Here is a 1,065,074-nt window from a genome sequence, read left to right as displayed (position 1 = left end):
GGTAGTTTCCGATTTGAATTTTTAAATGTTGTTTGAAAATATTTATCTTATTTACTTTTTTGACGACTCCTTAAATTTTGCGACTCAGGAGATTGGTCCTAGCACCGTAGTCTTTTTTTTTTTTTTTTTTTTTTTTGAGACGGAGTTTCGCTCTTGTCGCCCAGGCTGGAGTTCAGTGGCGTGATCTCAGCTCACTGTAACCCCCATTTCCCACCTCCCAGGTTCAAGCGATTCTCCTGCCTTAGCCTCCCGAGTAGCTGGGACCACAGGTGTGCACCACCATGCCCGGCTAATTTTTGTACTTTTAATAGATATGGGGTTTCACTATGTTGGCCAGGCTGGTCTTGAACTCCTGACCTCAGGTGATCCGCCACCTCTGCCTCCCCAAATGTTGGGATTACAGGCATGAGCCACTGCACCCACCCGCACCATAGCCTTGAGTTTGCTAAATTGTCCCAGGAACCTGCCAGCCTTGGCTGCTTGTGATTTTATGAGGCCCAATGCCTTAGGTGGCTGTGCACTTGGATGCCATGAACTCACTCAACAGGTGGTCACTGAATGCCCACTGTGTAGAAAGTACAGGAAATACAACAGTGGATTAGATCCATAATGTCCTCTTTTTCATTAATTAATTAATTTATTTATTTGACAGAGTTTTGCTCTTGTTGCCTAGGCTGGAATGCAATGGCGCGATCTCCGTTCACCACAACCTCCGCCTCCCGGGTTCAAGCGCTTCTCCTACCTCAGCCCCCAACAAGTAGCTGGGATTATAGGCATGCGCCACAGTGCCTGGCTAAGTTTTTTTTGTATTTTTAGTAGAGACGGGGTCTCTCAATGTTGATCAGGCTGGTCATGAACTCCCGACCTCAGGTAATCCACCTGCTTCGGCCTCCCAAAGTGCTTGGATTACAGGCGTGAGCCACCACGCTTGTCATGAGGCTAGAGCTGACTGCCTTGTCACTTCCAGTTAGGAGAAAAATGAGGCAAGTCCGGACAATCTAGGTTGGGTCATCAATGGAATAACATACTCCAACCAGCCAGTTCCCCAAATATGCTCCAGGGATCTAGGGGTAATCTTTAATGTCAATCCTATTTTTATAATTATACTATTTTTATAATAATATAAAGATGATTTTGCTTTTTTCATTCTCTGAGTCAGGAGAGTCAATGGAATTTTCTAGAAGCCTCTGGAAAATTGACGTGTGATATTGCTACAGATTGAATACAGAAGCAGACATGAGAATCTAACTACCAGCCTGGGCAACAAAGTGAGACACCCACTTTTCTAGAAAAGTAAAAATAAAAAGTTAGCTGCATCCTTCCAGCTACACGGGAGGCTGAGAGGACGGGAGGATCGCTTAAGCTTAGGAGTTAGGGACTGCAGTGAGCTGTGATAGTGTCACTGCACTCCACCCTGGGTGATAGAGCAAGAGACTGTCTTAGAAAAGAGAGAGAGAGAGGCCAAGCGCAGTGGCTCACATCTGTAATCCCAGCACTTTGGGATGCTGAGGCAGCCGGATCATGAGGTCAATAGTTCAAGAGCAGCCTGGCCAACATAGTGAAACCCCATCTCTACTAAAAATACACAAATTAGCCGGGCATGGTGGCACGTGCCTGTAATCCCAGCTACTCGGGAGGCTGAAGCAGGAGAATCGACTGAACCTGAGAGGTGGAGTTTGTGGTAAGCCAAGATCGCACTACTGCACCCCAGCATGGGCAACAGAGTGAGACTCCGTCTCAAAAAAAAAAAACAAAAAAGAGAGAGAGAGAGTCTTACTGTATTAAGTCAGACATTAAAGATATTAGCAAAAATGTAAAACAATCCTAATCTTTGCACATTTTTTGTTGTTCTAGAATATGATTTTGAAAATAATTATAGGGTTGCTAAGAGAGATAGTGTGGGAGGGAGTGGGAGGTAGTAAGTTGCAGTCAGATAAGGAATTTGGACTTAATTCAGTTAACAGTGAGTAACTAGCCTTTAGAAATGTTATGTCTATTTAAGGTACTAGGATATCTTGTATGTCATTTTAACAATAGTAATATAATAGGCCAGGTGCATGCCTGTAATCCTAGCATTTTGTTATGTCTATTTAAGGTACTAGGATATCTTGTATGTCATTTTAACAACAGTAATATAATAGGCCAGGTGGACACCTGTAATCCTAGCATTTTAGGATGCCAAGACCGACAGATAGCTTGAGCCCAGGAGTTTGACACCAGCCTGGGCAATATAGCGAGACCCCCATCTCTATAAAAAAAAATTATAATAATTGATATTTACTGGACATTATGTTAATAAAGTTTATTGTTGGCCGGGTGCGGTGGCTCATGCCTGTAATCCCAGCACTTTGGGAGGCCAAGGTGGGCAGATCACTTGAGATCAAGAGATCAAGACCATCCCGGCCAACATGGTGAAACCCTGTCTCTACTAAAAATACAAAAATTAGCTGGGCATGATGGTGCGCACCTGTAGTCCCAGCTACTTGGGAGGCTGAGGCAGGAGAACTGCTTGAACCTGAAAGAAGGAGGTTGTAATGAGTCAAGATCACGCCACTGCACTCCAGCCTGGTGACAGAGCCAGACTCCATCTCAATAAATAAATAAATAAATTCATTCACATAATGTGCTATGTGAAGTACTATGAAGTCTCTCAATTTGCTGTTTGACTTTTTAAAATAAATAATGCTTAACATAATAACAGATACAGTTGCTTGTACATTTCCTGACTTATAGTAGACACTTGATGTATAGTAACTATTATTATTAAAATTAATAAAGCTGAGAATATCAATTATCTTGAGTAAATTCTTTAGATTTTTGTGTTGGAATGCTTTCTTGTTTGTTAGTTTTCTTCCATTGAGGATTGTGGCGGGCAGAATTTGTACTCCCGTGATCTTTGTCTCCTCGTGTGCGTCTTATGGTTATAAGTCACCTTACATGGCAAAAGGGACTTTGCAAATATGATTAAGGTTATAATCAGCTGACCTTAAGATGGAGAACTTAACCTGGATTTTCCTGGTGAGTACAGTGTAATCACGTGAATCCCTAAAGGCAAAAGACAAGTCACACAGATGCAGCAGAAAGGAAAGTCATAGATTTTCAAAGCACAGGCAGAACTCAGCCCATGGTTCCTGGCTTGAAGATGAGAGGGACCACATGTAAACCTTGAGAATGAAAGTAGTACTGCCAACGACCTGAATGAACCCAGAAGCAGATTCTTCTGCAGAGCCTTAGCTGGCTGACAGCCTATTGAGACCCTAAGCAGAGTTCCCAGCTGAGTCCACTGTGCTTCTGACTTCTATATAGAACAGTGAGATAAGTGGGTAGTGTTTTAAGCCATTATGTTTGTGGTAACTTTTTATGGCAACAATAGAAAACAAATGCAAGCATTCATTCCACACACTTCTCAGCATTCCCTAAGGCAAGGCGGAAACCCTATGAACTACATTTCCCAGGAGCCCTTGCCTCCTGTATTCTGGATTCACTTGTGTTTTACCCAGTGTAATGCACTTCCTGAAATTTGAAAAGTGGCAGAGATACATGTTATTGTGGGTTTTTTCCTTAGGCTTTGGCTCTCTTTCGCACCAGTCCCTGTCTCAGTTATTTAAAGGCAGCTGTGACAACAGTGGTTTTCTGAACTTTTCTTCCCTTTGGGCAGCAGAAGCAGCACCCTTCTTATTCTCTGGACCACAGAGGCAGCAGCACAAATGAAAACCAATGTGAGGCTGGGCGTGGTGGCTCACGCTGGTAATTCCAGCATTTTGGGAGGCTGAGGCAGGTGGATCACCTGAGGTCAGGAGTTCAAGGCCAGCCTGACCAACATGATGAAACCCTGTCTCTACTAAAAATACAAAAATTAGCTAAGCGTGGTGGTGGGCACCTGTAATCCCAGCTACTAAGGGGGCTGAGGTAGGATAATTGCTTGAACCCAGAGGCAGAGGTTGCGGTGAGCCGAGATCGCACCATTGCACTCCAGCCTAGGTGACAAGAGTGAAACTCCGTCTAAAAAAAAAAAAAAAAAGAAAACCAATGTGACAGTAGCTCCTCCAGCCCTTACAAACTTATGAGCATCTAATTCTCTGTACTAAATACCATTATGTTTGAAATATCTGGAGTGGTTTCGTTTTTCCATGACTGAACCCTAATTAATAGACTTCTCCATGCCTGAGTTTCCTGACATATAGAATGAAATTACTAACAATACATAACACATAGTAAAAATGTAACCATTTAGAATTATTACATGAATTAAATTACATTGACCCAATTCATGTAAAGTGCTCAATAAAGTGCTTAACCAATAGTAAGTGTTCAATAAATGTGTGTTAGTATTTTATTTCCTAAGGGGTTATTAGTGTAATACCATATTGGCACTACAAAATGCCAGTTTATTCTACCTTTTCTCTAACCTATCATGAACGTTCCTAGCTTGAAAACAAACATACACCAGCCTTAGCAACATAGACAGACCCTGTCTCTACAGTTTTTGTTTTTTTGTTTTGTTTTGTTTTGTTTTTTGGTTAGCCAGGTGTCGTGGTGTGTGTCTATATTTCTAGCTACTCAGGAGGCTGAAGTGGGAGGATTACTTCAGCCCAGGAGTTCCAGGCTGCACTCCAGCCTGGGTGACAGAGCAAGCCCCCCCCCCAAAAAAAAAAAAAAGAAGAAGAAGAAAGTAAAAGAAATGGGGCCAAGTGCGGTGGCTCACGCCTGTAATCCCAGTGCTTTAGGAGGCCAAGGCAGGCGGATCACGAGGTCAGGAGTTCGAGACCACCCTGGCCAACATGGTGAAACCTTGTCTCCATTAAAAATACAAAAAATTATCTGGTCGAGGTGGCAGGCACCTGTAATCCCAGATGCTCGGGAGGCTGAGGCCCGAGAATTACTTGAACCTGGGAGGCAGAGGATGAAGTAAGCTGAGACCATGCCACTCCACTCCATCCTGGGCAACAAAGCTAGCCTCTGTCTCAAAAAAAGAGAAAAACAAAAAGAAAAGAAAAGAAAACACACATGCATTGTGAGGACTAAACTCTGATTTTTAAAAATGTTGGCCAAATTCCTATTTAAGGGACCTGGGGAGTCATGCCCTACAAACCATAAATTCTCATCAGTTGGGTATAAAACCCATGTATCATGACTTACTTTCCGACCTGACAAGAAAGTCAAAATATTTTACCCCAAAATATGTTTCTTTGATGTATTTTGAAATGATCCTGCAAAGCTTTCCTTTGTGGAGCAAAATGTGCATGTGTAAAGAATCTCTATTAACACAGCTAGATATTTTTTCTTCCAGGCCCTCCCAATCCTGAAGAGATTAAGTAAAAGTCTAGCACCCTTTAAAGGTATGAATAGGAAACGTGTGTCATCTGTTGTCTCTAAGGGCAGCCACTATAAGACTTCACAAGAACCTTGGTCTCCACATTCTTTTATCTTAATCTGAACATTTCTTGATCCCAGGTCTTTTTTTTTTTTAGATGGAGTTTCACTCTTGTTGCACAGCCCGGGCTGGAGTGCAGTGGCATGATCTCGGCTCACTGCAACCTCCACCTCCTGGGTTCAAGTGATTCTCCTGCCTCAGCCTCGAGAGTAGCTGGGATTACAGGTGTGCACCACCATGCCCGGCTAATTTTTTTGTATTTTTAATAGAGACGGGGGTTTCACCACGTTGGCCAGGCTGGTCTCGAACTCCTGACCTCAGATGAACCACCTGCCTCAGCCTCCCAAAGTGCTGGAATTACAGGTGTGAGCCACTGCACCCAGCCTGATCCCAGGTCTTTAGACAAACTCAACCAATCGTCAATCAGAATGTTTAAATTTTCCTATAGCCTGGAAGCCCCCATCACCCCTGCCTTTCTGGACCAAACCAGTGTATTTCTTCAATGTGTTTGATTGATGTCTTATACCTCCCTAAAATGTATAAAACCAAGTTGCACCCCGACCACTTTGGGCACATGTTCTCAGGACCTCCTGAGGGCTGTGTCATGGGCCATGGTCACTCATATTTGGATCAGAATAAATCTCTTCACATATTTTACAGATGGTGACTCTTTTCATAGACGATTGCCACCTCTTTATCTATTGGAGGGCTTTAGCAGCCACAAAATAACATAAGAAGTCAGAATTATATGTAGTTTTCAGACTGTCAAGTATAAAAAAAAAACTCTGAGGTTAGACTATTATGTATTGGTCTTTACTGGATTTTTTATTTTATTTTATTTTATTTTTGAGAAGGAGTTTTGCTCTTGTTGCCCAGGCTGGAATGCAATGGCGCGATCTCGGTCACCGCAACCTCTGCCTCCCAGGTTCAAGTGAGTCTCCTGCCTCAGCCTCCTGAGTAGCTGGGACTAAAGGCAAGTGCCACTATGCCTGGCTAATCTTTTATATTTTTAGTAGAGACGGGGTTTCACCGTGTTAGCCAGTATGATCTCCATCTTCTCACCTCGTGATCCACCTGCCTTGGCCTCCCAAAGTGGTGGATTATAGGCGTGAGCCACCATGCCTGGCCCAGATTGATTCTCTTTCAAAAGCCATATGAGGTCAGGCACGGTGGCTCATGCCTGTAATCCCAGTACTTTGGAAGGCCAAGGCAGGCAGATCACCTGAGGTCACGAGCTCCAGATCAGCCTGGCCAATATGGTGAAACCCTGTCTATACTAAAAATACACAAATTAGCTGGGTATGGTGGTGGGCGCCTGTAATCCCAGCTACTTGGGAGGCTGAGGCATGAGAATCGCTTGAACCCAGAAGACAGAGGTTGCAGTGAGCCGAGATCGCGCCAGTGCACTCCAGCCTGTGCAACAGAGCGAGACTCCATCTCAAAAAAAAAAAAAAAAAAAAAAAAGTCTGGAAATACAGCCATCACAGTAGGCAAAAACACTTTTATGGTGACTATGGAATAGTAACCCTTGTCTACCTTACAATTCTCATTTCTAGGCTCTTGATCTACAGCCTCTCTAGAAGACACTGTATTATTTCAAGACTTCAGGAATTTGCATTTGTTGCTTCAGCTATTTGGAAAATCCTTTTCCCCCTTCCTCAAATGGCTAATGTCTACTCATTCTTCACCTTTGGTGACAAGGTTGAGTAACTGCAACAGAGACTGTAAGTTCCACAAAGCCTTTTTTTTTTTTTTTTTTTGAGATAGAGACTCGCTGTGTCCCCAGGTTGGCATGCAGTGATGCCATCTTGGGTCACCGCAATCTCTGCCTCCCAGGTTCAAGCGATTCCCTGCCTCAGCCTCCTGAGTAGCTGGGATTGCAGGCACCCACCACCACCACACCTGGCTAATTTTTGTATTTTCAGTAGAGACGGGGTTTCACCATCTTGGCCAGGCTGGTCTTGAACTCCTGACCTCTTGATCCACCTGCCTTGGCCTCTCAAAGTGCTGGGATTACAGGCGTCAGCCACTGTGCCCAGCCCACAAAGTCTTTTAAAGAAAAGTGGGACAACCCCTTCGAGAGATCATAGTAGGCCAATCCTTCCATTGACAACTACGTCTACTCATTCTTCAAATCACTTAAACTTTACCTGCAGCATAATGCTTATTATATTGTTTTTTCTCTTTCCTCATTTGTCTCTTCTTACTATTTATGAGCATTTTGAGGGTAGTGGCTCATCTTTCAGGTAATATGTAAAATAATATGAGTAAAGCACTTTAAAAAGTACCTGCCCCATAGTAAGTGCTTAGTAAAAGTTTACAACAACTATTACAAATATAATCATCACCATCCTCTCATTATCATTGTATCTCCTTGTTTCCATTATATGACTATATAATAGATGCTCAATAAAAGAAGCTCATAAAATGAAAGAGAATAAATTCATTCAGAATTAGTTTTTCAACATATCTTTATAATATTTTGACAAGCATACATCGAAATAGAACAATTGAAATTTATTTAAGGCAAAATTATAGACAGCAACATAATTGCTGATTATGAATGCAATATTATATTATAGGATAGAAATACTGTTATCGTGAATATATTTCTTAAAGTATGATTACTGTGATGGTTAAATTTTATGTGGTAACTTAGCAAGACTATGATACCCAGTTGTTTGAAACATAAGTCTAGATATCATTGTGAAAATATTCTGTCGATGTTATTAACATCTATAATCAACTGACTTTAAGTAAATTACCTTAAATAATGTGTGTGAGCCTAAGCCAATTAGTCCAAGATGTTAAGAGAAAAAACTGGCTTCCCAGAGAAGGAATTATGCCACAAAACTAACATAGAAATCCTGCCTCAGACCAGGTACAATGGCTCATGCCTATAATCTCAATATTTTGGGAGGAGGAGATAGGAGGATGGCTTGAGTCCAGGCATTTGAGACCAGCCTGGGCTGAACTGAGACCCCATCTCTACAAAAATAAAAATAAAAAAATTGTCTGGACCTGGTGGCTTACACCTGTAGTCCCAGCTACTTGGAAAGCTGAGGTGGGAGGATCTCTTGAGCCCAGGAAGTTGAAGCTGTAGTGAGCCATTGTAGCACCGCTGTACTCCAGCCTGGGCAATAAAGCAAGACAAAGAAATCCTGCCTGAGTTTCTAGCTTGCAATCCTGCCCAACAAATTTCCGACTCAAGACTACAGCATCAGGCCAGGCACGGTGGCCCACACCTATAATTCCAGCGTTTTGGGAGGCTGAGGTAGGCGGATCATTTGAGATCAGGAGTTAGAGACCAGTTGGCCAACATGGTGAAACCCCGTCTCTACTAAAAACATGAAAATGAGCCAGGCATGGTGGCGCACGCTTGTAATCCCAGCTACTCAGGAAGCTGGGGCAGGAGGATCGCTTGAACCAAGGGAGCAGGGGTTGCAGTGAGCCAAGAACATGCCACTGCACTCTAGCCTGGGAGACAGAACAAGACTCCATCTTAAAAAAAGAAAAACAAAAAACAAACAACTCTCAGGGCAGAAACATGGCTATTTGGAAGACATTCCTTATAAACACTGAAAGACAAATGAACAACCTGCTGCCACATGAGGCAAAATATTATAGTTAAGCAAAAAAAAAAAAAAAAAGATACACTAAATGCCTTGGAAGAAAAGCTCATGATTGGGATTCACCGAATAATTAGGGCAGTAAACACCAACAATGAATCCTGGGGAATATTGAAAGCCATGGCCTTGCCCGCAGCATGATTAATATTCATAAAAGACCTGAGAAGATCCTACCCTATGATTTTAACACTGGCTGATTGTTAGAGAAAAAAGGAACTGAATGCTAAAGCAGAGACAAAGAGCTCCAAGAAAGGTAAATGCAAAGGGCTCCACACTAACATGTTATATCATCAAACTGTCAAATACCAAAGATACAGAGAGAATCTTGAAAGCAGCAAGAGAGAGGCACTCTGTCAGGTAAAGGGGATCCTCCAAAAGATCAACAGCCAATTTCTCAGAAGAAACCAAGGAGGTCAGAAGACAGTGGGATGACAAATTTAAAGTGCTGAAAGAAAAAACAAAACAAAAACAAAGGAAAAAAAATAAACAACCACACTGTCAACCAGGAATTCGATACCTGGCAAAACTAGCCTTCAAAAATGAAGAAGAAAATAGGACATTGCCAGATAAACAAAAGCTGAAGAAATACGTAACTAGCAAACCTGCCCTACAAAAAATGCTAAAAAGACTCCTTCGGGCTGGGTGCGTTGGCTCACACCTATAATCCCAGCACTTTGGGAGGCCGAGGTGGGTGGATCACGAGGTCAGGAGTTCAAGACCAGCCTGGCCAATATGGTGAAACCCTGCCTCTACTAAAAATACAAAAATTATCCAGGCATGGTAGCAGACGCCTGTAGTCCTAGCTACTCGGAAGGCTGAGGCAGGAGAATCGCTTGAGCCTGGGAGGCGGAGGTTGCAGTGAGCCAAGATTGTGCCACCGTACTCCAGTCTGGGTGACAGAGCAAGACTCCATCTCAAAAAAAAAAAAAAAAAAAAAAGACTCCTTCAAGAAATCCTGAAAGAAAATAAAAGGACACTGAACAGTAACACAAAGCTATATGAAGAAATAAAAAACACTGGTAAAAATAACTAACAAGAAAGATACAAACACCAGCATTATTTTATTTTTGGTTGATTGCCCCTTATTTTATTTCTGTGTGATTTTAAACATACAAAAATAAGTCTATGTTAATAGACACACAATGTATAAAGATAAAATTTGTGATAAGGCTGAGTGCGGTGGCTCATGCCTATAATCCGAGCACTTTGGGAGGCCAAGACAGGCAGATCACCGGAGGTCAGGACTTTGAGACCAGCCTGGCCAACATGGCAAAACCTGTCTCTACTAAAACTACAAAAATTAGCTGGGTGTGGTGGCAGGCTCCTGTAATCTCAGCTACTTGGGAGGCTGAGGCAGGAGAATCACTTGAACCTAGGAGGCAGAAATTGCAGTGCGCCAAGATGATGCCACTGCACTCCAGCCTGGGTAAAAGAGCAAGACCATGTCTCAAAAAACAAACAAACAAAAAATTGTGACAGCAATAACATATGGGGAGGTAAGGAACTGTATAAGAGCAGGAATTCTGTATGCTATTGAATTTAGGTGATAATAATACAGTACCTTAAGAGTCTAGTTGTAATCTTCAGGTAACCACTAAGAAAATAAATTTTTAAAAATTAACATGCTGGGCATGATGGCTCACACCTGTAATCCCAGCACTTTGGGAGGCCGAGGCAGGTGGATCACATGAGGTCAGGAGTTCGAGACCAGCCTGGCCAAGATGGTGAAACCCCATCTCTACTAAAAATACAAAAATTAGCTAGGTGTGGTGGTAGGTGCCTGTAATCCCAGCTACTTGGGAGGCTGAAGCAGGAGAATCGCTTGAACCCAGGAGGCGGAGGTTGCAGTGAGCCAAGATCATGCCATTGCACTCCAGCCTGTGTGACCGAGCGAGACTCCATCACAAAAAAAAAAAAAAGAAAAAAAAAGAAATTCACACAAAAGGAAATGAGAAATAAATAGAAATGCTATGCTACAAAAAATCACTTAAACACAAAAGAAAAAGGTAATGGAAGAATTGAGGAACAACGTCAAAAAAAGACATGGAGAGGCCAGGTGTGGTGGCTCATACCTGTAATCCCAGCAGTTTGGGAGTCCAAGGCAGGCAGATTAGTTGAAGTCAGGAGTTCGAGGCCACCATGGCCAACATAGTGAAACACTGTTTCTACTAAAAATACAAAAATTAGCTGGGCATGTTGGTGGATGCCTGTAATCCCAGCTACTCAGGAGGCTGAGACCAGAGAATCACTTGAACCTGGGAGGTGGAGGTTGAAGTGAGCCCAGATTGCGCCACTGCACTCCAGTCTGGGCACCAGAGTGAGACTTCATCTCCAATTAAAACAAAAAAAGACAGAAAAACCAAATAGAAAAGTGACAAGTAAGTCCTTCCATATCAGCAATTACTTTAAATGTGAATAGAATAAAGTCTCCAATTAAAAGCAGAGTTGGATTGACAGAATGGATTTAAAAAATAAACACAATCCTACTATGTATCTTCTATAAGAGATTTACTTTAAATGCAAAGATATAAGTAGGTTGAAAGTGAAAAGATAAAAATAGATATTCTATGTAAATAGTAACAAAAAGACAGAGTGGCTATCTTAATATCAGACAAAGTAGATTTTGCATGAGTCAAAGATAGGCATTATATATTGATAAAAGGGTCAACCCATAAAGAAAATATAGCAATTATAAACATATATGCACCTAACAACTGAGTTCAAAAATGTATGATGCAAAACCTGACAGAAATGAAGGAAAAACTAGACAATTCTAAAATTATCATGGAGACTTCAATACCCCACTTTCAATAATGCATAGAACCACTAGGCATAAGACCAAATAGAAGGTAGAAAACTTGAACAATAGTATACACTAACCAGACCTAACAGATAAATGGAGAACATTCTACCTGAAAACAGGAAAACATACAATTCTCCCATATACATGGAATATTGTCTGTAATATACCATATGGTAGGCATGGTAGCCCACACCTGTAATCCTAGCACTTTGGGAGGCTAAGGCAGGAGGATCACTTGAGGAACAGGAGTTTGAGACCAGCCTGGGCAGTATAGTGAGACCCTACCTCCCCAAAACTAGCAAAAAAAAAAAAAAAAAAAGCTGGGCATGCTGATATGTGCCTGTAGTCCCAGATACTGGAAAGGCTGAAGTGGTAGGATCACTTAAGCCCAGGAGGTCAAGGCTGCAGTGAGCCATCATTTCACTACTGCACTCCAGCCTGGGCAACAGAGCAAGACCCTGTCTCAAAACAAAGAAACAAAGCCTGATTTTTTGCAAATGGCAAAATTGTGTATATTAAAATCCCCCCAAAAATCCACTGACACGTTATTAATAAATGAATTTAATAAGATTGCCAGATACAAAACCAATATACAAAAATCAATTGTGTTTGTATATATCACAATTAATAAATGAAAACTTTAAAGTAGTACTATTTCCAATAGCACGAAAATATATCATACATAGGTGTAACTCTAAGGAAAAAATGTGCAATACATCCATATGGAAAATGACAAAGCATTATTAAGAGATATTAAAGAAGATAGTAGATAACATGCTATATCCCTAAATAAGTGATATTGCAATCCTATAGGGAAACTTTTTTTTTTTTAATACTAAGTGGTGCTGGGTCAAGTGGCCATTCATTTGGAAAAAAAAACATATTTTGCCCTCTGTCTCATGTTACACACACACACACACACACACACACACACACACACACACACACTCAATTCCTGATAATTCCAGTTTGCTTCAACTGTTAAAGGTAAGATAATACATTTTTTATAGGAAAATGTTAAGAGCATTTTTATAACCAAATTAGGCAAACATTTCTTAAACAGGACACAAAAAGCACTCACTGGGAAAATGGATAATTTGGACAACCTTAAAAATAAGCACAGGCAGGCCAGGCATGGTGGCTCATGCCTATAATCCCAGCACTTTAGGAGGCAGAGGGCAGCGGATCACGAGGTTAGGAGTTCAAGACCAACCTGGCCAACAGGGTGAAACCCCATCTTTACTAAAAATACAAAAATTAGCTGGGCATGGGGGCATGTGCCTGTAATCCCAGCTACTCCAGAGGCTGAAGCAGGAGAATCACTTGAACCTGGGAGGCAGAGGTTGCAGTGAGCCGAAATCATGCCACTGTACTCCAGCCTGGGCAACAGAGTGAGGCTCCTGAAAGAAAGAAAGAAAGAAAGAAAGAAAGAAAGAAAGAAAGAAAGAAAGAAAGAAAGAAAGAAAGATGAAGGGAAGGGGAGGGGAGGGGAGGGGAGGGGAGGGGAGAGGAAGGGAAGGGAAGGGAAGGGAAGGGAGCCCCTTTTCTTTTCTTTTCTTTTTTTTGAGATGGAGCCTTGCTCTGTCACCCAGGCTGGAGTGCAGTGGTGCAATCTCGGCTCACTGCAACCTCCACCTCCCAGGTTCAAGTGATTCTCCTGCCTCAGCCTCCCAAGTAGCTGGGATTACGGGCATGCACCACCACGCCTGGCTAATTTTTGTATGTTTAGTAGAGACAGTGTTTCACCATGTTTGGCCGGGCTGGTCTCAAACTCCTGACCTTGTGATCTGCCTACTTTTGACTCCCAAAGTGCTGGGATTACAGGCATGAGCCACTGTGCCTGGTGAAAATAAGCACTTCTGCTTATCAAAATACTCCACTGGGAGAATAAAAAAGTAGTCCACAGAAGGGGAGTAAATATTCACAATTTATATATCCCAAAGTAGATTTATATCCACAATATATAAAGAACACCTACAAATCACTAAAAGTGACAGGCAACCCAACCCCCCCCCCAAAAAATAAGCACACATATTTTGAACAGACACTTTACAAATGAGGTTATCTAAATGGCCGATAAACAATACAAAAATGTTCAACCATATGAATTAGGAAAATGCAAATTACAACCATAGTGTGATCCACTGCATACCTACTAGATAGGCTAAAATGACAAGGTCAAAAATATCAAGTGTTGGAGAGAATATGCAACACCAAGGACTCTCATGTGCTGCTGATGTGAGTGCAATTGGCACAATTTGACTTTGTACCAATTGTACAAAGTCCAGGTGTATTGTACAGTTTGTATTGTCAAAACTTTGACAATATCTACTAAATTTGAATACAGCAATGCCTCATGCCCCACCAATTCTACTCCTAGTTTTTGTTTTGTTTTGTTTTGTTGTTGTTGTTGTTGTTTTTGAGATGGAGTCTCGTTCTGTCACCCAGGCTGGAGAGCAGTGGCACGATCTCAGCTCACTGCAACCTCCTGGGTTCAAGCGATTCTCCTGCTTCAGCGTCCTGAGTAGCTGGAACTACAGGCGCCTGCCACCATGCCTGGCTAATTTTTTTTTGGAGTTTTAGTAGAGATGGGGTTTCACCATATTGGCCAGGCTGGTCTCAAACTCCTGACCTTGTGATCCGCCTGCCTTGGCCTCCCAAAGTGTTGGGATTACGGGCGTGAGCCACTGTGCCCAGCCATTCTACTCCTAAGTGTGTAACAACAGAAATGCCTATGTGTGTATAACCAAATGACGTATACCAGAATGTACATAGCAGCACTATCTGTAATAACCCAAAACTGAATGTGTCCCAAATGCCCATCAATAATAGGGTATAACCAGAATATAGGCCAGACATTGTGGCTCACACCTGTAATTTCAGCACTTTGGAAGGCTGAGGCAAGAGGATAGTTTGAGGCCAAGAATTGAAGACCAGCCTGGGCAACATAATGAGACTCTCTCTCTACAAAAATATATTAAAAGTTTGGTCAGGCACAGTGGCTCACGCTTGTAATGCCGGCACTTCGGGAGGCTGAGGAGGGAGGGTCATTTGAGCCCAGGATTTTGAGACCAGCCTAGGCAACAATGAGACCCCATTTCCACAAAAAAAGGGAAAAAATATTAGTGGTACATGGCTGTAGTCCCAGCTACTCAGGAGGCTGAGGCGGGAGAATCACTGAAGCCTTGGAGGTTGTGGCTGCAGTGAGCTATGATCTCATCACTGCACTCCAGTCTGGACTTGAGCAAGACCCTGTCTCAAATAAATAAAAAAGATATTTTCCCTTCTCTCTGATCTTTTCCTCCTCCATTCATGATTGCCTGCACATAGTCATTTCAATAAGTGGTAGTCACTAATAATTGATTATCTTCCTGTCCTAGCCCCAAGCAGGCTGACCAAAAGGTTAATGAACTTTCTTTTTTATTAAACAACAATTCTTAAATCACACAGACCTCCTAGATGGCTTCCAGATGTTAGACTTGTCAAGGGAGCTGCCAGGTGGCTTTGACCACCAGAAATCTCACCTCCCACAAACTTTTCTACTAAGCTACTGGCATAGTTAAATGATAACCTGCCATTGTTTCTCAGCTTGCTTTCCATAGTAACTGGCAGTCACAAACACTATTGTAAAACTTAAGACTGGTCTTTGGGATATTTTTCAGGCTTTACCTGCAAGAGGACCAGCTGACACCATGTGGGTCAGTGGCCCATGTCCCCAGCCAAGGAACTGACTTGACTGATCGTGTGACTCCCCTATTTTGCAAGGACTGACTCAGCTCATGAAGACAGCTTAGACACTGCTATGATTTCATCCTTAATCAATCAGCAGAACCCATTCTCTGGACCCCTGCTGATACGGTTTGGCTCTGTGTTCCCATGCAAATCTCACCTCGAATTGTAATTCCCACGTGTCAAAGGAGGGAAGTGATTAGATTATGGGGTCGGTTCCTCCATGCTGTTCTCGTATTAGTGAGTGAATTCTCATGAGATCTGATGGTTTTATAAACGGTTGTTTTTCCTGTGCTCTTACATACTCTCTTGCCTGCTGCCATGTAAGACATGCCTGCTTTTCCTTCTGCTATAATTGTATGTTCTAAGGCCTCCCCAGCCATGTGGAACTGCAAGTCAATTAAACCTCTTTTCTTTATAAATTACCCAGTCTTGAGCAGTTCTTTATAGCAGTGTGTAAATGGACTAACACACCTACCCACCAAACTATCCTTTAAAAAATCCTAGCCACTGGCTGGGTTCAGTGGCTCATGCCTGTAATCCTAGTACTTTGGGAGGCCAAGGTGGGTGGATCACTTGAGGTTACAAGTTTGAGACCAGTCTGGCCCACATGGTGAAATCCTGTCTCTACTAAAAATACAAAATTAGCTGAGCATGGTGATGGGCACCTGTAATCCAGCTACTTGGGAGGCTGAGGTGGGAGAATCACTTGAATCCAGGAGTCAGAGATTGCAATGAACCAAGATTGTACCACTGCACTCCAGCATGGGCAAAGGAGCAAGACTCCATCTCAAAAAACAAAAACAAAAACAAACAAAAAAAAGAACAACAAAAAACCAAAAAAATCCTAACCTCTGAATTCTCAGGGAGGTGGCTTTGAGAAATATCTCTTGTTCTCCCACTCAGTTGTCTCACAATAATTAAACTCTTTCTTTACAGCAACAACTGCTGTCTCAGTGTTGGCTCTATGGGCAGTGGGCAAGAACCCACTCAGGTGGTAACAATGTAGCCGGTCCCTGAAAGATGCTTCTGCAGCGGGACTTGTTCTCTCTTGCCACTCTTGGGAGTTCTGCCACCATGGGGACAAGTCCAGGCTAGCTTGCTGGAGAAAGAGAGATCATGTGGACAGAAGCTTCAATCATCCCAGCCATTTCACCCTGCCCAGTCAAGTGTCCTGGTATTTGAACATGTGCAACGAAGAATAAATAATTAAGCCCATGCTCAACATAGCTGAGTCCTTCCCAGATTGCTAGCCTGACTAACTTTGAGTTAATACATGTTTGTAGTTTCAAACCAGTAAGTTTTGGGCTGGCTTGTTACATGGGGCAAAAGCTAACCAATAAAATATCATATTTCAATGAAAACTGCTTTTTAGGGGTAAAAAGTAAGTAATTGAAGGGGGGAAACCTTCCTGAATTGAAAGTAAGTCTGCATCTTCTTCAACCCTATCTCGTGCAATTAAACATTCTCCATATGGTAAAATCACCTAGAAGCTGTACCTGAGAAGTTGTGATGTCTCATGAGATAACTATTAACCTGTAACCTTAAGCTACGTAAACTGGTGTCAGACACGTCTTAAGAGTCTTTTTGTCAACACTGAAGTAAGGACCAAGTGATAATTGAGCCAGTGATTGGATAGATAGTGTTAGTCAGTGTGAGGTCTGCAGACTTGCACCAATCTGCAAAGTGTTAACTGGTTTGCTTTGAGACAAGTACAGAAAGGGACAATAAGAGTTTGGCATCTAAGTAGCAATTTAACATTGCTAAGAAAACGTTATTGTATTTTACAAAAGTAGTGTGTTTGCAAAGGGTTGGGGGAGAAAAACCAACTGATCTTTCACTGAAGATAGTTTGAGAAGCACTGTTTAACTCCCTCTATTATATTATGATTACACCTCAAATAGATTTTGTTCTTTTCCTTGTTGTTTCCATTTCCCTTTATCTTCTTTCCACCTTTTATCACTTCTCCAGGATTCTGTTATCATATGGATGGAATGAAAGACAAATCATAATAATAATAGGATAACTTGTCTTTTTCTGCTTCAAGATCAGAGGCTTTCTATTCAGACTGCAGATTAAAATTACATAATTCAAGAAAAGCAAAAACAAAAATAAAAGATCACCAAATCCAGTTTAATGTATGTCAGTTATACCTCAACAAAGCTGTTCAGTTCTTTGTAATCACCTAATCTGTTCTATATACTAGATATTCAGATTTTATTGGTCCGGGTGGGGATCTGGGTATTGGGAATTTTTAGAGATGAGGTCACACTGCACTGTCCAGGCTGGTCTTAAACTCCTGGCCTCAAGCAATCCTCCTTCCTTGGCCTCCTAAAGTGCTGGGATTATGAGCATGAGCCACTGCACCCAGCTGGGATTTTTATTTATTTTTTAATTTAATTAATTTATTTTTTTGTTTGAGACAGGGCCTTGCTCTGTGACCCAGGCTGGAATGCAGTTGTGCAATCATAGCTCACTGTAGCCTCAACCTCCTGGGCTGGAGTGATCTTCTGATCTTCTGGCCTCAGCTTCATGAGTAGCTGGGACTATAGGCACATGCCACCACCCTCAGCTAATTTTTATTTTTTGTAGAGATGGAGTCTTGCTATGTTGCTTAGGCTGATCTCAAACTCCTGGCCTCAAGTAATCCTCTCTTCTTGGCCTCCCAAACTGTTGGGATTACAGGCGTGAGCTACAGTGACCAGCCAGCATTTTTTTAAGAAGCTCTTCAGCTAGATCTAACATGCAGCCAGCATTTAGAACTATTGCTCAGTTTCTTTCTTTCTCTTTCTTTCTTTCTTTCTTTCTTTCTTTCTTTCTTTCTTTCTTTCTTTCTTTCTTTCTTTCTTTCTTTTCTTTCTTTCTTTTTTTTTGAGATGGAGTCTCGCTTTGTCCCCCAAGCTGGAGTGCAGTGGCACGATCTCGGCTCACTGCAAGCTCTGCCTCCCTGGTTTACGCCATTCTCCTGCTTCAGCCTCCTGAGTAGCTGGGACTACAGGTGCCCGCCACCATGACCAGCTAATTTTTTGTATTTTTAGTAGAGACGGGGTTTCACCATGTTAGCCAGGAGGGTCTCAATCTCCTTACCTCGTGATCCGCCCGCCTCGGCCTCCCAAAGTGCTGGGATTACAGGCGTGAGCCACCGCGCCCAGGCTATTGCTCAGTTTCTTAGTCTCTGCCAGAATAAAGACTGGATGTCGAGATGGCTTTTTTACTCATGTGGCATAAACTGGGCTTCTCAAACTGGAATATGTAGGAATATGCAGTAATATGCAGAGCTAGGTCAAGGGAAATTCCTAGCCAAACCACAAACACATTTCATTTTTATGAAAGGTTAACTTTACTTGAAGACTTTGGGGGTAATGTCCATAGCTTCTAAGATGACTCCCAGTGATCCCCACTTGGGAATCATACCTTTTTAATTCCCCTCTTACTGAGTATGGGTTGACCTTGAACTGCCATTTTTTTTTTTTGAGATGGAGTTTCGCTCTTGTTGCCCAGGCTGGAGTGCAATGTTGCAATCTCGGCTCACCGCAACCTCCGCCTCCAAGGTTCAATTGATTCTCCTGCCTTAGCCTCCTGAGTAGCTGAGATTACAGGCGTTAGCCGGCCATTTTGTTTTTAGTAGAGAGACAGTTTCTCCATGTTGGTCAGGCTGGTCTCAAACTCCTGACCTCAGGTCATCTGCCTGCCTTGGCCTCCCAAAGGGCTGGGATTACAGGTGTGAGCCACCACACCCAGCCTTGAACTGCTTTTAACAAATAGAATATGGCAGGAATAATCAGATGTCATTTCTGAGATTAGGTTACAGCAAGTCTGTGACTTCTGTCTTGGGAATCTTCCCTGGTTCTCTCGGAAACCTGTAAGCCTTCCTATAAAAAGGCTCACCATGAGAAATTGCTGCCCAACAACCATGTGAGTGAGCTTGGAAGTGGATCCTCAGGCCCAGTAGAGTCTTATTTATTTATTTATTTATTTTCAGGCAGAGTCTTGCTCTGTCACCCAGGCTGGAATGCAGTGGCACAATCATGGCTCAATGCAGCCTCCACCTCCCGGGTTCAAGCGATGCTTCTGCCTTAGCCTCCCCAGTAGCTGCGATTACAGGCATGTGCCACCATGCCCAGCTAATTTTTGTATTTTTAGTAGAGACAGGGTTTCGCCATGTTGGCCAGCTGGTTTCGAACTCCTGACCTCAGGTGATATCGCCACCTTGGCCTCCAAAAGTGCTGGGATTACAGGAGCAAGCCATTGTGCCTGGCCCAGTAGTCTTGAGCTGACTACAGTTGACAGCTCGACTGGAACCCCCTGCACAATCTTGAGAAGCACCCACCTAAGCCGTACCTGCATTCCTGATATACAGAAACTGTGAGATGCTAAGTGGTTTTTGTTTGAAGTTTTGGGGTTGTTGCATAGCAATGGATAACTAATTCAGAAAAGAAAATACATAATTTGACTCTTACATAATAAAATATTTTTTACATAAAACAAGCGTATGTAGGGCCGGGTATGGTGGCTCATGCCTGTAATCCCAGCACTTTGGGAGGTTGAGGGCAAGAATTCCTTGAAGCATGGAGTTCAAGATCAGCCTGGCAACACAGCAAGACCTTGTCCTTGTCCTACAAAATGTTTTTTTTTTAATTCGACACTTATAGTGGCACATGCCTGTGGTCCTAGCTACTTGGGAGGCTGAGGTGGGAGGATCGCTTGACCCTAGAAGTTTGAGGCTGCAGTGAGCTATGATCAAGCCACTGTACTCTAGTCTGGGTGACAGAGCAAGACTCATCCCTTTTTTTTTTTTTTTTTTTTTTCCTGAGACAGTCTTGCTCTGTCGCCCGGGCTGGAGTGCAGTGGCATGATCTCAGCTTACCACAACCTCCACCAACCAGGTTCAAACAATTCTCCTGCCTCAGCCTCCCGAGAAGCTGGTATCACAGGCACGTGCCACAACAGCCGGCTAATTTTTGTATTTTTAGCAGAGATGGGTTTCACCATGTCGGCCAAGCTGGTCTCAAACTCTTGACCTTGTGATTCGCCCACGTTGGCCTCCCAAAGTGCTGAGATCACACTGTGCCCGGCCTGCAAGACCTATCTCTAAACAAAAAATAAGAATTTAAATAAATAAATAAACAAACAAGCTGTCGGGTGCAGTGGCTCATGCCTGTAATCCCAGCACTTTGGGAGGCCGTGGCAGGCAGATCACCTGAGGTCAGGAGTTTGAGACCAGCCTGGCCAACATGGTGAAACCCCATCTCTACTAAAAATACAAAAATTAGCTGGATGTGGTGGTCGGCACCTGTAATCCCAGCTACTTGGGAGGCTGAGGCAGGAGCATTGCTTAAACCCGGAAGGCAGAGCTTGCAGTGAGCCGAGATCATGCCATCACACTCCAGACTAGGTGACAATAGAGAAACTCCATCTCAATAAATAAATAAATTGGAAAGGAAATGAACACCAGCTGTAAGAAAACAAACCCTACGGTCAAAATTACAAACTGTAGTGGCCAGGGGCGGTGGCTCACGCCTGTAATCCCAACACTTTGGGAAGCTGAGGCGGGCAGATCACCTGAGGTCAGGAGTTGGGAGACCAGCCTGACCAACATGGAGAAACTCCGTCTTTACCAAAAATACAAAAATTAGCCGGGTGTTGTGGCACACGCCTGTGATCTCAGCTTCTCAGGAGGCTGAGGCAGGAGAATTGCTTGAACCCAGGAGGTGGAGGTTGCGGTGAGCTGAGATCACGCCACTCCACTCTAGCCTGGGCAACAAGGGTGAAACTCCATCTTAAAAAAAAAAAAAAAAAAGGAATACAATCTCTAACAGATTAAATTGTTAAATTAGTCTTGTATACAAAACTTTATAATCCTCAGACCAGGCTTGGTGGCTCACTCCTGTAATCCCAGCACTTTGGGAGGCTGAGACGGGCAGATCATGAGGTCAGGAGTTCGAGACCAGCCTGGCCAACATGGTGAAATCCCGTTTCTACTAAAAATACAAAAATTAGTCAGGCGTGGTCGTGGGCACCTGTAATCCCAGCTACTCCTTGAATCTGGGAGGTGAAGGTTGCAGTGAGCTGAGATCATGCCTTTGCACTCCAGCCTGGGCAACAAGAGCAAAAAACTCCATCTCAAAAAAAATAAAAAGAAAAGAAAACATAATCCTGTTAATTTCCTTTGTTTTCTGTGTATGTGAGCAAGAACTTAGCTTTTAACTTGAGTACACTGATTCCATTTTCTCCAGTGCTCATGCCTCCAGACAAGAAAATGACTGCCCTCTTGGGTTTCAGACTTTCATGGGGGCTGCAGCCCTTTTATTTTGGCCAATTTCTCCCATTTGGAATGGGAACAATTAACGAATGCCTGTACCCCCATTGCATCTTGGAAATAACTAACTTGCTTTTTATTTTACAGGCTCCTAGGCAGAAGGGACTTGCCTTGTCTCTGATGAGACTTTGGAGTCACACTTTTGGGCTGATGCTAGAATGAGGTAAGACTTTGGGGGACTGTTTCCTTTCCATGTTTTTTTTTTTCCCTCAAGATGTTGCCCAGGGTAGAGTGCAGTGGCGGGATCTCGGCTCACTGCAACCTCCGCCTTCCGAGTTCAAGCAATTCTCCTGCCTCAGCCTCCTAAGTAGTTGGGATTACAGGGGCATGCTACCACATTTGGCTAATTTTTATATTTTTAGTAGAGACGGGGTTTCACCATATTGGTCAAGCTTGTCTTGAACTCCTGACCTCAGGTGATCCACCCGCCTTGGCCTCCCAAAGTGCTGGGATTACAGGCATGAGCCACCATACCTGGCCTCCTTTCCAATTTAAAAGAGTATATTTAACATTCCATCTTAGACATTGTGATAGCTGTGCAGTCTTTGTGTGAGAAAGGTTTATTCAAGTGAAAAGCCATTCCCAGCTTTTCACTTGAATAAACTCTTTAAAACTGGATTTTGAGCCTTTCAATTATTTCAGGTTGACATAACTAAAATAGAACAAGCTTATAAACTCTTAGAATGCATTCAGACTGTGAACTATAAAATTACTCCATTCTTGTTAAAGCTTTACTTTTGGGGAATTCACATCAATGGGTATCAGAGCTAGGCACAGTGATGTGGTTAAAAGAAAGGTGCCTCGGCTGGGCACAGTGGCTCATGCCTGTAATCCCAGCACTTTGAGAGGCTGAGGTGGGCAGATCACCTGGGGTCAGAAGTGTGAGACCAGCCTGGCCAATGTGGTGAAACCCTGTCTCTACTAAAAATACAAAAATTAGTCAGGCACGGTGGTGGGAGCCTATAATACCAGCTACTTGAGAGGCTGAGGCAGGAGAATCGCTTAAACCTGGGGTGTGGGGCAGAGGTTGCAGTGAGCTGAGATCGAGCCATTGCACTCCAGTCTGGGTGACAGAGGGAGACTCTGTCCCAAAAAAAAAAAAAAACCAGAAAAAAGAAAATAAAAAAAAAGAAAGGTGCCTCACCACAGATGGTGTTGCAGACTATGTCTTTGATAACATAGTTTATGGAAATATTTACAGAGTGAAAACTACGCAAATGGGTAAAGGTACAATGTTCCTAGCTCCCTGGACTCCCCACATGACTGTGAGAGAGGAGACAGGGGCTGGTTAGGCAGACAGAGGCGGAGGACCTCAGAAGAAAGATAATGCCTACAGGAATGCACCCGCAACCACCCCTGTTATACAGCTAGCAGATGGAAATGTGGTTAAGAACTTCCTCTTTTACTAGAATTTTTGCTCAAAAGGATGTTTGTCCCGACTTAGACACAGGCACAATAAATCAACTAAATGTCCTTAACCTGACCCAAACTCATTATAATATCATTAATATGACATCTGCAGTGCAGTTTTACTCCCCCTCAGTGGGCTTTTCTGTGGTGCTTATGGCTAATAACTAAGATGGAGTAACTATAGACAAGAATGCACCTGCGCACTAACAACTGGGACCAGGAAGCAGCCAGGAAGTAGAGGTTTGTGTACGATGCAAATGAGAAAAACACCCCTAGAAAGGAAGGATACAAGCCCCTGGGAAGGCTGGGCATGGTGGCTCACACCTGTAATTCCAGCACTTTGTGAGGCTGAGGCAGGCAGATTGCTTGAGGTCGGGAGTTTGAGACCAGCCTGGCCAACATGGTGAAATCCCGTCTCTACCAAAAATACAAAAATTAGCCAGGCGTGGTGGTGCATGTCTGTAATCACAGCTACTTGGGAGGCTGAGGCAGGAGAATCGCTTGAACCTGGGAGACGGAGGTTTCAATGAGCCGAGATCGTGACATTGCACTCCAGCCTGGGCAACAGAGCAAGACTCCATCTCAAAAAACAAAACAAAACAAAACGAAGCAAAACAAAACACCCTGGGGCTGACCTTGTTGGTGGCAACCCACTTTCAGGACCCCTGTCTTTACTGAGAACTTTCTGTTGCTTAATAAAACTCTACTCTGGGCCAGGCATAGTGGCTCATGCCTGTAATCCCAGCAATTTGGGAGGCCAAGGCAGGTGGATCACCTAAAGTCAGGAGTTCGAGACCAGCCTGGCCAACATGGTGAAACCCTCTCTGTACTAAAAACACAAAAATTAGCTGGGCATGGTGGCAGGTGCCTGTAATCCCAGCTACTCAGAAGGCTGAAGCAGGAGAATCGTTTGAACTCGGGAAGCAGAGGTTGCAGTGAGCCGAGATCGTGTCATTGCACTCCAGCCTGGGTGACAAGAGTGAAACTGTCTCAAAAAAAAAAAAAAAACAAACAAAAAAAAACTCTACTCTGCCTTACCTACCCTCCTGTGTCCAATAAGGAAACTGTGACAATTGTATCAGTACCAAACATAAGGCCCAAGCGGAGTGATGAGTCCAGCAGGAGAACACTGCTTTTCCCCCTTGTATTAGTCCATTCTCACACCGCTATGAATATACTACCTGAGACTGGGTAATTTATAAAGAAAGGAGGTTTAATTGACTTATAGTTCTGCATGTCTGGAAGGGCTCAGGAAATGTACAATCATGGCAGAAGGTGAAGGGGAAGCAAGGCACCTCTTACATGGTGTCAGGAAAGAGAGCGAGTGCAGGGGAAACTGCCACATTTTTTGTTTGTTTGTTTTGTTTGAGATGGAGTCTCGCTCTGTCACCCAGGCTGGAGTGCAGTGGTGCTATCTTGGTTCACTGCAATCTCCGCCTCCTAGGTTCAAAGGATTCTCCTGCCTCAGCTTCCCGAGTAGCTGGGACTACAGGCATGTGCCACCATGCCCAGCTAATTTTTTGTATTTTTAGTAGAGACGGTGTTTCACCTTGTTAGCCAGGATGGTCTCGATCTCCTGACCTTGTGATCTGCCCACCTTAGCCTCCCAAAGTGCTGGGATTACAGGTGTGAGCCACTGCGCCTGGCCGAAACTGCCACTTTTAAAGCATCAGATCTCATGAGAATTCTCTATCATAAGAACGGCATGGGGGAAACCGTCCCCACAATCCAATCACCTCCCACCAGATCCCTCTCTTGACACGTGGGGATTACAATTTCAGAAGAGATTTGAGTGGGGACACAGAGGCAAACCATATCACCCCTCCAGATTTCGGAGAGATTTTGTATATTTATGGTCCCTCCCTGGAGGGAATAGACTTAGGTTATCTATCTGCCTGTTTGCTATATGCTTGTTATCAGTCTCCCATCTGCAGTGTGTTGATGGGAAACGTTGACATGACTTGATGCTCATCAGTCTAGTAGCCAGCACAAACAAACTCAGCATATTCCTGGCCATTTACTTAAAGGGATCAAAGGCTAGTCTCCAAGATGCTTACATCAGAAGTAGGCTCTGTATCTGAGGTCCATTTCTGCATAGATTATTTCAAATATTTTACTAAAGTGAGACTTTGCTTCGATATTTGTTTCCATCATATGAGTTCAAGTTTGAGTCATTCCAAAATTTTTTTCTTTTTTAATGAAGTCAACTTTATGGATGTAAAAATTACATAAAGCAAAAGGCACATATTTTAAGTGTACAATGAGTTTGGAGAAGTATAGACATTGTCATAACAAAGATGAACTTCCATCACCACCCCAAATTCCCTTATGCCCTTTGCAATCATCCCCCAACCACTGATCACCAACCCCATAAAACTCATCTTCTTTCAATTAAAATGTATTAGTTGCACTTGTTTTAGAATTTATTCTAAGTGGGATTATGCAGTACTGTATTTTAAAATCATTGTTCTTTTCTTCAGCATAACTTCTTTTTTTTTTTTTTTTTTAAGAGTTGGGATCTCTGTCATCCAGAGCACAGTGGTGCAATCATAGCTCACTGCAGTCTCCAACTCTGGGGCTCAAGCAATTCTCCCTCAGCCTCCCATGTAGCTGGGATTACAGGCACTCCCCACTGTGCCTGGCTTCTTTTTTACTTTTCGGTATCAAAAATATTTAGCTAAACCCAAAAAAGATACCAATTTTGGTCATGCAACAGCTCGATTTAGTTTGAATAATTCAGAGATAAGCAACTATATTAGAAAAAGAGAGGATAATTATTTTTCCCTTTTCAACTAACACAGAAAAGTCATTACCAAAAGAAAACATTGGATGGTGTGTTGACAACTAAACTTTCTAAAGGAAATTGAGAAAAGGAGAATAGGGAACCTCACATTCATCTACATCAGGAAAGCGCCTTTATCCAAATAACTCTTTCATACACTGAACTCATGATCTATTTACTCTTTTGAAAGCAAAAGCAATATGTATTTCCTAGCTTTCCATGCTGAAAAACCCAGGAACAATGACCAACCTAATGGCTGTGAACTCCCCCAGTGTTCAGTTAAAATGTTATTTCCCGCTCCATGAAACCATGGCTTCCTGAAGAAATAGTTGATTGCAGGTCTCAGACAGAAAAGTACAATTTAACCTGGAACATCCCACATTCAAAGGGCTGGGGAATTGAGTTTTATCACTTAAATGGAGGAGTATCTTAGAATTTGTGAGCATATTTTGAAACCACCACAAATTCATTAAATGATTTTGATTTTTTAAAAGATATTCCATCCGTAGACATCCTTATAAAACTCAAACAATATAAAGGCATATTCCATACAGCAGAAATTGAAATGACCTCTTCACTACAAAACCCACTCATACCCCCACTCCAACCTTCCTTGTACAACTTCACAGACTTCCCTAAATAGATACACACACGAGAGAGAGAGAGAGAGATTTGGGGTTTTGATTATTATATGAATGGGCTTGTCCTACTATGCCATTTATCAATCAAAACATCATGTCTTGACCGGGCGCGGTGGCTCACGCTTGTAATCCCAGCACTTTGAGAGGCTGAAGCGGGCAGATCACCTGAGGTTAGGAGTTCAAGACCAGCCTGGCCAACATGGTGAAAATTCATTTCTACTAAAACTACAAAAAAATTAGCTGGTGGTGATGGTGGGTACCTGTAATCCCAGCTACTCGAGAGGCTGAGGCAGAAGAATCACTTGAACCCGGGAGGCAGAGTTTGCAGTGAGCTGATTTCACAGCACTGTACTCCAGCCTGGGCAACAGAGCAAGATTCTATCTCAAAAACAAACAAACAAACAATCACCAAAAAAAAAAAGAAACATCATGTCTTGAAGATCTTTCCATGTGAGCATAGAGCTAAGTCATTCTTCTTAAAAACTGCACCACATTTCATTGTGCTGATGCACAGTAATTTACTTAATCAATTCCCAGTAGGCAGGCATAGATGATGTACCATTTCGCCTTTTTTTCTATTGTACACATTGTTGCAGTGAAATCTTTTCAGTCTTGCCCTTCTAGTCATAGAAATTATAAGACCTTGGAATGAAAAAACTGCTGCATTAAAGGGTATGTGTATATTAAAGTTTAACAGTAATTGCCAAATGGTGAGTTGGGGGAAATTCTCTGAAAGAGAAATTGTTCCAGGAAAAAGGACAGAATCTTTACCAGTTAGCCTGTCGGCAAGTAACAAAAAACAACCCAAAGTGGCTCACAGGAAAGGAAAAGATATTTATTAAAAGATAGAGGAATGCAGCCAGGCTTTGGTACCATAAGGGAATGTAGAATTGATAAGCCATCCAGACTCTTGTCTCTCATCTGTGCTTCTTTCCCTAGTCCAATTTTCTTGCCTTCTCCATCCATAAAATAGATAGAATATTGCAATCTCAAGGCTTCCATATTTACATCCCTGTCCAAGAGACCCATCTAGACTAACTGGAACCCCAGATTCCAGAAGGAGAGGGCCTCCTTGATCAGACTGGGCCTGTTAAGTTGAAGATGGTCGAGCGTCCTGCACTACAAACATGGGACATCCCACTACCAGGACACATCCTTCCACTCTTAATAAAACACCAGGGTTGAGGGTAAACTGCTTCCAGAGTAGAGACAACATTGTGATCTCATAGGAAAAGAGACAGCATACATATGTTAAATATACTGCTCTAGGCTGACTCTGGGTGCACTGCCTATGAGTTCTTGAACTCTTGGGCTAAAGCAATCCTCCTGCCTCAGCCTCTCAAAGTGCTGGGAGTACAGGTGTGAGCCACCTTGCCTAGCCAGTACCATTTATAAAAATACTTAAAAAACAAAAAACATTTACTGCTCTAAGAACTAGTGAGAGAAAAAGTTAAGCAGTTAGGGTGGGTCCTTGGTAAAACTCCTTTAAACAGAGAAACGGCCTGAAAAATCAGGCCAAAGGCACAGATAAGGAAACTTGCACAAATCTATGGCCCATTCAGATAAAGGAACAAGGCCCAACATAGAAACGCCTTTGTCCTTTGTGTCTAAGACATGCCCACAGATACACTGATATGGGAACAAGACCCAACATAGAAATGCCTTTGTCCTTTGTATAATCAGCAGGCTTCCAGGAAACAGCGTCTTCTCCTTTTGGGGGCATGTACGCGGCGGGCTACAGTGGGTTCTGGTGGGCACTTTCCTTTCATTTTTTGGACATGCTTTGGACTGTGAGCCAAGCCTCTATGGATCATCACTTCAGCCCCTGATTGGTCCCAGGCAAGCTGAGTAGGGCTTTCTCCAAGACCATCAGCACATTTCTTCCCTTCCCAATCCATAAAAACCCCTGGACCCAGCTTTATACTTGGCAACCCATTCACCCGTCTCTGCTGTGGAGAGCTTTCTTCTTTCGCATATTAAACTTTTGCTCCAACCTCACCCTTTGTGTCCATGGTCCTTAATTCTCTTGGTCATGAGACAAAGGACTCCAGGTGATACTTTGCAAGGAGACACTGTGGTGCATTGGCGAGGACTCTAACACTAAGACAGAACCCGACTTAATGATTTAAAAAAAATTATACTACTTCTGTAGTTAGTGATTGCGAAGTATCATTTCCTGTCACCTCCTCAGTGCAATGACTAAGATCCTGTGGATTCAGAGTAATTAAAAATGTGGGGCTGGCACGGTGGCTCATGTCTTTAATCCCAGCACTTTGGGAAGCCTAGGTGAGAGGATGACTTGAGCCCAGGAGGTTGAGACTAGCCTGGGTAACATGGCGAAACCCATCTCTGTACAAAAAATACAAAAATTAGCTGGGCATGATGACACGCACTCGCACCTGTGGTCCCAGGTACTCGAGAGGCTGAAGTGGGAGGATCACTTGAGCTCAGAGTCAGAGGCAGCAGTGAGCTGAGATTGTGCCACTGCACTCCAGCCTGGGCTCCAAAATGTGGAGTAGAAACACAGGGTTATGCCAGGCACAGTGGCTCATGCCTGCAATCCCAGCACTTTGGGAGACCAAGGCAGGCAGATCATGAGGTCAAGAGATCGAGACCATCCTGGCCAACATGGTGAAACCCTGTCTCTAAAATACAAAAATTAGCTGGGCATGGTGGCTCGTGCTTGTAGTTTGTAGTCCCAGCTACTTGGGAGGCTGAGGCAGGAGAATCGCTTGAATTCCTGAGGCAGAGGTTGCAGTGAGCCGAGATTTCACCACTGCACTCCAGCCTGGCAAAAGAGCGAGACTCCGTCTCAAAAAAAAAAAAAAAAAAAAAAAAGAAAAGAAAAAAAAGAAATGCAGGGTTATATAATGCTAGTAACTTCACCCTGATTGTGTTATTTTTGCTGTCGTTTATTAAAAACAAGAAAAAATGACAAAATTGCTGCAGAGAGCTCCAGAGTGGGCAAGGCCTGTGCCCCCAGGAACCTGTATCAGCTGAGGCCCAGGGATGGCTGCACCCACTGGCCCGGTCTAGGCCTAGAAGCAACAGACCCCGCAGGCTTCACGACCTGATGGCCCCAGTAGCCTCCCCGAGTCTGAACTCTTCGACTCATATCGGTTGGACGGCAGCAAACACCCGCCAGGCCACCTAGGATGTGGAATCTTTGGGTGGCGGGCAAGGCAGGGCGACAAAAATGGCGGTGCTGGAAGGCCCTATTGAGACCTCCGGCCCAGAAGGCAAAGCTGTGTGGAGCAGTGACTGGCCAACGAGCCGCACGGATCCGGGACTTGGGGTTGCCGCTCAGGGCCCCTGAGATGGAACAATAACGACAAAGGCCTTCCAGGCCGGGAAATGAGCGGCCCAGCGACAGTTAGAACCGTTAAAACCGTTAGCAACCTTCCGCGCATGGTCCTGGCAGTAGAAGCCAGAAACGGTAGAAAAACTTAACAGCACCAGGCCAAGAGAAAGAAGTGCCCAGCATCCTTCGGAGAGATTTAGGAGGCAGTGTAGAAGTCCTGTGCATATAAGAAGAACAAGTTGATCTCCACTTTCCACATCCCACATTTTTTTTTTCTTTTTTTGAGACAGGGTCTCCCTCTGTCACCCAGGCTGCAGTGCAGTGGTACCATCACTGCTGAGGTTCACAGCAGCCTCAAATTCCTAGATTCAAGTGATCCTCGCATCTCAGCCTCCCGATTAGGTGGGAGAATAAGTGCGCCCCACCACCCCAGGCTTTTTTTTTTTTTTTTTTTTTTTTTTTTGAGACGGAGTCTCGCTTTGTCGCCCAGGCTGGAGTGCAGTGGCGTGATCTCGGCTCACTGCAAGCTCGGCCTCCCACGTTCACGCCATTCTCCTGCCCCAGCCTCCTGAGTAGCTGGGACTACAGGTGCCCGCCACCCCGCCCAGTTAATTCTTTTGTATTTTTAGTAGAGATGGGGTTTCACTGTGTTAACCAGGATGGTCTCAGTCTCCCGACCTCGTGATTCACCTGCCTCAGCCTCCCAAAGTGCTGGGATTACAGCCGTGAGCCCCCGCGCCCGGCATTTCTTTTTTTTTTAGATAGAGACAGCATCCCCCTGTGTTTCCCAGGCTCGTCTCCCAACTCCTGGGCTCAAGCAGTCCTCCCACTTTGGCCTCCCAAAGTGCTGGGATTACATGCTCGATCCACCACGCCCTCGCCTACATTTATCTTTTTCTAGAGACATGGTCTCACTCTGTCACCTAGGCTAGTGTGCAGTGGTGTGATTAATATTTTATTTTTTGCAGAGATGAGGGTCTTGCTGTATTGCTCAGGGTGGTCTCAAACTCCTGTCCAGAAGCAATCCTCCTGCTTCAGCCCCCAGAATAGCTTGGAATTCAGGAGTAATCCACCACGGCCACCTCTCACACCTTTTACAAGAAAACATTTTTTTTCTTTTTTTCCCCCTGACAGGGGCTCACTTTGTTACTCAGGCTGGAGTGCTGTGGTGTGAACATGGCTCACTGCAGCCTTGATCTCCCAGGCTTAGGTGATCCTCCCACCTCAGCCTCCTGAGCAGCTGAAACTGCAGGTGCGTGCCACCATGCCCAGCTAATTTTTGTACTTTTTTTTGTAGAGATAGGATTTCACAATGTTGCCCAGGCTGGTCTTGAACTCCTGAGCTCAGTTGATCCCCCCGCCTGGGCCTCCCAAAGTGCTGGATTACAGGTGTGAGGCACTGTGCCCGGCCTAAAACTTTTTTATTTGAAAAATCTTTGTACAATAGAAAAAAAAAATTTGCTGAAGTGGGAGGATTGCTTGAGGCCAGAAGTTTGAGACCAGCCTGGGCAATAAGTGACATCCCTGTCTCTATAAAAATATAAATAAATAAAACGTTTGCTACATCTAGGCCTTCTAGATAGAAAGATTGCTGACATGATAAAGTAGACCTGGAAAATCACATAACTTGTAAATGGCCATTTCTTTTTAAATTGTAGAAAAGAAATGTCTTTTGGAAAGAACTTTTTGAAATGGAATTGTTAGACCACCAGCAGAAGCAACACACGCCCGTTTTTGTTCAATGATTTAGAAGACATGGGACAGGGTGGCTCATGCCTGTAATCCCACCTGTTTGGGAGGCCAAGGCGGGTGGATCATCTGAGTTTGCGAGTTTGAAACCAGCCTGGCCAACATGGTGAAAGCCCGTCTGTACTAAAAATACAAAAATTAGCTGGGAGTGGTGGCATGTGCCTATAGTCCCAGCTACCGGGGAGGCTGAGGCAGGAGAATCGCTTGAACCTGGGAGGCAGAGGTTGCAAAATGCTGAGATCACGCCACTGCACTCTAGCCTGGGCGACAGCACAAGACTGTCTCAAAAAAAAAAAAAAAAAAAAGGCTTGAGGAGGAAGAGAAGAAGCTTCTATGCCAGTCTGGTCATATTTAGAAGTCATCTTCATATTATAACTATGCTCTCTGTGTGAATTTTATTTCTCCCTGTATATACAATTGACAAGTATTTTTTGAAATATCTATGCCAAAATGTTCATGTTTAGAAGACACCTTATTATAACTATTGCTATGTGTGTGCAGTTTTATTTAGCAGTATTATATATCTAGTGGACAGGTAAGTAAGCTCTTACTTGAAACATCTAGTCTTTCTGGATATTTTCAAGTATTTGATGTATCTAAAATTAGAGATATCCGTTAGGCTGATAGGTCCCTAAATTTTTTTAAAAAAGAAATTAGAGGGCCAGGTGTGGTGGCTCACGCCTGTAATCCCAGCACTTTGGGAGGCCAAGGCGGGTGGATCACGAGGTCAGGAGATCGAGACCATCCTGGTTAACACAGTGAAACCCCATCTCTACTAAAAACATAAAACATTAGCTGGGCATGGTGGCGGGCACCTGTAGTACCAGCTACTCAGGAGGCTGAGGCAGGAGAATAGCGTGAACCTGGGAGGCGGAGCTTGCAGTGAGCCAAGATCGCACCACTGCATTCAAGCCTGGGCAACAGAGCAAAACTCCGACTCAAAAACAAAGCAAAACAAAACAAAAAAAGAAATTAGAGGTAGTAGTAAAACACTTTGTAGATAGTTTTTAAAAATTGATGGGCCTGGCTGGGCATGGTGGCTCACGCCTGTAATCCCAGCACTTTGGGAGGCCAAGGTGGGTGGATCACCTGAGGTCAGGAGTTCAAGACCAACCTGGCCAAAATGGCAAAATCTCATCTCTACTAAACATACAAAAATTAGCCAGTGTCCTTGTGGACACGTAATCCCAGGTACTGGGGAGGCTGAAGCAGGAGAATCGCTTGAACCCGGGAAAGGGAGATTGCAGTAAACCAAGATCGTACCACCACACTCCAGCTTGGATGACAGAGCGAGACTCTGTCTCAAAAAAAAAAAAAAAAAAATTCATGTGACAATTGTATGATTCCACTTATACGAGGTACTTAGAATAGTTAGATTCACAGAGACAGAAAGTAGAACAGTGGTTATCAGAGGCCAAGGGGATGGAGGAGCTGCTCACGGCGAGTTATTGCTTAAAGGGTACAGAGTTTCAGTTTGGGATGATAAAAAATTCTGGAGCTGGTTGGGAGTGATGATTGCACAACAGTGTGAATATACTTAATGCCACTGAACTGTACACCTAAAATGGTTAAACAGTAAATTTTATGTCAAATATATTTTACCATAATAACATTTTTAAAAATTGATGGGAAATATTATCTTTTCAATGGAATAGTTGCAAGTAGTTTATTAATTGTTCAAACCACCTTGGTACTTGCTCATTTGGTTGAGGGAGATTAGAGGGAAGAAATTGCAAAAGATGTTTTGCTAGTGTGTACTACAAGATTTCAGATTACTTGTTGCCTTGTATAGTAGCTGCACTTCTTTAAACTTTGCTATACTGTATATAAAGCCAGGAATGTTTTTCTCAAGGACATGGCAGCTACCTCTTTGAAATAAAATCTTCAAGGGAGATAGTTTTCCTAACTCTTACTTTTGTGGGAGGGTAGGAGTCTAACTTCAGTGGGTGACTTGCTCCAAGCTGCAAAACTGCCTCCTGTCTTAGAGATATGAAACATCTGTTTCTTCTTTGGATAAAGCCAACTAGCAAACAAAGACCACTCCCAATTAACAGATACATTTAAGATGGACTATATGTGATGAATGATGCTGTCAACTCCTCTTACTTGGGGACAAGTTATCATTTATCATAAGAATATGTATGTCAGAGGTTGTATCTGCTTGACATCACAAAATATACCTGGAGAAAAGGGTGAAATGTATCCCTTTCTTGGTTGGGTGCGGTGGCTCATGCCTGTAATCCCAGCACTTTGGGAGGTAAAGGTGGGTGGATCACCTGAGCCCAGGAGTTCCAGACCAGCCTGGGCAACATGGTGAGACCCCCCACCGTCTCTACAAAAAATACAAAAATTAGCTGGGTGTGATGGCATGTCCCCTGCACTCCCAGCTCCTTGGGAGGCTGAGGTAGGAGGATGGATTGAGCCTGAGAGGTCAAGACTGCGATGAGCTATGATTGTACCACTGCATTCCAGTGTGGGTGACAGAGTGAGACCCTTTCTCAAAAAAAGAAAAAAAAAAGCAATAACAAAAAACCCCCCCCAAAAAGAAAACAAAAACAAAAACAAAAACAAAAAAAGGTCAGGTGCGGTAGCTCATGCTTGTAATCCCAGCATGTTGGGAAGCCAAGGCGGGTGGATCACCTGAGGTCAGGAGTTCAAGACAAGCCTCGCCAACATGGTGAAACCCCATCTCTACTAAAAATACATAAATTAGCCTGGCGTGGTGGCACGTGCCAGTAGTCCCAGCTACTCGGAGGCTGAGGCACGAGAATCACTTCAACCCGGGAGGCAGAGGTTGCAGTGAGCCGAGATCACGCCACCACACTCCAGCCCGGGCCAGAGTGTGACTCCATTTCGAAAACAAAAAGATTTCTTTCTATCTTTGCAATCTCTTTGTGGATTGCCAGTGACACATATCATGTTCTTTCTTAATGCATATTCAATAATAATACTAATAAAACTATTTTTCTTTCTCTACTACTTTTGTGAAGAGGATTTCTGGGAGATTACTTTTGTGGGAGAAGATTTTGTTTTTAATTCTGTTTCCCCAATAATGACAAAAATAGTGGCAGTAGACTAACACATTTTGTTCATTTTGCGTTAAAGTACTTAGGCTGTCTTTTGATACTGACTATTGGAAATGAAATTGTAAAAACACATCTCATTCATTGGATTGGTTTCAGAAAGAATGAATTGGGAGAAATGAATTATAGACCAGACTGTTCCTGATTAGAAGCCACTTTCAGATATAACCATTGTTATATGTGAAGTTGATTTAATACTACTGTATATACAGTAGGCAAAATTAAGTCATTGTTTGAAACATCAAGACTTTCTAGATTTTTTTTTTTTCTGAGACAGGGTGTCATTCTGTTGCCCAGTGGCTTGATCAGAGATCACTGCAGCCTCAAACCACTGGTCTCAAGGGATCCTCCTGTCTTAGCCTCCCAAGTAGCTGGGACCACAGGCGTATATCACTACACCTGGTTAATTTTAAAATTTCTCTGGAGATGGGGTCTCACTGTGTTGCCCAGGCTGGTTTCCAATTCCTGGGCTCAAGCAATCCTCCTTCCTCGACCTCCCAAAATGCTGGGATTACAGGTGTGAGCCACCGCACCCAGCCTCTAGATCTTTAAAAGCACACGAAGTGTGTTAAAAGTAGAGGTAGTAAAATAATACTGTATTAGTGCATTTTCACACTGCTGTAAAGAACTACCTGAGACTGGGTAAGTTATAAACAAAAGAAGTCTAATTGACTTACAGTTCCACATGTCTGGGAGGCCTCAGGAAACTTAACAGTTATGGTGGAAGGAGAAGGGGACGCAGGCATAGTCTTCAAATGTCAGGACTAGAGGAGCACGCCACTATGCCCAGCTAATTTTGGTATTTTTGGTAGAGACAGGGTTTCGCGATGTTGGCCAGGCTCGCCTCAAACTCCTAAAATCAAGCAATCTGCCTGCCTCAACCTCCCAAAGTGCTGGGATTACAGGCATGACACCCAGCCCTGCCTATTTTAAGTCCCACCAACTGGGAGGCTTAAAACAACAGAATTGTATTGTCTCACAGTTTTGGAGGTTAGGAGTTGAAATTGAGTTTTCAGCAGGGCAGGTTCTTTCGGGATGCTTTAAGGAAGGATCTGTTCCTTGCCTCTCTGCTAGCTTCTGCTGGTTGCCGCAGTCTTTGGAGTTCTTACCTACATCACTCTAGTCTTTGCCTCCCAATGGAGGCTCTTGGCCTTCTTGACTATGTGTCTCCATGTGTTCTCTCTTCTCGTAAGGTCACCAGTCATATGAGATTTAAAACCTACCTTAATCCAGTATGACTTCATATTTTAATTATAACTGCAAATACCTTATCTTCAAACAAGGTCACATTCACAGGTAGTGGGGACTAGGAATTGAACGTACCTTTTTTAGGGGACACAGTGCAACCCACAACAGTTGCAGGTCAGTGATGGCTCTTCTGCCAGATGCTTCTTTCCATTGCTGGATGTAGCTGGACATAGACTGACGAAGTGGCCCCTACTTATCATGTGCTATTCCTGTGATAGAACAAACTATAAATCTTAAAACATCCATTCAGATCAGTCATGTATCAAGTTCTACTGCATAACAGTTTTCATCACATGTCATAACTCACTCTGTGTTAGGGATTTCTGCTTCAGGGTCATATTTGTACAAAACCTGCATTGCCTCACGATGACAGAATTCCTGTTAAGAATCAATCTGGGGCTGGGCGTGGTGGCTCATGCCTGTAATCCCAGCACTTTGGGAGGCCGAGGCGCGTGGATCACCTGAGATCAGGAGTTCGAGACCAGCCTGACCAACATGGAGAAACCCCATCTCTACTAAAAATACAAAATTAGCCAGGAATGGTGGCGCATTCCTGTAATCCCCGCTACTTGGAAGGCTGAGGCAGGAGAATCGCTTGTACCCGGGAGGCAGAGATTGTGGTGAGCCGAGATCGTACCATTGCACTCCAGCCTGGGCAACAAGAGCAAAATTCTGTCTCAAAAAAGAAAAAAAAAAATTAATCTGGGCTGGGCACAGTGGCTCATGCCTATAATCCCAGCACTTTGGGAGGCCGAGGCGGGTGGATTACTTGAGGTCAGCAGTGTGAGACCAGGCCAGCCTTTTTAGCAGAGATGAAACCCCGTCTCTATGGTGGAGGTTGCAGTGAGCCAAGATTCAGCCACTGCACTCCAGCCTGGGCAACAGAGCGAGACTCTATCTCAAAAAAAAAAAAAAAAAAAGAATCAATCTCGCTGGGTGTGGTGGCTCATGCCTGTAATGCCAGCACTTTGGAAGGCTTGGACGGGTGGATCACCTGAAGTTGGGAGTTTCAGACCAGCCTGGCCAGAATGGTGAAACCCTGTCACCACTAAAAATAAAAAAATTAGCCAGGTGTGGTGGCACATGCCTGTAATCCCAGCTACTCAGGAATCTGAGACAGGAGAATCATTTGAACCTGGCACGCAGTGGCTGCAGTGAATTGCGATTGTGCCACTGCACTCCAAACTGGACAGTGGAATAAGACTCTGTCTCAAATAAAAAAGTAAATTAAAAAAGTAATCAATCTGTTTCTAAGAGAAAATACGTGCATGTCATATATTGGACAAGGGACTCACATATAAAATATACAAGGAACTCAAACTACTCAATAACAAGAAAACAAGAAATCCAGTCTAAAAATAGGCGAAGGACTTGAATAGACATTTCTCAAAAGAAGAAATACAGAGGCTGGGCATGGTGGCTTGTGCCTGTAATCCCAGCACTTTGGAAGGTCGAGGCGGGCAGATCAGGTCAGGTGTTCAAGAATAGCCTGGGCAACATGGCAAAACCCTGTCTCAACCAAAAATACAAAAAATTAGCCAGGCATGGTGGCGTGAACTTGTGGCTTCAGCTACTCAGGAGACTGAGGTGGAGGATCACTTGAGCCCAGGAGTTAGAGGTTGCAGTGAGCCGAGATCTCACCATGGCACTCCAGCCTGGACAACATAGCAAGACTCTGTTTCAAAATATATATATATATATATATATATATATATACACACACACACACCCCCACACATATATACACATACATATATAATATAAATAGATACACATTCACACACATATATATGCACACACATACATATACACACACATATATACACACATATATATATAATGGCCAATAGATACATGAAAAAAATGCTCAACATCTCTAATCACCAGAGAAATGCAAATTAAGAACACAATGAGATATCACCTCACACCTGTTAGATTGGCTATTGTTAAAAAGATAAAAGACAAGTTTTGTCAAGAATGTGGAGAAAAGGAAACCAATATACACTATTGGTGGTACTGTAAATCAGTAAAGCCATTTTGGAAAACAGGATGGAGGTGCCTCCAAAAACTAAAGCCAGAATTACCATATGATCCAGCAATCTTACTGCTGGATATATACCCAAAAGAAATGATAACAGTATGCCAAATAGATGTCTGTACTCTCATGTTTCTTGGGAGCATCATTCACAATAGCTGATATACAGAGAAAACCTGAATGTCTAAAAGTACATGGATGGATTTTTTCTTTTTCTTTTTTGAGGTGGAGTCTCTCCCTGTCTCCCAGGCTGGAGTGCAATGGCACAATCTTGGCTCGCTGCAACCTCTGCCTCCCGGGTTCAAGCAATTCTCCTGCCTCAGCCTCCTGAGTAGCTGGGACAACAGGGGCCTGCCACCACGCCCAGCTAATTTTTGTATTTTTAGTAGAGACGGGGTTTCACTATGTTGGCCAGGCTGGTCTCGAACTCCTGACCTTTTGATCCGCCTGCCTTGGCCTCCCAAAGTGCTGGGATTACAGGCATGAGCCACCGTGCCCAGCCTGCATAGTCTTTTCTACAAACTGAGGATGCTACGAGAGGCTTCACCACACCTCTGGACATCAGGAAGTAGACAAAACTATCCAGTAGAGGCATGCATCCTTTAATCCACTGCCTAGAGATTCTGGGGCACAAGTTGGAAGCTTGTGAGCTTTTCAAAATTTGGTTACTGACATGGTTTGGATTTGTGTCCCTGCCCAAATATCATGCCAAATTGTGATTCCCAATGTTGGAGGAGGGGTATGGTGGGAGGTGATTGGATCATGGGGGCAAACTTCCCCTTTGGTGTTCTCATGATAGTGAGTGAGTTCTCACAAGATCCGGTTGTTTAAAAGTGGGTGGTACCTCTTCCTTCTCTCTCTTCCTTGTTCTCTAGCCATGTAAGATGTACCTGCTTCCCCTTTGCCTTCTGCCATGACTGTAAGTTTCCTGAGGCCTCCCCAGCCATGTTTCTTGTACAGCCTGCAGAACCATGAGCCAATTAAATCTCTTTTCTTTATGAGTTATCCAGTCTCAGGTAGTGCTTTATAGCAATGCAAGAACACACTAATAAAGTTGTTTTTTGCCTTTGTATTTAAGTTAACTTATTCCACTTTACCTAGGAATGACTTATAATGACATGAAAAGGTGCTCAACACAGTCCTCACAGTCATCAGAGAAATCCCATATAAAACCATGATATGATGACATTATACATCCTCTAGAAAGGCAACAATTAAAACGACTGGCAGTACCAAGTGTTGGGGAAGATGTACAGCAGCCGGATTCGCACGCACTGCTGGTGGAAACATAAAATGGTGCAACCACTTTGGAAAACAGTTTGGCAGCTTTTCTGTTTTGTTTTTAAATAAAATTAAACATAAATTTACCATACCACTCAGCCATTTCTTTTTTTCTTTCTTTTTAAAATACTTTCAACTTTTGTTTTAGATTCAGGGGTACACGACCAACTTTGTTACCTGGGCATATTGTGTGATGTTGAGGTTTGGGGTCCGATTGATTCCCTCACCCAGGTACTGAGCATAATACACAATAGAGAGTTTTTCAGCCCTTGCCTCCTCTCCTCCCTCCCCTTTCTAGGAGTCTCCAGTGTCTACTGTTGGCATCTTTATGTCCATGAGTAACCAGTGTTCGGCTCCCACTCAAAAGTGAGAACACGCGGTATTTGGTTTTCTGTTCCTGCATTAATTCCCTTGGGATAATGGCCTCCAACTGCATCCATGTTGCTGCAAAGAACATGATTTTGTTCTTCTTTATGGCTGCATACTCAGCATTTTCATATCTAGGTATCTATTCCAGAGAGCTACAGTCACAAAAAATGTTTGAGATGAATATCATTTGCAGATTTATTCTGGAAACAATTTTAATATCCACAACACAAAATTGGACAAATTTACACACATTCTTGAATGGAATCCTACTGAGCAATGGAAAGGAGCAATATAAAAACACGGGTGAATCTCAAAGACATTACATAGGCCAGGTGTGGTGGTTTGCACCTGTAACCCCAGCACTTTGGGAGGCTGAGGCCAGCAGATCACCAGGTCAGGAGATTGAGACCATCCTGGCTAAAATGATGAAATCCTGTCTCTACTAAAAATATAAAAAATTAGCCGGGTGTGGTGGCACATGCCTGTAGTCCCAGCTACACGGGAGGCTGAAGCAGGTGAATCCTTTGAACCTGGGAGGCGGAGGTTGCAGTAAGCCGAGATTGCGCCACTGCACTCCAGCCTGGGTGACAGAGCGAGACTCTATCTCAAAAAAAAAAAAAAAAGTTTACTAAACACATCCAGGACTTAACAAACCCAAGAAATGTCCCAATGCCCTGATATCTTAAAGACAAAAGCATTCTGTTCGAGAATAAGTTTCATTTTAAAGATAAGATTTCAGTCTGGGCACAGTGGCTCATGCCTGTTATCCCAGCACTTTGGGAAGCCACGGCAGGCAGATCACTTGAGCTCAGGGATTTGAGACCAGCCTGGCCAACACAGTGAAACCGTGACTCTACCAAAAACACAAAAATTAGCCAGGTGTGGTGGTGCTCGCCAGTAGTCCCAGCTACTGGGGAGGCTGAGACATGAGAATCACTTGAACTTGGGAGGTGGAAGTTGCAGTGAACTAAGATTGCACCACTGCACTCCAGCCTGGGCGACAAAGCAAGAATGTGTCTTAAATAAATAAATAAATAAATTGATTATTGCAAAAGTCTGTAGTTACACAAAAGTTAACAATTCTTTGTCACAAGAGCTTGCATTAGAGAAAATCTCCCCCTTGATTTTTTGGCTTGTTATCTTATATATAAACAGGCATTGTACCTAAGGTGGGCACCTTCCTTCTCTTGCTTTTGGGAACACCCTGTTCTGTCTAGGCAGTAGTTATCCTTATATTCCTTTACTTTTTTTTTTTTTTTTTTTGAGACAAGGTCTCACTTGATCACCCACGCTGGAGTGCGGTGGCACAATTTCAGTTCACTGTGACCTCTGCCTCCCGAGTTCAAGTGATTCTCCTGCCTCAGCCACCAGAGTGGCTGGGATTACAGGCTCCTGCTACCATGCCTGGCTAATTTTTGTGTTTTAGTAGAGATAGGGTTTCACCATGTTGGCCAGGCTGGTCTCAAACTCCTGAGCTCAAGCAATCCACCTGCCTTGGCCTCCCAAAATGCTGGGATTACAGCATGAACCACCACACTGGGCCTATTCCTTTACTTTCACTTTACTCTGTGGACTCACCCCAAATTCTTTCTTGCTTAAGATCCATGAAGCCTCTCTTGGGGTCTGGATCGGGACCTCTTTCTGGTAACATATTCATTTCCTGGGGCAACCATAACAAATTACTACAAATGGAGTGACCTGAAAAAACAAAAATGTATTCTCTTACAGTTTAGAAGGACTGGAGTCTGCATTCAAGGTGTCGGTCGGGCCATGCTTGCTCTGAAGGCCTCAGGGGAGGATCCTTCCTCACCTCTTCTAGAAAGGTGGCTCCAGGTGTTCCTTGGCATTCCTTGATCTGCAGCTGTATCACTCCAAGGCCAAGGCACTTTGTCCCTTAAAGGCTTGCTGAAAAATCTCTGACATGAGGTAGTTTGATAAGTGGGAGAAAAGGCATACACATTTATTTAACACATATACAAAGGAGCCTTCTTGTTTTCTTTTAATGAAATTTCACTCTTGTTACTCAGGTTGGAGTGCAATGGTACAATCTCAGCACATTGCAACCTGTATCTCCTGGGTTCAAGTGATTGTCCTGCCTCAGCCTCCTGAGTAGTTGGAATTACAGGTGCGCACCACCATACCGGTCTAAGTTTTGTATTTTTAGTAGAGACAGGGTTTCACCATGTTGTCCAGGCTGGTCTCGAACTCCTGGCCTCAGCTGATCCACCTGCCTTGGCCTCCCAAAGTGCTGGGATTACAGGCAAGAGCCAGCGTGCCTAGCCTTGTTGCAGGAATCAGGAGACCAGAGAGACCAATGGGTGGGACAGAAGGATTTTATTAAGGTGCGCACCAGTTCAGTGGATTTGCATCCAAAAGACTGAGCTGCGAACAAAGACGGCTTGACTTTTGTACATGCATCTGAAGGGTGGTTGGCTAGTTTGAAACAAGCTTACAGTGGCGCAAAATGCAGTGGTGTGAAAGCAAGTTTACAGAAACAGAATAAGGACAGTTTATCAACAGTAACAGGCTTGCAACTCAGGCTCACTTAGGCATGTCATCTGACCCTTGCTGTATGGCCCACATGGCTGTAATTTAGGTTTGCTCAAGCTTATCTTGGGACCTTCACTGTGGTGCCCAGATGGCTGCAATCTAGGCTTGCTCAAGCTTATCTTGTGACCTTCGCTGTGCTGCCTTGATGCAGAACAGGTACTTACAGAAACCAGCTGCAGAGCACAGGAATTTACAAGCCTACAGAACTTACAGAACAGGGTGCAATAGCAGGGAGTGGGTGGGGAGCTGCCTAAAGGAAAAATTCATGTTTTCTTTTTATATCTCCTGCTTCAGCCTTACATGAGAGCTTTCAAAATGAAGATCTGACATCCCAGTGAAGTAAAAAGGCTTCTATTTCATCTTGAGGTTACAGAGAAAATATGAGCTTGGATCCTGGTAAAACAGGTGATGGGAGGGAGGATAGGAGGAATTTGGTGGAGTGGTTACTAGGAAGAATGAGTGGAGCAGAGATTAACTTGTAAACAATTCTCTTTATGATTTAAATGATCCTTGCAGACAGTCATTATACTGTTCAGGTGTGGTTAAATTATTAGCCTTAAAGGGAGAGAAAGAAAAAACAATTGTTCTCTGTGATGGGTCTAGATCTTAGGCAGATGGAGGAACTTCAGTTTCTGTGGAAGAGACTGTGTGGCAGTGGGGCATTACAGCACAGGGGTCCCGATTCAGACCCCAAGAGAGGGTTCTTGGATCTCACGCAAGAAGGAATTCAGGGAGAGTCTGCAGTGCAAAGTAAAAGCAAATTTATTAAGAAAGTAAAGGAATAAAAGAATGGCTACTCTGTAGACAGAGCAGCTGTGAAAGCTGCTGGTTGTCCATTTTTATGGTTATTGCTTGATAATATGCTACACAAGGGGTGGATTATTCATGCCTCCCCTTTTTAGACCATATAGGGCAACTTCCTGACATTACCATGACATTTGTAAACTGTCATGGCGCTAGTGGGAGTGTAGCAGTGAGGACGACCAGAGGTCACTCTCATCACCATTTTGGTTTTGCTGGGTTTTGGCCAGCTCCTTTACTGCAAACTGTTTCATCAGCAAAGTTTTTATGACCTGTATTTTGTGTTGAGCTCCCATCTCATCCTGTGACTTAGAATGCCTTAACCATCTGGGAATGCAGCCCAGAGATTATGAGTCAAATCAGCCTTCCTGAGAACTCAGAGGTTGGGTTTTAATGGATAATTTGGTGGGCAGCATGGCTAGGGAATGGGTGTTGTTGATTGGTGGGTGATGAAATCACAGCGGTATGAAAAACGGTCCTCTTGCACTCAGTCTGCCTCTGGCTGAGGGCCACAGGACTGGTTGAGCCATGAGTCACAGGTCCAGGTAGGGTCAATTGATTGTCAGAATGCAAAAGTATGAAAAACATTTACAATCTTAGGCACTATAATAGTGATGTCATCTCTGGGTGTGGTGGCTCATGCCTATAATCCCAGCACTTTGGGAGGCCAAGGTAGGCGGATCACCTGAGGTCAGGAGTTTGAGACCAGCCTGGCCAACATGGAGAAACCCCATGGCTACTAAAAATACAAATATTAGCTGGGCGTGGTGGCGGGTGACTGGAATCCCAGCTACTCAGGAGGCTGAGACAGGAGAATCGCTTGAACCCAGGAGGCGGAGGTTGCAGTGAGCCGAGATTGCTTCATTGCACTCCAGCCTGGGTAACAGAGCTAAAAATAATTAGCTGGGTGTGGTGGCACATGTCTGTAATCCCAGCTACTTGGGAGGCTGAGGCAGGAGACCACTTGAACCCGGGAGGCAGAGGTTTAGGTGAGTCAACTTTGAGCCATTGTACTCCAGCCTGGGCAACAAGAGTGAAAAAAACAATTAAAAAAAAGAATTTTTAAAAAAAGACATAAGACATTTCCTATAGGGCCTGAGATAACTTTCTGGGGTAATGGAAATAGTCTGTATCTTGATTGTGGTGGCTATTACACAGGTGTACACATTTGTCAAACCCACAAAATGGTACACTTCTGTTTTTTTTGAGACAGAGTGTCATTCTGTTGCTCAGGCTGGAATGCAGTGGTATGATCTCAGCTCACTGAAACCTCTACCTCCCAGGTTCAAGCAATTCTCCTGTCTCAGCCTCCCAAGTAGCTGGGACTACAAGCATGCACCACCACGCCTGGCTAATATTTTTTTCATAATTTTTAGTAGAGATGGGGTTTCACCATGTGGGCCAGTCTGGTCTTGAACTCCTGACCTCAAGTGATCCACCTGCCTTGGCATCCCAAAGTGCTGGGATTCCAGGTGTAAGCCACCACACCTGACCTGTATACTTCTTAAAATAGGGATTTTTTTTTTTTTTTTTGTGACAGAGTGTTGCTCTGTTGCCCAGTCTGGAGTGTAGTGGCATGATCTTGGCTCACTGTAACCTCCGCCTCCCAGGTTCAAACCATTCTTGTGCCTCAGCCTCCCAAGTAGCTGGGATTACAGGTGCCTGCCACCACACTTGGCTAATTTTTATATGTTAGCAGAGATGGGGTTTCACCATGTTGGCCAGGCTGGTTTCAAACTCCTGACCCCAGGTGACCTACTCACCTCAGCCTCCCAAAGTGCTGGGATTACAGGCATGAGCCACTGTGCCCAGCCAAAATAGGGGAATTTTATTATAAGTTACACTGTTGCAGGAATCAAGGGACAGGAGAGACCAATGGGTGGGACATGAGGATTTTATTAGGTGAGCACCAGCCCAGTGGATTAACATCCAAAGGCTGAGCCCTGAGCAAAGACAGGGCTTGACTTTTATACATGCATCTGAAATGGGGTTGGCTGGTTTGATGGCGTGAAACCTGTAGAGCAGGCAAGCGAGCTTACAGAAGCAGAACAAAGGCAGTTTGTCAAACAGTGATAGGTTTTAGAACTCAAACTTATCTTGTGACCTTGCCGTGCTGCACAGAAGGGAAAAACAGGAACTTACAAAACTTGCAAAAATAATTATGAGAACAGAACAACGAACAACGGTAAGGGGGAAGAATCTGAAGGGGGAAGCTGAAAGAGAAAAACTTGTTTTCTTCATCCCTGCTCTGGGATGGGAGGGAGAGGCTCTGGATCCCACCCCTTCTGGGCCCTGGCTCTGTAGATAGTGCTATCAAACTCCCAACAGAGCCCTGCCCATTGCTGGGCCTTTGAGTGAGTCAGCCTAGTACAGGAAAACTTGGTTTTCTTTTTATGTCTTCTGCTTCAATACCACCTTAAAGTTAATTCTTAAAAAAGTAAGGTTCTCTACATGTAAGGTCCTCTGAATGGGCTACACCATGGTCGAGCCATTGTGACCCCTGTGACCCACACATACAGGCCTCCTGGAGTCACAAAGCCTGGAGCAACAAGAGAACCACTAAAGAAGAAGAAACAGCTAGTTCCTGCCTTAACTGATTAACCAAATTTGCAACATTCCACCATTGTGATATGTTCCTGCCCTACCCTAACTAATCAGTCGACCTTGTGATATCGTGCCTTGTGACCTCCCCCTACCTGGTGACTATGCATCTTATGACATTGTTCCCCTGCCCAAAAAAACTGCCCCTAACTGTAACTTTCCTCTACCTACCCCAAACCTATAAAACCAGTTCCACTCCCACCACCCTTCACTGACTCCTTTCTTAGACTCAGCCGACTTGCACCCAAGTAAACAGCCTTGTTGCTCACACTAATCCTACTCAGGTGGTCCCTTATAAAGATGTGTGTAACACTATGCACTGCAGGTAAACACAAAGGAGGAGCACTTTGCACTTTTTTAGAAGTTTTTTTTTTTTTTTTTAAGAGACAAGGTCTCACTCTACCACCCAGGCTGGAGTATGATCATAGCACACTGCAGCCTCAAACTCCTGGGCTCAAGCAATCCTCTCACTTCAGCCTCCTGAGTGGCTAGGACTACAGGTGTACAAAATTAGCCTAATTTTTACCTTTCATTTTTTGTAGAGACAGGGTCTCGCCATGTTCCCTAGGCTGGTGTCAAACTCCCAGCCTCAAGCAATCCTCCTACCTCAGCCTCCCTAAGTGCTGCAATTACAATTATGAGCCACTGTGCTCAGTCCCATGCACTCTTTCAAGAGTGCAGGAAACTTCTTGGAAGGGATGGTATTGGAACTTCTACTTGAAGAATGAATAGGGCCGTATGGCAATTTAAAACCAGGTCCTGAAATTCTATGGCCCTGCCCCCATCAAGATCTGTGACTGCTGATCTTTTTTTTTTTTTTTTTTGAGATGGAGTCTGGGTCTGTCACCCAGGCTGGAGTACAGTGGCGCAATCTCAGCTCACCGCAACCTCCACCTCCCAGGTTCATGCCATTCTCCTGCCTCAGCCTCCCGAGTAGCTGGGACTACAGGTGCATGCCACCATGCCCAGCTAATTTTTGTATTTTTGGTAGAGATGGGGTTTCACTATGTTGGCCAGATGGTCTCGATTTCTTGACCTTGTGATCTGCCCGCCTCGGCCTCCCAAAGTGTTGGGATTATAGTCGTGAGCCACCGCGCCAGGCCTGTGGATACTCATATTTAATGACTCAACCACTAGAATGAAGTAGAAATGATGCTGTGCTAGCTTCTGGGCCCACCTTTAGACAGGGGAAGCTTTTGCTTCTTGTCCCTTGGACACTCTCTAGGAACTCAGCCACCATGCTGTGAGGAAGCCCGTATAGCCTGCAGAGAGCTGGTGTGGAAAGGAACTGAACCCCCTCCCTCCCAGACCTGGCTGGGTTCCCAGCTGACAGCCAGCCCTAGCTTGCTTATTATTTTAAGCTGAAGACATTTGAGATTCAACAGATGTGGAAAGAAGCCTTCTGGGAGCTGCCTTCATTTGACTAAAAGCAGCATCTTCTGGGAAACAAGGCTACCATAAACCCTCCCTCTTTGAGAGCATCATAGCCAAGAACAAGAAAGACACTTGCACCTGCATAAACAAACATTACTGCAGACTTTACTTCTCATTTTTTCTCCTAAAATCCTATTTATCTTTCCTAAAGAAACCTATTTGTTCTTCTCATAAGAGCCTTTTCTCTCCCCTCCCTTTTCCCTTAGGTGTATAAGCCTTTAACTCTAATCATTTAATGAACAAGCTACTTTTTTTTTTTTTTTTTTGAGACATTCTCACTCTGTCGTCCAGACTGGAGTGCAGTGGCGTGATCATGGCTCCCTGCAGCCTCGACCTCCCAGGCTCAAGCAATCCTTTCACCCCTCAGCCTCCCCAGTAGTTGATGCAGGTGTATGCCACCACACCCAGCTAATTTTTTTTTTTTTGTAAAGATGGGGTCTCACCATATTGCCTGGGGTGGTCTCAAACTTCTGAGCTCAAGCAATTCCCCGCTTCAGCCTCCCAAATTTCTAGATTGTAGGCTTGAGCCATTGCACCCGGTCAGCAAGCTACTTCTTTTTTTTTTTTTTTTTTTTTGACAGAATCTCACTCTGTCGCCTAGGCTGGAGTGCAGTGGCATGATCCTGGCTCACTGCAACCTCTGCCTGCTGGGTTGCAGCAGTCTTCCTGCCACGGCCTCCCAAGTAGCTGGGATTACAGGTGTGTGCCACTACACCTAGCTAATTTTTGTATTTTTAGTGGAGATGGGGTTTCGCCATGTTGGCCAGGCTGGCCTTGAACTCCTGACCTCAGGTGATTCACCCACCTCAGCCTCCCAAAGTGCTGGGATTACAGGCGTGAGCCACCGTGCCTGGCCTGCAAGCTACTTCTTTTGTTGGCTCCTGTATTGCATACATATAAGCCATTTTTCTCGTGTTAATCTAGCTTTCTTCACCTTAATTCGCAGCCCGCCACACCCCCCACCACCAAAAAGAACCTAAAAGGGTAGAAGAAAAGTTTTTCCTCCTCCATACCATAAATAGTCACAAGTCAGGCTTTGCTACCAAATGAGTTCACTGGAAAAAAAAAATCAATTTAGTTTTAAAACTATTTTGGATGTGAGTTTTGGAAGTGCACTTAAGAGGAAGTGCACTTAAAGAACTTGGGTCAGGTGCAGTGGCTCACACCTGTAATCCCAGCCCTTTGGGAGGCTGAGGTGGGCGGATCACTTGAGGTCAGGAGTTTGAGACCAGCGTGGCCAATGTGGTGAAACCCCATCTCTACCAAAAATATAAAAAGTTAGCTGGGTGTGGTGGTGCATGCCTGTAATCCCAGCTACTGGGGAGGCCGAGGCAGGAGAATCACTTGGACCCAGGAGGCAGAGGTTGCAGTGAGCCTAGATCATGCCACTGCACTCTAGCCCAGATGACAGAACAAGACTCTGCCTCAAAAAAAAAAAAAAAAAAAAAAAAAAAAAAAGTGCTGGGCGCGGTGGCTCATGCTTGTAATCCCAGTACTTTGTGAGGCTGAGGCGGGCAGATCACGAGGTCAGGAGATCGAGACCACGGTGAAACCCTGTCTCTACTAAAAATACACAAAAAAAATAAGATTAGCCAGGCGTGGTGGAGGGCGCCTGTAGTCCCAGCTACTTGGAGAAGCTGAGGCAGGAGGATGGCGTGAACCCAGGAGGCGGAGGTTGCAGTGAGCCAAGATCACGCCACTGCACTACACCCTGGGTGACAGAGAGAGATGCCATCTCAAAAAAAAAAAAAAAAAAAGAAGAAGAATAGCAGGGGTGGAGGGTTGGCTGTGGGTGGGGAAGTTTTGAAAAATGTTACCGGAATATACTTACCCATTGCTACTGTGAATATATAAAGACGTATGGCATACAAGATCTTCTGGTGCCGGGCATGGTGGCTCACACTTCTAATCTCAGCACTTTGTGAGGTTAGCTTGAGCCCAGGAGTTTGAGACCAGCTTGAACAACATGGCAAAATCCTGTGTCTATGAAAAATCCAAAAATTCGCAGGACCTGGTGGCACTCACCTGTAGTCCCAGCTACTCAGGAGGCTAAGGTGGAAGGATCACTTGAGCCTGGGAGGTCAAGGCTGCAGGGAACCCGGATCATGCCACTGCACTGCAGCCTGGGAGACAAAGTGAGACCCTGTCTCAAAAAAAAAAAAAAAAAAAAAAAGATGTTCTTGCAGTTTTATGATTTGCTCTACGGTGTGATTAATAACAGTTGCTGTTGCGATAATTCCTGCTATATTTTGACACACAGTGCTGTGAAAAGAAATCCAACATGAAGGCCAGGCGTGGTGGCTCACGCCTGCAATCCGAGCACTTTGGGAGGCCGAGGTGGGCGGATCACCTGAGGTCGGGAGCTCGAGACCAGCCTGGCCAACATGGAGAAACCCTGTCTCTACTAAAAAATACAAAATTAGCTGGGCATTGTGGCACATGCCTGTAATCCCAGCTACTCAGGAGGCTGAGGCAGGAGAATCGCTTGAACCTGGGAGGCGGAGGTTGCGGTGAGCCGAGATTGCGCCATTGCACTCCAGTCTGGGAAACGAGCAAAACTCCGTCTCAAAAAAAAAAAAAGAAAGCCAACGTGGAGATGATTTGTCGGAGGTCTCTGTCAAGGAGCCAGGAGGGCAAAAGTTGGCCCTCAGTCATATATGGATCCAGAGGGATCTGACCTGTTTGAACTGGGCCAGATCGCAAACGTTCTGGAGAAGCAGCTTCATTGGGTTTGAACTGCTCACACCGGGGCAGATCACGAACTTCCTGAAGACACAGCTGTGCTGAATTTTAAGCTGATCATGGCCTAGAGCCTTTCTAAGCTGTCAGCTGGCCTGTAGGGGGAGGAAAAAACAAACAGATGAAAAAAACAAGAAGAAAAGAAATGTTTTATTCAAGGAATACAGGCCCCTTTAAGCCATCAGGCCAAAGAGGCATTGAAATGAAACAGCAGTTAGGTTACTTCCCTTTGAATTAATAATCACCTTATTTTTTATTTTTTATTTTCAGAGACAGGGTCCGCCTCTGTGGCCCAGGCTGGACTGCAGTGGCACTGTCACAGCTCACTGCAGCCTCCCCGTCCTGGGCTCAAGTGATCCTCCCATCTCAGCCTCCTGAGTAGCTGGGACTGCAAGCACACACCAGCATGCATGGCTAATTTTTAAATTTTTTATAGAGACAGGGTCTCACTGTGTTGTCTAGGCTGGTCTCAAACTCTTAGGCCCAAGCAATCCTCTGGCTTTCACCCCTGAGTAGCTGGGGCTACAGGTGTGCACCACCATGCCCGGCTAAATTTTTAAAAAGTTTTCAGTGGAGATATAGTCCCCCTATGTTGCCCAGGCTGGTCTCACTCCTGGGCTCAAGTCATCCTCCCACTTCAACCTCCCAAAGTGCTGGGATTACAGGCTTGAGTCACTGCACCCAGCCAAATAATAATCACCTCTTGCAGCCACTTGCTATGTGGCTTCTACACTTAACTAAGGCCACGTACCCCTAAAATACCAAATGCCCTACAGTTCACCAATATATAGCCAATCACTAGCCAATGTTATTTCTGTAAACCCATGAGAATTCCTAACAATGTTTGTAATCACCCTCTCTCCTGATTGATTATTTTTTCTTTAAAAACTTCAGCCTCTCTAATGTCCTCTGGAGCACGCCCCACAGCAGGTTGGAAGTGTGTTCTGGACTGCTGCCCTCAACTTTGACCCAAATAAACTTTATATTAATATAGTCTCAGCTTCTCCCTTTGAGGTTGACAGGTCATGTGTCGATCACAGACTGTGCTACTGTCTTCCGCTTAGGTAAACTTGCAGTAAACCTTTAGAAACCCCTGCCTAGTCTTGCCTGGCTGAAACACGTTTTAGCTACTTGCTAGATTTGTTTCTCCCAAATTGCAATGCATAAAAACCCTGATTAAAATGCCTTCCTGGGCCAGGTGCAGTGACTCACGCCTGTAATTCCAGCACTTTGGGAGGCCAAGGATGGTGGATCACCTGAGGTCAGGAATGCCAGACCAGCCTGGCGAACATAGGGAAACCCCATCTCTACAAAAATACAAAAATTAGCCGGGCATGATGGCAGATGCCTGTAGTCCCAGCTACTCAGGAGGCTGAGGTGGGAGAATCATTTGAACCTGGCAGGTGGAGATTGCATGGAGCTGAGATCACGCCACTGCACTCCAGCCTGGGTGACAGATCGAGACTCTGTCTCAAAAATAAAATAAAATGGGCGGGGCACGGTGGCTCACGCTTGTCATCCCAGCACTTTGGGAAGCCGACATGGGCAGATCACAGGGTCAGGAGTTCGAGACCAGCCTGGCCAACATGATGAAACCCCGTCTCCACTAAAAATACAAAATGAGCCGGGTGTGGTGGCGCATGCCTGTAATCCCAGCTACTCGGGAGGCTGAGGCAGGAGAATCACTTGAACCCCTGGAGGCAGAGCTTTCAGTAAGCTGAGATCGTGCCACTGCACTCTACCCTGGGTGACAAAGCGAGACTCTGTGTCAAAAAAATAAAAATAAAATAAAATAAAAGTCCCTCCCTTTGTTTGTGGCTCCCCAGTGTTGGTTGACAGTGCGTGGATGAAATGTACAATACCTCCTGAGTTCTCCTGCCCTTCAGGAAGGTTTTTTACACATATAGTGGCCTCAGATGCATTTCTTGATTTGGAGTTGAGGGTGGAATCTTGGCAGAATTGACAGAAGAGACACCAGTGGGACAGAGGAGGGACAAGGGGAGCAACCTTTTTTTTGTTTAATAATGAGGGGGGAGGCGGTGGCCTTCTCCTCCTTCCTCCCAGGGTGTCTCCTTAAAAACATAACAGGCCCCACAAAAAGTTGAAGGAGCAAAGAACGTGCCATCCCAAAATATGCTAGATTGGCATATTGATTATTTCGAGTTGAAAACATTGATGAAATTGTGGTTGGTATGTTTGCTTGTTTTATTTATTTTGAGACAGAGTCTCATTTTGTTGCCCAGGCTGGAGTGCAATGGCACAATCACAGCTCACTGCAGCCTTCACCTCCCGGGCCCAAGCATTTGTCCTACTTCAGCTTCCTGAGTAGCTGGGTCTGTAGGTGTGCATCATCACACCCACACAAGAGGAAATATACACCTTTTTTTTTTTTTTTTTTTGAGATGGAGTCTCGCTCTGTGTCACCCAGGCTGGGGGGCAGTGGTGCGATCTCGGCTCACTGCAACCTCCGCCTCCTGGGTTCAAGCGATTCTCCTACCTTAGCCTCCCAAGCAGCTGGGACTACAGGTATGCGCCATCACGCCCAGCTAATTTTTGTATTTTTAGTAGAGACGGGGTTTCACCATGTTGGCCAGGATGATCTCGATCTCTTGACCTTGTAATCTGCCCACCTCAGCCTCCCAAAGTGCTGGAATTACAGGCATGAGCCACCCCATCCAGCCCACATTTTATTAGTTTTACATGTACATGGGGATCTTCACAAGAAACAAAAAAATGATTCTTTTTTTTAGATGGAGTCTTGCTCTATTGCCCAGGCTGGAGTGTAGTGGCGTGATCTCAGCTCACTGCAACTTCCGCCTCCTAGATTCAAGCAGTTCTCCTGTCTCAGCCTCCTGAGTAGCTGGGATTACAGGCACACACCACTACGTCCAGCTAATTTTTGTGTTTTTAGTACAGAAGGGGTTTCATCATGTTGGCCAGGCTGGTCTTGAAGTCCTGAGCCCAAGTGATGTGCCTGCCTTGGCCTCCCATAGTGCTGGGATTACAGGTGTCAGTCACCGTGCTCGGGCCCAAGAATGTGATTCTTCACGAGCAGGAAGATTGGTTGAGCCCAAGAGTTTGAGACCAGCTACGCAACATAGCAAGACCCTATCTCTATAAAAAGAAAAATGAAATAATTAGCTGGGCTTGGTGGAACATGCCTGTAATCACAGCTACTTGAGTGGCTGAGGCAAGAGGATGGTTTGAACCCAGGAGTTTGAGGCTGTAGTGAGCTATGATCATGCCACTGCACTCCAGCCTGGTGACAGAGCAAGAGCAAGACCTTGCTCTAAAAAAAAAAAATTAAAAAGGGCTAACTGACCTCTCTCTTTGTGCATGCAGCAGGCCATAAAAATTCCTCTGGGAGGAGGGCTGTCACATACCAGGGTGAGAAAATAGCCCTTATCACCAGAGACTGGGAACTGGGGACTGTGATGGACCTGAATAAACATACTTAATGAAACAACCTTTATCTTCCACTGTTTGATGCCCCCATATATCTCCTAGCAACTCCCCTAGAAAATTTATTGCCCTAGCCAGGTTTTCCTGTCATTTCTTCTCAAATGTAATCTAAATAGTGTACAAATAGTATACAAGCATCTATCTTTAGCCACTTGTTTGAACTTCACGCTATTGTGAAGACCCACATGTACAGGTAAAACTAATAAAATGTATATACTTTTGTTAATCTGCATGGTGTCAATTTGGTGTCTAGATCCAGCCAAAGAGCCCACATAGGAGCTAAAGGGGAGCTGGAGGTGACCACTGGCTCCTTTACAAGGTCCAGCCTTTTGATTTCATAGCACAAAATCATGGGCTTTCTGAGGCCAGGCACAGTGGCTCATGCCTGTAATCCCAGCACTTTGGGAGGCTGAGGAGACCGGTGACCATAAGGTCAGGAGTTTGAGACCAGCCTGACCAACATGGTGAAACCCTGTCTCTACTAAAAATACAAAAATTAGCTGGGCGTGGTGGCATGCACCTGTAATCTCAGCTACTCAGGAGGCTGAGGCAGGAGAATCGCTTGAACCCGGGAGGTGGAGGTTGCAGTGAGCCGAGATCATACCACTGCCCTCCAGCCTGGGCGACACAGAGCGAGACTCCGTCTCAAAAAAAAAAAAAAAAATTATGGGCTTTCTGATCCTTGGAACTGTAAACACATATCTCCAAGGCTGATATAGAAGGAGGAGTACAGGAGGCAATCCAGAGATAAGATTTTCTTTTAAATTTTTATTTTTTTGGAGACAAGTCTCACTCTGTTGCCCAGGCTGGAGTGCAGTCATTCCATCATAGCTTACTGCAGCCTCAGGCTCCTGGGCTCAAGTGCTCCTTCTGCCTCAGCTTCCTGAGTAGCTGGGTTATAGATGCGCACAACAAGCCTAGCTAATTTATTGTTTACTTTTTGTAGAGACGGAGTCTTGCTCTGTTGTCCAGGCTGGTCTTGAACTCCTGGGTTCAAGTGATACTCTCGCCTCAGTCTCCTAAAGTTCTGGGAGTACAGGAGTGAGCCACTGCACCTGACCCAATAAGAGATGCTTCAATTATTCTCTCTTCTACTTTTCTATAAATTCTGTTCAGATTTTGTCCAGACTATCACAAAAAAAAGAAAGAAAGAAAAGAAAGAAAGAAAGAAAGAAAAGAAAGAAAGAAAGAAAAAGGAATCAACAGGTCAGAGGCAAATAAGCATTTATTCAGGAATGGGGGTTGCAAGCAGGCCCCAGAGACCACTACCCAAGAGGGGCAAGAAAGGCTTATAGGAAATTTTTCAGATGACATAAATTACCAGATTATTTTATTGATGGATTAAACAAAGAAGTCGTTAGTCATTAGTGGAAGAGTACATTTGGGTCAGTTAGGAAAAAACTACACAGAGTGTCCCTAAAGATTAGGACCAGATTCCTTGTACTGTATATTGTCGAGAGCATGGTTGTTTGTGAGAGAACTGTTTTTCACGGTTCTTTGTGGGTCTCAAAGTTCACCACCCAATCCAGGCACAGTGGCTCACACCTAAAATCCTAGTACTTTGGGAGGCTGAGGCAGGCAGATTAGCCCAGGAGTTCAAGACCAGCCTGGGCAACATGGTGAAACTCTGTCTCTACAAAAAATACAAAAATATTAGCTGGGTGTGGTGGTGCACACCTGTCGTTCCAGCTACTCAGGAGTTTGAGACAGGAGGATTGCATAAGCCTGGGAGGTCGAGGCTGCAGTGAGCCACTGAGCCGTAGTCGTGCCACTGCACTCCAGTGTGGGAGACAGAGACTCTGTCTCAAAAAAAAAAAAAAAAAGTTCATCATTAGTTCAATATGGGGTCAGTAGCCCAAGATAGAGTCCCTGATGTCAAGCGTAGAACAATGCTCTATTCAAACACTCAATGACCTGTGACAGAGATTCTCTTCTTCACCAAACTCTACTCAGGTTCTCCTAAACTCTTTGTCCAGTAGGTTTCAACTTTTGGTGTTCCGTGTTGATAAAAAAAAAAATTTCAGGCCGGGCGTGGTGGCTCACATCTGTAATCCCAGTACTTTGGGAAGTTGAGGCAGGTGGATCACCTGAAGTCAGGAGTTCGAGACCAGACTGGCCAACATGGTGAAATCCCATCTGTACAGAAAATTAAAAAAATTAGCTGGGCATGGTTGTGGGTGCCTGTAATCCCAGCTACTTGGGAGGCTGATGCAGGAGAATTGCTTGAACCCGCGAGATGGAGGTTGCAGTGAGGCGAGATTGCACCAGTGCACTCCAGCCTCGGCGACAGAGCAAAACTCTGTCTCAAAAAAAAAAAAAAAAAAAAAAGAAAAGAAAAGAAATGGAGAAGGAGAGCACATGCTCAAAGCACCTTCTCCCTGAGGGTATGGTGAAGGGGGGTTTTTAAGGTCTCTTAGAACATGTAGGTGGAGACTGGGGGGTGGTGATTTGTGGAAAAAGGTGGGACCTTCCAGGGAGAACTGGAGCATGCATGGTCTCCTTCTTTCTTTTCCACTGGCACTATATATGCCTAGCAAAGCACATTTCTCCCCATCCCAGGTGAAGATTTTCATACAGCGAAAAAGCGAGGGCTCAGGTCTGGGTAGCAGGATGGTAGTGTTTACTAAACAGACTCAGACTTGTGAGCCACAGTTCTTATCCGGTGGCTCGTTTGTGGTTACTGACATCCGGCCTTCATTTCTGTAAGCAAGCACAGCTGCAAGCACAGGTTAACGTCACAAGTTCTGGGGCTTTTTTTGTTTGTTTTTTTTATTCTTTGAACGGAGTTCCACTCTGTCGCCCAGGCTGGAGTGCATGGTGCAATCTCGGTTCACTGCAACCTCCACCTCCCAGGTTCAAGCGATTCTGCTGCCTCAGCCTCCCAAGTAGCTGGGATTACAGGCATGCACCACCACGCCTGGCTAATTTTGTATTTTTAGTAGAGATTGGGTTTCTCCATGTTGGTCAGGCTGGTCTCAAACTCCAGGCCTCAGGTTATCTGCCCAGCTTGGCCTCCCAAAGTGCTGGGATTACAGGCGTGAGCCACCATGCCCGGCCTATTTTTATTATTTTCTTTTTGAGATAAGAGTCTTGCAGCCAGGCGCAGTGGCTCATGCCTGTAATCCCAGCACTTTGGGAGGCTGAGGCAGGAGGATCACAAGGTCAGGAGATCGAGATCATCCTGGCTAACATGGTGAAACCCCGTTTCTACTAAAAAAATTAGCTGGGCGTGGTGGTGGGCACCTGTAGTCCCAGCTACTCGGGAGGCTGAGGCAGGAGAATGGCATGAACCCAGGAGGTGGAGCCGAGATGGGGCCACTGCACTCCAGCGTGGGCAACAGAGTGAGACTCTGTCTCAAAAAAAAAAAAAAAAAAAAAAGAAGAAGAATCTTGCTCTGTCACCCAAGCTGGATTGCAGTGGTGCTATCTCAGCTCACTACAATCTATGCCTCCCAGATTCAAGCGATTCTCCTGCCTCAGCCTCCCGAGTAACCAGGAGTACAGGTATGTACCACCATGCCCAGCTAATTTTTGTATTTTCAGTAGAGACGGGGTTTCGCCATGTTGGCCAGGCTGGTCTGGAACTCCTGACCTCAGGTGATCTGCCCACCTCAGCCTCCCAAAGTGCTGGGATTACAGGTGTTTACCACCATGCCCGGCTAATTTTTGTATTTTCAATAGAGATGGGGTTTCACCATGTTGGCCAGGCTGGTCTGGAACTCCTGACCTCAGGTGATCTGCCCACCTCAGCCTCCCAAAGTGCTGGGATTACAGATGTGAGCCACCATGCCAGGCCTATTATCTTTAAACCAAAATTAGGGATGCCTTTGTTCTCCAGATATCGGGATATCTGGACACTCCCAAGTCTGAGTCTGTTCGGTAAACACTATCAATCTGTTCCCTTAACTGCAAACATCTAGAGGCTAGGAATACCTTTCTGGGAATGCAGCCCCGTAAGTCCCAGCCTCATTTTCCTAGCCCTCACTCAAGATGGAGGCATGCTGGTTTGAAGGCCTCTGACAAAACGAGTGGTTAGAATCAGGGCTCTAGGCCAGGTTTAAGCTGCAGTGAGTCATGATTGCACCACTGCACTCTACCCTGGGTGACAGAATGAGACCCTGTCTCAAAAAAATACTAATAGGCCGGGCATGGTGGCTCATGCCTGTAATCCTAGCACTTTGGGAGGCCGAGGCGGGTGGATCACCTGAGGTCAGGAGTTTGAGACTGGCCTGGCCAACATGGTGAAACCCCGTCTCTACTAAAAATACAAAAATTAGCAGGGCCTAGTGGCGGGCGCCTGTAATCCCAGCTACTCGAAAGGCTGAGGCAAGAGAATCGCTTGAACTCAGGAGGCAGAGGTTGCAAAAAGCTGAGATCACACCATTGCACTCCAGCCTGGGAAACAAGAGGGAAACTCCGTCTCAAAAATATAATAATAATAATAATAATAATAATAACTAATACATAAAAATTGGGGGCTCTATAATACCTAACTTAGCAGAGGACAGGTGGGAGGGGGCAGTGAAAGGGCATTTATGGAAAAGCAAATGACTTTTTGGAAAGATGAATGGGCCCTTATGAGAACAGATAGGAGATATGACGGTCTTGTGACAATGTGTGCTTGGGTGTGCTGGCGACTCCTCTCTGAGAAGAGTAGAATTGTTCCTGGGGAGGGGATTTATGACAATTGAGTTTCTTTGACTTATTTTAGGGGTTTTAGAAAATGAAATGCCTTCAGCTCAAAATAATTCTTATGTCAAAGTGGCATATTTTAGGGTAGCATGTCCTGATGCTCTTCACTTGGAATACAGGCAAAGAAGAATATGTGGGTTCTGGCTGGGCATGGTGGTTCACACCTACAATCCTAGCACTTTGGGAGGGCAAGGCAGGAGGATCCTTAAGCCCAGGAATTTGAGACTACCCTGGGCAACACAGCAAGGCCTTGTCTACAAAAAAATTAAAAATTAGCTGGGTGGCCGGGTGTGGTGGCTCATGCCTGTAATCCCAGCACGTTGGGAGGCTGAAGCAGGTGGATCACTCGAGGTCAGGAGTTTGAGATCAGCCTGGACTACATGGTGAAACCCTGTCTCTAAGACTAAAAATAAAAAAATCAGCTGGGTGAGGTGGTGCACGCCTGTAGTCCCAGCTACTTGGAAGGCTGAGGCAGGAGAACCGCTTGAACCCGGGAGGCAGAGGCTGCAGTGAGCCAATATTGCATCACTGCGCTCTAGCCTGAGTGACAGAGTGAGATTCTATCTCAAAAAATAAAAATAAAGATAAAAAAATTAGCTGGGTGTGGTGGCACATGCCTGTAGTTTCAGCTACTTGGGAGGCTGAGACGGGAGGATCGATTGAGCCCAGGAGTTGGAGGCTGCAGTGAGCTATAATCATGCAACTGCACTCCAGCCTGGGTGACAGAGCGAGACCCTGTTTCAAAACAAAACAAAGAATATGTGAGTTTCACCTTGAGAGGCCTTGAAGGTTACTCCTGTTGGGTCTCAGAACATGATACTCCGATATGTGGCATCTTGGCAACTGAAATAGCCTCAGAAGCAAGAAAGCCGCTCTGACCCTTCCCTACCTTTCAGTGTGAGAGCCGGCCATAAAGGAATTCTCTGGCCGACTGCAAGTGCCTTTGCAAAAATTATAACTGAGAAAATTATAACAGTGAAAGAGATCTGACCCAACCGACTCCATCTTGGTTCTCTCCTCCAAGCTGTCCTTGTTCATTCCTGGGCATAGGCTAAACTATGGGAGAAACTTAATTTATAGTTTAACTTAGAAACAAAGATGATAACAGCCTTTGCCCAAAACAAACCCTCTTCCGGCCTGGGGACTAGACTGCCTTTGCAGGACCAACAAACTAGCCACAAGATTAGAAATTATGGTTTAGGGGTCATGTAACTAGAGGGTGCAAGATTCTGAACCTCTCCAAATTGCTCCTGGGGGTAACATCACTATCATAAAACGTAAGATCAGTGTTTGATATATTTTGCAGACCCTGTACCTGATGGATCAGCTGGTACCGCCCAGATCGATAGACTGGCTTATCTGGTCTAGTGGCCCCTACCCAGTAACTGACTCAGCGCAAAAGGACAGCTTCTACTCCCTATGACTTCATCTCTGACCTAACCAGTCAGCACTCTCCACCTTCCAAATGTCCATCCATCCAATTATCCTTAAAAACCCCAATCCCTGAGTTTCTGGGCAGACTAATTTGAGTAATAATAAAACTCTGGTCTCTCGTACAGCTGGCTCAGTGTGAATTAAACTCTTTCTTTATTGCAATTCCCCTGTCTTAATGCATCAGTTTAAAGTGGCTCTGTCGAGGCAGTGGGCAAGGAGAATCTGTTACACAGTTACATTACCTTGCCTGAAAGTAGAACCTAAGATCCTCATTCTGTCAGAGGCACTTGAACCAGAGCAACTCCATCTTAAATAGGAACTGGGTAAAATGAGGCTGAGACTTACTGGGCGGCTTTTGCAGGAGGCTAAGGCATTCTTAGTCACAGGATGAGATAGGAGGTTGGCACCAGATACAGGTCATAAAGACCTTGCTGATAAAATAGTTTCCAGTAAAGAAGCTGGCTAAAACCCAAAACCAAGATGGCGATGAGAGTGACCTCTGGGTGTCCTCATCGCTATGCTCCCACCGGCACCATGACAGTTTATAAATGCCATGGCAACGTCAGGAAGTTACCCTATATGGTCTAAAAAGGGGAAGCATGAATAATCCACACCTTGTTTAGCATATCATCAAGAAATAACCACAAAAATGGGCAACCAGCAGCCCTTGGGGCTGCTCTGCTTATGGAATAATAGCTATTCTTTTATTTATTTTTTTTATTTTTTGAGATGGAGTCTCACTCTGTCGCCTAGGCTGGAATACAATGGCGTGATCTCGGCTCACCACAACCTCCGCCTCCTGGGTTCAAGTGATTCTCCTGCCCCAGCCTCCTGAGTAGCTGGGATTACAGGCACCCAGAGCCACACCTGGCTCATTTTTGTATTTTTAGTAGAGACCGGGTTTCTCCATGTGGGTCAGGCTGGTCTCCAACTCCAAGCCTCAGGTGATCCACCTGCCTTAGCCTCCCAAAATGCTGGGACTACAGGCATGAACCACCGCGCCTGGACCATTTGTTTATTTTTTTTAATTTCCCAGTAAACTTGCTTTCACTTTACTCTATGGACTCGCCCTAAATTCTTTCTTGAGTGAAATCCAAGAACCCTCTCTTGGGGTCTGGAAAGGAACCCCTTTCTGGTGACAATTCCAGAGAGATCCTGCTCTATGCCCAGAGGCCCTGCACCACCCCCAGTTTACTAACAGTGGATCATACTCTTCTTGTCAAATCATCTTTGTACACAACTGTTCATTTTCCAGTGAATCTCAGCATAAAAATACAGTTTCCTCTGGGTCTTTGTTTCTGAAGGCTCTCGTGTCATGCAAAATTTTGTTAAATTCATTTGTTATGTTTTTCTCTTATTAATCTGTCTTTTGTTGTAGGAGTGTTGGCAATGACCCTTGTGATGGGTGAGGATAATTTATTACCTTTTCACTCCTACGGTAGTTCATTATCCTCTAAATGAAGTTGAGGTACAAGGAGAGGATTAGGTGACCACTGATTGAGAAGAAGCGGCTGCATGTATGGCAGATTGACCTACACCCACCATTCCCTCCATAAAATCTCCTGGCTAAGCATGGTATACTGAATGCCACAGCTAGTAGCCCTCTGTACCCCTCAATGTTCTCATTTATAAAAGAGAATAACACTTTTATATCCAGCTAACTTTTGTATTTTTAGTAGAGATGGGGTTTCACCATGTTGGCCAGGCTGGTCTCAAACCACTGACCTCAAATGATCCACCCGCCTCGACCTCCTAAAGTGCTGAGATTACAGGCATGAGCCACTGTGGTTGGCTAGAGTAGTTGTCTTAAGGATTGACAAAGAGCCTCCCCTTGACCAAGCTTTAGGGAGATTCATCGAAATCCTCTTCCCAGTTAGGTCTCAACTCTTGGACTTCCATGGTGTTTTTTTTTTTTTTTTTTGTATCGCCCAATTTTAGCAAGAATCCTGCTAAGTCAGTTTAGCCAGAATCCTCAACCCTGGATATCTGATCACATTCCAGATCACCCTGGCTTACCTGCAGCAAGAATCCTGTTAGGTCCATTTAGCCAGAATCCTCTTCTCTGACCACTGATGTTTCCTTTCGGTAATTTTCCACTCATGGATCCCTACCCTGTTTGTGGGCTATAAATTTCCACTTGTCTTTGTTGTATTTGGAATTCAGCCTATTTCTTTTTTTTTTTCTTTTCTTTCTTTTTTTTGAGATGGAGTTTCATTCTTGTTGCCAGGCTGGAGTGCAAATGGCACGATCTTGGCTCATTGCAAGCTCTGCCTCCTGGGTTCAAGCAATTCTTCTGCCTCAGCCTCCCAAGTAGCTGGGATTACAGGCACACACCACCATGCCTGGTTAATTTTTGTATTTTTAGTAGAGACGGGATTTCACCATGTTGGCGACGCTGGTCTTGAACTCCTGACCTCAGGTGATCCTCCTGCCTCGGCCTCCCAAAGTGCTGGGATTACAGGCATGAGCCACCTCGCCTGGCTGAGCTGGTATTTTTTTTTTTTTTTGCTAGTGTATTTATTTTCATTTTAACATCTTTCTATAGACTTTGCTTTTGAAATGGCCACTACTGAATTCCTATGCACAGGCCAATATTTTTATCTGATCATAGGGAGTTTCCACAGAAACCTTCCGAAACTGGGTATTGATAATGGTCATAACTGTAGATTTTTGTTAGTTCTGGTTTCTCTGTGCAAATATACCTGCAGGTAAAAAAAGATGGGTGGACCAGGGGAAGAGTTTTGGGGAGGAGAGAAAAAAATCTGTGACCCTGCCAACCAAAAAGTGAAATTACAAGCTCTAGCACTTAGAGAAATCACGGTTAGATTTACTCTGAGTCAAGTTGGAGGACTGAAGCCTGGGAACACATACTCAATATAGACCAAGAATCTGTCCCAAAGTAGGTTGTGCAAGGCACAGTATATACACATTTTCAAACAGGAGGATGTGTGTGGCACAGAAGGTAGGATAAGAGGGGAGAGAAGCAAGGGTTACATTTTTGTGATTCTCATTGGTGCCCAGCGACTGTATACATAAGATAAGGTAAAAGAGCAGTTGAGCGGGTCAGGAGAAAGGTTAGACATCTTAGGGCCTGGTGGAGGGTGGCTGATTCCAGCCTGTCTTTGTTCTACCTCAGATAAACAAGTTTATATCCAGTACCTGTCAGTGAAATGTTTAACAAGTTCCAGTTACACAGGCACACAGGCAAGAGGTCAGCTTTAGTTTATAGGCATAGGTTTTTTTTGTTGTTTTTTTTTTGTGACGGAGTCTCGCTTGGTTGCCCAGGCTGCAATGCAGTGGCATGATCTCGGCTTACTGCAACCTCCTCCTCCCAGGTTCAGGCAATTCTCCTGCTTCAGCTGCTGCAGTAGCTGGGATTACAGGCACCCATTACCTCGCCCAGCTAATTTTTCTATTTTTTAGTAGAGACGGGGTTTCACCATGTTGGGCACGTTGGTCTCGAACTCCTGACCTCAAGTGATGCACCCACCTTGGCCTCCCAAAGTGCTGGGATGACAGGCATGAGCCACTGCACCCGGCCATATAGTCATAGGTTTATAAACCATGTGCCTAACTGTAGCTATTGTGGGTCACTGTTAACAGTTTCTTTTGAATTTTCCTTTTTCTGACAACCCCATGAGCCATAAAAACACGAAAAGGAATATGGATTTTTTTTTTTTTTTAAAGACAGAGTCGGCTGGTAGTGGTGGCTTATGCCTATAATCCCAGCACTTTGGGAGGCCGAGGCGGGTGGACCACTTGAGGTCAGGAGTTTGAGACCAGCCTGGCCAACATGGCGAAAACCCATGTCTGCTAAAAATACAAAAATTAGCTGGGCGTGGCAGTGCGTGCCTATAGTCCCAGCTACTTGGGAGGCTGAGGCATGAGAATTGCTTGAACCTGGGAGGCAGAGGTTGCAGTCAGCTGAGATCAGGCCATTGAGTTCTGGTGACAGAGTGAGACTCCATCTCAGAAAAAAAAAGAAAGTCCTTGCCTTTCCATGTGACCCCTGCTTTCGAAGCCTTATTAGAAGGGGTGCCCAACTTTATACCTTCTTGGTTCCCCCTTCTTTCACGTTTCTTTCCTTAAAGCTGCTGAGAATGTAGCTCATTTATGTAGGGGCCAGCTGCTGTGCACAGGGTAAAATGGATAACAAGCATGCCTCTGAGGATAACAAATGTGGTTGGCCTTGGTGAGACGGGAGTGGAGCAGATAAAGGCCATTGAAAAAAGAATAAGGAGCTGAAAAATGTCACATGTCTCTGGGAAAGAGAGAAATCATTATAGAACAAGATAAGTAAACACTTGGAGCCTGGCTTAAAAGAGAAAACAGCCAAGACGCCAGCCCTTGGGCAGAGAGAAGAGGACGTGGGGGTGGGGGGCAGGTATGGTCCAAGGAAGAGCAACTGAGAGAGGAAAGAAGGGGGGCTGGGGGTATGTAAGCCATGTCTGCAGCTGCTTCTTAGACCTACATAGCTAGGGCATGTCTTTACTCCCATCAGTTGGGAAACAGATGTAAAAGCCTTCCAAATTAATAACGAAGCTAAGGCTGAGCGTAGTGGCTCAGTCTTGTAATCCCAGAACTTTGGGAGGCCAAGGTGGGAGGATCACTTGGGGCTAGGAATTTGAGACCAGCCTAGGCAACATAGTGAGACGCTGTCTCTACAAAAAATGAACAAAATTAGCCAGGCATGATGGTGCGTTGCCTATAGTCCTAGCTACTCAGGAGGCTAAGATGAGAGGATCACTTGAGCCCAGGAGGTTGAGGCTGCACTTAGTCAAGCTCATGCCACTCTGCACTCCAGCATGGGCAATAGAGCGAGACCCTGTCTCAAATATATATATATATAAAGTGATTTTTCTTTTCTTGTTTTTTTGAGATGGCGTCTTGATTTGTTGCCCAGGCTGGAGTATAGTGGTGTGACCTTGGCTCACTGTAACCTCGGCCTCCTGGGTTCAAGCGATTCTCCTGCCTCAGCCTCCTGAGTAGCTGGAATTACAGGCATATGCCACCATGCCCGGCCTTTTTTTTTTTTTTTTTTTTTTTTTTTTTTTTTAAGTAGACAGGGAGTTTCACCATGTTGGCCAGGCTGGTTTAGAACTCCTGACCTTGGCCAGGCGCGGTGGCTCATGCCTGTAATCCCAGCACTTTGGGAGGCTGAGGCAGGCGGATCACGAGGTCAGGAGATGGAGACCATCCTGGGTAACACGGTGAAACCTCGTCTCTACTAAAAATACAAAAAATTAGCTGGGCGTGGTGGCACACACCTGTACTCCCAGCTACTTGGGAGGCTGAGGCAGGAGAATCACTTGAATCTGGGAGGCAGAGGTTGCAGTGGGCCCAGATTGCACCACTGCACTCCAGTCTGGGTGACAGAGTAAGACTCTGTCTCAAAAAAAAAAAAAAAAAAAAAAAAAAACACAACTGTTATCATTCATTTATCAGAAAATATGTCTTTTAGCTGTGGCAGGCCCTGGGGAGATTGCAGTGAACAAGACTGACTGGGTCTCCACTTGCATGGGAGTCCAGTTCTACTAGGAAGGAAGGACAAAACGGGTAAGTGGTCAGATACATAAGATCCATTGTAACTGGGCGCAGTGGCTCACGCCTGTAATTGCCTAGCCAACATGATGAAACCCCAACTCTACTAAAAATACAAAAATTATCTGAGCATGGTGGCACACACTTGTAATCCCAGCTACTCAGGTGGCCGAGTCACGAGAATTGCTTGAACCCAGGAAGTGGGAGGTTGCAGTGAGCCAAGATAACGCCACAGCATTCCAGCCTGGGCAACAGAACAAGACTCTGTTTCAAAAAAAAAAAAAAAAAAATTATCATTTGGGGTAATCGTTATGATGAAAACAAGTGAGGAGCTGAGAGTTGAAAGGGGCATGGCCTGGGAGAAGACCTTTGCTGTGTAGGTTGGCATGGAAGGTCTTTCTGCAAAGGTGAGATTTCCTGCCACATGAGGGAGGAGTAGAAGTCAGCCAGGCAAGGCTCTGGGGAAAGAGCAACACAGGCAGAGGTCAGAGCTGTGCAGAGAGACAAAACCTTCCAATGGGAGAAACTGGTTCGGGGGAACTGGCACATGGTAAAACTGGCCCAAGAACTAGGAGCCGGGTTATGCGATTAAGACAAATGCAGCGGAGACAGTAGTGATGGTTTTTTGTAAACAGGGGTGTGATATAGATATGCTTTATCTCATTGAAGATGACACTGGTTTCGGTATGAAGAATGGAATGGAGAAGAGTGGGATTAGACGGGTTTCCTGATTCTATCCGCACAGGAGACTGATTTCTTCCCACTTCCGCTCATCACGTTGGCTGAACCCAGCAGATCACCGCCCGGTTGTCTGTCCTGCAGAGGGAAACGATCGTCATAGCCACAAAGAAAACACAGCGCATTATCTTACCTGTGTCAATAGACAACAAAGAAACAGGTCACATTACACAATTTTCTGCTCATGGAGTGGGCCTTTTCACATTGATTGACCTGGTACAATGTGGCCATTTTCTTAAAATGTCAGGGGCCATTGTCTTATCTGTGCAAGGCCCTGGGAAAGCTTCTTATTCTTGTGAGCAGTGCATGAAGCCTCTTTCTAATTATAGCCCTTCTGAATTCCTTGTCCTTTCCTTTAAATAAAGTGTCTAGCCATATGTTCAATGAGTAGTAATCTAAGTTTTATATCTTGCTTCATTTTCTTTGGAATCTGTCGGTGTCAGTGTTTTTTACAGTGTTACTGTAAAAATGTACTGAACTTTGGTTGAGAAAACTGGCTTTTCTGGAGATAAAGCAATTTTTAAAAAGAGGTTGTGTGGGAGTCTGTGTCCTGGTTGCAGAAATAGTGAAATCAGGCCTTTCAACTAATTCTCAACTTAGAATTTAGCTAGCTTTTTCAATGTTAACTGTTTTGCCTCGATTAAAATCCATTTGTTTGCAGTTCAAAATCATCTCGTGCTTATAAGTAAGGTCATGGAGTATCTCACCCAGAGATAGCCAGAGTTAGAGAAAAGCAGTGACGAAATAAAACACATTGACTATATATGAGAACAGAAACAGACGTAATTTTTTTTTTTGAGACAAAGCCTGGCTTTATCGCCCAGACTGAGTGCAGTGGCACAATCTCAGTTCACTGTAACCTCTGCCTCCCAGGCTCAAGCGATCCTCCCAACTCAACCTCCTGAGTAGCTGGAACTACAGGCATGCACCACCATGCCTGGTCAATTTTTGTATTTTTTGTAGAGACGGGGTTTTACCGTGTTGCTCAGGCTGGTCTCAAACTCGTGAGCTCAAGCAATCTGCCCACCTTGGCCTCCCAAAGTGCTGGGATTACAGGTGTGAGCCACCATGCCTGGCCCAACAGACATAATTTTTTATTCCTGAATTAAGCCATACTGAGATCAGGAATACTTTTCAATATCCTTATATTAAATAATATAGGGACCAAGCATAAAACACTTAGCTGCTCATTCCAGGAAATCCTTGCCTTAGCAGGTGAGACTGTGAAATAGCTAAAATAGGTTGCTCATCAAGATTTGCTTCAAGGCTAAATGTGGTGGCTCATAGCTGTAATCGGACACTTTGGGAGGCCAAGGCAGAAGGATCACTTGAGGCCACCAGTTCAAGACCAGCTTGCGCAACTAAGCTCTAGAAAAATTAAAAAATTAGCAGGGTGTGGTGGCACCCACGTGTCATCCCAGCTACTTGGGAAGTTGAGGCAGGAGGATCACTTCAGCCCAATCATAGCTCACTATGGTCAAGTTTTGGAGTCATTGGTTATGCAGCAATAGCTAACTGATACATACAGCGGACACTGTTTATTATCTAAAAACATCCATTTCCCTCTCTTCTCAGCTAACAGAATTCAATCTTTTTTTTTTTTTTGAGATAGGGTCCTCCTCTATTGCTAAGGCTAGAGTGCAGTGGTGTGATCACATCTTACTGCAGCCTCGACCTCCAAGGCTCAAGGGATCCTCCCACCTCAGCCTCCCAAGTAGCTGGGACTACAAGTGTGTGCCACCATGCCTAGCTAATTTTTAAAAATGTTTATTTATTTATTTATTTTTTTGAGATGGAATCTTGCATTGTCACCTGGGCTGGAGTGCAGTGGTGCAATCTTGGCTCACTGCAACCTCCACCTCCCAGCTTCAAGCAATTCTCCTGCCTCAGCCTCCCAAGTAGCTGGGATTACAGGCACCCGCCACCACGCCCAGCTAATTTTTTTGTATTTTTAGTAGAGATGGGGTTTCACTGTGTTGGCCAGGCTGGTCTTGAACTCCTGACCTCGTGATCCGCCCGCCTGGGCCTCCCGAAGTGCTGGGATTACAGGTGTGAGGCACCACGCCCGGCTTAAAAATTTTCTGTAGAGACGAGGGTCTCCCTGTATTGGCCAGGCTGGTCTTGAATTCCTGGCCTCAAGTAATCCTCCTTCCTTGGCTTCAAAAAGTGCTGGGAGTACAGGTGTGAGCCACCATGCTCAGCAGAATTCAATTCTGTTGAGCGTATTTGACCTTAGGGCAGGTAGGTAGTGGCTAATTATATTGCCCCACATTGCGGGCTACACATAGGTATGGGCACATGGTCCAGCTTGGCTTCTCATGGGACCACCATCATGGTGACTATGATAAGCTCAAAGATGAGCATGTGAATTGAGGTATGCCACTGTGAACCCCACATATCTGAGGCAGGTCTCAGTCATCTCAGAAAGTTTATTTTGCCAAAGTTAAGGATGTGCGCCTGTGACACAGCCTCAGGAGGTCCTGATGACATGTGCCAAGGTGGTCAGGGCAAAGCTTGGTTTAATAAATTTTAGGGAGACGTGAGACATCAATCAATGAATGTAAGATATATGTTGGTTCCATCTAGAAAGGTGGAACAACTCGAAGCAGGGAAGGGGCTTCCAGGTCACACATAGGTAGATAAGAGACAAATGGTTGCATTCTTTTGAGTTTCTGGTTAGCCTCTCCAAAGGTGGCAATCGGACATACATTTATCTCAGTGAGCAGGGGGATGACTTTGAATTCTGTCTTTTGTCCACAAGGAAATTCCTTTTGAGGGAGGTATGTAGCCTTTTTTTTTTTTTTTTTTTTTTTTTTTAGGAGTCTCGCTCTGTCACCCAGGCTGGAATGCAGTGGTGAGATCTTGGCTCACTGCAACCTCTGCCTCCCGGGTTCAAGCGATTCTCCTGCGTCCGCCTCCCGAGTAGCTGGGACTACAGACTCGTGACACCATGCCCAGCTAATTTTTTGTATTTCTAGTAGAGATGGGGTTTCAACGTGTTAGCCAGGATGGTCTTGATCTCATGACCTCGTGATCCACTCGCCTCGGCCTCCCAAAGTTCTGGGCCTCAAAAAGTGCTGGGATTACAGGCGTGAGCCACCGTGCTTGGCCGGTATGTAGCTTTTATCTTTTTGAGGAAAACAGTGGGAAGCAGGTTTGACCTATGCAGTTCTCAGCTTGACTTTCCCTTTGGCTTAGTGATTTTGGGGTCCCAAGATTTATTTTCCTTTCACGCTAATCAGTTCCTCTCTAGAGTTTTACATATGGAGGCGAGATGCGAGAAAAATTATGGCCGACATGGAGGCTAAGTCAGATTGATTTGTTTTGGACAAAAAGAAATGAATTTTATATCTGAATAGTTTGGAGAAAATTCATGCAACTCCTATCTGCATAATAAATTCACTGCCACAGTGAACTTAAATGTCACCTCAGCCGGGTGCGGTGTCTCACGCCTGTAATCTCAGCACTTTGGGAGGCCGAGGTGGGTGGGTCATCTGAGGTTGGGAGTTCAAGACCAGCCTGACCAACATGGTGAAACCCCATCTATACTAAAAATACAAAATTAGCCAGGCATGGTGTTGCATGCCTGTAATCCCAGCTACTCAGGAGGCTGAGGCAGGAGAATCACTTGAATCCGGGAGGCGGAGGTTGCGGTGAGCTGAGATCACACCATTGCACTCCAGCCTGGGCAACAAGAGCGAAACTCCATCTCAAAATAAATTAATAAACAAATAAATAATGTCACTTCCATCAACATATGAACTGCACTACAAGATAATAGTGAGCCTTTAGAGTTTGGGGAAGAGAAATACCAAATAAAAATAAGACGATACATAATCATTTTTATGACTCCCACTGAAATTTTCTTTTTTGCCTGGATGAAAACAGTTGAAGCAATGGATACTCATAATGAGTAGGAGAATCGGGTCAAATGAACCCGTCTCCAAGGAGATTTAAAATGCTTTTGAAACCCTCTTGATAGTAACCACGATTTATGCATTTTCTTTGAATTCTATTATTCTGGGCGCAGCTTGCTGGCTTGTCTTACATCGTTATTTTAGACTAAAGCTCCATCTTCTGGAGAAGGAATGACATATAACAACTACTCAACACATTGACTAACAGTCAAACTCAATTTGGAAGTTCCTGAGATGGTGTCTTTCTTAGTCATCTCAACAATTTCTCATTGGCAGCTCATTTTTCCCCCTCTGGAAAGAATGTCATCTCAGCGGGGTATGGATGCTAGATGGAAGCTATTGATCACCTTCCCATTCTTGAGGGGAGATTCATAGCATACTTCTATTTTTATGTTTATGGTTTCTGCAGCAGGAGACTGATTGGAATAATTCCCCTCCCCTCTGCATGTTCCTCGTATCATTGAATAGGTACCGGGTATTATTTTCATATTCTCTAGAGAAATATATTTATCTGCAGCTCTTGCTATATTTTATTCATATGGTCTATTCTGAAGCTCCTTTTGAACGCAAATATTTTATTTTATTTTATTTTATTTTATTTTATTTTGAGACAGGATCTTGCTCTGTTGCCCAGGCTGGAGTGCAGTGGCATAATCAGCTTACTGCAGCCTCAACCTCGTGGGCTCAAGTGATCCTCCCATCTCAGCCTCCTGAGTAACTGGGACTACAGACATGCCATTACCCCTGGCTCATTTTCATATTTTTTGTAGAGGTGGGGTTTTGCCATGTTGCCTAGGCTCCTGGGCTTAAATTATCCTCCCTCTTTAGCCTCCCAAAGTGCGGGGATTACAGGTGTGAGGCACTGCGTCCAGCCTCAATGTAAATATTTTAAGGGTTTAGGTTAATGGTATATTTTTGAGAGATTAAAAAATGGTCACTTTTCCCTTTTTTTTTCTTTTAAATAAAGTAAATTTTTTAAGAATAGTTTTAGCTGGGCACAGTGGTTCACACCTGTAATCTCAACACTTTGGGAGGCCAAGGCAGGTGGATCACCTGAGGGCAGGAGTTCGAGACCAGCCTGGCTAACATGGTGAAACCCTGTCTCTACTAAAAATACAAAAATTAGCCAGGCATGGTGGTAGGTGCCTGTAATCCTAGCTACTTGGGAGGCTGAGGCAGGAGAATCATTTGAACCCGGGAGGTGGAGGTTGCAGTGAGCCGAGATTGCGCCACTGCACTTTAGCCTAGGCAACAAGAGTAAAACTCCATCTCAAAAAAAAAAAAAAAAAAAAGGAATAGTTTTACATTTTACAAAAATTGTGAAGGTAGTACAGCGTCCTCATACATCCTGACTCAGTTTCCCCTGTTAGCTTACATTAGTGTGGTGCATTTGTTACAATCAACGATCTAATACTGATGCATTAACTAAAGCCCGTACTTTATTCGGATTGCCTTAGTTTTTACCTTTTGACAGATTTCCTGTTCCAGGATCCCATCAAGGATACCAATTACATTTAGTTGTCATGTCTCTTTAGGGTCCTCTTCGCTGTGACAGTTTCTCAGAATTTCTTTGTTTTTGATGACAGTTCTGAGAAGTACTGGTCAGGCAATTTGCAGCACGGCCCTCTACTGAGATTTGTCTGATGTTTTTCTCATGATTAGCTGAGGTGATGGATTTTTGGAAGAAAGATGATAGCGGTAAAATGCCATTTTTATCACGTGATACCAGCGCATACTGTTGACATGACTTATCATGGTTGATGTTGACCTTGATCACCTGGTTGAGGTCGTGTTTATCAAGTTTCTCACTGTACAGTTGCTCTTTCCCTCCCTTTGTGCTCTTTGTAAAGAAGTCACTCTGTGCAGTCCACACTTAAAGCATGGGGAGTTATGCTCCACCTCCCTTTTTGTGTTTATTTTTAGAATCAAGGTTTCACTCTGTTGCCCAGGCTGGAGTGCAGTGGTGCAATCATAGCTCACTGCAGCCTTGGCCTCCTGGCCTCAAGGGATCTTCTTTCCTCAGCCTCCTGAGTAGCTGGGACTACAGGTTCACACCCTGCAGGCTAATATTTAAATTTTTTGAAGAGATGGAATCTCACTATATTGCCCAGGCTGGCCTTGAACTTCTGGGCTTGGGTGATCTTTCCACCTTGGCCTCCCAAAGCACTGGGATTACAGGGATGAGCCATTGTGCCTGGCTGATTCTAGCACTTTGGGAGCATCAAATATAAAATATATATAAAGAGAAACCCTAGTTGTTGTTTCATTCTCATGCCAACCAACGGCCAGTGGTGTGCTAGTAAATGTTTAACAACCTCAGTCTAGTCATGAGAAAACACCAAGTTAAGGGATAGTCTACAAAATAAAAGATCAATGTTTCTCAAAAGTGTCAAAGTGGTGAGGAATAAAGGAATACGGAGAAACTGTCACACATTGGAGGAGACCAAGAAGACATAACTAAATGTAAGGTGGGGTCCCAATTGGATTTTTTTTTTTTTTTTTTAGAAAGGGTCTCACTCTGTTGCCTGGGCTGAAGTGCAGTGGCGCGATCTTGGCTCACTGCAACCTCTGCTTCCTGGGATCAAGCGATTCTCCTGCCCCAGCCTCCTCAGTAGCTGGGATTACAGGTGCCCACCACCATGCCCAGCTACTTTTGTTTTTGGATTTTTAGTGGAGACAGGGTTTCACCATGTTGGCCAGACTGGTCTCAAACTCCCGGCCTCAAGTGATTCACCTGCCTTGGCCTCCCAGAGTGTTGGGATTACAGGCATGAGCCACCATGCCCGGCCCCAATTGGATTCTGAAATGGGGAAGGGCCCCAGAATAAGCCAGTGTGGCATAAAAATTGTTTTGAGCCGAGGGCATCTGACTTTCTGAAATCTCCTATCTGCCTAAGAGCAGAGCCTCCCAAAAGAATAAAAAAGAACTCTATTGTCATAAATCTTATCCCTGGGAACAACTCCAATCTTCTCTGAGACAGAAGTCAGCCACATACCAAAGCAGACAGTCACAAAATCTGTCATATCCCCCATCTAGTCTCCTAAGAGCTCATTTATCTTTCCAAAACCTCGTTTGTTTTTCCAAAAGTGCTCTTTCTTCCCTTCTCCTTCATCTATTTTGTCTTTTTCGTTTCCTGTCTTTTTTTTTTGAGACAGGGTCTCCCTCTGTTGCCCGGGCTAGAGTGCAGTGGTACGATCACAACTCACTGAAACCTCGACCTACCAGGCTCAAGCAATCCTCCAACCTCAGTCTCCCAAGTAGCTGGGACTACAGGTATGCATCATCATGCCCAGCTTTTTTTTTTTTTTTTTTTTGTAGAGGCAAGTTCTCACTTTGTTGCCCAAGCTGGTCTTGAACCCCTGGGCTCAAGTGATCCTCCTGCCTCAGCCTCCTAAAGTACTGTGATCCTTCACCTATTAAGATGGATTATAAGCCCCAAATTCTTTTTTTTTTTTTTTTTTTTTTTTTGAGACAGAGTCTCGCTTTGCCCGGGCTAGAGTGCAGTGGTGCATTCTCGGCTCACTGCAACCTCTGCCTCGTGGATTCAGGCAATTCTCCTGCCTCAGACTCCTGAGTAGCTGGGGTTACAGACACCTGCCACCATGCTCGGCTAATGTTTTGTATTTTTAGTAAAGATGGGGTTTCACCATGTAGGCCAGGCTGGTCTCGAACTCCTGGTCTCAAGTGATCCACCGGCCTTAGCCTCCCAAAGTGCTGGGATTACAGGCATGAGCCACCACGTCCGGCTATAAGCCCCAAATTCTAACCACTCCTTTGAGTCACATTTTCTTTTCTGTGAACTCCCATGTGCATACATACATACGGAAATAAAACGTCTTTTCTCTTGCTAGTCTGTCTTGTGTCAGTTTAATGTACGGACCCTGTCAGTGAAAATAAGGGAGCAGAGGAAATATTCTTCCTCCCAGAAGGCGGCAAAGGACATTAGTGCAAAAACTGGTGAAAAATGAATAAGGTCTGCAGTGAATTGTCCCAGTGCTAATTTCTTGGTTTTGATGATTTTCAGACCTTAACATCAGGGAAACCTAGGTGAGAGTACACAGGAATGGTCGGTTCTATCTTTGCAACTTTCTGATAAATCTAAAATAATTTCAAAGTTTAAAAAGTTAAAAACAAAGGAAAATCATAGCAACAACACTATCAAAGACCATAGGCCTTGAAGCCAGCCTACACTGGATTTATTTTTAATTATTTTTTTTTTTGAGAGGGAGTCTCACTCTGTTACCCAGGCTGGAGTGCAGTGGCATGATCTTGGCTCACTGTAACCTCCACCTCCTGGGTTCGAGTGGTTCTTCTGCCCTAGCTTCCCGAGTAGCTGGGATTACAGGCCTGTACCACCACACCTGGCTAATTTTCGTATATTTAGTAGAGACAGGGTTTTGCCATGTTGGCCAGGCTGGACTTAAACTCCTGACTTCAGGTGATCCACCTGCTTCGGCCTCCCAAAGTGTTGGGATTACAGGTGTGAGCCACCATGCCCGGCCTGGATTTATTTTTATTTTTTATTTTTTTCTCTGGATACCATTGATTGGAATCTCATTCTGGATTTAAATCTTGATTATTCCACAAATCTATTCGGCAATAATGAGCTGAGTGAACCTAGGGCAAGTTAATCTCACTCTTGCAACCATCAGTTTCCTCTACCAACAAATAGATGGGACAGCGACGATATGATCCACCTCACAAGGGTGTGGTGCTGCATTTGTGTATAAAGCTTGCAGTAAGTATCTTCCAGTGTTCAGCAGAACCATAACCACCACATCTGCTTTTTTGGCCTCTTCTATTTGTGCTGGGCTGGGGAGAGGTGCAGGGCCCTGTGGCCAGTCTCTGTCAGGGTTTCCTGCACCTAGAGGTCAACTTGCTCTAAGAAGAGAGGTTTGATGGAAATCCCAATTCTTGTCTCTTAAAACAGAGGCAGGGCTGGGCGAGGTGCCTGTAATCCCCCCACTTTGGGAGGCCGAGGCAGGCAGATTACTTGAGTTTAAGAGTTTGAGACCAGCCTAAGTAGCATGGCGAAACCCCGTTGTTACAAAAAATTAAAAAATTAGCTGGGCATGGTGGCACGTGCCTATAGCCCCAGCTACTTGGGAGGCTGGGGTAGGAGGATCGCTTGAGCCCAGGAGGTCGAGGCTGCAGTAAGAGCTGTGATTGTACCACTGCACTCCAGCCTGAGTGACAGAGTGAGACCCTGTTTCAAAAAAAAAAGAAAAGAGAAAAAGAAAAAAAGAAACCAGAGGAGGCGGTTCAGGCCAAGAAAATGGTGCCTTTTCTCCTGTTATTCTTCTTTCCGTACCCAGACAAAAATCACTCACCCTCAAGCACATTTATCTGTGTTTATCGTATTCGTCAGTCTCTCTGTGAACTTGAACGGCTGTGTTTTTGGAAGGAGGAGCCCAGCGCTCTGACTGCTGTCTGTCTTCAGCTGACTCTGCAGTCAGGCTGCTCCTGGCTCCAGCGGAGAGAAGCAGCCAGCATGATGGGCTCCATTTGATTCAATCTATTTTATGCAGCCATGGGGAAAGGATGACCTGAGAAGACAGTATAGAAAAGAGAATCAGGAAGCAAGAGTTGGGATTTGTCTCCAGGTTTGGAAATTCTTTTGTCTCAATCACCAGTATGCTAAAAGGTCCTTTGGGTATCTTTGAGGATGAAATGGAAAGATAACTTCAGAGTCAGGAAGTTTAGAACTCTGTTCTAAAGAGTTAAGAGGTTAGCAGGGCGCGGTGGCTCATGTCTGTAATCCCAACACTTTGGGAGGCTGACGCGGGTGGATCACCTGCGGTCAGGAGTTGGAGACCAGCTTGACCAATATGGTGAAACCCTGTCTCTACTACAGACACAAAAATGAGCCAGGTGTGATGGTGGGTGCCTGCAGTCCCAGCTGCTCAGGAGGCCGAGAGAGAAGAATTGCGTGAACCCAGGAGGGAGGCAGAGGTTGCAGTGAGCTGAGATCGTGCCACTGCCCTGCAGCCTGGCGACAGAGACTCTGTCTCAAAAAAAAAACAACAAAAAAAAAAACAAAAAAAAAAAAGAAGAAATAGAATTAAGAGGTCTTGGGAAAGTTAGCAACCTTTTCTGGACCTAGGGGGAGGTGATAATGAAAAATATTCATTAAATCATCTGCTAAATGACTCATGTCACTGAATGAGCTAGATTACTCTATGAGGTAGACATTACACCAATAATCAAGCAACAACACCAATGGCAAGATTAATGACACCGGCAGTTATGTATGTTTTAAGTGTTATTATTGTTAGAGCGGGAAAAGAAGAAGGAATGGACGGAGGTGGCTCTACAGCAACACAGATCAAAGCCCTGCAGAGGGGGACACCAGCTAGCGCCGGAACCCACTCCCTCTTACAGACTTGGGTAATTATAGGTCAGGACAGGACAGGTCTGGGCTTGTTGCAAAAAGGGACAGGCAGTGTGGTTAGCTACTAAGGAGGGAATTTCCTGGGTTCAGGCGGTTAGGCCTGAACTTGTCTGGTAGGGTGTTTCTCACAGCCGAGACCTAGTGGAATTTTCCACTCTGACTAGGGTTGTGAAATGGTAGGGGTTTACAACATGGTGCAGCTTGGAATAACAACTATGTGCTGGGCAGTAGAAATGAAAAGTGCCTAGACACATCCCTTGGCCACTCGAAATCTAGAGGGGAAGAGACACAGACAAGTTGTGGTCTAATAAAAAAAAATTGGTTTTTGGCCAGGCATGGTGGCTTATGCCTGTAATACCAGCACTTTGGGAGGCCGAGGTGGCAGGATCACCTGAAGTCAGGAGTTCGAGACCAGCCTGGCCAACATGTCAAAACCCCATCTCTACTAAAAACACAAAAATTAGCTGGGTGTGGTGGTGCACGCCTGTAATTCCAGCTACTTTGGGAGGCTGGGGCAGGAGAAACACTTGAACCCGGGTGGTAGAGGTTGCAGTGAGCTGAGATTGTGCCATTGCACTCCAGCATGGGTGACAAGAAACTCCATCTTGAAAAAAAAAGAAATATTTGGTTTTTGTCCCCAGTTCCTGGTACTGAGCTCCTAAAACGCTTAGAATTTTCTGAGTAATGGGAGTGTCTTTTTTTTTTTTTTTTTTTTTTGAGACAGGGTCTCACTCTGTTGCCCAGGTTGCAGTGCACTGTTGTGATTTCGGTTCACAGTAACCTCTGCCTACCAAGCCCAAGATGGTCTTGAACTCCTGGACTCAAGCAATCTTCCTGCCTTGGCCTCCCAAAGTGTTGGGATTATAGGTATGAGCCACTGTGCTTGGCCTGGAGTGTCTTTTGTTATCCATAAGGAGCCCTTTTCCATCACACCTGAGTTCATGCCAATAAGGTGACTTAGAGTAGTTCCCCTATATAGCTTCAGGATGGGGTTGGTCATCAGAAGACCAAGGAAGGCCAACTGCAGGGGCTTACACCTGTGATCCCAGTACTTTGGGTAGCTCAGGTGGGAGGATTACTTGGGTCCAGAAGTTCCAAACCAGCGTGGGCAACATAGGGAGACCCTATCTCTACAGAAACTAAAAAATTAGCTAGGCATGGTGATGCACATCCGTAGTCCCGGATACTCAACAGGCTGAGGAGGGAGGATCATTTAAGCCCAATAGTTCAAGGCTGCAGTGAGCTGTAATCGTGCCATTGCATTCCAGCCTAGGCAACTGAACAAGACCTTGACTCAAAAAGAAGAAGAAGAAAAAAAAGACCAAGTGGTGGGAGTGTTGAAATTTTTTTTTTTTTTTTTTTTTTAGATAAGAGTCTTGCTCTGTCGCCCAGGCTGGAGTGCAGTGGCACGATCTCGACTCACCGCAAGCTCCGCCTCCCGGGTTCACGCCATTCTCCTGCCTCAGCTTCCCAAGTAGCTGGGACTACAGGCGCCCACCACCACGCCCGGCTAATTTTTTTTGTATTTTTAGTAGAGACGGGGTTTCACCGTGTTAGCTAGGATGGTCTCGATCTCCTGACCTCATGATCCTCCCGCCTTTTAACAACAGAGATTGAGCTTGAGAAAAACTCTTGAACAATGAGGTCTGGGAAGCTTCTAGATGGGTAAACACACTGAAGTTCTGGGAGGCTGATGAGCCCAGGGAGTGCAAGAAAGCTTCATGCACGCGCCCCCATCACCCAATACCTGTCCCATGCATCTCTTCTAGCTGGCCGTTCCTGAGTTATGTTCTTTTTTTTTTTTTTTTTGAAACAGAGTCTTGCTCTGTCACCCAGGCTGGAGTACAGTGGCGCGACCTCGGCTCATTGCAACCTCCGCCTCCTGGGTTCAAGCGATTCTCCTACCTCAGCATCCGAAGTAGCTGAGATTACAGGTGCTCACCACCATGCCTGGCTAATATTTTTTTGTATTTTAGTAGGGACAGTATTTCACTGTCTGGCTGGTCTCAAAGTCCTGACCTCAAATGACCCGCCTATGTTTTTTTGTTTGTTTGTTTGAGACTGGGTCTCATTTTGTCCCACAGGCTGGAGTGCAGTGGCCTGATTACAGCTCACAGTAGCCTTGACCTCCTGGGCTCAAGTGATCCTCCTACCTCAGCCTACCAAGTAGCTGAAACTATAGGCAGGCACCAACATGCCGGGCTAATTTTTGTGTTTTTTGTAGTGATGGGGTTTCCCTAGATTGCCCAGGCTGGTCTCAGACTCCTGAGCTGAAGCCACCTGCCCACCTCAGCCTCCCAAAGTGCTAGGATGACAGGCCTGCTTATATATTTTCAATACATACAACAACAGTACAGGCAACTTTTATACTACAAGGGCAGAGTTGAATAGCTGTCATGTAGACTGTGTGGTTCATAAAGGCGAAATATTTACTGTCTGGCCCTTTATAGAAAAAGTTTGCCAACCCTTGACCTTATTACATTGTTGATGATGATGAAGTCATAAACAAATATGAAATAAAACATTTTTTAATAAAAAAATCAAAGCACCGTGTCTCCACAAAAAAATACAAAAATTAGCTGGGTGCAGTGGCACATGACTGCATTCTCAGCTACTTGAGAGGGTGAGGTGGGAGGACTGACTGAGCCCAGGAGGGCAAGGCTGTAGTGAGCCATGACTGCGCCACTGCACTTCAGCCTGGGTGACAGAGTAAGACCCTGTCTCAAAAAAGACCAAAATAAAATAAAATAAATAAAACTGGCCAAGAATGGGGGCTCACACACGTAATCTCAGCACTTTGGGAGGCTGCAGTGGGAGGGTTGCCTGAATCCAGGAGGTTGAGACCAGCCTGGGCAACAAAGCTAGATCCCGTTTCTACAAAAAACGTAAAAAAAATTGCTGGGCATCAAAGTGCACGCCTGTGGTCCCAGCCACTCGAGAGGCTAAGGCTGGAGGATTGCTTGAGTTCAAGAGTTCCAGACAAGCTAGGGCAACACAGCAAGACCCCGTCTCTATAAAAAATAATAATTTAGGTCGGGTGTGGTAGCTCACGCCTGTAATCCGAGCACTTTGGGAGGCCGAGGTGGGCAAACCACCTCAGGTCAGGAGTTCAAGACGAGCCAGGCCAACATGGTGAAACCCCATCTCTACTAAAAATATAAAAATTAGCCAGGCATAGTGGCAGGTGCCTGTAATCCCAGCTACTCGGGAGGCTGAGGAAGGAGAATTGCTTGAACGCAGTAGACGGAGGCTGCAGTGAGCCAAGATCGCGCCATTGCACTCCAGCCTGGGGAACAAGGGCGAAACTCTGTCTCAAATAATAATAATAATTTTAAAAAAGTAGATAAGGTCTTGTTCTGTTGCCTAGGCTGGAGTGCAGTGGCATGATTATAACTCACTGCAACCTCTACCTCCCAGGCTCAAGCGATTCTCCCTCCTCAGCCTCTTGAGTAGCTGAGACTATAGGCATGTGCTACCACACCTGGCTAATTTTTAATTTTACACACACAGGGTCTCACTATGTTTCCCAGGCTGATCTGAAACCTCTGGGCTCAAGCAGCATCCCACCTCAGCCTCCTAAAAATGTTGCAATTACAGGTGTGAGCCACCGCACCTGGCCAGGATATTTTGAATACAAATGTTTAGATCAGAATTATATCAACATGGCTGGCCGGGCCTGGTGGCTCATGCCTGTAATCCCAGCACTTTGGGAGGCTGAGGCGGGCAGATCACCTGAGGTTGGGAGTTCGAGACCAGCCTGACCAGCATGGAGAAACCCCGTCTCTACTAAAAATACAAAATTAGCTGGGTGTGTTGGCACATACCTGTAATCCCAGCTACTCGGGAGGCTGAGACAGGAGAATCACTTGAACCCAGGAGGCGGAGGTTGTGGTGAGCCAAGATCGTGCCATTGCACTCCAGCCTCGGCAACAAGATCGAAACTCCAGCCGGGCGTGGTGGTTCACACCTGTGATCCTAGCACTTTGGGAGGCCGAGGTGGGCAGATCCCGAGGTCAGGAGATTGAGACCATCCTGGCTGACACAGTGAAACTCCTTCTCTACCAAAAAAAAATACAAAAAATTAGCCGGGCGCGGTGATGGGCGCCTTACTTCCAGCTTCTCGGGAGGCTGAGGCAGGAGAATGGCGTGAACCTGGGAGGTGGAGCTTGTAGTGAGCCGAGATTGCGCCACTGCACTCCAGCCTGGGCAATAGAGGGAGACTCCGTATCAAAAAAAAAAAAAAAAAAAAGCGCGAAACTGCTTCTCAATAAATAAATAAATAAATACATACATACATAAATAAAACATGGCTGAATTATCAATGAGAAAGCATTATCCAAAGTAAACTCTACTAAGCCAGTTTAATTTTGTGATCAATTATCTATGTGGGTCCATTAAACTATTCTAATTTTCCCCAAACTTTTTAAAATTTTAATTTACTGAAATTGGTGGCATGGAATCAATTGCTTTTCTTTATGTAATCTACTTTTTTCCCATATTGCATATACTAATTATAATTTACAACTGGTTTCATTGTGAGACCATTATTTCAGCTAAGTCCTATTTTCCTGGGATAAATTATCAAAGATACACATTTAGTGCAGAAAATTAGAATGTTTTGTCGATTTTTAACTAGAAGCAAATTTGACCTTCTGGGATGTTTAGTTGTTTTTGGTGTTAATTTGTATTGATAATTTATAGCTGTAGTATTCATTATTATTTGAATCAAAGAATGCTAGTTTGCATTTATTTCTTAGTTACTTGATGAGAAAATTGTAAGGTGTTTTGTTAGGTGGAGAGACTAGGAGAGATAGAAATGGGGAAAAATGGGGAAGGAGTGGGGAGAGGAGAGTGGAGAGAAGGAAAGAAAGAAAGAGGGAAGAGAGAGAGATGTGGAGGTCAAGTGGAAGCCAGAGAGGATGGAAATGGAACTATGTTGGCCAGGGCGCAGTGGCTCACGCCTGTAATCCTAGCACTTTGGAAGGCCACGGTGTGCAGATCACCTGAGGTCAGGAGTTCAAGACCAGCCTGGCCAACATCGTGAAACCCCGTCTCGACTAAAAATACAAAAATTAGCTGGGTGTGGTGGCACATGCCCATAGTTCCAGCTACTTGGGAGGCTGAGATAGGAAAATAGCTTGAACCCAGGAGACGGAGTTTGCAGTGGGCCGAGATCGCGTCATTGCACTCCAGCCTGGGCGACAGAGGAGACTCCATCTCAAAAAAAAAAAAAAAAAAAAAAAAAAGAAATGGGACTATGTTGAAATGAGGGACTGAAGAGAGATAGAAAGAGAGGGATACACTAGGGGCCAAAATATCCTCCAGGTCACAATGTTGGATTCAAACCTGTTCCCAGGTAGGATGTCTGGGATTTTAATGCTAACAGTCAGGATTCTCATTTCCTATCTCAGATATCTTCTTCTCCCTATATATATCAATTTTACTCTATTTGCATACAGATTAGCCATCTCTGGGAAGCTGGGATGTGCCCTCCACCCAACCACCAGTAACTTCCAGGTGCTACGTTTCATAGACTACCATGTATAGCAATGCAAGTTACTCAGTGCACAACTCAACTTGCATACATTTACACAGTGATTCTTACTGTTCTTTCCCCCCTGGTTCCAAATCATAAAGTTTTTTTTTTTTTTTTTTTTTTTTTTGAGATGGAGTTTCGCTCTTGTTGTCCAGGCTGCAGTGCAATGGTAAGATCTTGGCTCAGTGCAACCTCTGCCTCCCGGATTCAAGTGATTCTCCTGCCTCAGCCTCCCAAGTAGCTGGGATTACAGGCATGTGCTACCACACACAGCTAATTTTGTATTTTTAGTACAGGAGGGGTTTCTCCATGTTGGTCAGGCTGGTCTCGAACTCCTGACCTCAGGTATCCGCCTGCCTTGGCCTCCCAAAGTGCTGGGATTACAGGTATGAGCCACTGTGCCCAACCCCAAATCATAAAGTTCTAAGGAAGGACTCTGATTGGTTTAGCAAGGGCCACATGTCCATCTTTTGACCAATCTCTGTGGCCAAACAGTATGATATTATGGTTGGCTCATCTTGTATGAAGATGATAAATTCATATGGAAGGAAGTGGTGGTTCTCATTCTCTCAAGAAGAGAAAGAACAAGGAATAATAATACTTTGTTTTTGGGCTAAGCATGGTAGCTCATGCCTGTTATCTCAGTGCTTTGGGAGGCCGCGGTGGGCGGATTGCTTGAGCCTAGGTGGTTAAGGCTGCAGTGAGCTATAATTGCACCACTGTACTCCAGCCTCCAGGGTGACAGAGCGAGACCCTGACTCTTAAAATAAATAAATAAATAAATAAAATGAATGAATGAATTAATCAATTAAAAGAGAAGAATAATTTCTTCCTGTTAAATAGGCCTCCATAATAATCATTTATAAGGGAGAGCTGCAATGGCCCGATCTTGTCTCACTACAACCTCCACCTCCCAGGTCCAGGTGATTCTCCTGCCTCAGCCTCCAGAGTAGTTGGGATTACAGGCATGCACCACCACGCCTGGCTAATTTCGGTATTTTTAGTAGAGCCGGGGTTTCACCATGTTAGTCAGGCTAGTCTCGAACCCCACTGGGCCCCAAATTGTTTCTTGGGCAAAGTCAAAGACCTCTCTCGGGGTCTGGATTGGGACCTCTTTCTGGCAACAATCTTGCGAAGAAATGTTGGTTGTTCCGGTTACACTCTGAGATTGGTTTTATTTTTATTCCCATTTCATGGATGAGACAAGTAAGTCTCCAAGCGGTTAAGAGACAGGATCCTTGGCCTTCCTGGTTCTCCCAGTAGTTGGGAAAAGCTACAGTGAGAGGGAAAAAGAAAAAAAAAAAAAAACTAAATTAAACTAAATTAAATTAAAAATTTTTTTTAAAGTGACATGCTCCTGATCACAGAGCTAAGAAGTGTTTAGACCCAGTGCTCAAAACCAGGCTTACCGCTGGGCAAGTGACTCACACCTGTAGTCCCAGCTATTCGGGAGGCTGAGGCAGGAGAATTGCACGAACCCGGTGGAGGTTGCAGTGAGCTGAGATTGCGCCACTGCACTCCAGCCTGGGTGACAGAGCAAGACTCCATCTCAAAAAAAAAAAAAAAAAAAAAAAGGCTGGGCGTGGTGGCTCACACTGTGATCCCAGCACTTTGGGAGGCCAAGGCAGGTGGATCACTTGAATTCAGGAGTTCGAGACCAGCCTGGCTAACATGGTGAAACCTCATCTCTACTAAATACAAAAATTAGCTGGGTGTGGTGGTATGTGCCTGTAATCCCAGTTACTTGAGAGGCTGAGGCAGGAACATATCTCGAATCTGGTAGGCAGAGGTTGCAGTGAGCTGAGATCGTACCACTGTACTCCAGCCTAGGTGACAGAGTGAGACTCTGTCTCAAATTTAAAAAAATAAAAAAATAAAATAAAGGGGCTTACATTCCTCATAAAGGCAGGCATTCACCTGTGCATAGCACAGACCCCAAATAGCAGTGGCTTACAAGAGCAAAGATGCAAGTATATTTCTCTCTCCTAAAGAAGTCCAACTACTTTTCAAAGTCCTACTTTGCAAAGCTGTCAGGAGCCTAAGATCCTTTCATCTCATTGTGTCTTCATCTCTAAGGTGCTGGGCTGGTTCTCATGGTCCAAGGTCCACATTCCAACCTTTACACAGGGGCAAAAGACACAAGGAAGGAACACACCATACTGTAAGGCATCAGTGAACTGGCAAGTTGTCCATGGCTCTTCTCATAGCCCATTGGACAAAATGTGGTCACCCGGACACACCTTATTACAAAGGAGGGTGGGTAATGTAGTTTTCATTCTGGGAAGTCGTCTATAATAAGAAACCAGTTGGTTTCTGATTTTTGAAAAGAACAGCTGGTGCATGGCTCACACCTGTAATCTGAGCACTTTGGGAGGCTGAGGTGGGCAGATCTCTTGAGGTCAGGACTTTGAGACCAGCCTAGCCTACCTGGCGAAACCCCATCTCTACTAAAAATACAAAAATTAGCCAGGTGTGGTGGTGTGTGCCTGTAATCCCAGCTACTCGAGAGGCTGAGGCAGGAGAACTGCATGAACCTGGGAGGCGGAGGTTGCGGGGATCTGAGATTGCACCACTGCACTCTAGCCTGGGTAACATAGTCAGACTGTCTCAAAAAAAAAAAAAAAAAAAAAAAAAAAGACTAGCTTTTAGAGAATGGCAAGCAGTTTGCGCTATGGTTAAGTAACCAAGTATTTGACAATTTCCAGACCCGATGATTTTATTGATTATGCAGAAGCTTCTGTAAAATAATTTTTGTTTTTTTGTTTATTTTTTTGAGACAGAGTCTCGCTCCACAGCCCAGGCTAGTGTGCAGTGGCGCCATTTCGACTCGCTGCAACATCTGCCTCCTGGATGCAAGTGATTCTCATGCCTCAGTCTCCAGAGTAGCTGGGACTAAAGGCGTGCACCATGATGCCTGGCTAATTTTTGTATTTTTTTAGTAGAGATGAGGTTTTGCCATGTTTGCCAGGCTGGTCTCGAGCTTCCGGCCTCTAGTAATCAGCCCACTTGGGCCTCCCAAAGAGCTGGGATTACAGGAGTCAGCAGGCGTGCCCAGCCTTGTATTTCTTTTATAATAATGAGAACTAGTTAATAAAAATAAGTGAGCTTCTGGCCTTGATACAAAAGCATACAATTTACAGTTGGAGAGATATTTAGAAGAAATTCAGCACAATCCAAGCCAAGATATGTCATCAAATAGAAAAAAGAAAAAAAAGCAGTTGAAGATTCATTTGACTACTATGATCCTATTTGGGTTTTAAAATTATGTATAGGATATAAATATACCTATGTAGGTGTGTATATAGAAAGATAGAGCTACGTAAAAAGAGAAACAAATTAGAGAAGCACACATCAAATTGTAAATTGCAGTTATCTCTTGAATTTAGAAATGTGGAGGAGTTGCACTTTCTATTTTATTTATTTCTGTAATGATTTTATTATGATATTGACTCATATTTTAATAAGCAGAAAAAACAATGTAGATAAAAATGGAAAGATTCCAAGTAGTGTTTTAATTCCTTCTATAACAGCTCTAGCACCCAGACTCTGAATAAATAATTTTTCTTTCTTCCTTTCTTTTTTTTTTGAGATGGAGTTTTGCTCTTGTTGCCCAGGCTGGAGTGCAATGGTATGATCTCGGCTCACTGCAACCTCTGCCTCCCAGGTATAAGCGATTCTTCTGCCTCAGCCTCCAGAATAGCTGGGATTACAGGTGCCTGCCACCATGCCCAGCTAATTTTTTTTGTATTTTTAGTAGAGATGTGGTTTCATCATGTTGGCCAGGCTGTTCTTGAACTCCTGACCTCAGGTGATCTGCCTACCTCGGCCTCCCAAAGTGCTGGGATTACAGGCGTGAGCCACTGCGCCCAGCCAATAATTTCAATAGAGAATTCATTCATTTCATACGTGCTGGAGAAGCATGTACGAAAATACAGCCATTGTGCTGGGCCCTGGAGATACGAAGATGCAATACATCCAAAAAGGTCTTCATATTGGAGCCCCAGGTAGTGAAACTAGGGAAAGGAGGAAGAAGGAGATAGGCCAGGAGGAAGAGAATGAAGAAGAGAGTACTGTTACCAGCGCTCTCTCCTATCACATTCATAGTTATAGCCCCAGCATTTTGTTTTGTTTTGTTTTTCAGATAGGGTCTTTCTCTGTCACCCAGGCTGGAGTGCAGTGGTGCGATCTCAGCTCACTGCAGCCTCGACCTCCCGGTCTCAGGTGATCCTCCCACCCCAGCCTCCCAAGTAGCTGGGACCACAGGTGTGTGCCACCACTCCTGGCTAAATTTTGTTTGCCGGTTTGTTTTTTTGTAGAGAGAGAGTTTCGCCATGTTGCCCAGACTGGTTGTGAACTCCTGGTCTCAAGCAATTGGCCATGCCTCAGCTTTCCAGAATGCTGGGATTATAGGCGTGAACCACTGTGCCAGGACTTGCCCCAGCATTTTGGCTAGTGGCTGGCACATAGACGCTCAGTAAACTTGCTCAACAAGTGAGTAACAGAGAAGGAAGAAATAGTGAATAATCTGATATGTCAGATGGAATGGTCATTCCACCAGCAATGTAAGGAAGAATCAGAGACAGGTTAGAGGAAGGCAGTGGCAATGTCAAGTGGAATTGTGGGGATGGAGGGCATGCAGAACTCAACCTCTGGGAGGAGGAATAGAAAAGAGAAGCTATAACTTCTCGTTCTTAGGCTGCCCTTTCTTTTGTGACAGCCTCTATCTTGCACCTTCCACTCATTGGTACTTTGCTACATAAAGAAAGGTTTTATGCTGTTCTAGTGATTAGAAAGTTCATGATAATTATAATAATTTCCTTTGGTTCTCTTCAAATTAGTCTAGATATGAGATTTCATTTAGTGTGCCTTTTATTCAACTATACCGAGCTGGCTTTGATGATGCAAAACACAAAATAGTTAATTATCAATTATAACAGGACATTTACATAATTACCAAGCAGACCCAAATTGAGTTCATCCTTTTAGAATGAACTTCAAAAGCTGGCTTTGAGTTTCCTTATGATTTTCTTTACTTCCCCAGTTTCCTCACAATAAAATTGTGTTACCCTTATAATGGCATTTTGAAAAAAATAGACCGAAAAAATAAATCAATGATATATTCAACTTTTTCTGTTCTAATCACTCTAAAAGTTTTGGGACAATTGAGTATCACCAATTGAAGAAAAAAAAAAAGAAAAAAGAAAAAACAAAAAAAAGAATTTCCCCTGTTACCACAAAAGAAAACAGACCATATCCCCCTCCTCTGAGAGCATTCCTGAGAGAAACCTAGTGGTCGTAAATTCTTACTTTAATCTTTTGGTGTGTCTATAAATCTCTTCAGAGGCAAGTAAGCCTCTTGCCAGATTTACAACCCAGAAACATTTTTTTCAAAGGTCTTGGATTTATCCCCTTTGAAATGTAAATGTCTGAGGCAACAATATCTTGGTCACCCAGTCACTGTGGGCACCTTTCTCTGAACTAGCGGAGGTGGTCATGAGAAAGGAGACCACTCCTCATGTTGTCTTACACTTAATTTCTTGTTTGCTGAAAAGGTAGAAGTTAAAAGAATAAGCAGAAGTGAAATTCATAGTCAGACAGCCCAGCGTCACATTTCGGGCCTGGTAGTTAAAATTCAACCCCTGACCACACTGCTTGAGTTATCTATAGATTCTAGACATTGTATGAGGAAGCGTTGTGAAACTCCCTGTTCTGTTCTGTTTCGTTGTGATTACTGGTGCATGCAGCCCTCAGTCACCTACCCCTCGCTTGCCCAATCGATCATGACCCCCTCTTCATGCAGTCCCTTTAGAGTTGTGAGCCCTTAAAAGGGACAGGAATTACTTATTCAGGGAGCTCAGTTTCTAGGACTTGAGTCTGCCGATGCTCCCAGAAGAATAAAGCTCTTTCCTTCCACAATCCGATGTCTGAGAGGTTGTGTCTACGACTCCTCCTGCTACAGTTAAAGAAATTTTACTAACTTTCCAGTCTACTTCAAGCCCAATTTTTTCACCATGGTTGGGAGTCAGAAACCGATACCCCAAAATAGGGCACTTTGATGGGCTGAACTGAGGAAGACCTAAGGTCTCTCTGACCTCACCCACCTACTTCTCATCGCTCAGTCCTCCATGTCTCCCAAAACACACGATGAAGTTGTTCTCTGAAGTTCCCTTATCTACCTAAAGCCCGGACCTGAAAAAGAAGAAAACAATGACCCCGGTCCCTGAGTTTTCATTAGCTGAACTCACATCACAGGAAGACTGACTGAAGTCTGCCAACACACCTGAACAGACTTGTCACAAATAATTTTCTGCTCTGCAGACCCAACAGACTTTGTTCCAAGCCATTGTGTGTTCTCTAAGCCCATTGAATTCCCCTAAAAATCCTTTGTGGCTGGGAGCTGTGGCTCACGCCTGTAATCCCAGCACTTTGGGTGGCCTAGGTGGGTGGATCACCTGAGGTCAGGAGTTGGAGACCAGCCTGCCCAACACGGCATAACCCCGTCTCTACTAAAAATACAAAAATTAGCTGGGCATGGTGGTGGGCACCTGTACTCTCAGCTATTCGGGAGGCTGAGGCAGGAGAATTGCTTGAACCCAGGAGGCGGAGGTTGTAGTAGGTGGAGATTGCGCCAGTGCACTCCAGCCTGGGCGACAAGAGCAAAACTCTGTCTCAAAATAATAATGATAATAAAAATAAAAATCCTTTGCTACTCTCCTAAAATCATTCACACTTCTCCATGATCCTCTCCCCTAAGAAGTCGGATATAGAAGAATCTGTATCCCTTTGGGATATTAGGCCTTCACTCTGCGATCCTCCCCAGCACATGCTAATAAACGTGTATGCCTTTTCTTCTATCATTTACCTTTTGTCAGTTGATTTTCAGGGAACTTTCAGACGGCGAAGGTTTTATTCGAATGGATAATATCCCTTAACTCGTACACGATCTATTGGAATAAAAAAACTTTAGCCCCTAAACATAATGTCAAACTCCCACATAGTCAGTGCCATCTGGATAGGAATGAGATTCTGTACTTTGCTTCTAGAGGTTGAATTATTATTTTTTTTTTTTAATTTTATTTTTTGGAGACAGAGTCTCACTCTGTTGCCTGGGCTGGAGTGCAGTGGCATGATCTTGGCTCACTGCAACCTCCATCTCCCAGGACCAAGCGATCCTCCCACCTCAGCCTCCTGAGTTGCTGGGGCCAGAGGTGCATGCCACCATGCCCAGCTAATTTTTGTATTTTTTGTAGAGATGGGGTTTTGTCATGTTGCCCAGCCTGGTCTCCAACTCCTGGCTTCAAGTGATCCACCCACTTTGTCCTCCCAAAGTGCTGGAATGATAGGTGTGAGCCACCACGCCCAGTCTCAAAGTTTGAATCTTTCAGGCAAAGATAGAGAAACCCTGCACTTGAGAATCCTAATGTTTAACTGAGAACCAGGGGCAGTAGTTTCAGCCCAGCCACTGAGGAAGTGTGGGAACAGACCCTCAGGCACACTGCCTCTCAAAGGTGATCAGTTTCATCCTTCAGGAAGAATTGGTTAATCCTTTCCCTGTAAATTACCATCACATTCACTCACCCTTAGCTGGGCAGTGTTCCTGGGATCTTTTCTTCCCACTTCAAGAAAACAATGGATCAAATCTCCAACCAACATTAATATCCTACAAATCTCTGCCAAAAATTTGATTAATTTCTACCCCAAAGCTCCACAGACAAATAGTGCAAGAAGAATGCCTTGGAGGGTTGCAGCCACTTTAATGAAACCTCCCATTCCGAATCATGTCTTTTTGAATACACAAATAAGGCCATTGCACCGAATAGATGGCAGATTTCCTATCTTGTGCAAAACCTTACACAGTAATTCTTGGCCAAAAGACTCAAAAAGAAAGAGTGAAAGTTGGCATCATTCAGATCACGTCTGCAAACCAGCACTTGGTGATAAGTGAGCTCATTAATGCCATTATAAATATTCATTGTGTTTCTGGAAAATCCAATTTAGGAGAAATACGAAAAAAAACAGTTGCTAAATTTCTTGACTCGGTGGTTTCACTTGCGTCCGTGTGAAGAGACCACCAAACAGGCTTTGTGTGAGCAACAAGGCTGTTTATTTCACCTGGGTGCAGGTGGGCTGAGTCCGAAAAGAGTCAATGAAGGGAGATAGGGGTGGGGCCATTTTATAGGATTTGGGTAGGTAAAGAAAATTACAGTCAAAGGGGGTTGTTCTCCGGCCGGTAGGGGCGGGGGTCACAAGGTGCTCAGCGGGGAGCTTTTGAGCCAGGATGAGCCAGGAGAAGGAATTTCACAAGGTAATGTCATCAGTTAAGGCAGGAACAAGCCATTTTCACTTCTTTTGTGGTGGAATGTCATCAGTTAAGGCAGGAACCGGCCATCTGGAGGTGTATGTGCAGGTCATAGGGGATATGATGGCTTAGCTTGGGCTCAGAGGCCTGACATTCCTGTCTTCTTATATTAATAAGAAAAATAAAATGAAATAGTGGTAAAGTGTTGGGTGGCGAAAATTTTGGGGGTGGTATGGAGAGAGAATGGGCGATGTTTCTCAGGCTGCTTCGAGCAGGATTAGGGGTGGTGTGGGAACTTAGAGTGGGAGAGATTAAGCTGAAGGAAGATTCTGTGGTAAGGGGTGATATTGTGGGGTTGTTAAAAGGAGCATTTGTCATATAGAATGATTGGTGATGGCCTGGATGTGGTTTTGTATGAATTGAGAAACTAAATGGAAGACACAAGGTCCGAATTAAGAGAAGAAGAAAAACAGGTATTAAATGACTTAGAATTGGGAGGACCCAGGACATCCAATTAGACAGTGCTCAAGGGGGTTCAGCATAGCCTTGCCAGCAAAGATTATTTATTTACTTTAAGAGGGAGTTAAGAGTGGAGGTTTGGGGATAGCACCAGCAGATATCAGCTATGATGGCTTGGAGAAACAGTGTAAACCGGCAGTGTAAACAAGAGCAGGGCATTTATGAGTAGTTGAGAATGGTGAATAGGAGAATGACTAGACAGAAGATAGTAGGGATGACAAGTTTTCTGGGGCACAGTCCAAGTTGGTCTGGTGTCTGGAATGAGACTGGGGCCTAATAAAAAGGAGCGTCCATACAGGAGCTCAAATGGGCTGTACCCTGTAGCATTCCAAGGACAGGCCCAAGTTCGGAGAAGGGGAAGTGGTAAAAGTATTGTCCAGTCCTTTTTAAGTTGGTGGCTGAGCTTGGTGAGGTGTATTTTTAAAAGACCATTAGTTCACTGAATACCAAGAGCCTGAGAAACTGCTTGGGTGATTTAACTAATAAAGGCCAGTCTGTTATCAGACTATATAGAGGTGGAAAGGCCAAACTGAGGAATTATTTATGACAGAAGGGAAGAAATGACCGTGGTGGCCTTCTCAGACCCTGTGGGAAAGGCCTCTACCCATCCATTGAAAGTGTCTACCTAGACCAAGAGGTATTTTAGTTTCCTGACTCGAGGCATGTGAGTAAAGTCAATTTGCCAGTCCTAGGTGGGGGCAAATCCCCGAGCTTGATGTGTAGGGAAGGGAGGGGGCCTGAGAAATCCCTGAGGGGTAGAGAATAGCAGATGGAACACTGAGAAGTGATTTCCTTGAGGATAGATTTCCATGATTGAAAGGAAATGAGAGGTCCTAAGAGGCGGGCTAGCGGCTTGTAACCTACATGAAAGAGGTTATGAAATGACAACAGAATAGAATGGGCCTGTGAGGCTGGAAGGAGATATTTTCCTTTGGCCAAGAACCATTTGCCTTGTGTGGGAAGAGATTGATAGGTGGAAGTTTCAGCGGTGGAGTAGGTGAGAGTGGCTAGATGAGAAGAAGAAAAACTGCCATGAGGGATAGAAGTTGGAATGCTAGCTGCTTTTTTAGCTAACTTATCAGCATAAGCATTGTCCTGAGTGATGGGCTCTGATGCCTTTTGATGGCCTTTGCAGTAAGTGACTCCAGCTTCCTTTAGAAGTAAAGCGGCTTTGAGAAGCATTTTTATTAAAGAGGCATTAATGATGGAGGACCCTTGAGTAGTGAGGAAACCTCTTTTTGCCTATATAACAGCATGCTGGTGCAGGATAAGGAAGGCATATTTAGCGTCAGTATAAATATTGATGTGTAGTCCTTTTGCAAGAGTGAGGGCTCAAGTTAAGGCAATGAGTTTGGCTTTCTGAGAGGTAGTGAAGGGGGCCAAGAAAGTACATGCATCAGGTGTGAGGAAGAAAATATATTTTGGAAGTTATGAGAACTGTAGAGCGTGAGTTGAGCATAGTTTGTGATTTTGAGGGCCTCTAAAAAGTATTAAGGCAGTACGAGCCACTGCACACAGACAGGAAGGCTACGCTAAAACAGTAAGGTCAAGTTGTTTCGACAGAAAGGCTACATGGCGCAGTCCCAGCTCTTGTGTAAGAATTCTGACCACATGGTGGAGCCAAGATGGCCGAATAGGAACAGCTCCAGTCTATAGCTCCCAGCGTGAGCGACGCAGAAGATGGGTGATTTCTGCATTTCCAACTGAGGTACCAGGTTCATCTCACTTGGGAGTGCCAGACAGTGGGTGCAGGACAGTGGGTGCAGTGCACCGTGCATAAGCCAAAGCAGGGTGAGTCATCACCTCAAGCAGGAAGCGCAAGGGGTCAGGTAATTCCCTTTCCTAGTCAAAGAAAGGGGTGAAAGACAGCACCTGGAAAATCGGGCCACTCCCACCCGAATACTGCGCACTTCCAACAGGCTTAACAAATGGCACACCAGGAGATTATATCCCACACTGGGCTCAGAGGGTCCTACGCCCACAGAGCCTCGCTCATTGCTAGCACAGCAGTCTGAGATCAAACTGCAAGGCAGCAGCGAGGCTTGTGCGGGGGAGGGGAACCCGCCATTGCCTAGGCTTGAGCAGGTAAACAAAGCAGCCGGGAAGCTGGAACTGGGTGGAGCCCACCACAGCTCAAGGAGGACTGCCTGCCTCTGTAGGCTCCACCTCTAGGGGTAGGGCACAGACAAACAAAAGACAGCAATAACCTCTGCAGACTTAAATGTCCCTGTCTGACAGTTTTGAAGACAGTAGCGGTTCTCCCAGCATGCAGCTTGAGATCTGAGAACGGGCAGACTGCCTCCTCAAGTGGGTCCCTAACCCTCGAGTAGCCTAACTGGGAGGCACCCCCCAGTAGGGGCAGACTGACACCTCACACAGCCGGGTACTCCTCTGAGACAAAACTTCCAGAGGAACGATCAGGCAGCAGCATTTGCGGTTCACCAATATCCGCTGTTCTGCAGCCACTGCTGCTGATACCCAGGCAAACAGGGTCTGAAGTGGACCTCCAGTAAACTCCAACAGACCTGCAGCTGAGGGTCCCGACTGTTAGAAGGGAAACTAACAAACAGAAAGGACATCCATACCAAAAACCCATCTGTAGGTCACCATCATCAAAGACAAAAGGTAGATAAAACCACAAAGATGAGGGAAAAAACAGAGCAGAAAAACCGGAAGCTCTAAAAATCAGAGCGCCTCTCCTCCTCCAAAGGAACGCAGCTCCTCACCAGCAACGGAACAAAGCTGGACGGAGAATGACTTTGACAAGTTGAGAGAAGAAGGCTTCAGAAGATCAACTACTCTGAGCTAAAGGAGGAAGTTTGAACCAATGGCAAAGAAGTTAAAAACTTTGAAAAAAAATTAGACAAATGGATAACTAGAATAACTAAGGCAGAGAAGTCATTAAAAAACCTGATGGAGCTGAAAAGCATGGCACGAGAACTATGTGACGCATGCACAAGCCTCAGTAACTGATGCGATCAACTGGAAGAAAGGGTATCAGTGATGGAAGATGAAATGAATGAAATGAAGCATGAAGAGAAGTTTAGAGAAAAAAGAAAAGAAACGAACAAAGCCTCCAAGAAATATGGGACTATGTGAAAAGACCAAATCTACATCTAATTGGTGTACCTGAAAGTGACAGGGAGAATGGAACCAAGTTGGAAAACACTCTGCAGGATATTATCCAGGAGAACTTCCCCAATATAGCAAGGCAGGCCAACATTCAAATTCAGGAAATATAGAGAATGCCACAAAGATACTCCTCGAGAAGAGCAACTCCAAGACACATAATTGTCAGATTCACCAAAGTTGAAATGAAGGAAAAAATGTTAAGGGCAGCCAGAGAGAAAGGTCGGGTTACCCACAAAGGGAAGCCCATCAGACTAACAGCTGATCTTTCGGCAGAAACTCTACAAGCCAGAAGAGAGTGGGGGCCAATATTCAACATTCTTAAAGAAAAGAATTGTCAACCCAGAATTTCATATCCAGCCAAACTAAGCTTCATAAGTGAAGGAGAAATAAAATACTTTACAGACAAGCAAATGCTGAGAGATTTTGTCACCACTAGGCCTTCCCAAAAAGAGCTCCTGAAGGAAGCACTAAACATGGAAAGGAACAACCAGTACCAGCCACTGCAAAAACATGCCAAATTGTAAAGACCATCAAGGCTAGGAGGAAACTGCATCAACTAATGAGCAAAATAACCAGCTAACATCATAATGACAGGACCAAATTCACACATAACAATACTAACCTTAAATGTAAATGGGTTAATGCTTCAATTAAAAGGCACAGACTGGCAAATTGGATAAAGAGTCAAGACCCATCAGTGTGCTGTATTCTCACATGCAGAGACACACATAGGCTCAAAATAAAGGGATGGAGGAAGATCCACCAAACAAATGGAAAACAAAAAAAGGCAGGGGTTGCAATCTTAGTCTCGGATAAAACAGACTTTAAACCAACAAACATCAAAAGAGACAAAGAAGGCCATTACATAATGGTAAAGGGATCAATTCAACAAAGAAGAACTAACTATCCTAAATATATATGCACCCAATACAGAAGCACCCAGATTCATAAAGCAAGTCCTTAGTGCCCTACAAAGAGACTTAGACTCCCACACAATAATAATAGGAGACTTTAATACCCCACTATCAACATTAGACAGATCAACGAGACAGAAAGTTAACAAGGATATCCAGGAATTGAACTCAGCTCTGCACCAAGTGGACCTAATAGACATCTACAGAACTCTCCACCCCAATCAACAGAATATAAATTCTTTTCAGCACCATACCACACCTATTCCAAAATTGACCACATAGTTGGAAGTAAAGCACTCCTCAGCAAATGTAAAAGAACAGAAATTATAACAAACTGTCTCTCAGACCACAGTGCAACCAAACTAGAACTCAGGATTAAGAAACTCACTCAAAACCGCTCCACTACATGGAAACTGAACAACCTGCTCCTGAATGACTACTGGGTACATAACGAAATGAAGGCAGAAATAAAGATGTTCTTTGAAACCAACGAGAACAAAGACACAACATACCAGAATCTCTGGGACGCATTCAAAGCAGTGCGTAGAGGGAAATTTATAGCACTAAATGCCCACAAAAGAAAGCAGGAAAGATCTAAAATTGACACCCTAACATCACAATTAAAAGAACTAGAGAAGCAAGAGCAAACACATTCAAAAGCTAGCAGAAGGCAATAAATAACTAAGATCAGAACAGAACTGAAGGAAATAGACACACAAAAAACCCTTCAAAAAATCCATGAATCCAGGAGCTGGTTTTTTGAAAAGATCAACAAAATTGATAGACCGCTAGCAAGACTAATAAAGAAGAAAAGAGAGAAGAATCAAATAGACGTAATAAAAAATGACAAAGGGGATATCACCACCGATCCCACAGAAATACAAACTACCATCAGAGAATACTATAAACACCTCTACACAAATAAACTAGAAAATCTAGAAGAAATGGATAAATTCCTCGACACATACATTCTCCCAAGACTAAACCAGAAGAAGTTGAATCTCCGAATAGACCAATAACAGGATCTGAAATTGAGGCAATAATTAATAGCTTGCCAACCAAAAAAAGTCCAGGACCAGATGGATTCACAGCCGAATTCTACCAGAGGTACAAGGAGGAGCTGGTACCATTCCTTCTGAAACTATTCCAAACAATAGAAAAAGAGGGAATCCTCCCTAACTCATTTTATGAGGCCAGCATCATCCTGATACCAAAGCCTGACAGAGACACAACCAAAAAAGAGAATTTTAGACCAATATCCTTGATGAACATTGATGCAAAAATCCTCAATAAAATACTGGCAAACCGAATCCAGTAACACATAAAAAAGCTTATCCACCATGATCAAGTGGGCTTCATCCCTGGGATGCAAGGCTGGTTCAACATACGAAAATCAATAAACGTAATCCAGCATATAAACAGAACCAAAGACAAAAACCACATGATTATCTCAATAGATGCAGAAAAGGCCTTTGACAAAATTCAGCAACGCTTCATGCTAAAAACTCTCAATAAATTAGGTATTGATGTATCTCTAAATAATAAGAGCTATCTATGACAAACCCACAGCCAATATCATACTGAATGGACAAAAACTGGAAGCATTCTGTTTGAAAACTGGCACAAGACAGGGATGTCCTCTCTCACCACTCCTATTCATCATAGTGCTGGAAGTTCTGGTCAGGGCAATTAGGCAGGAGAAGGAAACAAAGGGCATTCAATTAGGAAAAGAGGAAGTCAAATTGTCCTTGTTTGCAGATGATATGATGGTATATCTAGAAAACCCCATCGTCTCAGCCCAAAATCTCCTTATGCTGATGAGAAAATTCAGCAAATTCTCAGGATACAAAATCAGTGTGCAAAAATCACAAGCATTCTTATACACCAATAACAGACAAACAAAGAGCCAAATCATGAGTGAACTCCCATTCACAATTGCTTCAAAGAGAATAAAATACCTAGGAATCTAACTTACAAGGGACGTGAAGGACCTCTTCAAGGAGAACTACAAACCACTGCTCAATGAAATAAAAGAGGATACAAACAAATGGAAGAACATTCCATGCTCATGTGTAGGAAGAATCAATATCGTGAAAATGGCCATACTGCCCAAGATAATTTATAGATTCAATGCCATCCCCATCAAGCTACCAATGACTTTCTTCACAGAATTGGAAAAAACTACTTTAAAGTTCATATGGAACCAAAAAAGAGCCCACATCACCAAGTCAATCCTAAGCCAAAAGAACAAAGCTGGAGGCATCACACTACCTGACTTCAAACTATACTACAAGGCTACAGTAACCAAAACAGCATGGTACTGGTACAAAACAGAGATATAGACCAATGGAACAGAACAGAGCACTCAGAAATAATGCCGCATATCTACAACTATCTGATCTTTGACAAACCTGAGAAAAACAAGCAATGGGGAAAGGATTCCCTATTTAATAAATGGTGCTGGGAAAACTGGCTAGCCATATGTAGAAAGCTAAAACTGGATCCCTTCTTTACCCCTTATACAAAAATTAATTTAAGATGGATTAAAGACTTACATGTTAGACCTAAAACCATAAAAACCCTAGAGGAAAACCTAGGCAATGCCATTCAGGACATAGGCATGGGCAAGGACTTCATATCTAAAACACCAAAAGCAATGGCAATGAAAGCCAAAATTGACAAATGGGATCTAATTAAACTAAAGAGCTTCTGCACAACAAAAGAAACTACCATCAGAGTGAACAGGCAACCTACAGAATGGGAGAAAATTTTTGCAACCTACTCATCTGACAAAGGGCTAGTATCCAGAATCTACAATGAACTCAAACAAGTTTAAAAGAAAAAAACAAAAAACCCCATCAAAAAGTGGGCAAAGGATATGAACAGACACTTCTCAAAAGAAGACATTTATTCAGCCAAAAAACACATGAAAAAATGCTCATCATCACTGGCCATCAGAGAAATGCAAATCAAAACCACAATGAGATACCATCTCACACCAGTTAGAATGGCGATCATTAAAAAGTCAGGAAACAACAGGTGCTGGAGAGGATGTGGAGAATTAGGAACACTTTTACACTGTTGGTGGGACTGTAAACTAGTTCAACCATTGTGGAAGTCAGTGTGGCGATTCCTCAGGGATCTAGAACTAGAAATACCATTTGACGCAGCCATCCCGTTACTGGGTATATACACAAAGGATTATATATCATGCTGCTATAAAGACACATACACACGTATGTTTATTGAGGCACTATTCACAATAGCAAAGACTTGGAACCAACCCAAATGTCCAACAACGATAGACGGATTAAGAAAATGTGGCACATATACACCGTGGAATACTATGCAGCCATAAAAAATGATGAGTTCATGTCCTTTGTAGGGACATGGATGAAGCTGAAAACTATCATTCTCAGCAAACTATCGCAAGGACAAAAAATCAAACACCGAATATTCTCACTCATAGGTAGGAAGTGAACAATGAGAACACACGGACACAGGAAGGGGAACATCACACACTGGTGACTGTTGTAGGGTGGGGGTAGGGGGAAGGGATAGCATTAGGAGATATACCTAATGCTAAATGGCAAGTTAATGGGTGCAGCACACCAACATGGCACATGTATACATATGTAACAAACCTGGATGTTGTGCACATGTACCCTAAAACTTAAAGTATAATAATAGTAATAAAAAAAAAAGAATTCCTACCACATTAACCATGCCTAGGAAGGAAAGGAGTTGTTGTTTTGTAGAAGGGATTGGGATTTGGGAGATTAGCAGACACGATCAGCAGGGAGAGCACGTGTGTTTTCATGAGAATTATGCTGAGATAGGTAACAGAGGAAGAAGAAATTTGGGCTTGACTGAAGTAATGGGGGCTGTCTCTGAAGCCTTGCGGCAGTACAGCCCAGGTAATTTTCTGAGCCTGATGGGTGTCAGGTTCAGTCCAAGTGAAAGCAAAGAGAGGCTGGGAGGAAGGGTGTAAAGGAATAGTAAAGAAAGCATGTTTGAGATTCAGAACAGAATAATGGGTTGTGGAGAGAGTTATTGAGGATAGGAGAGTATATGGGTTTGGCACCATGGGGTGGATAGGCAAAAACAATTTGGTTGATAAGGCACAGATCCTGAACTAACTTGTAAGGCTTGTCTGGTTTTAGGACAGGTAAAATGGGGGAATTGTAAGGGGAGTTTATAGGCTTTAAAAGGCCATGCTGTAACAGGTGAGTGATAACTGGCTTTATTCCTTTTAAAGCATGCTGTGGGATGGGATATTGGTGTTGAGTCGGGTAAAGGTGATTAGGTTTTAATGGGATGGTAAGGGATGCATCATTTGTTGCCAAGGAGGGAGTAGAGGTATCCTATACTTGTGGATTAAGGTGGGGAGATACAAGGAAAGGATGTGAGGGAGGCTTTGAACTGGGGGAAAAGGCGGCAATGAGGTGTGGCTGTTGCCCAGGAATAGTCAGAGAAGCAGATAATTTAGTTAAAATATCTCAACCAAAAAAGGGAGCTGGGCAGGTGGGGCTAGCTAAAAAGGAGTGCTTAAAAGTATGTTGTCCAAGCTGGCACCAGCATTGGGGAGTTTTAAGAGGTTTAGAAGCCTGGCTGTCAATACCCACAACAGTTATGGAGGCAAGGGAAACAGGCCCTTGAAAAGAAGGTAATGTGGAGTGGGTAGTCCCCATATTGATTAAGAAGGGTATGGACTTACCCTCCACTGTGAGAGTTACCTGAAGCTTGGTGTCTGTGATGGTCCAGGGGGCTTCTGAGGCAATCAGGCAGCGTCAGTCTTCAGCTGCTAAGCTGAGAAGATCTGGGAAGGAGTCAGTCAGAGAGCCTTGGGCCAGAGTTCCAGGGACTCTGGAAGTGGCTGCCAGGTGAGGTGGACAGTCCGATTTTAAGTGGGGTCCTGCACAGATGGGACATAGCTTAGGAGGAATCCCAGGCTGTGGGCATTCCTTGGCCCTGTGGCCAGATTTCCAGCACTTGAAGCAAGCTCCTCGGGGAGGAGGTCCTGGAGGAAACCCTGGCAGCTGCGGTTCAGGTGTTTAAGTTCTTGTGTGCTGGAGATGTGGCTGGGGTTTCTCTCACAGCAGAGGCAAGTAATTGTAATTCAGAAATGCATTGCCATCTGGCTGCCTCCTCTCTATTATTGTACACCTTGAAGGTGAGGTTGATTAATTCGTGTTGTGGGGTTTGAGGGCCAGATTCTAATTTTTGAAGTTGTTTTCTAATGTCAGGAGCTGATTGGGTGATAAAATGCATATTGAGAACAAGACGGCCTTCTGGCCCTTCTGGGTCTAGGGCGGTAAAGCATCTAAGGGTTGTTGCCAAACAGGCCGTGGACTGGCCTGGGTTTTTATATTTGATGAAAAAGAGCCTAAATGCTATCTGATTTGGGATAAAGAAAAAGGAGCATTAACCTTGACTATGCCTTTAGCTCCAGCCACCTTTTTAAGAGTAAATTGCTGGGCAGGTGGGGGAGAGCTAGTCACAGAACTAAACTGTAAGTCGGACTGGGCGTGAGGAGGGGAGGTGATAAAAAGATTATAGGGTGGAGGAGCAGAGGCTGAGGAAGAATTGGGACCTAGCTTGGCCTGGCGAGGAGCAGCCTAGGGAGGAGGGGAGAGGTCAGATGGGTCCACAGAAAAGGAAGATTCAAAAGACTCAGTGACGCTTGGGGTTGGGACTGAGGGGACAGGCGGGAGGGAATGAAGGAAGATTTGGGACGAGTTGCATTGGGAACAGAGACTAGGGAGGGACCGATGTGTAAAAGAATGCCTGGACGTCAGGCACCTCAGACCGTTTGCCCATTTTATGACAAGAATTATTTAGGTCTTGTAGGAGGGAGAAACCCGAAGTGCCATTTTCTGGCCATTTAGAGCCATTGTCGAGTTTGTATTGGGGTTAGGCGGCATTGCAGAAGAAAATAAGGCGTTTAGGTTTTAGGTCAGGCGAGAGTTGAAGAGGTTTTAAGTTCTTGAGAACACAGTCTAAGGGAGAAGGAGGAATGGAGGGTGGAAGTTTGCCTATAGTGAAGGAGGCAAGTCCGGAGAAAAGAGAGGGTAGAGACACAGACGGAAGGGGTGGGGGGTGCTTCCCCCTCAGGAAAGTGAGAAGGGATGGGGGGTGCTTCCCCCCAATGAAAGTGGAAAAGGGGCAGAGACATGGAAAGAAGGGGTGGGGGATGCTTGCCCCCCAGGAAAATGGAGAAGGGGTGGAGACATGGGGAGAAGGGGTGGGGGATGCTTGCCCCCCAGGAAAGTGGAGAAGGGGTGGAGAAATGGCAAGGAGGGGTGGGGGGTGCTTGCCCCTCAGGAAAGTGGAGAAGGGTTGGGTAGAGACATGGAGAGAAGGGGTGGGTGAGCAGGTGAGCAGCCCTGGGCTGCAACGTGGGTGAGCAGCCAAAGCAGGCGTCCCCGCAATTGACTTGCCACCAATGAAATGTGGGTGAATAATCAGGCAAGCGTCCCCGCATGATTAAACACCAAGGGAAGACTGTCTTCCCGAGTCCGTGACTGGCGCCGGAGTTTTGGGTCCACGGATAAAACGTGTCTGCTTTGTCTCTACCAGAAAAGGAAAGGAACTGAAATTAAGAGAAGGGCGAGATTGAAGTGTGGCGCCAAGATTGTAAGGAGAAAGAGGTTGAGGGATAGTGAGGGAGGTTGGAGAATAGAGTAAAAAGAGGCCGCTTACCTGATTTAAAATTGGTGAGATGTTCCTTGGGCTGGTTGGTCTGAGGACCCGAGGTCGTAGGTGGAGCAAAGAGCAAGAGGACAGGGGATTGATCTCGGATTGTGACTCCCTGGATCTGAGTCACGGTACCAAAATTTCACTCACGTCAGTGTGAAGAGACCATCAAACAGGCTTTGTGTGAGCAACAAGGCTGTTTATTTCACCTGGGTGCAGGCAGGCTGAGTCCGAAGATAGGGGTGGGGCTGTTTTATAGGGTTTGGGTAAAGAAAAATTACAGTCAAAGGGGGTTGTTCTCTGGCAGGCAGGGCAAGGTGCTCAGCAGGGGAGCTCTTGGGCCAGGATGAGCCAGGAGAAGGAATTTCACAAGGTAATGTCATCAGTTAAGGCAGGAACAGGCCATTTTCACTTCTTTTGTGGTGGAATGTCATCAGTTAAGGCAGGAACCGGCCATCTGGATGTGTATGTGCAGGCCACAGGGGATATGATAGCTTAGCTTGGGCTCAGAGGCCTGACAGGTAGGGGTGAGGAAAAACTTCCATTTGACCCTCTGAAGATTCACTGAAAATCAACTGACAAAATGCAGATTAATAGGAGAAAAGGCGGCCGGGTGTGGTGGCTCACACCTGTAATCCCAGCACTTTGGGAGGCTGAGGCAGGTGGATCATTTGAGGTCAGGAGTTCGAGACAAGACTGACCAACATGGTGAAACCCCGGCTCTAATAAAAATACAAAAATTAGCTGGGCATGATGGCACACGCCTATAATCCCAGCTACTCGGGAGGCTGAGGCAGGAGAATCACTTAAATCCAGGAGATAGAGGTTGCAGCGAGCCAAGATCACACCACTGCACTCTAGCCTGGACAACAAAGCGAGACTGTCTCAATCAATCAATCAATCAATTTTAAAAAAGATTTAAAAAAATCAAAGAGGAATGTTATGTATGGTCCTGAAAGAAAGTTCATTGGCATTAGTAAAGCTATAGGGAGCTGACAAGCACCAATTGGCAGGTGACTCCTGTGGGCAAAATTAGTCCTCGAGTTGCAGTAGGTTATCTCAGCAGCTATAGATAAAACTGGTTTCAAGTTACAACAGGCAGTTTCAGCCACTGGACTTGCAGAGAATAACATTTCTAGAGAAATGTTAGGTACCCTGAGTGCTTTTTATCCCTGGCCCATTGACTCTGATTTAGTTGAGTATGACAAGAATGACCCAGTTTGTACAGCCAACTTTCAGATGACCTACAATCAAGCAAGGTAGGTCAGACAATTTCTTTATGGCCAGTTCTTACATGGAAGTGGAGTCGGGAGATGTAGAGTAATACCTATAGGTTTTATGGCTGGCTCTAGAAAGAAGGGGTTCTGGTTTCTGTGACCTGCCTTGGGGAAAAGGGAATCCAGTTTCTTTTTTGTTTTTTTTCTTTTTTAAATTGTAGTAGAGGCGTGTTTTTCACCATGTTGGCCAGGATGGTCTTGATCTCCTGACCTCATGATCCATCCACCTCAGCCTCCCAAAGTGCTGGGATTACAGACATAAGCCACCACGCCTGACTGGGAATCCAGTTTCTATGGGGGAAAATGAGGGGAGAGAGACGGGAGGGCAGAAGAAGGGCAGAGACTTTTTTTCTGCGGCTGTTTGCAGGGCCTTCATTTTAGGGTATCATTTTCTAAGCCCCAACATCTCTTTCCTCAGGTTAGTGGTCTTTGTAATAAAAACCACAAATTGGCAAAAGAAATAAATAACAATAGGCTGGGTGCAGTGGCTCACGCCTGTAATCCCAGCACTTTGGGAGGCCAAGGCAGGCAGATCCCCTGAGGTCAGGAGTTTGAAACCAGCTTGCCCAACGTGGCGAAACCCCATCTCTACTAAAAATACAAAAATTAGCCGGGCGTGATGGCGGGCACCTGTAATCCCAGCTACTGAAGAGGCTGAGGCAGGAGAATCACTCGAACCCGGGAGGCAGAGTTTGCAGTGAGCCGAGGTCGCACCACTACACTCCAGCCTGGGCGACAGGAGCGAAACTCTGTCTCAAAATATTAAAAGCCAGTGCCCTTATGCAAAGGCTGGAATGTAACAAAAGCCCAAAGAGTTTTGCCTGGGCCTTCCTGGGCCTTAAAGCATGACAAAATAACGAAGGACAGCCTGGCCAACATGGTGAAACCCTATCTCTACTAAAAATACAAAAATTAGCCCAGCCTGGTGGCATGTGCCTGTAGTCCCAGCTACTCAGAAGCCTAGGCAGTAGAATTGCTTGAACCTGGGAGGCGGAGGTTGCAGTGAGCTGAGATCATGCCACTGTACTCCAGCCTGGGCAACAGAGTGAGACTGTCTAAAATAATAAATAGATAAATAAATAAAAATAAAAAAATATAACAAAGGAATTCTTAACAGGACCCATTTAGGATTAAACAAGTTTTACTGTGGATCTGAAGAAGCCTCCACAAATAAGTTTATTGGGGGTCTGAAGGAAGTCCCCAAACCTCTGTGATTTAGCAGGAGACAAGAAAAGGGTAATCACCCCAGGACCTGGACCCATTTAGATTAAGTAAATTTGCTAAGGATCCAGAGGAAGGTCTTCAGGACTCAGACTTTAGTTACAGATTAAAGGAAGTTAGGCAGGGCATGGTGGCTCACGCTTGTCATCCCAGCACTTTGGGAGGCTGAGGCAGAAAGATCACCTGAGGTCAGGAGTTTGAGACCAGCCTGGCCGACGTGGTAACACCCTGTCTCAACTAAAAATAAAAAATTAGCCGGGCCTGGTGGTGGGCATCTGTAATCCCAGCTACTTCGGAGGCTGAGACAGGAGAATCGCTTGAACCCAGGAGGTGGAAGTTGCAGAGAGCCAAGTGGAAGTTGCCACTGCACTCTAGCCTGGCAACAAGAGTGAAACTGTGTCTCAAAAAAAAAAAAAAAAAAAATGCACTGTCAACTAATGAGAAATAGAACCAATACTGTGGAGCCACAGATAAAACAGACAATGTTTTAATCAGGGTTTTTATGAATTGCAATTCAGGAGACACAAATCTAGCAAGTAGCTAAATTGTGTTTGGTCCAGGTGAGGTAGGCAGGGGTTTGTAAAGGTTTACTGCAAGTTTACACAAGTGGAAGATTTTAGCACAGCCCAGGATTGATAATAGCTGGTTGACAGCTTAGAAAGTCTCTAGGCCATGATCAGCTTAATTCGGTACAGCTGTCTCCTTGGGAGCTTCGTGATCCGCCCCGGTGTGAGCAGCTCAAATCCAATGCAGCTGCTTCTCCAGGACGTTTGCGATTTGGCCCAGTTCAAACAGGTCAAATCCCATTTGGTCGTGTGCGTGATGCATGACTAGGGGCCAGCTTCTCCTGCCCTCCTGGCTCCTTTGTAGAGATCTCTGACATAATCATCTCCATTTCTGATTTGTTTTCATAGCAGCCACGCTCATATGTGCCAGGAATTGTGCGAGACACAATAAAGTGTAGAGCTCTCCCCACCCCCATTCCCACCTCCAACCGTCTCCAGGTTTCTCCGGTCTCCACCTGCAGAGCCAGTCATAGGAAATCTTTTCTAAGGCAACTCGAGGAGTAGAAAAGGAGGCGACACATTCAGCATAATGAAGCCCGGGTGTTGGGAGGTGGCCACATCTGGCCTCCTGAAAGGTCTCACTGTTGTTCAGATGCTTTCCCAGGAAATGGGATGGAGGCTTCTTTTCTTCACGGTCCGAGGGGTCCCAACTCCCCTCCACGTCTATCCGGCTAGCCAGATGCCATGAAAGCAGTGAAAACTGGCCCAAGGCAGAGAAGACACGGTCACAGGTAGGTCTGGGGAGCAGAGTGGGCAGAGGAAAGACTGCTGGATACACTGAGGTGGGTCATCCAGGACCAAGAAGCCAGGCCAGAGAGAGGGAGCCTCTGGGTCTAGATCTCAAGGTGAGTGAATGACAGAGGCTGGATTTGAATCCATTCACTGAGAGCGCAGAAAAAGGCAGAGAAGGGACTCTCGTCACCTTCCCTTGTCTGATTTGCACAGCGCAACTGGGTCCTCTAGAAAAAAGTAGCTACTTTGCATTCTTTGAGACTTGAAAACACATTTTTTATTTTTTATTTTTTTTTGTGATGGAGTCTCGCTCCGAAAGCAAGTACAAGTGTTCCTCCCGATCTAACTTTATTTGCATAGCAGGTGTTTGGATAGAATGGGATACCAATTATCTGAAGTAAGACCAGCCTGAGTTCAAACTCTGGCCCTCCTACTTCTAGCTGGGTGATATCAGACAATGTATTCAACTTACCTGAGCCTTAGTTTCTTTATCTATAAAATGGGAATAAAACCTACCTCAATAAGATATTACAGTGAGAAAATGCATTTGAAGGGCCTGGGAAGTTTTCAGTAAATGTTAACTATGCTTACTGGGCTATAAACTACTTAATATGACTACATGGGGCCAGCCTTAGAGTTCAAGCTGCAGTATAAGCTGCTGTCTGTTAGGAGACAGTTCTCCATGGGCCTCTTTTATGAAAAAGTACTAGCTTCCTTTTCAGAAGAGTTGTGAACTTTTTCTTTTATGAGAGAGGGTCTCACTCTGGCACCCAGGCCGAGTGCAGTGGTATGATCACAGCTCACTGCAGTGTCAACCTCCTGGGCTCAAGCAATCCTCCCAATTCAGCCTTCTGAATAGCTAGGACTACGGGCGTGTGCCACCACACCTGGGTAACTGATAAATTTTTTGTAGAGATGGGGGTCTTGCTATGTTGCCCAGGCTGGTCTTGAACTCCTAGACTCAGTAATTCTCCCACTTTGGCCTCCCAGATTGCTGGGATTATAGGGATGAGTCCCTGCATCTGGCCAAGCTCTGAACTTTTCAAGGATGTTTGTGTAATGAATAGCTTTGAAAAACAGAGACAGGGCCAGGCACGGTGGCTCACACCTGTAATCCCAGCACTTTGGGAGGCCGAGGCAGGCGGATCACGAGGTCAGGAGATCGAGACCATCCTGACTAACACGGTGAAACCCCGTCTCTACTAAAAATACAAAAAAGTAGCTGGGTGTGGTGGCGGGCGACTGTAGTCCCAGCTACTCGAGAGGCTGAGGCACTAGAATGGCATGAACCTGGGAGGTGGAGCTTGCAGTGAGCCGAGATCATGCCACTGCACTCCAACCTGGGTGACAGAGTGAGACTCCATCTCAAAAAAAAAAAAAAAAGAAAGAAAAGAAAGAAAAAGAAAAACAGAGACAGTATCTTCCTCCAGAGCAAAGTGTAGGCTTGCTTACTGCCTATTATAAAAGACTCAGGATCCCTAAGCTCAGGGTTCCTCTCCTATATTGCAACCTAGCATGTGTACAGCAATCACTGGACCCTTTTGGTGTTAGTCTTTGGAAACTGGGGCTTCGGGAACTGGCACAAAAAGTGCTGGCTACTTTTGTGAGTAACAAACTGTCTTTTGTCTCTGACCCAGGAGGCTCATGTCTTTTTACCAACATCCATAGTCTACCCAGTAGGGCAGGCTAATTTGTTAACATGCAAGTAGGGCAAAATCTGAGATCCCTCACAGTCCTTGATGCTGTGTGAAAGGCAATGGAAGGGCACCGTGGATCAATAAGGCCGAGAGGCAAGACAAAGAGGGCAAAAATCTTCTTTATTGAGCTCTCGGGTGAGGTTCACTTGTCCTCAGGGGGAGGGCCAGGGAAGTCGTGCTGTGCCAAAGGTGCAGCGTGCTTATATGGATGCTGGGTGAGGAGTGGGCGGGGTAGGGGCGGGGTCGGTTGAGTTTCGCGCTTCTGAGTGTGACACGCCCTAGTAGGCATGCGAGTTGGTCCGGGTGGCGTGAACAGGAAAGGTGAACCCGGAAATGCTGAGTCAGGGTATCCGAGGTGGCTGTCGGGATGGCAGGAATAAATGGCGGGAATAAGCGAAAATGCCAAGTCAGGGTAGCCAAGATGGCCGCTGGGATGGTGGGAACCGGCGAATCCGGGAATGCTGAGTCAGGGTAGCCAAGATGGTTACCCATGGCCATCTTGGAGCCTTCACCGGAGTCCAATCACTGTGATCATACTAGACAGAAGAAGAGGGGGAAGTAGGAGGGCAAATCTTCCTCTTCCTGTAATCTTTAGTCAATGCTATATTTCTCTTTCTAGAAGGCCCTGCTTTCTCTCCAGGGCCTGCAATTGTTCTGGAACAATTGGTGAGAGGGAGAATGAGAGATGTAGGACAATACATCAGGTTTTACCTTTGCATAGAAAAATGTTTCCTGGCTGGGCAAGGTGGCTCACGCCTGTAATCCCAGCACTTTGGGAGGCCAAGGCGGGCGGATCACCTGAGGTCAGGAGTTCAAGACCAGCCTGGGTAACATGGCAAAACACTGTCTCTATTAAAAATACAGCAATTAGCTGGGTATTGTGGCACATGCCTGTAATCCCAGCTATTTAGGAGGCTGAGGCAGGAGAACTGCTTGAACCCAGGAGGCAGATGTTGCAGTGAGCCAAGATTGCACCATTGCACTCCAGCCTGGGCAACAGAGTGAGCCTCCATCTCAAAAAAAAAAAAAAAAAAGTTTCCCAAATGCCAGCCATTTGAGTACCACCTTGATTTTTATTTTTACCATATCTACCTATAAGCTACATAATTACTTTCATAATGTTATTTTTAATGGACTTGCCCTTTTATTTATGTAGATAATTCTGAAATCTTTTTTGAGATAGGATCTCACTATCTCAGGCTGGTCTCAAATTCTTGGGCTCAAGCGATCTTCCCACCTTAACCTCTTGAGTAGCTGAGACTACAGGCAAACGCCACTGCCTCTGGCCTAGATAATTCTTCTAGAAAGAAATCTCATATCACTGATAAATGGAAAACTTGTGATTACTCTGTAATTGGAAGACAACTTTGCAAACAAATGCCATGGAAATAAAAATAGTGCTATCAAATAATTGCCAGATATGGTTATCTGAAGACCTTGGTCCTATTCCTATTTTTAAAAAGGGTCATTACCCAGGATTTGAGAAGTTTTATAGATGGAATACCACCAACTTTCTCTTTGATGTAATGAGCAGCATTGGAAGATAAATGAAAATCTAGGACCTTCTTAATTATAAGGGGTCAGGGAAAACTTCCTCTTCACCCTCTAAAGGTTCATTGAAAATCGACTGATGAAAGGCAGATGAGGCCGGGCACCGTGGCTCACACCTGTAATCCCAGCACTTTGGGAGGCTGAGGCGGGGGGATCATGAGGTCAGGAGATCGAGACCATCCTGGCAAACATGGTAAAACCCCGTCTCTACTAAAAATACAAAAAATTAGCTGGGTATGGTGGCGGGCGCCTGTAGTCCCAGCTACTCGGGAGGCTGAGGCAGGAGAATGGCATGAACCCAGGAGGCGAAGCTTGCAGTGAGCTGAGATCGTGCCACTGCACTCGAGCCTGGGCAACAGTGTAAGCCTCCATCTCAAAAAAATAAAAAGGCAGATGAATAGGAGAAAAGGCATATACATTTATTAATGTGCACCGGAGAGAATCACAGAGCACTGACCCTGCCATGCAGTGAGGTACAGGTGGTTATATACACTTCTTAGGGCAAAGGGAGATGGAGACGAGTGGATGATTTTAGGGGATAGTGGTAGTAAATGCATTCAAGGGGCTTGCAGAACATACAATGGCCTGGGACAAAGTCTACTGGGCCTGCAGATCAGACGATGGGCTTGTGACAAAATTCTGTCCAGGAATGTTGATACACTTTATAGACTTCAGTCTCTCTTCCTGTGATAGGAGTTCAGTTCATTAAAGCTCAGGGAGGGGACCAGAGGTCATTGTATCTTCTTTGGCAGGTCTGGACTTTAGGTAGCTAAAGGAACTTCACTGAACCGCTTCATCCTGTGCTTTGGGAGGCACAGAGAAATGAGAGACAGGAAGTGGGAGGGAGGAAGTCAGAGGGCCCTCACAGCTGCTGCTTCTGTTCACCATGTCAGAGTGCCACATTTTGGGGTATCAGTTTTGTTTTGTTTTGTTTTGTTTTTTTTGAGATAGAGTTTCACTCTTGTTGCCCAGGCTGGAGTGCAATGGCTCAGTGCAACCTCTGCCTCCCAGGTTCAAGCGATTCTCCTGCCACAGCCTCCCAAGTACCTGGGATTACAGGCATGTGCCACCCACCCGGCTAATTTTGTATTTTTAGTAGAGATGGAGTTTTTCCATGTCGGTCAGGCTGGTCTCCAACTCCCGATCTCAGGTGATCTGGCCGTCTTGGCCTCCCAAACTGCTGGGATTACAGGCATGAGCAACCACGCCTGGCCTGGTTTCTTTTTTTTGAGATGGAGTCTCGCTCTGTCTCCCAGGCTGGAGTGCAGTGATGCGATCTCAGCTCACTAGGTTCAAGCGATTCTCCCACCTCAGCCTCCCGAGTAGCTGGGATTACAGGCGCCTGCCACAACACCCGGCTAATTTTTGTATTTTTAGTAGAGCCAGGGTTTCACCATGTTGGCCAGGCTGGTCTCAAACTCTTGACCTCAAGTCATCTGCCTGCCTCAGCCTCCCAAAATGCTAGGATTACAGGTGTGAGCCACCGCACCTGGCCTCACCCAGCTAATTTTAATTTTTTTTTAGAGATGGGATCTCTTTATGTTGCCCCGGCTGGTCTTGAACCCCAGCCTTAAGTGATCCTCCCACCTCAGCCTCGCCTTTCTTCGGAATTGTTCTAAGGGTAGCTGCAACCAGGCCCAGAGTACAAACTAACTCATCCAACCTTTACCCTTCAAGTCTTCAAAACTGCATGCTGCAATATCCAGCAACTGAATTTGGCCAGAAGGCAATCCCCTGTTTGTTTATCCTGTGCAAAACGCTCTAATTGCTGGGAACTGAAAGACTACTAGCCTGAAAATAGAATGTTAATGACTGGAGGAGACACCACAGCAGAATAAACAACCCAGCAGACTGGAGGCCCCTTTCAGGCTGGGGAAAACAGTGATTTCCTCAGTGTTTGATTGAGTGCCCTTTGAGTCCTTTGGAGAGAGCAGCAGGGGCAGGTCCATAGTCTTTTAAGGATCAGGCAACCTACAGACTTCTGTTTTTTTGTTTGTTTGTTTGTTTGTTTTTGAGACAGAGTCTTGCTCTGTTGCCCAAACTGGAGTGCAGTGGGGCGATTTCGTAGATTTGGGGGTTTCACCATGTTGGCCAGCGTGGTCTCGAACTCTTGACCTCAGGTGATCCACCTGCCTTGGCCTCCCAAAGTGCTGGCATTATGGGCATGAGCCACTGCGCCCGGTCACCTACTACTGGCTTCTTACATTGCGTGGTAAATATTTACAGAGCAACCACAGTGTGTGAGATGCTGTTGCTGGGGTAGAAATAATGGCTGGGCTGAAAGGAACCCTCCCTAGGTGACTTTCTCCTTCACCCGGAGGTTAAAAGTCCAGGATGTTTTCACAGCTGTGTAACTAGTTCCTTATCAATTCCCTGAAGTTATCTGCACATTAAAACATTTCTTTTTAATTTTTTAATTTTTAATTTTTTTGTAGAGATGAAGTCTCTACAAGCAATCATCCTGTCTCAGTCTTCCAAGGTACTGGGATTAAAGACGTGAGCCACCGTGCCGGGCATATCTGCACATTTTTTTTTTTTTTTTTTTTGAGGACAGCATTCGTACACCTTTGTATCGTAACACCTTGTCAGATACACGGCAGATGCTCCGTAAATCTTTCTTAGAGGCCAGGTGCAGTGGCTCATGCCTGTAATCCCAGTACTTTAGGAAGCTGAGATGGGTGGATCACTTGACGCTAGGAGTTCAAGACCAGCCTGGCCAACATGGTGAAACCCTATCTCTACTAAAAATACAAAAAGGCCAAGCGTGGTGGCTCACGCCTGCCATCCCAGCACTTTGGGAGGCTGAAGTGGGTGGATCATGAGGTCAGGAGTTCGAGACCAGCCTGGCCAACATCGTGAAACCCCATCTCTACTAAAAATACAAAACTTGGCCGGGCATGGTGGCATGTGCCTGTAGTCCCGGCTACTCTGGAGGCTGAGGCAGGAGAATCGCTTGAACCCAGGAGGCGGAGGTTGTGGTGAGCTGAGATTGCGCCTCTGCACTCCAGCCCGGGCAACAGTGAGACTCCATCCCCCCAAAAATAAAAAATAAATAAATAAAATTAGCCAGCTGCAGTGGCACGTACCTGTCATCCCAACCACTTAGGAGGCTGAGGTAGGAGAATCGCTTGACTCCACAGGGTGGAGGTTGCAGTGAGCCAAGATTGCACTACTGCACTCCAGCCTGGGTGACAGAGTGAGACTCTGTCTCAAAAAAAAAAAAAGTCTTTACTAGAGGAATGCCCGGAATTCTACCACTATTCATTTATTCCATTTGGTTAAACATTGCATTCTTTCAAGAGGCCTCTTAAAATACAAACCACCTCAGTGACAGAACTATATTCAGGTCCTGGGTACTTAGATATTTAATTTTGTTAGTTTATTTAAAATAGGTGATTTATTCTCATGGTGCAAAGCTGTAAATGGATTTAGATAACCCAGCATCCTGATAATATTAGGTATGTATAAAAAAGGAGCCTGAAAGTAGAGAGAGACAAAACAGGGAAAGAGTTGGCTGGAGTACAAATGTATGTGCCTTTATTATTTTGGTGTCTTTTGTTTTTTCTCCTACTCTCTGTCTCTGTCTATGTTATAGCATGTGGTTAAGTAAGTAAAAAACCAACAACACGTTTACTATCTTACCAAAAGTCATTGGTCTCACTACATGATTAGACATGGTAGGACACCTTTGTATTAGTCATATGTTTCCAAGTTGCAAGTAGCACAAATCCAATATTAAAAAGACACATAGGCCAGGCACGGCGGCTCATGCCTGTAGTCCCAGCTGTTTGGGAGGCCAAAAGAGGAGGATAACTTGAGCCCAAAACAGGAGGATAACTTGAACCCAGAAGTTTGAGACCAGCCTGGGCAACATAGTGAGACCCGGTCTCTACCAAAAGAAAAAAAAATTTGCCAGGCACAGTGGCTCATGCCTGTAAGCCCAGCACTTTGGGAGGCAGAGGCAGATGGATCACTTGAGGTCGGGAGTTCAAGACCTGTTGGGAGCAAGCCCCCCAAAATCTGGCCATAAACTGGCCCCAAAACTGGCCATAAACAAAATCTGTGCAGCACTGTAACATGTTCATAATGGCCCTAACGCCCAAGCTGGAAGGTTGTGGGTTTATGGGAATGAGGGCAAGGAACACCTGGCCTGCCCAGGGCAGAAAACTGCTTAAAGGCATTCTTAAGCCACAAGCAATAGCATCAGCGAGCTGTGTCTTAAGGGCGTGTTCCTGCTGCAGTTAACTAGCCCAACCTATTCCTTTAATTCAGCCCATCCCTTCGTTTCCGATAAGGGATACTTTTAGTTAATTTAGTATCTATAGAAACAATGCTAATGACTGGTTTGCTGTTAATAAATATGTGGGTAAATCTCTGCTCGGGGCTCTCAGCTCTGAAGGCTGTGAGACCCCTGATTTCCCACTTCACACCTCTATATTTCTGTGTATGTGTCTTTAATTCCTCTGGCACTGCTGGGTTAGGGTCTCCCCGACCAAGCTGGTCTCAGCAAAGACCAGCCTGGCCAACATGGTGAAACTGCATCTCTACTAAAAATACAAAAAATTAGCCAGGCAAGGTGGTGCATGCCTGTATTCCCAGCTACTTGGGAGGCTGAGACAGGAGAATCACTTGAACCTGGGAGGTGGAGGTTGCAGTGAGCTGAGACAGAGCCATTGCACTCCAGCCTGGGTGACAGAGGGAGACTCTAGCTCAAAAACAAAAAGAAAAAAAAATTATTTGGGCATGGTGGTGCATGCCTGTGGTCCCAGCCACTTGGGAGGCTGAGGTGGGAGAATTGCTTGAGCCTGGGAGGTAGGGGCTGCAGTGAGCTGTGATTGAGCCACTACACTCCAGCCTGGGTACAGGACCAATACACCACCTCAATAAATAAATTAAAAAAAAATGCCTACATAAAAATAGCACTGACTGGCCGGGCGCAGTGGCTCATGCCTGTAATCCCGACACTTTGGGAGGCCGGGGCAGGTGGATCACGAGGTCAGGAGTTCAAGACCAGCCTGGCCAACATGGTGAAACCCCATCTCTACTAAAAATACAAAAATTAGCAGGGCATGGTGGCATGCATCTGTAATCCCAGCTACTCAGGAGGCTGAGGCAGGAGAATCGCTTGAACCTGGGAGGTGGAGGCTGCAGTGAGCCAAGATCATGCCACTGTACTCCAGCCTGGGAGACAAAGCAAGACTCCATCTCAAAAAAATAAATAAGGCCGGGCGCGGTGGCTCACGCCTGTAATCCCAGCACTTTGGGAGGCCGAGGCAGGCGGATCACGAGGTCAGGAGATCGAGACCATCCTGGCTAACATGGTGAAACCCCGTCTCTACTAAAAAATACAAAAAATTAGCCGGGCGTGGTGGCGGGCGCCTGTAGTCCCAGCTACTCGGGAGGCTGAGGCAGGAGAATGGCGTGAACCTGGGAGGCAGAGCTTGCAGTGAGCTGAGATTGCGCCACTGCACTCCAGCCTGGGCGACAGAGCCAGACTCCGTCTCAAAAAAAAAATAAATAAATAAAATAAATAAATAAATAAATAAAAAAGACTAGCAGTGACTAACCTAACCAAAAATATTTTTTTTTGAGATGGAGTCTCGCTCTGTCACCCAGGCTGGAGCACGGTAGCATGATTTCGGCTCACTGCAACCTCCGCCTCCTGGGTTCAAGTGATTATCATGCCTCAGCCTCCCAAGTATCTGGGATTACAGGCATGTGCCACCATGCTTGGCTAATTTTTGTATTTTTAGTAGAGACAGGGTTTCATCACATTGGCCAGACTGGTCTTGAGCTCCTGACCTCAGGTGATCTGTTCACCTCGGCCTCCCAAAGTGCTGGGATTACAGGCATGAGCCACTGCACCTGGCTCCTAACCAAAATGTTTATGAAGCTTCAGGCAAAGCTGGATCTCGGTGCTTAGGAAATGTAAAAAAGTACTATCAGCCTTAGTCTTCGTGTTCCAGGCTGGGAAACCTAGAAAAACATATGTATTTCCCAATAATTTCATGAATAATTTCAAACCTGGGACTAACGTGAATTATTTCTGGTTGGCCAAGCCTGGATCTTATATTCATTCTTAGAGACAGAGCAAGGGGAAATCAGGATGCTGTTAGCAGAAGAAGGATGTGTTCTGGAAAGGCAAAACTACCTCCTTCCATGACATCTTATCACTCATAAAACTCATCCAAGGCCCGGGTCAAAGCCTAACCATCCATTTGACTTTCAGTGTACTTTCTGAGCGCTCATAGATCAGACATGACTCAAAATTGCTGACACATCATTAGGAAAACTAAATTACAAATTCATAGTAGAGACAAGTATTGATTAAATAAGTTGATTAATTACCAATGAGCCCAACTTCTCTTCAAATCAGAGTGTGGAAAGGAGGGTAGGGATATCCTGGTTGGATTCACTCCCAAACCATCATTCTACGGATGCCATTTTTACTGTAGATGTGTTGGTGTTTCTCACCTCCCTACTTTGTTTTCAGTCATTGCATCCCACTTTCCCTCTAGGGATCATACCCATAGTACACAGCCTTTTTGGCAGTTTCCTTGGCCATGTGTGGACATATGACTCACCCCAAGAGAAAATATTTTTTTCTTTTTTTTTTTTTTTTTGAGACGGAGTTTCACTCTGATGCCCAGGCTGGAGTGCAGTGGCCCAATCTTGGCTCACTTGAACCTCCGCCACCCAGGTTAAAGCAGTTCCCCAGGAGAAGATATTCTGACACTTGTTAAAGAACAGTGCAAAAGTCTTTGTCCAAGAAACCACTGCAATGGGGTTTTGCAGTAGGAGAACGAGATTGGGATCACTTTCAAATACAACAAGGAAAAATGAGGGTTTATAGCCAAAGGGCAGGGTTGTGGTGGGAAGGATTAGCAGATGGAAAATTACTATTAATTAGAGGATAGAGGAATTCTTGCTAAAAATGACGTAACAGGATTCTTGCTAAAGCCAAGCTAGGGTGGTCAGACATTACCTGGGGGTTGTGGGGAAGAAGACTTTGATTAAGTATTTGAGGATTGTCAGCTATGGCATGTGGGGATTCTGGCTAAATCAACATGACAGAAAATTTGCTAAAACTGGGAGATGCAAAGACAAACAAGGAAGTCCAAAGGTCAAGGCCAAGTTAGGAAGAGGGTTCAGAGGAGCCTGACTAACGTTTGGTCAAGGAGAGAATCTTTGTCAACAGCTCAGGGCAATACATTCTGAGGACAGTAATATAAAGTTTGAAATAAAAATAGGGCTGTAGAGCTGCTCTGATTTCTACTGTTTCGAGCCCAACTTTACAGCCTTTTTTTTTTTTGAGACAGGATCTTGCGCTGTTACCTAGGCTGGAGTGCAGTGGTGTGATCACAGCTCACTGCAGCCTCAACCTCCAAGGCTCAAGCGATCCTCCTACCTCAGCCCCTACCTCCCGCCCCTGTGCTGGGTAGCTGAGACTACAGGTATGTGCCACCATGCCCGGCTAATTTTTTTAATTTTTAGTAGAGACAATGTCTCACTATGTTGCCAAGACTGGGCTTGAACTCTGGGCTCAAGTGATCCTCCCGCCTTGACCTCCCAGGGTGCTGGAATTACAGGCATGAGCCACTGTGCCTAGCCACAGCCATTTTTTTTTTTTTGATTCTTCAAGTTACCTGATATCCTTGCCATTCATCCCTTTTCTTCACATGTTTGCTAGAACAAATTTCTGTTACTTGCACTCAGAGAACCTAACTAATGTGATGCTGGCTTGCAATGTGATCTGAGCATGTTTTGTTAACTCTGTGTGTTGGTGTGTTGCTTTCTTCCTCTGTAAAATGAAACTATTAATTTCTACTTGAAGGGTTGGTGTAAGGATTCAAAACAAAATGGCTTAGTGCAATGACAGTATGTTTTCTATTAATGAAAAATGTTTAAATTGGGGATCTGAGGGTGGGCTTCAGGTGTCAGTGAATCCACCAGAATTTATAGGCTGAATTATATTTATATGTGGGCATGTGCACGTATATGCATATGCAATTATTTAATTTTTTTTTTTGAGAAGAAGCCCTATTAGAGTGTCCAAATGGTCCTTCATCCCACATTAGGTTAATCCTCCTAGCTCTGGGTGATTTGTCACCCAGACTCTTTTTTTTTGGTGGGGGGGTGGAGTTTTGCTGTTGTTGCCCAAACTGGAGTGCAGTGGCGCGATCTTGGCTCACTGCAACCTCTGCCTCCCTAGTTCAGGCAATTCTCCTGCCTCAGCCTCCCAAGTAGCTGGGATTACAGGGGTGCACCACCATGCCTAGCTTATTTTTTGTATTTGTAGTAGAAATGGGGTTTTAGCACGTTTGCCAGGTTGATGTCGAACTCCTGACCTCACGTGATCCACCCACCTCGGCCTCCCAAAGTGCTGGGATTACAGGCATGAGCCACCGTGCCCGGCCGAGATGCTGTCTTAAAATAAATTAATTAATTAATTAATTAATTAAATAGGAGAGCTGGCTGTTATCTCTGAAAGGCTTTCAAACTCCTGACCTCAAGTGATCCACCCATGTTGGCCTCCCAAAGTGCTGGGATTACAAGCATGAGCCACCATACCTGGCCTTCTTTGTTTCTTTTTTAAAAATATTGCTACGAGTTCTTGCTATGTGGCCCAGGCTGGTCTCAAACTCCCGGCCTCAAGCGATCCTCCCCCTCAGTCTCCCAAAGTGCTGGGATTATAGGCATGAGCTACTGTGCCTAGACAGAAATGCCTTCATTTCTGACCTATAGTCCTGGGTATTGTATATCCCAGAAAAGGCGATTGGCATGCATGAGAGAGCAAATGCCAGGGCTCCTGACCCCTACTCTGGTGTTCTTGCATCTATAGCACACAGAACTCTTCTACTTGGCCCTAAAGGCTTTCTTCCTTTTTTTTTTGAGACAGGGTCTCACTCTGTCACCCAGGTTGGAGTGCAGTGGTGAGATCTCTGCCCACTGTAACCTCTGCCTCCTGGATTCAAGGGATTCTCATGCCTCAGCCTTCCAAGTAGCTGGGACTACAGGGCGTGCACCACCACACCCGGCTTTTTTTTTTTTTTTTTTTTAAGACGGAGTCTTGCTCTGTTGCCCAGGCTGCAGTGCAGTGGCATGATCTCCGCTCAGTGCAACCTCTGCCTCCCGGGTTCAAGCAATTCTCATGCCTCAGACTCTTGAGCAGCTGGAATTACAGGCATGTGCCATGACACCCAGCTAATTTTTGTATTTTTAGTAGAGACGAGGTTTCACCATGTTGTCCAGGCTGGTCTCGAACTCCTGGCCTCAAGCGATCCACTCGCCTTGGCCTCCCAAAGTGCTGGGATTACAGGCCTGAGCCACTGCGCCCAGCCTATGTTTTGTATTTGTCGTAGAGACAGAGTTTACCATATTGGCCAGGCTGGTCTGGGACTCCTGACCTCAAATGATCCATCCTCCTCAGCTTCCCAAAGTGCTAGGATTACAGACATCAGCCACTGTGCCCAGCCTTCTTTTTTTTTTTCTGAGACAGGGTCTTGTTGTCCAGGCTGGAGTGCAGTGGCACAATCACAGCCCACTGCAGCCTTGAACTCCTGGGCCCAAGCCATCTTCCCACCTCAGCCTCCCAAGTAGCTGGGACCACAGACATGCGCCACTGAGACTGGATAATTTTTTTAATTTTTGTAGACATGGGGTCTTCGGCCTGTTGCCCAGGCTGAAGCTTCCACTCTTGTTGACAGTCTGGTTTCTCCAAAGTTGTTGCCAGGCATGATGAGATGGGTGATCAGCGGGTGCCTACAGATAAATCACTGGGAAGGCAGATGTAGAGAAATGGCTGATAGACAGTTGGTGCATTCTTCCAACCCCCTCCCAGCAAACGGCATCCTAGTTTGGGGGGACTTGACTGATTTCTCTACCCCAGACTATGTAATTACCATTGCTACAGAAACGAGTGCTTTTGTTTTCCACTGATCGTGGTGGTAAGGATGATACAGAGCCTAGTTTGGTGTCTGGTAGGTGTGAAGGCGGCACACTCATGCTCTGTGTGTATGATTGAAAGTGAAAATGTCTCTGAAGGGAGGACAGTTTGACAATATGAATCAGAATTTTAAGGATGAATACCTATTTTATTTTACTTTCAAATATTCAATTAATTTCAGAAAGATTTCTTTTACTTTCAAAATTTCAAGTAATTCTCATTTGGGGGAAAATTTTTTAAAGAAAACTGTGTTGACACAAAGAATTGACATGTCAAATTAGATTTGTGAATCATGCATTAATCTAACACTAAACCTAACCAATGATTAAAAATTATAAGCAAGGCTGGGCATTGTGGTTTATTCCTCTAACCCCAGCAGTTTGAGAGGCCGAGGTAGGAGAATCACTTGAGATCAGGAGTTCAAGACCACCCTGGGCAGCAGAGTGAGACCCCATCTCTACAAATAATTAAAAAATTAGCTACGTGTGGCAGCATGCACCTGTAGTCTCAGCTACTTGGGAGGCTAAGGCAGGAAGATCGCTTGTGCCCAGGAATTCAAGGGTGCAGTGAACCATGATCACACCACAAAAATTAGCTGGGTGTGGTGGTGCACACCTGTAATCCCAGCTAGTTAGTAGGCTAAGGCACAAGAATTGCTTGAACCCGGGAGAGGGAGGTTGCAGTGAGCTGAGATTGCGCCACTGCACTTCAGCCTGGGTGATGAAATGAGACACTGTCTCAAACACACAAAAAAGAGTTTTTTTATCCACTCACACATGCTCTGAGCTCTTCAAACCGTAGAGGTCAGGCTGTGTTAGGTTTTTGTCAACCTAAAATGATCAAAGGCTCAGAATCTAGTTGAAAGAGTTTATTCAAGTGCAAAGTGTGAGGGCACCATCGGGGACACAGACACCAAAGAACAGGGCTCCGTGTTCCAGGTGAAAAGTGAAAGATCTCTTACCCAGGCAAACACGAAAGTGCTGAACAGTTTAATGCAGAAAGATAAGGTAGGGTCTCTATCAGCTACACAGGGCCCATGCTCAAAAAGGCCCCTCATTTGGTTTAGTGCTCTGAGTTCACGATCTTGAGATTCTTTTTCTTTCTTTATTAAATAGAAACGAGATGTTGCTGTGGCTGTGTTGCCCAGGCTGGTCTTGGATTCCTGGGCTCAAGCGATCCTCCCGTCTCCACCTTCCAAAGTGCTGGGATTACAGGCATGGGCCACTGCACCCGGACCATCTTGAAATTCTTTTTTGTTTGTTTGTTTTGAGACAGGGTCTTGCTGTCACACAGGCTGGAGTGCAGTGGCGCAACCTTGGCTCACTGCAACCTCCGCCTCCTGGGTTCAAGCAATTCCTGTGCCTCAGCATCGTGAGTAGATGGAATTGCAGGTACGCGTCACCACGCCTGGCTAAATTTTGTATTTTTGGTAGAGATGGGGTTTCACCATGTTGGCCAGGCTGGTCTTGAACTCCTGAGCCCAAGTGATCCGCTCGCTTCAGCCTCCCAAAGTGCTGGGATTATAGGTGTGAGCCACTGCACCTGGCCCATGTTGAAATTCTTAATAATTTTTGAACAAGAGGCCTCTTATTGTCCAGGCTGGAGTGCAATGGTGCAATCTTGGCTCACTGCAACCTCCGCCTCCTGGGTTCAAGTGATTCTCCTGCCTCAGTCTCCCAAGTAGCTGGAATTAGAGGCAGCTGCCACCATGCCCGGCTAATTTTTGTATTTTTAGTAGAGATGGGGTTTGCCATGTTGGCCCAGCTGGTCTCCACCTCCTGACCTCAAGTGATCTGCCCACCTCAGCTTCCCAAGGTGCTGGGATTATAGGCATGAGCCACCGCGCCCGGACCCCTGCTTCATTTTCTTCATGCCATTTATCACTGTCTGAGAATCCTGTTAGCTGCTATGTTTATTTCCTGAAGCTACCGTAACACAGTACCAGGCACTGGGAAGTTTAAACAACAGAAATTTATTCCATCACAGTTCTGGAGGCCAGAAGTCTGAGATCAAAGTTAGGAATGACTGCGCTCTCCCGTGGGGCTCTAGGGGAGAATGTCTGCTTGCCTCTCCCAGCTTCTGGTGGCCCCAGCACTCCTCGGGGTTCCTCCATTTGTAGATGGGTCAGTCCCATCTGGGCCTCCGCCTGCACATGGGCTTCTCCTCCCGTGTCTGTCTGTGTCCAAATTACCCTCACATATATATATGTTTTTTTTCATATTTATTTGTTTATTTTTTGAGACAGGGTCTTGTTCTTTTGCCCAGGCTGGAGTGCAGGGGTGCTATCATGGCTCACTGCAGCCTCAACCTCACAGGCTCAAGCTATGCTCCCACCTCAGCCTCCCAAGTAGCTGAGACCACAGGTACATGCCACCACACCCAGCTAATTTTTTAATTTTTTGTAGAGACAGAGTTTTACCATGTTGCCCAGGCTGGTCTCGAACTCTTGGGCTCAAGTGGTCCTCCCACCTCAGCCTCCCAAAGTGCTGAGATTACAGGCATGAGCCACCGCACCCGGCCTCCTCCTTTTATAAAGGGATCCATCAGTCACTGAATTTAAGGCCCACCGAATCCCGTATAACCTCATCTTACCTTGATTGTATCTATAAAGACTTTATTTTCCAATAAGGTCACTGGGGGTTAGGACTTGAGCATATCTTTTTGGGGGACACAATTCTACCCATTCCAAATGTTAATTCGTTTATTTAATTTATCTTTTAAAAATCTTTTTTCCTGCCCCACTAGGATATAAGCTCCATGGAGGCCAACTTGGTCCTTTTTCCCTGGTCTAGCTCCAGTGTCAAGGGCAGGGTTTGAGACAAAAAAGTTGTTCAAAACCTGTTCATTGTGCCAGGCACAGTGGTTCACGCCTGTAATCCCAACACTTTGGGAGGCTGAGGTGGGTGGATCACGAGGTCAGGAGCTTGAGACCAGCCTGACCAATATGGTGAAACCCCGTCTCTACTAAAAATACAAAAATTAGCCCGGCGTGGTGGTGCACGCCTGTAGTCCCAGCTACTCAGGAGGCTGAGGCAGGAGAATTGCTTGAACCCAGAAGGTGGAGGTTGCAGTAAGCTGAGATTGTGCCCCTGCACTCTAGCCTGGGTGACGGAGCGAGACTCCGTGTCAGAAAAGAAAAAAACAAAAAAAGAATTTTAAACTCTGACTCAAATATCGAGATGAACGTTCTGGCATCGACACATGTCCAGCACTACTCTCACCTCCACAGTTTGGGACGAGTGCCCTAGAAAACAGCAGTGACCTTGTAAAAACCCTGGAAGAAAAGCTTCACCTAGGGAGTGTCACAAATTTTCAGCCAGAACAAAAAATAGCTTGTAGCAGTCAATGCATTATTATTAGCCTTTCATGAGCAAGCATTGGTGACAGAGATTGTGTGTTTGAAAATGGCAAAATGTGCCTGTATCCAAAAGAAATGAAACCTGCAGAGAGGTTTTATTAATACTGCACTTGATCAGTATTAATATGGAAAAAATAATAAACTTCTTTTTACATGTCACATTCTGGTTGACTGGAAGGATCCCAGAAACGTTGCTATTAACACAATTCTTACAAGTGTCGGCCTCACCACTGAGCCCCACCCATAGTGAAGTGCCATTATCTGCTCTTTTCTTCTCCTGAGATTCTTCACATTACGGCTCAAAGCGCTGATCTGCCAATCTCATCAAGAGGCCAGATGCAGTTCAGAACAGAGGAAGTAGCTATTTAATTGGTCACAGTTCTCAACTAGCAGCGCTCAAGTTTAATAACATTTATACTATCTCCAGTTCTTTTTTTAAAATTAAAATGAATTTTTTTTTGAGACAGAGTCTTGCTGTGTTGTTCAGGCTGGAATGCAGTGGCACGATCTCAGCTCACTACAGCATCTGTCTCCTGGGCTCAAGCCGTCCTCCCACCTCAGCCTCCCAAATAGCTGGGACTACAAGCATGCACCACCATACCAAGGTAATTTTTGTATTTTTGGTAGAGACGGGGTTTCGGCATGTTGCCCATGCTGGTCTTGAACTCCTGAGATCAAGCAGTCCTCCTGCTTTGGCCTCCCGAAGTGCTGGGATTACAAGCATGAGCCATGGCCTCCGGCCTCCAGTTCTTGTGAGGACATTGGAATATAACTGTTTTTTTGTTTGTTTTTCGTTCTGGGGCTTGGGGGATTTCTCTGGTGAAACCACCTTGAAATACAGAAGGCAGCAGAACCTGGAGATTTTGAAAACAGATGTGGTTCAGAACCCTCTTCATGTCCTTTACTAGGTGTGTGACCTTGGTCAAGACACTGAACCACTATGAACCTCAGTCTCCTCATTTGTAAAATGAGAACTAATATTTGCTTGTCAGTTTAAGCTAGGGATTAAATGAGATATTATAAGTGAAGTTCCTAGTCCAGTGTTTGTAAAGGGATCAAGCCATTTTTTATTTTTGATTTAGGGGTGGGCCTGGAGGAAGTGAGGGTGAGGATATTACTGCTTTGAATGTTGTTTGGAATTGATTCACTAGAATTATGCAAGTTGAGCTGGCATTGCAGTTTACTCTTTGTTTTAAACCTCTTCAGCAAATACAAGGAGCATGAAAAAAGGCAGTAAGAGGTATATTTGGAATAATACGGAATTGCAACATGGTAGCTATTTCTTGCCTTTCATGTCGTTTAGTGTCACAGGGTCTTGGACTTAAGTGCCTCAGGAAAGACTCTAATGTGTCTTGGGTGTAGACACTTTCTCCCTCCATACCTCCTATACTTCTACCAGATAATTCACTTCATTTTTTTACTTTTTATTTATTTATTTTTGTGACTGAGTCTCACTCTGTCGCCCAGGCTGGAGTGCACTGGTGTGATCTCGGCTCACTGCAACTTCCACCTTTTTGGTTCAGGCAATTTTCCTACCTCAGCCTCTCAAGTAGCCGGGACTACAGGTGCATGCCACCATGCCTGGCTAATTTTTGTATTAACTACAGGCATGAGCCACCATGACTGGCCTCGTGATAATTAACTTTAGTATTAAAGTTATAAATGGATAACCAAAGTGCATATTAAAACTTCTTAAAAGTAGCATTGGTGATTACTGCAAATTATTGACGCTGTGGAGTGTAGTGTTAATGTGATACCCTACCTTGTTTTAGCCTGATTGACTCTCACTTAGCTGAGAGAGCCAGACAGACTCCGTTTTGGTTTCTTCACTTGCAGCCCCTTATCCTCCTCCCTTAAGGACATAACTGGTGCAAGCTGACTCCAAGCACATCCAGGAATGCACTTACTGATAAGATACTGAGGCAAGCTGTACCAGCAGCTCCTGGGAACTCGCTCGGTTGATGGTACCCAAAGCCCCTCCATTTATCTCTTTGTGATAGTTTAAGCCCCTGCACCTGGAACTGTTTATTTTTCTGTAACTGTTTCTGTAACCATTTATCTTTTAACTTTTTGCCTGTTCTGCTTCTGTGAAATTGCAGCTAGGCTCCCCCTCCCCTTTTTAAACCAAGATATAAAAGGAAACCTAGCCCCTTCTTCGAGGCCGACAGAGTTTTTGAGCTCTAGCAGTCTCTCGGTCGCCAGCAGTAAAGGACTCCTGAATTAGTCTCAGAGTGTGGCATTTCTCTATAACTCACTCGGTTACAACATTAAGACTATGATCCAATGCCAGCTCCCACCCTTACTGGCTGTGTGTCAAGGGTCCAGTCACTCTACCTCTCTGAGCTGCAATGTGCTCATCTGTAAGACAGGAATCATAGTAAGATCCACCCCCTAATTAGATGAGTTTGCATGTGAGAAGTACCTAGAAGAGTATCTGACACGGAATGGGCATGTTGGAAATGTAAGCCCTCATTTTGGCTAAGGCTTTTCCCATTGCTATCGAAAAGTCTTTTGTGCCTCTTGAGTATGTTTTTCCACGATCACTTATTTTGCTTACTGTTCATCTTGATGGAAATTTTAGACGCAAACAAGGGAGGCAGTAGTCTAAACACATCCCTCAAAAATCAGAAACTGGAACTGAGTTTGCAATAGGCAATTTTCTTGACTTTTGCTATAAGCACCATTGGATAGAATCGTTATGGAATAGAATCATGACTTGAGAGAAATTTAATCTTTTAGGGTGTGGGAACTACAACCTTTGCAGTGACAGACATTTCTTTGGATGTGAGGAGTGAGATTGATACCACTGTCAGGCCCCTGAGCCCAAGCTAAGCCATCGTATCCCCTGTGACCTGCACGTATATATCCAGATGGCCTGAAGCAACTGAAGATCCACAAAAGAAGTGAAAATAGCCTTAACTGATGCATTCCACCATTGTGATTTGTTCCTGCCCCACCCTAACTGGTACACATATTCTCCTCCTGCCCTTAAGAAGGTACTTTGTAATATTCTCCCCGCCCTGAAGAATGTACTTTGTACGCCTATCCTAAACCTAAAGAACTAGTTATAATCCCACCAGCCTTTGCTGACTCCTTTTTGGACTCAGCCCACCTGCACCCAGGTGAAATAAACAGCCTTGTTGCTCACACAAAGCCTGTTTGATGGACTCTCTTCACACGGACGCGTGTCACAATCACCTCTATGGGGGATGTTTGCTTCACCGCTTTACTGCACACAAAATGGCACCAGAGATTGCTATATTTCTTTTTAAAAAATAGAGTCTACTGGGTCAAGAATGCTTTTGCTTTTTCATCTCTTAGGGCTCATTTTGGAGCTGAATTAAATGTTTTAAATTAGGTCAGACATGGTGGCTCACGCCTGCAATCCTAGCACTTTGGGAGGCTGAGGAGGGCAGATCACTTGAGGTCAGGAGTTTGAGACCAGCCTGGCCAACATGGTGAAACCCTGTCTCTACTAAAAATACAAAAATTAGCCGGGCGTGTTGGCATACGCTTGTAATCCCAGCTACCGGGAAGGCTGAGGCAAGAGAATTGCTTGAACCTGGGAGGCAGGGGTTGCAGTGGGCCAAGATCGAGCCACTGCACTCCACCCTGGGCAACAGAGCAAGACTCTGATTTTAAAAAAAAAATGTTTTAAATTAAGGAAGCCCCTGTGAAACTCAGATCCCAGAAATGTGTCCTGTCATCGTCCTTGCCTTCTCAGTCACTCACTTTTGCCTTACCATTCTGGGAAAGGGCTACATTTCCAAAGTATATTTGTATATTTTTAAAATTTTTTTATTTTTTATTTTTGTCTCTTTACTTTTTTTCTAAAGCACATCTGTAGGGCTCTAGTCCTAGGGATCTGTGTAGTGCAGTGGTCCATAGAGCTTGGAAAACACTGGGTGAAACTCAGCGAAGCTGACTTCTGTAATTAACAAGTTCACTCATGTAAATATTCAGTTAATTTATTCATTTATTGTAGGGTCCAGTCCTACGAGGCTTATTGGGTGTTCTCCTCGTGTGTGGAGACGAGAGATGATAAGAAATAAAGACACCAGACAAAGAGGTAAAGAGAAAAACAGCTGGGCCCAGGGGACCACTACCACCAAGACGCGGAGACCGGTAGTGGCCCCAAATGGCTGGGCGGGCTGATATTTATTCTGTACAAGACAAGGGGCAGGGTAAGGAGGGTGAGTTGTCCAAGTGATTGATAAGGTCAAGCAAGTCACATGATCATGGGACAGGGGGCCCTTCCCTTTTAGGTAGCTGAAGCAGAGAGAGAAGGCAGCATACATCTGCGTTTTCTTCTATGCACTTATCAGAAAGATCAAAGACTTTAAGACTTTCACTGTTTCTTCTACCGCTATCTTCTAAGAACTTCCAAGAGGAACCAGGAGTACAGGAGGAACATGAAAGTGGACAGGGAGCATGACCACTGAAGCACAGCACCACAGGGAGGGGTTTAGGCCTCCGGATGACTGCGGGCCGGCCTGGGTAATATCCAACCTCCCACAAGAAGGTGGTGGAGCAGAGTGTTCCCTGACTCCTCCAAGTAAAGCGAGACTCCCTTTCACGGTCTGCTAAGTCACGGGTGCCTTCCCAGGCACTGGCATTACCGCTTGACCAAGGAGCCCTCAAGCGGCCGTTATGCAGGCGTGACAGAGGGCTCACCTCTTGCCTTCTTGGTCACTTCTCACAATGTCTCTTCAGCACCTGACCCTATACCCGCTGGTTATTCCTTTGTTATATCAGTAATTAAACAAACAGTAATATTAAAGGCTAATGATTAATAATGGTTATACTAATGATTGATAATGTCCATGATCATCTCTATATATAATTTCTATTATAACTATTCTTATTGTAGCTATTTTCTTCATTATACTGAAACAGTTTGTGCCTTCATTCTCTTGCCTCGGCACCTGGGTAATCATCTGCCCACAGTTTATCACGTTTTTATTGAGTGTTCCTCAGCATTCTGCTAGGAAGGGGGATACTGTAGTGAGCTAGACTTCACTCTTCATTTCCCAGAGCTTCAAATCTAGTAATGATGACTGCAGGCCTTCTTGGAGTCTTAATTAACTGAATATATCTAGTTTGCTCAAAAAGGAATTGGGTGTCCTGCATTTTCTGGCCTGAAAACCTTTTTAAATAAAACTACTTTTTGAGTTCAGTATTCCTTAGAACACATCTTTGGGGAATTCTTGAGTTAGGCTGTAGTTGCTAACACTGAGGTTACCATAACCATTACTATCCCTTGTGTCCTCAGAGGCCTGGTGTTCAGTGAGTGTTTACCTTGTGGCCTTCGCATTTGTCATTGTATTTATTATTTATTTTTATATTTTGAGATGGAATCTTGCTCTGTCACCCAGGCTGGACTGTAGTAGCACGATTTCGGCTCACTGCAACATCTATCTCCTGGGTTCAAGCAATTCTTGTGCCTCAGCCTCCTGAGTAGCTAGGATTACAGGGACCCGCCACCATGCCCAGCTAATTCTTAAATTTTTAGTAGAGACAGGGTTTCAACATGTTGGCCAGGCTGGTCTCAAACTCCTGACCTCAGGTGATCCTCCCACCTCGGCCTCTCAAAGTGCTGGGATTACAGGCGTGAGCCACCGGGCCCAGCCTTGTATTTATTTTTATTATTTATTAATTTATTATTTCTATTTTTAGAGACAAGGGCTTCCTCTGTTGCCCAGGCTAGAGTGCAGTGAATGATCATAGCTCACTGTAACCTTGAGCTCCTGGCTCAGGCGATCCTCCCGCCTCAGTCTCCTGTGTAGCTGGGATTACAGGTGCACTACCACACTTGGCTAATTTTTTTGTTGTTGTTTTCTGTAGAGATAGGGTCTTGCTATGTAGCTCAGGCTGGTCTAAAACTCCTGGGCTTACACAGTCCTCCTGCCTCAGCCTCCCAAAGGGCTGGGATTACAGGCGTGCATCACTGTGCCTGGCTGGATCACTGTGTTTCATTCTTACACTGACGCTGATGTCAATACTTTTTCAAAATCCCTTCTTGATACATGAGAAAATGGAGGCATAGAGGAGTGATGTAGTCTGCCCAAGATCACCTACTTGGAAGTGGCAGAGCCCAGGTTTGGACCCTGCTAGAGCCTGCAGAACCCCTTTAACCCAATGGTTTGCCACTGAGGGTGATTTTGCTCCCACAGGACAGTTGGCAATGTCAGGAGACATTTTTGCTTGTCCCTAGTTGAGATGGAGGTGCATTGGCATCTTGTGAGTAGAAACCAGGGACGCTGCTAAACACCCTAACATGCACAGAACAACCTCCCACAGCACAGAATTATCAGTCCCAAATGTCAACAGTTCCAAGGTTGAGAAACCCTGCTTCACCTAATCATTACACGGGTTTTAGTTCTATGAGTACCCCACAATTCATTAGGGAGACAGGAAAAAGGCATACATGAATTCTAGTACAAGCAAGAGGCATGCTACAGAAAGGGTATAAATCATCCTTATGGCCCTCATTAGGCCTTTTAATTTCCTTATAAGCCCTTTATTGCCACGGCCACATCCTTGCTAACCGTGCTCAGGGCTGTTTTCAGCAGAGGAAAGTTACTGAGCCCGTCCCCGCCCCCCGCCCCGCTTGGCCTCTGGCGCCTCCTGGTGGCCTCAGGAGAAACTCTATCTTCCTCAGATACCCCCACAAAGTCTTTCCCCCTCACCTGCCCCAACTCCAACCTCAGCCGCATCTCCCTGGGGCCCCTCGGCATCCTGATATAGTCACTGCCTCCCGTTGGTGGCACCTACTGGCCGCAGCCCGGGACCTCTCACAGGAGCTGCCCTCTCTGCCTGTGACTTTCTCCATTCTTTTTTTTTTTTTCCCCAGCTTTTGCACTGGGTACACTTTTTTTTTGTTAAACTCTCCACAATATTAATGAGGACCATTCTTCTTTTGCTTTGCAAACCCTGCTCACCCCTTCAGACGATGCTTAAAGACCCTCTCCTCCTGGACATCTTACTGATTCTCCCAGAAAAAGTGAATGGCAGGGTCTTTTGTGCTTTCAGGCCTGGGCTTTATTGTTAGGTTATAACTTACTAATTTACGTCTCTTTGTTCGTCCATCTGTGTGTCTGTCCCTCCACCTGTAGTTTCTAAGCCTGACTACAAAATGTCCTGGAGGGATTGCTAAAAACAAACAAGCAAGCAAACGATCTCCACCACTATATTTCAACACAATAGATCTAAGATGAAGCTCAGGCATTTGCATATATTTTTACATTCCCAGGGGTTTCTGAAGTACCCTAACATCTGAAAACAACTCTGTATTGTTGCTCTTCCTTGTTCAGATCTGGCTGAAATGTCACCTCCTAAAAGAAGCGTTCCCTGACCTTTCGTAGTATTAATGACAAGGTTGGAAGAGGTGGCTCGAGGATTTATCATTGGAGGCTTTGAATGCCAGGTTAGGCAAGACAATGGGACATGTCTCTGTGGGCTTCTTAGGGTTTTTACCAGAGGGAGGGAGGTGATTCCTGGTGAGTGTTGGCAGTATTAGTCCAGCAGGTTGGTGCAAGATGGGTGCAGGAGAGGTGACGGCTAGATGTGGGGAGTTCCTACTAAGAGTTCTTGTAGCAACTTGGGAATGAGGAAACCGGGGCTTGGGCTGGCTTGAAGGCTGTGAGCATGGAGCTTCGGGGAGAGGAGAGAAGGGGACAATGTCAACACGTCTTGGACAGGTCCAGGCACTGATTAGCTATGGGGATGGCTGTGATGAATGAGTCAGACATGGCACTCAGAGTTCTAGCCTTGGCACCAGAAGGCCAGTGCTACTGCCAGAGGTAGAGAAGGCAGGGGACAGCTCCTCTCCTGAGGGTAGATGATGGATCAACACTGGGACCCACTGAGTTTGAGATCCTAAGAGGATCATCTAAGAGTGGACTGACAGGAAGGTCAAAAGAGGGGAAACTAGAGAGGAATCCCTGGAAACACACGATGCCTCATTTCCTGAGTTCAAGAAATAGTTCTTCCGGCATCTCCTGCGTGCAGGCCCCCATGCCAAGTGTGCGTGTGAAGTGATGGATTAAACAGGTGTGATTCTTGCCCTCATGGAACTTCCCCTGTAGTGAGGGAGAGAGAGGAAAGAAATGTGCCAAATATTTTCCAAAATTAATAATGGCTGGGCGCAGTGGCTCACACCTGTAATCTCAGCACTTTGGAAGGCCGAGGTGGGAGGATTACTTGAGGCCAGGAGTTTGAGACCAGCCTGGGCAACATAGACCTCGCTAACAATAAAAAATATTGGCCGGGCGTGGTGGCTCACGCCTGTAATGCTAGCACTTTGGGAGGCTGAGGCAGGCAGATTGCCTGAGCTCAGGAGTTCAAGACCAAGCTGGGCAACACGGTGAAACCCCACCTCTACTAAAATACAAAAAATTAGCCGGGCTTGGCGGCGTGTGCCTGTAGTCCCAGCTACTTGGGACTGAGGCAGGAGGCTGAGGCAGGAGAATTGCTTGAACCCGGGAGGCAGAGGTTGCAGTGAGCTGAGATCGCATTGCTGTACTCTAGCTTGGGTGACAGAGCGAGACTCCGTCTCAAAAAAAAAAAAAAAAAAAAAAAAAAAAAAGCCAGGCATGGTGGTCTGTGTCTGCAGGCTAAGGTGGGAGGATTGCTTGAATCCAGGAGGCAGAGGTTGCAGTGAGCCGAGATTGTGCCACTGCACTCCAGCCTGGGTAAGCGAGACTCTGTGTCAAAAATAAATAAATAAAATAAAATGTTAGCCAGGTGTGGTGTCATGCACCTGTAGTCATGAGTCTCCTGAGGTGGGAAAATCCCTTGAGCCCAGGGGTTCGAGGCTGCAGTGAGCCATGATTGTGCCACTGCACTCGAGCCTGGGTGACAAAGCGAGATCCTATTTCTTTTTTGAGACAGAGTCTCAGTCTGTCACCTAGGCTGCAGTGCAGTGGCACGATCTTGGCTCACTGCAACCTCTGCATCCTGGGTTTGAGAGATTCTCCTGCCCTAGCCTTCCGAGTAGCTGGGATCACAGGCACCTGCCATCATGCCTGGCTAATTTTTGTATTTTTAGTAGAGATGGGGTTTCACCATGTTGGCCAGTCTGGTCTCAAACTCCTGACTTCAAGTGATCCTCCCACTTTGACCTCCCAAAGTGCTGGGATTACAGGAGTGAGCTGGGATTACAGGAGTGAGCCACCACACCTGGCAAGACCCTGTCTTAAAATAATAATAATAATAATAATAATAATAGTAATAATAATAATAATTGCTCTGAAAGAAACCAAGATAAAGAAAAAAAATATATCTTAAGTTCTGTTCCCTAGAGGCAGTCTGAGATGGCAACTGTTGTGCCAGTGATTTATTGAGGGGCTGCTCTCAGTGAAAGGAAAGTCAGAGAAGCCAGGTAGATAATCCTTTAGAGAAGGTTTCAGGTATGAGCCCTAAGCAGCTGATACCTACAGCAGTTGGGGGTGGGTCCACTGGCCTGGTGACAAGGATCTGAGTGGGACATTGACAGTATCTCCTCCCTTGTGGTAAGGGAAGGCCTGAGGAGGTGGCATTGAAGCTGAGACCTGAAGGATGGGAAGGAGAGAAAACCTGAGGCACGTGGTTGATGGACAGAAGGCAGCACTCTGCATTCCAAGTGGAGGGGGTGGCACCGCACTAGTCCTGATGTGGAAACAAGCTTGATGTATTCGATATTAAATTTTAAATGAAATTATTTAATTTAGGTATTAGACATTAAATTTTAAAGGAAATTATTTAATTTAGGTATTAGACATTAAATTTTAAAGGAAATTATTTAATTTAGGTATTAGACATTAAATTTTAAATGAAATTATTTAATTTAGTACATTAAATAATTTACTCTTTATATTTTAATTATTTAAAATGAAATTTAATATTAAAGAAAGCCAGGGTGACTGGGATTTCTGAACCAAGGGAAGTGTAACCCAACATGAGATCAGAGCATTGCCAGGGATTTGTAAACATCGTGCAGAGCCTGGATTTTATGCTAAGGGCAACGAGAAACCTTTGAAGAGGTTTTAGGTGAGCAGCTGCCGAGATCTAATTTATGTTTCAAGATCATTCTGGCTGCTGTGCAGAAAATAGAGTAGGGTGAGGCAGTCATGCAAACCACAGTGCTAAACACTTCACAGGCATTCACGCAAATCCCACGGTGATCCTCGTTTTCCAAGGGGTAACTGAGACCCAGCGAGGGTAAGCTATCTGCCCAAAGACACACAGCTAACAAGGCAGCAGAACCAGGATTAAAAAAAAAAAAAAAAAATTCATTTTTAGAGACAGGATCTCACTCTGTCACCCAGGCTGAAGTGCAGTGGTGGGACCATAGCTCACTGCAGCCTTGAGTTCCTGGGCTCAAACCATCCTTCCACCTCAGCCTCCTGAGAAGCCAGGACTACAGGTGAGGCCACCATGCTGTGCTAATTTCATTTACATTTTTTCATAGAGACAGAGGTCTCGCTATGTTCCCAGGCTCATATCAAACTCCTGGGCTCAAGTGATCCTCCTGCCTCAGTCTCCCAAGTAGTTAGGACCACAGCTGTCACCATGCCCGGCTAATTTCATTTAAATTTTTTGTAGAGATGGGGTCTCGCAGTGAGAGTTAGGGTTAGGGTTAGGTTAGGGTTAGGGTTAGGGTCTCGCAGCAAGACCCATCTCTACGAAAAATTTAAATGAAATTAGCAGGGCCAATTGGCCTCCTGGATTGCTTAAGCCCAGGATTTTTTGTATTTAAATGAAATTTAATTTAATGAAATTTAAAGGCAAAAAATTTAAAGGTTGGTGTCTAACTCCTGGGCTCAAGCAATCCTGCCTCAACTTCCTAAAGTGCTGAGATTATAGGCTGAGCCACTGCACCTGGCCAGGAGCTGGGAACGGATTGCAGGCCACCGAAGCTGCAGTCTGAGCCCCCACTGTAGGAGCTCACCGCCTCCTTCAGGGTCCGCCTGCTCCCCTTCAAGGCCAGCAACGTTCTGTACAGGGCAAGAGCTCCATAAATGCTCATTGGGCGGAAAGGTGTGGGAGTGAGAGAATCCGAACAGGAAGGGCACACAATGGAGTGGGGAAGGCACCGAGGGGAGCAGGCAGGGTCCGAGGAGGAGGGAGTTAGCGGAGGGAGTGCTGGTGGGGTGGTGGCCATCAAAATCAGACGTTCCCAAGCGACACACCCGGACCAGACCGTAGAGAAGATGCTGGACTTGGTGCGTGGGAATCATCAGCGACCCCGGCTAGGGCAGCTTCGGGCAGCGTAGGGAGGAAGCCAGATTGCAACGGATTAAGGAGTGAGGGGGTGGCGAGATTTGCTGTCCTGATTCAGCCGCCGCGGCGGCAGCCCGGGCTGGCTCTCCTCCCACAGGTGCGGGCTCCACATGCGACGGGAACACGTGTGCCCACTCGTGCCACAGGCATGCAGGTGGGTGGAGGGGGCGGCTGGGGAGGACTGAGGCCCCGGGAGTGCGGACAGCCGGGGTGCACAGCCTGAAACGGAGAGCAGAGGGCTGTGGGCTGCTGCGGGACCACGCGCACAAGACCCCACGCGTGGGCTCCGCCTGGGGGGAGTGAAACAGAGCGGAAGGGGTTTGCTTGGGTGCTGGGATGCTTATCTTTGGAGGTGGCAGAGAGAAGGAGGGAGTGAAATGAGAGAGAAAATGGTGAGCTGGGCAAAGAGGCCGGCCCCGTGTGGTTTTTGGAAAGGACATAGTAGGCCTGGCATGGTGGTGCACGCCTGTGATCCCAGTGCTTTGGGAGGCGCAAGCGGGAGGATCGCTCGAGCTCTGGAGTTCGAGGCCAGCCTGGGCAACATTGTGAGACCTTGTCTCTACTAAAAATTAAAAAAAAAAAAAAAAGAAAGAAAAGCTTGCAGTAGAAGTAGTAATGAACAACAGCTGCCATTTATTGAGGGCCTGCTCTGTGCCCAGCTCTGTGCAAAGTAGGCTTAATCGTCCTGAGACTCTCACTCTGATGAAGAACATGTTAGTGGTATCATTGTCATGTCGTGGATGAGGACACCGAGCCTAAGGTTAAGTGACTTGCCCAAGGAGTGCTAGAATGGAACTTGGGCTGGACAGACCCAAAGCTCCTGCCCCTAACCCCTTTTTGGTGCTTCTGTCTACACCTTCCTGGAAGGGGGTGACACGTGGGGTTTTCAATTAGTCAGACCTGTGTACCAGCCACTGCCCTGTGACTTTGGGTCATTTCCACCCCAGAGGGTTCAGTTTCCTTTTTTTGCAAAGCAGGGATACGGAGAAACTTTGGGAAGGCTGAGGTGAGAAGCATCTAGATAAGGGCAATTCATTCATTCATCCATTCATTTGTTCGTTCAGCCACAGGTGTATTGAGCACCTGCTGTGTGCCTGATGCTATGCAATGGGAATCGATAGTCATGAGCGAGATGGAGTCTGTGATCTCATGGAGCTTAAATCCAGGTGAGAGATATGGATAATAAATGAGCAAATAAATTTACTAGGTAGTTCTGGATCATAATAGATGTTACAAAGGAGAAAATGCAGTGTAATGAGAGAGAGCGAGCATGATGGCTGGGGGCCTTTGCAAACTTATCCGTGCAGCAAGTGGCAGTAGCCAGTATGATGCTCCAATTTCTGCTCCAAACAGAAGGTTCCAGAAACCTTAGCCAAAAGATGCCTGGAATCACTGGGGAACCCAATCAAAAGGTGGATACCTGTGGATTTGGAATAAGACTCCCTGCCTTTCTGTTGGTTATGTTATCCTTGGCGTGAAGAAACAGAGGCTCAGAGAGGTTAAGCAACCTGCCTGAAGTCACAGAGCTAATAAATGACGGGACCGGGATTTGAACCTGAACAATTGGATTCAGGAACCTGTACACTTCATCAGTAGGCTGCTGGAGAGTGCAGACACTTTTTGTTAAAATGCAAACACCAACCCTGGGAAGAGTAACACACAGGCTCTTTGTTGCTATTACGTGGAATTTCCGTGTATGAGGGCCCTTAGAGATCATTTAGAGGAGCGAAGATCAGAGAGTTGATGTCCCTGCCCAAGGGCACACAGCCAGGCAGCCACAGAGCTGGGTTAGGAGCCTGAGGACAGATGTCTCTAGAGGGTATGGCACTGTCTGTCTCCAGCCCGAAGCTCGTTTCAGGTGGTGCTTGTCAGCTGATCACCCTGGCTCCATCAGCCATGCTGGCACTGCACAGCAGCCGGTCTTTATGGGCACGGACATTTTAATGTCCTTTATTCAGGCAAAACTCATTCCAGAATTTGAGTAACTTTGCATCTGGGGACATGTTTCACCGAGCCCCGAGTGGCTGAGTTGGCTCATGCTGGGTGACAATGACTCACTTTTATTGCCCGTTGCTTTTGAGCCTGTGCCCGCCACAGATAACCTTGCAGGAGGCTGCAGCTGCCCTGGAGGTAGCAGCTCTCCAATGCTCCCCCTCGCCTAGTTTGCAGTGAAGGTGCTGTGCAGGCTTCCCCTCCTGCCCTTCTCAGCTTCCCCCCACCCACCTCTCTCTTCTGGTTTCTGCAATCTATCCCCTTGGGGAAGGAAACCTGCCACCATTTGGGCCCAGGATGAGTAATTGGTACTTAGAAGGAAAATAAAGATGCCAAACAGGTCTACACATTTGTCTGAGTGGCTCTGGTGTTCTTTCAGACCCTGATTCCACATGGCCCGGAGCGCCCTGACCTGCTTTCTCAAGCACCATTTTCCACATTCCTTCCTGGGTTGGAGATGGATGGGACTGAGACAGACAAAGTGGACCCCTTAGCATTGAGGCACGAGATGGTGAAGCTAAGCCGACAGAAGAAAAGCCGACCCCACAGAAGGTGATGATGTAGCCCAGATATTTAAAGGCAGCTTTGATTTCAGCTGTCCTCTGGGCATCTCATGTGTCACAGCCTCATTTGTTGGGATCCTGGTTCAGACAGTGCAGTTATTACCTACAGTCATTTATTCATTCAACAAACAAGTAATGAGCACCCCAGCTCATTGTTGGAGATGCCGCAGTGGGCAGGACATGCAGGGGGCAGCTGGCATGGAATCTATGGTCCGTGGAGGGAGATAATCCTTGGATGATGATACCAATTGTTACTGAATTATAGTTGGGACAAGTGCTATGCAGAAGGATGGGGTGTATATAATCCCCGTCTCCCCCTCCTCTCCGTTGGGAGTCTTCAGGGAGTGCGCCTCCATCCCCACTCTTTTCTGGGCATCTCGTTGACCCTACTTCCTTTTTCTGAGTTGGAGTCTCCCTCTGTCACCCAGGCTGGAGTGCAATGGCGTGATCTCGGCTCACTACAGCCTCCACCTGCTGGGCTCGATCGATTCTCCCATCTCAGCCTCTCGAGTAGCTGGGATTACAGGCGTGTGCTACCACACCCAGCTAATTTTTTTATTTTTAGTAAAGATGGAGTTTCACTCTGTTGGCCAGCTGGTCTCGAACCCCTGACCTCAGGTGATCCACCTGCCTTGGCCTCCCAAAGTGCTGGGATTACAGGCATGAGCCACCACGGCTGGTCGACCTTACTTTCTTTAGACATGTAACAGAGACAAATGGAAATAAGACCACAGAGTGACTTAACCACAGAGCCACTCCCCAGCAGCTCTTATGCCTGGTAAGTAATCACATTTTTCTCCTGCAAGACTGTGTAACTCAGCCGGGTGCGGTGGCTCAGGCCTGTAATCCCAGCACTTTGGGAGTCTGAGGTGGGAGGGTCACCTGAGGTCAGGAGCTCGAGACCAGCCTGGCCTACATGGTGAAACCCCATCTCTACTAAAAATACAAAAATTAGCTGGGTGTGGTGGCGTGCGCCTGTAATCCCAGGTACTTGGGAGGCTGAGGCAGGAGAGTTGCTTGAACCCAGGAGGCAGAGGTTGTAGAGAGCCAAGATTGAGCCACTGCACTCCATCCTGGGCGACAGAGTGAAACTCTATCTCAAAAAAAAAAAAAAAAAAAAAAATTGTGTAACTCTACTGGGGATGTGCTTGGTCCTCAAAGTAAAGTGTGAGATGGCTTGAGCTGGAAGTTTCTCTGTCCTTGTTGTAAACTGGTGACTGATGGCATTGGAGTTACCTGTGTTTCTATCTATCGATCAATCAAATATCTATCTGTCATCTACCTATGTATCTATCCATCCTTCCATCCACCCATTCATCCCTGTTTTATCTTCTGCCTCTCCCCTGCCACACACTTAAAAAAAAACAAACATATTGGGCACATTGGCTCATGCCTGAAATCCCAACACTTTAGGAGGTTGAGGCAGGAGAATCACTTGAGGCCAGGAGTTTGAGCCAGCCTGGGCAACATAGCGAGGCCCCCATCTTTACGAAAAATTTAAAAAATAGCCAGGCATGGTGGCATGCATCTATAATCCCACCTACTTGGGAGGCTGGAGTGGGAGGATTGCTTGGGGCCAGGAGTTTGAGACCAACCTGGCCAACATGGCCCTGTGTCTACTAGAAAATACGAAAATTAGCTGGGCATGGTTGTGCATGCCTGTGATCCCAGCTACTTGTGTGGCTGAGGCAGAAGAATTGCTTGAACCCTGGAGGCGGAGGTTGCAGTAAGCTGAGATCACGCCAACGCACTCCAGCCTGGGTGACAGAGGGAGACTCTGTCTCAAAAAAAAAAAATGCTCTTGATGATAAGATGCACCAATAATTTAAACATGGCCTTTGGTGGTTATGAAAAAGGAAGGGGCTTATCATGGTGGCTCATGCCGGTAATCCCAGCACTTTGGGAGGCTGAGGCGGGAGGATTGCTTGAGCCCAGGAATTTGAAACCAGACTGGGCGATATAGTGAGAACCTGTCTCTACAAAAAATTTAAAAATTAGCTGGATATGGTGGTATGCACCTGTGGTCCCAGCTACTCGGTAGCCTGACATGGGAATAATCACACCACTGCACTGCAGCCTGGGTGACAGGGTAAGACCATGTTTCTTAAAATAAAAAAAAAAGAAAGGAAGTCAGATTATATGAAATGTATATACCTGAGGTAGGAAATTTCAGAAACAGGAAAATATGGTAAACTTTGATTTGGAGGTAAGGGGCTGAAATATATGCCTAGACCTGCAAAAATGCAACATGATGAGCAGCAGTATCCCCAAAAGTGCAGTAGCTGGGACCTTGTGAAAGCAGGTGTATTGGTTTCCTAGGGCTACGGTAACAAGGTGTGATGAGCTTGGAGGCTTAAAACAACAGAAATGTATGGTCTCACAGTTCTGGAGGCCAGAAGATCAAGGTTTTTGCAGGGCCACGCCTCCTCTGAATCCTCCCTTGCCTCTTTCTAGCTTCCAATGGTTTCTGCAGCAATCTTTGGTGTTCTTTGGCTTGCAGCTGCAGAACTCCAGTCTCAGCCTCAGGACGTTCTCCTTGTGTGTCTCCTCCTTCAAGTGGCTGCCCCTTATAATAACACTAGTCATATCAGATTAGGGATGCAACTTACGCCACTAAGACCTCATATTAACTAATTATATTTGCAATGACCGTAGTTTCCAAATAAGGTCACGTTCAGAGGTATTGGGGGTTAGGACTTCCATATATCTTTTTTAGAAAAATTAGATTAAATTAAAAATAATTAGCCAGGCATGGTGATGCGTGTCTATAGTTCTAGCTACTCAGGAGGCTGAGGTGGGAGGGTCTTGCTCTGTTGCCCAGGCTGTTCTTGAACTCCTGGACTCCAGTGATCCTCCTTCCTTGGCCTCCCTAAGTTCTGGGATTATAGTCATGAGCCACCACATCCCACATACCTTTTGAATAGACGTGGGGCAGCGTACACAATTCAGTGCTCATAACAGGAGCTATCTGTTTTCTTCTGTTGTTCCTGTTTATATTTGTTTCTCTGTCTCTCCTTTCGCATTGCTTCTTTTTTCACATCTCCTCTTTTTGTTTTTTGAGACAGAGTCTCGCTCTGTCACCCAGGCTGGAGTGCAGTGGCACACTCTTGCCTCACTGCAACCTCCACCTCCCGGGTTCAAGTGATTCTCCTACCTCAGCCTCCCGAGTAGCTGGGACTACAGGCACCCACCACCACGCCCAGCTAATTTTTCATATTTTTAGTAGAGACAGGGTTTTACCATATTGGCCAGGCTGGTCTCAAACTCCTGATCTCAGGTGATCCACCCCCCTCGGCCCCCCAAAGTGCTGAGATTACAGGCGTGAGCCACTGTGGCTGGCCTACATCTCCTCTTGCAGGAATGTAACACAGACCCAAAATATCTTTTTATTTGCTATTTTATGAAGTATAGTTTTATCTTAGGCTAAGAAGCCCATTGCATTATTTTCCTTTTGTTGCTGTGACAAATTAGCACAAACTGAGTGGCTTAAAACAGCACAAGTTCATTGGCCACAGTTCTGGAGGTTGGAACTCCAAAGTGAGTCTGAAAAGGGTTAAAATTAAGGTGTTAGGCAGCTGTGGTGTCCTGTCTCAAAAAAAAAAAAAAAAAAAAAAAAAAGAGAGAGACTGATAATTCTGATTCCAAATAACTGAGTGACTTAGAGCAATTTTTATTTAATATCTGGGAACTTCAGCTGCCTCATCTACAAAAGTGAATGGTAGAGATATGTTTTATATTCTTCACAGATATTTTCACCTCATCCTCTCTCTCTCTCTCTCTCTCCATTTCCATCTCCATCCATCCATCTGTCTATTATCATTTTTTTTTGGGGGGGGGGATGGTGTTTTGCTCTTGTCGCTCAGGCTGTAGTGCAATGGTGTGATCTCGGCTCACTGCAACCTTCACCTTCCGGGTTCAAGCAATTCTCTTGCCTCAGCTTCCTGAGTAGCTGGGACTACAGGCATGTGCCACCACACCTAGCTAATTTTTGCATTTTTAGTAGAGATGGGGTTTCACCATGTTGGCCAGGTTGGTCTTGAACTCCTGACCTCAGGTGATCCGCCCACTTCGGCCTCCCAAATTGCTGGGATTACAGGTGTGAGCCAATGCACCTGGCCCAATCCATCTATTATTGAGAGGTACAGGTGAACAAATTGTTTGGCAGGGAGCTGAGTATAGTGGAAGAATTCAGATGTCAGAGGGGCCTGGTTTTGAATCATGATTCTGCTGTTTTATCTTGTGTGACCTTGGGGGGAAGTTACTGAACTTATCTGAGCCTCACTTTACTCTTCCATAAAAATGGAGACACTAATAGTACCAGAAGAATTGAATGGAATTTTATGTATATGAAGCACAGAGCCAAGACAGAGTAGCTGCTTTAAAAATGATAGCAATTAGCATTGCTATTATTAAAAGCACTGGACAAGATAAAGTCCATTGCAGATACTTTTTTCCCTTTCAGAGACCTGTTCTCAGGCAGAGCAATGTGGTTTCCTTCCTACTATCCTAAACTCCTTCTCTCCATCAGTTCCCTATTCCTCAGCACTTGTTCTGTTCCGGAAACTTGGCAGATAGCGTGTGCAGTTATTTTCAGAGGAATGAGTGGGTAAAATCGGCAGCATTTCCCCCGGAGTGTCTGTGCCCAGGGAGTATGAGTTTATGGTGCATCTGCTTTGTGTATAAAAGCCTTGTCCTCCCCCAGCACCACCCCCTTGCCTCAGAGGCAGAGCAAGCAGGGACCTGGCTACCGCCTGCACTCCTCGTTTCCTGCCGGTCAGTGGAGCCTTTGCCGACCAGCCGCATGGTTGGCGGGGTGGTAAACAGCAACAATGGCTTTCCTTCGAGGTGTCTGGCTGGGCAGGGGAAAGTGGTCACTGCTGGAGGGCCAGCAGCTTTGGAGGGACTTGAGAGCAGAGTTCAGAGGATCCCTCACCAGTCTGCAGCCCAGCCTGAGATGATGATGAAAATCATAATGATGGCTGGGCATGTTGGCTCATGCCTGTAATCCCAGCACTTCGGGAGGCCGAGGCAGGAGGCTCGCTTGAGCCCAAGAGTTCGAGACCAGCCTGGGCAACATAGTGAGACCCTGTCTCTACAAAAAAGAAACAAAATTAGCCAGGTGTGGTGGCGGACACCTGTGGTCCCAGCTACATGGGAGGCTGAGGTGGGAGGATCACTTGAGCCTGGGAGGTCAAAGCTGCAGTGACCCATGATAGTGCCACTGCATTTCAGCCTGGGTGACAGAGTGAGACCTTATCTCAAAAAATAAAATAAATAAAATAAGAAAGAGATAATGACAACAATGATAGCTAATAGAATAGTAGCATCTCCTTCTCTCACTGTCCTAGCTCAGGATGCCTGCGTAGGACCCCCTTTACCCCCCTATATAGGGGTGGGCATCTTCCTCACTGCCCTACTTGGTGTCCAGAGGTTGTCTTGGGTCTTATGGTTGTCTGGGGTGGGGAGCATGTTGTTGTTGAGGGAGGTTATGTGCTCTTGAAGCATCTGTACAATGGTGGGAATGAATGCAGACCTTGACCATGGGGTAGAGCCTCTTCCCTCAATTGAGAAGGAGTGGTTTTCACCAGGAGAGCCTTTGGTGTAGCAGAGACTCGGGGCATGCCAGGAGTTCCTGTCTGCGTTCTCCTGACCTCTCACCTGGCATTTGCTGGGCATTGGTCTCATTTGAGATATACACTCGGCTCAAGGCGTCTGGTGTTGAATTTCCTCCGTCTCCTCTCCAGCCTCTCCTTTCCACCCTAGTTTTTTCTCCCTCTACACCCCAGTCTTGCTAATGTCTTGTCTCTCGTAGTAGCCTTTATGGCAGATCAAGAGGATCCTCACTGACCATTAACAACAGAGCTAACTAACATATTATTAGCAATAGAAAGCTCTTTCCTCTTTTCTTTTTCTCTCTTTTTTTTTTTCTTGAAATGGAGTTTCACTCTTGTTGCCCAGGCTGGAGTGCAATGGTGCAACCTCAGCTCACCGCAACCTCTGCCTCCCGGGTTCAAGCGATCCTCCTACCTCAGCCTCCCGAATAGCTGGGATTACAGGCATGCGCCATCATGCCCGGCTAATTTTTGGTGTTTTTAGTGGAGATGGGGTTTCTCCATGTTGGTCAGGCTGGTCTCAAACTCCCGACTTCAGGTGACCCACCCACCTCAGCCTCCCAAAGTGCTGGGATTCCAGGCATGAGCCACTGCGCCCGGCCAGTTCTTTCCTCTTTTCTTAAGGGCAGGGAGGATTCTATCTTCAGAAAACACAGAACACCTAACCTCTACTTCCTGAACTTTAGAGCTGAGTTTTTAACTAAAAAACAAAAACAATCAGGTTGAATCATTACTTTAACCTGTTTTTTAAAATTTTATTATTATTATTATTCTTAGTCAAGGTCTCATTCTGTCACAGGGGTGTGAACATGGCTCAATGCAGCCTCGACCTCTCAGGCTCAGGTGATCCTCCCACCTCAACCTTCCAGGTGGCTGGGACTACAGGCAGGCACCACCACGCTTGGCTAATTTTTGTATTTTTTGTAGAGACGAGACCTTGCTGTATTGCCCAGGCTGGTCTCGAACTTTTGGGCTCAAGGGATCCTCCTGCCTCAGCCTCCCAAAGTGCTGGGATTACAGGTGTCAGCCACTGAGCCTGACCTAACCTGTATTTGAATCTACTTCTTCATTTTGCAGGAGAAAAAACTGAAAGCTCAGAAGGGGAAGGAACTTCCCCAAGTTGGCATGTGGTTACTAAACAGTCACATCAAAATTTGAACAGTGGCCACTGACGCTGAAGCCTGTTGGTTTAGCCACTGGACTATCCCACCTCTTTTGCGATTTTGGGAAAATCCCCCTCTTGGAGCCTGTGTTTGCCCTACTGTTCTACGAAGATAAACACTTCTCTTGCAGGATGGCAGTCATAGTGATAGTTGTAGTAATAACGGATGATGGTGGTGGCCAGTGCTTACATATTCCTATTTATCCCCTATGAAATGTCTTTTATGTCTTGACGCGCAGGCCTCTGAATGGGCACACTGATGACAGGGATTGGAGAGGACGCATGGAATGCAATTATAACAGTGTGTGACACACAGTGGGCTATAAGTGCTGGGTCTTATTATTATTACTGTTATTAGTAGGGACACAAAGTGATTGATGCTGGTCTTGGGGGTCTGAGAGGCCTCATGAAAGCCCTGCCCTCATCAGCAGCAGCTCCCATGTTTTGGAAACTTTTCTAGCATGTTCTCTCCACTTTGGCATTGCATTCTCTTAGCACCTTCCAAAAGATAGGCAGTCCTAGAGAGTTAGGAGAGAGAAATTATTTTTCTCTTTAAAGAATTCTGTTCTTCCTTTGGCTTTCCTCCCGTGTTGGGTAACAGAGTCTCTGAGGTCAGCATGAATCCGGGGTGGGTCCAGTGGATGACTGGTTTCTGCAGTGAAGGACCCTGGTGCTTCTCAATGGAGGAACCAGGGGGAATGGCTTCCCAGGGAGAGAGGAAACAGCCTGTGTGGCCCAGCCGCCTGCTCCAGGTCATGTTCTTGCCTCTGGCTTCTAGCAGTGAGGCCCTGAGCAACACATGTCTTCCCCTGGGAACTGCTGCAGCTTCCCAAAGCATCGGCTCCCTTCTGTAAGGGAGAAATCTGGCATTGGGAAGGCAGCATCTCACTGGTTTCTGAGTGCCAGCTGGCTCCCTGGGACCAGCTACAAAACTGAGTTCTTGTTTCCTTAGGATCAGGTGGGAGGGAATCTGGGCCTCCAGCACCAAGGCAATGGGAATAATAATAGTGATGTGGATGATGACAACAATAACAGCAGCAGCTACCATTTAGTGAGTGTCAGACAATCTGTCGGGGGCTTTGTGTTCATTGTCAGATTTTACCTGTAACAGCCCTACAAGGTGGATGTCATCCCCCCATTTTACAGATAGGGAGACAGAAGCTTAGAGAGCTTCAGGACACTGTGCCCAAGATCACATGGTGCTATGGTTTGGCTGGGTCCCTACCCAAATCTCACCTTGAATTGTAATAACCCCCACGTGTCAAGGGCGAGGCCAGGTGGAGATAATTGAATTATGAGGGCAATTTCCCCCATACTGTTCTCATGGTAGTGAATAAGTCTCATGAGAGGTTTATGAAACTGACGGTTTTATAAATGGGAGTTCCCCACACACTCTCTCTTGCCCACTGCCGTGGAAGAGGTCCCTTTGTTCTTCCTTCCTCTTCTGCCATGATTGTGAGGCCTCCCCAGCCATGTGGAAGTGTGAGTTCATCAAAACCTCTTTCCTTTATAAATTACCCAGTCTCAGTATGTCTTTATTAGCAGTATAAAAACAGACTAATATCCATGGCCACTGAGAAACCAAGCGAGGGTTCCAACCCCAGGTCTATTGATGACGGAACCAGGGTTCTCACTGCTACACCACGTGGCTTTAAAGGGTGTGTTGGTCCCAATAGATGGTAGCCATTGAGAGCATGCCACCTGTGTGTGAATCAAGTGTCTCTGCCACTCTTCTTTTTTTTTTTTTTTTTTTTGGAGACAGGGTCTCGCTCTGTTGTCCTGAGTCATCATGGCTCACTGCAGCCTCCACCTCCCTGGCTCAAGTGATCCTCCCACCTCAGCCTACTGGGTAGCGGAACTACTGGTATATACCACCACACTCAGCTAATTTTTGTATCTTTTGTAAAAATAGGGTTTCATTATGTTGCTCAGGCTGGTCTCAAACTCCTGACCTCAAGCGTTCTTCCCTCTTCAGCTTCCCAAGATGCTGTGATTACGTCATGAGCCACTGCACCTGGCCTGTCTCATACTTTCCTGCTGTATGACCTTGGGCAGTTTGCATACCTGAGCTCTAGCATCCTCTTTTGGAAAATAGAGCAATGGTGGTAATAATAGTGCCTCACTCATAACATCAGTGTGGAGATTAAATGAGATAACACAATGCTCAATGCCTTGGAATGAAACAGAGTTTCTCAGCCTTGACATTGACATTTTGGGTGCCATAATGCCTTATTGTGGGGGCTGTCCTGGCCGGTGTGGGATGTTTAGGAGCAATCTTGGCCTCTGGCTGCTAGATGACAGTAGCAGCCCGCCCCCTTCCCCCCATTGTGATACACAAAAATGTGATAAACGTCCACAGGGCGTATGTGTAGGGGGATTGCCTCCCTTTGAGAATCAATGACACATAGTAAGTACCCAATCCAGGTTAGGCATTTTATGATTATTATTCTGACAGGACCTTAAGCTGCCTCAAAACTGGTCTGATGATGGAAGTACTTTGCGGAAGTCTTTAACCATGCTCAAAGCTAGAAGGGCAGCCTCTTAAGGGAATCTGGAGTCGTTCCCTGGCTACGATTGTCTGAAGTGAAAACCATCCCAGACACAGACCTATACTTCCTCCTCGGTGATAATAAGCAGTTTTGTTCCCAGTTCCTTTAGCAGGGACCACTTAAAAGTGCCTGGGGCTTCTGCAGCACCATGACAAGTCATGAGGTCTTTTTAAAAACTAGTTCGAGTTTCCTATCATTTTACTAATCCAGGCAGCAATAACTGAGCACCTCTTGTATGCCACATCTCGCAATATAAAGATCAACAGAGGCTGGGCGCGGTGGCTCACGCCTGTAATCCCAGCACATTGGGAGGCCGAGGCAGGCGGATTACCTGAGGTCAGGAGTTTGAGACCAGCCTGGCCAACATGGCAAAACCCCGTCTCTACTGAAAATACAAAAATTATCCAGGCAAGGTGGTATGTGCCTGTAGTCCCAGCTTGGGAGGCTGAGGCAGGAGGATTGCTTGAACCTGGGAGGTAGAGGTTGTAGTGAGCCAAGACCATGCCATTGCACTCCAGCCTGGGTGACAGAGCAAGACTCTGTCTCAAAAAAAAAAAAAAAAAAAAAAAAAAAGATGAATGTGATCAACAGCTAACACTTAGCAGGCCTTTAAAGGGTGCCGGGCTCTGTTCTAAGTTTCTAGCTGTGTCATCTTGGTTCAGCCTCTGTGATAGTTTTACATGTTGACTTGACTGGATCAGGAGTGTCCAGATATGTGGTAGAACATTATTTCTGACTGCGAGTGTTTCCGGAAGAGATTAGCATTTGAATCAGTAGCCTGAGTGAAGAAGATCCGCCTTCCCCAGTGTGAGTGGGCAGCATCCGATCTGTTGAGAGCTCAAATAGAACCAAAGGTGGAGGGAGGAGGAATTTGCCCCTTCTCATTCCCATCTTCTCCTGCCTCTGACTGGCATTCACTCTGCTCCTCTGGTTCTCAGGTCGTCCAGTTTGGACTGAATTACAGCACAGGCTTTCCTGAGCCTCCAGCCTGCGGATGGCCGGGAGTGGGACTTATCAGCCTCTGAATTACACGAGCCAATTTCTTCTAGTGCATCTCCTTTTTTACTTTTTTTTTTTTTTTTTTTGAGATGGAGTCTCGCTCTGCCGCCCAGGCTGGAGTGCAGTGGCGCGATCTCGGCTCACTGCAACGTCCATCTCCCGGATTCAAGCGATTGTCCTGCCTCTGCCTCTGGAATAGCTGGTGCCCACCACCATACCCGGTGAATTTTTGTATTTTTAGTAGAGATGGGGTTTCACCATGTTGGCCAGGCTGGTCTCAAACTCCTGGCCTTAAGCGATCCTCTCTCTTCGGCCTCCCAAAGTGCTGGGATTACAGGCGTCGGCCACTGCACCTGGCCAAAACGCCTACATAATATTATCCCCGTTTTACAAATGAGAAAAATGAGGTACAGAAAAGTTAAAGCACTTTGTCTGTGAGTACACAGACAGCAAGTGGAGGAACAGAAGTTCACACCCGGGTGGGTCTGGCTCCGGGGCCACTTTAATGATCTGAATTGGACAAGATGTTCTGCTCTTAGGGAGCCCATAGCCTGGAAGAGAAGCCAGAGGATGGTAGCAGAGGGGTGAGGATAAACGTAAGCCAGGGGAACTGTGGGGCCCGAGAGTGGAGGAGAAGCATCTGCGTCAGTGTTGTCAGGGAAAGCATCTTTCAGAGGGCAGGCTGGGAACTCAGCTTTAAAAGTGCAGGTGACAGGTGGGACAGTAACATTCTGGCTGCAGGGACCAGATATCCAAAGGTCCCAAAGTTGGCTGGCTATGGTGGTGCACGCCCATAATCCCAGCTACTAGGAAGGCTGAGGTGGGAGGATCACTTGAGCCCAAGGGTTCGAGGCGCAGTGAGCTGTGTTCATGCCACTGCACTGTAGCCTGGGCGACAGAGCAATACCTCATCAATTAAAAAAACAAACCTCCCAAAGTCCAGAGCCATAGAACACCACAATAAACGTGTGGTGAACCACAAATGACTGCAGCCAAGAGTGTGAGGCAAGAATTGGGAGATGAAAACCAAGAGGTACTTCAAGACTGGATCACAAAGGCTACAAAGCATAGGAACTAGAACATCAAAGAAACCCATTGCTTTGCGAAAAATATCCAGGATGGATTGCGTTGGCAGGACCTGGTTAAAGTAGACGAATAGCAGGTATGCGTTTATTAAGTTGAAAGAGTGAAAAAAGCAAATGCCCTTAGAATTGTTGACCAAAAAACTCAGCACAGATAGAGTTGTTGTGAGCTCCAGGAGACCTGGGCATGAGTGATCTGGCTCACTGTGTCAGGATTGCTGGATTGCACAGCTCCAGGGAGCACCATCCAGTTTGGGTCAGTGGCACTCTGTGGACCCATGCTGTCCACTAGCCCTTTTTGCAAAGACAGACCTGTTCTGTTTGTGCCATTCATTACAATAGCCACTGGCCACACGTGGGAATTAAGTACTTGAAATGTAGCTAGTGTGACTGAGGAACAGAATTTTAAAATTTCATTTATTTTTGACTAAAGTTTAAATATAAATAGCTGCCTGTGCCTAGTGGCTACCATTTGGACAGCACAGCCCTGGAGTCTTGCAGTGCCCTGTCAGTGTGGCTGCGCACTGTGGCATTGACCTATATGCTCCTTGGGCAAATCGCTTGCCTTCCAGAACACTGTTACTTTTCTTTGTGTCTTTGAGACTCTGCTACAGTGAAACATGAAACAGAACAAATTAGCAGGCATCTCAGAGATAATTAATGGTTTGAATGATGTGAAAAAGACAAAACCAACCAACCAACAAGCCAAACAATAAACAACTCAAATGACCAGTCAGTGAGAAAGTTGGCTTGATATCCATGGAACAAAAAGTCTTGGCTGGACTGGGTGCAATGGCTCACACCTGTAATCCCGGTACTTTTGTAGGCTGAGGTGAATGGATCACCTAAGGTCCGGAGTACAAGACCAGCCTGTCCAACATAGTGAAACCCCGTCTCTCCTAAAAATTAAAAAAAATTAGCCAGGCATGGTGGTGGGCGCCTGTAATCCCAGCTACTTGGGAGGCTGAGCAGGGAGAATCTGGGAGGCAGAGGTTGTAGTAAGCCAAGGTCGTGCCATTGCACTCCAGCCTGGGCAACAGAGTGAGACTCCATCTCAAAAAAAAAAAAGTCTTGGGTGGGTGGTTTTGAAGATGGAGTTGGAGGAATCTGTCTCTAACTGAATAAGAGGCCTATGAAGTCATGATTTCCAACTCACTACATGCAAGCATCTTTCCCCTAGGATAGTGACCACTGGCAAATTGAGTGCATGGTTCAGTTTTTCATTCTTCTCTGTATCCATGATCTTTGAGTTGTCCCCTTGCAGCTTCTGCCATTGGAGAGGCAGGATTGCCCCTTAATTTTGGGTTTGATCATGAGATTCACTTTAGCCTATCAGATGGCAGCAGGTTTGATGCCACCAAAAGCTTGAAAAGCACTTGCATGATGGGGCTTGCTGTCTTGTGCCTCTCTCATCACCATGAGAAGAACTTGGATGGGCACCTGCCCACTGGTCCCAGAAGAGGATGGGAAGCAAGTGGAACAAGACAATACACCACCCAGCCCAACTCACCCTAGTCCCAGCCTAGCCAGAGATATACCAGTGAGAGCTCAGCCTAGATCAGCTAGCTCCAGTCAATTACAGACACATGAGCTTTTTCTTTCATCAACTGAGATTTTGTAGTTGTTATGTAGCAGAGGTTAACTGGTACATGGCTGTTAATTTGATTTGAAATGTCATCATTCTCCTGGAGAATTGAAATTGCGGTATGTAATGGTTTATATTACCATGTGTCTGCCCTTCCACACTCTGGTTTCTCTTGATGACATTTACAGGTTAAATATTTCTTTTTGGGCTTTTAAGGCCATTACATACTCATTTTAGAAAGTGATATGGAAAAACAAGAAAATTTAAAAATTATGTATAATATCGACCCCCAGACATAATCACTGTTAACATTTTGCTGCATATTTTTTCTGATATAAACCAAGATAGATACATACCTGTACATGCATATACAAACATTCACACATGTATAAATGGGATCATATTTTATAGAGAGCTGCGTTCTGCATTATTTTACTTAGCTCAACATTACATACATCAGCATTTCCCTGCATCCTTAAATTTCTCCAGGAACATGATTCTTAGCAGCTTCATATTAATATTCTATGGTATGGCTGTATCATATTTTATTTAAGCATTTCCTACTTTTGGACATTTAAATTCTTTGCAATTTTTCACCATTACAAATGATACTACAATGTTCATCTTTGTACATAAATCTCAGTGTGCTTCTGTGATTGTTCCCTTAAGCTGTGTTCCTAGAAGTGAAATTCCTTGGTGAAAGGGTTCAAACAATTTTAATAAGGTATTGCCAAAAAAAAACCAAGGCAATTTATCACCCTGCCAGCAGAGTAAGAAAGAGTGTGGTATTTATAATTTTAAAAGGCACATTGGGGACACTTTAAAGTGGATAGATTGGGACTGGGGTCTCTAAGTTCATGGTTTACACAGGACCATCAACTTGAAATCATGTGAACTCCATTAAATGTGACATTGAGGGGTGACCCTGAAATGAATCGTAGGACCCCAGCGTACTTTTTTTTTTTTCCTCGAGACAAAGTCTTGCTCTTTTGCCCAGGCTGGAGTGCAGTGGCACGATTTTGGCTCACTGCAACCTCCTCCTCCTGGGTTCAAGAGATTATCCTGCCTCAGCTTCCTGAGTAGCTGGGATTACAGGTGTGAACCAACATGCCTGGCAAATTTTTGTATTTTTAGTAGAAATGGGGTTTCACCATGTTGGCCAGCCTGGTCTTGAACTCCTGACCTCGTGATTTGCCCGCCTCAGCCTCCCAAAGTGCTGGGATTATAGACATCAGCCACCATGCCCAGCCAACCCCAATGTTCTTGACCTGCCCAGTCACTTCTAGCTGTGTGATTTCTGGCTAAAGCTTGAGTAGTGCTGTTTAGAGAAGGTGGACACAATCTGATTTTTAAAGTTAAGGAGTATGGCCCAGGAGATCTCTTCTTTATGGACAGTTCCTGCCTATGTTAAACATCAAAGTCACCTCAGAGCAAACTCTAGATTCATTCCTTTGTAACCTTGAGACTTTGCCAATCCACATATTTTCTCTGAGCACAGGGTTCGTTATCAGTAAAATGGGAGCAAAGCTATAATTTAAACTGGCAAATTATCTAGCAAACCCAGTCATTTCCGAACGGGTTTTTTGACTCTTGCATATCCCAGATGGAATTTTCACGGGGCTGTGAAAAACAGTGATGTAGGCTACTATGAATGGAGAGACGTTTGTCTGTAAAGTCTTGTTCTGTACTATGACATAGGTTTGACTTTTCCTAAGAGCTAAACACCCTTTTAAAGAGAAGTGTGGAATTTTGCTTCTGATAATGGCCAAGTAGGTGCCTATTGGGGTGACCTTCCCTCAGATAACAAATATAATCCCTGAACAAAAAAATAAAAAACGCTCAACTACCTAAAGGATAGGTGGTGGTGGCTAAAACTCCAACAGAAAACCTGCACTCCATCTGGCTGAACAGCCAGAGGACATAGTTGCAGACATCTGTTCTCACGGGAAAGGGAACTGGAGATGGCAAGGTTTAACTCTGTGTATAAATTCTGCCCCAATCTCTGGGTGACCTCTGAAGTATCTGTGCACCAGGCAAACCATAAGCAGCCCAGATAAAGCTAAAAGAGATGGTCTGAGAACTAAGCTGCTGCCCCACTGGTAGAGTTTGCAGTTTGAGTCCAACCAAGTTAATTGCCTCCAAAAACAAATTAAAAAATCAACACTCTTGGGAGAAATAGCACAGAATCCAGAGTCTCTACAATGTAATATTCACAATGTCTAGGATACATTCTACTCTAAATGCAAACAAATGGGAAATTGTGGCCCATTCTTGAGCAAAAAGACAATGAATGGAAGCTGACTCCAAGGTGACCCAGACGTTGGAATTAGCAGACAAGTTTTTTTTTTTTTTTTTTGTTATAGTTTTGCTCTTTTGCCCAGGCTGGAGTGCAGTGGTGTGATCTTGGCTCACTGCAACCTCCACCTCCTGGGTTCAAGCAATTCTCCTCCCTCAGCCTCCTGAGTAGCTGGAATTATAGGCACCTGCCACCATGCCTAGCTAATTTTTAAATTTTTAGTAGAGATGGGGTTTTGCCACATTGGCTAGGCTTGTCTCCAACTCCTGACCTCAGGTGATCCACCTGCCTCAGCCTCCCAAAATGCTGGAATTAGAGGTGTGAGCCACTACACCTTGCCTAGACAAGGATTTTTAAAGCAGCTATTCTAGCAATGTTCAGTGATGTAAGGGAAACTCTGCTCACAATAAATGAAAAGATAAGAAATTTCAGCCTCAAATAGAATAATAAGAAAGAAACAATGGGAACTTCTAGGTCTAGAACATACGATGTCTAAAATGAAACATTCACAGGAGGGGGTTGATTGCAGAATAAAGATGACAAAGGAATGAATTATGAATTTGAAGATGTCAATAGTATTTTTTGAAACATTCACTGATGTACTTTCTCCTTATTTTCCTTTTTTTTCTCCATGCTCCCTTCAGTCCCAATCTAAGCGTTTGGCTGGGCTCATTGCATGAGGGAGGAGATGGGACTATACAAAAAAAAAAAAAAAAAAAAAAAAAAAACAGAATAAAGTCTGCAAGTGCATGTCTTTAGTGTTCCAAAGTCTAAGTCCTTAGGAGAATTAAAAAGATTCAGAATTCCATAATGTTTAGAATTAGAATTACCGTTTGAGAAGAGTGAGGCTTTCCCCTAGATTGAGGGAAAGGAGAGAAAGGAGAGAAAAGGGAGTTGAGCAGAAACATCAGTGCCTCTTGGAGAAAGGCCATGCTATGCAGAGCTCTGGAGGGTCTTGCACTGCCACATAGATGCTGCAGGCAGGAGTGACATGGATCACTCTGCTCACAGCTCACTGAGCAGAACTAGTCACATGGCCCCACTTGACTGCACAGGGCCCAGGGAATGGTATCCCATCATGAGCCTAGAAAACTGAAAATATTGGTGAGCAGTGCTGGTGATTACCGTGGTATGTATCTTTGGGACTCAAATCTTCTCCCACTGGAATGATCACAAATGCCTCCTGTATGGACTGAATGTGTACCCTGCTAATTCATATCTTGATGCTCTAACTCACAGTGTGATGGGAGATAGGGCCATTGGGAGTTAATTAGGGTTGGATGAGGTCATGAGGGTGGGGCCCGTGTGATGAGATTAGTGCCCTTGTAAGAACAGACATATGAAAGCTTGCTCCCTCTCTGCCATGTGAGGTCCCAGTGAGAAGGTGGTTATCTATAAACCAGGAATCAGGCCCTCACCGGAAACCAACCATGCTGCACCTTGATCTTGGACTTCCAGCCTCCAGAACTGCAAGAAAACAGGTTTATTTTGTTTAAGCTGCCCAGGCCATGGTATTTTGTCAGGGCAGCCCGAGCTGACTAATAAACCTCTCCCAGGGTCTTCCTGCCCAGAGTCTGTTGAACTTTAAGCATTCTTCATCCAATCATCCTTCTCCAGAAAGCCATTATCATGGGAACAAACTAGGTAGTCTCAAGCAAGACAGCTTCACCTAACTCATTTGGTTTTCTTTTTGGATCTCTTTTGGGGTGAGCATGCTTCCTGGTCTGCTGGTCCAGACCCACAGTGGTCCCGAACTCTTTTTTTTTTTTTTTTTTTTTTTTGAGACAGAGTCTTGCTCTGTCACCCAGGCTGGAGTGCAGTGGCGCGATCTCGGCTCACTACAAGCTCCGCCTCCCGGGTTCACGCCATTCTCCTGCCTCAGCCTCCCCAGTAGCTGGGACTGCAGGTGCCCGCCACCACGCCTAGCGAATTTTTGTTGTATTTTTAGTAGAGACAGGGTTTCACCATGTTAGCCAGGATGGTCTCGATCTCCTGACCTCGTGATCCACCCGCCTCGGCCTCCCAAACTGCTGGGATTACAGGCGTGAGCCACCGAGCCCAGCCAGTCCTCAACTCATCATAGGAAACAATTGTTCACTCTTTCTTTATCTTTTGCCTTCTTGGCATGTGGGAGGTTTCTTCCCTTTGGCAGCTACAGAGATTATTCTTCTCTTATCTCAGGAAACCCTGGAAAAACCAAACCTACTCCTTCCTTCATCACTCAAGGAATGCAGGTGCAGAGGAGAGTTGTGGGGACCTGTCAAGTTGGCAGGGAAAACAGGGATAATGGAAAGCTGCATCCAAGTGTCCCATCTCCTTGCCTCTCCTACTCATCTCATGCATTTTCTGTCCATGCACATTGTTCTCTTAGCATACCAAGCAATTTGTGACTTTCCAAGGGCACCAGCATTTTCTGCCTTGAACTCTGCTGGGAGACAGGGCCTTTGGGAGTCAATTTGAATTAGGTCATGAGGGTGGGGCCCCCATGATGAGATTAGTGCCCTTATAAGGAGAGACATGTGGCCAGGTGAGGTGGCTCATGCCTGTAATCCCAGCACTTTGGGAGACCATGGCAGGCAGATCACTTGAGGTCAGGAGTTTGAGACCAGTCTGATCAACATGTTGAAACTCTGTCTCTACTAAAGATATAAAATTAGCCAGGCATGGTGGCACATGCCTGTAATCCCAGCTACTTAGGAGGCTGACTCAGGAGAATCACTTGAACCTGGGAGGTGGAGGTTGTGGTGAACCAAGATCAGGCCGTTGCACTCCAGCCTGGGCAACAAGAGCGAAACTGTGTCAAAAAAAAAAAAAAAAATGTCATCTGAGAGCTTGCTCCCTCTCTGCCATGTGAGGTCCCCCTAGTGAGAAAGTGGTTATCTATAAACCAAGAAGGGGGCCCTTGTCAGAACCCAGCCATACTGCACCTTGATCTTGGACTGCCAGTCTCCAGAACTGTGTGAAAATGCATTGTTTGGAAGGCTGAGGCAGGTGGATCACTTGAGGTCAGGAGTTTGAGACCAGCCTGGCCAACATGGCGAAACCCCATCTCTACTAAAAATACAAAAATTAGCTGGTTGTGGTGGCGTATGCCTGTAATCCTAGCTACTGAGGAGGCTGAGGCATGCCCTTCTCCTCTGTCTTCTGTTTCTTCCATGAATAAATCTGTCCACAGATTTATTCACCAACAAATATTTACTGAGCCCCTACTGAGTGTTAGGCACCCACACTAGGCACAGAGGATACAGTGGTGAAGAGGACAGACATAGTCCCTGCCCTCATGGAGCTTACAGTCTAGTGGGGGAAACCCAAAGAGTGGGTGCTAAGAATGACTAACAGGATGCTTACAGAGAGATCAGCAAGGAGAACATTATTTGAATGACAGTGGGTCTGGGAATGCTTGGCTTGAGTAAGTGGCATTTAAGCTGAAACCTGAAGTGTGGGCAGAAATGAGCCAGGTGAAGAATGAAGTGTTTTAGAGAGAGAGAGAGAGAGAGAGAGAGAGAGAGAGAGAGAACATCATCTACAAAATCAGAGCATCCAGAGTCATAAGGAGCCTAGAGCTGTTGAGAAACAGTAAAGGCACCCTAAACAAGAGGAAGGCCAGCCTGTCAAGGCTCAGCTCAAATATCCTCTCTTCTGTGGAACCTTCTCTGCCACCTCTGGGCTCTCACAGCATTTGGTACACCCTTCCCTGATGCATACTTATGTCAACATCACTTGTTTGTGTCATCCAAATACCTGTTGGAGATCCCCTGTCTCTGAGGGGCTCATTGGGTCACTCCAGAAATGTTTGTTGAGTACCTACTATATGCCAGATTCTGTAGACACTTTGGTAAATGGAATAAGGCTCCCACCTTCATGGGGCTTATGTTCTTGGAGCAGAGAGACAAAAATCACCTGAATACATGAATCAACAGTTCAAGTTTAGGGGATGATAAGTGTTATGAAGAAACTGATGCAGGATCGTGTGATATAAATTGAGGCAGGGACTCGGTGTAGTGGCTCATGCCTATAATCCCAGCATTTTGGGAGGCTGAGGCAGGCAGATCACTTGAGGCCAGGAGTTTGAGACCAGCCTGGCCAACATGGCGAAACCCTATCTCTACTGAAAATACAAAAGTTAGCCAAGCATGGTGGCACATGCCTGTAACCCCAGCTGCTCGGGAGGCTGAGGCATGAGTATTGCTTGAACATGGGAGGTGGAGGTTACAGTGAGCTGAGATCATGCCACTGCCCTCCTGCCTAGGTGACAGAGCAATAATAAATAAATAAATAAATAAATAAATAAATCGAGGCAGGTGCTAAAATTCACAGTGGTAAGGAAAGACTCGAGTGAGGAGATGATATTTGAGCTGCATAATGAGAAGGACCCCACCCTGCGAATATTGGGGTGGGGGTGAGAGAGTGGTCTAAGCAGAGCTAACAGCCAGTGCAAAGGCCCTGGGGTCAGAAAAAGATGGGTGTGTTCAGAAGATCAGAAAGACAGATCTTACAGAGTCCATGAAGGTGGGGTAAGAGCTCTGGATTTTGTTCTAAATGCAATGGGAAGCTATTGGAGGATTTTATTTTATTTTATTTTATTTATTTATTTTGAGACAGAGTTTTGCTCTTGTCACCCAGGCTGGAGTGCAATGGCGCGATCTCGGCTCACTGCCTCCACCTCCCTGGTTGAAGCAATTCTCTTGCCTTAGCCTTCCAATTAGCTGAGATTACAGGTGTGCACCACCATGCCTGGCTAATTTTGTATTTTTTATAGGGACGGGGTTTCACCATGTTGGCCAGGCTGGTCTCAAACTCCTGACCTCAGGTCATCCACCCTCCTTGGCCTCCCACAGTGCTGGGATTACGGGCGTGAGCCACCACGCCTGGCCTTGAAGCTATTGGAGGATTTTAGAGGCACAAAATGACCTGGCCTCAAGAACTGAATACATTTAGGTGTCAAGACCTAGTTGCATTTTAAAGGCTCACTCTGGCTGCTGGTGGGGAGTCCATAGTGTGGGAGGGGGCAGGCATAGAAGCAGGACACCATGTAGGAGGCTGCTGTCGTCTTCCTGGTGGGCGTGGGTGGCAGCTTGCAAACTGGCCTCAAATGCCCCTGATTCTATGGCTTGACATGGTCCAAATCCCTCCTTAAGATTTCTCAAGAGGACAGTTCCTAACCGTGTCTTCCATCTCCAGCCCCTGTGCCTGCATGCTGTTCACCACCTCACTGAAGATGAGAGGTTTCACATCACACCACACATGTCGTGGCCTCCCCTCCAGGTCCTGGCACTCCCCTTCCTGTTCTGCTCTGGGGAACAAACAAAGCCCTCTCATTTTCACACACAGAGCAGTTTCCTCCTCTTTCCTTGAAGTCTTGGCACCAGCAGCATTCATGCCCTTAGGGAATCAATTTTGCCCTCACTGAACTTGTTAAAACATCCTTCCAAGCAAATACAGCACTTTCCCCACAAGGACTGTATTTGTTTATCTGGCAAATGAAGCATTATCTGATTTGTGGCACATCAGCCTCTCCAGATAGCTGGAGAGCTCCCCGAGGGCAGGGCTGTGTATGGATAATAACAATGTCTGTGCCCTAGGTCAAGTTTTTCCAGAATCAGGCCCTGAGATGAGGGTTCATCGGCACGTGATTTATTAGGAAAGTGCTTCCAAGAGAAACTGACAAAAAGATCAGAATGGGCAGTAGCCAAGCAAGGGTGAGATTTCAGATCAAGTTCAGCCTCAGCCTGATTCTGCAGGGTGCTCTAGGAGGGGGGTGGGTACCTGACACCTTAGAATTTGTGCCATCTTGAGTCCAGGAGAAGCTGGGCTTTCCATCCTGCCCCTATGAGTCAGTGGTTAAAGACTACCCTGGCAGTGATGTAAATTCCCAGATATGAGTGGCGGAGCTTCCATAGCCCAAAGTCAGTCTTCAGAGAAAGGCAGCAGGTGTACAGAGTTGGGCACAAAGAACTCGCCAAAACAGTGCAGAGCCCACCCTATCCTCTCCAGTAAATATCCCCAGTTCCCAGAACGACTGATGCAAGGTGTGTGCTCAATGGTGTTTGTTGAATCAATCGGTGAATTTAGTGTCCAAGGCTACATACGGCCTATTATGGATTACAGTGAGTGTGAAGAGACTAGAAAGTCAGAAAACTCTTCCTGTAGAAAGCTCTTCTAAGCTTCAGGATCAGGATGCAGACAGGCAGGGCTTGGATTCCCAGGGAGGATAGCTTACTGTCTCTGGGACAATACCCCTGGGACAAGACCCTGGTGGGGTCCCAGATGTCATCGTGATGGTTAGCCATGTCCTATTCTCTGAGCATGTCCCAGTAGCAATCATGATGTTTGTGCAGTGTTTTGACATTGACAAGTTGCTTTTACATTTAATTTTCCCATTGAGCCCTTAAAACATGTTCATGAAAGAGATTATTTCCATTTTGGAGATGAGAAAACTGGGGCTCAGAGGAATGAACTCATTAAGTTTCATATAGTGGAGGAGTAAGAATTGGGACTTGAATTTGTCCCTAAAAGTGGTTGATATTGACTAGGTTCCTAAGGATGCTTAAGATGATTATTTAATGCAGTTGCTCTTTGCTTCTTTGAGAGAGAGATTGCAAACCGTGGGCCCACATGCCAGTTCCAGTTATCAGATGTGTCCTTGGTAGCACAGTAATATTTTTTTCATTTCACAGATGTTTCACCATTAAATGATTTCATACGACTATCTGGATTTCTGGCTTCTCTTGAAAACTGAACATCTGGTTTCACCTTCCCTCCTGGCTGGGACTGTGGCTGCCGTCCCATTTTAGATGGGTCACCCTTTCTCCGGTGTTCAACATTCCCCATCACTGCGTATAGCTGTACTGTTCAATAAGGTAACCACTAGCCATATGGGGCTATTGAGTCTTGAAATGTGGCTAGTCCAAATTGAGGTGGCTATTAGGGATAAGGGAATCTGGGAGGTATTTTTCTCCTTCTGTTAGAAAATTCTTATGAGGTTCACATTGGATTTCTGTTGGACCCTAGTGGCCCATAGTCTGCACATCAAGCCAGCTTCTTGCATTTCTGCTCCCTGCCTGACCCTGTAGGCACAGGAGTTTGGAACCTCTGATGAATGGGAAGGAAGTGTGACCTGGAGTCAGGACGCCAAAGTTCAACTGCTGGCTCTGACACTTACTGTGTGACTTTGGGAGAGTTACCTCCCTCTCTATGCTTGGTCTCTTCAATTGTACAATGAAGACTTTGGACTGAATTTCTAACTTTCTGCAATGGAAATACAATGGAATACAAATTTTGGACTTAATTTCCAACTTTCTACAATGGAAAGAAACTTCGCCTCCCACACACCTCTGAATTTACCCTCTTGTGGTGGGGCTCTGCTGCTGTCAGCTTTGATCTGAGCTTCCCCAGCTGGGCACCCCCTCCTCTTGCCCTGATTCTTTACACTCCAGCTGCTTCTATATCTTTGGGGAGCCCTGTCTCCATCAGGGGCCTCCCTCCTCATTCCACAGGGGGCTGCATGCTGGATCGTTCTGCTTGGCTTGCTGCTTACAAAACGAGAGGTTGACCATGTTTCCCTTTGCTTTTTCATTAATATCTGCAATTTGCCCTCATTTAATTCACATATTTTAGCTATTAGTTTCCTCACCTTCCGCAATTATTTTCATGCACCCTTGGGCTTGTAAACCATTGTTCCAAGTGGCGTGTTGCCTATTTTAAGAACTTAATTTGTTTATAATGTGCACATCAGCTGCATGATTTGTTTCTTGCTGGTAATTAACTTTTAAGCTGATGCCATTCCCCCGCCAAAAGTGAAACTCAAGGTAAAGTTGGTAAGATTAATCATGCTGGCTGCATCCAAATCTTCCGACATCTTCATCAGACTCAGCAAGTTTGGGGAAAATGATATTTTTTTCTTCTACTTCCATCTGTTACCCTGCCGATCTTGGAGCCAATCCATCCATTAGTGGGCTTGAGTGTTGGAGTTGGAATCTGAGACTTTTCAGTTTCTGTACCAAGACGAGCAAACTTTTCCTCCAAACCCTCACCCTGCAACTTGAACCCATCTCTTCCTTCCTGGGAGGGTCCCTGGATACTGATGAATCATGAAATTGTTGTATAATACCTCCCAGATTCCCTTAGCGCTATTGTGGAGTTAGTTACTGGTTTCCACAGTCTTTTGCAATCAGACAAATCAGCAATGTTTTGGATTGATAATCTCCATTGGTGAGGTGGGGATGTTTGGGTTGTAAATAGCTAACTTTATTAATCTTTCTATTTAATGATTCTGTCTGTAGGTCATGGGTGAAATTGAAATTCCAGACCGCCCTCCTTCGTGGTAAACCTTTAGAAATTAGATTGTACTAGGTCAGTGCTTCTGAAACCTGAATGTGAACCCCTGGGTGAGATTATGATTCAGTTGGTCTAAGGTGGGACCCACAAATCTGCATTTTGACACGTGCCAAGAAGAGGCCAGTGCTGCTAGTCCGGGACCATACTCTGAAAGGTAGGCATTAGCCAGCCAGCTTCGTGAAGACTGGAATGATATCAGTCTTGTTTCTTTTTTTTTTTTTCTTTTTGAGACAGAGTCTCATTCTGTCACCCAGGCTGGAGTGCAGTGGTGAGATCTCGGCTCAGTTCACTGCAACCTCCGCCTCCTGGGTCCAAGTGATTATCCTGCCTCAGCCTCCTGAGTAGCTGGGATTACAGGCATGCACCACCATGCGTGGCTAATTTTTTTTTTTTATTTTTTTTAAAATTTTTAGTAGAAATGGGATTTCTGCATGTTGGTCGGGCTGGTCTTGAACTCCTGACCCCGTGATCCTCCCACCTCGCTCTCCCAAAGTGCTGGGACCACAGGCATGAGCCACCGCACTAGGCCTTAGTCTTGTTTCTTATTGGCATGTGGACACCGGCAACTGTTTGGAGACTGAAGGAGTGAATGACTGAATGAGCTGCACTCAGGAATGTAGATAACGCTCTCCCAGATCGATCTTATTAGAGTGAGATGCCTTCCTTCTTATTCTCACACTAGCAAAAAAAAAAAAAAAAAAAAAAAGTAGTAATTTTATATTTTTCCAAATTTAGGAAGGGCTAAATGTCATACGCTGATTTATCTCCTCCATAGATATGATATTTATGTGTGTGTGCACACACATATGTTTGGCTTTTGGAAGTGAATTTATAGTAACTGAATGCTCTTCACCATGGATCTCTTTCTAACTATAGCCTGCCGCTTTCATCCGAAAGGGCCCGCTTCCAGAGAGCCCTGCAAATGGAGAAATCCTTGTTCCTGTTTTTAAAATTCTTCAGAGAGCTGCCTGGTTTTCCCTCTAAGGCCCTGTTTTTTTCCAGTGTTGTTTCCAGATTTCTGATCACATCAATGGAGGAGCTTCAAATAAGTGCTGACTTCCTGTAACACTTCTCTTGAACACCTTGAAGCTTCTATCATTCTTCAGCTACCATGAATGGGTTGTCAATTTTTCATGAGGCCAAGATGGTAAATGCACACACAAACACACACATGTGCGTGCACACACCCACACGCACACACACACACACACACAGAGTATTTTTGAGACTAGAAGGTCAGTACATATGACCAGGGTACTCATTTAAAGAGACAGAGGGGCAGAATATTTTAAATTGGATCCTTTCCCTAATATAGCTGTTTTCACATTTACACGGAATTTCGTGTTCTGTTACTGCAGGAGGTCCTCCAGACTGTTTCAGCTTCAGGGTCCTCCCAAACCTCTTCCCCCAAGACAGGCTGTGAATTTTCCTGGGTGTCCCCACCAAGTCCCCTGGACTATTGTGGATTTCTGGAGTTTCCTGCCCAGCCCCACCTGTGGGTTGTGGGAGGAAGCTGAAAGGAGAAAATGAGAGCTCCGAGGGTGTCATTTGCCCAAGGCTTTGTGGATAAGAAGTGGTGGAGGCCCGGCGCGGTGGCTCACGCCTGTAATCCCAGCACTTCGGAAGGCCGAGGCGGGCGGATCTTGAGGTCAGGAGATCGAGACCATCCTGGCTCATACGGTGAAACCCCGTTTCTACTAAAAATACAAAGAATTAGCCAGTTGCGGTGGTGGGCGTCTGTAGTCCCAGCTACTCCGGAGGCTGAGGCAGGAGGATGGCATGAACCCGGGAGGCGGAGCTTGCAGTGAGATGAGATCGCGCCACCGCACTCCAGCCTGGGTGAAAGAGCAAGACTCTGTCTCAAAAAAAAAAAAAAAAAAAAAAGAAGTGGTGGAGACACCCCGCGAACTCTGACCCAGGGCTGACAGTCTTAACTATTATGCTCCACTGTTGTGCACCTCAAACTGAAAGTGCCCAGGAGTCTCCTGGGACCTTGTACAAATGCAGATTCTGATTCGTTAGGTCTGAGGTGGAGCCTGAGATTCTGCAGTTCCAACAAGCTCCCAGGCGATGCCGATGCTGTCCACCTGTCACCCACACTCTGAGAACTACTCATCTAGAGGGTCACGCCCCTGACTGCATTGGAATCACCGAGGATCTTTTAAAAACTGCCACCTTGGCTGCACCTCCAGAAATCTGATTGAATTGCAGCAGCCTGGGCATCATGAAGTTTGTTTTAAAAAAATTCTTTTCTTTTTCTTTTTTCTTTCTTTCTTTTTCTTTTTCTTTTCTTTTTCTTTTTTTTTTTTTTTTGAGACAGAGTCTCGCTCTGTTGCTCAGGCTGGAGTGCAGTGGCATGATCTTGGTTCACCGCAACTTCTACTTCCCGGGTTCAAGCAATTCTCCTGCCTCAGCCTCCCGAGTAGCTGGGATTACAGGTGCACGCCACCACGCCCAGCTAATTTTTGTATGTTTAATAGAGACGGGGTTTTGCCATGTTGGTCAGGTTGGTCTTGAACTCCTGACCTCAGGTGATCTACCCGCCTTGGCATCCCAAAGTATGGGATTACAGACGTGAGCCACCATGTCCAGGCAAAAAAATTTTCATTTTAAAAATAGAGATGGGGTCTTGCTATGTTGCCCAGGCTGGTCTTGAACTCCTGGGCTTAAGTGATCCTCCCATCTTGACCTCCCAAAGGGCTCGAATCACAGGCATGAGTCACTGCGCTTGGCCTGATCATGAGTTTGAAAAATTCCCTGGGTGGGTCCAGGTGCTAGCAGGGCTGAGAACCACTGTTCTAGGGCTCTTGTTGAGACCTCATCTGTTTCAGGACCCCCTGAGATTCCTGCCCATCTGTTCTCCTGCAGAATAGTCCATCATCCACCTCTGGCATAGGGGAGACCAGACTGGGATGGACTTGGGGTCTCCCTTGACCCTCTGTCCTGTCCTGAGCTAGTTGGTTGGACCAGAGATGCTCTGGGTACCACGCCAGTTGGAGTAGGCAGGTGCAAGGCTACATCTGGCAGGGTACAGCACAAGGAGAGGAACAAGGTCTCCTCTGGGGGTCCAGGAGACACTTCCAAGCTGCTCTTTGCTGAAATGTTCAGCTGCTAAGCTGAAAATAACTTCGGCATTGCTGAGGAGGCTACCTGGGATTCCCCTCCTGCCAGGAGGAGGGGAAGTAGGGGCCCTGGAATCCCAGGGAAGCTGATACCACCAGTCTGGGCTGTGTCACCAAGTCCTGGAGTGCTGAGTGTCTGCCACCAGCTGTGCAAGAAAAGGGGTAGAGGACAGACCTAGTGACTCTGAGCCCCTTCACGATCCACAGTGATGAAGCTTGTCTAGCCCAGCTGTGCTTCAGTGATCTAGGGCTTTACTGGAGATGCTTCAGAGGGTGCATTACTTTCCTCCGGCTGTTGTAACAAAGGACCACAAACTGAGTGGGTAAAAACAACACAGATTTATTATCTTCCAGTTCTGGGGATCAGGAATCCGGCACAGGTCTTAGTGGGCTGAAACCAAGGAATTCTTTTCTGGAGACTTTGAAGGAGAATCCATTTTCTTGTCCTCTTCAGCTTTTACAGGCTGCCTGTATCCTTGGCTCGGGGCCCCTTCCTCCATCTGCAATTCTAGCAACAGTGGTGTGAGGTTTTCTCACATTACATCACTCTTCTGCCTCCCGCTTCCACTTTTTTTTTCTGTTAACTTCTCATTCCATAAATATTTGTTAGACATCTACGTGGCGTCAGGCACTGTTGTAGGCACTTTGGATCCAGCATGAGTGAAACAGACAAAATCCCAATTTTTATGGAGTATTTTCCAGGGAAGAGGACAATAGAAACAATCCATACGTCGATATGTTGCCGGGCACCATGGCATGTGCCTGTGGTCCCAGCTACTGGGGATACTGAGGCCGGAGGACTGCTAGAGCCCAGGAGTTCTGAGCTGCAATGCACTGTGTCTATCGGGTGTCCGCACTAAGTTCAGCATCAGTGTGGCGACCTCCTGGGAGCAGGGGACCACCAGGTTGCCTAAGGAGAGGTGAACTGGTCCAGGTTGGAAACGGAGCAGGTCAAAACTCCCATGCTGATCAGCAGTGGGATCACGCCTGTGAATAGCCACTGCACTCCAGCCTGGGCAACACAGTGAGACACTGCCTCTAAAAAACTAAAAAACAAAACATAAGTGTACATATTATAAAATATATTAGAAGATGAGTTCTATGGAGGAGAAAATGTAGGGAAAGTGGATAGGGAATACTAAGCGACTCTCTTCCACTTTTAAAAAGTGGAATCTAACCTCTTCTGATTAGATTAAGCCCACCCAGATAATCTCCTTATTTTAAGGTTAGCTGATTAACAACCTTTATTTCCTCTGAAGACATAATTCCCCTTTGCCAGGTAATGGAACATGTTCACAAGTTTTTGGGATTAGGACACGATGTCTCTGATGGGGTTGTAATTCTGCCCAATTCAGGGATTTTGGGGTGAATCTGAGTCTGAGACTCCGGTTGTCCCATCCTTTCTGAACCCTGACTTTAATCAGAGCAGTTTTGTTAAGTATCTGTTTCCATGCAACATTTCCTTTGTAGAACGTATCGCAAAGCTAACAAAAGCTTTTCAACCAATGGTCTAATCCCTTTTCCTGGACCAGCAGCAAGAGAACCTGGCAGCTTGCTAGAAATGTCCAATCTCTGCCTGAGCCAGGGTCTACCTCTTAGCACAGACCAGGATAATCTGTGCCTACAGTAAAGTTTGAGAAGGACCTGGGAGGAGAGGGGGGTAGTTTCTTGCCACCATGGCTGTTCATTGAAACCACAGAGAGCTTTGAAAATATATTGAAGCCTGGGTCCTACCGAAGATTCATTGGCCTGCGGGTGCCACCTGGGTGCTGGAGTTTTTTAGATCTCCTGGATGATTTTAATGTGCAGTAGAGTTTGAGAACAGCTCGTCTGGTCTATCCTCCCAGAAAAGGAAACTTCGCAGGGAGTGAAAATGACTTGGCCAGGGTCACACAGAGGGTTGCTGGCCATCCTGGGAGAGGATTCAGGTCTCTTGACTTTCTGGATTGAGGACTTCTGCTCCTACCAAGAAAACAAAAACAATAGCAACAACAACAATTTGGGTGGAGAGACGGGAGAGAGGAAGAGGCTTTTCCCCTGTCTTTATTCTTCCTTAAAGTTTGAATTGTTTTTAATGTCAAGCATGTTGTAATTTTAATACATAAAAAATATTAAGGACTGGTTGATATGGTTTGGCTCTGTGTCCCTGCTCAAATCTCATGTCAAATTGTAATCCCCAGCGTTGGAGGAGGGGCTTGGTGGGAGGTGACTGGATCATGGGGGTAGATTTCCTCCTTGCTGTTCTCAGGATAGTGAGTGAGTTCTCATAAGATCTGCTTATTTAAAAGTGTGTGGCACCTACCCCCTTCTCTCTTCCTTCTTCTCTGGCCATGTAAGACATGCCTCCTTCCTCTTCACCTTCTGCTATGATTGTAAGTTTCCTGAGGCCTCCCCAGCCATACTTCTTGTATAGCCTGCAGAACTGTGAGCCAATCAAACCTCTTTTCCTCATAAATTACCCAGTCTAAGGTAGTTCTTTATAGCAGTGTGAGAATGGACTCATACACTGGTTAAAAAATAAATAATAAAGAAAACCCAGGATTCTAATAATAGTGACCATTTTGTTGAGGCCCTTTCATGTGCTAGGAACTCTGTACACACTTGTTCATGCTATCCTCACTGTGTCTCTCCAAGGTGAGAAATTATTGTTCCATTTTGCCCTTTTTTGGGGAGGATCTCCAGGGTTCTATGGTTTAGGCACTGGAATCTTGCTGAAAGCAGAAAACTTGGATGACCTGTGGTTAGCACTTGGCTTGGCCCCTGTTATGAGGTGGGCAGTTTGTGTGTGTGCAGCAGCCCCTAAAGATCTTATCATAATTTCCTGTTTCCACTTATGGCTTGCTCTGTGGATCACTGAACTTTGACCAGGAGCAGAGAACCAGAAACAAGGTGATATGTGCCCCTGCTTACCTTCCCCTGATCTCGCATCTCCTTCCTTCCCTTTTCTTCCCCTTTCTTTCCCTTTCCTTTCCTTCCCCTTCCCTCCCGTTCCCTTTCTCCCCTTTTCCCTCTGATCTGGGTGGAGACAACCCACCTGCCTTTCCCTTTTTCATTTTGTTTCCTGAATCATTATGCAAAAAGATACCTGCACCCATATGTTTAACCACAGCACTATTCAGAACAGCAAAGATATGGAATCAACCTGAGAGGCCATCAATGGAGGACAGGATAAATAAAATGTAGTATATATACCTATATAAATACACACACAATGGAATACTATTCAGCCGTAAACATGAATGAAAATTTTTTTGTAGCAACACGGATGGAACTGGAGGCCATGATCATAAATGAAACATCTCAGACACAGAAAGACAAATGCTTGTATGTTCTCACTTGTAAGCAGGGGCTAAATAATATGTACACATGGAAGCAGAGTGTGGGGTGATGGACGGTGGAGACATGGAGGTGTGGAGGATGTCAGGCGCGCAGGCAATAGGTGGTTGCCTGGTGGGTATAATGCGCGTGGCTCCAGTGATGGACGTACTGAAGGCCCTGACTTTAGCACAGTGCAACACATCAGTGTAGCAAAAAATAAATTTGGTTCTGAAATAGTCTTGCAGCCTAACTATGCACTATAGAGGAAATGATTGAAAATGTAATTATTATTTTCATTTTTCAACAAGCCCAATGGATAATGTTTGCCTACTTTATTAGATTAGTTGTAAAGGTGATAAAAAAATAATAAATAGTTAATAGCATTTTTTGAAGCTTACTCCTTCCAGGCTCTCTCCTTTACCTGTTTAAACTCATTTAAATCTCACAAGTCTATGAGGCATAGCCTCACAGCCCCATTTTGCAGATTGGAAAATCGAGGCACAGAGATGAAATGAGCTGGTGCTTGGAAATGGCCCAGTCCGTGGCTGCCAGACATCTGGGAAGTGTGCGTTCATGGGTTTCCTCTCACTCTCTCTGACAGCTGTCTAGTCACATCCCAGTGCTTGCTGTGAGGACGCCCTGCAAGCCTTCCTTGGCTGAGGGTCCTTAACAAGGGAGATGTCGCCCCGTCGCTTCACCTCAGTTTCCCCTGCTCGGCTCTGCCTTTCTCTCCGAGGTGCTGGGAGGATTCTGTAAATAGTTCCCTCGAGGTGCTGGAAGCACTGGGTGGAGAAACTCACTATAAATACCCGGCACTTATAATTAGCCTTCATGGCGGCACAGTTCTGCGTGTGGGGGAGGCGAACACCTGCAGGGGCAGAAAGTCAAAATGCAGGGGCCCAGGTCTCTCCAGAACTGCTTCTTGGCACCACCTGAGCCAGAGAAGACCCATGCTGAGTGAAGAATCCCAGATAAGAACACAGCGGCCCCCCTCCGCCCCGATCTTGCTGCAGCTGCAGACAAGAGCATTAGGGGCTGGTAGGAGCTCCTGGCTCCATTACTCCCTGTGAGACCTGCAAATTAGTGCAGTCCTCTGAGCCTCAGTTTCCACATCTGTAAGCTGGTGTAGTATACGATAAAGGACATCTGGTGGCTATAAGATTAATGGTAGCCATAAAACCCATCCGAGCATCTTGCGGGGCTGACACTACCTGTCACTTAGTATGATGCAGCCTGGCCCGGGGATTTCCAGGAGACAAAGTTAAATCGGCACAGATATAACTTTCATAAATCTTAAAATAAAGCTTATCCTCACAAGAATAGCTTAAACTCCTTTTATGTAAGAAACACCTGGTAAGGGACCTGGACTGAATATGGATAGAAGGAAGGGGGAAGGATCCCCCAAACTTTGATAATGGTCTCTGGATGGACATCCTCCCGGTCAGTCAGTCATCTGACCCCTGGCTGTGTCTGGCCATGCCACCAGCCTCCTGCTCCCACTGTCTGTCTCTTAAGAAGATGCCAGAATAAGCTCCTTAAGCATCAGACTTATGTGCTAAGACTCATCTTTGGCATGGATCAAATGGAAGGAGAGAAGTTACCCCTGGGGAAACTTGTCAATTAGGACCACCTGAAACCCCTGATCATGACGGTTGGAGATAATCACTCCTACTGTGAATAATTAAAGATACTGTGTATAAAGCTCCCAGTATTGGTGCATGGAGTAGGTACTTGACACATTCAAGGTTCTTGTTCCCTTTGTGTGCACAACAGGGCAGACAGCATCTAAGGTGCAATCAGATGGCCTTCTCCCACTTAAAGACCGTCTTAGGCTCCCCATTGGTGGCAGAGGCACCCCATGCCTATGTCTTACCCCCATGCTCCTCCTCTGTGTTGATGTTAACTTCTTCTTCCTCTTTTTTTTTTTTTTTTGAGATGGAGATGGAGTTTCACTCTTGCCGCCCAGGCTGGAGTGCAATGGCATGATTTCGGCTCATTGCAACCTCTGCCTTCCAGGTTCAAGCGATTCTCCTGCCTCAGCCTCCTGAGTAGCTGGGATTACAGGCATGTGCCACCATACCAGGCTAATTTTTGTATTTTTAGTAGAGACAGGATTTCACCATGTTGGCCAGGCTTGTCTCGAACTCCTAACCTCAGGTGATCCACCCATTTTAGTCTCCCGAAGTGCTGGGATTACAGGCATGAGCCACTGCGCCCAGCTGCTGATAGTAACTTCTCACTCCACCTCAAGAGTGTGCCTTGAGTCTTTCTGCTTTCTGCCCTCAGGTCTTCTTGGATGCTGTTGAAACCTGCTTAGTCTGTGCAAAAGTCTAGCCCAGAAGTACTGAGTTAACAGCCCGGGAGGCGATCATCAAGATAAATGTGCCACTATCCCTCCTTCAGGTAGAAAATTCCAGGAGGCTTCCTGCATGCTTTTCGCGAGGTCCTTGCAGCACAGAGCTTCTGTTGTTCTCAGTGGTGACCTTGATGATGGACATGTATACTGGTTTGTCTCCTAAATCTTTTCCTTTCCTTGTTCCTGCTTCCAGAAATCAACTTCCAAATCAACCACCTGCACCCAAATCCTGTCTTCAGGCTCTGCTTTTGGAGAAGTCAACCCATGAGATCATCACATCTGGAATAAGTTCCAGATTCCTTGCTGTGGCTGCAGGGCCCTGCACAACGCTCTTCTGCCATTCCAACCTCACATCTGCTACCACTCTTGCCCACACCTGCCACATCCAGCCACACCGGCCTCCAGTCACTTTTCTTTGACTTGCCAAGCAATCCCTCCTCAGGGCCTTCGCACATGCTGTTCCCTTCCCCTTCCCCTTCTTCTATGTTAATCAGTCCTTCCTACAGCTCTCAACTTAAATACCAGTCCCTTAGAGAGTGTCGCTTCCTCCTGGCCTCTGATCTCTTGCGGGTTCCAACACCCTTTATTCTCTCACAACAAATTGTTTCCTTTTCCTTGTACTATTTGAAGTTGTGTATTCATCTGAATGTTTATTTGTTAATTACCTGACTCCTTTTAGACTATAAACACCATGTGAATAGAGTTGACTTCTGTCTACTTCCATGAGCTCTAGAGCATCCACAAGCTCCTTACAAATGAGACGTGAGTATTCATTGAATGAAGGTGGGATTCAGGTTGGTCAATTTCTCCTGCGTCCCAAGCTTACTCTACTCTGTTAGGCTATGGGATATTGGCAGAGGACTTTAAGGGAGGTGGGGTATGGGGGAGGGTTAAGAAGTAAGGGAGGCAAGAAAAGCCAGTCTCCATCCTCACCTTCCTTGCTCCCACTTCTCCAGGATCAGAGCATCAGTGGCAACGGAATGAGACATGCCAGTTTGGGCTCAGGCTCCAAGAGGACATATCCAAGTACATCTCCACGACCAGGAGGTTCATGCGCTTGGTCCTCTGTGTGTTGAGGGAGCTTGGGCATTTATCCATGACTTTGCACACCTGGTACCCAAGCTGTGATTTCAGGATTCTAGGTCTTCATCTGGAGCAAAGCTGGAGTGTGACTCCAGGGGCCCAGGAAGGCCAATCTTCATCCTAAGCCTCTGCAAGAATAGGGCCAACTTGAAGCTAGTATGTGTAACTCCGTGCATTTTCTCCAGAGACGCTGGAACCATAGGCTTGGCCAAAAAAAGATGGGATGTACTAATCAGTGATTTATTACATGCTGTCAGAAGTCCAAAGCTGCCTGGAGGTGCCCTGTACCAACTTGCTACATAGTTTATTGGAAAAACATAGATGGATGGTTGGCACCTGGTTTCAGTTATTATGCCTGGTTACTTAGAATGGTTTGGGCTATGTGACCAGAGGGAAATAAGATGAACATATGCTTTGGCTTCCCTGAGGCCCAGCTCTTCCCCATGCACTAGGGGGTTCACGATGCAGAGGCCGAACCAGTCCCGTGCGACTGAGGGGGGCCTTAGCAACTGCTCGTGGGTGCTGTGGATCTTCCTGAAGTTGCTCCGAGTTTTCTTACTCTTATTGTTCTGTATCCTTTGCCTGTAATAAAACCATTCAGGGCCAGGTGCAGTGGTTCACGCCTGTAATCCCAGCACTTTGGGAGCCCAAAGCAGAAGGATTGCTTCAGCCCAGGAGTTCAGAACCAGCCTGGGCAACATGGTGAGACTCTGTCTCTCTTTGAAATATAAAAAAAAAAAAAATTGAAAAGAAAAACCTTTCAGACCTTTTACTTTGTTGGAGTCTTGTGAGTCCTTTTGATGATCTGACCCAGCGTAATTGCTGCAACCTCTCCTGATGCTTGGTTCTGGCTCCTGGCAGTTTCCTCTTGACATCCAGACTGTAGAATCCTCAGGGCTCATGGGCTCTGGCCCCTGCTTCTTAAGGAGGAGAAGGTGGAGCCATGGGGAACTAACCCACATCTCATGGAGGTGACGGCAGGGCAGTGGAGCCTCAGCCTGAAGATGAATTGCCCATAATCACTGAGCAAGTTAGACGGGGAGAAAATAAATATGACTTATAAACCCATTACCCAGAGACAACAGTGGCCCACATTGTAATACACCATCTTTTAGCCTGTTTCCTCTACATACATATTTACATATAATTGAGATGTATTGAACACACCATTTGATATCCTACTCTTTACCTCAACATTGCATTATAAGCATTAGCTGACGATTTTTATAAAGACTCCATTTCTTCATTTGTAAAATGAGAATAATAGTAATAGTGATGATGATGATAATACCAGTACCTATATTATGGGTTATTGTGGGGATTAGATGAGAAAATGTGTGGAAAAGGTTTAGCCCGCTGTGTGGAATATACTAAGAGCTTAGCAAAAATTATTATAATAGAATACTTTAAAGTCATAAATGGTTGCAGAGTAGTCTATTGAGTGAATATGTCATTATTCATATAACTATTCCTTTATTGAACTTACAGGTAATGTTTGAGAATCTTGATATCTTAACTATTTTTTCTTTTTTTGAGATGGAGTTTCACTCTTGTTGCCCAGGGCTGGAGTGCAATGGTGTGATCTTGGCTCCCTGCAACCTCCGCCTCCCAGGTTCAAGTGATTCTCCTGTCTCAGCCTCCTGAGTAGCTGGGATTACAGGCGCCTGCCACCACACCTGGCTAATTTTTATATTTTCAGTAGAAACAGGGTTTCACCATGTTGGCCAGCCTGCTCTCGAACTCCTGACCTCAAGTGATCTGCCCACCTTGGCCTCCCAAAGTGCCCAGATTACAGGCATGAGCCACCGCACCCGGCCTTGATATCTTAACTTTTAACTCAGGGTTTTTTTCTATAGCGCGCCGTATTACCTTCTAGAAATGCAAAATGTCAACACAGAAGTCACCAGACTCCATGTGGTTGTTGATAATGATCACAACTGCAATAAAAATAAGGGGTGTCCTGAGCTACTTGACCCTCAGGTGACCAGGAGACTGTCTTGGCCTGTGAACGTCTCAGAGCTGAGTGGGGCATGAGCTCACAGATGCACTGTGACAATAGGATATGATGTTTCTATCATGCAGATGTCAGCACCAGAGAGTGGACAGAGCAGGAGAGGCAGGATCAAGTCGGCCTGGGGGAGAGGCCAGCAGGGGCATCCTGGACCAGGTAGAGAGGTGGTGCTGCCAGGTTTATGTCCTAGTTTGAATTCTTCTGATATTGGAGCCTGGGACAAGGACATGGGTGCAGGTGTTTTATTTGGGAGGGGACCCCAGTAGGCAGGAGTGAGGGAGCAAGTAGTGTAAATCTCTGAAGGTGAAGAAGCCAATAAAAGGCATGTTATTGAGCTGTGGGAAACTGGGTCTCAGTGCCTCTGGGGACCTGGAGAAGCCACCAGAATAAACTTCAGAATTGTTCCTCTGTGTGTCGAGGGAGCTTGGGCATTTATCCATCGATGGTTGAAGGTTGTCCAGGGCATAACTCTGCAATTCTAGGCTGCCTTGTGCGTGGAGACCCAAGGGAGTGAGATTCTGTAGTTCTGGAAAAAGCCCCAAAAGAGAAATGTAGAGGGACTTGGAAGGCTGTGGAGGAACTGTGTCAGGTGCACGGGGACCAGACACACAGCTGCAGCTGAAGCTGTTGGGTCAAGGGAAGCAAGAGTGGACGAGAGATTTGCTTCAGAAATGAGGATGACACAGTGCTATGGTGCCCTTGTCCTGTGATTTCACATCTTCCACTGTGGTCAGAAGTTTTCCCTTATTCTACAGTGAATTTTGCTTGCTGCATTTTCTTTCTGCTTCTCTTCTTGCTAGCCCTAAAAGGAGGTGCAGAGCAGCTGGCCACGGTCAGAGGGAAATGCTACAAGAGCCACACTTCTTGGCAGCCCGACCCTGCCAGGCTCCTTGCAGGCTAAACCAATGCTTTTTCTTTCCTCATCCTCATCATGTCTTTTTTCATTTCTTTTCTTTCTTTTTTTTTTTTTTGACAGAGTCTTGCTCTGTTGCCCAGGCTGGAGTGCAGTGGTGCAGTCTCAGCTCACTGCAACCTCTGCCACCAGGGTTCAAGTGATTCTCATGCCTCAACCATCTGAGTAGCTGGGATTACAGGCATGCACCACCACATCCAGCTAATTTTTGTATATATTTTTAGTAGAGTTGGGGTTTCACCATTGTTGTCCAGGCTGGTCTCGAACTCCTGACCTCAAGAGATCTACCCACCTCGGCCTCCCAAAGTGCTGAGATTACAGGTGAGAGCCACAGCCTCATCACGTCTTAATCCACTTACACTTGTTGTGAGCCCAGGCCATCTCTAGATTATTGCTCTATCAATCAGGTGACCCAAATGCTAATGTCTCCCCTTGAATGATAGCTATGACTGGCATTAACTGTTTCCTGTAAGCCAGGTCCTGTGCCAAGTGCTTATCTTGTTTCACTTAATTCTAACAATTGCCCTTCATGCTAGGTTCTACAAACACTCCCACTGTGTGGGTGAGGAGACTGAGGCTCAGGGTATGCCACCTTCTAGCATGACACGGAACTGGGCTCCAGTATTTACCACATCACTTGTTCCCCTCTTTGAGCAAGTGTACATTCATCTCTTTGTAATATGACTTGTACATAGAAACTCAAGGGGCCACCTCAGGTGTCTTCTTCTGTTTCTTTTTTTTTTTGAGACAGTGTCTGGCTGTCACCCAGGCTGGAGTGCAGTGGTACAATCATGGCTCACTATAGCCTCGAGCTCCCAGGCTCAGGTGGTTCTCTCATCTCAGCCTCCTGAGTAGCTGGGACTACAGGTGTGTGCCACCATGCTGGGTGAATTTTTTGTATTTTTTTTTTTTTTTTTGTAGAGATGAGGTCCTGTTATGTTGCCCAGGCTGGAGGTTTCTTCTAATAACTTCACTAGAGGTTGTTTCTTGAGGGCCCTTTACTTACCTGCTTGGTCTTGAGTAGGAGACAACTCTTAGCCCTTGGGAAAATGATAAAGTAATAGTAGGAGTTACTGAACCTTGGATAACTACTATATGCTTGTCATTTCTGTATCTGTTCGATGCCCATTGGACAGATGAGGAAACCAGGCTCAGTGAAAAGAAGTGGAGATTTACCCAAGCCACATAGGTGGTAAGTGTGAGAACCAGGTATGGAATTCAGCCTACTTGATTGCGAAGCCCATGAGCTTCCCCTCTAGCCTTTACAGGGTGCAGTTTATAGAGTGGCCGTAAAGTCCAGTGATGGTGGTGACCGTGCATAACAAATGGTTTATTGATATTAACATACATGACCAAATGTATGGTGCCAGCTGTTATGGCCCCCCCTGTACGTGCCTGGTGTGGGGAGGGATTGAGAAAAGACTCATGATCACAGGTGACTCTGACATAGCCCTGGGTGGTGAAAATGATGTTAGGGGCAGAGGGAAGTCTGCACCAAAATGCCAGCCTGGAACTGGGGGAGAAAGAGGGTGGGGCAGACTGAGGGTGATGCAAATTTGTTTTCTTTACGCAAGACGTGTGCCTGCCAGTTAGAGAAAATTTGGCTCAAAGGACCTGAGCTCCTCTGTCACTTTAGAGATGGGGAAATGGAGACCTGGAGAGAAGCAATGAACAGTCCAAGGCCCTGCCTCTTTTCAAGGCTGGGCCCACTGAATATCTGCTCTCAGTGGCACATGCTCACCACTCTGCCTGTGCCCCACCTCTTGGGCAACACGGAGGATACCAGGGGGATGCGCGGTGACCTGTGCAGCTTCCCTCCTCCACTCCAGTGCCTCAGCCTCCCCCAACCCTGGTTTCTCCAGCTCTCTGACTAAAAGAACCCCTGAGGCACCCCACCCATCTGTCAACCCTCACCCGCCCCCTCTCATTTGGAGCCCTCAGGCCTGTGAGCTGTGGCTCCGAGGAGAAGCAGGGCCGTGGGTGGGGCAAGCAGGATAATTATAATCTTGGAAGGTTTGACTCTCAGGCTGAGAAGCAGGGAGGCAGTTCTTCCTGGCTGGTTTGGGAGCTAAGTCTGAGTCAGAAACCATCTCCCACAGCCCAGCCTCCCGTGGGTCTGCAGCAGCTGGTCCCCTCTTACCCTGGCACCAGATCTTAAGCCAATTCATTCATTCATGCAAGAATTTGTGCATTTATTCATTTACAAAATGCTGATTATGTACTTACTGCATGCCAAACTCTGTGTGGAGCCTGGGGACACAGACAGGGGTGTGGCAGGGGTGATATGGTGTGCTGTGTCAGTCAAGCTGCATCAGTTGCAATCTTGCCTCCACCATTTACCAGCAATACAATTTTTTGTGCATCATTTAAGCATTATATGCCTTGCTTTCCTTATCTGAGAAATGGGTATTATCTCCCTTATAACATAAAGGGGAGAATACATATAAACAGCTCAGCACAGCCTTTGACATGCTTCAGGCATGTTAACAGTTAACAAAATGTTGCTGTTAGTATTGAAAAATTTTCATTAAAGAGATGAATCCTGTACAGTTTCTGCTCTGGAAAAACTCCTAGTCTTGAGTAGAGATGGCAAAGGGGTTTCATCTCACATGTCAGCTCTGGATAGAGGCTGCTTGGAATACTGTATCAAGAAAGACTCTGAGAATCAGTTTAGACCCACTAGGAAAAAGAGAATGATTGATGAGAATTAGGTTCTAGAGAAGGTAGAGGTGGCACATATGCCTAGCATCGAGTATCGTTGTTACTGATTTAGTCCTGGAAAGGAGAAGGGATGGGAGTGGCAAGGGTAGTAAGGAATTTAGAGGAGTACAGAGTCAGACCTTATCAGGTATTTGGGGCAAATGTTGGAGGGGTCAGGGCTGCCTAAGAGCTGTTCCTATGGGAATTTTTTTTTTTTTTTTGAGACGGAATCTCACTCTGTTGCCAGGCTGGAGTGCAGTGGCACAATCTTGGCTCACTGCAACCTCTGCCTCCCCTGTTAAAGTGATTCTCCTGCCTCAGCCCCCCCAGTAGCTGGGACTACAGGCATGCGCCACCATGCCCAGTCAATTTTTGTATTTTTTTTTTAAGTAGAGACAGGGTTTCACCATGTTGGCTAGGATGGTCTTGATCTCTTGACCTCGTGATTCACCCGCCTCGGCCTCCCAAAGTGCTGGGATTACAGGTGTGAGCCACCACGCCCGGCCCTATGTGAATATTTCTAAGCATATACAAGGGAGATGGATGGTCCCTGCTCTAGACTGGCAAGAGAGTTTTATTAGAAAATACAGATTTGAATCTTGGCTCTGGCACTACAGGCTGTGTGGCCTTGGGCAGCAATGGACCTATCCTAGGTCTCAGCTCCCCCTTCCGAATCCCCCCACCATCTCCCTGGATTTTGATGAGGATTAAATGAGATAGCACGAGTTAAGAAATTAGACACGGCAAAGGAAACCACCAATACAGTGAAAAGGCAACCTATCGGATGGGAGAAAACATTTGCAAACCATATGTCTAATAAGGTGTTAATATCCGGAATATGTAAAGAACTCCCACAAGTTAGCAATAGCAACAACAGCAAAAAACAAATAACTAGATTAAAAAACAGTCAAAGGATTTAAATAGACATTTCTCCAAAGAAAATATATGAATGGCCAACAAACATAGGAAAAGATGCTCAACATTATAATCATTAGGAAAATGCAAGTCAAAACCACGATGAACTATCACCTCATGCCTGTTGGGGCCATTATCACAAAACAAAATAACAGATGTTGGTGAGGATATGGAAAAATTGGAAACCTGGTGCACTGTTGGTGGGATTGTAAAATGGTGCAGCCACTATGAAAAATGTACAGAGGCTTTTCAAAAGATTAAAAGTAGAATTAATAGGCCAGGTGGGGTGGGTCACGCCTGTAATCCCAGGACTTTGGGAGGCCGAGGCAGGTGGATCATGAGGTCAGGAGTTCAAGACCAGCCTGGCCAACATGGTGAAACCCCGTCTCTACTAAAAATACAAAAATTAGCTGGGCATGGTGGTGTGAACCTGTAGTCCCAGGTACTCGAGAGGCTGAGGCAGGAGAATCACTTGAACCCCGGAGGTGGAGGTTGCAGTGAGCCGAGATCATGCCACTGTACTCCAGCCTGGGCTACAGAGTAAGACTCTGTCTCAAAAAAAAAAGTAGAATTAATATATGATCCAGCAATACCACTTCTGGGATTACAGATGCTCCTTGAGTCATAATGGGATTATGTCCTGATGAACCCATCACAAATTGAAAATATCATTAAGTTGAAAATGCATTTAATACACCTTACCTACTGAATGTCATAGCTTAGCCTCGTATGCCTTAAACATGCTCAGAACACTTATATTTGCCTGCAGTTGGGCAAAATCATCTAACGCAATGCCGATGTTATAATAAAGTGTTGATTATCTCATGTAATTTATTAAATATGTTATTGAAAGTGAAAAACAGAATGATTGTATGGATACTTTTAGTACGGTTTCTATTGAATCTATACTGCTTTTGCACCATGATAAAGTTGAAAAATTTTAAGTTGAACTATCGTTAAGTCAAGGATTGCATACCCAAAAGAACTGGAAACAGATCTCAAAGACAGATGTTCACACTCGTAATAACTGCAGCATTATTCACAATAGACAAGAGGTAGAAGCAACCTAAATGTCCATTGATGGATGAATGGATAAAGAAAATGTGGTATATACATACAATTGAATATTACTCAGCCTTAAAAAAGAAGAAAATCATAGGTCACAACATGGATGAACCTTGAGGATGTTATGCTAGTTGAAATAAGTTAGTCACAAAAAAACAAATATGCCACCACACCTGTAGTCTCAGCTACTCGGGAAGCTGAGGCACGAGAATTGCTTGAACCCGGGAGGTGGCTTGCAGTGAGCCGAGATCATGCCACTGCCCTCTAGCCTGGGCGACAGAGTGAGACTCCATCTCAAAAAAAAAAAAAAAAAAGACAAATATGAGTAATTCTGTTTATATGAGTGTCTTAGCCTGTTTGTGTTGCTATAAAGTAATACCTGAGGCTGAGTAATTTATAAAGAAAAAAGGTTTATTTGTCTCATGATTCTGCAGGCTGTACAAGAAGCATGGCACAAGCATCTGCTCAGCTTCTGGTGAGGCCTCAGGCTGCTTCCAGTCATGGTGGAAGGTGAAGGGAAGCTGGCATGTGCAAGATTACAATGTGGGGGAGGAAGCAAGAGAGAGTGGGGGGAGATGCCAGCCTCTTTTTAACAATCAGCTCTTTCAGGAACTAATAGAGTGGAAACTCATCACCATGAGGATAGCACCAAGATGTTCATGAAGGATCTGCCCCTGTGACCCAAACACCTCCCATTAGGCTCCACCCCCAGTCTTGAGGACCAAATTTCAACATGAGATTTGGAAGACAAACATCCAAACTGTAGCGTACGAGGTATCTAAAGTAGTCAAGCTCATATAAATAGAAAATAGAATGGTAGTTCCTGGGGACTGTGGAGAGGGGCAAAAGGGTTGCTGTTGTTCAATAGATAGAGTCTCCATTTTGCAAGATAAAAAAGTTCTAGAGATTGTGCATGTGAAATGTATGACAATATGCATATAGATAATACTACTGTACTGTACACTTAAAATGATGAAGATGGCTGGACATGGTGGCTCATGCCTGCAATCCCAGCACTTTGGGAGGCTGAGGCGGGCGTATCACGAGATCAGGAGTTTGAGAACAGCCTGGCCAACATGGTGAAACGCCGTCTCCACTAAAGACACAAAAAGTTACCCAGGCATGGTTGCAAGTAACTGTAATCCCAGCTACTCAGGAGGCAGAGGCAGGAGGATCGCTTGAACCTGGGAGGCAGAGGTTGCAGTGAGCTGAGATCACGCCATTGCACTCCAGCCTGGGCAATGGGGAGACTCCACCTCAAAAAAAAAAATGATTAAGATGGTAAATTTTATATTATGTGTTTTTTGTTTTTACCACGATAATTTAAAAAACTTAGCACAGTGCCACATGAAGCACTCAAAAAATGGTGGTTAGTCATCAATATTTTGTTTGCCTGAAAGAAATGGAAGGTGAGACAGAGCTTTCTTTGTAATCAATTATTAGTCAAATAGTTCCACTATTTGTGAAATCTGGAAAAAATCAACAATTAGTTGGAACAAATTGTTAAAAAATAGAGGATTAGTTGGAAAAAGCTTAACACTTCAAACAATTGGTGAATTGCTCAAATAAGTTGTGGTAGGTTATACAACATTATGTAAAATATGATCCCATTTTTATGAAAAAGTATTAATTCACATAAGACCAGAAAAAGATTTGGAAATTTGAACACCTTGGAGTTAACAATGATCCTTTCTGAGTAGGTGGGGTGTGGGTGTACCCACTGGGATTCTTAACAGAAGCCAACTTAGGCTAATTAAGCAGAAAAGGAGTTCGTTAAAAGGATTTGGGGGAGTCCCAGTCCTCAAGAGGATGTCTCTGGGTTTGGGAACATTACCTGAGCTTGTCTTGTGAGGGAACCACTGTCACCCCAGGGCTTCAGCTTGCCCAGAGCCCTGTGTGTACTGGAAACTCAACCCTGAAACCACCATAATTTCTGAATATAATTAGCTCAACTCTGTACCTGACATAGGTCCAAGACTAACCATCCTTATGACTAAGTGATCAGTAGTCCTGAAAAATGTACAAACAAGTCCTTCTTTCAATTCTGAGTCATATCTTCCAACTCATGGAGTCCACAGGTGCGTAGATCCTCCATCTGGCTCACCTTGGCCCTTGCTTCCTGGTGGGCAGGTTCTGCTGGCTGAGTGCCTGGGGCTTCCCACTATGGTCAAGCCTCTTCATAGTCATTAGGAAATAATGTCCCCCAGCCCTTACTGACCCCTTTGGGCCCTTTTACTCTTCTTGCTGGCCTCTGATATAGGCTGTCTTTCTTTGATATCCAACCAGTATCAAGACCATCAGACTCTTCCACTATGCAGCGCATTTTAGCATAAAATGGTTTTGAAGGAAGGGTTTTATGGGGCAGTGGTCCCAACAGGGACCACTTCAGGGTGAGCCTAGAAGTCTTCGTGGAGGAGGAGGTTCTGAGATGAACCACAAAGGACAATTAGGATTTTCACAGGCATGGATAGGGAGAGGGAGAGAGAAGAACAATGTCACTCGGTGACTGTGATGAGTCAGACAAGACAAAACCACTCCACAGTCATGTCAGAACAGAGATAAAACATGAGCATTGTCCAAACCTCAAAAATAACCAAACAATCTTCATCCTGGCTTCTCTGAGTGATGTCCACTTCTCCACCAATTACAGCTTTAGCCTTACTTCCTTCTTTTCTTGCTAGCATTTATTAAGATAACCCGGTTAGAGGCTGGGCGCGGTGGCTCACACCTGTAATCCCAGCACTTTGGGAGGCTGAGGTGGGCGGTTCACGAGGTCAGGAGATCGAGACCATCCTGGCTAACACAGTGAAACCCCGTCTCTACTAAAAATACAAAAATAAATTAGCCGGGAGTGGTGGTGGGTGCCTATAGTCCCAGCTACTTGGGAGGCTGAGGCAAGAGAATGGCGTGAATCCGGGAGGCGGAGCTTGCAATGAGCCGAGATCACGCCACTGCACTCCAGCCTGGGCGACAGAGTGAGACTCTGTCTCAAAAAAAAAAAAAAAAAGATAACCCAGTTAGAGACTTATCTCCTGCTTCCTGATAGCATTCAAACCAGAACAAAGCCCCAATTTTGTTTGTTTTTTTGAGACAGGGCCTCACTCTGTCACCCAGACTGGAGTGCAGCAGCACAATTATAGCTCACTGCGATCTCCGCCTCCTGGGCTCAAGTGATCCTCCCACCGTAGCCTCCTGAGTAGCTGGGGCTATAGGCACCGGCCACCGAACCCAGCTAATTTTTAAATTTTTTGTAGAAATGGGGCCTTGGCTATGTTGCCCAATCTGGTTTTGAACTCCTGGCCTCAAGGCATCCTCCCGCCTCAGCCTCCCAAACTGTTGGGGTTACAGGCGTGACCCACCACACCCAGCCAAAGCTCCACTTTCTTTTTTTCTTTTTTTTCTTTTTGAGATGGAGTCTTGCTCTGTTGCCCAGGCTGGAGTGCAGTCACGCGATCTCCACTTACTGCAGCCTCCGCCTCCCGGGTTCTAGCAATTCTCATGCCAGGAGTTCAAGCCCCACTTTCTTAAACCCTCCTCCAAAGTGACTAACAAGAGTCCAAGTTCTATAAGTTCTTTCTAACATGCCCCTAAGAGATGCCCCACGTGGTGTATGTTACCCTCTTTACAACAAGCCAACAAACCCAATTTTGTTGAACTCTAGGTGTCTTCTGGTGGTCTTTGGCTGGAGGGCATCCCTACTTCCCTTACATCATTCACAACCCCACATCTTTCATGCCTCCAGGGATGTTGCCTTTTTGGGGGAATGCCTGTTCCCTCCTCCTTCACTTGACTACCTCCTCCTCCTCCTCCTCCTTCAAGATGCATAGTAGTTGGCTGGGCACGGTGGCTCAGGCCTGTAATCTCAGCACTTTGGAAGGCTGAGGCAGGTGGATCACTTGAGGCCAGGAGTTTGAGACCAGTCTGGCGAACATGGTGAAACCCCATCTCTACTAAAAATACACACACACACACACACACATGCACACACACACACATAAAACAGGGCATGGTGGCTCACTCCTATAATCCCAGCTACTTGGGAGGCTGAGGCATAAGTATTACTTGAACCCTGGAGGTGGAGGTTGCAGTGAGCCGAGATTGTGCCACTGCACTCCAGCCTGGGTGACAGAGCAAGACTGTCTCAAAAAAAAAAAAAAAAAATTCATAGTGGTAGCTACTGTCTTTTGAAGTTTCTCGTGCACCAGGTACTGCACTTTGTGTTATTACTTGTATTAAGATCTGTATGTTTATCCCCATTTTGCAGGTTAAGAAATTGAGGCCAGAGAATTTAGGTAACTTACTCAAGGCTACACAGATTTAAGATGGCGTGTTTATAACCAGTACACTGACATTTCTCGAATGTTAGTGCATGTAAGAATCACCCAGGCATCTTATTCAAAATGTTACATGCTGGGTCCTATCTTTAGAGATTTGGATTGAGCTGGTGTTTCTTTCTTTCTTCCTTTCTTCCTTCCTTCCCTCCTTCCTTTCTCTCTCTCTCTCCCTCCCTCCCTCCCTTCCTTCCTTCCTTTCTTTCTCTCTCTCTCCCTCCCTCCCTCCCTCCCTCCTTCCCTCTCTCTCTCTTTCTTTCTTTCTTTCCAGAATCTTGCTCTGTCACCCAGGCTGGAGTGCACTGGTGTGATCTTGGCTTACTGCAACCTCCACCTTCTGAGTTGAAGCAATTCTCCAGCCTCCTCCTTCCGAGCAGCTGGGATTATAGGCATGTGGCACCACACCTAGCTTGCTTTTGTATTTTTAGTAGACATTGGGTTTCACCATGTTGGCCAGACTGGTCTCGAGCTCCTGACCTCAGGTGATCCACCTGCCTCGGCCTCCCAAAGTGCTGTGGTTACAGGCATGAACCACTGTGCCCGGTGTTGGTGTATTCATTTCTATTGCTTCAGAACAAGTCACCACAAAATTAGCAGTTTAACACAACACCTGTTCATTGTATCATGGTTTCTGTGGGTCAGGATTCTAGGTGCAGCTTAGCTGGGTCCTCTGCTCAGGGTCTCATCAGGCTGCAGTCAGGGCATTGGGTGGGCTGTGTTCTCATCTGGAGGTCTGACTGGGGAAGAACCAACTTCCAGACTCATTTAAGTTGTTGGCAGAATTTATTTGCTTGCTGCTGTGTGTATGATGGAGAATCCTAGAATTTTACTGGCCATATAAGGTAGTGGCCACTCTCAGGTCCTGGAAACATCCTGTAGTTCCACGCCATGTGGCCTTCTCCATAGACAGTTCACACCGTAGCTGTTTGCTTCTTTGGGGCTGGGAAAAAAGTATCTCTACTATGTTAAGACCAAGACTTATAAAATGAAAAGTAATCATAGGTGGAATGCCCCATCACCTCTGTCATCTCCTATTGATTAGAAGCAAGTCTCAGGTTCTAATTGCATTTATGGGGAGGGGGTTATACCAAGGTGGAACACCAGAGGGCAGAGCTCCTGGGGGACAGCTGAAGATTCTGCCCACCATGGCAGGTCTGGGGCAGGCTGTTAATCTTTATGTTAATGCACTCCTCTCCCCACCCAAGTGATTCACATGTAGGTGTAAGGTAAAGACCTATACAGGGGACAGTGTTATGTGGTAAAAGAATGTGAACTCTGCCTGGTCCAAAGCCTCTCACTTGGGACTTGGAGCAAGTTACTTAAATCTTGTTTTTAATTAAATTAATTAATTAATTAATTTATTTATTTATTTTGAGATGGAGTCTCACTTTTGTCACCCAGGGTGGAGTGCAGTGGTGTAACCTTGGCTCACTGCAACCTCCGCCTCCTGGGTTCAAGCGATCCTCCTGCCTCAGCCTCCTGAGTAACTGGGATTACAGGCACCCGCCATTATGCCCGGCTAATTTTTGTATTTTTGGTAGAGACGGGGTCTTACCATGTTGGCCAGGCTGGTCTTGAATCCCTGACCTCAAGTGATTCACCCGCCTTGGGCTCCCAAAATGCTGGGATTACAGGCGTGAGCTACTGTGCCTGGCCAAGTTACTTAAATTTTATGTACTTATTATTATTTTTTAAAATTGTATTGATTGATTGATTGATTGAGACAGGGTCTCACTCTGTTGCCCAGACTGGAGTGCAGTGGCGTGATCATAGCTCACCACAGTCTCAAACTCCTGGGCTCAAAGGGATCCTCTTGCCTTAGCCTCCTGAGGAGCTGGGGCTACAGGCATGTACCACTATGCCTGGCTAATTAAAATTTTTTTTTTTTTTGTAGCGACAAGTGTCTCACTGTGTTGCTCAGGCTGCTCTCGAACTCCTGGCTTCCCACCTTAGCCTTTTCCCACCTTAGCCTCCCAAAGTGCTGTGATTATAGGCATGAACCATGACACCCAGCAAACTTCAACTTTAAAAGTTCAGTGCCCCATACTAGATGTAGGAGTGATCACCTTCATTGTCATAACTACGATATAGGGCTGTTTTGAGGATTAAAGGAGATAATAACTGTAGACCACCTGGAACAGAGAAGGCAATCAACAAATGTAAAGTACCATCGTGTTGTGTAAAACCTTCTCCGAGCTCAAATGGAAAGGCACCTTTCCCCCAGTCCTCCCTGGCTAGATCTGGTGCTGGTCTTTGGGACTTCGGAAGCCCCTATCACAGTCCTTCTCTGCTGATTACATTTTCCCATTGGGCCTAGAGTGGGTTAAGGCAAGATGCTGTGCCAGTTACAACAGGCTAGGTTTAGCTACCGTAACAAACAACCCCCAAGGTTCCATGGCCTCTGACAGCAAATGTCTATTTCTTCCTCATGTTGCACATCCGTGGTGGGTTGGCAGTGCCTCTGCTCCATGCCTTCTTCACTCTGGGACCTGGCAGATGGGAGAACCTCTAAGTGGAACATTGCCAATCTCATGGCAGACGAGAGGAGAAAAGACATAGTGAAAAATGTGTTGGCGCTTAAATCTGCTGGCAAGTGACACGTGTTAGTTCCACCTGCCGAGTAGTGACCCAAAACAAATCACATGGCCCTTGTTGAGTTCAACAAGGTGGAGATCTAAAATCTTCTTGCAAGGAGGTATTCCAGAATATTTGGCAAACGGCTTTAAAATCAACCGTGGAGACCTCATAAAATTCATTTTAGGAGAAACAATGACAGTAACAACGGTGCTAAGAGTAGCAAAACATCAGGTACTGTTCTAAGTTTTTTACATAAATGAATCCATGTCATGTTATCTTCATAACAAGCCTGTGAGGAAGGGGCTATTATGATGCCCATTTTACAGATGGGCAAACTGAGGCACTGAGCAGTCAAGTCCCAGGTCCAAGACTGCACAGCTTAGGTGGAACCTGCAGGGCAGTGCAGCTATGATGAAAATGAAGTGGTGGACCTGGAAACAGCCACAGCACAAAATTCCCAGATCCAGTTGTTTCCATCAGGCTTCTCCCTCCTCTGGCTGCTCCTCAGTGACCTTCTCCTTTCCCAGGGGCTCTGTAGAGCTCCTCCCCACTCCTATCACTTTTATCCAGCTTCCCAGCTGAAAATCTTGCATTCGGACCCACTGAACACCATAAAAACGTCAATTAAGTTGATTTAAAAATGCTCCTAGTCTCATTAACAACAAACTGTTTGTGCCAGTGCAGCCAGACAGGGCTAAGAATAAATAATATGAATATTAAAAGGTTTTTGGTGTCATTAATTATCAATAATAAATTATCACTACCCCCCACCCCTTCTCTGGCTGCCAGGGATGCTTTTTTCCTGGGCAGGATGAGTTATTACTAGAAGGCTGAGATGTGGCTTTCTCATCTGCTGTGGAGAAGAAATGCAGGCACTGTAGACCAGGGCCCCAGGAATCACGGCTCTTGCGGTCTCTAGTCTGACAATCTTTTTTTTTTTGAGATGGAGTCTCACTCTGTCGCCCAGGCTGGAGTGCAGTGGCGCAATCTTGGCTCACTGCAACCTCAGCCTCCTGAGTAGCTGGGATTACAGGCACCCACCAGTACGCCCGGCTAATTATTGTATTTTTAGTAGAGACAGGGTTTTGCTATGCTGGCCAGGCTGCTCTCAAACTCCTGACCTCAAGTGATTCGCCTGCCTCGGCCTCCCAAAGTGCTGGGATTATAGGCATGAGCCACTGTGCCTGGCCTAGTCTGACAATTTAAAATCATTAGTGTCCTGCAGCAGTGTGAACTTCTGGGGTGAGTCACAACCCAGTCCAGCATCTGACTTAGGGCAGGCGCCCTGTCAGTGTTTGGTGAATGAACAAATTAATGAAAGTAAAGGCATGGGCTTACATTTGTACCTCATAGCCTGAGTGTGGCCTGGGCTCTGCTACTCCCTAGCTGTGTGACCCTAGATATGTCACTTAACTTCTCTGAGTGTCATTTTCTTCTTCTGATAATAATAGTAGGTATTAGCCAGGTATGGTGGTGTGTGCCTGTGGTCCCAGTTACGTGGGAGGGTGAGGCAGGAGGATCATGTGGGCTCGAGGTTGAGGCTGCAGTGAGCCATGATTGCACGACTGCACTCCAGCCTGGGCAACACAGTGAGATCCTGCCTCAAAAAAAAAAAATCATAGCTACCTCACATGTTGTGAAGATGAAAATAGATAATGCATGTTAGAGCTCAGGCATGTAATAAGTGCTCAGTGAATATTAGCTATCATCATCTTCATCATCATCATTTTAATTATAATTGCAATTCTGTGGTAGAGGAACTTATGACTGCTCCATTTTATCTCCTCAAAGGAATATTCTGCAGCCATTAAAAATGATTGCTTTTTTTAATAACGAGGAAAAATGTGTATAAGTTAAGAAAAAGTAAATTGCAGAATTTTTTTTTGAGACAGAGTTTCACTGTCACCCAGGCTGGAGTGCAGTGGCGCCATCCGCAACCTCCACCTCCCAGGTTCAAGCAATTCTCCTGCCTCAGCCTCTCGCGTAGCTGGGACTACAGGTGCCTGCCACCACGCCCAGCTAATTTTTGTATTTTTAGTAGAGACAGGGTTTCACCATGTTGGTGAGACTGGTCTCGAACCCCTGACCTCAAGTGATCTGCCCCCATCAGCCTCGCAAAAGTGCTGGGATTACAGGCGTGAGCCATAGCACCCGGCATAAATTGCAGAATTTTATGTGCCTTCTGATTGCAGTAATGTTAAGACAATTAAAACTTGGAAGGAGATACATCAAAACATTATTGATAATTTTCTCCTAGGTGGTAGAGTTACTGTGTTTTCTTTGGAATGTTTTCTGCAGCTTTAAATTTTTACAATAAACATGTTTGTTTACTATAAACATTTTTCCACGTACACAAAAGTGAAGAGACTAGTATTATGAACACCCACAAACCTATTACTTAGATTTAATGATTGTTAACATTTTGCAATATTTGTGTCATCTGTTTTTCTTTTCTTTTGTGTGAAATATTTTAAAGTTACTAACATCAGGATATTTTATCCTTAAATTTCAGTATTTGTCTCTAAAAAAATATTTTCCTACCTAACCACAGTATTATGATTACATCTGACAAAATTAAGAATAATGTCTTAAATGTTATCTAATACATTGTTCATATTCAGATTTCCCCAATCGTCCTTCAAAATGGTTGTGTTTGTCTGTGTGTTTTGAGACAGGGTCTGGCTCTGTTGCCCAGGCTAGAGTGCAGTGGTGTGATCTCAGCTCACTGCAACCTCTGCCTCCCTGGTTCAAGTGATCTCCCAGCTCAGCCTCCTGAGTGGCTGGGACTACAGGCACGTGCCGCCATGCCTGGCTATTTTTTGTGGTTTCTGTAGATATGGGGTTTTGCTATGTTGTCCAGGCTGGTCTCAAACTCCTGAGCTTAAGCAATCTTCCCACCTTGGCTTCCTAAAGTGCTGGGATGCCAGGCGTGAGCCCCTGCACCTGGCCCTGTTTTTACAAAGGGCTTGTTTGAACCGGGATCCAACCAAGGACCACGCACTGCATTTAGCTATTGTGTCTTCTAACTCTCTTTAAATCTAGAACAATATACCTCTGCCCTTCTGTCCATCACATGGACTTGTTGAACTGACCATGCCAATTATTCCATAGATGTCCCCGCTTCTGCCTTTTGCCTTTTCTTTGTGGTTGCATTGCTTCTATAGTATGAAAACAAGCAATACAAATTTGCCCCTATCATTCCTAGCCACTCTCCTGGCCATATAGACGATAATTGTAACTACACCTTCCACAAGCCAGGTGCTGTTCTAAGTGCTTTATTTTCACGATCTTATTTAACCATTTCAATAAATCCATGACATAGGGACTCTTTTTATCAATGATGAAAATGAAATACACGGGTGAAAACTTGCCAAGGCCATATAGCCAGGCAGACCAGCTCTCAAGCCAGCACACCTAACCACTGTGCCATATTGAAAGAGTAGAAAGAGAAGCTGCAAAGGAAGGAAGACAGGGAGGTCAACCCTGCCTTCCTTTGGGGATACTCAGTGAAGACCAAAGACCAGATTCTCTGTGGGGTCCAGGGAGTGTCCTGGAGGAGGTGATGAAGTGGTGGCACCAGTGATGGCATCTGTTCTGCCGGACCATGGAGCTGCTCTGGGCCCTCTCCAGGGTTTCCTCCTGTTTCCTTTTCTTCCACTCTCAGCATGTTGGAAAGATCCCCAAGAAGCCTGTGCTTTTCCCTCTCTGGGCTTGAGAGTCCCCGAGTCTGCTATTTATAGGCAAAGAGACATCAGAGCCAGAAAGCCACCTCAAGGGAGGTGCCTGCATAGCTACCAGGGTGGGAGACACATGGGCCCTACCAGTGATTATATTCTTGGGTCTTCATTGATGAGCATTCTGGAAAAAACAAATATGCAGTGTGTTTTGGGAAAGACCACTGGAAGAGGTTAAGTGTGGTGGCTCATGCCTGTAATTCCAGCACTTTGGGAGGTTGAGGCGGGAGGATGGCTTGAGCCCAGGAGTTTGAGACCAGCCTGGGCAACATTGCAAGACCTCATCTTTACCTAAATAAACAAACAAACAAATAAATAAATCAGCTGGGCATGGTGGTGTGTGCCTATAGTTGCAGCTACTTGGGAGGCTGAGTGGGAGGATCACTTAAAGCCAGGAGTTTGAGGCTGCAGTGACTTATGATTGATTGCGTCACTGCCCTCTAGCCTGTGCGACAGAGCAAGATGATCTTGTCTCTTTAAAAAAAAAAAAAGATAGAGAAAACACTGGAAGAGAAGTTAAAACACCCAGGTTCTTAGCTGGATTTGCCTCTGCTATGGACAGGCTGTGACTTTGGCCAGGGCACCCAGCTTCCCTGAGCCAAAGGACCCTCTAAATCATGTTGGATTTAAGGCTGACAGCTGTTTCCATTGTAAGGTTGTTATAAGGATTACATGAAGATAACAATGGAAGTGCTTTGCAAAATAATGAGAGAAATATAAAAGCTTCCCTTTAGGGTATACTGCAGAAGTTGCAAATTCAGATGTGCAGACTGGCTAGGTAGGTAATACATGGTTCCCATGAGAGCTGCTGTGGTCTAACATGGCCCCATCGCAAAGCCATGACTGATTGGTCATGGAGTTGGCAACTGATCTACACTAGGCCAATGAATCCCCACCTTGGGAGTTTTGGACTTGGGAAGGGAGGGCAGTCAGTCATTCTTTCCCGTGGGTTTAGGTCTAAACTGTGAAATAGGAAGTATTACTATGAATGTTCCCTGAGTGTGGAGGAAGACAGTTTGTGAGGGAGGATGAATGCAGCAAGCAAGTGAAAGCAAAAGAGGGGGAGAGAGAAGTGAGACCCAGACTCCAGCTGTTCTTGGAGTCTAGCTGCATCCGTGGGATTTGACCATTCAACCACAGGTTTGGCTTCTCTGAGCCAACTTAATCTTATTTTTGGCTTAAACCTCTTTGGGATTTTTTTTCTACCATTTATGTCTAGAAGAGTGTCTTGTATATTAGGCAATAGGACACTCTTAGCAATCCAAAGAAGGGAAGAGCTGGAGTGAAATTAGCTGGGTACGGTGGCATGCGGCTGTAGTCCTAGCTTGAGCCCAGGAGTTTGAGGCTGCAGTGAGCTATGATTGTGCCACTGCACTCCAGCCTGGGTGACAGAGTGATACCTTGTCTTAAAATAAAACAAATAAAAATAAAGAGACCCAGCAAGTTAGTGACTTAGGCAGCTTAAAGAGCACCTCCTAATCCTTCCACCTCAGTTTACAACTAAAGTTCAACATCATCAACTACCTTATCTCAGGTATCCAAATGATATGGTTTGGCTCTGTCCCCACCCAAATCTCATCTTGAATTGTAGCTCCCACAGTTGTGGGAGGGACCCAGTGGTAGGTAATTGAATCATGGGGCAGGTCTTTCCTGTGCTATTCTTGTGACAGTAATAAGTCTCATGAGCTCTGATGGTTTTATAAAGGGGAGTTGCCCTGCACAAGTTCTCTTCTCTTGTCTGCTGCCATGTGAGACGTGCCTTTCACCTTCCACTACGATTGTGAGGCCTCCCCAGCCACGTGGAACTGTGAGTCCATTAAACCTCTTTCTTTTGTAAATTGCCCAGTCTTGGGTATGTCTTTATCAGCAGTTTGAAAACAGACTAATACACCAAGTAAGTGAATTGGTGGCAAAACCAAAACAAGAAATCAGATCTCCTGACTTCCATCCCAGGGTCTTTTTCACCTCTATGATCTGCCTCTTTTTATATCTGGGCAGCATATAATCACACCACATTAAAAAAACAATAACTTTTACTATTTATTGAGTACACATTAAGTTTCTTCCTGTATACCACAGTTGCATTACCTTAATAGTAACCCAGTAAAGAAGCTCTTACTGTTCTCATTTTGCACAGTGGAAAACTGAAGTTCAGAAACGTTAAGCAACTTGCCTAAAGTCACACAGCTAGTAAGTCATAGACTCAGGATTCAAATTCAAGTGGCCTGACTCTTGAGTCCTCATGTTTAATTATGATACTCTGCCCCATCTTTGGCTTTCTGCTCTACCACGAGTGACAGTGCCCATGCACTCTTTCAAGCTGGGACCTTGCTGAGTCTTTGAGTGAGACGGAGAAGTCCTAAGAGATCTGTCATTTCCTGCACTTCTTGGCTACCGGCATGGGAATATTGTTCTCAGACTTGTGTTATTTACCCAAGAATTTGCAAGGCTGCACCTTGCTTAAGTAGCAAACACCTCTGCAAATATGGATGGGAAATTGGATTTGCTTATGCGGGAGTGGAGAAGCCTTCAAGTATTCTTGGAAAAGGGGTTGGTGCAAACATGCATGGGTGCCAAAGATGCTCAAAGTTGATTGGGTTTCACTTATCAACACAATGGGGGAGGAAGGAAGTCTTTTTCAAAAACTTAGCTTTACTGAAGTATAATTGCATACAAAAATAACTACACATGTCTAATGTATACAATTTGATGAGTTCAGATTTATGTACATACCTATGATGCCATCACCACAATCAAGGTAATAAGAGTCCCATTCCTCTGATGAATGGGACTCTTTTTTGTTTTGTTTTGTTTTTTAGAGATAAGGTTTCACTCATCACCCAGGCTGGAGTGCAGTGGTGCAATCACGGCTCATTGCAGCCCCTAACTCCTGAGCTCAAGTGATCCCCCTATTCCCCCGCTTAGCCTCCTGAGTAGCTGGGACCATAGGCATGCACCACCACATCTGGCTAATTTTTTAATCTTATTTTTTGTAGAGTTGGTGAGAGCGAGGGGTCTCACTGTTTACCAGGCTGATTTTGAACTCCTGAGCTTAAGCAATCCTCCTGCTTTGGCCTCCCAAGCTGTTGGGACTATAGGCATGAGCCACTGCTCTTGGCCAGAGAAGGGGACTTTTGAAGTCTCTCTGCAAACATGGCTTTGGTGCTTGTAAACAGAAACTCTGCAATGTGAGGGGCAGAAATAGTTAACTAATGTTCATTCCACACCCACAAAGATCTGGCAAAGGGCAGTCTGTTCCAAACTGTAGACTTCTGATCACCTGTGATAGAACCACCTGGCGAGGCTTGTTAAAAATGCAGGGTGTTGGTTATTTATTGCTGTGTAACACATTGCTCCAAATTGTAGTGGCTTAAAACAACAGCAACTAGTCTCCCAGTGAATCTTCAACTTGGGCAGAGTTCACCAGGACTGCCTTTGCTGGGTCAGCTCAACTGGGGACTGGAGGATTCTCTTCTGAAATGACTCACTCACAGGGCTGGCAGGTTGGTGTACTTGTTGGTTGGGAATACTGCCGGGGCTGAGGGCTGCAGGCCTTGGTTCTTCTCTATGTAAGGCTCTCCATAGAATGCTTGGGCTTCCTCACAGCATGGTGGCTGGGTTCCAAGAGAACAAGGTACAATTATATCGCACTTTTCTAATATACATCTCTGCTGTACTATATTGGTTGAGGGAGTAAAAAAGGCCCACCAAGTTTCAAGGGTTCGTAAATTCATCCTCTTGATGGAGAAGTGTCAAGATTCAGGAAGAGCATGTGGGATGGGAAGTATTATTGTGGCCAGCTTTGGAAAATACAATCTGCCACATAGCAAATTCCCATGACCCCACTGCAGAGCTGCAGGATCAGAATTTATGGAGGCAGGGCCAAGGAATCTGCATTTCAATCTCTTCCATATAATTTCTGTTGATCACTAAATTTTGAGATTCCCTAAGTGAGCATTGACATGCAACCTCCATAAGACAGTGCTAACATAGCATTTAGGTGTAGCTGACTGGAAGCCAGAAAACAGGCTTTTGTCCTGGCTAGGCAGCTGGATTCCTGTGTGACTTTGGGAAAGTAACTTACTATTTCAGGGTTCATTCTTCTTAGCTGTAATAATTATACACAGCTCAGAGGGTCATTCTCAGGACTAAATACTACAAAACCCAGAATATGCTTAGCCTAGTACCTGTTGCAGAGTGAGTATTCAATGAATAGTATCATACTCAAATGACATTATTATGACTGCTAAAGTCTTTGTAAATTTAAAGTGCTCCTTTATTATGATTATCATAGCTACTGTTTGTTTACAGCTCTCTCAGTGCGAAGCCCATTATTACTTAGAATTTGCAGGTGTTACTAACCCCATTTCACAGAGAAGGAAACTGAGGTTCAAAAAGATTGAATGACTTGCCCAAGGAATGGGAAGAACTAGGATTTGAACTGATTGTAATTTGGTTCCAAAACCCCTGCCTCTACCATATCACTCTGTCCCTTGCTATGTGATAACAGAAGCCATTTTAAAAAATTAAATCTGTCTTATTGCCTCATCTTGAAAATGAGGTCTATAACACCTTCTGTGCCAGAAGGTTGTTGTTGGGGTTTATTGTCCTTCTAATATCTTGTCTTCTGAGACAGTGCTGAGATCCACCCCGGTTGTTAAACCCCTGGCTGCTGGCCTCCATTGGTCATGGTGGGAATGCAGTTCTGGGAGCCAGAGAAGAGAGACGCTTCCTATCCCCTCCCCATTCAATGGGGCCCCATCCACCTGCCAAAAACCAATGTGACCATCTTGCAAGGAGGCAGTAGCTTCCTCACAGCCTGATAGCTGTGACATTATGAGGCTCAGTGGGTTGAACTCCAGAAGCTTAAGCTCAAATCCCAACTCTACCACTTAGTGCCAGTTCAACCTTGGGTAAATACTTAGGGAGCACTTTACCACTCTGGGCTTCTGTGTCCTCCACCATAACAAGGGGATACCAACTCCAACCTTGTGGGTTTGCTCTGAGGATTAGATGAGCTCAAGTAGAACAGGCATCTAAGAAATGATTTGGTACACAGAAAGTTGGGTGTGTTTTGCTGTCATGGGGGGCCCTCAGCCCCTTGCAGACAGCTGGATCTCTTTCAACTTGTAGAGGTGGATCAAGTCAGGCAGAGTGTAACTCTGGGGGCTTAGCCCAAGGCCCTGCCATGGCTGTGGGGGCTCATTCTTCTTTGCTTCCCATTGCAGTTGTTGCTTGAACTGTGCCCTGACACCTGGGGGCACACCCAGACACACACAAGCACACCCACTCACTACTCTCTACCATCTCAGCTTTTTACTCATTCTTTAAGCAGGAAGGTAATATATGTGCATGCCAAAAACAAATCATGCCTCACAGTGAGAAGGAATTCACCCTCTTTTACCTGTCTCTCTCCACTTTCTCCCAGTCACCTGTGTTCCCTCGCTGGCGGCAGCCATGATTGCTAGTTCCTTGGGTATCCTTCCAGAGATATTCTATGCATAGATAAGCACATAGGTCACTTTCTTAAGCATATATTGCTTTTTGTTTTTTCAAATAAAGTTTTTATTTTGGAATGTTTTTAGATTTATAGAAAAGTTGCAGGGATAGTACAGTGACTTCTATAAACACTTTGCCTGGTTTTCCCTAACGTTAACATCTTACACAATGCAGGTACATTTGTCAAAACTAAGAAACTAACACTGGTACACTGCTGTTGACAAAACTTCAGGCTTTATTGGGATTTACAGGGTTTTCCACTAATGTTCTTTTTCTGTTCCAAGACTCAATTCAGAATCCCACATTGCATTTAGCATATATGCTTTGTCATTCATGGAAATCACACAATTCCTTCACCCTTTTGCAAAGAATAAAACAGAAACAAAACCCCAAAAGACCACCACAACAAGCCCCACGAATACCTCACTCAACCAAAAGGGCTGTGACCGTAATAATTCCTACCATTTATTAAAAACTCAATTTACACAAGATATTTTATCTAATTTCATTCTCACAACAACCCTGATTTTGCAGGCAAGGAAATTGAGGCCTAGGAGGGTAGAATGACATGCCCACAGTCACCCAGCAAGAGAGATGGTGCAGAACTGAGGTCTCAGCCAGGTCTGTTGGCTCCCACGTCTGGTCATTGAACTAGTCTTTCTTCTTCTCCCTACACCCTGAATCCTTGGACAACTTTGCCTAATTAAGAGAAATGCTTTTATGCAATTTGGATCTGACCGCCGGACCTGGTGACAATTTATTTTGTGGCTTCTTACTACAAATGGAGTTCTTTTTTAGGAACAGTGACTCTCAGAGGGCAGAGCCAGGAATTTTAATTGGGTGAGAGGCAGCAGTGAGTAGCAGAGTGAGTACCAAGTGGCAAGTCAGAAAACACCTATTTCAATCCTAACCTGCTCTGTGACCTTGGGCATTCATATCAATGCTAATTAATCATAATAATCACCTTTACTTATTGATTTCTTATTATGTATCAGGTGCTGTGCTAAGCAACTCGTGTGCATCACCTGATTTAATGTTCTCAGCAATTTTGTGGGAGAGGCACAAAGAATCCCTCATTTCTTTTCTTATTTATTTATTTGTTTATTTATTTTTATTATTTTTTATTATACTTTAAGTTCTGGGATACATGTGCAGAATGTGAAGGTTTGTTACATAGATATACGCGTTCCATGGTGGTTTGCTGCACCCATCAACCCATCATCTACATTAGGTATTTCTCCTAATGTTATCCCTCTTCTAGCCCCTTACCCCCCGACAGGCCCCAGCATTTGATGTTTCCCTCTGTGTGTCCGTGAGTCCCCCCATTTTATAGATGAGGAAACTGAGGCTTCAGGCATTGAGCACCATGCCCAAGGCCACACAGATAGGAAGAGGTGCATCACAGATTTTAACCTGGGCAGAGGGGCTGCAGAGCCTGTGTTTTTGCTACTGCTATAATACCGATACAAATATGAATGTCCTACTGACATAGGGAATAGCTAATATTTATTTTCTATGTGGTGCACATGATTCCAATCACTGTATGCAATATATCATCGAGTCCCCACAGTGACTCTATTAAGTCAATACTATCATTTCTATTTTTTTTCAGATGAAGAAACTGATTTCTTATTTGTTCAGTGAAGCAGTCATTTCCTTTCTGCTCCATGGTTGTTTTCTAAGAGCTGTCACTTTCAGAAAAAGGGTTAAGACAGGCAAGGACTCAGGTAATGTGGAGAGGGGGCTGACTTTTGACTAAGTCCCTCCGTCTCCCTCTCAGAGAGAAGCCATGGGAGCCATAGGAGCTTGGGGAGGCAGCCGGACTAGCGCCTCACCTATGCCTTCTCTGGAGGCTGGAGGCACAGTCCGAGTTCCCTGGGGCTGGCCATTGCCTGCTGTCCATCAGTCCAGGCTGGGCAGGCTGCCTCCTTGGCAGAGCAGGCTACAGCTCAAGGCTCCTGAGCACTGTGTGGCTCGGTGAACTGTGCAGGGAAGGGAGGCTGCCAATATGTCACCGGCCAGCACCCCCATGGGCACCATCTGGTATGCACTGAGCTGCAGAACTAGGCCTGACCAATGGCTGCCCCCTCTGCCCTGCAGACCACACCTTCCTGAACATGCACCAGGAGCACTCGGCCCAGGACAGGTATCTGAGCATCAGGGGACAGCAGCATCTCGGTGGAACCCTCAAGGGCCCTGTAAGACAATAATAGGCATACTAATAACTGATACTTATTAAACCCATGCTATGACTGGGCACTACGCTAAATGTTTTGTATGTATTGCCTCTTTCAATTTAGCCCTTAGAAACCCCTAAATGGCAAGTACTGTTACTATCCCCACATTATAGGTGACGAAACTGGAGCACAGACAGGCTGAGAGATCTACCTAGCATCAAGCAGCCAGTAAGTTTCAGAGCCAAGGTTCAGATGCTATTTTTAAAAGCCTGGTTGTCCGTGATGAGTCCTGGATTCTAATCTTTGCTCCATCTCTAACTGATGAGTAATTCTATTCAGTCTCTTGCTCTTTCTGGTCCTGTTTCTTCTTCTGTGCCACACAGAGATTGGACCACATTTTCAAAATGTGTTCATCAGAGTCCCAGAGTTCTGTGATGAGCTTTGGTGTGAGTGGGAGGGAGGCTAGGGGTGAGAAGTTAAGGAGCATCGGACTCCAATCTCTTACCCACCTTTTCACCCGAGATCAAAGCTTCACTTTTAGCTGCTTCCTATACTGGGGCAATGTAGGGGAGTTCGCTTATGAAAGGGGCTCTGCTGATTGAGGCAAGCTTAAACACAGGAATTGCTAATCTGACATTCTTGCATCCTAAGAGTGAAGAAAAACAAGCCTGAAAGATGTTAATTGACCTATCTAAAGAGGCCCGGCAGGCTGGGCACAGTGGCTCATGCCTATAATTTCAATACTTTGGGAGGCTGAGGTGGGAGGATTGGCTAGAACCTAGGAGTCCAAGACAAGTCTGGGCAACAAAGCGAGACCTCATCTCTACTAAAAATATTTTTAAAAAGCAGTGGTTCGTGCCTGTAATCCCAGCATTTTGGGAGGCTGAGGCGGGTGGATTGCTTGAGCCCATGAGTTTGAGACCAGCCTGGGCAACATGGTGAAACCCATCTCTACAAAAAGTACAAAAAATACAAAAAATTAGCCTGGTGTGGTGACATGTGCCTGTAGTCGTAGCTATTTGGGAGGCTGAGGTGGGAGAATTGTTTGAGTCCAGCAGGTGGAGGTTGAGGTGAGCCAAGATCATGCCACTGTACTCCAGGCTGGGTGACAGAGTGAGACTGTCTCAAAAAAAAAAAAAAAAGCTGGGCATGGTAGCATGCACCACCTGTAGTCTCAGCTACTTGGGAGGCTGAGGCAGGTGGATCACTTGATCCCAGGAGTTCGAGACTGTAGTGAGCTGTGATGATGCCACTGTACTCCAGCCTGGGAGACAGCGCAAGACCCTGTCTCAAAAATAAATAAATAAACAAACAAGTAAAATAAAATAAGAAAAATAAAGAGACCCAGCAGGTTAGTGACTTCGGCAGATAACATCAAATTGGTTCAAACTGCAGGTTCTGGAGCCAGACACAAATGGGTTCAAATCCTACCTCTGCTAATTACTAGTCGTTGGGCAGAGTCAGCTCTTGACTAGTAGACCAGGCCTGTTTTACTACCACTAAATGCTCTCAGTAAGATTGCTAATGTCCTGAGTCATTTTTCTGATGGAGAACTCAGTAACTGAGTCATCTTTCCTTCCCCTCTTCACCCCAATCCCAATTCCCCTCCCAAAGAGCACAGGGCACCCAAATATCTTTTGACCTGCCCAGCTATGCTGCATATACCAGGGGCACCCAAGGACAATCACCTCTTGAGGAATAATTTGCTGTGACTTTCTACCTGGCAACCTCTACTGGAAGTCACATCCAGGGGAGGAGTCTGTGTTCATGAATAGGAAAAGGTCTGTGCTTGTGACAGGAGTGTATGAAAAAGAGACCATGTGTGACCCTTAGTAGCTATGTGACCTTCGGTGCCTTGTGCTTTGGAGTCTTTTTTTTTTTTTTTTTTGAGAAGGAGTTTCACTCTGTCGCCCAGGCTGGAGTGCAGTGGCGCGATCTCAATTCACTGCAATCTCCATCTCCCTGGTTCAAGCGATTCTCCTGCCTCAACCTCCTGAGTAGCTGGGACTACAGGCACATGCCACCATGCCTGGCTAATTTTTGTATTTTTAGTAGAGACGGGGTTTCACCATGTTGGCCAGGCTGGTCTTGAACTCTTGGCTTCAAGTGATTCGCCTGCCTCGGACTCCCAAAGTGCTGGGATTACAGGCGTGATCCACCGTGCCTGGCCATAGTCCTCATTAGGAAAAAAAAAAAAAAAGCAGCATTGGGGGTTGGTTTGATCATCGCCAAGGGCCTCCACAGTTTCAAGATGGCATGCCTCAATGATCCCAGGTACCAGGAAACATGACCTCTCTCCTTAGCATCCAGACATTTCCCTGAGAAGTTTTTCCCATAGGCACAGACTCTGACAGAGTATCTGTGGAGTGAATGATGAGACTTTTGGGCACTCCTGGCCTTGGGAAGTTGGCCTGACATGGTCTGACTTCAGGGCCATCAAAGCACTGTCTTGAGGGACTGCTCTGACCAGTCACAGCTGAGTGACAGAGCTTAAGATGGAACCAGCTTCCCTGTACAACGGTGAGTGAGCCTACAAGAAAGACATTTCCTACAGGAGAGGCCTGGCCTCCTCTGGACATGGAAGCTGCCCTCTTATGGTGAGTGTGAGAAGGGGCACCCAATGTGCTTCCTCTTGGGGTGCAGCGGTGTGGCCTGCCCAGGTATGTGGAAGAGCTGCTCCTTGTTCTTTCTCTTAGAGAAGTCTTTGTCGGTTCTGTTAGCCAGGGTTCTCTAGAGGGACAGAACTAATAGGACAGATGTATATATAAAGGGGAGTTTATTTTATTTTATTTTTTATTTTATTTTTTTGAGATGGAGTTTTGCTCTTGTTGCCTAGGCTGGAGTGCAGTGGCACAATCTCAGCTCACCACAACCTCCGCCTCCCAGGTTCAAGTGATTTTCCTGCCACAGCCTCCCAAGTAGCTGGGATTACAGACGTACACCACCATGCCTGGCTAATTTTTTGTATTTAATAGAGCTGGGGTTTCACCATGTTGGTCAGGCTGGTCTTGAACTCCTGACCTCAGGTGATCCACCCGTCTCGGCCTCCCAAAGTGCTGGGATTACAAGCATGAGCCACCGTGCCCAGCCTAAAGGGGAGTTTATTAAGGAGTATTGACTCACATGATCACAAGGTGAGGTTTCACAATAGACTTCAAGCTGAGAAGCAAGGAAGCCAGTCCGAGTCCCAAAGCTGAAGAACTTGGAGTCCGATGTTCCAGGGCAGGAAGCATTCAGCCCCAGGGGAAAGATGGAGGCCAGAAAACTAAACCAGTCTAGTCTTTCCATATTCTTCTGCCTGCTTTTATTCTGGCTGTGCTGGCAGCTGATTAGACGGTGCCTACCCAGATTGAGGGTGGGTCTGCCAGTCGAATGTTAATCTCCTTTGGCAATGCCCTCACAGACACACCCAGGAACAATACTTTGCATCCTTCAATCCAATCAAGTTGATACTCAGTATTAACCATCACAGTTGATATAGCTGCTATGAAGAAGTTTTTCTTATCATCTGAAACTCTTTGAGCAGCAAAATTCTGCTCAGCATCCTAAGCTGCATTGAGAATTAAGCTTTGCAGCATAGGTGGAGTAAGGCTGTCATGATCTTATACACGCTGTCACAGTCTCTGCATGTATGGTGAAGTTCCAGGCGCCTGACACACGATGTGCTCCACCCTGGTGACATGTCCACCCCAGTGCAACTCCAGCCTCCTGTGCCTATGTTTAGAGGCACACTGTCCCTTCCAATGAAGGGCTGCCTTCTTTCTCTATTCAAAAGAGGCCATATCAGTTTGATTTATCTTTCTATAAGTCTGATCATGAATAACTTAAAACCCTGAGTACCAGTATTTTTCAAGAAAGACAAATCCAATTTCAGGGTCAGCATCAATTTATGAGAATAGCAAGTGCAGAGGCATCATCAGAATCCCCTATGGATCTAAAATAACTGTCCGTGCTTGGCCCCACACCTGGAGATCCTGATGGAGTAGATCTAGAGTGGGCATAGACATCTGTGTTTTATTTTCTTTCTTTATTTTTTTGGGGACAAAGTCTCACTCTGTCACTCAGGCTGGAGTGCAGCAGTGTGAACACTTGGGCTCTCATCATGTTGCCCAGGCTGGTTTCAAATTCCTCGGCTCTCATCATGTTGCCCAGGCTGGTTTCAAACTCCTGGGCTCAAGTGATCCTCCTGCCTTAGCCTCCCAAAGTTCTGGGAGTACAGGCGTGAGCCACTGCACCCAGCCACATCTGTATTTTAAAAAGTCCCATAGATAAAACCCACATATCCATTGCAGGAGACTGGATACACAAAGTGTGGCTTATGCATGCAATAGAGAGCTAGCTGCTCAACAATAAAAAATAAAAAATCTGTTGATACATGCAACAACACAGAGGAATCTTCTAGACATCAGGGTAAGTGAAAAAAGCCAGTCACCAAAGAATACATAGTGTAAAATTCCACTTATATGAAGTTCAAAAAAGGGCAAAACTAATACATGGTATTAGAAATCAAAATTGTAGTTTACACTGAATGGGGGGAGTGGGATTGACAACAAAGGGACACAAGAAAACTTCCTGGTGGTGATGAAAATACTCTGTACCTCATTTTACGTGACGGTCTATGTGGATACACACAATTTCAAAAGTAACAAACTGGCTGGGTGCAATGGCTCACACCTGTAATTTCAGCCTTTCGGAGGCCAAGGCCAGAGGATTTCGTAAAGACAAGAGTTTGAGACCAGCATGGACAACATAGCAACACCCAATGGCTACAAAAAATAAAAAATTTGCCAGATGTGGTGGCATGTGCTAACCACCACAAGTCCTAACTACTTACGAAGCTGAGGCAGAAGGATCACTTGAGCCTAGGAGTTCAAGTTAATAGTGAGCTACGACCACACCACTGCACTCCAGCCTGGGCAAGAGTGAGACCCTGTCAAAAAAACAAAACAAAACAAAACAAACGAACAAAAAAATAAAAAAGAAAACACCAAAAAACCTTCACAAATGAAACCCTTGAGAGATATGCATTTTATTGTCTAAAATTTATAACTCATTTAAATAAAATGGCCTAACTTCCCCGTTAGACCCCAAGCCAGAGTCTTGCATGGGTGCCAAGGAGTGGCCTAATCAGTTCAGCCCAGCCATAGACTCAAGAAAGGAAACATTTTCCTGTTCCCTGCCTTATATTATACAATCCCCCATTTTAATTTACTTTCCAGGATTTCCCTCACGCTTTCTCTGTCTTTTGGATTTAAAAAAAACAAAAACAAAAACCCAGGAAACCCAGCATAGAACAACCAGCTCAATAATGAATCCATTTGTCTCCACACACTGTGCCCTTCTCCTGTGTCCATTTCAGCAGCCACATCCACATTCCTGGAAGAAGTTCCCCTGCTTCCAGGCTACTTCAAGGTGCATGATGTTGATTGAGCATCTACTATGTGCCAGACCTTGTTGACCCCTTTATTAAGGCTACTTCCTTTTCTTTTCAAAATAATCCTGAGAAGTAGATGTTTTTACTGCCCCCCATTTCCAGATTAGTGATCAATAAAGGGAAGTAATATAATGTCCAAAAGTGATGTTTTAGTTTGATCCAGGTGCCATAGCAAAACATCATAAACAGCAGAAGTTTATTTCTCTCACTTCTTGAGGCTGGGAGGTCCAAGATGAAGCAGCAGCAGACTCAGTGTTTGGGGAGGGCCTAGTTCCTGTTCATAGGCCGATGCCTTCTTGATTAAGTCTCACTTGGTGGAAGGACCTAGCTGACTCTCTGGCATCTCTTTTATAAGAGCACAAACCCCATTTTACTCTCATGAAGCCATGAAGTCACCTCCTAAAGGCCCCACCTCCTAATACCATCACCTTGGGAGTTAGGATTTTATCCTATGAAATTGGGGGTGGGAACACACATATTTAGACCGCAGCAGGTGACATTAGGTTAAGTGGAGGAGGCAGGGTTAGAACAGTGATTGCAAAACCTCTTAGAATTTAAGACCCCTTTCCTTCCAAGGCCTGAAAGGCAGACAGGCGTTGGAAATACAGGTGAATATAAAAGGGGCAGAGCTCCTCCCTTGACCATTTATTTCATGCCCAGTCGCTAGAATTCAAGTCAACCAAGCCCTCACACACCCAGGCCGTCCCATGTTCTCTGGCTCACCTCTTCTGGTAGCTTAGAAGTGGCAGCCTCAGGGAGGCTTCTGTTTGGTAGAACTTAGAAGGAAGCAAGTGGGAAATGCAGATGTCTTTGCTTTTAGGATTCTGGCTCCCTGAGATCAGAGGAGTGGGTTCCCGTACGGGGGTGGCGAGGCACAGGGAGAAGCATTGGAGCAGACTCTGTGCGTGTGTGTGTGTGTGTGTGTGTGTGTGTGTGTCGGCGCGCCTGTGCGTGGAGGGGGATAACTGTACCCAGCGCGAGGCACTGGGGGAGGAGGAAGCGGTAGCAGAGATCTGAATAATTGATTCTTCAGCCGCACCAGACGCCCGGGAGCGGGCGGAGAGCGTGGTTCCAACACCACGGACAGCAGCGCGCGCCGCCGCAGGCGCCCCCGTCGCCAGCCAGCCACCTATCCTGGCCTTATTTGCCGCCGTGCGCTCTCGGAACGGGTGGCCGCGCTCCGCGTCGCCGCCGAGGGACTGCGGGGTCTGTCTCGACCCACCTAGGAGAGAGGCTGCGGGCAGGAGACGCTTTCGCCCGCCGGAGCTCGAAGCCTCTTGGGCTTGAGCGGGGGCTACTGCGTCTCGCCGGCTGAGAACAAGTCGTCCCTAAGTTGGTGTGGAGGGCGCCGCTACCTTCCTTCTCCTCTTCCTCGGAGGCGATCGCAGCAGAAAGACGCCCCGGGAACCCGGCTTTGCCAGTGCTGTGAACCAGGGTGTCCAGGCGCTCACCGGACTCCCGCTGGGAAGTGGGGAGCCGAACGCCCGGCGCGGAGCTGGCCCAGCAGCGAAGGGCCCGGAGGGAGCTGCCTTTCCCCGCCCGCGCCTCTCTCGGCCGGGGACCGCGGGGATCCCCGGCCACACGCGCGCGCGCTCCCACACTCACTCACACACACACTCGCCCTCAAACACACCAGCCCGGAGCTGGGTTGCGGATAGGGTGCTCCGGCGCGCTCAGAGGACCGGGCAGTTGCCGTCCGGAGTAGGGCAGGAAGCGGAGCTAGGGATCTTGGAGGGGGAGCTCCTAGGGCTTGGCCGGATCATGGGACCGGGTGAGCGCTGAGAATCGCGGCCGCAGCCATCAGCCCTGGAGATGACCAGGAGCGGCCACTGCTGAGAACTATGTGGAGAGAGGCTGCGGTGAGTGCTAGCGCGGGACGCCGGGCCTGGGAGGCCCCCTTGGGAAGGGGGAGGTGGGAGGCCTGAAGAGGGAGAAAGCGGCAGGATCACAAGAGGGTCGCTGCGTGGGAAAGATCCACCTCCCTCGGGGAACCGGGACCGCGGGAGCCCGCGTCCTTCCCTCCCCCTCTCCTACTGGTAGCTCGTCACAAACTCAGCCAGCGCCCCCCCACCCTCGTTACCTCCTCTTTCTCTCCCTACCTCCCTCGCTCAGCAGCTCCCGGTCGCACAACTCCCAGCAGCCGGCGCTGGGGAGGTGGTAGGGGGTGCGGGTGGAGGTGCCCAGTTAGCTTCTCGTGGGTGGCCAACCTGGGGCTCCCATTCTCCTGTGCACCCTGGAGTGGAGCTCCCGCTATCAGCCACAGGGGCTGAGGATCCGCACTGGGGGCGTCGTGGGCATCGGGCTTCAGCTTCCCCCCTCTTGTCTAGCGCCCCTGGGCGCACAGGGGGGCTTGTGAGCACTGCAGACTGCAGCCTTCCCCTCAACCCTCCCTCCCCTCGTTGGTGGGCTGACCCTGCCTCTCCTTCTCTCCTCCGCCCCGTTAGAGCCCTGCTGCAGAGCCTCCGGCTGGGATAGCCGCCCCCCGTGGGGGCGATGCGGACAGCGCGGGACAGCCAGGGGAGCGCGCGGGGGCCGCAGCATGCGGGAACCCGCTAAACCCGGTGGCTGCTGAGGCGGCCGAGATGCTCGTGCGCGCAGCGCGCCCCACTGCATCCTCGACCTTCTCGGGCTACAGGTACGTCCCAGCGGGAGATCAGGGCTCCTTGGGCCGGGGAGGAGGGAGACTCGACCGGAGGGAGAGCGGGAGAGGGATCAGGCTAGAGAGGGAGAGGGAAAGCGGGAGGGAGCCCAGCGGCGAAGTGCAGGAGGGGCACCAGGGGGCGCTGCGGCTCCGCGCTCCGCGGCGCTTACCCAGGAATGTCGAGGCCTCTTGGAGTTCGCCTCAACTTCCCCCGGCTCCAGCAGCGTCCGTCCCGAGAGGCGCGCGTCAGGGCACGCGTGCACGACCGTGCTGGTATTTGCAGGTACGCAGGGCTGTGCACCTGCCGCCGGTCATGCGTGTGCACCACCTGAGGACATGTGAGGACTCCGGCTGGCCGTGGGCACCGCTACAGCAGTCTGAGGAAGTGCGCAGAAAAGCGCGCGTGCCTATGAGCGTGTGCGGCCCACTGCCCACGTGCACCTAGGACTTGGCAACAGCGCCCGCAGTAGAAAGGCTAGGGAGGGGCTGTACAGTCCACGTCCGTCTGGGAGCTTCTTGGGAGCCTACCTTTCCCCCTACGCACGTTCTTTGCCAGCTCCTACGTGCTGGCCCGCGGGGGGACGCGCCTACTCTCCAGAATTCAGCATTGCACACGGCGCGCGTGAGAGAGGGTGTGTGTGTGTGAACATGTGTGTGTGCGTGTGTGTGTGCACGTGTGTGTGCACGCGCGCGTGTAGGGGTGGGTCCTGGGCCCACTTGCAGTTGAGTGAAGGACTCTCCACGGCCCCTTGGCTCGAGGTGGGGCGAGCCCCAAGTTCCCCCAGGCACAGCGGAGCCTGGGCCTACCAGGCAGCGTCCTCACTCCCAAGCACTTGGGGTGTACTCTGCCTGAGAGGAGCCGGGTCTGTAGGTGGGTCTGGGCGTAGAGCAAAGTGTGTGGTGCACACGACGGGCTCGTAGGGGGCGGGGTCAGCCAACTAGCTCAGCTCTCAAGCGGGGACGCGGGGTCTGGGTGCCGCCTCCGCACGCCCTGCGGGGTCTGTAGTTCGCTCCGCGCCAGCAGGGGGCGGGGTTGATAACTTGGTCCTCTCTATCCCAGGTGGGAGAGGTTGGATGGAGGGTTTATTCTGTGCACCTAGGAGCTTGGTGGGGTACAGAACACGCGCGGCGCTTAGGGTCTGTGGCCCGCGGCGAACTTGGGGAATGCGGTGGGGGATATGGACAGAGTTGGGGTTGGGGAAGTGCCTGGAGACAGGGGATAAGGAAGCTGGATGCGAGAACGGGCTGGGGGATGGAGAATTAGCTCGAATTGGAGTTGTGGATAGAGTTAGAGATGGATCGAGGGATGTGGATGGCGTCGGGGACTGGGAATGGAGTCCGTGATCCCAGCAGCCTATCCTGCTGCTGAGTTCCATGCCTGGCTCCTAGAGCAGGAGGCCAAGTTGGTAATCCCTTTCTTCTGGTCGCCTTGCTCACCGCGGCCCTGCCTCTCACTCTTCACCTTGCAGGGACCGTCAGTGGCGACTATGGGCAGAGTGGGCTATTGGACCCTGCTGGTGCTGCCGGCCCTTCTGGTCTGGCGCGGTCCGGCGCCGAGCGCGGCGGCGGAGAAGGGTCCCCCCGCGCTGAATATTGCGGTGATGCTGGGTCACAGCCACGACGTGACAGAGCGCGAACTTCGAACACTGTGGGGCCCCGAGCAGGCGGCGGGGCTGCCCCTGGACGTGAACGTGGTAGCTCTGCTGATGAACCGCACCGACCCCAAGAGCCTCATCACGCACGTGTGCGACCTCATGTCCGGGGCACGCATCCACGGCCTCGTGTTTGGGGACGACACGGACCAGGAGGCCGTAGCCCAGATGCTGGATTTTATCTCCTCCCACACCTTCGTCCCCATCTTGGGCATTCATGGGGGCGCATCTATGATCATGGCTGACAAGGTAAGGCTGGAAACTGATGCCCTGCCAGGACCTGGGAAGCCACCAGCTGCATGGCAGCTGCTGCAGGTCTTCGGACGCCCCTAGAATCTGTCTTGATGTGAAGTGGGGGTGGGGGTGGGAGGGTCGTGGCCACTGGCCCTGGTGAGAAACAGGTCTTGCCTCTCCAACCCAGAAATGAATGGAAATGCCTTTTGCCTTGTTTCTGAAAATGGTGTACACAGGAGCACTTTGGTGTGTGTGTGCCAGGAAGCGCTCAGAAAACTGAGAAGTAGGCTGTGGGGTGGTGGTGGTGGCATGTTTGGAGATTTACGAGTACCATGGGGCACAGAGGTGGGCCCAGGAGCACTGGAGACATATGCTTCCTATTTTCACTATGCCAGTTTTACCTGATTGTTTTGTGGGAAAATGTCCATTTTTTCCTCTTATGGTAAGTGACTAAAACTATTTCTAAAAATTATTAAATGTAGGTAGGTTCTGGAAGAAAATGCAAAGTTTTTAGGTAAAGCACAAAAGGGCAGAAAAAATGTCATGCTTCCTCTGACTCTGCAGTTAGAGGAACAGAGGTGGGGAGTTTGAGAAGCCCTGGGCCAGAGGAGCGGAGGAGAGACCCGTTCCTCAAGAGGAGTGGGTGGGAGTGGAGAGAATTAACTCCAAACCCAGAGCATGGAGGGCCTGGCATTTTCCTTACATGTTCTTTGTCTGGGGCTCCAAGGCCCTCAGATGAAGGAGTTGGCTCCTGAACAAAGATGGGTCTTGGTACTAAAGTTGGAGAGTCTCAAAATGCAAGAAAGAGTGTACAAAAATCCGTTGGCTCCGAATGAGAGGGAGGGTCTTTTTTGTGGACAGCCTGGGAGCTTTGGTTTGGAGAAGAAGGGAGAGAGATTTGAAGATTTGAAGGAGATGTTATGACAGCCTGGTTTGGGAATTGCACACAAGTGGAGGGAAGGAAGAAGGCTGGAATGAAGAAGTAAAGTGAGGAACGAGAAAAAAGGGAAAGATTGGAGTTGTGTGTGTACTGTCCTCTAAGTCCTGAGAAAAGATTGGGAGTTCAGAAGGCGAGGAAAGAGTAAGTGTACTTGTGTGCCATAGTCTCTAGCCCTGAGACTTTCTTGGAGAGTGTTCCTTAGATGGCAGGAGATATTCTAGTGGAGTGAGCAGACATTCACTGTAGCGCTTTCGTTTTGATGCTCTCAAAGCACTTTTATATTCATCACGTCAGCTTTTGCTTCTGTTTCAGCGATTCCTACCAGCTCCTTTGGGAACCGTATTAATTCTTTCAGGTCTCCTGGGCTGCAGCACATTCAGCTGAAGCACACAATTGATGCAGTGTCTTATTAAACATTCATTTTAAATGATTTGCAGCCTAGCAGAATTCCTGTGTGTAGCTGAGCATTTTCCCAGTCACTTCTCAGTTTTGGGGGGCTCCTGTCTGGGAAGAAGAGAGTAGGGACTAGCCATGCTCTGCCACCACTGACAATTTCAGAACTGGAGAGCATCTTAGGGTTTCTTGGAGCATGCTGTAACTTTCAGATGAAGTGACTGAGCCATAGGGGAGTTAAGGAACTTTGCCAAGACCACATAGTGGCTGATGTAGCTAGGTAGCTGAATTTCTGATCCCAAGCTGTGATCTTCCATTCCACTAAATCAAGCCCATACTTTAATGATGTCATCCATCTTCAGGAGGGACAAGGGATCAGTTTCATTTTGTGGGAAGGGCTGAGCATGGAGAGCTATGATGAATCACAGCCTAGAGGGCTTTTGTATGGGAGGGGCCAATCTTCTAAAGAAGGCATTGAGGGAGAAGAACAGCCAGTTTCCAGCCACGCCTTGGAGTATGATTTTGGGATTTAAATATTACCATGGATCCCTTCTTCCTTCTTGAGTTTTTCTAAAGGAGTGATAGACGGGAAACAGTAACCATACTGAAAGTGAAATTTCTGGATCCATGAGGGTTTGGCACAACCCAATGGAGAAATCTGGGAAAGCTGAATTGGAAAAGGTGGTGTGAGACTGGGAGGTTCCGGGTAGGCTTTGGCTCTTACTTCTAAGTCTCAGTTGATAGGTGTGTGGCTCAGGCTGTCATGTGACTCATTCATCCAACCATAGGCAGAGAGAAGCCGGAAGAGTGTAGGGTCATGGAAGGGAACCCCCTTGATAGGCAATGACCCTGACTGCTAGTGAATCTTGACCCAGTGAATGGCAGGCTGTGACCAACTAGACCAGCAACTGTTCTTCCCTTGAAGGGGGCGTTAGAAAGAAAGTTTTGAGAAGTCCAGGGAGTATGGGTGGAAACATTCTTCTCTCCTTTGGGATGAAACTGCCTTTTGGGGATGTGGACCAAAATGTGACCTCACTTAAGAGTAAGAAGAGAAAAGGAATCAGGAAAGGGCAAGAGGAAGATGAGAAAAGACATTTCCAGAGAAATCAAGAATAGAGATTTAAGAGGGGTTGGAGAGAAGAAGAATGAAAGGGTCCATTGGTTCAAAAATAGGGGAGGGGATTCGATACTCCTGATTGTTGTTGGGACTTTCAGAGTTGGTCTTGGAGACATTGGCCACTCTCTGTGATTCTGGTGGAACTGTAGGGAGATCAGGCAAGGTGGCAGGGAAGCAAAGAGCTCAGTGGAGGTAACGTCGGGGTGTATGTCTGGTCCCCATGTGGAACGGTGATATTGAGAGGAGTTGGGTGATACCGAGAGAAGTTGTTTTAAAAGGTCGTATTTTGAGAAACTGGGGATGTATTTAGAAAGGAGATTTTCTGAGAGGTGAACAGCCCTTCCTTCCATTAGTAACATATATAGATGGCTTGTGCTTCTGCCACATGTTTCATTTAGAGCTGAACATTGAGTTTATTTGTCTCCAAAGAAACAGTCACGGTGCATTGCTTAAAACTCTGCCTTGCCTCGCTTGCAAATGGTATTATGACTACAGCCTCAACCTCCCTAGATTGACAAGGCCTCTGCCTCCTGTTAAAATGATGTTGATTTGGTAACGTCACCCAGAACACACGTGTCTTATATTTACTTCTACACTGGCAACATGATAGTGCCCCTGCCAGTAAGAATAGTAGTCAATTTGGTTATCAGTTAAAATGAACACACACACACACATTTTTTTTAACTTTTTTTATTTTTATTTTTAATTTTACTTTAAGTTCTAGGGTATATGTGCACAATATGCAGGTTTGTTACATATGTATACATGTGCCATGTTGGTGTGCTGCACCCATTAACTCGTCATTTACATTAGGTATATCTCCTAGTGCTATCCCTCCCCCCTCCCCCCACCCCATGACAGGCCCCAGTGTGTGATGTTCCCCTTCCTGTGTCCAAGTGTTCTCATTGTTCAATTCCCACCTATGAGTGAGAACATGCAGTGTTTGGTTTTTTGTCCTTGCGTTAGTTTGTTGAGAATGATGGTTTCCAGCTTCATCCGTGTCCCTACAAAGGACATGAACTCATCCTTTTTTATGGCTGCATAGTATTCCATGGTGTATATGTGCCACATTTTCCTTCTGTCTGTCTACTTGACCATTGAAGAAAATAACAAAGGCTTATAACAATTGAAATGTCATGCAAATGTGGTGGATTTTTGTGGTGTTAATTTAATTTACAATGGAGGTGCTAATGTTTTGCTCGCATCATTGGGTAGTCTTGCAATATAACTAAATTAGAGGTGAAGATAAGGCTGGGTGAGGTGGTTCACACCTGTAATCCTAGCACTTTGGGAGGCCGAGGCGGGTGGATCACCTGAGGTCAGGAGTTCAAGACCAGCCTGGCCAACATGCTGAAACCCCATCTCTACAAAAGTACAAAAATCAGCTGGATGTGGTGGCAGGCCCCTGTAATCCCAGCTACTCAGGAGGCTGAGGCAGGGAGAATTGCATGAACCTGGGAGGTGGAGGTTGCAGCAAGCCAAGATCATGCCACTGCACTCTAGCCTGGGTGACAGAGTGAGACTTTGTCTCAAAAAAAAAAAAAAAAGAAAGAAAGAAAATTAAAATCAATAAATAAGAGGTGAAAATAATGCTCGATGTAGATGAAGTTCTAATCTTATCTTGGCTTGGCCATTTTGACCCTAAGTGAAATACACTCCAGCTGCAGTAATAGTCCCTGGTAAGCCCAGCATATGGGCTAGATCTTTACACTTCTGCTCAGTGTCCTTAACCCTCTCACCCCCCATCACTTCTCCCCGTATTCCTAATTGCTCCATGCAGGAAAAGAGGAGGCTTAGATTTTAGCTATATCCATCCATGCCAGTTATCACTTGGGTTTTGTTTTCTATGTTATTCCTATGCAAGCCTCATGTCTTCTGCCAGAGTGTAAGTCGTTTGAGGGCAGATTTTTAAAAAAACTGTGTTTATCTGTATATGTGTATTTGACATAACAAATGCTTCTCTCCTCCGCAGACGTATAAAAATAATGCCTTTTCATTGTAGAGCACTTAGGAAATACATTGAAATTTAAAGAAGATAAAAATCTCTCTCCAAATCCTATCACCATGGGTAAACATTACTGACACTTTGGTGTATTTCCTTTTATCTATTTAGTCGCATGCTCAGGATTTTATAGTATATATGGTTTTTCTTATTGTGCTTTGCCCTCTGTGGACTTTCTTAGAGGATTCAAGATTTTCTTTAATTCTGGAAGAATCTCAGCCGCTATCTGTTGGATTCTTTCTTTCCATCATTCTTTCTATTCTCTCCTTCTGAATATACATGCATATGTATAGTCATGCGTTGCTTCATGGTGGGACACGTTCTGAGAAATGGATCGTTAGGTGATTTAATCGTGTGAACATCGCAGAGTGCACTTACACAAACCTAGGTGGTATAGTCTGTTACACACCTAGGCTATGTGCTATAGGCTGTTGCTCCTAGGCTACAAGCCTCTACAGCATACTCTACTGTATGAATGCTATACTAAATATTGTAAGCAACTGTAATACATTGGTAAGTATTTGTGTATCTAAACATATCTAAGCACAGAAAAGGTACAGCAAAAACTTAGAATATAATCTTATGGGACCAGCATTGTGTACTTGTGGTCCATTGTTGACCTAAACCTCCTTATGCAGCACATGACTGTACTATATATATATATGTAATTTCTCAATCAATTCTCCATGTATCTTGTTTTGTTTTTTTCCAGTTCTCTGTTTGTGCTGTGTTTGGGAAGGTTTCTTCAATTCTATACTCCAGTTAACTACATCATTTCATTTGTGTCTGGTCTATTATTTTATTTTAGAAAGAAACAGCATGGATGGTCTATTATTTTGACTATCTGTTGAGTTATGGATTTCAACAAGGATATACTTTATTTCCAAGATAATAATTGGTCCCTCTTTACACCTCCCTGTTTTTTTGTGTTATAAATAATGAAAAACTCTTCTCACTTTGTGCATGTAACTCCCTCCCCTGTCCCTTCAAAGATTAAAAAATATGTATTATAAAGTTCTTCTCTGATTGCTCTAGCATCTTTCCTTCTTCAGTTGTGAAGTCCTTCATTTGTAGAGTCAGTTAGTTGGATGTTCACATATGTTCTTTAATTTTTGTTTGTGAACTTATTTTCAAGGCAACTTTATGATTTCTTATGCCCTGTATCTGTGAGGGTGTGTATTTTAAGCCAGAGCCCATGTCAGCAGCTCAGGTTTGTACTCGCTTCCCATTCTACATGGCCTGTGGTACAGGCTTAGGAGTCCATCTCATGTAGGTGACTTCATTTTGGCTCCTTGACACAGATAGGGTCCTGCTTTTTGGCTGTGACTAATGGTGGATGGTGCGGATGTTCCAGCACCATCCACAGCTAGCAGCCTGATTCTAGGTCCAGTTCTTCCCCTTTTTCCCTGGATGGACATTGACACCTCTGTTCTCATGGCTCATATTGGACCTATCCTCCATGGACTATGTGGCTTTGATTCCTGCTTGAAACCCCAGAGTCCCGTCTTTCAGTTCATTTATTTTTAGGGATTACTCTCTATTTTTGATCTGTGATTCTCTTTTCTCATTTCCAAGCAATACTATGTAAATTTAAAAATAACTAAAGGTTTCTTTATAAATTCTATGTCTTAGGAGCAGAAAAGGAAGGTTACTGAGTGTGTTCACTGGGATTTTGACCCAGTTTTGTTTCACAACCTGCTTTTATATATTTTTTTAAACTTGATTATATATTCTTGGAATTTTCCTTTATCACTACATAGACTTCTTAAACTTGATTTTCAATGGCTGCGGAGTGTTCAGTTCATACCACAATTATTTTAACAATTTCTCTCTTTTTCCACCATTAATAAGATTCATTTGTGCTCCATAGGGGCATCCTTTTCAGTACCTCGCACTTGTCCTGCCCTTTGCATTTGTTACACGGTAAATGTTTGTTGATTGAATGAATCTAGTCATTGGCTCCAATGCCAGCTTGTTGGAGCTTCTGGATGAACATATCACAGTATGGTTCAGGGCATTCGTGCAGTGTTTGTTCCCTCAATGCTGACTGATTTCATAGGTGTTTGCCAATTTTTCTCTTCTCTCTAGTGGGCAGATAATTACCAGCCATCCTGAGGATTAGCATAAATTGGGGGGTTACATACGAAAGATCTGTAGAGAACTGCTGAGTAACAGCTCATCAGCAGGAGGTGGAAGTTAGTGCTCTTGTAACCTGGCAGCTCCAGAGTTTGGATGCGAGTGATGGGCCTTCCCATTAAACACTGAAAGCTCTCGAAAAGGGCAGACGCACAGATCGGAATGTTGGTGGAGCCCACTCAGCTCCTGCTAAAGAGGCATCAGGTAGTTCCTGGGAGAGTGGGGAGACCTATCTTTAGTCTTTTCCATGAGGCATGTCAGATGCGATCATCAACACCTCCTCACTTAAGTCATCAGAGACCAACAGGCACCCTCCCGGTAGCGTGACTCACACTCCAAGTAGCCCTCAGGGGTTGCTGATAATCGTTTGGGCCCTGAAGAGCTGTGGTCTGGTGGGTTTGGAGCGGTGTTTATCTTCTTTCTCATAGCCTCAGATGGAAAATGCTACTGTAGGCAGAGTGAGTGGGGAAAGAGAGAGAAAGAGGGCTGTGCAGAAGAGAAACAGGAACTGTTTGTAATAGAGAGTTGGTAGCCTCTGATAAGTCATCACATAAATGAGACATTATAAGGTTATTAATTGGTGTCTTTTGTTTGTCTTGCATCCCCCACCCTTGATCTTTCACCTTCTAATTCTTTGCCAACGTTTTAAAGTTGGAAGACATCCCATTGAAAAGAAAATCCAAACTTCATGCTGCTTTGAAACAGTCAGAAGGCCTGGCCACACTGGCCCCAATTCCCCCTATGGCAACAGTTGGCTGGAGATGAATCTCATCCCCCAACCCCACCTGCCACGATCCCTGCCCTCCCACTGCCATCCTGGGACAGGACAGGTGCCCCTCCTTTCTTAAATTCCCAACAATCACTTCACTTCACTTCACTCATTTATGTTACATACACAGTGTCCTGAAGGCACTTGGCTGTGAGGCCTATGATGTAGGTGAGGGAAGTAGCTCTTCCAGGGGCTGCTCCTGGATAAGACGGCAGATCTATGGCATGTATGCAACCATGGATGCCATGATCACTGCTGCCATCATTAATCTCCTATAACACCTGGCCCTGTTGAGCCCACTGGCCTTAAGGCCTTCTCAACACAGTACTCCGGGCAGCCATGATGAATCAACTTGAGTTGGAAGATCCAAGAAAACCTTGGGCAAAGAGTCTGAAGAATGAAATTCAATTTCCAAAAATACCTGTGTGACCTTAGAAAAGGCCCTTCACCTGTCTGAACCTCTGGTTCTCCTGCAAAATGAGGATTTGGGACAAAATTATCACTAAGATCTCTTCCAGCTCTGAAAATTTTGTGCCTCATCAAGGAAAGACTGGCAACAAACATACCAAAATATGAATAGCAGTTATCTTTGGGGTGGTAGACTCATGGCTGCTTTAATCTTTTAAAGAATGTCATTATCAAGTGGTGAACATATTGTACTTTGAGTTAGATTGCCTGAATTTAAATTCAGGGATTCCACCTCTTACTGGCTGGGTGATCATGGGGAAGTTCTTAATATCTTGAGCCTCAACGTCTTCATCTCTAAAATGGGAACAATAATAGCATCCACTTTATAGAGTTGTGAGATTTAAATGATATCATGGATATTAGTCCATGTCTCAGTGCCTACGTTATAATAAATGCTTATTACAGGAATGCTATTGTTATTGTGTCTGCATTTTTTAGTTTTTATTTTTCTCCAGTGTACATGTACTTTTTAATAACCAGAAAGAGTGATTAAGGATGATGTGGTTACATGAGGGTATGCTCTGCAAGAAACTGGGAGTGAATCCCACAGAACTGTCAGAAGTGGAGGGTCTAACATGAAATGATTTGTATTTTCTTAACTGGGACAACCAGAAGCTTCCTTTGCCTTTGTAGGACTTGCTGAGAGCTTTATCCTGGCAAACTGAAGCTAAATGTGGCCAGCGTGAAAGTGATCATAGGAGAAGACTATCTCATTGACCTTTGCACTAAATGACTCCACCAACTGGACCATATGTTTGCACGAGGCTTAGGGATTTAGAGTGTGGACATATATAGTTTCTCATTTTATCTCTGCCAAGGATTAATAACTCAGTGATAGCCTGGGGAACCTGGCAGCTCCAAAGGTATTTGTTTAAAGAATCTCTATTTTCAGATGAGGAAATAAAGGATCTGGGAGTTGCAGTAATTTGTGCATTGTTCAAAGCTGTAACTAGAACCTAGGGCTTTGGGTTCTTATTCTTTTGCTCTTATTTTATTACCCTTTCAAGTTAATGACTACGAATACATTTGGTTTAGGGAAGGGGCTCAGATTCAAGACAAATAACAGATTTTGATGTTCATATTTTGGTTGTCTTGACTAAAAGGATTAAGATGTTGGATGATGGAATTAAAATTCAAAACTTCAGATTGAAGTGATGGAGCCACTCTAAAGACTGCACTGGAGGTTCCCCCCATACCGCACTCAGGTTTAATGAGGTTAACTGACAAAGAAAAATTGTATATATTAAAGGTGTACAACACAATTTTTTTTTTTTTTAAAGAAAACAGTGTTTCACTCTGTTGCCCAGGCTGGAGTGCAGTGGCATGATCATAGTTCACTGCAGCCTCAACCTCCTGGGCTTAGGCAGTCCTCTCATGTCAGCCTCCCAAGTAGCTAGGAACACAGGCATGTGCCATGATATCCGGCTAATTTTTAAATTTTTGGTAGAGACGGGGGTCTCACCATGTTGCCCAGGCTGGTCTTGAACTCCTGGACTCAAGCAGTCCTCTTCCCTTGGCCTCCCAAAATGCTGGTATTACAGGCATAAGCCACCATCCCCAGCCCCAAATGCTATTTTGATATACATGTAAATGTGAGATGATTGTCACCATCAAACTAACATATCCATTACCTCACATGGTTACATTTATTGTGTGATGAGATTACTTAAGATGTGGTATCTTAGCAAATTGCCTGTATACAATACATTTTTGTATTGTCACCATGCTATCACCAGTCACCATGCTATACATTAGGTCTCTAGAACCTATTTACCTTACAACTGGAAGTTGGTGCCTTTTGACCAACCTCTCTCAATAGTTTGAAGAAGAATTTTCACTATTGCAGAAAGGGGGATGTGAGACTTTCCAACTCACTTAGTCATAATGTGGCTGCCTCTGTTCCAACTATCACATCCAACTCACTTGGGAATGGTTTTTGCAAGGGTCATGAACCGGTGTACTGCACGCTGAATGTGGCTCATAGATGCATTTTGTTTCACCAGTACAACATTTTTAAATGCTTGAATTTTAATGTCTTTAGACAGCATGCATTTTCAAATTCACTACAGCTGTCCCCACTCTGTTATCCCATATGTAGGGTGATTCATACATTTATGTTAATGATATGGTTTCTGTGAGTATTTGAGATCATGGTACTCAAATACAGACTTTTTTGTTTGTTTGTTTATTTTGTATTGACCAGAAGCTCAGCAGATCCTAAGTGGGGATATGTGGAGGTCAAGTATCTAGAAATATATGTGGAGGCCATATATGTTGTGGCCTTATAAAAAGTGGAGGCCACATTTATAGAAATATAATGTTTAAATCAAGGGAGGTGATAGCTCCATTATACCTCTTCTGTTGTTTGGAGTGCTTTCAGGTGCAAGTAACAGAGTATTTGACCAACAGTGTCTTAAACCATTAAAGACCTTCAGTTTTTTGCTTAGTAAGGAGCCTCAGATCTAGCTTAGTGACTTAATGTCACATTGAGGACTCAGATCCTTCCCATTCTTCTACTTTGCCTTCCTCAGCTGCTGGTTTATCTGAGTCACAATATGGCTGCTTCTGTTCCAGCCATCACACCTTCACCTCTTAGCATTCAAAACTGGAAAAAAAAGGAGAGAAAAATAAGCCTTCTTCTAGGGCCTCTATCCTTTCATTGGAGTAGACTTCCTCTTACATGTCAGTGGCCAGAACTGGGTCACATTCCCACTGCTTAAACAACAATGACAGAGATCCAGGATTCCTCTCTGAGAATGGGTAATTGCCACTGAGCAAAATTGCTTCTGTTAGCAAGGGTGTGGGGTGATGCTTCAGTGGTACAACTGGTGATGTCTCCAGCAACACTAACACCATTATATGTAGCATTGCACTTAGTTCTGAGGAGTAATATCTGAAGATGGATGTTGAAAAATTGCAATGCATGCAGAAAAAGGGCCTTTAGGATTGCGTAGACTCTAAATGAAATATATTAAGAGTTTCAGAGGAAGTATTTAGGGATGTTTAGCCTGGAGAAGGGAAATCTCAGAGGGGATATGGGAGAAGTGTTCAGATACTCCATGGGCTGTTACAAGGTAGAAGGTTAAGTCTTAATTTTGTTGTTGTTCTGGGGACAGACATAAGAGTGAAATTATTATTATTATTATTATTGTTATTATTTGAGACAGAGTTTTGCTCTTGTCGCCCAGGCTGGAGTTCAATGGCACGATCTCGGTTTACTGCAACCTCTGCCGCCTGGGTTCAAGTGATGCTCCTGCCTCAGCCTCCTGAGTAGCTGGGATTACAGGCACCTGCCACCACCATCAGCTAACTTTGTATTTTTAGTAGAGATGGGGTTTCACCATGTTGGCCAGGCTGGTCTTGAACTCCTGACCTCAGGTGATCCACCCGCTTCGGCCGCCCAAAGTGCTGGACTACAGGCGTTAGCCACGGCACCTAGCCAAGAGTGAAACTATAAGGAGTAAAGTTTCATCTTGATATGAGGAATAAGCTTCAGCAATTAGGTCTCTAACAGAAGACTGCGAGGATTCATGGAATAGGAAGGATATGTCAGGATATGACTGAGCTAACAGTGACTGTCTGTCCCTCAGGAATGAGGTGGAAAACTGGGCTTGCAAGGTTGGGTTGGGTCACCTCTGAGGCTCTTTCTTATTCAGACACTCTGTACCTCTCAAATCCTTGATTTTTAAAAAAAGATCTCCAAGCCTTGGTGCTTTAGGCCAAGAATTTGGCTGAAAACCAACATCCTCACTTTTTCCAAGTGTGTGAGTAATTCAGTATAAATTTGCCTGGCATGGAGGAGGAATTTATAATCCCTGCATCATCACCTCAAGTTCCCAAAAGACTTTACATTATCCTGAAGGTAGAAGATATTTGAAAAGCAGACAACCTATGTATATATCAACTCACACACATATATATAAATAAAAACGTAAGTAGGTCAGCTGGCGTCATATTTACTAGTGAAAATGTTTTTGGCTAAGAAGCTCATCTACAGAAGACAATGTTTAGAATAATTGCCAATGATCTCGAAATGGGGTGTTTTTGCACTTGTATCAGGTTAATCATTATTACTTAATAAAGTATATTCAGCTTGTTTTGCACATCTTACTGTAGTAATATGTTTGTATTCTAAAGAGCCAGCCAGACTCCTCTCTGGTTTTTCAGTTGGCAAATTATTCTTTTTTGTCAGTTGTATTCTCCTGCATTTGGAACATCTGCTTATGGCAGAAAATACGCTAGATACTATTCTGTTGTTTATTCACTTCTTCTATTCCCCCACATCCCCCCAAAGAAAAACGAACCTGAAATTGCTTTCCAAATGCTTTCACTTTCTGTTCAAATTTTGGAACTTTCCATGGGATGGCAATTGATATTTTGTCTCCATTTTTTAAACTTTGAAATAGATGTTGATGTACAGAGTAAAAAAAATCTAAATAGTACAATAGAGCATTCAGAGAAAGAACATTTGCTCCATTAATGCATCGTAGATCTTCGAACTCAGGTTCCTTTCCATGGAGGTGGCTATGTTACCCATTTCAGGAGGGAAAATATTAATTGGAATGGAAGTTTCTGTTTGTGATTTTTTTGCTGAAGTCGGCATATGGGAAGGATCTTCTCTTAAACTACAATCCCTGACTTGAAAACTACAATCCCTGACTTGAAAAAGGTTAATTGTTTCCATTGGTCCCCAACAGTGACTCTTTTGCCAAAACAAAAATAAACTCACTCTAAAATGTAAGTTGTGATTTCCAAAAATCACTGACACCTTGAAGCTTGGCTCACAAACTCACTCAAAGAATTTAAGATAATTTGGGGTGATTTTGGGGGGAGTTGGGGACCACTTTAAAATCTGATGAAGGCTATGGACCCTTCCAGAGGAGTGCGTGTTCATAAACATGCAGTCAAAATTATGTGCAATTTCAGGGGATCACAGACCCTCTGAAACCCTTTCATAGACTTCCTTGGATTTGATTTATTTATTGGTTTATTAACACAGTTGATCCTTGAATAATGCAGGCGTTAGTTGCATTAACCGCCATGCAGTTTAAAATCCATGTATAACTTTTGATTCCCATAAACTATAGCCCACTGTTGACCAGAAGCCTTACCAATAACATAGACAGTCAATTAATACAAATTTTGCATGCTATATGTGTTATATAGTAGATTCTTAAGTAAGCCATAGAAAAGAAGATCATAAGGAAAATCATAAGGAAGAAAATATGTTTGCTATTCACGTGGATGTGGGTTATCATAAAGGTCTTCATCCTTGTCTTTACATTGAGGAGGCTGAGGAGGAGGAGGAGGAGGAAGGGTTGGTCTTGCTGCCTCAGGGGTCGGCAGAGGGAGAAGAAATTCGCGTATAGGTAGACCCATGCAGTGTGTTGTTCACAGGTCAAATGCATGTTCATGCTTCATACATTTCTTGGCTTTGTCCTTGGACCAGAATGCTTTGTGGATGCATCTGTGATCAATTTGTTTCAGAATCTAGCTGGGGAGACTCATAATGCAAGTCCAGTATGATTGTATTCATGGGACCATGGGAATGCAGACGAGGGACAGCTTCATCCACAGGTCTGAGGGTCGGGATCTGGGGTCAAATTGGAGAGCTGGTCTGGAAGAGGCTTGTGTCCTGGGTGCCTGCCCCTACAGGTTGTCATCCCCCACGGCTGAAGATGAGCTGTAGAGGGAAGGCTGGCTCATGGAGGAGCAGAATTGAGTTCACAATCTAAGCCTTCCTCTCCTCTTAACCTGTTCCTCAAGGCTGCCGGTCTTGAGTGGTCTTGATAGCTTCCAAATTCTCCTCTGGATGGCATTTCTTACCATCAAACATTGAGCTTTTTGCAGATTTCTGTTTTGTTGTCACAAATGGCTGAATGTCTCCTGCTCTATCTTGTCTCTTCAAATTAGGAATACCTGCCCAGGAAGAGTGAGTGGCATTTGAAATCCATATTGTCTTGCTAGTCTGCTGTCCTAGGGGTGAAAGAAAAAGACATATTTTCCAGGCGAATTGTTTTAATGCTGAGATATCTGTAGGACTGAGGAAATGTAGTATTAACTGACTTGGGTGAGTAGACTCAGAACGATGTGAAGAAGCTGTGGAGCTGTGGAAAAAGGCAGGCTTGCTGTAGTTCTGGTGTTAGGGTGTGTGCATGGCTTCCACGAATGGGATTTTGAAAATGGCAGGCCTTGGGTGAAGACCTTCATGGTCAAATTTGCACTTTAGTTAAAAACAAATTTGCTATTGGTTTTGCCTTGGTTAATTGATACTAGTTTTTCCTCTTCTCTTCTCCTCTCTTCTTTTTCTCTTTCCTCCCCTCCCTTCTCCTCTCTTCTCTTCTCCTCTCCCCTCCCCTCCCCTCCCCTCCCCTCCTTTCTCCCCTCCCCTCCCCTCCCCTCCCCTCTCCTCTTCTCTCTCTCTCTGTCTCTGTCTCTCTCCTGTTTAGCAGCATTGAAAGAAATATTTTTATCATGGACCCACTGCTGGATCATTTTAAAGCAAATCCAAGACATCATTGTATTCATCAGTAAATATGTCAGTATATATATATATATATATATATAAAATATAAGAACTTTAAGAACTGTTGAAAAATAATCACAGCTAATATACAAGTAATCTATACATATGTATTTTAGAGGATTTTGTGAGAATCAGGGCAGTATAAAGAAAATAAAAATCACCTTTACTCTCACCATCCACAGACAACTGCTATTAACATTTTGGTTTATTTCCCTCTAGTCTGTTTTCCTATACCTTATTTACAAATACACACTATATAATTTTATAGATAGCTTTTAATTTGCTTAACATTTTATCATGAGGCTTTCAGATTACTTGTAAACATTTTTATCTTCTATGTTTTCCATTCTGTGGATATGTCATGATTTACTTGATAATTTAGATTTTCCCCAATTTTTTGCCATGAAAACCAATACCTTGTTTAACATCTTTGTAATGAAATGTCTACATCACAGATTATTGGCTTTTAACAGAATCCATTACTGAAATTAAAGAATTTTAAAACTATCAATACAGAACCAATTAAGGTTCCGTTAATTTGTTCCCAGAAAGATTGAATCACTGGACACTTCTAATAACTATGTCTTAAAGTATCTCTGTCACTTAACTCTGGCTGGCTCTTGAAACAGAAATTTTTCTGATTGGCTAGACAAAAATATTATCTCATTGTTATAATTTGCATCTCTTTTAAGACACCTGCCATGGAATATATTTTAATTTAATCATCGCTTTTATATTCCCTAAGTATTGCATATTTTAACTGCTTTGATATTTCCCATTGTGTAAATGGAAAACCTCAGACAATGATGGCTTCCAATATAACATACAGTGGAGTAATTTGAATTTCTAAAAAATAATAAATATTTTGAAGCCTGGCAGGGAGTTCTATGATTATTCATTCTTCATCACCAGGCATTGCTCACCCATTGTCTCTGTATCAGTGTTGTTTCAATCATTGCTTTAATATGTAAAATTTCTCAGCAGAAAATCATTTTCTGGGACCCCACTGTTATGATTTGCCAGGAGTCTAGGTAGAGACTCACGTCCAGTTGGGCTGGAGTCAGGTTCGTGTCCCAGGCTTTGTGGGGAATGGTAGGGATGGGAAGCCCTTGTTTGTTCCTTTCTCTAAAAAAGCAGAGGCAGGGTGAGGTTGTGCGGGGTCCGTCCCACAGACCCTGACCCAATGACAGATGAATAAAGTTCCCTGACGCACAAATATTCTGCTTTGCCAGTCCAGCTGAGTGTCCGTGCCACTTACAGACACCAAGGAAGGTTCTGTAGAGAGTCAGTGGCCACGGCCTCGACTTGCCAGTGAGACTCACATTTATTCAGTAAAGATTAATTGACAAAGGTTGTGAGTAAACACATCGGTGGGGAATTAACCTGGTCCCCCCTACCCCGGAGAGAGCCATCATGCACTCAAGAATGATCAAATGTTGGTCTTAAGACCACGTGAGTAAACAAGCTAGTTAGATAAACTGCTCTGCCTTCCTTTGTACCCACTTCAAGCTATTTACTTAAGGTAAGGATTAGGTTGCCTTCAGCCATAAACTTATTCTCAGACTTTTGCAAAAACCTTCAGGCCTTCCAAGAAGGTTTGTGGCTATTCTCTATAACCAAAATTTTTCCCACCAGTCTGACTGAATCCCCACAAGGTTGTAACAAGAACTGCCTTGTGATAGGAAAGGGATATTGCCCAGGTGGCAGGGGGCAGTAAAATGAGTTTTAAACAAAAGTGGGAGAGATTTATGTTTGATATTAACAGCTGTGAGGAATACTCAAAATATTTAACCACTACAGCACTATCACAGCTGAATCAGAATAGACACTCACTTTGTAGAATTCTGGAGCACCTGTTATGTGAGGTGTTAATCCTTTAGTGGCTGGTTATGGGGAGGTGGGGGGTTCCCAAGGGAGGGGCTGAGTGGCAGGGGGCACTTGGGGTTCCTGGAAGATGTGGCTATTCACAAGCAAAACGGAAGCATTTCAGCCTTTAAATAACCAGTTCTGCTGCACCAGTGCACACCAGCCAGGATATCAGCGAGATCTCACATGTCATTTCTGCCAATGTGTATGCAGAAGTTTTCTCAGGGAACTGTTTAGAAAAGGACACAGGATGGCTGTCTCCTCTGCCATATATCAGCCATGCCCTGAAAAACGGAGGTAGGGCTGAGAGCATTTTGAAGATCTCTTTCCTAAAATATGAAAACAGAAATGTGCTTCCTTCTAACCTTCCGCCTTCTGAGCCTGGTGCTTTGGCTTGTCTCTTGTGGGTTAATTTTCTAGCTGTCTATCATAAGCCTGCCTTTCTCCCATGAAAAGCACAGGAGCTGAAGCCAGCTGTCCATGCCACCGCCCACTCCCCACTCCCATGTTCCCTGTCTTCTAGGGCAAGAGATTCCCAAACAATTCCTGTTTTCATTGGGGTTGAATGAAGAGGGCTGTTTTAGTCTCTGGTTTTGGGGTGTGATGTGCTCATTTGCAGAAGCATAAAAATAATCTTGTAACTCACCAAAAAATACTCCACAGCCTAAATTAACTTTGTTAAAGATCAACTTTCAAAAGAGAGCCTTGGATGTGCCTTCGTGGGATCATGTGCTTAGTTTACTTGTAGAGTCTGTGGCCTCCTTCCCTCCTCCGAAATAGGAAATCCTCCATCCCTGTCCTGGTTCATGGAGGTTTTCAAATGGGCTTCAGGAGAAAGAAGCACGTCTCTGGTTTCATCCGAGGGTAGGAGAACCCTGTGATATGTTGTTTATTGTTGAGAATGCACTGAATTGTGTCTCCCTAAAAGTCATATATTGGGTCCTAACCCCCAGTATCTCTGAATGTGACACTTTGGAGCTGGAGTCTTTAAGAGTAATTATGGTAAAATGAGGGCATATGGGTAAGTCTTAACCCAACATGACTGGTGTCCTTATAAGAACAGGAGATTAAGACACAACATAAACACACAGAGGGAGGACCATGTGAAGACACAGGGAGAGGATGGCCATCTGTATGCCAAGGAGACAGTTTTCAGAGGAGCAATCCTGCAGCTCCCTTGTCTTAGACTTCTAGCTTTGAGAACTGTAAACAAATTACATTTCTGTTGTTTAAACCATCTTTGCTGTAATAAAGACTGTGATCCTTTGTTACAGCAGCCTGGGAAAATGAATACAGAGAGGTTGGGAGGTAGTTAGAGCTTAATTCCAAGCCTTCTCCTCACTCCTCTTCTGTAACTGAGCCTCAGGGGAGTCAAGACACCTCAGCTCAGAACCCAGACCTCCACCTGCTCTAACACTGACTTTGTTCTTCTCATGTGGGCTCCCTTTCTGGACACTAGGCTCGTGCTTTGAGGAACTGAGTCCCTGACTTAGAATCCTTCCTAAAACCCTTCTAGGACTTCTAGGTTCAATGCTTCTCAGGAATTTTTACTCAAATAGTCCTAGGGCGTGTGGTAGACAGAATCATGCCCCCACCACCCCCTCTTCCCCACCGAAAGACATCCACATTCTAATTCCTGGAACCTGTGAATACTAACCTTATATGGCTAAAGGGACTTTGCAAATACAATTAAATTAAAGATCTTGAAATGGAGAGACTGATCTGGATTAGCCTAGGTGAGTCCAATTTATAATCATTCCTTATGAAACGGAGGCAGGGAGGTGAGAGTCAGAGAAGGAGATGTGGCAACAGAAGCAGAGATTGGAGTGATGCACTTTGAAGATGGAGGAAGGGGCTGTAATCCAAGGAATGCCAGCATCCTCCAGAAGCTGGAGAAGGCAAGGAGATAGGTCCTCCTCTAGGGCCTCTGGAAAGAATGCCACCCTGCCAGCTGCTTGACCCACTTCAGACTTTGGACCTCTGGAGCCATAAGAGAAAGAATCTGTGCTGCTTAGGCCACTAAATTGGTGGTAATTTGTTAGAACAGCAATAGGAAGCCAATACAGGGACAGCGTCTGATAAACACATGCTCTGCACATCAGGCTGTGCCCTTTGTGGCCTTTTCTCTGAATTTTATCTGAAAAATTCATGCAGATTTTGGTTCCTACCTCATAATGTAACTATGTTGGTACTAAGGCCAAATAATTTAAAATGACTTAAAAGATAAGTGTGTCCATTTTTCCGTTCACCAAATAGTTAAGTTGTATTAGTTCGTTCTCACACTGCTAATAAAGACATACCAAAGACTGTGTAATTTATAAAGGAAAAAGGTTTAATTGACTCACAGTTCAGTGTGGCTGGGAGGCCTCTGGAAATTTACAATCATGGCAGAAGGGGAAGCCAACATGTACTTCTTCATATGGCAGCAGCAAGGAGAAGTGTGAGCAAAAGGGGGAAAAGCCCCTAATAAGACCATCAGATCTTGTGAGAACTCACTCACTATCATGAGAACAGCATGGGGGTAACCATTCTCATGATTAAATTACCTCCCACCAGGTCCCTCCCACAACACGTGAGGATTATGGGAACTACAATTCAAGATGAGATTTGTGTGGGGACACAGCCAAACCATATCACAAGTAAAAGCAATGCTCTAGGAAGTTGTACTGTATTTGTGCTCTGCACATGTGTTCTGCTGGGCTGTGTGTGCCTCTGTTTGAGAACCCTGGGGTGGTATGTACTTTGAAACCCGAAACCCCAAAACCCGGCTCCACGAATGTGCCTCTGCCAAATTCTTCCCAAGCAAAGTTTCCTTATCATTTTTGTGCCTGGAGGGGAGAAGAGACAAGAAATTCAGGATAGCTGGAGAATACAGAAGGAGGAAGAGCAAATTAACAGTGAGCTTTCTGTTAGATTGAGCATTTGTCCACAATATATTGAGATCAAGTTTTGTTTCTTAAACAAATCTTTTAACTTTTACGGTCAATTTGGGGTGGTGCAACGGGTTAGAAGAATTCATTAAAACAGCCAAAATCTCTGGCTCCTCTGAATGTGGGAAAGTCTCTGATGCCCTCCAAGCAGTTGTATGAAAAAGATGAATCTTCAACAATGCAGAGATGACATGAGAGATGTAGATGGGGCTTTGATCCTTCTTGTTACCAAAATCCTACTTAGAATGTGTTGTCATGAGGTCCCCACTTCATGCTGCCATATCATGATTCCTAAAGCCAGGTCTGGGGTACTTGCTGGGGTGGAATTTAGAAGCTAGAAACGAACTTGCTCAAGTCTACATCCCATCCACAGTTCACATGCCCTTGGTCCATGCCCACTTGTGCTGTGTGCTCCTGTTCTCTTGGTTTGGGGAGACCATATCCCATTTGTATTGATGACTTCATCATTCTATACTTCCAGCACTCAGAACATTGTTTTGAGGGAGAGTAGGTACTTAGTAGATGTTCAAACAAAATAGTGAGTTAGGAGAAGGGGCTAGGTCCAGGAATGTATTAGTTTACTACAGCTGCTATAATAAATTATCATCACAAACATGCTGGCTGAAGGAAACGCACTTTTACCCTCTTACATCCCTGGAGGGCAGAAGTCTGAAATCAGGTTCCCTGCACCAAAATGAAGGTGTCAGCAAAGCTGTGCTCCCTCTGGAGACTCTGGGGAAGAATCTGTTTCCTTTCCTTTACTAGCTTCCAGAACTGCATTCCTTGACTTGTGGCAAACTCTGAAATTCAGTTTCTCCTGCAAGTAAGAAAGTTGGGCTAAATGCTCTTACAGCTTTAATATCTGGCCTTCTTTGGGTGAGTTCCACATAATGAGAACGATAGTTTGTATTGCAAAAATATGGAGCTTTGAGTTAGGCAGATCTGGGGTGGAATTTGAGCTTTGATATTCTCTCTCACAAAGAATAATATATTTGTCTATCGTTTAGCTATCTATAAAATAATGTATATTATCTATCTAAAACAATACCTTTATGGTGTATCTTCTTCCTTCCTCTCTCCCTTCTGGACCTTACCTTTCCTCATCTGTAAAATGGGATTGGGCTAAGGTCCACTCCTTGACAGACTCCACTGCTTCTTGGAAGTCAGGAGTCACTCCAGCCTCATTGATGATGATCTGCCTTTTGCATGCTTGGGGGACCTACACCTCTGTACAGGCGAGAGCCCTCCAAGCATCCCATCAGCTCCTCTTCTCTAGATATAGTCCTTAGTAGTTGGAGCTTTGCAGATGCCTCCACAATCTACAGTTGTAGCCTCAACCTCTTGCCCTGGGTTCCTGACCTGTTCCCCTAGGTGCTTGCTGGGCTTCTCTCCTTGACATGGCCATGGGTGCCTCATACTGAACCTGCGCAGGCCTATCCTCTTTGATTCATGCTTATTCTGGATTTCTTCTCTCTGTCAATGGTATTCCTGTTGTCCAAGCCTTCCTTGCTTGGAAGGAACATGAAGGACGGATGTATATTGAGCTCCCTGATGTGCAGGCAGAGTGTTGCAGGCAGGGATCTGAGGAGCACCACCCTCATTGTACAGAGGAGGAAAGTAAAGCCCAGGGAATCACAGAAGCTTATTTTTGGTGACACTGCTGGTAGGCAGGTAACAGAGCTGGGCCCTGAACTCAGGTCTCCTGACTCCACAGCCTCTGTTTTTTTGATCAGAAGAATTTCTTAAGTTTTGTTTCCTTCCATGGCACCTTCACAATATTTTGGCCCCTTTGACTAATTTTTTATTGTGATATAATACACATAACATAGAATCTGCCATTCTAAACATTTTAAAGTGAACAATTCAGTGGCATTTAGTACATTCACAATGTTGTGTGACCAGCACCTCCATCTAGGTCCAGAACATCATCACTCCAAAAGGAGACCAGTAACCATCAAGCAGTTACGATCTATTTCCCCACCCCTCCAGCTCCTGGAAACCATTAATCTGCTTTCTGTATCTGTGGATTTACTCCTTCTAGATGGGATGGGATCGTCTGTTATGTGATCTTTTGCATCTGGCATCTTTCACTTAGCATAATGTTTTCAAGGTCCATCCATGTCGTAGCATGAATCAGTACTTTATTCCTTTTCATGGCTGAATAATATTCCATTGTATGGATATACTATATTTAATTTATCTATTCAACCATTGATGGGCATTTGTGCTGTTTCCATCTGTTAGCTATTGTGAATGGTGCTGCTATAAACATTTATGTACAAGTTTTTGTTTGAACACCTGTTTTCAATTCTTTTGGATTTATACCCAAGAGTGAAACTGCTGGGTCACACAGTAATACTATGCTTGACTTATTGAGGATAGATATCCCCCTACTCCCACCACCAGAATACTTTTCTTTACATCTTAAAATAAAATGATGCCAGGTACAGTGGCTCACGCCTGTAATCCTAGCACTTTGGGAGGCTGAGACGGGTGGATCTCTTGAGGCCAGGAGTCTGGGACTAGCCTTGGCAATATGGTGGAATCCTGTCTCTACAAAAAATATGAAAATTAGCCAGGTGTGTTGGCACATGCCTGTGGTCCCAGCTGCTCGAGAAGCTGAAGTAGTAGGATCACCTGAGCCCAGGAGTTTGAGGCTGCAGTGAGCTGTGATTGGGCCACTGTACTCCAGCCTTGGTGACAGAGTGAGACCCTATCTCAAAAAAATAAATAAATAAATAAAAATAAATATAGTTTAAAAGAGAATGGTATATCACTGCCAATAATGAAAACCAGTTTCACTTACGATAAGCAGAAGATAACAGCAAACTAACAATCAAATAAACAAACAAAATCCTGCCACTAGTAAAAAAACCAAAAATAAAGATTACAGTAGTAATATTAAAATATAACAAACTACTGTTCCTGCCAAGTCTCACTTAGCATATGATATGATTTGGCTCCGTGTCCTCATCCAAATCTCATTGCGAATTGCAATCCCCAAGTGTTGAAGAAGGGAAGTGATTGATCGTGGGGGCTGTTTCCCCCATGCTGTTCTCATGATAGTGAGTGAATTCTCATGAGATCTGATAGTTTTATAGATGGTAGTCTTTCCTGCATGCTCACACTCTTTGCTGTCTCCCTGTGAAGAAGGTATTTGCTTCCCCTTCATCTTCTGCCATGATTGTAAGTTTTCTGAGGCCTCCCCAGCCATACAAAACTGTGAGTCAATTAAACCTCTTCCTCTATAAATTACCTGTCTCTGGTAGTATTTTTATAGCAGTGTGAGAATGGACTAATACAGTATATTATTGTCTCCTTTAAATAATTAGCAAGTGTTAGAAAGGTGTTGAAGACCTATTAGCACCAAAATGAGACTTCCTCACTGACTAATTAGAAGGATTGAAAGATAATCAGAGTTTTATCCTGCATACTTTAATATTATTTTGTGTCTCATCTAAGTAAGACATAAAACAATCTCTGACACTATACCTGGCCCTCTGGTTTTGTCCATTCTTCCACTGCCCAACTCTTGGTTCGTCTCCATCCCTGGAACCTGGTCCTTATCACCTTCCACCTGAACTTTGATTCCAGTCTTCTAAGTTTCCTGCTTATATGGGAAGCTTTCCTACTCAAGGGGAGCATTGGACATGTTACTCTCCACTCTTAAAGCTTTGGTGATATCAACATTATATTCAGGGTAAATTTTAAACCCTTAGCCAGGCATCCAAGAATCACCTCAATCTGCCCCCCATCACCACCAGGCTCGATCTCCCACAGTGCACCCATCAGGTGAATTAGATAACTTGTTCTTTCTTTCACGTGCCCATAGTTCTAGCTCCATCTGAGTTCTTCCTCCCACCTCCATCTTTACTTTTGGAAAGCACAGTTGAAATCTGCCTCTCAGGGTTCTTATTAGGATCGAATGAAATAAGGTGTATGAAAACCCTGAAAACTGTAAGAAGAAATACAAGTGCGAAACATGTCATTGTTAGTCCTGCTTTGCCTTTAAGTCCTTTAAGTTTTAAGTGTCAAGTTCTTCAAGGTGCCTTTTCCATTTCTTAGGCTTGAAGCAATCGCCTTCTGCCTCCTATGCACTCAGTCTTTTTTTATGCCAGAAGACAGACAGAATGGCCTCCCCACATGACTGTGAATTTATTCCTCTTCTATACCCTTGCTGTAGCCGTTTTCATCTTCCTCCCCTCAGTGCCCAGTATACGTGGGTTGAAAGAGCAAATCTGTGCCTACTTGCAGGAGAAACCATCTTGTCATCAATCAGAAGTGGAGAAAGCTATAGCCACACTGCCTCTGTCAAACATACTTTCTTTCCTTATTTCTCTTTCCTCATTAGTTGCATCTTGGAATGTGCTTTGTCTAATAGGAAGTGACAGTTTAATCGTTTGGGTTTTTAAAATTTATATTCTGCTACACAGCTGACCACATGCGATGATCAGGCAGCCCAGCATTATGGCATGAGTCCATTCCACTTTTGCATCAGAAGATTTGGGTGGAGCCATGAAATGGCTGACCTCATGCATAGCAAGAGAGTTGAAAATCACTGTGGGGGACAGGAGCTCTTCTAGGGAGAAAGAAGTCAGGTATGCATGCAGGTGCAGAGTGGGCAGAAGGGCAGGAAGGCTGACAGTTTTCCTGGACCCTGGGCTAGATCACCCTTTTCATTGTCCAGGGTCCCTCCTACCACTTAAAACGGATTTCTGCGCGATTATTTATTCTTGCCCCTTCTTTTGAAGTCCTTTGAGCCTTTGAACTTGATAAGGCTTGGCTGTGTCCCCACCTAAATCTCATCTTGAATTGTAGCTTCCATAATCCTCATGTGTCCTGGGAGGGATTCAGTGGGAGGTAATTGAATCATAGAGGCAGGTCTTTCCCATGCTGTTTTTGTGATAGTGAATAAGTCTCACAAGATCTGATGGTTTTATAAATGGGAGTTCCCCTGCACATGCTCTCTTGCCTGCTGCCATTGTAAGATGTGACTTTGCTTCTCATTTGCCTTCTGCCATGATTGTGAGGCCTCCCCAGCCACGTGGAACTGTGAGTCCATTAAACCTCTTTCCCTTATAAATTACCAGTCTCCGATATGTCTTTATTATCAGTGTGAGAACAGATTAATACAGAGCTCTTTCAGTGGAAAAGATAGTACATTAAATCGTTATACCAAACATTATAATCATGGATGGTATTGCAGTCACATTATCTGCCAGGAGAATTGGCAGGGACTGTAGAAGGGATGTCCACTATTTAACTTGAACCATCACACAGATGTGAAATATGAGGCTCAGAGAGGCTCAGGGACTTGCTGAGGGACACACTGCTTCCAGAGTACCAGTCCCATGGGTCTCCTGGCCCATCAGATGTTGATTACTGGTGCTGATGAAAAGACCAACAAGGATATTCATTTTCTGTGATGGGAGATGGTAATAAAACTTCTTCCTGCAAACTCACCACGTGCACTGTGTTGCCTTCAGATAAAATGTAAACTCCTGGCTGCACAAATCCCTGATTTCTGACCCCTGCTGACCTTTTCAGCTTCAACTTAGTTCTCTCCTCATTTTGCAATTTGCTCTAGACTTTCCCAAAGAGGGCTCTGAGGAATACGACCCTACAGAAAAAAGTTTAAGCCAAAATAAATTTAAGAGATGCTGTACATCATGGGATCCTCAGATATTTACAATGCACATTAGCCTCTTCAAAGCTCTGAGAAGTCCTGCACTACAGACACGGTTTAAACTTATTTCCTGCTGTTTGAACGAATGTTTCCCAAATCTATTTGATCAGAAGACTCCCCTTTTGTTTTTTATACAACACTTGTTCTTGTTGGCTTGATAAAATATGACAAAAACCATTGCCCTGATTGCTAAAATATAACAAAAACCCACATTGCTCTAAATGTGCCTCTCTCACATTTTCTGGCACTTGTCTGTGCTGCTATTTCTATCTGTCTCATATCCTTCAAAACTCATCTCAGAAGCCATGCCCTCTGAGAAACCTTGGACTGCTGCCCCCCACAGGATTAGGTGCCGTTCCTATACTTTTGTAGCTCCTGCATTCTGATAATTTATTTGTTGATTTAGCTTCCCAGCTGTCCTCAGTGAGGATAGGAACAGTGTCTTATGTGTTAATGTGTTCAGTGAGTCATTCCGTAAACATGTACTGAGCCTCCTCTACCCAGGCACACAGTTCAGGGCACTGAGGATGCTGGGGGAACAATGTCCCTGCCCTTATCAAACTTATATTCCAGGGGATGGGGACAAAATATAAACACGGTAAATATATAATGTTAGATTGCATTAAGTGCCACAGGCAAAGCAGGGTAAAGAGACTGAAAGTGACAGGAGATGCCCTTCAAGATAGGGTTTCAGGAAAGCTGGATCAGCTAGGATGGGTGAGGCCCTGCTGCACAAACAGCCCCTGTATCTTAATGGCTTATAACAATAAAGACTTATTTCTCGTTCATGCAATGTGCCCACCGAGGGTTGGCTACGACTTCTGCGCCATATCGCCTCACTTGTGGGCCCAGATGGAGCATGGCTGGTTGTTGTGGTGTGGGTGGGGAGGGGGATGTGGTGAGTCATACGCTGGCTCTTAAGGGCTTCAGCTCACATTTGATTGCCACAACTGATTCAAGGGGCCAGGAAAGGGCTCTCCTGCCATGTGCCTGGAACGAGAGGCAAACTGGACTGTGGGGTGGACAGCATTAATGAATGCACAGGAACCCTCTCTGACATGAGGACTTTTGCACAGAGACCTTAATGCAGAAAGGAGGGGAGCCTTGTGAATATGTGGGAGGAGGGTGGAGGAAACAGCACTTGCGAAGACCCCGATGCCCCTCCAGCATTCAGCACGGGGCTTGACATGAAGTAGGTGACCAGGCAGTGTTTGTTGAATGAATATCTTGAATTCCAGGACATTCTGCATTAATGAGATCTTTCCATCTCAGTTGTCCAAGTGGCAGGTCTAGATGAGGTGAGTGTTAATTTGTAAGAGTGGAAAATTCTAACCAGCCCAAACAAAGATTGTTTGGTATTGGAGTCTCAATTATAGGACTTAGAGTCAGTATACTGAACTTAGCTCTGGCTACAAAATTTATTTTGACTTGTCCTCTGACTAAAGTCCAGGATCTTATGTTCTAGCACAAGAAACAAGGCAGAAATATGTAAAATCACCCTAACTATAGTAGAGTGTTTAGAAAAATGTTTATAAAATACCTATAAAAATGAAAACTAGCTTTTCTCCTTGTGTATACCTGATGGGTTTATCATATTTGAAATGACTTCATCGCTGTCCAGATACCCTGCTAAACTCCTCCTGGGCAGGAGCATATCCCCTTCATAGAGTCCCCCCAGCACCTAGATACTGCCTGGCAAGTGATGGATGGCCAATATATCCAGTACTTGTGGACTGGTTGGCAGAGGGAGGGAAAGCTATGCAGCATTTTTCAGACTTTATTTGTAAGAGCAGTCTTAGGTTCACAGAAAAATTGAACAGAATGTACAGAGATATCCCAAATACCCCCTGCCCCACACATGAATAGCCATCCCTGTGATCCACATCCCCCACCAGAATAGTACCAACTTGTAACAACATTAATTGTTACAACTGATAGGCCTACATGGACACAAAATTATCGCCTAAAGTCCATAGTATACATTATAATTCACCCTTGGTGTTGTACATTCTATGGGTTTGAACAAATGTATAATGACATGTATCCACCACTATAGTGCCATACAGAGTAATTTCATGAAAAAAAATCATCTATGTTCTACCTATTTATTCTTCCCTAAGCCCCTACCTCCTGGCAACCACTGATCTTTTCACTGTCTCCATAGTTTTGCCTTTTCCAGAATGTCATATAGTTGGAATCATACAGTATGTAACCTTTTCAGATTGGCTTCTTTCACTTAGAAATATGCATTTAAGGTCCCTCAATGTCTTTTCATGGCTTGATGTCACACTTCCTTTTTGCGTTGAATAATATTCTATTGTCTGGATGTACCATCTTTTAGGGTATGGCTATGGGGAGAGTTCTGACCTCAGCACTATTGCTTGTCAAGAAGGTGACATGGATTTAACTAGCGGAAGAGTGGGTTTATCAATAAAGGCAATGGTGAACTGAAGATGAAACCAAGAAGGGTGATCAAGCTAGAGAAAAATCACCTGAGGCTCCTGGAGAATGAACCAGGTCAGAGTGAGTGATGGTTGGGGGCAAAAAGGACTGGACTCAGTGGATGTGTAGAATTTCAATAGTGGAGCTGGGGGAAGATTGGCACATGGGATCCATGGAGTTGAACCATCATTATGTCCATGTTAAATGCTAACTTTGGCAAAAATAAACAATTTCCATGAGCTTCTCCAGCCGGAGAAAACAGCGTGAATAAAGACACGTAGGTGGCCAAGTACATGGTGCGTATGGAGAGCCATATGCAGATCGCTTTGGTTGGAGCATGGGGTGTTTGCATTTTAACCCTGACTCTTCTTAACTTTGATGCTAATTTTGAGCAAATGGAAATGGCACTAGCCACATTCTTGGATCTGCCTGGTATCTGGATTTTTGGGTTACACTGCTTGATTTTTTTGCTCAGTCCTAGGTCCTCCCATACTGAGACCACTATTGTACTGGCTTCCCTGGTGGCTGCTGCCAGGGGCAGGGTGTCTGAGATGGGCTCCTTCAGGCACACTCTGTCTCCTTCTCAGGACGAAGGACAAGAGCAGCATCTCTGTAGGCATGGTGCTAAGTCAGCAGAAGGTTCTGATTGTGCAGATTCAGCATTTCTCTTCCTGCTGGTTTGAATGAATGTCTCACCTGAAGCTGCCTTGGGATAAAGCTGTAGTGTCAGATGAGGAGGGTCGGAGGTCAGACAGAGGCTGGGCTGTTTTGGTGACCAGAGATTGTTTCGTTTATAACACGTTGGTAATTCCACTTGGGGAGCCTTTAATGCCTCGAACTCGGAGGCCTTGGTAGAGACTAAGTTGATGGATTTGAAATTTCTTTGAAAAGCTGAAATTACTGGACAAACACAACATGGTAGTGGTCGTTATAGTAATTATGACAAAAATGAGAGGAAACTTTTAATTTTCCAGCCTGATGTGATTTGAAGGATGCAAAAATTGAATCTGATGTTGGTCAAGCATTGATCTTGCAGAAAATGTCCTGTTTTCCTATAGCAAAGAGATGTCCTAAAAATGGCCCTGTAACTTTTGAATTGAGTCCCTAGGGAACCATGGAGTTTTAGGGTAATATGTTTGTACCTTGAAGGAACATTTGATTTTCATGCCCCATTGTTTCCCATCGCTTCATGCTTCAATGCCTTGGTGCAAGTTGTTACCTCTGTCTAGAATGCACCTCTCCACCTAACTGGCAATGTCAGAAACGGTTCTTCACTTGTAAGCACCAGACACATTCTCTGGCTAGCTGAAGTTGAAAAGGAAAAGAGGGGGAACTCACAAACTTGAGAGGTTGAGGGGACTAGGCAGGACTCTTAGGGCATGCTACTTAAAATTAAAAAGCCTATTGGACACAGCTTGCGTCTTGCATCTCAGCTCTCAATCAAGCAAGTGCATTTAATAGACTTATCAAGATGGCGGACAGGAAGAGTGAGCATTCCCGGAGGGCATTGATGGCAGTAGTGGTTGCTATGCAGCCAAAGAAATTAACACATGCCTGTTTCATCATTGTTTAGTCCCCAGCTCAACAGTCATCTCCTCGGGAAACTTTCTTTGACTTCTTCTGGGTAGGGTCATTCAACATGCATGATATTCAACAGATATATTAGTATCTACCATGTGTCAGGCATGTTCAGGGCACAGGTTGCAGCCATAAACAAGATAGACATGACCTCTACCATCAGGAAGTTTACCTTTCAGAGAAGCAAGATGATAAACAGAATGAAGAAGCATATAAGTTAATTTTAGGTAGTGTTAAGTACTAGACAGGGAAATAAAGCAGGGAGAGGTAAGAGACAGAGTGCTGTGGATGGATAAAGGTGGAGTATTTAAGAGAGGCTGAGCAGGAAAGGTCTCTCTGAGGAGGTGAGGAAGTGAGCCGTGTGGAGTATAGGCAGCAGGTGACTGCAAGTGTCTAGACCCTGGGTGGATAGGGGAGCGTGGGCTTGCCATGTCTGGGGAATAGTAAGAAGACTAGGATGGCTGCAGGAGAGTGATCAGATAGGAAGTGGGAGAAAACAGGTTCTGAGAGGTAGAGAGAGGGCAGCTCTCATGGGACTTGGCCATGAAAAGACTTTAAAAACAAATAGATCTTAAAATAGACCTGGTTTTGCTTTTCTCCTGAAAACAGGAGATACCTGGTCAAGAAGGTTCCTTCTACTCTAACCCTTATAAGAAATAACCTGAAGCCTTTGTTCCCACCTTATAAAACCCACTGCTATTTCCTAGTGGGATTTGAAACCAAATAGTGACAGAGTGATGCCAGTGCCTAAAGTTTTGGTCAGTCTCTCAACTGAGAGGTTGATCAAAAGAGGGAATTATTAAGTTTAGCGAAAAGCTGCCTCTTTACATACTTTAAAGGTTTCTCCATAAGTAGTGAACTGCAACCTAACTGGATGTGTAAACAGACTGTAAGCCACTATTGTCCAAACAACCGAGTTTCAGCCAATCAAGGGGGACCAACTGTTCAAACTGGGCTCAAGTAGGGCAAATGCCAAGCTGTAATGGATCCAGCTGTTTCTGCACCTCGCTTCCATTTTCTGTCTGCCACTTTCCTTCTTCTGTCCATAAATTTTCTTTGTGGTAGAAATGGAGCCTCTTCACACCTGTTCTGGTTCGAGATCTGCACAATTCTTGAATCATTTTTTGTTCAATTAAACACAATTAAACTTTTTAAAAGAGCAGTTTGGGTTTTATTTCAACCGTGATGGAAAACCATTGGAGGCGTCTGAACAAAGGATTGACCTAACTTTATTCATGTCTTTAAAAAATACAACTCTGGATGCTGCATGGATAGTAGGAGTTCTGGAGTGAGGAGGGGATAGGGGGCACCAGGGAGACCAGTTAGGAGGATATTACAATAATCCAGGTGGAGACAGGACAGGATGGTTACTTGGGTGAGGAGGTACTGGTGGAGGTGGTGAAACTGACCAGTTTGGGGATGTGCTTGGAAAGTGGACTGCTCTGTACTTGCTGATGGATTTGATGTGAGGAGTAACAGAAAGAAAAGAATGAGAGAGAAAGAATGATTCTTAGGGCTTTTACTTAATCAACTTTAAAATCTGAGGATAATTTTAGAGTTGTAGAAAAGTTGCAAAATTAATACAGAGAATTTCAGCATATGCTTCACCCAGGTTGCCCCACTGGGCAAAGTCCTAGAGTTCTTTCTTAAATTTTTTAAATTGTTAATTATTGTGCATACATAGTAGGTGTATGTATTTGTTAGGTATATGGGATATTTTGACACAGGCATGCAAATGTGCTATAATCATATCAGGGTAAATGTGATATCCATCACCTCAAGCATTTGTCCTTTGTGTGACAAACAATCCAATTATACTCTTTTACTTACTTAAAAATATACAATTAATTTGTTATTAACTACAGTCACTCTCTTGTGCATTCAAATACCATATCTTATTCGTTCTTTCTATTTTTTGAACCCATTAACCATCCCTATTCCCTGCCCTCACACCCCCAATACCCTTTCCAGCCTCTGGTAACCATTGCACTACTCTCTCTGTCTGTGAGTTCAACTGTTTTCATTTTTGGCTCCCACAGATGGGTGAGAACATGTGAAGTTTGTCTATCTGTGTCTGGCTTTTTCCACTTAATGTCATGACTTCCAGTTCCATCCATGTTGTTCCAAATGACAGGATCTTATTCTTTTTGTGGCTGATTAGTACTCCGTTGTGTATATATACCACATTTTCTTTATTCATCTGTTGGTAGACACTTAGGTTGTTTCCAAATTTTGGCTGTTGTGAGTAGTGCTGCAATAAACATAGGAGTGCAGATATCTCTTTGATATACTGATTTCCTTTCTTTTGGATATGTGCCTAGCAGTAGGATTGCTGGGTCATGTGTTAGCTTTATTTTTAGTTAGAGTTTTAATATGGTATAGTTAACGTGCTGGATGGAGTTGACATTTGTTGAGATGGGGAAGATGCAGAGAAGAGGGAGATATCTCTAGTTCTGCTCTGGCCATGTCAGCAAATCATTTCACATTCAAGTGGAAGCAGATATCAAACAGGTTGGCTAGATCTGTGAATCTGGAGCTCAGGAGAGAGCCTGGGTTGTGGGTGCAGCTGTCGGCATTTAGATAGTATTTAAGGTCACAGAATGCTCCACTCTTTTATATTTGGTAATTTTCATAATAAAAAATTCATTTAAAAATTGAGTCAGTTTAAGGAAATATGATTAACTAATAACTTAGGTCATACTTTTCTACAAATGGCCAGTAGAAAATGTTTTAGGCTTTGCAGGCCATAGGATCTGTTGCAACTACTCAACTCTGCCATTTTAGCACAGAAGGAGCTCTAGATAATGCATCAATGAGTGGGCATGGCTGGGTTATAATGAAACTCTATGTACAAAAACTGGGTGGTGGACTGGATTTGGCTCACAGGCTGTAGTTTGCCAATTCCTGGGCCCTACAATGTTGAGAGGTTGGGAAGGTGACGACAAACCATCAAGGAGGCTGAGAGGGAGCAACCAGTAGGGTAGCAGGAAAACCAGGGCAGTGGGAAGCTCAGGAAGGCAAGTCCAGGAAAGGAATTCTCCATTATGTCTGATGCTGGTAGGACAAGGAATGAGAATTGTCCTGTGGATTTGACAACACAGAGGTTGCAGGATACCTTTCAGTAGCACCGTCGTGGCCACACCTGACCAGAGTTCGTAGAGGAAAGAATAGCACAGAAGTAGGCAGGGTGGTTATAGCCAACTCTCTAGATCATTTTTGCTATAAAAGGGAACAGAGAGTAATGGAGAATTATCTACAGAGGCACACGGGGTCACATAAGGGTTTTCATTTTTGTTTTTAAGGTAGAAGCTATGCTTGTATTTTGGGGTGATCCTCCTCATGATTTTGCTATGGTTGGACCCTGTATACACTTCTTCTTCTTCTTCTTTTTTTTTTTTTTTTTTTTGAGACAGGGCCTCACTGTGTTACCCAGGCTGGAGAGCAGCGGTGCAATCTCAGCTCACTGCAAGCTCTGCCCTACCAGGCTCAAGAGATCCTCCTACCTCAGGCTCCTGAGTAGCTGGGGCCACAGGTGTGCACCACCATGCCTGCATGCCTGGCTATTTTTTTTTTTTTTTTTTTGTATTTTTAGTAGAGACGGTGTTTCACCATGTTGCCCTGGGCTGGTCTCGAACTCCTGAGCTCAAATGATCTGCTTACCTTGGCCTCCCAAAGTGCTGGGATTACAGTACACTTCTACAATTAATTCTTTCACATTATCGTTTGTTTAAAATCTGTGTCTTCTGTTAGCAGGGTTTCTCAGTCTTTGAACGTGACGTTATGGGCCAGACAATTATTTGCTGGGGGGAGGGCAAAATTGCTGCTCGTTAAGCTCCTAGAGTGTGGGACTAGATTTACTCTGGTTGGTCTCCCTGGTCTTTAATACTATGCCTGGCATACACAGGGGGTGCCATAAGTATTTTGCTGAGTGAGTTGGTGAATAGATGTGTTCCTTTACAAAGTACTGTTTTGATCATCTGATAAGAAAGTCACATGGTACCTGGGTGGCCTGAGGGAAAAGCAAGGCAGGTCTCCAGGGTTGAGTTTAGCATGCCTGATCTTTGCTGAGATTCAGGATTTCCAATTGCACTGGAGAGGATTGTGTAGTTAGTAGCAAGAGGGTGGCTACATTTAGCTGACGTTTCTCGTGCGGCTTCTGGACTATCAAGGTCTCTTGCTTCATGCCTCCTCATCTGCTTGGGAATGTTGCTTATGTAGTTTCTCCAAAAGCAAGTGGACATGAGGGATGGGGAAGCTCTTTATCTCAAGCATGATTATTACACGTGGATTCCATTATTTAGGCAAATGCTGTCTACAGATGCTCCAGGAGCCACCTCCCAACACCTGTCTTTCACCTCTTGCCAGAGACTCAAAGATGAGTGGGCTTTCAGAGTCATAACAATAATAATACTAATAGCTGTCACTCTGAAATAGACATGGCAATTTATACTCTGTGGGGGAGTCTTTAGTCCCTCACTGGCTAAGCACAGTGGAAGGGCACCTGTATGTGAGGTGATCTCAGTGGGAGATGAAGATGGTGAGGAATAGGCTAAGTACCTCCCTCCCCTTGTACCACCCTCTGATGCAGACAAATATGACCTCCACCTTTAGGGGATTCTATAAAATGTTGTTGAACGGGCTGGGCGTGGTGGCTTGTGCACTGTGGGAGGCCGAGGTAGGTGGATCACCTGAGGTCAGGAGTTCGAGACCAGCCTGGCCAACATGGTAAAACCCTGTGTCTGCTAAAAATATAAAAATTAGTCGGGTGTGGTAGCACACGCCTGTAATCCCAGCTACTCAGGAGGCTGAGGCAGGAGAATTGCTTGAACCCGGGAGGTGGAGGTTGCAGTGAGCCGAGATCGCACCACTGCACTCCAGTCTGGGCGACAGAGCGAGACTCCATCTCAAAAAAAAAATGTTGAATAAATGGATGAGTGGATATGCATCCGTGCTCCCATCTTGTCTCTGTCTTCCTTTTATTTGTGTTTCTACCTGGCACCAAGGGTGTCCTATAGCTGTCTCTGAGTAAGACTGAATTCATAAGAATTTATTAATTTCTCAAAGAGAGGAGACTCAGGGTCCCAACAATTGAATGCTGTTCTTCTTTCAGTCTTTCCTGTATCACCTTCCTGGATTTTGCCATATCAAGGTATCACCTACCTTAGGGATCTATAAACTATGGCCTGCCACCTGTCTTTGTAAATAAAGTTTTATTAGAACAGAATTGCACCCATCTGTAGATGTGCTTTCTATGGGTGCTTTCGTATTACAACAGCAGAGTTAAGCAGTTGCTATGGCGACCATATGGCCCACAAATCCTAAAACGTTTACTATCTGGCCCTTTACAGAAAAGCATGCTGGCCCTTGAAGTACATTATTATTTAATCAACTTTTCTTTAAATTGACTCAGTTTCAGAATAAACTTATTACTATGGAGATTAGCAAACATACAAGAATAGACAGAACGTGTAATGAACACTCATGTACCCTCAATTCAGCTTCAACTCATGGTCAATTTTTTTTTTTTAAAAAACAGCTCCATTGATATCTAAATAATATTAAAAACTGCATGTGTTTAATATACATGATTTGATGAGTCTGGACGTATGCATGTGCCTGTGAAACCACGGCCACAATCAAGGTAATAGATATATCTTTCACTTCAACAGTTTCCTTGTGTCTCTTTGTTTTGTTTTTGTTGTTGTTGTAGTGAGAACACCTGAGATGAGATCTCTCTTAAGAACATTTTAAGGGCAGAATACAGTTGGTTAACTATAGACACTATGTTGTCCAGCAGATCTCCAGAACTTATTCATCCTGCATAACAAAAACTTTATTGAACAGCAGCTCCCCATTTCCCTACGCCCCCAACCCTTGGCAACCACCATTCTATTCTCTGCCTCAATGAGTTTATTTTAGATATCCTGTATGGTGGAATCATGCAGCTTTTGTCCTCTGTAATGGTCTTATTTCACATAGCAGAATGGTCCAGGTTTTTCCATGTTACTGCAAATAGCGGACTTTTTTTTCTTTTTTTTTTTTAGGTTGAACAATTTTCCATTGTATAAATATGTCACATTTTCTTTATTCATTCATCTCTCTTTTTTTTTTTTTTTTTGAGACAGGGTCTTGCTCTGTCGCCCAGGCTGGAGTGCAGTGGCACGATCTCAGCTCACTGCAGTCTCCGCCTCCTGGGTACAAGCAATTCTCCCACCTCAACCTCCTGAGTAGTTGGGATTACAGGGGTGTGCCACCACACCTGGCTCATTTTTGCACTTTTAGTAGAGACCAGTTTTCACCATGTTGGCCAGGCTCCATTCATCTCTTGATGGACATTTAGGTTATTTCCGTATCTTGGCTGTTCTGAATAATGCTGCAATGAAACTTCTGCGAAGCAAAGGAAACAATCAACAGAATGAAAAGGTATCCTATAGAATGGGAGAAAATATTTGCAAATTATATATCTGATAAGGGGCTAATATCCAAAATATATAAGAAATTCCTATGACTCAGTAGTGAAAATTATTAAATGGACAATTAAAAAATGGACAAAGGACTTGAAATATATGATTCTTCAAAGAAGACATGCAAATGGCCAACAGGCATTAAAAAGGTTCTCAACATCATTAATCATCAGGGAGATGCAACACAAAACCACAACGAGTGACTGTGAAATCATCTCACACCTGTTAGGATGGCTATCATAAAAATGACCAAAGATAACAAGTGTTGGCAAGGATGTGGGGACATTGGAACCCTTGTACACTGTTGGTGCTAACGTAAAATAATGCAGCTGATATGAAAAACAGTATGGCGGCTCCTCGAAAAATTTTTAAATTTTTATTATAGGTTGGTGCAAAAGTAATTGTGGTTTTTGCAATTAAAAGTAATAGCACCAACCTAATGGAACTATCTTATGATCCAGCAATCCCACTTCTGGGTACATATCCCAAAGAATTGAAATCAGGATCTCAAAGAAATATCTGTACCCTCGTGTTCACTCATGTTCATTATGGCATTATCCAAGATAGCCATGTTGGGGACAACCTTATTTAAAAAAAAATTTTTTTTTTGAGACAGAGTCTCACTCTGTTGCCCAGGCTGGAATACAGTGGCGTGATACTGGCTCACTGTAACCTCCATCTCCTGAGCTCAAGCAATCCTCCTGCCTCAGCCTCCCTAGTAGTTGGTACTACAGGTGTGTGCCACCATGCCTGGCTCATTTTTGTGTTTTTTTGTAGAGATGGGGTTTCACCATTTTGCCCAGGCTGGTCTCAAACTCCTGGGCTCAAGAGATCCACTTGCCTTGGTCTCCCAAAATGCTGAGATTAAAGGCATGAGCCATCGCACCCTGCCCAATCTTGTTTTCTTAATACTCCCTCCTCCCTAATACCTTACCAACCCCCTGATTATTTTAATGCAAATCTCAGAACTTACATCATTTTAAAGTTTCAGTAAGTATATTAAAAGATAAGAACTCTTGTATTGACTATAAATACAATTTTATTATTCCTCTTAATTAATAATTCCTTAATATCATCAACTATCCTTAAATAACTCAAGGTTTTTAAACATAAATACCTACTTAAGCTTCGTTTCAAGCAATAATTTGCTTGAAATTATGGTTCAGATATGCTATTTATATTTTTTAATATAGTAGAATGGCTCCTGAATTTTTGAAAATTTAAGAGGAAAATGTATCCCTGCACCATCTAAAATGATCTTGTACACCATCAGTATACCACACACTGGAATACACCATGTTAAGGAGGCCCTTAGCAGAAGGCGTTGTCCACTTTCTTCTTTGAATGGTGTGAAAGGTCTTACAGTGTCCTTGTTTTCACAACCCAGACAGAGTTAGTCAGTGCCTGGAGCAAACACCAGGGACATGCATACCAACCATGAAATCTGAAGGAACAACAACTTCATAGTCACCTTCACCAGCTCAACACAATTTATAGTACAATTAAGACCGGCAAATCTAATTGGATAAACAGAAAATAGAATTAAGGTAATCTATCCTAAGTATACCAAATTCCTATAATGAGTTGCTTTCAGCAGTTGTGGAAACATATAATTACCAAACAAATTACATGTTATTTTTATCTAAGAAGCTAATTAAGTGTTCTGTGTAAATTATTATGTGGTGGCACCAGGATCAGAGTTGTATTAAATACCTAATTGGAAAAGGGATGAGACCCGAGAATTTTACATGGGAATGTGACTGAGAGAGATCATAGCAAGAGGGTCTGATTCAGAGACAGGGACTTGAGAGAAGCTAGGTGGAAATGGGAGAGGGTTAGGGTGTCTTTGGTTGGTTTAAATTTGTTTGTGTTTTTAGAGACAGAGTCTTGCTCTGTTGCCCATACTGGAGTACAGTGGCATGATCTCAGCTCACTGCAGCCTTGAACTCCTGGGCTCAAGCAATCTTCCCTCCTCAGCCTCCTGAGTAGCAGAGACTATACTCACCACCACACACCACCATGCCCGGGTAATTTTTAAATGTTTTGTAGAGACAGGGTCTTGCTGTGTTGCCCAGGCTGGTCTTGAACTTGTGGCCTTGATCCTCCTGCCTTGACCTCCCAAAGTGTTGGGATTACAGGCATGAGCCACTATGCCTGGTCACTTTCGTTGGTTTAACTTGAGCCTGGATGGTTGAGGTTAAGTCAGGGCTCTGACGTGTATGGAGCCTTAGTCTTTTTAATTTATCTGTTCTTTAAACTTATTCGTCTTCCTAAATGTAAGCTGCAAGGCTCTGTGTGCTGCAGCTAACCTTAACCCTGGGTTTTTTGAGTGTGTGTGTGTGTGTGACCCTTATATAACTTCCTTACTTTGCTCTCATTTCCTCATTTCCCTGTGGCTCAGTAAATCTTCCAGTATCTTCTTGTGGGTTCGTGCTCTTTTGCACCCTGGAATGGTAGGAAATGGGCACTTTGGGATATTTCCTATAACTCAGAACAGGTAGCCTGGAAGAATTTTGCAATGAAGCTTTGAGCTGGCGTCAGCCTCAAGAAACATATCCCTGTTGAGTGTGATAGGAGAGGCAGAGGCTTCTCCTAAGTTGAGGCAGGTGAGGATTGAAGTTGCTGCATTTCCACCAGGTTAGACATAGTGCTGTGGCGGAAAGCACTCTCAGCTGGAGTCATAAGACCAGATTTATTGTCCCTGTCCTGCTGTTGGTGAGCAGTGTGACCTTTGGCAATGCATCATTCCCTTCTGAGCTCTGGTATCTCATTTGTAAAATGTGGAAAATAGCCCTTGGCCTATTTACCTCACAGAGGTGCTCTGAGGATGGCATGCCATAGTGTAAATGAACATCATCTGTAAAATCTCAATTTTTACAACAGAAATATATGAAAAGGTCTGGCATTACGGTTGTTATTAACCAATGGCAGCTGTAGGAAGTCAGACAAGGTGGGTGATGTAACTGAAAAGAGCAGGAATCTTCCAGCCTGGCTAGATCCAGGTGTCATTAGGATTTGGTCTCTCCTGCTTTTCCCCTTGATTCTTCTCTGTATTCATTGTGTTTTTATTTTATTTTATTTCATTTTTTTAGATGGAGTCTCGCTCTGTTGCCCAGGCTGGAGTGCAGCGGCATGATCTCGGCTCACTGCAACCTCTGCTTCCCGGGCTCAAGCAATACTTTTGCCTCAGCCTCCTGAGTAGCTGGGACTACAGGCACATACCACCATGCCTGGCTATTTTTGTATTTTTATTAGAGACGGAGTTTCACCATATTTGTCATGTTGGTCTCGAACTCCTGACCTCATGATCCGCCCACCTTATCCTCCCAAAGTGCTGGGATTACAGGAGTGAGCCACTGTGCCCGGCCTATTTTTTATTTTTTTGAGACAGTGTCTTGCTCTGTCTCCTAGGATGGAGTGCAGTGGCACGATCTGGCTCACTCCAGCCTCACCCTCCGGGGTTCAAGCGATCCTCCCACCTCAGCCTCCTGAGTAGCTTGGACTGCAGGCGCATACCACCATGCCTGGTTACTTATTTTTATTTTTGAAGAGATGGGGTCTCACTATGTTTCCCAGGCTGGTCTCAAACTCCTGGGCTCAAGCAGTCCTCCCACCTTGACCTCCAAAATTTCTGGGATTACAGGCAGGAGCCACCACACCCAACCTGTATTGACTTTATTCAGGGAACGTCTCCCCACCCCAACTCCCAGTGTGGCAAGACAGTCACTAGAAGAAGTGTTGCATCTTTATTCTGTCAGTTAAGTGACTTAGGGGAAACAGAGTGCAGAGTCCACTTCCTGGTCGCTTCATCAGAAGTCCCAGGGCTGACTCTGACTGGACTCCTCTTACTCACTTGCCCATAAATAAACCAATCACATTGTTCAGGATAGGAATACACTGATTGACCAGGCTGGTCATGTGCATATCCTGAGAGGTGGAGATGCTGAGGTTGCCCCACTTGAGCTACATGGAATGAAAAGTGGGGACAGTTGGTTCCCCAAAAGTGCCAGAAGAAAGAGTGTTTTCTGGACTAGAGAAAACCAAAGATCTCATTCTCCCATAGGCTACCTGTTTGAATTATAATAGAAAAATTTAGTAGATTGAGAGTCAGGGAAGACTTGGATTCTAGTCTTGACTGTGTCACTATCACTCCGACCCTGGATGTGTCAATTCTCTTTTTGGGAACACAGTTTCCAAATCTTTGAAAGAGATTTGGGCCTGAATTCTTCTGAAGTTCCTCACCTTTTCTTCACCAGGGACTCTTCTTATCCTGTGGCTTTTTATCGTCATGGTACACTGTGTGTTTTGCCGGCAAAACAAAATACATTAATTAAGTACTAATCGATTTTATTTAAAAAAATGAATTAACAGCATGCAATCAATTGCCACTTAGAAATGCAGATCAACAGAACATAAGGTAACCAGTGGAACTACACTGAGTTATATATATTCCAGCCCAAAGCAAATAAACTTAAATATTTCTTTAATCTTGCGTGTGTTGCCTGGGACAGCCTGATTACAGGGCAGAATTTGAATTATGCCAGGCCTTATGAAATATTCAGCAGGGCTATAGATTCCTATTTCTCATTTACTGGATCTCAGGTGCCTGTAATCCCAGCTACTCTGGAGACTGAGGCATGAGGATCACTTTAACCTGGGAGGCGGAGGTTGCAGGGAGCCAAGATCGCGCCACTGTGCTCCAGCCTGGGGGATAGAGCGAGACTCCCTTCAAAAAAAAAATTATTTATCTCATCTGTCTGGGTTCTGCACATATTTGAATTTGCTGCACTTGATACAGACCAAATCAGTGTTTCCTACACCTCTCTGATATTAAAAATAACCTGTGAGCTCTTTAAACTTACAGCCTCTTTGGTATTCCCCCCACCCCACTTTGATTCAGTATGTTTGGGTAAGGTTGGATACTTACTTGCCTTTTTAACAAGGTATCCCCAGGTGATTCTTATCGTAAAGAAAGTTTGGAAACACTGGACTAAGTAACATCCAAGGCCTTACTACTCTAAGTGTGAGCAGCCACGTCCGTATCCCCTGGGATGTCTTGTTTAAATTGCACAGGCCAAACCCTACAGACAGACAACTGGAATCTGGATTTTAACAATGGAAGCAGGTTGGCTTTTGTTTTTAATTGGCTTTTAATTTGATCTATTTTCTGTTTTCATTGTAATGAGGCTTTCAGCTGTCCCTCTTGCCCTAGGCCTCTTCAGAAGAGACATTTCCCTCTCCTCTCCCTGCCTCCCCACAGGGTATAATAAACACCTGTTGGGGTTTGGTGGGGAAGCTCACCCTGACCTCCCATCACTGAGACACGAGGTGCAAAAGTGTTCTGCACACAGCCTGAGATCTTGCCTCTCAAAGCAGACTTGACCCCCAAGCTTCCACCCCTAGGTCTCAGGAAGAAATGGCCTCAGCAGATTCCAGGCCTCCAGGGCTGTCTGTTTCATGCTCTCAATTTTTACTTGGCTTGATCCGTGCTGTCTCCATCCGGTGTTCTGAGGCATTTTACACACGACTGGTCTTCGGCAACTGGGCCAAGCCTGTTCTGTTCTTTTTCAGTTTTCTTAATTGCAAGGCTTTTTGTTTCCCCACTGGAGAACTTCCATACTAACAATTCTGAAATCTAGGTACTCAGACCTTAGTGGATGATGTTCTCTCAGCACTTAATTCATTCATCATTCAATAAACTATCCTCAAGCAATTCTATATTCAAAACATTCTGATAATGATGGCATAGTAATAATGATCATGATAATAGTTGGCATGTACTGAAATTTTATTATGTGCAAGAAACTGTGCCCAGGTACTTTAAATATCTCATTTAATCCTCACAGTAAGTCTGGGATGCTGGCACTATTCTTACCCCTGCTTGACAGATGGGAAAACTGAGGCTCATAGAAGGAAACAGAGTGCAGAGTGTCTCTGATATGGTTTGGCTCTGTGTCTCCACCCAAATCTCGTCTCAAATTGTAATCCCCAAGTGTCAGGGAGGGGCCTGGTGGGAGGTGATTGGATAACGGGGGCGGATTTTCCCCTTGCTGTTCTCGTGATAGTAAACGAGTTCTCACAAGATCTGATGGTTTAAAAGTGTGTGTCAATTGCTTCTTCTCTCCCCATCCCCATCCTTCCGCTGTGTAAGATGTTCCTTGCTTCCTCTTCGTCTTCCACCATGATTGTAAGTTTCCTGAGGTCTCCTTCCCCAGCCATGCGGAGCGGTGAGTCAATTAAACCTCTGTTCCTTATAAATTACCCAGTCTCAGATAGTTCTTTACATTGTGAAAATGAACCAATACAGTCTCACAGTTGAATAGTGATCGAATGTGCTTTCAAACTCAGCCCTCTCTGACTTCTGAGTCTTCAGTGTTAACCATCTCACACACTAATATGATTTAGGCTTGATGGAAACAGCCCACTTTTCATGAAACATTATCTACAGAGCCTTTAATTTCTACTAATGCCATGAGGAAAGTGCCATGCCCACCTTGGTGATGACAGAACTAGGGTGTAGGAGTGGATTCATATGGTCATAGTATCATGGCCAGGGATTGGTAAAATCCAAATTTGGAATCTGGCTTCTGGCTATAAGCCCAAGGTTCTTTCTGTCATCCCAGACTGTACAGCCCATTATCTCAAGGAGCTGGCCCCTCAGAGGCAGAGAGATCATGTTCAGTATCTAGGAGTTTGTGACAAGTACTATGTGGCGCATCCGAGGCTCTGAGGATAAAGTCATGACTCTTGGGTGAGCTCATAATGCAGGCTTCCACTGCTTCAGCACTTACTTTGTGCTAAGCATGTCACACTCTCTCATTTAATGCTCTTAACCCTACAATTACCCCCATTTTACAGAGGAGGAAACTATAGTTTGTCACACAGAATAGGTGCACAGTGAGTTTTTATTGAAAAGAAGAAAAATGGCACGTGAGTTGAATTAAGGAAATGTAGGCCAGGGCTGGGGCAGGAAGGCAAACGGTGGCCATAGAGCCAGCTGACGGGAATAATCGAGTGCCTGAATATGGAGTTTGAACTTCGTCCTCCGTTTTGTAAGTAGCTAAGGAAGGGAAATGAAATTGTCCATAGTGTGCAGGAAGGACTGGAGGCAGGTGAAAGCATTAGGTCATTGCAGACCTCCAGGTGTGGGTGATATGGCTCAAACTAAGATGGAGAAAATAGGAACACCTGTCAGCATGTGTAGGGGGCAAGAATGTGACTTTAGAGTCAGACCTGCTTTCAATCCAGCCTCCTCATTTAAGCAAGTTACTTTATCTTCTCAGCCTCATTTTTGTTCTCCTTTTAAATGAGGGTGTTACCACCTACTTATTAGGGTTATGTAGCATGTGCTGTTGGGGCTTTCCCATATGCCCCCAGTCCTTGCCTCCATATACTGAAGCCTGCTCACTGTGAACCCCTCCGACTCTGTCTTTTCTGGCTTTGGAAGCAGGTTTAGCCCACCTACAGGGGGAGTGAAGGTGCTGGAAGCAGCCAATGGTAGGGATTTGTGGATAAGCTCTCCAGTCCTTTGTCTTGTAGGCAGGATAACTGTGATGTAGAGTAGATATTTCATGCTATATCCCAGATGTCTCTAGTGATCTTAAGGCCCAGTTGCCCTAAGCAGTCACTTAATTTAAAATTTGCCATTTATTGTTTCCTTTTACTTCCCTGTCTCACTTCTCTTTCCTCTTACCAGTGTTTCCTGGGATCATTTCTCAGACCACTGGGAGCTCAAATTCTTTTTCAGGGCCTCAGGTCATAATAATGATAAAACGAAACATTGTATGTAAAGTGCTTAGCACAGTCGTGTGGCCCAAGGTCAGTTCCCCGATAAATGGTAGCTGCTATAAACATCATTATCATTATCATCGTTTTGAAGGTGGAGTGAACTTATTCTTTCAAGACATTTCCACTGACAGAGAAATTCATCCAAAATATGAAGAAAAATGGGGAGGAAAAGGTCACCTAGAATATGCAGAGCAAAATATTGCAATGATTTCTTTTTTTAATGAGATAGTTTATTAATTATTAATCAGTATCTTTAACCTTTAGTCCTTGTTTAACACCATGGATAACAGGTCTACAATTGAGTATAATTAGCCAAATGCCTCTTGCATCCTAAATTGGCTATTCTGAGTTACACAGTTTGATTTTCTTGGAAGGAGGACCTGGTTTCATTAGAACCTAGTTGCAAATGAGTCTCCTCTTTGAAGTTCCTGTTGCTATTTGAGCTTGTTTTTAGCTGGAGATTTACTCTTGGATTTTAGTTGTTTTCGCCTTCATCTGTTGAAGAGGTGGGATGATATTGCGTGTGTGTGTGTGTGTGTGTGTGTGTGTGTGTGTGTATGTGTGCTGGAAGTTATGCTTCCAATATTTACAATATTGGCTTTCCAAAGCAGAAGATGATGGGCTTTCTGGGAGGGTGGTTCAATAGGAAACCTTCAGAACCAGTGGGGTTGGATGGTGGAGCAGAGGGTAAAAGGGAGAGTAATGAAAAGTACAGTGATTGAAAGGATAAGCCCATCTGCTTTTAGACTTGCTCACTTAACTTATACGTGCTTATCTGGACCTTGGCCCAAGGGGAGGAGATAGAGGAATGCATGAGAAGCTGTCTTGAGTGTTAGGGACAGAGTATGATGAATGCAACAACTGTCAGTTCTGTGTCAACTTGGATGGGCTACAGTCTGTACTCAGTCAAACTCTAATGTAGGTGGGTTGTGAAGGTGTTTTGTAGATGTGATTAAAGCTTATAATCAGTTGACTTTAAGGGAGGTTATCTTAGATAATCTGGGTGGGCCTGATTCAATCAGTCAGATGCCTTAAGAGTAGAGCTGAGGCTTCTCTGAAGAATAAATTCCACCTGAGGAGAGAAGGTTTAGCTCATGCCCAGAAGTTCCAGCCTGCCCTGTGGATATTGGACTTACCTACCCATTCCCCACAATCATGTAAGCCAATTCCTTGTCATGTATTTCTTAATATATGTCTCCCGCTCATCTGTTCCTTTAATTGAACCCTCAATAATACAGATTTTGGTGCCAAGAATAGGGCTGTGTTCTAACAAATACCTTGAAAAGTGGCAGTGGCCTTGGAATTGTGTGTTGGGCAGAGGCTAGAAGAATTTGGAGACACATCAGAGAAAAAGACTACACATCCTTCAACAGACTGTGAGTGGAAATACAAATGCTAACAGTTCTGTTTCTGGGGACTCAGAAGTAAGAAACATGTTAGAGAAAGCATACATCATTTTAGAGACTACCTAAATCATCATGAACAGACTTTCGGTGGAAATATGGACATTAAAGGCATTACCAGCGAGGGCTACCTACGAAGGAAATGTTACTGAAAACTGGAGGAAAGGACATCCTTGTTATATAGTGGCAGAGCATTTATCTGAATTATATGCTACAGTTGTGTGGAAATCTGAACTTGCAAGCAATGAACTTGGTAAAGTGTTGAAAGGGCAGCCTGGTTTCTTCTTGCTCCTTTTAGTAAAATGTGAGAGGAAAGACATTGAAGGAAGAACTGTTAAGCAAAAAGAAAGCAAGATTTGATGACTTGGGAAATTCTCAGCCTATCTGGATTGCAAAAGATGCTAAAATTAGGAGATTTACTATCAGGAAAGCATGTTAGGAAAGGGTATGGCTGAACAGTTTTTTTTGCTAGTTCCTTGGAAAGATAAAAAGTCCCAGTATTCAGCCACACAGAGTGCTCTTTGAAGAGATTAGGTATGAGACTCATGTACCCCTTGGCCATCAAATCAGAAGCGAAGAATAGATATTAGGATTATCTAGGAAAGAACTGTGAAGAACCATTTTTTTGTCTGATGGAGTGAATCCTCATGACATACTCAGGAGACCCATAAGGTTTTTGAAATTTCCTACCAGCATAAACATTGGCAATTTGGACAGAAGGGAACAGAGAAGATAAAATGAAGGAAGGCCATTACACTCCCTAAATTCTTTTTTTATTATTATTATACTCGAAGTTCTAGGGTACATGTGCACAATGTGCAGGTTTGTTACATAGGTATACATGTCCCCTGTTGGTTTGCTGCACCCATCAACTCATCATTTACATTAAGTATTTCTCCTAATGCTATCCCTCCCCCAGCCCCCTACCCCCAACAGGCCCTGGTGTGTGATGTTCCCTGCCTTCTGTCCAAGTGTTCTCATTGTTCAATTATCACCTATGATATACTCCCCAAATTCTACAGGCAGGAAATGACGGTTAAAACTCTTAGGCTGGAAACACATATTACTCTTCATGAGAAAGGACTGGTTACTCAGAGGGTAGAGCCTCAAGCTCAAAGGACAGAGATGGGAGAGGATTATTTCTAGGCTTTGAAGCCTAATGTTTGCCTAACTGAATCTCTCCTCTCCTTTTTTTTTTTTTTTTTTTTCTGGAAACAGTGTCTCACTCTGAAGGCCAGACTGGGGTGTGGTGGTGTGATCACTCACTGCACCTTCAACTTCCTGGTCTCAAGTGATTCTCCCACCTCAGCCTCCTGAGTAGATTGGACTACAGGCATGCACCACCATACCCAGCTAATCTGTTTTTGTATTTTTTTTTTCTTTTTTAGAGGTGGGGTTTCACCACATTGCCCAGGCTGGTCTCCAATGTCTGGGCTCAAGCATTCCAACCACCTTGGCCTCCCATAGTGTTAGGATTACAGGGATTAGCCACTGCATCCAGACTGCCTAACTGAATTCCAAAATTGTTTGGATGTAGTAACTTGTTTTTTCTTTTCATTGATTCCTTTTTTGATCAAAAACGCCTGTAACTGGTATCCCACGCCTGTTCCACAATTGCATCTGGGGAGCAGGTAATCCGTTTTCTAGTTTTACAGGTCCACAGTTGGAGAGAAACTTTGACCCAGGAGGGATCATGCTCAGATTCTTATAAGTACTTGATTTAGGTGATTGAGATAAGATTTTAGACATTTGAGCTCATGAGATTTATTTATTTATTTATAATTATTATTTTTTTTGAGACTGAATCTCACTCTGTCAACCCAGGCTGGAGTGCAGTGGCATGATATTGGCTCACTGCAACCTCCACCTCCTGGGTTCAAGCGCTTCTCGTGCCTCAGCCTTCAGAGTAGCTGGGATTACGGGTGCACACCACCGTGCCTGGCTAATTTTTTTATTTTTACTAGAGACGGGTTTCATCATGTTGGCCAGGTTGGTCTCGATCTCCTGACCTCAGGTGATCCACCCGCCTTGGCCTCCCAAAATGCTGGGATTACAGGCATGAGTCACTGTGCCTGGTCTGATGAGATTTTGATGAAAATTTTGGACTTTGACACTATCGTGAGTTAGTTTTGGGGAGATGGAGTGAATCTTTGGGAGCAAGAGGGTGGCCTGGCAGGCAGAACTGCGACCTCTCAAAGATGTTCACCTTCTAAACTCTGACTCCTGTGTAAATGTTATGATTTATGGCAAAAGGATTTTGAAGATGTGATTAAGTTATGGATCCATCTTGAGATGAGAGCCTCATCCAAAATTATCTGGTGGGCCCAATATAATTGTGAGTGTACTTATAAGAGGTGGGCATGGAAGAGTCAGAGAAGGAGATGTGACCATGGAAACAGAGTTAGAGTGATGTGGCCATGAGCTAAGGAATGTGGGCAGACTCTACAAACTGGAAAAGGTAAGAAATGGATTCTCCTCTAAAGCCTTAGAAGGAAGCACTAGGAAGCCCTGCTGGTCCATTTTAGATTTCTGACCTCCAGGACTTTAATACATTTTACATCACTCTAAGCCACTAACTTTATGGCAATTTGTTACAGCAGCAATGGGAAACTTATAATCTGTTAAGTGCCAGGTCTTTTGCTACACTGCTTAGACATATTATCTTGCTTCTTTCTGCAGTCCTTTAGGACATAGGTACTAACTTCCTATTTTGTGGTTGTGGAAACCGAGGCACTGAAAGTTCAGATAGCTTGCTTAAAATGACAGATCTAGTTAGTGGTGGCTCTGGGATTTAACCCCATGCCTGAATGATTCCAATGCCTATGGACTAGCTCTTGCATGATAAATGTCAAGGGACATGAGGAGTAGGTCAGAAAGCCATCACGACATAGCTCAATGTGTGGCTTTACATTTGACGTAGGATGACCTAGTGGTAAGTGGTATAGCACCTGTTTAGGTGCGTTGGAGACATGTTGCATGGCCCCAGATCAAGGTTTGCCACCCATTACTGGCTGAGTTTACTTTGGACAAGTTATTTCACCTCTTTTTTTTTTTTTTTTTGGGACGGTGTCTTGTTCTGCTCATTCTGTTGCCCAGGCTGGAGTGCAGTGGCATGATCTCAGCTCGCTGCAACCTCTGCCTCCCGGGTTCAAGCGATTCTCCTGCCTCAGCTTCATGAGTAGCTAGGATTATAGGCATGCACCACCATGCCCGGCTAATTTTTGTATTTTTAAAAGAGATGGGATTTCACTATGTTGGCCAGGCTGGCCTTGAATTCCTGACTTCAAGTGATCTGGCTGCCTGAGTCTCCCAAAGTGCTGGGATTACAGGCGTGAGCCACCAAGCCCAGACTATTTCACATCTCTGAACCTCAGTTTCCTTACTTATAAATGGGGATTATAATACTTTTTTCTAGGAGCTTAGAGAAGAATAATGGTGGTAAAATACTTAGTGCAGTGCCTGACACATCATAAGCGCTCATAAGTAAAATAATAACAGTAGTAGTAATAATAACAATAATAACATGCTAATAATAATGGCGAATTAATCTTCCTGTTGTGCCACTCTAGGCAGAGGGATATTAGTGAAGAGAATACAAGATCCATGGTGGGTCAGGGGCACAAGTGTGTTACAAGCAAAGAGAACAGCAGGTACTCAGGCCATTGCCTATGACATGTTCTCCATACGGACTGTTCTTCCCCACCTCTTAAACTGGCTAATCCCATTCAAAAGCCATGTCTCCCAGGAAGTCTTCCCTGACCTTCTTGGCTGAAACAGACGCCCTTTCTCTGAGGGCCTATCACAGAAGGTACTATCCTACTCTAGTCTTGTCAATGCATTTGAAGCCTCTCTCAGTAGCCTGGAAACTCCGAGAGCAGAGGTGCTCTCTGTCCCTCTCTTATTTATTGTTACACCCTGAGCATTAAAAAAAAAAAAAAAATGGGATAAGTGGTGAGAAGAGACTGGAGCGGCAGGCCTTGGCTGTGCTAGGAGGGACCCTTTAGCTTCCAACTTCCCGATGAATTTCCCCCCAAGTTGGTTTGCTTTGTCTTTGTAACTGAGAACAGCCTAGGGAGAAGCATGGACATGGGGGACCTGCAGGCATGAGACTGGTTGCTTAGCATCTCCGTGGCCCCTCACTACTACAGCCCACTCTACATGCTGTTCTGGGCCTCATTAAAACCTGTTCTCCACTAGCCTTGGTGTTTAATATTTATCGATCACCCACAGCATGCAAGCTGGTCAATAAGTGTTTTCAGAAGCCTCACTCCATGCCATCTTGATCAGCCCCTGCCGCTATTTTCCATCATGCCAGCTCTTGAAATCTTGTGGATGTGCCTTGAATTTTTTAAGTGCTTTTCTAACAAAAGTCCCGACTGCAGAGATGCAGAAGCTGAAGTTCCATTTCATTTGCCTCCTGAACCTTGTGGGCACTGGTTTTTATATTGCTGCCTCTGTCCCTCTTAGTCCTCAGTCCCCACACTTCTCAGGATAGCTGAAGAGATGAGTCTGTGTTTGGCTCTGAGTTCCAGCTCCCTGGCAGCTATGGATTATATGTTAGCACAATCCATTTGACTCCCCCAGCTGTTTACTTTCCTGGGGACCTGCTTGAGTCAGGCTGCTCCCGAACTCCCTTAATGAAGACATGACAGTGGGTGGCTGGAGACAAGAAGTTGCAGGAGAAGCGAGAAGGAGAGAGAGAGTCCCCTGGGTTATATCCCTGTTACCCAACATTGTTGAATTAGATCCTCAACATTCCATCATGTGATGTTTGGATGCTGGGAGGGGAGTTAAATATAGAATTCCTCCTTTTGGCATTTCAGAAGGTTTATATAATGTCCTGTTCCTTTTGACAGTGGGGAGAAAGTGAATAGGATGGCTTGGAAGATGGGTCTGTGTCCGGAGCTCCATTTAAAGTAAAGTCTACTCAGCAGCCTGACCCATCTGCCTACTCAGGGGATGTTCGGTGAATCATGTTTGCAAAGGCACAGATGCCCTTTTGAGCCCAAAGATCTGCTCAGCTCGAAAATTCTATTAATTCTAAGATTCTACAAGTAGCCTTCACAAGAGTGGATGCTGAAAATAGATCAGCCACGTGGTATGCCCTGAATTTGCCTGGGTTACTGATTTGATTTTCCCCTCAATGTTTCCCTGAACCTGGCCTGGAAATTCAGCTTGCTTTACCATTTGAACCCTGCCGTGGAGTCCCAGGGACCAGCGTTCCAAGTCTGCCTCTATCATTTCCCAGCCATGTAACCTTGAATGAGTCTCTTGCTTTTCTGAGTCTCGTTGTCTTTAGCATGTCCCCATACCTATCTCTCCTTCTTACTTTCTTGTCTTAGTAAATGACCTCATTTTCCATCTAGCTGTTCAAACTACAAACCTGCAAGTCACCTTTGATTTCTCTCTCCCTCTTACCTGCTATGTAGAAACCATCAGCAAGGGCTTCTAGCTCTGCCTTTAACACAAATCCATGAAACATGCCTCTACCTTCACTGCAACTCCTTATGAAGTCTGCATTTAGTGACAGCAGCATCTTCTAAACTGGCATCTTCTTCCAGCCTTGACATCCTACGATCAATGCATGACCTCACTGGTTGAGTGAGTAAGAACAATGACAAAAACCCATATCTTGAATCACATGCATCTTTATTAAAATCCTCCAGCTTTCCGTTTTACCTAGAATTAAAATCAATTTCTTGCTGTGGCCTAGAAGGAGCGCCATGATCTCCTGCTTATATCTCAGACCAAATCCTGCTCTCTTTTCCCTTGGTCCTTTCTCCTTATCTTTCTGGAACATTCCTCACACTCACCTTTGCACTTGTTCCATTTGCTTGGGAATTTCTTCCCCTGGACCTTTCTGTGGTTGTCTTGTTCTCGCCATTCAAGTTTCGTCTCAAACATTGCTGCCTGTGACAGGCTGTTCATGATCATCCAAGTTCAAGTAGCCTCCACTCTAGCCATTAGCCCATTACTCAGCTTCATTTTCTCCTATAGCTTAGCTCTATCTAAATATTATATGGTTAGTGTTTTGTTTTTTTTAATCAAACTCCTCCCATTAAAGCATGTGTCCTTTGAAAGCAGGGACATTAGTCATTTCTATATCTTAAGAGAGTTATCACCAGCCTGGGCAACAGAGAGAGACTTTGTCTCTACTAAAAACTAAAATGACTTCACCAGGTGTCATGGCTTACACCTGCAGTCCCAGCTACGTAGGAAGCTGAGGTAGGACTATCACTTGAGCCCAGAAATTTGAGGCTGCAGTGAGCTCTGATCGTGCCACTGCATTCCAGCCTGGGCAACATAGCGAGACCCTGTTTAAAAAAAGTAAGTCATGCACATAGTAGGTGCTTAAAAAAAAAGTGATGCACATAGTAGGTGCTTAATAAATATCTGTTAAACAAATGAATAAAGATTGGTTACGGGGATGAAATAAGAGCGTGCTGTACACGCTCATGTATGCACAGACACACTCATGCACATATGTGCATTGAAACTGCCATCGTAAGAAATACTATTGTTAATAGCTGGGAGCCAGAATTTCTATGACTCTCCAGTTGCATCAGGCCTCCCTTGACTGTATTATGCTCCTAAGAAACTTTTCTTGCCTTTTGTTGAATTAAAATTCTGTAACTTCTCAGCTATCTCATGGATCTTTGCATCTGTTTTGCATCTCCTTCTTAGCAGCCTAGCTTGGCGCATGGTGCTTTATAGAGACATTTAGCATGTAAAGATATTTATAAAGGAGGGATTCTCTTCTATTTTTGCCCAGTCATCTGTTGGAGAGAGGGGGAGCAGCAAGCAGGCACACATGATTCATGCTCTTGCCTGGAGGGTGCTGCCCACCTCTAACCTAGAAGAGTGGGGTGGCAGGAGCCCTCTGCATTCCAAGGCTGGTTCCAGTGAATGGAGCATCTACAGTGATGGTTTGGCCAATCTCAACATTCTGTAATGGCCTCATCTTTACAGTTCACACTTCCCAGATAGGTTAATATTATAGCTCCTTCCATCAGAATGTCCTTAAGTGTGTAGCTGCAAAGTTCAGGGGTACAGTTCATAAAACCATCATTTCTGACATCACTTGGAAGATTGAGGGCTGACAAGACCACCCTTATCTTTGATAATTCACTAGAAACTCACAAAACTCACTGAAAGCTGTTACACCCACGGCTATGGCTTGTTATAGCTGAAGGATACAGACTAAAATCAGCCAAAAGAGGGACACATAGGCAGAATCATGAAAGGTCCAACCGTGAGCTGCCAGTGGTCTTCTTCCTATGGAATCATGGACAGTGCCACCTTCTCAGCAACAATGGATGAAAATAAGCATGGAACTTTGCCAACAAGGGAAGCTCACTGAGCCTTGGCGTGCAGAGTCTTTTTTGGGGTCTGCTGTTGAGTTCTTATATGGGTGACCTTGGCTTCCAGGTCCTCTGGAGGTTGAGCTCATGCTATGTGATTCTAAGCCCCCACTCTAAATCACACTGTTAGACTATCTGGTGTGACCCAAGGCCCCCACAAGCAAAAAAACACTCCTATCCAGGCATGACATTCCCAGGGCTTAGTAAGACACCAAGGGTAAAGACCAGACTTCTTTTTGGGCAAGGTTTAATTCTTTACTATGTAAGAGCTCAACTTGATACTCTTGGTGTGGATGACTTATGTAGATAGCAGTGGTGCTGGCCCTTTTCTTGCTTCCAGTGCCTGAATTCATCCATCGATTCCACAAATATTTATTGATTGTGAGCTAGGTGCCAGGCTCTGTGCTAGTTGCTAGGGATACAGTGGTGAAGGACATAGTTGATGCTATAAAAAGGCTGGGGAGACAGATAAACAGGCAATTATTCTTACATATGAATATACCATGATGCTAGAAATGATACTAAAGGCTCTTGGTGCACAAGGGTGCCTGGCACAGTTGCTGGTGAAGACCTCCCAGGGCGGTGGTAGTTAGGCTAAGATTGGAAAAATGATTAGAAGTTGGCCAACCAGGGTGGAGTATGGGGGTAGGGAGGTAGTGTTTAGGTGGAGGAATATCATATGCAGAGGTTGAGTGGTGAGAAAGTTCTTGAGGATGGTAAGGAGCTCCACGTTTTCATGAATGCCACAGCTCACAGGTGATTCATCTTGAACATACAGCCAATAAACACCCAAAGACTTTCCCATCTTGTACCAAGGCAGGTGGATTTTTTTTTTTTCAAGACTGAATCTCTGTTGCCAGGCTGGAGTGCAGTGGCACGATCTCTGCTCATTGCAATCTCTACCTCCCAGGTTCAAGTGATTCTCCCAAGGCAAGTGGATTTTGAAATCAAGAAAATGGGGTTCATGAGAGAAATTCTTGGCCCCTGTTGCTGTCAGGAAGGCTTTTAGACTAAAAAGAATGGAGCTAATGAAAGCAGTTGGATGGGGCAAGAGTATGAGCATTGGCTTTCACTGGCTTAGGGCAGCTCCAACTCCCCCAGAAAAGGCTCTTTGTTTATGGTGAGGTCAGGACTTCAGAGTGTGACTCAGAAGGTCCTTAGAGCTGGTAAAAAGTGTAGACTGGTGCTGTAGGCCAAAAGACAAGGTTTATAAAAGCAGAAGGATTTCTGAGACATCTTGGACATGTGAGCAGGTGACTCATAGACGTTCTAGAAACCATATTTCAAAGACAGTATTTTTGGCAGAATCAGATGGTTGCTTTGTGGTCCTTTCAGGGAGTTCCAGAAACAACATAAAGAAAATTAACAGAAACCAACAAATGGTAGGGAAAAACGTTGGTGATACGTGCCAAAGGGTTACTATCTTTAATGCACAAAGATGACTTACAAATTAAGAAAAAGACAAAACACCCTAAAAGAAAAATGGAAGAGAAATGAGTAACATGTGATTAGAGAATAAAAACTCAGTGGCTAATAGATGTCCAAGAAAATAGTAAACCCTGCCAATACTGCAAAATATTTGAAATACGATAATGAAACTGGCTGGGCACTGGCTCTTGCCTCTATTTCTAGTGCTTTGGGAGGCAGTGGCAGGAGCGTTGCTTGAGGCCAGCAGTTTGAGACCAGTCTGGGTAACATAGCAAGACCCCCCTCTCTACAAAAAATAATTTTTAAAAATGAGCCAGGCGTGGTGGTGCACGCCTGTAGTCTGTTTCTTGGAAGCCTGAGGCGGGAGGATCACTTGAGCCTAGGAATTTTAGGCTGCAGTGAGCTCTGATTGTGCCACTGCATTCCAGCCTGGGCGACAGAGCGAGATCCTATCTCAAAAAAAAAAAAAAAAAAAAGATAACGAAATCCATCAACTCACACAAAGATGTTGTTGATGGGACTTTGCATTATTCTTATAATTAAGAAAAGCAAAATGAAAATTCAGTAAGCAAAACAGTGCAGTTGGAAGGAGCTCTAAGCCTCCCTACTTCATTCTGGTGAAGGCAGGGAGTCAGGAAGGAGTCTGGGGCTCCTCCTGTCTGTGTCCTCATTTTGTCTCCCACCTCCTGGCCCCCAGTTTTCCTGCAGGTGTGAGTGTGTCAAACCTCCTTCTGTTCTGAGTGGGAGAGAACCCGCTGTACTCTAGGGAGCTGAGTTTGGGGAAAGACTGACCCTTAAGCATCCTCCCACCCAGCCTTTACCCCCAGCTCTCTCTCCCTGTAGGACGCCTGATTTTCTTGGCAGAGGAAGAAGCTACCCTCCATCCACTTTCCCAGGGTAGGCAAGGCAGCCTCTTCCCCTGGGCCATCCAGCCTCCTGTAGGCCTGGGGCTTAGCAAAACAGCCAGGGAGGGGGAGACTCGGGACAGTCTTTTTTTTTTTTTTTCCTCCCACCATGAGCAGTATGAGGATGATGCCTTAGCTCCATTGCTTTGCTCTCAGCCTTCAGACTTGCTGGAGGAGAATCTCTGCTGTACCCTGTCATGTCTTAGATTTGTGTAATTGAGGGAGGCCTCCCAGGCAATTTAAGTAGGGATTTACTTATTCCTTGGGAGTGCTGAGCTTGTAGTGGAGGAATGGTCTACTCAGTAGTGTATTTACTCGACTTCTCCTAACAAGGGTCTTTCCACTTGGGGTTGCTCTGTCCAGCATCCCTTGGGACTTCCAGGGAGAGCCAAATATTCTTTGCTGCCCCTGCTTCTTCGAGAATAAATGCAAAAAGTTTGAAAAAATCCCATACTGGTGTTGTGTCACCAGGGTCAAAGACCTTGAATCTCTAGTAAGAAGTAGAAGGCGTCAAGAGGTCAAGTTCTGACTCCATAGTTTCAGGACATTGTGGGACTTGATTGCTGCAGTGTGAAATTTATGGTTTTGTAAGACAGATAGATTTAAAACCCTTTCATGGCATCTTGTAGCCTCTGGAATAAAATCCAACATCCTCACCATGGACTATGAAGAGACCCTGCATGATTTGGGCACTACGTGCTTTTTTGGGGCTTTGTTTGCTGTCATTTTCCTCCTTGTTCTTTCTAACCCTAGGGGCTTTGTCCTGATGGTTCCCTATGCCTGGAATGCTCTTCCCACTATTCTGCACTGGTTGACGACGACTTCTTCAAAACTTGGCTTTTGGGGCATTTCCTTTGAGAGGGCTTCCTGACAGTCCTGCTAACCTTTTCCATAGGAGCCCTCATGTCATTAGCTGTACCACAACTTTAACTTGTATGTGTTCATTTACATGTTTCTGTCTCTTCTGTGAAATGGTTGCTCTTTGAGAGTGGGGCCTCTGCTCTGTCTTGTACAACACCTGACACACGGGCCAGCTTATAAATATCATGAATGAATGAATGAATGGATAGCTCTCTAGGAATCAATTGTGACTGTATCTTTCCTTGCCATCTCCCAGCTCCGTCTCACCTGGACCACCTGGAAAAACCTCTTGTACCCCATAATTTCACTGCCCTTGTCTGTATCTGAGGCTATGGAAAAGCTCTCTACCCAAGCACCAAGGAATCCTGCCCTTTTCCGCTTGCCCGGATAAACAAAGAGTTACCGAGGCTAAGTTGCCAGTTATGTTGGCTTCTTCTCCTGTTTGCTCTTGGGAGGATAGGATTTTGATTACAAGCATAACAGCCTCCAATTATTGAGCATCTACTGCATACAGGTCAGGCACTTTGCATACATGATCCCTGATCTTCATAGTATCCCTACATGGTAGGTTTTATTATCCCAGTGTTGTAAGTAAGCAAACGAAGGATCTCACAGGTCAGTTTGCTCCCTGGGCCACCTGACCTGTGCTCTTTTTTCCCTATACATCGTGGCCTAGGTTTTGGAACACACACGGGCACACACACAGCCCTTCTCAAACTATGACAATATAGTGCACTGCAAGACCTCGCTTTTTTAACAACCTAAGCTGAGGGGTTGAGTTGTGAGAGTCAGAAGCTTGCAATTTCACTTCATCTGTCTCTGGAGACTATTCTGGGTTTCTACTGTCTGGAAAGAAGGTGGGCACAAGGGCTCTGTGAGGGATGATTACACCAGGGCAGAAACAGCTCACCTCTTGAGTGCTCATGTGCCATACACTGTGCCGAGTGATTTATACGTATAGCTTTATGTAACCCACGGAGCAGCTCTATTTGTACTGTTATTTTGAGCACTATTCTGCAAATGTGGAAGCTGAGGCACACAGTAAGAAAGGGTAAACAGTGGAGGCTGGATGCAAACCCAGGTAGTCTGATTACAGAGTTTGAAAGCTCAGCCACCAGGTACCTACCAACCAGCTAAACAGATCTCATCATTCGAAGTGTGGTCCATGCACCAGCAGCTTTGACATCCTCTGGGAGCCTGAATGCAGAATCTCAGGTCCCATCCAGACTGACCGAGCTAGAATCTGCCTCTTAACAAGATCCCTCAGCGATTCATGTGCATGTTAAAGTTTGAGAAGAACTGCCCCAGAAATTCTATGAATATAAAGTAAGTGCCATTTTCCTGAAGTCAAAAGCTGGAGATTTAGGGCATCAGTGTTCTTAGAAACGTGCGACTTCAGTATCTTGCAAACTATGGCATCAACGAGGAGCTGTTCCTTTGCTTGAGGGAATTAGTGATGACAAATTAATTTAGTATTTTCAACAAAAATAAAAGCAAATTGAGCTTGCATAGTTGATCCAAGGCTTTAAAAAAAAGAGGCTGCTTCAGCCTGCAGGATGTTGTTGACACAGTATTACATCTAAGTAAGCAGGGAGCCCCGAGCCAGGGTTGCTGGAGTGTCCCTATTGCACGTGAAGTTTTGGCAAACAGAATCTAGGGATTGAAAAGGTAACTCCTTCATTAGATCTGCCTGGAATTTACACATCTGCAAATGTGAGAGGGAAAAAACGACTTTTGATCCAAGAGATATTGGCCCCATCTCCCTGTGCTGGGAAAAAACTTTGATTTTCTTCTTTGATGTGAAACATTGCCATTGCTAGCTATATATTTGATCATAGTCACTGGACAACTTATTCAGCTCTAGTTCTTTATTAGGTCCTCATGGCTGCTTTCTTAGACATTGGAATCCTTAAAAAAGAGAATTTTATTTTATTTTTTAACCTTTCCCAGCCTACAAATGCCCCAGGGACCTGGAAATGTCCACGTGGGCTTTACCAATGATGTATGTCGTTCTGTTTGAGTCAAAATAATGAGTGGTTGCATAGACGATGATTGATATTGTGTATTTCCGAGTCGCCTCATTTTGGGGAAGGAATATGCTGATCGTGCGTCAATTTCCCTCAGGTTGGCTCTCCAGCAGGGGGCCCAAGAAGGTCTGCACCCTTTTCATGTTTCTTTTTTTTTTTTTTTTTTTGAGGGGAAAACACCCAAAATCTTTTATTGTTTCTGCTTACCAATTTTTTTTTATTACTTTCTTTCTTTTTTTTTTTTTATTACACTTTAAGTTTTAGGGTACATGTGCACATTGTGCAGGATAGTTACATATGTATACATGTGCCATGCTGGTACGCTGCACCCACTAACTCGTCATCTAGCATTAGGTATATCTCCCAATGCTATCCCTCCCCCCTCCCCCCACCCCACAACAGTCCCCAGAGTGTGATATTCCCCTTCCTGTGTCCATGTGATCTCATTGTTCAATTCCCACCTATGAGTGAGAATATGCGGTGTTTGGTTTTTTGTTCTTGCGATAGTTTACTGAGAATGATGGTTTCCAATTTCATCCATGTCCCTACAAAGGACATGAACTCATCATTTTTTATGGCTGCATAGTATTCCATGGTGTATATGTGCCACATTTTCTTAATCCAGTCTATCATTGTTGGACATTTGGGTTGGTTCCAAGTCTTTGCTATTGTGAATAATGCCGCAATAAACATACGTGTGCATGTGTCTTTATAGCAGCATGATTTATAGTCCTTTGGGTATATACCCAGTAATGGGATGGCTGGGTCAAATGGTATTTCTAGTTCTAGATCCCTGAGGAATCGCCACACTGACTTCCACAATGGTTGAACTAGTTTACCGTCCCACCAACAGTGTAAAAGTGTTCCTATTTCTCCACATCCTCTCCAGCACCTGTTGTTTCCTGACTTTTTAATGATTGCCATTCTAACTGGTGTGAGATGATATCTCAACTATCTGATCTTTGACAAACCTGAGAAAAACAAGCAATGGGGAAAGGATTCCCTATTTAATAAATGGTGCTGGGAAAACTGGCTAGCCATATGTAGAAAGCTGAAACTGGATCCCTTCCTTACACCTTATACAAAAATCAATTCCAGATGGATTAAAGATTTAAACGTTAGACCTAAAACCATAAAAACCCTAGAAGAAAACCTAGGCATTACCGTTCAGGACATAGGCGTGGGCAAGGACTTCATGTCCAAAACACCAAAAGCAATGGCAACAAAAGACAAAATTGACAAATGGGATCTAATTAAACTAAAGAGCTTCTGCACAGCAAAAGAAACTACCATCAGAGTGAACAGGCAACCTACAACATGGGAGAAAATTTTCGCAACCTACTCATCTGACAAAGGGCTAATATCCAGAATCTACAATGAACTCAAACAAATTTACAAGAAAAAAACAAACAACCCCATCAAAAAGTGGGCGAAGGATATGAACAGACACTTCTCAAAAGAAGACATTTATGCAGCCAAAAAACACATGAAAAAATGCTCATCATCACTGGCCATCAGAGAAATGCAAATCATGTTTCTTTGCTACTTCCTTTCATCTTGCCAAGTTACATTTAGCAGGATATTCATCTAATTCCTTTTTTAAAATTTTAATACTCCCCACTTTTTTGGGGGTGGGGGACAAAAAGAGCCTTTTAGGAAATAAGCATCAGGAACTAACTAATCAAAGCGAAACTTTCTGGGAGGAATCTGACAGCCGCATGCCTCTAATGACCTTCAAAAAGATCACATGCTCCAGGCAATTACAGGATTTGGGAGAAAATAGCTTATTCTGAATAGCCGAACCTGCTGCAATGTTCATCACTTTGCAGCCGTGCCCCTACCTCCCCCCTTTTATAGCTTCCTTACCCGGAAGCCTCCTGAAAGAGAGTTCACTTGGATTAAAACTCCTCCAGCTTTAACAAACTGCAAAGGGGACAGCTGATGCTAAAAAAGGGGATCTTGTGCACAGTGCCGGGTTTCTCCTGTAGCCAGAGTTTTTTTGGCTCTGGCTACAGAAGGTGCCTAATACATTCTGACTCATGGCCAAATATTATCAGGGGACTTTGCTGGTCAAGCTCTTGAATATGAGTGCAGCTGGAAAAATAACCTATTTGTCAATAGGTTACCAGTTTCACAGCTGGTAGTGCCCAGAAGGGCACTGAATAAACTTCAGTAGGATCCCTGCTGCTTGGTGCTTGAAGTTCATCTGACGTGAAGCCTTTGTGAAAAGAGTATTCAGGAACCTAGTAGCAATCTGTTCCTTTATTTTAATTAGACCATGCTTCTCTCTTGTTTGCAGGGTTTTTTGAGATTTTATGCAAATTTTTAATGTTTTTGCCTGTCAGTGTTTCCATTATTTGAAATCTTTCATATTAAGTAAAATTAGCCAAGGCCAATGCTCTATTAAAGTATCAAAACTTTTAGCATTTGCTCACCCTCCTTTCCTGGGGAGAACAGGTTTCTCTACATGATTGCCTGTATGCTTTGCTATGAGTCATAGTTTAGAGAAAACCCCCACGTTCCTGTGCAATGAAAGAAGCAGCATAATGATCTCAACTCAGGCAGAATGGCCTGGAAACTCACGATATGTGGCTGCACCCAGTCGGTGCCTTTGCTTTGCTTGCATTGGAGGTCTCTTGCATTGGTGTTGTGAAAATAGATGATGAGCTTGTGCCTTTGTGACTTTGTTTCTTGAGACCTGCCTGATTTCCATGGTCACAAGAACACAGAGAAAGATGTGTGGGCTCCCGGGGCTCTGCCTGACACTGTCGAGAGCGATTCCAGAGGAGAAGCTATCTGTGGGGTAATCTTTGGATGTTATTCTGAAAAGCCCCAACTTCTTCCTCATAACAGCTTCTAAGCTTGAGGACCAAGAGTTATCCTTTAAAAAGGTGTCCCCAAACAAGGTAGGTGACTTTCCCCCAGTGTTTCCAGGGGTGTGAGCCAAGACATGGGGCAAAATGATTAGGGGACCTCCTGGGTCTTGGAAGTGGTTTAATCCCTCCTGTAGCTCAATGTAACTGTCTGTGGTTGATGTCACTCGGAGTCAGGGGTAGGAGTGTGTGTGATACAGCGTAACAGAGATGCCAATCTTTGTGGTTGCCCCACCCTTCTTGCTGTGGATTGCTGCTTTGACCAAGAGTTTTGGACCGATTAAAGTATATCCAGTCCTCAGTCTGAAATTTGATGTCTGTGGCTGCGTTTGAAAGGATGAGCTTGAATGTGAGCTTTTGAATTAGAAATAGAATAGGATTTTTCAGTTAGCATTGTGGATACAGGGGCTGAAAAGATGCCACAATGAGCTGAAATTAGGAAGGATCAGGGGACAGCTGTGGGAGGACAGTGTGGGGATGACTGGAGGGGAGTGGAAATAGGGGACCATGGGGCAGGGGAGAGGGGAGAGAATATGAAGGCTTCTGGTAGCAATCTGCATGTGTCCTTACAATAAACAGTTTCTCTTGAACTAACTGGAGTGGGTCTCTTTCCTTGACCATGCAGAAGACCTAATAGAAGAAAGGAAACAAAGAGATTGCAGGTGTCTTCCAGAGAGAAGATCTGTTTTCCTGTGTGTTTTAATGTGGAGTCTCTTTCTGGTCTGCTTAGCCACTCCTTGCCCCCCCGCATCCACCCCCCTTGTATATTTTTCCCTTAATGAAAAGAAAATAGAGATCATTTTAATACAGAGGTAAAATTCTAGGGCCTCCCCAGAAAACTGTTACATGAATGAGGAAGCTAAGAAAAAGGGCCACTGGCTTTAAAGCCCAGTAGGTTAAATAGGAGGAGAACAGAGAAAGTTATAAAATGATTAATTGGTCAAGTTGGGATGGGAACCTTAGGTTATAATATCAAGCTTTTTTAACCTTGGCACTATGGACATTTTGAGCAGGAGAATTCTTTGCTGTGGGAGGGGCTGTTCTGTGCATTGTAAGATATATAGCAACATCCCTGGACTCTACCCACTAAATGCCAGTAGCAGTCCATAGTTGTGACAACAAATGTCTCCAGCCATAGACAAACATTTCCTGGTGGTAAAAATCTCCCCCAGTTGAATGTAAATTTGTTCAGCCATTGTGGAAAGCAGTGTGATGATTCCTAAAAGAACTTAAAACAGAATTACCAATCAACCCAGCAATCTCATTATGGAGTATATCCCCAAAGGAATATAAATAATTATATAAAGATATATGCATACATATGTATTCTGCAGCCCTATTCACAATAGCAAATACATGGAATCCACCTAAACGCCCATCAATGGTAGACTGGATAAAGAAAATCTGGTACATATACAGCATGGAGTACTACATAGCCATAAAAAGAATGAACTCATGTACTTTGCAGCAACATGGATGGAGCCAGAGGCCATTATCCTTAGCAAACTAATGCAGGAACAGAAAACCAAATACTACATGTTCTTACATATCAGTGGGAGCTAAACAGTGCGAACACAGGGACACAGGGAGGGGAACAACAGGCAAATAGTTCTAATCAAGGGCGGAGGGTGGGAGGAGGGAGAGGATAAAAAACTACCTATCAGGTACTATATGCATATTACCTGTGTGACAAAATAATCTGTACCAAATGTGTGTACCAAATCCCTGAGACACACAGTTTACCTATATAACCTGCACATGTACCCCTGAACCTAAAATGAAAGTTAAAAAATAATCTTTCCCTGTTGAGAACCACGGGGCTAGACAAAAAGCCGCCTTCCTTCCTTTCTTGAATGAAGCTTTTGTTTGCTTGAATCTGCTGTTTATGAAGGGCTGTGGAGGCTACAGAGATGACTAAGGCACAGTCTCTTACCTGTATGAATTAACAGATTTCTGGAAAATATTAAGCATGAAAACAACTCATCAAATAAAGCTGGAAAATACCTTCCTCTTGGCTTTGAGTAACAGCAAAGATATCCACCTGTGTCAAACGGGTAACGCTCATTCTAAGTGTAATGAGGATCTAACCTGAGGTTCCCACCCAACTTGATTACTTTATAACTTTCTCCATCTTCCTCATCCTACTGAACTCTGCTGGGTTTTAAAGCCAATGGGCTTTTTTTTCTCTTAGCTTCATAATTCAAAGGATAATGGTAGATGCTATAACAAATAAGCCCTCAAATATCAGTGGTATAACATAGTAGAAGTTTGCTTCCTGCTGATGTAATGGTGTTCCTGGTTGGTGAACAGCTTTCCTATGGCCATGCAGTGATTCAGGGACCCAGATTTCTGCCATATTGTGGCTCTTCCAGTCCCCTAAATCTCACTGTCTTTTCTTTCCAGTCAGCAGAAAAATAAGTGAGGAGAAAACATGCCCCTTTCTTTTTTTTTTTTTGAAACGGAGTCTCGCTCTGTCGCCCAGGCTGGAGTGCAGTGGCACGATCTCGGCTCACTGCAAGCTCCGCCTCCTGGGTTCACGCCATTCTCCTGCCTCAGCCTCCCGAGTAGCTGGGACTACAGGCGCCCGCCACCACGCCCGGCTAATTTTTAGTATTTTTAATAGAGACGGGGTTTCACCATGTTAGCCAGGATGGTCTCGATCTCCTGACCTCGTGATCCACCCGCCTCGGCCTCCCAAAGTGCTGGGATTACAGGCGTGAGCCACCGCGCCCGGCCAACATGCCCCTTTCTTAAGAGTCCTGGCCTGAATGTGACTTTGTTTATGCTGATCTTCCATTAGAAAGGACAATTGGACTACTGATGATTTCCAATCAAGTAGAATAAATCAATATTGAATGGCTCATCTTGGCTAAAATTCTGTGACAGTCTCTGGTTATGAAAATTTACCATCAGGATCCTGTTCACATAGGATGCTTTATTCAGCAGTGGGGAGAGTTTTGCAGAATTCTCTTTCTGCACAGTTTAAGATGGAGCTGGGAAAAGAACCCAAGTTTTTAGATACAGCAGTTTGTCTGCTACTTGAATCTTTTCTTCTCCTCCACACCAGGACTGGAAGACATAGGTTGTGCCCAATTTCTATATCCTAATTACCTACCAGAGGTTTGGGCATGTAAAATATTTTCAGAGGGGATGAATGGATGAGAAATATTGTTCACAGGCTTAGAAGTATACACTCAAGGAAGATTTTACTTGTTAACCTGAAAATTGCAAAACAGGTGCTTGTAGAGCTGTACCCACAGCAGTACATTGATGTCGCAAGTATCGGGGCAGGAAAAACTACAATTGCTGCGTGGGGTGGGGTGGGGATGACCATAGTTCCCTTTATTAGCCAGAGATATAAGTGACAGGAGTCTAAATGAGAACCTGAAGCCGAACAGGAACATTTATTTGATCAGATAACTAAAAAGTTCAGGGTATCTGGCTTCCAGCAGGGCTGAATACAGATATATAACAATGTCTTCGAGAACATCTTCCTGTACCTGGGCTCCGCTTTCCTCTGTCAGACTTAGTCTTTGGCAGATTCTCCTTAAGTGATGGCAAAGATAACACCAGCCACAACGGATGTTCATCCTTCAACTTGGCCACCTCAGAAGGAAGAGGGGCTCCAGAGAATGCCCCAAGATTATCATTGGCTGGTCCAGTGCCATGTGCTCATCTCTGCACCCATCACCAGGGTCTCCCTCTCATTGTTCAGACCAAGTCACTTGTGCACCATTAGCACAAGGGGTGCCCAGTCCACAGGGATAAAGGGGCAAGCAGGGACCATTCTTCAGTAAAAAACTAGAATGGATGCTGGATGAGGAAAGATATTCTATGTCCACTATATTTCTATTCTCATTATGGAATGAACCTGTGTATTTTTTATCTTAACACTCATTTACATGCTTCTGGTAATTGTATGTAATCAATCTCTGTTAAGCCCTCTCCCCAGCTGTAGCCCCTGAGCTTTTTGTAGAGATTCCTCCTGGTGCAGAGATGGAGCATATGGTTCAGTGCTGGAACAATGCGGTCATTATATGCTCCTGGTCCCTGTGAACAGTTCGGGGATGGTTATCTGGTCCAGGAAGACCCAGTGAGGTGAAATGAGACTTTAGCTCAAACTTGAGTAAAAGAGATTCTTTTTTCAAAATTAACTTTTTATTACGATGATTTTCCAAAATGCATGAAAATAGAGGTAACTCTAATCATAAGCAGAGATAACTCTCCTATACTCACCATCCAGCTTCAGCATTTATCAACTCATGGACAATCTTAATTCATTTTATCGCCACCCACAGTAGATTATTTTGGAGCAAATTCCCCATCCTATCATTTCATCTCTATACTTTTCAATATGCGTCTCTAAAGATAAGAGCTCTTGGGGGAAAAGACTTGGTATTTTCTATTAAAAGTGAACCTGAAAAGATGTAGGGAATAAAATCACTGCTACCATCTTGCTTCCACTTGGAGCCAACAATTGGAGCCAACAACTAGAGCCAACTGTGTGGCAGCAGAACAGCAAGAAGGAGGAACACAAAATCCAGATGACAGATTTTGGGTCCTAAATTCACCTGTGCATGGAGTAAGCTTAGCTACTTTTTTTTTTTTTTTCAGTCATTTGAGCTAGAATATTCCCTATAGCTATGTTGTTGATGCCCCACTCATATCCTCTTGGCCCACCCTGAGGGTCATCTGAAGCTTAGATGGACAGTTCCCAACACAGTGATGGCTTCTCACCTCAAGCACAGGCATCTCTCTGCCTAAGAATGTTCTCTGGCCATAAGATTGTGTTTGGCTCCTGCATATGGCAGACCTGAAGTGGCAGGGGATAAATAAATGCCCCCCAGAACTGTCTTTAACGATGAGGGATAGAAGTTGGCATACCCTGGCTTCTTTGCTGCTCAGGGAGACAGTACTGAGGTGTGTCCTACACTGTTATTGGAGGGCCCTTGGTGGGGTTAAATCCCTGTTATCCCCAGAAGTAACCTTCCCATGAATTTCCCTGCTGCTGGCTTCTTTTCCTTTCCTGTCTTATTTTTCTACTTCCTCACCATACTTCCTGTGATCACCTCCCAACTAAACCATGTCCCCCCAGTTTCTTGCTTTAGCGTCTGCTCTAAAGTAAAACTAAACTGAAGTCATTCCCCTTTGCTTCATTTTGCTTAAGGTTCCATGGTTCTATGTCCTTTTTAAAAATTTCTATTTAATTTTAAGTTCCGGGATACATGTACAGAACATAGGTTTGTTACCTAGGTAGACATTTGCCATGGTGGTTTGCTGCACCTCTCAACCTATCACCTAGGTATTAAGCCCCATATGCATTAGCTATTTATCCTGATGCTCTCCCTTCCCCACCACCAACAGACTCTGGTGTGTGTTCCCCTCCCTGTGTCCATGTGTTATTATTGTTCAGCTCTCACTTATGAGTGAGAACATGTGGTTTTTGGTTTTCTGTTCCTGTGTTGGTTTGCTGAGGATGATGGCTTCCAGCTTCATCCATATCCCTGCAAAGGACATGATCTCATTCCTTTTTATGGCTGGATAGTATTCCATAATATGTATGTACCACATTTTCTTTATCCAGTCTATCATCGATGGGCATTTGGGTTAATTCCATGTCTTTGCTATTGTGGATAGTGCTAAAATAAACATACGTGTGCATGTATCTTTATGACAGAATGGTTTATATTCCTTTAAGTATATACCCTGTAATGGGATTGCTGGGTCAAATGGTATTTCTGGTTCTAGATCTTAGAAGAATCACTACACTGTCTTCCACAATGGTTGAACTAATTTACATTCCCACCAAAAGTGTTCATGGTTCTATTTCTGGTCATTCTTAAAAAAAAAAAAAAGTCCTGAGTAATTATGCTCCATATTTCCATCCCCAGTATTTGCTTGAGAAATGAAATAATGAAGGCTTCTGAGAAAGTGTCCCCACGCCCCCATACCCCATTCACACAAAATGTTTTCAGCTTGAGAATACAGTTGCAGAAGCCAAGTTGGGTCTCAGGAATATCTGGTTTGCACTAAATTTCACCTGCAGGATTATAAAATTCAGGTGCTGTTGCCTTGGGCACAACTGCTGGGCTCTGATAAGTAGAGTGGGTGTCCCAGCAGCCTGTCCTGTTGGTTCAGATAATGATTTATGGGGGGGGGGGGTGCGCAGGCCCCAGGGTGTGCACATGGAAGGATGCTCTGCTTATCCTCCTCCAGATAGGTTTCTGGCATCTAAGACAACGGAGGAGTGGGGTCAACAAGGAGAGCTTCTGTCTCTTCCTGTTTAAGCATCTCTCCTACTACCTACAAATGAAAACATACAAATACTATGTCGATGGTATAGCAAGTAACTTTAAAGAAGGCCCCCAGAAATACTTCACTAATTGGAGACCAGTTCTCCAGCATTTTGAAACCATAAGGAAATTACAAAGTAAGCTGAAAAAAAAAACTTAGATCATGCAAAAGAGTGGTCAACAAAGTCCATGTACTCTACTCAAAGGAGAGACCTCTTAAGACTGTCTCTCCAGGCTAGTTTACTTTTACTTTATACACAATTGCAACAGAACGTTGAAAGCAGCACATTTTAAGCAGGGAAGGAACATGCACAGCAAGGGCTGCAAACTCAAAAAATTAAATGAACCAGAGAATAATTTTAAACAAGTGAAAGAGGCCAGCTGATGGATTAATGCCATGCGGGGACGTGGGTCCAGTGTTGACAGTTCTTCCATGTTTTCAGGAAGAAACTGAAAATTGGAATTTTAAGTGAAATAACCTTAGTTTTACATAGAAAATATCTAAACAAAAAATTTTTAAAACAGCATGCAGACCTGGCACATCGGGGGCGTGACTTTGCCCCATTAAATGAAGCATAAATTCTCTATTTTGCCAATATTCCTATTTGGCTCATATAGGACACTTTAATTTGTGATTCTTTGGTTATTAGATCACTAGCTTTTTAAGCACAGGCTTTGGGCTCTGTTTGCCTTCTTGGGAAATACTGTCAGAAATCAATGGGTTCATAACCTTTTGAAGAAGTCACTCTTATTTTGGTTGAGTGGGCAGTGTTCTTAGCTACCCAAAACAAACTAGCTATTCACATCCTGGGATCGATGGGACCGGTGCCTGGGGGTTTCTGGGGACACAGAAGATACATCTTCCTCCTCCCTCTCCTGTGTTTACACAATCTGCTTTGAAAGGTTATGATTCTTCTGTGGGCGACTGGCCTACAGCATCTGCCTGCTTTGCTTGATTTGGTTCATTTCATCCAGGCTGGCACCTTCGAGTCTGGGGTCCTTTTGGCTTTACCCACACATAATCTCTTGGGTGGATCAAAACCTCTTCAACTCTCTGTTGAGTTTCCAAGCAGGCTCCCCTGTGGGGCTTTTCTAAGAGTGTTTAGCATTGGCATTGCTGCAGAGCACGGTCTCATTATGTGGTTTTATGAAGGATTTGTTTTTTAAAATTTATTTTCTATTTTTGTGTCTTTAGAGGCAGGGTCTTGCTCTGTTGCCCAGGCTGGAGTGCAGTGGCGTGATCATAGCTCACTGCAGCGTTGAACTCAGGCTCAGGCAATTTTTCCTGCCTCAGCCTCCAGAGTAGCTGGCACTACAGGCACACACCACCATGCATGGCTAATTAAATCTTTTTTTAAATTTTTTTTTCTTTTTTTTTTTTAAGAATGAGGGTCTTTGTTATCCAGGTTGGTCTTGAACTCTGCCCTAGCCTTCTGAGTAGCTGGGATTACATGTGTGAGCCACCATGCCCAACTAAGGTTAAAAATCTTAAGATGCCCTTCAAGACTCTACTCCTCAAGGTCATGAAATAGTCTTTTAAATTTGTTAAAAATAATGCTGAGTGTATTTTATTTTCATCTCAGTAACGCTGTCACACATATTAAACAATAATGGCATTTTCCCCTTTATTTCCTTCTGCATATATATGTGTGCATTGATGTGCATGTGTATGTATGTATGTGTATTTATACAAGTACATAAGATATAAATATATCCATACCTATTTGTAATTGCACACAATTTATACATGCAGTAGTGTATAAGCTGCATGTTTCACTTACTATCAAAATCTCTGTAAGCATAATTTTTATTTATTCTGATTATTTAATACACAGTGATGTAACTGTGATCCCAAAATGTGCAAAGTTAAAGCCTTCAACTGCAGCTGAGGAGAGGGCAGGAATGGTATATGGGGACGGTGGTGAGTCAGGAATGATGGGCAGGCGGCCATGAGCAGGGCAGCCTCCTCCCCGGGGCCAGGGACAGGGGAATGGCCTGAGGAGCCAGGACCCAAGGGTAGCCCAGGACTGGGGAAGGGGGCAGAGACCTCCCCTTGGCCTAGGTCAGAAGCTCAGAAGTGCCACATGGCTGAGGGGGCAGCGACCCATGAAGAGCCAGAGGCAGAGCCAGGAAAGCACCATTTCCTGGGGGGCTGGGGGCAGGGAGGTACTCTACAGGAGAAGCCAGATGGGGCCTCCTGTCCCTGGGGTAGGGGCCATGCTGCAGCATGCTGCAGCAAGAAAGACCTGAGGCAGGCGCAGGGCCTGAGAGCCTGGCTGGCTGGGCTGGGGGGCGCCCCCCAGGCAGCCTGGCCCAGGGAGCAGGCCTGACTCTGCAGGGGATGCTCAGCGAGGGGCTGCAGAGGCCTCAGGACCTCTCTTCCTCTCTCCCTGGAAAGGAGCTGAGGAACCCGTAGTGCAAATCTGTGGACCACTCAGTTATGGAGAGAGGTTGTGCCCGAAGGTGGACACTGGGGTGTGCCCCCTCCACCACCTCAGCCTCCACTGCTGTCCTCAGTACAGCTGCTTCTGGTGAGAGTGCAGGCCATGGACGCCACCCTCGATCTGGGCTGACATGGTCAACTTCTCAAATTTGAGCTCTCCTGAGTACATCATGGAGCCACGCTGGATACTCGCTATGAGGTAGGGCACAAACTTCTGAATGGACCCTTTGTCCTGGATGGAGGCCGAGACACCCTGCACAATCTTCACCTTTTCTCCCTCGCTGAAGTATGGTTTCTGGCTGCTGCTGCTCTTCTCCATGGCATCTAGCGAGCCCATGCCCCGGTACTTCTTGACCCGCACCCTGTCTGAGAAGAAGTACTCGCCAGTGGGCCTCTGTGGTGGTGGCCAGCAGGGAGCCCGTCATCACTGTGGAGGCTCCAAGGGCCAGGGCCTTGACCACGTGCCCCACAGTCTGGATGCCACATCTGCTATGATGGACACACCAAAGTGCTGGGCGTACTTGGCCACCTTGTACACAGCAGTGCCCTGGGGCCGACCCCAGGCCATCACTTCCTGGGTGACGCAGATAGAGCTGCAGCCCATACCTACGTGCAGTCCATCCACACCAGTGTCAATCAGGTTCTTGGCCTGGGCTGCTATCACCACATTCCTCCCAATCACCTGGAGGTGGGGGTACTTCTGTTTGATGTAATGCACCATGGTGATTTGATACACCGAGTTCCCTTGGGAGGAGTCCAAGACTATGACGTTGACGCCTACCCAGGTGAGCAGGTCCAGGCAGTATTTGTCATCCTCACGGGTGCCCACAGCTGCCCTGCACAGCAGCTGCTTGTGGGAATCCTTGGAGGCCAGAGTGTAGTCTCAATTCTTCTTCAGGTTGGTGTGGGCGACGATGGCCACTAGCTCATGGTGATAATTGACCATAGGCAGCTTCCCTTTCTTGCTAGGCTGAAGGATCTCATTTGCCTCTTTCAATGTCATGCCTGCTGGAGCCACCATCAGCTCGATCCTTGGCGTCATCACCTCACTGAGGAGGGTGGTGTGGTCCTTCTCAGCAAGAAAGTCGATGTCTCGGGAGGAGATGATGCCCACCAACTTGCTGCCCATGGTGCCCATCTCAGTGATGAGGATGCAAGAGAAGCCATGCCGGATCTTGGCCTCCAGCGCATCACCCACAGTGTGTGAGGGGCTCAGCACCACGGGGTCTGTGATGAAGCCCTGTTCAAACTTCTTGACCTTATGCACCTCATTGGCCTGGAACTCTGGGGTGCAGTTGTGGTGAATGAAACCAATACCTCCCATCAGAGCCATCGCGATGGCCATGTCGGCCTCTGTCTCAGTATCCATAGGGGAGGAGATCAGCGGTGTCTTCAGCATGATCTTCCGGGTCAGGGCTGAAGTTAGGTCTACCTCATCAGCTATGAAATCTATGAACCCTGGGAGAATCAGGAAGTTGTTGTGGGTGAGGCAGTTGGCGCTGAGGAAGAGCTGCTGCACGGTGAGCCAGTCCTGGGGCACGTAGCCGGTGCCGCCGCTGATCAGATGGTCCGCCATGCTGCCGCAAGGCCCCGCGACGCGACAAACACCCGCGCGGCCGCCTGCCGCTGCCGCCGCTGCTGCTGACGCTGCGGGCCTGGGAACTGTAAGCATAATTTTTAATGCACATAGTGGTGCTTATTTAACCACTTAGTGTTGGGTGCCTTGGTCATTTTCATGGAAACTTTTGCTAATATAAATACCACTGATAAACATCTCTGTGTATAAACCTTTATATTTACTGTTATTTTCTCAGCATAGATTCCTTTTAGAAATGGAATTGAACTAATCCCTTGAAAGCCTCCAAACTGTCTCATTTCAATCAGTTCTTTTAAGAGCTGAAGTAAGAGTATTCTTAGATCCACTTAATTGGTCGAGCTGATATACTAGTTTTTTCTTGATTTTTCTCTGAAGTAATTAGGTTAAGAAAAGTTAGTTTAACACATACATCCCTGAATAGCAGAAACTGAATCCACCACAGATGTACTTCTTACTCATCTGAAGTCGAATGCGGATGTTTGTATTCAGAGGGCGGCCCTCTGACAAGTGACGATTCAGGGGCTCAGCTCCTTTCATCTTTTGGTTCTGCCACCTTCAACATATGGCTTCTAAGGCCACTGAGATCATCTGCGTTGAGCTGTGGAAGGAGTGGAGCCTGGGAAGTTTTTTATGGACTAAATATTCCCAGGAGGAAAACGGAGTAGGATTTATGATCACTTATCCAGACCCTGCTACAAGATTTCTCCTTATCTCATACTTGTAGTCTGTCAGCAAATCCTGTTGGTTTTATCTTTGAAATATCCCTTGACTTACCCACCTTTCTCCCTTGCCCATGCACCCCCCAGTCCTGGCTGGCACCATCACTCCCCTGGATCACTCCAATAGCTTCCTCATTGATATCTCTCTTCCACTTTGCCCCCTTGCGACTTGCTTCTCCATATTCTGTTAAGAAATCTTTATTAAAACAAACAGTCCCAGGACATTCCCCAGGTAAAAACCATGTAATAGCGTCCATTAGAATTTATTAAAAGATCCAAACTATTTACCTTGATGAGGTCCTGTGTGATCTAGCCTTGTCTATTCTCCAGTCTCATCCGTTACCACGTTCCTCTAACTCGCTAAATGCTATTCCAAATGGTTTCCATTCAACTTTTCAAATTTGCCAAGCTCTTTCTTACCCTGTAGCCTCTGCGTGTGCCACTCCCTTTGCCCAGAACTTTCTTGTTCTTCACTTGACAGGTTATTTCTGTTTTTATTTAAAATTCTTTTTATTTAATAACGATGAGAACACATGGACACAGGAAGGGGAACATCACACTCTGGGGACTGTTGTGGGGTTGGGGGAAGGGGGAGGGATAGCATTAGGAGATACACCTAATGCTAAATGACGAGTTAATGGATGCAGCACACCAGCATGGCACATGTATACATATGTAACTAACCTGCACATTGTGCACATGTACCCTAAAACTTAAAGTATAATAATAATAAAATTAAAAAAAAAATTTATTTTTTTGTGAGTACATAGTAGGTGTATATATTTATGGGGTACATGAGATGTTTTAATACAGGCATGCAGTGTGAAATAACCACATCTTGGAAAATGAGGTCTCCATCCCCTTGAACATTTATCCTTTGTGTTACAAATGATCCAATTATATATTTTTTGTTATTTAAAAATGTTCAATTATTGACTATAGTCACCCTGTTGTGCTATTAAATGGTAGGTCTTATTCATTCTTCCTATTTTTTTTTTTTTTTGTAATCTGGTTATTTCTTGTTCTTTGGATTTCAGCCTACCTTCATGGTGTGAACGTACTTGGTTATAATGCATTGCCTTTTGTTACATTTTTCTATTTGATCTGCTCATATTTTGTGGGGCACTTTTGCATGTATATTTGCGAGGAAGGTTGGTCTAGAGTTTCCTTATAATGGCTTCCTCTGGTTTTGGAATCAGAGTAATACTATCCTCATAACATGAATTGGGAAGTATTGCCTTCTGAACACTAGTTTCTGAAATAATTTGTGTAGGACTCTTTTTTTTTTTTTTCCTTAAATGTTTTATAGAGTGCAGCAGAGAAGACATCTGGGCCTGAAGTTTACTTTGTGGGAGGGTTTTAAACTATGGGTTCAATTTCTTTAATTGATACAGGGTTGGTGAAGGTTTCTATTTCTTTTTGAAAAAGCTTTGGTAATTTGTATCTTTCCAGGAATTTGTCCATTTCATCTAGGTTGTCAAATTTATAGGCATAAGGGTTTTTTAATCCTTTTAATATCTGAAAGTCTGTATTAATGCACCAGACTTTATTTCTGATAGTCTCTTTTCTTCTTGATCAGTCTACCTAGATTTATCAATTTTGTTTTTTTTTTAAAAGAGAATCAGCTTTGGGTTTCATTAGTTTTCTCTGTTATTTCTTAATTAGCTTCTCAGCCTAAATGTCTTCTCAGAAGGGATGTTTCCTGACCATTCTACCTAAGGTGGCTTCCCCTTTCTCTTGCCTTCTCCTCTGATTATTTGTTTTCTACCTCAGGTCTATGTGTAATTATTTTATGTGTTATGTGCTTTTTTTGCTTCTATGTTACTTGCAGATATTGCAGAATAGTAATAAGTCTGCCTAACATGGTAATGTGCCTGGTGAATTTCCAAGAACATATATGGTGGTTTCCAAGTATGCTAGCGCAGCAGTATCTACAGTGATTAAGAGACTAGGGTCTAGAGTTGGCTCATCTCAGCTTGAATCCCGGCTACACCGTACACTAAATGTGTGACCCTGAACACGTGTAACCGTGAACACAAATTCTGATTCCTTCAGAGATGAGGGCTGTGCAACATGGCAGCTGTGATCAGGAGACCTGGGGTTTGAGTTCGGGCTCTGTTACCTGTCAGCTGTGTGATTCTTGAGGCAATTACTTCTCTGAGACCCAATGATATGGTTTGGCTGTGTCCCCACTCAAATCTCATCTTGAATTTTAACTCCCACAATTCCCACATGTTGTGGGAGGGACCCAGTGGGAGGTAATTGAATCATGGGGGTGGATCTTTCTTATGCTGTTCTCACAATAGTGAATAAGGTCTCATGAGATCCAATGTTTTCAAAAAGAGGAATTCTCCTGCACAAGCTCTCCGTCTTTGCCTGCTGCCATCCATGTAAGACTTGACTTGCACCTCCTTGCTTTCCACCATGATTGTGAGGCCTTCCCAGCCATGTGGAACTGTAAGTCCATTAAACCTCTTTTTCTTCCCAGTTTCAGTTATGTCTTTATCAGCAGCATGAAAATGGACTAATACACTCAATTTTCTCTTCTTTAAAATGATTTGATGCAAGGAGTACCTAATCTTGGGATTATTGGGAGGAACTGGATGAGACATACATGAGTAGGATCTAGCCCAGGGTTGGCCTTTTGCATATGAGGCATTCCCTCAAACTCTACTTTCCCAGAACTTCAGCTCTCCCCACCAGAGGGTAAGCATCACTGTAGCAGGCACTTTGCACATTTTGTGCACCTCTGTACCCCCACTGCCTTGATCAGTGTGGTCAGACAGGCACTGAAAAATGCCTGTGAAATGGATTCTTCTTTTTGTTGCTTATGAAATCTGCAACTGTGAGTTGAGTGTCCTGAAGCTCAGCAGGGCAACAATGGCTTCAACAATCTGGCCCTTGCTTGTCTCAGGTGAGCTGCTCCTTTTCCTTTCAGGAATCTTCTAAACTGCTGGGATTCCCAGGGGGAGGACGGGACCTTTAGGGATCTTGCAAACCCCAGCAGAATATCAGTTTTCTTCACAGAAGCGTGTCTAACTTCCTTCAACCCTGGTTTGCAAATTCCAGACATGAAACTGTGCTATTTGCTAGCTTGGCCTGGCAGGTATTTATTCAAAGGCTGCAGGACTCCATGATAGAGAGTAGCAACAGAGCCAGCAGGATCCTGTAAGTACTCCTCATGCAACTACCTGCAGTGGATTTAAAGTCCGCTCAGGGCAGTTTCAACACCAGAGTTGGAGGAAAGAGGTTGTGTGTACATTGTCCTCTGGGGACTGCTGCTGTTTATGCCTTGTGGTTTCCTTTGGGGGAGACAGATCCACCCTGCTTTTCTCCTCCATCTTCCTACATGGATATATCTTGTTATCTAGTGCTGAAATGGCATGGAAACAGGGGCTGGGACTAGTGCTGAGATCTTCCGCTTAGCTCTTCCAAATACGGAAATAACTTCCCTGTGTATGGTTAGGATTGAAGTACATGTGCTTGGTTCAACATTCCTTCAATCAGCAGGAAATCCAGTCATCATCCTAGCCCTCCATTTCATTCTTTGTCTTGCTTCATGATGTCCCTTAGGGGTAAAGATTTCTGAATTCAAAGCCAGCTGAGCTGGGTTCAAATCTCCACATGTCCATTTATGAGATGACCATTATGTCTTCTGTCTGATTCATTTGTCTTAGTTTCTTTCTCTGAAAATGGAGGTAATGGCAATGTCTATTCTGGCATGTTCTCAGGAGGCTGAAATAACACCCAGGCTTGCTGCTTATTGCACAGCCCAGCTTCCCTACCTTCCTTCTCTCCCTTCATGAATCCCTCCATGTCCTGCTCTACCTGTTGCCTTTCTGTTCATAAGAGTATTTTGAATTCCTGCCTTATTCTCCTTTTTTCTCTAGAAGTGAAGGAGCCAACTTCCCCAAAGTCTGTGGAATGCCATTTTACTTTGTTAGGAAAAAAATCACTTTTCCTTATGTGCATTCTCATCTATCCATTCAACAGACGTCATCGGAGTGCCTTCTGGGGGTCAGGCCACTTCCAGGTACCAGGGATTCAGAGACAAACTAGTCACGCTCCCTATCTTCAAGGGACTTAGAATCATTCCCAGAGAAGGATGCTGTGAACAACCTCACGTGTGATGGTGTGGCCACTTTGGTTGTACTAGGGTGGTGGGATTTGGGAGGTTTTTCTTATTTTTATTCATTTATTGTAAATTTTTTTAAATTAAAACAATTTTAAGTAGAGACAGGGTCTCAATATATTGCCCAGGTTGGTCTCAAATTCCTGGTCTCAAGCAGTCCTCCCTCTTCAGTCTCCCAAAGTGCTAGGATTACAGATGTGAGCCACTGTGCCAGGCCACTTTTTCTTATGTGTAAATTAAAAAAGAATTCAAACAGGAATGAAAGATAAAAAAGAAAAAAAAAAAACACCTCCCCAAACAAACAAAAAAAAACTCTTTCACTTGTAAGAATGGTCATCATCTTGGCTATTTCAGATGGGGAAGTACGCATGCCTCATTTTATCCAAGTTTCTCACAGTGCATAAGTCTGTTTTCACACACAGTTCCATACACAAAAGGTGGCTTTGCAAAAAACTTCTTTTAACATAGCTGGCAGGCTATACTGTACATATATCTATACACATGTATGCATGTATGTGCATATACATATATACCTTTGCGTATATATGTTTATACATACATTTTATTTTGCTTTATTTAGAATTATTATTTTTGGAGATAGAGTCTTGCCTTGTCACCCAGGCTGGAGTGCAGTGGCACGATCTTAGCTGTCTGCAACCCCCACCTCCTGGGTTCAAGCCATTCTCCTGCCTCAGCCTCCCAAGTAGCTGGGATTACGTGTGCACGCCACCATGCCCAGCTAATTTTTGTATTTTTAGCAGAGATGGGGTTTCACCGTGTTGGCCAGGCTGATCTCAAGCTCCTAACCTCAGGAGGTGTGCCCACCTCAACTCAGCCTCCTAAAGCGCTGGAATTACAAGCATGAGCCACCATGCCCAGCCTTATTTAGAATTTCGTAGGGAATTCTTATGTTATTAAAACTAAGGGTTATAAGGGCTGCCAAGTGGCTTGTCATATGGCTGGTCTCAAATGCATTTAAACACCCCCTCCCCCATTGATTTTTTTTTTTTACGTGGTTTTCTTATGTTTGAAAATTTGTAGTTTCTCTATTAAACATTGGGTCAGCTGATTCTACTGCCCAGGAGACCCAGGCAACACCTCATAAATCCACAACTCTCTCAGCCAGATGTGACTGTTCTATTTCCCAGCTCATTTTTCTGTGTCTGCAGAAAGACACAGTGCAAACTGTTAACTTTGGAGGTTTTTGGCAGCTTCATTAAAGGGCAAGGATTTTCCTCTTTGGGGGATGGGCTTCATGTTTTAATGGTCGTGGTCAGCATTGCTGGGTGAGGATCCTTAGGCTTTTTGTCAGGGGTTCAGGGCCTTCTGGCTTCTCCAGGCTTCCATCTCTAGAGAAGACTCGGGATGAACTCTGAATTCTTCTAGACCCCAGCTACCAACTCGGCTCCAGACCCAGAGTGGCACTACTTTAATCTCGGCAAAGAAGACTAAAGACTTTTTTGTGTAACGAATTAAAAGTTTGCTTCAGGCTTCTTTTATTTTATGCCTCTGCTGCACTCTCGTAACATTTAGCACCTCTCCCTGTTGTCATATCATTTATCATATTGTGGACTTTCAGGTGTCTTATTTTGGTTTTCCTGTCAATCTTCCTCCTACACTCTGTGCTCACAAGGGACATGGAAACCTGACCTGTTTCTCCTCATACCCCTGCCGTCGACTGCAGCCCCTGCACACAGTGGGTTCTACAATGTTGATGGGAGCCAAGGGATTGTTTTACTGATTTTTTAAGGCTGGATATTTATTTTTAGGCATGCTTTGCACTTTTTGCCTAGGGAATCAGGACTCAGTACAGAAACTTGACATTGTCATGTGGGCACCCTGGAGAATCCAATAATTGGAAAAAATAAAAATACACATAGAGAACACCATTCCTTCCCATAACCAGGTAAAATTGTGCTCATGCAAGTTTTCCATATGCAAGAGTGCTTTTGATCTAATCAGATGGAAAGCCAGAAGCAGAGGGGAATGAATGTAACTTACATATTGATTATTAAGTCATTCATTCTAGTAGTATTTATTGGACTCCTATGATATTCCTTCCTCAAACTGGCCCTCCTCCAGGGCATGGCACCACCATCCTCCCAGATGCCTAGGCTAAACTTCTTGCTACCACCATTTCCCTCACACGCCTCACCCTGTGACTACACCTTCTACATAGTATTCATATCCATCCACTTTTCTCTTTTCTCTGCTGGCCAGAATCCTCTAATCTTTTACCTTGAAAGGTTCAATAACAGATGAATGAACAGATGACAGAATGAATACATCGAATAGTTTCTTCAAACTGGTTTGTGTTAAGAGAAATAGCATTTATATTTTTATTTAGTCCTAGAGAAAAAATAATAACCCTTTGCCTCTGCCTACTCTCGTTTTCACAGTCCCTTCACAAATATTGTATCTTTGGTTATGCTCATGTGTGAGTTCTGTATTTTAAGAAGGACATTGATAAACTGAGCTTGTTAAAAGGAACATGACTAAGGGAGGTACAGGCTGCTGGAAGTGGTTCCTGAATAACATCAACAAAAGGATAAATGTTTGCATTTCTGAGAGTGGAGAGAAATGAGGAAGTGAGAGGGGTGAGTAGATTGCTATACCTAATTATTTGAAGGACTTCCATCTTGAACATAGAGCAGATACATTCCATGGTGCTCTAGAATCTAAGGGAAGAAGTAGAGCCCATAGAGACAAAATCTGCTCCAAAAAGTATGTGGAAGAGCTATGAGCTGGCTAATTAAGCCTAGAGTTCAGTCATTGGAGGTAGTCAGCAGAGTAAACATGTCAGGGGCAGGGATTCCGGCATACATATGGACTCTCTTGTTTTGTAGATTTTCTGAGGTTATTAGGACTTCTGGCAATATTCTTATCTACAGATAGGTATTGCTTCAGCTGCCTAAACCCATATCTCCCTGTAACCCCGAAACACTCAAGAGCCATAGCCATAAAACTTCAAGAAGATGAAATATTTTGGGGGTTAGTAATACCCTTGGTGGTTAGAGTTATATGTGGCTGAGATTCTTCTTGTATCTATTCTGGTCTCATTTAAGATGGCTGAAATGATTGATCACTGCCCTTCAGAGACTCATATATTTTCTGCTCTGCAAAATGTCTGCAAATTGCATCCCAGCTTGTGCAAGGAGAGCCATTCCCCCACCCCCAAGTGTGTTGTCTCTTTCAGTGATGGTGATTCAGAGACTGTGATACATCGGCTTAGCTGTTTTGGGTTTCAGCTTTCTCATGACTAGATGTATGTCTTTGGACAAGTTTACATTTTCCCATCTTTACTTTCTTTGTCGTTAAAAAAAAGTTGCTGTTGCTGCTGATAGTATCTATTCCTCATGGTTGCGAGTGGGTCTCCTATTAGAGAAAATAAAAGGAATTGCTATATTAGTATCTTCCCAGCTAGTCTTTGAGCTTCTTGATGTCAAGGATCATTCATTCTTTTCTTCCCAGTGCCTACCACAGGGGATGGCACAGAGCAGGCAATAGATGCTTGTTAAATGATGCAGCAACCGAGGCATCCACTCCATGTCTGTGAGTGGGGTACGTCTCTCAGAGCAAGAGTGCCCCAGTGCAAGAGTGATCTAGAACAGTGGAGGAAGGGAGGATAAATGTGGTCTTTGATTTTGGAGAGACCTAAGTTTGAATCCTAGCTCTACCTCTTGCTAGCTCTGTGGTCTTAGACAAGTTACCTAACCTCTCTGAGCCCATGTTAGTCCATTCTTGTGTTGCTATAAAGAAACACCCAAGGCAGCCTGGCATGGTGGTGCGTGCCTGTAATCCCAGCTACTTGGGAGGCTGAGGCACAAGAATTGCTTGAACCTAGGAGGTGAAGGTTGCAGTGAGCAGAGATCACAACACAGCATTACAGCCTGGGCAATAGAGTGAGACTCTGTTCCCCCCAATAAAAAAGAAAAGAAAAAAAGAAAAAAAGAAGAAAGAAATACCCAAAGTTAGGTAATTTGTAAAGAAGAGAGGTTTAATTGGCTCACGGTTCTGCAGGCTATACAGGAAGCATGGTGCTGGCTTCAGCTTGGCTTCTGGTGAGGCCTCAGGAGGCTTCCAATCATGGTGGAAGGTGAAAAGGGGGCAGCATATTGCATGGTGAAAGACAGAGCAAGAGAGAAGGGGATCAGTGCCACACTCTTTTAAACAACCAAATCTCATGTGAACTAAGAGCGACAGCTCACTCATTACCAGGGGGATGGTGCTAGGCCGTTCGTGAGGGATCTGCCCCCATGATCTAATGGCCTCCCGCCAGGCCCTACCTCCAACACTGGAGGTCACATTTCAACATGAGTTTGGAGGGAACAAACATCCAAACCATATCAGAACCTCTGTGTCCTTATTGAAATAGTTGGTGAAAATAGCACCAATGTCTAGGAGTTCCTGTGATGATTAGATGAGCTGATTCTGTAAAAAAATACCCCTCTCAATCTACAAACATACTCATTGCTCCATAAATACTGCTATTACTATTATCTTTAGGATTACCACCATGTTTTCAGCTTTTCCTGTCACCTTTGCCTACAAAAAAGTGGCTTGATGTTCTAGAAATTGAGACTAAACTAAACTTTGAATAGATTTTCCCAAACCTGCCAAAATATCCCCCAAATTATAGCAGTAACCATTCCCTCCTAGAGTGGGGCTATCTCTCCAGTGGAAGATCTGAAAGTTGTGTGAGGGATGCTTTTTCTCTTGTCTCCCTCTACTTTCTTGTAGCCTGAGATATATAACAATTTCCAAGGCAGGGATTGGTAAAGTAGACTGACAGCCCAGGTTTTCCTTGCTGGGAGATTAGGCTCTTGTCCCAAGTTATAATTGGTACCCCAAATATGGATTGAGAGGTGTTGGCCAGAGGGGAGAAGAACTGGCAACATCACCGCCCTAAATGACCCCTGGGATTCTGGCCAAAAGCAGGGAGCAATTTTTCTTGAAGCCCCAACATCTGCTGTTGCTCAGAAAGCTTCCTGGCAGTTTGAGCCAACTTAATTAATTAGACTGTTCTCTTCCACGGCGCTCGGAGGTTTTCATCCTTTGGGACAAGAGATAGCTCTGAGTTACTTAACTTACCTGGTTCGTGTATACGCTTCTTCATGTTGTGGCTTTTAGTTTCTTTTCTCTCCAAGGTGAGCCAGTTGTATCTTCCAGGAAACAGATGCTGAGATGGAGTTAGGGGCACAAGAAGTTTATTGAGGGGGCATAAGTACCAGGGAAAAATAAAATAGGGAAGGCAGGAAGCAGAATTGTGCAAGGGAGAGCTTCAGACCACCATGCAGACCGGACAGTCTCTGCCAACCTAACAGAAAGCTTTGGAGAAGAGGTTGCCCATGAAAGGAGCCCCATGTTGGGCAGAAGTTGCCGGGCCCCATGTCCCCCTCATGCCCTGTCACTAGCTGAGGACTGCTCTGGCAGAATGTGACCTCAGCTCAAAAGCAGAAGTGAATCCTGAGGGCTCTGAAGCCAGAGGATGTCAGTAACCTGCACCCCCAGTGGCTGAATGACACATTCTTTTTTGAAGGCAGATCGGATCCAAGTGTCTACTCCATGGAAGTCACACCTGGAGAATCACATCTTGCAAAGCATTGGCCAGCACGTCTGTGATGGATTAACTCCAGTGGTTAGGGAGCCTGGCTGAGTGCCACCATCTGGGCCATTCAAATCAGTTTTCTCCACAAATATTTACTTACACTTTCTGGGCGCTAATCATCCTGGTAGGAGAACTAATTTGTTATAAAGTGAATCCAGCAGGGGGGCACTATGCCTTCAAATAACATAAAGCTGCACAGATGGAGTGAACAGTGTGGACAAACAACCATTTAAAAAGATGTGAACTGAAAAGCATCTTACAAGAGTTACAAAGATCATCACTATAACAATGGCTATCATTTATTGAATCATCAGGATGTGCCAGGTGCTTTCTACATGCCATCTCATTTCACTGGGAGGTGAGTGGGCTTATTACTCCCATTTTACAGATGAGGAAATGGAGGTGCAGAAAGAAGTAACTTGACCAACATCCGTCGAAGTACATCTCCCCATTTCCATCACCAGCTCTGTGATCCAACACTCAACATCTCTTGCCAGGACAACCAAAGGTCTTCGAATTACTCTCCTTCGCACAAGCATCTTTGCTTCTTGCTCAAAATCCATCCTCTCTACTGAAGCCAGTGGTATCTTTCAAAATGCAAACCCGATCATGTTGTTTCTCTGCTGAAAACGGTTTCATGGCTTCCCATTGCTATGGTGATAGGAATAAAATTTTTCTCTGTGGCCTTCCAAGCACTTCATGGCTGACCTCTGCTACCTCTGGAGCCCCACCTCTCACCTGCTCTTTGCAAAACTGATATTGGCCTTCTTGCAGTTGCCCTCATGTCCCGCTTCACCTGTCTGACATGAGCCCTTTGCACCTGCTGTTCATTCTGCTGATACTTCTTGACTAGTAAATTGTTTTCATGTACTTAAATAGCACTCGCTACAATTTGTGATGTTGCTTTACTTTTGTGATTATTTGACTAACTCCTGCCCCCCTGAGCTCCCTCAATGAAGCTCCGTAAGAATGGAGAATTATCCATCTTCACTGTTGTATCCCCAGCACTCGGCACCTCAGGAACCTCACGGAATGAGCAGACGTTTCAGTACTGGTGTTTGGAATAACAAACATTCTGACTTCAATACCATGTTGAAAAAGCAGAGTTCCTTCTATTTGGGAGTGAAGGAGGGTCCTGAAGGTATCTTCTAGGAAGTAGCATTTGAATCTAGCCTTTGAAGTGAGTTACCTTTATTCTGTTTCTGACTCCAGTAAACAAGCCAGCAAATCAAACCCTTAGAGATGGCAAGACTACGTTAACAGAGCAGGTGCAGATCTCTTCTGACCCATCCTACTCTCAGAGGACAGCAGCTCCAGATAGTACCATCCTTGTGAAAAACCACCAACTTCCACATTTTCTTTGAGCCAGGGGAACACTGGTTAGCTGAGGAAGGGGGTGCAAGGGAGGGAGACAGGATGGCATTCTCTTTCCTTTTCTCAGTTATTTGCTTCTCCCATTGCTGAATCTAGGCACTCCAGAGACAGGGCCCTGAATTCTGAGCTCTGGTGATTTGCATTTAATTACTAAGAATTTTTTTTTTCCTCTTGTAAAATTGTAATGCTGCTCGCAGCATTAAAAGGAGTTTCTTCTGGAATGAAAACACCAAGCTTTTGAGTAAGTATCTTTTATGCTGAACATGGGGAGTCATCCAAAATAGAGAGTTGATTTTCATAATGGTTTTGCAGTTACTCATAATGATGCCCTTTGTAAGTCTTTAAGGTCAAGGAAAAAAATCATAGGTCAGATGCACAAGGTATGGGGAATGTTAGAAATTTCTTTGCTGCGATCTAAATTCCTCAAGATGCGTGGTTTTTTTGAGCATTTTCTAAATTATTTTTAACAACTATTTGGAGAACACAAACTGAAATAACCCAAATCAATACTAGTTTTATTTATTTATTTTTCCTTTTCTAAAATTTCCATAGGTTTTTTTGGGGGGAGGGGGGACAGTAGGTATTTGGTTACATGAGTAGTTTAGTGATGATTTCTGAGATTTTGGTGCACCCATCACCTGAGCAGTATACATTTAATCCAATTTGTAGTCTTTTATTCCTCACCACCCTTTCCCCTGAGTTTCCAGCATCCATTGTTTCATTCTTATGCCTTTGCATTCTCATAGCTTAGCTCTCACTTACAAGTGAGAACATACAGTGTTTGGTTTTCCATTCCTGAGTTACTTTACTTAGAATAATAGTCTTCAGTTCCATTCAGGTTGCTGCAGATGCCATTAATTCATTCCTTTTTAAGGCTGAGTTTTATTCCATCGTGTATATATACATACCACAATTTGTTTAGCCACTTGTCGATTAATGGGCATTTGGGCTGGTTCCATATTTTTGCAATTGTGAATTGTGCTGCTGTAAACATGTGTGTGCAAATGTCTTTTTGGTATAATGACTTCTTTTCCTCTGGGTAGATACCCAGTAGTGGGATTGCTGCGCCAAATGGTAGTTCTCCTTTTAGTTATTTAAGCAATCTCCACACTGTTTTCCATAGTGGTTGTACTAGTTTACATTCCCACCAGCAGTGCAGAAGTGTTTCCTTTTCACCACATCCATGCCAACGTCTATTTTTTTTTTTTTTTGATTATGGCCATTCTTGCAGGAATAAAGTGGTATTGCATTGTGGTTTTGATTTGCATTTCCCTGATCATTACTGATGTTGAGCATTTGTTCATATGTTTGTTGGCCATTTGTACGTCTTCTTTTGAGAACTGTCTGTTCATGCCCTTAGCCCACTTTTGTTTGAGCTTGCTAATTTGTTTGCTAATTGTTTTTTTTTTTCCTGCTAATCTGTTTGAGTTCCTTGTAGATTCTAGATACTAGTCCTTTGGATGTATGGTTGTGAAGATTTTCTCACACTCTGTGGGTTGTGTATTTAGTCTGCCGACTGTTCTTTTGGCTGTGCAGAAGCTCTTTAGTTTAATTAAGTACCGCCTATTTATCTTTGTTTTTGTTGCATTTGCTTTGGGTTCTTGGTCATGAAATCTTTGCCTAAGCCAATGTCTAGAAGGGATTTTCCCGTGTTACCTTCTAGAATTTTTATAGTTTTAGGTCTTAGATTTAAGTCCTTGATCCACCTTGAGTTGATTTTTGCTTAAGGTGAGAGATGAGGATCCACTTTAGTTCTCCTACATGTTAGATGAAGGGTCTTAAGAAAGAAAGTGCAGGAGGGTCGGATGCAGTTTAGGGATCTGCCCACATTTATCAGCCAACCCTGTCCCCACCACTGCCCACCTCTGGCTCACTAGGATCTAGGATATGCCAATAGCTGCAGATTTGGTTAGGATCCCTTTCCAGTCCCTGGGTTTCAGGAAGGCTTAGGGACCGGGAGGAAGAGCAAAAGTGGGCTCTGCCAGCCCCTCTAATGAAACTGCTGATCCAATCTCACTGGAGACTCCATTCCTTTCCTGTTGCTTCATAGATTAGATCATGGTAGGATGCAGTCTCCAAGACACCAAAATGATATATGTAGGGTGAAGATTTCACAGGGAAGAAGCCCAGGTCCTCATTCTCTGTTTTCCAACTTCAAACATCTCTACGATTATTTGTTTAGTGTGTGCTTTAAACCACTTGCATTTTAATTTAAGCACATTTATTTTTAAAAAGCAACTTGGCATCACAGCCAGAAATGGAAAACCAGTATCACTTCCCACAAATAGAAAGTAAGTTGCAAAAATATATACCACGAAGACCAAACAGCTCAGAGACTGCTGCCTAAGGCTCGGAGCCTGAGGCCTGATCTCGTTGTTAAAAAGGGAGATGAGCGAGTGTTATAGGGTGTTTGGGACTTTTCCCCTGATGTTTTCTGAAGAGTTGAAACAGACTTGAAAGGGAGCAACTTTCGCACCATGTGACTTGATGTTATTTAATTCAGTCTCCTTGTACCACCTAAAAATTATCACAGCTAACACCCGTGCTGTAGCCTCACACCTGGGAAAGGGATCTGGTCTTTTTCAGTAAATTGTTAATTCCGCATTGGTTCTTAGTCTCCTGGGCAGGCTCAGAGAATGTGGCTTGAGAGTGATGGAGAGGACAGGTTAGTCTCAAGGAGTTAGTTGTGGTTGTAGCAGGTCTATGTGTGGGGGACTGACCAGTAGGGGAAGTACAAGGAGAATGGGGTATGTGGCACAGGTAAGGAGGAGGGCAGGGAAATGAGACCACCAGCAAGAAAGAACTGATAATTATTAGAACAGTGGAGTAAAATCCACAGTTTCACTGTTGTGTCTGGACTTTGCCCCTTGGAAGACATTTGGGAAAGGTGATGTGGGGCTGGAAGTCTATGCTGACCGGCCAAGATAGTAAAGTGTGTGTGTGTGTGTGTGTGTGTGTGTGTGTGTTTTGCCACAATTTAAAAAAATTGAAAAAGAAGAACACTATGAGTTACCTGAGAAGCAATATAGACCATGGTTCTCACACTTCAGTGAACATCGGAAACCCCGAGATGCCTGATTAAAGCGCAGGTTGCCGGTACACCACCGAAGTGTCAGATTCAGTAGGTCTGGGTGAGGCCCAAGAATCTGCATTTGTTACAAGTCTCCGGGTGCTTAGGTGCTGCTGCTGGTTGGGAACTGCTCTAAACCATTTACTTTGGTACCCACAGGTCCGGAGAATGTCAGAATGTCACTATCCTCTGAGCCCCGTAGGGGCTGTCAACCTAGGAGGCACATTAGAATCACCCAAGGAGCCTAAGAAACAAACATAGAAACAAAAACATGGATGCCTGGGCCCTAAACCCCCAGTGAATCTGATTTGATTAGTCTGGGGTGGGGCTTGGGCTCATATGTTTTTTAAACTGTATATGCATTTAGATATATTTTCTTTTTTTAACTTTTTATTTCAGGGGTACATGTGCAGGTTTGTTACACAGGTAAACTTGTGTCATGAGTAGATATATTTTCAAGCTTACAGAAAAGTTGAAAGAATAGTAGAAAGAACTCCTATATTCTCTTTATTCAGATTCACCAGTTGCTTACATTTTGCCCTATTTCTTTCACACTTTTTTTGTGTAGGAATATCACTGAAGTGATATTGTGTCCTTCTTGGTGCATTGTATCAAGAGATGATGTCCATTGGTCTTGATATTGGTGATATTAATTTTGACTCCGTGGTTAAGGTAGTATCTGTGGTCTCTACTGTAAAGTTGCTATTTCCTCTTTGTAATTAACATGTAACTTGTAGGGAGTTCTGATGCTGGGTTCTGATGCTTCCTGCTTAGAAACCTGGACTAGGAAGACGGGATACGCTTTCACTGTAGCTCCTATATTATTAGGCAGATACATTGAGACTATATAAATATCCTATTCCTTATCATGTTTTTACTCACCAGCTTTAGCATCCATTGATGTTTTCTAACTCCATCATTCCTTCTCTTTACTAGTGTTCTGCTATAAGGAAGAACATTTATTTTTACTTTTATACTTTATATTAGCATGGGCTCAAGATTCTTAATTTTTCAGTGGGTTATAATCCATTACTGTCATTATTTATATTTATGCTTAAATTGTCTCAGATTTTATCGGTCAGCACTTCAACCTGGCTCTTGTATTCTTTTGACACGATCTTGTCTTAGTGAGCTCAGGCTTCCATGACAAAATATCATAGACTGGGTGTCTTAAACAGCAAAAGTTTATTTTTTTCATGGTTCTAAAGGCTGGAAGTCCAAGATCGGGAGCTGGCGTGGTTGGGTTTGAGTAAGGGCTCTCTTACTGGTTTGCAGACAGCTGTCTTCTCTCTGTGTGCTCATATGGCCTTTTCTCAGTGCATGCTGGTGGAGAGAGAGAGAGAGAAATCTCTCTTCTTCCTCTACTTACAGGTTCACCAGTCCTATCAAATTGCGATCCTACTCTTATGACCTCATTTAACCTTAGTTACCTCCTAAAAGCCCTATCTCCAAATATAGTCAATGGCAGGTTAAGGCTTCAATATATGAATTTGTAGGGGACAAAATTCCATCCCTAGAAGTCCTCATTTTTTTTTTTTTTTTTTTTTTTGGTGCACATTCCCTTACTTTCTGGAACAACAAGATGCTCTAGGTTCATTTTATACTTTTCCTGCTTCAACCCTGGAATCAGCAATCAGTCATTTCTCCAAGGGTCTGGGTTCCTCTTTTAAAAAATGCTTTCTGGGCTGGGCACAGCGGCTTATGCCTATAATCCCAGCACTTTGGGAGGTTGAGGCGGGCAGATCACTGGAGGTAAGGAATTTGAGACCAGCCTGGCCAAAGTAGTGAAACCCTGTCTCTACTAAAAATACAAAAATCAGCCAGGCATTGTGGTGGGTGCCTGTACTCCCAGCTACTCAGGAGGCTGAGGCAGGAGAATCGCTTGAACCCAGGAGGTGGAGGTTGCAGTGAGCTGAGATTGTGCCATTGCACCCCAGCCTGGGCAATAAGAGCGAGATTCCATCTCAAAAAAAAAAAAAAATGTTTTCTTGGTGAGAATAATATGCAGTCAGAACTGAGAACTAGAGTTCTAAAAAAATCCCCTCATGTATACCCACATTCTATAGATGAAGAAGCTGATATTAAGAGATAGGGAATGACCAGCTCAAAGTCACACAGCAGGCGAGTGGCAGAACTTAGCCTGTAACTCTCACCTTTCCTCAGTCCAGCACTTTTTAAAAATTACACCCTCCTGAGCCCTCACCATTTTGTTTGCAAGTGTCTTGTTGATTCACTCCATTACAGATTTAGGACATTATAACCAGGGACCCAGTCATTTTCCTTATTGGTATCTCCTCTGTACACGTGGCTTAGTGCTGAGCAGAGAGTAACTGCTCCATGAAACCTTGGGGCTTCAGATTATTTTTCTGACAGCCAGGTTCTGATGCTTCCTGTTTAGAAATCTGGACTAGGAGGACAGGAGACATGGGTTTCACTGTAGCTCCTATATTCACTCACTGGGTGATGCATCAGTTCTCTTTGGGTTTCATTGTCATTGATACAAGGAGAGGAACCACACTACATGGGATCTCTGGTGATGTCTTGGACAGAGTTTCCCAGACAATCTCTTCCCTACAGTCTTAGACACCCTGGGCAAAAGCCAAAACCGGCACACTGGCACGTCTCCCTCACGTAATTGGCCAAACTAAGTCACGTGATCAAACTCAAAGTCAAGGGGTGAGGAACTGTATCCTGGTTCTTAAGTGGCGGGGACCCCAGAATCATCTGACAGTGACATGTTTCCAGTAAGGGATGAAGAATTGGGCCAGTTGTGCAATCATGCAATCTACTGCAAAAGGTTTTTTTTTTTTTTTTTTTTTTTTTTTTTCACTTTGTTGCCGGGGTATTCCCTAAAACACCCAGAGACTGTAGCTCTTAAATATAAGGCTGATGAAAGCTGATCGATGACACCTGACTATAATACTGTCACTTGAGTGAAGGTGCCAATGCTACACGGCAAATGTAGGAGAGATGCTGTAGATTAACTGTATGTTTTTAGAAGCTATGGAGGCCCAGCCCCTCCCACAAGTCAGGGCTGAACCCAGTGGTCTAGTAAGATGGGGAGGCCTGATGAGAAGCAGGACACACACCTGGGATGTGCCTATGATGATTGAGATCTTCTGACAGAGGCTGCTCCTTTTGGAGCTAGGCAAGATAAAATGACACAATTTCCTTTGGGACCTGCAGGCTGCAAGAGCAATGGTACCTACCCCATCTGTTATTATGACATACGGACCCTGCCTGCAGTGCTGAGCAACTGTGACTCTGAGCTCCACTTCCTCTTCTTTCTTCTGGGTTTCAGAAAGGTTGGCTGGGCGTGGGGCTCATGCCTGTAATCACAGCACTTTGGGAGGCTGAGGCGGGTGGATCACTTGAGCCAGGAGTTTGAGACCAGCCTGGCCAACATGGCGAAACCCCATCTCTACTAAAAATACAAAAAATTAGCCAGGCATGGTGGTGGGTGCCTGTAATTCCAGCTACTTGGGAGGCTGAGGCAGGAGAATTGCTTGAACCCAGGAGGCAGAGGCTGCAGTGAGCCAAGATTGTGGCATTGCACTCCACCCTGTTAAAAAAAAAAAAAAAAAAAGCAACTTTTCATGCCGCCTTTTACCTTATCTTTTATGTATACCTTGAGATGTAATGCCTCTGAGTACATGAGATGGAGGGCTTAAGAGTAGGGACTTGAGTTACCTGTTTAGTTTGAATCCTGTCTCTAGTAGCTTGCTGTGTGATCTTGGACAAGTCACTTAACCCATCTGTGCTCTAGTTTACTTATTTGTTAAAAGGGATAAAATAGAACTGACCTCATAGAGTTGTTATGAGCATTAAATTAGTTAATATATTTTATATGTTTGGAACAGGGCATGTCACATAGTAAGCAGTCTATAAGAGTTACTTATTATAAAAGGCAAAATCATTGAGAGAAAAAAATAGTGCTTAATTTTCCTTCTGTTCTTGAGAAGAGAGAAATTCAAACTCTTGAAGACACCCTGATCTCTTTCCACTGCACCCTCAGACCCCTGGAGGCAAAGGAGGTGATGCTGTCCCTTGTATTCTGACTGCTAACGTGGGAAGACCTCACACAACATTGCATGTCTGCTGAAATGTTAATTTATAATTCAGTGTAAAGACTGATTTTCCTTGGACTGTAAGAAGACTCCCTTTCTAGAACAGAAAAGATGAAAAATATGTGCATGTAATTATTATGGTGTTTATGCCACTGTAAAAAAATTATTCCTAAATATTGTTTGGGTAGAATTATTTAGAGAATGAGGCTAGAACCATTCCAATCCCAAAGACTCCTCATTTGACTAAGCTCTTCTATTCTTTGTTGAAAGGACTAGACTGGAGGTATATATCAAGGCATGCAGATGACTAAACTATTGTGTGGGCTGTTAGAGGATTAATTATTTTAATACCTTTATTGATATATAATTTACTTATCATAAAATGCACTCATTGTAAATACATAATCCAATGATTTTTAAAGTAAAGTTACAGATTTTGCAACCATCACCCCAAATAAATTTTAGAACATTTTCACCAGCCCTAAAAATATTATCTCAGGCCTGTCAATCATTGCTCCTAACCCCAGCCCCAAGCAAGCACTGATCCACTTTCTGTCTCTATAGATTTTCCTTTTCTGGAAATTTAATGTAAATGGAATAGTACAATATATAGTCTCTTGAGTCTGGCTTCTTTCACTTAGCATAATGTCTTTGAGGTTAATTCATGTTGTCACATGTATCAGTGTTTTCTACATTTCTATTTTCAAATAACATTCCATTATCTGGATATATAATATTTTGTTTATTTTTTATTTTTTTGAGATGGGACCTATTCCCCAGGCTGTGGCTCACTACAGCCTCTGCCTCTGAGGCTCAAGCAATCCTCCCACCTCAGCCTCCCAAGTAGCTGGGACTACAGGTACACACTACCACACCCAGCTAATTTTGTGTGTGTGTGTGTGTATATATATATACATATTTATATATATATATGTATATATATATACACATTTATATATATATGTATATATATATATATACACACACACATACATACATATTTGGTAGAGATGGGGTTTCCATGTTGCCCAGGTTGATCTCAAACTCCTGGCTCAAGTGATCACCTACCTCAGCCTCCAAAGTTATAGATGTGATCCACTGTGCCCAGCCAACATTTTGTTTATTTACCAGCTCATGGGTATTTGGGTTATTTCTACTTCTTGTCTGTTAGGGATAATACTCCTGTGAATATCTATATGCCAGTCTGTGTGGATGTATGTCTTAATTTCTCTTGGTTTGATACCTATAAGTGGAATTGCTGGGCCATATAGTAAGTTTACGTTTTAAGTTTTTAAAAAATTGCCAAACTGTTTTCACAGGTAGTTGCACCATATCACATTGCCATCAGCAATGTACAAGGGTTTCAGTTTCTGTGAATCCTTGCCAACACTTGGTGTTGTCCATATTTTCCCTTATAATCATTCTAGTGTGTATATGGAAGTGGAATCTCATTGTGGTTTTAATGTTCATTTCCATATGACTAATGATGTTTAACTCCTTTTCATTTCTTATAGGCCATGTGTATTTCATCTTTGATGAAATAACTATTGAGTATTGAGTTTTTTAGCTCATCTTATTTTTGAGCTGTTTGTTTTCTTATTATTGAGTTGTAGGAGTTCTTTATATATTTTTGATACAGTTCTTTATCATATATATGATTTGCAAATGTTTTCTCCTAGTCTGGCTTATCTTTTTATTCTTAATGGTGTCTTTGGAGTGCAAAAGTTTTAAATTTTAATGGAGATGAATTTGCCTATTTTTTCATTTATGTCTAGTAAAAGAATAATGAATGGTTTTGTGTCTAAGAGCTTTCTGCTTAACCCAAGGACATGATGGTTTTCTCTAATTTTTTTTCAAGGAGCTTTATAGTTTTAGTTGTTATATTTAGGTCTAATATCTATTTTGAGTTAATTTTTGTGTGGTTTGGAGATAACGATTTAAGTTCACTTTTTCACATATTGATATCAAATTTTCCCAGCATCATGTGTTGAAAAGACTATCTTTTTCCTATCAAATTATCCTGTCATGTTTGTCAAAAATCAATTGACAGTGTCAGAGCTTATTTCTAAACGTTCAGTTTTGTTCCAGTGATTTGTCTCTTTCCCTTAATACCACACTCTCTTGATTACTGTAGCTTTGTAATATGTTTGAAATGAGGGTAATGTAAGTCCTTCACCATTGTTTTTCTATTTCAAAATTATTTTGCCTGGGTCTAATTTTTTTTTTTTTTTTGGCTACTGGAAACCTCTCCCTCTTGGGTCTGACGGGGTTGGAGACAGATATGGTAAAATAGAGTATAGGGGACAGAGAACAGTGGACTGTGTCTTGGTCACCATTGTGTCTTTAGCACCTCATAAAATGCCTGGTAGGTCCTAAATACTAAAAAAGCTGTTAAATAAATGGATAAATGTATCTTAAGATTTTTTTTATCACATGGTATCATCTATGTCTTGGGATTAGGGAAAATTTCCCGGTCAAACTAAAGAGTAAAAATTCACCAAGGTTTTGATATGCTCTGGTATGATCACTACTACTTGAGCCTCCCCCTCATCAGTTTCATTTCCCACCCATCACAGCTCCTGGAGGAGGATGGAATTAATTTCAAGGGGATTTGGGAAGTAATTGTCTTGTTGTTAGTTATAAATTTTTGAGAGATGATGGAACCTTATCAAGATAGCTTGCTGTTGAAATCTTATAGTTTCCCGTTTAGACCTCTGTTATTATTATCTGATTATTTGATTATTATTATCAAGGGTTTTATATGTCTAACAGTGTTAGATATTGAGAGGACCCTACATGTTGCCTCTTCTGTCTGAAACAGAGCCCCTCAACCCTCCCGGAAAGAAGCACACATACCCCAAACTCTCTCATAATTCTTAGACATTCTCCAGACCTCAACCTCATCATTACTCCTTAGAAAAATCGTTCCTAAACCATAACCTGTATCAACTGCCCTCCTGGAACCCACCATATGCTTCTCCTTGGTAACACTTATGGTGGTTATATATTTAACATTCATTGGTGTGCTTATTTTATAAAGCTTTGAGGTATAGTTGACATACCAAAAATTACACATATTTAATGTAAACATTTCGATGAATGTAGACATATGCATACATCTGTGATACCATCACCAAAATCAAGGAGTATTGAATATATCTGTAACCTCCAGGGTATGTGATTAATGTATATTTCTCCTAGGGGATCATCGGCTTCATAGGGGCAGGAACTGTATTAGTTTTCACTCACCGTTTTGTCCCTATTGATTACTACAGTAGTTGGCAAAGTACAACTAACATTTTACTGAGCACTTACTTTGTGCCAGGCGTTATTTAAATGCTATGGATATATTAATATACTTAATAACTACAGTGGCCTCTTGGGTTGGTCTTATTGTCACCCCATTTTTTAGATAAGAAAACTGAGGCATGAGGAGAGACATTATGTAACTTGCTCAACGTCGTACAGACAATACGTAATGGGGCATACAGAAGGGTGTCAATAATTATTTGTTAAACAAATGAATGGATGAATAAGAGAAAGAAAGGGTGAATGAAGGTCTTCCCTTGATCCTACTTGGAAGCATGTCCTCTACAAGAGCGCTGACTTTTCTTTTCTTGAGAGGTGTATGGGAATACAAGGCTATTGGGAGGCCCAGGAGACTGGTTTGGACTGCAGTGCTGCTGACTCTGGAGTGAGGAAAAGGTGGGGGTTGGGATAGTCTAGGAAATGCTGGCTTTGCACAACACAGCCGAGTGGGTGGGAGCCAAAAATAGCCAGTCCTTTGAGTAGAAACTCCTCCAGGGAGGAAACATTTCTTTGAAATTGGACACACAAATTAGCTAATGATATCCAGACACTAAAGAACTGCATGTTCCCCAGACAGCCCGCGGCCCCAGGATCAGACGCTGATCTTGTGGAGTACAGATTAAGAGATGCCGCAGGTCTGGGGTGGGGATAGATTGTTGTGTCTGCCATCCTCACTCACAGCCCTGAGCGCAGAGGTGAGGACGCAGCCAGGGGCCAGCACTCTCCTTCCATGTGTGCCAATCCCTGCCTCCCTGTATGTCCTGGGCTGTTTGTCCAGGATGGAAAGTGGCGCTGTGGCATTTTTACCTGTTTGTACTCAGTGACAGTTGACATGACACAGAGTCTATGTTGGCGGTATTTCCAGGCCGAAGCTTAGGAAATCGACTTTAGGATGAATTTTTCAATCTGGGAGCCTCTAACAGAGGCTCTGAGCCTGGGATGTGCAAACTACCTGCACTTATCTTCAAAATTGTGTCCAAATGTGCATTTCTCAAGGGAGAGGGTCCAAAGCTTTCATGAGTAAACAACAACAACAGAAGCTTTCAACAAGGTATGGGATGTCTCCAAAAGGGTGAGAACCCATGATGATGATACTGATAATAGCAATAATAAAGTAACTTTTCTGAGTGCTTAGAAATTGCTAAGGCCAGGCGTGGTGGCTCACACCAGTAATCCTAGCATTTTGGGAGGCCGAGGTGGGCAGATTGCTTGAACCCAGGAGTTTGAGACCAGCCTGGGCAATGTGGTGAAACCCTGTCTCAAAAAAAAAAAAAAATTAGCTGGGCATGGTGGTGCATGCCTATAGTCCCAGCTACTTGGAAAGCTGAGGTGGGAGGATCACTTGAGCCCAGATGGAGGCTGCAATGAGCTGAGATCATGCTACTGCACTCCAGCCTGGGTCGCAGAGTAAGACCCTGTTCCCCAACCCTGCCCAAAAATAAATAAAAAAGAAAATACCAGATATGCATTAAGACTCTTATATAGATGATATAATTTAACTGTTGTATCAGTCAGTTTAAGCAGGTTCATGCTACAGTAATAACTCCAAAATCTCAGTAGCTTATGAAAGTTGATTTCTTGTTCCAGTTATATGAGGTTAGATGCAGCTCTGCTTCATGTCTTAGATGCAAGACTCAGACTGAGGGAGGGCTCCTTTCTAGGTCATTGCTAATCTCGTGGAAGAGGGAAAAGAGAAGGATGTAGATGAAGAGATGGATCTTAAAGATTCTCCTGGAAGTGGCACCGTCACTCCCATTTACATTCCGCTGGCTCCCAGCCCAACATTGGCGAGGATTTCAATCGTCCAGTAGGGAGGAGTCCTGCAGAGAGGAGGGACAGCAGATATTTGAACAATAACATAATCCATTACATTCCTTATAAAAGCCAATGCGGTAGATATAGTAGTGATTATTATCATTGTCCCTTTCTTACAGATGTGGAAACTGAGGCTCAGAGAGGTTAACTTTCTCCCCAGTGCTGTGTATTTATTAAGTGAGAGGTTCAAGATTTGCATGGACTTGGTCAGACTCTCGAGCCTACAGCTTTAGCCACTGCATTCATCGACTTCCATTGTTATAGCAGGAGCTTCTCCTCCACTCCTCGTTCCTCCTCCCCAATTCATGGTAATCAACACACACCAGTTTTCTTAAAACTTCATTCATGCTCAAGAGAAAACCATGTCCGTATCTGGATCTTGTGTTTGCATAGTCCCCAGCCTCTGGGCTCATTCTGGATCGTCCAGCTAGGTAGGCATTTGTTTGGCAGGATTCCTGCCCACTAAGAGCTTACCATGCGTGTCATGGTGGGAATGAGCTGGGTATTTTTAGAGCTTGGCAGCCTAGCACTACCGCTTGCTCTTCCCCGAGGTCCGTGGATTAGCCTAGGGGTAGCATATGCCTACGCTTTGCTTGCCTGGTCCTGGTACATGGTCCTGTGTACTGTTAAGAAAACAGATTGTCCCAGGTAGATATGTAGCCAGATATTTTTTTCTCTGTTTCCTTTTTTTTTTTTTGGATCTGCTCCACCCCCTGGTATGGTGCAGCTTCTCCTGGGGCTCCTCTGTAATTTTACAGCAGCTTCTGAGCTAGTGAAGAAGGCGGGATTTGCTCACTTGCAGTTAAGTCTGGCCAGACAGCTGTTAGTTATTGCCACAAACATCTGATGTGTTTGCAGTCTTGCCTGTCCTCCTGGGTAGGCAGAATGCACAATCCCTCCTGAGGGGAAGTGAGAAGATCTAGAAGGCCCAAGGAACAATTATTTTTGGCATGATTGCTCCTCCAAACTCATTATCCACATCTCTTGAGCATTCCTGTGGCCCAGAAGCTGATGGCAGTGTCACTGTGGCACCCCAGCTTTGATGTACTTATTGTCAGAAGCTCTGGATAGGGACTACCAACAATGCACTTTGCTGCATAGGTGCTGTGAGTCTCCATGGGAAGGAAAGCTGGAGATTTGCATAAAAAAGTATTTAGAATGTCCAGAAGCACAAACTCAGGTGTCATCCAATTCAACAAACACTTTCTGAGTGCCTACTGTGTGCAGGACATAGGATTTTGCTTCATGTAGAGGTTATAACATTCAAGAGGATACCCATGGAGCATACAGGCACATCCTCCAATATGGCCCCAGGCATTACAGAATGTGACAGACGTGACATTTTTTGTTTGTTAATTAACTAATTCATTCTAGTGTTGTGGTTAAGCGCATAAACTTTGGGGCCAGACTGGTTGGTTTGAGTCCTAGAAATAAAAATAAAATCCTAAACCACCCCAACTAATTAAATGGAACCCCTTCTTGGCTAGGGGGATCCCAGAGAAACCTTGAAAACTGAGTTCCTAGCCATAACCAGACAGGAGCTCAGACTTACCACATATCCTCTCCCTTGCTAACCATCATTTGGCTTTCTTTCCTAAGGGTTAAACAGAAACAGGCCATCTCAAAAGACTTGTTCCATCACTGTTTCCAACCAACCACCTGACTCTGCCCCTCGCTTTATACAGGTTTGACACAGCCAACCAAGCAACATTCCTTCCTGATAAGATTTGCACACCCAGAACTAGCTTCTGTTTGCATGAAGTGGTTCTGGTCAGTTTACGGGGGCTGCACACTGAGTGCCTTCATGTCCTCTAATTCACCTTTTGACATATGGGGCCAAATTATAGTATACTTAAATGTTATGTTTTCACCCCAAAATGAACATGGATGTATATGACATTCATATTAATTTACTATGCATTTGCGTGCCCTTCTTTTGTGAATATTCATAGCTCCTCCTATAACTTGAGTATGTATACTTAGCCATTCTGTTAGCATAAATTCCTGTCTCACCTTGCCTCCTTTGAGGTGCCTGCCTCTGGTTTCTGCTGGATGCTACACTCCCCAGCCTGCGAGATGGTCAGCTTACAGGCTGCAACCCCTTATAAGAAATAAAGCTCTCCTTTCTAGATGCATGAACCTCGTGTTTCTTCAGTTGACAAATCCTTACTCTGTAACTCACTGGCTATATAACTGAACAAGTGACCAAAACTCTCCCTGCCAAGCTTCTTTCTTCCCAATATGGGAATGACAACAGTACCTAGCTCAGGGAGTTGTTGCAGGGATTATATGAGTTAATATACATAAGGCCCTTGGAATGGTTCCTGGTGCATAGGAAGTTGCATCAAAGTGTTGGCTGCTACTAACACTATTATCATTTATGCAATAGATATTTATTGATCTATGTGTCAGTAGACCGTTGTCTACTATGTATCAGGCACTGACCTAGGTCCCAGTTGTGGAACATTAAGTTCACTCCATATCCTTTTACCCTTATGGAGCTTGCATTTCAGAGGTTGGAGGCAGAAAATAAATAAATAAATAAATAAATAAAGTGTCAGGTGGTGATTAAGACTTGAATGAAAAGTCATACTAGAAAAGTCAGATGAGGGAGATTAATTCCTAATTGAGCAAAGATGATGAAAAACTTCCCCAGAGGAGGTGACCCAGCTGAGAAGAGGCATGGTAGTAAGAGGCAGGCACCCAACATGCAATTCCAAAATGAGATTTTGCTAGAGAATGGGAATATCCTTCTTGGGGGTCATATTGTTGCATCTTTCTTTTTCTTGCCGCCTATGAACAGGAATTCTAAATAAGGTCAGGGACTGGGGTTGTCTTTTGGTCTTAGTGACCTTGGTGTTGGACCCAAGGTTCCAGGAAGTCTTTTATCCCAGCAGCAGTTTTTCGGAGAGAAGACTCACTTACATGCAAGATTGACATGAAAAGGGGTTTGCTCTGTATGAGGCTGTGAGCTCAGCCCCATGCTTAAAGTGCTGAGTGGGAAAAAGGGCAGAGACTATGCCTGTTTTGTATTCAAGGGGCTGGCACAACATTTGGTTCTTAGTAGGTGCTCAGTAAAGAATATAAATAGTCACTGAGTGTTTACTGTGTGCTGAAGACATGTCACCAGGTTCTAAGCCTTTGATATTTGTCAACTTATTTAATTTTTACAACTGAATGCCTTTTGTTGTTGTTGTTAGACAGGGTCTCACTCTGTTGTCCAGGCTGGAGTGCAATGGCATGATCTCGGCTCACTGCTGCCTTGACCTCCTGGGTCCAAGCAACCCTCCTTCTTCAACCCCCAAGTAGCTGGGATTATAGGCATGTGCCCCATGCCTGGCTCATATTTGTATTTTTTTGTAGAGACAGGGTTTCACCATGTTGGCCAGGCTGATCTTAAACTCCTGAGCTTTAATGATCCACCTGCATTGGCCTCCCAAAGTTCTGGGACTACAGGCATGAGCCACCACACTCAGCCCTGAATGCCTATTTTTGTCCCTGTTGAAAAGATGAGGAAACTGAGCACAGGCCATACTGGGGCTATCTAAGGACTCTTCGTGGAAAGAATTCAAGAAGACTTCTTAGAGAAGGTGACTTTATAAAGCATGTCTTGAAAGATAAATTCGTCAGGTAGGAGAGTAGGGATGGGGGGTGAGGTGCAGAAAAGAACATTGTGAAGAGAAGCAGCTCTATGAGAGTGTTTGGTAAGTTCAGTCCAGGATGCAGACAGGAGTAGCAGGGGAAGAGGGTACAGAGAGGTCAGAGTGAAAGCACGTGGGCCTCATAGGCCTTACTCAGTGATTTAGATCTTTATCTTGACTGCATCAGGTAGCTATACAAGTAATTCCTGAAAAGGAAATGTCCTGAGATCGAACTGGCTTTACTCAAAGGTCACCATTTAAACCCAGCCATGCACAGTTTAGCACTTCATTAAATATTGTGTCCTAATGGTTGCTCCCTTCTCCCAGGGGCCACACATGTCTTCTCATGTACGTAAGCACTTGTGGAGTCTGCGGTTGGAAGAAATCACGCAAGGACTGGTTGTGCCTTGCACACCTGTCAGAGATTTGCACACCCAGAACTAGCTCCTGTTTGCATTGTCTCTCCTGTAGCTTCTGCAAATGACAAATGCGGGGGTTTCTTCTTGGATGAAGTGGTTTGAGGTTTGAGGTTTGAGACTTGGATGTTTTCTTTGAAAATTTTTTATTTTTTTATTTTTTTGCAAAGAGAAACTTGTTCCTCTTCCTATGCTCACTGAGTCCTCTTTTCCCTAACTTCTAGAGGAAGTGCATTTAATCATGCTGTGATCAAGTCAGCCCTGGGTACCCATGTTGGCTTTTAATTTTAAAAAAGAGAATGACAGGAAAAGAAAATGGGCCAGTTAGGTTTTGAAGATTTTTCTATTTTATTATTATTAAAGGAAACCCATGTGGGACAATGTCTGGTGCTAGTTTCTCATCTCGGCACTGATATCATCACTATCTTGACTGCTGTAGGAATTATTTGTTCTTGGCTTGTGTATCAGCTATCTATTGCTGTGTAACAACCGACCACCAACTTAGCAGGTGACACCCATTTATTATCTCATGGGAAATGAGGAGGCCACTTAAAGAGGCCTCCTTCTTCAAAACCAGTGATGGATAGTGGAGGAGGGCTCTGCTGCTTCCAGTGTCTGAGCACAGGGAAGGTTTAAGCCTTCTTTTAAAGGGCTCATCTGATGAGGCCAGGCCCACCTTGGGTAATCTCCCTTTTGATTAACTCAAAGTCAGCTGATTAGGGAACTTAATGATATCTACAAAATCTTGTCACTTTTACCATATGATGTAACATAATCACAGAAGCGATGTCCTATCATATTCACAGGTTCACCTGTACTCAAGGGGAGGAGATCACACAAGGACATGGGTCATTGGTGGTCATCTTAGAGTTTCGCCTACTGTGGCTGGTAATCCAAACCAAATATTCTTCCTATGGATTAAGACTATCACTTTGGGAACATCTTAGAATTCTGCCTACTGTGGCTGGTAGTCTAAATCAAATATTCTTCCTGATCTTTGTGTTAAGACTATCACTTTTGGAACAGCCATTTTCCAAAGCTCTCTCATAATTCCATCATAAGCAGAAATGGAGTGTGGCCATACAATGTTTTGGAGGCTCCAAATCTAGGTAAAGTGGAACCACTGGAGACAGAGTGCCATCTTGTTTGTGGAGTCAGGCAAAGACACTGTGTCTAGGTGGGATTTGCTTGGAGCTGATTTCTCTGTTGGACAAAATAGACCAGTGACTTCATAACCCTATGAAAAAATAAGGGTTCTGTAAGTTGACACATTTTGGAAGTGGAGCTAAACCCAAGGCTGACTCCAGGACTACAACTATTTCTACTTGGTGCCCTTGAGCTTATTTTTCCAGTACATAGGTCTCAGCTTACCAATCTGAAAATGGAGAGTAGGGACATAGGGCCTTGGAGGTTCCTACTTATTTTGATCAGTTCCATAGCCTGACCCTGGTCCAGTGAGCATCAGGTTTGGAGACTGTGCCATTTATGAAACACGCAGGTATTGGAGAGACTCCAAAAAGCTTGTCTCATGTGTGCTTCCGTGCAAAAGCAGCCAGTTCCAGCTAGAAACTTTATCTTCATGAAAGGAAACCTCTAGGCAGAGAGAAGTTCTATTTGTTTTTACAACTGTCCCCACTTGTATTTGAAGATGGCAAAATGTTGGGCTTAAGGCCCGCCCTGGGTTCATGGAGCTAGCTTTCTTAATGCCTCAGTCATACTTTTAATCAGAAAAAATTTAGAGCATTAATCTTCAGTGCTTGTTCTTGCCATTTCCAGCCACTCGACACTTTTTCATAAACAAAGTGACAGTTTGATTGAATGTGGTTTTTAATTAAGCTGCCTTCACTTGGAACAACTTTCCGGGGGCATATGTAAGGAGCAGAACTTAGAAGCACAAGCTGAGACTGACTTCTCAATAGCTTCATCTCCGGGCAGAGTTTGAGAACAAAGGAAACCAGGCAAGTGGAATTAACCAGGCATCTTAATCCAGGGCATCAGCTCCCACTCCATCCTAGCTGGCTGTCCCTTAGAATAAGTGTGGGAAGGCTTAGCAGTGAGTGCAGTTGCCTCATGCTAACCTCAGGACGAAGCATGTAAGAGCCTCGGAAATTGCCCCATGGTAGATCTTTATATTAACGACATTTGACCTGTTTATGGCATGTCACTCTCTTCTGCAGTTGGGACTCTGCAAACACAAAAGGCAAAAAGACCACTCTGATTCTGCCCTCAGGTACAACTCAGAATTGTATGAGCAACACTGGATTCTGCAGTACAAGATCTCAGAGTCTAACAGGGAGGCGAAGATATTCACTGGGGCAGAACATTCGAGACGGGAATGAAGGAATGGGCTACCTGAGCTTGGAGGGTGGAGATGTGGCTGGGAAACACTTTGCAAGCCATTCAAAGGCTGTTCAAGTATAATAGGGACAGTCATATGACAGGGCTGGGCCTCCTTGAGGTGGGTGTTTGGATGGTAAGAGGGTCCCAGGCATTGTCATCTGGCTGCAATACAAGGATCTGGGTGAGGGTGATATTGCTTTAAGTAGCGCTGAATCTGTACTCCATCGCTCCCTTTGTGTTCTGTGGTGTATAGATCTACCCTGATAAATAGCTGCTGCCGTGGAGAAATCCGTCAAGCCTTCAGCCTCTGCATGACTCATTTCCCTGTGGCAGGCGTGTTGCTCGGCTTCCAAGAATAGCCTAGCCTGAGGGATCCAAGCTCGGAATCCCTTCCAACTTTCTGGGCTCTGAAGTTTGGCACCCACAGAGGTCTATGCTTAGGTAACGGGGTGCAGATGGCTTGTCGTTTGCAGAGACAGTGGCTAATAACCATCTCCCTTCCACCTTTGCTTTCTGCAAAAGCCCAGGGCCTGGCAGAGTCACATTGCTTGCAAAGGAAGCCTAATCATAAAAGGGTGCCTTTTGGTGGCTTAAAAATAAGGTAGTCAGGAAGCCCACTCATTGATTTATTTGCTCATTCAACAAATATTTGATGACTGCCTTGGGAGTGAGAACCACAACAAGAAACTTAACAGGGGACCTTACAGGGGCAAATCAGATCTCGGTGCTAAGCCCTGAATATACTCTGCTGTTGTGGCAACCAGGCAGGGAGATGATAAGAACAGTAATTGGCATTTATTAAGCACTTACTATATGTGGTATATTAAGTATTTTACATGAACCAATTTGATTAATATGCACAAAAATGCCATCAATTCAGTTCCATGATCATTCTTATTTGCTCGTTGAGAGCAACATTGCACAGAGGGTAACTTGCTCATTCTCATACAAAGTGCTCATGCAATTCTTCATATAGGAATTGCACCCAGGGTTCTCTGATACAAACACATAAAAATCACAATGATTACACCATTGCGTTATCATAGCAACCTTCTTTCTGTGGCTTCTTCCCAGCCTGTGCCAAGCTCTTTCCTGCTTTCTTAGTCTGTTTGGGCTGCTATAGCAAAATGTCATAAACTGGGTAGCTTGTAAGCAACAAACATTTATTTCTTATAGTTCTATAGGCTGCTTAAGTCCAGGATCAAGGCACTAGCAGATTCATGTCTGGTGAGGGCCTGCTTCCTTGTTCATAGATGACTGTCATCATTTTGTTTTGTTCTTCACTGGTAATGGAAGGGGCCGTTGATCTCTCTGGAGCCTCTTTTATAAGGACATGAATATCATTTATGAGGGCTTGACCCTCATGACCTAATCACCTCCCAAGGGCCCTACCTCCTAATAACCATCACATTGGGGATTAGGTTTTAACATCTGAATTTTGGAGGGATACAGACATTCAGACCATAGTGCCTACCCCATGGGCTTAGCGTTTTCCTCTGCCTGAAACATGGCTGCATTGTCTCCATCTCATTCTTCAGGTCTCCCCTTAAAGGCCAACTCCTTAAGAGGCCTTCCCTGACTACCCAGTCAGTTCTCTCCTATTATTCTCTAGCCTGCACTTTATTTCTTTCACAGCCTTTATCATACTGTGACATTACCATTTTTTTTGGTTGTTATTATCCATATGCCCCTCTCCTCCAGTCCCTGCTAGAAATTAAGCTCCCAAAGGCACAGGCCTTGTGTATCTTATTTGCGCTAAGATGGTGCCTGACACCTGGTGAGTCCTCAGTGAGTGTGGTCTGGGTGGTCGGAGGAAGGAGCTCGGACCTTCAGTCCTCACAGATGCAGAACAAATCTCAGGTGTTGTTGCATGGCTGTTTGAATGAATGGAGCTATGAGCATAAGGCTGTACTGTTATTGTTGTCACTGTCATGATCATGGCTGGTGAAAAACAGAAAGACACTGGGGATTCAGAATGCACAACAGTGTTTGCAATTGCAATGCAGAGACGGTGATGTGGCAGGCAGGCAGGCAGTCAGTCAGCATGCTCCCTTTCCGGGATCTGCCAGTGGAGTGCACTGTGCCCCATGGATGGGCTTCGGAGGGGGTAGTGGTGACATCAGCTCCCCAGCAGCTTCTCACCTCTCTTGGCCTGAAGGGGGCTGTGCCCTTTGTTTCACTGCAGCTGCTGCAGACAGAGAAAGGAGGAGATTCCCAGCCTTGAGGTTGCCTCGCAGGGCAGTAGCAACCGAGGGCAGAGCACAGAGGAGCAGCTGCATTCTCCTTGGGGACATGACTACGTGGCCTGGCTTCTCCTGCCCCCAGGGGCTGGGGGCCTGCCAGGTGCTCTGAGGATTCCCTGTTGCTCTTATCTGCTTCCCTCCTGCATCTCAATTTGCCTCCCCCTGGACTCTGCTTTTTCCCCCTTGTCTTGCCTAATCTGCCACAAGGACATGCTGGAAAGAGGACTTTCTGTGTTCTAGAACATTCTACATATGTGGCTCCTGAGTCTCACTTTGTCCACCTGTGAAGTGGGCATTATACCCACCGAGAGTGTGGTCACGAGGAACAGACGAGGCTGTCATTTCCCCAGCACGGTTCCAGGCACTTGGCTGGTAAAGCTCTGTGGTGTTTGTTCATCCCACTGGACCACAGAGCAACAGTGTCTTACATGTTATGAAGATGTTTCAATCCCTGGACTAAGCGCTTCATTATTGTTGTTGTCATTATTATTACTAACATTTTCTAATTTTAACAGCTTTATTGAGGCATTGACATGCAATAAACCGCACAGCTGGATGAGTGCTGATGTAGGCATATACCTGTGGAACCATCACCGCAATGGTATTCAGCCCTTACCACAACCGCATTTTGCAGATGAGGAAACAGAGGCTTAGAGAGAGAAATACCTTATCCTGGTTCACGTGGATGGCTAAAAGCAGAGCTGTCTGATCCAGGCCTGAGTTTACCTTGGAGACAAGAAACATCAGAGATAAGGCTGCAGTCTTAAATATGATGCCACGGAAGGTATCACCAAAAAAAATGGTATTTGGATAAAGACCCTAAAGAGGCTTCAAAGGGAGTGGGCTACGCAGAAGAGCATTCCAAGGAGAGAAAATAGCATATGCAAAGGCCCTGAGGTGGGGGTGTTTTCCAGTGTGTTTCAGAAGCATTTAAGAGGCCAAGCTGGCTTGGGGATGGAAGGAGATGAGGGCAGAAAGGTAACCGGAGGCCAGACTCTAAAGGGCCTTGTAGGACTGTGCAAGGTCTTGCCTGAAACACCATTGCAGGGTTTGGGGCAGATAATAAACATGGACTAATGGGGCCATTCTGGCTTCGCTGTTGATACTGGATTGTAAGAGGGCACAGGTGGAAACAGAAGTCATCCAGGTGAGAGGTGGCATGGACCAAACTTCTAGTGGCAGTGGTGAGAGTGTGGGATGTACTGGGTTTACTGATGGATTTGTGCAGAATGAGAGAAAGAGGAGAGCTGGAGATGCCACCAAAATGTTTGGCCTCAGCAATGAGGTCAGGGGCTAATGTGGCTGAGATGGATGATAGACTTGAGATGCCTATTACACATCCTATTAGTATTTTTTCCCTTTGCTGCTATAACAAATTACACACAGTGGCTTAAAACACATCAATTTATAATCCTACTGTTCACCCACATCTCACTGGGCTAAAATCAAGGTGAAATGCTGTGTTCCTTCTGGAGGCTGTAGGGGAGAATCCATTTACTGGGCTTTCCAGCTTTTAGAGGCTGCCTGCACCCTTTGGCTTGTGGTCGCTTCCTCCATCTCCAGTGCCAGCAACATTGCATTCCTCTGTGCCTTTCTTCTGAAGTCACATCTCTTTCTACCCAAAGCCAGGAAAGGTTCTGCACTTGTGACCCTGGTGATGATATTGGCCCCACGCAGGTCATCCAGGATAAATTCCCCTCTGAAGATCTTTAACTGAATCACATTTGCCAAGTCCCCTTTGCTGTGTAAGGTAACATGCTCACAGGTTCCAGGAATTAGGGTGTGGACCTTGTTGGGGATCACTGCTCTGCCTACTACACACATATCCTGGTGGAGATGCAAGGAGATACTTGGATGTTTGAGTCTGGCTTTCAGAAGTGTAGGTAGCTGCAGATGTAATGTTCACAGTGCTCTCGACTCTTCCATATTTACTTTCTGCATTTGTTCAGTCGTCATAGCTCTTTCTCCTCCAGACTATGAGCTGCTTGAGGTAGAACTTGGGTCTTTTCCTCCTTGTGTGTCTCAGAGCCACACCCCAAAGAGTGCTCTGGATTGTCTATGACAAGAATACAGTTTGAGTTCAAATTTAAACCAAACTCATCTCTTAGACGAGGAGCATCGTACAGATCCTAGTGCTTGCGGGGCCACGGACATGTGTCTCCACCCTGCCTTGCCTGGTAAGAGTTTATGGCAGACCCTAACCCTGCTGAACTCTTGTTTTAGCTTTTAGGTCCCCACCGTCGCCACTCGGGATACAAACTTGGCATCGTGGCTAGGGGTTTTGTGGGATGGATGCAGCAGATGTTGCCTCGTGAACATTCTCCTGTGGATGGTTTTTGGGTCAAGGCCCACTGGATCCTGTTGTGAGTTAATTTGCAAAGCTTAGCAGTACCTAATGCAGGAAAGAGGGTAAACAAACACAAGCACCAGGACAGACTTTGCACCAGTGACTCAGAGGAAGACCTATGGGGATGGGATCCTCAACCCACTTTGTTTCCTGATGTCCCAGGTGCTGGGCTGGGAGAATGGTCTGGTTAGCTCTATGTCCGATCCTAAGGAACATTCACATTTTGCCATGCTTTCTACAGGTAGCACAATGGGCACATTTTTCACTCTTGCAGATGGGTCTCGGAATGAACTTCCTTGCATTGAAAAAGGGAGTGGTTTGGATTTTCTCACTGTCTAGAAGCATAGTGGCTAAGGGAATTTCTGGAGTCCCTCTGTCTGGGTTCAGAGCCCAGAGTTATACACACTAGTTATAGGATTTTATTTTTTAATTTTTAATTTTTTAGCATATTAATTATATTTAATTGTCTATTTTGGATATTTAGAGCAGCTAGAGGCATTATTTTAGATATTGCTGAGATGAATGTCCTTCTAACACTTGTCTGATTATTTTCTTATGAGAAATTCCTAGTACAGAATGTGTTAGTCAAAGGGCTTATTTTTAAGACTTTGATATGTGTCATCAAGGTGCCCTGTAGGGTGACTGTCTTGGATGACACTCATTTTGATGGACTGGTTCCTTTTTATTGTGGTAGAATATATATAACCTAAAATTTACTATTCGAACCATTTTTAAGTTCAGTGGTGTTAAGTACATTCACATTATTGTGCAATCATCATCAGTATCCATCTCCAGAACTTTTCCATCATTCCAAATCGAGTCTCTGTACTTACTTGCAATCACTCTCCATTCCGCCCCCCTGCTTAGTCCCTGGTAACCACTATTCTACTTTCTGTCTCTATAAATTTGCCTATTCTAGATATCCCATATAAGTAGAGGCATACAAATTTATCTTTTTGTGATACGGGACTTTAGACAAGTCACGTCATTTCTCTAGGGCTCAGTTTCCTAATCTGATTTAGTATGACTGTGAAAATCTCAAACTCAGGATGAAAGGGAAGGAGGGAGGAGGACCTTTAAGTGATCAACCAAAATTTACTAGGTGCTGACTATGCGCGAGGTACTGGATACCATTATATTCCATTATATTCCTATGAGGAAACTGCATAGGTGAGGACCCATGCAAAGTCCCAGCAAGTTCAGGGCTGAGATTTTAACCCATGTGGCCTGGCGTCAGAACCACATTCTCATTGCCTACACTGGGCTGTCCTTTGATAATAATGGAAACTCCTTCATTGGAGGATTCTTTGAAGGATTGAGCCAGAAATTTTATCTATGTATAATAGCACTTAGGCCAGCAAGGAGAAATTGGTCAATAAGTGATACCTAGTCTTACATTTAAATGTTTTTGAGATATAATTCACATAAAATTTATCATATTAAAGTTCACAGTTCAATGCTTTTTAGTATATTGACTATATTGTGCAACCATCACCACTCCCTAATTCTAGAACAGTTCCAAAACCACAAAAAGAAACCTCATATTTTTAGCAGTTACTCTGTCTCCCTTTTTCCCCAGCCCTAGAAACCATGGATCTACTTTTTGTCTCTATGGATTTGCCTATTCTGGAAATTTCATGTAAATGGAATTGTATAATACGTGGCCTTTTGCGTCTGGTTTCCTTCACTTAGCATAATGTCTTCAATGCCCATCCATGTTGTAGAAGGTATCAGTACTTCATTCCTTTTTATGGGTGTATAACATTCCATTGAATGGGCATATCATATCTTGTTTATCCCTTCATTGATTGTAGGATGTTTAGATTGTTTCCAGTTTTTGGCTGCTATCAGTAATGCTGCTATGAACACTTATATACAAGTTATTGTTTGAACATCTGTTTTCAGTTCTCTTGGGTATATACATACCTAGAAATGGAATTGCTGGATCATATAGGAGTTCTATGTGTAGCTTTTTGAAGAACTGTCGTACTGTTTTCCATAGCAGCTGTACCATTTTACATTCTCACAATCAGTGTACAGGGGTTCTTATTTCTCCACGTCCTGGTCAACATTTATTATTTCCATTCTTCTGAATTTAGCCATCCTGGTGAGTGTGAAGTGGTATCTGATTGTGATTTTGATTTGCATTTCTCTAATCACTGTTTGTATTGAGCATATTTTCATGTGCTTAGTGGCTATTTGTATGCCATCTTGTAAGAAATGTCTCTTGAGACCCTTTGCCTTTTTTAAAAACAGAGTCGCCTTTCTGTTGTTGAGTTGTGAGTGTTCTCTATGTACCCTGGATACTAGACTTTTATGAGATATATAATTTGCAAATATTTTCTGTGTGTCGTGTTTTCACTTCGTTTTGTTTTTTTGTGACGGGGGTCTCACTCTGTCACACAGATTGGAGCGCAGTAGCATGATCTCAGCTCACTCACTGCAACCTCCACCTCCCAGGCTCAAGTGATTTTCCTGCCTCAGCCTCCTGAGTAGCTGGGATTACAGGCACGTGCTACTGTTGCCCGGCTAATTTTTTTTTTTTTTTTTTTTGTATTTTTAGTAGAGATGCGGTTTCACCATGTTGGCCAGGCTGGTCGTATTTTCACTTCTTAATAGTGCCCTTTGATGAATAAAAGTTTTTAATTTTTACAAAGGGTGAAGGATGTCTAATATTTTGTCTATGATCCATTTTTCACCTCTAGGCCCACTTTTTTGACCCTCACACATCACGGTAGATTAGGAATTTCTTAATGCTGTACTGGTTTTGGAGGTAAGGAAGATGGGACTAGCCCACTTTGCTTTGTCAGGCTGAGAGGGAAGAAGTGATTCCATTGAGCCAGGACTTCAGTGGCCAACACCACCTCCCCTGGCTTCAGAATCCCTTCCCCAGACCAACCCTGCATGATATCAGCATGTGGTAAAACACTCCTGTGTCTTTAGAGACTGCAGTCTATAAATGCTTTTTCTGTCTTCCGTGGGCCTTGCCTGCAAGCACTTTCCATCTTTCCCTAGGTTTCAGGAATGCTCAAGAATTATGGGATCTTGACTGGGCACGGTGGCTCACACCTGTAATCCCAGCATTTTGGTAGGCCAAGGCAAGTGAATCATTTGAGGTCAGGAGTTTGAGACCAGCTTGGCCAACATGGTGAAACCCCATCTCTACTAACAATACAAAAACAAGCCAGACGTGGCAGTGGGTGCCTGTAATCCCAGCTACTTGGGAGGCTGAGGGAGGGGAATCTCTTGAACTAGGGAGGAGGAGGTTGCAGTAAGCCGAGCTTGGGCCACTGTACTCCAGCCTGGGCCTGGGCAACGAAAAGAGACTCTGTCTCAAAAAAAAAAAAAAAAAAAAAAAGGGGTCTTGTCACTGAGTTTCCTCAGCCTGCCTCTGCCTCTGAGCACATTTTTCCTTCTGCTTCTCCACCATAATGAAAACCAGCCATAGGCTTTGACTACTCTCTATTCTCTAGGGTCCCAAACTTCAGTGAGCATAGAATCACCCAGATAACTTGTTAAATATGTGGATTCCTGGGATATTCCCCAGAAATACTGAATCTAAATTTAGGGATAGAGCCTAGGATGCGCATGTTTAAGCAGATTCCCAGGTGATTCTGATGTCAGGGGGTCCACAGACCACGTCTTTAGGGGCACTGCCTTATTCTAGAGGCCTACCCACCCAAACTTATTCTGAGATGCCAAGAGAGGCTAAGTCCACTGGTTCTCAAACTTGACTGCATGCTATAATCACCTAGGGGAACTTTACAACTTCCCTCCATCCTAGGGCACAGTGCAGACAAATCAAAACAGAAACTCAGGGCATGGGACCCCAGCTTCAGTAGTTTTTAAAGCTCCTTGGGTACTTCCAAATTGCAGCCAAAGCTGAGAGGCATTGGAGCCATAAAATTGTAGGTGCTTGTTGCTCTTTGCTAAGTCCTTTAACCCACACAGGTCAGCTGGATTTGGAAGTTGATGCTTCACTCTTACAAACACATTTCAACTTGTTCTTTATTCTCATGCTGCAAATAGAAGGTACAGAATTGCAAGGGATGGAATGTGCACGTACCTCCAATTTCCCTACCAGCAGGGAATGCAATAGCCTCATGATGCTTAACCACAAAGGGCACCACTTGAGACATCTTTGCTCACTCTCATGATGGTGAAAGATTGTCCTGGGCTCATTGAAGGAGCTATGGATGTTTCCAAGTCCCCAGATAGAGGTATCATCACTTTCTGATCATGAACCTGTGGTACCAAGGTCATTCTGGTGAAGAATCTTTTATGTAGTGGCCAAGAGTGTGGGCTTTGGAATCAGGCTGCCTGGTTTGAATTTTAGCTCTATCACTTAGGTGGGCAACCTACCCACCTTTCTGTGCCTCCATTTCCTTCTCTGTGAAATGGAGATAAACAAAAGTGCTGTAGCTATAGGGTTGTCTTAAAAATTAAACAAGATGATGCATATAAACAATTTAACCCCTGGCTGGTGGCAGCTCCCGTCCACTTCTCCTCTTGGGTTGCCTTTCAAGAAGTGATAGTGGCAGGTAGGGCTGGTGCTTGGGACCATACTGGTGATAGAAGCAGCAGCCAGGTACTGTGCCCAAAATGCTCTCAAGAGTACAGGCTCAGTATGTCCCTTTCATTTACCACCTGAGCCCTGTCTGGTGAGACTCATCATTTGTCCTCTATACAATGCCTTCCCAAACTCCACTCCAATCCCTTTCTATAGGCACAGCTTTTGTTAACAAGGTATAGCTTCATCCTGGGGGCATAATGCACTTGAAGTTTTTCTCAATACAGTGTTATTAGGGTGAGGAAGGGACTTACGTAATCAGGACAACCAGAAGAGATACACGCCCAAATTCTTAACAAGACTCATGGCTCGTCCCGTAAGACTCCTTGACTCTATTATTGCAGTTTTAAGAGTACAGACTCTTTGTGGTTTTCCCCTTCCTTCAACTGGATCTGTCAGTAATTCCAATTACTGACAATGACACATTCTTCTAGAACCAATACGCTTCCTACATTGCATTTCTGCTAATAGAATGTTCTGAATATTTCCAGGTATATGTATCTGCATGATTCTACCTTTATAAAGCCTCTAACTAGAAATCCCAAATTTCCATGCAACAGTATTCAACATTCAGCCATGTGCTAGGCATGGTTCTTTTATGTAGGTATTACTTAAGCTGGTTTATCAATTTTAACACACTAGATTTCCCCTTCTGATCAATACTGCCTATCAGATGGCATGAGGAGAGTTTTGGAGAAATGGTAGTCATTACTCTGGTGAGGGCATGGACTTTCCATGCTCTCAGGTGACCAAGGCACTTCAAGAGTTGTTGTGTTAATCTGACTGCTCTCTCAACAAAGAGAAATAGGGAGAGGAGGAGAGGAAAAGAGGAAAGTAGGCTTCTTAGAGGGCAAAGTACCCATGAGAAAAGCAGAAAAATGAAAGAGGGTACTTGGAACATGTCTTCTCTATAAGCGGTCCAGATGGTCTGCGTGTGAGGCAGTCTGCAGAACTGGCTAATCCAACCGCTGAACAATTCATAGCCAGTTCGCAAAACCTGAAAGAGGCAGCCCAGAGGTCCACACAGGAGTAGAGGGGGAGGAAGGGCCTGCTAAAAATTTATCATCTGGAAAATCTGATGATGAGAGGAGTTGTCAGAGAACATGAAGGGAAAATTTATAAATATCTCAGTGTCACTAGGATCTTGGGCTTCAAGCAGCCCTTGAAGTTTAAGAACAAATCATCCCAGGCCACGCTGGTAGCATTTTTTTTAACTGTAATTACAAATAACTGACATATGGCAATGTTGTAGATGGCTGGCTTCTGAGCTGTGGACCAGTGATTCTCAAACTTTAACACGCATGCACAAATCACTGGGATTTGGTTAAAATGCAGATTCCAGTTCAGCAAGTCTGGGCTGGAGCCTGAGACTCTGCACTTCTAAGAAGCTCCTGGGAGATGCTGATGCTGCTGGCCCATGGACCCCACTGTGAGTAGCGAGGCTAGAGGCGTGCTTCGTAAACAAAGTCAGGAGGCCTAAATGGAGGTGCTTCGAGGTGGTGCAGGAGCAGCTGGGGCACCTAGAAAGCATTGCTGGCATCTCGGGGACCCATGTCCAGGGAAGGGCTCCAGGACTTCCCCGAGTTGAGGATGAAGACTCAGACTTCCTGGCTACCACTCAGGTAGAGAAGAGCAGACGTTGCCACTGAAGTCCCAGGTATGAATGAATTCTAGAGCTGCTGGAGGGGGGAACATTGTCATTGAGCTTAGAGAAACAGAAGTAGGAGGGAGGGGTGGATAGGCAAGAGGGAACCCACAGGTACTGAGCATTTCTTGATTGTCTTCCTCTTGCTCCCCACCCTTAACTGTCCTTTCCCAGGTCTTTCTCTCTTTAGTAATTGCACTCACCATCCTCCTAACTGCCTAAGCCCAAGACGTGGGATCTATCCTTCACTGCATTGGGAAAGGTGGTCATGCACAGCTTGCTTGACCCTGTATGGCTGTATGAGTGGCCTTGGGCCTGAAACATTTACTTGACAAGAGATGAAGAGCCCTCCCAGCCTGGGCTGGGCATATCTCTTTGCCTGGAAATATCTTTCCCTGTTCTGGGCTTGATGTACTTTGTTCTGCTCAAGTGTGTGTATCTAATGGCCCCTGGCCAGACCTGCTGCTATATCTGTCCCTGGTGGAAAGGGATCTGGGTCCTTCTACTGCAGCACGAGGTGGGTGCGTGCAGCTGCACTGCCTGGGTTGACTGCAGAGCAGATCCACTGGCTGTGGGGGACTGATGCATTGCAAGAGACTGCATCTTGTGCAGTCTGTCTCCTCTTGCTCTACCACTTGAGCCTGGTGCGTGTGTTGTCTGTTCTCAGCAACCTCAAATTGTGTGATGGTCTCTTCCCTGGATGACACTTAGCCTTTTAACCTTGGATGCCCAGCCTGACCACCCAGTGAATGGTGGAACATTCTCTTTCTCTCATCCCCACCAGAGTCTAGTGCAATGTATAATTATTCTCCTTCAAATGTATACCTCAGATCCTACCTCATCTCCAGTGCTACCACCATCATCACCATCTGGAGCTGTAGATGAAGCAGCCTCCACTGGTCTCCCTGCTTCTACCTCTACTCCTCCCCTACTTCATCCTTTCCTTTGCAGCCAGGGTAAATTGGATCAGGTCACTTCTCTTCTGAATAGCCTTTAAGGGCTTCTCATGACATCTTGGCTAGAACCTAGGTGCCTTCTCATGAACTGCGGGGTCCTTACCCACCTGTCTTATCCCTCTCCTCTTGCCACCTGCTCCCCACCACGCACCTGTGCTCTGTCAGTTGTCACCTGTGCTCTCTGTCAGTTTTGAACGTACCCTGTTTTCTTTCCTTCTTAGAGTCTTTGTGTATTTGGTTCTCTCTGTCTGGAACCAGCACCAATCCCCAAAACTCTGCCATCCTTCAGGTCTCTGCTTCAATGTCACTTCCCCAGAGACAGATTCCCTGATCACCCTAGATTAGGTGTTAGTCTCTGGCCTCTGTCCTTTACTCTCATGGCACTAACCTTAGTTTGGTTTGTACATTATCTATTATCTGCCTCTCCCAATACATTAGATGATCTATGGGGGAATTGATAAGGTTTGGATGTCTTGCCCAAATCTTACGTTGAATTGTAATCTCCAGTGTTGGAGGTGGGGCCTGGTGGGAAGTGTTTGGATCGTGGAGGTGGATCCCTTGTGAATGGCTTGGGCCACACTCTTGGTACTGAGTGAACTCTTGCTCCGAGTTATTTTGAGATCTGGTCATTTAAAAGTGTGTAGCACTTCCCCCCAAGACTAACTCTCTCCTGCTCTGGCCATGTGATGTACCTGCTCCCCCTTCACCTTCCACCATGACTGTAAGCTTCCTGAGGCCTCCCCAGAAGCCAGGCAGATGCCAGTACCATGTTTCCTGTAAAGCCTGCAGAACTGTGAGCCAATTAAACGTCTTTTCTTTATAAATTACCCAGTCTCAGGTATTTCTTTATAGCAATGCAAGAACAGACTAGTACAGGGTCTCTGCCTTTCTTATCTGTTGTTGAATATCCAGCACCCAGCTCCAGGCTCAGAGTAGACACTCAATACATGTTGGTTGAAGAACTGAGTGAATTAGTGAGTAAATAAGCTTTGGGAAAGCAGAGGACCACAGGGAAAGCATAAAAGGGGTTAGCATTCATGGAAACACCTGCTATGTGCGTTGCACATCTGCCATCTCATCTATCCCACAGATGGCTTTCAGCCATCTTGCAGCCTAGAGAGTTTAATTAACCTGCCCAAGTTCCACAGCCACTGAGTAGCAGAGCTGATCTGTACTCTGCTTCATCTTAGCCTGGAGTTTTTTTAGCTTTGGCATCATGACATTTGGGACCACATCATTCTTTGCTGTGGGGTGGAGGGGGTGAATATAATATGCATTGCGGGACATGTAGCCTCTACCCATGCCATGCTAGTAGCACCCCCTGCCCAATTTATGACAACCCTCATGTATCCAGACATTGCCAGTGTCCCTTGGGGTGGGGGTGGGAATGTGTCCCCAGTATAGAACCACTGGCTTAGCCTGTGGGTAATCTCAGTCTCCCATCTGCTTCTACTCCAATCCCTGCCCACCCCACTCCTCTCAGCTGCTGTTTTTCTCCTGGACTCTTTCTCACCCTGTCTTCACGCAGTCCTCCCTGGGTGTCCCTCCGGGCATGCAACACACAGGTGGCAATGTTCCAAGTGTTGCAATACACATTTGTGTTTCTGGTTACTTTAATATCAGCCCCATGTCCTGATGTTCGTGTCATTGGCATGGATGCTAACAGGCTGTCTAGAAAATGTGCAATGTATTTTTTATTTTGCCTAAATAGCACATCTAATTGTTTAGCATGAGATAAACCAGTATGTTTACGGGGAGATAACTTGTCAAAACAGACTTGTGGCTCCACCGTTGGAAAAACCTAGCCTCCTCATTCAGAGATGGAGTGTGAATTTTTCGTGGGTATTTTATGTGGATTTAAAGCAAATTATTTCCTGCTGTTTTGTGGACAGAAAAAAATGAGGGAAAAAACGGCTTCAGAAAAAGCCCCAGATGCAAGTGTCTTTTAAAGCATAGGGGATGAAGAAAGAGAATAGAACAGAAAAGAGGAGAAAGAAACAGCAAAAAAGAGGGAATTTGCTAGAGAAAAAATGTGAGAGAGTTCACAGCTAGGGGATCCAGTTAGAGGTAGGGTGCTCTTTTTTTGCTCATTCATTTATTTATCCACTTAAAATATCGTGAGCTAGGGAGTGTGCTGGTGTAGCATGTATCAGAATGTCCTTTCTTTTTGAACTCTGGCTAATATTTCATTGTATGTATTTACATTTTGTTTACCTGTTCTTCTGTCAATGGACATTTGGGTTGTTCCCACCTTTGGCTATTGTGAATAATGCTGCTATGATGGGCTGGTCTTACATATCAGTGTTAAAGGTGACATTTCCCAAGTGCCTACTGCTGAGCTGGTCACCATGCTGGCCTCTGCACACGTGGTATCTCATTTAACCTTCTCAATCTCCTGGGAGGTTAACCCTCTGCCATGACATTTAGCAAACACTGGGAGGGGCGGCTTAAGATGCTTCAGTCACTCTTCCTAAGGTCTCAGAGTGATAGATCCTGGGTGGAAACATGGGTCTCTTTGTAGGTCATCATTTTTATAATCAGAATAAGTGATTGTGAGTGAGGTCTTACTCAATGAGGAACATGAAATAGCCCATAGTTTTGTCCCTGTTGACTTTGATGCCCTCTTGCATTTGTATGGAACTGCTATTTTGCAGCATACATCTGTCTTCAGATACCATTTTTACTCTGCAAACATTGGCTAACCTTGAAACTCTCTGCCGCTCCTTCCTCCTCTCCTTTTATGACAGAGATAAATAAGTTGGTGATGTTTCCAGAAGGACACGATGAGACAGACAGGATTAGACTCCAGGAAGGGGCCCAGCGGCCACTTCGTGAGCTAGTGTTCAGGCAACCCTCCCCAGATGTGCAGTGTAGCAGAAGTAAAGGCCCCTGAGAGGCACAGAGAGGAAGACGCATCCCAAACTTCAACAGCTGGCAGCCTCCCACTCCAACACCAGGGGATATGAAATTCTGCCGTGATGAAGAGCATCGTCTGCTTTCTAAAGTCTGAAGAATATTTCTAGTCAGTTCCTAAGATGTGTTGGGGGTGAGATGGACTATGGAAGTGTCAGGAGGACAGATAAATGATCTCTTAGTTGTTGGATTCATGGTGTCTAAATCCATTTCCGAAAGCCCTCTCTCAAGGAACACTCTTTAAGGTATGGGTAGGTGACTTTCAGCTCTCTATTCGTAAGAGACCCATGTTTCCACCCAGTATCTATCACCCTGAGACCGTGGGAGGAATGACCAAACCATGTGAAGCGCCCCCCTCCCAATGTTTGTGCAATGTCATGACAGAGGTTCAACCTCCCATGAAATTGAGAGGGTTATAGTCTTGGCTTGAGATGGGGTTGGAGTAAATAATGTATCCAATCCTCTTCCAGCTTAGCATTCACTTGGTGGCCAATGAGCTCTTCCATAATTATTAACACTACTGAGCACACGCTACAAGTCAAGAACTATGCTAGATGCCCTTCATCCATGCTGTCACTGAATTCTTTTAAAAACCTTATGAGGTAGGAGCTATGATTAGCCCTATTTTACAGATAAGAAAATTGAGGTTCAATAACTTGCCTGAAGTCACACAGTGAGCAAATGACAGAGATTTAAACATGCATTAAATGAACTTTATGAAAGGATGAATTCTGAAGATCTGACCTTAGAGAGATGGGTGTAAGTAACCTGAAGTTGAGAGACTCCTGTGGCATATGTATTGTGCTAGATAGAGAAAGAAAATCATGGTTGTAACAAGGAGGCTGAAATAGAATGTCATAAGAGTAGATGCTCTGGGTTGCAGGTGCATTCTTTTGCTAACAAGTTTTTTCTCACGTGAGTAACTCCACACAGCATGCTCTTGGCTGGGTAGCAGCAGGCTACCATTTTAGTGACAGTTAATTATTTAATGATGGTTAATAATTCTCCCAACTGATGCCAGGCAGGCGCGGTACCTTAAAGTACAGAACTTACTGGCATGTATGAATGCCCAGTTGCATCAGAGATTAATTTTCTGTTTGTGTTGAATGCTGTGTGGAGAGTCTATGTTATCACCAGACTTTGCTAAATTTCCCTGTAATTTTTTGCATGGTCTTGACTCTCCTCTTTCATTTATATGCATATGGATTCTCCACCTTACGGTGTATTCTGATTTTCTTAGGTAGGTGACATGGAAAAAGTTTAACAATTGATGAGGCATGGGGATTCGTCAGTTTGGATGAATGCACTGACCGTGTGAATGCTTGCCAGCCATAAACAACCAGCTGAATATCAATCTTGCCCTGAAACAATGGAGATTTCCCCATAGTCTAGTCCATGGGATCAAACAGTAATTTGCATTTCACTGAAGCACATGGAGAAGTCAAAACAGACTATGCAAGTAGGAGTCAGAGAATAGCATGTGAAGCAAAGATTTGCACCTGGGGTTGTTAGTAGCAGGGTCTATTGAACTATGACATCTCTTGATATGTTTTAGTCACCATATTAATTTCTCTTGCAATTTCAAATAGCATTAGAGGAAAATGTGAGGTTAAAAATGTTTATCAAGGAGACCTGGGTCATAAAAGCTTGAGAAACATCAATGTAGAGGCATGAACAGTAGAAACAAGCATAGGTTTGATGGAGTCGCTGGGTTAACATGGAGTGAAGCTGTCCATCTTTTTCCCATTGATAAAGTCCTAGTTGAAAATGTTCGAGGATCTCTGGTGCAGGGCTTTGGGAATCAGGCCAGACCTCAGTCCCCAGGGAGTGAAGATGAGGTTAGGCCAGTGACAACGTTGTTCTGATGCACCAAAATGGGCGAACGAGGCGAGGTGCCTGGGACACATTCACCAGCATTCAAGTACCTGTTGATGCAGGGCCCCTGCATGTTGCCGTGGCTAGTTTTGGGGGTTGTTTGAAAAATAGAAGAGTCAGCCCCTGCTTCTGAAGGAATATCTGTTCTCGCGGAAGAAACAAAACACTCACCAACAAAGTCAGTTCAATTCTATAGACATTGATTGAGAACCTACCATGGGTAAGAAAAGCTCTCTGTTTGAGAGTAACTTAAGGATCATTGAAAAATGACACATCAGTATGATTCGAATAAAGCAGAACAGAACAATCCTATTGTTCTCACCATACTGCTGAGACATAAAATCCCAGAATTCTAGAAGGGCTCTAATTAGGAAAGGCTTCCAGGAGAAGGTGACTGTGGGGTCATGGATAAAGTAGCAGCCTCCTCAGGGGAGCCTGGGAAGAGGGTATTTGCTCCATTATCAGCCCGGCTTTTGGCGGTGCAAGAAATGAAGGCTACTGTACGTCTAGAAGTTTCCAATGTTTTCACCACCTAGTGTTCTTTTTTATTATTTTGACTCCTACGGACACTGTTTTTAGGAGGATTTTATCTACTGATAAAAGTATATTGAAGCAGCGGTTCTGTACTAATCAAATCTACCTGTAACATGTAATTTAGATCCTCTGATTTGCTTGAGAATTATTTATTCATTCAACAAATATTCACTGGATACTAAATCAGTTGGATTCAGTTTGGTGGTTTATGACAGAAAATCCAGATTATCAATGGCTTAAGTAAGAATTTTATTTCCTTCTCATGTAAAAGAAGGAGAGAATAGATTTTTGGGTGGGAGGCTTATGGTTGCTGTCATAAGCATCTACTAGAAGCCAAATACCAGGTTATGTACTAGAAATGGCTAGGCGGGTCTCACGCACAGTGATTTGCTGTGATTCTCACCCATTTTTAAATTATAATTTCAACTTTTATTTTAGATCCAGTGGATACATGTGCTGGGTTGTTTCATGGGTATATTCTGTGATGCTGAGGATATGAATGGTCCCATCATCCAAGTAGTGAGCATAGTACCCAACAGCTAGTTTTTCAGCCTTGCTCCCTCACACTTATCATCATCCCCAGTGTCTATTCCCATTTTTATATCCATGTATACCCAGTGTTTAGCTCCCACTTATAAGTGAGAACATGAAGTATTTGTTTTTCTGTTCCTGTGTTAATTTGCTTAGGATAATGTCCTCCAGCTCCATCCATGTTGCTGCAAATAACATGATTTTGTTCTTTTCTATGGCTGTGTAGTATTCCATGGTATATATGTGCCAAATTTTCTTTATCCAATCCACCACTGATGGGCACCTAGGTTGATTCCATGTCTTCGTTACTGTGAATAGTGCTGCAACGAACATATGATTGCATGAGTCTTTTTGCTAACCCAATGTTTTTCTTTTCTTCTTCTTCATTTTTTTTGAAACAGAGTCTTGCTCTGTCACCCAGGCTGGAGTGCAGTGGCATGATCTCTGCTCACTGCAACCTCTGCCTCCCAGGTTCAAGCAATTCTTCTGCCACTGCCTCCCAAGTAGCCGGGATTATAGACACATGCCACCACACCCAGCTAATTTTTGTGTTTTTAGTAGAGATGGAGTTTTGCCATGTTGGCTAGGCTGATCTCAAACTCCTGACCTCAGGTGATACACCCACCTCGGCCTCCCAAAATGTTGGGTTTACAGGGGATTACAGGTGTGAGCCACTGTGCCCGGCGTGTTAACCCAATGTTTTTCAAACTTTAGTGTGTGTCAGTCACCTGGAAAGCTTGTGAAAATAGATTTCCGAATGTTATTTCTGGAGTTTGTTTCATTAGGTCTGGAGGCAAAGAGACTGATAATTTGCATTTCTAGAAAAGTCTGGATGCTGTTGGTCTGGTGACCAGTTGAACCCAGTGACATAGGTCAGGGCATGGCCATCTACAGCCTACAGGTCAAATCCAGCTGGCTATTTTTGTACATAAATTTTTATTGGAATGCAGCCATACTTTTTTTGTTTTCTACTGTCTAGGGCTGCTTTTTGCTACAACAGCATAGGTGAGTAGCTGTAATCTGAAGTGTTTCCTATTTGACCTTTTACAGAGAAAGCTTATCAACTCCTGCCTTAGGTAGAAGTGGATACTCACAATCCATAAAGAAGGTATGTACATCAATGGAGAAGTCAGCAAGTACCGGACCTTGGTTTCCATCTCATCCCAGTTCAGCCATTCATTTTTTATGTGACTTTGGTCCGGCCATTACCCTATCTGATCCTCAGTTGCCTCCCCTATGTAATGGAGGCACTGAGCAAATGGTTTCAAAAATCCCTTTTAGTAGTTTTCTGATTTCAGCAGAGAAGCTGACGGAATGGTTTGTTGCCATCGTACAAAGTGACAGGCTCTGGCTGAATACGTCCCATTTTGCTGCTGAGTTAGATTGGCCTTTATGTTCTGTTTATGAAGGTGTCCCCTCTGCCACTTTTGGAGGGAACTTCCTTTCTTCACTTTTGATTGATATGTGACATTTACTGTAGCTGGCATTCTTTAATTCCTACTTTCTGAGCCACTTTCCAACATGTTCTATTCATCACTGTGACTTTTTTGTTGCCTTTGCCACTACTAACCTTCTAAGAGTTCGGAAAAGAGGCACTTAGAGTTTATAATGACATATATAATATCACACCACCTCTCTCTGCCCCAGACTGACTTCACTGTGGGTTTGGGAGTCTTTTTCAGAAGCAACAAGGGAGAAAATTTTGCTTTTGATGGCACCCCATCAATCAAAGTGAGACACACAGTTGACTGTATTTAAATCAGAGTGAATGAGTGGAAATGAGTATGTAAAGGAATCTCTATTCATTGGATTTTAGTATTCGGGCAGGTGCATATATTGGTTAGGAATTGTGTTTGCCAATAAATAAGCCTGGAAATGCTAAAACAAAAGAGAAGTTTATTTCCTTCTCAGATTAAAGCAGCCTGGAGGTAGGTGGTTGAGGGTTGCCAAGGTGGCTTCATGGTGTCCTCATAGATTTAGCCTCTTTCTGTATTTCTGTTGTACTCTTAAGCACATGGTTTGCATCATTAAATTTGCTTCATGATCCAAGATGGTGCTGGAGCTCCAGCCATCACATTCACACTCAAAGCAGGAAACAAGAATAAGGAGGAGAAGAGCAAAAAGGGCACACTCTAGCCCCTTCTTCAAGAGCTCAGAAATCCTACCCCAGCATTTCAGTCTATTGTTGGTCATCTCTGATAGGGAGGAAGGCTGGGGAATAGAATATTTTACCTAGAAACATTGTTTCTGAATTAAACTGGAGTTCTAAAAAGGAAAAGGAGAACCGACATTGGGTGGGAAACCAGCAGTTTCTGCTATGATGTCTTTCAGAATGAATACTTTGATCAATATAGTAGGAAGTTAGATTTGGGGATGGTTTTTGGCTTGCACTGTTGTGGGTGTATTATGAATGGAAGGCCATATAGCTTGCACTCGTAAAGAGGAAACACAGCTTTCATTAGATATCCCTGGCTTTGAATCTGCCATTTACTAGCTGTGTGACTTGGGGCAAGATATTTAACTTTTCTGAGTCTCAATTTCCTCATCTGTAAGTTGAAAATAATAATAGTAGCAAAGATGATGATAATGAAGATGGTGCTAAAAATAATCGTGACTTTCTTGCAGGAACAAATGATATGTTGAAGATCAAGCACTAAGAACAGTTTTTAGTATGCAGTTAGCATTTAATGAACAGCAGATAATCCTCTTTGAAGAACAATGGATATCAGAGGAAATTTTGGGTTCCTCCAGACATAGGTTTAGGTGCCAGCTTAGCCACTGGCTAGCGGAGGAACCCTAAGTAGGTTTCTGAATCTTGCTGAGCCTTAATTTTCTTATCTATAAGATAGGTCACAGTAGGGGCTAAACAGGTAATGTGTGGGACAGAACTGAGGCAACATCAGAAAACGTGAAGCACAGACCCTGGCATGTGGTTCGTGCCTAGTACCTATTGATTTTCCTTCTCTTTCTAGTCTAGAGGATTGGGCTGTGAGGACTTTGTTCCTGGGTCTGCTCTGGTAGCCTGATTGTTCTCAATCCTTTCTCTGCCCTTTCCCTTCTCTGTTCTATATGCAAGGACATATTTTATCCAGGCTACAGGGGATTTCTCCCTCACTTCCTCTTCCTTGGGAATGTCCCCATCTAGCTCTTGATGGGCAGCCTCCAGGGTCCCAGTTCCTATCAGGTGGTCCCTGCTGTGGGATTTGCTACTGCCAGGCGACCCAGCTTCTGAACTCTGGTAATGTCTCCTGCATCCCCCTTTTCATCCATCCCTAGGATATTAATGGCTTCCTCTTTTCCTTTTCTCTCTGTGTCCCAGTGGCTCCTATGTAACCAATTTCCTGTATTATCTCTGTTGGAAACACCTGGAGTGGTTTCCGTTTCCCTGACTGGGTCTTAACTCATTCACGAATCTAAAATTGTATAAACACATAATGCCCAAACATTCTCTTCACTTACCTCTTACCTCTCACCACCCTCTAAAAATCTTGTTTTTTTTTTTTTTTTTCGGTCACGATGGTGTGATTTTATTTCTTTAGTTCCACGGCCCTTCATTAGCTACAGGAGAAAGTCAAAAGTCCTTCCTCTGTTGTTTAAGACCCTCTGTTGTCTGTGGCATGGGCTCCTTTCTAAAGTTATTATTTGCTTCTGAACTTCAGAAATTTTTAGAACAAATTTGATTTTACCTCCAAAATATATCATCAACCTACCCATTTCTACCACCAGTCCAAGCCAGGGGTAGCTGAATCCTGCACTTGCATGGCCCTGAGAATGAGTTCTTCCTTGAATTCTGTACCTGTAGATGCCTCAGTAGCCCCAGCCCTGGATCAAGTCACCACTCTCTTACTTGGATGAATGCAATGGCCTCTAAACTGGTCTCTTCTATCAATTATCTTTTTCTTTACAATCCATTCTCTATTCAGTGTCCAAAGGAATCTTTTAAAACAATGTAATGTAGATCTGTTATTCCCCTGCATACACTGCTTCCATGGCTACCCACTGCACTTAAGGTGCAACTAAAGCCTATTCCCATAGTCTGTGGGGCCCAGCACATCTGCAGCTGCTCCATCTTTGTCGCCATTTCCTCTGTTTCCTATTGCTATGTTCACTCCAGCAACATAGACTGTCTTCCTGTTCTTCTGATGCCCAAGTTCTTCTCCTGTTACAGGGCCTCTGTCTGAATCCCTCTTCCGTGTATTATGATTCCCCATCCTGCTGCATAATGTGTTCCTCACGGGTACCAACACCAGGTGAACCTCCCCTTTCCCCATATCACTCTGTTGATTCTTTTTCACAATCTATTGTTATCGCAACCTATAACTATCTTGTTTATCTGCTTATTGACTGTCTCTGCCCACTAGAATATAAGCTCGTTAGGGAAGACACCACATCTGTCTTTTTGGCCTTGTATGTTGCCAGCACTAACCATATTGTCAGGAATGTCAGAAACATTCAGAATTTGGGGGATGAATGAGCGAGTAAATGAATGGAGAAATACATAAATACCTAAACATATAAATCACATAAACGGGCCCTTAAGGGGTCTGTGGATGGAATTCAGTGGTCTGTAAACTTGGATGGGGAAAAATTGCTTATTTTCACTTACCTCTAACGGAAGTTTTCATTCTTTTCATTTTGAATTGTAGCAAGAAATCACAGTAATAGCAGCTGTCTGATTTTTTTTCACCAAGAGAAATTACATATTTCTTATCACATTATCATTGTTGCAGATATTTCAGAATTATTTACTTTTACCAAATTATTTTGAAATCATTGTAGTTAGTAGACACAGCACAGATCTTGTGATTTAGCATGTTAATACCAACATAAACATATCACAAGTTTGTTTTAAAACATCATTATGACTGTATTTTGATATAATTTGTTTTCTTTGTAATCTAGCGTTTTTGTTTGTTTTTTTGTTTTTTTGTTTTTGAGACGGTGTCTAGCTATTTTCACCAGGCTGGAGTGCAAGGCTTGATCGTGGCTCACTGCAACCTCTGCCTCCTGGGTTCAAGCAATTCTCCCGCCTCAGCCTCCCAAATAACTAGAATTACAGGTCTGCACCACCACGCCCAGCTGATTTTTGTATTTTTAGTAGAGACAGGGTTTCAACACGTTGGTCAGGTTTGTCTCAAACTCCTGACCTCGAGTGATCCACCCTCCTTGGCTTCCCAAAGTGTTGGGATTACAGGCGTGAGCCACCACACCCGGCCACGTATTTTATTTTACTTATTTGACAGCTCTGTTCTGAGAAGGAATTTGAAGGCTTCACCAGCCTGCCAAAGTGGTCGTTGGCACATAAAAGTCAAGATCCCTTAAAATGAACGAGTGATGTCTGCACTTTTGTTTATTGAGGACCACACTAAAAATAGGTATCCCTCCCATTACTTAACTGTCATTTATCCTTCAGTATCCAGGCAGACTTTTCTTCAAGAAAGCTTTGCAGTCTTCAGTGGACTCCCTGTCCTCTGAGAGTGTGTAGCACTTACCCAAAGCCCAATACTTCCCTGATTGTGTAAGCCTCTTTGGGAAGTGATTTTTTTTTTTAACTACTTATGAGTTTGTTTTGTTTTTCCAACTTACAGAGGCTTTCTGTTACTCCCTAATCATAATTAGTGCCCTGACCCCTGCATCATTGTTATTTTCTTTGTAGAGCTGTATTTTTTCCTTCATAGAATTCAACAAAATTGATAAATATATATTTACTTGTATGATTTATTTATTGTCTATATATCCATTTGGGAAAAGGCCTTGGATATTTTGCTCCTCATCTAGTGGAGGCCCCAGAACATCTATATTGGAAGGGCCTAAGTGCCACCAATATAGTTACAAGTGGCAGGAATAGCTAGGGAACTTACCTTGAAGTTCAGTTTGCATAGCAAGCCCATTGTATTTACTTAGATTGTATTTATTCTTGAGGTCTGGTGATATTAGTGGGGTTATTAGCATGTGTTGGAGGAAGAACCCATAATATCTTGCTACTACTGTTGTCACCATTGTACACTTAGCACACAGAACAACACTTGGCACATAGACCCTAAATAAAGTATGTGTGAATGGATGAAGGATGGATGGATGGATGGGTGGATAGATGGATGCATGGTTAGATGGAATGAATGGTGAATTGGGTGGATGGCTGGATGGATGGGTGGAGGGATGGATGGGTAGAAGGCTGGAGGGGTGGAGGGTTGTATAGTTGAGAAGATTACTGGCTGGGGGTTGGAGAGATGGAGTAGTTGGTAGGGGAGGTGGTGTATTAGTTTCCTAGGGCTGCTCAACAAAGTCCTGCAAACTTCGTGGCTCAAAACAACAGGAATTTATTATATCACAGTTCTAGAGGTTAAATGTTCAAAATCAAGGTTCTGGCATTACTGTTCTCTTTCCAAGGATGCTAAGGGAAGACCCTCCCCTGCATCTTCTAACTTCTGGTGGTTGCCATCAACCCTTGGCGTTCTTTGGCTTGTAGGTACATCATTCTAGTCTCTGTTTCCATATTTATATGGCCTTCTCCTTGTGTGTGTTCCTGTGTTTTCTCCTCTTCAGGACACCAGTCATTGGACTGGGGTCCAAATTCAGTATGACCTCATATTAATTTAGTTGATAACATCTACAAAGGCCTTCTTTTCAAATATGGTCATATTATTAGGTTCTGAGTGAGCATGAATTTTTGAAGGATGCTGCTCAACCCAATACAGGTGGTTAGAGGTTGAAGAGATGGATGTATGAAGCAATGGAAGGTGGCTTAATGGGTAGGTGGAGAATGGGAAGGGAGGACCAGCCTGGCTGGAAGGGGAAGAGGATGGATTGGTAAAGGAGTTGTTGTATAAAGAGAAAGGTGAATGATTATTTGAATGGATGAGTGGAAAGATGTAGGGTTGAATGGATCAAGGGTGGACAGATGGATGAGTGAAAAGGTAAATGGGTGGAGGGATGAATGGTTGGTTGCTTGGATGTATGTATGGGTGAATCAATTATATTATTAATTTCTTCAGAGTGGAAATTCTGGTACGTATATTTATCTTCTCTGTTATTAGTATGACACTGCATTTAGGAAATGCTCATTAAGTATTTGTTGCCTGGTTTTCTCTGCATTCAGAAATGCTGTTAAGTGGAATGACTGCTACCAGCTGTCCTGGGATGTGAACTTCTAGGTGGTGAGGGAGTGTATGTGTGAATTCATTTGGTGCAATGTCCAGCCTGGATCTGTCTCTAGCCTGGAATATGCCTAGTGAAACCCTGAGAAAGAACTTACATGTTGGGTATAATTCCTGCTGTTTAGGGAGTGACAAAAATGTACATAAATAGATACCACTATTTCATATTTCAATTATTATTTAACATTTTAAACCTGATGGCAGAAAAATATGCCTCAGACAGGCACAATTGCTTTTATTGTTTCAGATTGGATGGGTAAATGTAGCGTGGGTGATCCTAAATTTGGGCTACATTGGTTTCTGTTGAAGGTTTTATCTTATTTGCCTAAGGAAGGGCTTAGTTGAATTTAAAAGCACCTATTCTGATGTTGTCTATTGAAGTGACTGAGTTTGCCAGTGCACTGTTAATAGGGAGTTTGCAGCTTGGTGCCAGATGGATTCACTTCATCAGATGTGACAAAGGTCTTCCCAGATGTTTTGTCTGCTCAGAGTATCCTTTTTACATTGATCTGGATATCTGCAGTGAACTAAGGAGTCTCAGAGAAGTCATCCTATTATTGTGTTTAAATCTTTTCTTTTTCTCTTTCAAAACCAGGATTTATCAATGCTGGAATATTTCAGACATGCTGATAAGTACAGAGAAGAAAATAACAAATACCCATGTACTGACAATTCAGAGTTAACAAATGTTAATATTTTTGTCACATTTATTTCAGATTTTAAAAATATAAAGATGCTGCTGAAGCCTACCACCCTCATTTCATTCCCTTATCTCCTTCCTCAGAGGAAACCACTAACCTAAAGCTGATAAATGTGTTTTTCTATATGTACATGCAAACCTAGAGTATAATGGTATTAGTATGTTTTATGCTTTTTATAAACAGTACTATATTTTTCCAACTACTGTTTTTTTTTCTTTTTTCTTTCTTTCTTTCTTTCTTTTTTTTTTTTTTTTTTGAGATGGAGTCTCGCTCTCTTGCCCGGGCTGGAGTGCAATGGCGTGATCTCAGCTCACTGCAACCTCCGCCTCCTGGGTTCAAGCGATTCTCCTGCCTCCAGCCTCCTGAGTAGTTGGGACTACAGGCGCGTGCCACCATGTCCGGCTAATTTTTTGTGTTTTTAGTAGAGATGGGGTTTTACCATATTAGCCAGGATGGTCTTGATCTCCTGACCTCATGATCCGCCCACTTCGGCCTCCCAAAATGGTAGGCTTACAGGCGTAAGCCACTGCGCCTGGCCCAAATTACTCTTTTTTACTCAGTATTATGTTATTGAGATTTATCAGTGTTTATAAATGTAGCTTTAGTGGATTTATTTTAACTATTTATATTTTAAATGTCCACTGTATGGATGTATAAAAATTTTACTTATCCATGAACTGAATGATGGGCACTTTGTTATTAAAGCAATGAAACACAGAACATCTTTGCACAGATGAGAAATTTTCTTAATGATATATGCCTATAAGTAAAATTTCTGGGTCATAGGATGTGGGCATCTTCAACATCACCAGAGATTGCCAATTTGTTCTGCAAAAGGATTGAGCCTGTTTATGTTCCCACAGCAAGGAATGAAAAGTTGCAACCTTCTTATATCTCTTTAAATCTTTGTATTAGTCCTGTTCATTTTTGCTTATATGATAGATGTAAAATGGAATGTAACCATGGTCTTCAATTTGCATTTATCTTATTAAGAAGTTGAACATATTTGCACATTTATTGGCCATTTGGGTTTTCTTTTCTTTGGTTTGTTTTTCTTGAACAGTCATGTCAGAAGATTCATTTAATGTTTTTCCCCTGAAGATCAGCTTATAGTTTTGTTTGGCTTCTTTTTTTCACTTGATTTATTTTTGGTTTCTGCTTTATCCACGTAGGATATTTTCCTTTCTTTGGCTTTGTTTCTTTATTCTGTTCAGTTTTTTAAAATTAAATTTTAACTTCTTATTGCCATTCCATATTCAAATATATCCATTTATGGATGTATTAGATTGGTGCAAAAGTATTTGCGGTTCTTGCCATTACAAACCACGATTACTTTTGCACCAACTAATACAGCTCTTTTACTGCATTTCATGAGTGACCCTGACAACAGAAGGACGTTGTAACAGCAGGTGGCAGGATGTAGACTAGGCAAAGTGGTCTAATCCTGGCTCCATTTTCTCCCCAGGGCAATCCACCTTAGTGCAACATTTGCCCTCCTAAAACTCCTATGAACTTGTCACCACCTGCTCAAAAGATACCAGTGACTCTGCTTCATTCATCACTCACAGTCCTTAAGAGAGACGGTGTGTAGTGGAATAATTATGGGCTTCAGAGAGGCACACATTTCAGGTTTAAGCTCCAGCTCTTCTCTTGCTAGCTGGCTGACTTTGGGTAATTTAAAGTGGGAATATTCATAGAGGGTTGTTGTGAAGAATAGACAAGATTAGAGTCTGATCTGTGGTAGATGTTCAACAAAATATATTTTCTTCCTTTTAGCCTGACATTTAAGGTCCTGTAGATCAAACCACCTTTTCCATAGGATCCTCTGCTAGTCAACTACAGAAATCTTCTGTCTCAGTCATTTGATTTTCTTCCTGAATTTGGAAAGTTTCAGTTAAAAGCTTTCTGTCTCCATCCTACTCTTCTCCATTCACTGTTGTGGCCCTGAACAGTGGCAGAATTACTAGTGGGGCTTGTTCAAAGTTCAGATTCCCAAGTTTTACTCAGACTCACTGTCTGTATTTTTTTTTTTTTTGAGATGGAGTCTTGCTCTGTTGCCCAGGCTGGAGTGCAATGGCACGATCTCTGCTCACTGCAACCTCTGTCTCCCAGGATCAAGCCATTCTCCTGCCTCAGCCTCCAGAGTACCTGGGACTACAGGAGTGTGCCACTGTGCCTGGGTAATTGTTGTATTTTTAGTAGAGATGAGGTTTCACCATGTTGGCCAGGCTGGTCTCGAACTCTTGATCTCAGGTGATCTGCCCACCTTGGCCTTCCAAAGTGCTGGAATTACAGGTGTAAGCCACCATGCCTGGCCTCACTCTCTGTATTCTAAGGATAGGGCTCAGGATCTCCATTTAGGAGAAGCTCCCAGTTTGGGTGGAATTTGCTCTAGTGATTGAAGCTTCCTGCCTCAACAGATCTTTTCTTTATATCCAGCACAGGACCTACATTTTCCGGGAGGTCTTTACCGCCAGCAGCCCTGGTCACACTTACCCTCCCTGCAACCTGAAGGTGGAATATCTTAGCCCACCCCTCTCCCTGGCTAGAAGCATCATTCATGTACCCCGGGGCAGATGGTGATTCCTTAAGGACAGGGCCTAGGTCTTGGGGACTTGACCGTTCCTGTTGGAAGTTCAGTGTATGATATGTAAAAGGACTTAGGGTGAGCATGGGAAGGAGCACAGGCTTTGTAGCTGCCCAAGTTCAAACACCAGCTCTGCAAAACTGGCCCACGGGGCTCAGTCTCCTTAACTGTGAAGTGATGATAGCACATCTACCCCACAGGTCTTTAGAGGAAGATTAAATGTGATCAGCTCTTTGGAAAGTCATTTGTTTTTCTCTTATTCCAGATGGAGAAGAGCTTGAATTATCTTGAGAATACATCTATCATTGGGATCATCTTTGTGTTAATTTCCTCCTATAGTAGAATTTAATGACCTCTCGAATTTCCTGATGACATTGTTTTGGGCATGTGTACCATTGTCTACTGGCCACTATCCTTGTCTTTTAGAGACATTTCCTTCCAGGCCATTATAATTCTGTAGTTTCCCCCTTGAAGTCTTCAGTAAAAGAGGTAGTTTGAGATCTCTCAGCACAAGCAAGACTTTTTAGTATGTGACAGTGATCTGACAAATGAAAATGCATTGTTATGGTGCCCACATAACAGTGCAAGTGTAGTCTTTACAAAATACCTACCTAATCCCATTACCCTTCTGCTTAAATGTCTGAGCTGGCTCCTGTGGCTGACAGGAGCAGGCCAGCCTGGCAGAGAAGGCAGGGTCTGGCCAGTCTCTCTGCCCCATCTTCTGTACCACCTGCACAGTATTGCATTCACCCTGGCATGCTCTGGTGACCGTTCCTGGTATTTTCTACCTCCTTGCTCTTGCACATGCAGTTCTCTCTCCCTGGAATACCCTTTCTCTTTACCAAGTTGTGTGAATTCGGCAATATTCAATTCGAATGGTCCAGTCCCTGATACACCCCCTCAGACACACACATGCAAGGCAGAATTAATTCCTTCCAGCTTTGTATACTTGGAGCACTTTAAAAACTACTTTGAGTTACTACTCATTCATTCACTCAACGAATATTTATTAAGTGCCTACTGTGGGTCAGCCATTGATCTTGGCTCTGGGGATACTCCTGTGAAAAGGCAATGCCCTGCCCCCATGGAGTTTTTCTTCCCAATGTCTTATTACTACTCACTTACGACTGCCCTTTCCATCAAACTCTGAGACCCATGCAGGAGGTGTCTTGTTCCTATCTGTGCACTTTCACAACTGACTGCAGTTATTTGAGCTTAGAATTCCATGGAGAGGAAAAACAGTGCCAAAGTACAGAGTGGGTGCTGAAGAGATTGCAGGATGGAATAGTCATGACCTTATAGCACCAAAATCCCAGGAACTGAGCGTTGCACACAGTGTTTCTTATTGTTTGATCAACTCCCTTGACTTTGTACAGAGGACAAGAGGAAGAGTGTGGAGTTAAGCTGGCTGCACTTACATCTACATCATCCTACCACCTAACTACCTGGGGGGGCCTGGGACATGCTCTCGAGTCTTAGCTTCCTCATCTGAGTAATGGGTCTCTTACTTTCCTATTGCTGCCATAACAAATTACCATGAACTTCTTAGCTTAAAGTGGCACATGTTTATTATATAAGTTATATGTTTTGGAGGACTGAAGTCCAAAATGGGTTTCACTGGGTTAAAATCAAGGTTTGTGAAAGCAGGGCTGTGCTCCTCTGTAAACTCTCATGTTATGATTCACTGCCTCTACAGCAGTGGTCCTCAATCTTTTTGTCACCAGGGACCAGTTTCGTGGAAGACAGTTTTTCCACAGACCGGGGTTGGGGTGATGGTTTTGGAATGATTCAAGTGCATTCCATTTATTGTGTACTTTATTTCTATTATTACATTATAATATATAATGAAATAATGATACAACTCATCATAATGTAGAATCAGTGGGAGCCCTGAACTTGTTTTCCTGCAACTAGATGGTCCCATCTGGGGTTGATGGGAGATAGTGACAGATCAACAGGCATTAGATTCTCATAAGGAGCATGCCATCTAGATCCCTCGTATGTGCAGTTCACAATAGGGTTGGTGCTTCTATGAGATTCTAATGCTGCCACTTATCTGACAGGAGGTGGAGCTCAGGTGGTAATGCAAGCAATGGGGAGCAGCTATAAATACAGATAAAGCTTCACTTGCTCACCTGCCACTCACCTCCTGCTGTGTGGCCCAGTTCCTAATAGGTCATGGACTGGTACTGGTCCATGGCTTGGGGTTGGGGATCCCTACTTTAGAGGTCACCTGTATTTGTTCCTTGGCTCCTGGCTTCTTCCTTCATCTTCAAGGCTAGAAGTGTAGCATCTTCAAGTCTTTGTCTCCCTCTGCCCTTTTTACCTCCCTCTTAGAAGAATACTTCTGATTACATTGGGCCAAACCAGGGACTTCAGGATAATCTCCCCGTATCAAGATCCTTAATCACTTCTGTGAAGTCTTCTTGGCCATGTAAGTTAACATATTCACAGGTTCTTGGTATCGGGACATAGACATCTATTGGGAGACCTTTATTCTTCCTATCAGGTAGGATGGTATGGGTGTGAGTATAAATATGGGAGTGATGATAACAGTGGCTTTTCCACTGGGTTATCAGAAAGATTCCAGGAGATTCATTCATTCATCCTTTCAGTCAGCAAATATTAATTGAAAGCTTCCTATGAGCTGGGCACTGCTCACAAAAAAATTGCACAAAATTTTCTGCCATATAGAGCTTCCATCTTAATCAGGAGAGACAGACAAACAATTCATTATATAATGTATTGGAGGGTGCTCAGTATAATGGAAAAAAATCAGGAGGGAAGAGGACTGCGGAGTCCCAGGCAAGTTGTGGGCTGGTCGCGGTGACTCATGCCTGTAATCCCAGCACTTTGGGAGGCCAAGGCGGGTGCATCACCTGACGTCAGGAGTTCGAGAACAGCCTGGGCAACATGGTGAAACCCTGTCTCTACTAAAAATACAAAAAATTAGGTGGGCTTAGTTGTGGGTGCTTGTAATCCCAGCTACTCAGGAGGCTGAGGCAGGAGAATCGCTTGAACCTGGGAGGCGGAGGTTACAGTGAGCCGAGATCGCACCACTGCACTCCAACCTGGTCAACAGAGCAAGACTCTGTCTCGAAAAAAAAAAATAGTAAAAAATCAATAAATAAGGTGATAATGCTGTGACAACTTGAGAAGGTAGCATTTGAGATAATGAGTCTAAAATGCTTAGCACAGTGCCTGAGATAGAGTAAACACAGAGCATTTAAATGTAAATTAAAAATAAATTTAAATAAATAGGCAATCCATCTCTTCATTGTCATCTCACCATCCATAAAACAAAACTCTGTTCTTTCTGGGTGGTATCATTCATTGAAATTCACTGGGCTTTTGCCAAGTGGAACTCTGATCTTTGGAAGGGTAATTTCAGTATGGAGTGTGTCATATCAGGAAATTAAAATACTGTTATAGATTTTCCTCCCCTCTGGCTCTCTTTTGGAATAGCAACGACTGGGAGGTAAATAGCTTAGAATAGAGACAGCAAGTTTCTGATGCATGAATGGGCAGGGGCTGGGGCCAGAGAGATCTCTCCCTCGGCTCCTTCCTCCATGTCAGCAGGAAGGAGGCTTGTAGAACTTGGCCCTAGAGCTTGCACTGATCCCAGCTGCCATGTCGAATAGCTTTAGGAACAGAAATCCTCCAAGGTTGAGATGGAGAGAGGAAATGGGGAGAGAAGTCTTTTATGGGTTGAGACATTTTGAGCCCCTTGTGGCACCAGCCCAAGGGAGGCCAAGTGTGGGTTATTACTGTCTTTCAGAATGGAATACTGCTTAGCCATTCAACAGCCCAAGGAATGCTCATTTCTGGAGGGCACAGACCTGGGCTATGTTAGTGTTTGGAGACACTAATATCTCTAGTCTTCTTCCCAGGCCAGGAGTGATTATTGAGCAAATGCAGACTTATTCAGGCATATTTCCTGAATGTTAATTCAAGTGGAGGAATCCAAGCAGTTTGCAGGCAACATGTCCCCACATATGTCTTCACTAACAAAGTCTGGAATTATGCTTTGGGCAAATAGAAGTTTTCTTTTTGCTGTTGACTGTTTTTGAAAATTAGATTCTTAAATAATTCCTGATATGTTGGCTTGAGGTAGTAGGCAGCTCTCCCAAGTCCTAGAAACTTGACTCTGGCTGCCAAGGAGACTAGGATTGATTACGAAGGAATTAAAAGGAATAATTGCTTACATAGGGCTTACTAAGTGCCAATCACGATTTTAAGTATTAAACAAATATTAACTCATTTAGCCCGTATAATAACCTTGTGAAGTGAGTATTATTATCTCCATTTTACATAAAGAAAACTGAGTCATAGGTGAAATAACTTGCCCATGGCTACAAAATTAATACATGTTTGAAAAGGGATTCTAATCAGGAAATATAACTATTGAGTCTGAACTCTTAATCATTAAAGTAAAGGGATAGTGTTTTAGTTGGGTCCCTCAGAAACAGATTGTGATTAAATATTGAATGTACCTAGTTTATCTGGGACATGCAGGGGGGTCACAGGCAGGGGAGACAGGAGGTGATAAAAGGAGAGGGAGCCCACCAGTGAGATATATGTTACTAAGCCAGATACCAAGGTGGTGAACTGAAAGTTAACCCTGCAGGTAAGCCCTGAGAATCAATGTAAAATGCACACCTGAAAATTATTCCTGCCAAGGAGTGGAGGAGCTGAGGTATTTATACTCCTGTGCCCATTAGTCATCTTTCAAAGGCTATTCCAGGGCAGAAAAGGATATATTAACTCTCAGACACTTCTGACCCACCATGCATGCTGGCAATGTGGGGTCCAATATTCAGAGGGGTTTCTCTCCTACAAAGATGAAGGTGCTGGCTATTGGGATTCAGGGTGGCTTTACAGAAATGGTAAGATCTGAGGCAGTTCAGGTGGAACAGCAACATCTATATCAGGTATGGGACTCAAGTCTGTAAGTTCATAGAACAAAGTAAAGAAGATTAACAGGAACTGAGGTCCTAATTCCTAAAAGCAGACAATAATCTTTAAACCAAGAACACAATAGTATGCAAAGCTAACATTTATTGAATACTAATTGTTTGCCAGGCATTTTGTTAGGTGTTTTGCAGTCATTATTTTACTGAATTCTGAAAATGATCTAGAGAGGTAGACTTTATCACCCCCATTTTCTGGATGAAGAAACTGAGATCGAGACAGTGACATCCACAAGCTAGTGGAGAGTGGGACCTAGATCTATGTGCTACCAAATGATGGTTGTGGTTGTTTTATGCTATAAAATAAATGATCATTTATAGAAGGATATAAATTACTTGAGGGCAGGAAACAAATCTTTTTATCTGTATGTCACCAGGGTGTACACCAATGGTTTTCAATGTGAAGTAATTTTATCCTTCAGGGACAAATGCTCCCTGTTTGGCAATGTGTGGAGACAGCTTTGGTTGTCGTGACTGAAGGTGAGTGCTACTGGCATCCGGAGGGTGGAGTCCCGGGATGCTTCTTAAACATCCTCCAGTGCACAGAACAGCTTCCTTCCACACAGAATTAACCAGCTCCAACTGTCAACAGCACTAAGGTAGAGCAACTGATATACACAGTACTTAATATATAGTTAGGCTTAATAAACGTTAGTTGAAGTCTGAGTGTTGGGTGGTGAATATGTAGACATGCCACCCTCTGAAGGGGGTGGTAGGGACTGAAAATGTAATGATACCCACAAAGCACTTGGAGTTTATTATGCATTTTCATACACACTATCTCATTTGACCATTACACAATCTCAAAAGGGTGCAGAATTGATGGTGTTATCACCATGGAAGAAATGAAGGAAATTAAGAGCTGTGTGTGTGTGTAGCTGCTGCTCAAACTTAGCTGTTTGCCTCAGATTCCAGGGCTCTTTAAACCATCCTATACGGCATTGGGATGCATTGAAAGGGATGTTTTGACTACTAATAAGCGAGAGAAGCAAAGTAGGTTTGTTATGGAAAAGATGGGAAGGTGTTTATATTGGGATGCTTTTGGCTGCAAGTAACAAAACCCCAACTCAAATTTATGCCATCAGTAATGAAATGAATTTCATTTATTATGTAGTGAAGAGTCTTAAGGTATGGTGACCCTAAAGTTGCTTAGGTTAACTGAGGAGCCATGGCTTTAAGAAAAAAAAAACCACTTTAAAAATGTATTTCATCCTTTTTTATTGGCTGCATCCTCAGGGTGGTGATAAGATGTGATCTAGACATGCCAGCAACCAGAAAGAGACACTTTCAGGTTTGTAGCTTCTTAACAGTGAGAGAACATTTCTCAAAAGGCCTCAATATGACTTCCTCTCATGCCACATTGGTCAGAACTGGATCACGTGCTCACCCCTAAAACCATCACTGGCTAAGGCAATGGGGCTATCATATTGGCTTAGAGCAGTGGTTTTCAACTGGGGACAATTTTGTCTTTCCCTCCCCAAAGGGTAATAGTCTGGCGATATTTTTGGTGTTCACAGGTAGGCATTTGTCGGGAGATGCTACTAATATCAGCATGTAGGGACCAGGGATGCTGCAAAATATCTTACAATGTACAGGACAGCCCACCTAGCAAAGAAAAATGATGTGGTCAGTAGTGCAGAGGTTGAGAAACCCTGGCATAGGACAAAAGAGATTTAATCCTGAGCCTCCTGTAGGCAAGTAAGCACTTGAACAAAATGAGGACTCCATCAGCTTGGAAAAGGGTGGCATGGAAGTTGAGTGGGGCACCCCAAGATGATCTGCTTCAGGAGGACTTTGCACATTTTTGATGACTGATGTCATAGGAGACAAATACAGCTCTTTTCTGCAAAACGTTTCTGGATGCCTCTGTCAGACAGTGCCATGGCCTGAATGGGCCATTGGTCTGACCCAGTCTGGCATTTCTTATCTTCATCAGGCTCACTGCCAAACCCCCAGGATAGGTTGTCACCTCTGGCAGAAGATCAGTCAGGATTAACTGATGGTGAAGCTGTGTCCCACTTTGAACCTCTCTCTCACGTAGCCAGAGCAGTGCAGATTCGGAGTCTTAGGAGCAGAACATTCGGGATCCAGTGCAAAAAAAAAAATTTGCAAGAGGCCTGAGAGAGCCTGCTGTACAAAAGGATGTAAACCAGCCAGAGACCCTTGGTAAACATAAGAAGGAAGAACATATTTAACTTGCTTCTATTTGGGGAAAGAAAATAATACTTTCCTGAAGGAGGCTGTCTGTATTCTTAACAATACTGCTTGGTAGTTTTGAGCTCGTGGGATACATTTTCCTGGCTAGATCTTACCAGAAATCCTTGAATCATGTCTGCACTCTGGTGATGGAAGGCACCAAGGAAGACTTTGGCCAATTGGCAAGGAACTGTTACCAACTTGAAGAAGCCTATGACATCAACTAAAGATCCCCCCCATCAAACATTTTCAAAAGAATATTTTGAACAGGCACAGGTTTTTTTTCTTTGCCAGGTGATAATGTATGATAAATGTTTTATTCAAAAGCAGTGTCTTTGAATTGCTCAATAATTCCCTGGTCATTGATTGGGGAATAGTAACACATTTAACCCTTGACTAAATAGATCACAGTTGTCACACATTTATCTACAAATATTTGAATGCTCGCCTTGTGCCCTGTGATTTATGTTAGAGACAAGAATGGTGAAAAAATCAATTTCTTGTCCTTGGTAACTTACAGTCTAAAAGAGGAATCAGATTCGAACACATGATTGGAATGTCGTGGGATGAGAGCTGTCATAACTGTTGCAGGAACACAGCAGACATAGGCTATCCTTTGAATGATAAATGTGTGCCTCCCTTTCATAACATTTATTGAGCATCTAGTATGAACCAGACATTGGTGCTTAGGGAATTTTTAACACATCTGATTGCCTAAAAACTTTTCAAAAGCAAATAATCATAAAGCAATAGGATGTATATTAGAGATATGTATAGAACACAATGACAGCCTAGATGAAGAATGACTTAATTTGAGAGTTTGGGAGTAGCATTAGGAAAGACTTCATAAGGACTCAGCAAAGACATCAACAGAGGAAAGAAAAAGCATAAAGGAGGGCAGGCAAGTCAAACTTTTCTGTGCAGCAAAAAGCCATGTACACATGATTTAAAAAATGATATTGCAGGCCGGGCGTGAAAAAGTATTGCAGGCCGGGTGTGGTGGCTCACACCTGTAATCCCAGCATTTTGGGAGGCCGAGGTGGGTGGATCACGAGGTCAGGACTTCAAGACCAGCCTGGCCAACATTGTGAATCCCCGTATTTACTAAAAATACAAAAATTAGCTGGGCATGGTGGTAAGACTAAGGCGGGAGAATTGCTTGAACCGGGACCTGGGAGGCAGAGGTTGCAGTGAGCCGAGATTGCGCCACCGTACTCCTGCCTGGGCTACAGAGTGAGGCACTCTCTGTCTCTGTCTCTGCCTCTCTCTCTCTCTCTCTCTCTATATATATATATATATACACACACACACACGTATGTGTATATATATGTGTGTGTATATATACGTGTGTGTATATATGTATATGTATATGTATATGTATATGTATATGTATATGTATATGTATATGTATATTGCAGCCCCTTTCCATTGATCAAGCAGTGGGCAAGTGTATATTAAGCATCAAATGCTGTAATAGCTAGGCTCAGGGGTTGAACAAAAGGAGTATTTGGCACAGGGGTTTGACCTTAAGAAGGAGGTAGCTTGGCTGATGGGGGCAGGTTAAGATGCTTGAAACAATTTGAAAACCCTTCAGCACTAAGCTGTGTGGTTCTGGTTATCAGTACAATGGGGGTTCAGAGCAGGGAGCCTTCACTGTGGGCTAGAATGGTTGCAGAAGCTTCCCTAGCTGAGATAATTGAAAGTTGGTGGCATCTTTGTAGGATACTGAGAAATAATACCATATATAGTGAGAAGTGGAAAATCACATCAAGACCTGTCCCGCTTTGGAAGGCATCATGGCAGAGGATAATGTTTAGCTCCACAAAAAGATAAGGAGGTAGTGAGTTAGCATTTAAAGTTTGAACTTGCTGCTGATGTGATCCCGGCTGCCTTTCTGAGCAAATCCTGGGGTGCTTTCTTAGTGTGCCACTTTTATCATCAGCCTGGTGGGTTGGAACGAATGTCAACTTTGAGTTCAAAGGCCTGTACTGAATCCTAGCGGTGCCTCTCACTAGCTATGTGACCTAGGAAAAGTTACTTAACTGCATCATGCCTCAGTTTCCTCATCTGTAAAGTAGGGGTGATAATATCTAAATTGTAGGATACTAGAGAGATTTGAAAGAATCTGTAAAAAGTGTCTAAGATACTGCCAAATGTAAAATGCAGAGAGCCCATTAGAAGTAGCTTCTTGAATGAGTTGGGGTATGTTTAGCTGCAAGTAATTACGAGAACCTTGACTCAAAGTAGCTTATACGATGTATAAACTTATTATTTCACATGACCAGAAACTCTGAAGTAGATCAAAGTTGGGGACTGATGGATTCAGTGGCCCAGTGGTATCAACAAGAATCCATCTTCTTCCCTTCTGTCTGTTCTACCATCCTTAGTGTTGAGTCTACTCATAGGCTGGTTCCAAAAGAGTTCCTGAAGTTTGAGGCATTGCATACAGACACAAATGTGGCAGAAGAGAGATTTTATCTTCCTATGGCCCCCTTAGGTGTGAGTTAGTAAATGTTTCCCCATGCCCCCTCCATCCCAACCCCAGCAGATTCCTCTTAATATATCATTGTCCGGGATTGGGTCAGCATCAGAACTATGTACTGATGGCTGTGTTGTGTATTAGTTAGCTATTGGTGCATAACAAATCATCCCAAAACTTAGAAGTTTGAAGCAACAAGCATTTATTATCTTACTGATTATGTGGATCATATTTGGGAGCAACTTAGTTGGGGGATTCTTGCCTAGGGTCTCTTGTGAGGCTGTGGTCAGTACATTGGCCAGAGGTGCAGTGATCTAAAGGCTGGACTGAGGCTGGAGGACTGGCTGGCATGGACGGCTTCTTTCCAAGGCTGCTGGCAGGAGGCCTCATTTATTGACTTTGAGAACCTCTCCATGGGGCTGCTTGAAGTCCCTCATGTCATGGCAGCCAACTTCCTCAGAGTGAGTGATCCAAAAGAGAGAAGGAAACCACATTGCCTTTGTTGATGTCATCTCAGAAATCACACTGTCTTTTCTCCCGCACTCCATTCATGAGAAGAGAATTGCCAAGCACACAGGGAGGATTAAGCTTTACCTTTTGAAGGAGGGGAGTATTGAAAAATTTGCAGACATATTTTAAAACTACCTTATGTGTGGTACAACAGAAATTCCATTGTTATCTGGTGGTCAGGGGGTGGAGTGCATTTTTTGGAGCCACCTACAAGGTCTACCACACTATTGCTATTAATCACCTAAGGAACATTTATGGAGCCCCTACTGTGTGCAATCATTGCACACGGAGGACTCAGACATGAGTCTTGTTAATTATGGTGTAAAGGGAGTGTAAGAGGCACTGGGACTATATTGCGATATACAAAGCTAAATGTGGAAAGGAACAAATAAAGTACCAGGGGGTGACTGCAGATTGCAGAAGGAGGTGGTTTACTTCCAATTAGCATATTCATGGAAAGACTTCACTGAGAAGGTGGGCTTTGAACTGAGCTCAACGGAGTAGGTTGGATTTATACACTCAAGGACGGGTATCTGGGTTGGTCAAAAGCATGGTCATACCAAAGTTATCAGCCAGCAATTATTGAGCACCTAGTCTGTACCAGACACTGAACATATGTTATCTTTAACTCTTATTGCATCCCTGGGAGACAGGCAATATTACTCCCATTTTACAGATGAAGAAACAAGCCCAGAGACATTAAATGACCCCGTGAGACCATGTAGCTAGGAAGAGGCCCCACTCACAGCCCTTACTTAAGAGATACTTGTGTTTTAAAGAACTGAGGGGACACCACCTTGCCTTAAGGAACTTCCCTAGCTTGTTCAAAGTAAGGCTTTTATATAACAATTTAGCTTCAGGGAGTAGGTACAGCAGAATGAGTAATCTCTTTACAAAAGAATTTGTCATTTTATTGAACCTTTACAGAAGAGTCTCCTTAATTATCAAGCCCACACCCCACCCAATACATTGAAAATATGATTCAAAATTTATTAAGATTTACTTTGCACATCTTTCCCCCTGGAATTCCTACTCTGCGTTATACCTTTTGTAGGCTGGGTTGTTGGAAGAATTAGCTGGTAAAAATTAGCTTATGAAACTGGGAAGGTCTCATGGAAGAAGTGAAGTCTTACACATTCCCTTCACTTTTTTATGATAAAGGTGATAAGACTCATTAAAGTAAGAAGACATTAATTGTTGCTAATTAACATCTGGCACTCTACCCACTCAGACCACCACCTGTGTATTGGAGGTGAGGGGTTGCCTTAACCTGGGTTACTTTGCCAGGGGGCTTTGATGTCAGGTGGAGGCAGAGAAGGAAGGGCTTAGGATAAGCACAGAGAAAGCACCTCCTCCAGCCCTGCGGCAGAGGGGAGTGTTCCTGGCTGGGGCCGCTTTCGCAGAGCACAGATACGACGGCTCATCAGCACAGCCCTGACCTGCCAGCCTCCCCCACAGCTGCCTCCATCCTCCAGAGCGGCTTATTCAGGAACAGAGGCAGATGCAGAGTCGGAGCGCAGCTGTGTGAGGGTTGCGTGGGTGTGTCTCCATGGGAGTGTGTGCAAGTGTGTGCAGTGTGCCTATGGTGTGTGTGTGGTGTGAATGTGTAGGTGTGTGTGTGCACATGTGAGTGTGTATTTGTGTGTGTATGCTATGTGTATTTATGTGTGCGTAGTTGTGAATGTGTGTGGTGTGGATGTGTGTTTTGTGTGTGTGTGTGTGAATATGTGGGTTTGTATGTGTGCTGTGAGTGTGCAGCATTATGTTTGTGGTGTGGATGTGTGTTTGTGGCGTGGATGTGTGGTGTGAATGTGTGTTCATGTATTTGTGTGTGGCGTGGATTTGTATTTGTGACTGTGTTCATGTATTTGTCAGTGTGTGTGGTGGTGTGTTTGTGGGTGTATTTGTGGTGTGGATGTATGTGTTGTGTGTGTGTACATTGTGAGTCCAGGGTTGTGAGTGCATGTTTGCGTGGTGTGGATGTGTGTTTTGTATTTGGATGTGCGTGACGTGGATGTGTTTATGTATCTGTGTGTGTGGTGTGGATGTGTGTGTGGTGTGAATGTGTGTGTAGTGTATTTGCATGATGTGGATGTGTGTGTTCGGTGTATTTGTGGGTGTACACATGTGCCCTGAGTGAAGTTGACAGTGTGTATGTGTGGTGTGAATGTGTGCAGTGTGTGTAGTGTGGATGTGTGTAGTGTATTTGTGTGTGTGGTGTGTGGATGTGTGTAGTGTATTTGTGTGTGTGGTGTGTGGATGTGTGTAGTGTATTTGTGGTGGTGTGTGGATGTGTGTAGTGTATTTGGTGGTGCGTGGATGTGTGTAGTGTATTTGTGTGTGGTGTGTGGATGTGTGTAGTGTATTTGTGTGTGGTGTGTGGATGTGTGTAGTGTATTTGTGTGTGGTGTGGATGTGTGTAGTGTATTTGTGTGTGTGATGGGGATGTGTGTAGTGTATTTGTGTGTGTGGTGGGGATGTGTGTAGTGTATTTGTGTGGTGTGGATGTGTGTGTTGTGTATTGTGTATTTGTGTGTGTGGTGTGGATGTGTGTGTTGTGTATTTGTGTGTGTGTGGTGTGGATGGTGTGTATGTGTGTGTGGTGTGTGGATGGTGTGGTGTATTTGTGTGTGTGGTGTGTGGATGTGTGTAGTGTATTTGTGTGCGTGGTGTGTGGATGTGTGTTGTGTATTTGTGTGTGGTATGGATGTGTATGTAGTGTATTTGTGTGTGTGGTGTGGATGTGTGTAGTGTATTTGTGTGTGTGGTGTGGACGTATGTGTTGGGTATGTTTGTGGGTGTGTGCATGTGCACTGTGTGAAGTTGTATGTGTGTGTTGTGTATTGTGTGGATGTATGTTCTGTGTGTAGTTTATTTGTGTGCTTGGTGTAGATGTGTGTGTTGGGTGCATTTGTGGGTGTGTGCGTGTGCACTGTGAGTGTGAAGTTGCGAGTGTGTATGGTGTGGATGTGTGTGTTGTGTATTTGTGTGTGTGGTATGGTTGTGTTGTGTGTGTGTGCAGTGTGTTTGCGTGGTGTGGATGTGTTGGGTGTGTTTGTGGGTGTGTGTGTGCACTGTGAGCGTGCGAAGTTGCGAGTGTGTATGTATAGTGTGGATGTGTGTGTTGTGTATTTGTGCGGTGTGGAGGTGTATCGTGTTTTTGTGGGTGTGTGTTTGCATGTGCGCTGTGAGTGTGCTGGATTGCGAGTGTGTACGTGGTGAGTGTGTGGCTGCCGCACCCCTCCTCTGAGCGGTGCGGACCAGGACTCCCCTCTCTCTCGCAGCGTTGCTCATTTGCTCAGGCTCCTCATTGCTCAGTGAGGGAGGGGGCTTCTGCCCAGCACCTGGTCCTTCGAAAGGCCCCTCCCAGGAGTAGAGCGAGCAGCCGCCCCCCTCTCCCGGGTGCGGACCCTCCCCGCGCAGACCCTCCCTGCGCCCAACGCCACCGGTCCCTCCCGCTGCTGCGCAGTCCTCGCTGCCCTCTGTTCTGTAGGTGGCAGCCTTGCTAAGCCTTGCTCCCATCCTGCCCCTAGGGAGAGGAGCTTCAGCAAAAGACTTAGAGTTTAGCGTCTCGATTTTCAAACAAACAACTCTATCGTTTACAGTTTAAAAACGAAAACAGAAGATCCAGAGAATGCGCTTTTAAACAAAGCCACATTTACCTGAGACCCTGGGGATAGAGAGCAGGTTTTTGGTGCAGGTTTGGAGTGCAGTTCATCCCTGCCCCCGCTACGAATGCACATTCGCATTCGCGTTTGAGTCGTGAGCAAGAGAGCATCTGAGAAAACACGCTGGATGCAGCCAAACCTCTTTAAACCCTGGCACCAAGGAACAAGAGTGGGTCCCCTCTCTGCCTTTCTTTTCCACTCACTTTCTATCATCTAGTTGATCAACAGACATCAGTGGGGACATTGGGGGGTGGGAGGGGATGTCTGCTCCCTGCCGGGCGGGCACTGTGCTAGCGTCAGGGGCACAAAATAGAAGCAGACCTGGTTTCAGTCTGATGTGGGAAAGAGCTAAAGTAAACACGCAGTGAATTTGCTGCTGTTTGGGGGATGAGGGGGCCAGGGGGCTTCCTGGAGGAGGTGACACTGCCCTGATTTTTGAAGGACTAGTTGGAATTATCTAGGCCAGGGGACATTTGGCAATATCTAGGGTGGGGGTTTTTTTTTTTTTTTTTGAGAAGGAGTCTCATTCTGTCGCCCAGGCTGGAGTGCAGTGGCGCGATCTCGGCTCACTGCAAGCTCCACCTCCCGGGTTCACGCGATTCTCCTGCCTCAGCCTCCCTAGTAGCTGGGACTACAGGCGCCTGCTGCCATGCCCGGGTAATTTTTTTGTATTTTTTATAGTAGAGACAGGGTTTCACCATGTTAGCCAGGATGGCCTCGATCTCCTGACCTCGTGATCCGCCCGCCTCGGCCTCCCAAAGTGCTGGGATTACAGGCGTGAGCCACCGCGCCCGGCCGGCAATATCTAGGTTTTTCTGTTGTCCAAACTGGGGATGAGGTGGAGTTGCTACTGGCATCTAGTAGGTAGAGGACAGGGATGCTTCTAAATAGCCTACAGTGTGTGCAGGACAGCCCCCTCCAATGCAGAGTTATCCAGCCCCAAATGTTCGCAGTGCTGGGGTTGAGAAACACAGGTCTAGACAAGAGGAGGAAAAGTGCTGTGGTTTGAATGTTAGCGTCCTCCTAGAATTCATATGTTGAAATCTTGATCTCCAAAGTGACAGGCTGAGGTGGGGTGGAGCTTTTGGGAGGTGATTAAGTCATGAATGGGATTAGGGCAAGCCAGGCAAGGCAAAAATCTCTAGACCCTTCCACTGTGAGGACACAGTGAGAAGGCAGTGCCTGTAATCCAGGAAGCTGACCGTCACCAGACACCAAATATGCTGGCACCTTGATCTTGGACTTCCCAACCTCTGGAACTGCGACAAATAAATGTCTGTTGTTTTTAAGCCCAGTTTATGTGTTTTGTTACAGCAACCTGAACAGACTAAGGCAGAAAAGCATTCCAGGGGATTATGATGTAGACTGGGAGGAGCTGCAGACAGCTGGGTTTGTCTGGAGGGACTGCTGGGTGTGGGAGAGGGCTTAGAAATGGGAGTAGAGCCAGGCACAATGGTTCATGCCTGTAATCTCAACAATTTGGAAGGCTGAGGCAAGAGGATTGCTTGAATCCAGGAGTTGGAGAGTAACCTGGGCAACATAGCAAGACCCTGTCACTATAATACAAAAATTAGCTGGGTGTGGTGGCATGCGCCTGTCTCAGATACTCAGGAGGCTGAGGTGGGAGGATCACCTGAGTCCAGGAGGTAGAGGCTGCAGTGAACTCTGATCACTCCACTGCATACCAGCCTGGGTGACAGTGCAAGACCCTGTCTCTAAAAAATAAAAACCAATAATAATAATAAAAGAAATAGGAGTAGAGAAGCTGTCAGATGGAGATGAATGAAGACCCTTGAATATCATGCTAAGGGGTTTAGACTTAATCTTAGGGAAGGGGAAACATTAAAGGGTTTTAAGCAGGTTTTAAGTAACTTAGTCCAATATACTTTTTAGAATGATCACTCTGGATAATGCGTGTCGGGTGCGGCGGAGGGTGGCAGGGCTGCACACGGCAGGGAGAGGCTTCAAATGCGGGCTGTTAGTGCATGCAAGCGGAGAAGTGATCACAATATTTCCACAAAAGAACTTAGAATTGGTTTAGTTAATGCAGTGCAATGGAATGCAGTTATACAACAGGGTCGTTTTTATATTTCAAGAAGAAGAAAGCAATGGGAAGAAAAGCATTAGGGAGATAGAGTTTTGCATGGCTGCCGTGCCCTTTCATTTAAATGACCGACCAGGACAACATGTTGCATAAGGACACAGGCAAATTACTTCTGCTAACCGAGGTGGAACTCTCCAGTAGCCCAAATTTCAGTGCTGCATCCATCCAGGGAGGTGTCTATGAGATGATAGGTCATCAAGGCAAATAATGAGTTGTTTGTCTCCACGGCATGGATCCTCCTGGGGTCGGAGGTGTCATCTGACAAGGCATCATGGGTTGTATCCCCCACCAAAACAAAATATATGTTGAAGTCCTAACCTCAGTACCTCAGGATGTGAACTTATTTGGAGAGAAGGTCTTTACAGAGATAATCAAGTTAAAAGGAGGTCATTAGTGTGAGCCCTAATCTGATAAGACTGGTGTCCTTATAAAAAGGGGAAAATTGGACACAGAAACAGAGATGCAGAGAGGAGAGATGGTATGAAGATGCATACAATCTTAAAAAAAATAATACTGGCCAGGCACGGTGGCTCACGCCTGTAGTCCCAGCACTTTGGGAGGCCGAGGCGGGCAGATCACGAGGTCAGGAGATCGAGACCATCCTGGCTAACACAGTGAAACCCCATCTCTACTAAAAATACAAAAAAAAAAATTAGCTGGGTGTTGTGGCGGGTGCCTGTAGTCCCAGCTACTCCAGAGGATGAGGCAGGAGAATGGCGTTTGCAATGAGCCGAGATTGCGCCACTGCACTCCAGCCTGGGTGACAGAGTGAGAATCCATCTCAAAAAAAAAAAAAAAAAGTACTAATATTTTTATTATGGCATAAATAGAACGCCATCTATGAGCCAAGGAATGCCTGAGGCTACCAGAAGCTGGAAGAAAGGCATGAAATAGATTGTCCTTCAGAGACTCCAGAGGGAACCACCGACACCTTGATCTTACACTTTTAGCCTCCAGAACTATGAGAGAAAAAAATTATATTGTTCAAGCCACCAAGTTTGCAATACTTTGCCACAGGAGTTCTGGAGAACTAATGCTAATACCAATCACACAAAGTGATTGAAAAGGGGAGAAGTCCTGGTGAATTTCAGAAAAACCCCTGATCTCAGTTATACAAGTGAGATCATCAGGGGAATCTGAATCAATCATCGTTTTTACCTGAAAGCAGTAGGCAGAAAGGAAATTAAATTCCATAGAAATCCATTAATCGTGCTGGGCATGGTGGCTCACGCCTGTAATCCCACCACTTTGGGAGGCCCAGGCAGGTGGATCACTTGAGGTCAGGAGTTCAAGACCAGCCTGGCCAACATGGTGAAACCCTGTCTCTGCTAAAAATACAAAAATTAGCCAGGCATGGTGGCAAGCAGCTGTAGTCCTAGCTACTGGGGAGGCTGAGGTATGAGAATTGCTTGAACCCAGGAGGCAGAGTTTGCAGTGAGCCAAGATCACACCACTGCACTCCAGCCTGGGTGACAGAGTGAGACCCTATCTCAAAAAAAAAAAAAAAAAAAAAAAAAATCGATCATCCAGTGCAGTGGTTCTCAAAGTGTGGTCCCTGGACCAGCAGCATCAGCATCACTTGGGAATGCAGATTCTTGGGCTTCCCCTGAGATCTCCTGGTCGGTGACTCCAGTGGGTGATGCCCATGCACACTCAAGTTTGAGAGCCCCTGGCCTAGGGTCTTTGAGACCCTGGAGAAGTCAGGCAGAGCTTCACAGGGGAGGTGACACATGAGATGTGCCTTGAGGGATAGGTAAGGGCTTTGAAAGGAGCCAGGGAAGGACATTTGAAATGGAGCAGAGGCAGGGAGATATAGATGTGTGACACTTCTTCAGAGGAGCAGTACAGTTTGGAGGGTATATGGAGAGGAGGGTGAGAGAAAGGAAGGACAGACACATGGTGGGCAGTGAGGATGGGTGGGGAGTGATGGCTCACATCTGTAATCTCAGCATTTTGAGAGGCCAAGGCAGGAGGATCACTTGAGCCTTGACATTTAAGACCAGAGTGAGCAATATAGCAAGACCCTGTCTCTACAAAAAATACAAAAATTAGCCAGGTGTGGTGACGTGTGCCTGTAGTCCCAGCTACTCAAGAGGTTGAGGCAGGAGGTTCACTGGAGCCCAGGAGTTCAAGGCTGTAGTGAGCTGTGATGGTGCCACTGCACTCCAGCCTGGGTGACAGAACGAGACCCTGTCTCTAAACACGTTAAAAGAAAGTGAAGATGAAGTCAAAGATGTTGTCATGTTGTAAAGGATTTGTGAGCCAGGATGAGTTTATATTTAATGGGGGCTGCTGAAGAGTTTTAGAAAGATTACTGTAGGCTGACGTATCAATGTGTAATTTGGGTATATGTGTGATATTCCAATTAGCTGACCTATTAGGACTGTCTCAGCCAACAAATCACTGAATGCAGACAGTCAACCATGCTTTCTGAAAATGCAGAGTCCTAGTGGTTCTTGAGATGAGTGGAGGGGTCACACCAATGTCAGGAGAACTCTAGATTTGGGGAATCTTTAAGAAAGCCAAGGACCAGTTAGTCTCCTGAATAGATAGACCAGTTTTCTTCCACCTGGGGCTATTAAAGATGAGTGACACCTTTACCTCTTGACCTTAATCATTCATCAGCCAGCAAGTCAACATCCTTCTCAAACTCTGGCTCCATCAGTTCTGAGCCAGTTTTTTTTTTTTGACATGGGGTCTCACTCTTATCGTCCAGCCTGAGGTGCAGTGACACGATCTTGGCTCACTGCAACCTCCGCCTCCTGGGTTCAAGCACTTCTCCTGCCTCAGCCTCCCGAGTAGCAGGGACTATAGACATGTGCTAACATTCCGGCTAATTTTTTGGATTTTTAGTAGAGCTAGGGTTTCACCATATTGGCCAGGATGGTCTCGCACTCCTGGTCTCAAGTGATCCGCCTGCCTCAGCCTCCCGAAGTGCTAGGATTACAGGCATGAGCCACCATGCCCGGCCCTGAGCCAGTTTTGCCCCAAGTTGCTAAGCTTCCCTGATCACTGACCAGTCTGAAGGCAGATAAACACAAAGCCTTTGTCTATGGGACACTTATGATCTCATTGCAGAGAAGGTGGACCTTCACACTGCCAATCTCAGTTCTCATGGCCGCCTGGCATCAGGAAGGCATTAATCTCTGCCAAGGCTCTGTCCTCTTCACCTTTCAGCAGGTGTTCCTTGCTGGTTGTTTGGCCCGGTTGATAGGAAAAAACAGAAGAGAGAGTGGGCCCGTGTGCCTCTGTCTCCTCTTTGCTGAATGACCCAAGAAGGCAGGAGAAGGAAGGCACTTCTCAGCTGCCTTTCCTATGGTTGGATGCTGGGCTGGGATGGAGCTGGGGAACTTACCTCTTGTGACGAACGATGAAGAAGCAGGGATTTCATGCATCATCAGCACACGCCCAAGGCTGTGTTGGGAAGAACAAGGACAGGGCTCCAGAGAGGACTGACTGCAGCTGCCCCTTTAATGCTGGTCGCACATACTTGCTTCTGTCTGGCTCCCCTCCCGGACTGCATGGATAGCTTTGTTCACACCTGAATGCCTGGTGCCTGGGTTCAAGAAAGGCATAGCTTTCATTTCTGAGCATTTTATATGTGCCTTGAGATTTACCATCACCGTGAACAGATTTGGAAACAGGTTTGGAGGGATTACGAGACTTGCCCAAAGACATTTAGCTTGATGGGGAGAAGATCATGGCCCTGTTCTAACCCCTCACTCTCAGTTTTGTTTCATCACATCATCCTGTTTATTTTCATCATAGCTTGTATCACAGTTGCCAGTTTTCTTGCTTGTTGTTGTGTTTAGTGTCTCTCTACCCCTCCAGGCTCTGGGTTTCTGATAGCGGCACCTGTGTTTCCTGGGTTTACCTTGGTATCCTGAGTTGGTAACACAGGCCCATCATACAGCCGAAGCTCTACAGTGTTTGTTAACAAAATGAATGAATGAATGATTTGAACCCAGACCTATTTGGCCAAAGCCTCACTCTGTAACCTCTGCTCACTGCAGAGTTCCATGTGGTACAATCTTCCTTGGCAAATGTTGATGGAATTATAACAGTTCAGCGTTGGTAGGTGGGGGTGTCAGATACATGCATCTGAGAAAGTCACAGAAATTCACCCCAATATAGGTATAATCATGTGCCCAGGAATGCAGGGCAAACTTTGCCCACAGGTGCAAAGCAGCTGGGGCACCTGTGGTATCCTAGGAGCCTGGTGTGCTTAAAAGCATGGCGTAGTCATGGGTTCAAGAAACTCTCCACTGGGTAAGGACACTGGATATACGGACACAAGAAACTCCATTGGGTAAGGACATTGGTAAGGAAGCTCTCCATTGGGTGAGGACACTGAACTCTTTCACATGAGCAGAGACTTATGTTAGGAGTTCCACCTGGGAGTCAGGCAGAACCTATGATGAAAGCTCCCTGGGCCTCAGTTTCCCCATTTGTTGTTTGGTGTGTGTTCCACCACTGTTGTTTAATGGCTCAGAGTGGAGACTGGCATTAAACTGTGTTCGTTCAACCCTGAATCCACCACTTTCTAGGGGTGTGCCTACTGGGAAGTTTTCATTTTCCTTGGTGCCTCAGTTCCTCATCTGTGAAATGGGGATAATGATAGTATTTACCTTTGAAGGTGGGTTGCAAGGGCTGAAAGTTAATTTATATAAAGCACTTGGAACACATGGTAAATGTCTGGCTTACTGTTTTGATGAGAAGATTCAATGAGATACTGACTTTTCATAATGCAAAAGGCGCTAAAAGAAACTCAGCAGAGGTGGCATTTAGATCAAGGTATCTCTGTGGAAGGTATCAAATTAGATGAAAGGCTTAGAGGTAGGTAGACCCACATTTAAAAAAAATCACTTAATTTGTACAGTGTGTGCCAATTGTTATTTATAATATATCATCCATTTTATGTTATTGAAGTCTCCCATGTCTCTGTGGCATAGCCATTGTTACCCAAGGCTCAACAAGCTTGAAGTAGCTTGTTTGAAGGTCACAGCTCTTTAGTTATTTGTTCATGGATTTCTTGAAAGCCTACTATATGCTAGGCTCAGCATAAAATGGGGTCTAAAACCAGGTGCTGTTTCTGCTCATGTGAATCTGACAGTCTAGAGAAGGAGGGACATATTTCAAAAAAGTATCATGCAAGTACATACGATGCACTGTAATAAGTACTGTGTGACCCACCCAGGAAGGTCAGAGAAGGTTCCCTGAGGACATGGGCTGAAACTGAGATGTGAAGACTAGGGTGGGTGACAGAGGGAAGGGAAAAGCATTTCAGGAAGTGGAAAGAGACTGGGCATAGGCCCTGTGGCCAGAGGGATCATAGCAAATGTCTGGTCTGAAAAAAATTGCCTGGGAAGACCCTGGTGCTTGGAGGGTAAGAGTGAAGGAGGTCAGAGAAGGACCGTGCTGAGACCCTCAGGCCACATTTGGGTGTTGCATCTTTGTTATAAGAGCAGAAAGAAACCACTAAAGATTTTAAAGCCAGGGTGGATGGTGGTGAACATCAGATTTACCTTCCAGAAGCATCCTCTGGTGTCCACGTGGAGAACCGGCTGGAGGGGAGAGGAGAGCAGGCAGTAAGTTACAGTTGCTAAGAAACATTCACCATTCCATGGGTAATTATTGTGCACCACTGTCTACAGGCTCTCTGCTGGGTGCCAGGAACGCAGCACTGACCACGACAAAGCCCCTGCCTTAGAGAGATGACATTTCAGTGTAAGGACAGAGACGGCAAATGGACAAGCAAGTGAATGAATGTGTCAGGAAGCAGTGTGGCTGGGAAGAAATACTTAAAAGCAGGGCAAGAGAATAGAGCATATTGGCTGCCATTTAGGCAGGAAAGACCTCTTGCACTGACATTTGAAGTGAAGGGACAGCCATGTGACTATCTGGGGGAAGGGCTTTCCAGGGGGCAGCACAGCAATGGCAAAGATCCTGAGGTGGGAACAGGCTCAGGGTATTGGAAGACCATCATAGAAGTCATTGTGGCTGCAGAGAAGGATTAAAAGAGGCAGATTGTAAAGGCCACATTGAGGATTTATGTATTTCATTTGGAGGGTGAGAAGAGGCCATTGGAAGCCAGATCTGGGAAGTGACGTGAACTAAGTGCGATTCCAGCGTAGGCTTCTTCTCTTCTCAAATTCTGGCCCCCACACCACTTTCCTGAGTTCGGATTTCTCCCTGGCCTCATGATAGTAGTATTTTTAACAAGTCAGCAGCCATTATGGCAGAGCCTACCCCCTAGATGGTGCATGAGACATACCAAAGAAGCTTCACTTTTCACTTTTTTAGGGCAACAAATAATACATCTATTTATTGCTTTTTCCACTAGAATGTGGGCACCTTGACAGCAATTTTGCTCACTGCTGTATCTCTGAAGCCTTAAATAGTATCTGAGATTGTAGCTGTCGATAACTATTTGCTGAGTTAATAGACGATCACCCTGCACTTAAGTTTCTATGTAATGACTCCTGGCCAGAGAGCAGAGATTCAGCAAAGAAGAAGGTAAAAAGAAGGGAAAGATGAGAGAGGCCCCTTTATAACTCATCAATGTAAAAAACACAAGATAAAAAGTCTTGAGCTTAAGAGAGAATGCAGTAGAAAACATCAACAAGAAAACCGTTGTGTCTGAAAACGCCTGATCCTTGTGTGAGACCTCTCCAGGATATGTGGATTTTCAGGTAACATCTTCACCCCCAGGGCAAGAGTAAGTGCAGGCAGGAGACCAAAACCAATACCCTTGCCCTCATCCCCATAGCAGGGGTGAAGTCTGAGCACGTGACTGGACACAGCAGCCACACGCCTTTGGTGCCTTCCAAGGAGGCAGTGTCTTACCTGTGCACATGCTATTCATACAAACACAACATGATCTGGAGCAGAGAAGGGCATAGGAAACTCAGCAGGGGTATATTATATTTTCTGCCAGAACTGACAGTAATATTGAATGATTAGAGAAATGCAGTAATATCGAAGGACGAGAGAAATGAGAGTTGTATAACATTTAATGATTTTTTAAAAAAAAAAATCACCCAAGAATGTGAAGATGACTTGAAACGCCTCTGAAAATGATCCCTTCCTGTCCATAGGCAGCCCAGCTTGCACATAGCCCATGCTTGCTTTACATAATCAGTGATAAACTTTGAGGATGCTGCAGCCTCCATTGAGTTTCTTTTTGTATATATATATACTTTTATTTATTTATTTATTTTTTTGGAGACAGAGTCTCACTCTGTGGCCCAGGCTAGAGTGCAGTAGCTCGATCTCAGCTCACTGCAACCTCTGCCTCCCGGGTTCAAGCAATTCTCCTGTCTCAGCCTCCTGAGTAGCTGGGATTACAGGCATGCAGCACCACACCTGGCTAATTTTTGTATTTTTAGTAGAGACGGGGTTTTACCATGTTGGCCAGGCTGGTCTCAAACTCCTGACCTCAGGTGATCTACACCCCCTTTGGCCTCCCAAAGTGCTGGGATTACAGGCGTGAGCATTGTGCCAGGTCTGAGTTTCTACTTTAATTGGCTGCCTTACACAAACCATGAAGAAGCCACTGCATGAATAAGGCAGGAAACTTTTTAGTCACAGACTAGGTGAGACATATGCCGTATCCCCAAAATAAATGTTGGGGCATTAACTTTTAATTGCTGCATTATGTTTTACTGTTTACTGTTTTATACAGCATTCTAGTTCTTTTTTTTAAAATACTGTTTTTCTTTTGAGTCTACATGACTGCAACCTTTATGCCTCTAATCCCAGCACTTCGGGAGGCCGAGGTGGGAGGATCACCTGACCTAAGGAGTTTGAGGCCAGCCTGACCAACATGGAGAAACCTCTCTACTAAAAATACAAAAATTTGCCAGGTGTGGGTGGTGCATGCCTGTAATTCCAGCTACTTGGGAGGCTGAGGCAGGAGAATCCCTTGAACCTGGAAGGTGGAGGTTGCGGTTAGCCAAGATTGTGCCATTGCACTCCAGCCTGGGCAACAAGAGCAAAACTCTGTCTGAAAAGAAAAAAAAAAAAAAAGGGTGTGCAATTGGGGTGGGGAGGTATAGCGCTCTTCTTGTAGACTCTCTCTCCCAATTTTCCATAGATAAATGGATTCAGTGGGGACAGAAAGAGGGCCACTCCAGCTCTGGGGAGAAATGAGAGAGTTGGGAAAGTGAGATCCCTCTGCATATGGTTGTGGATGATTAGGAGACTAAGAAGGAAACCAAAGAGGACTCCCCCTTTCCTATATTAGTTGATTAACATTAGCTATAATAACAAATAATTCCTGCAAAATTTTAATGCCTTAGCACAAGATTTGACAAGCTATGGTTCTCCAGCCCAATTTGGGTCCTTGTTTGTTTTTGTAAATAAAGTTTTATTGGAACACAGCCACACCCATTTGTTTACAGATCATCTAAGGAAGCTTTTATGCTATGATGACAGAGTTGAGCCATTGTGAGAGAGACTGCATGGCCTGCAAAGCTCAAAATATTTACTCGCTAGCTCTTTACAGAAAAGTTTGCTGACCTCTGGCTTAACAATAAAGCTTACTTTTTGCTAACCTGATGGTCCAATGGTGGGTATTCCTGGGGTCAGCAGGCAGCTTCTCTTCATGTGGGGATTTAAGAACTCAGTCTCCACTATCTTGTGGCTCTGCCATCTTCTAATAACTTAGGATTTTCTGCAAGCAGCCAGAAAATCCAGGAAGCAGGAAGGAGAGAAGAAAGGGTGTCCTACCTCTCCAAAACTCTGGCCCACATCCTGTTGGATGAACGAGTCACATGGCTACACCCAGATGCAGAGGTGCTGGGAAGTGTCCATGGCTGGGCAGCTGCCTCCCAGCGACAGTGCCACACTGTGTAAATGGGAGCACACATTCATTTTGGACCTGTAGCCATCACCACCATGCTCTTTCCCTACTATGCCAGATACCTGCATTTGAATCATTGCTGTGCCACTTACTGACTGTGAAACTTGGGGGAATTTAACAAAACACTCTGTGTGTCCCAGTTTGCTCGTCTTTGAAATGGGCACAATCACAGTTCCTGCCTCATAGAGTTGCTGCAAGCAGCAAGTGACGTATTATTTACTGCTCAACACAGACCTGGCGTGGGGCATATGTAGAACATGTGTCACTGATCAAGGATGATGTCGGCATTTTCAGTGACTTGACAAAAACCAGAGGCACTCGGCAACATCCTTCAGAGCACTTTGTAATAAGTCCCCAACCTCCTGCACTGTTCTGTGAGAAGCCAGGTGGATGTAGGAGAGGTTCGCTGGAGAGATTAGTCCAGGCTAAGGCAGTGGGGACAGCTCGAGGGTGGAAAGGGATCTCTGCCCAAAAGACGAGGGTGCTTCTCGGAATGCCTTGGACGAGGGAGGAGAGAGGAGGAGCACGCAGGGCAGAGGAAGCACTTGGTTGGTGGGTGCAGCATCATCTCTGGTTTAGTCCTTTACTGCATCAACATTCCCTTGCTTGTGACGAGTAAGGGTAGGGACAGCTTGTGGATGGGAAGTCGCAGAGGCACCAGGCCAGCCCATGCTGAAAGCTCACCAACTCCAGCACTCACATTAGGTAATACACCAGCGAGGACTCCTCATGTCTCACTGGGTTCCCCTTCCATCATCAGAAGCCAAGGATATTTCCAAAATATTCCATCAATGTCCAGAGCAGCACTGGAAGGTAGTAAGAGCAGGATTTGTCATCTTATTTTGCATATGGCTAGATGGAATCACTGAGACACACACCAACCTCACTCAGCTAGTAAATGCAGACCCAGGATGGGCAGCCAGGCTCCTATGACGCTGTGGCTGTGGATGTTGCTTCTGAAACAAGGCAGGATGAACGTTCCTTGGAGCACTGGCAGGGGGGACATTCACTATATTCTAATGTTAATACTTGGGTTTTCTTGATAGCTGAGATGCTAAACTTTGCTGTGAGAGCTTGGAAAAGTCTGTTCTCTCTGAGCCTCAGTTTCCTCATCTGTAATATGGGCAACTCCTTTATAAGATCCCTTACACTTTATGTGGATGCTAGGTGTTGGGGAGGGCTATAAACAACTTATTTTCTCATGTAACAAATACTACTTGAGCCTTCAATGGGCTGTGCATGCTGGGGATACAGCAGTCAACAAACCTGTCATCTTTGTGTGAGGAGAGGCCAACAGAAACATAACAAATATTTAATGTGTCAGCTGATAATAAGCACTAGGCAAAAAGTGGATTAGGGAAAGGCAAAAGGAAGGCCTTGGGTGGTGGTGCGATGGGGTTTTGATTTGAATTAGAGCCATCTTCACGGGAGGGTCCACTTGAGAACAGGCAGGTGGAATAGGAGAGAACGTGATCGTTTCTGTGATTGAGAAAGAGAGGGGACTGGAAGTGCAATTGTTCCTGAGGTTCCTTCACCTGAATCTGAAAGCACCTGATTTCAAGTTCTGCATTTTTTTGGGGTGGGAGGAAGTGAGAGAAAAACAGACCTGGTTCTCGTTTGGCATGTTTCTCACTGAGTGGAGCTACTAGGATTTCCTGGGGCCATTGTTAAGAGCTGCCATGGCTCATGTCTGCTGGTGGTGGTCTTCTTTCCTTGTTCTCTGCAGTGCCCCCCAGCTTGACTGTGCAGTGAATGGAGCAGATCCATGTTCTTCAGTTGACAGAAAGGGAGAGTTGGAGATGAACCTAATGCCTTGCTTAAATCAGAGGGCGAAGTGATCTGAAGTTTGAATTTAGGAAGGACTTTTTTTTTTTCTAATGGCCTGGGAATATCCTTCAGGCTATGTTGGGTACTTTGCATAGACTACCTTCAAGATGCAGAGAAAGGAAATGCATCTAATGCTGTTAGTAACAATAATAAATAATAGCAATAGATTCCCTGTACATGCTGGACAGTGCACCAAGCATTTTATTTTATTTTTCACGATAATACCATGAGGGAGCTACTTTTTATTACTCTTGTTATACAGAGGAGGAAACTGATGCTTAGGAAGGTGACGTGACTTGCCCCAACTCATCCAATTAGTGAGAACCTAAGTTGGGATTTGAATTTGGCTCTCAACCTCCAAGCAGTCCTGTGTCCAAGTGGTTGCCACTGGGTGGGGGATTCTGGAAGTCCTTTCTGTGTCCTCGTGCTCTGGATATTTTTTTTTTTTCCTGTAGTGAGCATACAGAGATTCTATGGCCAGGAGGAAGGTTGGGCTGAGAACAGTGATGATGTAGCCAGACAGTATTGTGTGAGTTAAAGAGGCTGCCTTGAGGTTGGCTCCAGGACCCTGGCTACCAAGCTTGCTGTGCCTGACTTCCTCAAGCCACTTGCCTCCCATTTTTTCTTTAGAGGAAACTTCCACTGCCTCGGATACATAATGTCATTGCAATCCTGTCTAAAGTCTGGCCTCCAGGGTTTGCAGTAAGATTTCTCTGAAGCAAGGCTGCATCTCTACCCATGAGATTTTGCATCCCTTAGCCTGCCTGTCTCTGCCAGCTGATACAGGGAGGCAGGGGATGGCTCACATCAGTATCCTTGAGTGGACCCCGCTCTGGTGTCTTTATTTTCATCTCTGGGAAAAAGTTATATTTTCCCTGGAGTCAAATTAGAAGGTATTCCAGCCTCCTTGCTTAAATATATCTCAAAGGTTCTGCTGTGTCAGGCATGGTGATTCATGCCTGTAATTCCAGCACTTAGGGAGGCCGAGGCAGGAGGATCACTTAAGCCTAGGAGTTCAAGACCAGCCTGGGGAACACAGGGAGACCATGTCCCTCCAAAAAAAAAAAAAAAAAAATAGCCAGATATGGTGGCATAGGCCTATAGTCCCAGCTACTTGGAAGGCTGAGGCAGGAGGATCCCTGAGCCCAGGAGGTCGAGGCTGCTGTGAGTTGTAATTACACCACTGCACTCCAGCCTGGATGACAGAACAAGACCCCATCTCAAAAAAAAAAAAAAAAAAAGACCCTGCTGCTTCCCTGATCTGGCAAATTAAAAATATAAAACCTTTCGTTAAACCCCGGAGCCACAAGTTTCCTATAAACATGATAGTTTTATGATTCAGCTGCACCATTAGTAATCTCCAGTCTTGTTAGCCCCTCCCATCTCTCTGCCACCTCTTTGAATTTTCTTCTTTACTCATTCCTCTCTTCTTTCCTCCTCCATCTCCTCTCATCTCCTGATTCCTCTCTCCATCATCCTCTCTTCCCTCTTCCTCCCTTCCCTCTTCTTTTCTCTCCTCTCTGACTCTTCCATGACTTATCTCCATTTCAACTATGCTCTTTTTAAAAAATTCATTTAAAAAATTTTTGGATTATTTTGTGGGAGGCTGTGTTTTGAATTTAGTGCTTATTTTATTTGCTCAAAAAATGAGCAGCCAGCCAACCAAATAGCCATTCTGTGTCTACTTGTGGTCTCTCATGCCATCCAACAGCTCTTACTTGATATAATTGCTAAGCAGTGAGAAAGCTATTGTGCCTACCTCTTCAGTGAGGAGTGAGTGGGAAGTTATGGCTGAACGTGGGCCTTCTCTATGTTGCTTAGGCTTCTCATCTTGACACTACACTAAATCCATGGCTTGAATGGGTCTGCAAAATGAGAGTCTCTAAAAGCCAGACCCATCTTGGCATATTTTGTGATCTCTAAGCGGCAATGGGAGACAGAGAAGACGTGGTAATGACGTAGTTTAGCTGAGACTGAAACATATTTTTGCTTAAAACTGTGCATGACATTGGCTGGGCATGGTGGCTCACGCCTGTAATTCCAGCACTTTGGGAGGCCGAGACGGGTGGATCATGAGGTTGGGAGTTTGAGACCAGCTTGGCTAACATGGTGAAACCCCATCTCTACTAAAAATAAAATTAGCCGGGTATGGTGGCACACACCTGTAATCCCAGCTACTCAGGAGGCTGAGGCAGAAGAATTGCTTGACCCAGGAGGTGGAGGATGCAGTGAGCTAAGATGGTGCCACTGCACTCCAGCCTGGGTGACAGAGCGAGGCTCCGTCTCAAACAAACAAACAAACAAACAAACAAACATGCATACCATTAATGAGACCACTTGTGCATCATTAGTCTGCAATGAGCCAAAAATCCAAATGAACTGGTAGATAGCTGATAGAAGCCTCATGGGCTTGATTTGAGCCCTTGTGTGTCCTAGGGAGAGGCGAATGCCATGGTTCTTAAGAACATGTCTTTGGATTCGAATTCTGGCTCTGAGGACCAGATATATGACCTCGGATGAGTCATTTAACCTCTCTAAGCCGCAACCTGTTCTTCTGAACAATAGGCACAATGACAGCTTATGGGGTGGATTAAATGGCATAGTGTGTGATGTACCTGGCCTAAGGTTTATGCTTAATAAATACGTGTCATCACTGCAATGTTTTGGGATGTTTTCTCTGTATGTAAAATGGTGCCCATGCCCACCTCCCTGAGCTATTGGGGGATTAACAGACACTGCATGACAAAACTCTTTGGAAGTCCAGTGCAAATGAGTGGACTTGTGACCTCTCACATTATTTCTGTCTGTAGGTTCAACTGGCAAGCCAATCATGCTCATTTATAGCGACACGCACTGAAAACTTTTTTCTCACAAGAGGTTATTGAACCAAGATGAGAGGAAATACCAAGGCTCTTTTTGGTGTTTTAATTCCTTCACATTTATTTCTTTCATCACCAGTTAATGAGGACTTAGTACTCACATCAGCAGTAAGAGTAGAAAATGGGCTCATATTGGTGTTCGAATCCTGATGTGTTCTCTTACTGGTTTTAAGATTTGTGCCAGGTTACTAATCAAATCTTAACCTTAGTTTTCTCACCTATAAAGTTGTAATTATAATACCCAATTCGGAGGGTCATTGTAAAAACCATACCTGAATGTACCCACATATACACAGACACAACCACTAAAGAAAATAGATTATGTAATATTTATTCAATGTATTTTACTTGTCTGTTGTTTATGGAGCCCTGCCTCAGTTGGATGAGTTATTTCAGATTTGGAAGTGTCTCGTTCTCTAGCTTGGGAATGCAGCTGAACACTGGGGGCAGCTGTGGCCCTCTTTTTGTTTGTTGCTAACTCGGTCTAAGATCAGCCTGAGTGGACTCAGTCGGAATCTACCATCTCAATACCAGGTGGTTCATTTCTCATTGGTAGAGCCCTCTTTTTACAGGCTTGGGAAGTCTGGCTGATCATCTCGGGTTGTTTAAGCAAGAAAGTTAAGCTATATCACCATGATTAGTAGGATTTTCTCCTTTAGATTCCTGTATTAATCTACAAACTGAGCAGTTTATCCCTGGTAGACATTGGAATACCAGGTGTGGTAGTCATACTGATTATGCATGTGTAGTACTTTCTAGTGGTGCCTTTCTTAGACCACATTTTCAGTTCTTGAGAACAGTGTCATTGTTGTCATTTTTCTCCCAAAGAGCTGGCATAATACTCAAAAGAAATGGGGTCTTATTAAGTGCTTGTTCATTGACTGATAGGAAGAGAACTGTGGGAATATATATTTATGGAAAAACAGTTCCAAGGTATTCATTCACTCATTCAGTCACCAAATACTTATTTATCATTCTCAAAATGTCAACTATGTGCTAAGTGTTCAGACTGGAGAGAAGAATAAGACCTGCTATGGGGAAGCGTTCAGTTTGAGGTGAGGGAAGAGAGGCTGGGAAATAGACTATGGTGCAGCACTGATGTTATGTTTTATTTTTGTTTATGAAATGTTGTAGGGATGTAGAGGAAAATGAAACTAGCATCAGTGCTGGACTTTAAAGAGAGGCTAAACCTCCACAGGTGAAGGAGATGGGGAAGACATTCTAGACAGAGGGAAGAGATTTGTAGAGATGTCAAGGTGGGACATGGAGGAACAGCAAGATGTTCTATGTGGCTGGGATGGTACACGTATGTGCGTGCTTGCGTGTGTGCGTGTGTGTGTGAATATGTGTGCATGCACATATGCATGTGTGTGACTCTGTGCATGCATGTGTATGTGTGTGTAAGGCTGAGCTGGAAATCAAGGCTTGCATTCTATTCTGCTAGGGAGTTTGTATTCACTTATTCAACACATGTTTATCAAGCACCTGCTATATGTTGGATGCTATGGTGTTTTGATGTGTGCCTCATAATCACAGTAAAACCTCCATAGGTGAAGGGGATAGGGAAGGACATTCTAGACAGAGGGAAGAGATTTCTAGAGGTGTCAAGGTGGGACATGGAGGAACAGCAAGGTGTTCTGTGTGAGGTATTATGAGATAGGTATTATGACCATTACTCTCATTTTACTAATGAGAAAACTGAGGCTCAGAGAGGTGAAGCAACTTGCCAAAGGTAACACAGCATGATGATCCCCATCACTGGGGGCAGAGAGTCCACTGAGCAGAGAAGTTAGGCAGATGGGGCAGAATGCAGCCTAAGGTCACTCAGTGTCCTGAACGGGCTTGATGGACATTGACTTTGGCAGCCTCCTTATTTGCTCCAGCCCCACTGACCCTGTCTCAGTTTCCTGACAACCCCAATGTCTCCCCTGCTTTGGGGCATTTGCACATGCTTTTCTTTCCACCTGGAATGCTCTTCCCCTCATTCCCTCCTTGGCTGGCTATTTCTCATCATTATCCATCATCTCCTCAGAAAGGGCTTGCTTCCGCTCCTGTCAATCCCCTCCTGCCTATCTTTGTTGTCAATGTGGATTTCAGCTTCCTTTTTTATTTCTCTTTTCAAACTCTACCATTGGTAATTGGGGGAATGTATCACAGTTCACTGAGTGGCGAAGAGCTTGGAGTCTGCAGTAGACTGCTGAGGTGAGAATCCTGGCTCCAGCACTTACCAGCTGCTGGGATATTGGGCAAGCCCTTCACCTTTCTGGGCATCATTTTCCTCTGCTATAAAATGGGAACAATAGTAGATTCCCCTCACAGGGCCATCCAGGAGGGATTCCAGGAGGGCAGAGTCTGACACAACATAGATGTTCAATAAATATGTGTTGAATAGAGCCATCCTTGACCAATCCATTCATTCACTACGTAGGTCTCATGGCTGCCTTAGAGCTGGGAAGGTACAGGCTGCTTAGGGGACCCAGCTGTGGTCTTCACTCTCCCACCCACCCAGTGACTGCTCTCCAAAGGCTGTGGGCTTGCTTCTGGGGATTCTGCCAGTCACCTGCCCCCTGAAAGGACTTCTGCTGAATTGCAGCCAATTAGGGCTGATTAGATGTTAATGAGTCTGAAGCTGCTTGGTAAGCTGTTTAGCACAAACTTGGAGGTGAGAGGGAGAAGCTTGGGGAAGTGGTGACATCGTGCACAGTCTGGAGAAGTGCAAGGGCCCAACCAAGACCTACAGCATCTCAGTTGTCTGTCCAGACTGTACTGTGGCTCTTTATGTTGGAGCTGGTGCAGGTAGGATCCCTGCTAAACCTGGCAAGGGAGTAGCAATGATAATAATGATGATCATAATTATAGTAAAATAATGCTTTTTATTGAGCTCTTAACATGGGCCAAGCACTATGCTTGGTGCTTTATATGTACTTACTTTTATCTTGTCCTTACAACATCATAGGTGGCACCATGATTATTTATCCTCATTTTGCAGCTGAGAATCAGAACAATTAATTAACCTTGTATCGTATAGCTAGTATGACTCTCTTGAATCCAGAGTTCATGTTCTCCTTGGTTTTTCAGAAACTCAATGTGGAAAATTCTAATTCTATATTTATTGCACACACAGCTGCAGCCTGCTGCACTAAACTCCCACCTCGTATTGAAATAATAACGTGCATAACTCCCTTTTATATTTATTGATCATCTACATTGTGAAAGGTGGTTTTTTATACAATTGACTTCTGAACATCTTGGAAAAATAATGGAAAAATAATGTAGATTAGGTATGAGAATTCCCATTCTCCAGATGAAGAAACTGAGCCCAAAGAGTTTCAATGAGCCTCTCAAGTAGCTGGGATTACAGGCACCTGCCCCATGCCCCATGCCCTGCTAATTTTGTATTTTTAGTAGAGATGGGGTTTTACCATGTTTGCCAGGCTGGTCTTGAACTCCTGACCTCATCATCCACCCATCTCAGCCTCCCAAAGTGCTGGGATTACAGGCGTGAGCCACTGCACCTGGCCCATCTTTTCATTTCTTTGGTATACTGTTTTTTTCCTCCCAGCTTTATTGAGGTTTAACTGACAAATAAAGTGGTTTGTATTGAAGGTGTACAATGTGATGTTTTGATGAGTGTGTAGACTGTGAAATGATTACCACCATCGAATTAATTAACACATCTTTCACCACTGTTGGTTACCATTTTGGGTGTCTGTGTATGTGGTGTGAGTATAATTAAGATCTAATCACTTCACAAATTTCAAGTGTATAGTATGATATTATTAACTGTAGTCACCATCCTCAGAACTTATTCATTCACCTTATAATGGAGAGTTGGTACCCTTTGGTCAACATATCTACGTTATGGCCATTTCTAAGTCAGCCAGGAAGTCAGTGTAAGATGAATCCAGGATCGCTCCTTCTGACTCCGGTAGTCCTGAACCCTCGCTGAGCTGACACAGACCTGGCTGTAATCTCAGAAGAAAGCATTTGCCAAACAAATGAGTAGTAAAGAGGCATTGGGGGTACCCGGCAGGGTTGATTTAATCTACTTGAGGGCATACCATTTTCTAGCCTTGGGTAGATAAATTGTTTATGTACAAGGAATGCTGCTAACTAGAAACGTGTTTTATCTTTTCTTTAAAATGGGTCTACAAATTTCTGCTTAGAAATACTATTTTAGCTTCCCTCTTTGAAATGCTTACAGATTAAACATTTCCTCCTTGCTATCCTTGTGACAATATCTTCCATTTATTGTGCCTCTGCTGTATGCCAGACTGTGATAGATGCTTTCCATGCATAATCTAATTCTAATTTTTACAACTTAATAATAGTGATAATTATAAAACAATGATAAACAGTAGCTTTCATATATCAAATGCTTGTCACATGCCAGACACTGTGTCAAATGTCTGTATCTTATTTTATCCTTATACTTGCCACACATGAAGGTACTGTTAGTGTCCTTATTTTACTAATGAAGTGTTAGCAGTGAGGTGACTTCCCTCTTTTTATTGATGGGGCAACTGAGGCACAGAGAGATCCTGCAATTTGCTCAAGGTCACAAACTTACGTTGGGATTCAGTTTTTTTTTTGGAGATCAACACTTCCTTGGACTTACTGGGAAATGGATGATCATTGTTAAAAACACGTTTTCCAAAAAAAAATTTTTTCTTGAGGTTTGGGGGAACTTGGGAGAAAAAGTGGGGTCTGAGCTGCTGGCATGGTCCAAAGTCACTGAAGGCAGGCCACAGCCAGTGCCCAGATTGGGAAGGTGGAGCTGTAACTCTGGTGCATTCTTGCTTATGACAATGAGGATTTCCAAGGTGTCCGCAACTCAGAGAGTCTGGGACCTAGAGAATCAGAGCAACGTGGGGTTGGGAGATGAGTTTTCTTTCCTGCTCATCTTCATGGTGCAAGCGGAGCTGAGGTGCACGGTGTGTGTGGGGTGACTGGCAGTGCAGGCATGCCCAGCTGTGAGTGCCGTGGCACCAGGACAATCACCTCCCTGGATAGAGTTTCCCTCATGCAGCATCAGCAGTAGCTGGACCAGAGGTTCACCCCTCTCTCAGCAAAAATATCATTAGTGTTGACAGCCTAAAATAGCCTCTAGGGTTCTCTCAGCCATCTATTAAAAGGTCAGGCTAGAATTGAGCTGAGAGCCACACCCCCTTAGCACGCAGCTGCTGGACTCCCCTTTCACGTTTTGGTGAACTCTTCTCCAGGGGCTTCTGTCACATCAACTGCAGTGGGATTGCTGCCTCCAGTTTGTGTCTTCTGGTGCTAGCACAGAAACCCCACCTTCTTCTCTTCTGTTTCTGGAAAACACCAGCCTCCTCTTACCTTACTGGGATCAGAATTCTTATAACACCCACCACTGTTTCATCTTAGGGTCCTTTTTCACATACAGTCTTATGGTTTTCTATTTGAAATGGCCCACGTGCATCTGCTTTGCCTCCTAAATGAAGCTAAATGTCTTCTGATCACGTCTCCTTTTAATAACTCATCTCTTTAAAAAAGTCATATCATTTGATTCTTCTAAATGTAAAAGTAACTACTCTCATCGTAGAAAATTGGAAAGCCATGTATCAGGGCCAGGACAAGGAAGAGGAGATTAACACTCCCTCCTTGGGTGCAAAATTTGAAAGGGTGCCAAACAATTAAGTTATCAAGGTAAATACTATTTCAGTGCAATATTTTAGAGAATAGAAATTAATGCCAAGAATTCCATGATTAACAAAATAATAGAGGATCCAGCAGGGCTGAGACTAAGGTTGGGCAAGTACAGTCGGATCCTGTCTTTATTTCAAATTTTGATTTTTTTTTGCATCATTTTTTTTGCATTGGTTTTTATTTGTAAAAATATCGTATTAAAATATTACTTATCTTGACTGATGAGTCATTTGTCACCCTCTTAAATGTTGCACCCAAAGGAAGTGCTTCATTGGCCTTGCTGTTCTTGCAGTCCTGGTTATGATGACCAATGTATACTGAGTACTCACGGTGTCTCAGGCTCATTCTTATCCTTTTCTTATGTTATGCTTGTTCTTTTGTACAACCCCCACAACAACTCACAATAGCTGGGAACTGTTACTGTTCACATTTCTCAGCGCACTTAGAGACCCTCAGAGAGTAGTGACTTGCGATTAACATAGCTCGAAAGAAGCCGAACAAACCAAGATGCAACCAAGGCTGTTTGGCTCTAGAACATGCACTCAGGCTACTGTAACCTGTGAAGAAATGATTTCCCCTCCTGCCTTCTTTCATGATCCCCAGCCCCCAGGTAGTCTTCTCTGACTACTGCCCCCCCAAGACTCATCAAGTGCCCTATCATGCTGCCATTGTAGCACTTAACAACGTGTCATGATTATCTATTAATCATCGTGTAATGATTATCTTAATGTGTAATGATTATCTGTTTCTTCGTCTGTATTCCTCATAAGTTTCCTTTTAAAAAAATGGCAGTGTCTCCATGTTCCTATGGTGTTTTTGTGGTCAGAAGATGAGGGGCTTGTAGACCGTTTCACTTGGGGCTTGATCACCTGCTCATTGTCGGCTCTGGACTCAAACTCATTTGCCCCAGTAGCAACATGCTCTTCAGAGGACAGAAAGAGGCCCATAGGCTCTGATCCCTTAGTTGGTAAACAATCATTTCTCTAGATCTGTGTTCATCCATCATGGCCCATTAAGCAGCAGTGGCCTGGGGCCATTTTCCAGTGTGACTGATGATATTTGAAGATTTGGCAGAGGAGGTGTAGGAGGCTTGTCTTCTGTGCCAGCTCCATCCTGCTGCTCATGTGAGTGATGATAGTGGGGTTGGAGTGGCTCTGGTCTGCACTGATTGGAAGTATGAGGGGTAGTGGGATGGTGCCCTTGTGCGAGTCCAGGCCGGGAGGCCCAGAGAGCAGGTAAGAGAGATGTGAGCTCACTTTGCCCTAATGTGGAGAAGCAGTGCATTAATAATCACCCAGTGGGGGAGAGAAACTATTGCAAAAACACAACTACAATAAATTCTTCGTCTCTCCGTTGTTATCCATTTATCCTATGGACAATTACTGGGCACCCACCAGGTGTAGGATGCTGTGCCAGATAGGAGGCACAGGGCTCCCTGCCCTCACAAAGCTCATGATTTAATGCTACCCTTTGCATTGTCCACTGAGATGGGTCTGTGGTTGGCAAGAGGCTGCAGCCCCTTAGCAATACTAGATGCAGTGAATCTGTGGGGCAATAGTCCTTCTTTTCTTTCCCATGCATGTGTGGAAATCCAGTGTGCATGAAGTGGAGATCTGATCCCATCTTGTTTGAGCTGTGTGCTGATTGTTGGATGGGGTAACAGATGAAACATGTACCATGAGAAGTCCACAGGCTACATGAGAAACCAAACAACGCTCAGGTATCCAAAGTGTCTTTCCTGACTGTCCCCCACTCCACTGCACCATTGCAGGCTGAATTAGGGGGCCTCTTCTCTACGCCTCTCACATTACCTTGGGTTTCCCTTGCTCAGGCCGTGCCTACCACATTTTTTTTTTTTTTTTTGAGATGGAGTTTCACTCTTGTCACCCAGGCTGGAGTGCAATGGCGTGATCTTGGCTCACTGCAACCTCTGCCACCTGGGTTCAAGCAATTCTCCTACCTCAGCCTCCTGAGTAGCTGAGATTACAGGCGGTTGCCATCACACCGAGCTAATTTTTGTATTTTTAGTAGAGACAGGGTTTTATCATGTTGGCCAGGCTGACCTCAGGTGATCCTCCCACCTCGACCTCCCAAAGTGCTGGGATTACAGTGTGAGCTACCATGCCCATCTATCCTACCACATGGTTTAATGAGGTTCTGTGTGGCTGTCCATTTCCCACACTGATGGTGAACTGCCTCATTGCAGGGGCTGAGTTGTTGCACCTCCCTGTCCCCTGCAGTTGCCATCACCTCGTAAATAGTATGTTCCCAGTAAATGTTTGCTGGGGGAATGCAGCCAATGGGTGATGAAGCAGGTGAAAATGCTTAGAAGAAAGCTTACACTGCAATGTTATATACATGCAAATGAATCTAGTGCAAACTGCCTATCTTGCAAAATGATTTTCCAAATGTAAGTATGTTCAGAAATTTAAAGCGCATTCGGAATCAGGGAGTCTTTTTTTGAAAAAAATATTTTTGTTATTATTTTGCCTGAGTGAACTAGTTGTTGTGTCACTGAGTTAAAATAAGTCACCTGGAAGTAGGTCTTCAAAGGTAGGCCACAGGTCTCTGTACTTAGATCTGTTTTATAGACATTGTGGATCTTTCAAGTCTTTTTCTTCCTCTCTATTCTTTCCTCCTACCCTTAGTAAGATTCTAGTTATTTTTTTTTCTTTTCCTTTCCTTTCTTTTTCTTTCTTTTTTTTTTTTGAGATGAAGTCTTGCTCTGTTGCCCAGGCTGGAGTGCGGTGGTGCGATCTCAGCTCACTGCGACCTCCCCCTCCCGGTTCAAGTGATTCTTCTGCCTCAGCCTCCCGAGTAGCTGGGATTATAGGCATGTGCCACCATGCCCAGCTAATTTTTGTACTTTTAGTAGAGACGAGATTTCACTATGTTGGCCAGGCTGGTCCCGAACTCCTGATCTCAGGTAATCTGCCCACCTTGGCCTCCCAAAGTGGTGGGATTACAGGCATGAGCCACCACACCCGTCCAGTTATTTCTTATTTAAATGATTATAACAACCTTCTAATGCCCTCCTGCTTTTCTATTCACTCATCCTCCTGTAGATGCTAGATTTTTTTTTCTGAAATATAAATGTCATGTTCTTGTTAATAACCCATTAGTTGTTGATAAAGTCCATATTGCTTAACTCACTGCATAAGTCTCTTTGTTCATGGCCTTCTAGGCTTGTCTCTCTCCACTCTGACCTATGTTTAAATGACTTAAAACAGTTGTCACTTCTTGAGACACCCTCATTTCTTGGTAATGAGTTTCCCTTTGTCTGGGACTCCTGTGCCATCCTCATCTCGTTAACTCCTACTTACACCACAGAACCCAACTTTCTTTATAATGGCATTCAACACTTGGTTTCAGAGTGGTCCATTTATGCCTCTGTCTCTCCTGCTAGACTGAGTAATCTAAGGGTGGGGCTCATGCTTTGTTTACCTATTTATCTTCAGCCACCCTCTGAGCCTGGCTCATAGTAGCCACTCAAGACATGTTTGTAGAATGAATGAAGACCGGAGTTTTCTAAGATATGTGTACATTCATAAGGCCAGGAGAAAAGAACATATAGTGGCCAATGAAATCAAGCTTCAAATATGGTTCACTAAACTAGAATGCAGGGTAAAGTTGTCAAGGTATCCTTTAAGAGACACACATACTGAAGTCTTGCATTTAGGTTATAAAATTTATTCTACAAGTGCCAGGTTGAGAAGGGGAAGGTATCCAGCCATATGAAAATGACCAAAAACTGGAGTTTTCATTTCTTCTGATAATAAAGCAGAATATTGACAAGTCAGACTCCCCTACACGTTCACTCACAACTCACCACCCACCCATTTATTAGCTGGGCTAGGCTATACAGGCTTGCACTCTGCTCTCACAGAGCTTATCAATCTAGACGGGGACACAGGCATCAAATAACGAAGTCACAGTAACTGTGTGTAATTACAGACAGAGCTGAATGTTCTAAAGGAAAATATCATTCAACAGAGGAGCTTGACCCAGACTGGTAGCTGGTCTGAGACGGCTTCATTGAGGAAGTGATGCTTGAGCAAGAGATTACAGGAATGAGTAGAAGCTGAATCAATAGCTGGATTTCTAGGAAGAGGAAGGAGGCCAGAGAGAGGTGTGGGTCAAACCACTTTAAGCAATTTTTCTCTTCACCAAAGAAAATCTCTTTGCCTGGAAAAAGATCGAATAATTTTAAGCAGAGTTTAGATGATTTGTAGTTAAAAAGAAACGCTTCAGTGGTCATGGTTTCACTGTCCTTGCTCCTGACCCAGGAGGATGCTGGTTGGTACCAATCTTTGTGTTTTAGAAGGGTCAGACAGAATGTGCACAGAGAGAAGAGCTATGATTCCAGGAAGGTCTCAGGAAGAAAGGCAGAGGGCATGAGAGAGCAGTCTTCAAACATATGAAGGGCTGTCCTTTGGAGGAGAAACAAGAGCCACTAGTTACTGTCCTGCAGGGAAGAGTAAGACCTGTGGGCAAAAGCTATAAGGGAGAGAGCAATTAGCTGTGCTTCAGAGCAGACCCTTTGAGATATTAAAGCTCTCACTTATTGGGATGGTGATTAGGAAGGCAGTCAGCTGCCATCATGTGGATGCTTAAGGCTGGATGGCCATTCTTCAGGATAAAGCAAGGGGAAGGCTTTCGTGGGAGAGGAACAGAGGAAAAAGGGCAGCCTATGGGCTGAATCCAGCCCATAGATACACCCTGGACCTCAGAGGCTGTAAAAATCCAATGAGTGTTCACGAAAATATCTAGGGATAGATCTCTTTTTAAAATCCAGATTTTTGAAACTTTTATTTTAGGTTTGGGGGTACATGCGAAGGTTTGTTACATAGGTAAACACGTGTCACTGGGGTTTGTTGTACAGATTATTTCCTCTCCCAGGTATTAATCTCAGTACTCAAAAGTTATCTTTTCTGCTCCTCTACCGCCTCCCACCCAAGAACTGGTAAATTGGGCCAGCTTTCTAGAACTGCAACAATTGTTTGCAGTTGATACATGGTGTATTAGTTGCCTATTGCTGAAATAAATTACCACAAACTTACTGGCTTAAAATAATACAAATTTATTATCCTACAGCTCTGCAGGTCAGAAAGCTGAAATGGGTCTCATGGAGCTAAAATCAAGGTGTTAGTAGGGCTGAACTCTTTCTGGAGGCTCTAGGGGAAGAAGCTGCTTTTTCCTTGCCTGATTTCCTTGGCTCAAGGCCCCTTCCTCATCTTCCAAGGCAGCACCAGAGCATCTTCAAATATCTTTCTCAGACTCTACTTTCAAATGTCCTTTCTCCCCATCTCAAGATCTTTACCTTAATCACATCTGCAAAGCCCCTTTTGCCATGTAAGGTAACATATTCACAGGTTCCAGGGATTAGGACATGGACACCTTTGGGGGCCATTGTTCTGCCTGTCCCACATGGCCACTCTTTTAGAATCGATTGAACAAGGTTTGCATTATTTTCTTTACCTGCTTCTCCATGCTAGATGTTGCATTTGTGATTCTTGAGTTAAAGGGCTGGTCTGGATAACCATTCTTCCTGTGGTTATCCTATAATTAGAAATGAAATTTAGCACATGAGGGTTAAATGCATTAATACAACCTTTTGAGGGGCTGGAGATCAGGTATAAAAGGTGTGAGAAGGAACTTTAAGTTCTTTAAAAGTGATGCTTTTATTGTTTGCAGGATGTCACATAATCAGTTCAATTCAATATTGAATCTGTGCTCTGTTCTGTACAGGATTAAAGAATATGTAAGACAAAGCATAACACATAAAAAACTTTTTCCATTTCGCTCCCACTCAAGAAAACATTTCAGAATGTAAATGAGTAAGAATGATGTTATTATAGAAATGACCTTGAATGTGTGCTGTAGCTTCCAAAAAAAGCCAAAATCATTTCCAAGTATCACTGATTGGACTGGGATTCTAACTAATTAGTGCATCACACCTCATAGCTGCTCATGATCCATTAGTCTTGAGGACCTTTTATCTATGCTATGGTCTCCAGCCTCCAGAAAAGCTTTTGTCTGTCTGCAGAGACAAGAGTTATAGGGTGAAACTATGAGCAGCTTGGTGTAGCATGTGATTAAATACTTACATGTGTGGTACAGACACTAGGTGCTCAGGGGTTTGGACAGGCATCATGGTGAACCAGCCCTGAAGGATGCTTGGTGAACATCATCCCGCCACAAAGCAGATTCCCACTTTCTGGTTCTGCAGTAGGGCAGCAGGTAGATGAAACCAACACTGGGTAACTTAGATTAAAAAAAAATAATAATTAATTAGCATGTTTCAAGGGTGCTCTGCAAAAAGCATGCATCTGCAGTGAATAAGGAGAGCCTCTCTAGGGATCCATGAAGGAGGATCTGACAGGCAGTTACTTCAGCACACAGCAGTCAGTGAATCGGCCCTGGCCTTGTGTGTTTCCTCCTGTGTTGGAAATGTTTGGAGAATGAGTGGTTGATTTGGGTCCCGCCTTGGCCCTGGGAGAGTAGACACCTAGACTGATGGACCCACCAAGACAAACGGAAATAGAATATTGCTACTTACAGAAGAATGGTTGGATGCTGATGTCAGTTGTAACTTTTTACTTGCAGTGTCTTAAGAGTCACAACTCAGGCAATCCCACAGGTACCTTAGCACCTTACTAAATATTCAGGGGTGAACTTGTGTCCACATATCTCCAAATCTAGAATTCTTTCTAATGTAAACACCTGGGAAGATAATCTTAGCATTAAAAACTTAGTTTAACATACATCTGTAATTACTGATAACAGCCATCTTCAAAATGCAGGCACAACTATTACCCTGTAATTTCAAATTGATTCATAAATAAGAAAGAGTGGGGAAGGTAGATAAGTATTCTTCCCAGTTGTTTGTGGGGTGACTGATGCTAAAGAAGAGTCTAGCATTGGTGGCTGGGAACCTTGGTTGTCACCATGAAAAGTTGGACTGGGATATAGAACAAATATTACAGGAATAACCCAGCAAGCCTGAACCTTTAGCACATGGGGACACCATGTTCCACAACTTCAGGTGAAGGGTGGGGTGGAGGACTATGCTCACAGGATATAATATGATTGCTGCCCCCTGGAGTTGTGCAGCATAGCAATCCTGGTGAAGAGACCAGTGCAGTATAAATACATGGCCTCCCTGGAGAGACAAGGTAAGAATTCTGGAGGAGCAAGGGGAGATATTCCTTTTTCAGCATGTACCTGGGGGTGGAGGCATGAACCTTCAGTAGCCTCTCCTCTCCTCCTCTCTGAGCTGAGTCCTAGTCATCACTTGTTAATGCTGCAAATCCACAGTATTCACAGTGCAATAATAACGGTGGGAAGCATTTATGAACCTATGAAGTACCTATGAAGTACTATGAAGTATATTAAAGAGTTCCTATACATGATCTTATTTAATTTTACAACATTTTTACAGGTAGGTACTATTGCTAATGCTCTCCAGATTCCAAATGTTATCCTTTTAAAATTTTTATATTAAGTTCGAGGGTTCATGTGCAAGTTTGTTATACAGGGAAACTGATATCCCGAGGGTTTGTAGTACAGATTATTTCAGCACCCAGGTATTATGCCTAGTACCCATTAGTTATTTTTCCTGTCTGTGGAATAAGCTTCTCTCTTGAAAACTCTGGAGGACTCAGAAAAATAAGGCTGTGGAAACTCACCTAGGTGAGGATTCTTCTTGTATTAGTGTACAAAGTAAAAGCTAGATATATGTGCTGAAATGAACAGCTTGATAATAATAAAATAAGGAAAGAACCAGGTAGGCCTTGCTGTTCTCTACCCTTATCAGAAAGGAGAAAGGAGCTGAGATGTTCATCTATGTGCCTGAGGGCACAGTACTAGGGAGTAGAAAGCAGGAATTCAAACAGAATTCACAGTCGTGCTTGTTTCTTTGGGCCTTGCTCCTCACTCGTAGAGTATAGGGGACTATGCTTTGGTCTGGCCCAAGACAGGTGACTGCACAACGCTGGGCCAGCATCTTTAGGAACCTCAGTTCCAGTTTCATTGTGCATTTGGCCATCATCCGGCCTGTCTCTGCCTCTTGTTCATTGTGGTCCCACGTGACTTCTTTCTGCTTGGTTTGTCTCTGGTCATGTGACTTAGCTGCCTGGACTCTTCTGTGCTGTGCAGGAACAGAGCTAGTTTTCATTTACTGCAGGAAAGACCAGATTGGCAGGTTGATTTTTTTTTTTTTCTTTCTCATTTGAGCAAGGCACTGGGAACACTGAGGGTGATAAAGGGAAGTCTTAGTTTTGCAATCTGTGCTTATATCACTGAGCTCCCTGCAAGCAAGACACTTGAGGAACATGTGGGGTGGGTGCCCAGGTGGGCTCAGGCACAGACTCTATTGCAACCCCCATCCTGCCCAGGTCTCCCTGTTTGTTACCACTGCCTTTCCTGGTCTGAGCCTAGGGGTTGTGCTGTCCTTGGGGATTGAGCCGAATCACAAATAAAAGGGCACTTATGGTTTCGAGTGGCGCATACTCTATTACAGTATGTCGCTCTCACCTGCCTACTTTTGCATTGAAAAAATTCACCTCTTCTTAGCTCTTAATCCTCACTTCATCCTTACCTACCTTCTTCCTCTCTGTGTGTCAACTCTATTGTGCTTCTATGATTACATTTTAAAAAATATTTGTTTTGAATAGGCAATACCCACATGGGATTACAAAAATTAAATCAGCATCTCCATGTGTCTAGCAAGTATTTTTTCTTCTAAGCTTCCTTCCTGGAGGAATTGCTGTTTCTTGTACATCATTTTATCTGAGTATATATTTGGCTAAGCCTTTCAAAATCACCTTCTTTATGGATCAAAGTGGTCACTTACCAGCAAATTCACATGATTCACCCAAATTCCAGCATAAATACGGGACTTTATCAGCACTTGACATATAACGTATTTTTATCTGTATTAATGTATTGCCTGTCTCTCTCCATCAGAGTGTAAGCTAAATGGAGCCAGGGCTTGTTTTGTTTACTGCTAAATCTCCAGTGTCTGGCACCAAAAAGACCCGACAAATAAATATACTACTTTTTATTCACAAATGGTAGCCAACTCTGTGCTCTGTTCTACACCTTGCTTTCTTCATTTACTGCCATGTTTTTCAAATTATTATTTGTTGGTCCCTGTAAATCAGCTTTGTTTTCTAACAGCTGCATGGAATGTACATCCATGGTGAAAATGTACCCTAATGGATGTGACCAATTCCCTTCTGATGGACACCTAGCTTGTTCCTAATCTCTTGCCATTACATGCAAAAAAATGCCTTGAACATCCTTGCACAGATCTCTGCCTAAAAGTGTGAGTACCTATAGGAAGTTACCTATGTGTGGAACTGCTGGTTCTGAGATTATGTTGCTATTTTGGGTAAACATTGCCTAGTTGGTTTATTGTATGCTCAGGGAAGAATCACAGTGCTCATGGGTCCGGTCTTTGGTCCTTTGATTGTTATTGTTGGAAACAACTTCACCCACTTCTTGTGCTCTACAAAACAACAGCAGTAGGGGAGTGACTGCATGCTGTTCAGGCTTCTTAAAGTTTGTCTTGCTACTCCCTGTGGTCAACAGCAGTCCATTCTTTGTATGCTAATCTGTTACATTTGTATTAGAAGATGGATTTCTCAGCATGACCCAACCAAATTAGTTTTGCTGTTGGAAGCCACCATAGGGTACTAGTTGGGGCACAGCTGTTGCATAGCCATGGGATATCCAAATAAGGGGAGTGGGGAAGGCACTGTCATAAGATCACGATCTCTCTTAGAAGCAGGAGCTGTCAGGGCTCAAGAAGACAGATCTCCAATACCTTCATTCCCTGCCTCCTCTCTGTGGTGTTATTACTTCCCCCCAAGATGTTCAAGTTCAGCTCATGTTCATAGAGTGCCTACTGTATGCCATGTACTTTCTGTCCAAGATCTACTTTAACTTTCTTAAGAGCCCTGTGAAAAAAGAATACTAGTTGTATCTCATAGAGGTTGTACCAGAGGCTCAAAGAGGTAGAATGACTTGTCAGAGTAAGCTTTTTTAAAGATACAAATAAGACTGTCCTTCCTGCTTAGGACCTTCCATTCTAAAGTCCTCCTGTGTTCTTATCTGCCCATGTCAGTGTCTCCAACTCAATCATATTTTCTTCTTTTCAAATCTGTCTCCAGCTACACAGCCTCTTGTCACTTACATCTATGTGTTCATTCCTGTCAAAGGCCGTTTGCTTTTCTATTTCCCTCTACCGAGAACTTTTAGCCCCCTAAATTAAAATTTACATGGACCCCGAAAGCACAGGCAACCAAAGCAAAATGGGCAAATGGGATCACATCAGGTTAAAAAACTTCTGCACAGCAAACGGTCAACAAAGCGAAGAGACAACCCAAAGAATGGCAGAAAATATTTAAAAACTATCCATCTGGCAAGGGATTAATAACCAGAATATTTAAGGAGCTCAAACAACTCAATGGGAAAAAAATCTGATAATCCAATTTTAAAAATTGGCAAAAGATCTGAATAGATATTTCTCAAAAGAAGACATACAAATGGCAAAGAGGTCTATGAAAACATGCTCAACATCACTAATGGTCAGAAAAATAAAATTCAAAACTACAATAAGGTATCTCACTCCAGCTAAAATGACTTTTTTACAAAAGACAGGCAATGATGAATGCTGGGGAGGATGTGGAGGAAGGGGAACCCTGTACACTTTTGGTAGAAATGTAAATTAATACAGCCACTATGGATAACAGTATGGAGGTTCCTCAAAAATTAAAAATAGAACTACCATATGATCCAGCAATTCCGCTGTCAACTATATACCCAAAGAAGGGGAAATCAGTATATTGAAGAGATATCTGCACTCCCATGTTTATTACAGCACTATTCTTAATAGCCAACATTTGGAAGCAACCTAAGTGTTCATCAACAGATTAATGCATAAAGAAAATGTGGTACATATACACAATGGAGTACTATTTAGCCATAAAAAGAATGAGATCCTGTCATTCGCAACAACATGGATGAAACTGAAGGTCACTATGTTAAGTGAAATAAGCCAGGCATAGAAAGACAAACTTTGCATGTTTTTTACTTCTTTGTGGGAGCTGAAAATTAAAACAATCGAACACAGAAGAGAGTAGAAGGATGGTTACTAGAGTCTGGGAAGGGTAGTTGTGAGAGAGGGTGCTGGGAAATAGGGAGGGTTAATGGGCAAAAATATAGTTAGATGGAATGCATAAGATCTAGTGTTTGATAGCATAACAGGGTGACTGTAGTCAGCAATAATTTGTCGTACATTTTAGAATAACTGAGGGAGTACAATTGGAACGTTGAAAGAAATGATGAATGCTTGAGGTGATAGAAACCTCATTTTACCCTGATGTGATTATTATGCATTAAATGCCTGTACCAAAATATCTCATGTACTCCATAAATATATACACCTACTATGTACCCATAACATTTTTTAAGAAATAAAATGAAATTTACATGATTGGGTTCTTCTAGCCACAGCCAGAATGTCATCTCTTTAGGAGTCATAGATCCTCCTTGACCACTCCCCCTTAGCACACTCTATCTCATGGCCCATTTTGTCTTGCACACAGCTCTTCTCACTGTCTAAAAAAGTTGTTTTGGTTGTTCACGTGGTTTATTTATTGATGCAAATGTTGAAGTTGCATTGTAAAAAAACTGGGTTTAAAAATCTGGGTGCATGCACCTTTGCCTGAGACGATTTCATTCCAGTCCTGACCAAGAGCCAGGAGAGCACAGTTGGTGACTTCTACGACTGCAGTTAGGATGGTGTCCAGGTTCCTGGGACAATTGTGCTTAGATTGACCACTGAGGCTAATCACATTTTATTTGGGAGCTTGTTTTCTCTTATATGAAGTAGGTTATTATTACAACAGCCTACATCCTTACATAGATCTTCACTGAAAGGAAAACAGTCTTTGCTCAGTGCTGGCCAAAGCTGTAATATTGAGGTAAAAAGCTATCCCTTAAGAACTTATGGTTTCAAAGGTAGTTTATTCATACACTCAGAGGTTTGTGTAAATGTGTGTGTCACTGTGTATATGTGGTTGTGTTAGAAATAAATTCAACACAAATGTGATCATGTCATTTCACTGGATGAAAACTTCCCCTTTTTGTCTTAGGTTTAAAAAGTGAAAAGTACTTAATAGAATTTATAATGGAATTTGCAAAGTGACAGGCCACAGGATGAATGAGTTTTATTCAGCCCACATGGTGCTTTGACTTAGTCTCCAACATTTACAAATCAGGAGATGTTACATGAAATTCTGGATATTTGACTTCTCTTAAAGATTTAAAAGCTCCAGTGATACTGTCTGTTGAAATGGCAGTATTCAGATGGAAGTGAGTAATATCTTTTTCTCCAGGTAGGGCGTGGACCCCCCCAGTTTACCTCTTGACGTATCTGGACCACTTCACTCACCCATGGTACACACTTGGCCCCTATAAAATTTGGTTTTGTGACCATCGCTCTGAAATTTCTCCTTCATTTTCCTTTGGAATGAAAAATAGCAGTTAATGTGAGTAATAAAAAATGTTATACTCATGTTTGTTAATTTGTGGAATTGCACAAGCTTACAAATATAAACAGCAGTTGTCTGAGAGAAAGCAGGTGAGAAATCAACTTTTAAGGATACACTGGCCCAGAATATAAGTAGCTTCTGATATCTAAATCTTCCCTGTCACTTTTTATATCAATAGTTATTTAAAATAAGTGCTGGCAAAGAAGTAATTTCTTAAACTAATTACTTTGATGCATGTTGCTAGATGCAATTTTTTCAAATGATTATTTTATTTGATTCATGCTTGTAACCTACGTACTTACCAGTGCCCCATATATTCTAGCCTCAAAACTTTGTAAATTCAGAGAAACACAGAGTTTTTATAAAAATAAATTTTCATTTTACTTTTGTCTTTTCAATAAAATTCATGGGCATCTAATTTATAATGCACTTTAAGTAACAATTCTTAAAATTGTCTTTCCTTTCCACTTCTACTCTCTCTTGCCCCGTGTAGTAGGCTGAATAAAGGGCCCTTAAAATGTTTATATTCTAATTCCTTGACCTTGTGAGTATGTTACCTTACATGACAAAAGGGGCTTTGCCAACGTGTTTAAGTTAAGCATCTTGATATGGGGAGATTTTCCTGTATTATCCAAGTGGACCCAACGATATAATCACAAGTGTCCTCATCAGGGAAAGACAGGGAGATTCTACTACTAGGGAAGATGACAGTGTGATGACCAAAGGAAAATGCTGTGCTTCTTGCTTTGAAGATGGAGGAAGGGGCTATGAACCAAGGAATGCTGGGATTACAATTCTAGGAGCTGGGAAAGGCAAGGAATTGGATTCTTCCCTAGAGTGTCCACAGAGAATACACCCCTGCTGACACCTTGATTTTAGCCCAGTGCAACTGATTTGGGAATTCTGACATCCATGACTCTAGGGAATAAATGTACACTGTTTTAAACCACCAGGTTTGTAGTAATTTGTTACAGCAGCCATAAGAAACATCCCATAATTGTCCTTTTTTTTTTTTTTTTTTTTGAGATGGAGTCTCGCTCTGTCAACCAGGCTGGAGTGCAGTGGTGTGATCTCGGCTCACTGTAACCTCTGCCTCCCGGGTTCAAGCGATTCTCCTGCCTCAGCCTCCTGAGTAGCTGGGACTACAGGTGCGCACCACCATGCCCAGCTAATTTTTGTATTTTTAGTAGAGATGGGGTTTCACCATATTGGCCAGGCTGGTCTCAAACTCCTGACTTCGTGATGTGCCCACCTCAGCCTCCCAAAATGCTGGGATTACAGGTGTGAGCCACCACGCCGGGCCTAATTGTCCTCTTTATTTGTGTGTTCTCAAGCCTGTCTGTGAAACTTTCCCAGCCCCCTTTTGATTCCCTTTCATGGGTAATAGTGAGAGGCAGCACACACAGGGAACCAGGACAGTAAACAACCTTCTTTCCCTTTTCCAAGATTTCTTCCCAGGAGAGACACATTAAAATAGAGCAGGTGAGGCAATGTGGACGTGTGACTACATGATCCATTACCTGAAATAACTTGAACAAAATCAATGGGAGAACCAACAAGTCTGTGGAACCCACAGTCTTTCTCAAGCACTTATTCCTCTTATTCATAGCTCAGTGTCTTTGCTTTAATGACCTCATTCTTTGCTGCATAAGCCCACTCAGACTATTCCCTAGATATTCTGCCGACATGGCCTCATCTAGACTCCATGTGGCTCTGCCTCTAATTACTGTGTGCTTCATTTGCATAAGGTTTTACTCATTCTCATGTCATTCGTATAAAGTGGGAGTCTCATTGCCAAGGCAACCAGAAGTGGGAGTGTGCACAATTTCAGCCTTGTCCAAGAACTCAGCTCTACTTGGTATACTCCCACTGTGTTCTTGGTTTCCTGCCTTCCATATCCAAAATAATGCAAACAATACCATGGTCATCTCTGTTCGTTTTTTCCCTTTTTATTAATCTTTTAGCAGGCCTATCTAGCTTTTTCCTGAATTGACTAACTTTGTTCTTTAATTATCCCTAGCTAATCTTTATGTCTTTTCCTTTTCCTGCATAATAGATGTCTTATCTGGAATCCTTTATGGTAATTACTGCTGTGAACACTTTCCACATGGGTTTTTCTCTTTCTTCTACCACCCTTTTGACCATTCCATGCCTCTCCCATTGGAATCAGAATCCAGGATTTCTGTTTTTGCTCTTCATCTGGACAGGGCCACTCAAAAATAGATGAAGGATCAGGGACTCCATACTCCCCATGTAGGAAGACAGATGGAGGCCTCTAAGAAATGTGGTTCTAATTTTAAACTGATTGCCTCGTATTCGCTTCCCATGCATCAAGAGCTAGTTTGAGTTCTACTGTCCATAATTGTCAGTTGCTACACACTCACTCAGCAGCAATATGCCAGATTTTTCTGCTAGTTAATGCTTAAAAGTTTATTCCATTTTACAAAGTACTGATGAATTTCGACAAGAATAAAAGGCCTTATGGTTTCCAGTAGGAAAATTGCCTTTCTCCTAAAGGCCATGAAATGCCTTTCTCCAAAGTCTATTGGGTGACTCTGGTTCACAAATGTGTCCTACACAAAATCTTAAATGTGCATGGTTTACCAACTGTTAAAATAGGAAGATTTTAACACAAAATCCTGAATTCTGGATTGTCTTGAAATACTGAAAGAGCTGGCAACATCAAGTTGTATTCTTCTATGGCCACAGACCATAGAAGCTGGAGTTGTGTAGTCATTGCCCCTTGGGATAAGGTGGTAACCCTTGGCTCATCTCACACTCTACACACCCTACTTTGCTCAATTTTGTTGCCTGCGTGATTTCTGTAGGCATCTCAATTTGCAACTTCTCTCATGGAGTTCCAGGCTTACTGTGAGGAAGGTACCTATAGATGACTACACTGACTTCTTCTCTTACCCACCTAATCCATGAAACCGGTCATTCAGCCTCCAGAGATGAATTTCTCATTGCCTTCCTGAATAGCCATTCCATCTGTAGTCAGCTCTCCCTAGGAGAATGTATTCCACAAATTAGATGTTTTATCTGTTATGTCTTCTTGTCCCTTAGTTGGAGATCTACTGGCAATAACCCATTTTGATTATTCTGTTTGTCCAAAACTTGATTTCCATTGTATTTCCAAGGGCTCAGAGGAACTATCAGTTCACCATTTGCACTGAGCTGATGTTAAAGCATTAAGGACCCTGATGCCTCCTCATCTTGTACCTTGTTTTATCTGATTATTTTATGCCATTTGCAAGCTCTAGTGTGATGCATGAGGCCATCTCAGAGATTTCTCAAGGTTCACCTGGTAAGAGCCAAAGGAAGCTGTGTTAGTTTCTATAGCTTTTTCTATAGTGGTAATGGTGCTGATAATAATGATGATATTAGTAGCTACATTTTATTAGAAAAATGCTGCCAGGGTAAACTAAATGCCAGAATGAATGATTGATAAATATCCCTGCATCTAATCCTAATTAAAGGTAGGTGTTATCCTGGTTTATCAATGAGTAAACTGAAACTAAGAGAAGTTAAATATATTCTCAAAGGCTGTTGTGGTGGACATTTTATTTGTCTCTCCTCAAATTTGCTCTTTTTTCTTATGGTAATTGCCATAATTTCCCGTTGGATATCCGTGCCTACCCCATGAATTTCATGTCCTTTGGTAAAAGCAGGCCATGTGACTCAGGCTTAAGCCAATCCATGCAATTCTTATTCACTGGCCATGGTGACTGGCTCATTGATTAGCATGAATCATAGTTAAGAACAATGAGATGGGAGATTTTATTGGAGGGCTTCTGAGAACCTTCTAAAGATACAAGAGCATGCATGGAAGCACTCCTGGAATGTTGGAGGGTTCCCATGTTGTGTTCACGATGGGGCACCAGCCATAAGATAGTTTCAGCAGAGGGTATGTAGGGCAGAGAGTTGGAAGGAGCAAAATCTTGATGACATCGTTGGTCTACTGACTTGAAAACTCCTGAAGCCATCTTTGCCACTGGTCATTCCAGTCACAGAAGCTTATGTATCTCTATTGTTTAAGATGGTTTGAATTTTCTGTCACTTGCAACCAGGTGAATCCTACCTGATAGATGCACCCAGGTAGTAGATAATAGAGCCACAATTTAAACCCAGGACTTCATGGTTCCAATATTGGTGCCATTTCTTCTCCTCTGTTCTTGGTTTGGATAAACACTCTTTGTATAGACTCATAGAATCTCAGAGTTTGAAGAGACCCACAAGATCATCCTGCTCAGCCTCTGATGTTACAGATAAGGAAACTGAGGCAAAGAAAGGGAAAGTAACTTGCCCAGGACAATTGGGGCCCACGAGTAAGGTAGGCTGACCTCAGTATGCTGCTTTTCTTCCCCATATCACAACACCTTTATTTATTTTTCTGTTTATTATCCTAGTTAAATTAATGGGTCTCAGGGATGGAGAGTCATTGCCTACAGATTATGGCCATGGTAAGCAGGACAAACTTCCTGAGCCCAGGAGGAGTCTAGAGTTCATTTGTGAAATCTGCCCTTTGATTATAACCAAGACTAGGACCAAAGTAATGGGAGTACAAAGCTGAAGAAGCTGAAGATATGCAGTATTGCACCCATTTCTGGAGAAATAGAAAAAAAAATAAATGAAGACAGCAGCGGAAGAGAAGAAAAAGGAGAAAGAGGAAAATGATATTTACAAGGTGCTGTCCAAAACCAAAGAAGCATGATGGATAGAGAAGAATCTTTGTTTTGTGTCTTCCTTAATACAATGAAATCAGTGTAGATCCGGTAGATCAAGATACCCAGAACACTGTTCTCTCTCCTCTGTTTCCTCCCTTATTCCATGCTAAAGTACCTTAAAGGACTCTATAGACTATTAATAGTGCTTTAGAACATAACTCACTGCTTAGGACTTCCAACAAGTGGCCCACTGGTGGAAGAAAAGCAAAATATTAAGTAATTTTAGAGGAATTTCAAGGAATGAGGATATAGGTTTTTACCCTTTCTCTTGATAGCTGAGACATGACTGCTACTTATTTTCCTTTTAGGAGGAGAAAAAAAACTTTCTTTCTCTGTAATAGTAGGAGTAGCGTAGAAATAGCAGCCGCAGTGGTTAACACATGCATGTTCTTCACATGTGGTAGGAGAAGAACTCACCAAATGTGTCCATGCCCTAATGCTTGGAACCAGTGGATGTGTTGCCTAATTTGACACAAGAGATTTTACAACTGTGATTAAGTTAAGGCTCTTGAAATGGGGAGATTATCCTGGACTATTCAGGTCAACCCAATGTAATAGTACTGGGTCCTTATAAGGGAAGAAAGGAGGCAGGAGGGAGAGAGTCAGAGGAGGAGATGTATAGTGAAAGTAGAGGAAACTAGAGGTGGAATAATGAGGGTGCTCAGGGGAGGAATGCAGGAACTCCCTGGAACCTGGAAAGGCAAAGACATGGATTCTTTCCTAGAGTTCTGGAGGAACACAGCTTTGTCCATACTTTGATTTTTAGCCTAGTGAGCCCATTTAGAATTTATAACCTAAGAATTGCAGAATAATAAATGTGTGTTATTCTAAGTCGTTGTGCTTGTGGAATTTGTTACAACAGCAAATGGAAACTAATACCCCCTGTGTGAGAGCCTGTGATCAGTGATTCGCCTCCGTATCTTGCTTGATTCTTTTCTTTTTTTTATATATACTTTAAGTTCTGGGGTACATGTGCAGAATGTGCAGTTTTGTTAAAGAGGTATGCACATGTGATGGTGGTCTGCTGCGCCCATCAACCTGTCACCTACATTAGGTGTTTCTCCTAATGCTATCCCTCCCCTAGCCCCCAACCCCCGACAGGCCCCAGTGTGTGATGTTCCCCTTTCTGTGTCCATGTGTTTTAATTGTTCAACTCCCACTTATGAGTGAGAACATGCAGTGTTTGGTTTTCTGTTCTTGCATTAGTTTGCTGAGAATGATGGTTTCTAGCTTCATCCATGTCCCTGCAAAAGACATGAACTCATACTTTTTTATGGCTGCATAGTATTCCATAGTGTATATGTGCCACATTTTCTTTATCCAGTCTCATTGATGGACAGCTTGATTGTTATCAATCCTTCATTTTAGAGATTACAAAATGCTGTTTAGAGTGGTAAGTTTAATATGCCAAGGTCACTTCTTGAGTTAAGCAGTTGAGTCAGGATTTGAACCCAGGCAGTCTGATACCAGAACTTGGATTCTTAACCACTGACTCTACTACCTCTCTAATATAGCTGGAAACTCTTTGACATAAGAACATCCTTCTTGGGCCAGCAGGTGCCTGGGAAGCTGCTTTCAGTGTAAGTTTCTGTGCTGTTTGGAGGAAAATACTATACTTGTATAATAGGAATTGTGAGTTGTTGGAACCTCTAATTTAATATTGTTTGCTCTGCTGATGTAATGCTTCCATTGGCTCTGAGCTGACTAAAGAAATAAGGATTCTTTGTATATTCCACACCCCCTACCCGCACCCCTAGGATGTTTATGTCCCTCAGCAAGCCATCCAGGAAGTCCTGAAGGAGAAAGCAATGCATGTAATTGAAACTGATACATGACCTGAAAAGTTTTTGCAGGAGGGAGAGGAGGAGTATTTGTGACTATTGTCAGAACTATTAGAGAGTTGGAGAGGAAGGCAAGGGGGAGAGAAAAGGAGGGAGGGAGAAGGAGAGAGAGAGAGAAGAGTGAGACTGATTCTGAAATTAGTTGAGAAAGATACATAGAGATATATACAGTAATACAAAAACATAAAGGGAGTAAGATTTTGCAAGGCAATTTGCCAATTTTTATAAAAATTTAAAGAGCATACTTTGTGATCTGGCAGTTCTATGTTTTTTATTGCAGTAAAGTGCCCATAACATAGAGTTTACTATTTTAACCATTTTAAAGAGTACAATTCAGTGGCATTAAGTACATTCACAATGTTGTGCAAGGACCTTCGATCTCTACTTCCAAAACATTTTCATGACTCCAAATGAAAATTTTGTATCTATTAAGTATTCACACAACATGCCCCATCCTTCCAGCTCCCTGGCAACCAATAATCTAATTTCTGTCTCTATGGATTTGCCTATTCTGGACATTTTATGTGAATGGAATCATACAGTGTTATGCCTGGCTCCTGTCATTTATCATGACGTTTTCGAGGTTCATGCCACTCTTATATAACAACAGATATGGACTAAATATCAATTGCAGTGCCATGGCTAACCCATGACACATCTGCACCATGGGAAAGATTCGTCTAGTAGAATAAGGTAGAGCCTCATACTGGTGCAGAGAGGTCTCCAAGACATGTTTTTGGGTAAAAACAGACAGTTACAGAACAAAAAGCATAACCTATTATTTGTGTAAAAAGTTATGGAATGAGGTGTTATAATTCTATAAATAAATGTAGTAGGTACATGTATTAGTCTATTTTCATGCTGCTATGAAGAAATACCCAAGACTGGGTAATTTACAAAGAAAAAGAGGTTTAATGGACTCACAGTTCCACATGGCTGGGGAGGCCTCACAATCATGGTGGAAGGTAAAGCAGGAACAAAGGCATGTCTTACATGGTGGCAGGCAAGAGAGCATGTGCAAGGAAACTGCCCTTTATAAAACCATCAGATCTTGTGAGACTTATTCACTATCATGAGAATAGCACAGGAAAAATCCACCCCCACGATTCACTTACCTCCCACACTGGGTCCCTCCCATGACATGTGGGATTATGGGAGCTATGATTCAAGATGAAATTTGGGTGGGGACACAGCCAGACCATATTAGCACAACAATGCATAGACAGAGGTTTGAGTGGATACACAACAAACATGTAACACAAGAATGGTTGATGTGGGGAATGAGTTGAGATTAGGGATGGCAGTCAAGAGGGCTTTAGCTTTGTCTCTTAATGTTTGGATTTATCAAAGGAGAATATATTGATATGTGTATATAAATGAATCAAATTGAAAGAAAACATGAAAAGAAAGGAAAAACAGAAGGAGATCAATGATACCAAGAAAAAGTGTAAGGGGAAGGCTACACACAGGAAGAGATCACCCGGGATGGAATCTGGATGGACCTATCATCACACCATTACTGTACCATTTGGAGTGGGAACATTGTGAGTGGGGAGTGTTGAATGGTGAGAGCTTTTAGACTCAGCCTTTTCCCTGTTTTCATAAGCTGACTTTAATTATAGCATCTCCAACACTAGTGATTATTGGTTTGTTCCAGTGTTAGAAAGTCTGCAGGCCAGTTCAGGACAGAGCTCCTGTTTTGAGTTTTAACTCAGCAATCAGTGTTTCGATTTTGGAGGAAATTTTCCAAGATTAATCAAGTTGTTTTTTCTTCTGTGTTGTCAGGATGTTACATTTTTGGGCTGGTGATGATGAAAAAAATCATGGTTTCCTTAAAGGAACGAAAGAGTGTGTAAAGGTTGGCATTTTTTTTGTTCGAAATGTCATAGCAATTAGCTACTTAATATGTGAGAGATAATTTTATGATTTAAAAAAACACCTAGTGTTAGAGGAATCAGACCAGAAAAATGAACATTTTATTTTTATTCTGTTTTCTTTGTTAAGAACTGTGAGTCCTGGTTTGAAATCCCCACCCCTATTCATCTCTCCATCATTGAGAATTTTTGATGAGTGATTAGTCTATGTGCTAGGTGCTGTGGTGTTAAAAAATAGGTATAGCCTCTTCCCATTGGTGGAGCTTATGGTGTACTGGGAAAGACAGAAACTCCATAAAAACCACAACAGCTATGTGTATATGATTATAAATCCTGACAAGGGAAATTATGTGTAGACAAATGAAGTTGGAATATTACTTACAGGTGTGCCCACCACAATCTGCTCAGGGACAGGTCACTTGGGAGGAGATGTCTAGTTGGATTTCCACACTCTGGCCTCAGGCAATTAATTTTCTCCCTTAACGATTACAGTAATGGGTAGGAGCGGGTCTTCTGGAGTTCAGTTTGCATTTAGCTGAACTCAATTTTCATGCGTGCCTGAGTCTGAAAGAATAGCTGCTCAGGGGAGCCCAGGGAGCCTGCATCGTGGGAGGGAGTGGCAGCAGTGGTTTCACGCAATGCAATGTGGTAGAAGAGAATGAGATCTGCTCCTTCTGGAAGGTGAAAGAGGCAGGTTATGATGCAGGTTGGGGTAATTGTTGGAGATGCCCTTCCACCCTACGTAACTCTGTCATTTTCTTGGTTGGCTCGCATCTTCTCTTTCTGACATTCAACTTATCCCATTCTTTTATTATTTTATTTCCATACTTCTTTCTCCTTAGTTTCTTTACTTTCCAAATCCTCCTTTCTCTATTTCCTTCTGTTCTCTTCCCTCTTACTCCTTTGTTTCTTTTTTTTTTTTTTTTTTTGCCACCCTCTGCCTGCTTTCTTTTTATTCCTCCTGTTCCTTTTCTTCCTTGATCTATTGTTTTACCTGTTTGCTCACTCTTGGTCAATGCACTTCTAGCTCTCCTAGTTTATTTCTCTACCTCCCTGCAAATCCCTCTGTTATTATCTTAGACTCATTGATGATCCCACATAGATCCCATAAGCCTTACTTCTCTATCCCCTCCTTAAATGGAAGCTAGTGTTAAGGGGGTCATTTATCCCTTGCATTGAAAAAGCATATTGAGGATATAGGGGGACCCACTCAAAGGAAAGGGGACGAGGGCTTTGGAAAATGTAAGTGCAAGAATCACAAACATTATAAGCACAGCATACACTGGGAGGTCAGAGGTGTTATTAGATGACTGGGACATTGGGTGATTTATGTGTTTGAGGAAGTTTCATTCTGATTGGGAGTGAATAGACTGGTTTGGACCCCTCCTTCCTTTGTTCACTTGTACCCAAGCCCTCCTTGGAAGTTGTGTTACTGTAGCCTGAAAGGGCTGGGCTTCTTCACAATATCTTGACCAAAACACCACCACCACCACCAACAACAACAACAGCAACAACCTTCTTGTCTTTATTAAACCTGAGGGGATTAATGCTTAGAAATCCATTTAAAAATCCTAATTCATCATCTATCCCCTCCATGAACCTGGTTAAAAATGTCTCTTCTTTTGTTTGTCCCCCAAATTCTCTTGACCACATCTGGCTTGTGCTGTTTCCCCTCTTTGTCTCTTAGATGGGCTTAGCCTTGCTTTCCCTCTTCCCTTTTCCAAACCCTCTGCAGTCTCCAGGGGGCTGATTTCTTATAATTCAGGCCTCAGCTCAGATGCTGCTTCCTCAGAGTGGCCTTCTCTAACCATTCTCTCTTGCAGATACTCTTAACCTTACAGGGATGATAGGAGGAAATACATTGAAGAATTTGATGAAACCAAGGACCAACAGTCTTCCTTTCTCCCAGTCTCAGGGGATTCTTCAGCTCGTCCCTGGACTCTTCAGGTGTCTGTTTCACCGAGTCAGTCTCCAAGAGCCCCTTCCCTCCCTTGTCATACCCTATCACCTTAGCTTGCATTTATTTGCTTGTTAACCCTTAAAACCAGCTGAAATGAGGTTGTATGTTTGTTTGCTTTTTCACCATCATCAAGATCCCAGCCAGGAATACCTCTAATTACCATAGCAACAGGAGGCACTGGAAAAAGCACTTTCAGGGTAAAGGAGTTCCAATGGAGATGGTGAGCCGAGAATTCTCCCTTACGTTTTTCCATGCTGTGGTGATGCAGGTACCTCTGACCTGAAACTTAGTTCAGAAGCTCCCAATGCTATGCCTGGTGGTTTCCATTTGTATTCAAACCCTTCCCTGCCCATGGTCTTCTCTTCTATTTGCTTCTTGTCTATTTCGATAGAAATCAATAATTTCCCTCATCTTGCTCCTGCATTTAGAAAAGTGAACCAACTGTCCAGTTTCCCTGCTTCATTGACACACAGAGGTTAACATCTCGGGGACATCAATCCTCAGGGCAGAACTTAGTGAAGAGAATGTTTTCCTCCTAATTGATGGGATCCCATTGCTGAGACTCTCTCATTTCACCTCCCACCTGGGGACGAGGAGGGCTCCACATTCTCCGGAGCAATGACATTTTACTTTATTGCCTTAGAGAGAAGGAGCTACAAGGCCTGAGCACAGAGAAGATGAGGGAAGTAACCCAGGTCACCTCTTGAAATAGCTGAAAGAAACTATCCAGGAACTGACAAATGGGCTTTGCATTCTGACAGGTGCAGGGCCCTCTTCAGCAGTTCGTGTTGGAAATTGGAAAAATGAGCCTATTGTTGAAGATCTAGATCATTCATTCCATTTTTAAGTGAGAAAGGAGGTATTTCACAGTATTACCTTTACTTCCGAGCTTTTGTGCCAAAGATGTAAAATGATAACATGGAGGGTGATATTCCATGTGATGGGTTTCTTCTTCCCTTGCCTCACTACAGAATGTTCAAAAATAAACTTTCCATCTGCAATTCCTGTAGAATATCAGACTACTCTTTGCAAGTAAGAAGACATGATGGTGCAACAGAAGACCAGAGGATTACAATGATGTGTCCGAAGTCTGAGCCAGGAGCAAAAACAAAGAATGCATCCTTTTCCCCACATGAGCCGCCTGTCCTGACTCATGATGGATCTGGGATCTCTTGCCTCTGTTGACTTGGAGACTGGGGTCTTTACCAATGGGGGTTGGAGTTAGGGGCAGATTTAGGTTTTAGTCTGAGTTCTCTCTCTGACAGAGTTTTTGGGTGACTTTGGGCAAGCCACCCATTTCCTCTGTGTCTTTGTTTCCCAACCTGCAATGTAGGAGGGAAGCATGCCCATTGCACAGGAGAGATTTAAAATGGAAGAGCCTCAATCTTTAGGGAAAACAAAATAAAACAGATTTATTTATTATTTATTTATTTTAGTGATGGGTTCTCACTTCGTGTAACCCAGGCTGGAGTGCAGTGTCATGATCATAGCTTACTGCAGCCTTGAATTCCTGGGCTACAGTGATCCTCCTGCTTCTGCCTTCCAAGTAGCTAGGATTACAGGTGCAGGCCACCATAGTCCGCTATTTCTTTTTAAAAAATTTTTTGTAGAGATGGGGTTTCACTATGTTGCCTAGACTAGTCTCGAACTCCTGGCTTCAAATAATCCTCCTGCCTCAGCCTCCCAAAACAGTGTGATTTCAGGCATGAACCCCCATATCCAACCTTATTTTATTTATTTTTACTTATTTATTTATTTTTGAGACAGAGTCTTGCTGTGTAGCCGAGGCTGGAGTGCAGTGGAGAGATCTCGGCTCACTGCAACGTGTGCCTCTAGGGTTCAAATGATTCTTGGGCCTCAGCCTCCCAAGTAGCTGGGACTACAGACGTGCACCACCATACCTGGCTAATTTTTTTTTTTTTTTTTGTATTTTTGGTAGAGATGAGGTTTTGCCATGTTTGCCAGGTTGGTCTTGAACTCCTGACCTCAAGTGATCCATCCACCTTGGCCTCCCAAAGTGCTGGGATTACAGGCGTGAGCCACCACCACCGGCCTTATTTTATCTTATTTTTTAGATATGAGAGTTTATCATTATTATGGCAGGAACGGGTAGTGTTGGAAGCAAGACTGAGAAGGAGATAATTTCAGTCCCAGGTAGTATGCACATTGTGCTTTATGTTATGCACTGATTTACATAGCCGAGTATTGTCTCTCTCTGTCGGATTTGTCCACTGTCCACACTTCCATGTGAACTGTATTTTGCACAGCTGCCTTGATTTCTCTGCATCCTGATTTATTAGCCCTGGTTGATGCAAAGTGAGCCTCTGCATAAATTCAAGAACAATTTATAACCTGCCCCATCAGCAAATATCCAGAGCATTAGTTTCAGAAAACATGTTAGTTGGTCCTGTTCCTTGCCTCTGGTGGAAGGAGCTAAAACAAGGCGGGTTATTTTCACCACGGACACCTTCTCCTTAACTTTGGGAACTGAGAAATATATTGGCCTGTTTCTTTTCTTTGATGGTACAAAGAAATAGGGCAGAAACAATTTGCTGTTTGTGAACAACTGGCTGAGAGTGAAGTTGGCCTTTTCTGCTGAGCAAATAGAATCTGTCTTCCCTGTTCCGTCTTCACATGGGAACATCAGCTTGAGAGACACTAGACATATAAAGCCTCCTCTTTACCTCATCCAGCTTCCTCTATAAACTAGCTTATCCTCTGAGAAGGCTTCTTATTAAGAACCAGGATTGCAACTTGGATTGATTCCCTATCTTTTCAAGTGTCCATGAACGGATCATTGGATAAAGAAAATGATATAAACATACCATGGAATACTACTGAGCCATAAAAGGTAATTACATCATGTCTTTTGAAGCAACATGGAGGGAACTTGACGTCCTTATCTTTTTTGTTTTTAATTATTATACTTTAAGTTCTGGGATACATGTGCAGAATGTGCAGGTTTGTTAGATAGGTATACATGTGCCATGGTGGTTTGCTGCACCCATCAACCCATCATCTAGGTTTTAAGCCCCACATGCATTAGGCATTTGTCCTAATGCTATCCCTCCCCTTGCCCCCTACCCCCTGACAGGCCCTGGTGTGTGATCTTCCCCTCACTGTGTCCATGTATTCTCATTGTTCAACTCCCACTTATGAGTAAGAACATGTGGTGTTTGGCTTTATGTTCCTATGTTAGTTTGCTGAGAATGATGGTTTCCAGCTTCATCCATGTCTCTGCGAAGGACATGAACTTGTTCTTTTTTATGGCTGCATAGTATTCCATGGTGTATATGTGTTGAGGCCCTTAAGTGCAGCAACTCCAAAACAGTCAAATATGACATGTTCTCACTTATAAGTGGGACCTAAATAATGTATACACATGGACACAGAGGGTGGCATAATAGACACTGGAGACTCGAAGGTGAGGGGAATGGGAGGAGGTGAAGAATGAGAAGTTATTTGATGGGTACAATAGACACTTTTGAGTGACAGCTACACTAAAAGCCAAGGCTTCACCACTACACAATATATCCATATAACAAAAATGCAGTTGTATCCCTTAAATCTATTTTTAAAAGAACCATGATTGCAACTTGAAATCATATCATTTATTTTACCTGTAGGACACTTACTAATTCAGAGCTGAACCCTGGAGCCAGAGGACCAAGATTGAACTGCTTCTCCACCTTGGGGATGCCATTTCCTCTCTCTAGGATTTGGATCCCTTCTTTGCAAATGGAGTTAATAATACTACCTCATATTAAGTCGTTGGAAGCATTAAATCTGATAACTCCTATAATGTGCTGAGTGTAGTGTTTCATTAAGAAATACCAGGCATTTGCCTTTTTCCATTTTCTTTTTAATGAGGACATCAGCATCTTAGAATTATCAAGTTATTTCTTTTTTTTTCTTTTTTTGAGACAGAGTCTCACCCTGTCACCCAGGCTGGAGAGTAGTGGTGTGATCTCAGCTCACTGCAACCTCTGCCTCCCAGGCTCAAGCCATTCTCCTGCCTCAGCCTCCTGAGTAGCTGGGATTACAGGTACCCGCAACCATGCCTGGCTAACTTTTGTATTTTTAGTAGAGAGGAGGTTTCACCATGTTGGCCAGGCTGGTCTCAAACTCCTGACCTCAGGTGATCCACCTGCCTCGGCCTCCCAAAGTGCTGGGATTACAGGCATGAGCCACCGCACCTAGCCCAAGTTATTTCTTAAAATAAGAAAATGGTATTATCCAAAACCTACCTTACAAATTCTCTTAGGCAAAATTTCTCCTGCACTTGACCTTTTGAGAAGGAGACAGGTGAAAAAAAAATGCCAATGTAAGAACATAGTTGAGACTATTTTGAGTCAGTATCTAGAGGCAGCATTCATTTTCCATCAACCGTGTGTGTGTGTGTGTTTGTGTGTGTGTGTGTGTGTGTGTGTGTGTGTGTGTGTGTGTGTGTAGAGAGAGAGATTCAGGGGGTGCATGTGCAGGTTTGTTACATAGACATATTATGTAATGCTGAAGTTTGAGCCTCTAATGTTCCTGTTGCCCAAGTAGTGTAGTGAATGCACTACCTGATAGGTAGTTCTTCAACCCTTGACCCCCTCCCTCCCTCCTCCCTTTTGGGATCCCCAACGTCTATTGTTCCCATCTTTATGTCCATGAGCACCCAATTTTAGTTCCTACTTAGGAGTGAGAACATGTGTTACTTGGATTTCTTTTCCCTTGTTAACCCACTTAGGATAATGGCCTTCAGCTGCATCCATACTGCTGGAAAGGACATGATTTCACTCTTTTTTATGGCTGTGTAGCATTCCATAGTGTATATATACCACATTTTCTTTATCCAATCCATTGTTGATGGGCATGTGGGTTGATGCTATGTCTTTGCTATTGTAAATAGTGCTGTGATAAACATATGAGTGCAGGGGTTTTTTTGCTGGAACCATTTGTTTTCCTTTGGGCATATACCCAGTAATGGGATTGCTGGGTAGAATGGTAATTCTATTTTTAGTTCTTAGAGAAATCTCCAAACTACTTTCCACAGGGGCTGAACTAATTTATATTCCCACCAGCAGTGTATAAATATCCCTTTTCTTTGCAACCTTGCCAACATTTGTTATTTCTGATTCTTTAATAATAGCCATTCTGACTGGAGTGAGATGGTATCTCACTGTAGTTTTGATTTGCTTTTCTCTTATGATTAATGATGCTGAACATTTTTTCATGTTTGCTGACCACTTGTATGTATGTCTTCTTTTGAGAAGTGTCTGCTCATGTCCTTTGCCTGATTTTAATAGAGTTATTTGTTTTTTTTCTTGATTTAAGTTCCTTATAGCTTCTGAATATTAGCCCTTTGTTGGATACCTAGTTTGCAAATATTTTCCCCCATTCTGTAGGTTGTCTATTTAGTGTGTTGATAGTTTCTTTTGCAGTGCAGAAGATCTTTAGTTTAACTAGATTCCGACTGTCAATTTTTTTTTGTTGTATTTGCTTTTGAGGACTTAGTCATAAATTATTTGCCTAGGCTAATGTCCAGAACAGTATTTCCTAGGTTTCTTCTAGGATTTTTTATAGTTTGAGGTCTTACATTTAAGTCTTTAATCCATCTTGGGTTAATTTCTGTATATAGTAAAAGATAGGGGTCCAGATTTAGCCTTTTGCATATGGATAGCCAGTTTTCCCAGCACCATTTATTGGATGGGGGTTCTTTCCTCATTGTTTATTTTTGTTGACTTTGTCAAAGATCAGTTGGTTGTAGGTGTGCAGCTTTATTTTAGGGGGTCTGTATTCTGTTTCATTGGTCTATGTGTCTTTTACCAGTACCATGCTGTTTGGGTTACTGTAGCATTGTAGTATAGTTTGAAGTTAGGTAATGTGATGGCTTTGGCTTTATTCTTTTTGCTTAGGATTGCCTTGCCCATTCATCAACCCTATATTTTTTATTTTGAGGCAAAGAAGATGGATGTTCAGAGAGCACTAAAGTCTTATCAGGTCACGTATCAAGATTCAACATTGTTTCCTTTCCTTATTTAGGCAGAATAATGGACCAAGATATCAAGTCTTCAATATTGGCTTGAAGGGAAAATGAGAGTTAGTTGTAGGACCCTCCTCCTCTCTGGTTATCATGGTTCTGTTCTGGGGTATCTTGGGCTACATTCCATCAAAAGTGGGAGCATGGAGGGACCTGCAGTATTGTGGAAAGAACCTGGGCCGATAGTTAGTCTTATTTGAGATTAATCATATCTTGGCTTAGTTCTAACCATCTCAACCTGGGGAAGTTATTTAAATTCCCTGTTCCTCATAATGGAGATAATAATGGCTTCTTGAGAGGGTTGTTGTGAAGATGATATTGTTTAAGGCACCTATCACTCAGCCTGGCATATGGAAGATGCTCTTTGAATATTCATTGTCCTTGCTAAAAATGTGTGTTTGTGTTAGAGAGAGAGAGAGAGAGAGATTAATTGGTACACACAGAGAAGGAGAGAGATGGCTGGACAACCATGGTGGGGGTTTGATATAGACTTGGGGGAGCTGGAGGAAGGTTTCTGGTGTTCTGTATCTTGAAGCTTGATTTTGGAAAATGGTTGTATGGATGTGTTCAAATTGTAGAAAATTGAGTGGTATAATTTGTCCACTGTTTTTATGTATTAAAAATTTAAAAATGTGCGTTTGTAAGACCTCTCTCTGTGTATGTCACACACACACACACACACACACACACACACACACACACACACACACACACACCCCTATGGATCTCCTTCCTTCAGTGTTCAGGAGAGAGACACTCCCCAGACATCTTGACATCTCCTTTTCTTCACTCTTGATTCCTGCCCCTGACATCAACTGTAGTGATGCAGGCTCCTACTACTCTTGAGATCTGGTATTCTTCTATTGCCTCTAAGTGGTAGGTTGGTGTTGTGGAAGCCATATGGGCTTTGGAGGCAGAAAAACCAGCGTTTGCATCTTGGGCTTATTTTTTACAAGCTGCAGATTTCTTGTCTGCAAAATGGTTGCTGTGAGAATTAGAGATGATTCAGGTAAACCACTGAGCATGATGCTAGACACGTCCAAGTATTAGCTGTACAGTCTTTGGATTTATCTCCTGGGTAGAGAGAACCTCCTGCCCCAAGTCTGGAAAGATGTTGGCTTTTGTAGAGTAAACTCTCGAAATGTATTAAATTGACTCCATGCTTGGGAATTTTCTCCATTTAGAATGGGTGTTTCTACCTGGTTCAGATCTGAGTTCAACCTAGATCCTCCTAAAACTATTTAAGACCATTACCTCTGACATAGGCTGTGCAGAGTAAACAGATCTCACATGAATGAGACCTTCTCCATCTTTCTTTGCTTTTATTTAAGCCAAATATACAGAATTTGGATGTCTAATAATTTTCTTCTATTGGGGTCATTGGTTTAATTTTCTTAGCTTAAGGGAGAGGTGACTAGATATTTTTTGTATGCTACTCTTGAAACATGTTTTGGCATATTTGTTTGCTTTCTTATGCCCTCATTTATTTTACTGCATTTGGATAACTGGATGTTATCAGGTAGCTACTATTCTTAGTGAATAGGTGGAATTCCACTTCCGTGCCTAACAGTATACAAAGAAAACAACATTATTCTAGCTGCATTTTTTTTGCTTCCATAGTTTCTGAGTTATAAATGGGAGTGAGTTGGCTTTCATATGCACCTACAAAATTAATGTTTTATAAAAGGAAGAAATATAAAAAGTCTTTAGGCCATCTTTATTGGCCTAATGCCTAGAATCATTTAGAGAGGTCTGGGCCATGTTAGGGTTAGGGTTAGGTTCTGTTTTTTCATAATTAGTAATCTGGTTGCAGGGACCAGACATGCTCTGCAATAACAAACAGCCATACCAGTAAGTATCAAATTACGTGCTCAGTGAAAAGTGGAGTCCCTAATACAATGTCTCTAACTGGAGTCTATGGACCTCCTGCATCAATGATGCCAAGTATGCTGGTTCAAAATATAGATTCCTGGGTACCATATTCAGAGATTCTGATTCAGTGGTGCTGGAAGGAAACTTGGGTATATGCGTACTGAAAAGCTCATTAGGGTGATTTTGATGCTAAGTTATTGAATTACTAGCACTCTACACAATTGGAGGACAGAAAATACCTATGTGAGGTTGTAGTATTTATGGAAGAAGGAAAAGGTGATATCTAGATCTTGAAAGATAAAACACTGACAAAATAAACATTTTCTTTCTTTTTTTTTTTTTTTTGAGACAGCGTCTTGCACTGTTGCCTGGGTTGGAGTGCAATGGCATGATCTCAGCTCATTGCAACCTCCGTCTCCTGAGTTTAAGTGATTCTCTTGCCTCAGCCTCCCAAGTAGCTGGGATTACAGGCACCCGCCAGCACGCCTGGCTAATTTTTTGTATTTTTTAGTAGAGACGGGGTTTCACTATGTTGACCAGACTGGTCTTGAACTCCTGACCTCATGATCCACCCACCTTGGCCCCTCAAGGTGCTGGGATTACAGGTGTGAGCCACCGCACCCGGCCCATTTTATTTCTTTAAAAGAGCCTTTTGGTTATTGTACATTGTTAAAACAGAAATACACTATAAAATAAAATCGACAAAGATCACTTGTAATTTCACCACAACTGTAACTCTTTGGTGGAGTTTTTCAATCTTATTATTTTACAAATATTTTTATGATTGGCTTGTATATACATTTTGTTTTCACTTTTATTATTCACCTAACGTCATAATTTCAGTTCATCATGTTATGACAACTTCTCTATAAGCACTTTTTCTTGGTAGTAGCATATTTCTTTTCCTTGGTTGTAGGATTTTCTACAGATTTCCTTTCTTATCTTGGTACCCAGCCAGAAGGAACAATGCTGTTGATTTCTGTTTCCAAAGGAGGTTGGGTAATTGTCTTTTCCTTTAAAGTTGTGTGATCATTCCATTGTATATGTATATAAAAACATCATATTGTACCTATGAATTTACATAATTATAAAATATCAATTAAAAATGTTTTTTATTTCTAATTTTTGTGGGTATAAAGTAGGCATATGTATTTCTGGGGTACATGAGATACTTTGATACAAGCATACAATGCATAATAGTCACGTCAGAGTAGATGGGGTATCCATCACCTCAAGCATTTACCCTTTCTTTGTGTTACAATCCAATTATACTCTGTTATTTTTTAATGTACAATAAATTGTTGACTGTAGTCACCCTGTTGTGCTATTAAATATTAGATCTTACTCTATCTAACTATATTTCTGTACTTATTAACCATCACTACCTCATACCATCCCCCAACTACCCTTCCTAGCCTCTGGTAACCATCACTCTACTCTCTACCTCCATGAGTTCAATTGTTTTAATTTTTTTTTAGCTCCCACAAATAAGTGGGAATATGAAGCTTGGCTTTCTGTGCCTGGCTTATTTCATTTAACATACTAACCTCCAGTTCCATCCATATTGTTGCAAATGACAGGATCTCATTCTTTTTCATGGCTGTACAGTAATCCATTGTGTATATGTACCACATTTTCTTTATCCATTTGTCTGTTGACATTTAGGTTGATTCCAAATCTTGGCTATTGTGAGTAGTGCTGCAACAAATATGGGAGTGCAGATGTCTCCTTGATATTTTCCTCTTAATTCACTGACTAATAAACATCACTTCCTAATGATAAAGGCAGGTAAAAACCAAAAGAATAAATTAAAATTTCATTCTATTCTAAATGCGGGACCATATAAAATGAACATATAAATAATTGGCCCCATATCTGGATGTTGTAATAACATCATTAGGTTTGTTCTTACTGATGACAAGGAAGTTAACATCTTTAGGTTTGGGCCCAACGTAACTGAGAAGCACAACTAGAGAGGTGGGCACATCAGGAAACTTTTGTCAATAGTTTAGTTTCTGGCAGAGTCTCATGGAGAGTCAAGTTACTCGGTGTGTGTGTGTGTGCACATGCATGCCTAAGTGTGTGTCCACATGTGAGTGTGTCTGTGAGAGAAGGAGAACATACTGGTATGTGTGTGTTTGTAGCTGAAGGAGTGTCATATCGCGGATACGTTTATTAGGGAAATCTGGAAGATAGCAGCAGAGTTTTTGATATCTTTGAACCCACTCCTCAAAAAACAGACAAACTAAGAAAAGTAATAAAAAACCAAAAACTAATGGGTAATAGCTATAAAAAATTATGAGATAGGATGCCCCCATGAATTCTAAAATGAGCATGTAGATAAAAATCACAACTATAAATCCCATGTGGTGGTAGAAACTGCGTGTGAGAAAGTAAAGACAAGACCAAGTTACGTGTGATGCCTCTGAGAGTTTGGGAAGTTCAAGATCATCATCAGATACTACTGGAAAATGAGGCAGACCATTCTGAGGACAACAGCTACAGCAGAAATGGTGCTTGGAAAAGTGGATATTCATATGCAGAAGGATGAAACTAGGCATCTATCTCTCACCATGTACAAAATACACTCAAAATGGGTTGAAGACTGACGTGTAAAACCTAAAACTGTGAAACTACTAGAAGAAAACAGGGTAAACTCCAGGGCATTGGTCTGGGAAAAGATTTTTATAGAGAAGACCTCAAAAGCACAGGTAACATAAGCAAAAATAGACAAATGTAAAAGCTTCTGCTCAGCAAAGGAAAAAATCAGAGTGAAGAGACAACCTGCAGAATGGGAGAAAATATTTGCCAACTACTCAACTGACAAGGGATTAATATGCAGAATATACAAGGAACTTAACAGCAGAAAAATATAATCCGATTAAAAATGGGCAAATGAGTTAAATAAACATCTCTTAAAGATATGCAAATGGACAAGTTTATGAAAAAAATACTCGACATCACTAATCATGAGGAAAATGCAAATCGAAACCACAGTGAGATATAATCTCAGCTCAGAAAAGATATTATCAAAAATACAAAAAGTAAATACTGGCAAGGATGTGGAGAAAGAGAACTAGTATACATTGCTGGTGGGAATTTAGAACAGCCATTATGAAAAACGGTATGGAGGTTCCTCATACTAAAAGTAGAACTTCTGTATGATCCAGCAACCCCACTACTGGGTAAATATTCAAAGGAAAGGAAATCAGTATGTTGAAGAGATATTCTTTACCCACTGCCATGTTTATTGCAGCACTATTCACAGGGGCCAAGACATTGAATCAACCATTGAATTAACAGATGAAGAAAATGTGGTATGTATACACAATGGAATACTATTCAGCCATTTAAATAACAACATCTTGGCCGGGCGCGGTGGCTCACACCTGTAATCCCAGCACTTTGGGAGGCCAAGGCGGGTGGATCACAAGGTCAGGAGATCGAGACTATCCTGGCTAACGCAGTGAAACCCCGTCTCTACTAAAAATACAAAAAATGAGCTGGGGGTAGTGGCGGGCGCCTGTAGTCCTAGCTACTCGGGAGGCTGAGGCAGGAGAATGGTGTGAACCCGGGAGGCGGAGCTTGCAGTGAGCCGAGATCGCACCACTGCACTCCAGCCTGGGTAACAAAGCGAGACTTCATCTCAAAAAAAAAAAAAAAGAATAAATAACAACATCTTGTCATTCGTGGCAACATGGATGAGCTTGGAGGACACTATGTTAAATGAAATAAGCCAGGCACAAAAAACCAAATATCACATGTTTTCATTCATGTGGAAGCTCAAAGCATTGATCTCATGGAAGTAGAAAGTAGATTAGTGGTTACTAGAGGCCAGGAAGGGTGTAGCCACAGGTTGGTTAAAGGATACAAAATTACACTAGACAGGAAGAATAGGTTCTAGTATTCTATCACACTGTAGGATGACCATACTTAAAAATATACTGTGTATTTTTAAATAGCTAGAAAAGCAGACTTTTTAATGTTCTAAACACAAGAAATGACAAGTTTAAGGTGATGGATAAGCTAATCACCTTGCTTTGATCATTACACATTGTATACATGTATTGAAGTATCACACCGTACCCCATAAATATTAATATACAATGTCAATTAAAAAAGTATCAGTATGAACTTATGATGTATTTTTACTTAAAATACATATATCCTAGAACAGTAACCAACCTAGTAAAACTAAGTACTCCTCCACTCAGAGTTTGGTTTTTAAATTATTTTCCACTGAGGGAGACCACTGGGAAAGTGGGTGATTCAAAGTGTAGGGTGGAAATGAACAAGATAAACCTTCCTAGAGTGTCTTGTCACTGCAATGAGCAAAGCAGTTACCAAAGACTACAGGTCAAAGGGACTCAGAAGCCAATCTGAAATCAACTGGCCAAAGATGGAACAGCTTGGGCATCAATGAAGATACTAATTGCAAGGGATTGAAATACATAAAATCCATGAGTTTGTAATAATAAAATATTTTAAAAGATAACTAATTGGTAACCCTTGGAGGATGCTAGGGAACCAATTCATTGTTCTGAAAACATACCTGGGAGAAGAAGCATGCGTTTACTGTATTCTGCCCTTCTTATATCAGCTCTCCCTCAGGCCAAATAGCTGACAAAGGAAGATTTCTCTTTTTGGCATAGTTCCGGGTAATAAATGAAGAAGGAATAGTAGAATTGGAATATCCCTACATTGCAAACGTTAATGAACTAATGGATCCAGGCAATTATTGTCAATGCCTGCTAATGTTACAAAAGACAGCCAGAAAATTTATTTTTTAAAGAAAGTACACAGATCACTTATGAAGTATTCTTGGCAAAATAAATGAGATCTGCATCTACCTCTGGCCTGAACTGCCAGCAAATATGGGAGGAGGCATAAGCCTGTTAGATGACATCATGGGCATGTCATCAGCAAAATCCAGACTATTGGAAACTGCAACAAAAGACCCAGTTTTTAAAACCAAAAATGCAATGAAATAAAAAGAGTCTCAAGAGTCATATTAATTAGACTGGCTGCGGGGCTCACACCTGTAATCCCAGCACTTTGGGAGGCTGAGGTGGGCAGATCACTTGAGGCCAGGAGTTCCAGACCAGCCTGGACAACATGGCGAAACCCCCGTCTCTACTAAAAATACAAAAATTAGCTAGGCATGGTGGCACATGTCTGTAATCCCAGCTACTGAGGAGGCTGAGGTAGGAGAATCATTTGAGCCCAGGAGTCAGAGGTTGCAGTGAGCAGAGATCACACCACTGCACTCCAGCCTGGGCAAAAGAGCAAGACTGTCTCAAAAATAAATAAATAAATACCATATTAATCATATAGACCTTGTGTGTGTTCTAAGTCAAAAGAATAAGATTTTTCTAAAAGTATATAGAACAATCAGCGAAATGTGAACACAGACCAGACACTTGATAATATTAAGGATTAAGGTAAATTTTGAGTGTGATGATGGTATTATGATGAAATTTGTAAAAAGGAGTCCTTGACTTTTAGAGATGTATACTGAAATACTTACAGATGAATGATATGATGTCTGGAGTTCACTTCAAAATAATGCATTGGAAGGAGAACATTGGTAAGAATATGGACAAAACAAGATCAGTCATGAATTGAAAATAGTTAAAATTCAGTGGTGGATACATGGGGGTTTGTTATACTATTTTTTCTGTTTTCTATGTTTGACATTTCCCATGATGACAAGTTTAAAAAGAATATAAAGTGACCCAAGTTTATGTGAACCTTTCTGGAAATGACCTAATGGGATCATAACTAAGCTTTGCAGATAGGTAAACATCTACCAGCCCAATTACCTTGAGACATGATTGGAGACACTGAGCAGCATGGCAGTGCTGCCTTGAGATCATAGAAGGAATCCTCCCAGTCAGGAAGTGAACAACAAACAGCATGGATGGCATTTTCACTTTTTATTCTAATGGTATTTGTGCGTTTCCTGTCTTGTAGTTCTTTTAGCACCTTTAGCACAGGCCTGCTTTTTTTCCTCCTCTAAGGACTTTACAGGGTGAAACTATTCTCTCTCTCTCTCTTTTTTCCTAAAATAATATTTTATTTATTTATTTTATTTTTATTTTTTATTATTATACTTTAAGTTTTAGGGTACATGTGCACAACGTGCAGGTTTGTTACATATGTGTACCTGTGCCATGTTGGTGTGCTGCACCCATTAACTCGTCATTTAGCATTAGGTATATCTCCTAATGCTATCCCTCCCCGCTCCCCCCACCCCACAACAGTCCCTGGTGTGTGATGTTCCCCTTCCTGTGTCCATGTGTTCTCATTGTTCAATTCTCACCTGTGAGTGAGAACATGCGGTGTTTGGTCTTTTGTCCTTGTGATAATTTGCTGAGAATGATGGTTTCCAACCTTCATCCATGTCCCTACAAAGGACATGAACTCATCCTTTTTTATGGCTGCATAGTATTCCATGGTGTATATGTGCCACATTTTCTTAATCCAGTCTATCATTGTTGGACATTTGGGTTGGTTCCAAGTCTTTGCTATTGTGAATAGTGCCGCAGTAAACATACGTGTGCATGTGTCTTTATAGCAGCATGATTTATAATCCTTTGGGTATATACCCAGTAATGGGATGGCTGGGTCAAATGGTATTTCTAGTTGTAGATCCCTGAGGAATTGCCACACTGACTTCCACAATGGTTGAACTAGTTTACAGTCCCACCAACAGTGTAAAAGTGTTCCTATTTCTCTACATCCTCTCCAGCACCTGTTGTCTCCTGACTTTTTAATGATTGCCATTCTAACTGGTATGAGATGGTATCTCTCTCTTTTTTTTTTTTTTTTTGAGACAGTCTCTGTTGTCCAGGCTGGAGTGCAGTCGTGTGATCTCTGCTCACTGCAACCTCTGCCTCTTGGGTTCAAGCAATTCTCGTGCCTCAGCCTCCTGAGTAGCTGTGACTGCAGGCGTGCACCACCATGCCCAGCTAATTTTTCTTTTTCTGTTTTTTTTTGTTAGTAGAGATGGGGGTTTCACCATGTTGGCCAGGCTGGTCTTGAACTCCTGGCATCAAGTGATCTGCCTGCCTTGGCTTCCCAAAATGGTGGAATTACAGGACTGAGCTACCATGTCTGGACTATTCTCTAGTTATATAGGGGAATTTTCCAATATCACCAGAGTCTATAGTTTCATTTTCAATATAATATTAATATCTTGGGTATATATACTTTTATCTCATACACACACACACACACACACACAGAATATAAGTCCTAGATAAATACATACATATATACATATATATATATAGTCCCATAGTCCCTTATATGTATATAGGACTGTATAGCCTCCAAGCGTTTTCTAGTACAGTCATTCATTCAGTGAATATTAAATGCTTAAATGCGTGGCATTGTACTAGAGAATGAGGATACAGTCTTTTCATGTCCAGATTCTAGTATAGGGAGACATCAATACACAGGTGAAAAAACTAATTACAGATTTTGGACAGTGCTATGGGGGAGGTAATAAGCAGAGCTGTGATGAAGACTGATGGACAAAGACCCTGCTCTAGCAAGAAAAGTCCTCTCAGAGCATGAGACGTTTAAGCTGAAATCTGAAGGATAAAAAGGAGGTCCTGATGATGGGAACAGTGGAGGAAAAAGCATTCCAGGTATAGGGAACAGACAGTGCGAAGACACTGAGGAGGGAAAAAGCTGGTGACAGGAAACTGTCAAGGTCTATCGTAGAGCAAAATGAGAAAGATGGAGAGTGGCCCAAGGGATAGGAGCTGATCTTGTCTTCAGAATAACCATGTGGCACTGTCTTCTTTGTTCCTTCCATTTCACAGATAGGGCAACTGAGGCAACCCTCTGTGTCATTGCTAGTAAGTCACAGAATGAGAGCTTGAATCTTCTTCACCAGACTCCAGATCTAGTGTTCCTTTTGAGTAGATAAAATTAACCTGTTAGAATCTCAGTATCCTCTTGGCTTACTTTCTCACAACCAGCGGGGTCAGTTTAAGCTGTGCTTGGCATAACCAGAGTGAGGGACCCACATTGTAAGAGAGGCAAGATCCCACATGCTCCTGAAATCAACGTCAGGATTTCTTCACAGGTTTCTTTGTGGGAGTCGGAAATGTGGGCACTACTTTTTAATGTCTTATAAGTGTCTGTGGGTACATAGCAGAATTTACTGTCACATCCATCTGCTTCTCTCCCTCTGTCTTGCTGAGTAACCTGCCATTTGAGACGAGGAGCCCGCGCCACGTTATGTCATCAGGGTCCATTAAGAGATTACTCTGATTCCAGAGGAACATCTGTTCCGAATACAGAGGAACTTGCTTTCATTTTCCAAGGGATGCCAATTGTTGATTCCTTGCTCCTCTTCAAAGGGAAATGTGATAAAAATCCTTCTGGAGGAATTTTCCTACTGGCAGTGATCAATTTTCATAGTGAACTTGAGCCAGGTCACGGAGTGGAAGAAATGTAATGTTCTTACAGAGGGAAGATCTTGCTTCATTGAGGAGGAGTAAGAGGAGGATGGGGAGGAAAGGGAGGAGGAGAAAGAGGAGGAAGTAGAGGAGGAAGGGGAAGAAGAGGAGTGAGAGGAGGAGGAGGAGAAGGACTAAGGAGCAGGCAAAGTACTAACCACCTTCCATACTCATGTTAATCATCACAATAAACCAGCAAGGCTGGGAATTATCACCTTTCTCGAAATGAGCAAACTGAGGGTAAGCAAGGTGAAGAGACTTGCCCAAGTTCACACAGATAGGAAGGGGCTGAGCCAGGTCCCTGTAACTGCATTTACCTGAGTCACATAGCTTCTCCATGGATGCTTTGAAAAGTGAGTGGCCCTTGCTTTCTAGACCAAATCACACACAACTGTAACTTGCATTGGGAACTGACAACCCATTGCTTTTTCTTTATCAGTTGGTGCTTTAGTTATGCTGTAGCATTGTCATGTTTAGAAGTATAACATCCAACTGCCTCATTTTGCATGGAAGAACAGGCTCAAAAAGGTGAAGAATGTGTCCAAAATCATCCAGTGAATATATGGCACAGCCAGCATCCAAGTTCTAACTCCAAGTCTAGTGCCTTCTTCTCAAACCACAGCTGTCTTGTTCTTGCCCAAGATCTTTTTCTTCCTCTTCGTTGTTAAGCTGCAGGGTTGACCTAATTAAAAAGTTTTATTTTTATTTTTATTTTTGTGAATTAGTAGAGATTTTCAATTTGCTTGGAGCTGAGATTGAGGCTAAGAGAGGTATTTACTCACCAAAGTCTACTCCCCAAGGAACAGCCGACTGAATTGAAGTGTGTGTGTATGTGTGTGTGTGCGCATGTGAGTACATGCACACATGGGTGTGCACGTGTGCATATGGGATATGAGGAGGAGAGTGGGACACTTTTATATATGTACTGGTTAAAATTTAGTGGCAAAGCTGCCTGAACGTGTGCTGTGGTTAATGATTGCTTGAGCTCTGCCTTCCACTCTCAGCTTTGGAGTGGGTGGTACGCTGTATACAGAGCACCTAGCGTGCGCACAGAAGTCTCCTTTCATTTCTACACATAAAGGGCTTAACATAGTATCTGGCAGATGGCATGCAATGAAATTAACTTTAATTATAATTATCTCATTTAGGGTGAGGTAATACTATTTTTTCAGTTTTACAGATTAGGAAATGGAGACTTCAAGGCTTAAATAACTTCCTAAAATCATTTAATTAGCAAATGATAAACCCAGGACTCAAACTCCGGTCAGTCCTCCCTCCCTCCCCCATCCCTCCCTTGCTCCAAGAGTATTGCTCTGTTGCCCAGGCTGGAGTGCAGTGACACAGTCATGGCTCACTGCAGCCTTGGATTCCTGGGCTCAAGCGATCCTCCTGTCTTAGCCTCCCAAGTAGCTGGGATTACAGGCATGTGCCCCCACACCTGGCTTGTTTAATTTTTGAAAATGGTGTCTTGCATGCCAGCTTTAGATTGAGCAGGACTATGTAATAAACTGGCTGGTGAGAGATTAATCACTATGATCAGTTAGAGAAGGCGGAGAGTCAACTCTTTCTTTGTTGTCGGAATCAGAACCAAAATTATTTTGGGCCCTCCTGTTTCAGGTCTCCAGTGAATCTTACTTACAGCAGTGAACTGAACACATGCAGAAAACTATTTTGTATTCCACTCATGTGGCAGCCTTTGCCTGGTAAGACTTGGTTCTCAGATCTCATTTGTCATGCGATGTGGTGTCAGGCTGGCCACCGGATGGATAGTGGCTTCCCTCGGAGGGATATATCTACAAGTCACGCCAGCTGAATGGCTTCAGAGGACATGCATCATTTGTGAGGCTCCTAAAGGTGGGAGCTGTGCGCCTGTGATTTCATTACTGGAATTAGAGTGCCGACTTTCATTTTTCTATTAATTCCACTGATGGTATTAGTCATGTTAAAAAGACAGCACAAACTTGGCTCTAAGTGTTCTTGGATGCTGAATGCCACCAGTACTTCTGACTCTCAGTTGGTTCAGGGTCCTGGAGCTTGCAGTTTTCTGTTGGGTTTCAAACGCCAGCTTTAAAGAGGAGGCTTGGGTTCCACTCTTAATGCTAATAAAAGACTCACAGAACAGAGGAAGGAACGTTCGACAAAGGATCAGAACACCGGGATCTGGCAGCAACTTGTTTGGTTACAGGAGACCAGTTAGTGTCCTGTCCTCCTTTGGACATGTGAGAGAGTTAGGTTACGTAAGTGTTTCCCAGAATATGGATCTGCATATCACCTCAGGTGAATGAGATGGCTTTAGGTGGTACACAGCCCCAGTTAAAGAACACAGACTCACAGAGTAGTCATGCCATGGTGTCTGGCCAGGATTTAATGATATGGTTTGCTTTATGTTCATGGTGATTATTTATGTAAGTGACACAAGGCTCCCCAGTTATGTAAGCTGTAAAATTTCCCTTAGAATAGCTTAATTACATTTTTAAAAGTTGGTTTATAGACTAATAATAAATAATGGGAAATATCTGTGATTGAAGTTGAAGAGAAACTGTGATTGTGGAGTTGTCTATTTTTCCTTTTAGTTCCATTCTATATTTTTGGGGGTTCTGTTATTAAGTTCATACACATTTATGGTTATTATATCTTTCTGATGAATTGACCCTTTTCTCATTACGAAATGCCCCTCTGGGAATACTGTCTTGAAGTCTGTTTTATCTGATGCTAATAAAGATGGTCCATTCTTCTAACATTTTCTGGTTGTGTGTTGTATCTTTTTCCATTAATTTACTTTCAATCTGTCTGTGCCTTTACATTGGAAGTACATCTCTTGTAGATAGAGAATAGTTGGTCTTGTTTTTGTTTGATCCATTCTGAGAATCTTCAACTTTTAGTCCACAGTCATTTAATGCAATTATCGATGTGTTTGGGTTTGGCATGTTTATTGTTGTTTCTGTATTTCCCCTCTGTTTTTCATGTCTCTCTTCTCCCTTTCCTGCTCTGTTAGTTTTCTGTTGCTGCTGTGACGAATGATTCACAAACCGAAGAGTTGTGGAACTGAGGTTCCCATTTATTTGCAGTCTGTGGATGGCGGGCTGGTCTTTGCTCCTAGAGACTTCTTTCTCATGCTTTCCATGTAGCTCCTCCAGCAATGGTGAATGAAGATCCTCTGACACTTTGAGTCTCTCTGACTTCTTCTCTGCTACTTCTCTGACTCCAGCTGGATAAAGTTCTCTGTTTTTCAGGGGACTTGTGAGTAGGATCCATGGAATAAACCAGGATAATCTCTCCATTTTTAGGTCCATAATCACTTTTTTCATGTAACATAACACATTCAGAGGTTCCAGGGTTAAAGGTGTGGACGTCTTTGGGGGATTCATTTTGCCCATTATATCTGCCTTCCTTAGGATTTTTAGAGTATTTACACACTTTGTTTTAACTTATTTATTGGCTTTTAATCTATACCTCTCATCTCAATAGATGCAGAATTATCTTAATAGTTGCAGAAAAAGTATTTAACAATTTTAATACTTTAATTCCTATAAAATTTAAACTATTTCCTTCTATAACCAGTTTTCTGAGTGTTTTCATGATAGAAGTATATCCAATAAAGGTCAAATACAACAAGCCCACAACAAACACCATACTCAATGGTGAAAATTGAGAGCTTTTCCTCTATGATCAGGAACAAGACAAAGATGTTCAATCTCACCACTTCTATTCAGCATAGTACTGGAAGTCCTAGCCAGAGCAATTAGGCCAGAAAAAGAAATAAAAGGCTTCCAAATTGGAAAGGAAGAAGTGAAATTATCTCTATTTGCATTTTTAAAGTGATTGCTCTAGGGATCACATGAAACATCTTTAGCTTTTCACAGGCTACTTAGGGTTGGTATTGCATTGCTTCACATACAATGTAGAAACTTTTCAGTATAGGGCCTACTCATTCCCCTTGTAGCAGGACGAGCCGCAGACAAAACTCCTCAGACACGGAGTTAAAGAAGGAAGAGGTTTATTTGGCCGCGAGCATCGGCAAGACTCCTGTCTCAAGAGTTGAGCTCCCCGACTGAGCAATTTCTGTCCCTTTTAAGGGCTCACAACTCTAAGGGGGTCCATGTGAGAGGGTTGTGATCGATTGAGCAAGCAGGGGGTATGTGACTGGGGGCTGCATGCACCGGTAATCAGAACGAAACAGAACAGGACAGGGATTTTCACAGTGCTTTTCCATACAATGTCTGGAATCTATAGATAACATAACCGGTTAGGTCAGGGGTCGATCTTTAACTACCAGGCTTAGGTCAGGCAGGCCCAGGCCTGATTTCGGGTCTGGTTCCTTGGTTTTGGGTCTGGTTCCTAGGCACCAGGCTACCTGCCTTTAGTTTCGCTTCTCTTTCTTTTTCTGAGTATAAAACCATATAAAACAATGTGAAAGGGCCTGTCTCTCTTCTTCCACCCTCACCATCCTGTATGCTATAGTGTTATATGCATTGCATCTGTACATTAATACCCCAAGAGGCAATGTAAGGATTTGTGCTTTAAATAGTCACATGCATATGTAGTTTTTTAATTAAAAGAATAGTCTTTTATGCTTACCCAGATATTTATGCTTCTAATGCTCTTCATTAATTCCTGAAGGAATTAGAGTTTTCTTCTGGTATTATTTTCCTCTTGTATCAGCTTGAATAACTTCCTTTAGCATTTCTTGAAGGGCTGGTCTGCTGGAAATGAATTCTCTTAGTTTTCTTTTATCTGAAAAGTCTTTAATTCTTTTTCATTCTTGAAGGGCATTTTCACTAATTATAGAATTTGTTTTTTTTCCCCCCAGCACTTATAAAGACATTATTCCACTGTCTTCTGGACTCTGTAGTTTCTAATCTTAAGTCTGTGAAAAATTTGAATCATTGTTCTCTATATATAATGTGCTATTTTTCTCTTGCTAATTTTGAGATTTTCTTTCTTTTGATTTTCATCAGTTTGACCGTGATGTGCCTAGCATGGTTTTCTCCACATTTGTCCTATTTGGGGTTCTTTGAGTTTCTTGAATTTGTAAGTTTATGTCTTTCACCAAATTTCTTTTTGGCCATTATTCTTCAATAATTTTTCCCCTTCTCCATTCTCTTTCTTGTAGGAACTTTTGAAACCACCTTTGCAAAAATTGTAACTGAGAAATCATGGCAGTGAAAGAGATCTGACTTAAGTGACTTCATCTTACTTCTAACCTCCAAGTTGTCCTTGTTTTTCCTGGGCGTAGGTGTAGGCCAAAATAACCTTCAGAGAAACTTAGTTTATAGTTTAACTTTGAAACAAAGAGATATTAGCCCTTTCCCAAAACAAACACCCTTCCTGCCTGGGGACTGCCTAAAGCCGCAGGATGACAAATTATGGTTTAGGAGTCATGCAGCTGAAGGCTGCAAGACTCTAAACCTCCCCAAATTGCTCCTGGGGATAACATCACTATTGTAAAACCTAAGATTGGTACTTGAGATATTTTGCAGACCCTTCATCTGATGGATCAGTTAGCACCACCCAGATTGATAAACTGGCTCATCTGGCCTTGTGGCCCCCACCCAGGAACTGACTCACAGCAGGAGGACAATTTTAACTCCCTGTGATTTCATCTCCAGACAGCCAATCAGAACTCCTGAATCACTGGCCCTCTACCCACCAAATTATCCTTAAAAACTCTGATCCCTGTATTCTTGGGGAAACTGATTTTGAGTCATAATAAAACTCTGGTCTCCTGCACAGCTGGCTGTGTGTGAATTACTCTTTCTCTGTTGCAGTTCCCCTGTCTTGATAAATCAGCTCTGTCTAGACAGTGGCAAGGTGATCTTGGGTGGTTACACTTTAATCACATGTATGTTAGATCTCACTCTGTCAATTTATAAAAGCCCCTCTGCTTAAGTCATTTCTATTGATCTATCTTCAAGCTCTCTGACTCCTGCCTATGTCATCTTCATTCTCATGTTAGTTCTATCCAGTAAATTCTTTATTTCAGATATTTTGTTTTTCATTTCTAAATGTTCTTTTTTTTATTTTCCTCTTCTGAGACTTCCTACCTTTTTCTTTGTGATGAGCATATTTTCCTTTACCTCATTAAGTGTATTGTTAGAATAGCTGCTTTAACACCTGGATCATATTGGGATTGGCCTCTGTTGATTGTCTTTTTTCCTTGAGAATGGGTCAGATTTCCCTATTTCTTATATGTAAAGTAAGTCTTTTTTGCTTGAGAATGGGTCAGATTTCCCGACTTCTTATATGTAAAGTAATTTTGAATTGTACTAGCACTTTGTGAATGCTATATTGTGGGTTATATTTCTTTAAAGGGTATTCATATTTGTGTCTTAGGTAACTAACCTGGTTATACTTACATTTCCATCTCTGTCTCTCAGGTGGAGGCTTAGTTCTCAGTCCTGTTGGGTTTAAATGCAAACTACTTTGAGCCTTGTCTACTCACCCTTTGTTCAAGGACTGGCCAGAGGCTTGGGCAGAGTTTACATATACATGCCAATAATTCCCTTCTCTAAGTCTCCTCTTTCTGGGGTTTTTATATTCTGCTGGCCATGGACTTCCAGGTCTCTAACTTCCACCTTCTCAGGCCACAAAGAGGTTGGCTCTTCCACTAGATGTTGAGCCACCCATTGCCATTTTGGGACAGCAGCATACTGTCAGACCTAGGTGGCAAAAATGTAGAACTCTATGATGAGCCCTTCTTCCATGTTTCAATGTCCCTGTGAAATCTACTGGCTATTTTTACTCTACAGAGCCTTCAGGTATATTTTTTTTTCTTTCTAGCTTTAATTTTTTACGTGTTTGGGTGTGGGAGGGAATCTGTAAAGAGATTTCCTACCATACCAGAAGCAGAACTCTGGCTATCTTCTGCTGTTCTCTTACACTTCTACACTGCTGGAACTATTTTTCAGATAAACTAGATCAGATAATTTTTATGGTAAAGTTAGACTGACATGTCATCATCTTCAGCCATCTCATTTTCTTACCCGACATTGGCAGTTTTACATTCTTATATATTCTTGCTACAAGATACAGGAGCTAGAAACAAGAATCATTTTTTTGTCAGTCACAGTTCTGGGGGTTGACTGGGCTCTACTAGGTGGTTTTTCTGCTCCATGTGATAACAGCTGAGTCTACAGTTCCCTGAGAGCACAGTTGGGCTGAAATGTATGAGATGGCTCATGACATGGCTAAGTGGGTGGAGCTGGCTATTGGCTTGGGGGCGTAGCTCACTGCCTAATGTAACCTTTCTATGTGGCTTGGATTTCACAAAGCATGGTGGTTGAGTTTTGAGTTGACATACCCAAGGGCAATTGTTATATGAGGGAAGAAGTGGAAGCTTCTGTTTTACTTAAAATTAGGCTTTTCTATTGGTCACACAGTCACTGTGCTGGTCATATTCAAGAGGAGAATAAAGCAATCCACCTGTCAATGGGAAGGATAACAGAAAACAGTGTGGACATCCTTAATTCACCCCACCTCATACTGTCTGCTCTTATTTGTCACCCATAGCCTTTGTTCATGCGTTGATCATCTCTTTACAGAATTTCCGAAATAGCCTTCTAGCCTCTCCCCTTCCCCCGAGTCTTGCCTCTCAAATGACTGTCTACACAACTCTTTGTCTTCTCCAGAAAGGCTTCCTTTATTTCCCAGGGTGAATGAGCCTTTCATCTCTCCATTATTCCATAGCATTCTGTAATACTTTAACATTTACTACATTGTTCTGAAATCATAAAATCTATTTGTCTGTCTTACCAACCAGTCTGAGTTTCTCAGGGGAAGGAACTATATTTGATATATCCAATATTTCTCCTGTTGAGAGTTTACCAGCCTGTAATTTTCTTAAGGTAGGGGACTCTGCCTGCTTTATTTATTTTATCTTCAGTACCTAACTTTGTGTCTAGCTCATCAGAGATCCTTAATACATATTTCTTGAACCAAAATGATTTTTTTTTTAAATTCACATTGTCAGTTAAGGCAGAGCAAGAACTCCATTCCAGATTTATTTCCCCTCTAATTTACTTCTTTCTAGGGCCCTCCAGCAGCCAAGTGAATCTAAACAATCCTCAAGGCCTCTTTTCCTTAGCAGATCTATCGTATCTTTATCCCCATATCTCAAAAGCACTTTCTTTCATATGTTTTAAAGTATAAACTGAGCTTAATAAGATGAAAAGGTTTCAGGATTTTCCTGCATTGGTCTCTACTCCAGTCTGTCTAGTGGGCAATGCACCAAAACACTGCTCTATTTCCTAGCTTTAAACTTGAAGAAATAAGCTCCAAGCTCCAGGGCTAAGAAAAGGATTGTACATTAAAGACTTGTTGCTTTGGACTATGAACCTTACAGGTCAATTTTTTTCTGGAATAGTGCTAATAAAGAGAAAGCAAGTTAAATTATTCACCTGGAGGCCTAGCAGGTTGTATCCTGAAGGCTGAAGTCAAATGCTTACTCAAACATTGAATTTGAGCTGCTTTTTTCTGTATCAGCGATCCCAATGCTTGGTGCAGAACAAGAACTCGAGATTTCTTTGACGTCAAGGTTGGCTCTACCTAGAGTGTGATTCTTGAGCTGTAGTGTGTATAAGATTCACATGGAGAGTGTGTTAAAACACCAACCCCAGGCCCCACTTCAGAGATTCTAATTCAGTAGGTCTAAGATGGGGTGCGAGAGTAGGTGCGCCTGTGAGTCTCCTGTGAGCTGCTGATGCAGCTAAGGCTTTAAGGCAGAGTTGTTCAGCAGTGGAATTCTTGACATTTTGGGCTAGATAATTATTTGTTATAGGGAGCTTTCTTGTGCATTGTAGGATGTTTAGCAGCATCCCTGGTCTTTACCCACTGGGTGCCAGTCATACCCTGCCCCCTAGCTGTGACAGCTAAATGCATCTCCAGGCATAGCCAAATATCCCCTGGTCGAGCACAGTGATTGCATGTTGAGAACCACTGGTCTAGGGTATCTGGATGGCTGTGGATTGAGGTATCACTGAGTAAGTTTGGGTGGTGGATGACAAGGTCAGTTTTAGAGTTTGCTGAGCTTAACTGGCTTATGGGGCACCGTGAACATCCAGTTATTTAAATATCAAAGCCCAGTGGAATGATCTGGATTTGAAGGCATTGGCATATATTTAAAACCATAAAGGATGGACAAAATGTCCAAGTAAATGATGTACCCAGTGAGGAACAATGGATGCAACACAGAGCCTTGGGGAACACTAACTCATTAAGTGGCGAGTGAAGAAAGTGTGCACATAAGAAGGAATGATAGAGAGATATAAGAGAAGGACAAGGAGAAAAAGATGTTTCAGGCAGCAATGGAGGAGAGTGTGTCAAGGAGAAAAGGGAGGTGATGTCAGTAGAAGAAAGATTCAGTAACACCAAGTTCAAAAAAGGATCATGAGACGAGGAGATCACCTTGACCACAGAGACTTGTTTTGTGCAACAGGATGGCCACTGACTCCCTGTGTCTACTGAGCATTTGAAGTGTGGCTAGTGTGACCTGAAATGTGCTGTATGTGTTAAATTCGCTCTGGATTTCAGACTTGCTGTGAAAAAAAAAAAGAATGTGAAGTATCTCATTAATAATAATTTTTATATTGATTGCACATTAAAATGATAATATAGTGAGTTGAATAAGATACATTATTAATATTAATTTCAACTTTTTCTTTTTACTTTAATATATGTGGTTTGAGGGCAGGGCACAGTGGCTCACACCTGTAATTACCAGCACTTTGGAAGGCTGAGGCGGGCGGATCACCTGAGGTTGGGAGTTCGAGACCAGCCTGACCAACATGGAGAAACCCCATCTCTACTACAAATACAAAATTAGCTGGGTGTGGTGGTGCCCACCTATAATCCCAGCTACTTGGGAGACTGAAGCAGGAGACTCTCTTGAACCCGGGAGTCAGGGGTTGCAGTGAGCCGAGATCACGCCACCGCACTCCCGCCTGGGTAACAAGAGCAAAACTCTGTCAAAAAAATAAATACGGCCAGGTACGGTGGCTCATGCCTGTAATTCCAGCACTTTGGGAGGCTGAGGTGGGTGGATCACCTGAGGTCAGGAGTTCGAGACCATCCTGGCCAACATGGTGAAACCCCAAATCTACCAAAAATACAAAATTAGCCGGGTGTGGTGGCGCATGCGTGTAATTCCAGCTACTTGGGAGGCTGAGGCAGGAGAATTGCTTGAACCCAGGAGGCGGAGGTTGCAGTGAGCCAAGATCGTGCCATTGCACTCCAGCCTGGGCAATAAGAGCGAAACTCCATCTCTAAATACATACATACATACATATATACATACATACATACATACATACATACCAGTCAATAGAGGCAAAGAAATAATAGATACAGGGGAGAGAAGAAGGAAGGAAGCAATACAAAGCCTAGAGAGATTGTCATTGAATGGATAGGGGGAGTGTCAGGGAGATTCACTTGTATCTATTTTCAACCTCTTTCAGCCTCCTCCTTTTTTCCTGCAAAATGGGAGTAAGAATCACATTGCAATAATAATGCCTACCCACTGGGTTGTCTGGAGGTTTACGTGAGATAATAGATGGGGACTAACTTTGGAAATAATGAAACACTGTATGAATTCCAACTGCAGTCGTAAGTGTCTTTCTTTCTGACATTTCACTGTCTTTGCCTCCTAATGCATTAATAATTCATATTGTTTTAAAATTTTTTTAATTTCTATTTCAATAGTTTTTGGGGTACAGGTGCTTTTGGTTACAGGGATAAGTTGTTTAGTGGTCATTTCTGAGATTTTGGTGCACCCATCACCTAAGACTACTCACTATTGTAGTCTTTTATCCCTCACCCCCTCCCAAACTTTCCCTACCCCTAAGTCCCCAAAGTCCATTATGTAATTTTTTTTTTGAGATGGAGTCTCACTCTGTTGCCCAGGCTGCAGTGCAGTGGTGCGATCTTGGCTCACTGAAACCTCCACCTCCCAGGTTCAAGTGATTCTACTGCCTCAGCCTCCCCAAGTAGCTGAGACTACAGGCCCACGCCAGCAGCCCGGCTAATTTTTGTATTTTTAGTAGACACGGGTTTTGCCACGTTAGCCAGGCTGGTCTCAAACTCCTGACCTCAAGTGATCCACCCGCCTTGGCCTCCCAAAGTGCGGGGATTACAGGCATGAGTCACTGTGCCCGGCCCATTGTATCATTCTTATACCTTTGCATCGTCATAGCTTATCTCCCACTTATAAGTGAGAACATAATGATATTTGGTTTTCCATTCCCGAGTTACTTCGCTTCGAATAATGGCTTCCAGCTTCATCTAAGTTGCTGCAAGACATCATTTTGTTCCTTTTTATGACTGAGTAGTATTCCGTGGTGTATATTTACCACATTTTCTTGATCGACTCATTGGCTGATGGGCACTTAGGTTTGTTCCATATCTTTGCAATTGTAAGCATAATTCATATTCTTTATTACCACAGAGTCGCAGGAAGAATTCACCCCAAATTTCAAAATGTGGGACCTGCTTAACACAGAATCTTCCACTGAAGTGTGGAACATGAGTCACTTAATGGTGCTGAACTAATAGTGAGAATTTAATCGTGAGAACTTAATAGTGACTCATGTTCCACTACTGCTGAAGGCTGAAGTGTGGAAAATGAGTCACTATTAAACAAGGATGGGCACTGGGTAACCTTTGTGCTGTGGTTCTCAAAGTGTGGTTTCTGGACCAGCATCATCAGTATCACTTGAGATAGGGCCAAAATATGCACATTCTCAGGCCCATATGCATCCTACTGAATCAGAAAGTGAGGGGCAGGGATTGTCAGTCTGTGTTTTAACAAGCCTTTTGGGTGATTCTGATCGAGGCTTATACACTGTTGGTGGGAGTGTAGATTAGTGTAGCTGTTGTGGAAGACAGTGTGGCAATTTCTCGAAGACCTAAAGACAGAAATACCATTCAACCCAGCAATCCCATTTCCGGGTATATACCGAAAGGAATATAGATCATTCTATTATAAGGACACGGGCATGTGTATGTTCTTGCAGGACTATTCACAATAGCAAACATATGGAATCAACCTAAATATTTGCCCATCAGTGATAGACTGGATCAAGAAAATGTGGTACACATACTCCACAGAATACTATGCAGCCATAAAAAAGGATGAGATCATGTCCTTTGCAGGGACATGGATGGAGCTGGAGGCCATTATCCTTAGCAAACTAACACAGGAACAGAAAACCAAATATCATATATTATTACTTATAAATGGGAGCTAAATGATGAGAACACATGGACACATAGAGTGGAAAAACACACAATGGGGCCTTTCAGAGGGTGGAGGGTGGGAGGAGGAAGAGAGTCTGGAAAGTAGCTAATAGGTACTAGGCTTAATACCTGGGTGATGAAATAACCTGTACAACAAACCCCCACGGCACAAGTTTACCTGTGTAACAAACCTGCATGTGTATCCTTGAACTTAAAAGTAAAAGAAAAGTTGAGAACCCTGCCCTTGTGCTTGTGAAATCAGATCACTTCTCTTTAAGTGCAAGGATTCTCGAACCTTGGGAAACTAGTTAAAATTCAGATTCTGGCCTTAAGGTGCTGCATATTTAAAAGATCCCAAGATTATTTTGATAAGCTACCAGAAAGTATTGTAAAGCAGCAATTGGCAAGTGTTTTATGTAAAAGCCCAGATAGTAAATATTTTAGGCTTGGCAAACCAAGAGGCCACACATTCTGCTGCTATAGCACAAAGGCAGCCACAGACAATACAGGAAAGGGCTTGGCTGTGTTTTTGGGCTATATAAAAGAGGCTGTGGGGAGGATTTGGTCCACAAGCCATGGATTGTCGACCCTTGCTTTAGAATGTAAATATCACCCTTGATTGTGATCCTGGGTGATTTCCTATCCATTCATTTATTCTTTAATTCCACACGTTTTGTTTTATTGGGTCTCAGCTGTGTGCTAGACATGGACTGGACATCAGAGATGGACTGTTGGCTTCCTGGCAGGATCCTTGCTCTCATGGAGCCTGCCATCTCTTCAGGTGTCGAAGAAATTAAGTGGAATCAAAATCGGTTGTGATTTCTGCTTAAAATAGGGGAGGTAGAGTTTGTTTACTATCCCAAAAGTCTCTTATTCTATAGCTCAGCCCAACATGCTTTGTGTTCTGTTTCCTGGCTTCCTCACTGCCCAACTTTTAATGATATTGAGGCAGCTTTGGGGGGCATTTTTGTTCCATCTCCCCAGTTGCCTGGAATTTTTTGCAAATGGTTAACAAAGTTCCCTTTACCACCAGGCTATAGCCATTTGTGAGTCAGACCAGACCAGCTGGTTGATACGGCACAGGGGGTTAGGAGAGGAATCTGTTCTAGCTGTTGGTATGGAGATGATGAAACACCCTGCAGTCTTTGTTCTGCCAGTGTGTGAGTATGCAACTGATAGTATTTAGTGAAGAAGTCTTACTTTATTAGAAACTTTTGCCTAAATGGAAACTCTTAAGTTTGTACATCATTTGGAGTAGTTCCCTGAGACCTGAGTATTCCCAGGATTTACACCTAACTTGGTTTATATTTGCATGCTTATTGGTCCAGAGGATTTGGCATTTCCTTCTCATACTCTTGAATCATATTTAATAATAGTAATATAGTGCCTGACAATTATTAAGCACACACTATAAGCCAGACGTTGTGCTAAATAATTCCATGTGTGATAGGAAGAATAATGGCTTCCCTAAGATGTCCATGCCGTGAATATGTTGCTTATAGTGCAAAGGGGACTTTGCAGTTGTGAGATTCAGGGTTTAGTACCTTGAGATGCGGATGATCCTGGATTAGCAAGGTGGGACCAACTTAATCCTGTGAATCCTCAAAAGTGAAGAGCTTTTCCAGGATGTGGACAGAGAAAGATGTGAAGATGGAAGAGTCAGAGAGATGCAGTGGTGCTGGCTGGAAGATGAAGGAAGGAATCATGAGCTGAGGAATGTGGGCAGCCTCTGAAAGGTGGAAAAGGCAAGGAATTGGATTCTCCCCTAGGGCCTCCGGAAAGGAAAGCAGTCCTGCTGACACCTTGATTTTAGTCCAGCGAGACCCATTTCACATTTCAGAACCACAGAAGTGTAAGAGAATAAGTGAGGATTATTTAAGCCCCCGCCAAGTTGATGGTAATTTGTCATAGCAGCAATAGAAAATGAACGCACCATGGCTGATCCCATTAAATCGTCACAAGAACCTCAATTAAGCACTAACACTGGTCACATTTTCAGGAAGAAGAATTCAAGGCTGAGTAATTGTGCAAGGTCCCATATTTATCAAGTGGTAGATGCAGGATTGGGTCACTGGTTCCAGGGCCACACTTGTACTGTAAATTCACGTAAGCTCCATGGTATGAAACTCCATGTGGATATTTGAGGATTCCCTTCAAGTCCATGCAGCAGTGCATTTGCACACATGCCTTCAAGGATGGTCTTGCCTCCTCCAAAGAGTCACCTGCAATCTCTGCTGCTTCATCCTCAGGCTGTGTTGTGTTTTCTTGGGAGCCCTCTCCAAATTTGCAATCAACCCACATGGCCCCTTCCTGCTGTGCATCAAGACACCACATGCCCTATCACAGCACTTACTGCATGGTGCGGTGTGACTTTGTGTCTGTCTGTCCACTAGACTGTGAGTTCTTTCATTCCTGCACCACAAGCACTTCCTCTCCTCCACCAGGACATGACACTATGTCTGGCACATAGCTCTAACATGCAAGCCCCATGAGGGCAGGGAGTTTTGTCCATCATTGCTATACTCCAGTGCCTAGAATAGTACCTGGCACAGAGTAGCTATACAGTAAATATCTGTTGAATGGATGAATTATTGAATAGCAGATTCTCAATAAATATACAGAGGCTGAAGGTTAATAAACCTGTAGTAATTATCTAAAAGCCTTTTGTTTATGTTTCAGTGGTACTTTATGGAGGCATAGCTTACATATAGTATAATGCATGAATCTTAAGTGTAAAGCTCAATGAATTTTTACACATATATACAATTGTGACCACACAGATTGAGATGCAGAACGTTTTTTAAAAAATTGTTTAACACCACATGTTTTCACTCATAAGTGGAAGTTGAACAATGAGAATACATGAACATAGGGAGAGGAACATCACACACCGGGGCCTGTCAGGGGTGGGGGGCAAGAGGAGGGAGAGCATTAGGACAAATACCTAATGCATGCGGGGCTTAAAACATAGATGACAGGTTGATAGGGGCAGCAAACCACCATGGCACGTGTATACCTATGTAACAAACCTGTACATTCTACACATGTATCCTGGAACTTAGAGTAAAAATTTTTTTTTATTATACTTTAAGTTTTAGGGTACATGTGCACAATGTGCAGGTTTGTTACGTATGTATACATGTGCCATGTTGGTGTGCTGCACCCATTAACTCGTCATTTAGCATTAGGTACATCTCCTAATGCTATCCCTCCCCGCCCCCCACCCCACAACAGTCCCTGGTGTGTGATGTTCCCCTTCCTGTGTCCATGTGTTCTCATTGTTCAGTTCCCACCTATGAGTGAGAACATGTGGTGTTTGGTTTTTTGTCCTTGCAATAGTTTGCTGCGAGTGATGGTTTCCAGCTTCATCCATGCCCCTACAAAGGATATGAACTCATCATTTTTTATGGCTGCATAGTATTCCATGGTGTATATGTCCCACATTTTCTTAATCCAGTCTATCATTGTTGGACATTTGGGTTGGTTCCAAGTCTTTGCTATTGTGAATAGTGCCGCAGTAAACATACGTGTGCATGTGTCTTTAGGGCAGCATGATTTATAATCCTTTGGGTATATACCCAGTAATGGGTTGGCTGGGTCAAATGGTATTTCTAGTTCTAGATCCCTGAGCAATCTACCGATTTCCATACCGACTTCCACAATGGTTGAACTAGTTTACAGTCCCACCAACAGTGTAAAAGTGTTCCTATTTCTCCACATCCTCTCCAGCACCTGTTGTTTCCTGACTTTTTAATGATCGCCATTCTAACTGGTGTGAGATGGTATCTCATTGTGGTTTTGATTTGCATTTCTCTGATGGCCAGTGATGATGAGCATTTTTTCATGTGTTTTTTGGCTGAATAAATGTCTTCTTTTGAGAAGTGTCTGTTCATATCCTTTGCCCACTTTTTGATGGGGTTTGTTTTTTTCTTGTAAATTTGTTTGAGTTCATTGTAGATTCTGGATATTAGCCCTTTGTCAGATGAGTAGATTGCAAAAATTTTCTCCCATTCTGTAGGTTGCCTGTTTACTCTGATGGTGGTTTCTTTTGCTGTGCAGAAGCTCTTTAGTTTAATTAGATCCCATTTGTGAATTTTGGCTTTTGTTGCCATTGCTTTTGGTGTTTTAGACATGAAGTCCTTGCCCATGCCTATGTCCTGAATGGTAATGCCTAGGTTTTCTTCTAGGGTTTTTATGGTTTTAGGTCTAACATATAAGTCTTTAATCCATCTTGGATTAATTTTTGTATAAGGTGTAAGGAAGGGATCCAGTTTCAGCTTTCTACATATGGCTAGCCAGTTTTCCCAGCACCATTTATTAAATAGGGAATCCTTTCCCCATTGCTTCTTTTTGTCAGGTTTGTCAAAAATCAGATAGTTGTAGATATGTGGCGTTATTTCTGAGGGCTCTGTTCTATTCCATTGATCTATATCTCTGTTTTGGTACCAGTACCATGCTGTTTTGGTTACTGTAACCTTGTAGTATAGTTTGAAGTCAGGTAGCGTGATGCCTCCAGCTTTGTTCTTTTGGCTGAGGATTGACTTGGCAATGTGGGCTCTTTTTTGGTTCCATATGAACTTTAAAGTAGTTTTTTCCAATTCTGTGAAGAAAGTCATTGGTAGCTTGATGGGGATGGCATTGAATCTATAAATTACCTTGGGCAGTATGGCCGTTTTCACGAAAAATCTCAAAAATTTTGTTTAAATTTAAGAGGTGCAAGTGCAGTTTTATTACATAGATATATTTCAAAGATATAGAACATTTCTAGTTTCCTACGAAGTTCTTATTTGCTCCCTTCTCACCAACCCCAAGATAACCACTATTCTGAATTCAATCATCCTAGATTAGTTTTGCTTGTTCTTGAACTTTTATAAAATTTCCATTCTGTTCTGTTATAAATGGGCTTGTATAGCATGCCTTTTTTTGTGGCTGGCTTCTTTTGCTTCAGCATGATGCTTTTGTGGTTCATTCATTAGGATGAGTGTAGAAAGCTCTTTACTCCTGCACTCTCCTAGTGATCCCCCACCCCCGCACCCCCATATCATTAGATGAGTTCCCTGTCTGGAGCATGTGACCTTCTATTGGGTTGTAGCTGCGTATTTCCATCAGAGTGGTAACCAGAGATTCAGACTTAGAATGTCTTCCTCCAGGACCACAGCTTCAGTGAGATAGTAGTTCTTGGTACATGGTTGAGGCTTAATAAAAGGCCATTAAGTAAACGAGTATGTGAATAAGTACTGTACTTCTCTAACAGTCTGTTGGGTGCTAAAGTCATACATATATTGAATGCTTGCTATATACCAAGCACTATAGTGCTGAGTATTTTACATCCATTAAATTGCACGTAAATGAAAACAACAATAACAAACTCGCTTGAATGGTAAATGTTATTAGCTCAAGTGTATAACTCAGGAAATTGAGACTAAGAAAATTACAGCTGGGTGCGGTGGCTCACGCCTGTAATCCCAGCACTTTGGGAGACTGAGGCAGGAGGATCACTTTAGTCCAGGAGTTTGAGACTAGCCTGGACGACATTGGCAAAACCTCATCTCTGCCCAAAATACAAAAATTATCCAGGTGTGGTGGAACACACCTGTAGTCCCTGCTACTTGGGAGGGTGAGGTGGGAGGATGGTTTGAGCCCAGGAGGCAGAGGTTGCAGGGAGCTGAGATCATGCCATTGCACTCCAGCCTGGGTAAGAGAGCCAGACCCTGTCCAAAATAAATATATAAATAAAAATAAAGTGTATAAAAAAGAAAAATTACACGTTAGGAACAAGTGATACAATTAATAAAAGATAGTCTGGTTGACTTCACAGCATATGCTCTCCCTACCTACCTAGGCTGCCTCGTTTTCCAGTTAATTTTTCATTTATAAAAGAAACAGGCTAATTATAGAAAATTTGAAAAATACAGAAAAGCAGAAGCAAGAAAATGTAAAGGCATCCATAGGCTACAACCCAAGAACAGTTGCTCTTAGTATTTTGGGGTGTATTATCTTTTTGCATTATTTTCTGTGTATAGTTTTTTTATCTGTTTATTTAATAAGGTTATGATAAAAGTATACATGCAAAATTATATCCAACTTTTTCATGTAATCTCTACTTAGGTTGTTATAAACTCTGTGTCTGCAATCTAGTTCATTCAGTATTTATTCAACTGATATTTATGAATTACCTACTATGGGACATTGTTGATTGAGCCCCTCCTATATGCAAAGCTCATTTTTTTCCTTTTTTACTACTAGGTTCTACTATCTGTTACCTGGGCCAGATAGTTGGGTCTCAACCTGGAAGCCACATCATCTCTGCCTTTAATATTGCTCAATTATGTGGTTTCAGTGAGTTTCTAGGTTTGCTGGTATGTGCTATGGTTTTTGTTTGTTTTTTGAGATGAAATCTCGCTCTGTCACCGAGGCTGGAGTGCAGTGGCCCGATTTTGGCTCAGTGCAACCTCTGCCTCCCAGATTCAAGCGATTCTGTTGCTTCATCCTCTCAGTAGCTGGGATCACAGGCATGCGCCACCACGCCCAGGTAGTTTTTGTATTTTTAGTAGAGATGGGGTTTCACCATGTTGGCCAGGCTGGTCTCGAACTCCTGACCTCAGGTGATCTACCCACCTCAGCCTCCCAAAGTGCTAGGATTACAGGCATGAGCCGCCATGCCTGGCCAATGTTTTTAATTAGTACATGAATAAACCCACAAGAAAACCATTGGCAAGCCCTCTAGTTCTTTGGGCTCCTTGCTTTAGCACAGTGGAAAGCCTGTGTACTGAGTCAGAACGGTGACTCCTGGAATAAATCATCCCAGGTGAAGAGTTCATATGTTGCACATCGGTAGTTTGGGCGGCATATTTAAATACTAACCAGGCTCACTCTGCAAATAGATTGAAGTGATTCCAAAACCTCGGTGCCATAACTTGATTTTCAGAATCAGGTGGAACCTACAAGCCTATTATGAGCTCCTATTGGGAGATATGCAGGGCATGAGGAATAGAAATAGGAGGAGGAGACAGAACATCATAATTTCGCTCTAGGTTCAGGGATGGAAGCTGGTTGGTGGGTCAGGGGTGGGAAAATGAATGAGGCTTTTTATCTCTTAGGAGATTGGAGATGTTTTCAAGAGGGCTGTGAATCGTTTGAGGCTGATTTCAGGGCACTGTGACAGATGAGTGCAAATCCAGCCTATTTCTCTGGTCCAAATGAATACTTGTCCTTGTAACACTGAAAACCAAATATTTGAATAGGAATGAGTATTCTGGGGTATTCTGGGGTAGCATGGCTCAGAGGCTCCTAGCAGTTGTTCAGAGTCTCCTAGCAGTTGTTCAGTGACTTAAAAGGAAGATGGTTGTAAAAATTTGGGGCATAAGCTGAACATTTGTCTGATTCAACATAAATTAGCACCAATTCTGCTCATTTTGTGCCTTTTCCCTACCAACTCCTCTGTATTTATTCATTAATTCATTTATCTAACAAATATTCACTGAGCACCTTCTGTACAGCCAGCACAAGGGATGTATCAGTGAACAAGCCCATGCTTGTATGGATTTTCTAGTCTGTTAAGGCAGTTTATGCTTTCGTGTTTATTTAGCACATACTATATGTGGCTTGGAGACAGGTGGAGGTATGAAGCTATTCAGGTTCTAATTTCTGCCCTCAGCTTGCAATCTGGTATGCAAACGAATATGTGCAACTGAAACCTAATACACAGCAAGCATTCTTTCCCCAGCTCTCTGTAATTCCTGATAGTTCACTTTGGCAAAGTGCTTCCATCCCATGGGGTCTGTCCTAGTACCAATTTGCAGACTATTTGCTTCAGAATCTACTTAAAAATACGGATTTCTGGGTCACACCTCAGACATACTGTGCCAGATAAAATCCGTGGGAACAGAGCCCCAGGAGACCATTGCTAAAGATATGGAAGTGGGGTTGAACCTGTGTGTGTGTGTGCATGTGTCTGTGTGGTCATTGATGGGCATGAGGAGTAGTAAATTTGGCAATTCATGGTCTGGTTTGCCAAGAAAGATGGTCTCAGAAGACCAACATTGCCCACATCAGCAAAAGGGAGCCATGGCTTTGTGGCAAGTCAACATTCAAGGAGGATGGATTTAGTAGTAAGTTCAGGTCAGGCTGGATGTTATTAATGGCAATTATGATAACAACTAAATGTATTGGAAGTTAATTGCATGCCAGGTGCTTTTACATCAATTGCCAATTTTAATCCTCACAGTCGCTTATGCAGAAGTTATAGTTATCTTCATTTACGGAGGAAGAAGGCAGGCACAGAGAAGCTAAGCAACTTCCTCAAAGTCACCCAGCTTGGAGATAGCAGAGCTGTGATTCTAAAGCAGTTTATCACTATCTCTCTTTCCTGGTGTAACTGAGAGGAAAGACTAGAGAAGCATGCACAATCAACATGGAAAACAAGCCAACCGTGTTCTTTGGGGAAGCCCTTCATATCAGTGGCCAAGTGTTGCTCATGGGGGCAACCAATGTGAAAACCCTGCTGAAAACCAACAGGCAGAGGCCCAGGTGATGTTCACCTGCCCAAGTCTATAGAAGAGTTCTCAGGTGAGGTTCCAAGAGGTCCAGGAAATGCGAGAAACCAAGCCCTTCAGAGTCATCGAGGGGCATCTTTTGGTTGTTAAATTTCCCAATTAAAGAAGAGTTGAGATAGTCCCATTTTGACGTGCTTTGCTGTGGTTGGGAATTCTGGCCCTATTGCTAATTATGATGTGATGACATCATTTGGGTAATCTCCCTTCCTATTAGAAGCTGCCTCTTAGGTTTTATATTTGCTTTATTTCCACTACTCTGGCCACCGAGTGCATGCAGAGAACAACTGTGGATTGTGATATTGTTACTGGTAATGTCTTTCAAAGTGAATTGGGGTTTCACATGGGAAGGCATGAAAAAAGTTTATTAAAGGTACCACAGTATCAGGACCCAAATACTGAAGAGTGCTCGCAGAAGTGAAAGAGCTTGTTCTTCCTTGGGTGGTCCATGAGATAGGGAGTGGCTGTGTCCCACAGTGAGAGCAGCCCTGTGTTTGGAGCTCAATCCTATATCCACTGTGTGTGTCCTGAACATGGGCAGCTCCCTTAAATAATCTTCCCTGAGTAAAATTAGGGGCTGGCACCAGATGAGTGCCAGGCTGGTCCCCCTGGCTGAGAACAAGCCCTAGGGAGATAGCACAGAGGGCCAGAGTGAAAGCCAAGGGCATTCCCAGGGTGGGGGAAGTTAGGAGCATTTTGTGATCACAGAGAGGCAGAGGTATGCTAATAAGGGAATTAACACCTTTTCTCTGATTAGCAGCCAGGGAATTATTGAAAGGGATTAGATAGAAACTGTGAAAAGATTCTTGGGCAACTGAGAGGTGAGAGGAAGGTAATAGCCTCTTCTTTAGGTACAAAGGAATACAAATACATTTTATTAGCAGAGAACCAGTCTCTTTCACCCTCACCCCAGTGGCTTTCTTAAAGACCCTCACACTTGTCTCCTCTCCGGGTACCTTTGCATATGAAGCACCTTCTTTGCAAGAGGCATTCTGTCCTCTCCTCTTTGCCTAGATAACCCCTACTCCAGCATCTCCTGTTTGGAGAAGTCTTCAACCATCTAAATTGTTCTGTTTCCCCCATTGTGCATTCTTAACGCACCATAAGCTTTTCTTACAAAATGTGAATTTCAATGGCAATTTTACACGTGTGTAGTTGTTTAATTAATATTTGTCTTTTCCATCTGGATCATAAGCTCTTTGAGCACAGGTTTCATGGCTGTTTTTGTTCACTACTGGATTCTCAGCCTTCAGCACTGTACCTGGTCCAGAGATGAATAAATAGTAGGTTAAATGAATGAATTAATTAAAGACACAGTTAAGTGATAATTGACATCTGGCTCACTGTGCAGTTCTAGAAGTTGGTAAGATTCATACTATTTGTCATTCCTGTGAAGAGACTGAAGCTGTAAAGATCAGTGAAATGAAGTGAGTTTCCCGAGACACACGACTCATACGTGATAAACCAGGACTTGCATAGATCCCCTGAGAATCTGAATTTTTATTCACCTTTGCTTTAAGTATGGGTATTATGTGGCTTATAGGTAGAGGTTTAAAATTTTTAAGTTAAAACATGAAAATAACAGAAACAAAAACAGAAAACACAAGAAAGCCCACAGGACAGTGGATTCTTTCCAAACATCTCACTTCAGTGGCAGCTACATTTGAAGAAAGTCTACTTGTTGCATTTAAATTACCTGTCACAAATCACAGTGTTCACCCAGTAGCAGCTAGGAGGGGCTGATTCAAGCCCCTGAGAATTGTTTTGTGTCTTGATCATGAGTCTGAACAACAGAACTTTACAAGGATGGTGCAAGCCGCTTTAAGGGGTGATGGAACCAATGATAGGAACCAGCACCTAACACCTGGCAGAGACTTTGTCAGCGTGATGCCCAAGCCCCTGGGGATTTCTGCCCAAAGGAGATACAGCCTGATGGGTTTCCTGGTTTGTTGAAGCTGGCGGTGAGAGAGAGTTTGAAAGGAATGACTTACTCGATGCTGTGTGACACAGGGAGCTCATTCGCCTTGATGCACTTAGGCAAGCTGCCTAACCTCATTCAAAACAAGCCAGTAAACTAGTAAACCAAAACAAAACGAAAAATGGAATTAGGCTCCTACAGTGCTGGAGATATAGTGATTAGTAAGACAAAATAAAACAGCACACATAGCCCCTGCCTTTCTGGACAGTTTGTTTAAATGGGGGACACATACATTCATGAAAGCAGTCTATAAATCAATGTTGATTAACAGCCACATTAAGTACTATGAAAATATTAGGTTGGTGCAAAAGTAATTGCTGTTTTTGCCATTAAAGGTAGGGGCAGTAACAGTAATTTACTTTTGCACCAACCTAATACAAGAAAGAGCATAGAAGAGAGGAAACTTGCCTAATCCGTGAGGGTATGGAAGACATCCCTTAGGAAATGATGATCTAGAAATGAATGAAGGAAGAATAGGAGTTGGACAGAGAAGGTAAGAACAGTTCAAGGAACCTGGAACAAGACGAGCAAAGTCTCTGTGGTGGACACAAGGTGGCCGAGAGGTCATTGCATTCAGAGAGGAGAAAGCAAGGTGGGGAGGCTGTGATCTGTCACAAGACTACATATCCCATTGGTATCCACAGGCCATGTGGTGGTTTGTGGTATTTGTCCTCAGTGACATTTGACACTGAATGGTCAGCACTGGAGTAGTGGTAAGCTCAGGCTGTTGAGAGAGTGAAACCCTCACCTTGACTCAGGCAAATGGCTGCAAGGATTTATTGACTGCCCACGGGAATGACACCAAACTCATCCCCAACTTCAGACAGTCTGTAGAATAAGTACAGTCTGATCCCAGGTGATGGAAACCACATCATCACAGTCACTATGTGCATAATAACTGTGGAGTAAGCCTAACGCCACTTGCTACGAACTTATCACTCAACATAATGAACATAAAGGACGCTGGCCTGGAGAAAGGAGGACTTTGACTCATATTGAATTCTGGATTCATCCCACTGCATGACTTGCTTTGTCGATGCATTTCATTTAAGTCTGGAGAGGACTTGAGTGCCGGGTAGAGAGATTTATTTAGAGGCAGAAGGCTCATTAAAATCCCAACCTTTTTGTTTTGTTTTGTTTTAAGCCAGGGGTACCTCTAATTTGTGGCCTGAAAATTTTGCTCGGCAAGGGATTGAAAAATGGGGGGATGGGTTTGTATGCCAGGATTGTCTAATCACCATCTTGTGTGAGCTTTAGAAAAGGACTCATTCTGCAGGCTATTAATGAGGTGAGTGTTTAATGGCCCCTTGATGCTCCCCCATCAGATATAGTGTCTCGAGTTTTTAATAAGCTCTGTTCTGGGTCCTTTTCAAATCAGAGTGTTGGAACAAATCCTTGAGGAGACATCAACAGCAAGATGATGCAATGTGTGTGAGCTGGAAAGAGCAGCCGTCTTAACTCCAGAGAGTGTCTAGGAAGCTGTCTATCTCAATCTGCCGACCACGTGCACATCTAATTTTCACTTCCTTTTTGTTCTTTGGGGAACAAGACACACTTAGGTTTTACGTTTTCTTTGTAAAGAAAAGGTGATGTCCGTGGTGAAAAACTAAGGAATCTTGTTCTTCAACATTGAAGGTATATTGCAAGCATGATTTTGGAATTAAAAAGGAAAAATGTTCACTTCATTTTCCTTTAGCATGTAGGGAGTTATTTTAGGATATCCTGTGTTTTCTGGCACAAGTTTCTCTGTCTAGGACAGAAGGATTGACATAGAGGACATTGGGGAATGGGGAAAAAAGAAGGCAGGAGGAGGAGCCCCCTGACCCCAGTTTGAATCCCAGTTTTCAGAGAAATTCTTCTCTATACCTCTAAAATACTGTTGTGTTTGAGAAGAAACATGGGGCAATTGGAAAGTGTTGGAACCTCCTCCACTGTCCCCTTTACTACTTCTGCCTCCTTCACTCCTCTGGACCACTCTGAGGTTGTGCTTCTACCTACTCCACTTGCCTTAAAGCCCCAGGTGAACATCTCACTGCACCACACAGCAGTACCTTTCAGCCTTTGTCTTCCTGGACGCTAGACACCTTTCACCGCTGCCTTCGTCTTCGAGCTCTCTACTCCCGTGACTTCTAAGTTATCGCATTCCCCAGCTTTCTCCTCATACCTCTCCTGCATTCCTTCTCTGCCTCCTTTCCACACACACTCTCCTTCTGTTAGGGGATGCCATCCACAGCTGTCAACAACCACCGCCCCCAGCAGATAGACAACTTCTAAATCTCAAGCCTCAGCCCTGACCCCTTTCTCATCTTCAGACCTGCCTATCCAGCTTCTTGGTGGACCCCCTGCAGGGAGGTTTCAAAAGCAGCTAACCTAAACCTGAATTCCATATGCATTTATCTGTCCCCCTACCTATACTCACTTCTACCCTTGCTCACTCATTCATTCAAAAAACATTTACAGAGTGTCTACTGTATATCAGGTACAAGGCTAGGTGCTGGAGCTACAATTGTGAGGAAGAAAGCAGGGTCCCTAACCTGTTCTCCACTTTTGTAAGTGACATCACCATTCACTTGGCAATCCTCTTTCACTCCCCAGTCTCCCTGCCAATCCGATCCATGAGTTGCCAAGACCAATTGAATGTACCTCCTAAACATCTCTTGAACCTCTCTTTTCTGTATCTGTGTTGCAGCAATCCTAAGTTCAGGTCTTTCTCTCTTTTCTGGAGTTGCTTCAGTGAGATTTCTCTGGGCCTGCTTTTCTGCCTTCATTCATTCCCTCCTCCAAGCCCTTCCTCATACTCAAGCTCAAGTGGTCCTTCCCGAAGATAAAAACTTGCTCATGTCACACTGCTGCTAAAAAATTCTTTTATGGATTCTTCTCATCAACCCCAGAAAGCATTAACTCCTTGTCTCTTTTTTTCACTCCCTTTCTGTGTCTCTCCATCCTTCCTCCTTTCCATGCTCTTTCTTCCTCCGTCTTTTTCTTCCTTTTTCCCTTTTTCTCTCACTTTCTTGTTGCCTGACTTTCTCTCTTTCGTTCAATAATTATTTGAATGTCTTTAATCCAATCCCACAAATATAAGCATTGAGTTCCTCTCTGTGGCAGGCTCTGTCACGTGTACTTGGGATCAATGAACAAACAGAATATCCCTGACTTCATGGAGCTTACATTCTATCAAATAGGACATTGAACAGACAGAAAATATTAATAATAAGCATTGTAAGTAAATCATATGAGTTATATGGAACGTAAAGGTGACAGATACTATGGAACCAGATTCAAAGGTGTTTCTCATTGTGAGCCAGAGAGGCATGGACCTACCCTCGGGCCCTGCCTCTTCCCCTAGCCACACACTTCTCTGGCTCTTGTTTCTTTTTTTTTGCATATGTTTCTTCAGCACTAAGCTGCTCTCATTCCCAGTGGGCGCCATGTTCTTCAATCTGTGTGTCTCTGCACACTGTCTTTGTACACTGTCCTCTCTGTACTCTGTCTCCAGACCTTTCCAGCCTGTGCCAAGTTGCCCTCCATCTACAAGGACCTCAGGGGTCACTGGGAACCCTTTCACCCTCTCTTGCTGGGTTGGGTGGGTCCCCTTCCTCTGCATTCCCTTGGTGCCCTGAGCTTTCTTTGGCCACAACTCTCACTACTGGAGCATGCTGAGGGTGGGTTGAGCTCTGTGGCTCCATGACTTTCTCTCTGGGTGAGTCTTGGAGGCCGGTGAACCCTCCAAACTTCCAGCCTTAATTTTCTCAGGTACAAAGTGGGAAGAAGGAGAGCCTTCTATTTATTTCTCGTGGTTGCTACAAAGTTTGCAGCAAATATGAAATACCCAAGGGTGAGCGGTATCGTTGGGGGCTGGGAGGTCCCTGGGCAGTGAGTGTCAGGGCTTCTCTGTCCTCTGAGCCATGAGGAAGGATTGCCATCTGTGTTCAACAACACTGGAGAAGACAAACTTACTGAGGTTGAAGAACACATGGGCTGACTTGGGCTCTCGCCTGCAACCAGCTCTGAGTGTGATGGGAGCCAGGAAGCCCTGGGGCTCAGCATGAACACAAATGGACCTTATTCGATTGTGTTTTTCTCCTTTCAAATAGTAATTTGGACCCTTTTCAGAGGCTGACATTGAATTTCTTTTTCTATGTCACTTCGGAGAAAAAAACAAACCATCATTTTTTTCTGTTAAAATCTCTCCCTTTTCCACCCCTTGTTTATGCTCCTAATTCCATTTGTGCTCAGAGTTTAATTGTAATGGTGAGCTCTGGTCACATTTAGTTCATCCTCTTCTTTTGAGCTGCAAGTGGGTCTTGGACAGGCTGCCCAGCTTAGTACTTGCTGGAGAGAACAAACAGATATTAGCTTTTTGATGTGCACGCCTGTGCGCACATACACAAACACAAACACAAATGCACCCATGAGAATTTAGCGTTGCTCTGTTAAAGGGGCAGATGATATTCTGTATTTGGTCTGCTGGTCTCCAAAGCAATGAGAGGTGAATAAATCGGATGCCCATAAGATGCTTATTTACATAAGTTAAAGGATGCTCTGTATTGTGTTAGCTTCAGTGGGGGGAGTGATTTGCGAGCAGAATATTATGCTCCAGGAAAACAGTGCAGATTAGGTTGCTAAATCTCCTGGCGTTAGTTCAGGCTGCATTCTTCTGCTCTGGATGCATTGCTTCCAGAGGAAAAAGCTGGTGATGGAAGAAGCACTGTGCTGGGGAAGGGTTGATCTTCAGATGGTATCTGAATATATGGGAGAATGACCAGGTAAAGGAAAGGGAGCTCACAGGTTAAGCACCGATAAGGAGGAGGTGCACGTTGTCAGTGGTGAAGAGCAAGGGTTTTGGAATCCAGTAAAATTTAAATTAATTAGTTTTGACATTAGACATTAATACTACCTTCTTCATGGGGTTTCATTAAAGGCTGAATGAGATAATGTGGAAGAAATGATTGGAATGCAATAAATAATCAGTAAACAGCTACTCTACATGAGCTCATCTGATCTATGAAGTTGGTGGAAATTGCTTTTCCTATTTTACAGCCTAGGACACGGAGGCTTAAGGGGTTGAGCCAGTTTCTCAAGGCAACACAGGTAGCGTGTGGAAGAACTGAGGTTTGGACCTAGATGTGTCTTATTCCAAAATGCTTGCGCCTTCCACTGCACTAAGCCATCTCCCATGATTTGGCTGGGACTCTGCTCCTGCAAAGCAATTATAGCTGTCCTGTTTGCTATCTGCTTAGTAGCCTCATTAGAGAAGGCTGTCATTATAGCCTATTCAAGTTGTAGGGCTCTGCAAAGTGAGAGGGGTGAAAATGATGCTTGCAAAGCTTCCTGGGAGCTTTGGATACCTAGAAGGAGCAATAAGATGTGGGTCTCTAGGTACCCACATCTGATGGGTGGTGACCTCCTCCCTCCTAGACCCTTGGTAGTTTCTTTTTTCTACCTTGGCCAGGGCCTCAAGTAACCATGAGGTCCAAGGGCTCCCTAGGGATTCCCTCACACCACCTGCAAGACTAAAGATACCTAGGAAAAGTTTTTGGTGAGGATATGTAGCTGGGAGAGGAGAACACATAAAGGGGCTTGGGAGTGGGCTAGAGATTAGGGGAGGGAAACAGTCTGTCCCTGTGCTCACAAGAGCCCTGAGTCAGCTCTGACAGCAGCAAGGACATGGGCTCTTTTTGGAATCAATTCCTTTCCTGGGTTTTGATAGAGAAGGAATCCACTTTGCCTGAATCTGTTTGGTTCCTGAATCCTAGAGAGCAAGTAACAAGGGTTCAGACAGTGAAGAATGCCAGCCCAACCCTCCTCAGAATTGTTTATTACTTGTCTGCCTTCAGATTGTGAGAGTTTGGGTAGCAATGGATTCTCACACTGCAGACACTCAGTTCTACCTCTGAGCCCCCTAATTTCACACCCCCCGTTCATCCAGCTCTCACTTACACCCTGCCCTCTCTAACCCATCACTGTGCTACTAACTCAGCCACTCCCTTTCTCACTGGATGTTCATTTATTTCTTCAATCTCTTATACCCACAACTCATGTCACATCCACCCATCCATCCATCTGTTCATCTGTCCATCCATCCATCCATCCATCCACCCATCCATTTATCTGTCTGTCCATCCATCCACCCACCCATCCATTTATCTGTCCATCCATCCATCTGTCCATCTGTTTATCCCATCTATCCATCCATCCACCCACCCGTCTACCCATCCATCCATCTGTCTGTCAATCCATTCATCCATTCATTCATTCATTCATTCATCCACCCAACCATCCATCCATCTGTTCATTTTCCTGTTCTGTCATCCATCCATCTACCCTATCCATCTATCCACTCATCTGTCCATTCATCTGCCCACCCATCCATTCATCCACCCACCCATCCATCCACCTGTCCATCCATTTGTCTTATTTGTCCATCCATCCATCTGTCCATCCATCCATCCCTCTGTCCATCCATTCATCCATCCATCCATCCGTCCATCCATCCATCCATTCGTCTGTCCATCCATTCACCTGCTTACTTATACCTTCACTAGATGTGTTCTCAGCTCCCCATGTACTGGGAGCTGGGCTGGGTGCTATTACTGTACAGATGAATTAGCATTAATCTGGTTGCGTGGAGACAGCTATTTAAATAGACACCTAAAATACCTGGTGACGATTGACAATAGAGACCTGGACAGTGTGTTCTGGGAGCACCGTGGAGGTGGAGGGGAGAGAGGAGGTGGCAGCTGTTTCCTATTTCCCCAGTGAGCTCCCACATTAGTCCCCTACCTTTCAGTTCATGGAGCTCTTGCTCATTACCCTGTTACCGACGCCCCAGCTCCCCTCCAGGTAATTAGAAAACTGCCAGGTCCATTTTATAGATGAAAAAAATGGAGGCTTAGGGAGACCCAGCCACTTGCATACATTTGTGAGCTGCAGCGCTGGCATTCAGAGAAGGGTGGCTATGCATACCCTGGGGTCATTTTCTTTGCTTGGCAGATGGCCATGGGCACCGTAGGACTGACTGGTGCTTCCTTCTCTCTCTGTGCTCTTCTCGTTCCTGGATGGCTTTAGTTCTCTCCCAGGAGTGAGGCGGTTCACCCCAGGGTGGCCCCTCTTCCTTTACTCCCATGCAGTATGTTCTGACTCATAGCTGAAAGTATTTTGCTGGATAAGACGATGGGGACTGACAGGCATGACATACCTGTGATATACCTGAAGGAAACACACGATGGTGAGAATGTTAGACATCAGACACTGTCTTATGTCATTGCCTAGTCCTCCCTGGGATGGACAGAGGTCACCTGGCACCAGGACCCCTGGGTCAGAACCATCACTCTGAGACATGCTTGCAGCATGATGTTGGGCATGCCATGTGACTTGACCTCTAGAACTTTGCTACTGAAAGCTTGGTCCATGGACTAGCAGCAACTGATGCCACTTGGGAGCTTGCTTGCAATGCCCCAGCCCCCACCCGCTGTGTTTTAACAAGATCCAAGGTGATTCTTATGCTCATTAGAGTTTGAGAACTGCCTCTCTCTAAGCCCCAACTTCCTTAACTGTAGAATGGGAATAGAAATATTCCCTGAAACATTAGTGCGAGGATTAAATAAATGCACTTGAAGATCTCTGTGTGATCGACTGATTGTCCTGATTTGTCCAGGACTGAAATGGTTCCTGCAAAGCGGAACATTCAGGTTTAACATTGGGATGGGTTGTCAACCTGCTTTCACCTCAGTGCTTGGCACGCGATAAGAGCTCCTTTGCCATGGTGCTGCAAAGTTGTGGCATTTAGAAGATGTGGAAAAAAGCCACAGGGGAACTGTTTGTATTTGCATTAGTGCTGTGCTTGTGGGTTGTAGTGTTTTGGGTTTTGTTGCTGTCATTGTGGTTGATTCTTTCTTGATTACAACAGCCACCATAATCACAGCTCTCATTAATGGAGCTCTCGGTATGTGCTTAGAGTAATACATGCATTATCCCAATCACAACAACCTCTTTAAAGTAGGGAATAAAATTCCCTCCATTTAAAAAAAAAATGAGAAAATGGAGCCTCAGAGCTAGTAAGGATTTTGTCCAAGGCCCAGACACCAGTAAGAGAAAGAGCTGAGATTTGAACCCTCTATTTGGTACCAGTGTCTGTGCCTTTGATAAGACGAACATACAGACTCCCAAAGGGAGAAGAAGCAATTTCTTCTGGAACTTGAGCATTCAGAGCTGTTTGTAGACATTTCTTTGAGAACACTGGGATATTTTTGAAACGGACATTTCGATGATAATGTTTACCACCAGGGCCTGCCCCTAGCAAGTGTTATGGGAAAGCCCGAGACACTCCTTTTTATTGCAGAAATAAAGCTGCTTCCTTCAGTTCAGCAGCAGCTCCTCTATGTATGACAGCCGGAGACGAAAACTTAATGAACGGGACTGGTTTGCTTTTTCTCTTTGCTGGAACAGCTTAATGACAAGCGATTATTATTGGTGGCAACTTGTCATGTGTTAAGTCTTGGTCTTGGCAGTTGTGGCTGTCAGAGTCTTTGAGAAGAAACCAATCTCAGCACATATTAGAGAAAAACAAAAAACAATGAGGAAAGATGAAGAGCTCATGCAGGGAAAAGTGAGATTTGTGAAGAGAGGTGGGTGTCCCAGGAAAAAGGGAAGAATGGTGAAGAAAAAGAGAAGAATGGTAAGAAAAGGGAAGGATGATGAAGAGAGGTGCACTACCCTGTAGTTTGAATTATTCTGATTCAAGTTCAGGAAGATGAGTTAAACATGTTACATTATTTTTTTCCTAGCCAAAGTGGCATCAGTAATCTTTGATTGCAGGTGACAGAAAAGCTAATCAAATTGGCTTAAGCAAAATGAGGTAATTAATTGGGACATGCAGTTGACAACAAGAGAATTTGTCTTCAGGTGTGGCTTGAACAAGGTGTTCAACATGGATATCAGAACTTGGTAACTCTCCATCTTACAGCTTAAACTTTGGGTCTGATAGCTTTCTTCTTAGGATGGTATATAGTGGTTGGGTGGCTGCCAGAAATTCTGGTAGAACATCCATCCGAGTTCAAGTCTAACAGTAAAAGAAGCTGTCTTTTCCTAGTCCCTTTCTTCATAAATCCAGAAAGCCACTCTGATTAGATCAGATTAGGACATGTTCCACCCTCGAATTAATTACTGGCACTATGGGCCAATTGGCTTGACTGAGAGAGAGGAAAATGAGGGCTCTCAGGGGGAATTCACTATTACCAGTAAAGGAAGAACAGATGCTCGGTGGTCAGAATAAAAAATATCCACCAGGTGGCTCAGGGAGGCCCATGCTTCATGAAAAAAAAGGGATCTGGAGAAAATAGTTTCAGAGGCACAGAGAAGGCCAGTGGCCCAGTCACAGTTGGGACTTGCAAAATAAAGCTGTTTCCTTGTGCTTAAGTTTATCAGCTCCTCAGAGACCCAACCCCATGGTCTCTGGTCCAGTAGGATTTCCCTCTGGCTTTGGTGGGAATCAGGCTTGCTTTCTGTGTGAGATTAGCTGGACCTAGCCTCAGACAATCCATAATTGCTAATGCCCCTGTTTGGAAGCGTGGAGTCAGATGCTCACCTGCAGGTTGACAGAGCACCAGGTGAAGCCAGCTTGGGTCTTTGCTGTTTCCTTGCATAACAATAAGGGTCTGAATCTCAGCAGGGCCTCCTATTGGCCAGCCCTGCTAATGATCTAGAAAGCAGGGATGAGTTCAAGAGCAATGATCATTGTGTGGTCCTAATTAATGTACAGTATAGTGGGCTGTCCTAAATTAGCTGCAACGAGAATCAAGAAATACATTTCTCCATGCATTTATGTGTTCTTTCCTCTGGCATTGTGGACTTGATAGTGGGAAACTTGGCTCGGGGTGGTAAACTGGGACAAGGTCTGAAATTCCCAGGAAAACATGGAAGTTTTAGCCACAATATTTGAGGTTAGAGTACCAGTTGACTAAATGATATAGCAAATGAAAGATGCTGGCTGCATCTTTCAAGTCATAACCTAGCAAGTGTTATGGGAAATCCTGAAACACTCCTTTTTATTCCAGAAATAAAGCTGCTTCCTTCAGTTCAGCAGCAACCCCTCTATGTATGACAGCCCTTCTATGTTAGTCAATGTAGGCTTACCTATTGGCACAGATCAGAATTCCAGAGGGAAGAACGGGGTTATCTTACACAAAATCCCCCAAATTCCAGGTTTCTCCCAGGTTCCCTATTGGGAGACACTGGTGGCACATTTAGCAGAGGAGTTGTTTGCAATACAGTTGACCTAGGAATTAGATACAGACTCCCTATCCTGACTACAGGGCACTCATTGTGTGATGTGGCCTCTGCTTCCTGTCCTAACTCATTTCTCACCACTCTCTCTCTTGCTCCTTAAACTTCAGCTGTTCTGACTTTCCTTCTGTTCCCTGAACTTGAGGAACCCTCGCTTACCTTGGCATATGTGTCTTCTGCTGGAATGGCTCTCCCTACTCTCATCTCACCCCTAATCTTTGCCTGGATGACTCCTTCTTCATATCATTTTGATCAGCTCCAATGTAGCAGATCAGATGACCTAGAGTGGGGCTCCTCTCTCCACCCCACTCCTGAACTATGACATCATCTGATTTCCTTGAAATTATTCTATTTGTTTTTTTATTCAAATTTTTAAAATTTGAGATGGGTCTTACTCTGGGGTTGGCCAGACTGGTTTCAAACTCCTGGCCTCAAGCAATCCTTCTTCCTTGGCCTCCCAAAGTGCTGGGATTACAGGCATGAGCCACCATACCTGGCCAATTGTTCTATTTATTGATGTCCTTCTTTGTTTGTCTCCTCCCCTAAGAATGTAAAATTCATGGAATCAGGGTCCTTCACTTTGGTAGCCTCCTTCCCTAGATTCACTTTCCTGGAACAATGCCTGGCACAGAGCTGGAGTTTGTTAAATTTGTTGAATGAATGAAAGACAATCCACGGATGAATGTCTCTTTCTAGAGTGGTAGGTCTGGCAGGTCTGCTTAAGTACATAGAGCATGGGATCCTTTGCTGCCCACGGGCAGTCTTGCACTCTAGGGGGGATGCTTGTGCCAGTTTCCTTCTCAAAGAAGTGGTCCAGCAGTCTGCAAGGTGCTGAGCGGAAGTCAGGAGGGCACGGTGCCCTACCCTCAAGAATTCTCAGTCTGAAGGACATGCAAGATTCACACCTCTCTGCAACTAGGCAACCACATACGATCCAGATTAAAATCTTTAATGCAGGGATAATAATAAGACATCCCACTGTATGCTATATAGAGCTACATATTGGATATGCCCAAGAGAGATATTGGCTATGATGATGGTCATGATGATGATGGTGAGGAGGAGGAGGATGGATGTGATGATGATGGAGGATGATGACAGAGGAAGGGGGAGGGAGGTGGGTGGTGGTGGAGTAGTTGTTTTCCATTGTGACCGGTTCAGCTTATGTGCACGTGAGAATGCTATCCATCTGAATCCTCAGGCTTACCAGGCTTATTTGATGCTTTTACTTTTCCTCTCACCCCTGGAAATTGAAATAAAATATGTTGAAATGCTCAGTTGATACACTATGAGAGTAACAGAAAGCACACCAGGGCTTACCAGGGCTCACAAGGGCAATCCTCAACAGGAGAATGCAAATTCCCCAGGAGTCTCTCTGGATCATTGCTGAGTTACCTCCATTATTTCCTTTTCTTGGCAGACAGCAGGAAAATAAGTTGTGGAAATGGGTGTGGGGTTGACAATAGTGACCAATTCTCTAATGCTTCTTGGGGGTAAGCCTCCTGCCCCTCTCATCATTCCCCAAGTACTTATCAGGCCCCTAGTGTGTGTCAGACATTGTACTTGGCTTTAAAGATACTAACTTGAATACCTACTTCTCAACCATACTGCTGTTGAGAAGAGACAGAGGAAAAACTAATAAATCAGCTTTAAAGTTCAGATACTCAGGCCACAGAGATTCCATTTCAATCAGACTTGCATGGGGCACAACGCATAGGTTATTCTTTGGTAACTCTTCAAGGGATTCATATGTGCAGCCAGGAATGAGAGCCACTGATGTGAGCAAGGGAAAACTGGATGCATCTCACCATGACTGAGCTGCCATCACCATGGGGCCATGTAGATCTCAGGGAAGTCATTTAACCTCTCATCCTGTGTCTTTAGGAGAAATGCCATCTATGAGTGTTATGCCACTTGCGTTATCTCTTGAGTAGTTAGGATCAAAGAGATAATGGGTGTGGATGGGCTTTGTAACCGTTATGAATGGGTAAATGGAATGTAAGTTGCTATTAGGCTCTAGGAAACACCAGGCTTTGGTACCCATAGAGTCAGGTGTCACCCTGGGGACCCAGCAAGCTCTGGAACATTCTGGAACAGGATTGAATGCTCTAGACCTGATTGAATGAGTCCTCAGTTATGATGGGACTGAAACACAGAGTCTAGAGCAGACACCCAGAATCCCACACCCTCCTGCCTCCCTCGCTCTGTGTTTAAAACAGTTTGTTCTGTCTTCCGCAGAGCAGTGAGCATGGGGAGAGAAGTGCTTTTGCTTCAGAACCAAAGTGGGTGTATGAAATCTGTTCCTCTCCCCCAGCTGCACATTCTAAGGAAGCCGAGTGCCAGAGGTGGTCAGAGGCTGATATGTAGAATCCGAAAAATACAGGCTGAGCCATGGCAGGAGGAGGTAAGTGCAGGAGAGGTGGCCTCTACCATCAAGACAGGGAGTGGAAAGGACGTTCAGGGGCTTTGGGCTATTTGGCATATTGGACGCCAGGCCCTGGGAGTGTGGCCAGATTCCCCATCATGTCTTGCGAGTTCATAAAATCACCTTAGGAAATCCCAAAGTTAAATGTGAGCCTCTTCATTGCTTTGCTATGCAATTATATTTTGCAAATAGGCCCTCGCTTCTGTCCCTCCAAGGGGTAGATGATGCTTTTGGTCCATGGTGGTTTTTGGGTTGAATTTTAAGATACCAATAGAAATGACAGTGGTACAGGGTAACTGCTTGATGCCCAGGAAGGACATTAGGGATGGTTTCTCTCCAAAGCATGGATTCATTGCTGTATGGAAAGGCAGTTTCTTCTTTGCATTATACAGGCTCCTCGGGCTCAGAATGAATGAGCTGGTTTGCATGGGGTGGTGGGGATTTGAAACCAGCATGTCAGTGGACCTGGAGAGGCCAGTTCTTGAAATAGGTTGAGGACCCTCTTAGGTTTCTGACAATGTCTGTGTGGTCTGTAGGACCGAGGATGTGGAGACAAGCACCCAAACTGTCAAAGTCAGGCGTGGACAGATGAGTCTCCCACTTCTACCTTTTCATCCCATTCTCACAGCAGACCCATGTGATGGAAGGGTCATTATTCCTATCTTATAGGTAAAGAAACTCAGGCCCTCAGGCCCAGAAAGATTAAGCACTTTTTCAAAGCCACGGGGCTGGCTAGGTTAGCCACAGTCCCTCAGAGGCAGGACTTGAATTTAGGTTCAATAGACCCTAGAGCTCATGGTATTTCAACTATAAAGCTGGTGCACATAGATGGGTAGGCTAGGGAGTCTGAACTTAACATGGTAGGCCTATGGGAGCTATTGATGACTATAGAGCAGGGCAGTGGCATGGTTAAAGGGGTGCTTTAAGAGTTTCAACCAGGCAGCTCTGAACAGGGTGAGTTGTTGAGATGCTCCAAGTCCAGAGTGTGGATTACCTCTTGCAAAAGATAGCATAATCTCCTGATGTGAAATATTTGCTGAATACTTCATACGTGATGGGCACTACACTGGATGTTTTGATACAAGAGAATCATTTAATTCCTACAACTTAATGAGGAAGCACCATTATTGGCAACAGCAGAGTGCAGAGGTAAAAACTCGAGACCCTGAGGGCAGGCAAACCTGATTTTCTACCTGTACGAACCTGGAAAAATCACCCTACTTCTGGGTCTTTTTTCGTTTGTAAAATGGGCATACTATTAGTGCCAACTTAATAAGGTGGTTGGGGGTGGCATTAAATGAGATAGTACCTAGAAAGTGAGGAGCAATGTGACTCTCATAGAGTAAGTATTTCTAGCATGTTTACTATGATCATTATTATCATAGCCACACCCATTTTATAGATGAGAAAACTGAGACTTAGAAAGGCTGAGTGTTTTTTTCCCCCCATCCAAGGCCACATAATGAGGATTGGAGCTGGGTAGTCCAACCCCAGAGGTTCTAGTATTCTCCATTTTCTGCGGAGAGGCTGCAAATGGGGATCAGCATAGTGGGTAATGGGAGAGATTCAGCTTGGGCTGAAGTTTGGCATGACAGCGGGTGGAGACAGCACAAAGCAAGGGTTTTTGCACCTACTCTTTCACAGATGGCCTGTGCTGAGCTGGCTCTGGGCCAATTAACTGCTGTCCCTCCAATTATCTTTCTCCTGAGGAAGTTCACGGTGCAGCCATGCCCTCCTCTCTACATGTGGAGAACCAGATAAGATGTGTGTGCTTACAGCTTTGCTCTGTGCACAGACCTTTTCATGGGTACCCTGGTCATGTCTAGCTCAGAGTACATAGAGCAAGGGTGTTGGAGGATCCCACATTCCATCACCATCTGGCATGTCTGACCTCCACCTCTCCACCAATACCAATCTTCCCAAGGAAGTGTCTCATAGACCCTTTTTATTAGGTTCCAATGGTGCCTTTAGCGTGTGTCTTGTTGAGAGCTTTCTGTATTCCTTGTGTACTTAGTGCAAGATGCTGATCCACCACCTTTTGCAGTCAGAAGGTAACTCTGGTGACTGGCTTTCTTTGAGGCATCATTTCCATAGGAGCTATCACATTTCTTTTGTAATTTAGAACATTTTTGCCCCATCCCAAGAGGTGTCTCACAGTGTGTGAGGTTGGCGAATATAATTGCCTTTAGACTCTACTTCTGTGTTGTCTTCTGTTGGTGGTTTTTTTAATCTTGTTGCCCTATTTTGGCATTAATGAAGTTCTATGGACAACTGCTGAGGTTTATAGGTCTCTATATTCTCCTCTTTATCAATAAAGGACACACTGAGATATAGGTTGGGTATTGGATGGTTGGGTAGTTCCTCAGGGTAGGAAGGTGTAGGTGATGATCTTGAAAGTTTCGTTTTGTTTTGTTTTGGACACAATATTCAGAATCCACACAAAATACAATCTCAGATACTGAATTCCCATTCTTTCCATTTCTGGTCTTAACCAAGGACATTCCTCTTAGGCTTCATTCACATCTTCATTCCCTTGTCATCCATTTATGGGTGTGCCAAGACTTCTGCCGGGTTCTGGGGACATAAAGATGAAAACAACAAAAATCTCTGCCCTTGAGGAGCTCAACAGTCTTGTTGAGATGTGATTTAAAATGGTTAATCAATTCAAGAATATTAGATTTCTGCAAAAGCTACTGTAGGGAAAACAATAATTATCCAAAGTCTTTAAATCTATTACCCACTTTAATTAATTTAATTAGGTAAAATTCATGGAACTGCAATGTTGGAAGGGGCCCAGAAGACATTTATTCTTGTTTCTTCTCTGCCTTCAGGCCACGCTTCACTCAAATTATCCCCCAAACCCATGCATTTCAGAAAAGAGCAGTATTTTGAAGAACGATAGCTTTTGGCCCATTCTGATAGAACTTTTAATGAGCACCCACAGGGAAAGTGATGTAAACTTGTTGAAGGAATTGACATGCACAGCTACAAAGTATTGTTCTGAAAAACATGAATGGAACATCCACCTTTCACACACACACACACACACACACACACACACTCTCTCTCTCTCTCTCGCAGTGGAATCCCCATAAGTTATCCTGTTGAGGTTGTGTTCAATACTCATGGTAAATACAGAATGCAAAATAAAAACATGGCTGTAATATGATGAGGACCTTTTGATAATTCTTTCAGTTCCCTGAAAGAAATATATCTCAGCACTTCTCAAATCCTGTTTTGCTCTAACACAGAGGCATACCTTCTGTTTAGCTGGCATTTTTGCACCATGTCCACAAGTCAACAACGTGGTTTAAGCATCTGTTCCATACAGATCTTCAGTGATCCCAGGAAGACTGTGGTTGAGTGTCAGAAAGGAGGCAGGATGCAGAGTCACAGCACTGAGGTACAGATGTCTACTTGCTCTGTGACTGTTTTGAGCCTCATTTTCCCTGCCAGCAATACCAACTTTGTAGGATCATTATGGGGATTTGATGAGTTAGGGGGTGTGAAGGCAGTTTGTATATTGTACCACTGTATGCATCACCTGCCTTTTCTAAATGGAAATTTGTTCTCACAATCATAGATGGGTGGAGATGTTAGGGCTAATAGAGGCCCTTTAACCCAACATAAGTTACCATGCCACTTTCTAGGGTGAGAGCATTCAGCAACTCTCCCTTATGCTCTGAATAGGCCCTATGTGCTAGGATTTCTGCCAAGCTCTTCAACATCGTATCGTCCCCCTCCTTTGGGCGCCATGATGCATTCATCTACAGCTTCTGAGATAGTCGCAGTGCATCTTCGGGATTCCTCTGACTGTAACATCCATGCACTTCTCCTCTTCCTCACCTGGATTCTCCTTCAGCACTTCATATACCTCTTTTAGCTCTTAGTTTGTAGAAGTTGTCTTCCACTTAATTCTTATTAAGAACACTTAATAAGGTGTTCGATAAATATTTGTTGATTGAAAAGGTAGATGTCCACATGGTATTTATGATACTCTGTATTATGTGGGAGCCGTATGTTCAAGTGACAGAAACCTTACTCAAACTCCTTAAATGAACATAGAAACTCACTGGCTTCTATAACAAAGGGGTCCAGGAGAAATGGCTTCATACTTGGCAGACTCTAGGGGCTCCAAATATATCGTTAGAAAACTTTCTTTGCTGATGCTGTTTTATTTCCGTGGCTTGATTTTCTGGTCATGAGCTGGGGTGGGGGTCAGACAGAGTTTGTTCTGTTAGAACCATATAGACTCAAAGGAGGAAGGGGCAGGATGAACTAGAGGAAAATGAGAAGAATAGATGATAAGCAAGCAATAATTACAGACATCCTTCCAGGACCTGGCTATGAGCTCCTGAGTACAGGGGCTTCTCTCCTCTCTGTATTTGCAGGATCTGTTCTGGAGTCTGGGATATAGTAGATGCTCAGGAATGTCTGCAAATGATTGATGTGTGATTTACTTTCCTTACTTCTAGGATGCAGTTTGTGCTTCTATATAAACCACATCCTGCCTCATCCTCTGTTTTACTTTCTTTTCACTGGTAGGATCCGACGTCTACCTTCTTCCAGTTTGGAGCGTCCATCCAGCAGCAAGCCACGGTCATGCTGAAGATCATGCAGGATTATGACTGGCATGTCTTCTCCCTGGTGACCACCATCTTCCCTGGCTACAGAGAATTCATCAGCTTCGTCAAGACCACAGTGGACAACAGCTTTGTGGGCTGGGACATGCAGAATGTGATCACACTGGACACTTCATTTGAGGATGCAAAGACACAAGTCCAGTTGAAGAAGATCCACTCTTCTGTCATCTTGCTCTACTGTTCCAAAGACGAGGCTGTTCTCATTCTGAGTGAGGCCCGCTCCCTTGGCCTCACCGGGTATGATTTCTTCTGGATTGTCCCCAGCTTGGTCTCTGGGAACACGGAGCTCATCCCAAAAGAGTTTCCATCGGGACTCATTTCTGTCTCCTACGATGACTGGGACTACAGCCTGGAGGCGAGAGTGAGGGACGGCATTGGCATCCTAACCACCGCTGCATCTTCTATGCTGGAGAAGTTCTCCTACATCCCCGAGGCCAAGGCCAGCTGCTACGGGCAGATGGAGAGGCCAGAGGTCCCGATGCACACCTTGCACCCGTAAGAAAGGGCTTGTTGTCTCCCAAAGTGGGATCAGAGTTTTGCTGTTGTCATTGTTTGCTTGCTTACATACTCATTGTTGGAAATACGCACTGAAAATGCAGAATGTTATGTGTTTACTTACGGGACTTTTATTTTGCTCTCCTCTCTCTTTCTTTCATCTCCTTTGTAAGAAAAGTCACATCAAACTTTGTTTCCTGCAGCTTACCTTTTTTTTCTACTCAACAATATATCTTGGAAACCTACACCTGGGATTGATCGATCTGTCTGTCTGTCTATGGCTGTATCTCAAGTGTATCTATATTTTTTGTAACTCATAAAGATTTGAACTCAGTCAGATAAGTCTAACCTCATAGCCCTCATCACATTCTTCAATATGATATCGTGGTATCATGATTTAGTTATCCAGTCTGCATAATGGCAGGAATTTAGGAGTTAATTTTCTTTTATTTAAAAAAATTTTGTGGGTAAATAGTAGGTATATATATTTTTGGGGTACATGAGATGTTTTGACACAGGCGTGCAATGTGAAATAAGCACGTCACGGAGAATGGGGTATCCATCCCCTAAGCATTTATTCTTTCAGTTACAAACAATTCAATTATATTCTTTATGTTAAAACACACAAGTCATTTATTATTGACTATAGTCACCCTATTATGCTATCATATAGTAGGTCTTATTCATTCTTCCTATGTTTTTTTTTTTTACCCTATTGATCATCCCCACCTCCCGCCCCAACCGCCAATACAAAAATGTGTTTATTTATGGGATAAGTGAAGTATTTTGGTACAGGCATACAATGTTTGATAATCACATCAGGGTAAATGGGGTTTTCATCACCTCAAGAATTCATCATTTGTCTCATAAACATTTAATTTAGGGATTTTGTCAGATTATTTTCCTATTAGAAGCTAAACAGCTGTGATAATCTTTATACATGTCTAAGCACATGTGCAAGTGTTTTTTCTAGGGTTGATTCTAAGATACAGGATTTTTGGGTCCTAATTCATGTGCATTTTTAAATGGAAGCATCTATTGCCAGATTGTCCCGCAAAGTAACAACACCAATTTATAGTCACACCAACAGTTTGTGAAACCACCCGGTTTCCCACATCCTCACCAACATGTTACGCTTTGGGGAAACTTCCCACACTAGTGCTCCTGGTCTCTGTTTGATTTTGCATTTGATTTTTTCCCTTCTTATATTCTAAGTATTTTTGTAGGCCATTGGAAATCTTGGCAAACATTACTCACAGAACCACATTATATTCCATTATGTGAATGTATCATAATTTATTTAACTACTCCCATCTTGGCGAACATTTAAGTTAAATTTTAGGTTTCTGAGAAGTGTCATTGTTCCTTGTGGCCCATCATTATGGTTCAGCTGTTGAGATTTAGAATGATCACTCCTATCCCCATTTTGCATGGTTTTGCCTGATGTTCACTGATTGAATCCATGCTTTATTCCTCAGATAATGAGCAGTGTAGAACTGTGATTAAGGGCCTCAACTCTGGAGTTAGACTTGTCTGGGTTCAAAGCTTGTCTCGTGCACTTTCTATATGACTTGCACATCATTTTACTTTTCTGGGCCTCAGGTGTTTATTGCAAAGTGATGATAATAGCACCTAATTTCTAGGCAGCGGTTCTCAAGCCTCAGCAGGCATCAGAATCTCTGGGAGGACTTGTTAAGACACAAATTACTGGGCCTCAATCTCAGAGTTTCTAATGTAATAGAAAATATGGGGAGAGCCCAGAGAATTTGCAATTTCTTTCAAGTTTTTGGGTGATGCTGATGTTCTTGGTCTAGGGGCTGTGCTTTGAGAACCAATGTTCTAGAGATTGTCATATTCATTGAGGTGCTGCATGAAAAGTACTGTTTAGCACAGTATTTACCACCTAGTAATATTAAGTAACTTCCAGAGTGATCAGTGAAGTTTTTGGTCATCAGAAATTACAGTCAGCAGGCTGGGCGTGGTAGCTCATGCCTGTAATCCTAGCACTTTGGGAGGCCGAGGTGGGTGGATTGCTGGAGGCCAGGAGTTTGAGACCAGCCTGGTCAACATGGTGAAACCCTGTCTATACTAAAAATACAAATGTTAGCCAGATGTGGTAGAGCATGCCTGTGATCCCAGCTATTCATGAGGCTGAGGCAGGAGAATCACTTGAACCCAAGAGGGAGAGGCAGAGGTTGCAGTGAGCTGAGATCGCACCACTGCACTTCAGCTTGGGTGACAGAGTGAGATTCCATCTCAAAAAAATAATAATAATAAAAGGGAAATACAGTCGACAAACCATGTTGGTTTATTGCCGGCAGGGTACTATGTCACTCTGAAATATTTCTGGAAGGCTTTAGGACTTTGAATCTGCTACAGTTCAGAGGTTATCTCTGAACTGGGGCAGGAGGAGTGTGTGTGTGTGTGTGTGTGTGTGTGTGTGTGTGTGTGTGTGTGTGTGATGAAGTAGACAGAATATACTTCTTACAATTAACATAAATCTGAAAAATGAACCTTGAATTAAGAAATCATGCTCCTTTGACATTTCTCCGTCCTCTGTCCTTTCACTCTCTTTAGTAATCCTCTTTCTGCGCTGCCACTTTCAGCATTTTAAATAATTGTCCAGATATCAGGAAGGAACTCAGATAAATCAGCGTGAGACATGGGAGTCTCTTACAGAGGCAGGATTGCTGCCAGCCCAAAGACACAAATAAGGCTAATGAATTCTCACTTCCATCATAATATGTGCCCTGCAGCTGGAATATTCAGAAACGTATAATTTTGATGGAAACATAACTCAATTTTAGGGCAATTGAAATATAACATATACAGGAAAAGGAATTCTAGAAGGATAATTGGCAAGACATTTAGATCCCTTTCCAGTGACCACCCTGGATTCTATTCTTTTTTTAAAAAATTCTGCTGCTGTGAAATGCTGTTGCGCAATTTCCCAAAGTTACGCCTTTAAACACAGTAATTTTGTAAATGGTATTTCAGCCCCAGAGAAGCAATGCATCAAGTGTGGTAAGTCGCCATGCACTGCTTGGTGTTTAATGAAACATCTCTCCATCCATGCAGGGCTGGTGGTGTCCACCCAGTGTGTAAGTTTGGATAAGGCACAAGCAGTCTCTCCTTCCCACACTCTCCCACGGTCCCTGACGCCCACCCCAGGGAATAGTGGAAACCTGCCAGGCTGCCCTTGACAGGGAGCTAGAGAAAGGCCAAAGAAAGCATTTAAAAACAAAAAAACAAAAAGGATTATGTCTCCATAAATTTTTTTTTTTTTTTTTTTTGAGACAGAGTCTTGCTCTGTCTCCCAGACTGGAGTGCAGTGGCACGGTCTCGGCTCACTACAACCTCTGCCTCCTGGATTAAGCAATTCTCCCGCCCCACCCTCCTAAGTAACTGGGACTACAGGTGCGCACTACCACATTTGGCTAATTTTTGTATTTTTAGTAGAGACGAGGTTTCACCATGTTGTCTAGGCTGGTCTCAAACTGGTGACCTCAGGTGATCCACCCGCCTTGGCCTCCCAAAGTGCTGGGATTACAGGCGTGAGCCACCACGCCTGGTCAAGGCACTATATTCTATCCTCTGTCTATCATTGCTTCCAACCAACAGACTCTGTGCTAGCCCCTGGGATACACAGATGAATTAAGATATAATTTCTCTCCTCAAACACCATACAGTCTGATCAAGGTGGGGGAAATTTATTTAAAGACAACTTTAGGTAACAAGAATTCTTTTTTTAATATTGAAAAAAGAATAGTACAGAAAACAACAGAATCTGATAAAATACTCAACCCGATATTCATCATAGGGAACAAAGCTAAACCTGCCAAAGGTTAATGTTTGTTTCAACATTTTAAAAGCAATAAAACATTAATGATAATGTAGAAGTTCTGATTCTATCTGTTTCCCTGTCCCAGTTTTCTCCTGTTCTCTCCATAGAAGGGAAAACATGATAATCAGTTTGGTTTACATCCAAATCCATGTACATGTTTTCGTACTTTCAATACACATACATGTGCAAACGTATTCCCAATGCATACTTCTGTCTAATGTACAAAAATGGTGTCTAATGTGTTAGAACTTCCTTTACCTCAACCTTATGTTTTCAAAATCCCTCTATGAAGATAATTCAATTGCATTTATTTTATTGATGATATTCTGTTGTATAAGTGTTCCATCTTTACACTTATATAATTCCTCTTTGATGGACATTTAGCTTTTTTTATAGTAAGATATTTTTCAGTCTGGATAGCTGAAAGCAGAGAACAGCCCTATCTGTAGCCTGTGTTAGATCTACCAGCTTGTTCAATAGAAGCCCAGGACTCTGGAGTTAGGAGTTCTTCACTTCAAGCTTAAAAATTACATTTGCAGCTGGATTAAGGTCTTACTCTGCAAAGCATCTGATAAACAAATAGCTCTCACTATTCCTCCTATGTAGCAGGGAGGTTGCAAATAGCTCCAGAAGAAGTTCAGATGAGGTCATACCTGATGTCTTCGTGGTGAGTTACTGAGGGGATCTGGGATCCAGCTTTGACTGGTTGAGAACAAAGTCATGGGGCCAGCTAGACATGCCACTTGGTGGTCCTCATGGACTTTATTTATAATCTCAGGCAAAAAGCTGGTGCAGTTAGGATATTGTAACATTGATTTATTGCTCATGGGCTGGGCGTGGTACCAGGGGCTGCTTGCAAGGGAAGGTATGTTCATGACCTTACACCGAACTGTTTCTGTACATAGAGTTTCAGGCAAAAAAAAGTACAGGAAAGGGGGACATTTTCTTCACGTTTAATATTCCTGATTTTACAGAAGACACTTTGAAAAGAGCAGTCAGCATTTTCCAAAGTTCAAAAATAGCTCAGCCATGTTATATAACCTCCTTGCTACTGCAAAGTTATTAAACATCTGTTCCTTCACCAAGCACAGACCATGTCACTGGTAACTCCCAAAATTGTGAAGGTAAACCATGACCTGTTTGGCTGGTGGAATCCCGGCTGTTGTGTCCGGTTCCATCACAAGAATCTGTCCAGTTCATGAGTGGCCAGGGCCCCCTGGGAGGCAGTGGCATCACGGTTAAGAGCATGGGCACTGGGGCCAGGTTGCATGGGTTCGAACCTGATCTGTACTTTTTTAGACTTCGGACTTTGGGTGAGTCACTGAACTCCACGTCTGCTCCCTCAGGTGTAATATGGGGACAAGAAAAGCATTTGCATCTTAGACCAGTGTGTGGCGTATGGAAAAGCAATCTGTAAATGGTTACTACTATGGATGAAACTTGTAGATCTAAAGTTATTAGGCCGGGCGTGGTGGCTCATACTTGTAATCCCAGCACTTTGGGAGGCTGAGGCAGGCAGATCACTTGAGGTCAGGAGTTCGAGACCAGCCTGGCCAACACATGGTAAAACCCTATCTCTACTAAAAAAAAAAAAAATACAAACTTTAGCTGGGTGTGGTGGTGCACGCCTGTAGTCCCAGCTACTTGGGAAGCTGAGGCAGGAGAATCACTTGAACCTGGGAGGTGGAGGTTGCAGTGAGCTGAGATCACTTCACTGCATTCCAGCCTGGGCGACAGAGCAAGACCCAGTCTCTCAAAAAAAATAAAATAAAATAAAAATGAAATAAAGTTATGAGTGAAGTAAGTGTCTCTTCATGCCATAGCCCATGATATTACCATTTGTTCATTCAAAAAATGTCTTTGGTGTCTTACATAAGCTAAGCACCAATTATTCATAGTTGGAGAGACACAAAAAGGCCATCATGCGATTATCAGGCGGGGCAGGGCTGTCATTCATCTATTGTTTGCTCTGAGGTTTGGGGGCCAGTGGAATATTCCATAGTAGAGGCCCAGCCTCCCAAGTTGGAGGTATAGGAGAAAGAAAAATGTCCTTATGCTAAAGCACAGCACCTAACAAGAGGAGTAGGATCTGGGTGACTCAATGCTCTGTGATTATTTTCCAAGCTGCTTTTTGGTAGCTTTTATTTATTTCCTCTGGTGCTTAAAGCTCTAGCCACTAATGCCTATTTGGGGCTTGGTTCAAGCATGTAGACCCAGGTGAAATTCATATCACATTTTAGCCTGCGGTTTTATGAAATGCAAAGCATTAAGTTTGTGCTGTGAGTGCTGTGTGTTTGTGAATGTCTACAGGTGTTTTTGCACACATATATGTACATGGGTATGTATATACACACGTGCACATGTTTACCTGCATTTTTGTGTGCGTCTGTGTGTGTCTTTCTCTCTGCATGCATATATGTGTTTCTTATTCCACAGCGGAGGGGACACATTTTATACTTACTGAAGAGGAGGTCATAGAAGGGAGAGGGTGGATGTTTTTCAGACCAAAACCGTCTTGCCAAAGGATTACCTTGGGAGAAATATGGCCATTGGGAAGAGGGCAGTGTGGCATCAAGAAAACTTCATGGGCTAGGTAGTATGACAGACTTGACTATGAATTTACCACATATTTACCAAGTATAAGTTATTAACAACTGTGAACCCAGGAGTTTTCCTAAAGAGGGTGCGTGTGTAAGATAGACATCTCTTCTTCTTGTAACATCTGAAAGTATATACATTTAGCATGGTGCCAGGCATGGAGAAGGCATTCTACAAATAACTATCAGGTCATTATTATAATTTTATTTTTCTTATTATTGTAGTCATCATCATCATTATTATAACTTTATACTTGTTACACTGCAAGCTCTGAATAAGCTAGGAAAGCAAGCAATGGAAGTGCATTTCAGTTCTATTCTTTACTGAATTACAACTGTATGTTCTGTGGTTCCCATTTTAGTTAGGGAAGTAGGACATGGAGAAGTTACTGCACTGGAAATCAAGTAGAAGAGCTCAAGTAGATCTATAGCACAAATGAGGGGGCAAAAAAAGTCTTATCCCAGGAGAGTTATGAATTAGTATTGAAGGGAAGTTATTTGGTCTTCACTGATGACACCTGGCATGACCATTTATGTGTTTTGGATTGACTTCTTGAGTTATGAAGTCAGGCTTCAGCTTTAAAAACCAACAACATTGTAAATTATTACCCCTGTAGAAAGGGAAATAGAAGGAAGATATATATGTGAGAAAGAGTTTTATTCATGTCTAAGTTACATTGATACTACTTTAAATCTTCATTTCTAAAATAACATAGGAAAAATTCTTGGTTTAATGACCCATTAAGAGACTGTGCTAAACCTGGTTGACATATTTTTATTTAGTAATCAGAATGATCACTGTTGGTTTTTTGTAATGCCAATAGAAATGCCTGCTCAGTTAATTCTCTGAGCTTGACCAGAGTTAAAAGTTCCCTAGGTGAATGTGATTAACTCTTTGCAAATATTTATCTGGGGGATCACCATATGCTCAACAAACACTTCTCGCAGTGAGATCAGGCAACTTAGAGGCCAAGCTGTCCTGTGGGCCTTTGCTGTACATCTGACTGGGACTCTGAACTCAGAAGTGGGAAAAACAGCTGAGTCTCAAAGTAAATCAGCAAGAGATACGAGGTGAGAGAATCCAGAGGAACACAAATCATATTTCCCAAAGCTATGTGACTTTGTGGAATGTGGACTTAGACAGTGCTGTGTTCAAACCCTCTTATTATCTGGGTTATTCTGGGAGAGTTCCTTAACTTCTTTGAGCCTCCATTTCCTTGATTGTAAACAGAGAAAATTCCAAGAATAGGGAGGATGATACCATTTAAATGCAGGTATTGTACTTAGTCAAGCATCTAGGATATAGTTGGCACTCTACAGGTGTTAATTCTCCTCCTCTCCTGGATTAGAGGCACAGCTTGATCTAGTCCTGATGGACCCATGAGAGTGGGCTGAGCTTGCTTGGTGTTCAGCCTGAGCACTAAGTCAACAGCCTCTCTTCAGCATCATCTCTGTTTGTGGCATCTCTCCTGGAACACAGCCCTCCCTTTTATGGCTGGAAGTCAAAAGAACCGTATGCCAGCCCTGCAATGCAAGTCAATCATTTCCAATTGGCACCCAATGAATAGCTCGACAAATGGTAGAAACCTGATGCTGGCAGCTTGGGAGGACCAGAAGTTGGCCGTGCCTTTACCTTGAGGGAAAGGTGGTTTGGGTTGTTTTGGGGTCACACATAAAGCACGAATATTGTTCACATTTGCCTTAGGCCAGATGTAAGTCTTAGGATTTTGGAACCAGAATGCCGAACAAAAAGGCACATTGATCTATTTCCTCCAGGGATGAATACTAGAGAAGTTTTCATTTTGAAATTTAGTAATTTGGTGACATGTGCTAATTATTTGTTGCCACTCTCTTTTGTGAAAAAACAAAGCAAATTAAGCCCCATCTCTATTACTCTGATGCCTGCTAACAGAGTTTATACTGGGGCTGGGAGGCTTTAATGTGTAGAAACATAGGCTGGTTGGGAGATCATAGCACAGGTCTAGGAAAGAGGAAGTGGTGACTTGCATTACAGTAATAGCTGTGGATTCAGAGAGAAATGGGCAGGCTTAATGCATATTTGGGCTATAAAATTGACAAGACTTGACAGATGAATATGAGGTGTTAAAAGAGCTATAATAATAATTTTCCTCTTGTATAGCTGAGTAGATGGTGGTGTCTTTTACTAAACAGAAGAAATGAGGAAAGAAATGTTGGGGAACAGAGAGTCAGGGACATCCAATTTTAGACATGTTAAATTAGACATGCTTTTGAGATATCCAAGTGGAAATCTCAGTAGGCAATCAGAGAGAAGAGTCTGAATACAAACTGAAAATGCAATACACTGGATTTGAGCTTATTGATGGCAGTCAAAGCCCTGTGACTGGACAAGGTCTTGCAGGGGAGAATGATGACTCAGGAGGGCCTGGGTTTAAACCATGAGGAACTTTAACATTAATTGGTAAATAATCCTCCAAGGGGAAGGAGAATGTTGGAGAGAAAGAGTTAGGCTGTAAATTCCAGGTGCTCTTCCCACATGGAGACTCTGCTCCCAATGTTGATTTTGTTTTGATGCCTGGTGGGCGTCTGCACAGTGTTTGCTCCATGATAGACATCGTAGTAGGCCTTCCAAAAATGTGTAATCTATGGCTATGGTGAATATATCTGGGTTTGGTGCATCCTTGCAGAGTTAATCCTACCAGCAGTTTTATTTAATCAGTACATTGAGAAAGTAAAAAAGTATATATATATATATATATATATATATATATATATATATATATATATATATATACTTTTTTACTTTCTCAATGTACTGATTAATATATAATATAAATATATATATATATAGATGGAGTCTCGCTCTGTCACCCAGACTGGAGTACAGTGATGCAATCTTGGCTCACTGCAATCTCTGCCTCCCGGTTTCAAGCGATTCTCCCACCTCAGCCTCCTGAGTAGCTGGGATTACAGCCACCCACCACCACACCTGGCTAATTTTTGTATTTTTGTAGAGACAGGGTTTCACCATGTTGGCCAGGCTGGTCTTGATCTCCTGACCTCAGATGATCCACCCGCCTCAGCCTCCCAGAGTGCTGGGATTACAGGAGTGAGCCACCGCACCCAGCCAAAAGTAAAATTGATTACACAATGAATTGCCTGGCAAATCATCCCAGCAGTGAACCCTTTGAGTTGTAAGAAACTAATATTATACTGAGCTTGAGACATGACTCAGATGGCAAGTCAAGTTTTGGCTCTGGAGAGATAAGGAAGTGATGAAGCTTTGGGTCCGGATGGATGAGGGAGGTGATGGGTGGTGGAGCATTGGGTCTGGAGAGATAAGAAGGTAATGGAACTTTAGATCTGGACAGATGAGGAGGTGATGGGGCTTTGAGTCTGGACAGATGAGGAGGTGATGGAACTTTAGGTCTGGACAAATGAGGAGGTGATGAGGCTTTGAGTCTGGACAGATGAGAAGGTGATGGAGCTTTAGGTCTGGACAAATGAGGAGGTGATGGAGCTTTGAGTCTGGACAGATGAGAAGTTAATGGAACTTTAGGTCTGGACAGATGAGGAGGTGATGGAGCTTTGAGTCTGGACAGATGAGAAGTTAATGGAACTTTAGGTCTGGACAGATGAGGAGGTGATGGAGCTTTGAGTCTGGAGAGATGAGGAGGTGATAGAGCTTTGGTCTGGACAGATGAGTAAGTGACGAGTGATAGAACTTTGGATCTGGAGAGATGAGGAGGCGATGGAGCTTTTGGGGTCTGGAGAGATGAGGGAGTGATAGTTCAGGCAGGGGGAAAACCTCTGTTTTTGTTTAATTCTGGACACGATTTGGGCAACATCTGATATTGTACAAAAAGACAAAGTTAAAAATCCTTTCTACCAAAAGGGAGAAGCATGCGGCAAAGTATAAAGGGTCAGGTGCTCACGACCGATTAACTTATGAGCTATCCTTGGTTTGCTTTCCTGAAAGAGTATCTGTCTATGCACCTCTATCTATATATAGGCCAAAAGCTCTCCTGATCATCCCTTCCAGGTGGGAGCAAGAGAGCCAGAACGGGCCTCTCCACCTGTTCTCTGCCTTTGTCTCCTTGCTTCTTTGCTTCTCTCACCTCTTGCTTCCATGTGGATGCTGCCTGCCTGCAGGTGTGAATGAGCCCAGGTCCAGGTTCCTGGTGCCTCAAATCCTGGCATGAATCTCAGGGATGGAGGAGTCACGGTCCAGCGTGATGGTGCTAGCTGTGTTCTGCGTGGGCATGGGAGGCCAGCCACATTTCTACATGGGCCTCAAAGTTGGGTAAATGAACTGGCAGATCTGCTGGTGTCTGGTGTACCGTTGTCCAAATCCCCACAGTCAGCTTCCTGAGGATCTGCTTCATTTGGTTAAGTCTTGGCCAAACACAAAGAATAAATCCACACTGCCCAGTTTTCCATATGATAGAAAATAGCTCTCCTGAGAAATGTGCTCATTTCCTTTTCATTTCCATAACTATTAATAAGAGGAAGTTTAAAAAATTTAATTTAATTAATGCATCATTATGTATGTGAGGGTGAGTGGGGAAACTTCAAGTTTCATAGGTTACATTATCTAAGCATATATATTTTTAAATGTGAAAGTACTCTAAGGGTAAGACCTACCATGTGTTGACTGCCTCCTATGTGTCAATCTGTTTAAATACATTATCTTTCATCCTTAGATGTGAGTTAGGATGTTTTTACTGCAGGTAGCAATCAAGTTAACTCAAAGTTATGTGATTGAATTATTTCCCGTAACAAAAATTCCAGAAGAAGTTTGGACTTCAGGTGCAATATAATCAAGCTTCTAGTTCTTTTCTCTATGATCTCTTGACTCTGCTTTTTGGGCAGTGTGATTTTTTTTCTCTAACTGACTTCCTCGTTACCTCAAGTTTGCTGGTAGCAACACCTGGGAAGACTTCTTTGTGGCCAAATTAGGTCATGTACCCATCTTGGGCCAATAATGGTGATTTTGAAAATGCCAGGTACTGACTGGCTTAACTCCAAACTCCTGACCCAGTCACAGAGAAGGCAAATAGGTTAAATCAAACCAGACCTACTCCTGGAGCTGGGAATGGGGTAAACTTCCCTTGAGTTCCATAGATTCTTACAGGAGGCATGAAGTCTCAATAAAGTTTGAGTTGTGTTAACAGTGAAAAAGAGGTAAATGAATGCTAGAGTACCAGCAGGTCAATTATAAATCATGAATCATATTACAGATAAGTAAACAGGACTAGAGAAGTTATAGAACTTGAAAAGAGCCACACAGGTAATGTAAAATGGAGCCAGAAGTTAAATCCAGTTTCCTTTGGTTCCAAACCCCACGTTACGACTTTCAGAGGCTGCAAATTGACCTGTGTTGTGTGCATGTTTTTTTTTTAAACTTAGAGTGTTTTTCCTGTTTCCAAAAGTCAAGTCCCAATGTTTAAACATTATCATCAGATTTCACAAAAATTATATTTTTTGTTTACCATGAAAAAGATGGAGTTAGTGATAATAATCCCATATCATGACCTGCTAATGATCAACTGGAAGCTAGAAGTGACTGTCATCTCTGCGCAGTGCACCTTAGTCCCCACCTGGGTTGGTTTATTTATCCATGTTACCTCCAGGGCTTTTTAAAGTATTTTATCCCAGGTTGTCTTGTACTCATTTTTATTATTTTTATCATAATCATCATTATGTGTATTTATTTCCAAAACAAGAACTTGATGATTATTAAGATTGGCAGATATTAGAATGAGCAATAACAGGGAGTTTTGATAGCTCACCTCCAGAGATCTTCATACCTGAGTTAGTACAACTGGAAGTGTGTACAACATAGATCTCTCTTATCCTGTATGCTTACAGCATTACTGGTCAAACATTCTTACTTAAAGCTGCAGGTGAAATCATATAAAGCACTGCTGGGATATGATTTTCCATGACTAGAGGCTTCCCAAGATTGGAGGGGTGCCTCTAATCTTTTGCCCACATTTTCTCAAAACAAAGTAAAATGAACTTGGCTTTCAAAATTACAGCTGGGTGTGTCTGGGACATAGTCATCTGCGACTAAGTGATCATTTCATGTAGCTGTAGATCATAAACCTCCTTCTTGGTTCAACTTACAGGTGAGAATTTGAGTTGTTTGTGCCTAGAGTGCCTTACCCAAAGGCAAAAACTTCCTGAATTACCCAAGGAGAGTTCCCCTTGACAGACTGAATTAATTTGTAGATGTTATTTTAAGGTTGGAAGAAAATATTTGCTCTGGTGGGGTGTGCAGTGGCATTATGACATTTGTCAAGTGAATGGCAAATGATGGAGCCGGATGGAACCCATATTACTTGCTTAAGAAATTGTGCTGAAAATTTCCAATGTGTCATTTAACGTAGTAAAGTATTTGGTTCCAATCTGCTTTCTTTTTCTTAGTCATACTGGGGGTTTCAATATTTGCTTTAAAAATAAATTTGGGGTTTGTAAATTCTAACTACTTGGAGATATGTTTGAGAGATTTAATGGTCTTATTTACCTTCAATGAATTCCATTCTATTGACTTCTACTTCAGACCAAGATGGACTGTAATATCCCCTATAGACTGAAATAACCAAAATGGACAAAAAATTTGAAATGATTATTTTTAAGACCCTGAATATTGGGGAAAAGAAGATAGAAACTAAAATAAGTGAGTTTACCACATTTTACTTATGGCTCCACTCAGCACCTTGAGAGAGTTTCTAGGCTGCAACTTAAGGATAGGGGATTCAAGTCTGGCAGACTCCCTGAATGGCAGAGACAAAGTTGAATCTAGGAAACAAAAGCAACTGGATTTCATAGGAGAGAGTACCTGAGAAAAGTGATCCGTGTAAATGCAGATCTGCCTAAGGCCCACCTTAGTGTTGAGCTGAATACTGCTCAACATAAGGGTGAGGACACTACCTAAAGCCAAAGAAAGAAGCCTCCCAAAGATTGAAAATAACAGAGCCCAAGGCTTGCATGGAGTGAGGGTTAGCCGCTAGTCAGACTAGAAAACCCAGTTATTCATGGGCACTGAGTTGAGTACCCAGAAGGGGGTTGTCTCAATAATGGAGAAATAATTAGCTGTAGACTATGAATTGCTCTCACTCTGCCTAACAAATATCAAAAGCAAAATTTGAAAAGATCAAACTGTTTCCAAGTAACTTAGTCACTCTAGAACAGAGCTCAGTGATATTTATAGTAATACAAAAATATCAGCACGAAAAAAGTTAAAATTTATAATTTCTTCCACCCAATCAAAAGTTACCAGGCATGCAAAGCAGCAGGGAAATATAATCCATAACGAAAAAATATCATGTAACAACTTACCCAGATTTAAATGAATGTTGGAATTGGCAGATGGGGCTATTACTATAGAGAGTAACTCTAACTCTCAACTTCATAGGTTCAAAAATTCAAGCGGAGACATAGAGAATATTTTTCAAAGAACCATATCAAACTACTAGATATAAAATCTACAATGCATGAGATAAAAACTACACTGGATGGATTAATGGCAGGTTTGACATTGAAGAAGAAAAAATTAGTGAACTTGAAAACAAAGTAATTTCCCCAAATGAAACTCATAGAGAAAACACAATTTGAACTATGAATTGAGCACGATTGAGGATTTTAATATATGTTTAATTTGAATCCCTGAAGTAAAAGGGGGCAGGAAGAATTTTTGAAAAATAATGGAATGAACATTTTTCAAATTTAATGAAAACTATAAACCCTCAGTTCAAAAAACTTAAATCCTGAGAATGAGAAATATGAAGACATAGCATAATCAAATTTCTCAAAATCAGTTTTAAAGATATATCAGCTAAAAAGATATACCACAGTTGAAAGCTGTCAGAGTGAAAAAAGATGTCAGCCGACTTGTCGTCGGAAACAATACAGGTTAGAAAAGAATGCAGAAAAATATTTTGTACTGAAAGAAAACAATGTAAACTTAGAATTCTTTGCACAGTAATAATATCTTTCCACAGTGAAAATGAAATACTTTTTAGAATAGAATAACTGAAAGAATTAGCAGCAGATCTGCATTACAAAAAATATTAAATGAAGTTCTTCAGGGAGAAAGAAAGTAATACCAAACAGAATATGGATCATCACAAAAGAATGAAAAGCAATTAAACAAAAACTAGATTGTTAAACACATGAGGTTTTTTTTGTTTGTTTGTTTGTTTTTTGAGACCAAGTCTCACTCTGTTGCCCAGGCTGGCGTGCAGTGGTGCAATCTCGGCTCACTACAGCCTCCACCTTCTCCTGCCTCAGCCTCCCAAGTAGCTGGGATTACAGGCACATGCCACCAAGCCCGGCTAATTTTTGTATTTTTAGTAGAGATGAGGTCTCACCATGTTGGCCAGGCTGGTCTTGAACTCCTGGCCTCAAGTGATCCACCCACCTTGGCCTCCCAAAGTGCTGGGATTACAGACGTGAGCCACCATGCCCAGCCTCACATGAGGATTTTTAAACAATGAAATCATTTTAAAAGATAAATTACTTTTAAAACAAAAATACTAACAATGTAGCATGAGGTTTATAGGTTGTTAAAAGTAAATTTAAAAGTAAATATGACAACAATAGCACAAAGATTAGCAGGGAAATCAAAGTATACTATTTGAAGGTCTTATGGTATACTTACGTAGTATAGTGGTATAACATCACTTGAAGATAACCATGATAAATTTAAAATATATACTATAAACCCTAAACAAACCACTAACATTAAAAAAAAACCCAATGCTCTGGCTAATAAGCCACAAAGGAAATAAAACAGAATGATAAAAAATATTCAACTTATCAAAAGAAGGTAAGTAGAAAGGAAAAAGAGAACAAAGATTAGATAGAACAAATAGCAAGATGATAGGTTTAAACCTACTGTATTAATAATCACATTACATGTAAATAGTATAAACATCACAAAGCAAGAACCAACTCTAAGTTGCCCATAAGAAATCCACTTTAAATATAAAAGCATAAATAGGTCGAAAGTTGAAATATGGAAAAATATGTACACACTAACACTAATTTTAAAAAACTGGACTGGCTATATTAATAACACACTAAGTAGATTTCAGATCATGAAGATTTTTGGCATTAAATATTGCCATTTCGTTATGATAAATGAGTCAATTCATCAAAAAGATCAAACTGTGCATCTAGTATAGCTTCAAAATAATGAAGCAAAACTGATGTAACTGCAAGGGGAAATAAATTCATAATTATAGTAGGAGATTTCAATACTCTTAATAATTGCTAGAACAAGCAAACTTAGTAAACATACAGATGATTTTAACAATGTCACAACCAAGTTGACCTAATATTTGCTTGTAGAACACTCCACCCAACAACAGAACACACATTTTTCAAATGTATACAGAAAATTTATGAGGATATATCATATTCTAGGCCATAAAACAAGTTTTAGTATATTTAAAAGGATTCACTAACACAAAGTATTTCTGTGACCACTTTGAAATTATTTAGAATCTAATAACCGAAAGATCTCCAGAAATTCCCCAAATGTTTGCACACTAAATAACAAACTTCTAAATAACCTATGGGTAAAAGAATAAATAAAAATGACTCTTTACTCAAGTTGTCCCTTGGCAGAAATCCAAGCCTCTTTGGGAAACTGTTCTACACTCAGGCATGCGGTCCATCTTCAATTAACCAAGTCACAGGGACATTTGGCTCTTTGCTTGGTTAGTTGCTGCTCAGAACAGTCAGGAATTGATGTCTACAGAGAGGTTTGTGGGTATGAGGGCAGGAAGAATGTGTTTCCTAACAAAAATAATAGAAAACTGGGTCCAGATGGGCGCGGATGTAATTCTCAGGCAAGCCACATTCCCTGCCTTCATCCAAGTTTTTATGTGATGGTGGAAATAGGACCCAAACTAAGATTTAAGACATTGGGTTTTAATCCTAGCTTGCTCCCACATATGGTTGTAATCTTCGTTAAGATTCTTAACTTTTCTGATTCTCCTTTTTTTTTTTTTTTACTCTGCAGATTGATGGTGTTGGTTACAATAATCTGGAATTGTACTTCATGATGTCAGAGCAGGAAGGGATGCTGGAGATCACTTAGGCCATTAACTTGTAATTATTTTTCTCCTTTGTACAAAGCAGGCTTCTGGGTGCTTTTGCAATATCATCACACTCCCTAGGATGTAAGTGGTAGCTCCAACCCTTTTCTTCCACTTAAGAAAGATTAGAGGGCAAGTGAGTGATGATAATGAGTCTGCTTTAAATTAGATCAAAGTCTAATTTCTCTTTTTTATGTTTTTAATAAATAATTTATAAAATTTGCCTCAAAATTATAAAATATATTATTAGTTGTAACAACTTATTTTCAACTGGTTTTACAAAATCAAAATAAATTACTTCTCTGTGTTATATTACAGATGAGGAAATTGAGGCCCCAAAGAGACAGGGTTAATATTTTGCTGTCTGGCTCATGGCAAAGGCATGATAAAAGCACAATTTTTCTTTCTCCCAGACCTAGGTGCATTGCTTCCACTACACCTTCTAGGTTCTTTGTGGTTATTAATAATAAGGTGATGATGATTGATGAAGGAGATGATGATTGATGAAGTTGATGATGATGAATTCCAGGAACCTTGTCCATTTTACTTTTGTGCACCAGCACCTAGCATGGTGTAGACACTTAATAAATATATATCGAATAAGTCAATTATGATAATTGCTACCACAGCACTTGTTCTGATCTAGGTGGTATGTTAAGGATTCTTACATGCACCATCTTATATTATTGTCACAACATCTCTGTGAAATAAGTAGTAGTGTTATTTCTATTTTCACATGAGAAAAAGATTTCAGAGAGAAGAATGACTTTCCCAGGCTCAGTTAGTGGTAGGATCAGTATCAAGATGACCTCTCTGGCTTTAGCACCCGATCTTCTGATTCTCTGGCTTCTCAGGGGAAAGAAAAGGGGTCAGTTGTGTTTTCATGCGGTCCTAGGACGTCTTCCAATGCTGCGAAGCTGATACAAAGATCTCTCCCTGGTGGGTAGGAGACATTTGCTTGTCTTTAGAGTTAATTCATCATGAAAGTGTGATTGATGGAAATTCATTTTATAAACTACAAAACCTTTCTGAAAATGTTAATGTTGTCATCAATACTAATTATTATTATTGTCATTAGCACAGGGATCTATGTTTGGCATTGCCAATAATAAAACAGGCAGGAGAATAAAGGGGAGAAGCTAGTCTTTCCTGGGAAAATGTTTATAAGAATCGTCAAAAGCTCAATTGCAGAACCATCAGCTCCCTCTAAATTAGTTCTGGAATGAGTCCCTTGAGACATCGTGCACCCCTGAGGACGACCCATACATATTAACTCTACAGAGGATTGAGCAAAATCCCCAGCAAGGGAATCTTAGTAATTCTGACTAGGCAGAAGGAATGAAATGAAAGGTAGAAAGAAAGAAGGAAACCAAGATTTAATTGTGATACTGGGTGCAAACCAGTCTATAACGGGCTTGTCTGCCTGGATTTTAAAAGTTTGGGAGGCCGAGGCAGGGGGATCACGAGGTCAGCTTTATGGCCAACATGGTGAAACCCCATCTACTAAAATACAAAAAAATTAGCCGGGAGTGGAGGCGTGCACTTGTAGTCCCAGCTACGGCAGGAGGCTGAGGCAGGGGAATCGCTTGAACCTGGGAGGCGAGGTTGCAGTGAGCCGAGATCGTGTCACTGCACTCCAGCTTGGTGACAGAGCAAGACTCCATCTAAAAAAAAAAAAAAATTCAATTCACATATATGCAGGGAGGCCAAGACACTGGTAAATATTTTCCATTCAGTGTAAAAGATGACAGCACGAGGAGGGATCCATCATACTTCTTAGCTATTTACTTGAGTTTAAACTTTATCTTTACTTTAATAAATCTTTCAAAAGAGAGCATTTCTTAGACTCAGAACTCTGAATGCAGGACTGGGAGAGGGTGTTTGTCTTCAGCCGATGAGGTGAAAGCAAAACAAAACAAAACACACAGAATAAAAACAGTCCCCTGGCATCTGTTACCCATGTTCACCTAGCAATTTCCTGGAATTCTTTCATTCGTTCATTCATTCATGCATTCACCCGTTTTCATTCATTTATCCTTTCATGTATCCATTTACCCTCAACAGTCAGCTACTGTGCACTTGCTATGGGTGAGACCTTATGGTAAGTATGAGAAACACACAGTCACACACAAAACAGAAAAAAGCATGCTGCTCAAAGCTCCTATTCTAGTGAGAAGAGAGAAAATAAATGAATACACGCAATGCCAATTTGCTATTGATATGGGATGGGAAGAGAAACAGAGCAGAGGGTAAGGGGATAGAGACTGAAGGATGGTTATTTTAGACAGAATGGTTGGGAAGGTGAAATTTGGCAGATACCTGAATGAAGTGAATGAGAAACTAATATGACAGTCTGAGGAAAGAGCGTTTTGGATTGGGGACTGCCAAGGGCAAAGGCCTGGAACTGGGAAATTGCTTGGAGGGTCTGAGGAGCAGCATGATGGTCAGAACGGCAGGAGCGAGAGGAGCATGCATTTGGAGAGAGGAGCCAAGTTCTCTAGGTCCTCAGAGACCACGATGAGAGTTTGGAATTTTGTTTCAAGTATTATGAAAAGTCGTTGGAGAGTTTTAGCGGGGAAGTAAGGTACTGCAGTGACCTCTGAGCTTGCCGAAGTTGTATCTGGAGCCTCATTCACTTTTACTTTTCCCTGTGACAATTCATCTCCTGTTAGACACCAGCTTTTCCTAGTGTGGTACAAAATGTACTTGCCTTTCCAGATTCCATTTCTCTTCTCCTCATCATGCAGGCCTTGGTGGGTCCTATTTGGCCACAGCTAATCAGAATAATCCCATGCATCTCACTACAGTGATTGGTTCAGGAATGGGCACACTATCTAATTTGGTCTAATATTAAAAATTTCTGAGCTATATGATATATGGCAAGTGTGTAAATGTGAGACTTGGAATTTCTGCTGCCATTTTTCCACCATGAAATAAACCAGGCTGATGATAAAGGCAATTTATACATGGGGAAGAACTAAGAGAAGCATGGTATGAAGAATGAGTCAGAGCCATGATCTGACTTTATCTGAAATCTACCCTATCACTGATCTTTTCAGAGATATATATGTATTTCTTTGAGATGGAGTCTCACTGTGTCACCCAGGCTGGAGTGCAGGGGCGTGATCTAGGCTCACTGCAACCTCCGCCTCCTGGGTTCAAGCAATTCTCCTGCCTCGGCCTCCTGAGGAGCTGGGATTACAGGCGCACACCGCCACGCCTGGCTAACTTTTGTATTTTTAGTAGAGACCAGGTTTCATCATGTTGGTCAGGATAGTTTCAAACTCTTGACCACAAGTAATCTGCCCGTTTTGGCCTCCCAAAATGCTGGGATTACAGGCATGAGCCACCACGCCCCTCCAATTTCAGACATTAACCACTAAACGCCCGTAGTGGTTTAATTTTGTTTAAGTTAGTTTTTTTTTCACTGCAACCAAAAGAACTTTGGTTGCATAATTTACAGTGAATGTATAATATTATGTTAATTAGTTGATGTATTATACCCTTTAATTTACATGGTTACATTTAACAAAGCTGAATGTTAACAAAGTGACATTTTAAGTAAGAATTTGAGAAACACTGTTTTGCACAAGATACTCTGGACTTTAATTTCAGACAGAAAACTTCTCAATGGACATAATTTGTGCTTCGTATATATTAGTCGCTTTTGAATGATTCGAACCTATACAGTAGTCCCCTTTTATCCTTGGTTTTTCTTTCTGTGGTTCCAGTTACCCATAGTCTGAAAATATTATATATACTACAGTATTTTAAGAGAGACTACATTTATATATCATTTATTCTAGCATATTGTTATAATTGTTCTATTTTATTAATAATTGTTTTTAATCTCCTACAGTGCCTAATTCATGAACTTTATCATAGGTATGTATGTCTGTGTAAGAAGAAACATGATACATACACAGTTCTGTACTATCTGCAGTTTCAGGCATCCACTGGGGATCTTGGAACATATTCCCTGTGGATAGGGAGATACTGCAGTACATCCACAGGCTTTGGAATCAAATTTCAGCTTTTTCTGCCACTTATTAGCTGTGAGACTTTGAGCAAGTAACTAAATATATCTGAGCTTCATTTTTGTCATCAGTAAAATAGAAATAATGCTGGTCCCCACTCACAGTGGGGGAGTTTGTGAGAATTAAATAAAGCACGTAAAACATTTAGCTCAGTACCTGGCCCACAGTAAGTGATCTATGAATGTTGGCTCTTATATAATACTATAATTCTCAGAATAACCAAGGAAAATAGAACAAAAAATGCCACCTAGATGGCAGGATTGCTTTGCATAGCTTAATTAAGTATGTTTCATTATTCCAACTCCCTGGGGCTTTTGAGAATAAAATTTTTAAAAATGTACAACGACAGTCTCATTAAAAGAGTGCAGAAGGAGCAATCTCTAAGCGGGAAGTGAGAGGGAGGACATGTTGAAATTGTGGAGCAGAACGCATGAGTATTGGTGTAAACTTGGTCCTTAAACAGTAAATACACACATCGAACCACACAACCATGTCTTTCCAAAGGAAGTTTTTAAAAAGTTAGAAGAACTTGGGTCCTGTATAAGAGTGAGATGTTAACATATTTTATTTGACTGAAGATTCTAGCTATTATAAGATCTTTATTTCAAAAAAGTTAAAGTGCAAAAGATGTGCATTTTGGAACCGATGCAGTAGAACAGTGGTGCATTCCATGTCCAGTTTTCCAAGTAGCTGTGAGGTAGGCGATATTATCCTCCTTTGAGATGTAAGACCATTGAGGCTTAGGAAAGTCAAGTGCCTTTTTCAAGGTCACATTGTTAGTGGACAGCAGTCACAATTGCATTCATCCATTCATCTGAAGAATTTACCTAGTGTTCAGTGCCAAACCCCACAGGGGATACACCAGTGAAAACAACAGAGCATGACCCCTGGGGTTATAATCTCATAGAGAATTTAAACAAAAATGAGTAAGGAATCAAATACATAAAATAATTGCACTATATTATGGCTCCTGTGAAGGGCAGATATGGGGTACTGAGATGGAAAACATGAAGGATGGAAGGAACACATCTCTTGCCTCTTTGCAGAAGTGATGTTTCTACTGAAAGCTGAAGGGTGAAGAATCAGATATGAAAAGAGCCAGAGAAAAGTCATTCCAGCCAAAGGGAGCAGAGTGCGCAAAGTCCCTGAGGTGGGAAATATTTTAGTGTTTATAAGGTAATAAAAACACTTATTCTCATGGTAGACTCAGTTTCGGATCTTTCTAACTTCAGAGAGTCTGCTATGAACCACTAGGCAACGCTACCTCTGCAAAAGGGAAAGTTGGGTGTTTGAAGGCCAAGAGACACCATGGAGCAGTAGCTGCCAAAAGGATGCTCATCACTTCCTCACATCACTTACTTAACTCCCCAGAAGAAAATTCCTTTCATATGTTAAATGACCAACTCCATCCCTGCCTTGTAAAAGCTGGAGGAGATATTTGAAGGGCTTCTGTTAATATATGGGATGTGGGTGGGGGAGAGGAACTGGTGGAAAAGAGGTCATGCCTTGAAAGGTTGGAAAAGGGAGGATGGTGGAAAAAGAGCTAGGAGTGGACCGTTGACTCCTAGTCAAGAAGGCTGCATCACCAGCCACCTCCGAGGTGGAATACCAGGTGTCTGTTAATCCACAGCAGGATACTATTAGAAAGCCCATTTCACTTGTCACTGTATCACTGTGGCTCTTCAAGTTGTGCCTTTTGGTTCCAAATTGTTTTCATTTCAGTACCTTCCTTCCCAATAAGTGGTGCTGAAAATGAGGGAAGAATGAGAAGACCTCGATTTATACGTGCCGGCAGATTCAGGGTGTATGAAAAGCTCCTACTCACAATTTCTGGTTCTCTTGAGAAGTTGGGTGATGTTTAATGCAACTTTCTCTTCTTTTTTTCCAAGGACTCATGTCATGAAGCTTTTGACTGTTGGGAGGATATGTGGGGTCATGGGATCACTTTGCTTTATTACCCTCCTAATTAGACATAATTAATAATTATTACAATAATGTTATATAGTGTTTTAGACTCATATACAAAATCTTGAATCCTCATAACAATTCTATGAGTTGCATGGGATTATTCCAATTTTACGGATAATGTTCACAGAGGTGACATCATATAACCAAGATTACACAAAGAGATTGACCTAACTTTTATGCCTCCAACTCCAGAAGACAAAGTTGGCAAATAATTGGCAGATGAGAAATTGTTGCACCACTCTCAATAATCCCAGGAAGGAAGTACAGATGTTGATTAATTAACAACAACCAAAGGTATTATCACATCTACAATAATTAGCATTTATCAAGTGCCTAGAGTGTGTCTGGCATACTGTGCTAAATTCTATTTATTAATCAATCTAATTCTCACAACAACCCTGTCATGTAGGTGCCATTATTATCTCCATTTAACAGATGAAAAAGCAGAGGCTCAAAGAGGTGAAATAACAACTAGTTTATATAAGTAGCAAGTTGCAGAGACAGTTCACAAGCCCAAATAATTTAACTCCAGAGTCAGTGCTTGTCACCACCACCTAAACTACCTCCATTGATGGTGTACTTCTAATATTAATAACAATGACATCAATTACATCAATTCATTGGACAGAGCAACTGTGAGTTGTGAGTCCCATCTCTTACCATTGGTTAAAAAAACATACAAGTTTTAGGAGCAGGATTCCATTATACTGTCTCTGTTCAAATAAGTAGAAACAAGTAATTGGGGCAATGGCCTTGATAAATAATCTTACTATAAAGCTGCTTTCACAGAAAAATACTTGTTTGTATGTATTTTCTACCTTTATTAGAACATTTGGATAGTTGTGTAGGTCTGTGCTGTTCTTAAGGAAGGTGGCTATTATTAAGGGTGGTGGACTTGGTTCAAGTCCTCCCAGTTTTGATGTGTTCCTTAACCAGTTGATTCTTATTTCCCTGACTTGTAAATTGCTGTCAGCTTCAGCTTCTTCTGCTTGCCTTATTAAGAATTCTGCATAGTTGGCCGGGAGTGGTGGCTCACGCCTGTAATCCCAGCACTTTCGGAGGCTGAGGCGGGCGGATCATGAGGTCAGGAGATCAAGACCATTCTAGCTAACATGGTGACACCCCGTCTCTACTAAAAATACAAAAAATTAGCCGGGTGCAGTGGCAGGTGCCTGTAGTCCCAGCTACTAGGGAGGCTGAGGCAGGAGAATGGCGTGAACCCGGGAGGCGGAGCTTGCAGTGAGACGAGATCGCGCCACTGCACTCCAGCCTGGGTGAAAGAGTGAGATTCCGTCTCATTTAAAAAAAAAAAAAAAAAAAAGCTGCATAATCAATAGGATGCAAATAAATGGAAACATATGCACCTTCCCACATGTGGGGAATGTTGCTGTTGGCTCTTCTGCCCCTTAGCTGTCTTGTAGCACAATGCTTCAGCTTTCAGTTGAGTCTCTTTGTGGCTTGTCTAACTGCCGCTATCATATCCAGGTGATTAAGCTGTTATAGCCTTAATGGCAAGTTTCAATTCACTGTCTTCTTCCTCAGCTTTGGGTCTGGGAGCCCCTTACGTTCCCGCTTTGTTCTCTCTGGGACCATCTTTCCATCTTCAATAAGCCTAACTTCTGAGCCACAGCAAAACAAATGCGTATGCGTTGAAGATAGTTTCAGAACTTGTGCATTGGGAAATTTTCTGTGGTTTAACACGGTGAGAACTGGAATAGCCTGTGCTGTTCAGAAGCCGGAACTGATACTGAAAGCAGGTGCAGGCCTGTCAGCCACACAGCTGGTTGAGTTAACTCTATTAGACACTATTGGACAATTTTGTTATCTGAAATAGAAACCAGTATGGTGGCAGGCTGTCCCTTTGCCAAATGATGCCCCTGCGAGGCTGGTTTAGGTCTGCCTTTCTTGTTGGTGCATCTGCTGGGTTTTGCTGCCAGCATGTTGAAAACTGGCAGTTCTGTAAAGTTTTATTGTCTTCCTAGGTGTTTTTGTCCAGGAAAGAAATACTAAGATTTGCCGTTTTTTTAAATGATGACTTGGCATTTTGACTCTTGGCTGTACTTTAGCTGGAAGAAATTAGTCTCTGATTTTATTCTAATACTGGAACTGCATCTTTTTTTTTTTTTAACCAAGAATGATTTTCTACTTCTCTCCAAATCAAACATTCTTGGGAGCCTCTATTCTAAATTGTTTTTCACACTCAGTTCTAATGCCTTCACATAATGGATTTTGTAATTTTGTTCTTTTATTTTTTTCTTTTGAAAATCAGCAACAAGTAAAAAGAACCCCTGTGGGTGAAATACAATATCCCTCCCAAAGGAGAAATGGAAAAAAAAATGTTATTCCAAACTTCAAGCCCAAACGTTATCTGCCTTCTACGTTTTAAGCAGGCTCAGAGCCTTGAGGATTGAGTCAAAGAATGCAAAACGTGACCTCTTAAAGGCAAAAGCTAAAAAAAAGTTGGACCTAGAACATCAAATAGCTCTTACCAAAGAGTGTTTTGATGAGTGAAGTGTAAATGAAGCGTAGAATATAGCTCTTTTCCAGGATACAAGGCCCAATTTCCGAAACATGCAAACACTCTCTCAATTGAATGCATTAGCTGCTTAGTTCCAGAGCTGCTGAAGTATAAAATGCGATAACTTATGTTAAACAACCAGCACTGTGCCTAGCCGATGTTGGACCCTCAATTTAATATTATTATTAATTATTCCTATATAGAGGGGAAACATAAAGAAACTTGTTTCAATTACTTATTTGACCTAAAATACAAGGTTGCACAATGCGTTGTAGCAAATGTCTATAAATCTTTACATAAAGGTCCCTGGAATAGAATCTCATTCTGCAAATTCAAGATCCTGTCTGGAGAAAAAGAGTGAAGACTCTATATGTATATTTTTGAATGAAATAGAGCACCCATATCTACTATGTGTCTTATGAGAAATGTTTCCCTAGAGGAGACTCGTAAGGAGTGACCCAAGAACTGGCTTCAGAGTTTTAAAGGACTGCCATCGGGAAATTGTAGTAGAATTAGTCTCCTTTGCTCACAGTAGAGAACTAGAGCTAGTGGGTTGAAGCTTCAAGGAAATAACTGTGGTTCAGTGAAAGGAAGCTCTTGCTGACACTTTGAGCTATCGGTGGAAGGGACCCTCCAAAGAAGTGGAGAGAAATCATGTGGACACTGGAATCTTCTGGCAGGAAGACTGGGAAGAGTTTCTGCAATGTATGGCGAGGCCAAGGGCAGAGGGAGCCGTTCTGTTGGTTTAGATAGATAACCTTAAAACTCTTCTATGTGGAGACTATTCGGGTCCAGCTGAATTATCTGCCTTGGAATCCTCCCATACATTTTGCTGAACAGCACAGCTATTACTGCCTTTTAGATATGAAATTCAATAGCATTTGTTCCTTGGCTCAGATCATTCACCTTTAATTGTGCCCATTAATACCAGTGATAACTAATGTTTATTCTTCAGTTACTATGTTCCAGGCTCTCCACAAAGTGTTTTGTGCATATTGCCCTTTTAATACGCAGAGATACTCCATATGAGTATTTTTATTATCCCCATTATGCAGATTTTAAACATGAATCCCAGTTGGCACAATTAAAGAGGCAGACTCATAACTAGCAATACTGAGATATAAAGCAAGGACTCTTAAGTCCAAAGCTTCTGTTCTTAACCACTTCTTTGTACTACCCTCCCCCCACCCCACCCACTTACTCTGAATTTTAAGAAGAGTGCTTTATCTTCTCATTATTCCTTTTGCAGCTTGATAAAGCTTTTATATGCATTTCATCAGGGGCTAAGTTCTGAAAATGGTGTTTCTGGAACCATGGTTCTGGAAAGGGCAGAGACTAAATGATGCCGACATTGGTATCATCATCATCATCATCAACATCACATCATCGCCATCACCATTTATAGCATCATCTCCATAATCACTACCACCACTGCTATCAACATCACACCATCACCAACATCATTATCTATCATCATTGCCATAATTACCAACATCTTCTTCCTTTTTTTCCCCATTCTTCCTCTTCCTTCTCCTTTTCCTTTATCATCATCGTCATTACCATCAACACCATCATCACCATCACCACCATCACCATCATCCTCATCATAGTTAACACATATTTTGTGCTCACTGTGTGCCAGCACATTACAGGTACTAACTCATTTAATCCTCCCACCAACACTATGAGGTAGGGATATTAACCCCATCTTACAGCTGAGAAAACTAAGATGCAGAGTGAATAGCTTGCCCAGTCATGCTCTTAAGCACAATACCTTAATGCCTCTCACCCTTTAGGAGCTGCTTTTCAGCTTGACTAAGGGTGGGAATCATCACTTAAATAAGTCATAGAAACTTCCCAAAAGTGTAAAAGTGTTCATTCAACCTTTATACTCAGGTTTTTTTCTGTAGAATTATTTAAAATTTTCTAGACATTATAATCATGTGCTTCTCCCTGTTACATGATGGGTAAATGGCCATCACAGGTTAGGAGACAGACCTTTGTAGAGCTATGTTTTTCCAAATGCACTTCCTTGTTCCTAAGTTGGAGGGCATTGTTAACATTGATGGGCTAATATTAATGAGAGCCACTGGATACAGGGATTGGGATGGTGCTCAGGACTCTCGATGAATTCTCATTTTATACTCATGACAAACCTGTGGCATGGCTTCTATGATTATGCCCATTTTACTGATCAAGAAACAGGCTACGGATAGTTAAATAACTTGCGCAAGATCGCTAACACTAGGAACTAGCTGAGTTAGCATATAAACTTAAGGTTTTCTAGCTCCAGAGCTAGTGCATGTAATCACTGTGTTTCACTGTTCCTTTCATTCATTTTATGACCATTTTGTTTGTTTATTTTAGAGATGAGCGTCTCTCTATGTTACCCAAGCTGATCTCAAACTCCTGGCCTCAAGTGATCCTCCCACCTTGGCCTCCCAGAATGCTGTGATTACAAGTGTGAGCCACCACACTCAGCTTATGGTCATTTTGGAAACTTCTCTACACGGGTTGACCTCCGCTAACTCTTTGCTGTCACTCCTATTTAAGGCTGCTGTTAGCTCCTGTGCTGTTAGCCAGGCACATAGTAGGAATACATTATTTTGGATAATTCTGGGGACTATAGGATAAAATGTGAAAATTACAAGATGGATTTTTTTTTTTTAGTTAAAGTAAAGAAGACCTTTCTAAAACGTGTATCTATACACCAATGATACTGGTTGTTTTGGAGAGGTACTGAGGTCTTTACTCCATGGAAGCAGGCAAGCAGAAAAATAGGCCCACCTATCTGCCAGAGGTATTGTAGAAATGATTCAGGGGCAGAAGATTGAATCAAAAGAACTCCAAGGCTGGGTGCAGTGGCTCATGCCTGTAATCCCAGCACTTTGGGAGGCCAAGGCAGGCAGATGGTCTGAGGTCAGGAGTTTGAGGCCAGACTGGCCAACATGGTGAAACCCCATTTCTACTAAAAATACAAAAATTAGCCAGATGTAGTGGTGGGCACCTGTAGTCCCAGCTACTCAGGAGGCTGAGGCAGGAAAATCACTTAAACCTGGGAGGCAGAGGTTGCAGTGAGCTGAGATCACACCACTGCACTCCAGCCTGGGCAACGGCAAGACTCCGTCTCAAAAAAAAAAAAAAAAAGAACTCTGAGACTTCATATGAGACTCAAATATGAGTTTAAATCTCATATCTCAGCTATGACTGCTTTTCAACTACTTATTGTGTCCTTGAATTAGCTCAGTTCTATTCAGCCATCTGCTTACTTTCTTTGTTACTTTCATTTAAAATGATTCTTTGTTGTGGAAAAATAGAACAAAAAATTTGCCATTTTAACAATTTTAAACTGTATAATTCAGTGGCATTAAGTGCATTCACAATGTTATACAACCATCACCACTATCTAGTTTCAGAACCACCTCATTACCCTACCCCTAAAAGATTCTACTTCTAGTTAGATACCTCCCCAAATTAAAAATAGGTATTCAAACAAAAACTCAAAAACTTGTACTAGAATGTTCCTAGAAGCACTGTTCATAGTAACCCAAAGTGTAAACCTAGATGTCCATCAACAGACATTTGATGGATGAACTTAATGTGGTTTGTCCATACTATAGAATATGAGCCATAAAGGAATGAAATATATTTTCCAACATTGATGAACCTTGAAAACATTAGGCTACGTGAAAGAGGCCAGGCACAAAAGGCCACATAGTGTATTATTCCGTTTACATGAAATACATTTATTACTTTTTGCTAGATCTGTAAGCCCTCTGTGATATTGTTAACATAGTACTTTTTACCTACATTGACCTAATCTTTTAGAGACATAAAATTCCACCATAGCCTCTTCTTAAGCAATGATATATATGAAACACTGGGTTTGAGATGCTAGTTCCATTTTTCCAATATACATGAAAATAATAAAATCTAATTCTAAAAATAAAGTTTGCCCATGTGCCATCTAAATGCATCTGTGTACCATCTCAAATACACTTAAGGCATTTCAGAAAACAGCCTTTTGGGCTCCTCTTGGCAATCAATTTCTCCTTGAATGTGATCCACACAGCTCTTTTCTCTGTACTTAAGCTATCTGATATGACAGCCAGCCACTAGCCATATGTGGCTATTTAAATGGAAATTAAGTAAAATTAAATAAAATGGAAAATTCATATCCTCAGTCACACTATCCACATTTCAATTGCTCAATGGCAACAGGTGACTAGTGGCTGCCATACTGGATGTGACAGATATATTGCCATTGTGCTAGAAAGATCTACTGGACAGCTCAACCTAGGGCTGGCTTTCATTATTTCTGTTGTGCTAGGGAAGCTCCCTGATATGGTTTGGCATTGTCCCCACCCATATCTCATCTTGAATTACCACATGTTGTGGGAAGGACCTGGTGGGAGGTAATTGAATCATGGGGGCGGGTCTTTCCCATGCTTTTCTTGTGATAGTGAATAAGTCTCATGAGATCTGATGGTTTTAAAAAGGGGGAGTTTCCCTGCACAAACTCTTTTTGCCTGCTCCCTTCCATGTAAGACGTGACTTGGTCCCCCTTGCCTTCCACCATGATTGTGAGGCCTCCCCAGCCACATGGAATTATAAGTCCATTAAACCTCTTTTTCTTCCCAGTTCAGGTATGTCTTTATCAGTAGTGTGAAAAACAGACTAATAACACTCCCTGTCTCCTGGATCCCATGCTCAAGTCAACCTCTCACTCAGCATCCTTAATTCCCACCACTTGCTCCTGGCTGACCATTCATCCCCCAGCCAGCTCTGAAACTGACCTACTTTCCCAATGTCACCAGGGAGGGCCTGGTGCCAGGCCACGGTGTGGTGCATCCCCTCACTGCTCCCTTCCTGTTTGCTGCTCGCCCAGCTCTGGACGCAATCCATCTTGCCACTCTCTCTCGCTCTCATCGTACTGACATGAGGATCTCCTCCCACACAGCCCTGGCCAGCTTTCCTGAAGGGCTCTGCTGGGCTTCAAACTCCATTTTGTTTCATTATCAAGTGTAAGAAAACAGCCCTTTTCCTTTTCCCACGCTTCTCCCTTTACTCTCCTGTTGGTCTGTCTTCTTCTTCTCCTTCTTCCCCTGGGTTTTCTTCTCTTTAACTTCTCTTCTTTTCCTCTTTCTCCTCCTTTGTTCCCTCTTTCTCTTCCTCCTACTCTCCCCATGATTATTTCTCTGTAGTTGTAAGATTAACCCTTTATAGCTATTTGGGAAAAAAAACTGGAAGAAGGACTATAGTAAAAAGAAAAAAAAAGCTATATTCTTTTTACCATTTATACAGAAAAAAAAAAACAAGACAAAACCAAACTCCTCCTCCACCCAGCAGTTCTTTTGCCCTTTAGGTGGTAAACACATCATTCTCTTCTCCCACCAAGAGGGTGACCTTGCAATTATGGATGAAGATATGAATATCAGAGCAGTGACTGGGACTTGCAGAGCTCAGTCTTTTAGGGGACACATTTCCGCACCAGAAATCCATGTCCGGGTGTGAAACATTATTACTCCTAATGTACACAGTGCTGTCAAGTTTCATTATGAGGCCCGGCAGAGTTCAGACCTCTATTTAGGCCAGAATACAGTTAACTCTGTCCTGATGGTTCTCACATGCCATCCAGCACACCGGGACATTCTCCATGCTGCTCAGGACTCCAGCTCCGGCCAGATGAAAATCTGCTCCTGCTCATTCAGCAAATGGTCACTGACCGCCTACCATATGCCAGACACTGTGCAGGGGTGAGGGCACGCAGCGAGGGCTCAGACATGATCCCTGTTTCCCGGGAGCTTACCCTCCAGCAAAGAAGAGAATGTATGTGTTTGAAAAACTCTAAGGTGGAAATGGAGATGCAGAGGAAGTAAGGGGAGTTTTGAGGAGGGAGTGGAGGCTGGTAGCTCAGTGAGCCTTTTGGGAAAAGGTGGACTCTCTGCTCAGTTTTGGAGGATTTGAACATGTGAATATTTAGGCGAGACAAATCTTTGTATTTAATTGAGACTTGTGATTTTGCTTTATTTTCTTTTATTTTTTAATGAAAATTTTAAATTTTATTTTTAAAAATAATATCTAGTAAAATTGACTGTTGGAGGCATGACTCTATGATTCTTGGCACACAGATTCGTATAATCATGACTGCAGTCAGGATTCAGAGCCGTTCCATCACACCAGCCCCCAAAATCCCTTACATGTCTACTTACAGCCACACTTTCTGCTCTAGTCACACAATCACTGATCTCTTCTCTGTGTCTGTAGTTTTGGGTTTCGGAGAATGTCATATAAGATAGAATCATACAGCGTGTAACCTTCTGAGGGTCACTTCCGTCAGTCAGTAGAATGCCTCTTCAATTCATTCAAGCTGTTCTGTGTTTCTATAATTCATTGTTTGTATTCCCATATTGTATTTCATTGTATATCCATACAATGATCTCACTCTTAGGTATTTAACCTATGGTCACACAAAAACCTGTGCACAAATGTTTATAACCTCTTTTCATAATTGCCCCAAACTGTAAAACACCTAAATGTCCTTCGATGGCTGAATAGAAAAACAAGACTTTTGTGGTCGGGCATCGTGATTCATGCCTGTAATCCCAGCACTTTGGGAGGCCAAGGTGGGCAGATTGCTTGAGTCCAAGGGTTTATGACCAGCCTGAGCAATGTGGTGAAATCCTGTCTACAAGAAATACAGGAATTACCTAGCTACTAAGGAGGCTGAGGTAGGAGGATCACTTGAGCCCCAGAGGTTGAGGCTGCAGTGAGCTGTGATTGTGCCACTGCACTCCAGCCTGGGCAACACAGCAAGACCCTATCTTGAAAACAAAACAAAACAAAAACAAAAATTTGTGATTTTCACTGAGAGAAAATAAATTCTTGTTAACTTAGGCACAAAAAAAAAGTGCAAAATGATTTATTGGTCCATTCAACTAGAAAGGATGGACTTGTTATCTTGTGTGTCTAGATCCAGGCTCAAACAGTGTCTTCAGGTCTTCCTCTCCTTTCCATATTTCTCCCTGTTAAGGTGAGTTGCTTGCCTCCAGGTGATAGGGAATGAACTCATCTAAACTAAGTATTGATTCACATACTTTTTTAATCCAGAAAGACAGTGATCCCTTATAGTTGCAATAAAAAATTCCCAGAGAAGAAATGTGATTGAATGAGATTGAGTCATGTGCCGATCCCTGAACCAATTTCTGTGGCCAGAGATGCCCTCCAGGGTTCGTGGGGGAAGATCTATTATCAGGAAATGAAAGTAATCAGAAACAACACCTATGACTGCATTTCCAGTGGAGGGAGGTGTAGGAACAAAAGCTAAGAAGTGGAAAATCACAAGACTTTACTGGGATACCATGAGTGGTTTGGGTTTGCTCCAATGCAGGATACTGTTAAGAACAGTTTTAGGATGGAAGGTTGGAAAAATTAAAGTTGGCCAAGGAGCATGGATTTTATTTTTGGACAGTGGGGATCCATTTCAGGGTTTTGAGAAGGGTGGCACATGATCAGAGCTGAGGTGTGGGAACATTTCATCTGGCAAGTGGGCTTGATATGAGTATGGAGGATGAAATGTAGGAATCTGAATAGCAGTACAGATGTTATAGTCCAGGTAGGAGCAAAGTGAAAGACATTTTGGTAGCAAGCAACAGAAATAAAGCCTGATTAGCTTAATTTAATTAAAAGGAGGTAATGAAGGAGAAACAATAGAAAATATTGTTTGGGGCTTTACTAGACCTTTTAAAAATCAAAGTATAAGTTGAGCAACTAATCTTGGAAAGGTCATAAGGTGAGGCAACATTCCTCAATGAGGGAGAGTCACTATTACATTGTTTTAGAGCCAACAATTCCTGGTCTGTGTGTCTTACCTATCAAGTTTCAAATTCCTAGGAGACAGAATCTAATTGATCCGCCATGGGACAGGTGCATCCCTCCCCCTTGTATATATTTTTATGGCCAGGGAAACAAATAAGTGTTCCGATATACATAAGGGAGGACTTTTTCAAAGATCCGGGCTTATTGTATATCCATAGGCACATCGCTCTGCCCCAGAAGGGATGCAGTCCCGTGAACTGTACTGGTATAGAAGGAAGTCTAGGTTTTTGCTAGAGGAAGGAACATGAATATTTTTCAGTTCGTTTAGAACAGACAGTCCAAATGAGCAGCCAGTAGATCGGTTTTATTTCATTTACATTTAAATGAATTTGAAAGCCTTTAGCTAAGATTTTCACCACTGTTATCATCTTGCACCTGGCTCGTTTTACTCATTGATATTATCTGCCCAGTTCTGAAAAGCATGAGAAATTTGTATTCTTTCTGATAAATCAACTTGGTGTTTGCCCTGAAAAAAAGCAAGTAGAAATGGAGTAATGGAAGATTAACCAGTATTCTGATGGGTCAGGTCCCCCTCCTAATGTTCTTACAGCAACAGGAACGTTAGCTGCAGACGTATTGCCATGTATTGTAATTATTTGCATACGATCTGCCTTTCCCTTAAACTCTAAATGATTGCAGAGAAAGGACCATACAATTTTTACTTACCTCTTTATTTCCTCTACTTTGCTAGCATAAAGTAGATGTTCAACTGATGTTTATTGAAGTGATGTGTTTACTAAGAAGTAGATTTGAAGCCTTTCTATAGATGTCCTTTTGGTATATTTCTTAGTGGATCAAACTCTTAATTTGTGGTCCATAATTTATGGTTTTGGTTTTAGCATTGAAATTTTCATGCCACAGGAAACACCTCAGTGCTGGGACAACTGGGATGGTTGGTCACACTACTACTGGATGTCAATCAAAAACAATGTGCTTATCATAGGACTCCTTCTAACTCTCATGATGCCACCATGAAACTTCGCAACAGTGCCGTGTGGTTGTTATGGACTGAAAGTTTATGTTGAAACCCTAATCCCCAAAGTGATGGTATCTGGAGGTGGGGCTTTGGGAGGTAATTAGGGTTAGATGATGTCATGAGGGTGGGGCCCTTGCAATGGAACTAATGCCTTTGTAAAAAGAGGAAGAGCCAGGCACGGTGGCTCACCCTTGTAATCCCAGCACTTTGGGAGGCTGAGGTGGACAGATCACTTGAGGCCAGGAGACTGAGAACAGCCTGGCCCACATAGAAAAACCCTGTCTTCATTAATAATGCAAAAAATTAGCTGGGCTTGGTGGTGCACACCTGTAATCCCAGCTACTGGGGAGGCTGAGACATGAGAATCACTTGAACCCGGGAGGTGGAGGTTGCAGTAAGCTGAGATCACGCTGCTGCGCTCCAGGCTGGGTGACAGAGCAAGACTCTGTCTCAAAATGAAAAGAAAAGAAAAAGAAAAAGAAAAAGAAAAAGAGGAGGAGACATGGGATAGATCCCTCTCCACCATGTGAGTACACTTTAGGAAGACAGCCTTCTGTAAACAGGCAAGAGGGCTTTCACCAGACACCAAATCTGCTGGTGCCTTGATCTTGAAGTTTCCAGCTTCCAGAACTGTGAGATGCAAATGTTTGTTAGTTAAGCCACCCACACTGTGGTAGTTTGGTATAGCAGCCTGAACTGGTGAAAACAGCGGCCTTACCCCCATTGACACAGAAGTGAGCTGAGTCTGGAATAACTTGATTTCCTTAAGGGTATAAACACCAACAATTGTGGATTTAAAACTGAACTTCAGTTTGCCTGTCTCTAAATCCACTCTTCTCTGCAACTCACAGTGCTCCCAGAGTTCAAGGTACTGAGCTATGAATTCTTATCCTCAGGGAGTTGACAGTCTGGGAGAGGTGATAACATTGTTCAGGCTATGAATTACACAAGTCCAGGAGCACCCTTCATATCAGCTTCATCAAACATTTGTGTTTTATTTTGACAGTTGTTCTGCCAAATGGTAGTAAAGGGTCTTCAGAAAGAGGTGTCTTTTTAAAATTAGTCCTGAGTGGTTGGGACCAACATAAATAAAGAAGGTGCCCTCTAAGTGGTGTGTGCCACATGAAGAACAGGGGTTGAGAGTTGGAAGAGGATGCATCTAACTTGAAGGAGTCAAGTAATACTTTGTGGAAGAGGTATTGTTTGAGATGATCATGAGGGGTGGCCAATAAGCCTGACGCAGGGAATGAACAGGAATTATAGCTGCAGAAAAATAATATGGACAAAGATTTGTGGACTGGCTTACTGTCCTTGCTCAGCCTTCCTTGTGTTTGGTGTCAAGTAGGGAAAAGGTGGTCCTCAGGTGGAAATTAAGGTATCCCTTTTTGAATCGAGTCAATAAATGGTGAACATGCTGTGCTCAATGGCAAGTCTGCTGGATAAACATAAATGACAGAAGGGAAGATCTGACCTTTGCTCCTGGTGGGACCAAATGTGTGAATGTGGAATCCTCAGAGAATAGCAGGAGACAATGTATTGCTAACTGCTGTCACATGAGGAATGGATTAAGAAAACCAAGAGAGGCCGGGCACGGTGACTCACGCCTGTAATCCCAGCACTTTGGGAGGCCGAGGTGGCGGATCATGAGGTCAGGAGATTGAGACCATCCTGGCTAACACAGTGAAACCCCGTCTCTACTAAAAATACAAAAAAATTAACTGGGCATCGTGGCACGCGATTGTAGTCCCAGCTACTAGAGAGGCTAAGGCAGGTGAATCGCTTGAATCCAGGAGGTGGGGGTTGCAATGAGCCGAGATCGTACCACTGCACTCCAGCCTGGGCAACAGAGTGAGACTCCGTCACCCCCCCCACCCCCCCACCACCCCCCCGCCAAAAAAAAAACAGAACCAAGAGAAGGAAAGATTATTAGGAAACCCCACAATGAAGAAACAGCTTGAAATCAGCCTTATTAAAAACAAATACTGGGTTTAGACTGAAGAGGATGAGGCAGAAAGGCATTCTGGGTGGGAGGAACAGCATATACTAAGAAATGGGGTTAGGACCAAATGCATTGTGTATTCATGGGAGTGGGGGAAGATGAGGAGAAAAAATTAAATATTGTAGAGTTGGAAAAATAAAGAAGTGTGTGTTACTACCCCCCCCCCCATTTTTCAGAGAAGGCAACTGAGGTGTAGGGAGGTTAAATGAGTGCTGCTGTGCCTTAATTCAAAGCCTTTGAAATCTGAAGGATTTTGGTTCAAATAACTAGTTGACTGCTTAACCCAGCTAAAATTATTTCTTTAAATGACAGAAATTCTAAAACATAAAAGTAGCTTAAAGAAGATAGGCATTGAATTCTTTCTTGTGCAAAGGTTGTCTAGGGCTGGTGTGGTATTCCACAGTGTCCGGGACCCAGGCTCCTTCTACCCTGTGGCTCTGCCACCCTCAGCCAGTGGCTTCCACATCATAATTCAAGATGGCTGCTACTGCTCCAGCCATCATATCTGCATTGCAACTAGAAGGAAGGAGGAAGGAACAAAGACGGGCTCACCTCCTTCTTTTACAGTACTTCCTTTAAGTTGTACATATCATATCTTCTGTCTTCCTATTATCCAGAAAATTGTCATAGGGTCATGCCTAGCTGCTGGGGAAGCTAGAAATGTAAGCTTTATTATTGGAGGTTCTGTGCCCCTCTAAAAATAGAATTTCTGTTACTAAGGCAGAAGAAAAGAGGATATTGATGAACAACCAGAAGTCTCTTGACCCGTATAGCTTTTCATACCATTATAAAACCCACCTCTGTTTTCTCTCTGTAAAATGAGAAAATCTGCACTTAGATCTTTGGGTGAGAATTCAGGTAACATATGGAAAGTATCTGGCACACCATTCAACATATATTAGAAGCTAAATACATTTTATTCCCTTATCCTTAAGTAATCGCTCTTACTCACATATTCAGGGAGACAGGACAAGATTCTAGGTCTCCTGATTTGAAGACCAGAGTTCTTTTGTAGCAGCATGGATGAGCAAATATCTTAATTGTCTTCTAGTTTATTTGTTTAATTGATTAATATAAAGATATTTTCCCTGGTCAGGCGTGGGATGTGGTGGCTCACGCCTGTAATCCCAGCACTTTGGGAGGCCGAGGCAGATGGAGCATTTGAGGTCAGGAGTTTGAGACCAGCCTGACCAACCCCTTCTCTACTAAAAATACAAAAAATTAGCCAGGTGTGGTGGTGCACACCTGTAATCTCAGCTACTCGGGAGGCTGAGGCATGAGAATCACTTGAACCCGGGATGTGGAGTTTGCAGTGAGCCGAGGTCGCACCACTGCACTCCAGCTGGGGTGACAGACAAGACTGTGTCTCAAAAATATATATATATATAATATGTATTTTCCCCAAATAATATCGTATAAAAAAGAACAACATATTAACGGTGTAAGTGGAGTTAGGAATGTTAGAGTCCCATTGGCATATCACCCCCGACCTTTCCTCTCTGCCTTTGAGTTACCTCACTGGATGTCTAGTGGTAATTCACAGAACGCAGGTAGACACCCACTGGACAGAAAGACAAAGTAGGGCTCATCATCAAAAGGAAAAACAAAAGAAAAGACAGAGAGTTGAGACTTTTGTTCATTCCACGAATTTGCATTGAGCATCTACTTTATACCAGGTACTATTCTAGGTTCTTCAAGGGAGAAAAAGCAGCGGAAAGAAAAACCAGGCAAAATCCCTGCTTTTATGAGTTCTATATTCCAGTATGTGAATATCCAGAAATTCTGAAATAAAAATCACACCTTGAATTGAATGTCAATTGATACATATCATCTCATTCTACAGTTTTTGGTTGGAAGAGCAACATGCACGCACATCTGCCACTTTGAGATCTTGAATAATTTGGCAGCATAGGCACAGGTGATTGAGTGAACTTGGAAATGCACGTCACGTTACATACATTTTTTTCTGCTCATTTGGATTAGAAGCTCATTATGTGAGCTGGTTCCACTGGCTCTTGTGCCAGCCAGTTCAAAGTGGTTAGGTGATCCTTAGTCATGAGAGGTTAATGGTGACGCATTTGGTGCTATTTTAACAGTATTATAAATACTACCCAGAATTTCCAGATTCCTTACCCCAGGTTCCAAGAGCAGCCTGAGATTCGAAGAACCACTTTATTAATGGTCATTCAGAATTCCTATAACTCCCAATAAAGTAGAATTAGGACATGCATCTTAGACCCTACTCTATACACCCTGCTTCTAGTTGAAATCTTTGGCCAGCTGGGTCAAAGTTTCAGGTATGCTCTGTGGAGTTGGGAGGAGGAGAGCCATATTTACAGAAAAAAGGTTTGTCCTAACCTACCTCAAGTTTTAGACATAGAGGTTGTATTACAAAAGACAGCATATAGGGTCCTGTCCTTAAGGAGTCACCTTTGACTCAGGTGTGCTCCCTGAATAGAGTTGGAAGCCCAGGGTGGCACATGGATTACAGGCTTTGCACCATAGAAGCTTCATCTACCAGTAAGCCCAGTCCAGGGGGTGCTGTGAGCTCTGAACAATCAAATGAGCTCCTCCTCTCTCCTTGGGTTAGGGCTAGACGAGCTCTCATTGCCTCCCTTCGGGGACTGGAATTAGTAGCCAAAATGATTCTCCAGCATTTAAAAGAAAGCTTTTGACCCCAAATTTTAGGAGGAAGAAAGACAATTATATAAAACCATGACAACTACTGCTACCCCTACCATAGTTTAGCAGACACCCATAATGTGCCAAGCACTCTGCTGGCCTTTATCACGTTGTGCATCTCATTAGACATCATTTAGTGTGATCCCTATAATTACCCAGTGACATGGCTGTTATGACCTCACTTTTACAGAAGAGGAAACAAATACTCTGAGAACTGAGGATACTTACCTGAGGTTGAAAGCCACAAAACTGAATTCTAACTCAGGCTATCCAATTCGTGCAATATTGCCTCTTGGCAGTTGTTGTACTGGAATCAAATATTTAGTGTGCAGGATCCTAGAGACCTATGCCTGCTCATTCATTTTTTCATTTATTCCACAGTTACTTTTAAGCTCTAGCTTAAAAGTCAGTACACACCCTCTTCTAGGTGTTTTAGAGTTGCAGTGATCAGAACAAAGACCCCTGCCCTTAAGAAGATTTCTATTTTCTGTCCTAAAATCTTTAAAATTCAGTATTGCTCAGCCAAGACAACTAACATTATTTTTTTAATTGACCACAATAGAATTTGTGTTGAAAGAATAAACAATACTTTTCTCCTTATAAAAATCCTTTTCTTCTTTCTGTTTCTTTATGTTGTGGTTTCTGAGCCCATTTTAGAGTATCTCTGTGTTGGAGTTATTATTTTTCTGTCTTGACTTTTTTTTTTTTTTTTTTTTTTTGAGATGGAGTTTCGCTCTTGTTGCCCAGGCTGGAGTGCAATGGTGCGATCTCCACTCACCACAACCTCCACCTCCTGGATTCAAGTGGTTCTCCTGTCTCAGCCACATGAGTAGCTGGGATTATAGGTGCCTGCCACTACGCTTGGCTAATTTTTGGTATTTTTAGTAGAGATGGAGTTTCACCATGTCGGCCAGGCTGGTATCGAACTCCTGAGTTCAGGTGATCCACCTGCCTTGGCATCCCAAAGTGCTGGGATTACAGGTGCGAGCCACCTTGCCTGGCCTTCTCTGCCTTGATGTTTAAGTCCTGGCTCTGCTGTCAAGACTTTTTAATTGTTCATGGGGAACAGGAAACCACCAATGAGTACTGTATATGAAATTGAGCACCAGGGCATGGAGGAAGGTGCTGCCGTCAAAAGACAACCCAAGGATATTCAGAGGAAGAAGAGAAGGAGGAGGTGGATGAGTTGGGAATTGAAAACTGGCAAAAGTAGAGTGAAGTTGTACTAAAGAGGGATGAGGATTCATTTGTGCCCATGAGGGAATAGTTAATGGAAGATGAGAAAGCACTAAGATAGACATCAAAGTTGAAGGGATTTGCAAACACCAGGAGAATGCTTGTAAGAGAAAAAAAAAAAAAAACACTCTCTGAAAATGAAAGTATCTTGAGAATTGAAAAGAGGTTAAAGAAAACAGTGACTGTGTTTTCAAAAACATGTAAATTAAATGACAAACGAAGAAACTGTGACACCCAAGCAGTTCAAGGAGGCATTTAAGGGACACTGTGATCCAGGAAACGTCCCTGGGAACTTCAGAAATGGCAAAGCAGATGGAAAATTAACCGAAAATTGAGAAACACTAAATGGGTTATGGTGGCATTTGTGAAACAGTAAGAGAATTAAAGTCTAAGGGGGAAATAGTGAATAATAAATATGTCTAGAGAACATCTCAAGTAATTAGATTTTGGAAGTTAAAGGAGACTTATGACTATAAGACGAAAGAGATAAAAAAGAAATCTGGAGGAATGAGATATTTTAAGTCATAGTTAAAGAAGCTTATGCAGCCCATTATGGTTGGCTGTTCACACAAGGACAGAGGGACTCTGGAAATGAGTATACTAAATGGCAAGGGGAAGCATGGCTTTAAAAAGCATTGCATTTGTAGTAGGGTGTTAGAAAATATGACAGGGTGGAAAAAGAGTGAAAACTGCATGGAAAATTTGCATCAATGTTAACTACTATTTATTAATAGCTGTATACCAGGCACTGTGCTAGGCATTTTATGCGAACTATGAAGTTAGGTTAAACCATATGAAACTGTCATGGCTAGTCTGTATGGTTTAACTTAATCCATTTTTGCAAAAAAAAAAAAAAAAAAGGAAATGGAGGCTCAGTAGATTTTAAATACGCTGCCCAAGGTGCCAGGTACTGTCTCACTGTAAAGCCTATTCTCCTTCCTCGATGTCATGAAACCTCAACAACATAGAAGCAGCAAGTTATTCTTTTATTCATTCTGCACATGTTCAGCACCAGCTCTGTGGCACACTCCCTGTTTAGCACTAGAAATATAATACTAAGCAAGGCAGATGAGGGCCCTGCTTCCATGATTACAGTTTACCAGTTAAAAACAAAAGCAAAAGCACAAAGAGAGTCTAGAACAGCTGTCCATTAGAAATATAATGCAAGTCACATGTAACTTAAATTTTCTGGTAGCCCATTAAAAAAGTGAAGAGAAGCAGATAAAATTAATTTTAATAATATATTTTATTTAACCCAACATGCCTAAACTATTCCAACATGAAATCAACCTAAAATTATTTATGAGACCTTTTACTCTTTTGAAAAATACAAAGTCTTCAAAATTCTGTGTGTATTTTTACATGGATGGCACATTTCAATTCAGACTAACCACATTTCAAATGCTCAATAGCTACACATGGTTGGTGGCTATCTAACGTGATAGCAGGCCTAGAGAGAATTGGACAGTTCTGGCCCCATTTATATTCAATCATAATATAGGAAATATAGGAAATATTGTCTACCTGTTTTTCAGTGTTATCTCTGATCACCATGCATCACCATTCATAGAGCACAAAACACAAGGGGAAGAGAAATGTTTATTTAACCTGGACTTCAGCTTCATACACTTAATACTATAAATACCAGAGGAAATGTGTATATATATGTACATATTTTATGTATTTTATATATATATAAAATATGTAAATATATATAAAATATGTAAATATATATGTATTTAGTGTTGTGAGTGTCACTGGCAATAAAAAACAACTTAGCACTTTACCACCAGTGGATGACAACACAGAAGTCATCTTGGCAAATCACTAGAGTCTTCCCCTTCTCTATTTGCCAGCATGCTTCTGTGTACTTATGGCTCCTGATGGAGATATTGAAGCTGTAATTTGAGGCTTAGAAGCCATCAGAATTTCTGACATTTTATCTGACCACTAAAGCTTTATGATCAATTTTGTAGAGATAAGCAAAACAATGATAAGATTTTACTGTTTAATACAAGTGCCCAGCAGGTGTTAATGGGAACTGATCAATGTGGTGTAAAATGGTATTTCCCTAGGTAAAGAACTCTGCTCTGGAGCAAGTTTAAATGGGAAGAAAGCCCATGGAAATATGGATTGTCCTTCCTAGAAATTGGATGGGGGAATTGAAGGTAATAGGTACTTGCTCCCTGCCAACTTCATAATGAAATTACTGTTCAGCAGAAATTTCTGTTAGAGTTTTTTTTCCCCCCCTCCCAAGGGACTGAAGACTTTTAATAGAAAAAGACAATATTAACATTGAGTATATGGAGTCATTCACCCAGAATATTGAATCTTAGAGGAACACAGAAAAATCTGAAGCGTGAGGATTTCTGCATAGTTATTTTCATATAATCTGAAGAACAGTGTTTGCGTCTCAGTAATCACTCTGCTAATTCCATCTGATTTTACTACCAAATGGAAGAAAAGGGAACAAGTGGAGAACATGGAGATGGGAAATTAAAGAAGGAGAGTTTAAGTAAATCCAAAGAAAGGTGCTCAACTGCGTATGCTACCTTCTTGATTAAAACAGTCGCTGTGTTGGCTGGGCATGGTGGCTCACGCCTGTAATCCCAGCACTTTGGGAGGCCAAGGCAGGTGGATCATTTGATGTCAGGAGTTCAAGACCAGCCTGGCCAACATGGTGCAACCCTGTCTCTACTAAAAATATAAGAATTAGCCGGGAGTGGTGGCAGGTACCTGTAATCCCAGCTACTAGTGAGGCTGAAGCAGGATAATTGCTTGAACCTGGGAGGTGGAGGTTGCAGTGAGCTGAGATTACACCACTGCACTCCATCCTGGGTGGCAGAGTGAGACCCTGTTTCCAAAAAAAAAAAAGTTGCTGTGACATTCAGTTCATGTTACGCAACCTTGTGAATGGCTCTCCCCAGGACCAAGTGTCTTTATCGAAACCAAAACATTTGTTCCCTAATCCAGCATTTCCAAACAGATAACAAACTGGATATTTCCAAATTTCTTGATAATTTACTAAATTTTTCAGTTTTCCCACATTTGGGACGCTAGGTAGACTCAACCTGAACTACATTCACCCCAAAGTGTTGGATAATTGAAACCTGGCTTAAGATCTCATTGTACTCAATAAGAAACACCTCAGTGAGTTGGCCACCCTAATTATCAACTTAGGGCAGCAGGTACAGTGTGACTGGTAACTTATTTTCTGCTAGCTGAGGTAAAGGCCACTGGTGGTCTTTGTCGGTAGTTTTTGTATTGAAATTCCATTGCATTTGCCTGCCTATCTGTCCAATCTCTTCATTCCACCTGTTGCTTTCTTTGACCGTCTTCTCTATTCCTTGCTTGGGTTACTGCAAAGCCTCATCTGTTTGCCCATCTGCCTCTTACAAACTTGCATTTCAAGCCTCCATTCCAAATAAACACAGGATGAAGTCTAAACTCCATGGTACAGTCTATATAGTACTTGCTTATCTGACTCCTGCGTCTGTCTCTAGCGTCCTCTCCCAAGTTACTTTCCCACTTGCCCCCAACTTATTGTGAACTGATGGCAGCTCATTGAACACATCATGATGTTTCAGGGTTTTCTGCCTTGGACTTTGCATTTTCTCCATGTGCATGAGCAAGAGCTGCTCAACTTTTCCTTCCTCTTCCTTCTTAGCACAACCCAAATCCCTTTCACTTTGTTTCCTTTTTCCAGTCATGGAATCACTATAGAATTAGCCACTGCTTCTCATATGCTTTCCAACAACTTAGTCCATATCTCTATTTTTACACTTATTGTTCTTCGTTATAGTTATTTTGTGTGTCCCTCTCCCCAACCTTGAAAAATTAAGTATTTTTGGTCATTTTTGTATCATTTTCATAGCATAGTTCTGGTACAGGGTGTGATACATAGGAGATGCTCAAACATGCCTAATGGATGGAAAAATGGATGAACGTATTAATGAATGTATTGATGGATAGATGGATGGATGGATGGATTAATGGATTGATGAGTGTATTGATAGATGGATGAATGGACAGGTAAATGTATTGATGGATTGATGGATAGATGAATGACTGCATTGACAGATGTTTGGAAGGGTAGATATATAGATGGATGAATGTATGGATGGGTGGATTTCCCTTTGGTGATGATCTGTTAACATACTTGCCAAACATTAACTGAGCCCCCACAGTATGCCAGACAATGTGACAGGGCTAAAAATAACCATGGGAAACAGAACCAAAATGTCAGCTTGAAAAATAAAAACAGCTTAACTTAGGCTCAATTAGTTACTTTGAAGTCCTGCTAATAATGAGGAATTTGACTCCAGTTCTCCACTAAACACTCAGTCCATGCAAATATCTTCTTTAGAGTCTCAATAAGAGGTGTGAGGTGGAGCACACCTAGCTGTGTGTATCTGGACCATGTTCATTTAGTTCATGAAACTCCAACCAGGAAACATCAAAGGGAAGAAGGAAGAGAGAAAAAAAAGTTTCAATTGTCTAGACAATGAATGGTTTTTAAGCCGTGAACAAAAATGTTCAAGTCCCCTCAAGTGCAGAGAAGCATTTTCACTTCTGCCCCTATTGGCTGCAAATCTGAGTGTATCACTCCTCTACTTAAAATCTTTCCTGGCTCACCATGACCTTCTGAACGAATCCAAACCCTTCAGTGTGTCCATTATGATCTGGCTTCAGTGATCCTCTGCAGACTCATCCCACTGCACATAACATAACCATCTGCCTTACTAAGCCGTTTCCTACTTCCTCTAGCGTGTGTTACTACCTTTGCTGACTCTTTACTTAAGATGATCCCTCTGCCCAGAATGCTTTCTCCTGCCTCAACCCCTTCACTCATTAAGATTCCCTGGGAAGCCCTCCCCAGATTCCCCAGGTTGAGTTAGGGACCCTTTTGTCTGTGTTGTCTCACCTTCTTACATTTACTCTCCATCAGTGAATAAGTGGCATTATAGGTACTGTCATTGTTTATGTGTCTATGCCATTGAATTATAAGAATGTGGGTAAGAAAGAAGACAAACACTGTGTTTTTTATTTCTGTATCTATAAGACTTACTATAAGCCCTGACCTATATACCAGGCATACAGTAAATATGTTTTATTTGACCGTCGTCTCTATAATAAATAGAGTAAATAGTTGTTAAATCAAGAAAATACCCTTCGGGCAGGCGTGGTGGCTCATGCCTGTAATCCCAGCACTTTGGGAGCCAGAGGCAGGCGGATCACCTGAGGTCAGGAGTTCGGGACCAGCCTGGTCAACATGGCAAAACCCCGTATCTACTAAAAATACAAAAATTAGCTGGGCATAGTGGTGGGCACCTGTAACCCTAGCTACTTGGAAGGCTGAGGCAGGAGAATCATTTGAACCTGGGAGGCGGAGGTTGCAGTGAGCCAAGATTGTGCCAATGCACTACAGCCTGGGCTACAGAGTGAGACTCCGTCTCAAAAAAAATAACAAAAATAAAAACAAAAAACAAAAAACCTTTCTAGGAAGTGATAAGAGATACCCCAAATAAACCAGATAGAACAGTGATTATCCTTTGTTCCTTCTAGAATAGCAGTGTTTTAGTTTTCTGTTTGTTAAAGTATTTGATTGCAGAGAACTTGAAGAATACAAAGATACACACACAAAAAAAAATGAAAAATACCCGTAACCCTTTTAGACATAGACAAGCCCTGTTTTTATCCTCTTTTCTGCTTCTTTAACATTAAATAGTAAGCATTTTCTCTGCATCATTAATTTGTCTTCAAAAACATGATTTTCAATGACCCGAATAGTCTATTGAATAAATACACAATATTTGCTCTTTTCCTTTTCCCCAATTTCTTCACTTTGTCCTTGGAAACCAGATTCTCCCCCACACAACACCCCCATCAGTCGCTTCTGCACCATGCTGGGCCAGGGATGTACATGTGACCCATTAGGCCAGTGTCTCTTTTTAAAATTTCTTGTAGCCTAGTTCTCTTCTTCTTCTTCTTTTTTTTTTCACTTTTTAGCATCTCTAGATGTTAATGGAATATGAAGCAAGTGACACAGTATCTTTCTGGGGAAGTCTTTGAATGCTTCAATCCACCATATTGTATATATCTTGTGGCCACCACCATGTTGTCTCAGATGTCTTTAACGACATCACATTTTTCTCAAGCTGCAAGGAGAGTGGATCCCTTGGGGAACCTCTCAGCCGAAATCTGGGAGATGAAGTCTGCCTTGGCTCTCTGAGTTCAGCCTGAGTACAGGCCAAGGTGGCTTTGAGGAGTGATGAGGGTATAAATGTTGTAAGGCAGACAGATGTTACCTGCAATGAAAACACCTAGACCAAAAGTTAAGTTTATACATGTTATATAAGGTAGATTCTAGGAGTCATCGTTGATGCCTCTTTCTCCCTTCCCCTCATCTAATCTTTCACTAAATACCTCCTAAATATCTCTCCACTCGGTCTTATTTGCTATTGCTTTTTCTCTTCATCCTTCTCTTCTTCTTTGGCCACAACCAGAGTCAAAGCCACCATTATCTTTGACCTGGTGTATAAGAATAGCATAAGTAGTCCCTCTGTACCCGCTCTGGTTCCCCTCCAATCTATTCTCTACACAGCCTTCGATTGACATGATCTATTACCTCTTTGATGTCACCCTCGCTTCTATGTCTTCCCATAGTTTTTTTTTGTTTGTTTGTTTTTCTGAGACAGGGTTTCACACTTGTCGCCCAGGCTGGAGTGCAATGGCACGATCTCGGCTCACCGTGACTTCTGCTTCCCGGGTTCAAGCAATTCTCCTGCCTCAGCCTTCTGAGCAGCTGGGAATACAGGCGTGCAGCACCATGCCCAGCTAATTTTTTTGTATTTTTAGTAGAGACGGGGTTTCTCCATGTTGGTCAGGCTGGTCTCAAACTCCTGACTTCAGATGATTCCCCTACCTCAGCCTCCCAAAGTGCTGGGATTACAGGTGTGAGCCACCGTGCCTGCACCTTCCCACGGTTTTAAGACAGACATTTAACATGGTCTCTAAAATCCTGCACTTTCTGTTCCTATTCATCTTCTCAGCCTCACCTGATCTCACATTTTCCTGTCTTTCTCTGCTTCAGCCTCTCTGGTCTGCATTCAGTTCCTGGTATGCACACCACAGAGTCTTTGCACATGTTGTCTCTTTTGCCTGTTTGTGTCTTTTCTTGCCTAGTTAATGCCAATTGAGCCTTCAGGTCAAGCTGCACTTCCTCAGCCTTGCCTCACCCCTATTTCACTTTCTTATAGCATACTCTCCCGTCCCTTGTATCATTTGTCATAAATCTGTGATTAATCAATTCATGTCTATCCTCCCCCTTAGACTCTGAACTTCATGAGGGTGGGAATCATGTTCATTTTCTTATTTACCCTGACCAACTAGCTGAGTCCTGACATATAGCAAATGCTTCATATATATTAGTTGAATAAATAATGAATAATGGAATGTCATTTTTTCAACATTGAATGCCATGTGGTTTCTGAGCAAGCAGCTTCCTTCAGGGAAGTTTGTTAGAGTATAATAGAATGTGTTTTCAGATCTTCCTGTAAGATCATTTGAATATAGGTCTATGAATCTGGCAGGACAAAAAGCTTACATTCCACGTGTTAATTACAGTCAATTACTAAAGCATGGTCAACTAGCAATGGTTGCATGGTTATTAATACTTCTACAGAGAGGCTTCTTGTGATGAATATAGCATTGTAAGTTTATAATTTTTCAGTATTCCATTAATGGTGGCATCCACTTATTTGTTCGATTGCTCTAACTCTTTCCTAAAAATTTGTCTTTCTCTCTTCCCCTTTCTAGATTTATGGTCAATGTTACATGGGATGGCAAAGACTTATCCTTCACTGAGGAAGGCTACCAGGTGCACCCCAGGCTGGTGGTGATTGTGCTGAACAAAGACCGGGAATGGGAAAAGGTGAGCATCCTTCTGTATGCTGAATGCAGGGGAGGGAAGAAAGCATGGGCAATAAAGGGGCTCACAGTGCTTCTTTCTCCCACGCATTTCCTGTTCAGCTGCTCTAGATCCCATCTCACAGCCAAGAGCACGTCTTTCTTGCAACAAGGCAGACTAAATCTGTAAAGTGCAATTGGAATGCTTTCCCTGGGTGAACTGTGGTAATTGTGTGGTGCGCTTTATGTCTGTTCTCAAATCCCAGTAGGAAAGGTCTGAACTAAGGATAATTTAAAGACAGTGAAGTTTGGGTTGCAGCATTACACTAGTAAGTGTTGACTATATAGCAATGATCGTACAAGTTTGCCTAAACTTCCTAATTGTGTACCATAATCATTGCCATATGAACGAACCCTCTGTATTTTCATGTACTCAGTCTTTTGCTTTAAATAAACTAATTTTAAAAACTTAAATGTATCACTTCTGTAAATCAGGAGTTAGAGAGGGAGGTTATTTTTCTTATAAAGCATATTTTCAACTACATGTATATTAGCTATTGAAAATATAAAAAATCGTGTGCAAAGAAAAAAATCATCATCTTACGTACCATACATGTCATGACCTGGTTCAGACAGGAGAGATGTCACAGGGAATTTACAGATGATCTCATACATACAATGACAATATCTGGTTCAGTTGCCCTCCCTCCTCCTCCATAATTAAATGCTTAAGTTAGTCGCTACAATTTCGTATAAAGACTAGAATAAAAGGGATCAGAAAGCCTTTGTTGTTATGTTGTTATCGTATTTTTTTGTTTTGTTTTTTGACAAGCAATGCATGACCTCTGAACTACTTTAGCATCTTGAAATTTATCTTCACTTAGTACATCAAATGGAGGCCTGAGTGACCCTAGAGGGAAGGAAGATATAGGATGTGCTGTGGGAGACATAATGTAATTGACTGAAATCAGGGGGAAATACTATACAAACAGAAGCATTGACTCTGGGGAGACAATGACAGATTCCTAGAAAAGAATAGTGAGGAGGAAGCTTAGGAAAGTTTTGCATCCTACACCCAACAACTATAAAATGCACAGCCTTTCGAGTGCGCAGGGGAAATCCACCAAAGTAGACTACATTCTGGAGCATAAAACAAAAGTCTCAATGTATTTAGAAGAATTGAAATAATGGAGGATGCATTCTTTGATCATAACAGCATTAAAATAAAAATTAGTAACAAAAATATATCTAGAAAATCTCCAAATATTTGGAAATGGCAACACACTTCTAAACAACCTATAGGTCAAAGAAGAAATCAGAAAGACATTAGAAAATACTTTAGCCAGGATGATAATGAAAACACAAAATATCAAAATTTGAGGAATAAGATTGAAGGCATACTAAGAAATTCATAGCTTTAACTGCTTATAATAAAAAAGGAAAGTGTGAATTCAGTGTCAATGATTTAAGCTTATATATTTAAAAGTTAGAAAAGAGCAAAGTGAACAAATGAAGTAGAAGAAAAAAATCATAAATACAGGAGTAAAAATCAACAAGGTGGAACGCAAGCCATAGAAAAAAATCAACAAAGCCAAAAGCTAATTCTTTGAAATGACTAATAAAATTCACAGTCGCTAGCAATAATGATCACACAAAAGAGAGAAAACACAAATAAGCCAATATTAAAAATGCAAGAGGGACTATCACTTACAGACACTACAGATCCTACAGGCATTAAAAGATAAAAAGAATATTATGAAAAATTTATGACAACAAATTCAACAATATAGATAAAATGGCCAAATTCTGAAGAAACACAATTTTCTACAACTGAGATGTAGGAATTGACAATCTGAATAGCTCATATTTACTGAAACACTGAAAATATACCTAAAAACTTTCCCATTTTAAAAAGACGAAAGAGAAACTCCTGGCCTAGATGTCTTCATCTATACTATAACAAACATTTAAAAGAAATAACAGCACTCTATACAAAGTTTTTCAATATGTTACTAATCATAATCTAATAATATATTTTAAAAAGGATAATACATCATGGATAAATGGGGGCTATCTGAGGAATGCAAGACTAGTTTAACATTTAAAAATTAATTTACCACATTAACAGAGTAAAGGGGGAAATATGGTCATTTCAATAGATGCGGAAAAAGCATCTGACAAAATTCAATATCCAGTTATGATAAAGATGGTAAATTCCTCAATCTGATAAAGGGTATCTATGAAAAACCTATAATATATATATGGATTTATATATATTATATGCTCATATGCATATCATGAGATACTTTATTTGACAATTTTTAAGTTTTTCTATCTTATTCTAAGTTAGGCTACGGTGCATAAATATATATATTAAATAAGCTTATATCTTATTTAATGATGAAATAATGAAAATAGATCCACATAGGCACATTCAAATGATTTTTGATCAATGATTATGACAACAGGGAAAAGGAAAATCTTTTTAATAAATGGTATTGGATAAACAGGCAATCTACATGGAAAAAAAAAAACCTTGACCCATTGCTCACATTATGCATGCACACATAATTACCTGAAATAGATTACAGGCTTAAATGTGAAAGATAAAACTATCAAGAAGAAAATGTAGGAGAATATTTTTGTGATCTGTGAGCCTCAGATTTCTTAAACCAAATATGAAAAACCATTAAGCAGTAAATAAACTGTACTTCATCAAAATTAAAAACTTTTGCTCATCTAAAGACATTGTTAGAAAATAAAAAAGAGGGCTGGGCACAGTGGCTAACACTTGTAATTCCAACACTTTGGGAGGCCAAGGCAGGTGGACCACCTGAGGTCAGGAGTTCGAGACCAGCCTGACAAACGTGGTGAAACCCCGTCTCTACTAAAAATACAAAAATTAGCTGGGCATGGTGGTGTGCACCTGTAGTCCCAGCTGCTTGGGAGGCTGAGGCACAAGAATCACTTGAATCCGGGAGGTGGAGGTTCCAGTGAGCCAAGATTGAGCTACTGCACTCCAGCCTGGGCGACAGAACGAGACTCCACCTCAGCCCCGCTGAGTAGCTGGGATTACAGGCATGTGCCACCACACAGGCTAATTTTTTATATTTTTGGTAGAGATAGTTGCACCATGTTGGCCAGGCTGGTCTCAGACTCTTGACCTCAAGTGATCCACCCGCCTCGGCCTCCCAAAGTGCTGAGATCACAGGCGTGAGCCACACGCCTGGCCAAAAACTGTGTGTGTGTGTGTGTGTGTGTGTGTGTGTGTGTGTGTGTGTGTGTGTTTTTAATAAACGTACACATACACAAATCTTATCCAGCAATTTTACTCCTAGTTATTTATCCCAAAGAAAGATAAACATATATCCAAAAAGTAATACTTGTACAAGAATGTTCATTGCAACTTTATTCATTATAGCAAAACATCAGAAATAATTCAAATGTCCGTCAACAAGGAAATGGATGAACAAATTATGGTATATTAATAAAACAGAATGGCCTAGTAATATGTACAGCAACATGGATGAATTGAAAAACATTATATGGAATCAAACAAAGACACGAAAGATTATATTACGTGAAGCCATGAAAGATTATATTGTTTGATTCCATTTACATAAAGTTCAAGGGAGGCAAACGTTCCCTATGGGGTTAGATATCAGAATAGTGGTTGCTTCTGTGGGTGAGTGCAGTTGACAGGACAGGGGCACAGGGAATTTTCTGGAGTGATGGCAGTTATTTCCTATCTTGAACATTTGTCAAAAGACATCAAATTATGACACAAGATCCATTCATTTTGTATGTCATTGTGCTTAGTTTAAAAAAAAACCTAAATCCGGGCCAGGCTTGGTGGCTCACGCCTGTAATCCTAGCACTTTGGGAGGCCAAGGCAGTCAGATTGCCTGAGCTTAGGAGTTCAGGACCAACCTGGGCAATATGATGAAATCCCGTCTCTACTAAAATACAAAAAATTAGCCCGGCATGGTGGTGGTGCCTGTAATCCCAGCTACTCAGGAGGCTGAGGCAGGAGAATCACTTGAACCTGGGAGCCGAGGGTTGCAGTGAGTTGAGATCGCACCACTGCACTTCAACCTGGATGACAGAGCAAGGCTTTGTCTCAAAACAAAACAACAAAACCTTAAATCCTTCAGATTGGGATACCCAGCACAATTAACTAACAATTTTCACTGAGCATTTATATTTAACCCCCTGACATGAATACCAATTATAATAACAATATCCATTGCTTATTGAGCACCTCTTGTATTGATCCTTCAGTTGATCCACCGGAGCCCTGACTTCATGGTTCATCTATTCATTTTTTTATTCAACAAATAGTTATTAAGTGCCTACTGTGTACCAGGCCCTATCCTTGATGCTTGGAGTCCATCATAAACAAGAGAAAAAATATTTTCTGTACTCAAGAAACTTAGATCCTAGTGTGTATATGTAGGAGATGGAGTCGGCTGGGATTCTATGGACTTCTGTCATGCTTAAGGAAAGTGTTAGCATCTAATTAACTGTCCTTGCTTGTAACCTCCTTTCTTCCCTCTTATACACCCTGTAGCCCACCATGCAAGTGATGTGCAACTCCATGAATGTATATACTGGGTTCCTTCATGCATTTGGGACTTTGAATATGGTTTTGTTGTTGTTGTTGCCTATAATGTTTTCTTATATCATTACTTTCTCTTGTCCATCTTTCAAATCCTGATTTTTTTTCCTCTTACACAGGTAAAGCCAAAATGCAATTCATGTTTTTTTTCTAATCATCCATAGGAGGTAGAGAGTTGGAGCCTTTCTGCCTTATGTTGTTGCATTTTGGGGTTTTCAACCTTTTGATGTTACACAATCTGCGATTCACTTTTGGAGCCACCAAATCATTCCCTTTGGTTGGTTTTAACCAGTCCTGGAGCAGGCTTGGCTCACACTTGTGAATTTTCTGTGCTACCTTAGAATCTGACTCATCTTCCAGGGAGCCGGTACACAAGGAGGCCACTGCAGTGCAGGTGACAGCTGCCCTTGATACACTCCATTTCCAGATACAGAAAATGCCTTTTAATATTTTGTGGGCCTTTCTTCAAATTCCTGTTGAAACACAGCAATTTCCCATAAAAGGCAGCTTTGGGAATTGCTGCTGAGTTGAGCTTAGAATGCACAAATGCTGCCTGTAGTTGTTCTATCCTCTTGGCACTCAGGGGATCTAGTGCTTCAGAAATAACTCCGTGTGCTTCTGTCTCTAAGAAAGAGAAAGCCAGTGGAGCAGGTAAATACCAGTCGTGTTACCCTTAAAGCTGCCCCCCCAGCACTACACGCTGGTACAGCAGGTCAGCAGAGGGGAAGGACTGCTGAGGAGGGAGCTGTTATTCTGGGACTCGGAGGCGATTTCTTTTCATCTCCGAGGTCAGCTAGTGGCGTCACTGAAAGCAGCAGCATGTAATGAGGGTGTCTGGGAAAACACGACAAGCTCTTAGAGCGGCACTTGCTTTTTTCCGGGCCTTTGTAGGTGGTTGGTGTGGATTATACAGACGCCAAACACCAGGCCTGCCTGTATGCTGCAGACACAGAACTCAGAATGGAGCAGACTTTCTCTCACAAATCGGTACTTCCATGCCTTTTCTCTCTCCCTTGTTCTTCAGTGATTTTGGTCTGCCTTAGAGTTTGATGAGTCCAAGGCTTCCCAGAGATGCTCAAAAACAAAACCCTAGATGCCTCAACCTCAGCCTCAGAAGACCCTACAGCCTCAAATTTCTAGGCGTAAGGGGTCTTCCTGCCAATTAGTAGTCTAGGCTAGTACAACCAATGCCCCGTGTATGCCAGCTCTGTGGCCAGCAGTTCATTAGGTACCAGGGATGCTACAAGGATGTGTAGGAAACCATGTGTCTTCTCAAGTAGCTCATAATGGAGAATTAAGCCAACCCTGGAACAAATGGCTATAAGTGCTACATAAGGGGAGAGAAGGGTGAACTTGGCCCAGTCAAGAAATTCTCTAGCCGGGCATGGTGGCTCACACCTGTAATCCCAGCACTTTGGGAGGCCGAGGTGGGTGGATCATGAGGTCAGGAGATGAAGACCATCCTGGCTAACATGATGAAACCCCGTCTCTACTAAAAATACAAAAAAAAAAAAATTAGGTGCCTGTAGTCCCAGCTACTCTGGAGGCTGAGGCAGGAGAATGGCGTGAACCCAGGAGGCGGAGCTTGCAGTGAACCCAGATCACGCCACTGCACTCCAGCCTGGGCGACAGAGTGAGACTCCATCTCAAAAAAAAAAAAAAAAAAGGAAATTCTCTAAGTGAGAATTTCTCACTTAGAGAAATTCTTTGTAAAGCTAGAGGCATTGGAGTTGAGCCTTGAGTAATAAATTGGATTGCTCTAGGCTGAACTACTTATTCTACCTGAAAAAAAATGATTTGAGAATAATTCTGTTTACCATTTTAGGGTTATAGTAGCTTTGTTTATTTTATTATTTATTTATTTGTTTCAAGACAGAATCTCACACTATCACCCAGGCTGGAGTACAGTGGCATGATCTGGGCTCACTGCAACCTCTGCCTCCCAGGTTCAAGCAATTCTCCTGTCTCAGCCTCCCGAATAGCTGGCATTACAGACACGTGCAACCACTCCTGGCTAACTTTTGTGTTTTTAGTAGAGATGAGGTTTCACCATGTTGGCCAGGCTGGTCTTGAACCCCTGACCTCAGGTGATCCACCGGCTTCAGCTTCCCAATGTGCTGGGATTACAGGCATTAGCCACTGCGCCCGGCCTTACAATAGCTTTAAAATGAAAATATATGTGTGTTTATGCATACACCTATATACACATACAGGCTAGCTTTTAAAAATTTAAGTTAACAAATAAAAATTGTAGATAATTTTAGTGCACATGACGTTTTGATACATTTGTACACTGTGGAAAAGCTAAACTGAACTAATTAGTGTATCCTAGACAAACTTTAAAAGGGATATATATTGAGAAAGAGAGAGATAAATAAAGATTTTTGAAGTTTTGACTTTAAATGTAAAAAGGACAAAACACATAAATATTAAAGTAAAACAAGCCTTTTATTCCCCAGAGAAGATCCAATTAAAGATGATACCGATATTCCAGAAGACATTAGGGAGACCCTTCCTTGTGTCTTCCTGAAGGAAATGTCCCATTCTCGCTCTGATGGGTCTGTTTTTATTTTTGTTTTCACCACTCTGTTTACATTTGGTTTCAGGTGCATTTTGCACAGAAATACAACCAGATCTCTCCCTCCAGCCCAGATCTGTCTCATGGCCTCCAGACTTGCCTACAGCACCACACATGGCTGACCCACAGACACCCAATATCATCTTGTCCAAAGTCAAACTCATCATCTTCCTCCCACGGATATGTTTATTTGCCCGTGCCCCAACACAGAAAGCTTTCTTCTTATCCCCGGAGTGTCCCCCAAGCCCTAGTATTCAGCTGTCACCTGCTCCTGATGTTCCTGCCCCTTCAAACATTTTTCCTCTTTGCCAAGGACACCCTTTCCATTGATTCTGTATCTGTGTAGCTCAAAGTGGGTCTGCCCTTTTCCACTTCATTTCTGCAGACCTGTATACTAATTTGTAAGAGTGTTAACAGCTTGCTTTGGCATTGTTTGCTTGCCTATTCATCTTCGCTTAGACTAGAATCCCCAAGAGGGGAAGGTCTGTTTCTTTCATCTGTGTTTTTTCAGCTTCACCACAAGGGTTTGGGCCTAGTGCACAAATGGACCCCTCTATGATCTGTTGGTATCGACGACTTCAGCTGCCATTTATTAAGAGCTACTCTGTACCAATAACTATGATGATAATTTTACATTCATTATCTCATTTAGTCATCTAAGTAGGTATTTGTTTAATAGCACTTCTAAAGTAGGTATTCTTCTCCCTGCTTCAGAGATGGAAATTCTGGTTCAGAGACCCAGAGTTTCTCTCTGGTTAGTGACCAGCTTAAGATCTCCCAGCTGGTGTGTGATGGAAGAAGGATGTAAGTGGAGGTCCGCCTGCCCCCGAAGGCTGTGTTCACCACCACTGCATCATGTGGAACAACTGGCAGCGGGGAGGAGGTATTCTAGAGGAGAAATTTAGGGAGTTCCTCCCCTACCCTTAGAAAGGTGTCTGCTTCCTTTCCTCTCACTGGATGCAATTGATTCTACCTGAACCCAGCTAATTAGAACTCAGGGTATAGGCATTTATTGCATCTCCCAGACCTTGTAATTTTTAACTTTTTTTAGAGACATGGTCTCACTCTGTTACCAGGCTGGAGTGCAGGCACAATCATACCCCACTACAGCCTCAAATTCCTGGGCTTAAGGGGTCTTCCTGCCTCAGCCTCCCAAGTAGCTGGGGACACAAGTGCACACCACCTTGCCTGGCTAATTTTTATTTCTTTTGCAGACACAAGGTCTCGCTATGCTGCCCAGGCTGGTCTCAATCTCCTAACCTCAAACAGTCCTCCCATCTTGACCTCCCACAGTGCTGGGATTACAGGCATGAGGCACTGCTCCCGGCCCCTTCTATTTTTTGGTCTACAGTAGTTTCATCTTCCAATTTGTCTCATTAAGGGAGGGGATGCACCCCGTATGTTATGTCTTGTGTGAAATAAAGCAGATTCCAGTTATAGGATTCCTAGTACAGATATGATAAAGGAGATCTTACAAAAGCTATGATTGCTCTCTTGAGTCTGTGGTTCTGACTGTGGTGTATCAATGTGCTATCAGGTCTAGTGAGGTATAGTGATGCGTGGGGTGCAATTATTACATGATGTGATTTGTAATTATAGAATGCTATAGCTCCCTCCTATCTAAATTATTGTATTTTAACTCCCTCTCCTTGCCATCTCTTTCCCATCACTACTACCACATTTAGCCTAGAAGGGCCCAGTGAGTTTCAAGATCTCAAGAAAACATGCAGGTTGTTAGTGTGAGTTTGCCTCTGTGTGTGTTTGTGTGTGTGTGTGTTGTGTGTGTGTGTATGAGATATCAGCAGTCTTCAAAAAAGTTCATCCAGCCAAAGGATGGAAGTATTTATGCAAACATTGTTCTTGGCTTCTGCGCACACATTCCAGTGAAGATTATGTAAAAGAAATCATGGAGAAAAATTGTAATTGTGAGGACACCAGTAAATGACAATTGATAGAACGATTATGTGGATTGCTAAAATTGAAGTACATTGTGACACATTCTACCGGCAGGGAGAAACATATTACAACTAACTTTGCTTAGAAAGACAATAGCAGCCCATTGGTAAAGCCATGAATTCTGGCCACGGCTAGCACTGAGAGCTCATGGTGTGTTTTCAGTCTCTCCTTTACCATTATATCTCTGGTATTCAATAGCAGAGGCTCAATAAGGATTTGGAGAATGAATGGAAAGACTCTTTTCCCCATTAACTTCCCCAAGTGAGGAGCATCTTTTAGTATGGGCTTTTTATACATGTCGTTCCTTGGGCTACCTAGATTAGAATCACCTTGGGAAAGATGTAAAGGCCTTAGCCCTGCCTCAAGTGTATGGAATCAGCATTTCTGATTCTGAATCTGCATGTTTTATAAGCCTCCCTAGTGATTCTCATGCCCATTAAAGATGTAAAGCTACTGCTTTAGGGCATAGACTTACTCTGTAACCCTCAAATGGTTTTATTTAGGTCATCCTGTTATCAAGATTCTTGCTTCTTAGCTTTTGTGCTTCTTTCTTCCTTTGGAATATACTGCTCAGTAGCAATGCTTAGGAGAAACTATAGAGGAAAAGGAAAGAAGGAAATTGGAGTCTTGCTGCATCTTGAATAATTTCTGGCAAATGAGAGAATAACAAGGCAAATAAAACGCTGTTTATAGATGTAGTTCAGTGCCTGTTACCTAGATTTTTCTCAATAGATATTGTTATCAAACGATTTTTTTGTTAAAAATTTGTCCCATCAACAGAGATAATAGAACTTAGGGTATTATATAATCCATATTTATTCACACACTTATTTGATCAAAGAAAATTTCCTGAGCACCCACTATGTGCAAGTCATATCTGAGGGTTGCAAGGCAGATAAGACATCTGGTTTTCGAGAGACTTAGAGTCTAACGGGGCACTAAGAGATGCTCGTAACTGCAGGAGAGCATGTGAGGTGCCATAAAGATGTTTTGGCAACTCCAGGTGTTTAGAGAAGAGAGATGTTATAGGGAGGCAGAAGAATCAAGGGCATTTGTACGGAGGATTTCTTGTTTGAACAAGGTCTCAGAGAATAAGCAAGATTTGGATTTCTGAATATGTGTGAGGAGGCCATTCCATGCAGTGGGAAAAAGTCAGGTTCAGAGGCAAGAGTGCCCAAGGCCCATCTGGAGAAGAGTTCAATGTGATTGAAACATAGCTGTGTGGTATGCAGAATTCTTAGAATGGTCTCCAGTGACACTTGGCCTTTGCTAAGCCTCTCCCCTGGGAGTATGTGACATGATGAGCTGTCACTCCTTGGTTTTATTAGGCCACATGGCAGAAAGGACTTCTCAGTTGACTTTGAGTTACTCAACAAGGAGATTATTGGGGCGAGCCTCACCCAATCACATGACCCCTTTAAAAGTAGAAAGTTTTGTGCAGCTATTAGGTTGGGGCAAAAGTAATCGCGGGTTTTGCCATTTAAAAAAAACAGCGAAAACTGCAATGAGTTTCACACAAGCCTAATAGTTGCAGAAAGAAATTTGGAGTGTGAGAATGCTTAGTCTGACTTCTACATTTGAGAATGGAGGGGGCTCCATGATAAGGAATGCAGGGGCCTCTAGGCACTGTCAGTCCCTAGCTGACCTCAGACATATAACCCCAAGGAGGTGAGCTTGCCCAACAATTTGAGTGAGCTTGGAAGTGGATTCTTCCAAGATCCTCCAGATATGAGCCCAGCCTGGGAAGTGCCATGATTTTGGCCTTGTGACACCCTGAGCAAAAACCCAGCTGAGCCCGCTAGGACTTCTGACCTGCAGAACTGTGAGATCATAAACAGGTGTTGTTTCAAATGGGTAAGTTTGAGGAGACTTGCTACACAACAACAGACTAGTACAAATCTTTTGAAGGAAACTTTATGGGGGTAAAGGACTATGCTAGAATTTAAATGATAGGTTATGGCACTTAATTCAGTAATCTTCAGGGCACTATTAAAGAGCTTGAGATGAGAGAACAACATAAAAAATAATAATCACTCACATTTGTTTAACATTTATTAGGTGCTAAGCATACATCTAATCCTCATATCAGGACTGTAATACAGATACAACTATTACCCTCTTTTGCAAATGGAGGGAATGAGGCTCAGAGAGATTCAATAACTTGCTCAGAGTCACAGAGCTAGTAAATTTCAAAGCCAGGATTTGGAACCCAATTGTCTGCACTCTTAGACATGAACTACACTGCTTCTTTAAAAGGAAAACGGTGATTGTCAAGAATCTGGGAAATTTTCTAAGGGCCTATTTATGTGGCTTGGGTTAGAGGGAATAAAGGTATGGGGAGGAATAGTGGCCGCGGAATCTGAGAGAAATTTCAGAAACAGAACTGAAAGCCATGGCATTGGCTGCACTGATTCTCCGGCAGATGCATGACAGAGGGGAATTAGATAGATCAAAAAAAAATTTTTTTAGGTGTAAGTCTCCAATTAGGTATTTTCAGATTAGGTATTTCTGGAAGAGCTTTGCCATGCCTGTAAATGACATTGTTCATCTCTCATCCTTCCCTGTCATCCTCCTTCCTTTCTTCTCTTCTTTTCTTTCTTCTCCCAAATCCATATTTAAAGTCAAGTTCCTTTTTATAAAATGGGTTTGGTAATATCAACCTTAGCAGAGTCTGTGTGGAATTTAATTTGTTTCCTTATATAATGATCATTAAGTTTCTCAAATGATGTGAGCCATAGAGAGGGAAAATCGAGCCATTATAAAACATTTAAAATTATCATCTGTGCATCAGGATTTAGCAAAGGTGAATATAAATAAAATAAAATAATCATCTGACTTCCCTAGAGTCACGCATAGTGACTATTTTAAATACTCACACAGTACAATATGTTAGGTCACAGTGAGGAAAATATAGTAGATCTCTAGCAAATTAACACATTCAACTGAAATAAGTGATGCCATCTCCCAAAGCATGTGTGTGTGCAAGTGTGTGTGCATGTGTGTGTGTGTGTCTTGCACTGGTTCTTTTGTTGTTGCTGTTGTTGTTGTTGTTGCAGTTGTCACATCAACCCAACTCCAAAAAGAACAACAGTTGAACAGGCGCTCTCCTGCAGAGCAACATTCTGCTGAAAGTTTTTCAGATTTCAGAACTTAAAACAAAAAAAATGCAGTTCATAGAAAAGACATCTCTATGGGAACATACGTTGATAGGGATACTAATGATAAAGATGATTGATGATGATGGTGATGACGGTGATGTTCTTGATGGATGGGATGATCATGAGGGCAGCAGCTACCATTAGTTGAGTTCCCACTGTGTGTCACACACCATGCAGAGTGTTTTCAATGGATAATCTTGTTTCAGTCTCCCAACATTCTCTGCATTTTCTCATATCTAAAAGGGAGGCCATAATAGTACTGACCTCCTAGGTTGTTTGGATAATTAAACAAGGTAATATATCAGGTGCTTAGAACACTGACACATAGATGCCAGTTCTAAGTATAATTATTTCTATCCTCGTGTTATAGGAGAGAAATTGGAAGCAACATGGGTTGAATGACTTGTCCAAGGCCATACAGTGGTAAAGGCAGGACTCGAGCCCAAGCAGTATTTTAATAGAGCCAGAGTCAAACATTCGGTCATACGGAACATTCTTCTCCATCCCAGTCGCAAACCCAAATTGTTAAGGATCTCTCTGAGGGTGATGGGAGCATGATTAAGCTGACAGGTGGTATAAATGTAAGACAAAAGCTGCACCCTTGCTAGTTTTCCATTGCCATCAATTATGAAAATGAGTGAATAGATTATTTAAATGATCTCAGATGAGTAAATTATTCAAAGAGCCTCTCAGTCAGAAGTATTTCTAGAAACTCCTGAATAGACCAATGAAAACCATTGTGGTTTTCTGACAGGGTCATCTGCTCATCTGTGTTGTAGAGCAACGCAAAGCCCTGAGGAAGTGGGGAAAGCAGGAGAGAGAGAGTTGGTGGGAGAGGGAGGCAGGGAGAGGGCTAGGGAGGGATAGCAGGACAGGGAGGGGGGATGGGGGAGAGGGAAAGAGTAAGGGGGAGAGTGAGAGCGGGAGGGGGAGAAAAGAGGAGAGAGGGAGAAGAAGAGAGGGAGAGGCAGAGAGATGGGAGAGGGAGTGGAAGAGATAGAGAGGGCCTGAAGAGGGGGAAGAGAGAGGGGACGAAGGGGAAAGAGAGGGGGGAGAGGGAGAGAGGAAGACGGAACTGGGGAGAGGAAGGGGGAGAGAGAAGGGGGAAGAGGAGACGAGAGAGAGAGAACAAAGAAACAGTGGACTTTAAGGCAAATTTTCTTTTCTAATTATATTCCCTTGAATGCTGATTCCTTTCAGAACGTAGAGTGCCACCAGGGTCTCTGGGTGGGTAGGGGGCTTATGAGGTAAGACCCAGCTTCAACTGGAGATGGCAAAGCTTCATCTGATTGGTATGTTGAGGTTCAAAGTGAGCTTCCATTTGGGGAAAAATAGAATATTTCTAAAATAAGTTTGAAAGCAAGAAGAGGAAGGGGATTGACTGTAGTAGTTGTCTGAATGTGACGTAAATAAATAGTAAGCATTTGTTGAGCACCTATTCTATACCAAACCTTACAGTATGGCCTTTTGTACTTATTATTTCACTTTAGCCACATAATAACCCTGTGAAGTGAGTCTCTGATTTCATATTTGAGTCATGCAAACTTAGAGATGTTCTATGATTTTTAAAAAATTAATAGCTGAGAAAGGATTCAAATTTAGGTCTTGTGAGTCTCCAAGTTTAGTGCTTGTTCCAGTACTTTGCACAGTTCCTAGGATGAATGATGGAAATTTTCATATAGGATGTGGAGATTCATAGGGATGGTATCTGCCTTGGAAGTTGAGTGGAAGTTGGGGGTATGACAATACCTAGGCTTTTGTGTGGACTCAACTCGTATTCTTTAGGACAAAGTAACTATAAACTATGACTGTCTCTGATGGGATTGAACCATTTTCCCATCCATTTATCTACCCATGCACCCAGCTAGTCATCCAAAGATTAATCATCTAATAAACCATCCATCCATACATCAGCCCATCAGACCAACCGTAATTCATCCAGCCATATGGCCATCCATTCACTCTTGAACCCACCCACTTACTCACTATTGATCTGTTTACCAAGCATTCACTGATTACTGACTCAGTGCCAGGCCTGTGGTAGGTACAGGCGAAGCAGAGATGACTAATAAAATATCCCCGGGATTTTAGGGAATGTTGGGGTGATCAGACCCAACACCAGGCCGTGGGGGCTATGAAGTCCGGCAGAGTCAAAGGAATGGGAAAAGACAGGTTAAGAGTATATAAGGTGGGTCCAGGGGGCCAACGCTAGTGTATGGAGGCTGCAAAGGCCCTGAGCTCCGGAAGCCCGCACTATTTATTGGTGATCAAACAAAGAAGCAGGTGGTGAGGACGTGCAGATGTGGGGGTAAACAGGTGAGGACATGAGGACGTAGGGGTAGAAAGGTAGCAGTGCATCAAGCATAGCTGTGATGGTTTAGCGTTTTCTTTGACACATATGTAATATGCTCTGCTACCTGAGATAATGGAGAACATATTTACAAGCCTGGGAGAGTAAGAAGCAAGGAGCCAGCAAGTCTGTGCACATTCCGGAGGCCATTCCAGTGCAATTCCACGAGGGATTTTATGCCCTGAGGCTTGGATTGTATCCAAGCCACGAGGGGTTTTATGCCCTGGGCTTAGATTGTGGTGTGGCAGGGCAGCCTTCCACCCTTTGGCACAGAGCCTGGTGTTCCAAAGGCCATGAGGGGGTTTAGAGCCTGGGCCCAGGACACATTCCAAGACTCTTTTACGTTATGACAGAGAAGCTAGTCCTGCCTCAGCTCTTCTACCAACAGGGAACTTATAATGTAGTGGGAGAGACAGGGAAATGCACTGCTAGTTACAGCATTGTGAAATGAGCATAAACAGGAGAGGTGCACATGGCACACTGGGACACCTACTCCAGCCTGGGCACTGGGGAGGTGAAAAAACTTCCTGAAAGACCTAAGTTAGGACCCAAGTCCTAAAGGATAAAGAAGAGCTATCCAAAGGGTGACAGTCATCTGATCCATTCTAGTAACTGAACCACAAACATTATTTTTCTTTATTTCACATTGCATCTGATAGCAGCAGCTACATTTTTCCCCTACCCCACCCACAATTACTAGAGCTCAGTGGCTGCTGTCTGGACCTGCTTCTCACTTTCTTTCCATTGTCTCTGTTTTATTATTTCCCCATTTGCCTGCTGATGGAACAGACAGGAACGACATCTGTCCCTAAGAAAATGGACAGAACAGGGAGCTGCTCCCCCCAGCAATCTGCTTCTGGCTACAGGTGGCTCTGTCAGCCTGCCTCTGTAGCTACAGTTTGGTTTCCTCATCTGTGCCATTGGCAGAAGAAGCTTCCCATTCCACTACCCTGTTTTTCTTGGCATTGGAACCTGGTTTGGAACAGGGGGAGAAATAGAGATAAAAAGAGGTTGCATATTCTCAACATTGGTCTCTAAGCTGTGGAGGATTTAATGTGCTTTCTAGACTCTGAAGACCTTGTAGCTTGAGATAATTACCCATATTTTATAAAAAAATATGATGATGATTATGGCCTAGGGGCTATAGATTCACCACTTTGATTCCCCCACACACCCTTTTTTAAGAGACGAGAGGCTGCAGTGAGGAGCCACCTGTAGTCCCAGCTACTTGTGGGGACTGAGGCCAGATAATTGCTTGAGCCCAGTAGGTCAAGGCTGCAGTGAGCCATGTTCATGCTGCTGCACTCCCTGGAGTGGCTCACTGCAGGCCTCGACCTCCTGGGCTTGAGCAATTATCCAGCCTCTGCCCCTCAAGTAGCTGGGACTACAGGCATGTGCCACCACACCTGCCTAATTTTTTTGTATGTTTTGTAGAGACAGGGTTTTGCTAGATTGCCCAGGCTGGTCTCAAATTCCTGAGCCCAGGCAATCTGCCTGCCTTGGCCTCCTGAAGTGCTGGGATTACAGGCATGAGCTACCGCGCCCAGCCTTGATCCTCTTTTAACAGACATTCAAGATGAGTATGGTCACTCCTGCCCCCTCCCTCCAGTTACATATGAAGAAACTGAGGCTCTAAGATGATTGCTGATTTGCCTAAGGTTACAAAGCAAGTATATGGCAAAGTCTAGATTCTAGCTCAGGTCTGCCAGACTGCAAAGTCCATTTTGTTTCATGGTAGAGATGGGTGGCGTTCATATATCAGTAGTGAAGGCTGTCAGTGCTTTAATTATGAAAACTCATGTTGGGGGTCCCCCCATCCCTGCACAGTGGATGTGCCCCCAGCGTTGGCAAGAAGGACTATTACAGGTACAAGATTCCCTGCTGAACCACATGTCTGTTTCTGAGCTCGGCTCAGAGCATCCCACTGAGATGTATGCAAATCTGCCTCCTAATCAGTCTCTTGCATTTTTGTGCAAAACGAATCAGCATTCCTCTGCACATCTGAAGCTGTAAATCAGTCCCCACCCCTGCAGTAAACTGTTCCTTTATTCCTTATTACTCCACTATATGGTTTGTTATCTAGCCATTGTCTTTTGAAAATGTGCTTTAAAACTCATCAAAATCATATTCCTGGAGTCTATATTCCTTCCATTTAAATTATAATTCTGCAAATTAGAAAGACTGAGTGGGCCTGTTTGAGATGGGAAGAATAGAGGCTGAGCCATCTTGACTTCCCTGGATGTGAAGAAAGACTCCGTTGGAAATGCCCATGAGAAAAAAATCTAAAGCTGGGGAAAAACAAGAGAATCAACTCGTATTCCCTTAAAGGGAGTTGTAGAATGACTCATAGAAACCAATGGCCTCTCACTTATGTTGTCTTTACTTTAACATTGAAACAAACAATTTGAATCAGAAGAATCCTAATTCCTATTGATTCCCACCGTGCTGGCCTCTATGTGGTCCAGCAGATTATAGCTGATGGCATATGTTTTCTTTCCACAATTAAAGTGTGTTTGAAGAAACTAGGACAGGCAGATCTAACATAGGAAAGGAGGGCAACAATTAGTTTCGGGTATCAGATCCTGACATCCATGCTGTATACAGGGAAAGCAGAAACATTTACCTGCTTTTAATAGGTGAAGAGACTAAGATTTAGAGATGAGACTTGTTCAGCCTTCTTCTGCAAGAATAGTAAACATTTCACTCCACTTTTTTGTTTTGTTTTCTCTAAGACCAGGAAAGATTCCACAGATGTTTCTTTTCTGTTTGTTTGTTTGTTTGTTGTTGTTGTTGTTTTTTAGAGATGGGGGGGTCTCACTTTGTTTCTCAGGCTGGTCTCAAACTCCTGAGCTCAAGGGATTCTCCTGCCTCAGCCTCCCAAAGTGCTGGGATTACAGGCATGAGCCACTGCACCCAGTCTCATTCCACTTTTGGCATTCAGGTTGGTGACTTGAATCAATACAGCAAGATTTGGGTTTCTTTTTTTGTTTGTTTAAATGTATGGGGTATACAAGTGTAATTTTGTTACATGCATAGATTGTATAGTGGTGATGTCAGGGCTTTTTGAGTATCCCTCTCACAAATAACATACATTGTATCCATTAAGTAGCTTCTCTTCAGCCTCTTCCCTCAGCCTCCTCCCTCACACCCACTTGCCTTTCTGAGTCTCCATTGTCTATCATTACACATTCTGCATCTGACTGTATGCATTATTTAGCTCCCACTTACAAGTGAGAACATGCAGTATTTGTCCTTATTTCTTTTTCTTTCATTCTTTCTTTTTTTTAACACCTGACACAGGGTCTTGCTTTGTTGCCCAGGCTGGAGTATAGTGGTGCAATCATGGCTCATTGCAGCCTCGAACTCTTGGGCTCAAGTGATCTTCCCACCTCAGCCCCTCAAGTAGCTGGGACTATAGGCACGTGCCACCATGCCTGGCTAGTTTCTTTGTTTTTATTTTGTTTTGTTTTTGTAGAGATAGGGTTTCGCCATGTTACTCAGGGTAGTCTCAAACTCTTGAGCTCAGGTGATTCCCCCACCCCTCCACTTGGCCTCTCTTAAGTGCTGGGATTAAAAGCGTGAGCCACCACATCTGGCCTAGTATTTGTCTCTCTGTGTCTGAGTTGCTTCACTTATGATCATGGCCTCCAGTTCTATCCATGTTGCTGCAAAAGATGTGATTGGATTCTTTTTCATGGCTAAATAGTATTTCATTGTGTATATATACCACATTTTCTTTACCCAAAGATTTGAGTTTCATTACCAAAATGACATGGAGGCTTTGCATTGAGGCATTGTCATCTCATTGAAAATGGATGAGGATTCAAAAAATGCAGATGGGACATCTATCAAGTTATACTATAAATCAGTGGGGACAAAAGCTAGAAACACAGATGTGTCTGATCAGAAGCCCAAAATACAAAATCAATGCCAAGAGATGAAGTGACTGGTCTATGTAGACAAAGAGAGAACAGCATCATGGTCAGGAGAAGTGGGCTGGTGACTTCCTCCCCTGTTTCACTGAGCATGGCACCGGTTAGGAGCTGAGCTGTTTGGGGTTAGAGAGCGAGTTTGATCAACATTTACGCTGTTGAGTTTGGCCAGGGGTAACATTTGTGAGACTCCGGCTAATTCTGGACATCTATCATTCTTTGTTTCCAACAGCAAAATGGAGCTAATGATAATACCCCACCCTTTGGGGTTCCTGTGAGGATATTAAAGCCACCATTTATTAAATGCTTTTTGTAAGTCAGAACTTTAGTTGCATGATCTCTCTTAACTCATACAAAATCCTAATGATATTGGCACTATTATTGCCCCTATTTTATAAATGAGAAGTCTAAGGAATAGAGAACAAGTTAATTTCCGCTAACCTGAACCGTATTCTGAACCCCATTTGTCTGACTCCGAAGCCCATGCTTTGACTACTAACTTCTGCTACTTTCTTCAATCAAATTCTACAAAGCAAGTGCAACTGTGCCATGTTGTGGGAGATAGAGAATTTAAGTGGGAAGCGAATGGAGCTTAGTTTTCCTGTATCATTCCAAAAAAAAAGTGCCTAATAGTTTTTAAACTCTGATTCCATCACAGGTCCTGAGCCAACCACTTTATGTACATTACCACATTTTATGTTCACTACAACCCCAAATGGTACATATTATTTTATAGATGAGAAAAATGAGGACCAGAGAAGTGAATTAATTGGAACATGGTCACCCAGCCACTTCATAGCTCAGAGGCATCATAAATGATATACATGCCAAGTATCTAGCATGAGGCCTGGAACGTAGTTAGAAAGATCTTAATAAACAGGAACTATTATGCATATACAAAGTGCAATCTAGACTCTAGACTTCTAGACTTTTAAATGGCACTTTTAGGGTTGTTTTACCTTTTTTTTTTTCATTTTCAGTGGATTTCTAAAAGTCTATTGACAGTGTTCTCTTTTATCAAAGGACCTGGGTCCAAAGTTTTAGAGACAAGTGTCTTCAAGGAGTCCTTTAAGTCCTGCACATGTATGAATATATTGCAACACATACAGTTAAGCAAGTCCTCATCCAGGAGCCAGAAAACTGTTTCTGGTTCTTTCACATATTTGCTGTAATTTGTGAATGAGGCTTGGTAGTTGACAGGTGAGGAAGTGGTGGATTGACTCAGAGTTGGGGGGAGGGTGGTGCCAGGTGGGTGTGACAGGAGGACAAGATGGGAGCAGGAAAATTGTGGGCATGGCAGGAAATCTGTTGCTGTGAGATCTGGGCTGTAATAGGGAAAAAATGGAGAGTCATGAATGAACAGATTGATTGGGAGAAAATAGAGGGGTCCAGAGCCCAGAGGCCAAAATGACATTGGAAAAGAGACATGAGAATAGTCCTTAAATTTGAAAGTTACTTGAGCCAGGCATGGTGGCTCATGCCTATAATCCTAGCACTTAGGGAGGCCGAGGCGGGTGAATTGCCTGAGCTCAGGAGTTCGAGACCAACCTGGGCAACACAGTGAAACCCTGTCTCTACTAAAATACAAAAAATTAGCCGGGCATGGCCGTGTGTGCCTGTAGTCTCAGCTACTCAGGAGGCTGAGGCAGGAGAATTGCTTGAATCTGGGAAGCGGAGGTTGCAGTGAGCCAAGATCATGCTACTGCACTCCACCTTGGGCAACAGAGCGAGACTCCATCTCTACAAAAAAAGAAAAAAAAAAAGTTACTTGAAGGAACATCAGTTTACCGCTCTGAAAAATTGTAATAATATCTCTTTCACATGTATGTGACTCTGCTGTGATGGTCAAGTGAAATGAGAAAATAACCAGCAACTTCTAGCCCATAAAGAGCTATATTAACTCTAGGACTTTTGTATTATTATCCACATAATGACACACAGCTTTCTGGCTAGGTTGTGTCTTCCAGTGTGTCTATTATCTGAAATTTCTATCCTTTTTTTTCTATTTCTTTTCATTTTTTCCCCAATACAGCTTCTTAGCCAGGTGAACACTAGCAAGTGTATGCATAAGGTCACACTGTTTGACACGAGGATCCAAGAAAGCTTGGGTTACATTTATAGTTATGAAATTAATGGCATGCATTAATCGTGCAGAACCTCAAACTAGCAAATGGAATTAAAAATAATTGCCAGGCCTTTGGATTTATTGGTAGAGTGAAAATAACACCAAGTGGCTTTTGGCAGGGCCTTCTTCTCCGTGCACAGAATTATATTAACAGATGATATTTTTTCTATCCAAAATAGAGAGCAGTAAGCGAAAAGCAGATCTGTCTCCTCTTAGAGCAGGGAAAAAAAATCCAAATACATTTCCTTAGTTTCATTTTGGCATACAAGCCCTAGGCCTGGAATTTTGGTAAAAACAATGCCTTGTTCCTGCCTGTTCTGGAGTTGTGCCAGTGTCCTCCATTCAGCTTACAAGAACATGCACATTGCAGGTGGGAAGGAACCTTGACTAAATACCTTCTGTGGGCCAGACATCTGACTGCTGGTTCACAAACATGAGTTAATGTCATCCTTCTAAGATCCCTGTATATAATAAAACACCTAATCCTGGTTGAGCAGGGACTATGTGGCAGATAGTTCAATAAGTGCCTTGCAGTTACTACTTTATTTATTTCCATGAGAATAATATGATGTGATTACTCCTATTATGCCCACATTACATATGAGGAAACTGATGTCCAAGAAGTAAAGTTAGTCAAGTTCATATAGCTGGTAAGCAGAAGAGCTGGGAATTCAGGTCCAGATGTGGCTGACTCCAAAATCCACATCATTTTCAGGGCCTATTACCAGAAGAGATAATAAAGTTGATAATTGACTGCAGGAAGATCATAGTTATGGTGGTCATGTTGGTACCTCTGTGTGCTAACTTGTCTGTTTTATTTATTTAGAGACAGAGTCTTGCTCTGTTGCCCAGGCTGGAGTGCATTGGTGTGATCTAGGCTCATTGCAACCTCTGCCTCTCTGGTTAAAGTGATTCTCATGCCTCAGCCTCCCGAGTAGCTGAGATTACAGGCATGTACCACCACGCTCAGCTAATTTTTGTATTTTTAGTAGAGACAGAGTTTTGCCATGTTGCCCGGGCTGGTCTCAAACTCCTGGCCTCAAGTGATCCTCCTGCCTCGCCTTCGAAGTGCTGAGATTGCAGATGTGAGCCACCGTTCCTGGCTAACTTGTTCATTTAATAGGTATTTGTGCATCTATTATGTAAGCAGCCCTGGGCGGGGTGCAAGGGACATAAAGGCAAACAGAACACAATCCCACCCTCAATGAGTCCACTAGGGCAGACAGATGAGTATGCAGGTCTCACAATAGCTGGTGAGGTAGGGAAAGGAGAGGCTACCTGCCCAGTTTTATGGGATTAGAGGCTGCTTCCCAGAACAGCTGCCCTCTGTGTTGAGTTCTGAAGGACACATAGGAGAGTGCAAGGCAGAGAGTGGGAAGGGGTTTTCTGGGCAGGGTGAGTAGCGTGTTGAAACCTGGCACTGAGAGAAAAGCTCGATGTACTCAGAAGCCTGTGATTAGTTCTTTGTGATTCATGAGTTGATGTGGGGCAGGGCTGGAACCAGGAGTTGGTTGTCAAAATGAGGCTGTCATGAATGCAGAGGGAAGGGAAGGCCTGGGGAGGAGGCCAGGTCACTTAGACCATGGTCAGGCATTTTCACTTGATTCCAGCTGCAGTGGGGAACCATTAAAAGGCCACAAGCTGGGGAGTGGAAGGGCCAGATACACAGAGGTATTTAAAGTGATGATTTGGGCTAGGCACAGTGGCTCATGCCTGTAATCCCACCACTTTGGGAGGTTGAGGCGGGCAGATCACCTGAGCTCAGGAGTTTGAGGCCAGTGTGGCTAACATGGCAAAACCCCATCTCTACTAAAAATACAAAAATTAGCCAGGTGTGGTAGTGCGCACTTGTAATCCCAGCTTCTTGGGAGGCTGAGGCATAAGAATCGCTTGAACCCGGGAGGCGGAGGTTGCAGTGAACTGAGATAGTGCCACTGCATCCAGCGTGGGAGACAGAATAAGACCCTGTCTCAAAAAAATAAAAAATAAAGTGATGGTTTGGGCTGCTGTTTGGAGAATGGGATGAAGAGCAAATCTATCAGAAGCAAGAAGGCCAGCTAAGAAGCTGAGTCATAAACTAGTGAGAGGTGAAGGCCTGGATGAGGGTGGTGGCTGTGAGTTAGGAAAGAAGTAAAAAATGTTCAAATATTAGAACTATCAAGGCTTTGTGATTGATTTAATATATATGGGGGTGGCAGAAGAGAGATGAATTAATGGATATTTCCATGGTTGGGATTTCAAGAACTCCTATATGGCAGATGGGAGAGAAACTATTTTTTATGGTGGAAGATAAGAGGCTGAGTTCTTCTCTAAGCCTACTGAGTTTGAGGTTTCTCGGAGGCAGTAGAGAAGAATAGGGGAAAGGCAGAAGATCAGGCGCTGTCAAGAGAGGTGATAACTGGAGACTGTGGAGCAGAAGAGGCCGAGGCCTGAGCCTGGATGTTCTGGGGGCAAGAGGGAGAGGAAAGACAAGTCAGATGTGTTCAGAGAAAGAGAAGCTTGCATTTTGGCAGAGATGAATCAGCCAACGAGGTGGGAAACAGTTGGGTAATGATAGTGTCCTGACAGTCTAGGGCAGAGAACTCAAGAAAGATGTGAGTAGTCCCATTGTCAAATGCAGAGGAGGGGCTTATGTGCAGTGCACCTGTTGGATTTAGTGAAAACCACTGGAGGTCTTAGGTCAGTTTGAGAGGCAAGGACAGTGCAGAAGAGAATGTGTCTAGAGCCCAAAGGCTGGGATGCGTCTTAGGCTAGAGGAGAGATGCCTCCTTTATTACTGAAAGAGGGGAGAAGAAAGACATGTGTGCAGAGGCAGGTGAGTTTGTGGGTGATGTGGGTTGTCCATAGAGTCTGAAATAAGAGGCAGATTCATCAGCTGGGAGTGGGGCTGGAGCTGGCAGCTTTGCAGTCTTGTGGGCAGGTGTGAAGGTTTGAAATAGTTTCTAGGGAATGGGAGAGATGCAATTAGGAGAAAGGAAAGATTTTTAGCCAGAGAGGGAGTCCTAAAATTTGAAATGACATTAATCTATGTGGTTATGTGATATTCTCCACCTGTACTTGCTGCTTTACAGGTGTGGAAGTGGTGGGATTGACTCAGAGTTGGGGATGGTGCTGCCAGGTGGGTGTGATAGGAAGACAAAGTGGGGGCAGGAAAATTGTGGGTATGACAAGATATCTGTTAATGTTATGGATAAAGAGGTCTAAGTTGGAATCGGGAAGAAATGAAGGCATGAACGAATAGACTAATTGAGAGAAGATAGAGACCAGGGATGACGCTGGAGAGGAGACATAAGAATACCTGAATGAGAGCTGTGGATTTTCTGAATTTAGAGTCGTTCAAGTCAAGCAGTTCTAAGTGAATTTCCCCCATGGGAATGGGTGGCTACAGTGGACTGGAGGTGATCAGTGGAGAGACGGTCAAAAAAACTGGCCTTCAGTTTTATCCAAATGCTCTGACAAGTATGGATGTGTTTATGAAATGACATCAATTACTTGCAAATAGGACAATTTCAAAATATGTGAGGAATACTAAGTCCTAGCCATATGTGGATGAAATCACCAATATTATCCCCAGGTGTTGAGTCAGAGGGATTTCCCAAGGCCAATTGCCAATTTCAACTTAAATGCAACCAAATTCCAATGTGCACAAAGGGATTGTAGCCCAATATCCAATGGCTTCTTCAATCTTGTCCCATGGTATCCCTTTATTCCCCTTTCCCTCTCTTCTCCTTTATATATTTGTGTTTCTTCCTGTTTGGACAACTTCCTAGTTCACAAACATGTCATTAAAACTCAGCTTCTAAGCTTTTGTGCATGTTGTTCTCTGATCCTACACATCCCTTCTTTCCACTCTGACTTTTCAGGTCCTTTGCAAACTGCACAACTCCCCTCCACTGCACTCCTTCATGATTTCTTCCTTCCCTCATCAGATCTGCCTCTCACTTCTGAAGCCCTGTGCATTTCTTGCACCTTTCACCCTTTGGCTGTCAGCATTTTCTGTTTTATTGTACGATTAATTCAGAGGGCATTGTATTTTATCTTCCTCACTGGTGAGTGGATCCTTTACAGATAAGGACTTAGAGCAGGGGTTGACAAAACCCCTAACTGTTTATGTAAAGGGATGGCTAGTAAATATTTTAGGCTTTGTGGGCCATACTGTCTCTATGGCAAGCATTCAAGTCTGCGTTTTTAGTGCAAAGGCAAGCGTTGAGGCTATGTAAGGAAATAAGCATGGCTGTGTTCCAATCAAGCTTTATTTAGGGATGCTCACATTCAAATCTTATATAATTTTATAATTGTGTCACCAAATATTCTTTTCATTTTTTTCAACCATTTAAAAATGGAAAAGGAAAACCCATTCTTAGCTTGTGGGCTGTGCAGAAACAGCTTGCCCTTGGGCTGTGGTATGCTGACCCCAGGTTTAGAGTCTATTCACTGCTGTGTCACCAGTGTGAGAACAGTTTATGGCACATAGTAGGCACTCCATGAATGAATGAGCAAGATGAATGCGTGTGATCTAACCCTAAGGAACTGAAAACCTACAGAATAGTTCTGTTTATTGGTTGTAACACTTGGAGTAATTAGGAATCCTGAGATTCTGCTTTTGGCTACAATTTGTGTGAGTTTGAAAGGTTTTCATGTGACATAGCTCATAAGTATCATGGTTGAACTTGGACTTGGGTCTTCCAACTCCAAATGCACGGTTCTTTTAAACTGCTGTGTTTGCCAATATATTAATAATTCAGTGGGAAAAGCAATGCTGAGAGGCTTCGTGATTGGTCACCATGATTCTCATTTCTCCCAGTGGCTCCATAGGGCCCTCAAATTGTTGATTACTGTCTGAGATGGGGATAATTGGTTTGGGTGAAATTGGATTGACAGTGGTGGGTTACTTAGGCTTAGTTTTCAAAAATAGCAAGTCTTATCCATCCCATCCCAAGGGAACCCTCCTCTTCCCCCACTGCCTTAGAATAATCACGTTTTTAACTGGGCAAAGCTGTCGTTAAGCTTATTACTGTTTTCTCACTATTAAATCTTCTGTTGGCTTTAGTACTTCAAATGATCCTCTTGTTGGAATACTTTAGAGCTCAGACAAGCCTGGAGCAAAGTAGTTTTGGGCCAGAGATGAGCAAAGAAAAATGATTGTCAAAATACCATCTTATCTAAGGAAAATTGAAATTCTCATCAGTGTGCATTTCATCATAACGATGGATTTCACCCATGCACAACGGCTTTGGTTAGCATCCTCATAATAACTAGCAGGGCCTCAGGCACCAACCCCTTTCATTTGGAAGAAGGAAAATGTCCATCTCAAAAACTTACATTTATTATTTTGCCCCAGATACAGAAGAACAAATGCCCATCAGAGACCTGCTACCGAGTTCCAGTCATTTCAACTCTCACAACGCAATAACTTTTCACAGGCGAGGGGGATGAAATGCTGTTCCACTGATTGATACCTCCAGGTTCTGTAACCTTATTGCAAAACTCTGCAGACACAGTCAATGAGGTTAACTTTGAATGTTCAGGGCTGAGATCCAAATGGAATTGGCTTTTTACATAATGCTGAGTGAGGAAATCCATCAGCTTTTGACTTGTTAGATCCTTCAAGTCAGGTTTGATGCATTGAAGTCTCGTGCTTCCTTAGCCTGCAGTTTAATTACCTGGAACTTATCTCCTTTTATAAACTGTTACACACTCAGCCCCACATTTTGCCACTTTTCAAGGTTTTCATTTAAAAAAAAAACTTGCCATAGAGTAAGAGAAGTCATATCTATAGTCATGTTCAGTCATAATTTTCAGGCTGGTAAGAATGAATTGATTATCACAGTAAATAAAAGGCTTTCTCAGCTGTCAGCCCAGGATCACAGTCTACCTCTCTTGGCCACTTTCTAACTCTTATTGGCAAGTTTGCTGAGGGAACAAGAACTCCTTAATATCATTCAGGTAAATACTCCCCAAAAGAGCTGTTTACTCTGCCTGACTGCAAATGGCATTTCATTTATTTTACAACTGGATGTTATGCTGATCTTTGAAATTTACCCAGAAAAAGTACATTAGAAGATCAAACAAAAACCTTTACCATATTTCTAAATTGTCTTTATGCAGGTATTAAAAAATAATAATAGTTATCACTGTTACTGTAATAAAGGACTGTCCTTAGGTCAAGTTCTCATCCAATGTTATGTGTTTAACCTTCCCCAGCCCCAATTCCTGTTTCTGTGATTGTCACAGTTACCTTCACATCTCCTCCTAAACTTTTTTTGCAGACCTATATGCATTCTAGTTTTCTCCTCCAAGAAGCAGCCCCTTAAGTTCAACCAAGTTTATGTTTGGGTTTTTATAATAACAGATGCAGATATAGAAACAGAATTGTGTTGTATTGGCCAACAATATCTCAAATATAACATGATACAGAAGGAAGATGAAATCCTCCTTTCTAAGGCCCCTTATGTAATGGATGGAGATGACCACAGAGGCAAGGGAGAAGTCCAATCAGCTGCTAGAGCATTAATGACATTCGTCTTGGTTGAAACCCCCAAATTACCTAATTGACACGTGGTTCACATTTGAACAGTTGATTTTCTCTGCCTGATCTGCTGTTCTGATCGCCTTTTGGATGTCCGTGTTGGTAGCAGTGGAATTCAACATCAAGCCTGCAAAGTAGGGCTCAGTGCAGCTCTGCTGTTAGAGGTATTTTCTGTGGTGGAATTCAAGGTCCTCAGAAGAGTCAATTCACAGGCAAATGGAAAAAGTAAAACTGTCATGCGTAAAAGCAAACTGTAAGACCACCTCTGGCTGCTTTCTCCCCACCTCCTGTGCTCCACATGGAAAGAAAATGTTGCCCCTTCCCAAAGTGGAAGACTGTGCATATTGGGGCCAGAACCCGGCTTCTCCAACTCTCAGGACATCACTGTGCTGCATGGTGCTAATTATTAATACTCTCTTCCCAACTGATCCATGAAATATTCCCTTAAGAAAGCAAACTGCTCATGTTTGCCTTAATATTTCCCAAAGCAAATAGGATGGCAGCCTTGGAAATATCAGGCAGTGGTAACAGCTCCTGCCCTGAAGTCCAAGCTCAGATTCCAGGTCTTCTCACTTGCTGTTTGATCTTGGGCAAGTCACTTAAATTCCCTGTTTGCCAACATACTAAACGAGTCTAATAATGGCGTTTTTATCAGAGGATTGTGAGGGTAAAATAGAAAATGCCCATTGGGGTGATCACAGTACCTCAATAAATGCCAACAATTATACTCTTTAATTGTTTAATAATTATTATTGCAGCCCATGGAAGACGGACTGATACGGAACTTGCACAATGAAGGACTCCCAAGAGCAAGTTCAAAAAATTAATCCATGATTATGAAAGAGCTCATTTTTTATTTTTGCTGATTTTTCAAGTCTCTGGCATTATATTACTCCAAGGTAGAACCAAAAGAGAGAAAACACTATTAACTTTTTAGCTAATTACAAGAACCCATCACTTTTAAGAGCACACAAAGAATTAAAAGTAATCCAAAGAAATAGGACTCCTATCTTTCCCCAGGGATCTGGCAACAAAGGAACTCTGGAGGACTGAAGATTATACATGAACTCCTGAAGAAAATGATGGCTCTTTGTTCCAAAGATTTTTCCGCTTTTAAATTTGAGATTGAACAAGCATTGAGCTCTTCCCCTGTTGGCTGAGCCTCAACAGGAGAATGGAAGCAGAGATGCGGGTTGTTCATGGAAATAACAATCAAAACACGTTTCTATGAATTACCAGATCAGTACTGGGTTCTAAGACAGTTGATGCTGTTATCCATAAAGATACTAGATTATCTTGAGAGCAGTTATTACGGGAGGAAAAAAAATCTACTGCTCCAATGTGAGCTGTGTAACAATTAGGCAATTCTGAAATTTCAACTGAGAGGAATTTAATTAAGGCTCTAATAGCTGATTAAACTCATTTAGATCTGCTGGCAATTGCCAGTGGTTACATAAGTAACCCAAGAAGAAAGATTTCCATCTTGTTCTTATGCTTTATTTAATCCTGTCTGTTAGTCATAGGTCTTCCCCTCCTGGTGCTCCTTAAAATGGGGTCCTTAGACCACTCGGAGCAGAATGACTCTAGGACGCTGGTTGAAAAGTCAGGATCCCACACCTTATCCCAGATCTACTGATTCCAACACTCCAGAGATACAGGAGTCTGCATTCTTAATCAGCTTCCAGGAAAGGTTCTTATTCATGCCAAAGCTTCATAATCCCACCACCTCCAATCGTTGCATTTAAAACAGTGCATTCAGAGGAAGCAGGCACTTTACCTCAATATCTGAAAAGTAGTTCTTAGTTTCATTCTGCCGGTAGCCATCCAAGGCTCATGGCAGTGAAGACAGAGCAGGTTTGACCCACACCTGCTCTTTAGTAATTTCTGCATAGAAACTTGTTTGTGCATACCACACGGGAAAATTGAGTTCCAAAGTGACGCTTGATTTCAGCAGACTGGTTTTCTGGGATACTCTTTAGATCAGGTATTGGTTTAAAAAACATCACTGAACTCAACTGCAAAGTCCTCCAGATATAGCATATATCAACCTAATATCAAGCCACAGCAGTGGCTCAGATATCTTTATTGTTGTTTGTGGATCAATTACATTTAGATCTGCTTTTGGTTTCAAGCAGCAACCCAAGACCCAGAATTACTTATGTGTTAACCTGTGATCGGTTTGTTTGTGTGTCAGATGTGCATTCAGAGGCATGGAAGTGATGCTAATCCATGTTGCTACTTATGCTAAATATGGACACTAAATCATTTTAAATTTCCTTCACGGCCATTTATCTCATGTCCTTTGGCAGACTTTATATTTCAGGTGGAGAGAAACTGGTCTCCCGTTTGCTTTGTTTTTCCTCCTTAACGTCATCTTCCTGAAGAATTAATTACTAATGTTTTCTCCAGCTTGGGAGTAAATCACTGCTTATTTTCTGGAGTGAAACATACTCCGAAGGTTTGCAAGCTCAATGTGTTTGTTTTAAAGCCTGTTTCCCCATGGTTATGAAACCACCCAATGAGCTAACTGGGTCCAGCCAGACTAGAGCACAGGCAGCCTGAACTCTGCTTCTGTTGTTGGTTTTAATAAATTTCCTGTCTGATTTTTAGTTTTGCAATTCCTATTGTCTTGTCTCCAAGGAGAGAAGATGAGTAAACAGGCAACTTCCCTTTTTAAACTCTGAATTCTAAGTAAAAATGGATGATATGCTACAGTCAGAATTGAATTCAGTTCAGTGGATACTTCTTGAACTGCATTGTGGGTGAGCACTATACTATATCGAACATGGATCACGTGGTTGAGGAAGGCTGGCCAGCCAGGACACTCTACAAAACCATAATTCAAGGCAAACTGGGCCCTCATTCCCCACCCCTACAGCCCATCTCTTTTCTGTTGATTTTACACTTTGAGTTCACACCAGCCTGACCATCATGGCCTGTGTCATCCAGATCCTGCAGCCATCTCCCAGCTTGTCACTCTGCCTTCCGAATCTTCTAGCTACAAACTCTATCTCTGCACTACATTGAGAAGAAGTGTTTAATGCACTTCTAATTGGGGGATTGATTTCAATAAGGTCTTCAGTAAGTCCTCATCCCCATCCCTTACCTATGTCACTTGCCCATAGGATAAAGATAAAACCCCATAACAGGCAACCTACTAACTCCCTTGGTCTTTCTTTTTTTTTTTTTTTTTTTTTTTTTTGAGAGACTCTTGCTCTGTCACCCAGGCTGGAGTGCAGTGGTGCAATCTCGGCTCACTGCAACCTCCGCCTCCTGGGTTCAAGTGATTCTCATGCCTCAACTTCCCGAGTAGCTGGGATTACAGACCTATGCCTGGCTAATTTTTGTATTTTTAGTACAGATGGGGTTTCACCATGTTGGCCAGGCTGATCTGGAACTCCTGATCTCAAGGGATCTGCCCACCTCAGCTTCCCGAAGTGCTGGGATTACAGGCGCGAGCCACCATGCCTGTTTCATATTTGGAAGCCACTTCCTGTTAGAAGCATTTTTTGGATTCTCTTCCAGATTAGGAAGCTGTGTTCTTCAACAGCATCCTGTGCCTGCTCCCGGCATAGCATTTGTCTCACTTCATTCACTTCATTGCTATTAAGCTTTGACTTCTCTCCACCGAGACTGGAAACTCTAGGGATAGGATAGACCTCTCTGAGGACTGTTCACCACCGTAGCCCCAGGACTTCCAGCAGCACCCGGCACAGTGGAAAGCACTGAAGGCATGTGGGCTCATGAATAAACAAGTGAGGGGAAAGTGTGTTCTAAAGGCAAAGAAAATGCAAAAATGAATTCCAGATGGAGAATTAGGTTCCATGGGAGTATTGGCATTTGAGCTAGGCCTGAAAAGAGTGGGTAGGATTTCAGTAGGGGGAGATAATAAGGAGAAGAATTCCAGGCAGAAGAAATAGTGTAGGCATAGGCAGGAAAGTGGGTGTCGTTCAGGGTGTGTTTTGTGAAAAGTGTATGCATCATTGTAGCTTCATATCCTCTGTGTGTGTGTGTGTGTGTGTGTGTGTGTGTAAAGGTTCGAGTATATGTGTTTGTGTTAGATATGTGTGTATTTGTAGTTGTACGTGTGGGTGTGAGTGTATATGATTATAATGTGAGCGTGGGTAGGCATGAATGTACCTGTATATAAGTGTGCTTTTATGTAGAGGTTTATGTATAGATGTATAGGAATATGTATACATATATGTGTAGGTGTACTGATGGTATTGCTTGAGTTCTTATAATAACAGTAAAAACTGACATTCACTGGACACTTATGTATCAGACACTTATGTATGCACTGTTTTTAGTGCTATTTTAATTGTAATAAACTCCCTATACACAAGAGGAAGTTTGGGAAATACTTTTTATCTCTATTATGGATTTTTCCATGTTTAATTGTGAATATGTGTAGGTATAAGTGTGTGTGCAAAGGCAGATGTGTGTGTGTTTTAGTGTGACGATGTGTGTGAGAATGAGAGAAAGTGAGAAAAAGAGAATACTGAGGTTGATTGGGCCTGTATTATAGAAGAGCTTTTACTATACAGAGCAGTCTGGATTTGATTTTGTAGGCAGCATGATACATGGAGGGACTTGAGCATGGAGTAGATCTATAATTTTGGTGTTTAGATATTTGTTTTTTAGGAGGTGGCTTCAGAGACCAGGAGGCCTGTGATGAGGTTATTTTAATTGTCTCTTGTAAGCATTTCATAAATAGATCAAATAAGATAAAACACTCAGATCTCTTTGAAAGAGCCATGCACATCTATTAACCTAATTTCTTCCAGCCTTTTGCAGCCTCGGCAACATCCCTCTGAATTTATCCGGACATAAGAGGTGTATATTAACTTGAGACATACAATTTCTGGAGATAAAATTATCTCTGCTCTGAGAACATATTGGCTGAACATTTTGATAAGTAATCACTGCCCTTTAAAAAAACTCTTTCTAGGAGCTGAAGAGCAATTAGTTTCCTAAAAGCACTGTATTTACATTTTATTAATAGGAATTAAACATCATTACAAAGTTAATCTACCCTTTTTATATTTCTTTTAGCAAAATCACTTTTCTCCATCAGCGGTCAATTATTATTATTATTATTATTGTCTTCATAACTTCAGTATATTTCTGAAAACACTCAAAGGCTTATCACCAAAATTCAGTTTATTTTAAAGATTTTTTTTCTCCTCCCACACAACCTATTTTGTTGAATTGAGAACTGTTTTTAAGTACCAAAAAAATTCATAATAGAGATAAAAAGTATTTCCCTAACTTCCTCTTCCATATAGGGAGTTTATTAGAATTAAAAAGCACTAAGAATGGTGCCTGATACATAATAAGTGCCTAGTGAATGTCAATTTTTACTGTTATTATAAGAACTCAGGCAATGCCATCCCCACTTTATTGCTTTCTTCTCTCAATTTCTTAGCTCAGTATTTATTTTCTGATAAGTTGTTCTCTCATGACTGCCCTGTTCTGATAGTTCCATCAAAAGTCCCAGGGAAAACTCTCATTGGCTTAGCTTAGGTCACATGCACATTCCTGAGCCAATCAGTGTACTGATTTGCCAAATAAAGGACACGTGCCTATTCGTGAAATTGGGGCAGCATCTCTCCAAGGGAAAATGAATATGCTATAACCAAAAATCTGATAAATGAATGACAGGTAAGCAAAACAGCATAAGGCTATTGTGAAACCCTTGGGAGAAATGTGGAGAAAAGCGTGATTTATGGCTAAAACTACTGACATGGTAAAAACTGTGTCTAAAGTAAACTAAAGTTAGTATCAAGAATAGCTCTTATGAAGTTAAAACATGAAATAATCTAAATTCTACTCTAAAATTGTTTCCCCATTGATTTAAACAATGACAAAATAGCAATACATAGCACATAGCGTTGGGCATTCCTTTGTGGGCTTTACATACATTAATTTAGTCCTCTCAGCAATCCTGTGAATTATACTATTAACATCATCCTACTTTTCAGGTGATGAAACTGAGGCAAATAGATATTAAGCAATTTGCCCAAGTGGCACAGCTCACAAGTGGTACAGCTGGGATTTGAAGCCAGAGTGGCTGGCTCCAAAGTTTAAACTCCTGGCAACTTTGCTACTCTGTGTCTGAGAACATATTTGCTGTTTTTAAAAAACTCTCCCTTTTGAATTCAAAAACAGTTTTTGAATAAACTTTTTAGGTTAACTAGTTTTATATTTACAGAAAACTTGCAAAGATAGTCCAGTGACTTCTCACATACCTAATGCCCAGTTTGTCTGATTATTAACACCTGACATTAGTATGGTATATTTGTCATAATGAGTCAATTCGTATATTATTGTTAACTAAAACCCATGATTTTTTCAGATTTCCTTAGTTTTTATCTAATCTTTTTCTGTTCCATCCTGATAGCTGATCCAGGATCCTATATGACATGTAATTGTAATATTGCCTTAGGCTTCTCTTGGCTAGGACACTTTCTTAGACCTTCTTGTTTTTTAATGACCTTGACAATTTGGAGGACTACTGGTCAGATATCTTCTAGAATACCCCTACATTGGAATTTTTCTGATAGTTTTCTTATAATTACACCGAGGTTATAAGACCACACAGGTAGACCACCACACCATTATCGTCACATCATATTAAGGATATGTACTATTACAATGATTTATCATTGTCAATATTGGCTTTGACCATTGAGCTGACATCACATCTGTCACATTTCTGCATTGTAAAGTTAGTCTTTTTTTTTGTTCAGCAGAAAATTCTAGTTGCATTTTTTCACAGACTTAAAAATGAGTCCTGGGTTCACATCCTGGTTCTGCCACTTTCAAACCATATCAATTGGACAATTACTTAAACCCCATGCCTCAGTTTCCTCATCTACGAAATGGAGATAATAAAAGTAGCATGTTATTCATGTGTCTATTTTTAGGATTACAGAAGTTATTAAAGCTTTCAGAATAGTAGAAATGGAAAGACTTATTTTTATCATCTCATGTAATCTTTTTTTTTTTTTTTTTTTTTGAGATGGAGTCTCGCTCTGTCACCCAGGCTGGAGTGCAGTGGCGCGATCTCGGCTCACTGCAAGCTCGGCCTCCCGGGTTCATGCCATTCTCCTGCCTCAGCCTCCTGAGTAGCTGGGACTACAGGCGCCTACCACCACGCCTGGCTAATTTTTTGTATTTTTTTTAGTAGAGACGGGGTTTCACCATGTTAGCCAGGATGGTCTCGATCTCCTGACCTCGTGATCTACCCGCCTCAGCCTCCCAAAGTGCTGGGATTACAGGCGTGAACCTTATGTAATCTTTATAACAACTCTGTGGCCTTGTTGTAACCTTTAAAATATGAAGAAACTAAATTTCAAAAAGGGAGGTAGTGATTAAGCCATGCTCTAGAGGTTTTCACTGACTGAGTTTAAATTCTTATTGTGAGCCTTATAATCTGACCTGAGCAAGAAACATAATATTTTTAAGCCCTAGTTTCCTCATCATGCAATGAGGATAATTATAGTTATCTATGTCCTACAGTTGCCTTGAGGATTGAGTCATATAATGAATGAAAAACCCTTAGCACTGCTCCTGGAAACACATAGTAAAGCCCTAATCAATGTTAACAATGGACTTTGTCATTATTGTCCACTGTGCCCCAGCTAGGAATGGACAAGTCAGGATTTGAACTCATGCCCTTCTTTAGAGAATGAGGAAGAGCCAGCTTTGAGAAAAGCCTCAGATTTGAGTACCACTGTTTTTTGTGCAGCATGGAGAATTACTATCCAAGGGGGCTCTATTGACCATGTTCTTCTTTCCTCAGCCTTCTAACTGGTTCTCAGAACCATCCTGCCACCTTTTTTAGAGATAGCTTGCCATTTGGCTGTTTTCTGCTGTCCTTTCGCCCTGGGTGCAAGACTGCCCTAATATATGGTTGCCATACAGAATTAAACATCAAGTAAGGAGTGTTATCTTTGCTCCTCTTCTAATTATGTACTCATTACCCTGAGCTCAAATCAGGAAAGATTTGGGAGGGCAGCTTATCCTTGCATTTTACATAGAGTGCTATACCTGAAAGACCTTAGAGATTATCTAATTCAAACCCACTCCCCTCATTCCTGTTACAGTGAGGAGAATGAGACCCAATCAGTGAGGTCAAAAGTCAGGGGAATGCCATAGAAGAAACTCAGATCTCCATTTGTCAATTAGTTCTTCTGCTACAGAGGCTCATTTTCCTGAAGATAAGTTTAACAAATGTTGAATTAATGATAATAGTACCACGTATGGAGACCTTTCTGTGTGCCAGGAACTGTGCATTAAGAGATGTTTGTTGTCATTATCTTATAAGTAAGCCTCATAACAGCACATGAAATGGAAGTGTTGTTTTTATTTGGTGATTGAGTGGACTGAGGTTCAAAAAGATTATGTGGCTTGTTCAAGGTCACATGGCTAAAGCAGTGACAAGATTTGAACCTGTTCATCTGTCTGATCTCTAAGCCTGTGGTATTAATGATTCTGAACCCTCTTGTCCTGTGCCATGTAAAGGAGAGAAGAGAGGGGTTTGTAGCAATGAAGCTGATGCCTGAAAACTCAATGGGATCCATATGTGCATATACATGTACATGTATACAGCACACACACACACACACACAAGTGTGCTTGCCTGTCCTGGTTGTGTATAAATATAACCAGAAGTTTGGCAAGGTGTCCTGGAACTTCATTTTCCTCCAAGCTCCAAAAATAGCATGTGATTGACAAGGACTGTATGATTTCACTTGCTCTGATGCATTGAAACCTTATTCCTGGAAGCACTGCTGGAGGAAATGGATTGAAACCTTACTCCTGGAAGCACTGCTGGAGGAAATGTGGTGCAACCCTGGTATTGGCTCACACTTCAGAATAGCTTTTATGAGTCAGGACTGCTGATCTAAAGTTACAGACTCAGCTGAGTGTGGTGTTCACTTTTATGGAGAGGATTGGGAACAGGAAAAAGGTCCAGTTTAGAGAATAGCAGAAGAGTCACCATCACGTCCAAGGTGGGAGCAGAGAGATTTTTGGCTGCCATCTTCAAAGTGCACAGGGTCCTTCCATTTTGGATATAACTTCTAAATAAAGGCATTTGGAGCATACATACTCCATGCCACTGTGAAAATGGAGACAAGCAGAAACAATATGACAATTGAAACTGAGGTCTTCAGGATTCAACCCATTGGTTCTTTCTTTCTCCCTGAATACTCTGGTGGCTGGAGTCCCTCTTTAAAATGGTGTTAGGATGATGCTGTTTGCTTTCTCTGGGGAAATTTAATACCCAAAGGCTATTCAGGTGGCCACCCTCAATGGCTCTGAAGTTGCAGTAAGAGCAAGGGAGAGAATACAGGTCCTTGATACTTCCATATTTTGCCTAGGGTACAAGATTCCAAAGCTGAGGCACATATGGACACATTAATCATTATAACACTTTCTGACTCATGCACATGTAAAAAATACAGACTGTATGTTTATTCACTCCACCAAAAACTACCCATTAAGTCCCTCCATGTGGCATGCCCTGAGTTAGAAGCTGTGGACATAGAAACCAATCATTATGCATATAAAATTCCTGCTAGACTGGGAAATCATAGTCTCATAAGTAAAACATATACATAAACACATAGATTATTGTAGATTATTGAGGTATAATATTGTGAAGCAAATGATGTTTAGATATTTAAATCAAATTAAGGATTTATGAATAAATTATATAATGGGTTTTTTTTGCTGTAATATAGAAGGAGTGAGTGGGAGTATAAATGAAACAAGATTGGTCATGAGTACTAATTATTGAAGCTGGACATTGGGAATACGGAGGTTCATTATATGATTCTACTCTTAAATACATTTGAACATTTCCATAATAAAAAAAAATTGGAGTAGGCAAAGAAGCTTCCATCTTCAGGCAGGTTATATATGGACATATATCCATGGCGACTTCTATAAATCTTTTTCCATTCTGGCCATTGAACTTGATTGACTCTTAGTCCATTTGGGTTGCTGTAACAGAATACCATAGACTGGGTGGCTTATAAACCACAGAAACTTGTTTCTCATGCTTCTGGAGACTGGGAAGTCCAAATCAAGGTGCCAGCAGATTTAGCGTCTGTTGAGAGCTGCTTCCTGGTTCATAGACAGCAATCTTCTTGTTGCATACTGATATGGTGGAAAAGGCAATGGGTCTCTCTGGGGCCTCTTTCATAAAAGCACTAACCCCATTCATGAGGGCTCCACCTTCATGACCTAATCACCTCCCAAAGACCCCTCCTCCTAACACCACCACATTAGGGGTTAGGATTTCAACCTATGAATTTTGGAGGGACACAAATATTCAGTCTGTAGCAAACCCTTAAGGTAAATCCCAACTTCTTAATAGAGCCTACAAGGCTTTGCATTTTCTGGTCTCCACCTATCTGGAGTGCTCTTTCTTTCTCTGCTCCTCCACAATTCCTTCCCACAACTGCCACGATGCAACTCATCCTGAATTTCCAATTTCAGCTTAAGTGTCACCTCCTCAGGGAAGATGTCTCTGATATCTTTTCTCCTATATGTTCTCTTAGACCCATGTTTCATTTCTTCCTCCCAGTTTGTATGAACATATGTTTTTGTGTAATCATTTGACTCATGTGTCTTCTCAATTAGCACAAAAATTTCATGCAAGCAAACATTTTATCACTTACATTACAGTATTCTCAGTGTCTAGCACAGTGCTTGGAACCTAGTAACCACTCAACACGTATTTACGGAATGAATGACTCTGCTAAACCTGTCTACAAACCCTGGCCTCAGTTATACTCCCTTGTAAATAGGAATATAGGCAGGGAAAGTGAAGAATGTCTGTTCTCCTTTATCTGGTATATATGATTTAGTAGTTGAGATTTTTGGTGTTTGCAGTGGGGTGCCGAAGGGTCTATCAGACGAGAAAAGAAGGTAAGAGCTCTTGGGACCTGGGGCAGTGTTGACACAGCAGCTTCAGCTCCTGATCGAGTTCTCTCTACCTACCACTCACCTTCAACCTCCTTGGCTGACCCATGGATACTTGGATGTGTCAGGAACAGGGAGTAGAACTTGGAGAAGATTTAGGAAGTTATTGCACTCTGGGGGCTCATAAACCTTTGCAACTTTTCTCTCCATGAGTGAGCGTTGGACTGAAACTTTTGCCTGACTCCCATGGTGTGGGGGTTGTGATGTGGTCAATGATATCACCAAAGATTCTGCTAGTCTTTGCCTTAATTTACATTATCTTGGGACTGTAGGAAACATGTCTGCAAGGAAGGAAGAATGTTGGAGCTATAACGTGGTTACTGTAGCTCAATTCACAGAAACACTGTACATAGCGAGAAAGCACCTTTGGGTTCAGAAAGCCCCATGTTATAACTCTGGTTCCACCACTTATTGCTGTGTGAGTTTGTGCAAGTCACATAACCTCTCTGTGTTTCAGTTTCCTGAACTACGAAGTTGGAATAATAATGCTTACCATGTAGAATTTGTAGGAATTAAACTAAGTGGTGATATTGGCACATTTCCTGACTGTACAGAAGTGCTCAAAAGTTATGTCATTGAGGTTATAATATAAAATGCTATGGTGGAGATACGTGCAAAGTTCTATATTACTAGGGAAAGCAGGAATGATTTTACAGATAAGGTGATAGTTCAGCTATGTTTTAAATGTTAACAACAATAGTAAAATAATAGCAGCCACCATATGTGTTACATGCCATGTCAGGTTTTGTGCTCTATATTTTTGGTACTTTTTGGCTCATTCAAACCTTACTGCAGTCTTTAAGGTCATACCCTGTTGCTCTCTTCATTTTACAAATGGAGAAAGTGAAGCTCAGAGAGGTTGAGTGACTTTCCCAAGGCTACTCAGCTAGTGGATGAAGAAAGGATTTACACTTAGTTCTGTTTGACTTCAAAAGCCATTCTCTTACCCACTGAACTACCCACCCTCTCTCGAAGGTTGTGTTTGAGTCTTCCAAGGCAAATGGAAACAAAAGGGATTGGTAGAACATGTTCCAAAAGGAAAAACTTGTATATTTCTTTATCTATTTGCATATTTTAGTATTTTTGGTTTAATCTATGTCGTACAACTGACTGACAGTTCCAAGAAGGCAAGAGTCATTCTGTTTTAGCCATCATTATTCCTAGGCTGGCACTGGGACATCGTAGGTCTTCAATAAATCTATGTCGAATGAATGAAGAATTTGATGCGCTCAACATTCTCCCCAGCCTGTTACATATCATAGCATGAATAAATGAACATGTGTGTGTGTGTTTAACCAAATTGCTCTATTCGCCATCCTATCTTAAAAAGAAATGTATCAGCAATGCTGGACAATTTTGTAATTAGCCACAGGAAATGTTTCTTTATAGCCAGCAGAAATTTTCCAGCCCATATGATGAGGTAATCTTAGAGAGCACTGATTCTTTTCTCTCCTCCCACCCTGTCACCTCTCCTGGTGTCCGGCATGTTTGAATTCTCTTTAAGGGTTTGAGATTCATTTCTGGTGACACTTAAACATTACAAGAGGAGAGGTGAGTGGGTCATGTCAACACAGACAAGCCTGGATTTGGCACTTAGCTTTTCAGACGAGGTGTCTTCCTCGAGGTTGGTATTACAAATAAAGCGGTGACCTGTGATGTCAACCAATGGCGTGTGGGAGCAGGAGGAGAAGGGAGAAAGAGCAGTGTGGGGGCAGCTTCCTCCCAGCGTGTATGTGAATAGCACCAATAAGCTGTCAAATAAAATTAAGGCTCAAAATATACAGCCTTCAATTTGATTGCACTAAGATGCCGACTGCTGCTCCTAGGGAATACAGTCGATTCTATTTTGACAGGTCTTGATGTACGCTAAGCAGTGACAGTCTCCCCTTTGTGCAGGATTAATACAAGTTCACCTTAATTTGCAACTTAAATAGAACCGTATCTGGGGTCAAAATGATGCTTTTAATTTCCCCACCTGCTCCATCTCTTCTCTGTGTTGTCTCAGCCCCCACTCCTCTTCTTTTCACTCTCCAGCTTCATCTTCCTCTCCCTTTTTCTCTTTTCCTTCATCTTAGTACCTTTTTCTTCTTTCTCCTTTTCACTTTCTCTTCTTTATACTTAGAAACAATATGGAGTACCTGTGTTGTGCTTTTGCCTTTCATGCATGGCTTTATTGAATTCCCATGGCATCCTTAGGAAGTAGGGGGAATTGTGCTCATTATACAGATGAGAAAACAGAAGATATTGGGATTAAGAGCTTGCCTAGAGTTGTGCAGCTAGTAAGTGGTACAGTTGGAGAATCAAACCCAGACCTCTCTGATTCTAAAAGTCTATGCTGTTTCCTTGCCATCGGTGGTCCTGAACTCTGGCAGAACATTAGAACCACCTGCGGGGCTCTAAAGGTATCAGTGCCTGGGCACTGCCTCCAGAGATGCAGGTTGATTCCTCTGGGGATGAGGGAGGCTGGGATGGAGAACTGCCCCATATTCTGTTTTCTCTTTGTGCCCGTTTGTCTTAGCACAGAAGTAGATGCATATGTTGAGATACGTGGCAGAAAGGCCCTTGAGACAGATGGATGTCTCTGGCAGGGAAAGGGTTTGCCTCTCCAGAAATCAGCGGCGGAAGAAAGCACAGCTGTGTCTTTGTGTTTGTGCTGCAGGTGGGCAAGTGGGAGAACCATACGCTGAGCCTGAGGCACGCCGTGTGGCCCAGGTACAAGTCCTTCTCCGACTGTGAGCCGGATGACAACCATCTCAGCATCGTCACCCTGGAGGAGGCCCCATTCGTCATCGTGGAAGACATAGACCCCCTGACCGAGACGTGTGTGAGGAACACCGTGCCATGTCGGAAGTTCGTCAAAATCAAGTGAGTGGCAGGAATGGTGTCACCTGAACGTGCCCAACCCTTTGAAATAGCATGGATCATCGATAGTAACAATATGTGTACTTGAATCACAAAATGTCATAGAAAATACACGTCATTATAGTAGGTATAATGCAATAATCAATTTTAAAAAGACTTAGATAAATTCCTAGAGATGTGCCAAACTTGCATTCATTTAATTCCACCAGCAATATGAGGTGAGTAGTTTTGCCCATTGTAAATATGATAAAACCGAGTTGTGGGAAGATTATGAAACATGTTCAAAGCCATCTAGCTAGGAAATGGAAGAGGTAGGACTCAAACAGTGGTCCAACTGACTCCACACACATGTTTTTAACCCTTATGTTGAATCAATCCTCCCCTTCAGTCTTTCTGGTTTAATTTAATTTATTCATTTATTTATTTTTGAACACACATATTCAAAAAATATCTTTATATTTTTAATATAGAAAACATTTTTGTATATTAAAATAAATATAAAACATATTTTAATATATTAAAATAAATATAAAACATATTTTAATATATTAAAATATAAAACATATATAAATATATAGAAATTATATATTTTATATATTTAAATGTATAAAACAGTATATTTTATATATTTAAAATATATAAAACATCATATATTTTATGTATTAAATATATAAAACACCATGTTTTTATATATTAAAAATATAAAAGATCATCTATTTTTATACATTAAAATATATAAAACATCATATTTTATACATTAAAAATATAAAACATTGTATTTTTATATATTAAAAATATATATGGTTGGACACAGTGACTCATGTCTATAATCTCAGCACTTTGGGAGGCCAAGCTGGGCAGATTACTTGAGGTCAGGTGTTGAAGACCAGCCTAGGCAACATGGCTAAACCCTGTCTTTCTTAAAAATACAAAAATTAGCCAGGTATGGTGGTGGGCGCCTGTGATCCCAGCTACTCAGGAGGCTAAAGCATGAGAATCACTTGAATCTGGGAGGTGGAAGTTGCAATAAGTCGAGATCGAACCACTACACTCCAGCCTAGGCAACAGAGTGAGACTCTGACTCAAAAATAAATAAATAAATGAAAATAGAAATATATAAACATTATACATTTTTATATATTGAGATATATAAAACATATATTTTTATATATTTTATATATAAACTATATATTTTTATATATTTTATATATAAACTATATATTTTTATATATTTTATATATAAACTATATATTTTTATATATTTTATATATAAACTATATATTTTTATATAGTTTATATATAAAGTGTATATTTTTATACATAAAGTGTATGTTTATCTATAAAATATATATTTTATAGATAAACTATATAGTTTAGTTTATGTACAAGTTTATATATAAAATATATATTTATATGTTAAAATATATAAAACATTTTCATATATTAAGATATAGAAACCAATATATTTTTATATATTAAAAATATATGAACCATATACTTTCATGTTAAAAATATATAAAACATATATTTATATATATATATAAAAAACATAATAAGGCCTGTTTTGGTTTGGAGAAAATTTTATCAATGAGGTCACAAATGTCAGCTTCTTTGAAGTTGAAATCCTGACTACATCATGGAATAAATAAATATGCCCCTCCTGTTATGTTAAAAATGTATAAAACATATGTTTTTATATGTTAAAAATGTATAAAACATTATATATTTTTATATGTTAAAAATATATAAAACATTACATATTTTTATGTATTAAAAATATAAAACATGTATTTTATGTGTTAAAAATAGATAAAACATTATATATTTTTATGTGTTAAAAATATATAAAACATTAATTTTTTTTATATAATGACAGGGTCTTGCTCTGTCCCGCAGGCTGGAGTGCAGTGGTGTGATCACGGCTCACTGCATTCTTGAACTCCTAGGCTCAAGTGATCTTCTCACCTCAACCTCCTGAATAGCTGAGACTACAGGCCTGTGCCACCATGTCTGGCTCATGTTTTAATTAATTTTTTTTTTTTAGAGACAAGAGTCTTGCTATGTTACTCAGGCTGGTCTCAAGCTCCTGGCCTTAAGTGATCCTCGTGCCTTGGCCTCCTGAGTCACTGGGATTATAGATGTGAGCCACTGTGTCCGGCTTCCTTTAGTCTTTTTAAAAATATTTAGTTTCCACTTTTCTGGCTGTCCCTTTCCTTCCCCCCACACATTCTTCTTCCTTCCATCTCTTTTATAGATCCCAGATCCATGCTTCTCAAGAAGGTTAAAAACGTCTCTCCATTTGGGAGTGAACACACACCTTGCATGTTATTTTCTGATACAATCCAGGTGCAAATGGAACTTCTGGCAGTTTCTCAGCTCAGCAACAGCCAGCAGGCACTGCATCTGTGTCATTTCTCCTTTTGTTATGATTGAAGAAAGAGCTGGCATTGTCCATTATGAGGTCCCCTTAATCTACAAACCCTCTGGGGACACAGAAACCTCCATGGCCAACTCCGAGGCCCTGATCCTGGTATTTCCTAATGCAAACATAAGCAAAAACACCACCTCACAGGAGACTCACAGAAGAAAAAGGCCTGCTGTTGGAAAGTTTATTTTTTTTCTGAGTCTTTTCTGATCTGTTTCTTTTACCTAATTCTTACTCATCCTTTAAGTGTAGCGCCTGCGTCCCCAAGCTGGGTTAGCTCTTCCTACTTCCACAGTACCTGGGTCTATCTCTCTCTACCCTCATCACCTGTCTTTACAGTGTATAGTTTGTCTTCTCCCTGGCTTCTGAGCCACCTACATATAGGGAATGTTACTTATTAATATTTGCACCCTCAGTTACAAGGGCACAGCATGACACACCAATGTTTGTTTCATGACTAGGAAGAGAGATTTTTACTTCCTCGTTTCAAACTCCAGTCTCAGCTATTATCACACAAGATGCAAGTGCCCAGATCTCAGTCCTTGAGATCAGGATTTTAAAGATATAATATGTAATTGCTAAATGTATTGTGAAGGCCTGTTTTGGTTTGGAGAAAATTTTATCAGTGAGGTCACAAATGTCAGCCTCTTTGAAGTTGAAATCCTAAATACATCATGGAATAAATAAATATGCCCCTCCTAAAAAGGCCCTTGCTTTCTCCGGTGCCCCCACTGTGGCTCCCTGGGATGAAGCTTTTTTTTGATAAGCAGTCCCCCAGCCTCCACTCTCCTGGAGATGAGGAAGAGGTGGGGCCCACCAAGGAAGGGCAAGTGTACATCCCATGATTCATGATTCATGATTCATCATGATTCATAATTGTGTGAAACAGACCATGTTTTGGGGTCATGAATGTTTTAATGATTTTTGCTGAATTCCTTTACAGTGAAATAACACAGACATTGTTATAAGTAAAATTGTTATAAATAAATTGTTTTAATACAGAATGAATGAATGTACATTAAGCACAGTTTGCATGTTAGGAACATTGCTGGGCACAGGGGATACATGGATGAACAGGGAGGGCAAAAGACTAGGACGTTTCCATCATGGAACGTACATGGTTAGAAAACAATTCAACCAGGAAGAAATGGGTGACCCCATGTTGTAATAAACCTTGTGATGAATAGAAAGAGAGTGGTGTGAGAAGAGAGTACATCGGGGTATGTGGGGTTACTTTAGCTCACACAGATAAGGTTTAAGGTGATATATACAGGATGAGAAGAAGCCAGATGTGAAGATCTGGGCAAAGCCTTCCAGGTAGAGGCAATGGCAGGTGCAAAGGCCCTGGGGAGTAAAGGAGCTTGGGAGTTTGGGAAACGGAAGGAAACCCAGTGCAATGCTAGAGAGTGATGAGTTACAAGGAGGATGGAGGGGATGATGTGGGAAAGTTGTCAGAGGATGTTCTAATTTGGGTGGGTGTTCTTTGAGCAGAACTTGGCCCGATGAAGAAAGCAAAGTGGCTGGCACAAAGCAGAGCCTAACTTCAGTGGGACACCTCCTCTATGATAACAATACCCTCTGTGTTTCAATAGGGCAATCAACTGAGGCCCCTTGTGCTCCAGAATCAATAATAGGAGTTTAGAGTCTTTAAAATCAAAAGCCCTGGAGCTGAAAACAAGTAGATCCCCAAGTACTGAGTCATATTTGTATTAAGAAGAGAAATCGAAATAAATTGCTGTCTTTAAAAGAATTGACTTTTCTACTGAAGACTATCAACAGCTTAACAGGTTCAAATTCACGTTTTTGGTTTCTGTGAGGAGATAGTAGCTTGCAGCTTTCCTTCTTCCGCTTGGGGATATGAGGAGTTTACTGTGTGTCTAGATGAAATGAAAGTCTGACTCGTGAGAGCAATAGAGAATTGCTAGGACCCACTAATCCCAACATCAAAGAAGATTAGATCAATTGCATTTCCTATAGGGAACGTCTTTGAGGAAGGCTGATCAGTTGCAAAAAGAATTCCTGTTAGACAATATGATTGTGTGAAACCTTTTTGTTTCTCACTTCTGGCAAATGGTGGGGTCTTCTAAGAATACCAGGTAACAGGAAGTGAGCTGAGAAATCTTTCTTTCTGGTCTGTTAGTTGGGTGATAAAGACATGCAGAGAAAATTGGAAAAATCATTTGGCCTGATGTGTGGCGAGAAATGGCCATGCTGTCAATTAAGCTCCCAAACTGTCAAATCGTTGGTGGGAAGAAAAGAAATTTATTTTTAAGTGCTGGATGAGATTTGTCTGAGTCTGCATGGTGGACAGGAGCCAACCCAGGACCTGGACACAGCTCTGACTTGCATGGCTGTGCTCACATCCACTGGCTATACTGGGAAATTGTAGAGCTGGTAAACTGGACAATTTGTTGGATCCCTTTCCCCGTATTTGTTTTTATGAGTCATTCCCTCTCTTGGGTGGTGGTGGAGCACTAAGAGAGATCACATGGGGACCATTTCTCAGTCTGTGTAGTTAAGTCACATCCCCTGCACACCCACACAAGGGCTGTAATAGGAACCAACAGACGTTCCCAATTACAAGCTGGTCTGCAATTCCATAATTACTGTGATAAATTCAACTATTGCATTTGCTGCGTGCCTTTTTCATCCTGTGTCCCCAAGGCCCAGTTCCATGTCTTGTGCACAGTAGGCACTTAGTGGGTGCTTGTTGGGTGAAAATGCATCATTGATCATTTGTATTTAGAAATACACCTCATGTTCAGGGATATGGGTGAGATAACTCATAAACTGGCTGAGGTTTCCAGGGAGACCAAAGAATGCCACCATATGCCTGTGACCCTGAATCTTAAACCTGGAGCATCTAAAACTTCTGTCTAATCTTCCAGAAATCTTGACCAGGTGAAGGAAGAGCCTGTGATAGGGGAAGAGGGGAAGGAACATAGAATGAAGGTGATACAAATGAACAGAGGTAGGGAAAGGGCATCAGTGCATGGCCAACAGCGACCAGAAAGAAAAAGAGAATTCGATTTTGACACATTTTTCAGAGCCATGTATACTAAGAAGGAAATGGTATCTGGACATTCCATCAACTTTAATGTACTTAGGACACATTTCTATCATATTTGTGGCAGTTTTAACTCTAGCCCAACCCCCTCCATTCTGGGTAATTGGTGGAGATGGAGCTGGCACATACCCCATGACTGTACAGTGTTGAGGTCACTAATCATCACATGTAAATATACACAGATGTGGCCTCCTACTACCCCCCAACTAAGGGTGGTGGATCACAGCAGGTCATCCAGCCTCTAGGCAAGAGAGTAAAGTCTCTATGGTGGTCTGGGTTGACGGAAGCAGAGTGGATGAGTACAAGTCACTGACAGGATGTGGGGGTGGGATATAATGGTGAAGAGAGTGATTCAAGACAGGCAGTCTGTGATCCTGAGATAAAGGAAAGCATTGATAAGCAGGTGTCATTTACAACCCACTTCTGTTACTCAAAATTATGTTTTCCAGCTTGAGTATGGTGTCTCACACCTGCAATCCCAGCACTTTGAAAGGCCAAAGTGGGAGTATCACTTGAGGCCAGGAGGTCCAGGCTGCCATGAGCCATGATCACATCACTGCAACCCAGCCTGGGCAACAGAGCAAGAGCGCGTCTCTTAAAAAATTGTTCTGTCAAATCTGCCCCCCTTCATGGATATAGAGATGATGTATATCATGTAAATCAATGTTGTTTGATGTGTGTGTGTGTGTGCGTGTGTGTGTTGCCAATTACATAAGTAGTATGTACTTACTAGATAATTTGGGGAAAAACCCTAAAAATACAAAAAAGAAAACATGTTTTTCACCGTTCCAAAATAGCTTGCTTCTTTCTTTCTTTCCTTTCTTTCTTTACTTTCTTCCTTTCCTCCTTTCCTCCTTTCTTTCTCTTTCTTTCTCTCTTCTCTCTCCCTCCCTCTCTCTTTCTCTCTTTTTCTCTCTTTCTATCTCTCCCTCTCCCCTCCTTTTTCTCTCTTTCTCTCTTTCTCTTTCTCTCTTTCTCTCTTTCTTTCTTTCTTTCTTTCTTTCTCTTTCTCTCGACAGAGTCACATTCTGTCACCTAGGCTGGAGTGCAGTGGTGCGATCTTGGCTCACTGCAACTTCTACCTCCCAGATTGAAGCTATTCCTATGCCTCCTGTGTAGCTGGGATTACAGGTGCATGCCACCATGCCCAGCTCATTTTTGTATTTTTAGTAAAAATGGGGTTTCTCCATGTTGGCCAGGCTGGTCTCAAACTCCCGACCTCAGGGGATCCACCCAACTTGGCTTCCCAAAGTGCTGAGATTACAGGAACGAGCCACTGCACCTGTCCTATGCTTCATATTTCATTGTTTTTCCATACAGTTATTTCATAAGCTCATCTGTTTTTATATAGCTGTGATTATTGTTTGTACTACTGTGTAACCTTTTTTCATATGACATGGAAGCATAAGAATTTTCCTGTGATGATGTTGGATTTACATAGACATCACTTTAGTGCTTAGGTAACACTCCAATGTGTGGATTTGCCAAAAATGGGATATTCAAACAGAGAACATATTCATGAAATGCATAACTCAAAGACAGGGTTGAGCTAATGGGATGTCCATTAATCAAGCATATTGCCCAGAAGAAAGGCTTTGATCTTATGTGAATTGTCTAAGTACTTTTTGCTATCAGTTGGATAGACCAGTGTTTCCTTTCTTTCTTTTCTTTTTTCTTTTCTTTTTTTTGGAGACAGAGTTTCACTCTTGTCACCCAGGCTTGAGTACAATGGCATGATATTGGCTCACTGCAGCCCCCGCCTCCTGGGTTCAAGTGATTCTTATGCCTCAGCCTCCTGAGTATCTGGAACTACAGGTGCCTGCCACCATGCCTGGCTAATTTTTGTATTTTTAGTAGAGACAGGGTTTCGCCATGTTGGCCAAGCTGGTCTTGAACTCCTGACCTCAGGTGTTCACCCGCCACAGCGTCCGAAAGTGCTGGGATTATAGGTGTGAGCCACCATACCCAGCCTCCTTTCTTTTTAAAGGTATTTTTCTGGTTTGCGTGGGTGTCCTTTGAATATGTCTTGTTCAGGTGAATACAGCAAGGTGGCTGGTACAAAACAGTAAGTGTAGCCTTGGTAGAGTATACAATAGCCTTTAAGATAGTTTAAATTTTAATGGGGCTTTTACCTGATCAAGGACCTTGCTTTTAGAAGTGTCTCCTTTTATACTACATGTCACATAGGTAGGTAGGGAAGACGTTATTAATGAGCCCTCATGTAACATTTGGCTCTATCAAGAGAAGTTCAGTGCACAAAATCAGGCATGGAATAGAACCCAGGTCTCCTGATTCTTGGCTGAGGTGTTCTCTGGGTACCTTCACTTCTCCCCTTTGGTTTCAAGCCTCTGTAATTATAGAATGAAGCAAAACCCTGCTTTCTCTGAGAATTTCACATCCTCCTCTCTTCCATTCTCTAGTAAGTTTTTATGACTCAGTTTAGATCTGATGACTAAACTCTAGTCTAAAGTTGTGTATGTTATAAACTCTTAAAAATTTAAGAGTTGGTAATTTTTACCTGTTTAATGGGTGTACAAATATCAACTAATTCAGAAAATGTCATGGAGATTAATTCAACAATTAGTATGAAGCCTTTAGGATAGTGCCTAGCAAATAGTAATTACTCAATAAGTGTTAGTTCTTGTCATGATAACTGCTATAATTAAGGACACTTTCTGCTTTTGCTGTCATATACTCACGGTGTGTCCTTGGGAAAGCCACTTCCCCTTTTTAAACTTCAGTTTACTCATCTGAAAAATAGGAGAAGAGTACAGCTAATGATTGTGAACAAACCTTCCAGTGCTAACATTCTGTGGTCTTGGGATTTTTCTTTACAGCAATTCAACCAATGAGGGGATGAATGTGAAGAAATGCTGCAAGGGGTTCTGCATTGATATTCTGAAGAAGCTTTCCAGAACTGTGAAGTTTACTTACGACCTCTACCTGGTGACCAATGGGAAGCATGGCAAGAAAGTTAACAATGTGTGGAATGGAATGATCGGTGAAGTAAGTTACCTTTTCATCCCCTAGGCTCTTACTCAGACAAAGGGCCTGCAGTCCTCAGGAATGTTAGCAGGAAAAGTAAAGTACTGTTCTTTTTTTTTTTTTTTTTTTTTTTTGCCTTGCATCCAGGTGGTATATCAACGGGCAGTCATGGCAGTTGGCTCGCTCACCATCAATGAGGAACGTTCTGAAGTGGTGGACTTCTCTGTGCCCTTTGTGGAAACGGGAATCAGTGTCATGGTTTCAAGAAGTAATGGCACCGTCTCACCTTCTGCTTTTCTAGGTGTGTGAATTTCATAGTGACTATTGCTTTCCTATAAGGAATTGTAAGAAACCTTGTTTGCTCAGAGGATGGGACCAGAAAGGAACTTGTTTAGCTCTGTTTGGCCATGGCAGCATATTTCAGAGGATGCTGCATTTGAATTATCCTTTGAGAGGGTTAGGCTTTGTGTCCCCACCCAAATTTCATCTTGAATTGTAATCCCCAGCTGTTGAGGGAGAGACCTGATGGGAGGTGATGGGATCATGGGGATGGTTTCTCCCCTTCTGTTCTTATGATAATGAGTGAGTTCTCATGAGATCTGACGGTTTAATAAGAGGCTCTTATTATATTATTATTATAAGGGGTTTAATAAGGGGCTCTTCCCCCTTCGTTTCACTTCTCTCACATGCCGCCATGTAAGACGTGTCTGCTTCCTCTTCTGCCATGATTGTAAGTTTCCTGGGGACTCCCCAGCCATGTGGAACTGTGAGTCAATTAAATCTCTTTCCTTTATAAATTTACCCAATCTCAGACAGTTTATTTTTTTGCAATGGAGTCTAGCTCTGCTGCCCAGGCTTGAGTGCAGTGTTATGATCTTGGCTTACTGCAGCCTCTGCCTCCTGGGTTCAAGCAATTCTCCCACCTCAGCCTCCCCAGTAGCTGGGATTATAGGTGCCCACCACCATGCCTGGCTAATTTTTGTGTAGAGATGGGGTTTTGCCTTGTTGGCCAGACTGATATCAAACTCCTGACCTCAAGTGATGCTCGGGCAGTTCTTTATAGCAGCGTGAGAGTAGACTAATACATCCTAATTCACTCCCCTCCATCCCCAGTTCACATCTTTCATTTGTCTTAAACTTGGAAAAAACTGCTGAAAAAAATATGATCACATATTCAGATACTGGTCTTGACTCTGTAGAATGTAAATTAATAGATATATTGCTTAGAATCTTGAAAACATTTAAAAATAGAGCTGTCTGTCCACAGTTAATTTAAACCAGCTCATAAACCTTTATTCGGCATCTACATATCCATCCTCCATCCCACAAAGAACAGCAGTCATTTATTTGCTAGATGTAAGAGTGAAAATAATGATGACTGCACGATGATTTATGCCAGTATTCTGCTAATAGAAATAGTCTGAAAAGTATATACTGATTTAAAATTAATCGAATCATATTTTAAATGTGACTACCCATTAAGCCAAATAGTTTGTAAAGAAGGAAATTCTTTTGATTTTTTTAACCATTTCGTAAATTTATGTTTTTACATAAAAGGTGTTTTTTTTTTTTTAAATCAAGGAAGAGCTATGTTTTCTATCATCTGCTTTTCTCTAGCACTTGGACTGTATTGGGCAGCCTGGCTAGAGTTGAAATTTCATGGAACATAGTAAAGCATTATTTTTGTCTTTAAAGGAAAGTGTTGTATTAACTGTTTGGTTATCATAAATGACTTTTGACTGTAACTATCTTGTTGAATATCATGAAATTCAGATCACTAATTCCCCCTTGGCACTCCCATATAAGTGGGTTTGTCCCAAATTAGGGAAGGTTAAGACAAACGTGAATCTCTGGAGGAAAACTGAGAGGGGAAAAATATATTTAATTTTTAAAAAATTTCAATAGCTCAGGGGTACAAGTGATTTTTGTTTATATGGACGAATTATATAGTGGTGAAGTCTGGGCCTTTAGTGTACCTGTCACCTAAATAGTGTACATTGTAGGTAATTTTCCATCACTCATCTCCCTCCCATCCTCTCCCTTTCTGAGTCTCCAGTGTCCATTATACCACTTGTGTGCTTTTTCATACCCATAGGTTAGCTTTCATTTAGAAGGGAGAACATGGAGTATTAGATTTTCCATTCCTGAAAAACCCATCCCCCAGTTCACATCTTTCATTTATCTCAAACTTAGAAAAAGCTGCTAAAAAAATAAGATCACATATTCAGATACTGGTCTTGACACTGTGGAATGTAAATTAATAGCTATATTGCTTAGAGTCTTGAAAACATTTTAAAAATAAACCTGTCGGTCCACAGTTAATTTAAATCAGCCCATAAACCTTTATTCAGCATCTACATACCCATCCTCCATCTCACAAAGAACAACAGTCATTTATTTGCTAGATGACTATCTTATATTTAGGATGATGGCCTCCAGTTTCATCCAAGTTGCTGCAAAAGACATTGCATCATTCTTTTTTATGGCTGAGTAGTATTCCACAATGTATATATACCACATTTTCTTTATGCAATCATCAGTTGATGGGCACATAGGTTGATTCCATATCTTTGCAATTGTGAGTTGTGCTCTGATAAACATATGTGTGCAAGTGTCTTTTTGATATAATAACTTCTTTTCCTTTGGGTAGATACCCAGTAGTGAAATTGCTGGATCAAATGGTAGATCTACTTTTAGTTGTTTGAGAAATCTCCCCCCTGGGAAAACAGTTATATTAAAGTCAACTAACTTTCTTATATTTTTCCAGAGACAAAAATAACTTTATCTCTTAAAGCAAATTGTAAACTGAAACCAATTTGTGGACACCAACTCCAAGCCCATTGTCTTATTCTTCCACTGTCTTCATTTATATGTAATGTTGGCATCCAGTGAAACTTTCATGTTTCATTCTCTTCAGTGAAATATTGACTAACAGGATTTTGGACACTGCCTTACATTCAGAGCGCTATGGATTTACTGTTTTCATTTTTGATAATCCATTTAAGCTGTTAAAATGCTTGCCACTCTCTGGATTTGATTTTGCACTAGTTGCTTCAATTTTTGTAACCTTTGTTGGAGTAATGTGGACCCTGACAAATACACACCTCATCATGTTCCTTTTGTCCCTCCGTCTGACATGGATTCAGATACTCATATTTTAATAAGAGAGCCTCACTATGCCAGGAACAATGCAACCAGCTGATACTGACAACACCTGCAGAATCTTAATAATTCTTAAGTGGACATTCACTCTTTAGTCACTCCTAGTCATGTTTCCCCTCATTCCCTTTCAGACTCTTTGGCAGGAATCCTTTGTCCTGGAGGTTAAGAAAGGGTTAGAGGAAGTGAGTTCATGGATCAAAATGGAAAGAAATTGTTTTGTTTCTTTTCACAAAAAAAAGTCTTGTATCTCTTTAGTGAGCTAGAGAGAACTCTTTTTCCAATTCAATCAGAGAGAAAAAAATATCAATTGGCTTGTCTCATGAAAATGGGTCGTGAATATTGAATCTGGCCTCAACCCAGTTTCTCTAGATTTTTATCTTACTTGCATTTGTAAAACATTTCCATAAAAATGTCAAGTATTTTGCTAAATTTAGCAAAACCTCTCTTTCCCCACACTTTTCCTGCTGCATTTTTAAAAGTAAAATAAATTGTAACCAGAGGAAACTATTTTCAAAGCTGTTTTTACCCAGTAGGCTTAATATTTTTCCTAGTCACTAAATTACATCCCTATTTGATTGACTGTGCACCCCCTTATTTACGGTCATTATCTACAGATTTTGAAAGTCATAATGAACCAGCTAAGCTACATTTTTCCATTCACTGGCTTAGTCATCTGGAAGAGCCAAAACATTCAAAATCTGATTGTATTGCTGTTCATTATTTCCTATTTTCTCTCCTCCACAAACTCCATTAACTCACATCAGAAGCACTTGCAGGTAATGCCTCTAAGCTTTTGTGTAAAAATGTAACCAGTGGCTCTTCAAGGACAGAGATGGCATCTCCTGTCATATTTCTATCTAGTTAATTCTGAAGAGTTTCCAAACAAGTTGGATTATTTGATCCAAAGAAATGCTGACCTGGTATCTCCTCGATTGCAGTTCCTTCATGGACAAATGTTGAATCTGTTTTAAGCCATTAGAAGATGTAATAGAGAGTTATCTAAACTATTTCTGGGTCACTCCTTAGACACTGTAGATGTTGCTTTAACGATGTTCTAATGTTTTTCTTTGTTCTGGAGCGTGTGTGTGCATTCACGTGTGTGGTATCTTAGAATAGCAACCCTTCCGGGCACTGATAGGTACTTAATTTACTAAAGCAAGACTACTGCAGCAGAGTCCTTTGATCCGTGCTGTGCTCACAAGTTAAGGAACAGATGTGGTCAATTCCAAGTGGGGAGACATGTGGGAACAGTTGCTTCATCAGTTTCCACTTGATTTTCTGACTAGCGTGTTAGTGACAAGGATGCACCTACCAAAAAAAGTTCACTGCAGGTTTACAGATTCTTACATGCACATAGGATAATTCAGTTATGGTCCCTTCTAATGTTTAAAAATAATGTTTTCACAGCCTGCGGAGAAATAGACGTTACCAGATTAATAAATGTACTTTTTCAAAAACCAGCACGCCCTTTTCAGGACCATGGACAGCGTATTGTTGCCTCAGTATTTCTGGCTTTAATCCTGGAATCACACAGCTATTCCACTCAATATATTGTCTGTATATTGTGTGCCTCACACACGAACAAACACTTCCATGTATATGCTTATTTACTCATCATAATGATCCTCCTCCAATAAGACACACTATGCAACTCGGAGAATTATTTTATCTCTATTCTTGAATATGAAGTACTTATAAATCTCCTAATCATTTATTTATCTAATTTCCTTTTTGGATACAACTCAGTATTAAATTGCTATTATTTCAGGGACATAATATTGTTTATTACTCAAGCTAAATTTAAAATAAATTTCAGTTGCAGTTTCATTGATTTCTTGGAGCGCATCTTGTGTTACTTAAGTAAGTTGTGTTATCTGTTGCTTTTTAATATATTTGCACTATCAAATGCATTAGAAAGCATTCCTCCCAGCTTTTAAATTATCCAATATAGGTAAAGTTAAGTTCAGACATATTAGTTTCTTGTTATACATTAAACTCATTAAATTGGAATTTGTGGTGACCTCTAGCTGTGTTAAGTAGTCATACTCTAATAAGAAGGTGGCCTGCTATCAACCTAGCTCTTTATTATTATAAGTAGCTTCATTAGGAAAACAATTTTAAAATAATAATATGTTTACTATTCAAGAGGTATTATTGGACTTATTTTAACCCTCAGAAAATATTTGCTTATGAGGAAAAGGGTTTTAAGTTCATTGGTGTCTATAGGCAATTTCTTCCCCATGATACATTCAGGTGGAGATGTATTCATTTTTAAAATTTATTTTCTGTTCATTTTATAGCAAATCTATACCATAAATAAAATGGCTGCAGTCAGCTAATTTTCATATCCTCAATCAAGTTGAATAGTAATCTTATTTTACATAATATTTCTTACCTTTCTAGAGTGTTACAAGGCTTAGAGCCCTATGACTTGGCCTGCCCTTCTGAGACATCCACCTACTGCCTAAGTTACATGCAAATGAGCTGATGAAAACTACTTTTAGTGGAAATAACCATCTATCCATCTACTGTTTTATTGCCTCTACCCTTTAAGTGATGCTTTTTTATTGAATTATCATGTGAAGATAATATCCTCAATTGACTTTCAATTGCATTTAAGGCTGCTACCAACATCAACAAGATTAATAAAGCTGTAGGAATCTCATCTATCTGAGGCAAAAGGTGAAATGGAGAGTGTGGTAGATTATAACTTTCCAATATTTCTGTCACCCATGATTTTATAATTCTTTTCCAACAGGTTATAATTCTCCCTTTATTTTTGGAATTCCCTGCATATCATCTTTCTAGCATGAAAAAATAAAAATAAAAACCATAACAATTTGCAGGAGCCTATGGTTTACTATTTGGGTCTAGTCTTTTTTCTTCCTAGCTTTAGCCCCCTGGATGGTTCTATAATTACAAAGGAACCTATGGCCTGTTTATTTGCATTCTAACTTGCTCCCTCTTTCTTATCACTCTTTTTTCTTCTGATTATCCTTGACCTAATTTGTAAAATGTCCTATGCTCTTCTCTATTTTTGTTATATTATATGCAATCTTATACTTCAAATATTTTGTAGAATAAAGAATGATTTAAAATGATGAATAAAAAATGACTGGCTGGCCAGGAGCAGTGGCTCACACCTGTAATCCCAGCACTTTGGGAGGCCGAGGTGGGCAGATCACCTGAGGTCAGGAGTTCGAGACCACCCCGTCTCAACTAAAAATACAAAAATTAGCCAGGCATGGTGGCACATGCCTGTAGTCCCAGCTACTCGGAAGGCTGAGGCAGGAGAATTGCTTGAACCTGGGGGGCGGAGGTTGCAGCAAGCCGAAATTGTGCCACTGCACTCCAGCCTGGGTGACACAGAGAGTGAAGCTACATCTAAAAAGTAAAAATAAAAATAAAAAATGATTAGCTTCTTTTGAAGGATCAGATTCAAATTAGAGAAAATATTTTTGGCGAGCCTGCAAATGGATGTCTGGGCTTCCTGCTGGAAGTGAGGAAGAGATAACTAACCACGCTTCCATTCCTTTATCTGTTTATTTGCAGAACCATTCAGCGCCTCTGTCTGGGTGATGATGTTTGTGATGCTGCTCATTGTTTCTGCCATAGCTGTTTTTGTCTTTGAATACTTCAGCCCTGTTGGATACAACAGAAACTTAGCCAAAGGGAAAGGTAAGGATACCTTCATGAGCATGATTCAATGTTGTTGCAATTTCATTTACCTTTAATGAAAATTTCAGTTTTAGAATACATTACTCTAGACCAGGCATGGTGGCTCACGCCTGTAATCCCAGCACTTTGGGAGACCGAGGTGGGTGGATCACGAGGTCAGGAGTTCAGAACCAGCCTGACCAATATGGTGAAACCCATCTCTACTAAAAATACAAAAATTAGCTGGACATGGTGGCACACACCTGCAATACCAGCTACTCGTGAGGCAGAGGCAGGAGAATCGCTTAAAACCGGGAGGCAGAGGTTGCAATGAGTCGAGATTGTGCCACTGCACTCCAGCCTGAGGGACAGAGCGAGACTCCATCACACACACACAAAGAATACATTATACTGCGTTGGTGTACCATTGTATGAATGGTTTTGGGTCACTGATATTGCTTGTAATACCAGAAAAGTATGGTTTATGTACTTCAACTGATGGATAAAACAAAATGAAATATTTTAATCTTGTCATAACCTGAAGTCAATAGTTCTTAGGTGAAAACCACTGATGTTCAATTTGTTGGGAAAGCAGATTTGAAGGAACTTTTCTGACAATTAATTTAAAAAATGCTTGTCAAATGCTAAAATTGTCATGGGTTTCAACTTCAGTCTATGCAAAGAAAATGACTTTATAAAATCTAGTTTAAGAACATTCCTCAAACTACTGAATCAATTTACATTAGTTTGACAATAAATATAACTATGAAGTGATATCTTTCCCCATAGGGTTATATTTTCCTGTTGGTGATGCCAGGAGGAAATCAAGTGTGCTAAAATAAAATGCATTGATCTTAGTGCATTGTAGTTGATAAAGGGACAATCAGTAGATAGGAAATAAAATTGGGAGGCATTCGTTGGCTATAACTCATTAAAAGGATCCCACTCTAGCCAGGGTTTATGTCATACACGTTATGCCATTTTGAGTGGGCTTTCCTCAGTGGGCACTACCTTCTAAATGGGTGTTATCAGAAAAGTGTCAGGACCAAATCTCTTTCCCAAAAAATGACTTGATATGGTAGAGGATGGAACTTGAAGTCTCATATCCCCCAAAAAGCAGAGCACTTTAATGTGATTGATACATATTCTTTTCACTTAGATGTTTTAATATTGGAAATACTCAACAGGTCATGGGAATCTATTAGGAACCTAGTTTTATTGAAATCTTTCAACTTCTTCCTCACCATTGAAGAGTGGTGATTACCACGTAAACCATCTTCAATCAACCAGATACTAAACAATGCCATAAATAATGATGTTGTGTTTAATGGGAGATTGCAAGCCTTCATTTAAAGGGTAATTTAACCACTAAGAAGATTTCCAACAGGGTGGAATCTGAGACAGTTTCTGTGAGTGACCACACTGTGATACAGTAGTTCCTTATATTTGCATAATCAGGGCTTGTGCTGTTGTGACTTTACACATTTATCTGATGAATATTTATCAAATGGGTACTATGTGCCAGGAGGCACTATACTGCTGCCAGAGATAATGTGGTAAATCAAATAGAGATTTTCTATCAGGCAGTTTAGAATTTAGTTGTGAAAATAACATGTAGACACACAAACTAATAATCACAGATTATAATAAATATCAAGGAGAAGAAAAAAACATAGTGACATGATAGTGACGGGGTGCAGACACTACGTTAGATAAGATGGTCCAATGGGAAAGGACGTTCATTGAGCTAGGACCTGAAGGGTGACATACAATTTTATCTGTCAAAAACAGTTACAGTCATTTCATATAAAAGGAACAGCAAACAGAAAGGCTGAAATAATCTTGAGATGCTCAAGAAACAGAAAAAGGCTGAGGGGGTGCAGTGGCTCATACTTGTGATCTCAAGGCTTTTTGAGGCCAAGGCAGGAGAATTGCTTGAGGTCAGGAGTTTGAGACCAGCCTGGGTAACATAGCAAGACCTCATCTCTACAATAAATAAATAAATAAATAAATAAATAAATAAATAAATAAATAAATAAAATAAGCCAGGCGTGATGATGCGTGCCTGTAGTCCCTGCTACTCAGAAGGCTGCAGTAGGAGAATTACTTGAGCCCAGGAGGTTTAGGTTGCAGTGAGCTATGATCACACCACTGCACTGCCTAGTCAGCAGAGCAAGACCCTGTCTCTATTAAAAAATAAAATAAAAAGACGTGAGTGAATGAGGTAGACAATAGTATAAGATGAAATCAGAGAGATAGGCAATTGACCGTGGTAGGCATGTCAGACTTTCTTCAAAATACAATGGAGGGAGGCCAGGCACGGTGGCTCATGCCTGTAATCCCAGCACTTTGGGAGGCTGAGGTGGGCAGATCACTTGAGGTCAGGAGTTTGAGACCAGCCTGGCCAATATGGCAAAACCGCATCCCTACTAAAAATACAAAAATTAGCTGGGCGTGGTGGTATGCTCCTGTAGTCCCAGCAGCTCAGGAGGCTGACACAGGAGAATCCCTTGAACCCGGGAAGTGGAGGCTGCAGTGAGCCGAGATTGTGCCACTGCACTGCAGCCTGAGTGACAGAGCAAGACTCCATCTCAAAAAAAAAAAAAGAAAAGAAAAAAAAAAACAATGGCAGGGAGAGAGGTGACATACATGTACAGAGCAAAAAGGTCACTGGGGCTACTCTATCCAGATAGTGTGTGGGGACAACAGTTGGAAGCGGGGACGGGGAGGGCAGTTAAGAAGGTGTCACTTTTCCAAGAGAAAGGATTGCAGTGACTTGGAACTGGTCAAGAACAACGAAAATACAGATAATCAGGTAAATCTGAGTTACATTTTGGAAGGTAAAAACGACCCACAGCCCATCCTTGCAATACGTTCTCCTTTGACTGAATGAAGCATGCTGGAAAGACTATTGTAAAGGATGGCATCAGTTGTGCAAACTCCTCAGCCCTTCCATTCTCTCCAGGCTCTCTGTTTCCAGCTCATCTGCTGTGGCAACTCTTGGGAAATGACAGCTACTTGTTTCTTTGTACAAAATGGTTTTCTGTTACATTTCGCTGCACTTTATGGGAAAAGTTATATGGCCCAGTCATAGTGTTCATGAATCAGGAATTCCTAGAAGTCTTGGACCGATCCTTCTGAACTGCCTACATCTGATTCCTAAATAGCTGTCATTTCTGATCAATGTGCATCCCTAAGAAAACTAAGTAGTTCATAAAGTTGACTGGATTAACTCTAAGTTTTCCCCAAGAATTTCCTGCCTCTTGAGAATAAGCCCAGAAGATCATAAAACTAGCCAAATAGAAACAGGAGAGATTGAGAATAAGAGAATTAACTGCTTTCTCTTTAATGGGTTGTGTCATGGATATTGTAAGTACAGCTGTAGCCTGGGTTTGGCCTCCAATGTGCAGAGAGCTTGCTTTTCCTAGGCTTCCTGCCCGGCACTTCATAACTTCCATTAATGTGAATTTGCTTCTGCCACTTTATTTATTGCCCACTCTGCTTGTATTGCCAGCTGACATCTGAGTAGATCATTTTTTCATATCTTCATTTACTTAAATGACATAAAAATTAACCTCCTGTTAAAGGGAAACCTTCCCTATGAAATTAGGGCATCAATTGATTTTTTTTTTTTTTTTTTTTTTGCCCATGCAAAACAAAGACTTGAAAACCCTAATATGTGTGTTTTACAGCCTGCATATGCCACATCTCCATACATTTTGGCATATCATTCTGTCTCTTTATTAAGTCTGTTGCAAGGAACATTTAAGAATCTTAAAAGGGCTGCATAGCTATTGCGAGGATATACTGGAAAAAGTGCTGTGATATGACATCAGTGTTCATTTTCCATGACCCTGCAATGAAATGTCTTCCATCTGTGAAGTGTTGGAAGAATTAAGATCTATTGTTCCATTCCTTAATGTCTCCATTTGGAGAGGGTTTTAGTTTGGTTTAATTCTTATGTTGTACACACTTTACATCTGAGTTTGAACAGGAGAAATTGCTAGGGACAATCGGATTAGAATACCAAACATCAGTCCCGCTGAATTGCATGGTTCTTATACGATAGCACATCCGATGAATTTGGAAGCAGTCCCCATGCACACATTTTTGTCAGCCTCTCTTTATGTTTATTAAGAAGGTTGGTTTCCTCAAATGGGAATCAAATCCAAATTTAAAACAGGTCATAACACTACTTCTTATTCAAACCCCCATTTTGCATAACCATTTTCGTTTCCTTTCTTTTTTTAAAGAAATGTGGCAAAAATCCAGTTAGATAGAAATGTGAGAAGAATGCTAATTTTTAAAGAAAAAAATAAGTTATTGTGGTTCTAGGGCAATCACAGGACACAACTATGATATAATTCCATCTTCTGGCAACCTTCAGTGTTGCTGGTGGCTGCTGCATGGTTGTCATACACAAATAGGCATTTTTTTCAGAAAATGCTGAGAATGTCCTTTTCATCTTCCGCAGCACCCCATGGGCCTTCTTTTACAATTGGAAAAGCTATATGGCTTCTTTGGGGCCTGGTGTTCAATAACTCCGTGCCTGTCCAGAATCCTAAAGGGACCACCAGCAAGATCATGGTATCCGTATGGGCGTTCTTCGCTGTCATATTCCTGGCTAGCTACACAGCCAATCTGGCTGCCTTCATGATCCAAGAGGAATTTGTGGACCAAGTGACTGGCCTCAGTGACAAAAAGGTAAGGTCACCTTGCTTTCATCTCCATCTGAGGGTTGGTCTTAACTGCTCTCCTTTCAGGAGGAAGAGATTCAGGTGCCTCTCATTGAGATCCATCAACTCTAATGCACAAAAGCCAGAAGGTTTTCTCTCTTTAACTCAAATTGTCCTCTTTCTCAAAGTTTTTGAAACAGAACATTAAGCTTAGCTCTCCTAGACCTAAAAGATTCCAGATCTAATTTGGAAGCGTGGCTTCCCCGAGTGGTCGTGTTTCCTATTTATATGATCTTTCTGATGGTGCTTGTGAATGACCTATGACTCAAGTGCTTAGGTTGAAATTCATCCTTTTGAATGTGTGATGTTAAGGAAGGCCCATTTGCCTGGATGAGAAGAAACTGGGGTGAAGGAGCACTGTAGGCTGTGGGTACCTCATCTATGACATGAAAAAAGTCATCTCTAAGCCCTACCTGGAGACAAAATTATCTGACAGCTCCTCTTTTCCATACAGCCAAATCAGTCTCAGCATCAGCGCTTCTGACTCACCTGAAATGTCTTCAAGGCACACAAATGGAGCAGAGACGTTTCTTTCTTTCTTTCTAATTTCCCACTGGTTCTTTCTACTCAGATATATCACTAATCTTCTCTTATAGGGCTGTACTTCCCACATCAGTAAGACAGGAGTAAAAACACCTGCTCTCTCATTCTCCAGTGAAATGAAATATAACAAGGGTTGCAGGGTTTGAGTAGCTATTCAGAAACACACATTGAGGAAGAAAAGAGGTAAACTGGGTGCATCCTCCTATTGAGACTGTAGTTCAGGAAACATCCTGACTTGCTAAGCTCAGCAAGTGTTGAGATTGCAGCACCACAAAGATTTTCTGTTCCGTGTGTGGGGATAATTTGTCTCTCGTTATAAAACCTCGCTAACATATCTTTTTGACATAAGCCTACATATATCCTTTTGCCATTCATCAACAAACTGCTGAATAGAAAATCAATCCATGGAAAGCTTTTACAGCTTATCCATGATACACACTGTGGTTGAAAGAATCTTGTCAAGAGAGCTGATGAGGGGTTGGGGTTAAAGATGGAGTCATTTCCACAAAGGCATGAGAGTGCCTCACCTCTCTCTGATGGCTTCCGATTGAGGCTTGAGTAAGGGTCACTTTACTTACCATGGCACACAAAGCCCTGTGTTATCTCACCTGCTCCGACGTTTCCTTCCTCTTGCTCCATCCCTGTCACTAAGTTTATTTCAGCTCAGTGTCCTTGTGCCTCTTATGCCCTCTGCCTAGAATGTTCTTCCCCAATCTTCTCATGGTTGGCTCCTCCTGGAATTTCTGGCCTTAGGGAAGATATTACCTCCTCAGGGAAGTCTTTCCTGGCTACTGTAATAAACTTGGCAGAATGAGCTCAGGCTCCCAAGAAACTTAAATTCTAGTAGGAAAAAAATAAACAATACACAAGTAAACATCAAGGAAGAAACAAATTTGGAAATTTGGGGCAGGAATAAGTATTATAAAGAAGATAAAGCTGATGAGACTAAAATTGTCTGGGGGAAGAGAACCTCAGGGATGTAGTTTTGATAGAGTTATTTTGCACTTTGGAGGTGCTCAGGACACTCTTGCTGGGTGAATGAATACATGCATGGTATACTGGACACTGTGCATACCCCACCTGGATCTCCTGGGATCCCTTTTGCAACGCTGTGTGCCCAGCCTCACCTTTCTGTGCTTTGCTGACAAAGCCTCACTTCAGGGATCCTCAGCAGATTTTTGCCTTTGGGCACTGGAATGGTAAATGCCTGGCAATTTAAGTTCCCTCAATCTTTGTGGTCACCTGTAACCAAAGACTAATCTGTGTGAGAATACAAAGGCCAAGCTGCTCCCTTGCTTCGAAGCAGGAAAAACTTTAAGGTACGAATCACTCTCTGGAGCTCCCTGCAGGATGGGACTGAGATGGAGACTTGGCCTTAAATCAGACCCTTGATTTCTCCCCCTTCTCCAGTCTTTCCTAACTTGATCCTGCTCCCCTGCTGACTTCTCCTGGAACCCTTCACTAGTAAATCATGCTCACCCCCAAATCCTTCACTTGGGGTTAGCTACTGTAAGATCCCCGCCTAAAGCGGGTGGTATCTCAGAGGCAGCAGATAACACACTGTGTTTAGAGTCAGAAAAGTTGTGTTTCCTCTCTGCCTGTTTCCTCTCTGCCACTCGCCAGCCGTATAATGTTTTTAAAGCCATGTCACCTCACGGTGCCTGCTTTGTCTGCTCTGTAAATTTGGGAGTCACAATTGCAGTAAGGATGAAGGAAAGCCACATATGTAAATGTATCTTGTAGCATATGAATCCCTCTGCAGACATGAAGCGCTATTATGCAACTCTGTTGCATTATGGGATCAAAAGTGCAATTCCTAGAAGTGATTGGAGGTATGGTGGAAGCAGCAGGAAGCAATGTCCTGGAAGAGAGGATTTTTCAAGAAAGTGGTTGGCAGCATATTTTGCTTTTTGTTGCTATGTTCAAAGGCAAGGGCGGGGGGAAATCCTTACTACATAGTTTTGGGTCTAAATAACATGACCACTTGTGGGAAAACTAATTAAAACCACTAATAATTTGACTGACTTTCACTGACTTGGAAACACCCAGTAACAGATACCATATCCTCAAGAGACACAGCTCAGTCTCCATGCTGAAAACATTAGAGGCAAGCTGATAGCTCTTTTAATTAAATGTTTGATACAATGAGATAAACAGCAAAATTCCTGGAGTAAATAACCTATATGCTCCCAGAAGATTAACAGAAGATACACCAAGAAAGTCTGCAAAAAAAATCTATATTGAATCAATTTATTGTACACTGTGGTTGGTTTTGTTTTTTTTTTGTTTTTGTTTTTTTGTTGTTTGTTTATCATGAATACCTGTGTAACAACTCAGGTTTACAATGCTTTTAAGCCATTAGTGCTTGCTGTGAAATAATCATATTGGAGCCCATGGTGTGCTCAGATGAGCTGGGACTTAAATTATAAATAGGTGAATTCATGGGTAAGATGCTTCCCTAGGAATTATTAAGAGAAAATTGCAATGTTGATAGGGATGCTTTCCAAAATGTTGGGAATCACTCTGATAGAGGAAATCCATCTCTGGGAGGCAGATTTATGTTGTGGGAAGAGCAATATCATGTTTGGGGTCAAATGCACCTGGGTTCAAATCCTGGCCTTGCCATATGATTGGCCTTCTGTATGTCAGTATCCCCTTAGGCTTAATTTCCTATAAAAGAGAAGACATTATCTCCTTTCTGGCAAGGTTGATAGGAGGATTAGAAATAATCCTCACACCATGCCTGGCACATGGTAGATGATCCTGTAATGTGTTAGTTCCTTCTTCTACCCTCCTCCTTTCCACTCCCCCCTCATTCCTCCCCCTCTCCTTCTCTTTGTCTCCCTTCTCCTCCTACTCCTTCCATCATCTTCATCATCGCCTGACTCAAACCATTCTTGGCTTCTGGGGCCTGAAATGTTATTGCACTGAGTTGGTCTTTTGTGACAACCAATGGAGGGAATTGAGGCAACTGCTCTCAGTGGATGAGCCCAGGAATGTGTTCTCAAGGAGCCATGCTGTCTCTGGGCACTGTGCTGCTGCTGCTGAGTGGTCCCAGTTCAGGCAGCCAGGCCTCCTCCCAGCTGATCCTCTCTCTGCTCAAGGACACACCTGCTTGCTGCTCACATCAAGAAGCACGTGGGACTTCACCAACAGAAGACTGTACTAGAAATAGGGGCTCCAGTTGCCAGATGTCCCTTATTTACAGGCACAGAAGACAGATAGATATTTTTAATAAATGTGTAGTTTTTGGTTCATAAAGAAAGAAAAAATATCTTGGTTAACTGCTGCATTTTTCTGGAAATTTTATCTCCAAGTGTTGCATCTCTACCTCCTCCATCATCAAATGCTTGCCATGTTTTAGTCACTTGGATGACCTTCAGACATGCCTCCATATTGGATGGAAAAAAAATTAGAAAATAATCCTCTGTTCTCCAAACTGTAAGGAGACAGGCTTCATTGTTTGGCTGAAATGTCGTGGGTAACAACAGGTGATCTATCCCAAGCATTAGAGGATGCCAGGTGTTCTTTCAAACACTCTAAGATTTGTTGCAAAAGCAATCTCCAGTTTACAGATAGAGAAATTCAGGCTCAGGAGCTTAACTGGTTGCTCCAAATGGCGCAGTTTCTAAGCAGCAGAGGAGAACCTGAACTTGTCTCCTGCAAGTCCAAAGCCAGGTGAAACCAGTTAACCTACACAGCAAGGGAACCCTGCAGAGAAACCAGGGGAGTTCCTCTGACTCCAGATATTGTGATTACATTGTTCTGTGGTCTTGCTGACAATGGAGACCTCTGTCCTACCCCTTCCTTTGCTAAAGCCCATATTGGATTCTTTCTGCTTGCACTTGGAACTCTCTGGGAGAAAGTCTTGCTAGGAATCGTTCTCGCAGCAAGCACGGAGTGTGTCCTGGATGTAGACCCTGGGACTTAATAGATGAGCCATCCTTGCCCCCTCACTGTTTTTCACGCTGTAGATCATGACTCTTTAGTGAGCCATGAAATTAATCTAAGGATTGCAGACTTTTTTTAAAAAAAATAGAACGTAATGGATAACCTCAGAGTATATCACAGATAGAAAGAATGAGTGCTGTGAAATTTCACACATGTGCATGGAGTGGTGATGGGAAACGTATTGTGAGTCATGCTTTAAAAAGTTTGACAGTCTTCAGTCTAGTGGAAAAGGTTCCTGGAGCTTGGTGTCAGGCTGAATTTTGTGTGGGTGATGGTACTATCCAGGCCAGAGAAGCGCGGAAACCATCACAGAGACTGAATATCTATCTCTGTTACTGCGCAACCCAGACGCAGGGAAGAAAGTGAATTTTTAAAGACCTATGCAGCTCCTCTGCAACAGATGGGGAGTGAAGTGGAAGGCATTTAGTCAAATAGGCCATCTCCGGATATCTCTGGAGATTGGGAATAGCTGCTACAAGGAGATTTATGAACAGCACTATTACCTCTCTCCTCCCGAGCAGGCGGCTGCCATGAGGATGAGCCTGGGCTTGGCCTTTTGAGCTTTTGGTGATTAGTTAAGGCACTGCTTGGTGGAGTGACTGCAAAAAGCATTTTGCTGTTCACATACACACACATGCACACGTGGATGCACATACTCCCAGGGCAAGGCACACCCTGGCAGGAGGATCTCATTTGGAAAATGGATGGCCACTTCTCCCAAATCCAGTTATGACTACGTATTAGGCAGCAGCATGCCTAATTTAGGGAAAACGATTTTCAACTGGAAATTTTAATTAACAGTGAAATGAAGTGTGAGTCTGGAAAAAAGAATAATGTTTCTAGCTGGTCTGACTCTTGGGTAAATTTGGACACTTAACCTGGCGGTTCTTAGTTCTGTGGAAGACACACTGGTCTGGAAGTTGGAGAGACTGCTGCATTGTGGTCCTGGTTCTGACACTGATTTTCTGCGTGCTCTTCCCCTCCTGGGGTCTTTAAATCTTTATGTCTAGATGAGGAGAGAGTCACTAGCAATGGTCTCTGAGGAATGATAGAGTTAAGACCTCAGCCTGTGGTCAGACGCATCCAGGTTTGAATTCTGGGCCACTGCTTGGTAGTTGCATAATCTTAAATAGATCACACAACCTCTCTGAGCCTCAGTTTTCTTATCTGCAAGAAGGAGTCTCTAAGATTAACTACCTGGCATGGGTTTGTAAGGATTAAATGACCTGACGTTTGTAAAGTTCTTGGCATAGTGCTGGACCCGACTAGGTTCCCAAAAAGTGTTAGTCATTGTTGTTATTACTTTCTAGTTCCAGAATTCAATATTTCATAGAAAAATGAGGTTCAGGTTCCTTTTTCACTCATAGTGATAATAACAGAAGGTAATCATAGCTTTATTTTTGAATGCTTTCTCTGGTCCAGGCACTATTCCAGTTACTTGACAAATGTATGTTGAGAGCTTCATGGTGGCCCCCCACTCTACAGATGGAAAATAAATGGAGGCAGCATGAAGTGAATGTGTTATCTAGGGTTCCATAGCTTGTATGTGATAGAACCCGATTTTCCAACCAGCCAGTTCGAGCTCCCGCTTATAACCACAGCCCGCCACCATCTCTAGTGTTTAGCTGTATTTCTGGAACTCAGATCCAGTTCTATTGACTTCGACTCTCATTGAGTCACCTGAAACATCGAAGCTGTGGACAGACAGAATCATCCAGTCCATCAGAGAAGACTGGTGATGCATGGACTACAGGCCTTTATGGGGGGCTTGAGTGCCGAGTCCTGGGTATCCCTGATAGCTAAAGATCAACAGGGACTCTGGCTCAACAAGTATTCATGGAGCCTGCCATGCACTGGCAATTATGCCTGGGGAATGTTAGGCACTAGATAAATAGTGCCTGCAGCAGTGAATAAATGACTGAGTGAGTGGAGAATGAATAAGTGGTAATATATAGTCATTTTCTGGGTGAGGTGAAGGTAATTATAAATGGAGTTTAGAGAAGGGAGTGATTGGTGGAGATCACAGAAAATTTCATCATAAAGTGGATAAATGGACTGGACTAAGGTAGTACCTTAAGTTCAGCTCATTCAGCATTTCTAAGTACTGACTGTGTGCCTAACACTGTGCTAGTCTCCGTAATGGCACTGAAAAGTTCAACTCAACAAATACCTATGGAGCACCCAGCCGGGCTCTGTGCTAGGATCTGAGCAATAGTACAGAAGAAAACAGATGCTGTGTCCACCCTCCTGGAGCTCACAGACTGGCTGAAGATGTGACTAAGTAGAAAGAAAGACCAAAAAGCAACATTTTATTGTCATCCTGCCCTAATGCATGCATTTACCTCCTAACAGCAGACAAAATGATAACTAATTTATTATTTGTTCTCTCCTCCCCCTCCTCCCTTCTCTTTCTTTTCCTACTCTCTCTCTTCCTTTCTCATTCTCTCTCCAGTTTCAGAGACCTCATGACTATTCCCCACCTTTTCGATTTGGGACAGTGCCTAATGGAAGCACGGAGAGAAACATTCGGAATAACTATCCCTACATGCATCAGTACATGACCAAATTTAATCAGAAAGGAGTAGAGGACGCCTTGGTCAGCCTGAAAACGGGGTAAGGATGGCAGTTTCCTTTTCACCACAGGTCTGCGAGCGATAAACCTTATAGAAATTGACTCTCGGCATGCCTCAGTTCCTATCTGCTCCCATTGTATTTCTGGAGAGTGACTGTGGTCCAGATGGGCCCCAGTTGAGGGCAGTTTTTGTTAATCTAATGAGCATCCCAGGTTTCCTTCTGAGTTGGGTGAAGAAAAAGCAAATCCAGGATGCTTTGAAATGCACAGAAACAGAGGGGTTTCTTAAACTGATAAAGAAGTTTGTCCAACTCCATAGGATATTTTAACAAATAGAAAGATCCAAGAAGGCCAAGAGTTTAAAGTAGTGAAAACAAAGATTTTTATCAGATTTTAGGTAGGAGGTTTTCTGAGTGTGGGGAGGAGTAGCTTGCTAGTAGGAGCTTTATGAAAAAACTAATTGTATAACATTGATGAAAGAGAAAGAAAAGATGGGAGAAAAGCAATGAGAACTCAAATCATTCAAGTTACAGTTAGCATTCCTCTCTGTCTGTTGGCATTGTGGAGTGTAACACAGACTCCATAGCTGAAGCTGTAAAGAAAAGATAGCACAGGGGTTAGGAGTTTAGGCTATGGAGAGAGAGTTTCTCATACCTCATAGCCTCATACCTAACATGGGAATAATAATAGGACCTAAGAGAGAAAATTTGATGGAAAGCCTTTTGGATGGGAAATAGACAGTACCTAAATGTGAGTGTTGTTATTTATTGTAAAGGTTAGATTCTATTCCATGGACTCTTCTGAAAAGTCCATTGTTCTGTGGTCTTGCTGACAATGGAGACGTCTGTCCTACCCCTTCCTTTGCTAAAGCCCACATTGGTTTCTTTCTGCTTGCACGTGGAACTCTCTGGGAGAAAGTCTTGCTAGGAATCATTCTCGTAGGAAGCACGGAGTGTGTCCTGGATGTAGACCCAGGAATGCATGAAATCCATTTTAGAAAGGATTAAATCCAATAAAAATGATTTTATTTTAAATGACAGAGTTGTTTAATGAGGGGATTTTGATTATCCAGAAAATTAGCTCATATGGGGCATTTCAGTTGTCACAGATTCCTGCATGGAAACATGACTGTAGGTGCATTCTCCTTGCTGCTTAATAAATAACCTCCTTTTCGGCTGTTCTGCAAGCCCATTGTGAAGGCCTTGCTGCTGGCTTTTTGTCTGGTAGGGGGAGACAGAGGCCCCTCTAAAGCATCAAAGCCCGGATTTCTGCATAGAAATCCCGGTAGTTTTGGCTGTGAGCATTCTGTCCTTTCAGTCTGTGCCTTTGGAATGTCTTTGGCATCTCAGCAGGGGCTGGGAGAGCATTTATTCAGAAGTTAAGTCTATGATTTCTGAAAAACTCATTCCCACAGTGCTCATTCTGGCTTGGAATGATTTCTTTAAACTTTTGAAGTATAACAAAAATGCAGAAAATTCACAAATATTAAATATGCTGCTGTATGGCTTTGTACAAACTGATCATCCAGGTCATCACTCCCTGGAACCCCGCCCCACACCCTCTTCCAGTCAATATCTTCCACCCGCCACCTGCACTTCTAAAGCCGTAGATTCTTGGTGCCTGCTGTTTTAACATAGAAATAAAGCCACACTCTTTTCTTTTTTGTCGTCTTTGGCTCAACATTGTGTTTGCAAGATTGTTGCATGTAATTTCAGTGCTTTCATTCTCATTGCTGGAATGCACCACACATGGATGTCTCTCTCCTAATCTTGATGGACATTTGGGTAATGTCCTATTTTGGGGCTATTATGAATAATGCTTCTTTTGTTAATGAGTGAGCGCATTTCTGTTGGTATACACCGAAGACTGCATCTGCTGAGCCATAGAATATTTGTGTCTTCCACTTTCACAGATACCTGAAAAGACCAATTGTTGATGACTTTACAGTTTAGCCATGGGTTTGGGATTTTTGTTTGTTTCCATTGTGGTCTTTTAATCAACATATACTGTTGTTTTGGACAGACCATGAGCACAAATGCAGATGATAATGGTTGGAGACAGTGGTTGATGCCTAGCTGGCTTTCTCTCCCTCCATTTATTAACCAGAGCACAAAATGGGTTGTTTTCTTTCTTTTTCAATCTTTTTTTTAATATAACAGCAAAAAGGAGAGAAATGGAAACCATTCGTGGCCATAAATTGAACAAATTGGTTTCTGGAAGCCATATAATAATTATAACATCCATCTTAGAAAACTTGGGCAGATGGCAGATTCATTCTATACTCAATCTCCCATGTAGGGGATGCTTTGCATTGTTACTTTAAACTCAGAAACTAGAGCTGAATAGAGCTGAAGGAGTACAAGTCTTTTTTTTTTTTTTTTTTTTTTTTTTTTTTGAGACGGAGTTTCGCTCGTTGCTCATGCTGGAGTGCAATGGTGCAGTCTCTCCCCGCTGCAACCTCCACCTCCCAGGTTCAAACGATTCTCAACACACTCAGCTAATTTTTGTGTTTTTGTAGAGACAGGGTTTCACCATGTTGACTAGGCACATCTTGAACTTCTGAGCTCAGGTGATCCTCCTGCCTTGGCCTTCCAAAGTGCTGGGATTACAGTCATGAGCCACTGCACCCAGCCACAAGTCATTTTTTAAAAAATAATTCAATATACTCTTAGGGATGAAAGCACAGCAGTTATCATTACTGGAGATTTAATTTCATTGGAGTTAATATTTGGGGAAACCACATACACGTTTAACAGGCTCCTTGATTAATTATTTAAATTTTTTTTTTTTTTTCAGACAGGGTCTCACTCTGTCACCCAGGTTGGAGTACAGTAGTGTAATCATAGCTTATTGCAGCCTGGACTTCCCTGGGCTCAGGTAATCATCCCACCTCAGCCTCCTGAGTAGCTGGGACTACAGGCAAGCACCACCACACCTGGCTTATGTTTGTGTTTCGTGTGGAGATGAGGTTTTGCCGTGTTACCCAGGCTGATTTCAAATTCAGAAGGCTCAAGCCATTCTCCTGCCTCAGCCTCTCAAAGTGCTGGCATTACAGGAGTGAGTCACTATGCCCAGCCTAAATTAAATTTTGAATAGATAAGATATTTATATACGTCAAAAATAAAAAAGTACATAAAAAGAAAAAAACAGTGAAAAGTTTTCCCTGCACACTATTCCTCATCTAGTACCCCTCCATGGTAACCACATTTACTCTGTGTATCCTTCCAATATGTTCTTCTGAATCTTTCTACATTAATGCATAAAAAGCCATAAAGTTATTTTTTATAGAGTCATAATCTTTCATTATGCAAATATACCATATTTTATTTGGTCAGGCCTCTATTGTTGGACATTCAGGTTGTTTCCAATCTTTTGCTACTGCAAACAAAGCTGTAGTGAATATCTTTGCATTGCGTCACATTCAATGTAGAATAAATTTCTTGAAAGAGTGGGTCACAGTTGCAGTTTTAACAGATATTGCCAAATCTCCCTCCAAAGGAAATTCATACTTACCCCATCAGTGCATGAGAGAGCTTATTTCTCCAAAGTTTTGCCAATACAATGTGTAATTAATCTTTCAAAATTTTGCTAATAGGTAAAAGGTGTGCTGAGATATAAATTTGCGCTTATTTTCAGTAAATTTTGGCCATATTTATATACTTAAAAGCCATTGGCAATTCCTTTTTTACTTTTATTAATATTTCTATTGGTTTGTTGGTCTTTTTCTTATTAATTTATATATTGGACAGATGAGCCCTTTGTGATGTGATTACAAATATTTTCCCTATTTCTTTTTTAGTCTTTTGAGCTTGCTGCTTTTTTTTTTTCCATGCAGATTTTATCTTTTTTGCAGTGAAATATATCAACCATTTGCTTATGGCTGTTGAATTTTGAGACGTAATTCAAAAGTCTTTCATCATTCTTTATTACAAGATAATTACCTCGTGTTTTCTTCTTTTTTGGTTGCATTTTTTAATATTTGGAATTTTTCTTGGTGGGTGGTATGAGACATGACTTCAGCTCCTCAGATGATTATGAAAACCCGAATATGAGAATTACCACCACAGAGCTACACCAAGATCCGATCAACTTTGTGTTGATTGTGTTTTCTCAACATCCCACCACGAGACTGTGGTCTTTCAGGTGTCCACGTCACCACACTCACAGGCCTTTTCCTTCCTTTTCACATCTCCTGTTTCCTTTTTAAAATTTTCATTATGAAATATATTGCTGTTTAAGGAATAATAATAATACAATGAAATCTTCTTGTACCTACCACTGAGCCTTAAAAAACAAAAAGTCATTCTCGTCCTTTACCACAACCAGCATCTGTAGAAGGTTCCATCCCTCTGGAAGGTTGAAGAAGGTAACCTCATCTGCTCCCAAACTGCTCAGCTTTCGAACATTCCCCCAACACCCTAGAATCCAGCAAGCCTTGACTTAGAACATCCAGAGCATGTGGCTCAGCTGCTGGGTCTCACTGCTCCACCCACACGTTTCAGTAACATCTGCTGCCTAGCAAAGCCACGTGCATGCACACCAGGGTCAGTGAAATTGTGGGTTGTAATTTTCTGGGAGAGTCTTGAACACCAGACGGGCTTTGGATTACTGTCAAGTGACAGTCCCAGCTGGGTTTGAGTCTGGACTCGAGCATTAGCTAGCTGTGTCCTGGGACGAGCCATGTCACCTCTCCAAGTCACTTTCTAGTTTCCCCATCTGAGAAGTGAAATGGTTGAATTCTTTGATCTCTAAACTAGTTCATGAGATTCTTTTATCTGTGTCAAACACTTATGAAGACTCAGACAAACCACATATACAAACAACTGTCAGTTTTGCAGAAAGGATTTAGAATCATGCCCCAAAATTGGGTGCCTCCAAGCCTGGCCAATGGACCAACTGTGCCTGAATCACATGATTACCTGTCAAAATGCAGATTCCTGGGCCCAGGACAAGGCTTTCTCTCTAGCTATGGAGCCTGTGAATCTTTATTATAATAAGCATCATTCCCCGCAGCACGCCACACCACGTGATTTTGAGACACACGAATATTTGAGAACCACTGTTTCAGAAGTCCAACACACTATTCATTGTGCAACAGAGCTGAGAACTACTATTTTAAAGGAGTTGAAGAAACACATTTTATTGGGATAGGCATATACAGAGTAGACAAGCCAAATGCTTGTCTTTGGAATCCCTAATTTTTTAAAGAAAGGCATAGGCAGAGAAAAACTTGAAAGCTAAGTTTTACTGTTTATTGAAATTCATAATAAACGGAAATAAAGAAATTATCAGACAAATCAGTGAGAAAAAAGGGTTTGATGTGTAAACATCAACAGAGACGGGATTTTTCAGGCACAGATCTGTTGTGCCCTGTGGGACTCCTGTGAACCAAAGGTGGATGAGCGTCAGTGACCCCAGGTTTCTAGGCTAATGCTTCTCAAGCATAGCCTGAGTCTGAATCAGAATAGGTGCTAATAAAAAGGTAGATTGCTGAGCCCCACTGAGCCAGCTGAATCAGAATCTCTGTAAGGAGGGGTCTGAAGATCTGCATGGTTTAACAAGCTCTTCAGGTGACTCCGATATGCCCTAATCAAATTTTAAGAACATCCACTCTAGAAGAGGGAGCTGAAGCTGAAATGAGTGGAGACAGATTTAGATTTACAAATGCTCAGTCATCAGAAGCTGATGTCCTCCAAGCCATTTGGGCATGGGGGCAAAACTGCAAGCGTCGCACATATGCCAGATTTAAATTAAACAACGTCCCTAGAACTCCGAAGAGCCTAATATTTTAAGACACAGTGGGATAGTTTGTGTTTTTCTTTTAATTGATTTTCATGTACAAGTCTGGGTGTATATATTTATGGAAAAGTCCCAATTTCCTTAGAAGCCTCAGTTTTCAGCTCTCAGGATCCCCAGTCCCCTGTGCAATTTCATTCTCAGCACAATGTTAAAAAACAGGTCTCTGTTGGTTTCCTTTACATGCAGTAGTTAGAAGAATTGGAAGAGAGGATTGTCTTTTTTCCCAGTATTTTTTATTGTGATAAAATACACATAGAGTAAAATTTGCCATCTTCACATTTTTAAGTGTATAGTTCAGTGGTATTAAATGCATTCATCGTGTGGTACAACCATTACCACCATCTGTCTCCAAAGCTCTTTATCTTGTAAAACTGCACCTCTCTATCCACTAAACAAAAACTCCTCGACCCCCTTTTCCCTAGCCCCTGGCAACCACCATTCTACGTTTTGTCTTTATGATTTTGACTACTCTAAGTACCTCATCTAAGTGGAATCATACGGTATTTGTCTTTTTGTGACTAGCTTATTTCACTTACCATAATATTCATCCATGTTTTGGCATGTGCCAAAATTTTATTCCTTTTTAAGGCTAAACAGTATTTCATCGTATTCAGGTACCACATTTTGCTCATCCATTCATCTTTCAATGGACACTTGAGTTGTCTCAGCATTTTAACTATTTTGAATCATGCTTCTGTGAACGTAGATGTGTGAATATATTGTTGAGACTTTGGTTTTTTTTGTTGGTATATATGCAGAAGTGAAATAATTGGATCATATGTCAATTCTATTTTTAATTATTGAGAAACAACCATACTGTTTTCCACAGTCCCATTTGCATTCCCACCAACAGTGCACAAGGGTTCCAATTTCTCCACATCCTTGCCAATACTTGTTGTTTTCTGTTTTTCTAATAGTAGCCATCCCACTGGGTATGAGGTGGTATCTCATTGCAGTTTTGATTTGCATTTCCCTAATGATTAGTGGTATTGAGCACTTTTTACCTGCTTATTGGCAAATTGTATTTATTCTTTTGAGAGGTGGATATGCAAGTCTTTTGGCCATTTTACATTTGGGTTGTTTGGGTTTTCTTTTTTTTTTTTTTTGGTTGTTGTTAGGTTTTAAGAGTTCTCTGTATATTCTGGATATCAATCCCTTATCAGATATACAACTTGCAAATATTTTTTCCTATTCCATGGGTTACCTTTTTATATTCTAGCTATTACATTGATAGTGTCTTTTGATGCACATTTTAAAAAAATTTAGGGAGCATTGTCTTTTTACCAATAAATATTTTTCTAAAAGGCTTGAGTTGTCCTCAGTGACATGTCTGTAAAAACAAAAGAACAGTGTAGTCCCATCTCCGTGTATGTGTTTGAAATGTCTTCATAGAAAGTTTTGCATTGAAAAACAAATGAGCACTGAATTCCTATCCTAGAGCACAGGTTTGCAAAGCCTGTGGGATTTAGGAATGTACCTTTTTTTTTTTTGAAACGGAGTTTCGCTCTTGTCGCCCGGCCTGGAGTGCAATGGCACAATCTCGGCTCACCACAACCTCTGCCTTCCGGGTTCAAGTGATTCTCCTGCCTCAGCCTTCCCGAGCAGCTGGGATTACAGGTATGCACCACCATGCCCTGTCAATTTTGTATTTTTTAGTAGAGACGGGGTTTCTCCATGTTGGTCAGGCTGGACTCAAATTCCTGACATCAGGTGATCCACCTGCCTTGGCCTCCCAAATTGCTGGGACTACAGGCCTAAGCCACCGCACCCGGCCAAGAATGTACATTTTTATTAGTGCTTCTAGTGATTCAGATGTAGGTAGTCCATGTCTTTGAGAGGTTAGTTAGTTGACTATTGAGAAATGGAGTTCTGTAGTGACTAAACAGGACAAGGAAGAGGGAGGATATTTCAGAAGGAGGGTGCAGGATGGGTGGAGATGTGGCAAAATGTGAGTTTAGGTTTAGGCATATTAAGTTGGAAGTGCCTTTGGAACACCATCATCATATGTCCAGGCATCTTTGCACTTAATGTGACCTGACCATTAGTGAGCTACAGCCCTGAGCACTTCATATGCCTAATCTCAATTAATCCTCACAACACCCCTACGATCTGGGTACCATTAATATCCCTTTTAAGAGATGAAGAATGTGAAGCTCAACAATGTTAACCTAATTACCCAATAGGCTATTCAGCTAAGTAACTACATTGCAGAATTAGTAAGTATAGAAGTTAGGCTTACTTCCCCACTTGGAAATGCCACCTAGGCAGTTGGAAATATGGCGTTATGGTTCAGGGGAGAATTGAAAACTAAAGTTAGATATTACATATGTGCATATATGATAGAGTACATATCATATTAATTGATGATCTGAGAACTGATAAAATCACAGCATTATCATTTCTATCCTCAAAAGAAACTGGTTCAGGGATATTGGCATTCCCAAGGCAAAGGTAAACCAGGAGAGTATAAGGGTTGTCACTGAGGTTCAGTTGCTCTGCAGAGCAAATTTTTTCAAAGATGCCATTTGAGCAGGTTTTATTTGCTGTATTTTATCAGTCAAACAGAATCAAACACAAATGGTTCATTTCCAGCTGCTGAATTCGAAAGCGGGCATAGACATCAGGGTTCAGTGAGCTGTTCTAAATGGGGTAGCGTCATCTCCAGAGAAAATCAGATCAACAATGACCTGGTTTCTGAGATCCACCCCCACACTGCAAACAAAGCTCAAAAATAATTGCTTCCACATCATAGAGTTAGAAAGTTTTTTCCTTAATAAAAACTCAAGTAAACACAGACATCTTTTTTTTTGGGGGGGGGGGGGCGGTTCTTGGAATTATTTCCTGGTAAGCTCTATTAAAACAACGTTAAAGGATTTTCAAGGCCACCTATAAAAACTTTTTTTAAAGTAGAAAAAAATGTCTGTGGGGGGGGGGCAGGAGTTAAATAAAGTGAGATCATAATTGTTTAAACTCAGAGATGGAAAAAAAAGGTAAAAAAAACAGACTAAAAAGAAATATATCAAAATGTTATCAGAGATGCTGCTAGGTGATTGGGATGATGGACTTTACATCCTTTTACATTTAACAAATTTTCAGCAACACAGTATTACTTGCAATAGCTAGAAAAAAGTTTCTTCTGACTATAATTCCCTATTTTTTCCTGCATTTCATTCTTGTATTGTCAACGCATATATACAATTCATACACGTTGAGTCGGTGCATATGCAAATTTGTTTTGCTTTTCTCAATTAAAGTAGACAGTTCTGTTGTTTAGTTTCCACATTTAAGGACCAGGTGATAATTTCATTGAGCTAGAGGAATATTAATTAATTTAGTTTTTACTGCTTTGTGTTTTCATCATGCCTTAACTAGCACTGAAGGGTACTACAAGAAATAGTTATTTTTGAAAAGGTTGCTGATACGGTTATTACAGGACAGCTTGTGGAGAATGTCGTCTTGTAGCATCCCTCACACTTCTGTACAATGAAGAGCATTGCTTTGTTCTGTTTGAGGCACGCTTTGATCTTGTTGACGACACAATTCTTATAACAACTTATGGTTTTCTTTTTGCTTGGATTACCGCACAATTTAGAGCTTGATGCATGATTCTTCTTTCATAATTGTGGAGCCTTTGGCCTGAAAATCTGTTTACTGACTTTCCCTAAGACTGAGCTACTATTCCACTTCTGAATTCACTTAACTCCAATTGCTTTATCCGTATGTGTAAACCTTATTCTATTACAGTGAGTGTGAGCTACCTGAATTGCTTTGGACACAAAGCAATTCTTTGTTTTTTTAATTGTTTTATTGTTTGTTTTTATTTATTTTATTGTTTATTTCTTTTTTCTTTCTTTCTTTTTTGTTTTTGTTTTGAGACAGAGTCTCGCTCTGTCACCCAGACTGGAGTGCAGTGGTATTAGCTCAGTGCAACCTCCATCTCCGAGGTTTAAGTGATTCTCATGCTGCAGCCTCCCAAGTAGTGGGATTACAGGGGTGCACCACCACACCTGGTTAATTTTTGTATTTTTAGGAGAGATGGGGTTTCGCCATGTTGGCCAGGCTGGTCTTGAACTCCTGGCCTCAGGTGATCCTCCCACCTCGGCCTCCCAAAGTGCTGGGATTACAGGCATGAGTTACCGTGACCGGCCTAAGTGAGGCATTTCTAACTAACAGATTCCATTTATTGGGAGCTTACCTGAGTGCCAGGTACTGTGTTAAATGCTTTGCCTCCATTATCTAATTTAAACATCATGACAAACCTATATGACAGTGACCATCAGGATTTTCATCCACCTTTGAGGAAACAGGCATTGAGAGATTAAGCAGCATGTCTGGGATCAATCTTATGCCAGAGCCCATGCTTTGAGTCACAATGTAAATAAAATAAAAAATATGACTGTTCTCATAATATTCCACAATTAAGGCCGTTTCTAATTGCCCACCATTATGCAAAACCTAGTACCAATTTCGTCATATTTTTACTTCAAAAGTTCTCTTTTTTTCTTTAAAATCTTTACTACTGTTTCAAAAGGGACAATGTTTCTTCTTCCATTGAGATGAGGAAAATAAATGAATGTGTGGAGCAAGAGGGTGGAGGAAATGAATTTCTTCTATTCGAGCCAAGCCACAGGAAGCACATGGTCAGAAAATTCCTCCTGGGGAAGAACTGTGAAGAAGCAGGAACTCCCTGGCAGGTTCTATATCCTTAGGGATCACCTCGTTTGTTTTTGTTTGTTTGTTTTTTGAGACAGAGCCTCACTCTGTCACCAGGGCTGGAGTGCAGTCACGAGATCTTGGCTAACTGCAACCTCCATCTGCAGGGTTCAAGTGATTCTTGTGCCTCAGCATCCCGAGTACTGGGACCACAAATGTGCACCACCATGTCTGGCTAATTTTTGCACTTTTAGTAGAGACAGGGTTTTGCCACGTTGTACCAGGCTGGTCTCAAACTCCTGACCTCAAGTGATCCGCCTGTCTTGGCCTCCCAAAGTGTTGGAATTACAGGCATGAGCCACCACACCTGGCCCACCTCTTGTTATTGCTTGCTGAACTCACATGGGAACTTCAAACGTGACCTCATTTCCTCCTGATTCAACTCTGCCAGATAATCATTTTCTCCATTTTATAGAGGACACTGAAGTTCAGGCAGAAGCCACAGTTCGTCTGAAGGTTAACATCTAGTGAGTAGCAAGTGCCAGCATTCAGTTGAAGACCCAACATCTTTTCTGACCCATGATGTTGTGCTAACCCTCTGCTTGTCCTGAGAAGGGAACAGCTCTGGCAAGGGTTGTACCTATCTGTTACAAGGTCGTGGGGTTAGGAGATGGGAAGTTGCTCTCACCCATGAAGCATCACAGGTTTGGAATAGCTCAGCTTCCTTTCTCCCCACAGTAAAATTATAAACACATCTCCACTGACCCAGGTGCTAAAAAGGTCATGGTGTTAATGTATCAGCCCTGTGTGTTCTCTTGCTGCAGGGAGAAGTGAGTTTTCCTGGCACTGGGCTCACTCAGACCATGGAAAGCCTCTAACACAGGTTAGGAGACACTGTTTACACCCCATGGAAAGTGCACGGGGCCAACCCCAGACAGCTGCCTCTCCCAAAGCAAGCCCCGCCTCCTTCCTCCCATAGAGAAACGCAGGTGGAGGAGTGATAGGAACTCAGGTACTGCACCTTCAGGTGTCCCCAGTGAAGTAGTTTCCTAGAGTGGCCATAACAAATAACAAGCATGGTGGGTTGCAACAACAGAATTTTATTCTCTCAGTTCTGGGGGCCAGAGTCCAAAATCAAGGTGTTAGCAGGGCCTTGCTCCCTCTGAAGGCTCTAAGCGAGGGCCATTCTTCGCGTCCTCCAGTTTCTGGTGCCTCCAGGTGTTTCTTGGCTTGTGGCTGCATCTCTGCAATCTCTGCCTCCATCTCCAGGTGACCTTCTTCCCTTGGTATGTCTCCTCTTCTTCTAAGGACTCCAGCCGTTGGAGTTAGGACCCACCCTAAATCCAGGATGACTTTATCTCAAGATCCTTAAACAATTATATCTGCAAAGACATGATTTTCAAATAAGGGCATACTCTGATGTCCCAGGTGGACATGAATTTGGAGGTATACTCACCTAGGCTGTAGTGTGGTTTTCCCAACATCACCTCCTGATAGGTATCCGACATCAGTGCTGCCAGTGGAGGCTGTCCTCAGGTGTCTTGGGGACCAGGGGAAGAGGCCATGCTGCCCAGTACTTTATCTGGGTGTGCTGTGGGGAGTGGTGGTGTTTTCCACAGGGATGCACAGCACACAGGTATGCAAAGTGGATTCTTGCGTGTGAACTCCCACCATCAGGTGGTAATTGTGCTGGCCGATTTCCCATACCTTCCCTATCCCCTGCCTCCTGGTCTCAGTTGTTTAGGTAGCCCTCACTCCATGCCAGGAAGTTTTTCTTTTTGAGACAGAGTCTGGTTCATTCACCCAGGCTGGAGTGCAACGGCGCAATCTCGGCCCACTGCAATCTCTACCTCCCAGGATCAAGTGATTCTCCTGCCTCAGCCTCCAGAGTAGCTGGGATTACAGGTGTGTGCCACCATGCCCAGCTAATTTTTGTATTTTTAGTAGAGATGGGGTTTCGCCATCTTGGCCAGACTGGTCTCGAACTCCCGACCTCAGGGGATCCACCCTCCTCAGCCTCCCAAAGTGTTGGGATTACCGGCATGAGCCACCACACCCAGCCCCAGCAGCTTTTATGAGTGCATTACCTATAACTCTTCGTTTAATCTTCACAGCTTCTCTGGGAGGTTGGCATGCCCAGCATCTCCACTATACAGACAGCTTAAGTCATGACGCAGGCACAGTGCTGGTAAGCTTCAGAGCTGGGATTTGAACTGGCTCTAGGAGCTATGCCCTTAACCATTATGCTATATTGCTTCTCATTAAAAAATGTATCCTCATTGTAAAAAAAAAAATGAAAATATAGATAAGGAAGCATTCCTTTGGCTTGGCATCTCAATGCCAATCTGTTGTCTGTTTGATGTACGTTCCATTTCTCCAAGACTTTTATTATATGCATTTGCATATGTGTTTTTCTGAGACAGAGTCTTGCTCTCTTGCCCAGGCTGGAGTGCAGTGGTACGATCTAGGCTCACTGCAACCTCTGGCTCCCAGGTTCAAGTGATTCTCCTGCCTCAGCCACCAGAGTAGCTGGGTTTACAGGCTACTACAGGGGTGCGCCATGATGCCCAGCTGATTTTTGTATTTTTAATAGAGATGGGGTTTCACCATGTTGCCCAGGCTGATCTCAAACTCCTAACCTTCAGTAATCCACCCACTTCGGCCTCCCAAAGTGCTGGGATTACAGGAGTGAGCCACCGTGCCCGGTCTGCATTTGTATATATTAATACGTCCACACAGAATAAAATTTTATTCTGTGGAATGCTATCAAACTCTATGCAGTATGTCACAGTTTGGTTTTCAGTGAACGATATGTTTTGGAGAGCTTTCCATTTTTTGCCTTCATTCTCTTTGACTGCTGGAAAGAATTCTATGATATGCATGCATCAGAGTATTTTTAAGCATTTTCTTCTCACTAGACTGTTTTTGGGGGGGTGGGATGAGGGCTATCAGTCATATGGCTGTGTTAAGGATCATTGGGGAGTCCTCTGTGTACCTCTACAAGTGGTTTTCTAGGAATGAAACCAGGACATAGAATTTCTGGGTGTAAGTATTTATATTTTCTTGAAGCCTTCAAACTTACATAGTCGATTTATTTGATTTGCTTATTTTTATATTTTCTGAGTGGCCTCTTGGTGCAGAGAGCGGATTTTGGGGTAAGAAACGCCTACTTTAATATTCTGTCTCTAATACCAGCTGTGTGACCTTTGGCAAATTAAATAACCTCTCTCAGCCTGTTTCCCACATGTGTAAAATCCTATTTCCTGGAATTCCTCTGAGAAATAACCAAGTTGACTTATGGAAAGTACCCTGCATTCTATCTAACACATAATAGCATTTTCACAAATCTCGATGTTTTTCGGAATCTCTCTTTCACTCTCATGTTTTCTGGCCCCTGAGAGTCCCTGTCTTTCAGTCCTCCTGTGTGACAATTCCGCGATGTCGTCACTACTAACAGTATGATGGGGTGCTTAAAGGATAAGCATCCGGGATTCAAATTCCCACTCCAGTGACATCCAGTGTTGGGACCTCGGACAAGTTATTAACATCTTAGACTCCAGTTTTCCACTTTTATAAAATTATACTAATTGTGCTGCCTTCACTTAGAAATGCACTGTAAAGATTAAATGAGATATTCAGGCAAAGAGTGCAACTTCCAGCACATAGTAAATGTTCAAGAAAAGTCTGAACAAAGAAAACCTTTTTGAGCCATCTTTCTAATATTATAAAAATGCTATGCTTCGTGAAATCTGCAGCAGAATGGTTAGCTCTGACCTCAACCCTTGAAAAGTACAATCTAAGAAGCTCTATAAAGAGTAACATTCCAGAAAGAACCAATACTGTTCATATGTCAGAGCATGAGTTGTGGTGAAGAAAATACAGCATTGCATAGTGCTTTGCAATTCACCAAACAAATTTATGGCTGTGACTTCATTCAACCAGTGCATAAACATAGGAGACAGATTATGTTTTCCTTCCTGTCAGATGGGGAAATCAAGGCTTAGAGAAATATTTAGACTTTCCCAACTTTCACAAAGTATGCAGAGCCAGTTCTCTGACCCTGCATCCCAGCTGAGGCCTTGCACTGGGGGAGCCCGGCAATGGTGTCCTGAAGGCACACTGCTTTGGTGAGTGACAGACCGGTCTGGAAACATTGGGCAGAGATCTCTGGGCCTCAGTGTCCTCATCTGAAAAATGAAGAGACTGGATTACGTACTGTCTCAACTCCTTGGGTATAGTCAGTTTGGGTCCAACGTTACATTTAACAGAAACAAAGTACTTACAGCTAGATGGATTTGGACAATCATTTCAATCCTTCCCTATCTTTGAAATTAGCAGTCAATAGACAAAGTGGGTACATTCATCTCTTGGGTATTCTTTATCTTTCTCTCTCTCTCTGTCTCTCTCTGTCTCTCTTTCTCTCTGTCTCTCCTCTCTCTCCCTCCCTCTCTCCCTCCCCCTGTCCCTCCCCCTCTCCCTCCCCCGTCCCTCCCCCTCTCCCTCCCTCTCCCCCTCCCCCCTCCCTCTCCCCCCCCTTTCTCCCCCTCTCCCTCTCCATCTCCCTCTCTCTCTATTAGTCCATTTTCACACTGCTGATAAAGACATACCTGAGAGTGGATAATTTATAAGGAAAAAGATATTTAATGGACTCACAGTTCCATGTGGCTGGGGAGGCCTCACAATCATGGTGGAAGGTGAAAGGCATGTCTTACATGGTGGCAGGCAAGAGAGAATGAGAACCAAGTAAAAGGGGAAAACTCTTCTAAAACAATCATATCTCATGAGACTTATTCACTACCACAAGAACCTTATGGGGTAAACTGCCCCCATGATTCATTTATCCCCCACTGGGTCCCTCCCACAACAGGTGGGAATTATGAGAGCTACAATTCAAGATGAGATTTGGGTGGGCACACAGACAAACCATATCACTGTCCTTCTCACTCCTTCCCCGTTACCTTCTTCTATCCTCTTTTTCTCTCTTTCTTTCCCCCCTTTTTTCTCTTAGTTTCTTGCAATTAATATATCTCACTTTTTATTCTCTCCCTCTCTGTACCTTACTACCATCCCTTTCTCCTTCTCTGTTTCTCTTCCTCACTTTCTCTTTCTCATCTTTTTTCTCTCTTTCTGTCTCTGTCTTCGTGTTTTGCTTGGTACCTCCTTGCATCTGGATCTCTTCCTCCTCCCTAGTTCTCTTCCTCTCTTCTATCCTCTCCCCTTCTCTGCTTCTCTCTGCCTCTGTCTTACAAAATCACTCAGGATTTATTATCAGCTAAAAAAAATAAATATTAACCATCTATCTTTTTTGCCCAATTCACAGTGAATATTATTGGTAAAAAATAAACCACACAAAATAAACTGACAAGAGCTGAAAGCACACAGGGTGAAATTTGGTATTGACTAAAAATCCATAGATGACTCAAATCTTCTTAGCTAATTTTGGATCTCTGTACAATTTTGACCCAGGAGAAATGGACTTAGTGGAAATAATAACCGCAAAACAAAACTCAAAATGGCAGAAGTTATAAATTAGTAAAATTTGTTGTGGTCCAAATCCTGATCGATGAAGCAAATATTTATAAAATTTAAACACAAAAGAATTGACCCCAGTAAAAATGTTTCCAAAAAAATTAGAAACAATTTAACTATGCTATGCAAGACATCGATCCAGTAATTAAATTAGCTTAAGGGAGTTTGCTCTGAAAAATGCTTCCTTTGTGAAAATTCATCAATGTTGGTACAACTCTGACTTTAGAGTTTGTATTCACAAACGCAGAATCAAAATGTGATTCTAGGCCATTTTCCCAAAGCCAATTTTAGACCATTCTGTGCTGATGGCAGGTAGTCCCTGTATAGGTTGAGTGTCTCTTGCCCAAGTAAACAATTTCAAAGGTTGTCATGCCTCAGTGGTGCCATTTCTGGGGATCATGAATGCCCTTCCCCGATGGGTACCCGGTGGTGATCCACACCTCCACTGCTTCTCTGCATAATGATACCACCACTGCTAGACAATCTCCTAAATCCCACCAGCATCTGCAATTACAAGCAAAACACCTTCATTTCCATTTTAATCCATCCAACAGCCTGCCCTGTAATAAGATATTATTTCCCATCTTACAGATGAGAATACTGAAGCTCAGAGAGGTCCCATGACCGGGCTTCACTCATGGAGCTGGTGAAGATAAATCTGAATTGTGTTCCCTGTTCCACAGTTGCCCAAACATGCCAACTGACCTCAAGTGCTAATGTGTTCCTCTTCCTGGCAAGGGTTTGGTTTGATCTGAAAAAAATACATTCAGTTATCATCAAAGAGATGTTTTAATTTTCAGTAACACACCCACACACTCATCTGCACATGCTGGTTTCATTAATTCATCAAGACAAGCAGTGTCTTGTTAAAGGCTTCTTGAATGTTAATGAATGAATAATTAACTTTAACTATATAATTAGCCTTTAAATGTGCTGAGACCCCCAGAGAGCATCTGCAAACATGCATAAGAAGATGATGAGCTAAAACCGGAAACTTTTGATTAGGAAACGTCAAGCCGCTTGATAATACAAGTTCCCATTCCTAATGTGTCCATGCCTGTACTGTGGGGTATGGTCCTCCCCAGGGTAGGGACAATTAGATTTGCCAGTAAACAGTCTTGGGGCTAGGATTGGACTTTCAAGGCCATTGTGCAGGTATAAGAGAGACCCACTGACTAAAGGAATGGGGTCAGATCTACACACTTGTGAAAGCTGTAGCAGCTCTTGAGAGCTGTCAATAAGGATGGCAGGAAACCACTAGGTTAAAGTAGCATGGGGCACATGTGACATCCGTCCTTACCTTGCTTCTTTGCTAATTTACAGAGAGGAGGTCTTATTTCCCCCTCTCGTTCTGAATTACTGTCATTTCTAATCATTTGTGCTCCTTGAGGACTGCCGGTGATGGAGAAGGTAATGGCACCCGCACAGCCACTAAGATGCCTGGCAGGGGGTGAGCCTGTCATGTAGCCAGCACAGCATGGCATTCTTTTGAGCTCCAGCACTGCTCCAGCCCTCATGGTGTGAAGCCAAGGTGTCTTTGGTCTGTCACAGACATTGGAGAAGAGGGATCGCTCCTCTCCAACATCTTCTATAGGGAGTGGAGGCAGAAAGGTGGCATGGACCCCAGTGTGTCAGATGGTGTCTCTGTCCTCATCACAGGCAACATCCCACAGTTCTCAGACCTGACCTCTGAACGTCCTCCTGCCCAGTGGGAGAAACACAACCCTGGTACCTGGGTAGGAACTGAGAATGTGGCACAAAGACAATTTCCTCTTGAAAAAAGGAAGAGAACATGCACCAAGCAGAGAAGAGTAAATGGGTTCCCTTAGCTGTGTGTTCTTAACTGGGCTTTCAGTTGGATGCTCTTGGTTCTAAGGAACCAGCCCCTCAGTGGTGTTCCAAGCCAGTGCTGCCAATACCAGGCTACAGCCTAACACGTCACTCTGAGTCCAGCAGTCGCAGCTCAACCCCTCCAAATGCCATCGGTCTACATCAGACCAATACTCTGACAATGTCTACTGTGGAAATTAAGCACTTGAAATATGGCGGGCTTCCGTTTCAGGTGGCCTTTTTTCTCTTTCTTACCCTCCATCTTCAACAAGAAGCTATGGCCACCTATACCTACATGTCTTCTGATGGACTGGAGTAGACTATGTTAGGGGCAAGAGTTTTCTATGGAGGTAACTGCAGCCCCTTAGATGACTCTGTGGCTGTTGGGAACGAGATAGATGAAGTGGAACAACCCACCACGACTATTGAAACTCCGGCCGCTCTGGCCCTATCCTTGCCTCTTCTGTCAAAACATTTGGCTTATTTATAGCTAAAACCCCCAATCTGAATTTTCTAAGTAATAGAGCTGCCTCTATTTACTCTACAAGTCTTATGGATAGCATGGCTTGGTCACAGTGGTTATGTCAGTGGTCTTTGGTGTCAGACTGCACAGGTTCCAATGCCACTTTTGACACGTATGGGCTGGGTGGTAGTGCTGAGTCACTTTACTGCTCAATGCCTCAGTTTCTCCATCTGACAATGGGGATGGCAGTAGTATGCCCATCCCTGCACAAGGAGAACGACCAAAAAATATAATAATGCATATAAAGTATGCAGAACTGGATTTCTCCTATAGGATCCATAAAATTGGTGAGCCCCTTTGGCATAAAATCTGAATTTGATTGAATGCATTTATGTGTTTTGAGCATTTGTTATGTTCTGAGCATTGCACACATACTTTACTTATATAATAACACTTTATTCCCAACAGCCCTCTAAGGGCAAATATTGTTGGCTCCACTTTTCTTTCTTTTTTTTTTTTTTGAGATGGAGTTTTGCTCTTGTTGCCCAGGCTGGAGTGCAGGAGTGCAGTGGTGCAATCTCGGCTCACTGCAACTTCTGCCTCCCGGGTTCAATAGATTCGCCTGCCTCAGCCTCCCGAGTAGCTGGAATTATAGTCACGTGCCACCATGCCCAGCTATTTTTTTTGTAATTTTAGTAGAGACGGGGTTTCTCCATGTTGGTCAAACTGGTCTCAAACTCCCGACCTCAGGTGATCCGCCCACCTCGGCCTCCCAAAGTGCTGGGACTTTAGGCGCTAGCCACTGTGCCCAGCAAGTTGGCTCCATTTTTCATAGGGAAAACTGAGCCTGAGAAATACAGTTGCTTTGCCCAAAGTCCCTGTTGACAAATCTCAGAGATTTAGGGGATTTTTTTTCTTTTTAACAACAGGAACAATTATTTTTTCCAATAGAAAACGGATCAAAAGTAGACTTTTTGGGTCAGAGCAAAAAGGGAGACCCAGAGTCCTGCTCCCTAAGCCTTCCCCTTGCTTGCCACGGAACAGCTAGGGCTGTGCCGCAATAGCCCATAGGCACGTGGGACCCCCTACATTACAATCTAAATTAATGAAATTAAATGAAATTTACAACTCATTTGCACTAAACATATTTCAAGTGCTCAATATCCATAGTAGATGGTGTCAGAGCATTTCCAGCATTGCAGAAAGTTCTATTGGACAGTGTTGTCCTAGAGGGTTTTATAATATAAAGTCTGGAAATATCACCAACAAGCCCCAGGCTGCCTTAGGCTTTCTGAACCTTGTCTGCTCATAGACAGAATAGAAAAATAATAACAATAATAATATCTTGCTACTGGACAGTTGTGAGGCCTCAGTGGGATGATGTCTGTGAAATGCTAAGTATTATTTTATAAAACATCTTGCAGACAATGGCCATCTCTTTTTTTAAAAGTGATTATTAGTGATTCCATTTGTTATTATTTTAATTCATAGTTTGTTCCTGCATCAGTTTGCTCAGGATAATGGTGTGCAGCTCCATTCATGTCTCTGCAAAGGACATGATGTTGTTCTTTGTTATGGCTGCATAGTATTCCATGGTGTATATGTACCACATTTTCTTTATGTAGCCTGTCACTGGTGGGTTTGATTTAGGTTGATGCTGTGTCTTTGCTATTGTGAATAGTGCTGCAGTGAACATATGTGTGCCTGTGTGTTTATAATAGAATGATTTACATTCCTTTGGGTGTATACCCAGTATAGGTCTTTAAGGAATCGCCACACTGCTTTCCACAATGGTTGCACTAATCTACACTCCCACCAACAGTGTATAATCTTTTCTTTTTCTTCACAACCTTGCCAGCATCTGTTATTTTTTGACTTTTTAATAATAGCCCATTCTGACTGGTGTGAGATGGTATCTCAGACAATGACCATCTCTCTGGGAGGGGACTGTGTATGCCCCAGGATATTTTTAAACATGCAGTTGTCTGTAGCCCATTGTGTGTAGGCCCCAGCTCTCTAGAATCTAGAAACCAGTTCATGTGGCCCTACAGTTTCCTTTCTGTGTTGTAATCACTTCAGTTCTGACATGGCCCTAAGATGACAGTCAGGCCATGGAGGGCTGCCCCAATTGTGTGCCTCCATGGCCAGACCCCTCTGACAGCATGACCACCAGCCCACCCCAGTCATGCCAATGTGTAACTGCTTTGGTCAGAGTCAACCACATCTTTTGCAGCTGTCCTGCCTCTGACTTTTCAGCATTGTGCTTTTACAAACTTTGTTCCTAAAGAAAACTTCCTTTATTCCTTGTACTCATATGTCTGTTTGTTGCTCAGCTCAAAAAGGCCTGTCATGAAATATGGTACTGATTTGAAGATGTCTATGCTTGTCCATAAAATACCAACTTAAACTGCTTCTGGACAACTCTTATGTGGTTGCTAGGTACGTGTTTAGATTTCCAACCTAGCAGCACCTCAGTGCACAGTGGCTTAGCAGGATGGGAGAAGGTTTCACCCTATGAATTCCAACAGAGGGCCCTAATGTTTGAATGTGCCCATGTGTATGTGTGTATATGTTTATTTTTTGAGGAATGGAGAGACGAGAGTTGGGTGGTACTTAGAAAGTCTAAATAAAACCAAGGTTCTATATCTCCATGGCAACATGGATACGGGAAGTATTGACGTTGCAAGTATCTCAGCTTTATCAAGAGACCAACACCTTCCACGGCCCTAAGTCCTTAGGATACATGTGTTATCCAGAGTTTCAATTTCCCTATGGATAGCCACAGAATGTGACTTTTGGCTCACACAATCTTAGAATACCACAGCTGAACAAGTGTCTCAGCAAGACCACAATGAACACCACCTCTCACAGAGGAGAAACCAGAAATCCAAAAGGAGAAAGTGACTTTCCTGAGGTTACACCATCATCCTAGCCTAGACTAGAACTCAGGTTCCTTTTACCTACTACTCCAGTGTTCCTGTTACACACCCTACTCCCATTATACACAAGTTACTTTTGACCTTGTATAACTCTCCATCCCATATTTCTGCAGGTCTCACTATCGCTGGCTGTTCCTCTTGACTTGCTGTCATCAAGCCAAGCTCTAGGTTGCTCTAGGTTACATATGACAGCTCTAGGTTACCATCGCTGTTGCCAATCAGTGCCCAGTTCTCTTCTGTTGCTGCTTGATCTGATTCCCTTTAATACTCTCAGAGCCTGAAACCAAGTATCTGATACCCCTACCTTGAGATCAAAGCTTCAGAGTGTTTCTGTGGATAAGACAAGTCCTACAGTTTTGCGCCACCTCAAACCATTATAGAAACAAAAAAAATTAAAATGAAGAACACGGCTGTAAACCTGCCAAATAGTTTTGTTCCCATAGGGAGTCCTTCGGCAGCTGTCTCTGAAAAGATGCAGTGTTTCACATCCTCTCTTTGCCATTTTTATTTTTTTGCTTCACTGTTTTATGTTTTCTTGTTAAAGAAAGGCAATAAAGTTGAGAAAGTGTCATGAAGTTGAGTCATCTCCGATTTAGTTTTCTTACCCATTTTAGAGTTGAGACATTCATCCCTGCATTCCACAGTGATCATTTCAGCCTCGTTAAAGAACTTTAACATTTGGAAACAATATCCAGGACTACTGATAGGGACCTAATCATAATTAGCACCTGTGATCCCAGCACTTTGGGAAGCCGAGGTGGGTGGATCACTTGAGGCCAGGAGTTCAAGACCAGCCTGACCAACCTGGTGAAAACCTGTCTCTACTAAAAATATAAAAATTAGCCGGGAGCGGTGGCAGGCACCTGTAATCCCAGCTATTTGGGAGGCTGAGGCACGAGAATCACTTGAACCTGGGAGGTGGAGGTTGCAGTGAGCTGAGATCGCACCATTGCACTCCAGTCTGGGCAATGGAGTGAGACTCCATCTGAATAATTAATAATAATAATAATAATAATAATAATAATAATATTTAGGCACAGTTGTGCCCTTGGAGAGATTACCTGATGCTTATTTTCTGGGGTAGGCATAGGATTTCTAAGGAAATGATAACATTCCACATTTTGAACTGCATGGTGATTTCAAGGATATATACATATGTAAAAATTCATCAAGCATTTTATTACACATACGTTATACCTCAATAAAAATAAGTGTATCAAAAAAGAATTTAAAAGTGCTATGTGTATTGACATGGAAATACATTCACTAGGTATGGAATGAGAGAAGAAAGCAATTTGTGAAATAGTTTGTGTGGCATAATAACATTTTCGGGATTAAAACAAGGGTTGGCAAACTACAGCCCGTGGACCCAACTGTTTTCCTAAATAACATTTTATCGGAACACAGCAAAGTTCGTTTGTTTACACATTCTCTATGGCTGCTTTGGCGCTATGTCTTGGTTTCCTAGGGCAGCCATAACAAAGGAATGCAACCTGAGTGGCTTAAACAACAGAAATGACTGTCTCGCAGCTCTGGAGGCTAGATGTCCAAGATCAGGGCATCTGCAGGACCACGCTTCCACCGAAGGCTCCAGGGAGGGATCTGTTCCAGGCCTCTCTCCTGGCTTCTGGTAGTTCCTTGGCTTGCAGCAGCATAACTCCAGTCTTCATATGGCGTTCTCCCTGTGTGCATGTCTGTGTTCAGATTTCTCCTTTTAATAAGGACGGCAGCCACAGTGGATTAGGGGTTCACCCTACTTCTGTATGAATGTTAGGGGTGGACACAGTGCAGCCCATAACACCCTACAACAGCAGAGTTTAATAGCTGCAACAGAGACGGTATGTCCCACAAAGCCTCAACTATTTATTATCTTGTCTTTATAGAAGAAAGTTTGCCAATCTCTGTGTATGCGTGTTTGTGCATACTCACTAAAACATTTGGAAGGCTGTTCACTAACATGTTAACAAAGGTTGAATCTGAGTTATAGAATTATAGGTAGCTTTAATTTTAATTGTATTTTTAATACTTTTCTATATGATTTGGATTTTTAAAAATTCTGCAATAATTTCTGTATGATAAATAAGCAGCACACGTATTACTTTTGGGAGGAAAAAATATTCCTATTTAGTTCCTTTCCCCTTCATACACACTACCACCAAATTCTTCTGCCCCTTAGTGGTTTATTTTGTTCTGATGCAAACCTTTCTAAATAGGGCACTGTTCTCCACCACTGGGAGTGTTAAGGACAAACACTTAGCAAACCAGCAAACTCAACTGTTTACTCACTTGGGTATATGGATCCTTCATGTCTTTATTTAGCTGCCTCTTGTAAGTTGGAGAGAAAAGGTTCTGGCTTTTATCTCCTCATTAAAAATAGATCCTTTTATGACGAGGGGATGGAGAGGCCATGAGTCATCATCACCAGCATGAAAGAAAGTGTGTGATGCTTTCAGGATCAGGCCTCAGGAGCTGGACCCCGAGGTGGTACCTGGCCACCCCTATGACCCCCTGGTTTCTTGTCATTTCAGGAAGCTGGACGCTTTCATCTACGATGCCGCAGTCTTGAATTACAAGGCTGGGAGGGATGAAGGCTGCAAGCTGGTGACCATCGGGAGTGGGTACATCTTTGCCACCACCGGTTATGGAATTGCCCTTCAGAAAGGCTCTCCTTGGAAGAGGCAGATCGACCTGGCCTTGCTTCAGTTTGTGGGTGATGGTAAGACCCCGGGTGACCCCTTTCTTTAGGGGGACTTGAGACCCTCACACTCGCTTTGTTTGCTTCTGGGCTTCCCAGTGGATCTTTGCATGATGAGTTCGCTCCCTAAAAATATTTACTGAGTTCCTGTCACATGAAACCATGGTTCTTTAGGTTGCTTATAATGGAAAGCAATTCTAGATAACTAAATTTAACAAACAAAAGTATTCTAAGGATACAGTCTCTCTCAGGGGATTTAGGAAAGAGTTAAATAGGTTTAGAAAAAGACAAGAGCCAGGACAGTCCTGGTGCCTTAAGTGGGAATTTATAGGTCTTCTGTCTAGGGCAGTGGTTCTCAAAGGGTGAAGGGCAATTTTGTCCCCCAGGTGACATTTGGCAATGCCTGGAGACACATTCAGTGATCACGGCTGGGAATCTGCTTGCTGATCTAATGGGTAGAGGCCAGGGCCAGAAGATGCAGGAAAACACCTTACAGGGTCCAGGACAGCCCCCTACATCACAAAACACAAAATTATCCAACCTCACATGTTGGTAGGCTGTGGTTGAGAAACGCTGCTGTACAAAATTACATAACTAGGCTGTAATCAGTCCCAATTTCACTCCAGAGAAAGGATTTCTGATGCATTTTGAGGTCAAAGACTCTTTCCTAGACTTATCAGGCATGACTCACGGTGGAGTCATGTTGTACCAACATGGCAACTCATGTTCTTATCCCGTGGAGCAATGAAGGAAAGGCAATCTCTATTGCAGTCTAATGAGACTGTGGCATTTATAGAACTGTAAAGCCGCTTGGGCCAGCTGTGTCACCAGAAGCATTTCCTCCTGTCTGCCCTTTCTACTTCATAGCTGGTGATCTCACTATAGCCCGGGGTTTCCTGGTATGGCCTCTAGAGGCTGGCCGTGGCTTGGAATGGCAGGTTGGTTTCCTTTCAAATGCTAACACTGAGGAAACAGGAAAAGCAAAGTCAGCTCAGATAGCAGGTTAACACCAAAAATGAGCTCGGTATGAGGAGGATAGAAAGGCTCAAGCCAGAGGGCAGAAGCCCCGTTCAAATAGTGGAGGCTATATTCAGAGATGATTACAGAATGTGTTATGCCAGGCTACAGGTCGGAGAGAAAAATCTAGTTACCACTACAGTGAAATGCAATATCAAAACAGGCAGAGGTTAGCTAGTGCATAGGGTTGGTGTGGATTCGAATGAAGTGCACAATTACTTGTGGCTTCTTATCTTCTTTCTATTCACAGAGTTAAATCCTAGATTCTCACAGTGCCATCAGGCATTCTAAATGTGTTTTATATTTAACTCCCAAATGAGAACATGTGAGTCTTTGAATTCTCCATAGGGCATTTGTACCTTCCTCAGATCACTGGCCATGTTCTCTGCTGTGTAATAATGATTTATGGCTGTGTTGGTCAGCTTTTTGCTGTGAGATCTTAGAGGCGTACAACAGTAAGCATTTATTTTCCTCATGGTAGTGCAGGTTGAGTGGAGAAGCTCTGCCTGGGGTGGGGATAGTGCCTCTGCTTCCTGCCACAAGTGTACGAATCAGTGGTGTGGTCTCTGCTCCACACGTGTTTCTGCTGTGTCTCAGGCTGAAAAGGTAGCAGCTACCTGGGGAAGCTCTTTTCCTGGCCATGGCAGAAGCACAGAAAGGAACGCCTAGCTGCACATGCACATTTCAAGCCACTGCTTGGTCACGTTCATGCCTGCTAACATCCTTCTGTCCAAAGCAAGTCAGGTGGCCAAGTTCATGGTCAAGGGATTGCAGGTATACTCTGCCTTTCATGAGATAGGTCTTGAAGTTTTATGGCAAAAGTGTGGACACTGAGAGTACGCTGAAGACTTGAGGCCAAATGTTTTGCCTTTCATAGGGGTGGATAATCACCCTTACAGGGGATGAACTATTCAGCAAACAGGAGTCTTATTTCCAGCATTACAGCAAAACACTGAACATCACAGGTAAATTGGTCAATAAAGGTTTGAATGAATAAATACATGTATGGATGAATGGTTGATGTTAAGATGTATTTCATTTGGCAGGAAACTTTTAAATGTGATAGGTAACTGTCAAATAAGTGAGTTCTAACTCTAGCCCCACCCACCATTGGTGTCACTCTCGAAGCATCTATTATAAAACAGCTAACATATTTAGGGACTTGGGTATGTCAATCATCATACTGGAGGCATTACATATGTTCCTCAATGTAATCTTCATAACCGTATGAGGTTAAATGTTGCTTATTCCCACTTTACAGAGGAGGAAATTGAATCTCAGAGGGCAAATCCCCTAGCCAGTAAGTGGCAAAGCTTCTACTTCAGGGACCTTACTCTGGAAGGGGGCCAATTAGGGAAGACTGTTGTTACATTTAATTCTCTAAGTTATCTATCAAAGATGACTAAACTCTTGAGATGTATAAATCCTTCAGGAAGGAGTAATTTAGTGTACATCTGAACTAAATCTACTGTCCCATTTACAAATACTTCTATGAAAGAAGTGATCTTTTTTAGCCTCGGTTTATTCATCTGTGAAAGGGTACAGAAATATTTACCTAATAAGGCTGGTGTGAAGATGAAATGGGAGAATACATGTAAAGTGCATAGCTTAGCTTAGCATAGACCCTGTAACATACAAGTGGTTCAATAAATGTTAGCCATCACCATTGTTGTTACAGAAAAGGGGTCCCAATGCAGACCTCAAGAGAGGGTTCTTGGATCTCATGCAAGAAAGAATTCAGGGCGAGTCCATGGAGTAAAGTCAAAGCAAGTTTATTAAGAAAGTTAAGGAATAAAAGAATGGCTACTCCATAGACAGAGCAGACCCAAGGCTGGGTTATTTCTTGATGATATGCTAAACACGGGGTGGATTATTCATGCCTCCCTTTTTTAGACCATATAGGGTAACTTCCTGATGTTGCCATGGCATTTGTAAACTGTCATGGCGCTGGTGGGAGTGTAGCAGTGGGGACGACCAGAGATCCCTCTCATGGCATTCTTGGTTTTGTTGGGTTTTGGCCGGCTTCTTTACTGCAACCTGTTTTGTCTCTCAGCATGGTCTTTATAATCTATATCTTGTGCCCACCTCCTATCTCATCTTGTGACTTAGAATGCCTTAAGCCATTTACGAATGCAGCCCAGTAGGTCTCAGCCTCATTTTACCCAGCTATTATTTAAGATGGAGTTGTTCTGGTTCACACGCCTCCAATATCATCATTATCATTATCACCACCACCACCACCACCATCATCATCATCATCATCATCATCATCATCATGACCAATGCCATCATCCTCATTACCACGATCATCACCACCATCATCATGGCCATCACCACCACCCTCCTCCTCCTCTTCATCCTTCTCCTTCTCATCATCACCATAGTTGCCCATGCACAACTCTAGTATCAAACACAACTTCTTTAGTGTTGCACTGCCAATAATATAGTCAAGTTAGTAACACAGAAACAACTTTTGTGGTGCTAAACAGAAAAGGTCTTCTTTGCACCAAATAAAAAATAAACAGTAAAAGCATCCAGATGGGCCAGGGGTTTGTTCGTGTACTTACTTACAGAACATCTAGGTTCTCATCGATATTTTCTGTTCTGGCTCATTGCCTTCCTGGTCAGACTGTTGAGTTTGGGAAATGTCTCTATTCAGCTTCATCTCTTGAGGCCATCTGGAGGCAAAGACTTGGGAGAGAAAATGCCATTGGTCCAGGGGGTGTCTCCAGATGATCTTCCCGGAAAGCCATGACCAATTCTGAATGTCTCTCTAGGAGTAAATACATGAATTAACACAGCTGCATAAATATTTCACTTATCGTATGCAGCTTCAGCAGGATTAATTATGCTCTAAAATTAGACGTGTAAAGAGCACAGTGCTCAGCAGTACCTAATTATTCATCCTCTAGAATGGAGTGTTTATCTCTTGTTACACAGTAGCTTCAGTGGACGATTATGAGTCTAATGAGTGTCAAAAGTATAAAAAATTTTCCTAATGAGCTGTGTAAATATAACCTTTGAATGGAGTGTTTGGTTATTGAGGGAACCTCTTACATGAAGCCTGCCATGCATTTCCCTAGGAAAAAGGCTGCTCATCTGCCTGGAAGCATACACAAGATCCTAGCAAGATGTTGCCTTCCTTTTCCATCTAATTGTCTATGGTCTTTCTAAAATGATAGAGTGCACCATGGCATCTTTGGCTCTCAGTACTGGAGTAACAATGCTCATGCATATTTTTCAGCATTGCTCAGCATCGATACCCAACATTTACTGAGAAACAGATGTTTTCGTAGGCACTGATATTCCCAGAAGGGGTTATCATGGTCTTTTTCTTCTTACCCTCAATGAACTTACAGTCCAGTAGGCTGACAAATGTATAAATGCAAAATATCTAATCCTAAAATCGAAACGTTTCTAGTAATTCATATATAAATTTATATCACACGTGTATATATACATATATGTAGACATAAATACATATACACACATGTGTTATGTATGTGGTATATATTCTTATATATGTGTATATATATACATACATATATATTCTTAGTTGTGTTGGGTAGATAAGAGAGTGGTCAAGGAGAAATACGAGACATAACTAGTATCTTTAAGAATAAAGGACAGAATGATTCATAAAGAAAACACGTGTGGCAAGATTTAGACAAAGAATAGAATGGGCCAGGATTCACAGAAGGCTCAGCCATTTATTCATCCAGCAACCAGCAACTCTTTATTGAGTACCTGGATTCTGCTTGGTCCCTAAAAGGTAACACTTGAGTGAGAAACTGAAGACTGGGTAAGCCTTGGACTTAAAGAATGGCATTTCTGGCTTTGAAGTAAAGGTGAACAGGAGATCCCATAAGTCCCATCTATCTCATGCATTTTGTGATTTTCAAAAAAATGATTCTGGGGTTTGAAGAAGCAGAAGAAAGACCATAAAGGTCAAACCCTTCTCACATCTAGGGGCCAGAACAAAAGATACTGAGAAGAACAAGAATGCCTAATTTTATTATTCAGTCACAAGTGATGCCGAGAAAAGGGAAGGAAAAAATTGTTTTAGGTCCTCTCATCTATGGTTCAGCCCTATGCCAAGCACATCACATATAATATCCTAGTAAGCCTTTATATAATATTCTGGAGTAAATCTTATTATCTCCATTGCACAAAGCAGGAAAATGAGGCTCCAATGGGTCAAGTGAACTGCAGCAGAGCTCATTCAGCTTTACCATGAGCAAGAATCACCTGAGGATCTTCCTAAAACAAAGACTGTTTCAGTGGGTCTAGGGTGGAGCCTGAGACCCAGCATTTCTAACAAGCTCCCAGGTGATGCTGAGGCTACCAGCCAATGGACAACACCCTGTTCAGACTTTTATAGAGGTAACAATTGGCTCTAGTTCATCTGAGTCCAATTCTGATCATTTCCTACTAAACCAAGCTGCAAGGAGAAACCTGGTTTGCAGGTGGCCAGGTCAGCTTAGCTATAAGTAATACTTTTTAGTATTGAGAAGCGTTTAATCTTCTTCTTTGTATTTTGCTCAGTTTTAATGGTTGTGGATTTATTTTTAAACTCCTATAGACATTACTCATCCCTGACATCTAGTCTGAGGTCATTTAACACATAAAATTAAATGCATATATTTATCATGTATCTTAAAAATTATGTATATGGCATATTCAATTGCACATATATCATATTTAGGTATATATAATAGATATGTGAAATATTTGAAAGATATGGTACATATATCTCTCACATTGATATTATATTAGGCTAGGTGCAGTGGCTCATGCCTGGTGGCTCATGCCTGTAATCTTAACTACTTAGGAGCCTGAGGTGGGAGGTTTGCTTGAATCCAGGAGTTCAAGATCAGCCCAGGCAACACAGCAAAAACCCATCTCTACAAAAAAATTTTTTTAAATTACTGGGCATGGTGGTACATGCTTGTAGGCCCACCTACTCAGGAGGCTGAGGCAGGAGGATTGCTTGAGCTCAGGAGTTTGAGGCTGCAGTGAGCCATGATCACGTCACTGCACTGCAGCCTGGGTGGCAGAGTGAGACCTTGTCTCCAAAAAATAATTACATTAATAGAGTGACTAACTCAACCAATGTTGCCTGGACTTTCCAAGTTTTAAAACTAGTGAGTGACCCTAGTTATATTTGTACATATAATCATATGTTAAATATTTGAAAGATACAGATACACACACACACACACCCGCACACAATTTTACTTCACCAGGTTCCCTCTGTTCCTTTTTTACTGCAACTTTTGCCAGCAATAATTTTAAAGACTCATCTAGATGGTTAACAGATTGGAGAGGACCACAAACCCTGCTCTCATGTTAATAAGGAACCTTCCTGCAATGGACTCTAGAGTTTTAATAGCACCATTCAGCATAATGATGCTCACAGATCTTGGAGTGGAGGAGCCTTGGAAGTCAATGGAGAACTCACTTTCTCCTTCTGAGTGGGTCAGTGTTGGCATCCTGAGTCCTTTTTTTTTGTTGGCCTTGTATCTTCTACTGAAGCATACAAGACAGCTTTTGACGGCAGGGGACCCCGTGCTGGCAGGCAGAATAGAAAGTGTTTGTGCGGTTACAGAAGTCCTTGTATCTAATTAGAATTCTCATAAATTGCTCTGGGCCACTGGATGGGTTGCTAATATCCTCAACACTGCCCTTGATCAGCTTCCCAGCTTAATATCTTTGGGCTGACATCCGAGTCTGGGGTAGAGCTGGACAGTCCCACAGCTCAGGCAGTGATGACCACACATGTGTCCATTCTGAGGAAGGCGTATCCCTGAGAGGCCTTCACAGCCAGTCTTCTTAGGGCTGGCTTAGGAATGGTATGACAGTGTGGACTGGGGAAATCCTTGAAAGCCCCTTACCCCTGAATATTTTTCCCTTTCAAATTTCTACAGCATCCAAAATTTCACCATTTGAAATTTTTTTTTAGATAAGTGTGGATTGCTGCATGCAACACCCTATAAAAATGGAATTCCTCCTTCCCTCTTTTCCTAACCCCATTTCCTGATATGACATCTCATCCATCCTTCAGCCTCTGTGCTCCTCTGTGAATATTCCCATAAAGACCTCTAAGCTAGATACCCTGCCTGTGAACTCCCTTATCTCTATGCTTGTGGCATTTAGCAAAGCAAGAGAAGTGAAATAAGTAAGATGAAGGTTCTGCAGTTTCCTAGTGGTGTGACCTGGGGCAAATTAATTTCTTAGAGTCTGTTTTCTCATTTTAAAATCAGAATTCTTTAAGGATTAAATATGAAAATAAACATACATAAAGAAGCTAGTCCATGCCTGGCACACATTAGATGTCATTGTTGGCCTCTCCATGTCCCCTGGGCCACTTGAGTGCACTGCATTATAGATTCCTCGAGGGCATATGCTATCCATGTCCACCCTTGTTGCTGTTCCCTTACTGCAGGACTCATTGGAGCTTGGCATAAACAAAATTTGTTTAATGAATGAACAAATGAATGAATTAGAAAATACTGCAGATATACTTTTGCAAGTCTTTTGTCATCGATTTAATATCTTCTTTAATGAAAGGGACTTTATTTTCTTTAGAAAGGACACTAGATACCTCTAGAGAGAGAGACGCAAGGAGGTAATCACTGAATCACTGCCAATCTTTTGACAGTCTTCCTTCCCAGGCATTTTACCTCTGTATTCACTACAAGATAGAGGCAAATTCCTCCACTGTCTTATTTGCATATTATAATAGTCAAATATCCCTGTATTAAGCTCTTTAATGCAATATATGCAATATGCATATGAGGCACATATATGCACATATTTAATATGTGCAATATGAGGCATATAACCAACAGAATTATATATTCCCTGGCTTTTACAACTGTAGTGGATCATAAATTGCTACTTAGTCCAGTAATAGGGAAACTGAAGCCACAGAGGGGATATGACCTCACCTAAAGATGCACAGTGAGGGAGTGCAGAGTTGGGGCTCAAACCCAGGTTCTCTGCCTCCTAGACAAATTATATATTAAAAACAAAACAAAGGGAACACAAAACCAGTGATGGTCCTTTGTTCTGTTTCTTTGGGAAGGACTTGACCTCTGCAGTAGAAGTAATGGTCGTAGAGGACAGTTGGGGTATTTCCAGGCATATTGGTCAGCAGCCCCATCCAAATCATAAAAGCCTCCAGTAGAATGAGCCTTGCTGTCTCTCAGGCACCCTCCTTCCCTGCAGCACAGTAGAGGCAAGACAGGAGAAACAATGTGGACTCCAAAACATGTGCTTTGTTTATTTCAGGCAAGACTGCATGCTAATGGGGGAACAGTAGACAAGTTTCATATCCATAATGTTCCCAGGCACACGCCATTGGTTTATATCTTTCTTTGACAAACCAGCCCTGTTCACAGCTTCTCCCTTTCTTCCATGCAAACCTCTTCCAAACTCTAGCTCTAATCCCTTCCCCAAGGAGGGGCTTGTGAAATAAAGCTGCGTTGCTCCACCCTTGACTTTTGCTGTTCTTCACTGATGTGGTTTTGTTCATTGCAATGTCATTAGCATGAATAGAGAATTCTAAAACCCCAACAACCAGGAATGATAATTGCAGTTTTGACTTAGCCAGACCCTTTGCCAAACTGGATCGAGTTCCTACTGTGTCCTTTGCTAAACTTGCTGCTGCAGTCCTAAGAATTTAAACACTCAAAAGCGTCCTCCTTAATTTATTTATTTACGTGTTTGTGTGTGTGTGTATGTATGTTTCATATATCTTATCAACCAAGGTTTGTCTTCCAAATTCTCTAACCTCAGACAGGAATTCAGGTGTTCCCACATAATAGTCAGCAACATAAGTCAGAACTCATGGTTCTTCCATGTCCACCAGATCTAGGAAGGGTTCTGGAATATGGGATTCAGTATCTTTAATCAAGAACCTGGGAGAGAGGGACTGTACCTTCAGGGGCCCAGAAATTAGTACCATGAGGCTGAAATCTGTTCTTTAGTCTGCTGGTTTATGATGAAGAGGGCGACAAAGAAAAAATAGTATTTCCCTTAGCATTTATCAAAACCCATGACCCAAATCCCGGTTACTGCCTGGTTTTGAAAATAAAGTTTTATTGAAACCCAATCACATGTAAAGCCTAGTCATTGCAACAGAAACCATAAGGCCTGCAAAGGCCAGTATGTTTATTATCTGGCCTTTTACAGAACAAGTTTGATGGCACCTAGTCTAGACTGTCTGGAGACAGATAAGAAGGGCAGAGAAGGCTGGGCGCAGTGGCTCACACCTGTAATCCCAGCACTTTGAGAGGCCGAGGAGGGTGGATCACGAGGTCAGGAGTTCGAGACCAGCCTGGCCAATATGGTGAAACCCCTTCTCTACTAAAAAAATACAAAAATTAGCCAGGTGTGGTGGTGGGTGCCTGTAGTCCCAGATACTCAGGAGGCTGAGGCAGGAGAATTACTTGAACCCAGGAGGCGGAGTTTGCAGTGAGTCGAGTTTGCGCCACTGAACTCCAGCCTGGGCAACAGAATGAGACTCTGTCTCAGAAAAAAAAAAAAAAAGAAGACTTAAAGTTAGTTGTCCAGTTCTCCTAAGAGAAGGGAGAAGATGAAGATGAGAACAAGAAGAAAGAAAGACAAATAGGGTGGGGAAGGAAAAAGGGATAGAGATATATGAGGGAGAAATTAGAGGGGAAAAAAGGAGAAGGAGGAGGTAATAATAAAAGATAAAGAAGAGAAAAGGAGGCCAGGCATGATGGCTCATGCCTGTAATCCCGGCACTTTAGGAGGCCAAGGCAGGTGAATCACTCGAGGTTAGGAGTTTGAGACCAGCCTGGCCAAAATGGCAAAACCCCATTTCTACTAAAAATACAAAAATTAGCCAGGCATGGTGGTAGGTACCTGTAATCCCAGCTACTCTGGAGGCTGAGGCAGGAGAATCACTTGAACCCAGGAGGTGGAGGTGGCAGTGAGCTGAGATCCATACCACTGCACTCCAGCCTGGGCAACAGAGCAAGACTCCATCCCAAAAAAAAGAAAAAACATAGAGTCAAAAAGTAAGGAGAGAGAGGAGAAAGGAAGAGAGAGCAAAAAAGGGAGGAGTAAAGGGAGAGAGAGGCAAAGAAAGAAGGAGTGGGAGAAGTAAGAAATGTTTGCTAAGTGATAGTTCAGGCAATGTTTAGCCTGTGCATCCACAGAGCAGGCTGGTTTTATTAAACTGAGAATTAGCCATGTTGCAGATGAAACTGAAGATGTCTCAGAGCCATCCGTGCTTCTCCTCGGCTCCGGTGTGTTGGTACAAGGCACAGACCACCAGATGACTCACTCCTGCCTTGGAGATGTCTAATCTGTCTTTCGATGGCTTCCCTGCCAGCAATTCTTCCTGACATAGGTCCCTGTGTCCTCAGATGACTCAGCAACACCCATTACAACCAGCAGCCTCAGCCCAATTAAAGAGATAAATGCAAAGTAAAAATAGAGGGGAGAGGAATTGCAGAGCATCTGAAAACCTCGTTTGAGAGGATGGGACAGTTTTCCATTTCCCCACATGGAAGTAGTTCAGCAGCTACCATGATTGTCATAGATATTTATCATAATAAGTAACACAAGAAGGATAACTACATGTCACAAAATCATCTCAGTCCTTGTATGTATTTATCCATGAAGAGAGCCAAACTCTGTAAAATATTCGAAGAGATCTATTCTGAGCCAAATGAGAGGGCCATGACCCAGGACACAGCCCCCCAGGAGGTCCTGAGAACAAGAACATGTGCCCAAGGTGGTTGGGCTACAGCCTGGTTTGACATGTTTTAGGGAGACAAAAGACATCAATCAATACCTGTGAGGTATGCATTGGTGCAGTCTGATAGGGCGGGACAACCCGAAGTGGGGTAGGGGGTGGGGCACAAGTAAAAGGTAGAGTCAAAGTCCAAAGATTTTCTGATTTGCAATTGGTTGAAAGAGTTAAATTATTATAGAAACGCCTGGAATCAAGAGAAAGGAGTTTCTGGGTTAAGAGAAGGAGTTGTGGAGACTAGGGTTCTTATGTGCATGAAGCCTCAGTGTTTTCTATTCAGACCTCTAAAAGATGCTGGATTCTCAGATAGTCTCTTCAAGATTGGGAGGGCCTGGAGTGGGGAAAGATCTTGTTATGTTAATAGAGAATATATATATAAGATGCATTTTTCCCCAACAAGAATGTCTTTGCAGGCCATTTAAAAATATAGCAAAGAAACATATTTGGAGGTAAAATATTTTGACTTCCTCCTTTATCTGTCATGTGATGTTCTGCCAAAGTTGGAAACTAAGCCATGTTATATAGCATGGAATAAAACCCCTCTGACAAGACTTTATTGGCTGTAGGGTGTGACTCTTCAGGCCCCTTAGACAGGGCTTTGGGCAAGAGAAGAAAATGGTCGGAGTTTGGTCCTTATATTAATTTCATTTGCTCCTCACAATGACTAAATGGCATGGAGTTATAATTATTCATTCCTATTTACATATGAGGAAACTGAGTCACAGGTCAGTTAAGTAAGGTGTCCAGGATTATCCAGCTAAGTGCGAGATCTGAGATTGGTACAATTGGTACCTATGCAGGAGGGCGCCAGGATCTTTGCTTTAATCTTTACATGATGTTACTTCTTTAGCTGCTATAAACCCTCATAGACATCTTGGAAGACAGGTGGTTTTCTCATCTGGAAAGGGGCAAGACTGTGATTTAAACATAGGTAGGTCACACCCCAGAGTCAGTGCTCCTTCCTCTTTTACTAATGAAACAGCATGATTACCCTGCAGAAGGTACTGGGCAAAATCACTTTGCGACAGAAGTTTAGGGTGGGAGAGAAAATGACCTACACTTTTTTTCCATTGTTCATGGTGAAGGAGACTCGTCCATGCCTCAGGCCCCAGCACCGTGGGAGCAGGCCCAGCCTAATTTTTGAGATCATTCAACCCTGCCAGTTTGGGGAAAACTAAGGACCCAGAAGCAGTAGATGAGAAGGAATGAAACAAGGACAGAATGTAATTAAGAGAAGTCAGATGTTTGGCCTCGATACAGGCTTGCAAAGCAGCCTCTCCAGGTTCACAAAGACCTGTCTTGGTTGCTGGAATTGCTTGTTCCCCACAGAGCTTCTTGGAGCTGCATAATCTCCAGAATTTCAGAAAGTTATTGTTCCTTGCTAAACGTGTTTTAATCAAATTGAGACTTCAAAGGCAGAAATCACAGTTGCGGATGAGCTGGGCTAGTCTGTAAATTACTAACTTTCTAATCAAGTTAGGAAGAACTGGGTGCCATTGACAACCCCCTTCCCATGTATTCACCCATTTGTTCATTCATTCATTCTCCCTTCTAGTCATCGATTCAACAAAGAACAACTGAGCAGCTTTTAAACTCCAGGTGGTGGGATATAAAAATGATTAAACACTCCTGCTCTATTGCCCTTGCATATGGAGATGCTTTTGACATTTTGCATCCAATAGAATCACTTGGCAAGAAAATACAGACACCTAATTTTCACCTCCTGTGGGGCATTTCTACATCCTTTCTGGATGATTTTAATACACATTAAGGGTTTTTTTTACTGAAACTTATACTTTTTATCTAGTGTTCTAAATTGAATCTCCATGTACATAATTTTATAATATTTTATAACTTTTAAGTGAAAATTCTTAAAGCAGGCATTTGCTCCCTTTAGATTATATTTATATATATATATTTAATTATACTTTAAGTTTTAGGGTACACGTGCACAACGTGCAGGTTTATTACATATGTGTACATGTGCCATGTTGGTGTGCTGCACCCATTAACTCGTCATTTAACATTAGGTATATCTCCTAATGCTATCCCTCCCCCCTCCCCCCACCCCACAACAGTCCCCAGAGTGTGATGTTCCCCTTCCTGTGTCCATGTGTTCTCATTGTTCAATTCCCACCTATGAGTAAGAACATGTGGTGTTTGGTTTTTTGTCCTTGCGAGTTTGCTGAGAATGATGGTTTCCAGCTTCATCCATGTCCCTACAAAGGATATGAATTCATCATTTTTTATGGCTGCATAGTATTCCATGTTGTATTTGTGCCACATTTTCTTAATCCAGTCTATCCTTGTTGGACATTTGGGTTGGTTCCAAGTCTTTGCTATTGTGAATAGTGCTGCAATAAACACACGTGTGCATGTGTCTTTATAGCAGCATGATTTATAATCCTTTGGGTATATACCCAGTAATGGGATGGCTGGGTCAAATGGTATTTCTAGTTCTAGATCCCTGAGGAATCGCCACACTGACTTCCACAATGGTTGAACTAGTTTACAGTCCCACCAACAGTGTAAGTGTTCCTATTTCTCCACATCCTCTGCAGTACCTGTTGTTTCCTGACTTTTTAATGATTGCCATTCTAACTGGTGTGAGATGGTATCTCATTGTGATTTTGATTTGCATTTCTCTGATGGCCAGTGATGATGAGCACTTTTTCATGTGTCTTTTGGCTGCATAAATGTCTTCTTTTGGGAAGTGTCTGTTCATATGCTTCACCCACTTTTTGATGGGGTTGTTTGTTTTTTTCTTGTAAATTTGTTTGAGTTCATTGTAGATTCTGGATATTAGCCCTTTGTCAGATGAGTAGATTGCAAAAATTTTCTCCCATTCTGTAGGTTGCCCGTTCACTCTGATGGTAGTTTCTTATGCTGTGCAGAAGATCTTTAGTTTAATTAGATCCCATTTGTCAATTTTGGCTTTTGTTGCCATTGCTTTTGGTGTTTTAGACATGAAGTCCTTGCCCATGCCTATGTCCTGAATGGTATTGCCTAGGTTTTCTTCTAGGGTTTTTATGGTTTTAGGGTTTTTTTTTGTTTTTTGTTGTTGTTGTTGTTAGAGTTTTGCTCTTGTAGCCCAGGCTGGAATGCAGTGGTGAGATCTCAGCTTACTGTAACCTCTGCTTCCTGGGTTCAAGCAATTTTCCTGCCTTAGCCTCCCGAGTAGCTGGGATTACAGGCACCCACCACCACGCCTGGCTAATTTTTGTATTTGTAGTAGAGACTGGGTTTTGCCATGTTGGCCAGGCTGGTCTTGAACTCCTGACCTCAGGTGATCCACCCACCTCGGCTTCCCAAAGTGCTGGGATTACAGCTGTGAGCCACCACGCCCAGCCATATAATTCTTTTTGAAAAACTTTTGTTGGAAGTTCATGGGTACATGTACGGGTTTGCTATATAGGTACACTTGTGTCATGGGGGTTTGTTGTACAGATTATTTCATCACCCAGGTATTAAGCCCAGTACCCATTATTTGTTTTTCCTGATCCTCTCCCTCCTCCTATCCTCCACCCTCCATTAGGCCCCAGTGCGTGTTGCTCCCTTCTATATGTCTATGTGTTCTCATCCTTTAGCTCTCACTTGAAAGTGAGAACATGGGGTATTTGGTTTTCTGTTCCTTTGTTAGTTTACTGAGAATAATGGTCTTCAGCTCCATCCATAAGGTTTAAGAATCACTCTTTAAAGTAACAATATTTACCATTTAGAAACATTTTATCCTGTGATTGGCAGATGTTGAGTACACATATCAGTTGCCATCCAATCACTCAGTTGGGGTCCATGATATTGAATCTTTGCCCTGAGTTTTATTCACTCTCTTTCTCTCGGGGCTTCTAATTGGGTTTACACAGAGCCCTTGGTGATTGTGAAAACTAGAGGCATAAATGGTTTGGCACTTCTAAGCGTTAGTCCACATGCCAACCACAATAAAGAACATAGGAGATATGAGGGTAGGCTATGAATGGAAGACATAGTCAGATAAGCTTTAATGTTAAGCTTCCTCATCCAGGAAGGATCGAAATAGACATGAAAGCCTTTATTGCTTCCAAAGATTTCATTTTCATTTATTGACTATAATAACAGTGTTAAAAATAAAGCAGGCAAAACTGAAAACCCCACATTTGGGTAAAGACTGAGCCAGCACTTCTATCGATTAAATCGGATCTGGAACTAGATTTGGACGCAATGGCTCTCCTGATTTCTTATACATGTAGATGGGGTCTCATTTGAAACCACGGGGAAAGTGCAGCTAAAGACCGTTGATTGAGTCTAATTTTTTATATGGATTTCATTATTGCTCCCACGTATGTGGGTGACTTTTGCATGTACATAAACCTCATGTATACACAAAGATAATACACTGATGATATAGACATCAGAAGGGGATGATCATTAATAACCATTCTGATGCCCCAACAACTAAGTCACTTACTCTCCTATGACCCAAAAACTGTCTAGGGCAAACCATTTATTCAGAAATGCAACGTTTTCAAATAAGAGATATGTCAGTTCTAAGCACAGATTAGCAATAAAGGACGTAACTGCTTCTCCACTGGCCTGTGACCAGATGATACCATAAAAATTAGACTTGTTTATTTCCCTCCTAATTTTAACTAGAGACATATTTGGAATAATAATGGAACAGTACTTATTAAGAAACAGATAATATCCATAAATATCCTGGAGAGCCATTGAGTCTTCCTCAGTGGTAAAACTCCAGGGGATTTTATCTGCGTAAATTTGCAGTGAATTCCCTAATGGGCCTGTTGAGATTCAGAATCTTAGTGTGTATTATCAATCCAACACCAGGATTAGTACAAGGTCAGCATGCCAGGCCCGTGCCTGACAAGCAGTGAATCGCTCAAACCAGAGAAAGTCAAATGTCAAGAGAACCATCAAAGTGGAAATAAGACATAATGAATGGCTTGTTGGTAAGTCAAACATTGATGTCACATAGGCTCGTGCAAAATTTATGGCATGGATAAACAGTGGCCCCAAATCCCTCTCAGTCTATATTTTTTAAACACTTTCATTTGGAAAGGCAATATATTATATATACAGTTGTCCCTCAGTATTGTGGAGGATTGGTTTGAGGGCCTCCTACAGACACCAAAATCTGTGGATGCTCAAGTTCCTGATATAAAATGTAGCATTTGAATATAATCTACGCACATCTTATACTTTAAATCGTCTCTAGTTTACTTATAATACCTAATGCAATATAAATGCGACCTAAATAGTTGTTACACCGTATGGTTTAGGAAACAATGACAAGAAAAAAAAGTCTGTATATGTTTAGTGCAGACACCATTTTCTCCCCAAAATATTTTCAATCTGTGATCATTTGAATTCACAAATACAGAAAGGGCTGACTGTACATATAATCACCCCAATCTACTACTTTAACATAATTGTTTTTAATTTATGTATTATCTCCTGATCCCTGTTACTTGCAGACACATTTCTTTAAATAATTATAATTATTGGTTATATATAGTTTTATATTCCATGATTTTTCACTTATTATTACATTTTAAGCATTCTTATGTAACTACATTATCTGCTTTCACAATTATTTTAATTTTTTGCAGAAAATGTCATCATCTTTATTAAACCAGAAACCATTACATTATTGTCCAAATGCTACACATTTTGGTATTTTGCTAGTATAGATAATGATGGAAGAAATATTTTCATGCCTATTTCTTTTTTCTTTTGAACTATTTGCAACAAACTCTTACATGTAGAATTTAAAGGGTTACTGGTTCTAAAAATCTCTAGGAGTCTTGATATATGGCGTCATATTGATGCCCAGAAAGTTTGTTTCCCCTGGGTGCATCGACTCATACCTGTAATCCCAGCACTTTAGGACACCAAGGTGAGGGGATTGCTTGAGCCCAGGAGTTCAAGACTAGCCTGGGCAACATGGTGAGACCCCATCTCTACAAAAAATAAAGACATTATCTAGGCATAGTGGCATGCACCTGTGGTCCTAGCTACTTTGGAAGCTGAGGTGGGAGGATCACTTGAGCCTGGGAGGTTGAGGCTGCAGAGAGCAGTGTTCCTTCCACTGCACTCCAGCATGGGTGACAGAACAAGACCCTGTCTCAAAGAAAAAAAAGTTTTGTTTCCATCTAAAGTAACAGTAATAGTGGATCAGTGTACCAATTTTACCACTATCTAGCAGCATTAGGCATTACAGTTCCTTTTGCTATTTTAGAAGGTGCAACATGCTATCTCTTTTATATAAATATAAAAAGTTATTTCATGTTTCATGTTTTGATTGCTTAAATCAGAATTCTGCAAATTATGGCCCATTACGTGTTTTTTATAAAGTTTTATTGGAACACAACCATACTCATTCCTGTATTACGCATTGTCTATGGCTGTTTTCGTGCTACAAAGGCAGAGTTGAGTAGTTGTGATAGAAACCGTATGGCCTGTAGTGCTGAAAATATTTACTAATTGGCCCTTTACCATAAAAAAAAAAAAAAGATTAGTGACCTCTGGCTTAAACGATAAAAGTGACATGTTATTTTGAAACAATTCCAACAATTGGAAGAATTTAACTAAACATGACTGGTTTCCCCTTATCCTTAAAGAAATTTTCTCTTTTTGTAAAGAAATATCACGCTTAACAAAGTTTGTATTTTTATCTCCTCTGGTTTAGAAAGTCTGTTTTCTTCAACTTTCCTTATTATTACCTCACTTAACCCCCAAAGTAAAAGAACACTTATACCTGTACTATGCCACTCACTGTTTTTTTCTATTTGTTACCTTCTGTAAACTATGACATACATTCATTATATTGCACAAATCCCAATATCCAGTTAATTTTTGTACAGCTGTACAACTCTCACCCAGATTGAGCTATAAAATGTGACCACTATCCTAGAAAGCTTCCTCATGGCCCATGCCAGTCAATATTCCCCCCGCAAGTAATCAACATTCTGTCCTCCATGACCGTGGGGTGGTTTTGTCTTCTTCTGATCCTCAAATAAATGGTGGAATCATACAACATGTATTCATTGATGTCTCTTGTGACATTGATACATATGACTGCATGTAATCACAGCTCATTATTTTTTTCGTTGCTGGGTGGTATTTCATCGTACAAATTTATGCATTTTGCTGCTGATGGGCATTTACGTCCCTTTTAGTTTTTGTCTGCTTTGGATGTTTTTGTACCTTTCTTGTGCACAAAGGCACTTATTGGTTTGGAAATATACCTAGGAATGAAATTGCTGGGTAATAGAGCGCGTCTACTCAACTTTAGTAGATACTTTGAACCAGTGTTCTGAAAATGTAAACCAATTTACATTCCCGCCAGCAGTGCAGGTAGTTTCTCCAATTTCCAAGTGCTCCTTTTCGACTTTCTATAAGAGGTAAAGCTGGCTTGTGCAACTGAACTCCAGGTGTTTTCATCAGTGGCTGTGTGGTTGGCTGTTGCCACCAATCATTTAGAGATCCAGATTCTTTCCCCAACATCAACATTGCCTTATTTTGTGACCTTGGTTCATGTAACCTGACCTCAGATCTAATGTCAGTACAATGGGGGCAGAGGACTGTGGAGTCTGCCCCACTTACTTTCCTGAGTTAGAATTGATATCTAGCTTCTCTGCCACCCGCATGTGCTCTTCCACTCATCCCTGGCCACTGTCTTACCCCATCTGGTGCCTTAGACTTGGGAAAAGGGACAGGATGTCAGAGGAGCACCTCCATACCTGGGGAGGGGGAGGATGTCATCAAAGGAAGAGCTGAGAGCTCTCCTAAGTCATAACCCAGCCCTGCACACCACCCTATTACCCTCTATGGTAAGAAAAACAGGGTCTTCTGCTTTAGTTACGGATGGTTCTGACAGCTGATATAGGGTCCTTTCTGTAATAGTTTTATTTCTCACTTTCTGTCCTTCTCCATTCCCCTTTTTCTTTCTCCTCCTTCTCTTCCCTGTCCTCTTTTCTTTCCTTTCCACTCTCTCCTTCTCTTTTCATTCCACAACCAAGTCTCCGATGCCCATTAAGCTCCTTGTGTATACTAAGCAATGGGGAATACAGATCAAATGGAAGTGATCCATTTTGCTTCTGGATTTTACAGCTTCAAGGAACTTGTTGACAACACTTCAATAAAAAAGAAACTGAAAAGCAGTGAGATAATTTTACTTGCTGAAAAGAGGAGCTATTTCTTGGCATGTAGAACTGAGCAACACAGCATAGGTTACCTTGGGGTTACAAGAGAAGCATCACACCCAAATGGCTGAAGCCCCTGGCCAGAGATAAGAACTCAGAGGCATCTCCCCAACCTGGGAGACCAGGCTCCATGCTTTCCCACTGCTTCCTTTAAATGGATCATTCAGGCATTTGCCTGCAAACTTAAAGTGACCTGCACGCTATTCCCTTTTATGTACCACTAGTTGGCCACATTCTCTCTTTCTCGGGCTGACTCTTCATTCTTGCCTTGTGTGATGCAGGAGCAGAAAACTGTCCTCTTGATTCATTGCACCCTCCCTGCCCAGGATGTGTAAGTAATAAATCTTTGAGCTTATTTTCTATATGGTGGTGTATTGAATTTGCACCTTTCATCTGAAGACCTAGGAACTACCGCAGACTGGGTTTTCCCTCGGGGAGACTACAAGGTTGGGCTTCCAGTGCCAGAGCGATGATCAGGCAGACATAAACTGGACATGGGTCAGACAAGAGCTGCAAGGGCATCAGCAGTTATAAACAAGTTCCTCCTGGGAGAGATCCCCTGGTCATGGATAGGAAAACTAGGCATGAGGTTGTCTACTAGGTAAAAGAAGCATCCTGTGAAAGGCACGTGTAAACACACAGATTTACTTCCCCTTATTGACCATTAGGGCAGGGTTGTTAGCTGCTGTAGTACTGGAAACCCAGTTTAGCCAGTGGCTCTCAAAACAGCACGGGATCTGAAGTTACTGCTATCCTTTTTTTTCTTAAATCTATATGTGTTTAAAACACAAGAATTCCTTTGTGATATTAAAAAGTCCTCATAACCTTCCCATGATAAGTCATCAGATTTTGAGGACTATTGATTGAGAAAATATGCAATGGCAAAAAGTCACTATGAATTCATTTGTGCTCACAAATGCATGTGCCTTTTAAGCCATGTCAGCTTGACTGTCTTTATTTGTGTGAGGCAGATTGGTTAAGCAGATTCCAGAAGTGCTTGGTATATAATAAGGTTTCCTGGGTTCCTACAAGGTTTCTGCCATCGTACTTCAAAGAATTGTATCTCTCCAACTTCATCCAGTAATGGAAAATTGTGACCATGTGTATTGTTTGATGTTTGATAGAGTTGTCCAATCTTTTATTGTCCAATCCTCTTTTTAATTTTTCTTCTGAAAGAGACACTGGTTGGGAAGCTGCACAAGTTGTAGTTGGCTTTTTTGTTGTTGTTGTTTTTGAGACAGTTTCACTCTTGTTGCCCAGGCTGGAGTGCAATGGCACGATCTCAGCTCCCTCCAACCTCCACCTCCCAGGTTCAAGTGATTCTACTGCCTCAGCCTCCTGAGTAGCTGGGATTACAGGCGCCCACCACCACGCCCAGCTAATTTTTTGTATTTTTAGTAGAGATAGGGTTTCACCATGTTGGCCAGGCTGGTCTCAAACTCCTGACCTCAGGTGATCTGCCTGCCTCGGCCTCCCAAAGTGCTGGGATTGCAGGCGTGAGCCACTGCACCCGGCCAGAGTTGGGAGATTTTATGGTTGGGAACCCGTGTGCATAAAATCCCCCAACTCCATCCAACTTGTGCGACTAATCACGTGGCCTGTGAAATCCTGCAATGTGACAAGTAGCAATGAACTTAACAATACTCAAGTTTCATCCATGGAGCAGAAATCTCAGTTGGAAGGTGGCGGTGAAACATTTATGCCAAAGACAGCCTGTCCCTGCCTCTAACTGGATACATTTAAGCCTAGCCCTATTTTTATTTTGGTTTTGTGACTTCTCAGCATTATACAGAAATGGAATATTCTGACATTTAAATAAGGAATATTTATCTCCCAAATTCAATCTATTTGTGTCCAGAATCTTGTACTATTTCCTATCACCACCACCATCAAAAGTATTTTTTCTCTTCAGCAAATAGTTCAGTGACCCTCTGAGATCGGGAGAACAGAGGTCACAGGCTCCAGAATATTATTTCTGAACCCAAGGTTACTTGGGTCTTATTTTTCTCTAGCTCATTTTTTTTTTCTTATTTGTCAGATTTATTGGGCCTTTGTTTTGTCCTTTTGAGAGTTTTTAAGTTTGTCTTTAAAACAACATGGGTGTTGGGTCACCACAGGGAAGAGAGAAAGGAATGAGTTTCTCACTGCTGCATCTGGGAGGGTGGACTTGCCTCACATGGCTTTGAGTCAAGATGGTGGAATTAATGAAGCTGGGCCCTCAAGGTCAAAGCTCAGATGGTCTAGCTGATCTTACTCTGCTCCAAGGCCACAGACCACATCCCCAAATCTGATACACAACTTCCTTTCATCTACAGGACAACTGGGCAAGGAGAGGATTTGGCCCCAATTCTGTGTCCCCCAGGCCATCCTCAATTGCAGGACCACAACTCAGAACTCAGAATGACCGGGTCTGTTGTCATCGAGAACATGAGCCTGGCAATGAATCTGTGCCCTAGATTTCCCATAAAAAAGTTGTTCCTTTGCCATTTCCAATTCCAATCGGGCTTCTGAGAAACCCAAAGTACCCAACCCCTGGGCAAGACATGAAACAGGATTGAAATGGGGTCAGTTACCCTCTCGGTGTTCACAGCGAACCCGAATGAGATCAGCAGCAACAACCTTCTGACGTCTTTCAGCTATAGATGGAAGTCTGTTCCCTGTAGGAAACCACCAGGCTCTATTGCTGGGATCTTTGATGAGAACATACTCGCCCAAGAGCCAGCCTTGATTTCTGGGTTTCAGAATCTATTCCTCACCCCTTTGCCTGGGGCTTCTCAAATTTCTTCCTGTCTTGGGCTCTGACCGATCCTCAGATCTGTGGATCACAAACTAATCAAGGAGACAGGAGCCTTGTGTTATCCACAGTTGGTGCAATGTCATGAACCACATGTACCAAGACCTGTGCCACAGATTGGGGGTACAAGGAGAATAAAACAAGATCCCTGCCCTGAATAAACTCACCTCCCAGTGACAATTACGTTCCACTGTGACAAATTCTATACAAAAAAAAAAAAATCCAGGATGTTATGGTAGAGGAAACCATGGCGTCATATTTACATTCCTGTGCATTCAGGAAAGACTTCCTGAAGGTGGATACCTCTGAGCTATACACCAAAGATAGCTATTGCCAAGTTTTCAGCACAAATATCATGCAGCTGGTATATCCAGAGTAGACTGTAATGGGTTATGATATTGGTGACAGTTTACAATGAATCCTTGCCAGCAGTTTCTTGTAAGTGCGTTTCTCCCAGTCACTGCATAACCTCGGAACAGGAAAGCTTAAGCTGCGTCTTCTGTCTGACTCTGAAATCAGGACAGGACTCTAATAGTGACTGTGTCACCAGGATAGAGTTGACTGGTGACCTTCCTCCACATGGTAGCACCATTGTACACATTTGCAATTTGAATGAGACATTGCACACTCACTCATCACAGCTTACCTCCTATTGTATGTGAGGAGACACTGGATTTCCAATCAGGGGGCCATGACTGGAGAAACATGAGCAACAACTGAAGAATCTTGGATCCACTAAGAAAATAGTTGGGTGTTCACTACAAATGTACATCTGACGGCCTTGCTGTTCCCTGGGTACCCCAGACTTCTTAGAATGAAAATCAAGTTCTTAGCATTCTGGAGTCTACTTCGGGCTCCTCCTTTGATCCCTTCTTCCTTCCCAGAAATCCTGAACTGCTCTCTGATCTCAACACTCCTTGTTTCTTCCTGCCTCCAGTCCTATGCAAATCCAATCATCTCATTTTGCCATAACTACTGGTTTTCATGACTGTCTCTCTCACAGGAATGAGCTCTTAGAGGCCAAAGACTATCTGTAATTCATCTCTATATGAAAATACAGAGATGTTTGCCACATGTTAAGTGCTTTACAAATTTTCTCTTTTCAATGAGTGAATGAATGAGTAAAAAAAAAACAAATGAAGTCCTCGGAAAACCAAAAAAGCAACAGCTTCCTTGACCAGACATGAAATAGAACATCGAACTCAGTTTCTCAGAACCACATACTCTCTCTTTTCATCTTTCATCACTGCCTTGGGTCAGGTGCTTTGGCAAGAAACCAAGAAAAAAAAATATGTAGACGTGTGCCTGTGGAAGCTGATTTTAGAAGATAAGTTTCAGCAAATTTTGGACAAAGCCTAAAGGGTACAGGTTCAAAATGGATTTTTCACAAATGACCTCAGGGGAGAGGTACTTGGGAAATTTGAAGGCTAGTCACATTGCTTGCTATAAAATCCGTTCCCAAAAACTGCAGTTCCTCTGGAAGTGCTGAGAATGAGTCTTAGGGCAAATAGAGAACTAATTTCTCTTACTTTGGATATAACAGAGTCTCCATGGAGAGCTGAACCTTCTCCCTGGACTAGCGTTCTTGGAATCATAGATAGAGTGAGTTAGAAGGGCACAGAAAGCATTATGTGGTCCATCCCATCCCCCAGCTTCCCTGATTTCAGGCAATAATAATATCTCCAGAAATACTGATTTTGTAATTAGTGTATGCCAGGCACTGTGTGTATGCAACATCATTTAATTCTAACAAAACTCCTATGAGATAAATTCTGATGTACTCCCATTTGCTAGATATTAAAACTGAAGCTTAGAGTGATTAAGCAAACTCCTTAACCTCTCTGCACCTGCATGCCCTCATCGGTAAAATAGACCAGCCATATTAAGTTTACATGAGTTAATTTTTTAAAACTCTAGTACAGTACCTGAAGGACAGTCTATTTTATGTAATTTTGTTAAATAGAAAAATAAATAAATGAATGGATGAGTAGTTGGATAGATTAGAGTACCTGGACCATGATCAAAGAGCCGGTACCTGTGGAGGGCAAGAGTCTAATGCAGGCCGTCTGACTCAGATATTGAGTATATTAATACCTGAGTGTATTAATACCTCTGTGTTACTATCTAGACCTTACCAGATGATTGGATGTGCTCCCCAAAATCTTAAGGGAAGGGTGCTTCCTTTTATATCTCATTCTAGTGTTTGCTACCTGAAACATTCTTTCTTGTAATTTGCTGGACAGTATCTAGTTGAATTTTCTTTCATTCCTTTTTGCAAATATAAAACCCCTGGCTTCCACCTTGTCAGTGGGTGGATGGGTAATGGGAGAAACTCCTCCACTGTCTGCATCCTGTCTGTGCCTTTTGTCTAACCAGCCTTCTTACAGCCTGACCTAAGCAGCCAGTGGAATGGAATGGAAGCAAGTTAGAGACACACACACACAACACTGCCTCAATTATCCTTGCCTGTTCCCTTTTAGATTCTGCATCTCTCTGACGGTTGACTCCTGAAACTCTATTACTCTGTCTTTTAATGTTGCCAGCATTAGGAAAAGAGTGACCTTGACATCTTGCTCCTTCTACTGAACTTACAGCTTTCCTCAGGATGGTGCAGAACTAAGTGGTTAGTAGAGATACTTGTGGCTGGAAACATCTCCCCTGAAAACAGATATAGGAAGAACAGGTGCAAGTTCCCATGGGCGCAAAGAAGTTCTGCAAATGTGCATGAGCTTACTGTCACTGGAGGTGGTGGAAACACAAAAGGAGAGGGCTTTGAGTGCTACACGGGGACCAGTCCTCTCCGGTGGGGAGACAAAGGCAGTGTGGTTTGACTGCAACCCCAAAACTTCCCAGGCTCCATCTGTTCCCAAGAGAGCATTTAGCTTGTGTCTTCCCAGCAAGAATGAGTCTGCTTCAGGAAAGAGATTTAATTGCCCCGTTTACCAGCTCTGGTTCACAAGATCACACTGACAAAGATCACGGCCTCTTTTTAATAGGAGAAACTGACAGCGGAATAAATATCATAGAGCCACTCCTTGGAAAAACGACATTTGATGCTTCACCCTACCTAAAGGATGCACATTTCCCAGTCTTTTACTCTCAAGCCCGCTGCAAGTTCCCCTTTGCTTTGTATTCCTTCTATTTATATGGCAGAATAACTCACTAAACAGATTTGAACACTTCTGCAATGCTGCCCAGTTTAAGCCTGGGGATGTAAGAAAAGAAACAGAAACAGCAAATATGGATTCAATGCTCACTACGTGCTGCAGGCCACGAAAAATATGAAAACCATAAAACATGGTCCCTGATCTCCCTCCAGGAGATTACAATATACTTGAGTAAATTAAAAATGAAATAAGAAAGTATTTGAACTACAGTTCAGTACGCTAGTCAAAGAGGGCCACGAGGCAGGAAATGATTAATTTGAAAATGATTGGAACAGGCTGTAATTGGTAATGAGAAATGTGCATTTGCTCTTTTTTTTTTTTTTTTTTTGAAATTGAGGTCTGCTTTACCAGGTTGATTTCCTCTAAAAAGAGGTATTGTTTGGGCAAAGGGCAGAAGGAAATCTTTTTATTTACATCCTGAAAAGAATCGAGATGATGTTTCTTATATCAGACTGCCCTCCTTACAGGCTTACAAAGCTGGCTTGCTTTGAGGCAACACTGAAAGGAAGATGTTCTGGGAATCTGATGAGTCATAGTGAGAAGACCCATTTTTGTGTCCTCACAGACTCCAAAGGGTCTGAGCACGGTGGCTCACGCCTGTAATCCTAGCACTTTGGGAGGCTGAGCCAGGTGGGTTGCTTGAGCCCAGGAGTTTGAGATCAGCCTGGGCAAGATGGTGAAACCTCGTCTCTACTAAAAATACAAAAAATCAGCACAGCATGGTGGCATGTGCCTGTCATCCCAACTACTTCGGAGGCTGAGGTGGGAGGATCATCTGAGCCCAGGAAGTTGCTACTGTAGTGAGTTATGATCGCACCACTGCACTCCAGCCTGGGCGACTGTAGTGAGACCCCATCTCAACAAAACAAAACAAAACAAAATACCTCCAAAGGGAGGGGGGACGTCAACAGCACATTGTATTTTGAAAGGGATGGCATTTGTGTTTTTGGGAGAAGAGGAAGCAGCCGTGCAGGTCTGAGGTACATGGTGGGCAGAGAAATCTGGATGAGTTTGAGATAGTGTTGGTGGACAGTGAGATATTATTTCAAAGTCTCCCATGACTTTGTGACTGTGCGAAAGCAAGGGAGGCTGTTGGAAGAGAAGGAATTGAATCACGATACCCTCTTCTCATCCCTTTACCTACACAACCGATTGATCAGCACCCATTTTTGTGGGTGAGGAACTTGAAAGGGATGGATTTCCTATTTTTTTTAAAAAAACTCATTAACATGTATGCTTTTTTTCTGGTTAATACATTTGAGAACTTTAATGAGTCACTTAGTCTGTAAAAAGAAAACTAGGAAAATCTCTGTCCATCAAAGTGAAGAAAATGCAAGGAGGTTTACCATCTGTTTGAAGCTGTCAGTAAGAAATTAAAGCCCAAATGAGCATGTGAGTTCAAATGTATGCTACTTAAATGGTGTAGTAATCAAAGTAAAAATTTTTCCATACAAAAACTCATACATTGAAAATTCCTGGAACCATGGCAGAAGCAAACCCAGAAACTCTCTATAGGGATGTTTCTATAGCCTAGCGTTCTTGGGAGTCCCATGGGGCTTAGAGGGAAAATAATTCTGCAGAAGATTAGCTCATGGTCAAAAGTTACAGACGTCACAAGGAAGTAACCCACCATGAGAGTCAGAACGCACAGCAAACAGAGGAATGAGAATCCCAAGAACTAAGGTGGGGGTGGGGGGGAGTCATCTGAAAGACTAGAGGTTTAAAATTATTAAATATATGAAAGTTTTAAAAACTTTTAAACTTTATATAACAAACTATATAACAAAAGGATGGGATATTATGATAAAAAGAACAGGCAGAACTGTAAAAGAACCAAATGAATATCACAATTAAAATAAATAAAATTAAAACATAAAGCTAAATATTGCCAACAAAAGAATAAATTAACGGGAAAATATATCTATTGGAAATTACCCAAATGCAGCACAGAGAGAAAAAAGAATGCAAATATTAAAACAAGGTAAATAACCTAGAGGAGAGAATGAAAAGTTCCACAGTATTTTAAACTTTTCAGGAAAAAAAAAAAAAGATGGGACTATTATATGCCATTAGGGAATTGCAAATTGAAATAATGAGCTAGCACTACATCCCTATGAGAGTGGCTAAAACCCCAAACACTGACACTAACACTGACAATGAAAAGGGTGGTGAGGACTTGGAGCAACAGGAGCTCTCTCATTCATTGTTGATGGGAGTGCAAAATAGTACAGCCACTTTGGAAGAAAGTTTGGCAGTTTCCTACAAAGCTGAAACACAGACTTACTGTATAATCTAGCAATAATGTTCCTAGGTATTTACCCAAATGAATTGTAAAAACTGTACCACACTACTGCAAGATGTTAACAGGGAAAACCGAAGGGAGCGGGGAGAGGTAGTATATGGGAACTCTCTGTACTTTCTGTTCAGTTTTTCTGTAACTATGAAACCACTCTAAAAAAATAAAATCTATTAACTTTTTAAAAAAGATATGATGGGGAGAAGTAATATTCAAAGCCATAGCAGGTGAATTTTTGCCAGAACTAAAGTTGTAAGTATTCAGATTGAAGAATCATACTAAGTCCAGAGCCGAACCAATAAAACAAACCCACACCTAGACTTCACACCAAAGACAAAGTGAAATTCTCAAAAGCAACTAGAGAGAAAATATAGATTGCATAGAAAGTAACGACAATTAGATGATTAGCCAACTTTTCAACAACCGCCATCCAGATCAGAGGAAAATTTAACATCCCCAAAATGTCAAGGAAAAATAATTGTCAACTTTGATTTTTATATTCAGCCATATCATTCAAGAGTGAGAACAAACCAAAAACAATACATGCTAATTTCACATAACTTAAAAAAAGACCAATATTAAATCATTTTTATTGACTTCTTCAAAGAGAATTGATATAAACATTTGGAGTATTTCGTTAATTTTTCTCTGCATGTCCCCATTACATCTTAGAGATCATGTATATACATATAAAATATAGTCATACTTTTCATTTAGCATACACATCTTCCTTGATTTTTACTGTCCTTGAAAGATCATTTTTAAAGGCTGAATCACAGTCTAAGTGCCACAGTTTAGTGAATTGCTAGACAGTATAATTGCTAGACGTTTAGATCAGAGAATTTTCTCCTAAATGGCAACTGGATAAAATGCACATAAAAGAGGGACAGAATAATTCTAAGCATGCCTACTCTTTTCTTCCCCCCATTGGAAAAAACCACCTGGTTCTTTAATTGCCTACTGAAGTTGGGGGGTGGGTATAGTTTAGTTTGCAAGGGGCCATTCAGAGCCAGCTGGATGTCTCTTTTCAATTAAAGTTTTGTGCCCTAAGTATGCTGCTCATGTGTGACTTTTCTAAGTAATCCTGAATGTTCTAAAGAGAGAGAGAAAAAGAAACACATATATTTGAGGATTGCCATAGGCCAGGCACTGTGTTAGGCATTTTCTTCACAACAGTAAATAGTAGCAAACATACTACTTATGAAAACTTACTATGATCTGGGTCCTTTAGGGATTTTACACATTCTCATCTCATTCAATCCTCATGGTGACTCTAGGAAGTATGTTCTATTATTATGTCTATTTCACAGACAGGATAACTGTAGCTCCGAGGCCATGCAGCTAGCAGATGATCAAGTCAGAATTGCAATGAAGTCTTTCTATTGTCACGTTCTGCCCTTTTATTCCCATGTCTTGTTCCAAGCTTGGGTGGGTATTGGGGGCAGGGGTAAGGGAAAGCAAGGTCAGAAAAACATAATAATGACCAAAAAAAAAAAAAAAGACAAAACTCCAAAAAACAAAACCAGGAACTGTGCTAAGTTATATATATTATATATGTATATAATATATATACATATTAATAGAGAATAAGTTTGCTATACTCTAAGTTTGCTCTCTCTCTCTCTATATATATATTATATATATTCTCTATTTTTATATACAAATTTTGTCCTCACTGCAACAATATTAGGTAGGCTATGTAATCATTATTATCTTCACTCAAGAAGCGAGCAAATGGAAACCCAGCAAACTCAGAAACTTGTCTTAAGGTTACATAGCTGTGAGTTGCACATCGTCTGTTCCAAACCCAGAAGCGTCTGCCCCAAAGTGCATGTTCTGGTCCTCACTGCCTGTGAATGTTGTGATCTGTCCAGGTGAGATGGAGGAGCTGGAGACCCTGTGGCTCACCGGGATCTGCCACAACGAGAAGAACGAGGTGATGAGCAGCCAGCTGGACATTGACAACATGGCGGGCGTATTCTACATGCTGGCTGCCGCCATGGCCCTTAGCCTCATCACCTTCATCTGGGAGCACCTCTTCTACTGGAAGCTGCGCTTCTGTTTCACGGGCGTGTGCTCCGACCGGCCTGGGTTGCTTTTCTCCATCAGCAGGGTCAGTACCCCGGGTGGCTACTTTCTTGCACCGCAAGCAGGTTTAGAAAAGCGCTTGGGTTCTTGATGTCTCAGTGGGGTCTGCACTTCCTCCCCTTACCAGCCCTTCTTGGGCATGTCAAAAGAGCATTCAGATTTTGTGCATTCATAAGCCAGGTGTTGCAAACCTAGATGACTAAGGAAGGCAGAAAGGAAATGGGAGTGGGTGCAGCAGGCGGGACATGAGAAAAATAGCACAGATGACGTGAAATGGCAGCTAAACCTCAGTATCAAAGTGAGAGAACGATAGGGAATACTGAGGACTGTGGCCAACTGCATAATGTTTACCTCACCAGTAGCGGGCAGCCATCCTCAACTCCTGCTGAGTATTGTCTTATGGGAATGTAGGGTCAATATTATCAGGTCTTCTAGTTTTTTAAAAAGAGAAAATGTCATCTGATTTTGTTAGAAACCTTTTCATTTGTAAATATTAGTAACTAATTCAATGTAAAAATTTTTTGGCCGGGCACGGTGGCTCATGCCTATAATCCCAGCACTTTGGGAGGCCCAGGCAGGCGGATCACGAGGTCAGGAGATCGAGACCATCCTGGCTAACATGGTGAGACCCCCTCTCTACTAAAAACACAAAAAATTAGCCGGGCGCCTGTAGTCCCAGCTACCCTGGAGGCTGAGGCAGGAGAATGGCGTGAACCCCGGAGGCTGAGGCAGGAGAATGGCGTGAACCCTGGAGGCGGAGCTTGCAGTGAGCCAAGATAGCGCCACTGAACTCCAGCTCCAGCCTGGGTGAAAGAGCGAGACTCCGTCTCACAAAAAAATAAAAATAAAAAATTAAAAAAAATTAAAAAACACTGGGCCAGACACAGCCAGCCTGTGGCTCCCATCACTAGCACCTAGGTATGCTATATAACACTACTAATGCTGCTATGCAAGATGTTACAATTTGTGTATGCATTGTAACAGAACATGCACAACAAAACAAAATCTACTTGCAATGTTATGCAATATGTATACACATCTAATAAAACACAAAGAGCATGTGGAATGCAATAGCACATGAAAGGAAACACAGGTGTAAAGTAACAGAAGAAAATGCACACGTATCAAGCAGAAAACAAAGTTTACCTTCAACTCAACATAAACAACAGCACAAAATACATATGTATCTACCTTCTTATCTATATGTCCATTCATTCATTTCAGCCATCTATGCATCCATCTATTTATCCACTCATCTCTCTTATTTGCCCACCTTGTTTTTTTGTTTGTTTTTTGTTTTGTTTTGTTTGTGTTTTTTGTTTTTTTTTTTTTTTTTTGCCTTGGAAGAACTTCATTAATTAGGATTTGAAAAATGGTGAAAACTCTTTGGTTAAAAACATCTAATTGCAGCAAACCAACACAGCACATGTATACATATGTAACACACCTGCACATTGTGCACATGTACCCTAGAACTTAAAGTATAATAATAAAAATAAATAAAAATCTAATTTTATATGCTATTGTTTACTGATAAAGCTAACTAATTGCTTTAAAACAAATTTGTATATTCTTACCATTTGCTAGTTTCAAGAACTGTGGAGATTCAGAAGGTACACATTAGTTTAGTGAGGAAGATTTATTTTCTCCATTCACTTGCACTCCAAACTCGGGTTCTGTGCAAATACATATTTCCTAATTAGCTTGATGGCATCTAAACACATAGATTGCTTAAAAATAACAACGTACGTGCATAGAGCTAGGTATTATGCCAACTTTAAGCTAATTCTCCCAGCCAATTACCAAAGGCTTTTCATATCCAAATGATTCTGGGATTAGCACCAAACAAATGCACACTGTTGCGTTTACTTCTAAATCTTGCTTGTTTTTGGAAGAGCATTTCCTCTATCTATCTAAAACACTGCTAAGGAAGCCAAGTTGATTTATCAACATTTTAAGAAATGAAGTAAATCCATATCTTCCTTTCCAAAGGATGGGAATGGAAGGCAAACTGGGCAGCACAGGGCAGGCATTGTTGGTGGAGTTCCTTGATCATCTAGAATTTGAACTTTGGCCTCTCCATCCCTAGGGGAGAAGGACCCCAAGTTTTATGGGAGCAATGTGCTTTTATTGATTGATTGATTGATTTTATTTTATTTATTTATTTATTTATTTTTATTTTTTTGAGATGGAGTCTCCCTCTGTTGCCCAGGCTGGAGCGCAGTGGCTCATTTGTAAGATTTCCACATCCACAGTCTGGATGCTCCAGCAGCTCTGGAAGCAGTGATGGCAGGGGCAGATGTTATTTTGTGGCAGGACAAACAGCCAACCACACATTATATATAGAAGGAGACCACAGATAAGTTTGCAGGAAGGCAGGCAAGGATGTAATGCCAGTGCCCTGAGCCTCAGGGGGCCTTCACCAGCCATGAAGCCTGGGGTGGAGAGGATCAGAGAAAGAGCAGCTCAAATTTGCAACTGTAGGCTTTTGTGTTTACGGTTCCTTGAAGGCTGGAGTGGAGAGACTGTCTACTACAAGAAAAATGTAGCAGTGAAAATGAGTTGAGGCTGTCACAGTTCCGTGAGCATCCCTGCAGGGTGAGCTTGTCCCCACCATGGGGGACCAATGGAGCCACCATTATCAGAGTCCACAGTTAATCACACATACTTTCCTGTAGTTTATGCCAAAGTCAGCAGCCACTGCCAATTCTGCCCTACAAACCCCTTCATAGTTTGGCTCCCTGTCAGCCTTGGGAAGACCAGGTCAAATCCTGCAGCCTTGATCTGACTGTTTCCTGTAGGTACGGCTGCTGAAATCTGGGGTAGGAGTGGGGAGAAGCAGGGGAAGCCACAGATCAAAATGTTCCAGACGTCCTTTTGCCTGTTATTGTGGTATGAATCAAGGGCTCTTCCCTTGATAACAGTTAAACAGCTACTTTCAAGTGAACGTAAACAGTTGTTTTCTAAAAGAAAGAAAGAGTAGAAAATGAGGAGACATATAGATGGAGGTGCTTGTATTTGGGCTGCCCAGGAGCCCTTAAGTCATTCAGTTCCCTGGATGGATTTAAAGGCGGTGTCACTGTGTCATCAGAACTCTTCACTGTGACTAGTAACTAAAACCCAGTTCTAACTACATTGAATAGACTCACACACAAACCAACACACAAGGAATAGATTGAGTGGGTTAAGTAAAAAAGTTCAAGGAGTGGCTCTAGGGGTTTAAACCATGTCTTTCTCTATCTCTTGGGCTCTACTTTTCACTGCAATGGCTTCGCTGATAGGCTCACACCCCCACATGATGGGAAGTCTGCAACTCCTATCCAAGCATCCATATCTCTCCCCCCCGCAAAGAGTATGATGAGTCTCACATGAATTTCATGCCTTCCTTTAGATGAATCAATGTGTGCATGGAGAAGAGATTTTCTGATTGGCCACTTAGGACACATTCTTTGATTGTTAGCTTTCGCATAAGAGTAGGGGTAATTCCAGAAAAGAATTAACAATGGATGATCCTTTCATGCTGACTGTGTTTGTCAGTAGTTAACTCTCTGGTGCCTAAACTTTCAAAGATGATGCTGGGAAACTTTAATGAAAGCTTGGATTGGTGACCCGGGTGCTGGGAGGCTCAGTTATCTGTTCTTATATGCCACTTTGGAGACACTGAGGCATTGACAGTTGTATGAGCATCGGTTGATACCTTTTCTCAAACTCCATGTGTGACTCTTTGCAAAGGTGTCAGCTAATCTTGAGCCAGAGCAATAAGATAAACCCTATGCTTTGCAACTTGTCTCATACCTTTAAGAGACATTATCAGGATTCAGACTGAATTTTGCTGTTTCTCCAGGGCTCCTGCAAGAAGTACAAATCTCACCTTTGCAGGTAAAGTTCAAGTGCAAAGTGGTTTCATGTTCACTGCTGCTGCTGCTGACAGTGCTTTATGTTGCTCCCCTACAGGGCATCTACAGCTGCATTCATGGAGTGCACATTGAAGAAAAGAAGAAGTCTCCAGACTTCAATCTGACGGGATCCCAGAGCAACATGTTAAAACTCCTCCGGTCAGCCAAAAACATTTCCAACATGTCCAACATGAACTCCTCAAGAATGGACTCACCCAAAAGAGCTGCTGACTTCATCCAAAGAGGTTCCCTCATCATGGACATGGTTTCAGATAAGGGGAATTTGATGTACTCAGACAACAGGTCCTTTCAGGGGAAAGAGAGCATTTTTGGAGACAACATGAACGAACTCCAAACATTTGTGGCCAACCGGCAGAAGGATAACCTCAACAACTATGTATTCCAGGGACAACATCCTCTTACTCTCAATGAGTCCAACCCTAACACGGTGGAGGTGGCCGTGAGCACAGAATCCAAAGTGAACTCTAGACCCCGGCAGCTTTGGAAGAAATCCGTGGATTCCATACGCCAGGATTCACTATCCCAGAATCCAGTCTCCCAGAGGGATGAGGCAACAGCAGAAAATAGGACCCACTCCCTAAAGAGCCCTAGGTATCTTCCAGAAGAGATGGCCCATTCTGACATTTCAGAAACGTCAAATCGGGCCACGTGCCACAGGGAACCTGACAACAGTAAGAACCACAAAACCAAGGACAACTTTAAAAGGTCAGTGGCCTCCAAATACCCCAAGGACTGTAGTGAGGTCGAGCGCACCTACCTGAAAACCAAATCAAGCTCCCCTAGAGACAAGATCTACACTATTGATGGTGAGAAGGAGCCTGGTTTCCACTTAGATCCACCCCAGTTTGTTGAAAATGTGACCCTGCCCGAGAACGTGGACTTCCCAGACCCCTACCAGGATCCCAGTGAAAACTTCCGCAAGGGGGACTCCACGCTGCCAATGAACCGGAACCCCTTGCATAATGAAGAGGGGGTTTCCAACAACGACCAGTATAAACTCTACTCCAAGCACTTCACCTTGAAAGACAAGGGTTCCCCGCACAGTGAGACCAGCGAGCGATACCGGCAGAACTCCACGCACTGCAGAAGCTGCCTTTCCAACCTGCCCACCTATTCAGGCCACTTCACCATGAGGTCCCCCTTCAAGTGCGATGCCTGCCTGCGGATGGGGAACCTCTATGACATCGATGAAGACCAGATGCTTCAGGAGACAGGTAACCCAGCCACCGGGGAGCAGGTCTACCAGCAGGACTGGGCACAGAACAATGCCCTTCAATTACAAAAGAACAAGCTAAGGATTAGCCGTCAGCATTCCTACGATAACATTGTCGACAAACCTAGGGAGCTAGACCTTAGCAGGCCCTCCCGGAGCATAAGCCTCAAGGACAGGGAACGGCTTCTGGAGGGAAATTTTTACGGCAGCCTGTTTAGTGTCCCCTCAAGCAAACTCTCGGGGAAAAAAAGCTCCCTTTTCCCCCAAGGTCTGGAGGACAGCAAGAGGAGCAAGTCTCTCTTGCCAGACCACACCTCCGATAACCCTTTCCTCCACTCCCACAGGGATGACCAACGCTTGGTTATTGGGAGATGCCCCTCGGACCCTTACAAACACTCGTTGCCATCCCAGGCGGTGAATGACAGCTATCTTCGGTCGTCCTTGAGGTCAACGGCATCGTACTGTTCCAGGGACAGTCGGCGCCACAATGATGTGTATATTTCGGAGCATGTTATGCCTTATGCTGCAAATAAGAATAATATGTACTCTACCCCCAGGGTTTTAAATTCCTGCAGCAATAGACGCGTGTACAAGAAAATGCCTAGTATGGAATCTGATGTTTAAAAATCTTCCATTAATGTTTTATCTATAGGGAAATATACGTAATGGCCAATGTTCTGGAGGGTAAATGTTGGATGTCCAATAGTGCCCTGCTAAGAGGAAGAAGATGTAGGGAGGTATTTTTTTGTTGTTGTTGTTGGCTCTTTTGCACATGGCTTCATGCCATAATCTTCCACTCAAGGAATCTTGTGAGGTGTGTGCTGAGCATGGCAGACACCAGATAGGTGAGTCCTTAACCAAAAATAACTAACTACATAAGGGCAAGTCTCCGGGACATGCCTACTGGGTATGTTGGCAATAATGATGCATTGGATGCCAATGGTGATGTTATGATTTCCTATATTCCAAATTCCATTAAGGTCAGTCCACCATGTAATTTTCTCATCAGAAATGCCTATTGGTTTCTCTAATACAGAATAAGCAATATGGTGTGCATGTAAACCTGACACAGACAAAATAAAAACAGTTAAGAATGCATCTGCACTGTAGTGCGATTGACATGTCCAAGAGATTAGGAAGTTTGGCTCGTAACAGTTTCAGCTTTCTTGTTATGCCTTCCATCACAGCCCAGGCTCACCCCAAGAACTCCAGGCTCCCCCAAAGAATAGCAAATCAGTGTGTTCATGGTGACTGTGCTACCTTCATTATAGTTCATTTCCAAGACACATCTGGAGCCAAAGGCCCGAGGGACCCTCAGGTGGAGAGAGCTACAGGAATCTCTTTGGATGTTGATGTGTGTTTCTCTCACCCTCGGCTTCGATGGTCTTGTTCAGAGCTGCATAAACTAACACATTTATGTCTCCGAGATCTAAGTGTGGATCTTCTGTCTGTGACACAGTGGCCATTGTAGTTTATCCCGAAGACGCCTATGTACGTAAGTTTGCATTTCCTCCCTTCTGGTGATGACTCAGGGTTGTATAGTATCTGTTACCCCTTCCCTCCCAGAGTAACCATAACTCGTTCTGTTTCCAAACAGCCATGGTGGTGTCCAATTAGCTATGTATCGCTCTTCCCAGAGTTGTTAATGTGGTGACGTGCACCAACAGCCGTATGTGTACTGTGATCTGTAAGAAGTACAATGCCATCTGTCTGCCGAAGGCTAGCATGGTTTTAGGTTTATCTTCCTTCACATCCAGAAATTCTGTTGGACACTCACTTCCACCCCAACCTCCTCAAATCAAAAGCCTTCAAAACATGAGGCACTCTTGGATCTACCCTGAGTATCCTCCAAACTGTGGATACAGTTTAGTGAGACAAGCAATTTCTCCCTGCTGAGTTATTCTCTCTGTTGGTGGCAAACCACTTCATAGCACCAACAGAGATGTAGGAAAAATTCCTCAAAGTATTTGTCATTTCTGAGTCACCTGCATTATCCCATTCTTATTCTACTCAAACCTGTGCATATATGACATGAAATGATACCCATTTTTTTTTTAAAGTTAGAGACAGAGAGGGGAATACTTATGCATGGGGAGCCTGTTAGCACAGTGCCTGCCACAAAAACAAGTGCCCCCGACAAGATAGTTGCTATGTTATGACACTTTCTCAGATCAGGATTTTCTAGTTTAAAAATTAAATATCATAAAACCAGCAAATAATATTAACTAAACCTTTTATATAGTTCTACTCTGTTAATTAGTGTATTTCATGTACATGAATATTTTTGAAGTATTTGGGATAACTAGCCATCAGTGTTTGCAGAAGACCTCAGTCTGTTTCGGGCCATTACGGAAACACTAAGCTAATGTAGACTCGCCTGGCCATTTCCTGGTTTCCTCCTGCATTCTGCTTTACATTCTTGAAGAAAGGGATAAAGTGGCAGGTTGAAAAATTATCCCATTTCTTCTCCTCATGGTGTGCGTTCTGTTTTGTAAGTATTATTTTCTTGCATGTGGGCAAGTGTCAGGGATGATTCTCTTAAAGCTCAAGGATGCATGGAATAGCTCCATCTTTAGGAAAGTACACCTGACCTACAGTGTTCCTATAATGAAAAGTGGTTGCAATAAATTTCAGGGTCAATGATAGGGAGACAGAGGGAGGCAGTGGGTGAGAGGAGCTTCCTTTCATTTTTGAAAGGCAGACGGGGCTGACTAGGTGCTGGGGATGCATGTGCTTGAAAATGACATTTTATTTCCCGGATGCTGTACCTCTGCTGCCCCAAGACCCAGCCATGGAGAAGCCTGGATCGAAGGGCCCGGAATAGTCACCCCAACTTCTGATCCTAAATCTGAATTTCCATGACTGTGTAGCCTTCTAGCCCTTTCTACCTTCTGCCCTTCCAGTGCATTCCAGACCTTTATCCACCCCAGCAAGGATCGCCTCCATTTCCTCATGAGTCTGGGATGTTTTGACATGAATGAATCAAAAAGTCTTTCCAGAATACAGAACAGTGATTTGTCGTCAAGCCAAAGAGGCTTTCTGTCTTCCTCTGGTGTCCTCTAAACCCAGGGGGCTGCCAAATGCCACAGAGACCTCCAGGGAGAGTGAGAGTTATACTTGGACTGACTTCATCGGTCAGAAAGCCTTCCCCTAACAGCAGCATTATTTCTGCTATTAAGCCCATACATCTCTGGATAAAGAAACTGAAAACATGGCCTTTGGAAGAATCAACAATAATGTTGTGAAAAAAATATATATTCTTTTCACTGACCAAAGTGTTTTTTCAAATAAATAATCAGAAATGTTATGCTACACAAAGTTTATGGTATCCCTTCTCTACTAATTCACTGACTCTTCAATGTGATGATCCCAAGCAAAAAAAAAAAAAAAAAAAAAATCAACTAGTGATCAGATGGTCAATTTCTAAGGAAAAGATGTAGAGTTATTCAAAGGTCATCTAAGTCCGTTCAGTTTTTGCAAAAAGAATATCAGGAATGTAACGTCCAGTGGTAAATGGAACCCACACTATGAGAAGTAACAAGAATTAAATAGGAAGCCTGAGACTATAGATCCATCACAGAAGATTCCCGTAACATATCCCAGCTCTGAGATCTTAGATTTGTTGATGGCAAGGAGCCCAAATTTCTGAACACAAATGCCTGAGTTTCAGCTGGCTTAAGTCAGAGCTGGCATCCATAACGATATTTTGTTAATTTTAATTCGTTTTCCCCACTTGAGAAGGACCCAACTAGTCCTCAGATAGGTACACTTGAATGCAAATGGTTGGGTCTCTGTCTATGGGTAATAGCACGCACATACAACCAATTTAAAATACTCTGGGTAAGAGAGTCTTCTAGAGCATAAACTGTACTTGAGAAACCTTTGTGCTTCTGGAAAATGGGTTTCATCATCCTTACATCTGCAGGTTCTTAGGCCACTTATGGTCTCAATGCTCTGAGCTGGCAAGTCCCTATAGGTCTGTCTTTCTGCCAGAGAGACTTGCAGGATTATAATCTCATAATCTCACCACTCATTATTGTTATGTCCTCTGCAAATCTCTCTGCATTATTTTAGCCAGCACCATGACTGGGCATCCACGGATTACTCTTGATTTTCTCTTCCCTGATTCACAGGATGCCAGAGAGTCTTAGTATTTAGCTTTTCTGGTGAAAGCATTAAAATTCACACATTGCAGCAAAATCTGTCAAATCATTTCACGCTTATTTTCTGGGGAGAAAAAAAGAAAATTACACCTTGTTTACAAATGAAATAGTTTCACTTAAATGGGACTCTAGCCAAGGCAGTTAATTAGTCAAAAGATCCACAGCTGTCATATAGTCACACATTGTTTATTCTATTTGATATGTCGACCACTGATGTGTATTTAATATTCTGCATCCTTCTCAGGAAATGACAAATGCCCTGAATTATTTGCAAATAGAATTGCTAATGAAAAAGAAAAAAAATGTTGATGTTAATTAAATGGTGATTAAAAATTTATCTCCTTTAAATCTAAAAAGTGCAGCTTTAATAATCAGTTGTCATATAAATAAGTACCTTGTACTGAAATCCCTTGCGGTTTAAGACCTAAATAAACACTAATTTGAGAACTCTAAATACCTTACAGAGGAGCTGGATATATTCGTTAACATTATGCACATTCCTGTACTGTTTCTTTGTGCGTAGCTGTTGTGCATGAATCCTTGAAAAGGGGACATGCGTTGTTTCTGAAATGGAGCCTGTTTGTATTAACCATGGCTATAGTAGCCATGATTGGACTCAAAGAAAAAGAAGTTTGAGTAGGTGGAAGCTAAATGTGTTGGTTGATATTTAATGAGTGAAGGGTTCTATGTAAAGGCAATTTTCCTTCCAAAAGTACTGTTTATTTTCACTGGAGACAAAATTAGACCTTTCCAGATACCCCATCTCTTTTTGGTGAACAGGGTCGAAAGTGCTGTGGGGTCTATACTTGAAAAGTTCTCCCAATATGCAGTTACTGTTTCCCATTCAATCCCTATACATTGTACTGTGTTCATATCTAATTGTATCAGATGAGGTCAGCTTGCCACTTGATATAGATCAGAGATGATCAAATGCACTTATCCTGTGAATACAACTGCTTGTGTACACATGTATATAATATACATGCTTGATTTCTACAATTCACACGTAAGTGTATTATCCAAATAAAATTGTACATATTGTAAAGTTTATGTTAAAAATTAAATGGTGATGATGGTATTAACACATGGAAAACCCATTCTGGTTATTTTTATGGGAGGATGTTTCTGTAGAGAGGGCACTATATTTTTTTAATCTCAGTTGTAGGGAGGATGACAGAGCCCAAGTAGAATTTGGGTGTTGGCGTTCTTGGCCCCTTCTTTGAAAAACAAAACTCTGGGATGAGGGGTATAGAATATATTCTGCTCGCATTTGCTTCTGAAGACAATGCCGATATGGACTTGTGTGTGATTTCCTTAAACACATCAAAGGGCATAGATTTCCTATTTAAATTCCTTATCCTCTTTCCTCACCTGCACTCTTTCTGTGCCCAGCAGTACTTTCAGTATAGTATTAGCTAGAAGTGCCTGCCCAGAAGGGTCTTAGAAAAATAGAGTTTGTAGAACCACACCAAAAGTTAGGAGAAGGGGAGGAGAGATGAGAAAAATGAAGTTTACAAATGGGCAGTCGCCTGTTTAAGATCAAGTTAGAGAGTATCAGAGCAAGGATTAGATCCAAGACATGGTTCAATTTCTGGCTCGATTCTCTGACCAGGCTGACTTATTTCTAGGTTTCTTTCAAGGGGACACTCCTGAGTAGCTCTGGAATAAGAGCCAGAGATCCCCATAAAACTGCCCTGGCTTTTTTTTTTTTTTTTTTTTTTTTTTTTGCCACTTGCCCTAGAAAGACCTACCCATGCTTCTTTGAATTTGGTTTTCCTTTAAACTCCCTCACAATCCCTGTCTTAAAGTTCCTAGAAGAGAAAACTTTTCTGAGAGACCGTCTCCTTAGGAAAAATCAACAGGGATATTGTTTAAAACCTCAAACTGAAGATAAAAGGCTGGCAGTGACCATTGAAATAATTGAGGTCTATGTATCATGCATTGAGGAAGAACCAAGCACATTGACCAGCTAATAGGACTTCACTGAATGTCCACTTTATTTTGAAAGTCAGTTTGGGATTGTGGGGGAGGGGATGCAAAATAAATAGAAAATATAGTCTCTTCCCATAAGTAGCTTATGGTTTAGAAGTTCAGTTCTCTAATACAAAGGATAACCAAGGACCCATGCAATGCAAACAGAGACTAAACAGCAAAAATTAGAAATGACAACTAAAGTTGTAGCCAGGAAAAAAAAAAAATCTGATTCTATGAGCATACCTTTAAAAAAAAAAAAAAAAGTCCTTCCCTAAACCTTTAAGTAACTCTGGAGAATAGAGTTAGTGCTCCCGGAAATGCACTTGATTTATTTTAATCTTCAAGTAACGTGCTTAGGAGACCCAGGAGCTGCTAACCAGGTGAACACACTCACACTCCTACATTTTTGCACAGGAAGGCTTTTGTCTGGTTCCAACCAGTTCTCCAGTCCTTGCCAAATCATGCCTCCTCCCAGCCTTGCGTTATGACATGTGCCTCAAGAAAAGGTTGAAAAAATTCCCCAAAGGATTAGAAAATAGACCATGATGTAAAAAGACGAAGCATTTCCCTAAAGCTTTTTTGTTTGGTTTTGTTTTTGACGTTTGAAGAACCTTTTTGATAGAACAGGGTATGAATGTATCAGGGAAGCATAGAGGGAGAATTCTTTATTGAGTTCCAAGTGCCTACTGTTGTGGCTGACAGAAAGCATCAGGTTCCCTAGAGAGAAAACGGGGCAAAGAGATGCCAAAAGGAATAGAGGTGTATTTCAGGAAGGATGGCGAGGTGGAGAGGGAGCTTTTGTCACTCTGTCTATCCCATTCTGTGCATTCTTGGAATGTTACATTTTCTGCTTATCGCAAGTACTTGCCATGGATCTGCACCTGAATTTGAAAATATCAAAATATATCTAAATTGAGTGTAGGCGATATTCTAGGCATATCCTAGAATGTGATCCTCAAAATAACCTTAAGATATAAATATGATTGCTCCCGTTTTACAGATAAGGAAACTGAGGCTCAGGTTTTTCTCAGCCTCGTCAGCAACTAGAATTAGCTAGTAAATCCCTACCGTTAGACATATTCTCAAAGTGCCTGGTCTCCTCCAGGGAGGTCAGAATAGAAGTCAGAAAGAGAAGTCTGCTCTTTTGAGGTTCCTGGGCATATACCCTTGAGTATCAGCCTCTGTGACAGGGAAGTTTGTTAGGGTCTTACCCCTCATTGCCTGATTTGTGTGTTTGGAGAACTTCTGGGGATCTCACCTCTGTTCATAGTTCCTTCTGAGACTTGAACACTGTTTGTGTCTCCCTTTCATATGCTTGCGCTTAGCATTTAAAAAAATTCCTGGGGAGTTATTTTCTCTACTTAGCATGTGCCTAATCTTAAATATCTCTTTCCTAATGTCTCATCTTTTTATCAGTCAACATCAGGGCTAATTCCATTAAACATATGTACATAGTACATGCTTGCATGTGTGTGGGTATGCACACACACAGCCATGTGACCCTCCATTAAAGTCCTCCTAAATATTGTGACCCATGTTCAAAGAGGTGATATTATTTGCAAGTTGACTATTCCTCCTATTTCATGTCTATGTTTGGTTATCTTTGCCAGGCAGATGGAATGAGTTTCAGAGGTGGGACAGGGAATAGGAAATAGAGTTTCTGCATGAATGATGGAGAGCTTTGGTAGTCAGAATGATTGAGGACCAGCTATTAAAATGTTGTTGTTGTTTTCCTTCTTGGTCTGTTCTTTTTTTCTTTTCTTTTCCAAATTGTCTTAGAGATAATTCCCTGGTCACTTAGCATTAGGATAATGACGGTTATTCTGTCCCACTGAAGAGTGTTGAATTGGAACGCTTCCACCGGGCTTTATATGTACCCAGAATGGCCTAATGTTTAACATCTCCTGCAGGCATGCCGCTGAGCACACACTGCCTTTCCTGCACTCCCCCCTCTCCATGGTCTAAGCCACATTTCTTTCCTGGCATTTATATTTACTGAGAGGTGAGGGGTGCATTAGGCCCATTTGATGGATGAGGACACTAGCGGGGATTTGAAGGAATGTCTTTCTGGGAGTCTCCATGAATTCTCTGGAGAGTTAGCTAACTTAATGCAAGTTAAGTGCTAGTCTATGAGAAATATTTCTCAGCTGTTTTCATCTTTCAAGCTGGCAGTAAAAAGCCTTTTAAGACAGAAAGATTGTTATTTGTTATTTGGAGATCCTGTTGTTGGGTCTACAAGTGCGTGACCATGTTCTCCTTGGAATGTTGAGCTATGCAGAAATGGAGCACTCCAAAGAACGATTTGACCAATAGCATTTCTTCTCTGGGGGTTGTATTTCAAAGCATGCAACTCTCCAGGGAACCAGAACTAAATTGCTTAAAATGAAGTCATTCCTCAGATTAACTTCCTCAGATAAAGTGTCAGCGGTCTGCAGAAACGAAGAAGACAAAACTGAGATTATCACTCATAATTCTCTCTTACTTACTATGTCAGTGAAACAATGAGTTTGCATTTTTGCAATCCTAGAACATTCTTCATTAGCCCTGGGTTATGACCTCTTCCAGTTAATTCTCTTTCACACCTTTAGGAAAGATTTAAGATGAACCTTCAATAGGATATTAACATAACTCATAGCCAATACCACAGCTGCCTTTCAAATTAATGAGGTTAATTGTTCTCCAGCAAACATGAGTTTGTCTTCGGCATTTTAAATGCTTCCCATTGATCTGACATTTTGCTGTTTCAAGTTTTAAAGGGCTCAAATCAAAGACTATTGATAACTGAGCAAAGAGCGAAGATCCAGAAATACGAAAACATTGTCTTTTTTTTTCCATGAAAAACAATCATAGCCTTTTGAATTCAATCGAAGTTTCTACATTAGCCATCTAAGACTTATTGAATTATTTCTGTTCTCAGTCAAGCTAATTCAAGTGAATGAACAGTATTGACTTTTAAAATCTTTTTTAAATTTTTTTAAATCTTTAGTTTATTAAGTTTGTAGACACAGCTCTGGGGCCATGACCACTTACATAAATGTTTCAGTTTAAAAACAAAAGATTCAGACCTCTAATTTGAGCCAAATCCAGGTGATCTTCTTTGAAATTTTTGATGAATTTGAAAAGATGAAAGTGGAACTTTTAACATTCATGTTCCCCAAATTTTTCACTGGGAAGGGATGCTAATTGCCTGCCTAAGATATAAGTTCAAGAATAACATTTTCACAGAAAATTCAGAAAACTGCTTGACACAGCAGTGACATAGTTAGATGTGGCTCAGATGCCTTCCAAACCTGAGGGTCCCCAAAGATTTCTTTACCAGTTGTTTTTAACTATGAATCTTAATCTTGTTCATTCCCCTGCCAAAACAAATTTAAAAGCATAAACCTGCTGAATTAATTGGCAGAATTCACCATAGTTTATATCACCCCAGAATGTTTATGTGTATATGTTTATGTATAGTACATATATTTCAAGCTGAATGTTCAGAAAGAATAAGGTGAGTTTCTTGGTAGCTTGAATAAGAATTAGATCATAAAAATTATAAATAATGGCCTTCTCAGACAGAAAAAGAGGATAAATGATTCATTTTTCACTCACGTATTAATAATATGACTTGTTGCATAATACACAAGCTGGTCATTGCCTGCAAGAAAGTTATTGAATTAAGTAGCCATCCAGGTTTATGTCTGAGTCCATTTTTAACCCAATATGGCTAGGATTGAACTCCATATGCAGAGGGTTTCTATTCACAGCTACATTCAAACAGAATCCAAAACCCACATCAGAACTGACTTGATGTCTTGTATGGTGGAGCTGAAAGCAAGCTGTGTGCTCTAAGCAATGGTCTTCATTTGGGAATTAATGTTCACTGATCAACTGCAGCAGTTTATATCTGTCATGTTTTAATCCACTGCATGAGGAAGTGCTAATAAGTGTATTAAATATTTCCAAGCATAGCTACAAAATTACATGTTTGCTTAACACCTTTCTATGATAGAGGAAGTATATACTATGGTTGTCTTCTTGTAGTATGTCTTTTAATTTTGTTCAGTGTGTTATCAACTGTTTTAAGGAATGGGGATTGACATGCGTGTGCAAACTGATATGTACATAACTCCTGAGGCAACAGAAGTGCCCGGTCATATGGTGTAAAAATGTAAATACAGGAAAATTTCATTTTTCTAATAAAGATAATTTCTGCCAATTGATATGAAAATGAGAAATTGAGTTGTGGTCTTTGTTGTCATTGTTGCTGCTGTTGTAAGCATCACTGTGTTAGTCTGTTTTGCATTGCTATAAAGGAACACCTGAGGCTGGATAATTTATAAAGAAAAGAGGTTCATTTATCTCATTGTTCTGCAAGCTGTACAAGCATGGTACCCGCATCTGCCTGGTTCCTGGTGAAGCCTCAGGAAGCTTTTAGTCATGACGGAAGGGAAAAGGAGTCGGTGTGTCACATGACAGGAGAGAGCAAGAAAGAAATGCCAGGCTCCTTTAAACAACCAGCTCTCTCCTGAACTAATAGACAACTCACTCATTACCATAGGATGGACACCAAGCCATTCATGAGGGATCCGCCTCCATGACCCAAACATATCCCACTAGGCCCCACCTCCAACTTCTGGTGATCACATTTCAGCATGAGATTTGAAGGGGACAAATACCCAAACCATATCAATTGCTAATGTTTCAAGCAGACTTAATGTTTGTACAAAGGGGAAATAACTTGAGTTCCCCACTTTGTGCAAGGGGAGAGGGTAGAGGTAGACACAGAATTCAGGGCAATTCTTGGCTTGGCTTCAGGATTTCAGCCAAAAGCTTAGCCACTGTCCCATACCTAGATCTCGTCTTCCCGTGCAGTTCCTGTACTTGGAGCCTTGACCCTGATAATGTTGACCTTTACCAAGAAGCACCCTTATGGCAAGAGAGAAAAGGGGATTCTTGCAATAGGGGGAGGGGAACTATTGCAATAGGGAGAAATCTCTGACAATAGGTCTGCAAGCATCTCAGGGTTAGGCAAAAGGGTTTTTCTTTTACAGGGAGAAGTAAATAAAGCTAGAAAGAACAAGGTATAGGAAAGCGAGATGTACAGGAGTGGCAAGAACAGGAATCTTACCTATATGACTTAGGTAAGATTCACAGATGCTCCCCCCTTCTTTACCCATACCAAGGCCAGACACAGGCCCTCCAAATGCCTATTCTTTGCCTCATAAATGATTAACTGAAATTTTGAACCCCACTGATCAGTTGGAAGAAAATGCTTGTTAACCAAACGTTGAGTAAGGTTCCCTCCTTCTCCAGGTCCTTGAACTCTGGCCAAACCTCAGACCGAGCCAGCCTAAAACCTCTCCCTAACAGCTCCTTCTGGGAATAGCAAGTCTTAAATTCCCCATCTATGCACCTTCTGACCAATTGTGCCTCTCCTGTTCATCTCACTTTCCTATACCCCGTTCTTTCTAGCTTTGTTTACTCCGCCCTGTAAAAGAAAAACCCTTTTGTCTAACCCTGAGACGCTTGCAAATCTATTGTCAGAGCATTCTCCCAATTGCAATAGGCCCTCTCCCTCTATTGCAAGAATCCCTTTCCCCCTCCCTCTGCAATAATCCTTTTGAATAAAGTCTCTCTTTACTAAACCCAGATTTGAGTTTGGTTTGACAACCCCTGTCTTCAGATCAAGTGACATTTCTACAACCCAAATCTGACCATGTTAGTTCCACCTCTCCTTGACTTAAAACCTTCAGCTTGGTCCCCCATGACCCACAGGGAAAGCCCAATTCCTTGCCATAGTGCACAAAGCCATTCCAACCCCTGCCATACCCTTTCTACCACGTATCTTATGCTGTATCTGAATCAAAGATATTTTTGCCCTTCCCCAAGGACACCATGAGCTCTCATACTCCATGCTTTTGCTGATGCTGTTCTTTCTTCCCGGAATGCTGGTCTCCTTATCAATGCTTAATTCTTTTTTATGGTCTATTTTAAAGATAAACCTCTTCTTAGTCTTTCCAAGCTTCCTCCAGAAGCATGATTGATAGTTGATTTCTCCACGATCCAAAGCCCCATGTACACACCTGTTATATAATGCATCAAGCTTTACTGCATTTTTAGGTGTGCTACTTTTCCTTAGAATGCGAGCTTTTCCAAAACAGGGGCCATAAAATTGTTCACCTTTAAATCCTAGCACCCAGCACATCATGTGATACTAAGCATTTTTTGGATAAGTAGAAGGATAGCTAGATGAGAGAGTGGATGGCTGGTGGGTGGTGGATAGATGGAGTGCTTTGGAATCAGTTCTTAGCTTATGGTACTCTTCTACCTAGCTTATTTTACTCAGTCCTGTGACTTTAAATGCCACTGATTACCCCCACATTTTTATATTCAGATTCAACTTTCTCCATAAGCTCTATACTCCCATCCATATTTCCACTGAGAGATCTTAAAGACACCCAAGACCTAAGATATCTTGAAAAGTACTGTGGACATCCCATCCTCCCACCACAAATCTGGTCCTCTGCCATTGTTCCTCATCTCGGGAAACTGCATGGCTATTGACCTGATATCTCAGGCCAAACGGCTGTTAGTGATTCTTCCCTCCTCTATTCCCCTTCACATCCAATCGCATGTCTTCATGACATTTATTTATTTATTTATTTATTTATTTATTTATTTATTTATTTATTTATTGAGATGAAATCTCACTCTGTCACCCAGGCTGGAGTGCAATGGCACAATCTTGGCTCACTGCAACCTCCACATCCCAGGTTCAAGCAATTCGCCTGTCTCAGTCTCCCGAGTAGCCGGGATTACAGGCATGCACCACCACGCCTGGCTAATTTTTTGTATTTTTAGTAGAGACGGGGTTTCACCACGTTCAGGCTGGTCTCAAACTCCTGATCCCAAGTGGTCCACCCACCTTGGCCTCCCAAAGTGCTGGGATTACAGGCATGAGGCACCGCGTCTGACCTTCATGACCTTTAAAATACATTCAAGACCCATCTATTTCTCATTACTCCTTCCCCGTCACTCCAATCCATCATCTCTGATTTACACTACTGCAACAGCTTTCTAACCCATCTGCCTGCCTCTCCCCTGGCTTCCTTCTTATCCACTCTCCAGACAGAAGACAGGGCAGTCTTTTAAAAACATCAATTAGATGATATTATTCATCTACTCTCAGGCCTTTAGTATCTTTCCATCACAATCAGAATAAAATCCAAATTCTTCCCTATGACCTCAGGGTGCCAATTGGTCTGCCTCATCTTCCATGTCGTCTACTACCAACCTGCACCACACTCGTTAAGATCCAGCCACACCAAACTTCTCTCATTTCAAACAGAGGCAATTTGGGGTCTTGGTACTTGCAACTGCCTCTCCCTGTAACTCTACCCCTAGGTATTTCTGTGCTATCCTCCTTTGTTATACCTAAAGATCTGTTTAAATGTCATCTCAGGAAGGCACTGTCTGACCACACTTTATTTGTTTCATACTGGGTCTCACTCTATCATCCAGGCTGGAGTGCGGTGGCACGATCAGAGCTGACTGCAGACTCGAACTCCCAGGCTCAAGCAATCCTCCCACCTCAGCCTCCTGAGTAGCTGGGACTACAGGCATGCATCACCACACCTATTTTTTTTTTTTTTTTCTGTTAAGTTTTAGTAGAGATGAGGCCTCGCTATGTTGCCCAGGCTGGTCTCGAACTCCTGAGCTCAAGTGATCCCCCCGTCTCCCAAAGTGCTGAGATTACAGGTATGAGTCATTGTGCCCAATCTGGCCACACTATCTTAAATAGAATCTCCCCCATCACTCTCTATTCCCTTACCATACTTTGTCCTTATAGCACTTAACACTATCTGTAATTTTATCATATATTTATGTGTATTTGTTCATTGTACGTCTTCTTCACTGAATAAGAATAGTGACTTGATGTATCTCATTCACTGTTCAAACACCAGCAGTGTCTGATACATGGTGGGTATCCAGTAAATGTTGCATGAACAAATGATGAATGGATCAATAAGTAATAGTTGATGGATGAAAAACTGATTGGATGAATGAGTGGACAGACAGAGGGAAAGGATAAGTACATGACTGGATATGTGGCTAAATACATGAAAGTATGAATGCATGAAGGTTGGGTGAATAGAATGCCGTTGATTAGGATAAGTAGCTCCTAGCCTCCAAGCTCATCCCACCTTGCTCCTGGGCACTTCCCATGTGGCAAGCTACACTTTTTCCTTCAGAATTAGGGCCCCGCATCATGGTAACTAAAAGTATATTCTCAATGATGGGTTACAAATATCCTTCACGTCTCCTCAGTTTTTCCCCTAATCTCTTTAATCTTCCCAAGGATATCCAAAGGGCAGTTTAGGAAGGATGCCTTGTATACCAACCCCTATGAACCCAGGACACATACAAAACGGTTCATGGGGACCCCGCTGAAATAGTAACAGAGTCCAGAAAGTCACATACGAGACCGCAATACCTGGCTCTGGCAGCCAAAACTCTCTCTGTTTTCTGAGAGGCAATGGAACTAGGGGAAAAAACAAGTCTCATTCTCTCAAAATCCACACACGCACTGTGTACTTACTCTGTACAAAGCCCCATTCTTTGGGAGATTACAGTCTAGGGGTCACTTCTGAACCTTTAAGACGATGGTGGCTTCGCATAGAGACTCTTCTTCTTGGGGCCTGGGCTGGACTGCAGCCTCCTTACAGTTAGGTAAGGCTGGGGATGTTCCTCTTCAGGAGCCCCCAAGTGGCTGCCAAGTCCCACAGCCTTCTGGGAAGAAATGGCGGCTGCTCTAGTTTGAAGAAGTCATCACCTTCCTTCTGCCTCAACAAGGCAGACCCTCTTCCCCGAGGCTGTGGAAGACCCAAGCCCTTGCAGTAGACCCTTCTCTAAGTCTGAGCTAACCTGATGGAGTGGAGAAAACCCTTGAGAGAGTTTCTAGTGGGGCACTGCCCCTGCATTCATGGTAAGGGCAGGAATGGGATAGACTGTCAGTAGCATTGTGTGGCAAATAGCTTTCAGCCATGGAAAGATTTGATCTAGGGAAGTTTGTCTGGGGCAGAGTTGTAACTTCCAGAAATGCTGATTTGTTGGAAGATCATGAAGATAGAGCTCGGTGAGTAATAATCAAGTGGGAGTCCCTAAGAATCAGGGTTTGTGGTCCTTAAAGACAGTAAGGTAGACGGTGCCTCAAGCATAGGTCTCAAAATCTTTCTAGGTTTAGGAGCCTCAGACTCTCACAGAAATGGATGGTTTTATAAGGGTTATGAAACAATGAGAAGACACATGGTATCCAGGAGCCCCCTTTCTTGTTTTTCTGCCTGGCCCAGACTGTAATGAATTCTGCCCCCTCTCATCCCCTCTCGTTATAGATGGGGAAACTGAAGCTGGGAGAAAGGGTATATGTCATTCAAGCTCACTCAGATCTTAGCAATCAAGCCTTCAGGATTGAATCTGGCACCAGGTGCTGAGATGGGTAAAGAAAATCAACATTTCTTGAATACTTACTATGTACCAGTCTCAGCCAGGTTCACAAACATCATAATATTAAATCCTTCCAACCAAACAAAAGCTCAGATTCAAGAGTCTTTCCTGATTCAACGCACTTCAAACTACAACCTGTGTGTCTACCACAGGGCCAGCAGATCAATTATATCATGAAGCAAATGTCATCCTGCACAAGAAAACACTTCTTTGATCCCAAAATAAGTAATCTATAAGGTATGAGGATCAGAAGAACACAATGGCAACTAACATTTGTGTGCTGTTCTATGTTGCTATAGAAAAGAGCCCTGCGAGGCAGGTTATATTGCAATTTTTATTTACTTCCATGTAACGGATAAGGAAATTGAGACTCAGAGATAAAAGTGACCCAACCCAGATCGCTGAATTGATATGCGGCAGAGAAAGGAGGCCTCAAACCCAGATGGTCTGACTCCATGCCCCGAAACACCCCCTAACCTTTTTTTTTTTTTTCTTCTTTGAGATGGAGTCTAGCTCTGTCACCCAGACTGCAGTGCAGTGGCACGATCTGGCTCACTGCTACCTCTGCCTCCTGGGTTCAAGCGATTCTCGTACCTCAGCCTCCCGAGTACTTGGGACTACAGGCATGCACCACCACACCCAGTTAATTTTTGCATTTTTAGTACAGACGGGGGTTTCTCCATGTTGGCCAGGCTGGTCTCAAACTCCTGACCTCAGGTGATCCACCTGCCTCAGCCTCCCAAAGTGCTAGGATTACAGGCATGAGCCACTGTGCCCGGCCCTTGAACTCTTTACAGCACAGTATCTCCTTCAAGGAAATGGACAAAGGCTTTTCTTTTTTCTTGTGTCATTCCCTGTCTACTGAGTTTCTCCTTAACCTTAGCTTTTTCTTTGGAGCAGCTGAAGATGGGCCATTTTCAACACGTTTTTCTATTAACTGAAGTGGCACTAAATACTATCGCTACTATGAAACTAATCAGCAATTTGTGGGACGCCTTAACACCCATGTAGCCCCATTTGGGGCCATAATTATTTCCTAATGGGGAGGTGATTTATACTTGGGACTTGGGACATGTGCTTCTGTCAGTGAGGTGGCTATGTAGGATGGCTGGATTCTTTTTTTGTCCCCCAAGATTCTGCTGTCTAAAGCCAAATGGCTATACAGTTGAGCAAATTTAATTAACAGACAGTTCTGGTCCTGTGAGATGGAAAAGCTTTCACTTCCCATCAAATTTGCAGTAATTCCAAGGATAAAGCCAAAAAAAGTTTTATCTTGCAAGATCCTGTAGTCTTCTGCTGGTAATAGAGTTTTTGGGGTCATTTATCTTTTTTTCTTAGAGTTCTGACAAAATTTGTCAAAGTTCATTAAACTAACCCACCTTTAAAAAGAACCCTTAAAGATATCCTTGGAGCACTCCTTTGCAGCAAGAATTATAACCCCCATTTTATTTTTATTTTTACTCAAATAAAAATATTTATTTTATTTTTTGAGTAAATAAAATATTTATTTTATTTTTTGAGTAAATAAAATATTTATTTTATTTTTTGAGTAAATATTTATTTTATTTTTTGAGTAAATATTTATTTTATTTTTTGAGTAAATATTTATTTTATTTTTTGAGTAAATATTTATTTTATTTTTTGAGTAAATATTTATTTTATTTTTTGAGTAAATATTTATTTTATTTTTTGAGTAAATATTTATTTTATTTTTTGAGTAAATATTTATTTTATTTTTTGAGTAAATAAAATATTTATTTTATTTTTTGAGTAAAAATAAAACCAGGTCTTTCTGTTGTCCAGGCTAGAGTGCAGTGGCACAATCATATAGCTCACTGCAGCCTCGAACCCCTGGGCTTAAGCACTACTCCTGCCTCAGCCTCCTGATTAGCTGAGACACACTCGACTAATTTCTTATTTCTTGTAGAGATGGGGTCTCGCTGTGTTGCCAGGCTGATCTTGAACTCCTGGGCTCAAGTGGTCCTCCTGCTTCAGCCTCCCAAAGTGCTGGGATTACAGGCATGAGCCACCATGCCTGGCCATTTTACATATGAGGAAACCAAGGCTTGGAGAGTTGCAATGACATCCGTAAGGCAATAGAATCAGGTGGTCGTTGTGAAGCTGGGATTGGGAGGTGAGCACATGTCAGTTGGACTCTACATCCCATCATCTTGTACTTTTTCTGTCATGTTCACTGTTACCTAGATTGCAAGAGAGTGCAGGCAGAAACTGCCCCGGGTCCCTAATCCCTTGTACACTGTAAGGACTCAATAAATATTTTAAAATAAACAAGCAGCAGAAAGAAGAGTCAGGAATCCCGGGGGGTTCTCCACATCCTAAGCTGTGTGACTTCAGTCCAGTCACTCTACTTCTCTGATTCTTCTCACACGTATCTGTAAAATGAGGATATTTACCCCACTTCTGACTGCTTCATGAGGTTGTACAGAGGTATTAACTATATAGTACAAAGGATAATTCCTTTTGTAATTTTTTTTAGTTCCAAAATGTAGCAGTTGTGTTCAGGTTATGTCCACAGAAACAACAACTTCCAGGCAACTTCCAGTGCCTGGAAATCCTGGGAACATGTCTTTTCACAAAGGTGAGAATTTTCCATGAATTAGAGGCCATAGGTCAGGCCTTTCTCTCAAGTAGATGGAAAAGTGGCCACAGTCTCTAATTCTGTGCTTTCGTTGGTTCTGAAGGTTCCAGACAGGTATGTGCAAAACCTTCTTTACCAATCTCTTACACAGCAGTTAAAAAAGAGGCACATATTTTTTACTCCTGGAATCTCCAAGGTGCTGAAAGTTCTGAGGACATATGTGCAAAGCCTTCTGCACTCTGGCTTGGTAAAAACTTCCATACAGTGTACAGGCTGGCAGAAGCCAAGAACAGACCGTGCTGTGACTTTCTATTTGAAATTCTTTACTTTCCCTTGAAGAAGCGTCCAACTCTCTTCCATTCTCCACCTCCCACTGACACACTACAGTGTCTCAGAGCTTTTCTTTCTTTCTCTTTCCTTTCTCTCACTCTGTCTCTCTTCTTGCCTGAGGAAAAAACAGCAGCCTTGCTCTTCTTAACTCAGCAGTACTGCAGGCAGGCCTGCCTTCTAAAGAGTAGCCTCCTCCTCTTCCATTTCTTCCAAAGTCAACAAGAAGTCCCGGCCACTATTTCAAAGGCTGGGATCCCAGGAGCTGGTGACATTGTGTGTAATCAGGGCTCCCGTGACTTATGATTGCTTGGAGCCTCTAATGCAAACAAGAGCCAAGGAAGAGGAAGGTGCAACAAGAGATAGAATGAAGAGACAGTCGGCTGGGCGCGGTGGCTCACATCTGTAATCCCAGCACTTTGGGAGGCTGAGGCGGGTGGATCCCGTGGTCAGGAGTTCAAGACCAGCCTGGCCAAGATGGTGAAACCCTGTCTCTACTAAAAATACAAAAATTAGCCAGGCGTGATGGCAGGGGGTGCCTGTAATCCCAGCTACTGGGGAAGCTGAGGCAGAGAATTGCTTGAACCTAGGAGGCGGAGGTTGCAGTGAGCTGAGATTGCGCCAGTGCACTCCAGCCTCAGGAACAGAACAAGACTCCGTCTCAAAAAAAAAAAAAAAATGAAGAGACAGTCATCCCTCATTAGACAGCACCCAGGTCCCACTCTGTCTTTCCTATCACCAAGCACAATGAAAAACAAGCACACAGACTTCTCACTTGGAAAATTATAATGCTGTGGCTCAAGAAAGTGACTATCCATGGCCCCCCCTGGCATGCTCAGAACAATAGAAAGAAATCAGGGTCCAATCTGGCTCACAGAACCATAGCATACTTTACTGACTTCGAGGCACAGAAACATCATCGGGATAGGTAATGTGGTGGCATGAGCCTATTTCAGTGCAATCTGCATGCACAGGAGACTTTATAATCTTGGGTAGTCCAAATCCACTATTGTGGGTAAAACTGCAAAGCAAATTCTACATCTTTCCCAATTCTCTCCCATCATCTTAACAACCCACATTCCATCATAAGCTGCAGGGAAGAGTCATTTAGAGGAAGACGTGTGAGTGTTGATATTGCCATTAGCACCAGAAAGCACTCACCTAATTTAGGGTAATTTTGATGTTTGGCTATAAGGAATCAAGCTCAGAGTCATGAAACTCACATTTATTTGTCAAAGATAAGGTATGCAATAAGAATAAACAGATATGTAGTTTCAGCTGCCTCCTGGATATCTTGAAGGCACCCCTAAACCCAACATATGCAACACCAAATGCAGCCTCCCCCACCTCCTTCCACCCGCACTTACTTGTTTTCTCTTCTAGAGTTTTCTTTCTCAGATGAGAGCATCATCATCCCCTAGTCTCCAGGACAAAATCCTGGCAGTCACTTTGACTCTCCTCTCTCCTTTCTTCCCCGAGTCTGGCTAATTTATCTGCCTGTATCCTCCCGTGTGCCTGCTGCTCTTCATTTCCACTACCTGATTTCCATCTCTCATCTTCTTCTACATGAATGATTGTGACAATCTAATAACAGGTCTCCCTGCCTTCAGTATTGACCCACCTTTAATTCTCTCTTCATATGCTTGATGGAGTGATTGTTCTAAAATAAAATTATGACCATGTCATCTGCAACTGAAAGCTATTTGACAGCTCCCCATTGCCTAAAGACCCAAATCTTGGGTATGTCTGACAAGGACTTTCCTGGTCTGTTCTTGCTGATACGAATTTTCTAACCTCATCTCCCATCACTTCCTCACACACAGGTGCTGATGCAGCCACAACAAACCTTTTGTCATCCCCTGAATAAATCCTTAAAAATGTTTTCTTTATGAATACTGTTCAGCCATTTGGCAAATATATAATTATCTCTTAAGGCCTGGCTCACGCATCACCTCTGTGAATCCTTTATTGGTTCCCCCAAAGAGAGCCAGTGGCACCCTCCTCTAAGCTCCCATAATGTTTTGGAAAAGCTCTCCAGTGCAGCAAGTTATGTGCCCCTTTATATGTCTACTTGCCGCTCCTGTGAAGTTCCCCTTAAAGATAATGGTCTCTTTGAGTTACAGGCAAAGGATCGAGCTAAAGATAATTTAGAAGTCATCAAGACACAGATCATAATTAAAATCGTGGATGTGGATAAGACCGTGACAGATAGTATGTTGGATTCATGCCATGTCAATCTTCTGATTAGAGTAGGCCACAAGAGATATTTTCACTGGAGATTTGGAATGAAAAAGCAACCATTTGTTTTTATGCTTGGACAGTCGGGGCAGGCCCTTCTGTAGCTCACACTCATTGTGTATGTGCTGGCTCATCTCACTGGTGAGGTGGCAAGCCAACCCGCACCGGTTCTGCCATCCACTGGGTCCTCCTTCAGTTTCTCCAACTCCTGGGCCAGGTGTGTGTTTAACTCCGTGACAAAGGGTACCAACCTCTGCAGCAGGGCACCCACATCAGCAAGACTTGAAGCAGTGAGAACTGACATGGGTTCCAGTCCCTTGTCATGAATTCCAGCTCATTCTCATGGGATCCGGGTGCCCTTGCTCTCTCCCTTCCCCTTACATCAATCAGCTCTTCCCGATAACTTCAGTCTTCAAACATCAGCATTGGACCCGAAGACAATAGCCCTACAGACATTGATTAATCAGCTCCCACCAGTGCATGAGGACAAATCCCTGTAACAAATCTATCAGCTCTCTATCATCCATCTATCTATCTATCTATCTATCTATCTATCTATCTATCTATCTCTATCTCTATCATCTATCTATATCTCTGTATCTACTACTATCTAGCTAACTAAACTATCTAGCTAACTAAACTATCTAGCTAACTAAACTATCTATTGAGCTTTCTATGTGTCTATCTATCTAATCTATCTGTCTTCTATCTGACTATCAATATATTTTCCAGTGATTCTTCTCTGATGGAATCCTGACTAATACAGAATTTGGTACCAAAAATGAGGTGATGCTCTGTATTAGTTATCCACCATTACAAAATGAATTTTCCCAAAACTTAGCTTCAAACAAAAAACGCTTATTATCTTAAAGTGGGTCAGGAATTTTAAAGCAGCTTCTTTGGGTGGTCTGGCTAAGGGTCTCTCATTAGGTTATATTCAAGATGTTGACTAGAGCTGCAGTCATCTGAAGGTTTAATTGGGGCTGGAGGATCTGCCTCCAAGCTCACTGTCAAAGCTGTTGGAAGGAGGCCCCAGTTCCTTTCTGGCTGTTGGCCAGAGGGCTCAGTTCTTCACCATATGGGCATCTGTATAGGGCTGCTTGTGAGCGCTAAGCACATGACATCTGGCTTGTCTAGGAAAAGCAAGTGATGAGAGAGAGAGAGAGAGAGAGAGAGAGAGAGAGAGACAGAAAACTACAATACCTTTTATAACAGTCTCAGAAGTGAACTACTTGCTCTTTCATTATATTCTAGTCAAGTGAGTTACTAAGTCCAGCCCACACTCAAGGAGAAGGAATTAAGCTTCACCTATTAATGGGAGGCATCTCAAAGAATGTGTGCCTCTATTTTAAAACCACCGTATATATAGAAAGAGCTGAGTACAGAAAAGGGCCAAATATGCCCAACCTCATTTATCCAAGGTGGCTCAACTATTTCTTTTTTTCTCATCTTTTGCTGTGTGTGAGCATGTCTTGCCTCCATCCAAGCCCTGGCCATAGAACTGTAAATATCAATTTTATTCCCCCCACCAAAAAATTGAAAGTCTTTCTAGCCTGGAAATATTTTCTGTTCCTGTAGCCACATGCTAAAAATTGTATTAAGTTGCACCCTCTAATGTAACTATCAAGCTGATCTGAACCCCAGTAAATGTGTATTTGTTGAATGAATAAATTGATTCTGTCGTTTAAATATTTGCTGATTAACTCACATATTCATTCACTGCATACTCATTGAGCAGGTATTATGTGTTAGGCCCTGTATTAGGCTGTGAGAAATACAAAGAGGAATAACATCTCATTCCTATATTTAAGGAGCTCTCATTGTGCCTAAATGTCAATTCATCTCCCACATGAGGACTCAAGGGTGAATTTGCCTTAAGCTCTTAAGAGCAGAAGCCCAGCCTTCTTCTCATAGTGATAACTTCTTGAAATTCTAAACCAGAATCTTGAAGAGGGTAGGCCAAGTGTTCCTGGGGTGGATGCCCTGGCCAGAGTTGAGGTGCCCTTCTTTTGGGACAGCCACGAAGTTGGGTCTCCCAGGGTCAGCTTGAGCAGGTGGGGTGTGCTCAAGGTGAGATGCTGCAGAAAGTCCATGGGTGGATCAGAATAGCTCCCCAAGTCTCTGCTCCCATCTGGCCTAGTGACATACATGAGGAGTGTGCCAAGGGGAAGGTGATATGTACAAAACCCCAGCTCCGCCTCCTGCTTTACTCTCTGGCTATTTTTGGAACAGGTGCCCTAGATCTACTCTACATCACAACAAAAGTTGTCACTTCAGAGCAGAAGTAGGGAGGACAGAATCAGATTTTCACTTTGAAGGGCACCCAGAGGTTGCATAACTCAATTTGATGAGCAGATCCTTCCTATGACATCTCCTTCTTTTTTTTTTTTTTTTTTGAGACGGCTTCTCACTTTGTTACCCAGGCTGGAGTGCAGTGGTGTGATCTCGGCTCACTGCAACCTCTGCCTTCTGGGTTCAAGCGATTCTCCTGCCTCAGCCTCCTGAGTAGCTGGGATTATAGGCACAAGCCACCATGCCCAGCTACTTTTTGTATTTTTAGTAGAGACGGGGTTTCACCATGTTGGTCAGGTTGGTCTTGAACTCCTGACCGCCTGCCTCAGCCTCCCAAAGTGCTGGGATTACAGGCGTGAACCACCGGTCTCCTTCCTATTATATTTCTACAAGTGGTTGTCTAGCCTGGATTTGGGAAACTCCTATGACTGGGAGCTCACCACTTCCTGAGGCTCTTCCTTCTACAGGGTTTGTTCCTTTCAAACGTGGGTCATTTCTACCTGTTTGAAAGACCCTCCTAACTCCATTAGGATGAAACCAACTTCTCTAAAATTGGCCATTTGCCTTTATGGTAACTTCTGGACTCACCTAGAATAACTTCATTTCCCTTTTAACAACAAAAGCATCATCAAGTGAAATAATAACAATGGTAATAAAAGCTAACTTTCTGAAGGGCTATTTGCAGACAAAGTACTGAATCCTTTACCTGAATTACATTGTTCATCCCTAAAGTAATCCTATGAGGTAGGTACTATTATTACCCCCATTTTACAGATGAGGAAACTGAGGCAAGAACCAGAAGATAAATATTAAGTTTCACCAAGTCTTCTCTTTTAAGGCTAACTATCCTTCCATTTTATCAGCTCTTTCTCTTTCATCTTGAGAGAGACAATGTAGTAGAGTGGAAAAAGTATAACCTTTGAGTCAGGCCAACCAAAGTTGAAATTCCCCTTTTGTTTCCTGCACCACCTTCAATAAGTCACTTAACCATTTGAGCTGCTGTCCCCTCATCAGAGTTGACATGTTATAAACCCAGGAGAAAAACAGAAAAGCTGTGAGTGTGAAGAGTCTAGCCAAAGCCTAGTACAAAATAAGTTCTTGATGCTAAATGTTTCCTTGTCAGCATCCCGAACGCCACTAAGACTGAGTGGGGTCTGTAAAAGTTTTGAATGTATGACCCGCAGGATTGCATATGTCACACTCTAGGCATCTTCTGATAATCTCAGAAGAGACAACGATATGTGTCCCCTCCTCCTGGGGAGACAGTCTGAGATAAGCATCTTTTGGTGGCCACGCCATGCAGATGAGACACACCGCATTTCCAGCTGACTCAGACCCCAAAGCCTTTCTCCCCTATAGGCTCTAATTAGAAGTAACACCCCTATCATGTTTTTGGACAGTGGACATTTGGGACCCAATTGCAGGAATTTATACTTAACCCAGTTAAACTACCATCTATTAAGGCATTTTAGATCACAAACTGTTGTCAAATGTCTCCCTATTTCCTTCTCTTCAAACCAATCTTAGTTTTGGTGAACAGCTCACTGGATCATTAATCCAAAGAAGGGCCCATGGGCTCTTCATGGTCCACCTCTGCCTTTCTGTCAGTACCTCCTCTAACCTCGCTTTTCCTATCTCCCTGAGCTCCAGCTCCATGCAGCAGTATTGGGTCCCAAGTGCTCTCTGCGCTTCCTGCTGCAAGAGGGAATATGTGTCTGCCGTTCTGCCTGCAGCAATGGTACCCCTGTTCTTTGCCTCGTTAACACCTGTACATCCTTCAGACCTCAGCTTGATTAGGAGTGTCGGCTCAGCAGCCAACTGCCTGGTCCAGCTCTGCCATTTGCTAACTGTGTGCCGTGGGCAAATAAAACACTTAACCTTTGTGTGTCTCAGTTTCTTTGTCTCTAAAATGGGCATAACAGCAGCAATAACAGACCTACTGTGAGGATAACATGTAAAGCATAAAAAAACCCTAAGTGTCTGACATATAGTAAGTGCTGTAAAAGTATTAACAATTATTATTACATAATAATAAGTATAATTACTTAGGAGAGCCTTCCCTGAACCCTCATACTAGATTTTGGACTCACGGGTGTGTGTGTGTGTGTGTGTGTGTGTCCCTATTATATAGATGTGTGTGTATATATGATAAAATTTAGGCTGGCATGGTGGCTCACACCTGTAATCCCAGCATTTGGGGAGGCTGAGGCAGGACTATTTGAGGCCAGGAGTTTGAGACCAGCCTGGGAAACACAGCACAACCCCATCTCTAAAAATAAAAAATTAGCCGGGCATGGTAACATATCTCTGTAGTCCCAGCTTCTCAGGAGACTGAGGTGAGAGGACTGCTTGAGCCAGGGAGGTTGAGGCTGCAGTGAGCTGTGATCACACCACTGCACTCCAGCCTGGGTGACAGAGTGACACCTTGTCTCTAAAAATTAATTATTTAGTTAAAAATAAAATTCATATGTATTTATAACAAGGACCTTTTATTTTTTTCATTGTACATTTATTTGTTTGTTATTTGAATTGTCTCAGTCCCTTCCACTAAATTGTAAGCTTCACAAGGGCAAAGACTTGTGTTGTGTCTTACTACTTTTGCTCACTTCAGTGTCTGGGCCATGTCGTGGCACTTCTAGGAGGATTCACTGAAGGTGCAAATGCAAGTTGTTGAACGCAGCAGGCACAACTTCGGGTTAATCGTGTTCTAGCCTATCCATTCATCCATACGCCCACATCTAGAATACTATCATTCAGTCAGTTCCAAGTCTTCATGATGGCTCAGTCATTAATTTTCTGGCACTTGTTCAAGGTTATGGATATAGCAGATAAAACACTGGCTTCGAGTAGGGAAGGCTTAGCCTCAAATCCCAGGCCAGCCACTTGCTACGCTTGGGTCTTCAGATTAGTCCTTTAACCTCTTTGAACCTCAGTGTGAGTATGCTGGCAAAGAGGAGAGAGAGGAAGAGGTGATATTAGCACCTGCCTTAGAGGGCTGTCACGTGAATTAAACAAGATAAAGATTACTGACATTTATGAGACAGTCACCAGGTCTCAACTAAACTCCTTAATCTTTTACATGGGCCATCCCATTTAATCCTTGCAACGAAGCTCTGAGGCAGGTGGTATTATTTCCTCCATGCGATAGAAAAAGACGTGTAAGCCTAGAGTGATTAAGTGTCTCCATGCAGGAAAGGGAGAGACCATGTTTGAACCCAAGATGTGTAGACCTGTTGCTCCTGGACCAGACCAGGTTCTTGACTTTGCTGCACAAAATAATTTGAAAGTGAGTCCGAAGTAAAAGTATGCAAGAAAGTTAATTGCAAAGTGAAAGTACACTCTGACAGCTGATCAGAGCGGGCTGCTCAAAGGCAAGACAGCACTGACTCGTGCTAAGGTAACTGTCTTTATGGGAGGCTTTCATGATTACTCCTAAAAAAATGGGAAGGGTTGTTGTCAGGTAGCATGTTATGGGCGGTTTTCTGTCGGTGCATGCTCTGTGGTTGTACATGCTAGTATATACACCACATGTCTCATTAGCATCTTAGATCCCTACCCAGGGGTGTGTTTTTAAATATTATCATGTCCATAAATCAGCCCAAGGACACTAATGATGGGTTTCTGCACTTGCACAAATTTGGAGATTCTCTCTTCTGCTCCTCTACCTCCTTGCTGCACGGTGTCCTAACCATGAGCCTGGGATGTGGTTTGTACACTGTAGGGTGGTTTGTTCTCTCCCTTTATTTAGCAAGTGCATTCTCCTTTAAGAGAGGCTGTGACTGTCCTGTCCAACCTACCTCAGACCTAGAACCTGAGCTCTCAGCTCATCTTCCACTCTGCCTCACGCACAGTATTTAAGATGTGCCTGCTGCAGGTCACACGTTGGAAGTACTGGTTGAAAGATGCTGATGTTGAGAATGGCCCACATGAGAGACGCTTGCATAATACTCTACTCTTCAGAAACACATTTGTTCTCATTCTCTCTCCTACAGCTTCCCCAAAACATCCACTGACATCATCTCAAGATTATCTACTGACATCAACAACTATTCAATAGGCACCAGGGACTAATCAAGAGAGAGATTTTCTAAGAATAGCTTTTATATTCTCCACGCCACTGGCTAATATTGTCCCCATCTACACGATCTAATCAGAATTCTTGCTGATTTGAAAGCAAATATAATAACAATAAGAGCACCACTTATTAGCATGCAGCTTAGAAAGTGGCTCATCCCAAATAGTCTATTTTTTCTTTCCACATGAGAAGTTTGGAGATTGCTTAGATGAGCCAGATATTACTTGAAGGCAGGAAAGGGGAAGAATATCTGAAATCAAAGAAACTCCACAGAGAGTTATCAATGATCTGCCTTTTGCTGCTGGGAGTTTGGAATGAGATTAGGAAAGAATGTGGTAAGAATCAAGGAATTGTAGAGTCAGGACACAGGCTGAGGGACCAGGGAGGGGCCTAGGAGGGAAAATAGCCCTGAAGCCTGCTTTCATTTGCAGTGATCTTATGATGTGATTGGGGCATTAACACGTATCATTTTTAATCCTCATAAAACCTTGGGCTATAACATTCTCTTATTTTATGATAATAGAAGCAGGGCTTGGAGAGGTGGGGTAACTTGTCAAAGTTACAAAGGTTGTCAAGGGCTAAGGCAGAATTCAAATAGCTGTATTCTCCAGCTCATTGTCCATATTGTGTATCTGTGTGTGTATGTGTGTTGGGGGAGAGGTGTTGAATTACAGAGCACGTAAGATTCAATCTCTTCTTCTTAATGTATTCTTTCTCCCTTTATTCTATCTAGATCCCCACTCAGTCTCATGGCATTCAATACAATCTGTAGGCTGACAACTCGAAAATATATATCTCTGATCTAGACCTCCCTTGTGAGATTCAGACTTGTAATTTTCATTTGCCTACTTGACATTTCCACTTGGATATCTAACAGCAATCTTAGACTTAACACTTCTAAAACTAAAATCCTGATCTCGTCCCAATATCCATTTATTCATCTTGCAGCCTTCCCCATTGCAGAGGTTGGTGCCACCATCTTCCTAGCCCAGAGCTAGGAGAGCAGGGAGTCATTCTGATCACCTTCTCCTCCCTTGGCCTCACACATTCCCATCCCATGGCTCCATCCTGCCTATCTCAACCCACTGCATTCCATTTCTACCATCACCAGTGCAATGATTGCCTTCCTCTTTCCTGTTTCCTATTTCCTTTTCCTATTTCCTACTCAGCCCCTAGAATAAAATCCAACTTCCTCAAATGACCTTTAAGGTACAATGTGATTTAAGCTCTTCTTGAGTTAGGTACCCCTCTTCTTCACTGCACGCCAGGCACTCTGGCCATTCTTCTGTTCTCTGAATACATCAGTCTTCTCTACGTCGTGATAGTCATACAACCTGCATTTAATCTTCTAAGATTCCTCTTCTGCTTTCTCCACTGACTCCTGTTCATTCTCTAGATCTCAAAGTAAATGTCACCTTCTCAAAGAGACTCTCCCAAGCCAACCGAGCTATATAGTATGGAAAGAATTTTCTGTATGTTATCTGTTATAATCATTGGTTCCTTTTTGCTCATTGAGAAGTCATTAATTACTCTTTCTTATGACTTAGTGAAGTAAGCATATTTTCCTCTGTTTGTAAGAAAACTAAAAATAGACCAGTTGAGTAACTTTTCTAGGGTCACAGGGCCAAGAAGTTACAGGACCAGAACTTGAACCCAAGTCATCCTAACTCCAGAACCAACACCCCTATTCATGGCACCATGTCACATTCCCACCATGCTGCCTGCATGATGCTGGGTGCACAATAGATGCTCAATCTAACATAGTTCTCACTCTTTTCCTTCTACCCTTCATTGAGTAAGTTGCAGCTTAAGTGAATGTGCACATTATCAGTGTTCTCTGCTCTGTTCATCTCTCCTGTGCTAGTGAAAACAAATGGAATGTTTCAAGTAATCTCTCAGCTTTTTGATAATGGGAGCTTCCAGGGAGCGTCATTCCTCTATTTACTAAACAATTCTGACCTCTTTGTCTGAAGCTCTTTCTCTGAGATTGTTGCTATTTTTACAAATGTGCTCCCTTACAAGCCTTAGAACGAGCCATCTAGTTCCCATTCCTTTATTGCATAGAAATGATGAATATGGAGCTGAATTCCCCCTGAATGAAAGTCTTTGTGCTCAGAATGCCTAAAATCTAGTTGGGGAGACTTACAAGCAAATAGTCAATTACTACACGATACGGTAAGTGCTCTAATAAGCTAACTGCCTAGAGACAGAGGGTCAGAGCATCCCATGGGCAAACTGCTTGACCCTGAGGCACAGTCAACCAAAAATCTTTGACTAACAGCAACAAAACTGTTCTCTGTTCATCTGGTGCTCAAATCCCAGATGCCAGCTGAGCCAGTTAAAGATGAATTGTGTCACTGTGAGTCATCCTTGGTTTAATGATCTCAGGACACAAAGACCTGAAGCACAATTCCTGGCGAAACAGCAAGAGGGAGGAATCTTATTTTTAAATGCCCGGGGCTTTCATTTTAGTTAATCATGAGTCTGCTCCCTTTCTTCTTTCTTCCTTCCTTTTGTTTATCCCTCCTTCCTTCCTCCCTTCCTCTTTCTTTCCCTTCCTTCCTTTTGTTTATCCCTCCTTCCTTCCTCCCTTCCTCCCTTCCTCTTTCTTTCCCTTCCTTCCTTCCCCTCACTGATATTTATTAAGCATCTTTCATGAGTCAAACACCACCCAAAGTTTGGGAAGTTTATAGTGAGTGAGAGCAGCCACTGTCCCTGCCCTCATGGAGCTCCCAGTCTAACAGAGAAGAGCCAAACAATCACACTAATCAGCATATGATTGCAAAGGATGGTATGACTTCTGAAGGAAAGAACATGGGTATCGGACAGAACAGTAATAGTCTGATCCAGACTAGGAGATTGAGAGAGTCATCTGTGATGAAACAAAGGCTGAGCAGGAGTTAACCAGGTGAAGACGGTTGGGGCAGATCATGTTGGATGGAGCAAAAAGCCTCTGCAAAGGCCCCAGGGCAGATGGAACATGATAAGCTCAAGGAAGGAAAAGAAGACTGTGTAATGAGAAAATACAACTGTGTTCAAGCTATACGCTGGTTCATAGTGCAGGTAACCAGCTGTGCAAAGATTTCTGCTCTGGTGAACATGCTAGAAAACACTGAGGGTGATGGTGATTATATAACAATGGCAATGATTGCCTCTTTGAATGCGAAATGGTGAATAAATAGCCCTGTCAACTTCTATCACCTGAAAATAATATGGAATTTCTATCCCTGACCTTCGAACACAACTAGGACATCCTATGGGGAAAGGCAAATTAATATATTGGAAGAAGTCAGCTGAATTCGGGTTTTTTGAACTGTGTCCACTTTCAAGTGAGATATGGCAATGCAAACAAGATGTGCTACACAGCCAGGGAAAAAATTTCATTTGGCCCCAAACTTACTGAGTGCTGTCAAAATAAGCTCTCACCAGACAGAGCCTGGGGCACTAACGGTTATTGAGCATCTATTAGGGGCCAAGCACAGAAGTCAGCCCTTGGTCCATTGCTTAGTGTAATTCTCACTGTAAGCGATGATGAAGGTACTGTTTGTTATGGCTCACCATGCAGACAAGCCAATGAAGCCTGGCCAGCCACCCCCACTCCGATTCACTCACCGCTTCATGACCACAATTTTCTTTCTTAAGTTATCACGAGGATTCTGTGTGCACTTGCTCTGTCTCTCTTCCACTTCAATGCATGCTGCTCAAGAGCAAAGCCATGTCTCTCACATCCACCCCTGCATAACCAGTGTGCTATGCAGTGCAGTGCCAAGCAAATAGAGGACAAGCAATAGGATTTCTCAACAAAGTAAGTAACTTACCCAAGGTAAATTAGTCCACTGTAGCCTCATACCCATGTACTAAGGAAAACAAACTAAACAGAATCCTGGCATGGCAGGGGTATGGGGTGCATTTTATCACTCTTAATCTCCTCACTTGCTATAGCTCCTGGCATAGAACAGGTGCCCAGTAAATGTTTATAGAAGCAGTGAAAGATACATACATTTTACAGTGGGGCTTGGCATTTCCCTTAGGGCAGCATTCGTCAACATGGGCATCAAACCATCTGGGGTTCCTGTTAAAATGAAGATTTCTGGGCCCCTTCTGTATATACTGAATGGGGTCTCCTATTAAGAACTTATTGAAGGAAGAGTAAAAATGCTTATTGAAGCCTCTCACAGATGATTCTGAGGAACATGAAATATAGACATTGATATAGTTTGGTTTTTGTCCCTACCCAAATCTCATCTGGGATGGTCATCCCCATGTGTCAGGGGAGGGCCTGGTAGGAGGTGATTGGATCACGGGAGCAGACTTTCCCCTGACTGTTCTTGTGATAGTGAATGAGTTCTCACAAGATCTGGTTGTTTGAAAGTGTGTAGCACTTTCTCCTTCGCTATCTCTCTCCTGCTCCACCATGATAAGACGTACTTGCTTCTCCTTCGCCTTCTGCCATGATTGTAAGTTTCCTGAGGCCTCCAAGTCATAATTCCTGTTAAGCTTGTGGAACTGTGAGTCAATTAAATCTCTTCTCTTCATGAATGACATAGTCTCAGGTAGTTCTTTATAGCAGTGTGAGAATGAACTATATTCAGACATTTTCCCTAATCCTGTGCTTTTCCTCTTTCACTAGCCTGGACTGGGTTCTGTATTTAAACCAATTTACAGCAGATGGGCTGTACTGGTGGGGATAGGGGTGGGGTTTAACAAGGAACATCCTCTGCCTTTGTCCTTTTTCACTAGAAACCTTAAAAAGCACAAGAAATTGTGTCCAGTAAGGCAACAAAAATGCCTTTATCTGTAGGTGCTGTCCCATCCAAAGAGCCCTGGTCAGTCTCTGGAAGACATCTCCGTTTTCATATTTCAAGTTGAATCTTTGAGAGGCTCCGTGGTGGAGTAGAAAGTCATGCCCGAGTCCAATTTCCACCTTTATCATTTACCAACTATGTGGTCCTGGCAGTCAGTTAACCTCCCAAAGCCTCAGTTTCTTCATCTGTAAGATAGAGATCACACCCAGCTCCAGGACAATGGGGAGCATGAAGTGAAATGATATCCAAGAGCACCCACAATAGCGATTGGACAGGCAAGTACTTCATAATTAGTGCTGTATCTTTTAAAAAATAACAATAATTATTTGAGTACTTACCATGTGTAAGACAGGCACTTTACTAAAGGTAGGTAATACATAGATACAATAGATACTAAATATGATATAGCATGTATAATAAATATAATAAATATATTATAAACTATATTAATACAAATATTACCAACCAAAAAGAGTCCAGGACCAGATGGATTCACAGCCGAATTCTACCAGAGGTACAAGGAGGAACTGATACCATTCCTTCTGAAACTATTCCAATCAATAGAAAAAGAGGGAATCCTCCCTAACTCATTTTATGAGGCCAGCATCATCCTGATACCAAAGCTGGGCAGAGACACAACCAAAAAAGAGAATTTTAGACCAATATCCTTGATGAACACTGATGCAAAAATCCTCAATAAAATACTGGCAAACCGAATCCAGCAGCACATCAAAAAGCTTATCCACCATGATCAAGTGGGCTTCATCCCTGGGATGCAAGGCTGGTTCAATATACGCAAATCAATAAATGTAATCCAGCATATAAACAGAACCAAAGACAAAAACCACATGATTATCTCAATAGATGCAGAAAAGGCCTTTGACAAAATTCAACAACCCTTCATGCTAAAAACTCTCAATAAATTAGGTATTCATGGGACGTATCTCAAAATAATAAGAGCTATCTATGACAAACCCACAGCCAATATCATACTGAATGGGCAAAAACTGGAAGCATTCCCTTTGAAAACTGGCACAAGACAGGGATGCCCTCTCTCACCACTCCTATTCAACATAGTGTTGGAAGTTCTGGCCAGGGCGATTAGGCAGGAGAAGGAAATAAAGGGTATTCAATTAGGAAAAGAGGAAGTCAAATTGTCCCTGTTTGCAGATGACATGACTGTATATCTAGAAAACCCCATTGTCTCAGCCCAAAATCTCCTTAAGCTGATAAGCAACTTCAGCAAAGTCTCAGGATACAAAATCAATGTACAAAAATCACAAGCATTCTTATACACCAATAGCAGACAAACAGAGAGCCAAATCATGAGTGAACTCCCATTCACAATTGCTTCAAAGAGAATAAAATACTTAGGAATCCAACTTACAAGGGATGTGAAGGACCTCTTCAAGGAGAACTACAAACCACTGCTCAATGAAATAAAAGAGGATACAAACAAATGGAAGAACATTCCATGCTCATGGGTAGGAAGAATCAATGTCGTGAAAATGGCCATACTGCCCAAGGTAATTTATAGATTCAATGCCATCCCCATCAAGCTACCAATGACTTTCTTCATAGAATTGGAAAAAACTAAAGTTCATATGGAACCAAAAAAGAGCCCTCATCGCCAAGTCAATCCTAAGCCAAAAGAACAAAGCTGGAGGCATCACACTACCTGACTTCAAACTATACTACAAGGCTACAGTAACCAAAAGAGCATGGTACTGGTACCAAAACAGAGATATAGATCAATGGAACAGAACAGAGCCCTCAGAAATAACGCCACATATCTACAACTATCTGATCTTTGACAAACCCCAGAAAAACAAGCAATGGGGAAAGGATTCCCTATTTAATAAATGATGCTGGGAAAACTGGCTAGCCATATGGAGAAAGCTGAAACTGGATCCCTTCCTTATAACTTATACAAAAATTAATTCAAGATGGATTAAAGACTTAAACATTAGACCTAAAACCATAAAAAGCCTAGAAGAAAACCTAGGCATTACCATTCAGGACATAGGCATGGGCAAGGACTTCATGTCTAAAACACCAAAAGCAATGGCAACAAAAGCCAAAATTGACAAATGGGATCTAATTAAACTAAAGAGCTTCTGCACAGCAAAAGAAACTACCATCAGGGCGAACAGGCAACCTATGAAATGGGAGAAAATTTTTGCAACCTACTCATCTGACAAAGGGCTAATATCCAGAATCTACAATGAACTCAAACAAATTTACAAGAAAAAAACAAACAACCCCATCAAGAAGTGGGCAAAGGATATGAACAGACACTTCTCAAAAGAAGACATTTATGCAGCCAAAAGACACATGAAAAAATGCTCATCATTACTGGCCATCAGAGAAATGCAAATCAAAACCACAATGAGATACCATCTCACACCACTTAGAATGGCAATCATTAACAAGTCAGGAAACAACAGGTGCTGGAGAGGATGTGGAGAAATAGGAACACTTTTACACTGTTGGTGGGACTGTAAACTAGTTCAACCCTTGTGGAAGTCAGTGTGGCGATTCCTCAGGGATCTAGAACTAGAAATACCATTTGACCCAGCCATCTCATTACTGGGTATATACCCAAAGGACTATAAATCATGCTGCTATAAAGACACATGCACACGTATGTTTACTGCGGCACTATTCACAATAGCAAAGACTTGGAACCAACCCAAATGTCCAACAAGGATAGACTGGATTAAGAAAATGTGGCACATATACACCATGGAATACTATGCAGCCATAAAAAAATGATGAGTTCATGTCATTTGTAGGGACATGGATGAAATTGGAAATCATCATTCTCAGTAAACTATCGCAAGGACAAAAAACCAAATGCCACATGTTCTCACTCATAGATGGGAATTGAACAATGAGAACACATGGACACAGGAAGGGGAACATCACACTCTGGGGACTGTTGTGGGGTGGGGGGAGGGAGGAGGGATAGCATTAGGAGATATAGCTAATGCTAAACGACGAGTTAATGGGTGCAGCACACCAGCATGGCACATGTATACATATGTAACTAACCTGCACATTGTGCACATGTACCCTAAAACTTAAAGTATAATAATAAAAAAGGACTTTAAAAATATATATATAATAAATATAAACATATTTTATATAACAATAATATATGTGTGCATATATATGTGTGTGTACATATATACATATATATGAGAGAGAGAGACAGAGAGAGCAAGAGAGAGACTAATACCTTCGTGCAGCAGGTTTTACTATCTGTATTTTGCATATACTGAGGCCTTGAGAGGTTCTGCAATATGCACAAGGCAAGTGAAAAACAGAGCAGGGTTACAGGTTTTCTGTCTGCATTCTGACCAAGGCATATACTGTTTTGTCCTTTGCTACCTTTTGGGGTAGAGTTCAGAGAAGAAAATGATAACTAATGCTCTGGGGTGTTGGTCCTGATCTGGTTCAGCTTTGAAATATATGACCTGTTTACCGAAGAGAGTAACTCCTTATCTCCCAAGTTATTGTCTGTGCCTTGATCCCTGTGGCCCTAGCTGAATGCTTCCTGGGTATAAATTGTTTAGGACACTGGTTCTCCAATCTTGCTGCACAATAGAATCTTCTGAGGAACTTAAAAGAATACCTATGCTTGGTCCAATCACGTCTGAATCCTTGGAAGCAGGACCCGGACATCACAGTTTTTTAAGACTGCCTGGGTGATTTCAATGTGCATTCAGGATTAACACTGGTTTAGAGTTTTCTACCTTGACCTTCTGACAAATCCCAGCTCATGTGTGACAGCACCACCTGCAGAAAGTTCCTTAGCCTTTAAAAAAAAATGCCAAATTAGAAATGAGTGCATGGGATGGCTGAGGAAGTCTTTGGGGTTATTGAAAACATCGTTGCTCATCCCATGGATAGGAGGGAAGCATCAGTTTCCGTTTGCTCAACAAATTTTCAGCAAGCCTTTTCTGGACATGGGGGCTGCACTGGGATCCCCAAGGCCAGGGGAGCAAGGTAGAACAGCACTCACTATTTGAGGTCAGACAGTCCCAGTTACTGACCCTGTGGCCCTGGGAAAATCATTTACCTCTCTGAGCCTCTTCTAGAAAATGAAGCTCATAATGAGTACTTTGCCAAATTATAGGGATTAGAAAAAATATTAAGAGAAAGAAAACTAGCAGGTGCTCTATAAACAGTAGTTATAAATAGTAACAGTTGGCACTGATTAAACAGAGATGTAGTTGAACTACATAACATGGCCATTTTGTAGGTCAAAAATTGTATCAGCAATTTCTCATGGTTCAGCCTAGCCCAGTGTGCTGAGGCTTCCTATGGACCATGACATTCAACCCTAGCACCGGCCTTTTATTATCCCCACTTAATAGATGAGAACACTGAGTCCTAGAGAGGTTCAGACATTTCCCAAGGCCACAACCAGTAAACGGCAGTGTCTGCCGGGAATTCACATCTTAGGAATTTCCATGACTGGTTCATTCTCTACATTCAGGTTTTAGCTTCACAGTCACCTTCAAAGAGGGGACTTCCCTGACCCCATTCCCCACCCCAACAAAAGCAGCCACCAGCCCCTCTGTCACCCCCACAGCACTCACTGCCATCTATTAGGTCCTTGCTTCTTTTTGTATTTATTTGTCAACTCAACCAGAAACATTATAAAAGCAAGGACCCCACCTTAGTGACGGCTATGCTCCCAGCATCATCCAAAACAGTGCCTGGTACACAGTAGGTATATACGAAGTGTCTGCTAAATGAATGATAAAATGAGCATAAACATAAATTCAGACATTCTGATTCAAGTTCTTAGCGACTGCACAATACCATGTTTTCCCCATGGTTATTATTAGGCTCTTGTCACTTTGGGCTTTGATGCTTAGTTAATTGCCTTCCAAGATAAAATGGATCCAAAAACCTGCAGGGAAAGTTGAGGAGGGGGAATCTGCCTTCCCCAGTGTGGGGTCTGCTGTGCACATGACTGATTTCCCTCTTCTAGATCTAACAGGTAATTCACATGGATGGAGACACATTGTTTATAGATTACCTCCCTTTTTTTTTTACTTCAGAATGAGGGAAAAAAACCCAAAACTTGATCATAAACTCCCAGGCAGAAAACCATGGCGACCATCCCCTGGGTCTAATAAAAGTTGGATGATTCAGTGTCTCAAATAACTGTATCCAAATTGAGCCTGATCACATTCCTTTTTAAAAGGCCACGTTTCAGTTACATCATTTTATAGAAATAATTGCTCTGAGGACACTCACAGCATCATTTCACACAGGTGAAATATTCCTGGAGGTGGTCGGGAATTCCAGGCGTATTTTCTCAGGCACGTTGATGCCTAGCTTGTGAATTGTGAAGCAACATATATCAATGCCTGAAAGGTTACCACTGAGGTTAGGGAGCATTGTGAAAAACCACAAGTGATACCCGGCTAAGTGTTTTTCAGCCCCCATAGGTTTCCTCTCCACAACCTGGGATGCCTGAATCTCCAGCAATGACAAAAAAAACTATCGTCTTTAGAGTCAGACATTGCTGACTGAATCTCGGCTTTACCTCTTTCCAGCTGGGTGACCTTGGAGAAGCTGCTAAGCCTCTCTGATCACTGAGTATTAGTTTAGTAGAAAAAAAGTATCCTTTAAGTCCTTCCAGAAGGAGAGGCTAGAATCAGATGGCTTAGATGTCACTTCCGGGTTCCATATGTTATCAGAAAAAGCTCAGATTCTGCAAATCTAAGAATAACCAGTGAGTCCCACTGTGTGGGTTTACTAATAAAAGTGTTACTCTCCTTCATTTCCTTTTCTGGGGTTCTTATACAAAGATGTAATATATCTTCTACTGGAGGTTAGTTAGAAATATCTTTATTTGAAGAAAAAAGAAAAATTACCTGTAATCCCACCAGCCACTGCTATGTTGGGGGCATTTCCTACCTGATGTTTTTCTACACAGACATACTAAGGTAAAAATGTTATTCTAAAATCTGGAGTTGATTTTCTTTTAGCATCTTAAATAATACATTGGAGAGGCATTTGTTGTAGAAGGTGAGGCTGGGGAAATTGGTGTGGTTCAGAGAGAGATGGAGGTAGGGGGAGAGATGAGGAAAGTCACTCCTTGGGTAGAACAATGAGAGAAATGAGTACAGAGCTCCTGGGAGGGAGGGATGAAGAGATGAAAAGGAGGGAAATGAGGAGTTGCCAAGTTCATGTGAGGCTATGGCCAGTGGAAATTTTCTTGGGAGTTTATTAATACATTGGGGAAAAAAAAGGATGCATGTTACTTAAAGTCGTTTTTAAGTCATTTTAAGTTGTCTTTGTATTCATTCAATTTTACTACATTCATAAGTGCTTTGTATCTCTCTCTCTCTGTGTGTGTGTGTGTGTGTGTGTGTGTGTATGTGTGTGACTTTGTATGTGAGAAGGGCCTGAATTTAACACTGCTGCAGTGTAGGCTGAAACAGGTGCAGCCTGAGAAAATCATGATCCTGAAGTCAGTGGTGACTTTGAAATCATAGCCACTTCCTTTCCCCTGTCCCCCAGCTAATAACCTGAAAACCTGGGAAGGGCTCTAGACTTCCATGGAACATGAAACTGCTCACCCAAACTCATCTTACCTTGACTTCAAGGATGTGTAGGTGCATGTGTGGGATGTGTGTGTGTGTGTGTGTGTGTGTGTGTGTGTGTGTGTGTGTGTGTGTGAGAAGTAGGATGCTGTCGGCTGCTCAGACTTACAGTGAGAGCAGGTAGCAATTTCCTTATGCCATGCCCCCATTCTCACCACTAGATTCTGCATTCACTGATATGCATGGAAATTTTATTTGGTAGTTGGGGAAGAAAGAAGGAGTTCTGATTTGCATTTCTCTGATGGCCAGTGATGATGAGTATTTTTTCATGTGTCTGTTGGCTGCATAAATGTCTTCTTTTGAGAAGTGTCTGTTCATATCCTTTGCCCACTTTTTCATGGGGTTGTTTGATTTTTTCTTGTAAATTTGTTTCAGTTCTTTGCAGAGTCCGGATATTAGCCCTTAGTCAGATGGGTAGATTTTAAAAATTTTCTCCCATTCTGTAGGTTGCCTGTTAACTCTGATGGTAGTTTCTTTTGCTGTGCAGAAGCTCTTTAGTTTAATTAGATCCCATTTGTCAATTTTGTCTTTTGTTGCCATTGCTTTTGGTGTTTAATCATGAAGTCCTTGCCCATGCCTATGTCCTGAATGGCATTACCTAGGTTTTCTTCTAGGGTTTTTATGGTTTTAAAAAGTCAAAACCACAATGAGATACCATCTCACACCAGTTAGAATGCTGGTTATTAAAAAGTCAGGAAACAACAGGTGCTGGAGAGGATGTGGAGATACAGGAACACTTTTACACTGTTGGTGGGACTGTAAACTAGTTCAACCATTGTGTGAAGACAGTGTGGCGATTCCTCAATGATCTAGAACTAGAAATACCATTTGACTCAGCCATCCCATTACTGGGTATATAACCAAAGGACTATAAATCATGCTGCTATAAAGACACATGCACACGTATGTTTATTGTAGCACTATTCACAATAGCAAAAACTTGGAATCAACCCAAATGTCCAATAATGATAGACTGGATTAAGAAAATGTGGCACATATACACCATGGAATACTATGCAGCCATAAAAAGGATGAATTAATGTCCTTTGTAGGGACATGGATGAAGCTGGAAACCATCATTCTGAGCAAACTATCACAAGGACAGAAAACCAAACTCCGCATGTTCTCACTCATAGGTGGGAATTGAACAATGAGAACACTTGGACACAGGGTGGGGAACATCACACACCAGGGCCTGTCGTGGGGTAGGGGGAGTGGGGAGGGATAGCATTAGGAGATATACCTAATGTAAATGATGAGTTAACGGGTGCAGCACACCAACATGGCACATGTATACATATGTAACAAACCTGCACGTTGTGCACATGTACCCTAGTACCTAAAGTATAATAATAATAATAATAATAATAATAATAATAATAAAAGAAAGAAGGAGTTCTGATTGTGGATGATCAGGAAAGAATGATAGAGCTATGAATGAATTTTTGTACAAGGTAGGACTGCTGGATTCAACTGATGGAAATCCAACTTAAACTTGTACGGGGGCGGGGGAGAGAGAGAGAGAGAGAGAGAGAGAGAGAGAGAGAGAGAGAGAGAGAGAGAGAGAGAGGGAGAGAGAGAGAGAGAGAGACACTGTATTGGCTCATTTACCTAAGTTATCCAGTAATATTTGGCTTCAGACATAGACAGATAGATTCAAGTACTTAGTCAGTATGGACAAAAGATAGAATATGTGGTAGGAGTGATTCCCAAAGGAAAGTTGGGGTCGTGGAATTCAATAAAAGACTTCCATCTAGGTAAGCAGAAGCCACAGTATCTCTTTATGCCCTAGATCCTAAGATCAAGTTAGGTTCTTTTGTTAAGTAGTTATCCTCCTTCTCTTTCTCTTCCTTCTCCTCTTCTCCTTCCTATTCATTTTCCTCCTTCTCCTCTTCTCCCTCCTTCTCTTTCTCCTCCTCCTCTTCCTTTTCTTCCTCCTCCTCCGCTTTCTCCTCCTCCTCCCTCTCTTCTTCCTCCATCTCCTCCTCCTCTTCCTTCTCCTCCTCCTGTTCTCCCTTCTTCTCCTCTTCCTCTTTCTCCTCCTCCTCTTCCTCCTTCTCCTTTTCCTCCTCCTTCTCTTCCTATTTCTCCATCTTTTCCTCCTTTTCTTCCTTCTCCTCCTCTTCCTCCTCCTCCTCCTCCTCTTTTTCCTCCTCCTCCTCTTCCTCCTCCTACAAACCTAAGCCTCTTTCCTGATTCCCTTTTACACAGATGCAAAGAGAAAGAACTCTCAGTCAGCACCAACAAGGAGTGTATGTTCAGCTCCACATCCCATCAGCCATCACCCTCTCCTCCCTGTGGACTGACTCTGAGTGTGATCAGAGTCATCTCTGATCAGTACATCTCTCACAAGAATGGAACTTCAACCTCTTAGAATTGGAGAAAGAGGATGGGAGGGGATATGAGGTTCACATTGCATAGGAAAGTACTCCTCTCCTTAGTCAGAAGAAAATACCTGGAAAGGAAGGAATGATAAATGGATGCTTTGCTGTTTCCTTGGAGGCTGCTGCTATCTCTACTCTGGAAGCTCTGGCTGTGGGTAAATGAACCCAGGGAGGAAGAAAAGGAGGAGAAAGAGAGAAGATCCTAGGATATTTTGCAGACTCTGGGTGATTCAGAGGCAGAAAAAGTTAGTAGCTTTCTCTATGTGCTCTCTACCAGTGAGGCAAAGGTGATCCTATCCCCAGGGGTCTGGTAAAGGGGAAGTTGTTACCCTTGTTTGTGTGATATGGCATTCCAGAGCTTGAACTCTGGGCTCAGCCCTCCTGGGCTAGAATTCCAGAGCCTTGGGCCTCTTTGAGCCTCAGTTTCCTTATCTGTAACATGTGTATGCTACATTGATTTTTTTAAATGTCCCCAAGTATTTATCACTTCCTATATCCACAACTTTGCAATGTGACCGTAAAGCTCTAATCAAGGGTGGATTCTGGGTCTCACCCCTTGAATGTGGGCTGGCCTTGTGATTTGCTTTATGTAGTCAATAACATGGAGTAGGGTTAACAGCATGTGCTTGTTCTGAGCTAAGGTCTCAAGAAGTCTTGTGTGCTTCTACCGTTGTTCTTGGACAAATCCAGGATAGCCTGCTGAATGATGAGTGACTTGGGACTCATCATCACCACCACCCACCATCCAGCCAACAACCAGCCACCACTAGGTATGTGAGTGAGGCATCCTATGTCAGCCAGCCTCAGCCAACCAGCCAGTCGACCATAGATTCATGTCCATGTCCAGTAGGGATCAATCGAGTCTGTCCCACATGAGCAGAATTGCCTAGTCAAGCTGCAGATGTGAGAACCAAATGAACACTTATAATCTGAAGCAATGGATTGACTATGTGGTGTGGTGTGTGTGTGTGTGTGTGTGTGTAGATTCTTTTTTTTTTTTTTTGTGACGGAGTATCACTCTGTCCTCCAGGCTAGAGTGCAGTGGCATGATTTTGGCTCACTGCAATCTCTGCCTCCTTGGTTCAAGCAATTCTCCTGCCTCAGCCTCCCAAGTAGCTAAGACCACAGGCGTCCGCCACCACACCGGGCTAATTTTTGTATCTTTAGTAGAGACGGGGTTTCACCATACTGACCAGGCTGGTCTCGAATTCCTGATCTTATGATCCACCTGCCTCAGCTTCCCAAAGTGCTGGGATTACAGGCATGAGCCAATGCACCTGGCTGTAGATTCTTACAATGGCATGTACTATATGCCAGGCATAGTCCTAAACATTTTTCACCTATCAGGTTATTTAATTTTTAAAACCACCATGGGAAATAAGAGCTACTATTATCAATTCTTTTGGAAAAGGAATTTTGAGTCTAGAGAACTCAAGGCTATCCGGTTAATAAGTGGCAGAACTAGGATTTAAACCAGGCAGGCTGGCTTTAGAGATAATTTTTGTTATACTGGTGGTTTTTCCCAACTGTAAATTGCAAGTTTTGAAATTGCAGATATAATATAATCCGATTTTTATTTTAAAGCACATATGCAATCTCTATGTATATATGTATGTACGGAAATGAACAAAAAATTTAGGTCTGAAAGGGTGGGCTGTGACATTTTCACAGTACAGATAGTCATGCCGAGCAGAGGGGCTATGTCAGCCTTTACGTCCTTTTTTCTACCTTTTAAAATTGCTGGCTTATTTTTATATAGAGTATGTGTTATTTTTATAATCAGAAAAAAAAGCAAATAAGGCGATTTCCACTTTGGGAAGAGAAAAAGCAAAGCAGGAGGCAACCATGAGCCTTGTCTAGAAATGATCTCCAATGCTAAGGAGCTCACTTTACACCCACGGGTGTCCTGCTGGGATTTTTCTGGGTTTTCATTTTTTACTGCCTATGGAGTCACATATTTTGCATCCCCAGCTTGACCTGGGCCCAAAGTGGGCCCTTCAGAGAAATAATACTCCTTATGCTATTGCCCATTTACATAGAGCTTTAATCTGATCACATAGGACCTTCAATGTTAACTGCCATCTGTATTAGTCTGCTTGGGCTGCCATAACAAAATGTCACCAGCTGAATAGCTTATAAACAATGGAAATTTATTTTGTCACTGTTCTGAGAGCTGGCAAGTCCAAGATCAAGGTCCAGCAGGATTTGGCTTCTGGGAAGCTCTGTTCCTGGTTTGCACACAGCTGCTTTGTCCTCACAGGGCCTTTCCTTTGGGGAGGGAGAGGAGAGAAAGAGAGGGAGAGAAAGCTCCGTGTTGTCTCTTCTTATAAAGACACTAACCCTATCAGATCAGGGTCCCACTCATACGGCCTCATTTAACCTTAATTACTTCCTACCGTCCTGTGTCCAAGTATAGTCACATTGGGGGCTAGGGCCTCAACCTACACATTTTGGAGAAACACAGTTCAGTCCACAGTCCCATCCCATTGACACTTGAGGAGACTGAGAGTTCATCACTTATCTCTAGTCACTGCAGCTGGAAGCTCACTTTTCTGGAAACTGTAGCTGAAGCCTTTAAGCTCCTTGTAAATTTTCAAGTATGTTTTGAAGGAAAGTTTTTATAAAACATTTTTGACACTACCCTGTCTTATAAAGATGGGATGAAGCCAGATATGTTAAAACTTGTTGGATGATCAGTTATCTTTTATTGGAGAGCAGTATGATGAGACTGAACTACCTTAAGCTTTGGGGACAGACCAGGGTTCAATTCTGGTCAGTCATTTACTATGCGGCCTTGGGAAAGTTACTTATCTTCTGTGACTTTAGTTTCCTTATCTGTGAAATGGAACACACAGGTCAGTGCCTCCCTAAGATTATTGGGAGGATTAAATGGGGCTACAAATGTGACCATGGCAGAGATAATAATAGCACACGATACACAAAAATGCCCTAAATACTAATTCTCTCCCTGCTTATATTTAAGAGTTTAGATTTATGATTGATCACTTAGGACAAGAATTGGCTAAATCCCAAATTCTTCCATCTGTCCATCCATGCATGTAGCCATGCATCCATGCATCCATCCATCTACACATTTATGCATATGGAAGCTCAAGAGGCAGAACACTTAGAGGGAAAGTTGAGTTCATAATCTGGAGTCATTCTGACTTTGCTTTAAGGCCTGACACTGAAAAGCAGGTGTGTAGCTTGGGCCAGTTTCTTAGCCTCACTACAACTGGTTCATGTTATAAACAAGAACATTATTCTCCACCTGAAAGGAGTGTTATGAGGATTTAAAAAGCTAAAGTCATGTTTCTCAAATTCAGTCATTCACATAACAGCCCGTGATTTTTGCATGTGTTTCCTTTGTCATTATTACTTACTGTCTTTCTTATTTTTTCATTTCAAAATTAAACTTCATATACTGCTATAAAAGGAAAATTGTTACCACTTTTTATAGTAGCAGATGTCATAGGTAGAAGATATTCCCCATCAAAATACAATAAAAATAAGGCAATGCCGTTAAAAATTTAGCTAAGAAATGTTACCTGCTGAAAGGCTATAAATTTGAGGTGTGTTGTTTTTATGTTTCAGAAAAACTCAATGATTAACGATGAGTAAATGGTGAACTAGCTTATTATTATTATTATTATTATTATTATTATTATTATTATTATTTTTGAGACGGAGTCTCACTCTGTCGCCCAGGCTGGAGTGCAGTGGCGCGATCTCGGCTCACCGCCAGCTCCTCCTCCCAGGTTCACTCCATTCTCCTGTCTCACCCTCCCGAGTAGCTGGGACTACAGGCGCCTGCCACCAGGGCCAGCTAATTTTTTGTATTTTTAGTAGAGATGGGGTTTCACCGTGTTAGCCAGGATGATCTCGATCACCTGACCTCGTTATCCGCCCGCCTATGGCCTCCCAAAGTGCTGGGATTACAGGCGTGAGCCACCGCGCCCGGCAACTAGCTTATTATTAAAGAGGATGAGTGAGTGGGTGAGGCCCTTAGGTTGTAAGTTTCCCACCACTGCCTAAATGAATGGTCTTCCTCGGGTAAATGGTGAGCAGATGGATAAGTGGTGAACTTACAACAGCTGACGGCTGTCTTCCACTATTGCAGGTGCCAGGGGAGACATGAGGGAGACAAAAGATGTCAGAGCACCTCTAGATCCCAAACTCAAATATGTGAAAGACCTATAGAAAAACAAAATGTAGTTAAGTCTTGGTGTAGGGTAAAAGGTGGCCTGGAAGATAAGTGCTAGTGCTTGTGGACATGGATTGTGCTGGTGGAGAGAGTCCTAATTAAGCTCTTTCCTCCTCCTGACAAGCTATAAAGGCAATTACCCATCCTGGGTGCTATTGCGGGGCAAAGAAGCAGGAATACCTTCTGGAAGCTGTAGTGTATCTTCAGGGTAGAACTATCTATGAGGGGACGTGGCCAGTTGTAATGAGTGTGAGTGGACTGGCTAGCACCTGAGCATGTTAGCATCACCCAACACAAGTTTACCCCTGTGGGCTAGTCATCTGGACTGGTAACCTACAGAGAGCAGATGCCTTCACCTCATCCAAAAACAGTTCCTATGGTGTGGATCCTGAGAAACAAGTAAAGGTTACAAGGAAACTATAATCATAACTTCTAGTCAAACTCCAAAATAAAAACTCAGTGGATGGGTTGATCTTTTTGATGGCTAAAAGTAAAAGTATAGATACATAGAATATTGGCTCAAAGAGTTTCTCTGACATCATCAGGGGATGATAAAGAAATAGGATGATAGTCACTAAGTTAAGAGCTTTGGAAGCTAGATGTAGCAGAAGTCTTGGAAGGAAATAAAATAGAAATGTAAAGGAGGATTATTTGAAAAAGGAATAACAGAGAAGAAAGAATTGATGGATACATGCATGTGTGTATAGATGGATTCATGGACTTATGGATGCATGGCTATATGGCTACATACATGGATTCATGGATTCAGGGATGCAATGCCACATGCATGGATGAACAGATAGATGCATGGCTACATGCATGGCTGTGTAGATGGATGCATGGATTCTTGGAAGCATGCTTACATGCATGGATGCATATATGGATGAATGCATGGATTCATGGAAGCATGAATAGATGCATTGATGAATAATGGGTGGAAATTATGCAAAATATGAATGATGACTTCTAGTATAGCCTAGCTATTTAGGGAGGAAAGGAGAAACTTACTCTGTAGAGGGAAGGGCTGTCTGCAACAGGAGAGGCTTCTGGTTCTTCTGAATGCAACACAGGAGAAACGTTTTAAGGTATGAATAATAGGAGTCTGAGAAATGAGGGAAAAGCAACCCTGAGGGATAAGTAAGTGGCTTAGAGAACGAAGTGAAACATTTTATTTTGGGCCTCACATCTGAAAACTGAAGCTTGATATTCCAACTAGGCTTAGCCAATCAATCAAGAAACACAGTCAATATTTCAAACTGGCACCCAAAAACCCACACACTTTTATTTTCCTGAACAATGCCCTGACTCACATCAGCCCCAAGAATGGAAGTCTGCGTTCTTTCCAGTCTCAATGAGCCAACGTCTTAAAAAATAGGTATGTATTTAGGGTTTTCAAAAGAGATAATAAGCAATTGCTAATAATTATCTGAAGACATTAGAGTTGGACCCAGCACAATTAGTGCTAATGTTGAGTCTTGATAATACCAGAAAGATAATTAAACTTGGTGCAATGATGGCTGCCAAGGCTTGCTCAACAATTGAATTGAATTTTCAACATACAGATGTAATTTTTTCAAGTGGTACAAATTCAAATGAATTGACTTACAACAAAATGACGGTCCCTGGTACATTTCCTAGAACGTTCAGAATGGAGAAGCAGATGTTCTCGGAGGAAACAAGTTTGTAAGAGCCTGCCCTCGTTCCTCAGGTGTGGGATGGGGTGCTGACATGTAACACCGGTTTGGAGCAGAACCATGGAGGACTCTTTGAGTCATGACATCTGTGTTAGTTTCCTGAGGCTGCCGTAATAAATTACAGCAAATATAATGACCTAAAACAATGGAAATTTATTTTCTAATAGTCCTGGAAACCAGAAATCCAAAATCAAGATGTCACCAAGGTTGATTCCTTCTGGAGGATTCAAAGAAGAATCTGTTTCATGCATCTCTCCTGGCTTCTGCTGCCTGCTGTCAATTCTTGGCATTCCTTGTCTTGTAGATGCATCATTTCAATCTCCACCTCCGTCTTCATATCATCTTCTCCTCTGTGTGTCTTGTCTGTTTTTCTTCTCCTATAAAGACACGTGTGATTGGATTTGGGGTCTAATCCAGAATGAGTTCATCTTGAGATCCTCTGCAAAGACCGTTTTCCAAATAAGGTCACATTCACAGGTTCTGAGTGAACATATATTATGGGGGGAACATCACTCAGCTCACTGCAAATTCTGAGACAAAGTTCCCATCTCTGATGCCATTTCTTACCATGTTACCCATCACTTTTTAACTCCAGGCACCAGGCCTCCTGCCTGTTCCTCAAACACACCAAGTTCATCTTGAATCAGGAAGGCTGCTCCCATGTCCTGGAAAGTTTTGCTGCCATCTAGCCATTCAAGTCTCAGTTGCAGTGTCCCTTCCCCAAAGCGAACTTCCTAGACTACTCTCTATATATTGGCATCTCAGCTTCAGTTTATCTCCATCACATTATTCTGTTGTATTTTATCCATGGCATTTATCACTCTCTGAAATTATTTCAGATATCTGTTCATTTTTTGGTGTCTTTTTGATAAAATATAAAGCTCCATGAGCTCAAGGCTCTCCCTGTCTTAATGACCAAAATAATAAGATCCCCAATGACCTAAGCAATTTCTTCCCCATTGTAGATGTTTAATGTTCAATAAAGAGTTATTAAATGAGTGATTGACTATAAAGTGCCATCTAGGGCATCACAAAGTCAGGTTCATAACTTGAGAAATTGCTTGACCTTCCAAAATGAGGAGTTTTCAGAATCAAGGCCACAAGATATGGGACAAGCAAAGTTCTCCTGACAACATGGAAAACCTGATAGAGAAGAGGTATAAAGACCATAGTCTCCAGAGTCAAACAGTCTAGGCTAGCATCCATTCCTGCTCAGAAATAATCAATGTGACCTTCTGCAAGTTCCTTTGAATACTTCAACCTTAATTTCCTTATCTATAAAATCGACTGTTATCAGTTGCCTACCTAGTAACTAACCACGTCTTCCTGCTTTCTAGAGGAATCCCAATTTTGATCAACCTCTTCTGAGAGGCCATGTAATTTAAGATCCTCAGTTCTGGTTATGAAGGCATATGAATCTTGACTAACTTATCCGTTTGTGGACCTCCAATAGAACTTTGGAAAACACACCAATGGCCAGGCCCCACCTCCAAATGTTTGGATTCAACTGGTTTGTGATGGGGGGGACCAGGCACTACCATGCTTTATAAGCATCACCTTGTAATTCTATTGGGCTGCCAGGATTGAGAACCATTGATCTAAACCAGTCATGAAAACTCCATTTTTTTGGTCAAATGATTGATGCTATGATTTGGGCATGTGACATATATCTGACTAATAAGCCAGGAGGCTAAGTAAGCTGGAAATAGTCTTGGAAAGTTTTTCTTCCAGTTAGAAAAGGGACACCGACAGAGACGCTGTTGCCACTCCTGGATGGCACTGTCCTTGTAGATTATGGACCAGACCTACCTTGTGTGACTGCAGAGAGACTACACTGCATATATCACTTCTTCTGCAACTTTCTATCCATGTCCTACTGGCAGTCCTACAGAAGAAGTCTGGCCAGTATTTTACCATCCAAGGATATGGCATCATCTGGACAACACAAATTTTAAAATTTGCTGTAATTAGTTATTTGTCATGTTATTACTTGGCATATATACGATTGCTATGTTACTTGTATTTCTGTGTAGGTAATAGAAAAAAGTGAATTTTTAAAAAGCAAAAGCATTTGTTATCTCACATAATATGGTGTTGACAGATAGGATGGTTCCAGGTCAGGGTTGAAAACTTAAAAAGCACAATGATAAGGGTGTTATCTTTCTCTATTTCTGATCTGCCATCCTCAGACAGGGTTCCTTCTTACGTCATGGCCTCAAGATGGCTGCTAAAGTTCCAGGCATCACACAGAGGCAATGACACTCAGGGTCAGAGAAGAGAAGAGATTACAAATGTCTTACGTTCTTTTTCTCAGTGGAAGAAAAGCTTTCTCAGAGTCCACTCCCAGCTGACTTAGCTCCAGGGCCCATTGGCCAGATTTATGTCACATGCTTAAGTTATCACATCAATCACTTTAAATAAAGAAATGGAATTTCCATGACTGGCTTAGGCCAGTGGTTCTCAACCAACTAGGTCAGTTAACAATCATTTGTTACACAATGCTCCAGGGCACTGGAGGTACCATGGTGAACACAAACAGGGCTCCCACCGTCACTGGCATAAGTAAAGATAGATGTCCCATTGCCTGGCAAAGGGGAAGTAAAGCAAACCACCGTATTCATTCATTCCTATATTTATTGAAATCCTACTTGTACTGGATATGGCCTGGGTTCTCAGTGTACATCAATGAACAAAAAGACTCCTGCCCTGGTGCAGTTTACATTCTAGTGGGAGGAGGCAGATAATATGTAATAAGCATAAGTAAGTTATGTAGTATTTACATGAAAGGCAGTAAGCGAAACGAAGAAGAAAAAGCAGAGTGGGGAGAGGGAGATTGGAAGGTCTGGGGTGGATGTGTTTGGGACTGACAGTGGGTGTCAGTTTTAAGTTGCGTAGTCATGGAAGACCTTGCCAAGAAGACAACAGAACAAAGACAGGAAGGACGTGAGGGAGTGAACCATGGAATATTTGCATGGAGAGCATTCTGGGTAGAGGGAACAGGCAGGGCAAAGACCCAGAGACTGAAGCATGCTGGGGTGACTGAGGAACCGTGAGAAGGCCAGACTGAGCAAGGGGGTGGAGGCAAGGAAATGAGGTTAGAGAGAAGATGGTCGGGGGTGTGGGCCATGTAAGTCCCTGGCTATTGGGAATAAGTACGTTTATGTGTATGACTTTTTGCGTTACTCAGTCATTAATTATCTGGTTTCATGTCAATGACCTAACCCTCTATCTGTAGTTTCTACATCCTTCAGTGATTGGGGAAGAACCTTGGCTTTCTCATCTTAAGTCTTCCCTGCTTCTTTATTATTTCTGGGTAGGAAAAATGTGTCTAAGAAGGAACATGCAGTTGACCTATGTGTGCCAAGGTAAGCCTGAGCTGTTGGACAATGGTTCTTCAATAAACAAAGACTCCCAGACCCAGAGAAAAGATCCCTGGACCCACAGGCCACAGTTTCCTGGGAGCAAATCTCAGCCCAGGCTGCTTTACCCACTATGTGGCCTGGTGGCAACCCCAGGCTGCAGCTTCCACTCTGTAACATGGATAAGGGGCTTTCCTGACCTTAGTTGTCTTTATCCCTGTACAATCTCTCATGCCCGAGAAGTCAGAACCCAGCAAACTGCAGTCAGTGGTCTTTGGCACCTTTGATTTTTCTCTTCGAGCTGCTCTGAGGTGCAAAAGGAAACCAGTCATTAAAGAGAATTATGTCCCAGGCAGTGTGAGCATGTGCTAATTTACTAGTTAGAAGCCGGAAAACAATTCCAGCCAGATGGAGGTGCCCTGCCCCTGTTACCAGCCACCAAATTGTTCACATTTTATTTCTCAGAGGGAAGCTGTGCTGTAAGATGCCAGAAGCAAAATAAGGGTTCTTTGCTACCCTGATGCCTCAAACTCTTAAATATTTTTCAAATGCTTAAAACAGACTCACAAACAAAAACCCTCCCAGATAGGCACTCTTAATATATATCTGTGAAATTATGTTCCAAAGAGGAGACGTGCTTACAATTTGCAAGATTAGAACATTTCACATCAAGTGAAAGGTATAAATCTGAATCCCAAGCCCCAGTTCTAAGCATTGATATTCTCACTAGTTTTTACGTTTTAAAGGAAAAGCAACTTTGATATCTTCTTAAAGCAACAGCACCCTGCCACCACCTGCTGGGGTGCTGAATTGTCAGAGTTCCAAACACCAGCTGCCAGAGACCCCCCCTCCATCCTGTCAGTTCTCATTGCTTAGGAATCCCATTGAATAGACTCAAGCAAATTTGATCAATCATAGATAACATGAGTACATACTTACAATATACCAGGCATTGTTCTAAGCATATTAATAATCATACTGAAACTTTCATAGCATTTGTCAAGTGTCAGATGCTGCTTCAAGTGCTTGGCATATAAATACATGTATTGCATTCTATAGTAGCCTTATGAGGTCCATGAACATCTACATTTTGCATTTGAGGAAACTGAGGCTCAGAGAAGCTGAGTAAATTTCTTGACAACCTTCAGATAGTGAGTGGCAGATTTGGGTTTCAAACCAAGACAATCAGGCCCCAAGCTTCGAGGTCAATGTTGCTCATATGGTTTGGCTCTGTGTCCCCACACAAATCTCATGTCAAATTGTAATCCTCAATGTTGGAGAAGGGTGGGAGGTGATTGAATCATGGGGGCGGACTTCCCCCTTGCTGTTCTTGTGACAGTGAGTTCTCACGAGATCTAGTTGTCTAAAAGTGTGCAGCACTTTCCCCTTTGCTCTCTCTCTCCTGCTCCACCATGCGAAGACGTACCTGCTTCCCCTCCACCTTTCACCATGATTGTAAGTTTCCTAAGGCCTCCCCAGCCATGTTTCCTGTACAGCCTGCAGAACTGTAAGTTAATTAAACCTCTCGTCTTCATAAATTACCCAGTTTCAGATAGTTCCTTACAGCAATGCAAGAACAGACTAATACAGTTACACATGTTGAAGCCGTCTCCCATGCAATTACAGCTTTTGCTTTGTTGCTGGGAAGAGGACTCATCTTTACAAGTGCTTAACAGTTATCAGGCACTATACTAGAAATGGATATATACTGTATTTTTATTTGAATCTCAGAAAAGCTATACAAATAAAGTAAATATTTGCAATCAACTCATGAGAAACCCGAGGTTCATAGCTTAGATAACATTACTGGGGCCACATGGCCATTCAGGAGTAGAGCTAGAATTTGAACAAAGACCTTGGGGAGCCCAAAAGTTCACTAAATGGGGCTTCTTTCTAATAGAGTTGTTCTGATACTCCAGAGCTCCTGTGATGACATTTCTTATACGTGGTCTCAAGTGCTCATACAAATATTTATTGGGTATGGACTCCATGCCAAGCACTGGGATAAATGCTAGCAATTCAGTGTGGACCAATTCAAACTGCCAAATGTGCTATTAAGAAAAACAAGAGGGAGGCTCTAATTTGGCTGGGGGAGTAGGGGCAGGAATACCTGCTTTAAACATACGATATATGCTGAACCTTGAAGGATGAGGCAGCATTTGCAGAGAAAGAGTAAAGCAGAAGTGCATTCTAGGCAGAGGTAGCAGAATGTGCAAAGGCCCTGAGGCAGAAACAAACTTGGTGCTTTGAGGAACGGAACAGTTAGTAGAGCTGTATTAGCATCGATAGGGCCTAGGTCGCAGGATAATTATTAGAGAGGTGTTGGCAGGGCAAGGTGGCTCATGCTATAATCCCAGCACTTTGAGAGGCTGAAGCGGGTGCATTGCTTGAGCCCAAGAGTTTGATACCAGCCTGGACAACACAGTGAGATCCTTTCTTTACAAAAAATATACAAATTAGCTGGCCATGGTGATGTGTGCCCATAGTCCCAGCTACTGGGGCGGCTGAGGTGGGAAGATTGCTTGAGCCCAAGAGGTTTCAATGAGCCATGATCATGCCACTGCACCTCAGCTGGGTGACAGAGCAAGACTTCGTCTCAAACAAACAAACAAACAACAAAAAAAACAAGAACCAAAAAACATTAGCAAGGTGAATTTCTTGGGGTTCAGCCAGGGAGCACTAGCAAGGAATATGAGCTGCAGGCTCAGAACCAAGCCATGAAGGTGAGTGGGTTGGAGTGACTGACCTCAGATAGACAGCCAGCACCCTCCCATACCCATACTAGTCCTTTCTTCACCCCTAATCCTCCCTGTCACCTTGATTCAGCCCCGGGGACTTTAAAGTCTCCCTGCCTTTTGGCTGACTTCATCTGACCCATGTCAGCTACCATGACCTTCTCTTTAAAGCTTTCAGGATAAAATTAAGATGTCTTTAGGTGAGCACATCACCCTTTTTGTGGTTTGGGATCTGCCCACCTCTCTGACTCTCTCCATCTTCTCCATCCCATAGAATTGAAGTGCCACCATGAAATTCTGTAACCCCTTGCCTTGTACTGGTTGATGATTTCACAGATTACATCAAAAATCCTTCCTCAGCTTAAGAAGCTTTTGGGCTGAGACTATGGGGGCATTTTCTAGATATATAATCATGTTGTCTGCAAACAGGGATAGTTTGACTTCCTGTCTTCTTATTCGGATACCCTTTATTTCTTTCTCTTGCCTGATTGCCCTGGCCAGAATTTCCAATACTATAATTTAATAGGAGTGGTAAGAGAGGGCATCCTTGTCTTGTGCCAGTTTTCAAGGGGAATGCTTCCAGCTTTTGCCCATTCAATACAGTGTTGGCTGTGGGTTTGTCATATATGGCTATTATTTTGAGGTGTGTTCCTTCAATACCTAGTTTATTGAGAGAGTTTTTAACACCATGGAATACTACGCAGCTGTAAAAAAGTACAAGATCATGTGCTCTGCAGGGACATGGATGGGGCTGGAGGCCATTATCCTTAGCAAACTAATGCAGGCACAGAAAACAAAATACTGCATGTTCTCGCTTATAAGTGGGAGCTAAATGATGAGAACACATGGACATATAGAGTGGAACAACACACACTGGGGCCTGTGTGGAAGGTGGAAGATGGGAGGAGGGAGAGGATCAGGAAAAATAACTAATGGGTATAAGGCTTAATACCTGGGTAATAAAATAATCTGTACAACAAACCCCATGACACACATTTACCTATGTAACAAACCAGCCCCTGTACCCTTGAACTTAAAATAAATGTTTAAAAAAGGGCACAAGCATACAGTGAGGTAAAAGGAATAAATTCAAGGTTTGGTAGCAGAATAGGATGACTGTGCTTAGCCGAAGAGTATCGTACTAAGGTCATGAACACCCTGACTCGATCACTGCACATTATATACACGTAATGAATTTTCTCATGTACCCCATACACTTGCATAAATAAAAAATAAAGAAATAAAATGCAATGCCTTTGAAGATAAAATTTAAAAATCCTTCCTTGCTCTAAAAACCCAAGAAAGAAATGCAAACTCTCTGTTTTGGTAACAGACAAGACAGGGTTACATTTTTCTCCAGCACCTCCCTTTCGAGCAAACCAGAGTTCTGTAACCCTGCTTGGCCATTGCTCAATGCAGAGCCCTATGTGAGCTCTATGTCCATTTCACATTCATTAGATCCATTTGCCTCTATTTAGGAAGACACATCCTTAAAATGGTGGCTTGGGGAAGAAAGCTGCCCGGAGAGTTTATTTTGTGTGGCAATGTGTCTAGCAGATATACTGAGCTTCTGTTTCCTTCCAGGAGAAGGGGAAGGAAGGCATTTACCCAGGGGTACCGAACATTCTTAGCCTGCTCTCTTGGTCTCCTTTGTGTCTGGTGAGTAACTGACAGTTTCCCAATTGCTTTATGAAGGAGACTTTCCAAAGGAAGAAAGCAGCATTTATTAAACTGAGAACCCAGAAGGCAGGAGGGTGGCAAGAGACTTTCAAATGATCTCTGAGTTGTAAATGCATGACCTTAAAGAGACTGTGGAATTACATCATCAGAAGAGCAGCATGCTGACTGAATTATTGGTGAGTGCATGTGTATCCTCCCTGCTCAGGAGACCCTTGGCAGTCTACACTACCCAGCTAAAGGACACAGAAATTCCACTATGAGAAAGGAAGAAAAAGAACTCTTGAGTTTTGCTGCAAAACTTCCAGCATGCCTTTTGTCCCAGCAGCCAGACCTTCTGGCCTCCTGACCTAGCTCTCATCGGCTGTGAAGAGTTTTCAATGGAAACTTTTGAATCATGAGGGCATTTTCCCACTGCCCCCCACCCCATGGCAGCGTACTCTTTGCCTCTCATCTGACTTCTCCTTACTGCTCACTTCTGAACTCTGCCTCTTGACTTTTATCTCCTTCTGCTTCCCCATGGCCATTGGCTTAGTTCAGTATTCTGCATCTTTCAACGAGATTACTGCTATGGCCCTCTGTCGTAATTTTTTCTCTACACCATTAAAAATGAACTCCCCAAAGCACAAATCTGACCACCTCCCTGGAGTGCTCCCTGCTGCTTGTAGATTGCAGTCCTAAGCTCTTAGCTGGAAGATTCCATGTCTATCTCTCAAGGCTGGATTAGACTGCCAGGCTCCAGGTTCATGTCTCCAAGTACTGACTGTGCCTCTCCAGTGGGAAAATTCCATGATTGCCTCAAACTCAATGTGGCAAAAATCGATAGTTGTCTATTTCCTTCAAAACCTACTCTTCCTCATGCAGCTGTGATTCTGGCAGGGAGTTCTTAGCCAATCAAGCCAGAAACTTGGGAGTCATTCTCAGTATATCCCTTGGCATCACCTCCTAGATTAAGTCCTAAAAAGGAAAAACTCTCAAACCCATCAGTCCAGGTTGGGTCTCCCTAGCTCAGCTGGAATAGTGAGACAGCCATCATGACCCATCATTTTACCCATCACAGCCATCATGACCTCCCTAGATGACTGTATTAGTTTCCTGGGGCTGCCATAACAAAGTACCACAGACTGGGTGGGTTAAACAACAGAAATGCATTTTCTCACGGTTCTGGAAGCCCAAGATAAAATGTCGACCAGAGTTGTTTTTTTCGGAGGCCCCTCTCCTTAGTTTGTTGATGGCTGTCTTCTCCCCGTATCTCCACGTGGTCATTTCTCTCTGCATGTCTATGTCCTAATCTCTTCTTATTCTAAGAACACCAGTCATATTGTATTTAGGTCCACCTGTATAACTACTTCACCATACTTGCCTCTTTAGTGATCCTATCTTCAAATACACTGACATTCTAAGATAGGTTAAAGATCAGGACTTCAACATATGAATTCCAGGGAGGCACAGTTCATCCCATAGTAATGACAAATCTGAAAACATCACTCTTTTTAGTAGCTCCTCAAAGCTGTGGGATAAAATCAGAATACTGTAGGTGAGTTTGCAAGACTCTTTGTGATGTGATGTTCATGCACCTGTCATAGTGGGACTATTTCCTCTCACCTAATCATTCTGAATTAATGAACCCAGGTTGCTCACTACAATCTCCACCTCCTGGGTTCACTCCGCCATCGTAATGTGGGGTTTCATAACTCCTTGCCTTGACAAGCAGGTTTCCTCTAACAAAATGTTCATTTTCTCTTTTTTGGACAGCTTATTGAGGTATAATGGACACAAAATAAACTACATTGTTTAAAGTACACAATATAAAAAGTTTTGACGTGCAAATATACTTGTGAAGCCATCACCATAATCCAGGTAATGAACATATGCATCAGTTCAAAAAGTCTCCTCTTGCCCCTTTATAATTCTCCCCACCTTCCCTGTCTCCCATCCCTGAGCAAATTGTGGGTTGGCTTTCCATCATTATAGGTTAGTTTGCATTTTGTAGAATTTTATATCAATAGATTCCTAAAACATGTGCTCTTTTCTTTCTGGCTTCTTTCACTTTGCATGATTCTTTTGAGATTTATCCATGTTGTTATGGGTATCAACAGTTCATTCCTTTTATTCCTGTATGGCATTCCATTGGATGGGTAATAGATACACAATGTGTTAATCCAGTCACTTGTTGATGGACATTTGGGTTATTTTCAGTCTGAGGCTATTACAAATAAAGCTGCTATAGAAATGCATGTAAAAGTCTTTATATAGATATAGATCTTGTCAACTGAAGAATCACAAGGTTTATTGGAGAGGAGAACTTTATTTCTTTTTTTTGTTTGTTTTTTTTTTTTTTTTTTTTTTTTGAGACGGAGTCTTGCTTTGTCGCCCAGGCTGGAGTGCAGTGGCGTAATCTCGGCTCACTGCGAGCTCCACCTCCTGGGTTCAAGCAATTCTCCTGCCTCAGCCTCCAGAGTAGCTGGAACTGCAGGCATGTGCCACCATGCCCAGCTAATTTTTGTATTTTTAGTAGAGATGGGATTTCACCATGTTGGCCAGGATAATCTCGATCTCCTGACCTCGTGGCTATTTCATAGGCTGGGACATGTAGCCTTGGATAGAAACCAAAAGCAGTCATGTTGAGGAAGGAAAGATGGGACAGGAATTTATGCTGAACAAGTTGGCTAGCCACACATATTCAACAGGTTACAGGAGGAGCTATGAATATTTACAAAGGGTGGGTGCACATGAGTAGTAATCAAATATGCATGCTACATATGTCTCATTTTCACACTGGGGTGGAGACTTAACATTTAAATGCATTAAAATTAGGCTTTAAACATCAAAAGGTAAAACGGAGGACACAGAGTCATCTTATGTGCAGCCTCTGTAAACCAGCCAGAACGAGTCCATGGTCTGTGGTCTCTTATTAGGAAGGAATGCTGGTCGGTTGTTGTGTCAAAACCACAAAAAGTGAGTAGAGTCCAGCAAGTCTTTTAAAAGAGCTGGTGTCTGCTTAGCCCTTAGGAAAGACAGCCTAATGGTGGTTAGAAAGGGAGAAAGTGTAACAATGCATGTTCAACCTCCTATCCCATCACAACCAGGTACTCAGTTTTTAAGGTTTCTCTGGAGTCCCCTTGGCCAAGATGGGGTCCATTCAGGTGGTTGGGGAGCTTAGAATTTTACTTTTGTTCCTCAACCTTTATTTTTCTTAGGTAAATACCTAGGAGTAGAATGGTTGTGTCATATAGTACAGTATTACCTTTGAGTAGATCCTGAATAATCAGACATTGAGCTGTAGAAAAAGGTGATGCATGTGAACCTCTACACATAGTTGTTGGATGTTTACATGTGTTTATCATGAAACGAAAACATTTATTCTCTTTTTCTTCATCCTTCCATCAACTGTCCTCTGTGACCAACCAGTTGCTGCCCTGCTGAATTTCTGCCTTCAGAAACAGATAAGAATCCAGCTTTTCTTCATGATGCAGGATGTTGTATGTATGCGGAGCCATCCTCAGTCACAGCTGCCCCTTCGTGGTTCCAAGGTAACTTTATAAGAGACTGCCTTTGCCTCCAAACGTAGGTACAGGCTCATTAAATATTTATCCTGCCTTGGAAGTCAGAAAGACAAATATGCACTAATATCATAACCGTCAGCCAGGCTCAGTGGCTCACGCCTATAATCCCAGCACTTTGGGTGGCCAAGGTGGGCAGATTACAAGGTCAGGAGTTCGAGACCAGCCTGATCAACACAGTGAAACCCTGTGTCTACTAAAAATAAAAAATCAGCTGGGCGTGGTGGTGCATGCCTGTAGCCCCAGCCACTGGGGAGGCTGAGGCAGGTTGCAGTGAGCCAAGATCACGCGACTGCACTCCAGCATGGGCAACAGAGGGAGACTCCATCTCAAAAAATATATATATTATAAGCATCTCCATATTTCACCACTTTTTCCGGGCAGCTAATATTGATGCTTTAGAGACAGCTCTGGAGTCAGAATGCCTGGATTTGAATCCTGGTTTGTGCCATTCTCTAGATGGAAGACTTTGTGCAAGATACTTAACCCCCTGTGCCTCAGCTTCCTCATCTGTAAAAGACAGATGGTGAAACCTCTCTGAGGATTCAGGGCAAAAGCACAGTGTCTAGCATACAGTAAATTCTTTGAAAATGGTAGCCTTATTATTATCCAGTTTCCTCTCAAGCCAAGCCCTGTCATCACTATGGCAACCCATGTAAAAAAGACATCACAGGTAAGCTCTCCTTTGATGCTCCAAAAGTTTAAAGCACCACTGCTATCTTCAGCACTCAGCTTTGAAGACGTCTTGTTAACCTCTATTGTTTTCTATCAGTGGGCTACATGCTCATCTGAAGAATTAATGGAATTAGCACAGTATTTTTAAGCAATTAGTTGGAGTAATAGAAATGCCCAAAGGAATGAAAGTAAAATAAAGGTATGTCAATGCATGCCCATTCTCTGCCATTTTCCTTGAGATAATATCAAATATCTAACAGAATGTTGGTGAGTAGGGGGAAACATTGCAGGAAAAATAAAATTTTTCCCTATACGAATCCTGTTTTACTAATATTGAACCTTGATATGATTAATGTTATGCCCAGGTAATCCTGACTTATTAATATTCCTCAGAACATGGTACCTCTCGGAACCTCACCAAGTTCAATGGCACTAGGAGGCTTTGAAATGGCTAGGGCTGAGTGGGGCTGTCTTTCAGGGATAAGGATCTTTTTGAGCTCTGTCTGCTGTTTTGTTTTCTGAGCTCTCCACAGTGGGGCTGTAGGCTGCCCCTTCACCCATCTGTTGCCTTGTGCTTCTCCTCGGTGTCTTCTTTTAGTTATGCAAACAACACGAGAAAATTTGCCTCCAATACAGACTTCAGAGGCTTGCATTTGCTTTGAGCAATGTGGCAACATTGCTTCTGGAGCTTCTGTTGTATTTTGACATCAAGGTTGCTGTCTCAATCTCCACTTCTCACTGGGGATTCAAAGAGGCAAGGTAGCTGCAAAAGTAACCACTGGTATACCAGCGATACATTGCATATGTATAACAAAGGTCAGGGGCTTCATTTTGTTAACAGAATAGCCAAACTAAAATATCTTAAAGAGGTTTATTTTGAGTCAATATGAGTGACTGTAACCCAGAGAAAACACAAACCTAAGAAGCCTTGAAAAACTGTGCCCAAGATGGTCAGGTTACGGTTTAGTTTTATACATTTTTAAGGAGGCAGGAGTTGCAGGCAAAGACATAAATCAATATAGAGAAAATATAAGTTGGTTTGGACTGAAAGGCAGGATATCTTGAAGCAGAGGCTTACAGGTTATAGGTGGATTCAGAGATTCTTTAATTTGCAATTGGTTGAAAGAGTTCAGCTTTGTCTAAAGACTGAAAGTCAGTGCAAAGGAATACTTAAATTAAGATAAGGAGGCCTGCTATCTATCATGTGATGGTATAACAGAGTCAGGTTAAAAAGTAAGCCACATTATACTAGATTTAAGAAAAAACAAAACATTTAACAAGATTTTATGGTTTGTAGGGCATGACTTAACCCTTGCTTCTCATGGTCTTAGGTCTTGTTTATAATCTGGTATCTTATTACCACAAAGAGTCTATTCTGTCAGTCTTATAATCTCTATTTCAACATTAATGCTGGTCAGTTGTGCTTAAACTCCAAAAAAATGGGGTATAGTGAGGCATATCCAACCAACCTTCTGGTCATGACTGGGAATTCAGTTTTTAAGGTTTTTCTGGGGGCCCCCTGACCAAAAGCGGGGTCTGTTCAGTTGGTTGGGGGGTTTAGGATTTTATTTTTAGTTTACAATTTTCATTTGAGATTTGCCCAAAAAAGGGAGAAGGTTACAAATAACTCAAGAGAAACATTTTAATGCACTTAGTGAACCAATGACTTGAGCCTCTTGACTTTCAAAAAGTCAAGAAGCAGAGAACTACTGTGGAATAAATTTGGTTTACAGTCAGAGAAAACTGAATTTTAGTTCCGGCCTTAGTTACCCACCAGCAGGTAATCTGTCATCCTCAGAATTTCGAGGGAATAGGCTCATGGATGTCAATTACACAGCACACAAGAAAGCTCGGCATCATAATCTTCATCCACTGGGGCAAAGTGAGTTTCCCTCTCCCTTCCTGAGATTCGCTTTCCACAGCTCAAGTGAGAGGCAGAGCCCAGACGCCCCAGAAAGGGAACAGTCCATGATGGCGGGACTCACACTATATCCCAGAACCTAGTCCTGCATGCATAGCAGGCACTTCATAAATACATGATTAAAAAGTACCAGGATCTAGGATCAAGGCAAGATTGTGACTATACATCACTGTATGTGTCTGGTACTTACGGGAGTACTGTACATGAAGTTTTGAGTTTTGTGTTGGTTAATTTTTTTAGCTGTTTCAGTCCTGATTAAAAATGTGCTTGATAGAAATTCAGCCTCCCAAACACATCTCACTACCACCTCCCTGCCACCCCCCGCTTTGTTAGTCCTTTTTCTCAACAGCTCATTGTCTGGCTGACATGGGTCCCGCTCAGCCTCCCTCTGTCTCTACCGTGGGTAATTACTTCAGTCCAAGCTGCAGCTCATTACTTCCCTGCAGGTGTTAACCAAAGCAGGGCTGACCTCTTAGGAGTTCATTAGTCAGATACCAGCGGTAGAAAGTGGACTCCAATTGCTAAGGCCTCCGAGCGCTATAGACTGGAAGTCTCTGTTTGAATGGTTTTACACTGGCATGTTTAAAAGAAAAATAGGAACGTCCCATCAGGTCATGGTTATACCCCTGTAGGATGCTTTCTTGCCAAACTTCACCTTGGCATGATGCTACCCACCTGTATGTAGGAGCCAAGTGAGAAATCATCCTTTTAATTTTTTTTTTCCTTTGAGACGGAATCTCACTCTGTCACCCAGGCTGGAGTGCAGTGGCGCAATCTCGGGTCACTGTAATCCCTGCCTCCCAGCTTCAAGCAATTCTCTGCCTCAGCCTCCCAAGTAGCTGGGATTACAGGCACCCACCACCACACCTGGCTAATTTTTTTTTTTTTTTTTGTATTTTTAGTAGAGATGGGCTTTCACCATCTTGGCCAGGCTGGTCTTGAACTCCTGACCTTGTGATCCACCTGCCTCGGCCTCCCAAAGTGCTGGAATTACAGGCGTGAGCCACCGTGCCTGTGCTGCCTGACACATGTTTGTGCCCTCCATTATCTACTCGTTCAGCACACATTCACTGCCCTCTGGGCCTGTTCCAGCAACCAAAGCACGCCAAGGGGAGAAGCAGGCAGAGATCTCCATTTCAATGAGCTGACAGCCCACCAAGATGCCCATGGTCCCACCCCTCAGAGAACCCTAAGGATGGCTGAGAAATCACCCTTTAATTTGTTTTTGTGTTTGCTCTAAGCCTCTTGCAAAGCTCATTATCTTACACAGGGCCCTCCCTCTGAGGAGCCCTTGGAGAAATTTTTGGATTTTAGTATGAGAAAAAGCAGTGCTTCTCCAGAGCAGCTGACAGAAGATGCCTGCCACAAAGTGCAACGGGAAAGGGGGCAGGTCTTGGAAGAACCGGACCTGGGAATGAATTCCATCCTTACCACGTGATAGCTCTGCAAACGTAGGCCTCTCTTTCATCTGCAAACTTGTAAGATATTGCCTAGCTTCCAGGGCTGTTGTGAAGATGAGATGAGATAATATATGTAGAGGCCTGGCATTTAGTTTGTGCTCAATAAATGGTAGTTGTCAGTGTTGTTTGTTTTTGTAAATGGCTACGTAACTAACGGGTATGTTGGAGATCAACATACACCATGTCCAAACAGGAAGGATTGTTGAGGTGAAAGCAACTAAGAAAAGGCAAACGCAGAAAAGCTCTCTGCCCTTCCTTCTATTTGACCAAAAGCATGGCATAGACTTACGAAGACAAATTGTCCCACTCCCCCTCTCAACCAGGGAGAACAAAGGTAAATCACTGAAGATACCTATGACCCTTATTGGCCTGGAGATGGTACCAGAGGAAACTACATTAACAAGCTTTGCGAACTAGCCTATATGTGTCATCTACTTACCTTCCTGTAGAGACTCAATGTTCTTTTTCTTTGTCTTGCCACTTCTCTAAAAACTTACGGTTCTCTGAAGGGTGGGACCATGGGCATCTGGGTGGGCTGTCAGCCCACTGAAATGGAGATCTCTGCCTGCTTCTCCCCTTGGTGTGCTTTGGTTTCTGGAACAGGCCCAGCAGGCAGTGAATGTGCGCTGAACGAGCAGATAATGGAGGGCACAAACACATGTCAGGCAGCACAGGAAAGGTGCTTGCTCGGAGTATCCCTCCCTCTGCATCCTGACCAACCCTGCTGCTTCCCCTGTGGCCCTGCCTAACTATGCTGTGCCTGCCTTTTGGGAACTCTGACTATCTTCAGTTTTATTTATCTGATCTAGAGGACTTATTATACCTCAAACTGTTTATTAATACCCAAGAATTAGAGTGGCCTGGAATAACAAGACACTTTGGACACAAACAAATGAGAACTTATGAAATAGGCAACTTTTTCCAATATTCTGAGCAAGTTTAATATTTTAATACATGAGTTTTTTTTTTCAGGTGGAAAAAAAACTTACTGTTCTTTGTTGAAGATGCTATTTAAGCTAGAATTCAAAGACATCTCTCTAAAGAATCCTCCTTCCTTGGGTATCTCCCATGTCTATGTGAAATACACATGTTAATACACTTCTGTTTTTCTCTTGTTAATTTGTCTTTTGTTATAGAAATGCATTCCAGCTAGGAATTTATAAAGATTGAAAAAAATATATTTCTTTCCCTGCAATTTACTGTCTTTGTCTTTTCCCGTTAGACATCAGGAAGTACAGAGGAAAATCTGCAGCTGACCAAGAGCAAGTGTCCAGGACCCCGTGGCATAGATTTTGTATAACAAATCTTGCTTCCCTCACTCTATTGTTTGTAGTTTGGATTTTTTATTTGCATCTTCTTAATTAATTAGTTATAATTTCTCAACTATTGCATATATCTTTGATAACTGCTTCAAGTCCTGTTTGGAACAAGCTAGAGTAAAAACATTCTAATACAAGATTAGAGAAAGAACGAAAGACACCCTCTGGCATTTCAATTTTCAGTGGTCAATTCAAAAAATCTGGAAGAAAAAAATCAATATAGAGGCTCCCAGGAAAGTGATGAATGTTCACTCTTTAAAAATGAAAGGTATGTGCTTCCACTAGGGGCTTCAGAAGTGGATATATATCGCGTTGTCTCCTTTAAAGTTTGTTTTCTTGAAAACCTATTATCGGTCTGAGTTGAGACAAATGTCAAAGTTTCCACATCAAGGTTTTTTAGCTCTTATTCCTATTCATTCATTCTCATTTTCCTCTTTCATAAGCTAGATTCCTTTCAATACAAATATTACAGTCCCATTATAGTAGATTCCTAGGAGTCTCCCAGTTATCAAAGTCAGCAAGAGCTGTGGATTAGACCTAGGTGACCCTGAGTGTGTCACCTACCTTTGAGCTCATCCTCTTCACTTGCGAAATAAAGAGGATAATTTCTTCCCTGTAAACTATTCACATTAAAGACAATAATGCACTCGAGACCATCTGGCAGGTGCTCAATAAATGTTATTTTCTTTTCTCTTAGCTTTCAGAGCCTAGATGAACCTAATTTTAGATTTTTTAAAAACAAGTTGTTAGAAACACCTGTTCTTCCTCACCCAATCTCCTTTCTTATTGTATAAGCTTAGTGCCTTTCCAATACTAATACTCTGGATCAGTTTCCATTATACTATAAACTAGTTTCCACTGAAACTAGATGATGATAAATTGTATTTCAAGTAAATGGCTCATCAGCTTGGTCATCATTTGGCTGTATAGATGTCTGCAAAGATAGTCTGTCCAGCCCAGAAAGCCATCCCTGAAGGTCACAGAGAGATTTGTAGTATTGCGTTGTCTTATATCTGCAATGCCAAACTCTGTCATTATAATAAGAAGAATAGCTCATATTGAATACCTAGCCAGGCATCTTGCTAAGTTATTCATTTTGCATGCATTATCTAATTAACACTTTGTATTAATTTTCTACTACTGCATAACAAATCACCGCAAACTTAGCATCTTAAAATAGCAAACATGTACTACCTCTCATTTTCCATGGGTTAGAGTCCCAGGCAGAGCTTAGCTGGTTTTCCTCTTCAAGGTTTCATAAGGCCACACTCAAGGTATTAGCCAGGCTGCATTCCGATTTGGAGGACTGACAGGGTGCTATGGTTTAAATGTGTGTCCCCTCCAAAGCTCGTGTTGAAACTTGATCCCCAATGTGGCAGGATTGAAAGGTGGTGCCCTTAAGAGCTGGTTGGGTCATGAGAGCCTCTGCCTCCAAGAATGAATTGACCCATTCATGAATTAATAATGGATTAGTGGGTTGATGGATTAATGGGTTATCATGGGAGTGAGACTGGTGGCTTTATAAGAAGAGGAAGACAGACCTGAGCTAGCATGCTCAGCTACTCACCATGGGACATCCTGTGCCACCTCGTGACACCCTGTGCTACCTTGCGATGCCCTGTTCCACCTTGTGATGCCCTGTGCCACTTTGTGATGCCCTGTGACACCTTGTGATGGCCTGTGCCACCATGACTCTGCTTAGAGTTCCCACCAGCAAGAAGGCTCTCATCAGATGCCCCCCTTTGATCTTGGACTTCTCAGCCTCCAGAACCATAAGAAATAAAGTTTATTTCTCATAAATTTCCCAGTGTCAGGTATTCTGTTATAAGCAATAGAAAACAGGCTAAGACACTGGGGAAACATCCACCTTCAAATTCCTTTCAGTGACTTGGTAGAATTCATTTCCTTATAGTTGAAGAACCAGGACTTTATTTGCAGGCTCAAGTCCCTGTGATTGGTCCCTACCTCTCATAACATGACAGCTTAATTCTTCAAGATGATAGGGAGGATCTTTTGCTCCAGTGGGCTAAGATGGAGCCTTAGATAATGTAATACAAACACAGGAGTGATTATCCCATCATCTTTTCCATTTTCCATTGGCTAGAAGCAAATCACAGGTTTCTCCTCACTCAAGGAATTCTACCAAGTAACCTAAAGAAATTTGGAAGGCTCGTACAGGGCAAGGATGCCTGGCAGTCGGAATCATGGCACCGTCTTGGAATTCTGTCTCCCGTACTCTCCATCACAACTCTCGAAGGGAGGTATTGTTATGAAACCTGTTGTTCATATCAAGCACCACAATTTGTGTGAGACAGTGCAGTACCTGTTGGAAATCTGGCACTAAAGCCTGAGCTGTCAGCTTCAGAGTCCATGTTCTTCAAACAATAAATTCTAGGAAGAAGCCTTTCCTCGCATTTTTTCTAAAACTACCTCCTTTAAGCTCTAGGTGTAAAGATGGTGTTTGTGATATGGGATTTGAGGAGCATCTGTGTGTACATGATCCATAATGAAAGAATATTTAGAGCTGGAAAGGATCTTAAACCTACTGTTCACGTCCTTCTCTTTGGTATATGAAGAAACAAAAGATCAGAGAAAGAAAGGATTTGTTTAAGGTCACAGAACTAGTAAGTAGCAGAGCTGATATTGGACAGCAGATGCAGCAGACATTTTTATTTTTTCTTTCTTTTCTTTTTCATTGTTTTCTTTTCCTAACTAGTTACTAACTAGAATCCCTTCCCCTATGCATTTAGTTGGCAATAAGACCTTAATTTTCCTTTGGATGACACCTCCTCTTTCCTCTCAGCCCTTGTAATTTAGGTTAAGCTGGTCTCTCCCAGGGAGGTACAGAAATAGCCAAATGATCCAGGCATGTCCAGGTAGAGAAATGAATCTTCATGACCGCAGAGATGGTTAAAATAGGCATATCATTAAACTAGGGTCAATAATAGGCAATGAGAATCAGACTTAAAGCTTATTCTGGGATTATTGAGAAAGAGGTGTCATCTTTTTGGTAGGATCACTACTTAGCTAGGATGAAAACCAGGAGCTACTGGTAACCATCATTGCCATCATGCATAGGGAGCCATGTTGAGGAAAAAGCCAACACAGAGGAAACTAAGTAGAGGACGAGATTCCTAATGTTACTGTGTGCTTGATCAAGCCACACTTGAAGCTAGTTACTTCCTAGAATTTGAGGAAACATAGCCAATATATTTTGTTAGGTCAGTACATTTTTGTTCTTCTCTTTAACTCAATTTGAGATGGTTTCTCACACTACTCACTGAAAGAATTCTAATTGATACGGCCTCCTAACTTCTGTTTTAGTGCTCCATACCTTGCACTTTGATTTTTTAAATTATTGACAGAGATTTCAGAGCCCTAGTATCTTCTGCAAGAATGTTAACACTTTCCATCTTGTACTTTTAATCGTCTTATTCACCCCTTTCTCTATAGTCTGAATACATTAGGACTTTCTTGACATCAGATGCAAAGGAGGCTGGGTGCAGTGGCTCACAGCTATAATCCCAGCACTTTGGGAGGCCAAGGCAGGTGGATCACTTGAGGTCAGGAGTTTGAGACCAGTCTGGCCAACATGGTGAAACCCCATCTCTAGTAAAAATACAAAAATTAGTTGGGGGTGATGGCGCACACCTGTAATCCCAGCTACTTGGGAAACTGAGGTGGGAGACTCTCTTGAACCTAGGAGGTGGAGGTTGTAGTGAGCTGAGATCGCACCACTGCACTCCAGCCAAGGCGACAGAGTGAGTGAGACTCCATCTCAACAAACAAACAAACAAACAGATGCAAAGGCATCACCAAATGGGACACGAAGATGCTTGGGTGAGTTAACATTTTTTATTCTAAAAATGACCAATATATATCAGACCCTTTGGCTCCAACCAGCTATTGGGCACATTTGTTTCAGGAGTAGTGTGACAGTCATCACTGGATTCCTCTGTGGATCTCAGCTGCTAGCTGTGTGTCCTTCATTCTCATGAGTACAGAATGGATTGCTTTTCCTTAACTATGTTACTGCATTTAACACGAGTAGCCTCAACTCCATCTCTTTTCCAACACAGTCACCTGCAAAATTGGAGTGAGGGGTCAGGCTTCTAAGGCAGATGTGTTGCCAAAGGACAGGGCTGCAAGCCATAAAAGGTGGCCATCCCCTTCACAAATCACTGGGAAAGAACAAAGGCTTAGAAAGCAATGAATTGTCTCAGGTTGTTATTGTTTTATTAAACAAAATTGTATTGGGAATTGATGATCCAATTCCAGCATTTAAGGGCTGCCATCAATCACCATTATCCAAGAAAGGAAATCATAAGCTTTATGCTTGCAGATAATAAGATTATTATCTGAAATCAGCACGTGCTACTGGAAGAATAATGGGACTTAGAGCTAGCAAAACTGAGTTCAAATCCTGCTTATGCTACCAGTTGTGTGCTGTTGGAGGAATTTAATACATAAGCCCTCATAAAAGGGGATAATACTTATTTTGCAAGTTGGGGGGAAATCTATAAGGTAAGACCCTTAAGCTACTCTGTCTTTAATAAATAAATTTTTAACTATTCCTACTCTAGAATCCATTGTATTCATTATAAGGATAATGCCATGCCTTAAAATTAGCCAGATTATTTCAATTCTGGGTGGTATGAAATGAGTTCACAACATCTTTCCTCTCCCACTGAATAGTGATGTAAAATCTAAGCATAATGTATGGATCAGCTATTAGAAAACTCTGGAAAGTAAAAAGTAAGAGGCAGATTGGGGGAAAGATATTAAAGTGCCACAGACTCATCAGTAAGTTTAGCATTTTTCCCTCTGGTATCCACAGTCTGGACTCAACGTAGCAGCAAACCCAAGAAGTGGGCATCGACGGAGTCAGACATCCAGAAGTCCTTTTAGTTCAGGCTCAAGGAGCACGAAAGGAATATTCTGGTAGTGACAGCAGCAGCCACAAGGGGCCTAAAGATCTAAGGGAAGGAAACTTTCTAACTGAAGAAGCTGCGTTTCCAAGAGGATAGGGCAAAAATTTGCTCTTATTTCCTCTGTCCTCATACGACTTGGCCCCATACATGGGCACATTCATGGCAGTGCACAGCCAAGTGAGGGAAATAAGCCCAGCTCTCCGGCTAGAGGACTAAAAAGAGGTGAACCAGGAAATTTAAAAAACTATAAGGAAGATCATGGACAGGTAGGAGCTCCAGAAAATGCCTCCATAATGTTGTTCATAATCTACGGCGCTCACCCGAGCTGAACTTGTGTGGGTATGGTTCTTTTCAAAGTATCTGATGTGGTTTGGCTCTGTGTCCCCACCCAAATATCATCTCGAATTGGGAGGTGAATGGATTATGGGGTGTGAGAGTGGTGAGTTCTCATGAGATCTGATGGTTTAAAAGTGTGACACTTCCCCTCTGCGCTCTCTCTCTCTTTCCTGCTGCCTTGTGAAGTAGACGCTTGCTTCCCCTTCACTTTCTGCCATGATTGTAAGTTTCCTGAGGTCTCCACAGCCATGCAGAACTGAGAGTGAATTAAACATTTTTTCTTCATAAATTACCCACTCTCAGGTAATTCTTTACAGCAGTGTGAAAATGGACTAATACAGTACCAAAGACTTTCAGAACTGAACTAAGAAACAGACACCAGCGAGCTCCCAACTGACTAATGAGTGGCTCATGAAAGAGTCAAATCCAAATAGCACTGAAAAGCCTTTGAGAGTAGAAGTAACACTGAAACTACAACCTAGAAAAAGATGGCAGAAACTGTGATCCAAACTCACTAGATCAGTTCCCCACTAAAACAAGAATACCTGTTTTCAACAGGATTTAAACAACATCCAAAGTCTCATAATATTAGGATAAAATCCAATATTATGCAGCATATGAAGAATCAGAAAAATTCAACTTGCACAGAAAAAGGCAATCCAACAAATGTCAACACCAAGATGACACAGATGTGGAAATTATATGAAAAAAAGATTAAAACACTGATGACAAAAATGTTCCAAGAGACAAATATTTTTGGGATGATAAAAATATTAAATGTTTTGCAAAGAAATATAAAATATAACAAAGAACCAAATATAAAATTTAGAACAGAAAAATGCAACAAAATAAAAACTGACTAGAATGATGAAATAACATATTGAAATAATAGAGGAAAACAGTAAACTTTTAGATCAGTAGAAAGTATCCAACTTGAACAACAGAGAGAAAAAAATTCCAAAAACTGAACACAGTCTCAGAGATAACACTGTAAGACCTGTTTATGTTATGAAAAACAGAAGAATGTGAGGCAGAAAAACTGTTTTTATTAATCACTACTAACTTCCCAAGTTTGGCCAAAAAATTCATAAACCTGGAAGCTTAGTGAACCCCAAATGGGATAAACCTCAAAACTTCATGCCAAGATATATCATATCAAACTCCAGAAAATTAAAGACAAAGGAAGATATAGAATGCACCCAAAGGGGCAGAGGAGGAAAGTGTGTTATTTATAAGGGAACAACAATTGTATTGACTGTGCATTTCTCAGCAGAAACTCTGGAAGCCAAAATGAAGTAGAACAATATTTTTAATGTGAAAAAAATAACTGTCAGCTCACAGTTTGATACACAGAGAAAATATCCTTCAGGAGTTAAGGTAAGGTATAAACATTCTCACATGAAGAAAACGCAAGAGAATTTGTTGCTAGCATGTGCTCTAAAAGAATTGCTAAGCTGGATGCGGTGGCTCATGCCTGTAATCCCAGCACTTTGGGAGGCCAAGGCACATGGATCACCTGAGGTCAGGAGTTTGAGACCAGCCTGGCCAACATGGAGAAGCCCCGTCTGTACTAAAACTACAAAAAATTAGCTGGGTATGGTGGCGCATGCCTGTAATCCCAGCTACTCGGGAGGCTAAGGCAGGAGAATTGCTTGAACCTGGAAGGCAGAGGTTGCGGTGAGCCAAGATTGCACTGTTGCACTCCAGCCTGGGCAACAGGAGTGAAACTCTGTCTCAAAAAAAAAAAAAACTGCTAAATGAAATTCTTTAGACAAAAGCAAAACACTGCCAGAAAGAAATCTGGAACATTGATGATGAAGGAACAGCAACACAAATTATAAATATCTGGGTAAATATCATAGACAATTCTTCTCCTCTTGAGATTTTACAAAAGCTTCAACAGTTGATAGCAAATATTTTTTTGAAATATTTGTCAAATATTGTCCAATGAAATTTTAAATATATTTATATAGAATTTATAAGACAACACTAACACAAAGAGGGAGGGAAAAAAGACCTATATGGTGGCAATAGTTTTATATTCTACTTGAAGTGGTATATTATGGACTCAAAATAGACTGAAAAATTAAGTATTTTTAGAGCAACCACTACAAAATAACTACACAAAGAGATATAGTGAAAACCATATATATGAGTTAAAATGGGATACTAGAAAAAGGTTCACGTAACACAAAAGAAGGCAGACAAAAGGAAACAAAGGGTCAAAAACCAGCAGGAACAAACAGGAATCAAATAATAAAGTGGTACATCATCTGTTTCCAAATATGTCAATAATTGCAACTAGTGTAAATGCTCTAACATGCCAATTAAAAGCAGTGATTGTAAAAATGAATTAAATGTCACGATCTTATATGCTGTCTCTAAGAAACTAACTTCAAGTATAATGATATAGGTAGCTTAAAAGAAACATAAAAGATTATAAGGAACAAAAAAGTTATAACTTGTACACAAAAAAAGAAAAAAGAAAAGCTGGGTATATTAATATCAAGCAAAGCAGACTCCAGAGCAAAGAAAATTATCACTAATAAAGACAAATATTATTTAATGATATAAGGTAAATTCACCAAGGTGACATAACAATACTAAATGCATATGCATCTCACAGAGCTTCAAAATATATAAAGCACATGCTGACAGAACTGAAAGGGAAAATAGACAAATCCACAATTATAGTTAAATATTTCAACACTTCTCTCAACAGTAGATAGAACTTGCTGATAGATCGACAAGGATTTGGAAGAAATGAACAATATCATCTAAAAAACCTAAATCAAATGGACCTTTATAGAACAGTCCACCCAAGAACAGCATACTTCTCAAGTGCACATGAAATATTTACCAAGATAAACTATATCTTGAGTTATAAAACAAACCTTCACCAATTTTAAAAAGTCGAACCTAGACAAAGTATGCATCTAATCACAATATAATTTGACTGTAAATGAATAACAGAAAGACAACAGAAAAATCTTTTACAAATTGGCAATTAAACAACACATTCTTTAATAATCCATTAATCAAAAAGGAAATTTTGAAGAATATTAGAAAATATCTGAAACTGAATGAAAACAAAACACAACATATCAAAATTAGTGAAATAGAAATAAAGTAGTACTTAGTGGTAAATTTATAATTAATTTACTTACGTTAGAATTAATTACTTTTATTCAGAAAGAATAAAGGTCTCAAGCCAACACTTTAAGCTTCTGGTTTAAGAAATCTAAAAATAATGAGCAAAAATCTCCCCAAAATAGAACAATGTTATTGTATTTGTTTTCAACAAGGAAATGATTAAGAGAAGAGTACTAGTAAACTGACTTGAGATCAGAAAAGCAATATGAAAAAAATCAATGAAACCAAAATATACTGGTTCTTTGAAAAGATCAGTGCATTTGATCAGCCTCTGGCAAAACTGGTAAAGAAAACTGAGAGGAAATAAATTACCAACGTTAGGAATGAATAAAAGAGAATACTACAGACCCTGCAGATATTAATGGACTAATAAAGAAACCCTACAAACAATTCTATAAACATATATTTGAGTACTTAGATGAAACAAACCAATTCATTGAAACTACCAAATTCATCAAGATGAAATAGATAGCCCCAGTAGACTTAGATCTATAAAATACATTGAATTAATACTTTAAAGCCATTCAAAAATAATCTCTCAACCAAATTCTAAACTTTTTGTGGAAAGTCAAGGGACCTAGAATGGCCAAAATAATTTAAAAACAAACAATAAAATTAGACAAGTCATACCAATCAGTTTTAAAATTTAACTATAAAAATCACAATAATCAGTACAGTATGGGATTGCCAAACGAATCAACATAAGTAGATAAATGAAGGAGAACAGAGAGTCCAGACATAGACCCAGATAAATGTGTTCAATTGATTTTTGGAAAGGTGCAAAGGCAATTCATAGGAGAAAGATATTCTTTTCAACAAATGATGTTGAATTGGACATCCACATGCAAAAAAAAATAGAACTTTGATCAACACCTCACACTTAATGCAAAAATGAACTCAACACAGACTATAGATCTAGATGTAAAAGGAAAAACTACAAAACTTTTACAGGAAAATAGAAGAGAAGATATCTGTGACTTGGGTAAGGCAAAGGGTTATGAGGTGTGACACTAAAAGCATACCCTACAAGAAACAAAAGGATAAATTGAACTTTACCAAAACATAGAACTTTTTTTCTATGAAAGATGCTGTTAAAAAAAGTGAAAAGACAAACAGTAGACTGGGTGAAAATGTTTGCCTATCACATATCCAACCAAGGACTTGTATCCAGAATACATATAGAGAACTCTCAAACTCAGCTGTCAGAAGACAAGTTACAAAATGGGCCAAAAACAAACAAACAAACTTCAATAGACACTTTGCCACGGAGGGTAGATGGAAGGCAAATAAGCACATTAAAGATGTTTAATGCCATTAGCCATTAGGGAAATTCAACTTAAAACCATGATGAGGTACTGCTATACATCTATTCAGATGGCTAAAGTAGAAAATACTGCCAATACCTAAGTAAAGGATGCAGACAGACTAATTAGAACTGTCATACTTTGCTACTGCAAATGGGAATGATACAGCCATTCTGGAAAACAATTTGGCAGTTTTTAATGAATTAAACATACCCTTAGTACATAACCGAGCGTTCCCACTCGTCGGTAGTTACCCTGGGAAAATGAAAACTCTTGCTCACATGAAAACCTACACATGCACATTCATAGTAGTTTAATAATCTCTAAAAGCTGAACTACCACAAATGTCCTTCAATGAGAGATTAGATAAAATGTGTGGTACATCCACACACTGGGATACTACTCAGCAGTGAAAAGAAGCAAACCACCAGTACATGCAATAAGCCAGTTTCAGAACGTTATTAATACATACTCTATGATTCCATTTATATGACATTCTCTAAACTACAAAGCTATAGGGATGAGAACACTTCTGTGGCTGCCAGGAGTTAGAGGTAGAGAGAGGGTGGGTTGTGACTGCAAATGGGTAGCATGAGAGAATTTTGGGCAAGTGATGGAATTATTCTGTATACTGATTATAGTGTTAGTTATACAAATTTATACATGTGTTAAAATTCATAGAACTGTGTATCAAAAAAGTCCATTTTAGCATATGTTAACTTAAAATTCTTTTTTAATCCTGATGATGTCATCTTCTATGGAGGAGGATGGAAATGATGCTTTTGATTCTGAAAACATCTTAACAAGAGAAAAATGTTATATGATTAATAGCAAACATATATTGGGCACTGACTTAGCAAGCACTGCAATATTACTCCCTTTTATCTAATTTAATCCTCCTAACAACACTAGGATAGTCATTTTGTTATTGTCCCCTGTAAGCCAAAAAGTATGTGAGACAAATACTTCCTGTTTCTAATTTTTCTAAAATTTTTAATCAATTTAGATTTTTTTTTTTTTTCCAAAGTTTTGGATCTTGACCTGTGACACAGCCTCAGGAAGTCCTGAGAACATGTGCTCAAGGTAATTGGGCTACAGCTTGGTTTTCTATGTTTTAGGGAGAGACAAAACATCAATCAATACGTGTCAGGCATACATTGGTTTGGTCCAGAAAGGTGAGACAGCTTGAAGGGGTGGTGAGGTTTGGAGGTCATGGGTGGTTTCAAAGATGTTATGATTGGCAAATGGTTGAGTTATTATCTAAAGACCGGGAAGGAGACCATATGTGGTGGCTCTCGCCTGTTATCTCAGCACTTTGGGAGGCCAAGGCAGGTGGATCACCTGAGGCCAGGAGCTTGAAAGCAGCCTGGCTAACATGGTGAAACCCTGCCTCTACTAAAAATACAAAAATTAGCTGGGCATGGTCGTGGGCACCCGTAATCCCAGCTACTCCTGTGGCTGAGGCAAGAGAATGGCCTGAACCCAGGAGGGTTGCAGCAAGCTGAGATTGTGCCATTGCACTGCAGCCTGGGTGACAAGAGCAAAACTCCATCTCAAAAAAAAAAAAAGAGAGAGAAACAACAAAAGACCTGGAATTAATAGAAAGAAATATCTGGATTAAGATAAAGAGTTGTGGAGACCAAGGTTTTTATTATGTAGATGAAGTCTCATAGGTGATCATCCCTAGAGGCAATAGATGGCAAATGTCTCTGATTCAGACCCTTAAAAGGCACTAGACTCTCAGCCAATATCTTCAGGATCAGAAAAAGACCTAGAAAGCAAAGGGGATTTGCTATAGAATGCAAATTTCTCCCACAAGAGACAGCTTTGCAGTGCCATTTCAAAATATGTCAAAGAAATATATTTTGGGGTAAAATACTTTGATTTCTTTCAAAGCCCTGCTGTCATGTGATGCTGTACTAGAGTCAGGTTGGAATCTGATATTTTATTGCTACAAAGAATCTGTTCTGTCAGTCTTAGGATTTCTATTTTAATGTTAATCCTGATCAGCTGTGTACCTGAACGCCAAAGGGAAGAGGAGATAATGAGGCATGTCTGACTTCTCCTTCCTGACATGGCCAGAATTAGTTTTTCAGGCTCCATTGGCTGAGAGGAGGTCCATTTAGTCATTTGGAGGCCTTAGAATTTTAGTGTTGGTTTACACCCCATTTTCCAGATGAGTGAAACTGAGCCCCAGGTTAGGTGGTTTGCCGAGACCCATGGCTAGAAAGTGAAGGACCTGGTGTTTGAACACAAGTCTCACCAACTCCAAAGTTTTGAGTTTTGTGCCAACGACTTCCTAACTGTTTCCAGGTTTCCAGTATTCTGCCTTTCCTGTTTTAAAATCCTACATATTAACTAAGTATAGCCTTGCCAGAGAGAAACATCATCTCTGCTCTGCGAATAAGCCCTCTTCTCACCACTGACCTCTAGTTAATGAGAAATGCTGACTCTTTGGCTAAGGAAATTCTCTAGTATCGATCTCCATTGTTTTCTTTATTTAATACAGCTGTTAAGTTCTTTTAAACAATGTAATTCATCATGAGATAGTCAAACCCTGGTTTTATTGATGCAACAATTAATTAGTTGGCTGCCCAGTTCTGCAAGGTTTGTTCCAGATGAATGCCTGGCCAGGCTCTGGAGCCATGATGCAAATCTAGTGAACACACTGGACATACAGCTGACTTAATCACATTTGAGACGTTGTTGGATGTGAGTCCCCCCGCCCATGCCTCTGGGATGGATGGTGGCTGGAGCTGCTCTGAGAGCAATTGCAGGAGCTGCCTCTACTAGCACCAAAGCTGGGGACTGGTCATTCCTGGCTTTTCCCAAGGAGGGTTCCTGGGGCCTTTGAGAAAAAAGTAAAGTAGGAAGTTTGAGGTTTATGTTCATGCTAAAGTGTGGCTGTGCTCTGTAGTGGATAAGAAAGTGGGGTCTGGGGTCCGACTGCTTGGGGTCCAGTGGTTGTCATTCACTAGATGGGACAAAGGACCACTAATCTTTCAATAGCTTTATTAAGATACAACTTACATGCCATACAATTCACTATTTATTCAATGACATTCAATATATTTACAGAATTTTGTAAACATCACCAAACCTAATTTTAGAATACTTTTCTCATCCTGATTCCAGGGGTCTGGGAGAGCCCCCAAATACTGTTGGGACCTCAACCCCAGCCAGTGTCTAGGCTCTTGACAGCATCATGAGAAAGAGTTCAAAGATAAGCCAGAAAACAGTGAAAGTACAGAGATTATTGTAAACCAAAAAGTACACATTCAAGAAAGAGAAGCACAGGCGTACTCAAAAAAGAGTCACACAGTGGGATGGAGGTTTCCATCTTTATGTGTCTCTTTAACCAAGGGGTGGAATATTCATGAAGAGTCCTGGGAAAAGGTAGAGATTTCCCAGAACTGTGGTGTTGCTCATTTTTAAAAGAAATATGGCTGAATAGACCAATAACAGGATCTGAAATTGTGGCAATAATCAATAGCTTACCAACCAAAAAGACTCCAGGATCAGATGGATTTACAGCCGAATTCTACCAGAGGTACTGGGAGGAACTGATACCATTCCTTCTGAAACTATTCCAATCAATAGAAAAAGAGGGAATCCTCCCTAACTCATTTTATGAGGCCAGCATCATCCTGATACCAAAGCCGGGCAGAGACACAACCAAAAAAAGAGAATTTTAGACCAATATCCTTGATGAACATTGATGCAAAAATCCTCAATAAAATACTGGCAAAACGAATCCAGCAGCACATCAAAAAGCTTATCCACCATGATCAAGTGGGCTTCATCCCTGGGATGCAAGGCTGGTTCAATATACGCAAATCAATAAATGGAATCCAGCATATAAACAGAACCAAAGACAAAAACCACAGGATTATCTCAATAGATGCAGAAAAGGCCTTTGACAAAATTCAACAACCCTTCATGCTAAAAACTCTCAACAAATTAGGTATTGATGGGACCTATCTCAAAATAATAAGAGCTATCTATGACAAACCCACAGCCAATATCATACTGAATGGGCAAAAACTGGAAGCATTCCCTTTGAAAACTGGCACAAGACAGGGATGCCCTCTCTCACCACTCCTATTCAACATAGTGTTGGAAGTTCTGGCCAGGGCAATTAGGCAGGAGAAGGAAATAAAGGGTATTCAATTAGGAAAAGAGGAAGTCAAATTGTCCCTGTTTGCAGATGACATGACTGTATATCTAGAAAACCCCATTGTCTCAGCCCAAAATCTCCTTAAGCTGATAAGCAACTTCAGCAAAGTCTCAGGATACAAAATCAATGTACAAAAATCACAAGCATTCTTATACACCAATAACAGACAAACAGAGAGCCAAATCATGAGTGAACTCCCATTCACAATTGCTTCAAAGAGAATAAAATACTTAGGAATCCAACTTACAAGGGATGTGAAGGACCTCTTCAAGGAGAACTACAAACCACTGCTCAATGAAATAAAAGAGGATACAAACAAATGGAAGAACATTCCATGCTCATGGGTAGGAAGAATCAATATCATGAAAATGGCCATACTGCCCAAGGTAATTTATAGATTCAATGCCATCCCCATCAAGCTACCAATGGCTTTCTTCATAGAATTGGAAAAAACTACTTTAAAGTTCATATGGAACCAAAAAAGAGCCCTCATCGCCAAGTCAATCCTAAGCCAAAAGAACAAAGCTGGAGGCATCATGCTACCTGACTTCAAACTAAACTACAAGGCCACACTAACCAAAAGAGCATGGTACTGGTACCAAAACAGAGATATAGATCAATGGAACAGAACAGAGCCCTCAGAAATAACGCTGGATATCTACAACTATCTGATCTTTGACAAACCTGAGAAAAACAAGCAATGGGGAAAAGATGCCCTATTTAATAAATGGTGCTGGGAAAACTGGCTAGCCATATGTAGAAAGCTGAAACTGGATCCCTTCCTTATACCTTATACAAAAATTAATTCAAGATGGATTAAAGACTTAAATCCATAAAACCCTAAAACCATAAAACCATAAAAACCCTAGAAGAAAACCTAGGCATTACCATTCAGGACATAGGCATGGGCAAGGACTTCATGACTAAACACCAAAAGCAATGGCAACAAAAGACAAAATTGACAAATGGGATCTAATGAAACTAAAGAGCTTCTGCACAGCATAAGAAACTACCATCAGAGCGAACAGGCAACCTACAAAATGGGAGAAAATTTTCGCAACCTACTCTCCTGACAAAGGGCTAATATCCAGAATCTACAATGAACTCAAACAAATTTACAAGAAAAAAACAAACAACCCCATCAAAAAGTGGGCAAAGGATATGAACAGACACTTCTCAAAAGAAGACATTTATGCAGCCAAAAGACACATGAAAAAATGCTCATCATCACTAGCCATCAGAGAAATGCAAATCAAAACCACAATGAGATACCATCTCACACCACTTAGAATGGCAATCATTAAAAAGTCAGGAAACAACAGGTGCTGGAGAGGATGTGGAGAAATAGGAACACTTTTACACTCTTGGTGGGACTGTAAACTAGTTCAACCCTTGTGGAAGTCAGTGTGGCGATTCCTCAGGGATCTAGAACTAGAAATACCATTTGACCCAGCCATCTCATTACTGGGTATATACCCAAAGGACTATAAATCATGCTGCTATAAAGACACATGCACACGTATGTTTATTGCAGCACTATTCACAATAGTAAAGACTTGAACCAACCCAAATGTCCAACAAGGATAGACTGGATTAAGAAAATGTGGCACATATACACAATGGAATACTATGCAGCCATAAAAAAATGATGAGTTCATGTCATTTGTAGGGACATGGATGAAATTGGAAATCATCATTCTCAGTAAACTATCGCAAGGACAAAAAACCAAATGCCACATGTTCTCACTCATAGATGGGAATTGAACAATGAGAACACACAGACACAGGAAGAAGAACATCACACTCTGGGGACTGTTGAGGGGTGGGGCGGGGGGAGGGACAGCATTAGGAGATACACCTCCTAATGCTAAATGACGAGTTAATGGGTGCAGCACACCAGCATGGCACATGTATACATATGTAACTAACCGGCACATTGTGCACATGTACCCTAAAACTTAGAGTATAATAATAATATAAATAAATAAATAAATAAATAAATAAATATATAAATAAAAGATATATGGGTATTCCTGGAACTGTCATGGCACTGGTGTATGTTTGATTTAGTATGTTAATGAGCATATAATGAGGCCCTATGTAAAACCTAGGTCAAATCCGGTGCCATGTTGCATCCAGTCAGTCTTAGCCAGCTTGATTCGCACCCTGGTTTTTCAGGGTCTTGTCAGTCTCTAGCTTCTGCAACTATTTCAACAGTTTTCTTTTACTAGTCATGTGAAACTGCTGCCTGAAATTTTCTATTCTCCTGTGACCACCCTGTATTATTCCTGTCTCAAACCCCAAAGGAAACCTTATCCCCATTTGCAGTCACTTCCCATCTCCCCACCCTAGCCCATCCCTTAAGCAATCACTAACCTACTTTTTGTTTCAATACATTTGTCTTTTCTGGAAAATTAATATAAGTAGAATGATACAATTGTGGTCTTTCTGTACCCAACTTTTTTCTCTTTGCATAATATTTTGAGGTTCATCCATGTTGTAGCGTATATCAATACTTCATTATTTTTCATGGCTGAATAATATTCCACTGCATTGATATACCACATTTTGTTTATCCGATCACCAGTTGTTAAACATTTAGGTTGTTTCCACTTTTTGGTTGTTATGAATAATGCTGCTATGAACATTCCTGTACAAGTTTTTGTTTGGACATATGTTTTCAGTTCTCCTGGGTATATATCTAGGAGTGATATTGCTGGGTCCTGTGGTGGTGCCACATTTAATATCTTGAAAAACTTTCAAACTATTTCTCAAAGTGGCTATGTCATTTTACACCCCCACCAGCAATGTGTGTGGGTTCTAATTTCTCCACATCCTCCCCAACACTTGTTATTGTCTGTTTTCTTCATTCTGGCCACCCTCATGTGTATGAAGTGGTATCTCGCTGTGGTTTTGATTTGCATTTCTGTGATGGCTAATTACGTTAAGCATCTTTTCATGTGCTTATTGGTCATCTGTATGTCGTCTTTGGGGAAATGCCTCTTTAAATCCTTTGCCAATTTCTAAATCAGGTCATGTATCTTCTTATGATTGATCTGTAAGAATTCTTCATATACTGGGTACACACTCCTATAGGCTGGCCATTTAAACCCTCAGCCTCAAGTTTGCCTCTAGGCTGCTTCACCAGTGTTTCATTCCTGTAGATCCACACCCTCCTTTTCACCTTGTCTGTCCTTTTTTTTGTTTCCTAATCCTTTCCCATCAGAGAAGGAAATCAATGTGACACACTCACTGCCTCAAGAGAGTAAAACCCTAGACCCATCAGTGCTCACTTTCAAAAGAAAAGTCTCTCCTCTTTACTTCCCAAACATTTGAAGCATTTTCCTCTTCCTCCTTCTCCCCTGCACCCCAACCAAAAAAAAACCCCTAAGTTTGGAAGCAACATTCCAGATTTTCATGCCCTGCTCAAAGGCAATGAGGTATATCAGAAAGAGACAAACTTGGAGTTCTACTGTTCTGCAGTCCAATCCCAGCTGTGCCTTCTCTATCTGTGTGACTCCAAGCAAGTTGCTTAACCTCTCTAAGCCTATCTAACTTAAGTTAGTGCTGAAATGAGGAAGAGTATTTTAAAAACATCATTAGTGAATGCAATGATCACCTCTTAAGTGTACTAAGCATTCAATAGAAGAATTTCCTCTGCTCTTTACTCATGCAATCTCACAGTAACTTTGTGAAGTGGGTGTTACTATCTCATTATTACTAGGGACAGAACAGAGACTCAGGTTACTCAGCCACTGAGGGGCAGAGCTGGGATTCAAACCCAAATCTCACTCTCTCTAGAGCCTCTGTTCTTCTTAATGAGTTGCAAATGGAGGGCCCCCACTGTAAGCTATCACCCTATTAGAGTAATTTAGAGAAAATAACAAAATCCTAGCAAGAGCTTCCCTGTGGGGGGATTGTTTGTCTGCAATATGTGTGCTTTGTGTGGCTGACTTAATCTTTATTGAGCAAGGGCACCGTGGGAAGTATGGGGCACAACAATGAACAAAACCAGAAGGAGCTTCTTCCCTAAAGCCACTAAAGAAATAAATATAATGGGCCAGGCACAGTGGCTCATGCCAGTAATCCCAGCACTTTGGGAGGCCAAGGTGGGAGGATCACTTGAGGTCAGGAGTTTAAGAACAGCCTGGCCAACATGGTGAAACCCCGTCTCTACTAAAAATACAAAAATTAGCTGGGCATCCTGCCGGGATCCAGTAATCCCAGCTACTTAGGAGGCTGAGGCACGAGAATCACTTGAACCCGGGAGGCAGTGGTTGCAATGAGCCAAGATCATACCACTACACTCCAGCCTGGGCAACAGAGCGAAACTCCATCTCAAAAAAAACAAACAAGTTATTATTTCATTACACATTGTGCTAAGCATCTGGGTTTGATGTCCTGCTCTGCAGTTTACGACTCGGGTTCTTTGAGCTTTGGTTTCCTCCTCTCCTCTGCACAATGGGTTGGTTATTTCCTGCCTCACTGGCTGTGGGGAAACCTAGGGATGTGTCAGCATGTGCTGGTCCTGTTCTGTAGTCTGTAGTCTGCACCCAGTTAAGGGCCGCAGCCAGAGGTGATCACTTTCTTAAGCTCCGGTTTTCTGAGGTCTGCTTGCAAACACATAGCTCCACTCTGCTGCTGTGAGGCCGAGGCCAGCTTCCGCTTCTCTGCCCTGCAGCAGCCCATGAAGCTCAGGGAAGCCGGCCTCTGTGCCTTCTTTCAGAGGAAAACTAGAACTGACAAGCATGCGTTGAGAATACTGCACCTCCACATGGAACTGCAGAGGAATCGTGCACATGATTAGAGTTTCAAGGAAGTCACGTAAGAACAGGCCACGCTAGGGTTCGGCATTCCTACTGCAGAGGAGGGAAAACCAGAAGCCATATGAGGAGACTTCATTATATTATAAGCCTGTTTCGGAATAAACCAGGTCAGTCGTTCTTGCAATTGTATTTAATAGTAGGCCAGAGCTTCCCTGACATGGAAAGACAGGGAGATAATATGATGAGTGCATTGGAAAATCCTTTGCTTTGTCTTTCTGCTTACAGACAGGAATTTAATTTGACTCCAATATTTGGTTCTTTGGGTGAAAGTGCCCAGTGAATGAGGAAATGAAAAATCTGCAGATGAAAGATATTCAGGTGTTGCTGTTGCACAACATGTATAAGCCCAAACTTTGTAACTTAGCATCTAAAAACCTTCGCCACATGGACAATGGATTTCTCTTCTGCAGTCATTAATGTCTGGGAGCTAGAGATTGCCTGGCTGAGTTCAAATCCACACTGTCTCTTGCTAGCTCTTTGATTTTAAGTGGTTTAGCCTCTCAGAGCCTCATTTTCCTTGGCTGAGACAAGGGCTGAAACCACTATCTCATAGAGTTATAATGAGGATAAAGTGGTTTCAAGTTTATAAGGTGATCGGCCCAAGGTGTACACATAGCACAGCTTCTCCAGCTCAGCACCACTGGCCCTGGGAGGGGAACAGTCCTGTGCACCGTGGGATGTTTAGAAGCATCCCTGACCTTTACCCCTAGATGCCAGTAGCATTCCCTCCTACTACAGCTGTGACAACCAGAAATGTCTACAGATATTGGCAAATATCCCCTGGAGGAGACACAAAATCACCCGATAGAAAACCCTTGGCACACAGTAAGTGCTCTCAATAGGGTTGTCATTATCATCTCCCATCACTTGCCTCTGAAATTCTCCACTTAAATCCAATGACTTGAACGTCTCTGGACTAAAATGTGCTTTCTGGCAGTTCTCTGCTCACACCTTCCCTTCAAAGGCCTTTTGAGGCTCCAAAGCCTCAAAGCCCTGTTGTGCCTTCTTTTCCTGAGTTCTCCTGCTCATTCTTCAAGACTCAATACAGGCATCACCTCCTCCAAGAAGTCTTCTCTTGCCTTTTCCTCTCAAAGGTGGGGACGTTTCCCATGCCAGGGAAATCAGGAACACAGACATACAAGGAGTGAGGTTAAGAGCGGAGGTTTAATAGGCGAAAGAAAGAGAAAAGCTCTCTCCTGCAGAGAGAGGGGGTCCCGAGCCGGTCCTCCAGCCCCGTGGTGAAGTGCAGGAGGTTTTATAGATAAGCCTGAGAAGGTGGTCTCTGATTTACATAGGGCACAAAAGATTGGTCAGACCAGGTGTGCAATTTGCATAGCATGTGAAGAACTGGTTAAGACTGGGTGTGTCATTTGCATAGTGTGTGAAGAAGCTGGCCACTCATCCTTATATTTTATTATGCAGGTGGGTTCTCTACCTCGCCAGTGCCATGCTGCCTGCTTTTTTACTGTACACGTGGTGACAAAGAAAAGGGGAGATGGAGACTCCATATTGAACACACCTGGCTCCCAGGTAGCCCTTTCCTATTGGTCCAGCTGCCGGCATTCACCTGTGCCAGGTTCCAGCTTGCATGTTTGCAGCTTGATTTTTCAGGCTGCTCTTTGTTAGAAAAGAAATGATTTGGGGGCTGCATTTTGTTAAAAGGGAAGCCTTACTGAGGACTCCTTTACTCTCACTATCTGCCTGAATAATTTCTTTCTAGCCCCTGTATCAGAATTATCACAGAGTTATCACTTTCTGTGTTTCTCTCCCACATAAGACTGTGATACTCAAAGGTCAGAGTTGTGGGCATGTAGTATGGACTCACTGAATGCTCGATGCAGGGAGTGGCAAAGCGAAGAGTTAATGGCCGGGGTCCTTCCCAAAAGGACAAGGAGACCGGCAACCCCAACTTCAAGACTTCTCCCTCCTGCTTTCATCTGGTTCCCCAGGACACAGCACAAGAAGCAACAGGAGCTGTGTCAGCCTCACTAAATAAAAACGGCTCTATAAAAACATCATTAGAAACTCATTTACTGCAAGCCACCAAAACCGCGTGAGGCAGAGAAAATCGGCCCATCCCCAACCGTCTTTCTCTTGTTCTGTTTGCTCTCTTCTTTTGTCTGTTTTTTTCTCCCTCATGTTTTGCTGATTCTCTTCGTTTCCAAAGAATTATTTCCACTGCTCCTTGCTGCCAAGTCCCCAAACAATCATGCACACATACTTGTGTGTTGCTAGAGGCGAGAAGAATGCCTTTGCTGTGGTGTAAACCTTCTGCAGTTTGCAAAGTTTTCAATTCCAATACCCCAAGTTGCTGGAGCCCAGCTTTGATCATATATTAACGTCCAACTGTTGGACTTAATTTCTCTGCATAAAAAAAATGCACATAGGGGTTTTTAATAGAGTTACATAGTTTGTGTTTTATAAAACTTTCTGCCTTCCATTCCCAATTCTAATCAGTGCTATTGGTTGGCCCAGAAAATGACTTAAACATTACTTGAACATTGGCTTAAAGGTGAATTTTAAAAGTCATTTTCCATTCATTCATAATTTTCTTAATTTTTAGCAGGGATCCTGTTCAGTGTCTGTGCTTCTGCTGCTGCTCTTCTCACTTTGAGAAAAGGAAGGAAAAGGGGAAAGGGAAACAGAATGATGCTGGGGACCCACCTTGTGCCTCTCCCCTTGGGAGAAGTACTCATAAGACCACTCTTACAGCCAAGGGCTCTTGGGCACAGGGACGTCAATCAAGTTTCTGACAGTCACACAGCTAGTGGCGACAGAGTCAGGATTAATAACAGAACCAGCTCCTGGAAAACTTGAATGCTGTCATTTTCTCTGTCCTCTTGCTTCTCCATTATTTGAGCCCTGATAATACCTCCTACCAGGACCCATCTCGTGCTGGAGCAATGGAAATCCTTTCCAATCTATTATAAAACGGGATTCTCATTTCCAGCCTTTCCAAGGGCTATTTTAAGGATTAAACCTCACACATTGATGTTTGTGCAGCTGGGCACCCAGGAAACAGTTTATCATTATTGTCTGTTATTATTATTTCTTCCTTCCAAACTTATCAGTCTTCTATCCCATTCTCCAGGTCCTGCCTGCTATTTAGAAATTTTTCTGAAATTTCTTTGTAAGTTCTTTAAGGATTGGGTCAACCTCTGATCCTACACCTCACTTCAAATATAATGTCCACCATGAATCTAGCAAAGCCTGGTTGAATTGAGCAGTGATAGTGGTAGCAGGCTAAATGAGTAAAGGGTACATTGGCAAATCTCTTTCCAGCTGAGGCAGTCCAATGCCACGGGCTGTTACAAATGCAAGTCTAAGGACCCCAGTGGATCATGCTAATGGCAGAAATATGAGATGTAATAGCAGGCTATGGGGGACACACTTAAGAGTAGATGAATTTTTTGTCTCCTCCAGTATATTATAAGGATTGTATCTTCTTTTTTACCTTATCTTATTTTATTTTATTTTTTGAGATGGAGTCTTCCCCTGTCTCCCAGGCTAGAGCGCAGTGGCATGATTTCAGCTCACTGCAACCTCCGCCTCCCGGGTTCAAGGAGCTCTCCTGCCTCAGCCTCCCGAGTAGCTGGGACCACAGGTGCACGCCACCATGCCTGGCTAATTTTGGTATTTTTAGTGGAGACTGGGTTTCACCATGTTGGCCAGGCTGTTCTCAAACTCCTGACCCCCACTTTGGCCTCCCAAAGTGCTGAGACTACAGGCGTGAGCCACCGGCCCGGCCTGTGTCTTCTTTTTGCACATTGGAACTGTTATATTTTTTTCAACTTGGGCTTTCTAACATTTTGTTTTTAAGTGCTAACTATCTGCTAGATGATCAGTCCTATTATGGATATAAGGATGATGATATGGTTTTGGATCTGTGTCTCCCCACCCCCACCCGGCCCCCAAATCTCATGTTGAATTGTAATCCCCAATGTTGGGGCCTTGTGGGAAGCAATTGGATCATGAGGGCAGATTTCCCCCTGGGTGCTGCTCTCGTGATAGTGAGTAACTGCTCACTCAAGATCTGCTTGTTTAAAAGTGTGTAGCCCCTCCCCACTCTCTCTCTCTCCCCCTCTGTCCTCCTCCTGCTCTGGCCATTAAGCCCAATAGCAGTGATGGGAATGCATAAAACAGAAAGGAATCTACGCTCCAATCTTTCATGTTTGACCTCCTATTATTCCCCCTTCCCTATAACACAAATTCAGAGGAAACTTATTAAACACTTATCATGTCCCAAGTGTCAGGCCTCTGAGCCCAAGCCAAGCCATCGCATCCCCTGTGACTTGCACGTATATGCCCAGATGGCCTGAAGTAACTGAAGAATCACAAAAGAAGTGAAAATGCCCTGCCCCGCCTTAAATGATGACATTCCACCACAAAAGATATGTAAATGGCCGGTCCTTGCCTTAAGTGATGACATTACCTTGGGAAAGTCCTTTTCCTGGCTCATCCTGGCTCAAAAAGCTCCCCCACTGAGCACCTTACAACCCCCACTCCTGCCCACCAGAGAACAAACCCCCTTTGACTGTAATTTTCCTTTACCTACCTAAATCTTATAAAATGGCCCCACCCCTATCTCCCTTTGCTGACTCTCTTTTTGGACTCAGCCCACCTGCACCCAGGTGATTAAAAGCTTTATTGCTCACACAAAGCCTGTTTGGTGGTCTCTTCACATGGACACACATGAAATTTGGTGCCATGACTCGTATCGGGGGACCTCCCTTGGGAGATCAATCCACTGTCCTCCTGTTTTTTGCTCCATGAGAAAGATCCACCTACGACCTCAGTTCCTCAGACCAACCAGCCCAAGAAACATCTCACCAATTTCAAATCCAATAAGCGGCCTCTTTTTACTCTCTTCTCCAACCTCCCTCACTATCCCTCAACCTCTTTCTCCTTTTAATCTTGGTGCCACACTTCAATCTCTCCCTTCTCTTGATTTCAATTCCTTTCATTTTCTGGTAGAGACAAACGAGACACGTTTTATCCGTGGACCCAAAACTCCGGCGCCGGTCACAGACTGGGAAGGCAGCCTTCCCTTGGTGTTTGATCATTGCAGGGACACCTCTCTGATCATTCACCCACGTTTCAGAGGTGTCAGACCACGCAGGGACACCTGCCTTGGTCCTTCACCCTTAGTGGCAAGTCTCGCTTTTCTGAGGAAGGGGCAAGTACCCCAACTCCTTCTCTCCTTGTCTCTACCCCTTCTCTGCTTTTCTGGGGGAGGAGCAAGTACCCCTCAACCCCTTCTCCTTCACCCTTAGCGGCAAGTCCTGCTTTGCTATGGGGCAAGAACCCCCAATCCCTTATTTCTGCACCCCAACCTCTTATCTCTGTACCCCAATCCCTTATTTCCGTGCCCCGACCCCCCTTCCTGCTTTTCTGGAGGGTAAGAATCCCCGAACCCCTTCCCTCCGTGTCTCTACGCTCTCTTTTCTCTGGGTTTGCATCCTTCCCTATGGGCAACCTTCCACCCTCCATTCCTCCTTCTTCTCCTTTAGCCTGTGTCCTCAAGAACTTAAAACCTCGTCAATTCACACCTGACCTAAAACCTAAATGCCTTATTTTCTTCTGCAACACTGCTTGGCCCCAATACAAACTTGACAGTAGCTCTAAATGGCCAGAAAATGGCATTTTCGATTTCTCCATCCTACAAGACCTAAATAATTTTTGTCGAAAAATGGGCAAATGGTCTGAGGTATCTTACGTCCAGGCATTTTTCACACTTCGTTCCATCCCTAGCCTCTGTTCCCAATGCGATTCCTCCCAGATCCTCCTTTTTTCCCTCCCGCCTGTCCCCTCAGTCCCAACCCCAAGTGTCGCTGAGTCTTTCCAGTCTTCCTTTTCCACAGACCCATCTGACTTTTCCCCTCCTCCCCAGGCTGCTCGTCGCCAGGCCGAGCTAAGTCCCAATTCTTCCTCAGCCTCCGCTCCTCCACCCTATAATCCTCCTACCACCTCCCCTCCTCACACCCGGTCCGGCTTACAGTTTAGTTCCGCAACTAGCTCTTCCCCACCTGCCCAACAATTTCCTCTTAGAGAGGCGGCTGGAGCTGAAGGCATAGTCAGGGTACATGTACCTTTTTCTCTATCAGACCTCTCTCAGATCAGTCAGCATTTAGGCTCTTTCTCATCAGACCCCACTAAATATATACAGGAATTCCGATATCTAACTCTGTCCTACAACTTAACCTGGAGTGACCTAAATGTCATCCTGACTACCCTCTCCCCAGATGAACGGGAAAGAGTTTTTCCTGTAGCCCAGTCTCACGCTGATAACCGTCGGCTTCACGAGCCAGACCTCCAGGAAGGCATTAGAGCAGTTCCCCGAGAGGATCCCCCAATGGAACTACCAGGCAAATTCCCCAGGTATAGCTAGGCGAGATTACATGGTTTCCTGCCTAGTTGAAGGGCTGAAAAAAGCAGCTTACAAAGCTATTAATTATGACAAACTTAAAAAAACTACCCAAGGTAAAGATGAAAACCCAGCCCAGTTCATGGCCCGCTTAGCAGCAACCCTTAGACGCTATACCACTCTAGACCCAGAAGGGCCAGAAGGCCGCCTTATTCTTAGTATGCATTTTATCACCCAATCCACTCCTGACATTACGAAAAAACTTCAAAAATTAGAATCTGGTCCTCAAACCCCACAACAGGAATTAATCAACCTCGCCTTCAAGGTGTACAATAATAGAGAGGAAGCAGCCAGACGGCAACGCATTTCTGAGTTACAATTACTTGCCTCCACCGTGAGACAAACCCCAGCCACATCTCCAGCACACAAGAACTTCCAAACGCCTGAACCGCAGCAGCCAGGCGTTCCTCCAGAACCTCCTCCCCGAGGAGCTTGCTACAAGTGCCAGAAATCTGGCCACCAGGCCAAGGAATGCCCACAGCCCGGGATTCCTCCTAAGCCACGTCCCATCTGTGTGGGACCCCACTGAAAATCGGACTGTTCAACTCACCTGACAGCCACTCCCAGAGTCGCTGGGACTCTGGCCCAAGGCTCTCTGACTGACTCCTTCCCAGATCTTCTCGGCTTAGCAGCGGAAGACTGACACCGCCCAATCGCCTCAGAAGCCTACAGAACCATCACAGATGCTCTGGGTAACTCTCACAGTGGAGGATAAGTCCGTCCCCTTCTTAATCAATACGGAGGCTACCCACTCCCCATTACCTTCTTTTCAAGGGCCTGTTTCCCTTGCCTCCATAACTGTTGTTAAGTATTGACGGCCAGGCTTCTAAACCTCTTAAAACTCCCCAACTCTGGTGCCAATTTAGACAATACTCTTTTAAGCACTCCCTTTTAGTTATCCCCACCTGCCCAGTTCCCTTATTAGGCTGAGACACTTTAACTAAATTATCTGCTTCCCTGACTATTCTAGGCTACAGCTGCACCTCACTGCCACCTTTTCCCCCAGTTCAAAGCCTCCTTCACATCCTCCCCTTATATCTCCCCACCTTAACTCACAAGTATAAGACACCTCTACTCCCTCCTTAGCGACCGATCATGCACCCCTTACCATCCCATTAAAACCTAATCACCCTTACCCGGCTCAATGCCAAGATCCCATCCCACAGCATGCTTTAAAAGGATTAAAGCCTGTTATCACTCGCCTGCTACAGCATAGGCTTCTAAAACCTATAAACTCTCCTTACAATTCCCCCATTTTACCTGTCCAAAAACAAGACAAGCCTTACAGGTTAGTTCAGGATCTGCGCCTTATCAACCAAATTGTTTTGCCTATCCACCCTGTGGTGCCAAAGCCATATACTCTCCTATCCTCAATACCTCCATCTACTACCCATTATTCTGTTCTAGATCTCAAACATGCTTTCTTTACTATTCCTTTGCACCCTTAATCCCAGCCTCTCTTCACTTTCACTTGGACTGACCCTGACAGCAATTAAGCTCAGCAAATTACCTAGGCTGTACTGCCGCAAAGCTTCACAGACAGCCCCCATTACTTCAGTCAAGCCCAAATTTCTTCCTCATCTGTTACCTATCTCGGCATAATTCTCATAAAAACACACGTGCTCTCCCTGCCAATCGTGTCTGACTGATCTCTCAAACCCCAGCACCTTCTACAAAACAACTCCTTTCCTTCCTAGGCATGGTTAGCATGGTCAGAATTCTTACACAAGAGCCAGGACCACACCCTGTAGCCTTTCTGTCCAAACAACTTGACCTTATTGTTTTAGCCTAGTCCTCATGTCTGCGTGCAGCGTCTACCGCTGCTTTAATACTTTTAGAGGCCCTCAAAATCACAAACTATACTCAACTCACTCTCTACAGTTCTCATAACTTCCAAAATCTATTTTCTTCCTCATACCTGACGCATATGCTTTCTGCTTCCCGGCTCCTTCAGCTGTATTCACTCTTTGTTGAGTCTCCCACAATTACCGTTGTTCCTGGCCCGGACTTCAATCCGGCCTCCCACTTTATTCCGGATACCACGCCTGACCCTCATGACTGCATCTCTCTGATCCACCTGACGTTCACCCCATTTCCCCACATTTCCTTCTTCCCTGTTTCTCACCCTGATCACACTTGGTTTATTGATGGCAGTTCCAGCAGGCCTAATCGCCACTCACCAGCAAAGGCAGGCTATGCTATAGTATCTTCCACATTTATCATTGAGGCTACTGCTCTGCCCCCCTCCACTACCTCTCAGCAAGCCGAACTAGTTGCCTTAACTCAAGCTCTCACTCTTGCAAAAGGACTACGCGTCGATATCTATACTGATTCTAAATATGCCTTTCATATTCTGCACCACCATGTGGTCATATGGGCTGAAAGAGGTTTTCTCACTACACAAGGGTCCTCCATCATTAATGCCTCTTTAATAAAAACTCTACTCAAGGCCGCTTTACTTCCAAAGGAAGCTGGGGTCATTCACTGCAAGGGGCATCAAAAGGCGTCAGATCCCATTGCTCTAGGCAACGCTTATGCTGATAAGGTGGCTAGACAAGCAGCTAGCTCTCCAACTTCTGTCCCTCACGGCCAGTTTTTCTCCTTCACATTGGTCACTCCCACCTACTCCCCTGCTGAAACTTCCACCTATCAATCTCTTCCCACACAAGGCAAATAGTTCTTAGACCAAGGAAAATATATCCTTCCAGGCTCACAGGTCCATTCTATTCTGTTGTCATTTCATAACTTCTTCCATGTAGGTTACAAGCTGCTAGCCCGTCTCTTAGAACCTCTCATTTCCTTTCCATCATGGAAATCTATCCTCAAGGAGATCACTTCTCAGTGTTCCATCTGCTATTCTACTACCCCTCATGGATTGTTCAGGCCTCCTCCCTTTCCTGCACATCAAGCTCGGGGAATTGTCCCTACCCAGGACTGGCAAATTGACTTTACTCACATGCCTCGAGTCAGAAAACTAAAATATCTCTTAGTCTGGGTAGACACTTTCACTGGATGGGTAGAGGCCTTTCCTACAGGGTATGAGAAGGCCACCGCAGTCATTTCTTCCCTTCTGTCAGACATAATTCCTCAGTTTAGCCTTCCCACCTCTATACAGTCTGATAACGGACCAGCCTTTATTAGTCAAATCAGCCAAGCAGTTTTTCAGGCTCTTAGTATTCAGTGAAACCTTTATATCCCTTACGGTCCTCCATCTTCAGGAAAAGTAGAATGGACTAAAGGTCTTTTAAAAACACACCTCACCAAGCTCAGCCACCAACTTAAAAAGGACTGGACAATACTTTTACCACTTTCCCTTCTCAGAATTCAGGCCTGTCCTCAGAATGTTACAAGGTACAGCCCATTTAAGCTCCTGTATACACGCTCCCTTTTATTAGGCCCCAGTCTTATTCCAAACGCCAGACCAACTTAGACTGTGCCCCAAAAAACTTGTCATCCCTACTATCTTCTGTCTACTCATACTCCTATTCACCATTCTCAACTACTCATACATGCTCTGCTCTTGTTTACACTGCCGGTTTACACTGTTTCTCCAAGCCATCACAGCTGATATCGCCTGGTGCTATCCCCAAACCGCCACTCTAAATTCTTGAAGTAAATAAATAATCTTTGCTGGCAGGACTATGCTGAACCTCCTTAGGCACTCTCTAATCAGATGTCCTGGGTCCTCCCAATTCTTAGACCTTTTATACCTGTTTTTCTCCTTCTCTTATTCCATTTAGTTTTTCAATTTATACAAAACCGTATCCAGGCCATCACCAATAATTCTACACGACAAATGTTTCTTCTAAAAACCCCACAATATCACCCCTTACCACGAAATGTTCCTTCAGCTTAATCTCTCTCACTCGAGGTTCCCACACCGCCCCAATCCCACTCAAAGCAGTCCTGAGAAACATCGCCCATTCTCTCTCTCCATACCACCCCCGAAAAATTTTCACCGCCCCCACACTTCAACACTATTTTGTTTTATTTTTCTTATTAATATAAGAAGGCAGGAATGTCAGGCCTCTGAGCCCAAGCCAAGCCATCGCATCCCCTGTGACTTGCACGTATATGCCCAGATGGCCTGAAGTAACTGAAGAATCACAAAAGAAGTGAAATGCCCTGCCCCGCCTTAAATGATGACATTCCACCACAAAAGAAATGTAAATGGCCGGTCCTTGCCTTAAGTGATGACATTATCTTGTGAAAGTCCTTTTCCTGGCTCATCCTGGCTCAAAAAGCTCCCCCACTGAGCAGTTTACGACCCCCACTCCTGCCCACCAGAGAACAAACCCCCTTTGACTGTAATTTTCCTTTACCTACCCAAATCTTATAAAATGGCCCCACCCCTATCTCTCTTCACTGACTCTCTTTTCGGACTCAGCCCACCTGCACCCAGGTGATTAAAAGCTTTATTGCTCACACAAAGCCTGTTTGGTGGTCTCTTCACACGGACACACATGAAACCAAGTACTGTACACATTGCATTCATCATTTGACTCACATAATAAAAACATATTAAGGTAGGTTATTATTGTTCCCATTTTATGGATGAAAAAACTGAGGTTCAGACAGGTTACATAACTTCCCTATAGTCACAGCACTCCTAAGTGGCAGAGTTGGGGTTGAGCTCCAAGTCTGTGAAAGTGAAAGGGCCATGCTTTTAACCAAATGCTACACTATCTCTGTGTTCTTTCTTTCATAAAGAAGCTTCATAAAGGGTTCTTAGATGTGGGAATTCAAGGAATCCTGGAAACACAAACATTGGGCTTAGGTCTATGCCTGCGGCATCCTCTGGGTACAGCCAGAGTGCTAATTAGCATTTGTTTATCGCCTCTAATTATCTGAGACTCTCTGACAGTTTGAGTTCATGAATGCTAATGTGAGGGGAGAGCTGTGAGAAGTTAGAAGCAGAGGCCTCGGGCTTATAGAGACAAACGTTGTGTTTTAGCTGACCCAATGGCTTCTGGTGGGGCAGAGAGACCAGGACATGGAGTTAGAAACAGATTGAAATGAAGACAGTCACTTACCATGTACCTTTTATCCCAAGAGCTCTCACTTTGCTGGAATTATGCCCTAAATAACCCAGCTCAAGGACTAATGAGTTTCAAAAGATTGATGTAGTAATTTTAACATTTGTATTGCAAAAGGTTGTAGAGCACATGTATTATTTTCTGCCTGCCCAGCAACAATTTTTCTTTCTTCTGGTAATAGGACATTGATTTTGCCTGGGAAGACACCCACTCCAACTTAAAGTCCATGTAATTCTGATGTTGTCCCCCAACCTACACCCCAGCCCTAGGCTCCAAGAGGGACCCTGTAATTCATACCTGCCCAATTACCATATTCTATCCTCATGGCCTCAGTGATTGACTCAGGAATAAGCCAATGAGATTCAATTCCAATTTTTCCTAAATGTTGGAGAAGTATCTAAGTTGTGAACAGATCTGATTGGCTTTAGGTTCAGCTATATCCAGAGGATCAAGTGTATAAACAAGAATCTGTCATTCTCTATCTCTGGTCCTGTTTTCCTTTATGTTGCTTCAGTTTTTTGTACACATTCTCTACATTTCAAGAATTCTGGCTACAAGCAGTGCCCTTCTCAGCCTTAGGCTCCATATATCAAATTTCACAAGAGAATTCTTCACTGCTCCCACTCACCTGCACAGTCTACCCCCTTGGCCAATTACAGCTGGGAAAATGCAGTTCTATGACTGGCTGTATCCAGGTCACCCTTGCAGCTGCAGGGAGGTGGGGTAGCAGGTGCCATCAAGTTCACTGTTTGTGGAGGATGAGCAGTTTCTCCAAGGTAGGCAAATGCCCCACACGGTTCCTTTTAACTATGAATGGGTCCCTATCTTTTTCACGTGTCCAGAAAATGGACTATGTCATTAGACTTTTCAGACTTGGAAGGGCACACTGGCTCTGTCAATGACGTCATTGGCCAAATCATATTCCTTGGAAGACTTTCAATCCAAGTTATAAGCAGATGTTGGTGACACAGCAGCATGCTACTGCCAAGACACAGGGACAGGCCAATGGACTCACTTGAGAGGATGCTTAATGGCCCATTTCCCTCCAAAAGCAGGAGACAGAGGAGATGGTGAGTCCCCCTGCCACCCAGCACAGCCTCCCTCATCCTTCCTTTCTCCTCTAGTCTCCCTCTTTTTTTTTTTTTTTCTGAGGGAGTCTCACTCTGTTGCCCAGGCTGGAGTGCAGTGGCATGATCTTGGCTCACTGCAAACTCCACCTCCCGGGTTCAAGTGATTCTCCTGCCTCAGCCTCCCAAGTAGCTGAGACTATGGGTGCCTGCCACCAAGCCCAGCTAATCTTTGTATTTTAGTAGAGACAGGGTTTTGCCATGTTGGCCAGGCTAATTTAGAACTCCTGGCCTCAGGTGATCTACCATGCCCAGCCTCCAGTGTCCCTGTTATACCCCTTCTCATCTCCTGCCAGGGTATTATTCTCAATTTAAGTTACTGATGTCACTCTTTCTAAATGTCAGCGGGTCCTCATTTTATACTTCAAAATCCAAGGTTTTCAACTTGGCATCTGGGCTATTTCCAGCCCATCCAGAACCCACCCGTTGTTTTAAAATTTTTTTAAGGCTGGGCACGGTGGCTCACGCCTGTAATCCCAGCATTTTGGGAGGCCGAGGTGGGCGGATCATGAGGTCAGGAGGTCGAGACCATCCTGGCCAACATGGTGAAAACCCGTCTCTACTAAAAATACAAAAATTAGCTGGGCGTGGTGGCACACGCCTGTAATCCCAGCTATTCGGGAGGCTGAGGCAGGAGAATGACTTGAACCTGGGAGGCGGAGATTGCACTCCAGCCTGGCGACAGAGTGAGACTCTGTCTCAAAAAAAAAAAAATTAATTTTAATTTGTTTTGAGATAGGGTCTCACTACGTTGTCCAGGTTGGTCTCAAATCTCTACCCACAAGCAATCCCACTTCAGCCTCTTGAGTTGTTGGAATTACAGGCGTGAGCCACCACACCCGTCTCTTCCCCACCTTTCTAATGACGACGCTTCCTTGTTTCTCTACCTCCTCGTTTCCTCCATTCTTTGTCATGCTCCAACTGCAGTGAGTTATTTTTTTTGTTCCATGTGGGTACTGGTTCTTTGGCACCTCTGCACCTATAATTGTGTTGCCTAGGACACCTTTGTCCACGAACAATCTTTTAAAAACTCTCCCTCTATTAAGCCTACACTACACTGTCATCATCTGAGACAAGCTTTGAGAGCACAAATTCTGGGAGTCCAACATCCTGATTCCACCATTTATTACCCCTGTGATCTTGGACAAGTTAGCCTCAGTTTTCTCATCTGTAAAATTTGAAATATTAATAATAATAGTGTATCTTCCTCTTGGAATTGTTGTGAGGTTTAAATGTATTAAATTATCTAACACACTTGGAGCAGTGCCTGACACATGAACACTCCAAAAGTGTTTGTTTATTGTTATTTTATTCATTCCCATACCTGTCTCCTTGTAAACTCTGGGCTCTTTGAGGGCAGTGAATGTGGCTTTTTTTTTTTTTCTGCATCCTCAATGTTTATTAATTGCTCTTTTTCCTTCCCTAACTAGGTTTGTGAACACTGAGCATCAACGTCTCCAGTCTCATCATGGGAGACACTCATCCAGAAGCAAATCTCAGCCAACAGGAGCGGAGCCAACGTGGGTGGCTGCAACTGCAGTAACACTGCCACCATTCGGGGCCAGCCAGGATCTCATGCCTAGTGCTGCTTTGGTGGCTATGATGGACCATTTCAACAGGTGACCACATGGAGAATTCAGCAACATATTCTTATGGAAACAGCACCTGTACCGGGAAAGGCACAGCATGTGGGGAAACACAGGAAACAACACAGAGGAAGAAGAAGCACTTGAGGAGACAGTGTTCCTCTGAGCTCGGCGTGCTGTGTTGTCTGCTGGGCGGCTGGCGGAGGACCAGGGCACAGAGCAGTATTTAACTGCTCAGCTCTTGCTCTGAACAGCCGAGCTATAAATGCTCATACCTCAGCCGAAGAATAAGCAACCTAATCTTAACTTGTATTCCAGTAAAAATAAAAATATGCTGGGTTGGAAGAAAGAGAGATGCATTGCCTTTTGATTTCACTTACCACCTCTTTTATTGCAAGAATTGTATTGCTGCTCCTCCAGCTGTGATAACTCTTTCAGGAATAATAAGAGCTCTCACCTGTCTTAAACAGACCAATGAAAGAATCTATTCCTTCTGCGCTGTTTGTGGATATTGAGTTAAGTAGTAACTGGCACTTATAGGCCACCTTAACATGCATTATCATTGTACCCTCAGGGCAGTCATTGGAGGTAAGTGTGGCAATCATCTTGGTTATAGATGAGCAAATGAAAAACAGAGAAGCTAAGCAGTTTGTTCAAGGTCACACAGCCAGCCTGTAAGATAAGACGGCATAAAGGAAAGAGCTCCACTTTGAGGTCAGATAGTTCTGGGTTCTTATCTCTCATCTGTTACTTAGTAGCTGGGTGACCTTGTTGTTTCTCCTCTCTGAGTCTACATTTCCTAGTTATTAAAATGATATAGTAATGCTCACTCCATGGATTTATTATAAATTCAGTGGAACATTTATATAAAAAGACAATGTCAAATATACTGCTTAATAATTCCTTCTCCATTTGCTCCTTTTTCTTTCTAAGAAAAACAGTTGGAGCTTGAACTCAGACCAGCTGATCTCCCAGCCCACACTCTTTGCACCCCTCCACGCTGCCTGCCGTCTCTACCCTCTGCCACTGACAGTACAATGGCAGGCGGGAGGTGATGCCTTCTTGTAAATCATCTGTGATACAGTGAGGAAGATCCCTGGGTACTAAAGGAACATGCATTTATGCACTTACTCAGTGAGTGAGCTCCATGTGGATTTAGGGGGAGGGCGGGTCCAGCTTTGAATATGTGCTTGTTAAATTGTCTGTGTGAGGAGCCAAGGGGCACTGTTCAATAGGTAGCTGGATATGCAGAGCTGAAGCTTGGGAAACCAGTCTGAGCTTTGGCTGCAGATTTATGACTCATCATTGTACAAGGGATCAGAATATGATACCTGCTTTCATGACTCTCAGAGGTGGTGGAAACAAGGTGTGGCAGAGACAGAAATAATTACAATACAATATAAAATATGACAAACGCTAGATTACGATAAGTCCAAGAGGACAAGAACTTTGTCCTCATGGAGCTTAGGTTGCAGTGAAATTTAAGAGACATGAATTGAAGTTTCCATTCAAATGTATGCTAAAAATTGTAGTAACGAACTTTCCAACTGGGTCTGTGGTGACTTCAAAATTCATTAATTTAGTTGTTCATCCTTACAAAAGTTATATTTGTTTTTGTTTTTGTTTTGGGATAGAGTCTCACTCTTTGCCCAGGCTGGAGTGCAGTGGCCCGATCTCAGTATACTGCAACCTCTGCCTCCCAGGTTCAAGCGATTCTCCTGTCTCAGCCTCCCAAGTAGCTGGGATTACAGGTGCCCGCCACCACACCTGGCTAATTTTTGTATTTTTAGTAGAGATGGGGTTTCACCATGTTGACCAGGCTGGTCTCAAACTCCTGACCTCAGGTAATCCACCTGCCTTGGCCCGTGTTGGGATTACAGGCATGAGCCACTGTGCCCAGCCCATCCTTACAAAGGATATTTATTCTGCTCCTATTATAAACCAGACTCCATGCTGGGTTCTGGAGATAATGTGATGAGTAAAAGAAGATGCATCCTTTTTCTCCCATGGAGCGTAGAGTTTATTGGAAGAGACAGATAGATAGTAATCAAATGTTTGCATAATACACATAAAATTGCAACCATGACAAGGGGTATAATGAATAGCAAATGATACTAGAAATTATCAACCTAAACAGAAAGGTTGGGAAGACTTCCATGAGGAAAGTTCTGATGATATTAGAACTGGGCATAAAGGATGATGAAGCATGAACTAGGTGAAGAAAGAAGGATGGAGAACTTAAAAGAACAGCATGTGCAAAGGCCCTGTGGCAGGAAGAGTGTTGTGCCTAGAAAGGACTGGCAAAAACCAGTGTAGCTTCATTCAGTGGGCTTCTGGCTACAGTTCAAAATCCATCACTGTATCTTCAGTTACAGCACAGATTTAGGTCCCATAATATCTAGTTACCTTGATTCTAAGATGTCAATGATCGTAAGTTATCCCATTGGTTTGTTAACATTGTTTTTTAAAATTGAAAATTGAAACAAAAAAAATGGTGAGAGCTTTACTACCATATTCAATGACTACATTATTTTTTTTTTTTTTTTTTTTGAGATGTTGTCTTGCTCTGTCACTCAGGCTGGAGTGCAGTGGTGCGATCTTAGCTCACTGCAGCCTTCGTCTCCCGGTTTCAAGCAATTCTTCCACGTTAGCCTCCCAAGTAGCTGGGATTACAGGGGCACACCACCACACCTGGCTAACTTTTGCATTTTTAGTACACAGGATTTCACAATGTTGGCCAGGCTGGTGTCAAACTCCTGACCTCAGGTGATCCACCCACCTCAGCCTCCCAAAGTGCTGGGACTACAGGAGTGAACCACCGCACCTGGCCTACATTGATTTTTTAAGTGGACATTTTATTTGGGTAATTTTAGATTTACAGAAAACATATCAATTTAAAGATGCATTCTGAACCTCAAAATGTGAAGAAGATGCTTCTTGGAATTGAAGCAATTTTTACGATTATGACCACCTGAGCTAACATAATTAACTTTTTACCGTATATCAGACACTCTGCTAAGCACCTTTAATTTAAAACTCAGACAAAACAGGTGCAAAATGATTAACACACTTTCCTGGAGTCACCCTGTTAAGAGTGACCAAGTCAGGGCTTTCACCCCAGCTGTTTGGGTCCAGACCTCTGTGACAACTCTATGCCCCCAGCCCAGTTCCCCTTCCCAGGACGTACTTTTCTTTCACCAGTTGCTTTTGGGAATAGGTGATGAGCTGAGTGACAAAGGATGAGGCTGAAGGGGGCTCTGTTCTTATCTGATGACACAACCTGTGGCTTTGGGCATGTCTCTTTCCCCTCTGTAATCTCTTTTCCCAAGTCAGACCAAGCACAACATGAAAATGTCGCAGATTCCCTGGGGAGATGATTGTCGCCTCCAGGTTTAAGGCCAGCCTGTTCACACCAGCTGCGCTAGTTCCAGGAGCTGGACTTTCCAATAAAGAGGGAGTCCAGAGGCTGGTGAAGTCCAGACGATTATTCATGTTCCTTTCCAGATAATCATAGTTATCCCTAGACCTCATTTATCTTGTCCCCTCCTGGGTACCACCACTACAGGAAGTTAGCCATTACTCATCACTCAACTGTTGATCTCTTTTGCTAGCTTGTTGATTGGCTTCATGACAACTTTGGTGGCAGATATTTAAGTGAATGAGAGAGGTCCACCATAAGGAAGGTTAGAAAAAAATAAAATTTACTCTTACTCATTCTCAACCATATGAAAGACCCTGTACTTAAGGATAGCAATAGCTGTCACTCATAAGGCCTGAGGGTTCCAGTATTCCTTGCTTGGCATAATGCACACATTTCCCATTCTTAATTGTTTCTTTGGGCTAAGATATTTATACATTTTATATTTATATATTTATACATTTTATGATCGGTACAGAGACACATAACCTATAAGTGTTAGAGCTTAAAAGCATGGGTCTATATTCAGACTATCTGGGATTGAACCCCAGCTCCACTGTTTTCTTTGGGAACATAGACAAGTTACTAAATTCTCCAGGCCTCAGTTTCTTTATCTGTAAAATGAGCTTAATAATAACACATATCTTATAAATTTGGGATATGTCCCTTCTCTCCTGTGCTCTCACACAGCCTCCTGTGGTCTCCATAAGTTCACTGATGATTCTGTTAGCCTGATTAAATTATCTGTCCCTTCAAGGACAGGAAGTGCACTAGACTCATTTCCAAGGATGTTTTCACTAAATTTTTGATGAACAAATAAATATTGGGGGAAAACCCAGGCAGAGATCCACGTCTTGATTCTAGTCTTACTTCAACCATCAAATTACTATGTGACCTTAGGTAAATCTCTAGCCTCCTCTAAGTAGAGAGTTCTGTCTTATATATGCGTAGACTTGAAAATCTTCAGAGTCCTCTTCTTAGTTCTGAGGTTCTATACTTCTCCTTCTCTCTCATAAGAGAATTATGACTGTCTTTGTGGAAACAGTACATGATTGTCACTTAAATACATGACATAAAACATTTAAATAAGTTAAGGCGTGGTGGCTCATGCCTGTAATCCCAGCGCTTTGGAAAGCCAAAGTGGGAGGATTGCTTCAGCCCAGGAGTTCGAGACCAGCCTGGGCAACAAAGGGAGACCCCATCTCTATAAAAAATTAGCTGGTCATGTGGTGCATGCCTATGGTCCCAGCTACGCAGGAGGCTGATGCAGGATTGCTTGAGCCCAGAAGGTTGAGGCTGCAGTGAACCAGGATGGCACCACTGCACTCTAGCCTTGACAACAGAGCGAGACTCTGTCTCAAAAATCAAAAACAAAAGCAAAACGAAAGAAATAATTAACACTTAAATAATTCAGAAAAGTGCAAAGAAAGAGTAAAAAACTCACCCCAGACTCCGCCATCTAGAAATTCCACCGTCTAGAAATAGCGATGGCTAGCATTGGATGAAGATCGTTCCAGACATCTTATGCTTATATCCTAATAGAAGCAAGATCAACAGATAGAAATAAGATTACAAAAACAGGATCATAGCATCCTGATTCTTTTTGAAATACAGTATTGAATTAATTTTTTTATTGGATAGAAGAGGAAAGTAAAAGAGGAGTAGAACTGGAAGAAAAAGAAACTGAAATGAAACTAAAGGAATTGCTGAACTTCAAAGTCCTATTATCCTGACATCAAATACTCATGAGGCTACAGCCTGACAAATACCAACAATTCTGATGCAAAGACATTTCAAATTAGAGGATAGAACACATGCCTTTTAATTCTGAGTGTGAGATCTCCGCTCTAAACTGGAGGAATAGGCTGCAGGGTCCAGACAATTTGATTTGAGCGGGCTTGTGAAGACATGATGGATGGCTGGCTCCCCAGCCTTGCACTGTAATTGATGGCAGTGCCGTATTGACCCAGACTATTCTGCAAAAGAAACCGAGTTTCTGAGGCTATCAACTGGGGCTGTCAAGGAGCAAGCAGAGGGCCCAGGCAAACCTATCCTGTGAGCCCCAATCCTGGGGAGTTGATATCTCTCACTGCCTGACAAATCCTCCCCAGAATCCAAAATGATTGAGGGCAGGCGGGGGTGGTTTTCTGGCAGATCTAAAGACAATGTTCTGATTTGATTCCAGGGGCTTCTGGCAACAAATTACGCATTTGGCTGAGATTGGCCCATCCCCGCCCCACATCCCAATCCCTCTTTGCTTCTGCAGACAAACTTCCAGTCTGATTTTATCTACTCGGAAGGTGGGGGCGGCTGTGACTTGAAACAGAGATAGATGTCTTGATTCATTAAGCAAGAGCATAGGCGACACAGGGTAGAGCACCAACTGTGGGATTTTAGGGTAGGACAGAAAAAGAGGGGTCATCACTGTGGCACAGTGCAAGTGTCAAGGTTCTGGGTCTGAATCCAGGGTGTGCCTTATATAAGCTGTGCAAACGCTGACAAGTGTCTTACCTTTCTCTACATCAGTTTTCTCACCTGCCGATGGAGTTGATAATAACAGTGACTGCTGAAGTTTATTGTGTGTAAAACAGCTGTTGTACACAGGGTTCTCGCTAAGCGAAAGCCATTTGTACGACCTTAAGCAAGTCAATACGGTCCCTTTGTATTTCAGTTTTATTAAAGTTAATAATAGCTCACCAGAAATAACATGCATTGAATTCATAGTATGTGGTGGGCACACCCAAAGATGTAATGGAAGGGAGTTGAATAAGGGTTCTATTTACAAAGGTGTGGGTCAGATTAAGGGATGTGATAAAGTACTACCAGGGCTAGCAAGAGTAGGAAACTACTCATGCTGGAGTGAAGGGAACTCGAGAGGAACCAGGGCTTTAGGACAGGGCTGCCTGACAGCAGCTCAGGGCGGTGCAGAAAGCCAGCAGGTGAGCAATACCCACTTCCTACTCTCTACCGTGCAGCCCATGGACCAAACCCAACTGGAAACCGGAGGGACAGGGAATCCAGGGATGATGCAGTGGAAGAGGTTTCAGCTTATGGAGCACAGAGAGGATTAAGAAGCTGTTGTGGTTTGGCTGTGTCCCCACCCAAATCTCATCTTGAATCGTAGCTCCTGTAATTCCCACATGTCGTGGGAGGGACACGATGGGAAGTAATTGAATCATGGGGGTGGGTCTTTTCTGTGCTGTTCTCCTGATGGGTGAATAAGTCTCATGAGATCTGACGGTTTTATAAAGGGGAGTTCCCCTGCACACTCTCTCTTGCTTCCTGTCATGTAAGATGTCCCCTTACTCTTCCGCCATGATTGTGAGGCCTCCTCAGCCACGTGGAACTGCGAGTCCATTAAATCTCTTTCCTTCATAAATTACCCCGTCTCGGGTATGTCTTTATTAGCAGCATGAGAACAGACGAATACAGAAGCATAAAGGGGATACGCAGCACAACTCCGTAGGTGCCCTTTTTTTTTTTTTTTTTTTTTTTTTGAGACAGAGATTTGCTCTTCTTGCCCAGGCTGGAGTGCAATGGCACCATCTCCATCCACTACCACGTTGGCCTCCAGGTTTAAGTGATTCTCCTGCCTCAGCCTCCTGAGTAGCTGGGATTACAGGCATGAGCCACCACGCCTGGCTAATTTTTTATTTTTATTTATTATTTTTAGTAGAGATGGGGTTTCTCCATGTTGGTCAGGCTAGTCTTGAACTCCTGACCTCAGGTGATCTGCCTGCCTCAGCCCCCCAAAGTGCTGGGATTACAGCACTTTTATTTCATCCTTGCTACAACCCTATAGGTGAGGACTGTTGTCCCCTTATCTTCCACATGAAGGGACTGAGAAAAGGCGCTGAGAACTTAGGAACCTCGACCAAGTCGCACATCAGGGAAGCAGCAGAGCTGGTATCCAAACCTGGTCTGTCTGATTTTGGAACTCATGCTCATAATTATTTCTGTTAAGAGACCATGACCCCTGCTTGTGTGTAGAGACACCATGACCCCCGCTTGTGTGTAGAGAGACCATGACCCCTGCTTGTGTGTAGCATCCCTGGGATGATCCCATGAGAAAGGGAATGAGACAGGGAAAACACAAGACACACAGAGAAGGTAACAGGGCCATTGTCCTTAGCCATGAAGATGACTTTTCTGAAACATACACCGGAATCAAACCCACATTCCACTTTCATGGCTCCCCAACATCCTCACGAAAAAGTTGTCATCTCCCTGCTCCTTCACAAGCTGCATCTTCCTCCACTCCCAACCATATTCCCTATCCTCCGGCCACCCAGAAACATTACCCATTTCCTGCACACAGTCAGGGGTCTCCAAAGACACACAACCAAGAAGATAGCTATACCTATAAATATACGCATACTAAGAGATTTACTTCAAGGAATTGGCTTGCATGATTGTGCAGGCCAGCAAGTGGTTGAGACCAGGTTATGAAACTGGCTAATTTTTGTACTTTTGGTAGAGACGAGGTTTCACCATGTTGCCAAGGCTGGTCTCGAACTTCCCGGCTCAAGGGATCCACTTGCCCTTGGCCTTCCAAAGTGCTGAAATTACAGGTGTGAGCCACTGAGCCTGGCTGAGAAGGGGTTGTGGGAACTCTAATTTATAGCTGGTTGGTCAGAAGAAGGGGTCACAAGGTGGGACTTGCCATTGGCTTGTGAAGTAGAGATAGTCTTGTGCAATGGAGCACTTAACCTGTGGAGTCTGACACTACTCCAGGTAGATGGCATCAGGATTGAATTTAATTGAATTAAAGGACATCAAGTTGTTGTCCACCAGAAAATTTCTTGTTACGTGGAGGAAAAAAAGTCCCACACATGTCGGTGACTGACGTGGAGTGTGTTGAGTATAAGTAGAGAGACAAACAGTTTTGTTTTCTCCTTTACGGGTACCTTATTGCCCCCACACTGGTAGGTTACTTGATCAGCTAATTATCACCACCAGGCTGAAAACTCAGGCAGGCTTTTGTGCTGCAGACTTGAAGCGGAATTTCTCCTTCTCCAGGAAATCTCAGTTTTGCTCTGAAGTCCTTCACCTGATTGAGGGGGAGGCCCACCCATATTCTAAAGAGTAATCTTTTTTACTTAAAATCAACTGATTATAAATGTTAACTACATCGATAAGATTCCTTCACAGCAACGCCTAGATTCATGTTTGATTAAATAGCTGTGGACTACAACCTAGACGAGTAAACACATGAGACCAACCATCACAACCTCTTCTCACGCCACCAGGCCTTTGTGCAAGCTGTTCCCTCTGCCAGGGCTTCCCTCCCGGCCTTCTCATTCATGCCATTCCTGGAGGCACAGTCCAAATGCCCATCACACCCTCCCCTTTGTAAAGCATTCCCTCATTTCCTCACGCAGAGTGAGATCCTCCTCCCTCGTGCTTCTGAAGCATCCCCCAGGCTCAGTCTGTCATAGCATTTATCACACTGCATAGCAAATATTTACCATTACCCACCACCCCACTAGCCTAAGAAGCTTCCTGGGGCAGTAGCTGGATATTCTTCCAGCCCAGTGTCCCCAGCATCTTGCACGTGTCTCAGCACATGAAAGGGCTCAATAAATATTTGTTAAATGAGCCAATTTGCTATAGATAAGAAGGAGAATGTGAAGGAAAAGAAAACCCTGAAGCTCAGTGGAGACATGGAGAGATTTCACTACTCATAAAACTCACCAATGTGTATCTCTTATCTCACTCAGCCCTAATGTCAATGTCTTTCCCCACCCCACCCCCCGCTACCCCCACCCCCCACCCCCGGCTGCTGAGAGCCAAGTTAAGGCAGGACTGCCATAAGACCAGCCGAACCCTTCATTAAAAAGTCGGGGGCTGGGGGACTGGGGATGAAGGCAAGCAGGTCTGCAAAAAGTCACCAGCTACTGCTTTCTGTAAGAGGCTCTGTAACTGGTATTTCACAGTATGTGGTCCTTTTTAGCTTCCTGCTGGAAAACACCAAGTGGCTGTAAATCATTCCACCGCAGCTGTCCGAGTGAGAAGTGACTGGGAATTGGGAAGGGATGGGGGATGTGCTCCCATCCTCAGGAGCCATATGGGCTCTTTCCAAGCTTGGCAACTTATGCTGAAAATCAAGGGGCTTGGTTCTTTAGCTCCCAAATCAACAGGACTCAGAGCAACATTTGTTCTTATAGTGAGGTCAATGGCAAAAAGATGTTGGGAACCAGGTATCTTGGGAGAGATCCTTCAGCAGTCTTGTAGTGCGGGCTCTTGGAAAGGTGGCCACTTTGATGAAGAGGTAGAGATCTACTTCTAAGATCATCTAACCTTGAAAACATTATTTAAACTCACTGAGCCTTATTCTACTTGTCAGTGAAAACGGGACAAAAATAACAGCTACTTTGTAGACTTGTTATGAGAATTAAATAAATATAATGTGATATATATATATATAAAGCATTTATAACAGTGTCTGGTGTCAATGTTTGCTCTCATTATCATTATCATCATCAAAATCACCATCAACATCAACACCATCATCATCCCTATTGTCCCCATCATTCACCATCATTATTTCCATCAACATTATTATCACCATCATCACCATCATCCTCATTGCCGCTATCACCACCATCATCACCACCACATTATCATCTTTGTTGTTATTATTATTGTCTTGTTAAACATTTATAAATCCTGTTACATACCAGGTTGTGTACTAGGCTCTGAGAATTTCTAGAGATTGAAAGACATAATCCTTTTATAGGAAGTTGGGCATGCAGACCTCCCAATGGTGCTGCAATAAAGGTTTGTTCAAGGGGCACAGAGAAGAGGTAACTGAAGATTCCAAGAGGAACAATGTTTGAATGATGCCATAGGAATGTCCAAGAGGAGAGCAAATTAGTAAGGCAGACAAAAGGGTGCTGTTTTGAGTGCAGGATAATATTCCAAGTAGAAGAATACCATGGAGCTCCAGACCCAGAAGATGCATTCTGGGAGCTACATGACCTGGCACAAAGCCTGGTCAAGAATATGAGAGCAGAACTGGTGACCCCTCAGAATGTCCCTAAGGTACATTCTAACCACAGCAGCTTCCTGGACCTCAACACACTCTATAACATATATTCTAAGTAGGTGAACATTTTCCTGTAAGCCTCTCTCCATAATATCAATAGGAATGAGGGTAATGCTGGATGCATAAATCTCAGGTAACTTGGTCCTAGATTCCCTTTTTTTCCCCCCTCACAAGAAGGAAATGTTGCCACTGAAGTTTCCTATCTGTAAGATGTGGTTTGGATCTCCAAGTGGACACATAGTATTAATAGCTTTCAACTTAATGGGTTTCCATTTTATGCACCTGACACTGTTCTAGACAGTAAACACATGGTATACTACGAAATCGTTACAACAACTACAAGGAAAAGAAATTACTAAACCTATTTGATGGAAGAGAACACTGAAGCTCAGAGAGCTTAACTGACATGTCCAAGGTCATGCAGGCACTGAGTGACTGTAGTGGCATTCGAACTTCATCCTGCTGAATCCTAAGATTTTTGATTACTCTAGAGACGGCACTGTCGAATTTGGTAGCCACAAGACTACCTTAGGTGGCTACTTACACATAAAGTTGAATTAATTTGAATTCAATAAAATTAAGAACTCAGTTACAAGTTGCACTAGCCACATTTGAAGTGTTCAATAGCAACATGTGGCTAGTGGCTTCCATATGGGATGGTGCAGATACAGCATATTTCCTTCAGCAGAGAAAGTTCTACGGAATAGCGCTGATTTAGAGACAAGGTATTCCCTCCCTGCATGTCTTGTGCCATCAAGAGATCATGCCTCATTTAGTTATGACTGCAACATCATACTTAAGATGCTCCAGAGACCCACAAACCTACCCCCATAAGGTTACCACCCAGGAATAACCCATTTGGAAGGCAATTATGCGATATGAATCATGAAAGGTGCAATTAATCAAAGCAAAAGGCAGAGAAAGAAGCCATGGCATGTGGCGGCTGCTCCAAACAGGGAAACCTCCCTGAGGAAAGAGCAGGGAAGCACACATGAGCATCCCCTCAGCCACACCTTGTGCCCTTCCCTGGCCCCAGGACCTCAAAGCTGTGTTTCATGCTATTGCTGTATGGCCTTCCTCTGTGTCTCTGGAGCTTGCCTCATAGGACCCTTTATGGATATTAAATCATTTAGTCCGAGCATAGGTCCATGCATATTATGTGCCAGGAATACTGCTAGACACTGTGAAGAAAAATCCATTATCATCATCATCCTCAGAATCACCATCATCATCATCATCACAGTCACCACTGGTCATGAGAATTGGGTTTAAGGCCGACTCTGCATCTCACTTAGGTCTGGCACAAGCCCTTTGTGGCTCTGGATCTCAGTTCTGGATCATCCGGAAAATAAAAATTCAGAAAAAAAATGTGATCATCAAATGAAATGATACATGTGAAAAATCTCCCCTGCAAGCTGAAAAGTACTGCTCTGAAGGTCACTGTTTTAATCGAACTTCAAGGTTAGCCCTATGGCACCAGTGAGCTTCAGATGGCTGGCTCAGGGAAGAAGAGACTTGTTCAAGTCCTCATTTTACATATGCGCATAAGTGAATACGGGCTAAAATGGCTTTTGTGAATGGACACAGAAAGCCAGAGAAACAGAGGGGGACTGAAATTTCCCAATTATACATCTCTCTTCTTTCCATTCTGATTATCTTTCCATCGTTGGCCAAGCTGTGAATCCCTCTCGGCTTTCAGGACCCACAGGCTTTAAGTGGGCTTTTATTATCTGAGGTAAGTAAAAAAGGCCCTGGAGACCATTCATTGAACACTTAGTATGGGCCAGATGATTGACATCCACGCTGCTGTTTAATCCCTATATGCAGACTATAGAAGGGGAAACAACATCAGAGAAGTTCAGCTTACTGCCCAAAGACACACCACTGGCAATTGACAGAGAAGGTGACCAAGCCCACATTTTTCTGACTTTGAAGCTTTTTACAGCTCACTGTCCCCTGGGGCAGGAGCAATTTGTAGTTGCCAGCGGGTAGAAAGAGGGTTGGGGGGAAGGATGCTTCAGCTATCAGTACCAGGGCAGGGAAATACTGGAGCTGCTTTCCCAAGTGCTGATTAAAATGTCCAACAGGACTGACCACCCTCGGAGGTGATGTTTTGCTAAAGCCCCTTTGTCCCTCCACCTGGCTAAGAGAGGACAATTATTGTTACGGCAGAGCTTCCTGAAGGAAGGAGGTACAGGTGATCACTGGGGAGTCTTCCAAGAAAATTGAGAAGCCCCCTCCAGGCCCAAGTTTTGGATTTCCTCTTCCCTGTTGGAATCTGCATGCTTTTCTTTTTACTTATACTTAACCAAACTTTTAGGTGAAGACAGTTCTGGAGGAATTTCCTGATTAAATGAAGATGAAATATTCTCAAATTATTTTAGGCAAACTCTACTTCTATTTCCTGCTTAGAGTAGAAATTAAAATCCAACGTTAACCTTTTAGAAAGATCAAAGTTAAGTTCTGTTCCTGTATATTTATTCCAACTGCCTCCTTCTCCTCTTCCTCCTCTTCTCCTTCCTTCCTCTCCTTCTCCTTCTCCTTGAAAATTTACATCTTGGGTTAGGATGAAGGTAGTAAACTTAACAGGGGATTAGAGGGTAGTATTTACAAAAGTTATTGTTAAAGCCCTTGACTTCAGCATGTGTTCTCTTTGCTTATTGATCAGCACGCCTATGCTAGCATTGACTGGCATGCCCATATTAGCATTGTTTAGCACGCTCATACTAGCGTTCATCAGCAGCTTTATACTAGCATTGATCAGCACATTCATGCTAGCATTGATCAGCACACCCATACTAGTATTGGTAAGCACGTCCGTACTAGCATTGATCGGCAGGCGTATACTAGCATTGATAAGAACACCCATACTAGCATTGATCAGCATGCCCATGCTAGCATTGATCAGCATACTTATATTAGCTTTGATCAGCATGCCCATACTGTCATTGATCAGCATGCCCATACTAACACTGACCAGCATACCCATACTAGCATCGATCAGCATGTCCTTTCTAGCATTAATCAGCATGCTTAGTTCTGTGATAGCTTTGCTCTTCCAGAGATTACTCATTACTTTGCATTACAGCATTAGTCCAGCTTGTAATGCCATTTCTGTGTGTGCAGCTGCGTCCCCAGACTCCACAGCCCTGATGCCTAATAGATGTCCAACAATTATTAATTAATTTTGCTTTGTATATCCTTCAAACATTTTACACTACCTGACCTTATTTCATTTTCTCTGCCACTAGAATGTAAGCTGCAAGAGGACAGAGACTTTCTTTAGTTCACTACTAGGTCCCCTGCACTAGGAGGAGGCACTAAATCAATATTCATTGGATAAACAAAGCACGGAAGAGCCACAGTTAGCCCTGCAGAAGGAGCTGACCATCTCGAATTCTAAATTTAGGGTGAGAAAAGAAATGAAAGGCAGCACTTGGTTTCTGCAAGGAAAACAAATTAGGGGCTTGTGAATCCAAGCATGGTAAACAAAGCTGTCAAATAGGAGTACTCTAGTTAGTAAACATTTCGTAGATAGCTTATGAAAATAATATCTAACATTGTTTGCCAACTACTTGAGACACATTTTGTTTGCATTAGCTCATTTAATCCTTACCAGCTGCCATAGGTGATAGATGTCATTATCCTTTTGAAAAATATATGTAAGATGAGAAAACCAAGGTATGCAGGGGTTAGGGAAAATGTCAAAATCGTATGGCTGGCAGGGTGGCCTTTGCTGCTCACCCTGAACTATCACCTTCCTCAGAATGAAAATCAGCCATTTACAGTTGTGCTGATACCATTAACCAGTCAGGGGTTTAATATTCAAGCACAATTAAGTGACTCAAGCTAAAGGAAAAAAAAAATCAGCTTCCTCTCTCTCTATCTTTGTGTTGCAACAAGCATCGCTATGTTTCTCCTGAACTAATCGTTTTATTTCCACAATTGATTCATCTTTTCTCTTTGCTTTCCTGGCTAAGTCCTTTAAAATACATTTTACCCCTTATGCTTCTTCTCTTATCTACTATGCTAAAGGTCTCTTGACAGGGGCCTCAATTTCGCCTCTTTGCTCTTTCAAGTCTCTGTAATGTAGGATTTTTTTTTTTTTTATAATGCTGCACCTGAGCTCCTAGAGGGCAGGGACCTTGTCTTTTCTGTTTCCTGTTCCCTCCCCAGCATCTAGACCAATTCCAGGCACAGAGAAGAGACAGCATAAATATCACTAAACGAATAAATATGAGTGCTTTAGCCATAGGTAGACACGCCGGTCTTAGAAAATTATGGGGGTGAGTGGGGAAATCTACATGCCCTGAAGTCTGGAGGTCCTGGAAAGGTGAAAACTGGGATCTATTTTGTGAGGAACCCCTGGAGGTATATATTATATGATATAGTTTGAATATTTGTCCCCACCCAAATCTCATGTTGAAATGTAATCCCCAGTGTTTGAGGTGGGACCCGCTGGGAAGTGTTTGGATAGTGAGGGCGGATCCCTCATGAGTGGCTTGGGCCATCCTCTTGGTGATGAGTGAGTCCTCACTCTGAGTTCACATGAGATTCTCATCATTTAAAAGTGTGTAACACCTTCCCCCCGCCCCAATTTGCTCTCTTCTCTTGCTCTTGCTCCTGCCGTGTGAAGCTCTTGCCATGTAAAGCGTCTGCTCTCCCTTTGCCTTCCACCATGATTGGAAGCTTCCTGAACAATGAGCTAATTAAACCTCTTTTCTTATAAATTACCCAGTCTCAGGTATTTCTCTATAGCATTGCAAGAACGGCCTAATACATTATAATTATGGAAGGAGGCAAGATTGGGAAGAAACTAAAAAGACAGTATTGCAATGTTGGATGAGTCTGGCTTGAAACCAAATATGGTCAGCTCTCAGGAAGCTAAAAAAATCTAAAGTTCTTTGACCCGAACCATTCCCCTTCTATATTTTAATAAGAATTATGTTTGTGGGGCAGGGTCCTGGTACTGGTGCCCATGCAACCAGATAGATCCAACACAATTGGAAATCTTCACTTAAATCTTTTAAAATCCAATTGATTTCAACAAAGTCTACCTAAGTCAGATTTTTCTTTGCCTTGAGCAAAATAAAAACTGTGAACTCTTTGCAAAGCACTCATGAAGCTTTAGACCTCTGGGACTTTGGCTAGTGAGAGTCAGGACACCCAGATTCAATCCCTGGTGGATAGTGATTTGTCTGTTTGGCTGCTCTCAAATCAGAGCCAATGGCTGTAAGTAATTTCCCATTCTTATTTGAGAAAGGACAGATCACCAGTCATATTAGTCTCCCAGAGCTCCAGTAACAAATTACCACAAACTGCATGGTTTAAAATGGAAATATGTGATCTCACAGTTTTGGAGGCCGTAAGTCCAGAAATCAAGGTATTAGCAGAACCGTCCTCTCCCAAGAGACTCTAGGGGAAGATCCTTTCTTGCCTCTTTCTGCTGTCTGGTATAGCAATAGTGGGTGTCCCTGGGCTTGTAACTCCATGGCCCCAGTTCCTGCCTCGGTCATCACATGGCCTTCTTCTCTTTCTCTGTATCTCTCTCTCCTTATAAGGGCACAGGTCACTGGATTTAGAGCCCATCCTAATCCAGTATGATCTCATGTTAACTTAATTACATCCACGAAGACCCTATTTCCAAAGAAGGTCTCATTCACAGGTACGGAGGTTTAGGACTGGGACATATCTTTTGGAATGGACACAGTTCAACCAGTCAAACCATTTTTTTGTTTGTTTGTTTGTTTTGGAGACGGAGTCTCACTCTGTCACCAGGCTGGAGTACAGTGGCACAACCTCAGCTCACTGCAACCTGTGCCTCCCAGGTTCAAACGATTCTCCTGCCTCAGTCTCCTGAGTAGCTGAGACTGCAGGCACGCACCTCTATTTTTAGTAGAGATGGGGTTTCACCATGTTGGCCAGGATGTTCTCCAACTCTAGGCCTTGTGATCCACCTGCCTCGGCCTCCCAAAGTGCTGGGATTACAGGCTTGAGCCACCGCACCCGGCTGTCGAACCAGTTTTATCAGGTTTCTTTGTTCTTGGTGTGAACTCTGAATTGGGGGATTGACTTATCAAGACTCTTTGACCAAAAGCAATTAGAGGAATCACAGATTGCTGGTGCGCCACACTGCTGATGAGCAAGGGGTCATACCTATCTCATGTACCTTTCCAGGACTGCAGAGCATCTCCAGGTTTCTGCATCTAACTGAATCTTTTAACACCTCTTTGGGGCAGGTAATGGTGGCTCTTCTCTTCACCCTCTGGCAGGTCCTTAGAGAGCATCACCGTTACCCACTTCTCACACAAAGGAGTAAGCTGAGATACCCAGAGGTTAATGAACACCCAGGACCTCTTTAGAACTGCCAGTGGCTGGAGTCAGTCTGGGTTGCAATGACCTACTTACATTTTGCTGTGAGAATCACCTTTTTCTTCCCCCCCACCCACAGACTATGTGTCATGCATGGGCAGTCACTTTCTTTTACATAAAAAACAAGAAAAATAGTGTGAGGTACTTTTTTCCTCCTACTTGACATGGCTTTTAGACTGAGCAGTCCTGCTGTCATTTTTTCATATCTCCTTGCACATATTTGGAACATAGAATTATCATTATCTCTTTGCATATTGATCTTCTCTGGAAGACTGTGAGCACCCCAGAGAGAAGGTGAACTTTCCTAAAATCATCTTAGATTCCATGGTACAAGGTATACTTTGGCTACACCTTGGAATGATATCTGAGTGGCTTGGCTTTAAAATGCATTGTAAACAACTTTTTTTTCTGTCTCTTCTTGTCTAAGCCTTGAAACGTATTTTGAAACTCTTTCTTTCTTTTCCCACCAGGCACTCTCTTTCACAGTGCTTGCTCATCTAATGATGTGCTTGCTTAGAAATTCCAGGGGCTAATCTTAAACCAGACGGGAAGACCCAGCAGTGGAATTCTCCCCATCTAGAGATTACCTCAAAGTGATTAATCTATTATTACAACCCAAGCATTGTCAAGATGGCACCAGGCCTCACTCCAGGTGGACAATAATGCAAGATGGCCATCGGAACAAGACACACAAGACTCTGCACCACATCTGCATGCTTTCCATGTAAATTTTCCCTTGTTAAATCCACTCCCTTGCCTAAAATATTGAGAAGGTTTATTTCGGGCTTGAGTCCAAACATCTCCGAAGTGCTAGTGTTCGAATAAAGCTGCTTTCCTTTCACTGCACCTCACTTCTCACATTTTGGCTTTTGAGCAGTGAGCAGCTGGACTTGAACTTGGTTACAGAATCAACTGAGGAGCTTTAAAAAATACTGATGTCTGGCTTTTATCCCCAAATATTATGATTTAGTTGGCCTGGGATGTGGCTAAGAATCAGCAAATTTTAAAAGCTCCCAAATAACTTCAGTTGTTTTTCTCTCCATTTTTTATTGATGTATAATAGTTGTATACATTTATGGAGTACTTGTGATATTTTGATACCTGCTTGCAATGTGTTATGATCAAAATAGGGTAATTAGGAACTCCATCACCTCAAACATTTATCATTTCTTTCTGCTGGGAACATTCCAAATCTTCTAGGTATTTTGAAATATACAATAAATTATTTACTATAGTCATCCTGCTGTGCTATCAAACATCAGAACTTATGTCTTCTATCTAACTTTATTTTTGTACCCATTAACCAATTTCTCTTCATCCTTCCTGTCTTGTTTACTTCCTAGTCTTTGGTAACCATAATTCTACTCTCTACCTCCATAAGATCAACCTTTTTAGCTCCCATGTATAAGTGAGAACATATGCTATTCGTCTCTCTGGGCCTGGCTTATTTCACTCAACATAATGACCTCTGGTTTCATCCATATTGCTGCAAATGACAGGGTTGCATTCTTTCAATGGCTGAGTCTTATTCCATTCCATACATATGTTATATTTTCTTCATCCATTCATCCACTGATGGACACTTAGGTTGATTCCATACCTTGGCTACTGTGAATAGTGCTGTAATAAACATCAGAGTGTGGATATCACTTTGATATGCTGATTTCCTTCCTTTTGGATATTTACCCAGCAATGGGATTCCTGGATCAAATGATATATCTATTTCTAATTTTTTGAGGAACCTCCACACTATTTTCCATAGCAGTTGCACTAATTTACATTCCTACCAACAGTGTACTGCATTCCCCAGGTAACTTTGACATTCTCTCAGCCAAGGTTGAGAACCACTGCCCTAGCATCTAGCATCCGGGGTTTGTAGTAGTGGTGACAGCAGCCGCTAATATTTATTGATCTTTTATAATGTGGCTCAGGCACTGAGCTTTGCAATTTGTATGCATTGTTTCATTCAGTTATGAAACCATTTTAAAAGACAGCAACTATTGTTACCCTGATTTTGCATTGTAGGAAAATAAAATCTAAAGAGGTTGAGTAATTTACTCAAAGTTACCTAGCTAGGAAATGACAGAGACTGGCTGTCAGCTTCCTTGAAATCGGGACACTTTTCCCAACACCATTATGCAATGTTGCATTCACCATGCTCTCTGCCTCCCTCTATTGGTGTATAGGAGATGTTCCATAAGCCGTTATTGAATAAATAAATGGAACTGTCAAAATCTATCCTTGACACTTCACGTAGGTCACTCGAGTTCCCTTAGGCATCTCCTTAGCTACCATAATAAGCTGAACACCACTCCCTCTTGTCCCATGTCACACTTCCTGCCCAGGGCTGTTCAGATATGGCTGGGAATCCTCAGGGCTGATGCCCCATGAACAAGTGTACTCCCAGCCAGGGATCCCCACCTGGGTGGTGCTCCCAGAACACCACCACAGTCCTTGCTTGCCCAGTGGTCTGTAGGGAAGTGAGACCAGATTGGGGCACCAGAGGAGAGAATGCCTTGAGCCCATTTATGTGACGTTGTTAATGAAGTACTACTCAAACTTTAATATGAACACAGATTACCTGGGGGTTTTGCTTGATTGGATATTCTGATTCATCAGGCCTGGGGTAGCACCTGAGGTTCTGCACCACTAGGTGAGGCCAATGCTGCTTGTATGCAGACCCCACTTTTAGAAGCAAGATGTTGGAGGGGTGTCAAGGCAGTAAAGCTTGTCAGCTTATCTGAGCATTTCAATTCTTTCTACTCAGAGACCTCCTTTCTACCTATGATTAAGGCATCTGTGGACCTTGCCATATCACTCCAGCAGACATGAAGAGGCAGGACTGAATTCCACATTCATCTCAGCGTTGATTGTTGCTGCACACATATGTAAAACAAAATATAAACGCACCCCCAAATACCACTTCTTATTAACCTCTGTCTGCAAGGTCTAGCACTGCAGCTGATACACGATAGGTGTTCAGGAAATATGCAATGAATTTAATTCAATTAAAAATCAACTGTGAGTTTTTACCGCATTTGACATCAGCTCAAGACAAGAATTGCCTTGGGTAACTCTCAAATAAAATAGTATTCCTGAGTTCACTGAAAGGTGGGCAATTCTATGAACTCTGAGAAACTTGTTTGTTCTAATGTCACTGAGATATAGGGATTTTGATGGATTGTTGATTAGGCACAAAAAAATAGCATGAATTATTTTTGGTATTGTTAGTGATTATATGTGCTTCTATGCCATATAAGTTAATTGTATATTCTATGTATTAGTTAAGCACCTAATTAATTAATCTTATAAATATTTATTGAATAATTAACATGCACTGGGTAATACTTCAGTGCTATAGATACAGTGATAACAAGACAGCTAAGTTCTCTGTCTTCATGGAGCTTACATTTTAGTAGAATACAGATAATATGAGGAAAATATATGAATAAAGAAGATGCTTTTAGAAGGCTATAAGGATATGAAGATAATAAAGCAAGGATATTGATGGAAGTTTTCTTTAGTTATCAGAGTAGGTAAAGTTTTACCTGGGGAGGTAAAATTTGAGCCAAGATCAGAATAAAAAGAAGGGACCAGCCATGAGGAATACCCTAAAAAGAAGAAATGATTAATAAAATTAAACGTTAGAAGCCATAAGAAGGGAGTGTGCTCAGTGAGTTATGGAATAGAAAGAAAGCCAGTGTGGTTACAGCGTGGGTAGAGAGGAATGTATGGCTTTGTAGATCATGCTGAGAAATTTGGGCTTATATTGTGTGTAATGTGCACCTGTTAAAAGATGCTAAGCATGGGGTAGCATGATCTGAGTTGTATTTTTAGAAATTATTCTGTGGTCCCAGCTACTCGGGAGGCTGAGGCAGGAGAATGGCATGAACCTGGGAGGCGGAGCTTGAAGTGAGCTGAGATCGTGCCACCGCACTCCAGCTGGGAGACAGCGAGACTCTGTCTCAAAAAAGAAAGAAAGAAAGAAAGAAATTATTCTCTCTGCTGTGTCATGAATGGATTATTGAGCAACAAGAATAGAAGCAAGGAGACCAATTAGGAGGCTCTTAAGGTCATCCAGGTGAGAGATGATGGAAGGTTAGCCTAGGATGACACCAACATTTATGGAGAAAAGTGCACAGATGTAATGGTTTAGGGAAAGGAACCAAGCCCCCTTTAGAAATTGGATGAAGGGCATACAGGTTTGAAGGATATAAAGATATTAAGAATGGATTTGGGAGAATTTAATAAAAGCAACTGAGTGGATGGAGGTGCCATTCTGACCTGGAGAGGACAAAACTGAGTTGGGGTTGTTTCGGAGCACGGTAGATTTGAGATGCCTTCTACACACCCTACTGGTGATGTTGAATAGGCAGGCAGAGTTATGATTCTGGTGGTCAGGGGACTGGTGAGTGCAGGGGACATAGATTTGGATGCCTTCAGTGAGTAGATGATATTTGAAACCACACATATAAATAGGACCACCTTGGAACAATGTTCAGAGATAAGAAAGCCCAGGACTGTGCCCTGGGTACATCCACCTCAGAGAGGCCAAGGAGAGAGGGCAGAGGTGGCAAAGAGGAAGCCAGAGAGTTGGAGAACAGTGAAAAAATTCAGCATCTCAGAACCAAGAGAAGTGTGCTGAAAAGCAGGGAGGGATTAATCAGAGATGATACCTCTCTGAAGGTGATTAAAAAAACATATAAAGTCATCCACTAAATTTGGTGCTGAAATCCTTCTGTATGTCACACATATATTTTTATATTTTATTTTAATTTAGTTTTTTAACTGACAAATAATTGTACATATCCAAGAGGTATATGATGTTGTTTTGATACATATAATGTATACTGATCAGATCAAGGTAATTAGCATTTCCATCAACTCCCAACATTTATCATTTCTTTGTGTTGGGAACATTCAATACCCTCCTTTTAGCTATTTGAAACAATATATTATTGTCAACTATAGTTATCCTACAGTGCTACAGAACACTAGAACTTATTCTTCCTATCTAGCTGCAATTTTGTATCCTTTTGCAAATCTCTTCTCACCCTTCCCTCCCTTCCACCCACCCTTTCCAGCCTCTAGTATCCTCTGTTTCACACACATATTTAGTTAACAATTCTCACAACATTCCTGCAGGTCACATTGTATTATCCTGAATTTACAGATAGGAAATGGGGTTCAGAGAAATAAAGCAACTTGTCCAAGGTCACAGCTCAGAGGTGAAGGTGCGAGGCTTCATCTCAAGTATGGATAGTTTTCCTGCCACAAATCCCACAGAAGGAGCATAAGCCCCTTGAAGACAGAGACCCTCTCTCCCAGTTGACTGTGTATAGAAAGGCCCAATACTGCTACTGTTAGAAGTATGGAGATGAAGGCAGATGGCTGAGTTTGGACTCAATTTTTTTTTTTTTATCCACACAGTGGAAATGAGGATAATCACTTCTAAGACTTATTTTGAGGAATAAATGAGATAATCCATGCCAAAATGCCTTCACAGTGCTAGACAATAAGGAGTATTCAATAAATGCTTGTTTCTTTTTTAAATTCTTTTTCTCATCCTTTTATTCCCCAAAAGTATTTCAACAGGTACCACAAATAGAAACTATCCTTCAGTTTCTTGTGAAGCTGTGGTTATGAAACATGATCTGAAGTATTATCTAAAATAGAATTTTATAAAACTCAGTGTGCTGAACAATTACATAAAATGTCAACTTGTTTTGTCCTAACCAGGAGTCGGGAGGTCAGGATTTTAATTTCAAGTCTTTAATCTCAGCCTCAGTGTTCACTAGCTGTGTCACCTTAGGAAAATCTCTCATGTCAACCCTTGTTTTCCAGATATATTGTGGACCTATGGATAGAAAAGTTGAATATTTGTGCTATAAAAAGCTATGGGTGTCTGTTTTCAGGAATCTTGCTACTAAGATTTATGGAAATGTATCTCTAACAGGGTTATGTACAACAGAGAATGATACTGGCCAATATAACAAAGTCCAGTGATGGCTTCAGGTATAGCTAGATCCAGGTGCTGAAATGGTATCAGTAGGAATTATTCACTTTCCACCTTTTGGCTCTGATATCCTGGACTCTGGTTTCACTTCCAGCTTCCCAGATGACGATAAAGAGGTAACTGGCAGTAGGTTTACTTTCTTGCAGCTTAGTAGCCCCGGGGCAGCTCCAGGTTTCACTACAATTAAGTTGGCTTATGATACATTCAAGCCACAGCACATTGTAAGAAAGTGGATCATTGACCGGGGATTCTCCACACCCCTTCAGCTTCTTCCCACCAACAGACTGTTCCCCCTCTTTCCTCTGAACCCCCACAGGCTGTGTGGCCATCAATTCTGACACTACCTGTATTTTACCACCCTCCTCTGCTCCCGACCTCTGTGCTTCTTTATTTTCTCATTGGTAAAAAGAAAAGAATAATAGTGATAATAAAATCAATCCCATAGGACTGCTGCAAAGATTAAATAGAATATGCCCATGGAGATGCCTGACAGATAACAGAAGTTCTGGTGATTATAGGCCTCTTTCCTTTGTATCTTCTATATAGTTCCTCATAGGTACAACAGAAGTGTACAACATCGTGATTAAGAGCTCAGACTTTCAATGCAGGATTTGAGTTCTGTTTTTTTTCCCTCCGTAGCTCAGCGTCTCTGAGTAATTCGACCAATCTCTCTCTCTTTTTGCTTTCTTTTTCAATTTTTTTATATTCAGGGCCAGGTGCAGCAGCTCATGCTTGTAATCCCAGCACTTTGGGAGGCCAAGCAGGAGGACTGCTTGAGCCCAGGAGTTCAAAACCACCTGGGGAAACATAGCAATACCCTGTCTCTACAACAACAACACCAAAAAAAAAAACTCAAAAAAAAAAAAAAAACCACACAAAAATTAGCCAGGCTTAGTTGTATGCTCCTGTAGTCCCAGCTGCTTGGGAGGCTGAGGTGGGAGGATTGCTTTAGCCTTGGAGGTTGAGGCTGCAGTGAGCTGTGATTGCACCATTGCACTCAGCCTGGATGACAGAGCGAGAACCCTGTCTCAAAACAAATTTAAAAATAAATAATACGGGCAGGCACGGTGGCTCACACCTGTAATCCCAGCACTTTGGGAGATGGAGGTGGGTGGATCCTGAGGTCAGGAGTTCAAGACTAGCCCAGCCAACATGGCAAAACCCCGTCTCTATTAAAAATACAAAAATTAGCTGGCCATGGTGGGGGCACCTGTAATCCCAGCTACTCAGGAGCCTGAGGCAGAAGAATCATCACTCGAACCTGGGAGGCGGAGGTTGCAGTGAGCCGAGACGGCGCCATTGCACTCCAGCCTGGGTGACGAGAGTGAAACTTGGTCTCAAAAATAAATAAATAAACAAACAAATAAATAAATAAAACTTAGATTCAGGGGATACATGTGCAGGTTTGTTGCCTGGATATATTGCGTGATGCTGAGGTTTGGGGTATGAATGATCCTGTCACCCAGGTACTGAGCATTGTATCGAACAGTTCATTTTTCAACCCTTGCTCCCCTCCCTCCCTCCCTGTTCTAGTAGTCCCCAGTGTCTGTGTTGCCATCTTTACGTCCATGAGTACCCAGTGTTTGGCTCCCATTTATAAGTGAGAAAAAGTGCAATAAATTAGGCTTTCTGTTCCTGCGCTAATTTGCTTAGGATAATGTTGGCCAATCTCTCTAAGCCTGCTTCCTCATCTGTAAGATGGGGATGACGATAGCACCATCCCTTAAATTTGTACAACAGGTAGATGATAGAATGCATGCCCAGAATTTAGCCAAATGCCAAGGCTCATTGTAAACACTCCACATATCAACAAGCATTTATTCTTAATCTTCCTGAAAGGGATGGAGAGGGGATTAACTCTGTTCTAATATATGAAAAATGTTTCTAAAAGGCAAATACATAATCATAATCTAGAATGTACTTTCAGTCTTATTATGGATAATTTTCAATTGCTTGTGATGTTTCATGTCTATTTGGATTGAAATGAAACAACCAGATGGAAATTCTAAAATCCATACATCAACAGAAGCCCTTAGGTCATTTACCACCTTAAAATATATCACATATGCACAAATGATGTTTTCTGGTCCAAGAAAGATTGCACAAGACCTTAGATTCACATTTTATATCTGATAGGTAACAGATAGACATTCGACATCATGATTCCTACAAGGAAGATTTATGAATGTTTTTAATCTTAATATTTAATATTTTGAAAGAAGAGAACATAAAACTGAAAATTTAATATCTTAAATGTTGTTGTCAAATATTCATTATTGCTGGGATAATGTGAGGAGTCCTATGTTATAATTTCAAACACCTGTTTTGCTAATGTGCAAAGAGCCTTAAGAGAAAACATTTATCTACATTCTATATGTTTCAAAGAATCTTTACATTCTGATTTTATCTAATTTTTATGGCAATCTTGTGGGATAAAAAAGTATTATCCCCATTTTAGGGCTGAGAAAACTGAGTCACCAGGAGATTAAATAGCTTAGTTCTGTCATACCCTGCAAAGTATTGGAAACTGAATCAGAATCCCAATATTAACTTCCCTTCATCTTAAAACTTACAGCCACTTATATGTCATAAAACTAAAAATAAGCTTTTTCTCTCCTTTTTTCCTCTTGAGCTTCTGCTATCTTTGAATTTTAGAGAAATGGCATAAGTAATGCATAAAACGAACCTCATGTTGAATAAATAGCATCTGAGAAGCAGAAAATTTTTATCAACTCATTGTCCGGCATTATCTCCTGTCTTTTTCATCTTATTTAGAATCTGTATCCTATATTCTTATCTCTCTCAAAGCATTCACCACAAGAGTTTAGTTTCATAGAGAATGTGCTTTAAATTTTACTTTTGTGTGTCTTTTACAAATTTTTATCAAAGCCCTATACGTGGTTAAACATCAGACAGAACAAAAGGGCTCATAAATGGCTAGGGTCCTGCACGTCACCAACTCGACATCTTTTTCATTTCCTAGAACACACAACTTCAAAAATGACCTTATCTTCTTTCATTGTTTCTTCTAATATTTAATTCCATATTTCTAAATAATGTAGTTATTCTGCTGTTTGTAAGAGCAGATGAGTTTTATATATTATCTATTGATTTCTTTCTATGGTAGATGAGTCATTACTTCACTTAAACTACCTAGCCTCTTTCCTCCTCTCAGATACATCATATTTGTAAATTCCTCTGCTGTAAATGTTTCTTAAATATCTTCCTTTCCTGTCTTTCCATTAGACATAAGATCTGAACTCCATCCTTTGACCCTATCCCTTCCTCTTCCACTTCTTAATTTCTGTCATCTGTGCTTTTATGTTACTGTCAAGACTGAAAGTATTCATATGGTGGTAAACAACAACCACATATAATTAAATTCAAGATGCTATGGACTGTAAAATCCACCATTTTTATATGTCATAAAAAAGTAAAAGAAACATAGCCATTTGTAATTGCAAAGTACATCAAAGAGACATCTCAATTTTGGAGATGTTAAAAAAATGATAAAATCCTCAGACATCACTGATAGTACTATAAAATGGTACAACTGCTTTGGAAAACAGTTTGGTGATTCCTCAAAATGTGAAACACAGAGATGCCACATGACCCAGCAATTATACTGCTAAGTATTTACCAAAGAACAATGTAGATATATATCCACACAAAAAAAGCTTGTACATGAATGTTCACAGTAGCATTGTTCATAATAGACAAGAGTGGAAGTAAGTCGAACATACATTGATTGATGAATTGATAAACTAAATGTGATATACCCATAGAATGGAATATAATTCAGTATATACAACCATTCTGTTTTTTACTTTCACTACTGTATTCAATAAATTACATGAGGTATTCAAAACTTTACTATACAATAGGGTTTGTGTTAGGTAATTTTGCCCAATTTTAGACCAATGTAAGTATTCTGAGCACATTTAAAGTAAGCTAGGCTAAACTATGATGTTTGGTAGGTTGATTATATTAAATGCATTGTCAGTTTACAATATTTTCAACTTATGTTTATCATGACTTAACTCCATCATAAGTAAAGGAGCATTTGTACACTCAAAATTTCTATAGATAAATTAAAACGGAATTATAAATGTCAACTAACCCAGAGAAGGGCAATAAAAATAAAACATAGAAATGAAAAAGCAGAGAGAACAAGTTTTTAAAAAAACCACACAAGCCTAAGCCCTAATATATCAGTAGTTACACTAAGTGTAAATGGTCTAAATACATCAATTTAAAAACATATTTCCAGAGTGGATTAAAAACATAACCCAAATACATCCTATCTAGAAGAAACCCATTTGAATATATCAATATAGATGGATTGAAAGTAAAAGTTTTGTCTGGGAGTGGTGGTTCATGCCTGTAATTCTAGTGCCTTGGGAGGCCAAGGCAGGAGGATTGCTTAAGGCCAGGAGTTCAATCCAGCCTAGGCAACATAGACAGACACCCACCTCTACAAAAATAAAAATTAAAAAATTAGCTAAGCACAGTGGTATACACCTGCAGTCCTAACTACCAGGTGGAAGGATTGCTTGAACCCAGGGGTTCAAGCTTATAGTGAGCTATGATCACACCACTGCTTGGGCAGCAGAGTCAGGCCCCGTCTAAAAAAAGGTTTGGAAAATATATACGATGTAAACGTTAGTAAAAGTAAAAAGGAGGAATGGCAATATACATATCCAATAAATCAGACTTTATAGGAAAAAATAGAAACAGAGATAAACATTATATAAAAATGAAAGTGTCAATAAAATAAGAAGACATAGTAATCCTAAATGTAAATGCACCAAAAAAATAAACCTGCAAAATATATAAAGCAGAAACTGATGGAAATGAAAGTAGACAAATGCACAACTACACTTGGAGACTTCAACATCCCTCTCTCAACAATTGACAGAGTAAGTAGAAAGAAGCTGTGCAAAGATATAGAGGAACACAACAACACCCTCAACCCATCAGATCTAATCACCATTAATAGAAAGTTCCACCACCAACAACAGAATACACATTTTTTCCAGTGCTATGGAACATATTCTAAGAAGACCATGTCTTGGGCTCTAAAACAACCCCTCAAGTAACTGAACAAGAATTAATTCTTACAGTTGTGTTTTTCAATCACAATGAAATCAAACTAGAAATCAATAACAGGAAAATCTCCAAACAATTGAAAAGTAAGCAACCCATTTCTAAGTAATTCAAAGTTCAAATAGAAAGTGTCAAGGGAACATTTTAAAACATTACACTGAATAAAATGAAAATACATCATATCAAAATTTGTGATATATGAGGCTGAGTGCAGTGGCTCATGCCTGTAATCCCAGCACTTTGAAAGGCTGAGGCAGACAGATCACTTGAGGCCAAGAGTTCAAGACCAGCCTGGCCAACATGGTGAAACGCCCTCTCTACTAAACATACAAAAATTAGCTGGGCATGGTGGCATGTGCCTGTAATCCCTGCTGCTCAGGAGGCTGGTGCAGGAGAATTGCTTGAACCCGGGAGATGGAGGTTGCAGTGAGCTGAGATCACATCACTGCACTCCAGCCTGGGTGACAGAGCAAGATTGCATCTCGGAAAAAAAAAAAAAAAAAAGAAAATTGTGATATATAACTAGTCGATGGTGGTTATTGGAGCATCATTCTCTGATACCGGCATCTCCCAAGAACCAGATGCAAACCATATGACTGCTTCTTCTGGGTCAGCGGGGCTATTTCTGTGCCTAAAAAGGTGGACGGAATGAAACACTGTTACACAGATCCCAGGCACAGGCCTGGCTGACATTCTGTGACGGATATTTAACAGTGAATGTGTTATAAATTACCAGAAATGAGGCATTGCAAAAGACATGGGGATGGGACTCCCAGGTGTCTGAGCAATAGACCGAAGAGCCTAGAAAATTGTTCAGCCATTCATCCAGACTGATAAGAATCCCATGGACAGGAACATGAAATGGTGTTACTGTCTCCTAAAGGGCTCCATCAGCGGCTGCTGTCACTGAGGCTAGGTCGGGATTGCAGACCACAGTCTGGGAAGCAGAAGGTAGCAGGCTGAGATACTAATGGACTTTGTGGTATTAACTGTGTTTAAGGAAGCTGAGCAGCCCTGGTGAATAGTGGGATGGAAGCCACGGTGTAAAATGCTGCAGACTCTTTTTACAGGGGCTAGAAGTTCTCCTTCTTCCAAATGCATGAACACAGCTGAAAGCCTTTGACCCAGAGCGGGATGTTCTTGGTTTGTTTGGATGGAGTGGCCTCAGATTTTAGGGGGCTGAGGCTAAAGCCAGTAACAAAGAGGTGAGCTCCAAGAGCCGATAAAGTGAGTTGCTCTTATGTGCAGAACTTTTCAGGGGGGTGCTAAAGGACAGAATTAATTGAGCATCTCTCCTGGTAGGTCTAAGAGACATTTCACATTCTGGACCATGATTTCCCACCCACACTGTCTGCCTGATGCTTGTTAATGACCCATCACAATGGTTTTGCTTCTCTGCTGCATAGAGTCAGAGCTGGACCTGATGACCTTCTTAAGAGCAGTCAGGGAAGCCTGAACTGCATGAAGATCAGGTAGATGACCTTCAGTGTTCTCCTGACTGACAGGTTACAAACTACAGAGGTTAAATGTCAAGACTAAAACTTGTCTTTCTGAGAAAATGTTTCCCCCTCTTGTCTACTGGTGAAAATGACATTGGGAAGGATTATATAGACTTGAGAAGCATGGCAAAAGGGTCAGGGCAGATTATTTAGTTCCAGAGATACTGTCTGCGCTGGAGAGGCAGGTGGCAGAAGGGGACAATTGAGTCACTCCATATTTATACCGGTGCATCTCAATTTTATTTTTATTTTTATTTATTTATTTTTTGAGACATCGTCTTGCTCTGTCACCCAGGCTGGAGTGCAGTGGCGTGATCTCGGCTCACTGCAACCTCTGCCTCCCGGATTCAAGCGATTCTCCTGCCTCAGCCTCCCAAGTAGCTGGGATTACAGGCATGCGCCACCATACCTGGCTAATTTTAGTATTTTTAGTAGAGACGGGGTTTCGCCATATTGGCCAGGCTGGTCTCGAATTCCTGACCTCATGATCCACCCACCTCGGCTTCCCAAAGTGTTGGGATTACGGGCGTGAGCCACTGCGCCTGGCCTGCTTCTCAATTTTAACCTGTGTGTGAATCACCTAAGGACCTGAGCTTCTGACTCAGTATAGATCTGGCATGGGGTCCGAGATTCTGCATTTCCAAAAAGCTCACAAATGATGCTGGTGGGATGGGGACAATGCTTTGAAGAGAGAGATTCCAGACCAGACCAGTGGCTGAGGGAGTCATCTCTTCTCCCCTCATCCGCCTCCAGAACAGAAACTGGATTAATGGCAGGTCATTGAGCTGGTACCAGAAAGAATATTTTTATTAATCAAACCCCTACTCTGTCCTAAGGGCTTCCCCTGCACCGAGGTAGGTATCATCATCTCTATTTGAGAGATGAGGACTAATATGGTTTGAATCTGTGTCCCCACCAAATCTCACGTTTAAATTGTAATCCCCAGTGTTGAATGTGGGGCCCGGTAGGAGGTGATTGGATTGTGAGAGTGTGTATTTCTCATGAATGGTTTAGCACCATCTCCTTGGTACTGTCCTGGAGATAGTGAGTGAGTTCTCATGAGATCTGGTTATTTAAGAGTGTGTTGCGCCCCTCCCCTTTCTCTCTCCCTTGCTCCCCTTCCTGCCATGTAAGAAGCTTGCTCCCCCTTTGCCTTCCACTATGATTGGAAGCTTCCTGGTGAGGCCTCCCCAGAAGCAAAGCCTCTATGCTTCTTGTATAGCCTGCATAACCATGAGCCAATGACACCTCTTTTCTTTATAAATTACCCAGTCTTAGGTATTTCTTTATAGCAATGAGAGAGTGGCCTAATACAAGGGCATTGCAACTCAGAATTTTGGGTACTCATTTGTCCTCCTCCCGAAATTCATATCCTGAAGCCCTAATCCCCAGCACTTCAGATGTAACTGTACTTAGAAATAAAGTCTTTAAAGAGGTGATTAAGTTAAAATGAGGTCATTAGGGTGTACCCTAATTCAATATGACTGGTATTTTTATAAGAAGAGGAGATTAAGACAATGACATGCACAAAGGGAAGACCATGAGGAAGACAGAAGGAAAAAGATGGTCATCTACAAGCCAAAGCGAGAGAGACTTGGAAGACAACAACAACAAAACTAATCCTGCCAACGCCTTGATCTCAGACTTCTAGCCTCAGAGCTGTGAGGAAGTAAATTGCTGTTGGTTAAGCCACCCAGTCTGTAGTACTTCGTTATGGAAGCCTTAGCAAATTAATACACTCACTCACCTACTATGTTCCAGCTATAAATAAGAAATCACAACCTTTGGGTTATGTTTCTTTTCTTTAAGGGTTTTTTGTTTTTTTTTTTTTTTCAGATGGACTTTCGCTTTTGTTGCCCAGGCTGGTGTGCAGTGGCGTGATCTCGGCTCACTGCAACCTCCACCTCCTGGGTTCAAGTGATTCTTCTGCCTCAGCCTCCCAAGTAGCTGGGATTACACGCAACCGCCACCACGCCCAGCTAATTTTTGTATTTTTAGTAGAGACAGGGTTTCCTCATGTTGGTCAGGCTGGTCTCGAACTCCTGACCTCAAGTGATCCACCTGCCTTGGCCTCACAAAGTGCTGGGATTGTAGGTGTGAGCCACCATGCCCAGTCTGGGTTATATTTCTTTCTTTTCTTTTTTCTTTTTTGAGATGGAGTCTTGCTCTGTCACCCAGGTTGGAGTGCAGTGGCACGATCTCGGCTCACTGCAACCTCTGCCTCCTGGGTTCAAGTGATTCTCCTCTCTTAGCCTCCTGAGTAGCTGGGATTACACGCATGCGCCACCACGCCCGGCTAATTTTTGCATTTTTAGTAGAGACAGGGTTTCGCCTTGTTGGTCATGCTGGTCTCAAACTCCTGACCTCAGGTGATCCACCCGCCTCGGCCTCCCTAAGTGCTAGGATTACAGACATGAGCCACCGCAGCCAGCCCTGGGTTATATTTCAACACTGGGCATGGTGCCATGAATGTAATAGACAGTAAATGTGTTGACTCGATCTGAGAACTGTGAGCATGTAGCCAGGCAGTCAAACATACTTTTTTTCTAGAGTGAATCAAACCTTTCCAGGCCTGCTCAAACCTCTTTGTAGAGACCTGGGTCACATAGTGAGCATGAAGAATTGGTTTAGCCACTAAAATACTCCCATTAGAGGTAAGACATTAAAGAGAGGCTCCTGAATCATCCAAACTTCCCAGAGTCTTTTAGATAACGCCCCTGAAGAGATGAATTCTTGAAGTCTGGAGTGGCAAGTAGGGTTGGAGCCTATGATTGTGTAAAATGCAACCTAAACAACCACCCACAGAGGCCCTAGTTATATGGAATACTGAAAACTTCAAATCCACAAATGCCAAGCCAGGATTATGTAGGAAGGGCTCAACCCTAGAGGAGAGAGCTGATGCAAGTTAGCACAAACTTGGTCACCTTGACTGACCTCATCTTGCTATGCATTCTGACTTAAGTGTCACTTTTGTTCAAGTGAGTTTTCCCTGGAAAAGGAAATGACAAATGGAATTCAAGAGCATCTTTGAAAAGTGGTAGTGACATATCAGAGTTTGCAATCCTGTGTGTAACACTCCCTCACTTAGAGGTCATGTTTAACCATTTTCTGTTCATTTTCATGAAGGAGTGTAATCTGGCCACAAAAATAAAATCTGTGCTGTGAATTTATTGCCAGGACCAAACTCGGGATAAAATAAATTTAGTGATTCAATGAATTTTCTTTATTGAACAAGATATCACATGACATTAAATCTTATATCTAACATCTAGGACAGATGCACTTGTGGCTCTTTAAGCTACTTACGCAATATATACGGAAAATCTTCTTTTTGTCAAGAGTGGTGCTAGCTCTGGGGAAATAGGATTCAACAAGGCAACCACAGTGCCTACCCCTTAGAGCTTTGATCTTCAGGGGCCGCTGATAGGTGAGTTGATACAATACATCGTGAGAGGTGCTATGTGTAATAAGGGTAGTCCATGGTGGCATATGAGGGTGGAGGAAGGAACCAGAGAAGGTTTCCCAGAGGTGACAACATTCAGCCTCATATCTAAAGGTTGAGTGGGGATTTCCCAGATGTCATCAGCTGAATTGTGCCTCCTACCCAAATTCGTATGCTGAATTTCTATCTACCAATATCTCAGAATGAGACTATATTTGGATGGAGACAAGGCCTTTAAAGAGGAAATTAAGTTAAAAATGAGATTTTTAGGGTGGACCCTAAATCAGTATAACTGAAGCAGGATATTTGAACACAGGCACACGCACACACATAAAGACCGTGTGGGGCCACATTGAGAAGGCTGCCATCTGCAAGCCAAGTAGACAGGACTCAGAAGAAACCAAACCTACTGACAACACAACCTTGGACTTCTACCCTCCAGAACTGTGAGGAGCTAACTTCTACTGTTTAAGCCTCCCAGTCTGCAGTGTTTTGTATGGCAGCCCTAGACCAGTGGAAAAAACGAGCCTAGGTCCACTGTAAGAGAGAGTTTTTGGCAGCGTCAGGAAACTGAAAGCAGATGTGAGCAGCTGGAGGGTGGGCAGTAGGGTGGATGCAGGACAGGAAGCTAGAGAGACAGACAGGCAGGCCCTGGAGGCATGGGAAGGACCTTGGTCTTTATTAAACGGGCAATGAGGAGCCATGGAGGGTTCAAGCAGGCAGCAGTGTAGTCAGGCAGCTCTGCCTTCAGAGTAGAGGAGCCCTGGGGTGGCCTGAGACCCATTCATCTGTTTCAGTGAAGCAGGAGGGGAGGAAATACAGCAGTGACATCCTGCTGACTTATTGATGGGCAGATGGACATCATCATTCTGAATACTTGCTGGGATTGGGGGGAGGAAGAGCAGGGCCTCTCTACCTGAACACTATTGAATTTGGGGCTGCAGAATTCTTTTGTTGAGGGCTGCCCTGTGCAACGTAGAATGTTTAACAGCATCTCTGCTCCCTACCCACTAGATGCCAGTTGAGTCCTCCCCAACCCAGTTGAGATAACCAAAAGTATCTAAACATGGCCAAATGTCCCCTGGGAGGCACAAAATTGACCCTCTAGTTGAGAACTGCTGAGATAGAGTGGTTATGATGCAGGGCAGGAGAGCCCCAAACTGGGGCTTAGCCCATGAGGGTTCTTGGCTTCACCCAGGAAAGAATTCCAGGGCAAGCTGATGATAGAGTAGAAGAAAACAGCTTTATTGAAGCAGCAGTGTTACAGCTCCAGCTACACTGTTACAGCTCCATGACTGCTCCTGCAGAGCAGAGCGACCCCATAGGCAGTGTGCTGGGAGTAGCAGCTCACGGCAGTTCTGCAATCATATTAAGGGGTGGTTTATACAGAAATATCTAGGAAAAGTATAGTAACTTCTGGGTTATCAGGGCATTGCCATGGAAAGGGGTAGTAACCCCTGGGGGTTGCCATGGCAATGGTACACTGACATGGCACACTGGTGGGTGTGTCTTATGGAAAGCTGTTTGCCCTGTCCCTGTTTTAGCTGGTCCTCAATTTGGTCCAATGTCTGAGCCCCACCTCTGGAGTCAAGTCCCACCTTCTACTTCAGTTATACTTAAAGTCAACAGTGTGGTCCCCAGACAGGCAGCATCAGGATCACCTGGGAAAGTGTTAGAAATGCAAATTACTAGGCCTCACCCAAAACTGGAGGCAGGGCCCTTTGATCTGTGTTTTAAGAAGCCCTCTGGAAAATTCTGATGACCTCCAGGTGATTAGACTCTCTCTAGTCTAAGTGCTGCAAGTACTCAACCCAGGCATGGAGGGAAAGTTCCTGGGTGCTGGTGAGTGGATGATATGATTTGGCTGTGTCCACACACAAACCTCATCTTGAATTGTAGCTCCCATAATTCCAACATGTTGTGGGAGGGACCCAGTGGGAGATAATTGAATCATGGGGGCCGTTTCCCCCATACTGTTCTCATGGTAGTGAATAAGTCTCCTGAGATCTGATGGTTTTACAAGGGGAAACCCCTTTTACTTAGCTCTCATTCTCTTCTCTTGTCTGCCACCATGTGAGATGTACCTTTTACCTTCCATCATGATTGTGATGTCTCCCCAGCAACATGGAACTGTGAGTCCATTAAACCTCTTTCTTTTGTAAATTGCCCAGTCTCAGGTATGTCTTTATCAGCAGCATGAAAATGGACTAGTATAGTGGGTCTGAGAACTCTATTCACTTCAGGAAATAAGAAACATGTATTATGGACACGTCTTCTAGCAGTGCCTCTCCCCCAAATGTTCACCTCTGTCCTTCAAACCTCAGTCACTGTGACTCTCCTGCAGGTTCAGAAATGATAAAGACACAGTCCTTACCCTGAGGAATTCAATGAACATTTTTTTTTCCTGATATGATGAAGGAACAAACATTTGTCGAGTGCTGACTGTGTGCCAGAAATGGTGATAGCCACTGTCTTTATCTGCTCATTCTCTACCTTCATGTAAATCAGGTATCATTAATAACCTCATGTAATATGTAAGGAAACTTAGCTCCCAGGGGAAAGGGAATAGCCAAAAGTTACATACCTGACAGGTAAGTGGCGCTCAAATGCACACCAGCTGACCCTAAAGACTTCAGTCTTTTCTTGACATCATTATCTTAGTCCTTTTGGGCTGCTATAACAAAATGCCATAGACTGAGTGGCTTATAAACAACAGACATTTATTTCTCAAGGTTCTAGAGGCTGAAAGTCCAATATCAATGTGCCAGCAGATTCCATGTCTGGTGAGGGCCAATTTCCTAGTTCATAGAAGATACCTTCTCACTGTGTCATGTGGAAGGGGAAGTCCAGTCCCAGCCCCTTATAAGAGCACTGATCTCATTCTTGAGGGCTCCACTCCCACGACCTGATCAGCTCCCAAAGGCCCCACTTCCAAATATCACATTGGAGATTAGTTTTCAACATATGAATTTGGAGCTGACACAAAAATTTAGTCCATAGCAATCATTCTGTATGTAAGTGATAATTAACCCCATGGTGGCAGATGTCATCAAATAAAGCAGAGTTTTGGAAGTCCTCAAAATTAAATGAGGGGAAAAACGCGCAAGGGCAGAATAGAGGATTTGAGAGGATATAACGGTATATACTGTCTAGAGTTCAGCTGGCGTCAATTCTTTATCAAAGATGAGTAAGCAGATTTGATGAGCACTTGGAGAAGTCTTAAAGCAGAAAAGACAAGTAGCCTGAATGAGGAGATATTAGGAAGTAAACTTTACGGTAGGAACAGAGTGGAGTCATCAGAGAGGATGAGAATAGACACACAGGGCTAGGATGGAAATCTCATGTAGCACCACGAGGCTCTTTGATATGGCAGCACAGTCTAGGACTCTGAAATTAGGAGACTTTGCAGCCACTGCCTCGGCCAGTCATTAAGGACATATATAACAAGATATGGCATAAGAAAATACAACTGTGCAGCTGGACATAAATTGGGTCTAACAGGACTGGGTGATTCATGGTATCAGATGTAACAGTGTGTTACAAGGTACAGTGGCTCAGTAAGGTTGAAGCCACATAATTCAACATGACGGCTGAAATGTCAGGAGAAGAGGCATCTATATGCACAACCGTTGTGTTACTTTGGGCGGTAGCTGTATGGGAGGACATTATCAAGAAAGGAGCACCAGGCAGAACTTACAGGAAGCTGACTGGGGATAAAGATTATGGATATGGATAACAGAATGCCAGGACCATAGCAGTGGGCTGTCAGTGATCATAAGAGTTAGCCTTTATTTGTGCCAGTCTGTGAACAATCAACAAACATATGTTCACTATGAATAATTAATACATTATCTCATTTCATTCTCATGACAACCCTGAGAGTCAGAAATCATCCCCATTTTACTGATGATTTTACACAGCTAGAAGGTTGCAGAGCTGGGATTTAAACCAAGAATATCTAATTTCAAAGCCCATAGTTGCAAACATCATACTCTTCTCGGATTTCTTCCAATGTATGACATGAATGCTTTGGACACAGCAGGCAGTGGACATGGGTGGAATAAATTAATCACTGTGTGACTTTTATCAGCTGATTCCATGGCCAGGTGATTTTGCTTAGAGGTCCTTGCCAATCAGGTGTCCGCAAATGTGTTTTGTTTGGCCCATAGAACATCAGCCCATATCATGTTTTTCTTTTAAAGTTGTCAACATTTAAATATTAGAATATACCCCCATAAAATCCGGATATTTTTGTGATTTTGGAAAGACTGGGAAATCTTGCAATGCGAGGTCTGCTTGGCAACCATACATTGGAGCTGACAATATCTGTATTCTGATTTGCAGCACTCACCACAACTCCCCATTGCCTCTCTGAGTCTGAATCCAAATACTCCTTGACATTTATAGTTGCATTTGGGTTATTCTTCTTTTAGGATAATTATAAAACAGTAAAATATTTATTATACCCACCTGAATCAAATGTAAGAAAATCAAATATAGACTGAGAGGACCACATATTTCAAGAAAATTTAGAATTATAGAATTGAAAAAATATCCAATATGTTTTAATACGAATACAAGTTTTATCTGGTACTTCTTTCGCATCTGTGTCGGAAGCATATATCTTAGGATACCCAGCCTGCTTCACTGATTTTCATTTCCAACTTGATCTTTGTATGGATTTGATTTTTGAGACCCTGGTCTAGTTGGTCAATTTCAATGGCCCTATAGCACGCAAACTCTTATCAGTATGAGGTTTGCTCCATTTGTGAGCAGTCAGGGAGATCTATAATTGGTAAGAACCAGTCACCTCGTTGTTACTATATGTGAATGTAGGGATTCAAAAACATTTCAGGACTTATATTTTCAAACCATCAATTTTACATTTCCTATATAGAGCAGATGTCTATTGTAATATAGTGATAATAAAAATAACAAGAATTATTACTCTATATTGAGTTACCTGCCATGAGCCAGGATATTTAATGAGTTATGAGCACATGCTGTATCATTTATTTTAACTATCATAATCACCCTGTAATATAGGTATTATTTAATCCCAAATTTTTCAATAGGATAGTTGATGATCAATCAAGGTTAAGATATAAACTCAGGTCTAAGTCTAAAGTCCAAATTCTTTTCACTATGTCATACTGCTTTGACTTTGATTGTAATATGGCCAACTATACTCTCTTTCCTTTTTACATTTTTTCCTGATGTTTATTTGCTTTTCAAAATCTGCAACCTTTGCCATTTAAGACATTTACAAGCAACATAACTTAGATTTTAAAGACAATTTTTATAAGGGGTTTTTGCTTTATAATAAAGAAACATATCTCATATCATTGATACTTATTTTCATAATAGATACATATGTATTTATGTGTACTTATGCTTTTTATTTTTTTGTACGTCTTCATAGTGAAACATCAGAACTCTGTATACAGTCGGTAATCAATTACCATTTGTGAACACAGGGAAGCGCTCAGCATCAATGAAAAGACAGGATTTTAAGGTAAAATTGGGCCATTTATTCCTTAGGTTCTAGGAACTGTCACAGTGAGATAGCCCAAGGTTTTCATCTTTTTCTTTTTCTCTCCTCTAAAGAGACTGAATAAGTTTCCTGTCCAGAAATCCTAGCAAATATGGTAGAAAATTCAAGGAACATTACAATATTATACAAGCCATTACCTCCGTATATTTATAGCCAAATCTCATTAAGTTTCATTAAGACTGGAATCTGTGACATGTTGGATGGAGGCTGAAGGAAGTTTACCAAATTAACAGTGTAAATGAGGTTGCAACATGCAATGCTGTTCCCACTTAGAGCAGGTTACAAGCACTTTAGAAGCATCTGTAATTAGATAAATTAGTGGATGCTAAATATCTGATAGGTTACGAATGGAAATGAGGGGTCTTAGAAGATACTCCTGTAAACTAGAACAAGTTATTGTATGCCTCTGTGCCTCAGTTTCCTCATCTCTGAAATAGGGATAAGGAGACCTAACTACCATCAGAATTAAATAAGGAAATATATTTTTTAAAGTGGCGAATTCTCCTGGTAGTTAAGAGCACAGATCTGGCAATCAGAATTAGCTTAGAATCTCTCTTTTACCAATAACAGTGTGACTGTGAGCAAATTATTCATCTCTCTGACCACCATCAGTTAGCTCATCTAGTAAATGGGTAGAATAATGTCCTTGGGCTACTGAGAACATTAAAGAATGTGCAGTGCCTCAGCCAGTATCTGACAGACAGTAAGTGCAAAAATAAAAGGTGGGTATTATCACAATGTCATCCTCGTACTAATATTAATATTACCTTAATATGTAATGCTATGCTATTTTAGTATTCAAGGTAAATATTAACAGGTTAATACTAGAAATAACACAACCGCATATAGTAAGTGCCCAACATACTACATATAGTTATTCATCCTGGAGGAGGGAGAACTAGAAGAAGAAACAGTGGTTAGGGATGTCACTGTTGTCTTCCTTCCAGACTTGACTTACCTGGCAGAAAGACACCAAGTAAGTTTCACAGACGGACTGGAATGTGCCTTTAGTTCATTCATTTCAGGAGGTTCCCACGGCCTCTGACTACGAAGAATTGATCCTCCACTGAATGTCTCTGTCTACCTGAAAGTAGTAACTTATCTCTTCTAAAATACATTATATGGTTCATATTTTTCGTTGATTCCAAACCTCTTTCCTCCAGCAATCATGAACCCATCCTTGGATGATGACGTATTTCCCCGGGATCAGTTTAGTGGTCCCTTTTCTTTGTCCCTCTTTCTTTCCTGTTTCCTGGCAACCTTCTCTAATGGAGGTGAGGATGCCAAGATCAGAGCGAGAAATGGGGAGAGGATCTGGGCAAAGAAGAAAGCATATCTTATACTTATATCTATTTCCTCCACTTCCCTCCTTCCTATCTCACCATTTCATTCTCTCACTGTCTCATTTCCTCTCACTCTCATTTCCTTGCTTTTATTTTCTTTTTTCCCCCTTCCTCCTCCCTTCTCCTTCTCTCACTTCTCTCCTCTCTCCCTTGCATAGGTCACGAGCACAGTCCATGATTTTGTTTGAAATGTTCTGTGAAAAATATTCCTTAATTAAATCACAAACAATGGCTCTAAGCAGTAGAAGAGAGAGCTCAACTAAAACTCTATCCCCAACAGCCTTGGATTACCAAGTGATGAAGGACGGGGAGAGGATGAGACAGAGGATGGAGATCGGGGGCAGACATTTGATGCGACTGATTCCATGTAAGCTTCCTAGGACCAAGGTCAGTTAAACGCAAACACACATCTTAACCTGGACAGGCTTTCTGTAGGGCTCCATGCACCTAGCCCACTCCAGCTCTAGCAACTTAGAGGAACACAGAGCCAAGGAGAGCTCTCCCAGCCAGGCTCTCGGTCTGACAACAGCCTAGCCAGTGACCAAGCTGAGTCAGCTACGCCTGCTAGCAGGAACCCAGGCCCCTGTGAGTGCCCAGTGGCCAGCACAGAGCTCTTCTTATCCCTCTCTATTGCAGACCCTATCAGTTCTTCCCACACCCACCTCCCTCCATCCAGTGTCTCCCTTGCAGGAGACTCTTCCCTCCTCTAATTTTTCCCTGAGTGTTCATCCTGCTCCACAAAATCATGTTCTCAGAAAAGGCATATATTTTAATTGAGATATAATTTACCTGTAAAGCCCATAATTTGCCAGGTGTGATGGATCATGCCTGTAATCCCAGCACTTTGCTTGCTCCTACCTGCCTTTTGTCTCCAGTCCACCACAGTAATGACTATTCCCAATAACCTAGATCTTGTCAAAGCCAGTGAGAAATTAATTTCTTCATTCAACAGCTACTAAGTGAGCATTATTTTGTAGCAGTATTTGTTTGAGGTTCGGGCATAAAAGTCTGAACAAAATAGAAAAAGATCCCTACCTTCCTGGGGCTTATCTTTCAGAGGGTAATGAGGTTAAAAGTCATCCTTATTTTCATTCTGTCTGCAGGACCCCTCCTTCTGAAACACTTTCTAGCCATGTGACCTTGGGTAAGACAAATTTTCTTTCTTTTTTTTTAGAGGCAGAGTCTCTGTCTGTTACCCTGGCTGGCTGGAATGCAGTGGCATGATCACAGATCACTGCAGCCTCAAACTCCTAGGCTCAAGTGATCCTCCCACCTCAGCCTCCAGAGTCACTGCAATTATAGGCACATGCCACCATGCTCAGCTAATTTTTAAATTATTTTTTGTAGAGATGAGGTCTCACTATGTTGCCCAGGCTGGTCTCAAATGCATGGGCTCAAGTGATCTTCCCAGCTCAGTCTCCCAAAAAGTTGGGATTATGGGTGTGAGCCACTGCACCTAGCCAAGACAAATTTGTAATAACTCAGTTGCCTCTTCTGTAAAATGTAGATGATCACATCTACCTGAGTGTGATAATAGGGGTTATTGGGAAGATCAAGGGAGGTACCATGGGACCAGTGCCTGGCACACACACATGCATAGAAATGCCAGTTTCAAAGTCAGATGCAGTAATCCCAGGGTTTTGGGAGGCCAAGGCAGGAGGATCGTTTGAGGCCAGGAATTTGAGACCAGCCTGGGCAACACAGTGAGATGCCATGTCTGAAAAAAAAAACAGGTATGGTGGCATGTAACTGTGTGCCAGCTACTTGGGAGGCTGAAGCAGGAGGATCCCTTGAGCCCAGGAAGTCCAGGCTCCAGTGAGCTGTGTTCGTGCCACTTCACTACAACCTAGGTGACAGCGAGACCCTGTCTCAAACAAGAAAAAAAAAAAAGAAAGAAAGAAAGAAAGGTCAGTTCCAGTTCTGTGTTTTCCTTACCCCACAAGATCTTTAATTACAAAGTACGTAACTTTGTATTAGTTATGCTTGTAATTATAAAGTAAATTTCCGAATAACATATGCAAAGGAATTAAATTGCCTATAGTGCAACATGAGTTTTTTTAACTTCCAATTTTATGGTCTAAACCAGCTCTCTGATTTACAGACTTGTAATAATCAGTTTCTGCCCATCAGTGCCTGCCAACCCAGGCACAGCCTCGGCTTGTTTACCAAGAACTTATGAACCTTAACAGCCTGGCCAGCAGCCCTGTTCATCACGAATCACATCCTGGGCTCTCCTCTTTCTCTGTCTCTCAATTTTTGATTTTTATAAAATTCCAACTTATGGAAAAGCTGCAAGATGACTGCAAGAGAATGTCAATATCTTTTATCAACATTCACAAATTATTAATATTTTTCCATTCTACATAAGTACTTTTTATGAAACATTTGAGAAATTGGAGATATCATACCCCTTGATTATTAACTTTGGTGTATATTTTTCTTTTTGAAACAGTGTCTCACTCTGTTGCCCAGGCCAGAGTACAGTGGCATCATCATAGCTTACTGCATCCTCTAATTTCTCGGCTTAAGCAACCCTCCCATCTCTGCATTTAGTTGCTATATCTGTAGTCTTCTTTCACCTAGAATGTTCCCCAGCCTTTTCTTTTCTTTTTTTTTTTTTTTTTTTAACCTTGATATTTTTAAAGAGCCCTGATTGGTTATTCTATAAGGTCATTCTTGCATTGCTATAAAGAAATACCTGAGACTGGATAATTTATAAAGAAAAGAGGTTTAATTGGCTCGTGGTTCTGCAGGCTGTACAGCAAGCATAGCTCTGGCATCAGCTTCTGGAGAGGTCTCAGGTAGCTTAAAATCATGGCAGAAGGCGAGGTAGGAGAAGGCAGTTCCCATGGTGAAGGCAGGAGAATGTGTGTGTGTGTGTGTGTGTGTGTGTGTGTGAGAGAGAGAGAGAGAGAGAGAGAGAGAGAGTTGGCAGGGAGTGCCACATACTTTAAATGACCAGATCTTGTGAGAACTCACTATCACGAAGATAGCACCAAGCCATGAGGGATCCGCCCCCATGACCCAGACACCTCCCACCAGGTCCCACCTCCAGCATTAGGGATTATAGTTCCCAAAATGAGATTGGGGCGGAGACAAATATCCAAACCATATCAGTTATTTCATTGAATGTGCCTCAAAATCACTTGGTTAATGTGTCTGCCAGGTTTCTCCACTGTGAAGTCACTACTTTTCCTTCATAATAATAAATAACTTGTGCATAGACACATTGAAGCTGTATGTATCCTGTTCCTTAATGAAACTTTCATAGCATGGTTTAGTATTATTTGATGCCTTTCCAACTCCATTAATCCTTCTATATTTATTATTAATAGTTGATATTCTATAAGGAAGAGCGTGTCTTCTCCATTTACTCATTCATTTGTCATTACAAACTCACAGATTCTTATTTTAGTCAATGAGTTATAATCTACTATCATTATTTGTTTTAATATTCAAACTGTATCAGCTGAAGCCAGTGGGAGCTCCTTCACGTTGGTCCTGTATGCTTTTGATATATCCACATTGCTCTTCATCACTTCCCTACTTTCTGGCACAAAAAGGAGTCTCAGGCTCAATGTATACTCTTTCTTCCCCAACTCTAGGTTTGGCCTTTTCTCCAAGGAATTACAATTCCTTTCAGAGGAAACTGATATTAAGAAATCAATATCTGGGTCTAGACGTACTCATTGCTATTACTTTATCATTGCTACTAGACCCTCTCAGCAGATAGACTAAGTTACACATACATGTCTACACACACACACACACACACACACACACACACACACACCTATATTAAAAACCATGAGTTTATATTGATACATTTAATTTCAATCCAACAGCACAGGGAACATTCTAGTTTTTTTCTCTTCCCATATTTGTAACTACATTTTCTAACAATGAAAAACCTAGATCTCATTATCTTCAAAATATTTACACTTTTGCTAAAGCCCAGGACACACAAAAAATAGTTTCAGAATTGTCAACTCATTCCACTGTGAAAAGCAAACCAATTTACTGGAGTTCACATTTTTAAAAAATGTTTCTTAAGGCAAAATATGTATAAAATAAAATGCATGCATCTTAAATATATAGTTCACGAATTTTGCAAAATGTGTATGTCCATGTAACCCACAATCCTATCAGTAGATGTAGCCACATTTCCACCACACCAAAAAGTCCCCTTAAACCCAGGTCCCAGGCAATTCCCAAAAAGAGACAACCATTTGTCTGATGTTTTCCACCACAGACAAGTTTTACCTATTTTTTAAATTTCATGTAAGTGGATTCATACATTAAGTTCTCTTTCATGTCTGGCTTCTTTGACCCAGCATGATATCTAAGTGATTTTTTTTTTTTTTTTGAGATTGAGTCTAGCTCTGTTGCCCAGGCTGGAGGGCAATGGTGCTATCTCTGCTCACTGCAAGCTCTGCCTCCCAGGTTCATGCCATTCTCCTGCCTCAGCCTCCCGAGTAGCTGGGACTACAGGCGCCTGCCACCACACCTGGCTAATTTTTTTGTATTTTTAGTAGAGACGGGGTTTCACCATGTTGGCCAGGATGGCCTCGATCTCCTGACCTCGTGATCCGCCCACCTCAGCCTCCCAAAGTGCTGGGATTACAGGCATGAGCCACTGCACCAGGCCGATATCCAAGTGATTTATTCATGATATTATATACATAAGTAGTCTATTCCTATTTATTTCCAGTTGTTATTCTAGGGTATAAATATGCTACAAGTTGCTTACACACTTTTCTGTTAATGACTATTTTGGTTGTTTCTAATTGGGGCTATTATAAAGAAGCTGCTATTAGCAAGCTTGTACAAGTCTTTTGGTGGGCATATCTTTTCATTCTCTTTGATATATTTCTAGGAGTAAAATTGCTAGGTTGTTGGATAGAAGCTGCCAATTCTTTTTTAAATGTTGTCGTGCCATTTATATACACCCACGAGCATTGTGGGAGAGTCCTGGTTGCTCTGTATCCTTGCCAACATTTGGTATTGTCAGTCTATTAGTTTTAGCAATCCAGACAAGGGTGTAGTGATATGCCATTGTGGCTTTGATTTTGCATTTTCGTGATGACTAATGTTGTTGAGCACATATTTATGTGCTTATTCAAAATGTCTATATCTTTGTTTGCAAGAGGATGGTCAAAGCTTTGCTTATTTTTAATTGGATTTCTTGTCTTTTTATTATTGATTTATAGGAGTTCTCTCTATATATATTCTCATGAAGTCATTTGTCAGCTACATCTTTCTCATTTTTTAAATAATCTGTGGCTTCTTGGTATATTTTCTTAATGATGACTTTTGATGAGGAAAAATGCTTAATTGTGACAAAGTCTAATTTATTATTTGTTTTCTTTCTGTTTTTGTGTCTTACCTAAGAAATGTTTAACTACTCTCAGGTTTTGTGGATATTCACTTATATTCTCTTCTGAAACTTTATGTTTTTGACTTTTATGCTTAGGTTTAAGCTCCACCTCAAAATGATTTTTGTATATGCCATAAGAAAGACACCGAGTTCATTTTTCTTTCCCCAGTGAACTGCTTTTGGTATCTTTGTCTAAAATCATTTGGCTACGTAAGCTTGAGTCTACTGCTGGACTCTATGCTGAGGGGTGCTCAACTCGGGGGCCACAGATGAGTACCGATCCGTGGCCTGTTAGGAACTGGGCCACACAGCAGGAGATGAGTGGCAGGTGAGCAAGTGAAGCTTCATCTGTATTTACAGGCACACCTCATCGTTTACATTCCCGCTGGAGCTCTGCCTCCTGTCAGATCACCAGTGGCATTAGATTCTCATAGGAGCACGAACCCTTTTGTGAACTGCACATGTGAGGGATCTAGGTTGCGTGCTCCTTATGAGAATCTAATGCCTGATGATCTGCCACTGCCTCCCACCACCCCTGGATGGGACCACCGAGGTGCAGGAAAACAAGCTGAGGGCTCCCAGTGATTCTACATTATGGTGAGTTGTATAATTATTTCATTAGATATTACAATATAATAATAACGGAAATAAAGTGCACAATAAATGTGGTGCATTTGAATCATCCTGAAACCATTCCCCACCCCCTCGTGATCTGTGGAAAAATTGTCTTTCATGAAACTGGTCCCTGGTACCAAAAAGGTTGGGGACCACTGCCCTAGGCTGTAGCACTGATTCAATTGTCCTTCTGTGCACACAATTCAATTGTCAGCTGTGTCAATTGTCAACTGTGCACACATCACACTTTCTTGATAAAGTAGCTTTATAAGAAGTCAGATAAGTAAGGTAGCATTAGTTCTCCAAAGCTGTTCACTTCACCAAAATTGCTTACATATTCTATTGTCTTTGCGCTGCCACTTTCAATTTTCCTTCCTTCCTTTCTTTCTCCTTCCTTCCTTCCTTCCTTTCCTTTCTTTCTTTTCTCTCTCTCTCTTTCTTTTTTTTCAGCGTCTCTCTCTGTTGCCCATGCTGGAGTGCAGTGGTGTGATCTTGGCTCACTTCAGCTTCAACTTCCCAGGCCCAGGTGATCCTCCCACCTCAGCCTCCTGAGTGTACACCACCATGCCTGGCTAACATTTAAGATATTTTTTGTAGAGATTAAGTTTCAACACATTGCCCAAGCTGGTCTCCAACTCCTGGGCTCAAGCAATCTACCTGCCTCAGCCTACCAAATTGCTGAGATTACAGGTGTGAACCACCACACCTGGCCCCCATTTACATATTAAAAGCAGATTTTATCAATTTATTTGTTTAATAAAGGCTTCTGTAATTATGATTGGAAGTGAATTGAATCTATAGATCAAATTAGGAATCACTGACATTTTAATAACGTAAACTCCTCCGATCTATGAACATGATATATTTCTACATTTATTTAGGTGATTTTTAATTTTAATCAGCAGTAGCTTATGGTTTTCAGTAGAGGTCTTGCACATTGTTTTCATTAAATTTAGCCTGGGATAGTTTACATTTTAGGTGTCACTGTAAGTGGAAGATTCTTATTTCAGTTTCTAATTGCTGCTAGAATGTAAAATTATAATTAATTTTTTTGGGTACTGACATTGATCATATGATCATGCTAAATTCATGTTAGTTCCACTAGTTGTTTTATTGATGCCTTTGGATTTTTCTCTTAACTAATCATGCCATCTGAAAATAGATACAGTTTTACTTCTTTCCTTCTAAACTTATGCATTTCATTTATTTTACTTGTCTTATTGCACTGGCCAGAAACTCCAGTTCAAGGTTGAATAGGAGTGAATGGAGCTAGCTCCATTATTCACTATTGCTATTTCAACCAGTAGTGACATCACCATCACCACCCATAGCCTCCTCACTCCCAGCACATTACCTTATCCCCTAAAGAGAAATTAGAAGCAGGTGAGAAAAACCTCAAGTTTTTTTTTCTAAAACTGACCTGTATTCACACTCTGGTGGCTTCATAATTAAGCTAAGTGGAACTGAATTTCCTAGAATCCCCTTCCCTGGCTGCTCCCAGTTGGGCCTCAGGAGAGACCTGAAGGAAGAGCTGGAGCACGGGCCGTCGTGCGGCTCACACGTTGTTGTTGATCTGTTGACTTGTCCTGGCAAGTGGCAGCAGCTGGACTTGCAACAGTTCCTTCCCCTGAATCCTCTTTCATTGCCTTTGGCTCTTGGGTCAGGTGCCTATGTTTGCCTAAGGGCCCCTGGCTTTTGCAGGACACTCATATCATTAATATCAGAGACCAAAACAAACAAACAAACAAAAAACAAAAACCCTAATGCAAGTCTCCATCTGTCCTCCGTCTGGAGTGTGGCTCCACTCACAGCTTTGGGTTCCAGCTTGTTTTTTATTTCCTCCACTTTACATCCATCTTCCCTTTCCTATTTCTTCTGCTATGAACTTCAGGTTCCAACATAAAGTGCCTAGCTCCCGACTGATCCCCGACTGGTGCACTTCTGCATCCTTTCCTCTTCCTGTCTTATCTATCTTCCAATATATGATATGGTTTGGATTTGTGTCCCTACCCAAATCTCATGTCAAATTGGCGGAGGGGCTTGGAGGGAGGTGATGGGAGCGGCAGATTTTCCCCTTGCTGTTCTCATGATAGTGAGTGAGTTCTCACGAGATTTGATGGTTTAAAACTGTGGCACTTCCCCTGTCTCTTTCTCCTGCCACCAGGTGAAGAAGGTCCTTGTTCCCCTTTGCCTCCCATGGTTGTAAGTTTCCTGAGGCCTCCCAGTCATGTTTTCTGTTAAGCCTGCAGAACTGTGAGTCAATTAAGCCTCTTTTCTTCATAAATTACCCAGTCTCACGTAGTTCTTTACAGCAGTGTGAAAATGGACTAACACACATCCCTATGCTCAGAATCTCATTATCTCCCACCTGCATCCACTAGTAACCCTTTCTTCTTTCCCTTAAGCCTCTCTCTCTCTCTTTTGGTCCATTGTATCATTTTAAAAGCCAGGTTCAAGTCTCTCCCATCTTAAAACAGGAATAACAAAATAAACAAAACAAGTAAGCAAACAAAAATAAAATGTCAAATTCCCTGAACATCACATTTGTCTCTTCTCTTATTGCCTGATGGTAGCCTGTAGCAATCTCAGGGTCTCTAATTTCCCACACCTGTTCACTCACCTACTTCTGATAATCTGGCTTCTGCTCCATTACTTCTGTGAAATTCCATCATTTTCTATAGTTCAGGGATCCTCCCCCCAGAAAAACTCTTCTGGTCCTGTTGTGACCTTAAACAGAGAAAATTAAATCTAATTCTAAATAACTTGGCTTGTTACTATATTTGTGAAGTCAAGAACTTCCATCAGGGAAAGCAATGTGATGTCTTGGGCTAGTCTCAGAGGAACTATTTTGACCCAAGCTTGTATTGATCATGGAAATCCAGGTTATATCAAGAAGGTAGGCTTGGATAACTGTATTTCATACAGTCCTAGAATGTTGAAGTCATTAAGACATTAAACATAAAATATTGCACCACAATGAGGTGACTGCAGAAATTGAGAGCCAGTGCTTAAAAGCTTTTATGGCAATTTCGCAAAATAATTTTGAGTCTAATAAATCTAAAAAAAGGACTTGCTTTGATTTCATTTTTCTAGTAATTCACTGTTTTGTAAATTTTTTTGCAAGTATTGGTCTGTGAAGTATTAGAGGAAAATGCTCCTTTTCCAAAGATAGCTTAAGAAACACTGTTTTAGGATACATTTGTTTGGTGCTCAGAATCTCCATGGGTCACTCAATCTTTCTTCTTTCCTGGTCCAACACCTGCATCTCTGACTTTAAAGATCTTACATTTTCTAGCTTTTTCAACCTGAGGGGATTCTAGATTCCTGCAGAGAAATAAGAGGTTAGAGACAAGAAGGACCCATATGAAGATGTCCTGAAGCAATTAGCTCCATGAATGGGAGGAACAAAAAGAAGGTGTATTGAGATACTTGGGCAGTTAAATGCTTCTGCCTTAAGTCAGCTGCTAATCCCCTAGGGAAGATGGAGTCTGAGAGAAAGTTATAAATTGTCTCTCTCTGTCTCTCTCTCTTTTTTTTTTTTTTTTTTTTTTTTTTTTGCTATCTGTAACTAAACTTGAGATTTGTTAACATTCCCCACTAACAGCCTCCTTGTTATTTCCATGATCAATACAAGCTTGGGTCAAAATAGTTCCTCTGAGACTAGCCCAAGATAACACATTGCCTTCCCCAATGGAAGTTCTTGACTTCACAAATATAGTAATGAATCAAGTTATTTAGAATTAGCTTTTCCTTCTTATGAAATATAATGGAAAACCACATATTGCATAATTTGATTCATATGAATTTTCCAGAATAGGTGAATTTGTAGAGACAGAAAGCAGATGAGTGGTTGGAAGGGCCTAGGGAGAGAGGAGAATTAGGAGTAACTGCTTAATGGGTACAGAATTCTGCTTAGGGTGATAAAAATGTTCTGGAACACGATAGTGGTGAGGGTTGCACAACATCATGAATATACTTAATGCCACTGAATTGTACTCGTTAAAATGGCTAAAATGATAAATGTCATGCTATGTGTATTTTACCACAATAAAAAGAAAATCTAATACAACTTTTCAATCTCTATTGTACTTAACTTCTTAGGGCAATTATACTCAATCGCTCATTCCTTCTTTGACATCTTCTCTTCTCAAGGCTTTCAGGACCCTGTAGGTGCCCATCATTTTAATATCCTTTCCAAAGCTCCGCTGACTTTCTGATTCATCTCCCTAGCCCTTAATGTTGGTTTTCCTTAGGAAATAGTTCTATTCTTCTTATTGTTATTACACTGAGCACATTCTTTGGGATCTCTCACCCAATCCCGTGGCTTCTTTTCTATTTCCATACGCATCTTTTGCCCACCCGCTCTTGGGAGCTCTAGATCCTTATTCTAGCTGTCTCTCGGGCCCCCTACAAGGTTATCTAGAAAGCATCTCAAGTTCAACATGTCGAAAACCTAACTGAACATTCCTCCCACCTCCTCCAAATCTGCTCATCCTCCAGCTTTCCCTGGAATCCTACAGTATTCCCTATTTTACTAACTGTGTTACTTTGGGAAGGTTTCTGAAGCCAACATTACCTGTCAGGGTCATGGCCAGAAAAAGATAGCCTTTGCAAAGAGTTTATTGATGGAATTCTGTGCAAAGGTATGGGCAGGCTTAGGAAAACTGATGAGGAAGGTTGAAGCACCCTGGGCTAGGAACTACAGAGTTAACATAACTCCCAAGTGCAGGAAGACGGAGAATTTACCAGACTTCAGCAAGAGCTATAAGACAGAACCACCTAACAGGCGGTATACTCTTAACTCATTTATGCTGGAGGTGCAATTTGTTGAATTTTTGCAATCAGACCTTGGCAATGACCTTGAGCAGTAGGATATAAATAACACCCACATGCTTAGCGTTCCAATAATGGAACACTAGGCATAAATGAGTTTAAGTAGCAGAACCCAGTCCTCGCAACTCACAACCCACCAGTGACGGAGGCAGAAGAAGTACCTAGATCGCTCTTCCCTCCCATAACCCAATCTCTTGCTGGTCCTCTCATTGGCTGAACCCAACCAGAAGCCAAGTGGCCAGGAAACCTGGTTGAAGCAGCCATAGAGTCCAGTCTCCAGGTCACAGAGCAGAGTGGAGAAGGGTGGAAATAAATCTGGAGGGACAAAAAGGGAATATTCAGTATACTCAGTATGCCTCAGTGTTCTCATATATAAAACACAGATTAGAATGATACCCACACTAATGGATCTTTTGTGGGAAGTAAATGCAGCGTCCAGCATAAAAACTCAGAAAAAGTAGTTACCATGTTTCTTTCCTTCCTTCTTGTTCACCTAATTAAGCGAACAAAAAATTGCTTCAATAAAAACTTCTAGCTTCAGGGGAAGGTAACTGTCCAAAATAGGTCCAGTAAGTTCTAGGTGGTACAATTTGTATAACAGTATGATTTGCTTATCGACATCTGTTCTTTCAGGAAACTGACAGGTAATTTTCTTACTAGTTAGGTACTGATTTCTTATATGCAAGAAATATCTAAAAGCATCCATCATACATCGTGATGCTGACTTTATGCAGACCATGAAACTCAATGGTCTGTTCAGGTTATTTCTGGAATCCATAAACGAGTTCAGATTCATTTGCTCTGAATTTTATTAAAAACTAGATCTTTTATCATCATCTCATGTCAAGTTGGCCTTGTGTTAGTTGTTTAAAGTATTTAAAAAAGTAATTATATCTATGAATATATAATACTTAATATACAGTTTAATCAGAAAATGTACACTGTTGTAAATGTGAAATATTCACAATCATATAAAGTGTATAAAATTATTTGTAGTTCCTCTACCCTCAAAAACACTATATAAATACAGCATTTTATATATTATACAGTAAATATTGAAAATTATATATTTTATTACATATTACCAATGTAAAGGTTTTTGAGTCAGACAGCATCGGTTAAAACAAATTTGGCTGTATGCTAATTCTGTGACCTTGGAAAATTTATGTATCCTCTCTCAAATGTATTTATCTTGTAAAATGAGGACAATGATGTCAAATTCACAGGGTTATTATGAGGATTAAATGTGAAACTATATATGAGATGTCCTGGTATTGTGCCTAACAGACAATGTGTGCTCCATAAATATAGGATATTATTATTATTATTATTATTATTATTATTATTATTATTATTATTTTAGACAGAGTCTCACTCTGCTGCCCAGGCTGGAGTGCAGTGGCACAATCTCGGCTCACTGCAACCTCCACCTCCTGGGTTCAAGCAATTCTCCTGTCTCAGCCTCTTGAGTAGCTGGGACTACAGGCACACCACCACGCCCAGCTAATTTTTGTATTTTTAGTAGATACAGGGTTTCACCAGGTTGGCCAGGCTGGTCTTGAACTCCTGGCCTCATGTGATCCACCTGCCTTGGCCTCCTAAAGTGAGATTTTATTATTATAAAAATGATTCTGTTTATAAATTGTTAACGTTTAATAAATGGGTCATTGCTTTATCCCCCCCCCCCCGAAAAGAGTTGTATCTGGAAGCAAGAATTAGGAGTAAACAGAAAACTACACTTTTAAGGTAGTCTTTACCAAAGAGGGAACGAGAGATTTTGGCTAGACATGGGGATGTTTTCTAGATACTTCTTGTTGCAGAAAGATTTCTTCCTCGTTGTCACTTACAACATACTCCTCTGAAGACATATTTCCAGGGAAAGCCTGTCATTGCATCCTCATCTCTACCAGCTCTCGGGGGATCAGTGGTCATTTTTCTTCCATTTCTCACTGTCAGCCCAAGGACTCAGAGACATCATAATCTCGTCTGTGTAGCACTTTCCAAGATGAAACGTCTATGGGCATTTCACACATGCAAAGAAATAAGGTCGGACAACAATCAAGAGAAGGCCCTAAATAGTCAGTCTTGTTTGTCTCCTATACTTCTGAGGCTAAATTGAGGGATAAAATTAAATCAATGGATGAAAAGTAAAATGAAATTTTAAAGGGTATGAGGAAATGGATTCTATTATCATGCTCCCTCGACCAAACTCTCCATTAAAAAACAGCCAGATAAGAAAGTGGTATTAAATCAGAGTCATGAGTGGACTACAGGGACATAATAATATTGGTAAATGTAATATTAACAATGGTTATGGTTTTGGAAGGTTTACTCTGCACTAGATATGACTCCGAATGCTTTCTATATATGAGCTCTTAAATCTTCAAAATAATTCTGTGAAATAAGTACTATTATTTTCTAGATTTTTTTCCAGATGAGGAAACCAAAATAGAGAAGGCAAAAAAAGTGCCCAAGGTCACACAGCTAATAAGCATCAGAGCCAGGATTCAGGGCCAGGCAGTGAACGCTAGCATAGAGACAGCGGTGCACTGATTCTGACCTCTCTCTCGGACGAAAACTCAGCCTTGCGGATAGGAGTTTAAAGAGCAAGGAGACTGATATTTATAAACATTCCCTAAAATAGAAGCACATGCATTATTAGTGTAAGTTATTCTGGGAAGTGGGGGGAGTTGTGTAAGCCCCAAGAATAACCAGACAATAGCACAGAAATGACCGTGCTGTTTTCACATTCTGGCAGTGACCTACCTGCCCAGACATTCTCATTAACAGACAAATGTCATGTTAGGGGATCAGGGACCCGGTAAACTTCTGTCTGGGCCTTATTATGACTGTTCCTCCTTATCTGGTCACATTGCACTCTTGAAAAGTTTCAGGCCGTGCACGGTGGCTCACACCTGTAATCCCAGCAATTTTGGAAGGCCAAGGTGGGAGAATCACTTGAGCTCAGGAATTTGAGACCAGCCTAGACAACACAGTGAGACCCTGTTTCTTCAAAAAATAAAAATAAAAAATTAGCCACGTGTAGCAGTACAAGCCTGTAGTCCCAGATACTCAAGAGGCTGAGGTGGGAGAATCGCTTGAGACTGGGACTCAAGCAGTCTCAAGCAATTGCAGTGAGCCACGTTCACACCACTGCACTCCAGCCTGGGTGACAGAGGGAGACCCTGTCTAAAAAAATTAAAAGTTTCAAATTTTTGGCTAATAATCCATGCCATCTATAGTAAGTCTTGGCATGCATCAGTATAGTATACAATCCACCTGAAATACTGCAAATAATTAATCCTATGGGCCTTTTAGAGCCTTGATTCTTAAAGCGTGGTCTGTGGCCCAGCAGCACCTGAGGGCTTATTAGAAATGCAGTCTCAAGCCCTACCCTAGGCTTACTCTACTGGGTAGAACTGTGTCTCCCAAAAGATACATTCACTTAGTACCTTAGAAGGTGACTTTATTTGGAATAAGAACCTTTGCAGATGTAATTAATGTAAGGATCTAGGGATGAATTCACGCATACTGCTGTCCTTATAGCAGAGAAGAGGACACAGAGACACACAGGGGGAAGAGACACAAGTGAAGATAGAGGCAGAGATGGGAGTAAGGTGTTTACAAGCAGAGGCTGACATCTACCAGAAGCCAGAAGAAAGGCACAGAATAGATTCTCCCCTGGAGCCCGCAGAAGGAACCAACCTGGCAGACGCTTTTATTTTAGACTCCTGACCTCCAGAACTAACAGAGAATACATTTTTGTTTTTTTAAGCCACCTCCTTTGAGGCAATTTGTTATGGCAGCCCTAGGAAATTAATACACGTGCTGAATCAGAACCTGCATTTTAACAAATCCCCAGGTGATCCAAATGCATATTAAAATTTAGGAAGCACCGCTGGAGCATTTACAATCTATGTTGAAATCTATCACTTTTTCAATCTGTTTTAAGGGTTTAGCTTAAGACTTGGTTTTCAAAGGAAATCTCACTAAACGGAGGGAAGTGATTCAGCTCTGCTAGAGTCAGGGGGTTGATGGGAGAGGCTGAGAGTGGCTTGCTTGGCTTCTTGCTGCCGACCTCAGCCCCTGCAGTGCCTGCTGAGTTCTATAACAACTTGTGTGTGTGATCGGTTGAGTCATGAACTGCTCCTGTCATGTAAGCAAGGTCGTGGTGCTAAAAAAAAAAAAAAAAATGAAACTAGAACTCAAACCCACTGCTTAGGACCCAAATTCGTTTCACTTTTAAAATTGCATTTTTCTTTTTTCCTCTAATCCCATAAAATCTTTCTCAGACAGGATGTAAAACTTACAGGAAGGTCATCCTCGTTAATCACTGGTGGGAATTTTGAGTTTTATTGGAAGTAGGATTCGCATCCAGATATTGGTGTAATTTATGGTCTCACAGTAATGGCTGTTTCTTTGCAAACTGGACTCACATGGGGAGCAAATTGCTATCTCTGATTTTGTTAGAGATTACCCCCTACCTAGGACTACCTACCATAAACTGGGTACCACGAATAGCTTCCCCCTCCCTAGAATGTAGTCAGAGGCAAGATAGCTTTACAGACTTTCAGTTCGTTGGTCTCCCAGGCCAACTTAAGCAAGAAGGTCACTGCTCAGATCTTTGTGCAGTCAGCAGCAACTTTCCTGAGCCAGTTACTGAATACTGCTGGGTACCTATGTAAGTCACACAAGTCCTTCCCGATGCCTTGCAGAAGCATGGACTAAGAGCTAGGTCCCTGGAGACAAACCATGTGAGTCCCCACCCTGCCTTTTATTAGCTCTGTGACATAGGAAACTCTAGAGTTTCCTATACCCTAGATAATACTGGTGCTTGCATTATAAGGTGACTTTCAGGAATGAGTTAACACATATAATGTGCTTAGAACATGGCCTTGCACAAGCACACGAGAAAGCCAGCTGTTCTTACGCCTCCCTACCCTTGTAGTCCTTGTATTAACAAGTTTCCCTTTGCAGCACTCTACAGGGGAAGGATGTAGATGTTGCCCAACTCTGACTGTGTTTAGCACATTTCATGTCTCACTAGTCACAAAGCCTTCATTCAATCTGTAATTATGAATCCACTGGACTCACTATTTTACCTGATTTCTCTAGCTTTGAAATTCCTCAGCTAATATATACCATAAAAGAACGGTCACTATTTTAGCGTATCTTTAATCCTATTCACTTATAAGCCATTCCTCTGATTTCACTGCCATCTTTCACCTTCACACCTGATACCTGTTCAGCTGTATAGGTTTCTAGGTGGCTTTCCATCTACAGGACTCAAACCCTAGTGCTTAGTCCCAGGCATTAACCAGAATTATTTTGGGCTGAAAGGAAACTTCGAAACCATTGAATTCAATGACCACACTTTTAAGATGAAGAAACTGAGAGACAAGGAGAAAGGGAAAGGTAATTGAAGCTATAGCACTTTACCTAGATTATGACTTACTAGGCTGGTTTTCTTATTCTCCACTGATCAATGACAAATGTGAGGTTCAAAGAGAGCTGTATAATTTGCCCAGGGTCATACAGTTGGAATGTGGTAAATTCAAGATTTGAAATGGCCCTTCCTGTTTCCAAAGCGTAGGTTGGTCATTTCACTAAATCATGTGACTTAGCTGCCATGTGATTTACCCGAGGTCACAGAGCTCACAGAGAACGTCTGGGATTTGGATGCAACACTGGCCACCGGCCCCCAACCTACTTCAGTTTGGCCTATAGCAAGGCCTTTGAAAATATGGGGTTTTAAAATCTGCTCAAGTTAAATGAATGCTTGAAAGGAAGACTTGCCATTCTTACAGCAGAATATTAAATGTTGCTCATGCAGAAAGCATCATCTGATAAATCAGCTACTTAGAGTTTGTTAAATCCAGGCATTGTGATAAACTACTGCTTACCATAAAAGAATGTATTTATAAAACCATGAGAGTGAGCATATCAGAGTGGATACTAAATTCTCTTTCTCTTATCTTTACAGAAATGTTTTTCCTTCTCAGCAAGCAGAAGGGCAGTAGGGTGGGAGGGCTGATGTTGCCACCTCAAGTTTCCAATTTGATTTAGGGGTCGTTCCTGTGAGCTAGCCACTCCCTTCCTGCCTCTCTGAGCTCTGGGAGCCAGGAAAGAGAGTTTGCTTTTTTTCTAGTGGTCTTGCATGCTGACCTTGACTTACTGCAAGAGACAATGGCAGGGATGATCAATATCACAGCAGCAGCCATTTGTAAAACTATTATGGGCCAAGAATTGTGCAAAGGACTTTTCAAGCAGCATCCCATTTGATCTGCCAGCAACCCAATGAAGTAGATAATCTTACCATCTCCATTTAACAGATGAGGAGACTGAGGCTTAAAGAGGTAACGTGGCTTGGTGATGGTTACCCAGCTAGAAAATGACAAAACTGGAATCCGAACCCAGGTCTGCCTAACTCCCAAGACCCTACTTTTAATTTCAGCTCTACTCTGACCAGCTCTGTGGCCTTGGGCAAGCTACTATCATGAATCTGAGCCTGTCTTATTTGTAAAATGAGGGCAAGAAAATTAGCTCACTTACAGGTTTGTTTTGATGATTAAATTAGTCTATGTATCATGCTCGGAACAGTGTTGGGTGTATAATAAGTGCTCAATAAGTACCAGCTATTATTACTATAAACTACAGGGAATCCATCCTGCCACTGTAAAGGGTCTGCTGATGTAATGTTTTGATAAGATTAGTGGGATTTCTTTTAAAGTGCTCTATTGAAGCTCCTGCTGCTGGCCTTCTGGAATGACAGTGAGCTGAATAGCTCCTCAACACTTCTGGGCAACCTGATGATGTCCATGGGCTTCCCAACACCCAGACTGAGTGGATCAGTGGCTTTGCTTCCCTTTCATGGCTGAGCTCCACTTCAGGACCCTGGAAGTGACAGGAATCTCCCTGACCCCTGGCATGGTCTGCCTGCTGTTGCAAGCATTATGGAGAAAGTGACTCTTGTCATGTATGCCCTGTTCTTCACCCACATCTTTGCCCACTGGATACCATTTGAACGGGATCCATTCTGGATTCAATGGGAAGAACTTTGGAGGTTTACTTGGCTCCCATGACACTGTCTGCTCACTTTGGTAGGGTGACTTTGACCATAATTCATCCATCCATTCATTCAACAAACATTTTTTTTTTGTGCCAAACTTGTCATGGCTCCATTAGTTAAAAATTGTCCCATTTGGGAAACAATTCTGCATGATATCCCAGGGTCAAGTCTAGATCTCTCTTTGAAATCATGTTTTCATATAAAAATACATTCATGTCATTTTTCTGCTTATCCATGGCTTCCCATGGCCCATTCAGTGAAGGACAAACCTTGGCCCTACTGTCCTTTCCATTCTTACCTTGGCCACTCTCCTCCATCATAAAGGGCTCCATCACGTTACCCAGTTTTAGAAAACAGCAAGTTCTTACTGACTTGACCCCAGGGCCTTTGCCCATGTTGTGTCCTCATCCTGGAACATGCTCCCCTGCCTCCTCATCCTTCGGGTTTCAGTTTTCCCCACCTCTATGACTCCCTGTCACACATTTCCAGGGGGCCATGCATATTTTCTTGTGAGTCCACCCTACAAGTTTAATTAATTATTATTTCAGCAATTATTCGTTTAATGGCTGTGTCTTTGTATGGGTTCCCTTAAAATCAGAGCCTGACTACAGCTGGCTTATTTGGGATGGCAAAGGAGGAAAATATAAGAATGTTATACAACATAAGTAAGTTCCAGATATTTACTTTATAACATGGGACATATGGTTAACAATGCTGTATTGTATACTTAAATATTTGCTAGGAGGGCAGATCTTATGTCAAGTGCTGTCACCTCAAAAAGAAAACGATACACAAAGAAGGGGGACAGGAGGAAACTTTTGGAGGTGGTGGAGATGTTTATGGCATTGATTGTGATGATGGTTTCATGGATATATACTTATCTTCAAACACATCAACTGTATACAGTAAACATCTTCAGCTTTTTGTATGTCAATCATAGCTCAATAAGGTGATTTTAAAAGAGTGAATGTGTCATTGAGCCACTACTGAGAGCAGAGGCTCATGGTTCCAACAGGACTTTCTGAGGACTCCGGAGAATGCTTCTCAGAAAGAAAGATTGGGACATGTAACCACCTCCCCTCATTCAACCCTCCAATGGTTGAGGGTTTCACCTAGAAGTGTTAACTCCCCGTACTTCCAGGCTCTCCTTGTACATGGGTCAGGCAGTTTCCTATAGCATCAGAGAAGGATCTGGAAATCAGAAATCAGAAAAACACATGGTAAACTCTTGAGGTGGGATGGTTTCAACACAAGGACTGTCCAAGGTCACAGAGAACTGTCCATCATAGCTGTAGCTGAAATAAGGTGCCATGGCAGACTGTATTTTCTAAAGATAGCCACACCAATATAGGTCCAGTCCCACATGTTCTTCTTATGATGTGGCATTGATATTCCTGCCTCAAGCAATGGGTCTATATTCCCTTCCCTTGAAATCTCCAAAGCTAGATCATAAAAAGCAAAACGGATTCCAACTGGGTTTCTCTCTCTTTTCCTCTCTCCCTCCTTCCCTCCCTCTCTCTCTCATCATATGGAATAATCTCTAGAGATAGACAGATAGTGAAGGAGTCTTCAGAATGAGCCCCACCCCAATCACCACCTGACTGCAACTTCATGAGACAGCCCAAGCCAGATAGCCCAGCCAAGCTTCTCTCTAATTCCTGATCTAGAGCAACCAAGAAATCTCACAGATTAGAACCTTAAGCCACTAAGTTTTGGGGTGATTTGCTTCTCAGCCATAGTAATTAAACCATGACTACACATGGAATTGAGGCATCAATGGCACTTGATAAAAGCCAAGTTCTGCAGTAGACTGTAAATTTAATGATGGAGGGGCTGTCTTTTTGTGATTTTTCTGATTTATTTCCAATGTTCAGTTGCTCTGCCTGAGACATAGTAGACGCTCAATAAATGTTTGACCAATAAATGACTAAATCAACTAGCCAATCAATCAGTGCATGATACTTGAGACCAGGAATGCAAAAGGGTGTTGTCTGAGATGAGAGAAAGACATAGTCATTAGGAATTGCAAAGACTTGGGAACTGGGATATCTACTGTAATACCCTGGACAGCATCCATTTAGGAGTTGATTTTTACCATCCTCTGGCTATTGTGCCAGGCCTGGCAATCGGAACACAAAATATTGTCATTTATGGAAAACAGAAAAGTAAGATTGTAGGTTATTTTATGGAATCATTTGAGTCCCGAGTTTTGGCATCTGGCCAGCACTTTTGATTCATACCAGCAGGGTCCATGTGGTTCAGCATGAGTAAATATGGGGGTATTGATATAAGTGTATTGGAGGGAGATTTGGAAGTAAATAGCTTTGACCATGTGGTTTGATGCTGAAGCCAAAACCTACTGCACTACTTAAATTTGAATTAATTTAATTTAAATTAAAATGTTAATTCCTCAATCACACTAGCCACATTTCAAGTGCTTAATAGCCTCACGTGGCTGGTGGAAACAATATTAGACATAGAAAGTGCTATTGAAGAGAGTGAGTCCAGGGCTTTTAGTCATCAGTATTACGTCACTCAACCCCATCACTGTGACTGTTCAGGGTGTTTTCTTATTCAAGGACTTTTCAATTGTTGAACACCTATTGCCCAGCACCAGAAAGGACACATTTCAAGTATTATCTCCCTCAATGCTCCCATTTTGGAACTGAGGGTATTAGATCTTTGAAGGATCAAATAACTTACCCATTGCCATTTTGCTTGGGCTTTGTAGACAGAGCCGGGATCTAAGACCAAGGCTGCTGGATTCTAAGCCAGGGCTGTTTCCATAGTAATCAATTTCCTCTCACCTGAAGCGTTGCTACATTTGTGTGGACTTTACTACAGGCATCTAAAATATTTGGATTGAAGGAGCCTTGAAGGTAAGTAACTCACCCAGTGCTGCAGTTCCCTACTCTACATCACAGGTGAGTAGTTGGATTCAGGGCAAGTTTCATGCCTTGTCAATGTGACTCTTTCTTTTTCTTTTTCCTTTTTTTTTTTTTTTTGAGACACAGTTTTGCTCTGTAGAATAGGCTGGAGTGCAGTGGCACAATCTCAGCTCACTGCAACCTCCGCCTCCTGGGTTCAAGCGATTCTCCTGCCTCAGTCTCCCAAGCAGCTGGGATTACAGGCGCACACCACTATGTCTGGCTAATTTTCGTACTTTTAGTAGAGACGGGGTTTCACTATGTTGGCCAGGCTGGTCTTGAACTCCTGACCTCAGATGATCCACCCGCCTCAGCCTCCCAAAGTGCTAGGATTACAGGCGTGAGCCACCGCGCCCCGGCCCACTGTGACTCTTATGTAAATCCATGTCTACATAACTGGCTTTCAGCTGAGTGTTTTCCAATGCAAGAGAGATGGCTAAAACACCATTAGTCTTTGACCTAATTCATAATACTTACTACGCATAGAAATACACAACCACAAACTAAGACTGACAACTGTTAAATTTGCACAGAGTAAAATTTGTTATAGCAGGAAAACTGACTGAAAAAAGTCACAGCATTTTGACAATACTGAAATCTACAAAAAAAAAATCACCCAAGGAAAAAATTAGACTTGGTATAATGATTAACAGAAAATAAAACTGACAGCTGCTAAAACGGTACATGGTAAAGCCTATTGTTGACTAAAAATTGTGGGAAGAAGAACATATTCTTGACAAAGTTTAGACATGCAAAATTCTACCTGGGAAAATTTGATTTGGTAGAAAACGTTAGTAATGACAGCTTTTAACTGGCTACCACTAATCAGAGCTTTCTCTGCATCAGCCAGTATGATAAACATTTCCTATGGTTTATTTTATTAATACTCAAGAAAGATTCAGAGATTGACATTAATGTTACTCTCACTTTATAGTTGAAAAAAACTGAAGGAAAGAAAGGTATGGAACTTGCCCAGATGGATCAGACAGCTAATAAAAATGATGGTTAAAGCCGGGCGCACTGGCTCATGCCTGTAATCCCAGCACTTTGGGAGGCCAAGGTGGGAGGATCATGAGGTCAGGAGTTCGAGACCAGCCTGGCCAACATAGTGAAACCCCGTCTCTACTAAAAAAATATAAAAAATCAACTGGGCCTAGTGGTGGGCATCTATAATCCCAGCTATTCGGGAGGCTGAGGCAGGAGAATAGCTTGAACTCAGGAGATGGAGGTTGCAATGAGCCCAGATTGCGCCATTGCACTCCAGCCCTGGCGACAGTGTGAGACTCTGTTTCAAAAAAAAAAAAAAGATGGTTAAACTGAACCCAGGAAATTTGGTTACAGAGTCTCGCTCTGTTGCCCAGGCTGGAGTGCAGTGGCACGATCTCGGCTCACTGCAACCTCCACCTCCTGGGTTCAAGTGTCTCCTGCCTCAGCCTCCCGAAAAATGAAATATTTTTGAACCTCGTATTTTGAAATAATTTTCTCTTTAAATTTTTTGTACAGATGGAGTCTCCCTATATTGCCCAAGCTGGTCTCAAACTCCTGGCCTCAAGTGATCCTCTCATCTCAGCTTCCCAAAGTTCTGGGATTGTAGGCATAAACTGCACCTAGCCAAAATAATTTCTAACACAGAGGAAAAATGAAGAAATAGTTTGATAAAAGTTTTTGAACCTTTTGTGAATGAACTGAAGACACAATGCCCCATTATTCCCAAATATTTTGGTAATTCCCACAACAAATATATTCTCCTAAATAACTGTAGTACAACTACCAAAATCAGGAAATTAGCATTGATGCTTTTCTGCTGTCTAATCCATGGATCAATTCAATTATTGCAATTGTCTTAACCCTGTCCCATCACCAATCTCCTGCCATTACTGTCTCCCACCCTTTCTGGGCTCTACCCACACAAGGGCTGCTTCCCCCTCACCACTTGCCTGCCCACTTTGCTTAGTCCAAACTAATGTCTTGAGGAAGAGAGGGAGTATGAGAGGCAGGGGAGGAGGAAAAGAGGCAGAGACAGAGTAACGGAAAGAGAGAAGGAAGGAAGGGGGAAAGGAAAGGAGGGAGAGAGGGAGAAAGGAAGGAGGGAAGAAGAAAGAAAAAGTAGGGAAGGAAAGGAAGACAAACTAATTTTAAGAGAAAAAAAGGCCAGAGCGATGGCTTCTGCCTGTAATCCCAGAGCTTTGGGAGGCTGAGGAAGGAAGATTGCTTCAGGCCAGGAGTTCGAGACCAGTCTGGGGAACACAGCAAGACCCTATCTCTACAAAAAAATAAAAAATCAGCCAGATTTGGTGGTGTATGCCTGTTGTCCCAGCTACTTGAGAGGCTGAGGCTGGAGGATTGCTTGAGCCCAGGAGATCAAGGCCGCAGTGAGCTGTGATTTTGCCACTGCACTCCAGTCTGCATGACAGAGCAACAAGCTGTGTCAATAAATAAATAAAAGAGAAAAACAACTGTAATATATAGGAAATTGATGACATAAATTGATTTGATAGAATCCATATCAGAAGTGCTATATCAATATAAATATATCATGTGGGAATAATTATAATTAACGGTCTGTATTTAAAACGTAGAGTCAAATACCCCAGAAAGCAAAATTTTTAAAAATATTTTCAGGTGGGAATGGGGAGAAGAGGTTAAATATTCACCAGATTAAAAGGTAGCATCGCTGAGTGTGGTTGCTCACACCTATAATCCCAACACTTTGGGAGGCCGAGGTGGGCAGATCACCTGAGGTCAGGAGTTCCAGACCAGCCTGGCCAACATGGTAAAATCCCGTCTCTACTAAAAACACAAAAATGAGCCAGGGATAGTGGTGAGCACCTGTAATCCCAACTACTCGAGAGGTTGAGGCAAGAGAATAGCTTGAACCTGACAGCAGAGGTTACAGTGAGCCGAGGTTGTGCCACCGCACGCCAGCCTGGGTGACAGAGTGAGAAAGGAGAGAGAGTAGGAACCAATCTCCCTTTGTCTGGACTGGCATTTCCCACCTGAGTCTTAGGCTTTGATCAATAGCATTTGTCCAGCTGAAGGAGGAAAATCTCTTCAGACTCACCAAGGCAATTTCTAGACAAGGCCATTTCAAGTGGAGATTACTGTTACTTGGAGAACTTCTCTAGTGATTGTCTTCTTTCTCATGGCCCCAAGAAGAAACAACAACAACAGCATAGAGATGACTCAAGAATGCTAGCAACTGTCTGAAGTCAGAAAATAGAGAAAGACCTAAAATAATACATGGAAAGCTGCCCAAATGTAGGCCAAAACATTGGGCTTCAGAACACTGCTTAGCACATATAGGTGCTCAATGTATATTTGCTGAACAAAAGAATAAATGAATGTTTCTGAGATACTGAAATGGTTTCTCCTCCAGTGCCTCTTACACCCTAATTAAAGTGCACCCAAGAAACAAAAGACAAATAGCTGAGATTTTTTTAAAAAACACACAAAAGCTTAAGTTGGGGAAAACGGAAACAGCTGTTAATGTGATAGTAATTATTGCACTCCACTAATACTTGTTGAGGGTTATATTTCAAGAATGATTCCCAGGATTTGGGAATGGTAATAGTAAGCCATCCTGGCCTCATAGACTTTCTGATCCATAAAGAGGCAAATGTGTAAAGGTGCATTTGCCCTTTCAAACAACAGCATTTCTTGAGCACTTACTATATTTTAGGGGATGCATATAGAATAAGGCAAAGTTGCTGGTCTCTGAAGAGTTCATGGTCTAATTGTGAAGACAGATAAATAGGAAATTACGTCACTGTAATGAATGCTGTTGACAGTTGCACTAAACACGGATGGCTGGAGGAAGCGAGTTATACGAGAGGACAGCAAGCTCAGCCACTAGCGATTTTGCTTGGTGTTTTGCTGAAAGTAGGGAGCTACCTGTTTTTTCTCCCAATACTTAACTAGTTGTTTAAGCACTATAGATTAAACAATCCGTATGCTCCACACCAATTAAAAAGGCACCTTTATCATGCATTTGCTATCTTCGTGTGTGTGTGTGTGTGTGTGTGTGTGTGTGTGTGTGAGAGAGAGAGAGATATTGCATCTGTTGCTAGTCTCTTTTCTGTTCCATTAATCTGTCTCTTTTTGAAATAGTGCCACAGTTTTAAATGTATTGCTCCCCTAGCACTCTCAGATATTAAACATATTATAATCTCACTTTGTTAACTTTCTTAAATTTTCTTGGCTTTTTTTTCACCTATTTGTCCAAATGTGTTTTAGAATCATTTTGTCAAGTTTCCCAAAAATGTCCTACTGGGATTGATAATGTAATTGCACTAAACCAGTAATTAATTGAGAGAGAACCTATTTATAATATTGTGCCTTGCCTTTTAAGGACATAATATGTTTCTACATTAAACCAAGGTATTTTTTAATGTTCTACAGTAAAATTTTGTAGTTTTTTTTTCAGGCAGTTAAGTTTATTCCCTAAGGGTTTAAAAAACTATTTTGCTGCTATGGGAGAAGAGGATTATTTTTCCACTATATTTTCTAACTGCTTATTGCTGGCATATAAGAAATATATTGACTTTTTGTATTTATTTTTTGTGTAGCTATTTTGCTGCCCTTTTTCATTAGTTCTAAGATTTCTTCAGGTGCCTTTCATGAGCTAGATAATCATATTGCCTATAAACAATGATGATTCTGTGTCTTCTTTCCAAATAAAGTGATCCTTCAAAAACCCAAAACTACCGATTTCCACTCTCCTGCTCCCATTGTCTGTAGTACAAGATCCAAATCTTCTAAGAAGGAATTGAAAACCCTTTGTGATCCTGCCACATCTTCTAGGTTCTGTTTTCTGCATCCACACTGCATTCATTGCTGTACAGCCATCTCCAAGTTCTGGCAGCCTCCCAAACATAGGCCAGGCTCTGTGACTGTTTCATACTCGGGCTCTCCCTTCTATGCCTTCATTCATCTGCAAGTCTCAGCCCAGGTATCTGACACATTCTCCTAAAGTCTCCCCCAGGGCCCTCAGATTCTCCCATGCTCTTGGAATGGCTAATAAGAATCATTCATCACCATAGTGTATCTGCAGTGCAGGCGGGAACACAAGCTTTTGCATTAGAAACCTTGAGGTTGTATCTTGGATACACCATATATCGACTGCGTACTGTGGGTAAATTAATTTGTGCTTCATTTTTAAAACGGGAGTCATAACACCTAACTTACAGAGCAGTTACAAGGATTAAATGGAATAATTAAAGAGTTTCATGTAATCCCTGGTTCATAGTAAGTCTTAAAGGTAGCTATTATTTTATTGTTTTTATGCTGTGGTTATTTTCATATTATTAAAATTTTTCTAACGCATCAGCAATTGCTCATATGCCCCTCTAGACTACAAGCTTCTATAGGGAAGGTTCTATTTGTTTTTGTTTTTCTTTTTTCAGCCTATTCAGTGTAGAGTTTCTCAGGTATGGTTCAAGACAACTTACATCACTCACCTGGGGCGCTTGTTTAAAAGTGGCTTTCCAAGCTACCCATAACCATTAAATCAAGATCTCAAAAAACTGGCCCAGCGATACAGATTTTTAGCAATTACTAAGTGAGCATTATGTACTCTAATGTTTGAGAACACTGTACTACAGTGACCCCCAAAATGAACATTAATTGACTAAGTGAAGTGCACAAAAATAATTGTACTGGGCCATATAATTGATTAAGTAACCTCATGGGGAATGCACAAGTCACTTTATTATAAGGGACAAAGGCAACTTGTCTATGGCTTACTTGAAATTCAGGGGCTTAGGCAAAATCTGGCACATAGCAGATGCTAAATACATATTGTTGAGTTTGTAAGTGGATATAAGAAAACCTGAGCCACAATGTCAGTCCTTAAGCCCAGCTAGGCTAGTCTGTTACTTAGAAGAGAAGAAGAGAAAAATCCTATGCCCATGGCTCCCAGACATTCTTGCTAAAACATCTCAGCATCACTTTCAAAGGAAAGCTTCTTTTGTGCAATCAGCCCCTTCATTGCAGAAGCATCCATTACTTTTGAAACTTAAAGATCCAAAATAAGAATTTGTCTTTTTCAGTTAAGGAGGTTCATCCAATCCAAAAAAGTTTGGTTTTTATTGGCTATTTTTTAATATTATAAAAGCAATGTATGTTTATTGGAAAAAAAACTTGGAAGATAAGGACAAACAGAAGGAATGAAATAAAACATAAACCACAATCTTTCCATGTATTATTGTTAACATTTGAATGCTGTTATTGCCATCCTATTTCATTAGCACATGCTTTTTACACAGCTCATAAGTTGCAAGGCTCGGGTAAGGATTGGCTACATCATAAAAAGGATCCAAAACATTATTTCCAACAGCTACATAATACTGTCATATGGATATGCCATAATTACCGTTTTATTCTCCTATTGGACATGTAGATTATTTCCAAAGTCTTATTAATACAAATAATTATTTCTTGAACATCCTTAGATAGGCCTAATTTGTTTTCATTTGTGATGATTTCCTTATGATAAATATTTGGACGTAAAACTACTACATCAAGAGGTAAGAACATTTCTAGAGCTCTGGATATATATTTCAAACTGCTTTCCAGAAAGTTTATAAAAATGTATGTCCCTATGGAGAGTCTGATAGTTTCTATAAATCATATTTTCTTATTTTTTCTTCTTTTAATGCAAATCATTTGCCCTTGGCTGAAAGAAAGAATCCTAAAAATTTGGGAAGTCAGAAAGACTTCCCACTTGTCAGTCTCCTGACAACAGAAGCTCAGCTGACATGCTTTTATGCCCCTCTTTCCTTGGATTTTTATCTCCAAAAGAACAAGACCAAGTTCCCCAAGCGAGGTCTCCAAGTGCTTTTTCAGCCCTCGCTCGACCCTCTGCCTGTCTTTGCTTGTAGAATGGAGAAACTCTGAAGGTGGACTTGGGGTGAAATTATCCAGCTGTCACCTTGGACTTGTTGTTTCCTGAAGAAATGCTGTCAGCTTTGGGCTGCTTCTTTCAAAATGGTATGTGAGTCCTAGCGCAAGCCACGCAATCAGCCACAGAGAGCCAGGGGTTTGTGAGCATGGGAATCTCCTCTTCCTGGGACCCTCTGAAGAAAACAAGACTCTTCCAGTTCTCACAGTGAGTAAAGATGCATGCAACTCATTTCTCCCATCCAAGTACTAACCAGGCCCGACCCTGCTTAGCTTCTGAGATCAGACAAGATCGGGTGTGTTCAGGTGTTCGGGGTGGTAGGGCGGTGGGGCCATGCAATTCATTTCTAATAAAAGTGTCCACCTCTCTTCCTGTTTCCCAATTCTGATTCCCACTCTGCTACCACCACCTAGAGAGCATGTAGGGGCCAGATGACAGGCAGGCATGTATCTAAGGATATGGATGGGAGCACATGCTGCTGGGACTTGATCCAAGAGGAACCAGTCTTCCAGACATCCCAGCTGCTGAGTTACGCTGCCCTGGAGTAAACGTCCCTCCTGAGCTAGAGGCCTTGTATAACCTACTGTGGCATTCTTATGTGCAGTTTAACTCTTTTGAAGGGCATCTCAGCACCAAGGGCTCCATCCACCAGGTTCCAAATAATACAGAGAATAAAAATGCTAGCTGAGTTGAAGGCTCAAGATAAGCCAGGTTATGACAGAATCAAAGGACTTCCGTGGAGCTCGGGGCCGGATCTATTAGTGACCCCGAATATCTGTGCCTCCTTCTGCATTTTCCATCCTCCCATGTGGCCAGGGTGAGCCGTGTGATTTGTGTTCGCCAATGAAATGTGAGAATGTTGCCAGGTTGCAGTTCTGACATACATCACTTCTGGGCTGCGGCACTTAAGAGCAAGGTGACCTTCCTAACACTCCCCTGCTCTGCCACAGCAACCATGGAGGCTGTGGATCAGGGAACATCTTGTTTTGTCAATAAGAAATAAAATTTTATTGTGTTAAGCCACTGAGATCTCAGGGTTGATCTGATGTAACAGCTAACTTTAATTATGCTGATTAATATAGAAACATAGAGTCAGTTTGAGGATCTTCCATTTGGACATGTTGGTTAATAACAACATTTTTCTTTGACTTCTTTTCGGCATTCCTACTGGCCTTGATCAAAAGCCCTGTAGGTTCAGAGCCTAAAATGGGGTTTGGGTAGCATATTCCAGTTGATGGCCAGGCCCAATATTGTTATATAATCTCTAAGAATTAACAAAAGTCATAGATTATGAAAAAAAAAATGGGTGAAGGTGGGAACTAAAGGGTATTGAATCTCACAGTCCTGGGTTCAAATGTTGATTCCACCAGTAACCAGCTGTGACTCTGGGAAAATCATTTAACTTCTCAGCCTCAAAGTCTTCATCTAGAAGACGAGAGTAGTGATACTACCCGCCTCATCATAGATCTGGTGTGAGGATCAAATGAGATCTTCCACGGAAAACATTTAGCACAATGCTATGAACCATGCTGTTTGACAGATGGAGAAACTGAGTCTCAGAAAGCTGAAGGGATCTGGCCATACCACACAGTGAGTTATTTGGAGAACTTTGTTAGGAAGCCAGCCCTGTCTGAACTCCAAAGCTGATCGTGTCTCCTCTATGCCCTTCTCCTTTCTCTGGAGGGCTTCTTGTTGTTTGTGGAGCTGCTCTCTGCAGCGTAAGGACATTGTGTGTGTGGGGTTCATTTGTCTCATTTGGGGCTCTGCTCTCTGGTCAGGGTTCTGGGCCTCCTGTGGGCCACAAGGAAGGGGTGTTAGAAGTTGATAGGGTTTTACTCTCATTGGAGAGAAGACTGGAAACAGCTGAGACAGAGACTGTCTTCGAGCCTGTTCATGTCAGTGAATGAGAAGCTTTGAAACTGTTCCTGAGACCCATTTAAAACAACGGAAAGACACTGTTCAGAAAAAAATCCCTCTGCCAAGTGCGTCCCATTAAGGCTTCCTTTGTGTAGGCCTGAATAATGGGCTGTGATAGCCTAGGCTGGTGAAAGGGAACAAAATTTCTATGAGAAGTGCAAGACGATGTTTCTCTGAGACGGCCTTTGTTGCATAAGCCGTCATTGAAATATGGGGAGGGGAAACATGATAAGCAAATGGTTTCTGGGGACAGTTATGTGAAGTGAAGATAAAGAGGGAAGCTTTCTGAACAGCCTCCTGGCAGTGGCTATGAGAAGGATTTTTAGAATGTTGTACAAAAAAGGATAGAGATGGAGTGGCGAAAATGTGCCTTCTACCCAGTATCCTTCCTCACTCTAAAACTTTCTAAGCAACATCTTTAAAACCTTCAGCATTTCCTTCTCGTCAACATTGTCATCATCATCATGGTCATGGATACCATTTGAAGCAATTATCATGTGCTGGGACTTCGAATCCACTATCTCATGTTATTACTCTAAGAGTCATGTGAGGTGCTATCTTTATTTTTATTTTATAGGTAGGTAAACTGAAGCTCCAAGGAGCTAAGGAAATTATCATTAGTCATATGGTATGTAGTAAAGAATTTCACCTTACCTGGGCCGGGCGTGGTGGCTCACGCCTGTAATCCCAGCACTTTGGGAGGCCGAGGAGGGCAGATTGCTTGAGCCCAGGAGTTTGAGACCACTCAGGGGCAATATAGTGAGACCTTGCCTCTTTTTTTTTTTTTTTTTTTGAGACGAAGTCTCACTCTGTCACACAGGCTGGAATGCAGTGGTATGATTTCAGCTCACTGCAACCTCTGCCTCTCAGGTTTCAGTGATTCTCCTGCCTCAGCCTCCTGAGTAGCTGGGATTACAGGCACCTGCCACCATGACCAGATAATTTTTGTATTTTTAGCAGAGACGGGGTTTCACCATATTGGTCAGGCTGGTCTTGAACTCCTGACCTCAGGTGATCCGCCCACCTTGGCCTCCCAAAGTGCTGGGATTACAGGCATGAGCCACCCACCGTGCCCGGCTGTCTTTTTTTTTTTTAATTAAAATTTCGGAGGCCAAGGTGGGTGGATTACTCGAGTCTAGGAGTTCGAGACCAGCCTAGGCAACCTGGAGAAACCCCATCTCTACAAAAAAAAAAAAAAAAATTAGCGGGTCATATAGTCCCAACTACCCAGAAGGCTGAGGTGTGAGAATCGTTTGAGCCCAGGAGGAAGAGGTTACAGTGAGCCAAGATGGTGCCACTGTACCCCAGCCTGGGTGACAAAGTGAGACCCTGTCTCAAAAAAAAATTGATTAATTAAAAATAAATAGAATTTACCCTTGCTTGAAAAGAGACATGGCCTTTTCCCTTATCTTCTGGGAGAGGACCTCTAGGCCCTTGGAATGTCATGCATGATAGGAGTGTCTTTCTTTGCCTGGGGGCCTCAGTCACACAGTGCGGTTTAGGGTGGAGACTAGCCATTATTCTAATAATGTAATTTAGTGTAGGGGCTTTGAGTCACACAGTATCAGCTCAACCTCCAGATGTGGCTAGGGACTGAGATCGGTCACACGGGCAGTCAACCAGGCCCATGCTATTGAGCCTCAGTAAAAACTATGGACATGGCAGCCTGAGTGAGCTTCCCCGGCTGGTAATACTCCATGTGTATGGTCAAGCATTGTTGCTGGGAAAAGTCATTCTGTCCATGATCTTACAGAGAGAGGACAACTGGAAAGTCCACATTTGGAACTTGCTTGCGCTCTGGGCTGTGCATCTCTTCCCTTGTCTAGTTTTAATCTGTATCCTTTCACGATGACAAATCATAATTGTGAGTATAACAACGTTCAGAGTCCTTTGAGTCTTTCTGGCAAATTATCCTGAGAGTAGTATTGCAGATCTCGGAAACTGCAGTTGGTGTCAGAAGGAAGGTTGGTCTTAGGGATTTCTAAACGCTGTAGTTGGCATCACAGTGAGGGCAGTCTTGTGGACTGTTTTCTAACTGCACACATGAGTAGAGTGAGATTTGAACTCTGGTCAATCTGACCAAAAATCCATTGGTCTTTCAACATAATAGTCTATAGGAGCAAGGCTCAACTGTGATTCCCAAACCTAGCTACGTGTAAAGAGGTTGTCAAAGATATGGATTGCTGGACCTCATCTCAGTACTACTGAATGAGAATTTCTAGGAGGTAATGTCAAGGATCCTCTACTGTTTGTGTTTAGTAAAGTCTCAGGTTGATTCTGCTGGATCTAACCTGGCACCAATTCACAGACACAGGGAACCACACTTGTCTATGAAATCCCTTTTTCCCATTGTGGAAAAGGCATTTTTTTCCAGCCTGGCATCCACTTTTTATAGGTGATAAATGCCTTCATTATCTACTAGACTGTGTTCTCCTGGGGGATATGGACAGTATCTTTTTATCTCTGCATCCTTCACATTCAACACAGGAACTGGCCCATATTAGACAGTCAAATATTTGTTGAATAAATAAGTTAATATATTTTTGGCTATGACACATTCATAATTAGCTACAATGCCTACGGCAAATGATTATGAAAAGAAAAAATACCTACTGCTCCACGTCTTGAAATTTGCTGTGTAGAGTTGCCCTAATGAGAAGCAGCTGAATCACAAATTAGCCCCTGCAATTGTAGATGCCTGCCCTTCTGACATACTTACAATTGGATGTTCATATTGGAAACCACAGTTGTGACCTTGGTCCTGGCATTTTAGTACATATGACAATCTCCCCTAATCAGCAGACATGTTGTCCTCTGGTTATGTGTCAGTCTCTGTTTATCTGATGGTTGACTAACTCTCTCTTTGAGCTGTCCCCCATATCATATCCTCCACAGAAAATTCCCTACATGCCACATCACCTATACTTTAAGTAAAATCCGTTCCAAACATACCCTCCAAAACTACGTGGTAAAAAAGCATGTCTCCATGTTTGTGTGATGAGAGGATAACAGTAAAGAGAAACAAAACAAAACCTTAATTTACCTAAATGTATGCATGGCATCCCATGCTGGAATTACTCCATCCCAATGGCAGAGTATCAAGAGGACTTATGTCTGTTCTGATATGGAGGAAGGGAAGGCCTTGGACAAAGGGAAATAAGACAAATAAAAGCGTGTTATTCTCAAAATCTGTACTAGGTGCTCTGTGTGTCATTTCATTTCTTTCACAGATGACCCTTCAAGAAAGGGCCTTTACACATGCCATTTCCTTGACCTGGAATGCTTTCTACCTTGTTCTGGCTCTTAATCATCCTTAGGATCTTAACTAATCCTCCAGACCTAATCATGTCTTCCTATTACGCATTCTCAAGGGATGATGTGACTTCTATCTGTGGGACTTAGCTCAGTTGTAATTTTAGTTGCCCAATAGTGTGATTCTTCTTCCTCTTCTTCCTAACTCTACCGTAATGAGCAAAGGGGATCTTTCAAATAGGACAAGGACTGTATTCACTCACCACTGAATCTCTATACCCAGCAGAGTACTGACACCTGGTAGGTTTCAATAAGCCTATGCTGGAAATAAAGTGATCCCTAAAGCTGCAGATAAGGCTCAGAGAACACAAGTGACTTTTCCGAGGTTGCATAGACCAAAAGCAGTAAAGCTGGAACTGAAGTCCTCTTGACTCAAATGTCTACACTCTCTTCTCTGGGCATCCTTATCTCCTACTGAAAGAACTGGGTATGCTCAGAGCAGGTTCCAGAAAGACCCTTGCCAGGAGCAGTTGCCATTTGACTGAAACTGAGGCAGGAGCTGAAAAGAATGGATGGATGAAAGGTCATTTGTTATCCACTTGGTTTCAGAGGGAGACTTGCTTTATGAGGTTATTTTCTAGGGACCAAGGATTTTGATCCTTACATTGAGGAAGGTGTCACACAGGATAATGCTGCTTTATTAACTACTCCTTTAGCCTTTTGGGAAGTAGAGAGTGTAGGAGAGAGGTTTTAAATGGGGTCAGAAGAGGGCATTAAAAATGACATTCTACTGAAATCCAAGCTCTGACTACTGTACCTTCATTTCTAGAAGGAAGAAAGGCTATTATTCAGCTTGGCAAAACTCATTTTATTTTTCTGAAGGCAATGGAATATAATGAAAGACACAAGGGCTTTGAAGGCAGAGAGGCCTGGGAGTTGGTCTCAGCTGTGCTGCTTACAAGCTGTGTGACCTGTGGAAAGCTGTGTAACCTCTCTGTGCCTCAGTCTCCTTGTTGGCAAATATGAGAATAATAACGCCTACCATTTATGGTATTGGGGGATATTTAATGAGACAGTGAATTTAAAATTACCCAGTAGGGTGCCTATCACAGAGGAGATACTCAGGACATTTTAGTTCTCATCTAGTAAAATGCAGTCATTTCATGCTTCTATCGTTAAACTGAGGGCAGACAACAAGTTTATGTGGAAAGAGGATAGGAACCAGGAACAAGTGACCTTTAGAGTCCCATCTAAAGATGGTTCCATGATTTTCCTTCATGTCTGTTGAGTGTCTCTCAGTATTACCATGCACCAAGGTTGATGGGGACAATTGCACGAAATGCCCCAGAGTGGGAATCAGGGGATCCTTTATGGAGCCCTGAAACTTAAGCTGTCTCTATTTTTACTTCTTAACAAAGTGTTTCAATAACAGCTAATATTTTGCAGATAAATACTTACCATGAGCAAGATGTACATTTTAGCTAATGTACTTCTTGTATCTTCTTGTACATTTCCTAGACCACAAATGTATATCTATTATTATCCCTATTTTACAAGTGAGAGAACTGAGGCTCAGAGAGGCAAGGTAGCTTGTCCAAGATCACACAGCTGGTAAGTGATGGCCCTAGGATTTGAATCAGGCAGTCCAACTGTAGCTTTTGTTGGAAGGATACTAAGCTATACCACTCCCAGTTTCCTCCTCCACTGAAGCTCAGATATCAGTAAGATTCTCATCTGAGCACTCTAATTATTCACGAGAGTAGCTAAGATAAATTGCTCTTTGAAAAGCAATTAGTTCAGGGTCTGCACTGAAGTTCACAAACAGTAGAGGAGATGAAAGTGGAAAAATACAAACATAACATGATTTGTGCTATAGGGAAAAGCCTGCGTGAAATGCCCCAGAGTGGGAATCGGGATCCTTTATGAAGCCCTGAAACTTAAGCTGTCTCTATTTTTACTTCTTAACAAAGTGTTTCAATAAATAAATATGAGTAAACATAAAATAACTTCAAAGAAAACTTTTCTAGGCATGACTCTGTAGAATTTCATTTTATTATGATTTATGTAATTCTGTGTAATAATCACTCTCTGGGCAATGGGAAGATGTAAACTGAATGATCTAACAAGACTAGAGGATGATTTGTGGATTTCAGATAATGTTCTTGGCCTGAGCTCAATCATGAAGAATCAGGAACATTCCAGTTAGGAGAAGAGGAGATGGACACTCCTGTTCCTAGCAATACAATCTCCTGCACAGAAGACAGTGTTTAAGGCTCTGGCTACAATGTACTTGGGGTTTAATGAAACCCTGAATGCCTTATCTGTTGGAAGTTGAGGCTGGGGTTTGCACCAGACATCCTTAAATAAGAAAATCCTGTGGAAGTAATTTTTGTAAATGACAGATTGTAGTCCATGACCTTCAATGCTGTGACCTTTGCTTCCGGATGTTACAGTAGCCAGAACACCCCCCTCCTATTGCTGCCCTAGGGTAGCTTCAAATTATACAATGAACACTTGCCAGGTTTAGGAGGCTTTAGGGTATCTCCCATGCTGCAGGGATGAGATGTTCTACACTGAGACAGAAAAGCTTTAACAAAGTTGAATAAGCACGAAAATTATAGCAACTTCTTCACTCCATCCCCTTCTGTCACCATAGAACACAGAGAGTAAGGGGACAAATTTCTGATAACCTCTTGCCCAGTGGCTTTTTCTCATCCTGTGATATTTTTTAAGATTGGAATAGTCTTTGAAGAGGTGCATTAGCTAAAATTTACAAATCAGTGGATTGGGTCTTTTCAGAATACCCGTCATAGCAGGGGACTCTAAAACAATTAATTTGGGCAGTAGGAAGAACAAAAGAAATCTACCACAGGAAGGCACAGACATTCAATGTATCAGGCTTGCCAGAGACTGGGGGACTCTGGGGGATTTGAGGTTTTCATCTGAGTTCATATCTGATTCTGCTTTGATGACAGGTCTCTGTGTATTTAGCTATCCATTGAATTTGTATTATTGTTTCTCTCTCCTGGGGCTTTGAGTACCTGGAAAGTTGTGCTACACCTGAGTGTTCCTCTCCTCAAAGCCAGGGAGAAGAGCAGGTCTGGTAGGAAGCAGAGAAACAGTTACAGCGGCTATGGCAGATTGCTGCCCATTTGTACTCCAAGGCTGATGCTCAAAGATGCTAGGTCTATTCTTAAAAGTTAAACCCCTCATCAGCTTGTCCAGATGCTGTCCTATTATAGTTGTGCTTTTATTAAACCCAGGCAGCAGGCAGGAGAAGAAAATCCAAGTCATAAAATGTAAGGATGCACACACTTCTCATAAAGTTACTCTTCAGACAAATTTATTTTTTAAATACAGGAAAGAATGATCACATTTTTCCATGACAGCATGCTGTCAAGGCCTGGGTGCTGGAATGATACAAGGGAAGACACAAGCCCAGCCCTCCAAGGAGCTTTTCTGTCTCTATCCTCCAAAGCCTGCAAACTGTTCATGTTATTGCTAAAAATAAATAGCCAGCATTTATTACTTACTACATTCCAATCCCCCTACTAAGCATGTTCTTACTGAATCCTCAACATAGGTCTAAATGTTGGTACTGTTATTATCTCCATTTATAGACAGGGAAGCCAAGGTGCAACAAAGGTGAGTGTCTTACCCAAGTTCTCACATCTCTCAAACAATGGAGCTGGCAGGTGAATCCATGAGCCTAGGCTGCTAATCTCTCTACTCATTACTATCTAGGATGTGGTGAGTGATGGGAACATGGAATACCCAAATCCTGCTCCAAAACCCTGAGCCCCTGGTGATTCTCTTAGGTACTCAATAGTCTCCCTCTGGTAATTACAGCCCGAACACATGGCTTAGCCCAAAAGCTATTGACAGTCTCCCAGCCACCACCACCCTGAAGCCAGAATCTTGCCTCTGTCAATTTCTAGAGAATGAAACGCTCATGAGAAGAAGAAAGTCAGCAAAGATGAGGCAGAAGATCCTGATTCTGAAAACCCACCCAGGATCCTGGGGATGGGAATAGGGGATATTAAAACAGGGGGATGTTCAGAGATCAGGAAGGGAGTTAGGATTCAGAAGAGAAGAAAGATGTTAGTTCTCTACAGCAGAGACAGAGTCCTGTCCATCAAAACCTACGTTATACAGATTACGTCTCCCAGCCTCTCTGGAAGATGCATGTGGCTGTGGGGCCAAGTTTTGATCTACGGAATGTGAGCAGAAGTGATGGGTGTGTGCCTTTTTTTCTACCTATTTCAAAAGTTGTCATGCATAATTCCCCGTAGTTTTTTCCTTCCACCAGCTGAATTTTATTATCAATAATGACTTTGGAATACCATGTTGAAGATAGCAGAACTTCCACTGGCCTGAGTCTCTGAGTGACAGCATGAAATAGAGCCTCCCTCACCCACCTGGAGTCTCTTTGGACTATTAAATGAGAAGAACAAACTTATATGGAGTTGCAACTAATATATACTTCAGATCTATTTGTTATCACAGCCAGCATTGCTCTGAATACTACTCTGTTCCTGAGGAACCAGGAGAAAGCCTCACAGAAGAAAGAACTCTTAAATGACATCTGGTTAGAGCCCTGTATCCCACAGGTGCTCAATACACGTGGAGGTTGACTCCAATGTAGAAAGAGTTCTAGAAAGATGAGCTAGAATCCCAAAGATAAGATTATGGATCTGAGGTTAGCCCTATTAGGGCATACAGAGAGTAGATCACAGAAGGAAGGGGGCCTGTTGTGGTCTGGAGTAATCTAGGAAAATTCTGGAAGATATTGACTGCAAGCAGAAGGTGCATCACTTTGGAACTTAACTACAAAATTGTGTCATGGGGGGGAAATGCAAGACTGTGAGACCTGGATTGTAGTCTTGGTTCTGTATCCACCTCTCTCTCTCTCTGTGACTCGGGCAGGACGCAGCCCCTCTCTGAAAAGTTATCGCCTCCTTTGTTAAACTAGGAGGTTTGGAAAAAAGATAATTGTTATAAAGAGGCAGTTCAACACAATAGTTAAGAAACTCAGTTCTGGGGTGGGATGTCTACTTTAAATCTGACCTAAAACATATTAGCTCTGTGGCTTTTGGAAAAGTTTCTTGACTTCTTATGCCTGTTTTCTTCCCTTTAAAAAACAGGATTAATAAAATGCCCATTTCATGGGGGTGGTTTTAAGATTTAAGTGAGATGCTAAGTGTAAAGCACTGACATTCCTGACATTGCATGTGCTGTGTGTGTGTCTGAGTACTGGCTTTACATGAAGATGAATCTCACATCAGACTGCCTTGGCCACCACTTGGAGAAAAGTTCTGAGCACTTGCAGTAAGTGGTAGGAGAGATGCATTTGCCACTCAAGCAAAAGGAAAAGAAGATCTTTAAAAAATTAAAATTGGGAGAGTGACGTTCAAAAGGTCAGGGTGAGAGGTCCCTAGCTGCAGCACTACCCACCCAGGTGGCATGGACAGGGTCTGTGGTGTGGACACTGCTGTGCTCCACTGGGTGGGAGAGATTGAAAGCAGCCAAATAATTCAGGACACCAAACCCAGTTTCTCAGAGGAAAAAATGATGCTTTGTAGGGCAACTGTCCAAAGAGGCGTTGTGCCCAAATGGCTAAGAAGAAGCATGCCCAGGAAAGGTGATCACAGAGTCTCAGAGCCCAAAGGATTCTATCCGATCTGAGGATGAGATGCTATCACTTCTCAGATTTTACTTCATGACTATGCGAAACTCTTCATAAATATACTATCTCACTGAATCCTCCAACTATCCCATGAGGCAGACACTGTTAAAATCCCCATTGTAGAGATGAAGAAATCAAGGCACAGAGAGATTAAAAAAAAAAAATTGATGCTACACATCCAGAAAAAGACAGAACTGGTGACAAATCCACAGGGTCTGGGTCTGACCCCAGAGCCCCAGGTAATAGCTGCAACGTTACATCAAAAGCAGCTTAAGGGAAATCATGCAACGAAAGAAGAGAATGAATACATGAATACATGCAAATGAATGCATGGATTGATGAGAAAATGGAGGTGGAGGAAAAATAAAGACAAAAAGTAATTGAAAGCCATTGGGTAAACTTAATTTGTCAGATTTATTGCCACTGACTATAGGATATAATGATTTGAGAAAGGCCATGAATTAAATTCAGCTCCTTAGAGGCCAGAGTGGACCAAAACAACAACAACAATAACAACACCCAGATCTCAAGGCCATAAAATAAAACCCAACTATATGCCAAGGAGCCCTAGACCACTAGAACACTTTGCTTGTTTGTTGTTGTTGTTTGTTTACTTCCCAAAGACACAAAAGAAAACTTTGAGGGCCTTTATAAAAGAAGAAGATTTCTTTTCTTTTCTTTTTTTTTTTTTTGGTTTGTAGTTGAGAGGAATTATCACCTACTGTGATCCCAACTAATTTTATTTTAGACTTGATTATATAAACACATTGATAAGTAGAGAAAATAATTATCTAGGTAACATCACATCCTTTCTGTTTCCCCTTCCTACTCCCACAAAGCCCAGCATCTGGGAATAATGGCAGAAAAATCTCATTACCTTATAATTTAATGGCTCTTTTAAACATTTACAGTCAATTTTGACATCTACTCTTTATAATAATAATAGTAGTTTATTTAGCACCTAATAAATGTCAAGCCCACGTGCATCACTTACATGACCTAATGTGATTTTAACAATAGCCCTGATGTGGTAAATATTATAACTTGCATCTTTGCAGATGAAACAGGTTCAGGGAATCAGCAATCTGGAAGTGGAGACAGGACCCAGATGCAGGTCAGCTGGACTTTGAAGCCACACCCTGTCCATCACAAAACATTTCTTTAAGCCTATAGTTCTCAACCTTGCCAGCCCACTATAACCCCTCTAAAGGGCTTGTTAAAAATAACCAACGTTTAGGCCCCTTTTCAGAGCAAATGAATCAGATTCAGTAGAGAAGGAGTGTGGCTGGTCACCTGGCACTTTTAAAACTCATCACTTGATCTTTCTTTTTTTTTTTTTTTTTGAGACGGACTCTTGCTCTGCCATGCAGTGGCGTGATCTTGGCTCACTGCAACCTCCGCCTGCCATTCAAGTGATTCTCCTGACTACAGGTGCCCATCACCAGGCCTGGCTAATTTTCATATTTTTAGTAGAGACGGGGTTTCACCATGTTGACCAGGCTGGTCTCAAACTCCTGACCTCAACTGATCCACCCGCCTCGGCCTCCCATGATTTTTCTTTTTAATTGAGATAAAATTCACCCATCAAGTAATTTAAAAATGAATAGTTCATTGGCCTTTACTACATTCACAGTGTTGTGTAACCACCACCTCTGCCCAGACATTCCAAAACATCTTAATCACCTCCAAAAAGACCCTATACCCATTAAGCAGTCACCTCCCCTTCCTTTCTCCCCTGAAACCACTAATCTACTTTCTGTCTCTATGAATTTATTTATTCTGTACATTTCATATAAATGGAATCCTTCCACAGGTGGCTTTTTGTGCCTGTTTTCTTTCACTTAGCATTATGTTTTTGAGGTTTATCCACATTGTACGTGAATCAGTACTTTATTCTTTTTTTATTGCTGGACAGTGCAATATGTCTTGAGAATTGCCATTGAATGCTAATCCTCACAACTGCCATGTGAAGTTGCGGGGCATTGCAGATTTGTATTTGCGTTTTGACAGTGAGAGACTCAGAGCAAGGGATGTGCTCCAAATCTCACAAAATCTGGTCTCCTCTTTCTCTAGGCCCATGGTATTGCCACCACATGATCCTTCCTCAGCCAAACTCAACAAATACACTTTTCCTACAATTTGGGGGGTTCTCTTCCCTCTATTTTTGTTTCTTCCTCTATTTTGTTTCTTCCCTCTATTTTATGTTAGTAACACTCACATAAAGCTCAGACAGACTCTCCAGGGTCTTAGCAATGCATGTGTTGGGGCTCAGATGGGCTCGACTTTTTTTTTCTTTTTCTGGAGATGGCGTCTTGCTCTGCTGCCCAGACTGGCCTCGAACTCCTGGCCTCAGAGATCCTCCCACATCACCTTCCTGAGTAGCTGGGACTACAAGCTGCACTGACCTATTTTTTTTTTTGAGACAGAGTCTCGCCCTGTTGCCCAGGTTGGAGTACAGTGGCGCAATGTTGGTTCACTGCAACCTCTGCATCCCAGGTTCAAGCGATTTTCCTGCCTCAGCTTCCCAGGTAGCTAGAACTACAGGCATGTGCCACCATGCCCAGCTAGTTTTTGTATTTTCAGTAGACACGGGGTTTCACCATGTTGGCCAAGCTGGTCTCAAACTCCTGACCTCAAATGATCCACCCACCTTGGCCTCCCAAAGTGCTGGGATTATAGGCGTGAGCCACTGTGCCCGGCCTGCAGCACTGACTTTTTGACCCTTTTTATTTTTGTCTTAGCAGCTACTCTTTACCCACTTATGAAGACTGAGAAGCTCTCGAGCATGAATAACTCTCTTCCTTCAAGAAGCTCAATCCCCATCATTTCTTCATTCATTCATTCATTTTACAACACTAATGAAGTGACTCCTTTTGTGTTCTAGGAACTACACGACAATCTAGGGATATAGATGTGAACAATATAGATGTGAACAACATAAATGTGTACATTGTTTGGGGGAGTCAACTGTCTAGTAGGGAAAGTCAGAAATCAAGCAAGAGATACAAGCAATAGTTAACAGTTTACAAGAGAGAGGAATGCCACAAAAGAGATGCAAGGATCACTGAGAATTTAATAAAGGAGGGGGCTTGACCCTGCCAAGGGCTTGGGGCACTGCTTCTCCACTGTCAATGTGTGCACGCATCTCCAGGGACTTGTTAACATGCAGATTCTGACTCAAAGGTCTGGGCTGGGCTGAGATGCTGCAATTATAACAAGCTTGGAGGTGATGCTGATGCTGTTGGTCTGTGAACCATGCCTTCAAGCACTGAGGTGTGAGCTGGGTCCTGAGGGACAAATAATAGTTAACCAGGGATGTTCTCTCCTCCTGAACAGGTTTGCTCATCATTGCTTTGGGCAAAAAGAGCCATTCTCTGACCTTTCAGCCCCAGACCCTAGCCTGGCAGATGATGGAGAAATGGTTAGATGGAGAAATGGTTAGAGGATGGGCAGGCAGGAGACAAATAGGCTCTCCACCTTTGTACAAATATTTCAGAAAGTCATTGTGTTAGGAGGCTCTGGAGTTATGAAACATGTGCAGCCTTTAGAGAACGTCTGGTTCCATTCTTGCATTTTAAAACTAGGACCTGGAAGTCTGCACAACCCTCGATATTTATTAACATTTACTGCTCACCTCTTGTGTGGGAAGTCCTATGCCATGCATGTCGTTCACATTAACTTGTGCAGTTCTCAAAACAACCCATAATAATTGACATTAACATCTGCAGATTGTAAAGGAGAAAATGTAAGCAAACACTTGTCCAGTGCCACACAGCTGGTAAGTGACATAGCTGGGATTTGAACCCCCACCTCCAAACTGCCTAACTCCAAAGCTGCACTCTTTGCATGGCATCTGCTGACCTAATTATTTATTCATTCATCTGCTTAATTTTCAGCCTTAACTTTTGCTGAAATAGAGACAGGCAAATGAGCGGCTGCTTTGAGCTCATTAATTATGAAATGCTTCTCCTACCTAGACCTCCAGCTACAAAAACTTTCCATACTCTTTACCTTATTGACAACTTCATCTGGAACTTTTCAGTTGCAAATTTGAAAAAAAAAAACACAAAAACTCAAATGATCATAAGCAATGTCACAATGTCTCTTCTCCCTGTCCCTCTCTCATCTTTCCTTGTTTCCACCTGTCTGCATCCCTCTTGCTGTCTTGCCTATGTTTAGGAAAGTCATATCAAGGAACTCAACTTTAACTTCATAGGAGACAGAGACTCATTTTGTAATTCCTCCCTTATCCCAATCCTGGCAACCTCATGGGAAATTGAGTAAACCAGCTCATTTATTAGGAGGGTCATGACAGCAAATCAGACCATTGGATCTGATTCAAAAAAATATAACAGATTCCAAGCCTAAAAGTGACCCTCCATCAGAAAGGGTGCCCTATCAAGTCAATAATCTTTGGGCCAACCTTGGGCAAAGGGAGCTAGTAATTTAATTAGAAGCTCTTTGGACTGTGAAAAGTGATCATTTTTCATCACAGCTTCAAGGACACCATTTTTCTTGCAGCTTTCCAATTGCCTTCATAGTCAATGGTCCAAAATAATCAAGATCATACTGCATGATGTTGTAGGCAGGGCATGGAGTGTGTAAGGAGACAGAACTCTTCCTGCGGAAACCAGCACCTCAGGCACGTCAGGGAGCCACCCTGAACCTCACCTTCCCAGTCTGTAAAGTAGGATGAATCATCATTTCTGCCTTGACTCATTGCTGTGGGAGCTGTGAGTACTGCACGTGTGAGGTGTCCTGAGATATGCCTGACACGTGGTGGGCCCTCAACAAAGACTAGCGGTTACAGAGGTGACTTCCATATTAGCTGGATAAAATGTACATTCTTTTTTAACACTCCTCCGGCATTCACCATGTGCCATGCAGTGTTCTCAGTTCCTTCACATAGATTAATTCATTTACATACTCACGGCAACCCTTTAATATGGGCATAGTATTATCTTCATTTCACAAATGAGGAAACTGAGGCTCAGAGAAGTTGTCCAAGGTCATAGAACTAGCAGTTGTAGAACGATGATAGATGGAACCCAGACAATCAGGCCCCAGGGTATACACTCTTCAATACAACACCATACTGACTCTCCCACTTAAAATCGTAGGATCTCTAAGAATAGAAAAGTAGTAAGAAGGCTGAATATTCTCTTGCTGCTTAAGATCAGCCAAATGCCTCACATGCTCTATCTCATTAGTCCTTGTTATAACCCAATAAGCTATACCCTATCATTATCACCATTTTACAGATGAGAAAACAGAGGCATGCAGAGAATAAATAGCCTGACCCAGGTTTACAGCTAGTAAGTGGATTCAGATCCATGCCTATCTGAGTTCGAGCCCATGCTAGCAACCATGCTGCTATTTTGAATCCCAGAAAGGCTCTCCTCCATTGGTGCTCCCTTCAAAGCAGTAGAGGATTAGCTGGGATGACCACCCAAGAGGCTCAGCTCAGAGTCAGGGTGGGCAGTTGCCCTCTGCTCAAAGTCAGAGCAGACTCAGAGGATGATAGTGATAGAGATCATCACACGTACAGCCCATTTCACAGATAAGGAAACTGACCAGAAAGGAGAAAGCACCTGTCCAGTGAAGTCAGTGCTGAGTCTTCCTTTGGGGCTACCTCTCTTTGGAAAATCCTCTAGTATTCTCTAATAATTATTCTTAAAAAGGTCTAAAATATGGGAAAAGCTTTAAGTCAAACTATTATAACTAGCATCCTTAATAATGGTAAAAATGTATATGAACAACTTCAATGTCCAGCAATAAGGACTGTTTCAATAAATTATGGTGCATCCAGACAATAGCATATTGTGTAGCCACTCTCACTCAGCACTTTGGGAGGCCAACGCGGGTGGATCGCTTGAGGTCAGGAGTTAGAGACCAGCGTGGCCAACGTGGTAAAACCCTCTCTCTACTAAAAATACAAAAATTAGCCAGGTGTGGTGGTGCATGCCTGTAATCCCAGCTACTCAGGAGGCTGAGGCAGGTGAATCGCTTGAACCTGGGAGGTGGAGGTTGCAATGAGCCAAGATCGCACCACTGCACTCCAGCCTGGGTGACAGAGCAAGACTCCATCTGAAAAGAAGTAATAGTAAGAAGAACTACTGGAATACTATGCAGCCATAAAAAAAGAATGAGTTAATGTCCTTTGCAGGGACATGGATGAAGCTGGAAGCCGTCACTCTCAGCAAACTAACACAGGAACAGAAAACCAAACACCGTATGTTCTCACTCATAAGTGGGAGTTGAACAATGAGAACACACGGATGCAGAGAGGGGAACATCACACACTGGGGCCTGTCCGGAGGTGGGGGGCAAGGGGGCCTGTCAGGAGGTGGGCAGCAAGGGGAGGGAGAGCATTAGGACAAATACCTAGATGATGGGTTGATAGGTGCAGCAAACCACCATGGCACACGTATACGTATGTAACAAACCTGCACGTTCTGCACATGTATCCCAGAACATAAAGCAAACTATAAATAAATAAATAACTCAAATAAGTAGTAGTAATAGTAATTTCCTTGGGGCTGGACTTCGGGACGAATTGTTTATTCTGCACCCTAATAACTCTCTAGGTTGTCTGGTAACCAATCACTCTTTGGACAGAGTCTTGAGCCTGTCAACTGGACCCCAACTCTACTACCAATCTCTTGGTCCAAACGACCATCCCCTTTCACCCGAACAACAGCAACATTCTCCCAACTGGTCTTCCAGCCCTAAGGTCCACTCCCTGCCTCTACTTTGCGTCTTATGTAGCAGCCAGAATGATCTTTACGTGAATATGACGGTGTTATGCCCTTGCATTACCCCTCCGATGGCTCACCACTGCCCTCAGGATAGTCTCCACTCCACAGCACGGCACACAACTGCCCTCTCCAGCCTGATCTCATTTTTCCGCATTTTCTACCTCTCATTCTACACTGCAGCCAGGCAGAAACTTCTGGAGTCCTTCTGCCTCTCCAAGCCCCTTCTAGCCCCAGGACTCAGCCTTGTGGTGTTCTCTCTGCCCAGCACACACTCTACTTCCTTCCCGTGGCTGGCTTCTGCTGTTTCTCTCATCTCAGCTGAGTTACCATTCCCTCTTGATGTAAGTCAGTAGCTCTTCTCAGGGTTCCCACTTCACAATTTGCTGTAATATTTATACTCTGTTATAGTCACCTGTGCTCATGCTCAGCTCTTCCACTAGAAACTAACCTCCACAGGAACAGTGTAGTGCCTCTGTCTTTCTAATATTTCATTCCCAAACGCGTGTGCACTTAGTAGGCACTCGGAAAATATTTGCTGAATTGATGTACCAGACAACTCAATTAGGAGGCTGGTTTGGGTGGAGGATCTAAATTATCCAATTATTTGAAAAGGAAATAAACCTTTTAGGGGAAGCTTAAATGATCCATATCTGTTACGTAAAAGGAATATTTTCCCTGAAATATAGTTTCATTTTCCTCTGTGCTATAAGGATTTAGCCCCCCCAAACCCTGAAATGCATGGAAACCACTAGGTGGTCAAAGAAATGCATTAAAAATTCAGATGTTCAGGCACTACCCACAGGGATTCTAATTCAGCAAGTATGGGGTGAGGCCCAGGAATCTGTATTTATGATAATCTCCATGGGGGACCTTGACATGTACACCCAAGTTAGAATACAACTGAAATATATTTGAAGCCCAGCCTATTGCTTGGCACAAAGCAGGGACTCTAAAAATGTTTGTTCTACTCACTCATTTCCCTGACAGATGACAGCAGGCCTGGTGTCTCCTAATTCCTTTATTCTAACGTCATGTATTTTCTACCTGTTAAGCGACACATATGAAGTAGACCCCAGAGCTGAAACTCCATCCGTCCTTGAGCCCACTCTGGAATAGAAATGCATCTCAAGCCCATCAGACTGTAGGAGCTACAATCCTTCCTGCCTATTAATGATATTATAGAGGCAGCTGGCCCACCACGTTAGTATGACAAGTCTATTTTCATATGGAAAATTATAGAGAGGCATAAACATTTGCTAACTCAAGAGATGTTATTATAGCCTGCAAATTGCATTCAGATGTTTAGTAATACTAGAGTTAATGGATTTCTGAGAGTTCTTCAGCAAGTGAGCCCATCTAAGAAAAACCTTTCTTTTCTGTTTTTATAAAAAAAGGTGTTGCCCAGCAGCCCCAATCCAGCAGGGTGGTTACTGGCTGCAGTGGGGAATCCCGAGTCTGCAGGCATCCAGGGACTGAAAGAGGGCAATATTCCCTCTGATTCCGTTAAATGTAGGACTGGCAGGGAAGCCCCTTACTGCCACACTCTGCAGCTTTGAAGGAATATTAAAGAGAAGAAGGCATTTACTGTTGACTGAGCATTTACTATGTGCCAGACCCCCCACCAAGCACATTGCACTCGCATCTCACTTTACCCTCCCTGCACCTCATGGGGTGGTATTATTACCACCTTTTTAAAGATAAGTAAACTGAGGCACAAAAAGTTCAGGGACGTTGCTTGAAATCTAATGGCTCAGAAGTCCAAGAGGTGAAATTTAAACTCATGCCATCCAACCTCAGAACCCAGACTCTCAACCACCAAAGTCGACGTGTGAGGCTTAAACAGTCCTGCTATCATGATACCCATTTTATAGATGTGTCATTTGCATCAAAAAGTCTCTTGCCTACGAGACAGAACCAGAGTTCAAACCAGTTTAGTAAGTGCTTGCCCAGCCAGTCAGTCAATGAATTTTGCTGAAATTCTGCTCTGTGGCAGGCTCTGAGCTAGGCAATGAGAAACACGACAGACACCATCCCAGTCCTTGGAGATTTTAACCTTTTGTGCTGGGACTCCCTCTAGCATGGAAACCCCTTGGATAAAAATGTCAACGGCATTGCTGGCCAGGCACGGTGGCTCACATCTGTAATCCCAGCACTTTGGGAGGCTGAGGCAGGCGGATCACGAGGGCAGGAGATCAAGACCATCCTGGCTAACATGGCGAAACCCCGTCTCTACTAAAAATACAAAAAATTGGCCGGACGTGGTGGTGGGTGCCTGTAGTCCCAGCTACTGGGGAGGCTGAGGCAGGAGAATGGCGTGAACCCGGGAGGCGGAGCTTGCAGTGAGCAGAGATCGAGCCACTGCACTCCAGCCTGGGCGACAGAGCGAGACTCCATCTCAAAAAAAAAAAAAAAAAAAAAGTCAAGGGCATTGCTATTTATGGCTATGGTGCCTTGTGTCCCCTCATTTGGCCTCATGACCCCCATCCTTTGGCCACCCAGAATACCTTGCCCTGGCCCATATCCAGAATCTGATCCAAATAGTCCTCTGCAATCCACCTTTAGACAGTGCTTCCAATACATGAATCCATAAAATCAAGTGATGGTCAGTATATTCCTCAGCTTGGGCTGCCATAACAAAATATCTGACTGAGTGGCTTCAACAACAGAAATTTATTTTGTCACAATTCTGGAGGCTGGAGGTTCAAGATCAAAGTACCAGCAAATTCAGCTCCTGGTGAAGGCTCTCTTCCCAGCTTGCAGTCATCTCAACGTGTCCTCACAAGGCTGACAGACAGAACTCAGTGTCTCTTCCTTTCATTATAAGGACACCAGTCCTATGGATTAGGACCCCACCATTATAACCTCCTTTAACCTTAATTATCTCCTTAAAGGCCCTATCTCCAAATACAGTCCATAAGGGATTACGTTCAACATGAATTTGGAGGGAACAGAATTCAGTCCGTAACAGTCAACTGTATTTCCCACCCTTATATCTCCGTTAACCTTAATTATCTCCCTAAAGGCCCTATCTCCAAATACAGTTCATAGGGGATTATGTTCCACATGAATTTTGGGTGACAGAATTCAGTCTATAACAGTCAGCTACACTTCCCACATTGTGAAAACCAGTAAATTTAAGAAGCAGAAGATTCTGAGTCATTCCATCCACACTTTGCATTTGCAGATGGGAAAACTGAGGGCCAGACTAGGAGAATGCGTTATCCAGGGCTAAAAATCCAGGCAGGGCCAGAGGTAAGCCAAGAACCAGAGCCAAACCTTGGTCACATATCTAATAGGCCATGTAACTTCACCCAAATGACTTAGCCATTCCAAGCTACAGTTTTCTCACCTGTGAGATGGAGGAATCACAGAAGTACCTGCCAGAAATGTTAAGGGGAAGGATTAAATGAGATCGTGCATGGAGCATCCTGGGATACCCACATGGACATTGCTCCTCTCCCCTTTGGGATAAGGGCTTAGTCTGTTCATATCTTCATTTTTGGCTGCATCCTGATAGCTAAAGCAGAAACTGAGAGCCCCATTTCTCAGCTGTTTCTTTTTATTTGTGGTCATTAAGCCCATGCCCTCTGCCTCCTTCTCATGTAAAGCTCTTTTAATTTGCAGTTTCTCTTACCCCCGCCTTTGGAATGATGACTTTCATTTTAATTGATTGGTGAACCGAGTCTCTATCCTCTTTACTGATGAGAAAGAATAGGAGGAAGAGTCCCAGGCTCAGATCTGAAAACCTACACTCTGCAACTTTGCTGTGCAGCCTTGCTTGCCTTCTCTGAGCTCTAATCTACAGCTATAACATGAGAAATTTTGAATCATGGTGAGTCCTTTCAGTCCTGGCCCTCTCAATACAGCATCTTTTCAAATAGAAGGGTTGCAGAATAGTAAAGCTCCAAGTGATGATATGTTCTTGCTAACAACGTAGAGTGGATTCTGCTGGCCAGGACTCCTGCATGTGATTGTGAATTCCTTTGGGGCTGTGCTCTCATGAGGTCTACCTTAGTTTCCCCATGCCTGGTACACATCACTTTCATTATTTTTATTTTTATTTTTTACTTTATTTTTTGAGACAAAGTCTCACTCTGTCACCCAGGCTGGAGTGAAGTGGCGCGATCTTGGCTCACTGCCACCTCCGCCTCCAGGGTTCAAGCGATTCTCCTGCCTCAGCCTCCAGAGTAGCTGGGATTACAGGCATCCACCACCACACTCAGCTAATTTTTGTATTTTTAGTAGAGAAAGGGTTTTGCCGTGCTGGCCAGGCTGGTCTCGAACTCCTGACCTCAGGTGATTCACCCACCTTGGCCTCCCAGAGTGCTGAGATTATAGGCATGAGCCCCCATGCCCAGCCTCTTTTATTATTTTTTAAATTGACTTCTGTACTTACATATTTACTTCTATAGTGGGTTAAATAGTGCAACCCCCCTAAAAAAAAAAGACACCCTGTCCGAACTTCAGAATATGAGGTTATTTGGAATGAGCACCTTTGTAGGTATAATTAAGTTAAGGCTCTTGATATGAGATTTCCCTGGATTAGGGTGGGCCCCAAATCCAATGATGGGTGTCCTTATAAGAGATAAAAATGATGAGGACACACAGAGTAGAAGGCTATATGAAGACAGAGGCAGAGACTAGAGTGATGCAGAGACTGGAGCGATGCAGCTACAAGCTGAGGAATGCCAAGGATTGCTGACAGCCACCAGAAGCCAGGAAAGAGACATGAATTCTCTCTCAGAACCTCCAGAAATGACCAACCCTTCCAAACACCTTGATTTTAGACTTCTGTCCTCCAGAATTGTGAAGGAATAAATTTCTGTTATTTTAAGCTACCTAGTTAGTGGTAACTTGTTACAGAACTCCTTGGAAACTAATACGCTTACCTTGTTCCAAAGTCTTTATAGGGGTCATATAATACAAGATAAAATACATTTAAGAAAAAGGCCATGTAGAATAGTATAAAACAGGTAAGCACCACTTTCATAGACAAAATGGAAACTATGCTAGAAATAGATGGCACAGTTGGGTTCTGAGCTTCCTAGTGGCAGATGCAAAAAGAGAACCCAATGTCTTACATGGTCCACTGTGTCTATAAGAAACAAACATGTTACACGGCATGAACACTGAGATCCTTAGTGGGGGGAAGTTGTTCCTTAAAGAAGGAAAGGGTCAGTAGTGATCTCTCAAATATATTCTTAATTAAAGTTTTTAGTAAATATTTGTTGGAACAAGTAAGACTTTTTCTTACAGAGGCAACTGTTCCAGAAAGCAGACAAAACCCTCAGGTATCAAAAAATATAATAGAAGTGAAGAGAAACTGACTAGTGTACCCTGATGATATATTTTAAAAATGCATACTATTAAAATATTAAACAAGCCTCCTGGGGACACACCGTCTGCTGCTTCCTGGGCAAAAACCCTGAGTGGTTATTACGCACACACTCTTCCCCAGAGGGAGCACCAGAAAAGCCCAGTGTGTAAGTCCTCCTCTCAGCAGCACCCAGCAGGGAGCCTGGGTCTTGGGCTCAGCTGAGAGTCTGCCCTTCCTCAGGCCACTTGCTTCCTCTTGACAGAGGGCCCAGGCACCACAATTCACTCCTTTATTTATTTATTTATTCAATCATCCATTTGCTCATCAGATGCAAGCCCTGATCTAGGTGCTAGGAATTCAGTAACGAGAAGACCAGATTAGATAAGTATATAGACAGTGCCCAGCACAGTGGCTGGAAAACATCAGAGGCTCAAAGAATTTCACCCTTTTCTTTCTCCCTCCTTCCCGAAACAAACTTGCCATGTGGTTATGGTTGGGAAGCACTGTAAGAGGCACATCACTTTGTTCAATACCCTCAACGCACAAATAGCAGGTTACATTTTTGAAGACTGGGTCATCAAATGTCAGCTCTTTGCATGTGCTCAGTAAGTATTTAAGTGAATAAATGAACAAATAAACCTAAGAAATGATTACTTGTTTTTAAAATGGATTTCTTCTATTTAAAAAAAGTTTTAATTTAAAAAATTAATATATGCATGTAGTAAAAATCCAAACAGTACAAAGTATATATAACTAAAATTAAGTATTAATGACTTCCCTGATACCGTCCCCAACTTCTCTTTAGAAGTATCTATTATTATAAAGTATGTGTGTGTGCATATGCCCAGCCTTCCACAGATATTCCAAGCATTTCCACATCCCTGTTCTTATCATTAGAAATATTCTTTAAGTCCCATGCTTTTTTTCCACTGAAAAAATATATCATGGCTATGACTCCTTATCAGGGCATATTAAGCTATTTTCTCCTTCCCAAATGCCAAAATGGGTACCATTGAGTGAATGGATTAATTAATTAGCCAATTCCCTATTCTTGGATTCTTGGACACTTAGATTGTCTCCAGTCCATGCTATTATAAACAATGAACATCTTCATTGTGCACAGGAATGAGAACATTTGTAGGAAAACATTTCAAAACTGGAACACTTGGGTCAAAGACTATATGCTTTTTGTTTGTTCGGATCATTATTACCAAATAGCTCTCCAAAATATTTACACATTTCACCCTCCTTCCAGCAGTATATAAAAATACCGATTTTCTCACACCCTGGCCAAACCTCCAATTACTGACATTTTCAATTTTTACCATTCTGCCTCTGTAGCGGTTGGACAGTTATTCATTTTGCCCTTATATAAGTCCTTCTCAACAGGAGAGATTCTCTAAGCTCTATTAATGAAATTAAACACCCTTCATTAAATGCCAGGTTCAAGATAAATTTTAATTCTGTTCCACTTCAGCTGTTAATTTTTTTCACCAATCTAGGCTGCCCTTTCTAGACCGGAGTTTCACGTGTCCCACTCAGAGTGGAGACTTGGGTGTTATTTGCACAGCATATGGCACTGAGGAAACAAGGCCAAGGGCTTGGCATCACCATTAATTAAGTTGTTTCAACACAGAGCTCTGTTTGCTCATCCAGATGTGAATCATACTTCACACTCTCATATTTTCCACCATGATGCTTTTTGGAAGGAAAGACTCACACGTCCTGGTGAGGGCTGAAGATGGAAAGTGCTGGAAAAATCATTTTATCCGTATAGAATCAATATCCGGAGCCACCTTGTGTATAGTTGAACATTCCCAAGATACATGAGATTTTGAGAAAGTCAGTGGGTCCATGCCCCTATTTCTCAAGTTGGGCAATTTCAATTGAAACTAGTTCAACAAAAATTCAACTCAATTCAACAGAAATGTGTGAAGTCCTAATATTATATGTTAAGCTCTCTGATGCATCCTGTGAATATGGTGGTAAGCTAAAATAGACACGTGAAATCTCAAAGGGTTCGAAACATGGGGTCTGCATATCTTGTAGTTGGATTCAAGAGATTCCATTAATCCCTAAAATTACACACACAACTGTGCATGTATGTGTGCATGTCTGTGTGTGATTGTACATATTTTCTGGAGAAAAGGCCCATAGTGTTTATCCTATTGTAAAAGATTCCACCCCTTCTGCCCCCATCACCACAACCAAAAACTGAAAGAAAAAAATTTTTTAAAAAAGCTTAAGAATTAACGAGTCCAGGAGTAATGGTGTATCTTCCATCACTTTGAGGACTTCAGGAGCATTTTCAGGATTTTTATTATCTCAAAATCCGCAAGCCTCTTGGTTTTCTCCAACTACAGCACCTCCTGCCTACTGCTTTACCCCTGGAAACAAACTTGTCCAGCCCTTAGAGAAAGTAATCAGTTTTGTCTTTCTTATGCTAAGCAATGCAGTGAATGGTGGGTACAGGAGATGCCCAAGTTTGGTTGCAAAGGAATTAAACCCTTCAAAGTTCAAAAGACAGACTTCCAAAGTCTCATGTCCCTTCTAGACTTGCTTTTCATTTACTCAGTGATCATTTGTCTTTCTAATGACCCACATTCACTCTCATTTACACACACATCATTCACTCACTGTCTCATTCACTCACCATTCAGGTAACACACACTCACTCATCCACACTCACACTCATTCTCTCTGTCACGCACTCATGCAATCATGTGTTCACCCTTCAAACCCTTACTGAGTACATATCACATGTCTGACACCAGGAGACTGTAGATAGAAATGGCCTATGTTCCTCCCCTAAAGGAGAACTTTAGTCTAAAGGGGAATCTGATGCTAACACTAAGAAGTACAATACATTGTCTTACCTACGACAGAAACATGATGTAGGAAGGGTCCGTGCAAATTGCTGAGTAGGCCCTGAGGAGGGGACGGCTGCATTATCCTTGCAAGGCATGGGGAATGCTTCACAAGCACGTGATATTTGAGCTGGGTCTTAAAGGATGACCAGGAGTTTTCCAGGCATAAGAGAAGGAAAAGCAGCCTAAGTGGATAACATAGCATGTGCAAAAGCCCAGGGGTGGGGAAATATCAGAGCATGGTATACCTTGAAGATGGCAGCTTTTTCTTTCCCCAGTTAAAACTTGATTTGTTTTGACCTGGGAGCATGGCTGCTTTAAGAGGCACTCAGCTCATGAGCCTACAGGAAATGCTGCAGCTCTTGGTGACACACTCGCTGCAGGGGCAGGGCCCCAGGAGCCAGGCTGTTTGCTTCCCTCAACATTATGTCAATGGCTCTCCAGATGCTACTTTTATGTGATGAACTCACTTCAGAAGCACATTTGGCCTTCCGCGGTGACAAAAGCCCTGCCTGCCAGTGACTGATTTACAGTGAATGAAATAATCTCTTTCGATCTTTAGGACTTACTTTATGGGACTCCTGCTATGACTGAGTGCCTGTTATTTCTGTTTCCACGGCCCCGCCTTTCCTCCTTCCTGTGGCTCCCATCACATAGGGGAGAGACAAAGGAAGGTTCATAAACAGAAACTGAATTTAGAAGAGGTAAAATGAAAGTTTCTTTGCAAACATATGGGGACAAAAATATACGGGATTCAACTCTTTTGACTCACACAACCTCATTTTCAAATGTGTAGTCATCTGAAGATCTTGCCTAGAACACTTTAAGTGACTCAGATACAGGGTTATATTGTTTAGCTCAAGAGACAATATGGCATGTCGATTAAGGTCATGGACTCTTGAGTTACAGAGAACAGACTTCAAATCTTGGCTCTGCCGTCTAGAACCTGTGTGTACCAATCAGGACCTGTTGGGTGCAAGCGACAGAAAACCCAACTGAAACTGACTTAGGGTGGGGAGAAAAAGGATCGCCACTTTTCTGTCACCTCTCAGTTCTGAGTTCATGCTCTTTGTTAATTTTAGGTTTTTCAAGTACTATTTCCTATCCTTGAAATGGTCTCCATTTTCCCAATCCTCCCCTTATCTTTTTAAATCATAGCTTAACTATCACCTGCTTCATAAGGCTGTAGTCACTGCTGAGGTGAGCCACCAACACTCACCTCCAACTACTGGGAAGTGTGTGGCTAACAGCTCCCACCTAAGGGTCTCTCTCCAGAAAATGCCTTCAGTCAAAAAGAACTGCCCCTCCCAAAGTCACTCTACCTACCTGGGGACAAGCCACATCCCATGACTCTCCCATGTGGCTGTCTCAAGAAAGTACAAGACTTGGGGCCATCCCAGCTTCAGAGCTTGCTGCTGTATGAGTGGAGGCCTTCGTTGCAGCTGCATCACATTCAGCTTCTCTCTTGCTGGATCCCATTTCCTTCACTCCCCAACAAGTGTTGATCTCAAGGCTACTCCCTGAGGAACGTCTTGCATGAAAATCTCCATCTCAGAGCCTATGTCCTGGAGAATCTGATTTAAGACAGATGCTACCCTTGACACTTCATAAGGTTAGGTCAGATACGAAGTCCAGGAAACTTTAATTTGAAAATCACCAAAGCCCTAACTCTATATTACTTAAAAATAAAGATATGTATTATCTCCCATGAAGATTCCTAAAAAATAGTACAGACCTCACAGCTGGTCAATTCACTTGCTCAGTGACATCATGGAGACCCAGGTGTTTCTCCTCCTTTTGCTAGACTGATTTTAGCGCTGGATTCATTCTCAGTCTGTCACAAAGTGGCTGCAGCAGTTCCAAGCATGACACGCAAACATAGGAATGCCTACAAGAAAAAGAGAGAATGTCTCTTCTTACAGGAAAGCACATAATTTTCCCAGAATCTCCCCCGGTAAGCCCTCATAATCTCATTGGCCAGAGTTGGGTCACATGACCACTTTCTAAACCAATCACTGGCTAAGAGAATGAGGCCCACGTGGGGATGGGGACGTCGTCTTCCTGTGAGGAACTTGGCTAAGGGAAGGTGTGGATACCTGAATAACATTGGGATTATGTTAGTAAAGAATAGGGTGAACGGATGGAAGGAAAATCACCAAGAACAGCATGACCTTCTTTCTCTGCGTCCCTAGCAGGCCATACTCCCCATAAGAGCACCTACTATAATGCAGTGAAGAAATCTGCTTCCTCCTCAGTCTCCCTCATGAGACAGAGCTTTATGCAAGCAGGGACTTTTCCTACTTGATGCCAGGTGCCATTCTAGGCACTGGGAGAGCAGATGATGAATAAAACAAAGCCCCCACCCTTTGAAGTTTACATTCTGGTAAAAGAGACAACAATAAACAGACAAAGCCAATGTGTAGTATAACATCAGTGGTGGTGAGTCCTACAAACAGAAATAAAGCAAGAGAAGGTGATTAGGGGGGATTAGGGTGCATCTTTAGAATCTGCTCAGGGAAAGCCTCTCTGATAAAGTTACATTTGAACAGAGGTCTAGGGGAGACAAAGGAAGAAGCCACGTGGTACACTAAGTGCATAAACCCAGGGCATGATTGCCTTGTTCAAGGAGAAATAAGAAAGCCACTGTAGGAAATAAGCGGGGATGAGTTGAGTGCTGCCTAATAGCAACAGAGTGTGGTCCCCAGTGTAACTTAAATTTTTTCTCTTCTTAGCCACATTTTTAAAAATCAGGCAAAATTTATTTTAGTAAGCCAATAGAATCAAAATATTACTATTTTAACAGTGATAATATTAAAAAGTTTTAATGAACTAGTTCTCATTACTTTTTCATATTCCCTTCAAATATTGCAAGCACAAGAATGTCCACAATTGTGGGTTTCGCACTCACAGTGTATCTGGGTTCCAGGTAGCCATATTTTAAGGACTCAGTAACTGCATATGGACAGCGCAGACTGAGATCAGCTGAACTTGGCTGTCAGGTTTTTATTCTTTGGGCTTTTTGTTTTGTTTTGTTTTTGAGATGGAGTCTCGCTCTGTCACACAGGCTGGAGTGCAATGGCGTGATCTCTGCTCACTGCAACCCTCCGCCTCCCAGGTTCAAGTGATTCTCATGTTTCAGCCTCCCAAGTAGGTGGGATTACAGGTGCCCGCCACCACACCTGGCTAATTTTGTATTTTTAGTAGAGACAGGGTTTCACCATGTTGGCCAGGCTGGTCTCGAACTCCTGACCTCAGATGACCCACCCACCTCGGCCCTCAAAGTGCTGGGATTACAGGTGTGAACCACTGCGCCCTGCCTGGGCTTTGTTGTTAGTAAGATGGGAAGCCACTGGAGAGTTTGAGTGGGAATGTGATTTTACTGAATTTGTTCTAAAAAGGATTGAGGTGGCTTTGATGGGAGATTTTCTCCTACAAACATCAGGGGTGGACGTAGACAGACCAGTTTAAAAGGCTACACTTACGTGGCAACCATGAGGAGGGAATAACCCCCAGCCTTCAAACGCAGAGGTGGCTGGATCACAGCTGGGATGCATTCCCCTAGATTCATTTCCATCCCATCCCTCCATCTGCACTGGAAGGGTGGGCCTCAGGCACACAGAATTTCCATGACGGAGGCTGACCTACCCCATCATGAGCTCAGCTGTCTTCATCTCAAAGTCTTCATTTGCCTACCCACAAAGGAAATCACAAGTGGTAATTACTTCAATTTGTACAGAGCATACAAAACCAGACCAAACTCTGTGATGGTACTATCCTCCCTAGACAGCACTAACAGGCATTTTTAGCTTAGGAATCTTGTCCACCAGTCTATCACCATACCACCTTGAACGCTCCCAATCTCATCTGATCTCAGAAGCTAAGCAGGGTCGAGCCTGATTAGTATTTGGATGGGAGGAATCTTGTCCTGGGGCCTGGTTAGTACTTGGATAGGAGGAATTTTGTCCTCCACCGAAATTGTCTGTGGAAGCCACAGGCAGACAAGCCTCAACCTGCAAACGGGTTAGGTTTCATCAAGCTCTCTGTACCCAGGTCCCAAGACTCTGGACAAGTGAGAGATGCACACCCATCTAAATAAAGCCAGGCTCTGTATGCTGACACCTCTTGTTCTGTTTTGTGCTCACAGAAGTTTTATTCAAAGATGTTTACATGGTGACCTTCTTTATATCATAAATAAGGCATGAGCCACCTTTATAAATAAACCATGACACCTAGATGTTAAGTGGCCCTACACAATGCTTATGCCATCAGCTGGTGCTGGGCAGAGTGGACCTACTTTTGCTCTGGCGGTAGCTTCATTTGTCTCTAGCAGTGTTTCTGAGTTGAACTCTTTATATACAATTAAGGACAGACTAGAATGGTCTTGAACTAGCCCTGATTGGGTGTGCTTCTATCTTTTCCTTCAAAGTAGCCCCTGAGCCAGCTCTGACAAACACAATTGAAACCCATCCTATTGTTACTGCCCGATGGTTTCAAAATTTCAGGCATTCACACATTACTCTCACAGTTTTTATTTTCTTTTTTGAGGTAGGGTCTCATGCTGTCACCCAGGCTGGAGTGTAGTGGTGCAATCTCAGCTCATTGCACCCTCCACTTCCCAGGCTCAAGCGATCCTCCCACCTCAGGCTCCCAAGTAGCTGGGACCACAGGCATGCACCACCATGCCTGGCTAATTTTTGTGTTTTTTGTAGAGACAAGGTTTTGCCATGTTGCCCAGGCTGCTCTCAAACTCCTGAGCTTAAGCAATACTCCCGCCTTGGCCTCCCAAAATGCAGGGATTGTAAGTGTGAGCACCGACCACCCTCACAGTTTTTAAACAGCTTTACTGAGCTATAATGTAGATGCCATAAGATCATTTTAAGTGTACAATGTAGTGATTTTTAGTAGATTTGCAGAATTGTGCAACCATCACCCCAAACTAATTTTAGAACATTTTCATCACCCCTAAAAAACCCTCATGCCCTATTTGTTCTCTCCCTTTTCCCATCCCCAGCCCCAGGGAATTACTAATCTATTTCTTTAGATTTGTCTTTTCTGGTCATGTCATATAAATGGACTCAGAATGGCATTTTGTAAGTGGTGGCCTTCCCGTAGCATGCTGTTTTTAAGGTTTATCCATCATGCATCACTACTTCATTCCTTTATATTGGCTGCCCTCACAATTTTTGTCACATTCAAGTGCCACATATATTATTCCTTTCTTAGAAGAGTATAACTATCTAAAGTCAATCACTTTTTAAAAAGCTGTGCTAAAAACATTAGGACTACCAAGGGAAAACCAATATTACTTACAGTATAATGGAAAGTAACTGCAAAATAAATAGAAACAAAATAAAATACTGTCATGAATTGTGTCTCCATAAAAAGATAAATAAATAAAACTGTTATTTAGCTAGTTACTGACATCTGGGCAACTTTGGGCACATTCAGGGTGGGCATGTTTAGAATTCAGAGCACAAACCAAATAGAAGTGGCCTGGTTTTGAGAGGCATTCCATCAATACATAAATAGGCTCACCTATTTATCGTAATAGCTTTGCTATTAGTAGGTGCTTAAATGGGTGTCACTGGAATTAGAGCTGTATGCTTAGAAAACTTTAGTTCTCAACTCTACATCTTAGGGAACAGTCATTCAATAATTATGCGCAAGACCCTGGCTTGGTAAATAATCACGAAACAGGAAACTCTTAATCTTCTTTCCATGCCTGCCTCCAGACCCCCCAAACCCTAGAGAGTGCATATAATTCAACTATAGTACAAGATAAATAGATGATCCTGTTTATGTATTGATGAAATGCCTTTCAACCTGGCCACTTCTTTTATATTTCTTTCGTGCTCTGAATTCTAAACATGCCCATCCCAATTGTCCCTCTAGTGAAATCTTTCACTGGATCTTCATAGTGCTCTGGATAAAGTCCCAACTCCAGCCAACTCGGTATTTGATGTTTCCTGAATGTGTTTCATACCACTGAGGTTTTGTTCCCTGTCTCAGAAACACGTCTCCTTACATCTCCTTGTACAGAGTCCACTCCTTCTTGAAGACAAGCCCAAGCCTTGCCTCCTTGAAACTTACCTGGTTTCCCCAACCCTGCTCTGTGTGTCTGCCCACACGTGTAACTCTCTCCAAACACATAATATGGGATGCTGTACTGTGAACATCCGGTGTTCACAAAAAAACCTTCCTGGACCTCCAGATCCCTGAGACAAAAGCCCTGTCTTTGTTCTATCTCTAAAGCCTCTCCCAGGATCTCCATTTGTTGTATGAATGACCTTAAAAGGAACCTATTAATTCCAACTGCGGAAATTGGAGAGACAATGGCAACTGCCACCTCCTTGGTAAACATCTTAGATCACTTCCCAACTTGTATTTTAGTGGTGCGTGTTAATTTTGTGTCAACTTCCTCTTGAAACTGCCTCCCAACCTTGAAAACATCCCCAGCAAGGTGATTTTGCAAGCTCACAGTTCCCACACCTAAATTCAGCAGCTCAAAGTCTTCTGTCACCTCCTATTTCTCTTTTCTCGCTACTTCATGGTTATAGGTAGCAGAAATAGCAAGCGTCTGTCCTAGGCTTTGTTCTTGCAAACAGGAGTGTTCTGAGGAAAGAGGCGAAGAATGAATGCATCATGCTGGACAGGCTTCCTGGCACAGCAGAGAGAGCATAGGTGCGGGCTCTAAGGCCAAACACTCCAGTTGTCCACTGAAGCCCCTCCCCTCTAGCCAGTTCAGGGGTACTATTCTTGCAACCACCCATTGTTTTCTTGTATCATAAAATTTTCCCTCTCTGCTGTATCATTCCTATCAGAACACAAACATGCTGCAATATTTCTCATCTTAAGAAAAATCATCCCCGATCTGTTTGGCTACTGTTCCATTTCTTTGCTTTCCTTTATTGTGCACACACATAAAAATAATTGTCTCCACTTGTGTTCTTCCCACTCTCTCTTGCTTTCTACCCCAGAAAGAGATTTTTGTCAAAGTCAACAATGATATCTAATGTCCTACAACAAATAATGAATCCTCAGTCCTCATCTAACTCAACCAAGCAGCAGCATTTGATGCAATTAATTGCTCCTGTCTTCTTGAGATACCTTTTTCCCTTGGCCTCCACAGTCTAATTTTTGTATCATCTGTCCCACTAACTATGCCTTCTCAGTGTTCTTTGCTGGGTCTTATCTTCCTGGCCTCCGAGATTGGAGTGCTCCAGGGCTGCACTCCCTAGTGGTTTTAACCATCCCGTAACATTTAATACTGCCTCTGTGGCAACAAATCCCTTATTTTCATCTCCAGCTCCATCCTTTCCACATACAACTGTCTCTTAATATCTCCCCTTGAGTATCCAATAAGTATCTTGAACATAACAGGTACAAAACCAAACCCTTGACCCCACTCTGCTCAAATCAGCTTTGACCAATATCTCTCCATCTTAGTAAATGGCATCTTCTGGTTGTGCAGACAAAAAAAAAAATGTTGAAGTCATTTTTGTTCTGCCCCCGACTCACCACACACATCTAAGCCATCAGCAAGTCCCACACCACTTCCTCAAAATGCATTCAAAATCAATCTACGTCTTCTACTCTAGACGAAGACTCCACCTTCTTTCCCTGGTTCACTGCAGTGGCTTCCTAAGTGGGCTCTGGGTCCTACCTTTGTCCCCCTACAGTTTGTTCTCTGCAAAAAACCTAGGTAATACAAAATATAAGTCAGATAAGGCATAGCTCTCCTCAAAACACTCCTGCAACTCCCCATCTCCCTCTGAATTGAATACATAATCCAAAATCTGTGTAGTAGCTATAAAACATCATATAATATGGCCCCTCTTCACCCCTCTGATGCCACTTTCCCTCCTTGGTGAAGACGTCCCATGGCAAAGCCTTCACATTAGGCTGTTCCCTCTGCCTGGAATGTGGTTCCTCCAGATATTTTCATGACTTGCCACTCCCTTGTTCCCCCCAGGTCTCTGCTCAAATGTCACGTCATAAGACAGGTCTTCTCCAATCACCATAAATCAAATCGGCCCCCACTAGGCTCCTCAAGTCTGCTTAATTTTTTAAAGCACCTACCACCATCTGACGTATTATATATGTATATATTTATTTGCATATTGTGGTTCACCCCTTCTAGAATGTGACGCTTCAGGAGAATAGGAATTTTTCTATTTTGTTCACTGCTGTATCCCCAGAGCCCAATACAGTGAATGCATGCAGTAGGCACTCAATTAAATATTTTTGAATAAGTGAATAAAAGTCAGATAGAGTTTGAATTCTGACTGTGGCACATAATAGCTGTGTGACCTTGGTCATGTGTATCTTCTTTTCTGAGCCTCAGTTTTTTTAACTATGAAATGGAGATGAGGGCATCTACCTTTGAGGACTGTCATAAAGTTTATCAACAATATATGTAAGTGTCAGAGTAAGGCCAGAGTAATATGGGCAACAAAAGCACTAAAAAAAGTAACTGCTATTATAGTTTTGCTGTCAATGACAGAGAAGAAATTCACCATGGGTTTGGATGCTGGGATTCAATTATTCATTACCCTTTATCATGAGGGCAACAGGGAGAGCTGTGTCCCCAAAACTTCCTGTGGCATTGAAGAAACCTCAGCTGATCAGATTTGGCCTTTGAGTTATTTAATAACTTTAAGAAACTGTTGCTGGACATCCGTCAGGCACTGGGCACCATGCTTACTCTCTGGGTCTGACATTTTGTACAGTGGGAACCACAAGAGAATCCTTTACTTTTATGAGAATGGCCTGGATGTTACCTGCAGAATAGCAAGCAGGTCTTTGTTCATCCTGTGAGCAAAATAGGCCAGATCTCGGCTGCCACCCACACCCAGCCAAGCCCCAGTAGGGCTGGCTGCATACCACTGCCACCATCACCACCCAGCGTCTGGAACGGGGTTAGTGATGAGTGATGGAGAGGACAGAAATACCTCTCGGAACAGGAGGTTGACATTTCTGGGGCAGGGCTTCAAAGCTCTGGCAAGGAGAACAGCAAGGGCACCTTGTTCTTCTTTCTGGGCCTGGGCTGCTCACAGCTATTTGCCCAGTTGCAAGAGTCACCGCCTAATGACCCATCAGAGTGACGCCTTGATGGGCGCACAGCTTGAGGGCAGAGGGTGGCATCAGTGGGGCTGAGGAACAGGCACTGGGCTTGGAGCCATAAGCTCAAGCAGGGAGTCCTGTCCCAGCCTCAGGTTTTGTATGACATTCAGTCATTTACCTGGGGATCTGCTGACTCAGGCTGCAAGTGCCACCATGTGATGGCTAGGCCAGTTTCTTCGCCTCTGAGATGCTGAGATGCTCATCTACAAAAGAAGATAAGTATTAGGTTGGTGCAAAAGTAATTGCAGTCTTTGCAATTACTTTAATGGCAAAACCGCAATTACTTTTGCACATCTCAGGGCTATTGGAAAGATTAGCGAAAGTAGGTTTATTATACGAAAGTGCACGGCTGACTGGCAGGTGGGGTGTTTCCCTTTCAAAGCCTCCACTCCCTTACCCATTAAATTGGGGCAACATCACATCTATTATCCTAGAAGTTGCTGTGAATATGTATAAGAGGATGTAAGCTGTTATTATCATCCTTCGTTTTTTTTCTTTTTGAGACAGGTTCTTACTCTGTTGCCCAGGCTGGAGTGCAGTGGCATGATCACAGCTCACTGCAGCCTCAACCTCCTGGGCTCAAGTGATCCTCCTGCCTCAGCTTCCCAAGTAGCTGGGACTACAGGTTCGCACCACCAAACTTGGCTTTTTTTTTTTTTTTTTTTTTTTTTACTTTTAGTAGAGATAAGATCTCACTATGTTAATCAGGCTGGTCTTGAACTGCTGAGCTCAAGTGATCCTCCCACCTTGGCCTCCTAAAATGCTAAGATTACAGGTGTGAGCCATCACACCGGCCTGTTATCACCCTTCTGTTGTCTCGAGTGTTCTAGGCTGAGAGCACAAATCTTTGTTCATACTTCTGTATAATGGGCATCATTCTCTATTCTCTATCACAGTCTACTGTGTGTAGTCTGCCCACCAAAAATATGTAAGTCTCGTAGTGGGCAGAGACTGTGTCTGCATTTGCTCAACACTGTCATTTCAACACTTGGCACTCAGGGAACAGCTGGGAAATGCCTTGTACCTTGGCAGTTTCTTTTTCATACTCCTTTAGATGTTCCATTCCATGAGGAGTCACCTAACTCTTTGCCTTCAAGGAACCCCAGGCTAGGAAGATGGACTGACTTACTATACAGGTACAGGGCTGGTGATGGACATCTGTGGTTTGTGTCTGCCCATTCTCTAATGACAGGATCCCCAAACTCTCTCCCTTCACCGCCCTCCAACCTGACGTCTCTTTAGGAAACTCCATCTCCTCTCTCTGGGACCACATGACTTGGTGAGGCTCATCCAAGAACTAGCTAATCAGCATATTTTTCTTCCAACCACAGTGATTGTTTTAGGGATAGCCATGTGACCCATATCAGACCAATGAGACACAGTCTTGGGATTTTTACTTCATCTATTGGGCCAGGAAGGCTCTTTCTACTGGGACTGTAAGCAGAGCAGGAAAAAGAGAAGAGTCAGTCATATTAACTCTTGATGACATCATTTCAATCTCTAGATCCAGCCAACAACAATTAGTGTCATTGTTATTAATATGTCACTGTATTTCAAGTCCAGATCTCAGACTGTTCGGTGACAGAAGCCAGTGAATTCAAGTGCTCTCTCTGCTTACACTGCTTTGAGTGAGGTTTCTATCACTTGCAACTGAAAGAATGCTGAGTAATTTCTAGCTAAAATACAGTGGTAAAGGACACAGTTGGTGGCATGAACTAAGTAACGCAGGACTTAGTAATTGTGTCTGAGAACACTGGCAAACACAGGCAATAATTACCCTTGAAAGGGCAAATAAAATTTTAACCAGGCAGCCTCACCCTGACCTTCTTTTGCCACAAGCTAGACTCTACTCATTTTCTAGTTAAGGTGCAAATGCCCTAGTTCCTGATTTGACATGCACAATATTGAAGAAGGAAAGAAAGAAGAGATGAAGAAATGACAGCCTTCAAGGAGCGATATCATTTAAAATTTAAAGCTGCTGAGTGTTGACTGCACAGTTTGTTAAGAGGGTATGCAAATTATATACAAACTGTATGCATATTTAAATTGCAAATCCCTTGTGACCTTCCTACAATGTGTTCTACACACCTGGGATGAGGCCCCAGGGGGAAACCCTGGTGGGACTTTCAATCAACATGTATTTATTTAATAAGCTCTTACTCTGCCTCTCTGAAAGGTGTTCAGCCTACAAGACTTGGTCTCTGCCCTCGAGGAGTTGGCAAGTAAGCCAGGGAGAAGGGAGGAACCACAAGACACAATTAGTGCATAATAGGAGACAAGATGTAATTAAGTGCTGAATGCTGGGCTGCAAACTGGAAGCAATTGGGTGAAGTTGCAAGGATGCCAATTTCAGCTCAATGCAAGGCAGAACTTTCTGGTGGATGAACCTGTCACTCAAGGGTAGTACAAACCCAGTTTCCATCTTACCAGAGCTTGATACAGATTTGAAATAATAAGAATAATGATAGTAATCATGGAGCTGGGAATCATACCAAATGGGTTTCAGTACTGGCTCTGTCAACAAACCATGTGACTTTGGCCAAATGCCTTTGTTTCTTCATCTATAAAGCGGGTCTAAATATCGCCCACCTTGCAGCATCATGAGCTTTAGAAATCCTGCAGGTAAGGTTTGTGAAAGACCCAAACTCACAACAAAAGCAGCAAAATGTCAACAGATAAGAGTCCGGTGGACAGGGTGTGGTGGCTTATGCCTGTACTCCCAGCACTTTGGGAGGCTGAGGCAGTCAGATCACTTGAGGTTAGGAGTTCGAGACCAGCCTGGCCAACCTGGCAAAACCCTGTTTCTACTAAAAATACAAAAATCAGCCGGGCATGGTGGAATGTGCCTGTAAACCCAACTACTCAGGTGGCTGAGGCAGGAGAATTACTTGAACCTGGGAGGCAGAGGTTGCAGGGAGCTGAGATTGTGCCACTGCACTCCAGCCAGGGCAACAGAGTTAGACTCCATCTCAAAAAAAAGAGTCAGGTAGAACAGAGTTCAGAGTCCTAGGTCTGCCATTTACAAGCTATTTATGTGGCCTTGGGTGAGTCATTGAGCCTCTCTGAACATCAAAAAATCATCATCATCATTATTATTATTGTTATTAGTGTTGTTGTTATTATGTCACTATAAATCTAATAAAGATGCTATAAAGATTGCTAAGCACCCTTAGCACAGTACCTGGTGCAGGTCATTGAAAAAATAATGACATGTATGTATTTACACAAACAGGCAAGCACATATTTGTACACATTTGTATTGTAATCAGGACCAGCCTTCCATCTTCTTTAGAAGCCTTCCCAACAGCAAGTGGGTGATCCCACTGCTTGCTGATGAGTGAGCTCTTTGAAAATGGAAACCAATCAAAAAGCACACTTACAATTGCACCCCAGAATCATCTCTCTAGCGCTCCCACAATGAATTTTTTTTTTTTTTTTGAGACAAAGTCTCACTCTGCTGCCCAGCCTGGAGTGCAGTGGCGCGATCTCAGCTCACTGAAACCTCGGCCTCCTGGTTTCAAGCGATTCTGCTGCCTCAGTCTCCGGAGTAGCTGGGAATACAGGCGCACACCACCATGCCTGGCTAATTTTTGTATTTTTAGTAGAGATGAGGTTTCGCCATGTTGGCTACACTGGTCTCAAATTCCTGACCTCAGGTAATCCGTCTGCCTTGGCATCCCAAAGTGCTGGGATTACAGATGTGAGCCACCATGCCCAACCTCCTTTCTTAAATGAGTTTTTGTTTCTTTGTTTGTTTTAGAAAAGTAGTACACACTAATAGACGAGTATTTGAGAAATTTCATATATAAATAAATATGTAACTGTGGATTACCCACAATTTCTCTGTCCATATAGGGGTAAAGACCACTTCCCAGACTTGTGGAAACAAACATACCACAGGAACCTTTGTGAGCTAAACAACTTCCCAGGTATGACCACAAAATATGTTGTGACAACATATGGGCTAGAGGGCAAATGTCGAATCAGACACTGAGCTGTTTTTCAAGAAGTGCCTGGGAAAATACCAATAAATACTGCCAGTCACTCACTGGAATGACTAAAATGAAAATAAAACTGACAAAATCAAGTGTTGTCAAAGATGTGGAGGAACACGAACTCTTGCAGTGCTGGTAGGACTTTCAATCGGTACATCACTTTGGAAAACCAGCAATGTAATCATTAACACTAAACACCTGCCCATCCTATGACTGAGGAATGTCACTCCTACGTACATGGCTGTTTTGTACTGAATTGTGTCCCACCCAAAATTTGTATGTTGAAGTCCTCTCAGTAGGGTCTTTAAAGAGGTGATCAAAGATTAATGAGGTTACTGGAGTGAGCCCTAATCCCATATGACTGGTGTACCTATAAGAAGAGGAAATCAGGACACAGACATCTACAGAGGGGAAAAAATTTATGTGAAGGCACAGGGCCATTTATAAGCTAAAGAGAGAGACCTCAGAAGAAACCAAACCTACCAACACCTTGATCTTGGACTTCTAGCCTCCGCAACTAAGAAAACAAATTTCTGTTGTTTCAGGCACCCAATCTGTGGTTCTTTGTTACGGTAGCCCTAGAAACTAGCACAGTGGCCAAGAGAAAGAAGTGCTCCTGCTCACTGAAAGACCTGTGATATGTTCATATGATAGTATATGATGTAGCAATAAAGAAAGAACAAATTGGATACATGCAACCATATGGGTGAATCTCACAGGCATTGTTGAGTAAAAGAAACCAGACACAAAGAGTACATCTTGTTTGCTTCCATTTATGTGGATGTTTAGGCAAAACTAACATGTGGTGCTAGAAGTTAGAACAGTGGTTGCCTCTGGGAGGTTATTAACTGGAAAGGAGTATAAGAGAGCAAGCTAGAAATCTTCTATATCTCGATCTGGGGTTTGGCTACACATTGTAAATATGTGTAAAAATCAGTCAAGCTGTAATTGTTGCAGAGTCTCTGTGTAGGATGATAAAAAAATTTGGAAGTAGTAGTGGTAATAGTTGTACAAAACTGGGACTGCAGTTCATGTCACTGAATGTTATAGTCTAAAATGGTTCAAATGGGCTGGGGGCAGTGGCTCATGCCTCTAATCCCAGCACTTTGGGAGGCTGAAGCAGGTGGATCGCTTGACCTCAGGAGTTTGAGACCAGCCTGGGCAACATGGCAAAACCTCGTCTCTACAAAAGATATAAAAATTACCCAGGTGTGGTGACATGTGCCTGTGGTCCCAGCTGCTTGGGAGGCTAAGATGGAAGAATCACCTGAGCCTGAGAGGCAGAGGTTGCAGTGAGCCAAGATTGCACTGCTGCACTCCGGCCTGGTTGACAGAGTCAGACCCTGACACACACACACACACACACATTCAAATGGCAAATTTTAGGTTGCATATCAATTACCACAATAAAAAATGTTCAAAAGAAAAAAAAGTAACCAAGGTGTATGCTTCAGATGTGTGCCCTTTCCTGTATGTTATGCCTCTGGATATAAATAGAAAAAAAACTGTCAGAGAATATTTTACAATATGTACGTGATACAGCTGTGATGTGTACTTTTCTCCAGGAAATCTCATCCTCAAAACGAGGCTATGACTTTTAAAGCAGGGAGGTTTGGCTGACTTCCCTCTAGATTCCCCTTCTCCGAGATTTTTTATTTTATCATTTTTATCTCTTTTCTTAAAATTTCAGTGAATCATCTTCCCTGATGGCCAGAGTGAGGGTTATGGAGGCCTCATATGAATGAGAATGTCATTGTATAGACTCGAGGAAAAATGTAAAGATCTGATGTAAAGACCTCCCTTTCTAACTCACAACCCTTTACCCCAAAACTCATTTTTGGTTGGTTGGTTGGAGAAGATGTTTATGAAAAGGGCATAATTAACAGGGCAGGTGCCTTTTGTTACAAGCAAATAATAACAGCGGAAAAAACAGACATATAATTAGTTGGGCTTTTTTGGTGCTTGAGTGTTACTACTGCTGATATTAAGTAAAGAACATGATGCCCAATTGTGCTCTGAGTATGGAGTTGATTCACTTTCAGCTGGTGGAGATGTGGGTTTTTGGGGGACGTTGAAAGTGGACTTGAATTTTTTTTAATAAAATAAAAAAGATTAACTCCTGAAAAACACATGAGTGAGTGGTTGCGATTTTTCCTAAGTCTTCCATTGTGGAAGTCTTCCCAAGACCACTTTCTTCTGTGTTCTAGTCATTGTCACTTGGATAAGCAAAAGTATAAATCCTTTCTAAAGATGCTCTATTATAAAGACACGTGCATATATATGTTCATTGCAGCACTGTTCACAATAGCAAAGACATGGAATCAACCCAAATGTCCATCAGTAATATAACAGATAAAGAAAATGTGGTACTTATACACCATGGGACACTATGCAGTCATAAAAAAAATGAGATCATGTCCTTTGCAGGGACTGGGATGGAGCTGAAGGCCATTATCCTTAGTAAACTAATGCAGGAACAAAAAATCAAATAACACATCTTCTCACTTATAAGTGGGAGCTAAATGAAGAGAATACATGGACACAGAGAGGGGTACAATACACACTGGGGCCTATTGGAGGGCAGAGAGTGGGAGGAGGGAGAGGATCAGGAAAAATAACTAACAGGTACTAGGCTTAAAACCTGGGTGATGAAATAATCTTTACAACAAACCCCAGTGACACAAGTTCACCTACGTAAGAAATCTGCACATGTGCCCATGAACTTAAAAGCTAAAAAAAGATTTCACTAAAAAAAAGTTTGATGTTCTCTTCCACAAACTCTCACTGTTATAACCTATTTCTGTTCATCAAATAAACTAGGGAAAAGACTAAGCCCATATCTCTCATGCCTACCCCATCAAAACAAAACAGAGAGCAACAGGGAGTAGGGGCACTTCTCAGCCCCACAGTTAATCCAGAAGCTCCTAGCACAGGTCCACCTCTGCATGGGATGCCAAGTAGAGAGGGATGCAGGTACCACTTTCTGACCCTCTGCCTATGATGTTCTGCCTGCACCCAAAGATGCTGCTAGTATTTCCTGAGCCCTTTGCTCAAAATCCACAGAGCATGTATTCAAAATCAAGCCTTCTGTATCATCTAGGCATGTTTTTACCTGCAAGTGGCACATGGTACCTTACACAAATAAGGGTCTATTTTTCTTACATAACAATATATCTAGAGGTAAACAGCTGCTGTGTTCATTCAGAAGCTTGGTGATGTCAGGGGTGGTGCCTCTATGTTTCTCTGAATCTTTCCTTCATGATTGTTATCTCATGTTCTCAATTGGCTACTCAGGATCTAAGCATGATGTTCATATTCAAGGCAGGACAAAGGGAGGAAAGGGTGGTGCCAGCTTCATCTTGTCCTTTTTTCAATTGAGAAAGCAATCTTCAGTGCAAAGAGGCTAGAAAATAAATATTTGGCTTTCCAGGCACTATAGAGGAAAGAAGCCAGGGCATGGGGTGAGAATAGTTACAGAGTGTCCACTCGGCTAGCTAGCCTCCAGGCCATCTTTGACACACCTTCCACATGGGTGAAATCTGCCTATCCATGTGAATATGGTAAGCATGAAGGCTGAAGTTCTTGAGTTTCAGAGAATCAGGGCTTCCAAGATGGCTGGATTTGTATGTCTCTATTCTCAGTTCTTCTTCTGGGTTCTCTCGGAAGTGGACGCCAAGAAGGAATTTGACATGCACAAGATTTATTGGGGGAAATGCCTATGAAGGAAAAAGGAGAAGGGAAGAGGAGGAGGTGGGGAGAGGCTTTAGACCATGATGCGGGTCTGACACCTGGGAAAGGAGAAAGGGAAGGAAAGAGGATGTGGTAGGGAGATGCTCAAACTGCCTGATTAGCCTCCAAGCACGTGTTGTCTACTAGAAGAATCTTCATCAGGCAGGATGAGCTGGCACTGGCACCCTCATCCTACTTAGTTACTGGCTCAGTGCGGCCAGGAGAATATGGCCTCATAAAAAACGCTGTAGTGGATTTGACCATGCAGCAGCTGGAGACGATCAGCCAACCGCCCTAATTACAGCAGGTTTCCTTAAAGGCATATGTAAGCAAGGGACCTCTGTGGCTGCAATTTCAGTCCGTCTCCTATACCTTCGCTTACCTCATCCTTTATCATACCAAAACTATGTGAAATCCTGAGCCTCTGGAAGTTCTATACAGGAGGACTTCCGCTGGTCATCTTACTGCAAAGAGATGGGGCATTGTATTGAAGCTGCATTTGCATAGCAGTCATGGTTGCTGTTTTACATGGGTTGCATGGTCACTCCACATGGCTTAGGGTGGATGCTAAAACCACCCCTATGAGCCTTGTTTTCTGTTGAATTGTGTTTCCCAAGAAGATAATATTGCAGTCTTGATCCCCAATATTTGCAAATATGACCTTATTTAGAAATAGGGTCTTTGCGGATGTAATCAAGAAGAGGGCCTACTCGTCCTAACCCAATGACTGGTATCCTTATAAGAAGAAGAAATTTGGATGCAGAGACACACCAGAGAATGTCCTGGGATGACAGAGGCAAAGATTAAAGTGAAGCATCTAAAAGCCAAGGAACACCAAGGATTGCTAGAGGTCACCAAAATCTAAGAGAGAGGCACGGAACAGATTCTCTCGGTGCCTCCAGAAGGACCAATCCTGCCGACACCTAGATTTCAGACTTCTAATCTCCAGAACTGTGAGAAAATCAATTTCTGTTGTTGTGAGCCACTCAGTTTGCAGTAATAGTATCCCTAGGAAACTCACACACCTCTGTGGATGCTGGCCTTGTCCTGGGCTCCTCCACATGTCTCATAGCCACACACAAGGCCATCAACTCAGACATGGTGGCCAGGATTCTCCTAGTCTTGCAAACTGAGGCTGCAGGTCAGAGAATCTCTCCTGCCTTTGGGGTATAGGGAATAAAATTATCATGCCTGGGCATTATCAGGTCTCATTTGACTTGCTTCTACATGAGGTCTTTCTGTATAGTGTGATATTAGAGGAACTCCCTGGACTTAGGAGCCCAAATGTTCATGATGAGTCAGGCTTTGGGTTGAGAGCCCAGGCTTCGGGGTCAGGTGACCTGAATGTGAATTCTGTCTTCAGCTGTTCGTGGTTAGAGCAGCTTGGGGAGTGTATTAGTCCACTTGGGCTGCCATAACAAAATACTATTATAGACTGGGTAGCTTAAATAACAGAAATCTGTTTTCTCATAATTTTAGAAACTGAGAAGTCCAAAATCAAGGCACTGGCTGATTGAGTTCCTGGTGAGGGCTCTTTTTCTGTCTTGTAGACGTTCACCTTCTCACTTTGTCCTCATATGGTACAGAGAGAAAATGCTCTGGCGTCTCTTCCTTTTCTTATAAGGGCATCAGTCCTATCAGATCAGAGCCTTACCCCTCTGACCTCATTTAACCTTTATCACCTCCTTGCAGTTCCTGTCTCCAAATACAATCCCATGGGGGGTTAGGGCTTCAACACAGGAATCGAGGAGGGGAGGGACAGGAAATTCAGTCCACAATGGGCAGCAACACAACTTCTCAGAGCCTTAGCTTTTCTTGTAAAATGAAGTTGATAATACTTCCTTAAAGAGTTCTGGGAAGGATTCAGTGAAGTCCCTCCTTCATTGTGAATGGCAACTATATGGCACATTTGTACCATTATTGTCATCATTATTTTAAAAACAATAATGAGGGCCAGGCATGGTGGCTCACGCCTATAATCCCTGCACTTCGAGAGGCCAAGGCGGGCAGATCACAAGGTCAGGAGATTGAGACCATCCTGGCCAACATGGTGAAACCCTGCCTCTACTAAAAATACAAAAAAAATTAGCTGGGAGTGGTGGTGTGCGCCTGTAGTTCCAGCTACTCGGGAAGCTGAAGCAGGATAATTGCTTGATCCCAGGAGGCAGAGTTGCAGTGAGCCAAGTTCGCACCACTGCACGCAAGCCTGGCGACTGAGTGAGACTCCGTCTCAAAAAAAAAAAGAAAAAAATACTGATAATGAGGATGATGATAATTCTGTGGTTCTGGAGAATGCCTATCTTTGAATACTCCTTACTCTGCCCTCTTTTAATTATTTCTTTTCTAAAAATCCCATTCTTGGCCAGGCATGGTGGATCACACCTGTAATCCCAACACTTTGGGAGGCTGAGGCGGGTGGATCACCTGAGGTCAGGAGTTCGAGACCAACCTGGCCAACATGGTAAAACCCCATCTCTACTAAAAATAAAAAATAAATAAAAAATAATTAGCCAGGAATGGTGGTGGGCACCTGTAATCCCAACTACTTGGGAGGCTGAGGCAGGAGAATCTCTCGAACCCAGAAGGCAGAGGTTGCAGTGAGCTGAGATTGTACCACTGCACTCCAGCCTTGGCTACGAGAGGGAAACTCCATCTCAAAAAAACAAACAAGCAAAAAATTCCCATTCTTGACTCCAGTTTCTGGAATTCCCAATTGGGCAATTAAGTACAGTTTAGGGTATCAGTAAAGCAGAGCCCCAGAGAGACTGAGCCTAAAAGAGAATTAATAAGAACATCTGAAAGGAGAAAGCAAGAGCAAGCAAATGAGAATAAATGTATTTCAGCACAACTATATAAATGTGTGTATTTTGAAAAACAAAATTATATGTTACTGCTTACTGTTATTTTGTTCTAAATTGCATATGGCAGCAGTGTGATTGATATTTTCAGAGCGCTGGGCCTCTAAATACTCCAACTGTACCTTATTGATTTTACCTTGTTATGTAACCCTATATGCACCAATGCACCCCACCCCCCCCCCGCCCCCACCAAGAAACAGAATAGCATGTGGAAAGGCCCTTTGGCAGAAGAAAGGATGCAAAGTCAAGTTACAAATGGCAGGCCAGTGTGGCTAGACTAGTGTGAGGCAGAAGGAGAATGTTTTAAGACAACTATGATGTGATAGGGCATTTTAAATGATCCCTCTGGCCTCTGGAAGCCACATGGAGAAAAGGTTGAAAGGAGTGAGCATGGACCTGGGACAGCAGGGGCAGCATCCCAGATGAGAGGTAGTGATGGAAATCACTACTGATACTTATACGACTTAATAATAACAATAAAGTCTAATCCCACCTCTCATTTATGCCTCACAAACAGACTGTGGCGTGTACTGCCTCTGCTCAGAACAAAGCCTAGAGCTGCCTCATCTTGCAGATTCCAGCCCAGGACAAGCAGAGAACAGTAAATTTCAGAATCAGACAATTTGCAAAGACATTAAATCCCCAGCCCCAGACCTAGCTGCAGGTCTGTATGATACAGGACAGAAGCATAATTTTCCAGAACCCAGAGCGGACGTGAAATGTGAAGACAAATCCCAATGCAGGTATTTGGCGACCGAGAACAGAGACTTGGAAGAAAGAGAACGGAAGCAGGAGTAATTGAGGAGCTGTTCTCTGCTCATTGTTCCTTTGTCCCCTCATTTAATCCTCTCAGCCACCCTGCAAGGGAGAGTTTACTCTCCCCATTTCCTAGGTGAGCAAACTGAGGCATAGAGGGCCTGAATCCCTTTTTGATTTATAGACAGGGTCTTGTTCTACTGCCCAGGCTGGAGTACAGTGGCACCATCCTAGCTCACTGAAGCCTGGAATTCCTGGGCTCAAGCAATCCTCCCACCTCAGCCTCCTGAGTAGCTGGGACTACAGACATGAGCCACCATGCTCCACGAAGGGACTGAATGCCTTGACCAAGTGATGGAGCCATCTTGACCATCGTTTCCTTGTAACTGATTCCTGAGTTTCTGACCTTAGCCACAGTGCTAGATAATCACTCTCCCCAGGGTTACAGCAACCTCAAAAGAAGGGCCCTAATCTCATGACTAAAACAAAGGTCTATGTGACTCCTAAGAGAAATAAGGACTAACACCTAGTCCCCACCCTCCATATGCATGTCTCCAAGCCACACACACGGGTCATCGCACGCTAAGACGCTCTGACGGAGGCACTGTTGATATTTATACTCCTATTCAGTAGATGAATAAATGGCTCTGAGAGGTAAAGTTACTTGTCCAGGGAACACAGATGGTTGGGTGGATTTGAGTCTGCACTATTTGTTCTGCCTGGGAGGAGACAGGTCATAGTGCATAGGTAACATGATTGAAGACATCAAGCTGCTCTTTTATTATTTTCACATTGATACTGAAGAGTGGCATAACTGTTATGGAATGTATTGTTCTTGTTTCTCTCTGCACATCCAATTTATTTAAAAAAATAAAAATAAAAAACCATACACTCTTTTTTCAAAGTGTAGAGGATCCAATCACTTCTAGCCACCTTCAGTGCTCATACTTTGCCCCAAGATCCTGTGGTCTCTCACCTAGATTATCACAATGGCCTCCTGATCAGCCTGTCTGCATCCATCCTCGCTCCCCACCTATCTGCCCCCTCACATGAGTGTCAGAATGGTTCTGTTAAGAAGTAATCGGGTCAGAGCACTCATCTGCTCAAACCTCAGCTCACTCAAGGTAAATCCCACATCCTTCACAATGGCCCACAAAGCCCCATGTGATCTGATCAACACCTCCTATTTTCTCTTCCAGCTCATCTTCTCTCTCTAATCCTCTCTTTTCCCTCTGCACTCTCTCTGGCCCTCAGGCATGCTCCTGCCCCAGGGCCTTTGCACATGCCCTTCCCTGGAATGCTCTTTCTTCAAATACCTGCAGGCTTCACCTTCACATCTCTTTCAGGCTTCTACTCAACTACCATCTCATCCAAAATTCTTCCCTGACCACCCTTTAGGACACACCCATGTCCCTCTCTACCTTCCATACTCTGCTTTACTTTTCCCCTGTAACCCCTGACATAGCACATATTTATCTGTTTTTTGTTTGTTTGTTTGTGTTTTCAAATAAACTACCTTCCACACTGCAAAGTAAGCTCCATAAGCAACAGAGGGAAGTGGCTTTGTTTGGTCGGCTGCTGTCTGCACAGTACCTAGGACAATGTCTGGTGCAGAGAAGGAGGGCAAGAAATATTTATTAAATGAATGCGTGAATAAATAAATGCTCAGGATAGAAAAAAATCAGACATGAGGACATGAGGCTTCCCCTTATCAAAGGCCCCCTATTGTAAGGGTAAGAGAAAGGAAAATGTGTTTATAGTGCACCTACACTGTGTCAACATGGCAGTTAGGAGGGCAGCTCTGACTCAGACAGGGCTAGATCCAAATTCCTAGCTTTGCCTCTTGCTAGCTGGATGACCTGGGAAAATTACCTGCCTGCTCTAAGCTCAGCCCCCTCACCTACGCAATGTGGATACTGAGATCACCTGCCACCAAGGATGTCCTACGTAGGAGATACAAAATGCATTCCAAGTGCCTGATGCCTGAGAAGTGGCAATAAATATTAGCTATTCAAATTTTTACACCAGCTGACCTCCCTGAGACAGTAAAAGTGCCTCTTTCCTGAAGTACAATCAGGACTTTCAAATTTATTTTTTTTCAGATGTGAGGTAATCAGAGTGCAGAGAGGAATTCCACTAGATAGAAAAATCCAAGAACTGACCTAAATAAACATTCCTCCCTCATATCGTTTTTGACCTGTGCTATTTAAACTTTGAAATGATGCAATACACGGATGCTCCACCTGAGATACCCAGACACCAATTACCTCCACATTCTAATCTCTGATTCCAGACTTTGATGGCCTGCAGTAATTCTGGAAGCTATTTTTCCGGATAAGAAAATGATCAGCACGTATGATGTACATAAGTAGTATTTGGGCTTGAATGGTCACAGAAAGAAGGCAGCAGGGAGCACGTCTGTTTGAGGCACAGGTATTTGGTTGGAAGAACTCTGGTCCAATAGTCCTATGAGTAAGGTCCTGAGAATTAGCACAGATCATTTACTTCTCTCTTGGGTCCCCTGGGGTTAGCTTTTACATTTAGGCAGAGACCCCCAAGCTTGCATGTGTCACTGTGATAGAGGACGTATTTCTCCTATGCTGATTCTGCTTTACTTGTTCATTAAAATCACCATCATCTGAGCAAAAAGGCAAAGTGTGGAACATTCAGTATCTTGTAATCCCACTTATGTAAATTATATAGATGTGTGTTTCTTTAAGCACTGGAAAGATATCTGGAAAGATGCTCTTTAAAATAGAACGTGGTTAAATGGCTATTCAGGGCTGATGGGAATTTGGATGAGTTGAGGGGTTTTTTGTTGTTTTAATCTTCCTTGTATTATTTGAAGTTTCTAAAATTTCTGCAAATTATCTGTGTAACAGAAAAGAAACAATAAAGCTATGTTCATTTCCAAAGGAAAAAAGTCATCATCATCATTACCATCATCATCATCATTACCATCATCATCATCATTATCGTGATCATCATCATCACAAACAATATTGGACCGTGGCCAGTTACCATGCTTGAATTTTCCGATATTTGTGGCAGAGCTGGGGTCTGGTACCTGGTGGTGCCCACTCTAAGAAGGCCAACTGGGGGTCGGGCATGATGGCTCATGCCTGTAATCCCAGCACTTTGGGAGGCCAAGGCAGGTAGATCACGAGGTCAACAGATCAAGACCATCCTGGCCAACATAGTGAAACCCCATCTCTACTAAAAATACAAAAATTAGCTGGGCATGATGGCATATGCCTGTAGTCCCAGCTACTCAGGAGGCTGAGACAGGAGAATGGCTTGAACTGTGGAGGCGGAGGTTGCAGTGAGCCAAGATCGTGCCACTGCACTCCAGCCTGGCGACAGAGCGAGACTCCGTCTCAAAAAGAAAAAAAGAAGGCCAACTGGGAAGCCAATGAGTTGACTGTTGGTTTCCTAATGAATGGAGGTTGCAAGTTATTTGGGCATTTGTCAGTGGCATCTAAAAGTCCTAAACTGATGTGCCACGTGGGGCAGTGTTGACTCTCATCTTTCCCACTTCTACCTGTATTTGTAGAAGTGAGCAACTTGATGGGGGTCCAAATGCTGGCAGTCTGTTTGTTGAACAGAAGTATTCTAACCCCCTTAGCACAGAGGCAAGTGGGCAAAAGAGAGGGCACAGAGATTTCTGGTCACTCCAAGCCATGCCAGGCTGAAACTTCCTGGCGGTGTCGAGGAAAAAGGCTGATGAATTTCCCTCATTTATTCCTTTATTAATTAGTACGTGTTAGGCATCTACTGGAGGGCAGACACTAGATCAAGGCTTGGATGTGATCCAGAAAAAAACACCTGTCCTCATGGAGCCCACAGTCTAGAGGGGAAGGCGGGCAGTAAACGTATAGTAAGGCTTTGCAAAACTAATCTTAGATGGGCAGTGCTGAGTAGAATATAAATCAGACACTGAGATAGTCTAAATCAAGAGTCAGTAAATCACAAACTAATAACAATTTTTTTACATTTTTAAAGGGTTGTAAACAAACAGAATAATATGTAATAGGGACTTTTGGTGCCTCATAAAGCCTGAAGTACTTACTCTGGCCCTTTGCTGAAAGTTTGCTGATGCTTGGAAAAATCGAAAAGGACACAGGGAGAGGACATGTAAAGGCAGAGAGGTCAGAAGAACCTCTCTGAAGATGCAACACAAGCTGAAACCTGACCAAGCAGGACCCAGTCATGGGAATAGCCTGTGTGGTCCAGAAAGAGAGTCATCAAGTGCTAAGGTCCTGAGGCAGGGAGGAGGCAAGTGTGGCTGGAACATTATAGTGGAGGAGTTGGGTGGTGTGAGGTGCAGGGAACCAGGGGCCACAGCATGCAGGCTGTGGTGAGTAGCAATAGGAAGCGGTGAGCTTTGAGCTCTGCAGATGTCTGCCTGTGTGTCTGCCTCTCCATCTGTAGACATCTATCTATACATATCTCTCACTGCAATGAAGCAATATTTAGATAGACAATAGAGAGATTGATTTACTTTTTGTTGTTGTTGTTGTTGACTCAGAGTCTTTCTCTGTCACTGGAGTGCAGTGGTGCAACCTCGGGTCACTGCAACCTCTGCCTCCCGGGTTCAAGTGATTCTCGTGTCTCAGCCTCCCGTGTAACTGGAATTATAGGTGTGTGCCACACACCCAGCTAATTTTTTGTACTTTTAGTAGAGACAGGGTTTCACCATGTTGGCCGGGCTGGTCCCGAACTCCTGACCTCAAGTGATCCACCTGCCTCAGCCTCCCAAAGTGCTGGGATTACAGGCATGAGCCACGGCACCTGGCCTGATTTACTTTTAATTTTGAAATAATTATAGATTCACAGCAAGTCACAAAATAGTACATAGAGTCCCATCAGCCCTTCACTCATTTTCCCCAATGGTGACATCTTGTATGACTTACAGAAGTGGAAAATTGACATTGGCATGATACTATTAACTAGACTACAGAACTTGAGTTCATTTATATTTGTAATCACTCTGGCCACCCCATGGAGAACGGATTAGTGGCAGGCTTGAACTGCAGGTAGAGGGTGTAGCAGGCTACTGCAATTATCCAAGCAAAAAAGAAAAAAGAATATGAAGAAAAATAGACAGATCTCAGTTTTCTGGGCAGTTCATTTCCACTTTATTTCAGTATCTGGCCTCCTTATGAGCACCAACAGTTTCATGGGACAGTAAAGATGAAATAAAGTGACGTATATAACTATCTAGCACCATGTCCCAGACCCTGGTGCAGCGTGCTCCGTAAACATGAATCCTCTGCACGTCCTCCCCCTCCATTCTCAATGGGGATGGAAGGTTGATGAGTAAACAGCCTTGCTGTGGTAGTGTGGGAAAACAGACTGAAATACTGCAGGCCTTGGGGCTCGAGTCCACTCAACAAAACATTTCTCATGTCATAAGGACTCAATAATGTTATCCAATTTGTGATTGAACAAAACAGCCCAGGAGTACACACAGAACACCAGCAGAGTGTGTAAGTGTATGGACTCTTGAGCCAGACAGCCTGAGTCCAAATCCTGGCATTCATAGCTGTGTGGTCTTGGGAAGGTTTCTGAATCTCTATGAAGGACATTTACACCTAACTCAGGCAGCTATTATCCTGTCTCTCTCTTCCCCGGTTTCCTTTCCCCTGAAGTATAACATTGACGCAAATCACTTACCCTCTTGTTACAGTTTCTTCTTCTGTAAAATGGGATGATAATAATGACACCTCTTTCAGTGGATTATCAAGGGCATTAAATGAATGGACACATATAAAATAAGTAGAAAAAAAAGCCTAGCCTATACTGTTAATAAATGCTCCAAAAATGCTCCTTTTGTTATTCCTTCTTCCCCACTGGAGAATGACCTCTCCAAATTGAGCCAATTGAAGGCTACTGGGGAAAATATTGTGCAAAATATGTGACACATTCTGTGTTTACCATAATGATCCTTTCCGTGAAATGCACTGGGAGTTGCCAGAATTAGACTCAACATTCAGTAAATCATGATAACGTGAGATTAGCTTTCCAGTGGCCCATCATTTGAGGAAATACACACAACCTCCAAGAATTTCTGAGAAGCCAGAAAAACGTGATCATGGTTCCTGAGAATAGAAGGAGGGAATATCTCCTTCCCCTTCCCAAGTTTCCTGGGACCCCCCTAGCACATGGGTCAAACTACAACTCAAATGCTGATCCCTGTTTTCACTTCTACTGCTAATAACTGATTGAGGAGGCTATAGGTGGCTCCTAGAGAAAAGAAACATTTTTTAAGTTCCCTAATAATTACGGCAGTCAACATGTTTGGGAACTACCCAAAAATGCATGTAAAACACCCTACAAAATATTCGGCACATAATATGGGCTCATTAATGTTAGCTGCTTTAAGATTTCTTGAAATAGCCTCGGGATACATAAAGGACACTAGTGGAGTGGTTAAAAGAGTGGACTCTTGGGCCAGACCTCCTGAATTCAAAGGCTAGCATTAATAGCTGTGTGGTTTTGGGGAAGTCTTTTTAACCTCTACAAACTTTTAATATGAAGATAATAATAGTACCTATCTCATAAAGCTGTTGCATAGTTTAAAAGAATTAATATGTGTAAAAATGCATATAAAGAGTAACTAGCAAATGACACAGGGAAAATTGTGTGTTAGCTCTAACTATCCCTTCCATGAAATGCACTGGGGGTTACCAAAATTAGACTCAAGATCCTGGCTGGGCTTGGTAGCTCATGCCTGCAATCCCAGTACTTTGGGAGGCTGAAGCAGGCAGACCACTTGAGGTCAGGAGTTCAAGACCAGCCTGGCCAACACGGTGCAACGCCATCTCTACCGAAAATATAAAAAAATTAGCCGGGTGTGGTGGCACGTGACTGTAATCCCAGCTACTCGGGAGGCTGAGGCAAGAAAATCTCTTGAACCCGAGAGGCAGAGGTTGCAGTGAGCCAAGATTGCGCCACTGTACTCCAGCCTGGGCGACAGAGCGAGACTACGTCTCAATAAATAAATAAATAAAAGATTCAGTAAATCACGATAACATGAGATTACCTTTCCGGTGGCCCATCATTTGAGGAAATATGCACAACCTCCAAGAATTTGTGAGAAGCCAGAGAAATATAATTTTATTTTCATTTGCTCTAAGCAAGTCATATAAGAAAGTCCTGTAGAATCTTTGGAAGATTACAGAAGCTGTTAAGATTCTGAAACTAGATTAAGAAAAACAAAATCACAGAAGATGCTGAATGGTAGCAAGGTTGGGACACAAATGTGGTTTCGTTTTCATTATAGCTTCTGTAGGAATTAATCAGCTTGATACCAAGTGGCAATGTTGTTTTTTTACCAAAACACATTATTTTAGCACAGTCTAAGTGAGCTGATAAGACCAGATGCACATGCGCGCACACACACACACACAAACACATACACACACACTCACTCACCCTCCTCAGCTCAAAGTCTAGTCAATTAAAACAAATGGGCTTCCAGAAAAAAAAAAAATGGGTCTCTAGGTTGGCATGAGTCCATGAGAAAAAACTGGAAGACATTAGCCTTAGCCTCAGCCTTGTGTAGCAAACAGGTCTGCAAGGTATAAAGTGAGAGGACACGAGACAGGTATACCTGGAACACCTTCCCCAGTCTTCAGCCAACTTTCAGAGAACTGGTTGAAATCCAAAAGATTTGGGTTTAAATTGTGGACCTGTTCCTCCCAGCTCTGTGACCCTGGGTAGATTCACTAAGCCTAAGACTCCAAAATTGTAAAACAGGCTTCCCTTAGAATGTTAAGAATGAGATGATCTGGTGTTCAACACTTCTTACTATGGTGCCCACACCTGCTAACTGAATAGCCCACATGGGGTGGCAGTCACTTTTTTGTTGTGACTTGTTCTCTTCCATCCGAGCTTTACAGCTTAGATTTGCCACTCACTGCTAGATTCCAGACTATTTTAGCATCCTCTTGGTTATGGCTTGGCCTCTGCATCCCAGCTCAGATGACTGTGTTGCCTGGATAAGACCCCAGGAACCTTCCCACGGCTGCCAGCTCCCTCTAGCATGCAAGTCCTGTTTCAAACTGGCCTTCTGGCCACAACCCCACAACCCTCTGATGTCTGAAAGGCTCAGTTAGAAAGTCTTCCCTCTTTGGAGTAAGCATTGCCCTTTTTCCCCATGCATATGCTCCTAGGAAGCCATGAAATCTCATTCCTTTTACAAGTGCATTTATCAGATATCTTTTGCTGCAATGCAGTAAAGATTGAAGAGGGCTATGGATAATGGACTTGGGTATATTTGTTTTCTGTATTTGCTGTAACAAATTACTACAAACTGAGTGGCTTAAAACAACAGAAATATAATCTTTCACAACTTAGGTGGCCAGAAGGGCAAAACCACCCTCACTGGGCTGAGCAGGGACACTCCCTCCAGAGGCTCCAAGGGAGAGCCTTCCTTGCCTTTCCCAGCTTCTGATGGCACTGGCATTCCTTGGCTTGTGGCTGCATCATTCAAATCTTCAGTGTCATTGTCTTCAGATCTGTCTCCATTGCCTCCTTCTCTCCTGTATGTCTGTGTTAGCTCCCTTTGCCTCTCTCTTTTAAGGACTCTTGTGATTATATTTAGGACAAAAGATCCTGTAATCTCCCTGTCACAAGATCCCTAACTTAATCCCTAACTTAACTGCCTCTGCAAAGACCCTTTTCCCAAATAAGTCACATTTACAGGATCCAGGGATTAGGACCTGATATTTTAGGGGGCCATTATTCAGTCCCCTAAGGTGGGTTAAATGAAACAACAAGTGAGATGGGAAGTCATGTCTGTCGAATACCTGCTATGTGCTAGATCCTTTCCTCAAAACAAGTTTGTGTGCTAAATATCATAATTTCCATCACATGGATGGTGACAGTGTTTTTAGAAAATAAAAGAAGCTGAGAACAGCAGCAACATTTGTTTTTGTTTTTGATTGTAGATTAAATGGTAATTAATCAGCCCAACACAGAGCACAGGCTGCTTTTCCAACTGCATCACCTATACCCTTGTCCTACGACTGGCTAACACCTTGTTTTTCAAAACCTCAGCTCAGTGCCAATATCCTTGGGGGGCTTTCCTGCACCCTAGGCTAGGCAATGACCTTTCTTTGGGGGCCCTGGCTTATTCTGTGCTCTCTGATCACTGTGTTGCTTCCTCTCTGTCCCAAAAGACCACACAGCTTCTCTAAGGTCAGGGAACCCATCTCGACTTGGGGTACCCCACAACTTGCACAGGTAAAGCACAGTAGTTAATAACTATGGAATGAATAAAGTAATGAGATTGAGACTCAGAAAAGTTTATATTATTATAGTTATTTATTTATTTATTTATTTATTTATTTATTTATTTATTGAGACAGAGTTGTGCTTTGTCACCAGGCTGGAGTACAGTGGTGCAGTCTCAGCTCAATGCAACCTCCACATCCCGGGTTCAAGCTATTCTCCTGCCTCAGCCTCCAGAGTAGCTGGGACTACAGGCGCACACCACCATGCCCAGCTAATTTTTGTATTTTTAGTAGAGACGGGGTTTCACCATGTCGGCCAGGATTGTCTCGATCTCTTGACCTCGTGATCCACCCACCTCGGCCTCCCAAAGTGCTAAGATTACAGGCGTGAGCCACCGTGCCTGGCCAGAAAAGTTTATATTATTTTTCAAAGGTCACACTGGCAGAGTTTTTCTTCTTATAATAAATCAGTTCATTTGCCTTTTAGAAAATTAGAACAGTGCAGATAAAGTCCCTTTGACTTCCACCTCAGATAGCATTATGAATGTCATTCCTGTTCTTCTAGACCTCTTTTTATTACTTTACATGCACATAAATGTATCCATAAAATACATGGCATTTGCTGTGATTTTTTTACAGAAATGGTATCCTTTTAAATGGATTTCTCAACAACTCATATTTTTTATTCAACAATATGTGTCTTTGAGATCCACCTCTCCAACTGATGTCATTTCATTCCTTTGAGGGCTGTGTTTTACTCCACCATGTAAATAAACCATATCCTATTTATTCTTTCCCCTATTGATACACCCTGAGGTTGATTTCAATTGTCTTTAATTATAAAAGGCAGTTTTGCAGTGAAAATTTCCCTGCACGACCCATACTGCACGCAGGTAAGTGCTTCTCTTGAGTAGATACTTAGGAGTACTGCTGGGATTTGAACCCAGGTCTTCCTGATTGAAAACTCTTTCTATAATGTCAAGCTTCTGCTTCTTGTTCTAGCCAAAAATCACAGTTGAGAGTCCTGGAAGGGTCAAGCAGGACTGGGGTAGCTTTGAAGGCAGATGAATCACCTGGAATCCTGAAGACAGAGAATCTGACAGGTCTAAGAGAATCATTAAAGGGAGAAACAGTTTCAGCTCATTCATCTTTTAACTGTTACACCCTCTTCTCACTTGCTACTTTGTTGTTTAGCAATACAAGAGGCAGAAGGTAGAGGGTCCCTTCCTTAGGACTACGCAGGACTGGCCACTAGAGCTTCAAAACTGGTCCACACTGGCCCAGCCTCTGCTCATCCAGCTGTGTGACCTTGGATAAGTCTGATAATGCTTTCGATTGACATGCCTTTCCCATCCTCTCTTCCTTTAATAAAATCACCAAGGATCTGAGACAATCAAATCTGCCTCCAGCCCCTGCCACCTGGGAACCGACATAACGATACCAGCAGTTTTTTCCCTTCTTTTTATTCATTCCTGCAGCCATTGTTTATTGAGCATCTACTATGTGAAAGGCAGTCCTGAGTGTTTCAAGCTCTCTCCCACCAACCCTGCCCCAGGACCTTTGCACAAAATGTTATCTTTAACTAGTCAACTACTCACCTTTTGCCTGTCATTTCAGGGTCATATCCACACATGGAAGCCTTTGCATTGATCGAATTCCCCATTTTTGTAGCTCCCAAACCCTTTTCTCCTTTCTCTCTGGGACTATTTGCCCAGGTATAAATAGAAGATATGGATGAAGAGGATGACTAAAGTATTAGCGTCCTAATACTGGAGAATACTCAGGAAGCCTCCCTCACCCTCACTTTGCTGTTGCACCCCTTACAGTGACCTCATCACCAAGCCCTAATATACAGTTGTTGGTTTTTTTTTTTTTATTTCTCACATACATTCTGCAGAGTTCTCCTTCTCCCCATTGCCACTGCCACCTCCACACCCAGCCTTGGTCACTGTCATTTCTTGCCTGGACTTTCTTATTCCTCTTTCCATTTTCACTCAAGCAACTCCCACCAAATCTGTTTGATTCATCTCTTTGAGTGATCTCAAAATTGATACCTGATGTTATCACTCCTCCCTTGCTTAAAACTGTTCAGTGGCTTTCCACTGCTCTTAAGATAAAGCCCAGAATCCTTGATGTGCACTGGAAAGCCCTCTGTGATTTGACCCTGCCTGTCTCTCCAGTTTCAGCTCACACCTCTCCGCCCCTCCGCCGCACTTGTCTTCTTTTGTCTCCTGAGTGTTCTGTGCTCTCTCCCAGCAACCCGCCCCAGGGCCTTTGCACAAGATGTTCTCTTTAGCCAACTCCTACCCACCTTTCACTGTCATTTCAGGGTCGTATCCACACATGGAAGCCTTTGCAGAGTCCATTGATCAAATTCCCCATTTTTGTCGCTCCCAAATCCTTTTCTCCTGATAGCTCCTTTCAACAGATTGGAATCATATTTATCTGTGGAATTACTTAACTAATATCTGTGTCTCTCACTAGACTGGAAGCTCCATAAGGGCTATGTTTGTCTCCATTAGTATATCCACAGTGCCTTTCACATAGTAGATGCTCAATAAACAATGGCTGCAGAAATGAACAAAAAGAAGGGAAAATACTGCTAGTATCATTACATCTGCTCCTAGGTGGCAGGGGCCGGAGGCAGATTTGATCTTCTCAGATCCTTGGTGATTTTATTAAAAGAGAAGAGGGTGGGAAAGGCAAGTCAATCAAAAGTATTATCACACTGATAATAATTCAACACATTTAACTTATCTGAGCCTCAGTTTCCCCACTTGAGACCCTGTGTGTCACAGTACTTAGCACATTGACTGACATATAGAAAGTGCTCACTCAACGTTTGCTATTTATTCTCATAGGAAGAGCTCAGTAAATGACAGTTGATATGAGGCATGCTTTGATTAGCCAAGATTTGTGGATTCAGGGCTTTAAATGCATGATGTCCTTTGACTCTCATGTCAGCCTATTTGTCAACTTGTTCTAGAAAACCAAATCTTCCCCACGATCCAGTGTTTGAACCAATCGTAGCCTGCACCCCACTACTCACAGTGTGGTCCGGAGACGCGCAGCAGTGGCAACACCCTGGAACTTGTCAGAAATGCAGAATCTCAGGTCCCATTCCAAACCTCCTGAACCAAAATCTTAATTTTATATAAGATTCCTAGGTGTTTCAAATGTTTATTAAAGTTTAAGGAGTCTCAAGTCTAGGCCAATCAGACACCTCTGCTCTGAGACTGAGGCTGCTTATGGAACTTCCTAAGAACATGGCTAATAAAGGAACAAGGTGAGGCTTGAACCCATGCCGTCTGATTGCAGACTGAGAGCTTGATCCCTCTACTGTGCTGACTGACATGCATGAAGTGCCTTACTGAGATAAACAGGCAAGGATCTTGGCCCTCAAATTATGGACAGCCTCACAGTGGAGACAGGGAAGAAAACCAGAAATGTTGATGCAGAAAGCTAGATGCTGTGACGACAAGTGGGGGTGCTATGGCAACCCCACACTCACCAAGGCCTAGCATTCACCAAGAGCAAATATTTTCTAGTGCAAGGAGATAAACACAATGTGTTCAGGCAAGTCCACCGTGCCTGGAACAGGGGCTCACAGAGTTTGGGAAAACAGCTGAGCAGGAACAGTGGGAAGGAATGAATGAAGCTCTACAGGTGGCCAGTGGCCAGATTCAGAAGGTCAGCAAGCCCAGTGCTTGGCAGCCTGCAAAGATGATGAAGCTGCTCACTTTTGCTGCAGGGAGCTGCTGCAGACCTCCCCCTACAGACCTCCCCCTACAGACCTCCCCCTGCCTCTCATGGGGATAATATTCAATAGTTACAGAACTTTCTTATGCATTCCCTGAAGTGATCTTCGTGGAACTCTAAGAGGCAAGCAAGGAGCCCTGTTTTACAGACTAGCAAAGGGTGCAAAGAAAATGAGTGACCCAAGTTACCACATGGCAGGCTTCAGAGTGGATACGCAGTAAAAAAAATAAAAATAAAAAGGCATTTTCCTTCATATCTGATCAAGGAGAGGAGTTGCTCCATAATTGTCATGTCTTTTTTAATTTTTTATTTACTTTACTTTTTTTATTTTACATATTTTTATTTATTTACATATTTTTGAGATGGAGTCTTGCTCTGTCGCCCAGCCTGGAGTGCAGTGGCACAATCTCGGCTTACTGCAGCCTCGAGGTTCCAGCAAGTCTCCTGCCTCAACCTCCTGAGTAGCTGGGACTACAGGTGCGTGCCACCATACCTGGCTAATTTTGTGTGTTTTTACGAGAGATGGGGTTTCCCATGTTGGCCAGACTGGTCTCAAACTCCTAACCTCAAGTGATCCACCCACCTTGGCCCCCCAAAGTGCTGGGATTCCAAGTATGAGCCACCACGCCTGGTGTCAAGTCATTTTTTAAATGTTGACATATTTACCTTCCCTACTTCTCTTCATCGTGTTCCCATGAAATGGACTGGAAGAGATGCTTAATGATGAGGAAACCGAGGCACAGAAGGGATAAGCAACTCTCTTAAGATTCTACAGCAACTGGCCATGCTGGGGAAATTGTCTTAATAACACTAATCATCAGCAGATACTACTTATTACCAACAATATTATCAGCCAGGCTCTTTGTTACCATTCTCTCATTTAAATTTTTCATCGGCCCTAGGATTGGGCATCATTTTTGTGATGATTGTGTAAACAAGTTGGCTTTCTGGAAGATTAAGGACTTAGGGAAGACCATGCTCAGAACCCAGGTCCCAAACCCACATCCTTTGTCACTAGGCCATCCTGCCTATGTGCCTGCCTGTGTCTCTTTACTACCCAGGTATTTCACTGAGACACACGTGGCTTTTATTTTCCTGTCCACTTTGATAAATACACCTTTCCCATGTCTCACCTTATAAGAGAGTTGGAATCCAGTTGTGAACCATGGGCACCCACTCTGCTCTCAAGGCTGGTAACAGCAACCCCAAGGAACCCTGAACTCAGAAGGAGCCACAAGACAGCAACAGGCTGGGATGACAGATGTTGCAGCCCCGAAAGCCAGGTCAGTCTATCACTTCGCAAACAGAAACATGTCTTTAATTATATCGGTTAGCTCAGCACAGCGAGGGGGTCTGGAGACAGATGATCGGAGTCTCCAAACAAGCAAGCTTTTTCAAGCTGTGCATCAATGCCGCGGGTGCACTTAATTCCATTTGTCACCTGCTTGGCAGCCGTCAACCCCTTGATTGAGCTGAATGAGCTGACATCATGCATTTAGGCAAAATCATCAGGTTCCTATGTTTTGATTTTTAAGTTTATTGATGTCTAAAAGAAAAGCAAGAAAATCGAATCTCTCAGGATCAAAGTTTGAACCTGTTGAGCAGAGAGAGTGTTTAGTTTTATTGGCCACCTGCTATTGGGGATTATTGCACAATAGCACTCTGCAACGATTTTTTGGAGAGAAAGTTTCATTCACGGGCGGGGTGAGAAGGACGGGCATTAAGTACCTAGCGCAGTTTCTGGCACAGAACTCAACTCAAAACATGAGAGACTCTGTCAATGTTATTGTTTTTACAAGCAATAATGTAAACCTTTTCAATAAACCCTTGTTTCACAGCTGTATCCCCAGACTTAGCACAGCGCCTGGTACATAATAGATGTTCAATAAATACCTGTAGATGGAAAGAATGAATGATGAATGAATAAAGCCAAGCAGATGAGTATTATAATTCCCATTTGCAGTATTTGTCATTTGTAGTGTGTAGTGTGTTTGCCACAGCATGTCAGGAACCAGAAACGTGGATGGTTTTGCAAATGAACTTGAGTGCTTCATGAATGGATAAAGGGTTCACATATAGATCACTTTCAACCAGAGTACCAAGCACAGGGCAACTGTCAAAAGACTGCCTTTAGCTGGGCACAGTGGCTCACATCTGTAATCTCAGCACTTTTCTTTTTGGCTACCCAGAACCTGAAAAATGTTCCTTCCTTTGCCTGGGGCATTCCAGGCAGAGCTCACTTTCCACTGCTGAAGGTAAAGATGCCAAATACCCACTTTCTTGGGCCTTAGCAGCCACCAGACTCTACCAATCAGCTGTGCCTGCTCCAGAGTGAAATTGGAGCTATGAGCCCTAAAAAATGAGGGACAAGTGAAATCCATTTTTAAAATAGATGCTGGTGGTGGTGGCAACTTTTTTGATTTCCCTGGACACAAAGGGCTGCTGGGCTAACAGTATGAGTGAAGCTGGGAGAGATGGCAGCCTGTTCTGCTGGGAGATTTTGGGAGCTGATGATGCTTGCATAGCTCAGAGTCTACTCCCTGACCCTCTGATGGAGAGCTTCCTTACAAACACTCAGGCTTAGCTTGTTGCCTACAACCAATGTCCCCAACCATTCATTCTGTCGTTTCCCCAAGGTCACAGCTATTAAGTGGCAGAGCCAGTTAACAATCAAAACCACAGTGAGATACCATCTCACACCAGTTAGAATGGCAATCATTAAAAAGTCAGGTAACAACACGTGCTGGAGAGGATGTGGAGAAATAGGAACACTTTTACACTGTTGGTGGGACTGTAAACTAGTTCAACCATTGTGGAAGTCCGTGTGGCGATTCCTCAGGGATCTAGAACTAGAAATACCATTTGACCCAGCCATCTCATTACTGGGTATATACCCAAAGGACTATAAATCACGCTGCTATAAAGACACATGCACGCGTATGTTTACTGCGGCACTATTCACAATAGCAAAGACTTGGAACCAACCCAAATGTCCAACAAGGATAGACTGGATTAAGAAAATGTGGCACATATACACCATGGAATACTATGCAGCCATAAAAAATGACGAGTTCATGTCCTTTGTAGGGATGTGGATGAAATTGGAAATCATCATTCTCAGTAAACTATCGCAAGGACAAAAAACCAAACACCGCATATTCTCACTCATAGTTGGGAATTGAACAATGAGAACACATGGACACAGGAAGGGGAACATCACACTCTGGGGATTGTTGTGGGGTGGGGGGGGGAGGGATAGCACTGGGAGATATACCTAATGCTAGATGACGAGTTAGTGGGTGCAGCGCACCAGCATGGCACATGTGTACATATGTAACTAACCTGCACATTGTGCACATGTACCCTAAAATTTAAAGTATAATAATTAAAAAAAAGAAATATCTTTATCACCAGAGACAGAGACAATTCTCTGTAAACAATCGAGTTTTGTTAAAACAACTCTTATCTTTCTTTAGCTTTCCTGTATATCTTAATTACTTTTTCACAATTGCCTCACTTTGTCCAACATAGTAGGAAAGCATTGAGATTTTGAAACTTCTTTGGGCTGTCATTTTTTTATAAAGTCTCTCAACTCACATAAAACTTAAAATTAAATAAATCTGTATGTTCCTCTAAAAAAAAAAAATCCTACGTCTAGAGATTCTAAAGGCCATGCCCATCTTCACTGAGCTTCTAAAAAGAAATAGTCTGTCATTAAACCATGTGGCTGCAGAAGATGCTAATTGAATGTCTGGTTCTAGTCAACAATCTTTCCCCTGGTTGGTGCACATACATGTCACGTAGAGATCTGGACAAGTGGGCACGTATGGGTGCATCACACAAGCTTTTTTGGGGACACTCTGTACAGAGGCCAGACTGGCCATCTGGAACTCAGGGTTCTGGTTAAAAGGAGAAATCCATTTGTCCAGCATTAATCAAAAGAAGCCTTCAAACTCAGGCAGAATTGACTCAATTTTTAATTGGGTTCAAGTCAGATAATTACTCAGCTGCCCATAAAATTCATTTTAACTTATTAAATGGAGCTTCCAAAATAGCATTGCTATGGAGTGTGGCCAATTGCATGGGTAATATGTCTAAAGAAAAAACACATTGGTCTGAAACCTGAATCCTTTCTTGCCCAGTGGCTGAAGGACTTGGGCAAGTGACTCAACCTTTCTGAACTACAGTTTCCTTGTCTTTAAATGGGTGTATTTGTATCTGCTTCATGGCAATGTTGCGGGGATACATGAAATACTTATGTAAACTATTTAGCACATGGTCTGGCACAGAGAAGGTGCTGGGTAAGTAGTATAAGAAGAACAGCCTTAGGATAGATTCCCAGAAGTCAAATGACCGAGTAAAACTGCATGAAATGGTCTTCAGTGTTCTTCATTTAGATTCCCGCTTTTTTTCCTAGAGGGTTGTACCAAGTTTCACAGCCACTGACAATTTGTAAAAGCACCTATTTTGTAAAAGATTTTAACCAGATCTTTGCCAACTGATGAGCGATGCTAAGCAACAAGAACCAGACACATGGATGGCATGGCAAACAAACTTGAGTGGTTTCTAGATGGATAAAGAGTTCACCTATAGATCACCTTCAACCAGAGTTGTCCTGCCAACCAAAGGACAATTGTCAAAAGACTCTGCCTTCAAAGGTATGCAAAAGGAGCATATTTGGAGCAAAAGGAGCATGCACATTATTGTGCATATGAACTTAGATCATAAGTTTTTTTTTAAAGAGACAGGGTCTCACTCTGTTGCCCATGCTGAAGTGCAGTGGTGCAATCCTCACTGCATCCTCAAACTCCTGAGCTCAAGCAATCCTCCAGCCTCAGCCTCCCAAGTAGCTGGGACTACAGGCATGCACCACCATGCCTGACTAATAGATCATAACTCTTAAAGTTGCAAGGGATATGGCAGGCTGATCCAACATCCCCTTAGTGTAGGGATTACTGAAGCCAAGGAATCCAAATATTTGAAAAACAGTGCCTTTAGGGAGAGTACATGGCAGGTGGTGAAGTTGCCTTTGTGTGAATTCCCAGAACAAAATGCTTTAGAGAAACAAGAAAAATAGAAATAAAAAAACATGGGATGAATACTGCAGTCACAGAAATCCTGACTTTTCCTGCTAGAATAGAGAGGACAACCCTTCATCTACCCATTACAAGTTGAAAACATGAAATCATTCACAACAGAAACCTCCGGCCATGTGTTGATTTGTGAAGTTCTTCTGGCTTTTTCTCATGATCTGGGTCATTCACAAAAGGGCTTTTAAAAACTTTGAAGCCACAGAGACCTGTGTTCAAATTCTAGCTTTACCATGTACTATCTGTGCATCCTGGCCACTCTGCCTTAGTCGGATTTCTCATTCTCAGATTTCCCATCAGCCTGCTTTGCCTGTTCACATTGTGTGCCTGTTAAGACTGAGTTAGTGACTGTTCCATCAGGGTACTCTGAGAGCAATGTGAGAATCAGGCTCCTTTCTGTCCTCTGCTAAGTCCACCAATTGGGAGAAAACTATTATAGGCCCCTAGGCGCCCAGCTTGCTGGTATAAACAAGAACAATGTCCCAATTCTTTTTTTTTGTTTTGTTTTTTGTTTCATTTTGTTTTGAGACCAAGTTTCACTCTGTTGCCCAGGCTGGAGTGCAGAGGCTCACTGCAGCCTCCGATTCCCAGGTTCAAGCAATTCTCCTGCCTCAACCTCCTGAGTTGCTGGGATTACAGGCACTCATCACCAAGCCTGGCTAATTTTTGTATTTTTAGTAGAGATGGGGTTTCGCCACATTGGCCAGGATGGTCACGAATTCCTGACCTCAGATGATCCGCCTGCCTCAGCCTCCCAAAGTGCTAGGATTACAGGTGTGAGCCAGGGCACCCAGCCTACAATGTCCCAGTTCTACTGCACCTGGGTGACTTGCAAGTGTACTGTCAAAGGACCTATTGAAGGTGGTGGTCAATCCATGTTTTGGAGATATGAATGGGGCACACCTGTTTGCACTTGATCCAAGCAAATAATGATGCAGGATGTACTTGGGCCACCTGTTCATCTCATCAGGAGCAAAAGTACCTACCTAATGCAATTTGTTTGGCAGCCTCTCAACAGGGGATGCCAAGACTCCTTGAACATTAAGTGTATTAATGTCCCCCTTTGGACAACACGTTCACTTTTAACCAATGTTAGATTCTTCGGCAGCAAGTTCTGGCCAGGAAATCTGTCCCTGAAGTAGGGGAAAGGATCCAAGTGTTCAGCTGAGCGGCACCTCATGAATAATTTCAATTTCTTCTAAAAAGGAAAAAACAATAGAACTTCATCGCTTGTTGCATCAGTGACTGCATGCTGAGGCTGTTTGAACCAATCGTTCCAACCTGGCAGGGGAGCACACCTCTGTCCCAGAAGGATGGTCCTGAATGATTTATGACTGTGGGACATATACCCTAATGCTTGTCTTTAGAAACAAGGCTGGTGGGGAGAGAAGATCAAGATAGAAATCGGATTGTAAACTTCTAATTAAGGTATGTTTTATTTATGCTTATGAAGCCTAAAATATTAATGGAGGCAAGTGAATGCATAACTGATATGCCCCATAGAAAATGTGTATCACAGTGCACGTACAGAAAGCTCCAAATGTCCTTCTGTCGAAGATGTAAGAAGAATCCTGCAGCTATTGGCAACTTTGGAGTGCTCAGCACTGCTGAAATTCTTGAAATCTCTGCATTCTGGCAGCTGGTATCCAAAGAATGTTGTTTTCAGTATTTTGTCTTTTGGATGAACATACCCTTCTTTGGAGGAGAAGATGAGGTTAAGAGAGATCTACTATTAGTGGAGTACCTAATATGTGATTAGGCAAGTATTTTTCCATGCTAATTTCATTTAACCCTCATGACAATATCAGTCCTATAATGAATCCTATTTTATTATGCATGAAGAACTAGGATGCAGAAAGGTAAAGTGACATTCCCAAGGTCATACAATGAGTGAATAAAAAAGCTGAAGTTCAAAACCTATTCTTTTTATACCACAGCAATAATTGCTGTGGGCAAGGTTCATTAATGAATGCTACAAGTAGCAGGTGACAAACAGTGCGTGGATGTGAATCCTGGCCCATCATTCAGAGAAGGAGATTGTAAGCAAGCCACTTAATCACTCTGTGACTCAGTTTCCTCATCTGTAAAATTGGGATGATGATGGTACCTACCTCATGAGTGATAACATATAAAACCTTAGGCTGGGCATGGTGGCTCACACCTGGAATCCCAGCACTTTGGGAGGCCAACGCACGTGGAACATTTGAGCCAAGGAGTTTGAGACCAGCCTGGGTAACATGGTGAAACCCTGTCTCTACAAAAAGATACACAAAACTACCTGGGCATGGTGGTGATGCATCTGTAGTCCCAGCTACTTGGGAGGCTGAGGTGGGAGGATCACCTGAGCCTGGGAGGTTGAGGCTGCAGTGAGCTATGATTGTGCCATTGCACTCCAGCCTGGGTGGCAGAGTGAGACTCCATCAAAAAACAAAAACAAACAAAACACCTTAGCACCTGATACGATATGATATCATATCAGCATATGAGCATATGATAAACTTTAGATATTGTTATTATGACTACTTTGTGCAAGAGACTGAGTTAGACATCAAACAGTTTGACAGACAAACATATAAATGAATTATTGTACTACAGGGTAATAATAATTTTAAATTTACCAAAACTTACAGGAACACAAAGAACAAAGAGAAATTCTTCCCAGGGATATTAGAGATGCTTGCTAACAGTGTTGACTTTAAAGGGTTTTGATAAGTAAGAGTTTGTTTGTCAAGTCGAGAAAGGGGGAAAGGCATGCCAGGTGGGGGTTACAGCCTACACAAAAGCCTAAGGATGTGCCCTGGGGAGAGCAGGAATTTTAGCATAGTGGGAGCAGAGATTACACTGCTGGTCAGGGAGCAGGGAGGTAGTAAAGATGAAGGTCTCTGCAGCCGACGCAGATGCAACACACCTCCTCTGCTCTCCGCCAGTACCTCTCTGCATCCTCCCGATGCAGCAACATCAGAGTCTCCCCAAGAGTCCTGAGGTTACCTTTTGGCTTTTGCCTGTTTTTTGAAGAAGGCTTAGCTGCGTGGCACAGAATGAGCTATCTGACTTCTCTAAGCCATTTTTCAAGTAAAACCATCTACATCTCAGCCGGGCGTGGTGGCTCGTGACTGTAATCCCAGCACTTTGGGAGGCCAAGACAGGCAGATCACAAGTTCAGGAGATGGAGACCATCCTGGCTAACATGGTGAAACCCTGTTTCTACTAAAAATACAAAAATTAGCCAGGTGTGGTGGCGGGTGCCTGTAGTCTCAGCTACTCGGGAGGCTGAGGCAGGAGAATGGCATGAACCCGGGAGGTGGAGCTTGCAGGGAGCCGAGATCGTGCCACTGCACTCCAGCCTGGGCAACAGAGCGAGACTCTGTCTCAAAAAAAAAAAAAATCATCTACATCTCTTCATCACCATCACCACATCACCGTCACAAACAGCCCAGGCCTCCAACATCTCGTTTAGGTGGTTCCAAAAGTCTCCCGACTGGACTCTACACCCACTTGTATCCATGCCCAATTCCTTCTCTTCCGCAATCACAGGGGTCTTGGCAACACACAATTTTCATCATTCCATCCAACTTGCTTAAAACCCTTCAATTATTTCCATTGTTTCCATAATAAAGGACATATTTGTGATTATGGCTTGGAAGACTGTGCACAATTTGGACCCTACCCACATGTCCAGTCTCACTTTAGACACCTCATCCCACTCCAGCCATTCTGATCTTCTCTTACTTCTTCCAACCTGCATGTTCCTTTGCACTACATGGTCATTGCCATTCCCTATGCATGGAATGTTTCCTTGCCCCCAACCCCCACCTGTCCTCTAGTTAAGCTCTCCTCACCCTTCATAGTTCAGCTCAAGTATCCTTTCCTTAGTGAAAACTTCTGACTCTTTATAACAAGCCCAAATCCCCTAGGATGGCCTCCAACACATGGGCCTCTCCTTAATAGCACTGATCACAATTAAAATTCCCCAGGGAGTATTTTGTTACTTCTGTTTCCACAAGAACATGAAACACATCTGGTGTTGTCAACCATTAAAATCCTAGCAACCGTCATAGTGCCTAACACACAGTAGAGATTCATAGATATGTGTTGAATAAATGAATGAACGAATGATGCATTTCTAGTCTCCCAACTCCTGCATCTGATGAGACATTTTTTCATTTGTTCATTTAAAAAAATGTGTATTGAGTGCCTACTATGTGCCAGACATTGTCCTAAAGTGCTTTGTGTACATGGAAAGCAAAACAAAGATCCCTGCCCTTGGAAAGTTTACATTCTAGCAGGAGGAGACAGACAGTTGACAATCACATCATAGGTAAATAAATCAATCACTTAGTAGTGGGATAAGTGCTGTAGAAGCAAGAAGAGGTGCAGCAGGATGTGGGTGATAAGCAGTGCCAGCCACAGAGGCAGTTTGCAATATGAAACAGGGTAGTGAGGTGGATTTCATTGAGAAGATGACATTTGCACAACAACCTGAGGGAGGAAGGAGTGAGCCAAGTGGTACTTGGAGGAAGAGCATTCCAGACAGTCTGGCCAAGGTGTTACAGTGAAAGCATATCTGGGACGTTCGAGGAATAACAAGGAAGCCAGTGCAGTTGGAGCAGAGAAAATGAGTGGGAGAGACTGGGAAATGGGGTCAAGGTGAGAATGAGGCACCAGATGTTGTAAGAAACTAGATTTTTACACTGAGTGAATCGGGGCACCATTAAAAGGTTTTATGCAAAGGAAAGATATTAAGGAAGATGTGATTTGACTTATGCTCAGGTTGCTGTGTTGAAAACAGACCACAAAGGGGAAGGCTGAGAAAGAAGGAGGGAAACCATTTGGGAGAATTTGTAGGAATGGATGGCAGATAATGGTGGATGAAAACACAGTGGGAGTGGTGGAAATAGTGAAAACTGGTTGGATTCTGGGTATCTTTCAAAGTAGAGCCAACAGCTGATAGACTGGATATGGGAAGAAAGAAACAGTGAAATCGAGAATGAGTCCAAGCAACTGGAATGACAGCTTACCATCAAAGATGGAAAGGATACAGGAAAGCAGGTATACAGTGGTATAGTTTGGGGCCCTCTGGTCTTGAGATGCCTGTCAGACATCCCAGGGGAGAGGCCAAGTAGGCTTTTCTGTCCATGAGTCTGTAAAAGGCATATTCTTCTTTTCTTTTTCTTCTTAGCGGTAATTTGTTTTCTTCTTATAAACACTTAGGAATACAAAGGGAGGAAATTTAAAATGCACCAGCAGGTTCATCTGGATGAGCCTTTTGAAAAGAGTATTAAGTCAGGTCATGCAACTCCCTGAAAAATGTATCTAACAGAAAGGCAAATGATGATGATGACAACGGTAATGATGATGATTATGAAGATAATGGAAAGACAGAATATAAGGAACAAGCTCAGAGAGAGACAAAAAAAAAGGAGGAGAGGAAGGAATGGAAGGAAGAAAGGAAAAGGAAGGGAGGAAGGGAGGGAAGAATGAAGGAAGGTGGGGAGGAAGGGAGGGAGGGGAGGGAGGGAGGGAGGAATGAAGGAAGGTGGGGAGGAAGGGAAGGAGGGAGGGAGGAATGAAGGAAGGTGGGGAGGAACGGAGAGAGGGAGGGAGGGAGGCAAACACCGTTTGTAGGCATTCAAGTATTCAAGTTGCAAAGCGATTCTTTATCTTTAAGGAAAAAGTGGTCTCCTTGGGGTGGAGAAAGTAGAATAACAGCCAGATTAATGTATTGGGTTTGTCGGTTTCTCCAAGCCGAAGCGAGTGTTGATCAAGGAATGAACTCTATTAGAAATCCCAGAAGTTTCGTTAGAGTTGAGTTTACTTAACTGCCTTGGAGGCAACAGAATGCCCAAGGTTTTCCCTGAGGCCCAAAAATGCACAAGGGCCCTTAATGGGAGAACACAATGAGAAAAGAGAGGAGAAGGCAACCCCAGTTCTACAGAGCAGGTCTCATGGGCTCACCACGCAGTGCATAATGGGTATTATCTTAGCCAATCATCACAAAAATTCCGTGAAGTGGGAATCAACTCCTTGCTAATGAAAAAAGTAAGGCTTAGAGGTTCTGAGTGACTTCCCCAAGGTCACGTAGCACTAAGATGGGGAGGCTGGACAGAAACCCAATTCTTTTCTGAGTTCAACTTGAGGATTTTTTCATGGTGCCAGACAGGATCCCTTGAAGGGGACTTTGAGGTGCTAGTGAAATATCCTGATAATTAGGTATCAAGAGAGTGGTAGAATATACACCTGGCTTCCCTGGAAGCATTTAGAATGGCTACAAATGGATGCTGATCCCGGCGCCAGCCTCAGAGACCAATAGACCTACCTTGTACAACTTTTTTTTTTTTTTTTTTTTTTTGAGATGCGGTCTCGCTCTGTTGCCCAAGGCTGGAGTGCAATGGTGCAATCTCTCAGCTCACTGCAACCTCCGCCTCCCGGGTTCAAGCAATTCTCCTGCCTCAGTAGCTGGGACTACAGGCATGCACCAGCATGCCCAGCTAATCTTTTGTATTTTTAGTAGAGATGGGGTTTCGCCCTGTTGGCCAGGCTGGTCCGAACTCCTGAGCTCAGGTAATCTGCCCACCTCAGCCTCCCAAAGTGCTGGGATTACAGGCACGAGTCACTGTGCCCAGCCCCTTGTACAACATTTGTATCAGGTTTTGGCTCACAAAGCTCCATTGTGAGGCCTTTCCACCCTGGACAGAGAGCTTTATCTTTGAAGACTTTATCTTTGAAGAATGATGTTTGCTTTGTCATGCCGTATTCCCAAGAACCATGTATATCTTAGGAGACAAATAAGATAAAAAGGAGTTAAGTGAATAAATGCCGCAAGATCCTGAATCACTAAATATTCTATTATATTCATTATAGTTGTAATACCGTGAAAACTTTGTTTTATTTTTAATATGCAATACATGTATCCATGTTTTTTGGGCACCTGCTACTTGCAGTGTGTTGGATAACACAGACTTGCTAATTGGCACAAACTTGGCCTCTGCCTTCGTGAAGCTCACATTCCAGAGAGGGAAAAAGAGATCAAATAACAAACTGCATTGCTAATTATTCAATTATCATTCCAGGTGGGGAAAGCACAACAAAGAAAGTCCACAATGCCGAGAAAGTCTATCACAGAGAAACATGTCCTGGGGCAGAGAGATCAGGGAAGGCTTCCATGTGAGGAGATAGTGACGCTGAGATAAAAAAGAAAAGTGCAAGGTTTTTTTTTTTTTAATTTAAAAATCAAAATCACCTAAGCTCTTTGATGTTCTGGCTCCTCAACTGTAGAGAAAAATAATGGCTGAGTTTGTGCTCACAATGTGGGAGGGGCACCCAGCCAGTGTTAGTTTCCTTTCCTCTCCCACGCACATGTTCCCACCTAATTCCCAGGTTAGGAGTGGGTGCCACTTCCACTGCAGCATTCAGCAGAGACCTCTCCTTTTTTGCCTCCCTCCAAACTGTCTTCTTCCTGTCACCAGACACTTCCCTTCCATCGGGAGAGCCATGCTTCAGAGAGGAGATGAATGGGGTTCCCTCTCCCCGCTAAGGGATTATCATCAATGTCACAGCCACAGCAGGGAAGCTAGACAGTGATAGCTCTGTGCTGTCATTTGCTTTCACTGAGCAGACAGTGGCCTGATGTATAATAGCCTTGAGCTAAGTTCATAGTGAAAGGAAGGCCTTGGAGGCTCGCAGGCCTGGACTCCCACTTAGCTCCTCCACTGGGGCCATTCTTTCAGCTCTGCTTTACTGTTAGCCACATTCTCCAGCAATGAGTCATTTTCTTTCAGATGCCTGGACTGATCATTCCTGGTGGATTCAATGGAAGAATCCAAGGTCAGCATGGAGAGATCTTTGCACTGGCTTGGAAATCAGACAGATGGAGTAAACTCCCAGCTCAGACCTGTGGCCTTGGGCAAGCTACTTCCCAGCTTATGACGCCATATTGGAAAATGGAATTTTACAGAAGCTACTTCCCAACTTATGACGCCATGTTGGAAAATGGAATTTTACAGAAGCTACTTCCCAACTTATGATGCCATATTGGAAAATGGAATTTTACAGTAGCAGTGCTTACTTCCTGGGTTGTTCTAAGGACTGAATAACATAGTTGGTAAGGCGGGTAGCTCAGTACTTGGCAAACAGTTAACCAAATCATTGCACATCTACTGTCAGTTTGGAGTACATCCTTCTACATCATTTTCCTCTTCATTTACAAAAACATATACATATTTGTGTGTTTTTCCTCTTCTTCTTATATAAAAACTATGCATATATAATGCTATATTATATAAAAAATACACAATTATATAAGCATATCTTTACATGTAGAATGTATTATTTCGGGTTTTTTTTTCTTTCATCATACAGTGGCAAAGAAGAACGTATTATTTTGTAAATTACTTTTGTTTACTCAAAAATATAATGCTTCTATTTCACTCAAAGAGGTCTTCCACATGCTTACACACAAGCTCATATATAAGCTTATGCACATATATGAATATCTTCTTTATCCTTTCTAACTGCTACCTAGTAGTCCACAAATTGGAACCCCATAAAAGGTTGATGGACATTTAGTTTGCTCCCGATTTTTCACTCCTGTAAACTGTGTAGCTACTAGCATCTTCATACATGTTTTCTTATGCATATGTGTGAGGATTTCTCCAGCACAGGTGTCATTTCTAAACAAAGAGACATGAGACAAGGACTTGGACCCCTCTTTCCACATTTGGGTGTGGACCATATTTGTTCTTAGCATATGGAAAACTGAATCAGATAAAATTGTGATTACAATTTCCCTTTTTCTCACTTCCCAACATTATTTGTTATTATTATTACAGTATTTGCACAATTTGTATATTGCATTACAAATTCCTTGTAGCCTAATAATACATAAACATTTATTCTAAAATAATTGTATTTTTAAATTTTTGTATTTTGACATAGTTATAGATTAATGGGAAATAACCAAATATAGATAGATGTTAACAGATAGATAAACAGTTAGACAGATAGATGATATAGATAGATAGATAGATGATGGATAGTCAGATGATAGATAGATAGATAGACAGATACATAGATAGATAGATAGATAGCTGGGCACAGTGGCTCACGCCTGTAATCCCAGCACTTTGGGAGGCTTAGGCCAATGGATCACAAGGTCAGGAGTTCAAGACCAGCCTGGCCAAGATGGTGAAACTCCGTCTCTACTAAAAATACAAAAATTAACCAGGTGTGGTGGCGGGCACCTGTAATCCCAGCTACTCAGGAGGCTGAGGCAAAAGAATTGCTTGAACCCAGGAGGCAGAGGTTGCAGCGAGCCGAGATTGCACCACTGCACTCCAGCCTGGGTGATAGAGCAAGACTCCGTCTCAAAAAAAGAGAAAAAGGAAAAGAAAAACAGTCAGAAAGATAGATGACAGATAGATAGATAGGTAGATAGATAGATAGATAGATAGATAGATAGATAGATATAGATATCCAGGCTTCCTTCATCTAGTTTCTCCCACAAGCATCTTGCATAAACTTAGCACAATTCTTAGCCAAGAAACTGACACTGATGCAAACCACAGAGCCTATACAGGTTTCGCCTATTTTATACGCACTCATTTGCATGTGTCCCTGTGTTTCTGTGTAATTTCATCACGTGTGTAAATTTGCTTAATGATGACTACAATCGAAACCCAGCATTGCTTCTTCACCACAAGGCTCCCTAGTGTTCTCCCTCTATAGCTGCCTGTGATCCCCGCCCCCTGCCAATCCCCAATCTGTTTTCCACCTCTATAATTTTATTTCAAGAATATTATATAAATGGAGCCATACAATATGGAACCTTTTGAGACTGGCTTTTTTTCGCTCAACATTATCCTCTAGTGATCCATTTAATTTGTTGAGTATTTCCATAGTTCCTTCGTTTTTACTGTGGAGTAATATTCCATGCTATGGATGTACCACAGTCCGTTAGTCACCCAGTCATTCATTCATTGACGAACACTTGAGTTGTTTCCGGTTTGGGAATATCATAAATAAAGCTTCTAGGAACACTGGTGGACAGGCTTTTCTATACACCTAACTTCTTATTTCTATGAAACAACTGCTTATGTCACACTGGCAGGGTTCTATGGTAAGCATATGTTTTATTTATAAGAAAGTGCCAAGCTATTTTCCAATCCATTTTGCATTCCCATTGGCAACATATGAGCGATCCAGTTTCTCTGCATCCTTACCAGCATTTGATGTTACCACTATTTTTTATTTTAGCCATTCTGACAAGTGTGTAGTGAAATATCATTATGGTTTTAATTTGCATTTTCCTGCTATCTTATGATGTTAGCATTTTGTCATGTGCTTATATGCCATCTGTACATCCTCTTAGGTGAAATATCTCTGCATGTCTTTTGCCTATTTTTTAATTGGAGTTTTTGTTTCTTTACTGTTGAGTTTCAAGAGGTCTTAACAAGCTTCTCTTTTTAACTTTCATTTTGGAATGCCAGATGCACCAAATAAGAATTCTGATCAGAAGGACACTGTCTATGGAAATGGGGAAGGACTATCTTGAGCCTCTTTTGAACAATTATCATGCTTCTCTGTGATGTGTAGTTCAACTTCAGGATTCCTTTTCTATCCAATTTTAAACCAACAGTCCATTGTGGGTATGCCTTTGAAAATATGTGACTGAGAAAAAAATAATTTTAAATGACAATAATCAAAAACTCTCTAGCAGCCAGCAGTGTGCTGCTGAGTGATCCATCACCCGAGACTGAGCTATGAGTACTCCCATCTGATCACTCAGTGGGCTCTCATACATCTTTCTTTTATAAAAAGAAAGGAAAGTATATATTATTTTTACATATTGCCGAAGAATGAAATTAGTTATGGGCAGAATGTAGGCTCTGGAGTCAGACCGCTTAGGATAAAATCCCAGCCGCATCACCTAGTAGTGGTAGTAGGGCTACTTGATATAGTTTTGCAGGTTGTGCACAGCATACATTTCCCTCCCACCATTTAAGGAGATGAGTTGGAGCTGAAATACAGATTGCCTTGTATTTGCTAAGCTATGCAAGCCAATCTGGAGGAAGGGGCTGCTTCTTCCTTGTATAACTATGAAAACCACTTGCCAAGTTGTATGCTGGTATAGCTATATCTGCCAGAAAGGGCATCTTGTTCTAATTCAAAAGGGGACACCAGTTTCAATTTGCACACAGGCTCTTACAGGCTAGCAGGGGCCCTGTGCTGTGTCACCTTGGTCAAGTTGCTTAACCTGTCTGGGCCTCAGCTTTCTTATCCTTGAAATGGGGAAAACAATCGCATCTATCTCAAAGAATTGCTGCAAGGATTAATAGGGTTAATTCCTATAAAAGGCTAGACCTAGCATCTGGCATATGATAAATGCTCAATAAACGTCATTGTTGTTACTACTACTATCTTTTAGTGATGTGGATGGACTGGCTTACTCACACAAACCAGTTTGCAAGCCAACAGTTGGAAAATGATAGTTCAGTATATTGCACAAGATCAGGACAATACAGCTATTTATTAAAACTGCAGCACTTCTGACTTATAGTCACAAAATGCTTCAAGGAACAGAATGCTCTCCTGATCTTGGGGCTGGGGAGATGAATCAATGTGGAGAGGCTGGCAGAGTGTCCTTTATCCTGGAACCAAGACAGGCTGGCTTTAACATTCCGGGTCAGACACCCAGCCGCAGGCTCTCTCCTGCCAGCCTGATGTGATTCTTCTTCAAACAGTTTATTTATTTTTTTCTATTTCTTGCAAGATGTAGGATTTCCATTTCTTTTCCTTGAGAAAAATCCCATCTGTTCTCTGCCAATATTTTCTCTCCCAGAATAATAGTCTGAATATCTGAAAAGTTCTTCACGAGCTGACTTGCCCATTGTTTTCTTAAGTCCAGAGGGGGGAAAAATCATGTGGAAAGCATATTAAACATGCAGATTCTTGGACCCTGACCCTGGAAATTCTGATATAGTAAATCCGGAGTGAAGCTCATGCATTCTTCCTTTTAACCAGCACTTTCAGGTGTTTCTAATGTTTAGTTGGCCTTGTCCAACCCCTTTAAGACTCAGAGGGCTGTGATCAGCTCCAGGTCACACAGTAATGCAAAGCAGAGCTGAGATTAGAACACAGACTTCTGTGTGGTGTTATTTCTCAGCACGGTGCAGCTCCCCCTAATGCTTTCTCTTCCCTCACCAGGCTTTTCCCCCTGTAGTGACCTTAGGGGCCTTAATTGGATGACCTTGGATGACCTTGAATGCTGCACGGTCCACTCCTTCACCCCCAACCCACAATAAAACTCACAGGCTCAGGGTCAATTCCTTAAAGGACATAACTTCTGGATTAAATGGTTAAGATGTTCAACAATTCCTACCCGCAAAATCCACAAAAGGGAAAAATGTTTGAGCCTATCTGGGTCACAGCAAAGAGCATGGGGCAAAATGGAGTATCTTCACCCTTACAGACAGCACTGGGAGGTGAAGGAATTCTGGGGAATGGCATGAAAGGGAGTATCTGGGAGTCTTATCCAGTGAACAACCCATTAGCCCATTCAGTTACTTCATGAAACATCTTAGGCATGAAATATTAACTGCAGATGGACTGGTTAGCAGTTACTGTGGTAAGACCTGGTTAGGACCAAATTTGGCCAAAGGAAAAAAAAAAGAAATGCAATCACTTTTGTGCAGACTGCAAAACCTTTCTTAAAGATAAATAAAACATTCATCCTTGAAAATGCACATGCAAATTGTACATAGATATAGACACACTTGTGTGGACAAAACCAAACACACATACATCTGCACACCAAGTGGGCACACATTCATACACATACAAGCAGATATGCACTACCACATTAACAAGTACACACGCACATGGGCACACAGACACGCATACACAACCGCAAGTGCAATTACCTACATACCATATATCCACAAAAGTGCTTAAAATGTACCGTATTACACTGAATTATTATTCCAGTCACTGGATTGTGAGTTCTTGAGGTTGGGAAACAGTGACTTACTCACCTTGGTAGCCCCAGGGCTCAGTACAGGGACTGGAATAGAAGAGACATTCAGCAAAGTTGTGTTAAACTTTACTGAGTACAGGCTCACACAGTTGGACCTGAGCTAAAACCGTCCTCCCATGGATACAGATGTGAGTTCAGAGGTTTTTTCATTGCATCAGCAGAAATCAGGCCTAACTGTGGATGTAAATATCAAGGCAAAATCAAATTGCCTTACTTGCATTCCTATTTGAGAAAGCAGCAAAAATGCTCCCAGGGCTCCAAAATTGATGGCTATAAAAAAGGGGGAGCCTAGAAGAGCTACTGAGCCTGCACCCCACGTAGGGGCCCACTCCACCCATTGAGGCTCAGAACCCTAGCCAACAAGCACTGATCACCCCCACAGGTGGGTCCCCACTCCCTACCAAGATTTCCCAAACATGCTTTATTTGTCTAAAATCAGCCCTTTCTGGTCTGTACATGAGAGAAAAACTTTAGTTCTTCTATTTGTCTTTTGCGACGACTATAACACATTACCACAGCCTGGGTGGCTTAAAACAACAGGAAATTTGTCTCCTCATAGTCCTGGAAGCCAGAATTGAGGTGTTGGCAAGGCCACACTTCCTCCAGGGGCTCTAGGGAATAATCCATTATTTACCTTTTCTGGCTTCTGGAAGCCGTCAGAGTTCCTTGGCTTGTGGCTACATTACTCCAGTCTCTGCCTCCGTGGTCACATGATCTCTTTCTGTCTGTCTAATCTCCCTCTGCCTCACTCTTACAAGGACACCGATTATTAGATTTAGGTACCACCCAGAAAATTCAGGATACTATGGTTTGAACATGTCCCCCAAAGTTCATGTGTTGGAAACTCAATCCCCAATGCAGCAGTGTTGAGAAAGAGGATGTTTAAGAGATGATTAGTTTATGAGGGCTCTGTCCTCATGGATGAATTAATGCAATTATCACAAGAGTGAGTTAGTTATTATCAAGAAAGTGGGTTCCTAATAAAAAGGATGAGTTCAGTTCTCTTTCCTCTCTCTCTCTCTCTGTCCGTCTCTCATACTCTCTTGCTCTTCTTCTTTTTGCCATGGGATAACGCAGCAAAAATAACCTCAGCAGATGTGGGCCTCTCAACTTTGGACTTTGAGAAGTCCGAGAACTGTAAGAAATAAATCTCTATTCCTTATAAATTACCCAGTCTCAAGTATTCTGTTAAATCATCACAAAATGGTCTAGGATGCAGAATAAACTCCCTCTCACAATCATGAATTGCACGACATCTGCAAAGACACTTTTTTTCAAATAAACTCCTATTCAGGGGTTCCAGGTTCAAGGAATTAGGTCATAGACATATTTGGAAGGGGAGCAGGGGAACCCCAATCAGCCCACTACAGTATCTACAATCACAAAGCTGGTAAAATAATAGGAAAATTTTCTCAACTTCAACTTTTTGAGCCGAGGTTTATCTAAACTGACAGGTGAGTTAAGACCATTCTTAAGAAAACGCAATTTATTTTTATGGACTGACTTGCCTCATTTAGAACTATCTTAGACAATACTGATTGATTACAAAGCTTCTTATGCCAGAAATGTTTCAGTATTAAAAAAAGAATATACTTTCACGCCCACTACAGTCCTGAACAGAAAGTGTGCACAGGTGATTTTTTTCCCCTCTCTATGTTAAACCAGAGAATGGCAGAGTGACTATCTCTCACTCCCTTCCAGAGAGAGCTGGTTCTCCATTGGCCAACAAGCTTTGGCAAACCTCAATTTGAGTACAGCTCAGTCTATTTGTTCATTTCACTATAGATGTAACTTCTGCCACTATCGCTCCTCTGGTGAACACTTTTGACTCGAAATGGCTGAAGAAGCCACAATTGAGTCTGGGAAGAGTATTACACTGAAGGTTACAACGTAAATTTTACAGTGGCTTAAGGCAAGTGGATGTCTTCAAAGAAATAAAGTCCAGGAAAGAGGGTACAGATGGGCAGTTCTTAGAATTCAGTGGAGACCTTTTGGAATTATAATTAGCTTCTAGGCATCACTCACCCCAAAGGATGTGGCCAACTGGCTCTGCATGACCCGTGGCTGTAGGATCCTGGCCCAAAGCTCTGCATATCTTGGAGAGTCTGAAGAGGACCAACAGGGATAATATCACTTTCACAGAGACTATGGAATGACCTAGGAAGTGCAAAGAAAGAGAGAGAAAGAACAGGAGAGAGGAAGGGAGAGGGGTTTCCAAGATCCCCACCCTAGAGATCTTTTTCCAGTTGATCTGGGATGGTACCTGGAAGCTCTGTATTAAAAAAAAATTTTTTAACTCTGTTACTCAGGTACTTTGACCCAGAGCCAAGCTCAGGAGCCACTGCCTCATAGAACCTACTTTAATGAACAGACGAAAGTTGTTGGCACTAAGCACTGATTTTCTGTCACTCAAATTTCTTAATGGCAAAGATCAAGTCCTCTTCATACCTGAAGTCTTCATTGACTAGCGCAGTGACTTCCATGTAACAAGAGTCTATAAAGTATGTTGAAATTGTAACATTAGGAATATGCGTTCCAATATGTTTGTTGAATAATTTCCTGAGTGACTTGGCCAACTCCTCAATCTGCTATATAGAGAATCAGGAACAGCAGTGGTTGGGGAGGAAGAATCCGGAGTTGAGCAGTTTTGGTCAAATCCTCACTCTGGCAGTTACTCTGTGACTTTGGACGAGTTGTTTTACCTCTCTAGGCCTCAGTTTCCTCATCTGTTAAATGGGAATAATAATAATACCTGTCTTTTAGTGTTGTGAAGAATACATATACGTGACCCAGTGTTTTGCACCTAGTAAGCACTCAATAAATGCTAGGTGTTACCAATAGAATTATTACTAATTTGAATACATTAAAACATGCCAGTGATCTCCATTGCTCTCCATTGTCCTTATGGTTAAGCAAAAGAAAAGTGCCTTGGCCTTGCATAGCAGACCCTCTCAAGAGATTTTAGACACATTATCCCTCACCACTAACCTTCTGGTAATACTGAATTGCTAATGGTTCCCCACATTTAGTGTGCCCCTTTTTGCCTCAAAACTGTACATAATATTAATCCTTCTGTTCCCACTCTCTCCCTATTTCTTTCTGTCGGTGATCTTCTACTGAACTTTAAAAGGGGAATTCAGATGCTCCTCTCCTCCAAGAAGCCTTATGTCTCTGCTAGTTCTTCCTCCCTTCCTCCATAGAATCAATAGTCCTCTCCCTTACTATAGCTCCATATTTTGTCTTCACTTGTATTTTTAAACATACTACATCGTGTTGAAATTTATCATATTTTATTTAAAAATGAATAACCCATCCTATCAACATAGGTTCTGAATTTGTGGGTTTTGAACACATGCACTTTTACAGTATGTGTTTGTATCAGTTAGCTATTGCTGTGTAACAAGCCATCCTGAACTCAGTAATTTAAAATAACAATCATTTATTCTCACTCATGTTTCTGTTAGGTTGGATGGGAGTTAGCTAAGCTCAGCTGAGCAGCTTGTATTCCAGCCTGGGACCAGCTGGGCTTGGCTGCTCACTGTAGGTTTGGTGCAAATCTACTCCAAGTGTGTCCATTCTGGAGCCCAAGTGGAAGGTCCAGCAGTGACTGAAAGGAAGCTCCTCTTCCAAATGCATTTCAAGCTTCTCTGTTTACATCATTACGGCTACGATCTCATTGGCCAAGTCACACGCTGAGTCCAAAGTCAAGAAGCAGAAAAGTGCATATAGCCTATCATGATGTCAGCAAGCCACATGGTCAAACTCAACATTGGTCCCATCGGTCTAGTGAGCAGTGAGCATGAAGGTGGGAGGGAGAGAGTGGATATTTTTAAGCAGGAATTGATCCACCATGATAATTCTCAAATCTTTCTATGATTCATTTTGCTTGTCAAGTGTGTTAGTCTGTATTTAGACACCTGCATTTCCATGCTCAAATAGCCTTAATAATGAATGCATTGTAATGATATTCTGAACTCTAACAGGGAATTAAATTTTTCCCTTTTCAGTCCCTATTACATTTGTGGGTGTATATGAAATTATTTAGCACTCTGTATTGTAATTCTCCATGTGTGTCTCTTTCAATAGTGTAACATTACTTAATGGTGTGACAGATACTATGGTTATCTGACCTAGCACTCATTCTCATCCCCTTCTTTTCTGCTCACTTACACTATAAACGACACAGATGACAAATGTTCTCCTCCGCAGCTTCCATTGCAGCTAGGAGTGACCATATAACACAGCTCAGCTACTGAGGCACAAGCAGAAATCTACAAGGAGGTCTCAAGAAAGTCTTTTCTCTCTTGACAAAACAGTATTCCTCCATCGGCCCTACCCCTTCTCTCCTTCTTCTTACCTTTAACATGGATGTGATTAGGTTGACAAGCATGAAAGAAATACATAGAGAAACATGAAAATGCTGGTTGACATCTTTGGTCCACCGAACCAACACCAGTATCTGCCTATCAAGACTTCATGTAGTAAGATTTTCCATGAGGTATAGCCAGAGACACTCCCAACTGTGCAATTCGCTAGGACAGGGGTTGGCACAAACTACAGCGAACAGGACAAATCTAGCCTACCACCTGTTTTTATAAATCAAGTTTTACTGAAATACATCCATGCTCATTTCTTTGTTGTTTAAGGCTGCTTTTCTCCTCCAACAGCAGAGTGAAGTAGTTGTAACAGAAAACTTTGGGTACACAAAGCCTACAATATTTGCTCTCTGACCCTTTATAGAAAGTTTGCCAACCTCCTAAGACAAATGTTGCACCTTATTTCTGTTTTTCATCCCTCAATGTCTAGCACAGGGCTGGTATACCATAGACAAGCAATAGTTGTTTGATATAATAGCAATAGCGTTAGATGTCATTTATTGAGCACTAACTCTTTGTTAGGAGCCATGCTAAACACTTTTCATTTTTTATCTTATTTCATCTTCACAACATCCAGGTTGATTGAAATGACTGCTTTCCCCACTCTACAAAGGTGGAGACCAAGGCTTAGAATTGTTAAATAATTCGCCCATGGTCATAAAACTAGTGAAGGGCAGAGCCAGCCCTCCAATGTAGATTTGGCAGACTTCAAAGAAAATGCTCTTAACCTCCAGGCTCTTTGCCCTCCCAGCTGTCCAGCTGAATCTGATCAGAGACCATCTTTCATAAGGGAGGACGGTGGCTTTTGTCCTCTTCCTCACACCGCCCTTTGTAGGCCAGGTTTATGAACAATCTTTTTTTCCTTGGGAGACTTCATCATACCTGACTGGAAAAAAAAACCTCTCGGCAAAACAATGACTCTAAATCACTGAAACAGCGGATTTTACAACCAGCAAATAAACAGAAGACGCTGTAAATTTTCCTTTGTGTGCTCGCCAAGTAGTTACGCATCTGTCAGGAGTTCTCAGTGGTCATTCTTTCCCTCTGCCTACACCAAGATATGCTCAGACAAAGAGAACTGTGCATCTTGCCTATCAACTACCCCTAAACTTGAGATAGGTATCTTGCCTTATCTTCTGTTGTTGAAAAATATCTTTCTTGCTCATTGTCAATGCCCTCCCAGAACAACTTAGCTTTTAGAAAAAGACAAACATGTCCCCTTGTGCATCTCAGAGTCCTCCTGCCCAGATGTTCAAAGTGATTGTACACAAATCATTCAGCTGTCTCTGAGGGTGGGATCAGAAAGAGCTGGGTGGGCATTGATCACACCAGAGCCTCTTCAACAGCTTGATTCAACGGTCTTGCCAGAAGACGAGGGACACTTTCAGATTGAGTTAAACATAGTTGGTGGAAATCCCATGGATTTCTCTTAGTAGAAAATCAGTCTGTGATTTAACTTGAACTTTTTTTTTTTTTTTTTTTTTGAGACGGAGTTTCACTCTTGTTGCTTAGACGTGAGTACAATGGAGCGATCTTGGATCACTGCAACCTCCACCTCCTTGTTAACTGGAACTTCTGTTCAATTCATCAATGAGCACATTCTAGAGAAGAGGGAACTAATTAATACTCATTGAGTGCCTACTAAACACCCCAAACACTACGTGCTTCATGCCATGGCAGAATATTTTATGCACCATGTGTCAGGCCTCTTCTAGGTACTGTGCACATACTATCTCATTTAACTCTAACAGCGATCTTGTAGAGTAGGGGCCATTTTTTATATGAGAAAAAATGGGGCATAGACAGTGTATCAGTTATCTATTCCGAGTAACAAACACCCCCAGACTATAGTGGCTCAAAACAAATCAAGCATTTCCCCATTTCCCACCCCAGCCTCCTAGCCTCTGGCAATCACTGTTCCTCTCTCTAAGGGTACAAATTTCAGTTAGACAGGAGGAATACGTTTTAAAGATCTATTGCACAACATGGTGACTATAGTTAATAATAATGTATCGTATATTTCAAAATTGTGAAAAGAGTAGATTTAAAATGTTCTCACCACAAAAAAAACGGATAAGTATGAGGTGGTGGATATGTTAATTAGCTTAAGTATTCCATAACGTATACACACATCAAAAGATCACATTATACCCCATAAATATATACAATTACTTTTTGTCAATTAAAATAACATTTTAAACAATCAAGCATTTATTTAACTCATGATTCTGTGAATCCATTGAGGGTTTTTCCTGATCTGGGGCCAGCTCAGCTGATCTCAGTCAGCCTCTCTCATGCAACTGTGTTCAGCTTGTGGACAGGCTGTTGACTCAAGGACAAGACACCTGTCTCTCTCCACCTCCAGCCAGCTCACCTGAGCTTCTTCACATGGCAGTAGGGTCCCAAAGCAGCAAGAGGACAAGTGCACAGCACCTCTCCAGTCTCCATTGCATCACATTTGCCATTGTCCCATTGGCAAAGCAAGTCACATGACTCATTCCATAGACATTGCAGAAAAGTACTTTCCAGGAGTGTGGGCAGAGAGAAGTCTGGATGTATTGAGGCCATTACTGCAGCAATCCACCACAGAGAAGTGATGTCACCTCTCTAAGATCCCACGGCTAATAAGTGGTGGGGGTAGAATTTCAACCCAGATAGTCTGACTCCAGAACCCACATCTGTAAGGACTGTGTTACTCAAAAATACACGATTTCATTCCATTCTTAGACACCTTGGAGAGAAGGTATTACTAGCCCTATTTTAGATTTAAAACACAAAAAGCAGAGACTCAGTATTGTTAGATAATTTGCCTGAGATCATAAGGCAAGAAAATGGGAAACATCTGACTCACTTTTATAAGTTATTGTTTCCTTCCATTTTTACACATACACATGTCCACAAACACGCTGCATCTGGCCCTGGGTGAGGGTCATCTTCAGAACCAAACAGTTTAAATACCCACAGTGAAAGTCACCTATTAAATCTTGGATCACATTATATCAAAGTACTATATCTTATTCCTACTCACTTGACATTATGGCTACTTGGGTTTTTAGACAAAAATTATGCAAGATATCTTTAGATGATGTAACTTATGAGTATTTCCTCATGCCATTTTGTATCCTCCAAATTAATATTATTTGTTCTTATGATGGCCCCATGATGAATTTACTCGTTCCCCTATGGCCAAAAAATTTACTCATTCTCCTATGGTCAAAAAATTTACTTATTCCCCTATGGTCAACCTTTTGCTATTACAAATGACCCTGTGATTAATATTCCCTGTATAAAACTTTATCACCCATTTCTGACCATATTCCCAGCAGTGGCATCATTGGGTCATAAGCATGAACATTTCAAGTCTCTTGATACCCACTGCAAATTGTCCCTCCAGAAAAGATGTACCAGTGCTTGCATACCAGCTACCCATAAGAGTGAGACTCCTTGCATCTCAGCCTCACCAGGACTGAGTATTAACAAGCATGGATGGGTCCATTGGATTATTCCCCATGTGTAACGGGATCAGGCTCTGATAGACTGACTGCATCCATTTGCACACCATAAGAGCCTTCCCACAGGGCCCTAATACTCAAAGTCCATCGACAAAGACACTCTCTAGCCTGAATTAGCAGTGCTACAATTTATTATCTCTCGGACACTCTTTATTTCACATGTTTCTTCCTGACCAGTGCTTCTTTTTATAGACCACATTGTCTTTAGCTATGAACAACTACAACTAAGTCTTTCTCAGCCTAGGAACTTGAGCTCATTTGTTTTTTCTATCTTAACCCTGACCCATTGTGTATTAATTTCATGGTTTGCTGACTCTTTTCTAATATCCAGGCTAGTTGTTGGGAGGGGTGAGAAAGTCACCTTGTTTTCATCACCATGTACTGTCTACAACACACGTGTTCCCATTTGATCCTCATCTGAGCCATATAAAGTGGACAAAGACAGAGAGGAGAACTAAAACTCACTGAGGTTAAATGGTTCTTAGTAGTTCAGAGCTACTAGTGAGCAATGCCAGAACTTGAGCCTGGCATTGTTCTTTCTACGTGATCTTGCAAGGGGAAGAAATTGGGCCCAAAGCCACCAATTTAAAAGCTCATGTAATCAATAAGTCATGAGGTCCTGGGGATTTGAGTGAGGGATACAATTACAAGCAAGAAGAGGAAGGGATTGAATCTAAAAGTCTTGTGAAAGAAGAATGCCGGCTGGGCGCGGTGGCTCACGCCTGTAATCCCAGCACTTTGGGAGGCTGAGGCGGGCGGATCACGAGGTCAGGAGATCGAGACCACCCTGGCTAACATGGTGAAACCCCGTCTCTACTAAAAATACAAAAAAAATTAGCCAGGCGTGGTGGCGGGCGCCTGTAGTCCCAGCTACTCGGGAGGCTGAGGCAGGAGAATGGCGTGAACCCGGGAGGCGGAGCTTGCAGTGAGCGGAGATCGCGCCACTGCACTCCAGGCTGGGTGACAGAGCGAGACTCCGTCTCAAAAAAAAAAAAAAAAAAAAAAAAAAAAAAAAAGAATGCCCACTAGGAGAAGCCTATCTGTTTTTGGAAAATGTATTTCAAATGGAAAGTGAAATCAACATACAGAAGAAAGGAGAAAATGAAGAGTGATAAGTGTCTTCAAATTTCCAGATCCAGTTGTCCCTAAAGCCAATTACTCTACCTCTGCTATCCCTAGTCACTTAAGCTAAGAAAGCCCCCATTGCTTCGCCTATGCTGGCTGGAGTGGAGTTTCTGCCACTTGCAACAGAGAGGGCTAAGTTGTGCATCCACACCACCACTCCAGAACCATATACAGAAATGCATGCAGGAAAAAAAATGGCAATCTTTGAATTGGAGTTTACTGCATTAGTATCCAAGACCTTAGCATCAGCTCAATCTGCTCTCCTTCCATCTCCCAACTGAGGCCTCTCATATTTACTGATAAGAACTTTCTAATCTTCTCCAGTCTTCCTGGCTCACCAAATATCAAAATCTCCAAGCCAGAGTTTTAGTTCTTGGGAGCTCTACAAATTTGCTCTCTTGGGATGCAGGAGCAAAGGTTGAGGCTGTGAAGGGCTTTAATCAATAGTGCATGAGCCTGAAGAACAGGCAGGAATCAATAATATATTTCCACTATCAACATTTTTATCCTCAAAACAACAGCATCAAAACATGCATGCCAAATGGTAATTGAAAAAGTCAATTTAAAAAGTTATTATTCTCTTTCTTGGTCTTTATTAAAAGGTATAATGAACAGGCTTACCATAAGGAGATGAGATATACTCAATTAGGAAAAAAATAGAAAACACGGTATTTTATAATGATGGGGTTTACCCCAACTTTTGCAAACAAAGTCATTTGCAGTTTTTAGGATGAGTCTGTGGAATGATGCGTGATAAGTAAGAAAAAGGAAGAGAGGTTATATTCAGAGCTCAGAACACAATGAACTTCTGAGTTTATACAATGAGAAATTCCTCTGTTAATTTATACAATACAGTAAATTTCTTAGTCCATGCTACATAGTAGGCTTACAGTGAATGTATATGCCAGTTGGTTAGATGGTAACCACTCTCAATGCCAGATGACTCCAATGGGCAGCTGGTTCGAGAACCACTGGACTTGATTATATCTCCAGGTTAGGTACTTAAAATTTCACATAGTCCAAAATAGTCTTTCCAAAAATTGATGATGATCTTAGCATTGAGGCTCATGTTTGACTGAATGATTAGACAGAGCTGCTTTACTAAAATCTTTTATCTCAGTGGACATAAGGATATTTCTTGACTTCTGGAAAATGTACTTCAAATGGGAAAATGGTAAGAAATATAAAATGTGTAAAATCGTCCTTACATTTTATTTATTTATTAAATCACCAACTCCTTTTTCTTATCATGTGTCAAATATTTGCTATATAGTAGACATTTTTGGGTACAACATTGGATAAGACCCAGACCATGACCTCAAGTAGATCACAGTCCACTTGGGCGACACTAAGAACATTTAACTGGAATAATAAAGCGTTGGGTTAAAATACAATGTGCCTCTCTCTAGGACCAGGGGCTATTGCAGAAGAGGTGGGCCAGTGACATTGTAAGGGTTGGTTTTGAAGGACAGAATTACTTCAGACCCTCCAAATCAAGGACAGACACACAGATGCCTGAAGAGCTGATAGACTCAAGTACTTTGCCTCCTGGGTCATTATATGGCCCATTTTCATCCATGCCAACTACAAATTTCCCATAAACTTAAAAGAGAATTACCAACAGGATATTAAGATACCTGGTGACAGAGTCTTCTTGTCACCAGTTGTTCCCAGTTATAGGGTTTATGCAAATAGAGATATGATTTTTAAAAATTTGGCCACCTTAGGAAAAATTGCTAAAGAGACTGTAAAAATGCATCGTGGCACAACAAAAAACTCTACATTCCTTAGCTTAAATGGTTTTAGCAAAATGCTTATGTTTCATATACCTAATTACTACAAGTCTGTTACTAAAACCAGGATTACAGTAGCTCAACACATAGAACTTATGGGTATGTCAATTCCATAATCTGGCTTTTTGGCTTTTTTTTGCTCTTACGTTGCTTAAAAGGTTTTAAGAGTTGATGGGTTTCTGCCCACCTCCATTCCTGCCTGTCGCAGAAAGTTTAATTGGCCGTTAAGTCTTTGGTTCTAATTCCCTTGGCCATAGTAGTCTCATTGAAGAACAAGATGGACCCAGGGCAAGTAGCCACACCACCCCACAAAGATAGGGAAGAAAACAGAAGTTTAGTCATTGATGCTGCCTCTGGCAGATCTTGGACAAAAGGGGGAGAATATGAACTAAAAATAAAATTCTAAGCTCCTCAACTAACTGAGTGTATCTTCTCTTGGACAAGGAGACCCCATTTGAAAACTGAGTTATCAGCCATGATAGGATGGGGAAGGTCAGACACACTTGGTATACCCTGTTATGGTTTGGCTCTGTGTCTCCACCCAAATCTCATGTAAAATTGTAATCCCCATGTGTTGAAGGAAGGGCCTAGTGAGAGGTGATTGAATCATGGAGGTGGACATCCCCCTTGCTGTTCTTGGGAGAGCGAATGGGTTCTCATGAGATCTGGTTGTTTAAAAGTGTGCAGCACTTCCTGGCCAGTCTACAGAGAATGCACAGTAAGGGTTTTCATGGACTTTGTTTCATCTTCTGACATCAGAGGGCCAAAACTCCATCTTCAGATTGCCGCCACGTTTTGAACATGGAGAAGCAAGAAGCTCAATTGCATATATGCACATTTCTCCTTTCATAAACATGAATGACTCCTTCTACAGCTTATTGAATATGTATATTTGGCCATCCTACTTGGCATCAATTCCTGTTCCCTTTGCTCCTTCCTTGAAGTGTTTGTTTCTGGCTTCTGGCTACAGGCTATGTTTCCCAGCCAGTCAGAATGGCCACTCTGCAGGCCCTAACTCTTTATAATAAGTAAAGTCTCCTCTTCTCCAAATTTAAATTTAAAAAAATACAGTATGATGAGTGCCATGAAGAAAATAGGCACAGAGAGTTCATGGGGACACTGTGAGAGAAAACTAGCAGCCATGGAGGGAGAAAAAGCGAACACAGCTTCTTAGGAAAGTACTAGTAGGAGGCCGGTCATGGTGGCTCACGCCTGTAATTCTAGCACTTTGGGAGGCTGAGGTGGGCAGATCACAAGGTCAGGAGTTCGATACCAGCCTCGCCAACATGGTGAAACCCCATCTCTACTAAAAATACAAAAATTAGCCGGACTTGGTGGCATGCACCTGTAATCCCAGCTACTTGGGAGGCTGAGGCAGGAGAATCTCTTGAACTTCGGAGGAGGAGGTTGTGGTAAGCTGAGACTGCACCACCGCACTCCAGCCTGGGTGACAGAGCAAGACTCTGTCTTGAAAACAAAAGGAAAAAAAAAAAAAGGAAACTATTTGTAGGAAGGAGAGAGGTTGAAAGGAAAATGGAAAAGTGAATGCAGAGGCAGGCAGGTCAGGAGAGGAGGCTGGTGAGGTTGCTAAAGACTAGAATCACCTGGGGAGCATTAAGAAAAATTAAAATGCCCTGTTTCCACCCAAGACGAATTAAATCAGAATATATTCGTGGTAAAACTCAGACATCATTTCTTTTGTATTTTTTTAAATATCTCCAGTTGATTCTGGTGAACTGTCAGTTTGAGAAATCTGGACTAAATTATGAAGTGTCTTGTTACTAATCTAAGGAGTTCAGACTTTGAATTATAAAAGGAAAAGTCTCCTAATACTATAATGATCATTAGACCTGAGAAAGAGCATTACACTTTCAGATGTATTTAAATAGTTCTCCAGGACCATCAATCCTCATTTATCTCTTTGAAGCCTGCTAAAGAGAAAACCAACTTCTAGAAGGCATCAGAATAGCATAACAATTAAGGCAGAGTTTGTGTGAAACAGCCTGGATTCAGGTCCTGGCAGAATATTTAACACTTTGGGGGCTTCAGTTTCCATATCTCTAATATTTGGCTACTAATATCTGATTATTTCATAGGGCTGTTGTAAAATATTTACAGAGAACTTACTAGGTGTCAGCCTCTTTGATAAGCCCTAGAAATAAAATAGTAAAAAAAAAAAAACACACAATGTTTATTCTCATGGAATTTACCTCCTAAAGAGGAGGGTTAGACATTAGTCAAGTAACCATATGAGCAATTATAAAAATATGTACATAATTGCAATTGTGTAATTACAAAATGATATACTGCTAGAATGTCTGGTGATAATGGCTGTCTGTAAGAGAAAAACCAGGAACTAAGAAAGTGTGTAATAGAAGAGCTCACCTGGGAAGAACAGGCTGGAATTTGAAGGAACAGAAACAAGTTCACTGAAAATGCAGAGGAAGGGAAATTAGAAGGAAGTGGAGTGACAAGAGAGGCCCAGGCCAGGGGACATATATAAACAAAGGTCCTGAGAGATGAGGAAGTAATGTATATGGATGACCTAGCAAGGTTTAGAGTGCAGTGTGAGTGTGCTTAATAGTTCGTTACTGTCAGCAGCAGCAGCAGCAGCAGCCCTCTTCTGAATTAAATCTACAGAGAGGTGAGAAATAGAAATTGAAGAGATTAATTGAGCCAGATATGTTCTCATTGTTAAACATTTTTAAATATTGATGATGTTAAAGGTGAAAATGTCCCTGCATGCAGTTTAAGACTAGTACTTTGTATTTAATGAAGGTCTCAAGGAAGAAATGCCAGCTTTCATTCAAGCCCAGGACAAACAGCACACTAATGAGTGGCATGTTAATCGTCAAGGAGATATCTTGAGTGACTGCTGAGACAGACTCTTTCTAGAGTACAGAACAGAGTTTTTCTAGCCAGCCTGCACCTCAGGAGATTATCAGTAGTTCTGGCACGTTGATAGTTGCTCCACTGATATTGAAATCTGCTTGAAATGTGACTACCTGTCCCACCTCCCCCTCAGTCTCTACAGCAATGGCTTGAGTGACAACATGCAATAATATCCCCCATTGATTTCCTTGGAGCTCCCTTTGGTGGCTCAAGATTAAGTGGTGAAGTAGAGACAGCCATTATCAGTGTATATTCCAGCAGCTGATAATATGCATTTGATCAATTATTTTAATATAAGTTGCAAAAGGAGCTCCATGCATCAGGGTGAGCAGCTTTGCTGCTTCCTCTGTACTAATTTTTCTTTTTCTTCTTTTTTTTTTTTTTTTTTTGAGATGGAGACCCACTCTTTCGCCCAGGCTGGAGTGCAGTGGCTCAATCTTGGCTCACTGCAACCTCCGTCTCCTGGGTTCAAGCAATTCTCCTGCCTCAGCCTCCTGAGTAGCTGGGACTACGGGTGCCCGCCACCACCCCTGGCTAACTTTTGTATTTTTTAGTAGAGACGAAGTTTCACTAGGCTGGCCAGGCTGGTCTCAAACTCTTGACCTTGTGATCCACCTGCCTCGGCCTCTTAAAGTGCTGGGATTACAGGTGTGAAATTTTTCTTTTCTTAATCTTTTGTTTCCTCAGTCTCTGTGGCCTGAGTGCAACTTTGCTCAAGAGATAATGCATGTGTGGCATCCAACACTGTGCCTGCCTCATAGTAAGCCCAGATTCTGCTCTTCCTCTTCCATCTTATCATGTTTGCCAAGGAGCCAGACACCGTGTAATTACAGCATGGGTCTTAGCATCAGACAGACCTGGACTCAAATCCAAGCCCTATAACCTAACCAGCTGTCATATCTTGGGCATGACACATTAGTTCTTTATTTATATACTTTTCTTTTTCTCTGCTAAGAAATTTATTCTGTAATTCTTGATTTCTTCAGTTGTAAAACAGAAACCACACTGTGGGGTTATTGTTAAAACCAGTGATAACCCCCCCACCCCAAAAATCTCCTGACCCCAGCCTATTCAGTAACAGATATCCAGTTTACAGAAGTTATCATTCTCATGATAGAATTATCCTCAGTTTTGTTTATTTGTCATGAATTTTTCATGAATTTTCACCTTCTTCCTCCCAGCAAATGTAAGAAATTTAAGAAAGTTTATTTGACTTTGAGAAAATACTGTTTTGACCACGAATATGGTATTACCTACCCATTAGGACTCTCCTTTTTCAGTGACCAAAAAATTCATCATAAATTGCTCATGGCAAAAAATGCACAAAACCCCAGGTGTTATTAGCTGCAGGCATGGCTGGATCTAGATGCTCAAATTATGTCTCAGGGATCTGCTTCCTGCCATCTCCCATCTGCACTTGGCTCTATTTTGGCTTCATTTTCAGGTGGGCTCTCCCTCATACTAATAGAAATGGCCTTCAGCAACTCTACGCTGATATAGCTGTAGTTTAGCAAAGCTGATGAAAAGAAAATAACTATTTTTCAAGTAGTTTCAGAAAAATTCCTGGACCTAATTCTGATTGACTTTAATCATGTGACCACCTTTAACCTATCTCTGTTGCCAGTCCTGCCAGAGTCAGGGGCCCATACCTAGAGTGGAAAACAGTTGAGTTCCCAGAGAAAACACAGGAAGCTCCTTCCTGAAGAGGGATGCCTGGAATGCAGACAAAACCAATTCAGATTCACTAACTATAGGCATTTTTCACTTTTTCCTCTTAATCTTAACTCTCTTCCCCATAAATCAATTGTTGACAGAAGAAGCTCACTTTGATCAGTTGCTCAGCTGAGCCCTCTTCCTGGCCTCACTGATTCCTCAGCCAGCCTTTATCTCCACTCTGGAAGACACCAGGCCTCCATCAATTTGCAGCATCTGCATTTATTCCAACCTGCGCAGCAAGAATAAGCATCAGCAATGGAGATAATTGTAGCCAATCATTTGGCTTCCAATCACCTGCTTTCAAAACATGTTAAAGCCCCTCGACAGCACAGTCATTTGAGCACTAGGAACCACCAATTTAAAAGAAATCAGCCACTTTTCTTTCTTCACTTACTTCTAGCCTCCTTCAAAGAAATATTTCTTACTTTGACTTCACAGTGACTTAAATAACCAGCAATAAAAATACAGTTTCCACTGACTATTTACTATGCAGCCAAGCCTAGGGAGGAAACAGCAGGTTGCCCCTGCCTCCCCTTCAACCATGCCTATAACCATGACAGACATCACTAATCAATCAGGCACATGCCTCCCCTCCCCATTCTTACATCTGTGACAGACATCACTAATCAGACAACAAGCCACCCCTTATGCCTACATCCATGACAGACATCACTAATCAGTCATGCACATACCTCCCCTCCTCATGCCTAAATCCATAGCAGACATCATTAATCAATCAAGCATAGGCCTCTCCTCCCCATACCTACATCCATGGCAGACATCGCTAATCAATCAAGCATCAGCCTCCCCTCCCCATGCCTACATCCATGACAGATATCATTAATCAGTTAGGCACTCTCCTGATGAACCTGGTCTGATCTCTGAATCCTCCCCAACATAGCAGCTATTATGAAAAGAATGAAGTTGGTTTCATTCATAAGAAAGGAAACTATTTGCCCTCTCAGATCTTGGCAATGTCTAGGTTCATGTCTGTATCTAATAAGTTGTAATCCTCACAACCCTCTCCATTGTACAGGTGAGATGTGAGGCTCAGAGAGGCATGGCACCTTGGTAACTATCACACAGCTTTCAAAGCAGTCTGATTCCACAGCTTAATTTTTACACCATTCTTCCTCATCCTCATCTATTCATAATGAAAACATCAAACTGTTCATAAATCCCTGTTCACCCAGCAGCCCAGGCCAGAGCAAGGGCTCAGAGTTTCACAGCATCCCTGAGAAATGGCTGGCTCCCACTCCCTGTTTCTGAAGGTGCCAGCTGCCTCACCCACTTGGCACTTGACAGCCAGCCACACTACCACTGAGGAGCATTGGAGGCCAGTAGGAGCTACTCCTGAGTGCTGTAGTTTTACAAGTAGCACCAGAGCTGGCATCAGCCCTGCCTTCCTCATTAGGAAGAGCAAGAATGATATTTTGAATCCATGAAGCTGTAGCAACTTTCACCTTCCCTTTCCCAGACAAAGTAGACAACAGCAGCATGTCAGAGCAAATCACACTGGCAGGCCCAACATGCCAGCAGTGAGGGAGGGCAGAGAGCAGGGAGTAGCTGGAAGGAGGACCCCGATGCCAGATGAAATTTGAGAGGGGATTGAACTCTCACAGCAGGGGTCAGAGCATCCAGCCTAGGAGAGGGAAAGGAGGAGGGAAAGCTCACTTTCAGTACAAGCAAAGCAAAACGAAATAAGATGAAATAACTCACTGTAGCTGCAACTGCCTTTATTTCCCAGATATTGCTCTGAATTCCTGTTCTTCCTCTACCTCCTCCCTGACATCTTTCTTAATACAAGAAGCTGTGTAGTAGATAAGAGAATGCACTATGAGTCTGAATCCAGTACCAGTAATTTGCTGCTTGAATAACCTAGAGAAAGCGCTTCAGCTTCTCTATGCCTCAGTTGCCCCATCAATATAATGGAGATAATAGTATTTGATACTTTATTACAGAGTTTCTCAATCTTGGCACTATTGACACTTGGAGCCAGATAATATTTGTTTTTGGGGGGCTGTCCTATGCATTGTAACTTGTTTAGCAGTATCCCTGGTGCCTATTCACTGGGTGTCAACAGCACTTATCCACCCACCCCCAGTCATGTCAACCAAAAAAGTCTCCAGAAATTGCCAAATATCTGGGGTGGAGGGAGGTGGGAATCACCCTTGACTTCGAACCACTGGCTAATTGGGTTCTTAGGAAAATTAACCAAGTTAATATTATATGTTGTAAATCATTTAGAAAAGTGTCTGGCACATCAAAAGAGCTTGCTAAATGTTAGTTATTATTGCCATGTCTCTGTCCATGTCCCAGACCATTCCTTCTCACACATTTCACACCCATTGATATGGCTTGGCTATGTCCCCATCCAAATCTCACCTTGAATTGTAATAATCCCTGTGTCTCAAGGGCAGGACCAGGTGGAGATAATTGAATCATGGGGGTGGTTTCCCCCATACTGTTCTCGTGGTAGTGACTAAGTCTCACAAGATCTGATGGTTTTATAAAGGGGAGTTCCCCTGCACAAGCTCTTTGCTTGCCACCATGGAAGACAGGCAACTTTGCTTCTCCTTTGCTTTCCCCCACGATTGTGAGGTCTCCCCAGCCATGTGAAATTGTGAGTCCATTAAACCTTTTTCCTTTAGAAATTGCCCAGTTTTGGGGTATGTCTTTATTAGCAGCATGAGAACAGACTAATACACCCATATTTATGGTACACACTGCTAATCAACGGTAACTCTGTTCCTGACACCCTTGGGTATGATCTGTAAATCCTTCTCAACACAGCAGCCATCTTTCAAGATCTGGATGCTCTTTGGGAATTCTTCGAGACCTAGGAGCTGAACCTGACACCAAGAAGCACCTCTGGGCACTTACTTTATTCCAACCTCAGGATAGCCCTATGAAGTCTCTATACCCACTTAGCAGTTGAAGAAACTAGCCTTAGCAAGGCTTGGCCTAAGGTCATGTGGCTACTAAATGACAGCAGCAGACGTAAACCCCAAAGCCCATTTTTTGGCTATCCCCAAAGCTAGATATCAAATCCACAAGAGTCTGATTTCACAGCTCATATTCTTAAGAATGACTCTGGATAGTTAATGCAGGATTCTCCAGTTGGGCTGCACTGGTGAACCACCTCTCCAAGGAAAAGGTAAAAGCCCTAATGTGTAGTGTTTGCCAATTCCCACAGTGTAAATACTCTCACTATAGCTGATTTGAAACTAGGGATGATTTTAAAACTGACTCACAAAATTCCTAATGATGTAACAATTGGTTTTTGAAGGCTGGTGCAAGCAGTTTCCAGTGCATCAGAGTGGCTTCCAGTCCATTTTGGAACAAGGCAGTGTATCAATAAATAAGTAAATCCCAGGAAATCTTAAGATACAAAAGCAACAGATGAACTAGCTAAGGCAGAGACTGTTTCACTTTCCATCCCTAAAGTTTGATGTACATGCACACACAAACTCACGTTTGGGTTTGAATTCTACAGCTGGGCTTACATAATCTAACACAGTAAATGCTAGATACAATGTCCAGAAAATTTGTTCAGGCTGACATTAACTTTATAGCCTCACTAATTGCCCATGAGTTCTTTTTTGGGAAAAAAAAAAATCCTCCCTCCTTAGGCTGATTGTTTCTAGCAAACAACTCAGGAATAAATATTAGCAGCAGGATGGAAAGTCTAGACCAATGTAGGATTTGCAGACGATTTCCCCTCCAGAGACACACTGCAAGATGTGCTTCAATTAGCCACTGTAGCTCCAGGCCAGCACAGGCAGCATCGGGGATCCATCTCACTGGGCTATGTGGAAGATGTGCAGCTCTTATATAGTTAGTATAGAAGTTCTAAGCTTAGTTAACGTAATGAGCATTAACTATGTGCTCGTTCTGCTCCTAAGCAAGCAGAGGCTTTCCCCAATCTTTCTCTGCAACTCAGTTCCCCACTCAGAAGGCAAAGATGAATGATTCCATCTTGTCCCTGTCAGGCAGCTTTTCTTCCATCCTGGCGCACCCCCAAAAGCTCTGTCAACACTCAAGCAAATATGCTCGACCGTTTTGCCATCTCTAATGCTGGGCAGAAACACATCTGAGCAGCTTTTGTGACCCAGGTTGCATTCTGGAAAGCGAAGATGGCTTCCCTGGAAAACACTTCTAGAAAGCCTAGGGCTTAACACCAAAACACCACCATTTCCCATAAGGTCATCAGACCAGCTTAGTTTTGTACAATGCCACAGATCTTTGTTTCTCAATTATCCCCAGCAATCCCCTTCATTAAAAAAAAAAAAAAAATTAGCCACAAGCACCAAGAGGATTCACTGGAGTTTAATATTCTGAATGCAAAGGATACTTAATTTTTTTTATAGATTCTGCCACTAGGTCTTCATCAAAGAAGAATTCTCCAGGACATGGGTGATATATAGATTACATAAAAACAACCAGGAAGAGGGGTAAGAACATGGATTTTAGAGTCAGACACAAGCCTGGGTTCAAATTCTGCCATGTGCATGCTCTATGTCCTTGAAAAGTTACTTAAACTCTATGTGCCTCAATTTCCTGATCTGTAAGATGGAGACAGTAATATTAACTTCATAAGGTTCCTGTAACTAGACACATAAAACAATAGGAGTAGATGTTTCTAGCCCAGCTGGAGGCACGTGGTGAGTACACTCCACTAGGGATTAGAAATCATCTAATTTTCTAATTAGGGATTAGAATCTTTTAAATAAAAAAGGGATTCATTTGAAGACACAGAGGTCTGGAGACAGACTTTCCTTTTCTACCACTCTAATGACTTTAGAATGTCTCTAATAATCTTCACTATTCTTTCTGTCTGTACTATTTTATGGCCCTGATAAGGACCTAGTTTGCTTCCTGGTTTATAAAAGACTTTTTTTTTAAATGGGATCTTCAAAACCAGATGCTTCTCCTGGCCCAGGAAGAATAGAAACCATTAGGAATGGTTCTGTCCACCATGGATGACATAAAGAAAATACGACTCTGCTGAGAATGACCCCAAATCCTCCCGATGTTGTGCTTGTATAGGGAAGTGGCTTCTAAATCCATGTAAGCCTGACTCAAAATGTTCTTTAAGACACTATCTAAGCTATCAAGAGGTTCTCTGCAGAGACTCAATGAGGATATTAAAGCTCTCAAGGGTATCGTGAAACTGCTTTGTCTCGGCCTTTTCAGAGTTTCTAGGGAACCCTTGGAGAACAACTCTATAAAAAGGAAAGGTATTGGCTTATCAAAGTCTGAGAGCTGGCAACTTTACACCCCATGAGCCTCACCTTTATTATCTTACTCTCATCCTTTCTGGTTTCTAATCAATTAATTTATGTGAAATCTCCCCTATAAAGCTTTGTCAAGAACTACTCCTTAGCTCTTCTTGCTGGGATACAGAGGATGGAGTGGTTGTAGGTCTGGTTCCAGGCACTGAGAGTGGCTAGGATCAGAAACCTCTATAGGCTGGTTCACCTTGGCTCCATGAGAGGGCTTTGGGAAAAACGATGCACATGGGAAAATATAAGAGCTGTGTATCCAGAGATGTAGCATTGGAAGCCCGTGGAGCTAGAGGCCATTATCCTTAGCAAACTAATGCAGGAACAGAAAACCAAATACCACATGTTCTCACTTCTAAGTGGGAAGTGAATGATAAGAATGCATGGACACATAAAGGGGAACAACCCACACCAGAGCCTGCCAAAGAGGGAAGAGGAGGAGGAGGTTAATACCTGGGTGATGAAATAATCTGTATATAAAAAAAAAAAAACAACCCATGACACAAGTTTACCTATGTAACAAACCTGCACATGTACCCCTGAACTTGAAATAAGAATTTTTAAAAAAATAAAGGCTAAATAAAATAAAAGATTCGAAGCCCAGGTCTATGGGGCCATGAGGACACCATCACTAACTCTGACCCTAAAAGACTCTTCCTTTCCCCCTGTATTAGCCAGGACTCTCCAGAGAAACAAAACCAATACAATACAGAGAGATATAAAAGGAGATTTATTATGGGAATTGTCTCACACAATTATGGAAGCCAAGAAGTCCCACGATCGTCCATCTGCAAGCTAGAAAATTCAGTCCAAGTCTGAAGGGCCGAGAACCAGGAGGGGGCTGTTGGTGTGAGTCTGAGTCTGAAGGCCCAAGAACCAGGAGCTCTGATGTCCAAGAGTAGGAGAAGATGGATGTCCCAGCTCAAGAAGAGAGAGAGAATTCACCCTTCCTCTGCCTTTTTGCTCTATCAGTACCCTCAGTGGACTGAATGGTGCCCATCACATCATTCAGGGCAAGTGTTCTTTACTCCGTTTACTGATTCAGATGCTAACCTCTTGCAGAAACACCCTCTGGGACACACTCAGAAATAGTGTTTTACCAGCTATCTAGGCATCCCTTAACACAGTGAATTGACATAAAAAATTAACCACCACACACTCTCTGCATTGACCCTTTGGAAATCTCATCCCAGAGAAATAAAAACATGAAGAGATACAGTATCTTACATAAAATATTTTTAAAATCATCATGTAAAGGCCAGAGATGACCTGATCACTATTATTTAAAGAGTAGAAACATGAATATGGAATGAAATTTACATGAGAGGAAGATGTTAGTTTGACACTGGAGAGAAGAATATAACAAAGTGGTCCAAGAGAGAATTTAGGGTTTATGTACCTATTAATTCATGCAAAAAAAAAAATTCACTGAGTACCAGCCATGTGTCAGACAAAGTTCTGGATGCTGGGGACATACCAGTGAGCGAAAACGGGTGTATTTCCATAGTCCCACTCTCCTTCTTTTGTCTCTTTTTTCCTTCCTTCCTTAATCAAAACATTAGTGCTTACTAGTGCCAAGAACTGTGCAGATACTGAGGCTCCAGAAAATAGTCAACAAATAGATGAACAATTGCTAATCAGTATGAAGAACAGCTAACCTGAGGGGAATGAGAGATCAAAGACTACACATTGGGTGCAGTATATACTGTTGGGGTGATGGGTGCACCACAATCTCAGCGATCACCACTAAAGAACTTATACATGTAACCAAACACTACCTGTTTCCCAAAAACCTACTGAAAAAAAAATACTAAAATAAATAAATAAATAAAGACTTAGCATGAAAACAAAGAAAAAAAGAAAATAGCTAACCTGTACAGAGTACTTTCTATTGGCCAAACACCCTGGATTAAGTCAATGAATGTCAATGAATCCTCACAACAAACTCTCTTTGTTTTTAGAACGATTATCTTTATCTCACAGGTGAGGAAGTTGAGGCTCAGACAGTCTAGGGAACTTGCAAAATCACGGAGCAAGGAAGTAGTGGAGCTAGACATCAAATCCACAGTCTGATTTGAAGTTCATATTCTTAAACATGACTTTGGATGGTTAAAGCATGTATATTCTATAGTGGAGGTGTGCTTGTAAACCAGCTCTCTAAGAAAGAAAAAAATAAAGCACCAATTTGTAACATTTTCCAATGCCTTTGGTGTAAATATTCCCACTGTAGTTAGTTTGACGTTACCAATGGTATAACAACTAATTCACAAAATTTCTGAAAATTTAATAATTGGTTTTGCGAACTGGTGCAAATCAGGCTTCAGCATATGACTAAGTACAAATTGCTGGGGGATACAGAGAAGAAACTCACCTAACTCACCTTTAGGAATTTTGCTGTAGAATTAAAGATGAATGAGCCATAAGCTCCTTTCCCATAGGCCCCTGGAGTAGCCCATTTCCCCTTACCCTCGCTGAGCCCACCACAATTTTTAGAACTGGTTGTTAAGCATTTCCTTGGATTCTCTAAAACGCAATATCCTTCCAACAATATCCTTCCAATAAATTGCTTCTTGCCCAAGCTGAGTCAAAATGAGCTTTGTTATTGAAAGGCAAAAGATTCTTAATAACTAATGCAGAGGGACGTCTCCATTGGAATCAGGAAAATATTATTCAGCAGAGCAGCAGCAACGTGTTGATGTCAATTAAATGCAGCTTCGATAGACAGACATGCTCTTCTGAAAATTCAGGGACCTGTACTCCCAGAACAATAGAAATTTTCAATCTACCAAAGGGAAGTCTAGCAACAACATTCCTGGGTGCACTTAAGCATGTGTTTATACACCATTAGCTACTTGGCAGAGTGACTGAGAGAACGTTGTGACCGTAAATAACATAAACTGAGGTTAGAAAAGCTGGGGGCAATGGAAGAGATCAGTGATGACGATTTATTATCCCTGAAATTATAACAGAAGCCCATAATAAAATATAATTCAATTTTAAAGGGAAAAGACTTACAAACAACATTTTAGAAATCCAGCTAGAGAGTAAAGCCATAAATAAGTATCTTTTCTGAGGTCCACCTGAACTTGCAGTCAGGTGGATATGAGCCTGAATCTCCGCTCTTTCCTAGCTCTGTGACCTTAAGCAAGTACCAGCCATGTGCCAGATACATCTTGAAGCTAGCTTTAGGCTCCTCTTGTGTAACCTGAGATAAATAATTCAGGGTGACTCTGAGAAATAAATGTAGAACGCGTGGATCCTATAGTGGCATCCTGGCTCATCACTAATATTCAAAAGATGATAGTTAATGTTGAAATTGTCCCTATATACTGCATAAAAGTCTATCAGTAAAGAAGAAAGGCAGAAAAACAAAAATAAACCAAGTTTGCAGTACATGCAGCATTCATCATTAGGTCAGCTTGCTCGCTCATAGCTGTTCGGTGTCTATTGTTTTAGAATCATGCGCACCCTCTTATAAGATTATAGTTCCCCTTAACTGCTCTAGAGATAATAACTTGAACATTATAAAATATTCAGTTTTTCAATTGAGATATTCTTTTAGGTCCTACATATCAGTGAAACTACTGACATCATCTGGTCTGGAGGCCCCCATGAGAAACTGACTCATCAAGAAATGCGGTTTCCAAGTCCTGATGATTTCATACTCCTTACCCCAACCAACCAATGACCCAAATTTCCAGCCCCTTGCCCTCCATGATCCCCTTAAAAATCCTAGCCCAGAACTCCTTGGGGAGATGGATTTCAGAGTCTCCTCCAATTTCCTCACTCAGTGCCTTTCTCTGCTGTAAACCCTGCTGTGTCACTGTATTGGTCTGTTAAATTGCAGTGAGGATATGCATCTGTTGGTCCTATAACAATATTGTCAACAGTGATGATGATGACAGTGATGATGATTACAGCTCGTCTTGTCCCATCTAGAACCTCTTCCTGACATCTCTATCCCTGATCAATTTTTCTAACCTTTGGGGATAGCTATGATGTAGCTCTCATCAATTATCTGTATCTATAGTTATCTATAATTATCTCACTAGTGATCTATAGTTAAGTAGATAATTACCTGTTTTACTCAAGAGTAAGAACTGTGTTTCAATTAGCTTCTGTGTTTCATGTAATAGTGAAAGTGCAAGATTTGAAGTGCAATTGTATTTCAGAGAAGTTCGATCATTTTCTTAAGGTTACATAGCTTATAACTGTAAGAGTTCACTAAGCTAAAATATAGGTCTGTGCTACTCCACAGCCCAACCATTATTACTTCTACTTCACCTCTCCTCCCTAGTAGGTACTTATGTGTTAATTAAGCTTAGTGCTCTGCTCTTGGGACCCACTTGTTGTTGTTGTTGTTGTCACCAATATTCTTGTTGTTGTTGTTTTTCCAAATTCCATGTTGATCTGTGTGATAAGGGTCTTTTGATTGATCACAGCTCAAATCAATGTCAAGTACACACAGAGGATGGATTCTTGCCCTTCTCCGAGCCCTAGCATTATAGATTCAGTGTAGCAGGACTGAACCAGAAACTGTTTGGCAATGCCTAATCTGTTGCATTTGGCACCAAAGATGATGGTGGATAAAACTCTTGACGGCATCATCCTTGCCTGGTTGCACGTAGTAAGGAATTAGAAGTCCCCTAGCGTTTGTGTCCAAGCTAATTTAGATTTGTTTTCCTTACTAAAACTCATGGAGGTTTGACCTACTCATATGATAGACGCACATGCCCTCCACAGTCTCCTTGCAAATAAGGATCGCCGTAAAGGATACCTGGAAACACTGCTGCTCCTCCAGGGTCTGTGTACTCTGAGCGTTTTGCCTTCAATGTGGGCCTAGGGTCAAGGGCTCTTGATACAGGTTGCTAGGATTCTAGTTCTAGTTCTACCACCTGCAAGCTGTGTGAACTTGAAATAGTTAATCTCTCTGTGCCCTTTTCCTTTATGTACATAATAAGGATTATATCCCTCAAACATAGCCTGTTGTAAGGAGTTAATGGGATGCCATGTGTAATATAGCTAACAGCCTTGCTCCCAGGCAGTCAATGCTCCCCTGAGCTCATCACCAAGGGAAGGACCTTGAAAAATGTCACTAGGAAGGACCAAGAAAAATGTGCAACTCAGGTTGGCCTCTGTGAGGGTAAAAGAAATTCAGATGACCTCAGCCCTTCCATTTCTGCTTCCCTCCTTCACCTATCACACACCCCTGAAAATTTTCATGCTGCCGTCACCACACTCCGGGAAAAACACACATGCTCTGGAGTCAGAGCTCTGAATTCAGAGACCTGTGTCTCCAAAGACTGGCTGTATCCCACTGCAAATTATTTCTTCCATTTCAGCGTTTCCACAGTGTGAATGATAATGTAAACTAAGTAAAACAAAAATGCCTTGCACATGAAAATCACAGAATCCATGCTGTTATTTTCTCAGATATTTTAGTCTTACATAAAGGAAGGGTTGTTTTTCTGTTGTTTTTGCAAAAGTCTTCTCTCTCCGTCTGTCTCTGCCTCTCTGTTTTTTTCTGTGTGCATGTCAACTATCTCAGACTCTTTCTACACACTTCTTTAAATTCTTTGTATTTTTCTCACTCTCCTATGTCTCACACTGTCTTTTTCTGTAAATCACTCTCTCTCTCTCTCTCTCTGCCTTTCTCTGTGTATGTGTGTGTCAATTCTCTCAACCTCTTTCTTTATAATTCTCTTACACACTCTGACTCCCAACCATAGTCATTTAAAGTGTATCCTCTAAATTCATCTGCCTGAATTTGCAGACTGGCTCCATACTTGAAGAACTGTGTGAACTTGGGTAATTTATTTAGTCTCTCTGAGCTTGTTTTTACACTTTGAAAGTAAGGAAAATAACAAAGTTTCTACTGCACAGGGTCATCATGAAGAAGAAATAAAATAATGCGGCCAGAGCCCCGACCATAATACCTGGCAAAGAGCATGCATTTAACAAATATTCACCGCTGTGATTATCTGTTTCTCCTCTCTTCTTGATCCATTTATCCTTGTGTCTATTTCAGGTGCATTCTCTTCCTTTATCTTGCTCTGTTTTCTGGCTCTCTCCCTCTCTCCTTTCTTCCCTCCCTCCTTCTCTCTCCTCCTCCCTCTCTGAACAGAGATCCACTGCTGCTCATTTCCTAAATTTGTTTAGCCACATCAATCTCTTGGTCAGGTGCAGATGTCAAGCTGCCCACACACAAAATAAAAAGCTACACTTGTGGTGCCAAGGAGGTATGGGCGGCTTGGGAGCCCTTACCAAGTTTCTCAGGAGATGGCCCAGGGGTTCCATGACGACAGGGCCAGCGCTGGCAATGTTTTCCTATGCCATGGTAACCACCCGCCGTGCGTCACTGCAAGACAAACGGTGCCTCTCAGTAAGCAGAGAGATTAACAGCGTAGAATGTGGAGTATGAGCTCTTCAAAGGGAGCAGAATGTTCAACTGTAATTCATCTGAACTCCCATTTTTAACTCAAAACACAAATTCAGTTGCCAATAGAAGTCTATAAAGAATTAATTAGGGAACTTCACAAACAGTCAAAACTCATAAATTTATCACTGACAAAAAGAATCATTTCCTCTGTCAGACGTGAAGTATGGTTGTCAAAAAACGGAAACAAAAAAGAAAAAAACACTCAAAGAAGCAGGCCTGCTGTCTCATTTCTTTTCTCTAATTTGAAGAAAGAAGATAGTTTAGCACTTGGAGGATTCAGAAACTGACAATGCTCCCAGACCCTGAGCTCCATGAGGCTAAGGGCGGCCATGTCTGCAGTGTTCATTGCCAGAACTCCATTCTGTGGCTTGGTGCCTGGTACAGACGAGGAGTTGAAAATATTTACTGAATTGACTAAAATTTAAAAGGAGGCAGTGGGAAGGGATGAGATTGATGGTCCAGACTTCTGACATTAAATCTGGCTTCCCTCCATTGCTCTGTCTTACTTCCTGTGAAACAGGAAGTGACAGTGGCATCATCCCCGTCTGAGAATTCCTGACTACTGTGACCCCATTATTACTCTAACAACCCCCGTAGTAAGAGCATGGCTTTGGAACATCAACAGGCCCAGCTCTATCCTAACTTCTGTTAGTCTCAGTTTTTTCATGTGTAAAATGAAGCTAATTCTTTCACTGACGTCACACAATTTATGGAGATTAAGTGATAAATGCATTTGAAGATAAATATTAGCTACTAGTATCATTACTATAAGGAGTACAGAGGACCATATTAGTTTGCTAGTGCCGCCATAACAAAATACCTCAGAGTGGGTGGCTTAAACAACTGAAAATTATTTTCCAACAGTTTTGGAGGCTGGAAGTCCAAGATGAAGGTGTCAGCAGCATTGGTTTCATTAGGAGGTCTCTCTCCTTGGCTTCTGGATGGCCATCTTCTTGCTGTATCCTCACATGATCTTTCCTCCGTGCACACACACCCCTGGTGTATCTCTATGTCCAGATTTCCTCTTCTTATAAGGATGCTAGTCACGTTGGATTAGAGCCCACCCTAACAGCCATGATATTAACTTAATCATCTCTTTAAAGACCCTATCTCCAAAAAGTTACATTCTGTAGTGCTGTGGCTTAGGGCTTCAACATATGAACTTTGTGGGGACAAAACCCAGCCCATAGCAGGGACCTTTAGTATAATCATACTTCTCAATAGTTTAAGAGAAAACAAAAATTTGCCTTCTGACTGGCACTGAGCTGAGTTCACCCTTGTAAATCCTCAAGCTAAAAAATATTTTTCAAATCTGACCTGCCAGCATGCAAAGATCTAGTCAGCATACCAGCGATCTAGGACTAATGCATGGAGCACAGGACCTCAGCCAAGACTCTTGCCCTCTCTAGTCCTAATCTAGGAGGAATAGGTTGGACCATGGGGTCCCTAAGATTTCATCTGCTATAATTATAGCTATATGATTGCTCAGATGCTGAAAGGATCTGCAAAGGCTTGTACAGAAAGTATGAGTTCATATAAAAAATAAGAGTGTTCCCACCTCTATATTGAAAGTTTAGCTTCTGGAGCTCTCCATTGTAGTAAGCATGTGGTAGAGGACACTAAACTTTGGGAGAAAAATGGGAAAAAGGTCAGGGAATCAAGGTTAGGAGCAAACTCACGAAGGGCTTTGTCATAGTAACACCTCCAACTTGCCTGGCATCCAAAAGATGGGTCCAATTATTACCAGAAAGAAAACCTAACACTGAATCTGGACCACTCATGAAGTGCAGCAGGTGGTGCAAATAATTCCCTTCAAAATGCATTTCAACCTAATCAGGGTCCACCTCTGGGAGTCTTCCCTGGGAGTCGTCCCTGGGAGTCTTTCTTTTCTCCAGCCTCTTGCCTCTTTCTCCTCTCCTTACCCTCATACCCTTGGTATTTTCTATTTCTCTGCCAGGGTCTTGCTCTATCAATGAAGAAACTCCTTACAGCCCTTGGCTCCTGAACATCACCTCTGATTCCTTCCTCTTTTGCAGGAAAAAGCATCAAGCTCTTCACTTTCCTCAGGTGAGAGATGGCAGAGTGCAGTGGTTAAGACAGGCATTCTGGAGCCAGTCTCATTAGTTTTGAATTCCTGATCTCCCACCGATCAGCTGGATCTGTTACTGGGAAAGTTACTTAACCTCTCTATGCCTCCATTCGTTTATCTGTGAAGTGGGAATTGCAATTGTTTTTACCTACTGGGGCTGTTAGGAGGGTTAAATGAGCTAACATGCATAAAGTGTGAGGACAGTGCCGGTACATAGTAGGTGCAACACATGTTAACTGCTTTTCCTGAGAGGTGAGCATTCATACTAGTGGCTGAGGTTGGGCAGAACAATTTACTGGGGTGCATAAAGAAAATATCTGTTATCATTATCTTTTTAATGTCTATTTTAATATGTGTTTTATAGCATACACAATATACAAACACAATAGTATGTGTTTACAACTTAAAAATAAGTAAACATATATATTGTGTGGAAATGTTCGAAAAATTCTAATTCAGTGCACAACCAAAAAAGTTTAGAGGCCATTGATCTATATCCAACCAACTCTTAATTTTTAGAAAAAAAAATGTAATTTACACAATAGTATTTTTCAGAACACACCCTTTTCCTGTTAATACTGACTTTTTCTCTGAGTGTAATGTAGTTGTCACTGTTCTACTAATGAAACCTCAGTCTCTTTATTCTGTCTTACTAAAGACTGCCAGCCTGCCAATAATAGAGAAGGGAATCTCATCCAGCTACTATACATTTTTACACTCACCTAAACACAACAATAAAGACAGCATCGAGAGATAGAATGAAAGAGTATCAGGGACTGTCAGCACATAATAAATCAGTAATTATAGCTACTATACAACTCATTTCCATTTGCTATTTCTTATTCATTAGTCCTCACTTCGAAAATCCTGGTTTTCCATGATTGTCGTTTCATTTCAATTTCATTTCATTTTCAATTTCTTTCACTGTGCATTTTCAGGGAGGGGCTGCATTTCTCTATGTCTACCTTTTTAAAATTATAATACCCACTGCATTTCTGATTTTAGATATTGACTTCCAACCCTTGGACCCACTGCGGTCTGAGACATTCAGTGAAATCTGGATACTTGCATTGGAAATAACTTTAGGCAACCTTGTTTCAAACTTTTTGGTGTCACTAGTAGGAATTTCTTCAGTCCCATTGGCAATACCCAGAATTTTGTAATCTCAACTTTCTCCATATAAGTTTGTACCAAAGCCACCTGCCTCTTAAACATCTGCCTTTCTTATACTGACTAGAATTATCTGAAAATAAGGGACGGCTCACTGTCCTGAGAATAGGTGATGAGCTTCCTACCTCTAAAGCAGCACTTCTCAACTTTGGCACTATTGACACTTGGGGCTAGATAATGCCTTGTCATGACGGGTCACCCTGTGCATTGTGGGGTGTTTAGCAGCATCCCTGGTCTCAATCTACCAGATGCCAGTAGCAACTCTCCCCAGGTCGTGACAACCAAAAATGTCGCCAGATATCACCACGTGTCTCCTGAGGGGCAAAATCATCTCTGGTTGGGAATTCTGTTTCAGAAGTCGTCAAGAAGAACAACAATACCCCCTTCAAGGGGGTTACAGCAGGAAGATTCCTGTGCTGGGTTCGGGAGCTTGAACCAGATTTTAAACTCCATGGAAATTCTACAGTGCTACAATAGCATAAAATGGTTTTTAAGTCAGTGGTGTTGATGGGGTGACGTAGAGAGAGGAATGGGGCAGGAATGGGGGAAATTTAGAATCTGGGTCCAATGGACTTGGGGTCCACCCTGAGATCATCTCAGAGTGTTCCCACTATCTCTCTCCCTCCCACAGCCAATCCCTGCAGGGGGTCAGTAGATGAAGGAGGAGAGGTGAGATGCTCACTCAGGAGTTAGGAGATTTACACCAACAGACAATGCTTTCAGAATGTGGTGAGTCTTCCAAGTTTGTTTGTTTGTTTTCCAGACAGAGTCTCACTGTCACCCAGGCTGGAGTGCAGTGGCACGATCTTGGCTCACTGCAACCTCTGCCTCCCGGTTCAAGCTATTCTCATGCCTCAATCTCCCAAGTAGCTGGGATGACAGGTGCCGTCCCACCACATCCAGCTAATTTTTGTATTTTTAGTAGAGATGGGGTTTCACCATGTTGACCAGGCTGGTCTCCAACTCCTGACCTCAAGTGATCTGCCCGCCTCGGCCTTCCAAAGTGATGGGATTACAGGAATGAGCCACCACACCCAGCCGAGCCTTCCAAGTTTTACACCATATCCCCAGCAGCTCTGTGCTCCCACATCCCTAAGTACCAAGAGTAACCTCCTTGCTGCAGTGCTCGAGGGATCTCAGGAGATGTGGGAAAGGGGGACTGCCATAGCATCACCGTACTTCTTCCCTGAGACCCCCACAGCCAGCACAATCCTCATGGACATTCACATTCCAAGATCAAGGGTGCAGACTGACACACTTCATCATTTTCATATGAAATGATTTGCAGTCTCAGAGGCACACGCTGACTGCAAAGCTATCATAAACCCCTCCTGATTGATTTCTCTTATTATTAAATAACCATCTCACTGGAGCCTGGGGACTTTGTGTTTTTTTAGGCCAGCCCCAAGCTCTGAAATGGACACAGCCTAGATAATTAGAACTCACCTTAAGGACCTCATTCCGCCTACCTCCCCGAAAAGTTTGTCGTTGGATTTCTTGACCTTCCCATGTGAACAGCGCTTGTGTTTAGCTGGGCCATATTTCAATTTGATTGTCTTGCCCACGACACACTGACTGTCTCACATGCTGGAAACAGAATGAATTAGAAGAAGTTTCCTGTTCTGCCTCATGGAGTCTTTTCTTTCCCTTATGCTATGTTTAGCCTTTGTGTGGGCACTTGGCTGATGCCAGATACAACTTATTGCTTTAATTCCTGTTTTGATGAGACACTCTGTTTGCTGAGGGTGAAGCTCAAGGGTGAAAGAACTTGCTGAAGTATTTCTTCCGTCATCTACCTCATCTCTTGTGGACTGGTAAAGTTTCTTCCATTTGGGAAAAGAGAGTGTCTTCTTTCAAACACAGAGGAAGTATACTTTATTGGAAGGATTACAATAAAGGAATTCACTGGAAGAATTGCAGATAAAGGAATTCTGGCTGCCTGTCCTGCAGCTGTGCTTTCTATTTAAGCAACATCTACTGCACACCTGCTGAGTACCACATTTCGTGCGAGGCAAGGGTGACACAGCTGTGGCTAAGTCACAGTCCCTGCCCTTGAGGAATTCGAGAGCCTAACGTGGAAGCAAACTGGTAAATAGGTATTAAAATATGATGCGGTAATAAGAACAAAAGCAATGAAAAGCAAGCATCTCTTGTTTTCTGGGGCACTTACTATGTGTCAAGTTCTACGGTAAAAAAGAAAAAAAGAAGGAATGGAGTCCAGGCTCTGAAGCCAAGCTGCCCCAGTTTGAATACCACTGTGGGCACTGACAAATGATATAAACTTGGAGAAGTCACTTTCACTCTCCTGGCTTGTAGACGTGGTGTTTTGAACCAGTCATGTAACCTCTCTGAGCCTCAATTTTTTCATCTGTAGAATGGGAGCAATTGTATTCCTTACCTCTTAGGACTGTGTTCAGGATAAAATGAAATAAGATGTATAATGCGATAAATGCTCCACAAAGTCTCGCTATTACTATCTCTATAATTCATGAGGCCAGTCGTATTATTCTCATTTTAAAGATCAAGAAAATAAGGCTCAGATACATTGTATGAGTTGCCCAAGATTTTACACATAGTAAGTGGCAATCCTGCAATTTGAACCCAGGTCTGTATGATGCCACAGCCAGGGTTTCAACTAGAGTTCAGTAGGAAGAAACTAATGTTTTTGAGGATTTAAGGACAGAGAATTTGAGGGGACAGCTTGATCCTCTATCCGGGGTCCTATGACGTGAAGACAAGAAGAGTTCCCAGGGCTGCAAGAAGAGACCTTAGCATCTCTACTCTGTCACTCTTCTTCCTCTCTGCTCCCTTAAGTCTCTATTCCTCTGTGTCATCATGAATCTCTGTTTCAACTTCTCCACTTGACTGTCTAATTCAACTTCTAATTAAATGCATTCAATTTCTCCACTTGAATATCTAAATGGCATCTCAGTGTTAAGATACCCAAACCCAGACTCAGGAAGTCTAACCACCCCTCCCATGCTGCTTCTCCCCCAGCTCTTCTCCATCCTGGTGCATGGCACCGTCATCTCTCAACCAGTCAACCAAAAACTCTCAGGCTATCTTGATTCCTCTTCTTCTCGTTAGCAAAACTCAGCAATCCCACCTTCAAACCAGTGACTGACTGTATTCACAGCTCTCCACCTCCTCCACCACTCTCCTGGCCCAAGGCATCACCCTGTCTCAACGGGACGGTTGCTGGAGCCTCCTTAGGGGTCTTCCTGTCTCACTCTTGCCCCTCCACAGCGCACTCCGTGCAATATCAAAGTGAGCTTTTGAAAACTGAACTTATACAGTCTGCATCAGCCATGTGGTCTCCCTCTGTTCCTTTGCCCCATCAAGTACTTAGCTTCAAATGCTCTCGTTTTGATTTTTAGGTGTCTGTTTCCTTCTCATCATTGGATCTCAACTTAAAAATCACAATCTTTGAGACAACTTGACCACTCAGTCTCCCTCTGACTCATCTTCTGTTTTTCTTCTTGCATAGCAAGAATTATCACCAACTAATATTTTTTCTGTTTTTGCTTCTCCCCACTAGATGTGGGAAGAGAGGCCTTGTCTATTTTGTTTATGTATCTTCTGTATCTTGAACACAATCTGGCACACAACAGGGTCTCGTACATAATAGGTACTCAATAAATATTTATATACCATAAATACATAAATGAGTGTGTTTCTTTCTTTTCCTCTCTCCCTTCTGTCCCTCCTATCTCTAGCTTTTCATCTCTTAAATTTATTATTCAGAATGAGAATAGAAGACATATAATGTCTCATGCTTAGTCATTTGTAAACAGTAGGTAAAACCCTAGAACTCCCAAATTGTAATGGAGAATTCTAAATTGTAAAATGTGACATGTGGATGGTTCCTCTAAAATGTTTACCAGCCTCCCGAAAATGGTTCCTTATCTTCATGAATACAAATGAAGAAGGGTCGCTCAACGATTACCTTCAAAGAAGCAGCAGCCTGTCTGTAATCACCGTCAGATTCTCTCTGCTCAGTCTCTGATGCGCACCCCTAAATTCACTTCATTAGTTTTAATTATCCCCACCACGAGCAGGCAAAGACTTTAGAGCTATTTTAGAAATGGAATTAGCAAAACTTATACACTGGATAACTTTCTCCAAGGTGTTTAGCTGTAATTGTCCTCATGTTGAGTAGAAACAGAAGTAGCATCAGCTTATCCATTTGCTGAATTTATATTGCATTTTGGGGAAGATGCTGTTTGATGACTTTTTTCATTTGTCTGGATTCATTAACATCAAATCTACCTAGACTGACTTAGCCCTGGTTGAACCGTTGCTACGTTCCTACTTTTTCCTATGACATAATTCTGAGTTGAGCCACATTTCTCTCTCTCTTTCACACACACACACACCCTCGCTAGCAGCAGAAGCAGCAGCAGCAAATCATACCATAAAACTCTCACACACACACACACGCACACACACACACTCATGCACACAAACATACTCACACAAAACCACCACCACATAACTCAACCTAATCATCTCTTACCATTGCCACCATAATAATGTAATATAAGCCATTGTCATCTTTTATCCGGACCACTGTGACAACCTCCTTTTGGGCTCTACGTTTCTCCTCTGCTCCCCGCCCCCTTTCTCCCCATCTGGCCTCCATTCAGCAGCTAACATGCTGCTAATGAAAGAAAATTCGAATCACATCCCCCCACTGCTCAGAGCCCCCTGCCTGTCCCTCCTCACGTGTGGATTAAGTCCTCACCACGGCCGACCCTAACTGAACCCTAACAGGGCCCTAACTGATCTGGCTCCTGCCCACTTTTCCGACATTGCCTTGAATTATTCACTCCACTCCCAGCCACCTTGCCTCCTGGACATTTCTGGAACCCGCCAACCCCACTCCTGCCTCAGCACCTCTGTGCTGCTATGCCTCAGCCCAGAACATGCTGCAGCAAATGTCCACATGGTTTGCTTCCTCACTTCACTCAAGTCTCCGTTCAAATGCTGCCTCCTCTGAGAAGCCTCCCATAAGCACTCTAATGAAACACGACCCTCAGTCTTCTTCATCCCTACACTTTGATTTTTCTTCCATAACATCATCAGCTGTCATCATTATATAATCTAGGTCAGGCATGGTGCTTCACACCTGTAATCCCAGCAATTTGAAAGGTCAAGGTGGGCAGATCACTTGAGGTCAGCAGTTCAAGACCAGCCTGGCCAACATGGTGAAACCCTGTCTCTACTAAAAATACAATAATTAGCCAGGCGTTGTGGTTACATGCCTGCAGTCCCAGCTACTCTGGAGGCTGAGGCAGGAGAATCGCTTGAACCCAGGAAGAGAAGGCTGCAGTGCATTGAGGTTGCACGACTGCACTCCAACCTGCGTGACAGTGAGACACCATCTCAAAAAAACAAAAAGATTATATAATCTAAATATTTGTTTATTTGTCATCTCCCTACATTATGCATAAGAATGTGCTAGCAGGAGCGTTGGAGTGAGAAAATAAAATCATGGGTAAAGGGTAAAACGTTTCAGTTACACAGGAGGAATAAATTCTGGTGATCTATTGCACAGCAAGGTGCCTCTAGTTAATAGTAATGCATTGTATATTCCAAAATTGCTAAAACAGTTAATTTCAAATGTTTTCACCACAAAGAAATGGTAAGTATGTGAGGTAATAGATATGTCAATTAGCCAGATTTCCTCATCCACAATATAAACATGTATCAAAGCATCACACTGTACTCCATCAATATATGCGATTATTATTTATCGATAAAAATATAATTAAAGGTTGGGCATGGTGGTCCACACCTGTAATCCCACCATTTTGGGAGGCCAAGGCAGGAGGATCACTTAAGCCCTGGAGTTCAAGACCAGCCTGGGCAATGCAGTGAGACTCCCTCTGTATTTAAAAAAAAGAGAGAGAGAGAAAGAAAAATTTTTAAAAATGATGATTCAGGTAGAAAAACGGAATGACTGTAAAAGTGAGCTGACATGCCTGGTTTGACTAAACCTCTGTGGTGGTGGAAAACTGAGAAGCCAATTTCAGAAAAATCGTTTAGCTGGGATTAAAATGCACTTCTGTGGGAAACCTCAGAATCTGGGTGTGCTTTTGTATTAGTCTGTTCTCACACTGCTAATAAAGACATACCTGAGACTGGGTAAATTAATAAAGGAAAGAAGTTTAATTGACTCACCGCTCAGCATAGCAGAGGAGGCCTCTGGAAACTTACAATCATGGTGGAAGAGGAAGCAAACACGTCCTTCTTCACAGGGTGGCAGCAAGATGAAGTGCCCAGCAGAAAGTGGGGAAAGTCCTTTATAAAACCATCAGATCTCACGAGAACTCACTCACTGTCATGAGAACAGCATGAAGGTAACCACCCCCATGGTTCAATTACTTCCCACTGGTCAGTCCCACGACACATGGGGATTTTGGGAACTACAATTCAGAATGAGACTTGGGTGGAGACACAGCCAAACCGTATCAACTTTCCACTCAAAAAGGCTCAAAACATCTCTCATCCATCATCCCAGTGCTCACTCTCCCTCCCCATCACTTTGGGTCACCCAGTCCTTTGGGGGCATTGCACCACCATTTCACAATATCTGTACAATGAAGATACTACCCACAAATACCAAAATGTGAGTTTCAACTTGGCAAATATATCAAGAACATTAAAAATGTCCAACTCTTCAAGGCAGAAATCCTCCTTTTAGAAAATATCATATGGGGCTGGGCGCGGTGGCTCACGCCTGTAATCCCAGCACTTTGGGAGGCCGAGGCGGGTGGATCATGAGGTCAGGAGATCGAGACCATCCTGGCTAACACAGTGAAACCCCGTCTCTACTAAAAATGAAAAAACAAAATTAGCCAGGCATGGTGACGGGCACCTGTAGTTGGCAGGAGAATGGCGTGAACACGGGAGGCGGAGCTCGCAGTGAGCCGAGATGGCGCGCCACTGCATTCCAGCCTGGGAGACAGAGCAAGACTCTGCCTCAAAAAAAAAAAAAAGAAAATAAAAGAAAAGAAAGAAAGAAAATATCATATGGAAATATTCTGAAACACAATGTTTCATGTACAATGTTATTTACAACACAGTGAACAGGAAACAGGAAACAGTCCAACTGTCTCCTAGTATGGCACTGGTTAAACAAATGAGGGTACATTACTATGATGGACTTATGCAGTCATTAAAATTATGTTTATGAGCATTTTTAATGTCATAGGAAAATATTTACTCAATAATGACAAGGAAAATAATGAAAATGCAAAATTGTATTATTTCAGTCTCAACTATGGAGATAAAATAAATTTTAAAATACTGGAGGAAATATACTAGAGTGGCTAACTCTCGGTTTAAAAATTATTTTTTCTGCTTTGTAATATTTTTAATGTTTTCCAAAGTGGCCTGATGGGGACTGTCTCCACCTCATTCTATTCCCAGGAAATAATTTTGTGCCCCCTGCTGTTCTGACATAAGAGAGTCATGTTGGGAAAGATGAATAAAAGCTATACTTATTTAAAGTTATGATAAACTGAAATTATGCTAAAAGACGGCCAAAAAGAAAGCTTTGTATGAAAGTTGTCTCTCCAGGCTTAACTGAAAAAGTATGCTCCTGCGTCCTTTCCTTCCTAGCACAACACCTGAAGGATCTGGCTTCCACTTTCCTCAAAGCCCAGCCAGGGTAGGGACTTAAAAACTGACATTCTGGCTAAAGGTTGAGAAGAAGAAGTGGGGTACTAGAAAGATCAGGGAAATTAAGAAACCAAAGGAACCGTCAGGGAGGAGGAAAACTGGAAAGAAAACCACAGAAAAAAAAAAAAATCAGAAACCCACCCATCTACAAGGGTCAAATAGATAACCAAGCTGTCTGTAAGAAGCAAAAGGGAGGCCAGGCGCAGTGTCTCACGCCTGTAATCCCAGCACTTTGGGAGGCCAAAGCCGGCAGATCACCTGAAGTCAGGAGTTCAAGACCAGCCTGGCCAACATGGTGAAACCCTGTCTCTACAAAAATACAAAAAAAAAAATAATAGCTGGGCATGATGGCGGGTGCCTGTAATCCCAGCTACTCAGGAGGCTGACGTGGAAGAATCACTTAAACCCAGGAGGCGGAGGTTGCGGTGAGCCGAGATCACGCCATTGCACTCCAGCCTAGGCAAGAGAGCGGGACTCAGAAAAAAAAAAGAAAAGAAAGAAAGAGAAGAAAACAAAAGAGGAAAGAAAGAAAGAAAGAAAGAGCGAAAGAGAAGGAAAGAGAGAGAAAGAAAGAAGCAAAAGGGGAATGGTGGAGACTGTGGCAAACTGGAAGGTTTCTACTCTATTTAATGGGGAACAGTTAAGTCAGTTCCAGGTAAATGTTACCACATGCAAACCCAGTTTTTTTCAGGCTTTTTCAATTTTCCAATCCAGAAATCCATATTTTTATGCAAAACCCTCACCTTATAAAATATTGGCAAATAAAGATTTACACTCCATTAAAAAAATATCAGTATCATGAAAATAGTAGGCGTTGAGGCCAGGCATAGTGGCTCACATCTGTAATCTCAGCACTTTAGGAAATTGACACTGATGAATCACTTGAGCCCAGGAGTTTGAGATCAGCCTGGACAGCATGGTAAAACCCTGCCTCTACCAAAACAAACAAACAAACAAAAATAGCTGAATAGAGTGGCATCCACCTGTAGTTCCAGCACCTAGGGAGGCTAAGGTGGGAAAATTGCTTGAGCCCAGGAGGCAGAGGTTGCATTGAGCTGAGATTATACCACTGCACTCCATCCTAGGTGACTGAGCCAGAACCTGTCTCAAAAAAAATATATATATATACATACATATGTATATATATATATGCAGTTGATTATTTTTGGTTGATAGGCACATAGGCATTGTTACTTTTCTCTATTTTTTAAGTAAGAAAAAAGAAACATGGGCAAAATTAAAACCCCCACTACATAGACCAAGTAAAATATTGACAAGCCACATTCAGTTTTCAACCATACCAGTACAAGGATTCTCTTTGACCCATCTGAGACAGACTTAGTATGAATTGATGGGTAACTAAAGGGTAACACAGAGGATTTTTCTTATTTTTACTATCATCCGTGGTTTTTTTAAGAACAGACATCACCACCCTATCCTTCCAAATTTTAAGGGGTTACAAGAAAATGAGCATCTTTTATCATAAAGCAATCAAGGGCTAAAAGAAAGCTAGGATGGAATGAGGCTTGGCAAAGCTTTCCTCTCCCAGCTTGGAGAATGGACACATCTTCCATCTTGCCCAGCCTCAGCTCTTTGAGTGACTGTAGCTGTTGTGTTTAAGTGACATATCCAGATTAATTTGTTTGACAAATGAAAAGAGGTGTGAGACATGTTGGGTCACGGAGACGGTTATGTCGTCGCTGTCTTTATAAATCATCCCTGCTTCTCCTGAGACAATGCCAGGTTAACTCATGGATGCCTCTAGTTCAGATGGTAAAGATGGGAACAAATCACCCTTTTGCTGAAGAGTTCATTTAGACAGATTGTGGTGGTGTCTACAGGGCCAGAAATGATCAGAGTCTTACAAAAGTAACACAAGAGCATCACAATCGATTTGTATAGCTGCCTCATCTTAGGGGTCGCCATCTGGTAACCAACGGAAAACAAGAACTGAGACATCTTACAATTCAGAACCAGCTAGTGAGACCCAGGTGTCCTTGGTTGTTCTCCCCATTGACTCATGGCCCTGGGGTTCCCTGAGCCCAGCATATTGGTTAAGAGATTCTGCTAATGACTATACAGTTAATGATAACCAGCAATAACTGTTACCTTGCAAAGCCTGCTCTGTGCCTAATGATTGACCTGCGTTTCCATTTACTATTTCCAAATCTTGAAATAGATACTGGCAGTCTCATTTTACGGATAAGGAATTTTGAGACTGGATGGATGAAGTGACTTTTCCAAAGCCATCAGCTGGGGTTTAAGTGGGAATTCTGATACTGTTCCAGGCCACCTTTCAGAGATCACTGCAGAGATGTTTTCCAGATATGTGTTTCCCAGAGGATCAAGACCTTCATCAGTTTGACTCTCTTTTTTTTTTGAAATGGAGTTTCACTCTTGTTGCCCAGGCTGGAGTGCAATGGCACGATCTTGGCTCACCGCAACCTCCGCCTCCCAAGTTCAAGTAATTCTCCTGCCTCAGCCTCCCGAGTAGCTGGGATTACAGGCATGCACCACCACCATGCCTGGCTAATTTTGCATTTTCAGTAGAGATGGGGTTTCTCCATGTTGATCAGGCTGGTCTCAAACTCCCAACCTGAGGTGATCCATCCACCTTGGCCTCTGAAAGTGCTGGGATTACAGGCATGAGCCACCACCCCCAGCTCAATTTGACTCTTAAAAGAAATAGTAATTTTAAAATACAGCTTCAAAAGAAACTGTAGAGTATAGTAAAAAGAAGGAAGTTCTAGTATCAGACAGATCAGGAATTGCATGTGGACTCAGCCCACTTCCCTGCCATGAGATCCCAGATAAATCCCTAAAACTCTCTGAGCTTTGGGTTTCTCGTCTGTGAGAGAGAAATGCTCATTTGACACACATTAAGTATTATGTAGGGATAATTTTTTTTCCTAATGGGAGACTGGCAGAGCTGTTTCCCACAGAAACCACAGCATGAGAGCCCGAGGTTACTTTCTGAAATCACAGTTTGACCATTGCCGAAAGGCCATTTCCGTGCTTTTCTCTCCCCTGTTCTTTTTTTTTTTTTTTTTGACAGAGTTTCACTCTTGTTGCCCAGGCTGGAGTGCAATGGCATGATCCTGGCTCACTGCAACCTCCGCTTCCTGGGTTCAAGCGATTCTCCTGCCTCAGCCTCCTGAGTAGCTGGGATTACAGGTGCCTGCCACCACACCCAGCTAATTTTTGCATTTTTAGTAGAGACAGAGTTTCACCAATGTTGGCCAGGCTGGTCTCTAACTCCTGACCTCAGAGGATCCGCCCACCTCGGCCTCCCAAAGTGCTGGGATTACAGGCATGAGCCACCATGCCCAGCCTATTTTTTTTTTAATTGACAGATAACATTGTATGTTTTATTATGTATCACATGATGTCTTAAAGTATATATACATTTTCCCATTGGAAGTAATGGCAAAAACCATGATTACTTTTGCACCAACCCAATAGTTAGCAAATGCATTTCTTCACATGGTTATTATTTTTGTGGGGAGAGCACATAATATCCACTCTACATTTTTCAAGAATACAGCATAACATCATTAACTACAGTCACCTTGCTGCACAATAGATGTCTTGAAATTTATTCTTCCTGTCATTATGTATCCTTTGACCAACGTCTCCCATTCTCCCCACCCCTCTAACACTATACTCTATATTTCTGTGAGATCAGCTTTTTAAGGTTTCACATATAAGTGAGATCATGCAGTATTTGTCTTTCAATGCCTGGCTTATTTCACTTCATATAATGTCCTCCAGGTTCGTCCACGCTGTCACAAATGGTAGAATTTTATTCCTTTTTGTGGCTGAACAGTTTTTCTGCTGTGTATATATACTGCATTTTCTTATTTATTTATTTATTTTTGAGATGGAGTCTTGCTCTGTCACCCAGGCTGGTGTGCAGTGGCATGATCTCGGCTCACTGCAAGCTCCGCCTCCCAGGTTCACCCATTCTCCTGCCTCAGCCTCCCGAGTAGCTGGGACTACAGGCACCCGCCACCATGCGCGGCTAATTTTTTGTATTTTTAGTAGACATGGGGTTTCACCGTGTTAGCCAGGATGGTCTCGATCTCCTGACCTCGTGATCCTCCCGCCTCAGCATCCCAAAGTGCTGGGATTACAGGCGTGAGCCACCATGCCCGGCCTTGCATTTTCTTTATTCATTCATCCATTGATGGACACGTAGGTTGCTTCCATGTCTTGGCTATTGTGAATAGTGCTCTAATAAACATGGGTGTGCAGATGTCTCTTTGACATGGTGATTTTATTTCCTTTGGATATGTATGCAGTAGTAGGATTGTTGGCTCACATGGTAGTTCTATTTTTAACTTTTTAAGGCACCTCTCTATACTGTTTTCCATAATGGCTGTGCTAACTTACATTCCCACCAATAGTGTGCAAGGATTCCCTTTTCTCCATATCCTCACCAACACTTGTTATCTTTTTTGTCTGTAGAAGTGTTCCAGAGGACTCGTGGCATATTTTAAATCACCTTTTTTAAGGTATATTGTCATACACTAAGATGCACACATTTTCAGTGTACAGTTTAATAATTTGGACAAAGATATACCCTTACATCATGTAGCGGCAAAGACAAATTAAAAACAAGAGGCCTAATTTTCCCTGTTGAAAATAATGAAAGAGACTTCTCCCTCTCTTTTGTTAGAGCATTTACTTTAGAAAACCTCTAATTGTAGGCTCTTTCTCTGTCTCTTTAAAATGTATGTAAATCTTTTTAAAAGTGAACTAAGTCTCTTGCCAGCTTTAGGAGCCAGAAATGGCTTTCTCAGGGACCTGGGTACCATCTCTTAGAAATGTAATCATCAAGAAAGATGGCGCCTCTATCTCCCAATTCCTGTGGGAGAATAGGAGTCTAATCCAAGCTGGAGTGGGCACCTCACTGCAAGTTACAAAACTGTCTCCTGTCATAAAGATGTGAGAAGTCTATTTTTCCTTAGGATAAAGCCAATTAGCAAGCACAGATGGCCATCCCAATTACTAAGTGAATCTAGGGTGAACTATGTATGACAAATGTTGCTGTCAAATTCTCTGACTTGAGGACTATTTATTGTTTATCTTGAGAATCTGCAGGTAATGGGTTGTATCTGCTTGACTGTATAAAAGGGTGAGACTTCTTTCTATCTTTGCAATTGTGCGGCAGATTGCCTGTGATGTACATCACATTCTGGACTAATGCTTATTCAGTAATGAAATCGTCTGCCTTCTCTTCTACCTTTCTGAGTTGAGAGGGGATTTTCTTTTGAACTATATGGTATTTCTCCAACAGTCACCACTACCCTGATCGAGATACTGAAAATGGGTCAGGCGCTGTGGCTCACACCTGTAATCCCAGCACTCTGGAAGGCAAAGGCGGGCAGATCACTTGAGGTCAGGCGTTCGACACCAGCCTGGGCAACATGGTGAAACCCTATCTCTACTAAAAATACAAAACTTAGCCAGGCACGGTGGTGTGCACCTGTAATCCCAGCTACTCAGGAAGTTGAGACAGGAGAATCGCTTGAACCCTGGAGGCGCAGGCTGCAGTGAATCAAGATTGCACCTCTGCACTCCAGCCTGGGTGACAGAGCGAGACTCCGTCTCAAAAAATAAAAATAAAAAAGGAAAGAAAAGAAAAGAAAAAAGACACTGAAAACTTCCATCACCCCAGAAGTTACCATCTGTCTGCCCCTTTGAAATAAATCCTCAACTCTCCACCCTAGGCAACTATTGATGTTATTTCTATTGCCATAGATAATTTTTGCTGATTCGAGAACTTTTTAAAGTGAAATCATACAGTATTTACTCTTCAATGTAAGGCTTCTTTAACCCAGGCTGTTTTTGAGATCCAGTCATGGTTCTTGCATGTAACAGTAGGATGTTCATTTTAACTGTACAGTACTATTCCAAAATTGTTTTTCACTCACTTGTTGATAGACATTTGGGTTTTTTCCAGTTTTTGACTGTTAGAAATAAAGCTGCAGTGAACATTCAGGTACAAGTCTGTTTATGAATGTACATTTTTATTTCACCTTGGATAAATAGCCAAGAGCAGAACTGCTGAGTCTTATGAGTGTGTATTTAACTTATGAGTGTGTATTTAACGTTTTCACTGACATACTCTTTTCCAAAGTGGTCGTACCATTAGAAAGTTCCTGTTGTTTCATATCCTCAACAACACTTGACATAGTCATTCTTTTTAATTTTAGACATCTTTAAGTCATAGGCATAAGTCTTATGTCATAAGTCTGAAGTCATAAGATGTAAGTCTTATGTCATAAGTCTTAAGTCTTAATCATAAGATTTTTCTCCTATGTTTTCTTCTTACAGATTTAAGCATTTATATTTAGGTCTGTGATACATTGTAAATGAAATTTCGTTTATAGTGTAAAGCAGAGACCAAGGCTCACATTTTCCTCTCTAAATATCCTCTTTTTCTATCACCATTTCTTAAAAAAACACCCCATTTATCCAAGTGAATTCTTAAAGTCTTTGTCTAAAATGAGTTGATCATATGTGTGGGTTATTTCTAGACTCTGTCTTTACACCGATACTACACTGTCTTGATACTGTAGCTTTATTTCAAAACTTTTACAGTCTTGATATGGTAGCTTTGAAATTGAGTAGCGCAGTTTCCCTAATTTCTCTCTTGTTTTTCAAATGGTTTTGGCTATTCTAGATCTTTTGTACTCTACAAAGCCTGCTTGGGTTTTGATTGGGATTATGACTATAGGTAAGTTTGGAGAGAACAATACAATAACAATGTTATTAGTTATCTACTGCTACATAAAAAAAAATCTCCAAACACAAAATGACAGCATTTAGTATCTCAGAAGATTATCTGTGGGTCAGTAACATGGACATGACTTAGCTAGGTCTTCCAGCTCAGGGTCTCACTCAAGGATGCAATTAGGTGGCCAAGACTGCAGTCATCTGAGGGTTTGACTGGATCCATTTCCAAGCTCACTCAGTGGTTATTGGCAGGATTTAGTTCCTCACAGGTTGTTGAACTGACAGTCTCACCCTTATTGGTTGTTAGCTGGAGGCTACCCTCAAATCCTTGCTATGTGGATCCTTCCATAAGAAAGTTTACACCATGGCAGCTGGCCTCATCAAAGTAAGCAAGAGAGAGTTAGAAGAAGACAGTAGTCAGTCTTCTAGAACCTAATCTCAGAAGAATCATTCTATCATCTTTGCCATAGTCTATTCATTAGAGGCAAGTCACTAGACACAGCACATACTAAAGGGAGAGGATTACGTAAGACATGAATACCAGGAGATGCTGATCATTGGAAGCCATATTAGAGGTCTACCTACCACAATCATATTGAATATGACAATCCAAGAACATGGTATCTCTCTCAACCTCCCCTCTTTTTCCTTTTCAATTGCTCTTAGCAATGTTTATTGGTTTTACTATTAAAGTTTTGCATATCTTTCATTAAATTCATTCCTAAATATTTTATTTTTGATCTTCTTCTAAATGATATTTAAATTTCATTTTTTAGTTCCTTATGATCAACAAATTTAAATACAAGTGATTTTTATATTGACCTTGAATTTTTTGACTTTGCTAATTTCATTTATTATGTCTAGAATTTTATGTAGAATTTTCTATGTAGACAATCATGTCATCTGAAAATAGAGAAAAATTTTACTATGCCTTTCAAATTTCCATACTTTTGTTCTTACTTTTGATGCCTTGTTGCACTAACTAGTTCCCCCATCTAGCAAAAAATTTAATAGTGGTAAGATATTCTTGCCTTGTTTCTAATATTGTGGAGGGTGGGGGCAAAAGCATTCACTAAACAGTATGTTAACTGTACAGCTTTTATAGATGCTGCTTATCAAATAGAAGATGTTCCCTTCTGTTTCAATTTCCTAAGCGTTTTTCATCACAAATGGGTTTCCAATCTGTTATCAAATCCATTTAGTGAATTTTTAATTTAAATTACAATACTTTTCAATTCATAATTTTCATGTTTTTTATGTAATTTCCATTTTTTGTTGATATTCCTTATCTGTTTACCCAGAAGGGCCATATTTCCCTTTAAGTTCTTGAATATATTTACTTTGATGCTTTATATTCATAATAGCCAAGTATGGAAACAACTTAAATGTCCATCAGTGGACAAATGGATAAAGAAACTTATTTCATGATGAAATACTAGTTAGTTTTAAAAACAAGGAGAGCCTGCCATTTGCACAACATGGATAAACCTGAAGAACATTATGCTAAGTGAAATAAACCAGGCACAGAAAGAAAAATATTATAAAATTATTTTTTCTAAAGTCAAATATATAGAGGTAGAGATTAAAATATTGATTACCAGGGACAAGAAAAAGGAGTAGTGAAGAAATAAGGAAATGTAAGTCAGCTGATATGAGATAGTACATATATAGGACTAAGAAGTCTGAAGGTCTAATGTACAACATGAAGACTATAGGTAATAAAATTGTACTGTATTTGGAATTTCTGCTAAATAAGTAGATTTTAGTTGTTTTTGCAACAAAAAACAAAAAAAGATAATTTGTGAGATGATGGATATGTTAATTTGTTTCACTATAACAGCCATTTTATTATCTGTATGTTACCCATAGCATTATATTGTATATGTGAAATATACACAATAAAATTTATTTTAAATAAATTTAAAAATCAACCAATAAGTTGATGCTTTATATTCTTTTTCATAGTATCCATCATCTTGGTATTGATTTCTATAAACTCACTTTTGTTCTTGACAATGAATGGTTAACATTTTCCTGACTCTTTGCATGTCTAGTGATTTTTTAGTGTATACTGGACATCAATAAAGGAACATTATAGAGACTCTGGGTTATTTCACTCTAAAGAATGTTGATTTTTATTCTCTAAGGAAGATCAGTTACTGAGTAATCACCTTTAACATGTGTAGTCTTGGCATTATGCTTTGTTAAAGTAGATCTATAGAATCCCCAAGGTTTTTCCTAAGCCCCTCAAACTCCAAATGTTGATGTCTCTGCAGATTTTCCCAGGCTAGATTTTTAAGCTTTGTTAGAGAAGATCCAGAGAAGACCTTGCTCTATAATATATTCCCACATCATAGGAGTATTTTTCCTGGTTTCTCATCTGGATGACCAACATGTTAACAAGGTTTCTCAACTGTGGGTAGGCCACAACTCTCACATCTCCTAGTACTCATTAACCTGCAGTATTATCTTCTCTCAGCCCATGACAGTGACTCGCTGATAAGTCTTGCATAATTTTGCTCTGCACATGTGCATCCCTCAGCCAAGGAATCCTTTAGAATCCCTACAGAGACTTACTGAGATTTCTCTGTTCAGCTCCCTCCTTTCCAGTGCCCTGCCTTATAGCTTCCAGCCACTTTAGCAGTCCTGATCTCTGATCTCTGCCTCATCAGATCAGTAGCACTGCTACTTCCTACCCAGGCTCCAACTCTCTGCACCGTGATCCGAAGATTGTCCCAGCCAATACCACATTGATGTGGGTCTTACTTCATGAGTTTCCCACACTCCAGGATCACAGTCTTGGGCTGCTTACTACCCAGGGACTAGAAGCATAAATTTTGTTTAGTTTTATACTTTTTTAAAGCAGGGAGGCTAACCCAAAGCCAGCTGCTTTGTCAAGGCTGGAAGTGGTATGATTTCTGGCATTTTGATTTGGGGGAAGGACGGTCCTCTTCATAAAGAACCCACTTCCTCTCATTCCAGGTTGCTTTGAGCAGTAGCATTGTGGGTCAAAAGCCCCCACTGTGCTTCTTCTGGTATCTGATTATGTCAGGGCATGTCCAGAGGGTCTGTGGGGTAGGCCACCTTAGGGCCTATACTCATCCTAACAGAAAAGAGCTCCTAAGAGAAGTGGTCCAGGGGTTGGTGAAGAGGAATGAGTCTCCATTACTCCTATCTCCTTCCATTCCAGCAATGTGGACAGAGCTTAAAATCCTAGAAAGATTGAGAGAGTGCACAATAACCAAAAATTCCATTTGCTGACATTTTTGAAGAAAGTTGATATCAATTGTAATAATCGTACTGGTTGAACACTTACTACATTCCAGCCATGGCTAAAGAGAACTCTCCATGAACTAACTTATGTAATTTATACAAAAGCCTAATGACACATGTTCTGTTACTATCCTGATATTTTAGATGAGCTTAACCAACGTGCTAAGAAAATAAGTACCTTCCCCATGGTAAACCAACTTAACTAGTAAAAATGGAACCTTGCACCTTTGACGATCATTCTACCCTCCCACTCAGTACGATGTATACCAAGCAATCTGAGATTTATTCTCTCTTTTAATTTTCTTAACTACTCAGTAAGGCCAGTAATTTACAGAGGAGAAAGCTGAGGCTCAGAAAGGGATAATTACTTTACCCAAAGTCCTTTACCTGATGAGTAGGAGTTCTGAGCTTTGAACCTGGTTTTATCTGATTCCAATCCAATGCTCTTTCTCTGGCCTCCCATGGAAAAAGTCCAGGAGTCCCCAGGGAATTCAGTGAAAAGAGAAAAAACATTTCATGGCTATTTTCTCCATCAACATCTGGCATTGATGGTCTCAACCAGGGACATATCTCAGCAGCAGGAAGGGGAAAGAAGTGGATAAGAAGTGCTTGGGCTTGGGTGAGGGTGTAGATGATCTACAAGTGTAGATCCCACACCGACAGGGAAATATTGTTTGTGCCTGGTGTTGAGACCTATTCTTATCACTATACTGAATTGGCCTGAGGGGGAAAAATTGTTACCCCTTTTATTTCACAAACTGCTTTGGAAAGTAGACAAGTTTAGTGTTGGCAATTTTGGTCTCTCCACAGCATGAGCTGTTTCCAATTGGGTTTGTAATAAGATAAATGATAGAGGTGCTGGCCCACAGGAAAAGAGGAAGGCTAGCATTCTGATCAGGGAAGTTTGCTTACACCAGTAATCAAACACGGTCTGAGTATGCCTCAGAGAAAGAGACGCAACATGAATCAATTTGAACCTAAAATGACTTCCCAAAAGAAGATTCCCCTGATAAGTAAGCAAGCCTCATATAAAACAACAGCACAGTTACTTGCCTTTCTATTCCATTGCAACTGTACCACTTACTAGCTGTGGGTCCTTAGGCAGGTTATTTCACTTTTCCAAGCCTCAATTTTGTCATTTATAAAAATGAAAATAATAATGGCACTAATAAGACAGTATCTGTCAAATCAACCAGTGGCTTTAATGCTGAAGGGAGATCTTCTGAAGCAATTACCACGTGAACAAGACCTGAAGTATGAGACCAGGACAGACATACAAAAATCACATAAAAGAATATCCCAGGAAGGGTCAGGAAGCATCAGCAGAACAGCAAGTGCAGAGGTCCTAGGGCAGGAAAGGATGTATGTGTTCAAGAAAGAGAAGGACAGTGTTGCTGAAACACAGAAAGCAGGAAAAAGGGAGAGAAAATCAGCTGAAAGCAGGGTCACATCATGTAGGAATTTTAAGAGATGGTAAGAATGTCGTGTTTTATTCCAAGTGTAAAGGATGGTTTTTAGAGGATTTTAAAGTGAGAGAATAACATAACTTGGCTCATCCCAGACTAGCCATGGACGAATTGGATCTACAATGCTTACTAAAGTAACGAGTGCAGCTGCTGGAGGTGGAAATGCACAAAGTAAAAACTCAGTAAGTCGTAGCTGTCGTGCCTCTCATGGTTGTACCCATCTGGCCTTGTCCTGAGCAAAAGACATTGCTAAAAGGGCTCACTTCCCTGAAGCAAGAGGAAAGTTCTAACCAGGCCACCAACACCACCCCCCCAGGCCTGGGACAGCTGACTCAGGAGCAGAGCGATTTGATCCAGCTGAGCTTATTAAAACTTCCCAGCTTGCTGATGTGGTTATGAAGGTTAGTGAGGAGGGAGCATCCTTACCTGGCTTTAGGGCATTACCTGCTGCTGGGGCTGTACCTGGACTCCTGCCCTCAAGAGGAGGAGGAAATGATGTTTCTCTGCCTGTGCTCACTTGGCTGTTTTTATTGCTGAGACAGGCCCTTCAGGTAGCTACAAATGAGGGCAGGGACCATGGATGCAATCTGCCCACTCCCTGAGTCATAGAATCTTCCACGGTCTGTGCTAGGAGGGACCTTCCCCTCATCTAATTATAATGCCAGAAATAAGCTACTGTTTGTTAAGCACCTACTATGCTCTAGGCATAAGACAGTTACATTGCCTCTTTCAAGTATTTAACCACTCTTCCAGAGAAGCATTTTTTCCCTCCATTTTACACAGACTCAGAGAGGTTAAGTAAATTGCCTAAGGTCACACAGCTATTCAGTAGCAAAGCTAGGATTTTAACCTAGTGTTTTTAACTCCCAGCTTAGACTATATGCTTCTATATCCCTTTTCCCCCACCTGAGAGACGAAGACAGTAAAGGTAAGAATGCAGAAGAAATTGCTTTAAACCAGATGCCTCTATGTGTTTTTTTAAAAAAAAAAAACTTTTGTCACAGAAGGTAGGTTCTGGCATCACAGTCTCTGTCTATGTGATCCTCAGAGAGCAGGACAAGTTGACCTTGATGCTCGCTTCTGGCTTTTAAGTTGAGAGATTCTGTTTCTGTGATCATTTCTGAAAAGACCCACAAAGCAGGTTGTTTAAATAAGACTGAAAACTGAACCAAATCAACAAATATTTTTTGACTCCTTGATGTGCCAGGATTTATCAGTTAGTAAAGAGTCATATACTCTACTTCTGGAGTCTGCTTCTGGCTAAGCTGGATTAACAGATCAGATTTGCCCTTGCACCTCAAATAACTATGAAGACACAAAGAAATACAAGAAGGAATGGTTTGTTGTTGTTGTTTTGTTTTGTTTTTGTTTTTGAGGTGGAGTTTTGCTCTTTCACCCAGGCTGAAGTGCAATGGCATGATCTTGGCTCACTGCAACCTCCACCTCCCAGGTTCAAGTGATTCTCCTGCCTCAGCCTCCTGAGTAGCTGGGATTATAGGCACCCACCACCATACGTGGCTAATTTTTTTGTATTTTTAGTACAGACAGGGTTTCACTATGTTGTCCAGGGTGGTCTCGAACTCTTGACCTCATGATCCGCCCACCTCGGCCTCCCAAAGTGCTGGGATTACAGGCAGGCTTGAGCCACCGCACCCAGCCAAAGTAATGGTTTTAAAGCCAGTGGACCACAGACAATGGAGACAGTGACCCCTATGAGGTGAGAAACAAACGAGTTAAATCCTATGACAGAATTTCCAGGAGCAGCCCAAAGAGAGGGAAGCCAGGAAGAGCTTCCTCAACTCCATGGACTCTTGGAGTTGAGGAGATGGAGCTGTTAAGACCAGGAAATCTGAAGTAAACAGAGTTTGCAGGATGTAAAGGAGAGAGACCTGTAGAGGCTCCCCTGGTGTATTGAGCAGAACACTGAACAGCACCTGGATGTGAGGAAACTACCCAAGCCCATGGAAAGAACGTCCAAAAGGATTAGAAGAAACACTACCTGAGACTCACACAGGGTCAGAAACAGTACCTGTTCCTACTGGTCAGACTAGAAAAACTCATGATTCCCTGGGCACTGGCCAAAGTTCTTTAGAAAGGTCTTGCCTCAGCATTGGTAATGTTGTAAATCTTAGAACAGTAAGGGGCAAAGGTAAGTCCCCTAGATGAAACCGCATCCTAAATTATTTCCCTTTTTTCTTGCAACATAAATTGCCACAATAATTGTGGGGAAAAAGTTGGGGGAGATTGTAGCATTATTGCATATAAGTTCCTAGTGGAGAATTTCTGTCTTGAGCCAGGCTTAGCCTAGAACAAAGACTAGTTTTTTGAGAAGCAAATAAACAGTTTTGGAAGGAGAATCACAAACCCAGTCATTAAGTCATGCCTGGAACAACTTTAACCGGGATTTTACAAAAATCTATGTCTATAGAGCAAGTGATAAGCTCAAGGTAATTTTTTAAGTGTAAGTCATTTGTTTTCCATCATTCACTTTTTTAAAAGAGAGTTGCATAGGGACGAAAGTTTTCCAGTGATCTTTTTAACATGCTGCACTCCAGAGTACTATATTAAATACTAATTAATCAGTAGCTGAAAGACATTTTAAATTTAACAAATATTCACTTCTGTCAGTAGGGTGGATATTGCATGTATATATATATAAAAAATCCACTGAACACCAAATAATTGTCAACGTGCTAGAGGAATGAGAGATAAAACAGAAACAGATGGTTCTTATTCTCAAAACTATTGAGACAGGCTCATCTGAGTAATATTAAACTTTGGGAGTATCATAGGTATGAAATATTAAAACTTAGCCTGGGATCCCTTCACTAGAGTCCATAGAGTAACAACATGTATGTTGCTGTGCCTGTGGTCTGACTCATGGCAGGCATTACTAATTGATAGGGACACTCAACGCATAAGCCAGACTGACAATTGATTAAGGAGAAACCATTTCACCCTGGCTATTAGATTATTCCCTTCTGATGGTTTTCATCCACCAAAACTCAAGTCTTTGAACAGTTCCCATGTCCAAAGTATCTTAGTTGATTTCGTGCCATTTAGTTCTTTGAGAGACAGAATATTTGCCTCCTGGTATGCTTTTCGCAACAATTGCCCCCTGCATGCCCTTCTGCCCTTCTCCATCCTCCAATATCATCCAATAACGTTGCCATCATCATCAACATCATGATCAGTATCATTTTCTGAACACTAACTATGAACCAGACTAAATACAAAAATTGAGACTAGGCCAGGCGCAGTGGCTCACACCTGTAATCCCAGCACTTTGGGAGGCCAAGGCAGGTGGATTGCCTGAGGACAGGAGTTCGAGACCAGCCTGGCCAACATGGTGAAACCCTGTCTCTACTAAAAATTAAAAAAAAAAAAAATTAGCTGGGCATGGTAGTGGGTGCCTGTAATTCCAGCTACTCTGGAGGCTGAGGCAGGAGAATCACTTGAACCCCGGATTTGGAGGTTCCAGTGAGCTGAGATCACACCAATGCACTCCAGCCTGGGAGACAGAGTAAGACTCTGTCTCAATAAATAAATAAATAAATAAATAAATAAATAAATAAATAATAAAAATAAAAATAAAATTCAGACTAGATACTAAGGAGGTATTAAATATTTTCCATGTTTGTTTCAAATTTTTAGGGCTGTCTGAATGAGTCGTACTTTATCTCCATTTTAGAGATAAAGAAACTGAGATTTAAAGAGTCAAAGTAAGTTGCCTATGTTTGCCTCTTGAAAACTAAAATTCAAACCCATAGGCTATGACATCATAGAAAAACTCATGTGTAATGTGAAAAGATTATTTTCTGTGTCATCCAGGTGTCCCAAACTCTCTAAATATAAACACTGCAAACGAATTATTTATTTGCTATTATTGTGACTGGAGTCCGTGTAACGTTTTGCTCATCGAGATTTTGACCATAAGCCTAGAAGTTATTTGAGAAGATGAAAAAATCTCTCTTTGTTCCAATTCGGAAGCATTCAGCCAGTATTAAAAATATTACTGCAGCTCTGTGTGATTTGCGTTTTTTTGTTTTTTTTTTCATGATAAATTTTGTGTCGTGAGGATTTCCTAAGTGGCTTTCCAATAAGCATTTCCATTCGGGTTTTTTCTGTGGTGTGCAGATGGTAATAAAATAAAGCTGCCATTCCTGTTCTAGCTTTTAACTTTCGTCACTACACATCATAAATAGTGTAGGAGTTCTCACCAGGGACTCCTGGGGTATGTATAAATTGCTGTTATTTCTGTGGTTTACCACTTGGACCTGGAGTGATTTATCTTTGCACAACTAGGGGCTACTGTCAAATTTATCATCCGAGTGGAGGCAGAAAGCTAATGGGCCCATGTTCATTGAGCAGCTAAATGTGAATCGCGTTGTAGGGACAGAGGTCAGGTTAGGTCTGATTAACTCATAAATGAACGTGCCCACTGGATGCATCATAGGAAACCACAACTGCTAATAAAGTATTACAAAATGCAAGCTTCATGAAGGTGGGGGCCTTGCCTGTCTTCTTCACCATTCAAGCCCTATCACCTGGCTCCATGCCTGGCACACCATAGATGCTCTACTAATATTTTTTCCAACATTTTATTATAAAAGATTTGAAACATAGCAAAGTTGAAAGAATTTTTCAGGGAAAGCTCATACACTCACCACCTACATTCTACCATTTAAATGTTATGATATTTGCTATGTTATATATATAATATATATAATAAAGTTATATATATAATATATAATAAAATTATATATATATATACCCATCTATTAATCCACTTCATTTTCCAAAGCATTTTAAAGTAAACTGCAAACATCAATACACTTCCCCCTAGGTATTTCAGCATGCATATCATTAACTTCTGTTCAATATTGTTTCGCACTTTTTTCTTTTGATGCAAATTTACTTACAGCTTAATATATAAATCTTAAGAGCACATTTACTGGACATTATGAATTGAGTTGCATCCCCGCTAAAATTTCTATGTTGAAGTCTTAACCCCAGTACTGCAGAATGTGACTGTATTTGGATATAGGGTCTTTAAAAAGGTCATTAAGGTTAAATGAGTTTATTAGGGAGGACGTTAATCCAGTATGACTGGTGCCCTTAAAAGAAGAGGTGGTTAGGACAGACACACACAAAGCGAGGAAACACAGGGAAAAGACCTCCCCTACAAGCCAAGGAGAGAGGACTGGAACAGATCCTGCCCTCACAGCCCTAAGAAGAAACCAACCCTATCCATATCTTGATTGTTGACTTTTAGCCCCCAGAATTTTATGAAAATAAATCCATGTTGTTTAAGCCACCCAGTCTGTAGCATTTTGTCATGGCAGCCATAGCAAACTAATACACTGGGTTTTGACAAATGCATTCACCTGTGTGACTCAAACATCTATCAGTATACAAAACATTAGTACCCTCCAGAATGTTCTCTCATGCTCTTGCTCAAGCAATTTCCAACCAAGACACTACTCTGAATTTTTATACTCTAGGTTTGTTTTGTCCATTCTTGAACTTCATAAAAATAGAATTATGTGCTATATACTCTTTTATGTAAGGCTTATTTTGCTGAATGTTTTTGAAATACATTCATGCTTTTCCATTAAGCAACAGTTTATTCTTTTCATTGCTAAGTAGCATTCCATTGTACGGATGTACCACAGTTTACTTATACATTATTGTATGGATAGACACTGTGCTGGGAATAGGTTCTGATTTATGAAAATTATAAATAAAAGTGCTGTGAATATTCCTGTACAAGTCTTTTCCTAAGCATGTTTTTATTTCTTTTGGAGAAATATCTAGGAATGGAATGATCAGATCATATGGCAGGTGTGTGTTTCGTTTTATAAGAAATGGCCTGAAATGTTTCCAATGTGGTTGCACCATTTTACATCCTTACCAATAATGCAGAAGAGTTCTGCATGTCCTTGCCAACATCTGAGGCTGTCACATTAAGTGTTTCATGAATGAATAAAGATGTGGATTGTTCCTGAGTCTTGAAGTGACTATTCCTGGAACTCTGTTGGAAAGACCTCAAATGGAAAAACCAGATTTCTTTCTCTCAGAGAAGAATACATGATGCAATGAGAAGGTTCTGGGCTTTGGAGATGGAATATCTGGGTCCAATTCCCACCTCTGCCACTTAGTTAGCTATGTGATCTGGGCAAGCCATTTAAGTTTCTTGAGCTTCCATTTTCTCATGTGTCCCAAGGACAAAATGAGGAAATGCACTGAACAATGCTTACCATTGAGCCTGCATATAGCAAAGTTTAGAAACTGATGCTTCATGACATGGGTCAGTCACTGTTCTCTTTTTCATCTTTTCTCATGATCTTCTCGTTCCTTTATCACATCCACTTTGCCTCTTAAATTCTTTCCTGCATCCTTTTCCTCCTTCTTCATGCCCCTTTAGAAAATCAGAATTTTTTCTTAGAACAGGGCATACGCCCTAGTCAAAGGTATGCTTTGAAGAGATCAGGAGAACCGACTCACAGAAAAAAAGACCTAAATTTTAATTGAGCTTCACTTATTAGTATGGCACTGGGGACAAATAAATCTTAGTTTTCTTATCTGTAAATTGTAGAGAACAATACCTTGCCCCATGGGGTCGCGTGGTAAGTCAAATCAAGTAAGTGTCTAAAGTGTAAGTGTCCCAGAACAGTGCACAGAATAGAGGAAGTGGTCAGGAAACAAGAGTTCTTTTCCTCCACGAGGTCTGAGGTCAGAAGGCACATCGCATGCATGAGGTCTGCACCTCTCTGCCCACTCTGAACTCTGCTTCTGACTCACTTGGGACTGCCAGAAGCCCTGTGATCTTTTGTCCCCTCTCTATAGATCTTGCTACTCAGGTCTCTGATGTTCTTTGAATGTTTAGGAGCCAAGAGCCCTGATGTGTGATCAGGCCCCAATCCCTGGGGAGAGTGTACGATGTGTGCTGATGGAGAAATACACAAGGAGAAGAAAAAAAGAGAGAAAGGAGGATTCACTTAGCATCTGTTTCCATCCTAAGCCTCAAAGAAAAGATTTCAGAAGATACCTTCCTCCATGCCTCTTCCCTATCATCTCGTCATTAAAGCCTCAGAGAGATATTCAGGGCATCCCTTCCCTCTTCAATTAAACATAAGGGAATGTCTCTTCATATTTAACAAATGATTCCTGTGAATAAAAATAAAAACCTTTCATTCAGTGATCATTCTATTGTATTATTATTATTATTAACCACTGGTTGACTCTTGCTAATTGAGCTCCTCTGGATGAAAGGTTAACACTTCTTAGTACAAAGCAGCCACTAACCACTTAGCAATTTGCAGAATATGTTCCCTGTGCTTTGCCTAATTAAAGGAACATTGAGGAGAGGGGCTTGTGAGTTGTCAGGGATGATTTTGGGAAGATGTAAGTGGCCTAATATCACTCCCTAGCTCCTTAATACACCATGTTCATTCTAAATGAAGTCTTAAACCTGTGCTTCTTGAAGTTGCTCAAGCCTTTACAATGATGAATGCTTGAAGTCTCCTAGACACATAGATTTTCACTGGATAATTGGGAAATGGGGTAGTGAATCTCTTCCAAATTGTACTCTTGGGTAACCCAAATGGCTTAATTTAAATTGCTAAAGAATTTACATATGTGGCAGGGTAAAAGGCTTTGGAAGCCAATAAAATTACATTTTAATACCAGCTATGACTTTTTCTAGCTTGTGACCTCGAATGTGTATCCTCTGGGAGTCTCAGTTTCCTCACCTGCAAAACGTAAATAATAAGACCAACTGAAGGAGCTGTTACGAAGATTAGAGATGATAAAGCACCAACCTGGTACGTAATGTGTGCTCTAAATAAAAGTGCTAACTTATCATCATCATCATCATCATCATCATCATTCAGCAGAGAGTTTGTGACCTTTTACTTGCAAGCAGATTGAACCTGTGACGCTATGTAAAAACATTCTCTTGGGACTTCTCTGTAAGAGTCAGCCAGATCCTATGTTTAATGCAAGAAGGGTAGAGGTGGTATCCTCTAAATCTCTGTGCAAGACTGAATCTTTTGTCCTTCTGCTTCCCCAAGGACTGAAAAGCAGACACAACGACTAAACACAAATTTATGCATTATTTATGTATGTGAAAGATGATTATATTGTAACCTGTGGTATGCTGAGACATAAATAAGCCTTGTTAAAACAGATTCTGCAAGGGGCGGGGGGTGACTCTTTACCTGATTTTGCTCCCTCTCGGTATCAGAATTATGACTGTAATAGTCAGAGGGGTTGACCTGGAACTGACATCTAGTTTAACAATACCTGTAGGAATTCTGAATCTATGGGCTTTTAAAAAAACCAATAATAGCTTTGAAGAGAATGCCTGAGCGTTTATGCTGGCTTCTAAGGAGGTTCTGGTTCCTGCGACTGCTATGTATTTCAAGTCACAGTGATGGGCAATGAAGTGTCCCATCCTTCTGGCTCAAGGAGGAGTTGGTCAAGTTCAAGGACACTGATTGGGTCATATTGCCCAAGAGGAGAGGATTGAAAGGAAATCATGCTCATAACACATGCAAGTATTGTTCTCTCCTCTCTCAACCCACTCACATGCCAGGGTGGTTTTAACCAAAGACCAAAATCTCGGGTACCCACACCGGCCAAGCAGATTACCTGGATGAATGACAGCACTATCTGAAAAGAGCAGCTACTTCTCAGTGCCAGCTGATTGTTGCCAGATAGAGGTGTGCAGTGTTCCCAGTAGTCTTATTTTACAGGATGAGTTAGAAGATGAGATTTCTGTAAAATCTTCAATTTTTCAACTATTGGCAAATAATTTTTTTTTCTTTTTTTTTTTTTTTTTGAGACAGGGTCTCACTCTGTCTGTTGGGCTGGAGTGCAGTGGCGAGATCACAGCTCACTGCAGCCTCAATCTCCCCAGCTAGAGCAATCCTCCTACCTCAGCCTCCCAAATAACTGGGACCACAGACATGCACCACCATCCTCAGCTAATAAATATTTGTTTGTTTATTTATTTATTTATTTATTATAGAGACAGGGTCTTGCTATGTTTGCTATGTTGCCCAAGATGTCCTTGTACTCCTGGGCTCAAGTGACCCTCCCACCTTGACCTCCCAAAGTGATAGGATTACAGGCATGAGCCACTGCACCTGGCCAACTTTTTAAAAATACTGTAGAGGTCAACAAACACATTTAAGGGCCAAAATCAGCCTTTAGACAGCCAGTTAAGAGCTTAGTCACTGGAGTTAGTCAGAACTAGGATCAAGTCTTGGCTCTGCACCTTAGTGTCTGGGTGACCTTGGGAAGGGTTCAGTCTCCTCACCTGCAAAATGAAGTTAATGATGGTACCTACTTCATTTGCCATTCAGATTAATTGGGATTACACTCACAAAGCCCTAAGCGTAATGCCTGGCACATAAAATTGAATTAACACTTATTTAGGAAGTCATCAAAATGTGGGGACAGAATTAAAGAATATCAGGCAAAGTTAACCTTTCCAGCCCTTACACAATGATTAATTATGGACTGTCCCATTTTATTTCTTAGTAATTTTGTCCATATATCTCCAAGTTGGCAGGAATTCCAAGCCAGGCTTTTCCCCAAGAGCTACACATGAAAAATGATCTCTTCGCAACTCAAATGCTACTGAGTCCATACCAATAAATGTGGTTTATATCTTTCCCTCCATTTTGAGATAACAGGAAGAAATGGGTTAGTAATGGGATAGTTTGAAAAAACTCCCAGTGAATCCTGCATTTCCTCAGAGAAACTTCTCTACGTTTTCACTCATCTTTGTCACCATCTTCACTGACTTCTCTCAGGAAGCAGAAATAGAAAGTACGTGAGCTAGGCAGCTAGAAAGCAGAGGCAGTTCCCCTAGGCTTTGTCCAATTTTCTCTACAAACACAGGTCAGGACAGCAGAGGAGAGGCTGCTCCTGGGTCAGGAAAGGTAAGAAATATCTCTAGGTCAGAGTTCAGCACTCAACCTCAGCACTGTTGACATGGGGCCAGAGAACTTGTTATTGTGGGGGCTGTCCTGTGCGTTGTAAGATGTTCAGGAGCATTTTTTTACTTCCACTCACTAAATACCAGTAGTGCATACACTGCCCCTGCCCCCGCTACACACCAGTTCTGGCCATCAAAACTATCTCCAGATATTGACAAATGTCCTGTGGAGACAAACTTGCCCCATTGAGGACCCCTGCTCTAAATCCATCCATTCCCTGCTACTCCTTGGGGATATCCCTGATTCTGGAACCCTCCCTGTAATAAAATTAAGAGAAAACAACCAGAAGTATAAGAGCATTCTGTAAAGAAAACTTCAGGAAAAAAAAATACAGAGAGTGGGTTTTGGGATCAGCTGACAAGGATTCAAATTCTGGTTCACCCTCAGATGAATTGCTTGAAGCAAAATACCTCACTTCTCTGAGTTTCAAATGTTTCCTCTGTAAAATAAGGATTATGAAACCCTCCTCCCAGGGATATTTTTCATATTAACTGTGATAATGTCAGGAATCTAAATATCACAGCATTATACAGTTCTGCTAAATAAACAGAAATAATTATTATTTTATGAGAAAGATAAAAATTCACCCTGATTTTCTTTTTTGAGACAAGGTCTCGCCCTGTTGCCCAGGCAAGAGTGCAATGGTGTGATCACAGCTCACTGCAGCCTCAACCTCCTATGTTCAATTGATCCTCCCACCTCAGCCTCCCAAGTAGCTGGGACAACAGGCACATGCCACTAAGCCCAGTTAATTTCTTTTTGGTAGAGATAGGGTCTTGCTATATTGCCCAGGCTAGTCTCAAACTCCTGGGCTCAAGTGATTCTCCTGCCTCAGCCTCCGCCTCAGCCTCACAAACTGTGTATTGTAATCCTAAAAAAAAAAAAAAAAAAAAAAAAGTTACTGGATCATGTTCAGTATTTTATGTATTTTAGAAATTTAGACAAGGCCCCACCAATTCAATAAATGGCCTATTCACTGTTAATTCTGAAGGGCCGATGCCCAAATGAGACCATTTCCCTCTAGTTGTCTTGCTCCTTCTCTCTTTCTCAGTATCTCTGGTTAAGAAATCATCCATGATCTTTTAAGCATAGAAATGTAGAAAATATTTGAGTCCTTCTATCTTCTTTGTCTTATATACTGTAATCGGTTCAAAGTAAAAAGTCCCAAAATCACCATTCTCACGTCATCTCCCCTTAGGTCTGCTCCATTCACTCAGTAAATATTTCTGAGAACCTACTAAGTGCCAGGCATTTGAGTTAGATGGATGAAAAGATATTACTGTCTTCTCCTTATAAACTCACAAAGCAATGGGGAAAATAGATAAGTAGGTGGTCAATTATAATACATCGTGGTCATTTTTTAAAGCTTCACTTTCTAATGTTTTTTCTTTCTTGTTTGAAAAACAATGAAGTCGGTACAGGATTGCAAATTTATGCTAATAAGGAAATTAAGGAAAAGAAAAATAAGTGTAAGCAAAATAAGAGGAAGTCAAAAAATTAGTGTTCACAACATACATGTTTAACAGGTTACTCGTAGCCTGTAAATTGAGCACTGAGCTTCCTAGTTGCCAATGTGAAAAGAGAAAGAAGTTACAGGACAATTTGGTGTAGTCAGTAGGGAAGGAAGAGGAGAGTCGGGGAAGACATCCTATACAAGGTCATGTCTGAGATGAATCTCAAAGTACAAGCAGGAGCTATGCACATCAATAAGGCAGGGGTGGGTAATATAGGTGAACTTTATAGCATACTCAAAGGCCTAGAGACAAGGTAGAGCACAGCAGGCCCCAAGCTTGTGAGCAAAGCTTGGGGTTCTGTTTGCTTTTTACCATTTCTCTTTGCTTGACAGGATCAGGTTAGAACCAAATTGCATAATAAATCCTGCCAGAAATCTTCCCTTGCTGTTTCCACAGGAAATCATTTAAAAAGGTGAAATTCAGCCACAGCTACATCAGTTGCAAGAGGAAAGACATTCGGAAATTTTCCCTTTTCTTTTTGTTCCTGGTTTGGCAGAGAGAGAATACACGAAAATCGATTCAGAGGTAAATGCTCTGCTAATAGAAAAGCATTAACGATAAAAGTAGGTCACTGGCAGGGCCTTTCTACTCACCCCTGTGCTACCTGGATTACAGATACCCTTCATTACTGATACCAGCAGCTGCCTGGGGTCTGCATTGCCCATTTGCTACCCTGGATGTCCTCTGATCATGCCCCTGAAGCCCCCTGAACAAATGCCCAGTGCTGACCACGTGAAAGAGATATTCTTCACCTGACTTCTCATGTTCTATGCATTTTACCCCAACCAACCAAGCAACCAGCCAACCAGCCAATCAATCCAAGGTACTCACTGAGCATCCACTTTGTACTGGGCATTAAGCTGGAGCCAGGTCATGGAGAAGCTTGTAAGACTTATGTTGTGAGTCAGGCTCCCAGGGGAAAAGATTCTGACCAGAGATTCACATGCAGGGATTTTGCTGGGGAGTGGTTTTGAGAACAAAAGATATAAGGATGGGAAGGAAGCAAGCTGGACAAAGGGAGGAAGTAGGGAAAACTGCAGTGACAATAGAAGCTGCAGGTGATCTTATGTGGGGGCACTGGAGCTGGGGTGGCCCCTCAAAGATGTTCCAAATTGAAGCAAGGGAGGCAGGCTTGTGTGCCTCAACCCTGACCAGTTGTTGCATAGAATGAAGAGACATGACCTTGGATGGGGCAACACTCTTTCTAGGGAGGCAGTCAGCTATGAGTTATCAGCAGTCAGTGGACCAACAGGTATATATGCCTGCTGCATAGTAACAGACCAATGCACTGAGACAGCACGGTTTGCAGCAGAGAAAGAGTTTAATGATCACAGGGTGCCAAGCAAGGAGATGGAAGGAGACTCTCAAATCCATCTCCCCAAGGAATTCTGGGCTGGAGGTTTTAAGGGGATTATGGAGGCTGAGGGGCTGGAAATTTGGGGTCATTGACTGGTTGGGGCAAATAGAAGGAAATCATCAGGACATGGCAACTGCATTCCTTGGTGAATCAGCTTCTCATGGGGTCCTCTAGACCAGCTGACAACAGTAGTTTCACTGGTATGTAGGACCTGAAAGAATATCTCAAAGGGAAAACATAACATTTTATAATGTTGAAGTTGTTACCTGTAGAGTAGTTAAGGAGAACTATAATCTTGTAATAGGGTCTACATGATTCCAGGACAATAAGCACCAAACTACGAGGAAACAGGTCAGAGGGCAAACTAACCTCATGATTAAAGCTGAGTGTGCTGCAAACTTCGTCTACTATGTTTCTCCCTTTCTTTCTTCCCTGATTAATTTTATAAAGTTCACAGGGACGGCTTCATCTACACTCCCAGCCACTGGGGAAATAAATGTCTTAGTCTTGTAGGAAGGTCAGGGCAGCACACCACAACATCCACTGCGCCAAAGGAAGGAATTGAGATTTTATTCTCAGAATAAGGGGAATTTATTGCAATGGTTTAGGCAGGGGAGTTGCATGGTCTGACCATCACTGTGAAAGCATCACTCCCGCTGGGTGATGAAGTAGGGGTAAGCAAAGATGGCAGCAGGGAGACCAATAAGGAGGCTATCGGACACATCTCAACCAGAAGGATGGGGATGCAGTGGAAACAGACGAAGTGGATAGTTTAAAACAGCAGGACACAATGAATAACTGGCTGGGAGGGTGAGGAAGACTCTGGCTTGAGCACCTAATGGATCATGAGACAGTGGATGCCAAATGAAGTCTGGGTTTCAGGAGAAGGCTGCGCACTCAACGTGAAGCAGAGTGAGTCTGAGTTCCCTGGGAGATATCCCAGAGGAGATACGGCATCATTTGAGTGTGGCACTCAAAAGAAAAATTGAGGCTGGAGGTACAAAAGGAGGAAAATCTCCAGCTCAAAAATAATATCTGAGGCTATGGAGTCTTCCTAGCCAGAATGCATAGCTCGAAAACGAAAGACGGCCTATGAAAGAGCCCTGGAGAAACACAGTCTTTTGTGTTTTTGAGACAAGGTCTTGTTCTGTCACCCAGGCTGGAGTGCAGTGGCACAATTATGGCTTACTGCAGCCTTGACCTCCCAGGCTCAAGCAGTCCTCCCACCTTAGCCTCCTGAGTAGCTGGCACCACAGGTGCATGCCACCACTGAGGCCTCTCTATGTTGCCTAGGCTGGTCTCGAACTCCTGTTCTCAAGCAATCCTCCCACCTCCGCCTCTCAAAGTGCTAAGATTACAGGCAAAAGTCACCACACCTGGCCAAGAAACAGTTTTTAAGTAAAGAGCAGAAGAGTGGAAGCCAGGAAAACAGGCTGAGAAACATAAGCCTGTCAGTCAAACACCAGGAGAATGTGCTGATAATGGCACTTTCACGGAATGCTCTTTGTGCTGGTCACTATGCAATGAGACTTGCAAAGATTATTTTTATATTATTTGAAGTGGGTATAACTCCTGTCTTCTCCTTACAGTTGGAGAAACTGAGGCTTACACTGCTGGAGTAATTTGCTCAGGGTTGCACACTCAGTAGGAGGGGTGCAAGGCGTTGCTCTCAGACTTTCTGACTCCATATCAAATGGCCTCAACCACTCTAATTTACTGCTATACAGAAGTCAAGATGATGGGGAGTTTTTCAGGAAGGAAAGAATGGTCAAATCTGGAAAATTCTGCAAAGAGGAAGGACTACCATTTAATCCAGCAATCCCACTACTGGGTATCTACCCAAAAGAAAATAAGTCATATGAAAAAAGACACTTGCACACACATGTTTATAGCAGCACGATTTGCAATTGCAAAAATATGGAACCAACCTAAATGCACATCAACCAATGAATGGATAAAAAAAAAATGTGGTATATATACACCATGGAATACTACTCAACCATAAAAATAAACAAAATAATGGCACTTGCAGTACCTTGGATGAAGTTGGAGATTGTTATTCTAAGTGAAGCAATTCAGGAATGGAAAATCAAGTATCATACGTTCTCATAAGTGAGAGCTAAACTATGAGGATGCAAAGGCATAAGAATGATACGATGGACTTTGGGGACTCAGGGGGAAGGCAGGGAGTAGGGTGGGGAATAAAAGACTACACGCTGCATATCGTGTACACTGCTTGGGTGAGAGGTGAACCAAAATCTCAGAAATCACCACTAAAGAACTTTTCCATATAACCAAAAACCACCTGTTCCCCAAAAACTACTGAAATAATTTTTTTTTTAAAAAAGAAGGAGAATGACAGTTCCCATGCTCTTTTCAACAAGGAAGGCATTGGTGGATTAGTGGGAGTGCTTCTACTGAAATGATGGACATGAAAGCCAGACTGTGCTGGACCAAGATGGAATGATTAATTTCTCTGAGTGCACTGGGCATAAAGTTATGATGTGGAATTATCCACCTTACTAGGTTTTGCAGTCAACCTATGACTTTTTAAAAAAAATTATCTCTGTGTGACTATTTTGTTGACCATAGGGGTCCATATAAACCCTATTGGTTCATTTAAGAATGCTGGGTATCTACAGCGAGAATATGGATAGGCAAAATAGTTTAGGAGAGAATAAGTAATTTTAACAGAAGAAGGCAAAGTAATAGCTACATTTAACGCCATTGTTCTTAGGATATGGTCAAGGACTGGTCCACTCTCCAAAAGGATTTTATGATAACACTCAGGCTTCTTTTGTATTGATTTAACTGAGATATTGCTTTCTTTTTTCTTGAGTTTAGAGAAAATTCTTATTATGACAATAATAGTAATAATAATCACATTTATTGACTCAAGACATAATTCTAGAATTCCAATTATATGCTAAGCACTGGAGATCCCAGATAAATCAAAGTTCCTGTCCTGGGTGAACTCACTCTTGTTGGAGAGGAAGGAATATAAGCAAATATATGTGTTATTAAGTGATAAGGAATAATGAAGGTGGTGTGTGGTTTTAGTGGAGAGCTCAAAGAAGAAAGTGGAACCAATGTGATGGAAGGGGGAATGCTATATAGAGGAAGATTATTGAAAGAATGCACTTAAGCTGGCTCTTAAACAATGGAGAGAATGTGACACTCAGATGGAATGTGGGGAACATAATGCATTTGGGAGTCTCAGTAGTTCCACATGGTTGGAACCCAGAATTTTGTAAAGAAGCACCAGGAGAAGAAAAACAGAGAGGCATCTCCCCACAGGATACAACACTGCACAGCTTGCTAAGGTGCTTCACCTCCATTATGTAAATGGTTCTGCAAGGTATGGAGAAAGGAAACTTACATAGACTGAATTACCTTATATACTCCTGGCATTTGAGCTTTGAGGTTTTAAGTTATCCTATGTAAATCCAGCCACATGCCTGAGATGTGAGTACTAGTTACCATCTCTGCTTAAAGATTAGGGAAATTGGCCAGGCTCGGTGACTCACTCCTGTAATCCCAGAACTTTGGGAGGCCAAGGCGGGTGGATCACGAGATCAGGAGATCGAGACCATCCTGGCTAACACGGTGAAACCCCGTCTCTACTAAAAATACAAAAAATTAGCCGGGTGTGGTGGCGGGCAACTGTAATCCCAGCTACTCGGGAGGCTGAGGCAGGAGAATGGTGTGAACCCGGGAGGCGGAGCTCGCAGTGAGCCAAGATTGCACCACCGCACTCCAGCCTGGGTGACAGAGCGAGACACCGTCTCAAAATAAAAAAAAAATAAAAAAAAAAAAAAAGAATAGGGAAATTGAGACCCAGAGAAGATGACTTGTCCAAGGTCTGAACATGGAGTTTTTAACTCACGTCTATCTGACTCTCAAGTCTGTTCTCTTTTTATTACATGATCCTGCCTTTTTGCTATACCTAAACATTTTTAAATACAGGAGGGGATGCAGAATATTATATTCCTAAAGAGCATAGTGAATCATTCATGGAGCTATAGCTGGCCCCTCCTTGGCGCAGCATGATTTCAAAGCTCTTCTCTCCAGGCAGGCTGGTCTAGGAAAAAAAGTTACTTCCACGTTGACCTTTAATACAAATGAATGTGAATGATCAGGGAAGGGGAGGAAGCTAGATTTAAATTACTTCTTGAATATTGATTCTGAAAGCAGGAACTTGTGATGTGGACTTTTAATGATATGAACATATGAAAAATGCCAAGATCTTTTTATTTTATTAGATTAATTTTTTTTTAATATTTCCAAACAGATTTGCAACATAAAGTTTGCAGGCACAGAAAGAGAAAGGTTGGGCAGGGGTGTGAGACCCATTAAAACAATAAAACATTCCTGAAGTTATACCCAAGTTAGGGAGGAAGACTTGTTCTTTTATTCATTCATTCATTCATTTCCAACGTTAGTTCATTGTGAGTCCCTATAATCTGTGAGTCCTCCTATGCACCAGGCACCACTCAAAGCACTGAGGATCCCTCAGTGGACAGAATAGACAAAAGCCCTGCCCTGCAGAAGTTACATTCCAGTAGGAAACACCATGGAACTTCTGAAATGCTATGCCATAAATCTAAGTGGTGAACATGATATTTAATGAGGACTCAAGAGACCGGAATTCTATCTCCAGTCCTGTTGCTAACTAGCTTCTCTCTCAGTAAGACTACCTAACATTTCTATTTCTTCATTTCCTCATCTGTAAAGTGGGAACAATGCAACTTACACTTTCTGTTGCATGGAGTGGTCATGTGACTCAATCTGCTCAAAAAAAACCACAGACTGCTATGTTCCTAAGAACACCAAACAGGTAATAACTCCGAGCATTTACTACTCCTACTCCTGCTGCTGCTGCAGCTACTGACATTATTACGGCCATTGCTACTACTACTTCCACTGTTACTTCTGCTGCTGATGATGCTGTTACTGCTACCACTACCGCTGTTGCTGTTATGACTACCACTGTGTCTACAACTACTATTGCTGCCGTTACTCCTGCCAGCACTGTTTCTTCTTGCTCCTCTTCTACTACTACTGCTATTCTAATACTGCAACTAATGCTATTATTACTATTATTTCTACTATTACTATGACAATCACTGCTATTGCTATTTTTAGCACACTTTACTCTTGGCTTCCATGACACTCATTTCTTGGTTTTCTCTTACTTCTCCGGGTGCTCCCTCTCAGTTTCCCTCAATCCATCTTTCCTCCACCCCCAACCCTGGTACCCTTCCCTAGCACTCTGTGCTTTCCTTCAGATGATGTCAACAATTCCCTCTAAAATGCTATATTTTGATGAGTTCTCATAGGCATTTTCAGTCAAGATATTTTGAACATGACTTCTCCATGTTTTGGAAAAAACTCCTCTCCTGGAATCTACATTTGGGTGTCTCTCAGAAGCCTCAAACTCAATCTGACAAAAGCTGGACTCTTGCCCTCCCCTTCCAAATCTGCCCCCTCCCTTCCTGTATCTTCTGTCTTAGGAAATGAAACCATGACTTCCATCATCATCTCACAATAAACCTGGCAATTATGTCCGACACTCCCTTTCTCTTGTTCCCGAACACTCTCTCACTCACAAATTCCTATGGATTTTACCTTATAAATGTTTTTGATACTCTCAAAGCCCTGACTTCACCACTACATAATCTAGGCATATAACAAAATTACACTGGTACCCCATAAATTTATACAAATTTTTAAATATATTTCTTGAGCATGTGTACTTCTGTGCATCACCCCCTCAGCTCATGAGATTGTCTCCCATGTCACCAGGACCATTACTGTTGTTTCCTAACTTCCACTATTGCCCCCTTTAGTTAACTCTCCATTTTTAAAAGATCTTTCATGCTTTTTTTTTTGAGACAGGGTATTATTCTGTCACCCAGGCTGGAGTGCAGTGGGGTAATCATGGCTCACTGCAGCCTCGGCCTCCTGGGTTCAAGTGATCCTTCCAAGTCAGCCTCCCAAGTAGCTGGAAAGAGGTGTGCACCACCATGCCCAGCTATTTTTTTTTTAATATTTTTGTAGAGATGGGAGTCTCACTATGTTGCCCAGGCTTGGTATTCAACTCCTGGCTTCAAGCAGTCCTCCCACTTCAGCATTCCAAAGTGTTGGGATTACAGGCATGAACCACTGCACCCACCTATTTCATACCTTTTCTTTGTCTGTAAAATCAAGTTCAAAATCTACAACATGCCCCTCAGGGGCCGCCTGATTGTCTCCTTCTCCCCCTCCAGCTTCACCCTAGGATCTTTGTCTTCCCTCTTGCTTCAACCACGCATATCTGTCTCCTCTGTGAGCCAGATTCTTCCATCGCAAGGTCTTTCCACATGCTCTTTCCTCTGCCTGGAATATTCCTTTAGCCCCATCTCCCCAACCCACCCACAGGGCTCATACTCATCTTTCAAACTTCATCTTCACTGTCATTTCCTTCAACCTCCTACCTAGACTTGCTTCCCTTTGTCAATCTCAGAGCACCGATGGATTTTGCCTTGTAATTACCTGCATGAGTGAAATCATATTCAAAGACTGTCTCTCCTGATAGAACTTGAAGGTCAGGACACGCTTGTAATCCCAGTGCCAAGAATGGAGCCTGGCACAAAGCAGGTATTCAATGAATATGTATTGAGTGAACAAACAAGTAGATCATCACCATTGTTGTTATAGTCACTGCCCTCTGGAGATTTCAGTTCCCTCTTATGAGCATCCCATTCTGTGAGATTTTGTTTTGTTTATGAAATGTTCTGCTCTACTCCCTTGAACCTAGCAGGTTTCAATTTGGCTTTCCTTCCATTCTTCCCAGACTCATGTGGGACAGACCTTAATGCACGCATTTGGCTCTAATAAACTCAGTTCCAAGGTATTTGAACTTCCTGTTATTTTGGGGTGGCACTGTTACAAAAAGGGGAAAAATCACTGTCCTCTAACAATTATTATCACTGTTATTGCCATTTGAGCTAGAAGCCACCTAAGCAGCTTCTGAAAACATTTCAGATAAAGAACCTACAGTGTGCCTGAGTCTGTTTTTTATTTTTAAATTTTTCTCTGGAGCTTCCTGGACCCAATCACCCAGAGATGGTAGAAAGGCCCTGGTGAAACATACCAGCCCTGAGGTGCCTCATGACTGATAGATCTTTGCAGCTATGGGCCAGCTGTCATCTGCCAAGTGGCCTCCAAGGGCTCCTGCCAAGAAAGGAGAGGCTCGAGGGAGCAGGAATTGAAAATAACTTAGTTTACACAACACACATACACACACAGTCTTATCAATACCCTTGGCTCATTTCAGACGTTGAGCTGTAAATATCAAATCCTCAAGGGTATTTCAAAAATAATTGCATTAGAGCAGGTCTGTTGGGTCCATGCCCCTTAAAGATAAAATAAGCCTCACCCCATCATGTGCCCTCACCCATAAACAGATGACAGGGAACTCAATAGAAACTCAGTCTATATTTATACTGAAGCTCTGTTCTTCCTGATGAGACTCTCCATTACTCCAATAGGATTTTTCTTTCCTTTAAAAGTGACTCTTGGCTGAGCATGGTGACTCATGCCTGTAATCTCAACACTACTTTGGGAGGCCAAGGGGGGCAGATCACCAGAGGTCAGGAGTTCGAGACCAGCCTGGCCAAAATGATGAAACCCCTTCTCTACTAAAAATACAAAAATTAGCTGGGTGTGGAGGTGCACACCTGTAATCCCAGCTACTCTACTCTGGTAGCTGAGGCAGCAGAATCGCTTGAACTTGGGAGGCAGAGGTTTTAGTGAGCTGAGATTGCACCACTGCACTCCAGCCTGCGCAACAGAGCGAGAGTCTGCTTTAAAATAAATAAATAAATAAATAAATAAATAAATAAATAAATAAATAAAAATAAAAGTGACTCTTGGTCCTAGAATGTCTGGGAAATAGCAGGAAGATGGGCAGAACTTCCTCTAATCAGCCTTCCCTTTTGTGCACTCAGAACCATGATCCCGCTCCCAGTTCCCCTCGACCCCTGCTGAGGTGCCTGCTGCAAGTGGATCATGCTCTGTATTTTACAGACGTTGTCTTGGTTGCTGCCATCATAACCCCTCAGGGCCCAGGTCTCACAGTACCCTCCGACAGAGCTATCTAAGCCCCCAAAAGCCCCAGCTGTTTCCATACTTCCACCTCCCAACTCTTAGTCTCAACGATGCTTGCCTCCTCCTCTCAGCATCCCACATCAGATCCCAAGTTACTCAGGATTTATAGGACTCTCAGGAAAGCAGTGAATCACTCCCCCTTTCTCTACGTATTACTCAATCACAGGTTCCGGAACCAGTTACCAATCAAAGGAAGATACCAAATATCTCCAGCCGTTGTCTTGGGTGAGTAGGACTCAGCCAGGTTCTTCAGACAGTGTTGAGAACACAGACCAGTCAAGCTTGCATATTTTCTAAAGATTTACTGGACTCTCTGTACTTTCACAGAAGCAGACAATGGCCCTTCACCAGTAAGACCAAGAGAATAAGAAAAAATAACACAAGTTATGTATTGAATGTTTCCCAGTTTTCTAATCACTTCACAGGCCTTACCTTTCATTGAAATTTACAAGAGCCTGATGCGTTATGTGGTTGTTGTCCTCCTCATTGTTGCTGTTATTATTTTGCAAGGAGAAAGACTGAGGCTCAGAGTGTTTAATTAATTTGCCCTTCCACTGTCAGGCAAATGACAATGCTTTTTTGAAACACGTATCTGTGTTGATTCCAAAACCTGAGCTTTTAAAAGTATTAAAAATAACAAAAGCTGAATTTAATGATCACATTACTGAATGCTAGGCGCTAAGCTAAGCATTTAACATGCCTTCTATTCTTTCCCGTAATGATCCCACGAGGTAGGCATCAATATGCCCATTTTAGAGAAGAGGTCACTGAGGTCCAGAACAGCTAAGTATCTGGTCCAAGGACTTATGGCTGGTGAGTAGAGAAGCAGGGATTCCAGCCCAAGTCTTCTGACCTCGGAGTCTACTTACCCACAGCACTATGGGAACCTCTACAAAAGTTTCATGGAGGACCTCTGGCCCACAGAGAAGTATTATCTCAAAATGTTTCCCTATGCAGCCTCAATCCTCTGACCAAAACCCAACATCCTATTTTTTTAAATTCAAATCAATAGCAAGAGCAGAGACTGAGATTTGTATCTTTAAGATACAATTCAAAACTTTGTCTTATTCTTAAAACACGTGATAATACACAATCCCCTCCAGTGGAGCCACCTAAGCCCCCAGCTGCCCCAGCTACTTCCATACTTTCGTCTCCCAACTCTGAGTCTCAACAATGTTTGCCTCCTACATCAGATCCCAAGTTACTCAGGATTTATAGAACTCTCAGGAAAGCAGTGAATCTCTAACCCTTCCCCTACCTGTTCCTCAATCACAGGTTCTAGAACCATTTACCAATCAAAGGAAATACTAAATATCTCCAGCCTTCGTCTTGGGTGAATGAGAATCAGCCAGGCAGAGAGACGTCCTCCAGCAAGGAAGACCAGCTTGTGCCAAGGCCCAGCGGAGACAGACAGAATGGGGTATTTCCGGAGCTGCTTATACTTCAGCATGACACAGCCTGGTAAGTGGGCTGGGAGCATGTGGCCACTCCTTTGTGAAAGGGCAGGCTCTGAAAGGTGGATTCCCCTGGTGTCCCGTATCCTCGGATTTTGCACCACTCAGTGCATCCATTCCTGGGCAGCTGTCCTCAGTAGTACCCGGCACAGGCAACTGACCACTGTAGATCAAGACTGTTTCTCCAGAACTTGACTCATCTCAGCCTCAGAGCAAACCGTTTCTACATTTGTATAATGCTATTCACCAGAGGCCACTGGTCATGACAGCTGTGACATCTACCCCCATGTTCTTTTGGCTGACTGTCTGGTCAATTATTTTCATCTCAAAGCCCCATAATTTCCCAGGCTGGCATGGTAGCCAGGGCACAGGGTCAGGAATCATATATACCTAGGTTCTAGTCATGCATCTTTCCTTTACCAGCTGTGTGACCTAGGACATGTCACTTTGCTTCTCCAAAATCCAATTGCCTTACTGTTAACTGGGGATTATAAAGCCCTCCTTCCATAGTGTTGCTGTGAGGATTAAATATGCTAACCAAAGACCTGGTATGAAGAAGAGGTACCATGTGTGTCATTAAGCCCTTTTCCCCTACATAACCAAGTGCATAGTGCGTAGACGTAGTGAGACAGTGATTAGACCTTTTGAGCAAGGGAACTTCAAAGACAGCTCACAGTGTTGCCAGAACTCTCTGAATGGATTCATTTACAGAGAGACTGTAAAGAAAGCACACAAAGCCGTGAACTCAACCCTTCACTTGTCCCTGCTCTTCATATTCAAATGTTGGAAAGACAGGACAAGCTGGACCAACATGCAGGGAAAGGTGACCACAAAGCCAGGTGTGTGAAGGGAATGAGGAAGGGGATTGGGCAGGTGCTCAATGAAGAAAGACATCTCCACAGGGGCCAGCCCACCAACGACCACCTTCTTCCTGATTCCAGCTGAGCCTTGGAAGCCAGGTACTTCCTCTACATGCTATGCTCCTAAGAGTCTGTAGACCCCACCAAAGGTCAAGAAATTGCAAAAAATCTTGATAGACTCTAAAAGAAAGAAAGCTTTTTTTTTTTTTCTGGAGTGCCATGGTGCGATCTCCGCTCACTGCAACCTCCACCTCCCGGGTTCAAGCAAATCTCCTGCCTCAGCCTCCCGAGTAGCTGGGATTACAGGCATGTGCCACCACACCCAGGTAATTTTTTGGTATTTTTAGTAGAGACAGTTTCGCCATATTGGCCAGGTTGGTCTTGAACTCCTGACCTTGTGATCTGCCCACCTTGGACTCCCAAATTGCTGGGATTACAGGCTATTTTATTATTTTTTTTAGAGACAGGGTCTCGCTCTGTTGCCCAGACTGGAGTGAAGTGGCAAAATCATAGCTCACTGCAGCGTCCACCTACCCACCTTAAGCGATCCTCCCTCTTCAGCTTCCTGAATAGCTGGGCCTACAGGCATGTGCCACCATGCCTGGCTAATTTTTTAATTTCTTTTGTAGAGATGGGGGGGTCTCCCTATGTTGCCCAAGCTGGTCTTGAACTCCTAGACTCAGGTGATCCTCTAGCCTCAGCCTCCCAAAATGAAGAAAGCATTTTAAATATCATAGATCAGGCAGTTTCCCAGAGCAGTTGAGGTCCTCCTTGCTGACACGAGGGTGTAGCTACAGGAGCTGCCTCTGCTTGACTCGTCTGCAGCTCTTCTGGGCTCCCTGCTTCCCTCCTCTCCTTCCTCACCCAGTTGTGAAAGCCCTGTCCTTGTGTTGAGGTGCAGGGACCAAGGTCTTTAGAGTCAGATAGACCTCAGGACAAACTGGGCTCCATCATTTCCTAGTGATGCATTTCCATTAGTTACCTCATTTCTTTGAGCCTCAGATCATCAACTGTAAACACACAGGGCATAATCATAGCATTTCCCTCTTGGGTTGCTGCGAGGATTAGATAAAATATGAATAAAAAGTCGGTCCTTAATACATGCTAGTTTCCTAAGTACACCTCCCCAGCACAGTGCTGAGTATTCGCAATAACAGCAATAACAGCAGTATTAAATAATCACTAAGCACTAGGCTCCGTGCTAAACACTTCCCAGTTACTGTCTTGCTAATCCTCACCACGGCCCTGTGATGTAGGTAATACAAGCGCACTTTTTAGAGTTGGGGAAATCAAGTCTCAGAAAGATTCTGTAGTGCATCTCAGGGTACTGTTGAAAAATATCAAAGTAGGAATTCAAGCCAACACAAACAAGGCAGGCTAAGCTCTATTAGGCACTGACAATGTGCAGGAACTGCTCTAACTACTTGAAATATATCCTCCCCAAAAGAACTCCATGAAATAAGTACTCTTTTTTTCCCCATTTTACAGAAAAGTGTAGGTGGCAGAGGAAAACTTCCCCTTTACTCTCTGATGGTTCACTGAAAATCAACAGACCAAAGGCAGATTAAGAGAAGAAAAGGTACGCAGAATTGTATTTTAACATGCATAGTAAGGGAAAATTGCAGGAGAATGATTACCGAATAACCCAGTGGGGCACAGATGTTTATATACTCTTCATAGGGGAAGAGGAGATGGGGGAAGTGTGGCAATTTGAGGGACAGTCAATGATGTTTAGGGGGAAATGAATGGAGTTGGAGAACACACTACGGCCTCAGACAAAGTCTCTTGGGCCCACAGCGCAGCCAATGGCTGGTGACGAAAGTCTGTGCAGGTGTATTAACAGACTTCCATCTTTCCTTCTGCAATATGAGTTAAGACTGTGAAAACTTGGGGAAGACAGTTGTGTTTTCGGCAGGTCTGGTTTCTAGGTAGATAAGAGAATTTCAGAGAACAACTTTATCCTGTGCTTTGGGAGAGACAGAGGATGGAGAGTTGGGACGAGGGAAAGTCAGAGAGACCGTGAGGCTACTTCTTTAGTTCAGCACGTGAAAGCGCAGTATTTGGGGGTATTGGTTTCTGAGCCCCAACAAAAAGAAACAAGCTCAGAGGCTAAATAACTAATAGATTCTCCCAGCTAACAGGAGGTGGAACCAGAATTCAAACCTACATCTCCCCAATTCTAGAGCTTATTGTTTTCTTCTCTATGTTCTGCTGTCTCTCCTATGCAGTTAAATAAAAGAAGAGGTTACATTTTTTAGCAAGTGCCAAATGAAAAGACAGGCAATTTATACTCTGAGAGTTCAAAGGAAGGAGACATCAGTGAAGGATGGAGAGATATGAGCCCTTGCTCTGTTACCTGAAATTTTATTTCACCTCTGTGAGCCTCAGTTTCCTTAAGTGAGACAAGGAAATGATAGTGCTCATTTCAGAGGGTGAGGGTGTCATATGAATGAGTACAGAGGAGCTTGATGCATTTTTCTTAGAAGATTTGCATGGGGGGACCCTTGCTGTGGTCCAAGGAGTGGTGTTCCTTTTCTCCTTGCCTTCCCTTTCTGTGTTTGTATGGAGAAAGCCCTAAGACCTGTGAAAATGAAGATGTGCTGTCTGACTCCCTCAGCCTGCCCACAGAAGCAATTCAAAGGCCTCAAATAATTGTCTCAAAAGAAGCAATTTGGAGAAAGTACATTACAGGAGGAAAGAAAATTGCCTAATCCTCATTCTGCTGAGTCCTCAATTTGCAAAAGCTCGGAATCAAAATAATGAGGAAATAAACATCAGGGCCGTTCCAGGGCTGGTTCTCCTGTGAATGCCTGTCAATCACTCAACTGGAAGACTCCACCTATCAGTGCAGAGAAGTCCTCAAGGCCACCTGGGAGCAGCTATGAGGTCAGAAGAGGAAATGCAGTGACAGGATAACACATGGGGAGGCAGCAAAAAGGCCCCTGGCTTGACGGTGCTGCAAGAAATAGCTCGGCCTCTCACCAGCCATGTGATTTCCTGTAATGCTCCCTGCCTCTCGGGCATCCCCAGGAAAGGGTTATGGTGCTAAAACATACAAGGAGCCTTAACACAGAGGGTGCCTGTGGTGAATGCCCACACGTGCATATTTCCTCAGTAACCCGATCATTTTTCACCTTTTACTTTCTGATGCTATGTGGACATTCTGCTGCTCAGCTCACGAGAACTGTTTCAATCTCTCCATAAGTACTTGGGCTGGGATTTGAATTATGGAAAGTGAGCAAAAGCAGCAGGTATCAAAATTGCAGGGGTCTGAGGAAGGGTTTTTTGTTTTGTTTTGTTTCGTTTTGTTTTGTTTTTTTTTGAGACAGTTTCGCTCTGTTGCCCAGGCTGGAGTGCAATGGCATGATCTCAGCTCACTGCAACCTCCACCTCCCGGGTTGGGCTCAAGCAATTCTCCTGCCTCAGCCTCCTGAGTAGCTGGGACTACAGGTGCCCACCACCACGCCCAGCTAATTTTTGTATTTTTAGTAGAAACAGAGTTTTGCCATTTTGGTCAGGCTGGTCTTGAACCCCTGACCTCAGGTGATCTGCCTGCCTCGGCCTCCCAAAGTGCTGGGATTACAGGCTTGAGCCACCATGCCCAGCCCTATTTTTCTTACGTAACAAGGACAGACAGTTTAAATAAAGCTAGGAATATTTTTTTAATTCCATCAACAGAGATTTGAAAATTGATTTAGTGTCCAATTAAAACCCCATATGTTCAAAGTCCTACCATTGACGGGGAAGTTTTACAGATGTGTGTTTAATGCATAATTCATGGAAAAGTGGTGTGATTTATTTATGTTTATCTGTGAAGATGGGCTGAGCAGGAGCTACTTTAAATGAATAGTTTTACGGCCTTGAAAAATAAAAGAGGCTCAATTTATACATTTATAATTAAAGGGCCACTGATGGCTGAGCTTCATGTAGACACGATTCAGTCCATCCATTTGGCTTGTGAGGAATGGATCTGGAGGATTCCCAGGAGTTCTGAGAAGGAACTAGGACAGCTCCCGGGCTTGCAGGTGAATGATTGGCATTATATGGAGCCCTTCCAGAGCCTCTTTAGCAAGAACACTGGGAGATGCTTTCAGAATCTGAAGCAGGCAAGGGTAGCGCTGAATAGTTAGGTCTGCTAGGCGGGGATCATAACAGTGCCTGGACGGCAGAGAGTAGTGCTAGGGATAAATGAGATGACATAGGTGAGGGGCTGGCACACAGCAGACACTCAAGCGTTGCAGAGAGCTCAGAAAGCTGGCATCTACCTGGCAGTACCACCAGTGCAGCCCCCTTCCTGCCCCCACATTGTAGCATTGTAGTCAAGAGCACTGTGTCTAGATGTGAGCACGTTCTAGGGCCTGAGCTGGTCATTGCACCTCCCTTGGTGTCAGTTTCCTCATCCCTGTAATGGGGATAATAATAGTACTTGTCTCATAGGATTATTGCAAAGATTGAAAAAGTAACATGTCTTTATTTGGGTTCTCCAAAAGCACTATTATTATCCCCACTTAGCGGATGAGTAAGGGATTCTCACATCCTGGTTCGTGCCCATGGTTCAGCATAGATTATTATCAGCATACCCTTCATGCTCCCAGTTTTCTGTCTGGATCATAAATCAATCATATAGTTATTACCCAGAGGAGAAAATCGAGGTGAGAGAAGTAACTTGCTCAGAATCACACAAGAGAGTCAGGACTGACACCCAGACATTCAAGTCCATTCTCTCCACTAACCACCACACTTGCTTGCCTCAGATTCTGAAATTATCTCCTGGGGTTCTTGGTAATGGAGACTCCCACAGAGCCCCATGCAGTGCAGACCAGTCACCTGTGAGCCTGAATGCCATCCAGGTCCATTCTCAGAAGTCCTGGAAATCCCAAAGGTCCATGACTCACAAGCCACAAGGATGGGCTGTCTTGTCTCTCTTGTTTACATTACGTTCATCCCAGCCATTGGTTGCCCTTCAACTATGAGAACATAATTTAAGCCTGAGACAGAACCTGGGTGCAAGTCCTTTAGTTGGAGGATGATCTCAGTTCGCACCAGTGGGAAAGTGAGACATGAGACGGGGAAATGGGAAAGCCAACAGAGGGTGCATTCACACATGAGTTGCCATTGGGCAAGTAGGGCTTCATCTGGAACACACCCAGAACTGTCCCACCCAAGGGTGGGGAAGCTGGACTACTCATCCACCAACTCCCATCCCTCATCCATTGAGCATTACTCCTGGGGCATTAGTTCTCTGGCATGTTCATCTACCCAAGGCACAAGCCAGAGATATCCCAGTGGCCAGAGAGCACCCCAGAATGTCAGAGAAAACCATCAGCATCTGAGAACTGAGATGCCACCAGCATCTGCTACCACAGGTCAAGGGCATCTGTAGTACTAGCTGTTGTACCTCCCCAGGAGGTATCTGTGACCCGAGTACAATTCCCAGTATTTCCTGACCCAGGCACTGTCTCCGGTGATCCAGGGAGAAGGTGGCCCAAGATAATATTGAGGAGAAAACAAGACCTGGTAGGACAAGGCAGAGCTTTGGAGCTTTATCCTGAGGGCCATGAGAAGCCCCTGATGGCTTTTAAACAGGGAATGGACCTGATCTAATTAGCACTTCCAAGCAATTGCCCTGGCTACTGCCTTATGAAATGCAATGGCCTTGAAGCATGTTCACAACACAAACAGCTTGGGGTATCACAGTCAAAGAAGAACTTCTAAAGCAGTGGTTCTCAAGCAGAGGCAAATTTGCCTAATCCCCCAGGGACATGTGACAGTGCCTGGAGATATTTCTGGATGTTACAATTGTGAGAGCAAATAATGGTACCTCGAGTGAGTAGAGACCAGGGATGCTGCTAAACAGCCTACAATGCACAGGTCAGCCTCCCACCAACAAAGAACTATATGCCCAAAATATCAATAATGCCAAGGGTGAGAAATCCTGCTCTAAGGAATTCTATAGGAGCAAAGGATCTATGTGAAACAAGGCTTCCTGGTCAAGGAGGGTTGAGCAGAGTTGAGAGAGCAGGTGTTATGCAAGGTTCCATAAGAGAAGAAGGAGATGAACGGGAGGTGGAAATGATCAGGGGTCATAAAGTCATTGGTCCAACTGTCAGAGGTGTTTGACCAGAGCAACTCCATCTTAAATAGGGGCTAGGTAAAATAAGGCTGAGACCTACTGGGCTGCATTCCCAGGAGGTTAAGGCATTCTAAGTCACAGGATGAGACATGAGGTCAGACAAGACACAGGTCATAAAGATCTTGCTGATAAAACAGGTTGCAGTAAAGAAGCCAGCCAAAGCCCACCAAAACCAAGACGGTGATGAAAGTTACATCTGGTCATCCTCACTGCTACACTCCCACTACTGCCATGACAGTTTACAGATGCCATGGCAACGTCAGGAAGTCACCCTATGTGGTCTAAAAAGGGGAGGCATGAATAATCCACACCTTGCTTAGCATATCATCAAGAAATAACCATAAAAATGGGCAACCAGCACCCCTCTGGGCTACTCTGCCTATGGAGTAGCCATTCTTTTATTTGCTTACTTTTGTAATAAACTTGCTTTCACTTTACTCTATGGAACAGCCTCAAATTCTTTCTTGCGTGAGATCCAAGAACAGTCTTTTGGGGTCTGGATCGGGAGCCTTTTCCAGTAATACAACAGCGATTAATGGCCATGATGGAGAGAGAGTTACATAATGCTGGGTATGGCTTGAAATACCACCCGGGGCAGCATGGTCTTATTCTTTGCCCAGTAGCAAATAGCTTTCATCTGCATCTGATTAGTCGTGACTGCCTGAATCAAGGGTTGGATCAGGTAGTGCCATGATTGATTAGTGATGCCTGTCACAGGAGTTGAGCCAGAACTGAGTGGCTGTGTTTTCTCTCTCTTTTTTAATTCACGAGTAAAAAGTGTATATATTTATGGTATACAACAAGATGTTTTGATATGTGTATATATTGTGAAATGACTAAATTAAGCTACTTAACATATGCATTACCTCACATAATGCACATTATTTTTGTGATGAGAACACTTAAAATCTACTCTCAGCAATTTTTAAGTATACAATATATTGTTAACTGCAGTCACTATGATGTACACTAGATCTCTTGAAATTATTTCCTAACTGAAATTTTGTGTCCTTTGACCAACATCTCCCCAGTCCCCACACCCTCTAATGCACCCTTGAACAAAGTTAATTTTTCTCTCTTTGAGTGACGGACGCTAGTGGTGATACAGGACTTTTGCTCCTTTGCTCAGCTAGGTCCGAGTTCTTGTCTCATGACCAGGAAGAATCAGGCACATGAACCCCAGAGAGTGAGTGGAGTAGAATTTATTAAGCAAAAGGAAAGCTCTCAGCAAAGAGAGGGGTCCTGAAAGCAGTTGCCAGTTGCCCTCTTCACAGTTGAATACCAAGGCTTAAGGTGCAAATTCCTGGCAGCTCCACCACATCCTCCCAGTGCATATGTGGGCCCTTAAACTGAGTCACTCCATGTTGACTTATTTTCCTTACTGCACATGTGTTAAGGAATGGAATTTTCCACTGCAGGTATGTTTATGCAAACCCCCTTTGCAAGTTCCCTATCTGCACAAAATCCATTGTAAGCACTTGTGGGTGGGTCAGAGGTTCTCTGGGGACCCTTTCCTTACTGCCTGCCTAAAGCAAGCCGGCTAACTCCTTTCAGTGGGAGAAGGGACAATATGATGACCTCACTGATTTCTTATGAGGTCATTGTAAGCCGGACTGAACAAATGCTGAGTAATTCTTAATATGAGTATTCCAGAAACTTCCGCCCCTCGGACTCCAGTGCAAATGACAGAAACAGGGAGCAGTAACAGATCGAGATGCACCCAAGTGTTGTAGGTGTGTCTGCACCTGTGCCCTCTGAGTACCGCACTTATGTTACTCAGTGATGCACTAACACAGTAAATGCCACCTTGCTCCAGGTCTGGGAGAAACTACTCCCTCCTATGGAATTCACTGAACTTTTCTTTCTCCACTTCCCTTCTTCTCTTCCTTTATTAACTGCCCACTTCCTCTTTTTTTTTTTTTTTTTTGCCCTGATCTCTCCCTCCTCCACTTCCACCCCCAGTGACTGACTCCCTCAACTCTCCTGGAAAGGAATTACCTTCTGTATCAAGCTATCTAGTACCACATGTAATCCATTTGGGATGATGGTCTGTTTGATCTTACATAAGAAACACTCTCCATAGGTCTTACATAAGAAACACTCTCCATATGCTTTTTAAATTTTTAATTAACACATAGTAATTGTACACATTTATGGGTTACAATGTGATATTTCAATACCTGTATACAATGTATGATGATCAAATTCTGGTAATGAGCATATCCACCACCTCAAATAATTATCATTTTTTTGTGCTGCGGACATTTAAAATCCTCTCTTCTAGCGCTTTGAAAATATAGAGTTAATTGTTAACTATATTTACCCTATAGTTCTATGGAACACTGGAACTTATTCCCTCATATCTAGCTGTAATTTTGTATTTATTAACCCACCTTTCTCTATTCCTCCTTTCCCCCACTCTTCTAGTTACCACTATTCTACTCTCAACATCTATGTGATCAACTTATTTAGCTTCCACTGCATGAATGAGAGAGCATACAATATTTATCTTCCTGTGCCTGGCTTATTTCACTTATAACGTCCTCTAGGCTCATCCATGTTGCCACAAATGCAGGATTTCATTCTTTTTATAGCTGAATAGTATTCCATTGTGTATATATAGCACAGTTTCTTTATCCATTCATCTGTTGATTGACACTTAGGTTGATTTCTTACTTTGGCTATTGTGAATAGTGCTGCTATAAACTTGGGAGTACAGATATTTCTTTGACATTGTGATTTCCTTTCCTTTAGATAAATACCCAGTAAAGGCATTGCTGAATCATAAGACAATTCTGTTTTCAGTTCTTTGAAAACCCACTATGCTATTTACCATAATGGGTGTACTAATTTACATTCCCACCAGAGTGCATAAGAGTTCCCTTTACTCTACATTCTTACCAGCATTTGTTTATTTGTTTTTGTCTTTTTTATAATCACCGTTCTAACTGGAGTGAGATGATATCTCTGTGTGGTTTTGATTTGCATTTCCCTGATGATTAGTGATCTTGAGCATCTTTATGTGCTTCTTGGCCATTTTTATGTCTTCTTTTGAGAAGTGTTTATTCAGATTATTTGCTCATTTTTAATCAGATTTTTCTTTTACCATTGGACTGAGTTTTTTTGTATATTCTGGATACAACTGATTGAGTTTTTTGGTATATTCTGGATATTACTCGCTTTTCAAATGAACAGTTAGCAAATATTTTCTCCCCGTGTGTAGATTGTCCCTTTACTGTTGTTACCTTTGCTGTGCAGAAGCTTTTTAGTTCGATATAAATTCATTTGTCTATTTTTTATTTTGTTTTACATGCTTTTGAGGTTTTGACCACAAAATCTCTGCCAGTCCAATGTTCAGAAACATTTCCCTGCATTTTCCTCTTGTGGTTTCACAGTTTCAGGTCTTATATTTAAGTCTTTAATCCATTTGGGTTGATTTTTGTATATGGTGAGAGATAGGGGTCTAGTTTCATTCTTCTGCAGATGGATATCTGGTTTTCTCAGAATCATCTACTAAGGAGACTGTCCTTTCTCCAGTGTACATTCTTGGCGCCTTGTTGCAAATCAGTTGGCTATAAATATATGGATTTATTTCTAGATACTATATTCTGTTCCATTAGTCTACGTATCTGTTTTTAATGCCATTACTATGCTGTTTTGGTTATACGTTTGTACTGTATTTTGAGGTCACATAGTGTAATGCTTCCAGCTTTGTTCTTTTTGCTTAGGATTGCTTGGCTATTCAGGGTCTTTTGTGATCCCATATAAATCTTAGGATTTTTTTCTATTTCTATGAAAAATGTTATTGGTATTTTAATAGGAATTGCATTGAATCTGTAGATTGCCTTAGGTAGTGTATTCATTTTAACAATATTTATTCCTCCAATTCATGAACTTTTGATGTCTTTCTAATTTTTTGTGTCCTTTTCAGTTTCTTTTATCAGAATTTTATAATTTTCATTTCAGAGATCTTTTACCTCCTTGGTTAAATTAAATGAAGAATTCATCACCAGTAGATCAGCCTTACAAAAAGTGCTTAAAGAAGTACTACCTCTGGAAGCAAAAGGCCAGTCATAGCTACCATAATGAAGACATATGAAAGTATACAACTCACTGGTAGAGCAGATACACAAATGCAAAAGGGAAAGGAATAAAACCTTATCCCTACAAAAAAACCACCAAACCACAAACAAAAAGAGGAAGAAAGGAACAAGGGATATACAAAATAACCACAAAACAATCGACAAAATGACAGGAGTACATCTTCACCCATCAATAACAACCTTAAATGTAAATAAAGTAAATTCCCCAATTAAAAGATATGGATTGGCTGAATGGATTTTTTTAAAGACCCAACAATATGCTGCCTACAAGAAACTCACTTCATCTGTAATGACACACATAGACTAAAAATAAAGGGATAGAGAATGATATTCTATGCAAATGAACATTAAAGTCAAACAGGAGTAGCTATATTTAGATAAAACAGACTTTAAGCCAAAAACTGTGAAAAAAGACAATCTCATTATCTAATGATAAAGGAAGGGATCAATCAATTCAGTAAGAAGATATAACAATTATAAATATATATACACATAATGCCAGAGTACTCAGATACGTAAAGCAAATATAAATAGATCTAAACGGGGAGATAGAGTACAACCTAATAACTGTAGGACATATTTTCCCATGAAACATTCTCCAGGATAGACCATATGTTAAGCCACAATAAAAGTCTCAACAAGTTTTTAAAAATCAAAATCATATCAAGTATATTTTCTATCTACATTGAAATAAAACTAGATATCAACAACAAGAGGAACTTTGGAAACTGTACAAATACATAGAAATTAAATAACATGCTTAGGAACAACCAATGGGTCAGTGAAGAAATTAAGAAGAAAGTTTAAAAATGTCTTGAAACAAATGAAAATAGAAATACAACATACCAAAATCTATGGTACACAGCAAACAGGGAAGTTTATAGTAATAATTGCCTACATTCAAAAAATAGAAATGTTTCAAGTAAACAACTCAACAATGCACTTCAAGGAATTAGAAAAGCAAAAACAAACCAAACCCAAAATTAATTAAAGGAAAGAAATAATAAATATCAGAAAAAAAATGAAACAAAGTAGGATTTAAAAAATACAAAAGATAAACAGAATGAAAAGTTGTTCTTTTAAAGACTAGCAAATCAGAAACCATAGCTAGACTATGAAAAGAAAAAGACAGACAGGACTCAAATAAATAAAATCAGGAACAAAAAGAGAAGACATTACCATTGATACCACAGATATTTTTAAACCATTATTAGAGACTATTACAAACAACTATATACAAGAAATTGGAAAACCTAGAAGAAACAGATAAATTTCTGAACAAATATAATCTGCAAAGATTGAACCAGAAAGAAATAGAAAATCTGAACACACCAATAACAAGTAATGAGATTAAAGCAATAATAGAAAGTTTCCCAAAAAAAGAAAAGCCCAAGACCAATGGATTCACTACTGAATTCTACCAAACATTTTAAAAGCAAACACGAATTTTCTTCAAACACTCCAAAAAACTGAAAAGGAGAAAGTTCTTCCAAACTCATTCTACAAGGTCAACATTACCCTGATACCAAAAGCAGACAAAAACACAACCAAAAAAGAAAACCACAGGTCAATATCCCTGATTAACACAGATGCAAAAATTCTCAACAAAATACTAGCAACCCAAATCCAAAAGCACATCAAAAAGATTATACACCATAATGAAGTAGGAATCATTCCAGGTATGCAAGGAGGGTTCAACATATGCAAATCAATAAATGTGATACATCACATCAACAGAATGAAGGATAATAACCATGTAATCATCTCAACAGATACAAAAAAAGATTTGATAAAATTCAATATCCTTTCATGATAAAAAAAAAAACTTTCAACAAATTGGGTATAAAAGCAATGTACTTCAACACAACAAAGACCATGTATGATAAATCCACAACCAACATCATACAGAATGGGGAATAGAACACTTTTTCTCTAAGAACTGGAACAAGACAAGCTTGCCCACTTCCACCACTCTAATGCAACATAATACTGGAAGTCCTAGCCAGAGGAATCAGGCGACAGAAAAAAATAAAGGACATTCAAATTGGAAACAAGGAAGTCAAATTTTCCCTGTTCGCAGATGACATGATTGCATGTAGAGAAAAACCTAAAGATGCCACCAAAAGACTTTCAGAGTAGATTAACAAATTCAGTATAGATGCAGGTAAAAAATCAACATACAAAAATCACTAGTGTTCCTATACACCAATAACAAACTAGCTGAGGAAGAAATCAAGAAAGCAACTCCATTTACAATAAACACAAAAGAATAAAGTAAAATATCTACTCATTAAGTTCAGAGAAGGTAAGCAAGAGAAAGGAGCATTTAAAAATTGTTTGTAGAAGCAAGGTATGGCAGCTCATGCCTGTAATCCTAGTGCTTTGAGATGCCAAGGAAAGAGGATTGCTTGAAGCCAAGAGTTCAAGATCAGCCTGGGAAACACAGCGAGACCCCATTGCTACAGAGAATAAAAAACTTTTTGTAATAGTGATGTTATCTATAGAAGCAACTGGGGAAGTTACAAATCTTGTGACCTCCAGTTATAGGACTCCTGAGCAGTAAGCAATTACAGAAAAGAAGCTAGAGAATAGTAGCTGACTATTGTTTATGGTCCTAGCTTAGCAGAAGAAGCAATGACTGGTTAGAGTTTATGTCTACATCTTAGCAGAATTCAGGTGTCTACCATAATTCTAACTTTATGGCCTTTCATTAGTTTTACAAAGGTGGTTGCAGTTCCCAAACAAGGATGGGGTCAGTTTTGAGAAGGTCATCCTTGCTTTGAAGTTAAACTATAAACTAAATTCCTTCATTTAGCTTGGCCTATGCACAAGAATAAGCAAGGGAAGTTAGCTTGTGAGGTTAGAATCAAGATGGAGTCAGTTATGTAAGATTTCTCTCACTGTTATAATTTTGCAAAGGCTGTTTCAAGGGGAACTGAGGAGGAAGGAACAGTGACCAGGCAGAGGGATTGGTCTGTGTAAAGGCACTGGTGTATAAAAGAACATTGCACGCTGTCTCTCCATTACTGTAGAACATGCATACATGAGAGACCGACCACATAATACAACTCCTCAAGAGTCCCAGGGCTCAGGGGAAGTGAAGCACCTTGAGGTAACCCATGCATAGTCATGTCTCAGTTCTTGGCAACACACTTGCCTTCCTGGGCCCTAAAATTCAGGAGGGTGAGTTCTGGCTTTCCAGTACCTTCTGGGGAATAATTCTTTCATTAATCCAACAAATAAATATTCATTGAGGTTCTACTATGTACCAGGCCTCATGATAAATTCTGGGGATACAATGACAAAGTAAACCAACAGGTTGTATTCTCATGGAGTTCACGGTTGACCCTCATATCCCCATCTCTTACAAGTGCATAATTCAGACTGGACCTAATGGAGCTTCCAGGAGAGGGGGAAGGGCCGCCACCTTGAGAATAAACTCCCAGGGGCTTTTATAGACTTCTTGGTGTCTCCAGCAGCATATACTGCTGACTGGGCCTTTTTCCAGCAAGAATCCAAAGACTGCCCCAGTGGGGCCAAGGGTGAGGGACAGGGCCTGCCACGGGGACCTCAAGGTATCATGTTTAAATTCAAAGCACTCAGCGCACTTCATGCTGGAAATAATTAGTCAAGTCACAGGCAGCATCCGGCCCAGGGAGAATACAGAATGCAGAATAAAATCGCCGCAAAGAAAAAAAAAACAGCACATTCTGGTGTTTGCAGACCTGTCCTTGATGCTCTGGAGAACCATAAACCGGGGATGGTTCAAATGCGAAATGGCTTTGTTGAAACCTCTGCTTCCTTCTGAATTTCCCCTTCAAAAGCAACACTGCTTTCTTTCTTTGCAGACTTGGCAGCTTTTTCAGGACCCAAATCCATTGTCAGCACCTCTGAGATTAGAGGCTTTTCTAAGGCCACTGAAGATTATTATTTCCTCGGAATTGCCTGGACTTTAAGGCTGCTTGGAATTCACTCATTGCCTCTTTTATCCATTAGCATCTTCAGAAATATTCTCGATATCGGAATAACTGTAATAATAATGACAATATATCATCAACACCCACTTATTGAGAGTCTGTGGCAGGCCAGGTCTCATTGACAACAGAACAGAAAGGCCTCCATAACAACTGTTTCAGCACTGAATGAGTGGTTAAGTTAAATATTAAAAGCTGAAAGGGCTAGTGCCCTATACAAAGGCTGGAATGTAACAAAAGCCCACCAAGAGCTGTGCCTAGGCCTTTCCTGGGCCTTGAAGCATGACAAAATAATGAAGGAATTCTTAATGGGACCCATTTAGGATTAAACGAATTTTTACTGCAGGTCTGAAGAAACTCCCCAGACCTCCACAAACAAGTTTTACTGGGGGTCTAAAGGACTTCCCCAAACCTCTATGATTTAGTGGGAGACAAGATAAGGGTAATCACCCCAGTACCTGGACCCATCTAGATTAATTACATTTACTGAGGTTCCGGAGGAAGGTCTTCAGGACTCAGACCTTAGGTACAGACTAGAAGAAGTTAATCACTTATGTCTTTAGATGAATGCACACTTACACATAGGCATATAGCTTAGAAGCTATACAAGCTCTGGAAAGCTTTATAATTTTGAGTTGGTCTGGCAATATTTTCCAGGTCTTCTCCCTGTACCCTGTTATAGAAATAAACTCCCTTCTCCCCCAGTTCATCTGCATCTCGTTATTGGGTTGCGAGAATAAGCAGTCCAACCTCGGTTTGGTCTGGGAACAAGTCTAGTATGTGCCATACTCTGTGCCAAGCCCTTGGTGCATTTGGTCAAATTTAACCATCTTAATTACCCTATAAAGTTGATATTCATCATGCATGCTGTGGTGCACCACGCAGATCTCCCTTCAAGACTGAAGTGCTCATTCCCCCAGCTGCTGAGAATATTATTGGCTGACAAACAACTCAGCCAATTTCTTCTTCGGGAATTAAACCTACCCGGCGGAAGGGCACTGCCTCACCCGAAGTTTCCACCCCAGGGGCAGCCTATATCCAATGGCCCAGCCCCCTCCCCTCCAGGTGGGAGGACCTTCAGGGTCATCCCAGCACCAGGTAGCTTATGATGTTAACAGTTCACCTGCTCCCTCTGCCGGGTCCTGCTTCCCTCACTCCCAGCAAGTGCTGAGCCCTAGAACACTCCCCAGTAAACTCCCATCTCTTCCAATTCTGGAGGCTTTTCCCCTTTTAGAAAGCCCACTTCTGTCAACTCAAAGGGAGTCAGAGTCAGAAAATAAAGTCTTGCCAGTTCTTCCCAGGAGCAAAGAAGTCCCAAGCCTTGGTGATTCAAAGGCTTGGTTAGTGTATTGGTTTCCCATTGATGCTATAACAAATTACCAAAAATGTAATGGCTTAAAGCAACACAAATGTACTTCCTTGCAGTTCTGGAGGTCAAAAGTCTAAAATGGCTCTTCCTGGGCTAACGTCAAGATGTTGGGAAAGTTTGAAAGTTCCTTCTGGAGGCCGTGTGAGGATAATCTGTTTCCTTTGTCTTCTTCCACCTTCTAGGAGCAGCCCACATTCCTTGGCTCCTAGCTTCCTCCTTCATCTCAAGGCCAACAGCGTAGTATCTTTAAATCTCTCTCTCTGTCTCCCCTGCCCTGCTTCTGCCTCCCTCATCATATCGCCTCTGACTCCGACTCTCTTACATCCCTGTTACGAGGATTCTTGTGATTAGCTTGAGCCCACCCAATAATTCAGCATAATCTCTTCACTTCAAGATTCTTAACTTAGTCCTTATTGCCATGTAAGGTCATATACTCACAGGTTTCAGGAATTTCACGGTAGACAACTTTAGGGGGCTATTATGCTGTCTACCACAATTGGGAAGATGGAACTACAACTCCTTTTCAGTTTCATACAGCTAAGAGTTCAATTTCAAATCGTTAAATTGGAAGATGATTCTGCCATATTAACACAGCTTTGTGAAATGGAGGCTGAAATTCCTTGTGTCTGATATCCTTCAGCTAAAAATTCATCAATGTGTCTAGCAAGACAGAAAATGCTGGGTTATCAGTTTTGCCACTACCTTTATTCCATACCTGCACACTCAGAACTTTCCATTCTTCAGAAATCATGACCAACCTTCCCACCTTGGGAGCTCCATTAAATAGACCCCCAGGTGCTGGGATCGTCTTGTCTGTCCCTTGGTAACTCCACAGTGATACCTCGCTTGTGCTTTTAGTTCTGAGCTCACAGTTGTCACAGCAACTAATGCTCAGGGGTGCACTGAGGACCATCTAGTCCTGCCCACACTGTCCAACACCATAGCCACTGGCCACATGTGGTCATCGAGCTCTTGGAATATGTTTTTTCCAAATGGAGATGGGATCAAGTGTAAAATACCAGATTTCAAAGACTTAGTACAAAAAAGAATGAAAGGCCATGAGGAGACATGAAGAAAACTTAAAGGTACATTACTAAGTGAAAGAAGCCAGTGTGAAGAGGCTACATTCTAGATGATTCCAACTCTGTGATGCTCTGAAAAAGGCAAAACTATAAGGACAGTAAAAGATCTGTGGCTGCCAGGAGTTGGGGAAAGGAGAATTAAATTGGCAGAGCATGAAAATGTTTAGGGCAGGGCACTGAAATAATTCCGCATCTAAATACTCAGGCTATATTAAGGCTAATGTTAATGTTTTGGGTATATTAAGTTAAATATACTGTTAAATATTATTTAAGTTTATTACACTTGTTTTTTTCTACTTTTTTAATGTGACTACTAAGACAATTTTAAATTACATCAAATTATATAATTCCATAGATTCTATAATTATATAAAATCACATTTGTGGCTCACTTTATATTTCCACTGGGGAGCATTGGTCTCATCAATCAATTTCTACAGAAGCTTTCTTTACCCACAGGCCCCACAGAATGTTGGCTGCTTTATTCATCTGTAAGTGAATGTCACGCACAGTCTTGGTACATAAAGAATATTTTAGTCATTTAGTCATTGTTGGCTGAATGAATGAGAGACTAAATGGGTGAGCACTTCAGCAGACTGGGAATGGTTCTGTGATGCTATGGCCCTCTCATTTTCTCTCTCTCTCTCTCTCTCTCTCTCTCTCTCTCGCTCTCTTTCTCTCTTTCATCCTGGAAACAAGGCCTCTGCTGCTCATCCCAAGGAACGTCTTGTGGAACACTGTAGACATCCCTCCACCTCCAGCAAAATAGTTCCTAAAATTACTGTTTAATCAACTCATACTCAACACTCCATCTATTCCATTCCCTTTATACCCTCTTTACATATTTGAATGGTAACTGTGTGGGAATTAATATCTCCACTTTACAGGCAAAATGCCTAGGAAAAGAAATGTCAGGGTACTTGCTGAAAGGTCACAGAGAATATTTGGTCTTCTGGACTCCATGCCTAAGCTAAAAGCACAAGCAATTACACATCTTTGCTCAACCAAAGGGAGATAGAGTGTAGTCAAGCCAGGTTTCGTTTAACTTTATTATATTTTGTTTTATTTCATTTTTCTGATGGTAAAAGTAATACATCGTCATTGTAGAACATTTAAAAGATGAAGGAAAGTCTAGGGAAACATGAATAAACGTGCCCTACAATCCTAAGCTTTAGTTACAGTCAAATAATAGCATATTTTCCTCTAATCTTTGTACTTAGGACCCTTTACATAATTGACAGTATTTTTACAATTTCTCTGCCTTACTTTTTATTCACTATTGTAGCATAAATATTTACAACATTATTTCAAACTCACCATGGAACAAGATAAATGCCATATGTGGAAAAACCATAATTAATTGAATTTTGTTCAGATTATGCATCTCTGGGCTGTTTCCTATTGACCATTGTGAGACAGCCTGGCTCTGCATCTTTAGGAGAAAATCTTCACTCCCTATTGTGCTATTTGCAGGATAAAAATGAAGAATTAAAGTTACTGAGTAAAAGAGGAGAAATATGAATGGTGCCCTTGTTACATCCAGCAAGGCTTATACAAAATGCCCTTACCAGACTCTATCCAGCTGTTACATTCTGTCTGCAGTCTCCAGCCCTGACAGAGAGGAGCTGAACACCCAGAAGATGAGTAAAAAGCCACTAATTCTGCCTTGTTCCAGGCCATACGAGATCCTTTTCCAAGTTAGAACAGATCCTCCCAGAAAGCAGTGTGGGAGCCAGTGTCCATTTACCCTTAAAATGTATAGGGAAATCTGCAAAAGAAATCGGAACAGAAACTGAACTTAAGCCATCCTAAGTGGGAGTGGAATGTATTGGCTCACACTCTTTGAAAATGATACTGAAGGAGTATATAGCATTGAAAGGATGGGTTACAGGGATAATGTCCCCAAGCAGTTGAACTGGCACTCGACACTGCCAAAATACATTTCTCATCCTTCTCTCTTCTCTCTCTCTCCCTCTTTCTCTTCCCCCTCTTCCTCCTCTCTCTCCCCCTCTCTCCCTCTCTCACCGTCTCTCTTTTTCTCTCTCCCTGTGCTTTCTCTCTCTCCCTCTCTCCCCCCTTTTCCCCCTCTCTCTCCCTCTGTCTCCCTCTCTCTCTCATTCCCCTTCTCCCTCCCTCTCCCCCCTCACTGTCTCTCCCTCACTCTCTCCCTCGCTTTCTCTCCCTCTCTCTCTCCTCTCTTGCTCCCTCTTTTTTCTCTCTCCCCCTCTCTCTCTCTCTTTCCTTCTCTCTCACTCCCACTTTCTCCCTCCCTCCCCCACCTTCTCTCCCTCTCTTCTCTCTCTCTCTCTCTCTCCCCCCAATATATTTCTCACCTCCCTTTTCCCTCCTTGGCTTCATATCTTCCACTACAAACAGGCCTTTTCTACATGACAGGAAAAAAGATAACTCTCAGCACCTCCAACTTTACACCCTACTTTGTATTTAGAGCCAAAAGCAAGAGTATCTTTCTCACAGTATCTTTCCTATACATCAATTCCGGGGAAGAATGCTAATTGGCTCTGCTAAGGTCATAATGTCCACCCACTGAACCAATTACTGACACCTAAGAAATAGAGGTCAATGATTGGTCAGACCTGAGTCATACGCCAACCTCATTGGCCAGATCTGTTATCAGAAGAAGGGAGATGCACAAATTTGTTGGGCAATCTTTTTAAAAATAGCTACTGGCTGGGCACGGTGGCTCGGCCTGTAACCTCAGCACTGTAGGAGGCTGAGCTGGGTGAATCACCTGAGGTCAGGAGTTCGAGACCAGCCTGGCCAACATGGTGAAACACTGTCTCTACTAAAAATACAAAAACTAGTTGGCCGTGGTAGTGCATGCCTGTAATCTCAGCTACTCGGGAGGCTGAGGCAGGAGAATCGCTTGAACCCGGGAGGCGGAGGTTGCAGTGAGCCGCGATTGCACCACTGCATTCCAGCCTGGGTGACAGAACAAGATTCCATCTCAGAAAAAAAAAAAAAAATAGCTAGCTTGGTTAAGCGTGCTTTTATCTATACCCATAAGCTCCAAGAACATCAGGTTATGAAAGCAAGAGCATGGACCTATGAGAGTTGTCATAGATAGAAGTCATTATTTAAGGTAATTTTCAATTTTACTTTTTTGTTTGTTTGTTTTGAGACAGGATCTCGCTCTGTTACCCAGGCTGGAGGGCAGTGGTGCGATCATGGTTCACTGCAGCCTCAACTTCCCTGGGTTCAACTGATCCTCCTACCTCAGCCTCTTAAGCAGCTGGGACTACAGGCACACACCGACAAACCTAATTTTGTTGTTTTTTTTTTGGAGAGTTGGGTTTCACCATGTTGCCCAGGCTGGTCTCAAACTCCTGGGCTCCAGTGACCCACCCACCTCAGCTTCCCAAAGTGGGTACACAGGCACAAGCCACTGCACCCAGCCCTTGAATTTCACTTTTAAAAGTGGAAAAATGATGGAAAGATAACTTGTAAATCAATAGAAGGACCTACCTTCTATTGATTCCAAACAGATACCTATAATTATGCTATTTACCTGGAGATCTCACATGCCAGACAACAAATGTTTCTCCACAATTATCTGATTTTTGCATTGCATAATTTAAGTGTTCAAGTTGTCGGGAAAGAGCACTTATCTATAAATATAAAATTATGTATGTGTATTATCTGGTTATAAGGTAATCAGTAAACAGCATATTTAAGAAAAGTGTACAGTAATTACTAAAGCTTGCTATTGGGGGCATATTACTTAACCAGGTAGTGAAATAGCTGAACACTAGTTTCTACTTAAATGTCATTCATTTGCAGATAGGAAGACACTCTGCAGCTTTTAATTAAATCATAGAATATCTCAGCTGTACTGTGCATTAGGTAGAAAGTTCTTTCTCTTTTATAGTGGGATGAACTGAGGTTTACTTCTTTGGCACCAAACCTAGAAATAAAGGTTATGAAATCTTCAATAGAATTTTCCACATCCCTTTAACGTCTGCCTTATATGTAAAATGAGATAATTTTTATAAAAAAAATTTACTTATGGTAGACTTCAGAACTGAGATGGAAGAGCATAGTATCCAGAAACTAGTAATTGTTGAGTGCCTACTATGTGCAAGGTATTGTGCAAAGCACTTCGCATGTTTCACCTCATTAGAACCACCTGTCTTTTGCGGGTGATAAAACCAAGGTTCAGAGGGCTGATATTGCATGTCCAAGGTCACACAGCTTTTGAGTGGCAGAGCTGGAATTTGAAATCAAGCCAATCAGACTCCAAGGTCCATGTTCTGGCTGCCACAGCATGAGCTCAGAAGCTGGTAGTTAAAGGGATGAATGCCAAAATTTTCTTCTAATTGTCGGGTTCCATTATGCCAATTTTTGTAGCTCTACTTTTAAATGGCACAAAAATAGCATCTGGTGAACCAAGGCTCAGGGGAACCGAATTCTGCTGGATAGTTCTGTCATCGTTGTATTTTGCAAAGCAAAGCCTGTAGGAACTATATCATTTGCTGCAGACATTATGTCTTCCCTTGAGGGTGGCAAGCAGTAGATTTTAGGACATAACCACAGTCCACAGAGTACAGATTTTGAACCTGAACTGCCGGGGTTCAAATACAGACTCAACTATTTTTCATCCATGGATATAGGCAACTAATTTACCTTCTCTAAAGCCCAAGAACCCTCATGTGTAAAATGGTTTTGAGCATATTATGTTACTACTCACCTGAATTTTGTTTAATATATTACATACTTGGACCACAGCACATAAGTCAGATGTTGCTGCTGTCTTCATACTTAACTTAGTTTCAAATGCCAAGATGGATTCATTCATCCATTAAATAAATATCTGTGGACTACAAGCTACATGTCAGACACTGTGCTAAGCCCTGCCTATATACTAGTGAACAAACAGATGCAGTCTTGCCTTCATGAAGTTTGTAATCTACCTGATGAGAAAAAATGTATTGGTTAGAAATGCGTTTGGCTACAATTAATTTTTTTTAAAAGCTCCACACTGTCTTAAGCTGTAAGTACATGTGGGGCTTATAACCAAAGAAGCTCATAATAAACAAACCTAGATTTGGCTTAGCAGCTCAGTGATAGCATGAGAATCCTGGGACCATCCTGTCCTCCGTTATTCTCAGTGTGAAAATGAGGTCTCACCTCATGGTCACAAGATGGCTGCTATGACTCCAAGCAATACATCTCCACATGATGACACTCTTCCAAAAGGAAGGAATCGTTCTTTAATAAGAGAGGAAAATGTTTGTCGGAAACTCCTGGTAGATTTCTTAGGTGTCGTTGACAAGAACCGAGCCACTGAGTCACATGCCCACCCCTAAACCAATTCCAGGCAAAATAAAACGGAATTTCCACAGATAAATTAGACCAATTGTGATGCATCCCCTGAGGCTGAACAACTGCCTCTTTCTTTAGCGAAAAAAAAAAAAAAGAAAGAAAAAATGGGAGAATGTTTATTGGACAGATGAAAGATATCAGGCGCAGTCAAGAATACAAGAGACACTGCTGTGGGAGGGAACCTGGGTTCAGTGTAAGGAGATCACCAAGAAATGTTGAGAAACAGAACAGCTGAGGTGCCAAGTACCCAGTGGGAAAAGGAGCCCAGAATATGCGCCTGTTGGGGGAGCTGAGATAGCCAGACATAGAAGCAAAGGAACAGCACAGGGAGTCTCGAACTCCAGGGTCTACAGGGACCAGGTTGGCAATGAAAATGGGCAAAGCCACCTGGACAGAGGTCAAAACAAATGGGAGAGGGCCCATCTGTCCAAAGGGACCAGCAGCTATTCCAGAATAGCCTACTATTGCCAGTGGGAATTTTGGTCCAGGGATGCGAGAGCTTCTGAATCTTCAAAAGAAGCTAGAAATCTAGATTTCTAAAGAGATCTCCCAATTTTCAAGGATTGGTAACACATTAAAAATAATGCTAATGAAATGGTGACCCAAGCAAAATATCTACAGGCTAGATTCTCTGCATGGACCTTCAGTTAGCAGCCTTAGGAGTAATATTGCCTTATCTAATCCAGGAGGCTCTCACAGCAAAGCCGAGTGAGTGTGCATTAGTTCCTACTTCCTTGCGTCATAATGCCCCAACATGTTCCTAGACCCTAGTGTGCTCCTCAAGTAATATGTTTCCACTCTTTCTAGCACCTTGCAGTCATACATGGATGTCTTCCAGTCCTGGATCATACTTATTCTGATACTCAGAAGGATCAAGAGAGAAAGCCATGGGGGCCAATCATGACAAGCTATTGAAAAACAACAAAGTTTTTTTTTTTTTTTGCAAAGTGTGTTTATCATTCATTTAACAAACATTTATGGGGTACGTACAGGGACCAGACACTGTACCAGGAGCTGGAAAGATCATGAAACCAAGACCAAGACAGATAGCCCCATTCCTTGGGAGAGTTTGCTTTCTCTGTGTGTTTGGTCTCCTTGGCTCAACTCTCTGCCCCATCTTTTCCAAGGTGGTATGGTGCCCACCACCACACATCCAGGGTCTTTGTTTTGACCCTTTCTTTGCTAGCCCAACATCACTTCCCTCGTCTAGTTTCCTGGAGAATTCTCTACCTTCTGGTCCACATTTCTATGCTCCTTTTCCTAATTTGGGAAAGCTACAGTGGATGGTTCAGATAGGAGAACATTCTTTCTGCCACCATCAAGCCTCAGTGTTGGGTGATCTCAAGTCACCGGGGCCATGTTTTTTTTTTTTTTAAGGTAGAATCTTGCTCTGTTACCCAGGCTGGAGTGCAGTGGCGCGATCTTGGGTCACTGAAAGCTCCGTCTCCCGGGTTCACGCCATTCTCCTGCCTCAGCCTCCCGAGTAAGTGGGACTACAGGCGCCCGCCACCATGCCTGGCTAATTTTTTGTATTTTTAGTAGAGACGGGGTTTCACCATGTTAGCCAGGATGGTCTCGATCTCCTGACCTCGTGATCCACCCGCCTATGCCTCCCAAAGTGCTGGGATTACAGGCGTGAGCCACCACGCCCGGCCCATGATTGTTTTTAGAAGGTCTCCCAGTAGGGCTCTTGGAAGAGACACAGCATAAAGTGTCCTCTATGTCAGCACTGATGGAGTTCAGTGAGGTGTGAAACCTACCACCAGCTCACAGTTTAGTGGAGCACAGCTGGCAGAGTCTTCACATCTTGCTGGGCGCTTCTCAGAGTCAGCAAAGACTTAACCCAATGGATTTCAATCCTGACTGCACATTGGAACCCATGACCAATGCCCCCATCCACACCAATTAAATCAAAATTCTTCAGGGTGGGGCCTGGACCTCAGCATTACGTTAAAGCTCCCCAGGTTGGTTGGGAACCTGTAATAAGGGTGCAGCTCATGCATGAAGGCTTGTGAACTATTAGCTTCTGCTCTTCAAGTCCAACCTTAGGATCTCAGCTTGGCCACAGACTGATCCAATTAACCTCTCTAGACTCAGTTTACCCATCAGTAAAAAGGGGATAGTAATAAATAATAACTCCTTGATGGATTAAATGAAATGATGAATGGAAAGGCCTTGGCTCATGATGAAAGCTATTATTAATTGTTTGTTTATTACCTATCTTCTTACTCTCCCCTCGCTATGGGGATCATCTGCCTGGTAAGACCAGCCCTGATTCCCAAATGATTTAGTGACAGTTCCCAGGTTCTGTGTGTGTGAATGTGTGTATAAGTGTCTTTTATTTCTGTCTCCTCCCTGACACTCCCCTACCAAAATATCACCAAGTTCTGTCACCGGGAGAGGCTTTGATAACTTGGAGGATACTTATGACTCAACGTAGCTGCCGGGATACAAGGCAGAATTAGGAATGCCTTTTCCCCCTCTGTTTGCAACACTTTCTGGAATACGATCATGTTGTCTTAAAAGTGAAAAGTGAAGAAAATGGCAGCTCAGTTATTTTTAGGCATAATTACTGTCTTCAGAGACTCTGAATGGCTTTGTCACCTCCAAGCAGAACTAAGAGAAGCCAGCCCTCTCCCAGAGTGCTGTCTGGTAGCTGGAGCTGACAGTCCTTGCCAATAAGGTTTCTACACATATGTGCAGAATGGCATGATTGGGGAAGGATGCCATTATTACAGGCCTGGTGAGAAAACTTTCCAGAAAGAAAAACAGTATTAGAAAATAAAAAGAGGAGAGGCAAATTTAACAGACAAGCTTTCTACACTTCCCACTGCCTCTAAATGTCACATCTCTGAAGACTCAATTTGGTGAAAAAGTGCCATTTGAGGTTGTGATGCTGGAGCCCCTACAATCTCACAGCAGAAATATCTCATCCTGGAGGATTTCACAGGGTGGTGACAGGCAAGGAGAACATCAGCCTTGGAGAGACACAGATTGTGGGTTCAAATCTCAGCTCCATCATGGTCTAGGCCAACAAATTTAACCTCTCCAGACTTAGTTTCCTCATCTGTCAAATGGAGATAGTCACAAATCATACCTACCCTGCTGGATGAAATGAGATGATGAATATAAAGGTCTTGCCTATTATTAATTGTTCATTTGTTCCACAAATAATTATTCAGAGGTTTCTCTCCACTCAGCATTCTTCTAGATGGTGGGGCCTACCTCCATGAAAAAAACACATTTGAGGGGTGTGAAGGATTTAGTTAGCATGGCCAGAAAAGACTTTGCTGAGAAGGTGAGGCAGTGGGCCATGCAGATATCTGGGAAAGAACATGGCGGGCAGCAAAGCTGCTGAAAAGGAAACAGGCCAGGGGTATGAGGAACAGCCAGGTGCCAGGGAGTCCAGAGCAGAGTGAACAAGAAGGAGACAGTAAGAGACAGAGTCAGAGAGACCACAGGAGACAGGGCTGCATACGGCCAGCCAGACCATTGTAAGAGTTTGAGTTTTACCCTGAGTTGGGAACCATTGGAAGAGTTTGAGCACAGAAGCAGCAGGATCTATTTCCATGTTCATGCAATCCCTCCAGCAGCTTGGGAGAAGAGCCTGGAGGGAGAGGTAAGATCGGAGCAGGGAGGAGAACATGAGGGCCTCATCCACCTTCTAGATGGAATAGTATAGGGGGCAGCAGTAGAAGCGGTAGGAAAGGGCTGCACTCCGGGTATATTTTGAAGACAAATTCTGATGGAATTTGCTGACAGACAAAATATGGGGTGTAAGAAAAAGAGAGACATCAAAGATGACTCCAAGATTTAAGGCCTGTTTTTGGTTTTTATAAAAAAGTATTGTTCAAAAATGGCTTAACTTCAAAACAGAGGACAGTCCTTTCCAAGAGGAAGATTGTAGCCTTATGCTGGCATCCATATATTTCTCTACCTGCCTACATATCTATCTATCTGTCTGTCTGTCTATCTATCCCTCCATCCATCCATCTATCTATCTGTCTATCGATCTATCCATCCATCTATCCACTTATCTATATATTCATCTATCTATCCATCTATGCATCCATGTGTCTATCTATCCATCCATTCATCTATCTGTCTGTCTGTCTGTCTTATCTATGTATCTATTCATCCATCCATTCATCCACCTATCTATCCATATAACAGCTTTTTTAATGTAATCATAAACTTCTTGAAAACCAACATTAAATAAACTAGTCTTCAATAATCCAGCATTAATCAACAGAGCAGCCTCCCTCCTAACCTAACACTGCTTTTGCCTAAGCAGTAGGTTCTGGGTGGGAGAGGTGGATAACTTCCTTCAGCTTTGATTTCTGCTCTGAGTGTGAATTCCCAAAATTCCACACAGAGAATTGAGTTGTCTACTATTCCAGCAACACCACAGAAATCCCAATGAAATGGCTTTGAATGAAAGAAAGAGCCCCTGAGAAGGCAGCAGAGTGCCAACACTGCCAACATCTAGTGGTGTGATCCTTGGATAATCCTAGGATAAGTTGTCAGCCTCAAGCCTTGGTCTCTCATTGGTAGGGAGGAGCCAATGGTGTAAATCCCTCATCCTACTGGAAAGATGGCCAGCCTCCAAGATGGCCTCATTGATTCTCTTCTCCTGATGGTTCCACTGTTGTGTAGCCCCTTCCCACATTTAACAGGCTGACTTTTGTAACCAACAGGATATTGCAAAAATGATCATCACTTCTGGTGTGTGGGCATAAAAGACACTGCTGCTTCTGCCTTTCTCTCTCTTGGGGAAATCAGACGCTACATCATGAGGACACCCAAGCAGATCTCTGGGAAGGTCCATGTGATGAGGAACCTCCAGCCACCATCAGGAACCAACTTGCCAGCCATGTGAGGGCACCATTGTGTAAGTGGCTCCTCCAGCCCCAGTTGAGCCTTCAGATGACAGCAGCCCCTAACAACAACTTGACTACAGCCTCATGAAAGACCCTAAGCCAGAAGCACCCAAATGGGTAACTCCCAAATTCCTGACCACAGAAAATGCAAGATAACAAAGGTTCATTAATATTGGAGGCTGCAAGTTTGGGGGTGATTTGTTATGCAGAGATAGAATTAATATACTCCCCTAATAATAAAGGGTGAAGGCACACTTTTTAGCCTGATACAGAAGCCTCACCCTGACTCACAGACTCTGTCTTACCTCCCACCCATCATCCACTCACATAAGACATGTACACCCTGGTCCTGACCCAACAGACCTCCCTAAATCTTCTAAATGCAGACAGCATGCTCTTTCTCACATCTATACCTTCCCAAATGCCATTCTCCCTCTCTCTGCAATGCCCTTCCACCAATCCTTTCTGGAGAACTCCACCTCTTCTTTTACAACCCAGCTCAAATGACACCTCCCCATGAAGCCTTCCCCAGGAGATATGCACCTCTCTGCTCCCATAACACTCTGCAAACACCTTAGCACTAAATATTGGGATGAATTTTGCATTGTCACTTTCTGCACATGACAAGAGTAATGTCTTCAGCATCTCAGCATTTCTGCTGACACATAGTAGGCTCTCAGAAAACATATGAAGGCTTATGAAGGCTAAAGATGTCAGTTACCATTTGCTCAGCTCCTGTTATGGGGCAGCACAGATTATCTTCATTCCACCAACCTACTGAGGCAAGAACTTTGCAGATAAGAAAACTGAGGCTCAAAGAGGCTAGCACTTTGCCCAAGATCTCAGAGCTGTCTAGCGATGCATCCAGGATCAAAACCCAGAGAAAAACAAAATGAATTTTCTCAAAATACTTTTAGAGCTTTTGTCTGATTTATCCCTCCCACCACTTTATAGGTAGCTGGCAATCAAATGAGAGAAATGTATGCACAAAATATTTGCAATAATAAATCCCAGCAAATGCAATGGGTGACCATTGCCCTTAACAACCTCAGCCTCCTTCCTACAAACTCAGAAGCCAGGATCCAAATTCCCCAGGCCTTTTTCTTCTTAAATGTCTTCAAGCCCTGCCAGGTTCTATGCTTGCCCCTTACAACAAGGTGCTCTGACATTTCAGCAGCCACTCCTTCCCCTCTTCCCCCACGCCACCTGCAGACAGGCAGAGGGAGCCAGAGGGAGGCCTCTCTCAGGACGGGTGCTGTTTGTCTAACACTTTAATTTATTGTCCTGCTACTGCCACTTCATTTGGTATTCAGTGTGATCGCATCCATCGTAATGAATTTATCTGATAATAATGTGGATGCCACATGCACTTACACTCAGCATTGTGCAGCATTTCTCCAGCAGAGCTGCAATGTGGCTAGCCCAGGAACTCTGCCAATTTTAAAACTTTCTTTTCTTTTCTTTTCTTTTTTTTTTTTTTTTTTTTGAGACAGGTTCTTGCTCTGTCATCCAGGCTGGAGCACAGTGGTGCAATCTCGGCTCACTGCAACCTCCACTTCCTCCCAGGCTCAAGTGATCCTCCCATCTCAGCCTCCCAAGTATCTAGGACTACAAGCATCTACCACCATGCTCGGCTAAATTTTTGTATTTTTGGTAGAGACGGGGTTTCGCCATGTTCCCCAGGCTTCTGCCAACTTTAAAAGGTTTTCCTTTCCCCACTCCCATCTTTTTCAGATGGCTCAGGTATTTCTGCCGAACGGCACCTCTTTTGCCTCTCTGACCCATAACCATTTTTATGTTTGTCTTTGAACAAGGTCTCAATGCCCATCTGTTGGTTCACAAAGAAGTTTCTTTTGATGCCTCCTTCTGAAACAGGGCATTCCGGTAGAACTACTGGTGGTGATGGAAAGTTCTACAGCTGCAAGGTGCAAGATGGTAGCCATGTACAGTTAATGAGCACTGAAAATACGGCTAATGTGACTAAGGAACTAACTTTTACAATATATTTTACTCTCATTAGTTTGAATTTAAATAGCCACATGTGGCTATCATAGTGGACAGTGGACAGCATAGTTTTAAAAACTAAAACTAGACTAGATCAGAGCTTCTCAAACTTAATGTTTATACTCATTACCAGGGGATCTTGTTAAAATGCAGATTCCAACTCAGTAGGTGGAGTGGAGCCTAGGATTCCACATTTCTAACAAGCTCCTGAGTGATGCTGCTAGTCCTTGGACCACCCTTTGAGAAGCAGATGATCAGGGTGGTGGTTACATTATCATTTGCATTAATTCATTAAATTGAACACACAAGATTCAGTGACTTTCCTATTTTATGTAGTACCTCTTGCTTTGGAGGTACCTCTAGTCTCTTGGAGGTTGCAGTATAATCTTCGAATCCTAAGTTCAGTGGTTCTCACCATTGGTTGCACATAGGCTTAACAGAAAAATCTCAGTGTTAATATGTCCCAGACATTTTTTATTGTAAGCTCACAAATTATAGTTGTATATATTTATGCAAGTGCCAAGTGAGTTATGATTTCTGAATACAATGTGGAATAATTAAATCAAGCTAATTAACATATGTATCACTTCAAATGTTTATTATTTTCTGTAGTGAGGACATTTGAAATTTATTTTCTTAGCGATTTTAACGTGCACAATACACTATTATTAACTATATCCACCACGCTGTGCAAAAGATCTCAAAAAAAGAAAACCCACAAACTTATTGCTGCTTTCCAGATACGGCTTTTTGCATAGGATGGAGGGTGAGGGGAATGGGAAGATGATGTTCCAAACAATTCAGGTGGTGTACTTCTACTAAAACATGATTTGTTGTTTATTTGGAATGCAAATTTAACTGGGCTTGTTGTAGTCGTTGCTATTTTGCTAAATTGATCAACCTTAGTTGCACATTAAAAGCACCTAAGAAGTTTCTTTTTTTTTTTTTTTACTGTCAGTGCCCAAGGCTCATTCCATCTCAAAGATCCTAATTGCCTGGGCATACCCATGTTGCATGTTTTGAAAGCTCTCCAGGTGACTGTAATTTGCAGCCAGGGCTGTGAAGCCCCAGGCTAAGTCTGTGCTCCTCAAACTTCAGCAAGCATTAGTCTCCCCTAGAGGGCTTGTTAAAACACAGATTGTAGGACCCCCACCCCAAGAGTTTCTGAGTCAATTGCCTTTCTAACAAGTTCCCAGGTGGTGTTGATGCTGATAGTCCAGGCAGTACTCTCTGAGAACATCTGCATTCCTAGTCAGTAAGTCTTGAGCACGAAAAATTGCATTTTTAACAAATTCCCAGGTGACGTTGATGCTGGTGGTCTAGGCATCACCTTTGGAGAACCCCTGGGTTACTATATGCTGACCCAGAGATGAAATTAACCCAAACTAGAAGCAAGCCACTGTCTAAGGCCTGATTCTTAGCAGGTACAAAAACAAAGATCCAATGAAATCTGAACTGCCTGCAAGTCAAGGGTGCATTTCCACCAAGGAGCTCTCTGTTTCCTCTCTCTTGATGGTGAGGGAGGATAGGAAGCTTTTTAAGCATCAGTTGGACCTGGTCCCACCACTTACTAAACAGTGGATCTTGAGAAATGTGCACCCATCTCAGAGCCTTGTTTGTAAAATGAGCACCTGCTACTCTTATTTCATGAGAAGGTAAAATGAAACAGGTATGCAATGTGATCGAGTAGGCATTCAATGTGTGCTGTCACCAAGAGGAAAATGCAATGCTTGGGCAACTCCGGCCAGAATACTGTGGACCAGCACCATCCATCCTCATAAATCCACAACTGAAAGATAACAAGCTTGGCTAGACCTGAATTTTAATCTAGGCCAATAATGTGCCACCCTGGCAGCTATTAGCATCATCTGGGAAGACTTTTTCAAGGACCAGTGCCGGGCCCCACACGCAGGGATGCTGTGCCATTGTTCTGAGGCAAGGCACAGGCGTCAGTGTTTTTGAAGCTTCTCAGATGTTTCTTGTGGACAGAAAAAGCTGAAAATTGTTTGTGTGGGGCTGGCTTTAATCCCAGGCTTCTGGCAAACTGTGTGACCTCTCTGTGTCTTGGTTTCATCCCTGTTTCCATGGCATATGGACAAACCTTCTCTCTTTCACCAGACGATGAGAGAAAATGTGCTGAGAGGTCAGAAAAGGGCTTGGAGATCACCCAGTCCAGCCTCCCTTATTTCACAGGTGGTGAAGCTGAGACTCAGGGAGAATGAGCAATTGGTCCAAGGTCACTCGGCTAGATGTGTAATTCACACGCCACAACTTGACCCAGCTGTGGTTCAAAATCTATTTACTTTTATTGAACAAACACTTCTCAGCTTAATATGTTCCAGATACTGTTTTGTTTTAAATGCTTTACAAATATTAGATACCTAATCCTCATAATACTTCTAAGAAGCAGGTGGTATTGGTGTTCATATTCCCATTTCACAGACTAAGCAACTGAGGCCTGGAAAAATTAAGCAACTTGCCTGAGGCGACAGCATATGGGAAGCACTGTGGTAACTCAGTCAGTAGAGCACTAAGAGAAGGGGTTATTTTGTAACCCAAAAATTTACCGGGACATATACCTTCTCATCCTTGTTGCCAAAGGACAGAAATTTTAGAAGACAAGAATATTTTATCACTTTCCCTTTCTCCATCAATAAAACAAACTATAAAGTGACTGAAAAAAGCCCCTTAACTTTTACAAGAAAAGAGATGCCACATCTCAGTACACCAGCCTTCTCAACTCAGAGGCACTAAATGCTTTTTTAAGAAAAACCATAAACACTTTTTTTGTGCCAAGAAGGCTTTGCCAGTTAAGAAAATGAGAATTCATCAGCAGTGGCTGCTCATTCGGGCAGTGTGATTAGGCAAAGCTTAGACCCCTGTCAAAATCTGCCCCAACATTCTTTCTTCATCAGCCTCGGATTCTAGAAACCTGAAGTTCTCCTTGGCAAGTTTAGTTCCCCAAACTGTGGTTCCTGCTGAAGAGAAGAGAGGAAACCTTGGTCCGAAGCTTTGTATCTTTTCTGAGACGCTCACCTGCTACTTGGAATTGAGAACTTTGATCCAAGGCACCATTATTACCACCAGGAATTCACTTTTGTAAAACTCAAATCTGTTCACATCACATCTGCACTTAAAATTCCTCAACGTCTCCTTCTTACCTTCATGACAATGGCAAATCTCTCAACGGGGTCTGATGACAGTCATTACTTTCTCTACCCGCCCTCAACCCATCTCTCAGGCTCCTTTTCTAACTGCCCAACAGGTTCACTTTGCCCACTGTCTAGACAGAGCCAATTTATCAAGGCAGGGGAATTGCAATAGAGAAAGAGTAATTCACACAGAGCCAGCTGTGCAGGAGACAGGAGTTTAATTATTATTACTCAAATCAGTCTCCCCAAGCATTCGGGGATTTGGGGGGTATGGGCTTGGGAAGTGAGGAGTGCTGATTGGTCAGGTTGGAGATGGAGTCCTAGGGGGTTGAAGTGAGGTTTTCTTGCTGTTCCTGGGTGAGACGGCAGAACTGATTGAGCCAGATGACTGGCCTGCATGGTGTCAGCTGATCCATGGAGTGCAGGGTCTGCAAAATATCTCAAGCACTGATCTTAGGTTTTACAACAGTGATGTTATCCCCAGGAGCAATTTGAGGAGGTTCAGACTCTTGGAGCCAGAGGCTGCATGACCCCTAAACTGTAATTTCTAATCTTGTAGCTAACTTGTTAGTCTTGCAAAGGCAGACTGGTCCCCGAGCAAAAAGAGGGTCTTTTTGGGAAAGGGTTATTATCAATTTTGTTTCAGAGTCAAACCATGAACTGAATTCCTTCCCAAAGTTAGTTCGGCCTATGCCCAGGAATGAACACTGTATTCAGTGGATGGCTGATCAAGGACTCAAAAGAATGCAACCTTTTGTCTCTTGTCTATCCATGACCTGGAAGCCCCTCCCCACCTGGAGTTGTTCCACGTTGGACTGAACCAATGTACTTCTTACACATATGGATTAATGTCTCATGTGTCCCTAAAATGTATAAAACCAAGCTGTGCCCTGCCCACCTTGGGCACGTGTCATCAGGACCTCCCTGGGCTATGTGCCGACCACGTCCTTAACCGTGGCAAAATAAACGTTTCTAAATTGACTGAGACCTGTCTCAGATATTTTGGGTTCTCAGTCTTAGGCATGTGTCCTTAAACTTACTGGGACTCATTGTCTCCATCTGTAAAATGAAAATAATAATAAAAATAATATATTCCTCCAATAGCGGTTGTGAGGATTCAATGAGGAAATGTGTGGGAACTGAATAGCACATACCATGCACTCAGAAAAGGGAATTGCTATTATCGTTATGAGAATGATGACAATGATGACGAGATTCACAGGTAGTCTCTGACATTCACACCTTCAAGTTTTGAGCAAGCTGCACTTTCACACATTGTGCGCTGGTGCCCCTAAATCCAATGCATATGTCCAACTTTAATTTTTTCATGAGTTATCATTTTACTGTAGTTCTGTTTGCTCAGTGAGGAAGCTCCAGCACCTTCACTATCTCTCTTGATAAGATTTATTTAGCCATTTCATTATCTTCCACTCTTACTATTTTATAAAAAGTAACTGAAAACAGAGAAGTAAAAAGCACTAATGTAATAATAAGGGATCAAATCTCAGCCGAGATTGAATTGAGTAAGCGCGCCACAAATGGCCAACCTTTAACTTCATCGAATTTAGGCCAGTTAATTGCGCCTTCAATTGTAAAAGGAAAAGGACAAAATGAGAGCATAGATTGATGCTGGAAATACTGCTTCCGAGTGTGTCTAATGGATAAACTGCAAAAAACATTATGCTAAGTGAAAGAAACCAGGCACAAAAACCCACATATGGCATGATTTCATTACATAAAATGTGCAGAAAAGGAAAATCCATGGAGACAGAAAATAGATTAGTAGTTGCCTCAGGCTGGGGTTAGGAAGGAGAGGGACTTCAAATGGGCACAAGGCTTCTTTCTGGGGAGGTAGAAATTACTTAAAATAAGATTGCAGTTATGGTTGCACAACTCTGTAAATATATTAATAGTCACTGAGCTTTACACTTGAAGTGGTTGCAGTCTGTGGTATGTGAATGATACTTCAATAAAGGTTAAAAAACGAGGAGGGGGGACAAAAAAAGCAAGGAGTAACTAAAATCTTAGCATATTTGTCATTCTTTAGGGAGTGACCTACACACACATGCACATATGCACACACACACAGTCTGATAACATGTAAGTCCACCATTTGAACTTCCACACAATTACTATTTGCAAGTGTTGTACAGAAAAGTGTTTACATTATGTTGGGCTGTAAATTTCTGGAGGGCAAGAATCTCCTTCTTCATCTCTATCCCCTTAGCCCATTGTCAGCACTTAGTAAATTTTGCTGAACTGAAGATAAATAAACTCCTTTCCTTTTGAGAACTGCTGACAGAGAGGCTTCTGCAAAACAAAGAATGGACCCTCGCCTCTGTAGAACTGCTGGTCCAATAGATGGTAAGCCCAAATGTGGCTCTCTCATCCCATTTCAGATGGTTTGCTAAAAAACATAATAAATAAACAAATAAAATAAAATAAAAAGCCAGCCTATAGCAAGCAAATGAATTTTCAACAGCTCTCTTCAATCTGGCCTTTGCAGCTTACTGGGCTGTTTCATGTCATGGCCAAGGACACTGCCCTCCAGGTCTTTCCATAAATGGTGAGTTCGCCAATAGGGGTTCCTGAGACCACTATTGAGTGTCTACATGTTTGTTTTTCATGGCTCCTGTAACTACCATGGGCTTTTGGGAGCCTATAAAGTGCTAGGTTTGTCTTACAGGAGCACACAACCTCCTCCTTACCAAGCCAAGCATCGCAAACCTTCTTGATGATCCTAACAAAAGCATCCACAACCATTCAGTCTCCATTAAATGGTGACTGATGAGGAAGGGACCCGGCTTAATTCTCTGCACTGTGCATCACGAATTACAATCAGAACATGCTGCAAAGGGGCATATTTGCATGCTAACAGGGGCTTCCGGGCATGATTTTGCAGGAATTGTTCTCCCGGTGCTGCTGGAGTATTGTCTTTAAAAGATTTACTTGGAGGAGAACAGATTGGTATCAAGGAGCAGGCAGAATTTATACGAAGGATTTACAGGCTTGAGCTGAATGTGAGGAAGAGACCATTAAACAAACAGATCTGCTCAGAGACAGAAGAATGCAATATAAAAACCCAATGATATGTGTCCTAAAGGTAGTAACTGCACCCCTCACCAGCCAGGTGACTGGGGCAGGTCAGTGCACAGGACTGAGTCCCAGTACCCTCCTCCTTAGGATAGAAGGGACGTCACAGCCATCGCAGGCAGCTGTTGTATTGATGCTTGGGTATCTCTTCGTTTCTTTGTTCAAAGTGGGGCAATGTGTTTAGCAACAAATGTCTACTCCTCTCCGAGGATCAGCAGGGGATTAAGAGCCCAGAGATTTATAAATGTCATGGCTCGCTATGCCTGGCAGCAAAGAGCCTGGAGCTGAGACGTTGAGTCCACAGACACAGTGGGAGTCTATCCCACACATTTGTGCAAGCAAGGACTCCCAGGGAAGATATTGGACTCAAACTCAGAGTCCCTCCAGACTCGGAAAATTTCCCAATTAAGTAGGTTATTTGAAGTAAATAAAGATAATAAAAGCTAACATCAATTATGTTCCTCAGCCCTGAGCACCTACTAAGCATTATATGGCTTATATCATGCATTCAACAAATATTTTTAAAAGGCTTACTGTGTGCCAGGCGCTGTCTAGGGAGACAGCAGCAAACCCAGCAGGTAAATATCCTTGCCTTCCTGAAGGTTACATTCCACTGGTATATTTCAGGGAGGGAGGAAAGGAGGTGAAAGGAGCAGAGAAATAAATTACATAACTGTGCTTTAATATAAAGTACATAGTGTATAAGCATGCAAAATATGTCAAGTTGCTGCAAACATTCAGAGAAAATATATCCAGAAAGAGGCATGGACAGAAAGGAGTGGGTAATAAATAGGGTGGTCCAGAAAAGCCTCATTATACAGTATGCAAGTGAGGATTTACGGTGGGGGCAGATACCTTGGGGAAAAGGTTCCAGGCAGAGGGATTGTATATTTGCAGTTGTACAACCATAACCACATCAATTTTAGAACATTTTCATCGCCCCAAAAGGAAACCTCATACCCCTTAGCACTCCTCATTTCTCCCCCTCTCTCCCTCCACCACCTCTGGCCACCACTAATCTGTTTTCTGTCTTTATGGGTGACTTTTGTATTTAAAGGATGAAGCATAGAGAAGAGATTACAGAAGATGCGAGGTAAAAGAAGGGGACCACTTATAAGGCTGTTGTCATGAATCAGGCAATCCTCACTGAAATTCTGTGAGAATTCTATTATTATACCCACTTTACAGATGAGGAAACTGAGGCTCTGAAATGTTGACTTGCCTAAAGTCTCATGGCTAGAGAGGAGCAGTGCCAGGAATTGAGACCCAGTCTGTCAGCCTTGGGCAGCCAACCATTACTCGTTCTGCCTTGAGGGATTTGTGTTCCTGGTCCCCCGCTCCCTCCCTAATAGGATTAAACATTTCCTTCCTCGGTCATTGCTCTGCAGTACTCCCCTGGTAAAGTAGGTGGAAGACTTTCCCTGCCTATTGAAGTTGAGTTTGGACCTGTGGCTGGCTTTGGCCTATAGGATGTTAGGCTTTAAAAGTGTTCACGTGGTTGGCATGCCCTCTTACGCTTCTGCAAAACCATGAAATTAAAATCCCAGGTAGCACTGGCCCCAAAAGAAGGTGACATGTATAGAAGACTTGGGTCCAACCCTGGTCCTGGAGGCAGGTCCAGCTAATTCCAGCCTACATCTGCCAAATTCCAACCCACCTACAGCCTCATGAATGAGAAAAATAACGTTTAAGGTATTAAGCCACCAAGATTTGGGCATGGTTGTTACACATTGTTATTTTAGTAGACACTGACTAATCTACAAACAAACTACAAACAAACCTCAAATCTTTGCAGCCTCTTTTGGATAATAAAGCAGCAAGCTAACTAGTGGTATTTTGGTTTCCAAAGCTTTTTTGGATCCACATTCTCGTTGAGCCCTCACAGCAAACCTATAAACTGAATGCTTTCATTCTCCTTTTTATAGAGTGGAATCCTGATGTTCAGAGATGCAAAGCCTCTCGCTTCAATCTGTAAAGGTCGAATGCACAATCCAGGTCTCTGTAAATCTTCCAACCTCAAGTCCAGCCCTCCACTGTCTTTCATCCTCCATCCTCTCTCCCGAAGTGTTCATTATTATTATTTTATAATTGATTAACAAACACACCGAAAGGAATCCAGCAAAAATGCCTGATGGCTCAGAATTTAAACAGCTCCCACTAAACTTGATCATTCAGTGTAAGACCTGCTCCCTCCCAGCCCCCACTGCTCAGCTCAGTGAGGGTTTTTCAGCACAGCTTTTATCAAGCTGCATTTTAATTGCTCAGCTTCCACATCCATCTTCCCCACTGGACTAAGCTTTCAAAGAAAAAGGGCCAACCACTTTTCATCTCCAATACCCAGTGCTTTTCACACGGTCTGACCCAGGACAAGTATGATTTTTCAGTAGATTCATTCAAAGGTAGCAATTCATTTCCCAATATTCAGTTCAAGTCAATGTGCATTTGATTAAGCACTGGTTGTAAAATGGAGACACTGATACCCCACAGAGGAGTTTTGTTAAGCATGCCATTTGATCCTGCAGTTTTTATCCTACTGACCTTGCACCAGAGACATTTTACGCTACCCTGCAATGGTTTAGCCATCACTATGCCAGCAGACTGTGTGTGTACATGTGTTTGCATATGTACATGAGTGTTTGTAAGTGTTTATATCTGAATCTGTACGTGTGTATGCCTATGTATGGGCATATGTGTGTCTGTGTGTGCATACATTTGCATATGTGTGTATACATGTGGCTGTGTGTGTGCATATGTATCTCTGTGTGCATGCTGTCTACGTGTGCATATTTATGGGTATTTGTGTATATATGTATGTGTGTGGCTGTGTGCATGTGTGGACATGTGCATAAGTGTCTTCATGTGCATGTCTATGTGTGCATCTACGTGTGTTTGTGTATATGTGTAACTCTGCATGTATACGCATATGCACGAGTATGTCTGTGTGTTCATGTGCATGTCTATGTGTGCATATGTGTGTTTGTGTATATGTGTAACTGCACGTATACGCATATGCATGAGTATGTCTGTGTGTTCATGTGCATGTCTACGTGTGCATGTATGTGTGGTCTTTAATTTTTAGTTGATGCATAATAATTATACATATTTATGGGATACAGAGTGATTTTTCAATACATTTATACAATGTGTAATGATCAAATCAGAGTAGCATATCCATCACCTCAAACATTTATCATTTATTTGTGCTGTGAACATTCAAGATCCTCTCTTCTGGCTTTTTGAAAATATACACTAAGTTATTGTTAACCATATTCATCCTACAGTATACAGAACAGTCAAAATTACTTCTCTCATTCAGCTGTAACTTTGTATCCACCAACCAGCCTCTCCCTATCTTCTCTTCCTCTTCTCTTCCCAGCATCTAATAACCACAATTCTACCCTCTACTTGTGTGAGCACAAATATATTAACTCCCGTGTATGAATGTGAACACATATATAGGTGTTTGCACCTACAGGTGTATCTGTGACTATGCGTATGTTAGTGCATGTGTATATATGCCTCTGTGTATGTGCATGCTTGTGTGTATATGTGTGTGGCTGTGTGCATGCGTGTTTATGTATATGTGTATGCCTGTGTGCATGCATGTGTGCTTACATATATGTGTGTGGTATGTGCTCGCATGTGTGTTTGTGTATATGTGTGTGGCTGTGTGCACGCATGCGTGTTTGTGTATGCGTGTGGCTGTGTGCATGCATGTGCATGTGCAATGTGTGTCTGCATGTGCAAGTCTATGTGCATGTGTGTGTGCTGTCTCCATCTTCTCTTCTCCTCCACTTTCTCTCCTGTCTCCATCAATCTCTGTTTCTCACAGTCTTTTTATCAAATAGATAAACTGTCAGTCTTTATTAAATCATATGTGAATATCATTCTTTCCACCCACAAATATTTATGGAGTACTTTCTTTCTTTTTTTTTAAAATGGAGTTTCGCTCTGTCACCCAGGCTGGAGTGCAGTGGTGTGACTTCACCTCACCACAACCTCTGCCTCCTGGGTTCAAGTGATTCTCCTGCCTCAGCCTCCCGAGTAGCTGGGACTACAGGTGCCCGCCACCATGCCTGGCTAATGTTTTGTATTTTTAGTACAGACGGGGATTCACCATGTTGGCCAGGCTGGTCTCAAACTCCCGACCTCAAGTGATCCACCTGCCTTGGCTTCCCAAAGTTCAAGGATTACACACGTGAGTCACTGCGCGTGGCCATATGGAGCACTTTCTATGTGCCATGCACTAAGTCTCAAGTATAAGGTAGGAAAAAAAAAAGCGGGGGGACAGAAATCCTGCCTTTGCAGACCTTTCATTCTGGTGATTATTTCTACCACGTATTACTGGTATGCTAAAAGTGATCAGCAACTAACAAAACTAGCAGGGTTAAAATGACTAGAATGTGTAATGAGCTAAAATTGACAGGAAAAAAACAGGTATCACTAATAACAAAATTTAAATCTACAAAATTTGATCCAGATGATTTTCACTTAATAGAAAGAATGGCCCACAAAAGAATCAAACACACAAACAAGAAAACCTCTCCAAATAGCAGAAGTTAGAATCAGCAAAAAGATGGTATATAAAAAGAGACTGATGAGTCAAATGCCTGTTGTAAATTTAAACAGAAAATAATTGATCCCATGAAAATAATGTTACCACAAATAGACATTCTAATGGAAAAAAATGGAAATGATTTAGTCAAGCTGTATAAAAAATTAAACTCTGGATTAAAATGGCTTAATGAAATTTGCTCTGCAAAACAGGTTGTTCCAGAAAATTAATGTCACAAGAATTCTCGCATTGATGTTTACATTAAAGATGTACAAAAGGCTGAAACAATGGGGTAAAAATTGAGGAAGGTACACAATAGTCTTCATCTGTGTCATATAATGCATTGATAGACACAGTCCTAGGCTAGTCAGTGAGGATATGAGAGCTTTTTGGAGCACTAGCAGCATCAGATTGGAGTGTGGTGAGAAGCTGCTGACTTAGCCTCTCTGCCCCATCCTTTTTAAGTGTTACTGTGTATCTAAGTTATAATCTTGTTAAAATGCAGATTTTGATGCAGCAGGTCTGGTTCTCTCAGAAGATTCTGCATTTCTAACAAGCTCCCAGGTGATGCAGATGCTGCTGGTCTGCAGACCACACTTTGAGGTCTCTTCTGACACTTTGTGCTGGGATGACAGCTGCTCAGGGGCTGGAGCAGTCCTCACCACTCCCAGCCCTTGGATCACCTGCCTTCTTTGCATGGTCTCTCCCTGGAAAGGTGGCTGGTGTGGTGTTGCATACTTCCAAAATCTGCAATGCAACTCGACTGCCAGGTCCCGAGCCCTTAATGAGCCAGCCCTTGATGTGAGTGTCAATCCTTCCATTTGCCTTGGTTTGACCCTCATTCCCCAATCAGGGAATGTTCAGGGACTTACTAATATAATCCTCTTCCTGATTGCACGGGAAGAGAGCAAGGCTTAATCTAAGGGAAGGAATCACTAGGAGTAGAAGCAGTCTGGTGAGGTGAAACAAGTCTAGACTCCGAGAGCTGTAAGTTCTCCATTCAAATGCTGACTCTTCCACTTACAGGTAAGCCAGGTGTCCCTTTGGGCCTTAGTTTTCTCATCTGTGTAATGGAAATATGAAGGTGGAATGAGAAATTTCATATAAAACACACAGCACCTAGCAGGTGTGATGTTCAGTACATATTGGTTTCTATCTGCACCAAAGATGAATTCAGGTCCCTGCAGCATATGAGGGTGAGTTACTCGAGAGGTTTGAGTTTTCCTGGCACCCTCTAAATTGCATTCATAAGCAGATGCCAATGACTGAATCACAAATCTAGCTGGGATGGGTGTCCAGAGGTTGACACTGCAGAAACATGGAGCACAGGAACAGAACATTTTTTAAAATAAGACTCACTTTCTTCTTGCAAAAGGAAAACAATGCCAGCTTTGGCAGACATTAGCAGTCAGCTCCTGTCTCCAGACTAGAACTGACTCATCCAGGGGCCTTGGGCTCGCTACCAAATTGGTCTTGGGGCCACTTTAAGAAAACAAAAATAACATAGCAAGTCAAGTATATTTTCCCCTTTTTCTGCTGCCAACGAATCTCAAATGAGTTTCAAAGTACTTAGAATTCAGAAGGGTGGGAGCCTTCAAGCTCTTGGCCATGGTCCTGAATCTGCAATTTTGGAACATCAGTTCCCAGGGGTGGACACAGACCATAGACGCAGAACAAAGACAGTGCTCACCTGCAACACCCTTGGTGAGAGGGTCCTCCATTACCCAGAGAAGGGAAAACCCGTGGCACAAACTGGAACCCACTGGGTTCTGATGGCGATATGTGATTGTAGATAGGACAGTGGAGTCAGAACAATGCCTTTGAAGTTATACTGACCAGGGCTCAAACTCAACCCTGATACTTCCTGGCAGTGTGTCGCTGGCTGAGCTGAGTCATTTTACGTCTCTGAGTCTCTATTTCCACATCTGTAAAATGGATATAATACCACCTACCTCATAGGGTGTTGTGAGGATTGAATGAGTTATTATGCATAAAATTCTTTGCATAGGATCTAGTCTAGAGAAGAATAGCCAGGGTTCCCACCATGGAAAGTAACCCCTGAGGCAAGAGTTTGGGGCAGGTAGTTTGCTTGGGGAAGTGATCCCAGGGGACAGGAATGCAGGATAAGGACTGGTGGAACAGAGAAGGAGAGAAATACATAAAGGATATGTCCTTGGTTGGTCACCACCATGAGCAGACAGGGCTCCATATCACCAGGATTTTCAGAGGTGCTATCTGCCCCAAAGCCATAAGAAGGGATCATTGATCTATTCCCATGATAGAGGGCACTCTCCCACATGTTCAGATTTTCTGTACCTTAGTGTCTGGAGGATCGTCATGGGCATCCTACAAGACAGCCTCATAGAAGCCCTGGGGCAGAAAGCAAGAGGAGAAATACTCTAAGGCTGCACACAAACAAAGTAGAATGCTGCAGCAATTGTTGGAGTAGTAAATGAGCCAAAGAGGTAAGATGGAGAACATGTATTCAATACAGAATTCAAAAATGTTAGTGGACCAATGACAGTGATGCTAATGATGATGATGGTGATGATGGAGGTGATAAGGATGATGATGATAGTGATGATGATGATGATGATGATGGAGATTATGATGATGATGGAGATTATGATGATAATGGTGATGGAGGTGATAATGAAGGTGATGATGATGGTGATGGAGGTGATGATGAAGGTAATGATGGTGATGGAGGTAATGATGAAGGTTGTGATGATAAAGGTGATGATGATGATGATGGAGATTATGATAATGGTGATGGAGGTGATAATGAAGTTGATGATGGTGATGGAGGTGATGATGATGGTGATGATGGTGATGGAGGTAATGATGAAGGTGGTGATGATAAAGGTGATAATGATGAAGATGATGGTGATGATGGAGGTTATGATGGTGGAAGTGATGATAGTGATGGAGGTGATGATGAAGATAATGATGATGGAGGTGATTATGAGGATGGTGATGGAGGTGATGATAATGATGATATGTCAAAGAGACACACTTATCTTCTTGTATTTCCTCTTATTCAACTGATCACCTGGTAAGGTTAGAAATACCTTAGGATTCTAAGCCCTGTGATATAATAACTCTTCTACTTGCTTTGTGACCTAAGCCAATTCATCTCACTCTGTGGCTCCCTGGCATACTACAAAGCACTAATGTTTTTCCTGTGTCTCTCTCCTTCCTTCCTCTTCATCCCCGTCTTGGTATCTGTAAGCCAGGACAGCCCACTGGTTGCCAGAAGCCAATTATATCCCTATCCATGGATGCAATTTCCAGTTACTGGACTAGATACTATAGTTTCACCTGTACACTTGATCTCGCTATCTACTCATCTCCAGAAACTGCCCCATTTCCAAAACATATAAAGAGGAAAAGATTAATATGTATTGAGCTATGACAATGTCCTACCTGTCTGATGCGTTTAGCAAAAGCATATTGGCAAACAGTAACAGATAAGTTTCTAATCCTCTCCCTAATTTCCTACTGATGCTTCTGCCAGCCTGGGATGCCAGGACTTTCTTTGTTCTCTGCTTCAGGGAAAGAATGTTACATAAGAAATTCAGAAAGAGGAGGAGAATCAGTTCCATGATTTTGAGTTTCAAGACAAGCTTTTGAAACTTGCTTCTGTGTTTCAGAAACAGGAGTTTCAGAAACAGTTTTCTGCACTTTGAAATCCTAAGTTTTGACCATCAGAAATCAAGACCCTATAAGACTCTAGGCACAGAAATTGTGCCGTTAATAATAGATTCGGGAGAATTGATCATCAATCAGAGTGTATTTTTCTGCCTTCAAGGAGTCAGAGATTGCAAGGATTGAGTTCAGTTAGGGAGAAGAACAAGGAAGATTACATGCTGCTATATCCCTGAGAAGAGATTTTGAACCCTGCCCCATTACTCTCCCAGGTCAAATCTCAGGAGAACACAACCAAAGGAAAGAGAATATGCTTGGGGAACTGAAAGCAGAGACCTGTTTCTTGTTCTCCAGGTGAAGGTTCAGAGGGAATAAGTCCTAAAATGCCCCCCAACAATTCTTACCTCCTGAAGTTTGCACCCTGTGTAAACTAATCCCTTGGTATATGGGTTGATGGGTTGGAATTATTGACTTGTTTTTCATGAATAGAGTATGGCAGAAGCAGTGGGATTCACTTCCAAGATCAGATTACAAAAAGACCGTTGCTTCTGTCTTGGGTCATCTTTCTTTTTCTTTCTCTCTCTCTCTCTCTCTCTCTCTCTCTCTCTCTCGCTCTCGCTTGCTCGCTCCATCTCTCTACCAGCCCCCCACCCCAGGAAAGCAAGCTGCCAGCTGTCCTATGGAGTCATCATTGTTGCAAGGAATTGATGTCTGGACCTCTGCAGCAGGGATTTCTGCAACCCCAGCTGATGCCTTGATTACAGCTTCTTAGGAGTCCCTGAGCCAGAGGTACTCAGCTAAGCTGCATGCAAATTCTTGACCTGTAGAAACTGCGATAATAAATATTTGGGGTTTTTTTTAAGTGATAAGTCCAGGCAATATTTTATGCAGCAATAGATAACCAATGCAGAATGGAAGGTGTCCAGTACAGGCCCTGGGGTAGCCATCCAGCACAGGTTGGCTCTGAGAATGTCCATATCATTTCTTTTGGGATGAAATCAGCATACACATGTCAATAAGAACCAGAAAAGTGGACAGGCTCAGCTTTCAGTGTAAGAGTATGTGAAAGAGACTAAATTAAGACACAGAAAGGAAAAAGGAAGCACTTATTACACGGCCAATTTGTGACCTGAGATTTCTTACTGCCAAAAATATATCATCTCCTTTAAGACCCACAACAGTTCCATGAGGTCAGTTTTACCATCTCACCTCTTTTACTCTTAACTCTGCTCAGAGAGGTAAAGCGCCTTCTCTCAGATAATGCAGCTAGAAAGTGGGGGAGCTGTGATTCGAACTGCGGTCACTTGACTCTGAACTTGAGCTTGGAGCCATCCTTAAGGAGGAAGTTCAAATCTGGCTTCCCCGGTTCTGATCCTCAGGGTTATCTGTGGATTCATTTTGGACCCACAATGTGTGGTACCAGCTTAGATCTAGCCCTGAGACTCCAATCCTAGCTTTTGTTTTCTGGGATCCTCAAATATTGTCCAGCTGACTTATTCATTTGTTATCCAAATGATCCCCCTTGTTCAGAAAGAAGAAATAACCAACTCCCCAGACACCTAGAGATAAAGCAGTTGCCTGCTTAGAATGGTAATGGTCTATGAACTTATTAACAGGAGACAAGCCAAAATCATTTGGTCTCTCCCTCTCAGTTCTTTAATCACCCCTTTATCAGAAGCTGTCTTTTCTAACTTTAGCAGTTCACTAATGGTAAGTGGTACTAGGTTGTTAAGGAATTTTACAGCTGTTCTCACTGCAGCATGAAAAAAATGCCTCATAGAAGGGCTTAGGGATTTTGAGTCCACTGGACAAGTGCCAATAAACAGCTGCATGCCTCAGTCAGTCAGGATGAGCCAGGTTTTAGTCCAGTAACAAACAGCCCTCAAATCTCCGTAGTTTAACACAAGAAAATTTTATTTCTCAATTATACTACATGAACCACTGAGTCAGCAGGGCACTCTGCTCCACATAGTCACTCAGACCTCCAGGCTGTAGGAGGCCCCACCAGCTTGTAGATCTGGATATGTGACCTCCTTATCTGCTACAGCTAGGAAAGAAAGAGAGAAGCATGCTCCATCTCTAAAGCACTTCAGCCCAGAAGCAATATACATCATTTCAAGCCTGAATGAGTAGCATGGTTCCACCTAACTCCAAAGGATCTGATAAACATGGTCTTGCACATGTACAGGAAAGAAAGGAGAACAGGTACTGGTGAGAGCTAGCAATGTCTATCACAGTGAGACCACCATTCCCACCAGAGATGAAACACTCTCGCTTACGATGGACACGGACATGTACAGGGAAGCAAGGACTTTATTTCTTTCTCCATCAAGGAACAAAATAGCTCCAAGCCTCATGGAGCCCTGGAACACCTCCTCCATTCATTCTAGTATAGAACCATACTTAGTTGTAATTGGCAATTTGTAAAGTCAAAGACTGTTAGACCTTAGAAGGACCCTCAGGATTATCAAGTCAGGTCTTATTTGGGGCAACTGAGGATATAAAGATCCAGAGAGGAATGGGAAGTATCTAGAATTATACTTTTATTCATTTTCTTAAGAAACATTTTTGAGCACCTGTTACATTCCAGGGACTCAAATTTTAAAACAGGAATAGAGAAATAAGGAAGATAATGGCATTGTCCTCAAAACATCCAAGGAAGCCCATTAGGGAGACTGACATGAAGGCAAGTAAATAGGCAAATAAATGAAGAGTTGTGTGTGTGTGTGTGTCTGTGTGTGTGTGTGTCAAAGAGAGAGAGAGAGGAAGGTAAAACGGAGAGATTGATTCAAGGTCCCATGAGGGAATAGAGAAACAGGAAGGAAAATGGCAAATCTGCCATCCCATCCAAATACATTTTAGAGGGGAGGCGATGCCAAGAGAATTTTTTCTCCTTCTAACTTTTAGTTTAGATTTGGGGGTACATACACACGCTTGTTACATGGGTAAACTGCCTATTGCTGGGGTTTGGTGCACAAATTATTTCCTTTCCCAGGTAATAAGCGTAGTACCCAATACGTAATTTTTTTATCCTTACCCTCCTCCAACCTTCCACCCTCACGCAGCTCTGGCGTCTGTTGTTCCCTTCTTTGTGTCCACATGTACTCAATATTTAGCTCCCACTTATAAGTAAGAACATGTGGTATTTGTTTTTCTGTTCCTGCATTAATTTGCTTAGGATAATGGCCTTCGGCTGCATCCATATTGTGGCAAAGGACATGATTTTGTTCTTTTTTATGGCTGTGTAGTATTCCATCGTGTATATATACCACATTTGCTTTGTCCAATCCAAAGTTGATGGGTGCCTAGGTTGATTCCATGTCTTTGCTATTGGGAATGGTGCTGTGATGAACATATGTGTGCATCTGTCTTTATGGTAGAACCATTTATATTCCTTTGGGTATACACCCAATAATGGGATCGCTGTGTCAAATGGTAGTTCTGTTTTAAGTTCTTTGAGAAATCTCCAAACTGCTTTCAACAGTGGGTGAACTAATTTACATTCTCATCAATAGTATATAAGCATAGCCTTTTGTCTGCAACCTCGCCAGAATCTGTTACTTTTTGACTTTTTAGGAATAGCCATTCTGACTGGTGTGAGGTGGTATCTCATTGTAGTTTTGATTTGCATTTCTGTCATGATTAGTAATGTTGAGCATTTTTTCATATGCTTCTTGGCCACTTGTATGTCTTCTTTGAGAAGTATCTATTCACGTCCTTTGCCCATTTTTAATGGGGTTGTTTTTTGCTTGTTGATTTGTTTAAGTTTCTTATAGATTCTGGATATTATACCATTGTCAGATGGATAGTATATAAATATTTTCTCCCATTCTGTAGGTTGTCTGTTTATTCTGTTGGTAGTTTCCTTTGCTGTGCAGAAGCTCCTTAGTTTAATTAAGTCCCAGCCAAGTGAAATTTTGAAGCAAGTAGGAGTTCACCAGGTTTGGGTGGAACAGGCATTCCAGGCCTGGAGGATAGCATGAGCAAAGGCAATTTTCAGATTCAGTTATTGCATCCAGGTCTCTGATATCAGATTTCATGTCCCCTCCCCTACATCCCAGGACCTAACACAGTATCTGTCATATAATAGGTGTTCGACCAATGCATGCTGAACTGAGCAAATGTGTCTCCCTATGTCTCAAGGTTATCCAGAAGACACTGTTGACTGAAGCTTGTGTGATAGCCACATAAGGCGTCAACCCAGGGCTTTATGTGGCTGTAAAGTGCTTCCTCAGGTGTTCCTGGCAGGTGGGGCCCAGAGGAAGGCAGGGGACACAAAGTGCTTGTATGGGAACTTCACAGCATTCTGAGGCCTCACCGCTGGAAAACTCCCCATTTCTAAACTTAGCACAGAGCACTGGTGCATTTGCCTCCTGCATGAGAGGTGATTAATTTACCCTCACCTCTGCTTATGTGTTAAGCCTGTTGTAGCAGCGTTTGCTGCAGTTAAACACAGAGTGTGTTGTGTAAACAGTACTGTAATTATGGCATAGACAGAGGGAAAATTCTAAGTTCAATCACATTTAGTCTTGTTGGCCAGAAAAAGTGTCTCAGCTGCTGAAGTTAAGGGAAAGGGAAATAGTTTTCATCACTGGTTTTTAAAATGTTTTTTTAAAAGTGATCCTTATCAGGAAAAAAAACAGTAATGTTCTTGCTGCCAGGAGTATTCTAGAAAGCCTGCTTCACATTCCTCTTGACAGCAGAGAAAAGGTAGCAAGCACATCCTTTGGTTATTTAAAAGAAAAAACAGTTCCCCTCTGGAGCCAAAGAGACCCAGCAAAAGTGTTTACCTGAGCCTTCAGATGGAGACTAATCTCTGTTAAAGCAGGTATCAATTAACAGCCAAGAATAAATGCTTATGAGGGGAAAGGTCATTTATTGTTTAGAAGGAAAAGAAAACCCTTGTCCTTGACCCGTAGTAAATTAGGATGCATCTTAGGAGTTGAGTCCCATCTCTCTCTCCCACTGCAAGAACCCCTTGGGGGGATCCCCACGGCAATCTCCATGACCCCCTTTGAATAGAGTCTGCCTATCTCTAAAAGATAAATCAACACCAGAACTCACCCTGGTATTCTACAGCACTGTGGGGCAAAAAATGGATAACTATAATTTATTGTATATTTGAGAAAGCAAGAAGAGAGGATTTTGAATGTTCACAACACAAAGAAATGATTCATATTGGAGATGGCAGATATGCTAATTACCCTGATTTGTATCATTATACATCGAATACACCTACTGAAATATCACTCTGTATCCAACGGATGCGTACAATTATTAGGTGCCAAATAAAAATAAAAGGAAAAAATTACAAAGTAAAGACAATAAATAAATTTTTAAAAATGAAAATGAACAAAAATAAATCAGTTAAGGAAGTGTCTCTCTCATCCATCTCCCACCTGTCCTCATCCTTGTGTCTCTACCTTTGTAATTTCTAAACCAGGTCCTTTACTCAGAATACCTAGTAGAGGTGAAGAGATGTTATTGCTTTAAAATAAAAAGATGGAGACAAAGAAAGGGAAGGAGGGAACAACGGAGGGTGGGAGGGAGGGGAGAGGGAAGCAGGAAGCGAGGGACGGAGGGAGGGAGGAAGGGACAGAAGCAGGAAGCAAGGGAGGGAGGAAGAGAGGGAAGTAGGAAGGGGAGGAAGCAGGATGGGAAGGAAACAGGAAGGGAGGGAGGAAGGGAAGAAGAAAGGGAGAAGGGAGGAAGGAAGGGAGGGAGAGAGGAAGGGAGGGAGAGAGGAAGGGAGGGAGAGAGGAAGGGAGGGAGAGAGGAAGGGAGGAAGAGAGGAAGGGAGGGAGAGAGGAAGGGAGGGAGAGGGGAAAGGAAGGAGGCAGGATGGGAGGGAGGGAGCAAAGGAGTGAGGCAGGAAGGGAAGGAGAGTGGAAGGGAGGGAAGGAGGAAGTGAGGGTGGAAGGGAGGGAAGCAGGAAGTGAGGGAGGGTGGGAGGGAGGGAAGCAGGAAGGGAGGGAGGCAGGAAGAGAGGGAAGCAGGAAGGGAGGGAGAAAGAGAGGAAGGGAAGAAGAATGGGAGAGAGGGAGAAAGGGAGGGAGGAAGGAAGGGAGGAAGGGAAGGAGGCAGGAAAGGAGGGAGGGAGGCAGGAAGGGAGAGAGGGAGAAGGAAGGGAGGGAAGGAGAGAGGGAGGGAGGGAAGGAGAGAGGGAAGGAGGGAAGCAGGAAGGGAGGAAAGGTGGATGGGAGGGAGGGAAGAAGGGAGGGAAGCAGGAAGGGAGGGAGGGAGGGAGGAAGGGAGGAAAGCAGGAAGGGAGGGAGGGAGGGAGGAAGGGAGGAAAGCAGGAAGGGAGGGAGGGAGGGAAGAAGGGGAGTGGGGAAGGGAGACAGGAAGGGGAGGGAAGGGGAGGGGAGAGAAGGGCGTGCTGTTTAACAGGTGTGTATGCAGAGACCGTGCACACTGCTCTAATAAAAGAAGTGAATACATTAAGCATGAAGCACAAGATTAAAACGCTGGTGGTTTCCACCTCCATCTTTCTCACCAGCCTGGGAGCCCCAGGGAATGTGAGGACAGGCTTCCTCTCCACGTTTGCCTGGTTTCCTGCAGCTCACGTCTCCGTGTCATAGCACTTGTTGGCCTCTCTATCCGGGTGCCTTCCTTGCACTTTCCTTTGCTGCTGAGCTTTAAAATTCAGCTCAGGCATCATAGCCTCCTTCAGGAAATCTATTCTGATCTTCTGGCTGGGGTGCATACCATCTTCTGTGTTCTCATCCCACACATTAAGAGACATGACTTGTTTCCAGCTCAGTTTCCCTGTCCAGATGATGCACTCCCTGAGGGCAGGGATTCCATGAAGCTAATCTTCTTGTGCACTGCCCCTAACTAGGGGGAAGTCCAAGGTGGATGCCTGATGAGTATTTACTGAATGAATAAAAGCTGTCCTTTTACCCAATTTTTAAATTTCCCTTCCTCTTTTCTCCCTCCCTTTCCCTCATTAAAATGAACCTAAAATTAGCCTTTGTGGTGAAATTTGAATTTGAGATGCCTTTTTCTGTATCATGGGGCTCCAGTCATTCAGGAAGCTGGAGGCCTTGTTTGCTTCACAGGCTTGGTTCATTCCACAAAATTCTCTTTATTCAGACTGATTTTAGCAACATCCTTATCGCCAGCCGGAATTCCGCTCCGGAGACTCCTCAAGCTCTGCAATTACTTTACAACGGTTTTCTAATCAGCCTGGGGCCCACGAGGGCTCATAAATGACACTTGTCTTTGTGTTGCTACTTTTCATGAGTTTTCAGAATTAAGCCCCTCCTGGAGCTCCAGGCCCTCATGGGGGAGAGATTACCTTCCATTCAGTGAGAGAATAAAGGTTAATTGGTAAGTGGGTCTTGTGAATTAAGAAGATACTCACGGGTGAGAAAGAAAACAGAATCCACAATACAGACAGCACGTTTCTAGATTTACAAACTCCTACACTTATGAGCCTCAGAGAAAAATAGAAACATGGGAAATTCTTTCTGATTGAGTCAGAAATTTAAATGTAGAGATTGTCATTAAATAAAGTGAAGGGAGGAACTGAGAGTCTGCTGTGTGCCTCATTGAACTACGAACTTGTGGACATTATTGTATCTAGTTATGTTTGCCAGCCTCCGAGATGACCCCCAATGATTCTTTCTTCCTGGTGTTTATGCCCTTGTGTAGTCCACTTTCATATTGAAAAGGCTGACCTGTGAAACTAATAGGATATTTCAGAAATTACAGCGTGTGACTTCTGAGGCTGGGTAGTAAGAGACACTGTGGCTCTTCTCTTGGATCACTCACTCTGAAGGATTCCATCTGCCATGTTGTGAGGGCACTCAAGCAGCCCTATGACTAGGGCAGGCGTCAAGAAAGTGAGGTCTCCTGCCAATATCCAGGACCAATCTGAAGTCTATGAGTCATCTTGAAAGTGAGTTCTCCAACCTCAGTTGGGCCTTCAGATAACTGCAGTCCCTACTGAGATGAGACAGACTCACTCAGCTAAGCATCTCCCAAGTTTCTTCCCCACAGAATCAAAGAGAGTCCTGGTAGGTCTTAATGCCTTGAGGCCCTAGTGTCAGAACCTAGAGAGGTCTTGCTGTGGTTGGGCCCAAGATATTTCCTGGGATCCTTCAGGATTCAATGGCATTCACTGGGTGGAAAGTGGCAGTACTCAAATCAATGTAAGTAAAATTTAGGAGTTACTAATTTACTTCACAATAAGTAGAGAAAAGGAGGTGACCTCAGGCATAACTGGGTCCAAAGAAGAAACAAGTTCACATCTCCATGACTTGCTTTATCTGACACCTTTCCAGTTCACCTATCTTTGATGTGGGCTTCATTCTCTTTTTCTACAGACAGGATTTTTCCAGGTAAGAAGCAGGCTGCAAGAAATGAATCCCCATGGGTCCAGCTCCAGGACCTCAGAGGCAAGCCCATTCTCCAGCTCCACATCAAAAACTTCCAGGGAAAATTTTTAGGCCAGAATTGAAAACACACTCACCCACTCACCCAACCACTAATCTCTGTTTAGTGGGGAAATGGTTTACTGTAATTGGCTGGGCTTGGATCACCTGGCTCTCTATGGCAATGGAAGCAAGGTCTATGATTGACAGCCTCACCAAAGAGGCTATAATTGACAGCCTCACCAGGGTCACTTGATGAGATGAGAAAGAAAAGAAGTAATAGGAGATGGCAATCAGATAACAGCAGGTATTAACTAAACCTTCCAAGAAATTCCTTTTAATATTTTTTCTTGCTTAAACTCAAGTTGACTTTCTTCCTCTCAATCAAAGTACCTTAACTATGTATGGCTATAAAAGGACAGCAGAAGGAACCCTTGTGACTTCTGTGTCTTCACTGTATTAGTGTCGATATCCTAGTTGTGATATTGTCCTTAGTACCACTAAATAAGATAAAGGATATATAGTATCTCTCTATATTAGCTCTTACAACTGGATGTGAATCTAAAATGCCCTGTCCCATCCGAAAAAAGCTTAATTTTTAAAAACTAGAAAACAAAATTTTGACTAAAGTTGATCCTGCCATCCAAATTAAATCTGGGCAGAGGTTCACCACTCAATAAGCAATAGAATACCACCAACTAGTCATTCAGCCAATATCTTCAGAAGAAACAGATCCATTTGCTGCTAATTATTTTTTTAAAATGAAGCTCTGACATGCTCCTTGAATAGCAGCATTGTTCATATCCACGTGGGGATAATTAGAAGCAAAAGTTCAAGAATGTCCTGAAGACCACAGTTCACATACTATAAGACACGCCAGAATATGCTAATCATCTCAGAATTAGCACTAATTCCTCATACGTTTCTAAGCACATCAAATATTAAAACACAATTAGGCACTGTGTAAGTGCCTAAAAGTTTCAGAATTAACTTTCCTTTTAACTGGGTCAAGGAACCAACTAATAGAAGAAAGTTAAACGTTGGTCATGAAGGATCAATTGGTCCTTCTTAAATTGGGGGCAGGGGTGAGTGAAAATTTATCAGCATGGAAAGACTTTGAAACCAGAAAGTCCTGGATTCAAATCTCAACTTTCCTCTAGGCAAGTCACTTCTAAAATCTAATCTATAAATTAGAGATAATAATAATGACCTCCATCACTGGGATGTTGCAAGCATATAAAGTAGTTAATCTATGGAAAGCAACTGGCACACAGTAGGTCATCAATGACTGTTAATTTCCTTCCTGCTGGGAAACAGCACGAAAAGGCTTTTGGTGTGATTAATGCATTTTACGAGAATGTAAAAAATAGGATTGCACTCCCCATTTAATTAGAAAAAAAAGTAATATGTTCCTGTGGCAGATATTCAAGTATACGACATGAAATATTATGATGGCATTTTGGTCCTCTCCTCTTGAAAAGGGAAGAAAGAAGATCTGCCACTTCAGAAAATTAAGAAACTGTAAATCCTTCCATATCCTTGCATAGCATGCAATTGCCCTGTGGAAGGGTCTTAAATTAATGTCCTCTTAACAAATTAAATGGTTGACTGATGATGCAGATATCTTTGTAACTGACTTATTTACAGGAAAGATATTCACAGGTATAACTTTTACTTTCCTCAACCCAAAATTTTATCCAAAAACCTACAACTGAAGCAATAGCACACCCATTGCATGGGAGCTGAATTCCAGTCTATCTACCTGAAATTAGTAAAGAAAAACCAAAGGAAAAGGAAGATGTCATCCACAAACTATTCTGAACTCCTTGCAGCTTTGTGCTACTAAAGCAGCAGGACAGAAATGGCTTAATGCAGAACCCATTTCCCCCTTCATCCTCACTAATAGAGCCCTCCCTTTATTCAGATTGGTGTGGTTTAAACTACATTTCCCAGCCTCCCTTGTGAATGGATGCACCATGTGACAGAGTCTAGCCAATAAGAAGCACAAGTTAGTGAGTGGATGTATTAGTCATCTATTGCTGCATAACATGTTATCCTCAAAACTTAGTTATGCTCAAAACTTAGCAGCATGAAACAACAAACATTTTTTATCTCACAATTTCTGTGGGTCAGGAATCAGGGTGGTTTCAGTTCTGTGTCTCTCATGAGGTTGCCATCAAGCTGTCATATGTGGCTGTGATCATCTGACGGCTCATGTAGGGGAGGATCTGCTTCCAAAATGAATCATGTGGTTGTTGGCGGGACCCAGGTCCCCAGTGACTGTTGACCAAAGACCTCTCAGTTCCCCACATATGCCATGGGCCTCTGCATAGGGTGAGAAAGACAGGTAAGTCCCCTTAAGGCCTAGAGTTGGAACTGGCATATGTCACTTCTTTCATGTAATTGGCTACCGCAACACACATGACACTGCCTGAGGTCAAGGAATGAAGTACAAACTCCAGACCTGATGAGATCATGGCAAAGTATGGATGGTGGGAGGAGGGATTAAAAATTTGAAATCAATAACTCAACCTACCATACCCCTCTAAGCATGGACATAGAGATAAATAAGTCCCAAGTTTTGTCAAGCTTGCCTTTTAATTATCTTTGAAATTGCCCACTCTTTCTACTTCCACTGTTACCACCAGGGTCCAAGCCATTATCATCTCTTGCCAAGATTATAACAATTCCACCACATCCATCCTCACCTCCCCTACAACCCATTCTCCATGCAGCAGCCAGAGTGATCTTTAAAGAGACAATGAAATCATGATCTTTTCATACCTTTGCCCAGCAACAACAAGAAAAATGCCTAATGGCATTTAGAAAACAGACTAATTTCCTTTTTGAGGTCCTGCATGGTCTGACCCTGGCTTCTCCTTCACCCTCACCTGGTGCTGTCTCTGGACTCCATCTCTAGGCTTCACCTTTCCATTCCCCCAATGCCCCAAGCTCTCTCTGTCCCCCTCACTCAGGGTGTTTCTTATGCCAGGAGAGCTCTTCCTTCCCTTTATCTCTACTTCCTACCCAGCAACTTCTACTTCCCCATTTCCACTGACATTTGCTTCCCTTTTTCCACCAATATCCACTGTTAGAAAGTCACCTTGAGACAAGATGCTTTGCATGCCTAAACTATGCACAATTCTTAATATTTTATTCCTTCCATTACTGCAGTTAGTGGTTCTGGGCTGCCCCTGTGAATCCCCCTTATCTGACCAACTTTAGATTTGTATGACCCTAACAGGGACTCAGACACCTCAATTAGCTAACTTGCAATGCTCAAAGACAAGATTCAGAGTGTAGCTCCAGAAAGCCTGAGATGACAGGGAAACAGCTGGAGGTGCTGCTCACCACAGGGGTCATGGGTAAGGGATGGCTCTGGATAAAACAGGTCGAAGGCATCCCTCTGTTTAATATCATGGGGAAGGGATTATTCTTATCTAGAACAGACCTGAGAGAGCACCAAAATTTTCTTCTTTAAGGTGAGATTGAGATGTCCCCATGCTCTAATCCCTGGCGGTGTTTGACTACACACAAAGGATAAAATTTACAGTGAACTAGTTTTGTCTTTGTATTGTCTAAATCACCTATTACTCTCAGGAAACCACAATTTCTAGTACAAAGAGTTTCAGGGCTGTAACACACACACATAAATATGGTTATAAACCAAGAAAAGTGTGGGTAGAGAAGAATGTGAGGCACTCTGAGATCATATAACAAACAGAGAGACCTGATCCGGCCTAATAAGTGAGAGAAGGCTTCCAGAAGAATGTGATTCCCAACCAAGATCAGAACACCAAGTAGGTTGTAGAGGGTGAGTGGAGAATTGCACGCAGAGGAGATGGATGGCGCAAAGGTTGAGATGCTAGCAAGAGACATGCAACTGAAAAAAAAACTCTACTCACACTTCTGACACCAAATGTGTGGGTTCCTTCACCACCAAGTGGTTCTCCAATTCTCTATATACCAACTGATTGTCCTACAATTTAATTCAATTATAATGCTAACTATCCAGAGATAGTGCAGACCCCCCAGGTTAAGGGCTCAGTCCCACAAGACTGTCCTACTTCAGATGTCAATCTTTAGCTCTAGGCCACTCTTACAAACTGGCTATCAATCAGGAGTTCCCACTATCCCCTCCTCAGGTTCAATACTTTGCTAGAATGGCTCAAAGAACTGAGGAAAATACTTTACTTAATAATACAGGCTTATTTTTATAAAGGATACGAATGTACAGCCAGAGGAAGAAGTATGTAGGGCTAGGTCTGGAAGGGTCCTCAGCACAGGAGCTTCTATTTGTGTGAAGCTGGGGTGCACCACCCTCCACCCCTGTATATGGACATGTTCACCAACCCAGAAGCTCTCTGAACCCCATTGTTCAGGGGTTTCATAGAAGTTCCATTACGTAGGCATGACTGATTAAATCACTGACCACTGGTGACTGAACTCAGGCTGCAGCCCCTCTCCCATCCCTAGAGGTTCAGGGGTGGGGTTAACCATTCCAACTCTCTAATCACATAGTTGGTTCTTCTGACAACCAGCCTCTATTCTGAAGCTATCTACAGGATCCCAGCCAAGATAATCTCATTAGCATACAAAAAGGCACTCATATCACTCTGGAGGTTCCAAGTATCTTAGAAGCTCTTGTGTAAGGAACCAGGGACAAAGACCAAATATTATAACAAAAGATGCTCCTATCATCAGTATCACTCAGGAAGTTACACGAGTTTTAGAAGCTCTGTTCCAGAAACCAGAGGCAGAGACCAAATATATATTTCTTACTAGGTCTCAACTGATTGCATATTTTAACCCGTAAACAGTTTGGTAAAGTAGGTGCCTGGATGGAGAAGGGAAAATGGTGAAGGTGTCAGCTTGGAAGGAGCAGTGAGTGCCCAGGGAGTCTGGACTTTATTCAGGGTCCCAGGAGAAGTGGACATTCCTGGCTGCATATTATTTATTTGAGACAGTCTAGCTGTGTCACCCAGGCTGGGGTGCAATGGCACAATCTCAGCTCACTGCAACCTCCACCTCCCAGGTTCAAGCAATTCTCCTGCCTCAGCCTCTCTAGTAGCTAGAATTACAGATATTTGCCACCATGCCCGGCTAATTTTTGTATTTTTTAGTAGAGACAGGGTTTCATCATATTGGCCATGCTTATCTCAAACTCCTGACCTCAAGTGATCTGCCCACCTTGGCCTCCCAAAGTGCTGGGATTACAGGCATGAACCACCGCACCCAGCCTCCTGGCTGGATTTTAGAGAGCTCACGCTTGCTGCCACTCCCAGAAAGCATGAGAAAGGAGCAAGGCTGGCATTCCCTGTGGTGCCCCAGAGCAGCCTGGTACCTCTCAGGATACAGACCAGAAACCCCAGAAGCAAGGCAGACACTGTGGCCCCTTCATGTGGTGGCTTCTGTCAAAGTCTTGTGACTCCTGCTGTTGACACTCTTGACCAACTTCTTAAAGTATAATAATAATAAAAAAAAAAAAGAAAGAAAAGCCTGCCTGGTCCAGAGAGAAAGAACAAGATCAGCCCTGTCCCTCCTGGGAGAAAATAAAAGCTGATGCTGTTAATTGCTCTTTCCTGAGCCTCCCTCATTAAGAAAAGGAATGGTCAGCATCTCTCCTCAGCTGCTGCTGGTACTCAAAGGAAAATGAGAAAAAGCCTGCCTGCCTCCCCTCCCATCAGAGGGGAAAAGGCTCTGCGAAACCTGCTGGGTATATCTGTCCCCTTCTTATACGGTCTGGCTCTGTGTCCCCACTCAAATCTTAACTTGAACTGTAGCTTCCACAATTCCCACGTGTTGTGGGAGGGACCCAGTGGGAGGTAACTGAATCATGAGGGCGGGTCTTTCCCATGCTCTTCTCGTGGTACTGAATAAGTCTCAAGAGATCTGATAGTTTTATAAAGGGGAGTTCCCCTGCACAAGCTCTCTCTTATCTGCTGCCATGTAAGACCTGCCTTTCACCTTCCACCATGATTGTGAGACCTTCCCAGTGACGTGGAACTGTGAGTCCTTTAAACCTCTTTTTCATTATAAATGACTCAGTCTTAGGCATGTCTTTTATCAGCAGTGTGAAAACAGACTAATACACCTTCTAATCCTCTGTACTCTCCCGTCACAGCCCCAGGCTGAGGGTCCCCCACCCCAGATGATCCCAGACCTCTGGTGCTGTGCTGTTTCTTTTTCACTCAAACAGCATATTTGATGGGAAGACAGTGGGAGGAACATGATGGGAGCATGAGACACAGTGTGTGGATTCCCATCCCAGCTCTGCCACTTAATTGCTGAGTGGCACTGGGCAAGTTATCCTCTGTTTACTCATTTATAAACTGGGAATAATGATAGTACCAACCTTCAGGACTGTTCTTCAGACTAAGTAAGTGATAGTTGTAAAGTGCTTGGGATGGGCCTGGCACTAAGTAAATGCTCAATAAATGTTAGCTGTTGGTAAGATTATAAGAAAGTGGAGGTGTAAGAGATTAGAGAGAAAGAGAAGGAGGGGCCGGGTGCTGTGGCTCACACCTATAATTCCACACTTGGAGAGGCGGGGGTAGGTGGATCACTTGAGGTCAGGAGTTCGAGACCAGCCTAGGCAACATGGTGAGACCCCGTCTCTACAAAAAAAAGTACAGAAAATTAGCTGGGTGTGGTGCTGTGCAGCTGTGATCACAGCTACTCAGGAGGCCGAGGTGGGAGGACTGCTTGAGTGCAGGAGGTTGAGGCTGCAGTGAGCTGAGATTGTGCCATTGCACCCCAGCCTGGGTGAGAGTGAGACCCTGTCTCAAAAAAATAATAAAAAAGAGAAGGGGGATAAGGAGAGGGAGAGGGAAATGGGGAGCAAGAAAGAGACACAAAAGAGAAAGCACCTACACTGGAATGGTGTATTTTGCTTTTTTTTTCTCTCTTTTTTTTAAATTTTATTATTATTATACTTTAAGTTTTAAGGTACATGTGCACAACGTGCAGGTTTGTTACATATATTGTATTTTGCTTTTGAGGAAAAACAAATATTCCAACATATTGGTTGATTACATTTTGATTTGATTCAGTGAGTGCTTTATTGAGTGTCTACTCAGTCTATAACTGTCATTTAATTTATCCTTCTAAACAACACTCATGGGGTAGGTTTTATTATTTTCATATTATCACATGAGCAAACTGGGACTCTGAGAACTAACGCACCCTGTATCCCACAGCTCAGTTAAGAGTCGGGCAGGGAGTTAGACAGATCTGTGTCTTCCAGGGCATGAATTAAGTCAACATCTGCTTGGCACCATGATGTTTAAAACAGAGGACTGACACCATAGATGGTTATAATCCCTCAGCATATAAACAAGGATATCCTCTAACCTACCATCTCATCAGCAGCATCCCTAAGCACCTCCTCTTGCCAATTACTGCACTGCACCGTACTGGTTATCTGTCCTGCATCCTCTCCCAAACCCCACACCCGGACCGTGAGCCTCTGGAGGACAGAAAACCATGATTTTTTTTCATCTTGTATCTGATTCAAGGTAGGGAATGAATCACCATTACAGACTTGAGTTGAAACAATTTCTTCAGAGTACAAGCAATGCCAACAACTGCATCCATTCATCAAGTCAGGAAATATTTACCAGTTAACAATTGTGAGCCTGGCCCTGAGCCAGAGACAGAGCACCACATAGAAGACAAAGCAGACAAAATGTCCCTCCTCAAGGAGCTTAGTGGTATGATGAAGAGGCAGGAGGCCCTGATTTCTAGCATCTGCCAGTTGCCATGGTGTAAATATTCCCCTCATGAATCAGCCAGTGATTCTCCCAACACACAAAATTGACCTTGGGGTTGATATAGTAGAGTCACCGTCACAGTGCTGAAGGAGAAGGTTATCTAGAAAGAAGGGAGGTTATGCCCAGGGGGCGCTGAACTCTGAAAAACCAGGGAAAGGGGCTTTGAAGGGAGGTGCCTGCAGAGTAGACAGTGGGCAGGGAGGGGGCTGGTAAGGCATAAGGAGCGGACCTGAATTTATTGTGCCTCTCTCAGGGCTGAGACGAGGGTGAGGCGAGTGAGGCTTTGCATGTAAAACCTAAGGGGGTGCCCCCATACTCAGCAGCCTCTTCAAGCTACCCAGCAACAAAATGGAGTTAGGAAGATGGGCTGCTTCCAGCACACTATGGATTTGTTGGGGAGGTAGACAGAAGCAAGCAAGTGAGGAAACCAAATTAAATAATCACTGATTGGTTCTATGAAGGAAATAAACAGGGTGCTAGGACAGAGAGAGATGGGGAAGTTGCCTTTAAGCTAAGAGTCGTGCATACAACTCTTTACTTTTCAAAGAGGATTTTTCAGTCCAAATTAAGCTCCAGTATTTACCATGGAGATTTACAGGAGCAGACAAATCCCTCCTCTATCCTCTTTCTTCGTGGGCCACCCTCCCCACCAGAAAAGGGGGCTGTCATCGAGGGTCTGCTACCCATGAGTCTCTCTCCTGGAAAAGGGACAGTCGCTTCCCCCCCAGGACTTGGCAGCTAAGGAAGGTTAAACTGATTACACCCTCTGCTCCTGCTGTCTCCTGCTGCCCGCCTGATAACGTCTTCCTCCCTGATGGCTGCTGTTGTGGGGCGAGCAGTGAATCAAATCAATAGTATCACCTATTAGGCTGATGTCAAACCCTAGAGGAGATGGTTTTTCTTCCTCCACTTTTAACAGGTATTATGTAGCCACTGGGTCCCAGAGAGACTCCTTATATTATATAATTTTATTTATTTACTAGCATTGGGAAATGTCTCCCACTGGCCTTATTCTGTTCAGGTCAATCCAAAATGAAGACTCAGAGAAACAATGGAAACCTCTGAATTCTTTTTATGCCACCATGAGCATTAAGGCATCCATGGTTTTTCCTATGGATGAATGCCATCAAATGATCTGGGTTTTCTTTCTGACTCCACCCCTTGCTTGCTGAATGGACTATAAGGAATCCTTTTACTTCTGCATGCCTTTGTTTTCCTCATCTATAAAGTGGGCATAATAAAGTCCAGATGCAATGGTTCACATCTGTAATCCCAGCACTTTGGGAGGCTGAGATGGGAGGATCGCTTGAGGCCAGGAGTTTGAGACCAGCCTAGGCAACAGAAAAAAAAAAAATCACAAAAAATTTAAAAATTAGCCAGATGTGGTGGTGCATACCCATAGTCTCAGCTGCTCAAGAGGCTGAGATGGGAGGATTTCTTGAGTTCAGGAGTTAAAGTCTACAGTGAGCAATGATCACACCACTGCACTCCAGCCTGAGTGACAGAGCAAGACCATGTCTCTTAAAAAAAGGGGGGGAAAAATGAACTTTTTAAAAATGGAAATAATGAAATCCACCTTGTAGGGTTGTTGTAAAGATTAGATGAATTGAGTTGATACATGCAAAGCCCCTCAAAGAATGCTGGCCATATTCGGCATTATTACTACTTTTCCATTCTTGTTTTTTGATTTCTTGAATACCTACTAAGTGCCAGGTTCTGAGCTAGGAGCTTTTGCCTATATGATCTCGCTTAAAATTGATATGTTGCTCATCATGGTTTTTTGCATTAATTTTGATTTGTTAAAATATTGCATTGAAACATTATTCATCTTGGTTGCTGAGTTTGAGGGACCCCCTTAAGTTTTGCATCCAAGGCCTCACTCACCTCACCCTAGTCTCAGCCCTGAGAAAGGCACAATAAATTCAGGTCCACTCCTTGTGCCTCCCCAGCCCCCTCCCTGCCCGCTGTCTACTCTGCAGGCACCTCCCTTCAAAGCTCCTTTCCCTGGTTTTTCGGAGCTCAATGCCCCTTGGATATGTTCTCCCTTCTTTCTAGACAAGCTTCTCATTCAGCATGGTGACGGTGACTCACAGTGACGGTGACTCTACTATATTAACCCCAAGGTCAATTTTGTGTGATGGGAGAATCACTGGCTGACTGCAGAAGAGGGACAGAAGGCTGTAGCTGACACAAGCAGCCCAGAGAGGCTGGTGGCAAAAGAACAATGGGGAAGTCACAGTTTCTGGGGACATTTCTGCAGCAACAGATTTGATGGCCACGTAAATCTGGGTATAAGGAAAAAGGAGGGGCAGAAGGTGACTTGCAGGTTGGTGGTCCAGGTACCAGGGAGGATCGGTTCCATTCATGGCAGGGAGGAGGTGGGTGCCTGAGAGGTGGGGGGATCCCGCTATGCCCTGGTCCTCTCTGGGGCTATGATTTCTACCTGTGCCTCTCAGTTAAGCACAGCTAACTCCGTTTAGGGGAAAGATCATAGGCTTGGAGTCACAGAGGCCTGGGCGTAGAGATATAATTTTAATAATCACACTGAGTTCTAGTATGAAAATAGAATTGACGTTGAAACTAGAGGGGGCAGAAAACACTCATCCCTGGTTCCCTGCTCCCAGTTTGTTGCTAGGAGCTTCAAGAAAAGGTGGCTTTGGAGCAGCCATTCCTGCCTAACAGCTCTCCTTTGCTCTGGTAGACGTGGCTGTTGCACAGCACAGTTCTCCCTAAGTGAAGTCTATGCAGAAGGCACAAGCACCTGTTTCCCTCTCGGGTTGCTATGATCTGAATGTTTATGCCCCCTAAAAATGCATACGTTGAAACCTAATTCCCAATGTGATGGTACTAGAGGGTAGAGCCTTTGGAAAATGATTAGGTCATGAGGATGTTTCGGTCATGAGGATGTTTCTGTCATGAATGGGATTAGTCCCTGCTATAGTTTGGTTGTCTGTCTCTGCCAAACCTTGTGTTCAAATTGGATCCCCAGTGTTAGAGGTGGAACCTTGTGGAAGGTGTCTGGGTTATGGGGGGCAGGTCTCTCATAAATGGCTTGGTGCTATCCTCACAATAATGAGTGAGTTCTCTATTAGTCCCTGCAAGAGCTGGTTGTTCAAAAGAACCTGGCGCCTCTTCCCTCCCTCTCTTGCTTCCTCTGTTGCCTTGTGATCTCTTCATATATGGACTCCCCTTCCCCTTCCACCATGAGTGGAAGCTGCCTGAGACCCTCATCAGAAGCCAAGCAGATGCTGGCACCATGCTTCTTGTACAGCCTGCAGAATTGTGAGCCAAATAAACCTCTTTTCTTTATAAATTATCCAGTCTCAGGTATTCCTTTAGCAATACAATTCCTTTAGCAATAGCAACACAAATGGACTACAACAATATCATTATAATGGGAACCCCAGAGAGCAAGCTAGCCCCCTTCTACTATGTGAGGACACAGCTGGAAGCTGCCACCTGTGAACCACAGAGTGGGCCCTCACCAGACCCTGCACCTGCCAGTGTCTTGATCTTGGACTTCCAAGCCTCCAGAACCATGAGCAACAAGTTAGTGTTGTGGATAAGCCACCTAGGGTATGGTATTTTTGTTATCACAGCCTGAATGGACTAAGACACGGGTATAGATGGTACGAGGCAGATAGTTATGGCTCATTTGGGACACCAGACTTCTTAGGATATAAGGAGATGATCATAGTCAACAGAGGGGGCTCCTTCATTCCTTGGTTTTTTTCTTTCCTTCTCCAAAGAATGCAGACTCCATAAGACAAAGACTTGGTCTGTTCTGTCTGCTGCTGTCTCTGGCAAGTGGCATCAAACAGAAGCTCAAATATTTTCTGAGCCAATGTTTGAATGACTCCATTCAGCAATAAACAGAGAGTAACAGAATTAAAGAAGGCTAGATTATGCAGGATTGCATAGGTGTAGTTTGAATGTACCCACTGCATACATCTCCACCCAGTCTCAATAAGGATGTTGCATGGGGAAAGGTATGGGAAACGGGAGAGGATTTAGGAAATGATTGTGATTTTAAAACGTGTAGTCTTTGGGCACAGTGGCTCACACCTACAATCCCAGCACTTTGGGAGGCTGAGGCAGGCGGATCACCTGAGGTCAGGAGTTCAAGATCAACCTGGCCAACATGGTAAAACCCTCTCTCTAACTAAAAATTCAAAAATTAGCCGGGCATGTTGGCAGGCGCCTGTGATCCCAGCTACTCAGGAGGCTGAGGCAGGGAGAATTGCCTGAATCCAAGAGGCAGAAGTCTCAGTGAGCCGAGATCGCACCACTGTACTCCAGCCTCGGTGACAGAGCAAGAATTTGTCTCAAAAAAAAAAAAAAATTGTAGTCTTTAGACAAGCCTCCCTCTCTCTGTGGTTTAGTCCAGGAACTACTTTGATTCTCTGGGTGAGAGCTTCATCATGTAACCACTTAAAACTCCTAGATTCTACCAGCAAAACAGTCTTCATTTTTTGAGACTCCAGGGTCTTAGAACCAGAGCCATAAGGCAGGATGGACCCTGGTGGCTACAAGCCTGGGTGGGCATTACAGGTGATTTTGCCCATCTTTAATAGGGATAAGCTGCTGAGGCAAGCACATGTTTTCATGTACGTGAGTGCACCAGGCATGGCATTAGCCTGTGAGATTGATAAGGCTGCCCTGTTCACACTCTTATGTCCCCTGAGTGCCTAGCACTGAGCACACAGTAGGTGCTCAATGGATACTTGTGGAATGCACGTGTTCCCGGTTGTATGGTGTCCCTCAGAAAGATATATTGAAGCCCTAACACCCAGGACTTGTGAATATGACCTTATTTGGAAATAGGCTTTTTGCAAATGACATCAAATTAAGATAAGGTCATTGGGGTGAGCTCTAATCTGATAGGACGGTGTCCCTAGGAAAATGCAAAATTTGGACACAGACACAAACACCCAATAATCACACCATGTGATGACAGAGGTGGAGACAGGAGTGACGCATCCTTAAGCCAAGGAACACCAAGGATTGCCTGCAACACGAAAACTAAGAGGAAGGCACAGGACCCATTCTCCCCTACGGCCTTCAGAAAGAACATGGCCCTGCCCAATCCTTATTTTGAACTTCTGGCCTCCCAAGCTGTGAGCAAATACATTTCCGATGATGCAAGCCACCCAGTTTGTGGTCATTGTTACAGCAGCCCTGGGAAACAAATGCAGGATGTTAGTATGACCTCATTGTTCGGATTTCTGTGTGAGCTACCCCTCAGCTGCTCCAAATGACCCACACAAACACTAGAACACAAACTTGCAGTTCCCTGACTCCCCACTCCATCTCCCGCACAACCTTGAAACCAAATTCCTGACACCAAAGCTAATTTTACCTTTCAACCTGCATGCAGCTATTTTTATTCCAACCTCCAATCTCGGTTCTGTTGAGCTCCAATTAACAAGGTGGCTGAGGTCTTCCTGAAAGTCTCCACAGACCTGCATAATTCATCTCCTGTGTTCTTGAAGCCAGCATTAAACAAAGGAGGGGACTCCAGCTCCAGACCAGACTCTAGTCTGGCAGTTCCCCAGGTGGGGCCGGGGACGATTTGCACCAGCAGCAACTGCGGCACTGGTCAAAACTGGAGATCCGTAAAAGGATAGCCTGAACCAGTCTAAGGGGAGAGGTCAGGCACCTGCATTTTCAGCAGGTGTACCAGGATATTCTGGTGTTTGCTAAAGCACTACCTTGTTAACTCTTTATCCACAGAGTTTCCCAAGCATGAGGGTCTGGGTTCCAGCCATAGCTAATGAACCTGTGGAAGAGAGAATTCTCCCTATTTTATTTTTCCTCTTCCCAGCTGGGCACTGGGGTTGGCTGTTCTCGGGCACATCTTGGAATTTCTCAGCCTAGTTTACATGGGGAAGATAGAGGCCTATTCAGATGAGGTAGAGGGGGTGAGAGTGGGTGAACTGAGGCAAGACATCTTCAGTTCCTTCCCAGCTTCCCTTCAAGGCGTAGGGTCTCTGACCCCAAAAGAATGCCTCTGCCCTATCCTTACAATCATCCCCTAAGTCTGCTTTTCAGACCTGGCTGATTCTTTGATGAGAGTTCTCAGCATTTGTTTTCATTTTTGTTTTTGTTTTGGTGTTATCTCAATGCTGCCAGTACTACCTGAGGCAGGAAAACCCACCCTACCCCTAAGTAAATCCATTCATTTAGCAAATATTCAGTGAAAAGTGAATATATGCTAGGGGCCTGGCTCACACCCATAGCCCCAACCCTTTGGGAGACCAAGGTGGAAAGATCGCTTGCGTCCGGGGGTTTGAGATCAGCCTTGGCAACACAACAAGACACTGTCTCTACAGAAAAAGTTAAAATTAGCTGGATGTGGTTACTCATGCCTATAATCCCAGCTACTTGGGAGGCTAAGGTGAGAAAATCACTTGAGCCCAGGAAGTTGAGGCTGCAGTGAGCCATGTTCACACCCCTACACTCTAGTCTGGGCAACAGAGCAAGACCCTGTCTCAAAAAAAAAAAAAAAAAAAAAAAAAAGAAAAGAAAAGATGCTAGAGGCTGTGCTAAATACAGAAGTGAACAAGACAGATCAAGCCCCAGTTATAAGGCCTTTGCTTCAGTAGGAAAGAAAGACAGTAAACAACCAATAGCACGACATGATATGGCTTGATTTCAGAGAGCGGTCAGGGCTGAGGGTGGTGGTGTGGGGTCATGGAAGGGCCAGTTGAGATAAGCTGGCCAGCAGGGTCTCTCTGAGAAAGTGACAGACACCAGAGACCTGGATGAGTTGAGGGATGGGCCATGGGACTACCAGGTTGAAGAGAATTCCTGCACCAGGGAGCAGCTAATATGCGGCCCAGGTCATCAAGGTCCCGGGCATGTTTATAGACCAGCAAGGAGGCCAGTGTGGCTGGTCTGGAAGGGGAAGATAGGGAGGGAGAGGAGGGGAAAGCTAGTGGGAGGTAGGGTCAGAGACAGGCAAGGTCAGACCATGTAGGGACGAGCAGTTGTCCAGGTCAGAGATCATCTCAGGCTAGGCTAGGATGGAAGTCCCAGAGAGGCAGCAGAGTGGATGGATTCAGGATGAGTGTGGAGTTGGCAGGACGCATGGATGGATTCGATGTGGGAGGAGGGAGAAGGAAAGAGAAAGCTATTTTAGTTCCTAGACACTGACAGGATATTGCATAATATAAAAGAATCATTCACTTTTAGAGGTGGTAATGGTATTGCCATTGTGTATTTCTTAATTGTCCTCACCTTGTAAAGATACATGCCAAAACTTTAAAAAATGAAATGGCCAGGCATGGTGCCACCTGCCTCTAATCCCAGCTACTCGGGAGGCCAAAGTGGGAGGATTGCTTGGGCCCAAGAGTGTGAAACCAGCATGGGCAATACAGTGAGACCCTGTCTCTAAAAAATATTTAAAAATTAGCTGGGTATGGTGGTGCACACCTGTAATCCCAGCTACTTTGGAGGCTGGGGCAGCAGGATTGCTTGGATCCCGGAATTTGAGGTTGTAGTTAGCTATGATCATGCCATTGCCTTCCAGCCAGGGTGACAGATCAAGGTCCTGTCCCTTAAGAAAAATAAATAAATAAAAAATAATAAAGTCACCCAATTATTTCACATTAATAAACGCATGAGGGCTGGGCACAGTGCCTTGCACCTGTAATAATCTCAGCACTTCAGGAGTTTGAGGCGGGAAGAGTGCTTGAGTTTGAGACCAGCCTGGGTAACAAAATGAGACCCCCCCATCTCTACGAAAAATCAAAATTAGCCAGGCATGACGATGCGTGCCTAGAGTCCTAGCTACTCAGGAGACTGAGGCGGGAGGACCACTTGAACCCAGGAGGTCAAGGCTGCAGTGAGCCATGATCATGCCACTCTACCCCAGCCTGGATGATAGAGAGAACTTGTCTCTAAATAACTATAAATAAAATGAAATGATATAATTCTGGGATTTATCTAAAATAGTATGGGAGGGGAAGCCTTCTGGGAGACGGAAATGAAAAAAGAATTGGCCACACGTTGATCATTGTTGAGGGTGAGTGATGGGTCCATGGGATTTCATTGCACCATTCACTCCACGGTTGTATTAATCTACGATTAAAATTCTCCTTAACAAACATTAAAAGAAGGCACCATTTCCAGGGTGCAGAAGCCTGAGAAAGGGGCAGGTCTAGGATGACAGATGGAGAGCTTCCTATAGATGTCGAATCTGGACTCTACTGTTCACAAGAGCCAAGATGTGGAATCAACCTAGGTGTCCAACAATAGATGAATGAATAAAGCAAATGGGGTACCTATACACAATAGAATACTACTGAGCCATAAAAATGGAGAAAATCCTGTCATTCATGGCAGCATGGATGGAACTGGAGGGTATTATGCTAAGTGAAATAAGCCAGGCACAGAAAGTTAAATACTACACATTCCCACTCATATGTTAAAGCTAACAAGGCTGATGTCATAAAAGTAAAGAGTAGGGCAGAGGATACTAGAAGCTGGGAAGAGTAGGGAGAGAGGAGGAATAGGGAGAGATTTATTAAAGGAGATTTATTAAAAATTCCATCTAGAAGGGAGCAGTAGGTCCTAGTGTTCTACAGCACTGTATGATGACTATAACGTAAGTTCCAAATAGCTAGAAGGATGATATTGAGCTTTCCCAACCCAAAGAAATGATAAATGCTTGAGATGATGGATATACTAGTTCCCCTGATGTAATCATTATACATTATATATATCAAAACATCACTGTGTGCCCCACAAATATGTAGAGTTATAATGTGCCAACTTAAACAATTAATACAGAAAAATTAGCCAGGCATGGTGGTGCATGCCTGTAGTCTCAGCTACTTGGGGGGCTGAGGAAGAAGGACTGCTCAAGCCCAGAAGGTCGAGGCTGCACTGAGCCAAGATCAAGCCACTGCACTCCAGCCTGGGTGACAAAGTGAGACCCTGTCTCAAAAAAAGAAAAAAAAAAGATAAAAAATTAAATTAAAATTTTAAGCTCCAGACTCTGGGTTCAGACCTGAGACATCACAGAGAGGGTTACACACCTCCGCTACTCTCACTGGCAGCTTCATTGTCACCTCCCTCTTTTAACCTCCTGCTCAGAGGTTTCATTATTTGCCACCTTCCTCACACACCCCACCCTAGAACCAGCTACATAATTTATGGGACCCAGTGCAAAGTGAAAATGCAGGACCCTTTCTCAAAAATTACTACAAATTTCAAGATGGCCTTTGCAGAGCATTCAACCAAGCTGGGGCCTTTCTGAGCATGGGTATTTGTGCAAGCGACCCAGCCCCATACCTGCAATGACACAAGTCCTGCCCCACCCTGCAAAGATTGGAGAAATCATTCACAGGTGCTCATCTAAGAAGCACTGGCATCTCTGGCCACCACGACTGAATGACTTCTTTTCTTCACCCATTTATTCAGCAAGCATTTTTGGTGTATCTGTTACAGGATATTATGCTGGGGAAGGGAGTTACAGCAGGGTCTCCCAATCTCAACACTGTTAACATTTGGGGCCAGATCTTTCTGGTCCTGTGCTGTCCTGTACACTGTATTTAGCAGCACCCCCGCCTCATCCCACCAGATGCCAGGAGCACCTATTCCCCCAAAATATCTTCAGACATTGCCAAATATTCCCTGGCAGGCAAAGTTGCCCTCTGCTGAGAACCACTGGACTACAGTGATACAAGGAAATTTGGAGGCACTCCTAGTAAGCTTTTCCTTTGTAGAACCTATCACATTCATATTTTTAATTACTTTTTACTTGTTTGTTTAATGCTGGCTCCTCCAAATAGACTGCAGTTTTCATGAAAACAGACAACCTCCCATCTCTGTTTTGTTATCAGCTGCATCTCTAGCCCCAAGCACAGTACCCACGAATGGTAGGAGCTCAACAAATACTTGTTGAAGGCATGCATGTTGGAGGAGACAGGCAAATGGCAGACGGAAACAGTGGAGTGCCTCAACGTGGAAAAAGAAAATACACAGATGCTTGTACAAGGAAAGCATGCATCACAGAGGAGGAAGAGATTAACTATCAGGGAGAGAAGACTCCGGGAAGTCTACACGAGAGACTTAGCAAATATTTAAAGGACAAATAGGGATCTGTCTGGTGGACTGATAGGGCTGTGCATTCAGACAGCAGCACCACCATCCATCCACAAAGGCACCAAGAAAAACAAGGCTGCACTCAGGAACACAACGATTATGATGGTGCAAGTGAGTGAGCTGGAGACGTAGGTATGGTCCAGTCCCTGGGCCTGGATGCCCATTACACTATTAAACAAATGAATGACAAGTAATTAAAAATATGAGTGTGATAGGTTCTAGACGCTTTACCCAGGCGGCACTGAGTATCCACTGAAGGGTTTTAAGCAGCCGCCTGGTTTGGCGGGCTCTCCGTTTGTAGATAGTCGTGTGCAGAATAGATTGAAGAAGACAATCTGTAAGCAAGCAGGCATCATAGCAGGGGCACCTCTGCCTTTGCTCCCTCCTGGACCATGAGGTGTGGCACTGCCCTGGCATTAACCAATCTCCTGCAGTCACTCATCTGTGTTACCAACTGCCCTAGTCAGCTCAAGCTGCTATAATAAAACGCCATGACTGTGTGGCTTAAACAACAGGCACTTATTGTGAAGGGCAGGAAGTCCAAGATCAAGAAGCCAGGAGGACTGGGTTTTGATAAAGACTCTCTTCCTGGCTTGCAGACAGCCGCCTTCTTGCTGTGTCCTCACGTGGTGGAGACAGAGGAAGAGTCTGTCTCTTTTCCTCTTCTTATGAAAACATTAATCCCCCACCCCACCCCCGGCCATGGGGGCCCCACACTCATGACCTCATCTAAACCTAATCACCTCCCATAGGCCCCACATCCCAACAACATCACACTGGGGGTTAGGGCTTCAACCTATGAATTTTGGGAAGACACAGACTTTCAGTCCATAACACCAGGTTTCCTGAAAGTCCCCGGGCCTGAACACCTGAAAGTGCCTTGTGAATTATTCAAAGCACTAATTTGGGACTGAGTGTCTTCTCGCATGTTTCCTCTTTGAAAATCAGAGCTGACAGTAACTCACGCACAGAGGTGCTATGGAGACAGCAAGGCTTGAGGGGGCCCTCTGCAGACAGACTCTGCCACGGGCCACACTCCAGCTGTGTAGCTTCGAGCAAGTAACTTCATGGCTCTCAATTCATTCTCCTCATCTAAAGATCGGGGGGAAGGATAGTACTTGTGTCGTGAGATTGATGTGAAGGTTAAAATTAAGAGTTAACCTATAAAACATACCTCAGCAGTGTCACTGTGACATAGTGTCAATAGCCAGCCTGTTTGTGGTCCATTTGTCTCTCACTCACCCCCTCTACAGCCATCAATCATACCAAATTAGAGAATGTATTTTGAAAACTCCATACTGAGTGCCAGAGCAGGGAGCATGATGGTCACCAGGTTAAAGGCTCAGGATTCAGGCTTTTTTTTTTTTTTTTTTTTTTTTTTTTAACAGGATCTCACTCCAGTTGATCAGGCTGGAGTGCAGTGGCACAATTTCAGCTTACTGCAGTCTTGCCCTCCTGAGCTCACGCGATTCTCCCACCTCAGCCTCCTGAGAAGCTGGGATTACAGGCGCACACCACCACGCCTGACTAATTTTTTGTATTTTTAGTAGAGACAGGATTTCGCCATGGTGCCCAACTTGAATTCCTGGACTCAGGAGTTCAAGTGTGCCTACCTCAGCCTCCCAAATTGCTGGAATTACAGGTGTGAGTCACCGCATCCAGCTTTATGCAATTTTATATTGAGCCCTGACAGAAAGAGTACTCCATAGGGCAATGGCTCTTAACTGCAAGTGATTTTTGCAGCATCTGAACATTTGGCAATGTGTGGGGGCATTTTTGATTGTCACAGCTGAGGGGGTGCTAGTGGCATCTAATAGGTTCTACAGAAGCTGCTGAACATCCTGCAATGGAAGGGACAGCCCCCCACAACAAGGAACTGTCCACCACAAAATGTCAATAGTGCTCAGATTGAGAAACCCTGATCTAGACACTGCTAGATCTTGGTAGAATGAACACAGACTTTTTGGAGTCAGGTAAACCTACACTTAACTTCCCATCATGCCACTTACTAGCTTATGGCCTTAGACAAATCACTTAACATCTCAAAGATGACACCTTCCCAGAGTATGTTGTTCAGGATTAGAAGGAGCAAAACATCAGAACCTAGAAAAATGACTAGCACATGGCAAATTCCCCAGACATTTGTGATTGCCACCCAACAGCCATTCTCGAACTGCCTTCCTGCTCTGGACACTGACATGAAAGACGTGATGACGGTGCAGCAGCAGCTATTTTGGCTCCAAGAGGGAGAAGGCAAAAAAGGCTAAGAGAGGCTGATGCGGAGCGCAGGCGCCATGGAATCAACCCTGGATCCAACTCCTCTCGAGTTCTGTTACGTGAGAAATAATGTGTCATTAGTTAAGCTGCTTTTAATTTTTTTTACAGCACACTTTATCTGTTTATTTATTTTCAATAGTTCTTGGGGTACAAGTGGTTTTTGGTTACATAAATGAATTATATAGTGATGAATTCTGAGATTTTAGTGCACTCGTCACACAAGTAGTGTACATTGTACCTAACGTGTAGGTTTTTTCCATCCCTGGCCCCCCCACACCCTCACACTTTTAAAAGTCCCTGAAGTCCATTACACCACTCTGTATGCCTTTGCGTACTCATAGCTCAACCTCCCGCTTTTAGTGAGAACGTGCAGTTTTTGGTTTTCTACTCCTGTGTTACTTCACTTAGAATAATGGCCTCCAGATCCATCCAAGTTGCTGCAAAAGACATGATTTCATTCCTTTTAATGGCTGAGTCATATTCCGTGGTGTATATATACCACGTTTTTCTTTAGCCACTCAATCCATGGGCACTTGGGTTGGTTCCGCATCTTTGCAATTGTAAATTATGCTGCTGTAAACACACATGTGCAAGTGTCTTCTTCATATAATGACTTCGTCAAGCTGCTTTTAGTTGGTACCTCTTATTGACACCTTCACTCATTCGAATCACTACCATACAAACTCAATAAATGTTTATAGATCAATAAATGGTTTTATATGTCTGGTATATAGTAGGTGTTTTAAGCAGTGGTTGAGGTATCCTGGCCAGGCAAGAAATAACTTTTTTTTTTTTTTTTTTTTTTTTTGAGACAGAGTTTCACTCTTGTTGCCCAGTCTGGAATGCAATGGCGCAGTCTCAGCTCACTGCAACCTCTGCTTCCTGGGTTCAAGTGATTCTCCTGCCTCAGCCTCCCAAGTAGCTGGGATTACAGACACCCACCACCACACCCAGCTAATTTTTGTATTTTTAATAGAGACAGGGTTTCACCATGTTGGCCAGGCTGGTCTCAAACTCCTGACCTCAGGTGATCTGCCTGCCTCAGCCTCCTAAAGTGCTGGGATTACAGGCATGAGCCACCATGCCAGGCCAAGAAATAACTTTTGGTTGCACATTGCTAGTTGCCATTGGATGTCAGACACATTTCAGAATCCGTATGATCCAATAAGTGGGCAGAGAAAACAGGTTTAAGGAGACAGGGAACAGCAAGGAGAAGGAGAGGTTGTCAGTCTGTGGTTTTCTATAAATGGATTATTCTTCCCCACCCACATCTTACAAGCCACAGTGACCATTCTGTGTCTAACAAGCAGTCTGTCATTTGGGGAAGAGGGATTACAACCCTCTCTTTCCTTGTAACAGCTGTGATAATGCAGCCCAACTGCCTGCTTAGGTGGCAATCAGTCATTCGAGGTCATGGAGGCCCTGCACGGAGCCACTTGTGAAGAAGCTGTCGGACAAGGAGACCTGGAAGAAAATGTGTGATAGCAAAGTGTCAGGCAGCGATGTGACAGATGTGACAGCTGGCTTCGTTTCCCCCAGAGAGCTATTGTCATGGAAAGCTCTGCTCAGCCTTGAAACAAGATAACTTCATCAAGTCAGAACTGCTGGGAGAAGTGCTTTTGGCTTGAAGCAACCTATCTGAGAAAAGCTGGCAAAGAGGTGGGGGCGATAGGGGGAGTGACCACAGGGATTTGACTGGGAGTTTCCTTTATAACAAACCTTGTTAAAGTGAGAGAGAGGGAGGGAGTAGCATGGAATAAGGGTTGCCTAGGGGCCAGGCAATCATTTACCTCTGTTAGTCTTACAACCTCCATTTGTCCAGTGCAATACTTCATAGTTGCCAGACACTGAGATCAACACTTTATAGAAACCCTCTGTATTGGTTTGCTGGAGTTTTGTAACAAGGTGGCTCAAACAACAGAAATTTATTCTCTCCCAGCTGTGGAGGTCAGAAGTTGAAAATCAAGGTGTCAGCAGGGGTGATTCCTTCTGAGGGCTATGGGGGAGACTCCACTCTGTTCCAGGCCTCTCTCCTTGGCTTGTAGATTGCTGTCTTCTCCCTGGATCTCTTCACTTCCCTCTGTGCATGTCTCTGTATCCAAATTTCCACTTCTTATAAAAGCACGTGTCTTACTGATTAAAGCCCACCCAAATGGCCTCAACTTAACTTCATTAATTCTGTGAAGACAAGATCTCCAATAAGGTCCTATTTCCAGGGGTTAAAACATCAGCAGATGCATCTCGAGATGATACAATTCAACCCACAACACCCTCTTATTCAATGCTTACGATGTCGGTAAGAGGAAAGGCCTATAAGAGTCATTTAATCCCTTTGGGAGGCCGAGACAGGCGGATCACGAGGTCAGGAGATCCAGACCATCCTGGCTAACACAGTGAAACCCCGTCTCTACTAAAAATACAAAACCAAAATTAGCCAGGTGTGGTGGCGGGCACCTGTAATCCCAGCTACTTGGGAGGCTGAGGCGGCAGAATGGTGTGAACCTGGGAGGCGGAGCTTGCAGTGAGCCGAGATCCTGCCACTGAACTCCAGCGTGGCAGCCTGGGCGACAGAGCGAGATGCCGTCTCAAAAAAAAAAAAAAAAAAAGTCATTTAAGAGAAAGACCTATCAAAGTCATTTAAGGGAAAGGAAACAGACTGAGAGGGGCTGTGACACTGGCCTGACATCATGCCAGCCTCCTTTCCTATTTGCATACAATGGGTGCTACAATTATGTCATCATGCACTACACACATCCCACTAAAGTGTGAGTCCCATGAGGGAAGAGATTTTATCCCTTTTGTTCACTGATGTTTGTCTAACACCCTGCATAGTGCCTGACACATTTACAAAGGACCCAACGAGTATTTGTTGAACAATGAATGAATGAATGCAGGATTCATTGACCAGTTCTAGGAGCTTTTTGGATGAGTGTTTGGGATTTTCTAGGTACACAATCATATCATCAGCGAGCAGCGACAATTTGACTTCCTCTTTACCAATTTGGATTGTTTATAGCAGCACAATTTGCAATTGCAAAAATACAAAACCAGTCCAAATGCCCATCAATCAACAAGTAAATAAAGAAAATGTGATATATATATATCACATTTATATATATAAATACACACACACATATATATACATGTATATATACACACATGTATACATATATACACACACATGTATATACATATATATATACACACATGTATATACATATATATATATACACACAAACACACCATGGAATACTACTCGGCCATAAAAAGAAAAGGAAATAACGGTATTTGCAGCAACCTGGATGGAATTGGAGACTATTATTCTAAGTGAAGAAACTCAGGAATGGAAAATCAAATTTTGTGTGTTCTCACTCATATGTGGGAGCTAAGCTATAAGGACAAAAAGGCATAAGAATGATAGATTGGACTTTGGGAACTCAGGGGAAAGGGTCGGGGGTGCTGAGGGATAAAAGACTACACATTGGGTACAGTGTGCACTGCTTGAGCGATGCGTGCACCAAAATCTCAGAAATCACCACTAAAGAACTTATTCGACGGGCACGGTGGTTCATGCCTGTAATCCCAGCACTTTGGGAGGCCGAGGCTTGCAGATCCAGCCTGGCCAACATGGTGAAACTCCATCTTTACTAAACATACAAAAATTAGCCGGGCATGGTGGTGGCCGCCTGTAGTCCCAGCTACTGGGGAGGCTGAGGCAAGAAAATCACTTGAACCTGGGAGATGGAGGTTGCAGTGAGCCAAGATCGTGCCATTGTACTCTAGCCTGGGCGACAAGAGTAAGATTCCATATCAAAAAAGAACTTATTCATGTAACCAGACACTACCTGTTCCCCCAAAAACCTACTGAAATTAAAAACATATAAACAAACAAATAAATATATAAATATATAAATAAAAATGAAAGAACGTGGGTAGCAAACTATAGCATGGAGATTCAGTCTTACTTGTCTGACTCATAGTAAATGAGTAAATGCTCATAGTTGTCATAAAGCCTGCCTCCCTCCCCCTTACTCCCCACCACAGCAGCGTTCACATCTCACCAGCAAGGAAACTGAGACTCAGAGATGATTCCTGATTTGCTGGGATCACACAGCTAAGTCACATCTCAAGGTTAAATACAACTCCATCATCAACTTCTGTGCAGAATAATTTTAAGCGAGGAGTCATGAACACAAATGCTCCTGAGAGCCAAGCAGCTGACATAAATGCATAACCAGGGCTGAGACAATATGGAGTGGTGGGGACTGGGGCAACCTAGAAAGACAAGTTTCAACTTAAAGAGATAGCTGCTTGTTTGAGGGAAATTTGCAGCCTTCTCCCGGATAGATCTCAATTTAATTCATAGGTAATTTTATGAGGCATTTTGTAAAAAGCCTCATGATGTGTAGCTCCAAAAGGTACAGGTTAGTCCAGGGATTTTTCAATAATGTCCCTTTTGTTCTCTACTAAAGACAGTGTTATTCTGTAATTAAACAGGTTTTTGTTACACTGGGTTATCAGCCTACTGCAGTGAGATCTTCCTCCCTAAGGTGCTTCAGAGGTCTGAGATGAACAGGAGACCGCATGGCTGCACTCCTACCTCATCCTAGGGAGCAGCATGAAGAAACAGGTTTATCTGTGTGGTAGACAGAATAGTGTCCCCAAAGATGTTCACTTCCTGATCCCCAGACCCCCTGAATGTGTTACCTTACATGGCAAAGAGACTTTGTAGATGTGGTTAAGATAAAGATCCTGAGATGGGGAGAGAATCCTGGACTATCCAGGTGGGCCCACTGTGATCACGAGATCTTTACAATGGAGAGGGGAGGCAAGAGGGTCCAAGTCTGAGTGAGAAGCACTCCACCTGCATTGCTGGCCTTGGAGATGGAAGGAGAGCCAAGGAATTCAGGCAGCGTCTAGAAGCCAGAAAAGCTGAGGACACAGACCCTCCCTGGAGCCTTCAGAAGGAGCCCAACCCTGCCAACAGCTTAATTTTAGCCCAGTGAGTCCCATTTTGGATGCCTGACTCTCCAGGGTTGTGAGATAACAAATCTATATTGTTTTAAGCCACTAAGATTGTGGTGACTTGTTACAGCACCAACAGGAAACTGATACAAGTCTGTAACCGACATCCAGGGACATATCTGAGTCACTCTTTCTCCCTTTGCAATACCCAACTGTCAGTGATGATGTCCCAGGACCACATTTCCTTGTCTCTAAATTCCCCAATTCAGTCCCCCGCTGCCCCCCAAAATGCCCATAGCCCCCAAATCTGCTCTTCCCACAGTCTTCCTCATCTGTTATTTCTCCTCCATCCAGTTATTCGGGCCAAAAGTCTTGCAGTCATTCTCAACTCTTCCTTCTCTCTCTTTGATATCCCAGGTCCCACGTATCAGCAAGTCAGTATCAAGAATCCAACCATGTCTCTCCACCCCTACCTCCACACCTGGTCCAGGCCACCATCACCTCTCACCTGGACACATCACGGTAGCTCCTGACCCATCTTTCCCTTCCATGTGTATCTGTATGTTATTTTACACGCAAAAGACAGAGTGTTAGATTATCTTCTGCTGCTGCCCAACCTTGCCAAGGACCTCACATCACACTCCTCACCACGAGCACCCAGATCCTACTGGACATGGCCCCTGCCCTCTCCTCCCACCTCATGTGCCAGCACCACCCCATTCCTCACCATGCTTTGTGGTCAAGGTTCCTCACAGCCTGCAAATACACCAAGAGCATGCTGACCTCAGGGCCTTCGCACCTGCTGCCTAAACATGCCTTTTTTTTTTTTTCTTTTAAGAGATAAGGTATTGCTCTGTCACCCAGGATGGAGTGCAGTGGTGCATTCACAGCTCACTGCAGCCTTGACCTCCTGGCCCCCAGCGATCCTCAGCCTCCTAAAAGCACTGAAATTGCAGGTGTGCACCACCACGCCTGGCTCTACTGCCTAAATACTCATATTCACTCCCTCCAATCAGACCTCTAGCTATAAGTCAGATGCCCTAACCTCTGTATCTAAATCAGGTCTCCCCACCCCATCCTCACCTCTAGTCTTCTTCCCTCTTCCTGTTTTACCTTCTATCCTGGCCCTTCTCTCTCCCTAGTTCTGTAGCATATATTTCATACATTTATCACATCTCCCCTTCCATTCTCTGCCAGAACGTAGTTATTACTACAAAGTAATAAGCTTGCAAAATTTCTCATAATAAAGTGCAAGATGCTGAGACTCCAGAACAACCCAGACTGAGCCTCTCCCCCTATTATAACTTACATAAATTATGTCAGAGAACACAGTGTCTGAGCCTTCCTGCACCAGCCTCTCCTGGGGACTGTTTTGGTCCACGCTGTTTGCTCATGGATTACATCAGCACTGTCACATGGAAGGTGGCCCTGTGCCCTCTTGGCTTCTTCTGCAGGATTGCCCAAGGGTTTCTGGCAACCACAACTCATCCCCAGCTATGCTGGAATATGAACACAAGGTTGCCAGATCTCTGGGTTCTTTTTTTTTTTTTTTAAAGAAGTTGTAGTCTGGATTTTTATGTGGAAGCTTCTAATTTTTAACACTGAGCCTACACTCTGCATAGCAACAATCTGCTAGAGCTGCGAGCTGCTGCCCACTATGAAAAGGGCATGAACTCTTTATGTCACAACAAGCCTCACCCAGAATGTTTCACTTATTTGCCTTACCTGTCTTGCCTGTGACAGCATTTGGCTCCTCAGCCCCTGACTTAAGGATTTTTCATCAATGTTAAGCTAAACACTAGCTGGCAGTGTAAAGTGGAACTGCCAGAAAACTAAAAATAAAAAAATTTTAAAGACTAATGTTACCTCAGGTTGCATCAATAGAGGTGCATTGTTCAAGGGAAAGGAGGTGACATGCCAAGCCTGGTTCCTACTGGTGAGATCACACACCTGCAGTCAAGGCCACCATTTCAAAAGACATAAAGACTATGGGAAATTGTTGGTAGGAGAGCAAACAGAAAGGTTGAGAAACTCTTTTCTTTTAGCTTAAAGGGAAAAAAAGAGAGAGAGAAAGAGAGAGACTGTTAGGAATTTGAGCACTCTTTTCAAATGTCCAGAGGACACTTAGGTAGAAGAGAGACAAGACATACTTTGTGAGGCCACTGGGGAGCACAATTAGATCCAGTAAGAGGGAGCTACAAGGAGGTAAGTTTATCTTGGCATTTAAAAAGTGAATTTTCAGCCGGATGTGGCGGCTCACGCCTGTAATCCCAGCACTTCGGGATGCCGAGGCAGGCAGATCACCTGAGGTCAACAGTTCAAGACCAGCCTGGCCAACATGGTGAAACCCTGTCTCTCTAAAAAAATTGGCCAGGTGTAGTGGCGGGTGCCTGTAATCCCAGCTACTTGGGAGGCTGAGGCAGGAGAATCACTTGAACCCAGGAAGCAGAGGTTGCAGTGAGCCAAGATAGCGCCACTGCACTCCAGCCTGGGAGACAAGAGTTTTGAAACTCCGTTTCAAAAACAAACAAACAAACAAATAAATAAATAAAAATACAAAACTAAAATGTGAATTTTCTCATTGCCAGAGCTGAACTGGAATGGAATGAAAAGGAGTGACTTCCCTGTCACTGGCAGTATTCAAGATGAGACAGGACACCACTTAATGGGCATATAGAAGAGGTGATTCCAGCATTGGAAATAAGGTGGGTGGGGAGGAAAGGCAGGAAGGAAAGGAGAAAGAAAGAAAGGAATGGAGAAAGGATGACAGATGGATGGATTTACTGAGCACCTACTGTGGGCCTGGAGTTGTCTATATCTAGATCATCATTCATCGCCCTTTCAACGTTTAGACTCTGGATCAGAGAATCTTCCTTCTAATTGCAATTATTTTACAGTCTCAGGTGAAAGTGTGCTCCACATATCCCATCCAATTGCAGATGCAAATTAGACACAAATTCCAAAGGTGTTGCAGTTAGAAGGTTTCTTTCCGAAAGGGCAACGGGAACCCAAGTGGGAGGGAGATCCCAAAGGTCACCCCTTCCTAGTTCCCTGTTCGCACCTCTACCTCCTACCTCCTACGCAGCAGGAGAAATTATTGCTCACTGGAAAATGGGGCTGGCCGAGACTGCCGGGAAGCTCGGTTACCACGATGTGTGCTCCTCTGCTCTTCTCAATCCTGAGCTACATTAATGGTGGGAAAATTGTCTTGTTTTGTAAGACATGCTTGACAGCTGTTCATTGCCTGTCAGTGAGGAGAGGTAATGAGAATTACTTAGCAGTTGAGTCTTAACTAAGAGAGCCTGCAGCATAACAAGAGGTCCCCAAGATTCATGGGGACAAAATTGCATCTTGCTGAGCCTATGTGCATCTTACCCCATTCCCACTAGAGTCTTTGGCCCCAGATTATGAATTAGAAAAAGGAGGACCACTGCAACGGGTCTCCCTGTCGCGGCTCTAGTGCCCTACAAGCCATTTTACAAACAGCTGCCAATGGGATCCTTGAGAAATGAATATCAGACATCACTCCCTGCTCAAATCCTTCCTATGGTTTCCCATGACACTGAGGATTAAATCCAAACTCATTAACCCATCTAAAAAGACCATGAGGGCTGGGCATGGTGGTTCACGCCTGTAATCCCAACACCTTGGGAGGCCAAGGCAGGTGGATCACCTGAGATCATGAGTTCGAGACCAGCCTGGCCAACATGGTGAAACCCCGTCTCTACTAAAAATACAAAAATTAGCCAGGTGTGGTGGCGCATGCCTGTAATCCCAGCTACTCAGGAGGCTGAGGCAGGAGAATCACTTGAACCCGGAGGCAGAGGTTGCAGTGAGCCAAGATCACACCACTGCACTCCAGCCTGGGTGACTTCATCTCTAAATAAATAAATAAACAAATAGACCATGATGGCCACATCCTAAGCCTCTCTCCACCAGCTTACATGACATCTGTCTTAGCTGGGATTCTCCAAAAGCAGACCCTAAGACAAGCATCTGGGAACAAGTAGTTTACTTGGAAGATGATTCCAGGAAGCAAAGTGAGGGAGTGGGAGAGTGCAGGAGAGGAAAGCATAAGGCACATGATATGGTTTGACTGTGTCCCCACCCAAGCCTCATCTTGAATTGTAGCTCCCACAATTCCCACGTGTCATGGGTGGGACCCAGTGGGAAGTAACTGAATCATGGAGGCGGGTCTTTCCCATACTGTTCTCTTGATATTGAATAAGTCTCACAAGCTCTGACAGTTTTATAAAGAGGAGTTCCCCTGCACAAGCTCTGTCTCTTGCCCACCACCATGTAAGATGTGACTTTGCTCCTCCTTGCCTTCTGCCATAATTGTGAGGCCTCCCCAGCCATGTGGAACTGTGAGTCAATTAAACCTCTTTTCTTTATAATTACCCAGTCTCAGGTATGTCTTTAACAGCAGTGTGAAAATGGACTAATATAGCACATTAATGAGCAGATTACCCTGTGGACAGCTGGGGCTCAGTCCTGCTGGAAACGGCAAGGGACTATGAGAAGCATGTGTCAGAGTTGTCCCATCCAGGGCCAGGGAAGCTGGGATATTTCCCATCATAGTCATTCCCTAGGGCGGCTGTAATGAAGTCCCACCGGTGGCTTAAAACAGTAAACATTTGCTCACAGTTCTGAAGCCTGCAAGTCCAAGATCAAGGTTTCGGCAGGGTCACGCTGCCTCCAAAGGCTCTACGAAAAATCTTTCCTTGTCTTTTCCTGGCTTCCAGTGGCTGCTGGCAATCCTTGGTGTTCTTTGGGTTCCAGGTTCGTCACTCCAGCTCTGCCTTGGTTGCTGCATGGCCTTCTTCGTGTGTCTCTCTGTGTCTTCATATGGCCTCCTTGTAGTGACAACAGTCATTAGGTTTAGGGCCTTCCCTAAGAGAGTATGACCTCGTCTTAACTAATTGCACCTGCAAAGACTCTATTTCCAAATAAGGTTGCAATCTGAGGTTCGTAGTGCCTCAGAGTTGTCCCATCCAGGGCCAAAGAAGCTGAGCTATTTCCCACCACAGTCATTCCCTAGGGCTGCTGTAATGTAGTCCCACCAACCCAATGGCTTAAAACAACAGCTATTTGCTCACAGTTCTGAAGGCCAGAAGTCCAAGATCAAGGTGTCGGCAGGGCCATGCTGCCTCTGAAGGCTCTGGGAAAAAATCCTTCCTTGCCTTCTGAGGCAGCATGGGGGATGCTATTCAACATAGTTCAGCCCAATTCCCTTCACCCTTTATTCAAGCAACGTTGTGTAGTGCACAAGCCCACAGCCCAGTGACTGTCTACTTCATCCACTCACTCCAGCTGTACTGGCCTTTGACTCGGTGATGTCCAGCTTTTTTTTCCTCAGCCCCTCACACAGGCTGGTACCTCTGTGTGCAACACTCCCTCCCAAAGTCTGTGCATCTAATTTCTACTCTTTTTCAGATCTATACAGCTACAAGTAACAGAAACCTAACCCAATGTAGCTTAGTGCCCCCAAAGCAAGAAACTCATTGGTTCATGTAACTAAAAAGTCAGGCTTCAAGTAAGGCTGGGTTGGGGTTTAAAGTATGCCATTGCTGTTCTGTCTTGCTCTGTGTGGGTCCAGGCCTGGACTCATGTGATTATGAGTGAAACCGTTTGGAAACACAGCATCCTACCTACAGGATTCTCGTTTCTCTCAGGCCCTTGCCTACCCCTGAATCATCGCTGCGGCCAGAGGATTACAGCATTGTGATTGGCCAGGTCTGGGTCACATGCCCACTTCTCAGACTAATAGGCAAACCTCATCCAATCCACATGGAATGGATTTATCCAAAAGAAACCGCGCTGTGTTATCAAAGAAATAAATAATAGTGGGTGTCAACTAAAATGTCTCCACTCATATGGCATTTCTTCAGAGAGCCCTTCCCTGACCTCTCTACCCACCCCAAATTAGCCCTATGACAGTCTCCTTCATGGATTTAATTATTTTCCCTCATAAAACTCATAATTTGTTTCTTATGTGTGTATAGTTGTCCCTTGGTATCCATAGGGGACTGGCTCCAGGATGCCCTACAGATACCAAAATCCTTAGATGTTTAAGTTCCTGATATATTAATAAAAAGGCATAGTATTTGCATATAACCTATGCACATCCTCCTGTATACTTTATATCATCTCTATATTTCTTGTCATACCTAATACAATGTAAGTGCTATGTAAATAGTTGTTATACCGCATTGTTTAGGGAATAATGGCAAGAAACAAAGTCCATACATGTTCAGTGCAGACACTTCTTTTTCTGAATATTTTCAATTCATGGTTGGTCGAATCCATGGCTGACTGTGTATTTCTTTAATATCTGCCTTAACCACTAGACTCTGAGCTCCTTGAGGGCAGAGATGATGCCTGGCTTGTTTATATCTGGACTCCCCAGCCCTTGCTCACCCTTGCTTGCTTTGTCCACAGCAGGTGCTCAATGAATACCATAGAGTGGCTTTGTAAAGAACTCAGTGATTATTTATTGCAATGAGTTGTGGTGCTGGGAGAAGCACCCAAGTGTCCTGGGTCCCAGTACAGCACTTAGCATTGTGGTTCTCCTGACCCCAACTGTGGTCCTCATGACTGGAGTGATACCGGAGCCCAGCCTGGCATTGACGGTCAAAGCCCAACTTTGGACGGCCTGTCGGACATGATGTTTTCCCTCCAACACTTACCTGTCTCATCTTATTCACCGGCCTGAGTCAGTCTGGCTTAGTACAAAGGTCACAGCTCTTAGCAGCTGGAAGACCCAGGTTCAAACGGCACTTCTGCTACTTCATACTTCCATGGGCACAGGCAAGGCTCTGAAGCTCTATGAGACTTTATTTCCACACTGCTTTTGAAAGGATATTTTCTTTGCCTTTACCTTTCATGACTATGCTATATTTTATAAATTATTATAAAACCTCCTATAAACCATCCTGGAACATGGTGGGGCATAAATAAAATGTATCTGCAAAATAGAGATAATATTTACCACTCAGGACTGCACGGAGGATTAGAGATGAGGTAAGCAGTGCTCCTGGTACTGAGTAGCTGCTACTGTCATCACAATCATTATTTTGGGTGAGTCTGAATCCCAATAAATACCTTGTAGGACATCAAGTAGGAAACCAATTTCCTTGCAAATAAATGTCACAGATATAAAAGGCCTATAAAAATAAATAAATAATCTCTGATCACTACAAAATCCAGGGATATAGTCAGGCCATGGGAGAGGGCCCGTGGTAACCCAATCTGACCCCTCAGAATGGTTGGGAAAATGGAGCTGAAGGGGAAACTTCACGGACAAATCATTCTAGTTCTTCATGACCTAGCCAGAGAGATGACTGAACTAGAGGTGAGAAAGGTGAAACAGGAGGGCTAGACATTGGCACTGCACAAAAAGGTTAAGAATGAAAAAGTGTTGCTGTGAGCCACAATGAGCACAAAATATGATGGGGAATAGGCCCACAATGCAAACAATAAAATAAAATGAAACAGATATTTACATTAGAGAGTTTGAAACAACAAAACAAATCAAAGCCGTGGAGTGGTCCAGACTCTTCAGTGAATGAATTGGGTGGATTCAAAATTTATCATTGATTAAAAAAAAAAAGTTTAAAACATGAGACCTATCCCCCAAAAAAAGTGAGGAAGAGAGGAATAGGATGTGATGAAAAGGAACGTTTTTTAAAATATCAATTGTGGCCAGGTGCAGTGCCTCACGCCTGTTCTCCCAGCCCTTTGAGAGGCTGAGGTGGGCAGAGGGCTTGAGCTCTGGAGTTCAAGACCAGCCTGGGCAATATGGCAAGACTCTATCTCTACCAAAAATTCCAAAACAAAACAAAACAAAAAAGCAGAGCATGGTGGTCTGCATCTGTGGTCCCAGCTACTGGGGAGGCTGGGGTGGGAAGCTTGAGCCTAGGGGGTGAGGGTGGAGAGTTGTAGTGAGCTGAGATGGAGCCACTGCACTCCTCCTGGGTGATACAGTGAGACCCTGTCTCAAAAAAAAAACATATATATATATGGCAGCCAGGCCCAGTGGCTAACACCTGTAATCCCAACACTTCAGGAGGCTGAGGCGGGTGGATCACCTGAGGTCAAAAGTTCGAGACCAGCCTGGCCAACATGGCAAAACCCCGTCTCTACTAAAAATACAAAAATTAGCCAGGCACGCTGGTGGGCGCCTGTAATCCCAGCTACTCAGGAGGCTGAGGCAGGAGAATACCTTGAACCTAGGGGGTAGAGGTTGCAGTGAGCCAAGATTGCACCACTGCACTCCAGCCTAGGTGCAGAGCAAGGCTCCATCTCAAAAAATAATAATAACAACAAAATACAAATAAAAAAAAATATTAATTGCAAGAGGAATCAACCAAGGAAAAGATGAGTTCTCCATAACCACAAAGAAATCATGGGCATAAGAGATCTCTTAATATCAGAAAAAGAACAATAAAAGTTCAAAGAAAAGTTTATGTAGCAGCAAAGGAATGAAAGATAAAATGTCACAGTGCTAAAAGCTATTTGTAAAACAATGTGACTGGAAATGAAGTCTGGGAAGTAAAAGAGAACTTTGATGGGACGAGAAACCTGCCAAAACTTTAAAATCTGTATGTGGGCAGGCATGAGGATTAGAATCTGTTGGAGCCAGAAGCCAGAGCTAGTTCTCCCCCACACCAATTCTCCCACCCATTGGACATTTTCCAAGTTAAGAAATGGTAGAAGAAGGTGGGGGCTTGGATGAAAAGCAGAAGTAGATCTTGCAGTCTTGCAGTTCTTAAATCACAAATATCTGCTGGAGGGAGAGGCCTGGTCTCACCTTCAAGACATTAAGACCAGATGCAGGCCAAACCAAATTAAAACAGTAAACCGGCCCCAATCAGCCCAACTTCTGATCAGACTGAAGAAAGTAACCCTTATGCTAGCTGTCTGAAAGAGAAAAATTCGAGCCATTTCTGGGAAAAAAAAATATTATCAACTTCAGTTTCTACTTCTTACATGAAAGTTCTGGCATATGATAAAAATAGCAGAATATGTTAAAAAGTAGGAGATTGTGAAATTAAAAAATCAACAAAAAAACATGTGACTAAATACAGACCAAGAGATGACACAGCTGATTAGTGGACATGGAATTTGAAATAACTATTATAAAGTATGTGAAAGAATCTGAAAGAAAATATTAATATGGGTGAAAATATGGAAAAAAATCCAAAAGAATAATGTGACCTCTAAAAATTAGAATCAAATGGAAATTCTAGAGCTAAAAAATACAATACCTGAAATGGAAAATTAATTGAATGGGCTTAACAGTATACTGGACATAGTGAAAGAAAGAATTAGTGAATTTGAAGAGTGGTCAATCGGAATTATCCAAACTGAAGCAAAGAGAGAAAAGGAATTTTTATAGTAGAATGTTAGAGAGCCCTGGGTCAAGACCAAATGATCCAGCACAATTTGGAGTCTCAGAAGAGGAGCAGGGAAATGGGATAGAAAAAAATATTGAAGGATATGAAATATTTTTAGTTGGTAGGAAACATAAAGGAGAAAAAGTATAGTTAAAATCACATCTAAGTGCATCATAGTCATCCTGCTGAAAACCAAAGAGAATGAGAAAAATCCTAAAAGCAGGGGTGGGGTAGACACCATACATTCAGGAAAATGGAGGCTACCATTCAAGTAGTCTGCAAAATATTGTTTAGCACATTATCGTGAAGAGACTAACCAAGGCTAGAGAAAGAATCATCCAAAAAGATTAGAGGAAACAGTACTTGGTGATCACATAGGACCAGGAGGAATATCCATCACCCAATAAGACAAAATTCATGATGTCTGGCACGCAAATTATATGCTCCCTATAAAAAATAGACTTTAAATATAAAAGTACAAGAACGGAAAAAGACATACCATGCTAATACTCATCAAAAAAGAGCTAGAGTGACTATATTAATATCATATAATGTAGATCTCAGAGCAAAGCATATTACCAAAAAGAAAGAAGTTTATCTCATAAAGAGATCAATTCATCAAGAGGACATAACAATACTAAAGTTTCACCACATAAAACAAAACTGAAGGCTGGGCATGGTGGCTCACACCTGTAATCCCAGCAATTTGGGAGGCCGAGGGAGGTGGGTTGCTTGGGGTCCAGAGTTTGAGATCAGACTGGCCAACATGGTGAAACCCCATATCTACTAAAAATACTAAAATTATCTGGGCATGGTAGTGGGTGCCTGTAATCCCAACTACTCGGGTAGCTGAGGGAGGAGAATCACTTGAACACAGGAGGCAGAGGTTGTAGTGAGCTGAGATCATGTCACTGTACTCCAGTCTGGGTGACAGTGCGAGACTCCATCTCAAAAAAAAAAAAAATAAAAGCTCAAAATATCAAAATATATATAAAACAAAAACTGACAGAACTGCCAGGAGAAATAGAAAATCCACAATTACAGTCAGAGATTCTTTCAATAATTAATATAACAAATAAATAAGAAATTACCAAACATGTAGAACACTTGAACAGTGCCATCAATCAACTTGACTTAACTGACATTTACAGAAAAACTGGGTAGCTGGATGCAAGAAAAATAAACTTTGATTCATACCTCACACCATATACAAAAACCAACTTAAAATGAACCACAGACCTAAGTGTAAAACCTTAAACTATACAATTTCCAGGAGAAAACACAAGATAAAATATTTGTAACCTTGGGTTGGGCAAAGATTTTTCAGATATGATACTGAAAGCATGAGTCATAAAAGAAAAAAATGCATTAATTGTACTTAGTCAAATTTTAAGATGTTGCCTTTTCAAAAGACACTGTTAAAAGAAATTAAAACAGCCTCTCTCCTCTCCTTCTTCCCCCTAAAAAAAAATTAAAAACAAAAGCCATAGACTAGGAGAAAATATTTGCAAAACAGATATCTAATCAGGGACTTGTGCCCAGATTATATAAGGAACTCTCAAATCCCAAAACTAAGAAAAAAAAACACACTTTTTAAAATAAGCAAAACATTTGTATTAGTCCATTCTCACACTGCTATGAAGAACTGCCTGAGACCGGGTAATGTAGGAAGAGAGGTTAAATTTACTCACAGTTCTGCATGGCTTGGGAGTCCTCAGGAAAGTTACAATCATGGTGGAAGGCACCTCTTCACAGGGCGGCAGGAAGGGTAAGTGCTGAGCCAAGGGGGAGGAACCCCTTATAAAACCATCAGATCTTGTTAGACTCACTCACTTTCGAGAGAACAGCATGGGGAAAACTGCCATCATGATTCAATTACCTTCACCTGGTCTCTCCCTTAACAAGTAAGGATTATGGGGATTATGGGGATTACAATTCAAGATGAAATCTGGGTGGGAAGACAAAGCCTAACCATATCAACATTTAAACAGACACCAATAAAGAAGATACCACAGATGCATATAAGCACAAGAAAAGATGCTCAATATCTTTACTCATTAGGGAAATGCAGATTAAAACCATGAGATACCACTATACTTCTATTAGAATAGCTAATGTTAAAGAGCCTGACAATACCAAGGATTTGCAAGAAATGTAGAGAAACAAACTTTCATACACCACTAGTAGGAGTTTAAAATGCTACAACTTTGAAAAACAGTTTGTCAGTTTCTCTAAAAATCAATCACCAATGATTCAGCCATTGCACACCTTGGTATTTAATCAAAACAAATGAAGCATGTCAATACAAAGCTTGCACACAAATATTAGTAGCAGTTTTATTTGTAATAGCCCAAAATTATAAACAGTGTAGATGTCATCAGCAGGTAAACCAATAAACAAATGCTGGTACATCCATTACGATGGAATACTACTCAGCGATAAAAAGGAATTAACTATCAATACATACTGCAGTATGGGTGAATCTCAAAATAATTATGCTGAGTGAAAGAAGACAGAAAAAAATGGAATACTGACCCTCTGATTCCATTTATATAAAACTCTAGAAATTTTAAAATAACCTAAAGTGACAGAAAATAAATTAGTTGCCAGGAAAGAGGGGAACTGAGAAAATGAAAAAGAGGAATTACCAGGGGTACAAGGGAGCCTTTGAGGGTGATGGATATGTTCACTATCTTCATGCAGTTATGACTTCTGGTGTAAACATACAGCAAAATTTATCACATGGTACACTTTAAATATATGTTTATTTTATGTCAACTGTATCTCAATAAAGCAGTTTGACAAAAGCTCCCCCCACAACCAAAAAAAGTTATGCACATTGTACTTGTGCATTCTATGAACTAAAATTACATTTCAATAAAATACTGTTTTAAAAAGTCACACACAAAACCTCAAGCAGGCAAGAACTCAGAGGATAACACTACTCCTGAGCTCATCTTGAAGAAAATACTTGACAATGAAATGTGCTGAAATAAGAATGAATCAAAAGAATTCCAGACACGATAAGCCTGGGGAAAGCATTGAGTCATTTAAATATAAAATTGAGACTGAATAACCATGAGAATTCTGGTTACAGAACCAAGTCCCAGTTGAGAATGATAGACAAAAGAAATGTGAACACATAATTTCTTCAAATTTTATAGAAAAGAAAATCAAGTGAAGGCTAAACTTTGAAACAAATTACTAAAAAACAGATTCTAGCCTCTAAATGATTTCATAATTTTTCCCTCAACTTTAAAGGAATAACTTTAGAATGAGAAGCAGTTATGGTAAATAAGTTGTTATCTAAACTTTAACAGTTTCTTCAAATTTTATTTCCATTTAATTTTCTCCAGGCAAAATTTAAATTATTTTATTAATAATAATATGAAGAGTATGCATGCAGTTTGTAAAATAATTCCCATCTATTTTTGTCCTGACCTCTCTTTTCTTATGTCTGCATATATGTATAGAAAGATGTCCTGAATGATAGTCACTAAATATTAAGTATGGCTTTCTGGAGGGCGTGAAATAAGGTAGATTATTTTCCATTCTTCTGTGTCCTCCTTTGGTGGCTTGAATTTTGTGTAATACACATGTATCACTTTTACAAAAAAAGATAAAATTACTATTCTTGTTTTTAAAAAACAGTGCACACTCTAAAGTCAAACAAATTAGTGCTAATTCCAACTGCACCAGAAATTCACAGAGGAAATGGAGGATTTGTTTTAATCTCTTAGTACCTCAGTTCTCTCATCTGTATTGCGAAAGTCACACCAGCACCTAATCCTTTGGGGTAAGGTGCATTTAAATGTGATGGTGTGTCTAAGTTGTTACTTACAGTACCCAAATAGTTAGCAGCCACTGGACAGTGGAATCGTAGCTGAAGATGATGCCAGAAACCCAATGAGGCTCTTTAGCTCACAATAATATCGTCAAACTGTACTTGAACTCTAAAAAGGGAGCTATGAGCAACATAGAGCAACACCTGAGACCAAATATCTGATTTTCAGAACTGCATCCTATCTACCCAGAGACACCAGAGATGAAGGTCTCAGTTTCCTTCTGGTTCTTATTTCTTGCACCAGTAGTAGAATTTCAGGAGTTTTCAAGTGCACACTTCAAGTTGGTGTGTTATTGAAGAGAAGTCTGATGAGTTTCCAGGGCAGGTGACTGGCCTTGACATATGGAGAAATTTTTAGTAGTTGATCTCCAAACGCAACCAGATGTTTCCTTCATGTTCACAACGGGATGTCTCCTTGAAGTCTGCCCTGGTACCCACACGGGGTCTCCAGAACAGCTTGGAGAAGAAGTGACAAGCAAAAGACACTACTTTAGACAATTTCAGTCATTTTGACTTTGGAGTAACTGATTTTTATTCATCTCCAAAATAGGCATCTTGTTGCCTTTGCAAGTAGATATATTTCAGGAAAGTGATATGAAAAGAAAATCTAACTTCTTCATTGACTTTCTTATAAAATTATAAATATATTTGTCCTGGAGAAAAAAAATACCCAACTTAACATTTTTTTAAAGTGCTGTGGGTGGCCAGGTTCAAGACTTTTTGTGGATGCTAATAAAACAGGTGACTTTTTTAAACTGTCCAGAGCTTTGCAGCACTTTGCATGAATTCTAAGCTCCCTTTTTCTCTCTTGCCAGGCAAGAATTATCCTCTTCAGGCAACAGAATTATCTTCCAGACTACATAATCTCCTGGCACTCAATTTTCAAATTTTGAAGTTCAGCTCTATTTTTTCACTTATATAAAAATAGCACTACTGGAGGTGGGCTGCCATATTACATTTTTCCAGTAATGACCATCATGTAAAAATGTGCTCCAGGGAGCAATATGGACAAATAGAAGTCCCCAGTGACCATTCCCCACCCTCCTACCTCCCACTGAAACACCAAATTGAACAATTATCCACACAAGAAAGCATCTTCATTAAAACCAAAAACAAGGGAGCTATCACAATACCTGGTTTTCACATCATATTAAGGAAAGAGGCACTGAAGAGGGTAGAAAAGACATTCTCAAATTGCTTACACCACTCTTCTCCCATCCCCCAGCAGGTGCACTGTGGTGTGGAGAGAGGATTTGTGTGTTTGGGGAAGACAGAGTGCCGTGATTGTGGGGCTGTGCATTGGAACTCAGTGCTGTCCTGTCACCATGAAGAGCAACACAGGGCAGAACTCAGCCAGTGCCCCCAGAGGAAGGATTTAGATCAACCCTAGCCAGAGACACATTGTCCATCACAGCAGCCAGGACTTCAGTTCCAGCTAGCCCCACTACTGCCGGCTAAAGGGCTCTAGGTTCCTGCACAGACTTGAAAGGAAGTCCAGGCCACAAGGACTGCAATTCCTGGGCAAGTCCTGGTGCTATGCTGGGCTCAGAGCCAGTGTACTTGGGGTACATGTGACCTAGTGAGATACCAGCTGGGAGACAAAGAGGACCTTTGTCTTACAACTTGAATAGCAGCTCAGCCACAGTAGGATAGGACACTGGGCAGAGTCCTGAGGCCCCTATTTTAGGAGCTTGTCTTTCAACTTGAATACCAGTTCAGCCACAGTAGGATAGGACACTGGGCAGAGACCTGAGGCCCCTATTTTAGGCCCTAGCTCCTAGACAACATTTCTAGACACACCCTGGGCCAGAAGGGAACCTGCTGCCTTGAAGGGAAGGATCCATTCCTAACAAGATTCATCGCCTGCTGACTAAAGGGCCCATGGCCCCGGAATAATCAGCAACGGTAGCCAGGCAAGCCAAGTACTTGCCACAGGACTTGGATGCGATCCAGGGCCATGCTGGCTTCAGGTGTGACTCAGCACATTCCCAGCTTTGGTGGCCATGGGTAGAGACTCCTTCTGCTTGAGCAAAGGAGAAGAGAGAATAAAGGGGACTTGGTCTTGTAACTTGGGCACCAGCGTGGCCACGGTGTGGTAGAACACCAACCAAGCTATTGGAGTCCCCAATTCCAGGCTTTGTCTTTGATGGCATTTCTGGACCTGCCCCTAGGCAAGGGAGGAGCCCACTGTCCTGAAAGGAGAGACCTAGGCCTGACAGCATTCACCACAAGCTGACTGAAGGGCCCTTGGGCCTTGATTGAACAATGGTGGTAGCCAGGCAGTACTCACCACGGGCCTGGGGCAGTGGTGGCCAAGGGGAGTCCTTCTGCTTAAGGAAAGAAGCGGGAAGAGTGGGAAGGGCTTTATCTTATGGCCTGGGTGCCAGCTCAGCCATAGTGGAATAAAGCACCAGGTAGATTCCTAAGGTTCCCAACTCCAAGCCCTGGCTCCTGGACAGCATTCCTGGACCTGCTGTGGGCCAGCAGAGGAGCTCACCTCCCTGAAAGAAAGGACACAGGCCTGGCTGGACTCACCACCTGCTGACTGAAAAGCCCTTGGGCCTTGAGTGAACATCACCAGTAGCCAGGCAGTAGTCACCACAGACCTTGGGTGAGACCCAGTGCTATGATGTTTTCAGGTATGACCCAGCACAGCCCCAGTGGTGGTGGTCACAGGAGTGCTTGTGTCACCCCTCTCCAAGCTCCAGACAGCTCAGCAGAGAGAGACCCTGTTTGTTTGGGGGGAAAGTAAAGGAAAGGAACAAGAGTCTCTTCCTGGTAATCCAAGGAGTTCTCTCAGATCTTACCCAAGATGACCAAGGTAGTACTTCTAAAAGTCTACAAGAGTCATGGTGTTGCTGCCCTGTCTGGGAGGCGAGGGGCGCCTCTGCCCAGCCGCCCTGTCTGGGAGGCAAGGGGCACCTCTGCCCGGCCGCCCCCCCGGGAGGTGAGGGGCACCTCTGCCCGGCCACCCTGTCTGGGAGGTGAGGGGTGCCTCTGCCCGGCTGCCCCATCTGGGAGGTGAGGGGCACCTCTGCCCGGCTGCCCCAACTGGGAAGTGAGGGGCGCCTCTGCCCGGCCGCCCCCTCTGGGAGGTGAGGGGCGTCTCTGCCCGGCCGCCCCATCTGGGAGGTGGGGAGCGCCTCTGCCCGGCCGCCCCATCTGGGAAGTGGGGGGCGCCACTGCCCAGCCGCCCCGTCTGGGAGGTGGGGGGGCGCCTCTGCCCGGCCGCCCCGTCTGGGAGGTGAGGGATGCCTCTGCCCGGCCGCCCATCGTCTGGGATGTGAGGAGCGCCTCTGCCCAGCCGCCACCCCATCTGGGAGGTGAGGAGCGCCTCTCCCCAGCCGCCACCCCGTCTGGGAAGAGAGGTGTGCCTCTGCCTGGCTGCCCCGTCTGGGAAGTGAGGAGCGACTCTGCCCAGCCGCCCCATCTGGGAAGTGAGGAGCTCCTCTGCCCAGCCGCCCCATCTGGGAAGTGAGGAGCGCCTCTGCCAGGCTGCCCCGTCTGGGAAGTGTACCCAACAGCTCCAAACAGACAGCGACCATCGAGAACGGGCCATGATGACGATGGCAGTTTTGTCGAAAACAAAAGGGGGAAATGTGGGGAAAAGAAAGAGAGATCAGATTGTTACTGTGTCTGTGTAGAAAGAAGTAGACATAGGAAACACCCTTTTGTTCTGTACTAAGAAAAATTATTCTGCCTTGGGATGCTGTTAATCTATAACCTTACCCCCAACCCTGTGCTCTCTGAAACATGTGCTGTGTCCACTCAGGGTTAAATGGATTAAGGGCGGTGCAAGATGTGCTTTGTTAAACAGATGCTTGAAGGCAGCATGCTCGTTAAGAGTCATCACCACTCCCTAATCTCAAGTACCCAGGGACACAAACACTGCGGAAGGCCACAGGGACCTCTGCCTAGGAAAACCAGAGACCTTTGTTCACGTGTTTATCTGCTGACCTTCTCTCCACTATTATCCTATGACCCTGCCACATCCCCCTCTCTGAGAAACACCCAAGAATGATCAATTAAAAAAAAAAAAGTCACGGTGTTACTGGGCTTAGGGTGCCCTCTAATGCAGATACAACTGCAGTGACCAAAGATTTAGATCACAATACTCAATTCCCTTTGTGTACTTTAAGGCCTTCACAAGAAGGACGGATACAAACAAGCCCAGACTGCAAAGACTGCAATAAATACCAAACTCTTCAATGCCAAGATATCAATGAATATCCATAAGCATTAACACTGTCCAGGAAAACATGATCTCACCAAATGAACTAAATAAGGCACAAGTGACCAATCCCAGCATGACAGAGATATGTGAATTTTCAAACAGAAAATTCAAAAGTTTCTGTGTTTTGAGGAAGCTCAATGAAATTAATGATAACACAGAGAAGGAATTGAGAATCCCATCAGATAAATTTGACAAAGAGATTGGAATTTTTTTAAATCAAGCAGAATTATAGAGCTGAAAAATGCAACTGGCATACTGAAGAATGCATCAGAAACTCTCAACAGCAGAACTGATCAAGCAGAAGAAAGAATTGGTGAACTTGAAGACAGGCTATTTGAAAATAGTCAGAGGAAACAATAGAAAAAGAATAAAATATGTCTACAAAATCTAGAAAATAGCCTCAAAAGGGCAAATCTAAGAGTTACTGGCCTCAAAGAGGAGGTAGAGAGAAGGAGATCAAGGCAGAAAGTTTATTCAAAGGTATAATAACAGAGAACTTTTCAAACCTAGAGAAAGCTATCAATATTCAAGTACAAGAGGGTTACAGAACACCAAGTAGATTCAACCCAAAGAAGACCACCTTAAGGCATTTAATAATCAAATTCCTAAGGCATTTAATAATCAAATTTAAAAAAGGATCCTAAAAGCAGCAAGAGCAAAGAAACAAACAACATACAGTGGAGCTCCAATACATCTAGCAGCAGACTTTTCAGTGTGAACCTTACAGGCCAGGAGAGAGTGGCATGATGTATTTAAAGTGCTAAAGGGGAAAAAAACTTTTATTCTAGAATAGTATACTCAGCAAAAACATCCTTCAAACATGAAAGAGAAATAAAGTCTTTCCCAGACAAACAAAAGCTGAGGGATTTCATCAACACCAGACCTGTCCTGGAAAAAATATTAAAGGGAGTTCTTCAATATGGAAGAAAAGGACATTAATGAACAATAAGAAATCATCTGAAGGTACAAAACTTACTGCTAATAGTAAGTACAAAAACACGTAATATTATAACACTACAATTGTGATGTGTAAACTACTTATTTCTTGAGTAGAAAGACAAAAGATGAACCTATCAAAAATAATAACAACAACTTTTCGAGACATAGACAGTACAGTAAGATATAAATAGCAAAAACAAAAAGTGGAGGGGTAAAATTAAAGTGTAGAGTTTTTATTAGTTTTCTTTTTGCTTCTTAGTTTGTCTTTTTTTTGCAATCAGTGTTATCAACAGTTTAAAATAATAGATAACATGATGTTATCTACAAGCCTCATGGTGACCTCAAATCAAAAAACCTACAACAGATACACAAAAAATAAAAAGCAAGAAATTAAAACAAATCACCAGAGAAAATCATCTTCCCAAAAAAGAAGACAGGACAGAAAAAAAAAAGAAAGACAACAAAACAAACAGAAAACAAACAGCAAAATGGCAGGAGTATGTCCTTACTTATCAATTATAATATGGAATGTAAATAAACTTAATTCTGCAATCAAAATGCATAGAGTGGCTGAATGGATTGAAAAAAGGCCCCAACGAACTGTTGCCTCCAAGAAACATACTTCACCTATAAAGACACATATAGACTGAAAATAAAGGAATGGAAACAGATATTCAAGCCAATGGAAACCAGAAAAGAGCAAGAGTAGCTATACTTAGATAAAATAGATTTCAAGACAAAAACTATAAAAAGAGACAAAGAAGGTCATTATACAAGGATAAAGGGGTCAATTCAGCAGAGGATATAACAATTGTAAATATATATGCACCCAACACTGGAGCACTCAGATATATAAAGCAAATATTATTAGAGCTAAGGAGAGAGACAGATACCAATACACTAATAGGTGGAGCCTTCAAGAGCCCACTCCCAACATTGGGCAGATCATTCAGACAGAAAACCAACAAAGAAACATCGGACTTAATCTGCACTGTAGACCAACTGGATCTGATGATAATTACAGAACATTTCATCCAACGGCTGCAGAATACACATTCTTTTCCTCAGCATTCTCAAGGACAGATCATACGTTAGGCCACAAAACAAAGGAAAAAATATTTGCAAACTGTCCATCTCACAAGGGATTAATAACCAAAACATATAAGAAGCTCAAACAACTCAACAGGAAAAATCCAACAATCCAATTTCTAAAATGGGCAAAAGATCTGAATAGACATTTCTCAAAAGAAGACATACAAATGGCCAACAGGTCTATGAAAATATGCTCAACATCATTGATCATCAGACAAATGCAAATCAAAACTACAATGAGATATCATCTCACCCCAGTTAAAATGACTTTTATCCAAAAGACAGGCAACAACAAATGCTGGCAAGGATGTGGAGAAAGGGGAACCCTCATATGGCATTGGTAGAAATGTAAATTAGTACAGCCACTAAGAAGAACAGTATGGAGATTTCTCAAAAAAATAAAAGTAGAATTACCATATGATCTAGCAATCCCACTACTAGGTATATACCCAAAAGAAAAGAAATCAGTGAATTGAAGAGATATCTGCACTCCTATGTTTATTGCAGCATTATTCACAATAGCCAAGATTTCAGAGAAACCTAAGTGTCTATCAGAAGATAATGGATAAGGAAAATGTGGTACATATACACAATGGAGTACTATTCAGCCATAAAAAAGAATGAGATCTTGTCATTTGCAACAACACAGATGGAATTTAAGGACATTATATTAACTGAAATATACCAGGTGCAGAAAGACAAATTTTGCATCTTCTCACTCATTGGTGGGAGCTAAAAACTAAAACAGTTGAACTCACAGAGATAAGAGAGTAGAGCGATGGTTACCAGAGGATGAGAAGGGTCGTGGGAGACTGGGGATGGAGTGGGGATGGTTAATGGGTATAGAAATATAGTTAGATAGAATGAATGAAATCTAGTATTTGATAGCACAACAGGATGACTACAGACAATAATAATTTATTGTACATTTTAAAATAACTAAAAGAGTATAATTGGAATGTTTGTAACACAAAGAAATGATAAATGCTTGAGGTGATGGATACTTCATCTACCCTGATGTGATTCTCATGCATTGGATGCTTATATCAAAATATCTCATGTATCCCATAAATACATACACCTACTATGAACCCATAAACATTCTGTAAATTTTTTAAATGTACTCCAGTCCCCAAAAATTATTCAATATGTGTAGAAAGAGTTCTAGAGCCTACTCCATCAATTCCTTATGCTCAAACTTTCATAAAACTTGCTTGCTTAAAATTAGTAATATATGTGCCTGAAAATGTCAGTAAGAAACTCAACAGAAGCTTAGTCAAGTCAAACACAGTAATATTTGGCACTCACGCCTCTTCTGTAGTCCAGGACCGGGTCTGCCAAGAGAAGCCTTGTACAGAGCCTCCCAAAGAATGAAAGGGAACCCAATAGCTTCTCGGTTCTCTTTTGACTCTGCAAGTAAGCCCACAGGAGACCTCTGGTCCCCTTTGTGGAAGGTGGAATGGCAACAGGACAGGAAAAAGAAGATGAATACTCATGAACGGACAGGACAAGAAGAAGACGATGAATTCATGTTGACAGGAAGCTAAAGATGTGGATTGGAGACGCCAACTTCCAAAGGATCTTAATCACAAGAATAGGCAAAGCTATGGGGTGTGATACAAATGAAGACTTTGTGGTTCCAACCATATTTTCCACCTGGGGCCAAAATATTTAGAAATCTACCATTAAAGAAGCAGAGAGTCATCTAACAGCATATACAATCCCAGAGAACAAGGGGAAGAGAAGTAACAGGGGGAAAACTGACTTTATCAAACATTGCTACGCATCGTGACTTGATCCTGGTTCCACTCTCACTTGAAATGGTCTCTTTCTCCAGCTGCAACAGACTCTTAGGAAACTATGTTCCCTCCAAAATGCATGCAAACGCCGCACAGAAGTGGCTTTGGACCTACACTCCTTTACTGGGTTAATTCAATTCCTGACTTAACTCTTCTGCTCTCATCAAACTTCTTCCAATTTCCTGAACTCAGAGTGTTACCTGCATGAGCTAATTCTTTCTGCCCATGCCCTAGTTTAGCATCACTTCCTCCACACATCTTCCGTGACCGTAGTCCTCCCCTCAACTTCCAAGTGCTGTACTTCCCCTAGTATTGCTCTTCTCATCGTGGGTCATGATGGGCTGTGGACTTAACAGGCTCTCTACCAGACCTTGAGCTCTGCGGGAGCAGGTGCTGGATTTTGTTCACTGTTGCATTCACCTGTGCTTGGCCCATTGAAGGTGTTTAATGATTTCTTGTTGAATATGCAGTCAAGAGCATACGTAGAATACATCGATATTCTCCCGTGTTGCTACAGAAATTTCACTTGCCACTGCCCCACACCCACCCAGCAGTTTCCTCCTGCTTTTCCATTGTTCCCATTTGGGTCCAACTGTATGACAGCAACTTCTAGATGGAATTGTCCCTGCCTGGGTGAATCTAGGCCAAGCATGCGTTTTGGGAGAATTGCAGCTTTTTCTTTTTAGTGGAGATGTAAATATTAATGGTGAAACTATCTGATAAAATTAAAGAGGGCCATCGCTCAAGAATGCAAAGTGGGGCTTTCTACATTTTAAGAGTCTCTGAGAAGTCCACAAGAGGGATCTAAAAATGTAAAAAACATCATGTGGCTGTGTTAAGAAGAGGAACTTCACTGCAATTTTCAGAAGCCAAAGCTGAGAGGCTCTGCAACGTTTGAAACACTTGAGAGCTGTGGCACTAAAGCAGAACAATCTTTCTAGAGGGACCGGACAGAGTGGTAGACTGGGTGGGCCAGTGGACCTGGGCTTAAATGAGACAGAAAAAAGGAGGGCAAAAAGGAAGGAGGAGAGGAGAAAGAGATGGGGACTGGAATCAAAGACAGAGATGGAATTAAATTATTGGAATAAATAAATACACAATAAATTGGAATAAATATACAGTAAATAAATACACAATTGGAATAAATAAATACACAATAAATCAATCCCCTTTCCATTCTTTCCATCTTTTTTTTCTATCCACTTTCCATTATTTCCATCTTTTTTTCCCTTGAGGAAAAAAAGAATGGAAAGCAGATTGATTTATTGTGTATTTCCAAGTTTTTAAAATATCACATTCTTATTGGAGAAAAATTTAATAGTACAATAAAGTAAGAAAAAAAATTCACTCATAATTTTTACCCACTTTTTTCTGTAATTCCTTCCTGCCTTTCTATTCATATATAAGAGCTTTTATAAAGGTTTATATTTTGCATGTCACTTTTGAATCCATCTCCAATTTATTTTATACACAACAGGATGGAGTTCAAAATTTTTTCTACCAAAAAAAAAAAAGTCCATTACTATGTGAATGAAGTTGTTTTTTCTTTACTCCTTTTCACTTTCCCTTAAATATTGTCAGCTGCGTGTTTCATATACTGTGTTTCTGCTCTACCTTTTCTATGTTGTAGCCTGGCAGTGAAGAGCCCAACTCTGGAATCAGACAAGCCAAAGTTGGGAACTCCACCCATTTATGAGCTCTGTGGCATTGGGCATGTTCTGTAAAACCTGTGGGACTCTGTTTTAACGTATGTAAAATGGGACTGATAATAACACTTCACAGGTTTGTTAATGATAAAGCATTTTCACCATTCCTAGCACATACTGATAATTCAATAGCTACCAGTCACTAATGTTATTATAATCCCATTGCTCTGTTTGAATTCACACTTCAAAAAAATATTTTCAAATACCTCCTATGTACCAGAAACTGTGGCAGGCCCTGGTGTGACAGGGAAGAACAAGAAAGTGCTTCTCATCCACCGATTGGTGTGTGTTATCCTTATTTATTTTAGAACTGCCACCGCCCCAATACACACACACTCTATTATTCCCTGGCCATTCTCCTTTCCACTGGAATTCTACTAACGTGCTTGCTACGGTGTCCAAGCTGTTTTGAAAGGCAGTAGGGGTTTCACTGCCAATCCTTAAGGAAAATCAGATGAAAAGTAACAACCATACGAGACATGGGCAGCAACGATAGCTCCAGAATCCTGCTATTGTCATTATCCCTTATCCTGGGTGTAGAGTTTCTGATGCCCTGGGTCCACTGGAATCAGAGGCACTAAAATAGCCTCCTTCCCCTCCACAATGCCCTCCCTCCCCGAGAAAGCACCTTCTCTCACAGATTCCACTTCCAGCACTTTAGCTGAAAGAAAGGATACAAAACAAGCATAATTTTCACACCCTCAACCTCAAAAGCCAGGATGAATCCCTTCTGCCTACAACTGTGGAGATCTGGAACTTATCTCTGGGTCCCAGTAAAGATGACTTGGGATTTTATCTCAGTAGGTACCCCACACTCACACGAACAACATGGATTCTCTTCCTTCTTTGGGAGAAAAGACACACGTTCTGCCCTGTTCATAGGGGAAGAATGCTTTCCTAGGAAATGAACCCCAGGGTGAGTACTTGCTGTCTGCTATAAAATGGTCTTTAAGGTCAATGCAAATATGGCCTCCCCCTGTGCAACTTCCCTGGGCCCCTCTGAAGCTCAGAGCTGGCTCCCTTCTCTCCCACTGAAGATCTTGTTTATATATTAAAATAGTTAGAAAGGTAGCACACTTCCCCAGAAGGAAACTCCCAACCTTCTAATTTTTATTCACCAGATAGTCAAAGAGAATAAAACCTAAACTTGGTGTCACGGAGAATTACCCCAGGTTGATAAACCTGGCTGGTGATGTGCAGGTCTGGCCATGTTTATGGCCTCCCAACCCCCAAACAGAGGCCTCAACAACTTGGTTCTGGAGCAAATTCTGCCCCATCCTGCACATAAAGATAAATAAACAATTGAAAAGTAGGCATTGAGTGCCTTCTGTTTTCCCATTGTAGGTTTTCACATTACAGCTCATGCAGAAAAGTATATCTTCATCAGATGCCTGGCAGCCCTGAAAGCTGAGGGGCTGGACACCTTGGGTTGAGGTTGGAGATTCTCTGGGGCAGCAGACTAGGGGCTCTAAATGCAGAAAGAAGGAACAGAGAGAGAGAGAAAGAGCTGTGCTGCTCAGCTTCTGCCCTTGGGCACCTCAAAGAAGGCACTATACTTATGATTTCTCATTCATTCCTCTTAAAAACCTTACATCCTAAGGTGAGGAAATGCAGTTCAGAGAGGTTAAATGGCCTGTCCTTTTTGTCCCACTTTGGGTACCTGGAAACTTCTCATCTTTGAAGACTCAGTTCAGACACCTTTTCCTTCACTGACAGAGAGCCCTGTGCCTCTGAGCCCTACAGCTCTCATAGACACCGCTACAATGGCACAGATTACATGCAAGCTGACTGCCTGGGTCTGAATTACAGCCTTAAAACTTCTGAAATTTGACTCTTTGAGCAGGTTATTTAAACACTGTGTGTTTTATTGTCTTTAACCATGAAATGGGAATGATATTAGCAATTCTTATCTCATTGAGTACTTAGGCCGATTCATTGAGTTAATACATGAAAAACATTTAGGGCAGTGCCTGGCAAATAGTAAGCGTTCAATAAATGTGGATGATGATTATTATTTTTTTTTTTTTTGAGACAGGTCTCACTCTTGTCGCCCAGGCTGGAGTGCAGTGGCAAGATCTCGGCTCACTGCAACCTCCACCTCCCGGGTTCAAGTGATTCTCCTGCCTCAGCCTCCTGAGTAGCTGGGATTACAGGCGCCCACCACTACGCCTGGCTAATTTTTGTATTTTTAGTAGAGATGGGGTTTCGCCATGTTGGCCAAGCTGGTACGGAACTCCTGACCTCAGATGATCCGCCCACCTCAGCCTCCCAAAGTGCTGGGATTACAGACGTGAGCCACAGTGCCTGGCCTATTATTATTATTCTTATCAGGCACTCATTATGCTGAGTTCCTTCAGGATAGGAAGGGTATCTTAATCATGAAAACAGGACCTTGTCAGTCTTGTTACATGCATCCAGTGCCTGAAAACAACCTGCCCAGAAAGACACTAAATATGGGTTGAATCTTTGGACAACTGCATTAATGAATTTATTCCTTTCTCTTCAGTGCCCAGCATCAAGCAGTGTCCAATTTGTATTCAGTTGATGTAATAAATTCATAAGTGAACCTCATGGGTTATTTAAGCCTCCAGATACTCCTTACACCTTGCTCATCTTGGTAGCTTCTTACGAAAAGGGTATAGACCTTTGTCTTCAAAATACTTGAAAGGAACAACAGCCCAGGGTTATGCATATTTCCAAAGATCTAACCATGGAGAGCGCCCATAACTTTCATAAGCACCCTCGAGTCTAGCTGGAGTCCCTCAGTAAGGAGCCAAAGCTAATTTGGCACTTTTTGGCCTTCCATGCACTTTCAATAGGGATAAAAGCAACGTTGATTTCCCCTGGGATCTATAAATAATTCAGTCCCATTTGTGTGTCATTGAATCTCTTTTAACAAGAACCGCCAAAGGTCAGGGCCAAATAAATGTCTCTTCAATGTTTGTGCATAATGTCAAAGAGTATTTTTAGGGCAAATGGTGTTCAGAAAAGAACTGAAGAGAAACGGTGAGGTAATTGTGTTCCAGCGCAGATATTCCTGAACGGATTAGCGTGGGTTTTCCCGACAGCCCCCAGAGCCAGACAGCTCCCGCCTGCATTGCTAACCCAGAGCCGGGGGTGATGAAGACTTCATTGGCCCCAAAATGGCGTGGTGCAGCTTAAGCTCTTCCCAAACCTAGAAGTGGTGCCAGAACAGTTTTTGTCCTAGTTTCTTAAGCCTACAGATTCTAGCAGGATTTAAAAAAAAAAAAAAAAGAAAGGCTCCTTCTTGCATAAGAATTAAATGCAGCAATTAACTAACCTGGGAGAGTGCAGTGAACAAGACTATAGGCTTTGAAGCCAGGCAGCCCAACATCTTGGCTCTGTCGCTCTCTGGTTGTGTGATCTTGGGCAAAATACCTCAACCCACTGGGCGTTAGTTTCTCTATCTATAAAATGGAAGTACTAGCAAAAACTACGTCAGAGGGATATTGTGAGAATTATAGTAGATAATGCAAGTACAAAGCTTAACATCGTGCTTGGCACAAAGAGCTCCTTAAAATTAGATATTCTTTTAAATATGTTTTAGGCTGTGGTTTGCTATGGCTCTTTCTCCAAATGCATGATCTGGTTTTGATCTGTTAGGGATTCCTCAAGAATTCTGGTTTGTTGATGCTATTCTGCTACTTCTTCTTGTTTTCCAGTCTGTTGCTCTATATTCACTCTCATATCCTCTGTCTCCCCTCCCTCTCTTGTTATTTCATGGGATTTGGAGTGAGAAGGGGTCAGAAAGATGTGCTCAGTCTTCTTCAAACCTTATTATCCAATGAATCAAGGCCCTATAAGGACTGCTCACTGTAGAGTAATGGAGTCCCATGCTTAGGAAAAACATCAAAGGCTATGCACCCATTTTCCAAATGAGGACACTGAGGCTCAGAGAAGAAGTGTGACTTCCTCAAGAAAATTAAGTTGGTGCAGGGGTTCTTAACCCAGGGTCCACAAACCCTCAAAGGGTCCTGGATAGAATTTAGGGAGTCCATCAACTTCAATGGGAAAACATTAGAGGAAGACTTTTTAGTAACCTCTAGCTGAAAGTTTTCATTTCCTTCAACTGAATGTAGACAGTCAAGCACAGTGATACTTACCTTATTATGATTTCGTCACCAAGAAAAACCACAGATACTTTGCCATCACAGCACAATTATTGTAGACATCACAAAATACTATTCATGCTTAGCACAATGTTGAAATATTGATAGTTATTAGACCTGCTGTTGGATCTATTTAATGCACTATTAAGGAAGTACATGTATCATTCTATCACATATTTATTGTTTATAATATTTTGCCAACAAAATAATTTATTGCCTTTGTAATTCTACATTTTTTTTTTTTTTGAGACAGGGTCTCACTCTTTCACCCAGGCTGGAGTGCAGGGGCATGATCACGGCTCACTGCAGCCTCAGCTTCCTCTGCTCAAGCAACCCTCCCACCTCAGCCACCCAGGCAGCTGGGACTACATGCACACACCACCAGACTCAGCTAATTTTTTGTAGTTTTTGTAGAGATGGGGTTTTGCCATGTTGCCCAGGCTGGTCTCAAACTCCTGGGTTCAAATGATCCACCTACTTTGGCCTCCCAAAATACTGTGACTTTAAAACAATTTTTTTGAAGCAAGATCTATGTCTTCATCAAACTTCCCTTTGGCCCATGCCCTCAAGAAAGGTGAAAACAGCTAGCAAGTGGCAGAGTTGTCATCTAAATATGTCCCCCAGAAACTTCAAAAACATGGCCCCTCCTTGGAAGAGGCTGGAGCCCTCTGAGTCTCTAGGTGCACCCTGTCTTATTCATGCTATACCTCCAATCTCCCACCTTCCTCCCTACTGTTATTCAAGCCAATGAGGAAGAGGAGGAGGAAAAAGAAGAGGAGGAGAAAAAAAGAGAAAGAAGAAGAGGAGAAAGAGAAAGAAATTAACAACCACCACCCCAATAGTAGGCCTTACAATTGACCTCATCCTTTCATATAACTTAGTTCATAACAACCCCATCTACTAGCTACAAAGGGAATGTTAGAGAGGCCAAAGGTTTTGTTCAAAGCCACACAGCTAGTGAAGAGTAGGTCCGGGACTCAAGCTCAGTCTGTCAAATTCTAGATGACTGCTCCATACTGCCCTGTGGTCCCTTGACCCTAATAGCCACCCTCACCGCCACTAGTCCACATAGCTGCTTCTTTTGACAACCACCCTCCCCACATGTCATTACACCTAAATTGCTTTATCTAGGATAGTTTATACTGTGTAATTCTCATTATTTCAAAACTGGTCGAAGTTGTATGAAGAAGTTGTCATGTCAAAAGGATTGTCTCTGGGAGACTTGGACGGGAGGAGAACTGCTTTGCTAGCTAGTGAGTATATCAGTCAGGGAAAGCCAGGTTATGCAGCAGTAACAAATGACCCCAAAAACTCAGTGATATAACAATATGAAGTAACTGTTTCTTGCTCTTACTGCACGTCCATCAGGGTCAGCTGTGGCTGTGATCCACATCTCTTCTCCCTGGGACACAGGCTGCTGGAGCAGCCACAATCTGGGACATTGCTTTGGCAGAGGGAAAAGAGGACATGGCTCTTAAATCAGCTACTTGGAAGAGACTCCTGTCACTTCTGCTTGCATTTCGTTGGCCAAAGCACGTCAAAATCATGACATCATGCAGGGAACTAAAGCATTATTATTTTCCAAGAAGAAGGAGTGAGCATTCCAGTAATAATTCAGCTAACATGGGGAAAAGCCCATTTTAAAAGGTGCTGCCTTTTTATTGCAATCTGTAAATGTCTCCAGGTTTGACCTCTGATGCATCAATGATATATTTACAAGACTGACCTTTGCTTTCTCTAATTTGTATTCATCATAGTCTTAACTACTATGATAATAAATTGCCGTTTAAAATTATTGAAAAGGTGCCACTTTTAGAGAGTGTATTTAGAGGAGAAACCACTCCCCCTTTTCCTTTCTCCCTGCAGTTCTGGCAGTACCGCCAAGACTCTGACACTGCTTGGTCATATTCTTTATTATTCTAAGCTCAGCCAAGGGCACCCGGTGGGTATTCAGCTCAGACATGGCCACTTGCTCTGAAATGCTACTAATGAGTGAAAGTTGTGTGTGCTCAACCGACACAGGGAACAGTTTTAAAGGCTGCAAACACTCTTCATAAACCCTCTTCTCTAATGAAGAGACTGCTCTGGGCTAATCTTCATTCCCTCTGAATTTAAATGCTGAATGGAAAGAGAGTGTCGATGCAGCAAGATGGATTACCAGAAGGGGCTAAGGAGCTGTGTGGCCAAAATGGTTTTGGTCTTTTCCCTTGATTAATGACAAGGAGGCCAGGCTGTGCTTTTATCTCAGACAGGTCATGTTGGAGAAATGTTAATGATGTCATCAGGTGATGGATTTTCTCATACCTTCACTCACTAAACCATGCCAGATCTATCAAGCCCCATGCAAAGTGGATGGAAGAACAAAGAGCTTGGAGCTGCAGGAACAATCCCCTTATAATCGACTTCTGAGGTTACACCATGTAATAGAGTGGCAGAGAAGTATGATGATATAATGCAAAAGTTAAAGACTACTGAAAATTGGTTCCCAGAAACCAGACCTAGTTCCACAGGGGGGTGTGTGTGTGTCTGTGTGTGTGTGTGTGTGTGTGTGTGTGTGTGGTGAACACATAGTTTTTTAATTTGGTTTTTGCTAATTTTTCCCAATATTTTATTATGAAACTTTTCAACACAGAGCAACATTGAATCATTAACATTTTACTGAACTTGGTGTATCACATATCTGTCCATCCATCAATCCATCTTACTTTTGGTTCATTTCAAAATATATTGCAGATGTCAGTATACTTCCACCTAAATACTTCAGCATGATTTTCAGTAACTAGACTCCAATATTTGTTTGCAGGTTTTTTGTATGCAACATACACAGGTTGAAATATACACATTTTAAGTATTCATCCACTGAGTTTTGACAAATGCATGTAACAGTATAATTTAAACCTCTATCAAGCTAGAGAATATTACTAGCACCCTGAAGGTACCTCACTCCCTTCTTCCCAGCTGATCCCTGGCCTCATGATAGGTCAATTTTGCTTGTTCTAGAACTTCAAGTAAATGGACACCTGTCATATGTGCTCTTTGTGTCTGGCTTCTTCTGCTCAGCCCTGTGCTTCCGAGATTCATTCATGCTTTGTGTAGGTATCAGTAATTTCCTTCCTTTCCATTGCAGAGTCATATTCAGTTGAATAAATATCCATTTGTTTAATGTATTATCTACAAAGACTTTCAGAATTAAGTATCAAGCTTTAAAGAACATACATTGATTGTCTTTATAATTTGTTGGCATGCAAAAAATGGAAGGTTTCATATAAAAATATAGACGTCTGGTGCATCTTAAGAATCTCAAGATTGGGCAACACTAGGCTCACCTTTCTCCACCAGCAACAATGAGTAGGGTCAACTGAAGACATGTCATGTACTCTCTCATTTGGCACAGCCTTCACCACTTCCTTCCATATCCCACCTGGGCAACTTTATTCATTTATGTTACCTGCCTGTGTCTGAAAGTATGTAATTTTCTGATTCCTATTAATAATAACCAAAGGCTGCAAAGGAATTATGAAATGATTAATGAAGGAGAGAATAAGTGAACAAAATGTGATTTCATTGGTTATACTGTGCCAAAGATCCTACAATACAGAGTAAATAGGAATCCTGAGTTTGAATTTCGTTATACATGGGTCGTAATCCCTTCTCTACTTTGTATCATCTCCACTTCCTTCTTATGTAATATGGAAATAAAAAATGTTAATGTATCACTTGGTGTAAGAATCAATAAGATAACATATTTAAGCTGCCCAGCACCAGCAGGATGGTGGTTTACAATCACCAATATTATCATTATTACCATCAACCTGTTCTCCATTAGAGAGTTCAACTCATTTTTCATTCTATCTCTTTAATGCAGCAATTTGAAACCTCTGAATTCTGAAAGAAGATGATTGGGCTTAATGATCGGGAGAAATTTTCTAACCCTCATTCCCTTCTTTCTAATAAGTCACCATCCCAAGCATGAGTTTGGTCCCAAATAGAAGCCACTGAAAAGTCTACAATCCTGTCAACCAAACAGGAGCTTCCTTCTTCATGCTTTTGAGGACTTGGGACAAAGAGTATTAGAGCTCAGAAACAAAATGAGGCATCTCAAAGGGTGGAAAATCACAGAATAGGAAATCCAGAAATAGACCCACATACATACATGATATTAGTAAATAATGGCAGCGTTTTCATACCACTGGGGAAAGACAGATTACTCCATAAATGGTAACAACTGGAAAACCATCTGGAAAGATATAAACTCAAATCCTTATTGCACTAAAACAAATTCCAGATGGATCAAAGATTTAAACATAAAATAATGGAACCATTAAAATACTAAAAGAAAGGATGGGAGGTGCTTTTTCCCAAAACATTGATGGAGAGAAAACACTTAAGAACCATTTAAAATTCAGAACCCATATATAATGGGGGTATATTTAAACAAATAAAAATAAGCAATTTCTACCTTTAAAAACCACAAAGGAAATTTTAAAAAGATCTAAAAGGCTGGGGAAAATATTTGTACAAACCAGAAAAAAGGTCATTTGCTAAAGATAAAGAAATCCTATAAATCAGTAAGAAAAAGACCAACAACTCTATAGAAAAATTGACCAAGTTTTTTTCGTCTAAAAAAGAATATCTAAACATACCAAAACATGCTCATCCACACTAATTATAAGTTAAATACAACTTAAAACTATAGCAACATATTTTTAGTTTCTAATTGGCAAAAATCAACATGTTTGATAACAAACTGTGGTGTTGAGATTGTGGGGAAACAGTCACTCTCATATTTGCTGGTGGGAAGATAAATTGATAAACATCTCTGAAGAGCCATTTGGCACAAACTTTTAAAGTTAAAAATGCACATACTATGTGACCCAGCAATTCCATTGGGAAAAAAAACATCATCCTTGAACTTGTGAGAAATGCTATGGATACAAAAGTTATTTGCAGCACTGTGATAGTCAAACAGTGGGGACAACCTAAAAACTATAAATAAGAAATTGGGGCCAGGCGCAGTGGCTCATGTCTATAATCCCAGCACTTTGGGAGGCTGAGGCAGGTGGATCACCTGAGATCAGGAATTTGAGATCAGCCTGACCAACATGTTGAAACCCCGTCTCTACTACTAAAAACACAAAAATTAGCCAGGTGTGGTGGTGTGTGCCTGTAATCCCAGCTACTTGGGAAGCTGAGACAGGAGGATCCCCTGAACCTGAGAGGCAGAGGTTGCAGTGAGCCAAGATCATGCCATTGCACTCCAGCCTGGGTGACAGAATGAGACTCCAACTAAAAAAAAAAAAAAATTGGTAAAATACATTATGGTACATCCATGCAATTAAATACTTCTGCTTGTAGCAATATTGGACAGCATCCAAGACACACTGTTGAAATTGGCAAAAGGGAGGAGGGATGGCAGGGCAGATACAGAGTATGAATACAGTGAGCTACCACTGGTGCAGGGAGGCAGGGAGAAGTATAGGCAAGGCAGAAGTGCATAGCTGTAAGTGCACAGGATATATCACAGGATACATCTGGAGGACACAGGAGAAGCCAAGACCAATAGTTGGAACTGGAGTAAAACTGCATGGCTGGGTCTATATATTCTTTCACATTTTGCACCATGTACATTTATTGTCTATTCAATGAAAATGTTTTACTTAAAATATAGTGAAATTGCTATCTTTAGGTCATTTAAACATGGGTAACTATTTTAGCAGGCTATTACAGACAGTACACAAGCATCATTACAATAATCCAAATAGATTCCCTTCTGACCCTGGAATTCTAGGAATTTATTGAAATACATCCATACTAGCTCATTTCATTGTGCTCAGAATGATAAAAGTATTTCTATTAGGTTTGTAGAAGCATAACATGCTTCTGGCCTTCAAGACTGCAAGCCTATTAGCATACTGCAGAAGGAGACTCTTTGGGTCATCTGCCTTCCGTCACGCCTTCTGAACAGGTAGGGCTTCCTACCACACAGCGTTGACAACCACCCCACTCCAAGGGGCCACCACACACACAGGGATGGGGAACAGAATGTTTCCTGACAAAAATGGAATTTGGATCTATTTTCAAAGCTAGAACGCATATATGCCGTAATGTGAAGGCATTTTTAGCTTCCAAATGGTAACTGACATTTGAAGATTTACTATCTGCCAAAGCTTCACATGCATTATCTTTTCTAATCCACCCCATGACTCTGTGAGGGAGGCATCCTGCATTTTCTCCATCTACAGGTGAGGAAACTGAGGCTTGAACATGTCTATATGCAAGAGCACAATGGGAGATTCCAAGCCAGGCAGTCAGCTCCAGAAAGCCCCTCCTCTTATCACCACCATCCACCACAGCTTTTCAAATCACAAAGCCCGGCCTCTCACCTGCCACTCCTCCTCCACATCCATGGGTTCTATTTATTTTCCTGTGCTTCCTCCTAGAATGTTAGATGGTATGGGAGGCAGAACAATGGCCTCCCAAAGACATCCACATCTTAATCCCCAGAACCTGTGAATATACTGCATTATATGGCAAAGGGAAATTAAGATGAAATTAAGTTTGCTACTCAGCCGACCTTAAAATACAGAGATTATTCTGGATTATCAAAGTGGGCCCAATGTAATCAGAAGGGACCCTAAATGTGGAAGAGGGAGGCAGGAGAGGAAGTTGGAGTGATGAGCGGAGAGAAGGATTCAACTGCCCATTGCTGGCTGTGAAGTCCAAGGAAGGAGCCATGAGCCAAGGAATGTGGGCGGCCTCTGGAAGCTGAAAAAGGGAGGAAACAGATCCTCCCCCAGAGACTCCAGAAAGAAACATAGCCCTGCCTACCCCTTGATGTTAACCCAGATGTGACTTGTGAGATCCTTTTCAGACTTCTGACTCCCAGTACTGTAAGATAGTAAATTTGCATCTTACGCCATCCCATTTGTGGTAATTTGTTGCATCAGCAATAAAGAAATAAAACTAATATACACAATGAAGAGTACTATAAAGGAAAAAATGGCGAGCTATGAAGAGACCCCAGGCAACAACAAACATCTCTGGAAATAAGAGGTGCAGTCACACTGCAGTTACCATCTGAATAAAGAACCAACAGAAAGCTGAGCTTGAACCCACCGAGAACTTGAGGTTGGATGAAAGGTCTAGATCTGTGCTCTCCAAGAGCACTTTCTGAAATGACGGAAATGTTCTATGTCTGGTCTGTCTGATGTAGGGGGGCCGCTGATCCCATGTGGCTACTAAGTGTTTGAAATGTGGCTGGTGTTATGAGAAATTAAATTTTAAAATTTTATTTAAACTATTAATAATTCAATCTTACGTAGCATAGCCCCATGGCTTATGCTGTCTTGTTGGACAGGGTATGGAGAAAGATCTTCCTCTTGTAAAATGAACCGCACCCTCCCCTCTACCAGCGTAACTCTTCTCATGACTCTTTGGTAGCGAGGTCAGAGCTGTCTCTCAAAACACAAGCAGTCAAGCACAGTGGTCGGGAGCTGCGGCCCTGGCCCGACCGCTTCTCAGCCACGAGGCTCAGAGCAGGTGACTTGACCTGTTGTGACTCAGTGTCCTCCACTATAAAATAGAAATAAAGCAATTACACCAGGCGCGGTGGCTCACACCTCTAATCCCAGCACTTTGGGAGGCCAAGGCGGGCAGATCACTTGAAGTCAGGACTTCGAGACCAGCCTGGCCAACATGGTGAAACTCCATCTCTACTAAAATTACAAAAATTAGCCAGGCATGGTGGTGGGTGCCTGTAATCTCAGCTACTTGGTAGGCTGAGGCATGAGAATCACTTGAACCTGCGAGGCAGAGGTTGCAGTGAGCCCAGATTACGCCACTGCACTACGGCCTGGGCAACAGAGTGAGACTCCATCTCAAATAAAAAATAAATAAATACATAAATACATAAATAAAACAATTGCTATCTCAGAATGAGATGACCCATGTTAAGGGCACAGCACACAGTAGATCCTTTGTCCAGATTAACAACTGACAGAAGCATGACTGTTTTCTTTATAACATTCTGTCTTCTGCAATTTAGTGGTGAGGTCCTGGACTGAGGTCTGATTCATGTTGCTTCCTCCCCTCTTTACAAGGGTCTAGTACAACACCCAGCACACAGTAGTTCCTCAATATAACCATTTGAATTGAACTGAATCCATTTAAGTTCAGTACCTAGATATGTTAAATGTTGTGCACGTAATTTTAAATATTGAATGTGCTGAGACCAAGCATGCTGCTGGGAAAGGCCTTTTCCTGTAGCTGAGAGAGGCTGGATCACGGGAGGCAGGGATGATTTCAAAGGTTCCTGGAAAGTCTCCTCTTAGCACCCCCACTTCAAAAACTATCTTTCCTAAAAGCCCATGCCTAGAATATCTTTAGCCAAAAATTTTAAAAAGTCGGGCTTTTACTCCACAGTTAGCAAAGATTAAAAATGCTGTGGGAGAAGAATTGACAAATTCTCATTACACAGAAAAGCATGCAGTTCGCAGAAACGTTGAGATTATTCAATGATTCTCTTTTTTAACTTTTTATGTTATTTTTTTTTTATTTTTTGTAGAAACAAAGTCTCACTATGTTGCCCAAGCTGCTCTTGAACTTCTGAGCTCAGGTGACCCTCCCACCTCAGCCTCCCAAAGTGCTAGGATTACAGGCATGAGCCACCATGCCCAGCCTATTCAATGATTCTTAACTTTGCTGCAGGTAGGAATCAACTGAGCAGCCTTTAAAATTTACCCGTGGAATCAGAATCTCTGTGGGTGGGGCCCGGCATCAGTATTTTCAAAGCTCCCTGGTGATCTAAACGTGCGTTCAGTGCATAAGGACCACTGGATGGTCCTGTCATATGTACTTCTTTTTTCTTTTAACCATTTTAAAGTGAGCAAATCAACAGCGATTAGTACACTGTCATCACTCCAAAAGGAAACCCCATGCCCATGAAGCAGGCTCCTGCATTCCCCTCTCTGCACTGAGACTTCTTTGCCACTCAGGAGAAAACACAACCAACATCGTAACAGGGAAGTCCCAGGCTCCCCTTGAATTCCAAACCCTTGTACCCATCCTGACACAGCTTCCTTCTCCATCTCATCTCTGAGCTAGTCTCTAAGAGGAATAGATGCTTCATGGCCATAATTCTTTTGCTCAGATCCACAAATCAATGCCAATCTCAGCTAAGTGTCCCAATCTCCAAAAATAGCTCAACTCTAATGCATATTTCAGGTTAGGCTTGTTTATTTTCCCTCTGTCCATGCCAGCAAGCTAAATTCCCCAGAGAGAAAGGGAAAGCAAAGGCTGCTGCCAGAAAACAGAAAAATTGGCTTTTGCTTCTCCCTTGATTGCCCATGAGGAAATGCCTCCAGGGCTTCGTGTCTCAGTGCTCTCAAAGAGGCCCAGAGAGCGGGGCCTTTTTTTCTCCGTGGGCAAGACATTCAAATACTTCCAACACAAAAGCCCAGCAATGCTTGACTCTGGATGCGGACTTCCGACCTTCTCAGTGTACAAGAGGAGAAGCAAGAGGCAGCAGATGGTGTTAGCCTTGATCCACGCAAGGAAAAATAGATAAGAAAGAATTACTGTGGTTTAAATTCCAAAGTGAGGAAGGACCCTGACAGACCTGGTGTCTGCACAGTTAGGGCCAAGGATAGGGTAATGATGGGTTGATCCTGGGCACAGTAATAGCAGAAAAATCTGCTATTTAGATGTATTACTATCACAGAAGCTCAACTATATTTAGCCAGAATGGAGGGTGGTAAAAACACAAGCAGAAACCCTTGAATTCTCCACCCATCCACTGCTAACAATTTGTGAATCACCTTAAGGCAGACAGGATTGTAGAATCAGACATGAGTAAACTTTCCTTCTGCTAGTGGAGCTCCATGGGTAAGGACTGTCTTGCCAATCCCCTAGGTCCTTCCTGCCTGAAGTCTTTTATGACTCTGATGGAAAATTCATCCTCCCTGGGTTTGTAAGGGTTGCATGAGTCCAGAACCATACAAATGAGAGGTAGAGCTTAGCTCCTAAAAGAACAAGATGGTCAGAAATCATCTGGCAGTGATTCTCACCTTGGAGCTTCATAAAGACCTGGGCAGGGAGTGTCCCTAGCTCCCTCCTCCAGTCGCAGAAAATGAAGTACATAAAACTCCAACATCCAGGACATTCATCAAGAAAGGGATTCAATCATCTAGACAGGCTGGCCAAGTCCTCTCACTTGGGATGAGCTTGAACAATCACACTGCCTTTTCCTGCAGCATCTCTTGAATTCACAGAGGTGATAAGGTGTCCAAAGCCACCAGAATCTGGAAGTTTCTTTTTTTTTCTGTAAACATTTTGGAAGGCATGATCTCCAAAAAGAAGGGTTCCAGAACCTTAAGGGTAGAAGCAAAAGATGGGGCAAACACCAGGAGTCTAAACCTAAATGGAATTTTCCTTTCTGAATTCATATTATTGAACATGTACTATGTGCCTGACAGTGTGTTAGTCACAGCTGCACATGTAGTTTCCAAATTGGAGACATTAATATTCCACTTCTGGCACAATCGTGTGAGTTAAATGGGTTTTGTATTTTTAGTCTTAATTTCCACATGAAGAAAATAATATTCAGAACGTTCAAATGACCTATCCAAGCATACTTAGGTAATACCTGGTGGAGCCGGCATTTGAATCCCTATTCAAAGCTGAGTGAACACTTTCCATCACATAGCTCTGGAAGAAGTGGAAATTCCAAGGAAAATCGAGCACCATTCTTGTCGTGGTTCCACAAAGCAATTTCTTTTATAGTCCTACTAGTCATTGCCCAGTGCCAAAAGGAGACATTTGCTTTTCTCTCACTTGTCACTCCTCTGCCTGAAAACCTCATTTGCATTAGCTCCTAAACAATATCTTTGGCTCATCCTCTTAGGAAACAGAGGAGGGCGGAGAGGCGAGGTTTTTCTGGAGTCTGCCAATGTCTAAATCAAAAGTTCTCCTCCAGTAATGGCAGTCAGAATGGACTTTGTCCAATTCACTCTCACTTCCAGGACAGTTAATGTCTGCTCTACGGCCCTGTGTTTCTAAACAGCTTTCTCCTGGAGAAGGGATAGCACATATGTGTGTGTGCTGTTTCCTCTCCTCCCTTACCCATGGCAGACATTGCTAATCAATCCTGGCATTCCATCTCACCCATCCTAGCCTCAGCATCAATCCTATTTCGTTAAATTTCAAGCACTCACTACCAACCTAAAAAAAAATCTCCTTTTCACCCTTTTTCTCTAGCAGTACTCCACCTAACAGCTTCCAAACCATCCTTTTGTACTAAGGGAATGATGTCTCCCCTCCCTCTATTAATCCCCTGAATGTACAGCCCATTTTAGAAAAGCCACTTCTCACTATAGAATCTCAGTGTACATTGTTAAACCACTTAACCTGGCAATTATTAATTAAACACGAACAGAATTTGTCCCAATGTAATTTCATGACAAGTTGACTCCATGAGACTTCACCTAAGTGATCTGGGCACTTTGTTAATTAAAGCAAATTGAAAGTGAATTTCCATTGGAAATCTGAAGAGAATTTCACACCACCTTGTGAGATAAAAGGTGATTCCCAAGGGCATTTTGAAATCAAGGGTACAAATTATGGGTTGAACTTAAAAGTGTGAGTCTGAATCCTCCTGCCACACAGGTCTGCATTGAACATCGGTAAGTTCTGTGATTCAGCAAATTTTACACGAGCTCCAAACACAAGGGCAGAAGTTGCTGCATTATTAATAGTTTGTGTTCAGCATTGCTCACAGGTGGATGCACCCATTCACTGTGACCTGTTTGGGGCTCCCTGTCTCCCTCTCCCATCTGCAGTAACTCAAGAAAACAAAACTCCAACCGTCAGAGCTTGTCACTGATGCTTAGATGGGACCAAGCAGCCTGAGTTCCCAGAGGCGAAAATCAGACTCAGAAAAGGTTATGATAAAACTGAGCATCACCACAGCCCATCCAACACAGACGGCACCCCTACCAAAAGATGGAAGCCCGGGGTTCTTCTTCTATGTGTATTCCACTCAGTAAATTGCCAATTCTTCTCTTCCTTGCCCCTAGAGAGTTATAATCAAGCTGTAATTTTGCATATTGCCTAGGTTTGCCACATATGTTCAAATTAAAGATAAGCTGTCTTCAAAGGGAAATCATCCCTTTCGAAAGTGAACGCCTACTTGAAATGTAAACGCTGCTTCAATCCTGACTGAGAGAATTCTTCTGACTCATATTTGGAATTCAGTCTGTTCCTCCAGGTGGCATGTGCACCAACACTCTCCACTCCTGTGCCCCAAACAGACATTACTAATCAATCATGACTCTCTTTTGCTGTAAGGTGGGAAGAAGCCTCCAAACAGGGCTCCAGGAACCACTGTCAGTCAGTAAGAGTGGCATGTAAGATAAAAGCTGTTTGCCATTCTGCCACCTAGAATTTATTTATGTGGATGTCAGGTGATCATCTCTTTCACTGCCATGCTGACATATAATTTCTGTTTCTACTTCTACGGGTTTGTCTATTACAGTCCTTCGTTATGCCCCGACCCCAAGCACCATACATACGTGGACTGTCTCTAGGGGGACCCAGATCATTTCTGCATTTTCCCAGCTTGTCCTTGCATCTATTCATCCTGATCCTATTCCACTGTCAAGGTATCTCCAGTCCCTAGACTTAGCATTTTTCCATTTCCTTCTAGTCCCATCAAATCCTAACATGAGGACGCTCCAAGTATCCTATCAGAGCCCTTGCAACTGCAGCCATGGTTGACTTATCCTAACCCCTTTGGCAAGAAAGACTTTGACAAAATTAGCCCATTCTAAAAACATAACGATGACAATTAAACTTCTCATTTTTTCAAAAAACCTTCACATTCAGGATTTCAGGCAATGATATGGCTTGGCTGTGTCCCCACCCAAATCTTACCTTGAACTGTAGCTCCCATAACTCCCATGTGTTGTAGTTGTAGGGAGGAACCCAGTAGGAGATAACTGGATCATGGGGGTGGTTTCCCCCATACTGTTCTCATGGTAGTGAATAAGTGTCATGAGATCTGATGTTTTGATAAGGGGTTTCCCCCTTTATTTGGCTCTCTCATTCTCTCTTGGCTGCTGCCATGTAAGATGTGCCTTTCACCTTCCACCATGATGTGAGGTCTCCCTAGCCATGTGGAACTGTGAGTCCATTAAACCTCTTTTTCTTTATAAATAATAATCCAAATGATCCAATAATCCAAATGATCATGGAGGGCAAGTATTTCAAGACCATGGGGTTTGACATCAAACAGAAATAGATCCAAACCTTGACTCTACCATGTACAAGCTTTGTCAGATTGCTTCACCCATCTGGGCCTCATTTTCCTCATCTGGAGACCTTACCAGCACCTACCTCAGAGGGCTGCTATGAAGATTAAAGAAGGTAATGCACACAGAGGCTCATCACAGTGTCAGGCAATCAGAACTCATTGGCTGTGGTTGTTTTTATTTAACAGATGCTGTCTTTGATTTGGTTTCCTAGAAGACCCTAAAATAAAGCCTTGAATGTAAACAATGTATTTACCAGAAGATACCAGGAAGTACCAGAAGGAGAGTAAGAAAGTGAGACAGGGAAGGGAAGGAAACCAATAAGCAGGTCACCATTGTGGGCGCCCAGGAGCTTCATCCCAAGAGAGAATCTTGGAGGTGGTGTAGGACATGCACCCAGTTATCCCACCCAATGCACCCAGTTATCCCACCCAATGCACCCAGTTATCCCACCCACAGGGTGTTTACTCATCAACTCCCATTTGCTGTTGGTTGAAGGCTGCTCCTGGGGGTATTAACTCCCTGGCACTTCTAGCTTGCTTGTGCGTGGGACAGACATGTTCCTAGAGCCAGCAGAAGCCCTCAGGCAGAGTCAGAAGCTCCTTGCAGACAGAAGCGGTTGGCAGGAACAGTGAGTGTGAGAGGAGGGGGGATATGAGCATGGCACCAAAGCCTCTGCTGCAGATTCAGACAGTAGAGTCCAGGAAGGTTAGGTGCCAAGCCCACGCTCACACAAACACGGAGTGCCTGTGTAGAAAGAAAGCAAAACAACTGTGCTGGGTTCAAATTGCAGCCAATTGCAATTCAAATTGCAGCCAGGCATGGTGGCTCCCATGTGTAATCCCAGCACCTTGGGAGGCCAAGGCGGGCAGATCACTTGAGGCCAGGAGTTCGAGAACAGCCTGGCTAACATGGTGAAAAATACAAAAAATACATGGCCAAAAATACAAAAAAAATTAGCCAAGTGTGGTGGTGCACACCTGTAATCCCAGCTACTTGGGAGGCTGAGGCATGAGAATTGCTTGAACCCAGGAGGCAGAGGTTGCAGTGAGCTGAGATTGCAACACTGCACTCCAGCCTGGCAATAGAGTAAGACTCTGTCTCAAAAAAGAAAAATTGCAAATTGCAGTTGCACCACTTGCTCGTCTGTAACATGATAGGGCTGATCCCTACCTGGGAAAGTTTTGAAGGAAGTAAGTTGTATAATGTAGGTAAACCACTTCACACAAATTGGATGCTGAAGAAATGTTGGATGCAACAGAACTGCTTAGTGACCTTTCTCTTTCCTCCTGACCCCAGCGTTCTCCCACTAGGACTGTAGCCTCCCTGACAAGCAGGGAAACTTATTTTCTCCATCCATCTAGTCATCAAATGGCTACTGAGTGCCACCTGGACACCTGGCACTACACAGGAGATGGAGATGTAGAGGTGAGTAGACATGACCTTGGCCCTTCTCCCAGACACAGAGAAGCAATCAAATAAATGCAATGTGGAGGATGGAGAAGCAGTTTCTACAGCAGTGCTTCTCATCCTTTTATGTGCACGGGAATGGCCCAGGGAATTCTTACTAAAATACAGTGTCTGACTTGGGGTCTAGGGTGGGACTTAAGAGTCTTCATTTCTAGCAAGTTCCCAACTGATTCTGATGCTGCGCAGTTTTGAGCACAAGAGCTCTACAGAATTTGTTGGGGGAAAAAAAAGGAAGAATTCATTCATTCTTGGGGAAAGATACCTGCCTACTCATTGGGTTGCCTAGGTGTTGGTCCCCCCACCTTTCGAAATGAGGAGACCATTATGAAGTCCATGAACTGAAAAGGATGATTCAAGATGATCAGATCCAGATGTATGGGAAGGTGACTCTCTTACCATCCCCAAAAGAAAGTCATTCAGGGTCTACATGAAGAGGGAGACATCACCTCATCCTCTTTTGACAGTGTCTGAAAACTTGAATGGCCAAGAAATGTTTCCATGGTCCCAGCTCGTATATGGGAGTGAGTTGAGAAAACTTTATAAAACCGACACACCTCCTATAAGCCTGGAGTGGTCTTTGCTTGCACCTGTGGGACTGGAATCAGAACGCAAGCTCAGTACAACATGTGCATGCTGCTGAGGTTGCAGCCACTGAATATCTAAGCCTCATATTGAGCAGAGTTCACTATCCAGCTTTCTGATTCATCCCTCCTTTTCCTCCTGAGAAACTGTTCAGTCCCTTCACTTTTCTTGAACATGTCCATCTAATTAAGCCTAAATCGGCTATCTGGAAGTGCATGCAAATGGGGCTAGATTTTATCTGAAGTTCCCTAAACCCAGATATAATAACAGTTACAGGGTATTCACCAAGGAAGATGCAGTGAACTATCAAACGGGCTGCAGAGACCTCAACTGTCAATCAATATGTCCAATAAACAATGCGTGCATTGTTATTAAACATTTTGTCATATAAAATTATTCTATAATATGTGAGAGATTAGTAGATGGGATAAAGTATCCTGTATCCTTAGAATAAATTCCCCTCTCTTATTTGCCCAAAGTAACTTGAGCAGGTTTCTATTACTTGCAATGAAAAGACTCCTGATTAAAAGATAGGTTTTCAGATGGCCCAGGCCAGCCAGTATTCCCAGCTCAATGAATATTTGTTTTTGAATGAATGAGCAGTACTGTAACCCAAAAGAAGGTAATTATGTAGAATTTCTGGCATCAGCAAGACAGGAAGGGGACCTTCTCTCACCCCTAATATGTTACTCTGCTGATAGCTGCCCAGCCTCCGATGAAAAGAGGATCACAAATTCAACACAGGCAAAGGGCGGAGAGATTCTGATATTTAGAAAGAACTCTGAATACAAAGATGCCCGCCTGGGTTCTGGCCCCTGATCCAGTACTGAATAGCCAAATGCCCTTTAATAAGTTACTCAATCCTCAGTTGTTCTTATTCTAAAGTGAGTCTGTAGCAAATATGTGCTGGCTGCCTTCCCACATCCATCCCTTCCTCTTTCTCCCCCTAAGACAACCAATATGCTTTAAGGGAAATACATGCCCTGGCCTGCAGCAAGAGTGAGCTCTGACTGGCTTAAAGCAATCAGCATCTTTTACTCCCCCAGCCCAGTCTCCAGTTCAGACTTGGGCATGTGATCGACATAGGTACCACCAAGGTGAATCTCAGAACCCTTGCTTGAATGTGAAAGCAAAAGTGCTCATTCTGGCCCTGGACATGAGTGAGAAGGCAAGAAGCAGTTTGTTGTAACCATACTGCATTCATGACAGGAGTTAGTCTGAGAATGAATCTGACTTGCAAAATAAAGAGGAGTCACTGAAAAAAAATTACAAGGGAAATTAAGCCATAGGAATGATCACTCTGCACCTCAAGCTCATTCTTCCTCTAAACATTTCAGTTCTATGAGTCAGGCAGTTCCCTTTGTTTTTATGACCATTGCAGTTAAGTTTGCTGTTATTAAAAATTAATACATCTGGCCTGGCACGGTGGCTCACACCTGTAATCCCAACACTTTGGAAGGCCGAGGCGGGCAGATCACCTGAGGTCAGGAGTTTGAGACCAGCCTGGCCAACATGGCGAAACCCTGTCTCTACTAAAACTACAAAACGTAGCTGGGCGTGGTGGCAGGCACCTGTAATCCCAGCTACTTGGGAGGCTGAGGTGGGAGAATCGCTTGAACCTGGAAGGCAGTGATTGCAGTGAGCCGAGATTGCGCCACTGCACTCCAGCCTGGGCGACAGAGCAAGACTCCACCTCAAAAAAAAAAAAAAACAAATGAATGCATCCATGGATACACAATTTCTAGAAGTGTCCTGTGTATATATTGCAGCACAGTTCATAACGCCTGGACTGAAATAATATATTTTGTATGAAAGCACTTTTGAATCTTACAATTCTGTAGCAAAGTAAGGAAGTAGTGGTTGCCCTGAAAACATCTGGAAGTCAAAGAGTTAATCTTTCTCCTGAGACCGGAAAGACAATTTAGTTGTCTTGAAAAAGGCAGGATGAAGGATTCATTGTTATAACAATTGGCGTTGAGAAGCAAAAGCCAATTATTCAAAGCTCCCTGCCTATTTATTTGGTCAGTTTAAGAGAACCCATCAGACACAGCCAGATTTGCCTTAACTGAAATGGTTCAGAGAGAGCTTTGAAGCATCATGTTCACCGTCGGGGAAATTCCATCTCAGAACATGAGTGGAGGAAGCAGAGGAAGAGTCAGCTCTCCCGGGCAAGGCCCATCCTCTGTGCTGCTCAGGGAAGCTCTAGTCTGAGGATGGTGCAGAAAACTCACTGAGAGATGGGGCTTACAGGTAACTGCTGGCCTTCCTGTTAGTGGCAATGACTCTGGTTCAAACCCATCCTCTGTCACTAGAGCTGCACAGCCTTGAACTTCTCTGAGCCTCAGTTTCTTCATCTGCAGAATGGGGATGATAGCACTTGTTCTACCTAGCCATAACCATAGGATGTGTTGCTGGAAATAGGTGTGATTTCACTCTTCTATGGGAGAGAAAAGAGGGAGGCAAGACCTAAAAGGAGCATTCACAGGGGGAAGTGAAGCATGCAGGTGCATGGATTTTACAGTACACCTAGGACCAAAACCTCTGCTACTGCCTCCTATCTTATCATTTAGGCATTTGACAGTCATTCAACCAACATCCCATTGAGAGCCTACACCATGCCAGACACTGGATACTGATGGAAAACAAGACAGACAAGGTCCTGGCCTTATAGATCTTACACTGAGGTCAGCTGCAGTGGGGGGTGGGGGGTGGGTGCAAAAAATCAATATATAAACAAATCTAAAAGATAATTTGATGTAATGAAATTGTCCTTGCTCAAATCTCATCTCTTAGAGAGATATATCCAGCCTCCCTATTTAATGCACAACCTTGCCCCACCTGTGCTCACAACTCTCTAACCTTACCTTCCCTATTTTCCTCTCCATAACTCATTCCTTTTAATGTATCAGATAATTTATTCTTATGTGTATCGTATATTTTCTGTCTCTCCTGTGAGAATGTAAGCTCCATGAAGGCAAGAATCATTGTTTTGTTCACTGCTGTAGCCCAAGTGCCTAGAACAATTACTATGCTGGCACATAGTAGATGCTCAGTAAATATTTGTTGAATTGACTTATTTCATGGAAAGTACTACAGAAAAATTAAGCAGGGTAATGGAATAGAGAGTGTTATGGTCCCCCACGCCAAAAAATATTCGTATGTTGAAAACTTAATCCCTGATGTGATAATATTAGGAGGTGAGACCCTTGGGAGGTGATTAGATCATGAGGGTGAAGCCCTCATGAGTGCAATTAGTGTACATGTAAAAGAGACCATAGAGATCTCCCTCCTTGCTTCTGTGGTGTGAGGGCAGAGCAAAAAGGCACTCCCTATGAACCAGGACGTGGACCCTCACCAGACAACATATCTGTTGGTTCCTTGATCTTGGACTTCCCAGCCTCCAGAACTGTGAGAAATAAATTTCTGTTGTTTATAAACCACCTGGTCTATGGTACTTTGCTATAACAGCCCTAATGGAATAAGCCAAAGGGTAATGGAGGAGAAGTAGGATTGAAGGCCTAGTTTAGATAGAAATCTATGTAGGCTTCTCTAAAAAGATGTCTTGTGCATGACAGCTGCATGGTGAGAAGCAGCAGCAGTTATGAAGATTTGGAAGGCATCCCAGGCAGCAAGGATGGCATGTACAAAGGCCTTGAGGCAGGAAGGATCTTGGTGTGTTTGAAGAATAGAAAATTCGGGAACTCTCGGGTGGATCACCTGAGATCAGGAGTTCGATATCAGCCTGGCCAACATGGTGAAACCCCGTCTCTACTAAAATACAAAAATTAGCCAGGTGTAGTGATGCATGCCTGTGGTCCCAGCTACTTGAGAAGCAGAAGAATCTCTTGAACCTGGGAGTTGGAGGTTGCAGTGAGCCAAGATGGCGCCACTGCAATCCAGCCTGGGCAATAGAGCAAAAAAAAAAAGAAAAAAAAAAAGAAAATTCAGGAACTCTGAAGAAGAAGGGTGAGAGGGAGAGTGGTGGGAGACAGGACTGGAAAGGTGTGGAATTTTGAATCCTGCTAGTTGAATACCCTGCAAATCTTTGCTTAATTGCAAAGTGTTACAAGCCATAAACATGCTTATCACCATGTCTGGATCATAAAGAGAAAGCTCTTTGATAAATCCTTGTTAGATCCAATGAACTCTCCTTTTTCGTCATGGAGAATGGCTGAAAAGTTAGAAGATTTTTGACCTTTCAAAGAAATGACACAAGTGGATTTCAACGATCGCCATATGTATAAAACTAAAGGGTCATCAGGGAGAAAGGGAACAGAATTGTTCCATGTGAAAACTAAATCCAATGGGTAAAGACCACAAGGAAAGAGATTTCAGCCCAATTTGAGACAAACTTCCTTATACTCAAACTGCACAAAGGTGAAATTGGGAGTAGTGAGTTTCCCCCAACTGGAAGTGTTCAAGCCAAGGTTGAGCTTCCATGTGGTAGGAATAAGTAGAAGGAGCCCAAGTGCTGAGTAGACTATAGACCTCCCAGGCATGCAAGTTGATGATTTTATGATAATCTTTTAATCACGCCATCTCAACACATTAGTGTTTGATCTCTGCCTTTGTTTACAAACCCCATCAGTAAAATTCTCACAGAACACATCTACTAATAAGGTAGCAAAGACTGGAATGCATAATAAGGGATGAGTGTACCCATGCTTTGTTCAACAATACAATATTTTTCTTGAATAATGCATGAGCTGCTTTTCATTTCGGAAATGAGAGAGTCTATAATCCCACTGTGCGTCAAGCGAATATTTTTAAACATTTATAAGCAGGAGCCAAAGACAGTGGTAAGAAGCTTAGTAACAACAGAAACATGCATGGCTTGGGATCAGAATAGGCAGAATGTGCTTCCATGAGAACCACAGAGGGATGGAGGAAACTGAACAGCCACCTTTCAGTCCCCTGCTCCTAAGGTCATGGACGGCTAAACAAACATGGGAATCTGGGTCAAGACACTCACTCCAGGGGGCTTTCCTCAAGCCAGGCTGATTTCCAGTTTCCACAGAAAACTAGACTAGGGAAGGCATATCAGCACTGAAGTTCAGTGTTTTCTTCTCAAATTAAGCTCTCTACCCAACCTTCATCACTGCCCTAGCTATTTATGTGGTGGGTGAGTTCAAGCGGACAGTGACATAAACACTAGTGCCTACTTGATGTCCTCTTATTTGCTAGTATGAGAAACATTTATCACTCAGCTAAAAGACTACATTTCCCAGACTCCCTTGCAAGGCATGACCACATGACCACATTCTGACCCATGAGATGTAAAGAGATAACGGCAGAAAGGGAGGAAGAGGGACTTACAGGAAGGCTCCTTAAAAGGAGTTGACTCCAGTGAGAAGTGTCCCCTTTTTCTCATTCCTCTCTTCCCCTTTCCTGCTGCTACAGGAATGGAAAGCTCTGACTGAGACTATCTCAGTAAGCTGGAGATCATAGCGAACCCCATCCTTACTCCAACGGGAAGGAGTGTTGTCAAAACTAGTGAGATGATTATTTAACAAGGCCAATATAATAGATGTTCCTTATGTGTGAGAAGGCAAGACACAGAGAAAGTAAGGGTGTGTCTGTTTGGATTTATGAATGCAGAGGCATGGAGCAATTTTCCTGAGGGAAGCATCAACATGGTCAAAGGCACAGAGGTGGCAAAATGTGAAGCCATTCACCAAACTAACCCTGCATGCTTATGAGTAGGAGCAGAGGAAAAGGAGGCCAAAAGAGAGGTGAAAGCCAGATCATGGAAGGTCTCAAACACCAAGCCAAGGGGGCTGACATGTATCCTTTGCTGGTTTCTCATACTAATGATACTTACCATCCTATCTGAAAAAGTTGGCCCACTTGAATCTTCTTTATTGAATGAGGAAAATGGCAGAGTGAGCTCTTTTTGCCCTTTGTCCCAAGGCAAATGCAGAATGAGGCATTTTACTTTGGATACCTTGTTAGTGAGCAATTTGTGTTTTATCTCAGAGAATTTCATCAATATAGGTGAAGTAATAGTTAAAAATATGGTTTTTTGTAAATATATATATTATTATTGTAACAGCTAACATGTGGGCCCTAAACTAAATACTTGTCTGAAATTAATTTTATTTATTCTTTTTGACAATGCTGTAAGGAAAACAAGACTACTCTACCACATTTAATCATGGACAGAATGGGCTTTGAAAAGTTACGTATTAACCAAGATTACACAGGTGGGGCTGGAGAGCTAGAATGCAAACTGAGCTCTGTCTGGCTCTAAAGCCAATTCCTCTAGCCACATGCTAAATCTGTAACTTCTGTGGATGATCAGAGTAGCTGAGCAAACAGAAAAACAGAGAGACATTGTTGGGTTCGCCAGAGAGAGGACCACTCATCACCCATGAGCCAAGAGCTGAAAGAGCTCTAACCTCTGAAAACAGCAGAAAGTAGAGTTTCCTGCTTTCCAGCTACAAAGTGGCCACAGGAAAAAGTGTGGTGCAAGGTGAAAGAACGTCTGCAGCATCTGCTTTATGCATATGGCATCATTTCAGGCCTGCTCACTGATAAATATGACTCCAGTTAAGGCACCGTGAGGTCTGAAATTCCACAAAATTGTTTGATGGCCCAGGAGAGAAAGAATGTATCATAATTTGAGAGACAGGAGGTAACTAATCAATAATATCCTCCAACAGAAAAGCCTGTTCTATAGCCATCAAGTTGTTCTACAGCTCAAGGTGCTCCCTGCAATGGACTAAATTTCTGTATCACACCAAAATTCATATTTTAAAACCTAAGTCTTAGTGGGAGGTTATCCGGAGGTGGGTGGTGATTACATCATGAGGGTGGAGTCTTCATGAATGAGATTAGTGTCCTTATAAAAGAGGCTAAGTCCTTTGCCCCTTCCATCATGTAAGGGCACAGCAAGATGGCACTATGAGCCAGAAAGTGGGACCTCACCAGACACTGCATCTACCTTGATCTTGGACTTCCCAGCCTCTAGAGCTGTGAGAAACAAACTTCTGTCATTTATAAGCTACCCAGTCTATGGTGTTCTGTTATAGCAGCCTGAATGGACTGAGACATTCCCCCTCAAAAACAATAATAAATAACCAACTGTAGAGTAATGCTGGTTCTTATGTATTCATTTAATCCTTCTGAAACCCCAGCATGTTGAGAATTATTATCCAAATGAGGAAAACGAGGCTCAGTGAAGTTAAGAGCCACGGCCAAGGTTACACCATCAATAGTGAGCAAGTAATTCTAATCTGACACTGAAATGGCTTCTCCACCAAGCCACTAAGCCATGGCACTTCTCACAGAGAACACCTCCAAATAGCAGAAATGAGAATTTGAATCTAGACAAAAGGGAAAAAATGAATGGGCTCTTGAATATCCATTCTCAGCAAAATCCATCTCCCTTTTGATCTCACAGAGCCCCACCTCAGCAGAACACCATTTCTAGGCTTATTTGATGGGTTCCACCCTTTCCACAACAAGGTCTCCTTTTTGATGTAAACTGGCATTTTAATTAACATGGTTTTTATTGTGTGTGAAGCCTGCAGTAAGCAGGCTTTGGGATCCAGGAATCCCAAACACAAAGAGGAAAAAGGAAAAGAAGAAAGGATCAATAATGTGATTCATGTTCATCTTTAAGAGCCAAATTTCAATCCTCCTTCCTTCTCAGGCTTTTGACTTAATTAACCCCAGCAAATGCTAGAGGCCTGAGCTCTGGTGTCTCATCTATCTTGCTCTAAGGATTTGTCTCTTGTGGCCATAGTTTGCACATCTGAAAACAAGGAGGTTGAGGTAGAGGCACTGCAATTGTTCTTCCAGCCCAAACTCTAAGACAGCCATCAGCAAGAATGGAAGGTTGCAGGCATTGTGTCAGCTCAGCAAGGATATCTGTAGGTAAGGAGTGAAATCATACTAGGTCCATAAAGTGGGAGTTCCAGAAGTTCGCTCTTTCAAAACCTTTATGGCATGGAGCTTACAGTTCCTTTAACTCTTGGCTCACAAGCAGTGGAAAGACATAACTCTGGTCATCCTTTGTCCTCTGAGCCCTAATTTCTCAGAGACATGGAGATTGGTTTCCCTAGATAGTGGTGAGCTCTTGGGAGTAGGGTGGAACTGCAGAAAGATATGGCCTTTGAAAGCCGACCATTCCACCTCCTACAGCTTTGTGACTTGGAAAAGCTACTCAGCCTCTCCACACTTCAGTTCCCTCATCTGTAAAATGCCCAGAATAATCTCACTTCCCAGGTTGCCAGATTAACAAGATCATGCTTGTTAAGTACCTAGCACTGTGCCTAGCACATAGTAGCTGTCCATTTAATAGTAGGTATTATTATTAATTGTCCTGCATACAGTCCCTCCCATTTTTTACCTACCTCCAAGCTGGCTTGGCTTAGAAAACATAGTTATAAGTAAGCTACATATGTAAAAGGGCTTTGTAAACTGTACAGCAGTGTACTCACATAATGTCTTGGTATTATTTTACATGAATGAGGGAGATGAGAT

At 42.8% G+C, this 1,065,074-nt stretch overlaps 1 protein-coding gene, 4 long non-coding RNA genes and 1 pseudogene across 12 annotated transcripts; 4 read left to right on the top strand and 2 right to left on the bottom strand.

Annotated features, from left to right (window-relative positions):
• Positions 1 to 41,778: 41,778 nt before the first annotated feature.
• On the top strand, positions 41,779 to 45,906 carry LOC129527555 (uncharacterized). The gene is made up of 3 exons (XR_008672550.2): positions 41,779 to 41,878; positions 42,598 to 42,708; positions 45,624 to 45,906. It is a non-coding gene; the product is annotated as an uncharacterized lncRNA (long non-coding RNA).
• Positions 45,907 to 115,524: 69,618 nt separating this feature from the next.
• LOC129527554 (uncharacterized) lies at positions 115,525 to 164,176 on the top strand. Of its 3 annotated transcripts, XR_010131496.1 has the most exons (7): positions 115,525 to 115,647; positions 121,965 to 122,102; positions 125,483 to 125,566; positions 133,824 to 133,925; positions 135,131 to 135,303; positions 157,277 to 157,459; positions 158,882 to 164,176. It is a non-coding gene; the product is annotated as an uncharacterized lncRNA (long non-coding RNA). The 3 variants fall into 3 exon arrangements; XR_010131497.1 differs by lacking the exons at positions 115,525 to 115,647; positions 121,965 to 122,102; positions 125,483 to 125,566 and adding an exon at positions 132,526 to 132,856 and having other exon boundaries at positions 157,277 to 164,176; XR_010131498.1 differs by lacking the exons at positions 115,525 to 115,647; positions 121,965 to 122,102; positions 125,483 to 125,566 and adding an exon at positions 132,526 to 132,913 and having other exon boundaries at positions 157,277 to 164,176.
• A 36,793-nt stretch (positions 164,177 to 200,969) lies between these two features.
• GRIN2A (glutamate ionotropic receptor NMDA type subunit 2A) lies at positions 200,970 to 633,328 on the top strand. Of its 2 annotated transcripts, XM_055365257.2 has the most exons (15): positions 200,970 to 202,030; positions 202,616 to 202,806; positions 204,282 to 204,713; positions 448,056 to 448,648; positions 496,290 to 496,404; positions 537,283 to 537,488; positions 545,815 to 545,983; positions 546,110 to 546,263; positions 552,677 to 552,802; positions 557,256 to 557,485; positions 564,464 to 564,624; positions 588,325 to 588,512; positions 617,625 to 617,863; positions 621,793 to 622,969; positions 623,313 to 624,065. In XM_055365257.2, the coding sequence occupies exons 3-15, from the start codon at positions 204,300 to 204,302 to the stop codon at positions 623,384 to 623,386; spliced, it is 3,846 nt and encodes a 1,281-aa protein (XP_055221232.1). In that variant the 5' UTR covers positions 200,970 to 202,030; positions 202,616 to 202,806; positions 204,282 to 204,299; the 3' UTR covers positions 623,387 to 624,065. The 2 variants fall into 2 exon arrangements, with proteins under 2 accessions (XP_055221232.1, XP_004057235.4); XM_004057187.5 differs by having other exon boundaries at positions 621,793 to 633,328.
• On the bottom strand, positions 273,468 to 274,973 carry LOC101125190 (inosine-5'-monophosphate dehydrogenase 1-like; annotated as a pseudogene).
• Positions 575,801 to 1,015,509, bottom strand: LOC134757488 (uncharacterized). Of its 5 annotated transcripts, XR_010131494.1 has the most exons (10): positions 1,015,399 to 1,015,509; positions 991,083 to 991,290; positions 822,009 to 822,093; positions 816,250 to 816,456; positions 814,503 to 814,655; positions 724,316 to 724,406; positions 592,076 to 592,281; positions 579,689 to 581,315; positions 576,492 to 579,222; positions 575,801 to 576,417 (listed from the first exon to the last, which is right to left on the bottom strand). It is a non-coding gene; the product is annotated as an uncharacterized lncRNA (long non-coding RNA). The 5 variants fall into 5 exon arrangements; XR_010131492.1 differs by having other exon boundaries at positions 575,801 to 579,222; positions 592,080 to 592,281; positions 1,015,399 to 1,015,503; XR_010131491.1 differs by lacking the exon at positions 991,083 to 991,290 and adding an exon at positions 866,372 to 866,451 and having other exon boundaries at positions 575,801 to 579,222; positions 1,015,399 to 1,015,501.
• On the top strand, positions 925,865 to 935,324 carry LOC109023654 (uncharacterized). The gene is made up of 5 exons (XR_002003085.4): positions 925,865 to 925,958; positions 931,525 to 931,627; positions 933,296 to 933,429; positions 935,108 to 935,166; positions 935,269 to 935,324. It is a non-coding gene; the product is annotated as an uncharacterized lncRNA (long non-coding RNA).
• Positions 1,015,510 to 1,065,074: the final 49,565 nt, after the last annotated feature.

The sequence above is a fragment of the Gorilla gorilla genome, chromosome 18 (genome assembly GCF_029281585.2).
Source record: "Gorilla gorilla gorilla isolate KB3781 chromosome 18, NHGRI_mGorGor1-v2.1_pri, whole genome shotgun sequence".
Lineage (NCBI taxonomy): Eukaryota > Metazoa > Chordata > Mammalia > Primates > Hominidae > Gorilla > Gorilla gorilla.
This window is presented reverse-complemented; position numbering and strand designations above follow the sequence as displayed.

Bases quoted from the DNA above. Each gene is read 5' to 3' on its own strand.
- GRIN2A (XM_004057187.5), top strand. From the start codon at position 204,300: ATGGGCAGAGTGGGCTATTGGACCCTGCTGGTGCTGCCGGCCCTTCTG. The intron at 552,803-557,255 runs GTAAGGATACCT...CATCTTCCGCAG, and splicing joins AAACTTAGCCAAAGGGAAAG to CACCCCATGGGCCTTCTTTT. The intron at 564,625-588,324 runs GTAAGGATGGCA...TTGTCATTTCAG, and splicing joins TTGGTCAGCCTGAAAACGGG to GAAGCTGGACGCTTTCATCT.